The sequence below is a fragment of the Muntiacus reevesi genome, chromosome X, assembly GCF_963930625.1.
Source record: "Muntiacus reevesi chromosome X, mMunRee1.1, whole genome shotgun sequence".
In the NCBI taxonomy this organism is placed as follows: domain Eukaryota; kingdom Metazoa; phylum Chordata; class Mammalia; order Artiodactyla; family Cervidae; genus Muntiacus; species Muntiacus reevesi.
In genome coordinates this window covers 10171656-11325088 of record NC_089271.1, presented here as the reverse complement: position 1 = coordinate 11325088, position 1153433 = coordinate 10171656, and the positions used below count along the sequence as shown (strand labels likewise).

Here is a 1153433-nt window from a genome sequence, read left to right as displayed (position 1 = left end):
GCTTTTGAACACGTTTGGGAGTAAAGGTATGCAAATACTGTAGATATGAATGTAAAGTTGTAAAATCTTTCCGGGTGACAGGTGGGTAATATGGATCAAAATATTCAATGTGTGGAACGTTTACTCCAGCATTTTCAGTCTTGAGATTTGCCCTGAGGAAGGAATTGGACACCCAAGCACTGCTTTGAGTATAAAATAGAACAATTGGAAACTATCTACAGGCCCTACACCAGAATTTTGATTGGAACAACTGATGGCTCCTCCATACAGGAAAATCATATGCAAATACTTTAAATGATGGATTGTACATCTCCCAGACGGTCAGAAATTCTAAAAGTCTGAAAACAAGAGTTGCTGGGCATGGGAAACAGCGAAATGTTGATGTAGAGCTGTTGACTGTGCACTGATACACGGTCTTTGGAGAAAATAAACACTGGCATTACATAAGTAAAAAGTTAGATATACACTTTGATTAGCAATTCTCAGAGGGAATCTAAAATGACTCCCATGAACTATACAGTGCATGGAATTCTCCAGCCCAGAATACTGGAGAGTGGGTATCAGTTCTCTTCTCCAGGGGATCTTCCCGATCCCTAGGAGTCGAACCTAGGTCTCCTGCATGGAAGGTGGATTCTTTACCAGCTGAGCTACCAGGGAAGCCTGAGACCTTCTATGGATTTTTACAAATATTACATCCTGGAGTGGGAGGGGGGAGAACAGAATGAACACACCTACCGCATAAGTTTACGACCTACCTACATAAGTTTATGAACAAAGAAAATGAACCTATATGAATAATGTGGCTATGAAAGTTGACTATCACTATATCCAGTAGTAATAACTGTGGATTAGGAAAAAAAATTGGGACTCACATGGTACACAATTCACCTGCAATGCAGGAGACCCGGGTTCGATCTCCAGGTCGGGAAGAGTCTCTGGAGAAGGGAATGGAAACTCACTCCAGTATTCTAGCCTGGACAATTCCACGGACAGAGGAGCCTGGCAGGTTACAGTCCGTAGGGTGGCTAACAGCCCCACAGGAATGAGTGACTGAGACTACAGAAAACAAAGCAGAGCCCGGAAAACAATTACAGCTGCAACAGAAACGTGGGATCACCCAAAAGGAGCTCTCCTTTTCCCAGGTGGCGCTCTCTCTGCAAGCCGCTCAGTCGGGTCCGACCAGAGGCTGCCTGGCTCCTCTGTCCATGGGATTCCCCAGGCAAGAATCCTGCAGTGGGTAGCCATTCCCTTCTCCGGGAGGTTCTTCCCCAGGAGCGAACCTCCGGCTCCCACATTGTAAGCAGACCCTTCACTGTCTAAGCCACCACGGTGACTGTAATCACTAATGTTTTAGAAAGCTGTCTACCAATATAGGAGGGGCCGGTTCCATCCCTGGGTCATAAACATTGTCCAGTTCCCTTGCTCAAGTCATCTCTGAATAGTTCTCCCGGGGCTTGTTCAAATGCATGTCCACCGAGACTTTGGGTGCTCTATAATGAGTCGATGTCGTCACTTTCTCCTCCTCTCTTCAATCTTTCCCAGAATCAAAACCCCCAAAAAATCTCGTTCAGGATCATGAAAATCTTACTGACAAAAAATCAAGAACACGATTTGACGTGATAAATACACATCAAACTCTTAACTGTTGCAGGTGTAGAAAAATTGCCCAAAGCCCTCCACTTTTCAAATTCTATTCTTCCTCACAGCAATATTGGCCTTGTTCATCTCACAAGGCCTCCAAAAATTATTGGAAGCTTCCCTTATCCCTACTTGGGCCTACCTAATTGAATCCTCAGTGAGACAAAGCCTGAGTTTGAGTCGAAGCAAGGACAAGAGTAAGCATACTGCACAGAGCCTGTGAACATACTGATGAGGTGACGCTCACTCCTAACACAGTGAGGCTGAGGAGCATCAAGAGTAAGTCCGGGTCAAGAGTTTGCAGCAGATCTTTTCACCTAAGAGCATAAAGGCTCATTCTTAGAAATAAATCGTTTTGGAAAAAATTATGATAAATTGAAGTCATAAATAGAAACTACATTGCATGCATTGCATTCTGTTTATGCAAATGAACGCTGAACCCCGCCACTGAGATTCGTGCCTTTCCTGCCCCAGTTCCTGCGAAGCCCGCTTTCAGGCCCTTGTCCCCAGGCCCCTGACTCCATGTCTTCTCCTTGACGTTCTCAGTCTGATTTGCATCGAATAAGGGATATTGTTGACAGCTTAAGGAAATGATGTGCGAGCGTTCCATTTGACACAGAGAAGTTTCACTATAATGTCAAATGAAATAGAGTTCCGTGTGTGCTCAGTCCTGCCCAGGCAATTTGTGATCCCATGGACCGTAGCCCTCCAGGCTCCTCTGTCCATGGATCTCCGGGCAAGAATACTGCAGTGGGTAGCCATTCCCTTCTCCGGGAGAAGCTTCCCCAGGATTGAATCTGGGTCTCTCACTTTGTAAGCGGACTGTTTACTGTCTAAGCCATCAAGGCGACTCTAGTCACTAAAAAAAAAAAAAAAAATAGTGCCAAAATAGGAGGGCCCGCTTCCATCCCTGGCTCGAGAAAATTGTCCAGTTCACTTGCTCAGTTCTGTCCGACTGGCTTTCCTATCCGTCACTAACTCCTGGGGCATGCTCAAACTCATGCCCACCGAGTCGGTGGTGCTATCTAATCGTCGTCCCCAATGTCATCCCTTTCTCTTCCCATCTTCGATCTTTCCGGGCACCAGAAAAATCTCCTGGAAAGCGTATTCACGATTATGAGAACCATACTGGCCAAAGACCAAGCAAGTTTACAGGCCAATCAACCTGATCTGCCCCCTGAGAAATCTGTAGGCGGGTCAAGAAGCAACAGTTAGAACCGGACATTGAAACCCAGACCGGTTCCAAATCGGGAAAGGAGTACGTCAAGGCTGCATATTGTCACCCTGCTTATTTAACTTGAATGCAGAGTGCATCATGTGAAATGCCATACTGGATGAAGCACAAGCTGGAATCCACACTGCCGGGAGAAACATCAATAGCCTCAGAAATGCAGATGACACGACCTTTATGGCAGAAAGCGGAGAACGGAAGAACCTCTTCATAAAAGTGAAAGAGGAGAGTGAAAAAGTTGGTTTAAAACTCAACATTCAGAAAAGGAAGGTCATGGCATCAGGTCCCATCACTTCATGGCAAATAGAAGGGGAAACGATGGAAACAGTGACAGAATTTACTGTCTTGGGCTCTAAAATCCCTGAGGATGGTGACTTCAGCCATGAAATTAAAAGACACTTGCTTCCTTGGAAGAAAAGCTATGACCAATCAAGACAGCAAATTAAAAAGCAGAGATATTACTTTGCCGAGAAAGGTCCGTCCAATCAAACCTATGGTTTCTCCAGGACTCATGTATGGATGTGAGAGTTGCGCTGTAAAGAAAGCTGAGGGCCGAGGAATTGAAGCTGTTGGACTGTGATCTTGGAGAGGACGCTTGAGAGCCCCCTTGGATGGCAAGGAGATCCAACCAGTCCATCCTACATGAAATCAGCCCTTAATATTCCTTGGAAAAACTGATGCTGACACTGAAATTCCCATACCTTGGTCACCTGATGCAAAGAACTGACTTACTGGAAAAGACCCTGGTGCTAGGAAGGACTAAAGATTGGAGAATAAAGGTAGAAAAATGAGATGTCTAGACAGCACCATGGATTCGAAGATAATGAGAATGAGTAAGTTTGGAGAATGGGTGATGAAGAAACACAAAGTTTGGAAAGTGGGTGATAAGGAAACCCGAGGTGCTGCAGTCTGTGGGGGTTACAGAATAGTAGTCAACTGAGTAGAACAGTGCTGAATACAGTAAACAGAAGCTCAGAAAGCTTCTATCAGCCCCAGACAAACAACACTGCCTCAACAGTTTCATTCCACAAGATCTGCTTTTGCAAACAATGATATTGGCCTTGTGCAGCTCACAAAGCCTCCAAAAATTTGACGTGTTACAGCTCGTGACTTAGCACAAACTTACCTAACCAGCGCAAGACAAAAGACCCACCTTGGGAATGAGCACTCCTAACACACTGAGGGTGACTCGCGTCAAGGATAAGTCCAGTTCAAGAATTTGAGGCAGATCCTATCACTTAGTGCGTAAAGGTTCATCCATCAAAATACTATTAAAAGAAATCTACAATGAATTCAAATAGCAAATTGAATCTATATTGCGTGCAGTGCATGCTGGTTATGCAAATATTCGCTGAGTCCCCGCCCCCGAGATTCACGCCTTTCCCCGCCCCACCGCCTGGGAAGCCAGCTTCCATTCCCTTGTTCCCAGGCCCCTGACTCCATGTTGTCTCGTCCGCCACACTCTGGGTCTGATTTCTTTTGAATAAGGATTTTGTTGACAGCTTAAGTTAATGATACATGGGCGCTGCCTTTGACACAGAGAAGGTTCACTATAATGTCGAATGAATTCGAGTGCCGAACCTCCTCAGTCGTGCCCAGACTATTTGCAACCCCATGGCCTGTAGCCCTCCAGGCTGCTCTGGTCATGGAATTCTCCAAGCAAGAATACTGCAGGGGGTAGGCATTCCCTTCTCCAGGAGAAGCTTCCCCAGGACTGAATCTGGGTCTCCTGTTTGTAAGCAGACTGTTTACTGTCTAAGCCAGCAGGGTGATTCTAATCACGATTTAAAAAAAAAAAAAAAAGTGACCGCCAAAATAGGAGAACTGAATCATTGGGAAAGTCCCCAATGCTGGGAAAGATGGAAGGCTTGAGGAGAAGGGGACAACAGAGAATGAGATGGTTGGATGGCATCACTGCCTTGATATACATGAGTTTGAGCAAGTTCCAGGAGTTGGAGATGAACAGGGACCCTGGCGTGCTGCAGCCCATGGGATCCCAAAGAGTCTGACAGGACTCAGGGACTGGACTGAACTGAAGATGGCATGGCTCATACTTTCACTGAGTTAGACAAGGCTGTGGGCCATGTGATCAGTTTGACAAGTTTACTGTGACACTGGTTTTCATTCTGTCTGCCCTCTGACAGATAAGGATAAGAGGCTTATGGAAGCTGCCTGCTGGGAGAGACTGACTGTGGGGAAACTGGGTCTTGTTCTGATGGGTGGGACCATGCTGAGCAAATGCTTAATCCAGTTTTCTGTTGATGGGGAGGGCTATCTTCCCTCCCTGTTGTTTGACCCGAGACCAAACTAACGTGGAGGTAATGAAGATAATGGCCACCTCCTTCCAAAGGTCCCAGGCAGGCACTGCTACACTCAGTGCCCCCGACCCTGCAGCAGTACACTGCCGACCCACGCCTCTGCCAGGGACTCCTGGACACTCACGGGCAAATCTGGGTCAGTCCCTTGTGGGGGGGGGGGGGTGTCCCTGCTCCTTTATCCCGGGCCCTGGGGCACACCAGGTTTTGTTTGTGCCCTCCAAGAGTCTGTTTCCCCAGGCCTGTGTAAGTTCTGTAATCAAATCCCACTGGCCTCACAGTCAGATTCCTTGGGGGTTCTCAGGTCCTTGCCAGATCCCCAGGTTGGTAAATCTCTTGTGTGTGCTAGAACTTTCAAAGCAGTGGGAGAATTTCTTTGGTATGATTGTTCTGCAGTTTGTGGGTCATCTGCTCGGGGGCTCTATGGTTGGGGTTAATGGTGACCTCCTCCAAGAGGGCTTATGCCACAGGGTGTGCATGAGGAGGGCTCCTGCACCCAGAGCCCCTGCCCCTGAGGCAGACCACGCTGGCCCACCGTCCCTCCACAGGAGATGCTCAAACACAGTTCTGGCTCAGTCTCTGTGGGGTCTCTGAGCCCTGGTGTGCACAAGGTCTTCTTCCGGCCCTCCAAGCATCACTGGTAGGTATGGGCTTTGATTCTAAACGAAATTTCGACCCTCCTACCATCTTGCTGGGGCTTCTCCTTTGCCCCTGGACGTCGGGTGTCTATTGTGGTGGGACCCAACATTCTCCTGTTGATGGTTGTTCAGCCCCGAGCTGTAATTTTGGACTTCTCCCAGGAGAAGATGAGGGCACGACCTTCTCCTCCTCCATCTTGTATGGGAATCTTTGGTCAGATTCTCATAACACTTGAATGGGGATTTCCAAGAGATATTTTGGTGCTGGGAAAGATTGAAAGCAGGTGGAGAAAGGGACCACATGGCACAAAGCAATTAGCTGGCCTCACCTGCTGAATGGACATGAGTTTGAGCAAACACGGGTATTGGTGAGAGATAGGAAGGCTGATTGGATAAGCACAGCAAATGAACTGCACAATTTTCACGACCCAGTGATGGAAGCGGGCCCTCCTATATTGGCATTCACCTTTTCTTTTTATAAATAGTGATTAGAGTCACGCTGATGGCTCAGACAGTACAGAGTCCGTTCACAAAGAGGGAGACCCAGGTTCGATCCTGGGGAAGCTTCTCCTGGAGAAGGGGATGTCTACTCACTGCAAAATTCTTCCCTGGAGAATTCCATGGACAGAGGAGCCTGGAGGGCTACAGTCTGCGGGATTCACAAATAACCTGGGCACGACAGAGGAGGTTCGGCACTCTATTTCATTCGACATTATAGTGAACCTTCTCTGTGTCAAAGGCAGCGCCCATATATGATTATCTTAAGCTGTCAACAAAATCCTTATTGAAAAGAAATCAGACTCGAGTGTCAAGGGGGAGAAAACATGGAGTCAGGGTCCTGGGAACAAGGGAATGGAAGCTGGCTTCCCGGGAGCTGGGGCGGGGAAAGGGGAGACTCTCGTGGGTGGGGACTCAGTGAAAATTTGCATAACCAGCATGCACTGCGTGCAGTACAGTTGCAATTTCAATTTACCGTAGATTTCTTTTAAATGTAGTATTTTGAAGAATGAGCCTTCATTCCCTTAAGAGAAAAGACCTGCTGCAAACTCTTGACCCGAACTTACCCTTGACGCTCCTCACCCTAAGTGTGATAGAAGTGTTCATGCTCTAGCCGCGGTTTTTGCCTTTTGCTTAACATTCACATGGTTAGGTCCGAGGAGAAACATACACTGTGTTACCCTCAATTTTTGGAGGTCTTGTGAGCTAAACAAGACCAACATCATTGTATGCAAAAGCAGACTTTCTGAAATGAGTGTTTGGAGGCAGGCTGTTTCTTTGGGGCTCTTCTGTTTAAGAGCTTTCTGTGTGGTTACTGGGTGAAATCCTGAGGCTAGGCTTTCTTCTGCTCAGTTGACTTTCCCAGACGTTTCCAACTGTCTTGTAACCCCGTAGAGTGTAGCGCCTCAGGTTTCCCTGTCTATCACCCATTATAGGAACTTAATACTCATGCCCTTTGAATAAATGGTGCTGTCTAACCATCTCATTTTCTGTCGTCTCCTTTCATGTCCCACTTTTAGTCCTTCTCAGCCTCAGGGTCGTTTCCAGTAAGTCAGTACTTTGCATCAGGTGGCCAAAGTATGGGAGTTTCAATATCTGCATCAGTTCTTCCAAGGAATATTCAGAACTGATTTTGGGCAGTAAGGGTCTCATAATTGTGAATGGGCTTTCCAGGAGATTTTGCTGGTGCCAGGAAAGTCCAAAGTCGGGAGGAGAAAGGGATGACTTTGGGGAAAACCATTAGATAGCATCACGACTCGGTGAACGTGAGTTTGCGCATGCCCCGGGAGTTAGTGACAGATAGGAAAGCCAGTCGGATAGACTGAGCAAATGAACTGGACAATTTTCACGACCCACGGGTGGAAACTGGCCTTCCTATTTTGGCAGTAAGGTTTTTCTTGTTGTTTTTGTTTTTCAACAGTGATTAGAGTCACCCTGATGGCTTAGACAGTAAAGAGTTCGTTCACAAGCGGGAGACCCAGGTTCGATCCTGGGGAAGCTTCTCCTGGAGAAGGGAATGGCTACCCACTGCAGTAGTCTTGCCTGGAGGTCCATGGACCGGAGCCTGGAAGGCTATACTCCATGGGGTCGCAGATAGTCTGGGCATGACTGAGGCGGTTCGGCACTCTATTTCATGGGACATTATAGTGAACCTTCTCTGTGTCAAAGGCAGCGCCCATATATCATTATCTTAAGCTGTCAACAAAATCCTTATTGAGAAGAAATCAGACTCAGAGTGTCGAGGAGGAGAAACCATAGAGTCAGGGGCCTGGGAACGAGGGACTGGGAAGCTGGCTTCCCGGGAGCTGGGGCAGGGAAAGGCGTGAATCTTGGGGGCGGGGACTCAGCGAGTATTTGCATAACCACCATGCACTGCGTGTGATATAGTTTCAATTGACTATTTCAATTGTCCTAGATTTCTTTTAAACGTAGTATTTCGATGAGTGAGCCTTCACCCACTTAAGAGAAAAGACCTGCTGCAAACTCTTGACCTGAACTCACACCTGACGCCCCTCAGCCTCACTGCGTTATGGGTGCGTGTGCCCTCATCCATATGAGCGCAGGCACACTGCACTATTCTTATGCTTATTCTTGCTCGTGCTCAAGCTGAGTCTTTTGTCTTGTACTTAAGATTCGGTTAGTTTGGCCTGAGGAGGAATGTAAGCCCAGGTACACAATTTTTGGAGGCCTTGTGCGATAAACAAGCCTAACATCCTTCTATGCAAAAACAGACCTTGTGAAGTGAAAGTTTGGAGGCAGGGTTTTTTGTTTTTGTTTTTGTTTTTACCCCCTGGGGTTGTTATACTTGCGAGCTATCTGTGTGTTTATCGTGTGAAATTCTGAACTTAGGCTTTGGTCTGCTCAGTTGTCTCTCTCAGTCGTGTCCAACTGTTTTGTAACCCCGTGGACTGCGGCACTTCAGGTTTCCTTGTGTATCACCCATTCTCGGAGCTTGCTCAATACTCATGCCCTTTGAATCAATGGTGCTATCTAACCATCTCATTTTCTGTCATCTCCTTTCTCCTCCCACCTTTAGTCCTTCCCAGCATCAGGGTCTTTTCCAGTAAGTCATTTCTTTGCGCCAGGTGGCCAAAGCATTGGAATTTCTGTGTCAGCACCAGTTTTTCCAAGAAATAATCAGGTCTGATTTCCTTTAGGATGGACTGGTTGGATCTGCTTGCAGTCCAAGGGACTCTCAAGCGTCCTCTCCAAGATCACAGTCCAACAGGTTCAATGCTTCGGCCTTCAGGTTTCTTTACGGTGCAACTCTCAGATCCATACATGAGTACTGGAGAAGCCATAGCTTTGACTGGGCGGATCTTTCTCGGCAAAGTAACATCTCTGCTTTTTAATGCGCTGTCTTGGCTGGTCATAGCTTTTCTTCCAAGGAGCAAGCGTCTTTTAATTTCATGGCTGAAGTCACCATCCACAGCGATTTCAAAGCTCATGAAAATAAAGTCTGTCACTGTTTCCATTGTTTCCCCATCTATTTGCCATGAAGTGATGGGACTAGATGCCATGATCTTTGTTTCCTGAATCTTGAGTTTTAAGCCAACTTTTTCACTCTTCTCTTTCACTTTCATCAAGGGGCTCTTTAGTTCTTTTTTGCTTTCTGCCATGAGGGTGGTGTCATCTGCATTTCTGAGGTTTTTGATGTTTCTCCCAGCAATGTTGATTCCAGCTTGTGCCTCATGCCACATGGGGTTTCGCATGCTGTACTCTGCATATAAGTTAAATAAGCAGGGTGACCATATGCAGCCTTGATGTACTCCTTTCCCAATTTTGAACCAGTTTTTCAATGTCAAGTTGTAACTGTTGCTTCTTGATCTGCATAGAGATGTCTCACGGGGCAGGTCAGATTGATCGGTCAGTAAGATTGCTTGGTCTTTGCTCAGTAAGGTTCTCATAACTGTTAATGGATTTTCCAGGAGATTTTTTCTGGTGCTGGGAAAGATTGAAGATGGGCGGAGAAAGGGACAACATTGCAGAAAATGATTAGATAGCATCACCGAGGTGAACATGCATTTGAGCAAGCCCTGGGAGTTAGTGACGGATAGGAAAGCCAGTCAGACAGAACCGAGCAAATGTCCTGGACAATTTTCATGACCCAGGGATGGAACTGAGCCCTCCTATTTTGGCACACAGCTTTTCTTTTTTTTTTTTAAACAGTGGTTAGAGTCACCCTGATGGCTTAGACAGGAAAGAGTCCGCTTACAAAGTGGAAGACCCAGATTGAATCCTGGGGAAAAATCTCCTGGCGAAGGGAATGGCTACCCACTGCAGTTATTGCATGGAGAATTCCATGGACAGAGAGGTTCCTGTCGGGCTACAGTCCATGAGATCGCAAAGAGTCTGACAGGACTGAAAGAATAACACTATTGAGATGCTAACAACAACCAAGAGCCTGAGGCAGAAAGTTATCAGGAGTAGTAAGCTCAATGATGCTCCCAGCAATCTGTCTGGTTAAGAGATCAACTTGCAGGATTCTGTTGGCCTTACAGCCAGGATCAGGGAACTGGAATGCTCAGAATTCATAGCTGGACACAGGGCTATTTAGAGGTTTGGCCTGTAGTATTACTCCTTAGGGAACAGGCTTCAGATGGCTAGGTTCTCATACCCTGTAAATGCAAGGTTGAGGAGACTCGCACATTGTAAGCAATGCACATGTCTTAAGTATTATTAATTTCACCACTGTTAGCCCATTACTCGGAGAAGGCAATGGCAACCGACTCCAATACTCTTTCCTGGAGAATCCCATGGACGGAGGAGCCTGGTAGGCCACAGTCCATGGGGTCGCTGAGAGTCAGACATGACTGAGCGACTTCACTTGCACTTTTCACTTTCATGCGTTGGAGAAGGAAATGGCAACCCACTCCAGTATTCTTGCCCGGAGAACCCGAGGGACAGAGGAGCCTGTTGGGCTGCCGTCTATGGGGTCGCACAGAGTCGGACACGACTGACGTGACATAGCATCAGCAGCAGCCCATTACTGACACCCATCATACTGGCTAACACGTTACTAATTTCACCAATGAAAATCCATTTCTAACCTTCATTTCACTACTTAGCAAAGTCTCTGCTGTCGATTGAGCTGTGGCTAACAGAAACATTTGCAGTAGCTAGACCCTGTGATACAGACTCCCGGATTTATATAGCCAACGACCTCTGGTGTGTGACATCCTGAGTGTGCTCATTGCTAGCTCTTAATTTTACACAACACACACACACACACAAGCTGCCACTACTACACTGTCTTTGCTGGCAGTGAAATAACAGACCTCGTCATACCCTATAATATGATCAAAGGTACTGACAAATCTCAAGAAGCACTGTATCTCATCAGAAGAGTGGAAACCTAGCAAAGGGGGAGTCGGTGAGGACAGGTTGGCAACGCCCATTCAAGCCCATTCACTGGGAAAGAGAGAATCTCGGTCAAAAAATGAGAAGCTCAAAAACAAAGGCTCCATTTCCAAGGCCATCCCTCGAGTGAGGAGAGAAGCCCCAACATTGAAATCTAGTGCCTCTTAACAGGGAGAACTCTCTTGATTTCTTGCTCACCAAGCAACCTTCCCATTAGCATGTGTCTCCGTGTGCGACTCTGACTCCAGAGAGAGACAGAATGGAGACGTGTGTAGTCGACTGAGGAAAGAAACGCAAACCTAACTGTGGCATCTCAGTCCCCAACCAGGGACAAAACCCCAGCCCTGTCAGTGAAAGTACAGAATCCTAACCATTAGGCGTCCAGAGAATTCCCCAAATTATGTCTCATTTGGCAAGCTCACAGAGGTCTCGAGCCCGGGATGCAGTCTCTTAGTTCTCAGAGACTGCTCCAAAAAGGTAAGGGGGCAGGGGAGTTACCTGGTGGGCCAGTGGTTGGGACTCTGTGCTTCCACTGCAGGGGGCACAGGTTCAATCCCTGGTTGGACAACTAAGGGATCTAAGGGAACTAAGATCCTGTAAGCCACCCAGTGGGGCAAAAAAGAGGTCAGGGAGGAGCCAGAATATACAGGAAGTTTTTTGCTGAGAAAAAAATACGTAGTCAACCATCAGAACATCAAAAGATTACTGCTAATCACAAAAACACACATCTCAAGTTAATGATTTTAGTATGGGAAGATGCAAGAGTCTGGGCCCGTTGAAATCATTCCTTTGATATACACTTTAACTATCTAGGGGCAGTATCCTATTTTTCTCCATCCTGAATCCACTCAGGGCCCACCCTCGGGGCGACAGCGGTGGCTGGTAGCTTCATGGTCTCAACATCCCTTGTTTACTGAAATGGCAGGCAACATTCTCTGTCCACAGTGTACGTTTCTGGTTTTGGATCTTTACTACGAAATCCAGTGTAGCTTAATGAATTTTTACAAGAGAAACACCCTTGTAGCCGCCATGCAGGTCAAGAACTCGAGCTCGCCAGCCCCTCCCAATGCCCGTCTCAGGCCCAGTCCCAGGGGACACGCCGCTCTTGCACAGAAATCCCTTCCTTTGGTTTCTTTATCATTTTATTACACAGGGTCTCTCCCTAGTTGTCGTCATTTGGTCTAGCACATTTTAAAACACTTGTGTCTTTTGAGTCCTTGAATCCAGATTCCCTTCTGTCCCATTCTTATAATTTGTTTGTTGAAAATTTCCAGCCGTTCGACCCACACCATTTTTCAGGGTCTGGGCTTTGCTGTGCCCTCTTCTTGGGTGATGCAACCCTGGCCTTGTTTCCTTTATTCCCTTCTGCTGTCACCTGGATCCAGAGAGCTGAGTGGGCTCAAGTTCAATATCTTTGGCTAGTCTTTACGGTATGGTGTGACCTTCCCTCGGGAGGCATATCCTGTCTCATTGTCCCTTAAGTTATTTTTATTAGAAAAATGAACGTTGTCTGTTTTCAGGTGCAAAATACTGACCTAGGACATCCCCAGGCCCCTGAGGAGGCCAGCTGTGCTTAGCAACTTCCCCAGAGGAAACCCAGAAGACATGGCGGAGGGAGGCTTCTTATAGCACAAATTGTTTCCATATCTCAGCTATTGTAAGTAGTGTTGCTATGAGCTAGCATGCATCTTTTAGAATTATGCTTTTGTCCAGGAGTGGGATTGCTGGATCACATAGCAACTCTACTTTTAGTTTTTTGAGGAATCGTTTGAAATTTCATGCGTGGGTTCCCGAGGCCTTTTGTGCCCAGCCTCAGAGGTCTGATGCCTTAGGAGCACAGGCACACATGCTTGTTGGGGCCTGGAGCTTTCTCTGAAGACAAGCCCTAGACTCTGCCCATTTCCCTGCTGTGTCCTTGCCACCAACAGGCTGAAGTGGGATTTCTGCTTTAAACCATGACCTTGGATCCCAATCTTGGCAGGACGTTTAAGAATATAAGGTGACTGAGGAATCTGAGCACTTTGGGGGATCCCCATTATTGACCAGAGTGTGTGGGGGTAATTCTTTGGAGAAAAGTTAATAAGCTCACACCGAGGCTTCTCCAGTGGCTTAGTGGTAAAGAATTTGCTCGGAACACAGGAGAGGCAGGAGACCCGGATTTGATCTCTGGGTCGGGAAGCTCCCCTGGAGGAGGGCAGGGAAACCCACTCCAGTGTTCGTGCCTGGGAAGTTCCATGGGCAGAGGAGCCTGGTGGGCTACAGTCCGTGGGTGTCAGAGTCGGACACAGCCGAGCGAGCACGCAGGAGTTGACGGCGCTGCACAAATCCACTGATGTGCTCAGGGCAACAGGACTTTCTGGTGCTTTTTCTTCTTCCTGTAGCATCCTCAGCTGACACTGACTTTCTAGTTGCGGGTGCCTCCAGTTGTCACCCGTTGCCCACTCCCCTTTCCACAGGCCCAAATTAAGAGGGACCAAGTTCCCAGGGGGACAATGAATAATCCTGCTAAATCAGATATTTCTCACAGCACACTTCAGAGTGTGCACTCTACCAAGCGCAGAGGCAAGGCTCTCTGAGAACCACGTTACATGTTCACGATGATTCTCTGAGGTTCTCGGGCGGCATCTAAGTGGTGGTGTGCCCACCCTGAAGGCTGTGAAGGCTGGAGGGATGATGATGTGTTTATGCACATAAACCTACATAACAAAAATCATTTAAACGGTAAAGGGAGCATGGAAACACACTAAGTCTTTAAAGCCTACTTTAGGTGCATGGAGTCAATATTACACAAGAACAAACAATATCCATCTATTTTGCGATTACAGCAGTTGATGGCAAGTAAGTCAAACCCTCAGCTGGCCTTGCCAGTCTCAGGAGGCTGTGCGCTACTACCGTGTGCGTGTCCCAGTGGCAGAACCTCCTATGAGCAGAAGTGCTAACTTACACAGAGTGACAAGACTCAATGTGTCATATCCGAAAATTTAAAAAGCTTTTCGTTTCGGAGATAAAGCAGGTGTTTGTACTCATTGTGCTTTCAGGTGCCCGTTATAACCAAGATGGTTTTGTACAATCAAAATAATGTTACAGTGCTAGAAGCTTCAATAGCACATCTGCTAAAACTTGAATGATACAGAGATTATCATGGCCCCTGCGCAAGGATGACACACAAATTCATCGAAGAGTTCCATACTTTTTAAAAGTTTGAGCATTAAAATATAATATTATGAATAGGACTCACAGAATATTTTTAAAGTTTATTGAAAGAAAACTTAAGATTACATCCAACTTGCAATTTTTTATTTGCCTTCTTGACTGCTTTAAGTATTAAAAAATAGGACTCTGCATGTGCTTCTATAGTGTGCATTATTTGGTAGGTTGTTCTTTCTGGTAGATTTCCCCACCATTTTAAAGTAAAAATATGATCTTTCAACTCTGAAATTATGTGCATTGAATTTTAACAAATTATTTTTGAGTTTCACAAAATATGTGGTAGACACTTTGATCTAGTTAATGCAATCAACTAGTTTCATTAGGAGAAGACAGACTATTTTAATGAATGATTAGTTCATGAAAGTATCCAACTATGTTGATAAGAAGAAAATAAAATCACAAAATGCATGTTACTGTGCCCCGAAAGATGCTTGGAAGACTAGTAAGTCATGGCAGATGACCTATCTATTCATGAAGCTTTAATTTCATGCAGTTATGCATTCCTCACAAATCACTTTGGTTATGTGATCTTCACACTGAGGGAGTTGTTTAGATCAAGCCGTTTATGATTTCAGTGGTTAAACTACAATATTTTATAGCATTTGCTCAGTGCATGCTGATTTCTTTAAGGTTTCAACGTTACCGTTTTTCCTGAAGACTAAAAAGTCTCTTCTGGTATAGGGGACCCGTCAGCTCCTGTTGTTAGAACTGAAACTGCCCTGAGATAGTCTTGAGTTTTAAGAACACATTTTACCTTCACTGTAGACGTCTCAAATTCCGTAACATATCGTTCATTATAAAAGATCACCATAACCAAGTCACCATCTTTGTTTTTGGTGGGGGTGGCTTCACTCAGCTTGTAGGATTTTAGTTCCCCCAGCAGGGATTGAACCCGCGCTCTCGGCAATGAAAGCACGGAAGCCTAACCACCAGGGAATTCCCTCCACACTGTCCTTTACGCTAAATCTGCTGTAGGACTTTCCCCTCCTCCAGTCGTGATGATATACACTGACCCATCATGTTCTTTCCTGAAAACCATGATCAGCAATGACTATATTTTTGCAGGCTAAAGCTAAAACTCAGCAAGACTAACCAGAACCTCTAAGAATTAAGCCTGTTCTCAATGAGGCTTTGCGGGGTGGGGTGGGGGGAGGGGTGGCTAATATAGTGCACCCGTGTGTGCTCCGTCGTGTCCCACTCCTTGCGACCCCATATAGGCATTGGATCAATTCATAATAAGGGAGGGTTTTGGTGACTCCGGCTCAAGTGTCCACCTTATAATCACAATAATAGTCATGAAGACCATAATATTCTCTGCCATTACTGCACTCCAGCAATGCAAAAATCCAGATACAGCAAGATGACCACATCCCTGGACAGTTTTCACTCTGTCATGGCGACTTCCCGCAGAGTATAAATGTGCTGTGAGGACTGAGCTAAATCCTATGCCTCTGCCAAATGAGTGTGGCACGTCAATACTATGTTAACGCCGCTGTGCGATTCCTTACTCAGATTAACAGAAGACATGCTTATGAAATTAAAGCATGGAAACAGACACTACTCAGAATCTAGACAACACACAAATGTAACTGCACAACAGGAACACGGGATGGGTTACGGTCCAAATATTGCCATGCTGTTACAAACGGGCTAACCCAGTGAGCTGCTTAGCCTAAAGCAGTGACTCTGCACTCCAGAACCACTTACGACCTTTAAAAGTGCTGACGCCCAATCCCTACACACAGAGAGAAAAGTTTAATTGGCCCAGGGTGGAGTCCTGGGCATAGGATTTTTAGAAACTCCCCGACTCCTTTGGTGGACCGCCACCATTGTGAAGCCCTGGGCCCTGAACAAAGAGGCCCCAGGGAAAGTCAGACTGCTCTGGGCAAGATCTTCCAGTAGGGGGCGCGCAGCTGATTCCATGTTTCTTAACTTCCATCCGTGTCCCAAGGGTTAACCGATTCTCGGAGAGGCCGTTCTAACATAGATGCTACTCCAATTATTTTCAAAGTGGTGTGTGTGTTTTTTTTAAATTTTCTAAAAGTAACGGGAATCCCCTGACGGTCCAGTCGTTCGGACTCCACTGCAGGGGCAGAGGCTCAATCCCTGAACCAGGAACTGCCATCTCGCAAACCCTATAGTGTGGCCAAATAATAATAATTATAATGACAATACGATCTACAGTATCTTCAGATTTCAGGTTGAATACGGCAGATTAAATATATCCATATATCTCTACTCTGTCCACAAAACGCCATGAAATGACAGTAAAGGAATAAAAAGAAGAGATATGTTCTTACTGACAAAACAGGAGAACAGGTAACATCAGCTAAGTGGGGACAAGGACATTTTAATGCTTCAGAACCCTGGAAAGCTCAGGACTTCTAAGCTATCTCTGACGGTTGAGGACAAATTGATGTCAGAGGGGGCATCTAGCCTGTCTGATACAGTTTACAACGAAACGAAGAAATAGCAGTATAAGCATATTATGAGTTATAGAAGCAAACAGATGAAACCGCTAAGGATTTCAAATGGTTGTTTCGGGGAAGTGGGAACTGGGATGGGAAAAAGCAATTCTGGGTTTTGCTCTTCTGAGAGCCCTGTGTCATTTGGCCTTTAAAATTAAATTCTGAAGGCAATTATCCTTCAATTAAAAAATAAATTTTTAAAAAGCAAAAATATTAAGCATATACAAAATTTAGTGTTTTTTTTTCAAAGCTGCTTTTGAACACATGTGGGAGTAAAGGTATGCAAATACTGTAGATATGAATGTAAAGTTGTAAAATCTTTCCGGGTGACAGGTGGGTAATATGGATCAAAATATTCAATGTGTGGAACGTTTACTCCAGCATTTTCAGTCTTGATATTTGCCCTGAGGAAGGAATTGGACACCCAAGCACTGCTTTGAGTATAAAATAGAACAATTGGAAACTATCTACAGGCCCTACACCAGAATTTTGATTGGAACAACTGATGGCTCCTCCATACAGGAAAATCATATGCAAATACTTTAAATGATGGATTGTACATCTCCCAGACGGTCAGAAATTCTAAAAGTCTGAAAACAAGAGTTGCTGGGCATGGGAAACAGCGAAATCTTGATGTAGAGCTGTTGACTGTGCACTGGTACACTGTCTTTGGAGAAAATAAACACTGGCATTACATAAATAAAAAGTTAGATATACACTTTGATTAGCAATTCTCAGAGGGAATCTAAAATGACTCCCATGAACTATACAGTGCATGGAATTCTCCAGCCCAGATTACTGGAGAGTGGGTATCAGTTCTCTTCTCCAGGGGATCTTCCCGATCCCTAGGAGACGAACCTAGGTCTCCTGCATGGAAGGTGGATTCTTTACCAGCTGAGCTACCAGGGAAGCCTGAGACCTTCTATGGATTTTTACAAATATTACATCCTGGAGTGGGAGGGGGGAGAACAGAATGAACACACCTACTGCATAAGTTTACGACCTACCTACATAAGTTTATGAACAAAGAAAACGAACCTATATGAATAATGTGGCTATGAAAGTTGACTATCACTAAATCCAGTAGTAATAACTGTGGATTAGGAAAAAATTGGGACTCACATGGTACACAATTCACCTGCAATGCAGGAGACCCGGGTTCGATCTCCGGGTCGGGAAGAGTCTCTGGAGAAGGGAATGGAAACTCACTCCAGTATTCTAGCCTGGACAATTCCAGGGACGGAGGAGCCTGGCAGGTTACAGTCCGTAGGGTGGCTAACAGCCCCACAGGACTGAGTGACTGAGACTATAGAAAACAAAGCAGAGCCCGGAAAACAATTACAGCTACAACAGAAACGTGGGATCACCCAAAAGGAGCTCTCCTTTTCCCAGGTGGCGCTCTCTCTGCAAGCCGCTCAGTCGGGTCCGACCAGAGGCTGCCTGGCTCCTCTGTCCATGGGATTCCCCAGGCAAGAATCCTGCAGTGGGTAGCCATTCCCTTCTCCGGGAGGTTCTTCCCCAGGAGCGAACCTCCGGCTCCCACATTGTAAGCAGACCCTTCACTGTCTAAGCCACCACGGTGACTGTAATCACTAATGTTTTAGAAAGCTGTCTACCAATATAGGAGGGGCCGGTTCCATCCCTGGGTCATAAACATTGTCCAGTTCCCTTGCTCAAGTCATCTCTGAATAGTTCTCCCGGGGCTTGTTCAAATGCATGTCCACCGAGACTTTGGGTGCTCTATAATGAGTCGATGTCGTCACTTTCTCCTCCTCTCTTCAATCTTTCCCAGAATCAAAACCCCCAAAAAATCTCGTTCAGGATCATGAAAATCTTACTGACAAAAAATCAAGAACACGATTTGACGTGATAAATACACATCAAACTCTTAACTGTTGCAGGTGTAGAAAAATTGCCCAAAGCCCTCCACTTTTCAAATTCTATTCTTCCTCACAGCAATATTGGCCTTGTTCATCTCACAAGGCCTCCAAAAATTATTGGAAGCTTCCCTTATCCCTACTTGGGCCTACCTAATTGAATCCTCAGTGAGACAAAGCCTGAGTTTGAGTCGAAGCAAGGACAAGAGTAAGCATACTGCACAGAGCCTGTGAACATACTGATGAGGTGACGCTCACTCCTAACACAGTGAGGCTGAGGAGCATCAAGAGTAAGTCCGGGTCAAGAGTTTGCAGCAGATCTTTTCACCTAAGAGCATAAAGGCTCATTCTTAGAAATAAATCGTTTTGGAAAAAATTATGATAAATTGAAGTCATAAATAGAAACTACATTGCATGCATTGCATTCTGTTTATGCAAATGAACGCTGAACCCCGCCACTGAGATTCGTGCCTTTCCTGCCCCAGTTCCTGCGAAGCCCGCTTTCAGGCCCTTGTCCCCAGGCCCCTGACTCCATGTCTTCTCCTTGACGTTCTCAGTCTGATTTGCATCGAATAAGGGATATTGTTGACAGCTTAAGGAAATGATGTGCGAGCGTTCCATTTGACACAGAGAAGTTTCACTATAATGTCAAATGAAATAGAGTTCCGTGTGTGCTCAGTCCTGCCCAGGCAATTTGTGATCCCATGGACTGTAGCCCTCCAGGCTCCTCTGTCCATGGATCTCCGGGCAAGAATACTGCAGTGGGTAGCCATTCCCTTCTCCGGGAGAAGCTACCCCAGGATTGAATCTGGGTCTCTCGCTTTGTAAGCGGACTGATTACTGTCAAAGCCATCAGGGTGACTCTAGTCACTATTAAAAAAGAAAAAAAAAGTGCCAAAATAGGAGGGCCCGCTTCCATCCCTGGCTCGGGAAAATTGTCCAGTTCACTTGCTCAGTTCTGTCCGACTGGCTTTCCTATCCATCACTAACTCCTGGGGCATGCTCAAACTCATGTCCACCGAGTCGGTGGTGCTATCTAATCGTTGTCCCCAATGTCGTCCCTTTCTCTTCCCATCTTCGATCTTTCCGGGCACCAGAAAAATCTCCTGGAAAGCGTATTCACGATTATGAGAACCATACTGGCCAAAGACCAGGCAAGTTTACAGGCCGATCAACCTGATCTGCCCCCTGAGAAATCTGTAGGCAGGTCAAGAAGCAACAGTTAGAACCGGACATTGAAACCCAGACCGGTTCCAAATCGGGAAAGGAGTACGTCAAGGCTGCATATTGTCACCCTGCTTATTTAACTTGAATGCAGAGTGCATCATGTGAAATGCCATACTGGATGAAGCACAAGCTGGAATCCACACTGCCGGGAGAAACATCAATGACCTCAGAAATGCAGATGACACCACCTTTATGGCAGAAAGCGGAGAACGGAAGAACCTCTTCATAAAAGTGAAAGAGGAGAGTGAAAAAGTTGGTTTAAAACTCAACATTCATAAAAGGAAGATCATGGCATCAGGTCCCATCACTTCATGGCAAATAGATGGGGAAACGATGGAAACAGTGACAGAGTTTACTGTCTTGGGCTCTAAAATCCCTGAGGATGGTGACTTCAGCCATGAAATTGAAAGACGCTTGCTCCTTGGAAGAAAAGCTATGACCAACCAAGACAGCACATTAAAAAGCAGAGATATTACTTTGCCGAGAAAGGTCCATCCAATCAAAGCTATGATTTCTCCAGGACTCATGTATGGATGTGAGAGTTGCGCTGTAAAGAAAGCTGAGGGCCGAGGAATTGAAGCTGTTGGACTGTGATCTTGGAGAGGACGCTTGAGAGCCCCTTGGATGGCAAGGAGATCCAACCAGTCCATCCTAAAGGAAACCAGTCCTGAATACCCCTTGGAAAAACTGATGCTGACACTGAAATTCCCATACCTTGGCCACCTGATGCAAAGAACTGACTTACTGGGAAAGACCCTGGTGCTAGGAAGGACTAAAGATTGGAGAACAAAGATAGGAAATGAGATGTCTAGACAGCACCATGGATTCAAAGATAAAGACTACGAGTTAAGTTTGGAAAATGGGTGATAAGGAAACCCGAAGTGCCGCAGTCCGAGGGGGTTACAGAATAGTCAAACACAACTGAGAGAGTCAACTGAGTAGAGCCATGCTTAAGGCAGTAAACAGATGCTCAGAAAACTTCTAAGTATAAGAAACCCAGACAAACAACGCTGCCTCAACAGTTTCATCCCACAAGATCTGCTTTTGCATACAATGATATTGGCCTTGTGTAGCTCACAGAGCCTCCAAAAATTTGGATGTGTTACAGCTCGTGGCTTGCCTCAAACTTACCTTACCAACGCAACACGAAAGACCCATCTTGGGAATGAGCACTGCTAACACACTGAGGACGACTCGCGTCAAGGATAAGTCCGGGTCAAGAGTTTGCAGCAGATCTTTTCACTTAAGTGCGTGAAGGTTCATCCATCAAAATACTATTAAAAGAAATCTACAATGAATTCAAATAGCAAATTGAATCTATATTGCGTGCAGTGCATGCTGGTTATGCAAATATTCGCTGAGTCCCCGCCCCCGAGATTCACGCCTTTCCCCGCCCACCGCCTGGGAAGCCAGCTTCCATTCCCTTGTTCCCAGGCCCCTGACTCCATGTTTTCTCCTCCGCCACACTCTGGGTCTGATTTTTTTTGAATAAGGATTTTGTTGACAGCTTAAGAGAATGATACATGGGCGCTGCCTTTGACACAGAGAAGGTTCACTATAATGTCAAATGAATTCGAGTGCCGAACCTCCTCAGTCGTGCCCAGACTATGTGCAACCCCATGGCCTGTAGCCCTCCAGGCTGCTCTGGTCATGGAATTCTCCAAGCAAGAATACTGCAGTGAGTAGCCATTCCCTTCTCCAGGAGAAGCTTCCCCAGGATTGAATCTGGGTCTCCTGCTTTGTAAGCAGACTGTTTACTGGCTAAGCCAGCAGGGTGATTCTAATCACGATTTAAAAAAAAAAAAAGTGACCGCCAAAATAGGAGAACTGAATCATTGGGAAAGTCCCCGATGCTGGGAAAGATGGAAGGCTTGAGGAGAAGGGGACAACAGAGAATGAGATGGTTGGATGGCATCACTGCCTTGATATACATGAGTTTGAGCAAGTTCCAGGAGTTGGAGATGAACAGGGACCCTGGCGTGCTGCAGCCCATGGGGTCGCAAAGAGTCTGACAGGACTCAGGGACTGGACTGAACTGAAGATGGCACGGCTCATACTTTCACTGGGTTAGACAGGGCTGTGGGCCATGTGATCAGTTTGACCAAGTTTTTTATTTTTTTTACCTCAAAACATTGTTTATTATGTGAATTTTTTTACAATACAAACAAAAAAATACATAAATGCAATATACGAATACAGCTAAATGCAGAATGGTGACTTTTTTTTCTTTTCAAGAGGCCATGATTCCCATTTCTAGTAAAATTAAAGAGACTGCACATAGGTAGAAATAGGTTGGTTCTTTGCTTCACAATTTTGCCTAGAAATGATTTATAAATGCATTTTCCCCCCTGCTACTTACCATAAAGTGCAAAAAGGGAATTAAAGGAAAGTTTCCTTGTTGGTTCCTATCATATGAAAGATGCTATATTCTATTTTTCAGCAGGGCCAATATATGAAAAATACCTAAATTAAACGTTATTACAAAAATGAAGCAGTAATGAGATTCTGGCTAAAGAGGGTACTAAATGAGAATAATATATATTTAAAGAATTCAAAACAAACAAACAAAAAAAAGGTTGTTATAAAAAAGCTCTAGGTGAATTGTAAGCATATAGGTTTTTTTTTCCATGTGTATTTTTAAACAATGGAAGTGTCAAAAAATAGGATCAACTGTGTTAGACTAAATTACATTATTGTATACGCTGCATTGAATGGAACCTCTGTATTATAATTATCATAAAGAAGCATAGTTTGCATCACATTATGGCAATTTATCCTCAATGAAACCTTTCAGAGTCCTTTTATTTTGGAATATCCTGTAAACAATCAAACCACCAGAACATGATTGTACAACAGTAAAATGTTTTCTTGCATTAAATTGAAGACATCTGTTTAATAAAAAAAAGAAAAGAAAATGTAGGAAAGGTACTTAGAGCTGTTAGTTTCTAAGTACACAACAACCCTAGACAATTCAAAGCATCTTAATCTCCATCAAGAACAAAAAAATAATAATAATAATTTCTGTCATGCTGTTAAATCCATCATTAAGGATAAAACCGGTGCCAATTGGTCTAACGGATCCAACAAACACTGATGTCCAAGCTGGCATATTGGCAACTAATACGTAACTGGTGGTCAATAGAGGGTTTAAAAGATCTTCCCTTTCTTCTTGTTCTTTTCCAAGGTTCTTGAAGAGTTCTGTTGTTCTAAATACATTGTTGGGCACCCCAGTTTGCTTTCTCATCTTCAAATTGACGACGTTTTTCCTCTAATTCTTTGTGCTGTGCTTCCAAATTCTTTTTCATTTGCTCATGGTGCCGTTGGAGCTCAGCTTCAGAGTCCTTCAGGTTTTGAACTTTTCCTTTGACCTTCATCTCAAACACCTGTTCCATCTCCATCTCCTTCGTTTTAGCTACATGTTCCCTTCTTTCTTCTTCCATTTGTGCAAGAGGGCTCTTAGTAAGTTGCCCTTTATTCTTGTTATTATCAACTCCATTATAAGTCACAGCTGCCAGTTTTCTGCTCTGATAGTTCTCATGGTGTACATTATTAGTGACATCTTTCAAGTCCTGCATATGTGTTCTTATCAACATATTTCTTAGAATTGTAAAATCACAATGTTCACCGTTTTCAACTTCTGCAACACCCCAAGGATACTGCCTTCCTCTGACCCTTTTGCCATTAACTTCAATGATAGTATTACTACCTACCACAGCAAGAGGTAAACGGTCCTTTATCTTTTTAACAAGCTTATTTTCTTCTTCATCATCTGTCTCTGGGAATTCATATATTTTAATTTTATGTTCTTGGATTTCTTTCATTATCTGTTTCTTAAACTGCTGGCATTCCTCTGGTATGAGTGTCTCTGCTTTGGCAATAAGTGGAATGATATTCACTTTTTCATGCAAATGCTTCATAAACTCAATATCCAATGGTTTAAGTCCATGTCCTGAAGGCGCAATGAAGTATAAACAACACTGCACCCTGTTACCAGGCATCTGACGTCTGTTCACTCTAGATTCTGTGTTTAGGTAGTCCTCGAGCTTACTATCAATGTAGTCGATAACAGACTGCCAGCAATTACTATTATCCACTGCATCTCCAAATCCTGGGGTATCGACTATTGTGAGCAGCAACTGAACACCACCTTCTTTGATTAAAACTTTGGATTGTTCCACCTGTACAGTCTTTTTTATTCTATGGGAAGGACCTGGATACTCTGGAGAATACAAATCTGTGAGGAATAATGAGCTGATTAATGTTGACTTTCCCAGTCCAGACTCACCCACAACCATAAGTGTGAATTCAAAACCTCTCTTCACTGATTTTCTGTATACTTGATTTGGGAGATTGGCAAATCCCACATAGCCTTCAAGGTTCTTCTGTTGAGCTACCATGGTGCTGCTGTTGATGCTTCTCTCCTCAGCAGCAGCGGATCTCGCACTCCAGTTTGACAAGTTTTCTGTGACACTGGTTTTCATTCTGTCTGCCCTCTGATAGATAAGGATGAGAGGCTTATGGAAGCTGCCTGCTGGGAGAGACTGACTGTGGGGAAACTGGGTCCTGTTCTGATGAGTGGAACCATGCCACTCATGGTAAGTAAGTTTAAGTGCTTAATCCAATTTTCTGTTGATGGGTGGGGCTGTTTCCCTCCCTGTTGTTTGACTGGAGACCAAACTAAGGTGGAGGTAATGAAGATACTGGCCACCTCCTTCCAAAGGTCCCAGGCAGGCACTGCTACACTCAGTGCCCCCGACCCTGCAGCAGTACACTGCCGACCCACGCCTCTGCCAGGGACTCCTGGACACTCACGGGCAAATCTGGGTCAGTCCCTTGGGGGGGGGGGTGTCCCTGCTCCTTTATCCCGGGCCCTGGGGCACACCGGGTTTTGTTTGTGCCTTCCAAGAGCCTGTTTCCCCAGTCCTGTGTAAGTTCTGTAATCAAATCCCACTGGCCTCACAGTCAGATTCCTTGGGGGTTCTCAGGTCCTTGCCAGATCCCCAGGTTGGTAAATCTCTTGTGTGTGCTAGAACTTTCAAAGCAGTGGGAGAATTCCTTTGGTATGATTGTTCTGCAGTTTGTGGGTCGTCTGCTCGGGGGCTCTATGGTTGGGGTTAATGGTGACCTCCTCCAAGAGGGCTTATGCCACAGGGTGTGCATGAGGAGGGCTCCTGCACCCAGAGCCCCTGCCCCTGAGGCAGACCACGCTGGCCCACCGTCCCTCCACAGGAGAGACTCAAACACAGTTCTGGCTCAGTCTCTGTGGGGTCTCTGAGCCCTGGTGTGCACAAGGTCTTCTTCCGGCCCTCCAAGCATCACTGGTAGGTATGGGCTTTGATTCTAAACGAAATTTCGACCCTCCTACCATCTTGCTGGGGCTTCTCCTTTGCCCCTGGATGTGGGGTGTCTTTGTGGTGGGACCCAACATTCTCCTGTTGATGGTTGTTCAGCCCCGAGCTGTAATTTTGGACTTCTCCCAGGAGAAGATGAGGGCACGACCTACTATTCCTCCATCTTGTATGGGAATCTTTGGTCAGATTCTCATAACACTGAATGGGGATTTCCAAGAGATATTTTGGTTATGGGAAAGATTGAAAGCAGGTGGAGAAAGGGACCACATGGCACAAAGCAATTAGCTGGCCTCACCAACTGAATGGACATGAGTTTGAGCAAGCACGGGTATTGGTCAGAGATAGGAAGGCTGATTGGATAAGCACAGCAAATGAACTGCACAATTTTCACGACCCAGTGATGGAAGCGGGCCCTCCTATATTGGCATTCACCTTTTATTTCTTTTTTTTTTTATTTTTATTTTTTAATTTTATTTTATTAGTTGGAGGCTAATAACTTCAAAACATTTCAGTGGGTTTTGTCATACATTGACATGAATCAGCCATAGAGTTACACGTATTCCCCATCCCAATCCCCCCTGAATCAGTTCTAATGAGATGGATGAAACTGGAGCCCATTATACAGAGTGAAGTAAGCCAGAAAGATAAAGAACATTACAGCATACTAACACATATATATGGAATTTAGAAAGATGGTAACGATAACCCTATATGCAAAACAGAAAAAGAGACACAGAAGTACAGAACAGACTTTTGAACTCTGTGGGAGAAGGTGAGGGTGGGATGTTTTGAAAGAACAGCATGTATATTATCTATGGTGAAACTGACCGCCAGCCCAGGTGGGATGCATGAGTCAAGTACTCGGGCCTGCTGGGCTGGGAAGACCCAGGGGGGTCGGGTGGAGAGGGGGGTGGGATGGGGGATCGGGATAGGGAATGCGTGTGGCTCTATGGCTGATTCATGTCGGTGTGTGACAAAACCCACTGAAAAATTAAAAAAATAAAATTAAAAAAAAACAAAAAAAAACATAGCCTCGATAACATAATTCTTAACAAAAGAAATATTAATATTATATTAGAGCATTTATACATGTATTACAAATATTACTTTATTCTGCCTGTTATTCCTTTCCTACTAGCTTACATACCACTTGTTTATGAAAACCAAAGTTAACACTCAGTCCTGCTATTTACTAGCCAAATGATCATTGATGATCTATGAGATTCAGTTTTACTCATTCTAAAGTGGTGATAGCAATTTTAATTGCATACATAACAAAATAATTACAAAGATAATATTGATAAATTATAATTATACATGTGATTTATAGCATTACTAGTTTTATTATTTTGTTCTGTACCATACTTTACAATATTTTTCTTTTATTTTTTTAAATTTTTTATTTTTTTTATTAGTTGGAGGCTAATTACTTCACAACATTTCGGTGGGTTTTGTCATGCATTGATGTGGATCGGCCGTGGAGTTGCATGTGTTCCCCGTCCCGATCCCTCCTCCCGCCTCCCTCTCCACCCGATTCCTCTGGGTACTTTACAATATTTTTCATGTAGTAGGCATTCAATCAATGTTTACTGATGAGCAAATTTAAGATAAAGTATCACATAAGATCAACTTTTATTGAAAATTTATTTTCTTTCCTCCTCTAGAACAAATACTTCAATTGAACTACAGAATGTTTTGATGAGATGAACAAGAAGCTTGCACTTTGGGACCAATCTCATTTTTCAGTTCTGTCAATAATGATTGTATTCTTAGATAAATCTTTTCTCATTTCTGGGCTTTAAATTCCTCTTCTGATTTTCCAGTGACTCAGGGACAGACTTTAAAAAAAAATTGAAATATAGTTAATTTACAATATTGTGTTAGTTTCAGTTGTACTGTATTACACTCAATGACAGACATTTTATAGTTCATATCAATACTACAAATAAATTTATCCTAAACTCATTTTCTATTTACAAGGCACTGTTTTGTATCCTGTTGAAAGAATTTTCTCATAAATTTGTGATATAATAATTGGTAATTTGATATTATATGTATGCTATAAACAATAAAATAATTGTTTAAGACTTTAAAAAAATAAATAAATAAATAAAAATGGTATTGTGCTGAATATTTAAACGTAATCATCTGGCTCAGTAATTTACACACACACACACACACACACACACACACACACATGCACATCCATACTTAGATGTCTAGCTTCTACCCCTGGCCCTGTCCATCCCTTTCCCTCTGCCCCATGATTATAATTTTCCTATACTAAGTATTTAAGTGTGAATACAAGCAAATTTAACTAAATGTTCTCTTCTGTTTCCCCTTTCTTAATTAAATGTAAGTGTGGCAGAGACAGTGTTCTGTGGTCACCAAGTTCCCCCCTTTTCTCGCTCTCTGATGAACACAGGAAGACTACACTTCCCAACCTCCTTTGCTGCTAGGTTAAGGCCCTATGACTAAGTCTGGCCAATAGGAGGTGGGCAGAGGTTGATTACACCATCTCTGCACCCCCTACCCCCACCCCCACGACTCTTGAGCAGTGTTTGCACTCTCTTTGGCTATGACCTCAAAGGCTACAGATTTAAGATGGTGGCATATAGATCTCTGAGTCACCTGACTCACGCTGAGTTGTGCCATGAGCAAGAAATAAATATGGATTATGTTAAGCTGCTGAGACGCCATACAGTCAGTCCCCTACACATGAACCTTCAAGTTGTGAACTTTCACAGATGCTAACGTGTATCTCGTTCCAGCAAGGAATGAGAACCTGGGCCATCAACATTAGGTGTGAGTGACATTGCAGCTTGCCCTCCATCTCCTATTGCTGATGACCCTTCAACTCAACCATCTTCCACCTTCTTTCCCTCCTCTAGTTAGTAACTTCTTGCTGTTTTACTCGATGCAAGCTATTTTACTGTACTACTGTGCTTTTCAAGGTACTGTAATGTATGACTAAAATGCTTAATTTTTTGTTTTTGTTTTTTTTTATTATTTGTGTGAAAAGTATTATAAGCCCATTATAGTCGGCATATAGTAACTATGTGTTAGCTGGGTACCTAGGCTACTTTATTGGACTTATGAACACACTCTCAGAATGGAACTTGTTCATATGTAGGGGACTTACTGTAGTTTGTTACTACACATAATGTGCCCACAAGAAGAAAGGAACTGAACAATACTAATCTGAACCTTCACTTTATTCTACTTAAAACAACATATCCTGAAGACCTTTCCATTTTCTTAATAGGTACACAATATTCCATTTTATGGCTCAATGGGTAAAGATTCTGCCTGCAATGCAGGAGACACAGGTTCCATCCCTGCGTGGGGAAGACCCACTGGAGCAGGAAATGGCAACTCATTCCAGTATTCTTTCCTGGGAAATTCCATGGACAGAGGAGCCTGGCGAGCTATAGTCCATGGGATCACAAAGAATCAGGCATAACTGAGCCCCTAAGCTAAGCAGGATTATTCCATTTTGTAGAGGCATCATAGGTTATTTAAGTAGTTCCTTTAAAATGGACATGGCTTATTTCTACTCTCTTGCCATTATGCACATACATCTTTATGATAATACGGTAACTGGAGAATGTCTTAAGCGGTTGATGTGGAAAATAGAAAAAAGATTTGAGAAGGGAAACACAATAGGGTTGCAGCAACACTGAAGACCCAGCTGACTGGAGACATCATAAATAAGTTGTAGTGCAAATCTGAGACATTCTCTGCTTTTTCTCTAAAGCTGCTCAGGTGAAGAACCTCAGGTGAAGCTGGGGAAAGGCAGATAGGTGGACCCAGTGAGGGTGGGGTTATGGGAGGCTGAGTTGAGAGCTGGTCAACAGGCAGGAGAAATGAAGACCTTGGTAGTAGAGTGGTTGACATGTTGCTCCAAGTTACCTGAGCTGAATAGGGAAGGAGGTGAACAAACAAAGAGGGGGTTGGTAGGGAGAAAGTGTAGGGGCCAATGGGCTAGAGTCATGAACCGAGAAGTATTGGGAGTGAATGAGAGAAAGTTGGAAGAAAGGAGTCCTTAATTCAAGTGCCAGATATTTGAGTTTGAGATGTCAGAGTTGATAGATGCTCTCCCGGACAAAAGTCAGCTCTAAGAAGTGATCATATGGCCAGCATGGAATAGAAGAGAAAGTCATCCTGGTGAAGAGAACAAGAAAATTAGAGGCAGGATTTTCTATGTGACATTCACTTGAATGTTAGACTTCTGGGAATCTGATAGGATTTGGCATGAAGAATAAGATTATGAGCCAGAAACAAAAATATTTAAAAGGCTTCAGGGATTTCTTAACTTGAATTCATGAATCCCTCAATGACCTAGGAATAGGCTTTAGGAAGTCATAAACACCAACCCTGAATTTACATATAAAATAGCACGTGGATATGTGTTCTCACATTTTCTTAGGAAAGGGCCCGTGACTTTTGTTAGTTTCTCAAAGGGTTCATGATCTTCTAGGCCCACCTCTCAACCTTAATAACCATAGCCCTCAAACAGTGCTAACAGAACTTCCTGCTGTGATGACAAAAGGTCTATGCCTTGCTGTTAATATGTTAATATGGTAGCTGCTAGCCACATGTGGCTACTGAACATTGGGATGTGGCTAATGTGACTGAGAACCTGCACTTTAAAGTTACATTCAATTAGCCACTGAACTGTTCAACTGTATATAAACAGCATATAGAAAAGTACTATGTTTTTTGGCTGTGCCTTGGCATTAAGAATCTTAGGTCCCCGACCAGGGATCGAACCCATGTCCCCTGCATTGGGAGTGTAGAGTCTTAGCCACTGGACACCAAGGAATTCTCAAGAACCACCTGTTTTGTGTGTTTCAGCAGCAAAGGCCAATTTTGTTTACCAGTGACATCTCTGTTTTGATATCTTGTCTTTGATGTACTTTTTTCAATTGTATAGGACTTAGCTTCTGTGTTTTATGGACTCTCACATTGCTGGTTATTTTTCCCTACAATGTGTTATTTGTCCATTTGATGATATCTACCTATATAAAATACATTTCCCCCACTGTCTTGCTTCCTCTATCAGTTCCTTAGAAGTATATAGGGCTTCAAGTTACTTTGTAACCTCCTGAAGCCTAGAGTGTTCAAAGGTCATCACGAATTAGTAGCTAGCAAATCTATCTGAATGGTCGCAATTCTCTGAATGGTTTCGGTATTCTCTCCACATAGCAGCACATTTACTCTGTGTTGCCCTTTTCACTGACATATCGGAAATCATCAAGAGGGACTGAGATATAAAACCACAAGCCCTGCTCTTCAAAAGTCCTCAGCGCCTCATTTCCCTAAGTTCCTTCAAATGCCTCAGCCTGACCCACAGGATCCCTCACAGAGAGGCAGTTTTTGTTATTCCTTCTTGTAACTGAACATCAGGCTACAGCATGCTGGGATCAATGTGAAAGGCATCGATGCCTGTTTTCAACACCCAACCGTTATCGGAGGTTGAAAGGGTGGCTTTATGACAGAAGTAGAAGTCAAGATTACAAGAGTTCAGATCTAACTCAGTTTTCTTTTGAAGAGGCATTATAGCGAACTTACTCAGCTCACAAGCTTCAAATTCAGACAGACTTGGGATTAAGATCTGATTCCATAAGAGCTGTTGTTATTGGGATGGTCCTTAACCTCTTTATGTTTTAGTTTCCTCACCTGTGAAACAGTAAGACAACAGAATCCACTTCCTGGCTTTGGGGGAGGCACTTAACACAGGGTGGGACTTCCCAGGTGGTGCTAGTGGTAAAGAACCCACCTGCCGTTGCAGGAAATGTAAGAGACATGGGTTCAATCCCTGGCTTGGGAAGATCCCCTGGAGAAGGAAATGGCTACCCACTCCAGTATTCTTGCCTGAAGAATTGCATGGACAGAGGAGCCTGACAGGCTACAGTCCATGGAGTCACAGAGTCGGACATGACTGAAGTGACTGAGCACACACATGTACTTAACACAGGGGCTGGAAGAATTTTTTTGTAAAGAACCAGATAGTAAATATTTTAGGCATCTTGGGTCCTACAGCTATTGTCCTAAGAGTTGACAACTATTCAACTCTTGGAGCACAGCACAAAAGCCATAGACAATACGTGAGTGAATGGGGTTGGTTGTGTTTCAATAAAACTTTATTTATGAAAACTAGCAATATGCCAAACTCAGTCCTTGGACTATAGGTTGCCAGCCTCTGATGTAGCAGTTTGCTTGACTCACTGCCAACATCTAATAAAGGGGTTCCTCTGCCAGACACTGTTGTTTGTGTTTGTTGTTCCAGTTAATCCTCTGTGCAGTAGCTAGTAGCCCCATCTTACAGAGAAGAAAACTGAGGCTCGGGGAAGATAAGCAATTTGCTAAGTTTCCAAGGTTGTGTAATCAAAGTCAAGTCAAACTCTGGTCTTCTGACTTTAAGTTGATTTTTTCTACCAACACATTGTGTTATCGTTAAATATCTCCATTACTAGCAGTTTTAGAGGCAAAAACCTCAGATTTGCTGGAGCAAAAATTCTTGTTTGTACATGGATCTGCATGTAGAAAGTAAAGTTTGGATTATGCAAAACAAGGATCACCAAAACCCCTAATGAGATTTGAGCTCTGGATTCTCGGTATTTTGAATAGTTTTATCCATGCCACCAAATGTAACATATCACAAAATATTTCCACTAAGAAGAGTGTGAAAAAATATTATATACAAAAGCAGTGATGAACAGGAATGGCAGACTTCCCTATTCACTACTTCTTGGGTAGGTGGCTTATCACCTGGAGGAGTCCAAAGCGACATAAAATTCCAAGCTGACAATGCATGTTGTCATGGTTGTTCAGTTGCTCAATTATGTCCGCCTCTTTGAGACCCAGTGGACTGTAGCTCACCACACTCCTCCGTCCATTGGATTTCCCAGCCAAGAATACTGGAGTGGGTTGCCATTTCCTCCTCCAGGGGATCTTCCTGAGCCAGGGATCAAAACTATGTCTCTTGCGGCTCCTGCATTGGCAGGCATTTTCTTACAGATTCAAATGAGACAAGGGCCTGGCCATGGGAAAATTCAGGGAGATGATATTTGCCTAAAATGTTAGTAAATGTCAAACAGCTGATAAGGTGAATATCAGTTAATGACCATTGGAATAAATGATGCCATTAAAGCAAAAAAAGATCAGGAAAAACCCACCATCATCTCAAGAGTGATTATCCCTGGAATGTGGAATTACAGATTATATAAATGTTTTTCAATTTTTCTGTATTTCCCAATTTTTTGACAGTGAGCATGGGTTGGCTTTATGATCAGACGAAACCAGAAGTGTCACAAAAAATAATCACACAGAGTTTGCAAAAGCAAGGGAAATCATTTTATCCTAATGTTAGGATACAAAGCTACAGAGAGAAAAATATTTTCTCTGAAAACGAATAGAATCTTCACAATGAAAAAACAGACTAGAAGAATATTAATAGAAGCATTAATAGAGTTATCAGTAGATGTATCATGAAAATGCAGATATTTTCCTTGTCTTTTTATTCTTTTGTAGGTTCCAGATCTTCTATAAGGAATATGTTATATTTAAAATGTTATGCATGCTCAGTCGCTCAGTTGTATCTGACTCTTTGTGACCCCTTGGATTGTAGCCTGCCAGGCTCCACTGTCCATGGGAATTCTCCAGGCAAGAATACTGGAGTGAGGTGCCATGCCCGCCTCCAGGTTGAATCCGGGATTCAGCCCATGTCTGTTGGTCTCCTGCATTGGCAGGCAGATTCTTTATAGAAAAATGTAATTTTGAAATGAAGTCAATGCTATTTACCACAGAAAAATACAAACAAATAATTAATTACATGGTTGGTTTCAACTGGTTTACTTGTGCTCTATTCACTAAGCAACTTTTGTTTCAGCATGAAGCAGATCCCTCCTCTGTGCAGGCAAGGACTGTCTCAACAGCCCCTACCATGGTGTTGGAGATGGGCAGTGCTGTGCACATGTGTATATGTGGATGTGGGTGTGTCCAGGCATGCCTGCACACATGTGTGTGGCACTGGGGAAAGGAGACTTGCTCTTTGTTATGGAGTCAGTACTCCTATTTTCCAGGCCTCGGCTACAGTGTCCCGCTGCTCACCCCTGGGCCTGGCAGCACTTTCCACATCCCCACCTGCCCTCCCTCATGGCGTTCCCACTCTGGTAATGAACACCCGTCATTCTTTCTCTGAACCGAGCCCAAACCTCCCACCTGCCCTGCATCGTAGTTGTGCTGTAGTCTCGGTCTCAAATCCTCCCTCAGCTGGCTTGCACAGTACCCGGGTTCACTCCTCTCCCTGGGGTTCTGGCTCAATCTGGCAAGGTGCCTCACCCCAGGATCTTGCCCAGTCCCCAGCTTGCTAGCTGGAGCCATCTTCACTATTGCCTGACTTTATGGAAACGGCCTGATTTTACAGTAAAAGTCTCTACTGCCCCAGATTCCCAGTCACTCTGTTCCCACGGCTGGCAGGACAAAATGTCTTTTGCAGGGTCATTTGTGCTGACTGTCAGCTTGAATTGTGACTGTGGCTTGTCTCCCCCAAGTCTGGCTGAATCTTTGATGTTAACTGGCCTGTTCCCCAGTGTTGATCTATTCTAGGGGCTGGGTTCTGGGCCAAGGTTCCTTCCTCACAGCCGCCCTATTGCTATGCCAAAGCTGTATCAGGTCTAGACAGTCCAAACTGGGTTGGCCATACAAGGGCAGACACGAAGGGGAAGAGCAAAAGCACAAAGCCAAGTGATGGTGGCAAAACCAACGGCTCCAAGAGCCACAACAGAAGTGATCTTAGGGCAGGTCTTCTCCCCGCTTGGCACCATAACATTGGGAGCTGGGGCTGTCTGGTGCATTGTAGGAGGTTTAGCAGCGTGCCTGGCCTATACCCATTAGATGCCAGGAGCAGCCCCCATCCCATTGTGACATTGTAACAAACAAAAATGATGTTTCCAGATGATGTCAAATATCCCTGGAAGGCAAAACCATGCCCAGTGATAGAGAGCAATTGATCTATATAGTTAAACATCCCCCAAATGGTTCTTCCCTTTGGCCTTTGTGGACATGGTTGCTTTTAATCGAGGCTTTTTAGCCTCAGCTGCTGCTGCTGCTAAGTCGCTTCAGCACTATTGATATTTTGGAGCAACCCTGTTTATATGAATGCTGTTTGATTGGACTTGACAAAGTCCTAGTACAACCTGCCACACTTGTGGAACAACCTTCAAAACAATGGCATTTGGAATAGTCATCCTGGGAACTCCCTGGTGTTCTTGTGTTTAGGACTCTGCACTTCCACTGATAAGGGCGTGGGTTCAATCCCTGGTCGGGGAACTAAGATCCCACATGCCAGGCATTGCAGTCAAACAGGGAAAAAAAAAAAAAGCAATAGTCATACCAATGCCAGTGACCAGCTGTTCTGCTTCTGCTTACAAAGAACCAGCTAAATTTTCACTGACGAGGTCAGGAGGTACCCAAGTTGCCTACTTGATCTGATACCCAAGTCACTAAAACTGGTGACAAGCTCCATGCCAACTTTGTACAAAGTTGTTCAAGGACATAACTGAGGAAAGCAGATAATTTAGAAATATCTTGACCTTTAGAACCTCCCATGAGAAGAGATCAGCTGAACTTCAGGGCAGGAACTTTGTGATCACTATTTTTGGCTGCCCAGAGGTTATTTTTAGCACAGGTCATAACTCTAACCATGCCCTGGGTAGGTGTATTTTTCTTTACATATTTTAAATGCATGGATTTTCAATTTCATCTGAGTCATTTCCATCAGAGGTATGGTCAAGTATCCAAATTAGCCAAACAAAAGGCAATGCACAGAGGAAATCAGTAGTTCTCAATTCTGCTGTTCAGGAGAATCACTAGGGAAGCTTTTGAACAATTTCAAAGCCTAAGACTCCAGCCCCCAGAGCAATTAAGTCAGGGTCTCTGATTTAAGACTTTCCAGCAGGGTCAGGAACCTGCTGAGTAAGTGAATGTAATTTGAAAAAGACCAGAGTGGAAGCTCAAAGAGAGAAAATGGGCAATGACAAAAGCACGTGACCACATGCTGTTTCTATCATGCCCGCCCTGACTACAGTTCTGTTATTCTTATTTTTTCTTTTTATTTTGTTAAACAGTTATGTTTTCCAATCCGAGCATCCCTTCTTACTTTGCTGACTTTTGAGCCTCCGTATAAGTTAAATATACAAATTCCATTATAGAGAGAAAAGGGTTAAAAAAAATGACAAAAGCTGAAATCTGGGTCGTTACAGAAAAGTGTTGTAATGGGAACAGCTGGTGTGCAGTTGTTATCAGCTACCACTTGAGAAACGCTTCAGCAACACTTAATTTTATTGCTCACTATAGGCACCAGCTTTCTTTTTGGAGTCTCTCCATTGCCATCACCAGGCAAAACTTCTGAGAAACGGCTTGATATGGCTTGGGTGCAATGTTACTTAAGATTTGGCATCCTTAGTGTCCTTAATGGGTTTTCTACACTGTCAGGAGTTTCGTGTAGGTCATCCATTTAATAAATTAAAAATAAACCAACTCATTGTAATTTGCAAAGTATACATAATATTTGATAATTGTAGATTCATATTAGTGAATCAGTATGTGGAGGGAAGATATTATCTGTAATCTACTATCATATTATATAGACATATATACAGACATTATTTGCAATCTAATATCACCAAGGAGGCAGAGACTGGCTAGTTCTTCACCAAACCACTTCCCTTCTCCTCCTGGGCACACAACTAGACTACATTTCCCAGCCTCCCTTGCAGTTGGGTGGGGCCATATAACTGATGGCTGCCAGCAGAAAGTGAGGGGAAGTGTGGACTCTATCACTGTGCTATCTGCTCTTTGAAGTTCTCTGCCTCACCCAATGAGCTTCTGGCGCTATAGATATCACTGAGAAATAAATGAGGGATTTCCTTAAACTAATACTCAATTTATTATGATATCATGATCTTTTTAAGGGGTACCAGCTATACTGTATTGAAAGTGCCAATATTTGGTTTGAAGTAGGTGTTATCTGCCTATCATCAGATCTTTGTCCTCTTTCCCCCAAATCTGAGGTCTGAGCAGAGGGTCTCCAAGTCAAATGTTGATGCAAAAAGATTAACTCCAATTTCAGGTTTTCCTTATGGTTTATCAAGAGGTGGGTATTGAAACTTGAGGCATAAAATCTTTGGATCTGAACAACTGGAAGCTTGGAATTGCCTTTTCTTGAGATAGGGGAAGACTGCAGAAGAAGCAAGTTCTGTTTCACATATGAATACAAACAAGATGCCCTCCAGGAACTGCTTTTGGATCCACAGGGAAGGGAGGGTCTCATACTCATTGGTATGCAAATCTGAAAATGTTAAAGCATTTTTAGGTCAGAATATTAAATAGGTGATACTGTGTTCTTCTTAGAGTAACCCATCTGGAGGCAGACAATATACATCTGTCCTTTACTGGTGATGTAAGTTTATCTGCATAGCATTCCTTTGTGTGGATGCCCATAGTTTATTCAACATGTCTCCTATTCTTGGACAAATGCTGAATAACCTTGTGCACATGTATTTTCATATTGCTAGAAGTGTATTTCAGGGTAAATTCTGACAAGCGGCATTGGTGCATCAAAGGGTAAGCACGTACGCAGTTTTGTTAGATGTTGCCAAATCCCCCTCCATAGAGACCATACAATTTTGCATTCCCTCCAGCAACTGGAGCGCCCACAAGTGACTAACAGATTGTGGTGTCAGCGTTTTGAATTGTTGCCACTCTGATGGGTAGGGGTGGTGTTTCAGGGAGTTTTCATTGTATTTCTTTTATTATGAGTGAAGCTGAGCATCTTGTCCTAAGTTTTAAGAGTCATTTTTACATCGCTTTCTGTAAGTTGGCTGTCCATGTCTTCTGCACATTTCCCTCCCCCATAGGATTATTGGTCTTTCTAAGCTCAATTATAAAAGTTCTTTGCATATTTTATATTTTAGCTCCTTATCTGAAATATGCTGCAAATACTTTTTCTCAGCTTGCCATTTGTCCTTTGACTTTACCTACATTGTTTTCTGCTGTGCAAAAAAATTTTTATTTTTATGTCAAATTTATCCATCTTTTATTGCATCATTATTTTGAGGTGTAGTTAGAAAGCCTTTCACTATACCCTATGTCCGAGGCACTAGATGAGATGTTAACAAGAAAATAAAACTGAACAAAATCCAGTCCTTATACTGAAGAATATATCAGCTTTTTTGTCCTTGATTCAAAGAGAATTTTTATATTCATAATTTGAATATTAATAGATTGCATGTACTCTTGACCAAAACTCCAGAGATTATTTTTTTCTGAAGCATAAGCCAACACATCTTGTCAGCTGAATGGGAGGAAATATAGGATGGTAGTCACTATGATGGGCCCCGGAATTAAAGTGCTCTTGGTTTCATTCTTCAACTTACTAGCTGTGCAAATGTGGACAAATCACTAAACCTCTCTGAATCTCAACTCCAGAATCTAAAATTAACACCTGTCTCATAGAGTTATTGTGGCAATTAAAGGAAATTATGTATGAAAAATGAAAAATGCTTAGCACTGTGCCTGATACATAAGAAAAGCTCAATTAAAGAAAGCTCCAAAAAAACAAAAAAAAGAAGAAAAAAAAAAAAAAAAAAAAAAAAGAAAGCTCCATTCCCCTTCAGTGATCCAACAATGGAATATTAATAGAATGCTACAGTGGATATCTATTATTTTGTCTACTCAGCTTCACTTCCTTCCTACTGTACATCTTGTCCCACTTTCTTTGCTATTCCTCAATCTTAAGGAGAACAAGGTTTGAACAAGAAAAGGAGTAAAGGTTCAGAGAAGGAGGTTAATAATAAACCTAGCAGAGGTCCCCACAGGGTCCTGTTCGCTTTTACCAGCAGACAACAGCCACTCCATTTGTACTTCAAAATGCATTTCTCTCCTCAATGGCCAAAGCAGATGTTGCAACGAATGATTTTAGTGCTTATCTAGATAGGAGAAAATGTAAGGATTTGGGCTCACAAAATCTAAAAGTATCCATCTGAAGGCCTGTTCTACCAGTTTTTTCCCAGAGCACAGATGCCTCATTCCTAATCTCCACTCTGAACTCCTTTCAGTGGGTACTGAAGCTTAGCAGCACCAGTGGCTCAAGATTTAATCCTCACAGAGGTAGATAGCAAGTGCCGATTTTTAGTTGGCAGGGCCTTTTTATGGTCATAAATTTGACCATGGTTTGGGGGGCATTTCATGACCATTTCGTTCCATAATGCTAGGAATGTTCATTCCCAGGTTGGCAAAGATTGCACTTAAAGGCCACTCAATGTGCTATTACTGGACAAGTCCTTATTAACATTAGCCAAAAGTCTCTGGACCACCTATCTTGCTAGTTTCCTTTGGTCCAGGAAAATATTCCCTCTGTTGCTTCTTCCCATATCTAGAATTACACTCTTAAAATCATTGATCTCAAATGGAACTGCATATCACCATTTTATCAGAGGCTCAGTCACATATTTGTTAATGCAAGAAACAACAATTTTGCAAAACAGGTCATTAGTTGTTGCAAATATCTCCTAGTTTCAACCAGACTCAGGAGGGGAAATTTTAATTTCTTCTTTCCTGCAGCCATTCACAGGTGGGCTGGGTCAGGATCTTCCCTGTGAGCTGAACAAAGGTATTTTAATCTAACATTCAAGAATGGGGGCAAGATTCCCTGAGATGGGTCATTATGTATACTTTAAGCTATAGGCAACATCCCTTTAGTGATCAATTTGTAGCAAATGCAACAGAATACACAAGTTAAAGTAAAAGAAACAGATCTAATATGGAATCAGATTTGTTATTCCTTATTATAATACCCCACTGTCAATGTCCATCCAGTCTTGTGGGAAAAGGGTGACAGTTTTACTGGACAGGGGTGGTGAGGGGTGACTGTGGAAAGGAATTGATTAGTTGTGGGCAGGGAATATTCCTTAGAATCTTTTGTAAATAGCACCATTCTCCTTCCTTCTTTATCTACAGTTATTTTAACCTGATGAACCCCTTAGCCCTGGTGTTATGTCATTTGTAACTGGACTTAGGCTTTTGGCTCCAGTTTCTATGCTACTGTGTTGCTCAGTTGCTTAGTTGTGTCTGATTCTTTGCGACCAGCTCCTATACATATCTATTAATTTCAACTTTCTGACTGTGTCATAACTATATTTAAGGGGAAAGGTTTCCTTACATCTGCGAAAACACGGATTAAAAGCTAGTGATATTTCAGGCAAAACCAAAAAATTTTTACTCAGTCCTATCCATTAATCCTTTTTACTAACAGTTTTATGAAATCTGAGTTTCCATTAGACTTTTAAAATATCTTACTTAGTTTATCAGTATGATTTAAAAGTCATCAGACACCTGTTCTCAAAATGTCCTTTCTATGACTCTTCTTGAAGATGTGGCATTTCTGCAAAGCCTCAGCTTAGCTGTCTATGAATGATAAAGATCTTAGAAAGGCAAAGTTAAAAATCTGATCACAATGCTTCCTGACAAAGAAGCTTATCCCCACTGTTGTGATATTTGACATTTTAAGATAACAACAAAGATTATAACATTATAGTAGGACATATCCAAATTTCAGAAACTTCACATAATTTCTAGAATGCCTATATTAATATCATTTATGCATGATGTATAATCTGAAGAGCCTTATCACTCATTTGACAATGCTTTCCATGTAGTTTAACATACCAGCCAATCCTAATCTTACCTATAGATATATAGCATCCTCTCTTGCCAGTTACACTGTTTCTGGAGAGAGGAGCTGAGGACTGAGATGGCTGCCCAGCCTGAGACCTTCTCTGCAGCCCCATGGGCTGCTGGCAATGAACAGGACTGCCCAGGGGACTTGAGGGCCTTGATACCTCGCTCTTTTCCAATCAGCATCTCAGTCATGTGTGATCTCCCTGTAATGCTGGGCTCTGCTCTGGCGCCCCGCAGGCCCCAGTGTTCACCGTTTCTTGGAAACCTGTTGGCAGGCGAGGAGATGTGGTCAGACACGCCAGGCGCCGGCAGCCTGAGGCTCCTGCGCCTTGGCCAATGTCTAGGAGAAGCCGGGCGCTGGGCACGAAGCTCCAGGAGCATTTGAGGGCAGGTTTGAGCTGCTTGCTGTCCCTGTCTGAGGCCAGGTGGCTGGTCACCGCCACTGCCATGCTGAGGTCCTGGGCCACGGTCTTCGGCTCTTGGGCCAGCTGCAGTGTCAAGGCCAAGCCTTCCCTCTGTGAACCTTCCAGAAGTGGGATGAGCACCACAGGGACACAGTCCACAACCACCACCTTCAGAGTTCCTGAAGAAATGCTCGCCTGCTGAATCACAGCACCTGGAAGGTCCTACAGCACCTTCGGCATTTGGAAGCTATCAAATGCAGGCACCACCTGGATCCTCCGGAGAGCTCCTGCCTGCTCTTCCTGACCCGGGGTTCCGGCCGGAAGTAGCTAGAGGAGGCGGGAGGCTGTGGGGCTGCCATTGGAATCGATGTATAGGATATTCTGTTGCAGGCCATGGAACACGTTTGCAGCCACCCAAAGACATACCTGGGTTTTACTGCTAGTCGGGCCTCCTGTGACTCCAGTCACTTCTCCGTCATGGAGATAAGCATCAAGCAGTTTGTCCAGGCTTCCAATGCCAATGGACAGGATGGCAGTGGAGGCCTTCAGTTCCTTGTACAGATCAGCACAGTGAAGGGGAAAGCGGAGAACTGAGCCAGCAGCACCCACCTCAGGGTGACGGAGACCTATAAGACAAGCCACATTTCTGGGCTACCTCCTCCAGGTCTGCAGAAACCAGGTTGACCACTGTCTTGATCCCACCACTCTGCAGGAGCTGGACCATGTCCTGGATGAGGCCCAGGCACAGTCTGGCATGGAGCACACCCATGTTCCCTGGGGTCCAGGGCTACTCCACTAAGGCACATCTGCCAGGCCCTCTCTAGGTACTTCCCCACTCCTACCCCCACCCCTTGGTCCCTTTCTGGACCTGGTGTGGGAGGCAGGAGGCAGTGTGGCATGCCTGGTGTGGACCCCATGGCGGCTCCTTAGTCAACTTCTTTATTTTGTTGTTGTTGCACCATGTTCCTTGTGGGATTTTAGTTCCCGGACCAGGGATGGAACCTGGGCCCTGGCAGTGAAGGTGCCTAACACTCAACTGCCAGGGAATTCCAAAATTTTAATAAGAAAATCCATTAGCTTGATTAAGTTTAATCTAATCTCAGCCCAACCACGCATAAAACTCCTTTTTTTTAACTCAAAACATTTATCCCACTTTCCCACTGTAGTAAAATGTTTCCTTTATTATTTTTAGTAGTTTTAATTACATATTTAAATTTGAATCCTCAAATCTTAAAAATCTTAATTTCTAGTGAAAATCAGGAGGCAAGTAATTGTTACCAAAATCTGGAGCAACTATTTTAGATAATTTTCAGAGCATAAGTATTCCTATAGAGTTTACCTAGAAGTTCTTATCTCAGTTGCATTTAATTCACTCAAAAATTTCATCATACCAAGTTATTTTTCTTGCTGACAGATATTCGCAGCAGATACAATAAGACTTTATATAAATTCTATTAAACCTAGGTGTAGTAAAAGTATTATACTTATCTTGATGATTCTAAAGACATGCCTATATTAATTAGATCAACAAACAAACTAACCTTAATGTTAGGTATTAACTTAATATAATATTTCCCTGTTCATGAGAACTTGAAATTCATTTTGTCTGACTTCTTTTATATTTAATTTGTAAGCACCTACTATTAAGTCAATTAAATAGAGCTCTTTATAAATTTAATTTTGACAATACTTTCCAGAGGTAGAGCTATCTCATATGTATATACATATGCAAGCATGTAGACAAGCCATAATAGAGCTCTCATAGCTTGTCTTTAAGAAACTCAGTTATGAATTGGATATTACAGTATAAACTTGTGCTGTGTTAAGTCACTGTAGTTGTGTCTGACTCTTTGTGACCCTATGGACTGTGGCCCGCCAGGCTCCTCTGTCCATGGGATTTTCCAGGCAAGCATACTGGAATGGGTTGCCATTTCCTCCTGCAGGGGATTTTACCAACTCAGGGATTTAACCAAGGTCTCTTAGTTCTCCTGCATTGGCAGGTGGAAGCCCCACCAATATAAACTTACTAGCTTACAAAGAACAGTAGGGATACATTAAAGTTGCTTGCTCAGATGACTAAGGTTTATTATTTATTCTTGATGAACCCTTAGGAAGCTTATGAATTAAAGTTTGGCAGAGGGAGCATTCCCAGTAGTTATGAGGTTTTTGTTGTTGTTGTTGTTGTTTTAAATGTTATTCCTGCATCCTTTTTTCCCCTTTAGTTCCAAGTAACACTGATTAGATAAAACTGATTGATAAGCTCCAGAGAGCCCAGGTAGATCATTTGCATCTCAAAACCACAAGAGGAGAAATGCAAATTCATCCTCTAACTGCTTATACAAAACCCAGCCATCTTGGGCTATTTTCAGGGAACTTTTTTTCCAGTTACCAAATATCCGCTTCTGTTTAAACAAACAAATAGCAGTAATCATCTGCTCACATTTGCATGTCCCACTTTCATCAAAACCAGGAAGAGAGGAAGGGATCTGGACTCAAGTATGAGATACTCATTCATGTACATAGACACTCCCCTAAGATTAAAGTAATTGCAAAAGGTCCTATAATATGGGCTTCTCTGATAGCTCAGTTGGTAAAGAATCCGCCTGCAATGCAGCAGACCCTGGTTTGATTCCTGGTTTGGGAAGATCCACTGGAGAAGGGATAGGCTACCCACTCCAGTATTCTTGGGCTTTCCTTGTGGCTCAGTTGGTAAAGAATCTGCCTGCAATGCATGAGACCTGAGTTCAATCCCTGGCTTGGGAAGATCCCCTGGAGAAGGGAAAGGCTACCCACTCCAGTATTTTGACCTGGAGAATTCCACAAACTGTAGAGTCCATGGGGTCGCAAAGAGTCAGACAAGACTGAGGAACTTTCACTTTCACTATGATATAATAGCTGAGCCATTAGCTCTTAAGATCTTAGGGAATCCTGAGGCATTTTCTTTCATTAATGAGAGCACCTCTTAGTTTTGCCAAAATACCTCAAGGGACTATAAGATGGAGCAGAGCTCTGATCATCCATTCTTAGTTATTCATGGCTGGTGTTATCAAATATCAAGTAAACAATTCAAATCAGTCTCTCAGGGTCACAGTTCCCTAGTCTCAAAAAGGAAGATTCCCAAGCAATGCCCCATCAGTCCAAAAGGGGAGAACCCCAACCAATGCCCCACAAAGATGAAGCTGAATGAATATGTCTGTGTACACATTATACCTGTGATGTGATGTGTATCTGTGTATACATTATACCTCTTAAAAGTATTATCAAAATTGAATCTATAAAGAGTGCAATTTAAAAGTAAGGGCTTACAAATTAAAAATAAAAAAAACTGACCAAAATGACTTTCAGGTTCACATGAAGTAGGAAATATTTAATATTAAAGTTGTTATCTAGTATTAAAGTTTGTTGATCTAACTAATTAGACATATGTTTAGTCATCAACATTAAGCTTAATACTTTATTGTACTTAGGTCTAATAAAAGTCAAATAAGGCCTTATTGTATCTGTTGCAAGGAAAAACATTTGATATGATGAAACTTTAAAGTAAATGGAAATGAGATAAGTGCTTTTTGGGTTGGGACTTTCCTGGTGGTCCAGCGGTTGATATTTGGCCTTCTAATGCAGGGGGTGCAGGTTCAATCCCTGGTCAGTAAACTAAGATTCCCCATGCCTTTGGTCAAAAATATCAAAACATAAGACAGTAGAAATATGTAACAAATGCAATGAAGACTTAAAAAAAAGTTGTCCAAAACCAAAGGAAAAAAAAAAAGAGCTTTTGTGTAAACTCTTTAAAATTAACTATGTTTTAGAAATGTCTACCCAAAATGATCTCTCTAGGTAATTCAGTAACTCGAACTTCTAGAGTTGTACTACTTTAAGTTTTAGAAATTTGCTGAATATCTAGATCATTAAAAAAAAAAAAAAAAGATACTGAGATAGCAATTAATAAACAGAAACTAAAGGTAATTTAATTGGGCTGAAAGAAGCACAGGCTGGAATCAAGATTGCTGGGAGAAATATCAATAACCTCAGATATGCAGATAACACCACCCTTATGGCAGAAAGTGAAGAGGAACTAAAAAGCCTCTTGATGAAAGTGAAAGAGGAGAGTGAAAAAGTTGGCTTAAAGCTCAACATTCAGAAAACTAAGATCATGGCATCTGGTCCCATCACCTCATGGGAAATAGATGGGGAGACAGTGGAAACAGTGTCAGACTTTATTTTGGGGGGCTCCAAAATCACTGCAGATGGTGATTGCAGCCATGAAATTAAAAGATGCTTACTCCTTGGAAGGAAAGTTATTACCAACCTAGACAGCATATTAAAAAGCAGAGACATTACTTTGCCAACAAAGGTCCGTCTGGTCAAGGCTATGGTTTTTCCAGTGGTCATATATGCATGTGAGAGTTGGACTGTGAAGAAAGCTGAGCACTGAAAAATTGATGCTTTTGAATTGTGGTGTTAGAGAAGACTCTTCAGAGTCCCTTGGACTGCAAGGAGATCCAACCAGTCCATCCTAAAGGAGATAAGTCCTGGGTGTTCATTGGAAGGATTGATGCTGAAGCTGAAACTCCAGTATTTTGGTCACCTCATGCAGAGTTGACTCATTGGAAAAGACCCTGATGCTGGGAGGGATTGGGGGCAGGAGGAGAAGGGGATGACAGAAGATGCGATGCCTGGATGGCATCACCGACTCGATGGACATGGGTTTGAGTAAACTCCGGGAGGTTGTGATGGACAGGGAGGCCTGGCATGCTGCGATTCATGGGGTCGCAAAGAGTCGGACATGACTGAGCAATTGAACTGAAGTGAACTGAAAGGTATTTAGGACTATTAATGAATATGTCTAGAGGTGCCACTGAGACGTTCTCTATAAGAAAACAAATGTTTTTAGAAATTATCACTGATGTTTATGTTCACCAGTCTACAAAATGCTAATGTAAAAGACAGTTCCTAATTGCTTACTTCTTAGCTTTCACTAGAAATTAATGTTTTTAAGAGTTGAGTATTCTAATTTAAACATGCAATTAAAGCTAAAAGGAGCAAATGGAAACATCTTAGTATACAGTAGGAAAGTAGAATGTGTGTTTTCAGTAAAGAAGGTATGAGGAATGAAATTACATTTTACTGAGAAAAAAAGGTATTCGTGGTCATTATTTATTAAATTTAAAGTTAATTAAGTAAATTCATTGTTATGTGAGTGAGTACAAGACTGGAATTTGAATGAAATTTCTTTTTTCTTAGAATATCAGAAACTTAATTTTTTAATTATTTATCTATTTCTTTTTGGCTGCGCTGGGTCCTTGTTGCTGCATGCAGACTTGCTCTAGTTGTGATGAGTGGGGACTACTCTCTAGTTGTAGTTTGTGGGCTCCTCATTGAGGTGATTTTTTTTGTTGTAGAGCACGGGCTCTAGGGTAGGTGGGCTTCAGTAATTGCAATGCATGGGTTCAGGAGTTGTGGTGTGCGGGCCCAGCTGCATGTGAGATCTCCCGGGATCAGGAATGCAACCTGTGTCCCCTGAATTGGCAGGCAAATTTTTAGCCACTGGCCCATTGGCAAAGTCCCTGAACGAAGTGTCTTAGAATGCTTCTTTTTGATAACAGATTATGTGTTTGTGTCCTTAAGTAAACTGTATTTTTTACAAAAAAATCTTTTTCTGATTTTAGTTAAATGACTATATATTGTTTCACAGTGACCTATGATCCTGCTGTGATTTGAAACCTTTTTGATATTTTTAACCAACCTACCAAATATTAAAATATAACTAAAACTCTTTTAGCCTCCAGCTGACTCTGGGATGCTTCAAAGGAGCATCTCTGAGACATCTCAGAGCGGAATGTTAAACGAAGTTTATATGGTATGTTACATTACTTCAAAAATATTGTCAAGTGATTGGAGATGAATCTTAGATTATAGTGTATGGATAATATCATTAATACAGATATTCCAAAATTTATATGGATTCCTAAAATCTGATATGCCCTGATATAATGTTATCACTTATAATTCTAGTTAGTATCTTAAAATATTATATTACAGAAATACCCAAGTTTCTTGCTAATTGCATTGTACTCAGATTTTCAACCATGCTATTTTCAGTTTTGTCTTTTATAGAAAATAACCATTTTTTGCACTGATGTTTTTTCAAGAAGACTCATAAAATGGGCTTCTTAAAAAAAAAAAACAACTATAAGTTTTTTAATCCAGATCAACAGGAATTACATGAGACCAAATTAACTGATGAATATGATTTATGTTATGACTTTTGGGGAAATTATAGTAGCTTTAATTTTTGTTTTCCAGAAAAACTTTCCTCTTATACTATGACCTATGACAAGTTGATAAAATATACCTTTGTAAACAAAGATGAAACATTTATCTTTTTGTCAATCTGATCTGTCCAGAATTTGGCTTCTCCAGTTGGTCTCCTGTGGACTTGATGGTTTATTATAACTGGATTATAACTGGTTATACTAATCATTGTTTTAATTTGTTCTTTGTTTCCAAATTGTTTGATTTGTATCTGCCTGCTACACTATGACTCTGTCAATATTATCAGCTACATTATTTTATAAGATTATTTGTCTCTTACAGTACCCAGTGTATAACCAGGCCTCCAAAAATATTGATGATGACTAAACATCTTGATCATCGAAAAAGCAAGAGAGTTCCAGAAAAACATCTATTTCTCCTTTATTGACTATGCCAATCAACCGTGTGGATCACAATAAACTGTGGAAAATTCTGAAAGAGATGGGAATACCAGACCACCTGACCTGCCTGCCTCTTGAGAAACCTATATGCAGATCAGGAAGCAACAGTTAGAACTGAACATGGAACAACACACTGGTTCCAAATAGGAAAAGGAGTACGTCAAGGCTGTATATTGTCACTCTGCTTATTTAACTTATGTGCAGAGTACATCATGAGAAACGCTGGACTGGAAGAAGCACAAGCTGGAATCAAGATTGCCAGGAGAAATATCAATAACCTCAGATATGCAGATGACACCACCCTTATGGCAGAAAATGAAGAGGAACTAAAAAGCCTCTTGATGAAAGTGAAAGAGGAGAGTGAAAAAGTTGGCTTAAAGCTCAACATTCAGAAAACTAAGATCATGGCATCTGGTCCCATCACTTCATGGGAAATAGATGGGGAAAGAGTGGAAAGAGTGTCAGGCTTTATTTTTGGGGGCTCCAAAATCACTGCAGATGGTGATTGCAGCCATGAAATTAAAAGACGCTTATGCCTTGGAAGGAAAGTTATAACCAACCTAGACAGCATATTAAAAGCAGAGACATTACTTTGCCAACAAAAGTCCATCTAGTCAAGGCTATGTTTGTTCCAGTAGTCACGTATGAGAGTTGAACTATAAAGAAAGCTGAGCATAGCAGGAGGAGAAGGGGATGACAGAGGATGAGATGGCTGGATGGCATCACCGACTCGATGGACATAAGTTTGAGTAAACTCTAGGAGTTTGTGATGGACAGCGAGGCCTGGTGTGCTGCGATTCATGGGGTTGCAAAGAGTCGGACTGAGCGACTGAACTGAACTGAAACATCTTGAGGAAATAAATCACATGTATGACTTTTATAGAATAATTGTAGTAGTATGATTTGAGGTATAGGAAGAAGCAACAAGGGAAAACATTTCCTGGATCATAATAGACTAGTAAGACATAGGATCCAGAGAATCTTAATTATCAACAGGGCCTAATTCAGAAATTAGCAACTGGAGTGGCCTATCAATAAGAATTTTCACCTGATTTGGAATGAGCCTCCCAGTGCTGTGGGACCAAAATTGGTCATGAAATGTCTCCCAAATATTGGTTGAATTTGGGACCAAGAGGAGGAACAGAAATGGAATACTACCTGCCATATCAGTAAACAAAGGATGCCACAGTCATCAGGGAATGTAGCCACCAGCCACCCTCAGCTGGCAAGCCCTGAGGGAACTCAGCAAGGAAAAGAGCACCTGCTATCTAGCAGCCATTAGATTGTAGTCACTCCTCATGGTGAGCCCCAAGGGAACTCAGGCTATGAAAACACAGTATGGTGGCTCCATAGACGTGAGGTGCATATCAAAGAGAGGATTTCAGCAAAGCCAGGCTCTTACATATTCCCATATAGAGAAAAGAACTACATTCCTTAACACGAGATATCTAGTTTTCCTTTATTAACAATAATCTTTTGTTCCTAACTATCTGCTATTTATTGCAAAACTCATATAAATCCTGGCTCCACCCCTGCCCCCCACCTTTGGGGAGCAGTTCTCTCAAGGCTACATGAGATTCTGCCTCCTGGGCCTAAAGTCCTAAAAATTTCCACTGAATAAAACATAAACTGTCAACCTTTATGTTGTGAACATATTTTTAGTCAACAATCTTAATACCCCATCCACCCTGGCCTCATAGTTCACCTCAACTAAGAAAAGGGCCATTAGAAAATTTCCTTGGGACTTTCCAAATAGGGCTTAAGAGAAGAGAAGGCAATCTCTCTCCCTTGGACGGTGGGACTAGGGAAGTGTGAACCCAAGACTGGCCAGCAACCATGGCTTCTGTCTCATGGAAAAAGTCAATCTAAAGAAAAAAGAGAATGAAATCAACATCAACAAAAGATGGAGAAAATTTTTATGAAATTCGGATCCTTGGTTCCTGTCCTTTCTTAGATCTAGCCATGCCTCAGACCTTAACACTGATTAACAAGAGTCAATAATTCTCCTTTTGCCAAGTTGGATTCTATTTCTTGGGTTCAAAATATACATATGTTTCAATCAGAAATATTTAGAAAAATCTAAGGTAGACACTCCAACTATGACACTTTGAAAGGTGGATTAATTCAGCTAAAAAAGAGGCTAAGTAGTAAGGTAACTTATCAAGGAAAGGTGTGACATTTATGGAAGATGGTGATGAAAGACTGATCTCCACCCACTCCTCACTTTTCTCTCCCTTTGTCCCTCCCATTAGAAGACCATTTGTGGAACTGCATTTCTCCAAGAAGTAAAGGAAACCTGTATAGTGATATACAGTTTCTTGCAGCTGTCAACTAAAAAATATTCACAACCTAAAGGTGGAGAGTTACATTTTATTCAGTGAGAATTTTTAGGACTTCAAGCTTGGGAGGCAGCATCTCAAGTTACCCTGAGAGAACTACTCCAAAGAGATGAAGGAGGGAGTCAGGATATACAGGAATTTTGCCACAAAGGGCAGATAGTCTGAATGTTAAGAGGTTATTGCTAATTAAAGAAAACCAGATAGCTCAAGGAATTTAGTGCTTGTCTGTGTATAGGAAGTGCAGGAGTCTGGGCTCACTGAAATCCTTCCTTTGATATGCATCTCAGCTATCTGGGGCCAGCATCCTGTGTTTTCATATCCTGCATTCCCTCAGGGCTCACAATAGGGAGTGGCTGCAGTCTGAAGGATGCTGGATGGCAGGTATTCTTTTCTTCCTGAGTTCCCTCAGTGCTCCGCAGCTCACCAGGGAGGTGGCGGCTACAAACACTGAGAACTGTGACATCCTTTGTTTATTCATGTGGCAGGAAATATTCCATTTCCCAAAGCCTTCTAAAATATAGGAGGAAAAAAGCAACTTTGAACGTAAAAACTAGAAAGAGAGCAAATACTGAAGCATTAACATCAATGTTGTTTATGGCCATTCATGTGCAGACATTTCCATCTGTAAAACATTGTAACCATGATTAAGCTCCCCTTGTAAACTGCATATAGATTAATTCAAAGGTCAGTCTGGGTCAATAATTTTATATATCAGTTAATATTCATAGGAAATACATTGAGTTATATAACTAATTTTTCATCTAAGTTGGGTGATTTTATTTAGTATTTTAAATTCTTGTCTTCATACAATGTTTGTGAGGCAAGCCATTGGCATCCCTGTTGGCTCAGATGGTAAAGAATCCAGCTGCAATGCAGGAGACACAGAAGACCTGGGTTCAATCCCTGGGTTGGGAAGATCCCCTGGAGAAGGAAATGGCAACCTACTCCAGTATTCTTGCCTAGAGAATCTCATGGACAGAGTCTGGTAGGCCACAGTCCAAGGGGTCACAAAAGAGTTAGACATGACCGAATGAGTAACTTTTCAAGCTACTGAGTTTCATCTCCCTATGTGAAAACTGTGTGTGTGTTTTCTTCCCCCTTCCTAGAGAGACAAACAGAGGGATCTAACAACAAGTCGAAATTGGTTTACTGGGAAAGGATGGGAAAATACAGATGCTGGCCAGTGTGTTGCCACCCAAGAAGAGCCCTGCTCCAAGAAGTACCTTTATTTCCAAGCAAACTGTCCTTCATCTACACAGCCCACAGGCCTCCTCCCAAGGCATGATCTCCTCTCAGTGCCTGGCAACATGGGATTTTCATGGCTGCCTGTGCTATCCCTCGTCTGTCTCACCCAACACAGGACACAGCCTGGTTAAAGCAGCTGAAACCCCAAGATGGCTTCCTTTTTTAATACGCAGACTGTTTCTTCAATCTGTTTCACAGGGGAAAAAAAAATCACAGGTGACAGCAGAGGGCACTCTTTCCTATGTTATGCCACTCACCACCTCTGAGAAGGAATTGTGAACTTGTGTTTGTTTTTCTCGGTTCCTGAGGTTGACAATGGGCACACATTCCAGTCTGAGCTAACACACCCATTACTGTTTTGTTGGCTCCTTCCCTTTCTCTACTGCCCCTTTTGTTCTCAGCTGGATGATCTCATATTTGGAAAAACACAGAGCAGAAAGTCATGGTGGCTGGCAGCAGCCTTGCTGGAGGAATACCTGAACAGAGGAAGATATGTTTTCTGTAGAGTTTCCTGTGCTCAGAAGGAGCGAGAAGTCCTACTTCTCTACAGAGGCCAAACTGTGTGGTTGAGATCTGTGTTGGGTGTGCCCCCCATCACCCTAAGGGAACGCAGACGGAAGCTGTAAAATCCGGAACATTCCTGCCCTTAGCCTCCACTCCCCATCTGTTCCTGCTGTCTCTATGCCACAATAAATGTCACACAGCACATGTTGGGGTCAGCATGAGGGACACTTGAGAAGAAGCAACTTGAGAATTGTGGGTGCATGTAACTCACAAACTCTCCCCCAATAGAAAAGCTGTCCCTGCAGCAGCTGGGAAATGCAGAGAGCATTATGGCCAGAAGGAAAATGGGAGAAATCACTACAGAAAATGGAAGATTTGACATATTTTCTTAGGAGGCCTTCACAGGACAAAGACATGGGTAGGAAAATATTTGTTCCTTGGGTCAGGCAGTTTTCTATATTTATTCTAGATAAAATGCCCACTTCCTTTATTGGATTCTTTTTATTTTTGTGCTATTGTCATTTGATCTGGACTTCTCAGTCTGCCCTCTTCCCCCTACAAAGAGGACTATAGGATTCCCAAATAAGGCAACAGGTTCCTGCCTGTCACTGCATGTGATCATGGCTGGGCTATGTGTCAGGGAACCAGGGAAACAGCAAAACCACAACCTTTTTTGGAAGGTCTCCTGCCTTTCTGCATGCAGAAATGTGAGGACTGCTTCGGTGACTCATCCCCTCAAAGTTGAGAGGAGGGTGAATTTTACCTTACATGTCTTTCAACTTACAGGTTTAGCGGCGAAAGTTGCCAATCAGAGCAGGGTGTGTATTTACCACCATTCATTTAGCGTGCTTCCTGTAATCTGGGGAGACAACACATGAGAAATGTCCCCCGTCAGCATTCTCTCCCACTGGACTGCCTGGTACTCTCTTTCTTATCATGACATCATCTGCTAACCAAAGATGATGTGCCTGGGCAGTGGAAACGTCCTGAGAGTCATCATCTATGTGATCTCCTATTACAAATTGTTTTCCTAAAAATGCTAGTAGTCCTTTCTAAAAACACTAGGGCTTCCTAAAACTCTTGCCCTAAACTTGTTCAGATGCTGATGGCAGTGGAAGGAATTGTGGGCCAGTGCAGTTGACCTGGGCTTCCCTTGTGGCTCAGCTGGTAAAGAAGCCGCCTGCAAGGCGGGAGGCCTGGTTTTGATCCCTGGGTTGGGAAGATCCCCTGGAGAAGGGAAAGGCTTCCCATTCCAGTATTCTGGCCTGGAGAATTCCATGAACTGTATAGTCCATGGGGTTGCAAAGAGTCGGACACAACTGAGCGACTTCCACTCACAATTGACCTAGGGTGCACGCATGTACTATAGACCTTATAAGGTACAAGCAGACTGATGCAACATATAAAGGAAAATCCTGTAACATGTTTGGTGGTTTTTGGAGACAACAGTTAAGATGAATTCTAGGCATGCCCCAAATTTCTTCAACTCTTTCTAAAACCTTATTTTAAACTTTGCTCCAAGGACCAGTTACTCATAGGGCAATACTCCTTTTCGCCTTCTTTCTCTCCAGCAATTTTTTCTTCTGATTATAATTGGTTTAAAGAGAAGATCAGATTTATATTTCTTTGGTTCCATTCAGTGTCCAGCAGCTACAGATTATGAGTGCCCAATTAACAAGTGTTGAAAGAACACAATTAAACTGATAAGAACAGATACTACACTTGATCTTAGCCAAAAGGCCGAGAAGCGATGAAAGAACATAATTAGAAGAACTACTCCTCACTCTTTGCTCTGGGCAAAGGGAAAAATGAATCTCTATATTTTTTCCTTTGCTTTACAGAAACTAGAAGGGGGCGGGAGCCTTGCCTAAGAATTTGTTCCAGTCCCAGGTAAAGAGAAGTATGTGATTCAAGTCCTGAGCCAAGCCTTTGTATAGCCAAAGGTAAAAGTGAAGGATAAATGGCATTGCTGTGATCACAGGCTTTGTTTCCTAGGTACTGAGATGTTCCTGGGCTTCCCAGGTGGTGCAAGTGGTAAAGAACCCACCTGCCAATGCAGGAGACATAAGAGACGTGGGTTCAATCCCTGGGTCAGGAAGATCCCCTGAAGGAGGGCATGGCAACCCACTCCGATCTTCTTGCCTGAAGAATCCAATGGACAGAGGAGCCTGATGGGTTACAGTCCATAGAGCTAGACACAACTGAGCAACTTAGCAAGCAAGTGGTAAGTGACATATATATAAATGCTTCACCTCCTGTATTTTCCTCAGCCCTGTGACCGGGACCCTGCACATTCCCCCACCTTCTCAGCCCAAGCCTAAGGCTGTGGCCAGAAGAAGTAGGAGCTGTCTGTGTTCTGTGCTCCCACCTTGCAACCCTCTGGTGTTCCGTTGAAACAACAGTGCACATAGTCATGGGCTTCCCAGGCTAGCCAAGAGTGGCTGTTTCCTAAAGTTTCCCAGACACTGAGAAACGAATTCTTTTCTTTTAGCTTAAGCATCTGAGCTTGGCACTAGGATGACTAGACACTGGAGAGGTAGGCTCAGAGCCTATCACCCATGAATCACTGTTCCAATGAAACAGTGCTTTTAGAATTCTTAAAATATTAACACAGTGTTTTGGAACACAATCTCTTTGTGAGCTGGCTGTGGCCTTGGTTCGGCCTGTGCTCTGGGGTATGTGTGTCCAGAATGTCCTCTTTATTATTACAGTAGCCCTTTGGTTGTCTGTATTTGCATAAATGGGGCACAGTGAAGAATATGGTGCTTTCGAATTTGAAGCATCGGTTCCAAGATTTTCTGGCAGAGGAGAGCACCTGTTCCCTGTCACTGATTCAGGGGAGCGATCTTGTCATCCCAACCTGCCTAATGCTCTTGGCGTATTCTGGACAGAAGGCCAAGCTTCTCATTAATCTGGGTCACGCTCTTGCTGGGCAGCGGTGATGTACTGTGGATGTGTGTATTCTTGCCCAGGCAAAGGGACAGGTGTGACTGAACTGTTGGGTTGATTTATTTGGCTCTTTCTTAGTGTTGCCAAGAGGGTAGAGCCTATAGAGAACTGACATAACTTCAAGTGGCAGACTGAAGGTGAACAAAGTACAAACAGCACACAAATTACATGACGGATGCTGTAAAGTCAAATGAATAGGGCAATTATATAAGAAATGGGGCCAAAGTAAACTCATGAATTATTAGCCTGCTTCTCACTTGCAGTGTCCTGGAAGTTCAAATATGTCAACAAAGGAAAGCACAAACCACGCTGCAATCGGATTCAGTCGCAGAGGTACAGACCAAATGAGGGAGTCCAACTGCCCAGGAAATCTGTTTCCCTCCCTGCTCCTGTTCATTTCAATAAAATTCTTAGTCACTCTTGTGAGATAATTTTAAAAATAGGAGATCTGCAAGGCACTGGCAGGCTACTTGTTGACAAGCTAAAACTGTTAGACACTGATTGTTCCAATGAGGGGGAGAAAACCAACAGAAGTTTCCAGCCTGCGTGGCAAGAGCAACCTTTTGGGTATATATTCCTCTTCCTATCATCATTTTCTTGCTCACCAATTCCAAGATTTAATGGGTAAGATTCATTTTTAGGCCACGAAGGAGTCTTCTGGTGTGTTCCGAAAGTTCTGGAACAGGGGTTGACAAACTTTTTCAGTAAATATTTGAGGTTTTATGGGCATGCGGTCTTCCTCCCAACTACTTAGCTGTATATAACATAGACACAGACAATACATAAACAAATTGGCATGTCTAGGTTCCATCAAACTTTACTTACATAAACAAGTAGTGGGCTGGATTTAGTCTGCTTAAAATTTGCCCACTCCTTCTATACATCTGGAACTGAATGATGGTTTCATAATTGCAGTCAGTCCTTCCTATCTGCAGGGTTCACATCCATGAATCCAATCTACTGCATAATGAAAATACTTTTTAAAAATTCCAGAAAGTTCCAAAAAGCAAAGCTTGAATTTGCTGAGTGATGGCAACCATTTACCTGACATTTGCCTTGTATTTATAACCATTTACATTGTATTACGTATAAGTATTCTAGAGATGATTTAAAGTGTATGGGACTGTACAGAAGTTATGTGCAAATATTTTATTTAAAGGACTGGAACTTGAGCAACTATAGGTTTTTGTATTGGCATGGGGTCCTGGAACCAGCCCCTCATGGATACCATGGGGCAATTGCCTATACTTATGAAAAATTCCACCAAGCCATGGTACACTTAAGATTTTGTGCATTTATGTAAATGCTATGACTCCATTTTTTTTTTAAAGAAATGAGATAAAACTTTTCTTTTTTAATAGGCACAGTGTCATAGATCATCTGGTGAATTCTTCTTAGACTGGTATCTGGGAATTCCCTGGTGATCCAGTGGTTAGGACTCCATAGAGCACTGATGAAGGCCCAGGCTCAATCCCTGGTATGGGGATTAAAATTCCATGAGAGCTGCAGTGTGGTCAAGCACCTCCCCCCCCCCCAAAAAAAAACCAACAACTGGTACCTGCCACAGATAGGACATTGATTCAGCAACTTGTAACAGGAAGCCACACTGCAGCGGCTGTTGTTCTCCAGTTGCTCAGTTGTGTTGGACTCTTTGCGACCCCACAGACTGCAGCACGCCAGGCTTCCCTATCCTTCACTATCTCCTAGAGTTTGCTCAAACTCATATCCATTGAGTCGGTGATGCCATCCAACCATCTCATCCTCTGTCGCCCCCTTCTCCTCCTGCCTTCAATCTTTCCCAGCATCAGGGTCTTTTCCAATGAGTCAGTTCTTCACATCAGGTGGTCAAAGGATTATTGGAGCTTCACCATCAGTCCTTCCAATGAATATTAAGGGTTGATTTCCTTTAGGATTGACTGGTTTGATCTCCTTACCGTACAAGGAACTCTCAAGAGTCTTCAACACCACGGGTCAAAAGCATTAATTCTTCAGTGTTCAGCCTTCTTTATGGTCCAACTCACATCTGTGCATGACTACTGGAAATGTAGTAGCCAACAGATGGACCTCTGTTGGCAAAGTGATGTCTCTGCTTTTTAATATGCTGTCTAGGTTTGTCTAACAGTGGTTGAGAAGCTTGACTTCTCTCTCTCCCAGCAGCTCTGCACCTTAGGCATCCAGCCTCCTTCTCCCAGCCCTGTGACTTTAGTTTGTCACCTGTGCCTACATGGAAAAGGGAAAGGGTGGGGTGCGGCCTTTCTCTTTTAAGGTACACCATTTCTTCTCTCATCCCACTAGCCGGAATTTAGCCACTTGGCCATATCTAGCTCTGAAGAAATCTGAATTTTTAGTCTTTGTTCTGGGTAGCCATGAAACAAACAAAGACTGGGCATTTTGTTATTCTAGAAGAAGGACAGAACAGGGAAGTCAACCAGCAATCTGACCTTCGTCTGCCAGGAAATATGGTGCCTATCTCCCCCATGGCTTTCACAAGGCAGCTATCTGGGTGTCCATCGCATGTGCCAATGACAAACTAGGGCTTATATGAAAATGGCCACTTTGCAGGTTCTAAGTCAGAGGCACTAGAGAAGATAAACAGTGTTATGCTTATATTTATCCCACCACTTGTAATTATATTTTCATGTAATTACAATATCATTAAACTTTGACATCCTTCATAATGAAACAGAGCCTGTTCTCTTGGGGGGGGGGGGCAAGATTTTTAAACAGGTTGGATAACTATCAGTATGTGGGTGGTCACCCACTATAATGAATCTTGAAGTCACGTTAGTGATGATAGCATCTTACTCCAATCCGCAGCCTAGCACTGGCTTCTTCATGATCCCGAGGAACTCACTGCTCTGCAGAGAGACGGTCAGGAACCTGAGAGGTGCAGGTGGTGAGGCGTTTGAACAGAACACATCTCCTCTGCAGCCTGGAGGCTGGGCTTGGTGGGAGCCTGTAGGGGAGGGCAGGATCCCTGGGCTGCTGGGCAGGGACCTGGGCTCCAGGCCTCATGTGTTGATAACTACAGCGAGTCTCAGGTCCTCATCTATTATATGCTGAGTATTCCCACATTCTTACAGTTAAGAGCTGAAGTTATTTTTGGATCTCTCCCCATGAAGTCTTGCAAGCCATTCTAACTCCACTTGTCAAAACAGAATTTACTATGCACCTTCCAAGTCAGCTCTGGTCTAGTGCCCATTCCATCTCATTATTCTGAAATGCATGCAGTTAGTGTTTGAAATGTCTCTGGGTCTGGCTTTAGCTGTTGCCTCTGGCTGGAAATTCTTTTCTTCCTTATTTTCGAGGTCAACAGGTCTTTCTTCCAAACAGGGATCCCCTCCACTATGAAGTCTTCCCTGATACCCTTTCTTCCTCTCAATCGGCTAAGGGCCCCTTCTCTCTACTACCGCGCTCTCTTGGACACACTGTGTTGGCCTCATGGTTCCACTCTGTCTCCTCCTCTTGGAGAGTAACTTGAATGATCTCTTTCTGAATTTCTACTGTACCTCCAGTGCCGGGCACCGTGCCTGCCACGTGGAAGGTGATGAGGCACGTTGGTGGCTCTTGACATGAGGAGACATGGTGACTTTCCAGTGAAGCTTCCAATCATAAAATGCTAGGACTCACATTGCCCAGTGTTGGGTATTGTGTGTGAAATATTATTCTGTCAACTAAAAAAACAATGCACAACCTAAAGGTGGAGAGTTATGCTTCATCTGGCAAACAAAACTGAGGACTCAAGCCCAGAAGACAGTGTCTCAGCCAGCTCTGAGGGACTGCTCTGAAGAGGTAAGGGAGGAGTCAGGATACATAGGAGTTTTGCAACAAAGACCAGGTAGTCGGAACATCAAAAGACTACTGTTCATTACTGTTAATTCAGGATAATGAATTTACCACTTTTCTATGTCTGAGAAGATGCAAGAGTCTGGGCTCACTGAAATCATTCCTTGGATGTGCACCTCAGGCCCAGTATCCTGTTTTTCTCCATTCTGCATCTGCTCTCGGTGGACACCTGGGGGTGGCTACGCGGCTGAGGGCTTGATGGCTGCAATTTCCTTTGTTTACTGATATATTTCAGGTGACATATTTCAGCCACGGTTGTAAGCGCAGTGTTGAGAGAAGTTGGGATCGTTATGTCTCCGACCTCTTGTTTGTGGAAAAGCTGAGGTCTCCCTGGCCTCCCTGATTCACAGAGGAGCAGGCTCCAGCAGGTAATTAGGACAACAGGGTTACAGATCCTGTGTCCGATGCACATTGCCAAGCTGTCTTACAGATACTGTAACAGACACCAGAGAGAGAAAGCTGACTGCATGATGAGCAGACTGCAGCCACACCATAAACTCTTCCATCCGGAGCAGCACTGAGTCCATGGCAGTTTCCAAGAACTGGCCTTAAAAGAGAATGGGATTAACATGACTGCTTATAACAATTACATCTTTGTGGGCATCAAGATCACCGTAGTTTGTTCTGCCCATCTCTGTAAACGGGCAAGTACGACTGTCCGCAAAGGGATGCTATAGACCCACGTCAACAGCTTCCACTCTGTGAAGACAGCGCCCTGTCAGCACGAAGTTACAGATCTTCATCCACGATCACACAGAAATGGAGTGATGTTCTGACAAGTGGGGATTTATAAGCAGCTTTCGGCAGGAAAAAGCTCTTTGCAGGAAAGCACTCTCTGCAGGAGGCCCCTTTGTCTTGTCACTAATGTTAAACCCAGGCACCTCCACGCTCTAGCACATCCTTCAAATCTCTTGATCACACAACACCTGGCCTAACTAGTTGGTTCTTTTCTCTAGATCAAAGAAGCAGAAATGAAGGATAAGTCATTAACAAATGACCAGATCTCTTCCTTGGCTTCCCTTCCTTCAGTCACCTGGGGGAACAACCTGCATAAACAAGAGAGCCTCTAGGGAAAAATCACAAGAAGTCAATGAGCCTGCATGCAGTGGGGGGAGGTGATGATTCTGACCCCCCATCTCAATCATTAACTGGGATGACGTCTCTTTTTCCTTTTAAAAACTTTCATGGCTAAGCAGAATCTTCGGGGGTGGTTTTGGGGGGACACTGAGTCTACCATCTCTGCAGATTGCCAGCATTCTGCTTAAAAGCAACTTTCCTTCCTACCAACATTTGTCTCTCTGTCTGTAGTATCGATTTCCGAGTAGCGAGTGGCTGGACCTGATTCAGTAACAATCTGCTCTTTGACTTGTGTGACAGACTGAAATGAAGTGAGAGGGACGGTTTCTGCTAGTGGGCTTTGGGCAAAGTACTTGACCTCTTTGAGCCGTGGCATCTTTACATGCAAAATTTAAGTAATTATATCCATGACAGAGTCTGTCATGACACTGTTTAAAAGAATGGAGAGGGAGCATAGTATAGTGGTTAAAGCAAACACTTGGGAGTCAGATGGAGTTCAAATCCCAGCCTTGATACTTGAAAGCTGTGTGACTTAGGGTAAGTTGCTAAACCTCTCTGTGTATCACATCCCTTCTCTGTGAAGTGACCATAGTAATAGCATTATCCTTACAGGCGTGTTGAGATGTTGAGGTGAGTTCTTGTATGTCAACCACTGTCCTACACTGCCGGCACAGAATATGTGCTATATGAGAGTTGCTCTTATTATTTGTTCTCACAATACTTAATGCAGAGCTTGTTCATAGCTGGAATTTAGTAAATGTTGGGGTTTTTTTTTTTCTCCTGCCCAGGTGCCCTAAGAAACTGACAGTGCCCCCTTTCCCTTCTTCTAGCACTCTTACCCTTCCTCCCAATCCTATCACAGTCTGTTTGTTATACCCAGTAAAAATCCCAAAGGAAAGACTTCTTTTGGAAAAATAAGGTGAGTTAGAAATGACCTCTGATTTCTGGGTTCTACACTGTCACATCACTTCATGGCAAATAGATGGGGAAACAGTGGCTGACTTTATCTTTCTGGGCTCCAAAATCACTGCAGATGGTGACTGCAGCCATGAAATTAAAAGATGCTTACTCCTTGGAAGGAAAGTTATGACCAACCTAGACAGCATATTAAAGAGCAGAGACATCACTTTGTCAGCAAAGGTCCGTCTAGTCAAGGCTATGGTTTTTCCAGTGGTCATGTATGGATGTGAGAGTTGGACTGTGAAGAAAGCTGAGTGCCAAAGAATTGATGCTTTTAAACTGTAGTGTTGGAGAAGACTCTTGAGAGTCCCTCGGACTGCAAGGAGATCCAACCAGTCCATCCTAAAGGAGATCAGTCCTGGGTGTTCATTGGAAGGACTGATGCTGAAGCTGAAACTCCAATACTTTGGCCACCTGATGCAAAGAGCTGACTCATTGGAAAAGACCCTGATGCTGGGAAAGATTGAGGGCAGGAGGAGAAGGGGACGACAGAGGATGAGATGGTTGGATGGCATCACTGACTCAATGGACATGGATTTGAGTGAACTCTGGGAGTTGGTGACAGACAGGGAGGCCTGGTGTGCTGCGGTTCATGGAGTCGCAAAGAGTCAGACACAACTGAGCAACTGAACTGAACTGAACACTGTCACAAATCTGCCCCAGACGTGTTACCTGCTAATGCCCACTGCCCTCTTCTCCTGGAAAGCATCCCCTTTCATGTCTCTTCTTCAATCCAGGAAGCTGAATTAGGCTATTTTCTGCTCACAGATGGGCCTAGGAATGAGTCAATTCAAAGGCTGGCCAGAACCCTAGAATAGGACTGCTGGGAACAGATGCACTGAGCCACTGAAATTTCACCTTTCAGGATTTGGAACCAGTCATATGGAAAGAACCTGTCCTCACCCTGATACCCAAACCAAACCAAGACAACCACCAAAAAAGAAAATTATAGGCCAATATCTTTGATGAAAATAGATGAAAAATTCTTGACAAAATATTAGCAAATGAAATCCAGCAATATATAAAAAGATCGTACACCATGACCGAGTATGATTCATCCCAAGTTCACAAGAATGGTTCAATACACAAATCAATGCAATATATCACATAAAGAAAAGAGATTAAAAAAAGAAAAAAACAAGAATCTGCTAGTTTGAAGTGTAGAAAGACAGCTGAGGCAATCTGTGGAGACTAGCTGTGTTGTGTTAGTGGTGGAGGACTTGAATGAAGACCCCAGGGCTGCGACAGCAATCTGCAGGCTCTGAGACACAGAAGTATTGGCACCTGTGACCCTCTATCTTCCTTACCTATGCCAGGTATGTTCCAATATACAACCTCTCTTATTTTAGTAGACTGAAGGCGCAAAAAACTTCTTGGAGCCAAAAGACTCGATATAAAAGAATTTGAGGAGTCATGTAAAAGACTCTATGTAAAAGTTTCTTGCAGCCAAAAGACTCCATGTAAAATAAATTTGAGGGTTTCAAAGCAAACCTGCTGAGATATGACCTGAGGGGATTTAGTGCTGGGGGAAAGAGATGAAGGCTCTGCGCAGTACTCTGATTCCTTCTAAGCAACCTTTAAGATACCAACTTGTAAAGTCAGGTTTTTCCAAAAGAGATAATCAGCAATCTCCCGGGCCATAACATTGAGACGGTGACTGTGAAGGAACAATCCTGTAGTTGGTTCAGGCCGTATCTGTGCCCAGATCCTGCTAATGAATGACAGGAATATTGAAGACAGTATCTTTCCTTTATTCAGCGTTGTGGGGACTAATGACCTTTCCTGGGTGATGGAGTCCCTTTGATTTATGGTCCTGATTCATGGAAGAGTAGTAAGGAGACTCCCCCTCCATTAAAATGGAAGAGCCTTATGGTTTCTTGGGCTTCCCTGGTGGCTCAGCTGGTAAAGAATCCTCCTGCAATGCAGGAGACTTGGGTTTGATCCCTGGGTTGGGAAGATCCCCTGGAGAAGGGAAAGGCTACCCACTCCAGTATTCTGGCCTGGAGAATTCCATGGACTGTATAGTCCATGGGGTCATAAAGAGTCGGACACGACTGAGTGACTTTCACTTTATGGTTTCTTGGAAGCGTTAGGGTCTAGTTGGGTTTGGGATCTCAGCTCTATTACTCATGGCTGGGCATGTTACTTATTTGTGTAAACCTTGGTATCCTCATCTGTCAACTGGTGATAGAAAGATCTTCCATTCAAGATTCTTATGAAAATTAAATGAGAATTATTTTAAAGTAAAGTGCTTAGTAAATCACGGGTAGTGTAATAAGGTTGTCTAAGGTCCAGGAGGCCATATAAGGGAGAAGACAGTTTCATAGTGGAATAATTAAACAGTCCTGGGTTGGACTAGTACAGATCTTGTCATTATAAGCATAAAAGTGTTAACATAAGATGTGTTTACAAGGTTAACCTGACATTGCTCCTTTGGAATAAACAGATGTTATGATTATACAGTTGGTGAAGAAATAAAAGCACAGAACTAATCATCGCAGATCTGGCACTAGAATTTTAAGAACTGGGTGTGTTTCCCTGTCTCTGTTCTACTGCATCCCTGCTAATGTGACAGTGACATTTCACCCATTTTTGTTTCATAGCACTAGCCCTTGTGTCTTCAGAGTTGACTGAGCATCTCTGAACCTTTGGGTTGGTTAGGCACCAGAGCTGAATCTACCTAAGATGGCCCACAACCTCTTGAAGGTCCGACCCTGACTTTCAGAATCATCCTATCAATGGCAGATGGCATCATGGACAGATGGGCAGAGGACACATGCACATCCATTTAGGCTTTGACCCTCCTCATGTGTCCAGCCAAGAAGAAACTGAGAAGCCTGCCTGGGTGATCTGAACAGTTGTCTGTAACAAATTGGATGGAGATGGGGTTTCTGACAACTGGGAATAAATCCAGCAGCTGACTCAGATGGAAAGGCTGCCAAGTGTGTAATGGTCAGTCATCATTCTAGTCTTCCTGTACAGTCTTAAAAAGATGAATTGCTCCAGGCTGTCTGGCTGTCCTGTGAGGTGTCCACTTGGGTGATGTCCCAGTGTCCCATTCTGTTCTGCACCCTCAGATTCCCTCACTGACTCTGCAACAAATGTAAGCTCTTTCTCTGGGCCCAATTGCATCAGAAGGAAGAAGAAGAGAAGGAGGAAGAAAAGCCTGCACCTTGGCGTATTTCGTATTCTTTTTCAAAGAACAGGAGAATATGGGTGTATTTTTGGCTTTAGATCTGTCTTATCAATTACCAATGAAACTTTACATAAGTAAATTCTTTGATTCTTTTCCAAGCTCACTCAAGGGACCCTGGTGGGATTCAGTTGCTCATAGGTTGCTGGACTGAGGGCCTCAGTTCCTCGCTGGCTATTGGCTGGAGTCCTCCTTTAGTTCTTGGCCATGTCATCCTCTCTACAGAGCAGCTGACAATATGGCGACCAGCTTCCAACAGTGAGCCAGTGAAAGAGGAAGAGTGGGAAGTAAAACGGAAGCCACAGTCTCATTTGCAACCTAATCTTGAAAGTGCCATCTCCTCACTTCTGCTGTCTCCTCTCCATTAGAAGATACGTAGTCAGAAGTCCTTAGGTCCAGCTCACCATTAAGGAGAGGGGATTACACAAGGGAGGCCATCCTGCAGGCTGTGGGCCGCTGATGGGAGTGATTGTTTTTTTAATACTTAATTTTTTTTAGACCGGTTTTACTTTCATGGCAAAATTAAAAGGAAGGTAGAGGGATTTTCCATATGCTCCCTGCTCCATATTGGTTTAAAAAAACCTTTTTTTTTTTAAAATTGCTTTCTTTCTTTCTTTCCTTCATCACAAATTGTTTTCAATGAGGACTCTGTAGCCCATGTAACCCTGTCCCTGACTTCCTTTAGGGCCTCTAACAAGTCTGACATCTAAATTTAGGAAGGCCAATTGTTCACTGCATTAAACTGTTCAGTTATTGCCAAGTTGGTTTTGAACCATCTAATCTTAAGGTTAAGCCCTTATACTATCTGACTCAAATATTTACTAAAATAATTTAATATTAAGGCATCTGCCTTTATACTACATGACTCAAATATTCACCAAAATAACTTAGTATTACAGCCCAGGAGATAACAAATTTCCCAAGTGTTGAAGAGAGCAAAAATACCCCCAAATTACTAAATTCAGAAAAGTTAAGGACAGTAAGGGGTGATCATTGTGCTATTATTTAAAGAAACAATCTGAGAAAGCTTAAATAGAGGGTGAAAACTCTATCTTTTAATCCCCAAAGTTGTGATTCTCCTGTTAAATTGCTATATCATATAGAATTTCAGGTCAATTTCAGCCTGAAGTTCAAGTGGCAGCTTCCCAATCTGATCCATTTAAAGTTGATGTTCTCTACTTGAAGTGGAGGACCTTAGTCCAAGGTTACGTGTCATCTGGGTAATATTGGTACCTGACTCCTGCATGTCAAGGTTTATTTTGATCAAAGTTCTTTCAGCCCTTCCCCCAACCAATACTCAGCTTTGTGCTATGTGCGAATTTTGTAAACAAGTATGACACGGTGATCCTGGTTAGGAGTGGATTTTATTTAAAGCTTTGGGAGAAACTTGAAGAACAGATTCTGGAAAAATAGATGGCCAAACATTAGGGATTGGAATTTTGGTTCCTAAAAGGTAGACCTATGGACTTACACTTGAGACAATTTGTCCCTTTGCTTTTAAAAAAATATTACCATGGGCCTTCTAAGCAAGTGGTATCTACTGTTATCGGGGAAGGCTAGAACATGATCCAGAAACTAGATTTTCCCGGGAATCCCAGGACTCCTGTTTGATTGTGTACACTGCATGCATTTTGGTTATATAAACTGTGCATCTTTCAGCTGGGCTAGTTCTCTGACGACGTCACAGTTTCTGGGGAATAAGCTGTGAGTTTTCTCAGTAAATTTAACTGTAAGTTAGTGTTTGTTTGGGAGGAGTCTTGCGTGTTCTCCGTCTAATAGCTGTTTATAGGAGACCCAAGGTTGAGAACTTGAGAACCAAGGGAAGAGCCTGCAGGCATGAGTTCCAGCTCAGCTTGGACCACTGCCTTGCACACCTGCTCTAGTGGAGGACACAAAAGCACCCCACACACTCCCCACTTGATACCACTATCCTGTCACAATCATTCCTGGCCCACCTGACTGAACTGCTGTCTTAAATGCCCCTCAACTTGGGATATGTATAATTAGACTATTTTCTTCTGACAATATTGAGGGCCCACGTTTCTAGGGAGTGGATGGTCTCAGTGTATTTCATCATGGATAGAGTTTAATTTTAGAACAGAAAAAAGGATTGGGGAAGGAGACCTTGAACTTGGGTGATGGAAAATACTCCCACCGACTGTCTCAGTCCCTATCTGGGTAAGCAATTCTCTATATTCCTCTTTGTCACTTGCTCCCCGAGGCAGAGACCGTGTCTGCTTTGCTTATCACTATATCTCCATACTATAAGCAATTTATTGCTATAAGCAATAAATACATACTTGCTGAATGAATGAATGAAAGAATGAGTAAAAGCTAAAGCTGTTGACCAGAGTATGGCTAAAGATACCATCCTAAAGTAATTATATTTTAAGTTATAAGATTTCTTCCTCATTCTCATTATTCTCATTCTCAAGGTTTTAAAGGAAAAACAAAAACAAATGGATCCACTTGTTCCCCAGCTTTTAAGGAACAACCATTTGGGGGTCCTATTTATAGTGTGTTCTCTGTAGCTGGGTGGAAATGAGTCGGTTTTACTTCTCAGTACATGGGGATAAGCTTTGAAAAGAGGATATCACAATTCAGTAAAACAAAAAAAGAAAGCAAGTTTAGTCTTCAAATAATCTTCTATCCTTCATCATAACAAAGAGTTTATATTTAATGTTGGCTCCCGAAACAAAAGTTTGTGCAGGGGTCAACTGTCCCCCACCCAAGTTGGTTTCCTTCCAGAAGCAGGCAGACTGTCAGACCCCTGGAGGGGAGATGGACCCCTGCAGGAGGGGCTTTGAGGACAGCTATTCTTCCGCAAAGTACACCATGTCTGTTTCTGGTTTCGCTTTTCAGTTTCCTGGACTCATTCTTTTGAGCAGAGGGAGCAAAGCCTAGTTAAATAGTACAGCTCAATCAAACCCCAGTGCTGAATCCCCATTTCAAATGGTTTCAATGCACTGAACTCTCCCAGCTCTCAGAACTTTCCCTTGGTTCCCTGTGGAGGGTGGGTCTTTGAGTCCTGGGAGACTTCTCACATTCTGCTGTTCAACAGCTGTTTCCAGAGGCCTGTTATCCTCACACCCACACAAGACTGGAAATAGCAGCGTGTCCCTCCCCGAACAGTCTGTGCTTTCAAAGGCACTGTTTGCTCAGTCCTGCCTTTCCGTTTCTTTCATTTTCCTTTTTGGTAAACAAGGAATCAGGCTATTCTGCTTACGTGGTTATAAGTTATTTTCAAAATGCTTTGACCAGGGTAAGGAATGGAATATATAAATGCAATGGATGTAAATTAGGGAAACAACCAACTTGCGATGCTTGCTTTTATAGAAAGTGTTGGCTGTTTGGGCATAAAGGATACTGTTGTGTTGATCGAGCCTGTATTGGAGACACTTAGCTTATTTCTGAAGATTTATGGAAAAATATCTTCCTACAATGGCATGGTCTGCCCCTAACATTTGCTTTTCAAGGCTTTTTCTGTTGCAAATCCTTTCTGATTTTTAATTTTTTTTTAAATGAGATAAATTCACAGAACATGAAATCAACCATTTTAAAGGGAACAATTTGGTATAAAGGGCACAATTTAGTATAAAGGGAACAGTTTATTACAATAGTATGTTTGCAATGTCGGGCAACCACCATCTCTATCTAGTTCCAAAATGTTTTCACCACCCACAAAGAAACTCCTGGCCATTAAGCTCTAATTCCCTATTCCTTTCTCTCCTCCCAGCCCTAAGCAACCACCATTCTGCTTTTGTCTTCTTCTTTTTTTGCTTTTGTCTTCTTTGTATTTACTTATTCTGGATATTGCATAGAAATAGAATCATATATTATATAGTCTTTTGTGTCTGTCTTCACTCAGTGAAATGGTTCACTCATGATGTGGTACATATCAGTATTTTATTCCTTTTTATGACTAAGTAATATTTATCATATGTATACACAACATTTTATTTCTCCATTCATCTGTTGATGGACATCTGGGTTGTTTGTACCTTTTGGATATTGTGACTAACCCCACTGTAAGCACTGGTGTACAAGTATCTGTTTAAGTCCCCATTTCCATTTTCCTGAATATTTACCTAGGAGTAGAATTGCTGGGTCTTATGGTAATTCTTTGCATCACTTTTTCAGGAGCTGCCAACTTGTTTTCCATAGTGGCTGTACCATTTTACACTCCTGCCAGTAACGCACTTTGGTTCCAATTTCTTCATATCCTCACCACCACCTGTTCTCTGCCACTCTTTTGATTACAGTCATCCTTGTATGTTTGAAGGGGTATCTCATTGTGGTTTTGATTTGCATTTCCCTAATGACTAATGATGTTGAATATCTTTTTAGGTATTTGTTGGCTATTCAAGTCCTTTGTCCATTTAAAAACTGAGCTGTCTTTTTTGTTGTATCTTAAGAGTTCTTTATATATTCTGGACATTAGCCCCCTTATCAGACGTGTGATCTGCAAATATTTTATCCCTCTGTAGGTTGTCTTTTCATTTTTTGAAAATTGAAATATAGTTGACTTATAATGTTGTACTGGTTTCAGGTGTACAACAAAGGGATTCAGTTATTATGTCTCTTTCCTTTTATAGATGCTTTTCCCTTAAAATACAAAATATTGAGTATAATTCCCTGTACTAAACAGTAGGTCCTTGTTGGTCACCTATTTCATCCATAGTATATGTAACTATTTCATCCATACTATATGTATGTGTTAATCCCAAACTCCTAATTTATCACTGTTTTTTTCAATTTCTTGATTATGTTCTTTGATGCAAAAAAGTTTTTAATTTTCATGAAGTCTAATTTCACTGGTCTTTTCTTACACAAAGGCATTAGAGATATAGAGGAAAAGGGCTATTTATTTCTGGGTCTAGCTGACTAACTGTTGTATTTGACCCTCAGAATACTGTTGGAATAAGCTTGTCCTGTCTGTAAAACTGCACCTATGGGTTTTGTTTGAAGATGAATTTTTTAAAACCATCATGTTTTACCTGTCTTATGTTAGAAAACTCTATTTTAAATCTAGAGTTTCTTGACTGGAATATGTCATTTACCACTGGGGCTTAGAATACAACGACGCCTCCCAGTGCTGTCTTCAGCTCAGACCTCCCTTATGGACTGCAACTGCCCACATGACATGTCTCCATGGGTATCTAACAGGCAAGTTTAGAACATTCCAGATCAAACCCTTGTTTTCTCCCCCACCCTTTCCATGCTCAGCCCCCTCAGTTTTCTACATGTTGGCAAATGGCGGCTTCATTCTTCCAGCGGCTCATGCTACAAATATTGGATTTATCCTTCATTCTCTTGCTCTCACAGCCTCTGTCAAATGATTAGCAAATTTTGCTCACTCAAAGCATCGATCAGTCTTGAATTGGACACCTCACCTCCAGGCATAACAACCAGCTAAGCCACGCCTTACTAGCCTAGATTCTCCACAGTCTCCTCACTGGTCTCCGTGTTCCCTCCTCAGTGTGGCCTCCACATAGAGCCCTTCAAAAAGAACTCTTGTCAGCTTGCTTCGTTCCTGTGCTCCGGGTCTTCTCTTCCATCTTGGCCTGTTCTAGCCCCCCAGACCTCAGGTTGTTTCCTGAGCCCTCCACTGGCTCTGTACTGCTCCGTTCTGCCTGGAGCACTGTCCATCCACATGGCCTGAGGGTTCACCCCTCGCTGCCTTTGAGGCTCCGCTCAAAGTTTCCTGGATCTGAGAGTCTGCTTGACACCCCTATATGAGAGAGTAACTCTTCCTTCCCCACAAGTCTGCCTGCTCCCCTGCCTGCCCATCACTACCTACCTTCGGTGGGACTCTGATTTCTTTGGCCTCGCCTCACTTCACAAACAGCTCTTTCTACATAGCACGTAATAGATGTTTATTGTTTGTCATTATGTGTTTCCTCTAACACACACACACACATGCACAGATTGAGCTCCAACTGAACAGCTGAATGGAGAAAAATTTTGCACTCCATGTACTTGTGTGACTTGTCGGCATCAATATGAAAACTAAAGGGACTGAAGGTACAGCTGTTTCTGCTTCACAGGGGCCTTGAAGGTGCTTCCTCTGAGTTACCGAGTTTATTAATTTTTAGGCAGGAGTGTCTCCATTCACGGGATGGAGTCCATTGTGCTCCTAATCCGCTCAGTGGGGATCCCCAAGTATGCACTCATACAATATGCCGCACCACACAGAAGATTCCATTGTGGATTTCCATGTAGAGTCCCAGAGGATTAAAGCAAAGCCTTCGAGCTTATGGGAAGCGACACAGCCTTGTGATCTGTCAGGCCCCCGAGTCATCTTGGACATTAACAATCACAATTCACAAGACTCCAGGAGCTGCGATGTTATCAAATGTTAGAGAGCAGTCCAACAAGACAGCAAGTCCTTTTGCTTCCTCTTTCTGTAACACAGAGCAAACTCAGATGAGTACTTTCAGGTCTTGCAGCTTTTCTCTGACCTTTTTCCATTGGGGAGAAAGAGTCTGGCAGTAGTGTTTGGAGTCATCAACATGTTCCAGGTAGAATGCTCAAAGGAGACTAGCTGGAAGAGCTGCGGAGAACTGGGTACACTATACCCATTTCACAGACTGAGAAACTAAGACCTGCAGCCCAAGTAGCTGACTTTCCTAAACCTAGTTTTCCAAAGGTAAATGATTGCTTTTTCTAAAATGTTAGCTATGCATAGTGGTTTTCAAGCATGGTCTCTGAACCAGCGGCAGCAGGAGCACCTGGAAAATGTGCTTACTGAATCTCAGACTTACTGAATCCGAAACTGTGGGGCTGAGATATAGCAACCTGTGTTTAAGCAGTGCTCCAGAGGATTCTGGTGCATGCTCAAGGTGGAAAAGTGCTAGTTTAGCGGCTGCTATTGGCGTCTTGCTTCTTACCTTGGGATCCTTTTCACTAAATGCTGCAGCTAAGGGCTCACATCTGACATCTTCTCCTAAGGGTGCTCCTGGGCAACTGCTGCTGCCTCCACTGGAGAGGCACACCACACACAGAGACACACACACAGGGTGGCCAACGACTGACTGCTCTAGGTTACCAAAGCCCCCCTGCCCTAAGACGGGACAGACTCCGCTATGTTGTTTATGTCCCAGAACTCCGCATGGGATTCAGCAGAGAGAGGGGAATTCAGTTCCGTCCAGTCACTCAGTCCCATCTGACTCTTTGTGACCCCATGGACTGCAGCACGCCAGGCTTCCCTGTCCATCACCAACTCTTGGATCTTGTTCAAACTAATGTCCATCAAGTCAGTGATGCCATCCAACCATCTCATCCTCTGTTGTCCCCTTCTCCTCCTGCCTTCAATCTTTCCCAGCACCAGGTTCTTTTCCAATGAGTCAGTTCTTCGCATCAGGTGACCAAAGAATTGGAGTTTCAGCTTCAGCATCAGTCCTTCCAACGAATATTTGGGACTGATTTCCTTTAGGATGGACTAGTTGGATCTCCTTGCAGTCCAAGGGACTCTCAAGAGTCTTCTCCAACACCACAGTTCAATAGCATCAATTCTTCAGCACTCAGCTTTCTTTATAGTCCAAATCTTACATCCATACACGATGACTGGAAAAACCATAGCTTTGACTACATGAAACTTTCTCAGCAAATCATGTCTCTGCTTTTTAATATTCTGTCTAGGGTGGTCATAGCTTTCCTTCCAAGGAGCAAGCATCTTTTAATTTCACAGGTGCAGTCACCACCTGCAGTGATTTTGGAACTCCCCAAAATAAAGTCTCTTACGGTTTCCTTTGTTTCCCCATCTATTTGCCATGAAATGATGGGACCAAATGCCATGATCTTAGTTTTCTGAATGTTGAGTTTTAAGCCATTTTTTTCACTCTCCTCTTTCACTTTCATCAACAGGCTCTTTGGTTCTTCTTCACTTTCTGCCATAAGGGTGGTCTTAACTGCATATCTGAGCTTATTGATACTTCTCACAGCAATCTTGATTCCAGCTTGTGCTTAATTCAACTCGGCATTTCGCATGATGTACTCTGCATATAAGTTAAATAAGCAGGGTGACAATATACAGCCTTGATGAGCTCCTTTCCCTATTTGGAACCAGTCTGTTGTTCCATATCGAGTTCTAACTGTTGCTTCTTTACCTAATACAGATTTCTCAGGAGACAGGTCAGGTGGTCTGGTATTCCCATCTCTTGAAGAATTTTCCACAGTTTGTTGTGATCCACACAGTCTGAGGCTTTGGTATAGTCAATAAAGCAGAAATAGATGCTTTTCTGGAACTCTCTTGCTTTTTTGATGATCCAGTGGATGTTGGCAATTTGATCTCTGGTTCTTCTGGCTTTTCTAAATCCAGCTTGAACATCTGGAAGTTCATGGTTCATGTACTGCTGAAGCCTGGCTTGGAGAATTTTGAGCACTACTTTGCTAGTGTGTGAGATGAGTGCAATTGTGTGGTAGCTTGAGCATTCTTTGGCATTGCCTTTCTTTGGGATTGGAATGAAAACTGATCTTTTCCAGTCCTGTGGCTGAGTTTTCCAAATTTACTGGCGTATTGAGTGCAACACTTTCACAGCATCATCTTTTAGGATTTGAAATAGCTCAACTGGAATTCCATCACCTCCACTAGCTTTGCTTGTAGTCATGCTTCCTAAGGTCCACTTGACTTCACTTTCCAGGATATCTGGCTCTAGGTGAGTGATCACACCATTGTGGTTATTTGGGTCATGAAGATCTTTTTTATATAGCTCTTCTGTGTATTGTTGCCACCTCTTCTTAATATCTTCTGCTTCTGTTAGGTCCATACCAGTTCTGTCCTTTATTGTGCCCATCTTTACATGAAATGTTCCCTTGCTATCTCTTATTTTCTTGAAGTGATCTCTAGTCTTTCCCATTCTATTGTTTTCCTCTATTTCTTCACATTGATCACTGAGGAAGTCTTTCTTATCTCTCCTTGCTGTTCTTTGGAACTCTGCATCTCTGCAGGAGATGGCAAGAGTGAACGATATTTTAGGAATCTGAGCTAAAATGGACTGGAATGGGTGAATTTAACTCAGATGATCATTATATCTACTACTGTGGGAAGAAATCCCTTAGAAAAAAAGGAGTAGCCATCATAGTCAACAAGAGAGTCCAAAATGCAGTACTTGGATGCAATCTCAAAAATGACAGAATAATCTCTGTTCGTTGCCAAGGCAAACCATTCAATATCACAATAATCCAAGTCTATGACTCAACCAGTAATTCTGAAGAAGCTGAAGTTGAATGGTTCTATGAAGACCTACAAGACCTTCTAGAACTAACACCCAAAAAAGATGTCCTTTTAATTATAGGGGACTAGAATGCAAAAGTAGGAAGTTAAGAGATACCTGGAGTAACAGGAAAATTTGGCCTTGGAGTAGGGCATAATGAAGCAGGGCAAAGGCTAACAGAGTTTTGCCAAGAGAACGCACTGGTCATAGCAAACACCCTCTTCCAACAACACAAGAGAAGACTCTACACATGGACATCACCAGATGGTCAATACCGAAATCAGATTGATTATATTCTTTGCAGCCAAAGATGGAGAAGCTCTATACAGCCAGCAAACACAAGACCAGGAGCTGACTGTGGCTCAAATCATGAAATCCTTATTGCCAAATTCAGACTGAGATTGAAGAAAGTAGGGAAAACCACTAGACCATTCAAGTATGACCTAAATCAAATCCCTTACGATTATACAGCAGAAGTGAGAAATAGATTCAAGGGACTAGATCTGATAGAGTGCCTGAAGAACTATGGATGGAGGTTCATGACATTGTACAGGAGGCAGTGATTAAGACCATCCCCAAGAAAAAGAAAGGCAAAAAGGCAAAATAGCTGTCTGCGGAGGCCTTACAAATAGCTGAGAAAGGAAGAAAAGCTAAAGGCGAAGGAGAAAAGGAAAGACATACCCATTTGAACGCAGAGTTCCAAAGAATAGCAAAGAGAGAGGGGAGGCTACTTCTTAAATTACATCTTGCTTTCTTCCCAGTTCTGTTTTTCTCACCCCCTTACAGATTTCTCCTGCGAGCAGCCCCCGATAAATCCCATGCCCAAGGACCCCCATCCAAGGCTCTGCTTCTGGGGAACATGACCCAAGAGAGCAAGTTCATCTCAAAGATAGTCCTCTTATGGATGAACATGTGGACCTGGGTGAATAAGAATATTTCAACAAGTTACTCTACTGAGATTTGGGCAACTCATGTACATTGCTTTGAGACTTGTATCCACAGTTGTCACATTTCACCTTTAATGTTGAAGCTTTCCTTGACTATATGGCAATTCAATCTCATTTGGGTTGATTCCAGGTGAGACAAACTGGCTGATGGATGATCTTCTTTTAACGAGTCAGAGTTGCTGGTAGAAGTGTACTATGCAGTCTGGTTTTCTTGAGATTGGAAATAGACGGTGAATTCAATGTAGTCATTAGGGAAATTCACTGCATCTGTTTTGGGTCATTTCGTCTCAGGAGGCACATATGGAATGTTTGAAGATCTGGTTCCAAGGGTCAGTTCTGCTGTGGGAAAGGGCCTCGAGAAGTCCAAGTCTGAGCTCCAAAGGTGCCTATTAAGCTCCTCTCCCAGCGTTAACATCATGGAGGAAGGAAGCCCCAGGGAGCTCTCCATCATGGACTGGAACCAAGATTCAGTGAAGAGTCTTTTCCTGGGATGATCTCTCATCTCCCTGGAATTCCGGGTTCCCACAAAACCTCACACAGATGGTGCAAGTTTGATTCTGGGCTTCTGGAACTTGAGCCACATCCCAAGTGAAATTTACCTCAAGGTTGGCCAGGAGTCACTTTTTCTAATGTTTCCTTTTCCTTGCCCTTCTTGATCAGTTCTGGAGTCAAGAATCGGTGTGGAACAGTCTTATGTTTCCAAAATGATGGCAACGAATTGTCACCATCACCAGCTCATAGGGTCGGGAAAAGCCTCATGTAAATTTTTCAGCTTTTAAGATGAACAAAACTATATTTAAAAGAATCTATCCTCCTAGGAATATGCTGTAAAAGCTAGTTCTCGCTGTTAGGACATTCTTTTTAACAAACCTGAATGTCTCACCTTGCAAATTAAGTTAATTTCATTTTAGTTAGTCTTGGCAGATCTGTCTAGTGAGATTTCCTGCTTCAAAGCGCTAGGAGGAAGAGCCAAAACTCTGTTGAGAGAAATGGGAATTTATTTGAATGTTTAGCCTGCTCTTCATTTCTAGAGACTCTTCGTTTGATTCTTGGTGGGCCACTGGAGAGCTGAACACTTCAATCATACTGTGGAACAGTTGCTTTTGCCGGAAAATAAAGGGATGTTCACCCTTTCTAGCTTCACAAGGAGGGATCTTATAATAAACACCTCTAACTTACCAGAAATCTCATTTATTACAGAGATGATGTACCCCATGTGAAGACCTGCATGGGAATGTTCTTTGAGTTCTATGTACTAGGAGAATCTTGGCTTCCTCAGAATTACTGACAGGCTTTATTTCTTAGACAACATGAATCACACATTGGACTATATTTTCCTTTTATGAGTGGGCCATCAGAAAGCTTAGAGCCAAATTTTTGGCTCATCTTTGGAAAGGAGCTTGCATAATTTTTTTTTCCTATTTCTCCCATGGTTTTGTCTATCTGCATTTTTACAGGCCCTGAGTTTCAAGTTTTATCTCTACTTCGTCTTAGGAAGTCTAAGGAGCCATCTGGCATCGTTTAGATATCAAGACAGAGGTAAAATATAGCATAAGCATTATAATCATCCCTAATCCTGAAAACCTCTATCAAACTACCCCTCACTCATTTTTAATAAAAGTACTAAATATACAACTCGACAGCAAAAACACTATTAAAAATGGGCAGAAGATCTGAATAGAGGTGACCTTTGAACAACATGGGTTTGAACTACATGGGTCCACTTATCTGTGGGATTTTTTTTCAATAAATAGATTGGACATTTTTTTGGATTTTCAAATTGTCAAGATTTGTGATAATTTGAAAAGACTCACAGATGAATTGTGTAGACTAGAAATATGGAAAAAATTCAGCAAAAGTTAGGTATGTCATGAATCCTAAGATATATGTAAATACTAGTCTATCCTCCTACAGGCATAACGTGAGAGATATTTAATATAAAATTAATAATGTATTATTTTTCTTACTGTTTTATAACTTTGCTTTCAAAGGCTTAACTACTATATAGTATGTGTCTCTCTTGTCATTGGAGAAATTTTATCAGCCTATTATCACATTGTTTTTTAAAAAGTAACAATGTTGCCAATGTTGTGTTATGAATATGATTATTATACTGTATCCCATAAAAATTTTATGATTCACTTATTAATATATAAGTTAGGCTACCAGTAAGCAAATATATCTATTAATAAGGCAACCATAATGCAAGCATACTGCTGTTTCTTTGTTATCAATGCATGAATTATTATACCTGTAAATACATATAAATTTCTTTTTCCTATTACCTTTTCATTTTTGGTGTCTTGTGTTAGTAATATATATAATATCAACAGTCTTTTGTATCATATAAGATAATAATGATGTAGGTACTGACAGACAAGTCATCTTGTAAACAGATGACAAACTTATTGTATTGATAAACACAGTACAGTACTGAAAATGTATTTTATCTTCCTTATGATTTTCTTAGTAACATTCTCTTTAGCTTACTTCATTCTAAGAATATAGTACATAATATACAAAGTAGGTGATTGACTGTTTATGGTATCAGTAAGACTTCCAGTAAACAGTAGGCTATTAGTGGTTAAGTTTGAGAAATCAAAAGTATGCCTGTGCAGTCAGTGCCCTTAATTCCCATGTTGTCCACGGGTCAATAGCAGACATTTTTCCAAAGAAGGCATACAGATGACATGTACATGAAAAGATGCTCAACATTACTAATCATCAAGGAAATGCAAATTCAAACCATAATTAGATATCACTTCACACCTATCTGAATGGCTATTATCAAACAGACAAATGTTGGTGAGAACGTGGAGAAAAGAGAACATTTGTGCACTGTTGATGGAAATGTAAATTGGTGCAGCCACTGTGGAAAATGGTGTGGATATGGAGGTTCCTAAAAAAGTAAAAACAGAACTACCATACGATCCAGTAATCCCAGTTCTGGGTATCTATCCAAAGGAAAAAACAACAGTAACTCGAAATCATGTATGCACTCCCATGTTCATTACAGTGTTACTTACAGTAACCAAGATATGGAAACAAACTAAGTGTCCATTATCGGATGAATGGATAAGAAAATGTGGTGTGTACACACACACACACACACACACAGAGGGTGGAATATTACTCAGTCATAAAAAAGAATGAAATCTTGCCATTTTTTACTTGTAAGGACCTTGAGGGCATTATACTAAGTGAAAGAAGTCAGAGAAGACAAATCCAGTGGGGAAAGAAGTCTGGGGGAAGAATGAGAAGGGGAAGGGAGTTATCAGAATTTGCAGTGACCATGGACAGTTTCCTCTTTATTTTTTGCTTCTTTGGTTGTTTTGGGGGACACCACCCAGGAAACAGTTTTGAAGAAAAGCACAAGCAAGAATAATACTTAATAAAAATACTGAGCATGTACTATTTCCCCTACAAAATCTAACCATGACCAATGATAGAAAACTTGACTTTTGGAAAAACTCAAGACCAAAAATACACAAGGATAGTGTTAGGGCATAAGTGAACTTTAGGCCACTGGGATCGAATTGTGAGTTGTAAATGGCTGAAAGAGTTCATCAAAGCAAGTCCTTGTTTATAATTTTCAATTCAGCATTTTCCCCCTACTAGTTATTGAAAATTCTGTGGAAGCTAAATGTAAAAACTGGAAACCTCTCTTCCACGGCTATTTCCCCTTACATTGCTTTAATCAATCCTCTTTTGCCCCATGGATCATTCTTCCCAGTAACCTTGAGAAACCCCAGAGCCCAGGTTCTCCCTGACTCATGCACATGCCCAGTCCTTTCCAGGGAGGAAGCCTGAGTGTCTGCTCTGTCCTCACGCTTTTATCTCCTCTAAGCAGAGACCTCCAAGCTGGCAATAGGGAAAGTGGAAAACCAACTCAAGTCAAAACCAGAACCTTACCAAATGCTCAGGAATGGTGGAAGCATGTATGTCTGGAACTGGGAGATGGAACTAAGTATGTCACATAATACAATGAACAAAATAACAACTGTCCTACGTGTATCTACTGCCACAAATAATACTGAATAACAAAACACTCCAAAATTCAGACTTAAAAACCAACCATTTATTATGGCTCATGAGGCTATAGGATGACTATTTTTTGGTGCAGCATAAAGTAGGTGGACTTGTGAAAAATATCTCAACAAGATGTAGCAGACCCCCAGCAGAGGGTAGAAGGCTTTTATTCCAGAAATGGTAAATCAGTGGGATTAGACTCTGGGTATTATGCTGGAAACACAGTCTGCACTCAGATGGGAAACACCAAAGGCCTTGCCTCTTACTGGGATCTCAGACTGTCAATCAGACTTATAGGTGCCAGACAGGACATGGAAAGTCCTCTCTCTGAAAACCTCTTATAGTATGGCTCCTGTCTGGGGTCTAAGTATGCCACATAATACAATGAACAAACAAACAACTGTCCTACGTGTATCTATTGCCACAAATAATACTTCATGACAAAACATCCCAAAACTCAAACTTAAAAACCAACCATTTATTATGGCTCATGAGGCTATAGGATGACTACTTTTTGCTGCGTTTCAGCACACATTTATGGTCAAATGTAGGTCAAGCTGGCACCTCTGCTGATCTTGGCTGGGCTTTCTATATCTAGGGATTGGCTGGCTGTTACTCAATCATTCGTTAGCCTGGGCATGCTCACATGATAGATGTAAGGTTCTGAGAGACAGAACAGAAGCTCCAAGATCTCGAGGCCAAGGCTAGGAACTGCCACACAGTCAGTCTGCCACATTCTATTGGCCAAAGCAAGTCACTGCAATAAATCTAGCACACTAGCTTTCTGTATCTTTCTACATTTCTGGATGTGCTTTTTCACATTTTAACCTTAAAAGGAAGAATGCCATAAAATTAAGCAGGGGCAGATATTCTACCTACGATGCCCATGGATATCTATTGGATTTTTCTACCAGTACCAAAGCTAGAAATGAATAGTTATATTGAAATAAAAAAGCCAGCCTCTGAATTTTCCCCTATGATGAGTTACATGACTAATGTCTCCATCTGTACTTAACACACATAAGCATATGGCTGAGGGAGATATGAGAGGCAGACGGGGGCTTCAGACAGGAAATGCATCTTGTATGTAAACTGCAGCTGGTGAGAGAAGACACTCAGTATTAGAGCAGGGAATGGAGTCATTCATCCAGTGACATCAGCAGGATGACAGCTGCAGCTTCGCTGTCTGATGCAACCTCATAGGCTAGGCCAGAGCCAACACCGAGATAAAGCCTTTGAGAGAGTAGACAGTTTCCTAAGAACATGCCCTTCAACACCAAGGAAAGGAAAGGCACTAAAGGTGCTTTTCAATTTTCCGTGACTTAACAACTGCAGTCTAGAAAGTTCCAACCTTACGGGGCAGCGGGGGGCGGGGGGAATCATCTCCTGAAAAACAAACCCACAAAAGAAGGTTATTTTGAGAAATTTAGCAAGTGGGTAGACTCTCTCTAGAACCAGGACATCTGTGCCAAACTTTTCTTTTGACAGCTAAGTTACTGGCCAGATTTTCCAGGGGCTTCTAGTTTAAGATTTTGGGATATGGCACCCAAGATCATAAAAAAAAAAAAAAAAAAAAAAAAAAAAAAAAATTAAAGACAATCCTGCTCATTCTACATAAGCAGAATGAGCTGGTCTGGCCCTTGGAGGCAAAGAACTGGACGGGTCCTGGAGCATCTCCTCATGTCTCCACACTCAATCTCCTCACCTGGGAAATGGAGGAATGTATTCATTATGCATTGTTGTGAGACAGAATGCTGTCAGAATTTAGTGACTTAAAAAAATGAACATTTATTATCTGACATTTTCTGTGGATTAGGAATTGGGGGGCAGCTGAGCTGAGCGGTTCGGGCTTAGGGTTTCTCATTAGTGTTCAGTCAAGACATCAGCCAAGGCTTCAGTCATCCAAAGGCTAGCCTGGGGCTGGAGGATATGCTTCCAAGATGGCACCTCCACATAGCTGTTGCCAGGAGAACTCATGACATGGTGACTAGGCTCCTCCTAGAGCAGAGATGAGGGAGAAAGGAAAGGTAGAGGAAGGGGGCAAAGCCATAGCATCTTTTATAACCTAACATCTGAGGTGACATTTCAGTGATTCTTCCTGTACTGTGCTGAAGGGGACTAACTAGTGTTAATCCCAGAAGGTAGGGACCACTGGAGGCTGCCATCACAGGGCATGAGACTAGATGAACTTGAAGGTTCCCCCTCGTTGAGTGGTTCTATTGTCTTTTGCAGAGAGGACACAGCCACACACACCACTAGTCACAGTCACACACACCACTAGTACCAAAAGGTAACAATACAAAAACAGGTTTCACTGGGAGACACTTCAGAAAGATAAGAAGCAGACTGCACACAGTCCATCCACCTCAAGCTCTTGTGACCTTACAGAGGGCAGCACCTTCTGAATTGCACACGCCGGAGAAGGGGCCCCAGGGTGTGGAAATCCAGTGTGCTATATATCAATATTCACAGGGAAAGAGAACTTCCTGAAGCCAGTGACTGAGATTCCTCAGAATTCTCCTTCGAAATGGTAAAGAAGTAGGCAATATATAGGTCTACACATTTCTTAGGCACAATGCCATGATCTAAACACTTAGAGAATTCAAAGTTTTTAAAATCAGTGATTTATTAGCAAAACTTGACTTCAATTATCTGAGAACTAATTATAGTCTTTTTTCCCTTTGAGGGTGAATATTCATACGTTTCACTATAGAAATGTTAATGTGTTTGATTATAGGGTACAACCCCCAACCCTGCTGAAGGGACTTAATAATAGACAGGATATACACTGTACTACCTTTCTAAAAGAAAAAAAGAAAATTCAGGTCTCCATGGGCAAAGCGTGCCTGTGCAGTTAACCCCAACAAGGCAGGTTCTGCAAAATGCCACAGTCATCTGACCCCATAGCAGAAAACTGACCCTATTACCCCCCGGTTGGATTTTTCATGTCACTGAAATTTAATTCCTGAGATACTAGAGATGTTAATCAGAATTGTAATAAAATACAGGCCCCAAATTATCAGGGCTAGATGTTTTGAAAAGCATATTTACATGTTTAAAACTGAGGTACAGAAATGATGAGTTACATATGACAGAATGGTTTCGAGTCTGACCTGCCTTTTATTATCGGTATGGCCTGAGATAAATTATGTTACCTTTTTGAGATGGAGTTCCTCATCTGTAAAATGAGAATGATGGCGTTTAACCTGGAGGGTTGTTGTGGGAGCTGATGAAATGATGTGGCTTGGAGCTCAGTGTTAGATAAATGACAGTTCTTCCACTGCCCTCTGCCACCCTCTCTCTTCCAAGTTCTACAAATTGGACCTTGGCTCCAAACAAATGCTGGTGTATTTGGCCCCTCATTACTTGGGTAAGTTGATAAAATCATTCTTTCTTGCTTCAAGTGTATTATGTGACCACACAAACCTAGACACAATGTAAGTGATCATACAGAAAGTACGATTCCCAGATCAACAAATTCCCAGTGGATCTAGATAATTGCCTTTCCCTTAGCAACAGACCTAAAATTTTTCTGAATTTTGCTGCATTTCTTGACCCACAAAGTAGCTCATATCAAAGAAATCATGATGAAAGGAAGACTGAGTATGTTTTAAATCAGCTCTGCTATTTCGTATTGGATTTAGAAAACAAGGCAACTGTAGTCCGAACCCTGCTCCCTTAGATGACCAGAAGTGTTTTTTGGTTGTTAGCCCCAAGTTAGAGATTAGGATTTCAAAGAGCTACCCAGGAAGCAAAGTTGAAATTTGTGAGTTGTAATTATTTTTGTATATACCTCATCTGGTTAAACTAATTCCCTCTTTTCTTGGTGGTGGCCTATGTAGTAATAAGCACCGTACTGAGCTTCAACCTACCACTGAATAAAATCTCTTTTTCCTTTTTGGCGTTTTCTGATGGTGCAAAAAAAAAAAAAAAAAAGGAGGGGGGCGGTCATCATGGGTAAGAAGTGGCTGAAACAGCTTTACAATTGAAAGACGACATTTTTTTCAACTTGTAGGTGGTCTGTCTCCAGAATGTGACTAATTTCCATCATGTATATGAAAACCAAACCCCTCACTTTCTTTCCACCTTTTTCATTTCATTTTCCGTATTCAATTCTCAGGCGTTGCAAAGGACTGATTACATACACAGTGGGATGGTTTACTAAGGAGAGCAGTTTCCTTGACCTAAAAGGCAGAGGATTCTGGGAGCAGCCACAGAAGGGCAGTGCACCCCTGCTCAGAGTTACAACCAAAGAGTTACTGAGTGTGTGGCTCCTGTGAACTTTCTAATCCCTTCAGTTTTGTGATTAGAAAAGGGATGATCACTGAATGCACAGAAAGCTAGCTCTGTGCTGAGTAATGCAGTGGAGGGTGAGCCTGTGGACTCAGGACCCAGAGACTAGGCATTTTTCGGTCTCTTTCCTTACATACTTCTCACTAAACCTAACCCACACCATGCTAAGTATATAAGGTGCTAGGTTTAATCTTGTCGTAATTACAGTATGAGATAGTATAGGTGAAACATGTGTGATGTAGGATCGGAGGGCCTGGGTTTGAATTTTGTCCCTGTGTTCCCATCACAAGCCCTTCTCACTATGTGACCTTGGGCAGGTTTCTTAACCATTTTGTGTATCTGTTTATTTGTAAAATGGGTGAACACAATATTTTATTGAACTGAAGACATTCTGTCAATACACATAGGGGGAAAAAGCACCAGGATATGCAGCAAATGTATGGGCTGGGCTGGAAGGTGCTAGTAGGTCTTATTACCTTTGAAAGCCTTGCAGGGCTCCCATTCAGATTCAGGGAAAGAGTCAAAGTCCTTCTGTGTCCTGGTGAAGCTCCCTTCCTCTCCCCAACCTTACCTCCTACCACGCTGACTCTCTCCCCCAACCCCAGCCACAGTGATTCTAGGACAGATTTTGAGACACTTCAAAGATGGCCTCCATGCCCCCTCTTCCCTCTACCTGGAGCCCTCTTCCCCAGATGTCCTTGTGCCTGACTCCCTCACCTCCCTCAGGCTGCTCAGGGGCCACAGTCTCAACAAAGCCTTCTAGAACCATCCTCTTACAATCACAAACTTCTCCACCTCAGACTTTTCCTGTCACCCCTCTCCACGGCACTATCCATTGTCTCTCCTGCTATGACCCTATAAAACTACTTACTCTGTCCGTGACCACAATATCATTGCAGGATGGGAAGGGAAATTTGTCAGCTTTGTTCACTGCTGGTAGCCTAGAACAGCTCCTGACACGTGGTAGGTGCTCCAAAGTTGGTTTTGTTTAAGTGAATAAGTACTAACATTTTTAAAATGGGCCCCTGAGACACTTAAAGAGAAGTCCACATCTGCACTGTCCAATATGGTAGCTGTCTTAGCTCAGGCTACTGTAACAAAACACCACAGACTGAGAGTTTTAAATAACAAACATGCATGTCTTACAGTTCTGGAGGCTGGACGTTCAAGATCAAAGTGCTGGCAGATTTGGTGTCTGGTGAGGGCCCACTTCTTGGTTCACAGACGGCCGTCTTCTTGTATCCTTACATGACAGAGAACAGAAAGCAGTGAGCTCTTTTGTGACTCTTATAAGGACACTAATCCCATTCATGAAGCTCTGCCCTCATAACCCTCATTCATCCTAATGACCTCCCAAATGCCCTACCTCTTAGGAATACCATGGGAAAGGATTTCAACATATGAATTCATGGGGCCCACAAACATCCAGTCCAGAACAGAGGCTCCATTAGCTCCACATGGCGACTGAGCACTTGAATAGGTCCAAACTGTGATGTGATGTAAGTACCAAATACACACTGGATTTTGAAAATTTAGTATAAAAATAGAATGCCAAATATCTCAGGAATCTTTTTAATACTGATTACTTTCTAAACCAATAATATTTCAGATATTCTGGGTGAAATAAGATGTATTAAAATTACATAATTTTCACTTGTTCAATTAAGATATTAGAAGCTTCTAAATGTAGCTCACATTATGTTTCTCCTAGATAGTGCTGGTGTACGTGCTTATCTTCAACATCCACACAAGGAGTCATACACAGAACTCAGAGATCTGCCATTAGTGAGTTTGGCTGGCATAAGGAAACGAGAAAGAAAAATCAAGGGACCACTTGATACTGGGTCCTCCTTCCAATAGGTTGGCAAAATATTGGAGAGGATGGAAAGGATGAACTGACTGGTGGCAAGACTTGATTTGGCAAATATAAGGATGTATCTGCAGTTAGCTACACATCTGTAATACATCTGGCTACATTTTTATGCATGCTGCATATACTAACCTATTATCAAAAATATTTTGTAATGAGCCAGTTAATCAAAGAACCCTCACTTGATATTTTTAATTTGAAATTGGATATAAAGAAATATGGATGGATCCTTATCTGCTCAGCATTTCTCATGATTCTGTCTACCTGTATTCCTTTCAGGGCTTCCCAGGTGGCGTTAGTGGTAAAGAACCCGCCTGTCAATGCAGGAGATGTAAGAGACCAGAGTTCGATCCCTGGGTTGGGAAGAGCCCCTGGAGCAGGAAATGGCAACCCACTCCAGTATTCTTGTCTAGAGAATCCCATGGACAGAGGAGCCTGGTAGGCTACAGTCAGTCCATAGGGTTGCACAGAATTGAATATGACTGAAGTGACTTAGCACACATGTATTCCTTTCATTGGGGCAGAGAAGTAGAAGCATTTATTGAAGAGGTATAGGTTTTATTTTTCATTCATTAAACAATTATTTGTTCCAGGCATAGTTTCTGCCATGGGGGATACGGCCATGCATAAAACAGACAAAAACTCTTGTCCACATGGAATTTTCATTCGAGTGGGGCAGACTGATCATAATAAACAATAATAAAACAGATAATAAAAAATTAAGTGGACTGAGTGAGTTATAAGTGATGTGGAGAGACCATTTTCGAGAAAGGAGCATAGGGAGTACTGGGGCAGTGGCCAGCTGGTTGGTGAAATCCTCTTTGACGAAGTCATGTTGGAGCTGAAAGTTGAGCCTTGACCATCTACAGAGGGAAGGCCTTGCAGGTGGAGGGGATGGCATGTGCAAAGGCCCTGGGGAGGGGGGAGCTGAAGATGAAACATTGGTGTTGAGTGAAACAGGGAGCCACTGGGGGCTTTTGAGCAGAGGTGTAACATGGTCTTTCTTCCTTCTTGAGAAAATCACTCCACTTGCTCTATGAAGAGGAGGGTGCAGGGGGATCCCCTGGCAGAAGCAGGAAGAGGGATGAGAAGAATCTGGATTAATCGGAAAGGACTGTACATGGGAGTGGGGAGGTGCAGCAAGAGTGGTGGGAAATGGTCAGATTTTGGATGTTTTTGTTTCCCCTGTGATTTCGTTAGAAGTTGAGTGGAGGAAGCAAAGAGCTGGGAGAAAGGTATTGTGTGCATGATATTATCTTGGGGTAAGATTTGAATGTTTTGGTCACAGAAAATTGCAACAACAATCTAGTGCAATCTAATGGTGGGATTTGGAATTCAAGCTCATTTGCCTGACTCAAAGCTCTGTAGTTTTTTTTCTTTAACGACACACCTGTTTCAATGACAAAGACTTAAATTAAACGTGGGCTAAAGAACATTTAGATTTCATGCAGAGTGACAAATCATGGTATTTGATAAAGGTCACAGGAAGGATTTTCACATTTACTAGGGTGGAATAAATATGCATCGTGTCTGGCAAAATGTTAGGCTCACATTAAGTACTTAATAAATATCTACTGGTGACAAAAATGCTAATTAATGATTTAATATAGTTTGAAACAAATTGAATAAAAAAACATGCTATTTACGTAACAAGATTTTTGAAATACTCATAAACGATCTCAAACTTGATTCTCCTCCAACTTGTTCCCTTTACTCTCTACCATATAGAATGGTGAAAGCTGACCTTTCCTCATTTTGCCTATTTGTTCTTTTCTGGAAGTAGTTTCCTAAGAACTTGAAAGTTTTCTAAGATATTATTCTCTGGAAGGAAGGTGGTGACTGTGCCTCAGATTCTGCCTAGTCTCAGCCAGGAGCCCCCCTTCCCGCACTGCACCTCTGTTGTGAGGGTCTGGGGACAACTCCATCCAGCTGCAGAGCCCCAACCCCATCATCTGTGGTCCTGAATGTCCCCAGCTTAGGAACAAGCTGGCCACATCCTTAAGGTGACCTCTGCCCAAATGAATGAATGGAACTGGGAGTAAACGTATTCTAATATCGGCTCTAAAAATGATTTAAAGACTTCTAACAAGAAAGAAAAAACAAATCTAGGTCATGAGTGGGTAGATTCCTCATATGAAACCTTCTAAGAAATCAAGGTACTTTAATTCTCAGAACTGTTATTTTCTAAAACCATCATTCCTCCTTAAAGTTTTCCTAAAGGAAGCAACTCTGTAGATTAGGGTTTTTTGACCATGGCCCTCTCACCATTTTGGGGAGGATAATTCACTGTGGTGGAGGCTGTCCTAGTTACTGTGGGATGTCATAACCTCTCCCTTTGCTCCATTGCAACCACCAGAAATGTCCCCAGACATTCCTAAGTGGCCCCTGGGGACCACCCCTGTTGAGAACCTTTGCTATAGTTATAGGGATACTTAAAAATATATTGGAGGTATATTGAGATATATAGAGATACTTAGAGATATATCGACATAAACACAGAAGATGGACTGAAAGCTGTTTCCACAAGAAGGTAAGGGTTGAGTTCAGCAAGCAGAAGGTTTGCATTTTCTAATTTCCAAACCGCTGTTTTGCATCTTTTTTGTAAGCCTCTAGTACCTCTGTAATTTACAAAGACTTTGAGAAATCCTATATCAGTTCTAATTCTTTCCCCTAAGCTGCCTTCCAAGTGAAAATAACCTGTCTAAACACCCAAGACAGTCGATAAGAACCTCGTTTGAGATGTGGAACTGTTTCTTTAAAACGCATGAGATGTGTCTTGGTAATGCTCCAGGCTGCTGAAATACCACATTTGCAAAAGTACACTCATGGTAGAACCTAACCAGCTTTCCCCTCCATTTACGCTCACCCACGAAGGCATCCTGTGGAACCAGACAGCAAAAGCCACAGGCACCAATGGGGCAGAGCGGGACACTGGTTGAGTGCTACCAGGAGGCCTGGGACCATGTCCCTCTGGTATATGTACGTCTGAAAAGCCCAGAGTGAAACCCACTGCTGAATGATGATCCAAGTAGCAAACTCAGCAGTGATGATGGCCACTTGTCCCTCCCCTCTCAGGACACACTATACTGGATTCATTCCTCTACTAATGCAAACCATAAGTTTCTCATATTCTTGTAAAATTCTCCATGTCTTCCTTGTTCACTGTCAACACAATTATTCACAACTCACAAGGTACACTTTGAAAATTACCAAGATCTATTATAGCTCTGTGTGTATCAGTGTATTCTTTTTTTTATTTACACGTATAAAATAAGTTTTCCAACTATATTTTTATAAAGTAAAACAGATACAGTTTCACCACTTTTCCTTTTACTATTGAAAGGGACAAAGGAACAACATTGGGCAGCCATGACTGGAACATGTCATAAAATGCTTGAGAAAAATTTTAGGAAGAGCCAGCTGGCAGACTTTTGTTCATGATGGCAAGATTATAAGTTCGCAGCTTGAGGGCTCCTTAGTTCTAAACATTTCACATGAAGTTAAAAATATAAACAATATTAGAAAACATAAAGCCATACTCTAGATAAGCTAAACATCTCTGCCAGGCAGAAATGGAATGGAAATAGACATTGGTGATCCAGGTGGAGCGGAGACCAAGAAAAGGAAGAGAGGATAGGAGTTTGGGGGTGGAGGGAGTAGAATGCCCACAAGGGCTGAGGGGCAGAACCTGGTTTGGTGCTGGCTTTCCCAGCAAAGCCAGGGAGACTGACACCCGCCCCTGGCAACTCCAGCCCTAGTGAGTGAATGCATGGAGTTGACACCTGTGTCTATCTACCAACTTCCTAGAAAGACAAGATGGTCTACCAAGTTCATTTCCTCCCATCGGCTCCATAGCCCTCTTTCGTATCACCCTACTTCTGTCATGTTTCAATAGTCCCTTAAACTGTTCCCCTGCCTTTCAAGCTTCCTTATGAGACGAATTCAAGGAATTCTTTCAAAATATTACTCTATCACACCATCATGTGGCTCCAAAACCGTGTTATTAGCTCTCCACTGGTAATGTTAATGTCCATGCTCTTTATTATTGTCTTGCCATGCAAAGCCTTCCATGTACTGGTCCATACCTGAGAATTCTAAAAATGGAGGTTAGCACGGGACACTCTGCTCTTGACTCTTAAGAAAGCAATCAGTCGCATTCCTCAGTGGAGAGAGGCTGAAGAGGGCCTCTGCAGCTGTACTTCCCAGCTCCTGTTCCCCTTGATGGTCTTCTAGGGACCATATCATTGTCACTCCCAGTCCAAGGGGTCTGAGTAGGGTTGACACCATGCCAAGCAATCAGGGACAATCCCAGGGTATTCCATTCTTGATAGTGAATGACTTGGGGAGAGGCACAGATCGAAGTCAAAGCTGATCCTTGCATTGGAATTTCAACTATTGGGAAAGAGAAGCTCTCTTGAGCTGAGGTTGCTGAGCTGTGAAGCCAGAAGCCTGGGAAATCTTGGTGGCCACCAAGAATGAAGGGGCCACATTGGAAAGTCCAGATGAGACAGAGTGGGAGAGGAAGCTTGTCGACAACGTGGGTGAACAACTTCATAGAGCAGCAGGGTAAAAGGATGGGGGCGATTAAGTAAATAGGAAACACAAGGAGTTCACCAAGACTGCTTCTCTCTGGACTCATCTGCTCTTGATCCCTATTTATGTGCACTTTTGCTTTCCATGTTTGGGATGTGTTTGATTTCTCATTGCCGCAGAGTGGCAGGCCTCTCAGGGTTTTCTCCTTCTATATTCACCTACTTCACCAAGAGGTTTTGTATCTAAAGCATCTAACATGTCAAGTCATCATTCATTAAAGCTTTCCAGAGAAGAAAAGAATTTGCCTCTTGCAGCTAGCTCTGACTTTTAATCCAGTACCTGTAAGAAGAAATATGGGAATTTGCAACTGAGGCTTTTTCCTGACTCAAAGCCTGAAGCCGTCTCCCAACCTTTCTCTTCAGCTGCCACTCTGTGACAAGAATGTATGAATGAGGCCTGGCCTTCATGAGACCCATGATGTACACATCCACATTTCTCTTTTTAGACACTCAGCACTTGTAAGAAAGCCCAGTTTGTATAAAACAGATAACACAGGGAACAGAATTCTGGACACAGAAAGGGAAGGAGATGGTGGGACAAATTGAGAGAATAGCATTGAAACATACACATTACCATATGTAAAATTAGATAGCCAGTGGGAATTTGCTGTATGGTGCAGGGAGCTCAAATCCTGTGCTCATTGACAACCTAGAGGGGTGGGAAGGGGTGGCAGGTGGGAGGGAGGTCCAAGACGGAGGGGACATATGTATACCTATGACTGACCTATGTTGTTGTATGGCAGAAACCAACACAATGTTGTAAAGCAATTATCCTCCAATTAAAAACAAATACATTGAAAAAGTAGATAACCAATGAGAACAGAAAGCACAGGAAACTCTACTCAGTGGTCTGTGGTGACCTAAATGGGCAGGAAATCCAAGGAAGAGGGGATATATGTATATATGGAGGCGATAGACTTTGTTGTACAGCAGAAAATAACACAACATTGTAAAGCAATTATATTGCAATTAATAAAAAAAAAAAAGAAAGAAAGAAAGGCAGTCCAATTTTACGAAGGCTAAAGATAATACTTAAACTCAGTGCTTCTCAAAAAATGGTCCCTAGCCCAACAGCATCAGCCTTACCAGGGAACTTGCTGTGCTGTGTGCTTAGTCGCTCAGTTGAGTCTGACGCTTTGCGACCGCATGGACCATAGCCCACCAGGCTCCTCTGTCCATGGGATTCCCCAGGCAAGAATACTGGAGTGGGTTGCCATGCCCTTCTCCAGGGGATCTTCCCGTCCCAGGGATGGAATCCACATCTCTTGCATTGGTGGGCAGATGGAATGCAAATTCTCAGGTTCCACCACAGACCTACTGAATCTGTTCTCACAAACTCTTCATTTGTTGGTGATACCCTAGCATCTGAGACCCTGCTCTAACTAGTGGCTTCCTTTAACTTCTAGCTGTTTGGATTTGCCCAACTATTCCTTCAAGAGGTCATACCATTTGCTAACATTTTCATTAAAAAATGATATATTCAGAAGTTGATCTTGGTGTTGAATTAACTCAAAGAGCAAAGTGGACTAAACTTTCCATTCTGTAGTGAGTTCAATAAGATCCAGGGTCTTTGTAAACTCTGAGTACTATGCTCAGTTCACTTCAGTTGCTTGGTCATGTCCGACTCTTTGCAACCCCATGGACTACAGCACGCCAGGCTTCCCTGTCCATCAACAACTCCTGGAGCTTGCTCAAACTCATGTCCATCGAGTCAGTGATGCCATCCAACCATCTCATCATCTGTCATCCCCTTCTCCTCCTGCCTTTAATCTTTCCCAGCATTAGGGTCTTTTCAAATGAGCCAGTTCTTCACATCAGGTGGCCGAAGTATTGAAGCTTCAGTTCAGCATCAGTCCTTCCAATGAATATTCAGGACTGATTTCCTTTAGGACTGACTGGTTGGATCTCCTTGCATTCCAAGGGACTCTCAAGAGTCTTCTTCAACACCATAGTTCAAAAGCATCAGTTCTTTGGCATTCAGCTTTCTTTATGGTCCAACTCTCACATCCATACATGAAAAAAACCATAGCTTTGTCTAAATGGACCTTTGTTGGCAAAGTAATGTCTCTACTTTTTAATATGCTGTCTAGGTTGGTCATAGCTGGTTCTCAAACTTGACTGTGTATCAAAATCACTTTCTTCAAATGGATTGCTTGGCTCTACTTCCAGAGTTTCTCCAACAGTCTGTCTTAGGTCAGGCTTAAAAATTTGCATTTCTAACAAATTCTGTGTGATGGTGATGTTGCATGGCAGGGACCGCAGTTTGAGAACCACTGGGCTAAACAAACATAAAGTATTATCATCATGGGTTTCTTTAAAGAGAGGGAGGGTGATACTGTAGCTGCGTGAATTGTAAAGTGTCCTCACAATCCCCTTCCCTGACTCCCCTTCCCTCTTCCTCTCCTGGATGCCAACACTTCCTGTAACCCATCTCTCTACAGCAGGTGAAAATATTACAGCAGATAATGTAATTTCCTTAACCTTTTACACCTAGAGCAGGGGTTGTCAAACTTTTTATGTAAAAGCCCAGAAAGCAAATGTTTTATGACTTAATGCCAAAGGGTCTCTGTTGCAAGGACTCAACTTTGCCCCTGGCATTAGGTAAACAAATGGGCGACGGTGTGTTCCAATAAAACTTTATTTACAAAAACAGGGGAGGGCAGGATTTGGTCCCAGGGACATAACTGGTTGGCCCCTAATCTAAAACAATGGTTCTAAAATATGGCCTGAGACCACCAGCAGCATCAAATGGTTACATATTAGAGACACAAATCCTCAGACTTACTCTCAAACCAACTAAATCAGGAAATCTGAGGGTAGAATTCAAGAGTCTGTTTTATTGAGACTTTCAGAGGGTTTGGATGCTGACTCAACTTTGGACGTGCTAGTCTAGAAGAGTGTTCCTTAGCCACACATCAGAACCACCTGGGCCCACCCCAGACCACTGACATCAGACCCTGGGGGCAGGACTCAAGTTTTTAATCTTCCCAGTGATTCTGACATGCACCCATTCTATGACACAGAGCCCTAAAAGGACTGTTGCATCCTCCTTTCTTCTCCAAGTATATTGAGATGGGGCTCCAGTGATCACGTCTGTGCCTGGGTCATCGTCTCGTCCCCACTGTGGGGAACTGACTTCAAAACTGTTCACCCCACTGATTTCACAGGGCAATTTTTTCAACCACTTCATATGGGCTCTGAAAGGTCAAAGCTCAAATTCATCTCCGGGCCCACCTGTGGTCATTTGTTGTTCTTGGCCTAAGGTGAAAAAACACCTGCTCTCAAAAAACACAATCTCAAGGTCAGAGCTGGGGAATAGGGTGCATATGCTTTTCTGAGCATAAATAGATCAATGATACAACTTCTCCTTCTTCCCCTTTACCCCCACCTCCCAATTTTTACAGTGAGAAATAGGAGGTGGTTTAAAGACAGCTTTTACTTTTAAAAGGCTGATTACATGTGAAGCCACCATGCTTTCTTAGGGCCCATCACCCACAGGACACCTCTGGCTTGGGCAACACCATGACAGATGGAGTTCACAGAGCAACCAGGATGGAATTTCAGCATTGGGAGCTGACTTCACAGTTGAGAGTGGTTTGGCATCTCTCAAGAGGTTCATCTGAGTAACATTTTGCAACGACTGTTGACATCTATCTGTCCATTAAACCATTTCCACTCCAAGTGTGGTCCTTTGCCCTGCATAACAGGCATTACGTGAGAACCTGTCAGAAATGTGGAACCTTGGGCCCCACTCCAGACCCACTGAATCAGAATCTGAACTTCAACTTCCAGGGGGAAGTATGCACACTTGAAGTTTGAGAAGCACTGTTTCAAACTAATCTTTGCTGAAACACAATAGGTGAGGGATTCTATAAAGTAAAGATAAAACATAACTGAGAATGTAGTTTGAGAGTTACCAGATAGAGGAGAGAGATGTTATGTCGAGTTATATATATCCTCAGACTGAGAGGGGTTTCCCAGGTGGCACAGTAGTAAAGAATCCACCTGCCAATGCAGGAGATGCAAGAGATGCACGTTTGATCCCTGGGTCAGGACAGGGAAGCCTGGCAGGCTACAGTCCATGGGGTCACAAAGAGTCAGACACAACTGAGCATGCACACACTAGGTCCTAGGTCAGAGTGGGTAATAATCATCAGATTTCATGATATCTCTAGGCCCTAGGGGTTACTCTGACTAAATATTTTAAAATATTGGAATCATGATCATGACTCTGATTTTAAATTCTAAGGGAGACAGAAAATGAGGCATAAACAGAAGGTGAAATTTCATAGTCAGACTGCAGAAAGGGTGATTACCACTATGGATGTGAGTGACTTTACATCACAGGTCAGTGATTTTACATGACAGTACACTGAAGAGGCTAACTATACTCAATGATAGAAGAGGGATTGTGGATCCTACTTTTTCTTCTTGAAGAGGGGGAAAATAAATTGGCTGGACCATATCCATTAAGTGCCATTGTTCCCCTGTGAACAGGTTGCTGTTGTATTGCTCGGTCGTATCTCTTTGCAACCCCTTGGACTGTAGCCCACCAGGCTCCTCTGTCCAGGGGATTCTCCAGGCAAGAACACTAGAGTGGGTTGCCATTCCCTTCTCCAGGGGATCTTCCTGACCCAGGGATCAAACTGGTGTCTCCTGTATTTGCAGGCAGCTTCTTTACCATCTGACTCACCAGGGAAGTAAATCAAGGAACTGATTATATGCTACTTATAGATGCAGGATACAAAAAAGCAGTAGGAAAGACTGTTTCCTTTTATGCATCAAGATACCATCTGTTCACGGAGCTTCGTGGGTAGTGCAGTGGTAAAGAATCCACCTGCCACAGAAGGAGACTCAGGTTCGATCCCTGGGTGGGGAAGATCCCCTGGAGAAGGAAATGGCAACCCACTCCAGTATTCTTGTCTCAGAAATCCCATGGACAGAGGAGCCTGGTGGGCTTCAGTCCATGGGGCTGCAAAGAGTCAGACATGACTTAACGGCTAACGCTTAAGAAGCTAATAGCCAGCAATAGCTTAAAGTTTTATTTCTCATACTTTTCCACCTGTGGCAAACAGATTCAAGGGTGCTCTCATGATCCCCATTTCCTGGTGTTCGTGCCCTTATATAAGACCCTCCCCTTGAGTGTAGGTAGGACGTGGGGCTTGCTTCTAAGCAATAAAATATGGCAGGGGTGATGGGACGTCTGAATACATGGCTGTGATTGTTAAAGAAGATTTTATTGTGTCTTGCTAGGAGACTCTCTTTTCTGCAGGCTTTGAAGAAGTAAGCTGCAATCTTGTATGATGTCACACAGTGAAGAGCAGAGGGCAGCCTCCAGCCAATAGCCCACAAAAAACTCAGGCCCTCAGTTCAGCAACCCACAAGGAATTAAGTGATGCCAACACCTGTGTGAGCTTGGAAACAATCTGTCTCCAGTTCAACCTTCAGATGAGAATTACCTTCTCCTCTCATCCTCAGAGAGCACTCCTTTACTGTCTGAATCTCCACCACTCCCACTTTCCAAGTAATCCCTTCCCCAGGCTACAGGATTTGGCTTAATCTTATGATTCACTGTCACTTCCCACCTGGGTAGCTGTAGATATATGCTAATCTACAATAGTCTCCTCAAGTCTGACTTTCTCAGTTTGAATACCAACCCAGGAGGCTGCAGGACCTTAGTGGAACAGTCTGGAATGGATGGACTTTGGCACTCTGATATCCTTTGCTAGGATGAGGCAAAAACAGGTCTCGAACAAAACACATCTCCCATGGATGAACCCGGTTTATTGTAGATAATATACTTCAGATAACAAAAACATTTTCCTAAAGGCAATATAATCTGCAAGGACATTCCTTGCCCCAATGGTGCCAGTCTTTTACTTTACTCATTTCAACAGCCAAGCTGTTGCGTGCTCCCCACATGCAAGCTCTAAGGGCAAACTCTACACAGTAAGACAGTGCCATAAATAAAATGGTCTCTGACACCAAATGTTGACCTCTAGCAGCACAAAGATTCAGTAGAAGCTATGAAATGAGAATATCTTTTAACACAAGCAAACTTTTTCAGCCAGGATTTCCTCCCCACACGTCTTTCTAATGGTTGCATTACAAGCTCAGTCGTCAGTGGTCCAGAGTGAGTCACTAGGGAAAATAGATGGTTTTCACACTGCAGCCATGCTACATACATAGAATGCTCATGTGTGATCTTGTTACAATGATCTCCCAATCAAGAAAAGACATTTTCTTAGCAAAGATGTTAACAACTCACTTCTTTTAATTCTCTTTCTCTTCTGTGATTAACAGGCAATCAGCACAGAGACCCCATTTTGCTAAAGCCTGTATTTTTATAGCCTGCCCAGGCCAATGTGACTCCCACAGGGGGCAGTCAGTGGGTTTTAATCCATTTTCCGACCAAGCATTTCAAACACATGAGAACTAAACAGAATACTTTTAGAGCAAGCAAGATAGTAATTTTTTAGACTCCCCCCTCACACAGGGAGGAAAGCAAATTTGTTGTAGTTACATGGAAAAATACATAAAATGAATTTCCATTCTCTAGTCATTCTTCCTTCTGAAGTGAGTTGTGCTGTTCAGTAGTCACATGCATGTTGCAGTTCTATTTCCTTTATTGGTACATTTGAAATGTCTCATTTCTGTAAGTCCTAAGCATGATGCTAAGACCCAGTGGTGTCTTGCCCCTGTTTTCTCACAGTCCTGCTCTCTGGGTTCAAATCACGCTGACCACTCATGTGGTCAAGCTCTTTTGCCTGCTGTAGGGCCTAAGTACACAGTCTTCCTTTGGCCTGGAATCTTCTCCCCTTTCTGCCCTCCGAGTGCCTAGTTACCCTTCATAGCTCAGTTGATACTTCACTTGCTCAAGCAAGCCTAGCCCCACCCTGGGCCTAGGTCAGCTTTCTTGGTTATATGCTTTCATACAAGAATTTCTGCTTCTTTCTTGTTTGGTTTGTGATTGTTCACTCATTTCGGTATTTATTTGATGGATGCTTGAATCCCTGATGTAATTTCAAGTTCTACAAACACGGGAAGCAGACTTATGTTTTCTGTTCTCCTCATCAGCATATAGGAGGCGCTGCATACTTGTTACATCAGCTGATGAATGACCGATGCTGACTTAGGGTATGGGTCTGTGCACTGGCCCAGGAACTATGTACAAAGAAACTAAACAAGAATGTAGGAGATATAGCGGGGACAGAAGGAATGGGAAGGTGTTAAAGACAGTTCTTAGGGAGAAAGGGGTAAAGGTAGAGTTACAGCAAGAAAGGGACTAAAATGAATCAGAGGAAGAACAAGGAAACCTCTTGAGTTGAAGGTCACCCAAACGGAAGACCTGAAAAGGCAGAACCCGTGATTTTTGGAGCTGTTATATAAGATTGCTGTCAGATGGGACTGATCTAATGCAAGGCCTTAGGGAGCTGCCAGCAAGGCAGTTTCAGCTTGAGTTATGTGGCCCCATACACGATTAGCTAGAGGGGTCACCGGTCCTTCAGGGGCCAGAGTTTCTGGTCCTTGGGCATGAGGCAGAGTAAAAGGAAGACAAACCAAACCAAGCTGACTTTGTAAGGCATTCAGTGAACACTGATTGAACGTCATCTATGAGACGCTCATGAGATTTTGTAGTGACACTCCATGAGATTTTGGAGTGACAAAGATAAATAAATAAGTTATCTCTGTCTTGAGAAATGTTTACCCTCGTTCAGGAAAAGAAAAAATATATGGAATATGAATGTATATGTATGGACACACATTAAAACTTATATAGATATACTCACACACAAATACATATATAGCATCAATATTTGCAACACAGGTTATCGTCAGAGTTAAATATGTTTAAAGTGCTTTCAAAGCACCAAAAAAGGAAAGGGCTGGTCCTTCAGGGCAGTGAGGTGGAAATACTACAGTTCTTACATATTTGGTGACACTGGTTATGAAATGAGACTATTTGCATGAACCACCCAAGTGCCAACACCAGGAAGTCCCCTAAACTTTCAGCTTACCTTCTAAAATGGTACTGAAAATTCACAGCTAATTTTGGAAGCCCAGTGTCCCTCCTTTTAATACTCCTGGCTCTATTGAATCCATGGCCTGTCTCTGCCATTCTCCCCCATGCACAGTCACTCTTTCCTGCACTGGGGTGGTCCTGCTCTCTTTTCCGTTCAAGCAGTGCTCCCAAGTCAAGGGTCTGCTTCTGATAGACCGTATTGAATGCTGTGGGAAATGGCCGTGAATGTGTGCCTGTGTCTGTATTGATTACATCAGAGACCAGAGTAACAAGCAACTTAAAATGAGATGTTTGATCACCTTCTGCTTAAAACTCCTTCCTTCTTCTTGCCACTAAGGAGCCACCATTGGTCATCACTTGTATTTCACTTCCAGCCACAATACTGTCATTCTTTTTTTTTTTTAATACTGTCATTCTTATATTTCTGACTCCTGTCCCCTACTCATGACCTTCTTAGGGACCAGGAACAGTTTTATTCTAATTAAAAGCAATCACTGGGTCATATGGTAGCAGCAGTCCCACTCCTGGGCATGTATTCAGAGAAGAGCATAATTTGAAAAGATGCATGCACCGCATTGCTCATTGCAGCACTATTTACAATAGCCCAGACATGGAAGCAACCTAAATATCCATCAGCGGAGAAATACATAAGGATGCGGTACACATACACAATGCAGCTATTACTCAGCCACAAAAAAGAGCAAAATCATGCCATTTGCAGCGACATGGATGGACCTAGAGATTGTGATACTAAGTGAAGTCAGACAGAGAAGGACAAATTATCATATGATATTGCTCAGATGTGCAATCTAAAAAAAAATGATAAAAATGAACCTATTTACAAACCAGAGTTGCAGATGTAGAAAACAAACTTACAGTCACCAAGAGGGAAAGGAGTAGATAAACTGGGAGATTGGGGTTGACATACACATACTACTATATAAAAAATAGATTATTAATAAGAACCTACTGTATAGCACTCAAACATTCAAAAAACTCAACATTCAAAAAACAAAGATTATAGCATCTGGTCCCATAACTTCATGGCAAATAGATGGGGAAACAATGGAAACAGTGACAGACTATTTTCTTGGCTCCAAAATCACTGCAGATGGTGACTGCAGCCATGAAATTAAAAGAGGCTTGCTCCTTGGAAGAAAAACTGCGACCAACCTAGACAGAATATTAGAAAGCAGAGATATTACTTTGCTGACAAAGATCCATCTAGTCAAAGTTATGGTTTCTCCAGTAGTCATGTATGGATGTGAGAGTTGGACCATAAAAAAGTTGAACAATGAAGAATTAATGCTTTTGAACTGTGTTGGAGAAGACCTCTCTTGAGAGTCCCTTGGACTGCAAGGAGATCCAACCAGTCCACCCTAAAGGAAATCAATCCTGAATGTTCATTGGAAGGACTGATGCTGAAGCTGAAACTCCAATACTTTGGCCACCTTATGCGAAGAACTGACTCACTGGAAAAGACCCTGGTGCTTGGCGTGCTGCAGACCATGGGGTTGTAAAGAGTCGGACATGACTGAGCAACTGAACTGAACTGTATAGCATAAGTAACTCTACTCAACATTCTGTAATGACCTATATGGGAAAAGAACCTAAAAAAGAGTGGATATATGTACATATATAACTGATTCACTTTGATGTACAGCACAAACGAAAAACTAATACAACACTGTAAATCAACTATACTCCAATAAAACTAAAAAATAATAAAAGTTATTTCTTGGGGCGGGGGGGAAAGCAATTGCTTACCTAGTGCTTCCTAAATGATGACACTATTTCAAGTGCTTTATATATTTAGATATCAAGGCCCTTGTCAGAAACCTTCAGAGCTACATATGCTCAAATTGCAGGATTTAGGGTATTTTTAGTAGCTACTATGTTCCCTGTGCTGAAAAGTGAAAGTGAAAGTCGATCAGTCGTGTCCCACTCTTTGTAACCCCATGGACTGTAGCCTGCCAGGCTCCTCTGTTCATGGAATTCTCCAGGCAAGAATACTGGAGTGGGTAGCCATTCCATTCTCCAGGGGATTTTCCGGATTCAGGGATCAAACCAGGGTCTTCTGCATTTGTAGTCAGATTCTTTGCCATCTGAGCCATCAGGGAAGCCCAGTGCCTGCACTCTGTTGTACCCAAATATTCACCAGCAGGGTTGGGGGCAACATCACAGAACCAAATGAATTCAGGGGGGAGGCATAAATTAGGAATTTGGGACTAAAGTATACACACTATTATATATAAAACAGATAACCAACAAGGACCTATTGTATAGCACATGGAACTGTATTCAGTATCTTGAAATAATCTACAATGGAAGAAAATGTTAAAAAAAAAAAAAAAGCACACACATATATATATATATATATATATGTATAACCAAATCATTTTGCTATACAGCAGAAACGAACACAACATTGTAAATCAACTCTACTCCAATGAAAATTAAGAAAAAAGAATCCAATGAATTCCCATTTTTGCAGTTACATGCACAAATATTCACACTAAGTGGGAGACGTGAAAACGACAGCCTCCCCCATCAGTTCATGCCAGGTGTTGTCACCAAAGGATTTACAAGAAAGCTTCTGGCTCACAGAACCTTTTGATTTCAGAAGGGTGTATGGGGGAGGTGAACCTGAGACCTTGATTCTGGATTGTGGCTGGATTAGAGTTGCCTGTTGAGAACAAAAGCCACTGAATATAGAAGGTCTTAAGAATCCAAAAGCCACATGATGGGACTAACTCTGAGGGAACTCCTGCCCACTGTGACAGTTTCTGACTCCTAAAGAAAACCCTAAATCTGTATTTTTATGGAAAGCTTCCTAATTTTTCAATGTCATATTTCTTTTTTAAAAAATAAAGGCATTGTAATAAAATACAACACTTAGCCACACTTTTATTGACTGATTCCATACTCTTGTTGAGGCCTCTGGTTCCTGGTTCATTTTATCAGCACCAACTGATTTCCAGGCTCTCTAATAGGTGACCCTGAGAATTCTTCAAGGCTCAGAGTTAGAACCATCTGGGAAGCATTTTGCTCAGTTTATTGGTGTATGGGGAGGGAAGGGATGAGTTTAAAGGCAATGACACTCCAAAGGCACTTATTTAGAATTGCTTGTCTTAGAGCAGCTCTTTTCAAGTGACTACCAATAACAAACTTCAATTAGCAAGCACAATCTGAAATTCATACGTGATTATCTAATCTGGCTCTCTTGTCGGGAAATAATGAAGAAATTGAGAAAAAACTGGGCTTGATTTGATATGAGACAACCACAGATGATTGAAGTGGTTTCACTTTAGGTATGTATAGATTTTTATGTCCAGTATCTCCTTTCTTTTTTGGTTTCAAAGACTTCAGCCCCCACCAGTGAATTCAGTGCTTGATTGTTTTTCTATTGAAGAAAATGGAGCATTTTGTGTCAGCTCTCTTTGGACGAAGGCACTGTAGTGGTGGTATTTGATTTTTTGAATTTATTTTATTTTGAATTTATTGCAACCTGTGTAGTAAAACTGGTGTATGTATTTATGATAGCGACTAAAGGGTAACAGAATATGCTGCCCAAAATATGAGTGTCAGGGTTCAAGACAAACCACCCCAAAATACGCTGCTTTGGAATATTGGTTATGTTGAGCTGAAGACACTTGAAAAATAGCAAAAAAAAGACTTTCTCTGAATTCTGCTTATCCGTCTAAAGTCAAATCCTCAAAAAGGAACTTTAGAATCATAAATCCTCATCCAGGGAGCTTCATCAACCAAGGAAGATTGCCTCTTATTACAGGAGAAGACACTAGAAATCAACACCACAGCCAGATAAACTTTGTCACAAACCATCATGTCTCCCATCTCTGCTAAGGGCCTAATCATCTTCCTAAATATCATTTATTCTCCCCTAAGAGGCCAAACTCTTCCCTCCCCTTTTCCTATTAAGATGGTATTTAAGCCTGAATTTGAAGGATTTTAGACAGTTATTCATTTTCCCCTGTCTCCCATGTACATATGAGGTATACATGTTAAAATAAATAAACTTGCTCATTTTTCTCTTGTTAATCTGTTTCATTACAGAGGTCTGAGCTAGGAACTCAGAAAATTATTTTTCCTTCCTACAAGACACATACACAAAGGCAGAAAATGATAAACAAAAAGAAGAATCAGTTCAGTTCAGTCGCTTAGTCATGTCCCACTCTGCGACTTCATGGACTGCAGCATGCCAGGCCTCCCTGTCCATCACCAACTCCCGGAGCTTGCTCAAACCCATGTCCGTTGAGTCAGTGATGCTATCCAACCATCTCATCCTCTGTCATTCCCTCTCCTCCTGCCTTCAATCTTTCCCAGCATCAGGGCCTTTTCTAATGAGTCAGTTCTTCATGTCAGGCAAGTGTATGCTCCTCAGTTCTGTCTCGTCACAACAAAGATTAAAGCCCTCTGCGTGTCACAGCTCTCGGGTCTTGGACAGACTGTGTTATAGTTCTCAGGTCTCGAACAGACCATGTTATAGCTCTTAGACAGATCAGTGTTACAACTTCATGTTACAGCTCTATTTTATTTAGAAAATAGAAGGAAAATCCATCCTCTAGGCGTGAGGGTATGCCGACCCAAAGATGCGAAGAGAAGAGAGTTGGGGAGAGTGCCAGCATGGGGGAGGGGGAGGGAGAGGGAGGGGGGGAGAGAAGGAGGGAGAGAGAGAGAGAGAGAGAGAGACAGAGACAGAGAGAGAGAGAGACCTCCAGCCCTTTGGCTCCTCTTTTTATATGTTTTTTTTCCTTCCCCTGAGCCTGTCCTATGTAAATTAGGCTAGCCAGGAGTGTTGTTTGTTCTACCTGAGGCCCTCACTCCGGTCCTCAGACCTTCCTTTGTTCTATATTTGCGGGCTTTCCCCTTCCTTTTCTTTTAGCCACTGCCATTCTGGACTCCTGTTTTCTATTCTAACTACCTAATATTCACATCAGGTGGCCAAAGTATTGGAGTTTCAGCTTCAGCATCAGTCCTTCCAATGAAAATTCAGGGCTGATTTCCTTTAGGAATGACTGGTTTGACCTCCTTGCAGTCCAAGAGACTTGAACAGAAGGGGAGAAAAAGAGAGAGACTAAGACAGAGGTAGAGAAAGAGAGAGAGAAAAAAACAAACAACAGGAAAACAGAAGCAAGCAACCGTGTTAGAGCTGGGAGGGTGGTTTCCATCTTTTCGGAAGGAAGGCTGGCTCAGGTTTAAATGATCTGGGCCTTGCCTTACCTGACCAAAGCAGCAGCAGCATTGTTTTCTTACCATGTACAAACTGAGGGTGGGCTTCCCTCATAGCTCAGTTGATAAAGAATCTGCCTGCAATGCAGGAGACCCCAGTTTGATTCCTGGGTTGGGAAGATCCGCTGGAGAAGGGATAGGCTACTCACTCCAGTATTCTAGCTTGGAGAACTCCATAGACTATACAGTCAATGGGGTTGCTAAGAGTCGGACATGACTGAGAGGCTTTCTCTTTCACAAACTAAGGGCAGCCTGACTTTTTCCACTTTAAAAGAATCTTATCTCTATAGAAATCAGTTATTGAACTAAGAGAATCTGTGTTGTCTATTCAGGTACTCTAAAATATGTTTTCTAATCCTCAACTTCTTTCATTCTTGGAGGCACACCTAGACAGGCTATAAAATGATTCAAACCTGGCTCCCCAGAAAAAAAACAGCAAAATAAACAACCTGATCTATAGCATTTGCTAATGCTAATAAACGCTCATACCATGGCCAATTTCAAGCTAGTGCCACCATGTGAATGCTGAGCTGTGAAAAGATGTCCCTGATTGCCTTTTAGGACAGGGCAGAATCTGGCTCCATCACAGATGTAGTCAAAAGAACACTAAGCAGGATTAAGAAGACATGGGATGGCTTCTCATCCATAAAATGTGAACAAAACCACCACTCAGACTGTTCATGGGGTATACAGTCATGTTCAAATGGAAATAACAAAAGCAAAACTGTAAAGATCTTTGAAAATATGAAAAATTGATACAAGTATTAGATAATACTTGTGATTATACAAGTGATAAGATAATACTTGTGATGGTATCACCATTACCATCTCAGTGAACCAAATCTTGCTCAATTCTCAAAAGTTTTTTTTTTTTTAAAAAGTAGATTGCATTTGATACTGTTTTTTAAATTGCGTTTTGTAGCTCCTAGTCATAAAATTTTCACACTATACAGAAAGAGCCAGCAGCCCATTTGGCCATAAGTTCAGAACAATGAACTCATCAGTGTTATTTGTATATGCACTGTAGCTTGGCCTGGAACCCCTGGTCACAAGAAAGCTTGAGAGTGTTCCCAGCAGCTTTTCTGCCTTAAACAGCTCCAGGGCAATGCCTACAAGGCAATGCAATTCCCCTTGGAACCTCTTCTGAGGCCTTGTGAGATTTGCATAATTTTAACTAATTAATCTCTAGCTTGATTTTGTAAACAATAGCAAAAGGAACAGTAAACAAAGGGAATCTTTCTTAATAGAGACAGTCTGTCTATAATTATCTTTTCAGAAGGGCACCATCCAACAGAAATGCAATGTAAGCAATGTATATGATAAAAAAAATTACACATTAAGAGAAGTAAAAAGAAACAGGTAAATTAATGTTAATGACATTAATTTAATCCACTATATCTAGAATATTATCATTTCAACATGTAATCAATATCAAGCATATTAATGAGATTTTATATCCTTGTTTTTTTCCTGTAGTTAAGTCTTCAAGTCAAGATGGTTCACACTTGATATTTTCCCCAGCACACCTCAGTTTGGACTTGCACATTCTCAGTGATCAGTAGCTACCTACGGCCAACGACTACCATGCTGGACAGTGTGGGTACTTTAATATTAGGAAGCAGAGAATCTCCTGATTGCAAGAAAATCTAGTGTTTATAGAAACTCTTTTATTCTGACTTCATTGGGTTTTGTTAAGGGAATTTATTACTGAGAGAAGAGCAAACTCCCTCTCTCAAATCTCTGTTTCTCTAACTTTTCGTTCTCTATTATCCACTGGTTCAGTTGTCAGAGCAACCTAGATTGAATGTGTTTACTGCTTGTAAAATGACCAAACATTCTGGTCTGCACACGACTGCGAAGTTCTCCAGTGTGGGGAACTGTCAGGGACAGTCTGACACAGGGAGAGACCTAGGCAAACCACGGTGAACTGATCGCCCTAAATTTGGAGGAAAAGGTTAAATGCAGAGGGAAGTGCCTATTTGCACTTACAAGTCTTAGAAAATTTTTTTATTGAGGTATGGTTGATGTACAATATTATACAAGCTTTAGGTATACTACATAGCGGTTCACAGTTTTTAAAGGGTATCAGTCGCTCAGTCGTGTCCGACTCTTTGCGACCCCATGGACTGCAGCACACCAGGCTTCCCTGTCCATCACCAACTCCTGGAGCTTGCTCAAACTCATCGAGTCGGAGATGCCATCCAACCATCTCATCCTCTGTTGTCCCCTTCTCCTCCTGCATTCGTATTATTATAAAATATTGACTATATTCCCTGTGCTTGTAGCTTGTTTATTTTATATATAGTAGTTTGTACCTCTTAATCCCCTACCTCTGTCTTGCTCCTCCCTTCTCTCCCCAGGTAACCACTAGTTTGTTCTCTATATCTTGGATTCTGTTTTGTTTTTTTTTAACTATATTCACTATTTTATTTTTTGATTCCCCATACAAATGATATCATACAGTATCTGTCTTTCTCTGACTTATTTCACTTAGCATAATATGCTTCAAGTCCATACATACTGTTGCAAATGGCAAAATCTCATTCTTTTCTGGCTGAGTAGTACTCCACTTTACTTATATACCAACAGCTGTAAATCATGAGGCTGCAGTCTTTTAGCATCTCTGAAAGCCACTTTGGATCTTCTTGTTCCGTCAACCTGGGATTCTGGGAATTGACCCTGGAGCCTGGGCAGCAGGCTTTGCTATACTGCAGCAGTTCCCACCCTTTTTGACACCAGAGACAGGTTTTGCAGAAGACAAATTTTCCACAGGGTGGGAGTGGGCAAGTGGTTTCGGGGGGAGATTCAGGACGATTCAAGCGCATTGTATTTATTGTGTACTTTATTTCTATTATTATTACATCAGCACCACCTCAGATCATCAGGCCTTAGATACCAGAGATTGGCAACCCCACCTATACTGTACTCTTGAATGTTTCACAAGTCTCTCTGGGCTCCTGGCTACTATTCTAACTCCCTGAAACAAGTGACACTGTTCCCATGCATATGACCTTCTAGGTTCCTTCCAACCACCGTTTGTAGCTCTGTGTTTGTAGCTCCCCATAACAGTCAAGGAAACTAAGAATACTATCTGTTGTATCATGCTGGTTGCTGATTTTTCTGACTACATGTCTTGAGCTGACTCTTATCTCCTTGTAATGTCAATGTGTTAGAGAGATGTAAATAAAAATCACATTGAGGTATTACCTCATACTAGTCAGAACAGCTATCATCAAAAAGTCTACAAATAATAAATGCTGGAAAGGGTGTAAAGAAAAGGGAACCCTCCAACACTGTTGGTGAGAATGTAAATTAGAGCAGCCACTATGGAGAACAGTGTGAAGGTTCCTTAAAGAAGTAAAATTAGAGTTACCATATGATTGAGCAATCCCACTCCTGGGTATATACCCAGTAAAGATAAAAACTCTAATTTGAAAAGATACACGCAACCCAATGTTTATAGCAGCACAATTTACAACAGCCAGGACATGGAAAGGACAACCCAAGTGTCCATCAACGGACAACTGATTTAAGAAGATGTGGTGTGGATATATATATATGTGTGTGTATATAGTCACACAAACACACACACACACAGAGAATGGAATATTACTCAACCATAAAAATGAATGAAATATTGCCATTTACAGCAACATGGATGGACCTAAAGATTATCATACTAAGTAAGTAAGACAGAAAGACAAATATTGTTTGATTATCACTTACATGTGGAATCTAAAAAATGATACAAATGAACTTATTTATAAAACACAGACTCACAAAGAAAACAAACTTATGGCTACCAAAAGGGAAAAGTAGAGGTGAGGGATAAATTAAGAGTATGGGATTAACAGATACATACCACTACACATAAAATAGATAAGCAACAAGATTTACTGTATTACAAAGGAAACTATATACCTATAATGGGAAATAATCTGAAAAAAAAAGTAAGTGAATCACTTTGCTGTACACCTGAAACGAATACATTATAAATCAACTATATTTTAATTAAGAAAGTGACTTTGACCATGTGCTTCAATCTTTATAGTGCCGTGTAATATTAATTATACACACTTTTTTATTTTTTAGTTTACAGCCAGTGTCTTCATTCCTTAATTGGGTTTTTACTTTGTAAAATCATTCAAGACACACTGAGTATCTTAATCGCAGGATAACTTGAACTCTCCAAGTCTCCATTTCCTACTTGGCCTCAGTTTCCATACTGGTGAATGAAGCTAATAAATATGACCTATTTCACAGGATTCCTATGAGGAGGAAAAGTAGGTTTTAGTGTCTAGAACAATGTCATTTGCTTTTTTTTTTTTTGGTCATTTGCTTTAAACAGGCTTCACAGACAGAGAATATGTGCTCAGTTGTGTTTATTATTATGAGATTTTTATGTCTTTCTTGAGATCGGGACACACATTTGATATCTCAGTATCCCTCCTTCCCTGACAATGATTAATACACCGCCCTAAGAGTAAACACTCACAGAACACCTGCTGACTAGCTGAGTCCAGCAATCACAATTCTCCTGCTTCTGCTCTGGATTTAGAAGACAGTTTCTGAGGCCTGCAATATATGGTCAATATGGTACCTCCCTGTTCTGAATGGGACAGACTACTTCCGGTCCTGTCTGATGTTCCGCTCTGAAATATGACGTCATCAGCTGGGGCCATCTCCAGCTGCAACCCTAAGCGTTACCTCAGATTGTCCCACAAGGCTGTCTTTGCAAATGTTACAAACTGGCACTTGCCAAGAGCATTTGCCAGTGACTGAAAGATAACAAGGGCATTTGCCATCTATCTCTGTGGAGATTGAACCCTGTGCTGCAGTAGCTGCCCATTTTCAACAACCCCAGAGGGGAATTCAGGGTGGAGAGTGAGGCACTGTGTGCTCCAGGGAAACTGGTGGAACAGGTCTTCAGGTAGATATTTTCAGAAAATGACTTCATGATCCCAATCCTTGCAACACTTCATATCTAGAAAATCACTAAATCTCTTCATGGTGACATCAGCTCCTTGTGACTAATAGAAAACCTTTATGTAAGGTAAGTGCTTGATTGCTTGAACTCCCCCTTCACCAAAATCTTATATATTGACCTTCCCCCGCTGCCTCTCTGAAACAGTCTCTCAGAGCTATCTGAGCTGCTGTCTCCTGGGCTGCAGTCTTCATTTTGCATCCCCCCGCCAAAAAAAAAAAAAAAAAAAAACCCTTAACTTGCAACTCGCAAGTTGTGCATCTTTTTAGTTGACACAAAGCGGATAAATTCTGGCTTTTCCAAATTTAAGTATATCATGAAAAGGCGGCTCTCATGTGGGATTTAAGTGACGTGCATCATGATTGATTGCCTTCTTAACTAGTCTTGGTCCAGTTTTTTGTTTTCAGTGGAACCTGCCTTCCAAGATGGAGACTTCCGAGACGGAGACAGAGAACACCCAACTCACTTTCCTAGCTTCCCCTGTGCCTAGATCATGTGACCTAGTCCTATCCAATAGGATCAAAAGGGATATTTTCCTGAAGATTCTGGGACAAATTTCCTCCTTCCCTTTCTGATGATACTTTCTATATGGAATTGAGGCAACCTTCCTGAGACCCTGATAGAGAACCAAGAGAATCACGAAGAAGATGAAATTGGGTAGAAAATAAAGAATGAGTATGTGAGTCACTGCTCCTTTGATATCATTTAAATTCTGAATAAACCAAGTTTGGAGCCCCCTGCCTCCAGATCTCTTATTTTGTGAGATTTATTAGTTACTCCCTGCTGTTTAAGTCATTTTCAGTTGGGTAGTTAATTTCTGTCCCTGAAAATATCCTAGCTGACTAGAATGAGTTCTTTGATGGCCCTAGGAAGAATTAGTCCTTAATTAAGCATAATCCTATGTTCTCTTTTCAAGACCACTGCTGCCAAAAGCCAACAGTAATCTGTTACTTCTAGAATTTCTCTGCCACTTCCCCAAAGTCAATGTAGTTTGATGGTTGTGAACACAAACCCAGGAGTCAATACTCTGCAGGTGTGACCTTTGGCAAGTTTCTTAAGCTCTCTGTGTCTTTTTTTCTTTATCCATGAACAGCAGATAATGATAATAATGCACCTGTCTTATAGTGCTATGTGTTAAATGACGTTGTGTGTTGTGTCACACAAAAAAACACTTAAAATAGTATCTGGCACATAGTAAGCACTGTAGTTGAGAACCATTTCACTTATTTACCTTTCATTTTATATAGCCTTGAGCTCTCTGAGATATAGGTAGGTAGGCAGGTAGGTATTTCTTCTCCTCCTTGCACTGTTCTTTCATGTATCAATGGTTATTACTGCTCGTGAAGACAAACTCCATCTTCTAGAAGAGCATGTTTCTAGATGCCAGAGGATGTATGTCATCAATTACTAGCTGTGCCATGAATACTTCACTTATTTTCTCTACACTTTGGTTTCTTCATTTGGAAAAGAAGGCTACTGACTTTGTTTTCATTCCCCCATAAAGAAACCTCAAAAAAGTTGTGTATGTGCGAGGTGATTCAAGAAAATTCCATTAAGGAAGTGGGGGAGTGAGCACTGAAGAGAAAGCAAGGCAGGGGAGCCAACAAGGAGTGTTCAATCAAGCCACTTCCCACAAGGAACTGTCAGCATAGAGCATCACGTGCCTCAGAGGGGGCCCCCATGGGATGAGCTGGGTGGGCTATTTAAACACCATCTCTTCAGGCCCTGGTTGAGGGCTGCTGAGTGGCCATTGGTACGTTCCTCCTCAGGGAATTCTAGCCTGCTGCTATGGGCAGGCAGGTCAGGCCCAGACTTCAGAGAATACTGGCAAAAGTATAAAAGTCAGACAGCATATACCACGATGCAAAAGCATGAGACAGGGCCTCTCGAGGCTGGCATGTTGATTGATTCAGCTCAGTAATTATGTTTTTTGGGGGGTTAGGAGGTAGAGGAAGCTATTCTATATGAGGAACTTTGCTAGCTGAATAACTGGACACAAAGACAAGAAAGAAATGGCCCAAACTTAAAAGGTGTCACAATTCAGTAGCAGAAATGGATTGCTCTACAATCTCTATGTACTAATGGCTGATGAACATGTGGAAAGTTCTTCAACATATAATAACAACTATATAGCTAATATATATTATAATATAACTATATTAATACCATTAATATACAATATAATCAGAGATATCATTATATATTATACATATATACAATAACTATATAACTAATATATATTCTATAATGTATAATTGTATTATTAAGTAACATATTAATATATAATATAATCAGAAATATAATTATATCTATATTATATATTTATAATAACTAACTATTATGTAGTCTATAAGATATAACTACATTCATAATTAATAAACCCTTAATATATAATATAATCAGAAATACAATTATATCTATATTATGCATATATTCATATCTATGTCTATCATATAATAATATATAACTTATAATTGGTTGTTAGGAAAATATAAATTAAAACCACAAGGAGATACAGCTACACACGAAAATGGGTAAAAATTTGGCAAGATCCAGTATCGGTAAGATTGTAGATCAAATGGAACTCATACAGCACTGGGGGAAATGAAAAGCTTGGCAGTTTCTAAAATTACCCCCTGATCAACTTTATCCCTCCTAGGTATCACCCAAAAGACATGAAAACATGGTACACTACAATGGAGAACACTATGGAGGTTCCTTGAAAAACTGAACATAGATTTACCATATGATCCAGCAATCCCACTCCTGGACATATACACAGAAAACTATAACTCAAAAAGATACATACACCCCAATGTTCATAGCAGCTTTATTTCCAATAGCCAAGACATAGAAACAACTAAAGTGTCCACTGACAGATGACTGGCTTAAGAAGATGGGGTATACACACACACACACACACACACACGTACATATACACAGTGGAATATTACTCAGCCATAAAAAGAATGACATAATGCCATTTATAGCAACATGGGTGGACCTAGAGATTTTCATATGAAGTGAACCAAACCAGACAGAGAAAGACAAATATCATATGACATCGCTTATATGTGGAATCCAAAAAAAAGATACAAATGAACTTATTTACAAAACAGAGATCTACAGACATAGAAAACAAACTTATGGTTACCAAAGGGAAAGGGGAGGGTGTAAGTTAGGAGGATGCGATTAACATATACACACTTCTATATATAAAACAGGTAAATAACAAGGACCTACTATATAGCACAGGGAACTCTACTCAATATTTTGTAATAACCTATAAGGGAAAAGAGCCTGAAAAAGAGTAGACATAGATATATATGTACAACTGAATCCTGGTCCTGGACACTTGAAACTAACACAACATTGTATATCAACTATACTTCAATAAAAATAATAAAAGTTTTTAAAAAAGAAATGAAAACAAATATCCACAAGAAGATTCATGAATGAATGCCACAAAGGCCCAGTCCCAGCGTCCCTCCCTCCCCCTGCTCCTGGCTCTTTGGGGGCTCCTTTTTCATGCCACTACCATCCATACTCTTACTTGTTTGGCTGTCTGTTTCCCAGCTGGACTATGAGTTTCCATAAAGCACAAACTGTGATCTTTGTTAAGATACTACAACTCCCAGGTATTCCCTTTTAAAGGTCCCCAGAGCTTACTTAGCTCATTGCCTGATGCATAGTGAGCACATAAAAAATGCTGAATTAATGAATCGCCCTAATTCCAAACCAGTCATTCAGAAAGAGAGCCAGCGCCATGTGTTTCTATTCTAATGCCACTGCCTGTAGTGCTTCCTGAAGCTAGGCCGTAAAGGCAAGAGCATTTGAACTGAACTGTGTGTATTAGTTGCTGAGCCGTTTCAGATTCTTTGCGACCCCATGAACTGTAGCTCACCAGGATCCTCTGTCCATGGAATTCTCCAGGCAAGAATACTAGAGTGGATTGCCATTCCCTTCTCCAGAGGATCTTCCCGACCCAGGGATCAAACCTGAATCTCCTGCACTGCAGCCAGATTCTTTACCGTCTGAGCCACCAGGGAAGCCCTTGAACTGAACTATGGAAGTCTAAATACACATTTGCAAGAGATAGAAATCAGAACTTGACAGTGACTGATGGTGTCTGATTCAATAGAGAGTAGCTAAAATGGAAGCAAGTTGTGGTATGTTATGCCCTGTTACACGTGGTATGTCAAACAAAGCAGAATCAGTAGTTCTTACGGGCAGCTGTTCTTAGCAGGCTGTAAAAAATACGATGGAAACCTCTGAATGCCTGGATGTTAACCCCAAGTAAGTTAATTAGTGATCACACAATATTCTTATTCTCCAGGACTCTCTATATGCTGGCCTGAAGAGTGGATGGGAGAGATGGCAAAAGATAGAGAAACAAATAGAAAAAGCTGTAAAACACAACGAGAATGCCTTTCTCTGAAGGTCTCTGGGCCATCATTTCCTAATTATTTTGTTCCATCCTCCACAGTGAATACAGAATGTCTGAAATAATGCTGGGGTTCAGTTGGCGCAGCTCAGTACAGCTTGAATTGAGAATAACTCTTTGTTCTTAAAAGACTCTGTCTTGTACCAAGAACAAGGAAACATTTTGGAAGTAACAGTTCTGTATCACATCCCAGGAATAGATGACAATCCTAAAAGAACATTTCCATTTCTAATTTCAAGGGTACTTCGATGATAGAAAGGATGTAGCAGCTAACCTTGGAGCATATAAAACCCAAGTATAATGTCTATGATAGCCATATTTTAACATTCATTTAAGAATACCAAAGAGTCTACCAAGGTCAACTTTTCTTTTACCACAATAAATAGCATTGGATTGCCACATTATGCTTTAAATCAATGGACATGAATTTGAGCAAATTCCAGGAGACAGTGGAGGACAGAGGAGCATGCTACAGTCCATGGAGTTGCAAAGAGTCAGACATGATTTAGCAACTAAACAACAACTACATGTGAAATAAAATTAAATCCAGAATAATTTTCTACTAGTTATTGCTTTGATATATAATTTTTACATTTTATACTAAATGTGGGGGGAAATTCCTAATGCCAATTTTTAAAAGAAATATCATGCAATCTTGTGGAAATATTCACTAATATTGATTTGCTAGAGCTGTGGATTGGCATCCAAAATATTTCACTGTTCTGCAATTTTAAACAGAAACACAGACCTTTCCCCTTTGGGTGTTTCCCAGTGATAGCTATGAATTAATTAGTTTGAGTCATTTTAATAAACACAAATGTTCTTCTCTAATTTGTGAGCCAAAGAAACGTTCCTTTTTTTTTGTTGCTTCTGTTACAAGGTCCAATAGACCATATTATACTTCATGTAGTTTTAGAAATTGGCGGCTGTGAATCTATTCCCAACTTCAGGTTCCAGAATACGTGACAGAGCTCCCTTCTGTTCTTCAGAGATGCTTGGAAGACTGGCTGAGCCACTGAAAGCTCAGAAGCAGCCCCCACTGTGGCATCTCTTACCATCTTCCCTCGAGACCAATAGAATCCATAGAAGGGTGAGTGAGTGATTAGATTATCAGCTCTTCTGAACCAGTGAACATTCTGCTTCATTTTCAGAGTCCTCCTCTGTGTTGTGTAAAAACAATCACATTCATATAACTTTTCATAAAAGTACAGATTACATAAGCAAAATTTGCTAAGAGAGTTGATCTTAAGTGTATACTGCGCATGCAGCAAAGTAAATATGTGAGGTGAAGGATGTCCTAATTAATGGATGGAGATCATCATTTGACAGTGTATACACAGACGATGGGCTTCCCAGGTGGCACTAGTGGTAAAGAACTTGCCTGCCAATACAGGAGACATAAGAGACATGGGTTCCATCCTCAGGTTGGGAGGATCCCCTGGAGGAAGAAATGGCAACTCATTCCAGTATTCTTGCCTGGAGAATCCCATGGACAAAGGAACCTGGTGGTCCATGAGGTTGCACAGAGTCAGACACGACTGAAGTGACTTAGTGCACGCATGCATGCATGCATGTGTCCACACACACACACACACACACAGATATTATCACTTTTTACACCTTTAGGAAAAAAATAACATTGTGCAACCTAAATGTATATAATTTTTATTTGTCAATCATACTTCAGTAGAGCTGGAAAAAATGACAGAATTATAGTTCCAAGCATAACTGGCTTAAACAGGTTTGGGAACAAATAAAGCTGACTTGAAGTAAGTCCATTGGTGAGGGACAGTGCTCAAGGGGTACAGTGATCTATGAGATGTAAGGATATAAGAGGGAGCAGAGGTGGGTTCGCCTCTGGAGCTGGTTGGCTAAGTGTCCTCCCAGGAACTCCTGTTGCATCAAAGCAGGCTGGCTTTGGGGCAGATCATGGAGATTTTTGCACTGGCTTTTCATCCATGGTCATCGATCACTGACTAAAATAGAGAGCCAAGGCCGTTTATGAAGAGTTACAGCAAGAAAAAATGAAACCACCCTTGCCTCTGGAAGCTTACATTCTAAGCAAATCTGAAATGCTACCTGATAACTAATTCACCTTTCAGAGGAAGAACAAACCAGAAGCATGTATCAAGAAGCAAGAGGTCATTTCTAAATGCCCTTTGTTGCTGGCCAGTCCCTGATTGCTAGCAAATTTCTAGGATTATTGAGGTTTTCTTTGTAGGGTCTTCTGTGATACTCAGAAAGGTAAAGGAGACCAAAAATGTCCCAGTTTCTCCTTGAAGGAGCAAGTCTTTGTGTACTGAGACCCAAGGACCTTATGAACAACAAATGACTGTGTACATATATATATATATATATATATATATTGCTATTGTGTGTGCATACTTCTTTTAACCTTGCCTCCTTTGGTTAGAATATTGCTTTTGGATCACAGCATCTTTTCATTTTCTAATTCATAGTATACACAGCTTCAGATTTATGTCCCTACGAAGTGGGTATTCAATTCTAATTTACTTCTGCTATGTAATCTTACGACAAACTGGGCAAGATGGTCATTTCAGGTAGCGCTTGGTTTACTGGCTTTTATTTCCACATGCCTATCTACACAGTCCATTTATTCTAGCATGAGTTAAGCTTCCAGCCATTGTGTGATGGTGTTCAAGCACAGCAGAAAGTTCTTCAACTGGGGAACTTTGTCCACAGTGACTCCTGACCCCTGGCACCTGGCAAAACAGGCCCAGAGACCATGCCCTGCCCTTTCTTTCCATCTGTTAAATCCTCCCAACAATGATTGCACTGTCTCTCCTGTAATTCTGTGTGCTTCTACCATTCTGCTTTAAGAATACAAGGGCTGTCTTTTAAGAGGCTTGATAAGAAAAAAAACCCAGGAAATTGGGCAGTTGAAGATGATTCCTCATCATGTTCTAAAACTAAGGCATTATGGAGGCTCTCCTGGAAGTCTGGCCTTCTTTAGACGCATGGCGATCGCTGTTGTGGTGAGTCAGGGGGTTTATGCGGGCAGACAAACCAGGAGAATGGACTGGCGGGGCGGCCATCCTGTGGAAAACAGCAGCGGCACTCCAGGGGGCTCCCTTTAGAGCCTGTCTCAGCGGAACTAATCTTCCCAGTCACCTCCCCCACATTCTTGTCACCATCCATTTACAGTGAACCCTGCTTGCTGGCAGCTGGCAGCTCTCCGGGAGCGGGTGGGGGTGGGGCTGGGTTGAACCCCTTCTCCCTGGAGCTCCTTCTGTCTCCTCCATCAGACTTTCAAAACACACAAGCGTTTTTTCTTTCCCGTTCTTTTGTTATACAAAGGAGGCGTATTTCGGCCCAGTCAAGGAGGAATCTTTTATGGATGATAGAGTTTTATTTCTGCTCTCCAGCAAGTGGAATGGGGGAGGAATAAAAGGAGAAAACGGAACCCCAGCAGGTGGTTTTGTGCTCAGGGGCTGAGCTGAAACACTGGTACTTGGAGGGGGTGCTTGCATGAAAGTTACAAAGCAGGGCCATGCCTGGATTCCCCCCTGACAGGGAAGGCAATCTAACCAACATCATCTGTTTACCTGTGGGTCCAGGGAATAACAGAAGGAGGGCTCCACACCCTGGCCTTTGGAACATGGGCCTGTTTGGGGCCACAGTCGTTGGTGTGGAGGGGGACACCCCTCCCCATCACAGGGCTCATGACCACTCAAAGCAGAGCTGAGTCTCAACTTCAGTTCAGTTACTCAGTCATGTCCGTCTCTTTGTGACCCCATGGACTGCAGCATGCCAGGCTTCCCTGTCCATCACCAACTCCCAGAGCTTGCTCAAACTCATATCCATAGAGTCGGTGATGCCATCCAACCATCTCATCCTCTGTCGTCCCCTTCTCCTCCTGCCTTCAATCTTTCCCAGCATCAGGATCTTTTCCAGTGAGTCAGTTCTTCGCATCACATGGCCAAAGTATTGGAGTTTCAGCTTCAACATCAGTCGATCCAATGAATGTTCAGGACTGATTTCCTTTAGGATGGACTGGTTGGATCTCCTTGCAGTCTCAAGATTTGCTCAGGCAGAGGCAAGAGTGGCCTGGGGAATCCCTTCAAGATGGCCCTTCCTATGATGGGGGAATATAGGAGTAACAAACTTTGTCTCTTGGTGTCTGGTATTTTCTATCTGATTACAACAGAAGAAAAGTGCCATCTGGGCAAATGAGGTGTATTCCCAGTTTGGGCATGGTCCAGGGGATGAAGAATTCACACATGGGTTGAAACAGCATTGCCCAGAGAAGTGTTCATTCAGACGCTTGAACCCACGTCGCCTGCGTTGACTGATTCTAATACAATCTCTGTCCCAGTTTGCTGAGCACCATCTTCCAACAAGTCAGTGTGGCTGTCATGAATGAAATTCAGTGGGAGCAGACATCTGATTGATGTTAAGGGCTTTCATGCCCCATTGAAAGTTCCATTCTCTAAAAGAAAAGCCACCTGCTTTTGAAGAGCAGCTCTATGGCTAAGGGTCCACCTCTTTGCATAGTACACTATTATTTACTTTTAATTTTTGACTTACCAGATTCCTCTTGGACTCTCGACTTGCTATCCAAATACATCACAGAAACATGGGAACTCTGAGGTAGTCAGGAATAAAAAAATGAGTGGAAGTGAAAATAGTCTCAGTCATATCTGATTCTTTACAGCCCATGAATTGTAGCTCCCAGGCTCCTCTTGTCCATGGAATTCTCCAGGCAAGAATACTGGAACGAGTAGTCATTCCCTTCTCCAGGGCATGTTCCCGACCCAGGAATTGTACCTGGTTCTCCTGCATTGCAGGCAGATTCTTTACCGTCTGAGCCACCAGGGAAGCTCAAAAAATGTTTAGTAGAAGAAAAAAGAGCAAACTTAAGAGAGAGAAATTATGCATTATTTTCTTAGAAAAATTTTTATGCCAGGCACAAGTAGAATTCACCAATAGCAATTTGACCTAATACTCATTTTTTGAAACACTGTTATCATCTTGGAGATCTCCTTTACTTTCCATGAGAGATACATGAAACAAAAGCCAAACATCCTAATGAAACGTGGTTCCAAACACAGGGACCATGAAAACACCAAGATCACTCAAAAGAATGTCTACAGCACAAGGGATCATGTGCACTTTTTAGGCAGCTGCACCTTGTGCTTGATTGTGTCACTTGAAAGACACCATCATCTGACATCTCGGGAGTATGAAGACGGCACTGGGCAATTCAATGATTTTTGACAGACGTGCTTGAGGCAACTTATCTGGTTGAGGAGGAGTCTCTCTCGCTGAATTATTCAACTGCTCCTTTTCCTGCGCACAGAATCCCTCCCATGAACCAGTCTACCCCAGAGATGCTGTGAATAATGGCAAGTAAAGAGGAAGCATCAAACAGAGGTCATTTTTGAGAAGGAATATTCTAGGAACCTGTGTGCTGGGTTTTGGGGTTAATCAACTCTGTTAACTCTCTTCTCTGCTCTCTGGGGGAGGAGAAGCTAATGCTCATGACAACACTACTGGAAACGACCCTCACACACAGGAATTTGATAAATGCTAGCTTGTCACCTAGTCTCATGTATATTTGGGAGAACAGAAAATGGAGACAACAAGCAAAATGTACAAGGTCAGCAATCCCGCCTGGGGAGGGGACGCGATCTTTCATTCAGCTGGTCTGCTGTTCAAATCAGACTTGTTCATTTCACGCAAACAGAGCCATGTGAGAGCCTCATCATCCATGTGGAGCAGAGGTCTGGCATGAGGGTGGGAGGCTGGGCTGACAGTGCCCAGGGTTGTGGGCTCAGATCCTTCTCAGTTCCCAAGGTGAGGCTCTGCTCTGGTTTGCAGCAGCAGCCACCAGAGGCAGCATGTTGATGCTGTTCATGGATCTGTTTGATAACAGCTTCTCTGATAGCCAAGCAGTCCCTCCCTGCCTGCCTGTTCTTTGACTCTAAGAGCAGTCAACACCGATCTCTTAGCCCTCAAAGAAAATGGGGTCAACTCAGTTGAGTGTGTGTGTGTGCTCAGTTGTGTCCGACTCTTTGCAACCCCATGAACTATAGCCCGCCAGGCTCCTATGTCCCTGGAATTTCCAAGAACACTGGAGTGGGTTGCCATTTCCTTCTCCAGGGGATCTTTCCAACCCAGGGACTGAACCTGCATCTCCTGCGTTGGCAGGTGGATTCTTTACCACCGCACCACCTGGGAAGCCCCAACTCAGTTCAATCCTCCATCTATTCACCCCAGCCATCCCCTCTGATTCTTTTTCCAGAGGGCCTCCTTTCCCTGAGGCCATCAACTACTTGTCTCTCAGACTCAGTTCTCACTAAACCACTAAGGCAGGGTTATTATTCAACCTCCAAGCTACTGACATAGTCATTTGTTGTTGTGAGGAACATTCTAGAGCACTGTAGGATGCTTCACAGTAAACATGGACTCTACTCACTGGCGGTGCCACTCTCCTCACCCCACTGAGTTATGACAACCAACAATGTCTTCAGGCATTGTTAAATGTCTCCCTGCGGTGAAGCTGCCAGATTTAGCAAATAAAAATACAGGCTGCACAGTTTACTGAGAATTTTGGATAAACAACTCATAACTTGTTAGTATATGTATGTCCCACCCAATATTAGCCATTTACTTGAAATTCAAATTTAAGTGGGCATCTTTATTTTACCTAGTGACCATTCTTGGTGGGGAGGGGAGGGAGATGGGCAAATCTGCCTGGCTTGAGAATCACTAGGTTTAGGTATTTCTACTTTGAAAGAACAGAGGAACTGATCTCTAATTGCAAAATTGCCACTTTAGCAAGCAGAGGGTGAAAAAATGGCCCATAAGCACATGAAAAGATGCTCAGCATCCCTGGTCATCAAGGAAATGCAAATCAAAACCACAGGGAGATACCACTTCATACCCACTCAGATGGCTAGAATCAGATAGACAATACCAAGTGTTGGCAAGGAGGTAGAGCTGTTTGAGAGTTGTCTCCAAATAAATTCGTCTCTTAGCCTTGAGATAGATCCTCCTGTGGGTGATGAAATGGTGAGTTTACCTTACTGATATGGAGGGGAAAATTCCATGAGAACAAAACACACAGTACTATTTTCATAAAATCTCCACAAATATGGCAGATCCTCACTGTTCTCTTTGCATTGGGGTTTCCTTGCTCCCATCCATCATGCACGCTGCTAAAACAGTGGTTTTTCTAAACCAAAACTCTATTTGATCCTACTTGGTGAAAATACTGATGGTTGCCCGTTGACAACAGGACAGTCCAAATGTCTTCCCACCGCATTCAAGTCCTTCCACATCTAATTCTAACTCTCTGTATGTTAGTATGTTGGTAAATAACTATGAATGTTAATAACAGCTTTATTGGGATGTAATTCACAAACTAAACTATTCACCCACTTAATATGTATATTCAAACTATTTCAGTAAACTTACAGGGTTGGGCAACCATCACCGCAATCAGTTTTAGAACATTTTCATCACCTCCAAAGGAAACCCCTTATCTATCAGCAGTCACACCTCTTTTACCCTCAACCCTTTCTGCTCTATCCCCTGTGACCTTTTGTGTCTGGCTTCTTTTACTCAGCATAAAGTTTTCAAGGTTCGTACATGTTGTAGCACATATCGGGACTTCATCCCTTTTTATTGCTGAATATTCCACTATATGCATAGACTGGATTCATCAGTTGATGAACCATTTTGGCCATTAGTCTGATTAAAAAATACAGAGAACATGGGACTTCCCTGGTGGTCCAGCGGCTAAGACTCTGTGCTTCCAATGCAGGAAGCCCAGGTTCAATCCCTGGACAGGGAACTAGATCCCACGTGACTCAACTAGGAGTTCACTTGCTGCAACTAAGATCCAGAGTAACCAAAATAATAAATAAATATTTAAAAAAATACAGAGAACAATGTAACCAACACCCATATATGAACATTTGTTCCTGCCGTGGATTTTTGTAAAGATTAGGTGATAGCTCTTGGATATAAAGTACCTAGCACAGAGCCTGGCTCCAAATAAAAGCTGAGTCAGTGGGAGTCAAGAAGTGTTATCTCCTGGAGATTAACATATCCATACTACCATATATAAAATAGAGCACAGGGAACTCGACTCAATATTCTGTAATAACCTATAAGGGAAAAGAATTTGAAAAAGAACATATATATATAAATACATATATATAAATTGAATCACTTTGCTGTATACCTGAATCTAACACAACATTGTAAGTCAACTATACCTCAATTAAATAAATAAATAAAATAAAAACAAAAAACAACTGTCACCCCCCACCAGATGGGAACACCCCGTGGCTGTCATGGATAGACTCAATCTTCCATGAGAGACAATCCCAAACTAATGAGATCTAATCATATATTTTCTTCATATGTTTTTAAGTTAAGGTGGATTGAATTAGATTTTAACAGCTTTTGAGAGTTTTCCTGTACCCATACTCAGCCCAGGGGCTCGCCTGGGAAGTGTAAGGGCCTGTTGGGAGGCATAGTGATAAACAGTCTAATATTTGCACTGTTCAATCTCAGAGCTGTGTCTGCTACACGTCTGAAATATTTTCCCCCTTTGCTTACCCCCATCTCAAACATATGTCCTTAAAGTATTTCTCACGGTTCTTACCAGTGTTATACTAACCAGTTACTGCTTGCAGGAATAATTATCATGTCTCAAAGAGCATTAGCTGAAATGGAAATACACATGATCGAAACTCCTACTTTAAAGCCAGTGTATAAAAAACACTAACTCTAAGGCTAGAGTGAATTTATGCCATTTAAAAAGATTTAATTCACTTTCTGTTCATAAAATAATAGCCTTCAGGAAGGCCTGTTAAAAGCAATGACAATATACAAATAAGAAAAATCGTTGAAATCAAGACTTTGTTTCCGTGTGGCTTTTTCAACATAATACAATGAACTACTGAGGAAATTCCTGCTGGAAGCTTCCATATACATCTCTGTCTAGACTGTTTGTGGGAAACCAAGGCCCGTGGGTCCATTTTAAATCACAAAAGTGTTTTAGTGATTCTGGCTTGAATGGCTGCTATAGTTGAATATAGAGGGATACAAAGACATAGGAAAAAGGGTAATTCGGGAGTTTGGGACTAGCAGAGGCAAACTATTAGATATAAGATGGATAAACAACAAGGTCCTACTGTCCAGCACAGGGAAGTATATTCAGTGACCTATAATAAATCACCATAAAAAACATTTATCAGAAAAAAAAGAAAAAGACATCAACTGTGAGTTCACATGGTTCTAAAATTATTTATTTGTTCCATATGAACTAATTATTTCATTAAAAGAAATCTTTCAAACTTAGTATTATTGAGTTCCTATAGCGTTCAAGGCCCTTAGTGCTCCTGGGTAAGTAGATAAGTCTGTGAATTGAATTCATTTTTCTTCAAGTTGGTTGTGTGGTGTTGGGTAGCTATAGTACTCAGAAAACAGCAGGTAAAGAAGAGTGTGGGACATCTCCATCTATATACATTCTAATAAACCAGCCGTTCAAAAACTAAGTGTGACAGTTTATAAATGAAAGTTGGCTTTTTGTTTGGATATTCCCTAAACAGAAATTCTTATATAAAGAGCAGCAATATCTGCAGTCATCTTATCAGTGCTAAACAACTGAAGTTTAATTATACTTAGCAACTGGTCATGCTTACTACTGACAGGAGAAAGGCATTAACTCATCTTGTTCTGCCTCGAGGCAGGTAAAGGTATGAATCATCCAGAACAGATGTCCTTTATCGCCTACAAGATCTCAGGGAAGAAAATTTAGCTTGCTTAGGTGAACCAGAGGTTTCAAACAGGAATTTAGGTCAACTTTCCCCCCATCATTCACTTTCACCTAACTCCCCAAATGACCCCGATTTATCAGGTTATCCGGCTAATGAAGAAAGAGAAAACAAGAACATGAAGAGTCAAAGTGCAAGCTTTCTTTGGTTAAAAGTGAAATTCCAAACTTATACAATGTTCCATGTCAAATGTATTCAAAGATAAAAGCAAAAAAATTCCATTTTATTTAGGCTAGTTCGTATTAGGCTCTCCATTGCCAGTTTTGGGTATTGTGTTTTGCTTTAATAAAATGATAACAGTAATGTGACTGATGACTTATATAATACTCAATAGAACAATAAACATATGATTTAATAATATTAAAATATATTACTATTTAAATTTTAGTGCTTTCCAGAATACACAGAACCTCTCCATATTTTTATTCATTTAATCTTTGGCAACCTTCTAAGGTGTACCTGACAACCCAAACTGCACAGATAAAAAAAACCTAAGTCTCAAGAAAGTCAAATGACTTAGTAAAAGTTACTTGGCTGGAAAATACCAGTACTTTAACCCAGGAATCAGCAAACTACCCCTTTCGGGTCAAACCCAGGCAGTCACTTGTTTATACTGCTCTCGAGTTAAAATGGTTTTAACATGATTAAATGGTTAAATAAAAAAGAATAACATTCTATGACACATGAAAATTATATGAAAATCAATTTTTAGTGTCCACAATAAAGTTTATTTGGAACACAGCATGGCCATTTGTTTATATGTTATCTATATCTGCCTTCATGCTACACTGGCAGAGTTGAGCAGTCCTGACAGAGACCATGTGTTTCTGGAAGCCTAAAATATTTATTGTCTGGGCCATAACAGAAAAAGTAGACCAACCCGGCTATAATCCAACCTTAAACTTTAGCCTTGGATGCCGTCCCCTGGCCCCAACAATTTTCCTTTCTTTTTTTTTTAAATTTTATTGAAGTATAGTTGATTCACAATGCTGTGTTTAATTTCTGCTATACAGCAAAGTGATTCAGTTATGTATATATATTCTTTTATATATATATGTATATTATATGTATGCATATGTATATAATATACATATATTATATATATGTATGTATATATATTATATATATTCTTTTTCATATTCCTTTCCCTTACAGTTCATCCCAGGATATTGAATATGGCTCCCTGTACTATACAGTAGGACCTTGTTGTTTACCCATCCTATATATAATAGTTGCGTCTGCTGATCCCAAACTCCCAATCCTTCCCTCCCCTACTGGATGCCTTTCACTGGATGGGAATATGGTGTAGAGGAGCAACATTTGCCACCCCAAAGTGTCTCTTTGGCATATGGATTATTTCTAGCTGAAAACAATCAAGGCCCCAAAGACTCAGGAAGACCCATGGCCTTCCCCCAAGCTGCCTGAAGAATGTAGACAGAGGACCTGTTCCAGGGAGCCATCATCATAGATAACTATGGCATGAACCAGGTGTGTGGACAGCGGGGAACCTAGCAAAGTCTGTTTATTAAAATTCTTCTCTGGGTGCCACTGTCTCTGTGTGGCCCAGTAAATATTTTTCAAACACTGCTTTTCCATCTCCATGTGCATGGCCTTCCTTCTCTTTGGTATCCCAAACTCCTACCCCCAACATCCTCTGTCTTTAGCTGAAGATGGTATTTAAGGTGAGGGTTTTGTTCATTTGGGTGAATTACTCAGTTTTCTTCATATACGTGTCATTAAGCTGTTTTTCTGCATATATGTTATTAAAACTTTTGTTGGATTTTTCTCCCATTACTCTGACTTATGTCAATTTAAAATTCTTAGACCAGCCAGAAGAATCTAGAATGGCAGAGGAAAATTCCTTCCTCCTCAACAGGGGAAAATAATAAAAAGATCATTCATTGAAACTTGGCATTCACCTTGTCACTTTGTCACACATGCAATAAAACTCATGAGATAGTTTTGCTAATATGGCCAAGAGCTTTTGCAAACAGGAGAGCATGGGCTAAACAATTGTCATCACTCTGTGTTCCCAAATATTATGGAAACATTTAAATTATTTAGAGCCTTAAAAAAGAGATCAATATAAAATCATATTTCAGGAAGTATTATGAAATTTTTAATATGCAAATTTGTCTATTACAACTGTTGAGACTTCAGGAGTGCTATTTTGTGAGGATAATTAAGTATGCACATTTCAGTAATTAAGTTTTGGAACTTTGCCCCAAACTTAACCCTCACTCTTCCTCTTGTAGTATAAATTCAACTGGCTGCTTCTGAGCTCCCCACAGGTCTTTTGCTTTGTTTTCAGAAATACTTTATTTGCCCCATTTGCCATAGCAATGACGTACATTGCATATTCAGGAAATGTGACATGAAAATGATTTTGAAAAACAAAGTAAATACTTGGTTTTCATGACAACTTGAAGGAACTTCATTCCTCCCAACCCCCCACTTCATTCATGCTGCCCCAGCTTAGTTGTCCTCCCTTTCAAGAGCACCTCAAAGAAAAACTTCCTCTTTATTAGCATCATTCATCATTGGGATTGCCCTCTGGAGATACCTTGCAATTCTCCATAATATAGGATATCTGAACTGCTAAAGGGATAATTTTACTGCTGTAACTTTACTGAGATATAAACAGTGTCCTTTGAAAAGCACAAGTTTTTAATTTTAATGAAGTCCAATTTATCCATTTTCTTCTCATATACTTAAAGCTTTTTGAGCCCTAAAAGATCTTTACTCATCTCCAGGTTACAAAGATATCCTGTATTTATTTTAGAAGCTCTATAGGGAAAGGACTCAAATCGATAATATCAGAAATAAAAAAGAAGAAGTTACAACTGACTCCACAGAAATACAAAGGATCATAAGAGACTATTATAAGCAAATATATGCCAATAAAATGGACAACTTGGAAGAAATGGACAAATCCTTAGAAAACTACAACCTTCCAAGATTGAACCAGGAAGAAATAGAAAATATGAACAGACCGATGACAAGTACTGAAAATGAAACTGTGGTGTAAAACTTTCAACAAAGTCCAGGACCAGATGACTTCACAGGCAAATTCTACCAAACATTTAGAGAAGAACTAACATCTAGCCTTCTTAAACTCTTCCAAAAAATTGCAGAGAGAGGAACACTCCCAAACTCATTCTATGAGACCACCATCACTCTGATATCAAAACCAGATAGATATTACAAAAAAAGAAGCTTGATAATTTCAACATTTACATTTAAGTCTATGATTCTTCCTGAATTAATTTTTTGCATAAGATTTGAGTCCAAATTCTTATTTTTTTAGATATGTAACTCTAGTAGTTCTAGTGCCAGTGATAAAGAGGTCTAAGTATTTTTATTCCTATTATTTAAAAAAGCAAGACTTAAAAAAAAAAAAGCAAGACTTGAAAAGTCAAGCATTTTGCCCCAGCCACATGACTGTCTGGGTGACTCCAAACTCCATGCTCTTTTTATCTCACCACAGTACCTTCATACCAATTGTGAATGTGACAGAACATCATCAATTCCTCTCATATTACCCCCTTCCTCCTAAGCAAACAAGAATAACATACCTTTCCATTGTCTCACTGATTCTTTTTTCTCTCACATGTGGCATTCCCAGCTACCATACCAAGTCTATTAATATGGCCACGATGATCTTTCAAAATTTATAGCAAATTAAATACAGGACAGTGAAAGAAAGAAAGAAAAAAACAAAAACCCTGAAGACACAGTGTCCAAAAAATAAACATCTTTATGTGAGAGATGATGTTGACAGACATTATGCGTGTCTGTGCGTACTCAGTCGCTCAGTTGTGTTCAACTCTTTGTAACCCCGTGGACTGTAGCCCGCCAAGCTCCTCTCAGTCCATGGGGTTTTCCAGGCAAGAATACTGCGATGGGTTGCCATTTTCTACTCCAGGAGATCTTCCCAACCCAGGGATCAAACCCACATCTCTTGCGTCTCCTGCATTGAAAGGTGGATTCTTTACCACTGCGCCACTTGGGAAGCCCCATGTTAATTAGACATTAAAAATTTTCCACAGAGATCCTGTTAACTCAAATAGCTGCCTAGGATAAAACACCCAAGGCCTGAGAGGATAAATGATAGAGGGTGAAATTTTAAGGATTTTCAGTTCCCAAGGTTATCTCTGCAGATGTCTGTGCTAACCCTAGTTTAAGAAGCCTTACATTAAACCTGTCATGTAAGCAGATCACTTGGCACCAATGTAATCGTCCAGAGAAGGGCAAGTGTGGACCTTGAAATTGTATGGCAGCCTAGGGTTATAAGGCAGTTGGCCAGATAACCCAGAATTTGCCTGTGTAAGACCAACTTAGAAAACAACAACATTTAATGATTCCCATAGAGGATTTAGGGACCCTTGAACATATGTGCTTGGACTTCATCTGAGTGAAGCCTATTTAAGAAGGAGCAGAGGACGAACAGAAATCCAAACAACAGAAAAGAAAGGTGGGAAGGACTGGGAAGTGGTGGTGAATTGGGGTTCTGGTCTATTCAATCTTTCAAAATGAAATCTTTAAAACCTAAGAAAGATGAGGCAAGGGAGGGAAGCCTTCTCTATCCTTAAACGAGCAAAGTCCTGGTTTGGTTCCAGCAGTGTCTTGTGAGTCTCTCTTGTCCATATGGGTTCACAAAGACCAGGGAGGCTAAGGACCATGCCCTTTGCCAGTTCAATGGCATCGTCCTGGCCAGGACTGCTTGGCCTGAATTGCTTCCTGCAGGCAGCTCCTGTAGGCTGCCTTACACCTGGATAAATATGGTTAATTTGTAAGGCACTGTGAAAGCGAAAGTTGCTCAGTCTTGTCTGTTTGCGACCCCATGGACTATACAGTCCATGGAATTCTCCAGCCAGATACTGGAGTGGGTAGCCTTTCCCTTCTCCAGGGGATCTTCCCAACCCAGGGATCGAACTCAGGGCTACCGCATTACAGGAGGATTCTTTCCCAGCTGAGCCACAAGGGAAGCCCAAGAATACTGGAGTGGGTAGCCTATCCCTTCTCCAGCAGATCTTCCTGACCCAGGAATTGAAGCGGGGTCTCCTGTTTTGCGGGCGGATTCTTTACCAACTGAGCCATCAGGGAAGGCCAATGATATTATATGTATTACGTACAATATTAACCTTGTTTGGGGGTCATTGTCTATAAATTCTTAAGGCCTTAGTTCTAAAGACTATTCATTATTTTTGTGACCAAGTCGTTCATTTGATTATGCATACTAATGAGTCTTCAGTAAACTTTCTCTATTTAGATGTGCTGCAAAATGGACTTCTCATTTTTCATACAGTGATAGCCACCTGAGTCAAGAATCCTAGGGCTCCAGTGATAATGCTCCAAGGATGGAGACATAAATATTCAGGTCTCATTGCGGGAAGACAAAAGTCAATTCATTGTTTAAAAGTGTTCCATTTTTCCCTTGGTTTCCGAGAAGGTTTGAGGCTCCTACTAATATGCTGACCTTCTCAATCAATACATTTGGCTTGAGGCATTTGTGTAGTCAATTCTCCATGCCTACTCTTCAGCATCCTCTCTATATAAAATGGCTGGCTGTATTTGGTTAGAACCTTCCTTTCCTCATCAATATATCAACGTTATACAACAGCCTGCAAGGCATGGTTAGATGAAACAATTATGTTAACCCTAGTGGCTTGAGATTTCACTAATAATTCCCAAATCCTGTAACATTCAAAATGTCTATTTTTATAGAGCTACTACAGGAAAATAACTTTTTAGGAAAACTTGGTCTGGGCTATAAATGTATTCTTATACAAGCAAAATCTGTCATTATAGTCAAGATTGATTGACTTATCTATGTATCAGGTAAAGGTTTATAAATTAATGACTAGCATGGATTTTCCCATCATGTCCATCTCTTTATTTCAGTGTTTGAAATCTTGACTGCCTTTGACTGTGTGGATCATAACAAACTGTGGAAAATTCTTAAAGAGATGGGAATACCAGACCACCTTACCTGCCTCCTGAGAAATCTATATGCAGGTCAAGAAGCAACAGTTAGAACTGTATATGGAACAACAGACTGGTTCCAAATTGGGAAAGGAGTATGTCAAGGCTGTATATTGTCACCCTGCTTATTTAACTTACATGCAGAGTACATCATGGGAAATATTGGGCTGGATGAAGTACAAGCTGGAATCAAGATTGCTGGGAGAAATATCAATACCTCAGATAGGTAGATGACACCACCCTTATGGCAGAAAGTGAAGAAGAACTAAAGAGCCTCTTGATGAAAGTGAAAGAGGAGAGTGAAAAAGCTGGCTTAAAGCTCAACATTCAAAAAACTAAGATCATGGCATTTAGTCCCATCACTCCATTGCAAATAAATGGAGAAACAATGGAAACAGTGACAGACTTCATTTTCTTGGGCTCTAAAATCACTGCAGATGGTGACTGCAGTCATGAAATTAAAAGACTCTTGTTCCTTGGAAGAAAAGCTATGACAAACCTAGACAGCATATTAAAAAGCAGAGACATTGCTTTGCCAACACAGGTCTGTCTAGTCAAAGGTATGGTTTTTCCAGAAGTCATATATGGATGTGAGAGTTGGACTATAAAGAAAGCTGAGGGCTGAAGAATTGATGCTTTTGAACTGTGGTGCTGGAGAAGACTTTTGAGAGTCCCTTGAACTGCAAGGAGATCAAACCAGTCAATCCTAAAGGAAATCAGTCCTGAATATTCATTGGAAGGGCTGAAGCTGAAGCTGAAGCTCCAATACTTTGGCCACCTACCTGATGCTAAGAAATGACTCATTGGAAAAGACCCTGATGCTGGGAAAGATTGAAGGCAGGAGGAGAAGGGGACGACAGAGGATGAGATGGTTGGATGGCATCACCGACTCAATGGACATGAGTTTGAGTAAACTCTGGGAGTTTACTCAGACTCAGGGAAGCCTGGCACGCTGCAGTCCATGGGGTTGCAAAGAGCTGGACATGACTGAGTGACTGAGCTGAATAATATAGTTTATCATGTGGGAAACAGACATTATACTCCTAAGTTCTGAACCTTGAATTTCTCAATGCACCATAAACTAAAACTGTGATTCACGCTGACTTTAATGGGAAATGGGCATTTTTGTTCTGTAAAAATGTGCATGGATTTGGAAACAGACAATGGGTATAGGTCTTAGCCCTACACTTATTGCCTAGAAAGTCTTGAATGAACTACTTAAATTCAGAAACAATTCACTTAACCCCTTAAACTGAAAGAAATTTTAATTGAAGTATAATCAATTTACAATACTATGTTAGTTTCAAGTGTACAGAGTGATTCAGTTATACATCTATACATCTTTATATATTCTTTTTCAGATTCTTTTCCCTTATTTACATTATTATAAGGTATTGAGTAGAGTTCCCTGTACTATATAGTAGGTCTTTGTTGATTACCTATTTTATATATAGTAGCATGTATATGTTAATCCCCAAATTCTATTTTACCTCCCCTCCCCCACTGTCCCTTTTGGTAACTGTAAGTTCATTTTGTATGTCTGTGAATCTATTTGTTTTATAAATAAGTTCATTTGTATCTTTTTTTAGATTCCACATATTAAGTGATACAATATTTATCTTTCTCTGATTCACTATACTCAATATGATAAGCCCCAGGTCCATCCATGTTGCTGCAAATTTCATTATTTTTATGGCTGAGTAATATTGCATTTATAATATTCATATATGTGTGTGTGTGTGTGTGTGTATACATATATAAGACTTCCAGAGCTGGAACTATGAAGTATTCAAGACATCTGACTTGTTCTTTGCAGTCTAGACTGTCACCAAGGCAGGTCTTTTAAAGACAGTATTTAAACAGGGGATTAATCAAGATTTGACACTCAGTTTCTTAAATACTTCTGGGGGAGCATAGAAGTTACTGACCTTATAAAAGTTCTGTGGTAGAAAATTGTTTCATATTTCAGCTCTTGGTTTGGAGGTTTAAAAAGGTTCAGTGTTTCTTTGGTTGAACATTGAAATAATTTCTTCTTATCTGCTTGTGAATCTTCTTAGAGTTTTGGTCAGGTGGCTGCTGTGCCTGGTCTGTGTCAAACAGAAGACTACAGGAAGTCAGTATGATCTCCTCACCCAGCGACTAACATACGACTCAGCTTTCCAGTAAAAGTGGAACCAGCCTGGCCCCCAAAACCTGACCCTGAAACATTTTCAGCAACTGTGAGAGCCCAATATTGCCACATGAATCTGTACAAGCATTCTTTGGGAAATTTATGCTAATTCTTTCTAGAATAAATATTAAATCATCCATGCCTATAATGGGCTCCCCTGATAGCTCCGTTGGTAAAAAAAAAAAAAAAAAAAAAATCCATCTGCAATGCAGGAGAACCCAGTTCGATTCCTGGGTCGGGAAGATCCATTGGAGAAGGGATAGGCTACCCACACTAGTATTCCTGGGCTTCCCTTGTGGCTCAGCTTAGTAAAGAATCTGCCCGCAATGCATGAGACCTCGGTTCGATCCCTGGCTTGGGAAGATCCCCTGGAGAAGGGAAAGGCCCCCCACTCCAGTATTTTGGCCTGGAGAATTCCATGCACTATATAAGTCCGTGGGGTAGCAAAGAGTCAGACACGACTGAGTGACTTTCACTTTTGCCTATAATATCTGGAGTTTTGAATTCTACATTTAGAATGGGGTTGCAGTATCAAGTTGTAAGTTTGAGACCCTGATATGATGGCAGTTTGCTTCTTTCTGTGGCCTTGTTTAATCCTTTATTACTTTTTCTACATCACAGGGTGTTCATTTACACACTCGGTTAATAAAAAGTTTCTTGAACAGTGAACCTGAGTCACAAGGCACAAACTAACGGTCACCACTTCCCATCACAAGAGGAGATTCTTGACCCTTCTAAATTATCTCCAACATGAATGCAGGAGGCTAATAAGAACAGTCTTGATGATCTTAAGTGATGCACTCTCTGCTTTTCTCTTTTTATTAGATTGTTTTACTCTGTCAAGTCCTTACAAGCCACATTTGTATCTGTGTCATTAACCCTTTAATTTGATTCAACTTCACATGACCAGGAACATTCACTCAGTGTTTCAATTTACAGTTTTGCAAGACTGCTTTTTCCTACACACCCATGTGTGCTTAGTCACTCAGTCGTGTCCGACTCTTTGCGACACCAGGGACTATAGCCCGCCAGGCTCTTCTGTCCATGGAGATTCTCCAGGCCAGAAAACTGGAGTGGGTTGCCATGCCCTCCTCCAGGAGGTCTTTGCAATCCAGGGATTGAACCCAGGTCTCCTGCAGCGCAGGCGGATTCTTTACTGTCTAGCCACCAGGCAAGCCTATAACCATAACTAATCATTCTTTCCTATCAATCTGTACTAATAATACATCGTAGCTCATGGGATGTAGTAAGGATTACACAAGTTTCTACCTGTTTATTCTTTGTCTCCAAAGTCTACATAAAAAGAAAGGTTTTTATTTTCTGATGTACCCTTTAAAATTATTTTCCTCTTTCTCTGAAGCTTTAACTCTGTGTCCATTACCATCTTTGTTTCATACAATAGCCGTTCTCACAGATACTTGAAATTTTTTCAGAAGATAAAATCAGAGTTTCCTGGAAGTTATAAAGGTGAAAGATTGTATAAGCAGGCATTTCTGGTCATGAATAAGTTATTGCTTCCTTGAAAATTCCAACTATCTTTGTGTATACATTTAGAATTGCAGTTATCGAGTTGGACAGAGATACCAGAGTCACTGGTGAAGGTAGCCAAAGGTTGCATTTAGTCTTGCCAAGATTTCTGTCACTGGCTCTTAAATTTGAGCACTTCTCTCATTGGGGAGAGAAGCTACTTTAGTTTCTTAAATAATCATTTTCATCAAACAAACATATCATACCATGAATTTCACTATTTTAATAAGCACCAGGGAAACCCAATAGGCTCATTAGTATGCACCATTTTTCCTCTTCTTTTTCCACAAGTTTAGAGAAAAGAAACCATTCACCATTTTACTTTTATCAATCAAAATAATTGGACTGAAAATCAAATGAAACTTTTTGAGCCAATCAGTTATAATAATTGCTGTATGATTCATGTTGAGTGGGCTGTTGAAAAATAAGCTCTCTGGTTGATGGGCGGTATATTATGCTGGCTATTTCTAAAGGCTGCTGCTCTGAAAACAAATCTATTGCTGAAAGAAGTACACTGAAATGGGGAACAAATTGTGCATTAGAAGGCACTAGACTTATGAATGTCAGTCTGTAATGGAAAACGTATAATTCAGAAACATTCTTATTGGGAAGATAGACAAAACTTGAAGTCATAGGAAGGAAGGGCAGAGATGGAAAGAATCATTTACAAAGGGCTTCTGAATGTGATGTTCAACAACACTGAGGCTTTTCAAAAATCAATTTTACTGCTGGAGACGATGTGGAGGAAAGGGAAGACTCCTACACTGTTGGGTGGATTTAAATTGGTGCAGTCACTATGGAAAACAGTATAGAGGTTCCTCAAAAAACTAAAAATAGAGCTACCATATGATCTAGCAATCCCACTTCTAGGCATATATCTAGAGAAAAACATGGTTCAAAAAGATACATGCACCCCTATGTTCACTGCAGCACTATTTAAAATAGCCAAGACATGGAAACAACCTGAACGTCCATCAACAGAGGAATGGATAAAGAAGATGTGGTTCATCTATACAATGGAATATTACTCAGCCATAAAAAATAATGAAATAATGCCATTTGCAGCAAATGGATGGACCTAGAGATTATCATACTAAGTGAAGGAAGCCAGACAAAGACAAATATCATTTGATATCACTTAGATGTGGAATCTAAAATATGACACAAATTACATATCTAGGAAAGAGAAAAAGACTCACAGACAAAGAGAACAGACTTGGAGTTACCAAGGGGGAATGGGAGTAGGAAGAGGGAATAATTGGGAGTTTGGGATTAGCAGATGTAAACTATTATACATAAGGATGGATAAACAAGAAGGTCCTACTGTATAGCATAGGGAACTATATTCAATATCCTATAATAAACCATAATGGAAAAGAAAAAAAATTAAAAGTATATCCACTAATTCTTTGGAACTTCTCCTCTTCAAAACAGGGAGACTAATTCCACTCCCTTTGAGTGTAGGTTAAACTTAATGACTCACTTCTCAATCACAGAATATGGCAAAAGTGACCTTGTGTGACTTCTGAGACTAGATTCTATCAGCACGGTGGTTTCCTCCTTCCTTTCTTTCTCATGGCTTAGCTGCCAAGTTATTAGGATGCTCAAGCAATCCTATGGAGAATCTGGTGGTGAGAAATTAAGGCCTCCTGCCAATCACTGCTGAGTACACCATTTTGGAAGGGGATCTACTAGCCCCAGTTGAGCCTTCAGATGATGCAACCCCATGAGAGACCCTGAGACAGAACCACCTGGCTTCCTGACCCCTAAAAACTGTGAGCTAAGATACGTTTATTATTTTGAGCCAGAACATTTCTGGGTAATTTGTTACAAGGAGGTACCTAACTAAGGTAGGGCCTCAGTGGGTCATGATGTGGGTCCAGTTCAGGATCTGGGAGTTTTCTCCTCTCATCCTCCTATCTAACAGCAATATAAGGCCTCATATAGGAAAAGGCACTGAAGAGACCTCCCTGAACTCCTGCTATTGGCGGATGTAACATTTGACTCTTTACTCCCCTGCTGAGTCAAAAGGGTTTTTGCTGAAATGGTTTTCCATATGGGGGAGGAGCACCACTTGGCCTGTGTGTATTCTAGTGACAGAAACTCCTTTAGGAAGTTCATAAACCCAGAATCCCCAACTCAATAAAGGATTGCATTTAATCCTGCAACGATCCTATGATGTAGGTACTAGTTGCCTGACCTCAACGTCATGGGAACTGAAATGTTATGTTTTAGGGATGTACACAAATTTGGGGAAATAGTAAAAGTCTTGTGGGTTTTTCTCATAAATATCTGATGACTTCTGCATTGTAGAAGAGACAAAGCCAGCCATTAAGAGAGGGACAGATAGAAAGCACTGAGCACAGGGAGAAAGGTGCTCTCCTGGCTCTGGAAAGAGACCCTCTTAAGGATTGCTTCCTGAAAGGCTGTTTGAAGGCCTAACCAACTCGACATGGTCCTCAACCCCCAATTCCCTTGATACCTTGGAAACCCTGCCAGCTCGTGCCTGAACAATGGGCCTCCACAGGGCTACTTTCCTTTGAACTTCTGCCTCCTTTGAAGGAAGCAGCTGAAGGTTTTGCAGGGCATAAGGGGCTGATCCCTATATTCTCAAAGACACTGTGAGCTAGGAAATAGAATGGTTCTGTTTGGAGCCTTATGTTGTGTCAGGAATTTGTCAACCACCATCTGGGGAAATTACATGACAGGGTTGAACCTGATATGGGATGTAAGAGACACCCCAGACATGCTGTTCTACAGCAAAGGACATCCACTGCTCTGGCCAGGCTTCGAAAAGGAAAGCATCAGTGATCTGAAGCCAAAGAGATCCTTGTCTCTCCCTTAGTCTTGGTTCTACTACTAACAAGCTGTGTCCCTTCACTCTAAATGTTGCTCTCTTTATCTGCAAATGCAGATAAAATGTTTTCTCAGATCTTTTCTGGCTCCGACACTTATGACTTCATGATTCCTCCAGACAGTTGTAAAAGCTTCCAATCTTTGAAGTGAATGGATCTACAATGTTTTCTTTGGGTATTTTCACAAGTATTCTCCTTGGTAAACTACAGCTTTTCTCGATTAGCGTTGGGTTTGTGAAGACAAACTATTCAGCTGTGAAAGATGGAATATACTTGGTTTTCCTTTGGTCTTCCTGGAAACATCCAGAAAAAATGATGGAAGGCTGTTTATGAATAATTCCCGTTTGGTTAATGTTGTATAACATCTTAGAGTCATTTTATTTTATCTTATTTTATCTATTTGTGTAATGGAAATGTTTCTTTTTTATGGAAGTATAGTTAATTTACAATGTTTGACAGTCATTTAAAAAATATAAAGAAGTCTTTATTTGAGGAAAACCTGATCATTAGGAGACTTGGCTATGTGCTCATGTGCATCAAGTAGTTAAGATTTTCCATTTGTTGGAGAGGAGGAGGATTTTTTACATCTGTAAAACAACTCAGGAAATGTACATCAAATACTATTATCGAGACACTTCCAAGAGGAGCTAAAGCAGAGGATATGGAAGAAGGCCCCACGGGGTCCTGCTCAGTTACAATTCCCCCCTTTTCTCTGATACTCCTCAATCTTGAGAAAATAAGTTTTGAACAAGAAAAGGCATAAAGGTTCAAGTAAGGAAGTTACTCATAAACTTCACAGAGGCACCCACATTAATGGTTGGTAGTGTCGGAGTCTGACACAGATACTCCATTTTTACTTCCAAATACATTTCTCTTTTCAATAAGCAAAGGTGATGTCACCACTAGTGATTTTAAAGCTTTTCTAGATATGAGAAGATGCAAGAATTTGGGCTCATAAATCCTTCTGAAGATTATGTAACTATCTGAGGACCTGTTCTGCCAGCTTTTCCCAGAGCACAGAAGGCTTCATTCCTGACCTCCACCTTGAACTCCTTTCATGGGGTGTTGAAGGTCAGCAGCTGCAGTGGAGAGGCAGGGCTCCTGCTGTTGCTGTTTAGTCACTCAGCTGTGTCTCTTTGCGACCCCATAGACTGTAGCCCACCAGGCTCCTCTGTCCACAGGATTCTCCAGGCAAGAATACTAGAGTGAGTTGCCATTTCCTTCTCCAGGGGATCTTCCTGACCCAGGGATCAAATCTGCATCTCCTGTATTTGCAGGCAAATTCTTTACTGCTGAACTACCAGGGAAACCCAAAGACTAAAGAGAGTATGATTCAAAATTTCAAGAGATAAGTTTAAAAAGTCTGAGTTTTCCTCATAGTCAGAACATTCTCTGACCTAAATTATAGCAATGTTTTGAGTCCATCTCCTAAAACAAAGGAAATAAAAGTAAAAATAAACACATGGGACCTAATTAAACTAAAAAGTTTTGGCATAGCAAAGGCAACCATAGACCAAATGAAAAGACCATCTACTGAATGGGAGAAAATATTTGCAAGCGATTTATAAACAGCTCATACAACTTAACATTAAAAAACAAACAACTCGATTTTTTAAAAATGGGCAGAAGATCTGAATAGACATTTTTCCAAAATGGAAATGCAGATGGCCAACAGGCACATGAAAAGATGCTCAACATGGCTAATCACCAGGCAAACACAAATCAAAATCACAATGAGATTATCACCTTATACCTGTTAGAATGGCCATCAAAAAAAAAGAACTGGGGTCTCCTGCATTGCAGGCAGATTCTTTACCAACTGAGCTAAGAGAACACAAGTAACTAACGTTGGCAAGGATGTGGAGAAAAGGGAACCCTCATGCATCGTTAGTGGGAATGTAAATTGATGCAGCCACTAGGGCATTTCTCAAATAATTTCTCTTTGAAAACAGACTAAGCACTAACAGAGTATTGGAAAAGGGAATATTTTGTGACTCAGTTATTAATTTAATAAGGAGTCAATACAGGCTATAGGGGATATTTCACTTTTTAATTTCCTCTCTGGTGTATTTCCTCAAAGTGACCAAAGTAAATGACCATTTACAGTGAGCAAATATTGCTTTTCCCAAGAAATTCCTAATGTATGTGTTCATTTTAGTTTAACATAGTTGTACTAAAACTTACAGAAACAATGACCTAGGCTTCTGTGGTGTTTTCCTTCTAGAGAAGGAGATGGCAATCTACTCCAGTATCCTTGCCTGGGAAATCTCATGGACAGAGAAACCTGGTGGGCTATAGTCCATGGGGTCACAAAGAGTTGGATACAACTTAGCAACTAAACCACCACCACCAGAGAAAATGTACAATGCATGCATTAACATGGATGGGCCTAGAGATTATCATACCAAGTGAAGTAAGCCAGACAGAGAAAGACAAATACTATATGATATCCCTTATATGTGGACTCTTAAAAAAAAGAAAGAGACAAACAAATTTATTTGGGACTTCCCTTGTGGCTGAGAAGGTAAAGAGTTTATCTGCAATGCAAGGGACCCAGGTTTGATCCCTGAGTCAGGAAGATCCCCTGGAAAAGGGAATGGCTACCCAGTCCAGCATTCTTGCCTGGAAAATTACATGGACTGGTGGGCTACAATCCACGAGGTCACAAAGAGTTGGATACAACTCTTCTATTTATTTACAAAACAGAAAGAGACTCATAGACACAGAAAACAAAGCAAGCAGAGAACAAAGACCGAGTTCATCAAGCTTCCTCTTAAGAACCCAATTTCTCTCCCTCTCCGGTGGTGGTGAATTAGTTGCTAAATTGTGTCCGACTCTTTGTGACCCCATGGACCATAGCCCACCAGGCTTCTCTGTCCATGGGATTTCCTAGGCAAGAATACTGGAGTAGGTTACCATTTCCTGCTCCAGGGGATCTTCCTGACCCAGAGATCAAACCCGTGTCTCCTGCAATGCAGGCAGATTCTTTTACCATTGAGCCACCAGGGAAGCCCCTTCTCCCTCTCTACTCCCTTCTAATGTGAGAATGAAAAAGAATAAAAACCTGGTAGAAAGGGCCTGCACGTCTTCCTCCTACTCTTTCCAAAGAGGACACAAGACAGGGCTGAGCAGTGTTTCCATTCCTTCTGGAATTCCAAGGTGATGTTGGCCTGAACTTGCATGGAACATTGCGCTGCTCACTTGGGTGTAACCTGACACATGATGTCATTGTCAGCCGTCTGGATTCATCAGCTCCAGCTGCCAGACTCTCTGCTCTGTGTGGGGGTTCAAGCCTCCCCATCTGTTCCTGGGCCCCCCCACCCACTTTTCTCTGCTTGAGCCTCCAGCCATGCCAGATGGCTCTTTTTTGGTATCAGGGATCATTTTTCTCTGATCAATGTCTCAGCCCCAATCCGAGCCGAATATTTCAAACCACCTCCATCACTTTCATTGCTTTAGGCATTTTGAGAGATTGATTTCCATGACACATGAATACGTATGTGCATGTACATAGTGACTACAATGCACTTGCGTATAGAACTTCATTCTTTTTAACTTTCACACACCACACAACCCAGGCTCAGAAACAGTATTTCTTCAATACTCTTGAACTTGGGTTGGATTCTCTTAAAGTGGCTGTGGATAAGAAACAGGGTTTCTGACAAGTTGAGGATCATCTCCAAAACCCTTCTCTATTACACTGGAGTACTTAGAAACTACAAAAAGTCAAGTTTACCAGCCCCTAGGGTCTATTCTATATCCTGCTGATCTGGTCAAGCAACTTCATTTTTGGCTCTGGGAAATCTTGCCTGTAATTACAATACTCAAGTTCCAACAATGTGAGGATTTTCAGGAGTGGTTGAGAAAGACCGGCAGCTCACAGACTCTGCCTGGCAGCTGGAGCCCTGAGCCAAGGACTGTTCTCACCAGCAAACCATGGGTTAGGCTTCTGAATAATATCTTTCACCATACCTGCGATCACAGTCATCTTCATGGGTGAAAGGGCATAACTGATACAAATGTGTCACTTCCTTGAGGGAATATTTTAAAGCAACAGGAGTGTTCATTTACTATTTTAGGTCTGATCGTTAGCACAGTTTTTGCAATGATGATGAAAGCGGTTCTCTTTAAGACAATATCTAAAATAGTCTACTTGGCTTCCCTTGGCAATCTTTATGCTTCATATAGGTGAAAAAATATTACTTCTATCGCAGGGTTCTCAGCCAGGGGTGATCTTGCACCTTCCCCACCCACCCCGGGGGAGGTGCTACCAGTATCTAGTGAGTGGAGTCAGGAATGCTGGTCAGCATCCTATAGTGCCCAATCAGCCCGACCTGCACCAACAGCAAAGAACTGCCTGGCCCAAATGTCAACAGTGTTCAGACTGAGAAGCCCAGCTCTATCGGATTATGAATTATTTACACTATCTGATGAAGCCCTGCTCTTTACAAAGGAGCACCTAAAACTGTAGACTGAAGAGCCTGACAGGCTATAGTCCATGGGGATGCCAAGACTTGGACGCAACTGAGCGACTAAGCATGCAAGAGTATAGCATTTCAGGTGTGAGGCCATCCTTCTTACAAAATGTTCTGAGCCAGGTGAAGGTTCACCCTAGAAACCCAAAGCTGTACCTGTATCTTGGCTAACTTCTAGGCACCAACAAGATTTCTATTTAATTTTGGTAGGTCTCTGGAGCTTGAGGCCTTCCTCTTCCTCTTCAGAGCTTTTTCCAAGACTAAGGATTTTATTGGGCTTCCCAGGTGGCATTAGTGGTAAAGAATCTGCCTGCCAATGCAGGATATGCAGGAGACATGGGTTTGACCCCTGGGTTGGGAAGATCCCCTGGAGGAGGGCATGGCAACCCACTCCAGTATTCTTGCTTGGAGAATCCCATGGACAGAGGAGCCTGGTGGGCTACAGTCCATGGGGTTGCAGTCGGACACGACTGAGCACTTACTTAAAGATTTTATTAGCCTATGGCCCCTTGGTACAGTTTAATCATACTCCTTAAGAAACAAACAGAATTGTGTATAACAACAACAGAAACCTCGATTAAACAGTCAGGAGACCAGAGGGGGTGCTCTCATGCCCTTCAACGACAGTCAACTCCCAACAGGAAGAAGACCCTTCTTTCCTGGCAAGGGCTCAGCCAATGGAAAGCATGGACTCTGTTTACTATAGCTCTATCACCTCTACAAAAGTGTTCTTCTTTCCCTGACATGTGGAGGCTTACCTATGGCTTGCCAAGGTTGCAGACCCTGAACTGCAATTCTCTGCTGATAGCTAATAAACCCATCTTTCCTGAAGAAGTATCTGGCAGACTGATTATTTCAGGTCAGCAATGTGCAGAAAACAAATGGAAGATCTTATAAGACTGATTTCTTTGGTGTAAAAAAGTAATAGTGGTACCAGCTGGGTTTGGGAGGAACTCGTGACCCTGTGAAGGTTTTCACAGGTCAACTTGCCTTCTTTTTGTTCTACGTCATGAAACTTCTACAAAGCCAGTCTCACCCACGAAGTTCCATTTTCGTTCATCTGCAGAGCCAATTTTCAAGGGAGTGTTGTTTTTTTTTTTTATTGTCATAAGCTCTCATTCTCATTTAAAAAAAGTGATCAGTATATATTCTCTTAAAAATGAAAAGAACAATAACCTCAAAACTCACCTTTTGGGATCAGCGTTTCCAGATTACAGCATTATACAAGGATGACAGTTCAGTTTTAGTCTCTCCCAAATATCATGCTGCTCCTACTAGTGAAATATACAGGGCCAGGCCCTCTTTGGTGGACATGTGAAACTTTTCAAGCAAGTGTTCAAGAAAAGAACCACGTGATCTTTGTCTCTGGAAAGTTTCTAGTATAGCTTCTAGTTCTCAGAAAGAAAGACTGTTAAGGATGCTGTATTTTTAAGTGGGATGATGGTGTTTAGGTATGTTTTTAAAATTATTTTTAGAGTTAAATTCTTAACTATTTATGGATTAAAACAATATAATGTCTGGAAAGTGCTTCAAAATAGTTCAGGGGAAAAGGTATGGATGAAATGAAGTTGGCCATGAGGTGATAACTGTTTTAAACTGATGATGAATACATGAAGGTGTATGTATTCTAATCGAAATGCTCCAGTGAAGTGGGAGAAATTGATGACCAAGAGAGAGAAAATGGCCTAACAAAAAAGTACGTAAGACATGATGGACTGCAGTGAGGTATTACCCCACACTGGTCAGAATGGCCATCATCAAAAAAAGTCTACAACAATAAATGCTGGAGAGGATGTGGAGGAAAGGGAATCCCCATACACTGTTGGTGGGAAAGTAAATTGGGATAGCCACTATGGAGAAGAGTATGGATGTTCCTTTAAAAAACTAAAAATAGAGCTACTCTATGATCCAGCAATCCAACTACCAGGCACATACCCTGAGAAAACCATAATTCAAAAAGACATGCACCCCAATGTTCATAGAAGCACTATTTATAATAGCCAGGACAGGGAAGCAATCTAAATGTCCACTGACAGATGAATGGATAAAGATGATGTGGTATGTGTAACACACACATATATGATGGAAATTACTCAGCCATAAAAAAGAATGAAATAATGCCATTTGTAGCAATATGGATGGATCCAGAGATGATCATACTAAGTGAAGTCAGAAATAGAAAAGCAAATACATGATTACTTATATGTGAAATCTAAAAAAAGATACAAATGAACTTACTTACAAAACAGAAACAGATTCACAGACTTAGAAAATAAGCTTAAGGTGAAAAGATGTGGGAGGGATAAATTAGGAGGTTAGGATTAATAATACCCACTACTACATATCAAGAAATGGCAACCCACACCAGTATTCTTGCCTGGAGAATCCCATAGACAGAGGAGCCTGGTGGGCTACAGTCCATGGGGTCACAAAGAGTCGGACATGACTGAAGTGACTGAGCATGCACATATAAAGTAGATAATCAACAAGGACCTACTATATAGTACAGGGATCTCTACTCAATTCTCTTTGATAACTTGTATGCAAAAAGAATCTGAAAAAGGAAACATGTATGTATAGATGAATCACTTTGGTGTACACCTGAAACTAACACAACATTGTAAATCAACTCTACTCCAATATAAAATGAAAATTTTTGAAAAGACATGATGGGACAGAAGGTAGACTTCAGAGACTAGAATCTCTCAAGTAATTACTATAAATTCAGTCTGATCCTTGAGCGTATTGAAAACATCTCCCTCCACTCTGGCCATTTTGCCAGATGTGGAGACATTTAGAAGAGGAGGAAGTTGTTTCTAAGCCATATTAATTTATACTTTGGCTTGATTTTATCTTGATGCACTTAACATATTGGGAGCCACACTGGACATACTTTCTTCCTTTAAATGTCAAGGGTTTATTGAAATTGTGAATCAATTTTCTTTTTCTAAAATCTTGGCCTTGTGAGGCTGATATCTGGGCCAGTATGGTCAAAGATTTTACAACAGCATTTTGGTTGATGTCATATTCTTACTCTCCCTCAAAATAATGAGTGGCATGGGAACTGTAATGTTTCTTCCTCCATGAGGTAATGAGCGGGTGAAGCTTTCAAGCTCCTATCACTTTTTCCGAAAGATATCATTCATTCTGACTCCTAATTAATCAACATTATTATGTAGCAACCAAATAAATAGTCTCCTAAAGAAAGCATCCTCTCCTTGGCTGTTCCAGCAAACTCTGCTGACTCATTTGGTGTTGGATGTGAGTAAGTTTGTAGGCACATAATGCCTAAGAAACCACACTTTCTCTGAGCCATTCCCCTGCCTCCTTGTCCCTACCAAATAGGGGAAGCTAACAAGAAGCTTTGTTCTGGGTTTTCAGTATCCTTGCAAGAGAGGGGGTTTAGCATGTCTTTGGCGACCATTTCTAAAGAATATATTCTATAAGCTAAAGACTCCTTTGCTACATTTGCTTGTTTTTCAACTGAAATTCCTTTAAACGTGTATCATATAATCTTTTATGCTCAGGTTCTGGGCTCGCAAGAACTGTATTGTGGCCACCTTGGTTGCCCCTTCATCACTGGGTGTTTCTTTTAATTAATTTATTTTAATTGGAGGTTAATTACTTTACAATATTGTGGTGGTTTTAGCCATACTTCCACATGAATCAGCCATGGGTGCACACGTGTCCCCACATCCTGAACCTCCCTCCCATCTCCCCACCCCATCCCTCTGGGTTGTTCCGGAGCACCGGCTTTGAGTGCCCTGCTTCATGCATCGAACTTGCACTGGTCATCTATTTTACATATGGTAATATACATGTTTCAATGCTATTCTCTCAAATCATCCTACCCTTGCCTCCTCCCACATAGTCTGAAAGTCTGTTCTTGACATCTGTGTCTCTTCTGCTGTCTTACATATAGGGTTGTCATTACCATCTCTCTAAATTCCATATATATGCATTAATATACTGTATTGGTATTTCTCTTTCTGACTTATTTCACTCTGTACACTAGGCTCCAGTTTCATCCACCTCATTAGAACTGATTCAAATGTGTTCGTTTTTATAGCTGAGTAATATTCCATTGTGTATATGTACCACTGTACCACAACTTCCTTATCCATTTGTCTGTCGAAGGATATCTAGGTTGCTTCCATGTCCTAGCTATTGTAAACAGTGCTGCAGTGAACACTGGGGTGCACGTGTCTCTTTCAGTTCTGGTTTCCTGAGTGTGTGTGCCCAGCAGTGGGATTGCTGGGTCGTATGGCAGCTCTATTTCCAGCTTTTTAAGGAATCTCCACACTGTTCTCCATAGTGGCTGTACTAGTTTGCAGTCCCACCAACAGTGTAAGAGGGTTCCCTTTTCTTCACATCCTCTCCCAGTGGGTGTTTCTTTAAAAGAATTTATCTAGATGACAGATGAAGAAACTGAGGCCCAGAGAATCACCTCAAGGTGTGATATGGAGGCTACCCAGTTGGGTAAAAGCAAGGTTAAGAGTTAGGAGGGTGAAAGAGGAGAGTGAAAAAGCTGGCTTAAAACTCAATATTAAAAAAACTAAGATCATTGGATCTGGTCCCAAAACTTCATAGCAAATAGAAAGTCTCAGCATCCAACAACAATAGATACAACAGTGATAGCAACCATACTAATCACACTAAGATATTCCACAACTATACATTTACCCCAAGAATCCAAATAATATCAGTAAGATGGAACTCAGTTTGCAGGAGAACCCCTCTGATGAAATTTTGCTAATGTGAAACTGGAAAGCAAATGAATCCAACTGAATTCAATGGAAGTGATACCTTCTTTCCATTTTTTATTCTAGATAAGGTGGTTTTAACTGATTTGAGGCCATGTATTAGAATCTGGCTTCATTTGTGCTTATATTTTCATACTCGATGACTTAATGTACTCAGATCTGCCCCAGGTTGGTGGGGGCCTGCATGTGTGTACAAGTGGTTGCTTATTGAAATCATGCTTAGTAGAGTAGATCAAAGTCAGTCTTTAGCTTATGGCCAGTGGCATTTCCCTGTTTCCTTGGCGGGAAATTCCAGCCTTCAGAAGACATGCCTTTCAAGAGTTCAGTGGTGTGCATGAGACAAGTGCTCGGGCCTGGTGCACTGGGAAAACCCAGAGGAATCGGGTGGAGAGGGAGGTGGGAGGGGGGATCAGGATGGGGAATACATGTAACTCTATGGCTGATTCATATCAATGTATGACAAAACCCACTGAAATGTTGTGAAGTAATTAGCCTCCAACTAATAAAAATAATAATAATAAAAAGAAAGTAATATATATAAAAAAAAGAGTTCAGTGGTGGAGAATTGCTTATAGTTCCTGGGGACAGAGTTAGGAAAGCAATCAACTCCACTCATTTGGCAGAGGACACAAGGAATAAGCAGAAAGGGCTCAGAGGAGAGGGGAGCCTGAGATCCAGTTTGAAATCTATTTTTATCTGAGTGAATCACTTCAATTCTCTGCACCTCAGTTTCTTCATCTGTAAAATGAGGGTTTGGAATGCTAAGCCTTTTTTTTTTTTTTTAAACAATTTTAAAGGTTATACTCCATTTATAGTTATTACAAAATATTGGCTCTGTTACCCATGTCATACAGTACATCCCTGAGCCTAACTCACCCCAATAGTTTGTACCTCCCACCCTATATTACTGTCTCCCCCACGTAATGGTAACCAATAGTTTGTTCTCTATATCTGTGAGCCTGCTTCTTTTTTGGTATTAGAATGTTTACTCTTTATTACTCTAGCTTTTTTCATTCTGATAGTCTATTTACTAACGACTAGGTACTAGGTACAGTTCCTACAGGAAATGCAAAATTTTCTAAAACCTAACACCAATCTTCAGAATGCTTCAAATCTCATTGGGAAAAAAAATTTCAACTATTAACAAAAAATGTCATGTGGTGGTGACAGGCAGATTACAAATGCTCAGACTTGGAGGGAACTTCATTTTGGTTGCTGTTTGGTAGAAAATGTGTGCAGAGAAACATTAATGAGGTGGTTGGATGACATCACCGACTCAATGGACATGGGTTTGGATGGATTCCGGGAGTTGGTGATGGACAGGGAAGCCTGGCATGTTGCAGTTCATGGGGTTGCAAAGAGTCGGACACGACTGAGCCATTGAACTGAACTGAACTGTCTCAAGTGTTGGTTCTAAATGAAACTGATTTATTCCCAGTACTGGGGTTGGAAGACAAACACAAGAGTAAGGAATTCTACAATCTAAAACCTCCCCAAAGGGATACTACTATATATGGCTAGCAATGCAATGCAATATGGTCCAAAGCCCAAGGGGGCTTATAAACTGTGAGGGATACTGGTTAACTTGAGCTACATAAATGAGAGAAAGCTTCCCAAAGAGGTAACAATTGAGACAGGTATGGACTTTTGGAAGGAAGCCATGTCAATCAAAATCAACATGGTAACAGTTGCATGTTTCCCATACACAGTTGTGTGAAGTTCTAAATCTATATCTATAGTTTAAAAAACTAAATCTATAGTTTAAAAAAATGATTCTGATGTTCAGCCAGATTTAAGAGCCGATGCATTATTAGTCATATTTCCATGGAAGCACTGTGTTCAAATTAGGAACTTTTAGTTCAAAAGAGAGCTGTAGAACTTGAATAGAGTCCAGAGAAGAGAAAGCAAAACCACTAAAAGTTCAGTGGTGGAATTCAAGAAAAAATGGTAAATGAAATAGAGAAGGCTGAGGGGGAAATAAGATTTCAAATATGCAAATCGCTATCCTATGAGTAGTAGCTGACTCTTGTTCTCTGGGTACATCCAGAATGAGAAAAATGAAGTGAGCAAAAATGGGAGCAGTTAGGACTTAAAACAGATGTGCAGGCAAAGTCCCGACAAGACTGGTAAGTAGATATTCTTAAGGTATAATTTGCATTGATCTGACAGGACATAGACAAGGCAAAATATTATTGCTTCATATATATTCAGATTACTCAGGGCTAACTTCCTATCTATATCTACCAAGGAACTACAAACAATGATTGTTGTTGTTTAGTCGCTCAGTCGTGTCTGACTCTTTGCAACCCCAAGGACTGCAGCACGCCAGGCTTCTCTGCCCTTCACCATCTCCCGGAACTTGCTCAAACTCAAAAACAAGGATACATTTGCAAAATGTCGATTCACATATGCCTGGTGATTGTAGACATTTCTCATGTGCTTAGAGGATGGACATGATCTCTCTCATAAGAAAAGATCATTTTTGTTCCTATAAATGCTGGAGAACAGAACAAATTGCAGTGAGTTTTTAAAAGTTCTTAGGTTCTCCAGCAGCTGGCCATGATGGAGGTCTACTGTCATTGGTTCATTAAGTGGAGACAGCTTGGAATCAGATCACAGAATGGTGGATCTGGAAGGGAGCTAGTCTAGTGCTTCTCCAAGTGTGGTTGAGAAACAATCAGTGTGGGGATGTCCTGAGTTTTCTTCTGAAAAAAAGAAAGGGGACTTCTCTGGTGGTCTAGTGGTTAAGACTTCACCTCCCAAGCAGGGGGTGTGGGTTCAATCCCTGGTCAGGAAGCTGAGATCCCACATGCCTCAATATTGTAACAAATTCAATAAAGACTTTAAAAATGATTCACATTAAAACAAAAAAAAAAAACTGAAAAAATAATAAAAAGAAGGAATTTTGTGGTCTTATAAATTTATATAATCCTGAGTTAAAAAGTTAAACAGATTCACTTATTGCAAGGATTCCCAGAGGCTTCATTCTTCCAGAAGGGCATAGGGACAAGCAGATGCATTCTTGTATCTCATCAGATCATTTTTCTATGAAATACACTCTGAGACAAAGGGAATGATCTGGAGCAGCTCCTTCATTTATCTTTAAACAATAGCATCTCAAATTTAGAGAGGTAAAGAGAGATACCTAACATCATACACAGACAATAAAACTTTGAAGCATAGAAACAAGTCTTCCAACTCTATGGAGAGTGCCCTTTTCAGGTCCCCACTCTGTGAAAGCTATACCCCCATTTTAGGCAAACAGTCACCACATCCAACGTACATCTGGGCCAACCCAGTGTGTACAGTTGGGACAACCCAGTGTGTACAGTTGGAATACACCCAGTGGAGCAATACTGAGGACCCCAAAGTCAAAGGGATCAGCTGCTAAGCTCGAAATGCCATGAGGACATGATGTGATAGTGACCAATGAAAAAGTTGTGGTTGGAACTAATCTTGCACAGGAGAGAAAAATCTGCCACTCCAAAATGCATCTCTTTGACATGAGGAATCATTTAAGCTGATTGTTTTTAAGAAACAGACAACTCAGGAAGTTTTCTTTTACCCACCCCCCTCCCCGCTTTGGCTCAGATGGTAAAGAATCTGCCTGCAGTGCAGGAGACCTGAGTTTAATTCCTGGGTTGGGAAGATCCCCTGGAGAAGGAAACAGCAACCCACTCCAGTATTGTTTTGCCTGGAGAATTCCATGGACAGAGAAGTCTGGCATGCTGCAGTCCATGGGGCTGCAAACAGTCAGACACAACTCAGCAACTAACACTTTTAGATATTTAAAGAATTTACATAAAGGACCAGAATATGGGGTGAGGTGTAGTGGGGGCAACTGGGCAGGCCAGGAGACCAGAGTCCACTCAGTATCCCATTGTCTCTGCAGGACCCAGCAAACATTTGTTTACCAAATGAGTGCTTTTCCATCTCCATGTCAATTGCTTTCCTCCCTACTGAAGTCCCAAAGGACTACCCCCAACCTTCTCTTTTGTTTTCAACTAAAGATGGTATTTAAGGTGAGGGTTTTGGCCATTTTGCTGAATGACTTAGTTTTCCTTGGTCTCTCCCATGTTTACATGTCATTAAACTTTTGTTTGATTTTCTCCTGTTAATCTGCCTCATGTCAATTTAATTCTAGATCAGCTGGAAGAACTAGAAGGGTAGAACATTTCTTCCTCCATGACATTTATAACCATTATTTTTGTGAAACTGAAAGTGTTTCTTGCTCAGTTGTGCCTGACTATTTGCAACCCCATGGATTGTAGCCCGCTGGGCTCCTCTTTCCATGGAATTCTCCAGGCAAGAATACTGGAGTGGGTTGCCATTTACTTCTCCAGGGGTTCCTCCCCACCCAGGGATCGAACCTGTGTCTCCTGCATTACAGGCAGAATTTTTTTTTTTTTTTTTTTTTTTTTTACCACCTGAGCCACCAGGGACTCATATCAGTGTATTAACATGACCTGTATTATACTGCAACACAAAGTTCTGTGCAAAGGTCTCAAATTTTTATAGAGACTTTCTGAAAGTGACAGTTGCTCAGTCATATCTGGCTCTTTGAGACCCCATTCTACATGAATGCTGTTCTAGGATTTGGACATGTGGTTTACATGTATATACATATCTACCTTAAGCATGGGCTAGAGGGTAGCAGAAGAGAATGCTTTGCAGATGGGTGTTAGGAGTGAAGTAAATTGCTTGATGATGCCACCAATTAGGTGGTCTCTAGATATATACATATATATCTATGCCACTTACTCCCAGGAATAGAAAGCATTAATCCATGTATCTGAGTAGCAGTCACAGATCACTAATTAAGCATAAATTCCCTATTATAATCTGCATTTTGGGCCACTTTGTACAAAATGGAGTGAATTTACTTTTGAACAAAACATCCAGAGTAGTAAATAGAAGTGAAACCAAATAATTGCTATCTTTTAAAAATAAATATTTAAGAGCTTTTTAGAGTCTTTGTTTTGGATGGAGCTTTTCAAAGCCTGCTATATTGGTGCCTGTTGGTAGAAGCTGACTCCTGCTGTCCGCTTCTTGGGTGCAGATGCAGCATATTCTTTGGGTGTATTTTAGTCGTTTTTTATGCTGAGATGAATAGGCTATTTGAAGTGAAGGGAGGACTGGTAGTTCCTGTTGGAATAAAAGGATCATAAATCCGTTCATGCCAAACTGTGAACACAGTTAGACAATGCACTGAAGGCAATTTTTATTTGGTAATTACTGTCTTTGTTCAGAAGCTTTGCCAAAGCTGATTGAAAAGCTCCCAGAACAAAACAGTGAAAGGATAAAGCTCCCTCATTAGCCTAAACTGCATTTGAATTATTCCTGTCTTTTGTGACACTCCAGTTTTTCTTTTTAAACAAAGGGTTAATAGGCTCTTTAGCTTGTATATTCAAAATCAAGGGGGATGGAAGAGGATAGTTATCTCCTATCTTCCTAATCTTGACTAAAGGGTTGGAATGAGACCAACAGATTTTCCCTTTGAGAGCTTTGCCTTTATGGCTGCCTCCTCAAAGAGCAAGAGTCAGCAAGTGAGTCAAATGGCTAGAGACTCTCCTGAGATAGGAGGAATGAATGAGCACGCTGAAACATCCTCCCACTAAAAGTGAGTACACAGAATGCCCATATCAGCAAATACTCCCCTTGGAAGCACTGTGAATCTCTATTACCATAGTATCAACATACAGGTATTTGGCTCTTTAAGGCATTCCCTTAGTGCTTCAGGATGTCAAAGATGAGAGAGGGAGGGAGGGAGAGGGAAACTAGGAATGACTAGTATGATCACACTCAAGACTTACACTCAAGTTTGTAGGTAAAATAAAGTCTTCTCTATCTTGTTGAAAGATCCATTATTCAATTCAAAGAACATTTATGGACAGAGGGAGGAGACAAGATGGCAGAATAGAAGGACTTGAGCTCACCTGTTCTCATGAAAACACCAAAATCACAACTAACTGCTGAACAACCATTGACAAAAAAGACTGGAACCTACCAAAAAAGATACTGTATATCCAGAGACAAAGAAGTCACAATGAGATGGTAGGAGGGGCACTTTCCAGATATAATCAAATCTCATAACTGCCTGGTGACCAACCCATGAACTGGAAAAATAACTATATCACAGAGGTTCTCCCACAGGAGTCAGAGTTCTGAGCCCCATGTCAGGCTCCCCAGTCTGGGGATCTGGCATCAAGAGGAGGAGCCCCCAGAGCACTTGGTTTTGAAGGCCAGCAGGACTTGAGTGCAGAAGCTGTGCAGGCCGGGAGAAACAGACTCCACTCTTGGAGGCCATGCACAAGTTTTCATGTGTACTAGGACCCAGGGCAAAGCAGTGACACCATAGGAGACTAAGCCAGAACTACCTGCGGGTCTTGCAAGGTCTCCAGGAGAGGTGTGGGTTGGCTGTGGCTGGCTGTGGAGGCAAGGACACTGGTGGTAGAGGCTCCAAGGAAAACACATTGGCATAAGCTCTCCCAGAGGTTGCCATTTTGGCATTGAGAACTGGCCCCACCCAACAGCCTGCAGGCTCCAGTGCTGGGACGCTTCAGGCCAAGCAATTAACAGGGTGGGAACAGCCTCACCCATCAGCAGACAGTCTGCCTACAATCATACTGAGCTCACAGTCACCTTGAAAACACACTCCTTAACATGGCCCTGCCCAACAGAGGAACAAGACCCAGACATAGACTGGCTGAATGGATACAAAACAAAACCCATATAAATGCTGTCTACAAGAGACCCATTTCAGATCTAGGGACACACACAGACACATACAGATCTAGGGACACATACAGATCTAGGGGATGAAAAAAGGTATGAAGGGGAAACATGGAGAGTAGTGATAAATTAGGAGTTTGGGATTAACATATACAACTGCTATGTATAAAATAGATAATCAACAAGGACCTACTGTACAGCACAGGGAACTCTACTCAATATTCTGTAGTAATATATATGGGAAAATAATCTGAAAAAGAATGGATGTATGTACATGCACAACTGATTCACTTTGCTATACACCTGAAACTAACTCAACATCATAAATCAACTATACTCCAATGTAAATAAAAGTTAAAAAATGGAAACAAAACAAAACAAAAAAAAAACCCCAACAACAACAAAGAACACTTAGGAAATACATTGTATGTTCCCAAAGTTACTTTCTGATGGTCTAACGTTGTTAATAATCTAATCGGCCTACATGGTGTTTATTATGTGGTTCTGGTTGGCCAGGAAATATTGGAAGATGAAGATACTATGTGAAAAGACAGTCATTTCAACCACTAGTAATTGATACTTACTTCATGGTAGTCATTGGAGGTAAAACATGAGTAAGTCACAGCCTCTCCAATGAGGAGATTGATAATTAAACATTATCAGTGTGCTTGTGTCAAAACATTTATTATTCAAATACAGATTGTTCAGGGAACCAAAAGTCGACATAATACTTTAAAAATACAATAAGGAAAATCTGTCCCCAACCAAGCATCCCTCTTTGATACTAAGGCATATCGCTGCTATTGGGTCAGTGTCTTTGGTAATGTCAACCAAAACAATGCGGAGGTCTGCCAACAAGAGTTTATTTGGGGTCTTAAGAAGTGCAGTTTGGGAGAAACAGATTTGGATAAAGTCAAAAGAGGGTTCTGGGTAAGAGCAAGAATCAGGAGCTTATAAAGGTGAAAGTCACAAAGATGTATTCTAACACAAGAAAAGAAATATTTGCCCTTAAGGGTAGGCTGCAACAAGCTGTTTTAGGGTAAGTATCCAACAAGTATCTTGAGTTTCTGGAACACTGTCCAGATGTTGTGGATGACCCTGTTAAGACAATGAATGGTCAAAAGGTCAGATTCCATCAGGGCTGAAATGTACATAAATCATACTTCCTCAGTGGCCTCCTGGCTCCATTTTAGAGAGCTCTCTTAGCAACACTGACTCCCATTTTTATTTGCCTTTCACACTAGTCAGTATTTGAAGATTAAGATCTTAAATCAAAAGCAATTAAATTTGGCTCATGTTAACTGGTGCCTACTTTATGCCAGTCATTGGTGGTACAAGTCACATCCTTTCCATTAAAGAGTTCCTAACCTAGCGAAGGAGCCTAGTGTGTCATTACATGTGGGTATTGTAAAATATGACAAAATAATACAAGCAGTTTTTAACTGAAATCACATAGCTTGTTAATAGGAAGGAGTTTGCAAAGTTGATGATGCAGGAGAATGGCTCAAATTGTTGGCTAAGCCAAAATAAGAATGCTGGAGTTAACACTGGAATAAGAAAATGAACAAGGATGCTATGGAATACTGTCCAGGATGAGAGTTATTCAGAATGGCTGTCTTGTGTCCATTTCTCACTCCAAAGCAGCAATTTCACCCTGCTCTCCAAGTGAAGGTTAACAGAACACAGCACCCCAAAATATACCTCTTTGGCATAAAGATTATTTTGAGCTATTTTGGAGAAAAACCAGACACAATAAAACTCTAAAAAGAGGAGAATTTAATCTTTTGTAAGGGAAATTTACATTTACAAAGGAAATCTTCATTTGTGAGGGTGTCTCCCTTTCTGTGGCTTCCTTGGTGGCTCAGTGGTAAAGAATGGGTCTGCCAATGCAGAAGATGTGGGTTTGAGCCTTGGCTAAAAAAGATCCCTTGCAGAAGGAAATGGCAACCTGCTCCAGTATTTTTGCCTGGAGAATCCCATGGACAGAGGAGCCTGGCGGGCTACAGTCCATGGAGTTGCAAAGAGTCAGACACGACTGAGCATGCATGCACGCACACACCCCCTCTCAGTATCAGGAAGAGAAACAGTTACCAATGGAGAGAGTAGCCTTATACTGTTTACCATGCTTTTCCTGGTCACCTCCCACAACTGGTTCCCCAGCCCTTCAACATCTTTCTTTTGTCTTTAGCTGAAGACAGTTATTTCAGGTGGTGGCTTGGACTATGTTTACTCAGTTTTCCTAGGTCTCTCCCATGTATATAGGAGGTATGCATGTTATGAGACTTTGTTTTTCTCTTATTAACCTGTCTTTTATGATGGGGAGGGGGTCTCAGCCAAGAACCTAGAAGGGTAGAGGGAAAATTATTTGTCCTCCCTTACAATGTCAGAATATGGGGTCTGGAAAAAAAAAAAGATTTGAATATCAAGAGTTTTAGAGAGGTCTTTGGGGGAAATTGATGAAATATTTTTGTAAAGTCCTTCTTTGTGACTGTGCCTAAAAGTCAACTGTGAAGAGAGGGCCAAACAAAGCCATCATACAATTATGGTCAAAGAAAAATCAACACTTGTCACTGTTGTTGATTTTAAGAATATATGGCAATTACATTGAATTTTTAACATAAAATTGTTTTGCACAATGCATAAAATTATTTTATTTTTTTAAACAAATTTTTTTTCAGAAAGAAATTCTAAAAAAAAAAAAGAAATTCTAGTTTTATCTTTTTTTCAATACTTACTATGACATTTTAGTACTTACTATGACATTTGATTCCTATTTTAGATTTGTTTTAAATGATGTTTTTGAGATATAAACTATCTGTGGATAATTAAGGCTTCCAATATTTATGAAACAATGTGATAAACATGTATAAAGAGATAAGCACAGACAAAAATAGAAGAAGAGTTGGAACTGAAGGATTCTACTTTTGAAATAAACCCTTAGGCATGCATGTTCCCTGTGGATACTTTACTGCAATACTCTTTTGAGTTAGATGCTGTCAGGGTTCAACCTGTAGGAAAGTGACAATGATGATAATACTGGAGATTTGCCTCCTGACTCTGACATGTGATTTGACCCTTTGTTCTAAAAGACTGACAGTCCCACCATTCACATTATCCTAGATCACCTCCATATTTGCCAGATCATTCAGGGTCTTGAGGAATGCAGGTTCCTAAGCCACTTCTCTCTCATTGCGAGAACTGACAAACCAGGGAAAGAGTGGAGTGTTTGCTGGTAATTTTAGAAAGCCTTCTCCAGGGACAAGCATTTGTATTCATTCCAATTCCTTTCCTCTACGTTTTAAAAGTCTTGATTCTGAATGATGGAAATCTAAGAGCTAAAAGAGGCTGACTTTGGCAGTAACACTGGATTGGACAATCATTTAAAGTGCTGGTGTTTCATTCCTCACAGTGAAGTGGAGATGGATGGATAAAACAGTCTTGGACTCCAGTGACTAGAAGCAGAGCAGATGCTCCTTTATACGTGTCATATCAGAGTTACTTGGAGCTCAGAGTTGGGAAAACTGACCTGGTAATGTTACATTGCTCTTCTGCAAGCTTTTACCTCTGCCATCTTACTTCTTTTTTTCCTTTTCTGTTGGTGACTCTCTAGATGTTCTATCCCAACTGCTATTAGGCTGTGGAAAATGGATGGAACTAAGCCCACGTGCCACAACTACTGAGCTCATGTGCCACAATTACGGAGCCCAGGTGCCTAGAGCCCGTGCGCCACAACAAGAGAAGCCACCACAATGAGAAGCCTGCACACGGCAACGAGAGAGTAGCCCCCACTCGCTGCAACTAGAGAAAGCCTGTGCACAGCAACGAAGACCCAGTGAAGCCGAAAATAAATTAATTACCTTAAAAAATAAAAGACACATTCATCCTACAACCCTAATATTTCTGGCTTCCATTGAGACCAATCAGTACAGAGTCACATTGCAAAAAAACCAAACCGACATTTTAAAAAGTATGGAAACCACATGTAACTTCACAGAAGTCTCTTAGACTAAGGGCAGGATGATTGAGAGCACACAGCCAAATTTCTACAGCTCACCGGAGACATCCACCTCTGCAGTGTCACTCGGCACCGGGTGACAGCTCCAGCCCCAACCCCCTAGAAACTCTTGAAACTCTTACCTGAAGGTCCCTGGCTTGTCTCCACCTCACAGCCTTTTCCTTTCAGGATTATGTCTTCCCCAAAACAGCTCCCGCTTCTCCAACATCAGACCACCTAGCCTTTCCTTCTTCCCGGTGCCCATCTTGCTGCTCCAGGCCCAGGAAACAGGAACAGCTGTGAAGACGATCTTACCTTCGTGGTATCTTAATACTTATGGACTCTGAACCGTTTGTCTCTGTTAGAATCCCTTAAGGGAATTCGGCCATTACCTTGAGCAAACATCCCTTGAAAGTGGCTTTTCACATGACAATGAACGTCTTCCTGAAGTTTCTCTTCAAAGCAGCTCCTCAAGGACCAAGTAGTAAAGATGTTTGGCATTGCAGGCTTTAAGGCCTCCATTGTGCCTACTCAACTCTGCCATCACCGCTGGAAAGCAGCCACAGGCAACATATTCATTAAGGGTGGCTCTATTCCAAAGAAACTTTATTTGCAAACACAGGGTAGTAAGCCCTGCTTCTCAACTTCTCTATGGGGCTTCTCAACTGGAGTCGTGGATCACTATCACCTTGGGAACTTTGGAAACTCCTGGCTCTCAGGCCACGCCCAGACCAATTAAATTAGGATCTTGAGGGTCGGGGGGTGGGACCTCAGCGTCAGTATTTTAAAATTCCTCAGGTGAGTCCAATGTGCAGCCAAAGTTGAAAATACCTGCTGTAAAACTGCTCGGCAGTCCTGCCACAACAGGAGTCCCCGAGCTCCGGGATCTAATATCTGATGATCTGAGGTGGAGTCAATGTAATACTCATAGAAATACAGTGCACCATAAGTTTAATGTGCTTGAATCATCCTGAAACCATGCCCCCCAACCCCAGCCCGTGGAAAAGTTGTCTTGCATGAAAGCAGTCCCTGATACCAAAAAGGCTGGGGACCCCTGTCATAACCAAACCTGAAGCATTGAGATTCCCCTGGTCCTGAGTGGGCTGCACACATGCATAGATATTAATCCTCCCCATTTCACAATGGTCATGGGGGTCTCCTGTGAACAGCTCTGCTGCTTGATCCTATGTTAGAGTTACTAAAATTCCTTGAACAGGAATAAGGGGAGCATTTTTTTTTTTTGATAAGGCTAAATTTAACTATTCACTCTCTTTTAAACTGAGAAATATCAATGCATTCCACTGACACTTCTTGCTTCTACAGGCTACATTTAAAGCTGTGATTTTAACAGGAATGTCTCTCGAGTGAGATGAAAAAGAATGTGGTTATTTCCTGCAAGTAAATCAGAAATTCACTCCTGGGCCCACAGCTGTGCTTCTTTTCAAATCTTCCAGGGCACGTCTGAGTTGGCCCCAGTGGAGGACTGCGTTAGACTCATACTTCCCCGTTTTCATTAGAACCAGGTTCAAGCAGATTAAAATGTTTAAGTCATTCTGATGTCCACTTGCTCATAACCATTTTACTTGAAGTACAATGCTTTCTAGAGACCCAACACTTCATGGAGAGTACTCCATGGTACCTGAGGTACTGTTTCCCTGCTATCACCAAAGAAAAGCCTTGCAAGTAGCCATTACCCATGAGACAAGTCACTGCTCTCCCCGTCCTTGGCTGAAATGAGCTCTCAATGTCTTAGAATCACTGACCTAACAAGAAGGTACTTCCCTCAGATTTCGGAGCTAGCAAAAGCACGTTGTCCAGTATAGAGCTAGGATCATGAGGATCCAGGGGAGAATAAACACCTGCGCATGTCCCTCTCCCCCTCCTCTTGGTTCATGGAGCATGTGTTGGCTTGGAGACTTTTTGCTGAATCTCTGCAAAGCCCACTCATGGTCTCACATGCAATTAGCTCATGGCACATGCCCTCCCAGGTCTCAGTGGGTTGACTCCAAAAAGGTTATATGAGTTTATTAATGCAGGCTCAAGGACGGCTAAGGATCCTTGCAGAAAAGAGGGCAAGTTAAATGTATTTTGACATCTCAAAAGGTTTTCTGGAAAATTTCTCATGACGGCAATGACTCAAGGTGGTCCTCTCCAAATTTTCAGTTCTTTCCATGGCAGCTCCAGAAGGAACTTAAGAACAGTGACCTATTTGGTGGTGGCTTGGCAGGGCCTCAGAGATATGTTGGCAAATGAATTGATATTATCTTGGCAAAATATTATAGGTGCACATAAAAAAAGGGGGGAGGGAATCTGATGGAGATTGGGGAGGGAAATAAAGCCACCCGACTTGTGAATGTTCCACTCACACTCTTGTCCTTGGCACTGCTATTGAGTCCTTTGAATTCCCAACTTGAGTGGCTTGTGTAGGCCTAGAATTGGACTGGGCATTTTTCAATGACTAACTCTGACCTGAGTGAGGAATTGAACTGTAATAGGAGTAGGAGAAAAGTATACTGCAGAGGGTAATAGGTGCTATTAGCATCTTTGCACAGAATTTTTTAGTAGACCCACTTTCTGTTCTTTGTTTAGTCAAGGTTCTTTTGTGGTTTGTGGGAGGGCAGAAATTTCTAGACACCTGGCCATATCCAGAGAGAAGCAGCCCCAGTCTATTATGGTCTTCACAGAATCCACATAAGACAGCTTTTTTTCTGGCCCTGACCAAGTTCTTCGCTCAGCGGCAGGGGATGCTGAAACCAGACCCAGAGGGTTAGCTGTATTGCCAGAGGTTGGCCTAATTCACAGGAACTTAATAGCTGCCTAGAGAATCCACCCACAACATGAATGATGTCATTTAATAAGCACCAGCATTACTGGATAAATAACTAAACTAAGTGGCAGGATCCCATCAAAATCAGAAACAGAACAAGGATCTCTCCACCATTATATTAGTTAATACAATTCTAGTACAGATATAGGAACATTATTATTGACAAAGAGAAAACAAAAAGCATTATTTGGGGATGATGTAATTGTCTATCAAGAAATCCCAAGATAATTAAAAACTGGTTATCTTTATTGATATTTAGTAAAATAGCTGGTTAAAGATAAGTGTACTAAAGTAGCAGGCTTTCCTGCCCTCCCCAAAGTAGCTAACAGAAAAATATACGAGGTTTTGCTCCATTTCAAAACATACAGATATAACGTTAATGTTAAAAATGAATATATGAAAAATAAATGAAAAATTGAGTACATGAGGAATGTAACAAAATTTACCGAGAGTTCAAATAAAACATATATATAAAATCATAAAAATAAATGACTATATATCCCACATAACAGGGTGAGAAGAATAACAATTACAGAAGTATGTTTTTTCCAAGAAAGCATTTTGCTTTAGCACAACTCCAAGAGTAGTTACTTGAGCTGCACTGCTAGATATAAAAGCACAATGTAAATTTTAAAAAATTATGTCAGTGGATTCTGGTTCAACAGTACCTTTAGAGGAAGATGCATTATTTTATTGTTCTACTCTTTGTGTGTATGTACACATAGCCACACATATTAAAAAAAAATAGGGACAGAAACATCATGACACTAGCATGAAAATGGATATATCCATCTATGGAAACAAAGCAATTATAAAGAAAGAATCCTAGTATACAAGATAAGATAATATATAATAAAAGAAGCATTATAACCCAGTGGTCAAGAGATAATTCATCAGAGTTAAAAATAATTGACTTGAGGAAAAGGGTTATATCTAGGTTTCATATTCTACAAAGAACAAAATGCAAATGTTTTTAAGAATTGCAAAAAACAGTGGGAAATGTTAATGATTGACTGAATTGGGGAAGGACCTTTTAAGCATAAGTCAGAGAGAAAAGTTAAAAGGAATAAGACTATTACAGAATAAGGAAATAGGATTGTTTCCTAAGAAAATAAATTAAATTATTATATTTGACCATTAAAGATATAATTCGTTTTTGTCAAAAAGATTATAGATTTATAGTAAGATATATATCTATAATTTCAAAGTAGGGTTTCTCCCAGCACTGAATGAATATTTTAACTTTTAGAATTCAATCAATGTTTCATATCATGTTTTAAGATTAGAGCATAAAAACTATATTCTTTGCAATTAATAAAATAATTCAACAAAAGTAACTGTGATAAAAGTTTCTAACAAACCAGGAATAGAAGAGAATTTCCTTTATCTGACAAGTTATATATGTTATCAACCTTTTTAGTAGATATCATGCTGCATCAGAAAGTGTGGAATCATTCCCATTTACAACAGGATTGAAAGAATAAACTCATTGGTCAATTCTGCATTGGAGATTCCAGATAAGCAAAGAAATAAGAGGTCTAAGAATATTTTAAAAGGTGATAAAACAATCCTTATTAGTAAACAATATGATTATCTCCATAGAAAATTCAAGAGATTTGAAAACAAACTTTTAGACTGATAACAAAGTTTGGCAATGTGCTGGATACAAAACCAACATATTAACATTTTTTGCATTCTTACACATAGTAATAACCAATTAGAAAATGTTTTCAAATAACATTCTCATTTTTCATAGCTACAAGAAGTATGTTTCATAGCTACAATACCTAAGAATAAATTTATACAAGATGTGCAAAACATTTTATGGAGAAAATACAAAAAAACAGCACCAAAGAATATGAAAGATGATAATATATGTAGAGATATAACAGGTTCATGGAAGACAAGACAAAATCAGGAGGATGACCTTGTCCCCATATTAATCTATAAATGTCATGGAATTAAGATTAAAAGTCCAACTGAGTTTCCTAGGAAAGATGACAAGCTGACCCTAACACTTGTATAGGAGAGAAAAGAGCCCACAATAGCCAGGACTCTCCAGAGAAACAGAAGCAATGGAATACAAAAAGAGATGTATTATGTGGAATTGGGTACTGGCTCATGCAATTATGGAAGCTGAGAAGTCATACACGATCTGCTGTCTGCAAGCTTGAGGCTGAGAAGAGCTGGTGGTTTAATTCTAGTCCCAAGAACCAGGTCCTAACTAAAACACACAGGCAGATAGGGAACAAATCCTCACTTCATTTGCTTTTTTGTTCTATTTAGGCCCTCAAGGGACAAGACGATGCCCACCCCCACTGGGGGTGGTAATCTATTGAGTTCACCAATATACCCTCACAGACACACCCTGGAACAATGTTTAATCTGGTCACCCATGGCCCAGTCAAGTTGACACATAAAATTAACCATCACAATAGCTAAGACACAGCCAGAGGGCTTGCTCTCCCAGATACTTAGACTTATAAATTATTTGCTTATTAATTACTTACTAATAGTAATGTAGACAGCAATGCTATTTGAGTTGGACAAAATAGGTGCCAGGCACTTATAGAGACTTGATGCTGCACAGGGAGGACCTTACAAATCAGGGTAGAATGCATGAACTAGTGAAGAAATGAATCTGGGAAAATTAGTTATCCTTCTGGAAAGAAAATTAAGTCACTATCTTATGCTTTGCAAAGACAAATTCCAGACTATCCAAATGTACAAAAGAAACCACAAAAACATCTGGAAGAGAATAAAGGAAGACCTCTTTATGACCCTGAATAAATCATGTAGATTTCATAGATAAGCACAAGAAAAAAAAAAAACCTTAATTAAGGAAAAAGTAGACAAATATAACTATGATAAAATGATAAACTTAAATACAACCAAAAAATACCTTTAACAAAATTTAAAAGATAAGTCATAGCCAGGAAGAAGATACTGAGGGCATATAATCAGCAAATGTTGTTGTTCAGTTGCTCAGTCGTGTCCCACTCTTTGCAACCCCATGTCCTTCACTGTCCTTCACTGTCTTTCAGAGTTTGCTCAAATTCATGTCCCTAGCAAATGTTAGTATCTAAAATATGTAAAAGTACTTTTATAATTTGTCAAGAAAAAGACAAATATCCCCCAGTGGGCAAAATATACCAAGGAACACATTCAAAAAGGAGGAAATATGAGTGTCAAATAAATGAAAAGATGCTCTATTTCTTTCGACATGTAGAAAATGCTATCTCATAGCCAAGAGATTGGCAAAATGAAGAAAAGGGAGGTTTTACACACTGTGGGTATAAATGTTACTTGATAAATCAGGATTGAGAAGAATTTTCTCACTCTACCTTTTGTGGGTCTATAACCTAGAAAAGGTCGAGGAAGCATGCACCAGATTTTCCTTTGCAGCATTGTTTATGATAGTGAAAACTGGAAATAACTCACATGTTCATTAGCAGAACAGGCGAGTCAATTGTATTTTATTCAGTAACAGAATATTATCGAGCAGATAAAAAAGAGGGAACTAAATCAACACGGGTAAGACTCATCAAAACGATGAAAGAACAGACAAGCTGTTGAAAGGTGCCCCATATGATGCCATTTTCAAAACTATGATCTTATTATGAATATATGCATATATGGTAATAGGATAAAATATGCAAAAGGTTGATACCAGATGGGGTAACAGTTATAGGAAGAAAGGGAATACATCAAAAGGTGGATATAGAGAACATCAAAATCTGATGGATCTGAGTGTTGAGGGTGTGGCTGGGTGTCAGTTATATATTCTCTAGATTAATATATGTTTGAAGCATTTTATAACAAAAATGGGGAAATTGTTGCCTGTACTTTAAAAATTTCTTCCTGCTTGTAGAAGGTTTATGGTAGGAATCTTATTTCCCCTAAAACATCATTTGCCATCACCTTTGCTCCCAAACAACAGTGATTACTTGACTTCTTCTACAACTTGGACAAATAATAGTTTCTCAATCTTATATACAGTAAAAATAAAAACATCTTTAGAAAACTTTACTAGTCTTATTTACTATGATAAAAATTCTAAGCTAAAAACTGTGTCTTTGCTGTGCAAACATAATTTTAGATATGCATGCTTTCCCCTTTCTAGGCCTCAGCTCTACAAATGGTAGCTTCTAAGTCTGTCTTGCATAGAAATTCCAGGGCTACCACTTCATGCACCCTCCAAACACCATGACAACTAAATGATTAGGAAGTTCTGGAGTTGCCCCTCTCCATTAATGGCCAGAAATATAACTGGAGAATTATGAGCTCAAGAGTGTATGGAACAAAGCTAATTCCTTCTATTCCGTGTATGCTGTGAACAAAAAACATCTTGGCCACAGTTAATGCGTAGCTTCCATCTGGCATTTTTCATATTATGTAAAATTGTTATGTCAGCAACAGATGGTAGAGCTAAGTGTTAGGAGATCTTACTTATGCCCAACTATCAGGTTTGCAAATCTGAACATTAAACAGTTTGCAGGTCTGTGGAAATGCATGAGGTGCTAGATTTTCTCCTGTTGTGCTCGCAGACTTGAAAATATTAGTTTTTTGCCTCTTTCTCCTTTCCTCCTTCTTAACAGTCCTTGATTTTGTTTTGATATCCCCATCTGAGTTCCTGAGCTGACTCCTCCACCATTAGTTCAGCAAGCCTTTGGCACATGTTTTTGGTAACTTGAAGATGGACTTATAAGCTTGTACAAGTGAAGTGTTTGTATCTCTATTTCTCATCTGATGCAACCAAAGAATAGATGTGATTTCTTCCAGAAGTCACTTAGTGACCATGAGAAAACCTCAGCTTTAGGATGAAACTAGTGTGAGGACGGTGGAAGGAGACTCAGAGAAAGCGTGAGTCTTTAACCTTATCAAACTATTGATTACCTACGAACTGCCCAACCTCTGGGCACGGTGTTTGTCAAATGAAATATTTTCTTGTTCAAGCTTGTGAGTCAGGATTTCTTTTCCTTAGATCCCAAAGCACCCTGCTAAAAGATAGAGAAACCTTAATATTCATTCATTTAGAAGTCCCTTGCTATAAAATTCCTGAAATACAGTTGATCCTTGAACAAAGCAGGGGTTAAAGGCACCAACCCTCTGTGCAGTTGAAAATCCACATAACTTACAGTCTACCCTCCATATGAACAATTCCTCTGTATTTGCCATTCTATGTCCACAGAGTCTACCAACCACACACAGATGGTGCAGGACTGTAGTATTTACTACTGAAAAAACTCTGTGTGTAAGTGGACCTGCGGGGTTCAAATCCATGCTGTTCAAGGGTCAACTGTACAAAAAAAAGGAACCATAGACCTGGATCAAGAGCATTTTTGGAAATTATAATGGCCAGGATGGGATAGGTTATGCTGCAGTAATAAACGCCCCCAAATCTCAGTCGCTCACAACAGCAAAGGATTATTTCTAGCTAGTGGGAACAGTTGGGTTGGCCAACACCTCCATTGCATATTGTCCTCACTCCAAGCTCTAGTCTGATGTAACTACTTCTATCTGAATCGTGGCTGGTCATCATGGCAGAGGCAAAAGTGCATAGCAAACCACCTGCCAGCTCTAGAACCTCTGCATGGAAGTCAAGTGAGGCAGATTCACTCTAATTGCATTGGCCAAAGCAACTTAATATGACCGAGCGTGATGTTAATAGGCTGGGGAAGGATGATCCTTCCCTATAGAGTGCTAGTAACAATGAACACAGAAAACTTGCCATATTTCCAATGAACTTCCATTCTAATTCTGTGTCCCTATACCCAATAACACACAAACTTAAGAATGAACAGTTCAGGGACTTCCCTGATGGTTCAGTTGTTGAGACTCCACACTTCCACTGCATGGGGCACAGATTCCATCCCTGGTTGGGGAACTAGGGTTCCGCGTGTACGATGGCATGGCCAAAAAAACAAAATAGAAGAAAAAAAAAACCTAAAATAAAATGAGCAGTTCACAGGGCTATGATGCCATTCATACTTGGATGTAACTGATGATTGATGAGGACAATGTTTCTCAAAATGCATCCTAGTTGTGTGAGACATTGGTAAAGAACGGCTTGTATGGTCTTATGATTTGGGAAAACACCATATACTAGATTCTCCCTTGTAACTTGGAAACAGATGGTAATATGTGCAAATCTCTGAGAAGTCTTACAAAATGCTGGACTTTAATCTCAAACTTTCCAAATCTATTTCATCATGGAGCTTTTAGTTATTTTCCATAACTTAGTTTGTTTTGCATAATAGCTATTGGCATCTCACAGCACTATGCTCCCTGGCTACACTTTGGGCTAGACTGTTGTAGTGAAACTGGGCTTGGGGTCAAGTCCAGGGTTTTAGCTCCACCTCTTTCACCAAATAGCCATGTGAACTTGGCACGTCATTTAATTTCTACATTTGTTAAATGGAAATATGTTAGCCTGTGAGCCTCTAGTGTGATCATTAATGTGAATACTCCTTGAATGATAGAGTGTTTTACATATGCCAGGAACCAGCCTTGGACAAACATTTCAAGATCTGTCTTTATCGGAGTCCTAAATCTCTCTGCACTGCCTGTGAGTCGCTTCTCTGAGCCTGCGTCAGAATGGGGATAAACCATCTAATGGGCTTGATATGAGCCACAGTTCATCTGCTCATTTTTATAGCTGGGCTGTAAGCATCGAGCCCTCCTCTCCCTGATGGTTCCCAGATACAAACCATATATAAGATGGTATCTGAGAACATGCCTTGTAAACTGTGAAGTGTCATACAAATTTCACAATTTATAAACTGTGGTGTTTTTCCCTTATTATGTATTAGTTCTTTTCAAGTTTTGTTATAACCATAAGTTGTCCTTCAAATGCTATATTTATCTCTGAATTCAATAAGGAATTCTCTTTGGACAATTGGAGAATACGCACATTGGAGAATACATGCACATTTCCAGTCATTCATTCTTGCAGCAAGCACATACTGAGAGTATATGTATATATACACACACACATACATATGTGCACACACATACACAGATATACCTGGTTTTATGTCCTCTTAAAACTTTAAGTTGATTACAAATATCCATGAGGTACAACAAAATAAAAGATCAATAATTTGATAATTTGATTAAATGAGAGAAAAACGTAATTAGGGGTGGAAGAAATAAAATGAGTACAGAAGCAATTCGGCTCCCCCCACCACCCATATATCCCATAAGGCGCTGTCCTGCTCTTTTGGCCACTGAAAACAAGCTTACCTTGGAGTTTTCAAGGCCAATAGAAAGACTAACACACAGTTCATTGCAGATTTCCTTCGAGGAAAGCTGGGAATGCAAATGATGATTTGCTAAATTCCAAGTTTTAAATGCTGACAGCTAATTTAAATTTGTTTAAAAACTGTGCACTAAACAAAATATTTGTGAAAACTGAATCTAGCACATGGGTCTCAAGTTTATAATCTCAAATGTCTGCGCTGGGGGAGGATAGCTTTCACAGAGAAGAGGCTGGGGCCCACTCTATCAAATGGATGCAACACAGAATCTGGGGGAGGGGGAGTGCTATGTACTGAACTGTGTCCCCCTCAAATCCATACACTGAAGTCCCAATCTCAAATGTGATTGTATTTGGAGATGGGGCTTTAAGAGGTAATTTAGGGCTTCCCTGATGGCTCAGATGGTAAAGAATCTGCCTGTAATGCAGGAGACTCGGGTTTGATCCCTAGGTTGGGAAGATCCCTGAAGAGAATGGCAACTCACTCCAGTATTCTTGCCTGGAGAATTCCATGGGCAGAGGAGCCTACAGTCCATAGGGTCTCAAAAGAGTCGGACATGACTGAGCACCTTAACACTTTCACTTAGGTCAAAGGAGGTCATAAGGGTGGAGTCTTTTTTTTTTTTTTTTTGAGTCTTAATCCAATAGGATTGGTGGCCTTATAAGAGGAAGGCCATCTCTCTCCCTGTATACACACCAAAGAAAAACCCTGGGAGGACACTGTCTACAAGCTGGAAGAAAGCTCTCACCAGAACCTGGCCCTGCTGGCCCTCTGGTCTAGGACTGCCGGCTTCCAGCACTGAGGAAATCAAGTTCTCCCTTTTGAGCCAGGCAGCCTACAGTATCTCATTATGGAAGCCAGGGTAAACCCTGGAACTTAGTCCACCTTCCTAGCCCCTGTGAGGGATGAACTCCTGAGCCCAAGGAAACCCTACCAACAGTGCATTCACCTTTGTAGGATTTTAGAGACATGTTTTAGCAGGAAATGAAAAGGAGAGAAAAAGACTTGGGAAGAGCCTTCTATTTCAAGGCTGGGATCCCAGAGGAAGTGATGGAAAAATTACTTTCACATGAGTTCCACTAAAAATATATTAATAATTAGTATATGATGATAAATGAAAATTAGTTCATGCAAAATACAGACACCATTCAGAAGGCTTCCAATACACCTTTGCGTTACATGACTGGACTTTTCAGACCAAAATGAACGAACCCCAACCTACATTTTCAAGGTCTTCTGTTTCCTCTCTTCTCCCTTCACTTTTGGTTACAGTCACCTGGCTCTTCAAACATACCTGCCAATACTACCAGATATGTTCCTGGAAGTTAGCTTGTTGTCTTATTTAAAGCATGATTCTAAATCTTGGTTTGAGGATACCAAGTCCAGCTATGACCATTACTCCATGATTTTGGGCAAGTTATTTAATATCATTGTGCCTTAATTTCCTTTACTCCAACATAGGGATGACACTAATAGTACTTACCTCCTAGGGAGTCTGTGAGGAGAAAATGAATTAATATTTGTAAAACGTCTGCAACATTGCCTGAGAAGGTAAGTTTTGTGCGTTTATTAAATAAAATGCCTCTGTGTGTTTGTATGTGCTTTTCCTGCTGCTCAGATGCTTATCCTCCACTTTTTCAGCCCCCACCCCATGCCTATGACTTTTTAAACAGCTTTATGAAGGTGTGACTGATATGCAATAAACCACACATATTTAAAGTTTTGACATATGCAAACTTTCCAAAGGGAAAGGTGGGGCAGGGAATAAATTGAGAGTTTGGGATTGACATATACACACTATTATATTTCAAATATTAATAGATAACCAACAAGGACTTACTGTATAGCACAGGGAATTCTACTCAATATTCTATAATAACCTACATGGCAAAACAAATTTGAAAAAGAATAGTATAACTGAACCACTTCGCTGTACACCTGAAAGCAACACAACATTGTAAATCAGCTATAATATAAAAGAAAAACTTTTTTTAAAAGTTTTGACATATGTATACATTCATGACCTCATCACTACAGTCAAGATAATAAACATATCCCCCACCTCCAAAAGGTTTCTCACGCCCCTTGTAACTCCCTTCTTTCTCCCTGTCTCCTCTTTCCCCACACCTGCTGGTCTGCTTCCTGTCACTATAGAATGGTTTGAATCATCTAGAGTCTTATAACAATGCAATCATAACATAGAGTCTTTGGTGTCTGGCTTCTTTCACTCACTATAATGTTTCTGAAGTTCATCCATATTGTAGCCCCATAGCAGTAGTAGTTCTTTTTTATTGCTGAGTCGTTTTGCATTGTGTGGATAGACTATGATTTCTTTATTGATTACCTGTTGACAGATATTGGGGCTTTGTCTCTTTGTAACAGTTGTTTTCCTAGTGCCTTAAACACTGCCTGGAACTACTGAATACTCGATAAATAATTTTAAATGAATAAATGGAAACATGTCTTTCTGGTGTCCTTCAACTTGTCTTTAAAGCTCAAGTTAGTGCTGCCACGAATACTATGTAGCCATTACAAACTATGTTTTCAAAGAATATTTGATCATATATAAGGATGCAGATAGATGTCGGGCCATAAAAGGCAAAACCCCAGAGTGTATAAAGGCATAGTATGCATGGAGAACTAAAACTAAAAATATCAATAGATGTCCTCTCTGACTTTCATTTCAGTATTTGCTGTATTTTCCAAAAGTTTGACAATGGCAAGAGATAAACAACTTTTTTTTTCAAAAATGGAATTAAGAATTTTTATTATTTTTAAGAATAATCTGCCTACACGTTACTTCCTCCATAAAGTCTTTACCGTCTCCCTCCAGCAGCATCAATTTCTGCTTCTGTAAAGGCAAAATGACATGTATCAGTCAGCTCTTGCCAAAGTAATACTGCCCAACAAATCACCCCAAATCTCGATGACTTACAAATACAAGCCTTTATTGCTCACTTTGGGGTCTGCAGGTTCGCTAGGTAGGGGGTATGGTGCTTTACTTCAGGCAGAGTTTACCTGGGTTGCTCTCATTCTTAGCCTCAGATCTTCTCCGGATATGGCCTTCTTCTAGAAGACATGAGTGCAAATACATGATGCCTCTCAAAGCTGAGGCTCTGAACTGTCCTTCAGACTCACGTTCCATGGCCCAAGCAAGACACACCAGGTTCATGTCAATATGGCAGAGAATGATTCCTTCCATGGAGACCGGTGGAAGTGGGAGACTAAATACTTGCTGAACGACAATTTAATCTACCACACGACAGAAGACAAAACCCTGGTTTGGGAGAGGGCGGGTTTTCAAACTTGGCTTTGGAAGCTGGCTCCACCATTTAAGAGCTTCCTAGGTGGCTCAGACAGTAAAGAATCTGCCTGCAATGCAGGAGACCCGGGTTTGATCCCTAGGTTGGGAAGATCCCTGAAGAGAATGGCAACCCACTCCAGTATTCTTGCCTGGGAAATCCCATGGACAAAGGAGCCTGGTGGGCTACAGTCCATGGGGTCACAAAGAGTCAGACACGACTGAGTGGTTAACACTTTCACACTTGACCACTTAAGGGCCACGTGTTTTGGGGAATTTTATTTAAGCCCCACTTCCCCTTTTGTTGACTGGAGATTATAAAATGCTTGGAGGAGGGGTTGTGAGCTCTGAACAAGATGGCTGTGTGATGACCAGGGAAGTGTGCCAGATGGAGCTCCTTCCAGAGAACTTGCTGTGGGGAGCCCAAGTGTTTCACAGACTCGGCTCTGGATCCTCCAGGGGGTTTGCACTGAGGCCACGCTGCCCCCAGGCTGCAAGTGGTCAACAATGAAGCACAGCAGAGAGGCAGAGAGACCCTTGCAGGCCCACTGCTGGGGAATGAGAGACTCCTCTAGTGGGAGATGAAGACTTCCCATCGATCTGGCCCAAGCCTTCTTAGACCGCACTGCTGAGGGCTCCCTTCCTTTCATCCACTCCCCTGTGTCAGACCTGCACTGAGCCAGAAGCCTCCCCTTGCCCTTTCCTTCTTCCTTGGCTCTGCCCTGCATAGGTGTTTCCCCGGGTCTCTAGAACATTTAATTCCTCATGTCCCCTTAGCATCTGCTTCCTGGAGGACCTGGACTGACACAGACTATCAGGTGCCTGGGAAAGGCTCTAAGAAAAAGTGTGAACTCAATATGTTTTGTTTTTAAATGATGATTTCTTCTCTTTACTTTTAAGATTTTTGACACATATTGCATCTATAGCTTTTGCTACACTTCAAAGGTAGTTATTTATTGTGGCAAAACATGTAGAACATAAAATCTACAATTCGACCATGTTTAAGTATAAAACTCAGGGGCATTAATTACACTCACAAACTTGTACAGCCATCACCACTATCTGTCTCCAAAATGTTTTTATCACCCCAAACAGAGACTCAGCAAGATCACCTCTCTTCCTTCTCCCCTAGTCCCTGAGAATTTCTGTTCTACTTGCTGTCTCAGAGAGCTATACTGTTACCTACCACCCTGCTTAAATGAACTCAAAGACTGGAATTTTGTTCCAGTCCTTTTTGTATTTTAGGGAGTGTACAAAGTTTTGACAGTAATGGAACAAGAACTAGAAACAGGGATGGTTCCCAGATCTTTTTTAACTTGGATATAATTTTGGAGGACATTATCATCTCTATATTTTTGCTTCACAGTAAAATTTGTAAATAAGAAAGGAGTGCTTCTATGCTCCTGCACTTGAAGTTAAAGATGTCTCTTATCTTTCCCTATTGTGTCTGCTTTCTCACCTGGACTGCATGTTCTACAAACTTCAGCGCATGACTGTTTAAGCAGAAGGCCAGAAGTAGGTCAACAGATGATTGAGACCAAGGAGCAAAAGAAGAATAAAAAGCCACCCCTTGTTCAATGTTAGTTAGCCTGGAAAAGTTAACATGATATGCTATAGATGTTTTATCAGAGGGGTCTTTCTTTGATCTGCATTTGACTTTCTACTCAAATCACATGAACTAGCTGATAGATTTGAAAAGAAATGTGCATATGTCTTCCTAATTAAAAGAAGCTTGGATCACTTCAAAATAAAAGCATAGCCATTACCTTCTGAGAAAATCCACAGCGTACGGTTAGGAACACGTTCCAGTTTTGACACTGCACAGACCGGGCTGCCAGGCCTGATGAAGGTATCCTAGAGCAAGCAGTGGGAAGATCATCAGGTTGGGCCTGCTGGAGTTGAGGAGGGGGAGGTTGGTGGTGGTTTAATCTTTAAGTCGTATCCAACTCTGTGACCCCATGGATTGTAGCCCACCAGACTCCTTTGTCCATGGATTCTCCAGGCAAGAATACAGGAGTGGGTGCCATTCCCTTCTCCAGGGGATCTTCCCGACCCAAGGATGAAACCCATGTCTCTTGCATTGGCAGGTGGATTCTTTATGCTGAGCCATCTGGGAAGCCCTGGGGGAGGTTGAGGTCAACCATATCAATGGCATATCACTCATGTACCTGTAATGGGAGACTGGAACTACCGCTCAAACAAGGGAGGGATTTAGAGCAGAGTTCTTCAACCTTAGCACTGCTAATTTTGGGGGCTGGGTCATCATTTGTGTTGGGAGCTGCCACGTGCATTGTAGGACATTCAAAGCAGCATCCCTCATCTCTACATACTAGATGCCAGCATCACTTCACCTGACCTGGGAGTCATGACCACCCCAAATGTCTCCAGACATTGTCAAATGTCCCCCGGGAAGCAACATCACACACCTGGTTGAGAATCATTGATTCTGATGAAAATGTCCATGAACGAATTTCACCATTGCATTATGCCTGTGCTTCTGCATTTTGAATCTGGAGATACTGTTTTTTCAGGTGCTTCTTCTAAAGCTTTTGTCTGAATTTCTGCATCAGAAAGAGGAAATGGAAAGAACACTCTCAAGGACCTCCTATTCTCTCACATCTTTCTTTTCAATCACACCTGCCAGTGGTATTTTTTTCCTCTTCCTATTGAGAAATAACTATTGTCTTAATGAACTGACTTAAGCTTGTGATTTAATCTATTTACCTACTGCACTAACTCAATAGGTGTATACTTTTCCATAACAATGTAAAAAATAAAGTTAAAAAATAAATTATAAAAAATAAATATCTTTCTGACAGATGCTTAAACTAGCTGGACTTCATTTAATAAAACATTCCAAGGGGTTTCATTTGATAAAGCACCCCAAGACTTCACTCTCTAAGCATCACAAAAGTTCTAAAAGTTTATTCAACCCTCTTTCAAGAAAAAGGCTGTCAGGCTGTAGCCCCCTGGCCTTCTGTTTCCTAGAGGACTTCCAGTAGCTTGAGGGGAAAGTGGGAACTCACTCCAGACTGGTCTAAGACTATTAGGGAGCTAGAAGCTTAATTAGCGTTTATAAGACATTTGAGACGAAAATCACTATTAGCTCAAACCACTGCTATGAAAAGTGTTATTTTCAAAACCTCACTGACACATTAACATCTGTCTTAACTAGTTCTGAGGGAAAGAGAAAGGACTAGAAGTACCAAAGGGTGATAGAAGAAATGATGAAAGTCCTAATAGGACTCCAGGTGCCAGGGAAGGTGATGCTTGAGATAATGACAGGTTTTGTAGCTGGCATGCTATACACAGTCCTGCTAACCAGAGCAGCCTCAAGCAACCAATTATTTACGTGAGTGAACAATGAAATGCTTCTGTTTGTTTTAGGCCTTGGATGTTGCCTAACCCTTTAATGAAGAAGTGATCTAGAGCCTAATTTCCTTTAGGAATAACCACATTTTGCACGAAGTATATCTGCACTGACTGTTCCTAGAGAGTAAAATCTTTCATAAATGTAAGCCTAAGGCTGTTGGTACAAATGTCATTATGGAGAAATTGAACAAATCAAGAAATGGACATAAGAAAATGTGATTGTGAATATTATTTGTCATTAAAGAGTTACAATTCTTTTAATAAAATATATAGATAACACAAAAAATATATTTCATTTCCACAGACATTAGCATTGATAGAGATGCCATCATCTCTTGACTGGGTATCTGCAAAATCCTATAGTGAGTAGTGTTACAAATACTACCATCTCATCCCAGAATATCTAAAAAAAAATGTGAGGATAAGTAATATTATTGTAGACATGTGATTTCTTACCTGGGTGTCTGCAAAATACCAGGGTAACTAACATGGTTGAGGACACATCACTCCTTACCTGGACAAGTAAAATATCCCAAGGCCTCTAGCAAGGTAAAGGACAGATCATCTTACCTGGATACAAGCAAAATTCAAAGGACAGCACCATAAATACAGATACAGCCGTTTTCTGCCTGTATACCTGCAAACTCTTTGGGTTACAAATGTAATCAGACAAAAACCCTCTCTTGCCTGAATATTTATAAAGGCTCAGGATCAAGATCACAGTAGGGATATGTCATATCTTACCTGGATATCTATAAACTCCCAAGGTCCTTAGGCCAACCTAGTGACCATGTTTATTTGCAAGTGTCCTTTAAGTTGTGTTGACCAACCATCACACTGATCAAGGAAATTTCAGATATCCTGTCACACTATGAAGGTGTCTCTAACTAATGTGTTTTCTTGAAATTTTCAGGCAAGAGTAGATGGTGTTCCTAATCAAGATAATGACCTTGGGAGTTTACAAATATCCAGGTAAGATATCTCACATCCCTACTGGTGTCTGTCTGGATATCTGCACAATCTCAAGAGCTCTAACTTTGGTACAAACATCATCACCTTATAGTTAGAGGCAAGTAAAATTCTGCCTCCAATACTGTACAGAGCTTCTCAACAGTCTCTTAATTGGAATCTACAACAACTGAAGAGACACCAGTGTTTAAGGATAATTCTACAATCTGGATGCTGGAAAATCCTATGAGCACTACAAACTTAAAGGGAACCATTAAGTCTACCTGGATATTTTATTTTCAAAAAAAAAAAAAAAGCAGGGTCAAGACTTTGGATAGACATAATATCTCCTCTTCAGTAAACATCTGCAAAAATATCAATCAAGAGATGATGGCCCAACTAATAATAAGATTCAATTTTGCATTTTGCTGGTGGTCCAGTTAAGAGATGATGTGAGGCCTTCTTTTGGTATTATACATACTCTTTATTTGGTATTATAAAGACAAATGATAAATAATGAATTAGGAATACATGTATTATCTGAACACTTGGCAAAATTCCATTAAATTTATGGGGCCAATCGAATCTACCTGAAAACTTGCAAAAGTCCAAGATCAACATCTTAGTTAGACACAATCCTGTGTTTGACAAGAAAACTGCAAAAAACCATGGTAAGCAAAAAGTTTCTCAACAATTACATGATAAAATAGAAATCTTTTTAAAAATATAAAACAGGAGGGTGACATGGTTGCTAGAACTGGTGAAATACTATCAATTCTTACCTGAAAACCTAGTCCCCAAATGCCATGACAAAACAGTAACAAATATCACTTACCTAAGCGTTTGAAGACTGGGTGGTCTCTGATGTGATGAAGGTGCCTGTGATCACTTACCTGGATACCAGATATGCCTTTGAGAACAACCATTATCAGGTTCACCATGATCTCTTGACACAAAGGTGAAAAAAAAATATGATGCATGTAAAAAGGACACAATTTGTTCTACCAAGACACCTGAAGACACTGCTTTCATCATTATATATATATATAAGAACATCAGCTCTCATTGAATACTGGCAGGAATCCAAGTCAGGAATATTCCCAGGTAAGCAGACATTTCTTAAGGGCACATGTGCAAAATTTCCACAGTCGCTATCATGGCTAGCTAGGTTCATTGTGCTAATTATCTCTGATTATGTGAAATTACTCAATATTCTGAGAAAGACAAAATTGAAAAAATAATAATAAATGAAAACTCCTGGTTTCTAGAACTGGTAAGGGATCCACTGTTTCCTATCTGAAAGGCTGCAAGGAAATCATGGTAACAAGTGTGAGGAACACCACCATCACCTACCTAGCTACCTGGAGACCGGACGGCCTATGCAATGGTTCAGGCCCACACCATCACTTAGCTGCACACCAACCATGTCTCCCCATCAACAACCAATGTTAGGTTCACTGAGATTTCTAGAAGAAAACATGACAGAAATATTATGAAGCATATGTTAAAGGGCACAACTTTTTTTTTCTACCAGGACACCAGCAAGTAACCTTGGTCACTTCCTCATGAGGACACATCAACTTTACCTGGGTACCTGCAGGAATCCAAGGTTAACACCAAGGTTGGAAGACTATCATTTCTTGACTGGACACCTGTACAAATCTGATGGGTAGTACTGTGGTGGGGAAAACCACCATAAGTACCTGTATACCTGTAACCCTTGAGCACCCCTATGTTAAACATAAATTTCACCTGAAACATAAAAAGTGAAAACTCACAGTCTCTAGATTTGGTAATGACTCTATCATTTCATACCTGAACATCTGTATCTAAGTCATACTGACAAATATTCTTGACACATGCCATCACTTACCTCCATACAGGAAGACTGGATGGTCTGTGATGTGGTTTAGGCCATGCCGTCACTTACCTCAACACCAGCTGTGTCCCCCTATCAACTGTCACTGGCTGGCTCGCTGCCTGATCTCTTGGCAAACCCTGAAAAACACACTGTGAGAAACATGCTTGGTATAATGCTGCATGTAACCTGTGCACCTGCAAGCCCCTCTGTCACCTATGTTATTTTGAGATCCATCAATATGACTTGGATACTTGGAGAACTCTGAGGATAAACCCGAGTAACACACACACCTTCATCCCCTGAAGGGTTACTTGCAAATATCCTGTGGTTAATAAAGCCATTAGAACAATATAACAAACTGCCTGGATGCTTGCAATCTGTCTACCAGCTCAAGTGAGAAACACACATTATATCTGTATAAGATTACAATAAAAAACTATCGCTTGCTGGTATTACCAGGGAGAAATTAATTTAGCTTACACTTGTGCCAAACAAGGTAAATATCAGATGGTTACATAGATATCTGAAAATAAGCAGCCCTCTAACGGGCTTCCCTGGTGGCCTGCAACGAGGGAGACCTGGATCCTATCCCTGGGTTGGGAAGATCCCCTGGAGAAGGGAACGGCTACCCACTCCAGTATCCCAGCCTAGAGAGTTTCATGGATTGTATAGTCCATGGGGTCGCAGAGAGTCAGATACAACCGAGTGATTTTCACTGATGTGTTTATATCACATCATCTCATACCTGTGTGCTACTTAAGACCTGAACTGCACACCTGCAAAAATAATTAAGGAAGCAGAAGTGTTAGGGACACCATCAACACTAGCTTTTATGCACGAAGGTCACATGATTTAGGTTGTGGCTTCAGCGCAAGTCACCACTCACCTCCATATCTGCGATGTGCCTTGATAACTACTGTGAATAAGTTCACTGTGATGCTTTCACATGAAGCTGAAAACAACTGCGTAAAATGTGTCTGGTATGCATCTTACTCCACTGGGCCACCCGAAAATTCCTTGTTCAATTCTACCATTTCAAGACACATTGCTGTTCCATGGATAACTGTGGAAATCTGAGATTAATAAAAAGAGATTCTTTCCTCTCTTGCAGGGATGCCTGGAGAAACCTCAAAGTGAATGTTAACCATTGATGGACAATATGACAAATCATCCACTGATCCATCTATCACTATGCGTACATAAAACACATAACTTGTGAACAAGAACATAGTCAAACATCCAACTTACTGGTATTGATGGGGTCAGTTTGAATTCTGAATGGCAAACATGCCAAAGCCATACTTAACACAGAGACTTGAAAGTATCATCATTCATACATGTGAAAATAAGAAGCTCTGAAATGAGGGAAAGTCATATAACCTCATACCTGCACATTAGGAGAGGACTTAATGGATCACTTGCAAAACAACAGGGTAACACTCTGTTAGGGAAATCATACCCATGTACTCAGATATCTGAAGACTAGATGGCCCGGCTTCTACAAAAGGCCCACAATGTCACTCACTTGGATAAAAGCCATGTTCTTTTCATGGTCATAAAGTGCACCATGATCTCTACACAGGAACCTGGAAAAAACATTGTGACAAATGTGTCTATGGACACGATTAATTGTCTGGACACTGCAGATAACCTCATACACTGCCTTCACCAAAGAACCCATCCTCCGCTCTCCCTGGGGGCATGCAGCTCTCCAAGGTCTATGCTATTGCTAGAATTGTTATAAATACCATCCTCTCTTCCCTGCTCCCCTGCAGAAACACATTCCCAATTGTGCCACACACTCAGTCATTACTGCCTGCACACCCAGGAGTTGCTCATCACTCACAGGGTTAAAAATAAACTCTCAAAAATATAAAACAGTAGACAATCATAATTGTTAAGATTAATAAAAACACTATCATTTCTTACCTGAAGACCTGAAATTAAACACATGGTACAACAAGTTAAGCCAGTCAATACCACTTACCTAGAGATGTGAATGCAGGATGCTGTGATGTGGGGAAGGTGCACATCGTCACTTACCTGGACATCAGAAAGGACTCCTTTAACAGCCATTAAGTTCATCTTGATCTCCTGATGGGAATCTGAAAAACACATTCTACAATTCAAAAGGACAGAACTTGTAGCAGGACACCTTCAAATGACCTCAGACATTTCCTTCATTTTGAGAAAATCAACTCTACCTGAATACCTGCAGTATAGCAAGGTTGTCGGCATTCGCAGATATGACAGCATTTCATTCTGGGACATCTGCAAGGTTTCATGGTTACTATCATGGTTAAGAGCATCATGAGAATCATCTGAAAATGACAAACACACCTCACTCACAGCATCAACGAAAATTCTCTCTAAAATATAAGAATGGAAAACTCATGGTTTCTAGAATTGATAAGAACAATCCTTTCCTACCTGAATACCTAGGGCTTTCCAGGTGGCACAGTGGTAGAGAATCTGCCTGCCAATGCAGAAGACCTAAGAGATGCAGGCTTGAAGGAGGAGGAAATGGCAACCCACTCCAGCATTATTGCTGGGAGAATCCCATGGACAGAGGAGACTGGAGGGCTACAGTCCATGGGGTCACAAAGAGTTGGACACAACTGAGCGTCTTAGCACTACTACTACCACCTGAATACCTGTAAAGAAAAAATGGTAACATCAACTGTCAGAGAAACTATCAGAACTTGCCCAGTTTTATGAAGTTCAAATGACCTGTGCTGTGGTTTAGGCCTATATCCTGACTTACCTGCACACAAGCCATGGTCACCACTAATTAGCACTATGGTCTCTTGACATGAACCTAGAATGATAATATGAAATGTTTGTTAAAGGACATAACTTTTTCTACCATGACAGTTGCAAATAACTTTGGTCACTTCATCATTAGGAGACACAGCAACCTACCTGGATACTTGTAGCAAGCCAAGGTGAACACCAGTATAAGATAAAATATCCCTCTTTGACTGGAGACCTGTAAAAATCCTATGACTAGTACTGAGATGGGGAACACCATGATAAATAACTGTACTCACATAAAACCTCAGCATTCACAGAGGTAAAAATGAACATTTCCAGAAATATAACAAATGAATACTTAGGCTATCTAGAAGTGGTAAAGACTATCACTTCCTAACTCAATATCTTAAAAAATCAGAGTTACAGGAAGTATGAGGACACATCATCACTTGGCTGGATATATGAAGGTCAGATGGGATTTGCTATGGTATAGGCTCACGTCTGTACTTACCTCCATACCAGCAATGATCCCCAATGACTACCATTAATAAGCTCATCATGATGTCTTCACATGAATTTGAGAAACATTGTGAACAATGTTTGTGCATGTGTGCACACTCGGTTGCTCATTTGTGTCTGACTCTTTTGAGACCACATAGACCATAGCTTGCCTGCCAGACTCCTGTATCCATGGAATTTTCCAGGCAAGTATTACTGGAATGGGTTGCCATTTTCTACTCCAGAGATTTTCCTGACCCAGAGATTGAATTCACACATCCTGAATCTCCTGCATTGGCAGATGGATTATTTACCATTGCGCCACCTGGGAAAGTTTGCGGAATATAAATCATTCGACCTCTAAAGATGTAAATTTCCTTAGTCACTTGATCATATTTGTACCCATTGACACTACAGGGCTAATTGCAGAAGTTGAAGGTCAATTCCAAGGAAGAGACACCATTTTCACTTGAAGGGACACCTGAAAAAATTTCCATGGTCAATAATATGATGATGGCAATGTGATAGAATATCTGCATCACCTGCATATCTGTTAATCAGTACAAGTATTAAGTATATATTATCTCTAAACAGGAATAGAAAAAACATCTCATTGGTAATAATCTATATAGGGTCAAATAATTTAACTACACACATGCCAAAAACAAGGTAAACATAAGATACAGAGATTACAGAGATATCTGAAAAGGAAAATGGCTTTAATAGGGTAATGTCATATAATATCATACCTGTATATGAGTAAAGACCTCATGAAGATACCTAAAAATGCACATGGTAACACAAGTATCTGGGACACCAACCTCACTTATCTTCATATTGAAGTTCAGATGGTCTTGGTGTGGTAGGACCCACTTTATCACTTAAATGGCTGAGAACAAGGTTCCATTAGCAACCATTGCAAGGTTCACACTGTTCTCGTCACAGGAACATGACAAAATACATCTAACAAATGTATTTAAAGATGCAATCTATTCCATCAGGACAGCTACACTGAAAATTGTCTTCCATCTGGGCTGTGGAAATAACAACATGTAAAGGTATTTGAATTAATTCAAGTCAATATTATTCTCAGGAGAAACGTTGACATTTTAACTGGATACATGAAAAATCATATGGTTAGTACTCCAGTGGGAATTACACGAAAATTAAAAGATATGATCACGCAATACTCAAAGGGTTAAATATTAGTTATACCTAAAACATAAAAAATGTAAACTCATAAGTAACAAAATTAGTAGGAAAACTTAGAATTTCTTATCTGAAGATCTAAAACAAAATTGTGCTAAAAAGAACTGTTCAGAACACTATTATCACTTACCAACATGCACGGAGAAGAGGTGGTCTGTGATGAGGAAAAGGCAAACATTCCAGCCTAGGTAGACATGAGCAATGTCCCAAGTAAATTACCAGTGAAAGCTCACCATCAGGACATGACATGAACCTGAAAACACATTAAAAGAATGAATGCAATAAACATAATATTCTAGGTGTGGACACCTTACTATTCCCTTGGTCAGTTTTACCATTTGGATGCTTGTACAAGTCCAGGGCTCAATCTAACAAAGAGATGCCGTCTCACCTGGCTTTTTTATCAGTATGGAACACACCGACTCAACCTGCATCTTGTCAGAAATAAGAGATCCATTCTGACGTCAAATAAAATCACCAGGACTTCACTGGACACCTGGGAAAAACGTATGGGTACTCCTGGGGTCAGGGACACCATGATCAGGTACCTAGAGAGGTGTAATCCCTCAACTGTCACAGGATGAGACAGAAGCTTTTTCTAAGATAAAGAGTGGAAAGCATGTGTTGGAGGATTTGGTAAATCCCTGTCATTTCTTACCTGAGTGCCTGCATGAAAAAAGTCTTGGCAACATTAGTGTGACAACCCATCCTAACTTATTTAGAATGATGAAGGCCTGAGGACCCGTGCTGTGGGTGAGGCCACAACCACCGCTTACCTGGATACCAGCCAGGTCATGTGTGAACCACCTTCGACAAGTTCACATAGAGAGCTTGACATGAATCTGAAAAACACATTGGGCAAAACACGTTCAGTATACATCACAGTCGACCTGTGCGACTGCCAAGTAACTTGATGAAGTACATCAATGATGGATGCATCAACCTTACCTGGGTAACTGCAGGAACGTGAGGTCAAGGCCTAGTCAAAGAACCTTCCTCTTTTGAGCATTTACCTGCAAAACTCCCCTGGTCAATGTCATAGGTATGGGAAATCCAACGAATTGCATCCATACCATCACGAGAGTGGGGAAAAAGAAGCATTTCTGAACAATAATATATTCATAATCACCTTCTCGTGCTGATGAACACTGTGAGGGACCAATGAATTTCTGAAATGCTCCATGCCAAATCAAGGTCCATTTAAGAGTCTTCAAAAGATCATAAATTTCCTATCAATCTGAAAATAAGAAGGTCTCTAATGAATTCATGTCACATAATCTCACACCGCTACACTACGCGAAGAACTGAATGGGAAACCTGCAACAAAGAATGTTCACATGCTGGATTAGAGACACCATCCCCATTCACCTAGACATCAGAAAATGGAATGATATGGCCGGGCAAGGACCCACTTCATCCCACTCCTGGTTGCTAGCGAGGTGCCAAGGACAGCTATCATTTGGTTCATTGTGATGACATGATGGCTAGAACATGAGAAATGCATTCCACTGTGTCTTAAAGGGCACAGTGGCTTACCTGTGAAATAAGCTTACCCTTGCCAATAACATCAGTCACTTCCACCAAGAGGGCAAGCAGAAACACGACCTGGACTTGGACGAATTGAAGGTCCACACCATTGTTAGGCACAGAGTCATCTCTTGGAGGCATACTGGGAGAAATCTCCTGGTGAATATTTCAACAGCAGAATCAATTACCTGGACGTGCATTACCCTCTGTCACTCCTAAGCTGAAACACACTTTATACCGAAACACTAAGGGGGAAAAAAAGGAGGGGGGAAGACATACTTAGCATTGGTGGTGGACAATGTCATGTCTTGACTGAAAACCTGCTCCCCCCAAAAATAAAAAACCTAAAATTGAATAGGTAGGAATGCCATCCACACTTGCCTACATTGCTGAAGATCAGTTTGTTTGCAGGCAGCTAAAGGCTCACATCATGACTGACCTGGACACCAGCAAGGTCCCCAGAGAATGACCATTGGAAGGTTCCTCCCTTGAAAGGAACCTGCAAAACACATGAAGAGATCCGTGTAAAGGGTCACGATTTGTGTGACCAGGACACCTGAAAACCACCCTGGTCATTTCCATCCTTAGGCAATCAATGTTACTTGAGTGCTTGTAGGACTCCGAGGTCAAGACCTCTGTGTGGTTAATTACACTTCTTTACAGGGTACCTGCAGAATGTCCATGGTCACTACAGTGCTTGGCATATCATAAGAAACACCTGACCCATGTTATCCCTCGCAACTCTCAGAGTTAAACATTTTTCTCTAAGGAAAATGGAAGCCTAAAGGTTTTAAGGATGAGTAAAGTATACCTCGTTAGCTGAGGACCAGCAAAGAAGTCATGGTCACAGTGGGAGGGTCACAATGCTCGCTCAGCTATGCATGTGCAGTTCAGGGAACCTGTGCTGAGCATTAGCCCACATCATCCACGTACCTGATGTGCCTTTTCAACCAGGACACTTGGGTCATGTCATCATTAGGGAATACATCCGCTCTACCTGGAGATTTTCCAAGGTCATGGCCCAGGTTGGAAAGCCATAGTTGGCTCGCTGGACACCTGTTCAAAGCCTATGGGCAGCACCGTGATGGCAAAATCATGATCAATATCTGCATATGTGCAAAGGTTCAATGCTTAAGAGTATCCAACTTCTTCCAAAAGAGAAACAGGGCAAAGTGTTGCATTTTTACGTAATAAAAGACACGCTTGGGCTTCCCTGATACCTCAGTTGGTAAAGAATCCGCCTGCAATGCAGGAGACCCCAGTTCGATTCCTGGGTGGGGAAGATCCTCTGGAAAAGGGACAGGCTACCCACACTAGTATTCCTGGGCTTCCCTTGTGGCTCAGCTGGTAAAGAAACTGCCTGCAACACATGAGACCTGAGTTCGATCCCTGGCTTGGGAAGATCCCTTGGAGAAGGGAAAGGCTCCCCACTCCAGTATTCTGGCCTGGAGAATTCCATGGACTGGATCCTCCATGGAGTCACAAGAGTCGGACATGACTGAGTCACTTTCACTTTCAAAGACACTCTTCTTTCTTACTCTGATCCCTGAAAGAAAAAGTCAGGGTAACGAGAAGGGTTAGGACACACCATCACCTACACAGACATCTGGACATCAAATAGCCTGCATTGGGCTTAGGCCCACTGCGTCCCTTACCTGCACACCAACCAGGTTCCACCTGCAAATCTTTCCTTCCTTCACTGCTATGTTGAATACATACCGAATGCTAAAGAGAAACAAAGCAAAATGTCATTTCTACCAGTGTCATTAGGGAAACGTGAAATTCCCCATTGATGACATGCCAGAAACAGTCAACACAAGAGACTGGAATCATGATATACAGAGATATCTCACAATCAAAACATCTTTCATCAGTTTATATCACACGAACTCATACTGGGAGAACAAGGATGGGAACATGAGGCCTGCAAAAAAAGAGAGAGAGAAAAAAAGAAGACATAATCAGAGATTGTAGGGACAGCATCCTTATTTATCTCGATAGGAAAGTTCAGAGGGTCTGCAGTTGGGTGAGATCCACTTTAACACTTACCTGGTTAAGCGGTCCCTTCTGGGTGAATCAGCTCACCCTGTTCTTCTATCCGGATCCTGAAGAAACACATGCAACCGATGTGTTTAGCATGAATCTTGTTCTACCAGGACGCCTGTCACTGACCTTTTTCACCTCCTTTACATCACAGCCACTCTACCCGCATCTTTGCAGTCATTCATGGTCACCACTGTGGTCAGGAGAGACCAGGTGTACTTCTCTGGATATGTGCAAAAATGCTAGAGTTACTACATGGCAGAGACTTCAGGACAACTACCTGAACAGAGTCCTCATTACCTACAGGATGAAACAGTTGGTTTCACTAAACTGGAAACAGGGTAAACCTAGGGTTAATACAGTTAGTAAGGACTCTTAGCATTTCTTACCTGAATATCTGAAACCATATCAGGCTATAACAGGAAGCATTAGGAATGCCATTATCCCTTGGGGCCTGACATGGAGAACAGATCGTCTCTGTTGTGCCTCAGGCCCACATCCTCACTTACCTAGGCACCAACAGTGTCCCATGAGAATCATTACGCAGACCTCAGCATCTTGTCCTGACATGGTGTTGAAAGCACACTGAGATAACTTGTTGTCATAGCCAGATTATTCTAGGTATGGACACCTGCAGATTCCCTTGGTCAATTGTACTATTTGGAGAATCCTAACCACTATCTGGATGCTTGCCCAAGTTCAGGACTCAACCCTACTAAGAGATACCTTCTCAGCTGGTCTCTTCATCAGTATGGAACACTACGACTCTACCTGTATGTTGTCAGCAATCAGAGATCCATACTGACATCAGATAAAATCACCTGGACTTTACTAGACACCTGGAGAAAATGTATGGGTACTACTGGGGTTGGGGATGATCAGTATCTAGATATGTGTAAAATCCCTGAACTCTCACAGGGTCAGACAGAAGCTTTTTCTTTTTTCTTTTTTAAATTAATTTATTATTTTAATTGGAGGCTAATTACTTTACAATATTGTAGTGGTTTTTCCATACATTGACATGAATCAGCCAGGGGTGTACATGTGTTCCCCGTCCTGAACCCCTCCCACCTCCCTCTCCATCCCATCCCTCAGGGCCATCCCAGTGCACCAGCCCTGAGCGCCCTGTCTCATGCATCGAACCTGGACTGGCTCTCTGTTTCACATATGATAATATACACGTTTCAATGCTATTCTCTCAAATCATTCCACCCTTGCCTTCTCCCACAGAGTCCAAAAGTCTGTTCTTTACATCTGTGTCAGCTTTTTCTAAGGTAAAGAGTGAAAACCATGTGTTGGAGTACTTAGTAAAACCCTATCATTTCTTACCCGAGTACCTGCATGAAAAAAGTCTTGGCAACGTGAGTATGAGAACCCATCCTAACTTACCTAGATTGATGAAGGCCCGAGGAACCATGCCGTGGGTGAGGCCCTAACCACCGCTTACCTGGATACCAGCCAGGTCACATAGGAACTACCTTCGACACGTTCACCTAGAGAGCTTGATGTTAATCTGAAAAACATATCGGGTCATACGTGTTCAGTACACATCATCCACATACCTGCACCCCAACAGTTTCTTTACTGTCTTGATGCTTGCAAAACTGCACCATTAAACCCTAGTAAGTGATACTCTGTTACCTTGAAGAGATATCTCAAAATTTCACTGTCATATTTGTGGTCATGAACAACAAGATAAATTACCTGGATATCCTGCTGTCAGCAGGAGTGTATAAAACAGTATATCAGAACAAGAGTAGAGTACATTATTCTTACTAGTGTTTCTAGGGACAGGTTGATACTTTGACTGTATACAAGCTCAAAATACAGTTAATACAATTTGCTAGATTTTAAATTATATAGTCTTCATAATCCCATTAATTATGTAATTATGTGAAAACACGAATGTCTAATAAATTATTGTGACATGTCCTACCTTTATTAGCAAACAGTGTATCAGGATTCTGTGTAGGAAAACATATGGGAAGACTGTGCTTGTGGTATTATACATCATCCTCACTTGCCAAGATGTCTGAAGACCAGCTGGTCTGTATTGTGATATAGTGATATTGTGATGTTGTTTCTGAGGTTTGGTAAAAACTCTGTCATTTCTTATCTGAATACCTGCATGCAAAAAGTTAGGTACTCTTAACTGGCTCTCAACTGCACAGTGAAATTGAAGGGAAATTGACACTTGGTTTAACTCCCACTTCTAAAGGCCCCTACACTAGACTGGTGTATAGAGAGGCCTGTTGTCCTCAAACTCACCTTTAAACGATGCTCAAACAGAGGAAACTGCACTACACTAGGATGAGAAGATGACGACATCAGACATAGACAGCTTGCCCGAGATGCTGATCTGATTTGTACAATTATAATGTTTTCCTGATTCCTTGGACCTACCTATGCCTATCAATCAAATGTTTTTTCTATCATGGACACAATTCTGTGTTAGTATAAAACTCACTCCAATTTTGGGGTTGTGGCCAATTACCTGTGTCTAGTACTTCTGGGTTACCTGGGTGGATTTCTGTCCTCCAGGGCTCTGATTGGATACGCCCTAGGAAATTTATTTTAGATGAGAGTTTAGTTGTGTTCTGTCTATTCATGATATTACTAAATGGAATCCTCTCTCCTGGCAAGTTAATAATACCTACTCTGATGTTGGCCATAGATTTAAGTTTTCTCTTAGGGTCATTCAAACTCAAATTTCTCTTCAGTTCAGTTCAGTTCAGTCACTCAGTCGTGTCCGACTCTTTGCGACCCCATGAATCGCAACATGCCAGGCCTCCCTGTCCATCACCAACTCATGAGTTTACTCAAACCCATGTCCATTGAGTCGGTGATGCCATCCAGCCATCTCATCCTCTGTCGTCCCCTTCTCCTCCTGCCCCCATCCCTCTCAGCATCAGGGTCTTTTCCAATGAGTCAACTCGTCACATGAGGTGGCCAAAGTATTCCCTTAGGGTCATTCAAAATCAGAGTGACGAGCTAAATCTCAATCAAAATATTAACCTCTCATCTATTAAAAGGAAAACTCCCACAATTATGGGATGGATCTATGTGGTTAACACCAGGCTACGGTCATTTAAGTTTAAAAGCTCCTCTATGTTGGGAACAATTAAATCATACTAAAAATGATCAACCTGGTAATATTATGAGACAAGGCTAGGTGCTTTATGAACTATGTCTATTATTACCCTGAGAGAATGATTGGTATGGAACTCAGTGGATCTGTGACACTAATTTATGGCCTTGGCATCTATAAGGATGGATACAAAGGTATAGCCTGGGATTCCCATGAATTTAAGGCCATACATGTTAACAAATTAGAGGTAACCCCAACCAATCTACTATTAGTATGATCCCAATGGGTCAAAAGATCTGTATTCTACTGGTATGACCACTTAGCAGCTATTTTTGTGTGCCTTCAATGGGATTGGAGGATGTAATTGGCCATATCGAAGTCTTAACAACTTTCATAAACTTTAAATGACAGTAATCGGGCTATTAGCCTATTGAATTCTGATCTCTATGATGAGAAAGGCAGTGCCGCACAACTGCAAGTCCTCTGACACCTTACAGTGTCTCAGGGAGATGTCTGTGCTTTAATTCAAACTGAATGCTATATTTTCATACCTGATAAATCCTTTAATGTAACACATTTGATGAACCATATGAAAAATCAGATTTCTGCTTTAAGTGACCCATTCCCTAGTCTTGACAATCTTTTACTGGTTTGGTGTGGGAGACTCATGGCTAAAATATTTACTTTTAATTTCACTAATGCTATTAACTATACTATTTGTATTTTGTCTGTTTCACAAGATTATTGTTTCTTATATTACCAAGTGTATGACTGAGCCTCCAGTAAAAATAATGATGACTAGACTTGAAGCAGTTGTCAAATGAATAGCTTGATATGTGATCAATGATCGTAGTGGTGTAACTCTAGATATGGGAAGACACAAAGAAAGGGAATACTTTCCTGGACCATAACTAGAAGACAGGTGTCCAGAGATCTTTGACTATTAAGACCTAGTCCAATAATAGCACATTGAGTGGCCTATCAGCAAAACCTTCAGAACTGGGAAAGAGCCCTCCCAGCAACGCAAGACAAAATGGTCATGAAATGCCCCCCAAAGTGTGGTCGGATTAATGACCACAAGGTGGCCGTGTCAACTACAAACTGGCACTGACCAAGAGCAATGCCAATGACGGAACAACAAAGGCATTTCCCATCTGCTTCTATGGAGATTGAACTCTGTGCTGCTATAGCTATTGACCTTCAACAACCCCTGAGTGAGTTCAGGGTGGAGTGAGGCACTCTGTGCTCCAGGGAATCTGGTGGGACAGGTCTTTAGAAAGTTGGATGTTTTTAGGAACAGATTTTATGATCTCAATCCTTGCATCTCCTCATATCTAGAGAAGCACTAAATTCCTTCATGGTGACATCAGATCCTCATGACTAACAAAACATCTATTGTAAAATGAGTGCTTAATGGTATTGAACTCCCCCTTCTCCAAAGCCTTTTATATTGACCTTCCCCCACTGCTGCTTTGGAGCAGTTTCTGAGTTGTTTGGAGCAGTTTTCTGAGATGCTGCCTCCCAGGCTGCAGCCCTCATTTTGCCCCCAAATAAAACTTAACTCACAACTCTCAAGTTGTACATCTTTTTTTAGTTGACAATATATATCTACATAACACACAACTAGTGAAGCCTCAGTTCTTCAAGATTTCAGTTCTGAGTCAGGTACAGCAAAGTAAAACCCATCTGTTTACAAAAAAGGCTGGATTAAAATTGGGGTTTTCACAGATAAAACAAGTCAGGCTTACTTGGTTAGATGGATAAATATTATATTTGCAGAAAAAGCAATTTCTAATTACCTAGGACAAGTCAATTTCTAAATTACTTTACCCTCTTTAAAATTTGCACCTCAAAAAGACAGAGATAAGGTTCCAAGGAAGACCAGAGAGGATATTTGCATCTCAAAGATACAGGCAAGTTCTTCCTAGGATAATTTTGTTTCCCCATGTTTAGTATTTAGGAGCTTCACAAGATGAACAGGGAAGGTTTTGGGGGTGGTGAAAAGATTTTTGGAACCACCCTTCTGGTCCTGTAAAGACTACATTTGTAAACCAAGGACAGTTTTGTTTTCCCCTCCTCTTCCAAAAGAATTGGGTGGCCTCCCTAACAAGGACTGACACATCTATCCATCCATGTTGGAAAGCTTCACCTCTCCTCCTCTCTCGAAGAGAAGAGAGAAGGCCTCTCTGGAAGGCCCAGGAGCAACACCCAGGCTCCCACAAGAAAGAGGCATATGTAACAGGAAAGATAGGGAAGACTGAGAAATCCACCCTGTGATCCACTGGGCTGGTCCTCAGAAAGGAATCAAAAGGAGAGACCCTCACCTGTTTGGCAGCAGCTACTGGGGCCCAGTGAGCAGTGGGGCCCTTGGAACACACCAGTGGGTAGTCCTGGCCAGAGTTCCTCAGTTGCTTCCACAGCTACCGGCCTGTTCGCAGAAGGTGCGAGGAGAAAGAAAAGAGGAGAAAACCATAGAGGAAGCAGTTCCAGATGTCTGCACATCACCAAAGTAACCAGAATGAACCAAAACCTAACCATCCAGAAAGTCACATTAACATGACTTCCCAGTCCCATTAGACTGGCAACCTTTCTCCAAAGTGCCTTATAAACAGTTTCCTTTCATGGGGAGAACACTCCAAATTGGAGCCATAGCCCCCAAGATGGGAGCCGAAGCTCCCCAGATTGTACAAGGTCAAAAAAGGCCACTGTGGGACCCTGATGTCAAGCTCTTCTGGGGAAAAGGTTATTTAAGCATTTAATTTACAAAGGAGAGTAGTATCTATTAGAGAAACAGTCAACTTGTTCTCCACTGCCAAAATTACCTGGGGCTCCAGTAGAGGAAATTAGAAATTAGACTCCAGGGAGTCTCCTGGGCACGTTTATTATCAGCGCTTTGTAACTGCCTGATTGTTTAGTTGTGAGCCATTTCAGGGTCTATTGTTCTTCTGATCTTAGCATGTCTAATGTGCACCGGAAAGATCTTTCCTTCAGGATAGATGAAGTATTTCCCACTTTTATAAGCTGTGTAGCACCAAACACAAAGACAGACAAATTCCAACAAAAAAGGCACAGATTCCAGCATCGATGCATCCAGACAAACCAATTCCCAGATAGGGTAAATAAATTTACCGTATAAAACAAATGAACTAACTCCAACTAGGCTACCCACCCCCATAAGAACTAGCTCCCAAATGAACCGGTTCCAACTGGACCAGTTCCCAAATGAGGTAAATTTACCCTACAAATGAGCTAATTTCAACTAGGGTGGGCTTGCCCCAGGAGGACTAGTTCCCAATGAACCAATTCAGGGTGGAGTCCGATAACACCTCCCCTCTGCAAATGGGTACCACATCAAGTTGGCTAATCCTGTAAAGCAAAAGCCCAGATTGAGGGGAAAAAATGTTTCTGGTGTGCATACCAAAGCGACTTACCCTTCAAAATTGAGCCTGTCGGCTCTTAACACAAAAGGACACACAAAACATGCAAGCTGGCTGAACCAGCTATCAAACTGGGTAGATTTACCCTACAAATGAAATTCAGTCCATCGACTCTAGAAGCTTGTCAATTCCTTGTCTCAACTGCCAAGCACTAGGGGCAGTCGATGCCACTTCAGGCAATCTTGAAGGAAAGAACCTCAGGACAACAAACGATCCCAGCAGCTGCTAGGATCTTGCCCCAGTATTCCCTGTTCAGGGCCAGCTAGCCACAAGCAGCAAGGCTCCTGGCTGGTTAAATCAAATTGTTATCGAGTTCAAGCTCACTCTGCTCACTGCACAATAAGCCAATGAATACGCGAGATGAGGTGTTGAGGAAAGGAAGAGACTTTAACTGGAGAGCCGTCAGACAGAGAAGATGGCAGGCTCAGTTTAGTTCAGTCGCTCAGCTGCGTCAAGCTCTTTGCGACCCCATGGACTGCAGCATGCCAGGCTTCCCTGTCCATCACCAACTCCCGGAGCTTACCCAAACTCATGTCCATTAAGTTGGTGATGCCGTCCAACCATCTCATCCTCTGTCAAAATAACCATTTTATCAGGTCTGGATGCCAGGTTATTTTATAGATCAGAGAAGATGAGGGGAGGTAAGGAAGCAAAGTAAAAAGGCCATTAATCTTGCAAACATATGCTAGAATGGCAAGCTTCAGGCAGGGGATGTGTTAATTTCTTCCTTCCTGCCATCCATAGGTGGACATGGTTCTGAACAAAGGCACTTTAACAGTCAGGCAGAGGGGCAGGATTCTCTGACGCAAACTATTCTACATGATTATGATGACAAAAGCAACAAAAAGCAAGTCAAAGAAACAGTTCCAACCTGGGAGTCAGAATTGGCTTCTTCCCTGCAACAGTGTTAGGGACACTATCAACACTTCCCTACATTTCTGAAGGTCAGATGGCCTGTGTTGTGGTTTAGGCCGACATCATCACTTACCCGAAAAACAGCAGTATCCCCATTAATGAGCATTGTTACCACAACGAACCTGAAAAACATATTACAAAATATGCATCAAAGGAACAGTATATTCTACCAAGATACCTGCAAATAACCCTGTTTATGTCTATCACTATGGGACACATCAACTTTACCTGTTTGTTAGCAACATTCCAAGGTCAACATCATTTTGGGGTAAGACCATCATATCCTAAGTACATACCTGCAAAAATCCCATGGTTACTACTGTGGAGAGGAACACCATAATTATCTGTATATCTGCAACTTCTGGATACTTGGAGGGCAAAACAAAATTTCTCTCAAGTAAAAATGTGAAGACTCATGGATTCTAGAATTGGTATGGACTCTTATCATTTCTTACCTAAATAGCTATTTTAAAAAAATGTTAAGTGTTAGGGACGCTACCGTCACTTATTTAGATATCTGAAAATCAGATGGTCTGTGCTGATTTAGACCCACATCATCATTTACCTGGACACTGACAAAATCCATGTCAACAGCCATGGTTAAATTCATCATACTCTTTTGACTGAAACCTGACAAATACATTGTTACAAATGTTCCCACATATGTATCATTTTTCTTCTGGGTGCCTATAAATAAAGCTGATGGCTTTCTTTAATGTAGGATCTAGCAACTCTACTTGGATACTTGTTGTATTCCACAGTTTACATCTTTGTTAGTAACAATATTTTCTTTTGACTGGATACTTGCAAAAATTCTAGTGAAAAATAAGGGCTAATTCTTTCTGTCTCTTTTTTTTTTAGGGTTAATTCTTTGTAGTATTTATGAGAACACTAACATTTCTTACTTGAATATCTGCAAAAACAAAACAAAACATGGTAACACAAATGTCAGAGATAACATCATCATTTACCTAGATTTCTGAAGGTCAGAAGGGCTATAGTGTTGTCAGACTCATATAATTACTTACTGGATCAAGCAAAGTCTTATTAACAACCATTTTTAGGGTCACTGTGCTTCCCTGACTGGAACCAAAAAAAAAAAAAACAAAAAACCACTGTGACAGATATATTTAACAACATAACTTTTCCTACTAGGACACTGACAAAGAACTTTTGTCACTTCCATCTTTATGGGTCCATCCATGCTACCTGAACACTGGCAGAACTTCCAGATTAACACTGTGGTTACAGGCACCATAATTTCTTGACCTTGTGCCGATAAAAATGTCATGGTCAACACTGTGAGAGTGTTAAGCTCACTTATCTGGATACTTGCAAATCTCTCATTCATTCCTAAGGTTAAACACACATTATCTCTAAATTAGAAAACTAGCTAAACTAGATCTCACAGTTATTTGTATTTGTAGGCCCAATATCATTTTTTATCTGAATATTTGCAAAAAAAAAAAAAAAAATGATACCAACATGTGTTGGGGACAACATCATCGCTTACCTAGAATTCTGAAAATCATACAGTCTATACAATGTTTAAGGCCCACATCATCACTTGCCTGGATTCCATGATCTTCACCTTTATCTCCTGATTTGGAGCCTACAAAAACACATGGTGGCAACTGTGATTAGGGATATATCTTCCACATGGACTTCAAAAATTCCTACGATCACTACTACCATTATGGGACTCATGAACTCTACCTGGATCCTTTAATTCTGAGGTCAACATTGTAGTTGGAGACACCTGCATCTCTTGACTGGGACCTGTAAAAACACATGGTGGCAACTCTGCTTAGAAATACCTGTTCTTCCATCTGGACCCTGCTAATTCTATCAGTCCATTGCATTATGGCGACCACCAACTCCACCTAGATACCTGGAGAAGTCTAAGGCCAACACTGTAGTTTCAGACACCATCTTCTACTCAAAGAATACCTGCAAAAATCCCATGGTCGCTACTATAGTTAGGACTCTGAGATATCTTATCTGGATCCTGCAAATATCTTTGTCACTACTAAGTTTTAAGACAAAATCATCCCTGAACTAGGAAACAGTAAATTCTGATGCTTGCTACTTTTGTTAGGGACATTAATTTCTTACTGGAATACCTACAAAAACATGGTTATGTTAAGAGTTTGGAACAACATCATTACTTTTCTAGATATCTGAAAATCTTATGCTTTCTAATGTGTTTAAAGTCCACATCATCTTTTACTTGGGTATTAGCAAAGTCCCATATTTATTCCTATTATTAAGTTTACCATGATCTACTGACTGGAAACTGAAAAACCCCAAGGTCTGTACTGTGGTGAGTGATGCCATGATAAGTTACTGGACAGTTACAAAATACTTGGAAGTCCGCTTGGTTAAAACCCACACCTTTTCAATGAAAGATTTATCTGCCTAGCAAGGCAAATTTCTTTAACCATTTGTTTCCTCTTCTCACCTTTCTAAAAACTGTCTTCCTCCCTTTGGAAGCCCCAGAGCCCTGTCTCTTCCCTTAGCTCAGGATGGTATATCAGTCTCAATTACTTGGCTGCCTTTTTGAGTCGCATATCTCTGTGGGACTCCAATACACATATATGTGCATGTTACCAAAAAATGCAAGTTTGTGTGGCCAACGCACAGTGAGGCCAAACAATACTAAAACATTGGAGTTTAGAACAGAGATAGGTTTATTACAGGGCCATGCAAGGAGATGGGGGATCATGCCCTAAAAACCCCAAAGTTACTGAAAGCTTTCAGCAAAGCCCTTTTATAGGAAAAGTGAGGGAGGGGCATGGTTAGTTATTACAAACTTCATGCAGTCAAATCCTTTGTCCTTGAAGTCAGGTCATGGTCAGATAACAATGTTCCTGTAAATCTCTACCAAACAAATGATATTCTCTGTCCTGATAAGAAACAGCAAGGTTCCAAGGTATAACTTTCACCCTCTGAGGTCCAGGTCCTGGCTAAGAGAAGGCAGATCTCAGTTGGGAGCTCCCCCAAGGCCAGGTCCCCAGACCCTGCCCAGCCATCATGGCTGAGGAAGCCAGGCGCTCAGGACCCAAGTTGCCCTCAGGCTTCTCAGGCCAAAATGGGGTATGTGAGGGTGAAACCATGTCCCACAGACAGCAACCCAGGCAGACTGCCACTGCTATTAGGTTGCAGAGACCAGGACTGGGGATATGTTCGTCGCTGCCTCAAAGGCCTGGGTCGAGGTTAGTGGGTGGCTTTGGTGAGGGCTCTGGAGCCCTGCAGGACACAACCCCAGTCTGTTCTCTGGGCCCCCAGCTCACCCGTTGGCCCAAGGCTGGGTGGCTGAAGGGCCTCGGGGAGAAAGCCAGGATCCAAGTCTTACCTCAGTCTCCACCTCAGGACCACCACTCCACTGTTGTCTGAATCCCCCCACTAACTGCCGTTTCTTGACCGTTGGTTCCTTGTGGACAGGGCTCACTAAGCACTGACCAATTACTGAGCAGAACCACTGACGGTCACTCACTGACAGTTGACTGTCAGTGGGCGGGACCCACTGAAGTGCCAACCAATGGCTGAGCAGGACCCGTTGCCTGGTAACGGGGTAATAATTATCCACGACAATGGCTGCCGGCTAGGGGCTATGCTTGCCCGGCTCTATTATATGCATACAAAAAAAAAAAAAAAATCATTTCTTTTTCTTCTGTTAATCTGCCTTTTATCACAGGTTTCAGCCAAGAATGTGAAACGGTAGAGGGAAAATTTGCTTTCTTCCTCTATAATATGTTCATAGTCCCATATTCACTATAGGTTTACCATCAGTTCTTGACTCAGTTCAGTTCAGTTCAGTTGCTCAGTCGTGTCCGACTCTTTGCGACCCCATGAATTGCAGCACACCAGGCCTCCCTGTCCATCACCAACTCCTAGAGTCCACCCAAACTCATGTCCATTGAGTCAGTGATGCCATCCAACCATCTCATCCTCTGTCATCCCCTTCTCCTCCTGCCCTCAATCTTTCCCAGCATCAGGGTTTTTTCAAATGAGCCAGCTCTTTGCATCAGGTGGCCAAAGTATTGGAGTTTCAGCTTCAACATCAGCCTTCCAGTGAACACCCAGGACTGATCTCCTTTAGGATCGACTGGTTGGATCTCTTTGTAGTCCAAGGGACTCTCAAGAGTCTTCAACACCACAGTTCAAAAGCATCAATTCAGCACTCAACTTTATAGTCCAACTCTAACATCCATACATGACTACTGGAAAAACCATAGCCTTGACGAGATGGACCTTTGTTGGCAAAGTAATGTCTCTGCTTTTTAATATGCTGTCTAGGTTGGTCATAGCTTTTCTTCCAAGGAGCAAACTTCTTTTTATTTCATGGCTGCAGTCACCATCTGCAGTGATTTTGGAGCCCAGAAAAATACAGTAAGCCACTGTTTCTACTGTTTCCCCATCTGTTTGCCATGAAGTGATGGGACCAGATGCCGTGATCTTAGTTTTCTGAATGTTGAGTTTTAAGCCAACTTTTTCACTCTCCTCTTTCACTTTCATCAAGAGGCTCTTTAGTTCTTCTTCACTTTCTGCCACAAGGGTGGTGTCATCTGCATATCTGAGGTTATTGATATTTCTCCCGGGAATCTTGATTCCAGCTTGTGCTTCTTCCAGCCCAGCGTTTCTCATGATGTACTCTGCATATAAGTTAAATAAGCAGGGTGACAATATACAGCCTTGACGTACTCCTTTTCCTATTTGGAACCAGTCTGTTGTTCCATGTCCAGTTCTACCTGTGGCTTCCTGACCTGCATACAAATTTCTCAAGAGGCAGATCGGGTGGTCTGGTATTCCCATCTCTTGAAGAATTTTCCAGTTTGTTGTGATCCACATAGTCAAAAGCTTTGGCATAGTCAATAAAACAGAAATGGATGTTTTTCTGGAACTCTCCTCCTTTTTTGATTATCCAGCGGATGTTCTTGACTAAATACTTGCAAAATACCTTGGTTACCACACTGGTTTGTGATACATTATCTTTACCTGGATAAATACAGAAGACTGTAGTCTTTACTCGGTTTATAAAAACAAATCTTACAGAAAGACCTAAAAATTATCCAGATAAATGCCACTGTTAGGGACATATCATCTCTAACCTGGGTAACTATAAAATATCGTGATACTACCATCCATTGTTAGTTATACGCCTTACCTGGACACCTTCAACCCATGGTCACCACATTTTTAGGGACACTAACATCTCTAACCTGGATACTTACAAAATGCCTTGTTCACTATTGGGATTAGTATTACTATCATCTCTTGACTGCATACCAGCAAAATCCCATCATCAATTTCATGGTTAAGGACACCACTATCTCTTCAATAAACCCCTGAAAAACCCCATGGCTGCTTTTGTGGTTAGGTTCACCAATATACCTGGACTACCACAAAATACTATTTACTAATAAGTGGTAAGAGACACCATCAGATCCTACCTGCCTACCTGAGAAATTCCGATTTCAGTACTGTAGTTCAGGGCACTCTTCTCTTTTAGCTGGATATCTACAGAATACTACGGTCACTCCAATGATTAAACTGATCATCATTTTGTACCTGTATAACTTCAATATTCTATGTCTACTACCTACGTAGGAACACCCTCATTTCTTACCTGGATATTTACAAAATTCCATGGCACTACCATTGTTAAGGACACCATCATTTCTTCCCAGGATTCCTTCAAAATAATATGGTCACTACAATGGTTAGAACCACCGTCATCTCTTACTTGAACATCTGTCAGGTCCTATCATAGAATCTCTTGATTAGACATTTGAGGCTCTTCAGTTCTGACTCTGTCTGTCTCACCAGCCTCAGCCCCTCTCATCCCCTCTTATCAATATGTGAACATTTAAAGCAGCTGAATTTCCCTGAATATTCCTTTCTTTCCTGGTTACAGGCTGTAGAATGCTCAAGCCAGCGCTTACCACCTAATAGGAGCTGATTATTCTAATTTCTTGGCAACTCAGTGTTCAGTGGCCTTGAAATTGGCCATGATGTGTATTTACACCACAGAACTTGGCAAATGTTGCACATCAGGGCTTTTCTTTTGTGGTTAGATTCACCAATATACCTGGACTATCACAAAATACTATTCACTAATAAGTGGCAAGAGACACCATTAGCTTCTACCTGCCTACCTGAGAAATCCCAGTGTCAGTATTATAGTTAAGGATGTACTGATGAATATAGTAATAAATGAACAGAGGCAGGCATTACTGAATATGACAACTCAAACTTGCTTTCTCATAAATCTAATGTGACTTTTGTGGATGAAGGAATGTGTCAGTTAGTGCTACATATGCCTTAAATTATTTTTCCAAACTTTTATACTTAATGAAAAAAATGGATAAGCACTTACATTACAAATTACTTAATATAGTATTAATGCTGATCAAGGACTTACATAATCTCAATATATCCCAAATTGACAAATTTGCCAAAAAGAAAAACAAAAAATTCAATAGCTAAATACTATTAGACCTACCCCAAAAATTATATATATACACATATATCTCATCCCATTTACCAGGGCAAATCTTTTATTTTCCTTACCACAGAAATTTCTTATTGTGCTTTCAGTGATAATCTAAATTTCTATCAGTAATCATATTTAAATTTCATAAAGTTCTTAGTCAACATTCCTTTGAAAATCAAGTAAAATGTCAAGAGAGAGAAGAAGCATGTCACATTTCCTCTTTTTAGGTCTTCAATATGGGAGTCAATTTTATGCCGACTCTTGAGAAGAAAATAAAAAAAGCTCCACAGGATGGCTACAGTTTTGATGGCTGTTTCCTTCAGACTGCCCAGAGGCTAACAGGAGCAGAAGGCAATTAGTAAAGGCCATACTTTTCATGTTGGATTTGCTTTTAACTTCAAACTTCTTTATTTCTCCTAGCACCCTCACTTTTCTGCAACCCTTCACAATAATAGAAAACTGAGAAGTTAAATGGACCACGGACCTGAAGACAGTGTAAAACTGACAGACCACCAGGCAATTTTCCTTTTATAAAGAAAACTTTCTATTTCTTAATGATTATGCTTAGCTACTAGCCATTTCTACACATCAAGATCAGCCATCAACTATGAGAATACTGGTGACAAATTAATGCACCAACTGGGGTATGACCAGTCCCTGAGAACACCGCTCTGTTTCCTAAACCTCTGTCTCACCTACCTCACTCTTTCCTTTTTCTAAGTGAAAAAGATGATCATCTTTGATAGTATTGCAATGATCTTGTTACCTGCACTGGTTGAATTCACATGGAATTATTTTCCTGCCTTGCAGGGAATTAAATGTGCTTTAAAATTATAAAGCACATTTCCTTTCAGGAGGCCTGGTGTGCTGCAGTCCATGCGGTCACAAAGAGTCAGACACGACTGAGCGACTGAACTGAACTGAACATGGATTTGTATATCATTTAATAGACATTTATAAAATTCTGGGTTTTATAAATGTCTATTAAATGATATACAAATTCATGTACAATGATGCTAACATTTTTCACTGGGTCCAGAACATCTAATTGTTTGGTGTCTACTTTAAAAAAGAAAGTGAAAGTTGCTCAGTCACGTCGGACTACAGTCCATGGAATTCTGCAGGCCAGAATACTGGAGTGGGTAGCTGTTCTCTTCCCCAGGGCATCTTCCCAACCCGGGGATAGAACCCAGGTCTCCTGCATTGCAGGCGGATTCTCTACCTGCTGAGTTACCAGGGACGTCGCTTTAAAAAAAAAAAGGGAGAGGATAATGAAGTAATCAGAATTCATATTTTCTTTTTTTTTTTTTGGTGCACTTCGCAGCTTACGGGACCCGACCAGAGATCAAACCTGGTCCTTCAGCACTGAGAGAGTCCTAACCACTGGACCACCAGGTAGCTCCCTAGAGTTTCACTTTTAAGATAAATATTATGCTTCAAACTGGCAACCTATTTTGTTTTTGTGTATGTCTGTGTGGTTTCTCTTGATTTTTTAAAATGTACTCTGGTGTTGTGATTTATGAGATTTTTATAGATGTATATAGATTTGATCATGGTTTCTGGCTCACAGCTTCCCAAAACTCTTGGAATTTCCTACAGATAAGAGCAGTGGGAGCATCTTTTGTTATAATAGTTGGTTGCTTGTCCTCAATTCCTGGCATTCCTTCAGAGCCATAAAGGTGAAGTGGTTGCCTTGTTATTCAGAACAAGCCCTATTCATCACAACCGGTTTCGTGTTAATGAGGTGACTTTTGGAAAGCTCCTAAGGAGGGGGACTGGTTGCCAGGGGAACCAACCTTGATTAGAGGGTTGAACTTTCAGTCCCACCCCCTGATTTTCTGGGAGAGGAGAGGAGATGGAGAGTGAATCAATCATCAATGGCCAACAAGTTAATCAGTTATATTTGTTTTAATATATTGAAGCCTCTATAGAACCGAAAAGGGTGGGATCTGGGGGGCTTCTCGGTGGGTGAACCATAGAGGTGCTGGGAGAGTAGGGCACTTGGAGAGGGCTTTGGAGTTCTGTGCCCATTCTCCATACCTTGCCCCCTGCCTCTCATCCAATTTGGTTGTTCCTGAATTATGTTCTTTTATAATCAGTCATTGAGCAATTAAATAAAATGTTTTTCTGAGTTTTGTGAGCCACTCCAGCAAATTAATCAAACACAAGGAGGGGGTTGTGGGAACCTCTGATTTATAGCCAGTCGGTTCAGAAGTACAGAGAATAATCCAGGCTTGCAATTAGCATCTAAAGTGGTGGGGTGGCGGTTTTATAAGACTGAACCCCTAATGCATGGGATCCGATGATCTCTTCTGGTAGGTAGTGTCAGAAGTGAATTAAATTTGCAGGACACCCAGCTGGTATGGGGACACCCCCACCCACATGTTGTAATTGTTCTTAGAACCTTAAGAACCAAAATAGTAATTTTCATATCAACCCCAGGAGTTCCAAGCTTATATAAAATAAAGTTATTATTAGGATTTATACTAATATATATGATATAAATCATAAGTATAATAACTCTGTAGTATTGTGATTATATTCAGATATAATAGTCAAGATGAGATAAATAAAATGCAGAATTAATTTTGGAGGTCATCCCAGGCATGGCCTGAGAAGGTGCAGGGCTGGAAAGACAAGGATCCTTGCTGAGTCAGGAAGTACCATAGCTGGAAGCCCAAATGCCAAACTTTGCCCTCTGCTCTGCCTAAAGCAGGACATAGCTGTCTCATTTTGTCCAATTGATGCTCCTAAACACAGAGAGGCAAGCTCTTCAGTTGCTCTTCCACTGAATCGCTAGTAAGATTGGACTGTAAAGCATTTTCTCTCCTAGAGTCAAAATAGAAAGGGAGAACCCCACAGGAATCTGACCCCAGGAGTTTTAAACATAAAAACCCAGTTGGTAGCACTGGGTTTATAAAGCACTCCTTTCCTTCCAAGGAGAAGCTGAATCTGATCAAGCTTCTAAACTGAACTATCAGTTTAGGGGAACTAACAGATCCATGTACAATGATGTTAATATTTTTCTTGGGCTTCCCTTGTGGCTCAGCTGGTAAAGAATCTGCCTGCAATGTGGGAGACCTGGGGTCTGATCCCTGAGTTGGGAAGATCTCCTGGAGAAGGGAAAGGCTACCCATTCCAGTATTCTGGCCTGGAGAATTCCGTGGACTATACAGTCCATGGCGTCGCAAAAAGTTGGACACGCCTGAGCGACTTTCATTTTCACTTTCAGCATTGTTAGTGTCAAACACCAAAACTAAATTTAGTAATGAATTTGATGCCCTTTATTCAAGGGAAAACAATCTATGGAGTGAGGGTACAGTGCCTCACAAGCAGTAGACTGCTGAGGTGTGCCTGAGTGCAGTCTGACTCAGGTTTAGAATCGTGATGTGTGCTGTGCTATTGGGGTGGCCTCTATTTTGTGAGTCCCAATATACTCACTAAGCTTACCATTGGATGTAATAGACAGTCAAAGAAATGTTTATCTTCTGTTTCAGTGATAGAATTTCATTTGTTGTTGAAGTTTGGTGTTTGGTGCTATTCAAAAGAATAAAAGTACTCTTCTGGTTTGGTTTTGTTTTATACAGAACTTTCACACATCAAAGAGAAAGGTTAAACATGAAATAATCATTTGATGAAGAGTTATACAACCAGTAAAAACATTCTTTAGAGACTGGCACAACATCAACTACACTAAAAAAAAAATAATACTTTAGAAAATGTTGGCTGACCTACAAAAATGCCCATGAAATAATATTGTATGAAGAGGAAAAGATATGATATACATATTATAAAATCAATCATATTTAAAAGGTATTATACATGCAAAAAATAAGGTACAAAGTAATATACTAAACAGTTAACTCTGAGAGTGGAATAACGGGTGATTTTTGTAGCTTGTAAAATTCTACCAGGCATATATTTGAGTTATTAACAGGAAGGAGGAAGACTCCTCAAGGAATCACTCTGTTCTCTTCTTGACTACTTTATTAGATGAGAACAAGATTGTCTGTTAAGACTGTTATGAGGATTAAGTAGGACATCATGTCTAAACAACATCTGCAGCTCAGGAGCTCAAAGATTCTGGTTCTCATCCCTTCACCAAGGCAATTTCCACATTTTTTTTTTTCTGTATCTCTAATTTGCAGTTACATTGTGTTATTATTAATTTTAATTTCTATAAATTGCATGCTTAAGCAGACTATAACTTTTGCAAGAGTATTTAATTCTTAGGTCTTAGGACTAAGGACTTAGGTCTTAGGACTTAGATCTTAGGTCTTAGGAGTCTTAGGACTCCAGCACTTAGCAGACCTCCAGTAAGAAAATGATACTATAAATCATTGACCTGCAGGTTTGCAGGGGAGGATTTTAAGACTTACTTCCTGGACCTTATGAAAAACTAATTCAAAGAGAAGCAGTATTCTTATAAAAATCAATAAAGAGATAAGAAGAATGAGATCATCAGGATTCTGGTTTAGCTGAGGAGACAGGCTATGGTGGTTAATTTCTCAGATTACAGCAGGGTTTCTGCATCTCAGCACTATTAATACCTTGGACCAGAGAATATGTGGATAATTCTTTGTTGTGGGAAAGTGTCTTGTGCATTGTAGGATGTTGAACAGAATCCTCAACCCACAAGACACCAGTAGCACCAACTTTCCTCAGTTTTGACAGCTAGAAATGCCTCCAGATATTACCAAATGTGCCTTTGGGATGAAATTGTCCCCAGTTGAGAACCACTGGGTTATAGGAAGAAGGAAAATCAAAAGTGTAATGTTCTTTTATTTCCTCTAAATCTTGTGACCAACAAAACTGCTAATGGAAGTCTATAGACAGGTCATAACAAACCAGACTTAATTTAGAAAGACGCAGTTGTGTATTTAACCACCTGAACAAAATGCTGTAATTCTTTTCTTTTAGTCCACTGCCTGTCTGTCCTAATAAGAGTGCCTTAGCAAGCAGTAGGTCTCTTGGGCTGAAACCTACCAATATGTTTCAGATTCAAGGAAAATCAAGCTGGAAACCTATAGGCAGGAGTGAAGGTCTGCTTATAAGTCAAAAAAAGTATATTCTGGAGCAAATTTGACTTAAGAATTAACAACTGCAATGTACAGAACTTGCTAGAAACCCATTCTGCCACTAAAGAGGCCACTGGGATTTGATACAGTGGAAGTGAAGTCTGGCTCAAACCACAAAACCACATGTCACGAAAAGATCCAGCTTTTGAAAAGTACATTTAATTGGACCAACTAACCAGCAAAATACTGTTTGTAGAATGCAATTTTAGCCTAAAGTTGGTTGCCCCATTTTAGGTAGGGTCCTGCACTTTTGTGGGCTTTACCTCCAGGAGTGCAACCAGGAGTGAATATCACATTGAAATCATGTACAAGCCTCTGTGTCCTTGTCTTTTGAAGTAAAATGCTGACTTGTGTTAATGATTTGGATATATAAAGATGTAGAAACAAAGAATAGCTATTGGGCTGGGGAGCTGCCAACAATGTAGATAGTAATTCTGCCATGTAACAGAATTATTGACCTCCCAGTTCCCTGAAAGATTAAGGCCTGATACACAATCCTAAGTTGTTTTTACAGGAAACTGACCCTCCTTCATGGAGAAGGCAATGGCAACCCACTCCAGTACTCTTGCCTGGAAAATCCCATGGGCAGATGAGCCAGGTAGGCTGCAGCCCATGGGGCTGCAAAGAGTCAGACATGACTGGGCAACTGAACAACAAGTCCCCTTTAGCTTTTCTGCTTCATAGAATATGAGAGGGGTAAAGGGGGTAAAAGAGAATCGATGCTTTTGAACTGTGGTGTTGGTAAAGACTCTTGAGAGTCCCTTGGACTGCAAGGAGATCCAACCAGTCCATCCTAAAGGAAATCAGTCCTGAATATTCACTGGAAGGACTGATGCTGAAGCTGAAACTCCAATACTTTGGCCACCTGATGTGAAGAACTGAGTCATTTGAAAAGACCCTGATGTTGGGAAGGATTGAAGGCAGGAGGAGAAGGGGATGACAGAGGATGAGATGGTTGGATGGCATCACTGACTCAATGGACATGAATTTGAGTAAACTGCAGGTGTTGATGATGGACAGGGAGGCCTGGCGTGCTGGAGTCCATGGAGACACAGAAGAGTAGGACACGACTGAGAGACTGAACTAAACTGAACTGAAAAGGGGAAAAGAAGTGCTTCTGCAGGTCACAGCTCAATGATGTAGGCCCGCTCAAAAGAAACCTGAGATTTAATTATAAGATAATAGAGTGCTTCCCCACCTTATTATCTTAGCACCACAATGGCAGGACTCCAGGATAATAATAGTGATTTCAACTGAGAGACCTGTAAGATACAGACTCTACTTAAGAAGGTGTTCTGAGGGACACCTAAAGATAATACAGAAACAGAAAAATAAAAAAGAAACTGAAGAAAGTCAATGGCATATACGGTCCTAATGAGCATTAAATATAGCCCAGCTCTATCCAGATTTACATAAAGATTCACAATGAAAGGCTGATTACCTTAGTTCCTATTATCAGATACACGATGACCACTTTTAACAACAAATTGTGAAGTATATTAAAGGACAAGAGAAAAGATACATTCTGAAGACATAAAGCAACCATCAGTACCAGACTCAGATATGACACAGATTTTGAAATTATCATATAAGAAATTTTAAAATAATCATGATTAGTATATTAAGGGCTCTGTAGTATAATAAAGAATTTATCTAGTCTTCCTCCCTGGTCTCTGGCAAAGAGCTTCAAAAACCCTTGGAATTTCCTGAGTAATAGGAATATCTGTTACTTTAATGAGGCATCTGTGGTACGCCCTTTGTTAGCTTCAGGATGGGAAGTGGTCACCAGAAAAGACCAACCATTTGATTATAAGGCTGGAACTCTAGACCAGTCTGACCTCCAGAGACAGGAAGGGAGCTGGAGATTGCACTCAATCATGTAACCATCATTTATTCAATCATACCCATGTAATAGTACTCTACATAAAACTCTGAACATTGAAGCTCCACAAGGTTTACTGGTTGATGAACACACGAATGTACTGGGAGAGTGAAATATCCTGACTACACAGGAAAAGCATGGAAGCTCTTCATCCAGGGCCCTTCTGGACCTTGTCTTTTGTGTGTCTTGTATAATAAAACATACTTCTAAGTATAGCAGTTTCAGTGATTTCAGTGAGTTACTCTAAAATGTTACTAAAACTGAAGGTTGTTAAGTCACTAAGTCATGTCCAACTCTTTGTGACCCCATGGACTGCAGTATGCCAGGCTTCCCTGTTCTTCACTATCTCCTGGAGCTTGCTCAAACTCAAATCCATTGAGTCAGTGATGCCATCCAACCACCTCATCCTCTGTCATCCCCTTCTCTTCCTACCTTCAATCTTTCTAGGAATCAGGGTCTTTTCCAATGAGTTGGTTCTTTGCATCAGGTGACCAAAGTATGGGAGTTTCAACTTCAGCATCAGTCCTTCCAATGAATATTCAGGGTTGATTTCTTTTAGAATGGACTGGTTGGATCTCCTTGCAGTCCAAGGGACTCTCAAGAGTCTTCTCCAACATCACAGTTCACAAGCATCAGTTCCTCAGTGCTCAGGTTTCTTTATAGTCCAACTCTCACATCTATACATGACTACTGGGAAAACCATAGCTTTGACTAGACAGACCTTTGTCGGCAAAGTAATGTCTCTGCTTTTTGATATGCTGTCTAGGTTGGTAAAAGCTTTTCTTCTAAGGAGCAAGCTTCTTTTGATTTCATGGCTGCAGTCACCATCTGCAGTGATTTTGGAGCCCCCCAAAAATAAAGTCTCTGTTTCCATTGTTTCCCCATCTATTTGCCTTGAAGTGATAGGACCAGATGCCATGATCTTCGTTTTTTGAATGTTGAGTTTTAAACCAGCTTTTTCACTTTCCTCTTTCACCCGCATCAAGGTGAAATCATCATTAAAACTGAAGGGGTTGTGGGAAATGAATATTTGTGAAAATGCTATGCAGGCTGTAAATGTAAGACATCTTAAGGACACATCTATAGAAAGGGTTGCAGCAGATATTCCGGGGGCTCTGCCCTTACCCTCCTAGGACTACTTATATGCCACAGGCATCCAGTTACAGGTATTTACATCTGAGAGCTTCTGCTTGACCCCATAAGGGAGGGAAATATCTCATCTCTGGGAGCAGCCCTCAGTCAGTAAGAGATGAGAGTCAGGCAAAATAATGCCTCTGTCTAGCTTGTCAGTAGGGAGATCTCTGAGCTGTTTCTCGAAGCTTCCCAGCAGGAGTTAGCCTTCATTGCCCTCAACTGTTACCTGCTCCATGATGTGTCATTTATTAGCTTCCTCCTCTCCCCTGTCACTTCTCCCATGCATGCCTCCAGGTGTCACCTCCCAAATAGGATCTCTGTCTCAGAGTTAGTTTCTAGGGTAACCCAAGCTAAAGTAGTTGCCAAAGAAAAGACTTTTGTGGAAGCCTTTTTAATACATTGCCATAGTGAATATAGTCAAGACTGCAATTGATGGTGATAGAAGTTGTGAATATGAAACGAAAAGATGTATGTTAACAGTACCACGAAAAGATAAAGCACTCCACAAATGCAAGGTGAGAACATTAGTATTTTAGTCGTCATTAGAGTCTGAACCAGGAAAGCTCACTATAAAACACTGCCAGCTCACAGCTACCTATGATGGTGGAAGCAAGCAGCAGTATGAATAATACAAAACAGTAGATGACTGAAAAATTAATTATGCATAGCTTCAAAGAACATTATGTGAAATTTAAGCAATAGTTTTCATATTTTACTATGATTTTTTTCCAAAAATAATGTTTGTAGAGTAACATAATAACCATAAAATGCACTAGTAGAATGGAAAAAATTATAACATTTTGCAGCATTCATTTTAGATCTCTTTCTAAAAATAAGCAAAACATGACAGATACAGTTGGATTTTCTTTTATAGTCCTAGCTGTCCCAATTGTCTCTTTCTTTTCCCAGTGACACCCATACTCATTAAATTGGTGTGTACTCTTCATGTTTGTGGCATAGGGGAGCAGAGTTTGCCACCCTGAAATATGTCTCTGGCATACTCATTGTCGTAAGCTGCTCATTTGCTGAGAAACAGCAGACACTGGAAGGGCACAGAAAGCCCAGTTAAGAGCTGTTATTTGGTAGAAACATCTTCATTTGTAAAGGAAATCTCCATTTGTAAGGGTGTCCCCTTCTCTGTAACTGCAGGGGGTAGATGACCAAATCTTTAGAAACTCTGATCAAAGGAGAAGGCATGGGAGCGGGGATTAGGATGGGGAATACATGTAACTCCATGGCTGCTTCATGTCAATGTATGACAAAACCCACTGAAATGTTGTGAAGTAATTAGCCTCCAACTAATAAAAATAAATGGAAAAAAAAAAAAAGGAGAAGGCAACAACTTAATCACAATCACCCCTGTTTACTACGCTTTTCCTGGTAACATCACACAACTGACTCTCCACCCTCAACATTTTCCTTTGTCTTTAGCTGAGGCTGGTATTTAGGGTGAGGGCTCTGGCCATTTTGGCAAGTTACTCAGTTTTCCTGGGTCTCTTCCATGCATGTGTGTGTGTGTGTGTGTGTGCATGTGTAGTTGTGTCTGACTTTTGTGACCCCATGGACTACAGCCTGCCAGGTTCCTCTGCCCACGGGATTTCCCAGGTAAGAATATTGGAGTGCGTTATCATTTCCTTAGGCATCTTCCTGACCTCCCATGTATATGTGCTATTAAATAATAATTCAGTTCAGTTCATTTCAGTCACTCAGTCGTGTCCGACACTTTGCGACCCCATGGACTGAGGCACGCCAGGCCTCCCTGTCCATTACCAACTCCCAGAGTTTACCCAAACTCATGTCCATTGAGTCGGTGATGCCATCCAACCATCTCATCCTCTGTCATCCCCTTCTCTTGCTGTCAATCTTTCCCAGCATCAGGGTCTTTTCCAATAAGTCAGTTCTTCACATCAGGTGGACAAAGTATTGGAGTTTCAGCTTCAGCATCAGTCCTTCCAGTGAATATTCAGGACTGATTTCCTTTAGGATGGACTGGATGGATTTCCTTGCAGTCCAAGGGATTCTCAAGAGTCTTCTCCAACATCACAGTTCACAAGCATCAATTCTTCGGGACTCAGCTTTCTTTACGGTCCAACTCTCACATCCATACATGGCAACTGAAAAAACCATAGCCTTGACGAGATGGACATTTGTTGGTAAAGTAATGTCTCTGCTTTTTAATATGCTGTCTAGGTTGGTCATAGCTTTTCTTCCAGGGAGCAAGCTTCTTTTAATTTCATGGCTGCAGTCACCATCTGCAGTGATTTTGGAGCCCAGAAAAATAAAGTCTGCCACTGTTTCCACTGTTTCCCCATCTGTTTGCCATGAAGTGATGGGACTGGATGCCATGATCTTAGTTTTCTGAATGTTGAGCTTTAAGCCAACTTTTTCACTCTCCTCTTTCACTTCCAAGAGGCTCTTTAGTTCTTCTTCACTTTCTGCCATAAGGGTGGTGTCATCTGCATATCTGAGGTTATTGATATTTCTCCCGGGAATCTTGATTCCAGCTTGTGCTTCTTCCAGCCTAGCATTTCTCATGATGTACTCTGCATATAACTTAAATAAGCAGGGTGACAATATACAGCCTTGACATACTCCTTTTCCTATTTGGAACCAGTCTGTTGTTCCATGTCCAGTTCTAACTGTTGCTTCCTGACCTGCATACAGGTTTCTCAAGAGGCAGATCAGGTGTTCATGCTACACTATTACTGAGACCCAAGCATGTTGATAGCTATTAGTTGACTACATTGACTTATCTTTGGAACCATCCTCCCTTTACTCTGAAGGAAGCATTGTGGGATACTTTTGAATAAAATAGACCAGTGGTTCTCAGTTAGGGATGATTTTGCCACTCCATTTCCTCCCCTGTGAAATTTGGCAATGTCTGGAAATACTTTAGGTTGTCATGAGTGGAGGTAGGGGTGTTACATAGCAGGGATGTTGCTAAACATCCTGCAATACACAAGAGAGTCCCCAAAGCAAAGAATTACCTGGTCTAAAATGACAACAGTGCTGAGGCTGACAAACCCTGACATAGATGAAAGCCAAGTATTCTACATTCTTGAAGGATTTATGGATATGGGAGAAAAATCCAAATTTTGACCTTTCAAGCTGACACAGCACATGTCCTGCCTGTTGGATCATCAGAACTGTGTCTCTATTGCATTAAAGTATTTTCTTCTTGAGTGTGGATTTTAGACTGCTTTATGGCTAAAAATTATTGCTTATTTTGGGGAGTTGTGTGCATAGGCATATGTATTATGTATGGTGTATACTATGCTGGGCAGTGAGGGCCACACACTTGATCTCTATCACTCATGCTGATAGAAAAATATAACAAGGAACTGAATTATATTTGATTTAATGAAAACTAACTGTAAACAGATAGGGTAGAGTGTCCCTGGAGAAAGAGAAGCAAGCATGGCTTCCTTGACAGAAGAGAAGCCATTTTTGACCTAAGCCATTTTGAACCAAACAGGTCTCAGTAATTAATGATCTTCGGGAAAAAAGAATGCAGGAACAAAGGACTGTTGTTAAGCAAGAGAAGTAACAACAGCAAAGATAATAAATCAGCTGTAAAGACTCCCAGTTCTGTTTCAATGGTAAAGATTAGACTGAAGCACTTTCTTGAGCTCTTCTGCAGAATTCAAATTCCCCTCAAGTGCTCAACCACTAGATCACCTAAAGAATCACCTAAGGTGATGTTGACCTCTTCGGACCCTCATGACTTCAATAGACTGAAACTTGCACTCTTTGCTCCAGTTCTATGCTGAATTATCCTCTGCTCAAATCTCTTCATGAATATACATGTACCCTTACTTAAAGGAAAACAACAGAATGGGAAAGACTAGAGATCTCTTCCCTGGTGGTTCAGATGGTAAAGAATCCGACTGCAGTGCAGGAGACCTGGGTTCAATCTCTGGGTTGGGAAGACCCCCTAGAGGAGGGAATGGCAATCCACTCCAGTATTCTTGCCTGGAGAATCCCCATGGACAAAGGAGCCTGACAGTCCGAGGGGGTCGCAAAGTGTCAGACATGACTGAGTGACTAAACAAAACACAGAGAGATTTATTTAACTGGAAATATCAAGGGAATATTTCATGCAGTGGTGGGCACGATAAAGGATAGGAACAGTAAGGACCTAACAGAAGGAGAAGTGATTTAGAAGAGGTGGTAAGAATACAGAGAACAATACTAAAAAGGTTTTAATGATCCAGATAACCACAATGCTGTGGTTGCTCACCCAGAGTCAGACATTATCTTAGAGTGTGCAGTCAAGAGGGTCTTAGGAAGCATTACTATGAACAAAACTAGTGGAGGTGATGGGGCTGAGGTATTTAAAGTCCTAAATGATGATGCTGTCATAGTGCTGCACTTAATATGCCAGCAAATTTGGAAAATTCAGCAATGATCACAGGACTGGAAAAGTCAGTTTTCATTCCAAACCCAAAGACGGGCAATGCCAAAGAATGTCCAAACTACCACACAATTGCCTTCTGAGATGGCCCACACTCTGTGGAGTGTGTTTCTCTCTAAATAAATTCACTTCTTACCCATCACTTTGTCTCTCACTGAATTCTCAGCTTCATTTTAAGTCCTCAGATCAGGTGTGTGATCTCAGTTAAAAGACTGTGAGTTTAAGTCCCAGTCTGGGTTTTGGCTGGGTTTGAATTACAGTACGGGGACTCAAATACTAATCTGAGTTACAGAGTCTCAATCAAAGCTTACAAAAGTGTCTTGATATTCATAACAAACTTCTTTCAACCACACCTAAGTTTATATTAATGAGATCAGTTTTGGAAAGCACCTATAGAAGGGAGCTGGCTGTCAGGGGAACCAACCATGTGATTGGATGGCTGGAACTTTTAGTCCCATCCCTCCTGACTTCTAGGAATGGGCAGAGGGGCTGGAGGCCGAATGATTGCTAATGGCCAATGATGTCATCAATCATGACTGTAATGAAGCCTCCATAAAAACCCAGAAGGACAGGATTCAGAGAGCTTTTGGGTTGGTGAACATGGGGCAACTCAGGGAGAATGCCCCACTTGGAGAAAGCATGGAAGCTCCATGCCCTTTGCCCTTCCCTTCCCTCTGACTATTTCTGATTTAAATCTTTTTACAGTAAACCAGTGATCTAATGGGGCTTCCCTCATAGCTCAGTTGCAGTTGCACCTGCAGTGCAGGAGACCCCGGTTAGATCCCTGGGTTGGGAAGACCCCCTGGAGAAGGGAAAGGCTACCCACTCCAGTATTCTGGCCTGGAGAATTCCATGGACTGTATAGTCCACGGGGTCACAAAGAGTCGGACATGACTGAGCGACTTTCACTTTCACTCTTTCAGTGATCTAATAAGTAAGATGTTTCTCTGAGGTCTGTGAGCCACTAAAGAAAATTAATTGAATTCAAGGAGGCGGTTCTATGAAACCTCTGATTTATAGCCAGTCCATCAGAAGTAAAGGTGATACCCTGAACTTGATGTCTGAAATGGAGTGGGGGCAGTCTTACAGAACTCCCCCCTTAACCTGGGGGATCTGATGCTGCCTCTCAGTCAAGAGTTTCAGAAGTGAGTTGAATTGCAGGACACCTAGGTGGTGTCAGAAAATTGCTTGGTTGTGTAGGGGAATCCTCTCACTCTGCTTCCTACTACCAAAGGCACCTCAGAATGAGAATCACAGTCATTAGTTATCATTAGTTATTAGATTAGAATCACAGTCATTAGGTAATCAGAAGTGGAATCAGTGCAAGATGTTAGAGATGAGAAAAAAAGTGAAATAAATATGCAAAGTGAGACAAAATTGTTTTCTTCCACAGTCGAAGAGAAGTCATTTGATGCCCTACCCCTCTACTAGACAGGATATAACTTGACGTCTATCAACAAGTATTTTGCATTCATCAGTTGTCAATTTACAGGGTTGTAAGATAGTTCTCTTAGAACTGGATAACCCAGGGAGGGGTCCTATACTCTAGAAAATTCAGTTTCCCACTGAAGCACAATAATTCCCCCCAATGTGGTAATTTTAAGACTATATAAACCAAGCTTTGGAAAGTATACTGCCTACTATTAATATTGCAATTATCTTGTTTAGCTATGTAAGTCCAGATGCCCAGGTCAATCCTTAGAGTACTATAGGATTTCCACCACCACACTTCCATCCTCCTACCACCAATACCTGCCTGCAAAAGGGTACTGGTATTTCCCTTGTCAGTCATTCTGAGAAGGGGACAATTCCAGGGCAGGAAAATAAAGCCAGACTAGGGCTTGAGAAAGTCTGGAGAATTTCTTCATTCTCTAAATTGGGATGGGGTAGGCAATGGGACTTGAATTCCAATGTGGGTCAGACAGAGCAGTCTGGGTTTGAGATACTAATAAGGGTGACTTGATATTGTTGTCACAGACTGATAAAGCCTGAGACTTGGGTTAACTGTTGTTAGAACATTTTATAAAACCATGAAAGATTGGAAATAAAAATGATAAAGATGATGGGATAAAAACATGCCATTCTTGATATATAAAATTTGAGTGCTGATTTGGTTTGGAAAAGGTAAACATAGCATCAATATTTAATAGCAATGAGACTGACTCTACTGTGACAAAAATTCAACAGCATGGTGATTCAGTTTCCCAGAGGGCTTAATCACCTACAAATCTGAATTTGGAGGCTAAGACACCTTACTCAGAATTCATTACATAAGCCAATTATAGGAAGTGCATGATATATGCTTTTAGTTGTGTCCAACACATTTGAATACAGGCACATTTTTTCACGTCTGGCTCTGTAATCTTAAATCTGAGATCATAAGAATTCTCCTTCTTGACTTATTTAGTAAGAATTAGTAATATCCTAAGCCTAAATTTTATGCTGCCCAGCCTAAATGTCAAGAACTGGTAGACATATCATTAGCCTTTTAATGAAATTTGCACCAGAGGGGCAGTGTGCCTAGTGGAAAGGTCCAGAAGCTGGTCTCCAATTTCAGCCCTGCCACTTCCTACCTGTGAAATCTTGAGCAACTTGAAGCTTATTGGGTTTTCATTTTCATTTGTAAAATGAGGGCTCTGACCAGATGATTCCTAAGGGTTCATCTAACTCAAAAACCCTATGAATCTATAAAGAAATTGCTGCCCTCTTTTGCATATGGCAGCACAGCACATATGTAACAACATGGGAGGGGGAGAGCCAAGAAGAAGAATGGTGCCTCTTACATTTTCCTTTCTAAGTAACTGACTAAACATCAAGGCCTTTTTACTGAATGGCTTTTGAGATGTCATCAAATTTTGCTATTAGCTCTCTTTATACCCATAGCTCCTTCACATACAAAAAGTAGAACAGTTAAATATACTAAAATTTAAAAAAACCAATTTGCATCTATTAAGATTATTTAAAAATCAAGAGAAAAGTTCCACCTCATAAGCTGGCCAAGATGTAGGAGAATAGTAACACATATACATTCCTGATGTTGTTATTGGTAAAGAACATTTTAATACACATATCAAGTATCATAAACCTGTTCTGATGCAGTAAAACCCCATTCTGAATTCATATTATAGAATTACTATATTTCTCCAATTCTAAGACTATCAATTTTAAGATGCAACATCTTTAATAATAACTTCTTAAGAGAAAAAGCTACCTGGGAAGAACTAGTACTGCTGCTTCCCTGGTAACTCAGTGGTAAAACATCTGCTTGTAATTTAGGAGACCCAGGAGATGCAGGTTTGATCCCTGGGTTGAGAAGATCCCCTGGAAGAGGAAATGACAACCCACTCCAGTAGTCTTGCCTGGAAAATTCCACGGACAGAGAAGCCAGGTGGGCTATAGTCCATGGGGTTGCACAGAGTCAGATACAACTGAGAGACTGAGTACCTATACCAAAATATACCCTGATATATAATAAAGGAAGAAAATGTGTATCCTAGAATTGAGAAAATATGAAAATTCAAAAGGAGAAAAATTCATATGTATGAAGATATTTATAGCAGTTATTCATAATTAAAGAAACAGGATTTTCATCCAATAATAAGGAAATGACTAAATAAGTATATTGATTATGCATAAGTACAATGTAATGTAGCATGGTTATCAAAAATTTATGATCAAAGTATAAAATCAAGGAAAAGTGTTTCTAAAATAATGTTACATAATGTATAAAATTTATAAATGTATAATATATATGTATAGTTTGATGAACTTAGAAGCAATTCAGTTTTCTACTCTCCTTGGCAGAGTGGGTAATTTAGATATTTAGCTGGGCAGCCAGGAAGCCATGCTGTGATTTTTGCTAATGACATACAATGTGTTTACACAATCACTTCCGTTTTGTTTCATGAGTAAAGAGTATAATTATGTAGGCACTGAGGACCAGAGCTAACAAAGCAATCACTCATGTGTACTCAAGAATCTTGTCCAGATTTGCAGGAACTAAACATTTTCCAGGGAAGAGAGAGGCTGGTAAGAATGCAGCAGCCTGGTCACTGGTAACAAACCTCAACATCTCTGAGATGCTGGTATTTCTCTTTCCTTGCCTGGTACCGTTCAGTTCACTTCAGTCGCTCAGTCGTGTCCGACTCTTTGCGACCCCATGAACCGCAGCACGCTAGGCCTCCCTGTCCATCACCAACTCCCGGAGTCCACCCAAACCCATGTCCATTGTGTTGGTGATGCCATCCAACCATCTCATCCTCTGTCATCCCCTTCTCCGCCTGCCCTCAACCTTTCCCAGCATCAGGGTCTTTTCAAACGAGTCAGCTCTTCGCATCAGGTGGCCAAAGTACTGGAGTTTCAGTTTCAGCATCAGTCCTGCCAATGGATATTCAGGACTGATTTCCTTTAGGATGGACTGGTTGGATCTCCTTGCAGTCCAAGGGACTCTCAAGAGTCTTCTCTTAAGAGTCTTGCTCCATAAGTCCACCCAAACTGGCTTTGGAATCAACTACTGCATGAAAATGTTTCTCGCCAGAATATTAATGACACCTGATTGTACATTTAAAAAAAACTATTTTAAAACATTTTATTTTGAAATTATTTCAAATGTATAGAATGTATAGAAGAAAAGCTATGACCAACCTAGACAGCATATTAAAAAGCAGAGACATTACTTTGCCAACAAAGGTTCGTCTAGTCAAGACTATGGTTTTTCCAGTAGTCATGTATGGATGTGAGAGCTCGACTGTAAAGAAAGCTGAGTGCCGAAGAATGCTTTTGAACTGTGGTGTTGGAGAAGACTCTGGAGAGTCCCTTGGACTGCAAGGAGATCCAACCAGTCCATCCTAAATTAGGAATTCCGTCCTGAATATTCATTGGAAGGACTGATGCTGAAGCTGAAACTCCAATACTTTGGCCACCTGATGTGAAGAACTGACTCATTGGAGAAGACCCTGATGCTGGGAGGGATTGTGGACAGGAGGAGAAGGGGAGGACAGAGGATGACATGGCTGGATGGCATCACCGACTCAATGGACATGAATTTGAGTAAACTCCAGGAGTTGGTGATGGACAGGGAGGCCTGGTGTGCTGTGATTCATGGGGTTGCAAAGAGTTGGACATGACTGAGAGCCTGAACTTAACTGAACTGAACTGAGCGACTGAACTGAACTGAGGCTTTTTCCATCATGTGGCTCTGCCATTTTCAACATATGACCTCCAAGGTCATGAGATGATGGGAAAGAATATAGAGATGGTGCTTGGAGAGTTTTAATGGGCCAGGCCTGGAATTTACCCACATTACTTCTGTCTGCATTTCACTGGCCAGGATGCAATCACGTGGCCATACCTAACCACAAGGGCAGCTTGGAAATGTAGGTGCCCAAGAGAAAGAGGACAGGGGTTTTTTTCAACAACTAGCTAGTCTAGGCCAAGAAGGTCTGGTCTTTTGTGTGTCATTTATCAATTCCTGAAGGCCTAGTCAGTGAAAAATTATGCTCATCATTATGAACCCACACTACAAAAGACTTAATTGTCAGAAGAAAAACCTTACTGAATTAATGCATGGCACTTACTAAAGCATGAAGCCAGGGATGAAAACAGAATGATATTTTAAAGTTCATCCTGAGCTGGATAAAAATTAAATAAAAACACACTTGTTTATTGCGACTTGCAGTTAACTCAGATTTTGCTGTCATTGTTAACATGGACAGCTGTCACTTTAATTCATGCCTGCAAAACCTGCAGGGTTGATGTGTACCTTGGATACTAAGAAATGCTGTGGCATAAATAAATGTTGCCACTTAACGCTTGACAAAGGCACCCTGCCCAAAGAGAGTTACTCAGGTGCAGGCAAAAATGTGATTGTGACTGAATGACTCAGCTGGAGGTGGGGGCGGGGTAATGGGGCAATCAGAAGCCCAAGGAGAGAAGGGCCTGTGTGGGAGTGTAGCTGTGTGATTAAACCTAAGAAGTACCAGGCTAGTCCTCGAACAGTCTGAAGGCTTTCCGGGTAAATGCAGAGCCAGGTTTTGAGGGGAAAAAAGAAGGGTCTAGGAAAGCAGACCTTACACAACAGTAGCCAAAAGGAGTGAGAAAAGGTGGAATGGAACTGGGTCTTTTTTAAGCCTATGTCATGGGGAGTTTATCCATTGAATTTCTAAAGCTGCAACCACCTCTCTGTTTATGATGAATGAGGTCAGGAAATCTCATGGGCTGTACATTAATGACAGGAAGCATTTGGAAAGTCATCTTATTTCTTCTTCTAGTGTCATTTCCAAATAACTTTGTGTGAGGTGAGTTAATAAGGTAGCTTTTCCAGGAAGAGGAAGCCATAATGTCAGCCGCCATTAGTGAGGAAACAGCATGGATCAGGGACTCTACTGGGTTATAAACCCTTGTCCCCAATGCACATGATGACTGATTCTGAAGGGAATGTGCAAATTTTATTTATTTTTATATGTATATTTTGATTGTGATAAATGGGTAAGATACATCGAACCACATTTTAAAAATAGCTATTTTGGAAGAAAAGTCCCCTTCCTTCTCTGAAAGTGATCCAAGGTGCTTTGAAAAGATGTGGATTAAGCAGTTTTTGCTATTCCCTGGAGTTATATTCTAAAGCATTCATCAGTGATAGACATATTTTGAAGAAAGTTCCTACTCTTTAAAAACCGTGTCTTGTACAGAAATGAAGGACAGCAGAGTGAGTTTGTTTCAGTATTAAAGTTTTTCTGGTTTCAAATGTCCCAATTATATGGGCACAAGTTGCATGAGATCCCAGAGGTTTGTAGAATATATGGAGTGTAGGCTTAAATACAATAGGTGGGGAAAGTGGTAGAAAATGTCTGTTCTTTGAAAAAACTGTTTAAATGCCTACCCTGGAGTCATGAACTTCTCAAGGGAACCCTAAAACGTTTTTTAATCCTTGGCCCAAGGGGGGACCATTTTAAAGGATGTGAAGATCTTCTTGTGCCTTTCTTGGCTGGCTAGGGTAGCCATTCAGATCCAAAAGTTCTATGGACCTGACTTTGATGATTACCCCAAAGTATGCTGAAAAAAGTCACTCAGTTGTCTTCGATTCTTTGTGACCCCATGGACTGTAGTCTGCCAGGCTCCTCTGTCCTTGAAATTCTCCAGGTAAGAATATTGCAGTGGGTAGCCATTTCCTTCTCCAGGGGATCTTCCCAACCCAGGGATCCAACCCAGGTCTCCTGCATTATAGGCAGATTCTTTACTATCTGAGCCACCATGGAACCCCAATTACCCCAAGACCTGATAATAAATGATCCATGTAGCTCTTGCATCAAATGTGGAGGCAGAAGAATGGAGAGAACAATTAGAGATGTTTTTGCCTCTGAGGAGGAGTCATGTACTGCCACTGTCACTTTCATAGAGGCAGAAGGCTAAAGAATGTATTTAAAGATGGTTGTGCCTCTAAACTAGAGTCATTTATTGTCACGGTCACTCTCAAGCTGAATAGTGAAGAAAATCACACCCACAGCATTTGCTGCTGCTGCTGCTGCTAAGTCGCTTCAGTCTTGTCCGACTCTGTGCGACCCCATAGACGGCAGCCCACCAGCCTCCCCCATCCCTGGGATTCTCCAGGCAAGAACACTGGAGTGGGTTGTCATTTCCTTCTCCAATGCATGAAAGTGAAAAGTGAAAGTGAAGTCGCTCAGTCTGTCTGACTCTTAACCCCATGGATTGCAGCCTACCAGGCTCCTCAGTCCATGGGATTTTCCAGGCAAGAGTACTGAGCGGGGTGCCATTGCCTTCTCCGACAGCATTTGCTAAGTAAGGGCAAAGAAAATTATCATGCAATTCATCTATCTCCTCTCTCAGCTGCCATGTGAGGCCCTTTTCCAATCCAGCAAATAGATTTTTTAGACATTATTGCAGCAGTACAATGAATTTAATCAATCAGAATAAGATTTTTTCTGTCCTTCCAATATCTTTAAAAATAATGAATGTATTACTCTTCTAATTTTTCTCCCTAAGCCTTAGAGTTTTAAAATTGAAATCAATATAAGAAAAAGAATCACATTTATATGGGAGTGATGGTGGGGGGTGGGAAGATTAGAACATAAGAGGAAATTTGCAGGTGCCTAGAGATGAGTCCTGGCTGACCCTCCGAAGTGCCCTTCAGTGACAGGTCATGAGTGTGGATTTTTCCATATACCAAATGTTAGTCTGCATTTGACTGTTTTACAAAGGCAACTCCTGTCTGCTAGAGACCAGTCTCTCCCATGTGACTATAAACCCATACTCAATTCCAGTACAAGCTGGTTCTAAATCTTAGGCTTGTTATTAGTATTTGCCAGAGTTTTCAAATATTTGGAAACACGACATTCATGAAGAGCTCACCCTGGTTTCTTTTTCCTTCCTCCAATCCCAAGGTAAACTCTTATTCCAGAACATGAATTTCTTTCAAAATGTTCAGATCCTGGAATAAACCAATTTGTGCTATGCGCCTTTGTGTTTATTCGAAGGAGGTCAAACTGGAGGAGTAAAATGAACTGCAATTGGAGATGGGATTATCCACATGAAATCTCCAATCTCAAAAAGATTCCAGAAAGAATAGAGAAACTCACTGATGCTCTCCTGAGCATGATGGATAGTCTATTCTAAACTAGCTGCTGTTCTAACACTTCAGAATTTTCACCAGGCACCTGGGAACCTTCATGTGATGGATGGATGACATAAAAGCCAAGCTGGTACAGTCTCTCAGCATTCTGCCCTCTCTTTAGCATGGAGGCCATAAATGAAATACCCCCTCCACATGCACACCTGAGTGATATGAGGTTTGGTGAACAAGTTATCCTTAGCAGATTCTAGTCCTTCGACCTGCCTGCTTCTATGGATTTTTAGCTCTGAACCTCCTGCAAATATATCATTTTCACTTGTTTCCAGAAATAAGACCTTTTACACTTGCTTTTCCAGGCTTAACTATCAAATTGATTGATTAGTTTTGCTAATAAACAATGAAAACAGGAAGCCGGTACTGGGTTCTAAGAAAGATCACAGGGTCTGCAGACCTGGACCCCCAGGTCCTGCTGGGGGCTCTGCAGTCCCAGGTGTGATGGGATGATGGCTCTTATATATTTCTATCACACTGCTTAACACACACACACACACAAGATGACTTGGAATACAAACACACATAAAACTGGGTTCACCCAACAGCCATAGAAAATGAAACTTGTGAAAAGGCAGAAAGCCTGATAAGGAAGCCACAAAGATTAGTATAGTTACTGTCAATAAATGGAAAACTTAATGTAGGCAAAAATGTAAGCAAGACAGTTACATATAAACACCCTTCTGAGTGTATACAGGTGGTTTCTCTTACTGCTAAAATCTAAATCTTTTATTCAGGAGACCTTGAACTATGCCATTACACAAGGGTTTAAACCATTTTATCAAGATTTAGAAATCAAGAATGTTATGGTCAAATGGCTTAAGTAAGCCCAAATACAGGTCAATGGTTGGAGACTGCTAACTTGGGATTTAATCCCAAATCTGTGTGGAGAATTCATGGGATCCAAGGGCTTGGAAGGAAGAGAACTACATCCTTACTTTCATCAACTTCTGAAATTTTTCAGCACTTTCTCCCACTTTGCATGAAGCTGGCACAGCGTTAGCTATAACTGTCATTGATAGAAATCACAGATGTTTATTATCAAGATAGAGTTGTTGCAGATGTCTCAAAATTTCATCCCATCTCCTTGCTACTTTGAAATTGCAGTTGCAGTAAACCTCAGGCAGGTCTTGTTTGTACTTCTTTAGTTAAGAAGCATGTATGAAGCATGCTATACTGAAATATTTGATAACTGAATTTTAGTATAAGTGTTTTTTTTTTAAGTCCCTGCGTTTTCTTTATGCATTGAAGTAGTTACTCTGAAAAGTATCCTGTGGGCTTCATCAGACCACCAGTGGTCTCTGAAGCATAGTAAAAGATCAGACTCCTGCCTCAAGGAGATAAGAGACAAACCTAACATGATCCAGAGTTTTCTGATGATCTAACTTGATATAAGTATAGGGCTTAGAAAACCTAAAAGAAAGATAACATAGCATGTTACTTAAATTACACACCTCTTTCTGCTAAAAAATCCTTTAATTCTGAATATCTGCTAAGGTTATGAACAGTAAACAGTGAGTGAAATTCAAGGCCCTATGCCCCACCTTTTAAATTGTATCCTGGAGAATTCCATGGACTGAGGAGCCTGGCGGGCTACAGTCGATGGGGTCACAAAGAGTAGGACATGACTGAGCAACTAACACTTTTGCTTTTTTTTTTTTTTTTTAAAAATGTATTTGGCTGCACCAACTCTTGGTTACAGCATGTGGGATCTAGTCCCCTGACCAGGGATCGAACCCAGGCCCTCTGCATTGGGAGCATGGAGCCTTAGCCATTGGACCACCAGGAAAGTCCCCAGTTTCACTTTAATTGTTGAGTAACTAAAGGGCAAACATTTCACTTTGTCTGTCTGAGCATGGCTTTTGCCATCTTTATCTAAAATTGTTTTCCTCTGAATTAAGATCTCAAAGGGCACCCAATCAGCTGAATTATGAGATGTAAGGAAAAGTGTACAAGCTATGTATGTGGAGGTAGGATGAGCTTTTCTAGAATGAATAGACCTGTGCACATAGCACCCTGATGGAGAGATGGAACATCACCAGGCCCAGGGGCTCTCTGGCCACCCCTTCCTGTCCTCATACCACCCCATTCCGTCGAGGATAACCACAAGCCTGGCTTCTGATAGCACTGTTTAGTTTTGCCTGGTTTTCCCTACTTTATAGACATGCATTAGTGTCTGGCTTCTTTCGCTCAACACGGTGTTTGTGAGATTCAGGTTCCCGGAAAATTTTAAACTCAAAAGTTCAGTTCTTGTTTATCCCTCTAGAGCATTAGTGTTCAGGACGGGGAGAAGAACAAAAATATTTCTTTTAGAAAAGTTGACCTTCAGGGGACTTAAAAACCCTGCCCTCGGAATTTAGATCACACTATTTTTAATGTGGTCTGCATTTTCTTTTTCTTAGAAATCGAGCTTGATTTTATTTCCTGTCAAGAGTTAGGGTTGAATTCAACAGAGCTGTGGATGCCTTGCAGAAAAATATTGGAACTCTTGAAAGCAATGATACTTAGAAGTTAGTTTATTGTCATTCAGAACCACCAGAACATCATATCTGCACATTTGAGGAAAACCAGGTTGTGTTAAATATATTACTTGTTTAAAATTCTTTCTCTCATTGCTGCTTTTCTGTGCCACTCACTTTACAATGTTAGATGAGCAGATTCAACACGGTGTCGTGGGAAGAACGCTGAACAGGGGCTCAGAGACAAACATTTCATTCTAAACACAGACCTAGACAGCTGCCTCACACCAGTTCTCTGCGCCTCAGATGCCCTGTCTCTGAGGCTTGCTTTGAAAACCAGAATGAGATGATGTATAAGGAAAGCTTCATGAACCGTGGTTTTCTGTCATTGCTAGCTGTCTCCACATCATGGTTCGCTCACCTTCCACATTTGCTTTGCATATTTACAGGAGGTTTTATTCCTCTGCCTCCTGCTGTTTCTCCATGCCCTTCTTTCTGCCCGATTGCCATTTCCTTTCCTGCCTTTCCTGCAAGGTGCTATGTCGCTTTAGTCATGTCCAACTCTTTGCAACCCCGCGGTTTGTAACCCTCCAGGCTCCTCTGTCCATGGGATTCCCCAGGCAAGAATACTAGAGTGGGTAGCCATTTCTTTCTCTAGGGGGTCTTCCCGATCCAGGGATTGAACCCACGTCTCTTATGTCTCCTGCATTGGCAGGCAGGTTCTTTACAATTAGCACCACCTGGGAAGCCCAAGCTCAGCTCAAAGTCCAACATTTTCATGACATTTCTGCCATACGTGTGCCCACTCTTTTCTCTCTCTTTGGACTCCTCCTGTCCTTATGTTTCATGTTATAGTTTTTTGTTTGATGTTCCCTGTTTGGTTTTTTTCCCCCTCAAGAAGGTTAGAAATTCCATGAAAAAAATAAATGTCCTTTTGAGGGGGTCTGGGGGAGGGGTCGACCATCTTAAAAAGGACATGGTAGGCATTTCATGCATAATGTTGATTTACTTGAGAGTTTTTTTTTTAAATAAGGGACAAAAATCAGTGGTGTGCTGATAAAAGTCTTGATTTGTAGCGTTTGCTGATTCCCTTGGTGTAAATACTTTCATCATGGCTCATTTCAAGTTATCACATGATGTCAATTAACTCACAAAATTCCTGAAATTTTTTAACAATTAGTTCTTATGAACCAGTGTGAATTGGCTCTAATACCCCACTATGGGGCTTTCCTGGTGGCTCAGATGGTGAAGAATCTGCCTCAATGCAGGAGACCCGGGTTCGATCCCTGGGTTGGGAAGACACCCTGGAGAAGGGCATGGCCTTCTACTCCAGTATTCTTGCCTAGAGAATACCATGGACAGAGGAGCCTGGCAGGCTACAGTTCATGGGGTCACAAAGAGTTGGACATGCCTGAGTTACTAAGCACAGCACAAGACAATAAATTGAGACTTTTTAACCTAGCCTCAAGCCAGATCTTTGAAGGCTTACTATCTCTAGATCATAAGGAAAGAGAAGGGTAAAATGCCCTCAAACCATCTGTAAAAAGGCCATACTAAGAAATAACTGAACTATGCAAGTTCTAGCTGAGCCCTGATCCTTTGTTTTCTAACCAAGGCAGAACTAGGAACTGACCTACATACCAATCATTTATTTTCTTTATTTTTCCTAAAGTAGAAATGAACTCACTGTACAAAAGTGACTGGTTTCCACAGGAGGGGAAAAAATCAAGGGAATGATACAAATGGTTTGCATTCAGAGGATCTCTATAACCAATGAAAAGCAAATCTCTGGGATTGTAGAGCTCAAAATCAGTAAAGCATGTGGGTACTTTCAGCGGAAATCACAGGGGTTTGAGATGTTGAAGTCCTAACTCACAGTATTTCAGACTATAGCCTTATTTAGAAATAGGATCACTGCAGATGTAACTAGCTAAGATGAGGTCATGCTCAAAAATCTTCAACAAAATACTAGCAAACCCAATTCAACAGCACATTAAAAGGATTATATGCCATGACTAAGTGGGATTTATTCCTGGAATGTAGGAGTGGTGCAATATATGAAAATTAATAAGTGTTAGTATAACACATTAATAGAAAGAAGGACCAAAGGGGGGGAAAAAAACCCCACATGATCATCTCAAATAATGCAGAAAAACCATTTGGCAAGATCCAACACCCTTGCATGGGAAAAACAACATGCCGGGAAAAGAAAGAAACTGCCTCCACATGGTAAAGGCCATACATGATAATCCTACTGCTAACATCATACTCATTGAGGAAAGGCTGAAAGCTTTTCCTCTAAGATCACAAACAAGATTAGAATACCTGCTATTAAGACTTTTGTTTAAAATAGCATTGGAAGTCCTAGCCATAGTAATCAGGTAAGAAAAATAAATACAAGGCATCCAAATTGAAAAGGAAGAATTAAAATTCTCTCTGTTTGCAGATGACATGATCTTATATGAGAAAACGCTAAAGATTCCACACCAAAAAATATCAGAATAGATGATTTAGCAAAGTTGCAGGACATAAAATCAACACACTAAAGTTAGTTGTGTCTCTATACACTGACAATGAAAAATATGAAAAGGAAATTGAGGGAAAAAGTTCATGTAAAATAGCATCAAAAATATTAAAATGCCAAGAAGGTGGAAAGTCTTGTATACTGAAAACTATAAAACACTGCTGAAAGAAATTAAAAACACAAATAATTGATGGGAATGTTAACTGGTTCAGCCACTATGGAAAACAGATGGAGGTTGCTCAAAAAAACTGAAAATAGAGTTGCCATATGATCCAGCAATTCCCTCCTGGGAATATACCCAGACAAAGCTACAATTTGAAAGGATACATGCACCCCTATGTTAATAGCAGCATTGTTTACAACAGCCAAGACATGCAAATATCCTAAATGCTCATCAACAGATGAATGGATAAAGAAGATATGGTGTGTATATATAGATAGATAGATAGATAGATAGATAGGTATAGATACACACACTATGGAATATTACTCAGCCATAAAAAAGAATGAAATAATGCCATTTGCGGCAACATGGATGAACCTAGAGATTATCATACTAAGAGAAGTAAGTCAGAAAGAGAAAGACACCTAGATATCACTTCTAGGTGGAATCTAAAGATTATGACAAAAATGAACATATAGAAACAAGCTTACAGACATAGAGAACAGACCTGTGGTTCTCAAGAGAGGAGAAAAGGATTTGGAGTTTGGGACTAGAAGATGCAAGTTATTATATACAGAATGGATAAACAACAGAGTCCTCCTATATAGCACAGGGAACTATATTCAGTATCTTGTGATAAACCATAATGGAAAAGAATATAAAAAAGAATATATGTAATACATATGTATAACTGAATCACTTTGCTGTACAGCACAAATTAATCCTCAATAAAGTGTTTAAAAGTTTAAGTCAAAATAGATTAAAGACCTAAACTTAAGACTCAAAACTATGAATTTCCCAGAAGGCATGGCATCAAGACTTTGGATTTGACAATGATTTCTTGGACATGACACTAAAAATACATGACACTAAAAATACAGCAAACAAAAGCAATAATAGACAAATGGAAGTATATCCAACTTAGAAATCTGTGCATTAAAGGACACAATCAACAGAGTAAAAAGGTAACTTATAAAGGTAACATAAAGTGGGAGAGAATATTTGCAAATCATATATCTGATAAATAATAAATATCTAATACATAAAAAGAACTCCTACAACTCAACAGCAACAAAAAACCCAAGTAGCATGATTTAAAAATGGTCAAAGGACTTGATTAGACATTTCTCCAAAGAATACATATAAATAGCCAACACACATATGAAAAGATGTTCCACATCACTAACCATTAGAGAAATGCAAATCAAAAACACAATTAGATACCACCTCATATCCATTATGATGGCTAATGTAAACAAACAAACAAAACAGAAAATAAGCTTTGGTGAGGTTGCGGAGTAATTGGAACTCTTGTGCACTGTTGATGGGAATGTAAAATGCTACAACCATTATGGAAAAGAATATGACAATTTCCCAAAAAATTAAATATAGAACTACCGTATGACCCAGTAATCCCACTTCTGAGTATATATCCAAGAGAATAGAAAGCAGGGTCTCAAAAATTCTTTGTTCCAAGGGAAGCAAACTGCTGTATTTTGAGTAGGCCCATGGGAGACCTGAGGCTTCTGGCCAAAAGCCCACTAGGACTTGAGGCATGCCAGTAACTACTTGAATGAGTCTGCAAACCAGTCTTCCAGTGCCAGTCAAATCTCCGGATGACTGCAGGCATGGTCAACAGCTTGATTACAATCTCATACAAGTTTGTGAATCACCACCCACCTTGGATGCACTTGAATTCCTGATCCACTGAAATGGTGAAATAAGAAATGCTTGCTGGTTTAAACTAAGATTTCGGGTAGTCTGTTATGTAGCAATAGAAAACCAGCAGATAACTCTAGCACTACCATTCTGAATGGAATGAGGACCTTCAAACATAATGACAGAGAGTCATCCCTGATTTTCAACTGTGGCTACAGATTTACATTTATGGGAGAAAGAAAGAGTTCATTTTTAAAGTACTTTTTAAAGGTACATGAGCATGTGTTTTATTATGGTGAAAACAACATAGTCAAATATCAAAACTAGAACACATAGAAGATTATATGGGATCATATAAAAATGTGACCACTGAGGGGGGGGGGGGCGGGAATGTGACCACTGGTACACAAGGGATCAACACATTATAAAGTATTTTGAATAACTGAAAAATGTTGACCTCATATGCCCTCATGATATTTTCATTTCATATTCGAGATATTCAGATTATATGCTACATTCCTCACTGGCATCACATGCTCCAGGTCACAGAACATTGCCTCCCCTCATGATCTGGGAACATTCTATTTTATTGCAATTACAATTTTCAGGGATGACAGGCGCTGAATAATTACGGGAAAATTGCCTTAGTACTCTTCCATAAAATTTACATGTTACCAAACCTGGCTTTTGTTGAGGCTGTAATCCTATGCTTGAAGATGTGTAGACCCATGTTACAGCTAAAAATACAATCTAAATGTATTTTATAAGATTTCCTTTTAATATTTTAGCTGCTTTACAGCATCAGGCAGAGGGAAATTAGAATTCTGTGAATTATCTGGTCAGTCAATTAATTTTTTTTTTTTTTTGGTCTGTTTTACTTGCCCCGTTGTCATCCTCCCTAAAATGAAAGGTTGGAATAGATACTAGATAATTTTTAAGGTCCACTTTACCTTTAAGAATGCAAATGTATCTAAGAAGTGACTTGTGAGCTTAAAATGAGGAATCTTAGGGCTTGTCTGGAAATCCCTTGACCCTTTGGGGACAGGTCAACTCTCTCCTAGCAGTCAGAATGGAAAACAGACTGACCCTGAATAAGATACAGCTTATCTTGATAAGGGCTTTCCTCGTGGCTCAGCTGGTGAAGAATCCGCCTGTAATGTGGAAGACCTGGACTTGATCCCTGGGTTGGGAAGATCTCCTGAAGAAGGGAAAGGCTACTCACTCCAGTATTCTGGCCTGGAGAATTCCATGGACTGTATAGTCCATGGGGTTGCAAAGAGTTGGACTTATCCTGATTAGGATGGAATTAATGACAGGAATGTCCTGGACTCTAGGCTCTTTGTTGGGGTTCCACAGCAGGGAGGCTCGTTTTTCTGAGTAATTATCAAAGGGAATCATTGGGCAGAACCCTTATTGTGTGGCCAAGGCATGACTTAGTGACTAAACAACAACAAACCATGCAGGAGTCACAAAGCAATGATAGAAATACTTGTGTGTGTGTGTTTGTGGGCTTTCGGGGTCCATTTTATATAAGCACACAGACTCCAGTGAGGGGACAATAAACTGGACAAGTTGGAAGTGACGTTTCCAGGGTCCCTTCTGTCGATAGGTAGCATGCTTGAGGAATCAGAACAGACAAGTGTCTGTCAAGATGCAATTGAGAAAGGAGGACACCCTGGAGGAAACACCAGTCAACAGAGAAAATTTAATATAGGAACTCGGTTGCAAAGGACAGAGAAGACAAGGAGGAAAGACTGGGTTAATATAGAGGTATCACTGCAAGTGGAAGCAATGCCCCTCCTAAGCCTGCAGGAGCAAATGGAAGAAAGTGACATTATCAGAACCGAAAATCTATGCGCAGAGCTGGGGCTCAGACCTCCGGGGAGGCAGCTGCCAGGTGGTGGGAACTGATATCTTTAAAGAGCTGGAGAGTAATACTGGGAATTGCAAACAATTCTTACTGGAAGCAATGCTGCCATGGCAAGGAAGCATGGCCAGGACGACACTGACAGGGCAGCAAGCAAAGGGGAAGAGTTTCTGTCCTGTCTGCAAGGCTTCTGCCTCCATCGAGCACCCCTTCCTGGCAAAGCCAAATAGGGAGACAGATGACAGAGGGGTGAGGATGTTTGCAGAGGTCCAGCCCCAGCATCAGAGAGCACAGTCAAAAAGGGAGGGCTTGAGCTCAGAGACTATGCTGTAATAACTAGACAGTACAAAAAAGAAAGAGGGGGCTGCAGTCCTGAGTGAACCTAGGAGCCAAGAGCGGTAGGACTGGCGCTGCTAACAGGGAACAGCAGGAAGCCATGGAACAGACTCTCATGGGAGCAACATGTAAGTCAGGGTGGGACCCCTGGGGGCGGCAGAAGGCACGGGGGGCCTGGGGTAGTAGAGCCGTTTGGCGTAGGCCTCAAAGTTGGGTTTGGATGGGGCTCAATTTCAGCCGTTGTTCAGTGAAAAATTTTGTGAGGGAGCAAGGTAAGGCCTCATCCATTTATATAGACCACTAAGAAAAAGAAGTTCCTACACTTAGCTTTAGCTCAGAAAATAACTTAGAAAAATTTAACTTGCATACATCCGTGGTGGAATTTAGATATTAAAATGCTGTGAAAAATGATCAAGAGTGTCCTGACTTGTCACTAAGTGAAATAGCAAGTTGATGTCCACTTATATCCTGAATTTGAGTGAATGGGGTTGGGTGAGGAGGAACCAACAGAACCTCTGACACAAATATCACACGTGTATTTGTATTTGTGTGGTAGTACATATTCACATCCATTGGAAGACAGCTGGTAACGCAATAATTTAATACTTAATTTCCAATGTTCCTAGTTGCAGCCGCTGCTGCCAAGTTGCTTCAGTCGTGTCCGATTCTGTGCGACCCCATAGACGGCAGCCCACCAGGCTCCCCCGTCCCTGGGATTCTCCAGGCAAGAACACTGGAGTGGGTTGCCATTGCCTTCTCCAATGCATGACGGTGAAAAGTGAAAGTGAAGTCGCTCAGTTGTGTCCGACTCTTCGCGACCCCATGGACTGCAGTCTACCAGGCTCCTCTGTCCATGGAATTTTCCAGGCAAGAGTACTGAAGTGGGGTGCCATTGCCTTCTCCAAACGTTCCTAGTCAGAGGGCCTTAAAGTCAAGCCCCCCACCCCTTACAGTAAAGGGGAGTTTGTTTCCACTCAGGCAAAGACACTCATTACTGGGCTTCCTGTAGAACCAAGACATCAAACCACTACCTAAATGGGTCTTCCCTCCCTCTCCTTGATTTTCTACCACAGAGGGGGAAGGAAGATCCATTAAGAGAAATGTGTGATTAATTTCCAGCCTCACCGAGTCTGCTGAAATAGATTCTAAACAGAATGACCTGAAGCCACAGCTTCAGAGGAAGCAAGCACTTACAAGGCCAAGCTGACCTGAAGCTCAGAAAGGAAGATGCTTTTATGACCCAAAGACGATGAGTCATAAATATACAACCATAGTTCCAAACACAGGATTAGAACTGGAACAAACGTATAACAATGAAAAGATATTGCAAAAGGTTCTAAATTATATCCTTATATCCTCAATTTTGTTTTATTCAATGGCATCCTTTGTCAAGCTATCATATCTGCTTTTAATATTTATGTTTTAACATGGGCTCTTGTTTTGATAAAGTACTATACAACCAGAAAAAATCATGTGGTCATAACAAAGCTCCCCTGGTGGCGGTACACCTAGTTTTAGGGCACATTCCTAATAGAAAATAGCCTTTTGAGCTTTGAACTTGCAGTTTCAAGATTGAAATAACTGATAGTAAGGCACATAACAAAAGCATGTTGAGAAACTTGTTCCCTCTTCTATTCCTGGCCATTTCCAAAGCAGTCCCTACTAGTAATTTTTCTGTTCATAGTTGGGATCATAGCTAGTTTCATGTCTTGTGTACTCTTTAGACAAACCCAGGAAGTAATTTTGAACTCTGTCACTTTTGAGTAATAAGGTTGGGCTGTGTTTCATCATAATATTGAGGAATGATCACATTCAGAGGATGTATAAACTTGCACTACAAAACAACGGACACCTGTGAGTAAGTGGTTTCCTCAGCTTTGGCCGGTTGCATTGGGATGGTTAATGGTTAATGGAAAGGTGGATTTAGGCTCCATTGAACTTAATCCAAGAAAGACTATAAAATATTCTCTCACAATTGTCCTTGAAGGTTTTCCAGCTGGGGTCCTTGCCTGTCATTTACATGTTAAAGCTCCTGAAAGTATTTCCATTTCAAGCTTTTCACCTTTCAATTTGATCTTAGATGGATGGCTCAAGTGGTAAAGAATTCGCCTGCAATGCAAGAGACACAGAAGATGTGGGTTCGATTCCTGAATTGTTCAGATCCTCTGAAGAAGGAAATGGCAACCCACTCCAGTATTATTGCCTGGAGAATCCCAGGGACTGAGGAACCTGGCGGGCTACAGTCCGTGGGGTTGCAAAGAGTCGGACACGACAGCACGCACGCCTTCCCTTCCCTTGAAAGAAACCTGGCTAAGTGTTCTAGATGCAGGCTGACCAAGCAGCCAGTTTTCCCTGGGCTCTGGCCTTCGGTGCTAAAAGCAGGCAAGTGCCAGACAAATGCCAGGAGCACCAGGACTAGTTGGTCACCCTGCAGACAGATGGCTGTCACCAGTAGGCCTTCACTAAAAGCTTCCTCTGCAGGTTTCTTACTGCCCAGATTCAATCTCTCCACATAACAACATGTAACCATAGCTTCTAGCAGGTTCAGGGCTTGCTATCATTACGTAAAAACAAGCATTTTGTTTTTATGCAAGTATACATTTTGATTGTTTAAGGCAGGGGTCAGCAAATCCTGCCCTTCACTGTTTTTCACATTTTTAAATTATTAAAAAAGAAAATGATGCAACAAAGATTTTTCTGGAGCCTGCTCCTCAAAACCTAGAATATTCACTGTCAGCTCCTTTACAGAAAAATTTGCTGAAATCTAGTTTAAGATGTAGTTAGTTATAGAAATATCTTATAGCCAAAACACTAGGCCTATTTTTGATATAATAAAATGATTACAAACTGTCCAAAATGCCTTTATAAATTCTGTATTATTCTGCCATGTGCTGTGCTGTACTGTCGCTTCAGTCGTATCCGACTCTGTGCGATGCTATGGACTGTAGCCTCCCAGGCTCCTCTGTCCATGGGCTTCTCCAGGCAAGAATACTGGAGTGGGTAGCCATGCCCTCCTCCAGGGGATCTTCCTGACCCAGGGATTGAATCTGCGTCTCTTACATCTTCTGCATTGGCAGGCTGGTTCTTTACCACTAGCGCCACCCAGGAAGTGCATAGAGGGCTTTATAAATTAATGAAAAATATAAAATGTTAAATTATTTACTTTTTTCTTAAATTCATAATTATCACTCACAGTTGCTTTTTTCTCTAAAGTGAATGAAACACTAGAAATCACTAGAAGACACAAGAAAACACTAGAAATCACACCCCTTCATTGTGTAGGTGAGGAAACCAAGACTAGAGAGGATGCTGTCCTCCAGAGCTCACCCACAGCTGTTTGGGGCAAGAGCCAGAACTCAGACCACCCCGTGGACACCAGAATTCCTCGCGATATACCACGTTGCTGTTTTAGTTGCCCAGAGAGATCTCATTCATGACCCAGGATGGCAGTTTTAAAATGAATCATTGCTAAATCATTGCATTCTCCTGGACGATTCCCACGCGCCATCCCCATTAGACTAAGACAGGCAAAAGTCCCTACTATCTCCATGGGGCAATATTTTCCCAGTTTACCCACTGATTTGGTTGCTATGACAGTCTCTGCTTTGGACCTGGGTTCGAGGCCAGCCTTCCTGCCAGGGCAGCATGTTAGAATCATCTGATATGCGTCCGTGTTTGTGTGTATGTGAGTGTTGTCTGTTTTATTTTTGTTTTAATACCATCCTCAGATAACTCTGATTCAACCAGTCTGAGCAGAGTCTGAGAAATAAGTATGCCTTTAAGGCTCAAATCATTTCTGACGTGAACCACTGTGGTAGAACATATGATACTATGTTTGACAGAAAGTAAAACTATTTTCACAAATGGTGAAATATCTTCACCAGAGCATAACTCTCATTGTGGAAGTATGTCAGGCATGCTTGATTCCTAAAGAAGAGAGTAATTTTAATTAAAAACTTTTAAGGAAAAAAACTGCCTATTTTGCAGACTATATAATGTAAGATAATTGAAGATGGATGAAGGCAATTCAATTTGGACTCCATTGTATACCAATTGTATACCAATGGATACAATAACCAGTGATCAGTATTCTTCACAGTATTGATCTGGAGTGGTTTGGTTGACATGTAGCTACTTGGAAAGAACTGGCATTTAAGGAAAATAATCTTTTTTTTTTTTTACATCAGTATCTATTTATATATGCTTAAGTACAAGTATCTATAGGATTACAAACATTCTGATTTGCAAATACTGAACTGAAAATTTTGATCCAGGAAAACAAGATAATAAATAACACAAACGTACTACAATATGTGATTTTAAATGTAAATTTGATTTTCTATATATGTATGTTTGAACAATGCATATTATACTCCCAATATGTCATTTTCTAAAAGGTTATAAATATCTCCAAGTGAGGAGGAAGAACTCTTCAAATTTTATGCCATTTGGAATATATTTAAGACTCAGCTGAGCGTGAAGTAAAAGACATGTTGTTGGCTGTAAGAAAGTCAAATTACTGTGTGCAGGAAAATTTGTGCTGCTCTGTGCTCAATATACAATTCTCCAAAATTTTACACCCACTGCTTAAATCAAATCTTTCAATGATGCAGCCAAAGATGAGAAATTATAATTTGGGCCTTGCTTCTTTGTCAAAAATCGTTCAACAGTCTCAATTAGGCAGCACAGTGCTTGAGGTGCTAGCCTACTGTGTTCCCCCCGTTGGCTGGCAAAGTAGTATAGCCCCTCTTTCCCTCTTCTCCATAAAAAGCTTCCCTGGTAGTTCAGATGGTTAAGAATCCACCTGCAATGCAGGAGATCCAGGTTCGATCCCTGGGTTTGAGAAGATCCCTTGGAGGAGGGCATGTCAACCCACTCCAGTATTCTTGCCTGGAGAATCCCCATGGACAGAGCAGCCTGGCAGGCTACAGTCCATGGGGTCGCAAAGAGTTGGACACAACTGAGCAACTGAGCGTGCACAATTGAAATAGCAAGCTGGTGATATAAATTTCTCAAGGTATTCATCAATAGCAATAGCAATATTCATCAATAGCAATCTACCTTGATAAGAATGTGTAAATTGTATTTACAAAGAAGGCTAATGACCAGAGTTTCTCAGCCTTGGCACTACTGACATTTTGAGCCACATAATTTTTTGTTGCGTGAGGCTGTGCCATGCCTTGCAGGCTGTTGAGCAGCATCTCTGGCCCGAGTCGCTCCATGCCAGCACACATACACCCTTGGATGTGACAACCACATACGTCTCCAGACACTGCCCACTGTCCACTGGGGAGAATCACTGCTGGTTGAAAATCACTGCTATAGAATATAGGACACTGGGCTTGACGTTCAGTGAAGGGAGAGCATTTAGGACAGTGAGAGTGTGAAGTTCCTTTTCCACAGAGCGTCTTTCCTCCCTTTCAGTATAAAGTAATAAGGCAGCTGACTCCTGAGAAGATGCTTTGTGCTCCATAATAGTATTAGGAACTGGCGACTGACTCTCCTATTTATCATCAACTTATGTCCCCAGTAAGGCTTTCAAGTCTAGAAAAAAAGAATATCCAATCCTTCCCAGTCCTGATTGAAGTTAAAGCTGCAGCTATGTCTTCATTTCAGCTAGAGAGAGAGGTTTTGACTGGGACATGGCTCTTCTGCGTATCCTGGTCCAGGACCTGTGCTGTGTGTGTGTGTGTGTGTGTTGGGCGGGGGGGGGGGGGGGGGGGGGTGAGCTTGAGGCCAGATCACGTTGAGGGGGCAGGGGGACAAGAGGCCAGTCACCCAAGAAAGTATGTCAACATCTGTCCATCACTACAGGCCTGGCCTGATTATTATTTTTTATGCTTCTGTTACCACCAAAGAGGCAATGCCACTGAGCAGTGTCCTCTATCCCTGCTGCCTTTCCCACCACTGCGCCACCTCTGATATGCTAGTGGAAAAGCCCAAGGTTTTGTGGGCTGAAAAGGCTTGCAGGCCCACTCAGTAGTCACCAGCCCCACCTTCTATACAGCGGCTCAGCCTGCACCAAGACAGGCTCCTCTTTCCAGGGTCCTTTCTCATACCTTTTCTGTGAGTGTGGTAGTGGTGGTGGCTTAGTCACTCAGTCGTATCTGACTCTTGTAACCCCATGGACTATAGCCCACCAGGCTCCTCTGTCCTTTGGATTCTCCAGGCAAGAATACTGGAGTGGTTAGCCATTTCCTACTCTAGGGGATCCTCCCAATCCAGGGATCAAACTCACAGTTCCTGCATGGCAAGTGGATTTTTCACTGGTGAGCCACCTGGAATGTGCCTCCACTTAAAAATGGCAGCTAACTACCTGGTTGCTAGAAAAATGGACAGATTATAAAACAAAAGTAACAGGCACCTTGAAAACTGCCAAGTAGCACATGATCGTGCAGTCCATTCCAGGAAGAAGCCATAAACCAATGGTCTGGATCTGAAAATGACCCAATGGCATCAGTTTGTATGGAAACTTGGATGAAAGAAATCCATGCAAGTTCTGACTCCATAATGCCTGGCTTTTTCATGGAAATTCACCCAACGTGACAGCCAAGGTTTAAAAATACCTTATGTAGGTGTTCAGAATCATAAGGTCACAGGATTATGAAATGTGAACTGGCAGAAGCATTTTCTTGTTCCTTTCTCTTTTGGCACTCTTACTTGCTTATACTAAGACTTCAATATTTATTCACTGGCTCAAAATCAACAGGTTTAAAAGGAATCTTGCAAGTCTTTATCTATAACTCTTTATTCTCTAGAATCATTTAATGATTATTATGCCTTTGCTCAGGCCCTGTAACACCAAAGTTTTCTTTTTTTCATCCAAATAGATTCATACGTAGACACATTTCCTCACTTTTCATTCCAAATTCTAAAAGTTCCCGCTGCTTACCATTGCAAAGAAATGCTGCTGTTTTCCATTAAAACCTGGACTTCCCGCTGCCCAAGGTCTATTTATTTAACAAAGTTTTATTTGTGGTGCTAGTTGTTCTAATAGGCCACGAAGATGCAAAGAAGAATAAGATATAGTTTCTAATCTCAGGAAAAACATGGTCTCGTTGAGGAGACAGTAAGTAATACAATGTGGTAAGTGCATTAGGAAATAGTGTGCCTGGTGCTGAGGGATCACAAAAGGGGGATAAAACCAGTCAGGGGGAATCAAGGAAGGCTTCCGAGAGGAGGCGGATGAGCTGAGATGGTCCAGCTCTGGGCTGCACACTGTGTTATGTGCCAAGGGAAAGAAAAGGAAAGTGTAAGATTCAACTCTATGTTTGGCAATGTTGACAAACTACCCTTTAGAGAGTCAAGAATATGCCAAAGAAGCAGCACTATGTAGCGATAATGCTAAGCAGGTTCTTTGCTGTTTTTTCCTCTGTTTAAATGTTCTTTCTCTCAAGATATTTATGTTTAACAGACACAAGAAATGAAATTCATGTAAGAGAACAATAAATTTCCTCTTTATATTCTTTCTCACTCTTTGTGACTATCAACCCATCAGATATAACCTTTAAATGCATTTATCTTTTATCCCAATAAAGAGCCTTCTAGGCACCAGATATACACATTCTGCTCTGCAAATAAAAGGCAAATGATCTTACCCCCAAGGAGATGCCATCGATTTCATGGACATGTGGGTTGTTGGAATTCTGTGGAGTGAAATGTATCTATCCAGGCTACTCCATTCATTCGCTAGCTGATGAACTGTCTCACTTGAAATGGGACTGTGTGAGCCTCTGGTGATGCAAAGAGGAATGAGACCACCCTCAGCCTTAAGGAGCTCGGAGTTAGGCACAGGAGAAACCCATGGAAATAGCCACTTATGATAGGTGGCAAGTATGTGACAGACAGGTAATCACTGTTGAGGGGCAACAGCGGATGGAGCAGTTATTTGGGCTCCAGAGGGCTGGACTGGTGAGCGGGGTTGGAGGGATGTTTGTACAGAACCCAAGGATCAACTACGAGTTCTGTAGCTGAAGAAGATAGAGAAAGGGCATTTATGGCAAAGAAAACAACAGGGGCAAAGGTCCAGAGGGAGACAAGTGTGGTGGTCTCTCCTATGACGTGGTGAGCTGTACAGAGGAGGTTGAAGGGGAGAAGAGGTTCCGAAGAGACAGTTGTTCTTGAATAGCAAAGCCCCTCAGGCTAACCGGGTGGAAATTGATCTTAGAGGCAGTGGGGCGAGAACAGTGGTTTTTAAGCATGAGAATGGCTCTATAAATTCTCTGGTTAAATAGTGCTATCCAAAACAGCTTTCTGCCGTGATTAACATGTCTCTGTCTGTAACCCAGCAGGACCCCACGGGGCATTCCTGAGACAGACCCCTCCCCCGTATCCTCTGCTTCAGCTTCTCTCTGGAGTACTTAGATTACTGTATCTGATGCACATTTTCCGAGCTGTTTTTCAGGCTAGAACCTGCGTGCATTCTAAGTCGCTTCAGTTACGTCTGACTCTTTGCAACCCTATGGACTGTAGATAGCCAGGCTCCTCTGTCCATGGAATTTTTTAGGCAAGAATACCTGAGTGGGTTGCCATTTCCTTCTCCAGGGGCTCTTCCTGAACCAGGGATCAAACTGGTATCTCCTTCAATGCAGGCGGATTCTTTACCACTGAGCCACTACGGAAGTCCCCTGGAGCCTAAGGTCTGATAATGTTAACCCCTGTGACACCACCCTGTTACCTCACCATCAACTGATCAGAGAACTGCTCACAGGCTGATCATACACCGTGGGACATCCATCCCTCACCTGGCCTCTAAAAATGCCTTGTTGAAAGCCATCTGGGACTTTGGGTCTTGTGAGCACTGTCTGGGACTCCTTGCAATAACTGCTATATTTTCCTGGAGTTGAGAACTACTAGCATAAAGAGAGGGTGCTGTATTCAACACCCTAACCTGCTCCCTCCCCAAGAGCTGACTCCTACGAGCATCCATTTTGTGTCGGTAGGGGAGTCTTCTGCCAAAACTCTGCCCCCTCTTCGCCCTGCACCCTACCTTCTGGCTTAGTCTGTTTCTTACTGTGGGGTTCCTAAAATCTGTCGGTCAAATATAGGATTGGACTTTGCCTATCAAGTGACTGGGTGGGGGGCGGTCACAGAGGGCCCCTCTGGTTAGCCACATTATAAAGTGTTTCCTACCCACCAGGGGAAACCCAAGTTAAAGATGGTTGACAGGAAAGCTAATTGAGGGAGATAATCAGCAACTATTAGTTCTTTGGTGGCTGTATTCATATTACTGGGGATTACTCAGTAGCAGGAAAGGCCAGTCTTCTCTCAAGTCTGTTTAGCCTAATGAAGCAGAAAAGAACAACAGTTGTTTCTGCATTGTTTTAAGGTGGAAAGAAAACATACATTCTGCAGTTGCCCTTGTTCATTTGTTGAAATGTCATTGGAAAAGATATTTCCACAGAAGAAAAAACATTTCATAGGTTTGCTGAGGGATCAAAACACATTGCTTACAGCGTCCTTTAGTTGTCAAGAGTCACCAAAGAGAATCTTCTTACCTGGGTTTCACTTAAAGCTAACAGCCTGGGGGTAAAAATCAGGGGCCTTTGTTGTCTGCAAATTCTCTGGGCAGCTGCGTAAAGGCTGGCGGTGCAAGGCTTTCACAGGCTGTTCCCTGGGACATTGAGAAACACAAGCCCCCAGCGTGAATGGCTTTGGTTTTTAGTTGTTTTATTCTTTACTACAGGTCTGACTTGCTCAAGGTTAGTAAACTCGAAGCAGTCAGTTACGCTGACTTACTTGGTGGCGGCACGCAGGTTTTTCAGCCCAGACTGTCTTTGCTTCATCTGTTTGTTCACATACAGGCAGTAGCTGGTCCTCCCTTGGGGCAGCTGAATGAAGCAAAGGCGTCCATTAATGCGAAGGGGCCAACTGTCAGCTCCAGAACTTTCCAGTTGAGTTGGAGGCAGCGTCCCTGACGTTTTCATCCTAAACACATATTGACATTTGGGACTAAACTCTCTTTGACGTTGTTGGTCGGCTATCCTGTGCACTGCAAGAAGTTTAGCCGCATCCCTGGTCTCTACCTGACTTCCCGGGTGGTGCAGTGGTAAAAAATCGGCCTGCCAATGTAGGAGACCTAAGAGATACATGGTCGATCCCTGGGCCAGGAAGATTCCCCTAGAGAAGGAAATGGCAACCTACTCCAGTATTCTTGCCTGGAGAATTCCAGGGACAGAGGAACCTGGCGGGCTGCAGTCTATGGGGTCGCCAAGAGCTGGTCACAACAGAGCACATGTGCACACGCACACGGATCCCTCCCTGCTAGCTGCCAGTACCGCCCCATACTGGTAACAACCAAAAATGTCTCCAAAAATTGCCAATTTGGGGGGAGGGGGATGAAATCATTCTAGTTCAGCGTCTCTGTTGCCAACCTCCCAGCTTTTAGCCAATAATTCCAATAGGGCAACTACTGGAGACTTGAAGCACATGCACCAGGGAGGGCCACGGTGGGTGAGGGATCTGACTGCTGCTCTGAGACGGTCCTTGGCCTCTGTGTGGGAAGTGGTCAGAAGAGATAAGAAGAGATTCCACAGTGGCTAAATCCACAGCACTTGTCCAGGCAAGAGTGACTCGTAGTAGTGGGACTAAGAGGGAAGGATGAATTGGAGCAACACGGGGAGACAGAGGCACCAAGGCCAGTGGATGGACTGGAAAGGGTGTGTGGGGGAAAGATTGGCACCCACGTGGCTCCTGAGTTGTTAGCCTTAGGGCCCTGTACTGAGACACAGGACTTTGGAGGAGAAATTAGTGGAACAGAGGGAGAGATGGTGGGTTAGAGATGTCGAGCTTGTGGGTTTTGAGATCCCTCCCAACAGACAACCCAGCAGAGATGGGGAGGAGCCACGGAGACTCAGAGGCTCAAAGCTGGGGGCCAGGAGTTGGGTTTGGTAGGAACAGACAGTATTTGAGGCTCTGCAGCAGCAAGTGTAGGAAGGAAAGAACAGTGAAGGGACTCAGCCATACATACGGGCATCCACCCACATTTTAATTGAAGCCCTGGGCAACTGGCATGCTCATTAGACTTTGAGAAGCTATGTACTATGCTAGTTGGAAAATGGTCCCAGAAAATTACAACATGGAGCAACGTTAAAGATGTGGAGGACTCTGGTATGCGTGAAAACACAGGGCTGGATTTTCATCACCATCATTACATCCCCCTTTGTATAACGCTTGAGTAACTGAAGCATCTTCACATGCATCAGTTTAATTATAAATTACCAGGAAGGTTCCACCGTATCACATGACACTTATGTCGGAACACTTCATAGCGAGAGGGGTCTGGGCTTTCCCAACCCTGCTGCTTAGCCGAAGGTTGTGGGTCCCTCTCCAGGGTCCACACAGTCAATGCCAGAATTCAATAGGCAACAGTAGTTCGCCACACACTTGCTACTCTTCCCATCTCTGTAAGCTTTCTCCAAGCAACACCGCTTAAGCAGCACTCCTGCACATTGATGAGCTATGTACCCACCAGGACTGCCACAAAAACAGTAACTCCTGATCACTCAACAGCCACCACGTGAAATAGGGGCTGTTCTCCTTTCTGAGATGATAAAACTGAGATTACATCATTAATTACCCCTTTGACGGCAAACAGAGGATTCAACACAGAGAGCCAAGTCACAGAGAAAAAATGGTAAAATTCCCTCTGTGCAGAGGGGCAAAGTTAGGCTGGTACTTTGGTGGCTGACTGGGAAAACGAACTGGGTGGTTTGCTCAGCCCAGGCAGGAAGTGGCAAACCTGGAACCCCACCCGAGCTGTGGCCCCTGTAGAGAGGTCCTGCCATCCGCCCCCCAGATGAGACAGTCCCACCCTGAGTGGGGCGGTGCAGTCCTAGCAGAGCTCTTAATCCCGTTGCTGGGCCACATGCCAGACCCATCCTCAGAGTCCCTGGAGGGGAGCCCTAGGATAGGAAGCACTGCTCTGTGCTCTGTGTGTGCACGGTCGGTCCTGTCTGCCCCTGCGACCCCATGAACTATAGCCTGCCACACTCCTCTGTCCGTGGGATTTCCCAGGCAAGAATACTGGAGTGGGTTGCCATTTCCTTCTCCAGGGGATCTTCCCATCCCAGAGATCGAACCCGAGTCTCCTGCAGTGGCAGGCGGATTCTTTACCACTAAGCCACCAGGGAAGTCCTAAGCATAGCAGGAGGAGAAGGGGATGAGGATGAGATGGCTGGATGGCATCACTGACTTGATGGACATGAGTTTGGGTAAACTCTGGGAGTTGGTGATGGATAGGGAGACCTGGCGTGCTATGATTCATGGGGTCGCAAAGAGTCAGACACGACTGAGCGACTGAACTGAACTGAACTGAACTGAAGTATAGCAGAGGATGGTTTGTCTTCTACCCAGCCTTATCTCCCAACCTCAGGCCAGACATCCGCCCTCAAATAAATTAACCAGTCAGGCCAGAACAGAGCGACCATATGACCATTTAAAGTTTACATCATGATCTTGCAATTTCACATGAAACATAGACCAGCTTTTGGCTGAACAGGCTGAATCCCACCCCCACGCCCACCCCCTTTGCAAGAGGTAAGACAGAAGCATGACTTCCTCCTTCGAGAGGGATCTCTGACCGGCACTCCCTGTTCCCAGGCAGCTTTCAAAATCCCACATGTGTGCTTCTAATTAAAATGTGTCTGTCTATGAGAACGCTGGAGGGAGCAGACAATCTGGTTTTGCCTTCACTTTTAGTTAGTATGTGCTGGAAATAAACTTCCATGTTTTATCTGAGCAGCTGAGGCAGAATCCACAGAAAGGAGGCTCTGGAGAAGAGCGGTCATGAGCAAAGTCCATACTCGGTCTGCATGAACCAGATGGTGGTGGTGGCCATGGCGGCTCAGTCGCTCAGTCGTGTCCAACTCTTGTGACCCCATGGGCTGTAGCCCACCAGGCTCTGCTGTCCATGGGATTTCCTAGGCAAGAATAGTGGAGTGGGTTGCCATTTCCTTCTCCAGGGGATCTTCCCGGCCCAGGGATCGAACCTGGGTCTCCTGCGTTCATTCTTTACCGACTGAGCTACGAGGGAAGTCGCATGCACCAGGACAGAGGGTTAAATGGTGAAGTACAGAACTTCAGTGCCAGGCAGGAAACAAGAGCTGCCCTCACCTCCCGGGTCCCTGCGCCCACCTCCTGAGACCCAGCCCACGTGGCCCAGCACACCCTCTGCAGGATGCCTGGCTCCAAGGCCTCCATGTTTGGATTGCTCCCACCTTGTGCTGGGTGGTTGTTCAATCTTCTGAATATTCACCCTGGGTCAAGTTTATGCTTAAGGATCAAACGACCTGGGTTTCATCTCGCTCCACCATTTACACACCTTTTCACGAGGTTTTAGGCTCCTCACCTGCAAAACATGAAGTTTAAAGAAACTGTCAAGTGTTTTGCACCACGAGTGATAAATAGTTGCTGTTGTTGTTTAGTCCCTAAGCTGTGTCTGATTCTTCTGCAACCCCATGGACTGTAGCCCGGCAGGCTCCTCTGTCCATGGGATTTTCCAGGCAAGAATACTGGAGTGGGTTGCCATTTCTTCCTCCAAGAGATCTTCCTGACCCAGGGGTTGAACTCGACCCAGGGATCAAACCCACGTCTGCTTCATTGCAGGCGGATTCTTTACCCACTGAGCCACCAGGGAAGCCTTGCAAAAAATGGTACTCCTGTTTTTAAGGTTTTTTGCTCAACTATGAATAAGGGACTCTCCCATCCTTGACTCCCCTTCTTCCATCAGCTAAGGCTCTTTCTTGTCCCATTGGGCTTATGGAATTGTCCAGAAAATCCAGCTATGGTTTCATCACATAGAGGGCTAAGAGGCTGAGGCTTCTTCTTCTGGGGGTGTTGTGTGGGTTGTTCACCTTTTTGTCACACATCACATTTTGGAAATATATTTTTAACATGTTTCACATTTCCACTGAAACCACAATCCTCATTTAATTCCGTGAATCCTTGGTTCTCCCTAAGCTCTGAATCTTTTTTCTTTCCAGTGCTCCTTTCCCACTGTGCAATGGAGATGTTGCATAATATTCATACCACTACTTTTTGGTTTTCTGCTTGCTTTTGCATATCCCTGTTGGGCAGGTTATAAATACTTTGGGTCTTTTTGTTTTGTGGCTAGAAATGAGAAACTTCCTGTTTCCAGGAAGTAGGTCCTCTTTCATTTCTCAGCAGCCTTAAATTCTGTGTATCATGGTCAGTTGCTGTTCCCCTACCTCAGGCCCCTTCTTACCCATTAGGAACTGGAATTGAAGTTTAACTGCTTTTTCTTCATAGCCGTAAGCTGCTATGTTTGATGACACGATATTATACCACTGATTTGAGTGCATACTGACCTTAGTGTATGTGTTAGTCATCTGGGGCTGTGTAAAAAATTACCCTAAAATGTAACAACTTAGAAAAAACATTTAGATCTCACAATTTCTTTGGTTCTCTCACAGGCTGCAGTCAAGGTGTTGGCTAAAAGCTACAGTCAACTCAAGGCTCAAGTGGAGGAGGATCCACTTCTAGGTTCACTCAAGTGGCTCTGGTTTCAGCTCCTGGTCCGCTGTTGGACAAGGGTCTCAGCTTCCCGTTGGCTGTTGGCCAGAGGCCTCCCTTTGTTCTTTGTCTTGTAGGTCCCTACATAGGCTACCTCACAACATGGCATACAACCTCATCTGAGAGAGCAAGCAAGAAAAGCCAGAGAGAAGTAAAGTTGAAGTAACAACCTTCAAAACTTAACCTTGGAAATAATATCCCATCACTTATGCCACTAGACAAGTCACTAGGTCCAGCCCTCACTCAAGGGGAGGGGACTACATAGGGTGTGACCACCAGCAAGTAGGAATTGTGGGGCCATTTTGGAAGTTGTCAACCACAGTGTGTGATACAATGTGGCATGAAATTAAGACATTCACCTGGATTTAAGCAGCAAACTGTTTGGAGATCACTGCTCTTTGCCAGATCCCTATCTGGGATCACCACACACTCTATAGCATAACCTTCTGAACTTCCCTGCATACAATTAAGTGTAGCCTGGTCCAAACTTCTGTTTTTTGCTGACCTGGAAGTCTAGCTTCTAAGACTTTGCTTCTCCTAGTCTAGTCCTTCCTATTGCTCAATAACCTCTTGTTCTGACCCATGAGATAGATCCAGCTATATGTTGTTAGGCCAGAGCAACCAATAAAATCACAGAAAAACAGATTCATTATGTGGATAATGGTTGGTTTTATGTAGATAAAAATGACAGCCACGGGAGACTTTTAGTTAATTTTTCAATTTTCCAGAATTTTTTGGTTGGGTTTTGTTTGTTTGTTTTTTGAGCTATAGTGTAGGGGATTAGAGTATACCATCCCCAAATTGTCACCTTGGCTTAAGACTTATTTGTTCTTTTTTTTAACCCCCACTCATTTAGACTTATTTGGGCTGAAAAGTGAGAAAGAGCAGATATCAAAAAAAAATTTTCTGCCTTCCCCACCATTTGCGTAAAAGTGGGACATAAAGCTCCACTTGTAAAAGTGTCTCCCTCTCTCATACCAGGAAGAGAATGGCAATTCTTATATTCTTAATCATTGCAGACAACTCTAGACTCTTGTGAGCCCAGAGACATCACTGAGAGGACTCTACATCACAAATTTTACTAAATAACTGTTATCTTCTATTAGTTTTCCCCCTCAATATTTACTTTCCCATTGTTTGCCACCCATAAAAGCCTATACCCCTCTGCTTTTTGTCTTGTCATTTTTTGACATATTTATTGTTCTTTGTTAAGATGCTACATAAGCCCCGAGTCCTAGCCCCCCCATTGAGTCACTCATCACTGAGTTTCTCCCACATTTATACACTCTGATGTGTTATTTTTTCTCTTGTTAGTCTGTCTTTTGTCAGTTTTATTTCCAAGGCCCCAACTGTAAAATCTAGAAAGGTAGAAGTTTTTTTTTTTTTCTTTCCATGCAATAGACACAACTGAAAAGTTGGTTCTGGTATGTTTAGGAAGGCTTCTTGAGACCCCATTTTGAAGTCCACCATTTCAGTCAAAAAAGAAAAGAGGAGGATTATCAACAGGCAAGAAGGAAGACTAGGAGAAATGATGACTACATGCAGTGTCTTAGCTGGGATCCTAGAACAGAAAAAAGACAGTAGTGGAAAAATTGGTGAAACCCAAATAAAGTCTGGGGTTTGATTAATTACAATGCATCAGTGTCAGTGTCTTCATTTTGCCAAATATGCCACAATCATGAAGATGTTAACCACAGGAAAACTGGGTGAGTTGTTAAAAAATAACTAGGGGAAAATCGGGGAATTTTTTATGCTCTGAAAAAAACCTTCCAAAAAAGTGTCAGGACAGTTTTTGTTTTGTTTTGAGGAGGATGTGATTCCAAGATCACTTCTCCTTCCTCCCCTGTTCAGATACCATCTGTTAGGTCAAGACTGTCAGGCAAGCATTTTCTAGGAGAACCACATATTTCCTAACTCAGAGTGGTTTGAAACAGATATTTCCAGGCAACCATTTTGGGACATGATACATTTCCAAGCTGAGAAACTCCACACACACCCTCATGTGTATTTGTTAATATCTTCCAAATATGTCACTCTCTATTGTAGTAATAGTGTTTCATCACAAACCTATGAAGTGCTGGCTTCGGTGGCTTCACAGAAGGACGCACTGTTATCAGAAGTGGTTGGCCAAACCCCTAGGTGAATGAAGATGTGAATTTCACTTTGTGGCATTTTCAGCGTGAGTCCACATAGTCAAATACCCCCATTTCCAGACATGATTTTTTTTCATTTATTCTGGATGCCTACTGCTAGGAAGTTTCCCACTGCAGGGGCAGGTACAGATACACTTGGCAAATTCCTTATACAGCAACTATAATGAGCCCCTTCCACTTATGACTGCCAGATCAATGAATGACATGTTCAGATGCTGTCTCCTCACTGTGACATGTTCCTGCAGCTAGGCGCTGGCCAAAGTTTATTTTTTCAGGGAGTAGACCTTCCAGCAAGTAAATAATTACTGAGCGTTTCCCCCAAGGTGTTTTGCAAGGTAACGTGCAAATATAGTTAAAGGTGTTTTGAACATGTGCTCTCTCTGAAGGATAAAAAGAACATTTAAGAATTCGCTGCTTTTTTATATATTAATAGCATGTGTTTGCTCACTTCAGGAGAGACTGTGGCAAGGCTTTTGAAGGATCTGACTTTCATTCAGGATCATGGCTGTTTTAACATCTGTTGGACCAGCGTTAAAGAAAATGAAGCTGATCCATATAGCTAGTGTCTCCCTTGCAAGAAGAAAGGTTAATACAAATCAATAAATAAACCTTGGTTCAGGATGAAGTTACTAATGATAAAATTGTTAGAAAAATCTGAAATGGTAAAGAAAAATGTAACAAATATGCTTAATTTCCTTTCTTTATAGATCCTGTTGTTCTTATGCTGTAAATAGCCTTCTAATTCTTTACCTGTTCATCTCTGCCAGGCAGACCACATGTATATGCCATGGTCCTGGACGTGGAGGGACTAACTTCTATTTTATAGCTCCAGGACCTTATGGGGTACAGTCTTTGTGGGCTCACCAGGTTGCAAGGCTGAGGTCCTTGATTTCCCTACAGAGTTTTAGAGTCCTCTACTTGGGGCTGTTTTACTGTTTGGTGTCAAAAGCCACAGAGATCAAGAGAACAGGAACTGTCTCCAAGAGAATGCCCACAATACGTAGTTATTGGCATTTTCAATGATGTAATATCAATGATACTATCATCCTGGGTTTCTCGATCTTAGCGCTACTAACACATGAACACACTAGATGCCAGTGGCACCACCCAAATCATGCCAACTGAAGTGCCTCCAGGTATTGCCACATGTCTCCTGGGGGGTCACAACAACCCAGCCCCACTTCTCCCTACCCCCTACCTTGGAGAACCACTGCTGTAATCAGCCAGACAGAAATCTCTGATCCAGAGAGCTAGTCAGTTAGTCAGTTCAGTCGCTCAGTCGTGTCCAACTCTGCGACCCCATGAATCGCAGCATGCCAGGCCTCCCTCTCCATCACCAACTCCCGGAGTTCACTCAAACTCATGCCCATCGAGTCGGTGATGCCATCCAACCATCTCATCCACTGTCGTCCCCTTCTCCTCCTGCCTCCAATTCCTCCCAGGATCAGGTCTTTTCCAATGAGTCAACTCTTCGCATGAGGTGGCCAAAGTATTGGAGTTTCAGCTTTAACATCAGTCCTTCCAATCAACACCCAGGACTGATCTTCTTTAGGATGGACTGGTTGGATCTCCTTGCAGTCCAAGGGACTCTCGAGAGTCTTCTCCAACACCACAGTTTTGCACTGGGAGGACCCTGAGGAGTCGGGTGGGGAGGGAGGTGGGAGGGGGGATCGGGATGGGGAATACGTGTAACTATATGGCTGATTCATGTCAATGTATGACAAAACCCACTGAAATGTTGTAAAGTGATTGGCCTCCAACTAATAAAATAATATTTAAAAAAATAAAAAATAAAAAAATAAAGGTATGTATTATTAAAAAAAAAAAAATAAAAGCATCAATTTCTCGGCGCTCAGCTTTCTTCACAGTCCAGCTCTCACATCCATACATGACCACTGGAAAAACCATAGCCTTGACCAGACGGACCTTTGTTGGCAAAGTAATGAGAGGGTAACAGGCAGGAAGGCCAGGGGTCTCCAAATGGAGGGAAGAGGCTATAAGTGCCAGACATTTTTATCTCTCAAGCGGCAGGAAAGAACAAACCAGCGATCTGTTTTTCCTTCTCTATACAAATTTAAAAGGAGGTTTCTCTTAACATTCTGTGTTGCCATGACACCTGGTCTCACCTAAAGCTAACTACTCTCAAACCTTGAGTTAACCAATACATTTCTTTTTCGTATGGAAATGTTGTCTTAAGCTATGTTAATGAACCCCAGACTCTATCTTCAAGTTGGTTCCGCCAAACGGCCTAACTTACTTACTCAGATATTGTTCCCCTAATCTATGTAAACAGAACTATTTGTTGGTATTCTGCCCTTCTACAAGATTCAAGTCAATAGTTTTATGGCCTGGGATGAATTATCTGGTGCCATTCTAGATTTTATGCCATTCCTTTCTTTTCATTAACAGACTGTGAGTGACTATATAACATACAGCTAAAGACTAGGAGGGGGGTACTCTTTTGCCCCCTTCTGATGCCTATGTCAGAAGCTTTCTCTATCTCCTTTATACTTTAATAAAACTTTATTACACAAAAGCTCTGAGCGATCCAGCCTCGTCTCTGGCCCCGGATTGAATTCGTCTCCTCCGGAGGCCAATAATCCCGCGTCTTATCGTTCAGCAACAACCTTTCAGTAATGTCTCTGCTTTTTAATATGCTATCCAGAGAGCTAGGGAATAGGCAAAAAAGATAAAATACAAAGAATGGCATTTCAGGTTTAAAGGTGTAAAAAAGCCACATATTACTGTCCTGTTAACACCAACAAGACACTACAAATGCAGGCTCTAGGGCAGACGCACAGGATCTCTGCAGAGCGATAGCCATATTCTTTGCCAAACACCTAGGTGGCCTTGGGGACCCCTCGAGAAGGCTGCCAGGATTCAGCCTGTAGATGCAAAACCCATTCCTGAGAACAGGGTAAAGAAACACATGCCTCTCTAACTAACCCAGCGCAGGAGAGGAAGGTACTAAGAAGGCAGAGTTGGAAAGCCACTGGTTTCTTGAGAGTCATTTTTTTAAATTGAGGTAAAATTCACATAGCATACAGTCACCATTTTAACCACTTTAAAGTGTACGGTTCATGGCTTTTGGTACATTTACAACGTTGTGTAGCCATCACCTCGAATTTCAGAGCATTTTCATCACCACAAAAGAAATCTGCACCCATTAGGCAGCTGCCCCTTTCCCTCATCCCCAGACCCAGACAATCACTCACCTACTCTCTGCCTGTCTGTGAACTGACTTATACTAGAATTTCATGTAAATTCATGTAAATACCATTACAGAATATGCAGCCTTTTGTATCTAGCTTTTTCATTTGATATAATCTCTCCAAGGTTCATTCATGTCATAGCATGTATCAGGACCCCAATCCTTTTTACTTACCAAGTAATATTCCATTGTGTGGATTTACCACATTTTCTTTATCCATAGCTCAGTTACATTTGCTCAGGACATTTGCATTGTTTCTCCCTTTTGGTTACTGCAATAGTGCTACTATGAACATGTATGTACACATTTTTGTTTGAATACCTGTTCTCAATTCTTTTAGGCGTATACCTAGGAATGAAATTGCTAGGTTAGATGGTAATTTTATGAGGAGTAAACAATCTTTAATCTGGAAATCTAAAGAGGTTGATTTTTTTTTCTACGATTATTTAAAAAAAAATCCATCAGGGACCATACTCTGATACTATAATTAGGGCTTCCCTGGTGGCTCAGGGATAAAGAATCTGCCTGCAATGCAGAAGCCTCAGGAGACCTGGGTTTGATCCCTGGGTCGGGAAGATCCCCTGGAGAAGGAAATGGCAACCCACTGCAATATTCTTGCCTGGAGAATTCCATGGACAGAGGAGCCTGGTGGGCTCCGTCCACAGGGTCGCAAAGAGTCGGATACAACTGAAGCGACCTAGCAGTAGGGGCCAGACATGAAAACAACATCAATGTGGCTTTGAAACACCCTGGAATAAGCCTTTTCAACACTGGGTTTCAAATGGTCTTTGGCAGTTTCTGGATAGGCTTCAAGAGAATTGAAAACCTCTGGAAACAGGGTATCAATTCTCTGTGTGTGCAAATGTGAACTTTGCTAGGGAGAAGATTAGTAGTTTTCAGTAGAATCTCATAGGGGTCTGTGACTTCCCCAAACCTGGAAACTTCTGCATTAGAAATATCACTCAGTTGCTTTAAGAAAAAATAGTGTTAAAAAAAAAAGAAAAAATGGTGTGGCTAAACATATTACAAATTTATTTGTCAATTATACCTTCATAAAGTTGAAACAAAAAAAGACTAGTTTGGAAGTCTTCATTTTAATGCTTGGGAGTGATATGATTCTTGGCAAATAACCACATTTCTGAGCTTTCCTGTGTATAAAGTGGAAGAAGTGATAAGACCTATCACGCTGTGTGATCATGAAGTCAGGTCACCTCTGTGGACCTAAGATGGATGGAAGAGAGTTTGGGACACGGTGCTGCTCTAGATGTGCAGACTGCCCCGGGGGGTGGGTGGGTGGAGATCATCAACCTGTGCTCAGAATGTCTCCAAGTTCTCTCCTTTAGTGACTGTGTCTTGATGCCTTGTCTTCTGTAGAGAAGGCCAAGCCCCACAGCAAACTCTTTGGCTGCTAAAAATAGACATATAAAAGCAAACTGCACTTAATATTCTAAGGAATCTCTAAATAATCTCTTTTTTGGTCAAGCTGCATGACTTGTGGGATCTTAATTCCCTGACTACGGATCAAACCTAGGCCCTCGGTAGTGAAAGGGCAGAGTTCTAGCCACTGGACAACCAGGGAATTTCCTCTCTTGAAATAGTTCATTTTTAGGAGAGAACTGATATAATTAAGTTAATAAATTCACATCCCTCTCCTAACAATTTGAGTCTCTTTTCCACTCCTGGCCTTGGGTGCTGATCAGTTTTGGTTTTTTCCTATTTTCTTTCTTTTTTTTTTCCAGTTTATGTTCCTAGATAGTTGAAGTTAAATAAGAATGGTTATCCCAGGGCACCATCATCCATCCAGCTGGACAAGCCAGAAAATCATGGTGCTACCTATGAGGCCCCTTTCTCTCCTACCCACACCTGCCCTTCCACTGAATCTATATCACTGCCTTCCCATGATGGCGCCCTAGCACAATTCTCCCATTCTCTTTCTTTCTCTCCTAAATTACAAAATTGGCCTTCTAAATGACCCCTTGCATTTCATGTCCCTAATCCTTCAACAGCATCCATTGATTCTCAATGCTGCCCAGGTGATCTTTTTACACTGCCAACTTGATGAAGCCACCTTTCTAGAAAGGCTTCAATGACACCACTTTGTTCTCTGCATAAAAGCCAAAATGGTAGCAGAGAATACTCTATATTCCACTTTGTATACTTTCCATTCTGGCATTATCTCCCATCATCTTCACATCTCTTTAGAGTTATTCCCCATTTCTCAAGCATGCCAAGTTCCTTCCCACCTCAGGATCTTTGCACATGCTGGTCTCTCTGCCCGGAACACTCCCCACCGCTCTCTCCTTCACCTGCTCACACCAAATATTGACCTTTGAGGTTTTAAGTCAAACATCACATTCTCAGAAACACAATATCTTAACCTCCTACTCACAGGTTAAGTGAACTTTTCCTACTATGATTCTCATTGTACTTGTTACAATTATACATTTACAGTTTATCTGATTATTGAATCACAGTTTGTCTCACTCAGCAGAATATAAATTCTAAGAGGGCAAGAACACTTGCTTATTGCCAGCATATTATAGTGTATATACACATGTAATTTCTGAATGAAAGAAAGCAAAATTCATCTATAACGCTAAATATGTAAAATTCTGACACTCAATTTACCTAAAGAAGAAAAAATGCTATTGAGAGACTTACATCAGTGGATCTCAAAGAGTGGTCCCCAGAAACCCAGCAGTCCCCAACACTTTCAAGGGTTCCATGAAGTCAAAACTATTCTCATAATATTTCAAAGATGGTATTTGTCTTTTTCACTGTGTTGATATTTGCACTAGTGTTACACGGCGATGGGAAGTCAACTTGCAGGCACCTGATCATGAATCAAGGTGATGGCGCCAAACTGGACTAGTGGTGATTGTGTTCTTCACCACTGTGCACTTGAAGGAAAAACAAATGCTCGTAAGAATTATTACTTTTAATACATTTCAACTCTTGCATACACATCTTAAATTCTGTGTGACAAAATGAGAAGCATGTCTATAACACTTCTGCATACCAGTATTCATATATTGTCTCAAGGAAACGCACTCAGTGACTGAGGTGTCGGGGTTTGAGTTGCCAGTTAAGCTAGCTGCTTTTTTCATGTAATACCATTTTAACTTGAGAGGTGACTGACAATCAATGATTTTGCAGACTTGGGAATGAGGCAGACATTTCTTACAAGTGAACAAAATGAGTTTATCACTTTAAGGGAAACAGCTGACAGTTTTTGTTGCCAGTAATAAAATTTGAGTTTTCAAGTGACAATTAAAATTTTAGAAACCCTGGATCTGCTCCCATGGGCTTAACAGCTTCGCAAAACTTATAGGCATCTCTGATGAGATCAGTGGTACTATTAATGGGTGTGTTTTATTAAATTATATAAGGAAGATCTGCCTAATTCAACAAACCAGTATTTCCCTGACCAATATATGATGCTAGAAAATCATGCATGGTTATTCCTTCAAAATGTCAGATAAACTAATGAATTTTAATGTAACTGAGTATGAAAAGTTAATTATTATGGTTTTTTTTTTATTAGTTGGAGGCTAATTACCTCACAACATTTCAATGGGTTTTGTCATACATTGACATGAATCAGCCATAGAGTTACACGTATTCCCCATCCCGATCCCCCCTCCCACCTCCCTCACCATCCAACTCCTCAGGATGGCTGCTATCCAAAAGTCTACAAACAATTACTATGGTTTTAAATCTCATAATGCATCTTTTATTTAAGAAACTACCACATTTGGTATGGTTTTACAATGGAATACTACTCAGCCATAAAAAGAATGAAATAATGCCATTTGCAACAACATGGATTGACCTAGAGATTGTCAGACTAAGTAAACCAGAGAAAGACAAATATATAATATCGCTTATATATGGACTAAAAAATGATACAAATGAACTTATGTACAAAACAGAAATAGACCCATTGACATAACAAGCTTATGGTTACCAATGGGGAAGTGGGGAGGGACAAACTGATCTTTAATACAATATTGTAAATCAAATATGCTTCAATTTAAAAAAATTACCACATTTCTCAACTTGGCATGGTACTGAAGAATATCCACAACTATCTAAAAAAGCTATTAATATACTCCTCCCATTTCCAGCTACATATCTGTGTGAAACTGAATTTTTTTTCATATTTTTCAACCAAAACACTTTCACAGGGTATTAAATACAAAAGCAAATATGAGAATCTAGCTGCCTCTATTAAGGCAGACATTAAAGAGACTACAAAGATGTATTATAATGCCTTTCTTCTTAACAAGTTTTTTATTTTAGAAAATAGTTATTTTCATAAAAATATGTTAACACATAACGTGTTTGTTATAGTTATTTTAAGTGACAGTTATCATGTACCAATGCCTGTTTCATAGTATGCATAATAGAAAGGTGAGGGAAGATGTCAAAGGATAAATGTCAATAGAAGGACAACTCATTTATTTGAACTATTTAGTTACTAATAATTTAAGTAATAATCATAAAATACATTTTTTATCTTGAAAAAAAAGTAACCTGGGCTTGCCTGGTGGTCCAGTGGTTAAGAATCCATCTGCCAATGCAGGGGACATGAGTTCAATCCCTGCTGGGAAGATTCTACATGCCTCATGGCAACTAAGCCCATGTGCCACAAGTACTGAATCCCATAAGCCTAGAGCCCGTACTTCAAAACAAGAGAAGCCACTGCAATGAGAAGCCTGTGCACCACAGATAGAAAAAACCCATGGCATGCAGTAACAAAGACCCAGCACAACCAAACGTAAATATAAATCTTAAAAAAAAAGAATCTGACAAGACTGGTCCATGGATGGACTGCTCTTTGTTACATTAGCCTCTATATTTTCTATGCTTGAAATATCTCTTGATAAAATAAAAGAAGCAAACCTATGTTCATAAATTGGGGAAATTAAGTGATATTCAGGGGACAACAGAGGATGAGATGGTTGGATGGCATCAGCGACTCAATGGACATGAGTTTGAGTAAGCTCTGGAGTTGGTGATGGGCAGGGAAGCCTGGCATACTGCAGTCCATGGGGTCGCAAAGAGTCGGACACGAATGAGTGACTGAACTAAACTGAACAAAGTGGGAACTAAAGGGTAGAGTCTTCCAAACAATATAATTTTAATAAAATGTATTCTTTACCCATGTGCTTTTACAATTTTTCCCAAACCTATGATAGAATAGGTTTTATCTGGAAGCCAGGCCTCCCCTCCCAGCTGTCAGTTTCGGGACCCCTGTCTCCAGGGGTTTACTCAGGGGAGGACAGCAGAGACCCCTAGATGTTAGGCTCCCACTGCCCTGTGTGGGGGTCCTCCAGGGCGTTTATGACAGAGCTCTACCCGAGCCTTCAGTGCCCCGCGCCACCCCCCAAACACACACACACCATACACACACACTCACAGCCCTAGTGATTGTTTTTATAGAAGGATTGACTGCTAACGGAAGCCTGCTTAATTCAGGGGCAAAGATTTGGTTTCCTGGCAGTGCCGGCCATGGCACCACAACCTACACTCTCCACTTTCAGCCATTTCAGCTTCTGAGACCTTCCACTGGCTCCCATCTACAGAAGTGGTCAAAGATGTTTGCATTTTGTAGTTGGTGAAGATGACAATAGAACTGATAAAAATGCCACTCTAACACTTCCAACTCTTAACCCTATTACTGTCCCAAATATTTTCCTGGGGCATTTGTTCTATTATACATACAGGCCTTTATGTTTGGTAAAGTTCTTGTATAACAAAACAGACAGATCTTCAATGTAGCATTTCATGAGTCTTGACAAATGCATACCGCACCACCTAATCCTGTGAAACTGGTCATTACTTTCACTCTAGAAAGATCCCCCTTACCCCTTTCTTCCCAGCCCCAATCTCTGCCCTCTTCTCCTTCGAGGCAATCAGTTTGCTTTCCCCATCTTACTGAGTTTTGAAGTGTATCTGGGAATTGGTGAGCGAGGAAGCACAGTTCTGAGAGTTCTTATTCACTTGATAAGTTGAGTTGTGGATTTATCCTAAGGGGCTCTGCCCAGTCTCCATCTGGAGGCCAAATTCTCACAAATGAGCTTTTGATTAAGGTCTAACTGAAATCCATTTCCCCCCAAGTTACTTCTGTTTCCATGGACACAACCCTGGCACTATATCCAGGAGATGTCAGTGCTTAAGGGCCAAGGAGGAAAATATATAGCTAAGTAAGAAAATCAAGACTCAAAGTTTAAAATCTAGCTCTGTTTTGAAACTCATCATTTTTTAAAGGTTTATTTATGTTTAATTGAAGGATAATTGCTCTACCATATTGTCTTGGTTTCCACCATACACCAACATGATTCAGTCATAGGTGTGCATATGTCCCCTCCCCCTGAAACTTCCTCCTGAAACTCATCATTTTTATGTCCATGTTTTATAACAAGAGGCTGCAGACAGGAGATTTAAATTTTAAGCTAGTCCCCTGGACTAGCTATGACCTTGGATAAATTACTTCCCATCCCTGAACTTCTTCCAGCTATAAAGTGAATATTGCTGTATTGATTCCCACTCTAATGGGTAGCATAAATCTCGCAGCCACAGAATTTGGGACAATGGCTTGTTTATGTGCATAGTCCAGCCCCCCTCAGCTTCAAGGAAAGAAAAAGTGATCCTGGTGTATGATGTCTAATGAAATGAAAGTAAGCTCCTTCAATCCCAGTAAAGAAGTATTGAAGAGCAGGTTCGATAACAGAATTACCCTTAAACACAAGGGTCCCTTCAGGAGGGATGGCAGAATTCTCACAATTTTATTCATTGTCAGATAAATCTGCTTATTTTATATTTCCTGCCAGACTATCGTTCAGATGTCATTAGTCATACATATGCAAAAAAAGCCATGCTGTCTTCCTAACTCTGCTGAAGTCGCTTCTGTATTGTTCTGTTCGTTAGAATGTTCAGGAAGGATCCATTTTTATTTGGTTCTCACAATAAAATAGCTGCAAATGGTAATGATTCCCAAACAGTACTTTGTTCCCAGGGAATCACACGTCAGAACACTGAGGGGGCTGGCTTCTGTGGTGGGAGCTCAGCTGGACCGTTTGTTCTGACAGAAACCAGCTCTGCCTGGGAGGGAGCCATTCTCCTTGGCAGCCCGGGGAAACCAGAGCCTCCTTTTTCTCCCTGTTGGAATCTGTGTCCCCTGCGTAGCCTTTGCTTCCAGCCCCTCTCTTTCCTACTCTGCTCCAGCCCACGAGGAATCAAGTAGAACTTCAATGTGAATATCTCCCCCCTCCCCCACCCTCCCCCCCCCCCCACCAAAAAGCAATCACAAAGTCAATAAGCAAGAAGGTATAGAAAACATTATCTGTTTCTGAGTGAACTCCAGGTTAGGAGACACTCACAAAAGTGCATCTTTTCTGCACTTCGTGACTCCCAGTATTGCGCACACCTGCAGGGATTCATGGCGCGTGTCCAGCCTGAGGTGGGGACTCAGACCCTCCGTGTGAGGCTGGAAGTGGAGAGTGGGAATGCTGGAGAGAGATTTAGGGGTTCCAGCTTCCAGTGCCTGAACCCTGTTCTCTGAGCTTCAGTATCCTCGGCTGGAACTGGGAAAGGAGGACCCACGTGCTTCTAGAAGTCATCTGAGACTTCTTACCTGAGGGTCTTGTGCAAAGGCAGATTCCGATACACCAGGCCCTGCATCGCTCACAAGCTCGCGGGGGTGCTGAGGCCGCTGGTGTCACTCGGTGTAACGTGGAAAGAAACTTGGGCTCAGAGAAGTCAGGAGAAGGCCCAGCGTCACACAGCTGGCGAGCATCAGGGCAGAAAGCTGAACCCAGGAGTATCTGGTTCCCTAGGAAATGAGGGATGTGAATTAAAGTGGGACTTCTCAGAGCGTGTTCCTCAATCCATTTTGCAGCGGCATCACCTGGGAACCTGCCGAAAATGCAAATGCTTGGGCCCCAACTCAGATCTACTCAATCAAATCTCCTTGGATGTGAGGGGGAGGGAGAAGGCCAGGCAGTGGGGGCGGGCTGCAATCTACAGTCTAATAGGTCACCCCACCCCACGTTGGGTGATTCTGTTGCACTTTCCCCTTTGAGAACCACTGAATTAGATCACTGCGCCTCAGACTCTACCATGCACATGAATCCCTGGTTCAGTTCAGTCACTCAGTTGTGTCCGACTCTTTGCAACCCCATGAACTGCAGCATGCCAGGCCCCCCTGTCCATCAGCAACTCCCAGAGCTTACTCAAACTCATGTCCATTGAGTGGGTGATGCTATCCAACCATCTCATCCTCTGTCATCCCCTTCTCCCACCTTCAATCTTTCCCAGCATCAGGGTCTTTTCCAATGAGTCAGTTCTTCGCATCAGGTGGCCAAAGTATTGGAATTTCAGCTTCAGCATCAGTCCTTGCAATGAATATTCAGGACCGATTTCCTTTAGGATGGACGGCTTTGATCTCCTTGGAATCCCTGGAGATCCTGTTAAAATGCAGCTTGTGATTCTGCGAGTCCAGAGAATGGCATGAAATCGTGCATTTGCCGCACGCTCCCAGGTTCTGCTGGTGCTGCCGGGCCCAGGGCCACACTTTGAGCAACAAGGAAGTGGCTGGTCTTTCCCTCCAGTGGGGAGAATGTTGCCTGTGGGTTTTACATTTCACAGGCAGACAGAGGAGGAGGGCATGGCAACCCACTCCAGTATTCTTGCCTGGAGAATCCCCATGCACAGACGAGCCTGGTGGGCTACAGTCCACTGGGGTGCCAAGACACGACTGAGTGACTAAACACAGCATAACAGAGAGGGTATGGGAAAAGAAGCAGAGCACAGTCCTGAACTAACTGCAGAACTGGCTCCAACCAGAAAGCTTGGGACTCAACCTAAAGCTTCAAACACCAAGAGCAGACTTATGGACACAGCAGGGGCGGGGTGGGGGAGGGAGGAAGGAGAGGGTAGGACAAAGGGAGAAAGTAACATGGAAATATATACTCTGTGTGTGTGTTATTGCTCAGTCATGTCTGACTCTTTGCAACCCCATGGACTGTAGACTGCCAGGTTCCTCTGTCCATGGAATTCTCCAGGCAAGAATATTGGAGTGGGTTGTCATCCTCTTTTCCAGGGGATCTTCCTGAACCAGGGATGAAACCCAGGTCTCCTGCATTGCAGGCAGATTCTTTACCATCTGAGCCACTAGGGAAGGCTAAAATGGAGATATTTGTCTGCAGAGACCCTGGGATTCACAGCCTTGCTCCATATTTTCTCTGCGTGGGTGGGGGATGGGGGACCTGCCAGTCCATCTTCTCTATGAAATAGTGCATCCAACCAGCCAATTGACTCTTGTGGAAGAATACCTGGTCCCAGAGAACATGCAGTTCCTTTGCGTTCCAAGTTCAGGTTCAGTAGAGAGGAGTAGCTGAGTGATAAACACGCTCTGCTGACAAACACGCTCGGCTTGCTGTGACCTGCTTTGACTTGTTCTCCTCACCGCCCCATGAACTTGACCTCAGCAGGATCGGTGTGACACTTTCCCCCAAGAAAGGCCTTTCTCCATCACAGGGATGAGGAGGGGCCTTGTTCCATCCTTCTCAGCTGAGCCTCTAATCCTCCCCCAGCTAACACTGGGCTTTCCTTCTGAATTCTCCGTATCTCTCAATGCTGTTTCCTTTATAATGCAAAGCCTCCAACCTAGCAAAGCCAGAGCCATCAAATAATAAAAACCTGCTTTTACTACGCCCTCCCTCTTGGGGACATTTATCACTTCTCACCTTGAATTTTCTCTTTGCTCTATGGCTGGCTGCCCACTGGCTTGATGATTCTGGGAGGCCACAAGGAAGGAGAGAAATTGTTTCATAGTCATGTAGATATCCTATGTAGACATGCGGCTAATCAGGTGTGCTGAGCTGCTGGGAAGGGCGTCAGCAGGTAAAAACTTATAGCAGCTGGGCAGGGACTGCCCTGTTCTGAGACCTGGGCCGTGCTGATGGTTCCAAGTTCTTTAGAATCCACTGTGAGGCCAGGATGCACTCACAGGTCAGTCACTCAACTGTGTCCGACTCTTTGCAACCCTATGGACTGTAGCCCACCAGGTTTCTCTGTCCATGGGATTTTCCAGGCAAGAATACGGCAGCAGGTTGCCACTTCCTATGCCAGGAAGTGGCATCTTCCTGACCCAGGGACCAAACCCATTTATCCTGCATTGATAGATGGATTCTTAACCACAGTAAAACTCCTGGGAAGCCCGAGGCTAGGGTGTACTTCTCTTTATTTTTGCATCCATACCTAGCGCAGTATCTGGGATGGGAAGGAGTCAAACATTTGTATTGAACACATTTTTTAAAGGATTATTTTTTGACGGGGACCATTTTTAAAATTTTCATTGAATTTGTTACAATATTGCTTCTGTTTTATGTTTTGGTTTTTTGGCAGTGAGGCATGTGGGATCTTAGTCCCCAGACCAGAGATCAAACGCACACTCCTTGCGTTGGAAGGTGAAGTCTTAACCACTGGACTGCCAGGGAAGTCCCTGAATACATTTTTTAAAGTTTGAAAAATGTTCTCTAAGCTCTTACTAGTATTGGAGGCAGTCTTCGTTTCCTTATTTTCCCTTAGCCATCAAAACATGTCGATGTTTCCTTTCTAAGATGCTGTCAAATGGAAAGCATTCAAAGTTTGTATGTTATTTCAAGCAATATTACTACAACCATACCATTAACCTGGATTAATTCTTATCACCTGCTCTGCATCTAAAACAGCCCTGTCAGGTGGAACTTTGGGCTGTGATGCAAATGTTCTAATAGGCACAGTGCAGCGTGAACCTCAGTCTGCTGTGATCTGGCATCACGGCTGGGTGCTCTGGTACCAAGGGCACAGTCCCTGGTTTAATAGACTGAGTAGGAAAGCGGAACATGTTTAATCTGGAGCTTGATTGACGTGACTCTTCAAGAGGAAAGTCAGACACTAGTTGTCTCTGAATAGGGCAATTTTCTCTGACTACACTGAAGATCCATCCCGGAAATTCACTATGTTGGCAGTTTCCTCTATGGTGGACCAACTGGGAATTGCTGCGGTCTAGTTCAGCGATCCGTAGTCACAGTTTGAGATATTTCTTCAACAAGGCCACTGAATAGCTGGGGTTTGCCTATGGTATTTGAACTGAAGCAAAATAAATCAGATGACATTCACTACTCCATACTGTCTTATTTACTAGCTCAAGGATATTTTAATTCATTTAAGATTTATTTTCATTTCTATGTCCAAAGTTTATAAATTTGATCCTACAACAGTTTAGCTATTAAAAGAAAATCTTTCAATCCTCTCAAGCTGTATTCTTTTTATTTTATTATATTTATTGAGATATAGTTGATTTACAATGTATTAGCTTCAGGTATATAGCACAGTGATTTAGTTTTTTATATGTATATATTCATTTTAGATTTTCTATTATAGGTTATTATATGATATTGAATATAGTTCCCTGTGGTATACAGTAGGTCTTTGTTATTGATGTTTTTTATATATAGTAGTGTGTGTGTATCTGTTGATCGCAAACTCCTAATTCAACCCTTCCTCTTCTCAAGCTGTATTCTAACAAGATTGTTCCATTCATTGGAATGGTCTTTGCGTGAAAAAAGAATAATAATAAAGCAAGGATGTTGCAACCAGAAAATTCTCTCCAACATTGAAAAAGCATATTTAAAACTCCAAACCTCTGAGTTCTCTACAGATTCTTAATAATACATTCTAGTCATGGCAATGAATATTATCATAATATTAATAATGGAAAATAACTATTAGGTTTGTAACTAAGAAATGTTTGCAAAAATTCACACCAGGTCAGCAAGGTACTCACCGACAGGGTGTTTTCTGTGTCCTACTTCCATCTGTTATATTTCCAGTTATATAATCTTTCCCTGGAGAAAAAGGAATAATGTCATGAAGCAAATTTGTCAGGTATATGGATGTGGGTCTTTCTCTTGATATGAACACTTCATGCAAAATTCTTTCCAGGAGGCATCCTTGGGAGTTCATGAATTAGGTTACTGAAAGTTTTCTTTTAAATCAATTTCAATGCTCCATATTTAACTATTAGCTACAGGCTAATCCCCATGATCTGAACTGCCATCAACTCTGATAAAAAGAACAGTGTAGCTCATCAAAGTGCAAAACACTAGTTAGTAGCTGCTCTAAGAGAGGGGAGTGGCAACCAGTCTTGGATCTGGAAGCCCCCAATATTACCATATGAATTAAACAGACAGCAGCATGTGAATTTCAACATTTACCTATTCCTTGTGGAACAGAAGGGAAAATGTCACCCCTCATTTGAAACCTCCCCACATTCTTGCGGTTTGCAATCTGAAGACTGATTCTGCTTATATCAGACAGTGACTGATGCATGTGAGCTCCACAGAGGACAACTGCACGCAATTCCTCTCCCTTCTTCTTTGAAAGAGTCTGATTGCTGGCAATGTATTGACTCCATTTGATGGTGAATTGATATTTCAGTCACAGAAGCTGGTTCTCAATCTCAAAGTAGGAGAATATGTCTTTATGATTTTTTCAGCTCAAATCAGTGTTTCATGTTGGACTGCTACATGAAATCATGAAAAAAATGAACGTGGAAAAAATATGAAAAATGTATGCTTCTAGTACATTTCACTGCCAGATTTTAGTGTAATATACAGTGATGGTCGTCATAACAACAGGAAAATCCAGGAGCTGCAATTATGCAGTGAGGGACAGCTGCTCTGGTCAGAAATAACTGGCTTGTTCCTAGTTGTCTAGTTACTTCACCTTGTACATCAATTATCTAGATTCAGGCTCTTAAAATTGCCGCTCATCTACTTCAACTTTAGGTTCTCAGCTTTTTCTCTTGATTATTCCTAGAATATTTGAGCAGAGGAAGAGAAAGAGGTTGTGTGCCAGGCCCCTTGATTTCAGTGGCTTAAGAAATCAACATAATTGATGAGACAAAGCTGAAGAAAACCATATACTTAAGGAAAGGGGGAACCCATGAAATTTTGAATTAAATAATATGATGACAGAAATTGATTTAAATGATAAGAAGATTGCTTTGAAATAAAATATCACACACATGGTCCAGTGTAAAAAATATTACCTTGTCTTTCAACAAAATGGCTGATGGCATTTAGTATGCTGGCACATCACAGTGGGAACTTAACTTATGTATTACTCTAAATGATTAGCAATAAAAATATTCACAACCAGCTCACAATAGGCACTGAGTCAAATCTAAACCATAGCACCATCATTTTCCTAGGAGGCTTTCAAGCCAACAAGTTAAAAAAATTTTTTTTCATTGTAGTTGATTTACAATGTTGTGTTAGTTTCTGGTGTATAGCAAAGTTATTCAGTTATATTTTTTCTTTTTAAGATTATTTTCCACTATGAGCTTATCATAAGATATTGAATATAGTTTCCTGTGCTATATAGTAGGTCCATGTCCCTGGTGGCTCAGATAGTGAAGAATCCTCCTGCAATCCTGGAGACCGGAGTTCTATCCCTGGGTTGGAAAGACCTCCTGGAGTGGAATGGCAACCCACTCTAGTGTTCCTGCCCGGAGAATCCCATGGACAGAGGAACCTGGCAGGCTATAGTACATGGGGCTGCAAAGAGTTGGACACATCTGAGTGACTAACACTTTAACTGCTGTTTTTCTATTTTATATATAGTAGTGTGTATCTGTTAATCCCAAACTCCTAACTTATGCCCCCCTCTCCCATTTGGTAACCGTAAGTTTTTCTTTGTGTGGTACACGTATATATACATACAATGGAAAACCACTTAGCCATAAAAAATAATGAAACAACACCATTTGCAGCAACATGGCTGAAACTAGGGATTGTCATACTAAGTGAAGTACATCATACAGAGAAAGACAAATAACATGTGATATCACTTATATGTGGAATCTAAAAGAAGATACAAATGAGCTTATCTAGAAAACAAAAATAGACTCATAGACTTAAACCAACAGTTTGGAGAAAGACAGTGGAGTGCTTTTTCCAGTTTCTAACTTTTCAAACCTATTAGTGAAAATGCTATCTTCCACACACATGGACTGATTACACATTTTAGGCATTATATGGTGGTTCTAACTTTAAGTTCGAAAAAGAAAAGGCTGGTGGTGAAAATCCACTTCTCTAATAATAACAGCAAGCATTTATGAGGGACAACTCTGTGCAGACTCTGGGTCTGTTTTCCTCACCATTATGTACTTACCATGTAGTTCAGACCCTGTCTTATGGTAGGCACCATGTGGTCAAGATAAACAACCTTTCAAGAGAGTTTTCCAGCAGTAGACTTCTGTGATAACCTGTTGCTATTTATCTATTACTGCTAACAAATTTTTCCAAAACTTGTTGGTTCAAAGCAATAAGCGTTTATCATCTCACAGTTTCTGTGGGTTAGGAAATAGAAAGCGGCTTAGCTGGGTGATTCTGGCTCAGAGTCTCTTGTGAGGTGGTAGTTAGGACATTAGCAGGGCTACACTCATCTGAAAGCTTGACTGGGGCTGGTGGATGTGCTTCCAAGATGGTACACGCACACGGCTGTTGGCAGGAGTCCTCTGTGCCTTGCCATGTGCATCTCTGCATAGGGTTTGACTTCTGGCTTCTGGCTTCCTTGAGAATGAAGTGATTAAAGAAAGAGCAAGGAGGAGACTGCAATACCATTTTATGACCTAGTCTTGGAAGTCACACACCATCACTTTAGCCATTATATTTTCTAGAAGTGTGTCACCAGGTACAGCCTACACTCAAGGGGAGAAGAATTAGCCTCCAGCTTTTTAAAGGAAGCAATACCAAAGAACTTGTGGATGTATTTTCAAGCAAGAATGTAAGCAGACTTTGGATTTCAGAAAATAGATATGCTCTGGAAATCCAAGATCATAGAAAAATACAATTCAATTTAATTTACCAAAAGGAGCTAAAAACATGCCCATATTCGACCTGACTACACTGTGATGAGTAATGTCAAGAAAGTTTGCATCATTCCAACACTTTGAGTCCTGGTAATATTACAATATGTTTGAATAATATTGAGATGCCTATTCAAATGATATTGTGTCTCTAAAATATAATTAAAGAACTGCAGCATTTTTCTAAAAAGGTCAGGTTCACAATCAGTACCATTATTCACAGGGACTCAAGAAAAAGATAATTAAAACAGAAAAATAATGTAAGGATAACTGGCTAATACCTATAAATATCTCCCTTGCACTTATCAGGTCTTCAGACAAATTGTGTTATTTTACCTTCAGTTGTCATCTTCTTGCATTCTTAAGCTTACAGACCCTGCTGTGTATCTTTCTAATCATGAAAAGTGCCCCATTTAACTTTTGAAATAATCCAAAGCCAGATGTAAGAGGAAAGAAACTGGATATTTGAAAAGATCAAGCTAATTATATTGTATCCTAAGAAGAAGATGAAAAACAAGCACAGAGATTAAAAATGACCCCACAACACAAGACAAAAAACTAGTGATGGAATCAGTTACTCCTATTCTGGGCCCAAACTCTAGATCTCTTTTTGTTTTTAGCAATGTTTTTTAAACTTACTGTTATTAGAGAAAAATACATGTTATTATAGAAAACTGGGAAGTATAGAAAAATAGAAGAAAACAGTCACCTCCCAGAATCAGCTGCCTTAATGATTGGTATATTTCCTTTACATCTTTGATTCATATAGATTTTTTATACTATTGGGATCACATCTACATATTTTTACATATGTTGCTTTTTTTCACCGACTAGGAAAGCAAAAACATTTTCCCAGATTATTGCAGCTCTTCATAGCTGTTTTTGATGACTGCATAATGGTCCAAAGTATGGCTATTCATAGGCTTAACTTCTCTTATTTGTTAACTCTTCCCTCTCGCCCTCTGCCCTGTGACCTAGTATTGCAATAGTGGAGGCGAAGTCTGCATCCCTGCCCCTTGACTTTGAGCTTAGCCAGTGAAGGAAATGGCAACCCTCTCCAGTATTCTTGCCTGGAGAATTCCATGGATAGAGGAGCCTGGCGGACTATAGTCCATAGGGTCGCAAAGAGTCGGACAGGACTTAGTGACTAAACAACAACAATCAGTGGAAAGATTGCAAGCTTGATTGGAGTTTTACAGCTTTAAGGGGACGTAACTGACTGGGCTTGACCTCTTAGGCTCCTGTGATTCACCATGAGAAAAATGTGTCTCAAGTAGCTGCTGGTCCAAGAAGAATGAAGAAACATATGGAGCAGACCAAAAAAACAACCTGCAGCCTGGAGCCAAGCCCTCCTAACCCCAGGGGAATCCAATCAAGCTAGAACTGATCCATAGATCTGTGCATGAAAAAACAGATGTTTACTGTTACAGATTCCTGAGAATTGGACGGAGGGGGCAGCAATCAGTCACAACAAACATGCTTAATCTGGAGTCCGTGAATATCAACAGTAAGCGATGGGTTGTACTTTGCTTAAGCAGTGCCCATGAATAATAATTTTTGCCACCAAGCTTTTCATAAGAATTGTGCTATCATTAGAATCTAGTAGCTAGTCTTCATAAACTAGTATGTATAAGAGACATGAATCAAATTGGAAAAGTTAATTTTGCATGGTTCATAATGGTAATAAAGCAAATCATTTATATCTCTCACTATATATATATATATATATATATACACACACATATACACACACACACACAAGAAAGGATATTTTTATTCAATTATACAAAAATGCAAAATCAAAAGCAGGTGACTTGGGAAGAAAGTAAACTTGCCTTAGGCAGACCTTTTGCCTAGAGCCTACCTAGCTTCTTACTCCTAGATTTAGGATTTTTCATGATGACTGGTTGAAAAAGGGTTAATCAAGGGGCTGGAGCCAGGCCTGACTGATGTTATAGTGCAGAATAAAAGACTCAAGGCAAAAAGAGGTTGAAAAGGGAAAGGAAAGAGGCTCCTAGCAAGCCTCTAAGATCAGTCATTAACACTAGGATTTTATCCTTTGACTATTGAAAAAGTTGAGTTTAATCAGGTTTAGTTAACCTAATATCCAAAGCATTTTTCATGTTTCCATCACGTTCTGAATCTTTTAGAGTATTTCAAAGTGGATCTAATGTGAAACCCCATTGTTTGTGCAGCCGTAACTAAAAACACTCTGACTCCAATAGAATTGAAATTATTTTTAGAAAGCTTAAATTTCCCCTGGTGCAAGAGATAATGATGATCATAATATTTGGAAAAGGAAGTGTTTGGTTGGGTTATGTGTAAAACAAAGACACACAGATGCACGCATTCACGCACACGTGCAAACACACACACACACACACACACACACATATGGACCAGAAAGAATTCATCAAGAACCGGGAGGACACAGGTTTAATTTTTCCCAGTATGAATCGACACAAAGAATCGTTATTCTTGTGATGGATCGACTAATGTCAGTAGACTCTTTATTAAGATTTTTTGGGCCACTGATCAAAGATACAGAAATGATTAATAAATTTAGATTCATTTTCTAAAGCTTTCTAGATGAGATTTAAAAAGAAAAGCTAATCTTATTCAAACTGGCAAGCAATGTTATTCAGAAGAATAAAGCCTTTTCAAACAATTTTCTGGTGGCTTCTTTTATACTTGAACTCTTATTTTCATAACAAGTGGAAACTTTTATTATTGTGGTATTGTACAAGTAATTTTATTTCCTTTATGGTCTCCTGTATTCCTGGCGAAGTATTAGCTTTATCGAAGTCTCCAGATAAAATTCTTTGTCAGCTTAAAAGTCAAACTCTTGCTTCATTCGGGAAAAATAACTCTTTGCTAAAAAATTGTTTCTGTTTATAATCAGTTCAGTCGCTCAGTCGTGTCCAATTCTTTGTGATCTACCTATAAGAATAGGTAGCTTTAAACTATGGTTGTATCATAGCTGTTTCAATTGGAAATATTGGAACAATGAATGAAAGAGATAAGGCATGGATGAGTGTGAACTAAAAAATATGCAGATGCAAAAACATAGGTGGATTCAGTCATGAGCTAGAGAAAGTGCTAGTACTGTGCATTGTCTGTTTACCTACTCTTCTTGCCTCCTGAGGCAAGGAAGTTTAGGGTTCCACGGCATATATGGCCCCTTTCAAGGCAATATGTTCACACGGTCGTATGTTTTTATAAAATTTGCAAAAGTAATATATCTTCCCCACAAGACTGTGTTTTTCCACTATGATTTTCCTTTCTTATATGGGGTGGACTTAGAGATGGCCATGGCATTTTTGAAATCTGATGAAGGTTGAGTTGAATTAGACAGAGTTTGGCTTTAGTGGGCTATATGTGTATTTCATATTTAAGTTATTACAAGCCATCCTGATGTAGAAATGGCTTTTAAGGATACTTCTACCATCTCCTGGGAGGACTCCCTGAAAATCATGACATTGAGGGCCAGAGGCAAAAAATATTAATGCGTGCTGTCACATGTAGAAGCACCAGAAGTAAGGAGTAGTGGAGGAGAAAGAAGGCTTGAAGTACAGAAAGCCAGAGGGTAGTCTGTGGAATTCTAACCCTAACCTTCCTTATAAGTAGAGGATTTAGTTCTCAGTAACTCTAAGCAAAATGGAAGTTCTTTCCCACCATGAATAGATTGACAACCCAGTAGACACAATTATAAACTCATTATAAAGTGAAAATATATAAGATATATTTTGTATGATATATTTTCAAATATGTGAAACATTTTAACATGCTATATATGTATTTCATTATATATAAATATATGTTTCACATATGTCATTTTACTGTATAATTAAGGAAACAGATAAGAAATAAATGTGATATATATGAACTCAGTAGAAATACACATATGATATATATTTGAAATCAATAGAAATTATACTGATCGGGAGAAATAAATTATAATTGAAAGATTCTTTTATATCATAACAAAATCAATAATACATGAAAAGGAAGAAATATATTTTGAATAGAAGTGATGAGCAGACTCTTGGATCAAATGTTTGCTAATCCAGTTAAGGAAAAGAAGTCAATCATATAAGCATATTTGAAGAAAATTAAATTTCATGCCAATTTGACAAGAAATATTAATATTGACAATGATTAACACAAAAATCTGAAAGTAGCAGTAAATAAGGACATCAGTGACAAATGAGTGTCATCAGTTCAAAGAATGTTTCAGACTAGTCACTATATAAAGAAACTTGAAATGCCCTAAAATCTGAGAGCTTCCACATGAAAGAAATGTGATAGGTTTTCTAGACTTGACAACAGATCCTAAAAATTTACACGACAGTTTTGGCAGTAAATGTCATGTCAACTTGAAAATGAAATAGGAAGCTGAAAATCAATTTCTAACCTGTCAATATTTTTTTTTAAATGTAATCAATCATGCTAGACAGAGGAAAGGCTTTCAATCCCTACTTCAGAAAAGAATTACAAACTCATAGTCATTTGAAAAGATGATCAAAGAAATTATCCCTAAAATATGTAAGAACACAGGGAGTTATGTTATTTTTCTACATTATGTGATGCTTTCGGTATTTGCTAACTTGTTAATGTTTGTAATCTTTTTTCTCATTGTAAATACATACTTGAATTTTTGTACCTAATTTTGAACTCCTCCTTTTTTCTTAAAGACTCTCAAAATCATCTAAGTTTTAGGCACACAAAATCTGAATTCAATCCTACCTGACTAACAGGCATAAGTACATATCTCTGTGTGTGCATGAACACACACACACACACACACACACACTGGCATCGTTACTGCTATGCCTCTACATTCTTGGCGCCAGGTTTTGCTGCCCACTGCAGACATTAGACCTCTGGATATCATGTGACCCCAAGGGAGTGGTTCACTGAGCCCTCCAAACAGGACTAGAGAAAACCCAAGAAGCTCCTGTCACTAGAGAGACCACTGTGAACAAAGCTGGATTTGGCCCGAAGCATCTCCAGGGAAGACTCGTTGTTTTCATTCATGGGCACTTCAGGAGTTCTGAGCTCTTTCTGCAGTGTCTGGGGGAGTTAAGTTGGCTCGGATTGCAAGGGCACCCTGGAGGATGTAGGATCCCCAGTGGATCATCTAACAAACCCCACTCCTGGCATCTTCTGGGCCTCAGAGGACAGCCCGAGTGCCGCAGCTCCTCTGAGGAACTGCAGGCTCCCAGCTCTGAAACTGCCTCACACCGGAGAATGAGTAGCCGCTCAGTCCCCAGGGAACATCAGTGGTGAGGAACCTTCCATGGGTTCTCAGGGGATCCGGTCAGTGGTTGCTTTGCAGCAAGCTGGCCCAAATCCCAGGTAATCCAAGGGCCGGCCTCTGAGGGCGTCTTGTACATGAACTGCAACTCCAGGGAGTGAGAGAGCTCTGCCAGCACTCGCTATTTGGTGATGCTTCACGCCACGCACAGGGGCTGGGGGTCACCCTAGGAAGGGGAGACGGTGAGCAATGCAGTAAGCGCCCAGGTAGGGGCATGGGGACTGAGCGAAGTTGAAGGCACTTGGGTGGTTGTCACCCATGCTGTGAAGGGACTCGTGATTCAGACCTGAGCACTCTCTCCCCATCTACACAGGCTGGCCCACTTTTAACTCCAAGTCAACCTTGACACCAGTCTCAACTCCTTTACTGGTTTCCCCATGAAATCCAATCAGGCATGGAGAAGGCACAGTTTTGCTGAAAACTGGGGGTAACAAGTAGCCATCCAACGTACAACACACTGAATTCTTTGAAAACATGCTGTAGGTCCATGTTTTCCTTCAAATGTCTTCTGCCAACCCCACCTTTTCCTGCCTCCAGTCCCAAGCAACCTCTGTGCCCTTGCTCCGCCTTCTCCCTTCTCTAATATGAAATCTGATCACCAGCTTAACACTCCGGTCTGAGGACTTCTTTCCCTCCAGTGGACCTAATCAAGTCATTTCAATGTCCCAGTTAAGATGGGCTCTCTTGACAGAGGAATTCTGCTAAAACAATAAGTGTTTCTCCATGTGGCCATAAGATAAAATAAGAAAGAGTACTGTGGTTCGACTACAGACGTAATAATTTATGGTGTCCTGTCTGGCCAACATGCATAATTAGGACTCTCTGAACAGGATTTTGACTTTCATAAATCAATTTCAAACTTCAATTTAGTATTTTCTCCATACAGGCCCATTAAAGGAAATTTGGCAAATGCATAAAAATTGCAAGAAAAGAAAATGAATCAGCACCATTCCATCCCTTGTATGACTCATTGTTCACATTCCTGTAAATTTTCTCCCAAATTCTATATTCACTGAACTGAGGTTCTGGTTTCTTTGTTTTTCAAACGTAGTTTTAACCACATTGTGTATATATGTCTACATACTGCTTTGTAAATGTTGATCCTAAATATTTGCCACGTTATCACTCAGACCTCACACATATCATTTAAATGTCTACATGACAGATCCTCAAATATACAGTTCCGGTTGACTGACTTTATTGATTTGTCTATAGCTGCTCTAAGAAATCACCACAAACTTAGCAGCTTACAATGGTGGTGGTTTAGTCGCTCAGTTGTGTCCCACTCTTGTGACCCCATGGACTATAGTCTACCAGTCTCCTCTGCCCATGGGATTCTCCAGGCAAGAATACTGGAGTGGGTTGCCATTTTGTTCTCCAGGGGATCTTCCCAACCCAGGGATTGAACCCAGGTCTCCTGCATTGCAGGCGGATCCTTTACCAACCGAGCTACGAGGAAAGTGGTAGCAGCTTACAATAACACAGGTTTATTATCTGATAATTCTGGAGGTCAGAAGTCCAGCCTGGGTTTCCACGCAGCTAAATCCAGGTGTGGGCAGGGCTGTGTTCCCTTCTGAAGGCTCTGTGAAGTCGCTCAGTTGTGTCTGACTCTGTGACCCCATGGACTGTAGCCTACCAGACTCCTCCGTCCATGGGATTTTCCAGGCAAGATACTGGAGTGGGTTGCCATTTCCTCCTCCAGGAGATCTTCCTGACCCAGGGATTGAACCCAGGTCTCCTGCATTATAGGCAGATGCTTTACCGTCTGAGTCACCAGGGAAGAGCTGTCTGAAGGCTCTAGGGGACAATGTTTCCTGGCTTTTTCTAGCTTCTAGAGGCCTCCTGTTCCACAGTTTGTGACCCTTCCTCCATTTTCAAAGTAAGCAATACTGCAGCTGTCACTTTCTTCCTCTTCTCCTTTTAAGGACCCCTGTGATTACTGTGAACCCACTCAGCATCTCCCTGATATGCAATCTTAATTCCATCTGCAACCTCAATCCCAGTTTGCCAAGTGGGCAACATACTCACAAGCTCCAGGAATCAGACATCTTCGGGCAGTGGTTATACTCCCTACCAAACTTATCCATTTCTCATTCTAAAGGCTGTTTCCCATTTTTCGCTATGATACATGCCATTGTAATCTGAGTTATCATTTGATCTACTTTTCCTTTGTTAGGTCAATTCATCTTTCCCAGCGACAGAAGGGAGAAACTGTAGACAGTAGGAGACGCTGGGAGTAGGTATACGCGATGCTGCTGGCATTGAAGTAGTCTGATACAGCAAAAATAATACTGGGATTCTCGTTCAGAGCCCATCAGCATTTACTAGCTGAGCAATTTTAGGCAAGTCACATATGCATCTGAAAAGTTTCCTTGTCTACAAAATGAGAAAATAGCACTTATCCAGGCATTGCCACAAGGTGAAATGAGATGATGTAAACTGCAGAGCCACTGTGTTTTTGGTGGTCACAGTGGTGATGAGCATGATTATGATAATACTCAAGGTAATAATTAAAAGTAGATCCAGTAACATGGCTTTATTATTTTTAACATTTGTGGTAATAAGACTCCTGACCCCTCAAATTGTTGATCTTGTCTTGATGGAGAGGGGAAAAAAGAAAAAAATAATTTGGGTAAGAATTGAGATGAGAAAGAACACTGTGTTGCGAAATTTTAGTTATTAGTTCAAGCTTCCCTGGTGGCTCAGATGGTAAAGAATCTGCCTGCAATGCAGGAGACCCAGGTTTGATCTCTAGGGTCAGGAAGATGCCCTGGAGAAAGGAATGGCAATCCACTCCAGTATTCTTGCCTGAAGAATCCCATGGACAGAGAAGTCTAGTGGGCTACAGTCCACAGGGTTGCAAAAGAGTCAGACATGACTGAGCGACTGACACTTTTCATTTATGTATTGCTTTCCCCCTTTTCCCCTGCAGTGGTCCTAACATCCATGCAGCTCTGCCATTGCACTGGGGCAGGCTTTCACTCTGCGGCCCTGGTATCTGCTACTTCATCTTCCAAGAATGCTCTTCCCCTGGCATCCACCTGGCTCCTACCTCCTTCAGTTCTTTGCTCAAACACGTCTGCAAACATCACGCGTGTGGACCAACCTCGATAAAACTGCACTAACACTACGACCCCTGCCATTCTCTTCCCTCTTCCCTTCTTTCATTTTTCCCCCTATATCACTAGTAGAATGTAAGTTTCAGGGGGGCAGGATTTATATCTACTTCATTGCCTGTGTTGCACCCAGTCCCTAGAATGGTGTCTAGTATGTATTATGGACTCAATCATTTTGTTAAATGACTAAACAGCATTTGATCCATTGCACTGTGAAAAAGAATTCACCAAAGGACTCCTTTTAGTAGGAGTTTTCCCCATTAAAGCATACTCTTCACACTATGATTTGGATAACAACAGGTCTGGGGGGGAGGGGAGAGGGAAGGGAAACAAGAGAACACAAGCAAGCATACACACTTAGGGAGTCTATGTTGAAGAAGCAAATGTCTAAGAGGACTGTTTCCTTGACTGATTTCAAAAAGTAAAGTATAAACAGAGAGCCATTTTGTGTAGTTTACAGTCACTGGGTTTGGAGCAAGAGCCAAGGAAGAAGGCATAAATGACGACTTTTGCATAAAGATAAACCAGAGTGGATGCATCACTCAGGCCTCAAAGGCTGTCCTGTGGCCTCTTGTGTGGAGCTGTTGTCGTCATGAAGCAACACCCTGGTTTAACGTTGAAAAGCAGAAGTGAAAAGAAGTGGCATTCGGTCTGCGGGCTGAGCGGAAATCAACAGAGAGGGAGACCGGCGTAAACGTCAGCACGCTTTTCTCACACCCCCAGCAGGAGGAGCCTGCGCCTGGGAGAAATCAGGACGCTGCCGAGCACGTTCATCGTGTTACTCTTGATGAACTTTTCGTGAGCTGATCTTAATTGTCCTTTGCCCACAGCAGTTTGAGCAAGCTCCAGGAGATGGTAAAAGACAGGGAAGCCTGGCGGGCTACAGCCCACCGGGTCGCAAAAAGTCGGACACAACTGAGAGACCAACCCACGTCACCAGCAAATGGACTCGCCGCCACCCCGCCCCGCTCAGACGGGCTGTTATTTTACACGCGTGCATTTGTAACTCTTGTCTCCTTATTCCCCTGCTCACAAAAACACAGCAGCTGCTAGCCCCAGCTTCCTGGCTGTTCTCTCAGCCCCCACCCCACCCCTTCCTTCCTGTCCCCCTCCTGCAGGCCCGTGTTATTTGTCTTAAAGCAGGTTTTCAAAACATCAGAGGACAAAGCTCTGAGGGCCATAACTCTTATACACTCCTTAAAGACCTTTTTTTGGAGGATCTCGGATCCTGTGTCCCAAACAATGAAACTGTGCCAAAAATTTATTTCGAAAGTAAAGCCAAAATGTATCCCTGTGAGACTAGTGGCAGATAAACAGCTTTCAGTTTAATCCTAACAAGAATGGGCAAATGGACACTGATACTTGGTTTAATATTTCACTAACGTCATCCCTTTCCCATGCAGTGATACTCTTCTGTGACTCATTTATTTGTGTGTGTGTGTGTGTGTGTGTGTGTATTTATTCTCCTGGAACGTGAGATTTTTAGATCTTTTAGAAAAATCCATGTGAATGTTCAAGGGAAAGAAATCATGTCACGCTGGTTCTGGTGAAATCACACATGCACTGGATGATTTTTACCCGCAAAGGTGATCTCCTTCAACCGAATTGGTAAGACAACTGCCAGGAAACTGTGGAGGGAATGTATTCATTCGAATCTCACATACCAACTCGGTAATGACCAAGCTTCAGTACTGAGCTTTAGAGCAGACACAGAGGGTTAACTTGAGTTCAGTGCTAGCTCATGACATCCAATTTGGGCCTAGGTTAATTATTGATGGGAAGAAGTTGCCCAGCTCCAGGAGAGTTCTGGAACTAAGTGTCAATCTGTGTGCTGGGCAGTTTAATTTGGAGGGGAGGATATGGGGCTGGGAATTAGGATCACAACTGTTCAGTTTAAAATTCTAGGGACTTCTGTGGTGGTCCAGTGGCTAAGACTGCATGCTCTCAATGCACAGGACCCAGGTTCGATCCCTGGTCAGGGAACTAGATCCCACATGCCACAACTAAGAATTCTCATGGCACAACTAATGACCCTGCATTAAAAAAAAAGAAAGAAAAAAGATCCTTTGTGCTGCAAATAAGACCTAGTGCAGCCAAATGAATAAATATATTTTAAAAAATCAAGATTCTAGCTGTGAGACTCCTTCAGCAGATCCAAACCAAGGTTGCTTTTGGGACAATCCATGAGATGATAGCTAATTCAGTTTGGGGACAGAATTAAAAAGACAACTCCAGATAGTCAGAAAATGGGTTTGATTCCCCTCTGAATGTTCAAATTAGCTTGAAGGGAAGATGAGCAAAAGTGAATGATTCCAAGAAACACCAAGAATTCACCAGCAAAAGGGACTTTGGGAAATGAGGGGCATAAATTACTGATGAATTACTGGAACTACTAGAAAGTTTATGTTGACAACCAAGGAAATAACATTTCTTAATTCAGGGCCTATATCTCTCCCCAGGTTCCTGGCATGTGGCAAAGCTGTGATGGCTGAAAAGAGGTGGTTTTGGTAGTGAAGGATTCACAGGAAGTAAAAATTAAAGGAAGAGCCGAGTTAGGCATCTTTCCAGTCAATATAGGCTTCCCTGGTGGCTCAGATGGTAAAGAATCTGCTTGCAATACAGGAAACCCAGGTTCGATCCCTGGGTAGGGAAGATCCCCTGGAGAAGAGAATGGCAACCCACTTCAGTATTCTTGCCTGGAAAATCCCACGGACAGAGGAGCCTGGCAGGCTGCAGTCCATGGGGTCGCAAAGAGGAGGACACGACTGAGCGACTTCCATACCACACCACACACACCAGTCAATATAGGCCAGAGAGAGACCCAGGGATCCTGAAAATTATGAAGAAGAAGTTATAATAAATAAGGACCATAAAGTAGATGAAGAATTACCCTTCTCTTCTCAAGTTAGCCTGACTCCTGTTGGCCTATCATTAAGAAGCAGCAAGTCTTAGTTGTTAGCGTTTTCAAGAGATGAACATTTTTTCCATTGAACTCTTTGATGTTATCCAAAAGTCCCTAGGAAAGAAAAATGCTATACACTCTTGGGCTTCATATGAAAGATTTCAGAAAGGGCAGTAAAAGTAGTTTCCTATCTCAAAACTTCCAATAACATTCTAGTTTTATCTCAGACCTACAGGACTATAACTTTTATGTACAGAAAAAGATATAGGAGTCTCCCAATGATTGGCAATTTTTAAGAGACTATTCACTTGGCTTCTTTTATTGTCAGAAAACTTAGTTTGAATTTACTCTGAGGCTCAGCATAGGATTGTGCTAAAAAGGAAACAGGAGAAAAAAGCTCTACGGATGTCCCCTGATCTGCCAAGGGACAAGCCCACCCGTGGCAGAAATTGTTGACACAAAGAACAGGGAACTCTGCTCAGTACTCTGTAATAACCTAGATGGGAAAAGAACTTGAAAAAGACTAGAAACATGTATATAGATAACTGAATCACTTTGCTGTACACCTGAAACTAAGACAACATTGTTAATCAACTATGCTAACCAATAATAAATAATAATAATAATAAAAACAATCCTTGTTGCTCCATAAGGTTGTGACCCAGTTTTCAGGCCTCAGACACCTTGTTGACACAAATATCACTTGCAGCATTAGCAAGGGTGCTGTTGACTGGGTTTCTTCCCATTGAACCTTTTGGCCCCCAAACCAGGGGCTCCCTCCAACAGTTAAATCTCCTTCAGTTTCATGGCTGGCTTAAAGGACCCCGTTACAGTGGAAGGTTTGGGTTCTGTTCACATCCCCCTATGGCTGGGCTGTTGTTTGGGAAAGTTGGAAGTGGCAGAGTTGGGGACCTCGTCTCATAATGGACCTGAAATTGTGGCCCCAAACCTACATGGGACCTCAGTGCAAATAATTTTACAAACTAAAGAGAACTCTAGCGAATTCTGACCCCTGTCTTGCAGCATCTGCCCTAGGTAAGCAAGAGCTTCTGTCTTGTCTCTTCCTGCAGGTATCTATCTGTCTGGCCTTTCATTTTGGGTTAGTTCTTTGACCTGTGACCTCACTGTCTTATGAATTCAAGGAAACTTGGACCTTGCAGTTTGGTTTTTTGATATTCTAAAGGTGGGAGCCATACTCTTCCTAGCCTTGTACATCTCCAAGAAGCAAAAGGAGGTCCCTTTCTCGGAACCTACCCAAATATAAGGAGGCGTCCCTGGGTCTCTGGACTGCCAAGTGATGGGGGACCCCAGCTGTGGTTTTGCCTCTGTATACGCAGGTCTCACCTGGGACCAGGCACATAGTAGACGCTCACTGAAAATGCCTGCCCCTCTCTGCTGCATGTTCATTTTAAGTGATCCTCTTCTCCCTTGCCTTCCAGGGACAGGCAACAGCAGCACCCCCCAGGAGCTTGTTAGATATGCAAATTTTCTGGCCCTACTCCATCAATTGAACCTGAAGCTCTGCGGGTGGGATCTAGCAATGTCTTAAGAAGCCCAACCCCCTCCCCCCCAAGTGATATACTTGAGAAACACAGCCTTAGAGAAACAGGAGCGAAGCAGTTGTCTCTTTCTGGCTCTTTCAGGACCATTGCTAAGCTCTTGCGGAACAAAAAAGCAGCTGAGCAAGTGAGGAGTCTGCCCCAAGGGAGGTTTGCTTCTGCTGTCCTGCTTTCTCACCCCAAGACATACCGAAGGCTCTCTGTACTCATCTGCTGTGTACTTGCCCACTGGCTTTCCCAAACCTTGAGTCAGTAACCTCAATTTTCCCTTCTCCCACTTTAAGCAGAAAATTAGTGCCAAGTCAACGGCAAAAAAAAAAAAAAGGTGGACTTAAAAAATCTAACCTAGTGGTTTTCAACTTTGGCTGCACACTGGAATCACCTGGGGAGCTCTCAAAAAAAAAAAAAAAAGAAAGAAAGAAAGAAAAAACTCAGATCAATTAAATCAGAGTCTCCAGGGGTGTGCTCTTCGTTGCTGTTATTTTATTTTTTTTTAAGTTCCCAGTGTAATCCCATGTGGCAAAAATCTAGCAGAGAATCAAGGCTATGGCCTTGGCTTGGTAGTATTTTCTGTATTAAATAACCATGCCCCAAATGTTGGTATTTTGGGAGTAAGACATTTCTCCTCTCTGAGCTTCCTCTACCCCAAACCGCCTGTGCTCTCCCCACATGTGGCTGTGAAGTCAACAAGAATGGGAGTGTTAGTGCTGGGCGCACAGTCAGGGAGCTGCCTGCTATTTGGGGTCCAGCCCTGGGGGTCCCAGGCAACACCCCTTAGCAGAGAGGGTCCTCCAACAGTTTGACTTTGGGTTTCAAGAGCGAAGAAAATATATGTGCTCTGAAACTGCTCGTTCCCCTGTACTTGGTGTGTCACAGAGGTGAAGGTTCTGACAAGTAAGGCGTTTAACTGGACAATGCGTTTTCACTTTGAATAAATGTCCAGCATTCTGCCTTGGCAGGCCAGCCAGCCTTAAGGCAGATGAACTAGGTCATTGTTTCTGCTATAGTTTCCCGTGCTAATGCAGCTCTGCCAGCAAAGAACAGACTTGCAAACCCTTGCAGAAAACCCTTGCATTAGCAAGCTCTCCAGCTCCCGCTCCCTGGCAGTACTCAGCAGGTGCGTCCAAAGAGATGCCCACGACCAGGGTCAAGGCTGAGGCAGCGCAGGGGGCTGAGACCCTCAGCAATCCACCCCTCCTTCCTGTAACAGCCTCTGCGCCGCGCCCTACCCTGCCCCAGCATCACCACCAAAACTCCCCTCTCCTGCCCTCTCCTCTCTCCTCCCTCTCCGTGGTTGGCAGGACTGTGGCCTTATCTACCCCGGGCCCCTGTGGCCCTGTCATCTCCTCCCACCATCATTTGGTCCTCTGAGCTGGATCACCAGGACCACAGCCAGATCCATCAACTGGTCCCATCACACCTCTGCAGTCTTAGCTTCCATGGCCTCATGGAGCTCTATCATCTGTCCCGAAAGGCATTTTCCACCTCCACCTCTTTTGGACTTTGGCTCCCTTGGACTTGGTCTCTTTCACTCAGAGCTTCCACCTGATGCTTCCTCTGATAACCATTGGCAGAAGTGTACTCTCATTGGTTCCAATAGAGCTGTATACCTATATCTGTTCTAGCACTCTTCTCATTTACCATGATTGTTTTATAATCCCTTCTCCCTCAATAGACTATATGTTCTTGGTAATCTATTTCTTACTTTTAAAAACATATAGATACAGAGTTTCAAAATACCTGGCAACAGTAAGTGCCTAGTTAATACTTCCTGACTCTACCAAACAGGGATAGAATGCAAGGAACAAATGCACACCAAATATAAAATTTGAAATGTCTAGTGGCCACATTTTTCAAAAAAGTAAAAGGAAAGTGGTGAAGTTAAGGGGTGTTTTTTTTTGTCATCATTTTATTGTTCTATTTTTTAAAAATTGAAGTATAGTTGATTTACGATGTTTCAGGCATACAGCACTGATTCAGGCATACATATACCTATCTATTCTTTTTCAGGCTCTTTTCCATTATAGGTTATTACAAGATACTGAATATAGTTCCCTATGCTAGGTCCTTGTTAGTGATCTATTTTATACAGTTGTGTTTGTCACTCAGTCATGTCTGACTCTTTGTGACCCCATGGACCACCATTGCCCACCAGGCTCCTCTGTCCATGGGATTCTCCAGGCAAGAATACTGGAGTGGGTAACCATTCCTTTCTCCAGGGGAATCTTCCCAACCCAGGAATCGAACCTGGATCTCCTGCATTGCAGGCAGATTCTTTACCATCTGGGTCATTAGGGAAGCCCATTTTATATAGAGGTTATCGTTAATAATACATTTTATGTAACCCAATACCTGCAAAATATTATCCCTTCAACATTTAATCAATGTAAAAAGTGTTGAGGTATGTGATGTTCGTTTATTTATTTTGTATGAGGCCTTTGGAATGTGGGAAGAATTTCACACTTCCCGCACATCTTATGCAGACTGGCGGCCTTTCAAATGCTCAGTAAAGCTCATGGCTACCACAGTGGACAGCACCGCCGAGAAGCTGAAGTAGTGCCCTGGAAGTTGAAGGTCAGCCTTTCTTCTAGGCCTCTGGGCAGAGTGAGAGGAGTCCAGGATTCTCCTGAAAAGCTCAAAGGACTGTGAGAAGGGAGGGCCCATCAGAAGATAAAACAGCCACCAACTGACAAGGAGCTTGGGGGCCCCCAGGGCACAGAAGCCTGGCCTGAGGGAGGGGACAGGTGTGGGCCAGGCGAGGGGCACCTCAGGACCGGAAGGGGCACCTCAGGACCGGAAGGGGCACCTCAGGACCGGAAGGGGCAGAGCGGCGGTTCCGCCGGTTCAAGACAAACACAATAAAGCAAGCTCTTTCAAAGAACAGACCCACTTGATGGTGACTTGCTCCCACTCACTTTCACTACGTGTGTTATGGGGTCAGAACGGACAGGTATGACAGATACAGGAACACACCCTTTATGAGTGGCCATTAATCGCAGCCTCACAGCTGGGCGAAAGGAGAAGGCAGGAAAAGTTTCTCCTCTTCAGTAAATACACCATTTACAAATCCAGTGAGAAGCAGCAAGTGAAGTTCTTTCTGAGGTAGAACAAGTAACTTTGAGTGTCAGAAGCAGTACGAGAGCCAGAGGAGGTAAGGCCGACCCTGGAACTTTTAAGCAGAGCAAACATGCTCAGTTCTTTGAAGATGTAATGTTCCAGAAAATGCAAGGGAATGGCCTGAGCTAAAACCTCCAAAAGGGAGCAGCAGTTTTTCAGAGAGATTTTCTCAATCTATTGCAAAATAACCAGCATTAAAGCCATTTAAGGAAAATACTGTACATTTCGTTTCTTTATATTCCTCTCTGGGTTTCTTTGCTGACAGATAGCACTGGTATGTGGGAGAAAAAGCCAGGGCAAGACTGTTTTCGAGGCAGTTACTGGCTCAGAAAGCAGTGAGTATCTGGGGGTGGGGGTGGGGAACACACCTCTGATCTAAGGACTGACCGTAGGGGTGGGGAGACCCCTGCTCAGGAAACCTTTATAAGGTGAAAGAGAGAAGGAGGTAATCATTTAGCCCTGCAGAGCTGTAATAGTAAAACCCTGACCAGCTCGATTCTTCAGCTCTGCTTTCCAGATTTATTTTGGTACAGATAAATTCTTAGACTGAGGCAAAACAAACTATGTACAAACTGACCACTTGGGTTGTTTTTATTATTTAAGAAAATTCATCCAACAATTATAATGGTGTTTTTCTAGGCCCTGGATAATCCTTTTGCATTTCTGCTAATAACTGCAAAATAGCTTCATGGAAGAGTTATCAAAATATGGAATGACTCTGGGTATTTTTAGCAAAGGAGACTTTTTAAAATAAGATTTTCATTTAATTTATGTTCTCACTCAGTCATCTTAATGTTTCAAACCAAAACAAAATGAAAAATCCTCCATAATGTTTGAGATCTTAATGATTTAGATCAACACTATCAGTCTATACCTTCTCAGTAGTTTAGATAGATAGATAGATAGATAGACAGATTCAACACTTCAGAGCTGGTTAAATATGAAATAACACATAAAATAGTGGACCACAGCGTAAACAGCAGCCTGAATGCCGATACTATACTGATGAGACAAACATGTCTTACAGTATCTTCAAAAAAGCAAATGCCTTTTCAAATTAGAAAAAGCCACTTAAATATATGCTAGATGACTGAAAACACATGGTTAATGATAAGAAATTTTGTTAAATACGAAGCCAGAAAACAAGCAGACCAACTGACCTAGTAAAAATAATGACAACTTTTTAAACAAAAACATGAAAATATCTTTCCCCTTTTCTGAGTGGGGAAAACAAAAAGGCTCCTTTGTATAAAACACCCAGTGTCAGAACTATACCCAGGGCCCCAGCTGTTCAAATATTTTACTGCCAACAAATTTCACAGGCAAGTATGTTCCCCTTCATGGAGGTTTAGGTTTCTCCTGGGTTGGATATTACAACTTGCTCAGTCTAGACTTTTCCAGACTGTTACAAAATAACTTCTAGTCTAACATATGTCTTTGAGGCTGACACTGAGCCTTGACTCAGTCTGCTTTATTCTTCATCAATTTGGAAAAACCAGTTACCTGTCCTATTTTGCTCTCTGGGAAATGGTGGGCCAGCCCCATGGACACCTTCCCCCCATATTCCAGGGCAGCTCTCATGGGGTACAAGTCACTGTTGTAACCCCTAGGCCTCCCACCAGTGGTGTGCCAGACAGGTTAGAGGCCACAAATGTAATTTGCATTTTCACATTCCTCTTCTAAGGAACGTTGTGGAAAAGCTTTTCCATGGCTGTGGTTCCTGAAGTGAAGTTAATAGTATGTTGGAAAACACACACAGACAAAAACCCAGCTCTGGATGGAGGAATCTATGAAAGGATTAGAAGAGCTGTTCTAATCTGATGAACCTAGATTCTCACATTCACCACATGTACCATGACTGGCCTTGTATGCTGACTTTTCTGAACTCTTCTCAAAATATAATTTCTAAACAGTTAAAAACATGACTCATGTCAAAGATTTTAGCCAATAATATTCATGATGGAATCAATGAGACTATAAAGGTATTTCAAGAATTGGAGGAACTATGTACTTACAGGCATTAAAGAAGACAGTTCGAATGAGATTACTAGTTTATATACGAAACTGTTCAAAGTCCTTCAAGGCAATAAAACTTTTTCATAAAAATCTTGGGGTTATCTTTCCCACCCATCAGGGAGGATTAGCATCTCGACCAGGCAACATATATATGTTAACAGATAACTTCACAGAATCTGGGATCCTATTTAATAAAGAGTAAATAGCAAGTCACACAAAGGTAACTTCCCACACCATGTACGTAGTCCTGGGGTGAGCCTGTTAAGCAGAGTTAATGACATTGAAGGGAGAGTCTGAGCCCTCCTGGCCTTATTTCCAAAATTTAGATCATTTTTCTTAACACTTTACTTATTATTACTTTCCTGCTCTATTTTGATTCATAGTCAAGATGATAGGAAAAATATGCTGGCAAGTAGACTTTATCATGTGCAACTCTTCAATACACATCAGACATGTGAAGAATGCAGATGGATGCATTTTGGGGGTGAGGGTAGGTTGTGTTGGGGAAGGAGACGCAGGCAAAACTGAACAATCAAGGTAAGTGGCTTTATAAAAACTCTAACTGTAATTACAGGCTTAATGTGCCCCATCAGAAACTGATACACTGGTTTGAAAGCAGCCTGTTAACTGCGTTTTGACTTTAAACAACACACTTTGCTAACAGAGAACGCACATGCACTTTTTTTCATAGAAAAGAGCCTCTTAGTTTGTTGTGTTGTGTTCAGTTGCTCAGTGGTGTCCGACTCTTTGCAACCCCATAGACTGTGGCCCACCAGGCTCCTCTGTCCATGGAATTTTCCAGGCAAGAATACTGGAGTGGGTTGCCATTTCCTACTCCAGGGGATCTTTCCAATCCAGGGATCGAACCCATGTCTACGGCATCTCCTGCATTGCAGGTGGATTCTTTACCACTGAATCACCTGGGAAGCACCCACTCCACCATCCCATGTTCATTCTACAATGCTATGAATGTGAATTGTCAGTGGGCCGGAGATCAATTGACAGGAAACAGAACAACAGATACCGAGGTGGAAAGCTGCGGTTTGGAGCCAGGCCTATGGTTGGTGCGGGGAGTGGGGGAGCTGCTGGGAACAAAGGAAGGGGAGTGAGTCAGAGGTCGTGACGTCCCAGAAAAAGAAGTGATCTTGAACTGTTAGAACTGAAGCTGAAGAAGGTCTCTGGAAGTCGAGGAGCCCCTGCAGCGAAGACCGGAGGCTTGAGGGACAGCCAGTTCAGGAAGAGGGGAGCTGCCCTAGAGTTCCAGGGCTGGATACTGAGCTGGGTTTCAAAAACTAGCAGGAAAAGTGCCTCAAAAACAGGGATATCATCCGGGGCCAGGGTGATGGGAGCATTCCATCCTTGCCTAAAGCATTAGTCGCTCAGTTGAGTCGGACTCTTTGTGACCCCATGGACTGTAGCCCGCCAGGCTCCCCTGTTTATGGGATTTTCCAGGCAAGAATACAGAAGTGGGTTGCCATTCCCTTCTCCAGGGGATCTTCCCAACCCAGGGATGGAGCCCAGGTCTCCTGGATTGCAGGCAGATTCTTTACCATCTGAGCCACCAGGGAAGCCCTAGCCGAGGAGTACTATTTCACTGAAATGATTTTGAATCACTGGTGTATGGTGATAATAAAAAGCAGACTGATGCTTGGTTTTATTATTATGTGGACGTCAGTGAAGATCACCCAAAAGAGAACAGACAGAGGCTCTTTATTCAGAGCAAGGGAGTCAGCCACTGTCTCCTACAGAGATTCAAAGACAGGGACAGCAGGGGGAGGCTTTCTTGTGAAAAATAAGATTCCACGTGTTCCCTAATGGCAGTGTATTGACATGGGGAAACTGGAGGACAATAATTAGAAGTGGCGCATTTAATGTGATTGGTTCAGGGAGCATTCTTGGCTTACTCTGGTTGATCTTGGTTCGCAAGTCAGAGCCAAAAACAGGGAAGCTGGCAGTCAGTGACCAAGTCCTGATGATCTGGGTCGATGGCTGTAGATGTTATGGTTTGGCTTGCTGAACTGGATGCTACAGAAACTGTAGATCAAAGTTCTTTTGTTATATATGGTCTGGCCACTGTCCATCTGTATATTCAGTCTCTCAATTGTTTCCAAATACTGTACTTGCATTCCTTTATTGCCTGAACCCTGGCAGATAATGGTGTTAGTAAGCCATGGCTATAAAGATATCTGGTTACAGTTGTACTAATGTTGAACTGAACAGGGAAAGATGTTAAAAAAAAAAAAGGAAAGAGAAATTAGATTTACCTGGTAGCCATGGGCAGGACACGCTAACAAAGAAGAGACTCAGCTACGGAATGATTCTGACTTGGGTTTTGGTGATGCACAGACTGAGCCAAGATATTCCTGGCTTGACCACAGTCTCTTGCACTTTTACTTGTAACTGCCAGTAATTCTCAAACCTGTCTGCACATGATGATTAAAATCACAATCAATCAAATCAGAATCTTGAACATGGGCTCCAGGTATCAGAAATTAAAAAAACAAAAACAAACCAGATGATTACAATGTGCAGGAAGGTTTGAGAATGAGTGCCCTAGTAGCCATTGCTACTCAAAGTTCGGACCCCCACCCACCAGTAACATCTGTTTTGCCTGGGAGCTTATTAGAATTGCAGATCCCCAGGCTGCACCCTCCATCTACTGAGTCAGAATCTGCATTGTAACTAAGCTCCAGGTAAACAGCACGCAGATGAAGAGTTCGGGAACCACTGTTAAACCCTTGGTTCAGCATGACCTCTCTCTGAGGAGAAGCACTAGGACTATACCCCATTTTGCAGCCCAAGGAAAACATGCCTTCTCCCCTGCCCCACCTCTTTATCTCACTGCAAACACTGCTAGAGGTGGAAACACAGGCCTTATTTTGGAGAAACTGGGAAATCTGTCACCAGCGCTAGAGTGTCTAAAATTAAAAAGCATAGTGTGCTAGTGGACAGTGCAGTTTCTTATCAAAATGCCCAGAAACTTAAGGGAAAAAGGAGCCAAAGGCAGAAGCTTCCAAAATACTAATTTTGTCTTTTCCCAGAAAACTCTTTTAGCTTGAAGAGTCAAAGAATACTCTGTTACATTTGTTCAAATAAGCCAAGGTTCACAAAAAGACCTCTGACTTCTTCATGTTTTAAAAGTATGTTTATGAGAGAGAAAGGATTTAGAATGAGATTCAGTAAGAATAATGAAATATTTTGTCTTCCTGTGTGTGGAAGAGCTAGCACCCAGATATTCTTATTTCAGATGTGAGGATATGAGATTAAAGTTTATTGACAAAGATCTTAAACTAAATCAGAGAAAGCATGGTTATTTCTCTAGAACTCTACAAAAAGACAGAGTCTAGCACTATAAACTCTATGTTTAATAAAGGAGTTAAATTGTGAGGGTATGCAGCAAGGAAATAATACCAAATGCTAAGCCAAATCCTCAGGGAGAAATGAAGAGAACCAAAAATGGTAAATAAGAAGGATTATGCAACAAACTACAGGGACTTCCCTGGTGGTCCAATGGCTAAGACTCCACATTCTCAAAGCAGGGGGGCCGGATTTGATCAGGGAACTAGATCCCACATGCTGCAACTAAGATTCCATGTGCTACAGCTAAGACCCAGCACAACCAAATAAATATTATAAATAAATAAGAATAATACTAAAATATATAAATAAATAACAAGCCAATACCACGATTTCTTTCAAAAAAAACTATAAATATATACTTGCTTTCATTTTATCTCTCAGCGTCTTTAAAAGATAAGATTATATAAACCAATAATTATAACAATGTGTTGTTTGGTTTCTAACACATATGGACATACTATGTATAGCAGTAATAGCACAAAATAGGGGTAGGGAATGGAACTATAGAAGGAAAAAGTCTTTTATATCTTACTGGAATTAAGTTAGTATATCTAAAGTGGATTCTGATAAATTAAGAGGCATTTTGTAAGTTCTAGAGCCATTAATGACTTAATGTAAGCCTTAAGAAGAAAACTAAGATAAAAAAAATTTTAAATATCATTAAGAAATGAAAATAATACATTAGAAAATATCCACTTACTATAATAAAATGTAGTAAAGAGGGAAAATAGGAACAAAAGATACCAGAGGCATATGGGAAACAAACAAAACAAAATGGTAGATGTAAATTCAACCATATCAATACTAACTGTAAATATAAAAGGATTAGACAATACAATCTAAAAGCTGTCTGTCAGATAAACAAAACAAGATCCAACTGTGTGCTGTCCATAGGAGACACACTTTAGATTCAAAATTGAAAGGTATGCTAATGTTTAAGGATGGTAGTGGGTGTTGGCGGTAGGTGACTACATTTAATCTACTATATATTAGGCACTGAAGTACAGTGACTTTTGACCTTAACTGTAGCTCTTTTGGGGCTTCCCTGGTGGCTCAGGGGCTTGTAATGCAGGAGCCACAGGAGACGTGGGTTCAATCCCTGGGTCAGGAAGATCCCCTGGAGGAGGACATGGCAACCCACTCCAATATTCTTGCCTGGAGAATCTCATGGACAGAAGAGCCTGGTGGGCTACAGTCCATGGGGTTGCAAAGAGTCGGACACGACTGAAATGACTTAGCATGCCACATGCACAGCTCTTTTGTTATGAAAGACCCTAGCCTTCTAAGATGAGGACAATTTCAGTTCCTCCAATGAACAGCCTGGAAGATTCAAATACCCTCCTCTCCTAATCAACTCAAAGATGAGAGAAAAAAGGTGAGGCTAGAAACTATCAAATTATAATTTTCAATAAGGTAAAAACATAGCTAACATCCCTATAATGAATAAGCAAGTTTTAAAGATTTATTTAACTCACAAATGAGGGGGCCAGCAGTATGGTGTAGGTATTCCAAAGAAGAATACCAAAACTTAAGCATTTATAGTCTCCGAAAGAAAGAATGCTGAAATAAGATCTCCAAGTTAGAGACAAAATGATAAATATCTGATGGTGCAGTAAGACCATAGTACTTTTCTACTAGTTAGAAATCATTTCTATCCTTAGTTGACAAAAATCTTTTTCAGTTTATCAATTTTTGTACAAGTTAGCATTCAATTTTATAAAAGCTTGGGTATAATCAAGCAAAACATAAGTCAAAGTTGCCTACATTATCTGCCCTATAGGTAGGCTTATAAAAACCGTCCTAGAATGGCATTGAAAGGGTGCACTGTAAATCTTTCTGGGTTCCACATTTGGGAATTTTTTTTGTTGTTGTTAACAAAAGTAGATTCAATTGTGGAATACCTTTTAATATAACAGCAACCATCATCTGGCTAATATTTACTGCTAACTCCTTTCCAGGTTCTCCATGGATCACATTACATATCTTCACATCATTTCCTCCTCACTGCAAAGCTAAGGGATGGCTGGCTAGTGATTACTTCCAGTTTAGGATGAGAAAATTAAGTAAAATAAGTAGTTTTTAAGTAAACAAGTAAAATAAGTAGTTTCTCCAGATAAAATAAGTAGTTTCTTCAAGGTCATGTATCCAGTAAAAGGTGTGGACACAATTTGAGCTTGTGGGTTCTCACTCTAAAAGGCTACACATCTCACAAAAAGGGTTTATTTATTTATTTTATTATTTATTTTTGGCCGCACAGGCTCTTCGTTGCTGTGTGCAGGCCTTCTCTAGTTGTCGAGAGTGGGAGCTACTTTCCAGATGCAGTGCATGGGCTTCTCATTGCAGGGGCTTCTCTTCTAGCGGAGCACAGGCTCTAGGGCGTGCGTGGGCATCAGTAGTTGTGGCTCCCAGGCGCTACGGCACCGGTTCAGCAGTTGTGGCACACGGGCTTAGTTGCCCATAGCATGTGGAAGATTCGAACCCTTGTCCCCTGAATTGGCAGGAGGATTCTTATCCACTGTGCCACCAGGGAAGTCCCACAAAGAGGGGTTCTAAAATGTCTTTGTATCCACAATAGTGCCTTTAACAGTATATATGTTCAATATGCGTTTCTGGTGAATTCCCTGAAAATTCAACCCATACAAGAAACGATGAAGTAATAATTCTGGAAGCTCCTTTCTTTGGTGCTTCTGTACAATTTCTCCCTCTCTGAAGGAAATTCTTCTCTCTACTCAGATTTCTCTTCTCCTCCCACAGTTAAAGGTACAGAAAGTCACATGGTGATTGCATCACTCCAAGATACCAAGCAAGTTAGGACCAAGTATGGACATAAATCTTCATTCTTTATCACAGAGTACTGGCAGTGGAAATGTACTGGCCCATGTCAGGGGTTAGTTTTAAAATTCCACCATCTATTTCACCGAGACATCTAAAGACTTCACAGACCATAATCATTCCTTAGATCAACTGAGGAAGTGAGTGGGCATGACCTAACATTATTATTTTTCTGCAGATGGAAGAATAGATAGGCTACGCAAACCTGAGGTCATGGAGCAGCTCTTTGGAAGAATGTAGAAAAGAGAGCCAACATTTTCAACTGAAACCTAAAAAGTTTTATCTATCAGACAATCCCTCTCAAAGCTGTTTTCTTCCATTCTGATGTCTCCTTTCTTAAGGAAAGAGGATGCCAAAAAGATGACTGATTAAAAATGGAGGAGAGAAAATACTGCAGAAAAAGGATGTCTCAGACATATGAGGCAGTGACAATTTTCTTGTTTTAATCAACAGTGAATGCTTTTTCTATTTCCATGCTAGTGATCCCATTCAGCAAGATGTTATCGCCAAATACCTGGTAGGTGTCATATACTCTTAACACTGCCCTGTGGGAATTCAGAGCCCATATATGATCATGTGCTAGAGAAGACTTGAAGTTAGTAATCAAAATGGTTCTGTCTGGATGTCCTTTTCCATAAATGATTCACTTAGAGATCTCTTTCTGGTTAGGCAGTTTGAATGTGTGCAGGTGTTCCGCACGAACTGGCATGCCATTGTTGTCAAATTCAATCTTATCTTCAGTAGCACCCTTGTAATGAACCAATCTGATCATTCTATTTCGTGGCGCACAACACAACACCTGGCTTGTGCCCCAGTAGACAGCTCAGATAAATGACAAAGGCAGGGCATTGGCGAGCACGGCGATGACCCCACTTGTCCTTTATCTAGACAATCAGAGTTGGTCTGTATTTGGAAGAAGCCTTGATGCACAGGCATGAGCCAGAGGAAGGGAGGCTAAAGGATGCAGAGGATAAACAGATGAGAGATGCAACAGTATTGGCAGCTTCTCAATCAGGCAGAGCAGATGGCTTTGTGGGTCAGGCAATCTGTCACAAGCACTCAGCTTTGCTGATGCCTGGTGGAAGCAGCCATAGGTCAGACACAAGCAAATGGGTGTGACTGTGCCTCAATAAATCTTTATTTACAAAAAGAGGTGGCTGGCTGGATTTTGTCTGCAGACTGGAATTGGCCCCCTGCCTGAATTAGAGAACAGGTGCTCCCCACCCCATTTCCTTACCCTATGCTGCAACTTCAGAACCGCAAGATGATGATCTGAACTGGGAGTGTCTTAACCTTCTCATCCCGGATAGCTCAGTTGGTAAAGAATCTGCCTGCAATGCAGGAGACCCCGGTTCTATTTCTGAGTCAAGAAGATCTCCTGGAGAAGGGATAGGCTACCCACTCCAGTTTCTTGGGCTTCCCTTGTGGCTCTGCTGGTAAAGAATCCACCTGCAATGTGGGAGACCCCGGTTCGATCTCTGGTTTGGGAAGATCCCCTGGAGAAGGGAAAGGCTACCCACTCCAGTATTCTGGCCTGGAGAATTCCACGGAGTGTATAGTCTGTGGGGTTGCAAAGAGTTGGACACGACTGAGCAACTTTCACTTTAACCTTCTCAACACATCTCAGAAAGTGGGCGCCTTCAAGATCTTTTTTTACAGTTAGGCAGATGGGTACAATCGGAACCCGTCCATGCAGCCTTGCCCAGATTATAAAATTTAAAAAAATGAAAGACATCGCCGGCCCCCTGGAAGCTCAGCCTCTTGTCTGGGAGGCACAGCCCTGCTGCTGTGTGTAGCTGAAGCTCATTTCATTCTGATGCTGAGGGGTGCCCCCCCTGTGCTGGTGTCACCGCGGCTCAGTCAGATGGCCCCACAGTTCTCTGGGGCTGGGGAACATGGCTCTGCTGGGCAGGGTCTGCATTGGAGAATGAGGGCCTCCTTAAACTTTGTGTCCTAGATCTGTAACTTGCCTCACCTTTGTCCTAACCCTGGCTAGAAGCTCCAAGGGGCACGTGGTACCTTGGCCATTTTACTTGGCTCTGGCCCATGTACACACAAGAATGGTAACAATCCCCAAAATGACAATTGTAGCTTATATGACACACCATTGCCACTTTTTTTCAGGGACTTCACATAGTTTGCCTTAAAATCATTTACCAATTTGCTAATAATCAGGCACTTGGCTCCCGGATTTATTACTCCTTACAACAAGTTCTGCAAAACAGGCATGACTCCCATCTTACAGCTAAGGAAAGTGAGTGGCATCAAAGCCACACACCTCACTCAGGTTCATACCACTGGTCAGAGGTCGTGTCAAAGTTCCAAAGTAGACTGGCCCAAGTCATACACCTCAACTGGCTATTTTTCTCACCACACCGGATATTTCTTTTTTTTTTTTTTTTCACACCGGATATTTCTATAGGAAGACAGAAACTGACAGCTACAGGTGTGGTGTAACTTGAGGCCATCCAAACAGAGGTTTACTCTATTAGATCAGCAGTGACCTGAAATAATCCACGTTATGCAAACACATTAGTGCCAGCTTTTAAGGGAAGTGCAGACCTTGGAGTGTTTGCAGAAGATGGAGCTCATAAAAAGGCCTCGTGAATGACTAACTGCAGTTGAGAGAGATCTTATAGGTGGGGCAGGGTGGATCTCCACCCACAGAGAGCTGCAAAACCTTTCACTAGAAAATTCTGTTTTAAGGCCCAGTGAGGCAGTTTAATCTTTGTCCATTTTCTAGGAAAATGATGATTTTATATATTTTCTTTTTTGTAGATAAAAAAGTGATTTTATTGCTAAACATGGCCATTGTGAAAATCTGTTCGGAGCCTCAGGAGTTGCTTCAAGTTTTTGACTGCAAGGAAAAAAAAAAAAAAAAAAAGACATTCAATGGAACCGTTATCCTTTGCTTTTTGGAGTGGGCCATATGAAAGTGGAGGTCAAAACTGCCAAATGCTGGTAATTTCAGATGGTTCAACCCAATATCTAGGTAAAAGGAGGTCTGGCAAACTTTTCCTGAAGGGCCACATAGTAAATACTTTAGGCCTTGCCAGCTGGAAATAAGGCCTCTGCCTGCTACTCACCTCTGCCATTGTACCATGAAACCAGCCATAGAAAATATGTAAATGAATGGATGTGGCTATATTCTAATTAAGCTTTCCTTATAGAAATGAATGGTAGGCTAGATGTGGCATGCAGGCCACAGTTTACCAGCCCCTGATCTAGAGTTTGTTCTTCGAAGTTTTGGTTTTGTTGTTGTTCACTGCTTTTGTTTTTGACAATATTTTAATGTTATAATAATGAAGATTAAAAAAAAAAATCCTAGATGGTGCAGATCTTCTCTGAAGGGCAGAAAAATGGGTTGGCTGTGCTGCAGACATATGACGAGGCCAGCTGTTTTCACTCTACATTGCTAGTTGAAAGAGCCATCCGGTCTCATAACAAGTTCCAAGCTTCAGTGTGGTATTTCAAAAATAGAACTTGTTGCTGAAACATCTCTGTCCTTAAGCATTGGGAGGGGATGCTAAAGCAACATCATGTGCCAAATACATTACATGTCCAATACTGTCATTAGGTAATACACGAGAATCTCTGATTTCTGTATCTAAATATTTAATCATGTGCGTGCAAATAAGAACATGGTGAATGGATGCTGAAAGAATAAATAGATGATGAATAATATGGCTTCACCTGAGTGTGCAGCAGCCCGTGGTCCCCAACCTTTTTGGCACCAGGGACCAGTTTTGTGGAAGATAATTTTTTCACACTTGGTGGTAGGGGTGTGGGGGTGAGGGATGGTTTCAAGATGATTCCAGGGCACTCCATTTATGGTGCACTTTATTTCTATGATTATTACATCAGTTCCACCTCAGATCATCAGGCATGAGACCCCGGAGGTTGGGGACCCCTGTGCTGGAGGCTATCAGCATGTGTATGCTGACTCACAATGGCATTGTGATCACTCTCACAGGGTTGAATTCCAGGTCTAGGTTCCCTATTGAACCTTGGGCAACTTGTTTAGACCATCCCACTGCTCCTCCGTCATCTATAAAACCGAAAGGCTGAATGAGATCAGAGGGCTCTAAACTCTGATATCTCTGGGGCCAGGCCGATAAGGAGATAATAAGCACAGGGTACAACATCAGATGTTAAGTTGATTCTACTAGAATCTGCTTTCTTCTGTGGGTTTTAAACCAAAAGACTAAGTTTTTTATAGCAGTTTTAGGTTCATGGCAAAGTCAAGGGGAAGCTATGAAGATTTCCCACATACTCCCTGCTCCCACATGTGCACAGCCTCTCCCAGCATCGATATTCCCCCACCAGAGAGGTATAAAGGTCCACAGTTGGTAAACCTACACTGATGCATCATTATCACCTAAAGTCCACAGTTCCCGCGACAACATTCCAGTTCACTCTTGGTGTTGTACATTCTAGGGTTTGGACAAATGTATCATGACATGTATCCATCACTATAGTATCTTACAGGGTATAACAGTGTCACTGTCCTGAAAATCCTCTGTGTTCCACTTATTCATCCTTTCCACTCCCTTAACCCCTGGCAACCACTGATCTGTTTACTCTCTCCATAGTTTTGCCTTAATGAGAATATTGTGCAGTTGGAATCATACAGCACACAGCCTTTTCACATTGGCTTGTTTCACTTAGCAACATGCATTTAAGGTTTCTCCATGTCCTTTTTTTTTTTCCTTTCATGGTTTGGGAACTCATTTCTTTTTAGAGCTGAAAAATACTCCATTGTCTGAATGTACCACACTTTGCTTATCCATTCACCTACTTAAGGACATCTTGGTTGATCCCAACTTTTGGCAATGATGAATAAAAGTGCAATAAACATCTGTGTGCAGGATTTTGGGTAGACATAAGTTTTCAGTTCCTTTGGGAAAATTCCAAAGGGTGTGATTTTGGGGTGGTATGCTAAAGGCATGCTTAATTTTGCAAGAAGCTGTCAACCTGTCTTCCAAAGTGGCTGTACCATTTTGCACTCTCACTAGCAGTGAGTCCTGTTGCTCCATGTCCTTGCAAGTGTTCTAGATTTGGGCCATACTAATAGATGTCAAGAGGTCTCTCACTGTTATTTCAATTTGCATTCCCCTGATGACATGAAGATGACATAAATCATCTTTTCACTTATGCCACCTTTCAGAAAAAAGTAGAAAACAAACAAAACCACTTGTGAATTTCATCTTGGCTCATGAGTTGATCCCCTGGATTAAAGTAGGGTTTATCCACTTCAGCACTACTGACATTGTGTGCCAGATAATTTTTGGCTTGGAGGGCTGTCTTGTGCTTTACGTTTAGTAGCATCCTTGGCTGCTACCCATTAGATGCCAGCTGTGCCCACCTCCACTCTCCAAGTAGTGGCAAGAGAAAATGTCACCAGGTATCTACAAGTACCAGAAATACTGCAAATTGTCCCCATGGGGGCAAAATCGCCCCTGAGTGAAAACCACAGAGGTTGTGAGGTTACTACAGAAACGTGGGTTTGAGGCATGAGCTATTTCAGTGCTATTCAAATTGTGGTCCATGGACTCACAGCATCAGCATTACTTGGTAGTGTCTTTGAAATGCAAGTTCATGAGCCCCCCTTCATACCTGTTGACTCAGAGTCTGTTGGGATAGGGCGGTGGAATCTGTTTTAGGAGGCCATCAGGGTGACTGAGGCTCACTGAAGTCTCAGTAGCACTGGGGTAGATTCTTAGGGGAGCAAGTCAAGCTCTTGCCCTGCTGAACGAAGGTAAGATAAATGGCGGTGATTAGGATTTTGACTGACAGAGAGCAAAATGCTGGAGGAAGAAAAATAGAAGTGCATTTCATTTTTCATCAGTGAGAAAGAAAAGAAGAGAAAGACTAGATTTTTAAGGCATTTGATGAATGGTCTTTAAGGATTTAAATAACATGGATTTCCCGAGATGAACATTGTTCAGTGCCAATCTGGACAGCCATACCTCGTTTTATTATGCTTTGCAGATATTGAGCATTTTACAAATTGAATATTTGTAGCTAAAGGCTCAGATGATGATTTGCGTTTTTTAGCAATAAAGTTTTGGTTCTGGCGGAGAAGGGTTTTTTTGTTTTTTTGTTTTTTAATCTTTTGGCTATACCGAGCAGCATGTGGGATCATATTCCCTGATCAGGGATTGAACCCACACTCTCTGCACTGGAAGCCTGAAGTCTTAACCACTGCCCTACCAGGGAGGTCTCACAATAAAGTATTTTTAAATTAAGCTATGTACATTGATTTTTTAGACATAATGCCATTGTACTATACTTTAATACAGTATAGTGTAAACATAAGTTTTGTATGTACTGGGAAACCAAAAAAGTACATGTGACTTGCTTTATTGCAATATTTGCTTTACTGTGGTGCTCTGGAACCAAACCCACAATATCTCAGAGGTCTACCTGTGTATAGTATCCAGGCTCTCTTAAAACATTTGGACCACCATGTCTATAATGAATAGATGCCAATCACAGGGGCTGCCTGGTCCAGTAGAATTCCCCCCGTGATTGTGACTCTGCCCCCTCCTCTGCCTCTCACTCACTTTCTCTTCACCTCCTACCTACCTCTCTTCCCCTAACCAAGAGTGAGCATGTGACTCAAGCCTGACCAATCAGATTCCTCCTTTCAAACAAGCTCTAGAAAGTTGGTTCCAGAGAAAGACTGCCACAAGCAGAGAGAAGCAGAGGTAGAAACAGGGAAAGCTGATGATACTGGAACTGGTTCCAGTTACTGCTACGTCCTTCCTGTGGTTTGCATGTGAGGGTAAGTAAATGCCTCCTCTTTTTACCTTAGGTTATCTGACTCAGCTTTCTGTCACTTGCAACCACAAAGTCCTGACTGATACACAACTCAGCAACTGTAATCTGGCAAACAGGATTGCCTAGCACCTGCTGAAGATTATGTCCTGGATTTAGGATTGCAAAATACATTGTAAAATAATCCTAATCCATTAACTTTTCTTTTGATTGACAGATTCCCGTGAATATTTATCACAGGGACATAAAGCTAAAAGAGATTTTACATATTATTGTTTTGACTTGATTATGAAAAAGGTTTTCCCTCTATTTCTGTCTCTACATTGCTTTAGAAAAAAATAATTTCTATAATGTTTAGATCTTTTTTGCTTAAAGAACTAGACTTCATGAAATAACCTAGAGTGAGGGGTGCTGGGGTGTGTGTGTGTTAGTGTATGTGTAATAACTCTTCATTGAAGGAAATTGGAGCAATCCAGGAAGGAAAAGGAAGAAAATTAAACTGATCTACAATCCTACTAATCAAAGATAAGCATGATTAACATTTTCTGTTTCTTCAATTTCTTTTCTTCCATATAGAAAGTTTAAAGTCCTATGTATTGCCCCTCCAGAAATCATCAAACACACCCAGATGTACCTATTAGGTATGCTGAGTTATGCTCATCTCTTTACAAAATTAACCTAATGGTATCTTTCCTGTGACCTCTTGATATTTATAGTCTAAACCAGGGGCCAGCAAGCATTTTTTTGTGAAAAGCCAGGTAGTAAATATTTTAGGCATGGGGAGTCATATAATCCTGTTGCAACTACACAACTCTGACCATTGTAGGAGGAAAGCAGCCATGGAGAGTATGTAAATAAGTGAGTGTGGCTTTATTTCAATGAAACTTTATTTACAAAAACAGGCATGAAGGCTGAGTTCCCCATCCCTATTCTAAACAAAACCAACAAGTGAGCATTTTAATGCCAACCAATAAAAGCAGTCTCCTATCTTAACCTACCATCATTTCACTTGGTAAGGACTGAAAAGGACAACAGTATTGTCCTGTAGGGACTTCCCTCGTGGCTCAGATGGTAAAGCATCTGCCTACAATGCAGGAGACCCGGGTTCCATCCCTGGGTTGGGAAGATCCCCTGGAGAAGGAAATAGCAATCCACTCCAGTACTCTTGCCTAGAAAATCCCATGGATGGAGGATCCTGGTAGGCTACAGTTCATGGGGTCACAAAGAGTCGGACATGACTGAGTGACTTCACATTATCCTGTAGAGACATCATGAGAGAAAAATGAACAATTGTTACTGGGAATAAAGTCTACACTGTCAAATGTTCTCATATCCACAGGGACAAATATATATCCTGGGAAATGCTTCCAGGACAATAAGCCAAAAAGGATGGTCTCAATGCTCAGATTCATAGTTAGTACTAGAACTTATCTTGAACATCTGCTAGCAAAGCCAGTGGAAGCTGTGCTAGTTCTTATCTATGAGACAAAGCCTTGCTTCTCTAACATGTATTTCTTTCTGTGAAAGCTAAAGAAGTAGAACACTGCTGGGCCGTGATGTGGCTGACATTCCCTGACGCCCCACTGATCACACCAAGTGGTCCCCAGTTTCTCCTGGTTCTAAGGGACGTGAAGGTGAACGGGAACCTTGCTCTGGATCAGTTCTGGAACTCTCAGACATTGGAATTTCCCTCTGAAATGGGTCAGGAGAAGAAGGGTAGGCGCTCGGGCCACTTCTCGGCCCCTCGCTGGAGGATTGCTGATTTCCCAGCAAGCACTGGGGCAGAGCCAGCTGCACTCTTTCAAAGGGAAGAGCTGATTCCCACAGGAGCTGGCTTGTTGGGGAGTCTTGCTTTTCCCGGACAGGGCTGACTCATGGGCTGTAGTGTAGCCAAGACACCCTAAGAGCTAGCTCAGAAAGAGAAGGCTGTGATAATTACTCCCCAAGGGCAGCAGAAACTTGCTCCTGAGGATTCACTCTCAGGAGCCAGAGGGCACACTCTGGGAGTGAGAGCTGGAGGAAGGTTGAAAGCTGAGGCTTTTGGAAGGGACCCACAGGAGAAGGTCTCGAATAAGAGCCTGACATGGGGAAATGACAACCAAGCTTGGAACGTCCACGTGGGAGGTGGCGGGAAACCAAGCCAGGACTGGAGCTTGGGAGATCACGATTTGGGGTTTGAGAAAGAGCAGGAAAAATCCAAACTGTCTTTGAGTTTGGCCCTTGAAGCCTAACCCACCAGAGGTCAAGCAAATCCCCTAAAGTGGAGGCAGAAGCCTGGTTCTCCAAACCTTGATTCACATAAGAATCAGTTGAAGAGATCAAAATGCAGATGACTGTACCTTCCTTTCAGGAATTCATACTCAGTGAATGTTAAAGAAGGGCTTTGGGATTTACATTTTAATCAACATTCCAGGAGATTGAGATGCACTGGTCCTTGAACCATGCTTTGAGGAAGACTGGACATAAAAAGGTAAAATTATATCTTCTCTTATATCATACCTATAACCATCTCAGTGGTAGCTAGGCCACCAACCTGGACCTTTTCACTTCCGTAGTCTTTTTAATCTTAAAAAGCCCGTTTGCACCTACTGTTGTTGTTCAGTCGCTCATTCATGCCCGACTCTCTGCTATCCCATGGACTACATCACACCAGGCTCCCCTGTCCTTTATTATGTCCCGGAGTTTGCTCAAACTCATGTCCATTGAGTCGGTGATGCTATCCAACCATCTCATCCTCCGTTGCCCCCATCTCCTCCTTCCCTCAGTCTTTCCTAGCATTTGGGTCTTTGCCAATGAGTCAGTTCTTCGAATCAGGTGGCCAAAGTATTGGAACTTCAGTCCTTGTAATGAATATTCAGGGTTGATTTCCTTTAGGATTGACGGGTTTGATCTCCTTGCTGTCCAAGGGACTCTCAAGAATCTTTGCACCTATGACTTGCTATAATTTTCCTCTAACAATGTTTTGAGGTGGGAATTTTTATAGAAACTTTACAGGCAAAGACGCTGAGGCTCACAGCACTTCACGTATATTAGTAAGTGTCCAAACTCACTGCTCAGGGCACAGTGTCAGTGCCACGTTACATCAGATTCTTGAGCGAAAAATGAAAAATTATGGAATCTAGAAATCCTGCCCAAATCTCCTGGGTCTTCGGGGACTAGATGACTCGGCCCTAGAGACTCCTCTCTGTCTTATGCATAGAACTCATGTGATATGATGATAGCCCTGGCAGAGATGAGCTCTTTAAATGTGAGGAGAGAGTAAATGGGTAAGAAGCACTAGTAAAAAGACCAGTGCTTGCACAGCTGCTGGCCCAGCTCACAGAGTCTAGGGGCAGAAACACCAGAGTTGGCGAGATTTACACCAGCAAAGAAGATCCAGGAAGGACCTGTAGTCAGTCAGGGGAAGCGGATGAGATGTGGGTTTCTTGCCACTCCCCATTACCTCGGCCTGGATCCTTCAGGTGCAAGTAGGAGGTTTTAGGGTCAGCAGAGGAAGCAAGAACCACATTGTCTGGGTAGACTTAGGGTAGAATCCACCAGCTCTAATGGGTGTCTGGTCTGCCCTCAGAATTAAGGCAGGGAGTGATCTCAGTCTTGTAAAGAGCCCTTTTCTCGTGTTTACCGCCTCGGGATAGGGCAGTGTGGACAGTGCTCGGTCGTCTGACCCTTTGTGACCCCATGGATCTGCCAGGCTCCTCTGTCCATGGGATTTCCCAGGCAAGAATACTGGAGTGGGTTGCCGTTTCCTTCTCCAGGGGATCTTCCTGACCCAGGGATCGAACCTGCATGTCTTGTGTCTCCTGCATTGATTAGCAGGTGGGTCCTTTACTGCTGCGCCACCTGAGTTTCCCAGGGACAGGGCAGAGGTCCTGGCAAATATGATTTTCACAGATGCACATCTTAGAGATACTTCATGTAATACCAGCAGCATCAGTATCACTGGGGAGCTTGTTAGAAACGCAGAGTCTCCAGCCCCACCCCAGCTCAACTGGATCAGAATCTGCATTTACCAAGACCTCCCAGATTATCTATATGCACATAAAACTTGAGACTCTGAAGCAGACACTCAAGTGTATTCAAAATAATACACTGAGTAAGAACCTGTTAGGATTATATCCGTCTCCAACATCAGGGAGGGCTTCCCTGGTGGCTCAGTGGTAAAGAATCCACCTGCCAATGCAGGAGACACATGTTCGATCCCTGGGTCGGGAAGATCCCCTGGAGAAGGAAATGGCAACCCACTTCAGTATTCTTGCCTAGGAAATCCCATGAACAGAGGATCCTGGTGGGCTACAGTCCATGGCGCTGCAAAAGAATTGGACTTAGCAACTAAACAATAACAACAGACCAACATCAGGAGCAGGAGATTAATTTCCATCATTTTTTTTTCTTACTGTTTTCTGCTTATTTCAGGCTATTTGCTTTACTAGAAAGTAAAGATGTACAAGAGGCTTAGAAAAAAAAAACTAAAAGCTATTTAATTCTGATAAATAGTCTGTATTAATTTATTAATCATTAATTTATCTCCCTATTCTCTTCCAAAACAATTTAAAACAACTTAAAAAATACAAGTAGTTGTAACAGATTTTATTTCCCAAAAAACAGCCACAGAAATACTTCTCATCCTTTCCATAATTTTCTCATACTCCTACTTAAAGAAGGATTTGATATTCACACCACCATATATAAAATAAACAAGAAGGACCTACTGGATACAACAGGGAACTATATTTAATATACTGTAATAACATAGAAAAGAATATGAAAAAGAATATATGTGTGTATACATATATATACACATACATATATATGGACATAAGCTTGAGCAAACTCTGGGAGATAGTGAAGGACAGAGAAGCCTGGCGTGCTGCAGTCCATGGGGTGGCAAAGAGTGGGACATGACTTAGCAACTGAACAACAACAATATATATATAACTGAATGACCTCTGTTGTACACTTGACACTAACACATTGTAAATTAACTATAAATCAATTTAAAAATAAAAATTAATTAAAAAGAAAGAATCGATTTCCTTTCTTTGGGAAAGACTGTGAGACAACCCTTAGGAAAGAATGTAGCAGAAATGACCTCCAATAGTAGGTCATAAAGGGCAATATAACATCTCTGCCCAGCTTATCCTTATCTTGGGAGGCTCACCCTTGGCACCTAGCCACCATGTTGGCCATATGGAGAGATAACAAGGAGGCGTTCCGCCCACCGTCCCAGCTGTTTTTTTCTTCCGGTCTAACAGCCGGCATCAACTTCCACACATCTGACTGAGCAAACCTTTGAATGATTTCAGCCCATTGCCTTTGAGGAGCCCCAGCTGATGCCAAGTGTAACAGAAACCAGCTAGTCTGTCAAGCCATCCCCAAAGTGTCTGTGAGCAAAATAAATGTGGATGCTGTCTTAAGCCACTAAATGTGGAGATGGTTTGATCTATGGCAGTAGATAACTGAAACACTACTGTAATCTTATTCCACAGTTATGAGAGTTAGGTAAAAGGAAAATCAGATTAGAAAAATAATAAGGCAAGGAATAAGAAGAGTGTGGAGAGAACCAAAGCTTTATTAGGCTCTGAAATATGAGGGTTTTGTTGCTATTATTTTTGCCTAAGCTTTCTGGTCAGAAGGAACATACTTTAAGGCAGTGCTTCTGAATCTCGACTGTGCTCACAAATCACCTGAGAATCTTGTTAAAATGCAGAGTCTGTACACCCGAAACTGACTCAATACTGTAAATCAGCTATACCTCAAGTTTTTAAAAATGCAGATTCTAATTCAACAGGTCTGGGGTGGAGCCCAAGATTCTCTATTTCTAACAAATATCCAGGTGTTGTCAAAACTTCTGTTGCCAGAACCACACTTTGAAAATTTAAGTAGGTCTGTCTGACATCTTTTGACAACTTTTCTGCAACACACAAAAATGAGCTTCATGAACTGTTTCTTAGAAGGACCCTTCATCGTATAATTAACACATAAGGCAGAAGGAAATTGGCTAAGTGATCCAAGCAGGGTACAAGCAATGAAGATCAAGTACAAAGCTTGCTAGGCTTAGCTCGGTGCAAGGGTAGGTTTTAGAATACCTGAGGATGGACTTCATTTCTTTTAAGCAATCTTCCAACAAAACTGTTTCTTGTAAGTATGCTCTTTTTTGGCTGCACCGTGTAGTATTCAGGATCTTAGTTCCCCAACCAGGGATGGAACCCATTCCCCCTGCATTGGGAGCACAGAGTCTTAACCACTGGGCTGCCAGGGAAGTTCCTGGTAAATGTACCTTTGATAAGATTATCAGAGCAGACTGTTCAGGGTTAATATCCCTGATAAGAACACAGAGCCAGACATTTTCTGTGGCCAATTAAAGGATGATTCATAGGCTTCAACAATCAAAAAGAGGGTATAGTTTGGTTCATCTTAAGATATGGAAAATGCCAACTCAAGACAAGTGTTTGAATGAATGTCCACACATTCATCATGATGTCACACAGCCATCACGTGAGGAAGGCAAATTAAGAACATGTCAGTGGAAAAGATCAATATCTCCCTCAGCAAACCACTCTGGACTACTCTAGTGAAAGTTGCTCAGTTTTTGCGACCCCATGGACTGTAGTCCACGGAGTTCTCCAGGCCAGAATACTGGAGTGGGTAGCCTTTCCCTTCTCCAGGGCATCTTCCCAAGCCAGGAATCGAACCCAGGTCTCCCGCAATGCAGGCGGCTTCTTTACCAGCTGAGCCACAAGGGAAGCCCAAGAACACTGGAGTGGGTAGCCTATCCCTTCACCAGCAGATCTTCCCGACCCAGGAATTGAACCGGGGTCTCCTGCACTGCAGACGGATTCTTTACCAACTAAACTATCAGGGAAGCCCTGATGACCATTCTAAACTACTGACAAATGAATGGCCAAGACCTCAAATGTGGGCCACTCTATGCTCAGAGGAACCCCACAAAGTAAGTGCTATCTGCTCTGTTAGGGGATATTTTATACTGAGCTTGACCTTCAAGGTTATAAATATAGAGGCTTTGCCTGACCAGTCAGTGTAACTTAGCCCTTCACCTCTCTCACAGAGGCAAAGGATGAGAAATGATCAAAAGAAGCTACAAATGACTGAAACCTTTGCTTCACACATTTCACTAAAAGTGTTTGGGTTACAACAACTGTCAATTATAGACAGAAATGCCTAGAGCCTGCCTGTTTCTCATGGAGAATACTGAACTGAGAAATCCAGGCTTGTAGTCCATGGGGGAAATTGGCAATGAATAAAAAAAGGATTGTCTAATGCATATACTTGGATCCATAATTTGCAGACAAAAGAGAATTTAAGTTTGCAGAATCAGAATGGACTATGGTCTGGGCTCAACCAAATGACAAATACCTAGAATGGAGCCTGTATATAGCACTCCTTGATGGAATTTATTTAAAAGTAATTGTGAATCCACACCTAGCTTATAGATAATTCAAAAATTGACAAGGATGGGGTAAAGTGGCTGAAGAAAGAGGAAACTGTCAGAAGGAAGCCGACCATGATCAACTTTTTTGGTACAAACAGAATTAGCTTCTTAGCATTAAAAAGATTTCTATTTTAAACTCAGTGCTTCAGAAAACCATGACAAATTTTTAGCTAATGAAATAATGGTTTTATTATCAAAATGAGAGAGTACTCATGCTTAGATAGCTAAAGAAAAATATAATTTATTAGTTTAAGGATCAAAGCCATATCTAAAGGAATGAGCAGCTTCACCAAACAATAAGATATATGTTTCTGGAAGAATTCAAGCTGATGGACATTTGCTGGAGAGAACATTCTCGCAATGGGTAGGAACAGGAGCTACCTGATAGGTAAGAGACAGCTGGAATCCAAGTTTCTAGGATTCCCTGACATCTACAACCTGCTTTTTGACATCTGTTTATACCCCGTGGGGTGAATTTTTATACTGAAGTAAATATATTAGATGAAGTTCTCTGAAGTTAAGAAGCTTTGAGCAGTAAAGCCCCCAAAGGTCATTTTGTCCATTTTCTCTCATTTTACAGTTGAGGAGACCAGGTCCAGTTTTATTCATGATGGCCCAGTCATATATTGTAGGTAGTGGTGGCAAAACTGAGATTAAGAGCTTAAATTTCAGTATTTCCAGTCCATGTGTGTGTGTGTGGTTTCAGGCAATAAACATATCTAATTAACATTATAGTTTCCACATCATAGTCACTCCTTGCAAATCTAAACTTTTTTGGTAAGCTTTTGTTGCATGTGGTTCTACTGAAACTCTATGAAGTCACAATTAACTTTAATTAGGAAAAATGTCAAAGATACACAAAAGTAGGGAATTAAACTTTCATGTACCCTATATCCAGATTCAGCAATTATCAAATTTTGCCACACTTGATTTATATGTCCCTTTTCATCTTTGCTGAAGTATTTTAAACAAATTCTAAATGCTATATCTTATTACCTCTAAATATTTCCATATTCATCTCTAAAAAAATAGACGTTTTCTTATATAGAACCACATTCATGCTAAACCAAATAAATACCCAAGACCTAGTCTACAATCAAATTTTCCCCAATTGTCTTAGAAATCTCAACTTCCCCTGCTCACACACACACACACACACACAGAAACAACAAAGAAAAGAAGGTAATTATTAACTTTAGAAATAAGCATTACAGAAAGGAAATGAAATCATATCTATTAATAATATTTACATAGCCATAAAAGTATAAATATTAAACAATGATGGATAAAAATGTTCATGTAATTACGTTAGGAGGATGAGCGAGGAAGAAAGGATTTCCTTGTTAGGAAATGAAGAGATGATACCTAAAACTGAGTATTTAAGAAATAGCAAAATAATCAAAACGTTGTTTTGTTATTCTTGTTTTGTTTGCAATGTAGAATTAAATACCAGAAGAAACAGCTGAAAGATTTGAAAATGACTGCTTCTGGGAAGACAGACTGTGTAGGATGAGTGACGACAGAGGAATGATTTTTTATTTTTTTTAATGAAGTAGAGTTGATTTATAATGCTGGGTTAGTTTCAGCGGTACAGCAAAGTGATTCAGTGATAGATGGATAGATAGAGATTCTTTTTCTCATTCTACTGCATTACAGGTTTTTAAAAGATATTGAATATAGTCCCTGTGCTGTATAGTAAATCCTTGTCGCTTATCTGTTTCATTATATATAATAGTTTGTATCTCTGAATCCCAAACTCCTAATTTATCCCCTTTGCTCCCTTTCCCCTTGGTGGTGGTGGTGGTGGTGTAGTTGCTAAGTTGTGTCAAACTCTTGCGACCCCATGAACTGTAGCCCGCCAGACTCCTCTGTCCATGGGATTTTCCAGGCAAGAATACTGGAGTGGGTTGCCATTTCCTTCTCCAGTCCTTTCCCTTTGTATATAGACTCATTGGTAATTTTTAGAGTACACATGTGAATGATATCATTTAATATTTTTCTCTGTCTGGCTTACTCTATGTACTTTGATATTCTCAAGGTCCATTCACGTTCCTGCAAATGGCAATATTTCACTCTTTTCTGTGGCTAATATTCCATTGCATGTATGTATGTACGTGTGGATATATATGTATTCACACACACACACACATCTTCTCAAGCTAGGTGATGGGTGCATGGGTTCATTTTCTGTCTTGGCTATTGTAAACAGTGTTGCTATGAACATTGGGGTGCATGGATCTCTTCAAGGTAGAGTTTTCATCTTTTGTGGATTTACGTCCAGGAGTGGGACTGCTGGATCATATGGCAACTCTATTTTTACTTTTTTTCAGGAACCTCTGTACTGTTTTATATAGTGGCTACACCAACAGTGTAGGAGGGTTCTCTTTTCTCCGCATCCTAGGAGTGACGTTTTTAATTAACTATTCATGTGTAGCTTTGTGCATATATGACTTTGATAAAACTGAAAGTAGCATATCTGTATCTGCTACTGATTCGTCCCCTTAGATGTCTGCTAGAAGACAACTCTTCTCTCAATATATCCCAACACTTAACATCAGCCATCAGTCTGAACTGGTTGTACTGTGGGTCTGCAGCACATCAGCCATCCTAGGCCCTGCCTCCATCATCCGGGTGCATCTTGGGGACCACCTCTGCAGCCCTGCTGTGTAGGGTCAGGGTTTCTAAGTTCCCAAACTTCCTCTTTCTTGGTTTAGTACCTCATTTTGGTGGAACTTCTCCCCTAGTAACTTTCAAAGAAAAAAAAAAAAAAAAAGAGGAGATGAAAATTTCAAAACCTTTCAGGTCTAAATATATCATTCATACCCTCACACTTGACTGCCTGATTGTAGGGTAAAACATAGCCACAGATTTCCATGCAGGATTTTAGAAATGTCTCCCTGAGTCTTTCAGGTTGCTACTGAGAGACTGGGTGTCTTATTTATCCTCTGTGCTATTATATGATCTACTGTATAATTTTTGTGTGTGGAAATATTGCGAATCTTCACTTTAAGCCTGTACTAAAATTTCCTATTGATATGAATTGGTTTGGGTTGATTTCCTTTCACTATGCTGCTCACTTAGGGGAATCTTTTCAATCTGGAGGCCTGTGTTCTTCAGTTACAGAAGTTTTGTAATATTTTCTTGAAGATTTCTTCCCTTATATTTTCTTTGCCCTTTGTTTCTGGGATGGCTGCTATTTAGATGCTTATCTCCTGGCCTGCTCATCTGAGTTTTAAAAAATCTGTTCTCTCTTCCATTCCATCTCTTTGTTTTTCTTCTACTTCCTGAAAGATTTTCTTAATTTTATTTTGCAGAACTCTATTATTAAAAATTTTTTTATTATGCTTTTAACTTCTAAGGATTCAGTGAATGTTTCTTTTTTGTAGTGTGCTATTCTTGCTTCACAGTTTGAATATCTTCTCTTCTACCTTTGAAAATATTAATCATAGCTTCCTTATTATTTTTATTTTCTGCTCCCTGTACTGTCCCTGTTTCTTCCAAGTTCCTTGTTTGTTTTGGTCTCTATCTTTTCTGTTGCTAGCTTCCCTCAGACATCTCATGACCTTTGCCTGCCTGCTCATATTTAAGAGTGTGGCAGATTGGAAAATCCATGGATAAATATTTTTTGTTCTTAGCAGATTTGAATATAGGAGGTTCTGTTTGAGGCACTCAACTGTGGGATCCCTTCCTGCCTGTCAGTTTCTTTAGGTATTTTTCTTGGGCTGATCAGTGATTCCTGAGAAGAAATCTTTGATTTTTGCCTGGGGTATATAAGACTGCCCACAGAGTTCTGAGCTCCAAGCAGGGAAGAGAACTGGGCATGTCACTGCTAACTGCAGAGTTGCTCACTTATATAACATTATATAACCTCAACCAGTTTTTCTTTAAAATATATATATAACATATATTTATGTATATTATATATATTTTAAAAGTTATATTATTATATATGTGATATATAAATATAATATATATACTATAATCTATATACAATATATCTAATATATATGATATATTAAACATATTATGTCATTACATTATATTATTATATAAACATATAATATATACAATATGTATTACATATTATATATAATAAAATATATAACATATAACATATATTGTATATAATAAAATATATAACAACATATTGTATATAATAAAATATATAACATATAACATATATTGTATATAATAAAATATATAATATATAACATATATTATATACACTTATTTTTTAAGGAAGAAGAGGTAAAGAGATAAATTATATATATTATATACACTAAATATATAATATAATATATATTACATATTATATACTATAAGCATTGATATAATATTATATATATTAATGCTTAAATCCTTTCCTTAGCTCTGTTGGAAATCTCAAGCTCAAAGCTCCCTGCTTCTTAGCCACAGTCTCGTGCCCTGATGGGGAGGGATTCTGGACCTAACTCTTTCCCTGTGAGTCCTGCTGTCTGAAGCCCACTGCGTCTTCACTGGGGAGGTGGCTGGTAGCTCCAGTCCTGAGCCTGGCTGGGGCTGCACACGGCAATCATGCTCAAGGGCTTCTACCACCGCTAGCTTAGGTTTCAGCTTTTAGGTGTTTTAGGTCAGTTTCTACTCATATAACCATTGTCCACCTTCTAAAATGTAATAATCTTTTTTTACATGTTTTCACCTTTAAAAAAAAGCCTTAATTTCCATTTTGGTAGGATTTTGTGAGTAGAGGTAACTGTGAGGGTTCAGTTTCCTGTGTTTAACCAGAAAGCCAGTATATCTACTGAGTTTGTATTTTAAAAGCTATATTTTTATTTCCCAATTTTTACTGTGTGTGTTGGGGGTAGGGGGCAGGGTAGTGCATTTGTATCTGTTAACTGCAGTTGTCTCCATATCTGATACTAGTTGTTTACTCTTTGGTAGGAAAATGACATGGTTTATTTACATTCTACTTCATACACTTTCTACTGTTTCAATATTTTGTTTTGGATTTTTTAATATACATGTACGATTTTTATAAACTGAAAAAAATTTATTTTGAAAATAAAATAGTTTATCAGTGACGTTTATTTCCTATGATTGTTCAGCAAAACAAAGCAGAATAGAAAAGAATACAGGTAAGAGAAATAAAATGAAATCTTTAAAATGTCAACATTGAAACTGAGAGCGTCATGAAACAGAAAGACAGTGGTATCTTTTGTTAGTATTTTGTTCACTTTACTAGATGAGATTCTGTATATGAATTCATTAACAATTCATTGACATTTGATTAAGTGCCTGGCACCAAGTTATTCAATACATCCTAACATTACAAAGCCATCAGAAACCCAGTCCAGTAGAGGAGAGAGACAAACAGATCAATGATTGCATTAGAGATTTATAAGTGCCACAGTACAGACACGAACAAAGCTTTGCTCACTCAGAGACACAAAATATTAGTTCTTCCAGGGCAGGAGTGGGTGGGGAATAGGTTCAGAAAGTCTTTAGAAAATGACATTTGAAGTGAATCTTTTTACCAAGTTCCCCTTGCCTTCTAGTGCTTTCTGCTAATATGCTAGAAATAACCCAATAAGTTCTTGTTTGTTTTCCTTATTTCTGGGTTTCTTTTTTTCTTATATTTTTAAATTTAGAAAAATGGGAATATGTGAGTTTTTAAAGCATACTTCCAAACAGAGAAATGAGAGCTAGTTTAGGGAAAGATTTACTTCTCTACTTTGACTTGAAAATCCATTGTTCATTGACCAGGAATTCAAATTTTATCAATAGGAAAGAGGAGGGACATTTGAGATTAAACAAAATACTTTCATTTTACATACTAGGCAACTAGGGTAACAAACAGAAAGATTGCATGTACACTGTTAATGGCTTTGGAGAAGAAAGCCAATTTGATTTGCTAGTTTAGGCATAACAATACTGAAAATGTATATTAATTCTTCTAAGGTTTAGCATCTCTAAAGTTTACTATTAATAGTAAATTAAGTGTTCCGAGGAGGAAACACATTTGCACAATACAAAACCAAGAATGTATGATTGTTATGCAGGGGAAAAGCTCCCTGGCATTCCTGTCTGTCATATTCCATATCCTCCCACCCCCAGGTATGATGCTCTCTCGTATGCATCTTTTTTTCAGATTTTCCAGCAATCAAACATGAATGTTGATTCTTATTGCCCAGTTTTTATACAAGAGTTGCTTCTGACAAACATTCAGGTTTGGCCCAACAATATTGATAGTATCTAGAGTTTAAATTAACAGCAGTCTTTTAATTAAACTTTAAAGACTGAACACCGACATTTCTCTATGATCCTTCCACAAACCCATTAAAATGACAGCAAAAGATAGAAACAGTAAAACTTCACAAAGATGCAGAGAATGGGAACAGTGAAACCAGGTAGCATGTGACACCCTGATAGGTTTTATTATTTGTTTATAGTTATTTGTTTCCTGTCTGCACTTGCCCTGCTCTCTACAGATGGAAATACTTCTCCACCCCATGTTTTCTGGACGTGGCCATCTGACTTGCTTTGGTCAATGTACTGTAAGCAAATAATACATAAGACATGTCTCAGCAGAGCTTTCGTGCATTTCTGTGGTTCAGTTCTCTTCGTGGTGCTTCTGTCCTTCTCCAGGAGGATTAAATTCCCCAGACGGTGTTTGCTCTTAAGCTTGAGTCCTGGATTTCAAAAACACATGGAACCAAGCCCAGCAGAGCCTAGCAGAGAAACAGCCCTCATATAACTTAGACCAAAACAAACAAACAAGAAAACAAAAAAAGTAAGCCACTGAAATTTGGAGGGTGTCTGTGTTTATAATGCAGATTTTGGGAAAGTTGAATAACAAACCATGGAGTGGTACCAGGAGAAAGTGAATGTCTCACAGATCTACAGATATAATGATCTGAACATAATTATCTATAAATGGGCCTCTCTGGTGGCTCAGACAGTATAAGAATCTGTCTGCAGTGCAGGAGACCAGGGTTCAATCCCTGGGCCAGGAACATCCCCTGAAGAAGGGAATGGCAACCCACTCCTGTATTCTTGCCTGGAGAATCCCATGGACAGAAGAGCTTGGCGGTCTACAGTCCATGAAGTCGCAAAGAGTCAGACACGACTGAGCGGCTAAGCACACTCACATCTATTGTTTCAGTCTCTGAAACCAAACAATATTAAACACAAATGTCACAAATTCTACACACACACAAAAATTACAGTTCATGTTTCTCAGATTCCTACAATCCCACCTGAAGCCCTAAAATGAATTTTCCAGAACATGCAGGATAACATATATTTTTCCCTCGTCTAAGTAGCCTTCTTCGATCTGGGTCTAAAAATGAACTAGATTCAAATGCCACTAAAACTTTCATTTTCCTGATTTCACATTTTTTAGACTCAAAGCTTATTATTTTCTGCCTTTTTTTAGTAGCTGGAATATACATCATCTATTTTAGCCTAAAGAGTACTGGATAGTGTAAAAAGAATAACAAAGTACTATAGAGGAGTTTTTGTTGAGCAGTTGGTAGATGAAAGATAAAACAGCAAAGAGAGAGATCGTATTAGCTAAATGATTACCATATCAAAACAGCTCCTTTCTTAGGGCTCTGAGATAAGGTTTGGATTTGGGCCAGCCGCTCTTTACGATTCAAATTAGGTTTGTTAAGAGGTTTCAGATTCTTCCATCAGGGCCCTGAAGTTAAGCTGGAGGTGCTGACTGTAGGTCCTCATTTCAAAGAGGTTTTCACTTCAGTCAATTGCACCTGTATTGATGAAAACCAAATGGCGCAGAGCATCCTGGATAGCTTTGACTGAATCTAAAGGAAAACGAAACAGTGGGCTGGTTGTTGGGTTATCTCCAGCGAGTCAAAGTCGCCAAAAGACTCAGAGAAGGGTTTTAGTCCAGGGGGTTCAATCTAGATGCGGGCTGGCTTTCAGTTGGAAGGGATTTCTTGAGAACTTCATGTGGCTGAGATATGACAGTATTGCTGGGAAAGGGAGTTGGAAATTTCCAGGGGTTTGTGTTTTTCATTGTCAATCAACCCTTTTAACACATTGCATTTATCATTACATTGCTGTTGCTTCCTGATTATAAGAAAACACAGGAATTTGTAAAATACAGAGAAGAGAAAGTTAGAAAATTAAAATTGCCTGCCACCCAGGGATCTACTACAATCAATCAATTTGGCCTATTTCCCTCCTTCCTTTCTCCCTCCCTTCCCTTCTTCCTTCCTTCTCATCCATCCATGCATCCATCATCTACGTAGCCCTTTTTATCCAGCTATTTATCTATCCCTTTATATAAATATAATAGTTTTACATCTCTGTAGTTTGTTACATAAATTTTGCATTGTCACTGATTTTCAGATGTTCTGACTCTTACCCTCTCATGTGCAACCTTTAATCTGTGGGATCTTCTGGCTTTGCTAGGCAGGGTGGCCCATGGGAACTTATGGCCTTTTATTCTCTGTTAAAAATTCCTTGCAATCAAGAAGCTGGTGTTTTTCTTAATGTAACTAAAACAAAAACAGAAGATCACCCAGAACTTGAGGAGTTTGCAGTAAAGATTTTTTTAAAAAAATTTCTGCCTGCAGAATTTCATCACACAGCCTTGTCTTTACTTTCTCTCTCATATCCCTCCAGACATGGGCCCTTGGTGGTTCCTTGGTCTCTAGACCAGGAGTCCCCGACCTCTGGGATCTAATGCCTGATGATCTGAGGTTGAGCTGATGTACTAATAATAAAAATAAAGTGCACAATCAATGCAATGTGCTTGAATCATCCTGAAACCACCCCCTCCACCCCCAGGGTGTGGAAAAATTATCTTCCATTGAAACCGGTCCCTAGTGCTAAAAAGGTTGGAGACCGCTGCCTTAGAGATAGTTTCTTAGGGCATGATTGGAAATGTCTCGGCCAAGATCCCCACAGAAGCATCATGAAGGGTAATTTTTGATTGGTAACAAAAAATAATGGTGATTAACATCTTGAGCAGGAAGAGAAGGGGGCGACAGAGGATGAGATGGTTGGACGGCATCACTGACTCAATGGATATGAGTTTGAGCAAACTCTGGGAGACGGTGAAGGACAGGGAGGCTTGGTATGCTGAAGTCCATGGGGTCACAAAGAGTCAGACATGACTGAGCAACTGAACAATAACGACATCTGGATAGGTGTTATAATTTTTTTTTTCAAAGTTATTTTTACGTTCAGGAACTCAGCACTTAGGCCCTGTGAAGCAAGGTGTCTTTGAGTTCTATTCTAAGCTGAGTCTCAACTTCTTTTTACCAGCACTTCAATTCTTTGAGCCTCAGTTTCCCCTATCTACATAAGGGAAGGAGAGAGGGTCAATACCTAGGGGACCAAATGCTCGCTGAGATCACTCCCAGATCAGCAGTTCCGTTGTTCTCTGAAGATCCTAATGGCCCCCTACTTGATAGACATGGAGGCATTCTTCTCATGAACCGCCAGTCAACAGTGGACTTGCCGTGGACACACACACAGCAGGAACCTCAGTAGATACTAATTTGGGGCTGGGTGAGTTGGGTGGAGGGAGATTCCGGGGTCTGATTTCCCCAAGTGAAGCTGTACAGTCTGCTCATGCTGGGCCTCTGTGTCTCTCCTCATCCCCTGCGTGACATAAGCTAGGTGAGTAAGGCTGCGTGTGTATATAGACAAATGTGAAGGATAATTTATTACATGCATACTCCATGGCACCAGGCAGGACTTCCTGAATAACCCCAGAAACAAAGAGAAGATGGAGCAAGGGGGAGAGAGGGCAGACACTCCACTGAATGGGCCCTTGAAGGCCTCCTAGAAGAGCTGTGGTGTTTGCTTCCCAAAGGCCGGGGGCTGCGAAGACAATGTGTTTCCTGCTTTCAAGGGCGAAGTTAGTCCTCGTGGCTCCGGGCCTGGGCACTCAGCCACAGCTGTTACCCTGCCACGTCCTCAGGGGTGGGACGGGAAGGCGGTGCCTGGGAATGGCTTCCTGTTCCACGCCAAACAACTTCACCCGCAACCCTCATGAAGGTGGGCTCCTCCAAACACCCTCACTGTCGACACGGCCAGCCTGCTGTGATGCGCTAAGCAAAGACAGGGCACTCCAATGCCCTTGTGCCTCTTGCCTAGCACTGCCTTGGGACGGCTTCCTGGCTTCCACGGGACTTACCAAAACAGAATGCTGAAAGGCCACATCCAAGGCCACTTGGCAAGCCGATGGCCTGCAGACTTTAGCACACACCCAGGCCTGGTGGGAGAGACCGGGCCAGGATTTCCACCCTCACCCGCTAATTCTTACACGACTCCCTGCTGCCCCTTTGCAAGTGCCTGAAATGTCCAGAGATGAGAGTCATTCCTTGTACATAGAGTCTGCCAATTAAGATTCAAGTCTTAGGGCAGGAATAGCACTTTGGGCTTTCATCAGACATTTACTTTAGTGGAATATTCTTCCTCATATCCCTTTCTGAGAAAATTAGGCAGAAGCCAGCTAGCGGTAAAGAATCTGCCTGCCAATGCAGGAGACACAGGAGATGCAAGTTTGATCCCTGCCTTGGGAAGATTCCCTGGAGGAGGAAATGGCAGCGCAGTTCAGTATTCTTGCCTAGAGAATCCCACGGACAGAGGAGCCTGGTGGGCTACAGCCCATGGGGTTGCAAAGAGTCAGACATGACTGAGCAACTGAACACATACACATACAGCCCTTCCTGGAATGAGACCTTTCCAGGCTGTGAGAGAAAGAAGGAAAAGAGGAAAAGACAGGGCGGAGTAGGGGGCGGAGGGTGGGGATTGATCCTGCTTTCAGCAGACTAGCTAACCCCAGGTTGCAACTTTATTCCTTCATCTTCCTCTTGGGAGTGTGTTTGAAATACCAAGCACTAAATATTCTGGGAGTTGACGTGTTTAATTAAGTGGAGGTTTACTCAAGCTTATTTACCTGCTCTCTTCGCTGATTTCTTCTGCCTCCCTCTGTTTCCTAAACAGAAGCAGCTCCAGGGACTTGCCAGCTGCCTTTTTCCCCTACCCTCTTTCTCCATTTGGGAAAACCTCACTTTTTCAGCTTTAAGTATCACAGTCAGGAGGCTGCCCTTCCCCAGTGACTCTCTAATCCAAGGGTCGGCAAAATTTTACTGTGAGGAGCCAGAGAGTCAGTACTTCAGGCCTTTTGGGACATCTATCTCTAGCGAAATGCCATCTTCACAGCATGGAAGTGGCCAGAGACAACTTGTAAGTGAATAGGGATGGCTGTGTTCCAATAAAACTTTATTTACGAACCCTGAAATTTGAATTTCGTGTAATTTTCTTTCACTTGTCACAAAATCTTCTTCTTCTTTTTTAGATGTTTCCCCCCAGCCACTTAAATATGTAAAAACTATTCACAGACCTTACAAAAGGCAAACTGTGACCCGCTGGGATCTGGACTGGGCCCAAGTTGGGAGTGGGTTAACCACCCTGCAAATTCTATTCCTCCTGCTGTCCAAAAACACCCTCAGCCTTGACACTTATAATATGAAAATCGCCCATCCATCCCACAAAATAACTGCTTCTCCTAACTTCCTTATTGCTCTGAGGATACAAGAGTTTTCCCAGGAACCCAGGCTGGAACGCTGAGGGTCTGTGTAGTTCCCATTTGTCATCCCATATGCAAATCTAGCATCCCAACTCCACCGCTGACCCATCCTCAATGCTTCCAGCATCTGTGGATCTCTCCTGTGCAAGATGCCCTGTGTATCCAGACTAATTCTCCTATAGCAACACTTTCATCATAGAACTCCTGCACGTGTTGAACCAGCCTGCAGGATCCTCCGCTTTTCTATGTGCAGTTTCCCCTCTGATGGAGTTTTCTAATTTCATCCCTTGCTATTTCCCTATGCAGATCCTCTGTGCAAACCAAAATGACCAGCCTTCAACAGGCGACAACAACATGCCGAGCATGGGTCTGTACCTCTATGCCTTTCCTCTTGATCACCTCCTCTCTTCCCCCAGCCCTGAGCTCCTTTCCTAAACCCATGGACCTATCAAAAGACTCACGGCCAATCACGATAAGATATCACGTCACACACACTAAAGTGGTTAGCATAGAAAGGCTGACAATGACTAGTGTTGGCAAGAAGGTGGGGAAATTGGAAACCTCATATAGTGCTGGTGGGGATATAAAATGGTGTGGTCACTTTGGAAAATAATCTGGCAGTTCCTCAAGAGGTTAAGCAACTCCACATCTAAGAGAAAAGAAAATATAGGTCCACATATTACAGTAGAAACTAACACAACATTGTAAATTCACTATATTCCAATACATATTAAAAAAAAAATAGGTCCACACATAAAACTTGCCCACGAAAGTTCACAGCAGCATTGTTCACAGTAGCTAAAAAGTAGAAACAAGCGAAATGATCATTAATTCATGAATGGATAAACATGCAAGGTCACATATTGTATGATTCCATTCATATGAAATGTTCAGAACAGGCAAGTCTATAGAGCTAGAAAGTAGATTACTGGTTACCTAGGACTGGGGTGGGATTGAAGGAATAGGAGAAATGAGGGGTAACTGCCAATGGGTATAGGATTCTTTCAGGATTGATGAAGATGTTCTAAAACTGATGATGCTGACACACAAATTTCATGTATGAGGACCTGAAAACCCACTGAACTGTACACTTTTAAAAGGCCGAACTCTATGGTCTATGAATTACACCTCAATAAAGCTGTTTTATGTTTTAAAGAAAGGCTCATGTCAAATCAGATCACTGTAAGTTATCAAAGAAAAAATTATCTTCATTTTGTAGCTAAATTATCATCTGTTGCACTCCTCTGACTTATATACTACCTTATAATTTTCTTTATGCTTATACTTTAATTTCCCAACTCCTTGTACTTTCTCATACTTTAGCATATCAATGCCTGTGTTTGTTATGTAATTCAGAAGACAATTCCCACTGGTTAAAATGACGTAAATCGAACCAGAACTGGAGATGATAGCTTACACAGTGTGGGTGTGACAAGCACAACTTGCAAGGGCCATATTGATATGAAAGATGAAGTGGGGAAAAAACAATCTTCAGTTTCACTCATGAATTGATGTGCTTTGCTTTTAGTACTTGGACATTGTTAATTGGGAACAGGTTGCCTTGGATCCATAGCAGAGTGCCTAAAAATTAGGATATCTGGTTATGCTTATGCTGCAGTTTCCCCATTCATAAAAAGCCAAAGTAGACAGAACCATATACATATATATATTAAGTTATTAATGGTGGCACTAGTGGTAAAGAATCCACCTACCAATGCAGGAGATGCCAGAGACATGGGTTCGATCCCTGGGTTGGGAGGATTCCCTGGAAGAGGGCATGGCAACCCACTCCAATATTCTTGCCTGGGAAATCACATGAACAGAGGAGGCTGGAGGGCTACATCCGTGGGGTCACAGAGAGTCGAACATGACTCAGCATACACACACCTATCAACCTACTGTGTGCACAGTGTTGGGCCCAAAGACTATTTAAGCAAATTCAGCAAGTCATTAATGACCATAGCTGTCAGATTTCTATATACTAAGCACAAGATATGGTAAGTTCTGTTCGCTAATTTTTTTCCAAAGTTTATATTTGGGATATGGTTATTGGAAATATATCAATTAGTAAAATATTAAAGTGTGCATTATAGGTCTATAATCAATATATATTGACTAAGTCAGCAAGAAATTAAGGATATGGGAAAAAATAGAATACTGTTTGGGTTTAGCATTCTCTGGAGAGTATACACAATCCAGTACATAAATTATGTCCAAGTAAATGCTCTCAACACAAGAGTTAAAGTACATTAATGGCATTCTTGGGTCCCAAAAGAACTTTCTACTCTAGGATACTATCCAGAGTAAAGATGTAGCAAAACTAGTAAATTATTATAAGTTTTCATGTCAGGGAAGTATCCTTTCAGGAAAGATCAGAAATCATTTGTCTCTCAAGTATTTTAATTTGAATAAGCTAACTCTCAGCAAGTGAAAATGCAAAGTCAAAGCTGTAGGCATAGCAGAACCCTTGGAAGACCAACTTCCCACCAATTGTTTCACAATCTCATTTTCAAGATTCCTCAGTTCCTTGAGGACCACCCAGGGCCTGGGCAAGTTTGCCAAAAGCTAGAGTTCCCACCCAGAGGTGTGGGGCCATGGTTATAGTTAGTAGAAAACTGCATTCACTCGTGTGGAATGTCCTTTCTGTGCATCTGCTCTGGGAACCCGTTAATGGTGGTGACTACGGATTCAGAATTGAAATCCTCGCTGATCACACTGGCTTTACCTTAAAGACTGTATGAGTTACCTATTGCCACTGTAACGAATTACCATCAACTCAGTGGCCTAAAACAGCACACATTTGTTATCTTCCAATTCTGGAGGCCCAAAGTCTGAATTCACTTTCGCTGGGCTAAAATCAAGGTGTCAGCAAGAATGGTTCCCTCTACAGGCTTTAGAGAAGACTCCATCTCACTGCCTTCTATAGTTTCTAGAGGCCACTGCCATTCCTTGGCTCATGGCCTCTTCTTGGTTCTTCAATGCATCATGTCTTCCAGTCTCTCTCTGCCTCTCTTGTATAAGAAGCTCTGTGATTACACTGGGTCCACAAGGGTAATCCACAATAATCTCACAACATCAAGATCCTTAATTTAAGCAATCTGCAGAAGCCCTTTTGTCATGTGAAGTGACATAATCATGGGACTCTGGGATTAAGACATGGATGTCTTTGGGGGCCATTATTCTACCACAGAAATGCAACAAAGAGGCGGCCTCCTTGAGGCCTCCATCATCACCATCATCACTGCCTCTAAACACCTACAACAGTCCGGACGTGGGCAGTCAGCACTCTCCACCCATCACTTTGTGTTGTTCTTAACACTGGAGTGGAATGCCGGCTCAGCCATTTCACACATGCCAACACTGAAGCTCTGGGAGGCTTAATGACTTGTCAAGAGTCCCAGAGCCCTGAGTCCTGGCACCTCTTACTGCAAAGGCTGTGATTGAAAACCCTGTCAGGGAATTCTGGTTGGCCTCTCACGGTCACTACAACCACTTTCTCCTGGGGTTATGGGAAAACACCCTGTCCTCATCATCCCACCTTCTCCTGTTCAGTCTCATGCAGCCCCCAGGTCTCGCTGCCAGCCCAGTGCCCAGCAAAGACCTGGATGGGTAAGAGTGATACTGCATCCAGCCCACCTGTCAGCCTCACTGTGGAGTGGACTCAGGCCTGTGACATTTATTGAGTGCCCTCTATGCACTAGGCATGATATCAGGCCCTGGCAGTTCAATATATGGCAAATCATTATGTACAGGCATAACACATTTTACTGTACTTTGTATTTTTTAAATTGCTTACTCACACTTCACAGACATATTTTATTTTTTAATTGAAGGTATGCAAGGGACAAACTTGCATCAGGCAAGTTTATTTGTGCCATTTTTCCAACAGCATTTGCTCACTGTGTTTGTGTTACATTTGGGAATTTTCACAGTATTTCAAATGTTTTCATTATGATTATGTTTGTTACGGTGATCTGTGATTGATGATCTCTCATGTTTCTGTTGCAAAATGGTTACGACTCTTTGATGGCTGAGATTGATAGCCAGTATTTTTTAATTAAGACATATACATTCTATTTAGACATAATACAATTGTACATTTAATAGACTACAGTATAGTAGAAATATAATTTTTATACGGAAAAATTTGTGTGACTTGATTTATTGTGATACTGACTTTAGTGTGGTAATCTGGAACCAAACCCACAATATCTGAGACGTATGTGTGTATATTGTTGATGCCACACATTTACAATTGTAATAGTACAACTTGTCCTATTACTTATGCTTTAAAACAAGTAGTTATCTCTGACTCTAATTACCAGGGTATTTAAAATGCATAAGAACATGAGATACAGATACTTAAGATTTAGTCACTATCTTTTCTCTACCAAGTCAATAGTCTTTGACTTTTACTTGGTTTGCTAATTTTAGGAAATTATAAGTAAAGATTCTTCCTTATTTCCAAGGGAGATTGGGGCACAGAATAGCTATTTGTTCCAGAAAGAGAAAGAAAATAACCCAGGGGGAACCCAGTCTAAGGCAGCCACTTGTAGAGACAGTGAGCCAGCCCTGAGAAGCCTCCAGATTGGATAAAACCATGTCTGCAAAGGCTGGCTTGTCCCAGGACTATGACAGACCACTTGAATTTGCCTGCCTGGTTTATGCCTAGAAAGTCTCAGAGTACTCCAGAAAAACTCAGCTCATCACTGTTTTGAGACTGGGCACACAAATTGCTGGGGCCAGAGAATGTTTTTTAAAGATGGAAGAGGCTTGAGCATATATATCTTTGGGTTCTGGGGGTAGAAGCAGGAGAATGGAAGCAACTAAAGATAGGAAAAAAAACAAAAACAAAAACAAGAGTCATCAACTGGAAACAACCCATCCACCAGAGAAATGGATAAACAAGAAGCGGTGCATCCATACAACAAAATACAACTCAGTGAGCAAAAGGCACGACCCAGTGCTACACGCAACAAGGTAGAGGAATCTCAATATCATTAACTTGAGTGAAAAAAGACAGACTAAAGAGTATAGGCTTCCTGATTCCATTTACTGAAATTCTAGAAAATGCAAACTAATTTAGAGGGACAGAAAATAGATTAGTGGATTCCTAAGGTTAGAAGCAGAGACAGGAATGAACAGCAGAAGTTTTGGAGGTGATGGAGATGTTCCGCATCTTGTTTGTGACAGTGGTTTCATGATGCCAAAACTCAACAACTTGTACATTTTAAATGGAAGTCACTCATTGTATATAAGTTATACCTCAATAAAGCTGATTCACAAAGAGATAGGGAGGCTCCTTTGGGTACTGTGGACTGGAAGGAGAACATGTATTTCATGGAGAGGGAAGGGAAAGAGGCCAAGGCAGAGAGAGTCTCAGATCCATCCATAGGTGGAGAGAGAAGAGAGTGGTTAGCCACCATTCGTATGTCTCAAAACAGTGTATCCTAAAGGAAATCAATCCTGAATACTCATTGGAAGGACTGCTGCTGAAGCTGAAGTTCCAATACTTTAGCCACTTGATGTGAAGAGCTGACTCATTGGAAAAGACCCTGATGCTGGGAAAGACTGAAGACAGGAGGAGAAGGGGTCGACAGAGGATGAGATGGTTGGATGGCATCACTGACTCAATGGACATGAGTTTGAGCAAACTCTGGGAGATAGTGAAGGACAGGGAGGCCTGGCATGCTGCAGTCCATAGGGTTGCAAATAGTCGGACACGACTGAGCAACCGAACAGCAACAATATGTCTGAAAGCTTTTGCAAAAGCTCCCTGCATTCCTATTCCCAGCAAAGAGTCTCCTTTGAATATGCACATTCATGTCAATCACCATGAGATCAATTCAAACCTGAAGAGAGAGACTCCTATGGCCACATCTTAACCCACCATGTGTTCTCTCCAGGTGGGAGATTTGCGAGGTCTAATCTTCACAGACCTCCAAATTCAGCCCACTTTCAGTTTGGTATTCCTGTCATATGGAGCCACTCGGAGCCTCAGCAGGAACTGGCTAATGTGTTCCTAGTGGCATTTTCTTTGATTTCTTCCTGTGCAACATAAATCACTGGCAGTTCCAGAAGCCAGAGAAGGTGGGTGTAAAGGCTTAGTCAGAAAGCTTGGGGCTGCGAGGGGAGCCTGAAAGATAGGGATCTGTGAGTGCCTCCCTAGTTAGCAACTCTTTCAGTGAACCACTTACTGGAGTCTATCTGACAGCGTTTCGCAGTAATGAAGACACAGCCATAGCAACCAGACGACAAAGAGAACCACAGCCTTCTGGAAAAGGGCTGCAAGTCTCTGAAGAGATATTACCACTGTGGAGCTTCCATTTCTTTCTGCATTTGTTTCCTTTCGGTAGCTACTAGAGATAGACATGTTTTTTTTCCACACTGTCAAACTAGGCGAGTTTTGATTTACCACAGCTGGGGGCATGGGCCTAGGACTGGAATGCTGCAGTGAGCAGAAATATTCAATTACAACTATTTTTTCTCAGTCATTAAAAAATACCACCCTCAGAACATGCTTTCTTGGTGCCCAGCTAATATCTAGTGTTTTTATATTCACAATAATCTTTTTACCCTTCTGCAAAAATAGGAAGTTGAGATTAAGTAGAGAAACCAAAACGCCCTTCCCTTGACGCTGCGCTAAACTGAAAGTCCCTCATGAGCACAAGTTTCTCGAGTAACTGGGAAGCCAGGCAGTGTTCCCACTCTTGGGTTACAGGAGATGAGTTTTGGTCATGCTACTTCTCCACTTTTACAAAAGAATAATGATGTGAGACTCCCTGCAAAAGAAGATTAACAAATGTGACTGTGTGTGGGAGGGTAACCATGGCATGAAGGCACCATTTTGGACTCACCCCTCTGGTGAAATGCAGCCTGCTGTCTCTCACCACCCACCAAAACACATGCCTGCCCTCCATGTGAAAGTGAACTGGCTCCCAAGTGAACTGAAAATAGATACTCAAAAAACACGTATACAGAAACGCTCATTCAGCACTAGTCACAACAGCTAAAAGGTAGAAACTGCCTGAATGTCCATCAGTGGATGAATGGATAAACAAAATGTGGTCTAGCCACACCATGGCGTGTTACTCGGCTGTAATGGGGAAAGAGGTACTGACACGTGCTACAATATGCATGACCCTCAGGACTTAAAGCTAAATGAAAGGAGCCAGACCCAAAAGGTCACATGTTGTATGATTCTATTTATAGGAAATGTCTAGATGAGGCAAATCCACAGAGACAGAAAACAGATTGATGGCTGCCCAAGGCTGGAGGTAAAGAGAAACTGGGAGTGCCTGCTGAATGGGTCTGGGGTTTTTGTGAGGTTGATGCAAAAGTTCTGGAACTAGATAGAAGTGGTGGTTTAACAACAGTGGGAATTTACTAAATGCCACTGAATTGTACACTTTCAAGTGGTCTGTTTTATGGGAATTTTACCTCAAATTTAAAAAATTCTAAGTCAAAATAGTGTCGTAAGATCACACAAAAGCTTTAATACAAATAATGCATTCAACAATAAAATATCAAAGAATCAGTTACTATTTTTTAAAAAGCAGCCTGTACTAGACTTACTGTGTTGATCAATGCAGAATGTATATAAATGCTGAATCCCTTTGTTTTATACCTGAAACTAGTATATATGGTATGCCAATTATAGTTCAACAAAAAGTATATATGTACAAAATAAGACATTAAAAAAAAAAAAGCAGCCTGGCAAAGCAGATGTATTCAATTCAGTTAATATTAAGTGAGCCTTCTATACCTCAACTAGAGGAGGAAAGACATGGAAATAAAGCTCGCCAGGCTGTGACGGGGATGTGAACAGGGCAGGGTGGGTGGCGTTGGGGGGAGTAGGGACTAGGGGTAGTTGGGAGATCTGCTTTGCCCAAAGGGCCACCAGCATGGTGGAAGACAAATGCTGACAGCACCCCTTGGTCCAGGAGGCCACACCCTGCCTCAGCTAGAATCTAATGGAAAAATGAATTAGTAAGGCAAGAAGCTCAAAGGAGCAATAAAGGGTATATAGTAAATTGGATCATAGAAAAAACAAGAGAATTCCAGAAAAACATGTACTTCTGCTTCATTGACTAGGCTAAAGTCTTTGACTGTGTGGATCACAACAAACTGTGGAAAATTCTTCAAGAGATAGGAATACCAGACCACCTGACCTGCCTCCTGAGAAATCTGCATGCAGGTCAAGAAGCAACAGTTAGAACTGACATGGAACAACAGACTGGTTCCAAATTGGGAAAGGAGTACATCAAGGCTGTATATTGTCACCCTGCTTATTTAACTTATATGCAGAGTACATCATGTGAAATTCTGGGATGGATGAAGCACAAGCTGGAATCAAGATTGCTGGGAGAAATATCAATAACCTCAGCTAGGCAGATGACACCACCCTTATGGCAGAAAGTGAAGAGGAACCTTCTTCACACAAGAAGAGCCTCTTGATGAAAGTGAAAGAAGAGAGTAAAAAGGTTGTCTTAAACTCAACATCCAAAAAACAAAGATCATGGCATCCAGTCCCATCACTTCTTGGCAAATAGATGGGGAAACAATGGAAACAATGACAGAGTTTACTTTCTTGGGCTCCAAAATCACTGCAGATGGTGACTGCAGTCATGAAATTAAAAGATGCTTGCTCCCTGGAAGAAAAGCTATGACAAACTAAGACAGCATATTAAAAAGCAGAGACATTACTTTGCTGACAAACATCTGTCTAGTCAAAGCTATGGTTTTTCCAGTAATCACGTATGGATGTGAGAGCTGGACCATAAAGAAAGCTGAGGGTCCAAGAATTGATGCTTTTGAACTGTGGTGTTGGAGAAGACTTTTGAGAGTCCCTTGGACTGCAAGGAGGTCCAACCAGTCCATCCTAAAGGAGATCAGTCCTGAATATTCATTGGAAGGACTGATGCTGAAGTTGAAACTCCAATACTTTGGCCACTTGATGCAAAGAACTGACTCATTTGAAAAGACCCTTATGCTGGGAAAGATTGAAGGCAGGAGGAGAAGGGGATGACAGAGGAGATTGTTGGATGGCATCGCCAATGCTATGGACATGAGTTTGAGTAAGCTCCAGGAGTTGGTGATGGCAGGGAAGCCTGGTGTGCAGGAGTTCATGGGGTCACAAACAGTTGGACACAAGTGAGCAACTGAACTGACTGAACTGAAATGCTTACAGTGTTTACAGGTAGCAAAGCTCTTCCAGCCCGAACTACTCCCAGGCTGAAGGAGGATCTAGAGTAAGCTTGAGTACTAACAGAGGGTCAGGGCTGCTGCTCCTTGACTGGCTCACCACGTGACTCTGAACTTGGTCAAGCCGTCTAACTTTCTGGGTCTCAGTTTTCTTTGCTAAGTGCTTCCCAGACTGAACTGACATCACCCATGTCTATGGAACACTCAAAACACAGAAACGCACTTAGGGTTGGAGAAAAGGCCCCTGAGAGATTAAGCAGAGTTTCTCAGACTCGAATTCCTAGGGTTTGTTAGTACTCAGATTGCTGGTCTCCATTTCCAGTTTCTGATCCAGCGAGTCTTGGGTGGAGACCTGAAAATGTTCATCTCTAACAAGATCCTCATGAGGCTGATACTTCACCACACTTAAGGAGCCAAAGATAAACTAAACTAGTTGTTACCAACACTGGCTGATCTTCAGAATCACCCGGAAAGTATTTTAATAAAAAGCTACCAGAGCTTCACTCGTATGTAGTGAGCCTGGGACCCTGCTGAGTCTAGATCCTTCTGTCGAGCTCTCCATCCTGTGCTGCTTCTGAGAGGTGGGCCTGAGGCTGGGCTCTTACGGTGGGTGGGATGACCCAGAACGAGCCGAAAAAAGCTCCAGGTCAGGAATCATGGGACCATGACCCCACTCATCTTAGATAAAGTGCACTGACCAATCATTGCATGTATTCAGTACCTGAAGACGTGAGGGAGGGAGATACAATAGGACAAGAAAAATGGCTTTTGCACAGACATACTTGGGAAAGGCCTCTGGAGACTTCACAAAATGTTCCAGACACTGTCGGTGGCAATATTTATTCCTACATTCTTTCCCCTTTTCCCAGAACTAAGTCTAAATAATAATAACAGCTTTCAAATAAAAATACCATAGTATAAATTCTAAGGAATGAAATCCAATTTACTGGCATCTTAAAGTGTCCTGAGATGCCGTTTCACGGAGTACCTGGGAAGATGACTGTTCACTGAATATTTAGCTGGTAGAAGGGAGGGAAAGAGAAGTTCCATTTTCCTGGTTATTGCTTCCAAACCCAGACATCTCACAGCACAGATGCCGACCTGCGTGACTGAGCTTGCTTAGAGCAACTCCTGACGATTATTCAGATATTTGACCTGGACTTGCCAGTTCAGCCTTAAATCGTCTGCTAGCACAAAAACAACAGGCAAGACGGTCCTATTGCTTGAGAATAAAACAGGATGTATTTGCTGGTGGGCAGGCACATAGAACATGGGTGTCAAGTGGTAAGCCTCTATGATGGGTCATTTACAAATTCTCCCAAGAGTTAACTTGGACCAACTGACAACCCCCCTTCTTGCCCCCAACCTTGCAATAGGAGTAAACCACCTGGCTTGTCTTCTATACAAATGTGAGTGGTGCAATCATACAGCTCTTGGGCTGGCTATTAGGGGAATTCTCCCTAGCAACTGCATGTTTCATAAAAGTGCTTTTCAAGAAAAGTGCACATTCTTTGATGCCACGCTGTTCTACACTTTAGCTCCTCACAGCACTTGGCACAAGGCTGAACACAGCTCATTCACAATGTACTTTTCTTTTCCACTCAAAAGAGTACACAGCAGAGTCTTTGGATGGTTGAATTGGTTTAGTCACTAATGAGAAAGTGCTGCCTTGAATATACATCTTTAATGGTTCTACAGCAACCATATTATAGACCATGATGTCATCCCTGGATTTTTCTTGTGACTCTGAAGCTCTCTTCTTAATCCATTTTATTCTACAGCCATTGAATATAGCCTTTCTATGCCTCATGGCCTAGAAGTCTCATAAAAGTGCTTTTCAAGAAAAGTGCACATGAAATTAAAAGATGTTTGCTTCTTAGAAGAAAAGCTATGACAGCTATGATAAACCTAGACAGCATTTTAAAAAGCAGAGACATTACTTTGCCGACAAAGGTCCATATAGTCAAAGCTATGGTTTTTCCAGTAGTCATGTATGGATGTGAGAGCTGGACCATAAACAAGACTGAGTGTCAAAGAATTGATGCTTTTGAACTGTGGTGTTGGAGAAGACTCTTTAGAGTCTCTTGGACTGCGAGGAGATCCAACCAGTTCACCCTAAAGGAGATCAGTCCTGAATATTCATTGGAAGGACTGATGGCCGAAGCTGAAGCTCCAATACTTTGGCCACCTGATGCAAAGAACTGACTCATTGGAAAGACCCTGATGCTGGGAAAGACTGGAGACAGGAGGAGAAGGGGACAACAGAGGACAAGATTGTTGGATGGCATCACCAACCCAATGGGCATGAGTTTGAGCAAACGCCAGGAGATGGTGAAGTACAGGGAAACCTGGCATGCTGCGGTCCACAGGGCTGGACACAACTGAGTAACTGAACAATGACAACATGCCTCATGGACTGAGTCAACTGGGGGCAGTGGAATGAGGGCTGACCAGGAGTCAGATCTGGGTTTGAGTCTTGGTTCAGTGTTGGGTAGCTGGATGACCCCAGACCTACCAGTTAAGCTCTTTTGGTCTCTGTTTCTTTGTCTGAGAAATAACAGAACAATACCCAATTTAGCCATGACTCACCCCTTCAACGTGACCATTAGCAACATGAAAGCAAAGACAGAGCCACTGGTCCCTTTGGGCAAACTCCATGTTACCTGCTGAGCATCTCAATGAGCTAAGGAAATACTTGCAGAACTGGTGTTTGGAGGAAGAAAGAGATGAAGGAAGAAATGACTCTAGGATTCAGGAGAAGTGAGAAACTCAATTATTTATTCCCATTTTCTTCTAGTCTGTGTTTTCATGGTCGAAGAGACAGAGGATTGCAGCAATGTTTGTAAGTGGCAGCGGGGCAGGTGATGTTTGTGCAAGCCCATGGAACTCAAGAGAGGCTCAGAGATTTTGGAAATCCATCAACCTGTCAGCCCCACCACCTCACTGTCCATCTTGGAATGCCGACAGGGACGCTTGCTGGTGAATGATGTTGCTAGGTATTAACAAATCATCCAAAGAATGATGTGATGTGCTAACATGTCAGATATGATTGCTGTGTTTGTTGTCAGCCTCTGTGAGGGAATTATGGGAAGATTTCTCTTAAATGGCACTGTCTAGACCATTTTCCTGCCTTTTCCTCTGTTGATAGGTCCCACGTGAAGGTTACTATGGGAAACACTCCCTACTGATCCATGAGTCATGTCTGCAGCCTGGAAGGTTCCAATAGCAACGCTATTATCCTCAGGCACAGGTCCTCTGGGATTTTATCTGAGCTGTAGAAAGACAGCCTGGTGGCAGGAAGAATATCTTATAAACAAAACTAAAAGAACCTGGTGTTTATTCACTTACATTGCTAGAAAAAAATAAATCAACAAGGCTATGAGTTAGTTGGATGAGCAAAACTGACTACATTTTAAGCTCTGAAATGCTCAGGAACAATTGTGTGATGTCCATAGAGAGTTCATTTTTGAATCATTTTTTCGGACTAGTCTGCATAAAAGGCAGGTTATCGTCAGGATGCAGGTAACATGAGAAGTACCAAGGTCTTTGGGAAGGGCACCATTTCGTGTCAGAATGAATGTTAAGCAGGAGACTGTTCACTCATGTACAGGAATCACAGAGCACGCTGGTGATCAGATGTTTTCAACCAACTCTGGATTGAGAAATTGCTATGGAACACAACAATAGCAAGGAGTGGGAGAAAAATCAAGTAAGTGTCCTAGTGGATTTTTCAGAAGCAGAACTTGGGACTGGGATCTAGGTGATGGGAATTTTGGAGGTAGTGCTCTCAGGAGAAAAGGGGCAATTCTCTGGACGAGGGGAGAGCTTGGAGCATCCAGGAGCTGGGGGAAGATACACCAGCCCAGCAAAGTAAGCCACATCAGTACTGACTCTTCTTGCTTACCCAAAGCCACATCCCAGTCATTGGCACTTGTTCAGTTGCTCAGTGGTGTCTGACTCTTTGTGACCCCATTGGCTGTAGCATGTTAGGCTTCCCTGTCCTTTGCTGTCTCCCAGAGTTTGCTCAAACTTATGTTCATTGAGTCAGTGATGCCATGCAACCATCTCATCCTCTGTCGTCCCCTTCTCCTCCTGCCTTCAGTCTTTCCCAGCATCAGGGTCTTTTCCAGTGAGTCAGCTGTTCACATCAGGTGGCCAAAGTACTGGAGCTTCAGCTTCAGCATCAGTCCTCACAGTCAAGACACAAACCTGTCTCTCAGCCTTGCCAGTAACTCATCAAATCCACTCTTTATAATGGCAGCACTTACCATTGCACCATCCTTTATAAAGCACTTTCAGAGCTATGATCTCATATCATGACCTCCATAATCCTGAGACATAGACAAAGGCCAACATCGGTGTGCCTGTGACGTGGAGCCTGAGAGAGTGATCCAGCCCAAGGTCACACACCTGGGAGTAACAGAGCTGAGACTAAACCTTATTCCCAGGGTACCACCTCTTTTATGGGTCGGAAGAGGTATTGAATAGTAAGTTACCATTTAGCTTTGTATGTCTACTGATCACAAGGTCAATGTCATCAATTTGGTTTTGTCCTATGTCCCTCATATGAGGACCTCCATTTGAGCCTAAGGAATATTTTTGCTCAAGGAATATTTAAGTTCTTTGTTGTGTATTGCTGGCCCTGGTATGGGATTTCTGGTTTCTTTCTAACTTTTGATACCAACTCTTCGTAACAAGAGAGAAATAGTCTATTTTTATTAAAATGACTCAAATGTCTCTGGAAACATTTACAAGGCTTGGAATGTTTTAATAATTTCCTGATCTGGATGTAGCAAGGCATTTGAATGAAATAGCTAATGTGAAATTCCTCCTCATTGTGGAGTTTAAATTTTGCTTTATATTATTCTTATGTTTCAATTTAATCACAGCTGAGCCACAGATGATCACATGAGCTGAGTTTGTGATCCTTTCCTTCACCATTCAGATTTATAGGGAGTTTTCTCTCCTTTTCATCTCACCTTCTTCCTCCATCCTCTCCAGCCTCACAACTTTTCTCATTATCTAATGGTATCTTGCCCTGGTGTCTGGATATCCAGTTCAGTTCAGTTCAGTCGCTCAGTTGTGTCCGACTCTTTGCGACCCCATGAATCGCAGCACGCCAGGCCTCCCTGTCCATCACCAACTCCCGGAGTTTACTCGAATCCATGTCCATCCAGAGCCTGTTCCAAATCCACCCATGGAATGTTCCTACCTTTCATGAGGTCACCTACACAAGGGCACCATGAGGTGTGGGACAGAAGACAATGGTTCAAGATCACAGTCCACCTCGCACTGACATTATGATCATATAGCAGGAAAGAACATGGGTGCTTACAACTGCATATATCCTTTGACCAAGCAATTGTACTTTTTATAGCTATGCTACAGAAACAATTAGAGATAATCCCAAAAGTTGTTTACCACTGCAATTTTTACAAGAAAAAACAATTGTTCAGGGACTCCTCAGCCTCCAATAAAAAGAAGAATGGCAATAAAAAAAAATATAGCCAGATGATAAAAGAAGACTCATCTCAAAGTGTGTATCAGAATCGCCCAGAAGGCTTGTAAAACCAAACACAAATTGCTGTGCGTCATTCCCCAAGTTTCTGATTAGGTAAACCTAGGATGGAGTCTGGGATTTTGCATCTCTACCATGTTTCAGGGTGATGCTGATGCTCCAGGGACCACGTGTTGGGAACCACCACTTGCCATATAAGAACATGTCATGGTATATGGTCTCTATCTATTAGTCCGAAAAGGCAATTTATGTGGCAAAAACTACTTTAAATCTATTTTGGTAAATAAATACCAATATTTTAAAAGCTGAATGGTGGTTAACTCTAAGTTATACCTGAGTGGTAGGATGGGTTAGGCAGGGAGCAGTATTTCCCTGCCTCCCTCAATTTTGGCATTGACTCATAACTCATTGGAGAAGGAAATGGCAACCCACTCCAGTATTCTTGCCTGGAGAATCCCATGGGCAGAGGAGCCTGGCAGGTTACAGTCCATGAGGTAGCAAAGATGAGTACACAGCACAAAACTCATAGATCTGGGCTGAAATCCCTTTCCAATCTCACCCGTTGTATATGATACCAAGCGAATTAGCTAACCCTCAACAGCCACAGCTTCCTCACCTAGAAACAGATATAACAACACTACTTACTTCGGGGAGATATTTTGACTATTAATGGAAATAATATAGCACTCATGTACACATTCATTTAACAAATATCTGTGCAATTCTTACTGTGTCCTGGGCACTGGAGCTGGGGAAAGAAAGTGAAATGATAAAGAAGACTCAGTGTCTTAACTTCACACAACATAGAGTTTATCAAAGGCACAAAACATTCACCCACCTGCTCCCACTCCCCCATCCTTTCTCTGTGTGGACATATTGGGGTGGCCAAAGAGTTCATCTGGGTTTTTCTGTAATACCTTATGGAAAAAAGATATTATGGAATATATCCATAATATTTCCATAAGGTATTACAGAAAAACCTAGCAAACTTTTTGGCCACCCCAATACTTCAGTGAAAGCACATCTTAAAATAATCCCCATTTCCCCAATTTCCGATTTATGAGGGCTCAATGTCTTCTCCATTTCCGTTTGCTGCATGAACTGTGGCCCTATCTCAACCTGGGGGAAGTGTTCCTGCTGCTTTACAGAGGGCCTGGGAGAGTTAAAATGCCCAGAGCCCTGCAGGCAAAGGGAGTGTGGATCGTTATCAAGCTCTCCACCTGAGAGAAAAGTGCCCTCCAAGAGACACGTGCCCAAGAACCTGTATATAACTGCTCCTCATTCCATCAATGAAGGAAGGTACAGGAGGCAGCCTTCACGCTATGTTGTTGTTCAGTTGCCCCATCATGTCCAACGTTTTACAACCCCATGGACTGCAGCACACCAGGCCTCCCTGTCCCTCACCATCTCCAAAGTTTGCCCAAGTTCATGTCCATTGCATCGGTGATGCCATCTAGCCATCTCGTCCTCTGACACTCTCTTCTCCTTCTGCCCTCAATCCTTCCCAGGATCAGGGACTTTTCCAATGAGTCAGCTGTTCACATTAGGTGACCAAAATACCGGAGTTTCAGCTTCAGCATCAGACCTTTCCAATGAGTATTCAGGGTTGATTTCCCTTAAGATTGACTGGTTTGATCTCCTTGCTGTCCAAGGCACTCTCAGGAATCTTTTCCAGCACCACAGTTGAAAGCTATCAATTCTTCAGCGCTCTGCCTTCTCTACGGTCCAGCTCTCAGAACTGTACGTGACCATTGGGAAGATCACAGCCTTGACTATACGGACCTTTGTTGGCAGAGTAATGTCTCTGTTTTTCAACACACTGTCTAGGTTTGTCATCACTTTCCTGCCAAGAAGCAACTGTCTTTTGATTTCATGGCTGCAGTCAGCATCTGCCATGATTTTAGAGTCCAAGAAGAGGAAATCTGTCACTACTTCCACCTTTTCCCCCTCTATTTGCCATGAAGGAATGGGGCCAGATGCCATGATCTTAGTTTTTTTTCAATACTTAGCTTTAAGCCGGCTCTTTCACTCTCCTCCTTCACCCTCATCAAGAGGCTCTTTAGTTCTTCTTCAATTTCTGCCATTAGGGTGGTATCATCCGTATATCTGAGATTGTTGGTGTTTCTCCCACTTTTCTTAATTCCAGCTTGTAACTCATCCAGCCCAGCATTTCTCATGATGTGCTCAGCATACAGGTTAAACAAACAGGGTGAAAGCAGATGGCCCTATCTTACTCCTTTCTCAATCTTGAACCAATCAGTTGTTCCATACAGGGTTCTGACTGTTGCTTCTTGACCCACATACAGGTTTCTCAGAAGGCAGGTAATGTGGTCTTACATTCCCATCTCTTTAAGAGCTTTCCACAGTTTATTATGATCCACAGAGTCAAAGGCTTTGGTGTAGTTGATGAAACAGAGGTAGATGTTTTTCTGGAATTCCCTAGCTTGCTCTGTGATCCAGAAAATGTTGGCAATTTAATTTCTGGTTCCTCTGCCTTTTCTAAACCCAGCTTGGACGTCTGGAAGTTCTTGGTTCACGTAATGCTGAAGCCTAGCATGCAAGATTTTGAGCATGACCTCACTAGCATGGGAAATGAGTGCCACTGTCTGATGGTTTGAACATTCTTTAGTACTCCCCTTCTTGGGAAGTAGGATGAGGATTGACCTTCTCCAGTCCTGTGGCCACTGTTGGGTCTTCCAGATTTGCTGACATAATGAATGTATTACCTTGATGACATCATCTTTTAGAGTTTTGAATAGTTCTTCTGGGATTCTGTCACATTCACTAACTTTATTAACAGCAGTTCTTCCTAAGGCCCACTTGACTTCACTCTCCAGAATATCTGGCAGTGGGTGGCTGACCACACCATTGCAACAATTCGGTTCATTTAGATCTTTTTTATATGATTCTTCTGTGTATTCTTTCCATCTCTTCTTGATCTCTTCTGTGTCTACTAGGTCTCTGCCATTTCTGTCCTTTATTGTCCCCATCCTTGAGCAAAATGTTTCCTTAATGTCTCCAATTGTCCTGAAGAGATCTCGTCTTTCTGTTGCTTTCTTCTAATTTTATACACTGTTCACTGAAGGAGGCCTTCTTGTGTCTCCGTGCTGTTCTTTGGAAATCTGCACTTAGTTGGATATACCTGCCCCTTTCTGCCTTGCTTTTCACTTCTCTTCTTTCTTTAGCTATTTGTCAGGCTGCCTCAGACCCAAGGCAAAACAAGGGCTTGAGACCCTGGGGCCATGTTATCTAAAACCACACAGCCCAGGGGTGCGCAGACCATGGGGTCAGGATTCATCCCAGAGATATTCTCCTAATAGAGTGTCTTGGAGCTGTGGTTCTGAAGAGACTGGCCCGTCCCATGTCCAGTGGGAGATGCCCCCAGGAGACGGTTTATGGCCGCAGAGCCTGGCTTTCTCGGCCTCCTCCTTGGCCAGGCCTCCGGCTTTCTCTCTTGATAATTATGTTTACTCAACCTGCACCGCACCTGGTGGTGCAGCGGGCAGTGGGTGTGTTTTACTGCCCTCACTCTCACCTCTGGGCCTCTAACTAGAAAAACAAAACTAGGGGGAGAAGGGAGAGGAAGCTGGATCAAATCTGGAAAATCAACCCATAAAACTGCAAGAGAAAAAGAAAAATGAAGTAATGACTCTATTTTAGAAGGAGAGCCTTTTTTTTTCCCCTAGCTATCTTAGGCTTTGTGTTTCCTGGCATTTCTTAAACTTCCAGAAGAAAGTTGTAAAAATGCTCACCAAAGGTCACCATGCAGGAAAGGAAACACAACTCATAAGACAGGGGTCAATAAAAATCAAGGTGGATGTAAATTCTATGCATGCTTATGCGCCTACGCTCTGTCGTGTCCAACTCTTTGCGACCCCATGGACTGTTAGCCCGCCAGGCTCCTCTGCCCAGGGGATCCTCCAGGCAAGAATACTGGAGTGGGTTGCCATTTCCTCCTCCAGGGGATCTTCCTGATCCAGGGATTGAACCCAAGTCTCCTGTGTCTCCTGCATCTCCTGCATTGGCAGGCAGATTCTCTACCACTGAGTCAACTGGGAAACCTGTAAATTCTACAGCATTTCCATTAAAGGGACTATTAATACCTAAGTGGAAACTACAGCATGAAAGTCACCTCCATCATACAACTTTATGAAAGACAGAATCTACTCTGCAAGTCCTCTAGAAGACAATTAACATACACTTTTGGTTCATCTTTCAACAATTCTGCCCAGTAGGTACGTTAAGTCTTCTCATACACACTGACCTGACGAGAAAGCCAAGACAGGGCGGATACAGCTATGTGGACATGGTAGACACACAACTGGAATCAGATTCTTGCACCTCCAAAGCTTATGTCAAGAACTGCAATTCTGTGTCTGCCTGCTCAGTCAGCACTGCATGCTGAACCTTTGCTAAGGTCACAGGACTTCAAACACTGTGAAATGAATGGGGTCAACTCAAGTTGGGAGCCCGGGGAAGGCAGTGAGTCTGTCTGTGGTTTCCTCTGCCTGAGCTGCCCTGCGGCCTTTTGGTTTTGTTCACTGCCACATTCCAAAGGAATTTCTGACTGCAGGCGTGGGTCAGCAAAATGTCAACTGAGGAGCTGGGGCCAACTGTGGGCAGTCACACCCCTCAAAACCTCAGATTACAACAGAACATTAGCACACAGTCCCCTGCAGATTGCCGGTCTGCAATCTAGCAAGCTGCTGGGTGAAGAGGAGGCCACCTCTGCCTTGCGTGCATGGCCAAAGCTTGCTGCTAGAAAGACAAACCCTTGGAGATCTCTTTATTGAAATATCGGTGTTTTCCTTTGATTGCTGAAGCTTTTCATGACATAGGGCTTTGGGAGAATTATGAGGGGATTTCAGAGACCAAGAGCTATGAATTCCCCTTCCGCTGGACTGTAGACACCATACCTTATGTGTGGCCCCATGAATAATTCTACAATGCTTAGCAATAAGCAAAAGGAAGACATGTCTCTCAAAGTTATACTGAACCACTGTGTGCTAAGCCAAGCGTATTTCATTTTCTACAGAAATGCATCTTTGCTTGACTTATTATTTACCACTGATTAGGACTGAACTGTACCAAGTTGGATATTAACACATGGACTGATAAGTTACAAATGATTTTTGTCCAGTAGAGTTGTGAATGATTTCACTTTGGTGAAAAAGATAACTTCAAAAGTTACAGCTTTATTGATGTGTACGACATAAAGCCATTCTGTATTTAACTTGGCAATCATATTTTAACATTGTTTTTTCCACTGACATATATCCAGCCTCTCCTGTATACCATTTCCTCATTAATGAATTAAAATACGGCTTTGATGCTCATCATATATTTATATTAAGATCCTATTTCTAACTTTTCAGTGTTTCCTTTGGCAATTCTTAGGGAGAGAAGCAACTGTAGTTTAAGGAATTTAGCAATGTGAAGATTATGAAGTGCAAGGAAGAAAATCCCTCTGGGAGTATATATGCTATTTAACTTGATCCTTGCCTATAGCTGTCCATAAACACTGTCTAGAAGCTATTCCTCACAGTGTGTTGATATTGGACTCCAGAACAAAATCAAAATAAACAAAACAATGCATAATGAGAAAGCCCTATGCAAACAAGTAGATGAACAGAGAAATCATTTTTGAAATGAAATGGAACCTGGTGGTGATGGCCACCCAGAGAGCACCCTTCTTGCTTCTAAATTCTGTCTTTCTACAGGTACTTGCTTTCTCCCCAAGCCTCGAGCCTCTTTTCAAGGTCCCATGCATTGGATGGAATTTCCTGTGCAAAGAAAAACAAACTGCCTCAAGTATATTTTACCTTAATTTCCATAGCAATCATTGCAAAGATTCAGTGCCTTCTCGAATGAATACCAACCTCAGACAACCTTTCCTTGTCCCATTTGAGGCCTTCAGTCTACCAGCAGGGACTCGGCAACATCCAGGTTCTAGAAACAGTTGCTTGCAATCTAGTAATAGAAGATTACAAGTGTATTTCTTTCTTTTAACCATCTTGGTAGTGGAGCTGACAGAGTCTGGGGAGAGGATTTGTTGAGAAATAAACAAATATGTCCTACTATTTATGGTGTGTGTGTACGCAAAAGAGGGCTCTTGTTTGAGGCTACCCTTCAGTTTTGGCATTTCTCCTGAAACTTACACAGAGACTAGACTGTGTGTTTTGTTGATAAATTTGTTATAAAAATAGTAACCATCTAGACTGCATCATTACATGAGTTCCTACAGTCTCTGACCACACGTTTCCATGGCTAAGGCAGTTTCATGTGGGGAGGTTGGGAGTATCAGAACAATTGGATTAACCGGAATGGTGATATTCCTCCCAGAATAACGCCTAACCCCTGAGATTTCCAGGAAAATTTCCGCCAAATGGGTCATGGGAAAGAGCTCTGGGATAATCCATGTCAGAGTTCTGCTATGTAGACTGTATGAAACTTACAAATGCCTGTAAATAGTGAGGCCATGTGCCAATAATATCATTTATGTCTGCAATCCATTGACTGTCTCTGTCATATTCTAGATTCTCAAATATTTTGCCTCTCCCTCAAAGAAAAATACTATGAACTATACACATAACCATATTTCTTTAAGTCATTGGTGTTGCTTAAATACAGGACCTTCCTTTCTCTCTCACTTCAAGTAATAGTCTGTGTATTATGTTATAGTCTCACATGCCAAGTGGTAGGAAGTCACATATATGGCAGAGAATCTGAATTGTGTCTGTTCTAAGGCAACGGGTTCATCTGTCTTTTCCCTAATGTTCTCAGATCACTGGCCCACCAGTGTAGTAACTTATTTTAAAAAGATTCTATAAAACGTTTTTGCTATATAAATTTAAAAAATAAACAACAACAACAACAACAAGAAATTACTACACTGTTGGTGGGAATGTAAACTGGTACAATGACTATGGAGAATAGTATGGAGGTTCCTTAAAAAACTAAAAATAGAACTACCATCCATCCACGTATGTGTGTACTCAGTCACCTCCAACTCTTTGCGACCCAATGGATTGTAGCCTGTCAGGCTCCTCTGCCCATAGGATTTTACAGGAGACAATATTGGAATGGGTTGCCATTTCCTTTTCCAGGGGATCTTGCTGACCCAGGGATTGAACTCATGTCTCTTCCATCTATTGCATTAGCAGGCAGATTCTTTACCACTAACGCCACCTGAGAAGCCTAGAACAATCATATGATCTACGAGAGGCAATTCCACTCCTGGGCATATATCCAGACCAAACATAATTTGAAAAGATACATGTACCCTAATGTTGATTGCAGCACTAATTACAATAGCCAAGACGTGGAAGCAACCTAAATGTCCGTCGACAGAGGAATGGACAAAGATCTGGTAAATATATGTAGTGGAATGTTACTTGGCCATAAAAAAGAATGAAATAATGCCATTTACAACGACATGGATGAACCTAGAGATTATCATACTAAGTGAGGTAAGTCAGAGAGAGAAAGATAAATATGATATCACTTATATGTGGACTCTAAAAAGATGATATAAGGACTTATTTACAAAACAGTAACAGACTCACAGACATAGAAAACAAACTTATGGCTACCAAAGGGTAAAGGTGGGTTGGGGGGGGAATAAATTAGGAGTTTGGGATTGACATATATACACTATTATATATAAAATATATAATCAACAGGGACCTACTATATAGCACAGGGGACCCTACTCAGTATTCTGTAATAACCCATATGGGAAAAGAATCTGAAAAAGAATGAAAACATGTATATGTATAACTGAATGACTTTGTTGTACACCTGAAACTAACACAACATTGTAAATCAACTAAACACCAACATAAAAAATTAAATTAAACATTTTAAATTAATTAATTAATTTAACTAAAAGAAGAAATTAAAGATAAATAAACATTGAAATAAATTTTAATTAAAAAATTTTAAAAAGACACTAAATTAATCTGACATTATTCCTTCCAAAGGGTCATCACTGGATGCCAATGACAACTGGCTTTTCCATTAAGAGCTCAGAAATCAAACCTTCAATAATTGTGTTAGACTCTCACCCACTGGTCAAAGGTATTCAGAATCCAAAGTTTGACCTTCAGTTTTCTGGTGCTTATTCCATTCTTTCTGAGTCCTCAATGGTGAGTTAGAGGGCTCAGGCTAAATTTTCTCAGTTCCGTAAGATATCCCTTGCCCCAATAAAGAGATTTGAAAATCTTTACAAATACTATCATTCATAAATTTTGAGAATTCTTGGAAAATCAAACCACTTTCAAGTATACCATATGATTCTCATGAAAACTTTATAAATCTCTTGTCTGCCTCATAAAGTAATATTCCTGCATACTCCTGTTGAATACTTCCTTCTCTTGTCTAGAGACAGGAGACTTTCCTTTTTTCTAAGGCTTTCTTTTTTTTTTTTTTTTTTTTTCTGCTGGCACCACATGGCATGCAGGATCTGATTCTCACCAGGGATCTAATTTGTGTCCCCTGCAATGGGAGAACAGATTCTAAACCTCTGGACCACCAGGGAAGTCCTTTTAAGGCTTTTTAAAATTGAAATAACCATGTTAGTTCTTTTGTTTGCCTTTCTGATCTAGGACATAATAATTGCGCTCCCTGTTGTCTTCTTTTTAGACAATATTCTCTTAAAAAATTAACGGGCAGTATGAGATGGCTGTGTGCCTTGTTACATATTCCCCAAGGCATAGTATACTGAAAAATGAAAATCTGGTTGTGAAATGGCTTTTGACCATATTTTTCTTAAAATGGGACAATCAATTACATAATCATCTCTGGCACAACTTCTGACTCCTTTTGCAATATCATTCTTTATATGACTCAATCATGAAAAATAATGGTCAACATCATTTTTCCACAGCCACCCACCTCCCATGTGGAATGAAATCACCAAGGGCTGTTAGACCAAAACGCTCCAGACTTTTTGGAGAGCTTACCATTCACCAAAATCTCCTAACAGCCTCCCCCCTCTTTTTATTCTAGCACTTTAAGATGAAAGGGCAAAAACAAAACAAAATACACCATGGTATAATGGAAGCCTTCTCTGTTCTAATCGAATTTGTACTTCAATAAATTCTTCAAATTTCCTTTAAATTTTCTGAAGAAATGTAGCGTAACACTTCTTTCATGCTGGACCAAAAGTCTTTGTAAGTTTTTTCCCCAATCAAAAGGCTTACATGCCTGTCTGTCCATTTGGTTTCTTAGACTCCATATTTCCTAAGATACTTGCTTCTGGTTAGTAATGTCTTGGCCCTATAAAGACCCACGGAAGGATTCTCTCATTGTGAAACTTCCACACAGCATAGTTTTTGCGTTCCGTTTTCTGAAATGACCAGAGACACTGGTTGCATTCAGAGTTGTGTGCTAACCCTTCTTGTTTTCTCCTTAAGTTGGCTCATCCCAATGGTGTACCCTCCATGAAGGGAGGGTCTACTTCTCCTGCTTCTGCCCATGCATGCGTGTGTGCTGTCGCTGAGTCGTGTCTGACTCTTTTGTGACCCCGTGGACTGTGTACCCACCAGGCTCCTCTGTCCATGGGATTTCTCAGGTGAGAATACTGGAGTGGGTTGCCATTTAGACCAGCTGGCTTGCCAGTTCGACCCAGGGATCAAATCTGCATCTCTTGCATCTCCTGCCTTGGCAAGAGGAGTCTTAACCACTGCGCCACTTGGGACGCCCATAATACCTAGCCCAGTGCCTAGTATATAGTAGTCCTCAATCTCCGTTTGTTGAGACAATGAATTAGTCCCTTCCCTGAAGGTCACGTGTGTGGGGGGGATGGGGGTGGGATGAATTGGGAGATTCAGATTGACACATATGCACTACTATGCATAAAATAGACAATAATGAGAACCTACTCTATAGCATAAGGAACTCTACTCAATGCTCTGCGGTGACCTAAATGGGAAAGAAATCTAAAAAAGAGTATGTACATATGACTGGATATGACTGATTTGTTTATGAAAAAGTATATACATATGATGCATGTATGTATGCATGTAACTGATTCACTTTGCTGTGCAACAGAAACACAGCATTATAAATCAACTATACTCCAACTAAAAAAAAATCATGTATAGTGTATGAGCCACTAATTTGTTTAAAGGATCTCTTCTCCAGGCCAGGGTCTAGAAACACGGATCTGCAGATTTTTGACTGTCCTAAATACCACTGGATATGCAGTGAAGGCCACAGACATTCTGCGCAGGAAGGGTTTAAATGCCCACGTTCAAAGGGTCAGCTGAGGATTCAGAGACTGACTGATTCCCTAAGTTCCACCCATGAGCTCTACCTTAAGAGCCTCTGGTCTCAACTGTTCATGAATTTGGGGTGAGACAAGGCCAGAGATGGAGGGCCCAGAAAGGGGACTTCCCAAGTGGTGGGGATCTGAGGAGCTGAAACAGAGACTTGGAGGTCACTGATGGCCAGTGAAGGCCACAGACAGATGGTAAAGAGTTGGGATCAAGGAGAAAGTTGAAGAAACTTTATTGACGAAGAAAATGTGAGAAGATTAGCCTTACTCAGCACAGAGATACTCATTCAAACAAACACTGTAAGCAAGATTCTTGGGGTGCCCTGGAGTTGAGATCTGGTGTTTACAAAAAGGAAACAGAGATCTGAAACTGCCTAGGACTTGGGGTCCAACACCCAAGTGGCTTCTCCTTCCAGAGTCCAGGCTGAGGGAGTCACCAGCACTGGACTGTCCATGGAGAGTGAGAAGGGGAAACAGTTAGCAGGGTAAAGGAAAATCTAACTCAATTTGTCAGTTTCATTGAGCATCTACATTGTCTTGACTAGGCTAGGAGCTAGGGATAAAGCAGGGACACTTTCCTTGTGGAGCTCCAATGGCTGCCTGTCCTGCATACATATCAGAAGTCAGGAGAAGAGTGACCCATGCTTCACACTGAGCCACGCTACAAGGATTGACATTAGCAGTCCTGTGCACCCCACAGTTCCCACACAGAAAAGCAATGGTAAGCAATTAGGAGCAACTGTGCTCCCCAGGGGACATCGGGCCATGTCTGAAGACAACGAGGGTTGTCACACCTGGAGAAGCAGGAGATACTTCTGGCATCTAGTGTGTGCGAATGTAAATTGGTACAACCACTGTGGAGAATAGGATGGAGGTTCTTTAAAAACTAAAACTAGCACTAGCATGTGTACGTGAAAGTGTTAGTCACTCAGTCATGACCAACTCTTTGCAACTCCATGGATTGTAGCCTACCAGGCTCCTCTGTCCATGGGATTCTCCAGGTAAGAATACTGGAGTGGGTGGCCATTCCCTTCTCCAGGGGATCTTCCCATCCCAGGGATCAAACTTGGGTCCCCTGCATTGCAGGCAGATTCTTTACCATCTGAGCCAACAAGAAAGCCCTGCAGAACTGCCATATGATCCAGCAATCCCACACCTGGATATACACCCAGAGAAAACCATCATTTGAAAAGATACATGCACTCAATGTTCGTTGCAGCGTTATTAACAATAACCATGACGTGGTGCGAGGCAGTGTCCACCATGAACGGTTCAGCCCAAGAAATCAACAGCGCTGAGGATGACGAGACCTGTACGCAAGTAAAGGGCTCTGTACACATTTGTGCACTGTTTCCTGCTTTGCCTGACACACTCAGGGAATGAGGGTTACTACCATGAGAAAAGCAAACAGGGAAAATGCATGTTTCCCCAGACACAGTCTTCAGAGGAGGAATTTCACCGGCTAACCAGTGCTGTGAGGGTGGAAAGTTGTGCAAGGTGCAATGAAACAGTGCTGGGAGCTCTGTGTTTGGGGTAAATTTCATCAGAAGGTGGACGCAGGGAATATGTGCACATTTAAAATCAGCCTGAGTCAAACCTCATCAGACCAGAAGGGTAACTCTCGTGCAACCGACACCACAGAACTCATCCTGAGCTCAGGAGAAATGGCTTTTGCATTGTGTGTGTCCCTGCCTCCCCCCAGCAGTGCAGCCAATTGGGAGATATTGGGATGCTCTTCCTTCTGCATGATCGCCACATGGGCAGGAATTTGAAGGGCCTGGAGTTCTGAACGACTGTAGCCCATAAGGTCAAATTGCATGTCTATATTTGAAGATAGCTGCGCTTCAATTTCATTCAGCTTTCTTCAAAGCACTGAGTCACTGAAAGTGAGAAAGACGTTGCCAACTGAATGTACCTCCTTTGTTTCTATTTTATGAACTGGCAGTGAAACAGACAGTGAAGAGGTTGGCCCTTAAAACACTGCCGATTTGCTCACTTACAGGTCCTGCCCATGTTTTCTTTCCTCTGGGACACTCTCTGCTTTTACTGTCAGACCACCCAGGGAGGTCCTTGATTCAGCAGGGTGTTGTGGCAGGATCTGAATTCTTGGGAGCATGGTCCCATAGCCGGGGAAGCTACAGGTGTCGGAGGCCAGAAAGCTGGTGCGGAGTGCTTTAGTGGGGTCCCAGCTGCAGCCTTCACCCTCCCTCACTCTCTTCGTCTTTTGACAAAGTCTTTATGTCCCACTGTTCCTGTCAAAGGTGCAACAGGACACAAGCCAATTATCTGAAGAGGAGCTAACCAGTGCTCCTCCCCATCATCGCATCCAATACTTTAGCCACGTGATGCGAAGAGCCGACTCATTAGAAAAGACTCTGATGCAGGGAATGGTTGAGGGCAGGAGAAGCGGATGACAGGATGAGATGGTTGAATGGCCTCACCGACTCAATGGACATGAGTTTGAGCAAACTCCGGAAAATGGTGAAGGACAGGGAAGCCTGGCGTGCTGCAGTCCATGGGGTCGCAAAGAGTTGGACACGACTGAGCAACTGAAAAACCACCACCACTAGATGCACTGGCTGCCAGGTCTACGGGCATCCTCCCATGTTCTGCAAGCCGGCGCCCTTCCATCCCATCACCCCACCTCCTGAAGGAGTGCAGGCCACTGAAAGTGGTTCTGAGTCACTGTGATTTTAATGGATACAACATCTGGCCCTAAAGTGATTATAATTCTGATGTTTTTTTACTGACCCTCTCCCCAGATAATCTCTTTTGGGAGAAATAAATTAATTTTATGAGGTCACAAAAAGATGGTCTGGTTAAGAAACTTACTCTGTATCTACAATCTGTCAGATGAACTATTATGTGATGGTTTACAGAAACCTCAAAAGAAGAATCTCAGACCAAAGAGCCCATGTATCTCATTTGAAGTTAGTGCTACAAAGGGAAGGACCACACAAAGGAGGTGTTTAGAGAAAATGAATTTGGTAACTTCAGAGAAATTCCTACAGCAAGGTCGTGGAGGTTAATGAGCCCATGCATGGTGAGAGTAGAAGGGAAGCTGATAGGTGACTGTGCAAAAGAAAGGTAAGCTTAGAATATCTAATAGAGGATGAGAATAATCATGCAATCTCAAAAGCACACGTGTACCTAAGATGCAAGTTATAAAGATAAATGCTACACTGAAATCAGTTTCCGAGCTATGAATGGAATTCCTCCATGAAAAAACATCCCCACTACATTCTTGTAGCTACATGTACGAACCAAAGGTTTAAAGAGCCTCACTACTAGCCCTCATTATCATTATTACTGGAGTAAAAGTACATAGTTTAGGAGGTTTCCATAAAAGGAATCATTCAGAATATACTCCTTTGCAGAAAATGACAGCTCAGGTTTCCAAACTCTTATTATGACTATGGTAAGCCTTTGGAGATAAAAGAAATAAATACAAGATGAGGGGCCACTAAAGGAATTCAAACAAATAGGGAAATTCAGCTACTTGAAGTTGACACAGGAAGTGGATGGTTTCACATTCACAAACTAAACAGCCCTAGAAAATGAGCATGTATTACATACTGAAAGTTCAGGGGGAAAAACATTTGCAGACCACTTACAGGACTTTCCAAAACATAGCTTTGATTTCCTCTAAAACTACCATCATAAACGCAGGAAATCTGGAAGCCTATTTTACATAAAAGTTTTATCATTACAATATATGAGAATGTTGCCTTTGGCTGGGCTCACAGAACTCTCACAAAGAGCTCGGCAGACTAGGTATGACCCATGAGCCAAAGCCTGCCCACCACCAGTGTTTGTTCAGTCTGAGAGGAGAGAAAGCTTCTTACATTTTTAAATGGTGAAAAGAAAAGTCAAAAGGATAATAACATTTGGTGACACATGAAAATCAATTGCAATCAGCACTTCAAGACCCATGAATGAAGTCTCTTTGAAGCTCTTTGCGACCGCATGGACTGTAGCACTCCAGACTCCTCTGTCCATGGGATTTTCCAGGCAAGAACACTGGAGTGGGTTGCCATTTCTTCCCCCAGGGGATCTTCCCAACCCAGGGGTCAAACCCAAGTCTCCTGCGTTGCAGGCAAATTCTTTACCATCTGAGCCACCAAGGAAACCCCGTTTGGAACACAGCCTTCCCCAGTGGCTTACATTTTGTCCCTGGCTCTTTTTGAGCTACAAGGCAGAGTTGAGTCCTTCCGACAGAGACCCTTATGGTCTGCAAAGCAGAAAAGATTTACTACCTGGCCCTTTACCGAAAACATTTTCTGATCGCTCCTCTAATATGTTAAAGACCAGCTTAATCTGAAAGTAAAAGTACCAAAAAACAAAAAAATCCCACCAATATGGAGGAAAAAGGAGAGAGAAAAATGTCTTGTTCATGAGTTGATTTTCATATGCTTGCACTTGACTCTGTCCTGCATATCTGTACCTGCTCTCATGATACCCTGGCCATCTCTGATTAAAAGGGTGCTCTCCCTGCAAACCTTGTCAATCTTTCTGCTATGTGATCTGAGTAAAGCTTAGGTGTGGTCTGAAATTTGATGCAAAAGTTGGAATTAGTTCTTATTGCAGCTAGTTGAGGTTACCTAGGTAACACAACAAACCAAAAATAGCTGAAGTATCTGTGTAAATGAAAAACAAATATATGCAGAGAGGGAGCAATCAGTTTTCAGAAGAAAGAGAAATGTTCTTTTGGATGGAGTGCCCCATTGGGAATGAGATGCCTGGTGTTAAATGAAGGAAGGGAGTGGAGGGACTTTTGTGGGTCCCAGTGGGACTTCTGAACAGCTAACAGAGTACAGAATTTTATTACTGATTGTGAGCTGTGGCAAAGTTTAGAGTTCCCTGTTTGTACTGATACCATGAAGGTCAATGGGTATTTTGGTAACAAATTTCCATGCAGAGAGAATGGTAACTTTGGGGATTATTCTCATGGCAGGTTTTGTGATTCTTTCATGCACTTTTTTTTTCTTTCCTTGAATTCAAATGAAAATGAGCATCAAGGCATCAGAAATGCCAGAGGAGGATGCAAGTGGTTATAGACCTTCGCTCCTCCAGGTGGGTTCCATGGACCAGCAGCGTCAGAATCTTTTGGTAGCTCTGTGGAAATGCAGAATCTCAACCCTTCCCATCCCAGATCTGCATGTGAAAGGGATTCCCAGATCATCTGAATATACAGGAATTTTTGAGATGCACTAATCATAGACACCAGGGGAACAGAGATACAGTTCCAGGTTCAAATGGTGCTAATTCACTGGTTCAGTTCAGTTCAGTTGCTCAGTCGTGTCTGACTCTTTGAGACACCATGGACTGCAGCACGCCAGGCTTCCCTATCCATCACCAACTCCCGGAGCTTGCTCAAACTCATGTCCCTCGAGTTGGTGATGCCATTCAATCATCTCATCCTCTGTCATCCCCTTCTCCTCCCACCTTCAATCTTTCCCAGCATCAGGGTCTTTTCCAATGAGTCAGTTCTTTGCATCAGGCAGCCAAAATATTGGAGTTGTAGCTTCAGCATCAGTCCTTTCAATGAATATTCAGGACTGATTTCCTTTAGGATGGACTGGCTGGATCTCCTTGCTGTCCAAGGGACTCTCAAGAGTCTTCACCAACAACACCGTTCACTGGTGGCCTTGGACAAATTCCTCACTGTCTTGTGGCCTCAGTCACCTTCTCTCTCTAGTGGGCCTAAAATCACCTTCCCCCAATTTTTGAAGAATATTCTCACTCCCGTGAAATCATGAACTTGAACCTGCTTGTAAGAGTATGAAGTACTCTAAGGTGACAAGATCTTGTTAATGGCCAACATCTCCAGACTTCAACCGTGTGTTCTGCTCTGCACTGTGCTGACTTCTGAAGATGGAGCTTTCAGTTCAAAAACTGCCTGATGAGAGGAGTTTTGTCAATTTCACCTTATAGATACAGAAGCTGAGCCATGGCGAAATTCAATGCTTCACCCAGGGTTGTACATTTCTTCCATCCCAGAAGTGGAGTTTGAGCCCCTAGGCTATGTCTTACCCCTGAACTACACCGCCTCTAAAATACAATACTGACCAGTGGGAATATGAAATTATAACCACAGAGGTCAGTTTAAAAAACCACTGCACAGTGAGAACAAAGGCATAACATGTTTTACACTCTTTCTGCTTTTGAATCTATGCAAAAGGAAGAAAACTTTAAATAGAGAAGTACCCTGAAGATTAATGACACAAGGTCCCTGAGCACCCAAACCAACCTGAATGAGTTATCAAAAATGGTGGCCAGCTGGGGTCCGTGACATTGCTTCTAGTAGGGAAGTGTGAACCCGATGACCAGGGTTCATGTAAAGTACCAGGAGATGCCCTGGGTGATCCACTGAGATACACTGTGTCTTAGTCTTACAAAAGTTAGTTGTCACAGTTGAAGGAAGATAAAGTCTTTAGCATAGAAACTTACAGAGCTGACCCTAACCTTACAATTTAGCTTGAAAATGTTTCAGCTATAAAGATATTTTATGTATTTTTCAGGATCTACTCTGTTCCCTCTGGCAGCAGAAACTTTAAACTTCCAGATGGTTCTAAACAAACGTAATTTGGAAACCTCGCAAAAATCCCCCTACTTCTTGGCTTTGGACTAATATCTTGCTTGTTTTGCACTGAGGACTATTCTAAGAGTTTTTCAAATATTAACTCAAGTATTAACCCTTTCAACAACCTATTTTGGTAAGTGGTACTATTAATTCTGTAATTGTACTGGGTAGCTCAGACGGTAAAGCATCTACCTACAATGCAGGAGACCTGGGTTCGATCCCTGGGTTGGGAAGATCCCCTGGAGAAGGAAATGGCAACCCACTCCAGTATTCTTGCCTGGAAAATCCCATGGACTGAGGATCCTGGTAGGCTACAGTCCATGGGGTCGCAAAGAGTCAGACATGACTGAGCAACTTCACTATTAATTCTAGATTATGATTTAGATCAACTGGGTTATTATTTAGCTGAGGAAGCACAGGTAGGTTAAGTGATGCTACTAAGATCACATGGATAGTATCTGGTAGAACTGAATTTCAAACCGAAGCAGTGGGTCCTCACTCCCTACTCTTATTATTACCCTAGAGATCCTGTGAGTAAAGTTACCTCTCAGGGATTTCTTTTTTTCACTTTGACTTCCAGTTCAGTTCAGTTCAGTCGCTCAGTCGTGTCCGATTCTTTGCGATACCATAAATCGCAGCACACCAGGCCTCCCTGTCCATCACCAACTCCCGGAGTTTACTCAAACTTCGACTTTAGTATGGTTGAAAGTGAAATCAAAGTGTTAGTCTCTCAGTCGTGTCCGACTCTTTGTGACTTCATGGACTGTAGCCCACCAGGCTCCTCTGTCCATGGGATTCTCTAGGCAAGAATACTGGAGTGGGTTGCCATGCCCTCCTCCAGGGCATCTTCCCAATCCAAGGATGGAACCCATGTCTCCTGCATTGCAGGCAGATTTTACTATCTGAGCCACCAGGGAAACCCTTAATATGATTACAAAATATATTTTTAAGGGAGGACCTAAAGGCTGCATTGGTGAAATATTGGTGTTTTCATCTTTAAGAAAAAATAAAGGGCAGTTGTGACTGAGTGACTTAGCAGACACGCATGCACATGATAGCTTTGGAGAGTCCATGTGATTAAGGACCACGTGGACAAAACCATCGCACCCACATTTTTAGTCTTATTCTGTGACAGGGTTTCTCAGCGTCAGGGGAAGGAGGGCCATCTCACCACCCGCTCTCCCCGCCCAAGGATGGTTTCGATCACCACCACTTGGGGAGGTTGGGAACTGGGGTTGCTACCAGCATCTACTGAGTTAGAGGTGCCACTAAACATCCTATAGCGCGTGGGACAGTACCCACTACAAAGGATGAACTGGCCCCACGTGTCACTAGCACTGAAGTTGACAAACCCTGTTCTATAGGAATAAGGGTAGATGGCATTTACTGAGCACTAGTTAGGACCATGCACGAAAACCACAGACCAGAGGAGAAGGTGCTAGATGTTAGAAGAGACAGTGGAGTAGACAAACAGTTGTAAAACCAGGAGGAATGTGCTAGATTGAAAATGGTGCAAGGCACTTAAAGGTATGACGGGTGGGAGAAGTGCCAACAGCCTTCACAGCAACTCCAGGGCTGAGTCAGAGAGACCAAGGCGGGCAGGTTGACCTTGGATCAGAATGTGCAGCGCAGAGATTTGCAGAGACACGGGTGGCCCTAGAGATGGTCAGACTGAAGTGAAGTAAGACACACAGAGACAAATACCATCTATCACTTGTACATGGAATCTGAAAAGCAGATACAAATGAACTTGTTTTCACAACAGAAACAGATTCACAGATACAGAAAACAAATTTATGCTTACCAAAGGGAAAAGGGTGCTAGCGGGAGGATAAATCAGGAGTTTGAGATGAACATATACATACCACTATGTATAAAATAGATAATCAGTGAGGACTTGCTGTATAGCACAGGGAACTATATTCAATATCTTGTGATAACATATAGTAGAATATAATATGAAAAGAATATATAAGTGTGTGTATATATGTTTGTGTGTGATTATATATATATATATATATACATATACATACACACACACATATAATAGCTTTGTTATACCTGAAAAAGGTTCATCTAGTCAAAGCTATGGTTTTTCTAGGAGTCATGTATGGATGTGGGAGTTGGACTATAAAGAAAGCTGAGAACCGAAGAATTGATGCTTTTGAACTGTGGTGTTGGAGAAGACTCTTGAGAGTCCCTTGGACAGCAAGGAGATCCAGCCAGTCCATCCTAAAGGAAATCAGTCCTGAATATTCATTGGAAGAACTGATGCTGAAGCTGAAACTCCAATACTTTGGCCACCCAATGTGAAGAACTGACTCCTTAGAAAAGATTCTGATGCTGAGAAAGATTGAAGGTGGGAGGAGAAGCGGATGATGGAGGATGAGATGGTTGGATGGCATCACTGGCTCAATGGACACGAGTTTGAGTAAGCTCCGGGAGTTGGTGATGGACAGGGAAGCCTGGCGTGCTGCAGTCCATGGAGTCACAAAGAGTCAGACACGACTGAGCAACTGAACTGAGCTGACACCTGAAAAAATCAACTATACTTCAATTTAAGAAAAAAAAGCACCTTCAGGGCAGAAATAGAGCAGCATGGGGCTTGAGTTTTGTTTTTTGGTTTTATGTTTGCTAAGGCCTAGACATCTGTTTTTAGCTCTGGCATGCCCCATTGCCTGCTTTCTGTCTTGACCTCTAAGGCGTTCCCCTTTTCTATCCTTAAGGAGATCAATGGCAACTTTTGGAAAACCTGATTGCAAGCTGAGCTGGACTGGGAACTCATCAGTGCAGAAAAGCTCTCTGCCGGGGAGAAAGTGTGGCAGAGAGTGATCACCACTAAATGAGCCATTAGACACGTTCAGTCCTAGATTAGGAGGCAGAGGACTCTGATTGCAAAACAGTGGCAGAGATGTAAAAGCTCTGATTTATCTGGGACCATTAAAAGCTTTAAGGGAGCAAAATAGAGCACCAAGGTAAGGAGCTAAAGGGTAGTAACAGAACAAGCTTCTCCGGTCTTCCAGTCAGCTTTTAGGAGAGCCAGTGCATGAAAAGCTTATGAAATCCTCTGATGCTAACTGTTCTCCATTATCCAATTTGTGTTTCACCCTCCAAAGAGAAGAGGTTAAGCCCAAGGGGTGTAGAGGCTAAACCAAACGTGGAAGATGGACGGGCACGTGGCTGACCCACCTGGTTGCTGCTATGGTTGGTGACCTGATGTGGTCCTTGTGAAGACAGTGACCTCTTTCACAGAAGTTTACATTTTGGGGGAGGCAGTCTGGGGGTTCCAAGTTTCCTCTGCATCCTCACTCTTGGCAGACACAGAGGAGAGGAAATTTGCCACTTGGGGCTCTCTCAAACCAAGGTGCAACTTTTGGCATCTGCCTTCCTAAAGTTTAAAGTCAGAGCTAGCGCTGTGCAGGGGTGTGTGTCTTTTGAGGAAAGTGGGAGTTTGCTCTGATGAAAGTGAATCTGTCACTTCAGTGAAAACTGGGCTTCCTTCGGGTTTAGTTGCTCTTGCGTGGGTGGGGATGGAGGGGTTGGGTAGAGGCTGGAAGGGAGAGCAGCAGGATCCACCCTTCGCTTGCCCCCACTGCTGGGACTTTTAATCAGTGTCACTCGTTTTTTATGTGCACAAAGCAGTGGGCGCAAATAGATTGCTGATAAACCAGCTTTTCACTGAAGCAGCATTTCTCTGTGGATAACACTTTCTTCCTGGTAGGCAAGGAACATGTCAAAACCATGTGCTTAAAAAGCCTTTATGCCTTTTCCTGGGGTTAGTTCTAGATCTCATCGGAAAATAGTGGGTTGATGAGACCCATGAGGCCGCTGCAAATAACGTATCCTGCAAACGGTTTCACAAAATTATGGGGATTGGTTCAGAGGGTTACATGACGTCAACTCCAATTTGTATCCTGTCTACTTTTCATTTCGGGAAAGTTTGTTTCCAAGTATGAGTGAATGGCTTTTAAATGAGACCCTCAAATTTCCAGGGATCTTTTAAAGTTCTTGGATTTGCAGGAAGTATGGCAACACAAAGACCAATCCAATAAACCTGTTGGGAATTCTCTAAAAATCTGCCAAAGAACTGCTCTTCCCACTGGAAGAGAAGGTCACAACTACAGAGCAATTTGAACTCCCCACACAGCACAGTCTTCTAGGCCCAGGCTGGCCTTTAATATCTAAACAAAAGAGCCCGGGGCTCCATCACACATCCCATAGCAAGGCCAGCACATCACCCCTCTCCTCCTGGGTCATCTCCTCTCTTTGCTCCCAACTCCAGCCCCAGGTCCTGTGGCTGGCTTTCTCATCCTACATCCTTTTTAGGCTTCTTGACACCTTTGCAGTGGCTGTCTACCGTCCCCCTCATTCTAGCTCCTCATTTTCTCTGGGTCAAAGGGTTCCCAAATTCTTGACTTGAGAACCATGAGGGGAAGGAGAGAGATGACTGAAGTTGTTCTTACACAAGCCAGCCACCGCCTTTTTTTCCATCCCCTCCACATCACACCAATTCCTCCATGAGAGAGGGATCTGTCCAGGCGTTGCCTTTAGCCTCTTGAGGTTCTGGGCCAAAACTGAAGTTACTTGTCTTCTTTAAGACTTTCTCTATTTCTTGATCCTGATGACATTCTTAGAGAAGGGAAAAGCCACCAAAAAGTATCCTCCTCCTTTCAGATGAAACCCCAAGGATCAACAACTAGGAGAAATTCAACATGTGCGCAGTAATTGGTCAAACCCAATAGAATAGGAGTTTCCAAAGGGTCAGATTTAAATCTGATCCCTTTCAGTTTGTGTCCGCAGCACCTTGAACATGGCTGACTTATAGCTGTGCTCAAAAAAAATATATTGAGTGACCAATTGAATGAATGAAATAGTGGCCAATGGATAGATTTAAAATTCATGCGTTTGCTGATAAGGAATGGAGCTACGAGAGTGTGCCAGTAGGTGAGACAGGCGGTGTAGACTTTCTGAAAATATAGCAGGCCTGACCCTTGCCCCTGATGAGCTCTAGTTGAACAGGGAAGATAAGACACATATATAGTTGCTTTAGTCCAAGAGAGATCTTGGAGGTTGTAGGACAGAAGGCTAGACAAGAAATAATGGCAAATTGCATTGGAGCTGATGGGAGGAACTCTTAGGCCAGGTCAGAAATCTATGGAGTAAATGGAATCCCTCTCCCTGGATAGGGATTTTGTTTTGGTTATATAGGTAATAATAATAACCCCTTGAAGGCCATATTTTGGTAAATCATAGCATTTGTTCAAATGGCTCTGTCTCTGACTCACAGGTTCTATGGATCCTCAACCTGGAGTTGGATATTGAGTGGAGTATGGATATTGACATTTTAACTCTTGTCTTCCACATTGGAGCCTCAAAAATAAGCTGCACTGTTGTCCACCAAATACCTTTCACCAAAGTAAAAGACAAAACAAGTTCACAAGAAAGTAAAATATTTGCAGCAAGTCTAACCTTCCATCGCAAGAGGTAGCTTTTGTGAAATCATAACCATCTCTCTTTTCTTGAAGAAAGGAAATCATGGTGGTTCATGACCACATGGATGCCCCCCCACTTTTATTGACCTACCAAACTAAATTTAACCAGCAAAGCACAATCATTTGCAGAAGGCAGACTCTGACTGGCACCCCTGGACCACGGGGGTGAGTCTGACCCTCTGGGCTTCCCTAGGACCCTGGGAATTGGGTAGAATGGGGGAGCTTGAAGCACACAGCTTCCTTCCTGGGAGGTTCTGCTCCAAGCTTCAGATGCAGCTCAGCCTCCATCTATTGAGGAAGGTGACAGGGGAGGGCTGGGGATGCATTCTCAAGAAGTTTCCAGCAAGTACAGCGGCAGAACTCTTAGGAGTGGAGTTTGACGTCCGGACGCCCAACAAGTCCTTGTGAGCACGCCTGACTGAGAGGTGATGGGGTTCCTCCCACCCAGATACCGCCTGGGATGTGTGGCTGGAAACCGGCTCCAGGGGGCGCTAGACAAACCAGTTCTCCCATATCAATCACATGGAGAGCTTTCTAAATAGAACTTAATTCCTTTTTATGTGATTCGAGTAGAAGTATTTTACCGATATTTAAAGAAAACACAGATGTGCATAACGAAAAAATAAAAATCAGCTACACATTAAACTCCCATTGTAGTCTCCACTAATTTTTAGTGTCTTTTCCTCCAGTTTACACCCCAGAAGGACTTGCTTTTTTATTCCATAATGTGGACCGTTTTGTACATACTGCTTCTTCTCCGTTCCTGCCCTCATTTAGTGCTACCTGATCGCTGTTTGTGGAGTCTGATAACATGTGAAGAAAGAAGTAAATGGTAAACCACGGAGATGAGCTGGTGTTGGTGGATGGAGTTCAGGGGTGACCACTGCTGGCAGGGTGCAAAAACCAATAAATTTCTGTTTCAAAAACCAATAAGAAGTTTCAGCCACAAACACTCACCACCCGGGTCTCAGCCTCTCCTCCGCCAGCTTCCAGATCTGGGTTGCATTGGTAGATGTCAGCTCACTGCCAGGTCCTTCTCCCCTGAATGTCAAGTACAATTCAAAGTTAGACCTTCCCAGCAGCCTAAGAGATATGCTTGGAAGAATGGGTCAAGATGCACTTGGCATATTTATAATTTCTCTGACTTCCCACAAGAAACATGTGCAGACATTTTTGGAAGTGGTGGGGATGTGAGGAAATGTATTGTCAAAGAGCTTGAGCTCACTCTTCTGACTTGGTTCCCATCTTAAAATTCAGAATTAATGGAAAATACAGGCTATCAACCAAAGCCATTCAAGCAAAGCCATGCATAAGCAAATCCTTCTTAGGTTGGATAATGGAAAAGGATTCATCAAAATGTATTAAATATAAATCCTTAACTCCCTAAGAGCTTCAAATGGCTGCTAAAGACCATCTTCCCCTTCCCTTTTTTGCCAGTTGGATATTTATTAAGCACTGGTAAAGAACCTGCCTGCTAATGCGGGAGACAGAAGAGACACAGGTTTAATCCCTGGGTTTGGAAGATTCTCCCAGAGGAGGGCATAGCAACCCACTGCAGTATTCTTGCCTGGAGAATCCCATGGACAGAGGAGCCTGGAGGGCTGCAGTCCATGGGGTCACACTGAATTAGACACGCCTGAAGTGACTTAGCACACACACCTCATCAAGGGTATATCTGGAGACACTGGCGCCTACAAAATGCAGCCATCTCAAGAGAGATGAGGACATACATCATGATTTATTATGGGAAAGTATTTCACTGAAAGATTACTTGGTTGGGAAACAGTGGGGACAGAATAAAGCTGGAGAACATTGGAAGTGAGCCATCAGGACATTTTGGTAAATAATGGAGCTAACAACAGTTGAGTGCCTACAATTTTCCAGGCATTGTTGTCAGTTTTAACTCATTTAATCCCCATAGCTTTGCAAGATAGATCTTATTAGTATACCCAGTTTAAAGATGGTGAAACTGAGGCACAAGAAGGTTAAGAAACTTCACCAGAGTCACAAGTAGGAAAAGCCAGAATTAGGACACAAGACCAAGTAAACTGGTTCTATAATCTCTGCTCTGAACCACGATGCTATAGTTACTGGGCTACGAAAGATCTTGAAAGGGCCTCTGTCTGCTTACTTAATCCAATGGTAAGTCAAGAAACATTTATTAAGCACTTACTGTATGCTAAGCTTTGTACAGGACCCTGTGAACACAACAGTCAATATAATGAGATACATGCCCTCCAGGAGGGAGAAAGAGAAGTAGAAAAGCTATTCTAGTGTCACTTTACCTTCCAACAGAATCAAATTCAAGCAATTTCAGGCAGATCCAAATCGATACCATTTGAAAAACCTGAGGAGTGGGTTACTCATGCAAAGATACAGGATGGGCCTTTTGTGCTGCAGTCTTAGATGGCATCACCGACTCAATGGACATGAGGTTTAGTTAACTCTGGGAGATAGTGAAGGACAGGGAAGCCTGGCATGCTGCAGTCCACGGGTCGCAGAGTCAGACATGACTTAGCAATTGAATAGCAAAAGATTGTGTGAAAACAGCCCAAACTTGTGCCGTGGAGGTTAAGAGAATGGAGGATAAACGTATTATAGGATCTCCCTCTCACAAAACTCAACAAAATTATGAACTATAGGTGAGCCTGCCCCTGTTATTTCTACCTTAAGCTTTAAAAAAAAAAAAACCCTCAGGCAATGAACTGTAAAGGCAAATCAGGGCTATAGACAGATGTTATAGGAAATATATAAGAAAACTCATTATAAGAACTGCAAATATATATATATATATATTTTACTATCACCAAATACTCCCTTCCACTCATCTTTCCCTATAAAAGTGAGTCTTTCTGCTTTTGGTATCCAGCTTGGAGTCTCCTGAAACAGGGTTCACCCCAAATGACTGCCTGATGCCTAACTACCATTTATGAGTTCTCCTTGAAACACACCACGGAACTCCATAATTACATCACAGCTCATCTGGTTTGTTGGAAGGCCTCTGGACAGAACCACTTAGCCAACCGTTCTCCTGGAAGATCTTCCTCCTAGGAAACCTCCCTTACCCACTTGGAGTAAAAACAGAGGCGGCCAGCTCTTCACCCTTAGTCTTGTGCAGACTGTTTTAACTAAGGAAAGCTTGGGGAAAGGGTGCTCTTGGCAAGATTTCTTTTGACACATCGTAATTGAGCAATTGCAAAAGGTTGTCGAGAGCCAGCAGATGGGGCAGATAAGGGAGGCCCTATCAGCTTTTTGGCCAGTTGGGATTCCTGAATTTGAAACCTGTTTACCCTTAGGAAAAAAACCAGGCTCTCCTCTCTCTGCTTCTACTGGAAAGGGCAGGGCAGGTTTAGGCTTATCAGACACACATTAATTTTTCTTTGAGCCCATGAAGGCTGATCACTTCTGCAGCCAAAACATAATGGAAAGGCTTAGCAGCCTATTGCCAAACTATTCTGTTTTCTATAAAGCTCATCTCTTGAGGCTGGATTCTGCTCTCAACTTTACCAGGCCCTTCCAAGACCGTGGGGCATTGCTCAGTTCTTCTTGAAGGCATAAAAATAGAAACCTCCCCACCTTTTCCTGGAGAGCAGAGGGAATCTCTGGTGGCTTAAATGGTAAAGAATCTGCCTGCTATACAGGAGATCCAGGCTTGATTCCTGGGTGGGGAAGATCTGCTGGAGGAGGAAGTAGCAACCCACTCCAGTATTCTTGCCTGGAGCATCCCATGGACAGAGGAGCCTGGTGGGCTATAGTCCGTGAGGTTGCAGAGAGTCCAACACGACTGAGTGACTAACACAACAGAGGGAATGTGTTCTCTGTTTGTCCTTTTTTGGGCTCAGGTTCCTGCAAAGGTTTTTTTGAGTTTGTTTCTCAGGCCAACAGTTGACGCAGCAAATTCATTTGTGGAAACTGTCTGGCTTTCGTCTGTTGTCTGTGTTTTTAAATATCATTGAGCTATTTTATCACCATTCTACTTAGTACCCACCCACGTTTGGAATGCCTCCACCTGGAGTGACAGTCATATCTCTTTTATTCCCATTTTAGAATTTGCCTAAGATGTTAGAATTTGTTGTTTAGGGTGTAGGATTTATATAAGATGAAGTGAAGTGAAGTCGCTCAGTCGTGTCCGACTCTTTGCGAGACCATGGACTGTAACCCACCAGGCTCCTCTGTCCATGGAATTCTCCAGGCAAGAATACTGGAGTGGGGTTGCCATTTCCTTCTCCAGGGGAACTTCCCGACCCAGGGATCAAACCCAGGTCTCCCGCATTGTAGGCAGATGCTTTACCGTCTGAGCTACCAGGGAAGCGGAAACTATCAATTCTTTTTTTTTTTTAATGACATTATTTTCTTGGCGTGCTGCAGTCCATGGGGTTGCAGAGTCAGACACGACTTAGCGACTAAACAACAACTATTTTCTTTCTAATTTCAGAAGCAATATGTGTTCATGGCAGACAACTAGAAAGACATAAGTGTCATGTAAAAAATAATAATCACCCACAATCTCCACCCCCCCAGAGATAATCACCATTAGTATTCTGATACATTTCTTTCCAGCGTCTACATTTTTTTTTTTTAGTTGAAATATAACTGACCTACAACACTATGTTCCAGGTGCATAACATAAGGTTTCAGTTTTTATATACATTCCAAAAAATCACCATAAGTCAAGTTACCATCAGTCACCATACAAAATATTAGTGAGTGAGTGATAGTTGCTCAGTCGTGTCTGACTCTGCGACCCCATGAACTAAAGCCTGCTGGGCTCCTCTGTCCATGGAATTCTCCAGGCAAGAATACTGGAGTGGGTTGCCATTTCTATTACAATGTATTGGCTATATTCCCCATGCTGTAAGCTTAATCCCGTGACTCATTCAATTTGTAACTGGAAGTTTGTAGCTCTTAATCTCCCTCATCTATTTCTCCCCTCCTCCCATCCCCTGCTTCTCTGGCAACCACCTGAGAGATTTGCAGTTCTTTATAGGGCCACCTAAATAATCTATGGGGTCCAGTACCAAAGTGAAAATTTAGGGTTCCTTGTTCAAAAATTATCAAGATTGTCAAGGCAGAGACAGAGCCCATGAATAAACCAAGTGTGGGGTCCTTCTGCATGCAAGGCCCTGCATGACAAAACACGTCCCATGCCCAAGAAACCCACCTCGATTCTGAACTATTCACAGGCAATTTGATGGTTATACAGGATTTATGTGTTCCCTCATCCATTTCCCTGCTTGCTGACTTGGGACAAATCTCTGGCCCTTCAGAAACTCCTACATTAAGCTGTGGACTGGGAAAATAAAGGATATAAAATGAAATACATTCATTTGGCTAAAGGCATTTGGTGAGGGACAGGTAGAGATAAATAGTGAGATATTCCTCTGTTGCTTGATTATTTCATTTGTCCTTATTGTGAAATAGTGGGACAGAATGGGAGAATCGTAAAACCGCTCAAATGAAATCAGAGTCTCAAGAAGTTAAACACAGAATTACCATATGACCCAGCAATTCCACACCGAAGTATATGACCCAGAAAAACTGAAAACAGGGGTTCAAACGGATACTTAAACAGCAGTGCTCACAGCAGCACTGTTCATAATAGTGAAAAGGTAAAGACAACTCCAATGTCCATCAGTGGTTGAAAGGAGAAAGAATTTGTGGTTTATGCATATGGAATATGGAATATGCATATGGAATATGCATGTGGTTTATGCAGTGGAATATTATTTCACCATGAAAAGGAATGAAGAACTGATATATGGTACAACTTGGATGAACCTCAAAAAGGCAGTCATAAAAGGCCATGTATTGTATGATTCTATTTACATGAAATGTCCAGAACAGGCGAATCCACAGAGACAGTAAACAGACTGCTGGTTGCGAGGGGCTGGGAGTATGGAGGAGTGGAATGTAAATGCGCGTGTCTATGAGGTTACCCTTGGGGGTGATGAAACGTTCTGGAACTAGACAGGTATGATGGTTGCACAACACTGTGGATGTAGTAAATGCCACTGAATTGCTCACTTTTTAATTTTATGTGAATTTTACCGCAATTTCTCATTCTAACATAAGAAGCCAGGTAAACAATCCCTCTCAGTGAAGATGCAGAGGTGGAAAAAGGCCCAGAGCTTCAAAGCTATTGTCCCCAGATAGCCCATCATGAAATCTACAGTCATGACCATTAGAATCACTTCAGAAACATTCTGCTTCACCACAAGTACATTACTGGGGACTGTGACATATCCGTACCCTGATGTTCAGAGACCATTTCACTGTTGGCAACGTCTTAGGCCATCTTGATGGACTCTTCTGGGATAGAAGAAGAGGGCCGAGGGAGTAAAGTTGGAGAGCTGAAAGTTGGCGGCCTTAGCTTCCTGGTCTCTGCTTGCTTACCCTGGGAGCCTCACCCCAATTCTCTAGTGTGCTTGCCAGCCAAATGAGGGAGCTGGCATGCTTGCTCCCCAACATTCTTTAGGACTGTGTTCATCACATGGGAGCACAGAAGGGCCTCGTGGAGGCCCAAGAGTGATGGAAGAAACTAGAATGGAGGATCCACGCCAGGAATAAAAAGAGAGCAGGAAGCCTTAAGAGATTCTGCCTGGGGTCCCTAAGAAAATAGGGGATCAGAAAAGACAAGAGGATCAGGTACTGAAGGCAAACTTAGCTCATTTCATGATTCGGTTAATGGAGGAGAGACTTATTATCCCAGTTCTAGAAAACACTATTTCTGATAAGATATATAAAGCATGAGGTAAGAAGATGAAATAATAAGATCTAATATATGAGCCATCCATCACCACCTAGGAACATATTTATGGGTATTCCAGAAATTCAAAGATGAAAACGGGACCAGGTCAGTGGGACAGGCAGGGGTAGAGAAGGTCCTGACCACTCAGAGTGTGGTGTGGACCAAGAGCACCAGCATCACTTGGAAGCTGGAGAGAAATGCAGAATCTCAAGCCCCACCTCAGGCCCCCTGAATCAGACTCTGCATTTTGACAAGATCTCTGGGTAATAGAAATGCATGTTACAGTTTGAGAAGCATCATCTAGATCATATTGCTAAGGACATTAGCTCACTACATCCTTCTTTTCTCTTTTACATGCAGCCCTCTGTGCATCCCCTTTCAGCATCTTTCCCAGCGGAGAAGGACATGATATTTTAGTGACCAGAGAGAGCCTGAAATGAGAGTTATTGGGGAGTCGGGGGCCACAGTAATGAGTCACTGTAGATGGGGATCAGTTGCTCCAACTTTGAACCACTGATCTCTCTTGGGCCATGTTAGTGGCTCACAGCAAACCTTCAGGATCTAATAAAACTTCTATAACAGGGGTCAGTAAACTTTTTCTGTAACAGTTCAGTTAGTCAATGTTTTTGGCTTTGTGGGGACACCGTCTCTTTCACAACTACTCAACTCTGCCTTCTAGCTTGAAAGCAGTCTTAGACAACATGTAAGTGATTGTGCCTGATGGGTTACAATATAAAGTTTGTGGACACAGATTGGAATTTGATATAATTTTCATATGCCATGAAATATTCAGTTCACTTCAGTCGCTCAGTTGTGTCTGACTCTTTGTTACCCAGAATATTCACCTTCTGATTTCTTAAAATCATTCCAAAAAGTACAAACCCTTCTCTTCTCACAGGCCATAAAAACACAGACAGTGGGCAGGGATTGGGCCCCGGGTCAGAGCATAGTGACCCCTGTCCCACAAGGAAGATAGTCAGCCTGGGGAGAAATTACAGGGAGAAGCAGAGTATATTCCTACTCAAAGTCTGGAGTGGAAGATGAGGGGGAGAGAAGCATGGACATGTAGAATTTAACTGCTTGTTTTAGGTTTTGGACTGTGCTAGGGGAACACTGCCAATCCCCATTTTTCATGAGCTCTGATACAAAAACATCCAAAGAGAACTTATCACCAAACAGCACTGTGGAATGCTTTGGAAAGTTCACACAGAGGCATAAAGGGTTTCTGTAAACAAGCAAGAAGATGGTAGAAGTGAGCAAAACATAATACCCTGAATTCTTTCTCTTCCAAGGATGTGATATAACTTGAACTAAACTGAATTAGACTTCATATTTCATTGGCTATTACAATTCTGTGCCCAAAGAGGTGAACCACAAATCAGTAATATCCTGGGTGCCAACCCACTCGCTGCAAGAACGTCTAAGTCCTGTTGACATGAAATAGAAGCCATAACCACTGTGATGCTATTTTTCCTTAATTAATTTCTAGACTTGTACTTCAGTACAACCTGATGATGACTTCACAAGCTTCTACATAAGTTTCCATGAATTTAAACTCTTAGTGTTTATAAGGCTTCAGAAAGCTCTTCATTTTCCACTGTAATTTTTAGAAACAGGACTGAAGTAGCTTGTTATTATGGCTATGTGTGGTATAATCCATAGACCTAAGAAAAGATACCATCTCTGATATCCTCCACCAAGAAAAGGAGTCCAAGAACAAAAATAAAATTTTGAATTTGTATGGAAACACAAAATTCCCCAAATAACTAAAGCAATGCTGGGTAAGAGAAACGGAGCTGGAAGAATCAGGCTCGCTGATTTCAGACTATACTACATAGTTATAGAAATCAAAACAGTATGGTACTGGCACAAAAACAGATCAATAAAATAGGATGGAAAGCCCAGAAATAAACCCACAAACCTATGGATAACCTATGACAAAAGAGGCGAGAGTATATATAGAAAACAGTTTTTTTTTCAATAAGTGTTGCTGGAAAAACTGGACAACTACATGTAAAAGAATGAAATTAGGACACTTTCTAACACCATACACAAAAATAAACTCAAAATGGATTAAAGACCTAAATGTAAGACCAGACAGTATAAAACTCTTAGAGAAAAACATAGGCAGAACACTCTTTGACATAAATCACAGCAATAACTTTTTTAAATCCACCTCTTAATGAAAATAGAAACAAAAATAAGTAAATGGGACCTAATTAAACTTAAAATCTTTTGCATGGCAAAAGAAACCATAAACAAAATGAAAAGACAACCCACCAAATGGGAGAACATATTTGCAAGCAAAGCTACTGACAAGGGATTAATCTCTAAAATGTACAGACAGCTCATATAGCTCTGTCAAAAAACCAAACAATCCAATCAAAAAAATGGGCAGAAGACCTAAAAGAAGACATAGAGATGGCCAAAAAGCAAATGGAAAGATGCTCGACATCATTAATTATCAGAGAAATGTAAATTCAAAGTACAACTAGGTATTACCTCACGTCAGTCAGAATGGCCATCATCATCTAAAAGTCCACAGACAGCAAATGCTGGAGAGAGCATGGAGAAAAGGGAATCCTCCTACAATGTTGGTGGGAATGTAAATTGGTACAACCACCATGGAGAATATTATAGAGGTTCTTTAAAAAACTAAAACTAGAACTACCACATGATTCAGTAATCCTACTCCTGGGCATATACCCGGAGAAAACCATAATTTGAAAATATACATGCACCCTTATGTTCATTGCAGCACTATTAACAATAACGAAGACATGGAAGCAACCTAAATGTCCATCGACAGAGGAATGGATAAAGAAGATGTGGTACATATATACAAGGGAATGTTACTCAGCCATTAAAAGGAAATGCCATTTGTAGCAACATGGATAGACCTAGAGATTATCATACTAAATGAAGTAAGTCAGATAGAGAAAGACAAATATCATAATATCACTCATATGTGGAATCTAATTTTTTAAAAAAGATATAAATAAACTTTGGGCATCCCAGGTGGTACCAGTGGTAAAGAACCTGCCTCCCAATGCAGGAGATGAAAGAGATGTGGTTTTGATCCCTGAGTCAAGAAGATCCCCTGAAAGAGGGCATGGCAACCCACCGCAATAATCTTGCCTGGAAAATCCCATGGACTGAGGAGCCTGGTGGGCTACAGTCATAGATAGGATCACAAAGAATCAGACACAACTGAAGCAATTTAGAATGCACACACACATAAACAAACTTATTTACAAAACAGAAACAGACTCATAGATTTTGAAAACAAGTTTCAGTTCCGTTCCCAAGAGGGAAATGGGTGGGGGGGGTGGTTAGATGGGGAGTGAGGAGTTTGGGGTTAACATATACACACTACTATTTCTGAAGTAGATAACCAACAAAGACCTACTGTATATACCTGAAACTAATGCAAGATTGTAAATCAACTACAGTTCAATTTTTTTTTTTATTTGTTGAATGCATCATATCCCCTCTCCTTATTTATCACTCACTGAGACATAGCTCTTTCCCTTGGGGTCCAATATTTTAATGGGAAAACAAATTTTCCTTTCCCACCAAAAACCCAAGGAAAGTTTGGAAAGGCACTCATGGGCAGATCAGTAACATTTTTCAAGAAGCCAGTTACAAGCTGGCTTTCCAAATCAAGTCATTTTTCCTTGCCTCAAAAAAAAAAAAAAAAAAAAAAAAGCCTGTTACAAACACTCCAGGTCTACAAGATGTTATCTTTCAGAGACTCTTCATTTTTCTAAGATGTGATAGTCTATATGGGAAAAGAATCTACAGAAGAATGGATGTATGTATATGTGTAACTGATTCACTTTGCTGTAGCCCTGAAACTACCCCAACACTGTAAACCAACTATATTCCAATAAAGACAATTTCAAAAAAGAGAATAGTAATTAACTTAAGAAGAATCCAGACTCCTTCTCTGCAGCCCTGTGGATTCTCTTCACCAGGTTTTAGTGTATTTGAAGGTCCCTAGAATGGTGCTTGGAGAAGGCAACCCACTCCAGTGTTCTTGCCTGGAGAATCCCAGGGACGGGGGAGCCTGGTGGGCTGCCATCTACGGGGTCGCACAGAGTTGGACACGACTGAAGCGACTTAGCAGCAGCAGCAGCAGAATGGTGCTTGTGTGAGGGAGGCTGGGGGAGGAGGGCACCTTAATCTTCTATTGTAATTATTTTCGTGTGCTGCCCCTGCATTTGTTTGTTTGTTTGTTTGTCTTGCTAATGTCACAGTCAGGAGCCTTAAAGAGAAGTTTCTTCCCAATGGCGCTGCCATTTGCAAAAAAGAACCTGGCTTTTCCAGAAGCTTCATAAGCTTCGCAATCTGAAGGAACTAGGAACGGATGCACAAAAACCTGGGCATCTTTGGGATCCTGGCTGGTGCCACCCCAAGCTTGTCCTTTCCCATTGCCTGGGACCTGAGTTGATGCTCAAGGATGTATGCACATTCTCAGCTGTCTTTATGCACAGCTGTGTTTCCCTGTTGCCTGAGATCTTCTCTTGCCCTCCCTGGGGCCACAAAAGCCAAACTCTTCTCGTCTGAGAGTGTGAACCTCAGAACCTCTGAAATTCAGTCAGTTCCAGTAACTTCTTCACAGGTTCAACCAAGACGCCAAAAGGATTCTGCATTCAACAAGCAGTTAAGCTTTGGCACTCCCCCTCATGACCTCTGCCAGGTATGCTTCCATACGCTTTTTCTATTAAATGCAATTAAACCAAATCTGTATTTGATATTCATATGCTCCTGAACAGTGATAAAAGAGTGTAATTCTTCACTTGTGTTTGGTAGCTATTAATTTCTAGAAGCAACAGAATAAAGTCCAGGTAAAGAGTCAAAAGCTTACATTATTATTTACATGACAATGCACTCCTTTTGTGCTATTAGTGGATAAGGATTTTGCTGGCCTCATTTTCTGAGCATGCATAATAAATTCAAAGAAGAAAATCGTGTGCTAATTTTAACTCTAAAATTTTAACTTTAATGATGTCTATCTGGTTTTATCAGCTATAACTGCAATCTATTTCTGCCCTAGCAATTCAAGAAGAGAGTGCTATTTAAAATACAACTTGGATTATGTAACTGCTGGGTTTTGTAGCCTTTAAAGACTTCCCATTGTCCTTTGAACATAATCCCAAAGTACCCATAATTACCAATGTTGACTGCCAGACCCCTCAACCTCAGCTCTTGGATATCCCCTCAGCCTTTTGGCTCAGAATCACCCAGGCCTCCTCTCTCATCCCTGGACCACACATGGCCGTTTATGCCTGAGGGGCTGTGTTTCCGTTCCCTCCATTCACTTCATCACTCCTCTTTTCCCAGTTTTATTGAGATATCACTGACATCCAACATTGTGTTAGTTTAAAAAGTTCAACGGGTGGATTTGATACATGTATATATTGTCAAATGATTACCACAATAGGGTCAGCCAACAGTTCCATCACCTCACATAATTACATTCTTTTTTTGGTAGAGAAATTTAAGATCTACTCTCTTAGCAAATTTGTAGTGTACACTACAGTATTGATAACTTACTCACCATGCATTACATCAGACCCCCAGTCCTTGTTCATCTGATAACTGGAAGTTTGTATGCTTTGACCAACAGCTCCATATCCCTGCCCTCTCCTGTCGGGCACCATTTCACTCTCTGTTTCTATGAGTTCAGTTTTTGAGGTTCCACATATAAGTGAGATCACACAATATTTGTCTTTCTCTGACTTATTTCACTTAGCACAGTGCCCTCCGTTAAGATATAATTCACAAACCATACAATCCATCCTTCCGAAGTGTACATTTCAGTGCTCGTTAGTATACCCACAGTCATGTGCAACCGTAACAGCCATCAATTCTATTGAATAGAGCATCTTTATCACCCCAACAGGAAATTTCACACCAATTAGTAACCACTCCTCACTCCTCCTTGCTTCCCAGATAGCACTAACGGTAAAGAACCTGCCTGCCAATGAAGGAGACATAGGAGACACAAGTTCGATCCCTGGGTCTGGAAGATCCCCTGCAGAAGGAAATGGCAAAGCACTCCGGTATTCTTGCCTGGAGAACCCCATAGATAGAGGAGCCTGGCGGGCTCCAGTCCTTGGGGTTGCACAGAGTCGGACATGACTGAAGTGACTGAGCACGCACACACGCATGCACACACCTCATTCTTCCATATCCCCAGGCCCTGGCAATCCCCAATCTACGATCTCTCTTCATGGGTTTGGGCTTCCCTGATGGCTCAACTGGTAGAGTCCACCTGCAATGCGGGAGACCTGGGTTGGATCCCTGGGTTGGGAAGATCCCCTGGAGAAGGGAATGGCCACCCACTCCAGTATTTTTGCCTGGAGAATTCCATGGACTGTATAGTCCATGGGGTCACAAAGAGTTGATCTATCTTTATGGGTCTACCTATTCCAGACACTCATATAAATGGAATCATAATACATGGCCTTGGTGAAGGCTTTCCTTCACTCAGCATCATATTTTAAAGGTTCACCCATGCCCAGCCATGGATGCTGCATGTGTCAGTACTTCATTGCTTTTTAAGACTCGAAAATCTTCCATTATACAAGTAGACCACATTTTGTTTATTTATCCACTGATGGCTATCTGGGCTGTTTCCATGTTTTGGTTATTGTCAATAATGCGACTATGAAGATTTGTTTACAAGGCTTTTTGTGGCATGGTTCCTCTCTCTAGGAGAGGACTTTCTGGTCATATGCTGACTCTCTTTAACTCTTGAAAGACATGCCAAAGTGCTCTCCAGAAAGGCTGTACCAACAGCAGTGTGTGAGGGTTCCAGTGTTTCCACATCTTCAACGTTGCTTATCATCTCTCTTTCCGAGTCCAGCCACCCTCATGAGTGTGAAGTTTTGTGTAATATCCCCTTTTCCTGGGGATATTAGTCATCTGAAGAGCTTCTTTGGAGAAAGGTCTATTGGGATTCTCGTCACTCTTCATAGTGAATGTATTTATCTACCTATTCACTTGTTTATTAGTGACCTCCCCCACTTCACCTCCCTCTGTTCTGTAACTTAATATGCAGACATAAGTAAAGAAAACCCTGTGTCCACAGTGAGTTAGTAATGCCTGTGACCCTGTCTCGCTCAGGGCACCTCCCTTCTCCCAGCCCTACCCACCTCCAACCTCCACCATCTGCTGATCTGCTGTGAGTCATCCTTTGCTCGAATTCCACATTCTGACACACCCAGTCCCAAATGAATACTCACTTCCTCCTCTTAAAGCTGATATTCTAATTGCTAAAGACTTCACTCTCTCGCTCTCTCCTCTCTCTCCAATAGGTTAAAGTTCAGCCTGCAGAATATTAATTCTGTATTTTGATCCCCATGGCTGCTCTCTCATACTTGGCAGTTGCTATTTTCTCTTAGGTAGATCCAAGGACACAAGTAGAGTCCATCTCTCCTGCAGTCCTGCAAATGTGCCTCTGCATGGGCCTGAACATCCCCCCCTCCATTGAGTATTGGCAGATTTTATAGACTTTTCTCATTTTTACCATGAGAGTGAACACCTTCTAATCTGATCTTACCCAACAGAATCTCCCCCTAGTACTTTGTTACTGAACAGTCATCCATCAGTGCTCCCCATTTTGCTGCCAACTCTCACCACCTGTCTCGTGAGGAAACAGAGGCTTAAATTGATCTGTGCTGTTTAAAATAGTGAAATATTCAATAGCCTGTGATAAATCATACTGGGAAAGAATATGAAAAAGAACATTTATATGTGTTATAGCTGAATCACTATGCTGTACAGCAGAAATTAACACAACATTGTAAATCAACTATACTTCAAGATGATTTTTTTAAAAATGAATGAAAAGCATTATAAATAACCTAAACAACCAAAGGGAATAAGGTGAGAAGCAATATGGCTGGGTGTTAGGAACCTGGACTCAAAAGCCAGACCATCTGGAGTTGAGCCCTGGAAACCAAGTTAACTAACCTCTTTTTAACTCAGTTTCCCAGTTTGTAAAACAGGAGTAGTCATAATATCAACTTCACAGAGATGGTATAGTGCTTAGAACAGAGCCGGACACATAGGAAGCACTCTATGTAGTCAGTTGTTCATATTTACAAGCCTACTGTGGAATACAGTTTGGCCATTTAAACAGATGATGAAGATGCGTATTTACTGGAGTGCAAGCAACTTGGCAATATAGCACTATCTCAAAGAAGTAGATGTCAGGACAGCAGTCATTTGAAATATACATATATCATGAACACGTGGATCCATGGGAGGATACGTACCACGGGTGGCAGCAGTTTTCACTGAGTAGTAGAAATTTAATTGATTTTATTGATTGGTTGGTCTTTTCTTTATTTTCTCAATTTCAACATGAATTATATATAACTTGAATAATGTTTTATTTTTTTTTTTTTATTTATTTTTTGAATAATGTTTTAGAATGAAGAAAATAATTCCCTGCTTACCTCATTGAATCCTTCAGCTTCCTGGTTTCGGGTCCCCTTTGTATGGGAATTACATAAACAATTCTATTGTTAGGATTGTTTTGTTTGTTAGCTTTTCAGGAGGGATGGATTATACTTGGAGAGAGCGGATAACCACTTTGGTTTTAGTCTTCTTATAAATTTATGTTTCCGTAAGGATCTCCACTCATGAAAGCTTAAGAAGGCACAGTTCAGCTCAAGCAAGCAGTAGAATCCACACTCCCTGCCTCCAGGTTGCAGGCTTCTTTGTACTCCACCATCTTTAATTAACCATCATTGATCACTGGTACCTGCTAGAGTGTGAGGTGCCCTAATTATCCTAGAAGATTTGTTAACTAGCTGTATATAAAGAACCAACCCACCACAGCATTAAAACAACAGGCCTTGAGAATGATTTCAGCTAAGAGGTACCAACACGTTTCAACAGTAACATTTGATTAATTAAGACAGAAAGGTCAGTCCCAATTGGTTTCTGTCTGCAGCTAAAACTTAAATCATGCTGGTTGTAATTATGCAACGTCAGAATAGTTTGTTCAGTTCAGGAAAAACCTCAGACCGACTGATTGTTTCGTATTATACAGTCCACACAGCTGGCTGACTGGATTCTGTGAAGTTGCTGTTTTGTTGCTACTGTCTGTGTGTTCTTTTCTGTAAAGAACGGTAATGATTCAAACCCCAACATCCTCTGTGGATTTGTTTGAAAATGCACAGAATAAGTTCTGCCTTTGTCCAAAAGAAATGTTTATTGTAAAACCAAAGACATTCCACAAGTCTCTGGTGAAAAAGTTCAGGATGATTTCCGGTAAGTCTAGAGGATCTGAAAAAACATGGACTGGAATCTGCTACACCATCTCTGGCGGCCCAGGACTTGATGTAAGGAGAAAATTTTATTATTCAGGATCAAGGTGAAGAATTTATTGACATTTACTCATGTGTAATCATTTACTTGTTTATCAGCTACCTTTTCCCTTTATTTAAGTATCACATTTGAAAAGCACTTTTAAAAGATGTCTGCCCAAATTAAAGTGTGCCTAAAATAGCAGAGAAAGATGGATGAAGCAGTTGGCAACTGTTCAGTTAAAATGTCCGAAAATTCCTGCCTTCTTGGTGTTTCTTCTCTGTTTTTGTCGAGCTGCGTGGTAACATCTCTCTCCTCTGACATTCCACGCCATTTTGTGTAGCCTGGACATAGACTTTGAACCTTGACCAAAGTAGAAACCACACAAGGTCAGTAGCCTGAGAGTTTCAAGGTTTCTTCAAAGATCATCCCAAAGCCACCTCTATCGCAAAAATCTGACTACTTGTTGACTATTGCAACAAGCTGCAACTCACCTCACATTTATTGAATAAACATTTCCAGGAGCTGAACTTGGATATCTGCATGTTCACCAAACTTTCCAGATTATTCTATGCACACTGTAGTTAGAGACTGGAATCTCCACTGTTGAGGCCAATATTCTTCTTTCAGGAGACTGACGTTACCACAAAGCCAGAGTATTATGAATTGGACCAAAGCTGGTGGCACCTCCTAGCTCCTTGCCCTGCAGTCCAAGATGGTGGAAGGGTTGAGAGTAGGTCAAGAAACAATCCCAACCTCTGAAGACGACAGTGTACCAAAGGACCCTGTAAGAAAATGAAAAGTCAAAGCAAGACTAGGAGAAAATATTCACAAATCATCTATCTGACAAAGGACTCACATCTAGAAACATCTGGAAAACTCCCACATTCCAGTAATAAAAACAAACAACTCAGTTCTCATAGGACCAGAACATTTGATCACACACTTCACTAAAGAAGAGATGCAGATAGTAAATGAGCACAGGAAGAGATGTTCAACATCATTAGTCATCAGGGAAATATGAACTAAACCCACAAGGAGATGCCACTACAAACCCATAAGAATGTCTGTGATTTTTTTCTAAAAACTGACAATAGTGCCAAGGATGTGAAGCAATTGGAAATCTTACATATCACCAGTGGGAATTTAAATGGTACTCTGCCACTTTAGAAAACTGGCAGTTTCCTGTAAGCTGAACATACACTTAGCATGCAACTCAGCATTCCCATTTCTAGGAATAATTCATGCAGTGGACCAAATATTTGTGTCCTCTCAAAATTCATGTGTTGAAATCTTAACCCCCAGTGGGATAGCATTTGGAAGTAGGACTTTGGGAGGTGACTAGGTCATGAGGATGGAGTCATTGTGAATAGAATTTGTGCTCTTATAAACGGGCCTGCCCACTCCACCCTTAAGAAAAAAAAACCTTCAGGTGATTTATTTCTGTTCAGAAACATCTATCTACACAGCAGGAGAGCAAAGGAAAAATAAATGTATAACAACAACAAAAGAATAAGAAAAATTTAAAAAAAGAAAGAAGATATTGAATCACCCCATTATTTTAATTTTCTCGTGCAAAATATACAACCTGGGTGATTGATATTTCTTATATCAATCAGTCTAACTGGTGCCACAAAGACATGGCCAAATTTTTCCCATAAATGGGAAGAAAGGGGCAAAGGACAGTATGAGGACTTAGGGAAACCAAGTAAATTATGAGACATAGATGAAATAGATTGGATCCCAGAAGTGGCATCTCAGATTCTGCAAGGAAGAACCAAGGAATGTATAATTACACCAAGCTGCCATTTGGGGAAGTATAAGATCCACCTTGGGCTTCCCAGGTGGCTCAGTGGTAAAGAACCTGCCTGCCAACATAGGAGACATAAGAGTTGTGGGTTCAATCCCTGAGTCGGGAAGATCCCCTGGCAAAGGAAATGGCAATTCACTCCAGTATTCTTGCCTGGAGAATCCCATGGATAGGGGAGCCTGGCAGGCTACAGTCCATGGGGTCGCAAGAAGTCGGACATGACTGAATGACTTTACACACAAGAGAAGATGCAACTCAGGGGTAAAGAGAGAAGTTTTAAAGAGCAGAAAGGGTGGGATGAAGTTAATCTGAAAACAAACATGGTGAATCATTAGAAAAATTTGATGAAGCATCTACTTGGGTGAAAGGAATTTGACTCAAAATGAGTAATGGCCGTCGTAAAGTATACCTCATGGAAAAACAAGTTTGGACATTTCTGGTCTTTCTGTTGGCATCCCAACCTTCATTCTATAGTGCTATGATGACACTATAGGGCCTTTTAAAAGTTTCCCCTTCTCTAATCACTTTTCCAGAACTGTCTCAGGTTTCTAGAAGTCAGCGGCACTCAAGTAGGGAGCGGCTAGTGCTCAGGAGTTCACTTCTGAAGGGAGCTGGCAGCTGGGAAGGCCGGGCATCTCTTTGTGCCCAGGCATCAGGAGAACTGTGGATGTGGCAGGAGAATGTGTCAGAGAAAGAAGACATCTTTGAGTACTTGGAACGGCGGGGGAAGGGGGAGGAGGTCCAACAGGGAGGGGATATATGTATACATACAGCAGATTCTGGGAGGAGGGCATGGCAACCCACTCCAGTATTCTTGCCTGGAGAATCCCATGGACAGAGGAGCCTGGAGGACTCCATGGGGTCACAAAGAGTCAGCCACAACTGAAGTAACTCAGCACGCATACATGCATAGCTAATTCACTTTATTATACAGAAGAAACTAATACAACATTGTAAAGCTACTATACTCCAATTTTAAAAAATGCTCCAAACAGACACCAGAGAAGTATCTGATTGCTGTTGGTCTACAGATGCCACATACTCCTCGCTGCCTGCAGCTGCCATTTCAATCAGGGCTTCACTACAGAGCACATTTTCCTCTTACAATATTTTCTTTCATAGGAATCCTGTCTGTGTGAGCACTGTGTTCAGTCCCAATGCCAGGAAAGCCCAGCTGCTGGTGTGATACAGGTTGGTGTGAGTGAGCAGCAAAAGACCTGAGGATGTTTTAAGTGGATGGGCATTTGTTCTATCAGTATTTCCATGTCTCCCGACCCTCCAACTTTCTCTACCACTGATACAGTTAGCCAAGCATGAGACATCCTATTTCTTTAAGAAATTACTATAATGGATGGAATTGGGAAAATAAGTACAAATAGACTGTTGCTACTTCTCTAAAAATCTATTTTCTTGTATCTAAATCAAGACTAGTGGTACTAATTTCTATAAAGTTAAACAGATACCTTCCCTATGGCCTTTCCCATAACCAAGAGAGACAGAAGCACAGGGCTATAGAATACAATGCTCAGGGCAGTTTTATTTCCAATCAGTCCAAACTGGAAAGGATTCAAATGCTCATCAAACAAAAGAATGGATAAACAAATTATGGCACATCCTTACAATGGAATAATACACAGCGATTTTTGGAAAAAACTACTGATACATGCAACCACACAGATAAATTGCAAAAACATTATGTGGCGAGAAAGAAGCCAGATGCCAAAGTTATGTTCTGTATGAGTTCATTTCCATGAAGTTCATGAACCAGCAAACCTCGTTAATGGGATTCATGGAGTGTTAGGAGTGTGGGGTAGGGGAACAAGGGAACTATCTGGGGTAACTGGAAAGATTCTGTATCTTGATACAGGCAGTGGTTACCAGGAGGTATTGATATACACAGGCAAACACTCATCAGGCTGTACACATAAGATACATGGATTTTACTGTATGTAAATTTTACCCCAGTTGAAAAACAAAGGATACTGATGGTGTCCATGGCCAAGTGCTGAAGGCCTGACAGAATGTATAGGGATTCCTGTTTGTAAGCATCAGACTTGGCTTTGAGTTGCTTGACTGCCAGGCAATAAAAAGTAACATTTCAGTAACATTCCTCATAGACAGGCTGGAGGAAGCACACATTCTCCATGGGTTGAGCACCCACCCTGTGTTTGATGCCTTGGGAGGCTTCACAATCAATCAAACTGGGTTCCCACTTTCTAGGCGCTTGTAATCTAGTATAGGGCCTACTGCATGTATAATGATAGAAAATCGAGGTAGAAAGTGACAGGTGGCTCCAGAGAGGTTGGAACCAAGCACGGAAATTAGCAGTGATTTGCTCAGCATTCACTGGAAATTGTTGGTGGAGAGGGGTGGAAGGAAGGTAGGTGCCACATTTTCATAGGCAACAGTAACTCAAAGGGAGGGTAATACAAAGAAAATGGCCATTCTCCCCCTCAAATCCTACCCCAGAAGGGCTCTGGCTTTGTGTGTGCTGGAAGAGTTTGTCCCTCAGCCTCAATTGATCCACCTGGGGGCTCAGGGTATTTTAGTTTCCTAGGTCTGCTATAACAAATTATCATAAACTTGGTGGCCTAAAACAACATAAATTTATTCACATGGTTCAGGAGGCCAGAAGTTTCTAGTCAGTATCACTAGGCCAAAATCAAGACTCCCCTTGGAGTCTCTATGGGAGAATCTGTTCTTTGCTTCTTCAGCTTTGTTCTTTGTTCTTCAGCTTCTGCTGACTGCCTGCATTCCTTGGCTCATGGCCCCATCGCTCCACTTTCTACCTCTTTTATCACACTACCTTCTCCACTGTGCGTGCGTATCATGTGTCGTGCCTCCCCCCCCCCCACCTTCTTATAAGGGCACTCACAATGGCATACGTGGCCCACTCAGATAACGCGGGATCATCTCCCCATGTCAAGACCCTTAGCTTAACCACAACCACAAAGACCATTCTTATCCTTCATATCGGCTAACAGTTACAGGTTCCAGGGATTAGGACCTGATCTTTCTGGGGCATGATGTAGCCTACTACCTAGGGTCAGCCCCTACCTTGGTCTGGATGACTGTAACCAGAGGTGCACACTGACCTCTCTCTGTCAGGAAGAAAGATGCAATGAGCTAAAATCTGTAGGGATGGCTCTGCCTTCTCTCTCCTCTGCCTTCTGCCTAGTTGTATGGGCTGCTGGCTTTCTGGTTGTAGAAGGTCTCTTTGAAGAAGCCCCAGACAGGGGGGCTCCCTCAGAGCTGTGGGTGGAATGCACCGAACCAAGACCCTCACGCAGCGTTTCTCACCACAGCGCTAGTGACACCTGGCGCCACATCACTCTTTGTGGTGGAGGCTGGGGGCTGCCCTACGCACTGAAGCCTGTTGAGCAGCATCCCGTGTCTCTACCCGCTAGGTGACAGTAGCACCTTCCCCACCGCTGTGACAACCCAAAATGTCACCAAACATTGCCAAATGTCCCCTGGGGGGCCAAGTTGCCCCGGCTGAGCACCGCTGCTCTGCAGGGAGGACGTGGGTGCCCGTCTGTGGTCACAGGGGAGGCTGAGCTACCTGGACGCCTTCTCAGTTTTGAGAACGCAGACGGACCACGTTGCTGGGTCTCTGCTATAGCCCCTGTATCTCTAGAATCACTGAAGAGGACCTTCTAGAGGGAGTTTCCTGAGACTGTGGCCCTGAGTGAGAGGCTCGGCTGCTGGGTGGCAGGTTCCTGTCTGACCAGACAAGTCTGGATGCAATCTCCTAGGGGGTCACTGAGAACTTCACCACCCTCAGGCCTGAGGCAGGCCGAACAACCTTGCCACTTTCTTTCCACAGGATCCTGAGAGTCAGAGAAGGTCAATGACTTAGAGATGGGGGTCCCTGGTGCCATTCTGTGGTTTCCCTGGTGGCTCAGATGGTAAAGAATCCATCTGCGATGCAGGAGACATGGGTTCAATCCCTGGGTTGGGAAGATCTCCTGGAGAAGTGAATGGCAACCCACTCCAGTATTCTTACCTGCAGAATTTCATGGACAGAGGAGCCTGGCGGGCCTCGGTCCATGGGGTCACAAAGAGTTGGACACGACTGAGCAATTCACACACACACACAAGGCCTCTCTGTTCCTGCCTGTGAACACAGGAAAACATGTCAATGAAGTAGAGTGATGGAGCATTAAGAGGCGTGGGCAGCTGACGGCTGGAGTGGCCACTAACCTCCACTGCTTATTAACTCGCCCAGACTCCTTGGGAAAGTTCGTGTAAAATGTGGAGAAGCACAGGATCTTCTCTGTGGGACTGCGGTGAGAATGAAATGAACAGTGCATATAAACTGGCTGATAAATATTAATATTCACTGGAAAAAGGCAGAATGTAGTTTTATTGTATTTGTGTTGTTATCGCTCCATAAGATTTGATCATGCTTTTTAAATCAACCCTTAAGCAGAAACTTTAAAGGATGCATTTATTTCCCAGAGGCTCTGAGGAACGAGTCTCCTACCCATCATAGATAAAATGCAATAAAGTCTGTGACATGCCTTCCACATCCTCATCATCTCCTCATCATCTCTGGTTATTTAAACAAACCTATTTCTGTTTTCTATGTATTTTCAGGTAAATGCTATAAAGCCAGAAACTGCGATGGAAACTTTAAAAATAAATAAATTAAAGTAAAAATTAAATTTTCTACACTGGCTCCTTTCTTCACTTTGAAGCTGCCCTGGACATTGGCGGGCAGGCCCAGAGGCATCAAGATAAAACGTCTTTCATAACGGCGAGAGACACACACATACTTCTCAAAGCCTTGCTTTTCAAGTGCATGTATTATAAATCTAGTTGAATGAAGCAAGATTACAGCCAAATAAGGGCAGAAGAGGCTGCGAAACCTCAAATGTGATTGGCTCTTCTCAGTGCCCCAGAAAGAACATTGTGGTTTCAACGTCAGCCCCAGGAAGTCTTGAAATCAACCAAATGGTGTTTCGAACTTGCTTCTCATTATTTCAACTGGGGCCCCACCGCTATTGGCCACCAGAGGAGCTGAATCCCGGATCAAGGCTGACATTTTCAACCCTTGTTTGACAAAACATAATTAGCAGAAAAGCCCCACCCCAGTGTCGGCGACATTTGAGTCTCTCTTTCAATCCCAGTGTTGAGTTGAATTTCAGTTTTCTTTCTTGCCACGCTGCCAATTTGTACTGCTGTAAGCCGACCAGCTTAAACACTCTGCAAAGCCAGCTACAGTTCAGCTGGTTTTCAAAGCCCCATTTACAAAGGCCAGTGCTTGTAAAAGGCTGTGGACCGGGTAGCTTCAGCTGGCCCCTCTCAGTGATGGCCTGAGATGATAAAATGCCTTGCAGTTTAAATTTCCGCCAAGTGTTTTAAAACATTGGCATTTGTTCCAGGCCTTGTGTAATTCTTTGTTATCGGCAACACAAGCACTCTCTTTGCTCTTGTGATCAGATCACGAGTCTCTTGCACAATCACCCCCAGGAACTCTGAAAGGATGCAGGCTGTTAACCCCAGACTGGTTCTGTGAGCAACCCAAGACCTCCTTAGACAGCTGTGCCATGGGCTGGGACTCCCTATCAACCATTTGCACACAATGTTGGATCTCCTCCTCTAAACTTCTGATAAGCACCAATTCAACACCAAGGATCCCTTGGGAAGGCGATGGGTATTATTATCCCCAGGGGAAAAACACTGACGCAGTCAGTTGTGGCCAGAAGCAAGAGGATGAGGACCATCCTTGAGCTGCCCACTACACGGGGTGCACCAACTGAATAACCTCAAAGGTCAGCTTGTTCATTCGCTTCCCTTTATGCCAGAGCTCATCAGGAACGCATATGCCCTCCCCTTACTGAAACCTCAAACCCTCACTGGCTACCCTGTCATGAACCCTGACTTGAGTAAAGAAGTATGGCTTTGGAGGACCTAAGGGAACTTTTGGATGAGGTATATATCTTTCTCATGTTCAAGTTGAGGGTATTTTGTGCCAGTCTGTTTGGTAAAGTCAGTCATTCTGCCAAAATGGTCCTGAAAGGGTCACTTCCTTCTAGAACAACCTTAGGAAGCACCCTCAGTTGCATTTCTGATCAGTTTTCCTCTTGGATCTTGAAATTCCTGATTGAAAGGCACAAGCCAGCTCCTTCTCTTGAGACTGCATGGGCACTATTAGTCCTCAGTATCAAGGATCAATAAAAATAAAGAAAACTTTAAGTGACTGTAAACTGGTATAGCCATTTTGGAGGGTGGTCTGACAATCTGCATCAACAGCCTCAAGAGTATTTACACACCTTTTGTAATTTTTATTTCCAGGGTCCTATGCTTGGCCAATATTCAGAGAAACAGGCTAAAGTCTATGAAAAGAGATGTTCATTACAGTGTTGTTTATCCTTGAGAAAAATTGTAGGCCTTTGGAGCATCCCTCAATAGTAATTTTTAAATACATATGGCATACTCTTACAGTGTACATAACCATTAATAACCACGTTGTAGGAGATGGGGGGTAACATAGCTAAATGACCACGACATGAAAAAAGGAAACAAAATTGCATATCCAGAATAACCTAGGTTTGTAAAAGAGGGACAAGTGTTTATGAAAATACACAGACGTAGAGAAAAAACACTAGAAGGAAATACATCAAAATATCAACAGCAACTTTGGCCTGGCTGAGGATGCAGTTCATAAGGGCTTTCTGCCTTTGTTGTCATCATTGTGCTCTTCTGTATGTTTCAAATTCCCTATAGATCTTAAGTATTGTTTAAAAATCCATTAGAAAAAGAATATCCTTGGTTAATGAATAATGTGCAAATGAGAGAAGAGCAAGGGACTAGTAGTCAGTGGACATGACGGAGGCCTTGAGGCCACGTGTGAGCTCTCCAATCTGCTGCTTATTACAGGGTCATGGTGATTCCACAGAACCTGGGCTGGAGGGGAGGGGAGGGGAGGGGGCAGGCCCTCCTTTCACACTCAGAATGGAGACGGAAAGCACGCCCAGACCTGTGGAGAAGGAGGCTGGCCACTCTTGCACGTGAACTGAGGGACAGCGGGCCACGAGCATCCTCCTAGCTGACTGAGAGAGCGCAGGAGTTCCGAGCTGACCAGCAGAGACAAACAAGGCCCGGGCGGCTGTTTCCTTGAGTTCACACAGGGGAAGAGGAAGTCTTCATCAACCGCAGAGCACGCTGAAGCAGAGCCGGAGGGGCCCCAGAAGCCCCGGCTGGGGACCTGTGGCTGCGGCCACGGTGCTCTCTGAAGCCTTTAGGAGACTGCTCACCGTGTGCTCAGAACTTTGCCAACGCCGGTCACTGGTCACCAGAGGCTTGCCTTTAACAGCCCTGAATACATGTCATCTGTCGTTTCTAAGAAGAGACGCCTCCCCCATGCCTTAGGGATACACAGCTGACTCGGGAGGACTGATGTGAATGTTACATGAGGCCACGTTCTCCTCCTTGCTCTCTCACTGGTCTTTGGTGGGTACCAGACTCAGCAGAAGAGGCTGCAAGGCTTCTGGCCTCACAAACCACCTTGCCTTTGCCTGTGCCATTGGCTCCATCTTGGAGAACCATCTTACCATCAGTCAATCATGTTCCCCTGCCTCACGCCAATGCTGCATTGAGGTCCCACTGCCAAACCGTACCGCTTTTAGCCCTGGAGATGTCCCAGCTCCTCCCTGAGGTCTTGATGGAATGGGTAAGCCAGATCTACAATCTCCTTTATATTGTCTGTGTGCTGATGGAGAGACTTACTGATGGAATGTATTCATAAATATCTTAGAATACGAAATAGGCGTCCCTGGTGGTTCAGATGGTAAAGAATCTGCCTGCAAAGCAGGAGACCCAGGTTCGATTCCTGGGTTGGGAAGATCCCCCGGAGAAGTGAATGGCAACCCACTCCAGTTTTCTTGCCTGGGAAATCCCAGGGACAGGGGAGCCTGGCGGGCAACAGTCCATGGGGTCGCAAAGAGTTGGACACAACTTGTACCCTGAATACAAAGTACAAGTTCTCCTGTCTCCTAGCTTGGAAGCAGCACATGGGCAACGTAACTTGTACTGTACTGTGCAATCCTTCTCAGGAGCCACATGAAACAGGAAGCTTCTGGGAGGTTCCTGCAAGCATGTGATAGCTAGCTGTGGTTTCAGGGCAACAGTCAGGTAGCTCTTGCATCCGGAAACGTTCGCACGAGACACACTTGCTGGCTTCTGTCTAACTCTAGTGTTAGTTACACTGTCCTTTTTTCACTTTGAAAAGAAGCAATTTGATTTCTTACACTGTATGTATTTTTTCTGACTGCAACCATGAAAAGGACCATGAACTAGATCCAGCAGAGGAGAGGCCTGGTTCTGGGGCCTCTTCTCAGCTGCTCTTAAAGGATTCCTCGGATTGAGTAATTTTCCCTTTTGAACCACGATCCCTCAAACTTCTAAAGAGATCACTTAGAGAAGGCAGAGCCTCGCTCCACTAGGGCAACTGAGTGAGCCCTCCTGGGGAATGAAGCTGAAAGAGAACACCTTTTAGCTGTCTTCTCTTAGGAATCTGATCTCGGTGCCAGTCGTTGTTATTTATCACTACCAAACATGCATTAATGGCGAATCAGAGAGGCCCAAAGATGCTCAGACTCCTAGAAACCTCTCGTTCAGCTCCTAGTGGCACTGGGTCAACTTTGCCCCTTCTGAGGCAGAGCAAATCCACAGGCTTTGCAAACAGGTTACCCTCCCATTATGAAGAAAAAAACCAAACCAAAAAAACCCCGCTTACACCACTGATTTCAAATCCAACCACACTGCAAGACTGCAAGATGATGAATTTTGCACAAGGGTACTGAAGATCGAGGGGGAGCCTTTGTAAATATTTATGTATTTCCTCATTGACTTTTTTTTTCTCCTAAACTTTAGACAGAGTTAGCAAAGGAAACAGCTGGTTCACAAGATCTCAAATGGAGGGTGATTTCACTCCTTCTCCGTCTGACTTTTCCATTCCTCTCTCAAAGTCACACACCTTGATAAACAACCCAAGGGACATTTCTAAATAGATAATGCTCAGTTCTTAATAACTGCCCTAAATAGCCAATGCTTTCTGCCTCTTAAAAGTCACTAATGGTTTTCTACACTCACATTTTGGTCCTCCTATTAAGCTTCTTTCTCGCTTACCTGTTGCTGAGATGAAAATAAACGAATGAATACGTCAAACAGGATTTGGATTTGGGATTCAACGCCCTTTTGTCCTCATGCCTCATACAAATTCAAGCCCCCCAAAAGAAGGCAAGACAAAGTCATGAGTAAAACAGAGACTGTAAAACTATTCCTGATATAATTGAAAGCAGATGCAGGAGTAACCTAGATAGCCAAGTGTTCTGGGTGGGAGGGTGTGGGCCAGGAGTGAAACTGACAGAGAAACAAACAAACCCTGCCTTCTCCGGGGGTCCAGCAGGCCCAGAGTCCATTGCCTGGCTCCCTGCAGGCTGACTTCTGGGAGAGACTTCCTGCCAAGGAAAAAACCTCTAATGGTTTCTGAGCTTTTGTCCTGTGAATTCTTCTCCCATTTTCAGCTTTCAAGGGCCCGTCGTAGAGAAGGCCCTCAACCCTGAAACACTACTCTGTTTTGCATAAAGGTTTGATTGGAAAATTCTAAATTCATCAACTTTAACATTCAGACTGATACTAAGATCTGAGCAGAGTCTGCAAGGCCAACTTCAACCTAGGAGTAACCTGTTGTTATTCACTCGCAAGGTCACACAGATAAATGATGGCCCCAATTGTCTTAAAAGCCCCAATCTCACAATTATCACTCTATGCACAAAACTCTCCATGCTATGGGCAGGACTTTCTGTATTCACATTCTCAATGGCTTCATATTTCAATAACAGTCATCAAGTTTCCTCACTAGGAAGAACAACCCAAGCTCAGTTCCCTCTTCTGGCCAGCAAATTAGAAGAACCAAGAGCTCAGGCTGACTGAAGCAGGCATTGCCCAGCTGGACTTGCATTTGTATATGTCACTTATTGCTTACTTATTTGCTTGCTTGCAAGGTTGATTCAGTCATGTCGACTCTGTGACTCTATGGACTATAGCCCACTGGGCTCCTGTATCCATGGGATTCTCCAGGCAAGAATACTGGAGTGGGTTGCCATGCCCTCCTCCAGGGGATCTTCCCAACTCAGGGATCAAACCCACATGTCTTACATCTGTTGCATTGATAGGTGGGTTCTTTACCCCAAGTGCCAGCTGGGAAGCCCATGTCATTTATTGCCTTGCATCTAAGGCCAGTTTTAGCACAGATTTCAGTCTTTCTCCTTCAATTGGGGAGGAATGATCAAATAAGCTAGATTTCTTTTTAAAAAGTCTTTTCAATGTTTCACCCTCCCTTGCCATTTCAACAAGTTTAGCCAAGAGATGCTAATGTGGTTATAAATGTTTATTATTCCAGTGGTTTCAATAATTTTATTGGGAACAGAATAGCCTCTAGAGAATGACAGACATTGCAGCAAGATATAGTTAGGGAGATTGCTTACAAAGTGTTTTTTTTTTTTAAAGGTCAGACTACATGTATTCAATAATTTTCTGTGGGGTTGAAAAGAGGAACAAAGAAATATTACTAACTAGGTTACTTGGGTTTTGTTTTTCTCAGACTGTTGTTCTGGTTGATTCTACAAATTGGGGGATATTTCAAATGGGTTTATATTTAGGAAGTGGGTTGCGATGGGGGTTTCTTAACCTTGGAACTAGTGACATTTTGGGTCACATCATTCTTTGTTAAGGGGCTGCCCTGTGTTTTGACAAAATGTTTAGAGCATCCCTGACCTCTATCTATTTGATGACAATAGCAGTGCCCACCCCGCATATTGTAAGAACCAAAAATGTTTCCAGATATCACCACATACGCCCCTGCTGGTTTGCCCCTTGTTGAGAACCACTGAATTGGGCAATTTTTGGACTCTCCCAGGCAGCTTTCACTTGTACATCATAAGAGCTCTAAGAGGAATTGGCTTATCTAGATATTTTTTGCTCAGTTCATGCTCCAAGGACATATGAAAAAGTCTCAGTGATGATGCCAGCCTCACAACATCACTATTCCTCCATCTATCTCCCCTTGTGACAACAGAAATGCCCATTATTATTTGAGGAGGCTTCAGTTAATCAAGGAAAACATCCACATCAAAGTGCTTTACGTTAAATTAACAACAGTCCTTTTTCTTTCAGCAGCAGGCAAATTGCTGCTCTTGGTTACAAGATACGGGTATGTGTGTGGTTTTTAGCTCCTGCGTCTTTGCTGGTCTCTGAACTGGCCATTTCTGCCTCAGAAATGCAGCGTTTCCTATGTGACTGTGGTCAGAATGCTTTGCAGTGCAGGAGTCGCTAATATCGGGTCATGCTACTTTTGCATTCCTCTGAGATTACAACATTCACAAAAAATTCCACCTCCCCTCCGCTTCTTGAACTTTTTCTTTTCCCCCTCAAATGGAATCCATATGGGATGGTGTGTCCAAGTCAATGCCAGGACGATGGAATGCAGATTGGTGAGGCACGCCCCTAAGTCCAACGAGAGAGTGGTAATTGATGGGGAGAAATCGTTCCATGTCCAAAGCTGAAACCTTGGGTTCAAGAGCTCTGGTATCAGAATTTCCCACTTAGTCTCACCTACCAGACAAACTGGTACTCTGATCCTCACTTTTGTTATGCTTGAGATAGATGCACATAAAAATATGAAGGTGGGGGGGAGAATGCCTTGTTTGCATTTGCATCAGACAGGGGCATCGCCAGCCACCATCCAGATCCGAATGAACAGAGACATCCCAGCTACAAAATGTCATCGCTGTAAGCTCATGATGCGATTTTCTAATCATAGATCTCCTTGTGTAAGGTCTGTGTGCAAGAGTCTGGGGCCCAGGTTTCCGAAAGCAACTTCCTGGTTGGGGACAAAAATATTTCAGGCAGAGGTCTATTTCTAAATTCTCGTCCTTTCTTTTCTCTCTGTTCCTTTTTTATTTTTCCCTTTCTCACACTTTCACTCCCCTTTTGACAAAGCCAGTTCTCTCACTTGAAACGCTAATATGCGTGTGTTCTTCGGACCTCCTCCAGTCACCCAGGCGTCGCACAGATGTGCTAAATAAATGCAAGCACAGAAAAAAGGTATTTTTACAAAAGAAAAAGGTTTTTATTGGTTGGGCCTGGTTTTTCCATATGATAACAGAAAAACCTGAATGAAATTTTTGGTAAATCCAATATATTCTCCCCTGCCCCTCTTGCCACCCCATATAAGCTGTCGACCCTGAGAAAGACGAAAATGCTATTTGGTAAAAATAATAATAGTAAGGTAACTTCAACCAGTAGGAAATGTCTTCTAGTTCTACCACCTTCTATAATTAATAACTTTCAATCCAAAGGACCTCCTTCAGGTTCAAAATTCAAGTGGCTTGTGACAACAGAAAGAAGAGAAGAGAGGGAGAGAGGAGTTTCTGAAAGTTTCCACTTTTCTGCCTCCACGAGTATAAATATTGACAGAGAACAAAAAGGCATAAAGGCACTTTATGATTAGATTTGATACTTCATTTTCTGTGGATGTTTCCTTCAGAATGCACCTAATTGAATCTGTTTGAACATGTAATTGTTTGTTATTTGATTCTGTGGGACCTTTTTAAAAAATCAGCACAAATTGAGCCCAGAATGCAAAAACAGGCTAAACTCCTTAGTGGAGCTACAATCTGATGGTGGGGTGGCGGGGGGAGCAGAGGCAGGGGAAGAAAGAGAACAAAGCATAATCAGAATCAATCAGTGAAAGTCCACAGTTCACTGGAAGGTAATAAGTAAAGTAGAGCAGAATAAAAGGAAGCGCCCTTGGGGCTGGTGTAACTGGAAACAGAGTGGTCAGAACAGGCCTCCTGGAGAGGTAACATATCTGAGCAAAGAAATGACGGGGGTGAGGGAGGGAGCACCGTGGGGGCTGGGGAGAGGTGCCCTCCAGGCGGAGGGAGCAGCTGGGGCAAAGAGTGGGAGACAGCTGGCATGGAGCCACAGCATGCATGGAGGCCAGTGTGCCCAGTAAGAGAATAAGGGCAGCAGGAAAGGATGAGGCCAGGGGGCAGCAGATCCTGTGGGACCTGGCAGGCCACTCGAAAGACTCAGCTTCTGCGCTTAAGGAAATAGGGAGCCAGTGCAGGTTTTAAATAACAATTTGTTTTTCCTTACTGAGGTGAAAGTCACAAAAGTGAAAGTGACCAATTCAATGGCACTTCAGATACTCAAAATGTTCTTGCCTAACCCTACCTCTATCTAGTTCCAGAATGCTTTCATTATCTCAAATGGAAACCCACCCTCCCCATAAGCAGTCATTCTGCACTTCATCCTCCTTGTCAGTCCCTGGGAACCACCAATCTGCATTATATCTCTAAGGATTTACCTCTTCTGGATATTTCATATAAATAGAACCAAATGACTGGCTTCTTTCACCTGGCATGACATTTTGGAGGTTCATGTATGTTGTAGTATATGTCAGTACTTCATCCTTTTTTATGGCTGCGTAATATTTCATTGTATGGGGAGACCACAATTTGTTTATTTCCTCATCAGCCAACAGACAGTTGGGCCTTTTGGCTATTGTGAGTATACAGCTATAAACATTGTAGGTTGTTAAGTAACAAAGGGATATGATCGCACTTGCATTTTATACAATACACGCAGTGCTATTTGATGAGTGATCTGGTAGCCCAAATTTGTAAATCCAATTTTAAATGGCAAAAGTAAACAAATGAGATTCATTAGACCCATCCCTCTGCCATGTGCTACCACCTGCCTGGCTTCTTCAAATGTCATGTAATCCCTCCAGAACTATAATTTTTTGAACAATTTTCCCTACCATTGGCAATTAAAGGCCAGTTGACTGTTAAATCCCAGAATCCTCTCAGTATTCAAAGAGTTCAGGTTTTCCAAAACTGACAGGGATTTTTAAGGAGAAGCAATGATGATGAAAAATGGAACTTTTTCTCCAACCAAAAGGGGAAACCACTTTTGCTTAAAAATAAAAATGAACCAAATGCATCGTGGTGTCTGGAAATGGATCTTGAAACAGAACAACAACAAAAAAAGACAGCCGGGGTGTCCCTGAGCTCTTGAGGGCAAGGCAGCGCCTGACTCAGATGGAGAGTTTTCAACACTTGCATTCCCTTTTCCTCCTCCACCAAATAGTTTGAGTGCCTCCGACCTTCCAGACACTGCTAGGTGGCAGAGACCAAATAACAATGACACATTTTTCCTGTTGGTCACCAAGCAGCTGTGAAAACACCAGGGGGCCAACATGCCAGGCCTTGGGGCTCCAGGAAGCAGAGCCCCGGGCATCAAGCCTCTTCCCCAGTTTAGAAGGAGCTTCTGGCTCCCTAGTTCTCCATCCTGTTTTGAGTCACAGATACCGTTCTGATGAGGAAAATGAGTCGTGTTCCGGTGATAGCATCTCCTCGCTGTCTAGGGTGGCTGGAAGGCCCGGGGGCAGGGGCAGGTGGCTGGCTGATCTCTGAAATCAAAGCCTAAATGGGAAGCTCTTCTCTTTTCCCACAGGGAGTGCCACCCCTCCCCGCCCCAGATTCCTCCCGTGAAAGCTGCGAAGAAGCCGAGGCTGGAACGGAATGACTCCCGGCATTTACCGCGCCAGCAGCGCCCCTCCATCAACTCCGGAGAAGCAGTGTGTGTGTGTGTGTGCTTCCTGGGGGCAAGAGGGATAGTGAGGGGCAGATAGTGAGAGCGCCAGCCCGCCAACCCCTTTAGCCAGGTGCGGCCTCGGTGAAAGCATCCAGTCTTGAAGAGAAAAGAGTGTCCCTCGACGCGATTTCCACACACTCTGAGGGGCAAAGTGACTCTCAGAGGAACAGGAAAATTAGCTGAGAGCTTGTTCTAAGAGCCCCTTCCTAATTTCCCTAATTTGGAAGGGGGAAGGGGCTGCTTAAGAAAGATTTCTTTCCTAAAGATGGGTTGAAAGTTTGCAAAATACTGCTGTCTGGTGGTGGTTTAGTCACTAAGTTGTGTCTGACCCTTGTGACCCCATGGACTGTACCCACCCCCACTGTCACCCCCCCACGCTCCTCTGTCCATGGGATTCTCCAGGCAAGAATACTGGAGTGGGTTGCCATTTCCTTCTCCAGGGAATCTTTCCGACCCAGGGATTGAACCTGGGTCTCCTGGATTGCAGGCAGGTTCTTTACCATCTAAGCCACCTGTCTATACCATCCTATAATCTGGGGACCCCCATACCACCCCCAGGCCACTTGTTGGGGATAACGTGATGCTGAGAAGACCACATGCTTTGATTCCACTGACAGAGTCTGGCTTTCTCATGCCTCCTGGCCTTGGCCCCGGCTGTGTCCTGCACCTAGAACAATGTCACCAACCCACACTCCATCCTGGTTTCCAGCAACCCAGCCACCGTTGGCTGGTGAATCTCAACTTTTACATCAATTTCATAGGGGAATCTCCTCTGCTCACTGTACCTACAAACGAACACACAAAACCTACTGATTAGTTTAGGTGCCCATTCGGAGGCCCCTGCACTTGCCTTTCTCAGAAATTTGATCCCACTGTACTCTAGTATGATAGCTTCACCAGTGACAGAGTACCTGGCAAGAAGTGGGCAAGTATTCAATAAATGTGTTCTGAATAAATGGATGAATGAAGCTATAAACAATAAATATCCTAGTGGCCACAATATACATCCCCTTACAAAACACTGAGCTAGAGAGATGATAGACAGAGCTAGATAGGTCTCTGATCAGAGTTCATAACCCCCCTCTCAGAACAAGTATTTCAAGCTTTTATTTTAATAGCAGCCTCACACTATAAATGACTTGCCCAAGTCATCAGTGATAATGTCAAGTTCTAGTTCATGGAAATATTGTTCTGTATATTATCCTATGTATATTTACAATTTTCAGATTCATTTTACTTGAAATAAATGTTATACTGCTAACCTTGGAATTAATCACATTAATACTATAGAGAATATATACTGAATATCAAAATACAGGAATGCAAAGTTACAAGAAGTCTGGCACGCTCATCTGGGCCAACTCCATTATTGAGAAAGTGAAAGCCAAAGAGGTTAAGTGACTTCCCCAAAGTCACAGAGCTGCTAGATAAGAGGTGGGGATGGAATCTAGATTTTTCAGATGCTAAATTTAGTACTTTTTCTACCATACAGCAAAGATGACTGATTATGGACAAATCCTTTGAACAGAGCATGTCTATACTTGGGGCCTGCTTGTATTTATAAAACCACACATACCCAGACATCCTAGAATGATTCCTGTTGCAGAAATCCTCTGCCAGTTTCAGAGCATGGTGTCCAGTGTGGTTGACAGAGTTAAGAGTTAGCTCCGAGGTCAGATTACCTGGGTTCAAATTCCAGCTGTGTGACCTCTGACGAATCACTTAGCCTCTGTACTTATTTATCACCTGTAAAACATGAGTATATAGTGGCTTCCCAGGTGACTCAGTGGTAAAGAATCCACCTGCCGTGCAGGAGACGTGGGTTTGATCCCTGGGTCAGAAAGATCCCCTGGAGGAAGGCATGGCAACCCACTCCAGTATTCTTGTCTGGGAAATCCCAAGGATGGAGGAGCCTGGCAGGCTACAGTCCATAGGGTTGCAAAGAGTCGGACAACTGAGCACGCACGTCCGCATGCAAAATGGGCATAATAGTTCTCATCTCAGAGGGTTGCTATGAAGATTAAACTGTTAACTACATGTAAAGGGATTCGGAGAGAGCCTGACTCATACTAAATGCTAGTAAATGTCAGCGTAAACCATCTTGGCTCAGAAAACGGCTCACTGCACACATAGGAGGTCACTGCTAGTTCACCTGAGTTGGGGAGAGTACTTATGGGCAATGGTCACCAGAAGGCCTGGTGGGCGCTGATATTATCTTTCTTGATCTGGTAACTGGTTCCCTGGTCATGTACAGTGTGTAAAAGTCTCTCAAGATGATCCCATGTGATCACCAAGAAATGTCAAAGGACTGATTTGACTCTGCCTGCAAGTTGACAAGATGGCCTGCCATAGCCCTGTGGGTGTTGCCAGGAGACATGAGCTTCCTGAGTCAGAGACCAAGGACCGGATTGCTCACAGCATAGCAGGCAGCACGAGCTTCGGTCCAAGCAGTTCCCCTTCCAGGTGAAGTGGAGGGCCAGCTGGATGCAGTGCATGTGGTGGGTTTGTGTCATAGTTGAAGACCCCACATTGTAGGACCCAAGTCTTTTAAAATAGGTGGTAAGTCTGTCTGATCTTTGCCCTGGAGGGAAATGTTGTTTTTATTATATTGGACTGATCTTTGCTCTTGAGGGCAATCCTATCTCTGTCTTCCCAGGCTATTTGCTCTACAAACATCCTTGAGAAGAGACTTCAGAATAAATGAAGTCTCTGCCACTGGTTCCAAGACTAGCAGAAAAGTGAGAGCCCCATGGAGAATGGTCCCTCACCAACAATATGGATACTATTCTAATGTCCTGGAAGAGTAAATGGAAACCCACTCCAGTATTCTTGCCTGGAAAATTCCATGAACAGAGGGGCCTAACGGGCTACAGTCCATGCAGCCTCAAAGAGTTGGACATGCCTGAGGGACTAGGCACTTTCTGACTAGGCACTCGGCACTACTGCGACAAAAAGGTTTTTTCAAGTGCTACCTGGAGAAAAAGAGGTTGTTTTAAGGTCAAATACATTTGGGAAAATCCAGAGTGAATGGTTCTCTTTACCATTGGACTTAACAGAATATTTCATATGCTAATGTGTATCTTCAAAAGTGAAGACAACAAATTTGCAGTCATTTCTCATCATTCACTGCTTCTCAAAGCCTTCCTACACATACATACGAAGCAGCTGGAGGTCTGGTTAAATGCAGATTCTGATTCCACATTTAGAGCTGGGGTGGGGCCCAAGACTATCTCTGGCAGGCTGCCAGGAGCTGTGGGTGCTTCAACTTACCAAGCACCACACCTTGAGTCATGAGGGGCTAAGAAACTGTCTTTTGCAGGAACTTCTCACAAGATTGGATTCCATCAAACATGCTGTGAAAGTAGGCTCAACTCTAGCTACTGTGTCCAGTCTAACACAGGTGGAGAGAACCCACAGAAAATTCTCGAAAGCAACTTCTCGGTGATGTATAATTCTGGTCACTTGAAGCTGAATAAATGTAAGATTTAAAAATACTAAAATTCCTGGGAAGGCCTAAAATGAAAGAGGTATTTCCTCCAGTGTAGGTAAAAATCATGAATGAGAGCCAAGTAGTAATGAAATGCTAATTTTGCCATAAATGATAACCTCCAACGCTAACACCAATTGACTGTGATTTTGCAAAACAGATGAGTTCCAAGCTATTGAAGACCTGAACTGACAGAGGCTAAACTGCTGGTGGAAGATTTCCTGAGCTTCAAATGCAATGGGGAACTTGAGCTGCCCTAGTCCTAACTAACTGGGCATTCCCCATGGATGGGTGCCATGGACAGAAAGCTGTTTCCAGGCGGCTTCTGCACAGCCCTGGGCAACAGGGCATCAGTAGTGGAGCAGAGATGACTCAGCTATACCTCCTCTCATGCTTACCTTCCTTAAGAATCCAGTTTCAACCTTGGCTACACATTAGAATCAATGGAGAGGGTTTGGAAATACTCTTGATTGACTGGGCTCTTGCAGACCAGTAGCCTAGGAATCCCTGGGGACGGGGCCCATGCATCAGTAGTTGTAAAAATCTCCCCACTGATTCTGATGGGAACTGTTACCCTTCCCCTCAGTGAAGGAAGTGAAAGCCATTTCTGTAGACAGAGCATAAATCAACCAAGCACACCCAGTTTCCCCCCTCCCGCACCTCTGATTCCGCTACTAAGAACCACCAGGTTTTGAGAAGACAGACTAATAAGAACAAGGTTCATTTCCTCTAGAAATCACCACGTCTCATCTCTCTAGAGCTCATGTTTGGCACCAGGGTTTGGTCTCATTTTTAGAGCATCTGAGCACAGAAAACTCCCTACGTTGGACTTTGAAGGATATTTGACTGGGGTGAAATTAATGCTAGCTCATATTTATACCTTGCGGATGACATTATCTCCATCATTATGAATAATAGAGGAATTCTGCAGGATCATACTGTTCAGTGAGGATGTCTAGGTTTGGGTCACAGCTTCCTGTATTTACTAGCTGTGTGACCAAGCTGGGCTAATACCTTCACCCCAAGCATCCTAGTTTGTTCACACATAAATGGGGGACTTTGCAAAAGTTCATAGAGGTATAAGAAACATGAATAGAAGGAAATTCATGAAGAGGACTGTTCACAGTGTCCAGGGCCTAGGAAGCCCTCCATAAATACCAGTTATTTTATAAGTTGATTCAATCTCATTCAAATTCATGAACCATAGACTGGTGCTAGTCTGTGGACTATTTATTATCCTCCTCAATTAGATATGTAAATTGAGAGTAAATGTTGAGAAACTTTTATACTTATTTGGCAGAGAAATTATACATCTATTAAATCTAATAATGAACCTCTTAGGTTTGCATTTTATGTGTCTTTATTGAATGTTTCTAACTCCTTTTTGTTTCACTTTATAAAAGTATTGCTCTAAGGACTGGGTATTTTGTGTGTCTTTTGATTTACTTTTTCCAGTCATTCATTTTTACTTCATTTTATGAAAGTATCTTTCCATAAATAGACTGGAGATTAAAACACTGGTTCTTCACAGAGAGTTTGAGCATAAGTGGTTTAAAAATAAATTGATAAATACTGTGTCATAGAAATTAATGGAAAACTCACTGCGTTTGTTTTCTATACTGTATAACAAACTATCACAACTTTAGTGACTCAAAATAACATGCATTTATTAGCTCCTTGGGTCAGGAGCCTGGCCTTAGAATGACTAGGCTCTTGGCTCAGAGTCTCCCAAGGCTGCAACAAAGGTGACAGCTGGCCTTCAGTCAGAGTTTGGTTTCTTGAAGCTATAGGACTGGAATCCCCTGTTTTCCTACTAGTTGTCAGCCAGGGGCTGTTCTCAGCTCCTAGAGGCTGTCCAGAGTTCATTGCCACATGACCCTCTCCCAAAACGGCAGCTGACTTCTTCAAGATTGGCAGGGGAGAGACTCTTACTTCAGTCCCTTCATACAAGGTCTGATGTAATATAATCAAGAGAGTGCCACCCCCATATAGCCAGAAAAGATGAAAACCCTAATTTGAAAAGATACATGCACCCTTATGTTCAGAGCAGCATTATTTACAACAGCCAAGACATGGGGACAACCTAAATGCCCATCGACAGAGGCAATGGATAAAGAAGATGCGGTCTGTATATACAGTGGAATATTACTCAGCCATAACAAAGAATGAAATACTGCCATTTGCTGCAACATAGATGGATCTAGAGATAATCATACTCAGTGAAGAAAGTCAGACAGAGAAAGACAAATGTCACATGATGTCACTAATAGGTGGAATCTAAAAATAGTACATGATGCTGCCCTCCTGTATCAAACCATGGGGTCTGGCTCCTCTCCCTTCCATCTGGGGGGACCGTGAGGCTTAGCAAATCAAGTCTTAAAAGGCGATACAGCCTCTGTCAAGTCCTCTTGAGACACTCACCATGAGAAAGCAGGAACCAGTCTGTGAGGCAGCCCAGCCTCCACATGGAAGGTTCAAATGTAGAAGTTCTGGCTACAGCCACAGCTGATGCACCCGTGGATGCTAGCCTGCAACAGAGGAGTGTGAGTTGGCCAACAACCGTGGCCCTTGGCCTTCAAGCCATCCCAGGAGATACCACATGGAGCAGAAACAAGCTGTCCCCACTGAACCCTGTCCAAATTGCAAGTTCAAAATGAATGTTGTCACTGTTGTGAGCCAGTAAGTTTGGGGTGATTTGCTGTGCATCAATAAAGAACTGGAACAGAAAATAAATAAAAATAGTACAAATAAACTTATTTTAAAAATGAATAGAACCACAGACATAGAGAACAAATTTATGGTTACCAAAGGGGAAGGGGTGGGGCGAGGGATAAAATACGAGGTTGGGATTAACAGATACATGAAAAGTCAAAGTGTTAGCCACTTAGTGGTGTCCAACACCATGGATTGTACATACTGCTATATGTAAAATAGATGAACAGTAAAGGTTTACTATACAGCATGGGAAGTATACTCAATATCTTATAACAATGGAAAATAATTGGAAATATTTCCAATGGAAAATATTTGAAAATTGGAATATAATTTTCACTTACATAATTGAAATGGAAAAAAGAATTGAAAAAAGAATATAGATATGTACATATATATATATATATATATATATATATAACTGAATCACTTTGCTGTACACTTGAAACTAACACAGCATTGCAAATCAATTATAGTTCAATTTTTAAAAAGAGAGTGCCATCCCATCAGTTTTGCCATATTCTACTGGGTGGAAGCAGGTCACAGGTTTCCCTGACACTTAAGGTGAGAGGATTAAGCTCATGAGGGGTTGCCTTAGGGTATGTCCACTACAGCCATCTACAGATCACTGTATTTTAATTGGTTGAGTCTTTCAATAGTGAACCACCAATCACTGTATGTGTGTGTGTGTGTGTGTGTGTGTTTGTGTGTGTGTGTGTGTGTGTGTAATATATTTGGCAGCAAGAAGCATACATCCATTTGCAAGGAATATACTAAAAGAATCGGAGAGAAGTTGGATAATTTGATGCTCATGTAACATCAAGCATAAGGAAGCCAATCTACAAATTAGTCCTGTCAAACTGCCATGGCACGATTTTCAAATACTACCTAAAAAAGAAATATTACTTTTGAGTTCCACTTTTTATAATGCTGACACCTCCAAAAAAAACCTGGTGTGCTTTTTTCTGCAATTGTTTTCTGATGAATATGGAGTTCAACATAACTGCCCTTGAAATGAGGGACTTAAGAATGTGAAAGCTATTGACCATGTTAATAGTGATTCCCAATAAAGATGTACTTATCCTCCAAAACTCCCTGAAATATAATCCTGTAGCTGAGGAAATTGCTTAATAAACCTCTTAGTCTCGGCTAATATTTATAGACTATGGGTTAGTTGAGGGGGACTTTTTTAAAAAGCCCGGTTCCCTACCTGAATCTACTTGAGAACTCCCCCAAGGGCCTGGCCTGCTATTTATTCACAGCAGGATGGATTTGCTCATGGAATCATCTTCTTTCAGGAGAAGCCCCAGATTGGCAGAACAACATGCAGAGAGCCTGTTTGTACTCATAGGAAAATACCATCGCTTCTCGGCCTTTTGGCTAAGACCAAGTGTAGTATATAGGAAAGATACCTCACAATTTCAAGAACTTTGGGGATGTGCTCATGTATATTAAACACACAGTGAGTGGAGGAGAAACATGACCCTTTAAAGGGGAACAAGCCATCAATAATGGAGCACAGCTAAAAACATTGGATGGACTGTCATGCAACATAAGTCATTGCATCAATAACACTGCCTTCTGAATTTTAAAGATTTTTAATGGAGGGCCAGGAGTGGAGGGGCTGAAGTGGAAACTGGTAGAGATTACTTTAGGGGGAGTCCATTTGAGCCCAAATAACATTGATTGGAAGAATGCTAACTCAGCCTTCAGCAGAGAGAAGATTAATCTATTTATAGAATAGCTGTACACTGCCAATGCTTGGTTCCCACACATTACCCCCAAATACCCCCCTTCCTGCTTCTCCCAGATGATATTCCTTTTTGCTCTTCTTCTAAAACCTTTCTGCTCTTCTTCCAAAACCACTGACCTTATTCAAAAGCCATTTGGTTGAAGGAAACCAAAGTCTCTCAAAGTGGTTTAAGAGTAAATGAAGAATTTATTAGAAACAAATGTTCAAGTATTTCCTGGAACACAGAGGGATGCACACAAGAGTTAGAACTAGAATAGCAGCAGACCCCGGGGAGACTCCCTGCGTCCTTTTCCTTTCCTCTCTCTGTTCCTGTTCCTTCCTTCTTTGTCCCTATAGCTAATTTTCTCTTTCTGCTTGTACAGTGCCCAAATGTGGCCACCCAGTCCCAAACACTGACCAGAATCACTTGGTCCCCATTCTACCTTCCTGGGTGGGGTGGGGTGGGGGTCTGATTGGCCCAGATGATAATACCTCCCCCTCCCTACAGTCGAACAGTGTGTAATTCTTCAGCACTGTCACAGCACTTTGATAAAATGATAAACTTCATGTTCTACAATGTGAAGTGAAAAGTGCTTAAAAAAAAAAAACCCTTTGTATTTATTGCATGTGTGTGACTCTTCTAGAACCGCTTTGAAGAAAGATACTAAGAAAATATTCTAAGATACAATGGGGTGTTTCAGTTATAGCTTGTTGCCTAATAACAAACTGCAAAATTTAGTGTCATAAAATGATTTTACTTATTATTTCTCATGATTCTGTGGGTAGACTGGTCTTAGCTGGGTGGTTTTCTGCTCTATGAGACATTGGCTGAGGTCACAAATTCAACTGCACTGAACTGCTGGCTGGGCTAGGCTGGAAGGTCCGAGAAGGCTTTCCTCACCTGTCAGACACCTTGGCTCTCCTCCGGGTGGCCTCTCCATATCATTAGCTTGGGCTTCCTCACAGCATGGAGTCTCTACATAGTTCAACTTTTCACGGCAGCTGGTTTCCAGAGGGAAAGTGACAGTTGCTAGGCCTCTTGAACTCTGGGCACAGCAGCACCTCTGTAGACTTCTGGTGGTCAAAGCAATTCAGGACATCAGCCCAGGTTCCAGGGGGAGAGACCCCAACTATTGATAGACGGAAGAGTGCATGCATCCATGAAGAGAAGGAACTCAGGGCAGATAACTCGGGAGCCCACCAGAGAGGGGTCAGCATCTGAGTGTTTGGAATTATAAGGGAGGGGATATTATTTCTTCTTCTTTCTGTTTTTCTGTACTTTTAAATTCTCTAACAAGCACTATGTTAATAATAATAGCATCAGTAGCAGTTTTTCAATGAGCTTAAGTTCGTAATAATAATTTCTTAAGTGGTGCCACAGTGAATATCTGGAATTAATAGATCAAGGGGAAGATGTTTTCATGCATTTGAAAACATGACACTTGCTGGGAAATAATGTCTACAGGAAATTCTTGGCTTTGCCTCTCTCCAGAGTAATAAAATCTAGCCACAATGGCAGCTGAAGCACAAGAGGAAAAATAATATTTCTTGCTGTCAACTAAAAATAAATGCCTGCCTTAACTACTGATTCCTAGTCATGCAGCTTCTCTTGTGTTTGTCCGAGGAGTACGGCCTTCATCCTTGAGAATAAATAGACTGACCCTGCCAGAGGCCATGAGCATCTTTTATATAAGACCTTCTCTGATACAACCAATCTGACAGCCACTCCGGGGCCAGGAGGCTCCAAATGTGATGTCTGCTGGCTGCTGCTCGGAAGAAGCACTTCCATCTTCTCTAAAATGCCTGCGTACTCATTCTTGCCATCAGTCTGCCTCAGTACTGCCATACGTTCTGGAACGCAACATCAGATGAGTTCCTTTCACCCAAGTGACTTCTATACACAGGTGACATTGGTCCCTCTCTCACCTTTCCAGCTTTGTTTTCCATCTATCCCCTTTCCACGGGCCCTCCGACCACATCTATCACCTCGCTCTCTCTCCAGGAGATGCCCAGCCCAGACTCTGACTGTTTCAAATGATAGCACTTGCCTCCGGTCCTGGTCCGGTCCCCTGCCTCCAGGAACTTTCCGTTGATCTTCAGGTCAAGTTTTTCTCCTCTATTCCCATGTTCCCCAGAACTCTGCTCTGCAGATCTGCCCTCAGTGCTGGAAATGGGAAGAGGAGGAAATTCTAGATTCCTGCTCTTGGAGAGTAAGTGCTTGGTCCAGGGTAGAGAGATGTGATGTCATGTTGGGGGCGGGGTGGCCATCACGGAGCTCTATTTGGGGAGCTATGAGCCCAGAGAGGGGAGCACTTAGTCCAGCCCAGGCGCCCGGGAAGCGGCCTGAAGGAAAAGAACACTGCAACGGGGGCGCAGTAAGCCCTCAGGCACAGAGGCAGGAAAGCCCCTGGATTGGTTTTATGAGACCGGATTCCCCCACCACAGGCGGCTCCAGGTTAGAGGAGGACATGTCACTGGTCGCCTCTGCAGTGGGAAGGCCCCCTGGACCACAGAGGCTCATCTATGTGACATTCATCCCAGCCCTGGGCTCACACAGAAAGGGGGTGACCTACACTCCCAACTCTACCGAGGGGGAGCCCCAGGAATTGCGAACAGCCAAGATACCGTGCCTTTTTCTCTCTCCTTCTCTTTCAAGTGGACAGTGGAGTTTCCCAGAGGCGAGCGTCCACAGACTGAACGCGGAGTGGATGATGAGCGAATCCAGGTGTCTGCTGAGATGTCATTTATAAAACAGATATAATGTACAACCTGGCCACTCTTCTCGTCACACACTTCTGTGTTTAGGAACAGAGAGCTGGTTTTTTCCCCAAATAAAAACAGATCACATTAATAGGCAAAGAGCTTATTGTTATATTGACATACATTAATATTTTAAATTTTCTTGGGTTGAATTTCTACTGCGGTCAATTTGGAGAGATTTGGCCTACATAAACGAAGCCTCTTTAAAGTCCTTGATAAATTCTAAGAGTACGAAGTAGGGCTGAGACCAAAACTTGGGGACTTGTAGGTATGGTCCACCCTGGAGCCAGATTCTTTGGTTCCAATCTTCGTTCTTCTAATGACCAAGCTATGTGACCTTGGATTCGATTCTGAACTTCTCTGTGCTCATTTCCTCCATCTATACAGTTGAAATAACAGTAATAATGTCACTGCAAGGATTAAAGCCTTAATCAGGGAAAGCGCTTCCGAAAGGTACCTGGTGCCTGATTAGTGTTCAGAAAGCATTAGAAAACATTAGGGCTTCTCGGGTGGCACTAGTGGTAAAGAACCCACCTGCCAATGCAGGAGACATAAGAGACACGGGTTCGATCCCTGAGTTGGGAAGATCCCGTGGAGGAGGGCATGGCAACCCACTCTAGCATTCTTGCCTGGAGAATTTCATGGACAGAGGAGACTGCCAGGCTCCAATTCATGGGGTCACAAAGAGTCGGACACAACGGAAGTGATTTAGCAAAAAAACACTAACCTACACTCAGAGAAGCACTCTTGGGCTCTGACTCCTGTGCTAGCCTCTAGTGACATAGAGATGACAAATTCAGAATCAGCATCCTCAAGGGACCCACAGCAGGCAGGAGGAGCCAGTGAAACAGATCATGTGTGTGTGGACTCGGCCAGGACCTTCATGAAAAGAATTTAAACATCTTGCTCCAACAAGATGCTGCTGAGACAAACCCATCACTGAGTCTGGAACGTTCTGAACTGACATATTTTCCAAGAATGTTTACAAAGCTGAGATTTCATAAAAGAAGGGCTGCCTGGGAGGCTGGTTACTGGAGACACTCCTTCCCTGACTTGCCTTAGCAACTTGTTTAATAAACAGCAAACATCTGGTGTGTTCTCAACACTCTGCTCAGAACAGAGGGACATCAAGATGGTTCATAGACACCTCTTGCCTTGCAGGGACTTCCAGAACTGAGAGGAACACAACCTGACCGTTACGATGCACCACGAAAAGTACATGAAAAGAGGCAGTGGAGACACCTGACCTCTCTGCCCTTGGTCCTTCACCTATTGGATGAATATAGCACTGCATAACCTAAGATTCTTCCTGATCTAAAACCCCAGTCCTGCATTCACCTGTTATCCATCCTCTCAGAAACCAGGTTTCGAGTTTGAGGGTTATGTGTCATCATCATTAACCTTGGGGGAGCTGCGTTATGTGAGCAATAATATTCCCAGCTTATCAATGGAGCCAATGGGACCTGGGCAGGTTCGTATGTTGCCATGGTGACTCCATAAGTTTCTTCCTTTGTCTATTTCCCCCCTTGTATTTTTATGTGACAAAAATCACAGAGAGGCACTATTCCATCTAACACAATGTTATTGCCTTCCTTATTTAGTTCATTTCCTCAGATAACCACAAACACTAAGTTTTTTTCTCTTAACATAACTTAAAATATAAGGGTTAGACAATCAGGCATAAGACTATTCGATTTTAGAATTTGGATTTTACATCCTGTATCTTACAATGGTACTATTGGAAATGTCTCAACTTAGCTAATATTCACAGTAGGATGCCAGAACTTGATTTTATTTCTGCCCTGGATGCAGAAAAATGCCCAAGCTATCACTTATACTTGTATAGAGAACACTGATTCTAATCACTTGAGTATTGAATTTCCAGCTTAAACGTCTATACACTTGCAGGAAGCATTTTACTAATGTAATGCTTTGGTATACAGCCAAAGCTAAAAGAAATTTAGGACAATCAAATGGAAGAGAGACTCAGTACAGGATTTTAGGCTTCCATTTTTTTTTTAATGAAACAAAATCTATAAATTTGGAGAGACCTGATGGAACCTAGTCTCAGCCACTAGATCATTACTGACTCAATTCTATGACCTATGCAAGACCTTTGACCCTTTTTTAATTCCTATCTCTCCATCACTAAGTAGTCAACGTTGCACTTGATCACCAATGGCCTACTTTTAAGTACTAGAAGATTCTTAAGATAAAGTCTTCAAGTTGGGAATACTCAGTTTTTGCAAGTATCATTGAATTCCCACCTAATATATATAAGAACTGTGGAATGATGAGCCCCACTTAACCAAATTTCTTGAATTCTAACGTCTGTCAATTTCACCTCTTGCCAAAATGCCTGTGTCTGCTTATTCCCCTTGTTCCCGCAAATTGCTTTTAATCAGCAGTCTGCCATGTGCAGGGGCCTGAACAGTCTGACAATCCATCCTCTTGGAATTATGCATAAAACAAGAGCAACGAGGCCTGAGTCACAGTCAAGACCCAGTCAGCTTGGAGGATACACAGGCTATTTTACTGTAATGAGTGGAATCTTGGGGTTGGAGAGCCCAAGGTAGATATCTACCCAAGCCACAGGTAGATAAACAAAGTGCCCAGTCTCACCACATCTATATCAGTAAATCATTGGTGTCATTCTGTCCATCTTTTCTGACTCAAGAGCATGGTTTCATGCAGTCAGACTCACAAGGCTGTCTCTATCAGCTCAGGCTAGCAGACCTTTTCAACTTTTCCTTGGATGACTCGTCTTGTTTACAAGATATAAACTCTGAACTTTAGCTAACAACTGCTTTCTCCCCGCCTCACCACAAAGCTCATGTCAAGAGCCTACCTTCCTTCCCAGGAAAGCAAACTTGACACCAATGCAGGATACATACTTGGGAAGGGAGCTTCCTGGCTGGATAAGAAGACTGAAAATAAGGATGCTGAGGAATTTGCTAGCAGGGAGGTAGACAGACACACAGTTCCCGTGCATCAATATGTGTCAGAATCCCTTGGGGCGTTTGGTAAAAATACAGTTTCCTGAACCCCACTCAGAAATTCAGATTCGGAAGATCTGGGGTACAGTCAGGAAATGGCAACTTAAATTCACACTCCAGGGGGTTTCTGATGGGAGAGGGCTGAGGACGCCTGGGGGAATGGAGGTTAACGTGGTAAAACTGTTTACAGAGTACACAGAGCAAGCAAACAAAACCAGACAATGCATGGGTCAGGCCCTGGAAGGGGACGAGAAGCCCTTGTTCTGACCTGGAGAGGTATTTGTACAAAAGCCAGGATAATTTCCTTGCTGAAAAGAAAAACGTCAAAGGCAGAATGAAAAGCACATAAGTATGGCGTATTCGAACGTCTTGTAATCTCATGTAACAAGAAAATTCTGGCAACAAAGACAGCTACTAGATTCACTCCCAGATTTGAAATGACACCAAAAAGGGTCTGCATGCCATCTGGAAGACGGCGTTTAAAACACACACACACACACACACACACACACACACACACACACACAAGTATCTCAAAGGGACAGTTTTTGTGAGTCTTTAATACATGAACAGCACAAAAAGATAAACCTGAATGGAGAATTTGGTCCCTTTGTTTAGCACAGTTACTTTGAGTCAGCAGGTTCTTAGCTCAAAAATCATTCTGAAACAGTGTATGTTCCTTTGGGGACCCCTTATTCATCTCCCAGCCTCCCTGACCTCCATCTTATAAATCTCAGTCCCTCTAGACCCACCCGGCTTCCATCTCAGGAGCAGAGCCCCCATCACAGATGTCCCCTTATTCCTCCTACCTTCACCTCAGCCAAGTTCCCATCCCTTGAGAACCACTCAATCGGAGAGCTGTCAGGCAAACAGAATTTAATAAACATCCCTCCACACCACACGCTAACCCTCTCCAAAATGGGAAAAGCAAGAAATTTGTTAACCCAAAGAAATGGCCCTTAATGATCACTACATTTGAATGAAGGAGGCCTTTTCTCCCAGACTCTCAGACAGTCGGCCTAGATGACATTTGCACTGTCTGGCCAGAAAAGGCTAGTTCAAGCTAAAAGTCACCATCACTTATTGCTATTCTGCACCAGACATAATCCTAAACCCTTTAGTGGACTAACTCATGTAATCCTCACAACAATTCTAAGAGATGAGCACTGTTATTGTCCTGGATTTACAGATGAGGAGGAGGAGGAGGTATAGAAGGGTTCAGTGACCTGCCTTGCTAAGGTTAGCATGCCTCCAAAAGGGTAGAATTGCATCTCTTAGCCCCACCTTCTACTGTCATCAAAATTGGAAGTAGCCCTGGACTCTACTAAATCAGCGGTGGTTGCATTTTTTTTCTGTGTCAGTGAGAATTACGGATTCCCAGTTTCTCTAGACATCACTGATTATTTCCCTGAAATATAAAAAGAGTGTATGTGTGTGTGTGTGTATGCTCAGTCGTGTCTGACTCTTTGTGACCCCATGGACTGGAGCCTGCCAGGCTTCTCTGTCCATGGCATTCTCCAGGAAGAATACTGGAGTGGGAAACATAAAAAGAATCCCTTTGATATTCTACCACTCATCTGCCCAACCTCATTTCTACCACCCGCCACCACACCGTCATCCCCAAAAGAATCCTGGATTGCTCCTGTTCTGTCTGGGTCACCCCAGTTCTTAGCCTCAAAATAAAGGTTCTGGAAACTGCTCTGCCCAGTCTCAAGCCAAGCTCCAGTTATGTTTCTCAGGCTAAAAAGAAAATCTCGGGCCTAATGGTAAGTATGCATTATTAACTGGATCCCTCTTGGTATTCTCCTATCTTCACCCAGGCTCAGCCTTCCCTTCTTTCTCAACGGGCATGGCCACGCCCAGGAGGCTTTACTGAGGGAAACCCATTTCTAAGCATCAGGCCTGAAGGCAGCAGGATGGAGACACAGCGACAGTGATGAACATGGCCTATTTGAGGAGCCTGCTGGCCACCAGGAGGACAGAAGGCTTCCTCGAGTCATGGATTTCCAGTCTTCAATTTGGCTAAAGCTGGTCCAGATGACCAAGGAATGAACAATCATGGTAGACGGATGCCAGCAAGGCTGGTTAAGGAGCTCAGCTCAACTGTTCAAGGCTTAGTCTGAGCTTAGAGGGGTGAGCCTAGATGGGGTGAGAGGTGGGAGGGAGGCTCAGGAGGGAGGGGACATATGCATACCTATGGCTGATCCATGTTTATATATGGCAGAAACCAACACAATAGTGTACTTATCCTTCAATTAAAAATAAATCCTTCTAACAATTAACTCATGGGGCCTCAATGAACTCATCTACCCCCAAGCTACTCCAACAATATCAATCACGATTCTCATTTTCAGATAAAGTCAATAATAAAGGAGTATACTCTGTAATGGTGCTCGGAGTCCCCTTCTCTGTCAGCCCCCACTTCTGTGGACACAATTTTTAAAATTCAAGGAAGCGTACACTTGTAGAAGTCAGAAATCATCTGGTCCAACATTTACCCTTTCAGAAGAGACCCAGGGAGCTTCTCTACTTTCCAAAAAAACATACAGCTGGTTGCATGTAAGTTCTTACAGAATTCACTAAAATATTTACATTCCATTCAGCTTTTCTCACAAAACAAATAAGCATAGAAGACAAGTGAAAATATGAGATATTGGAAATAATTTGCTACTTGCACATTTCCGGAGTACTAAACATGAAAAATAATACAGATTTTTTTTTTTAATTTTCCCCACTCAAAATGCAGGGTCTTATATTTCCACTCAGGACAATGGGCCCCAGGTATGGGGTATGCATAAGGGTATGTATAAGGGCCCCAGGTTGGGCAAGAGGGACCCCTCTGGCTGGATGAATGATTTGAGCTGGTGAGCAGTGGTTTGATGGGCAGGAAAAGGTGGGATCAAGAAGGGTCATAAAATCTAGAGACAAAAGCCTAGTCTTCATTGCAATAACTAAAATGGAGCTCTTGAATGTTGCTAAGGAAGAAGTGGGAATGGTGGTTAGTGTTTAGATAGGGAGAGGATTTAAAAAAAAAAAGGTATGTCACACAAAGTAAACACAAAGAGGTGTTATTCCTACTACATAGGGGCTAGTTAATTAAGTGTCGCCCTCCATGGAACCTACATCCAGAAAACCACAAGCACTAGGTGATGACGAAGCATTATCATTATTGCTGGGAATCATTAAGAGTAATAACATATGACAAGGGATGGAGAATAAACATTATAAGGACCTGACCTGCTGCTTTTAAGGAGGCACCAGTAAAGAGAATCATAAATCCTTACAATTCTATTCCAGAAACAGAAGTAGAAAACTCACAGTGGTAACTAGTCCCCATTTCTTCTTTTTCTGGCTATGGATCATTGAAATCTCTATTTATCAACAGTTCTCCTTTGTGTGGCTCTTAGTAGATTTCTCAAGGGGAAAGGCAAAGGGTGTCAGATAACTCCCTCTCCCAAGTCTTCTGGGACTGGCACTTGAGCACATGACCTAGGCTCAGCCAATCGGAAAGTCCCAGTTAGGACTTCGCATCTTCAGGGAGGCAGGCATTAGATTATTCTTGAGGCTAGCAGTGAAGTCAGGAGCCTAAAGGCACGGGGAGGTCTAGAGTTATACTAGGTGTCAGCAGTAAGGCCCTAATGAGAATACAGCTTGCCCTTGGTCTTGGCCATCAGGCTCACTGTTAGTGGTTGTTATTTTCTGTACCTGATCTGTCATTTTCTGGTGATTATAATGAACGACCCATGTCCTTCTAATCAATTCCTTTTTTCTTGAGTTATCCAGCAAGGAGAACAAACCGGTCAATCCTAAAGGAAATCAACCCTGACTATTCATTGGAAGGATGGATGCTGAAGCTGAAGCTCCAGTACTTTGGCCACCTGATGCGAAGAACTGACTCATTGGAAAAGACCCTGATGCTGGGAAAGATTGAAGGCAAAAGGAGAAGAGGGTGGCAGAGAATGAGATGGTTAGATGCCATCACCGATTCAATGGACACTGAGTTTGAGCAAACTCTGAGAGTGAAAGAGAGGGAAGCCTGGCATGCTGCAGTCCATGGGGTCACAAAGAGTCAGACACAACTTAATTAATAATTCAGGGCAAAGACTTGCCTGAGTATTTGTAATACTAGTCACAAGACATTATTCTAACATGCCAAATAAGCACATTCACAATAGGTTTCCAAATAGCAATCTTTAGCATTTATCTTTTCTCTACATTCCTGAAATCATCAAGCCCCATCTTCACAATCAAAGTTCAGTGTGTCTGCGAAAGAGCTTCCCATAATTAAAAAAGGGGATAAAGTCAGGTAGAATCACAGCACTCAGCTTGCTGCCAAGTGCTAGAAATACACAATGTCACACACTGTAAAAGGGCAGAGGCTCTATTCTAAACTATTCCAGTGACGCCTCTGCTCACAGAGGTGCCTTCTCTTCCTAAATATTAGCGTTGGCTTTCATGCCAACATGAAACATGCAACAGATCACTAGATTTTAAAATATACCCCAGTTAATCCAGTTTTTTTTTTTTAATCTCTAGGAATTTGCACAACGAAACAATGACATCAAAATACCATGTTGATATCAGCAAAGGACAAAATAGCTAGAATCAACATAAATAGCCACCGGGAGGAAACTAATGAAAAAATGCTACCTCCATATGATGAAATACGGTGCAACCATGAAATAAAGCAAATATACCTATAATTATAACATGAGAACACTCAAGGCTCATCATTGGATTAAATAAAAGTGTGATTAAATAAATGTGCAGTGTGATCCTATTTATTTGAAAACAAAGAAATGTCAGTTGGTATGTTTCCATTCACAAGGCAGCCAAAGAGAAAACCAGCTGACTTCAATCCACTGATGTCATTTACATAAGTAGAGTTAAAAAAAAAAAAAAAAAAAACAATCTGAACACTCATCTAAGGTGGTGTTAATATCCCTTTAAGGAATGGGACTAAGAAAGGGTACAACTGTCATTTCTTCATTCTAAATCCATATTACTTTTAGAAATAAATTTTAAAAAGTTCCCAAATGCCATGACTGTACTAAATAGAAAACACTTTTTTGAGGCTGTGGACTCTTCAGGAAATTCTTCCAAATGAGTAGTTATTACTCATAACTAGCGTGATGAATGGATTATGCTGACTTAGAGCAATGTTGATTTGAAGTACATTGTAATTCTGATTTTATGCGACTAAGCTAAAAACTCCTGGCTTTTATGATGTTTTAAAATTGTCCCATACCAAAGGGGGAAGGTGGGAGGAGGGGTTAGGAATTTGGAATTAATAGAGAGACACTATTATATATAAAATAGATAACTAACAAGGGTCTGTCTACTATATAGCACAGTGAACTCTACTCAATAGTCTGTAATAATCTATATGTGAAATGAATCTGAAAAGGGTGGATATATGTATATGTATAACTGAATCACTTTGCTGGACACCTGAAACCAACACAACATTATAAGTCAACTATTAGTGACTTAGTGACTTAGTGAAGTCGCTCAGTTGTGTCCAACTCTTTGCAACCCCATGGACTGTAGCCTACCAGCCTCCTCTGTCCATGGAATTTTCCAAGCAAGAGTACTGGAGTGGGTTGCCATTTCCTTCTCCAGGGGATCTTCCCAACCCAGGGATCCAACCTGGGTCTCCCACATTGCAGGCAGATGCTTTACCATCTGAGCCACCAGGGAAGCCCCCCCGCCCCCAAAAATCAACTATACTCTAATATAAAATTTTTTTTAAGTATCCCAGTAATTGCTATGGTAAATGCTAATGTGTCTCTCTGTGTCCCAGTTCCTTTTGTGTTCATGACCTCATATAGATTCAAAGTTCAAGTGTGTTGATGAATCCTGACTCACTTGAAATTGGAACAGAAAACACTGGTGATTCAGAGTTCAATAGCAAACACCGATTAAGTCTAAATGACTAATAATTAAGTATTTTAAATCATAAAGAGGACAGCAAATGTCTATGAATAAAGCACTGTAAAAAAAAAAAAAAAAAAAAAAAAACCAAACATTTCTGGGATGGCCTTAGGTAAATACAGAAAAATCTTCTTAACTAGAATGTTAGTGGAGGCCAACTGCAGTTGATGGGTACTTAGCAAAGAATGAGGAGTATGATCACATAACTGTGGAAATCACTCCATTTTAGCACAATGACTTCAGATAACACGACCCCTTCATTGCAATATGGGGGCTGCATGCCTTTACCTTAAATCAAGATGTCTACAGCGCTCCGTCCTCCTCCTGAGGCCACCTGTGTGACATCACAGATCCTGGATCTTGTTTCTGAAGTGCATGGATCTTGATCATAAACCTAGACAGGGGTGACTAGGCCCAAGAGGACGTTCCTCTCATAGGAAACTCAAGAATGAGAAATTAGAAAATGCCATGTCACCTGGGAAAAGTCATCATGGTTTGAGGCAGTCGTGCTTCAAATACTCCATGGCTATTTGTCCATGTCTATGGATATTTGTTCATGCCTCCTGCATTTAAATTCAGACCATGTGGTCACCATATCCAAAATGGTTCCCAAGGGAAACCTTCAAGGCACTGGATCCAGGCCCAAAGTCCCTACTTCTCAAAGAGACTCCAGAAACTCTGACCCTCCTCAAGAGTCTGATTTTCAATAGTGGTGGCCAGAGGGCAAACCATTCAAGTCCATCATGGTCCCATGGATCTGAACCGAAGCTCAGGACATTGGGATACTTTCAAAGTTTCCTTAGCAGTCTGATTTCACATAAAGTCATCCTGGGAGCCCCCTCCTGTCAGTGAGATTTCCAATCCTTCCACGGCTGCCCTACCTACGTTCTGTTCCAAGAGATGTTATCAAAATGTACCATGTCCCTCTGAGTTGGTACAGCAGTCTCACCCGGGGGTAGAGGGGGACTGTCCCTCTTGGACATTACTTGGAAGAATTTTCAACCATGACAAAGCTGAAGTGGTGGGTGAAAATGCTAGGTAGTCTGGGAGCATGGCTTTGGCCTTGGCACCTCCATTACAGGGCCCATATGAGTCCAGTGCCATAATTTAAAAATAGCGTGGGGAATGTGTGAGGATGAGCAGGGAGAGGATGGTGGGAGAAGGAGATTACAGCTCCAGGAAGAGGCACATTTTCCTGTTCAAATGGGATGAATAGGAGGAATTGTGAGGCCAAGATACATAAATATTGATCGAAAAAATCAGTACAAATAGCTTTCCTTTTTCAAAACTATTGTTCCACCACCTTTGTGTATAGCCAATTGCAAGCTCAAAGAAACCCCTAGAGTCACAAATCGGTTCTAATTGCTCTATAATTGGTTGCTTGGATCAACAAAGAGGAAATTGGGAGATTTAATTTTCTGCAGGAAACCTAATAGCATAAGAGAAAAAGAGAGGAGGTGGGGAGCAGAGAGAGGAACACAATGGCGTGGATGCATTGACCCCTCAGCATCAAACAATCATGCAAACAAAGGCCCTTGGAGCTGGTCTGGCTCTGGCAAACAGCCATTGCAGTCTTTGAAACCCTCAGTGACATTGTTGAAATCATCTTCAAAAACAGGAAACTGTGTGATTTTGATTTTCTGGCAACCTCCCCCTTTCTTGTGAACTGGGAACCTGATGTGAGCTACCAGCTCTGATTCACACTAAAGGAGGGAGGTAAAAACAAAAGTATTTCCTGTTCACTTAAATCGCCACGTTTTCAGAAACAGCACTAAAGCTAAATCACTTCTGTTCATTATTGTGCCCAAGAAAAATTCCTGAAATGAGGCCCGGACAGAGGCCAGACATGCCTTTGGCTTGAGTTTCCATCTGTTGCTAGAATGGGGAGGAAAACCCACCCTGATGAGAATGGAAATTCAGTGGGTGATGAGAGCTGTAGTAGGCAGTCAGTCATTCCAGGAGGCATTTCTGCTTTGTCAGAACAAGACAGAAAATGGGTATAGAAATAGAATGGAATGTCTGTTTCTTACATCGAGGAAGCTGATCTAGAAAGGGGGTTGACAAGCGCTCTGTAAAGGGCCTCATGGTAAACATTTTCAGTTTTGCTGGCCAGACAGCTTCTGTCACAAGTATTCCACTCTGTCCTATATCACAAAAGCAGCCACAGACAATACATAAACAAATGGGCAGAGTCAGTTCAGTTCAGTTCAGTCACTCAGTCGTGTCCAACTCTTTGCGACCCCATGGACTGCAGCACGCCAGGCCTCCCTATCCATCACCAACTCCTGGAGTTTACTCAAACTCATGTCCATTGAGTCAGTGATGCTATCCAACCATCTCATCCTCTTTTGTCCCCTTCTCCTCCTGCCTTCAATCTTTCCCAGCATCAGGGTCTTTTCAAATGAGTCGGTTCTTCGCATCAGGTGGCCAAAGTATTGGACCTTCAGCTTCAACATCAGTCCTTCCAATGAACACTCAGGACTGATTTCCTTTAGGATGGACTAGTTGGATCTCCTTGGGCAGAGCTGTGTTCCAATAAAACTTTATTTACAAACATAGGTTCTTTCTGTTAAAGCATACTTCTGAGAGACAGAAGTTAAAACACCAGTATGCTCTCTTTCTCCCAGGCACTAACTTCTTTTCCTAAACTGTCCTCACCCTGGGGGGAGGAACTCTCTGTCTCTGTCTCCATATCTTCAATCCACTGCAGCCTGACTACTCCCTACACAGCCCTTCAGAAACTACCAGGCAACGAACTCTGGTGACCTCTGGATGGTCAAATCTGGGAGTGGCCACCCAAGCTTCAACCCTCCCTGAGGTCTTTGAATTGACTGACCTCTCTACAACTCTTAGAACTATGTCCTCTCTAGAACTCTGGACCCAGCTCTCTGGCTTGTCCACCCACCTCCAGCTGCTGCATCGTGGTCTGTAGTGCTGCTTCCTTCTCCTTCATCTCTGCCAGGGTCAGCCTTAGCCATTTTCTGACTCATTCTCCCTGATACATCTATTAATCATGTCCGCCCTCATGGTATTGCCTTGAGATCTCTTAGGTAACTGCACCTTCATCTACTCCCGCCCCCAAGCTGAGAGTCACGAAGTCATCCTTGACCCCTCACCTTTGACCTGCAAGCTGGTGTATGCCCACTTCATATATTGCCTCTCCCCTCCCCAACTCCCTGAGTCAGTCCCGGTCATTGCATGGATATAAATGTCCTCAGCTGTGAAACGCCCTCCACTGAAGGACCCAGACAGTCATTCAGACAATCAAATGAAACTCTCTGAAAAACTGAAATCAGAAGCTAGTGAGAAAAACAACTATTTCCTTGAAATGAGGAGAGTATTGGAAAGTAGGGAGGTGACATCCCAGACCACTAAACAGCTTTCAAGGACTGTAGGCACTTGTCCCTTCAGGAGCCCCTTCCTCACCAAAAAACATATATATTTTAAATTATATTTTATGGCTATGTTGGTATAAAGGCAACTACAATCCAGGCGTGGTTTTTTTTCCCTTCTAATTTTTAGAAGAAAATGAAGTAATTTGTGGGCTCTCAGCTCTGTGCCTAATGGAAAAAATCACTCCTAAAAATGTTTGTCAGATGTTGATAAAAGCACAAAAGTTATTTTTAAAAATAAAACCTAATCTTGTTAGATATTTCCTGTTTTAAACTGTTTATTCTTCTTTTAAAGAAAAATGTAATGAATGTCTGCCAACAGGAAAAGAAATGTTAATATGAGTATCAAGATTATATTCATTCATATCATATAATATTTGGTGAAACTCAGATACTCATATAAGGATAAGAAAATCATTTTTATATGTTAAAGTAATTTATTGATAGAAGTAAATCGGCATTCCGATGATGCTGTAAGTTATTTCTTTTTTCCCAGCTTTATAACTGACAAACTAAAATTGTATATATTAAGGAACACAATATGATGTTTTGATATACATATGCTGAAGCTGAAACTCCAATACTTTGGCCACCTCATGTGAAGAGCTGACTCATTTGAAAAGACCCTGATGCTGGGAAAAATTGAAGGCAGGAGGAGAAGGGGACAACAGAGGATGAGATGGTTGGATGGCATCACCGACTCAATGGGCATGAGTTTGAGTAAACTCCGGGAGTTGGTGATGGATAGGGAGGCCTGGCGTGCTGCAGTCCACAGGGTCACAAAGAGTCGGACACAACTGAACCACTGAACTGAACTGAATACATTATGAGATGATTACCACATCAAGCTAATTAATATTTCCATCACCTCATTTAGTTACCATTGTGTGGTTTTGTTTCTGTCTTTGTTATTTGTGTTGAAGACAATTGAGATCAGCTCAGCAAATTTTAAGTATACAATACAGTATTATTAACTATGGTCACCATGCTGTACATTACACCCTCAGCACTTATTCATCCTACATAACTGAAACTGTACCCTTTGACCAACATCTCCTTTCTCCTAACTCTCAGCCCCTGGCAGCCACCATTCTCTTCTCTGCTTCTGTAAGTTCACCCTTTTTAGATCCCATTTATAAGTGAGATCACACAGTATTTATCTTTCTGTGTCTGGCTTATCTCACTTAACATTAGGTCCTCAAGTTTCATCTATGTTGTCACAAATGGCATGATTTCCTTCTTTCTTAAGGCTGAATGACATTCATGTATTACATATATATGTCACATTTTCTTTATCCATTCATTCATCAATGGATATTTAGATTATTTCCATTTCTCAGCTATTTCTCAGTGAATAGTGTTTCAATAAACATGGGGGTGCAGATATTTCTCCCAAAGCCTGATGTCATTTCCTCTGGCAATACAGCCAGAAGTGGGATTGCTGGATTATATATAAGGTCTATGTTTAATTTCTTGAGGAATCGCTATACAGTTTTCATAAGGGCTTCACCAATTGACATTCCCACCAAGGGTGCTAAAGGTCCTCCAAGAAAATAAATATTGATATGCTTTATTCATGCTTTAATAATTAAAATGAAAGCCAACTATCACCTCTTTCAGCAACCACTAGAGAAGACATCGATGTCAAACAAAAGCTCTTTACCTTTTTCATTCTATACATCACTTGAATCTTTGCGTCTTATTCTGATTCACTCAGTTACTTCATTGTTTCATCCAGTGTATGCTTATTAAGCATAAACCTCACACCAGGAATTATGTTCAGTCTAGCAATACAGTTGCAAGCACTGTACCTTCTGTTTTAACTGTGACATTTAACATTGATTAATTGACCTCTCATTATTCAGAAGTTGCCATTAGCACAGTGCCTTCAATTGTCCATAATAAAAAAGAGGTGGTTCTGGTCATGCAAAAGTGTTTTAGATTTTGCCTTAAAAGGCATTTTTGGGAATTCCTGTGGGGTGGGGTGGGAGAGGTGGGAGTCCCAGGAAGAGGGATCAATGTGCCTGGCTAACGATTAGGTTTCTCTGACACCTCAATTCCACTTCGTGACAGCAAGGAAGATGAAGGTTTTAGGCCTGAGTTTCTCAAACAAAGGGGTTTTTGAACCATGGGAGATCCTTTGTTCTCTACAAAGACAACTCAGATCTACTGGGGATCTGAGGCAACTTGTTGCTTTCAAAACTTGGGGCACACACCCTTCATTAAACATGTGATGTGTCGAAGAAGCTGAGATTTTGTGTTTAGAATCTCTGTCTCCCAGGGGAAGCAGCTGGCCCAGCAAGGAAGGGTTGAGCAGAAAGCGCACGCATTGAACATCGGCTCCCTCACTTGGTGGAGACAATCCCACCTGTAACATCAACAGTGACTCAGATGCACTTCGGAACCCACAGCTGTGTGTCTGTCTCGTCTGGGGCAGGGGCACAGCGTGCACGGAGGAGTAACAGAGAAGAAGTTGGTTTGAAGAAGATGCCCCAGCCGGACGCAGGTTACTAGAGACAAGGGTGTCTCCATTTCAGCCCTACTGACATCCGGACGGGGGAGCTGTTCTATGCACTGTAGGGTCTTCAGTGGCGTCCCTGGCCTCTACGCACTCTGTGCGACTCTTTGCAACCCTATAGTCTGCCGGGCTCCTCTGTCCATGGGGTTCTCCAGGCAAGAACGCTGGAGTGGGTTGCCACGCCCTCCTCCAGGGAAACTTCCCAACCCAGGGATTGAACCCAGGTCTCCCATTTTGCAGGCAGATTCTTTACCATCTGAGTCACCAGGGAAGCCCAGCCTCTACGCACTAGGCGCCCCCCAATCCAGATGTGACACCCCCAGAAGCCTCCAGACACTGCCAACTGTCCCCTTCAGGGCAAAATCAGCTGCAGTTGGGAACCAGTGCCCCGGGGACCTGCTAGCCTGTCCTAAAAATCAAATGACAGAAAGCAAGTGAAGGCGAAAGTATCTGGCAGCCCCTGAAGCTCCAGCCCATGGTGCTTGGGTGTGGGGACCCTCTGCTCTGAGCAGACGTGTCCTGCTCAGGACGGGGCACATTAGCTCTATCGTTGGAAGGGAAGGCCAGGGCCTGTGTACACAGCGCTCATCCACCCACAGACAAAGGCAGCGTTTGCTGATGGCCCGAGATGGGCCAGCCCTGCGGTGAGTGCTGGAGAAAAAAGCTGACCGAGATTGTTCTTGTCCTCCAGGCAATTCTAATCTACTGGCTAGAAAGATCCAGAAAAGCCTGTTAAGAAGGACTCTGATGGAGTTTGCACAGAGAAGCACAGAGAAGAGGAGCAGCGGTGGCGGAAGGGTGTGAGGGAGAGGAAGCTTTCTGATGAATGCAGGCCTTTGTTCTTAAACAGCCAGAGCCTAAAACGGGCTGCTACATTCCAATATAAACCTGCCAAGGGGGAAAGGGGGGAGGGATAAATTAGGAGTTTGCGATTAACAGATGCACACTACTGTATATAAAATTGACAAAGACCTACTGTATAGCCCAAGAAACTATATTCAGTATCTTTTAATAACCTATAACGGAAAAAAATCAAAAAAAGAATACACACACACACGTTATATATACTGACTCAGTTATATGTATAACTGAATCAATTTGCTCTACTCCTGAAACTAACACTACACAGTAAAATCAACTGTACTTCAATAAAAAGTTGCTTGTTTCAGGGGAAAAAAAGGAGAGAGAGACTTGGTTTTAAAAAAAGGAGAAGGGGAGGAGGTGGGAGGGGGGTTCGGGATGGGGAACACATGTAAACCCATGGGTGATTCATATCAATGTATGGCAAAAACCACTACGATATTGTAAAGTAAGTAGCCTCCAATTAAAATAAATAAATTTTTAAAAAAGGAGGGGGACATATGTATATCTATGACTGATACATGTTGATGTATGACAGAAACCAACACAATATTGTAAAGCAATTATCCTTCAATTAAAAATAAATAAATTTATTAAAAAACACACACACACAACTTTTGCCAAGAGTCTGGAAAAAATTTCTGAAATTTAAATGAACATGAAACACTTGAGCATCTAGAGGATTACTGCGAGGGAACCCTCATCTCCTGCACTATAAGCCCCATTTGATAAATCTGCAATATTTGATTGGCCATCAGAGCTGAAATCACCAAGTCAGGCAACAGAACATGGATGCTCCCAGTCTTGAGCCCAATAGGCACATCTTAGAATTCTAGATGTTCTCAAAATGAAAGGTAGATTTTTTCATAACATTTCTTATTAAAAATTTCAAACATAATACCAGGAGAAAAGGATTTTATAGAGAATACTCTCATGTTCCCACCACCAAGATTCCACCATCAACTTTTGCTATACTTACTTATCCACCTATTCACCTTCTCCTCTATCTATCTACTAATTCAAGTTGTACATTTCTTTGAGCTCATTCTCAATGAGCATGACAAAAGAGCAGGCATTTTAAAAAGCCATTTCTAATTTGTTAGCCAGCATTATTACTATTTGTTGGCCAATTCACACAACTGTGTGGAGAATGGTGTTGAGGGTGGGAGGGGTCAGGCCTTGAGTTGTTAGAAACCAGGTCACTAAATTACTATACTTACTCCAATAACTTTTGAGAAATAGCCTTTAAGTTTGCTTAGACACTTCCTGTGGTCTTTGCAGATAACCTCTAGTGGAAAAAAACTGAAGTGACCATGTTCATCCTAAACACTGTGGTAAGTGCACAAAACCTATGTGAAAAATGCATTTTCAAGTGTTTAGCTTCCTCAAGCCACTGTTGCCTCAAATACACTTCCTGCCTTTACAAAGGCTTAAAGATTTGCATATTGAGTTGGTTCTTTCTGAGAGATGTCTCACAAATACTCTAGCTTGGAAAAGAGATTAATTGCCCCATTTCTTCTGGGGTTTCTAGCTTGGACCCTTGGAGTTCTTAAAAAAATCATTTTTGGTTTGTTTCTAGGTGGCTGTGCCAAATAAGTGGCTCTGTAATCCTTATTTGTCTCCACCTGACTTCTCATCCTGCTTTGTGATGGAGACTTGTTCCTTGATTTTATATTCTTTTAAAGAAAAAAAAAATGAGCTGGCATTGAATTCTTAGCTGAATATTGCTTGTTGGTGTGTATGTGTGTGTTTTTCCGATTACACCACAGGCCTGGAATACCATTTTCAGCCCAACTCCTTGATGAGGCCTTTGTAAACTTTATTTCTCCAGATGGGCTATAAAATAGGATGGTTGCACAAAGCATTCAGCAAGATGTGTCTTCTTTCTTAACTGTTACACATCTTAAGCTTGAAACAGAGGGAAACCTGAGGCCATTATGGCTTAAAATTGCCCGAGATGTCTGACTGGCTAATTGGGGAGTCAAGTGGGATGTGGGGAAATGGGGTGAGCTGGTGGTGTTTAGTGGCAGGAGGCTGGGATTCCCTTTGGGTTACTGAGAACTCCCGGATATAAAGGCAGGCTGGCTTGACAAGAAGATGGCGTCCAACCCAGCAAGGGAAATGGTCCTGTCGAAAGAAATCCTGACATATAGGTGTGAAGGCTGAGTTTCAGGCTGGTATAGAACTTTCCAGGGTGTCACTGTGCCTCTGCCTAGGGCGGGGACTGTTCCTGGGGATGGGGGTTGTCTGGGATGAGCAAGGGAGTCCAAGTGGTGATGAAGGAGGCACAGGCGTGGTCTTGGAGACCCACGCGGAGATGGGGAAAGAGCTCTAGACATGATCATTCCTCATCCCTGAGGCTAAAGACACTCACGTCTCTGAGCCCATCATTTTAGGCAGAACAGATACTTCACCCAGTGGAGTATGAAAGGCCTGAATAGATTCAAATCTATCCTGAGCATTGCTGGTCTAGAAGGTGGAGATGGATTTTGAGAGTTTCTTAGCAGAGGAAATGGGTTTACGGCTGCAGCGAAGGGGCCCCAGGCTGGGTGCTTTTCCTGCCTGGTGTCAGATGGTGGGGGAGGGAGTCACCCTTGGCCGCCAGAGCTGGGTGGGTGGGTGTGCTCTCCAGGCCCCAGCGATGGTGCAGGCAAAGGGTCAGCACTGGTGGGGAAGGACTCCACAGTGGAGGAGCAGGTGTCCAGGAGACAGGCGGGGAGAAGGGTGCGCTTTGGGTGCCCCTCTTGTGGTTTCCTGTTCTTCGTTTCGTCCTGAAGCAATTCCGTTTATATGATGGTGAACTCATCACCAGGCTGAAGCAAACCCGAGTTGCAGACAGAGCACAGAGCACGTCTCCTAGAACAGTCTGTCTGCTCCAAGCGCCTGCAAGCCATTGGTTGGGCAAGTCTACAGGTTTGTATTAGATTCGGCTTTGTCACAGATTGACTAGAGAATCATGTCAAGCCCGGAGTGAGTGAATGAAGTAGCAAAGGACCAAATCAAATGCCCCGAGTCTATGACAGGTCGTCCGCCCTGATACTTAAGCCCTCCTGAGCTTTGTGAATCATTTCTAAAAGCAGAGAATGAACATATCCTGAAAGAGACCTTAAAGCAAACCAGTCCTCAAACCACCTGATTGTTTTCACTCCACTCATTGTCACACTGAACACCCTTCATAATCTTTGGACCCCTATTTTCATGAACTTGAACTTCCAGAGATTGTTGCCTAAGACATCCCTGGTACATATCTTGATCCTGTGTTTAAAAAGCCGCTAGGGCTTCCCTCGTGGTCTGGTGGTTAAGAACCTGTCTTGCAATGCAGAGGATACCAGTTCAACTGCTGGTCCAGGAAGATCCCACATGCCACAAAGCAACAAAGCCCATGTGCCAAAACTGCTGGGCTCGAGGGCCTGCAAGCTGCAACTACTGTGCTCACATGCCCAGAGCCCCTGCTCTGCAACAAGAGAAGCCACTGCAATGAGACGCCCGTGCACTGCAACTAGAGAGCAGCCCCCACTCTCTGCAACTAGAGGAAGCCCGCATAAAGCAGTGAAGATCCAGTGCAGCCAAAAATAAAAATAAATAAAGTTTAAAAAAATAAAAAGCCATCTAACATGCAAAAATGCCCGCAGAGCAAAGTGGAGATGAGAAAGGTAATGTAGCAGGAAAGAGAAGACAAATGAACAACGCTTAAAAGAGCCTGGAAACTACTGAATAGGGGTCAACAAATACACAGCAATTTCCAAAAAGGGAAATGTAGAAGTTGCTGAACCCATTCGCTCAGCTATCGCAGTACTGGCTGGCAGTGGAACTTGCTGCAGAGGGCTGGGGATTAAAAAGATTCAGTCCCCAGAAAGCCAAGACTGATAGTTGATAAAAATCAAAATTGTAGGAAGGATCACAATTAACTGATCCTGACCAACAAGCCTATGATCTCGAAGGAAAAATTTGCAACCTTGAATTGAATATCATATTAACCACCAGAACCAAATCCATCAAGAAGTTTCATAAGGAACAGAAAAACATATAATGTTGACCTTCTTAAGAAATGTTATCAAAGAACATTTTCTGTTACCACCACTCAAAGTTACAAAACTTTATTGTTTCTATCTGTTCTTTTCTTGTTCCTAAACTCCTCTTACACACACTATTTGTATCGCATGTTTATGTGTTTACACTGGATGTTAAGAAAGACACTACCAGTCATTCTACCAGCTTGTTGTTAGAGAAATGGTTCATAGTAACAAATCCTTGAGGTTTGAAAGGCAGCTATGGTTAGTTTAAGAGTTCTGGGTCCCACCTGATTTCAGCTTGCATCTCTTTTCCAAGTTACTGTGGTGTCCATTTCTTTTGGGAATGAAGGAAGATGCTTTCCCCTCTAGTGATTGCTGGGGCTGGCTGATTTTGCTCTGCACTTCCCTGAAGGACCTGTCTTTTCTTTGGCTCACCTTCTGTTGCCCTTCCTTATTTGTAGATCACTGAGGCAGGCAGGTTTCTTTTGAATGTCATTGACACTTTGTAACTAGCCAGGAAGCTAACAAGAATACCAAATGTCCCTTTCCCATCAGGGAGCCAGCACTGTTTTGTTTTTCTATCCTGAACCCCAAGTGGGGAGTGGCCTGGATATAATACCCCTCTAGGTGAAGACTGATTAATTTCACGGGCAAGTGAAATTTGCACAGTGCTCTCAGAAGCTCTTGACCTGTCCGGCTCAGGACTCAGCAAGCTTTTCTTCCCAATCGCCACCGTCAATGTCTTAGTCCTATATAGCCACATCAGTCCTCAGCTTCCTCCTCAAACACAAACTACAAAAGGACTGTGGATTCACTGGAGTGATAGCAATGCTACTGTGAGGCAAAACGCAAGGACACCCAGGCTCTGAGTCAGACTTGGGTTTAAGGGGAAGCCTGGATAATATATGTTAGGGAAGCTGGTAAGGAATCCACCTGCAACGCAGGAGACCCCAGTTCGATCCCTGGGTCGGGAAGATCCCCTGGAGAAGGGAATGGCTACCTACTTCAGTATTCTTGCCTGAAGAATCCCCATGGACAGAGGAGTCTGGCAAGCTACAGTTCGTGGGGTCACAAAACGTTGGAGATGACTGAGTGACTAACACTTTTCTTTCATTTGGATAACATTTACTTTTGTTTTTAAAAGTTGGTTGGTGAGGTGTAACTTACACATGGTAAAATTCACCAAGGCCTGGTATGTAGAATTGCACTTTTCTATAAACCTTGGAGGAAACTGCATCACATTCAGAGTCAAGAAGCATGGACCCTGTTGCCATCCCTCCCCCATCAATGTCACCTAATAACTCTCACCTCTGCACGGCTTCTCTTGTAAAATCTAAGAGTTAAACTAGGTGATGGTAAGACTCCCTCTAGATTTTAAGTTCATACTTTTATGTTCTAAAAGACCCCGAAACAAAACCAAACCCTAAAACTTCTCTTCCTCAAAGATCTTTAGGAACCACAGGAGAAGTGGACTTCCTTGGTGGTCCAGTGGTTAAAACTCTGTGCTCCCAAGGCAAGGGGCCCAGGTTTGATCGCTGGTTGGGGAAGATCCTGCATGCTGCATGGCATAGTCAAAAAAAAAAAGAAGAAGAAGAATTGCATGAGTCAAGTTTGCTGTTGAAAGAACGAAGCTTCTGGAGCTCAAAGTTTCATTTTTACAGTTGCTGCTAAGGGTGCCAGAGCAAAGAGCTCCCACCGCCTGCTAAGGGGCAGTCGGGCTCCCCCACCTCAGTCACCCCGGGCTGCAGAGGTTGTGGGAACCAGAAGTCAAGTTTCTCAGAAAGTTCAGGCTGCCTTGGACGTTGCCAGATGGCACTTGGAGTAGAAGCGCCCAGGGCAGACATACAAGGTTCTCTTCTTCTGGTTACAGCGTCTCTCTTTACATTCCTCCCTTAAACCTTCCTAAGCTTAAAGGTGAAAACTCTTCTACAGCTGGGGAGAGTCCAGCACTCTTCGGTTATGGCCTGGGGGCTCTGTTCAGCCAGCTTTCAGCAAGACATCTTGGCTTGGCTGAACTTTGTTGCTCTGCCCTGTCTCTCCTCCCCCAAACCAAATACCTGAGTGCTGGGAATTAGTGGAGCGCACGCCTTCCTGGATCCAGGTTTACATCCGGGACTGAAATGGGACTTTCACTCACACAGGGTGACCAGCATTGTGTTTTGTTTTGTTTTGTTTTCATTTATTTTTATTAGTTGGAGGCTAATTACTTTACAATATTGTAGTGGGTTTTGTCATACATTGCGGTTTTGAAGAGTGCTCCCCCGCCTGTAAAACTCTCTGGCTTATAAAAAGGAACCCATTTGAGTCAGTTCTAATGAGGTGGATGGACCTAGAGCCTGTTTTACAGAGTGAAGTTAAGTCAGAAAGAGAAAACAAATATCATATTTTAACTCATACATATGGAATCTAGGAAGATGGTACTATGAATATATTTGCAGGGCAGCAATGGAGACTCAGACAGAGAGAACAGACTTGTGGACACCATGCGGGAAGGAGAGGATGGGAGGAACAGAGAGAGAATCATGGAAACATATACATTACCATATGTAAAATAGACAGTCAGTGGGAATTTACTGTTTGACGCAGGAGCTCAAACCGGGCTCTATAACAACCGAGAGGGGTGGGAGGGAGATTCAAGAGGGAGGGGACACATGTACACAAATGGCTAATTCATGCTGATGTATGATAGAAATCAAACCAATATTGTAAAGTGATCATCAATCAACTAAAAATAAAAATAACTATATAAAAAAAGAAACAAACAAGAAACTCTCTGGCTTGATTCCCAGTTGAGGGAGGAGACGGACCACAGCGCCCAGTCTCTCCTTTCTCCTCCTGCTGCTGCTGCCAAGTCGCTTCAGTTGTATCCGACCCTGTGCGACCCCATAGACGGCAGCCCACCAGGCTCCCCCGTCCCTGGGATTCTCCAGGCAAGAACACTGGAGTGGGTTGCCATTTCCTTCTCCAATGCATGACAGTGAACAGTGCAAGTGAAGTCGCTCAGTAATGTCCGACTCTTTGCGACCCCACAGACTGCAGCCTACCAGGCTCCTCCATCCATGGGATTCTCCAGGCAAGAGTACTGGAGTGGGGTGCCATTGCCTTCTCCCCTTTCTCCTCCAGGTGGACACAAAAGCTTCGTACGTGGGGGTAGGTCCCAAGAAGAGATCAGACTCCTGACTCCTGGCCATTACTGGCAGCCTTGGTTTTGACTTGTTTTGTTTTGAAGTCCTATTGGCGAGTTGATTTCCATGGAATCTTGTGGGACTGACGGAGGAAGCCACACCTAAGGCTCCACAGTCCAGTTTATAGAAGCCAGTGGCAATGTGCACCGAATCATTGTCTGATGACCCTTTACCTTGTTCTGTTATTTCTAAATTGCATGTGTTAATTCCTAACATACTATAACATTTTTAATTGTGCTTTTAAAAAAGAAGGAGAATAATCAAAATGACCAGGAAAATCAATCACTCCTCAGTAAAGCTGAAAAATGCAGAATATCCATCTCCTCTCATTAGAATATACAGGTATAAGAGCTGGGACTCATATCATTCCTTTACTATTGCATCACCAGTGCCTAGGACAGTGCCTGGGACCTAGTGTTGAACTGTTTAAACAAGGAGGCCTTAGATGGATAGGGCTTTAATGCCCTGGTGGCCTATGGAAGCAAACCAAAATCAAAGCCTGTGAAGGCCTCAAGGTTACCAAATTGAAACCAAAGGGCAACCAATCCCAAACAGCCAACTATGCTAGAAGCTATAACCAATCATTTCCTTATTTTGCTTCTGCCTTTTCTCTATAAAACTCTCCCCCCAAGCTCTTGTCAGTGGAGGGCTCCTAACCACTTTCAGTTTGATGCTGCCCATTCAAATAGAATTTCCCCTCAGTTAAGTGCAGATTATCTCTGTTTATCTTTTAACACTAGTAAAGGCTGAGCTGATCTTTGCAGAATGATTGAATAAGTGAATTAAATAATGACCTCTCACAGAATCTTCTTGTAGACTTGTTTTTTTTAAACCAAATCCTTAAATAAATCAGTATAAGTATTTACTGCATCTATGACATGAGTCAAACAAACAAACAAAAAAGTAGAATAAAGAGAGTAGGAATGTGTCAACTGATTTATCTATTCAGGGAAGTAATAACTACTCTTAAAAAAAACTATAAAAGAAATACTGACACTTGAAACATGGTTCTCAAAATAATTATGCTGAGTAAAAGAAGCTGGGTTTAAAACAGTATCTACTGCATGATTTAATTTATATAAAATTAATCTACAAAATACAGTTGATAATTATAATAAATGGGTCAGTGACTGCCTGAATACAGAGAGTGGAGGGGGAAGGATTGCAAACAGGTGTCAGGAAATGTTTAGGAATGATGGCAGTGTTCAGTGTCTTGATTGTGGAGATGGTTTTACAGGTGTGTTTACAAATCAAAGGGCTTCCCAGGTAGCTCAGTTGGTAATCCGTCTGCAATGCAGGAGATCCCAGTTTGATTCCTGGGTTGGGAAGATCCCCTGGAAAAGGGATAGGCTACCCATTCCAGTATTCATGGGCTTTCCTGGTGGCTCAGAGGGTAAAGAACTTGCCTGCAATGCGGGAGACCTGGGCTCAATCCCTGGGTTGGGAAGATCCCCTGGAGAAGGGCATGGCAACCCACTCTAGTATTCAGCTTCCCAGGTGGTGCTAGTGGTAAAGAACCTGCCTGCCAGTGCAGGAGATATAAGAGATGCAGGTTTAATCCCGGAGTCAGGAAGATCCCCTGGAGAAGGAAATGGCAACCCACTCCAGTAATCTTACCTGGAGAATCCCATGAACAGAGGAGCCTGGCGGGCTACAGTCCACAGGGTCTCACAGAGTCAGACACAACTGAAGTGACTTAGCGCACACACATATAAATCAAAACTCATCATATGGCACATTTTAAATGCATGCAGTTTGCTGCTGTTGTTCAGTCACTAAGTAGTGTCTGACTCTTTGCAACCTCATGGATTGCAGCACATCAGGCCTCCCTGTCCCTCACTATCTCCTGGAGTTTGCCCAAGTTCATGTCCATTGTACATATACATGTTCATGTAGTAAACATGCAGTTTATTGTATGTCAATTGCTCAATAAAGTTGAAAAATGCAAAATGAGTAGATTCTAATATACCAATCAAGAACTACCATCTGAGTAGTTCATTAATTAATTCAAGAGAATTAATCCAACACGCACTCAATGAAGTGATGTTAACGAAGTACATTTATGCTTGTCATGATACATCGTAGGTTTCTATTTCAGAAGCAAAGTCACCACAACTATGATCCACAGACCTTTTGCTTTATCCATAGACCTGCTTCTCCATCTCCCCCTCCACCCTTGCATTTCAACACTCATTCAACAAGTGTTTGTTGTACTGTTTTGTTGGTGAATTCTCTATCAATCTCCTCTGATCTCTTTTGAACTCGGGTCCTGTCTTCCAAGTTGCTAGGTACCCACCTTCCACTCCCATCCTCCTCTCCAGAAGCTTATCTTAAAATCTAAGGGTCTTAAAATCTAGGGTTTTTCTCTTCTGACCTTCAAATCATTGATAAAGCGATGAGAAACACCAGGACTGTGAAAGAAGATGAGGAAGAATTTCCCAGTTGTTTACTAAGAAAGCAATCTCTGTCACTGAAATTCTGGAGCTTTGCCCCAAGTCTCACCGGAAGAAGCTCTATCTAAAAAAAATGTCTGTTCCCAGCTGGCTCTCGCCTTAGCCAATAAACTTGTGTCAGCTCAGGGAGAGGGAGATGGCGTAAGTGGGAATAACTACTTAAAGTGAAAAGAAACATGAGATGTTGATATTTTCTTGACACAAACCCTGATCACTTTCTTTAGTGCTAGGCTTCCCCACTTTTCCAGATGGTGCAGTCAAGCATGTCTGGGCCATTCTCATATGCACTGTGGTTTACTAGTCCATATTCCCGCCAAGGTCATCTCACGACCTGGAGTACCACTGAGATGGTTTCCTTCTCAGATACTCTTGGGCCACATTTTCATTTCCCCCACATCCTCACTTTTTAAAAAATTCTATGTGAAATCATCTTTCCCCAGTGAGGCTAGTTAAGGGCTGACTGCTCAGAAGACAACAAATGACTCTAGAGTCCTGGGTCCCAGGTTTGAGTCCTGGCCTTGTAACCTTGGAGACTTCAGAATTGCTGATGACTCTCAGAGCCTCTGTTTCTTTATCTATAAAAGGAGGTGATAATACTAACCTGCATTTTTTAATTCTTTTTTACAATACAAGAATTTTATTGCTACTGACCCATGTTTTCTAAAACAGTAAGAATGAATTGTGCCCAATGCTGAGTAAAGGCTGACTAATAGGTTCATTTCACTCTCATTGGTAGGGTGAGTTCAGCTCTTTGCCTTTGGGAAAATCCTTAGCTCTTCGCTGCATCTGCAGTTTGTTTATTCTTGTTTGTTTTCTTGGGGTTCCCCCAGTTACTAAGCCTCAGGGGTCTTAGCTTACAGAGAATTGTAAATCTCAGATGCTAATGAATTTTTCGGCTCCTGATCTAATTAGCCAAAGACCTCTGAAGCCTGCCAGGCACTTCATTAATTATGTTATATCTAAGACTGTGGGGAAGTTGGGTAGTTTCCTTGGAAATACCCAAGTTCAGAGATTTAGGTCAGGGGTTTTCTGCAAATTTCTTATAGGGAATCAAATATGTGTCCAAATGATTAGTCTTGTGTTCAAGTCTGCTTTTGCCTTGCTCTCATCACTAGTAAGGAGTGCTTTATGTCTGTGGTCCAGATTAAATTGCTTTGTGGATAAAATGATTTCCTATATGTATTCTTATATAAAAATCAATCAGTCTCTCTCTCTCTTTTTTTAAAAAATAAAGTGCCCCACATTCACGAACTGTAGAATCTGGCAAGGGTGACTCATGATCTGCTGCACCCTCCCACTGTTGAAAAAGAAGATTCTTGACAAGGCCCAAGCGAGAGGCTGGAGTCAACTCCCTTTCCTGCCAATCCACTGCTCTCTCCGAACTGGCCAGTCAGTATCTTTTTTTTCTGGCTCCCAGATCTACTCCCAGCACCCATGGTTTCATGTCAGTCAGGTTTGCTTTTTACACACACTAAAAAATGTTTGCAGTCCAGTTCAACCTTCGTAAATGACCATTCACGTCCACCTTCTGAAAATCTTCTTCTGCAGTGGAAGAAGGATACTCAACCACTTAATATTTGCAAACGCCCACCAGTAGACAAGACAGCAGAGCCCGGAGAGAGCGGAAGGGACGGGAAACTCATTAGCTGCCTATTGAATTCAAAAGAAAAGAGGCACTTCCCCCAGATGTGTAAGACGAGGAAAGGGATTCTTTTCATGTGTCAGCACCCAGGCGCCTGCTCATTGTAAGACTGAAAACACACATGGGGTATCCTCCTATTCTCCTTTGGAGGAGCGGAAAAGAGAACAGGTGGGATGTGGGAGAGGAAAAAGGAAGGGACCCCTACAGGGCACTGGAAGGGACCCGCGACATCCCTTGAAGATAAGGCCGAGTGTTGAGAATGGGGAGTGTAGAACCGGGAAATCTATTAGCTTGGTAAACAATTGGCTCATCCCCCCAATGGGAGGAGATCTCATATTTGCTTTGGTCTAGTTGCCCAGCACTGTTCAGCGAGCGAATCATAGAGACCTAAGGGCCGATGGCAATCACTTCCTGTCCCCCACAATCTGCACACCCTCTCTCCATACGGCCCATCCTTTATCAGTGATGGGGTGAAGAAGCTGCTGGACAGAAGTCCTCCAGACTCGTCTTCCCTCTAGTTTCCCGCAATTCCAATGTCTCAGATAGGTTGTGGCATGGAGCCAGGGAACACAGCATGGATGACCCCACAAAGCAACCCGGAAGGATAAGAGAGAGGGGTTGTTTCGAAAGAACAGCATGTATATTATCTATGGTGAAACAGATCACCAGCCCAGGTGGGATGCATGAGTCAAGTGCTCAGGCCTGGTGGGCTGGGAAGGCCCAGAGGAATCGGGTGGAGAGGGAGGTGGGAGGGGGGATCAGGATGGGGAATACATGTAACTCTATGGCTGATTCATACCAATGTATGACAAAACCCACTGAAAAAAAAAATAATTAAATTAAAAAAAAAAAAAGAGAGAGAGGGGTTGTTGGGGAAAGAGGAAAACCCATCTTGGAAGGCTGAGCTCTGTTTGCAAACAAGGCAACTGGCTAAAAAGGGAAAGATGCGTTCGATTCAAAGCCTGTTACTTCCAGTGTTTACTGCTGCCCTATTTACTATAGCCAAGACATGGAGACAACCTAAATGTCCATCAACAAATGAATGCATAAAGAGGTGGTGCATATATACAGTGGAATATTACTCGGCCATAAAAAAGAATGAACTCATGCCATTTGCATCAACATGGATGGACCTAGAGATTATCATACTGAGTGAAGTAAGTCAGACAGAGATAGACAAATATCATATGAAATCACTTATATGTGAAATCTAAAAAAAAAAAAGGACACAAATGAACTTAGTTACAAAACAGAAATAGACCCACAGACAGAAAACAAACTTTTGGTTACCAAAGGGAAAACATGGTGTGTGGGGAGGATAAACTAGGAGTTTGAGATTAACATATACACACTGCTATATATAAAACAAATAAACAACAAGGGCCTACTGTATAGCACAGGGAACTATATTCAATATTTTATAGTAACCTATAAGGGAAAAGAATCTGAAAAAGAACAGCTATAGATTGATACATAGATATTTGAATCACTGGGCTGTACACTTGAAACTAACACAACATTGTAAATCAACTATACTTCAGTAAAACAAAACAAAAAGACTGTTACTGTGTTTATCTGACACCAAATCCCTGATCTGACTGACTTCCCTTCCCTTCTATAGAGCAGTTTTTGACTGAAATGATTCATTGTGATTTCATTGTGGAAACAGCTTCATAGCAGAATTTGTGTCGGAAGTCAAGTTGTGGAAATGTGATCCTCAAATCATTATGGAATTATGAGATAAAAAGAAAGAGAGTTAAAAAAAAAAAGAAAGAGAGTTGCCACAGTTTATAGGAAATCTAAAGCAAAAGTGGAAAGAATCGATGCTGAAAATAGGAGCCTTAACTGGTATCCAAGTCTCAGTTTAGTTTATCCCGATCTTACTCAGGTTGAAATGCAGGTTGACCTCACAACTTGAGAATCTCTGGGAACCAGTCACGTTCCAAGGAATTTTCCATTTCAGGTAAACAAGCTGTTGTTTGGGGTGGGCCGGGGAGGTTGGGGGGGTGGTGATTTCCTTTCAAGTTACTCTTATCTTTTATCAAGGCCAAAGGCAGAGCAGTGGTGACTCTAAAGAAAAGCAAACATAGGAGCATGATATCAGAAGAGGCTCCCAGCCAGCAGCCACAGTCAATATCTTGTGGTTCTCAGTCCCCACCCTCCCATGTTAATCCATCATCTCCACTGGATCCCAGATTAAGTCTCCCGAACTAGAAGTCCAGTCCAAGGCCTCTTTCCCAAACTTATCAGAAGGAGAAGGAACTTCCCTGGTGTTCCAGTGGTTAAGAATCCGCCTTGCAAGGCAGGGGACATGGCTTCAATCCCTGGTCCGGGAACTAAGATCCCTCCTGCAGCAACTACTGAAGCCCACATGCTCTGGAGCCTGTGTGCGGCAGCTACGGAGCCGGTGGGCTACAATGAGAGAGTCCTTGCACCACAAGAAAAGATCCACATGACACAATGCAGATCCCATGTGCTGCGACCAAGATTCAACATAGCCAAAGAAAGAAAGAAAGAAGGATGTTCTTGAAAATGACCCGAATCGGTATACTGTAACATTCTTCTTACGAAACATCAGATTACCCTACTCCCTGCTGTTGGCCAGCCCCATCACCTAAGAATCAGATGGCACCAGGACAAGGCCTGTGGGCTTCTTCCCCATCCTTTGCACCCCATGCCCACCAGCCATCCACTTACATCTTCTCTCTTCCCTGCAGTGCAGTGAGAGGCTCTCACCCTCCTCCCACTTCCAAGGCCTCTGTACTTGCTGCCTGTCAGCCTGGGACACTTTGGCCCCCAGTTTTTCTCGTGGCTGACTCACTCCAGTCATCTTGTCTGAGCCCAAGCTCTCCTTCCCGAAGCCAGACTTTCCCAGACCACTCGAGACAAATCCACTGCTCCCCCACCTTCTTCCTTCTCTATCTGTTTACCTTATTTGTTATCTTCTTTCATTGACCTGAAGCTGATTTTATTCTCCTAAGAGCAGAGATCTTGCTTGGCTTTTTCAAGCTATATTTATTGAATGAATAAACAGCCACACAGAGGCCAGCCATCTCCCGCTGCCTCCCTACACAGGAGGACTTCAACTTAGAGGTTTTCTGTTTCTAGAAATTTCCATCCCCCTCAACCACCACCTCTGTTCCACGCCCCCCCCCCCATACACACACACACATACCTTTCTCACACCATCTCATCCTACCCCACCATCCCACTCTCAAGGAGACCTGGATATACCTAGATTCACACTTAACATGAGGAACTGCAGTATCTCCCCCCAATTCCTTAAGCTTCCTTTGACTGTCTGATGCATATGTGACTCTCTGGTGTATGCTAGACCCACGTGCTCAATAAACACTTGCTGGCTCCATAAATAAACTAATGAAGGAATCAAAAGGGCTTATTAGCACAGCTGATGGTCTATTTTTATATCGGGTTTTTACTGGAAATCAGCAAACGTTTTCCGGGAAGGCCTAGATGGTGAATATTTGAGGGTTTGCGGGCCATATGATCTCTGCTGCAGCTCCTGCACTCTGCCCTTGCAGCAGGAAGGAATGAGCTGGGCTGTGTGCCAGGAACACTTCATTTACAGAAATAGGCGGTGCGTTGGATTTGGCACCTACCTGGCAAAGATCCTTAAAAGGTATTGCTTTGTTTAGCCCTAAAATACTTCGAGGTAGATATTAGAATTCTTTTCTTCTTGAACAAGAAGAAATTGGGACTCACAGAGGCCGAGTAACTTGCTGCAAGAGGGAGAGCCGACCTATCCACTCCAGGGCGTACACCAAAAGACCCAAGGAATGATCTAGAAAGAAGGAGGTGCTCATCATCTGAAAAAGACTGAGGTATTGAAGATGATCAGCAAAGTGTTTTCTTAAGAACCTTTAGGATCAACAAGCAAAAATGTTTAAAATGAAAGGTCAAGTGCTGCAGCTGCTGCTTTTTTTTTTTTTTTTTTTTTTTTTTTTTGCTATTTGGCGATGCAGAACATTCAGATGATTTGAAGGAGAAAAAAAAGTTTCTGACATGATGTAGATTTGGGGAGAGTCTTGGGCTCTTGCCTGGCACAAAATGCTGAGCTGTCCTGAGTTGTCTGCCTGGATGCCTGGAGGGGGCGGGAGTTCAGAGAAAGGCAGGGGCCAGCATGTATTGTGAGCACATCCTACATACTTGGTCTCACCTGATTCTCCACAACCCCTCCCTTTGAATCAGCGATGACCCTTCTTCAACAAGAAAAGGGAATCAGTGCAGACCTCTGTGTAGGCCATGGTGACCTGCCTGCAAAAGCATATTAATTTGGATCTGCCAGAGAAAGTGACTCAGTTTGACCTTAAGGAGATTTCCCTTATGATGCTTTCCTGCCTCTGTTTCAGTACTCTGTAAAAATTATAAAACATAAAAAGTCTCTTAATTTTAAAGCATAAAGGAGCTAAGCTAAATTTGGATTTATACATTCAACTGGGTATAATTTGAGAATCTTCTCCCTTGGAACATGGAAAGAAACATTGTCTGTCTAAGCCAGGGCATGCGATGATAACAATTCCATAGGATCTACTTTGGCATTGGTTTCTGTTGACAAGAGGGAAGGAGGAAGTGAGGGAAAGAGAAAGAACTTGGCTCTGCTGGCCTCAGGCAAGTTGCTTAACCTTTCTGTGCCTCACTTTCCTCTTTGTAAAATAGATACAGTGATACTTAGACTTCAAAAGGCTTTCATGAGGACTAAGTGAAAAAAAAAATTAAAAGACATTAAAAGCCATGAAATTAAAAGATGCTTACTCATTGGAAGGAAAGTTATGACCAACCTAGACAGCATATTAGAAATCAGAGACATTACTTTGCCAACAAAGTCCTGTCTAGTCAAGGCTATGGTTTTTCCAGTGGTCATGAGTGGATGTGAGTGTTGGACTGTGAAGAAAGCTGAGCGCCGAAAAATTGATGCTTTTGAACTCTCGTGTTGGAGAAAACTCCTGAGAGTCCCTTGGACTGCAAGGACATCCAACCAGTCCATCCTAAAGGAGATCAGTCCTGGGTGTTCATTGGAAGGACTGATGCTGAAGCAGAAACTCCAATACTTTAGCCACCTAATGCAAAGAGTTGACTCACTGGAAAAGACCCTGATGCTGGGAGGGATTGGGGGCAGGAGGAGAAGGGGACGACAAAGGATGAGATGGCTGGATGGCATCACCAACTCAATGGACATGAGTTTGAGTAAACTCCGGGAGTTGTTGATGGACAGGGAAGCCTGGCGTGCTGCGATTCATCGGGTTGCAGAGTCGGACACGACTGAGCTACTGAACTGAACTGAACTGAACTGAAAATAGTGAAAGTGAAAGTGAAGTGGCTCAGTCACCTCCGACTCTTTGCGACCGCATGGACTGTAGCCTACCAGGCTCTTCTGTCCATGGAATTTTCCAGGCAAGAGTACTGGAGTGGGTTGCCATTTCCTTCTCCAGGGGATCTTCCTGACCCAGGGATCTAACAGAACCTGTAATCCAAAATGTCTGTTCTTATGAGAGGAAGTTCTCTTGGTCACTACAATCAGATTCCAATCCCTCTTTTTAAAAATAAGGAAACTGGGACCAGAACATATTAGTGACACATACCTTTCAGATACAAAGCTGCTCTGTCTTTACATAGACCAAAGCCTTTAGGATGCTTTTTAAAAAAGTTTTCAACTATGTATTGAAACATTTTTACCATTAATTCAGTAACATAAAAATATGCTTTGTATGCAGACATTTTTACACACAGCTTCGCTACACATCTTTCCAGTAAAATGATACAGATTTGAGTGAAAGGACCAGCTGGTATTTTAGTTTCTTGTAGAGCAATCCAGCTTGTTCTTAGACCAAGTCAGGTGGATTAAAAATGATCCCTTGGAAAAATCTTATCCAACTGATTATTGCTGGGTGATGATAAGTTTGTACGGTCTTTTTGAAGTTTTCTCCCCTCCTGAATATCTATTAAATAAAAACTGATTAAGCTTTTTGAACGAGTGATTTCACTCCTGGAAATACATCTCACAGAATCTCTTGTATAAGTGCACATAATCCAGTAGAAGGATGTTTACTGTAGCATTATCAACTTTCCATAACATTAAAATATCCTTCAGACACTGTGTTTTAAAATGATGCTTACTCTTCCATTTTGCTATACCATCATTTATCCGATTAATGTCCTTTGTTTGGCTATTCAGGTTATTTCAAACTTTCTCTTACTACAGCTGGAGACATGAATATTATTTGTGGAATCCACACAGAACAGCCTCTGTGAAGGGAAAAAAGATGGTGAGGAGATGAATCTCTTATACTAGACACACCACGTCACATAGAGAATGAAAGAGTGAAGTCACTAAGTTGTGTCCGACTCTTTGCAACCCCATGGACTGTAGCACGCCAGGCTCCTCCGTCCATGGGATTCTCCAGGCAAGAATACTGGAGTGGATTGCCATTTCCTTCTCCAGGGGATCTTCCCGAGCCAGGGATCAAACCTGGGTCTTCTGCATTGCAGGCTGACTCTTTACCACCTGAGGCACCAGGGAATCAGAGAATGAAAGAGGCGGCACAATTAGTGAGGTAATTAAAAGCCAGCATCCATGGCATGGTTCCTCTCCTAACAGAGAGAGTAGCCTGGGGGCATGGAATGTCTTTCTTCCTTAAGAAAGGAATCACCCCAGATTTGGCTGGGAGTCCCTCCAGCTGCCAATCTGAGAGAGGCTGACCCCATGGTGATTTACAGAGAGAAAAATGTGCCCCTGGCTCTGATTTTTAAACTACTCAGCATGCGTGCTTAGTCCCTCAGTCCGACTCTTTGCGACCCCATGGACTGTAGCCCGCCAGGCTCCTCTGTGCATGGGATTCTCCAGGGAAGAATACTGGAGTGGACTGCCATTTCCTCCTCCAGGGGATCTTCCCAACCCACAGATGGAACGTGCGTCTCTTATATCTCCTGCATTACAGGCAGATTTTTTACCAGCTGAGCCATCAGGGAAGCCCTAAACTACCCAGGGATAAGCCCATATGGAGAATTTCCTGTGCAGGAAACCTCCTATGTTCCTTGTCCAGGGTACAGAAGAAGGAAACGGAGTAGGGATGTGGGCAAAAGCAGGGAGATCTCCGCGTGGTCACTGTCCCACAACATCCCGACTGAAAGATTTTAAAGAGGCCAGTGGAGGTGAGGATGACAAACCAAGTGAAGTCTCTCTTTCCACCTTGGGAACAAGTGCATGTTCCTCAGAACTGAAACCGTGAGTCAACCTTGGTAACAAGGCTGGGAACTGAACCATGTGTAGCAAAATGAATGTAAAATTGATTTCAGAACAGAGCCATCCACTGTGATCACTGACGCTATAGTGGGAGTTATTTTTAGGGGGAAACCAGAAATAGAAGGATCATTGTGACCTGCACCGTATCAGCTGCACCCTCACTGTGCCGTTAAGAGCTATCCACAGCTCCACTTGGGGAAATGGATACAGGTTATTGGAAGACCAAAGTGTGCAGAAAAAGTCAAAACAATTACTGACAATATAGACTAGGTAGTTAAGTCAACTTTATTGAGTCAGTTCAGCAATTCATTCATTGAAGATAGTTTGTACTAGGATCTCCGTACCAGTTTAGAGGTAAAATAGAGGCAAAGAAAGATCTTTTAAACTCTGTCGCTCTTGATCTCTTGATCTTGTCATAAAAATAACAACATTGTCAGCAGAAATTACACGGTACCCCAGTTTTTAGCAGAACGGAATTACAGGGGGTGGCTTTAAGACAGTTTCTCCTTTTCTGTTTTGTTTGGTTGTCATGGAAGTGGGTGTCTTTGGGGCAATTCTGAAGGTGTCTGCTCCAAGGAGCTATGTCTAACTTCTTTGCCCAATGTTCTTCAGGCAGCAGGAGCAAGGAGAGGTGGCTTTACTGAATGTGAATTAAGCAAAAGCACAGGTCTTAAAATGAGATTCCATTGGAAAGAGATTTGACTGGAGATGGACTGGAGGCTTCCCTTGTGACTCAGATGGCAAAGAATCCGCCTGCAATGCTGGAGACCTGGATTCGATCCCTGGGTTGGGAAGATCCCCTGGAGAAGGGAACGGCTACCCACTCCAGTATTCGGACCTGGAGAATTCCATGGACAGAGGAGCCTGGTGGGCTACAGTCCATGAGACTGAGCAACTTTCACTTCACTTGCACTTGGAGCACAGGGTAAGGCATCAGGTGGCATATTTTCATTCTGTTCAAATGAGTCTTAGAATTTTCAAGCCTAAGTCAGTCAAGCCCTATCATTTTGGAAAGCATGCCATGAATGACTTTTGGACCCATCCGGGGATCTTCCCAACCGAGGGATCAAACCCAGGTCTCCCACATTGCAGGCAGATTCTTTACCATCTGAGCCATCAGGGAAGCCCAAGAATACTGGAGTGGGTAGCCTATCCCTTCTCCAGGGGATCTTGCCAACTCAGGAATCGAACCAGGGCCTCCTGCATTGCAGGCAGATTCTTTAACAACTGAACTATCAGGGAAGCCCAGGAAGGCTACAGGGAGATGAAAATATGGTCTGACACGGCTCAGAGACAAGAGAATTCAGAAAACTGAAGCGTACTTTCTGAGCAAGCCATGCTTCCTGCACTTGACTCAGAGACAGTGACTTCATCTTTCCGGATCTGAGATTCCTCATGAAAATGGAAGACAAAAGGCCCTGCCTGAAGGATGGCTGCCCAATCGGGGGGACTTATCTCTTCCTGCTCCCCCTCTGCACCTCCTGCAGGCCCAGCTCCCAACAGTCTCCAGATGGCTTTGCTCTGGTCCATGTAACTCAAAGCTCTCCTCAGCGTTGTCAATGGAAAACCTGGGGGAGCTGCTGAGTGTGTGGTTCAGTCCTCACACACTTCCCTGGCTGATTAGACCACTCTGAGAATGGGTCACAGGGGAGAAAACTGTCCTCCCGATTATTTGCCATAGGAGACAGGTTGGTTAAATACAAAACGATCATCTGGGTATATTATATATTTTCTAATACATGACCATGCCCTTGGTCAGACTCTATACAATACATGCCAAAGTGAAATACAGTGGAAATCAGAACAACAACAACAAATCATGCAGTAACAATGGGCTATGATTTGGGGCCCCAAACGGAAGGAGAAACATGGGCAGATCCTTGACAGCAAATGGCATTTATTCTTTGTTAGTGTTTTAACATGTCATTGTAAGGATTCACCTCACCATTTCTTTTGATTTCTTTTCCCATGAAAGACACTAGTGTTACTAACACAATAATAATTATAATAACGAAAGGCATTCAGTGCTGTGTGCCAGGCATTGTCCTAGATGTTTTGCATACATGACCTCATTAACTTTCTTTCAACAACACTTTTTTTTTTTTTGGCCGCACAGTGTGACTTGAGGGATCTTAGTTCCCCGACCAGGGATTGAACCTGCGCCCCCCGCATTGGAAGCATGGAGTCTTAACCTCTGCACCACCAGGGAAGTCTGTCAACAATGCTTTGAGCCTGCCCTTATCGTTCTCATTCTAGAGATGAGGAAACCGAGCCTTGGAAAAATAAACTCACTTAACACCACACAGCCAGAAAGCAGGACTGCTGCCACTGGAATCCAAATGTGACACCACATCCAGTCTTCTTTCCCGGGACCACACCACGCCAGAGAAAGGAGACTCGTGGGGTGTTGGGGCTGATAGGTGTGTGCTACTGAGTTCAACCTTCTCTCTCTAACGGGATGGGAGGTAATCATATTTCTGATTCTATCACGAGCACACCCCTCGTTGAGGTTCCTTCTTTATGTCTTTAGTTGTAGAAGATCTTTTTCATCAATGTTTTTTTCATCAATGGTTATTCAGCAGTTAGGTATGATGTTGGTGTGTGTGTGTGAGAGGAGGTGAGCTCAAGGTCCTTCTGTTCCGTCATCTTGCTCTGGGATCGGGAAATAATGTTTCCAAACTGAGATGCAAAGTGGGACCTGACTTCATTGGTGAAAGTCTATTAATGGCGGGGCTGGGGAGGCATTCCAAAAAATGCCTGGCTGTGTCTTTCCCACTTGGAATTGCTGAGCACTGCAGAACAATGGCTCTGGGGTATCTGGGATCTGTCAAAGACCACTCAATATGAATAATAAGAGCGATATCTAATTCTACCATGAGCTTGTGGCAGAGAGAAAGTCCCAGAGGTTTACATTTCGGGCTGTGAAAGGCAAGTATAATGTGCCATTAATTGAGACAATAGAGGGAACTTTGCCTCAACACAGGGACCTCTTCATCCAGAAGCAATGCAAACCCGGTAAGATGCTGTGCCAGCTATGCCTGCTGGGGCCCTGCACCCCATCGTACCAGGTGAGGATCCTGCCTTCCTTATGCTTCCAAGGCGAGATGCCCAACGGTGAACACTGCAAGCTGTCCTACAGTCCCTGCAAAAGGAACTTGGAAGCCACATGCCCTGAAGTCGACAAAGGAGGCGACATGGTATAATTTGCTGGCCTCCGAGGCCTGCCCCCAAATCCGCAACCCTCGAAACCTGAGGTTAAAGAGGAACAAAGCAGCTCTGTTCTCTTTTTGCCTTTATTTACTTCCTCATCCACTGTGTCCCGGCATGGAAAAAAAAAACAAAAACGAGCCTATGGTTTCCCCAGTGTGGCCAGTGGACAGAACACAAAGGACAGGGCTTCGTGATGGAGCCCAAGTTTAGGGGAAAGAGTCCAGAATGCCACCTGCTGTGATGAAAGCAGCCAGAAGTCACAGTAGTCAGGGGTCACCTCTGAGACGGCTGCACTTTGCGGTCAAGGGGAGAGTCTGCCTCTTAGAGACGTTGGCAAGGGAAGAGAATAAGCCACCTTATCACTGAATCGATGCAAATGTCAAGGGATGCTTCTAGTAAAGATTCTCAACAGTTTCAAGGACCTGAGATTTGAGAGCTATCCTTGGCAATACAAGGCTTATATCTGATGCCTGCCCTAGAGCACTTAGATTCCAATGGAGAAATAAGAAAGCAAATCCTGAAGTTTACGGAGGAAAGAATATACTAATAGCAGGGCAGAGTTTGACTGCTTGGACAGTGGTCCCCCAATATTTTCTATGGCCCAGTGATTAAGGGGGTTGAAAATCTGGAATTTTGTCCATAGTCCATATCTTCCAAGTTCCAAATTTAAAAACTGTCAAACCATGCAACTTTTCTGGTCCAGATTTGTAAATGTGTAACATAAGCAAGATAACTGAAGACCCTTCAAATAATTGTGTTTGCAAAAAGGCCCTGTGACTTTTAGTTGTGTCAGCTCAAAGGAAGGAGATGTTGAAGAGAAACAGAGGAACTCTCAGTAGAATTGATAGAGTCACGGATGTGAGGGGGAAAAAAATGTCTGCGTTCAGGGAAGGAGTGGGCAAGTCCTGGAGACCCAGGTGGCTGATGTAGAAGCTTCCTGAAAGATGATGGTGGGGCAGCAGACTGGAAAAGATGCAGAGCCCTGAACACAGGATATAAATGGGACCACGTGTTACGGTGATGTACAGCATCTCCCAAATTTCCAATGCTTCACTTCCCTGGGGTGACTTACTGTTTCTGTATCTTTCATTCCACCATCGTCAATATATATCTACTCCGTCTAATCAAAATAGCCACCACTGATCAAACTATTTCTAGCATCAGGCACCATTCTGTGGGCCCTATATATTGCCTTCCTTAATCCTCACAACAGCCACGTGGCATACACTGTACTACTCCTTCCATTCAAGATGAGAATACCAAGGCACAGCTTGAAAGTGGTCCAACCCAATATTGAACCCACACTGTGTGATGATAGAGCCCCACCCTTATCCTCTAACTTGAAAGATCCTTTTGCTGAAAAAAAAAAAGAAATCTAGATTTTTGAGTATTCATCCAATGTGATATCCAGGAGGTCTATGTAGTTTGTCAGTTCATTTTACACATGCAAGCCTGACCACAGTAGCCCTGATCCTCAGAAGGTGCAATACAGGCAGGTGATATTGCCTCCCATTAAGCTGGAAATGTTGTTTGCCGATTCCTTGGCTGACCTGCCAGGCAAATCTGCTGCAGGAACGAACAGTTTTCATGGCCTTTGTGACAAACTTCTATGATAAGAAAGACATAAATCGACCGCCTTCTTTCACAGACCACACTGGCTTGTGTAGCTCCCAGCTGTGCAGTGACAACAAATAACACACTATGGGGCTGCCCTAAGTGGGTGCTTATCCCTTTCAGCCTTTTTAATCCCCGGACAAGCAAAGAGCATTCACAGGAACAAAGGAGATGCTGTTATTCAATCTTGTTATATGAAAAGATATTTCTGCAATTAAAAAAAAAATTGATCATGTCTGCAAGAGCCAGTGCAAGTGTTCCCTCCATCTCCCTACCTCTGTGTCACTGCACCTTAGAGCTCACCACTTGTGTAACATGGGGGAACCAAGACTGCTGCTTCCCCATTGTCCCACAAGGCACCGCAGCCCCTCAGCTGTTACGAAACACCGCTGAGCTTCACAACAGGAAGTACAATCCATGGCCAGTACATAAAGTCCTTCCTTCCCTTTTAGCAGCCCCAGAACTTCCTTATCCTCAGTTGCAAATCCTTTTACAGATGTCAACTTAGGACTTTAGGTTTCCCTTTCCCTCTGAGCTTCTCTAGGGGTCAAACAGTATGAATCGGGCTTCTGTAATTCACCCCTCCTTTTAGGTAGTGTATATGTGTGTGCGTGTGTGTTCAGTCATATCCATCTCTTCACAACCTCATGGATTGTAGCCCACCAGGCTCCTCTGTCCATGGGATTTCCCAGGCAAGAATACTGGAATGGGTTGCCGTTTCCTTCTTCAGGTTAAGAAGCAAGCAAAGAGACAAGCAATACTATCTGCCTTGTTCCCACGGAAAGCGTGACATCATAGGGGAAAAGCTCACTTGACCGTCCCCATCTTTCTTCTGTAAATATTTTGAGTAGGGCTTTATCAACATCACTTTGCCCTTGAGTTGGAATTTCCCTTTTAATTTAGCCCCGGCATGCCCAGTTCAAAATCCAACCAGGGAGCCTGAAGCAGGCAAGAGTATTTTGTATATAAATCTTTGCAAACATAATAGAAAGTGTAAAAAGAGCTCTGTAAATAGCTGTTCAAGCTCAGCAACTACAATTCATGCCAGACAAATGGGGAAAAAATACTAATGTGTCTGTGATTATACATGAGAAGAAGGAAAGAGGTTCCTGAAAAAGCGTGCAGCTAATAAAGATTTCGTTCCTAGATCCAAGAATGCACTTGCTCCAGAATTTCTATGGATAGGTGCATTCGTTTTCTCTCACTGCTATAACCGTTGACTACAAACTTAGTGGCTTAAAATAAGACAATTTTTTTTCTCTCACACAGCTCTATAGATCAAAAGCCTGGCATGGATCTCGGCAGGCTAAGATCAAGGTGTTGGCTGTGTTGTGTTACATTCTGGAGGCTTTCTGGGAGAATCCACTTCCTTGCTTCTCCCAATGTCTAAAGCTGCCTGCATTCCTTGGCTCACGGTCCCTTCCTCTGTTTTCAAAGCTGACCCTGTCCAGCCAAGTCCTCTTCATGCTGCCATCTCTCTGGTCCTCTCTTCCATAGTCACATCTTCCTTTTTCACTTGTAAGGACTCTTGTGATGACATTGGGCTCACCCAAGTACTCCAGGATCGTCACCCCATTTTAAGCTCATATGATTAGCAACCTTAATTCCACCTGCAGCCTAAATTCCCCTTTGCCTTGTCACATACGCTTTCACAGGTTCCAGGGTTTAGGATATGAACATCTTTGCAGAACCATTATTTTCTCTACCACAACAGGCAATATATATATATATATATATTTTTTTTTTCCTCAGTAACATAACATTTGTTCTTTTTCTACTGTGACAAGACTCTCATATTTCTAGGAATTTAAAAGCAGGAAAATGTTAAGATTCATTAAGTCATATAAATAATAGCCACTCCAGTACTCATTATGCACGTGTGCATGCTAAATCGCTTCAGTTGTGTCAGACTCTTTGCGACTCTACGGACTGTAGCCCAGCTCCTCTGTTATATCGGGTTTTATATTGGGTTGGCCCAAAAGTTCATTCAGGCTGTTCCATAACACCTTATGGGCAAATCTGAATGAACATTTTGGCCAACCCAATACTTATGCTACATTCATGTGTTTTCTGAGTTCTTACCAGAACCCTGTAAAATAGACATTGTGGTTGATAATATTCTCCTGTTCAGTTGAAAAAAATCTGAGGTTCAGAAAGATTCCAGTTCCCTCAGCTATTGAGGTCACCCTGGCTTCCAATCAGCCATGAAAGGCACTTTTTTGCCCTGCCTTCTCAACCTCCAGGCCCTCACCCGGGGAGGTCTCCCCGACTCCCCCAGCCTCTCCCTCTTCTCCCATCCTGAAGCTAAGCCCACCTGCCTGGTGAGTCCTGGAGCTAAACAGCTGGAATCCTGACAGCCCTCCCAGTCCTGGCTGGTCCTCGGCATCAGCCCCACCCCTGCTCCCAAAACTGAAGTCTGGGGTTGCTGGTGGCCTGGGCACGTTGAGAATTTTGTGGAAGATGTGACTGCTAGAGCGTCGGTGTTACATCTTGGCCATCTTTGCATCAAGAAAGCAAATTCTCCTGAGAGAACAGAAGCTTTGAATATGGAAAGCAGAACTTGGGGACACTTTGGCTGAACCCCACCTGAAATCCCATAGGTTTTCAACACTGCGATTTCTTCTGACATCAGTGGATGCCCTGCCTTTGGAGAACACTGCTTTCAACTCTGTGTTGGGTCTCTCTCCTGCAAGAGATCCTCTCTGGGGACCAAACTGAGGCTGTGTGTCAGCCAGCTGGCCTCATTTCCCTGCAGCACTTTGGTTTCAGTGGAGGAAATGGGTCCACGCCCCGCGAGTCAAGTCCCTACATGGATGAGAGTCAGCAAGGGTAGAGTGAGGGAAGAGCGGAAATGATCACCGCCAACAAAACGAATAACCAACCACTGAAAATGACTGCTTTTCTGTTTGGGCGCTGACATAGTACAGGTTTTTGGTGTTTTCCTGTGCTTTTAGCTGGGGATGAAGGCACTCTTTTTGAGAGTTGTTTGCTGTAAAATCAAACAGTTCAACCAGCTACCATGTGATAAAGAAGAATAAGATTGCTGGAGTCTCTTCCTAATGAGCCCTGCTTGAAAATCACACACACACAAATTCTCCTAGTATTAGGCTTTTTGGAGACCAGGACATTGCCCAATTCTAAGAGTCTATATATCCCACTATTAGCTCAACACCCCTGCAGTATTCTCTCCTTCTGAGTAAGATCAAATTGGGCAGAGCCCTGTGTATCACCTTTCCAGATCTCCCTCCCAGCCCACTCACTAGCTAGGAATGACTTCTGATTTTTCCTGGGCTCATAGCAAACGTGTCCTCAGTGATACCTCTTTCTGCAACCTAGAGTTTCTATCTGCAAACCACACAAGCTGTGTGCATCCCATGGTATGGTGGCACTAGTGGTAAAGAACCTGCCTGCTAATGCAGGAGATGTAAGAGACATGAGTTCGATCCCTGGGTTGGGAAGATTCCATGGAGGAGGAAATGGCAACCCACTCCAGTATTCTTGCCTGGAGAATCCCATGGACAGAGAAGCCTGGTGGGCTACGGTCTATGAGGTCGCAAAGAGTCAAACATGACTGAAGCGACTTGGCACGCACACATGCTCAACAACTAGACAGCGACTGCTTGAGGTCATTTCAACCCTGTCTCTCAGAGTCAGTCCAGCCAGGGGCCTGCATAAAACAGGTGCTCAGGGAGGCTGGTGAAAAGATCAGCTAGACGTGTACAAGTGGAGGTTTGCTAGGAAAAAAGCTACCAAATGCCATCTTGTGCCTGGGACTGGCTCTTGGGAGAGAAAAAGCATATTAATGGAAAAGCTGATGAAACCCAAATAATATCTGGAGTTGAGTTAATAGGACTGCCCCAATGTCAGTTTTTTTGTTTTACAGACTGTGAAAATGTCAGATGTTAACACTGGGGGAGGCTGGAGGAGGGGTATATGGGACTCTTTACGATCTTTGCAACTTTTCGGCAAAGGTAATCCCAGAACAAAAAGTTTGCTCAAACGAAAAAAAACAAGTTTGCAATTTGGTTTTGAAGACATGGAGACGTTTTAAGATCAGTGGTACAATAAGAAAAGTGGGTTTGACCTTTTCTCAGCCCCTCCCTGCTTCACTCCACCCCTTCCTGGGTCCTGGCTCACTGGCTAGAGGTATAGAATGGGCGGTGGGTGTCCACTTGCATCCCTGCATCTGGAAGTAGGCACAATTCAAAGTACAAAAGATTTAGCCATTCCAAGCGACTGTTCGAAGGGCTGTTTGAATCAAAAGGGGTGTTTTCCTTTGATTTACCAGAATTTCCCTCTGGAAAGTGTTGGCGTTCACCCAGCCGAGATCACAGTCTCACGTGGAAAACTCCGGGTCGCCCCTCAGTCTCAGCCTTAAGACCTTGCAATGAACTGAGATCTGGTGATGGAGGGAAGGGCGTTTGCCTTCACCATTCCTTTCCCCAAGGCTGGGAGGATGTTACAGGCTGGACCTGATATTGACCAGGAAACTAGCCTTTGCTTCCCTGGGTGGCTTATCCAGGTCGTAGAAGACAGTCCAATAACTGATAAGAGAAATGCGCCTCTACTTGCCACTTGTATGGAGTTACAACTCCAAACAAAAACGACCAATGAAAACTCCCAGAGTGAAGTCCAAACTGCTGGGCCTCTGCTGGGTGGCTCAGAGGGCTCCGTTTGTCCTTACTGAGAGTGTCGGGGGGAGTCCAACTAGCCTGAGAGGGAACAACCATCATATCTGGTTGGTGACAAGTCTTAACTACCAGAAGGAAGAAGGCAGTCTGCAAGATTCTGGTAAATGCAGAGAAATCCAATGTCAGCTCTCTACCACCCGCTCACCATCCCATCCTCACAACTCCCACCACGTCCTACTGAATACAGACAAATGGTCCCAAGTCTCTCAGACTGAGATGAAGCCCCTCGTAGCAATGAAACCCTAGGCGCACCACAACTGCTTTTGCCTCCACAAGAAAAACAGGAACCGTTTAGCCTGTGTCCGCTTAGAGATGTAAGTTTACTTTTTTCTTATTATCACTGTGAACATTCTCCTCTGAGAGGAAACTGAGCTTGCAGAAAGACGTGGGGGGCTTAGTCCTCCCCGGCTCAGCCAGATCACAGGGTGGGGGCCTGGCTTTTCCCTCCTGGACAGATCTCTGGGGCCCCAGGATGTGCATTCACATGTGAGGGTTCAGCCCAGGCGGTGGACCCCAAGACTTGCAATAGCCGGTAGCGACTTGGTCCAGATGTCAACAGTCACAGAAGGCGGGTTTTGCAAGAACCCTGCTCTCTGCAGATGGGCTCTGCCGTCTACCCCAAACCAGGGCCCTATGAATACTCCCCACTGCCTTCAGGATGGCTCAAGCGAAGGATTGAACAGTGGGCGGTGGCAGCCCCTTGCAGAGGAAAAATCTCAGCATGGGACCAACTCTTGGCTATTTTTATTCCCCAGTCAAGGATGCACGCTTTCATTTGCCGACACAGACTGAGTCACCCTTGCAGCCAAGATTAGCACGCAGGAGTCTCAGCTTGCAATCTGGTGGGGAGACGCTTCCAACGTTATTTATGCAACGGTCCTCCTTGCTCACTTCTCCCCTCCCCGAGTTTCCGACACATGTACCCCTTCTTTTCGTGGCACAAACCGTGTGGCCTCCATCGGCTCTTCGATCAAGCGACTTGACCACGTGGCCCTGGCAGCCGGCGGAGATAACTCCGGGTCTGAGACATCTGTTTCTTGCCCAGATAATTACGTGCTTAACATTGTAATTCGGGCTTGGCACTGGTGTTTCATAACGTTTTCTTTTTTTAAGCTGGATTCTTCCAAGGGAGGGGAGGAGGGTAATGGGGAAGGAAAGAAAGGGAATGGCAGCTTTGACTCTGAGGTTCTTCTGCAGCTGTGCTGAGGTAAACTGGAGCAGGGACGCCCGGACCTCGCTACTCAAAGTGTGGTCCACGGACTAGCAACATTAGCATCACCAGGCTGCTTGTTACAAATGCAGAGTTTCGATCCCCAGCTAGACATCTTGAATCAGAATCTGCATTTTCACAAGATTCCCAGCTGACTCTCATGCACAAGACAGGTAAGAATAGTGGAGTGGACTGCTGTGCCCTCATCCAGAGGATCTTCCCAACTCAGGGATCAAACCCAGGTCTCCCATATTGCAGACAGGTTCTTTACCATCTGAGCCACCAGGGAAGCCCATATATATGAAGCTGAATCACTTTGCTATACACCTGAAACTAGTACACCATTGTAAATCAACTATACTTCAATTTAAAAGAAATTTGTTGAATTCATCATATCCCCTCTCCTTTTTTATCACTCACTGAGAAATAGCTCTTCTGCTTGGGGTCCAGTATTTCAAAAGGAAAACTAATTTTCCCTTCTGACCAAAAATTCATGGAAAGCTTGGAAAGGCACTTATTGGCAGATTAGTAACATCCTTCAAAAAGTCCTTATACAAATGCTCCAGGCCTATAAGATGTTGTCTTTCACAGACTCTTCATTTTTCTAAGATGTAAAAATATCAGAGGACTAGCTTGAGATGAATGGTGACAACTATGGAAATTCAAGAATGGCCCAAAATGGAAAAATTTCCCTGTAGTAGTGTCATATGTTTTTCCTCATTAGTTGTTCCTATTTAAACCCTTAGCATTTCTCTCCATCTTCTCTTCACACTCCCAAGCACATTTCAGATGTTCCTCACTCTCTGATTCTTTGTTGTATCTAAGGGTTGGTGAGACAAAATCCTGTGGAAACTCATACAGATAATCATTTGCCTGGAACACATTTGTCAACCGGGACTCAAATGAATTTAAAAGCTGTAAGCATAGGATTTGCTGGCAGTGTGCTTAGACCCAATAATGACATGGATCTCTGCCTTGGTCAGAGGCTGTAGGAAGCAATGGTGATGCGCCATTGTCCAGCATTCTTGGTCCTAGCATGGTCACACAGCCCAACTCAAGTGTTATTCATCCCACAGAGCTACTTGGAAGATGCTATTGCCTGTAACATCGGTTCAGACAGTTTCTCCTCTTAGCACTGTTTTTTGGTTTGTTTTGTTTTTTGTTTTGAAATCTTGAGACCCAGAAAGCATCCTGATACATGGAGGTGTGGCAGCATTGGAAGTAGGTAGGCTGTAAATGTCCATCAACAGGTAAATGGATAAAGAAGATGTGGTACATATATACAATGGAATACTACTCAGCCATAAAAAAGAACAAAATAATGCCATTGGCAGCAACAAGGATGGACCTAGAGATTATCATACTAGGTGAAGTAAGTCAGACAAAGAAAGACAAATATCATCTGATATAGCTTACATGTGGAATCTAAAATAAAAAGATACAAATGAACTTATTTACAAAACAGAAAGAGACCCACAGATATAGAGAACAAATTTATAGTTACCAAAGGGGAAAGGGAGGGAGGGATAAATTAGGAGTTTGGGATTAACAGATACACACCAATATATATAAAGTGGACTTCCCTGGTGGCTCATAAGGTAAAGAATCCACCTGCAATGTGGGAGACCTAGGTTCAATCCCTGGGTTGGGAAGATCACCTGGAGAAGGGAACAGTAACTCACTCCAGTATTCTAGCCAGGAGAATTCCATTGGACAAAGGAGCCTGGCAGGCTATAGTCCATGGGGTCACAAAGAGTCAGACACAACTGAGCAACTTTCACTTCGCTTCACTTCATATATAAAGTAGATAACAAATAAGGACCTACTGTATAGCACAGGGAACTATACTCAATATTTTATAATAACCAATAGTGGAAAAGAGTTTGAAAAAGAATATATATATATATATATATATATATATATATATATGCATAACTGAATCACTTTGCTGTACACTTGAAACTAACACAACATTGTAAATCAACTACACTTCAACTTTAAAAAAAAGATGCAAAAAAGAAAGGGAATATGACGAAGTAAAAAAAAAAAAAATAGGAGGTAGGTCTGCCAAAAGCCTAAGTGGATATACACACCACCACGTTCTATTTCTCTTTGTTTAACAATGCCTCTACTTATTCTTAGTTTTTCTTTTCTGGCTTTGAGCAGTGGTGAGTTTTGTTCCAAAAGAGAACCACCATAGAAAGGAGTTGTACATTGCTCATCCAACCTTAGGGCTCTGTTTTTGCAGGATTCTTCTGCCCACTCACTGTTTCATATGCGAAAGCATTTAAATTCAAAACTCACTAAGTCAGAACTGAAACTATGTGGGTTTCAGGTCTCCTTTTCCATTTGCCCTTCTTCACAAACCAGGGAGCCCTATACAGAGACATGCGTGCATGCCAGGAACCAGGAGCAAGGAGGCTCTGAGATGCCGTGCTGGAAACTCTGATGATGCGGCTTGCTTAGTCACTATAGACCTTTAGAGGTGGAGAAGACCCGAAAGAGGCCTGGAGAGAACCGGATCCAATTCCATCATACTACAAATGAGAAAATCAAAGCCAGAGAGAGTAACCCTCCCAAAGTCACTGGGCTATTTAGAAGCCAAGGGCAGAACCATACATCTTGGCAGCAGTTGGGTGCCCAAATCTAGATCATGGTTTGGTCCACTATTTGACAGCAAGGTCAGAGAATCATGCAATTTAAAACAAAAACAAAAAACTTGGAGACAGTGGCAAGTCTCTGTACATTATTTAATATGAAAAAGCATCTCCACTTATTTTTAAAGAAGGCAACATAAGCCAGGATCTAGACCCCATGAAGAGTTCTTAGTAGTCCTTAAACAGAGAGATCTGCATAATTCCCAAGCAATTCTATGCAACCACAGTTAAGGTGACGTGTGTTCAATATCCAACACCCTAGAGAAGAAGTACTAATGAGGTTTTGGAACTGAGTTAATCAGGACATTTTTTCAGTAGAGGTAAGGTTTGGAGGTCATTGCCACTTAGATAAAGTCCCTAAAAACCAGCCCGTGAGGAAGGAATCCGTGAATCTAGTGGGTCATGATTTTCCAAACAAGTTCATACCAACCACAAGCTAAGAGCCAAATGACAGTCACAAAGGAATCTGAAGGGGAGCTTCTGTGCTGAGAATGAATGGAACCTTTTCAACAATTTTTAGGATAACTTGTTGACAAGATGACCGTAAAAATTATGATGAAAAGACATAAGAAACAGATGATTTTCAAGCAAGACTAAAATACAGGTGGAGAAAGTGGTTACTGAGGGCTTTTTTTTCACATGACTATTCCAGCAGTCCATGGGTCAGGTCTAGATCCTTTATCCATCCAGCCACGTGGCCCTGATGGTCCTTTCAGGAGGGAATAGGTCTCTGCAATCTCTATGCTCATCAGGAAACTGAAAGACTCTGCAGCAGTAAGAAAAGAAAGCAAAATGCGCTGCAAAGGACAAAGTCTGCAAAGATGGAAAGTGTTAATTCACAAACGTGTGGTCAGATTCTTACTAGATGGAGGTTGGAGGCCCTTCACTTTGTACTTAACACATAAAATGAGTGGCTGCAACCAGAAATCTGTTTGAAAGATCTGCACAGTGGTTCTGCCCAGGCAGAAGATGATCAAGAGGATGGACCAAGCAATGCATGAACAGCTGGTGCTTAATTCTCGTCGCCGGAAATGAGACAGTGAGAAGCAGTTAGAAAACAAGGCCTGGAGTCACCCAAATGGCTGAGCGAAAACAAGCAGAGACTCAACACTCCGTCCCAACAAATGAGTGCAATGCCCTAACTAGAAGATGCATCTTTTCAAATAAATTTCAAAACTCACAGTATCTTGGGGGCAGGCCCCAAAAAACTGAGGGTGCCAAAAAGGGGTCCCTTTTATAAAAAGTTCAGAATTGCCAACAGAGCAATAGAAATGAAACCTGTCAATATAAAGAAAAATATAAATGGACAAGGAAAAACCAAGGGATTTTCAGAGAGGAGAAAGATGATGAAAATCCTGGAAAAGGAGAATTTTAATTCTTCAGCTAGTGTCTTTGTGGTCACAAAGGTAAAAGTTTCTTTTGGTTTTATCAGGACAGTTTGGTTAGCAGAATGTGTGAATTAGGCTAAGGTTTGCAGGAAGAATCATCAAAATCTCTGAAAAGGGTTTTTGTTTCCAACCCAGAGGGAAAAAATCTGAACCTTTTTTTTTTCTTTTGCTGTACTAAATGATTTATTCATATACTGCATATACACACAGAATGACAAAGAGAGAAACGGCTTTGCAACTTTGGGGCCTTAATCTTCCGGTTCTAAAAGGAGCAAAACACTGTCATATTCCTTCCAGAGACAGAGAAGTACAGTTTGATGAAATGAATCGTCACATTTTTAGGAGGTTCTTTGAAACATTTAGCTTTAAGAGGCCATAGAAATGCAAATAATTAACAGGAAGTCAGGGAAGACCAAGTCAGCCACCAAGGTGGCTGAAGGCAGATTTCTCACAAAATCTCCAGACACAAGGAAAAAAGGCAAAAGTGGACTTTAGAGATGCTTGGTCTTGTAAACTTCACTTCAATGTAATCCTGGCAGTACAAACTGTACCACTGACCCAGGAACTGGTGATTCAAATCTAACATTATCCTAAACAGAAGAATTCGAAGGATGGGTTAGAAAAATGGATAAGGAGGCAGAAGAGTCATGCATTCAACAAACACAAACCCTGCTATCTCTGGTTGTCTGGGATACAAAGGTACATAAAATGCACTGTCCTTCTCCCTCAGAGCTCACATTCGGCTTATATCTTAAAATCTTTAAGGTTCATTAATAAAGGAAAAAAGAAAAAGAAAACCTTCAAAATCAGGGAAAGGAAATCCAAAAGTATTTTCTATTTTCTCATGCTATGCCAGATTTTTGCCCCAGCTTTATTAAGACATAAAAGTTATTTTTTAAAAAAAGTCACTCTAGTTTATGTTGTCTTAAAAAATGTCACATGCTAGTGTGAGGGCAAGAGAGAATTCTAAAAATATGTTTGTGTATTTAACCTCATATTCTATTAAAGAGCTAGAACAAATGGATATAAATCAGTGATATTTGAGCTGAAGGCTTGAAGTCCATTATCAGCCTGTCTGGAAATGATTTCCTTACTCTCTGGGGTTCTTAATTTTTATTTGCATGTGTTTCTGCCAGTGGCTGAAAGGTCGGCAAGAGGAAACACTGTTGCGGGTCCCCAATCCGGCTCCTTCTTGAGAAAGAGCTGAGCTGGCTCCTGGGGACTGGCTCATGCTTCTAGCAAATTGTGGGCCTGTCAAAGCAGTCATCGCAGCTGCAACAGCACTGCTGTTTCAAATGCCAGATTCAATGTTTCTGTTTTTTGTTTTTGTTTTTAATTCCTTAGTCAAAGAACAGACAGCAAACACACACACTTTCTGCCTGCTATTTTCAAGACTTTCTTAGCAAGGCCTTAGAAGAATGCATGGGCAGGTGTTCCTGCTCTGTCTGGAAAAACAAAACACAGCAGTGTAGAAGAGTACAAAAGGTTTCACTTCCTTTCTAACCTTTACTGAGCGGAAAAGAACAACTTGAAGATGGTGTCTCTGGGGAGGAGAGAGTCACTTCCTGGCCGCCTTTGTCAAGAGAGACCCCGCCGGGTGACCCATCTTTAGACAGTACAGAGAAGCCCGGTTTATTATGCCTTTCACAGACACAGCCAATTAAGTAATGTGGAGTGCTGATTTAACATCCTCTCCTGAACATTTCAGGGTTTCTGAGAGCCAAAAAGATGGTGCCGCCTCGGATAAAATGCACCTCTCTGTTAGGCGTTCAAATGTGCTCCAAGAAGTCCACCCATGGGCCAGCTGCTTAAATGGTTCCCACAGTCCAGAAACATAAGACGAAAACTGCATCAACACCACGTGGATTATTCCTCTTAACAATAATGCTGCAAGTGGTACAAATAATATATAAATGTGTAGATACAAATAATAGTATTATATACATAATATTATACATATCGGGAGAGAAAGAGGGAGATAGTTGGTCATACTTTAAGAAAAATGTCTGGAAGGAAAAGAAGGAACACATAAAACAAAAGTCATGGAGTTTGAGACGCGAATAGCACAAGGCATTCGCTCTCAGATTCTCTTAGTATCATGGGTAATACCCTCTGACCATATGAACCCTTCGTCGCATCTACTGCTTCTCTGTTTTGAAAAAGGCAAAGGCTTCCAGGTTTTAAAGAGAGGAATCTCAGGTGTAACGCCAAGCCTCAGATAACAATTACCCTGTTTTGTCACTGATTAAACAGAAAGTGAGATGAGTTGAATGGGGAAAAATACAGTTGGCGATCAGTGAATGAGAAACGCACATGGGAGGAAATGCGTGGGAGAAACTGAACACTCGGTTCAGAGGTGAAAACTGCATCTGACTGGTTGCTGGCAATTCTACCTTCCTGATGGCAGCTGGGCTGCTTGTTTTTCCCTCCAAGAGACGTGGAAGAGAGCGGCAGAAAGCTGGCTTATTCCGTTTAGAAGCCCTTGGTTTGGCCGCTGGTAAACTGGAAATCAAGCTAAACACATGTTGCTGAATGACCAGCCAATTCAGCCTCACTCTTGTTCTCTTCTAGGATTAGGTAACCTGTGGAATGGTTTGGACCAGCTTTTCCAGAAGATGAGTGAGGCGTATGGATGTCACCACAACTTTGAACAACGCTTGTCATGAGATTTATAGTCCCTGGAATAGGACCGCAAATTTCTTATGGCCAAAGTCCCTCTGTGTTTCATTTGTGTGCCTTTCAGTATCTTACACTTACAATACACTTACACTTTCTAAGTGTGTGTTGAATGAATGAAATCTGCACATGGCCCATCGGCCCCAGCTCTTCCAAATACATGCGTTATCAATGAGCAAATAAACCAAAAGGATAAACAATGAGTCCATGTAAAACCCAGACAATCTATGTGTATACAGACTTCTACTACGTCAAACATTTGGATCCTTGGAAACTTCTGGATGATTGCCTGCATCTTTCTACATTCCTCCAATGATTTAATGATAAAAATAGATTATATACTGAGATAGATTCTGAAGTAAGGCAAGAAATAATCTACCAAGCCCATTAAGTCGTTCTGTTCTGTGGTGTAAAATAATTCCTATTTTATGAAAAATTGAGCAAGATCTGGATCCGCCACTTAGGATGGTTTGCTAGTACTTGACAATGAAACTCAGAATGTTGCTGAATCTTGATGTCAGTTCCCTCCCTCCTCTCTTTTCTATACAACTTTACAGCAGCGCTTTCTTTGGTTCACTCTGATGGAAACTCTGAGGAGCCCAAAGCACCAGCCATGTCAAGAATCCCAAGATGGCATTTACTGGACCTATGGCACAGGCCCTCCTCCAGGAATTTTTTTTCCCAGTCTCCCCAGACACAGCCCATAGCCACACCAGCCACTCTGAAGAGGTCTCCTCAGCCAGCAGGCCCTCTCCCTGTCACCAGGGTTATAGCCATTCTGGAGAACAAGAAGCCAATACAAGGAGAAGACAAAGCGCAGACTGTGTGATTTCTGTCCACCCACTGCGGTAAGCACGCGTCAACGTGGGAATGTGGGTGTTGCGCGGATCAGGAAGTCAGGAATCCAGGGAATCTATGTGACTTTACTTTCAAGTGTGAAAGTGTTAGTTGTTCAGTCATGTCCAACTCTTTCAGACCCCATGGACTGTAGCCCACCGGGCACCTCTGTCCATGCGATTCTTCAGGCAAGAGTACTGGAGTGAGTTTCCATTTCCTTCTCCAAGGACACGAGCAAATTTAGAGTGTTTTTGTGCGGAGTCTTCATGTTTGGGGGGTTTTGTTTTTATCTGTTCCTTTCCTCTCCTTCAGAGAAGAAGGCCTTAAAAGAACCCTTCAGCATAAGACTGCGAGGTAGGTAAGAATTACTGACTTCCCTGGGGGCCCAGTGGTAAAGAATCCACCTGTCAATGCAGGAGACCCAGGTTTGACCCCTGGGTTGGGAAAATCCCCTGGAGAAGAGAATGGCTATTCAGTATTCTTGCCTGGAGAATTCTATTGAAAGAGGAGCCTGGCGGGCTACAATCCATGGCGTTCAAAGAGTCGGACGTGACTGAGCAACTAACACAGGAACTACAGGTGCTAGGTAGAATATTTGTATTTCTCCATTTGCTATACATACTTTATCAAGATCTTTGGCAAGTGTTCTTACACTCTGACTTTCTCTATTGGCTTCATATTAATAGACTTTACCTTAGATGAAGGAAGAAGGCTGGGGCTACGTGGGCGGATTAAGTGTCTGTCGGTTCAAATAGCTCTGTGAGTAACAATAAAGAGAAAAAAAATAATTTGGTGAAGCAAGTGATTTGACTTTGAAAAGAAGATAATCCTATCAATCCACAGACAATTACTATGTACAATTACAATGTACTTTTGTCCAGATTTAAATTCAATCTATATTTATTTGGTGCAGACACTTTCACAGACTTATCTCACTTTGTGTTCACGCACCATTTACTGAGCTAACTTGTTCTCAGTAAGTCATTTCTATTATAAAACCAGGACTAACTTGCTTTCCTAATTCCTTCCTCTCGTCTGGCTTTTTGAAGATCCTGGGATGCACATCCTGGTGATATCTAACATAATTTTTTTTCTGTTGGATGAATAAAACACTTGTATGTATGAAAATGAATATCAAATGAAAATATCTGACACCTATTCACCACTTGCTATTTGCCAGGCACTGTGCCAGACCCTTTATAAGTGTAATCTTATTTAATTCTGGCAACAGCCCCAAAGTGGTAGGTGCAAGAACACTAAAATTATGCTAGAATGATCTCCAATTTACAGCTGAGAGCACTGAGGCATAGAGAAGTTTAATTACTTGTACATTCACACAGCTAGCTAGTGGAAGAGTAAAGACTCAAAGTTGGCTCTCTGTGACCCTGAGAGTCATGCTTTCCTCGCCCAGTGTGACATTCTAAGGTTATATCTACCATCTTGGGTCCTGGTGTTGTGCCATGATTAGATTTATGTTATATATGACAAAGGTGATGGATGTTGCTCCCTTGATGGTATAACATCAGGTGGCAAGGCAGAAGGGACTTTGCAAATGTAATTAAGATCCCAAATCAGTGAACTCTAAATCATCTACAGGGTGATTATCCTGGGTGGGCCTGACTTAATCAGTCAGGCATCCTTTAAAAGAGGGCTTAGGCCTTCTCTGAGTCAGAGACTCTTTCTTCATGATCTTGAAGAAGCCAGCCACCATGTGTTTTATAGCTTCAAGGAAAATAATTCTGACCCCAAACCAACTTGAACTTGGAAGGAGACGCAAGCTTGCAGATGAGACCATAAGCCCCAGCTGACACCTTGATCACACCTTTGTGAGATTCTGAGCAAAGACCTAGCTAACCATTCCCAGACTCCTCATGGACAAAACTGTGAGATGATAAATGTGTTGCTGTAAGCAACTAAATTTGTGGTGATTTGTTATGCAACAGTAGAAAATTAAGCCAATAAGTATGTGAACTATTTGATAACACAAATAAAACTATCAATTAAAAGTTCTGGAAAAAAAAAGTTTGGGACTTCCCTGGCAGTTCAGTGGTTAGGACTCTGTACTTCCATTGCAGGGGGCATGGGTTCCATTCCTGGTTAGGGAACTAAGATCCTATGCACCTTACAGTGAAGCAAAAAAAAAAATTTATATCTTCTAATAACCTATAAGGGAAAAGGATCTTAAAAAGAATATATATATAAATATACATATATACACATATGTATAACTGAATCACTTCACTGTACACTTGAAACACAACAGTATAAATCAGCTATATTTCAATTAAAATTTTAAAGTTTGAACACAGAAGTATGTAAAAAATGTATTACACATTTATAAATTATATACAGAAGATTGTGTGCTCAGTTGCTAAGTCGTGCCTGACTCTTTGCGACTCCATGGACTGTAGCCCTGTAGGCTCCTCTGTCCGTGGGATTCTCAAGGCAAGAATACTAGAGTGGGTTGCCATGCCTTCCTCCAGGGGATCTTCCTCACCCAGGGATAGAACCCCCATCTCCTATGTCTCCTGCATTGGCAAGTGGGTTCTTTACCACTAGCACCACCTGGGAAACCCCATACAGGAGGTTGCTGTCTGCTGTGTTTAGTCCCTCAGTTGTGTCCAACTCTTTGAGACCCTATGGACTGTAGCCCCTGCCAGGCTCCTCTGTCCATGGGGATTCTTCAGGCAAGAATACTGGAGTAGGTTGCCATGCCCTCCTCCAGGGAATCTTCCCAACCGAGGGACTGAACCCAGGTCTCCTGCATTGCAGGAGGATTCTTTACCATCTGAGCCACTAGGAAAGCCCCCAGTACAGGAGATTATCCCCAAGTAAAACATGAGATACCCACATATACACACACAAACCAGAAATTACAAAATATAACCACTGTTCTTCGCCAGGTCCGTTCTCCACCACGGCCAAGGTTAATACAAGTACTGAAATTCTAATCTTCATTATACCCTCACAAATGGATGAAAATCTGTCCAAAATAAAAGGAAGAGGCAGGGTTTTTGAAAACCTGACTAAGCACTTTTACGGAGGCCATTTACGGAAGACACAGACTCAGCCTTTACATGTTCACCACCAAGTATGTGTGCTTTGCTACGCTAAACTTTCAAAGGTCACCCTGACCACTGCCTACACTGACCGAGGTCAGAGGTGAGTGACCCTCATCCAGCAGTCAGTCAGCAAGGGTTTGCGATGACCCAGCGCTGCACAGCTCTGCAACCAGGAAGGGAAGCAGGCTGGTCCAGAAAAGGCACATTTTGACAATAGAAACATGTATGCAGGTCGGGAAGCAACAGTTAGAACTGGACATGGAACAACAGACTGGTTCCAAATAGGAAAAGGAGTACGTCAAGGCTGTATATTGTCGCCCTGCTTATTCAACTTATATGCAGAGTACATCATGAGAAACGCTGGGCTGGAGGAAGCATAAGCTGGAATCAAGATTGCCGGGAGAAATATCAATAACCTCAGATATGCAGATGACACCACCCTTATGGCAGAAAATGAAAAAGAACTAAGGAGCTTCTTGATGAAAGTGAAAGAGGAGAGTGAAAAAGTTGGCTTAAAGCTCAACATTCAGAAAACTAAGATCATGGCATCCGGTTCCATCACTTCATGGCAGATAGATGAGGAAACAGTGGAAACAGTGGCTGACTTTATTTTTCTGGGCTCCAAAATCACTGCAGATGGTGATTGCAGCCGTGAAATTAAAAGACACTTACTCCTTGGAAGGAAAGTTATGATCAACCTAGACAGCGTATTAAAAAGCAGAGACATTACTTTACCAACACAGGTCCGTCTAGTCAAGGCTATGGTTTTGCAGTAGTCATGTGTGAATGTGAGAGTTGGACTATAAAGAAAGATGAGCAACAAAGAATTGATGCTTTTGAACTGTGGTGTTGGAGAAGACTCTTGAGAGTCCCATGGACTGTAAGGAGATCCAACCAGTCCATCCTAAAGGAGATCAGTCCTGGGTGTTCATTGGAAGGACTGTTGTTGAAGCTGAAACTCCAATAATACTTTGACCACCTGATGCAAAGAACTGACTCATTGGAAAAGACCCTGACGCTGGGAAAGATTGAGGGCAGGAGGAGAAGGGGACAACAGAGGATGAGATGGTTGGATGGCATCATTGACTCGATGGACATGGGTTTGGGTGGACTCCGGGAGTTGGTGATGGACAGGGAGGCCTGGCGTGCTGCAGTCCATGGGGTCGCAAAAAGTCGGACATGACTGAGCGACTGAACTGAACTGACAGTAGATAAAATATGCCCTCAATCCTTGGGCTCTATTCTCCAGACTTCCCCACAATGCGAAATTTAGATTTTTATTTTTTACTTTTATCTCTAGATTTTAATTTCCCCCACTTATGCAAGATGCTGCACTAGAAATGACATACATGAGAAGCTTGGTTTATATCCCAGGCCATTTCATTGCAGTCATTTTTCTATGTCTACCCTCTTCATGCTGGGGTTCAGTTCTCCTTCCCAAAATAGCTTTATTTGGAACAGGAAGCAGCAAACTTTTTCTCAAATGGGCCACATAGTAAATATTTTCTGTTTTGCAGGCTATAAAGTCTCTGACAGAGCTACCCACTTCTACCACTGAACATAAAAGCCAGAGGCAAGCCACACGTGAACGAGGGTACCATTCAGACTTTATGGACACTGAAATGTGACGGTCATATAATTTTTATATGCCAAGAAATACTATTCTTTTGATTTGTTTTTCAGGCATTTACAAATATAAACACCAGCCTTAGCATTCAGGCTATAGAAAAACAGGTAGCTGGCCAAACCTGGCCCTCCAGTCAGAGCTTGATGACTCTGATATGAAGAGAGACATTATCAGCGTTAATGAATTAGTCATTATAAAAGGTTCTTCTCTTTTTTGGAATGAAGGTTTTTACAGATGAAAAAGAAGGAGTAAGTATATAGATATGTATTAAATTAGCAAAGATGTGTTTAGAGTGGTCAGGTTTATAAATCATGCCAGATCTTTATAGAGGAGGCTGATTTTATTTTTGCTAAGGGAACTTGTTGTGCATTTCATTCTGCACAAGAAACTCAATCAACCCAGATGTAGTTTGTGGTTCTTACAACTAAAGACCCAGGCAGTAGGTTAAAATTACCATGCAGTCCTTTACACTAGTTGACATACACACATCACTATGTATTTTAAATGGACCAGGTGATGGCAGAATCCCTAAATGGGATTGGTGGCAACCAGCCAAGATAACTAAACCGGAAGTGACTCAGCAAACCCAGATCTTGGCCATCTTCAGATAATCATGGACAAACTCCAAATGTCCAATTTCCCTATGTCCTCATTCATCGCACTGAAATATACAATTTTAGTCTCAGATACAGCTAACTGTAATATCATGCTGGTATTATATTATAAAACAAACAAGTATACGTTACAGGTGTAAAAGACTGGACTAGAGTTTGCAAATTCTTATAAAAAGCATCTCTTTAGCCAATGGGAAACATGGCAAAAGGCAATTCCACTTTAAAATTCAAGTTTTTTGGCACCAAAATTCTATACACACACACACACACACACACACATATAATTTTGTCTTTTTACAAACCTCAAAAGAAGAAGGAATGAAAGAAAGGAGGAAGAAAGGGAGGAAAAGTATGAATCATTTTTCTAGAGCTAGACAGAAAACTCTCATGATTTTGTCTTGTCCTGTTGGGTTATCAGAGTTTTGCTGGACTAACCCAGTGGTCATGTATGGTTGTGAAAGCTGGACCATAAAGACTGAGCACCAAAGAATTGACACTTTCAAATTGTGGTGCTGGAGAAGACTCTTGAGAGTCCCTTAGACTGCAACAAGATCAAATCAGTCAATCCTATAGGAAATCAACCCTAAATATTCATTGGAAGGATCAATGCTGAAGCTAAAGCTCCATTACTTTGGCCACCTGATCTGAAGAGCCAATTCATTGAAAAAGACCTTGATGCTGGGAAAGACTGAGGGCAGGAAAAGGGAGCGACAGAGGGTGAGGTGGTTGGATGGCATCTCCAACTCAATGGACATGAGTTTGAGCAAGCTCCAGGAGATAGTGAAAGACAGGGAAGCCTGGTGTGCTGCAGTCCGTGGGGGTGCAAAGAGTCAGACACAACTGAGCAACTGAACAACAACCCCAATTTTATGCCATTGTATCCTCTACAGTGTAATATCTTGACGGATAATGAAAAATTAGGAGGATCCACTTGGGCGGTCTGGCAAAACTCAGTTTAAAGTAAATATAAGCTCTCTGGAGATATCTACCATGAGGAATGTTCTTTTAAAAGCTCATTGTTTGTTTTAATCCAATGGAAAAAAAAGATAAAAACTGAAGAATAAGATCTATAAAGAGAAAGCACAAATATTAAGACTGGCAAGGGGAAATAGGCAGTCAGGGGATGGACTGAAAGTCAAGTTCAACTTTCAGATTGTCCTGGCAAAACTGTGATTATAGTGAAGGATTAAGGCTCACCTGAGCACAATATCTTAGTTAAACTCAGTAACTCCTAATGAAAAATCTATTAGTATATTTAAACTGAACAAACTTTTTGGCCAACCCAATATATGTCCTTATAGTGTTTTCAAACATAGCTTTCTGTTTGTATGACTATATATATATATGAAAAATAAAGAAAAATACAAAGAAGAATATGCAATTAATAAGCAAATCCATGACCTGTAACTAATGCCTTCTGTTGTTAAGGAGGGTTTGTATTCTTTATGGAAAAGGGGGTATTTTGTGATTACAACAAAAATTTCAAACTTTTTCAGCTATAACAGTCAAGTAAGGTTAATAACCCAATATCTAACTATAGAACTAAGGAAACTTTAATCGAGAAAAGTTGTGACATGACCAAGACCACCTAGATTCTCATATGTTCAACCAGGATAAGAAATTAGTGTCCTCCAACTCATCGTCTAGTTCTTAAAATATTCCAGGTCATAATCCTAGGCGAGAACCAAAATTTGTCCTTAGCCCTGGAAGAACTGTGATTTACAAAATACCAGCTTCTGTGCAAAATGAGACCTTGATGCTGAAAAGAATTAGTGTGCCTTCAGTTTTGTAGCTCTCTAATTAAAGAGGAGCTTTAGACTTACTCCCCAAAGGTTTTAATATTGTTACTTTAATTTATAGCTGTTCTTTAATTTTAATAGTCAAATGAAAGTTTTAATTATAATCAAGCAGTTCTTCATATGGAAAGATAGTACTGCTGGCTCATCTTCAACAGACCACATGTTTTCAGTTATTTTCCAGGGTGGGGGAGAAGGGACCACAGTGAGTATTAAACCACCCCGATTCAAACAGTGTACATTTGCCCAAGATCTCTCTAGACAAAACTAGGACTGAGAATACAGCTAAAGAATCACACAGAACTATGCAGCCATGTCAGATCTGGAGCCTTGATTTTACTTGCTTTATACACCAAGCAGATTGCCATGAACTGTTACAGAAGACTTCACTATGTTAACAGATGCTCTGTGTACTAAGGAGATATGAGGAGTATTAAATTATTAAAAACAAATCTAGGTTGAATACTTGGTACTCAGTTTAAAGATGTTATCTTCTGTCATTTACTTTCTTTCAATAAACTTTATAGTGTTTGTCACAGCTAAAGGCTGTGTTACTGTTAACTAAACAGAAGATTTTATTGCAGTTTTACCCATATTTCCATTCCTCTTTCTGCTCCAGAATTCAATCCAGGATCCCACACTGCATTTAGTAATCATCCTAGTTTCCTCAGAACTGACATTTTTTGCATCTTCCCATATTTTTTCATGACCTTGGCAATTTTCAGTAGTCAGACAGGAATTTTATACAATGTCCCTTGATCTGGGAGTGCATGATGTTTGTCTCATTAGACTGGGGTTATGCATTTTTGGAAAGTGACAAAGTTCCCTTCTCATGACAACACATCGGAAGGTACCTAATATCCATATAACATCGCTGACGATGTTACCCTTCATCACTTGGTTAAGGTGCTATCTGGCAGTTTTCTCCACCATAATATTGCTGTTTTTCCCTCCCCTGTCATACTCTAGTTTTGGAAGGAGTCACTAAATCTAGCCCAGTGTGGCTGGGAGGTGCGGAGGGGTTAATCTCTCCCTTTTGGACAGAGAGTATCTTCACACATCATTTGGAATTATTCTGTGAGGAAGATGTGTCTTTTCTCCGCTATGATGTTATCTTTTCACACCCAAAGCATGGTGACCAGGCAAATTTTCATTTAGAGAAAACGTCTTTTGAAACTCAATAGTCCATTTGAATGCAAGTCAATTGTTGCCAGACACTGGATGCTATATTCTTTTAGGAAAATTTCACCTCGCCACCTGGGTAAAATCAGACATTTCACTGTCTAATTAACAGTGGACTTGAGGTAGGATAACAATGAAAGAGTAGGGCAAAAAGGGGTGACAAGAAAGGAGAAGGAAGGGTCAGGCCAGCTGAAGTGCCCCCTACTGATGTAACGAGTTAGTTTCCACCATCAAGCAAGAGACTTGCCCATTCAGCAAGAGGAAATTCCTCCTAGGTCACTAGCTCTTCAAGTCAGTGAATCTAGAGACAGGTTTTTGCCTGGTTATTAGCCCTCTAATCAATAGCCATTGTGCTTTATGCATTTGATGCCAACCTACGCATCTCTGACTTGTAATAAAAAGGGCTTTATCTGGGCAGCAATCTAACACTAGGGATAGAGTCTAACTGAAATGATTAAGTCGTTTAAATGATTACAATCAATTACATGTACTACCATGGATGTACAATTTTAGTTTTGCTCACCAGGCCCTTTCATTGACTGGGAAAACGTTTTCTGATCTACAACAGGTCAACATCTTGGTTCTATTGTCTAGATTCCTTTTTTTTTTCTGCCTTTCTCATTTTGTTGTTTATTTAGGTTCTATAGCAAGTCTGACTTGTTGTTGTTGAAATGCTCCATCGTGTCCGACTCCTTGTGACCCCATGAACAACAGTACGCCAGGCCTCCCTGTCCATCACCAACTCCTGGAGTCCATCCAAACTCATGTCCATTGAGTCGGTGATGCCATCCAACCATCTCATCCTCTGTCATCCCCTTCTCCTCCTGCCCTCAATCTTTCCCATAGTCAGGGCAAAATAAGTAGAGAGAGAAACAAATAAGGAGACAGGGCAAGGGAGAGGATGCAGAGGTAAGCTGCTGCCAACAGATGATGTTCACAATTGAAAATGGTGTTTCAATTAATGAACATGAGTTCTGGATCTTGATGCCAAAGTACAGGAAGTGCAGATCACATCATGAGCTGCACCATTCAGTAAACATCAGCAAAATCCAGACTGTGAGAAACTTTACAAGTCCAACACCCCAGCTGGTGCTGGTGGTGGTGGTTTAGTCACTAGTCGTGCCCGACTCTTGCGACCCCATGGACTGTAGCCTACAAGGCTCCTTTGTCCGTGGGATTCTCCAGGCAAGAACACTGGAGTGGGTTGCCATTTCCTTCTCCAAATACCCCAGGTACTTCAACAGAAAAGCTGTAAGGAAAAGGAAGGGTTGGTGGAAGATGTAGATGAAAAGGCACAAATTTTCAAAAATGACTAAATTTGTATTAAGTTGGAGTATAGCACCTCAGGGTGCACATACAAATGATAAAACCATAAGAAAATGAAAGCAGATTAAGAGTAAAAAATGCAGAGGAGGGGTTCAGATGGAGGTGTCAAGATTGGAAGCGAACCCAGGTGGGGCTCCTGGGGTGAGTGACCAAGTTCTATTTCTTGACCTGAGTTTCCATTATCAGAGCTGGATATCTGCCTCATAACAACACATTAAACTATAGGTTTGTGTGTTTTTTTGTAGTTTTTTTTTTTACTTTCTGCAATTTTACAGCCAAAGTTTAAAATGTCTCTACTTAGTTGCCAATAATTAGAACCTGGGGGACTGCACATTTAAAGTTCTCTATTTCTGCCTTCTCTTGAAAAATCGGAATTGGCAACACTTGGTCCATGTTTCCTTATGGGGCTGAAAGGGCTACCTCCTTTCTCTCAACAGAGCTTGACCTCTCTGGTTATTTATGTGACCTGCTGGGCACCTGTAAACACGTGAATTTCCAACCCCAGAGGTGGGGAAAACTAGCTATACCTTGCATCTTTTACTGGCAAAATTCCTATGTGTTGTGTGTAAATTCAATAGAAAGCAGTTCAACTCACATTTCTCAAGCAAGTACTCCACAGAGCTCAACGTGAGGATCTCTTCTGTTCCTCCCCAGCCCAGGAGCCTCCAATCTCGAAAGGGAAACTGTGATTTAAGTCATCACTGTATTACAGTGGGGTGTAGATTCTAAAGTCTTCATAGAAAGTACCAGTAGGATGCAGCGGGCATTGGGGAAAGGCAGAATCAATCCGAGCTAAGGTCTAAGGAGACTCCTTGGAGGATGTGAAAGGAACTGGGCCATGGAAAATGACTGGGATGAGGATGGGGCAAATAGGGAAGAGAGAACTTGACAGAAAAAATTTGAACCCAGGGACACAGCTAGAGGCTTGTAGACCAGTGTTTGCATTAAATTCCCAGTGCTGGTGAATGATGGACATGAGTGGCAAGTCACAAGATACAAGTGTCTTTTCAAGTGTCTTGAATGACAATGATGCCATTGACCAAGTTGGGAGGACAAGTTTTGTAGACAGTTTTGTAGATGACTTTAAACAATGGAGCCTGAGAGAGAGCCAGATGGAGTTCAAAGGAGTCGTAGAGTCATCAGGTTAAAGAGACTTACTAGCGGAAGCCATGGGGAAAGGAAGAGCCTATGCTCTTGACTATAAGGTCAAGGTTAGCTCTGTGCACAAACCAATATCTAAGAGACAGGTGAGGCAGAGTCAGAGAAAAAGATGAGTAAAGAGAAGCAGGAGAATTCAGGACCAGGGGAGACGCTGGAATCACCACCCAAAAAGTGATAGGTGGATGAGAGATGAAATTTTCCAGGATGACGGAGGACAGATCTTGTCTACTTTGCCATTTGGATAAAAAAAGGGAAACACTATTTGGACATTAATGAGACGTAGCTTTATTTTCTTTCCTAACTAAGCAGTGTCATTTATTGTCATGCTGTGGGCGTGCATGCTCAGTTGCTCAGTCATGTTTGACTCTGGGACCCCATGGACCATAGCCCGCCAGGTTCCTCTGTCCATGGGATTTCCCAGGCAAGAATACTGGACTGGGTTGCTATTTTATCCTCCAGGGGATCTTCCTGACCCAAGGATTGAACCTGCAACTCCTGCACTGGCAGGTGAATTCTTTCATTGAGTCACCAAGGAAGCCCAAGTCATTAATGTTTATTTTCCCACATGGTATTCTGCACTTGCCTTGTGCCCATTTCCAATTACTGCACCAGCACCATTGTTTTCTCCTATGACCACCTGGGCCCCTCATCTCTGTCATTACAGTAAATCTACAACCAATCCCAAGCCTTTGCTTTTCCTTCCATTCCATTCCCCTTGGTCCTTGCTGATTCGCAGCTCCTAGAAGCTTTTCCTTATGACTTCTTATATCATGGAATAACTTTCTGATGGATGCAAAAAAACTGCAATTATCCTCTCTCCTCCCACAAGCCCATTTGTTCAGTAAAATATTTGTCACTGCCCACAGAGCTGATCACCAGTTTACCACTTCAACCATTGAGGTGTAACTGGATCTATGGGTCATGATTCCTGGTGGGTTAGATGGTGCCTCGCCCCCTCCCCAACAGTTCTACCCATGTCAAATCCCTGGAACTCATGAATGTTGACTTATTTGGAAAAGGAGCTTTTACAGATTTAAGGATTTTGAAATGAGACCATCCTAGATTGCCCGGGTGGGCCTTAACCCCAATGACAAGTGTCCTTAGAAGAGGAGAAGACACAGAGAGAGTCATACATGATTGAAGACCAGCTTTTAGTGTGTGAACCCTAGAATAAGGCACTGCAAACCACACAGAGTCCACCAAAAATAAATAAATATAATTTTCATCATTTCAAATGTATTAACCTTCTGTCATGGCACCCCACTCCAGTGCTCTTGCCTGGAAAATCTCATGGATGGAGGAGCCTGGTAGGCTATAGTCCATGGGGTCGCGAAGAGTCGGACACGACTGAGTGACTTCACTTTCACTTTTCACTTTCACACTTTGGAGAAGGAAATGGCAGCCCACTCCAGTATTCTTGCCTGGAGAATCCCAGGGACGGGAGCCTGGTGGGCTGCCGTCTATGGGGTCACACAGAGTTGGACACGACTGACGTGACTTAGCAGCAGCAGCAGCAGCAGTCCATACCAGTATAAAAATTGGAAGCAAATCAACATGAAATGAGTTTCCAGTATGGAGATGTGACTGCCTGTGTTGTTGAAATATAGACTAAGAAACACCAATAAAATTCTGATGTGTTACCTTCTCATGTTTGGTTAATGTCAATTAATTAATTGTTCATGACAATTGGCTTTGTTGATGGCATGGGCAGTCCGTTCTTTGCCCTATCCTCCATATAGCTTCATTTTAAACAGGAAGAATCTAGAATATGTCTCACGTGGGCAGCAGCATCAGTCCATACCAGTATAAAAATTGGAAGCAAATCAACATGAAATGAGTTTCCAGTATGGAGATGTGACTGCCCATGTTGTTGAAATATAGACGAAGAAACACCAATAAAATTCTTACTTCTGAAAAGCCCCAGTTGCCGAAGGGGAGATTATAAAACTCCTTAGTGAAGCAGACAGGCCCTTAACCATCTGCTTGTCATGGATCTCCCAACCCAAAGTATTATATGACAAACATGGAGCTCGGTGAAATTGTTGATAAATGAACCAATCTATGGTTCACGCTCTACGTGGCTTTTCATGTACACAGGTCTGCCTCTCCCACCAGGCCCAGCTCGGATTCAGATTCCTATCCCAAGCAGCTAGGAAAGAGCTGGAAGTGCTCAATATATGTTTGCAGAACAACTTTTTTTTTTTCTACCCTCCATGCAAGCCATGACTTTAGGTTGCAATAACTGGATGACATCGATATGTGTATAATATTAGGTATATATAGTTTATATGAGTGGGTTTCCCTGGTGGCTCAGATGGTAAAGCGCCTGTCTGCAATGCTGGAGACCCAGGTTCGATCCCTGGGTCGGGAAAATCCCCTGGAGAAAGAAATGACAACCGCTCCAGTACTCTTGCCTGGAAATCCCATGGATAGAGGAGCCTCGTAGGCTATAGTCCATGGGGTCGCAAAGAGTCAGACGCGACTGAGCAACTTTACTTTTTATAGTGTATATATTTAACCTTGTGAAATATTTTTGTTTTTAGATTAGGAAAACTCTATGACAAAGTCTCTGCATAGCCAAAGGTATCAGTCACTTACAAAATTCAGTGTGGTAATGAAGAAAAGCATAATTTCCTGTGGTTTGACAATAATGGGACAAGAATAGCTTCAACTGCTTTGAATAGATTATGAACATAACTTGTCCCTCTCTATTGAGGCTCAAAGTTCTGAGGTCCTACTAAATGGAAGAGACCCAGCTGTCAGTCAGCCAGGGACTAGGCTTAAAGATCCTCATGTGGTCACCATTTTGCTACACCGTCTGAGGGATTTCAAAATTTGAATGACCGTTGTTTTTGCCCCTGTCAGTCTTGGTCAAATTGGAGAAAGAAGGTTGACAGAGGAAGGGTAAAAATTTAGCAATAAGAACTGTTTCTCTGGACATACGTAGAAAACAAACTTATGGTTTCCAAAGGACAGCTGAGGGGAAGGGAAGGGATAAATTAGGAGCTTGGCATTAACAGATATATATAGTAGTATATATAAAATAGATAACCAATAAGAACTTACTGTATAGCAGAGGGAATTATACTCAATATCTTGTAATAACTTATGGGGAAAAGAATCTGGAAAAAAAAGATATATATGTGTCTGTGTGTGTTTGCTATACATCTGAAAGTAACACAGCATTGTAAATCAACTATATTTCAATAAAATAAAGTTAAAAAAAAAAGAGAGAGAGAGAAGTCTTCCTCTGGAACTTCAGCATCTGAATAATAAAATCGTAGAACTGATATTAAAATAACATCCAGCCAGTCAATTCCTAAATCTTGGGCATTTCTCATAAAAGATTGTCAGATGAGAGGCAAGAAGAGTTACTATGCCTAATCTTTCTATGCTGAAAAATATTTGATTGTGATACAAAGAATCAGGTGGTTTCCATCAAATATCACTCACCCTTGAGCTTTCGGAGGGATTTCAACTGAGTCATTATACAGACATTTGGGACAAAGTCCACACCAAAGCAGAGAATAGATCTTCATACTCACTTAAAAATACAAAGCCCTTGGGTTCGACATTCACCCTAAAAATGGAAAAGAATAACTTAGCGTTTTCTACTCAGGTTGAGATGAAAAGGGTATCTTGAACTAAGGGCAGACACATATCTCCCCACTAAGGGCAGAGGCTACATTTTATTTATGACAATCTCTGTGACAAGTAAAATACCTGGCATGTACTGGGCAAGCAATAAACATCGGTGGAGTGAATGAATGATCCAGCGCTCTGGCTTAATAATCTGGAGTTGGTTACAAGCACCGATTGAAAACCAGCTCACAACAGATGGTGGCAAATTAGCATTCAAAGCTTTTTAAATATATTTGTAAAAGAAGTATTACATTTCACGAATGGAGATTCCACATTACCTGTGAATTGACTTTCATTATATTTAGGTGTGTATTAGCAATAAGTATTGAGAAGAATGTCACTGTATAGTCTCCTTGATTAATAAGGAGACAATAATATATGTAGCGTCCTTGGTGGCTCAGACAGTAAGGAATCTGCCTGCAATGCAGGGGACTGGGGTACAATCCCTGGGTCAGGAATATCTCCTGGAGAAGGAAATGGCAACCCACTCCAGTATTCTTTGCCTGGAGAATTCCATGGACAGAGGAGCCTGGCGGGCCCTAATCCATGGGTTTGCAGAGTTGAACACAACTTAGTGACTAACAACTTTATACACACACACACACACACACACACACGGGGCTTCCCTGGCAGGCCCTAGTCCATGGGTTCACAGAGCTGGACACAACTGAGCAACTAACAACTTAACTTCATACACACACACACACACACACACACACACACACACACACACACACACAGCTTCCCTTGTGGCCCAGAGGTAAAGAATCCTATAAGACAAGAGACATGGAGACATGGGTCCGATCCCTGGGTCAGGAATATTCCCTGGAGTAGGAAATGGCAACCCATTCTAGTATTCTTGCCTGGAAAATTCCATGGACAGAGGAGCCTGGTGAGCTGCAGTCCATGGGGCTGCAAAGAGTTGTACATGACTTAGCTACTAAACCACCACTACCATATACATATACATACATATTGGAGTAGGAAATGGCAACCGACTCCAGTATTCTTGCCTGGAGAATCCCGTGGCCAGAGGAGCCTGGTGGATTATGGCCCATGAGATCACAGAGTTGGACATGATTGAGTGACTAAGCAAATATATATATATATATATGTTCAGTAGCTCAGTTGTGTTCAACTCTCTGCAACCCCATGGATTATAGCCCTTTAGGTTCCCCCATCCATGGAATTTTCCAGGCAAGACTATATATAAATATATATATATATATTTTTAAATTATATATATATTATTGTATATAAAATTGTATATATACTAAAATTTATATGTTAAAATTGTGTTTTGAGCATGATATTCACATACTCAAAAGTATGTTCAAAAACATGTTAAATGAGATCTCCATCAGTTAATAGAGGAAAAGGGTTTGCTGAAGCCCTAGTATTTGTCCACCACTACACAAGGAATGCTATTGGATGTAGAAGAAAAAATACACAAATGTGAACACAGACTACACGGACCCTGCTCACAAAAGAGCTGGGCTGGTACCAGCATGAGTGTGTGACTAGAGGGATTAAAAAAAAAAATACATGTATCCAAGATCAAAATAAGCCAGGTAAATAGAGGTCCCAGACACATAGCTTCTTCTTAGCTTACTTCATGGAACATCTGTATCTTCAATTTGTAATTCAATCCCTTCTCCTTACATGCAAATAAAATATAGTTGAACTTCACACTGGTGTATTTCATTCTCTTAGATTGGTGTGTAAGCCACTCTTTAAAAAGTGAGACATTGGGGTGAGGAACTGGGGAGGGTAATTTTCTTATTCTCTTGTCAGGCCAGTGAATGCTACCAGTGTAAATAAGCGTGAAGGGCTTTTCAAGCTGTGAAAACAATGTTTTTAATTTACATGATTGAACTAAAAAGAGCTCAAGATTTTTATTTTTATTTTTTGGCCATAATGTTGTTTGCAAAATGCACTGCTTTTTCAAGTAAGCACAAAATTGGCCCCATACATTTTTAGAAAGGATAGAAAATTCTTTTATTTTGGTGTCTTGAGGAGTTAAGACACTTCTTTAGGGAAATAAAGAAATCTTCCTGGTACATTTCAAGGAGATGGTATCTAATTCACAAGGCGGTGAGGAGGATGCAATGATTATCAGGAGTGGAAGAGGCCCTGGGGGTGAGGGGAGTTCCACGTTTGGTAAATTTGCACACATCCCCCCAGCTCCCCCATATACACAATCCTCCAAGATCAGCCCCAAGACTATGCTGTTTTCCTGAAAGAATGACGTAGCCTGAAAACTGTATTCATGGGAAGACTGAAAAGTGTGGCTGTGATGGTTGAGGAATTTGTAAGATTAAGAAATGAATAAGACTCTGTCCCAAGCCTCTGTCTGTGAGCCTCTTTTACTTCCTCTATTTTTGCTTTATTCTTCCTGCTCAATTCAAAGTTTGCAGAAGTCCCAGCCCAGACTGGACGATGCAACCTTCAACTTTTACCTAAGCTCCCTTGGCTTGTATTATTTCTGGATGTTTGTGGGGGGAGAGGGTCTAAGACTCTCACCATCATTCTAACGGTGACCCTCAGGTCCCCCTTTGTGAAAAGCACGGTCTACTCCAAGCGCAATTGTGAGGGTATAAATCCTCAAACTGATTCATAAATACCCCAACCCTCTGCAAAGATCCTCTTGGGAAGAGAATTCTGTTTCCCATCAAAAAACAAAACAAAAGCAGCCTCTCTCCCCTGCCCCCACCTCCATGTACAGCAGCAAAGTGTACAATGTGATAGATACATGCAGCAGCTTTTGGGTTTCGCCATCCCACACACCAAGCAACCAAAATTCAATCCTTACCAGATTTCGCACTTTTTTTTTTTTTTTTTTTTTTTCTGGCTACGTTTGAGCTTTGTAGTCCTGGGAGAGAAAGGTCTTCTCTCCCATCACTTGATTTCATGACTCACCCGTTTCCCCTTAAATGCTCATTTTTATTTTAAAACTGAGGAAGACTGGAGTTGTGTGCATTTCTTACCATCTGATTTCATCTTGGCATTGTTTGAAGAATGCACTCAGTAAACACCTGGGCTTGGTTTTCTCTTTGTGCCTTGGACATTTTCATTTTGCCCACACCCTTCCTTACAGGCAGGAAGAGAACACGTAGGGCTGCGGCGGCGGACTCCATCTTGAGAAGGCTCCCGGACTTTGGGGCTCACTGCTCGGTTCCTGATCAATCCAGCAGGGCCAAGCCCTCCAGGTTTTGCAGCCGCCGGTTTTGCACCTATCCCTTCCCTTGTGAAGCAGATCAAGGCTTCTTGGTGATGATCTGGTTGTCTATAAACCACAGGTAAATGGTTTCCTGTGCCTTTCTCTAAGTGTTGAGCAAAAGGAAACGCAATCAACCGATTTAATCATCATCAACAAAGTGCCCTCCAGCCTCTCTCCTTAAAAATGGGTATTTTCCTAAGTCCGTTTTTTTTTTTTTTTGGTGGGGGGATTGTTTATGTCTTGGACATTTGCATTGTGAATCTCAGCTTTGCTGAACTATTAAATCAACTATCATTAAATGCTTTTTTCACTTAAAACTAGTAATTTTTTAAAAAAAATATTTGCGCACTTCTTTATATAAAGGAGGAATCCATTAAAGACATCCCTTCTCCTTTAAAACCCTGCTATCTCATTTCCCTTTCTGCACCTTAAATGTCCCTCCCTTGAACAAGGGCTTGGGGGTTTTTACCCATCGATTAATATAGGTATTCAATTGAGAAGTTCATCAAGGACTCAAAAAAGGTAAAGCTCTAAAGGGTTAGCCTTTAAATCCTATCAGACTTATACAGCGAAATTTCATCCTTGCTCAGCTACTGTCCTTTAAATTTGCCGATTTTTCTTTCATTATCTAGATTGAGAATTTTAAGTCATATTAATCCTAAATGCACCTATTTTAGAAAAAATTTTAAATATTGAATTGGAATCAGCCGTTAGACAAAGAAGGAAGCACAGTCTTCAATCCTTTATAAAGCAGTTGTTAAATAAAATGTCGTTTTCCCATATATGGCAAGACTGGTAACAGGCTAAATACTCCAAGTTTGACACCTGAAGTAGTGTGCTATGAATTATATACCACCTTCAATTTCTTGATGAGAGGTTCAGTGTAGGCTTATCAAACCCTTTGAAAGTAAAGGGCTGCAGATACTTTATCAGTTTTCACTCAACTCCAGATACCAGGAATTCAATCAGCCTAAGAAAACGAACCATTTCCCAATTACCCAGTGTAGACGAGGTATTTCGAATACCTGGTACCTTGATGAAACCCATTTTGGTCTTTTACCCTAATTGCCAGTATTTGTCATCTATCACCCCCCAGGTCACCCACTTTGGACCCTTTTACCGAGATTTCATCTGAGTAAGCCGCTCCTTTCAGAGACCAAAGCGTCACACCAGCCAGGTTTTACAACTTTTTATTTGCATATTAAAAAAATTGTGCATTCCAATAATTAAAATAATTTGAACAACAACAAAAAAAAAATGGCACTCTGATTAAACTGCATTTTACAGCCCGCAGAACACCTTGGACCAGCTTTTAACTCTAGATTTCACCGTCGTCCCACCCAGCTTCCTCCTTCACCAACATGCAAGTTCTTTTCCTTCCCTGCCAGCCACACAGGCAGATGGGAGAGGCAGGCGTGGCCTACGTTGTCAGTAGTTCTCCATTCTTTGATGTGAAAAGGGGCAGCACAGTCATTTAAACTCGATCCAACCTCTCTGCATCTTACAAACTTAAACAGCTAAAAGAAGTAAAATAAGAAGGCAATGCTTGTGGAATGTACAGTGCATACTGGCGGCGCACGCTTCATTACGACTCGCCAGCTTGCTTCTCCTGTTCAATCGCTGTGACCGGAAAGAAAAAAGATGGAGCGGGTGAAGATGCGAATTCAGTATAGCCTAACACACAATTACAGTCCTTTTGAAAACATCTCTCCTTATCATACAAATTCTATCAAGTACCAATAGGCATTCCATCATGAAACGCTTATACAAAACAGAACATTTTTACAGATAAAAGGATACCTGTATTTGCATATTAGTATGGAATATTAAACATTGCATTAAATTATTAAACCCCATTGTTTGGTGGCTGCAGTTTTAATTTAACCTTTGGCAAGCCACCAGAATCAAAAAGCTGTTGGCTCCTCCCGCACTCCCTGCCCCCACCCCAATTCTTCTCCCAGCCCCTCCCATCCTCTCCTACCCACCCGGCCACTCCCGCTCAGCCTTTTCGAAAGAAGGGGGGTGGCTTACTTTCTTTCGAAGGCAGTGGGTTTTTCTCTTGCGTTTCCGTTTTCTTCAATTTCGACTTGTCGAACTTCTCAATCTCCGCCATATCGGGCTTGTCAGACATTGTCGCAGAGGGCGCTGGAGGTAGAAAGCCAAGAGGTTGAGGGTGAGCCACCCAGCCCTCGTCTGTCTCCTGCCTGAAAACGCTCTTTTAACTCCTTCCCCTTTCATTCAGGGCTAAACATCTTCCTCTTTCTACAAAAAAAAAAAAAAGAGCGCTTCCCCGCTGCCTTTAGGATTTCAAAACCCAAGGGGCCAAATTGGGAAGACCGCCCACGTTAGGAGGCGGAATCTTTCGCAAGCGTGAAATTAATCACTGCCGATTAATCGCGGCGTTTCAACATAAATGTGAAGCCATTTCAAGTTTAAGGGGAAGAAAATCGAATAAGATCGCTGAAAATGAAGCCAAGCCTGCACAAAATGTGTCTTTTTTTTTCTATACTTGGCCTCTTCCTCAAAGATGCGAGCCGTGCGGCTTTTTTCTTCTCACAAAAGGCGGCAGCTGCGGCCGGGCGCCAGCGACCACCGCCCTACCCGCGTCCTCCCTTCTCGCCAACAATGTCGCCAGCCGCACACAAAGCTAGATCGATTAGGATCTGCCTTTAGGAGCAACTCGGCAGCTCGGCACACGTCCCCCTGCAAGAAGGACGTTTTCGAGTAATATAGCCCCGCACCCTTCAACCTAACAGATACAGCCCACGAAGCCACCGGAGGCGAGAGAAAAAGTCTGAAGCTCCGAGCTTGGGTGGGTGTGAGTTGGAACAAAGGATCTTTCTATTCCCGATTCATCACCGCCTAAAAGGCTATGCAGAATGCCTTTGAGAGTAGGAAATAAATAAACTGTTCCCTTCTAAACGGCAATAGCAAAAAGCCAGTTTTATATCTTTAAAAGTCACCCAATTCCCGACCCCGTTACCCATCTGAACGGTCTGGCATTCCCCATGCTCCCGAGGAGCAGCCTTTTCCCAGGCCCACCCCTCGTGCTGGGTTTCGGGGTGCGGGCGGCGAGCGCGGGGCGGGAAGGGGAGCGGAGAGCAAGAGGTAGGGGTCCCCGGGGCTCACCGGAACGAGCTGCGAACGAGTGAAGTCTGGTCTGCGCTGTAGCCGTCGCCGAGTGCCGAGCGAGGCGCAGCGGGCGCAGCTATATGCGCGCTCCTATGCAAATGAGGTGACGTCACCCGCCCGCCCGCTTAACTCCTTCGCGCCGGGTTTGGTCTCCGGAACGGCGTCCGGGGCCCGCCTGGCGTTTGGGGGGGGGAGGGGGTGCCGCGTCCACCCGTGCACCAAGGCACGACGAGGGCGGCAAAATAAAGCGCGTAAAGCGCCCCCTCCCCGCCGCACTTGCTTCGTAACGCATCCCCCTCCCCTTTATGTCGGTTCTAGCTGCGTGGATTTTTGCAGCGGCCGCGCAAACCGGCCCTTGGGGATCCGAGCGTGATAACTAAGGGCCTGGGTGGTACCTAGCGGGACAGGCATTCCTTTACTGTGAAGCCGCCTTTGTCCGCAGCAGACATCCCCCAGCCGGGGCGCAGTGTCCCTCGCCTCGCGGCCTCGCCCACTTGCAGCGCTGCGATTCCTGTGACTCAGCTTTCAGACCAGTGGAAGCCCTACGCCCCACCCTGGCCCTCTTTGTCTCCTCGCTAGCATTCTCCTAGACTTGACTGGGAAGTAAAGCACCCTTAAGTGATTTTTTTTTTTAAAGAAAATTTTCTCACTGAAACCCTTTTTTTTTTTTCCCCCAATGCTGTAATTGTGGTGGGCACCCAAACCAAATGACTGGAATATGTGCTAGTTGGTGGTGAACTTTTCGGGGGTTTATTGAGTCCGTCGCCTCCCTCTTAGAAAAATGAAAAATGAAGTCTCAAGTTCAAGCTCTGCTATTGACTTGCTGCCGGACCAGGAGGAAGTTCCTTTACTTGCCTGTTCCTTATTTCCCTAAATTATAAAAGTGATTGCTATAAGGAGGCCCGGGTACAAGGCCAAAGGCTGCGATCCCATTATGTCTAATACCTGGAGATTAAATTGAAAAGGCTAACTCTGTATTTTGAAGGGAGTCTTTTGAGCCGGATTCCATTTTGAAGTGCGTATCTGAGTTACATCCGGAAACAGGGGAGCTCGAGGTAGAGGGAACAGTTTTCAAAATGGCACCTGACTCGGTGAACACGAGAGACCCCCGCCCCTTGCGGCTGAAACCAGTTACAGATACCATGGGGGTGGGGCTGCCCAAGGCCCTCCTTCTCCCTCAGAAAATGTTTCTAGAAACCTCTTGCTGGCGGAGGCTTTTGTCTCACTGGGGATTAGAATCGATTGTTACATAGACCCTTAACAGCCACTGCAGGAGCACCTTCGACTTCCCCTTTTCTTCGTCCACTAGACTTCCTTCTTCGTGGTGGGGGGCAGTGACCGTCTGGTTCCCCGGCTCCTGCTCTGCTCGGCGGGCAGCCATTCTCTTCCCGAATCGGGGGCACTGAGCCCTCAGGCAGGCACAGGATGTCGCCTCTCGGGTTCCACGTCCCTCTGACCTGCCCCTCCCTAGTTGACTGGTCGGTGAGTCCACTTCATCGTGGAAACTCAGGGTGGATTGGGGCCTCTTTTCAGCGGCAGCCGCTTCGTGCCAACACCATTTCTCTGGGGTTTGGAGAGTCCAGTTCCCCTCACCTAGCCACTGTCAAAAATCATTTTCCTCCTCAGTCTCCCGATCACAAGGGGACGGACGCCACTGAGGCTCCCCGCTTCTCCCTGAGGCCTTTTCCTCAGAGAGGGTTAGGCCTTGCAGAGGCAAGGCAGTAGTAGAAGTCTGCAGAAGCCTGGAGCATTTTTCCAGTTAGGTAATGGCAGCTTTCCTGCTGCCTGTCTGTCTAGATACCGATAGAAAGGAAGGGAAAGTGGGGGAGGCGGCTGTCTGAAAGGAAGAGAGACCAAGTGTTAGCCCTGATGGACTGACTTGCCTGGGGTGCTAGAAAGAATGGAAGGGGCAGCGGGAGGCACATTGGAAGCAAATGCGAACTCAAGGAATATTCCTCAGAGTTGTGTGACCCTGGCCTGCATTTTTCTGTGTTTTCTCGTCTGCGAAATGGGCTTGTTCAGTCCTTAACCTCTCAGGGTTGCTGGGAGGCCAAAATGCTTCAGTGTGTGGCACTGTTGTTATTGTTTGGCTTTGTATTATTATTATTTAGGATGGAAGGTGAGAAAAAAATGCTTAGAGTGTTTGGAATTGACTGCACATTTTACATTAGTTCTTTGTCTTATAAAGGACAAGTTGACTGAGATTGTCATGAGATCTTTTGCTAATTTTTCAGCCAATAGAAAAATAATCCCAGGCAGGCATTGGAATAGGGGCTTTACGTTTGTTTTCACCTTTCCTGCCCAGGGCCTTTCCATGAGGCGAGATTTACAGGTGGGGAAACTGAGGCTGTGAAAACTCAGCCAGTAGCCACTCTGTGGTACTTATGCTGAGAAAATTCTTCAGCCCCAGGCCCCGAGTCTGCACCTGAGACCCAGCAGGAAGCGGTGAGGGAAGCGGTCTTGTTTCCCCGCAATGCCTGGTTATGTAGTCGCTGCTCAGTTCGACCTGGGACTAACTGGGTTCAGTGCAGAAGGCGCTTGCGCCTGACTCGACCCCACTCTGCCCCTGTGACTCAGGCCACCGTGCTTTCTTCGCTTCAGTCCTTTCAGCATTGATGTTTTAGACGTCAGGGGGTCGTTCCTGCCTCCTAGAAGCTGCCTCCGTAACTGGGCCACCACTGGAGGTGGGAGGTCTCAAGCCCAAGAAGAGACTAGCGGTTTGGAGGGACAAAAGAACAGCAAGTAGAGTTCACTCAATGCTCTCCAGCAAAAGCTGAGGAGGCAGCCCACCGGCCCCGGCCCTGCCTCCCTCATCTCGGGGGCCACAGACCCCGTGCAGACTGTGCGAGAGAGAGCCTGCCCTGGAAGGTGGCCAGCTCCAAGCCCGGGCCCCGTGGAACCAGGAAGCAGTGTCAGGGCACGCTGTGTTTCATGTTGCTTTCCTGGGCGGGCTGCACACAGATTTGGAGCTATTTCCAAAGCTGGAGAAACAGGCCTTGAAGTTTGTTGAGTTCAGGAAGATTCATCTTATTTTTAAGTGATTTTGCACACAGCACTGACCAGAGAAGAGGAAAAGGAATGGGGATGAAGCGAGGCTCCCAAGCTTTGCTTTCTGAGGCCCAGGTCCCTTGGTCCGTGCTTCGGGGCTTCCTGCCATCTGCCCCTACCTGCCTCAATCCACCTTCCCCTGTGGCCCCACAAGCTGCATCTGTTCATCCAAATCCCCTTAAAGATACAGCCCAAGCCCCGACCCCTACCCCACCGTGATGACAGGGAGGTGATATTTAGTGGTCTCACTATGTATGTTGGATCCTTGGTTAAAAGTCCTTTGTGTATAACATCTGATTTAATTCTCACCCTGCGCAGGGGCTACTAATATGCCCATTTTACTGCTGAAACAGCCGAGGCTCAGGGAATTTAAGTAACTTGCTGGAGATTATCTCCCAAAGTCTGTCTACCGTGTCTACATCCCCCACCACGGACGCCTGTCTCTACCGGAGTCCCCAGCATGGGCAGCTCCACATTGCACTCAAGTGCCAGGGAACCAAAGGCACCCCCAGCGAGGGGCTGGAAAGGAGGGGATGCTACCTGGAGAGCAGAGGACGGGGGCTGCTCACTTCCCTGTCCGCTTTGTTGATCTGATGGAATCTTAGAGCCGAGGGGAACTTTCCAGGGGATCTCATTCCGCCCGGTTCCCTTCTGTGGCTTGAATTCGCCTCTACAACATCCCCTCCAAGTGGTTACTTGGCCTCCTCACAGCAAGGGCAACAATAAGAAGGCAGAGAACTTTCCAGTACGTGCAGGGGACAAGGATTTTCGCCCAGGACTGCATTTAATGGGAAAAACTGACAGGAAATAAAGTGGAGAGGCAGGCAGGGGCCAGAGGGTATAATAACAACAACAACCAGAACCAGCACAACAAAACCAACGGCAGCAGTGGTCATGCCCGCAATAATAGCCAAGAGTCTTTGGAGGGCTCGCCATAAACAGGGGAGCTTCTCATGTATCTCCCCAAGTCCTTGTACACACCTCTGACAGAGGCACCCTAAGGTTCCCCATTTTGCCGACGAGAGAGTCTTGGAGAAATCAGATAACTTACCCCAAACCACACAGCAAAAGCCTAAGGCAGCGTATGAACTCAGACTAGCTGGCTCAGAAACTGCCTCATTGAAACAACACTTTTCTAAAAAGCTACCCTAAGGCCTTTCGTCGTCGTTCTGTAGGCCACCTCAGGGTCAAGTTCTGTTCCATCGCAAGAAACCATCCAGGGTTTCCAGCACTAAAACGTTTAGGCATACATATCATAGTCATAGATCATATCAATTAAAAATTTGCCTGCTCCAATTTTCAAATGATTTTGTTACAGTAACCCAATCTGCTTTTTGCCTCCTCCGACATAGCCTGACACAGTCGCGGTAATGAGGATTCTTTATCATGAACACTGGCAGTTTCACACAGCTTTTCACTACTTTAATATTTTTCCCCACAGTCATTCATATTATGGTGGTTAAAAAAAATTAGTATGTCAAATAACATATTGAAAGGGGAGGCATTACGTACAGCCCATGGCCTTCTGTGTTATAAATGAAACTTTTTATTCCACTGTGAAGCCAAATTATCATTAGCAAGTAGGAAGTGTTCATGTATTTTAATGTGCTTCTTTGAAGGACGTCAAAGCTTTTTTATAGAATATAGTTCCTACATCATCAGCAGAAGGTGGCTAATGGCTTTACAGTGAGAAAAATGAAGCTCAGATGGGCAATAGACAGGTGGCTCAAATTTGGGGGACACCTCACATGGGCCCTAATCAGGCTTCTTGGATGACTGACCATTTCTCCTCCCCAGGCTGGATTTTTAGGGCCTGTGATGTGTGCTGTTGCACAAGGCCCCACACTCACAGAGGCACTGTGCTTCGCTTAACGCTCTGCCACTGCCATCTTGAAAGTCTTAATAATTTTGAACCAAGGGCCCCGTGTTTTCATTCTGCACTGAGTCCCCAAGTTATGAAGCCAGTCCTGCCCCTCTCGTTCTCATTCCCTCTGTGCTCCCAATGCCCCTGGCTTTTTCTGGGGTCCACTGACTCCTGTCTCTTCCTCTGCCTGGAATGCCCTCTTTCATCTTGACCACTCAGCTGTCCAGTTGTGGAAAGGTTTGAGTGTATACATGAGATGGTTCAGCCTCTCCATCCTCTGCTAAGCTTCAAAGTTGCTCTTGGAGCTGGTGGCCTGGGGTAGTCACCACCTTTTTTCAAGGAGCTATGCCTGGTGCATATGCCAGCTCTTGTCCCTTCTTTTCTGCCACATTATTTTTCCTGTTGGAGGGATGCCTGCAGTGATCAGCCTACTTGCACCTCAGAACTGACTGGCACATACCAAGGCCAATGAAGGAGCAAGCCTTTCCCAGCATCTCCACCCACTTCCCCAAGTCTCCCTGGAGCCTTCCCAGGGAAAGAACCTCGTAGGCATCATTTCCATCCAAGCAAGAGGAGGGGGAGGATGTCATCTTTTCACCCAAAGGCAACGCATGGAGCAAATGAAAGCACCAGGAAAGAGAGAGCTGAGTTCCAGCTTTATGCTGGAATTATTATGGAATGAACTGAGAGGGTCAAGATGATATGGACAATTGGGATTCCTAGACATCACAATGACCAAATCTCACTTTAGCAAATAGATTTAACTAAATATTTAAAAGTTAATCATATTCTTCACGGAGGTAAACAGTTAATGTTCATACGACCCAGCAATTCCACTTCTAGGTATGTGCCCCAAAGAACTGAAAGCATGTACTCAAATACTTATACGCTGGTTCACAGCAACACTATTCCAGTTGCCAAGTGGGAACGGTCCAAATGTCCCTCAGTGGATGAATGGATAAATGAAATGTGGTTTAGCCATATGATGGAATATTATTTAGTCATAAAAAGGAATGAAGCACTGATGCATGCTGCCACATGGAAGGCCCCTGAAAACCTGCTAAGCAGCCAGATATGGAAGACCATGTATGGTATGATTCCATTCCTGTGGACCATCCAGAAGAGACAACTCCATGGAGAGAGAAAGGAGATCGGAGGTTGCCAAGGAGTTGGGGAGGGAGAAAAAGGGAGTGGCGACTTAACAGGTCCAAGGTTCCCTTTTAGGGTGATGAAAGTGTTTGGGAACTAATTAGAGGCAGTGATTGCACCAGGTTGTGAAAGTGCTAAATGCCACTGAATTGTTCACTTTTAAATGATTCATGTTATGTTATGTGAATTGTAACTCAATTTTTAAAATGAAAAAAAAAAAATAAAGGTGAATCTAGTCCCATTTCCTCACTCCCCAGGGTCTGGTTCTGAGGAAATGGGAGGGGAGTCAGGGTGGAGTAAGCTTCAGGGGTTCTTAACTCTTTCTGTGCCAGGGCGAACTGAGGAAACCTCTAGACTCTCAGAATTATATAAATGCAGAAAACAAAAAACCTGAGGCCACAAATGAAAGCAGTTACATTTCCATACAGTTACCGCAAGAGTTGTAAACATTGTGAGATAGTGATATACACGCTTCTTTCTGCATTAAATAACACAATTTAGGAGGAGGTCACACACCCAGCATAATTCAAACTGGAGATGAGTGTGTAGATAATCTGCGGAATGTGAACACGTATAAAAATACCTGTAATTTCTGTTGTTGCCTCAATCACAGGAACTGCTGATAACAGGGGTTCCTTGCTGTTACGGACGGAATGTGTGAACGGAGGCGGGTGTCTATAAGCCAGGAAGCAGGCTTTCACCAGACACTGAATTTGCCAGCACCTTGATTGTGGACTCCCCAGCCTCCCAAACTGTGAGAAATAAATGTCTTTTGTTGGACTTCCCAGGTGGTCCAGTGGCTAAGACTCCACACTTGCAGTACAGGGGGCCTGAGTTCAATCCTTGGTCAGGGAACTAGATCCCACGTACCACAGCTAAGACTCGCCACAGTCAAATATACAAACATTAAAAAAATAATAAATGTCTGTTGTTGAAGCTAACTTAAGAGATGTGCCTCCACGTAGCCTTGAAGGAAATGCTAACACTCGGTTAGAGGTTGATGCAAATAAATATGTGATTTTTGTCTAAGTTCATGGATTCTCTCCAGAGATCACTTGAATGTCTGTGGACCCCGGTCTATCTAAAAGAGATGTCTCATATGGGAGAATGGCATTGAAACATGTAAATTATGATATGTGAAATGAATCGCTAGTCCAAATTCGATGCATGAGACAGGGTACTCAGGGCTGGTGCACTGGGATGACCCAGAGGGATGGGATGGGGAGGGAGGTGGGAGGGGGGTTCAGGATGGGGAACACGTGTACACCCATGGCTGATTCATGTCAATGTATGGCAAAACCAATACAATATTGTAAAGTAAAATAATAAATAAATTAAAAAAAAAAATAAAAGAGATGTCTCTTGAACTAGAGAAAGTCCCCAGCATGGTTTCTGAAACAGAAAGGAAGAGACAGCTACCAATACATCTGGGCTTCCCTGGTGGCTCAGACGGTAAAGAATCCGCCTACAATGCAGGAGACCCGGCTTCCATTCCTGAGTCCAGAAGATCCCCTGGAGAAGGGCATGGCTACCCACTCCGGTGTTCTTGCCTGGAAAATCCCATGGACTGAGGATCCTGGCGGGCTACAGTCCATGGGGTCACAAAGAGTCAGACACGACTGAAGAGACAGCACGCATGCACACACACATATCGGATAAACCACTGAAGAACTCTGCTGTGGAAATTTAATCTACTCCTTCCCCCTGCATGCTGTTTGCATGGCCTAAATTCCACAGTCGAGAACAGATTACCTAAAAAGGTTTAGGCACTGGCTCAGAGGAACCAGCATATTGGACAACAGTTGGGAAAAAAATTAAAGTAACACGATGGGCTAACAGCTTACAGGTGTCACCTTACATTCTGGGCTACGGTAATTCTTATGTAATACAACTCACATTTATCTGATGTTTCTACACTTTATCAATTTGTTTTCTCATTCTGGTGTCATTTTATCCTTCAAGCACCTTATGCAGATAAAGGAATGAGGTGCTGGAATCAATCTTTCACAGAGGATGAAACTCAGAACAGAGAGGTTTCGTGACCTGCCTAAGGGTATTCAGCTAGTTAGCTGAGCCAAGACCACAAACTAACTCCTGACTTGAAACTGTAGGCCCCAGTCCTCTAGGCATGGTTTTAGGTGTCTAGAGCTCAGATGATGCATACGTCAGGAGAAAGATTTGAGATCTAGGATGACAAGGAGCAGAATTCAGTCACTTGTGAAACACAGTCATCTATGGGCAGTATTATTAATATAACTTAACTGTAGGATGGGGCTTCCCTTGTGGCTCAGCTGGTAAAGAATCCACCTGCAATGTGGGAGACCTGGGTTTGATTCCTGGGTTGGAAAGATCCCCTGGAGAAGGGAAAGGCTACTCACTCCAGTATTCTGGCCTGGAGAATTCCACGGATTGTATAGTCCATGGGGAATTCCTCATTCATGAAAGCGGCTCACCCAACATACTTCTACACACGCTCTCCCCCCACTCTTATTTTACTACTTATGGTCCTTGGCACAAAGAGTAAGTGTACATTTGGACTTCAGTCTCTTTTTCTGTCTACATCCACACAGGGACATAATTTTAGTTTGGGCCAGGAGGAGGTATTTTAATGTCTGAGTTTTCTATTTTGTACTCTATGGCTGTTTGCAGAAATGCCTTACTTTTTTAGCTAAAATACTTGATCTGGTTTTGCATATGAAAGAATGTAGCTGGCCTTGGTCCCTGGTTCCTGGGAGGGAGCCTCGAAACTTTTGGCATTTCCCAAGTGTTTGGGGTGTCCTTATTATTCCTGATGGGCCCCTTTGGACCGGTCCCACTTGTTTATGATAACCAGCTGACTTACAGAAAAGTTGCAAAAACACAATGAAGAAAAAATGAAGAATTTCTGTTTACTCATAATCCAGATTCATCAATTGGTAATATTTTGCTTTATCATTCTCTGACTCTCTCTTTATCTGTCATCTATCTCCTAAACCCTTTGCAAATATGACACTTTTTACCCCCAAATAATTGGTGTGCATTTACTAAGAGCAAGGACCTTCTCCAGCATAGCCACTGGACAGTTATCAGTACTAGGAAATTTCACATTGCTCCAACGCTGTTATCTTAGCTACAGACCTAATTCACATTTTGCCAATTAGCCTGAGATGGTCCTTATAACATTTTTTTTTTCCTGATCCAGGTTTCAATCCAGGAGCATGTATCACATTTAGTTGTGATGTCCCACTAGCGTATTTTAATTTAGAACTTCCTCAGTCTCTCTTGGTGTTCCATGACACGAATATTTTTGAAGACGACAAGCCAGTTGTTTTGTGGAATTTCCCTTGAATTAGGTTTGCCTGATGTTTCCTCGTGATTAGATTGGGACTTTGCCTTTTTGGCAGGAATACTACACAAGGGATGCTGTGACCTTCTCAGGGTCTCCCATCAGGAGGCACGTGGTACTGGTTTGTTCCATTGTTGGGGATGTTAATGTTGATCACTCGACTAGTGTTCTCTGCCAGATTCCTCCATGGAGAAGCCATTATGCGATGAGACTATGAGACGTGCTTTTGATTGTATCTCTGTTCCTTACGTGGTGTGGCTCTTTTAGCAGTCCTCGAAAAGAACTCTTAGCCCAGTAATACCACAGACTGGGTGGATTGCAAACAACAGAAATTTACTTCCTACAGTTCTGCAGGCTAGATGTTGAGATCAGAGTGCCAGCATCGTTGGGTGAAGGCCCTCTTCAGGGCCACAGAGTTCTCATTGTAGCCTCAAGTGGCAAAAGGGCTAGGGAGCTGTGTCTGTGGGGGTGGTCCTCTGTTATAAGAAGGCCCCACCTCTTGATACCATCACATTGAGGGATAGGGTTTCAACACAAGAATTTTGGAGAAGACACGTTCAGACCATACCAGTCACTCATGGTGTGATTAACTGTAACCTTCAAGCAGGTGAATTACTCTCCCTACCACACACAAACCCAGTTGAGATTCTATATGACATTGAAGGATCTGGAGAAACCATGTCAGCACCATCCCTGCTTACAGGTAACTTGGCTGTTACTTGAGCAGTACCGCAGTATTCAGAGTGTACGCCATTTCCAAAGGAGAAAATTTAAAAAGATAAAACATGGCAAATATATTTTCATGAAGTAGACTCATGAGGGTCTTTTCTTACTAGATGCTAGGGAATGGGGTAATGGGGGCTGCTTGTTGAACCTCATAGGATATAATTTGATCTCAAAGGGCAGACCAGAAAGTTGAAGGATTCCCTTCCATCAGTACCTTACACTGTGTTTAGAGTCTCAGAGGGTCTTCGACTAGACTGGCATTGCATAGGTATTTGAGAATCATTTGTTAGTTGAGGGGAGTCTGCTGTCCAGCTGCCCTGCTGGGGGGACATGGACTGAGCCTTTGGGGGAACTCGTGGCTGAGAGTAACAATACAAGGCTCATCCCCAGAGGACTGTCCCATGTGTTCCAGCATTCCCCTAATGGCCTGGCTGGCTAGGCAGAGTAAACACCCAAAACATCCACCTTACAGTGGAAGAAACTGAGACTCAAAGATGTAACATGCCCAAGGATGCTTGATGAAGGAAACCAACCATTTAATGCGACAGTTTCGGTTTTTCTTTTTCAGCGCCTGATTTGCATTTTCCTCCCTCAAACAGGGGCAGCAAATAAAGAGAAGGTGAGGCCTTGGACACTGCAAAAGTTGTTTTGACTAGGTACAGTTGCTATCAGTTTTGTATTTTGGGGCGTGTTTTGTTGTCTGTTTTGCTTTGATGGGAACACACTAACATTTGTAGTTCTAAATACTCTCTGTTGGATCCTCTTAATAACCCCAAGAACTTGGTCTTAGGATGCTCATTTCACAGATGGAAAAACCGAGGCTGCAGAGTTTGGCAAATGGCTCATCTGGTTCCAGAGTCTGGTCTTGAAACTCCTTTCACTGAGCCAGAATTGATGTGAGGAGACCCCTGCCCCCTAGGAAGCTTTCAGATGCAAATCAAATAAGGAAGCCTCATGTGTCCCTTTCAGACTGGCAAAGTGAAAAGGTGGTCACCAACCTGAGGTTGGTCAGAATGCAAGGGAAGGAGAGTGGGAAGCAGTTCTCCTAGGCCCTGGTGGGAAGTATAAATTCAACTTTTCAAAGGTACCAATGGCTTTCCCAGCATTTCTAATGTGATCTAGCGATTCCACTGTTAGAATTGTTTTCAATGGCTGTATTTGGACACACGCAGAAAGAGATATCTACATCCATATACATATATATTAATAACATTTTCCCCATAGCTCTGTTACTAAGAGGAAAACCTACAATCAACCTGTCTATTAATTAGGAGAGCACTTAAATACAGAATAGAATACCCAAACAATGGAAAATGATGCTGCTGTTAGAAAAAGATTGGGGGAGGCTTATTCACAATGCCCTGGAAGAATGTCCAAAATATACTTACGTGGATAAAAGAGAACCTCAGAAATAGTGTACGATCTCCTCTGTGCAATAAATTGTATTGAGACAATTGTCAAAAGGGAGTTTTAAGAACTATGAACTGGGGAAGGAAAATAGACAATCCTCTATTATTTACATCTTTCCCAGAAGCATGTACTATACCTTTCTATTTTAAAATATTTTAAATATCATTTTATGTTTTCCTTTCATCTTTTATAGATTTAAAAAATATTCTTTATGGGGATGGTGGGGGACGCTATGTATTAGTGTGTGTGGGGGCAGGGGGTATATGGGAAATCTCCATGCCTTTCACCCAGTTTTGCTGTGAACCTAAAACTGCTCTCAAAAATAAAGCCTACTGAAAAATATAAAGAGCTATATATTTGTATCCTTTCCTGTCCCCCAAACTTCAGAAAACCAACACAAATGGGAGCCGAGTATGCATTTGAAAAAAAAAAATCAAATGTGACCTTGAACTTGGGGTTTCTTTAGTAAGAAAACACCTTTGAAAGGAAGTGAAACAGGCTGTCAGGATGGTGTAGGGGCACTTCCTGCTTAGCTACACTTGAAGGAACTTGAGTTCTTAAAGGGGCAGGAGGACAGTTTTCTCTAGACCATGGCTCTTAAAATCCAAAATCAAACTGGCTGTAGACAGGTCCCCAGCGGACCTCCATTCTAGAAGGCAACTCAAGCACAGTGGAGTTAGCCAGCCCTGCGCAGGCGCAGTTCAGAGTCATCCTTCTGGAGAGCAGTTCTGTATTGGCGGTTTCCTTGTAAGGTGTGAGCACCACATTTCGGTTCGGTGGACTGAACTGTATTTTCAGGACATTCCGCCCCTGGACTCATGTAATGGCGTATGTGCGTGTCTGTTAGCCACGTGTTGGATTTCTCTAAGTGGAGGCCGCGGGGGCCAGGCTGGCCCATGATAAAAGCTTACGTGGGTACAGAGCCTTCGTGTTTAGCTGCTGCTGTTAGTTTTACATCTGCTCACTCATTCCTGTCCTCCGGATGGCCCAGCAAGGGCAGCCGGCATCCCACTTAGAAGGGAAGGAATGGGACAGATGCTCAGCGACTCGCCCAAGGTCTCTGGGTGCGTAGCGAGCCCACAAGCAGATCCCAAGCCTAGCAGGTTGGCCTCCAGCCCAGAGCCCCCGCAGGGGAGGAGCGGTGGTTTCCTGGGGTTTCATCATCCGGCCGGCCGTTTATGTGCAAGTAACTTTCCACTGACTTCTCCTGTGCCTGCCTCGAGGGTTAAGTGCCAATGAAGCGTGGCCGTGGGAGTTCTAACCAGGGCGGGGCCCACGTGGGTAGTGGATGAGGGGATAGCCTGGGAAAACAGGCGAGGCCGGTGCAGGTGGCATCGAACCTTCCCTCTCTGCCTCTCACCCATGCCCACGATCCCCAGTGACTCCCACTTGGCGACCTTATGGGCTTCAGGGCCTGGGAGTTGAAAAAGGGTGGCACAGAGGAGGAGGTAGGGGGTGGGAGACAGAACGGAGCATCTTCACAGCTCATTCCTTTTGACATCTTCCACCTCCGTGGAAGCCCAGCAGAGAAGCTGCACGCACCCGCCCTACAATCACCGTGATCACTGCCAATACTGACATGATTCTGACGCCCTGGTGAAGACCGCGTCCTGTGTAGCCTTGAAGGAAACCCATCTTCTCCTTTTCCCCACTGTTTCTCACCACACCCCAGCATGGATGCTTGATTTAACGTGTTAAAAAATAAAGGTGTTCCAAGACTGGACTTTCAGAAAAATAACAGCTAGCTTTTGGAGTCTAGGTTATCTCATGCGGTCGAGACATTTATATTTAAAGGTGATTCATCGTGTATTTGAAAGTCCAGTTTAAGGGGGCATCGGAGAGTTGATCTGGCAATCGTACCCTGAGAGGGGACACTTAGACCTGTCCACCCAGATCCACCCAAACACAGGCAGGCAGACCGACACACACAAAGAGCCCTCAGTAAGTCTCAGGCCTCTCAGCTCTCCCCTAGGGCCTCCTGCCAGCCCTGCCCCACCGGGTCCTCTGAAAGAGGAGGGAGGGGGAGGGGAAGGGGGGGGAGGGGGAGAGAACTTTGGCATCAGGGGCTGCAGCCCAGAGGCTGCAGACAGCCCAGCAGATGGGAGCCACCAACAGGCCTGCGAGGCTTGGAGCTGGTCCACCAATCACGCCCGCGATCAGACCCAGAGCTCCTGTGTGTCAAGACAAACGAGCCAAAAGACTTCCCTGCGCTGCCTAAGGCCCGGCGGGATCTGTGCATTGAGCCGAGGCTCCTCCTCCCGCAGAGGCCGCCCCGGCCCGGGCTTCTGGTGGCCGCACAAAGGCAGGATTGAGAACCGGCAGCCAGGGAGCGCCGGCTCCTGGGGACACAGAAAGTTTCTGTCCTCTCGCCCCTCGGCGTCTTCCAGCTCCCGTGGGGAGAGGCCTCCAGGCAGCGTACTCACACGACAGCGGGGCGCCTGCCCTTGCGGACTTCTCTTTCTAATCGACTCGATGGACAGTGAATTTACATCAGATAACCCACATTCGTTTTAAGTTACCGTCCGTGGATGTGGACCACCGTGCGCACCAGTGTCTCCATCATCCCACTTGCTCGAGATACAAAATATTTCCATGGCCCTAGAAAGTTCCTTGCCTCTCGGCCATTTGAGAGACTTGGCTTTAAATGGCGCCCTCCTGGGTGAAGCTTTCTTTGACTTCCTGAAGCAGAAGGCAGTTTCCCCACACCCCCTGCCTCGGGAAAATCTTCTGTTGTGACGATTGCTCCCCTTGTTGCCATCTGTCTGCTTGCTCCCTGTCAGGCCTGTTTCCTTGGGGCAGGCCTAGGTTTTATCTCTGTTTGTATCTCTGGGACGCAGACACCTATCAGCCCAGAGGAAATAAAGCTTGCTGAATGCTTCTGGGGCAGAGTCGAACCCTGCAAGTAGGAAGATGAATCCAGAGAGTTCCTCTTCCAAGGCAGGTAAAAATCGGGTCACCTTCCTCTCTCCCCTATGGCCTGGCTCAACGCAGATTTCTGATCTTTTATCAGTCTCTGTTCATCAGCAGCCTGTATCAGTAATCAAAAGAAGTTGCGAGCATCAAGCCCTAAGGCCCTGCAGCCGCCCCAAGCTGTGCAACTGAGGGGATTCAGGCTGGAGACAAGCAGGATACTGGTCCTGAGGTGCACGTCAAAGGAATGATTTCAGTGAGCCCAGACTTGTCTTCCCCTACATAGGAAAGCACCAAATTCATTAACTGGAGATGTCTGGTTTTCATTACCAGTAATCTTTTGACATGCTGACTCCTTGGCATTTTTGCATAAACTCCTATATTTCCTGGCTCCTCCCTTACCTCTTGAGAGCACTTCTGCAGAGTGATGTGAGAGGCTGTGATCTGGGCCTAAGTCCTCAGTTTGTCCGCCGAATAAAACATAATTCTCAATTTTTAGGTTGTGCTTTCCCTATTTTTTTTCCAGTCGACAACCCCATGTAGGAGGACCAGCCCATGAGGCCTTCTTTCCAGGACAAGCAAAAGACTTAATCCACCCTCGTGATCATAGTGTCAGCTGATGGTAACTTCATTCCCGCTGACAACAGAGAAGTAATAATAAAGATGATATAACTTATATAGATGCTTCTGATCTTCAGTGTCGTTCAGGATCATTGTAGAAAATCTGGAGAATATGATAACTGACATTTATGGCCTGCTTATCAAGCATGCCAGGGACCAATTCAAGCAATGCTCATTTCATCTTTAGAACAAGGTAATGTGGTAGACATGAGGTAAGAACTAGCATTGTTAACCCCCCCCCCCCACATACATCCTTTATAGAAAGGAACCGCCTAACTTGTTCAAATCCCATGGCTAAGAAGTGGGAGCTGGGATCTGAATCCAGGCATTTGGGCTTGAGGTGGGCCACTACCCAGGCCCCTCCGAAATATAAGAGAAGACTCTGGGAGAGATTCGGAAGAACACTCCTTTTTTTTTTCCTTTTCTTTTTCTGATTTTAATTGCATAGTTTCTTTCCTCTGAAACTGACAATTATTGTCATATGATATAATTACATGCAAGGAACACAATCAAAGAACTGATAATACCTCTGGAAAGTGGAATATTCAGGGGGAAAAATCCAAATTGAGAAATAAGTGAATGTATAGCCAGTGACAGCTGTTCTTTTTAGGAAGTGAAATCAATTTTTGTCTTCTCAAAGAATTTCTTCTTCCTGAAGAAATGTATCCTGTTTGCTGCGGGCTCAAAGGCTAAGTGTATGTAGGTGATGACACCCCAAGACAGGCCTGAGGTCCCCAAAATGAGAGGCCAGGTCATCAGGCCTCAGCAGCTTTTCCTTTTCCCCCCATATGCAGATGGTAACCCAAACTCATCATTTTGACTTGCTGGGGCTTGGGAAGATCCCCTGGAGGAGTGCATGGCAAACCATTCCAGTATTCTTCCCGGGAAATCCCATGGACAGAGGAGCTGGGCGGGCTACAATCTATAGGGTCACAAAGAGTCAGACACGACTGAAACGACTTTTCACGTGTGCGCACACGCACGTACACACACACACACACACGTACACACACACACAGAAGTTGTCCATTTCTCCCCACTTCCCTGCCTCTGCTGCCCCTCATCACTGTGCTCCTAGGGTGTCATCAGAACAGCTTCCTCTAGGCCATGCTCATGCCCAGGCCTGCCCTGTTCCACACAGCCCCTCAGGAGAGTTCTCTGACCTGTGTCTACATCACCTCCTGTGTCTAAACCTTCCAGCATGTTTCCAACGTATGCTATTTAGCAGCATGCTTCTGCTGCCTGCAAGTCCCCAGAGCTGCAGTCACAAGGGTTCCTCATCCCTCATGCATATGCCTCCCCACTGCCTCCACTTACAAACCACTGCATACACCCTTCCTGCTGCTAGGAATGCACGAGTTTGGGGGGGGGAGGGAGGCTCAAGAGGGAGGGGACATAGGATTCTGACCGATTCCCCTTGATGTGCGGCTGAGCGCACCACAGCATTGAAAAGCAATTAGCCTGCAATTAAAAAAAAAATGCATTCTCACTTCCAACCTCACAACGACCTGAGGAGATGGCCATCATAGCACAGATGTGAAAAGAGAAGGCTCTGGAATCAGACTCCCCAGGGTCACACAGGAAAGGGGCTGGGGTCTCAGAAGAGCGCTCTGCTTGCTTGAAATGTTCTGCTGACCCCATCTTGAAATTCTTAGCCAATCTGAAGAAGGGCCCTGGGCTCACAAGTTATGCAACTGTCCTGCCTCTGGCACTGACAAGCCATGTAACTATAAAATAAAAATGACGGTGAGGGCATAGAACGGGGGGGGGGGGGGGGGGCGACATGGGGAGTGAGCAGTAAACGAGACACTTCTTTTATCTCCGTCTCACACAGGAGGAAACAAAGCCTCAGTGAGTTAAACAGCGGCCCGTGGATGTCACGTGACAGCAAGTGACGCAATTCACTTTCACTTCTCTGTGAATGTGAACTTTCCTACGTAGCCCCGACTTTTTCTCAGCACGTGATCACGGCTGCTCTCAGTGCATTAACTGCGTGGCAGTAGCCAAGACCTGCTCAGACCTCTTTTACTCCTTTTTCTAAAGCCTTGAAAGTAAGCCAAGCGCAGAGCTGGCATTTCTCACATTTGACAAATGAGGACAGAGTAAATAAGTGACTAGCCTAAAGGCTCAAATCCAATTATCAGCTTTGCTGAGACAAAGATGGCGACATCAGAGTCCCGGGCTCCTAGAGCTCATTCATCACGCTGTCTGGAACCAGAACCTTCCTTCCTCTCTGCAGATTGTCCAACAGGACACACACTGGTCTGGGGGGAAAGGCTACTTTTGGGGCTGACGGATAGGTAGTCTCAATCTTTTTCCTGCAGTTCCCAGGCTGCACTGAAGGAAGTGGGGGGTGGGGGTGAGGTAGCTCCAGACACTACCAAGAGATGCTTTTAACTGTCCTGCAGCTGTGACAGCCCAGCCCCATGATTCTTGGGGATGATGAGGTGCAGTAATATTGCTAATATCGGAGTCTACCATTCATTCACACATTCATTCGTTCTGAATCAAGTTACCATGCTCTGGTCTTGGGGAAAGTACCACGCTGGCAAAAAGTGATGCAAAAGTGAGGAGCAAACTATCTTGCTGTTAGGGATTAGGGAGAAGACGGACAGGGAGGCCAAGAATTATAACCATATAGTAAACCAGAGGGTCCCAAGCTCCGGGTCACGGATCAGTACCACCTGTCAGATGAGCGGCGGCATTGGATTAGAAGCAAAGTGCATGATAAATCTAATGCGCCTGAATCATCCCGACATCATCCTGGCCCCTCTCCGGTCAGCAAACTGTCTTCCAGGAAACCGGTCCTTGCAAAAAGGTTGCGGACCTACATAAATGCTAAAAGCCAAGTATTACGGGGAACTCAGGGGTAAAAGCAAAGGCCTAGAAAGGGCGAGGGGTGGGGGGAGCCTCTTCCAGAAGGTGGAAGCCAGTCCACTGTATTCCCTTCCGACGGCTGCTGTAACAAATGACACGACTTTGGCATCTTAAACACCACAAATGTATTCTTACGACTCTGGACATCAGAAAGTGCCTCATAGGTCTCACGGGACCACAATCAAGGCGCTGGAGGGCTATGTTTCTGTCTGGAGACGCTAGAGAAGAATCTGCTTTCTTACCTTTTGCAGCTTCTACAAGCCGTCCGCACTCTGGCTTGCAGCTCCTTCCTCCATCTTCAAAAACAGCAAGGTAGGGACTTCTCTGGTGGCCCAGTGGTTAGGAATCCACTGGCCAATGCAGACGCCACCGGTTCCATCCCTGGTCTGGGAAGATCCCACACGCTGCGGGGGCACCTAACCCACAGCTAAGTCCCGGCGCCCACGTGCCGCAACTCCTGAGGCCCGGAGCCTAGAGCCCGTGCTCCGCAACAAGAGAAGCCAATGAAACTAAAAGCCTCTACACCTGCAACAGAGAACAGCATTTCCGAGCCCCACCCCCCACGCCCCCCAATCGCTGCAAGTAGAGAAAAGCCTGCGCAGCAATGAAGACCAAGAACAACCAAAAATAAATACGTTAATTAAAAAGAAAAAAAAAAAGGAAAAAAAAACGCCAGCAACGCAGCCTCTCTCTGGCCCTTCCCCTCTAGCTACATTCCCTCTGGTTCTACCTCCTTCTTCCACTTGTAAGGACGCTTGTGATTACATTGACTTCACCTGGATAATTCAGGAGTCCCTATTTTCAGGCCAACTGACTAGCAATCTTCATTCCAGCAGCAAGGTCAATTTCCTTCTGGCACAGGACCTTCACAGTCACAGGTTCCAGGCAGGGGGATGCAAACAGCTTTGCGGGCCATTATTCTGCCTGCTGCACCCATTTCATAGATTACTTACAGTGTGGCCCTGAGCAGTTTGTTCTAGACTCTCTGAGCCTATAAACAACATCTGCAAAACGTAGAAATAACACCCACCCTGCGCATCTCACAATTTTGCTCTGAGAATTTAATGAGAGAGTGTATGTGAAAGTGCCAGAAAAAATACTAAAGCCCTATGTCGCTATATAGGGTGGCTCAGTAGTAAAGAATTCACTTGTCAATGCAGGAGACACAGGAGACCCGGGTTTGATCCCTGGGTCGGGAAGATCCCCTGGAGGAGGAAATGGGGACCCACTCCAGTATTCTTGCCTGGGAAACCCCCTGGACAGAGGAGCCTGGCGGGCTACCGTCCATGGGGGCGCAAAGAGTGACTGAGGACATGGCAGCATATGTTTGTGTGGTCAGGGATGGGGCGGTGGGATGACAAGGACATAAGCTCCTGTGAGTATCTGTGACAGTCTAGGAAGCCACCACAAGATGGTTTCTCCTAGGTGGTACACATCTCTTCCCAATTCCACATTCAGTGACGTCCCACTGGTATCTGGAAATCAGCCATGGTGGGAGCATTTACATCATGGAAATAGGCAAACACTACCAATCAGGGTGCTTCCCATGTCCCTCCCAGCCCCCACCCATGTTTAAATATTCCTAGCACATCACAGCTTCATCCCATTTCCTTAAGAGAAACCATCTGACATGGTTATCATTACCTTGGAGGAGGGGTCCCCAACCTTTCTGGCCCCAGGGACCAGTTTTGCGCAAGACAACTTTTCCACAGACAGGGGTAGAGGGATGGTTTGGGGCTGATTCAAGTGCGTAACATTTATTACACACTGTATTTCTATTATTATTACATCAGCTCTTCCTCAGATCATCAGGCATTAGATCCCGGAAGTTCGAGGCCCCTGCTTTAGAATACAGAAGAGCAAGGTGAAGCCTGAAGCCAGTGATAAACCTGCGTAAGATCACTCCTGGTGAGAGGGAGGTGAGGCCAGCTTGTCACATACTCCAAGGATCCAGTCCCTCCAGCACAGCCTGTGACCATGTAACAGCACCCCAATTCTGCCTACCCTTGAGAGGGCAGTTAGTCTAACTATCCAAGAGAGTCATAGGACCTTACCGCATGCTTACAAATGTAACCATCAACATAAGGTGCTAGACGACCATTTTTTTGGCTGTGAAAGTGATGTGTCCCGGGGCTCACCCAGATCACAGCCTCCAGTGGCAGCCCCTGTGTACTAACCTTTAAACAGACTTGACCTAAATTGTGCCTGGAGCCCTCAGCTCCAGAGTTTTGGCAACAAATGGAAACGGTGACATCACCTTCCAATGCAAAGTTTCAAAGAGATGTGGCACCAACAAGCTGCCAGGTCACTCAAAAGTCCAAGTGCCACATGGCTTCCTCTTAGACAACCTGAAGTATTTGAAGGTCAGCCAATATGAATACAATACCTTCATTCACAGATGGATAAAGTAAATAGCAGGCTGGTATTTGGGGGGAGCAGTTAATGGAGGCAATTGGAGAGAGAGAAAAAACAACTGACTTTGCTTTATGTCCCATTTAAACAGGTTCCCACGTCTCTGACCCTGCGCTAAATGTTCCTCCCTAAGGTTGGGCTTCTATTTCAAACGAGCTCAAGGCATGAGGAATCTAGTTAGTGGATTTCATTAACACAGGAGCAAAGGCTCACATCTAACAATGGTTCTGTCTTGGCAGAATACCAGGATCACCTGGGGATCTTTGAAAGCCCTGGCTAGCCATATTACATCCAGAGCAGTTCATCAGAAGCTTTGGGCTGGGACCCTAGAGCCATAGTGCCCACAGAAACCCCCAGCTGATGCCGACATGCAGCCCAGGAGAGACTCCCTGCTGCTGAGTTTATTTTTCTCACTCCCACCTTCCATTCAATTTCTGGGGTTTCCTGTTGTTCATAAAGTGTCTGTTTGAGAAAAACTTAGTATCCAGTTACAGCTGGAGGCCCTGGCTGGGCAGGAGGTGAAAGGCCTCAGCACTTTCTAGATGTTTCAGGGAAAAAAGCGGCCCCACACCTAGAAAACCAGTTCTCCCAGCCTCGTCTGACATCACCAGGAACCAATGAAAAAGTTGCACTTGAGTCCACTGGTTCCTGTCTAAACTGATTAAAGCGAGAAATGACTGGACAGACCATGTAGGGTTTTACCCCCCTGACGCCCCCAACTGCTCTTTTTAGGAGAGCCTGTTCTCTGATGTGCACTGATCCAGCCGTCTATCAGCTTGCTTTGTCTCGACACATTTGTTCTGAGGCTGTGGGCGGAGGAGGATCCGATTCCCCAGGCAGGTGAGAAGCCAGGTCTCAGAGTAAACAATAAGAATTCCACGCCCCAAGAGCCTTGTGAAAGAGAAGATTTTTGGTGGATCGTGGCTGCCACCTGTCGGCAGTAATTGGTAATTGACTCCTGTGGAAGCATCACACCTCTTGGTGGAGGTCAATCCTAGCTGCAGCCTCACCCAGTTGCTTGGTATTCACCAGCAGTGTTGCAGGCAAAAAGAACTTTTCCTTAAACATATCAGATACGGTAATGCAGATAGGGAGACACGCGGGTGAGCTTTGGACATGAGCTTTGGATCATGTTCACTTGCAACTTAAATAAGTCTTCTTTTTGTAATCATTCATGTTCTATGATCAGAAAATCATGATCATGTGTTATGTGTTCAAATGAGGGCTAACTTGATGATTTTGACCACTGGAAGCTGGGAAGGTATGAAGAACCCATCCTGAGGAATTGGAGGAGCAGGGAGACCAGAAGAAACCAAACTGTCACAGTTTGGGTGGTCCAGTCGGTAGGTGTTTGCTCAAACGAGCATCATTAGGAACACATTCATTTAAGATACTGCCAACAGGAAACAAACCATGGAAATCTCTGGAAAGGCTAATGTGTGCATTATTTAAGTAATAAACATTTATCAGATCACTTTCTGGAATTTCATTCTGCCTGTCTTAAATGACTGCTCTAAGACACCCTGTGCTTAGCACTTGGGGGAATACAGGTGTGAGGCAGGGCTTCTCAGCCTTGGCACTGCCAGGATTCTGGACAATTCTTTGTTGGGGGAGGGGTGTCCTCTGCGTCGTAGGACGTTTAGCAGCAACCCTGATCTCTACTCACTACATGCCACTGGCACCCTCTCCCACAGTTTATGTGCTACACCTATCAAGGAAAAAACATACTAAATTCCTAGAGTCCAAGTCTCTACCCATTGGCTACAGATTATAAAAAGCTGCCCACTTTTGTCCTTAAACTGGGGAGAAAAAAAAGAGAGAAGGTTTGTTCCATGTTTATACCACAGCCTGAACTAAAGAGCCTCTTAATGAAAGTGAAAGAGGACAGTGAAAAAGTTGGCTTAAAGCTCAACATTCGGAAAACTAAGATCATGGCATCTGGTCCCATCACATCATGGCAAATAGATGGGGAAACAGTGAAAACAGTGACTGACTTTATTTTTCTGGGCTCCAAAATCACTGCGGATGGTGATTGCAGTCATGAAATAAAAAGACGCTTACTCCTTGGAAGGAAAGTTATGACCAACCTAGACAGCGTATTAAAAAGCAGAGACATTACTTTGCCAACAAAGGTCCATCTAGTCAAGGCTATGGTTTTTCCAGTGGTCATGTATGGATGTGAGAGTTGGACTGTGAAGAAAGCTGAGCGCCAAAAATTGATGCTTCTGAACTATGCTGTTGGAGAAGACTCTTGAGAGTCCCTTGGACTGCAAGGGGATCCAACCAGTCCATCCTAAAGGAAATCAGTCCTGGGTGTTCATTGGAAGGACTGATGCTGAAGCTGAAACTCCAATACTTTGACCACCTGATGTGAAGAGCTGACGCATTGGGAAAGACCCTGATGCTGGGAAAGATTCAGGGCAGGAGGAGAAGGGGAAGACAGAGGGTGAGATGGTTGGATGGCATCACCAACACAATGGACGTGGGTTTGGGTGGACTCTGGGAGTTGGTGATGGACAGGGAGGCCTGGCGTGCTGCGGTTCATGAGGTCACAAAGAGTCGGATATGACTGAGCAACTGAACTGAATACTCACACCTGTATCCTCCTGAGTGCCAAGCATCTTAGAGCAGTTGTTTAATAATGTAGAGTGGAATTCTGGAAAATTCTGGCAAGTGAACTGATAAATGTTCTCCCTTTGCCACTTTCTTCATCTGCGCTGCACTTGCTCTGAACCACAGCCCCGCCTTCAGAGGAGGCGGCAAGTGATTTCTGTCCGGGCACGGAGCCTCATGGACTCAGCATCACAGCATCCAAGATGGTTGGCGCTATCTAGGACCCAAAGGACAATTGGCATGCTTGCCACTGGGAGTGAGGAAGGGGGAAATGGAGGGTTAAGGAGCTCCCCCCATAGGTGCTGCGGTGTCACATATGACAGTGGGCCCTCCTGCTCATATCTATCTGAACTTTCATTCATGCATCCATTCATTCACTCACTCACTTGAGAAGTATTTCCTGAGAATCTCTGTGTGTCAGGCATGGTAATAAATGTTGGGGACACAATGATGGACCGAAAGGAACCCCTCTCATCTCTAGAGGCCACAGTCTAATGGAAGACCCATGCGTTAAAAGCACTCTATCCATATCCACAACAAAACTTGTGATCAATGCTAAGATGATAGTGTAGGTGAGATTTGGAGGTTAGGGAACAGCCTAAGTGAACCTCTCCCTGTAGGATGAGCAGGAGTTAGGAAACTGAAGCCTGGAGGAGGAACCTCAAGGCAGTAGCATGTGTGGAGGTACCGAGGCAAGAGGGTTAGGTGTGTTCTCAGCATGAACCAAAGGCTAGTGACAGGGATGCATAGAGAGAAGGCTGGAGGGGCAGGCCAATGGGAGGTTACAGAGAGTCTTGTGTGTCTTGTTTAGGATTAAGATTTTAAATTTAATTCAGTAGTTGCACCTTTTACACGAATCACTGGCTGTTGGAACTGAACTGGAGGGATTGGAGTAGATACCAGCAAACCAATAAGAGATGCTCGTAGCTTGGATAAGGCATGGTGATGATGGAGACAAAAGATGGAGGATGGATAGGAGAGAAATTTAAGAGGTCAAGACTGCTAGATGGGGACTTCCCTGGTGGTCCAGTGGTTAAGACTCTGCTCCCAACACAGGGGCCCTGGGTTCGATCCCTGGTAAGGGGACTATGTCCCACATGCCATACCTAAGACCTGGGACAGCCAAGGGGGAAAAAAAACTGCTAGACGAATGGTTGGGCACGGGAGCAATGGAGTAGTCGACAGTGAGCCTCAGGTGTCTGGCTTGGGGAACTGCCTCTGAGCTTCTCCTAAAAATCCAGACATCGCTCTTGATCAGCTCTGAGTTTCTGGTATCATCATTACTGAGATAGAGAGTTATACTTAAAATAGGCCAGGGATAATGTCAAAGGAGAGGAAGACTGGGAAGACAGAGGGGTCTTCTTTTCTCTCCTAGAAATGCAACTCACTAGAAATGAAAAGGCTCAAAAAAAATAAAGAGCTTCCCCATGGCAATATTCTGCTATCACACCTCTCATCTCTTTGCACACTGAAGGGACATTTATAAAGACCATTTTCTCTTTTGAGTCATTGGCAGAGGATGTCCCGTGATGGCCCCTTCTGGTTCAAAACCCAGTTATCCCTCACCTTGTTCCTCCAAGACTACACCGTGATTGCTGAGTGAGACGTGGATTGACCAATTCTCCCATTCAAGGGCAGAAAGAGAACACAACTGCGCGACCTTCTTTTGTACTCACGGGAAATAATGGATACCATTATGGCTTTAAGTTCAAGGATAATGAGGGTGGAAACCTGGCCGTATCACTATTATAGCTTTATTAATAGCTGAGAGGGGAATTGCCTTTATTCTTCCAATACTCATAAATGACTTTCCCTTTCACAAGGGCATTTTCAACTTTCACAGAGTTCTGAGTCACTTCTAAAGAAGCAAAGCCACAGCTGTTGTTAGGGGTTGAACTGTGGCCTTCCCAAATTTTATGTTGAAGTCGTCACTCCCAGTACCTCAGGGTAGGACCTCATGTGGAAGGACTTCCCCGGTGGCCCAGGGGTTAAGACTCCACGTTCCCAATGCAGGGGGCCGGGGTTTGATCCTTGGTCAGGGAACTCGATCCCACATGCCGCAACTAAGATTCAATGCAGTCAAATAAAATAAATAATAAACATAAATATTAAAAAGAACATTACTTCTTTCCAAAAAAATGAAGAATATGACCTCATTTGGAAATAGAGCTGCTGCAGATGTTATTGGTTAAAACACAGCCATGTTGGAGGAGGGGTGGACCCTGACTCTAATAGGACTAACGTCCTTATAAGAGCAGAGAGACAGGGAGGGTAGGTAGCCATGTAACCATGGAGGCAGAGACCAGAGTGATGCATCGACAGGCCAAGGAACTCCGAGGATTGCCAGCAACATTAGGAGCTAGAAAAGGCAAAGAAGGACCCTCAGCTACAAGTTTCAGAGGAACCACGGCCCCATAGACACCCAGATTTCAGACTTCTAGCCCTCAGAACTATGAGACAATAAATTTTGATTGCTTTAAGCCACCCAGTTTGTGGTACTTTGTTTGGGTGACGCTAGGAAATGAATACAGTTGTAATATTAGAAAATCACATAGAGATCCTGTAGTTCATTCCAGAAAGGAGGAATCATGCTCAGAAAGATGGAGCGGGAACTTCCCTGGGGGTCCAATGGTTAAGACTCCGGGTGCTCCCAATGCAGGGGGTCTGGGTTCGACCAGGGGGTCAGGGAACCAGATCCCACATGTCACAACTAAGACCAGTACAGCCAAAGAAATTTTCTTAAAAAGGGGGAAAAAAAAAAAAACATAGAGTGATTTGCTATGATCAGACCTGGGCATTCTAATTCCTGTGGTTCAGAGTTCTTTTTTTTTTCTTTTTTTTCCATTTATTTTTATTAGTTGGAGGCTAATTACTTTACAATATTGTAGTGGTTTTTGCCATACATTGACATGAATCAGCCATGGGTGTACATGTGTTCCCCATCCTGAACCCCCCTCCCACCTCCCTCCCCATCCCTTCCCTCTGGGTCTTCCCAGTGCACCAGCCCCGAGCACTTGTCTCATGCATCCAACCTGGGCTGGTGATCTATTTCACCCTTGATAATATACATGTTTCTCACAAGCAAGGAAATCGAAACTGTAATCAGAAATCTTCCAGCAAACAAAAGCCCAGGACCAGATGGCTTCACAGCTGAATTCTACCAAAAATTTAGAGAAGAGCTAACACCTATCTTACTCAAACTCTCCCAGAAAATTGCAGAAGAAGGTAAACTTCCAAACTCATTCTATGAGGCCACCATCACCCTAATTCCAAAACCAGACAAAGATGCCACACAAAAAGAAAACTACAGGCCAATATCACTGATGAACATAGATGCAAAAATCCTTAACAAAATCTAGCAAACAGAATCCAACAACATATTAAAAAAATCATACATCATGACCAAGTGGGCTTTATCCCAGGAATGCAAGGAATCTTTAATATCTGCAAATCAATCAATGTAATACACCACATTAACAAATTGAAAGATAAAAACCATATGATTATCTCAATAGATGCAGAGTTCTTTACAGAGGCCAACCACCAGAGATCAGTGACAAACAGGGATTTGGCACATCTTTACCAGCTTCCCCAAAAAAGAGGAAGACCGAACTGAGCTGATAGAGACAACTTCAGGAGTAGAAAAGAAATGCCAGGAGCTTCAGACATGGTGAGGTCATACTGGAAAAGCCACCGAAAAAAATGTCAAAGAAGAGAAATAAGGCTGTCAGGAGATCCACAGAGTTGTGCGGCCATCACTATCATGAATTTGAGAATGTGGCCTCACTCCAACAAGACATCCTGTGACAATATGCAGTCACTGCCCATCTTCTCTCGGCTCCCCCAGCCCCTGGGGAAGCACTTACCCAATTTCTGTCTCTATGGATTTGCCTATTCTGGACATTTCCTATAAATGGCATCAGACAACATGTGGTTTCTTGTGACTGGCGTCTTTCACTGAGCATCTGGTTTCCAACGCACATCCATGTTGTCCTGTGTGACAGTACTCCATTCCTTTCTAAGGATGAATAATACTCCAGTGTATGGCGATAGCCATTTTATGTATCCATTCAACAGCTGATAGATTTGGGGCATTTCGGAACCCACCTTAGGACTCAATACATATTAGTTGTTCAAAAAGCATCTGTCTATTAAGTAGAAATTGTGAATTGAAGAAGATAGTTGAGATAAAGGGATTTTATTTTCTTATGCTCTAATGATTTCCATTTTCAGGTCAATTTCATAAGGTACCTCTTCAAGATTCATACTACAATGGACAGAAGATCCTATGGACAGATGCAGAGGAACAAAGGGCTAGCAGAGGTGGTAGGGAATGACATCACTGTTTCACTTAGGAGAACTACATAAACGGTACGGATACATAGGCGTTCTAATTTTACATCTTCTGGATAGGAAGTAAGTGAAGTGAAATTGCTCAGTTGTGTCCAACTCTTTGCGACTCCATGGACTGTAGCCTACCAGGTTCCTCCGTCCATAGGATTTTCCAGAAAGAGTACTGGAGTGGGTTGCCATTTCCTTCTCCAGGGGATCTTCCCGACCCAGGGATTGAACCCAGGTCTCCTGCACTGCAGGCAGACGCTTTACCATCTGAGCTACCAGGGAAGTCCAATCCTCAGGAAATAGGAAGTAAAAATAGAATTAATTTCTGTGTTAACAATTGTACACACTTCATGAAAACTTTTCCACCTTTGATTTCTATTAAAGGTTTTTATTTCGCCTAAGGATTCTCCAAAAACCTGGTGTTGGTGGTAATATTGTCTTTTAATGCCCCTAGGTTTTACTTATTTTTAAAATTGAACTATAGTTGATTTACAATGTCATGTTAATTTCTGTACACAGCAAAGTGACAGTTATATACATATATACACTCTTCTTCATATTCTTTTCCATTATGGTTTATGCCAGGACACTGAATTTAGTTCCCTGTGCTCTACGGAAGGACTTTGTTGTCCAACTATTATAGATGTAATCGTTTGCATCTGCTAACCTGAAACTCCCAGTCCATCTCCCCCCACCCTCCTTGGCAACCACAAGTCTGTTCTCGATGTCGATGAGTCTGGTTCTGCTCCACAGATGGATCCCTCTGGGTCATATTTCAGATTCCACGTATAAGTGATATCTCTTTCTGACCTACTTCACTTAGTACAATAATCTCTAGGTCCATCCATGTTGTTGCAAGTGGCATTATTTCATTCTTTCTTTCTGACTGAGTCCACTGTGTTTATGTATTGCCTCTTCTTTATCCATTCATCTGTCAATGGACATTCAGGTAATTTATATTATAAATTTACTTCCCTGTGTATTTATTATATGCTCATGATGTGAAATGAAGCATTTTAATGATTAACTTCATGATTTACAGCAATGGTGATTGACAGATAACTCCAAATGCTTCTAATTTAGCTGCACACTTTAAAAATGGCTAAGAAGCAAAGAAACAAAAAAACTTAACTACCATCCATCTTAGCCTTTAGATGGTATCTAAACCTTAATGAAATATTATAGCCAGTATTTATAAAAAGTAATTATAAAAGAAGGACTAATGCAACCATAACATAATATAACCACATAGCCATGGATATATGATAAATCTAAACAGCAACTTCACATCAGAACTATTACAGTCGCAAAAGTTTCGCTCCTGGTATTCACCATTTATGACCAAGATGGCAGGCTGAGCGAGCTTACCATGACTGCCCACCTTGGCCATAGACTACTTTCCCAGGACTGAGGTGATCACTCCTGTGGAGCCGGCAGGGCCTCTGATTCACTTCTAACAAGCAGAACAAGCCAGAGCGAGGGGTTATCCCTTCCCCGATTGGATTACAAAGACGGCGACTCGCATTGTGTCAGCAACCTGTCTCTCTTGCTGGCTTTGCTGAAGCTAGCTGTCACAGGGAAGGGTCCGTCCATGTGGCCGGGAACTGAGGGTAGCCTTGGGCCAGCAGCCCAGGGAGAACTCCGTCCTGGAAACCGCCACACAAATGTGGGCTCCGAAGTGGATGCTAACCGTAGCAGATGCCTGTGGCCCTGGATGACAGAGAGATTACCGCCTTTGAGGGGCCCTGAGCCAGAAGTCAAGCCCAGACTCCTCAGCCACAGAGACGCTGACACAACGAAGTGTATGATCCTAAGCCAGTGAGTTTGGAGTGCTCTGTTAGACAGCAAGTGACAGCTAAGAGCAAACGGAGCACTGCTGTGCATTTTGACTACGCCTGTGACCCCTGGCTTAACATCAGTTAGTACTGCTTAATGGAATTGACATACAAGTTGTTATACCGTGAATCGTTGGCTGTTAGGACGACATTTTTCAGACTCTGCCAAAACAAGCCTTCTGCCTTGGGGTTGTCAGGCCACTGGAGGATGGAACTCTTGCAGATCCTCTGCCGCAGCCTCAAATACTGCGAATGCTGCAACACTGGCTCCAGCAGAATAAAGACAATCACGTCCATATTCTCCTCCATTAGCCTCTGCAAGGCCAAGTAGAATGCCGTTTTAAAATTCCAGTTTTTGGCATATTTTTTGGTTAGAACAAATATTGTTTTCTTGCTTTGGTTGATGCTCTGCATGAGGTTGTCGATGATGGCTAGACCCGGGTCCCAATCCCTTTCCTCTAAACACAGGAGCACGTTCTTATCCTCACTCTCTTCCAGGTGGAAGCGCAGTTCATTGATCACCCAGTCTGTGACAGAAGCATCTTTGGTATCATAAGAAATGTAAGCATCGTAGAAAGTCTGGGATGTGGACAGAGATCTGTAGCCTTTGACCTTAGCTAAGCACACATGATAGATAAACCAAGCATCCCAGTAAAACCAGTGGTGGGCCAGGGCAGCCAGCATCACTGAGATGGTGACAGAAAAGGTTAAGAAACAGAATATGGCTGCAATGGTATCTGAAACACAAGTGGTGAGGTCTAGACTCACAATGCTCTTGCCTTCTTGATCCCCAGGACTGGCACAAATGACATCTGTCAGCCTGGGAATCCTGACATTCAGATTTGCGTCCATCCATTCTCGAAAATCTCCTAAGTCACAGGTACAGTCAAAAGGGTTACCCCCTAGCTCCAAAACGGTTAACTTGGTGGCAGTCTTCGTTTCAAATGTGGATCTGTTGAGCATCTTGAGCTGGTTGGAGCTCAAATCAAGGTGTACCAGGCTGCTGGCTCCAGAAAGAAAATCAGACGGCAGGTGGGAAATCCTGTTTCGACTCAGTAGCAGTGTCTCAAGAGAAGATGCAAATGTAGATAAGCTATTGGTTAAAAAGAACAGCTGGTTTCCACTTAAGTCAAGCAACCTGAGGTGAGGGAAGTATTCCAGTAATGACCAGTTAAAGAAATTTAACATGTTATCATTTATATATAGGTCAGTGAGAGTCCTGGGCAAGTTAAGGAAGGCCTGACTGGAGATATGCCGAAGGTTATTACGGGCTAAATCAAGCCGGGTCAGATTGGTGAGATTCTGAAAAATTTGCCAGTACCTGACATCTTGAGCATTCCACAGAAGGTCAAGGCGATTTCCACTGAAGACTAATTCTCCCAGGGATGCACTTTTCAGTTGTGTTTCTGTTAAAGTAAAAATGTCATTGTTGCTCAAGTTTAAAACTCTCAGGTTAGATAAATGTTCAATAAATCCTAGACGGTGCGTTACCCCTGCTATTCGGAAATAATGTGCATTGTAGCTGAGATCGAGAACTTCTAACAACGGCAATTCACTGAAAGCAGCATCATCATCAAAGTCTAGTCTGTTGTTTGTCAAATCCAAATACTTGATACTAGACAAACCTGAAAATTCCGTGCCATTTAACACCTGGCCATTCCCATTTGAAGACAGATTTAGACAGGAAATGTTTCCAAAATCTTTAAACTGGTCTACCCCAATAAAGAAAATACTGTTCAAGCTTAAATCTAAGGCATTGCCAAGACGTGAACATTCTGTCTTTATTAAAGGATTGGTGTTATGATAAAAATTCGAATGTGGGTCAAACTGAATATCGGCTGAGCGTCGCTTCAGGATATGACTTTGGAAAGAGGTCCCATTTGCATCACGTTGCTCGGTATCACTGACCAAGGGCGATATTCTGTTTTCTGACAAGTAAATGATTTTCAGGTTGGGGAACCACTGGAAAATGCTAAATTCAATCTGCTTAATAAAGTTAACACCCAAGTTGATAGTCGTTAAATTTGAGAGGAGCCGCAGGGGCTGGAAATGGTCGCTTCTAAGTTCCTGGAACACATAACCTCTTAAATGCAACATCTGGAGAGATATAAGCTTTGAGAAATTTTTGGAAATGTTAATGTACCGAGGATATTTTTTCAGTTCGTAGTTGTATGACAAATCAAGTATTTCTAAGGAGGGCAATTTTGTCAAAAATTCCCCCGAGGCTATTTCGTCCATTAAATAGTTGAATTCAAGATCCAGCACCTTCAGATTGTGCATGTTGTCAAACCAGCTGGCAGGAACCTTCCGGAGCGAAGTGCTAGAGAGGTTTAGGTAGCGAAGCTGGGTCAGGGTTTGAAAAGCAAGAGGGTGTATCTGAATTGAAGCACCCCCTTGGCAAGGAACGCAGGGAAATGGAGCGTTAAAACATCTCGGGCAGTTTCCGCTTAAATCTAGTACTCTTAAATTGCTCAGTTCCTTGAAGTCTTCTTCACTGACGTTTCCGATATGGGTATTGCTAAGGTAGAGTTCTGTTAGCGAGCTTGGCAGGCTGGGTGGCACGCTGTGAAGGGGATTAAAAGATAACGACAGCACCTTCAACTTGGTAAGGTTTTGGAATGCTCCGTTTTCTATGCTAAATTTTTTATCACAAGCAAAATAACAGTTCCAGCCCAAATAGAGACTTTCCAGGTTCCCCAGTCCAGAAGTGTTCTTTTTCGTTAACGTAATTATGTTGTTTTGAATTAGACTAAGTTCTTTCAAAGATTCTGGCAAACCAGCCGGTATTTCTTGCAACTGGTTGTCTTCCAGCAGTAACTCCCTTAGGTGTTTGAGGTTGAGAAATGCCCCGTCTGTAATAGTCATGGCTTTCTTTACAGCAGGATTTCCACTTTGGGACTTGGCATTATGGTTCAGGTTGATTTTAGTCAGATTTTGCAGCCCCTGAAATGATTCATTTGTTATGCATATGATGAAATTATCAGACAGATCTACTTCTGTCACATCTTTGTCCACTGTTTGGGGTACTTCCTGTAATCGACGACTGTTACACTCTGCAATAAAAGAGCCATTTTTGTTTTTCACATCACAAGGATAGCTTCGAGGATAACTGGCTTCAGTGAAGAACTCACAGGAGTCAGAGATTAGCAGCAAAAGGCAGGTCAGAAGCAAAAAGTGAAGGGTCATGTTTTCCTAAGGAAAATCAAAGTGGAGTCACAATGTTAGACTGGCAATATTTTCTAGGCATTTCAGGATGAACATCACAGTGCTCTGATCATACTTTGAATGAGTTTTGAAGTAGGAGTTCTCTGAACAGTTAAAGAAATTGCAGTAAGTTAAGTTCAGAATGATTTTTAGTTTTTCACCCTGTTCAGCTTCTTAACGTCCCAAGAAGCAAAAGATGAAGCTATCTGAGATGTGATGACAAGAAAACCTGAAAAGTTTTGGCAGAAGCACACATCAAGATGCCCCACCATCACAGTGGGCCTGATGCTGGATCCTGGCTGTGGTTCATGCCAGACCTATAGCACAGCAAGCTATATGTCTGTTGCTTCAGTCTATTAATATAACTCGAGGAAACTCTGGCCAGCCCCAAGGAGAGTCCAGATCCAGCTTCTCCTAGGCCATCCTTCAAGATTTCCAAGCCAGAGTCTCTCTATCTTATCTACACAACCATATATTTTATTGATATTTCCCACAATCTGTCTATACCTCTATGATGGTATATATCAAATTATCTCATGTCCCAGCATGACAGGAAAGTGGATACTTTCTGTTTATAATACTAGCAAAGTGTCACATGTTATGCTAAACATGAACATTTTCTCACCCATGTTTATACTCCCAATAATACAATGCAATAGGTTCCATTATTATCCATAGGTTGTGAGTGAGACTCAAACTCAGAGACCTAACTAACTTTCAGAAGGATAATGCACTGCAGAGGTGAGACGAGTCCATCAGATTCCAACATGGTGCTTTTTTAACCACTAACCATCATGCTACACAATCTCATTTTGAAATCTTTATGTTAGAATACCTCTTCAAATGTAGACAACACTCAAAAAGTTTTTTGTAGGGAGGCTTCCACTTATATATCCCTTATCATACAAACACTGGTATTAATAGCCATTCTTTTGCTTTTGTAAACTTTTGTGGACAAGACATGACGTTTAATGTTCTTTTACGTACTCTGTACTGTTTAGTCGAGTGTCTCACTTTCTGTGACTCTTCCTTAACGGAGGGCTGAAAATATTATTTTGGTAATTATACAAAGCAATAAAGATTAATGTGATTGGTATGGTCAAGGGTTATAGTTTAAAAAAAAAAAACTCTCAAAATCGTATTTCACTGGGTGTGGAGACCAATCTTTACTAAACTGTATTTTTCACTAAAATCCAACTCATCTCCTTAGCGCGAGTTACACCAAGTACGTGCTATCTTTTTAAATTTTCCTAAAATTTAGGGTTAGTGAACTAACAGTCACTACTATACCCTTCCTACAATATAAAACACTTTTATATGGATGTTGACAATTCTGAGGATCAATAATTATTGCCCATTCATAAGAGCCAAGGAAAAGCCAGCTCCTTATGAGATCAAAGTTAAAGTGGAACAGAACTTGCAGGCATTTTCAGTTACCTGTAGTTATTTCCAAATACAGCACCATCAAGGTGCCACTGTTTAATGTTTAGCTTTTACTGAAAGAAAGCCTGGCTTTACATGGGGTAGGCAGAATTTTAAGGTGATCCCTATACCTTTGCCCCCTGGTATTACTCCTGTAATTACATTATATGACAAAAAGATTATCTAGATGGGCCTAATATAATCATATGTGCATGCCAAAGCAGCTTCAGTCATGTCCAACTCTATGCGACCCCGTGGACTGTAGCCTGCCAGGCTCCTCTGTCCAAGGGATTCGGCAGGCAAGTATACTGGGGTGGATTGCCATTTCCTTCTCCAGGAGATCTTCCTGGCCCAGGGATCAAACCCATGTCTCTTTATGTCTCCTGCATTGGCAGGTGGGTTTGTTACCACTAGCACCACTACGCCTTTAAAAGCAGAACGTTTTCCCTGGCTAGTGGCTGAGGGAAGCATCAGAGGGATGGGAAGCCAGTGCAGAAATGGACACATCACTGCAGACTTGAAGCTGGAGGAAGTGGGTCTCTAGCAAAGAATGCAGGCATCCTGTGAAAGCTGAGAGTGGCTCCCTGTTGACAGCAAGGAAATGGGGGCCCTGATCTGACAACCCAAAGAACTGAAATTGAGGGACAGCCCAAATGAACTTGGAAATGACTCCTAAGCCAGAATTTAGCGATAAGAGTCCAGCTGGCCAAAACCTTGACTTGAGTCTCATGAGACCTAGAGCAGAGAATCCACTTAAGCCCACCCAGTCTCTAATGCCCAGAAATTTAAGCTAATAAATGAGCATTGTTTGAAGAGTTTAAACATGGGGGTCATTTGTTATGCGGCAATGGAAAACTAATACATCTAAAAAACATGTGTGAAAAGATGCTTCATGGCTTCAAAATATGCGGCTTTTACAGAGTCCACCCCAGGTCTCCAAGTTCAACGTCTCCGTTGGGAGAAACACATATGCCAAGAGGGTAATGAACCTTAGGGAAGCAAGGAACTTGGGTAGGTGACCCAGACAGCACTGTGTTTGCTTGCCACCTAAGCAGATCTCAGCCTATATGATTTTCAAGTGCGAACATCGCCGCTAGATTTGGAAGTCATTTCCTGACTCTTCCTTGTCCTTTTCTAGCTAGTAGCCTGGGGCGGGGGGCAGTGCTAGTATTAAAGAGCCCGCCTCCCAATGCAGGAGACATAAGAGACACGGGTGTGATCCCTGGGTCAGGAAGATCTCCTGAAGCAAGGAATGGCAACCCACTCCAGTATTCTTCCCTGCAGAATCCCATGGACAGAGGAGCCTGGCGGGCTGCAGTCCATGGGGTCGCACAGAGTTGGACACGACTGAGACAATTTAGGAGGCATGCACGCACAGATTATTAGTTAACTCACAGACATAAATGAAACACAACCACGTTACAAGAACTCAGGGGTGACACAAAGAAGTGAGACTAGAAGAGCCTTAAAACAGGAGGATTCCACCTCTTCACGGAGGCTGGGAAAGGTTTCTCTGAGGAAGTGAAACTTGAGCTGGGATTTTCAGGTTGATTTGGCATGAAGAAGACAGAAAGATGCCAAAAGAATGTCTCAGCAAAGGCCCTGCGAGCATTCCTTTGAGTTTCCCACGCGGTGCCGCCACAGGAGCCCTGGACAGCAAACAAGAGGGGTGTGGTGTGGGCCGGAGACAAAGCCCAGCAGGTTTCAAATCCTCAAAGCCCACTGACACCTGTGGGGAACTGCTTGCAACAGCAGGACTCAGAATAAGAAGTAGGACCAAGAGGACTGGAAGGGCACGTGAGAGCCGACGTGGGCAGAGAGCCTCAGCACCTCCATGTCACTACCATCAGCAGACATTTCTCAGGCCTCATCTGAATGAGCATGTGAGTGTAAGGGCCTGAAAGACAGTCACGGATGTAAGCATCCATGAGTGTGGATTTTGATCTTGATCTGAGGAGCAATGCAAGCCTCTGAAGGCTCTAAGCAGGGTGGTGCCATGCTTATTACTCTACAGTAATCTCTGGCAAGAGAGCACAGACCTGCAGGAGAGTATGTTTTTCATTGATTCTACTGTGTTGGTGAGGCTGTGGGGAATCAAGTATTCCTATATTTTACTTGGAGGGGTCTAAATTAGGGCCACCTCTAAGGTGGAGAGAAATTTGTAATATCTATTAAAATTAGAGAGACATACTTAGAACTTAACAATTGCAATTCTAGAAGTAGACCACAAGAGAGACCTTCATATACACAAATGCCTATCTACAAGGATGTTCCATGCCGGGCTGTCAGCAATAGCAAAAGATTAGAAATAATCTAGATGCCTATGAGTCATGCTCTGGTTAAATAAAGCAGGATGTCATAGTCATACAATGGAATACTATACAGCCATTAAAAGTAAAAGGTAGCTCTACATTCATTTATTCATTCAAAAATATTTACTAAGCATATACTTTATCGGGGGGGAATATAGCAATGAGCAAAACTGATGAAAATATCTGCCCATTTGGAGCAGTATGTTAGATGGTGGAAAGTACTAGGGAGAAAATGAAGGGAAAGGGGATGGTCATGTAGACTGTCCCTCAGTTGGATGTGTCTGATGTCTTTGTCAGGATGAGACTGGGGTAACGGGTTTGGGGGAGGGCAATCACCGAGGTCAAAGGCCACTCGAGTCACAGCTCAGCAATGGCACATGCATGACTTTCACTGTTGGTGTGGAGCTTGATCACCTGGCTGAGGTAGTGTCTGTCAGCTTCCCGTTATAGGTTAATAAATGATACAAAAAAAATTTTTACAGATCTCCTGGGGAACAGGTGGCAAGGCAAGCTGGTTGCAGACTCTCCCCTTCATGCAGTACACGAGTACTGGTAGTAGGTGAGACATTTCTGTGCGGGTACTTGGGTGGCCTGGGGTGGGGGTGTCCCCAGGACAGGACGGTGCGGTGCAGCCTCTGTAGCCTCAAGTTCACGCCTCAACATCTGATTCCAAACTCAATTATCACACAACCCTGAGCAATTGAGGAGAAAAGCCTCTAGGTGGCGCTGCAGACCACAAGAAGAGCCCTCTGACACTTGGGGATGAATGCTGAAGCTTCACTACTTTGGCCACCTGATGCAAAGAGCCGACTCACTGGACAAGACCCTGATGCTGGGAAAGATTGAAGGCAAGAGAAGAAGGGGACGACAGAAGAAGAGATGCTTGGATGGCGACTCAATGGACATAAGTTTGAGCAAACTCCAGGAGATGGTGAAGGACAGGGAAGCCTGGTGTGCTGCAGTCCATGGGGTCACAAAGACTTGGACACAGCTGAGTGATAAACATTACCACCATGGCCTTCCAGAGCATCTGAGGCAACGTAGGGGCTAGGCCATGGAAATGAGCAGAATATTGCAGAGAGGATTTCTAAGTGAAGAGCTTGAGGTTCCTAACTCCAGCCTCCCAAAAGAGAGCCCTGAGGTAAAAACAGGATTTGACAAATTCCAAATAACTTCAATTTGAAGAGAAGTACATGGATGGGAAGAGTGGGAGGTGGGAAGTAGGCAACTAGAAAAGATCTTAAAGAGAAAACCTGATAGTTCAAGCCTCTCCACCTACCTCAGGGCCTCAGAGAGGCAAAACGGACTGTAAATGCTCATCATCCATAGAGCGAACCCTAGCTCACAACATCCACTGGCCCCTGAGGTGAGAGGGCAGAGCCTAAAGCCCTGGGCAGCAAAAGCCCCACCTCCATAGCCAAGTTCTTCATCTTAGTCACACCCATGCCTCTGGCTTCCAAAAGTCTTGGCTCCAAAAGGACCTCAAAGGGAACCAGATCCCAGAGAACTAAAAAGGGTATGCAAGAGAATTTACTCCCTTAGTGAATAAATGAATAATAAATAATGAAAAAACCATTTGGCCTGGCAGAAGAAAAATGATAACTCTGCAAATAAAATAGAGAAATGGCAACTACGTGGAAGAAAAAAAAAAAGAGAGAAATAGCAACTCTGAAAATAGAAGGGAAAGGGTCAATTATGCAAATAGGATAGAAAGTTAAACTATGCAAATAAAGCTGGGAGAGAGAGAGGGACAGAGAGAGACAGAGAGAGACACTTCTGTTGTTTGAGGCTAACAGCTGAGGGTACCCATTAAAGTGACAGCAAAGGGCTAGGATTCTACAAGGTGAGAAAGGGCATTAAGAGGAAAGCACAGCAGACACGGACTGTGTATGAACTTGAGGAAGACAGAAAGCAGATGGATGAGTGGTAGGTGGCACAGCAGAGTGGAGAAGGGCTAAAGCTGACCAGAGCAAGGTCAATTCATAGCAGGAAAGTGAAAGTGAAGCCGCTCAGTCGTGTCCGACTCTTTGCGACCTCATGGACTGCAGCCTCCCAGGCTCCTCCATCCATGGGATTTTCTAGACAAGAGTACTGGAGTGGAGTACCATTTCCTTCTCCAGGGGATCTTCCCGACTCAGGGGTTGAACCCGGGTCTCCCGCATTGCAGGTGGATGCTTTACCAGTTGGTGAAGAATTCATAGCAGACAAGCCCCCGGAAGACTCGGGAGCTGCAGACAGTAGTCACAGTGGAGTAACCAGTGGAGTGCCGGGTGGGGCTGCACAAGAGATGAGCTGGAAGTCTGCATGAGAAGTTAGACCCCTCCTGAGTCCCTCCGTGATACTTACTACCTTGAAAAGTTGAATCCAGAGCCTTGGGTTCAGGAATTCAGGCGCCAAGTGAAGGCAGGGCTGAACTGTCACAAAGCAAATAGGAAGGTTAGAGCACCGTGTGTCTCTGGAGCGCAGATCCCCGTTCTCTTCCCTCCTCTGGCCCTGGGGCCCCTGACATCCACCTGGTTCATAAATGCTCCACTCCACCCCCCAAGCAGGAGACTGGGGCACCTCATTGGGAAAATGGAAAGGCACAGTAACAGGGCCACAGTAGCAAAAATTAAGAGGACACCCAAAAAGGTAGTCATCAAGGTGAAAATAGTTTACCAAAAACTGAAAGTTCCTGATGGACCATGTATCAGTATGAAATGATGATAGAATGGGACTCTGCACTTGCCTCCCCCCCATCCTGGCTCTGGTTCCAAGAAAACTCACTTTACCAAAATAGGCCCCCAGCCTGCGGGCCAGAGTTCCTCACTATGACTTTTAAAAATAGAACGCTAAAATATTATGCGTCCTGACTGCCAAGCTGTTGGGGACCCTACCTGCCTGCAATTCTGCACCAAAGCTAGGGCCTCACTCCCCTCACCCGAGCCCTGACCCTGAGCCACCAAAGAGACCTGTGATCACAGTGGGGCACCCAGCCCAAAAGTTTGCTCCCATCCTAGGCTGGGACCCATCATTTGGAAGGCCTGTCCTTGCAACTGAAACATCTCATCAGCTGTTTGGGGCTCCATGCTTGAGTACGAAGTAACAGTCAGCACCAGTCAGCTGGCATTTACCCAGCATCAAAGAGAGATGCACACAGGCAAAATAAATAAATAAAAGGAAAATCACAGACATAGGAATTGGGAGAATCAGGTCTTCTGGTCACCAGGACAGTAGCTGATGGTTTACATTCTGAACTCAGGTCCTGTCTTGTACGGGTGCTCAATAATCTCTCTGCAGTTCTGAAGTCCCTCAAAATCTGAGCACCAGAAGATTTGGGTTTTTTTCCCTAACTTATTTGACACCAAAAACTGATCTGAACTGAGCTAAGGCTACTAAAATTTTTACTTATCTACTTATGGGAGCTCTCTGGTTTCAGAGCAGAAATTACCCACGTGCTTGATCGTCAGGGCTGCTGTGGACCCATCTAAAGGGTTTTATAATAAATCCTCTATGTACTATGATGGCATCACCAACTCAATGCACATGAGTTTGAGCAAGCTCCGGGAGACAGTGAAGGACAGGGAAGCCTGGCGTGCTGCAGCTCATGGGGTTGCAAAGAGTCAGACACAGCTTAGCAACTGAACAACAAAACTATCTTCTCTTGCTACAGTGCAAATTCTGAACTTTGACACAGTTATAGCCTACAGGTTTCAGGCAATGGATTATAATTCAATAATTAAATCTCCTTCACTGGAAACCTATTAGCAATTCCTGAACTGTGCTTGGCACATGTCAGATCAGAAAAGAGAACGTGGTTGTCGACAGCACCGAGTTACAACTTCATGGGCCTGAGATGCTTTGGCCTTTACCAACCTCTTCCTCCATAAAAAAAAAAAATTAGTAAAAAATTATATGTTATGACCACATTGGCATAAAGACAAATATAACCCAGACTGGAATATATTCACTCTTCTGCAGATTTTAAAAACAACTAAAGTCTTTGCTTAAAGTGTCATGGCCCCAAGGTCTTGTGTCTTTTCTAACCAAACAGAGACTGGCCCTGGTTGTCAATGGTGGTATCCTGGGGCTCAGACCAGGTCCCAGGAAAGTAGTCAAGATAAATAGGAGATACTAGCTGAAAAGTAAGGTAAGTATTAGGTTGGGAGAGGCTGAAGGGAAGGCCTAGGGTTGAGTGGAAGTGGCAGAATAGAGGATCAGAAAAGGACAGTGTTGCAGGTTGAATTGTGTCACCACAAAATGATATGTTGACATTTTAGCTTCTCCATGTGAATGTGACTATGTCTGGAAATAGAGTCTCTGTAGTTGGAATCAAGCTAAGGTGAGGTCATACTTAGACTTCTTCAGTTGCTAAGCTGTATCTGATCCTTTTGCGACCTTATAAACTGTAGCCCGCCAGGCTCCTCCGCCCATGGGATTTCCCAGGCAAGCATACTGGAGTGGGTTGCCATTTCCTTCTACAGGGGATCTTCCCCACCCAGGGAAGCCCCATACTAAACTCGAATGAGCCCTCATCCAATGACTGCTATTCTGATAAGAAGAGGGAAATTTGGATACAGACGAGGGAAGAGAGCCATGTGGAGATGGAGACAGAGACCGGAGTGATGTGTCTACAAGCCAAGAAACATCAAGGATTGCCAGCCACCACCAGAAGCTGGGGAGAAAGGCACAGCCCAAATTTTCCCTCACAGCCTCCAAGAAGGAAGCAACCTTATTGATAACACCTGGGTTTCAGACTTTTCATCTCCGCAATTGGTAGAGGATACATTTCTGTTGTTTTGAGTCACTCAGTTGGTGGTAGCCCCAGGAAACAGAGAGGAAGAGCAGAGAGCAGAGGAGTAAGAGCTGACCAGTGGACCCCATGGCTGAGCCAAGTTCGAGCTGCTAGATACAGCTCTTTGGCCACGGCAGTGAGCTCTCTGCATAGCACACCCTGCCGGCGATGGTCCCGTCTACACGGTCTCCATCTCTCTCTGCGTGTTGCTTTGGAATACCCAATGGGAAAAAAATCAAGAACCCATTTCTTTAAAGAAAGCATGTGAATCACACACAACAAAAGAAATTTGCTTCACATCCCACCCCATGCTGAATAAAGCATTGCTTGCTATTGAAGCAGTCATTTCACAACTGTTTTCCTGGTTTCCACGGCAAATCAGTTCTCTGGTTGGGTCCATGGTGTACGATAATCCAGTCCTCTTTTTCCCTCATAGCTCAGTCGGTAAAGAATCTGCCTGCAGTGCAGGAGACCCAGGTTCAATTCCTGGGTGGGGAAGATTCCCCTGGAGAAGGAAATGGCAACCCACTCCAGTGTTTTTGCCTGGAGAATCCCATGGATGGAGAAGCCTGGGGGGCTACAGTCCATGTGGTCACAAGAGTCAGACACGACTTAGTGACTAAACCACCACCACTACCCCATCCTAGGCTGCAAGCATGTATGTCATGAAAATGCCCCCTCCCACCTCTCTCTTCTGGTGAGCTCCTGGTGGCTCAGATGGTGAAGAGTCTGGCTGCAATGCAGGAGACCCAAGTTCGATCTCTGGGTCGGGAAGATCCCCTGGAGAAGGAAATGGCAACCTACTCCAGTGTTCTTGCCTGGAGAATCCTATGGACAGAGGAACCTGGCAGCCTAGTCCATAGGGTCACAAAGAGTAGGACATGACTGAGCGACTTCACCTCTCTCTCTGAAAGCCTCCTTTGCTAAGATGTGATCTGCCTCACGGCATCTCCCCAGCTGCCCTGCTTTCTCAGAATGGATCCTGCTGATGCCCCCTGACACAAAATTGTCAAAGGAGCCTATGGATTGTAAAAGATGGTGCATCTGCCCAACTGAATCACTGAGCTGTTTGGCCATGATGCAGGATTCCACTGGAACTAAATGCTTGCCAAACTGGAAACATTTTCTAACTCTGCATGGGTTCTAATGTCTTTATAGTTGACTCTGTTGACCACTGATATATTATGAAAGTAAATAGATAAAGAAGTGGCAGAGAGAATTTGTCACCTGAGAGGAAATTTACAGTAAATACTAGCTACTTGACTTGATCCATTCCACATTTGATGGATTCACTAACACCTTTGGAAGACCAAAGAAACCACCACCACATTAAATGCATGTATCAACGAAGAGGTGGACCCTGATTTCATACACATAAAAATATGAAAAATTATGCTATTTGAAATCCAGCAAATATGGTAGCACACATTTGCTGAGTGCTTTATCACGAAGCAAACAATGGGAGCACAAATCATGTATTTTCTTGCCTGATCTTCATAAAAATCAGTGAGGTGGGTGCTGTCATAAGCCCTCATTTTACAGATATGGAGCCTGAGATTCAGAGGCTCATTTACCCAAGGTCAATCAGATGGTAGGTGGCAGGGCAGAAACTGAGTCTAGAGGTACCCACGTAGGTAACAAGTTGGTACCAAGCGATGATCTGGTTTCAGTTATCAGCAGAAACAGCACAGCCATACATGGAACCTTCTGGACTTAAATAGCTGGGGGTATTACCCACCTTGCCTTTCCACTGATACCACAGAACACTTACAGGTGCTCTGTAATTCCATAGAACAACTGGAAATCCACCGATTCTAGACATATTAGCCAACGAGTGGATATTAACAATCATCTGAAAAGTCAACCCAGTCTGTACTAGGTAACATTGACCCAGAACTATGGGTTATGCATTTACATGTACTGTCTCTATAGCCCTGAAGAGTTATAAATTGGGAGTGATAATTTAAAAAACAACAAATCCCTCAGCACTGTTCAATAGGTCAGCTGAACTCAAATGATATTTCACTGGAGTGAAATCCCCCTCGATAGACCCCTGAGGTGACGCTGAGACGCACTTACAAATAATATCCAGCTGAGTTTCCAAGCTGACCCTGGGTCGTGACACCCTCCCATGTCAGACAGACCCTGATCCTCTGTCTGGGTTTCCACAGGACTGACTTCTCTCTCATCAACACCTGTGCACTTTTTAGGATTATTACATGAAAGAACGAGAAGCAGACAGAAGAGTGAGCAACATCAAGTGTCCCTGCCCCAATCCACAGCCTCAGCTTTGTGGATAAGGTATACGTGGAACTTTTATTTTGCTTTCTGGAATCAAGCTGAGAGGCTAATGAATAAGCTTCAGGTCTTCCTGGAGGCTTTGTCAGTCCCACTCCCAAAAGTCTGTGCTCCTTGCGGAAGAGACCAAATGGGATGTTCAGATGCTTCCCTAAGGCGGTGGTCCTTGACTCTGGCTGCACGCAAAGACACCTGGGAAGTTGAAAAGCTACCAATGCCCAGGCCCACTCCAGAGATGCTGATTCTATTAGTCTACGGTTCAGCCTGGACAGGGGGAGTTTTTAAAGTTCACTCTGTGGTTCTGACACATAGTCGAGCTAAGAACCTCTACTCTTGAGACCGGGAGTCAGCGAGGTCCTTGCCTTCCACGTACCACCAATGACAGGGACGCAGGGCATTTTTCCAAGTTGAGTTTGATTTTATTCTAGTATCATTTTCTTATAATGCAATTATATTGGCTATCACAACAGTTTACAAATATCAAGTCGAAATGGGATAAGTTTAAGTGCAATTCCCTATATATCATTGGCCCTGCTGGCCTAATTCCTTCTGAGCCCTTGCAGTCATTCTGCAAAGCATCAGAGAATTTCAGGGCAGACTTAATTTACTTTCAAGATCTATAATGGGCAGTCACTGGATATAAAAAAAAATGAACTTCTAGAACTTACATATGTTAAATAGTGGTAAAAAATACCTCCAAGAACTTTGATAGGCACTAAATGATCATGGAAAAAATATACTAAAGTAAACATTGGATGAGATTCTCTGGAAATCAGTTTTTGTAATGGTGCTTAAATCGCATTCAATTTTTGAGCAAATACACGATTTTTAAAAAATAGTTAAGTTTTTCATCCTGACAGTTCTTGACAGTAACAAAAACTTACCATGTTCTAGGTCTAAACACTACAGAAGATAATTATAGCAACAGTAACATCTTCACTTAAACACTCTGAACAAGAAAACGTAGAAATACTAAATGTACCTGAAGCTCCTGGTAGGAGATGAAGTTCGGGTTTTGCCTAGGCACCAGCAAGCGACCTGAGTGAACAAAGAGAGCTTGTCCATTTCCGTAGAAATAGCAAAGAACAAACACCTCCCCTCCAGTCTTTTGGCTCTAGATGAGAATACTATTTCTGACAGGACCGGATCAATTCCTAACTTGGGATTTGCTTCTTTTCCTCTTGAAAATGCTAAGACCATTGCGTTGGATTTCTGACATTTCCTGCACCCCGGACCACTCTACCTACACTTAGAGCTGCTCCAAGACTTCGCCTTTTTATGCTCATCTGCCCGTTCACCAGTTCTTTGGTCACAGTATCTGCCACCAAACCCTGTTTCATAGCCAGAAATCCTCTATTTTGTTGGCAAACTTTGTTAAAAGAATAGAAGGGGCTTACCGCGCCTCTGGTGCTGTCCTAACTGCTCATTCTAGAACCTGCAGTGCTGCCGAGGGGCACCCTCTGTGCTGTCTGGTGTATGCACACGAAGAAACTAACCAACTTCCTAAAACTGGCCTCTTTACCAGCAGCAGAACCTCGCCTACGGTTTGCAGAAGCTTATATGGGAAGAAGGGAACTCGTGATTTCTTAACTGTTGCCAAATCATTTATTGACTAGGCTGTACAATTTCAAAACTGAAGTGGAGGGGGTGGAAAAAAGGCATTTATAAAATGATCTAAATATAACCCAAGCCAGATCGACCTGGCACGTTTTTGTGAGTTTGGGTTCCTTTGTTTGTCCGGGTGGGTGGGTGGGTGGGCGGTGGCTGCAAGGATCCCCAGCAAAATGTTAAGAGCAGTGAGCTCTGGTGAGTAGGATGAGGGGGAAAGGAGGGAGAGATGGGTAAATTTCTCCTTAAATAAATTTTTGGGTGTTTTTCCCAACTTTACCACAAATGTATATTTGATTTACTGTTGCACAAACTCGTTTTGCTCATGGAATTCATGGATGTAGTTAAATAACATTTGCATGGCTTCATCTTTGTTCTGCCCATCTCTGGGACAGCCCTTGGTGAGGTGGGTGTGGGTGCCCCCCCATCTTCCTCCTGAGTGTCCCTGCACCCCAGCCAGTCCCCGGCATGTAGCATAAACTCAGTACACCTTTGGTGAATGACTGAAGGGATGAGCAGGAGCATGAGGCAGGAAAATTTTACATCGTGATCTGCTGATAAGTGGATTGCTTCTTAAGCTCAGAGAGAAGGCTCTAGAAGGTTTACCAAGAGCAGGAGTCAGCAAACGCCAGCATGTGGGCCAAACCTGGGCAGGGAGTAGAGAACGATTTTCACGGATGAACATTTGCCATTGATCGGTTGAGAAAGAACACTATCTGTAAACTCACACAAGGCAAAAGAATTCCAGAGAATTCCATTATTAATAGACTTATTAAAAAACCTGCATTTGATTAATATTTATAAAATTCTTATCTCTTTTCTTAAAGAACCTACATAATGCCTTCAATTGGCCTATTGTCCTACAAAGTCTAACATATTTACTTTACAGAAAATATCTGCTGACCCCTGGCCGAAAGAATAGTCTCGAAAGGGATATAATGTGGTTCCCATTTCCCTGACTCTCCTTGAACTGGAGGAAGCCACTTGGGGGGCAGAGTGGGTAGGGGTTACATTTTCACACACACACACACACACACACACACACACACACACACACACACACACACACACACACACACACACACACACACACACACACACACACACACACACACACACACACACACACACACACACACACACACACACACACACACACACACACACACACACTTTACCGCTATTATTTTCCTCAGGCCCATGGTCTGCCTTTCGTGCATGACCTTCAGATGACAACCTCATTACAAAGGCATGCCTTTCAGAACATGCAGGCTTGGCGGCAACTTCTGAACTGCCCTGCACCGGCCTTTCAGGTGATTCATGGCCTGACACATGGCGTAAGAAAGATACCATAGATATTCCTATGATATCAGAGAACATGGCCTGTGGCTTCACGGACTCACCAAAAACCTGGGTTATAATCAACATGAAGGCCTCATCTGGTCACACCCAGTCCTCTTGCATGTGTGTGTGAGTGTGTGTGCCCAGTCACGTCCAGTTCTTTGCAATCCCATGGACTGTAAGCCCACCAAGTTCCTCTACCCATGGGATTTCTCAGGCAAGAATACTGAAGTGGGTTGTCATTTCCTCCTCCGGGGGATCTGCCTGATTCAGGGATCGAACCCGTGTTTCCTGCATTGGCAGGCGGGTTCTTCACCACTGAGCCACCAGGGAAGCCCCACCCAGTCTCTTGGTTTCCGTTAAAACATTTGCTTAGAAATAAAGTTTAAGAAAGTAAGTCAGCGTGACTGCCAGTAGCAGAGCAGTGGAGCGTGCTCAGCCTTTTGAGAAAAGCCAGACACATGTGGCCTGGCCCCAGGCTCCAGAAATCACCCACCAGGCAGCTGGGATCACACAAAGCGAGGCGCACACTCGTGTTATACTTGCCAAGAGTCCAGTGCCTGTGCCAGGCAGCTCAGAAAAATGAGCTACTTATTCAAATCAAATGAGCCATCACAGGTTTTTCCACACAGCCAGTAACCAAAAAAGATGAAAATGGAATCAACACCAGGTCAAAACAGTCACCATGAGCCAGAAGTTGATCCCACGTGCAAAGTGACCTTGAGGACCCAGCCCTCTGCCCGAGCCCAGAAACCGGCTTTCAGGGACCAGGTCTGCTCTCCCCGCCCTGGGAGAGCCCAGAGCTTCGGGCAGCTCTTCCCTTGTTCTTCCCCTCACCAGGCATGCAGACTCAGATCTTTATTTGGCAATGGAGGCGATCAAGGGCTCCCCACCAGGCAAACCCACCAGGCAGCCTGCATATTCCAGATGCACAAACCCATCTCCAGGGCACATGATCCTCTCTGAGCCTCAGTGTTCTCATCTCTCAAATGGGGAGAGGAATAACAGTATCCTTCTTGAACGGGGGCTGTGAGGATTAAATCCTGCTTACAGAACCCTCAGAACAGCCCCTAGCACAGAGTAAGCACTCCACAAGAGGAGTGGATTATTACTTCTCTCACTGTCGTGGACTTCACTTGCCTCTGAGCTGCTGCCTGAAGTAGGCCCGGAGGACCACTCCAGGTCTGGCCATGACCCTTCTCTCTGGCGTCCACGAGCATCAGCATGCTCACAGGGCCATGGACGGCTTCTCCCCATCAAGGATGCAGCCAAGTCCCTCATGTGGACCTACCCCACGGAGCCCTGGACCCAAGGCCTAGGACACCACCAGGTACTGGGAATGAGTTGTTTGTCCGAGAAAAAAAAAAAATCAACATGAAAAAAATTATATATATATATGCTTAAGTGGAAGGCATTTTCTAAAAGAAACTGTTCTCAAGCAAAGGATTCAGATGAAGAAATACACAAGAGGATTCCTCTACAATGATCAGATGTGACGTGAGCCCGTCCTGGTTTTAAACTGCAGTGCAGAACTCCCGAGGGGACAGCAAGCTGCCCTTCCTGACCAGAGGCGACACAGGTGGCAGAGGCCACAGGAAGCAAGTATTGTCAGTCTCCTGGACCTCCTCCTCTGACTTCCCAAATCCTGAGCCCCATACCCCACTCTTCCCGAGCCCTCTCAGTCTCAGCATTCACCCTGACTTATACTGCGCCCCCTGTGCACATGCCCACCACAGAAGTTCTTCTCCAGCCGGGCTACCATTTCTCATTTTAAACTAAAGCTTAAAACTAGTCTAGATAACTCCTCAGTGCCAATTAGAAAATGACAGCATAAGAAGCCACCTGCCAATGTAGGGGTTATGGGTTCGATCCCTGGTCCAGGAAGATTCCACATGTCGTGGAGCAACTAAGCCCATGTGCCACAGTTACCAAAGTTTGCTGAGAGCATGCTTCTTGTGGGCTGATGTAGCCCACATCAGGGTGCAGAGCTGGATACGAGGAGGGAGGGCTGGATTCCAGGCTTGCTTGGCCATATGGACAACTACCCTTGAGCAGTGGACAACCTAGGCAAGTATACATGGCAGCCCAGCTAAACGCAACTCATTGCATCATGCTGAATGGGACCATCTCCCTTCAACAGCACATCTGACTGACCAAGAATGGGAACAAGGGAAGGTCTCTGCTGTTCTCGGCAAATTCCCTTCTTGAGTCAGGCACAGGTTGCATGCAGCCCAATTACCTGACAATCTCAGTCTTTCCATCAGTTGAAACCTCTTCCTGTCTTTCCTAAAGTCAGTGTCCCCCATATAATTGGCCAAGACATCAGAAAAACCCATAGCATCCTACAGTTGGAAGGGCCCCTCATTTCATGGATGAGGAAACTGAAGCCAAAGGTCAACAGTGCAACAGCGCTGGAGAGAACTCTCGTGGCTCCACTTCTGCTCCTGTGTTCTTTCAACTTCTCCCTTTGTTAACCTCCTAAGAAAGGATATGCTTCATAGCCACAGCTGACTTAGGCAGGGCTTACTGTGGGCCCGGAATTTTTCCTTGATTAATTTCTTTACCTTGCCCAGAAACCCCGTGATGGAGGGACTGTGACAATTTCCAATTTTCCTATGAAGAAACTGAAGCACAAAGAGGTTAAGAAAAGTCGTCTTCTGGACTTCCCTGGTGGTCCAGTGCATAAGAATCCACCTACCAATGTAAAGGGTTACGGGTTCGATCCCTGCTCCAGGAAGATTCCACATGTCACGGAGTGACTAAGCCCATGCGTCACAGTTATTGAAGCCGGTGTTCTAGAGCACGTACTCCCCAACAAGAGAAGCCACTGCAATAGGAAGCCCCTGCTTGTCACAACTAGAGAAAACCCACACAAAGTGATGAAGACCCCCACAGTGAGGAAAAAAAGTCGTGTTCCTGTGGCTCCAGAATTGTGCTCTCACCCACTATCTAATATTCTAACCATGCATAGGATCCCAGAGACTTATAAAAGCCACCTAATTCGGCAAAGAGAAGATTGTTGGTGACACTGAACAAAGTAGCTTCCAATGTGGTAGAATCAAATGCTGGGTTCTAAAGGGCTAAACAAGCAGTGAGGGATGACAACAAACATGATCACCTTCCAGCACCAACCCCAGCATGCCAGAGGAACTTTCCAGAAGGATTCCACCGATGATCCTCATGATGGCGGAGTTGGAACCCCTGAGCTGAGAAGCACATTTCTCTGCAATCTTGATCCAGCCTTTCTCAATGTTTTCTCTCTGTAGCCTTGGATCCCAGTCCTCCTCCTCAGTTGACATGACTGCCCCTCACTGCTTGAGAAGGCCCCACACCCTGCCCTTCTTCCTGCTTCATGGCGAGGTCAGCGCTGGCCCCCACCTCCCCCGGCTCTGTGAATCACGGGAGTTGCGTTCTGGGGTGGGCGCCTCCTAGCCAGAGGCGTTGGGGACACAGCTGTCAGCAGCCTGCTCAGCTCAGCCAGCACCCACGTGACCAGGCCCGCCCGGCAGATGTGTGCCCTGTCTTCAGTTCCCAGGCCCCTCCCTGCCTCTGGTGGCATTTAATCTCCTCCGTCCCAGGCACCCACCTGAGGCTCCAGCCATGTACATTTCACACTGTTAAATTCACATTGTTAAAATCTCCACTTTTAGAGGCGGAAGCATGCTTGCAAAGCTCCAGTAATTCGCCCCAATGAACCGAAAGCGCTGTAGAACTTGTCACATTCTGTCTTGCACTGTATTTTGGTAGGTCCATTTTACCTCCTCTATGAGACAGTAAACCTTCTGAACCCAAGGGCTGGGTTTTTGGGTTTTTGGGTTTTGGCTGTGCTGTGTGGTTTGTGGGATCTTGGTTCCCCAACCGGTGAGTGAACCCATGCCCTCAGCAGTGAAAGCGTGAAGTCCTAACCACTGGACCACCAGGGAAGTTCCAGGTTTTGTTTCTTAATGGTTATGCTGTATACACTGTATGGACATAACATTTTATTTAATGAATCTCCCATTGATTGACTCTTGGGTGTGCTAATCATTTTTCTTCCCTGAGCTGTAAGTATTGATGACTTACAATACTGTGTTAGCTTCAGGTGGTTTATTTAAAATAGCCAAGACAAGAAGCTAACCCAAGTGTCCATCAACAGATGACTGGCTTAAGAAGATGTGGTGTGTATATACACACACACACACACACATATCTGTTCCATTGTATGCATATGTGTATGTGTATATGCACGCAATGGAATATTACTCTGCCGTAAAAAAGAGTGGAGTATTGTCCTGATTTTTTAACATTACAAACAGTGCCACAATAAACACCTTTGGAGGGAAGGTCATTTTAGAAGAACTATGTTCAAGTGAGGAGAAGTACCAGCAGGATGGACGAGAGGGATGATAAAGCACATCTGATACAGCAAGTGGGCCAAAGGGTGGACCAGCAGCAGAGGTGGGTGGAGCTGTAACTTAGGAAGGGCCACCTGAGGGGTGCCACCTAAGGAGGGGGCCACCACTCCTTGCAAACAGGATGGGCTTTTTGGGGAAAGGATCTCGGTTTTGTGAGCTGGTGTAGAGGACAGTCACGTAAAACATATTTCGATGTTGAGGGTAGGAGATTTGAAGAAGTGCATGTCGGGGGCCTCCAATTTCTCCATGATGGATAATAGGAGGTGAGGTTGGTTACTGGGAGCGAGCGCAGCTGGTAGAGGGGCACGTGTCAGTACTAGAGGCTGAGAACATGTGAGAAGACATGGGGACAGCCACTTAATTCACGCAGATGAGGGCACACTGAACCCATGAGAACATGCTCTTAGGTTTGAGGCCCTGGGCTGGGTGTGGAGAGGAAGACTCCAGGTCACCAATGGATTTCTCACAATCCTCAGAACTTCTTCCTCCCTCTCTTCACCCCAACTTGTCTTCTTTCCTCTTGCCTTCTAATTTTCTTTTTCCAATCTTCACCTCTCTCAACGTGGTGCTTCTAGGGTTGTAGAAAACCATTTTGGTTTCTTCCTTTCTGGGTCTGCACTTCACACTCCTCCCCCCGCCCCAACCCCCGCCCGCACCCAGCCCCACAAAGGACTTCAGTACTCCTCCAGGGTCAGAAATTACTTCTGGAAGATCCAGCCCATGGCAAAGGAGCTAATAACCATCCTGCCGCCAGGTGTCGCTCCCCACCCAGTATTTTGGACTTCAGACTAGGCAGAAGGGTCCTTTTTGTGTGATGTGTATGGGATAAAATGAGTATAAAATTTTATACTGCTGCAAAGGTTAATAAAATCTACACAGGTATAAAAGGCTTATTCCTCATGTGGGGGCCATTTCAGTTAAGGCAACTCGAGTTTCCAAATAAAAACAATGTTTATGCACAGTTTGCCTTATGGGTCTCAAAGGTTTAAGAAAAACAAACACCATGAAGCAGTAAGCTTTTGCCCCTCCATCTGGGAGCAGACAGAGACTTTTCACTAAACAATGAGCTAGAGAAGGGTCAATTTCATAAATGAAGAAATTGTATGTGGACTTCCCTGCTGGTCCACTGGCTAAGACTCCGCACTCCCAATGCAGGAGGCTGGGTTTGATACCCTGGTCAAAGGAACTAGATTCTACATGCTGCAGCCAAGAGTTCACAAGCTGCAGCTAAAAGATCCTGCATGCTACAACGCAGAACTAAGATCCAGTACAGCCAAATGAATACACTAAAAGGAAAGAAAGAAAGAAACTGAATGAAATAAAGCTCAGACACTCCAGGAGATAGTGAAGGATGGGGAAGCCTGGCGTGCTGCAGTCCATGGGATCGTAAAGAATCGGACACAACTGAACGACTGAACAATACTCAATCCACTTACTGAGTTAGATTTTGAGAAAACAAAACAAAACCAGATTACAAAAGAACGACAGCCAGGTAGAAAATGTTCCAGCAGTACAGTGGATAGCTAATGTACCGGTGTGAATGTCAGTCTACCAACTGGGATGTACAGAAAGACAGCTTCATTTTCTATGATTTAATTTTGTTTCTGTCACTGAGCTTTCATCCTACCTGAGGTCTCTCGAAGGTCAGCTCAGACCTTCAGGGGACCGGAGGATCCTTGCCTTCCAGGAATTGTACACAGTTCCTGGGTCTAATGTAGTAACACCCGGGGGTGGGGGATGCATGAGAGGATGCATAATCCATCTCTTAAGCATTTTCCACAGAGTTGGCAGGTCCTCTCTTTTCTCGGAATCAACAGGACTTCTCAGCCCTCCAATTCCCTTCCCTCTTGGCTTCTCTCCCCCGCCCCCCAAAAAAATATTGAGGGACTTCCCTGGTGGTCCAGGGTTTAAGATTCCAGGCTCCCAAGGCAGGCGGCACGGGCTCAAACTCGATACCACCAGCTGAGACTAAAGATCCCAAACACCATAACTAAGACCCAGTGCTGCCCAATAAATAAATAACAAAATCCAAATAACGTACTCACCCCACACAAGTCCCCCAAGGCAGTGGGCAGAGAGCTTAAGGCCAACTTGAATCAGAATGGAGGAAAAGGGAAGAAGACAGATGTTGTTCTCAAAGATGACTCTGCCTCCCAGTGCCATCTTAGCATCCAGGGCAGGGTTTTGCAAAGGTTTCTCTCTACAGCACGTGCATAGGATCAGCTGTTTCTTATTTAAAATGCAAATGTCAGGACTCAAAAAACTCAGGAGCTCCGGGGCCGATGAAGTTTGAGAACCACTCAAAAGACCAGGGGTTCTCCACATGTGATTCTCAGCCTAGCAGCTTTGGAGCCCCCAGCCCAGCTTGTTAGAGATGCAAGTTCTCAGGCTCCAACTCGAGACCCACTGAATCAGAAACTGCAGTGGGACTCAGCCACCTGAAGTTTAACAGGCCCCCTCAGGTGACTCTGTGCAGGCTCAGGTCTCAGAACTAACAGCAATAGAGCAAAGATTCTAAAGCAATGGTTCGCACCGTTGCCTGCAAATTGGAGTCACCTGCAAGCTTTTAACTCTAAATGCTTAGGCGCTATCCCAGACCAATTAAATCAGCATCTTCACGGGTGGAGATTTTTAAAGAACCTCACGTAATTTCGGGGCTTCCCTTGTGGCTCAGCTGGTAAAGAATCTGCCTGAAATGTGGGAGACCTGGGTTCGATCCCTGGGTTGGGAAGATCCCCTAGAGAAGGAAACGGCTACTGACTCCAGTATTCTGGCCTAGAAAATTCCATGAACTGTATAGTCCATGGGGTCGCAAACAGTCGGACATGACTGAGCGGCTTTCAAGTAATTTCAAGGGCAGCCAAGGTTAAGAACCACTTGTAGGAAGTGGGGAAACTGAGGCATCACCAGGCCTGTCTCACAATAAATAAACCCTCCCTGCTGGGATAGCCTGGTATTGTCCCCAGCCTGAGCCTCTCTGCAGTTGTAATCCTTACTATGGATGGGATGGGGCCCCCTTACCTCTGTGTGTTTGCATGGATTAAAGACTGAAATGGAGGACCTAAGACCATAAAACTCGAGGAAACAGGAAACACCTCCTTAACACTGCTCTTGGCAAGGTGTTTTTAGATATGACACCAGAAGCACAAACCACAGAAGCAAGAATCAGCAAGTGGGACTACATCAAATTAAAAAGCTTCTGCACAGCAAAGAAACACATCAACAAAATGAAAAGGCCATCTATAAAGTAGGAGAAAGTGCAAACCATATATCTGATTAGGGGTTCGTATTCAAAATACATAACGAACTCATATAACTCAATGGCAAAAAGCAAGCAATCGATTTTAAAATGAACAGAGGATCTGAACAGACATTTTCCCAAAGAAAACACACAAATTGCTAACAGGCACATGAAAAGGTGCTGGGCATCACTAGTCATCAGGGAAATACACACCAAAACCACAATGAGATATCCCCTCACACCAGTTAGAATGGCTATCATCAAAAAAACCAAAACAAGAAATAACAAATGCTAGCAAGGATGCAGAGAAAAAGGAATCCTTGTGCACTGTTAATGGGAATGTAAATTGGGGCGGCCACTATGGAAAACACTATGGAGGTACCTCCAAAAATTATACCATGTGATCCAGTAATTCCGCTTTGGGGTATTTATCTGAGTAAAATGAAAACGCTAATTTGAAAAGGTGTCTGTACCCCTGTGTTCAGTGCAGCCTTATTTTAGCCAAGACACAGAAACAGGCTATCCCAGCAGGGAGGGTAAGTGTCCACTGATGGATGGATGGAGAAAGAAATGTGAAATATATATATATATAAAATTCAGCCATAAAAATAAAGGAAATTCTACCATTTGGAACAACATGGATGTTGTTCCATGTTGAAGGACATTATGTGAAGGACATAATGTGAAGGACATTATGCTAAGTGAAATAAGTCAAAGAGAGAAAAACAAATTCTGTCTGAAGTCTTTATAAGTAGAATCTAAAATAGTCAACGTATGGCAAAACCAATACAATGTTGTAAAGTAAAATTAATTAATTAATTAGAACAAAGAATCAGTCGGTTATCTATTTTATATATAGCAGTGCTGTACATTTGAAACTAGCACAACGCTGTAAATCAACTCTATTTCAGTGACAAAAATATTTCAAGTGTAAGGAGAAGAGGAAACTCCCTCCAGAGTATCATTCTGAATCAATAAAAATCGGTCTGTTCCTTTTCAACAAAGAAATTAGGTAGTTCACTTTTGGGGGGAAGGTCTTTTTTAAATTTATTTTTTAATTGAAGGATAACTGCTTTATAGAATTTTGCTGTTTTCTGTCAAACACCAACAAGAATAAGCCACTTTTTCACCATGAAAATCAGCAAATACCCATCGGCCCTTCAGCTTATAGAGCTGCAATGTCCAACAAAAATGAGTCACATATATAATTTAAATTTTCTAGCCGCCACAATTAAAATGTAAAAAGAAGCAGGTAAAATTCATTAAAATAACATATATAATCCAATTTGGGCATCCCTGGTGGCACAGCAATAAAGAATTCACCTGCAATGCAGGAGATGTGGGTTTGATCCCCAGATTGGGAAGATCCTCTGGAGAAGGAAATGGCAACCCACTCCAGTATTCTTGCCTGGAAAATTCCATGGACAGAGGGGTAGTGGGCTACAGTCCACTAGGTCACAAAGACTTGGACACGACTTAGTGACTAACACAACCACAGCCTAACCCAGTATCTCAAAAATATTATGTAAAAATGTGTATGTACAGTTACTAGAGATATTTTATATTTTAAAAAAAGAAAGAGAAAGAGAGAGAGAGAGAGTCTGCCCACCAATGCAGGGGACGTGGATTTGATCCCTGGTCTAGGAACTAAGATCCCACATGCTGCAGGGCAACTAAACCCATGTGCCATAACTACTGAAGCTCATATGCCTAGGAGCCTGTGCTCCATAGCACGAGAAACCACTGTGAAGAGAAGCTCACACCGCAACTAGAGAAAGTCTGTGTGCAGCAACAAAGAGCCAGCACAGCCACAAAATAAGTAAATAAGTTATAAAAAGAAAATAGTCAATTAATTTTTGACTATTAAAATTTTTGACTAAAAAACAATTTTTTTAATTTTAATTTTAATATAAAAATTAAATAGTCAAACTCATAGACTCAGGGAGTAGAATGGTGGGGCTAGAATAAGGTGGCTGGGGCAAATGGGGACATGTTGGTCAAAGGGTACAAATTTCCAGTTATAAGATGAATAAGCTGAGGATCAAACGCACGGCAAGATTATTACATTAATAGTACTGTATTTTACACTGGAAATTTGCTAAGAGAGTAGATGTTAAATGTTCTTACCACACCTGCCCCCACAAAATGGTAATTATGTCAGGTGGTGGATATGTGGTAATCATTTCACTATATATGCATATATTAAACCATCACATTGTAGACCTTCAATATATACAATTTTTATTTGCCAATTATGTCTCAGTAAAATCAGGGAGAAAAAGAAAAAGGAAGAAAAAAAAAAGAAAACCACCAGCCTAGAGTAACATATGTCAACTGCACATCCACTGATAGGAATGCAGTTAGTAAAAACATTAAGATTCTGTTTACACCAAACTACACTAAATGTTCTTTGTTTAAGAAAGTCAATTAGGTGCACAACACGTATTCATTTGTTAGTGGGTACTAATTGTCTGCATAAAGTAACAACTGTACTTGAGACTTAAAATCATGAAATTTTGAAGCCACCAACTATCTTGAAAATAGTACAACCAGAGCTCTAATTTATGAGTTTGGAGATTGCACATGTTCCTGTTTAAACATGTGCCATGTTCAACCATATGTGGTTCCTTAAATCTATGTATAGACAGTAAGTATATTTACAGCAGTCACGTGTAGCAAACGGGTTGTAGATAAAATTGCACAATGTCTTTTTCTTCTCTTTGACTATCAGACTGGAGACCTGCCTGTGAGTCAACTTTAATGTGCAGGAATCACCCGGGGACCTGATTCAGGAGGCCTGGGTTGGGACCCGAGACTCTGTATTTCTAGCAAATCCCAGAGGGTCACTTCCATCTCTCTCTCAATTAAATGGGCACTCCGCGGTCTTCGTCTTCCGCCTCATGTCAGCATCGTGTGACACTTTCCTCATCACCCTCAATTCCTTGATTTCTTGGACACTGCTCTCCTGATTTTTCTTCTCTGTCTCCTCTTTTTCACTGTCCTTTTCAGGCTCATCTTCTGCCAGCTGTGAACAATTAGAAGTCTTCAAAGCTCAATTCCCATCATCGTTCCCTTTATTCCAAACATTGCGCTTAGGTCAGTGGTTCTCCACTGAGGTGTATTTTGTCCCCCAAAGGACACTTGGCAGGGATGGATGGTTTTCACAGCTTGAGGGGAGGGGAGGTGCTCGTGGTATCTAGTGGGTAGAGGCTGGGGATGCTGCTAAACAGCCTACAATGCACCGGACAGCTCTCCCCTCAGAAGCATCCCCCCACACACTTCATCCCAGCAAAGGACTTTTTGTCAGTAATGGTGAGGTTAATAAGCTCTACCCCAGGGCAGTGCTTCTCACACTGTAATGAGCCTGGCAACCGCCTGGATCTGTTGTTGAAATTCAGATTTCTGATTTAGCAGGTACAAAGCAGGTTTTTCTAAGAAACTTCCATGAGGTGCTAATGTGGCTGGTCCAGGGACCACAGTTTGAATAGAAAGGCCCTAAACTATATCATTTCTGTGCAAGGCGTCCATCACTGTCATCACCACAGGAGACCTGAACGACGTATCTCGAGTTCACAGCTCTCTTTCTTGAGCGCCATAGATGATGGTCAACTACTGACTCAGCATCTCCAATGTGGGTATGGGAAACCTCTCCAAATCAATATTCCTAAGCCACACTTGTGATCTCCTACCTCCAAATACTGTCCTCTTCCAATGCTGTCTTGTTCAGTTAACTCATTTTCACATCTCAACTCTGGTGGTCTTCCGTAGGCTGCCTGCTCCCTCAGTTTCCCAATCTGACTCAGTTCTCTGACCTGTAATGTGAGAATTATACAATCTTCTAGAACATTCTTTCTTTTCTCCAAAACACTTGAATCTCCCCCAATATGATTATATGAGTAATGAGTTTCTGAATAAGCTCTGAGGAAATGAAATATTTCTATTTTTGCTCATCAGCGTCTCCTGGGGCCCTAGAATGATGCCTGGTCCATAATAATATTTATTGACTACCTGAATAAAATGAATAAATGGATGAGTGAGTGAGTGAATATAATTGACAGCTTATAAATACATCAATGTAATGCAGAATACAAATTCTAAATAACTTATTCTGCACTATCTCATAAATGCTTAAAAGGAAATTATGGCACCCAATCAATTAATACACGACTGAGCGACTGAACTGAACTGAATCAATAATAAGGAGTCTTAGAAATGATATCTTTTTCTTTTTTTTAGAAATGATATCTTTAGTGCCCTTGAAGGTAAGGACTCTGTCTCCTGAAAGGATGAGAAACCTTTAAGTTTTGGTGTTAGACTCTAAAAGGAAGAGTCATCTTCATTTCATGAGTCCAAGCATGGCCTGATGTTGTAGAGGCTAATTTATTAATATAGTACATTTAATTGAGATTTAATCATTTCTTATTGATTCAGAATGATACTCTGGAGGGAGTTTCCTCTTCTACTTACACTAAAAATTTTTTTATTGAAATATAGTTGATTTACAATGTTGTGCTAGTTTCAGGTGTTCAGTTCAGTTCAGTCGCTCAGTCATGTCTGACTTTTTATGACCCCATGGACTGCAGCACGCCAGGCTTCCCTGTCCATCACCAACTCCCAGAGCCTGCTCAAACTCATGTCCATCGAGTGGGTGATGCCATCCAACCATCTCATCCTCTGTCGTCCCCTTCTCCTCCCACCTTCAATCTTTTCCAGCACAGGGTTTTTTTCCCCCAATGAGTCAGTTCTTTGCATCAGGTGGCCAAAGTATTGGAGTTTCAGCTTCGGCTCAGTCCTTCCAATGAACATTCAGGATTGATTTCCTTTAGGATGGACTGGTTTGATCTCCTTGCTGTCCAAGAGACTCTCAAGAGTCTTCTCCAACACCACAGTTCAAAAGCATCAATTCTTCGGCGCTCAGTTTTCTTTATAGTCCAACTCTCACATCCACACATGACTACTGCAAAACCATAGCTTTGATTAGACAGACCTTTGTTGACAAAGTAATGTCTCTGCTTTTTAATATGCTGTCTAGGTTGGTCATAACTTTTCTTCCATGGAGCAAGTATCTTTTACCTTCATGGCTGCAATCACCATCTGCAGTGATTTTGGAGCCCAAGAAAATAAAGTCTGTCACTGTTTCCATTGTTTCCCCATCTATTTGCCACGAAGTGATGGGACCAGATACCATGATCTTCGTTTTTTGAATGCTGAGTTTTCAGCCAGCTTTTTCACTTTCCTCTTTCACTTTCACCAAGAGCCTCTTTAGTTCCTCTTCACTTTCTGCCATAAGGGTGGTGTCATCTGCATATCTGAGGTTATTGATATTTCTCTTGGCAATCTTGATTCCAGCTTGTGCTTTATTCTGCCCAGCATTTTGCATGATGTACTCTGCAGATAAGCTAAATAAGCAGGGTGACAATATACAGCCTTGACATACTCTTTTCCCGATTTGTAACCAGTCTGTTGTTCCATGTCTGGTTCTAGCTGTTGCTTCTTGATCTGCATACAGATTTCTCAGGAGGCAGGTAAGGTGGTCTTGTATTCCCATCTCTTTAAGAATTATCCACAGTTTGTTGTGATCCACACAGTCAAAGGCTTTGGCGTAATCAATAAAGCAGAAGTACATGTTTTTCTGGAATTCTCTTGCTTCTTCCATGATCCAACAGATGCTGGCAATTTAATCTCTGGTTCTCTACCTTTTCTAAATCCAGCTTGAACATCTGGAAGTTCACGATTCATGTACTGTTGAAGTCTGGCTTAGAGAATTTTGACCATTACTTTGCTAGCGTGTGAAATGAGTACAGTTGTGTGGTAGTTTGAACATTCTTTGGCATTGCCCTTCTTAGGGGTTGAAATGAAAACTGACCTTTTCCAGTCCTGTGGCCACTGCTGAGTTGTCCAAATTTGCTGGCAAATTGAGTGCAGCACTTTCACAGCATCATCTTTTAGGATTTGAAATAGCTCCACTGGAACTCCATCACGTCCACTAACTTTGTTCATAGTGATGCTTCGTAAAGCCCACTAGACTTCACATTCCAGGATGTCTGGCTCTAGGTGAGTGATCACACCATCATGGTTATCTGGTCATGAAGATCATTTTGTATAGTTCTTCTGTATATTCTTACCACCTCTTGTTAATATTTTCTGCTTCTGTTAGGTCCATACCATTTCTCTCCTTTATTGTGCCCATCTTTGCATGAAATGTTCCCTTGGTATCTTTCATTTTCTTGAAGAGATCTCTAGTCTTTTTCATTCTCTTTCTTTGCATTGATCGCTGAGGAAGGCTTTCTTATCTCTCCTTGCTATTCTTGGGAGCTCTACAGTTTCAGGTGTATAGCACTACTATATATAAAATAGATAACCAACAAGATCTTCTCCTTAGACAGTGACATCAAATCCTGAGGTGGGGCGTGTGGTCTGCTATGGGCCGACTGATGATAGTTGGAAAATGGTAACTGCTCCTGTCCATCCCAGTCCCCTGGCTCTTGTTCTATCAGGACAGCCTGCCAATGGAAGGGCACACCCCCCACCCCTGCTTCTACCACCCTGAGGTAAGCCCTATATAACAGGCCACCTTCGCTCTGGATTGAAGGTTCTTCTTTTCTGCCTGTAGCTGGGTGGGCCAACTCCACGGAGTCGGGGGGTTGGAGAGGTGTCAGATGACAAGTCTATGCCATGGGCATCAAATTTAGCAAATGCTGGGTCTTAACCCCACCTAACGCTAGAATGTATAGCTCAGCAGGAGAGAAGTGTAAGGAAGTCGGCTCCCCCAGACCCCAACAATTCTGCAAACTTCACATTCTAAATGGAATCCTAAATGTCCAAGGAAGCCTCACCAAGGCAGGACTTGATGCACGTTTGGTATCCAGCACCTGTTAGGGAGAGATCAACCCTGCCCATCACATTCTCGGAAGAGAGCACTTTATAGTTTTGTCTGTAAGCCTTGATACGGTCTCTCTCCATAGGGCTTTTCAAAAGAAATTTTTGGAAAAGAGGCGATATCAGGAAAATTGCAAACTCGCGTGTGACAATGGGAAAAACCCATTATATCCAGAGTCAGTGAAAATATCAGGAGATGGTGGGGGAGGGGTAAGAATGGGAAGAACTGCATCCTGATTCTTGCCAGTAAAGAAGCACACAGGCTCCTATGCAGATGGACACGGAGCTCCTCCAAACTTGTGGATTTTCTTCATCTTCTTGTAGGATCACAGGAAAAAGCAGAACTGGTGACATGTGGGAAATTGGATCAACGAAAAGGGACTTTCCTCTGACAAGTTTTGAGCAGGAAGTGGTCAGCGTTCTCATGGTATGAAGATTATGGAAAATGAAAACTTGTATTTACAAAGCAGGCCTAAAGAAATGAACTCTGGGTATCTGAGACATTTCTGGAAAGTCTGATGGACTTCAATTCAAAGAAAGCAAGAGATCAAACAGTGAGTGAGAATATGTAGTGCCTGGAAGCACTAACAAATGAAATATCACCCTTCAAATAAAAAAAATTAATTATATGAATATAATACATGAAATACATAAACTTTACACAGCAGAAAAGGCCAGAAGAAGAAAATTTCCAGATACTGTACAGTAAGAGCAAAAGACTAAAAATATTAGTGAATATGAGGAATGAATTAGTGAATGTGAGGAATGTTCTATATATATAATAGCAAGTGAGCATGTCATCATCTTTGACTTGTTTAATACTGCCTGTGGGAAGTGGTCATGAAACCCCCAAGCATCATGCCCACCCAGAGACAGTTTTCATCAACTCACAGTTAAGTAGGATGGAAAAGACCACTAATCCTCAAACTATTAAATTACAGCAGACTTTAAAGATGCCATTCATGGGCTGAGGGGGATGAGGAGGTGGCAGAGAAGAATAGGTAGATTAGTCAGAAATAGGAGACAGAGAGAGAGAGTGCTTAGTGAGTGAGACTGGAGTCAAGAGAGTGACTAAAGGGTGTCACTACTACACAAACCGCAGTTCAACATGGAGCCATGTTATATGAAAAGAGGAAATGTGTCATAGGGAAAAGAAAGCCGCTCACCCGGTTAACTCAGGTTTTTCATTTACACCTGCACGTGCAAATGGCAATGGATGGCCTGCCCCATCTTGAGACAACAAGCCAAAGCAATGGAAATAAGTGTTTGAAACAAAGATTTAATAGTCTATGGTCCTCAATATTTTTATATAGCCCTTTCATCAATAAAAAACATTGAACACACAGCCTTACATATTTCTGTATTAACACGCTGGGCATATGATAAAATAGCCACAGACACACTTTCTAAAAGATGATTATATCCATTATATTCTCTGTCCACACCCCACGTTGAGACCTAGCCAAGGGTCCCAGTAGCAGACCAGCAATACACATGACGTTCCACTAGGTGGCGCTCTGCACCGCATATTTACAACCACAGTCAGCAGGGAACTCAGTCAGACCCTAGGAAAACGACAGGCAAGACATCCTTGAAACCGTGAACACGAGCAGCAACTCTACTGGTCAGGGTCCACAGGACTTCGAATCACTTCGCCACCTGTCTCTGTCACTACTCAAATCTGTTCGGTGTGCCTGCCCAAACTGTCTTCACATTTTAGCCCTGAACAGAACTGCCAATCCTATATGGTCAGACTCTGTCCCTCCTGAAAACAAGCGCCAAGAGGGAAGCAATTTGAGTTGAAGGGCAGTGGGTTAAGAGCGCCGAGGTTTGGACGCAGGAGAAAGAGAAATCGAGCATACCTGGGGGCTCGGGCTTTCCTTGCTGAAAGGATCCCCGTGTTGACCGCCCCTGGGGTCCCAAAGGAAGGTGCGGTGCTTCCTGCGCGGGCTCCGCAAAGCAGCTGCTTCGGAAGCGCTTAGGGAGTTTCCAAAATGTCCTGGGTAGGAGATCAGGCTCTCTGGCGTGAAGGACTGGAACCACATGATATCTAAGCTCCTTGGGTGACTCTGAGCCCCTGTAAAATTGGGAGAACCAACTGGTCTGAGTGGACAGAGCTGGGTCAGTTTGGGGTGGGGCCATTTGCAGCCTCACAGACCTTGGCAGTTGATTTAACACATCTGATCGCACCTTCATCTCTGAGTTAATCCATCCTCTTTAAGATGGAGCCCCTAATACCACCTTCAGGGAGCTGCTGTGAAGGTTTAATGGAATAAATGAAGCACTGAACTTGGCGTTTGCTGCTTTATAAATGTGACTCCTTCCCCTCCACTTCCCTCTCCAGACCCCACTAGATAACACTGTCCAGATACCAGTGACTTCATCTTATGCCCTTCTTCCCAAGATCCTTCTCGCTCTCTCCTCGCCTGTCATTCCCTTGGAGGCCTGCCCTCAAGAGGAAGAGCAAATTGATGATGATTTTAGTTCATTCTTCCCATTCAGCTTTCATTGAAGGGCAACTAAATGGTGGGAAATGAGGACCCAGGGGAAAGAGATGAGCACTATAAATGATTGTTATTTAATGCATTTCTTGTTGTTTAGTTGCTAAGTCATGTCTGACTCTTCTGCAACCCCAGAGACTGTAGCCCACCAGGCTCCTCTGTCCATAGGATTTCCCAGGCAAGTATACTCCAGTGGGTTGCCATTTTCTCCTCCAGGGGATCTTCCGGGATCAGAGATTGAACCCATGTCTCCTGCTTGGGAGGTGGACTCTTTAGGAGACTGAACCACTGAGCCACCTGGGAAGTCCACTTAATGCATACCACCTGATTACAAGGTCCTGCTTGGTGGCCCACCATTTGGGCCTGGCCCAGGAGTGTTACCCACTGTTTCCAGTTGACTTCAGGACAGCAGGCTGGTTCTAACTGCCGAAAGAGCCCACCCCCCTCACTCCCTGCCAGTTTTCTTAGCAGCACAGTCACCCTGGACAAAGGGTCTCAGACATGGGTTCATGGAGATGTTCCTACCAAGTTCTATGGCTCATGCAATTCGCTACTGCAAAAGCCTCTGGGATGTCTGACCCGCTGCATCTCCTTGGCCGGTGACCAGTGAAGCAGTCATGTGTATCATACAAGACAAAGATGGTGTCCTAGTTGTCTGTCTGGCCTTTGCTTCAGGGCTACCACCAGCCAGGATACTGAGAACCGCCTTCCTGTGTTAGAAGCATCTGCCCATCTCACCGTGACCACTGGTGGGCTCTAGGGATGTCTGAAAATTGCCACAAGGCCACAGGGACTTCCTCTTACCCTCCAGAAACAGTCAAACTAACAGACTGTTTCTGGAGGGTGCTTGTGAGACACTGGGACTCAAACCTCCTCAGCCAATTTGTCTGGGCTCTTCTAAAACAGTTAATATAAATCACCAAGAGGGAGGTGGGATGTTTATACAAAGAAATACAACCACTGAAATGTCATGGCAAACATGCTAGAAACTACAAATACTTACAACCCAAGAACCGGGTAATCTTGAAGGCAGAGCACCAGATCTTGTCCAATTTCTTAGCCCACAGGCTTGAAAATTGAGATAAGTTGAAAGAATATGAATTTGAATGTGACAGAGTCTGGCCCGTGTCAGCCAGGGTAAGTTTCACCGTGTCAATTCAGAAGCTCAGGCTCACTGAAGCAGGTGGGGATTGACTCTGCGTGTGTAGGAAAGAGTCCAGTGTTACACCAGGCCTACACACCAAACCAGCGCTTCCCAACAGAAGAGGCCACCTGCAACGACGGCTCCTTCTCCTCGTTCTTGTGCAGGACACGAGACTTGCCATGGGCCCTAAAGCCGAAAAGGAAACTGAGAGGGAGGGGGAGACAAAAGAAGAGACAGAAAACCCTCAAACGGGGCAAGTGCCTTGCTGTCATTTCACTGTCGCCAGCGTGGATGGGCCCCGTGTCACCAGGCCCTCCACCACACAAGCTCCTCACAGGTTTGGGGCTTTTTCACTCTGTGATCCTCCCTCTTCACCATGTTGGTCGGTTGGTGCGTCTCACGTTTGCCTTCATTTAACTCAGTGACATGGGTTCATTTTCAGGCCTCGGGCTCTCCAGAGAACATCTCCTTTGGAGTCGCCCTCAATCACGTTCTTTGGTCGTTTCCTCCCACACTGATATTCATACTTCTGGAGATACAAGGAATTCCCAGTGCGTCTCAGGCTCAAGGGTTCAGCCTTCCAGCAGAGGGCACTCGTGTCCCACTACCAATTGCCCCCGAGGCCTGGCACCCCACCGCCCAGCTGGCCAATCTGCCCCTACCTAGGGTTCTCTGCCTGCTGGAGTGTGTGCAGAAGAGGTGGAGGACAAGTCAAAGCTTGTCCCCACTCCCCACTGCAAAACGGGGCCATAAATACCTTATAGGAGATGCAAGCTGGAGCCCCTTGGTGAGGACTACGAGAGGTCAACAAAAAGCATGTTTTATTGGGGGGGGGGTAGGGACAGCCTCCTGAAAAAGAGGCGTGCGCATCCTTGCTGTCCCCGCCAGTTTCCTTGGGAACAAGACAACAAGACGCGCAGACTGTTACATCACTGCAGCCCGTCTCACGTACTCTGTACTCCCTGACTACATGTAAGAGATCAGCTGGACCTAAGACTGTTTGGACAGAGCTGAAGTAGACGTGAGGATGGGCCAAGAGACCTTGAGACCCTAACGCAGCCGCGGGGTTGCAGTCAGCCAGCCTTTCTCTGCTCTACAGGCTGCAGATGGTGTGTGCTTTGCCTTTTTCGCAGCCATAACACTTACCTGCCCAAAGCCTCTCTTGGCTTAGATCCTACAAATGCCCAAGTCGTGCTAAGGTACAGTCTCTATCCGAGGAGGAAGGACAGGTTCAGAGCTGGAAGAGGCTGGGAACCCCTTCATGGTAGCATGGGATTCATGGGCAATCCAGAGTCTCTTCCACACTCAGAGCTTGGCAGGGGACCTAGCACTCATGTTCTCCTGGTGGCCTGAGTTGGTGGCTTTCGATCTGAGTCATCTATGAACGGCTCTAATGGTACAGGACTCCACAGAGGACCCTCAGGAGATTAAAAGAGTGACTTGTCAAGATACAAAGGGATTAAAATGAAAACCATCTGTTAATGTGCTTTGGGTCATTTTCTACAACAAACCACTGTGCACAACCTCATGTTGAAATACACTGTGGTTTCTGAGTTGTGTTGTTTTCAGTTTCCCTTCCTCTTGATTCATTTCAGAAGATGCTTAAGTCGTCTTTAAGTGCTTCATGGTTTATAAATCACCAAAATAACTTAAACCTTGTATAGTTATGTGTTTTAATAGAAGAAATTTATGATGCCAACAGCCAATTTTTATGATGTTATCTTTGTTTTCACGTAGGCACCTGTGAAGTACAATCGAGCTTACCGAGGCTGTCAGATCGTTGACTCTGGTGATTCCAGAGATTAATTTGGGAGTTTGTGACCTTTATTGATTACATGTCCTTTGCAAATAACACATTTAAGCCATCCTCAGAGTAAAACCTTTGGCTTTTCCATATATGAAGAAAACACAGTTATCTCCCAGATAATAGTCTCGGATTTGAAGCGATCTTCCAAAGGGCACAGACACCTCTGTAGATAATGTCTTTCGTGAAATAAAAACAAACAGGCCACATTTCAGACTTTGAACTCATGCAAATTTATACACACTTAGAAAGTATGTGTGTCTTCAGAACATCTTGGTCCTTTCTGGTGGTTTTTTTTTTTTTTTTTTTTTTTTGAGTACTGAAGCCAAAGCTCAAGACTGAAGCTTTCTCAGTGTTAATGGTGATAAACCTCTATTCCTCCCCCAGCCTCCAAATTTAAAGGAATCCATGTGGCTGTCATCCCTGCTTGCTAACTCTAAATAAATATATGCTCTTGGGGTTCTCCTTTAGAGTTTACCATCAAAGCTGTCTGACATTGATGGATCAAGTTTTCAGATAATTACAAGTATACAGTATTAGTTAATAAAGCAGTCTGAAAGATCATTGGATGAGGCAACTTTTCTTTGGAAACAGTACTTTGCCATGCAGATAAAAATATGTCTTAGCTCAGCTGCTGTAACAAAACATCACAAACTGCGTGGCTTAAAGAACAAACATTTATTTCTCACAAGTCTGAAGCGTGGAAGCCAGTCTGAAGGAGATCAGAGTGTCAACATGATCTGGTTTTGCTGAGGGTCCTCTTGTGTGTTACAGACTGCCAGCCTCTCTCTCCACCCTCACACGGTGGGAACACAGCAAGTGAGTCCCCTGACTGCTTCTTCTATGGCAGTAATCCCATCACGAGGGCTCCAATCTCATGACCTAACCACTTCTTAAAACCCCACCTCCCAACACCATCACACTGGAGGATTAGGATTTCAACATACGAACCTGGGGGGAGATAAACATTTAGTCCAGAGCCATATTTAAGCAGGTGAATTATCGTCAAAAGTAAAGAGCATGACTTTGCATACAGAGCGCTTTATTCTTCTCCCATTTGTAAGTAGACTATGTCCATCGATGACAAAGATGCTTCTGTTTCCCCAAAGGACCCAATAACAGGTCCAGGAGAGAAAGAGCAAGGAGCATTGAGCCACAACCACCTGCCGGGTGCCACACTTGGTCTGCACAGAACAGGGCACTAGATGGTTGAGTCAACTGGCTGAGGAATGAACTGTGTCTTTATTTTTACCACTAATTAACTGGTACATTTTAATGCCATATAAGCAGACTCTGGGCCTTTTTTTAACCCTATTTCTATACATACCAGTGCCTCTTAAGGGGAGAAGTGCAGTTCTTGGTGACTGTGTGTATATGTAATAATCACAATTACAGGAGAATCAAAGTCCCCCATCCTCTACCTGCCACCCTTCTCCCAACAGTATTTTATGCAAGGGCAGAAGACAGAGACTCAAGTGCAAATGGAGACAGAGAGAGCTGAGAAAGATGACTTGACGCTTATATAAATCCCATTTTTCTGCTTTCTGTGTCATGTATTGGTGACTCCTCTCCAATATGGGCAATCCCAGGGCTTGGAGAATCTTAAAACGCTTTTCTGGCAAGACATGGATGAGCCGATGGAGGCAGCCGCGCTTCTCCTTGGTAGCAGTCACATTCGGCAAAGAAGGGCTAGGCTGTCTCTTTGAATACCTGACTGTAGGTCACGTGATTGTCTGTGGCCAGGGCATTTTTCAGACACTGCCAGAAGTACGGGTGAGCCTGTGGGTTTGTTGGCCACTCAAGGACAGAACTGCCACAGAGCCTCTTCCGGAGTTGGAGAAACTTGGACTTCTGAAGGGGCTTCTCAAGGAATATCAAGATGATTACATCCACTTTTTCATCCATGAGCCTCTGATGGGATAAGTAAAATGCTATCTTAAAATTCTCAGTCTTTGCGTACTTGTCTGTCATCACAAACACCGTCTTTTTGCTAAGCTGTATGCTCTGGGAAAGATTTTCCAGAACAGGCTGCCCTGGTAACCAGTCCCTTTCCTCGAGACATAAATTAAAACACTTCTCTCTCGGGTCTTCCAGTTTGGCCACCAGCTCGTCCAAAACCCACTCTGTCACTGCTGGGTCTTTAGTGTCATATACAATGAAAGCATCATAGCAAGAATTGGGTGATATAAGACGTCGATACCCTTTTATTTTGGCTTTACAGAAATGATAACTATACCACACATCCCAGAAATAGAGATGGTTTGCTGTTGTGATCATCATCAGAAAGAGAACTGCTGATATAGAAAGTGAGAACAGGATGAAGTTAGTCAGATCTAACTCACAGGTATATAGATCCAGAGAGACTACACTCTGGCCCTTGTGTGCTCCTGGTCCCATGCAAATCACATCCGTGGCCAAGTAAGGAATAGTCACCTCGGTATGGTTAACCCACCAGACAAACCACACAGCATCACAGTTGCACAGAAATCGATTGTGATGCAAAAACAAAATGTCCAGATTGTTGAGGACGTTTTCTGGAAAACTCGTCTTTTGGATAATCTGAATTTTATTTGAGCTGAGGTCCAGATGTCGCAACTGGAAAGCACCTTGGAGAAAATACTTTGTCAGGCGCCTGATTTGATTATTCTTAAGTATGAGTTTCTTGAGGCTGCGGGAACAGTTGGATAATCTCTCAGGGACAGTCTTCAGCTGGTTGAAGCTGAGGTCCAAAGTTTCTAGATTCTTTAGACTCTGCAGTCTTCCCCAACTGAAAGACTTGAGCCCATTTTTGGCTAAGGAGAGAGTCTTTAGATTGGGAGGCATACTATCAAAAACTCCCACAGGTAAGAAACTCAGGGAATTTTCAGAGATGTCTAGCTCTTCTAAGTTTAGCAGATTCTTAAAGAATTTTAAGTATCTGTTATCACCATCTCTCCATAAAATATCCAAATGGTTGCCTCTGAACTCCAGGATTTGAAGAGATTCACTCTCCATGGTCCTGCTGGTGGAGGTAGCAATGTCATTATAGTTCATCATCAGTTTCTTCAGAACCTTGAGGTTCTTGGTAAAATTTAGCATGTGAGTAATTCCTTCTGACTGAAAATAATGGCTGTTACTACTTATATCTAGGACTTCCAGGTTGCGCAGTTCCTCAAATGCTGTTGAGTAGAGTAAATCAAGCCGATTGTTAGAGAAGTCCAAATATTTCAACTCCACTAAAGGCTGAAATTCACTCCCATTAAGTGTCTGGCTAATGCTATTTCCTGATAAGTTTAAGCATTTGAGGAAAGAAAGATGCTGGAAATCAGAAGACTTGATAAAAAATATATTATTTCTACTAAGGTCCAAGGTCTGCCCATACATATAACAATCTTCATTAAGAGGTAAGAAAGAAGGCGGCTCTTTGCTCTTGGACCGGCAACTCCTTGCATACTCATCATATCTGAAATAATGCAATGCTTCAAGGACCTGGGGCCCATGGCCTTCTACAGAAGTTCTCATGTTAGAGCAGAAACCACCTTCAGTTGAATCTCCCGAAGGTGATATTTTATTCACTGAAAGATCTATGAATTTCAATGTTTTAAATTGTTTAAATATGCTGAGGTCAGCAATTTTTATAAAGTTAGTGCCAAGATCAAGAACTTCAAGATTGGAAAGATTACGTAATGGGGAGAGGTTTAAACTCTTCAGCTCTTTAAAGACATAGCCTTTGATTCGCAAAACTTTCAAGTTTTTCAGTGAAGAAAATGCATCTGATAGATTTATAACTGCATGGTAGACCTGAAGATCGTAATTGAAAGACAGATCCAAGTTGACAAGATTATGAAGAAGATTTAAAAATTTGGCATCCCCAATTTCTTTGGCCAAGAAGTTTTGGGAAAGATCTAGTTCTTTAAGTTTGTTAATGTTTTTAAACCACCTTTGGGGCACATGCTGAAGAGAGTTACTGTGTAGACGTAAAACTTGCAATTCTGTCAATGCATCAAAAGCATTTAGATCAATCTGTAGGGGAGAATTATTTTCACAGGGTGTGCAAGGAAATGGAACATTATAGCAACGAGGGCAATTTCCACTCAGGTCAAGAACTTGTAGTTGACTGAGGTTATTAAAATCATCTTCTTGGATTTTTGTAATGATGTTATTGTAAAGATAGAGTTCTGTCAAACTAGAGGGCAAAACGGTGGGGACAGCTGATATATTGTTATCTTTTAGGGAGAGCAATTTTAAATTTCTCATATTTAGGAAAGCATCTTTTTCGATGGTAAATGAAACATTACAAGGGTTACGATAGTAACAGTTTTGGCCCAGGTAGAGTATTTCTAGGTTGGCCAGTTCTGTTAGATTCTCCTTCATGATCAAAAAGATGTTGTTGGCCTCCAGGCTCAGCAGCTGTAAGCTGGGAGGAAGATCCTGAGGTATTTCTAGAAGCTGGTTTCCATCCAAGTAAAGAGATTTTAAATACGTGAGTTTGCTAAAGCTGTTGGGTTTAATCTGTAGCCTTTTGGTACACAAGTTGTCTTTTGGTCCCAGTCGAACAGGTACGCAGTTGCATCTGAAATCGATCTCCACCAGATGGTCCAGCCGGTGGAAGGAGGCTGGAGAGATGCCTGCTATGTGGTTAATGGTGAGGGTGAGGTTGGTGGCATTGGCGGGAATACCTCCAGGAATTTCTGTCAAATGCTTGTCTGTGCAGTCCACAATCACATGGGCATTTGGGGCATCCAGAGTGACATCACAGGGCAGAGTTTTAGGAAACCATCTATCCCCAAGGAGTCCAGAAATTAGGATCATGTTAAAAAGGATAGGAAACTGTCTCTTCAATGTCCACATTGGAAACACCTGAAAGTATAAGAAAGAAGAAATCACCCGTTTAAAATACACCAAGAATCAGAATTTAAAAGTCCCATTTGTTGCCTCTCTTTTGCTGCATTTGAAAAATAAACAGTTCCGGTTTATTGTTCTCAACTGTCTAAAGAGCATCCCTGCCCCCACCCCATGACTGTAGTTGTCAATTACTGAGGTTTATAAAAACTTACATATTTCGCTTTTAGCATCTTAGCTTTTCAGTTATATTGCTTTTCAGATGGGGGAAGCAGCATTTTCCTATTCCCTGTTGCTTAGAATGTTACAATGGAAGAGCCATCAATATGCTGCCAAAGTCTGAAATGCAGCTACATCTGGTGAGAAAACCTTTAGTGCCATTAACGTTTGCTTGTTAAGCCCACTCTGGTACACGTTACAAGAGTCCTTTACCACATCTGAGCCTCTTAATATGCTAAGTAGAGAAACAGAAGTGATCCACTATGCCCATTTTACAGATTGAGACACAGCTCAGAGATATTAACAGATCTGTTTATAATCACCCAACTCCTGACATTTTGGCACTGCTATCTATAAGCCCACTTTCTTCTCGGACTATTTGTGGAAATCATCTCCAAGATGACTTAGGGATAAACATTTTCCCTACACATTGGGTTTACATTACACAGATTTGGGAAGGGGGTAATACAGTAGGGTACCACCTGGGTGATCCCCAATTGATCAAACAGGATACTCATGGGGATGAAAGGGGAGGGCTTTAATAATCTATGCCAAGACTACAGGCACAGACTCTCTCAGACCAACTGGGACATGTGGGAACCTACTCTTACTGGTAATTCTTGGGCATCTATGTTTAGTATGAGAAACACTTGGACCCCGGGCAAAAAAGACCTTAAGAGGGAATATGGGACACATGGAAGAGTTTTACTAACCACCCTATTAGCTCGAGCTTGCCCAGCATAGAGGGTGGTTTAACCATAGACTCGCTCTCAAGTTTCAGAATTTCTATCAATATTTTTCTCCAGAACACTGGTTTTCATTTCACCTGTGTTCATCCATGGGATGATCTAGCCTGGGTCTCTACAACAGTTTTCCAGCTCAACTAATGCTTTCATCCCCCCAACTGACTGAATCAACTAGTCATGCTCATATCCAATAAATCCACTGCCTACTTCCCTTAATTCCTTTCAAAGGGGATAAATAAGCAAAATTTTCCCTCAGCATTTCCTCTACTACAAGATGGTTAAAGAAGGAGTTCAAAGAGCTTCTTCACACATCTTTACATGCCTAAAGCTTGTTAATTTATTATCATTTTATTAAGTCTTTTTCTCCCATTTCTAAATGTTTTCTTGCACCCGTCCACTTTTCTCCTTGTCTACTCCCACCCTCTACTCCACTTCGCCATGAGGTTTCACCTGGACTATCATCACACTGGACTCAAGCCTGGTCTCCTTGACTCCCAACCTCCTCTACAATTCATCCATCAAGAGCATTAGAGCAGTCTTTATAAACATGAATCATATCAACTACAATGATCACTCATTACGTTTTGAATGGAGTCTTTGCCATTGTTTATATCATGCATGTTCTGACTCTAGCCTACCACACTGACTGTGAACCACTTTTCCCCTTCTTTGACCACATGGCAGATATCCGGCCTGTTTTCTGTTTTGCATTTGAGCCAGTCTTGGCACTTGCTGTTCCCACTTCCTGAAATGATCTTTCTCCTCTTACTACAGCCAGGTCATTCTCATCCCCTGGGTGTCTGCTTAAATGACACATCCCCAGAGAGCCCGTCTCTGTGCAACTTTTCTAAATACCCTCCCATGTAATAACAGTGATAAAGACAGGAGCAGTAATTAACTTAGAATTTAGCATTTGCAGGGCAAAGTTTTCAGGGCTTTACATATATTAACTCACTCATCTCATCTTCATATTAACCACATGAGGGCAGCATTACAGGTCTTTGATCCCTTATCCACAACCTTTGCAACTAGATGTGTTTCGGAACTCAGAATTTTTCAGATTTTACAAGGTAATGTGAGGCATGTACCTCATATTATGTAACACTAGAACTGGAATCTGGGGCAGCATCTCATAATCAAACACATAAAAATTTCTGATGCAAAGCACAGGACTATCCACTCTAAGTGGGATTTAAAAAAGAAGAACAAAAACAACAAACACTAGATCATCTGGTTCCGGTCTAAGATTCACCTCCAAATGAGTTCAGATTAAGTTGTGTTTGCCATCAACTGAGTTAGGGCAAAGCTTTCAGTTTAGGGATCCTGGAATTGTAGACCTCTATTATTATCCCCACTTTACATATGAGTCAACTGCGGCTCAGAGAGGTATATGTACTCTGTATTAGACTACTGGGCTTTCTTTCTTTCATAGTCTTGAGCACAATCAGAAATAATCCTGTGGATCATTTATGCATTTCTGGTTTATGTGCTTATTTGTTTTACATCTATTTTGCACGAAAATGTTAGCTTCAAGAGAGCAGGGTTTTGTGTGCCCTCATGTAAAACAATCTCTCGCACTTAATGCTGATTATGTTTGCAAAATACATGAATGAAAGAATAAATGCATACATGAATGAATAGTGAAAGAGAGCAAGATAGTTAAAAGAAATTCTCCTTGGAGCAGGTTAGGTGTATAACATAATGATTTAATATATGTATTTGCAAAATGATCACCACAGTAAGTTTAGTTACCACACATTAGTTTCATTTTTTTTTCCTTCTGATGAGAACTGTTAAGATCTACTGTCTTAGCAACTTTCAAATACGCAAGTACAGTATTATAAACTCTAGTCATCATACTTACATGGCATTCCCAGAATGCCAACTGCAGTTTTACTCTTAGAGGAAATTGCTTGACAATATTCCTAATGACGATATGTGGTGATGACTCCTAACTGTTCTAGGCAATCTTATGACAGAAATGCCCTAGGGCTGAAGTTAGCCTGGGGGGGATGGGAAGCTAACTTTATTCTTACTAAATTCATTTATTTTATTTGGAGGATAATTACTTTACAATATTGTGATGGTTTTTGTCATACATCAACATGAATCTGCCACAGGTATATATGTGTCCCCCTCAAACTTGAATCCCCCTCCGACCCCACCCTATCCCTCTGGGTTGTCCCAGAGAACCAGCTTTGGGTGCCCTGGAAAGCTAAGTTCAGTTTTAGTTCTGCAAGCAGGGATGGAAGGAAATATAGCGTCGCTAAGTGAGGTTTTCACTGCCTGCAGCCTGAACACTAAAGATGATTAAGACTTCCTTAATTTGGGGCCTTCTGGGGTTGAAAAAGCCAACTGCCTTACCCCAAACAACAGCAGATGTCATGGATACAGCTTTAAGAGGAAGTAAGTGTATGCTCACACACATTATTCTAGCACTTTCCATTAAACATTTTCTAGCAGACAGTTAAAGCCAGTCCAGGGCCCCCAAAATCTGATTAGGAGTGCTGCCTTCCCCTTGACTCAGACAGCCTCTGGGAGGTTGATTAAATTGAGAGACAAGAACACTGAGAGAATACAGAATCTTCAGACTTAAGTGGTCTAAAGCTGCTCTGGCCAATGCGATGGCCACTGGTCACATGTAGCTGTTTCAATTTAAATTGAAGTGCAAATTAAAAAATTAAATTAAAAATCAAATTAAAAAAATCAAAATAAAATGAAGTGCAATTTTCAAATTCAGTCTCTCAGTCACACTAACCATATTTCAAGTGCTCAAAGTCACATCAGGTTCGTGGTTACTGTATTCAAGCACACAGATACGGAACATTTTCAATCACTGTACAAAGTTCTAGTAGACAGAGTGGGTCTAGACTAGGGTTTGGCAAACTTCTTCTCTAAAGGGCCAGACAGTCAACATTTTAGATTCAGTTCAGTTCAGTTCAGCTGCTCAGTCATTTCTGACTCTTTGTGACCCCATGAACAGCAGCAAGCGAGGCCTCCCTGTCCATCACCAACTCCCAGAGCCCACCCAAACCCATGTCCATTGAGTCAGTGATGCCATCCAACCATCTCATCCTCTGTCGTCCCCTTCTCCTCCTGCCCTCAATCTTTCCCAGCATAATTGAGGCTATTATGTGGGTACTTAAATAACGACTTAGAACATAATGAATCAAGGTGGTAAAAAATCATTCTCAGCTCACAAAAACAGGTAACAGGACAGATTTGGTCCATGGATTGTAGTTTTCAGGGCCCTGGTCTGGGCAAAACCTTCCACTTGCACATGGAATTACCTCGAAACAAATTCAGTTCAAGTCTGCCAAATATGAGAAGAAATCATATTACCTGTAAACTTCTAAGTTGCTTCATGGGCCACTAATTTCAACCAACATCATTTAGCCAATTATTTCATCCTCATCCCAAGAAATAGGCTCACTGACAATGAGGACACTGAGACGTACATTCTATAGAACTTGCCTGCCGGGAGATCTAGGTAACTTAGATGCATCGCTGGCCCTCAGCAATTCTCCTGGCTTACCCTCCCAGAAGTCTAGGTATCAATTCACCCATCTCTCCCTCTAGGGGGTAAAACACTCTAGGGGCCATGGCCTTATCTGTCTTTACCATTTCTGATGATGCCTGCCACCTAGTGAGCACAAGACAAATATCGGCCGAGTAAACCAAGGCTTTGCACATTCTTAAAATCCCGTGGAAGGCTCTCATTCAATGATCATAAACAGTAAAGTCTTTCCAAAGACCAGATTTTTGATAAGGTGGCGAGGAGGGACCAGGAGGGCTGGGGGTCTTCTCAAAGAATGGCTGAAATTGGGAAAGAGCCACAGAAGAAAAGGAGATGGTATCCAAGGGAGGCCCTGGGGAGCAGACCTGCAGAAGGACTCCTCCGCAATCTGTTTTGTCAGAAGTTCTGCCCCTGGAACCTGAAACCCGAGTGGTAGCATAGAACTCATTTGTCTCTCCTGGGAACAAGCACAGCCAGGATGAGACTGTCCCTGACTTGTACTCAATCGCTGAGTCCCAGCCCAGGCAACCTGGATGCCAGACAAGCCTTCTCTTGGCTCTCTGCGCCAGCTGCCTGGAACTCACAGATGGGCTCTGATCAAGCAGAAGAGGAAGAAAACTGAGTCAATGAACAAAGCCTTTTAAATTTGTTAATGGGAAATAATACCTTTCAGGCTTCCAAACAGAAAAGGTATGTTTGAGAAGATGATTGCAAAATGTGAAATAGTCCTCTACTCCAATTCAAATTTCCCAAAGTATGGAAACTTCCCCTTTCAAACCATGGGGAACCACATGGCTTCAGAATGAAGCTAGGACCTTCGCTTCAACTAAAGGCTATTTTTAAATGTAAGTGTTCATTCAGCATGATTCGAGGTCTGTTTTTTCATTTCATACAAATAGCCCACGTTATTTTTTTTTCATTTTTTTTGCAATAATCGCCAAAGACATACATCTTTCAGGAATTTGATTTGTAAAATAGCATAATTCACCATAATAGGTCTGGCTTTAGTCATGAATCATAGCTGATTACACATGCAAATATACTGGGTAAATTTGGATGCTCAATTAGCAAGCTAATTATGGTAAAAATGGGACTGTTTGATTCTGTACTCACAGGTGTTCTGTTCTCTCAGTAAATCACCTCTTTTAAAATGGAAAATGTAAAATTCACATTGACTAGTCATCAGACAATCATTTGTGTTTTTTATAATTGTCAATTATCAGGTATTTATTATGTTCTTAGATGCCAAAGAAGATACTTTGTTTATATTACATCACTGAGCCCTGACAATGAAGTTGAAAAGACATAAATATTCCCATTTCACTGATGAGAAAACAGAGATCAGAGAGGCAGTTTCAAACCAAGATTCAAAGTCCATTTGACCAATCATCTTCCAATTATTTCACATTGTTCCAACAAATGCACTTGGTATGATATATACATGCATCTTGGTTAATTTCCTTTTCAGTTAAAGGATTCTTGGCCATCTAATGTTTTGATATTGTGCTAGTTGGAGTTTTCATAATAAAAATGCCCAAATATTATGAAAAGGTATTTATGATTTGAGTGGGACCAACTCGAGGGAAAAAAGGCTTTTCAGATCATATAGTTCTTAGGTGTGCATTCATATCCAGTAATGCTATGCTAGCATAGTTCATGGATTTATAAATTTAAAGGCAGACTGAGCTTTAGCTTCCTAATAAAGAAATATATGCCAAGGCCCCCAGGTGCAAACATGCTGGAATCACCACAAAAATGGCAACAAAGGTGGAATAGAGAGTGAAAGGAGATAAAGTCAAAGAGGGAGAGGCTGTAGTCCTACATTGAGGGTTCCTACAGGGCCTTGTCAGCCATCCCAACAAGGAGAGAAAGGTTGATCCATTGCAAATTTTTGAGCCAAAGAGTGCTGTAGTCTGACTTCCATGTTACAAAGATCATGCTGGTTATTGCCTTGAAAGAGACAACAAGGGGTGAGGTTGGAAGCGTGGAGACCAGTCAAGAGGCTATGACAGTAATTCAAGCAAAAGCCCCAGCTGGCTGGGGTGGAGGTGGTGAGAACGAGCCAGATACTTGGATAGATATGGAAGGTAAAGCCAAATCAAATAGGACTTTCAAGTTCTCGGAAGAATGTGAGAAGAGGGGTTGGAGGCAGCCAGCATTTCTGAGAAGCTTCCTGCAAAGGGGAACAAAGATGCTGGCGGTAGTTCCCGGAGCCAAGAGGGTCAAGAGGATTTATTTGAGGATGGGAGGAATAACGGCACATTGTAATGCTGGTGAGGGAAAAAAAAAAAACTTTTTTCAAAAAACCCCATCATTAATAATAGTACCAATGACAATGCAGGAGAGATGTGAGAATGCTGGTGCATGGAGCCCAGGGAGGGAAGTGGGGAGGTGACCCAGTGCACTGGTGGGGAGATTTGGCTTTTGCAAGGAGCCTAACAATTCCATCCTTAGTATAAGAGTCTGCAAACTGTTCAGCTATCTCCCACCTCCTTGGAAGCTGGGCAGGCTTTTGGGACTGTCTGGAGGACAGCAGTGAAGCAGGACTCCACAACTTCCCAGGCAGGGACAGAGAAGGTGGGAGACTTTCACGGCACCCGGGGCTCCATCTTTACCTGTCTCTCTCTCCACCTGGAGTCCTGAGCCACCAGCCTTGGAAGAAGCCCGGGGACAGCACAGCTGCCATGTTGGAGAGACCAGCCAGAGACAGGGGCAGCCTGCAGCTGCTGATCTTGCCCATCTGGGCACCAGACCTGTGTGGGCAGAGCCCAGCCCCTGACATCAACTGCAAGGCGAGGGGGAACACACCCAGCACCAGAGCCGCCTTGCTGAGCCCAGTCAACCCATGGGCCTGCCACACCTAACACTCGAGGACAGTGGCTGTTTCAAGCCGGTGGGTTTGGGGGTGATCTGCTCCACCGTGGTGGGTAACCAGACCAGAAGTCAAGCAGGACGGGCAGGTGCAGAAGCTCTAGGTGGGCACACAAGTGAGGAGGAGCAGGTGGGTAATCTCTTCCAATCGCTGTGATGCTCTCAGGGAGACAGGAAGCCAGGGCATCAGTGAAACAGTGAGCAGTCGGCAGGAGGGACTGGGGGGGGGGCGAGGGAGAGGGCAAGGTGAGTCCTCTAGGCAGAGGAAGTCAGGTGTGATTACCTGGTGGCAGGGAAAAACCCTTCACCTTTCAGTATTTCACCTGCATTTCCCTCACAGTCTTTATTATGTAATTTTGCATAGCCTCTGATCTGGTTGGATGAAAGGCCTACAGAAAAATTCTTCACAGAAGGAAATTTACCTCAAGGTGAGAACGTGTGAGGCCAGGGAACACTCACTGTTATACTCAGCTAAGAGATCTGCTCCCTCCTTCACTAATCCACCCAACAGACTGTCTGAAAGGCCAGCATACTGGGCACCCCCTGCGGGCTGCGACATGCCAGCCTTCAGGGGACCACAGGTCAGTGCCCTCAGATGCTCCTCCCATTTATTTTCAAGAGAACAGAGCAGGAAAAAAAAAAGACCACATTGCTTGAGTTGAAAAGGAAGTGTTGGAATATGCATTTCCAGTGGAGGGAGTCACTGAAGCCAAGCTACTAAAGCAAAGCAGACCATGGCGCAGTGGGGATCCCCCATATGGATGGGCTGGGTTGAAGCAGAGGTGATGGCGCGCTGGAGAATCATGAGACAGGGACCAGGAAGAGACAAGGAGTGGGGCACAATTGTGGGAAACCCTTGAATTCGGATTCAGTAACCTTTTGTCACGTTGCTGTGACACTGAATTGTTGATAACTAGATAAGCGTTGTATATATCACCCTAGGGGCTAACCGAGGTCTGTGAATAATGGAACTTAACAGATGTGATATAGTTTTATAGGCCAGACTCCACTGGGAATTCCCCTACAAGACTTACGATGACCAAATATCCCCTTTTTGCAAATTTTGAAATATTTCTAATTATATGCTAACCTCTGAAAAGTGTAATTACCATGGACATCAAAGTTTCATTATATAACAACCAGAAGATTAAGTACAAGGACATAACCCATTTACTTAAAAAATAAAGACACTTTTTATCATTTCCCTTCTCCCATTTTAGCCCAATAGACCTAGCTTTCAAAATAAGAGTCAAATGATATAAAGGAACCTTATATAAATTAGAAATTCAACAGCTACTTTGCATCATAACAGGCACCAAAGACCAGAAGATATTACATCTTTTTTGACCTCATACCCTACCCTCTTCTTTCCACAAAGAAAAACCTGTCAACTTGGCACACTTTTTCAGTAAAGAGCCAGTCAGTAAATATTTTGTTTTGCCGGCCATACGGTCTGTATCACAGCTACTCAAATTTGCCACTGCAGTGCAAAAGCAGTTATAGACAATATATAAACAAATATGCAAATACTAAAGCTAATTGTGGGCACAAAAATTTGAATTTAATATAACTCTTAAGGGTCACAAAACAGTATACTTCCTTTGACTTCTTAAATCATTTAAAGAGATTAAAAAAAAAAAACTCTAGCTTGTGGGCTATACAAAAACAGGTGGCAGGCTGGCTATGACCCACACCCATTATTTGCCATTGCAACCTAAACTTTGAGGGACTTCTGAGATATAAGAATGATCTATTCTGGGGGTGCAAAGACACTGGTTGGTTGGATGATCTGTAATGAGTGCTTTTACTTTTAGTATAATTTTCCTTATTTTTAAATAATCAGTTTTGATTAGTTTAGTTAATGGACTGCTTATTATCTCTTTGTTTGGCCATGAAGGAGTATGCTATAATTAAGAGCAGAATAATGTTTTTATTTGTAAAGTCGCTTAACGACTGTTACATCTTGGCATATTGCCTGTAACACTCATCTCCCCCTTCCTGTATCTATTTCAAATAGTGGGAAGCACTTCAATACTACCAGGTGCTTCGTCTAGTAAAGATTTGATTTTAAGTTCTTATTCTGTCACCTAAACTCTCTCTGACATTAGTGAATCACTTTCCCTCATGAGCCTCTGATTTCTCAACTATAAAGTGGTTTGAATACAGGGCTCCTTCATGAAACTATTGAGAAAACTATTGAGAAACGATTGAGAAAAACTATTTATTCATGCAAACTGTCATTCCAAATGAACCAACATTTAGCAAGCATCTAGTATGTGCATTTAAAACATCAGGAATAAACAATACTTCACTACTAGATTGCTTTTTCCATTTACCATTTTATCACGAGTACTTTGTCATTCAGTATTCTTTTAAAAAATATGAGACTTCCCAGGCAGTCCAGTGGTTAAGACTCCGTGCTCTCAATGCAGGGTCACAAGTTCAATTCCTGGTTGGGGCACTAAGATCCCATATGTCAACCAGTGCAGCCAAAAAGACAAAAATAAATAAATAAATAAATAAATAAACAGATGATCCAATGGTTACATAACATGCTACTTAATGAGTGGACCACAATTAATGAACCCCTTCCCAACACTGGACATGAGATGTTCTCTTTGCTATGCTGCACAGACTACCTTCATAAATTGCTTGTGACATCCCTGATTTCTTTAAGCAGAGTTTCTAGAAGTGGAGTTTCTATATCAAAGGATCTGAACTATAACTATTAATAAGACTGAATAATTTCCCTATGCTTTTTGACCTCTGGTTTTTAAAAAAACTGTTTTTATGTTTTTTCTTATAAAAGATATCCTAATTTTTTTCTTAAGGACTACATTATCATACGTGAGGTCCACATTGACTGACCATGTCCTGAGTAGGAGTGTGTGCTGGGCTCGGTCTAGGTAGAACAGAGGGGTCTCTAGCATGGCTTCCAGGGTTGAGCTGCCCAGCCAAAACCAGAAGCTCTTAGGCTCTTGAAGCCTCGGCTCCCTCATCTATGACTCACAAGGCTGCTTAGAGGGTGAATCGAAACAGAGACGTCCAGCCCTAAGCACGACGCTCACTGTAGTAAGCAGTCAATAAATGTGAGCGCTCTGTACTACCATCAATCCTATCACGCCATCCCTCAGGGGCACAGGCAGATGTGGGCCTGGGTTTGCCTAAAAACAGACATCTGAGTTTCTAGGAAATGAAACTCTATGCTGTTGCTTCTCTGTCACAGAGCATCCTGTGGTTAACTCTTCATCAGACCTTAGACATGAAATGAGCCCAGGAGCCCACCTTCCAATCTAGAAGTCAGAGTGGGTTCCTGGGGCAAGTACTCCATTGTGTCTAGTTAGGGTGACAAAATAATTTTAGCAAGATGTCACTGGTGTCTTTTTCTGATGAATTTTGCGGCATGCCTAATAACTCACACCACATGCAAAGGATCTGAACACACATTCTGTTATTTGAGCCTCCACAGTGGCCCAGCAAGGCAACTAGAGAGCCATAGTAATGGTCATTTTATAGTATAAAAAAAAAGAGCTGAGTTTCAGGGGGCTTAAGTGATAAACCTAAGGATCCCCCACTAGTAACTGGGAGAGCGAACACGGACAGAGTCTCTCCTTGACTAAACTTTAGTCAAGCTCCTCTGACTCAGCCTTGACATTTGGGCTTTTGTGGCCACGTGGCCAGTTTTAGCAAGGATCCTGTTAGGTTGGTTTAGGAAGAGCCCCTCACCACAGTTTCATTATCCTTGCTATCTGATCAAATACCCCATCTCTACCACCCCCCAGGGGACAGTCCATCTGCCTGGCCGGCTTTCAGCAAGAACCCTGTAAGGTGGGTCGAGTCAGAACTACCCCACGCCCTGCCACCCCCGATGTTTCCTCTTAGTAATTTTCCACCCGCTGATCCCCACTCTGCTCCTGGACTATAAATCCCCACATGCCTCCACACTATTTGGAACTGATCCCAGTCCTATACTGCAGTCTCATTTCCCCGATTGCAACAGTTCCTGAACAAAATCTGTTTTTACAGCTTTATCTACTATCCGGTTCTGGTTTTCTTGGACTGCATGGGAGCCCAGGCTCCCTGTATTCCTAGTCCTTTGCATCCTGCCCCCTCTCTCCCCTGCATACTCGTTTAGACACCACCAAATGCTAGAAAAACACAAAGGAACCTCAGTAATTTGTATGGTCATAAAGCCCAAAACGAGGGCTTCCCTAGTGGCTCAGTTGGTAAAGAATCTGCCTACAGTGCAGGAGACCCAGGTTCAATCCCTGGGTTGGGAAGATCCCCTGGAGAAGGAAATGGCAACCCACTCTAGTACTCTTGCCTGAAGAATTCCACGGACGGAGGAGCCTGGCAGGCTACAGTCCATGGGACCACAAAAGAGTTGGACACGACTGTATGACTAACTTTCAAAGCCAAAAACGTAGGGTGAAAAAAAGTTAAGACCCATAGAAGCTATTTCCCTAATTCAAACATTTATTCCTCCTCAGGGCAGGACGCATTAATTCTTATAGGAAGGAGAACACAGCAAGTCTTGATTAATCTTAATTAACCGAAATTACACAATACCCCCATGATTAATCTTGGTTATGAAAGATCATGAAAGTTTTCCTCAGTAAATAACTGAAGTACAGACAACTTAAACATCTCTCTTGCTAGCCGGTTTCAGTTCTTCCCACAAAAAATGACAGATAACACTTTTTAGGGATCTCTTAGCTGTCCTTACCATTTTTAGTCTTCTTCCAAAATGAAACAGAGAAGTCTGGTTGAAGAGAGCAGAACATGAGAGGTGTCAAGATCAGCCTGAGATGGACCCAGTAGCATCAACTAAGATAAAGAGAAAACACCAAACTTTACCGTGCAAAGACAGCAAAGGATTGAAGCTTCAAAACACGCTGGAAAGGCTGCTTTAACATATGCTGTTGAAAACACCTATTAATAGTATTTACTTCCTCAAAATTATATAGACGAGAGACACACTCCAGAAAACCATTTCCAGCATTATTGTAAAAGTCTGACTTTATCTTCAAAGAAGTGACATTTGAGACTACCAAAACTCTTCTTTAAATTCTAAAAAAAAATTTTTTTGCATATGATTTGGGTCCCCTCCCCTCTCTCCCCTTCTCTCTGAGAATGGCTCACAGATCTAGGTACTTAAATGATCTGAGTTTTTCCCAATGTTTAAAATACCTTTCTTTGCTGCATGGAGTGAGTCCAGGTCTGGAGTCTTCTGAGGTGAAGAGATGGGCTGTAGCAAACCTACCTAAGTCACGGAGACTCCAGGCTGCCAGTCGTGAACTTTCCAAGTGCAAAGACTGGTTAGGGGGAGGAGCGTGACTATTTAAGCCATCTCAGACATGAAGTTTGCAGAAGCAGCAGGTTCCTTCTATTTCTACCACCACAACCAGGGCAACCTCATGTCTAAATTCAAGCAACTTGGCTGACTGATTTTTTTCTAGAAGTTTCTCAACTGGCACACTCCTGCCATTTCTGGTGAGATACATCTTTGTGGCATTGTAAGACGCTGACAGCAACCCTGACCTGAACCCACGAGATGCCAGCCACACTGCCCCTCGACAATCACAGATGTCTCTAGACATTGTGACATAGCCCCTGCCTCTGACTGAGAACCATCATTCTACAGTTATCTTTGAGACATGTCTACATTTCCCTTGTTCTCTCTGGCTCAGCTGAAAGGGACTCTGGTTTCTAAGCAGGGGTAGACTTGGTCCTCTCACTTGGGTGAAACAAGGGCAGCTACACTCGCAGTCCAGGGTCAGGTACAACCTGTTTCTCAAAGTGGGGTTTCTGGGAGACTCCCTTCTGAAGTGATTACTGGACCTTTTAGGGGGTAGAATCAAAATATCGGTGGTTATGTTTAAAGGTCTTTAGTCCACCTAGTCAATCCAGAGAGAATTTGAAAATTGCCAAGTGTGCCACAGGAAAAGCCATTGATAACCATTAGTGTTACCTACTGGATTGAAAAGCAAGCAGTGCCCTAGATCAGCTGAAAAACTACTAGATACAATAAGTGATCTTTACTGGGAGTTTATTTTGAACCGGACTGTTCTAACTGCCTAATATGTATTATTTCATTGACTACTAAAAAGAAAGAACTAAATATCTTCTTAGCGTTTAAAAAATTTTTTTTTTTTTTTTTTTACAAATAATGGAATTAATGCAGAAAAGATACTGGACTCTTCTCAGGTCACATATCATGTAAATGATATTCACACCAGCAAAAATTAAATGCCTTCTTATCAAACCACTTTGCCATGCAAATAATACATAAAAATCAATAGCTTTCTCACATATTTTGTTGTTTGGTTGCTAAGACGTGTCTGACTCTTTGTGACTCCATGGACTGTAGCCCGCCAGGCTCCTCTGTCCATGGGATTTCCCAGGCAAGAATACTGGAGTGGGTTGCCAGTTCCTTCTCCAAATAAACATTTCCTTCTCACATATAAACAGTAACTAATACAGATGCCTAATAAGAGAATTTCCATGTAAAAGAGCATCAAAACATATGAAATATCTGGGAAGAAAACTGACATGAAACGCTTAGGAATGAAGAAGGTGGTAGATGGGCAGGGGACCTCGAAGGCTGCTTCCTATCCATTTGCCCCTCCGAATCCAGTCTCCATGCCTTCCTACCGAGCTGTGTGCCTGGGAAGGCTGAGTTGTATGAACTTCATCACTAGCTGGCACACTTCTGGCTGAGTTCGGCCAATGTGGAGAGAGGTCAGAGTATCCCTGGGCTCCCTTCCTCTCTGAGGTTGTGGGTTGGCTGCAACCCTCCAACGAGGCTCTCATCAGGTGATGTTCCAGGGCCACTCTTTGTGAATTCCACTGTTTCCTCACCTCGCCATTTTAGGCCTGGGGTTGTAAAGACTCAACCCTTGAAATGCTGAACCCTTGTTTTTGATTTCCCTATATTCTGTGCACGCGATCAAGAATAGTGACTTTTCCCAATTCATCAATTTCTGAGTGTGCCACGTTTTTTTCTTGTCAGGACCCTGGAAGACACAGAGAAGATGTAAAAAGATCAAGAGAAATAGATCGTTATTAGGGCGAGAGGTCACAGCGAGGCATTTTTGGTTTATCACAAAGATTAGGGTTATGCTATCCATAAATGTCATCTCCTCTGGATAGTAAAGGGTACATGACCAGATAGCTCTTATAAAAATGAGCCACTGGATCTGACTGAGTTAAGCTCCCCAGTGAGAACAGCCAGAATGAAAAAGTAACAAGGGGAGGATGTTTTTTCCTGATCTCTAAATGCTTCATAATACTGCACTGCCTACAATGGCATAGTGCCAGTACATCAGTGAAAGCGACGAGACAGCAAAGTTTAGTAAAAGCATATATGGGGGGGGACCACACTTGTGGTCCAGACGTAAAGAATCCACCTTCCAATGCCGGGGACATGGGTTCAATCCCTGATCGGGGAACTAAGATCCCATACGCCACAGGACATCTAAGCCCATGCACCAGAACAAAATATCCCGCATGCTGGAGCTAAGACCCCATGAAGCCAAATAGATAAATAAAAAAAAATTTTGAAAGCACATCTGGGGCATTAAAGTCACATCAATGGCAAAAGGAAATATTAAGATAACATTGGGCAACTGGCTTAAAGTTTGGAAAAAAATTAAGTGGCAGTCTTACCTTGTATCTTATGTCAAAATTAATTTCATATGGCTCAAAAATTTAAATGTTAAGACCCTAATGCTGGGAAAGATTGAGGGCAGGAGGAGAAGGGGATGACAGAGGACGAGACGGTTGGATGGCATCACCGACTTAATGGACACAAGTTTGAGCAAACTCTGGGAGTTGGTGATGGACAGGAAAGCCTGACGTGTTGTAGTCCATGGGTTTGCAAAGGTCGGACATGACTAAGTGACTAAACAAGACACTGAATATTAAAAATACCAGAAGAAACCACAGATAAATGTTTATATAATCTTGACATGGTAAAGCCATTCTAAGCATGACAATAAGAACAAACAAAAACTCAACAGCAACAGCACCAGAGTCTGAAAGAAAACATTAAAAAATTTAGCTACAAAACATATATCTGCTTATTCATCTATAAAGTGAGGGATGAGGCCATGTGATCAGTAAGGGCATATGTTCAGGTTTTATACTCTAAGATCTTGAGAGATGATGATACAATTCTGTGTTCTTGTATTGTTATTCATCTTTGATCCTATCTGCTAGGTCCCTAATGATATTGCAGATCCCTCGAGTCAAGAATGCGTTGTCCCCAGCATCTCGTCCATAGTTGGTACTTACAAATCATTTTCATGATGATAAAATGAAAGTGATCATGAAAACCCACATAATTCGATCACTTAAGTCAATTTTTAGAGGAGTCGGGGTGGCCCCCATGAGCTACCCGCATCTGGGTGACATTGTGGGCCCAGGCTCCCACAGGTTAGTTAGCTCAAGAGAAACGACTGGATGACGAGGATGTGCTGTGCATGCTAAGTCACTCCAGTCGTGTCTGATTCTTTGTGGATGAAGAGGATAGAGTGCTTCTATTTATCTTGCAAGAACAGGCCTCTAGTTGGCTGGGACACCTCTTACTTGGTTTTCTAAGTCTCAACACATTTGTTTTTTCCTTTTGGATGCTCAGTTGTGTCTGACTCTTCGTGACCCCATGCCCACTAGGCTCCTCTGTTCGCAGGATTTCCCAGGCAAGAATACTGGAGTGGGCTGCCATTTCCTCCTCCAAGGGATTTTCCCTACCCAGGGACTGAACCCACATCTCTTGCATCTCCTACATTGGCAGGTGGATTCTTTACCACTGCATCACCTGGGAAGCCCCTTTCATATCTGAAGGGAAAAAATCCACTTTTTCCTTTCAGATGGAAATAAAAGAAGATGGAACTGCCCTTGGTGGGTAATTAAGGTTTAGGGTAAAGTGAAAGTGAAAGTTGTTCAGTTGTGTCCGACTCTTTGTGACCCATGGACTATACAGTCCATGGAATTCTCCAGGCCAGAACACTGGAGTGGGTAGCCTATCCCTTCTCCAGGGTATCTTCCCAACCCAGGGATCGATCCCAGGTCTCCCACATTGCAGGTAGATTCTTTACCAGCTGAGCCACAAAAGGTTGGTAAATGTAGCAAACTGGAACATGTGGTATTAAAAGAGCATTTATTGTTTGTCTGAAGTTCAACTTTAATTGGGTATCCTGTATCATACCTGGGAGTCTAAGCTTTGTGTCATACTTTCATCTAGAGAATTAAACATTGAAGATTAAGTTTCTGAAATGAAAAGGCAGGCCAGACTTCTGCGGCATCCAGAGTGCTCAGTGAACAGGTATACAGCTGGGGACAGAAACCCAAGGTTTGAGCCCCAACACTGCCCTTTGATGGACGAAGACATCAAAGGGGTTGGGTGGAAACTTAACAACATACTTTCTTTCCTAAAGCTGATGAGAACCTAAATAAATGCCTTAAATCAATTGCACTAGTCCACCTAAGGCTGTGTTCCCAGCATGGAGAAGTAGAACGTCTTAACATTTCTTTATTTGGGAGAGGATGGGAGTGATAGACCCCAGCACTTCCCCAGTTTCTGTTGCCTGTTTCCACTCTTGCATACTTAAAGTCAGGGCTCGCTTGAGGAAAAGAAGAAAGAACTTTAACGACAAGCATCAGAGTATTTTTATAACAAGGCTGAAATTTTAACCCTTTCAGTTAGATACAGCCATGAATGTCTTTCAAACAAAAACCTTTATTAGGAATTTGCAGACACCATGAATGTGCTCTTTATAAAGGACACGTAGAAACAGAACACAGCCTCCATAGTTCCTTCGTATATAGTGTATTTTTAGCACTGTAAAGTCCCAGTGTCATAATTAAACTTGTCTTTTGTTTCATTCCCCCCTCCTTTAAACTGAATGTGAAGCAGTTCTCTGCTTAGTCCTGTAAGTTTCATTTTACCTTGAAATGAAAGTGTTCTGAAAAAGTCCTTGACAGGATATGCAAATTCATACAACAAAAACCGTCTTTCATGTTGAGGACTGGTCCCACGTAAATATTAGTTTACCAGATGAGTCCAAAGGGTCAGCTGCTTTGAAAGAAGGCCCTGATGCAAATACTGGAGGGCATGACTTAGTTAGAAAGAGAAAGGCTATTTATGGAGGTAGTGGTCGCTAAGCAGTTCTGCCTGCTGCCTTGGAAAATCAGAAGCAGTTTTGCTAGGTGGGCATCACAGATAACCCCACTCACCATCTGGTTTGCATAGACTCATACGTGGATTCGGAGAAGGAAATGGCAACCCACTCCAGTGTTCTTGCCTGGAGAATCCCAGGAACGGGGGAGCCTGGTGGGCTGCCGTCTATGGGGTCGCACAGAGTCGAACACGACTGAAGAGACTTAGCAGGAGCAGCATAAGTGGATTCATTAGTAGTGAGGTATAGTGGCAAGAACACTTGCTTGGGATTCGAGAGACATAGCTTTGTAGTAAATTTGTGACCTCACACCTGTACATTTCTTCATGTTTGAGTCAGAAGTACCATCACTTGAAAAGTCTAAGAATAAAACACCTGAGAGACAGCTCTTTTTAAAATCTGGTTTGCCCACAAGGAAGCTGATACTCCAAGAAATCATATATCTAATATGCAAAACCAGTTGTAATTCATGTTTTCTTGACTCCACTGCCCATGTTCTTTCTGAGTCATCTAAACAGTGAGGACCTCAGCAATCTAACCAGATAAGAACAAAAAGTATGATTTTTGAGTTTATTTTCCATATGTGATGTAACTATTCATATTAGAAGTGGTCATCTTTCAATGATCTATTGCTGTGTAGCACACCACTCCAAAATGTATCAGCTTAAAACAGAGACAATTATATTTGTTTACCCTTCTGTCATTTGGCTGGGCTCTGCTGGGCTGTTCTTCTGTTTGTCTCAGTTGAGGTCTCTCACCTGGATGCAAGTCAGATGGCTTTGTTCACAAGTTTGGTGCCCCAGTGGGGGCAGTTGGGAGGCTGTGACCTTCTGCATTTTTACTTTCCATGTGGCTAGCTTGGACTTCTTCTCTTGGTGATTAGGTCCTGTTGCTATTGTTCAGTTGCTAAGTCGTGTCCGACTTTTTGTGATCCCATGGACTGCAGCATGCCAGGCTTCCCTCCACCATCTTCAGAGTTTGCTCAAGTTCATATCTATTGAGTCAGTGATGCTATCTAACCATCTCATCCTCTGCCATCCTCTTCTCCTTTTGTCTTCAAACTTTCTTAGCATCAGGGTCTTTTCCAATGAGTCAGCTCTTCCCATCAAATGGCTAAAGTATTAAGTCCTAATAATAAGCATTTCAATATAGATAAGCCCCAATATGCAAGTACTACTAAGCCTTGTTTGCATCATTCTTTCTAATATTTTATTTACAGTAAGTCCCCTAGATACAAACCTTCAAGTTGCAAACTTTCAAAAATGCAAAACATGGAGCTTACTAATGAAGACCTGATGCAACTGGATGCCTAGAGAAAGGACGAAGATAGACTAGAGGAAGGAGTAACTGAAGAACCAAGGAGATTCACAACTAGGGGATTTTCTTTACTTGAAGAGGCACGTTAGTTTTTGAGGCACAGGATCCAAATGTAGAACAGTACACAAAGGCTGTAGCAGCTGTTCAGAATGCAGTCCAGTGCTACCGTGTCGTCTATGACTAGAAAAAAGGAGTTACTTCCCTCATAGCTCTGTCGGTAAAGAATCTGCCTGCAATGTAGGATACCCTGGTTCGATTCCCAGGTCAGGAAGATCCCCTGGAGAAGGAAATGGCTGCCCACTCCAGTATTCTTGCCTGGAGAATCCCACGGACAGAGGAGCCTGGCAGTCTATAGTCCACGGGGTCTCAAGGGTCAGACATGACTTAGCGACTAAACACCACCACCACCACCCAGAAATCACTGGATCAGTTTTTTCGAGAGGGTAGATGGAATTGAATCCAGCAAAAAGTCAGAACCTGTGCCATCAACATCAGGCGTAGTGACACTGCAGCTCTACCATCTCCCACCTCCTCTCCCTCCCCCAGCCAGTAATTCTTCTTGCCTGTTCACTTGATGCCAGCTCCTGTATGCCAGCTGTTGTACTGTACTACTGTACTTTTCAAAGAACTATACTGTAAGATTAAAAATGTTTTATTTTTTGTGTTTCTGTGTTTTGTGTTTCTGTTATGTATTATTTGTGTGAAAACTATTATAACCTTATAACAGTACAGTACTATATAGCTGATTGTGTTAGTTGGGTATTAAGCTAACTTTGTAGGACTTAGGAACAAATTTGACTTATTACTACAAATGCATGAAATACATTATAATTTAAAACAGGAACTGGTTTGATGGAGCAATTCTATTCATAGGAATTCTAACTAAGGATAAAATATTTTTAAATTCTCCAAAATGTATGAGCTAGCTTGTACTGATTTGTGGCATTAATGGTGGTGCTTTGTTCTTTTATATACTTTCCTCTGCTCTTTATATTTTCTAAATGTATAAATGCTGTGTATTCACATGTTAGGAAGAGTCAGCCAAACTTGAGAGCTTCTTTGTGGCCATGACATTAAACCAGAGGTTCTTGCTCTCAGCTACACAATGGAAACGGATCAGTACAAAGTGACTGATGTCTGGCACCCAAAGATTTGGATTTCACTACTCCTGGGTGAGGCTTAGGTTATCCGGAGTTTTCCAAGCTGCCCAAATCATTGCCAATGGACAGACAAGGTTGAGACCAACAGGCATAGTAATTCTCTTGATTGACCTCTGTTTAAAATATGATTGGTTGACTTGCATTCTCCTTTCTATTGAAAAAAATGTTGACTCATCTCCAGGATCGATTTAACATTTCAAGTCAGTTGGCTACTAGTATGTATGCTCTTCTGTGTCCACCAGTTGATTTGATTTCCAAGATTCAGTTGTATTGGTTTCTAAATCTTTTTATGCCAGTTACATGTTTTTAAATAAATATGAGTATAAGCAGAGACAGAGTTAAATGTTTTTGACCAGCAGCCAAAGCAAGCTGCTTAGAAAAGAAAACCACAATGGTTCATTTTTTCTTCTCTTCTTAAAAACTTATTTTCATGATGGTTCATTTTCTGTGTCAGCTTGGCTAGGCTTCAGTGATCCATTGTTTGGTCAAACATTAGTACAGATCTTGCTGTGAAGGTACTTTGTAGGTGCGATTAAGCTTTACAATCAGTTGAGTTGAAGCAAGAGATTGTCACAGATAATCTAAATGGGCTTCAGAGCAAAAATCGAGCTTTCCCAGAGGAGAAGGAATTTTGCAGTAAGACTGTCACACAGAAATCCTGCCTCAGTTTCCAGCCTGCCACCTGCCCGGAAGATTTCAGATTTGCAAGCCCCCACATCTGAGCCAACACCTGACAGCAAATTCATATCCGTATCTATTTATCTTACTGGTTCAGTCTCCAAAGAATCCTGACTAAAAGCTGTCAAGTGAGATGTGGATGAGATAAATGAAAAGGGGAAAGTATCTGGAAAGATCCTGTACTCAGACTGTTGTGCACATGTATTTAAGTTCTCACTCCAGTTAAAATTTTAAAAAATAAAGGTAAATAATAGTTAGTGTATTCCAGACACAGTTTGTGGAAGACAGGTAATCATGGACCTGTACTCAAGGGGTTATGGCTGTACCTGAAGACAACTGGTGAATATAACTGTCAGGCACTGTGAAAGGTTGGAGGTAGTACTGTACTTGCCAGCTAACAAGTTCATCTGCCACAGGTTCCTGGATGCTGAGGGAATATAAGAGACTCGAGGTCAGGGACGAGGACTTTAACCCTCATAGCACAGCATACAGATTCCCTTTGTCCCACCAACGCCACAGAGTGGCCCGGGGTGGATGCTATACACGAAGTGGGTTTGCAACACAGCTGAGGGACCCCAAGTATAGAGAACATTAACATTTGTGATGGGCTGCAAGCAAACCTAGCTGAACTTTGCCCAGAAGGAAATGCTGTCTTCATTAGACTGGACAGCAAACAAACCTGCCATCTGCCACAGAAAGGGATGCTAGGTCTGTCTTCTAAAACTAGCCACTATCATCTGCTTGCTATACAAACATCCTTGATAAGATGATCCAGAACCAATGCTGTCAGTGCCTCTGCTCATGAGATGTAAAAAACTGCAAGAGACCTCTGGAGAACTGTATCCCCAAATAAGACAATTTATATAATTCAAGTTAAAACACAACACTTAAGTCATATATAGATCCTTTTTTAATAAGAGTCCTTGGGTATGGAGAAAAGGGAACCCTCCTACACTATTGGTGGGAATGTAAATTGCAGCCACTATGGAGAACAGTCGGGAGGTTCCTTTAAAAGCAAGAGTTGCCATATGATCCTGTAATCCCACTCCTGGGCATATATCCAGACAAAACTATAATTTGAAAAGATGTATGCACCCCAGTGTTCACTGCAGCAGCATTTAAAATCACAAAGACATGGAAGCAACCTAAAAGCCCATCAACAGATGAATGGATAAAGAAGATGTGGTACCTATATACAATGGAACACTATTCGGCAATAAAAAAGAATGAAATAGTGCTATTTACAGCAACATGGATGGACCTAGGTTATCATACTCAGTGAAGTCAGTCAGGCAGGCAAAGAAAAATATCACATGATATCACTTATATGTGAAATCTAAAAAAATGATGCAAATGAACTTATAAAACAGAAAGAGACTCACAGACATAGACAACAAACCTATGGTTACCAAAGGGGAATGGTGGGGGAGGGATAAATTAAGAGTTTGGGGCTAACAGATACACCCTACTTCATATAAAACAGATAAACAACAATAACAGATACACACTACTTTATATAAAATAGATAAACAACAATAACAGATACACCCTACTTCATATAAAACAGATAAACAACAATAACAGATACACACTACTTTATATAAAATAGATAAACAACAATAACAGATACACACTACTTCATATAAAACAGATAAACAACAATAACAGATACACACTACTTCATATAAAATAGATAAACAACAATAACAGATACACACTACTTTATATAAAATAGATAAACAACAATAACAGATACACCCTACTTCATATAAAACAGATAAACAACAATAACAGATACACACTACTTTATATAAAATAGATAAACAACAATAACAGATACACACTACTTCATATAAAACAGATAAACAACAATAACAGATACACACTACTTTATATAAAATAGATAAACAACAATAACAGATACACACTACTTCATATAAAACAGATAAACAACAATAACAGATACACACTACTTCATATAAAACAGATAAACAACAATAACAGATACACACTACTTTATATAAAATAGATAAACAACAATAACAGATACACACTACTTTATATAAAATAGATAAACAACAATAACAGATACACCCTACTTTATATAAAATAGATAAACAACAATAACAGATACACCCTACTTCATATAAAACAGATAAACAACAATAACAGATACACACTACTTCATATAAAACAGATAAACAACAATAACAGATACACACTACTTTATATAAAACAGATAAACAACAATAACAGATACACACTACTTTATATAAAATAGATAAACAACAATAACAGATACACACTACTTCATATAAAACAGATAAACAACAATAACAGATACACACTACTTCATATAAAACAGATAAACAATAATAACAGATACACACTACTTCATATAAAACAGATAAACAACAATAACAGATACACACTACTTCATATAAAACAGATAAACAACAATAACAGATACACACTACTTTATATAAAATAGATAAACAACAATAACAGATACACACTACTTCATATAAAACAGATAAACAACAATAACAGATACACACTACTTTATATAAAATAGATAAACAACAATAACAGATACACACTACTTCATATAAAACAGATAAACAACAATAACAGATACACACTACTTTATATAAAATAGATAAACAACAATAACAGATACACACTACTTCATATAAAACAGATAAACAACAATAACAGATACACACTACTTCATATAAAACAGATAAACAACAATAACAGATACACACTACTTCATATAAAACAGATAAACAACAATAACAGATACACACTACTTCATATAAAACAGATAAACAACAATAACAGATACACACTACTTCATATAAAACAGATAAACAACAATAACAGATACACACTACTTTATATAAAATAGATAAACAACAATAACAGATACACACTACTTCATATAAAACAGATAAACAACAATAACAGATACACACTACTTCATATAAAACAGATAAACAACAATAACAGATACACACTACTTCATATAAAACAGATAAACAACAATAACAGATACACACTACTTTATATAAAATAGATAAACAACAATAACAGATACACACTACTTTATATAAAATAGATAAACAACAATAACAGATACACCCTACTTTATATAAAATAGATAAACAACAATAACAGATACACACTACTTCATATAAAACAGATAAACAACAATAACAGATACACACTACTTTATATAAAATAGATAAACAACAATAACAGATACACACTACTTCATATAAAACAGATAAACAACAATAACAGATACACACTACTTTATATAAAATAGATAAACAACAATAACAGATACACACTACTTCATATAAAACAGATAAACAACAATAACAGATACACACTACTTTATATAAAATAGATAAACAACAATAACAGATACACACTACTTCATATAAAACAGATAAACAACAATAACAGATACACACTACTTCATATAAAACAGATAAACAACAATAACAGATACACACTACTTCATATAAAACAGATAAACAACAATAACAGATACACACTACTTCATATAAAACAGATAAACAACAATAACAGATACACACTACTTTATATAAAACAGATAAACAACAATAACAGATACACCCTACTTCATATAAAACAGATAAACAACAATAACAGATACACACTACTTCATATAAAACAGATAAACAACAATAACAGATACACACTACTTCATATAAAACAGATAAACAACAATAACAGATACACACTACTTCATATAAAATAGATAAACAACAATAACAGATACACACTACTTTATATAAAATAGATAAACAACAATAACAGATACACCCTACTTTATATAAAATAGATAAACAACAATAACAGATACACCCTACTTCATATAAAACAGATAAACAACAATAACAGATACACACTACTTCATATAAAACAGATAAACAACAATAACAGATACACACTACTTCATATAAAACAGATAAACAATAATAACAGATACACACTACTTCATATAAAACAGATAAACAACAATAACAGATACACACTACTTCATATAAAACAGATAAACAACAATAACAGATACACACTACTTCATATAAAATAGATAAACAACAATAACAGATACACACTACTTCATATAAAACAGATAAACAACAATAACAGATACACACTACTTTATATAAAATATATAAACAACAATAACAGATACACACTACTTCATATAAAACAGATAAACAACAATAACAGATACACACTACTTTATATAAAATAGATAAACAACAATAACAGATACACACTACTTCATATAAAACAGATAAACAACAATAACAGATACACACTACTTCATATAAAACAGATAAACAACAATAACAGATACACACTACTTCATATAAAACAGATAAACAACAATAACAGATACACACTACTTCATATAAAACAGATAAACAACAATAACAGATACACACTACTTTATATAAAATAGATAAACAACAATAACAGATACACACTACTTCATATAAAACAGATAAACAACAATAACAGATACACACTACTTTATATAAAATAGATAAACAACAATAACAGATACACACTACTTCATATAAAACAGATAAACAACAATAACAGATACACACTACTTCATATAAAACAGATAAACAATAATAACAGATACACACTACTTCATATAAAACAGATAAACAACAATAACAGATACACACTACTTCATATAAAACAGATAAACAATAATAACAGATACACACTACTTCATATAAAACAGATAAACAACAAAGCCCTACTGTTGCGCACAGGAACTATATTCAATACCATTACAATAACCTATAATACAAAAGAATCTGAAAATATATATATACATACACACACATGTATAAAACTGAACCACTTTGCCCTATACCAGAAACTAACACAACACTGCAAAACAACTACATTTCAATAAAAAGTAAAGAATCCTTGATTTAATTGACTTTTGGTTGTTGTTGTTTAACTGACCAACAGTATTGAAAAAAACAGTGTTAAATAAAACTGCTTCTATTATTTTTCTCTTGGTTTCAGCTTCCTTTCTAAAGACACTCTTGTAAAAGAGATTCCCATATTAATAAAACCATTGGAAACTCCTTAGATATTAAGAAGTGTGTGTTGAACCCATTATTACAAATGATTAAGTACTGCTAATTTTTAACATTTTTTGGCAATAACTGTATTTTTGCAAATGGAATCTTATACTTTGTGTTTCTAGAGAATAAGCATTGCATTTTTCCATCCATAAAACCAAAGCATTAACAACAACTCAAATATTCCAAGCTACTAAGTGCCTGACAATTATAGCTTGGGGGTAAGTGAAAACAGGTATCAAAAACTTCTAATCTAGGTACATGTGAATCTTCAGATAAATTGAAAGCTGCTGTTCTCTCCAAATGTCCATAAGTAGGCATAAATCTCCAGAGTAGGCATAACTTTTCAGCTGAATATATGAATTACAATTAAGTATAATTAAATTGATTGTAACTTACTAGAGTCAGAACCATCTTCTTTAAGAAGGAAAGGATCTTCTATACAAAGGATCTTGAACCATCAGGGATGGTTCAAACTTGGCTGCAGAGTGGAATCGAGTCACTGAAGGTCTTTAATAATCCTAATATCTGGATGTTCCATGGGCCAATTAAGTCAGAATCTCCAGGGGCAAGGCCCAGGCATCAGTTTCTTTTTTTTCTTTTTACTGAGGTGTAACTGACATACTCCTGGGAAGGAAAGTTATGACCAACCTAGACAGCATATTAAAAAGCAGAGACATTACTTTGCCAACAAAGGTCCATTTGGTCAAGGCTATGGTTTTTCCGGTGGTCATGTATGGATGTGACAGTTGGACTGTGAAGAAAGCTGAGCGCTGAAAAATTGATGCTTTTGAACTGTGGTGTTGGAGAAGACTCTTGAGAGTCCCTTGGACTGCAAGGAGATCCAACCAGTCAATCCTAAAGGAAATCAGTCCTGGGTGTCCATTGGAAGGACTGATGTTGAAGCTAAAACTCCAATACTCTGGCCACCTCATGCGAAGAGTTGACTCACTGGAAAAGTCCGTGATGCTGGGAGGGATTGGGGGCAGGAGGAGAAGGGGACGACAGAGGATGAGATGGCTGGATGGCATCACCGACTCGATTGGCATGAGTTTGAGTAAACTCCGGGAGTAGGTGATGGACAGGGAGGCATGGCGTGCTGCGATTCATGGGGTTGCAAAGAGTCGGACACGACTGAGTGACTGAACTGAACTGAACTGAACTGACATACAGAATTATCAGTTTTGGCTATACAATCTGATGATTCAATACTTGTATATGTTGTCAAATGATCACCACTGTAAGTGTAGTCAACATCCATCACCACACAGAGCTACACATTTTTTAAAATTAATTTCATTTTAAACAATATTTTAAAAAGCTCCTTGGGGGCCCCATATGCAACCAAGTTCCAACTACTAAACTAGAGGACTTAGCCTTGGGGTATAGCTCTCAAATTTTACTGTATGGAACCCCATGCCTGCCACACCTGTTTCTGATCCAATAGGTCTGGGGAGGGACCCAAGAATCTGCATTTCTCCTAAGCTCCCTGGCAATACAGATGCCACTAGTCCAGGGCCACACTTTGAGACCCACTCCCTACAGAATTAAGGTTATGTTAAAAACATCCGTGCCCCAGGGTGGTTATTTCAAATCTCCCCACATTAGCATGACTTTGAGAAAGGACCAGGCAAATGCCATGTGTGCACCGAAGACCTTTTTTTTTTTGGAAGAAGGAAAGTGAACAACCAAATCTGCAGAAGCAAGCATCCCAGGCTGATGCAAGTTACCACACCCTATTTTATGCTTTTCTTTTTCTAGTGCCCTGAGGCTTAATGATAAACTCCTTCAAGGACCATCAAAGACCAAATAGTAGGCAGTGGCCCAATACTTGGAAATCTCCACCCCTTCCCCAAAACAGCTGGAATAGTCCTCCCACTCATTACCCAGCCCACATATTTCCATCGACTGACACACACTTGCTTTCTGAGATGGCCCACACTGTCTGTGGAGTGTGTTTCTTAAAAATAAATCAGTGCACTTCTTACCTGTCACTTTGTGATGGGAATGTTGGAGGAAACACCTGGGCGAGAAGAAAGGCCTCCAGTGGAAGAGCACGAGGCCCATTGACCAACTACAGCAGTTCTTCTAAGGAACAGGGTGGCCTTAACTGAGCCAGTCACCTTATCCTCGGGCCTTAGTTTCTTCATCTGCAAAATGAGTCTAGAATGTTTCATCTAACTCCGAAATCTTACCAATTCCATGGCATTTGACAAGAGAGGTGATGGGCTCTAGGATGTGACCACGGAAGACTCTGGCCACCTGTCACATTGAAAGTTCAGTCACTGAAGGCTCAGGACCCCCATCACCTGGGCAGTGCAGAGGGATCTCTGCTCTCTGGACAGTCACTGAAGCCAGACTAAAACCCAGCCACCTCTTTAAAGCTTACCTTAATCAGTTTCTTGACTCAAGAAACAGAAACAGCAAACAGACCTTGTGATCCATTCTAAAGCTGAAACCATTCTGAGAGGAAGTGGAGGGAGCAAGAAAGTACTTCGTGATTTATTAAAATCTCACCATAATTCATGGCCGACGTAGGGATCACTGTTTCAAGCCCTGCATCAAAAGGATAAAGAAATTATTTTGGTGTAAATTTCATGTCGTAGCAAGTACTGGTGTTCATATATTTAGTGCCTTATGGGGACTTCCCTGGTGGTCCAGTGGTTAAGACTTAACTTTGCATGTAGGAGGTGCGGATTCAATCTCTGGCTGGGGAGCTAGGATCCATATGCCTTGTGGCCAAAAAACCAAAACCGAAGCAATATTATAACAAATTCAATAAAGACATTTCAAAAGTATAACTTATGACTATCATTGTCTTATCCACTTTGTTTTAAAATGTTTTTCTACTTGAGACTGAACCAGTGGAAGGATGGAGCTCCTCTGGAATTCTGACCTTAATGTCAGGACAGAAGATTAACAAAGAAGGTCCTGGTTAAAATAAACCTATGGTTCTCAGTAAGGGGCAATTTTGCCCCCAGGGAATACATGGCAATATCTGGTGACATTTTTAGGGTTGTCAAAAATGTGTGTCTTGGCCCCAAAGGAAGGAGGCAGGCTACCACCGGCTTCTGGACAGTAGAAGCGCAGGGATGCTGCTGAACATCCCATGATGGGAAAGACAGCACTGCAACAAAGAATTATTTAGTCCAAAATGCCAATAGCACTGAGGTTGAGAAACCCTGAAATAAATGTATCTGGATATACATAACTAATAAGGACCTACTGTACAGCACAGGGAATTCTACTCAATACTCTGCAATGGATTATATAAGAAAGAGTGGGTATATGTGTGTGTGTACATATATATATGCATGTGCAGTTGCTCAGTCGTGTCCAACTCTGGCTCCTCTCATGGGATTTCCCAGGCAAGAATACTGGAGTGGGTTGCTATTTCCTGCTCCAGGGGATCTTCCCGGCCCAAGGATCGAACTCATCTTTCCTACATTGGCAGGCGGATTCTTCACCACTGAGCCACCAGAGAAGCCCATATGTGTGTGTGTATACATATATGTGTGTACAGTGTATATATATATGTATGTATATATGTACAGCTGATTCACTTTGCTGGACGACTGAAACTAACACACTGTAAATCAACCAAACTCCAATAAAAATAATTTTAAATTAATAAATATGTGCAATTAACCCGCCCCCTCAAAAACGAAAAGAAATAGATTTTCTGGAGGCAAAAGGAAATGGCCAGAGGGATGAAGAGGGGCAGGAGCAGAGGGACTCTGTCCCTGAGGGGAGATGTCTGACCCCAGAGAAAGGCTGTGCTCCTTCGTACATCTGGCTTCCCTCCCCCACCCCATCTTGAAATGCTTCCATCAGGGACATTGACTGAAGGTAAAATTGGTTCTGAGGAAAATACGTACTAAACATAAGAAGCTAATAAACACAGAGAAAAAATGATCAGCAGCAGCAGCACACCAGAAATGGCTATGAAAACAACAGAATATCCTAAAGCAGGTTTTTAACCTGGTAGAGATGTAGTCACACACCTTTGAAACAAGCTTGCCTTTGTTCTATTTACATGTGATGCTGGGTATGAGCGTCTTGGTAGGCTCAACATAAACAATTCTGGTTGCAGATTTTTTTTTATAATACTGAAAGAAGAAAAATACACCAACAATATTAAAAGCAAACACCAAAACACCCCACAGCACTGCCCTTGCTCCAAATGAAGGATCATGTCTACCAGGGTGGGGTGATCATCCTTCCGTGTTGCCCACATCACACGCTTGTGTAGGAAATAATCCATGACGCGTTCCATTTATGTGGAACCTTCATCAGAAGCCAATCCTAACACAGTGATCTTCTAGCAATTGAGCCACAAAGAATGAATGGTGAGTGAGTGTGAGACCCCCTTCTTCACTTTGCTGGTGGCAGAAACCATCAAGGCAGGCCAGAAGACTCCAGATACAAATCTTCCATTTGACATCTGTCTGAAACGAAATGTTCAGAAGAGTCAAAATACAGAGAAGTATAACGTATTTCTCAGATGGATTATAGTTTCTATAACTTGCACAAATATAACATCTCCAGTGACAAAGGTTGAGACTCCACTTATGGCTACACCAACGCAAATCAGTAAGGGATTACTGACTGCAAAAACCAGCCTTCTTGTGCTAACTGGCTGTCCTCCAGGTGCTCTTTTATTCACAGGACATTGTCTATGAGTTGTGTCTTCATGGACAAGCTGCTCTTTGTATGCTATGAAAACCATCAGTGGGGAAACGAGTGCACAGTTACCGCGGAGTGGGATCTGCCCCTTTCAGTACTTTAGGAGGCTGCTCCAAAGACCTGGTCCTAAAAACAGGATATTCTGAGACTTCAAGAAATCTGGGACCCTTCCTTGGTTCCTTGAATGAGTTTCAGTGGCAGTTTCTGAGTTCTTTTTCGTTTAGTGTGGACCATTTTTTTTTTTTTTACAGTGTTTACTGAATTTGTTACAATATTGCTTTTGTTGATGTTCTTTTGGCAGCAAGGCATGTGGGATCTTAACTTCCCAACCAGGGATCAGACCCACACCTCCTGCATTGGAAGGTGAAGTCTCAACCACTGGATCACCAGGGAAGTTCCCATTGAGTTCATTCTACAGCAAATGTACGTGAAAATGGGCCCCCAAAGGATCACTCTGATGATCTGACAAGGTGACACAAATGCAGTGTAAGGCCTCACAATTTTTTGTAATTCATGATCAGTCTTGGCGTTGAGGCAGAAAGATACTACATTGAATACTCCCTTCAAAGCAGAGGAGGGTGATGTCCGTCAGCGAACATTTGGGATTCTCTGCCTTCTGCCTGGACTGTTCCCCGGGGTCTCTAAAGGTCACTTACAGCTTCAAAGGAAGCTCTGCCAAAGGACTGGCAGTCAAGTCAGACCTTGAATATTTTTCCTAAAAGAGTACCCTCTTTTACTTCTGACTAAAGCCTTCAGCTTCTACATGTAACTGACAATGACTTTTTTAAAAAACTGTGATACCATAGGTCGCTGGCACATTGTTAGGTTTGTCACATAGCCTCCTTTTTGTTGCAACTGGCACAAAACCAGTTCAGAGCCACGAGCATGGGATCCTTTAGCCAAGGTGATGCTGGGAAACCAGAACCATCCACGTTAGAAGAAAGAGAATCCGAGTGACCAAGCAACCTGGCATGCCTAGGACTGCAGGATTTCCTGGGATGTAGGACTCCCAGAGCTGACACTGAGCAAGTCCCCTGCAAGTCCAAACATTCTATTCACCTGATGGGGAAAGAACCATCTTTGCCACATTAGAACCACAGCCTTCAATTAGTAGAAACAGTCCAGCTAAATCTAGCATGGAAGTCATATCCTATTAAAACTGCTGGAACTTGACCAACCATCCACCTCCTCATTTTCACAAAGATACCAGACTCAGAGTGGTTGTTGACCTTTTCCCCAGGTCACACAGCTTGCTGGTAGTGTATCAGGGACCAGATCCTGGAACGTGACACTCCCAGTTTAGGGCACTTTCCACTGCATCACATTTTTTGCTTTGCTCTTATCGCTCTTGTAGAATGAGTTCATCTGAATTTTCTTACAGGACTTGACTGTGAAAGCAGTGAAAATTGCTGTTTATATTGGGCAACACTTTTTTTTTCATGTTGGGATAGTGAATGGCATCAGGAGGCTGTCACTGGCCTCAACTGGCTATTCCCATTACTACATGGCATCCACTCCTGTTATTTTATAGCCCAGTGAAAAATCTTCAACACGCAACCACTAGTCATCACGAGATGCCACGCTTGGCGGAGGTCACATGCCAGGACAATGTACCCCTGGGTGGTTGGCTGGTTTGTGACTAGCTCACAGGCACACAGATTAGCATCTACAAAGTGAATGAAAATCTTGCTTCTTCATACCTTATATTCTTTCAGGAGGAAGACATAAGATGCCTGTTCTAAAAAATTGAGGTTAATGTAGAAAACAATCAGTTCTAAGCACTTTACAGGAATCATCTTATTTAATCCTCATCACCTCCTGAGTTACTATCATCCTGTTTCACATACAAGGGAACTGAGGCATAGAGGGGTAATTAGCCAGCCTCCAAAGGTCCTGTTGTTGTTTTAACTCTAGTAAGTGGTGGTGTTTCTGAGCCTCACGCTCTTTAAGAGAAAACAAGAGCTCAGGAGAGCAAACCAATCCAGAACGTGGACTCTGGAACGTAAGGGCAAAGATGGAAGGCTGTTCCTGGGGTGCAGGAGATAAACCAACACAGTGAAGATCTGCAGTGAAAAGGAGCAACTCTGTCCACTTCTGCGTGCAGCGCAAAGGATAACGTAGTATGTTTCGGCCCAACCTCCATCTTCATTGGCTATCCTCACTTAACCATACACCAAACACCTTATGCTGTCCTGCATCAGTCCACACTGGAGTACAGTCACTGGTTCTGGAAAATCCCACCATGAAGTATCATCAGTAACAGTCCCTTCACAAAGTTCCTTCTCAGTTTCCCAGCCTCACTTGATCCTCTGAACCCCTTAGTATCACATCTTCCCCTTTGACTTTTAGCCCATCCACCCAGGAGCTCGGCCAGTGGGTTGGATAGGACCTATCACATGAAATCAAACACTTTGGAAGAAGTGTGACAGCATTAATGAGGTGAAACTGGCAAGTTGGTGATTTTGATATTTCCATCTCTCAATTTTCTTCCTCCCTTCTAGTACATTCTATCCTGTTCTGTCTTAAACTGTGATCTTCTGCAGCAGGTTTAGTTTTAGGTCTTTATATTTCACTGGGAATATATTTCACTGGCACCATTTAAGACAAAATGGTGCCACTCTCAGCATTATCCACACATTAAAGCTGAGCTTTCCTGGGAGAACCATAACCAGAAATTTACTTTGTCCCTATAAGAGTAACTTAAAGCATCACAGAACAGGTAGTTGTTTTATGGGAGCACAAAACTCTTCCTGGTGCTTCTGAAATCAAAGCATGTGAAAAACTTTTAAGGGGCCTACATTTAGGTTTGATCAGTTCCAACTATGAACACAACTACTCTGATGTGAAAACACAGTGCAGTCTTCAATTTTATAGGAAACATCTGGAATTCCTAAGTGGCCCAGATACTATGCTTTGGGGCAAAGAAACTGCTCACCAGTTCTTCAGAAACACCTTCAAAATGGAGAAGAGCTGACGTCAATGAACTTCTGCTTTTCTGATAATTTTATATGCTGGACTCTAGCCATGTTGTAGCAAACACTTCAAGGTACCCCATAAAAAAAGTCACTCCATCAAAACATATTACTCCATAATGATTATACAAGGTATGAAAGAAAGAAGGAGCATTAATTTATTGAAATCTTTTAGTACAGTGTTGAAAGATCTTCGAATCCTATATTCTAAAGCAATACAAGCACTGCAAATGATGTTAGTTCCTGAATCTAGCTGATATCATCTCTATCACAGGAAAGTTATCATACAAATCTCTTGAAGTTGATGGATGTAATTTAAGTTGAAAATGGAGCAACTTTGGTATATTCATATTTCTCTGGATCCCCTTTTTGGCTAGATGTACACCAAGTCGATTGCTATTCAGTAGAGTTGGACAGAACCAGCAGTATGTTTGGTGGTTTCATTGAAATGTTTCCGCACGAGCAGCAAGGGATGCACAAGGGATGCACAAGCTCAAATTAAGCAGCTCTCAAGGCCGTCTTCATCATCTTTCTTTGAACTGGACCATCAAATGCCACTGCGTAGGGCTAAGTCTAGTCTAGTTAGTTGACAGATGAACCAGAAGTACTTTAAAATACAAAAGTGAAGCAAAATAACCATGGAAACAATCAGCTCTTAATTCAGAGAATGACAATATCACTTTTTTATATCTTTATCTGAATATCATTTTTGAAAATGAACTTTAAAATTACATGTCAGCCCTATAACACACTTAGATCTATGTGTTGGACTAAATCTTCGAGGAAATCACTGCTTTAAATCAACTGGTTTTAGTCACTGTTAACATGTCTATGCTGGGATGCCAAGATGTCTAGCTGCGTGCATTCATAATTATATTTTCACTCCACGGAAACTTAAGAAATACAGATTATCACTCATTTGTCAAAAAGAATAATTACATACATCTAAATAGACTCTTTATATATCTCAAATTAACTCTGTCTAGATAGAGTCCATCACATTGCATAGCTGACTTTAGCAGGTTACACCATCATGTTTTTCTCAAAAGCCATTTTAAGGTACAGCAAAATGCTAGTTTCTGCAAGGATTAAAACAAACCTTTAAAACTTTGACTTAACCTCTGCTGTGATGAAGTTTGAAATCTTAAAGATTGCTATTCAGGTTTGTTAATAATTGAAAGAGATCTCATTTTTCCACCCAATGAATTTAGATCCGAGACTTTCCTCCGAGTTCTGAGATTCAGCAGGAGGAGACTTTTCTTTCTTTTTCCCGGGCTTTGTCTACGTAGGCACGTTTGCTTTTTTGTGGGTGGAAGCACTCAGCTGGTTGTCCACCAACGTGCCCTTAGTACAATTCGGAGTTGCTGCTTGCTGCCTGCCACTGAGGAGGGAGCACCTCACTCAGGAGCCAGCAAAGGTCACCTGTGAATAAAGCTCTCTTCCCTCCATCACTCCTTGGGCCACCACTGAACATTCACTGCATGGAGCAACTAATGCTTACCTGTCTGTCCTTTATTTGGTAGGCCCTTCTCACCTATGTAACAGCTTTAGCTATAATAATCTATTGCCTAGAAGGTCTGCTACTTGTGATTACAGAAGACAAAGACCACAAGGTCACCACTAAGGAAACAATGTTTAAACATGTATTTGGAGGCACCCACAAAAAATTTACCCTTTTATCATGTTAAAATGCAAAATAGAGATGGGACTAGTAAAGTTAAGAGGACTTGGGGAAGAAGTCTTTGTTGCGGTGGAGATCCACAACATGAAACTCTTGGGGGAAAAGGGCAGAGTAAAAGCTAGAGCTAAAAACAGGACGTTAAAAAGACAAGATGGCAGGACATGAGGTGCATCTGGGGTGGACAGAGTTTGAATGTGACCATGAACCTGGAGATCATCTCAAAAGAGTTTCTCAATCAGATCTATTGCTGGACAAACTTTTGGAATTTTAGAACAGTGTATTTCATGAAAGTGACAGTCATGCTTTTCAGAAGTGGCAATAAAAAAATACACTGCTTCTGAGGTGTCTATTGTTTACCAAAAATAAACGTGCCAGTGGCCATCTTCAGCTATTGATGCATTTCATCCTAATTAAGCATAATGACCAAAATGGTTTCCTGGAAACCTGATCACTAAAGACAAATATTCAAATTTCAGGGTGTTATTAATTCTCTAAGGTTCACTCAAAAGTGAAAGACTAATTCTCTACAGGGTTTCACCCAAATGTCCATAGACATTATCATTTTATATTTACAAAAAGGCTTTAATCTGAAGTGACCTTTGGTAGCCCCGAAATTCTTAAAATATGAACTTCCACAATGAAATTATAAACTTGAAAGTTGTGGCCTCAAAGTACTGACAGAACAAAGCGGGGGGGGAAAAGGTCACTTATCAGAACAAGTCAAGATAACAAAAACATTTCTCCTTTAAGACTGTTCACTTAAAAGATCAAATAACCACTGCCCTCCCCACTAAAGTGAAAATAAATGGTCACGATCTTTAAGAGGGGGAAACAGTGGCCTTGGAGTATACACAGACCTGATGCTTTCGCATTAACATAACTGCTCAGTCCCAAAGCTAAAAAAAATCAGACAAATGCACGCAAGTTAGAAGTCAGACCAGGCTTGCTCCACACCTCACATCTTTACAGTGGGACGTGGCTGAACAGGTAAGACACAGATTCACCGTTGTGGGTCCTTCGGATCGCCTCAGCCAAGATCATCGAAATGTCAATAACCTAAACACCAATGAAAAGACAGAAAAGCGGAGAGGAAAGTGGGACATCTCAGTGACGTTTAATTAGAAACTTAGAAGCCAGAAAGCCTAGAAAAGCTTTCTCCAGCACATAAGATGTGCTACTAGTAACCCCCACCCCACACGCACTTCTTTTGAGAGGACAGTTTGTGCCTGTCTTCACAGTACAATCCTGGGTGGGATCCTGGAAGTGAGATTTTTCAGTGTAGATACTTCAAAGGCTGTTCAGGGCTGCTGTTAAGCAGAGACATCCTTTTCTTTGGGCGCTTATTGTTTTTAAATTATTTTTACTCAATCATTTCATGGAAGATTTTTCTCTCTTGGATTCTGAAAACATAGATACTATAGCATCTAACAATACAGCTGTAATCACCAAACTCCAAGGTAGGCATTAGAACTGCCATAGACAATGGAGAAGGCAATGGCACCCCACTCCAGTACTCTTGCCTGGAAAATCCCATGGACGGAGGAGCCTGGTAGGCTGCAGTCCATGGGGTCGCTAAGAGTCGGACACGACTGAGAGACTTCACTTTCACTTTTCACTTTCATGCATTGGAGAAGGAAATGGCAACCCACTCCAGTGTTCTTGCCTGGAGAATCCCAGGGACGGGGGAGCCTGGTGGGCTGCTGTCTATGGGGTCGCACAGAGTCAGACACGACTGAAGTGACTTAGCAGCAGCAGCAGACAATGCATAAATGCATAGGCATGGCTGTGTTACAATAAAACTTTATTTACAAAAGCAGATGGTGGGCTGGATTGGGACTGTGGGCCTTAATTTACTGACTCTCAACTACTGAGAATCAGACATGAAAATCTAAGGCAAAGCTATTTTGACCATTTTCAAACAAATCTCCTGGGGCCAAATGAACTGTGTTGCTCTCTGATAGACGAGAAATCACAAGGCGGATCACTCTGATCCATCTTCATGCTCTAATGATGGGAACGGAGGCTTCCAGCAATGAAAGGACTTGCCAAGGTTCACCAAGCTACAGAGGCCAAACAAGAATTCAAACCCTTCAACTTATTTCAGGCCAACTGGTGCACAGCGATCATTGCCATCTCTCTGGGGGCCCCCAAGTCAGAAGGGATAAAAGGAGTAAAGCTTGGAGACCCTTGGTACAGCCTTATCATTTCAAACAGAAACCCTGCACCCATTAAACACTAACCCCCTAACGCCGTTCCTGGCAACTGCTACTCAACTTCCCCTTTCTATGCATCTGACTACTCTAGGGCCCTCAGGTTAAGTGGAATCTAGTTTAAATATCACACAGCATTTGTCCTTTTGTGACTGGCTTCTTTCATTTAGCATACCATTTTCAAGATTCATCCACGTTACTACATGTGTCAAAATTTCCTTCCTTTTTAAGACCGAGGAATATTTCAATGTGTGAAGAGACCACACTTTGGTTATTCATTCAACTGGCGGTGGACACTTGGTCATTTCCACCTTTTGACTAACTATTGTGACTAGGGCCTGCTATGAATGTCTGTGTACAAGGTTTTGTTGAACACCCGTTTTCAGATTCAGGGGACTAACCCTAGAGGCAGACTTGGTGGATCATATGGTAATTCTGTTTAGCTTTAGCACTGTCTATTTCTTAATGGTCTTTACTGTGGCTTTATTCACTTACTATGTATAACTTTGACCTCTGCAGACCCCAGCTTTTCCCAGATATCTAACATGTATCAGACTTTCCCATTACAGAAGCTACAATATCTGCCAACATCTGCCTTAGCAAGGGGTCACACATGCAAGATGCAATGCTATTTTTCGGGAGGTGAGCTCTGCCAGCCGTGTAGCCAGTACCTGAATCTTGGAGCAGTGTTTCATCTTGTCCTCTTGGGGAATAGTGTTTGTCACAACAACAGCCTCAAAGGCAGCATTATTTATTCTGGAAATAGCTGGCCCAGAGAAGATCCCATGGGTAAGGATAGCATACACTTTGGTGGCTCCAGCTGAGAGTAGTCTATAAAATAAAAGACAAAAAAGTTAAGTGCACACAAATATTCTTCAAACATTCTCCCCTTTGTGTGAATTTAGAAGCAATAGTGTGTTCCATACAGGAAAACATGAAACCGATTTCACTCACATTTATTAGTCAAAAACATGATCTTTTAAGCTATGTGCTGACCAAACACTTTGTACTTCCTTACATCAGGGATTATCACCCTTGGCTTTGGGCCCGGACAATTCTTTGTTGTGCAGCACACGTCCCTGGCCTCTACCCAGTAGCAACACCCCTCCCCTCAGTTGTTACAACCAAAAACATCTCTCGACATTGTCAAATGTCTCCCAGCAAACAAAACTGCCCAGGTTTAAAAGAGCAAGGCCAAAACGGCACATGCCGACATGCAATCAATACAAGAAGGTGAGCCATTAGACACTCTCTGCTTTGCTCTGTCTTTGAAACCCGCGGGGCACTGCACCCTCCCAGCACACCTCAGTCCACGCATTCCGCAGCTATGCACAGGTGGGCAGTGGCTCCTATGCAGGATGGCCCAGCTCTAAGTCCCTGGAAGCCCACAGCTGAGAAAGCTGGAGAGAAAGCAAGCACAAGGAAGGGAGGGCCTGAAGAGGCCCAAAGACTGGCTTTTCCCTTCTGTGCTCAGTTTTAGAAGCATCTTCCCTGAACTTTTGAAAAAATACACTGAAAGTAAAACCTTGAAAAGGAACACCAGGCCATAAAGGACCACGGTTTTTTCCCTACAAAGACAAAAACAAATGGGCCTAGAAATTGACTTTGGTCTAAAAATCCACTACTAAGCAATCAGTAATAATTAGGAGGATTGATCCTGGTTTTTAGCAGCTGACGTTTCTCCTTTCTTAATGAGATGTCGTAACGCTTTCCTGAAGGGTCCGAAAGCACCCTCATACTTGTCCGCAGCATGGCAGATGGTGCCACAGGTGTCGGCCATGTCATCCACGAGGATGGCCACGCGGTCCTTCACGTCGCCCACCAGAACCATCCGGTCCACTTCATTCGCCTTCTTCCTCTCCTTGTGAATCAATGCAAATTCCACATTCAACCTGTCCGCGATTGACGTGACCCTGCTCAAAGACATATACAAACACAGACTTAGTGAACACAGACGTCTGGTTATTGCGGGGGCGGGGTGGGGGAGCAAGGTGGGGAAGGCTGGGAAGAAGGGAGAGTTAGGAAGTTTGGGGTGGACATGTAAACACCAGTATATTTAAAATGGATAACCAACAAGGATCTACTGTATAGCATAGGGAACTCTGCTCAATATTATGCAACAAACTGAACGGGAAGAGAATTTGAGAAAGAATAGAAACATGTAGATAAATAACTGAATCACTTTCCTGTATGCCTGAAACTAACATAACACTGTTAACCAACTATACTCCAATATAAAATTAAAAGTTAAAAAGATATATAGGGAAAATTACAGCTGAAGTCTGAAAACATATTCCCAAAATGACATTAGAAAACTCTCGGTTTACAGAATAAGAAAAAAAGAAAGACATAGATGGATATGTCAAATATTGTCAAAACAAAACAAAAAAAAAAAAACTGTGTTCTTCACAGCTGTATTTTAGGACTACTGTAACCAGCCCCACTCAACTTAATGCAGGAATCAGGCCTTGCCTGAAAAGCCGGGCCTGGTGTGGGGCATGTGTTAAGCAACCTACAGGGAGGAACGTGCCAGGACATGGCCTTGCGCCTGGGGGCAGTTGGGGAAGAAAGCCAGGGCGCCTTGACCACGGTCTAAAACGCCTGACACTCAGCAGGCTGGTGTTTATGGGCATCTTTTAAAGTCAGAGGCCCAAATGAAAGTAAATTATTCAGAAACTACTCACTGCTCAGTTTGGGGAGCAGCCATGAGGGACAAAGTCCCGTTTAGCGAAGCCACATAACCTGCAGGCTTATGACAAAGGGCTTGACTGCACTTGAGGCCTCTGAGATTGTAATCACAGTCCAGGCCTCTGCCCATCTACAGCAATTGCTCAAAGCCATCAGCCCTGAAAGGCCTGAACTGGCTAAAGGAGAAGCTGGCAGGCTGGGCTTGCTGGTGAGCCTGGGGCATTCTACATTTTTCCTGTGAAGAATAGACTTCAATGATGAAACTTAGCATAAAATAATTCCACTGACATAAGGGAACATGAAATATCCTCTTTCACTTCTTAAAATGACAGTCTCTTCTTATGCAATGTAGTTGAAAAAAATTTTTTTGAATGACCAAAACACAGACTCATACACAACCCAATTTAGTATGCAGTGACTAGACGATACAGCCTCTGGATGCTTAAGTCCTGGTACCATTCACTGTGTCCTCCTCAGGTGGTGACCAAGGGGAGCCTGGCCAAATCACTGAGAAGAACCCACTTTCTGGGGCCAAGAGGGGAGCAGCAAGGGGACTGTGTACCACGGGTTACCCCTGCTTGTCTCTGAGAACATTCGACAACTGGTATCATTTTTAACTGTGGTAGAAAAAGTTATATATATTACATAGAGGTATGTATACCTAATAGAATTTGAATGCTGACAAAAATTCTGCCCCATAATCGCCTTAAAACATATACTCCTCTCTGTATGCCAATTTCATAAAAGATACGCCCTTTAAACTCCAATTAAGGAAAGCTAGTAAGACAGATTTTGCCAGGAAAAGCCTTCTTGAACATCTTACGTATGAGCATATATATTAAAGTTTTGTTTCTACATAAGGATCAGGAAGCCCTCGGTACGGCAGGGCCCAGGTCCACAGCCTCACACGGGGATGCACTGCCATGTGGGGTGAACTTGGCATCACCTGTGTTCACATGTCTGCCAGGTGATCAGCTCTCCTGAGCCTGCGAATAAACACACCAGCAGGGGGCGCAGCGGGCCTGAGTGGGAAGGAAGCTGAGCTATGCAGTTTGGTGGGTGGGGTGGGGGTGGGGGTGGGGGGGGTAGAGGAAGCCATGGAACATGAGTGGGGCGCCCCAGGCACTTCAGGTACCCAATGGTAACGTCAGAAGCAGAAAATCAGGCAAACTATTCCTGCAAAAAGCTCCCAGGGTTGCGACAATATCCCTACTTCTCCACAGGTTCCAACGCTTCTCTTCTAGGTGTAGAACTGTGACTGACTGCCTATTTCTAACAGACGACTGTTGAGATGGTATCAAACAGAAGTCTCGGGCGGAAAAAGCTAGAACAACAAAAATACACAGTTTGATTTCTATTTCTTCAGGATACACCATTACAGTCTTTCCAAAAGAAAAAGGAAAAAAAAAGTCAAATCTGAAATAGTTGCACCAACTTCCCAAACCAGTTTTATGTGAATATTGACCATCTCAACAGTGGCGTGCTTCCTTCTTAAGGTGTACTTTTTCTCAGCTTCAAAGACTACCCACGAGTGACCTCTTGTGGTGATATTAAGTTTTACCTGCAACAAATTAAGCCTTTTTCTACAGCAACAAGTCCCAATTTCTCAGACACCTATTCGTGTGTGTGTGTGTGTGTGTGTGCGTGAAAAACAACTTATCACATCAAGCAAAGAAGTCACGGATAATGTCAACTGCATGTATCATGTGTTACTTGTGAGGCTATTTTGTTGGTTGGGGAACAGCTTACTCCAGGATATGAGAGATGTGTAGCAAAAATTTAAGGGAAAAGAAACAGAGGTGACAAAAATTCTGAAATGCACGCCCTTAAAAAGTTGGCTTTTCCCAGCAGAGAGGGAGCAGCAGGGTAGTCTGAGTGGAACTGATCTGAAGGGGCTCTGAACAAAAACAACATCTTGCTGCTGGCTGTTTCATCTAACTGGCTGATTCTGTTACTTTTATTTATTTTTTTTATCAGGGGTTAGCAAGTAGATGAGGGAACTTGGCATATAATAAAAGATGGTATTTCAAGTCAAAGGGAGAAGAATTGATTACTTAACAGTTTGGGGACAATCTAGATAGCTAGGGACAAGGGAACTTGGATTCTTCATTTACTATTTATTCCAAAACAAATTTCAGATGGAAGAAAAATCAAAATATTAGAAAGGAAAAAAGCAACCCTTAAAATCTGTCAAATCAGAGGAGAGGAAAAATGTTAAGGGTGAATCCTGCATAAACCCAGAAGCCATAATGTGAAAAAGAGATAAATATGACTACATAAGAATGTTTTAAGAGTCTTGCAGAGAAGAAAAACACAAGAAGTGAAAAACTTGGGGAATTATTTGCTACACAGAGAAGCAAAGATGTCACTTCCTGCCTGCATAGAACTTCTAACAAACCAGAGGAAGAGGCCTCCAGCTGATAGAACAAGCAAAAGGTACCAACAAAAAATAAACATGCTGGAAAAAGCACTCGACCTTATGCACAGCAACTGGAATTAACAGGAAGACATGCCCTGGACCACTCAGCTGATCTGTAAAGTAAAAGAGGTCTGATCAAGTGCTGAGTGAATGAACCTATGTGCCAAGTCACTGGCACACATAGTCAGGAATGTCAACCGGTCTCTTCCTTTTTAACTGAAGTATACTTGATTTACAATGGTGTGTCAGTTTCTGGTGTACAGCCAAGTGATTCAGTTATACATACGTGTATATATATACTTTTCCAGGTTCTTTTCTATCATGGTTCATTATAAGATATTGCATATACTTCCCTGTGCTATACAGTAGGCTGTCGATTGTCTATTTTATACATAGCAGCTTTATCTGCTTTTTATCTTCTTTGAAAGACCCAATTTTGACCCTGTCCATCAAAATCGAAATAGCTCATGCTCTTGGACTTGGTGACAGTAGTTCTAGGAACACTCATACTTCCACTACCTGCATGTGTATAGGCAACGTGAAAGAGAGTGTCGTGCTGCAGAAAGGGGCCTGAGAACACCACCAGCAGCGCCAAGGGCACGTGAAGTCAGTAAAGTCGCTCAGTCATGTCCGACTCTGTGACCCCATGGACTGTAGCCTACCAGGCTCCCCTGTCCATGGGATTTTCCAGGCGAGAGTACTGGAGTGGGTTGCCAAAGCTGAGCTCCTCACAGCTGTGGAACTCTTGCTCTGGTGGAACACGCTTTTAAAAAACAAAGAAGTATGTGCAGCATATTATCATCTGTGTGAAATCAAAAGGGAGATACATGTTTCAACAGCATTTCCAAATGCTACTGGAAAGACTTTGGAATGATTTTGGAAAGAATAGAGGCCTCTCAAGAAGGAAGTGGGAGACATCACCTCATCCAAAAAAAAAAAAAAAGAGGAGGGGGCTGGGATGGGAAAAGACAGAGGACCGAGTCCAGAGTCTCGGCACGCAGGACAGCACTCTATCGAATCGGCATTCCACCACCTTCACCCTGATCCTCAACTGTCTCTACTGACGGCTCAGGACCCTTACTGAGGCCATTCAGTGTGCCTACGCTCTGTTGCTTTTAGTGCCAAGCCAGTTTCTGGCCAGCATCCTCCTTTTCCAGCCTAGCAACTGCTCTGTGACACCACGAGGCGGGCTGCCCGCCGCCCAGTCATCTGCAAGCACGGGCTCTCAGTGGGTTGCACCATCTCGCTTTCCTAATTGGATCATCAGGTCTTCATCGCACGAGGTGGTCTTCGGCGGGGAGTACTTCCTCAACAGCTGGGCTTGTGGAACTCTCCCTCTGCCATTCTGCGGCCTGGGGTCCATTTTCCCAGCCCTGGGACCCCCACACCAGGGTGCAAGTGCATATCCCACCACACATCCGGCCGTGGCAGAGACCCTGGGCTGGCGCTCTCGCAGGTGGCGCCTGTCTCCCTGCCCTCTGCCTTCTCTCCGGAGGCTCCCCTGTGGGTATCAGCCTCTGCTGAGCCACCCATCTCTTCCTGGATCTGACCCATCACCCAGGTCACCCTGAGCGCAGCTCTCAGCCTTTTTTATTTCTTGGCCACAAGTATCTCCCCTTCCCTGGTAGCTCAGTTGGTAAAGAATCTACCTGCAATGCAGGAGACCCCAGTTCAATTCCTGGGTTGGGAAGATCTGCTGGAGAAGGGATAGGCTACCCACTCCAGTATTCTTGGGCTTCCCCTGTGGCTCAGCTGGTAAAGAATCCTCCTGCAATGCGGGAGACCTGGGTTCAATCCCTGGGTTAAGAAGATTCCCTGGAGAAGGGAAAGGCTACCCACTCCAGTGTTCTAGACTGAAGAATTCCATGGACTGTACAGTCCATGGGGTTGCAAAGAGTCAGACACAACAGAGCAACTTTCACTCACTCACTCACCTCCCTTTCTCTCGGGCTGCTCTGCAGACAGGGATTTTAAAACTGTTCTATTTTGGCTTCCACTGCTAAGTGTTTGTAGTAAGAAGGCCGAGCTTGGTCAGTTGTGTTGTGAAGTGAAAGCCTTATTTTCCAATTAGGTTCATGGCTTCTATCATCAGAAATAAAAGTTTTAGAAAAAAACTCAGAACATTCTTTGCTGAAAATAAATGTCTATGTGTATTTTTTTTTCTTTCGTGAGTGATGAAACGTTAAAGATGACAGCTCTCTGCTCTGGAGGTGAAGCCTGCGTCTACTTACTTGCAAAATAAACTGGTAAGTCATTGAAGACATGCTTCCTTACCTAACACACACAACAAGGAAAAAGCAGCTAGCGAACCCAGAAACATGTCTTATGCCACCTGAGCCTGTGCAATACCTTTTGGCGCCCCCGGCGTCAGGTGAAACAATGATACAATTTTTCCAGTCGGTGATGTTCTCCCGAATCCACTGCAGGACCGCAGGCTCTGCGTACAAGTTATCCACGGGGATGTCAAAGAAGCCCTGAGAGGGGAAGTGGGTGTCATGTTATAACAGGGCTTTTTAAAAAAGATCTCCTCTGCCATGAAATAAAATTAGAATTTTTTATTCAAAAGAAGCCTTTTCAACAGATTCCCCTTTTACTTCTTTAAAATTTTTTTTTCAATTTAAGTATACATTGTATTTCTTTTTTAAAAAATGCTTTTGTAACTGAAGTATAGTTGATTGACAATGTTGTGTTAGTTTCAGGTATATAGCAAAGTGATTCAGACATATATATATATATATGTTCTTTTTAAGATTCTCTTCTGTTACATGTTACTATAAGACGCTGAATATAGTTCCCTGTGCTACACAGTGGGTTCTTGTATATCTATTTTATATTTTATCCCTCCCCCCACATTTTCCCTTTGGTAACTGTAAGTTACTTTTCTATGTCTGTACAGACTCCTTTTTCTTAATTCGAATGGAATTAAATCAAAAGACAGATATGTTCCAGAAGCAGATTTCGGTTCAGCTGGTATCTTTGGGGACATAGTCTATTACCTTATGATCACCTCTATTCTAAGAATAGGAGACTGGCTTTGTAGATCAGTGGGGGAGAGATTTGCCATTTCTTAAGCATCTTATTGTAAGCCAAATAATTCACAGTTAACTGTACTGCAGGGCAGGCATACTATAATTTGGCCTGTTTTATAGATGAAGGAACTAAGTTATGGAAGAGTATTTTAAAAATTTAACAACTATCCCATTCTAATTATTGGCAGAAGTTGAGGTAGAATTACAGAGTTTACTACCAAGAAGCCATTCCTGCTCCTCCAAAAGTGAGTGGAGGCAAGGTGGTGGTAGAGACAGGTGATATCAATGTTAAATTATCTAAGTTTGTTTGGTAAAAAAGATGAAACTCCCAGAGAGTCGCCATATACAAACTTAAAAACACAAGTAGTTTTACCTCCTTTGAAAACTAACCTAACAGAGAGCTAGAATTTAACCACTTGCATTAAGCCCTCACTATAACCAAGAACAACAAAGAAAATGCTGGAACCTGGATCTGAGAGGCATGCAGGTCCATGGTGATGATGTGATCCGCTCCAGCGACCGAGAGCATATTGGCCACAAGCTTTGCTGAAATCGGAGCACGACTCTAAAATACAAAGACACAACTTTTATAATAAGGGAGAGATGGTGACATCCAGATTTCTCCCACTGAGATCTACAGGAGAAAGATGAATCACAGATGCTTTATTACATATGAAGAGAAGTAACATTAACAACTTCATTCCTCAATAATTTGAACTTAGTAATTTAAATTATTTAATTAATAAAGAAAGTCATAGGTTATAACAACAAAAGAGACTCCTCCCAGTTTTATTCACCAAATACTAATTATTTACTTTTGGGAAGCAGTGTGCCTGACACTGGGTACAGAAAACAAATGTCAAAGAAGCAAATAATTAAAGATAAACACATGTCATATCACAATTTATATAATTCCAATTGTGACAACTAGGTAGAATAAAAGGTACCGAGAAAGAAAGTGAAAGGGAGACAGAGAGAGACACAGACAACAGCATGAAGGACAAGAAGTAAAGGACATTAGTTGTCAGAGGCCCCTCTGACGAAAGTGTTTCTTAAGGCGAGGCCAGCAGAGGCGGGAGACCAGTGGTGCAGAAAGAGCCCATGTGCCGTCATGGAGGCCGAGCGGTCACTCAGATCCAGGGATGGACAGAGCCTAGTGTGGCTAGCTGGTGGTCCAGGATGCAGAGCAAGGGGGTCCCTGAGGGAGGCAGGGCTACATCCTGCAGAGCCCCAAAGGCCAGTCCTTAAAGCTGAGTTTCTGCACTATAGCTAGGAGCAAAGGCTGTTAGGAATTCAACAAAAAACCAGAAGGAAGAAAGAACAGCTTAAGGTGATGGATCAGCTGATATTTAGAGAAACAGACCGCAGTGTGACACTGTGTCTTCTTGAAGGTACCTAAGTTCTTCATAGCTTTAGCTTCCACACTGTAAGTGATGCACATGAACTCTGCCCACATCAAAACAATCCAAGGGACTATACAGGCATGATTAGGCCTAGGGAAAGAGTTCAGCACTTTGCTATAAACCAAGCATTCCTACATATTACAAAAAAGAAAATGTAAGCTGAAAAGAAGATTTCATTCAAACTTACAATGTTATGTTATATAAGTTTCAATTATATCTCAAAGCTGAAAACAAAGATTTCATTCAAAATAGTAATAAATGATCTCTGTTAAATACACAGACATGCACACAGTATATTCCTGTAAACACACACACATGAATTAAATCACAGTGTGAACCGATTATTTTTATTTTCTCTTGTATCATTCTTTTCTAAAAAAGAAATCTATTATTTTTTATGATAATTCACACCCCCCCCACACACACTTTTTTTTTTCACACACAAAGAATGAGAGGAAACGTCCCAAATGTTAACAGTAAATGTTTCCAGAAAGTGAGATGATGGGGAAATAGTTTTCTAGCTTTTTGTGAATCATTCAACCTGCTCAACTAACTCAGGTTTTTTCATCATGTAACTCCCCTGCTCTGTTCCACGCTGCCCTTGAGATAAAGAGCCCTCCCGCCAGTGTGGCTCTAGCTACTTAGAAATGGTCTGCCCTGCACCCTCAGCCTCAAGGAGGACTCCTCCCCAGAGTGGGCTCTGGGCCCCCTCTCTCCCTCTTCTGGAGAATACTGTAAGCCTTGCTATCTACACCCGCACTCCCACCTTACCCTTAATCTGCCCCCATCTCTGCAGACCCTGTATGTCTGATCCTCCAGATCTCTGGTTCCAATCTCCAAACTTTAAGGCACTTGGAGAATTCCAGAGAGGAATGATCTGTCCGTTATAAAGGGACACAGCATTTGGCCCCCACCACGTGGGACCACCGTAAGCCACCTGCTTAAAGATGGACATCAGAAGATAGTTTACGTAGAATGCATAGTTCACAACTAGACTGTGTGTCCCTCAAGCGCAAAGGATTCATTTTGGAGATTCCTGCATCACCTGCAACCCCAGCTCTGTACCTTGCATATGACAGTTCTTCAATAAATATTTAATAACAGGATCTGTAGAACACTGAGTTTCCAAGGCTTAGTCATTCACCTCACTGACTGGGAGAGTTATTTAGTCTAACAAAATTCCAGGGTAATTAAAAGAACAAATCCACCGCTGGGAATGCGATTCACTATGCTGATCAACTCCCTCTAACTTGATAAACTGCAAAAAGATTCCTCTGTCTCTCCACGGCGTCAAGCCATTCTTACTTCTGAGAGCTGGGGCACACGAGCAATTTCTAAACCCATACTTTCTGCTCTCCTTCAAACTGTTTGAGAAGTTAATTTTGGGGCCATCTTTCATGATTTGCCTTAACACCCAACTGCATCTTGCAAGAAAAATGATTCACAAGTTTTAACTGACTTTATGGCCAAGAAAGAGAAAAAAATTAGTATGGCATTTCAACAAAGGTAGTCAAGGTACAGCAACTGCAAATAAAATGGTTGACTCCCCTAATGAGAAATGGTAAAGGTCAAATATTTTGTGAGCCAGACCAGTCTGGACAAAGACTCTCCAGAGAGTCCAGATTTCATTCAGCATATTATCTGCCGCCCTGAAAAAAAGTGTAAACTTCACAAGCTTTAAAAACGGACAAGATTATAGAAATTTGTGTCAGCACAATTGTCCTCAATTTTCCCAGTTAAGAAATCAACAGAAACAATGTGATCATTGAAAGCAGATCGTAACTTTGCAAATTTTGAAAAACAGCCCTCTGTGATTCCTTTTTTGCTCTCAGTTTTTCTCCAACACTACAGCATGCCATTTCTGAATTCTGTGTTCCTTCTGCTGCTGCTGGTGCCAACTCTCAACTGCTTTCATGGCCTTGCTTCTGTGTTGCTGAGAGTGATCACCTTGGCTCTTCTACCAGTGCTTAAGTTCAGAAAGTTGTGGGATTGTCTGATTGAGGTAAAAAAGAAAAGTACCCACCGTACTGTTTCCAAGAAATGTACTGCCAGCAAAGTGACTAAGTAACAGTGAAAGAAAGGAAAGAAACTGGGGCTCAAAATGGCCTCCACAAGAAAACCTATCTAAATGTCCAACAATAGAAGCTGGATCAAGAGGTAGTCGGACAAAGCAGATTCAGGGGATAGTTAGGTCCACTGGGGGCCCTGGAGGGCTCTTTGCCAGCACGATGGCAAGTGGAGGCCAGAGGCCAGGAGCGACCTCACATCCCCTGTGGGAGCAGGAGATCAGCCACACAGACCCTGCGGGTGTCTCTACAACAGAGACTTCATGAGGATCAAATGGAAGAAACAGTTTGAAAATACAATCTTGGAACAAGAGGTAACTTCCAATCAGATACTTGCAAACAAAAAATGCAGGAGTCTCAGTATTTGTATTAGTTAAAAAGAAAGCTAGGGTAAAAAAAAAAAATACAAAAAACCAAAAAACCAGCTAGGGTTCCAAATTGTTAACCCAGTGGGAGATGGCCAAGTAATAATAAAAGGAGTAATTTACTGAAAAAGCAGTAATGTATCAAATATCTTAGTGCCAAGTGCAAAGGCTACTAGAAATAAAAGGAAAATCTGATGACAAATGACAGAATACAGAATTTACTAAACCTCCTGTTATGTAGAAGAGAGATGGTAGCAGAACATTAGCTTCTCTAGGACATAGACAAGAATGAAGATGCTGAATAATCCCATGGAAACGCACAAATGGGAGGAAGAGCTAGAACAACAGATTACACTGATGGAAGAAAAGATATCAATTTAAATTTAGCAGCTAAAAATGCACATAAAACTTGCAAATCAACTCTGGAATAAAAGCAGCTTGACAAAGGATACGTGGGAAGTCATAATGCCTCACAGGAGCAGACGGGACCTACACATCAGCTAAAGCCAAGTCACAAAGTGAAGGACACACACACACACCTCCCCACATGCTACACACACTCCAATATTTCATGGCAATGGCAATTACCTGCTATTCAATGTCCATAAAGAAATGTTGCACTGGGAAGACCCAGAGGGATAGGATGGAGAGGGAGGTGGGAGGTGGGAGGTGGGATTGGGATGGGGAACACATGTAAATCCAGGGCTGATTCATGTCAATGTGTGACAAAAACCACTACAATATTGTAAAGTAATTAGCCTCCAACTAATAAAAATAAATGGAAAAAAAGGAAATGTTTTATAGACATACAGCCATGCCCATTCATTTACGTCCTGTCTCTGTCATACAACTAGGGCTTGGCAGTTACGACAGAGACCATGCAGAACTTCACAGGGTCAGACCATGCTGACCCTTTCTAACATACATGCTGAGTCACATTTCAAGTGCAGAATGGAGTTCTGGAGATCAAATTTTTAGTGGGCAATTCACTGACTAAGCTGTGTTCAGCCGAGTCTGGAAACCACACCTGAAGGAGTTGACATTAAAATTTACGGGGACCTTGCTACAGGAATCCATATTTATAAACAGACTTCTTTCACATGAGGGAAATCTTATGTACTGTTGAGAAATTTGCGTTGTTTCAGAAAAGCAATACTGGAAACAAATGGAGGTATACTGGAGAAAGTTTCTCTCATGAAACAAATGGAGGTATACTGGAGAAAGTTTCTCTCGTAACTAGTTATCCCATCACAGGACAACAGTGTGGCCGGTGAACTAAAAGGATTCACTTGGAACTGACCATCTATTCAGAAAACCCAAGGAGGGCAACAGCTTAAGTGTTGCTCCCATAGAGGGTTGAATGCTAACCCCAAAATTCCCATTCACCCAGAACCTCAGACTGTGACCCCATTTGGAAATCAAGTCTTTGTGGATGTTAAGACGGTGATCAAGATGAGATCATTCTGGATTAAGGGGCTCCCTAAATCCAATGACTAACCTTTTATAAAAGAGGAAAGCACACACACAGACGAGTAGAGATGGCAATGATGCTACCAGATGCCAAGGAATGCCATGAGCCCGCAGAAACAGAAGAGGCAAAGAAGGGTCCCCCTGGAGTCTTCAGAGGGAGTGCAGTCTGCTGGCACCTTGACCTCTGACATCTGGCCTCTAGGACAATGAGGGTGTACATTTCCATCATTCTAAGCCTTCCAGTTTACAGTCATTTGTCCCGGCAGCCCTAGCAGAGTAATATGACCCCTTTGCAAGTTCCCCTCCACCTTCCCTGATTTTTCTTGAGGGAGAGACCATATCTTCTTTGGTTTCTTCTACAACCTCACAGGGCCTCCTACAATGCCAGTGTTGCAAAAAGGATAATTCAACAATGCTAACTTCATTCCTGTTAGAGGGTTAAAAAGGGTTACTGGGATAAATGTAACTTAGTATCCTGAGAGAACTGTAGACACACACAGCTGCAAGAAATAACGCTGAGATGGCGTGTCCTTATCCTAGTATTTCATGGTAATATTTTGCAGCCCTAAGGGAAGAAATCACAACCTGGATTCTGACATGGATACAATCCAGGGGTCTGCCTGGGACTTCCACCAGCATTTTACACTCACCAGAGAGTGTGTGTGTGTTTATGTATTTAGGTCTACTCCCCACCACAAAGACACATACCAGTTTCATCACAAGGACTATAGTAAGTGTATTTTCAGACCCGCAAAAATACTCTTTACCTGTTTCTATATTCACAAACATGATGGCTGATTCATAGATAAACCTTGGATAAAGGCAAGAAAGCATGTTTACTCCATCACAACAGTAGAAAGCCAACATTTCCCAGGGAGTTGGAGGTATGAAGTGAGAAAATAAATGCAGCCATCAAGCCAGAGCAGGTTCCTCCAGCAGCAGCCCCGCACCCATACCTTATCCTTCTTGTCTTGCCGGGCGTAGGGGAAGCACGGGATCACAGCAGTCACCCTGGAGGATGATGCGATCTTGCAGGCGTTGATCATGATGAGTAGTTCCATCAGGTTGTCGTTGATCTCGCCACAGCCACTCTGGATGATGTACACATCTTCCCCTCTCACACTTTCGCCAATCTCCACGCTAGGGAAAGGAAGGTGCCGCTGTTAATAGCTAAGCCTTCCTGTGCCTACCTCTAAGGGCTGCGACTAGCGAGTACTCAGCAGGCGGTGGTCCTTGCGGGTAGGACATCTTCCACTGAGAGGAGACAGAGGAAAATCAGCGAAGGGGAAGAGGCACACGGGCAAGGTCCGGGCAGATTAGGCACAAGCTTCCAACACTTCTCACCCGAGTGCAGTCACAGAGGACATGTGAATTCCCCCAGCGACCAGCTGTGACAACACATACATAAGGGAAGCACTGTTGCCCCGGGAAGCTCATCGGAGACTCCACTGCCTTGGGTTTTCTTGGGGGCCAGGGACTCAGTGTTAAGCACGTGGTTTTCACTGGGACCCTTTCCACATGGGCAATGGGGGAAACCTTGCGTAAACTAAGTTCCCAGAAGCCAGCCAAAGGTCGTCCTATAACAGGACCTTTTTCATATACGAGTGACTCTAATATGCTCTTTAGAAACTGTCTCTGGCCTGTTACATTACATTAACTCTTTTTGGCTCAATACTGTATTCTAGTTTTTTACTGTTACACGTATACATTGCTTTAAAAATTCCAACCATTCTGTAAGGCCTGCAGCAAATAAAATAAGCCCAAAGGCAGCCAATTTCATCTCTTGATGTGGTTTTGACATATTTATCTTCAAAGTCCCTCAACTAATGCTTGGATTGCTTCATCTGGATTTTTCATTTTAGGCATCATGGGTTGACTTCTCACTCTGGACCATGAGGACTGACCTGTCTCCTCCCCATCCCATCCCCTGCATCAAGCACAGCCCTCCCATCTCATGTCGCCATCCTCCCAACACAGATCAGTATCTGCCAACCAAATCTGAGAGCTACATTTTAACTGTGTCGGTGCCATTCAGAGCTAAGCCATACAGTAAACTGAAAACCAAGTTCACGTTGCCTTTCTGTACACAAATTGGGGGGTGGTGGGTTGTTCACCTTGGAGGAAATGATCCTACCTCTTCATCTACTAAGTTTTCCAATACAAATGGCAGCCTCGATACTGGGCTAAGAAACTAAATCCCACAATGTCAGTGTCAAAGGCCTCGAGTGTGATCTCTATTCCATGGCCTGCTCGAGGCTCGCCCCCAAGCTGGCTGACCCGGGTTCTCTTCCTGCCTGTGACAGTTGTCTCCTGGGAATTCCCTTCCCCCGTCTCCTGCCCTCGATTTCCCACTTTCTGTACCCTTTCTTGGTGCACTTGCTAGTTTTGCTGATGGACATCCTCTGGTAGCATCTTGAAAAAAGCAAACAGGAGCTTAACTCTTTGAAAACTGCCTGCCAGGAAGTTTCAAGTGTAGGATTTTGGGGGTTCAACAAGAGAATGAGTCAATACAACACTGGCATACATACACAATTAGCTGTGCCCTTTCTCTTATGATCAGAAGCCAATAATACCCAACAGTATTGTTTTATTGAAAGAGCTGATTATTTCTAAAGAAAATGGAAATATAAATGGTATTTGGAATACCATATAGTAGTCTATCTGAACCAACAGAAGCTTCTCTCTAACTTCAAGTAGAATAATTATAAGATAAAAATGCCATTTTTCAATTTGACGTGATCTGGAAACAGTTTTGATCACAGTGGGCCAGCCTCCTACATACTCTGGGCTCTGCCATGGATGGAAAAAGTACAATGCCAGCCTCAGGATGAGCATGTGACAGAGGTCGATGTACTCCTCTCGAGCTCAAGTACTAAGGAGCTAAATGTAATTTCTTTGTGAACATCGCATCAAATGTGAGGTGAAGTTGATCAAGAAATTCCAGTATTATAGCTCAGAGGTGGACAATCTACAGCCCGTGACCTGAGAAGAGTGTGGTGGGCAGAATGATGGCCTCCCAAAGACATTAATGTCCTAATCCCCAGAATCTTCAAATATGTTCATTTACAGGGCAAAGGAGAAGCAAAGTGGCAGATGGAATTAAGCCTACTAGTCAGGTCACCTGAAGACAAGAGAGATTAGCCTGGACCACTCCAGTTGGCCCAATGTGATCACAAGGGCCCTTAAAGATGGCAGAGGAAGAGAGGTCAGAGAAAGAGATCTGAGGGCTGAAGCAGGGTCAGAGATGTGCTATGTGGCTGGTCCTGAAGATGGAAGAATGGGCCAAGAGCCAAGGAAAGCAGGCGGCCTCTAAGAGCTGTGAAAGCAACGGATGGATCCTGCCCTAGAGCCTCCACAAGGAACACTGACCCACGATGGATTTCTAACCCAGAGAACTGTAAGATGCAACAGCAACAGAGCCGCTAGGGGCCCATGAAGCCTAAAATGTTATCTGGCCACTTACAGAAAAAGTGTGCCAACAGCTCCTGATGTTATGATTGTTTAGCCCCAAATTTCAGGGGGATAAACTTCTTTGCCCTATTTTTTCTAAGGAACATCCTCAATCCCCATGGGGAAGACAGAACCTACGTATGATCACCATGGCAACTTTTTCCCAAAGCTATTCCTGATTCCGCTCATATAGATGGTCACGACTGATCTTTATTCTAGGTCTTTCAAAAACTGTGGGCAGAAGGCAGCATCCACTGCTCTCCACTGATCCTGAAATAAGGCTGATGAGTTTATCTGAGCCAACAACAAATGGGTGTGGTGATTAAAAGACAGCCACAGACTAACACTTTTTCCACCAAGAAGGGCAATCTACAGCCCCTCCCCCTGGATCTGGGAGGACTCTGCACTTGACAACACAATGTGACAGAAATGACGATTCCCTGACTTTGGGGTCCAGGCCTTCACAGACTGGGAGCTCTGACTTCCTGTGTTTTGAAGTCCTTGTGCTTGGACGCCAGTTTCCACGCTCTAATAAGGAAGCTCCAGCAGGCCTGTGGGGAGAGGTATAGAGGTTCCCAGCCAAGCTCCCAGGCCAAAGCTACTGCCAACTTACCAGCCATGCAAGCCAGCCAGCTCAGAAGTGGATTCTCCAGCCCCAGATGCCAACACATGGGGCAGAAAGAAGCCTTCCTTGCTGAGCCCTGCTCAAGTCAGTGTGAGAGTCAAGGAAATAACGATCATACACAACAAATAACCAGGACTTTGGGTCTTACAATCCAGGTAGCCACTCTGGGCAGGTTAACTGACCAGCAGAAAGGGTTACAGATGCCATCCTCCATGCTGTTCTAGGACGTCATCACAGCCTTTCAATGGTCAACTGGAAAGCTGGAACTGACATCTCCCTGTGGAGCTTAAATGATTTAGAGATGAGAAGATAAAATCATGAGGCTCTGTGTCCAATTAGACAGTGTTTTTCAAATGGGTAATAGGAGGAGTTGAGGACTAGCAGACGCCAAACCAGATTTATGGTCCTGGCTCAGGGAGAGATTTAGGAAGGGGCCCCTGGACCTAAACTGAAGCTTTTTTCTCTTCCTTTTGCCCTCTGCTTTTCATCTTTAGGACCACACAGTAAAAACCAGATTACCAGCACAGTATCTGGTACAGGGAGGCCTATTTGTAAAAACTCAACCTCTGGGCCCAGACAGTTCATGGGAAAGAGGGAAGTTAGGAAGTTAACCTCTGATAGTCTAGATATTAAAAACATAAAATATAAGTAAATTCCTAGACTTCATGGTGAGTGGTTTCTGACACCAATTTCTAATTACCTGGTAATTATAAAATACTCAAAAACAATAATTTCTTCTTGACCTATATGACACCACCTCTGGAACACAAATTGTTATCCCTTTCTTCTGAAAGCTACTGTAATTTGAACAGGACTGCTAAATATTGTCGTATTCAAACCTAAATATACTATCCTTCGCCAGAGCCCTGGCCATCCTAGGAGATTTCTGTATGGAACTCTGTAAAGTGGAATTCTTTAGCTGAAAGACTTGCACATTAATACTACCTGCTACTCATTCACAAATGTGTCTTCACTTATATTATCAGCCTAAAAAGCTGACTCAATAGCAAACACCACCATCTCTCTATGTCATAACAACCACTCCTCTGTAGCTAAGCAATCTTTGCCTATGCCAAGCTCATCAAGATTTTTCTCCCATGTTTTCTCCTAGAAATTTCCAGTTCTAGGTTTTACATTTAGGTTTAGGATTTCAAGTTCATCTCTGAAATGGTAGGACGTATGGATGGAGTTTTTGGGGTTTTGGTTTTTTTTTTTTTTTTTGGTGAGTTGCAGCTCACCAACACTTGTTCCAGCCCTGCTTGTTGGAAATGTTGGCTGAACTGGGTCTTTGCCAAAGATATCAAAATGATCAGTAACTTAAAAAAAAAAAAGATCAGTAACTGAGTACAGTGGTAGACATTTAAGGGGGGAGGGGGAAGGAACGGGACCAACTTGAAATGAGTTAATAGCTGCGTGGACGCAGGTAAGTGGAAAGAAAGGAGCCCCTGGCCCGGCTTCCGAGGGGGCCACCAGCCTGACCTCACTGAAAGGAGGTCACCGCTTCTTGCGGACCTGAGACATGAGGGGCAGCAGTTACACTCAAGCCATGGCCTTGCTGCTGGACACAGCAGTGTCCCAGGACGATGAAGAAGCTGGAGAAGGAAAAAAAAAAAAAAAAAGTCCATCATCTCTGAGGCAGAAAAGTTAGCACACGGGATCCCAGCACGTGAGCCCTGAAGTTCTCAGGCTCTTTAAACCCTGTGCAGGACCACACCTGCTGGATAACTCAGGAGCCGGCACCCGAGCAACTCAGGACTGTCACCTGGGGAGCTTTCAACACGCGGACCCTCCCAGCCTTCGGAAGAAACCTCCGGGAGCGCAGCGCAGCTGCATTTTCCACAGCCCCGGGCGAACCCAGCGCGCCGCCCGGACTGGGGACGTGGGCGGGACGTTTCCTAGCGCGCCCTGGGTTTGGGAGCCTCGCGGCCGGCAGGAACGCGGACCCCGGGGCGAGCACGTCCCGGGCCATGTCCCTGCCCGCGTGCCCAGCACTCGATTCGGCTCCAGCCGGCTGCACCCACCTAGCCCCGCGGGCCGCCCGGGGGGTCGCTCTTCCGGGCTGGGGCCGCTCTCCTCGGTTTCTCACGGACGCCGCGGCGGTGGCGCGGAGGCCGCGTTGTGGCCGGCCCGCCCCGGAAGGGGGAGCGGGCGGCCGCAGAAGGGGTCCCAGGCAGACGCCGGCCCCAGCCGGGCGGCGCAGCCGCGCGCCAAGCGCCCTCCCCGGCCCGGCCCCCACCTGGTCTCCTGGTTGCTGAACTTCTTGGTGATCACCTTGCCCAGCTCCAGGCCCAGCCGGTCGGCCACGCGCTGGGACAGGTCCTGGTGCGAGCTGCCGCTGAAGAGCACGATGTTGGGCATGGTCGGGCGCGGAGTTCCGAGCGGCGCTAGGCGGCTGAAGCGGCGGTCACTTGGCAACCTGCGGCGAGAGCGGGAAAGCGCGACTGGCGGACAGCTGGGAGGAGCGGAGCTAAAGAGGAGCTGGAGGGGGCGGGGCTGAGGGGCGGAGCCTGGGGAGGAGGAGGTGGAGGCGGTGGTGCTCAAGGGGCGGAGCTGCGGGGTGGGAGGAGTAGGAAAGCGCAGCCGCGGGCTTCGGGGGAGGAGCTGGAGGGGGGCGGAGGAGCGGCAAGGCGCAGCCGCGGTCCCGGAGGCGGAGCTGAGGGAGGAGGAGCCGCGCGGTGAGAAGCGTGGGTTAAGCGCCGCCGTGAGTTCCGGAGGCGGAGCTGGAGGGGAGGGCCTGAGGGAGGAGGAGCTGCAGGAGGAGGTGGAGTGGGAAAGTGCAGCGGCAGGACCCGGAGGAGGAGCTGGAGGCGGAGGAACTGGAGGGGCGGGGCCGGGGAGGAGGGGCGCGGGGCGCTGAGAGGATGGAGGCTGGACGGGTAGCTGGAGGAGCGAGGGAGAGCGGGGCGGGGGGAGAGCAGGAAGAAGAGCCCCGAGGGTGTTGCGAGGCGGGGGCTGCTGCCCACCGAGTGCGGTAGGATGAGGAACCTTGGGTGGCCTGGCTCCGTGGGAGAGCTCCAGGCTCTGATCTTGATCTTTCCGTCCAGCTTTGCGGGGAGAGTCGGTGAACCTGTTGAACTGTGCACAGACGGAGGGTGCGGGGAGGAGGAGGGAGATGCCTCCCAGCAGGAGCGCCTCCCAACCTGACATACCCCCAAACCCGTTGCAGATCGCTAGGGCAGTTTACAAGGGTCTGCACACTGGCCTGCAGGCCAGATCCACATCCTGCCTGTTTGTACCAGAGAGCGAAGCATCACTTTACACTTGACCATTTCTGCATGTACATGATAACAGCTACCATGCCATTGAACCCCGATTAAGAGAAGTATTTTCCTTCCTCTTATTAATGGGTGTCTACTGCAAAAAAAAAAAAAAAAATAGTGTATTATTAAGTTTGGATTTCATCAATAAAAACATTGTGAAGTTTTTTCCTCTCTTGTTATTTAAGTACCTCCATAATAGTCTCTTCATTTTGCCTCTTGGCCCACAAAGACTGAATTATTTACCATCCAGTCCTTCGTTAAAGAGCAGAATTGCCTGGGGTCCTTGCAAAAGACACAGTATCAGCGATCATCTGAACCCTGACAGCAGCTAAGGGGCGAAGTTGCTTTCGATGTTGGATGGAGCCAAGGCCCCTCCAGATTCGCCATCTTTAGGTCGACCCGTGGCCCTAGTATCAGCTTCACAGCCTCCTACCTGTTGCTTTCTCAAAAGCTTGACCCCAGGAACAAGAGGGCCCAGGTGACTCCCAGCCACAGCCCTCCACATCCCTGGAGGCCCTGCCTTCCCTTCCCTCCCTGCAGACAGAGCAGAAAGGTTTTCTCAAGAAGCAAATACAAAACTAACACAACATTGTAAAGCAATTATACTCTAATAAAAAATTAATTTTAAAAAATAATAAAATATTTTTTAAAGGACATGGCAGTAGTTCACTATTTAAGAATGTTTGTGGCACAGGGAATTATATTCAATATTCTGTAATAAACCATAATGGAAAAGAATGTGAAAAAGAATATATATATAACTGAGTCACTTTTCTATATGAGACTACTACAACATTGTAAATCAACTAAATTGCAATTTTAAAAAGATAAATAAGCAAAAGTTTTAAAAACAAAACAACAACAAGCAAAGTAGCAAATACAGTCCCAAAGCCAACCTCTGGGCACAAACCAGATGTAGGGGAAAGAAGTGTGTTACACGGGGGTAGAGGGCCTATGTGTTCATGATGCTGGTCACAGTTTAACGGTCTCGATGTACACAAATTAAACAGGGTGGATAAATGGCTAGGTTTTACCTTATTTTGCCAAGAATTGACTCTCCATGAATAAGAGAAGGTCACTTGCAGGCGGATGGTAGCCTGCTCTAATTCAACTTCATATTCTTGGGCTATGGGTGATTGTTGGGATTATTCATACCATTGGAAATTTTCATCTGGGTCCATATAGTCTGCGAATTAGACTATCTAGCACATCAAGTGTTTCTTTTAAACTCCTGCATCTGCCTGCTCACCAAAATATTGGCCAAAGCACTAATTTTGGCAGCACCTCTGCCCCTTTTTCATTCCGCCTGGAGATGTGTATGTGCTCTATTGTTTTAGGAGGAAAAACCCTACTTGCCATGACTTTTTATCTATGTATTTTATGGATAATCACCATAGCAATGAGATTCATACTCATACTCAACCATATGTTTAAAGTTTTCACTGAATGACTTTGCCAATGTAATTATTTTAAGCTCACCTAATAAAATTTACTACCAACAGTATTACTGTAATTTTTATGTCCTTAACATTTCTCTCACAGACAAAAATATATACACATTCTTCTCAGAGAGTGGCCTCTTGTTAGCATGGTGGGGCTGCAGTTCTTTGATAACAAAACATGTGGACTCTATAAAACGGGAGAAGTTAAAGCCCCAGTCCTCAAAGTCTGTTCATAGTTGGGCATCTGGAAGCTATGATTGAAGTGTCACAAGCCACAACTTCAATACTACCAGGGAGAAGCAATATCTGCATTGGGGGAACTAATAAAGATGGTTGTGGGCACAACACTTTGATGAGTTACTCTGCTTAAATGCTGAGCATAAACAAGGGGAAATGTACCACTGGGATGGATCTGAGCCACCTAAAACTACTAGGAGTAGCAGACTGTCCAAAAAGCTGATTTTTATTTAAATGTGAATACTTTCTCTCCCAAGCCACTTCATCCCTGATCCATAACACCCAGTTTGTGGGAAAACCTTGGTCTAGAGCAGCTCTCTCAGCACTACTGACATCTAGACTGGGTAATTCTTTGTTGTGGGCCCTTTCCTGTTCCTTGTAGGATGTTTAGCAGCACCCTGGCCTCTACCAGTAGCAACTTCCCACCAGCTGTGACAACCAAAAGTGTCTCCAGACATTGTTAAATGTCCCAGGAAGAGTAAAATCACCCCAGGTTGAGAACCACTTGTCTGAATGAACCACCATCCCTTTCTTCCTCCACATGAACCTCTCCTTGGAGCTGCTTGGGCTTCCTCACACACAGCATGACTGCAGGATTCCAAGATGGGTCACAAAAGAGTTCTCAATGAGTGAGAGCTTATCAAGCCTCTGCTTTTATCCTGTTTGCTCAGGTCCCACTGGCCAAAGCAAGTCACATGACCAAGCCCAGCGTCCAAGTGGTATGGGACAATATAAAGGCATGAGTACTAGGTCCACCAGATGTCTACTCCAGTCCACTGACTTCTTGGACAGAATGTGGGTTGAGGAAGCCTCCAGGAGAACGTGACACACATTCAAAGACTCAAGATTCAGAGGATGAAAAGAACATCTGCTATGTTTACATATGACCACAGACAATAAACATATTGTAGAATATTATTTTAGGAGAAAATATTAATGGAGAAAATTAAAATGATAAGGTATTTCCATTGCTGACTTCTATTTTCACTGACTCATGGGTAGAGCTGAAATGGGAAAACAGTGATTTGAGTTTGTGAACTGTTTCTTACCTTATATTTCCTGCCAATCTTTTAGCCAATTTCTGTCTATATAGTGAGAGCTCTAAGTATTTGCTGAATGCATTTATTTTCCACTATCCTAAGGCTGAGAAATGGAAGAAATGGCTCAAATCATATGGCTAGTAAAAGGCAGCAAGGGGATTAGAATGCAGGCCTTCTAGCTCAGTCCTTTGTTCTCTGGAACAGTGCTGTCCAAAAGAAATGTAATGTAAACCATGTATGTAATTTACATGTTTAGTAGCCATATGTAAAAAGAGTAAAAAGAAACCACTGAAGTTGTCTTAATACACTATTTAATCAAATATATTCACCAAATATTATTACTACTACTTATAATCAATATTTAAATTATTGAGATATTTTTCCATATTTATACCAAGTCTTTGAAATATGATGTACACTTCACCTATAGCACATCTCAATTTAGACTCACTATAGTTCAAGTAATTAATATCCACAGATGACTAGTAGTTGCCATATTAGAGAGAGGATCTCTAGAACACTGGTCCTTAAGATTAAGAGCAATGCCAAGACACACTGATTCATCCATTCTATCCTGTGTATTTATTAGGAGTCCGACAAATAATTTACAGCTAATTATAAAATGCTAATGCTTATAAATAACTTAAAGTATAAGTTAAAATGAATGTAAGTTTATTTTTCGAGTAGTGGCATTTTTCACTCATAATCAAGTATTTCTTCCAATTTTTATTTTGATATCTTTTCCTTTTAGTTTCTATTATTTAAAGAAAAATATTTTCTAAATAATGAACACCCATAGACTGATCACCTAGACTGAGCAGCTGTCACACTTTTGCTATATTTGCTTCATCTGTTTTTTTTTCTCAAGTGTTCTACATTACAGTCATTGCATACTGACCTCAAAATTAGTCTGCATCTATAAAAAGATATAGATATCACACAATAAACAAAGATTAACTCAAAATGGATCAAAGACCTAAATATGAGAGCCAAAACTATAAAATTCTCAGAAGAAAACATAGGTATAAATCTTCAGCCCTTGGATTAGGCAATGATTTCTTTATTATGACACTCAAACACAAGCAACAACAACAAAACCAGAGAAGCTAGACATCAAAATTAAACATTTTTGTGCTTCAAAAGACACCATCAAGAAACTGAAAACACAATCCAAAGCATGGGAGAAAATGTTTTCAATCCATGTGTCTGATGAAAGACTTCTATCTAGAACATATAAATATGACCACAACTCAATAAGAAGACAAATATTTCAAAAGCGGGCAAAGGAACCTGCAGCTTTATTCCTAAGTGCCAAAATTTGAAAGAAACCAAGATGTCCTTCAGTAAGTGAATAGATACATAAATTGTGGTACATTCAAACTATATACCAGTATGTATTCAGTGATACGAAGAAATAAGCTATGGAGTCATGGAAAGATACAAAGGAACCTCAAAGGCCTATGGCTAAATAAAAGAAACAAACAGAAAAGACTACATAGCATATGATTACAACTGCATGATATTTTGGAAACGGCAAAACTACAGAGACAGTAAAATGAGTCGTGGTTGCCAGGGGCTGAGGGAAGGGAGGAATTAATAGGTAGAGCACAGATGATTTTTAGGCAAACTATTCTGTATGATACTATAATGGTAGATACATGTCTATAGATTTGTCCAAACCTATAGACTACACAACACCAAGAGTGAACCCTCATGTGAACTACTGACTTAGGCTGAGGATGACATGTCAACCTTGCCTCATCAGTTGTAACAAATGCAGCACTCAGGCACAGAATGTCCATAGTTGAAGAGGCATGGGGTATGTTCAGAACTCCTTGTACTTTCCACTCTATTTTACTGTGAACCCAAAACTGCTCTTAAAAAAAAAAAAAAAGTCCTTTAAAAGAATGAGAAAAATAGGCCAAGGGTTTGAACAGATATTTTTCCAAAGAAAATGAACAAAAGGCTAATAAACACATGAAAAGATGATCAACAGCATTAGACATCAGGGAAAGGCAAAAGAAAACCACAGTGATACCACTTCACACCCATTACATTGGCTGTAGTCAAGAAGACAGTGACAAATGTTGGTGAGAATGTGGAGAAACTTGAACCCTTGTATACTGCTTGAAGGAAGGTAAAACAGTACAGCTGCTTTAGGAATAGTTTCACAGTTCCTCAGTTAAACACAAAATTACCACATGACCCAGCAATTCCACTCCCAAGTATATAGCTGAAAGAATCAAAAACAGGTACTCAGAGAAACAAAGTACATGAATGGTTATAAAAGCACTATTCACAATAGCTAAAAGGTGAAAACAATCCAAACGTCCATCAACTGATGAGTGGGATAAACAAAACATGATCTTTCCATACAATGGGATATTGATCCAGCCATAAAAAGGAATGAAGTTCTGATCCATGTGATGACATGGATGAACCTCGAAAATAGTATGCCAAGTGAAAGAAGCCAGTCACAAAGGACCACATATTGCATGACTCCATGCCTAGAAGAGACAAATCTATAGACAAGTACATTAAAGGTTACATAGAGCTGGGGGATGGGAGGATGGAGGGACTAGGAGGTGATGGCTAAGGCTTGTGGGGTTTCTTTGGGAGTCATGAAAATGTTCTAAAATTGATCATGGAGATGGATGTATAACTCTATGAATATACTAAAAGCCATTGAATTTTATACTTTACAAGGATGAATAGTGTGTGAATGATATCTCAAGAGATATTTTTAAAAGGCCATTTCTTTATGACTCCATTACTATGATCACATCTAACATATTAACATGTCAAGTTGCCCTCCTATGAGGGATATTGAGGATGACCCTGGCTTAAGGTGGTGATAGTCTGATTCCTTCATTATAAGGCTCTTTTCTACTCTTGCAAATGCTGATTTTCTAATTCTGTCATCCCTTCCTGTCTACAAATATTCACTGGAATTCTCCAGTAAAAAAGAGCATACTTTATCTTCTGAAGCTACATAGTTACCCTCAAATACAGTTTGTACTAGAAAATCAAGACTAGAGTTTCATTTTCTTCCTTTTAAGGACCAGTTTTAAGAATATGGAGTTCAGTAAGAATGTTATCTCCCACTGAAAGGAACCAAGGTCCTTGCGGATCTGGTATGGCCAAGGTCCTGAGCAGGGACAGACAACACAAGCAGAGTTTCATTTTCTTCCTTTTAATGACCAGTTTTAAGAATATGGAGTTCTGTAAGAATGTTATCTCCCACTGAAAGGAACCAGGGTCCTTGGAGATTTGGCATGGCCTGAGCAGGGACAGACAACACAAGCAGGAAACCCTGTGCCAGCTCTTTCCAAGGCCAAGGAGCTAGGACTATGTCTGCAGGATCAGGGAGCTGGCTTAAAGTGGTTACTTCTCACTTAAAGCGGTTACAAAGGTGGGACAGTGCAAACAACAAAAAGTCATGGAAGGATAATGGGCTGAAATACACAAAGTATCTAAAACTCAACAAGTCCAGACTAATAGGCAATAAAATCAAAACCAGAACAAAAGAGGAATACAAGTCAATCTCACTTGGACCCAAGGAAGATGAATATTAAACTAACTCCTTTCCGTGAAAATTGGTCATTAGAGAGTTTGCTTTCTTGAGAGGAGAGGTGAAGATAGAATTAGCTGATTTCTTGGGTAATTACATATAATCTGATGCTGCCCAGGGGAATCTCCTTTTCATGTAGGTCAGATCAGTCACTTCTGGAAATTAGATCAAAGATAAAGACTTCAGTGCCCTCAGTGATCCTAAGAGAGCTGGATATGGCATACATAATTCAGGTAGAGGAGTCCAGCAAGTTAAGCAGCACAGGAATTGCCAACCAGGGCATAGATGGGAGCGTGAGGAAGTTTTTTTGTTTTTTGTTTTTTTTCGTGAGGAAGTTTTATAATGGCAGCACCAGAGATTCTTCAAGTGGATAGAGGGTTTTCAGGGTGGTGAGACGGTGGGGGAGCTTTCTGACGAGAGGAGCAACACAAAGTCAAACTGAATTGAGCTTCATTTTACTGTGAGCCAGACAGATAGAGAAGGGAAGGGTCTAAATTAAGTAAGGACCAAAAAAGCAAGTTGCTGCAAAACCCTTTCTAGAATAAGGTAGTCATTGAGATAAGGAATAATATCGCACGTGCATACAACTAATCCTTTGGCCACCTGATACTTTGGGCCAGCTGACCCATTGGAAAAGACCCTGATGCTGGGAAAGATTGAAGGCGGGAGGAGAAGGGGATGTCAGAGGATGAGATGGTTGAAAGGCATCACTGACTCAATGGACATGAGTTTGAGTAAGCTCCAGGAGTTGGTGATGGACAGAGAGGCCTAGCGTGCTGCAGTCCATGGGGTTGCAAAGAGTTGGACACGACTGAGTGAACTGAACTAAACTGATACAGCACTTGCTACATGGCAGGCCTTCACCTCAACCCTAAGGAGGTTGGTCTTATGACTCTCATCTCCGTTTCACAGGCAAAGAAGCTGGGAAACAGAGAGGTTAGGTAACTTGCCCACGGTCCCACAGTTATGTAGTGGAGTCAGGCAGCTTTTACTACTGTACCCACTGCCTCTCACATCACTCCATCATGTCAGTAGGAGAAACTGAAGATGGCTTTCCATTTTAGATCAATGTGATGTACAAAAAAGGTATTTCTTCCTTATGATAATATTTCCTGCTTCTAAAGAAATCACAGTAATACAATTTTGATAAAGATGATCCTGCCCACCCAACATTTCTTGGGATGTTGTTGGAATGCCTCGGCCTGCCTTTGATCTTTCTACAAGCTCTCTTTACCATCGTCCAGGTCCGTGACCTGGAAAATCCTGATGATTTACATGTTCACATCTCCAGCTCAGACCTCTCTCCTGAGGGCTAGGCGTGAACATCCAACTCTATAATGGGTGGGCAAACCAAGGCCAAATGCTGTTCATAGCCTGTTTTGTTAATAAGTTTTACATGTTCACACACGGGTGAAAATGGTCATTGACATGCTGTATATAGCTGCTTTGTGCCACGAGAACAGATTTGAAGAGTTGTGGCAGAGATCACATGACTTTAAGGCCTCACTATTCACTGTATTTACAGAAAAAGCTGGGCTTGTTTGATAAGAAGTCTTCTTCCCACCCCCCACGCCCAGCTTTGCTGAGGTATATTTGGTATATACCTTGTGTAAGCTTGACATATACACTGGGTTGTCTGTTACACTTGTATATTACAAAATGATGACCATTATAGTGTCAGCTAACACCTTCAGCACATAATTACCATTTCATTCTTGTGGTGAGAACAACTAAAATCCACTCTCCTAGTAAGTTTCAAGTATATAATACAGTAGTATTGGGTTGGCCAAAAAGTTCATCTGGGTTTTTCCATATGATCTTACAGAAGAAACACCTGAATGAACTTTTTTGGCCACACAATATTAGATATAATCACTATGCTGCACATGAGATGTCCAGACCGGGTTAGTCTTATGCTGAAAGTATGTTCCTATGGCTAATATTTCCTTCTCTCCTCCACCCCCTACTCCCCCAGTCCTTGATTCTGATCTTATCATCACTTTTCATGTGCTGAGGTTGTTGGTTCTGTTTGTAAAGTCTCAATCTCAAGTCTGATCTCTTCTGTCCATCGCTATAGCCACCAGTCAGCCCCAGCCTTGGCCTCCGTGATATTCGTACTAAGATCCTTGCCTCTCCAGTCCCTCTCCACACAATAATAAGAATGATATTTTAAAAAAATCAAAGCCAATTATATCACGTCGCTTTCCTGCTTACAATCTGTCAATGGCTTACCATTGTGTTTGGAATTTGGCCCTGTTTAACCCTCCAACTTCATGTGCCCTCACTGACCTTCAGCTTCTCTGGTCTCCTGCCTACACCACAAACAGCCCTCTGGCCACAGGACCTTTTCACATGTGTCTTCCTTTCTTTAGGAAGCTTGTTCAACTGACTCCTCCATCACAGGTTTGGCTACTTTGCTCTCTCGGGCTCAGTTTATAAATGTCACTTCTTTCATCTCCCCGCAAATCACGATTCTCTTTGCTCTCCTCAATTCCACTCTACTTTTCCTTTACCCCCTCACTCCCTGTGCTGACCGCCTTCATAGCATTTATCTCACTACAGGATTGTCATCATGCTGCCAGCAGTTGCATGTTGCCTATTGGCTAGACCATAAGTAACACAATCCGGGATTGAGTCAGTCTTGGTCACAGATTTATTCTCAGAGTCTAGCACAGGGGTTGGCCAGATGGTAAATATTCTCAACTTTATGGACCATAGGGTCTTTGTTACAACTACTTAAGCCAGCAACTGTAGCACAAAAGCAGTCATACATGTAAATAAATGTACATGGCTGCCTTTCAATAGAACTTTATTTATAGATACTGAAATTTAACTTTTGTTATGTTACAAAATATTATTTTTCCCTCCATATTTGAAAGTGTAAAAACCATCCTTAGCTCGGAGGCTGGACAGAAACAGGGGACAGGTTAGATTTGGCCTGTAGGCCATAAGGAGTTTGCCAATCTTTCATCTAGCACACTGCTTGGCAGATTCACATAATTTTTTTTTCTTCCTTTTGGGGGGGATAAAGAAGACAGACTGGGAAGAACTTAGAAATATTCTCCTACCAATACTCCTTAAATTAGCATGTGGATAGAGCAAACACATGGGGAAATGAAAACATAATTATTTTGCAACTGACATGATCAGCACAGACAGCAACCAAAAATCCCCTCATCGTTTGGCATCCTCCTAAAGATTCACTTCTCTTTATGCTGTGCAGACACAGTCACTCTCATAAACATTCCAGGGATAAAACGGGAATTATTATAGTATCGAATGACCCCTAGAAAATTCTTAGAGTGATAAGGAATAACTCAACAAAGCATGTTTTTCTGATCATCCTGTAATAAGGGACACTCGTGCACAAACACGCCCTTCATCTTTCCAGTTCCAGCAGTGACTTTTTGTCTCTCTGGATCCTTTTCTCCTCTTTCCCCAGAATACTGAGTTGCTTTTCTTTGGAGGAATTGATAGTGAACCCCAAAATCACACCCAATTTAGTGGTGCTTCTGCTGTTAGTTGGGGTCATTTTATTCTTGGCTTAGTTCTGTGGACCACCATCCTCTCTTCCTGCCATCAGTCATGCCATTAGGGGTGTGATACAATACAATGTCTCCTTATGCTACCATATTACAGATCTCCTGTTTCTCAGCCTCAGAGGAGTCACTTAAACAGATACAACTGTTTATGCCACCTAATTATCTTAGCAAAGGCGGCAGGGAAATGTTGAAATCAACGTTTTCTTGGTGTTTAAAGAAAAAGTGTTTTGTTTTGAAAACTGTTTATTTTCTTTAAAAGATAAAATGAATACTTTTGGAAGCCTTTTTCTCCACAATGAAATTCTAAAGTACGTCAATGAGTTCAGCATGTACTTTCCAAAGGTTTATCATATGAAGAATCTGATTTATGAGCATAGTTTTATAACAAAAAAGATGTTTCTTTCCCTGAATGCCAACTGTATTACAACAACTATCTGCCCATCAGTCCTCAAAAGCATGAAGTGATTGTCTTAATCTTTTAAAAGAGGAATAATGTGACCTTATTCAGGCTTGAAAAAGCTTCAGCTCAAGTGTCTTTGGGGACAGAGCCATACTTTGTCAATTATTAACTCATTGGCACTCCTTCAAGGTTACACTATCACAGCAAGAGAAAGCTGCCACAAGCCATGGTCACAAATTTTAGTTCAAATGCGTTCTTCTGGAATATTTAGGCCCTTAAATTGCAGGTGCTTTAATTTAATACAATAAAATACATTTAATAAACACCCATCATATGTGAAATACAAAGCATCAAGTATAAATTGTATCAGTTTAATTTAGAAAAAGTAAAGCGGCCAAAGTTAGAGGTGGGCAAGGATTTGAACTCTCTGTTATCTGTATATAAGTTTGATTTGTTTTTAAAACATTGAAACACAGAAGACAATTGCTCATTCATAAATAATGGGTAGGGTAAGCTGTCCTTTGGAAACTCGTGGGATGCAAAAATATCTGACGATAGGTCACTGGTGAGATGAACGTATTTTACAACTGCAATGGGAATAAAATTAATATAAAAATCATACATATATAAAATTATAAATGTGTTCCCTTTTAGTCTTTAAATAAACTAAGTTGTATCATCCAAGAGTGCTTACCAAGTAATCTAAGGGGTACCATCTTGCTCCTTAATTTTCTAATACTTTCCAAATTGTTCCTGATTTTTAGAAATTGTCCACATGATCTTTTGTTTGATGCAACTATGACCAGCTAAAGGATGCCCCTGTCTGAGCTATAATTTGACACAAGGAACCACATCTAACTCATCCAATGATGTCCCCCTTAAATGGGTATCACTAGGGCCCCAGGGGTAGCTCCTGGATTTGTTGCAGCCCAGGGGCCACCAGGCCGGGTGCTCCACATCTCAGCTGGCTCAGCTTGCGGATACCAGAACTTGTGACATGGTATGGACTGTGAGAACCATGGCTCTTCAGACATGGGCCACCAACACTCCCTGCTCCAGCCAGCCAGGCAGCCTACACTGGCATTATCCCCACCTGCCTTCAAAGCTGCCAGAGAGCCATACTGTCTGGGGATTTCTTATCTAATCAGCAGAGGATATATGTTAATAGCAACCATATTATTCTCAGTGCTTAATCCACTTTCAACTTCTGATGAAGCAATAGCAAATTAATAAAAACATTTTCCAGCCACTTTTTCTAGCTGGGATGTGAACATATTTAATATCTCCCTTAGCTGACCAAGTTGCACAGCCACCCTGATGATTGGTTTTCAGGACATTCAATGACATGGCCAAATCTGGCACTAAGTTTATATTAGAATACATGTTATTAACGATTCTTAGTAGTCATAGCAGCTACTATCTTGCTATTTACCATTTAGTAGAAAAGTACAGCCATTTCAGGTTGAGACATGAAATGACTGATATTGAACCATTTATGACCTGCAAAAACAGCTATGGCCTGTGATTCTACCTGATAGTCCTAACAACTTAAACACCAGTACTGTGCAGTACACTCCCTCATAAATATGCTTTTCTCTTGGCCAGTGTTTCTCAATCAGAGATACTTTCCCCTCAGGGGACACGTGACACTGTCTTGGCGGCTAATACTGGCACCTAGTGAGCAGAGACCAGTCTCAGACACAGCTAAACATCTTACATCACAGGACAGCCCCCCACAAAGAAGTATCCCGTCCAAAGTACTGAGAAATCTGGCTCGAGGTAGATTTACAGACTACACAGTCATGCACGTGTGTGTAGCTATGTCCTACAGCTACAGTTTTTTCCTTTTCTCCTGGCCCTTTAGTCGTGCTTAATCTTTTGTAGTACACACCCTGTATTTCATTAACTTGGTGAAGGAAAAGCCACTGAAAATCAGAAGTTAGGAAATTGGCAGGCCACAGATGAATACAAAAGCCTTCCTGTGATTATGAAAGGGTATTTTAAGAGCAATGAGTGATGCCATGATCTGCGGTGTCAACACGGAATCCTGCTCCATACCAGTGCACTCTCATTTTCTTTCAGAGTTGTCACCTACAACCTTCCCTAACAGACCTTCTGGCCTACCAACATTGGTTTACCCAATCGTCTAAAGATATTGGGTTGGCCATAAAGTTTGTTTGGGTTTTTCTGTAAGGTTTCGTGGAAAACCTGGATGAACTTTTTAGCCAACCCAATGTATTGTTCTTTTTTTGGAATTTTCACTTTCAGCCACCCCCCAACCCGAACTCAGTTGTACATTAGCCCTTGTTTCTTGTTAGCCTTGTTAGTATTTGTGCCACATACTACAATAATGCTTATGGACATTTGGCTTGTTCAATGTGCGTCTTATAGCTGAGTGCATGTATTTCACACCTGTTCTTTTATATACAGTTCACGGGTTTGGACTGTGTGGGTTCACTTCTAAGCAGATTTTTTTCAACAGTAAATACCACAGTAAGGGGTGGATTGAATCACAGATGAAGAGGCACCTCAGATCAGGAGGGTCAACTAGAAGTTATATGTGGATTTGCAACTGTGAGGAGGGTCTGGCCACTACTCCCTGTATGTTGTTCAAAGGTCAACTGTAGTTCATTGTAAAATAAACCCTGTGTCGTGGAATCATTTTATATATACAGAGAAGTTATTGAGCTTGCATAAAAGTTCCCAGAAAGCCTTCACTGAGTCTCTGCTCACATTCAGATCTTAAAAACTGGGGCCCACTTGTCAAAACTAACATTGTTTCAACACTACTACTAAACTCCAGACCTGGTGTGATTTCATTCCTATACCATTATGTTTTTGGTTTTTTCCTTCAGTTCCAGGATTGGATCCAGGACATCACAGTGCATTTAGTGTAGCTTCTTTTCTTTTTTCTTTTTTTTTAATTGATATATAGTTTCTTTACAATGTTTTCTTAGCTTCCAGAAGGAAGCTTGATAACAGTTCGTGACAGGCAATTTTATCCTTCATCATTCAAAATAAGAGGCACAATACAAACTGTTCTTTATAAAAAAGTGTGGGGGCTGTGGAAAGGAAAACTTCTAGGGAAAACCTTGTTTCTCTCTGTAGAAGTCTCCCCAGTATTTTTTCTGAATTTTTCTATCTTTGTAATGTAATTTTAGTCAAATACTGGTTTATTAAGACAGTTCAAAGTCTGATTTGCATGCAGTAATCTTTAATTCAAGACAATAAGATGCTATTCCTTTGGAGTTTTTTCCCCCAGTTTTAAAAATCGACAGTATATGATCTTAACAGACATCACTGAAAGAAACAATAAGTGAAACATGTGTTAGCTTCAGGTGCCCACCTTTTTCGGATTCTTTTCCCCTTACAGGCTATTACAAAATATTGAGTATACTTCCCTGTGCTATGCAGTTCATTAGCTTTTTTTTCTTTAATATTTCTTATAGAGAAGAGTTTTTGACAGAATAGCAATTGTCTCAATTTTCTATTTCAAGGTGAAATGCAACCTGAAAGAACACTTCATAGTCTGGGCCAGAGTGAGGAAATCAGTGCCTGACAGTCCTGTTTTCTGTGCTCATCATAATGATGTCACTGCATTGCCGCCTTTCACTTGAATGACTTGCTGACTTTTAAAATAGAGACGATTTCATCTAAAAGCCAGATCTTTGAGTTCACTTGAAAAGTCAGAAGATCTGGCAGTACTGGTCCTGCTTCTGTGCTGAGCCACACTTGTTTGTTCCGGAGTCGAGGCTGGCCCCTTTTGAGGGGCAGCAATCTCCTCTCTGCCATGTGCCCGCAGGCTTTATTTTATCCCCAGGGAGGCCAAATGTCAGTTGTCACTTTCCGTCCCTTTGTGCCTCTGTTTGCCATTCCCTCGTCACACATTTCCTTTGCTGTCTGGGCTCTTGCAGGCAGCTGATTTAGTTTGTCTACCACCAAGCCTTAGGACCCACTTAAATTAGACAGCAAATAGCTGCCTGGCTCCAATTATCTGGGGCCTGCAACTCAGGACATGCCTGTAATCTGGAGCAATTTAATTATCCTCCTAGACAGTGAAAGTGTACCCACTGTTGCAGGGAAAAAAAAACAGAGCATATCTCACAAGTCTGTATCAATGTTGCCTTAAGATGGAGTCTGTTTTTAAGCAGGGAATTCTGCACTGGCCTCAGCAGAACCTGGCAGTCAGGCCTGAGACGGGGGGAATGGAGACCTGGGCTGCGCTCCTCACGGCCAAAGACCTGCATCCTGCCTTGTAAATGCTTGTAGAGAGTTAAGCAACATCTCAATTTTCAAGTGAATGATGCAGCCCTAAGAAACAGGTACTAGTAGCACTGTTGAATTGTAGATTTTTGTTTCAGATACAGTTGGTCAGCAATTCTCCTTTTCATTTGAATTGTATGCATGTGGAACTGGAGATTTGCCATTTTAGTTTAATTCCCCAAATAATCCTTATTTTAGAAATACATTTATATTTTCAATTTCTTTCAGAGAAAGGCTTTTTTTTTTATTGTATCATCATTGTTTTGGTAATAATTTTCCATTTTTATTGTGCATATTTTGTATACTTTAGAAAATCTAAAATGTGGAAAGTATATTGGTCTCATGGAGAAGCCAATCAAAGGGAAGGAACTATAGCTTCCTATTTTTCTGAAATAGTGTGCCTTCCAGTGAACTTATTTTTCTAACAGTAAAAGAAATTTACAAATATTTCACTTCTTGGTTCTTTCAGTGGTATATATTAAGATCATATTCTGTTGATGTTTAAAACTGGGAAAAAAAACTCCAAAGGAATAGCATCTTATTGTCTTGAATCAATGTATGACAAAACCACTACAATACTGTAAAGTAATTAGCACCCAATTAAAATAAATAAATTTATATTAAAAAATTTTTAAATTAAACTAAAAAAAAAGATTACTGCATGCAAATCAGACTCTGAACTGTCTTAATAAACTAGTATTTGACTAAAATTACATTACAAAGATAGAAATATTCAGAAAAAATACTGGGGAGACTTCTACAGAGAGAAACAAGGCTTTTCCTAGTTTTTAATTCCACAGCCCCCACACTTCTTTATAAAGAAGAACAGTTTGAATTGTGCATCTTACTTTGAATGATGAAGGATAAAATTGCCCATCACAAACTGTTATCAAGCTTTCTTCTGGAAACAAAATTATAAAACTATCCTTATCATATTTGGCTTTAATGTATATTAAGTCCATATTATGCATTCTCCAAGCACTGTGCTAAGTGTTTGCATTCATTATCTCCAATAACCCTCACAAGAGCAGAAGAATTGTGAATTACAGGCTTCCACGATGGCTCAGCGGGTAAAGAGTCCACCTGCCAATGCAGAAGCCGTGGGTATGATCCCAGGGTGGGGAAGATCCCCTGGAGGAGGGCATGAAAACCCACTCTAGTATTCTTGCTTGGGAAATCCTATGGACAGAGGAGCCTGGTGGGCTACAGTCCATGGGGTCACAAAGAGTCGGACACGACTGAGTCACTGAACACAGAGCATCCCTATTTTACAGGCACGTAAACTGCAGTGTGGGGAGAGTAGGTCACGTGATGGACAGCTGGCATTAGAACGCATGTGTGTGCACTCACCTGTCCCTGCCCACTGCGATGGCTTTATGTCCCACGTCTCCTACGCATTAAGAAAAAACACAGGTACTTTCTTGGGGGTCCAGTGGTTAAGACTCTGCGCTCCCAATGCAGGGGCCCTGGGCTCCATCCCCTGTCGGGGAACTAGATCCCACATGCCTCAGCTAAGACCCAGTGCAGCCAAATAAAGGAGGAAGCACAAGCTGGAATCAAGATTGCCGGGAGAAATAGCAATAATCTCAGATATGCAGATATCACCACCCTTATGGCAGAAAGTGAAGAAGAACTAAAGAGCCTCTTGATGAAAGTGAAAGAGGACAGTGAAAAAGTTGGCTTAAAGCTCAAGATTCAAAAAACTAAGATCATGGCAACTGGTCCCATCACTTCATGGCAAATAGATGGGGAAACAGTGGGAACAGTGGCTGACTTTATTTTTTTTGGGCTCCAAAATCACTGCAGATGGTGACTGCTGACATGAAATTAAAAGACTTACTCCTTGGAAGGAAAGTTATGACCAGCCTAGACAGCATATTAAAAAGCAGAGACATTACTTTGTCAACAAAGGTCAGTCTAGTCAAGGCTATGGTTTTTCCAGAAGTCATGTATGGATGTGAGAGTTGGACTATAAAGAAAGCTGAGCACCAAAGAATTGATACTTTTGAACTGTGGTGTTGGAGAAGACTCTTGAGAGTCCCTTGGACTGCAAGGAGATCCAACCAGTCCATCCTAAAGGAGATCAGTTCTGAGTGTTCATTGGAAGGACTGATGCTGAAGTTGAAACTCCAATATTTTGGCCACCTGATATGAAGAGCTAACTCCTTTGAAAAGAACCTGATGCTGGGAAAGATTGAGGGGAGGAGGAGAAGGGAATGACAGAGGATGAGATGGTTGGATGGCATCACCGACTCAATGGACATGGATTTAGATATGCTGCAGGAGTTGGTGATGGACAGGGAGGCCTGTCGTGCTGCGGTTCATGGGGTCACAAAGAGTCAGACATGCCTGAGTGACTGAACTAAAAAAATAAAAAGGAACACAAAAGCAATTTTTGTCCCTAACCCTAGCCATCCCTGCCGTTACCATAAGCAGGAAGGTGAGTTCAGGGGTCCCCTGGCCTCTGGTTTCCCTGGCGCCTGCCTCCAGACTAGATCTCAAAGGCTCAGCACTGGAAATAAAGTAAATGGATATTTTTGATTCATGTGCTTGTTTATTCTATTCCACTTCCTAAAGGGATCTGGGGCAGCACAGAATGATAAAAACCAAACATACTAATATAAGTTTTAAAAGACCAAGTGGATTTGAAAGAATTAACTTAGAAAGCCAATTTCAAAGAGAACATTCAAAACCCAAAAGAGCTCTGAGCTTCCGGGTGGGCAAAGGAGGCCAGGAAGGCAAAGTCGTGTACATGACTCTCCTGAGAAACAGTGCAGGGGTGAAGGGACATCTCCAGACTCAGGATTTGGAAAGAAGGCATCTGACACTTACTGAAGATCTGGTTGTAGGAAGTAATGAAAGGACCACTGGCCTGAAGCTGGACAAACTCAGCAGCTCTATTCTTAACCCATCAATTTTATGAGCTGTTATACATGAGGACAGATAATCCAAGGCAGCAAAAAAGTTTCACTCCCTTCCTCCCCAGGAATTGCTGGGTGATCCCCAGTTGAAGGAGGCTTATGCTCACAAGTAAACACACTTCAAAGGCCATTTGAAACACAAAACTGATAATATATTTGAGAAGAGATCAAACATGTGTTTGAATATAAAGAGAAACAGTCTTTGCACAGGAAAAGAAAGGAGAGGATGACGCTGAAGGTTGAGAAAGGGTCAGTGTGAATGCTCAGGGGAATAAACAAGATCTTTCCATTAGCTGAGTTGTTCATGTCAAGAGTACAGGCATGATGTTCTTTTGAATATAGATGAGCTGAAACAAGTCTTTAAAAAAATGTTCTCAGAGAAAGTATTTCTAAAAAGAAGGGAAAAAAAAAAAGATGTTCTTCATATGCCTGGAGAAGTGACCTAGAACCAGCATGAAGCTATCACAGGAGAAGCAGCACTGACTTTGAAGTGACAATGATTAGGTTTGGCTGTGGGGTCTTCCAAGTCTAAGCTGGTGAATTACAAGCTCTCAGGTCAGAAGCACAGGTCAGGGCAGGCGTTTCTATTTCTTCTGCAAGATCTAGAATCACAGCAGCCCCACCCTGTTACACAAACTAGCGGGTGTTGTGGCTCACTGTCCACATGGAGTTGTGCAGTGTACAACCTATGCAACTATACATGGCAACCCAGAGAGAGGGGAACCCAAAGGGGCCTTGGGTTCTTTTTTTTTTTTTACTGTCTGCTGGATGAATAAGTATACACGTGAAGAGTCCATGACTTGGACAATATTTCAATGAGCTTAGCCTTAAATCAAAAGTGATCCTGAAAAGGTGAATGAAGAGTTGGGTTTTTAAATTGAGTAACTAAAAATATAGGAAAGGGTTTGTTACCTTAAGAGAGGCTATGGCAATTCTTGGCATAAAGAGAGGAAGCCTTTCACAGAGTACAAAATCATCTCATATAATTAGAAGAATCCAGATTTTCCTTCATTCAATTTGCTTAAAACGAAGGCCATTGAAAAGCGTAGCTCCAACCCTGTGAGTGGAGCCCTCTGACCTTTTCACTCAGACAACCAAAATCCCACTCAGACCGTCCTGCTCTCAGTCATCACAGTGCCGCCTCTGAGAGTAGCTTGTGTCCAGAAAACAAGAGGCGCCGATACAGAAACGCAGAGCGGCCAAGGAGATGGCTGTGCTTGCTGCACGCGGATTAGATGGGAAAACCTCTGCCGCATGCTCTTGCCACCACTAAGTGCCATACTCACGTAAGACAGCGTTACATGGGGACGTCCCGGGTGGTCCAGCGGCTAAGACTCCATGTTCCCAATACCGGGAGCCTGGGTTCAATCCCTGGTCAGGGAATGAGATCCCTCATGCTTCAGCTAAGAGCTCACATGTTGCAACCGAAAGATCCTTCATGCTACAACAAAGAACGAAGATCACATGTGCTGCAACTAAAACCCGGCACAGCCAAACAAATAAAAATAAGTATTTAAAAAGATACCACTGCATGGGAGTACAGGCTAACGACCCACAGGCTAGTAGACCCCCATGGGTGTCTGCGCATGAAGACCCCAGGGAAACTTCAAAAATTCTGATGTCTGGGTCCCTCCCAGACATGGAGATTTCCTTGGTCTGGGATGCAGTCTAGCTTTGGCATTTTTTAAAGCTCCTCAGGTGATGTTAATGTGCAGACAGGAACAGGCTTGCTCTGCAAACTTACCTTCCATCCACGCCAGAAGTCCCTCATCTGGCTTAACAAATGTCAGAACTACTGCCACAGTTCATTTCTCCCCCGTTCTCCAGGCAAATCTATCATTGGTTTCTTTTGTATGGATGACGATGACAATAATGATGAAGCTGCATAGAATAACTCGGGACACTTGCCCACTTAAGGATTTCTTAGGAGAGATCACTTGACAAAAGAGCATAGCCATCAATTTCGTCTAATGTCTGTTTCCTTTCCTTTCCCTGCGTGTGTCATGTACCAGCTTGAAACTTTTAGTGGAACTACATTTCATCTTTGCATCAACTGTTTTTGACCATCTGCTCTGCATAAGGCACTTAAATTTCACATTTTGGGAATCAGATCACAAGTCTTGAACAAAGAACAGCATGTTCAACAGAGAAGATATGCTATTACTTTGGCCACTAGATGGCAGGAATCCTAAGCCCAGAGTTCAGTAAATCAGCGCATTCTGCCTACAAAAACAAATCAACGGCCCCAACGTGAGGATGGGGCAGTCTTAGGTGGTGTTTCAAAGAAAATGCCATTTATCTTTGATGCCTCTAGACTTCTCTTTCCCCCATATGTTTGGGTACAACTGGACCCCACCTGGCTGTGTGCCTCCTGGTTCTGCTCTGCCTCTTGGTTCTGCTCCTCCTCCTGGGAGCTCTACCTCTCTCCTTTCAGGGTGAGTCATTACATTTTAGATCTACTTGTTAGAGTGATTTAGCTTATAACAAAGGATGTGGATGACTGCTGCTGCTGCTGCTAAGTCACTTCAGTTGTGTCCGACTCTTTGTGACCCCATGGACTGTAGCCTACCAGGCTCCTCCATCCATGGGATTTTCCAGGCAAGGGTACTGGAGTGGGCTGCCATTTCCTTCTCCATGTGGATGACTATATCTCAATTAAAAACAAAATCACAAGAGTTGGGAACAAAAACAAGTGGATGGGGCTTCCCTGGTGACTCGGTGGTAAAGAATCCGCCTGCCAATGAAGGAGACACAGGTTTGATCCCTGGTCTGGGAAGATCCCACAAGCCGTGGGGCAACTAAGCCCGTGCACCATAACTATTGAGCCTGTGCTCTAGAGCCCAGGAGCCACAACTACTGAGCCCGTGTGCTGTAGAATTTGTGCCCCGCAACAAAAGAGTAGCCCGCACAGCAACAAAAACCCAGCAACAGCCAAAAATAAATACACAAAATTTTATTTTAAAAAACCAAGTGGATGATTCCTATTGGAACTCTCAAGCTTAGGCACCATAAACCTCATTCTGGGAAAATGATAGATCTCTCATCAGCATATACACTCTTGGGCATTTGAAGTGTTACTGACAACAAGCTAGAGTAATATTGTACAATGGAAAGCAAAGAAAATCACATTCAGAGCAATGATGATTGTGTGCTCAGATCAGTGTTCTTCTGAAAAGTTTAGAAGACTCAGCTCTATGCAAGCTGTACGGTTCACAGCTTTCACTGTAGAATGCTAAATTAGAATTCTTGGTGACCCCTAGTCACACACTGATTTTAATTCATGAATACCTTACTTCAGTAACTTTTAAAGACTTACCTAGATGGAAAACCACTTGAATACAGCCATAGATGAGAAGGAGATAGCAGTTTGGCGGTGGGTATGGATTTGAGAGGGGAATCAATGACCTGGAGATTTCTCTTAGGTTTACTCACTACCCTAGAATTCAGATGAGCTATGTCATTTCTCAGAACCTAAGTTTTCTCACTTAAAAACCAACATAGTCGCAAATACTCTCACCATTTGTCTTTTTTTTTCAATTGAGTTTAACTTTTTATCAGTTAAACAGTGATGGTTTAGAACACGGGCTAGCAAAGTTTTGTTCTGCAAAGCGTGAGATAGGACATGTGTAAGGTTTTCTGGGCCACGTGGATTATCCCAGTTATTTAACTCTGCCACTCTGTGGTAGGAAAGCAGCCAGATGTAGTCACAAAGGTACTTATAAGTGAAGGAGGCAACCAGGATTAGGCAGAGGCAGAAGAGATGTGACAATGCAAGCAGAGGTTGAGATGAGGTAGGGCTGTGGATCAAGGAAAGCAGGCAACATAAATCATTAGGTGGTACATCTTAAACTAATACAATGTTAAATGTCAATTATATCTCAATAAAAATGAAAAAACAACAACAACAACAACCCTGTTCTTTGCTTAGTGGGGTTTGGAATGGAACAGTGCTTCATTTAACTGGCTATGTTTAATTGGAAACCCTGGTCATTAAATTGATATTTGTGTGTTTCAGTAGAGACCAAAAGAAATCAATAATATGAAAATTTGATTTTTTGAAACTTAGTATCCCTTTGAAAATAACTCAACTTAGGTATTGTATTCCATTTTAAGCATTCTGGTAAATATATTAAAAACTTTAAAGTGAGTAACAAGTCTCTGTATTTGAATGTATTTCTTTCTTTTCTGTTTTTTGTTTTCTTTTGGCAGAGTTAATACTTTATTTTTGGCACGATGCATGGCTTGCAGGATCTTAGTTCCCCACCAGGGACCGAACCTGGGCCCCAGCTGTGAAAGCCCAGAGTCCTAGCCACTAGAGTGCCAGGGAATTTCCAGGGTTAACATTTTACACCAAGTCTTTCTGATGCAGAAGCCCAGAGCCATCAAACTGCCCGATACTCAGAGGTGCCATTTGCACAACCTCCTCCAACCTCTTTTCTTCCTTCTAGTTTTATTGAGATACACGTGTTATGATTATACTGAGAAATAATTAGCATACAGTGCTGTTTAAGTTTAAGGTGTGCAGCATGACTTGACTTACATACATCATGAAGTGATTATCACAGTAAGTTTAGTGAATATCTATCTTCTCATATACATACAAAATTAAGGAAAAAAATTTCCTTGTGATCAGAACTCTTAGAATTTACTCAACATTCAGATATATAATCAGCAGGGTTAATTATATTTATCATGCTATACATTATAATCCCTATAACCTATTATTTCTCTTATCACTGAAAGTTTGTACCTTTCAACTGCTTTCATCCAATCCCCCCTCCCCCAACCCGTCTGTGGTAATCAAAAATCTGACCTCTTTTTCTATGAGTGCATTTGTCTTCAAAGTACAGTTGACCTACTGTGTTATTTCCTGGTGCACAACATAGTGATTTGATATTTCCATACATTTCAAAGTGATCATCATAATAAGCATACTTATGATATGTCACCATACAAAGATAAGATGTAGTTATTGACTATATTCCCCACAATTTACATTTCATACTCCTGACTCACTTATTTTGCAACTGAAAGTTAGTGTTTCTTAAATCTGCCTCACCTATTTCTTTCCTTCATCCACTTCCCCTTTCTGTCAGGCAACCACTTGTTCATTCTCTGTATCTATAACTCTGTTTCTGTTTTATTTGTTCATTTGTTTTGTTTTTAAGATTTCACATATAAGTGAAAACAAAGTATTTGTCTTTTTCCATCTGATTTATTTCACTTAGCATAATCTCTAGGGCCATCCATGATGTCACAAATGGCAAGATTCTTTTTATGACTGCTACTACTGCTAAGTCGCTTCAGTCGTGTCCGACTCTGTGTGACCCCATAGACGGCAGCCCACCAGGCTCCCCCGTCCCTGGGATTCCCCAGGGAAGAACACTGGAGTGGGTTGCCATTTCCTTCTCCAATGTGTGAAAGTGAAAAGTGAAAGTGAAGTCGCTCAGTCGTGTCTGACTCTTAGCGACCCTATGGACTGCAGCTTACCAGGCTCCTCCATCCATGGGATTTTCCAGGCAAGAGTACTGGAGTGAAAAAAAAAAAAGAGTACTGGAGTGGGGTGCCATTGCCTTCTCCATTTTTATGCCTAATACTCCATTATACATACTTCTAATACATTATACATACATACTAATACTCCATATACACATACATATATGTATAATACTCCATTATACATATACATAGATATAAGTGGATAAACAGGTCATAATTCCTTTATCCATTCAACTATTGATAGGCATTGAGGGCTGGATGAAGCACAAGCTGGAATCAAGGTTGCCAGGACAAATATCAACAACCTCAGGTGTGCAGATGATACCACTCTAATGGCAGAAAGCAAAGAGGAACTAAAGACCCTCATTTTAAAAAATCAATTAATTTTAATTGGAGGCTAATTACTTTAATATTGTAGGGGATTTTGCCATACATTGACACGAATCAGCCATGGGTGTACGTGTGTTCCCCATCCTGAATCCCCCTCCCACCTCCCTCCCCATCCCATCCCTCAGGGTCATCCCAGTGCACCAGCCCTGAGTGCCCCGTCTCATGCCAAAGAGCCTCTTGATGAGGGTAAAAGAGGAGAGTGAAAAAGCTGGCTTAAAACTTAACATGCAAAAAACTAAGATCAAGGCAACCAGTTCCATCACTTCATGGCAAATAGAAGGGGAAAAAAGTGGAAACACTGGCAGATTTTATTTTCTTGGGCTCCAAAATCACTGCAGACGGTAACTGCAGTCATGAAATTAAAATACATTTGCTCTGGAAAGGAAAGCTATGACAAACCTAGACAGTGTATTAAAAAGCAGACATCACTTTGCCGGCAAAGGTCTGTCTAGTCAAAGTATGGTTTTTCCAGTAGTCATGTATGGATGTGAGAGTTGGATCATGAAGAAGGATGAAGGATGAGTGCTGAAGAACTGATGCTTGAGAGTCCCTTGGACAGAGAGAAGATCAAACCAGTCAATCCTAAAGGAAATCAATGCTGAATATTCAGCACTGGAAGGAATGATGCTGAAGCTGAAGCACCAATACTTTGGCCACCTGATGCAATGAGCTGACTTGTTGGAAAAGACCCTGATGCTGGGAAAGATTGAGGGCAGGAGGAGGCAGAGGACGAGATGGCATCACCAATTCAATGGACATGAGTTTGAGCAAACTCCAGGAGATAGTGAAGGACAGGGAAGCCTGGCATGCTGCAGCCCATGGGGTGACAGAGTCAGACACAACTGAGCAACTCAATAACAAGGCACTGAGTTTGCTTCTATATCTTGGCTATTATAAAAAATGCTGCAATAAGGGTACATATACCTTTTCTATTCCATGTTTTCATTTTCTTTGGACAAATAACCAGGAGTGGAATTTCTGGATCATATTGTGGTTCTAGTTTTAATCTTTGCAGGAATCTTCATACATACATAGAGGCTGCACCAATTTACATTCTCACCAGTGTATGAGGGTTTCCTTTTCGCCACATCCTGGTCAACACTAACTTTACTGTTGTTGTTTTTTTTAATAAATAGCAATTCTAACAGGCGGGCAGTGATATCTCATTGTGGTTGAATGCATTTCTTTAAAGTCTACATAGCAAATGATGGATTCGTGATAATTATCTGGAGAACATGTGGCCAGAAAGCATTTTGATGTTTTAGCCTCCATTTAAATAACCAGTTCATTTGGCCCACGTGAGTGCATTTTGCACTTATACTCACAAGTCCATCAAGATGATGTGCTTCATAAAGCTAGAATATCCATAGAGACGACACGAAGGTTCTTAAGTGGAGTACGCTATGAGAAAGCAACAGATGTTTCAAATGATCTTCAACCCAAATAGCATCTCTTCCGCACTATTTGGCAGCCACTGTAGGGCCTTATATATCTTTTAAAAAGATTCCAAGTTTTTGGCTGAGAAAAATTACTGCTCCTCCTCAAATGGGCCCCCCTTTTCCCACACTTTTCAGAAAGTGAGTTGATAATCCATGTAGCTGGAAATAAAGTCGGACTCTTCATCTTTCTCAGATGAACATGGATTCCATAAACCCCTCTTTCTCTCAAGTCTCACAGCCAAATCTTGTATCAAACAGAAAACCCTATTTTGAAACACCTCCCTGGACAGGTGACTACTGGTTCTTAAAGTGGGGGCCCTGAACCAGCAGTATTAGTATCACCTGGAAACTTGTCAAAGAAGTAAATTCTTGGGCCCTGCCCAGACCTAGAGATCAGACCTAGGCTTCTGAAAGTCCTGGGGCTGGGATCATGTTGCATACTCCAGTTGGAAAAGTCCTGTCTTGGAGGACTTTGGGGTAAACTGACAGCTATTTAAGCCCCTGGCACAGTGTTTGACATACTGAAGATACTTAATAAAATTTTCAGAGCAGAAAACTAAGAAAGAATCACTTAAGACATACAACATTGGAGGAGACAGCCTAACGGGGCATAGTACAGCCTTCATTATTTCTAAAGGATCAAAAGAATATATATGTATGTATAATTAAATCACTTTGCTGAATGCCTGAAAATAACACATTGTAAACCAACTCTCCTTCAATTAAAAACACACACAGAGACTTATCGTAGCCTTACTGGCTCCACCATCAGAAAGCCGAGAGGACTCCCTTTGTGCCCCTCCCATGGGGTCCTTTATTCTCGAGTGACCCCATTGTGATCATGTGCGGGGCCTCCGAGTCTTGGGAAACAGGCTGGGTAAAGATTTGCGATAAGAAGGTGCATGAAGGGCTGCAGGCAGCCCTGAGGCCGGGGTCAGCGCACAGAAGCCAGGCTGGCAGTGACCTTTGATCACTCGGGCTTGCCATAAACATGAGGAAAAAGCAATACGCGGGGGCCGTTATCAGCTTGCGCCCGACAGCAGGTCAGCTTGAGTAGGACTCCAGAGTGGTTGGTGAGAGGGGGTGCCAGCTGGAGCTGTGGGAACAGCAAACATGGACTTCTGGAAGGCCGAGACCAGCTTGTCTCTGATCGGCTGGACGGCTTGGGGGACTGCAGAGTTCAGTGAAGCTTGTCCCTCCCCTGGGGGTGCCCCGGTTTCCTTTTGTGGCCAGAACACTCATGGGTCCTCGATATTATGTAGCCACACTGCAGGAATTACTGGGATCTTTCCAGCAATCGTATCCTCGTCCTGTTGGGACAAGCAAGCAGTCATTTGAAATAAAAATGACTGACAGGTAATGGTTGTAAAAGGTGCCTGGAGGAGTGTGGAGAAAAGGGTAACTTTCCTGCACTGTTGGTGGAAATGGAAATTAGTGGAGCAACTATGGAGAAGAGTATACAGGGTCCTTAAAAAACTAAAAATAAAGCTACCCTATCATCCTGCAACCCCACTCCTGGGCATATATCTGGGCAAACCTTCCAAAAGATACTTGCCCCCCAATGTTCATTGCAGCACTATTCACAATAGCTAAGACAAGAAAACAACCTAAATGTAAATGGACAGAAGAACAGATAAACAGTATGTAGTGAATATATACACGATAGAATGTTACTCGGCCATAAAAAAGAATCGAATAATGCCAGCAACATGGATGGATTTACAAATTATCATACTGAGTGAACTAAGTCAGACAAAGAAAAATGTCATATGATATCACTTATATGTGGAATCTATATATGTCACAAATGAACATATCTATGCAATAGTCTGATAGAACAGACTTGTGGTTGCCAAGGTTGACGGTGGTGGCGGAGGGAAGGATTGGGAGTTTGGAATTAGCAGATGTAAACTATTATATATTGAAGGAATAAACAGCAAGGTCCTACTGTATAAGACAGGGAACTATATTCAACATCCTGTGATAAACCATAATAGAAAAGAATATATACACATAACTGAATCACTTTGCTGAGCAATAGAAAATGACAACATTGTAAATCAATTATACTTCAATTAAAAAAAAGCATGCACTTTGCTGCAAATGGGTTCATTTTACTTCACCTTAAAACACTAATGGCTAAAATTATCAGGGCTTATTACAGGTCAGACACTCTCCTAAAGACATCAATGAACTCATGTATTTCTTATGAGAACTCTGTGATAGCAGCTGTTTTATCCCCATCTTACAGATAAGAAAACTGAGGCAAACAAACATTAGGTGAACTCACCCAAAGTCAAGGCTGAGATGCGCTAAGAGCTAGGAAAAAGGGAAATATGGATTTTTAATTCTATTAACTGGAAAAGCGTTTCTGACTCAAAAGTAAGTTCTAAAATCTACAAAACAAACACCTAAGTACCAAAAGATTTCTTTTATTAATGAAAGCTTTTACAGTAATAAAAGACTCAGTTTATTTATAAAAGCAAGGCCCTACAGGAAAACTTTCCTTAATAAAGCTTATGATAAAGAGCAGCAGTAAAAATACTTACCTGCAAAAATAATTCCATGTATCATTAAATCTCAAAAATTTTTTCAAAAAAAGATCATTTATAGCTCAGCAGCCTAACCAGGGATTTGTCCCTAGAGAGTCGTATTAAGTATTGAATTATGTGTCTGTGTTCCCAGCGCTACCTGGTGGGGTATTCTATTCTAATCGTACTTCAAAGCAGCTAAAATTAGAGAATTAGCATAAAGCCAGGGCCTAAAGGGCTATTTGGAACCCAGGTTTATTACTTTTATTCACTCAATAGTAAACATTTAATGAGTATCTGCTCTTTGCCAGGGATATCTCTGGTTACTTGAGAATAAATATAGATAAAACTCATCTCTGCCCTCAAGGAACAGTTTTACTGCAATAAAGACACACCACTGCAGTGCATGAGAGTATAAGACAAAGGTCTCGGGAGATGGGAGGTCAGACTTCCCTGGGGGAGATCCAGGAAGGTCAGAGAGCAGGCAGAGAGATTGGAGTTGAGGAGGTTCAGAAATGCCCCAAGGGGTTGTAAATGACAGCTTCAAGACCCAGAATTGGAAGCCAGGTCTTTCTCCACCTGATCCAATGCTCTTTCCTCTTTACCAACAAGGGGACGAATCTCAAGTGTAATGGACGACCAACTCGCACGTGGCAGGCACTCCAGTTTGATCCTCCCACATCACCTGTCGGGATGTTTGGATTCTGCCAGTCACGAGAATTGGTCATTGAGCACAATGGCTGCAAGGTGAGTCTTAGAGCAATGGTTCCCCAAGTGTGAACCCTGGACAAGTGGCATCAGCCCCACTTGGGAACTTGGTAAAATCCAAGCCCCCTAACCCCACCCTAGACCTGCTCACAGAACACTGAATGAGCTGGGCCTGAACAAGTCCTACAGGTGATACCGATGGAGCTGAAGTTTGAGAACTGCCATTTTAGAGACGTTTAGCAACACTTGCTTTCATGTTTGTCTGCTTGCTGACCAGTTGTCCAAATGTTGGAGCTACATTTCATGCCTTCGGTTAGCAGGGGGGACTAGGGTCTTGCTGTTTGTGTGGCTGGTGGATGAAAAGCATCCTGTTACATAGGAGCTTGTTAGAATTGCAGGATCTCAGGCTGCCCCAGAGCTCCTAAATCAGAACCTCTATTTAACAAATGCCCAGGTGATTCATATGCACGTTGAAGTTGGGGAGGTACTGGGCTAGATAACACCCATTTCCAAAGTTCAGGTTGTATAGTTCTGTGAATTTAAATGTGGTCACAAATCAGATTGTATTGAAAGTTTTTTTTTTTTTTAAATACAACTTTCCCCCTGCTCCCTGGAACTGTTTCATCACTGTGGTAATACATTTTTAAAAACCCTTGGTATTTTAGTTCATTTAAAAATTTTATTTGACACTGGCATATGTATGACTGAGTTCCTTCACTGCTCACCTGAAACTATCATGATATTGTTCATTGGCTATACCCCAATACAAAATAAAAAAGTTCAGAAGAAAAAAGAATTATTTTATTTATTTTTGCTTTTTTGGCCTTGTCACAGGTCATGCAGGATCTTAGCTCCCTGATCAGGGATTGAACCTGTGCTTCCTGCAGTGGAAGTTCAGTGTCCTAACCACGGCACCAACAGGGAATTCCCTCAGCTCAGTTTTAAAACAAGACATTTATTTGGTGCTTGCTGTGTGCTACATATAGTTCTGAGTACTAGGAAGACAAATGTGAGTAAGATTCAGGTACTTCCTTAAGCAGAACAGATTAAAAAACAAAACCAAAGACCTAATGCTGTGTGAGTAAGGCAGTAATAGAAGTATTGAGACATGGGGAGCTCAGAAGAGGAAGCGTTGCTCTTGACTGGGATTGGAGGTACAATCATGGAGGGCTGCCTAGGGAGGTGACCTCTGAAGTTTGATTGGAATAAATAATAGGACTTCATTAGTTGGACAAAGCAGAGGAAAACTTTAAGACAGAGAGCTAATTTGCTTGGAAAAGGTCACTTAATACAGTGATTAGAATTATTTATCAAAACCCAACTGTTATTATACTTTTAATCTGTACTTATTCCTGTCTCAGGCACTTAAGAGCACTGCTCTGTCTTCTGCTCTATACTCTCAAAGACAGATAAAAATGTTTTCCTGGATTTAGTTATTCTTTCCATTATGCTTTTTCATTTAAGATACGTTCAAGTGTGATTTAGTGATATTTTTACAAGATTAAATGTTATAATTATGTCTTATTCCAGATCCATTTGCCTTTAACAGTATGAATATTGTATAATAGAAAAATAATTCTAAAATATAGAGTAATCCTTCACTTATAACAACATGAATGGGTGACATATACAGGCTGAGTTTCAAAAATAATTTTTTTTTCCTTTTCAAATTGCAATTTACTCCCAGGAATGTAATTCTTATTTAATAAACCTGAAAATAAAATAGTACTTTCACCCCATCACACACTAGAGAATGCAGTTTACATACATTGTTCAATTTACCCTGACCCCATCAGCTGTGTGGTAATAAAAGGGATCAACTTAATGAAATTTAACCATGGCTTGGCTGCTCTTGTGCCCACCTAACAATGTAAGCTTTTTCTCCCCTGTTAATGTCTCATCCAGTTTTTCCTGGGAGTTCTTAATAGTATCTCACATAAGTTCACCAACAGGTCTGATCAGAATGGGTGATATCTGCCCTTGTTCTTGTGATCTGCTCGCTGGAAGCTGGCAGACAGCACCTCAGGCTCACCCCAGGCCACGTCACCACAATGGAATCTGGCCACACGTGTTCCCTCCAGGGAGTCCCAAGTGATCCAGAAGCAGAATGCAAATAACTTAGATGGGATACACATCACCATCCCCAATCTATCCACCCTGTGCTATTCTAAGCCTCAGAATATGCTGCTTGTTCCACAGGATGTGATCAGAGATCTGATGCTGAGGAAAATCATCTACACCCATGGAAAAAAAAAAGTGGATTCCTACTTTACCTTCATATTAAAAAAAGTTTTGACAGGTTTCAGATGGATTAAAAACTAAATGTGGGGGGGAGAGAGAAATCAGGAGTTTGGGATTAATAGATTCACACTACTACATATAAAATAGATAAACGACAAGGATCTACTGTATAGCACAGGGAAGTATATTCAATATCTTGCAATGATCTACAATGGAAAAGGATTTGAAAAAGTATATATGTGTGTGTATATGTATATATATCACTGAATCACTTTGATGTACCCTGAAACTTACACAACATTGTAAATCAACTATATTTCAATTAAATAAATAAATAAAACTAATAAATAAATAAAAGTACATGTCAGTAAATGTTAAAAAAAAAAACCCTAAATATGAATGGTGAAACTACAAAGCAAGTAGAAGAGAATGTGAGAGGATACATTTCTCACGAACAATCGAGGAAGGACTTTTAAACAAAACCTTCAAGGCCAACATCATAAGATTAAAGACAGATGGGCTTGATTATTTCCATACTAAGCTTTTCAGTTTTTAAAGGAAATTCTGGACAAAGATTACAGACGATGGATTAGGAGAAAATATTGGCAATGTTCCAAACCAACGAGGGCTTTATATCTAAATGCATAAGAAATATCTGCAAGTCAACATTAAAAAAACTTGATTGAAAATTGGGAAAGAAACATAAAAGGAATTAAAGGAAAAAGAACCCATATGGTCAACAAATCTATGAAAAGAGGCTCAAACTCCTTAGGTATCAGAGAATGCAAATTCAAACAATAAAGATAAATCCAAGAACCAGGCAAAGTCAGAAAGCTGGACAATGCACATTGTTGGTGGGGTACATGAATCAACCTCTTGTGGGTATGTAGACAGGTGCCACCATCTTGGTCACATTAAGGATACACATACCTTATGAGCCAGTATTTTTGTGTTTCTATGTGGGTGTGTGTTGCTGTTGCTGTTAACATAGGAGGACAAATGATGTTTTGATGTTCTATGTAACAATGATGTTTTACATAGGAGGACGGATGATGTCTCAGCTTTGCAGGAGAAAGTTGAAGATCATTAGGTGTCCATCACTGAAGAACTGGATAAATAAAGGTGGTAGATGTACACTGTGGAATATTTTATAGCAATAAGAAACCATGATCTGATCAAAGAGTACACATAGCAACATGGGACAGATCTTTCAATAATAATAATATGAAAATAAAGATCAAGATGATAATTGGAAAATAAAACATAGGCAGAACACTCGAAGGCATAAATCAAAGCAAGATCCTCTATGACCCACCTCCTAGAGTAATGGAAATAAAAACAAAAGTAAACAAGTGGGACCTAATTAAACACTTTTGCACAGCAAAAGAAACTATAAACAAGGTAAAAAGACAACCCTCAGAATGGGAGAAAATAATAGCAAACAAAACAACTGACACACGATTATCTTCTAAAATATATAAGCAGCTCATACAACTCAATACCAGAAAATCAAACTACCCAATCAAAAAGTGGGAAAAAGACCTAACAGACATTTTTCTCCAAAGAAGACATACAGATGGCTAACAAACACATGAAAGGATGATCAACATCCTCATTATTAGAGAAATGCAAATCAAAATTACAATGAGATACCTTACACCAGTCAGAATGGCCATCATCAAAAAGTCTACAAACAATAAATGCTGGAGAGGGTGTGGAGAAAGGGAAACCCTCCCGCACTGTTGGTGGGGATGTAAATTGATACAGACACTATGGAGGACGGTATGGAGATTCCTTTAAAAAACTAGGAATAAAACCACTATATGGCCCAGTAATCTCACTTCTACACATATACCCTGAGGTATATTGAAAAATTGAAAAAGACACATGTACACCAATGTTCATTGCAGGACTATTTACAGTAGGTAGAACATGGAAGCAACCTAGATGTCCACTGACAGATGAATGGATAAATAAGCTGTGGTACATATACACAATGGAATATTACTCGGCCATAAAAAGGAACACATTTGAGTCAGTTCTAATGAGGTGGATGAACCTACAGCCTATTATACAGAGTGAAGTAAATCAAAAAGAGAAAGAGAAATATCATATACTAACATATATATGGAATCTAGAAAGATGGTACTGATGAATTTATTTGCAAGGCAGCAATGGAGAACCAGACATAGAGAACAGACTTATGGACACAGAGAGAGTGGAGGAGAGGGGGGGATGTATGGAGACAGTACCATGGAAACTTACATTACCATGCGTAAAATAGAGAGCCAATGGGAATTCGCTGTATGACGGGGGCTCTGTATCAACCTAGAGGGGTGGGATGGGGAGGGAGGTGGGAGTGAGGTTCAAGAGGAAGGGGACATATGTGCACCTATGGCTGATTCATGTTGATGTTTGACAGAAAACAACAAAATGCTGGAAAGCAATTACCCCTCAATTAAAAAATTATTAAATTAAAAAAAATCTTCAAAGAAAAAAGATGATAATTAGAAAGAGATCTATTGTACAATACCATTTGATTAAGTCATGATATATGCAAACAAAACAACACTCCCTTTTTCTTTGAACTTACCAGAAGACGTGTTATTCAGATGATGGGCTTCCTGAACTGATTTGATTTCTTCCATTCCCTTCCTTTCCCCTCTCCTTCTCCCTCCCATACCTTGGTCTGTTTGATTTATCCAAATTGTGTGTGTAACTGTCAGTAAACACCCACTACGAATGTTTTTCTACACTCAAGTCATGCCATCATGAAGAGGAACAGAATAATGTAGAGAAGAGTTTAACATGAGCCTAGATACTCAAGAGTACTTCTGGGTTCTTTGGTTTGGGTTAGTGTTGGGGAATACATAATTTATTGCAGAGAGAGCAATCAATCTCTTTCTCTCTTTCATCTCTATCTCTATCTTTACCTTTATCTCAATCTCTCATCTCTCTCTCTCCCTAAGAAACCAGCCAGCCTAATTTGGTAGCCTGCTTAGAAGGAAACCTCAGAGAAAGCAGATTCAGACCATCTTAGCCTGCTCCTCTGATTGCTTTTCCTGCTCTTGCAATTGTCATGGATCGTTGGGCCTGTCTAGGAGGGAATCAATATCTAGTGAAGTTGAAGAAAACCTATTTCTCAAATTCCACACTTCAGCATACCTCCTGAGAAAAATCATAACACGTATGCACAAAGAGACAGGTACAAGCATGTTCATTGCAGCAGTGTTTTTAATAGCAAAAAAACGACAACCTAAATATCCATTAACAGCATAATCTAAATTCTAATATGCAATAGACGACTATAAAGCCATAAAAGGTCAATGAATGAAAGCTCTCTCTTTTAAAAGGCATAGATCTTTCGAAACTGGTGTTGAATAACAAAATCAAAGTGTGGAAAGGATATGTACAGTATGATACCATTTACATAAAGTTTAAAAACATGCCAAACAATATCACACATTTTTAAGGACATGTAATCATGTGGTAAATATATGAAGAACTGCATGGGACGGGTACAAAAGCAAACTCAGGCTTGATGATACCTGAGGAGGGAGACACAGGGCACTGGAGAAAGTTACTCAGAGTATTCCAACTGTCTTTGATACTCATTTCTTTACAATCAAGATCCAAAGCCATATGGTAATTTGCTAGGATCTGACAAATCTGGGTGGCAGGTACACAGGAACTGACTGAAGAATATTCTAGATAATAATGTATGCTTCAGGTGTGTCGTACAAAAATCACAATGTTAAATCAATGTGTTAAAGTAGAGAGAGAAACAAAGTAACCCACACATGTAGTTGTGCACACCTAGAATATGGCCAGGTCACGTATTATTCATCTATGACCTCCACACAGTCCATTGAGCACACTGTAACCAAGTCAGAGAAGTGTGAAACCAGCACTCTAGTTCATTAAAAAGAATTTCATGAAAACAACGTAGCTGATGTCTCTGAAAAAAATATCAGTTCTGTTCACTAACCACTAGATAATGACTACAGTGAAAACTGAGAGGAAAAAAAATTAATAGAACGAAAACAATCTAGAATTGAAGAAAGGCATGAAATCTCAGAAGGAAAAGATGCACTAAATTCCAAGCAAATTGAACAAAAGACAATTCCAGATCTAGAGACAACCTTGTGAAATGCACATTGCGACTCAACAGAAGAAACAGATTTGTGTGGAGATCCGCTGAAGGAATGAGAAGAACATTCAGCAAACTGACGTAAAAAGATGATGGAACAATGACATCCATCCAAGGAATGTCATTTTGAACCTGGAATCCCATATGCCAAATGATCAATTGAGCAAAAGGGCAAAGTGAAGGTATTTTCAGACACACAAGATGCAAAAAGGTTACATTCCATGAAATCTTTACGAGAAAATTCCCCTAGTAATACTGGATACAGGAAACTGTGGGGTCCATTCTAAGAAAGTTGGGAAGGGAAAGTCCTAGGATGATATTTATTCAGATAAAAATAGGTTTATACTAGAAAAGGAAGTCAGACGGCTCTGGCAAAGAGGAATGCCTTCAGGAAGAGCTTATTCCATGGAATAGACAACACAATGGAGGTATCGGATCTGTTAAGGCTTTGATGGAAGCACGAGGGAGAGATTAAAGAAGGCTGCAGGCTTTGTCACTCCTCCAACTGAGAGCTATAGCCTAATTCTCCTCTTTTTTGACAATGGTGAGGCCTCAGGTGACCAATAAAAATTTACTGAGTGACTTTCCAGACTAGGTCATAAGATTTGAAGTTTCTGCCTAGTTCTCTTGGGACCTGGTTCTCAGGTGACCAGTAAAAAGTTACTGAGTGACTTTCCAGACTAGGTCATAAGATTTGAAGTTTCTGCCTAGTTCTCTTGGGACCTGGTTCTCAGGTGACCAGTAAAAAGTTACTGAGTGACTTTCCAGACTAGGTCATAAGATTTGAAGTTTCTGCCTGGTTCTCTTGGGACCCTCCTTCTTGACATGCTCCATCTTGGAAGCCAGCCACCATGGAAGAGGTGCTGCAATCTTGAAATTGCTATGTTGTGAGAAGCCCAAACTTCATTGAGCGGTCCCATGAAGACTCTGTTTGACAGCCTCCAATGAACTCTTGGCTAGTTGCTAGCCAGGTAAGAAGTCATTGTGAAGCCTTGTCAAGCCTCAGGTGACTCTGGCCTCAGTAACCACTTAAATGCAGCTGCATGAGACATTGCAAGTGAGAATCAGCCATCTGAGTCCAACCCCAGACCCAGGAGGGATGCTAATAGTTCTTTAAGCTCCTACATTTTGAGGTGGTTTTTAATGCAGTGCTAGATATTCAGAATAGTACATTTTAATTTCATGAGAAAGAAAAAAGGGAAACCTATAAAAACTTCAGGGAAACTTTTTAAAAAAACCTAGAAACTAAATACAAAGGAAGCTATGGTATGATTTTGAAAAATCAAAGCTATTTAAGGAAAGAGTCTGTTTTATTTTGATGCTTTGAACATTCTTTCAAGTGACTTGGGAGCCATGATATTGAAGATGGATAAAATGAATCCTCTTAGCACAATTATCATCACAATATAAATGCTGATTATTGGCTTGTAAACTGTACAGCCAACCTAAGTCTGATGAATGACTTCATTTTCATGAGAGAAATGAAAATGCTACCCATCTTGACTAGGAGGAAACAGTAGGACAAACTTGCCCTTATAAGGAGGAGGAATCAGATTTGTTAAACTGACTCTATGAAGCAATGACACTGAACTTCTATTAGGCAAATGTAGGGCAGAAAACTAGCTTGCTTTGGCATATATATGACTATTCTGGCAGCTATAGAACTTCTCCAGGTTGAATGCAATTCAAATTGTGTTCTGTCTACTTTCTCTAGTCTTATGACTAGTCTTCCCTTAATGTCTCCTGATGTTGAAAATCCAATCTGGTGAGAGCTCTCTTAAATATGTATGCGTGCTGTTGTCATGTCTTTTGGAACTATTAATCATAGCCACTTGTGTGTATTTCAATGTTTAAACACATTTTAAGTAATGTAAGCTTCAGTCACAAGACAAGGTTTAGTGCAGAACAAACAGTGATTTTCAGACTTGAGCACTCATTAGAATTACATGGTGACTTATTCAATCCTATTGGTGGACTGCACCCCTGCCACGGCCCCCCACCCCCCAGAACCTGAGTCAGTGGGTCTAGGTAGAACACAGGAATCCACATCTCTATGTTACCAGCGGATGGTGCTGCTGGTTCAAGAGCCACACTTTGAGAATCACCAATTTAAGACATAATGAATTTACAGTAAACACTTTCTTCTTTCCTTCCACATATAGGGATCTCTGTTTCACCTTCTAGAAGAGCTCTGGATAATATCATGGTTTTCGCAAAAGCAGTTGACTATGCTGGTTTTCCAGGCTGTAGTGGTTTACAAAACATTGGTCCCTAAACATTGTGACCAATGTTGCTTTTAATAACAGTGTAAATGATATCAATGCAATGCTACTCATGGCCTAAAATAGGAGGAATGAGTGAAGAAGTGGTGAGGGGGAAAGAAAGATATGCTGGGGAAATAATTTGCTCCATTTCACATCAATGAGGAATCAACAGAGACCGTCTAAAGATGACTGAACAAGAAGCAGAGATTTAACTATAATATTTAAAGTTAGATAATGAAGACTAGAACACAGTAACACCCCTATTAGACATTGGATAGGGGAGGAGCAGGAAAGGTGAGGGGTAACATAAATAAGTGAATTCCTCATTGTTCAAGAGGTGATTGGCAGCAATTGTGCAAAGTCGGTAAGTCAACAAATTGTACTATTTAGAATTAAGGAGAAAACCACTAGATAAACTAAAAAAAGAAACTGGTGAAATGGGTTGTCTCTCAGAACTGGGACTTAGTGGGGAGTTTGGGATGGGAGATGGTTGCTTTTTATTCTATAAGTTCTTTGGTGGAATTTAAGTTTTTAAAAAATGCGTGCTGTATTTATTTGATTAAAAACAATCGAGCTAGCTATTTGGCCCAAACCTGGTGAAGAAAACTGCAATTCCTGAGTTCAAATCTTGATTCTGACTAGCATCCATGATTTGGGGCCAGTTATATTTGGATTCTCTAGCCTCAATGTTCTTTCTTAAAAAAGATGAAGATTATTAAGTATAAAATAAGCTACAAGAGGATATTGCACAACATGAGGGATATAGCAAATAATGAAAAATAAACAAGGCATGATAATAATTTCTCAGAGGTTGTTTGAGGAAATAGATGCAATAATTATGCAGGAAAATCATTGGGCATAGTACCTGGCACTTTTGCCTGAATAAATGTTAGGTATTGTTATTAATGTCATTCTAATCATACCAGCAACAGATTAGAAATCAAATTTGCAGTAGTGAAGAACAGAGGCAGACAGGAGGCAGAAAAGACAAGCATGTATTTCTGGGTGATGCGACACTACATTTATTTACATCACAGGCATGTGCACGGGTGTGTGTCTGTCTGCCTGTTTGCCTTGTCTTAGCTTTCTCAGGAATCCAGAGAGTATGAGCAGAATACTTCAGTATAGCCTGATTCAACAATATAGTTTTACATAGCTTTGCAAAACAAAGGAGAGAATCCATAAAGAAATGAGCCCTGTTCCATATTCATCTCTGCTGAAGCCCATGTGAAGGAAAAGGCATCCTTTCAGGGTACTCTGGCCAGCAGTGCCAAGTGGGCATGGAGGGCAATTGAACTGCACTGTGTGAGCTCCACTTTCAGATGAATAACTTAGGAGCAGGTGACCTGGAGCCCATTCATCCCCCTTCCCATAAATACATGAGAAAGGCATGCTTATGCTGGCTAAAGTTTAGCATCTTTAATAACTCATCTGCCAGTTTAATTGTTTGATGGAACCTGACCTCAAAATCATACTTGACTCTAAAATGAGTGCAAAGAAAAAAGTCATACTGCTGCAGAAAGTTTACCTATGGACTCACCACTAATGAAATCCTGACCTGCACAGGTCAGTGCATCATAAGTACTGGCGTTTCCAGCCCCAGAGGAGCTTGGCATATTAACATGGAAATAAATCTAGAGAATGGGCCAGGGCCAAGACAGAGTGGCCAAAGGCTGTCCACGTGGCCTCTGATGACTTACGTCAGAGCTGTGGGTTCTGAAAGACTTTGAAGTTTGTATTTCAAGTGTCTACACTGTATCTTCTGTTCAGAGGAATGTGTGACCTGTTGAGTTTTTTTGAAGGCTGAAGCAAAAGCCTTAGATGGCAGGGCTGACAGCCCCCAAGGTGATCCCCATGATTCCTACCCCTGCTGTTCACGCCCTGTTCAGCCCTCTCCCCTTGAGTGTGGGCAAGACCTGGAACATGCTTCTAACCAACAGACTATGGCAATGGTGAAGAAATTTTGGAGATGTACTTACGGTCCCAAATCAGTTTAATTTTGAGTTGATTAAATGAGTTTATTCTGGGAGGACCTGACTTAAACCTCTTTGCAGAGTTGATAAAATAAGCAACCACGTTGGAGATGGCCCTGTGACAAGGAGTTGTGGGCAGCCTCTATGACCTTGGGGCAGCCTCTGGTCTCCAGCCAGCAAAACAGCAGGAATAATGGCCAGTCCTAAAACTGCAAGAAAATGAATTATTCTAGCAATCTGAATGAGCTTGGAAACAGAGTTATCACCAACCAAACCTTCAGATGAGAACGCAGCCCAACCTAAACCTTGTTGACAACATTTTGAGACCCTGAGCAGAGGACCACTTAGGCTGTGCCCAGATGCCTGATCTCCAGAAACTGTGAGATACTAAATGTGTGTTATTGCAAGCCACTAAGTTTGTGTTAATGTGTTACTCAGCAATAGAAAAGTAGTACAGAAAGGTGGGGGCAGGGAGTGTCAGGGGAGGTAAGGACGGGAAAGAAGATGAAAGCAATAATGAAGACAATAATTGATAAGTGAAGATTCAAGTTAAATTGGCTTTCATCAAACTCTGAGCTTACACTTTCCGTTAGTCCTTTCTACTCTGTATATATTTTAAACCTCAGAATGGATTGGGTCACATCTGAGTGGACTTGGGATTGGGCTTGGAACCCAACCAAGAAGGAAGTTGGGCCCAAGAACTAGTGGAAAGATGGAGAAAAGCAGTGGAAAGTTCCAGCTCTGGACTGAGGGTTGGCGTGGGATCAGACTGTGTTTGCAGGAAAGACATATTTTAGGGAACAAACTGCATATGCTGCCTGTTAGGTCAGTATTTGACACAATTCCCATATACCATCATATGTGGTAATTGTCACAAAATAATCCATAGTCAAAATTCACAGCGGATTTTCAGATCTTGGGGAAAATGTAGTTATCCATGTAAATCATATATGATCATCTAAGGCACCCAAAGGCTAAGAACAAGTGAGTGTTGCTTGAGTCTGTGTATGTGTTGGCATTGTTCAGGGGCACTCTAATGAGGGATACTCTTTAGCTGCTACTGTTTCCATTACATATACCCTTTACATGTCTTTAGCACAGCATATGTGAATGGGGGTCATGTGTACTAAATGATCAGAGTTAGCTCCATCCTGCCAAATCTAGAAAAATCTTCCTTAGCAGCCTATCAATTTCCCTCTTAGACTTTACTGCAATCTGTCAAAATTATGCTTATTTTTCTACATTTTTTGGTCTGTTTGTCTGCTAGAGCTTCATTTTCCAATATGGTAGCCACTAGCCATGGGTGGGTGTTTAAATTTAAATTAATTAAATTGTATGAAGTTAAAAATTCAGTTGCTATGTTGGAAGTCCTCAGTAGCCATGTATGGCTCTTTGCTACCATATTGTACTTTAAAGATTAAGAAAATTTCCACTATTGCAGAAAATTCTATTGGACAGTACTGAATGCTACCTGTTCAGTCATTTTTATCACAGGCTTCAGACCCTTTAAACACCTAAGTACAGAAAGTCTTCATTCTGGATGGCTCTGATATATGTGAATCTCCATTAACACAGTTTAACTAAACACCAGTCCCCCAACAACATGATTTAGACTTTGGTTACCATGGTATGTTAACTGTGAATAACTCCATAAAGTACAAATTTTGCTACTAACTCTTTAATCAAGAAACCACTATATAAATAAAAGATGGGGACTTCCTTAGTGGTCCACTGGTTAAGAATCCCCCTTACAATGCAGGGGACATGGGTTCAATCCTTGGTTGGATAACTAAGACACCACATGCTGTGGAGCAAATAAGTCCTTGTCCCACAACTACTGAGCCCACATGCCACAACTAGAGTGTCCATGCGCTGCAACTAAAGATCCCGAATGACGCAACTAAGACCTGATGCAGCCAAATAAACAAATATAAACAAATAATAAAAGATGTGCATGATGATCAATGACTAATCATATCATCTCCTTCATAGTCTGCCACTGATCAGTCAATGTGCATTCGGTTCATGCACAGACAGCAAAGCATGAAGTCGTGTTTCCTCCCTTTCTTCTGAGTGATAAAACAGAACCATATAGCATTTTAAAAAAATGGATGATTACAACAGGGAACTGGCCAATAAAGGCAAAAGTGCAACAAAGAAATAAAAAGTGGTTACTCTGGAAGTAGAATTATAATCGAATGTAAACAGTAACAGAAACAGCAGGTGACTGTGGGAATGTCATCATTGTCCTCATTTGGGATTACAGATATGCAGGTCGGCTGGAGGGATGCAGGGAAGGCGAACTTAGTGACAGAAAAAAGGGAAGTGGTTGTGATGAAAAGGACGAAGCAGTCCCCAAGGAAGTGACACTGGGGAAAACACAGTTACATTAAGGAACTCTTAGAGATATTTCACAACAAAGAGAGCACTGATGATAAAATGTTGGAAGTTGATCCATACTGAGAAAGAAGTATGGAAACATGCTGAAGCATACGAAGATGCTAATTCCATACTGTAAGTTGTCGTTGTTGTTTAGTCGCTAAGCCATGTTCGACTCTTTTGCAACCCCGTGGACTGTAGCCCCCAGGCTCCTCTGTCCATGGGATTTCCCAGGCAAGAACACTGGAGTGGGTTGCCATTTCCCTTTCCAAGGGATCTTCCCGACCCAGGGATAGAATCCGATCTCCTGCCTTGGCAGGCACACTCTTTACCACTAAGCCACCTGGGAAGCCCATAGTGTAAGTTACATGATGCAAAAAGGCACGTACTGTTCAAACTACTCTTTATAAGGTTTTACAAAAAGACTCATTTTAATTCTCAGAGTTTCTAATGTTTTAAATGACTGTGTATTGGATAAATAGGCATTTTATTATATTGTCATATCCCTATACATTAATAATTGATAAGACAATGATATTTTGAGTAAAAGTCTTTATGGATCACAGAAGAATTGTAATTTTTTCACAGTATTAAGATCACTTTACACATTTTGGGTCTGCACGGTCTTCTCCAGTCCTGTGCTACCATACAAAGTGAAGACGGCCTACACTGACTTACTCTGAGTCCCTTCTTTCTTGAGAAGTAACAAAGGATTACCCATTCTAGAATGGGTAGACCATGTCAAGAGACCATGTCAAGCATATTGTACCCTGTCTCCAGAACCTAGCAGTGTGTGCCCAGACTAGGAGATTGTTAATAGCTATTTGAACAAATGAATGGACTCACCCTGGGAGCTGGGAGACAGAAAGGAGTTATGGGTCATGTAGTCAAATAGCAAGATGTGCAAAGGGTATTAATTCAACAGAGCTATTACTTGGTTGGAGGTTACCAAGAAGACTCAGCTTCCCCAATCCCACCTATATTAACAGTCAAAGCTAATTCTTCCTAAAGTTGTGAATGACGAGACTGCAAAGGACGTCCTAGTCAAGAATTTTGGTTTAGACTGCAGAGTGAAAAACGAAGGGAATTCCCTGCTGGTCCATTGGTTAGGACGCCATGCTTTCACTGCCGAGGGCCCGGGTTCCATCTCTGGTTGGGGAGATAAGATCCCAGAAGCCATGCAGTGTGGCACATTAGTTTTAAAGCAACAGAAAACTGAGATGCGATTATAAATATGGAGGAAAGATTAGGGCAAGTTCAGCAGAAGGCAGTGGGTTAATTTCAAGTTGAATGGTGAAATAAGTTTTCCCAATACTTGGGATAATTAGTTATCTACTTCTTTCTGCTATGCAGGATTTAATTCCATTATTTTCTACAGTGAAAACAGTTGATAAAGACATGGATTGTTCGTCCATGGATTTCCTATGTATAGGCTTTGAAATTTATTTTTTAAATTAAAAAAAATTCTAATACAATTTCTGAAGGTTACTTTCCAAGCTTTGAAATGAAAAAGTGAGAAGGGTAGGCTAGGGAGTAGGTGGAATAAAAAGTACCCAACTTTGTGATGTTCAAGTTGGTATGAATAAAATTCAGTTCAAAAGGTAAGATTCCAACCCTTTGATCTTTCAAAGCTGAGAAGCTATTTCTGCAATCTGACTTGAAAGTTTTATCATAGTTTTTGGACTGCCAGAGGGTAAACTTGCACTGAAATCCAACAAACTAAACTGAAAACTATGCTCACAGACAGACACACACACTCAAACACCTCTTTTGCACCTCTATACTCTCAAACACCCCGCCCCCCCCAAAATCAACTCCTTTCACAGCACAAAATCAGGTTAGAGAAACAATGTAATAATATCCATACATTTTGACTCCTGTGAATATTCTCAATTGTTTAGAACAGAGAAGGAATCACCTGAACATAGCTAATTTGCCTTGTTTTTCAATTTCAAAAATAGTTAACACAATTACAAATGGTGATAATCAGTCCAAGAGAACAAACATTGCCAAATTAAGAGTAAACCAGGGGGAATAAATTACAGTGCCATCCTGAGGAGCTCAGAAATAACATTCAGAGAATAAGTGACACTTAGAACTATATAAAAGAAGAATAGAAATGCAAATTGTCTTTCCTAAGATGGAGCATGATGAAAGAGGAAATTCACAGCAAAAGGAATCAATCTATTGTAATGTTGTTGTGGCTGGTCATTTCACAATATAGTCAGTTTTTCTTCTCTGAAACATAATTTCTTTTGTGATTAGACTAACTTCACCTGGGCCGAGGGGGTCTGTTTTAATTTTAATGTCTAATGGAATTGCATGAGTTGTTGGATTTTACTGGCAGCCTAATGCTGTGAGGGTGAGTCATCTGAGTCCTCCGTCTTTCCATGTCAATCACATTCCTCCAGCCAATCCACTTACATAAGATATGGTGAAACTGAGACTCAGAAAAGGGGCAAATGTGTTCAGATTGAGTCAAAAGTTATAAACACCTACGATAATAATAACATTAGCATAGATATTGAAAAAATTGAAAGCAGATGTCCTAAATTGTTGACAATGATTGTCTTTGGGGGTTTCTTCATTATTTCTGTAACATTTATTTGATGATATTAGGGAATTATTAATTTTAAAAAGTGTAAAAATGGCATTATGATTATGTTTAAAAACTCTTATCTATAGTAAGTGCTTACCGAAATATTCATGGATTAAATGCTATGATGTCTGGGATTGGCTTCTACATACGCTGTGGAAGGAGGTGCCTAGAAATAGAGAAAATAAGATTGGACATGAATTGGTGTGTGATGAGTACATATGGATTCATTATATGATTGTGTCTACCTCTGTATATGTTTGAAAGCTTTATAATAAAAGATTGATTAAAATGATAGGTGATACACCTTGAAAACTAGGCTGCAGACTAAGTGTAAAGGACCTTAGGGACAAGAAATTTTCGTTCTCTGGCTCAGTCATCTCCACACTGCAGTTAGTGCGACTCTGTCTGTGACAATATCCCATATATGCACCAGGCATATGCTTATTAATTGATTTATTGAAAATGATGTACATATACCACTGTGCTCTTAGCCTGTTATAAAACATACACAAACATAAAAAAGGCTAGATTAAAAAAAAAAGGCTAGATAAAAATAAACACACGGATCATTCTGATACATTCTTCCTACACTCTAGTGGATCTTGACCCTACCTAGGAGCAGCACGTTTAGCAACAGGGGGGCTTTTGAGGTTTTCTAAGTAGTAAAGAGTTTGTTTATATGAAACAAAAATTTATTGGTATACCCAAAGGTTCTGGGAGATTGATTAGAAAGACTCAGAGCTATTTCACTGAGGCCTCCCAAAGAAATGAAATGGACTGGGACGGTGTTCTAACTGGAGATGTCACTTTCTTGTATAGTTCTTTTATACATATGCAATACACTAATGTATTCTGCACAGTCAGGATACAATATGCATATAAAACAAACAGCCCCCACGTGTTATCTTGGGCAATATATTTAATGCAATGCTTATGATGATGATGATGATATATAACACTGAGTACTTACTCTCTGCCAGGTATTGCAGTAAGAACTTCATATACATAATTTTACTTAAAACTCATGACAATCCTATGGAAATAGATCTTATTATTGACTTCCATTTTACTAGAAGGAACTTGAGACTGAGAAAAATTGACTATCTTTCCCAAGATAAAAGGAATAGAAAATGGCAGAGCCCAAATTTAAATCAAGAGGTGTCTGACCCCAAACTCCATGTCCTTAACTATGAAACCATATTGCCTCCATATGGAATTAATGATAGCGTCCAAACCATGAGATCATTGTGATGATTAAATGAGATAATATATATGTTTCACACATTGTCTGACATAGAACACAATCCTATTAATATTTTAGTACACAGAATATTTACCAAAATTTTCCACAGTAAACACCATTAATTCTATCAAACACCAATATTTATAATTGTAATCAAATAATGTTTTATTAAACATTGTAATAACACATGTCTAAACTCCTTTTGTTTGCTACCACCTATAAATATGTGTGGCTTTTTTATTGAGTCTCTATGGAATGACTGATGAGAGGGATAGCAACTGGGGACTGTGTTATGCCTACAAAAATGGAAATATTTGCACTGGGCACACTCCTGTCATATTTTAAGAAGCCACCTACATAAATAAGAGTGTGTGTAGCTTGAACACTAAAAGAGCCATGAAGTACATATGTACATTATCAACTTTATTTTACAATTGCAGAATTTGCATCCTTTTGCTTTGACCCAAAGATACATTTTTAGAGAGACGATGGTTCTGAAAACTTCTTTGCATTCCATCAGGTTCACTTAAAGCGGTCAAGTTTACCACTCTTTTTTTTTTTTTTCCCCCAGCTTACATATTTCTATCAGCCAATCCAGACTAGAAATACTTCATTATTTATTTAAGTATGGCTTCCATACTAGAGTAACTATCTTTCCCTGATTTTTCTGTAACATTCCAGATTCAAAACTTTGTCCCAGTGTTAGGCTGGCATTGCAAATTTGGTTGGAAGCATGGGCTCCTGCAGAGGGGATGCATGAAGCTCTTTGCTGAGAGCTGTGATCTGCGATGTGATTCATAGCCTGGTGTGTGGTCTGCTTCACATTACCGGACCTGCATTTACTTGTGAGGATCATTTTCTGTTCCTTTTTGTAATTTGCAAATACTTCTCTAAATGCTCTGTCACTCTGAAGGGAATCCTATGTTTCATGGCTGAAATGGTGGGCAGAGAGGTTATGTCTTTGGTTTGTACATTTTGACACTGAGTCAAAGCAGAGCTTTCTTTTCATCAAACAATTTAATTTTGGTATTCTGAATTACTTTCACTTTCTGTAATTAGTCTATAAGTAGGTATTATCCAGAAACCTGCCCATCGTTCCCTCTGTTCTTCTATTTGGGAAGTACATTCATTCTAGAAACATCATGAAGAGCATTTGTGTTGACACAAAAGAATCCATTCCCACCCCATTTCTAGCCCAAATGGCATAAGCCAAAATGAAATATGTAGGATTCTTGGAAAAAAGCATCAGATAACCAAACACTATGAGCAAAAATTAATTTATTATATATATTCTCTAATAATTCATAATAGCTTTTTGAATTTTAAATGTCTTTTTGCTATTTCCAATGCTTAAAAATCATAGCTTTAAAACATATAGGTACTGTTCTATATACATTGTGATTTTTCTTTCCTTTTCTTTTCTTTTTTACTTCTAAATATGAATGATATGGTCTCCAAGTATCAGCTTGGAAGGAAAGGGGATAGGATTCATTGTTTTGCTCCAACACAGTAGAAATTAAAATTTCACATCACATACCTGGAGTTTTGACTATATGAAAAATAGCCAAATGTCACCACTTTCTTGTATATTTCTTTTACATGTATATATATGTATAATATAAACAGAATACATCTGGATTAGTACATTTCAACTTTTCATCAATGTGACTTTTATCTCCTATTTCATAGAAAATAACAAAATATACAGAGAGAAGAAAGGAGACGTCTGTTCATCGTACACATAAAGTAAATAAAAGTTCATGTATGGCTTTGCAAAGGTAGATTATGACGTGACTTTCATACTTTATTTATTTAAAAGCATCTTGAGAGAACGTGTTAGTGTGCTTACGAGAGCGGCCATGGTGGTTGAATGTCGCATCGAGAGTCCAACATTGGGATCACCAGTGGTCTTTCCAGTGGCTGCCTCGGCAGCTTTCAGGAGACAGATGTAGTTTATGACCACTTCATCGATCTTCGCTACTATTTCCTGCCGCTGTGTTTCGGAGTTCACGACTTTAACTAATCGCATGCAGGCTTCTGTTAGGCAACAGAGCACTTGAAAGCTGGAAGTCATAGCTAGGAGCATCTCTTCTGGACTTTTCTCAGCCATTGCCATTTTCCGACAGGCACTTCCCAACTGTCTGGACTCAATGGATAACAGCTGCTTGTACTGAGAAAGTGTTAGGTCATATGATTCAGGGCGTGACTCCTCTTTCTTCCCCTTGGTTGCCCTGACAAGGCAGAGCAGCTCATTGGCATCATTTTGGGCTGCGAGGAACCCATCGGGCATTGTATATGTGCTCTCCTTAAGGGCATTTATCCTTGCAATCCGGGCATCAAAAGCTAGGTTGCTGAAGTCCACATCATCTGGGCCACTCAAGTCTTCGGCCCAGACCTTCAGCACTGAACCTCTGGACAGCTCTCCTCCTTGCTTCTGAATTCCAACAGCCAGGGGTGGGCTGGTTGGGTCTGGCATGGCTTGAGTCACCTGTGGTCGAAAGAGGCAAGAGACTTGGTGGGTGGCCTCTCCCTCCTCTTCATCCTCATCACCGTCTTCATCCTGCCCTCGGTTCAGGAAGCAGTAGCTGAAAGGTCCCCGGCATCTCCAATGGCTGCCTTCCAGCTTCCGCAAGGGCAATGTCCTATACAGCTTTGAGTCTTTGTGAGCCACCGGGGACCTCTTGTGAACTTTCCCCTCAGAGCTAAAGTGCATCGAGCTTTGGGAAAAACTTTTGGTGAGCTTCTTCCCCAGGGGGAGTTCTGCTCGCCTTTCTGAACTGGTCTCCTGTGCTTCTGTGATACCTGGACACTTTAAGCTGACCGCACCCTGGCTTCTCTCCCGGAAGGTCTCCAAACTGACAGATCCTGAGAGGATACTGCTGCTCCGTCTCAGAGCCCTGTGGCTGGGGGATGTCCTGAGGCTCCCCCTTCTCAGATCCAGTGGCCACCAGCTCACAGCCTCTCCATAGGCCTGGTTTGCTTGGGAGAAATCATTGGGGTCTTGATTTGGAATTGGCACCTTTGATTCCGAGTGAATGTTTGATGGTAGCAGGGTGGGATCAGCTTCAGGATATTGAGACCAAGCTGAAGGCATGCCTCCTCGTCTCTCCTTCCCAGGCTCTGTCAAAGCTACACTAGGGGTAGCAGAAAAACAGAGAATCATTAAGCACCTCATGGGTGGTCATTTTTACTAAATCTCTATGTGATGTCTGTGATCTCCCAAGGATATATTCGAGAGAACACACGTCTTACAGAGATTATTCAAGCATATTTATGACTTTGAAGTTCCATTTTAAGGAGTTAGATTAATCCTGGCATTGGCTATCTTTTTAAAAAAAAGTGGCCTAATTTAATTAATGCAAATTAAATATACTAATCTTTTAAAGAGGACCCCATGAGGTTTTCCTGGTACAGGGTTTGAAGCTGAGACACTGGGAAAGTGCCAGAAAAGTTGTCATGTGAAGAGCACAATCTCCACTTCAAAGAATTTTTGTGAGAAGCAAGGGGTAAATTAGGTGCAAGCTCTTTGTAAACTGCAAAGTATCCTTTAACGAGTTTAGAGGAAAAGATGCTAGCTGGGAGACGAGTTAAGCAACATTCAGAGATGAGTTTCCCAAGGCAGGTGAAACTAGTGGTGAACTTTGACAAAGGAGATAATGAGGGCACGAACGGAAATTAACTGACATCACTGACTCAATGGACATGAATATGAGCAAACTCCGGGAGACAGTGGAGGACAGAGGCGCCTGGCGTGCTGCAGTCCATTGGGTCGCAGAGTTGGACACAAATGAGCAACTGAACAAGAACAAGGTCTCACTGACATCTACTGACCTACTGGAAAAGACACTATTTGAGGGTATAATTTGAAACTGGAAAGTGCGAAAGAGCGTCTGTGTTTGCCCCATGATGGCCAGCCAAGTGGATCTTGGAGACCAATAAGTGCCCACCTGGTGGCCGAATAGTGAGGAGGAGCACAGAAGATAGCAGTGCTCATGTTTCTACCTGTGCTTACTATTTTATTATTTGGGGGAAAATAAAACAGCTCATCATGTACCCCCAGACCTTCCTGACACTGCAGTAGGCCTGACACCTCAGAATACTCATCTTGGGGAGTTTTACAGAGTAGGGAGGAATCTGGAAATATTGCTGAAAGGCAAATGCTCTCCCCCAATCCCTCCCAACTCCCAGACCCCCTGCTCTATTATCCTTCCCTGCATCTTAAAAATGAAATGGCAAAATGAGAAATTCGATATCTTGAGAAGGAAATCAACCTTTTGTGATTCTTGTAACTTAAAAGTCACACTGGGCCTGGCTAAAAGTCTACATTTAGAAATCAGGGGGAAAAAAATTGCTCCATTAAATTCTAAAAGCAAGACAGAGCAGAAGTCTAAAGGGCAAATGCCATTTCTGCTACTGCCCAGATCTAGAAACGTCAGTATGTATTAAACACTGGGGGACTGATGAGTGACACTTAACCTGGCCGCAGTTTGGCAGCTTTTTAAAGAAAACCCTAACTTTTACTTTTCTTCCAGATTTTTAGTTTTAGGCTTGTTGTCAATTTGTTTTACGAGCTCCTGGTGGGTACCGCAAAGCACTAAATCCATCATTGCTGTACCTGTGGTTTCCTTAATCTTGGGGAGTCGGTGACATCCGTCTCTCAGAGTGCCAAACAGGGGTTCGGCATTAATGGCTGTGTGCAGGGCAGGCACCGTCATCCGCGGACACATCCCTTCTGTCTGTGGGTGTAATTCCTTAAAGGTGGCCCCATGGTTGGGCAGCCCGGGGGCTCTCTCCTCGGAGGGAAGGTAAGTCACGCCTTTCCCGGAGGCCTCGGCCATCAGGTGCTTCCCCAGCGAGGGGCAGAGGGGGGACTCCACCGGAGTGGCGCATGTGCTGCTGCTGCTGCCCGTGCCGCAGCCTGCGTCCACCGAGGAGCCTTGCGAGCTCTGGAGAGAAAAATGGCCCTCGCTTTGCAGCGACGACATCCGCTTGGCCAAGTGGTAGTCACACAGGCGGCCCACGCCCTCCTCTGCTTCGGGGAGCTTGGCGGGACGGTCACAGCCGGACGGGTCTGCATCCTCCGGGTTACCTAGGTCTTTGGCGGAAGACACACAGGTGACGTCCGTTAAGAAGTGGTCCCGCGGGCCCAGTCCTGAAACCTCGATGGCTTCTCCCTCGGGAGCCCCGTCATCCTTCCCTTCGGCGTCCCTGCTCCCCACACCCGAAGCTCTGGGAAAGGTGATGCCCGGTGCTGCTTCCAATCCAGTTTTTTCAGCCACAACCCCCTCAGTGGCCACGTACCATCTTTGGCTGTCCTTGCGGAAGGCAGTTCTCTCCAGGTTAAAAGTGCTGAGGTGTTGACTGTCCCTTGAAGACACAGTAGCAAATTTACCGCCTTTGGCGTCCTCCTCCGCCTCGGCTGTTTTGATCCCCTGCTGTTTTTTCCCCGGCACGCTCCCGTTAAGGGGTGCTTTCCCCTCCCCATCGGCCGGCTGGCTTTTCCTTTTGCTGGTGCAGGAATACGCCATCGGTCCAAGGTGCAGTTTGCCAAAATAGTCAGTGACTGACTTGGTCTCCATGGTTTCGGGCTCCATCTCCATGTGGTCCGAGTGAAGCATCTGCTTGGAAGGCACAACTTTGGGCGGCAGGTCACTCACCGGACGGGCGGCCAGACTGTGGGAGGCCTTTGGGGGCAAGCCCCCAGCAGGGCTTTTGGAGGCGGGGAACTCTGTCTGCTCTTCCGCCAGGGGGTGGTAGCCTTCATGAGTGGCCAAGAACATGCGGGAGAGGTTTTCTGACTGCTTCTGGGCCGTGGCCAGTTCAGAACTCTCCGTCATTTCAGAAGAGTTAGTCTCATTGCCCGAGTCAGAGGAGGACTCGGGACTATAAGCCCGCAAGATGGCTACACCTGCGGGCCGCAAAAAACAAGAACCGGTTAATGGATGCATCACAGGCACTAGGAGACACGTAAGAACATGGGTTTCATTAGTATCAAAAACAATACCAAGCTTTTCCCTTTTCAGTAAGGACTCTGAGTTTATTGCACAGTTGTTCCGGAAATAGGGGGGAGAAAACGTGCCATATGTTTAAAAAAAAAAAAAAAATGGAAACCACATACACGAAAAACCCATGATGGTAGTTTCAGCACATTTGGGAAACGGGACATGCGTGAAATGAGGAAACACACGACAGGATTCCAAGGGCGGATGGCTTTGAAGGGATGGAAGGATATGGCTATCAGTGAATAAACGTAACAATCGTGAAAGAACCTGAATTGTCACTGGTCTGCGGATCCTCTGACACGGACAGAGCTTCCAGAGTGTCCAGCGTGGAAACGCCGGTGTTATCCAGGCCCTTGTCACACTTGCTCTCGGTGCTGGTAGGCACGGCGTCGATGAGGGACACGGGGATCTCGTCGTTCTGCAGGGTGACGCCGGGCCCCTTGTCCTCGAGGAAGGAAGCGGCCTGGCTCTGAGAGTCCTCCTCGTCGGAACTATCTCTGAAGCCAGGGGGCGGCGCGGCGATGGCCATGTTCAAGGAACGCAACAGGAAGTCATCCTCATTGTCGTCCCCTTCGGGAGGGGGCAGGGACGTGAGGTCGATGATGTCATCGCTTGAGCCGGATAGGTTGAGGATGGCCGGCTGGTTCATCTCTCCCACCACGAGGTCCTCCTCACAGCTCACCTCATCCTCGTCCTCCGCGTCATCCGTGTTCTCGGCGTAACAGATGTCGTGCAGCAGGGGCTCCTCTATGCCCTCGGCGGCCTCGAAGTTCTTCACGTCGCCTATGTTTGCGTACACAGAATTGGCCACGAACTGGATGCTCTCTGCATCTGGAGTGAGACCCAGGCTCTTCATGTCGTTGGCACCGCTTATGTAGAGATTGCTCTGCTTCTCCAGCAGTTCTGGACTCTCGTCCAATAGCCTTTCGTAGCCGAGGGTGGGGGCAGTGACCCCCTCATCCAAGGCGAGATCTCCAAAAATAAAGGACACTTTGGCTCCTCTCGGAGACTCCTGTGCTTTCTTGAGAGTTTCTGGGCCTGAGAGGGTCAGCAGGGACCGCTGAGTTAGACTTCTGTAGTCTGCCTCACACGGAGCCTCGCCCGGCTGGGTCAGCGGCTGGGGCAGCTCATCCGAGTTATAGCTGTTGTCCACATACAAGTGCCGGTGGTGGTCTTTTGGACACAGGGTGCCATCCGCAATCTCAACTGCCTTCTGCTTTGCATCTATGTATGTTATCTGCGCTTCCTGCTCCTCTTCGCCAATGAAGGTGGTCATTTGGGGTATACAGTTCCACTCGGGACCAAGCATGTTGTGCTTTCCTTTATTTTCAGTTCCTAAAGAAAAAGAGTCATGCAAAGACACATTACTGTGCAGGCTGATTTCTGGGACACTTTGTCTCTGTTTCTTAACTTAATGGTTTGTAGCATCACTTTTGTGAATATGGTTATTGTTCAGCTTTCCAAATAGGGGAGTAGTTGATTTAGGCTTCAGGTGTAAGGATTTCTTGGTTAGGAGAATTGAGACTGCAGAAAATAGAACTGCTACTTGATAAAATAGAATACCATCTGAGAGTAGGGCACTACAGCTTCATTCCATCTGATCTCTGGTTCTAGTATTTAAAAGACCTTATTTATGTCTATAAATGTGAATATACAACATACCTTTAAAAAATCCTTAAAGGTGATATAGTCCAGTGGGCTGTTATACTGGGAAAGATTGCCCTTTTCTTTGGAATGCAAAATCTAACATTTCCCACTTTGCATAAGGAGATGTTAGACTTTTTCCACATTGAGTTAAGAGAAGGTCAAGGATCCTCATACTTCTACCACGTATTTCAGGAAATAGTGTAATGACAATATAATAATAAATATATATGTATATAATGTATACTAACACAAACTGTAATGCTACATATCGCAATGGTAGTACTAAAACTTCTCTTTAGCCTTTTCCTGTCTTAGTGGGTTTGCATATTTTTACGTATAAGTGCCAGCGCACATGAGCACACATGCACACACAGGCAGGATGTAGAAGGTGGAGCACTGACAAGTCGTGTACTCCTCTCTGCTATTTCTAAGCATAGTTAATACTTTGATGAATTTCCATCTTTATTTGTATCATGAAAACTCCTGAAGATTTGTTTAATGTTCCTCCAGAATTAAAATGGCAAAATCTTAATTTAAACAGCACTGTGTTATTTGATCTTTAAGGGTCTTCCAAAAGAGAATTCTGCTGTGGAAATTTTGCTCTGATATTTACCAAGACAGGGCAGTGAATCACTGTGTCAATATTGCTTTGTCAATTCCAGAGGTGACATTTTGAGGAAATGTTAGGGCCACATATTCTCCCATTTGTTTCCTCAAATTGCCCTCTGGCCCAAGTTTGATTAATGCCAATATCAGATATGCAAGAGATATAGGAAAAATAAAAACGAAAACAGTTTTACTGAAGAAGTTTTGACTCTCTCCCAAATATATAATGGACTCAATGTTGAAGAATGTTCCAAGTCATTTTACTCAATATATATATTTTCCGTGAATACCAAGTAAAGATAAAATTTAAAGACACTCAGTTACACAACAGGCGTACTTACATGTGACCTAATAATAAATACACCTTTGGGGGTTCAGCATTGTTTTATTGACAATGACATGAATTATGACTGGCTCTGTGTGTGAGAGAGTGTGTGTGTGACTAGTGCAGGTTGTTGGGGGGAGGGAGAGTGGTTGAGCAAGGATGTAAGAGAGCTCTGGGGTTAAACCCAAGGGTTGGCGGATTTTTTTCTGTAAAGGGAGGGCCAGAGAGTAAATATTTTAGATTTTGTGGGGTCAACAGCTCAGTTCAGCAACTACTCAACTCAACTGTTGTAACATAAAAGGAGTCATAGCTGACAAATAAGCAAACAAATGCAGTGACTTGAATGGTGACCCTGCAAAGGTTATGAATGTGACCTTATTTGAAAAGAGTCTTTGCAGATATAAGTAAGGATCTTGAGATGAGATCACCTGGAATTATCTGTGTGGGACCCTAACTCCAACAGAAAGTGTCCTTATAAGAGAAAAGCAGAGCCACACTTGGGCCATACACAGAAGAGGGGGAGGCTGAGTGAAGGTGGAGGCAGACACTGAAGTCATGCAGCTATAAGGAATGCAGATGGCCACCTGGAGCCGGAAGAGGCAAAACAAGATTCTCCCCTAGAATCTCTTGAGGGGGCCTGGCCCTGCCGGTGCTTGGATTTTGAACCTCTAGCCCACCAAACTGTGAGAGAACAAGTTTCTGTTAAGTCCTCAAGCTTGTGATAATTTGTTACGGCTACCCTAGATATTTAATAAAATGTACATGCCTGAGTTTTAATAACATTTCATTCACAAGAACATGACCTGATCCACAGGCCATGGTTTGCTGACCCCTGGTTTAGACCAACCAGAAAACCAAATAGGTCAGTAGGCTAAAAGCAATTTAGCAAGACTTTCCTAAGGCCCAGAGATGCTTAACTACATAGGTTCAGGGATTTTTAAAGTATTTGAAGGGTTAATTTTCAAGACCGTGAAGAAGAAAGAGGGGTTGACTGTTTCTAGCTAGAGGTCTTGATGAAGTTCTCTTATCAGTATGAGACAAAACGAAAACACGCGCTCTCTCGGCTTTCTTCTAGAAGGGTGTACTGATTTGGCTTCTGGAATGATCTGGGAGACACAGAAGGACGTCTCCTACAGATGAGCTGGTTTTAACAGACTTCAGACTCTACAGTTTTTGAGTCTCAGGAGCCTTTGGGGGAATTTCTGAAGAGAAGGGAGGCTTTTCAGCCATTAGAGGAGGCTGAGCTCCGAGCTGCAACTCTGCTTGGGTCAACCAGTTAGCTGTTTGTTGGAGTGTGCAATCTCTCTCGCTCATCCTTTCTTATTAAACACGCACATGCACACGTGCAGGCTTGTGTGTGCTGTTTGGAACATGTGCCCTCACCCTCAGGCTCACTGTCGAAACAAAAGAAATGACCAAAAGATTGAAGCTCCATTATTTCCCCATGGTGATATGATACTTTTTGGAACTAAGTTTTTGCCTCATGAAACTTTATTTAACAACACATTGTGAGTCGCTATACATTGGACAGAACTGAGGCCCCTGTTACTGTAATCATTTGTAGAATGGTAGCTTTGGCTTTCCTCTTGCACCCATACAATCTTAACCGTCCATGGGGAGAAGGTTTGATTTTAACAATACACTTTAGGATTTTAAGATTTTCCAATGCAAAAGGAATATGTTAAATTGCGGAACTGCTCTTCATAATTTCAAAAGTCACAGTTCAATTGCTCTAAATCTCCTCGCTCAAAGAAAACATGTGGTCATACAGACATTCACCACTGAACCCAGCACACACATCCACCTCCTCTTTGATTCAATGTATTTTTAATCAAACAGACACTTCAAGGTGGGTTGGGATGAAATCTAGCTGCAAGTCCCAGTTGCCTTCCAGCATGCCTTGTTCAACTCTCTGGTTTTCCTTTATTCTTTGACTGTTATTGTTACCACTCAACAAGCTGTCACAATAAACTGTGTACCAGCCTATCTGTATGCATGCCAAGCTGCATATTACTATATTTTCAGGGAATAATAATTTTTATTTCCTGATAAGTTTAAAAGTAGATTTTCCTTCCCTTCTTTTCTCTTCCATTTTCTTTCAAAAGCTGACAATGGAATTTGTTCTCCAGAATTTCCTTTTCTTTTAAAATAAACTCTATTTATGGAGCCTCTGATTATACATTTTTCACAGGTCAGTATCTCTGACTTGAATGGTAGGCTCTGTCCATCAGCCATATTTACCGACTGTCCACTATAGATGGAGGAAAAAGTTCAAACACTGAAGAAAAATCTGCAAACTATTTTATATAGAATGGAAAAACAATAAGATCCCACTGTACAGCACAGGGAACTATATTCAATATTATGGGATAAACCATAATGGAAAAGAATGTATACACACACACACACACATATGTATAACTGAATAACTTTGATGTACAGGGGAAATTAACACACACTGTAAATCGACTATACTCCAATAAAATAAATTTCAAAAAACAGTTCTAGAATAAATGAAAACCATCTACCCTCAAAGAAATTCTCAGTTTAACAGCTACCACCCTCGATATCTGCACTTTTGGGGCTTTCTTTGTGTCAAAGGGCTGAGATGAAGTATTTGATCTTTGCCATTTCAATGCTTCTGCGAAAAAGCTAATATGATGTCCAGGGTCCCTTCTAGAGCCCCAAGTCCAAGGGTTGGACAATTTCCATGTCTTCCCAAGATAGAGTTCCCAGAACCCTGAACATGAGTCTGACGTGGGAGGAGGCACTTGGCGTCTGGATGTAGGGCACCTTAATGAGGGATCAGCTGCTTATAAAGTTGGAGGCTCACAACTACTGGGCAGTCCATCCTAAATTCTCTGCACCCTGACTGAGTTCTGAGAGAATGAGGCAGTTAAAAATCAGACATAAAGGCTGAGACCTACACCCTTCACAATAATTAAATCACTGCTTTGGAGGTAGGTACCCAATATTTGCCAAGTGACATGTGAAAAAGAAAGTGAAAGTCGCTCAGTTGTGTTTGACTCTTTGCGACCCCATGGACTGTATAGTCCATGGAATTCTCCAGGTCAGAATACTGGAGTGGGTAGTCATTCCCTACTCCAGGGGATCTTCCCAACCCAGGGATTGAACCCAGGCCTCCCACATTGCAGGCAGATTCTTTATCAGCTGAGCCACAAGGGAAGCCGCATGTAAAATGTGACTAAAAATCAACATTTTCATTAAAAAAAAATATTAGAACATATCAGAAGTATTTGGAGACTTTTGTGTTAAATTTGGACATTAGATGTTTTTATGGGTATACTTTTTAATTTTTCAAGAAATATCCTTATTTTATTATTTTTTGAAATATTAATCACTTTAAAGTAAACAGGTTCGGTCAACATATCTTAGATCATTCTTTTTAATAATTCAAACCACCACAACAGCATTGTACCAGATTGGTTTGTCATGCTAGATTTGTTTCTGCAGTGCTAATTTACCCCTAGTTTATACCAGCAATACATTGTCCAGTCTCAAAATATGGAATCTTTTTTACTTCTTCCTCTTCCTATATTAGCCTGTATGTCTATAATAATCAAATCTGCTCATCTCTCCTCAAAAGGAAACATCCTTATTACTGTTGTCAGTTGGCATGGGGAAGGGAGGTCGGTGCCTCGTGAGTTTTGGAAGAGAATACCTGTGTCCTGGGTCCCTGCGTTTTTCTTGTTGGCCATGTTAAATATTGACCTCCTGGAATCCACAAGCAGACGGTAGTATCCAGCCGTTAAGCAGGCCAGGTTCATGGCGTCCGAAGACTCCATCAGGAGAGTGATGGGCTACACAGAAGAGAACGCTTTGGTTAAAACCATCCCCCTTTAATAACCTCCCTCAAGTGACAACAGTGACATTTGTGCTTATGAAATGTGAACAAACGAACTTTTGGAGTGACTGTTTCACCGGAGAAACACAAATGAGGGAAAGGTCAGGTATAACGGAAAGCCTGACTGAAAAATGTTCAGGTGACACCATTTTGAAAGCCTAGACATTTGGAGTCTTTTCCAAGTCATATTGGGTTAAAACAAATAGCACTGGTTTTGTTTCAAATCGTTAATCTTTTAAAAAGTCACAGATAAGGAATCAGTTACCAGATATGAATTCACCATCTGAAAAAAAATCACAGGAAGCCTAAGTTTGGGTTCATGGTGAAAATTTGTGTTGAATTAAAGTAAAAATCAAGTGGAAATTACTGTCAAGACTGAATGAAAAATGTTGAAGAGATCCAGGACAAGGATACTTCTAAAAGAAATTGCAAATTCACAGGAGGGGAAAACAGACATGGGAGTTGAGAAAAGGCCTTGCCCCAACTTTCTAGAAACATAATTGGGATGAGGATCTTGGGCATACAGGGAAGCAATTATCCTCATTGAGAAAGGAAGGGTGGATATGCTGGTGTGTTCTTGCTGAAAGAGAGAGGAAGTGAGAGGAAAATAAGGGAGCAAGAAAAAAGCAGACACCTGGAGAGGCACAGAAACAGCGAGATGACAGGTCCCTCGCTTTCACTGCCGGGGGAGGGCAGTGGCCAGGACGACGGCCATGGGTGATGAAACCCAACTCCGCCCCAGGTCCCTGATCAACTCGACTTGCTGCTTTTTGCTTCTATTTCAGTGGCAGTCTCCCTCTAAGCAGCCCCGCAATTCTTTTATATAAACAGGAAACCATCCACAGGATCTTGTCACCTCCTTCTGTTTGAGACAGATTATCCCCGTTATCACATCTGTGATGACTGCACCCGATACACCTGTTCTTCTGCCCCTTTCACATGACAGGCTGTATTGCTCTTAGCATCTTTGGTCATGGACCAGAATAGGTGTGCCAAGTCTACTCTTGGACATTCATTGCCATGAAGTCAAGTGCAGTGCCCTGGATTCAGCCCATGAAACACCATGGGCCACGGCCGGCGTGCCTGAGCTCCACGCTTTCCCTTGATGCGTCCCTTCCATTGTGTAGAAGCCCATTTCCACGTTCTCCTCTACTCTTAATCTGCCCCTTCCACAAAACTGTGGGGGGGTGTGAAGCTGGGAGCGGGTCCTTCCCCCGTTCTCAGAGCACGACTTCTCCTGTGTTCTGAGGTTCAACCTGTTTCCTCTGCAGACTCACTGGACCTTTTCTCTACAGAAACATCACATACATTAATGCTGCCAAAATCCAATGACTCATCTATGACTGGGACAAGACGGCGGGGACGGGGGACCTGGATTGCTTGCTGTCAGTTTCTGTTTGGGGAGGAAATGTCTGCCCTCTAAGGACAATCTCAGATGGCTGTTTCCAGTCAAATGGCCATGATATTCAAGGGGCCAGATGTTCGGCCACCACTAATTGCTACAGCGTGAAAAGACAGATTGACTGAAATACTCAGTCTTTCCAAAAGAATAAGCACATATGGATGCTACATCAAAAAGGGAATGGGGAATCTAAACAAAGTTGGGAAGACTCTCCCTGACTCTCTACATAAAAATCACGTATTCTAGAAAGTAAGTAGGGAAACATTTCCCCCACTCCCCATCACTCTGGAGTCAGACGGGACCTTAGACACAAACTCATTTGCTTTCTCATATAGAGCTGAAGAGATGGAGCTCAGAGAAAGAGAGGGACTTGTCCCCTAATCACAGAGCCATCTAGTGAGGACTGGAGCCCTCATGCCTGAGTTGAGTGGATTTTTTCTTTACCCATTTCACCACTGATGCCTTCCTCAGCGATCAACGCAAAGAAATAGAGGAAAACAACAGAATGGGAAAGACTAGAGATCTCTTCAAGAAAATTAGAGCTACCAAGGGAACATTTCATGCAAAGATGGGCTCGATAAAGGACAGAAATGGTACGGACCTAACAGAAGCAGAAGACATTACTTTGCCAACAAAGGTCCGTCTAGTCAAGGCTATGGTTTTTCCAGTGGTCATGTATGGATGTGAGAGTGGACTGTGAAGAAAGCTGAGTATCAAAATTGATTCTTTTGAACTGTGGTGTTGGAGAAGACTCTTGAGAGTCCCTTGGACTTCAAGAAGATCCAACCAGTCCATCCTAAAAGAGAGCAGTCCTGGGTGTTCACTGGAAGGACTGATGTTGAAGTTGAAACTCTAATACTTTGGCCACCTCATGCGAAGAGCTGACTCATTGGAAAAGACCCTGATGCTGGGAGGGATTGGGGGCAGGAGGAGAAGGGGATGACAGAGGATGAGATGGCTGGATGGCATCACCAACTCGATGGACATTACTTTGGATAAACTCTGGGAGTTGGTGGTGGACAGGGAGGCCTGGAGTGCTGCGATTCATGGGGTCGCAAAGAGTCGGACACGACTGAGCGACTGAACTGGACTGGGCTGCACAGGTTGAAATTTTGCTTGCTTTGTAAATATCAGAAGCACTATCAGGAAGCAAGGTCATATGTCAATATCTGAAAGACTTACCTTCACATCCAGCACGTGGAGCTCCACCCTCACCAAGCTCTCCTCTTCAGTAAACATCTCGATCCTGTTGACATGGCTGAAGTCAGCTAAAAGAGCCACCAGGTTGGTTTTGGTGTTTATGACGTGGCTTATGCCATAGCGGGGTCCCACCAAGAGGGTCACTTCCGAGCGCTTTTCCGCCTGCTGAGAAAGACACGTCCACAAAATTTAAAAAATACTAGACCTCTGGCAATTCCCTGGTAGTCCAGTGGTTAAGACCCCCATGCCCATGGTCCAGGTTCCATCCCTGGTTGGGGAACTAAGATTCTGCAGTTTTCATGATGTGGCCAAAACAAATAAATAAATTAAATAACAATGAAAAAGCTCTGAAGCACCAGGCATAGTTGAACCTGAGAGACATTTTTCTAAGATTACATTTTCTTTAGAAAGTATTCCCGGGTTATATTGTACTAAATCATCCAATTAGAAGAACCAGATATATGATTACAGCAAGGCTCTGATAAATTATGAATAATGTAGGAAGTAAATGTTATCATAGCATGCATATTCATTATTATGAGAGGCTATCAGAAATGAGGATTTTTTTTCTCTTTTTCAAATCATTCTGGCCCAATGATTTAAAAGGAGGCCATTGTGAGAGTGCACCAATTCTCTCGGCTTTTCATATTTCCTTTTCTGGGGCATTCTGCAGTGGTGTTATCTAGTTTAACATTTCTTCTGATATTTTCAGACTAGGGTGCAGTCGATTAGAAATGAGGGCTGGAAAAGATTCATAGCTGATTTGCTTTTGTCATCAAAGGCAGCTCATTCAAGACAGCCCAGGCAGTGACATTTTGAAGGCCTCTGTGACCTCCACAAAAAAGCAAGAAAAAGAAATTACCACTAATGTTGCCTTGAACACACGGCCCCCATACAGTCGGAGGTCACTGAGGAACTTGAGATAATGGACCTTGGCTTGCAGCGCGGAGAGCTGAGGAGAGAAAAGAAATCTCAGGTGTTCACTCCATCAGGTCTGATTTTGTTTCTGCTGGAGACTAGCCGAAAACAAAGGCAAACGAGAAGGATGCTTCCACTGCCAACAGATGGGGTGTGACAAGGGCTCTTCATGAGGAATGAAAGTAAGCTGATTAAGGGCTGTAACAGGACATCTAGCTTAAAATTTTTTTATTTTATTGGTGGGGGGGGGTGGGGGGGTGGAGTATAGATATGCTGGGTCAGGCATTCAACAAGTCAGAACAAGATAATAAAATTCTCCACTGAAATGGGGTGTGCAGTTTGTGGGAGCTCTTTTGAATACATACCTTCAATCCATAGAAAGCCTTTTAAACAGGCTCTACCATCCCATCTTGTTTCTTCCAGTCTTTGTAAGTTTTTAGGGAAAATGAGCTTTCTGAGCATCAATCATTGTGGAAATATTTGAAATTCCTATCTAAGTCTCTAGCAATGTAATTCCAAGAATCTAGTGAGTTTCATAGATGATTGACAAATGAAATTTTATCCAGTAAAACTGATCCTTAAGAAGACTTAAAAATGTAGATTCCCATATCCTAAAAAAATACTTGATTGAAAAAAGTCCACATTTCAATGTAAAATATGATATAAAACTACTATATAAATATAAAATAGATAAACAACATGGTCCTACTGTGGATAATAGGGAACTATATTTAATATCTTTATAATAATCCATAATGGAAAAGAATCTGAAAACAAATATATAATATATATACACACACATATACATATAAGTGAATCACTTTGCTGCATACTTGAAACATTTTAAATTAACTATATTTCAATAAATCTTTTTTAAATTTTAAAAAAATGAAAGAAAGAAAAAAGTCCACATTTCATAACAAACGTTCCAGAAGAGTTTGTTAGGGGTGAAATTTTCCAACAAGATGCAGAATATCAAGTGGCAAGGGTTGTAAAACTCTGTTTTCAACTGCAGATAACTTGCCAACTCATTTGTTAACTGTACCTCAACGCGCTATCCTTCATATAATTGTAATTTAGGACCAATCATCCAGCCTACTTCTTTCAAAATTCCAAAGCACTTTGCAAATTGAGGCGAAAGCAAACCACTCACTCTTAACTAGAAAGTTTATATAAGAAGGACAGTGATAGACCGATCTTAGAGCCGTTATCCAAATTATTACAAAACCAGTGGACCAGGCTTGGGGGGATACAAATCACACCAAGTCAATTAAAATAAAAGTAGCTTTGGGCAAATCAGAACTGACATTTAGAACATCTTGACCCATGACATCCTGCTGTATTTCCATAGGCTGAATGCTTACAGAAACTGAGAAGTAAGTCAAAGGTGACTGGTAGTGTATCGTACTTGATTACATGTTTAAAAATAGTCATTAGGGTGATGAGGGAGCAGAAATAAGTATTGGTAGCCAATAAAAAGGACTTAAAACCAGATACTAAGATCAAGGAATTACCCACATAAATAATTTGTACTAGAGTCACGCTTATATCTATGGCCAAGATCATTGAGAAAGTGTTCTTGGGTTGGCAGGCTGCCTTCAGTTTTACAGTTTACATAAGGCTCCTTCTCTCTCTAGTTTCTAAAACCTTTGGCTTTTTATTATCAATAAACATAACTCTCTATTCTGACCAACAGTATATTTTTAAATGTCCTTTCTGTTTCTTCTACTAGATTAAAAGAAAGAAAAAAAGATTTTAACGCTAATGATGGTGAGTGACAGAACTGAACTTATCTTCTTTCTAAAAGTACAATTCAGTTCAGTGGTTGTCAATTGGGGTGATTTGGGCAAAATCTGGAGACATTTTTGTTTGTCATGATTGAGGGGATGGGTGCTGACATCTCATGGGTAGAGACAAGAGATGATGCTAAATATCATACAATGCGCAGGACAGCCCTTCTCCCCAGTCAAAAATGATCTGATCCCAAATGTCAAGAGAGCCAAGGGAGAGAAACTTCGGTTTAATTAACGTGGCATCAAGTCTGCAGGGACCCTTACTGACTGCTGTGCACTTAAGCTGGTCTGAGTGGTAAGCAAAACTACGAGGAAAATATGAAATTATTAGGCAATTCTGTCCTCTAATCCCAATGTCTTAGAGGCTTTGCAAGGTTCTCCTGCATGCACATGTGAACGTGCACATACTCTATACAATAAGGAGTCTATAGTGTGCAAGGAATAAAGAGGTCTCCATAAGGATACTTATTTTTCACTGGTCTTAGAAACATGTGAATAGTTAAAGTAACAGAAGGTTATATAGTGTTACAGCTTCTGAAAATCTGGTGCTAAGTATTTTATTCATGGGCTAATTTTAAACATTTTAAAAAATGCATGCAAGCCTCTCTCTTTAAAATCCATTTTCTATTAAGATGCAAATGTGATACCTTTTTACCGGGTGGTACCAAGTTTTGATTTGCTTTGACAAGGTGTGAAAGTGCTTTCTTTATGTTCTTCTCTTTCATGCTTTGCAGCACAGCAGAGGGAAGAAAAGTCTCTAATCCCCATTCTTTTCTGCAATAAAGAGCAGATCTTTAATTTCACGTTCTCGTGATGATTAGTTATCTAAGACAAAATGGCGCTCTGATGTTTGTTGGAACAAACGAATTCTTAGTAAGGCAGAGAATGGAGACAAGTCCCCAATTAGGGAAGCAACCTTTAATTTACACCCAGGAAACATACTGTTTGATCACTAATCCATATGTTGGCATTTTAAAAGAAATATATTCCTCACTGTCCAGAGAGGAGCATTTGGGATCAATGGAAATTTAAGAGACACTTTATCCATCCCACCTGAGTCTCTTAAAACTCATTCACATGTCTGAGTTTGCACTTCCATCAACTTTTCTCCATCCCTTTGTTTATTCTCATTGTCACCTCCCCCCGTCTGCCCACGGTCGTCTTCATTCTCTTAGAAGGATGAGTATACCTCCTTCCTGGTCCCAAACCATTCTTTCCTCCCCATCTCCCTCACCAATGGTGATTTCTTTAGAAACACACAGTTCTCTTTTCTCCCACCCAGATAATGTCTAACTCCTTCCATCAATAGTTCTTGCTGAGGTGGGGAGCGGGTTGCTGGTATGGAGTCAGGGTAGGGTTCAGGACCCTTAAGTGTGTTTGGTACTGAAGGGGAGATATAACCATCTCTCACACGTGTGGCTATACTAGGAAAAAACAAACGATGGGACTGGGTTAGTATATTCTTGCCAAAAATCTATTTCTCCAACAATGAGTAGAACCCTATCCTAAGACGGTTTCACGTTTTGAATTCTAGGAAATTTATCCTGATTGGTCATGTGCCCAACAAGTATCTTCTAAATTCTATGAAGACTTTTGAGAAGGTTCTGGTTATATCTCCTGCTCCAGATTCTCTCTACAGAAGAGTAGGAAGTCAGCCTCCCTCCACTTGGCCATTCATGCACTTTTCCCTAGTTAAGATGGTGTTTCTCATGATCACCACTTGCTTCCTCTTCCTCCTCCTCAACTTGTACTTATTTTCGCCCATCATTTGGCACTTCTTATGGGCTACCTTGTAATTCTACTTATATCATTATTTTACATAATTATTTTTCATTCTATGTCTTGTCTTTATAATCAGATCACAAATTCTTCAAAGGTTAAGATAATAATTTAAACTTAATACTGTTTTCTGTTCTCCTAGTAGAAATATCATATAAAATGCTCAGTGAACATTTGTTGTGTGAACAAGTTAATTAATGAGAACATTAATTAATCATCACAGGCTCTGCAAGATTCTTAGGCAAGCTAGATATCTCTGGAAGTTGTTCACTGTACCATGTCCAACCTGGTAAATTGTGGGTACAGAGAGTAGGAACAGAGATGCATTTTGGTTGTCTGAAAATCATCTCAAGTTGTGCAGGCCACCTTTTCAAATGGGATCCAATTTCATCTGTCCCCCAAAACCTCAGAAAGGGGATTGGGTGAGGGTGTGAAGGGATCCACGTGGGTGTGAGACCTCTTTGTGAGCTGAATCTCTCTTGGGTTCCAGAGAAACCAAGAGAGAAAGAAACAAACTGTCTGCAAAAATAAGTGGACTGAGATTGGAAGACCTATGGTCCTCAAGCTGCACACAAGGATCTGTCCTTAGGCAGCGACAGGACAAGTGAGGATGGCAAGATCAGGGCATTGGGAGTCCACAAGCTGGAAGCTCTCATCTTCCCCCAAAAGGCTCTCAAGCCTGCTGAGAAGAAGCCATTTTGCTATGTGGGAGGGTCATCCTGCCACTGTGGGACCTGGGGAGCCAGCCCATGGGAAACCTTTTTGGGATGGAGGGTTTCAATCAGCCATATGCCACCAGGAGGTGGAGCAGACACTAAGGCTTTCAGTGTTACATGAAGATGAGGCTTCAGCCCCACCATAAACTTTGAAACACGACTATTGACTATTTCTTTTTCTTAGCATTAGAGCTGCCAGGATTAAGAAATTGGTGGCTGCTTTAGGCAACTGGATCACCTGCCAATGGGAAGTATCAGAGGGTTCGCTTTTAAAGGATGACTAATATAATCTTGTCAACTGAGGGCAACATAAACTGCTTTTTTCTAAGGTGGGATCTTTTCCAGCTAAAGAGGTAGTATGCTATTGTAAATGCCATATTCAGCAAGGGAAGGCATTTGTGTTCCAAACTTTTGATTCATGAAGCAAAGTTTGTATGGCATCCTTTCCCATGGTGTCACAGTTCTTTATTACCAACTTACCTGATTATGACTCAAAAAAATTACTTTTTATACGGCATTTTGATAATCTGAAGGTAATCTCTGGTTATGCACACCATCTTTGAAACACAGGTCAGGTCTTCAAATGATCATACAAACGACAGTGCAATGCAGAGTCCCACCGCCTTGGTTCAAATCCTACCCTCCCTAGTTAATAGCCAGTGTGATTTGGATAAGTTACTTAACTATTCTCAGCTTGCTTATCTGTAAAATGGAGTGACAGTTCTACTGATTTCAAAGGGAGGTTGTGGGAATCAAACAGCTTAATGTCTGAAAAGTGCTGAGACCAGAGCTTGGCTTAGAGCCAAGTTCATTTAGGGATTTTAAAATGTACGCTTCATTTGCAATGTGACTTTCAATTTAACCATAATTCTCTGAAGGTGGATTACAGAAGAAATGGTCTCTTCCACCGAAAATGAACAGAACATCCATATATTTTCCCTCTGGTTAACAGATGCTCTGCCACAAACAAGATCAATTTTGGAAATAGACATACACATCAAAAATACCCTTGGGCATTAAGGAGACAGCATCTTTGTCTCCAAAAGGGTTCGGAGAGTCAGCACTTACTCGATGTACTTGAGGGAGATTTTCTGCGTTTGCTTGGTGGTCACGGTTGCGATGTACATTTGCAGCGCTGCCAGCCTCAGGGCTATGTCATATTTTAGCTCCGGCCCAAACCTCTCCTGAACGACATCGTTACAACTCTGAAAAGACACCAGCAGAGGGCGCAGCTTGTCAAAGGATGCATCGTGTCGCCTTAGAGTGACACGCATTTCTTCTGTGTCCCACCCTCTCTTCCACGTGAAAGGGAAGTGACAGTGTCAGTCGCTCAGTCGTGTCCGACTCTTTGCGACCCCATGGACTGTAGTCCACCAGGCTCCTCTGTCCATGGAATTCTCCAGACAACAATGCTGGAGTGGGTTGCCATTCCTTCTCCAGGGGATCTTTCCGACCCAGGGATTGAACCTGGGTCTCCTGCATTGCAGGCAGATTCTTCACCATCTGAGCCACGAGGGAAGCCCAAGGCAAGGGGCTAAATGTGGAAACATTTCCACTGCTGCTTGGAATCGAGTCAGTATTTAAGTCTACACACACAGACCACACAAACATTGAACATTCATCACGAGCGAGCTGCTAAGTAAATATTTAGCTTTTTGTAAAAATAATGAGGAGTTTAGGAATGGAATTCCCAAACACAGGTGTCATGACTGAAAACGTGAAACCCTGGTAGCATGATGTGGCTTCTGGAGTTAGGCTATCGGGATTGGAATCCTCGGTTCCAATCCTCTTTCTCCACTTTCACCGTGTGACCTTGGGCAAGCCCCTTAGTTGTTCTGTACCTCGGTTTCCTCTTCTGTGAGTTGGGGATAATACTCCCCATTCACTGAATTGAGACAAGGATTAAATGAGCTAACAAGGTAAAGCCCTTAGAACTCCATCTGCTATATTGGAAGCTCTCACACATGTTAAGAGCTGTCATCAACAACATCACCCTCTTCCTAGCATCCAGAGGCTCCAGGGAGGCAGAATTAGAAGGCGATGGAGAGCAGCAGCTCAGAACCTACACCTGCTTGGGAGTCCTGGCTTCACTAATGGCTACCTCTGTGTATAACCTTCAAGCAGTTAACTTTCCTCTTGCAGCCTCAGTTTACTCATCTGTACAATGGGAATTCATACTAACACCGTGGCCGGAGTAGGGAGGGGGTGAGGATGAGGTGAGATGCACGCTTTGTCAACGTGCCTTGGTGCACTCAGTGGAGGGTGGCTCTGGAAATTGCCAGTCCGTTCCAATGGGCACCGCCCTCACTGTGACTTTGAGGGCGTCTCTTGGCTTTACTTTGTTCATGTGTAACCTACCTCACAGGGTTTGGGGTGAGCAACAGATTGAAGAGGTGCTGAGAGGGTGCTGTAACATGCCAAGTCCTCCAGGACCACAGGGTTTGAGGGTGCCATTCTCAGATCCTCATGGATCAAACACTGAGCCGAATGGTGATGAGAAACATGGTCCCACGTAAGCATATTATGCATGTGTTTACTTATCTTTGTTATGGGAAACTAAACTCTTGGGCTAGAAAATACAGGTAGCCTCTTTCTCCCTTCTTTTATTCTTTGCCTTGTCTCCCAAAAGCTTTCAAACAGAAAACTGTATCAGGACTTGCTTGGCTCCTTTCTGAGATAAGTACACTTATGACCACTTCATGCATTGATTTGACTGAACAGGAACATGTACCCTCGCAAAGGTCCATCTAGTCAAAGCTATGGTTTTCCCAGTAGTCATGTATGGATGTGAGAGTTGGACCATAAAGAAAGTTGAGCGCCAAAGAATTGAACTGTGGTGTTGGAGAAGACTCTTGAGAGTCCCTTGGACTGCAAGGAGATCCAACTTGTCATTCCTAAAGGAAATCAGTCCTGAATATTCATCAGAAGGACTGATGCTGAGGCTGAAACTCCAATACTTTGGCCACCTGATGTGAAGAACCGACTCATTGGAAAAGACTCTGATGCTGGGAAAGATTGAGGGCAGGAGGAGAAGGGGATGACAGAGGATGAGATGGTTGGATGGCATCACTGACTCGATGGACATGAGCTTGAGCAAACTCTGGGAGTTGGTGATGGACAGGGAGGCCTGGCATGCTGCAGTCCATGGGGTCGCAAAGAGTCAGACACGACTGAGGGACTGAACTGAACTGATGGTTTCTGCACACAGTATCTGCCCTTTGGATACCTCCCCATGCCGCTGTGGTGCTACGGAGGTATGCCCTGCCCACCTGCTCTGGTTGTCTGCCTCTCAACCCACCCTCACCCCCAAGAGTGAAGCCACATTCCCTCCCCTCCATTCTTCATATGCTTTTCCTTCTCCACTTCTCCTTAAAAATCTACGTCTATCTGGACTGGACTGGACTCTGATTGGAAATGGGTGTGATTAGAGGCAGGAGACAGGGTGGCTCTGAAGGAAGACAGCCTCTGGGAGCAATTCCAAGCTGCCATTTTGTTTTTGTGGCGTTAGATTTATCAGTTACTTCCAAGAGCTCAGGGCTGTCCACAATGGGGCACCATGCGTTTGAGGGTCCAGCTAGGGTCATTTTGAGAGATAGGGTGCCAGGCCATAAAAGGCATTCAAAGAACCAGTTTTTCTGATAAATTACTTTATTTTATGACTGCTAAAAGGACTTGCATGACAGATATGAAACAGTATTTTAGCATAGAATTTAGAGACAAAAGCTCCAAGTGGGATCCTAGGCTGTGTCAACTACTAATCAAATGACTTTGGACCTGGTATCCCATCTCTCTTGAGTCTCAGTTTTCTTATCTGAAAAAAAAAAAAAGAAACCTTAAGCTAACGACTGCTAACTCTCAAGGTTGCTAGTATACCTGTGAGGATGTTTTATAATACGGACTGTGCTTTACAAAGGTGAGTCATCACTATCACTTCTCAGAATTGCGACTGAGGTTGTTGTTTCCCACTCCTGTTATACCCTGTATTTAACCGGGCTCCTGGGTGAATTTTTTTGTCTAGGCGATTAGTCACTAATTACATTATATAATTAGTTCAAACTGATCCCAGAGAATTACTGTGACATATGACTTATACATATTTTTGGTACAAATTATGCATTTATTACTCTCAAGTACATTATTTAAAATAGTTACACATGCAAATGGCAGTTGCTGATTTGCTTAACAGAGATCTCACCAGACTCCACTCTAGACCTACAAAAATTCATTTATAATGAACATATGAGATACTAAAAAAAAAAAAAAAAAGATACTGCTAAGGTGTTTGAACACATTTTGTGGCCTGATTATCCTGTTTACCAATTGGTGTACCATCTTTTTAAAAACTAGACGGTGGACAGTAAAATGTCAGCAGAGCTTATTATAATTATGAATTCAAAGAGTCTGGATTATTAGGGCTTAGTGTTATTAGATATGCTAAAATCTGTAAAACACTTCATGGTCCACTAATGGTTAAGACATTTCTACATATTATCACTATTGAAACCTCTGTGGTCATTGTCATGGCTCACCTCATCAATGGCCACTGCCCTCACTAAGAGCTCACTAAGTTGAATTGATTTTTGGCTTTGTAATGTGATAGACACTGTTTCTGTTTCCTCTTTTGTTCTCTAGGCTAATTTTATTGCATCTTTTTAGTACCTTAAAATCAACACTTGGGACATAGAACCATTCGCAGGTCCAAGGACTCACGCTGGACACATACGTAATGTTAGACAAACTGCATGTTCTATGATATAAGGCATTTTGAAACAGGGATCTGAGTCCAAGATATTTTCATTTCCTATTCTCAGTGAAGGATAAATGAGATGATGATAGATTAATTTTGGTCTCTATCACCCACCATAACATGTTCCCCGCCCCCACCCCGCCACCCATCACTGGTTACTCCTTGAAGGAGTAGCTAATCCACCAGCCAAACAACACTCAAGGTAAGAAAGCAGAAATATCTTCAGTCTTCAGCTAGTCCCAGGGCAAGAGTCCCAGCAGGTTTTCCAGTTCTCAGGACAGTTCCACAGGTATAAAGGATGTCTTTGGAATAAGAAAGATCTCCATGAACTTCATTAGACTTGAGCAAACAGACTTAAATAGAACCATGCTTAGCAGTACTCCCGGGGTACTTAAAAGGCCTCCCCTCCCCAAGACAAACACAACTGTGTTCTTCTTTTAGAAATGCAATAAATTTGTGATGTTTAAAACAGAAGCCGAGTAAATGGTTTTAAAGCATCCTCTTGCTAATGGGATGAGTATATAATTATAGAGAATGACAACTGAATGCACATCACCTTCTACAGCCATGCGCTGACAGGCACCTGTAACTACGTATTTGCAACTAACAAGCTTAAAACATAGTATATGCGATATGCGTTGCAGTGGCAGAGCCCTGGGTCGGTTCTCAGCAGGAATATGGGGAAGACGCAGTAACAGGTCAGCTGAGAATCAGGCTGTCCCGTGCAGTCAGGTCTGGGTTACCTGGCCTTTGGGGAAGAGGGGATATTGTTGAGGGGTTGAACCAAAGTTAAACATTTAAGGAAGCCGAACGCGTGGCGGCTCATTGTTCTGGGTAGAAAATGGAGTGAAGTGCACCACACATCTCTCTATATGGAGTAGGATTACCTTTTCCTGATGATTGCGGGTTATCTACATGAACAGTAAACATCCTACCAAACTCTTAATACCACAGTCTCCTCCAAAGAGATGGGAAACATTTAACAGGCCTTTGCCTGAGTGCCCTCGTCAGTTGAAATGTTCCAGTATGTTCTGCTTTTCTCCTCCCACTTAATTTCTGCTCTCCAGGGCTTATTGGCCACTTAATTTATGTCACTATTCCTAACCTCTGACATTTATCTTTTCTACATCTCTCTGCCAACTTCTATTTTCTTTTCACACCCAACTTTTTAAAGATCACAAAAGCTTTGAAATGTACAAGAAAATACTGAGAATACTAAAACAAATACCAGTTTATCAACTACCCAGAGTAAATGAATATTTCTTTTCTTTTTCCTACATGCTTTGCTTTTTCTTTTCTTTTTTATTTTTTTTTCTTTTTATTTCTTAGGGCTCCAACAACCTTTGACTTAACATATATACTCTAGCCAAAGACAGCAGCATTTTTTTTGGCCTGCTTTTTCTGTGGAGGAAGGTTACATTAAGGTTTACAACCTCTTTGAGTAATTCTAATGTAGATGCTTAAGTATTAGGTAAGTGGGTTCTTACTGTTTAATGTGATTATACTGGAAATTTAAGAGTAATGGGAAGCGGTTATAGAGAAATATAGGAATACTGCCTAAATATCAAGTGGATCAATTCCCTTTGGGACAAACTAGCAAAGATTCTCATTTCTGGAAGCCTTACTTTTTAAAAATTATATCCCAGAATCAGACAGAGACTGCAAAACATAATATCTTCTTAAAGTTTTACTGCCTTGAAATTAGTAATTCTACTACAATGAATATCATGATGTTTCAGAACAATCTAAGCACCAAATAAATGAATGAACAAAATATGTAAATAAAGGAGAAGGGAATTCTTACAGGAGAATGCCAATGAATAACTGAAGAAGAGATAATGGAATTAGGCAAATCATTTTCAACCATTACAACAATAATAATATTATTATTTGGGCAAGCATCATCAATGAATACTAAAATAAACAGGTGAAATGATAAAAAGGGAGTTGCAAAGTGACTTTCTGCAAATTACTTATTAACTAGAAAAGGGAAAGTAGTAATTTCTGGAAAACATCACTTAATGTTTATGTTGACAAGAGTCAATCTGTAAAAATTCCTAGAAAAAAAAAAGAGTGTGAACCGTACCACAAAGGAGACAGAATGATACAATGTGCTTCCTGATACAATGCGCTACAGAGGGCATGGGGTCACTTGTGTTGCTTTTCTGCCCCTAGTGCGGAGCCCCATCTAATCATGAGAAAACATCAGAGAAACCAAAATGGAGGGATTTCTACAAAATAACTGATCTGCACTCTGCAAAACTGTCAAGGTTGTGAAAACTAAAGAAAGGCTGAGGTGAGGCATGCTCCAGATTGAAGGAGACTAAAGTGACATGCCAACTAAATACAAAATGAGATCCTGGAGAGGATCCTATTCTAGAAAAAAATTGATATAGAGGACAGCTTTAGGACAATGCGCAAACTTTGGATATAAACTGTAGATCACATAATGGAAATGTATCAGTGTTACGTTTGCTTATTTGGTTAACTGTGTAATGATTATATTGGAAAATGTCCTTGTTACTATAAAATATACTGACATATTTTGAGGTAAATGAGTATGGTTTTAGTAACTAATATTCATATGGTTTAGAAAAAATATTGTGTGTGGTGGGGGTCGAGGAGAATATATGCACACACTGAAGACAGAGTAAATGTGGTATCATGGGAATAAACTGGTGAATCTAGGTGACAGATATGAAAGAGTTCATCTACTACTCTTGCCACTTTTTCACAAGGATGAAATCAAAATCAAGTGAAAATTTTAAAAGCACCATGGAACTTTACTCAATATTTTATAATAACCTATAAGGCAAGAGAATCTGAAAAAGTATATATATATATATACATATATATATATATATATATATATACACACACACACACACACACACACACACATGTATATAAACTGAATCACTGTGCTGTATATCTGAAACATGATATTGTAAATCAACTAAGCACCATGGAATCCTTTTATAATATATTAAGCTTGGAGGGGTGAGGGACAAAGAGAAAGAAGATCCCAAATGAAAGAATTCAGGGAGGAAAACCCCACAGTTTATTCATCCAACAATGTTAGTATGAAACATGCCCCAGTTACCACATACCTGAACGTACAGATACTCAAAAGCAACTGGATCTCGCCTTAAAAGGTCAATTGGATCCTTTGGGACAAAGCTGATTCGGAAAAGACATCTCATCTTATGGGAGCTGGGCCTCTGGGTCACCTAGAAGAACAGACCAATGACAAGAATCCTTCAGTGCTGGCAGAAAGGTCTGTGGGTCAGAAGCAAAGGCAGCTTTCTCTGGACACTGAAGAAGGAAGTGGCTGAGGTTATTTTAGTATCTATCATCCATACTCATTCCCGGAAAACTGAACACTCCTATAACTTAGGTCACATTCCCCCAAAGCAGTCCCTGAAATGAGGGACTTCAAAAAGGAACTGTTCCCAGGAGAGGCCAGTGAGGGAGGAGGGCAAGGACGTCAGACAGCAGAGGAACCAGCTCAGGTCAGCCCAGCAGAGGTGGCTGTGGCGTGTCCCAGGGGAGATTCTGGTGGGACACTTACCCCATGGATCCCCCGGGTGCACAGAGAAGTCACTGGTTTGGCCTCTCCCAGGGGGATGTGAATTTCCAGCTCTGGACAGGATGGGTGCCAGCTCTCTGAGGGCAGTCCTCTGAAGATGCTGGCTGTTGTAAGTGACAGTCACACACTCAAGGGAGGCTGGGGGCAGGGCGCAAAAGGAGCCCCGGGGGGAAAGCACAGAGACTGTCCACTACTGATTTTTACTCCTTACCACTGCTATGGGTTTCTCCCTTGACTCTAGGACGACAGTAGGAATGCAAACGTCACAGTGACAACCTGCATGACATCCAACTGAGACGCTGGGGGACAATCGTTCTGGCCCATTCACAGAACCTGGAGTTCACAAGTTTCCCAAACTACCCCAATTTCTACTATGATGATTTGTTCAGATTGTTCAAACGGGCTGAAGATATACCATAGGTCCTTCAGGGTTAAGGACCATGGATCCTGTTGAGTTCCTTTCCTTTCCCCCAGCACACTGTGTGACAACTCCTAGGTCTTAATTTCTTAATTCTTTCTGTAACAAAAGGGAACCAGTCAATGGACAGTAGGTGGTTCATATACAGCTGAATGGATGAAAGACATGGGACTTCAAGAAAACAGGTAAAAAATAAAATAAAAACAAAAAAATATTTAAAAACAGAAGGTAAATTGAACTTCCCTTAAAGAGATCAGTAGAGTGAAACTAAAAGCATGCAGCAGGAACGCACACAGTTGTTCGACTTATAGTTTTGTGCACCTGGGTGTACGTTCTGACGCACTTGCATGCACTTTCATGTACTTGTAACTACTTTTCTGCAGCAGAAAATTCTGGCAAAAAAAAAATAAATGTTTGTGAATTGCTATTTAAAAGTTCAATTCCCTTAGAAGAACTAAGGTGGGGCACACTGTGCAGAGCGGACAAAAAGTAAATAAATAAATAAAAGTTCAAAATAGGGAGCTCCCTGGCTTTTACTGCCGTGGCGTGAGTTCAGTCCTTGTTAGGGAATTGAGATCCTGCAAGCTGTGCGGTGAAGGCAAAAAAAAAAAAAAGAAAGAAAGAAAAACATGTTCAAAAGAAAAATAATATTAATAACAGCTTCATTGAGTCCCTGACTTCCATGTGTACACACACACACACACTCTCAGAATTTACATCGCTGACTCTGCTATATAGAAGAATTTCAAAGGGAAAACACATCCCACATGTAAAGATACACTGGGCATCCTGAGAACCAGTAACACTGAAAGAGCTTTCCAGCTGTGGGCAGGATTACAAAACCGAGCGAACTCAGGAGCCCACAAGCTCCAGGCTGGTCATCACTGGCTGATCAGAAAGCAAACCAGGGAGGAGGATATGTGGGACCCTAAGAGAGCTGGGTGCTGGCAGGACTGCTGTTGCATATAACAGTGACGTTATAGGGTGTTTTGCCTGAAGATCAGCTCTGATGTTAGAAAGTCAGGGGTCATTGTATCTCTGGGCTCCTTTAATTAGTGGCAGAGACTGGGGTTCGAGCCCTGGGTTGCGAAGATCCCCTAGAGAAGGAAATGGCAACCCACTCCAGTATTCTTGCCTGGAGCATCCACTGGACTGAGGAGCCTGGCGAACTACTGTCCCTGGGGTCGCAAAGAGTCGGACACGACTAAGTGACTAACAGTCTCACTTTTCACAATCTGTCCTGAATTTTCCATAAGCCACATTGAGTCTATTTTTAGCAGTAGTAGGTTACACTCATTTTGGGAAATGAATGGGATGCAAAAGGATGCTTTAGACTCATTAAAAATGGCAGTCCATAAGAGGTACAGTCTCTAAAACAAGCAAAAAACCCAAATTCTTGGAAATTTTAGGTAGTATGTAAATAACAATATTATTTTCTAGATAGAGGTTTAGTGTCAAACTGCTAAAAATTCAGGTAGAGTTGCTTAGCAGTTCCTTGGGGGTTTTCATCACAGGTAAATGTTTTAAAACAATTTTTGTTATTGGACATATTTCTTATACTTACTCCCCCTTTCTATCATGCCTATAAATATTTTACAGTTCAATAGGAATATAGCCAATTTATTTCAGGATATTTACACTATCAATTTTTTCAGCACTTTGTTATTAGTTCTGATCAAAGAAAAAACAAAGCCTCCTTTAGAAAGATAAGGGACGAATCCTTGTTAGAGGGTTTTTGTTTCCTTCTAATGTTTTAAGAGGAATTTAAAAATTGGAAATCAACCTGGAATGAGAAGTTATGATTACCTAGCATCAGAAGAGATTTTTGAAAGAATCTCTAGGTGGTAGATGGAAGTTCTGGGGGAAGGCAGAAATAGAAATATCAAAAAGTTGTGGGAGGTTTCCATTAAACTCATAGTAACTAGCTGTCCGTCCACATCCCCTGGCATTTACTGCTCCAAGGTGAAGGCTGGTACTGCAAACACCTGTGACCATCTGCCAGTCCAGGGCAAACCAGCACAGCCAGGGCGTAGAAGTCCTTGGGAGAAGCCTACCCCCAATTATGGATAGGATGTTAGCAGACAAAATCCCAGTCCCCTTTCCGCATGAGTGGGATACCTCTGAGGAGTGCTCTCTACTGGTTCCCAGTGTCCCCAGTGGGACTGAGCTCCAGCTGTCCACAGTGGATACTGGCTTGAAGACACTCTTTAGTGGCACCCCCTTATCCCATTTACCCTCCTATTCCTCTCCCAGTATTTCCCAGTGTCACTTCCCAAATAAACCACTGGAGTCCAAATCCTTGTCTAAAGGTTGGCTTATGGGGGAACTCAGCCAAACACTGGCCTTTCACATGTGGGATTCTGTATATCAGGGGTCGTTCCCCTATATGGCAAATATATCAAAGGTCATTACCCAATAACGACAAATATATCAGGGATCATTCCCTTATAATGATGAATATATCAGGGGTCGTTCCCCTATAATGACAGATGCCATTCCCCTATAATGAATAAAGAAGTCATCTGGTTCCAAGCGTGTTGTGGTATAACAACAAACAATGATAAACAATTAGATGAGATTGAAAATATCAACAGGTAGATAAAAATACAAGGTCAAGTTTACAGAGAGGAATATAAATGAACACAAATACTGACTTTGTAAGAAAGTCACCACATTAAATTTTACTAAATCGAGAGAGTTGAGGATCTCCAGGTCCTGATGTGTGGCTTTTAATTGTGCGACAACCAAAACGCAACCAAGCGTGATGACACTTTTTGCTACGCCATCCATGTGGGGGTGACTTGACTGCCTGCCTCTCCTGGTGTCTGCTCACACCCCTGTCCAAAATGTCCCCTCTTCATTGAACTCTCCTACATCAGAGAAATTTGGTGAAATCCCTTGTACATCCAACAAAGACCACACCTGTGTGGAATCACAGGGAAAGTCACAGCACTGTGCTTAATTCAGCGGCCAAGCAGCCTGCCTGGCTCCCCAGCTAACAGATGGGGTGGCACCTTGGTGACCAAGAGCTGGGACACATTGAAAAGTGAAGTCACTCGTCGTGTCCAACTCTTTGCGACCCCATGGACCGTAGCCCACCAGGCTCCTCCATCCATGGAATTTTCCAGGCAAGAATACTGGAGTGGGTTGCCATTTCCTTCTCCAGGGGATCTTCCTGATCCAGGGATCGAACCTGGGTCTTCTGCATTGCAGCCAGACATTTTACCATCTGAGCCACCAGGGAAGCCCCCTGAGGCACCAGGGACACATTGGTGGGTCACAGATTTATAGTGGGCAGGACTAGGTCAAGGATTTCAGGTTTCCAGAAAAACTCTGAGGTAGGCACTCTGAACTTAAAAGAAGGAGATATGATTTGGGCTTCATTTAAATAATCTCAGAAAGCATTTCTTTTAATAGTTTCTAGAGCTCAACTAGTGGAACAGGTGAATAAGTCATTACCATCATGTAACATGTAATTCTGCACAGCCACCGCCCCCAGTGAATCACTGCTGAGCCTTTGACAATTCTGCTTGTGAGACCAACTGACAGTCTATGAAAAACTGACGGAAAGGGAAACATCACCTTGAGGTGTAAAATCCATTATGAATGCCAGTGCCTCCTTTAGTGGGGCTGCCCAGGGCTGTGGGGAAGGCACTAAAAAGATTCAAGGACAAGGGAGCTCGGGGCTGGGTGGCCTCTGCTCGGCCAGGCAGCATGGACTACGGGCAGCATTCACACACCTGAGTTAGGGTCTCCTGTTCATGAAGCAAGAGCAGCTTCGTTCCGGCCCCTTCCGTCCTCTGCTCCAGCATGAGGGAGAAATGTTCGATGCCTTTGATGGAGAGCTTCTCTTGAAGGGTTAAGATGACATCCTTACAGAGGAAACATTGAAGACATGTGATCAAAATCAAGGTAGCCTTCATAGATTCCACATATAAATGACCTCATATGCAAAACATAAATAGACCCAGAGACATAGAAAACAAACTTGTGGTGATCAAAGGAGAGACGGGGGAGGGATAAATTAAGAGATTGCAATTAACATATGCACCCTACTATATATAAAATAGATAACCAGCAAGGACCTAGTGTGTAGCACAGGGAACTCTGTTTAATATTTTCTACTTATCTATAAGGGAAAAGAATCTGAAAAACAATATACATAGATATATATCTATATATATCTATATCTGTATCTATATCTATAGATATATACATATCTATATCTCCCTACATAAGTGAATCACAGTACTGTACTCCTGAAACTAACACAAGATTATACATCAATTCTACTTCAATTAAAAACCAATCCAGGTACCCTCTGGAGTTAGTAGTCAAGATAGCCAAGGAGTTCACCATGACTGAAAAGTGTTGTGCACATAGGCTAAATTTTCCGTTTTGTACCTTTGATTGATTCTTAAGCTTGATGCTCCAAAGACCCCCCAAAAGATACAGATATGGGGCCTTCTTTCTCTGCTTGCCCTTTTCCTGGCCTCCCCCACCACCCCAATTCTTTATGGACTTCAGACATGGAGAGGCAGTCAGGTGCATGGCTGGAAGAGGATCTTACCTATCACCTAAGGTCTTAGAGAGCCTGGCCACAGATTGCACGGTGAAGTTGGCTCAGACAGCCTCATTCTAAATGGGGAGGCAACTGAACCACCCCTGAAAGCGGTCTACCCCAGGGCTTTCCAGCCCACCACCTGTTTTTATAAAATAAGCTTTGCCGGAACCCAGTCTCACTCATCTCTTTATGTCTGGGCTGCTTTCGTGATCTGCCTGGGCAGAACTGAAACTGGTGGCAATGGAGACTGCGTGGCCTGGGAAGCCCCAAATATCTGCTACCTATCTGGCTCTTTACAGAAAAAAAAAAAAGCTTGCCAACCCCTCTGTAAGTGCATGTGGTAGTGGTACAGAAACTGGTTCTGCAAACAGTTGGGTTTCTACCCTGGCTCTCATCTGTATCAGCTGGCAGCTTAGGGCAGGTTACTTCACTTTGAGCTACCTTAGTGTCCCTGTCTGTCAACCAAGGATCATAAAGATACCTGCTTTGGAACAGATACCAGGACGACACGAGTTCATACATAGACAGCACTGATTACAGCAATGATGGGCACACAGTCAGGGTACCATGTTGATAAAAGAAATTTTCACATAATGAGGTCCTGGGAAGTCATGCCAAGTTCTGCATGAGTTAACCTGAATTTTGCTAACTTGAACAGTCTGTCTGTGGCCTATTAAACACTGTGCACCTGCTTTAATTATTAAAGAAAAGGGCCCATCGACCAGAAGTCATGAATGCCCAGGTTAAAAATAAAGATGAAATGGATTCTTTCCTGGGATGCCAGTGCTGGTCTTTCTTTGATGATAAGACTCCCTACCTGGGTGCCAAGGCCAGATTGACTCATTGTGTATGTGCTGGTCTGGGTTTGTTTTGAAATCCTGAAACAATGTATTGCTGACCTGTTTAATGTTCTTTTTCTCTGACAAGATATAAAACTGTGCTGAAAACCATGCTTTCTCTAAAGCATTCTGGGAAGCTGGCTTCAGGTCTATAGTCCTCAGTTTGGCTCAAATAAAACGGTTTTCTATTCTGATTATTGATGATTATTTTCATCGACAGTAACAGTATACATATATCAGCTTCTATTTTAAATCTCTGAGGAGGGTAGAATGAATAAGCTGTGTCAGCAATCCTTTATAGGATTAAACACTTATGGTCAGAAAGGTGTTCTATACACAAGCACAAGTATACTGTAATGCAAACAAATGCTGTCAACCATTACATTTTCATGTACTCGAAAACTAGTAAGTGATCTCTCTTCAAAGATAATTAATACTCAGGTGCTGAAAATCCCATAGAGCAGTGGTTTTCCACCCAGAGAAATTTTGCCCCAAGGCAACATTTGGCAATTTCTTGAGATACTTTTGGTAGTCACACTTGGGTTGGGGATGCTATTAGCATGAAAGGAATTATCTAGTCCAAAGTATCACCAATGTCAAGAGAGAGAAACCCTGCCACAGAGAAAAAAAAATTTTTTTTAATTGATCTTTCTTGAGGTTTTGATTTTTTTCTGTGGATCGTTTTAAATTTCTTCTGGCCCCTTTAAAACAAAGATTCCCATAACTACTTACCAGGGGAAGAAAATCACTCAACAGAAATTCCATGACTATACTGAATTTCATAAAGGGATTCTCAGCCTCTGTGTGGCAACACACCCTTTATAAAACATTTTCCTGAATCACCAGGAAGGACATGTGATAGCAATAACATTACCCTATTGTGAATCTGTAAGCAAAAATTTTGGCAATTTTTCTTAAACAGTGTCATACCCCTTTCATACCTATGCTATTTCTGTTTTATGCCTACCAGTCTGCATCTATTGTGGTAACAAGGCTATTAGGCACAAGCTAAGATAACTTAAATTTGATGTGAATTCTTTGCATTGCTCCCCATCTTCTCACTGTCATCTGCCATTCCCAGGGAAATCAAACCTCATCTGGGGTGGGTTCCTATAATATAGAGGCCAGAAGGAATTAACAACAGGGCTCTCTCTCTCTCTTTATTTAGGGCTCTCTTTTAAATTTAGATTTATTTCAGTTAAGTTATATTCAAGTCTTATATTCAAGTTATATTCAAGTCTTCACCCATATCTTCAGATGGGTAAGGGGTCCAATGGCAAGGAGCTTTTCTGACCAGTTGGTATCACAGAACAAGACACAATATCAGAGGGAGTGCCTCTTTGAAGTTAGGTCAGGGGTCTTCAAACTAGAGCCTGGCCATTTCATTTCAAATGTGGCCATGGACATTTATTTACACACTATTATCTGTGTAGTAAAGGACTAGTCTTGCCTAAAGAAAGGTTTGCTTCTTTGCCCCTGGCTCTTGGCTCTTTAAGGTCTTGGCAGGTCCTGCTTGATAGGGGTGTTTTTGTTCACTGGGGCGTCTTGGGCTATAATGGACAGTCTATGCTACCAATGGGATTTATGGTGGGGGCCTTGAGTCATGTGCCCAGCTTATGTCTGGAGGGGCAGGGCACTAAGGTCAGCCACACAGGTGGGCAGCTGTTTAAGTGGTCAATCCCCAATAAAAATTCTGACCATCAAGGCTTGGGCGAGCTTTCCCGGTTGGCAGAATTCCGTGTGCGTTGTCATAGGTCAGTGCTGGGAGATATAAGCATTGCTGGCACAACTCCATTGGGGAAGTATGGCTGCGAGCTCTCTGCTGCCCTGGGCACCTTCTCCCCTTGTTGATTCTTTTTTTTTTTTTTTTCCCCTTGTTGATTCTTATGTGTAGGCTTCTGCTGTAATAAACTGTAACTGGGAGTAAACCAATGGCTGTGTTCTGTAAGTCCTTTGAGTCCTTCTGAACCTACCTGTCTCTGGCTGATTTCATGGTACAACAACTGAGTCAAGTAGTTGCAGCAGAGAGCAGCTGGCCCACAAAGCTTAAAATATTCACTCTGCAGTCCTTTCCAGGAAAAGTTTGCTGACCTCTAAGTTACTTGATCAATAATTGGAGACACATCTCCCCATAAATTGATTTTGAGTAGGGAAAAAAGGAAAAGGACTTTTTCAGTCATCACCACTTAAAATTAGCAGTCTTATACAAAGGAAGTTAATATTTCATCTGCAATGATTTAAAGGTGATTTAAATGCTCCATCATCAATCTAATATTGTCTGCTCTATTACCTGCTAAATCACTACCTATTTAAAGCAATTCAGAACAAGCTGCTTGTGGTAGCATAGCAATAAGAACGCGTGGCAAGTTGGCCTTGACAGAAATGATTCCACTCATAAGGTCTATGCTGATTAATTAAAAAAAATAACGAGAATTAGAGGCTGACTATTGATAGACATTTTTAATACAAAGTCTATATTCTCTTGATACATTATTATACAGCTCACTACTAGGTGCCTTTTATTTTTACCTCAATAAAATCTTTTTTATTGTGTCATTTGAAGAAAGCCTAATTTAGGCTGATGGAACATTAGGGAGGAATCAATTTCTGAACACACTTTTGCCCAATAAAATAGTGAATATGTACTTTTTCCCCCCAGGAAGGAAACATGGGGGAAAAGAATCCATATGCTTTGTAATAATCCCCATTAGGGAGAACTCACCTGTGGCTCTGAAATAAGAGGATTGCTCTGTGACTCCTCCTTTTCACTCCTGCCCTAAAAGCATGACTCACTTCTGCCTTTTTATGTATCATTTCCATGAAATTGGTTACAGCAATTCAAAGTAAATGTTATCTTTACATTATTCTATCCCTTATTTTTGCTGGACACTAAAGTAGCAGGCATTTAATTAAGAGCTAACATCTTAATCTTTTCTGTGGCTGACATGGCTGAGAAATCATGCTGGCTTTGGGCAGGGTGCCAAGGTTTCTTGGTGACAGTCACACTATTTTAATTAATTTTCAGTTGCATTAAAATGACTAGTCCTAGTGTTTCATGACTGATAGCATATTATATTGGTTTGCAACACAGAGCAGAACCTTCTTTGTTTAAATTTTTTGTTTGGGTCTGTATTTACGTATTCACACACTATAGTATTTGGAAACAACCAAGACAATCTCAGATATAAGCAGATAATTCTAAATGAAGCTATATCCACACAAAACTCACAGTGGGACTTTCACGTGATACCTGACAGTCTCCAGGTACAGGGTTCAGTGGGTCCTCTTACCTTTATGGAGGTGCTGGAGTCAAAGCGAAATGATTTGGTTTGCCCATTTTCCAGATAGACTTTCAGGACATTTGGCATAAAAAGAAGTGAATTATCCTTAACAGTTTCCTATTTAACAAACAAACAAAAAAAGAGTCACATGTCAGTCAAATTAGGATTCTGCCCCTTGTAGAAGCAGCAATTTATTGTAATCACAACATTAAAAAAAACAAATCAAACTTTCTAAGGCCAACCAAACTATCCCTCTGGTGATATCTGAGTTCAGTTGTTTATAGCAAAATTCTTCTCCTCTAGCTACAGATAACTCATTTGATTCAACTGAAAGACCTTTTCCCATCAGAAGATCAATCAGATGAGGCTTTATTTTAAATTAATTTAAATCAAGGCCTCCCATTGGAAAGCACAATAACAGAAATAATTGCTTTGTAATTAAAGCACAATGTTTGGGACCACAAGGCCAGACTTTAGCAGAACAACATGTCTTGAGCAGAATCAGGACCAGAAATGATGATATTTCACATGATGCCTGTTGGCAGGAGTCATGATGGCAAATCATAAACATTAATAAGCTTTGAGTTTAAAGTAACTTTATGAAATGATTTTTAACCCATTTAGACATGTTCCTTGGACTTCCCTGGTGGGTCAGCTGGTAAAGAATCTGCCTGCAATGCTGGAGACGTGGGTTTGATCCCTAGAAGATCCCCTGGAGAAGGAAAAGGCTACTCACTCCAGTATTCTGGCCTGGAGAATACCATGGACTATATAGTCCATGGGGTCACAAAAAGTCGGACATGAATGAGTGACATGTTCCTTAAACTTCAAGGGATATATGATGTAAGGCATACTTCCGGCGAGGCAGAAAAGGAAAGACGACCTCAACAGAAGTAGGTTACCTTTATTCAGACAAGGAGGGGCGACAGTTGGCCTAACGACCAGGCTGAGCGCCAAGAGGGATCAGGGAGGCCTCATACTTATAGGAAGGTTTGTGGAAGCGATAAGGGAAACGTTAATCAGGCGGGATATTTTGAGTACTCTTTTGTTGAGATGACATTTGTAGTTGGGCAGGGGGCGATAAGTCTTCTGGGCGAGTGTAGGGGGTGGAAGGTTTCCGGACAGGGGGTGATAAGTCCCAGATAGATGCAACCAGCCTGGAGCATCAGGGTGGAACTAAAGTTATACTTTGTTTTCTCCGAAGTTAGATGATTCAGCAAGGGGCCTTTGAGACTGTTGTTCTCTTTTCTAGGCCCAAAAGACTCCTTCATATGAGGAACAGGTTAGTGTGTTAAAAGAATAAAACATTGTAACAAACAGATAACTTAAAAATAAGTCAAAAGAGACACTTGAAACACAACCAAAAGTAAACAAAAGAAATGTATTTCTTTGAATTCTCTTTAACTGGAAGTAGGGAGGGATGAAATGAGGAATAAGAAGCCAAGGTGGGTGAGTTCCACAAACACGTGGTTGGTCAAGAAGTCTTAGGAGTGGAGGGAAAGCCAGCAATCATGAAAGTGTAAGCCCCTTGTATTACAGATGAGGAATGGAGACCAGATGGCTACAGATTTGCTAACGTCCATCAGTTGGTCCATGGGAATTCAGTTTCCAGGTATGCCTTTCACTTCCTGACTCCCCTCTCCTCCTCTCCACTCCTGTTGCCTTATTCACTAAGTGAGTGAGGCTCCATGTCTAAAAGGAAGGCCACACAATGACTCAGAAGAGCAAGAGGAGACTGGAAAGGAAGCCAGTCACAAAGGCCTGTGGTTAGTCCATGGCGGATGAAGGAGATGATCGACCCCCAGAGCTGTCATATCCTATGTCCAAGTGGAACAGATGCAGGGCAGCAAGTTTTGGCAAGACGACACTTGCACCATGAGTGACTTGCCAAGGATCTGAAGGCTTGTATCTTCAAATTCACATCCTGAACCACCCTCACGGAAGAATCTGTGGCCCATAGCAAGTATATCATGGATGCCATTTTATCCCTGTGAGGTTACTTAAACAACAAAACCTCAACACCAAATGCTGGCACTTCAAAGGTTCAAAAAAAAAAAAGAGTGCCCTGGAGGGTAGCTTTCTAAAAACTAAAAACACTAGGCTCTATTTTGGGGGAAAAAACTGAAAATAATCATCCTATTGATAGTTGCATTATTCATTTTGAAGATCAATTATGTGCCTGAGTAGTCATGATTTCTATCAAGACTTACTGATGAAGGTCTGAGCAGTATTTCCTCAGTCCTGGTTGAATACAGAAGACTTTTCCATCATTTTAACTTCTTTCCATTTTGATTATTTGAAAGAAGAGAGACATTTTATTTTGGCTAAGAATTAGAAGAAACCCTTCTCAGACTATAAAAAGGGCTGTCACATGGAAGAATGCTTAGTTGGCAGAATGGGGAGAAGTACGTGCAAGTTTCAAAGGGGCATAGTCTACTCAACAGGTGACAAGGTCAGAGATCTCAAATCAAATGAATTCTGTTGCAGAGTAGTGAGGTCCCTAACCCTAGAAACATTCAAGGAAATAATGGATTACTATGTATTCTGGGTTTGCAAGAGGGAACACAGCCGGGGCTTCCCTGGTGGTCCAATGGTTAAGAATCCACCCTACACAATTAAAAAAAAAAACAAAGGAATCTGCCTTGCAACACAGAGGACACGGGTTCAGTCTTGGTTCAGGAAGATTCTGGATGCCGAGGAGCAATTAAGCCCGGGGGCCACAACTACTGAGTCCACTGTCTGCGACTCCTGAAGTCCTCTGGCCTATAGCTCACGCTCCGCAACTCAAGAAGCCACCACAATGAGGAGCCCTCACACCTCAACTAGAGAAAGCCCATGTAGCTGCAGCGAAGACCCAGCATAGCCAAAACACAAAATAAAGAATACAATAAAATAAATAGATCTTTTTAAAAAAAAACAAAGAAGGAGGAGGAACACAGCAGGCACAACCTGGCGATCTCTCAAGCCCTTTACAATCTTGAGATTGGATACCCGGTGAAAGCCATCAACCGATTGTGAGCTGATCATTCCAGTGGGGCAACTGGCTCTCTGTGAGTCACCAGTAGGTGACTTTCAACTCACCGACACTTGGCCATTGATGATGACCTCCTCGGAGAACCGTACTTTGACTGGATTGGACTTTAATCTTGCCTTTTTTGCAGCGCTAATAAATGCTGATTTGGGAGACTAGAAAAAAGAAAGAAAATAGTTGATCTGATTATTGGTAACATAAGACCAACCTGGTAAGAGTTGTTTTCTATCTTTATCTTCCTAGATATTTAACATTTTTGCTCAAAAGGGTTTGGTACATGCCCAATTCAAGGACTAAATATGAATGATGGATGCAATCAAAACCCTGTCATGCTCATCAAGTAATAAGTTTGATTTAGCTACCAGACCAGAACTATAAACAGCATGTTCCATGTTCTTCCAGAGCATGTTTCCAAGGATCCTTTAAAATGACAGTCGTGGAAGTACATAAATCCTGCCTTCAATACAGAGCTTTGAGTACAATGTATTGAAGAAGGAATTCATAGGGCCTTGACTCCATCTGAGGCCTGTCCGTGCTGGTCGTGCAAGGCCACCTCTCCAGTGGACTCTGAGCTCTGTGCTTAGCGCCTATGGGAATGACAATGGAAGGATAAGACCCCCTCTGGGCAGGGGAACCTTGAAGATCACATCCAGGTTACTCATTGCCTAAGAGGAAACATACCGTAATCATCCCTGCCTCCGGACAGGTCATAAATTTTTTCTGCATCTATCGGGATGTAATCACAGGCTTATTGATTGTTAACTGGTTGGAACGTGACCACAGGCTTATTGATTATTAACTGTTTGAACACATAACACGTGAATGATGGGGTTATTGTAGTTGTATTTACCCTTCCTTTGTTTATATAAGTTTCAAAGAATTTGGGGTGGTGGGTTTGAACACGTACACATGGGGTATAAAGATTTTCACAAAAGCTGGTCGGGGTCCTTGGCTAAGAGGAGACTCTGCCTTGGGCCCGCAGGTGTAATAAACTGCACTCCACTATCTGCATTGTCCTTCTGAGTGAGTTTGTTTCCTGGAAAGCGTGTCTGTAACATTATCAGTAGAAGGTGAGGGGGTGCCCAAATCTCATGTTCAGTTTATAACAAGTTGATCATTAATAATCTATTTTAACACGGTGGAGAAGAGCCACTGACAGTTCTAAAATAACTGATAATCTCATTGTTATTCATACTAAGGGCATATGGGAATGTGAACAGGAAAGGGTACATACACACACACACACACACACACACACACACGAAAGCTGCCACGCTTTATGAGCCCAAAACTTGAGCTTCAGCCTCTTGTTGGTAACCTGTGATCCTATAATCTTACTGGGCAAGGTAGCGAAGAGGCCTTGATTTAAGATTGAAAGTCACCTAAATCACTTTGTTTACAACAGTAATTATTAATACAATATTGTAAGTCGATTATACTTCAACGAAATAAATAAGAAATAATATAAAAAAATAGAAAGTCAACTTCATGTTCTGCCTCACCTTATAGGCCCTTTGTCTTTCGTTGGAAAGAGGGGCTGAGAGATTCAGTTGTTCTCCCTCAGAAATGCAAAGGACAATAAGAAAACCTGCTCAGAGGATGTGATCTTGGGAAATGGACTTCATCTGAAAGTGCCTCTTTGCACAGTTTTTGTGAAGCCCAAGGGGAAGGGAATTGACATGGTAGGTGTCTACCATGTTGCAAGCACCATCTGTTTATTCTGCATTCTCTATTGAACCTAATATAGAGGTAAATAGTTAGCCTGAATCATACAACTGCAATTTTAAAATCATACAATTGCAAATACTGGATATACCACGTGGTTCAATCTAATGTTCTTCACACTATACAGTTCTAAGAGATTGAGGATGTTGTGTAAAGAATTCTAGTAATTAACTATAGAATCAATGGAGGCTCAACCTCCTGTGTACTGCAATCATCTTAAAGCACAAAAGCCAGTTAGCGTATCCCATATTTTGAATTTCAAGTAAAAAAAAAAAAAAGATTTCCATCTTTTTCAAATACAAGTATACTTGAGACCAATTTAAAAACAATATGTTGGAATGGATAAGTTAGGTGTGGTCTATCCATACAGTGGGCTTCCCTGGGGCTAAGAATTCGACTGCCAATGCAGCAGACACGAGTTCAATTTGTGGGTTGGGAAGATCCCCGAAGGAGGAAATGGCAACCCACTGAATAATCTTGCCTGGGAAATCCCATGGACGGAGGAGCCTGGCAGGCGACAGTCCATGGGGTTGCAAAGAGTCGGACACAACTTAGCAATGAAACAACATCCATACAATGGAATATTATTCAGCTACAAAAAGAATGAAATTCTGATACATGCTACAACGTGGATGAACCTTGAAAACATCATGGTAAGTGAAAGAAACCAGACACAAAATGCCACATATTTTATGATTTGATTCCACTTACATGAAATGTCCAGAATAGGAAAATCCATAGAGACAGAAAGCAGATTAGTGGTTGCCAGAGGCTGAGAGGGTGGGGAGAATGACTTGTGACTGTTTAACGGCTATGGGGTTCCCTTCTGGGGTGATGAAAATGCCCTGGAATTCTAGAGTGGCAATGGGTGTGCAAGATTGTGAATGTACTCGATGCCACAGAATTGTACACTCAAAAATGGAAGATTTTATGTTATGTGGTTTTTTTGTGATAATAAAACAAAATCATTGTTGGAAAAACTCATTATAAAACGTGTATGTGTATTTCTGGGTGGAGTCTGCCTTAATGCTGAGAAAATTCTGTTATTTCAAAAGTTCCCCTGTGTCTTAAGGGTGGTATGGACAGATGGTCTGGCCTCCAGAATTTCAATTCCTCCATTTATGCAAGATGTTAAAGGAGATGGCTACCCTTTAAAAACAAAATGAAGTGAAACACTCCTGCCGCCCTACAAAAGAATCTCTGAATGGCTGCTCCTGAAAAGAATAGCTTTGAGCATGCTCAATGTGACTTAAAAGTCCTACTGCAAAGCTGAAGTCCTGGTACAGAGGTGTTCTCTTCGGTACCATAATTACAGGCCAGGCTTAGGCATAATGAACGAACAAATCATACAGTAGTGAGTTCATTTGCTTTTGATATGCCATTTTTTAGCTAAAGGGAAAACATTATTTTCCCGTAATGATTTTAAGCAGGGGATATTTACACTGGCACAATGTGTTTAGCTCGAGTGAAGCGGCTGTAATAAAGCTACCCAGAACAGACATTGCTAATTAGATGAGATATTTGAATGCAGGAACACCCCACTTTCTCAGCATTGTTTGGAAATGATGTATTTCACATGTGCTCCATGTGCCAGATGCTGAGGTTTATTCCATTATGTATCTGAATTTCTAAATGTAATATTTTACCTCATTTTTCTAAAATGTTCTACATAATTCCTTGCCTCAATAAAAAATATATTTAACAGAATGTAGTTTTCCACGCATCTCATTTGCTGCATAATCTTAGAACGCAGTGATGGTCCCATGCAGGTACATAAGGTTATTGCCCTTAAAAGTGGCCCCATAGAGCAGAATAGGTCAAGATGGGGAAGGTTGTTTCTTCTGTCCATAGCTAATGCATGCCTACCTCCTGGAGATCCATTCCTGAATTTATTGGGCTGGCCAAAAAGTTTGATTTGGTTTTCCATAACAGCTTATGAAAAATATTGAATGAACTTTTCGGCCAACCAAAAGTTCCCCATGCCCTCATGACAATCCTGGAAATTTAGGAAAATCAGAAAAGAAACTAGATAGACAAGGTAAATGCTATATTGTACATATTTTGAAGTCAATAGACTTGGGATAAAAGTCCAAGAATCTACACAAGTTGCATTTTTTTGTTGTTGTTCTGGATTTGTGACTATTTCATATAATAGATACGCATTCTAAAAATTACTTTTTGACAATAAAAACATAAGCTTTTCAAGTCTGAAGGTTATTGAATTTGAATCAATAAAGTAATGATTTCTTCCACTGACTAGAGTTACTTCTGGTACATGAGGTATGTAAACTAGTCACGACTTCAGTTTTGACTGAGGTGTCTCTCTGTGACTAAAAAATATACAATGTGCGCCACCCAAAAACCTGATGAATTAATTCCTGGCAACATGCTAACCAGGAGGTGCTGATCCCAAGCACTTCATATCCTGTGGTGGAAATGACAAATAATTACTATTTAGAATAATCAGATTTTCCTGCTGTTAATTAATTTGATGATTAAAAGGCCTCTAATCAACCCTTGCACCTCTTTTCAAATTCTCTGTTGCAAAGATGGCCAAGATAGACGGCTGACATTCTTTCGATGTTCTTAGATGTTCTAAGTTACTAGGACTTAGCTTGAAACAAAATTACATAAGACAACTTTTCTGAAGCTGAAGTGTAAGGTCTTGAACTTGCATTCCTGTAGCTCTAAAGTACTACTTGTATAGCGAGGATTTACTAGCCTACAGTTATCACTGGGTGACTTAGTTTGGAGTTCTCCTAAGCAGACCCTAGGACCAGAATTCATAAGAAGGTAGCTGATTTGGGAGATGCTCCTAGGAAGCATGCGCAGGTGAGCAGGGGAAGGGGGACAGTGAGGGTGAGGAAGCCAGCCAAGCATTCATTGTTTAGTCAGGCACCACTGTCAGCAACTGGAGTTGAACCATGCTGGGAAGGTCTGAGAAACAAGGCAGGCTACATGCCTCGAAGTTGACTGAAGAGAGAGGGATCTGGGGTACTTATCTACCAGCTCCTGTCAATCAGTGATGAGAGGTGGCGGCTCTTCTGGGAGTGAGAATTCCTAGTGGAATGCTCATAGAGCACTTCTGGCCTGCTCCAGGAACATGGCCCTGTGGTGAAAGAGACCACAGGCAAAGAATCTCTGGTGCTTTCAGTTGGAAATTGGGCCAGCATGCTCACATGCCAAGGGAATATGTTCTGGGTCCTGATAGCATCTACTACAGAGGAGCTTCCATGAGGAGGTGTGTAGCCTCACTCAGGCATATGGAACACAGTGGAAGGTAGACAGGAAGTGAGAGGCAGACAAGCAGATCTCTCAGCTCTTTGGCCTAGAGAGAAGGTGAAACATGGTAGCATAGGGATGCCAGAAATGAGAGTAACTTAGCCCAAATCCAAATGATCTGGGGTTATGTGAGGGGAGATTATAGAGACTGTTTAAATACTTGCTGTCTCAGGTAATGTTGGATTGGGATGCGCTGAAAGTTCTAGACTTGGGAACTATGGAAAGGAAAGAAGGGAGCAGCAGCCAAGAAAGATTTGGAATTAAAAATGGTAACAGTATAAGGGAATAAGATGGTATGTCAGAAGAAAACAAATAAAATCCACAAGTAACCCAAATATTCCTCTTCTAAAATTCGATCCTGAGGAAATGTTACTAAGTACAGATAAAGATTTATACACAAAGATGTTCTTAGCAGATTTATTTATAATAGAAACATATGAGAGACAGTGGGCTTAATGATGGATGCTGGTTAAGGAAATCTTGGTTCAATGTAGTGTTTTACAGCCTATATATAATGCTTAAATAGAAACCTTGATGACACAGGAAAATGCTTGATATACTAAGCAAATGAAGCAGAATAAAAATGTATTTACAATATGATATCCACTACTGATAGACTGGAAGTAAATAAGCCATAATTTTACTTTAGTTGTCTTTGAGGAAAAGTATTGCCAGCACATATTTTTCTGCTTCTGTATTTCCTTCTGCTCTTCCTTCTGGTTGGTCAATTTTTCTCTAAGAAATAAGGTAAAAATGGTGGCAATCGAGGCCTCCATAATACTTAAAATAAGAAGGCAAAATCCATTAAAAATAATTTCTCATCAAAGAATTTTGGGAATCCTAAGACACAGGGAAGCCTGGCATGCTGTGATTCATGGGGTCGCAGAGTCGGACACGACTGAGTGACTGAACTAAACTGAACTGAACTGAAGACTTATCTCCCAGACTCCATTGACCTGAGCCTCATTGGAGGTTGATTGCTATGGCTGGGTCACGTTGGGGTGCCCTGGGAACATGTGGAATGTGCCAAAAGGTGTAAACACTGGCTCTCTGTCTTGACTGGATCTTATTATGCAGAAGAAATACAACATAAAAAACGCTGACCGATAAGTTGCAAAGAAATTGAAATGCTAATTTCTCTTGTTTGTAATAAAAGTAGAATTAATTGACTTTCTTTTGGTCTAGTCGGTCCTTCGTTTCTGTCAATTTTGGTTGCCAAGAAAATGTTTAGCAAATACATAAAATCTATTTATTTTTTTTCCCAAAAGCCATTTGCTTGCAGGAAAATCCAAACACAAAAATAAAAGTAAAAATCTGCAGTCTCTTTTCTCATTTGCACCCCTCTCTTCATTTGATGTATCTATTTAAGCAACTTTAAGGTTTCAATTCTTTCAGTTCAGAGGAGGAAAAAACCATTTTGGACTAGATCAAAAAGAGAAGGCTTTAGGTGACACATTGGTTCTCAAATAGGGGTGATTTTGGTCCCCAGGGAATATATGACAGTGTCTGGAGGCAGTTTTGACTGTGACCACTCGGGACAGCATGCTATTGGCATCCAGTGGGTAGAGGCCAGGGCTGCTGCTAGACACACCTCCCAACAGAGAATTCTCCAGCCCAACAGCGCTGATGTTGAGAAACTCTGAGGTAGCATGCAGAATCTGTACTGAGACTTGAAAGGTAAGAAGAATTTCGTGAGGCTGAGGAGGTGGCAGGTGGAGTATGTGAGGAGCATTTCAGGAGGAAAGAGGGTTGGTCAGAGGAAAGTCAAAGTTGAGCATGCATCTACAATAACTGGCCAGGAGCGAGTGACTCTGAAAGGTGCAACCGCTGGCCCCAAGAACAAGCAACACTCCTGAATGTTAAGATGGCACAACAGCAGGGGCCAACTGAACTCCCAGAAAATTCCAGATTATCTGTTAAAAGTAAGTTCCATGATTCACGAAGAGTAATGAGTATTGATATGAATAACAAGTCATGCAGACTGAAAAGGCAAAAACAGCAAGCAAAGCCATAAGACAAAACCCTTAACTTATATGCAAAACTCCTCTAGACTTACTGTGCTGGGTAAAGTGCGATCCCATATTGGAAAAATAACCTGGTTTGGAGTAAAATAGTTCTGATCTTGCATTGCCAATGGGTTATAAAGTAGGGAGAGAGAATTCAGGAAAGACAATGTTACCTTAAACTTCTACCAGGAATTTCTGGTTGGTCAATCACTTACATATGACAGACATTTACATGGGCTTTACCAAAATGCATCTGCTCACTGCAGAGAAATGAAGAAGAGTGGATAGATTTGAAGTAGGTATGCGTGACCACTGGTTTAAATGAAATAATCTGAAGACAGATGAGCTGTACTTTCTAAGGAAGGACTCACCAGGTCAAGAGGTAGTGGACGTGAAAGGCCCTTGGATGGGATGCCATCTGACCCTCAGCTCACACAGATGAGGAAACTGGGATTGGAACAGCTGTGGGAGTCACCTATTCACTGTTGGGAGCTAGATCTCAAATTCTGGTGCTTTTACATCCTACTGTCTCCATAGATTTCAAATCCAAGTGTGTGTGTGTATGTGTGTGTCTAGTTGTGTCAAACAGTTGGCACTAAAAGTAACACTCAATATTAAACTGTTTTTAATATATGTAGCAGTGTTCCCCCATGGCATAACTTGGTTTCTTGTGATCTTATTACAAACTTGAGTACATATTTTTTCCTGCCTAAAATGCCTAGCCTATAGTGCTTATGAAGAAAATTTTATGACAGGGGAGATGAGGAGTTTGGTTAGAAGATGGGGACTGGCAAATACCAGAGCCTTTGAACTGATGTAGAAATCTTTATGGGGAAGAAAAAAAGAAGTATAAGCAGGTTGTAATTTCTGCTATTCCACCTGCAGGCCACACAAGGTCCTGATAGTAAACGTTTGGGGAAAAATCTGAAGGAATTGAATTTGGTATTTTTTAGTTCACTGCCCATGTGTGAAATTCACAAGCAATGGCAAATCTATAGAAATAAGTAAATAGTTAATTAGTGGCTGCTCAGGACTAAGGGTAGGAAAAAGGATTCACTGTAAATGGGAATAAGGAATCCTGTTGGGGTGATATACGTGTTCTCAGACTGGATAGTGGTGACAGTTGCATACCTCAATAAACTTTATAAAGATCATGGAGTTATATACTTACAATGGATGAAGTTTATGATATGCAAATTACACCATGATACAGTTGCTTTTAAAAAAATCATGGCAACTGAAGGCAGTACAATTTGAATCATCCCCCACCCTTCTGACAACCTACTGAAATGTCCAACATCTGCACCAAATTATTATTATTCTTTGTTATTAATTATATATATATTTAAAAGTTTATTTATTTTTCATTGAAAGATAATTGCTTTACGAGATTGTGTTGGTTTCTGCAATGCATCAGTTTGAATCAGCCATAGGTATACATATGTCCCTTCCCTCTTGAGCCTCCCTCCCACCGTTCACCTCATCTCACCCCTCTAGGTTGTCACAGAGCCCTGGTTTGAGCACCCTGAGTTATATAGCAAATTCCCACTGGCTTATCTATTTTACACAGGTAGTGTGTATGTTCCATGCTACTCTCCACATTCGTCCCACCCTCTGCTTCCCCCCACCCTGTGTCCACAAGTCTGTTCTGTCTGTCTCCACTGCTGCCCTGCAAATAGGTTCATCAGTACCATCTTTCTAGATGCCATATATATGTGTTAAAATATAATATTTGTTTTTCTCTTTCTGACTTACTTCACTCTGTATAATAGGCTCTAGATTCATCCACTTCATTAGAACTGACTCAAATGCATTCCTTTATATGGCTGAGTAATATTCCATTGTATATATGTACCACTGCTTCTTTATCCACTCACCTGTCGATGGACATCTAGGTTGCTTTCGTGTCCTAGCTATTGTAAATAGTTGTTTTGAATGATATCTTTATTATTACACTTTTTAAAAATTTCATACTTGTCCTAACCATTTACTAAGACCCATCAGGTATAAGTCCAAGATATTTTCAAATCCATCCACCTCTTCCCATCATTACTCTACTTCAGATCACAACTATTTCTCACTGGAATTACTCCCACAACCTTGATCTTATGCTTCCCGGGATCATATATCAGCAATCAGCATATTCCAGTTATTTCTCAACCTTAAAGTCCCACCAAATTATTTAGATGGGGATAAGGAAAATAATCATGCTTTAACTTTTTACAATTAGATATTCCCTTTAAACTTGTGATTCTTAACCTGGAAACTTAAAAGAATCACAAGGAAATTCTTGAGTTTCATGTCATTTCCAGATGTCAGAGGCACATAGGACTGAAAAGCTGATTTCCAAGATATTTGGGTAATGCATCACTTCTTTTCTCTCCAATGAAGGGTTTCTATCATAGAGTACAAAATACATATAATCAAGATTTTGGAACTGGTACTATGAACTATGAACGCATGCTATTTCTCTCTGCTGTTATTCACTGGAGTGTAGTGGGAGGAGGAGACTGGAAATCTGAGAACACACACAGGCACTTTTACTCACAGGACACTTACAGGGTAAGGCTGAATAACAGTGAGGAGTATCGACTCTTTGCAGCTTCTGTAAGAGAGAGGAAAAAAAGTATTTATGACATGCACAGAGCCTGGGCTCTACCGGTGACGGTGCTCTTTTGAAACAGAATGTGTGATGTTGGCGAATGTTCCTTGGACTCCCAGGGCGGAGATTCAAAAGGCTCAGAAGTGAGCTTTCAGACCACAGAGAAAACCAGAATCAAATGTTTACCCAGTGGAAAGCCTCCTGTTCGATTTATATTGGGTGATATAATCTGCAACACTGAACAGCAGGGCCCTAAAATAAAACTCGCTGAAGGAAGGTCGGATTTTAAAAGCATCGACTGAGTCTCTCAAAATTGATTCTCCCCTTCCGACTTTCTTTTAGCTGCTTAAAATGTCTATGCAACTTTCTGGAAGGGGATAGATTTTTAAAAATGCTATCAATTCACTGAACATCATTATCTTCTTAGTGTCAGCATCAGGAAAAAAAAATGTCACTGTAGGTTTCTTACGTAAAAACAGGATCCCAGCAAATGTGACTTCCCATGCCGTGTGGCTTTCTAAGGCCAAGGTAACAATGCCTAGGATCTTGAGCCGATAAACATTTCAGAAGGGCACTCGTTGGGAAATATTGTTCACCACAGGGAACACTGTGTAGCCAAGAGCAGAACAATGTAATACAATGTCATGGTTTATTTAATTTCCCCCAAGTAACCCAAACCTTTCAAATAACTTGACCCCTTGAGGAAAAATCTTATTATAGGTTACAGTAGTTTTTCTTCCTTCCTTTGTTCCTTTTTTATACTGAGTAGGAGAAAGGTCAGTTGCCATTTTGTTGAGGAGGGGCTGACTTTTTCTATGGTTTAGGTGGCAATTAATTACCTGCTTTTGTGACGTCCTGCCCAAATGATTCAAGAGACGGGGATCTATTGCAGTGCTGTTCCTTTGGAGAAGTCACAAGTTGCATTTCTAGCGTTAAGTACTCTTCAAACCCTCACTATAAACCCGTTGCCTGGGGAGGACCATGTGATTTGCCACAGGAGCGGTGGCAGCTGGGGCCTGATGGAGGGAGTGGGGGTGGGGAAGAAGAAAAATCAACGGGGAGGAGAAAGGACTAGAACTCAAGAACTGGATGAAGAATCAGAACACTTAGGATGATGTTGATGGTGGGGAGAGGCCTGTCTGATCCCATCAATTCCCAGTTGCCAAGGGTTGACAGAAAGCCCCACTAACTGGAGTGGCAAGACCTTGTTCCCATTAGATGGAATAATAGAGCAACAGTATAATCAAATGAGAAGTTGGTGAACAAGACAAATGACAGCACATGGCTGGGGCCATGGAGCCTCGTGGAGCAGTTCTGGGGAGCGGTCTGGCACACCGAGGCCAACTTCAGCCTCACAGCACTAGGACTGAGCAATTCCGCTCTGGTTTAGGTCCCAAAGAAATTCTCCCACTAGCCTTTGAGGGAAAGTGGGTGAGGACGCTCTCAGTCAGGGCATGCATGGACCTGAAACACTGGTGGCAAGGTGGGTATCCATCTGTAGGAGGGTGGGCATGTGAATGAGTGGACCGGGTGTCATGGAACGATGTAGCAGGAAGAATTAGAGTGTGGTAGCCGTGGTGTGCGCCTGTTGGTCTTGCCTGGCCTGTTCTACCCAAGGCTGTCCCCAGAGCCCTCAGCAGTAGGAAATGGGCTCAGACCGTATCCTGGGGGCACAGCTGATTGGACTCAAGTGTTGGAATGAGGCCATTGGATGTCCTCTCTCCAGAATCAGAACTAATAGATACAGACAACGAGCTGGAAGCTGAGTCACAATCATGACTGAATCAGAGGAAAGGTTATAGATACCAGGGTCCCCTGAGCAGGTCTAGTTCCCACCATTCCTGAGGGCCGGAATGTTGTTCATCATTTCACATGAATAAAATAACTGAAGTCAAATATCTCAGTATGATATCTGTCATCAGTTCTGGCAATGGGCTTTTATTTTTCGTTTCACTCATTTGTAAGTACTTAATTATCACCTGCCAGACAAGATGGAGAAGGCAATCGCACCCCACTCCAGTACTCTTGCCTGGAAAATCCCAAGGGCAGAGGAGCCTGGTGGACTGCAGTCCATGGGTTCGTGAAGAGTTGGACACGACTGAGCGACTTCACTTTCACTTTTCACTTTCATGCATTGGAGACGGAAATGGCAGCCCACTCCAGTGTTCTTGCCTGGAGAATCCCAGGGACGGCGGAGCCTGGTGGGCTGCCGTCTATGGGGTCGCACAGAGTTGGACACGACTGAAGCGACTTAGCAGCGGTAGCAGCAGCAAGACAAGAATTAACTCGATAGTGCTTTGGGTCCTTTAGGATTCTAATCCTAGAAGGAAAAAAAGATGGAAGCCACGTGTGTTCATATATTAGAGAATGCCACAATGATTGAGGCAGGTTCAGCTGAGGCCTGATGCCAGTCACCCCTATGTGCCAAAACAGGGTGTTACATACTTTCAAAGGAGAGATTAAAACCAGAGTTTGGGACCCTTTTTCATCTTGGGGTACTAATCATGACTTAACTGAAAAGGGTAATAGGAAAAGGCCAGTGGAAGCAGCACATGGCCAAAGAGCAGAAGTTACATTTGAAAAATTACTACCCTTCCACAGAGACAGGCTCCAAGTGTGCAATTCCTGTGATGATATCTGGAAGACACGGTAGATATGGTGCCCTGGGTCATTTAATAAAGGCATTACTCAACTGAGCTTCCTTCAGGGCAAGAGGACCTTACTGGAAAGATGGAGTGTTGGCCACAGCCAGTCACTGGGCACTATCTGATTCAAGGGAACTGCAGTTGGAACAACCCAACAGAAATCATCTAGAAATCTGCACAGGTACCCATAAGTCAACCGTCATGATCTTCCATGAATAGAGGAAGCCAATACTGGATTACCTTAGTGTCAAAACAGTGAGAATTTCCTGTTTTCTACATCACTGTCCTGGCCTCATTTCAATGTGGAAGGGGCCAAAGCTGGAGAAGAATCTTGGGGAATGCCCCTTAACACAGTGCAGGCTTCCCAGGTTGGAAATAGGGGCAAGGGAGAAATTTTGTGGCATTGGCAGTTTTGACTATCATGTGACAAATGAACATTTTGATGACAGAATAAGAGTTGTTGTGATTATAAGTGTTCAAATGACTGGAGAAATTTTCTGAACCTGCTTAATATATTTGTGGACCCGCCTGAGATTTGAATGAAGACCTGGCCCTAGAGAGCTGTTCTGAACAGGCAAAGAGGGGAATAAACAGTTGCTTTACGATTTTATCCTGAGACCTAACTGCTACATTTACCCCCAACTTTATTTTATTTAAAACTGACTTGAATAGATCAGATTATTTGAATCCAAACAGTCCTTAACTAAGAAAGTGAGTGCTTAAAATCAGAAGGTGAAACAATAAAATGGTAAGTGCAAGAATAAGGGATCTGATGTGCTAGGGTGGGGGAGAATGAATGGGCCCATGAGGCTGTGGAAAAGATGCTCATTTTCCCTAGAGCAATGCTCACTGGCACTGTATTTGTAATTTGTTCATTTCCAGAAAAGGAAGAAAATATTCACAGCTCCAGTACAGTCTGTTAGGAGCAGACAAACCCCTGGGGAAGGACTCATTATTCATGTTAGATGCTAACAAAATAAGCATAGACTGCATTAGCTTCCTATTGCTGCTGTAATAAATTAGTGGCTTAAAACAGCACAAATTGGTTATCTTACAAGTCTGGAGGTCAAAAGTCTGAAATGGGCCTCACTAGGCTATAATCAAGGTGTTAATAGGGCTGCATTCATTCTGGAACCTTTTCCAGATTCTGGAGGCTTCCTATATTCTTTGGTTCGTGGCCCCTTCCTCCATTTTCAAAAACATCAATGTAGCATCTTCCAATTTCTTCTTGAGTCTCCTGCCTTATTTGTTCACCTATAAGGGCCTTTGTGATTACATTGGGTCCACCTGGATAATCCAGGAAAAACTGCTCCATCCTTAACTGAATCACTTCTGCAGAGCCAGAGGATCTGGGCATCGTGTTATGGATCAGTATTCTGTCCTATCACAGAAGCCAGCTTCATTTCGTGCTGCATAACAACTTACCGTAAACTTAGCAGCTGAAAACAACATACATTTATTATCTTACAGTTTCTATGAGTCAGACATATGAATATGAATTAACTTGGTCATCTTATCCACGTTCTCTGATGAGACTGCCATCAAGTGCTGCCCAGGGCTAAGGTCTCATCTGAAAGCTCCATTGGGAAAGATCCAATTCCAGGTAGACTTTTTATGGTTTTTGGCAGGATTAAATAGTTTCTTTTGGGATTGTTGGACCAAGGGCCTCAGTTCCTGCTGGCAGTTGGCTAGAAGTCACCCTTAGGTCCTTGTTACGTGGGCTTCCTCAACATGGCAACTTGCTTCATCAAATCAGCAACGGAAAAGGAGACAGAATCCTTTGGCAAGACGGAAGGTATAATTTTATGTAACATAATCACAGATGTGACATTCCATCACCTTTGCCATATTTTTTTGAAAAGAAGCAAATCACAGGTCCTACCCATATTAAAAGAGAGGGAAATACACAAAATTATGAACACTGAGAGGCAGGGATCATCCATGGGGTCATCTAAGATTCTGTCTGCAACACCAACAAAGAAAGATTCACAACCAATTAATCTGTAAGTATCTCAAAGGTAGTGTCCATGTATGACTTCACCTTACACAGAATATTTTCCTGTCAAGAATGTCAGAAAGAAGCACTGCTCAGTATACATTATTAATTTGAAAATGAAAACCATTTTCCAAAATATGTCTATTATATTTACAGCCTCTAAATTCCGTGTCTAGAGTAATTCTCTGTTACTCATCTGAAACATAACCTATATTGATTTTAATTTTACCACTTAATGAGTAAATGATGCTGTCTCAATTGAAATAAAATATTTCAATATGTTATTTACCACTAGAACTAGGGATGTGTTTTTAGTCTGTTTTCTCTCACCTATAATTATTTAATTATAATCTGCCAGACAAGAACTCCATAATGTTTTGAATTCCTTAGAATTCCTAACCCTAAGATCCTAGGAGAAAATAAAGAAGATCAAAGCCATTTAAAAATAGCCACAACAGACAAATTAGAATTTGGAATGAAAAATGGCTCATTCAAGTAATCAGATAACTTCTTTTTATGAAGGCTTAAAACAGCTAGGGACTTGAAACAAATCCAGTTAGGAGCACATTTAGAGAAGTACAATTTCATACTGAATGCCAAGTGAATTTTCTACTCTTAAAGATTAATCTCAAATTTGAGTGCCAATATTTTTTTTAAATGATTGAATTTGTGAAAAACATCACTTTAATCCCTATATCACAGTACTGACCTGCACAAGAAAATATAGTCTACTCTACCCTAAACCACTCCTATAAAATTTATGCTTTATTCCTCTCTTTTCATTCTTTTAACAAAAGTCTTTTCTTAGATTTTTTTGATGGAATATCCCTTGAAACATGTTTGGAACACCCAATGTCAGTGGTTGCAGGTCATTCTTTGGCATCACAGCCCATTTTAAAATTTCATTGGATATAAAGCAGCTATCCTCCAATTAAAAATTTTTTAAAAATTTCATTGGATGGGATTCTGTTGCAGCAAGCAAAGAATCTCAGATTCTAATCAGGTTTTCGGTATTAAAATCCCTTTCAACAATGAAGCTAAAGTTTTTGTTTTATTTCTCTTAGAGCAGAATAGCTTGACACCTGTCTTTGACTTTCCCACTTGATATTTACATGATCTTGATATTGCAGTATATAATCACATTGGCATGCACTATTGTATATTTCCCTCATAGACAGAATAAACAGATTTCCTTAACTAATTCAGAGATCAACACGAATTTACGTGTGAAGAGCAATGAGATTTCCTCAGAGATTGGGAAAACAGAATAAAACAAAGCAAAAGCAAAACAAACTAAAATATAAAGAATATATTCCATGTCAAAATTTAGGAGGTGTCTTGCTTGTTTTTTTTTTTTTTTTTTTACAAAAAAACAACAAGTGAACAAGTGAACAATATGATTTTCAACTTCTCCAGTAGAAGTCAGGAATCAATTCACGAAGGCTGAAACGTTAGGCTTTTAAAAGGCAAAATAAAGACGTAATTTAGGGAGATATATGAAAGATTATGTGAACTGTAAAATCACGTCTTAACATAATTCAAAAGACAGATAGGCAGTATTTTTATTTGGAAAGAAAGGTGGTAAGGCACAGTGAAACGGTGTTTGAACTCTCACTTCTAAGTACAGATAAGTCTTTCTTCTTGTTGAACTTCAGAGTTCTTCAAAGAAGATAGAAAAATATCCTTTTCAGCTAGCTAGTGCATCTCAGCCCTTAAACTCTCTGTTGGGTGGATAGTCACTCTTTATGGAAAGAACAGGTAAACAGTATTTTTTCAATGATGCTTTTCTCAGAAGAACATTGCAATCCTAGGTGTTGGCTGAAAAGTTTGTTCAGGTCAATCTGTACCATCTTATGGAAAAATCTGAACAAACTTTATGGCTAACCCAGTATTTTCTCCTCTTATCTGAACCTGGAGATATGAAAAAAACAGAGATTTCTGATGACTAGTCATAATATAAAGTCAGTTGCTGGCAAAGCAGGAGGAAATAACATTGTCCCTCCTTTTTAGAAAAGTCACCACATGACTACTTGAAATGGATGTTTAATGCTTCATCCAGTTGACCTTTCTACCATTCTCAACAGAGACTGCAATTATCCACTGTATCAGTTCCTAACAGGTACCGAAGCCATTAGCTGGAGAGGGTGGAAACAGCTAACAATCAAGCATGCAAACAGGGTCAACACATTAAGTGTGATCTGTCATGGACTTCATGAAACATCAACACTCTCCTAACTGTTGCTGCACATTGGCTTTACTTCAATAACTGCAAAGAGGAGGAACCGGATTATTTGTCATTTTATTACTAAGGTTCAAGGGATGTGGAGAAAGGAATCAGGCATAATGAAGCCACCACAGTTATCAGGACAGCAAAGACAGAGGGGATGATCATAGAATTCACTTGTCCAGGAGCACCGGCTTGCCTTCTACCAATTCTGCAATCTCTCTCACTACCATTTTCTCCTTGAAAAAGGGGTGGTATTGCTGACACAACCATACGCTGCCTGCAAGAGATGAACCTCAGCTTTAAGGATGCATACAGGCTCAAAGTAAAGGAACGGAAAATGATATTCCATGTAAACAGAAACCAAAGCAGAGCAAGGTAATATACTCATATCAGACAAAATAGGCTGTAAGGCAAAAGAGGTAGCCAAAAAGATCACTCTAATGATAAACAGGATCAATTCATTAAGAAGACATAATAATCATAAACATATTGGGTTGGCCAAAAACTTCTCTCGGGTTTTTCCATAAGATGTAATGGAAAAATCCAAGTGAACTTTTTGGCCAACCCAATATATACACCCAATATCAGAGTACCGAACTATACTAAGCAAATACTAACAGATCTGAGGGGCTTCACTGGTGGCTCAGTGATAAAGACTCTGGCTGCCAATGCAGGAGACTCGGGTGCAATCGCTGGGTTGGAAAGAGCCCCTGGAGAAGGAAATGGCAACCCACTCCAGTACTCTTGTCTGAGAAATCCCACGGACAGAGGAGTCGGGTGGGCTTACAGTACATACGGTCGTAAAAGAGGTGGACATGACTTAGTGACTAAACAACAGATCTGAAGTGAGAACAAGTTTGGTAGCCAAAGCAACAGTGAAGAGAATTTAAGGAAAGATTCTTATTAAGTACTATGTTAAAGGGTTCGCCCTGAACAACTGTATAATCATACTGTTTATCTTTTCCCATCTGTACGGAGGCTCCAAAGACGGTCCTCAATGAACCACACTTTTGGGGACTCACATAACTTTGTGTAGTCTTCTCCCACTGAATCTGGACTAGTTCTGTGACTTACTTTTGACAAATAGAGTATTATGGAAGTCACACTGCATGACTTCCAGGCCTTGAGTAGAAGAATCCCAGAAGCCCTGCAGTGTCCACATGGGTATCTTGGAACATTCACTCTGTGAGAAGCCAGCTGTCAGGGTTCTGCAACCCTGCGATCACCATGCGGTTCGCCTGTGGAGAAGCAGCGCGGGGACAGGGAAACTGGCCTGATCAGAGTGGTGTCGGCCGTCTAAGTGCACGTGACAACACAGGTGTGAAAGAGCCACCTTGGATATCCACTCCAAACAAGTCTTTATCCTGCTCCTGCTCCAGCTGTCACTGAACTGAAGCCACATGAGTGACAGCAGTGAGAACCATGGGAATGAGCCCTGTGAACCCACAGCATCATGAGATAAGAAACTATTTTCTCAAGTCATTTCATTTGTTGGGTGGTGATAGAAAACTGAAGCATCATCTGTCCATAAAGAGTCTGCAAACTTTTTTTTTTTAAACAGCCAAAGGAGTCAAAGGGATTTGAAATTGAACATGGCTCTCTTATCAAGGAAGGTTAACTGTCCAATCTAATGACTCCACAGGATATCCAGAATGGATACTTAAAAAAAAAATCTGTCATACAAACATATGTGGCAATGTGGAAAAGGTTGCTCTAATTGTTGGACGTGGGGCTAGCGCAATTGTAACATTAACTATAGGCTTTTGGAGATTGGGGTAGTGGGAAAAAGAACTATAAACTCAGGGGAGAGGAAAAGATCCAATCAGAGTCTTGGACTAAAAATGCTTCACTACAAAAAAGAATTTTGAAGGCACAATTGGTGTTACCTTGTGGGGTATGTATTTGAACTTGCTAGAGAAAGGATTAAAGCACATTATAATTTTAGGTTTAGAATTAATAGCTTACATACAATCAATGACTTGAATATAAACCTAGGGAGAGACCAGAATTCTTTGAACAGTCCAATTCACATCTGACAGACTGCATTTAAGGCTTAAGCTGTGCTTTTCTTTCAAAGAATATTAGGCTATTGGGTTAAAATCCATATAAATGATGCAGTGATTATAAAAATTAACATTCTAATGAAATTGTCTCATTTCAAGTCCTTTTCTTAAATTGCATTTTTTAAACCTTTGCAGTAAAATTTCAGGTTAGGCACTCTGACTTTGTAAACTGCTACTACTAACAGAGTTTTATTTGCATAATAATATTTGGTTTTGGTTTGACCTAAATTTTTTGTTCAATTAATTCATTTCTTTTTTTTTTCTGAATGAATATTATCTTTGACCTTTGAAGAATCTTAAACTAATGGATGAAACTGGTACTTGCACTTAAGATTGAAAAAGGGCAGCAGGATCTCTTGTGACAAAAATTACTTTACACATCTACATGATACTAAATGGTTCTCGCCTCATTCATTCCTTCAGTAAGTACTGAGTATCTAGCAGAGGAGCGGCATTTGGGATATGGCAGGAGGGCATTTGGCAGTGTCGAGAGACATTTATGGTTACCACGATGAAGGTGGCTGCTATTGGCGTCTAGTGGACAGACACCAGGGATGCTGTTAACATCCGACACTGCCACCTACAACAAAGAAATTTCTGCCCAAAATGTCTGTAGTGCTGAGACTGAGAAATCCAAGGCTACGTCAGATATACCTCCATCCTCGTCCCCAGGATAACTACTATCCTGGCACTGGACACAACAGAATAGTTTGACCCCCAGTGGGAACTTAATATAATCACAGAGCATAAACGATTTCCCTTTCTTCTTTCACATTGAGTTGTGTTTAAGATACATTCAAGTCGTTCTGTGCCACTGTTTGAATGTATCACAATTTCCTTATCCATTTTACCATTGAGGGATATTTGAGTGATTTTCAATTGGAGGTCACAAAGAATAGTGTTGCTACTCACAGTCTTGTGTATGTTTTTTGGTGAATATATGTAGGCATTATTGTTTGGTATATTTCTAGGAGTGGAACTGCCAGGTCGTAGGGTATGCATGAGTTCAGGCCAAGACCTGGTTTTATGGGGCTACATCATGCTTTCCAGAGCTCATGATATTCGTATATCTTAAATTCTATTCTGATAGTTTTCCTTTACCTTATTTCTTCTACTCTTCTAAGTGTGTGATCAAGCGCTTTCTATTCTGCTGGCTCCTAGAACAAGCTGCAGTCCATCAATATATACATCAATATACATCTTACATCTGTAAGAGCAGGGAACTTGGACTAAATCGGTAGTTTCCAAATTGTGCTCCATGCAACCCTTCTCAGACAGGGACACGTGTCAGTGGAAAGAGCCCTGTATACCCCTGTGTTTCTTCAACCGGAAATCCTCCACTGATTTATGCATTGAGACTGTGGGTTAGAGTTCCATTGAAAAAAGGGTCTTATTGCTAAAAGCAGTAGGAAAACCAATGGATAAAATGACTGCTATTGCTTCATCGAATTCCAATAAACCTTCTTAGCCTGCAAATCTAAATCCCATTTTGAGTTTCCACGAAGGTGTCTAGCATCCTCTGCTAATTTAAAATTCTTTTCCTCAATGAAAAGCAAAAAGAAAAAAGGTTTATTGGATTTTGTTGCTTTTCTATTCTTTATATTTTAACAATGACAATAATATTACTCGCAATTTTACACTGCAATTGTAGAGCAATTCAGTAATAATGACGACACCCTAGGAGCTAGGTAATATTATTATCTTCATTTTACTGATAAGAAAATGAGGCGCAGAAAGATTATAGCACTTTTAATGAAGTCCCTGACCCTAGAGTTTGGGCTTGGCCAAGGCCTGGCTTTGGCCAACAGAAGAGGTACAGACTGACCAGAATGTAGATCCCAGGTCAGAGCCTCCACTTCCAAAGGCCTTGCATGTTCCTGCTTGCTTGTTCATGCTTTCCACAACCATCAGCACACCACACTCTGGTCCAAAGAGGATGACAGACTTGTGATGCAGACTTGCACTAAGCCTGCCTCTGCCAGGCAGGCCCAGCCAAGATCAACGGAGCCACTTCAACCAGTTTTCAGATGCGTGAGAAAGAAATGCTTATTTCTAGCCACGAAAGGACAAATACTGGATGATTCCACTTAGATGAAATATCTGGGATAGGCAGATTCATGCACAAAAAAAGTACACTGAGCTGATCAGGGACTGAAAAGGGAGGAATGGTGAGTTCTCACTCGGTGGGTCCAGAGTTTCTATTTGGGGTGATGAGAGTTTTGGAAATAAGGTTACAAAACACTGTCAGAGTAATGAATGCCTCTGAATCGTACACTTAAAAGTGGTGAACATGGCAAATTCTATGTTATATGTATTTTAACAAGATAAAAGAGACATGTTCGTTGTTATTAGCCCCTGAGATCTTGTGGTTATTTGTTATGAAGCAATTGATGACTGATTGATACATCCTCTATCTAATTGTATGACGGGTGTCATGTGGAAAAGAATGAGAGTTTAATGGGACAAAGAATATGAGTAAGACAAGAAGAAAGACTCACTGTCTGGTCTGCCAAATGAAATCTCTCCACGTTAAAAATAACTCAGGGTGTGGGCCATGGAAGGAACAGATTGCTGGGCCAATTAACAGAGACCATTTATCAGTGGCTTATGCCATCTCAGGGTCATCGCCATGGAGGCACTGCTGTCAAGGGTCATGTGACATGGCCAGAGGAATTCAGTTAGCTGGAAACACTTTAAAAACATTAAACAGTTTGAAGCCCATACACATTTGTAGCCTAAAAGAGACTAGCAAGAGACAGGTAGTGTCATATGCTGAGTTGAAGCTGTTAGAAAGCCTAGTTCACATCCTGAGTCAATTCCTGAAGAAAAACTCATATTCTTATGCAATTCAAGTCAATTAGCCTTGACAGCTGCTTTCCATTTCCCTCTTAGTTCTCAAGACATTTACGTTTGATTCTGCTCTATCAGCGCTGACTTCATCTTCTGCTCAACAGTCCTGTAGTGCTCGCTCGATACAGGAATTTAATATATTTTTTAAGCAAAAAAATTAAACAGAGGTCCGAGGATTGTCATGGAATACGTGGCACAATCACCAAATGGGAGGTGGCAGTGAAAACCTTTTTTATACATACGCTGAGGGGCACTAGAGTGTTCAAAACTGAGGCAGTCGCCAAAAGTCTCAGCAGCAAATGATGTGACTGCAAATGGAAATAATAATAATAATCATAACGGTAATAATCATAATAATAGGCTTGTTCAGAGGATTGTTGTGAGCACAAATTATAGATGGGGGAACTGCTTTTCGTATCTTGGAAGAAAGGTGCTATATAAATTCCAGTTCTTTTTCTTTTTGTTATTTTTCCTTAAATACTGCCAAAAAAAAAAAAAAAGATCCAAGTGGGTGGATGAGAGCAGGATTGAGGGAGGAAGGGGAGAGAAAATAATTTAAAGAAGCAAGTGATGGAAGTCTACTTGGCCATTGCCTTGACTTTAATAACCTTCATCCACCTAGCCACACAGCTGTGTAGGTGGGGGGTGATTGTGAGATTCTATTCCCCCTTCTTGCTCCTAGCCAGGAAATAACTAGATTTTATGTTCATTTTTTGAAGAGCATCCACTCCATCTTGTTGATGTGGCTGTTGCCTTCACTTTCATCACTGTCCTCTGTGTTTTTAGCACTGAGAATATTCCTCCCAGGAAACTGTACATGCTAGGTCCCAAGGGCGGACACAGACGCTGGGGCTCCAGGGCAGAGAGTCAGTGGGCAAAGGCCAGGATGTGCACCTGTTGTTTGGAACTCAGCATTTCAGAAGGCAAGGCTGAAAGGCAGCTTGTTGGACTCCATGGGGATGGCCAACTTTGCCAAGTGGAGATGGTAATGAGAAGCTTATGGCTTTCATGACAAACAGGACATGAATTGTTTTTCAAATTAATTCATTCAATAATAACCTATAAGTGGTGTGCTACAGTCCCCTACTATTATGGTGTTACTGTCAATTTCTCCTTTCATGGTTGTTAGCATTTAATAACCTATAATGGAAAAGAGCCTGAAAAAAACATATGTATATACAAATATATACAAATATATGTATATACAAATATATACACACATATGTGTATGTATTTATATATGTAATTGAGTCACTTTGCTGTACATCTGAAACTAACACAACATTGTAAATTAACTATCGCTATTCACTTGCATGCTTAGTTATGTCCGACTCTTTGCGACACCACGGACTGTAGCCTGACAGGTTCCTCCGTCCATGGGATTCTCCAAGCAAGAATAATGGAGTGGGTTGCCATTTCCTTCTCCGGGGGATCTTCCTGACCCAGGGATCGAACACGTGTCTCCTGCATTGGCAGGAGGGTTCTTTATCACTGTGCCACTTCAGATTTAAAAATGGTTTTAAAAAAAATTTTAAAAATGAATTCATTCAATAACCACATTTGGGGAAAATGACTTTTCTTTCTTCAAGCAGTGGAATGCCTCCTGTCTCCTTTTTCTTTGATCTACTTGGAAGCAATCTTGAACCATCTTACTGAGTCACACCATGTTCCTTCTCAAAATATGACAATTTCCAAAAGCATCTCAGATTCAAAGAAGATTCATAAACTTTTTCTCCCAGTAGTGGATACCCCTGGTAGCTCTCCACTTACATTTCAGCTTTAAAGACCACTGGACTTGATTAAACAAATGTTTGACACTCCCATCCTATGCACTGACGACTGTTCTAGGCTATGTGGATACACTAGTGAACAGAGAAAACAATCACTGCCTGTCTGGGACTGTCATTCTCTGGAACTACCCAGAACTTGGGAATTTGAAAAGAGGATGCCTTAGCTGGCTGGCAGTGGCCTGGGTGAGGCCTTCCACCTCTGGTCACCTGTTTTCTCATTCAGAAGATGCAGAAACAGGACCAAACCTCAAACGATGAGTTTCTCCTAGAGACCCAAAGCTATTTAGCCATCTAATGGATGAGTTCCTTATATTAATCAGTTGTTCTGTTCAATATCATTCACCTAAAACTTCCTGTGACCTCATCTTCAACAAGTGATACCCTGGGTTCTTCCTTCAGCACACTTCCTAGGGATCACTCTATTGAAGTCTTCCCAGATTACCTAATCTAATTCCAGGCCTATTGGTGTCCATGGCAACCTGTCAACATCCATGGACAGCCCCGCAGGGACAGGTGGGAGGAAAGACTCTGCTTTTCCCTAAAGAAAAGAGAGAACAAATTAGAAAAGAAGAGAAATAACTTGTTTGACTCCGTGAAGCCACATGGCTTTTATCAGAAAGTTTCAATATGCATCGGAATGGGGATGGTCAGGATCTCTGTGGAGACAACAGTGATCATTTATTTCACACCTACTATATGCTTTGTTGTTGTTGTTAAGTCGCTGAGTGGTATCTGATTCTTTGCGATCCCATGGACTGCAGCATGCCAGGATTCCCTGTCCTCTACTATCTCCCAGAGTTTGCTCAAACTCATGTTCACTGAGTTGGTGATGCCATCCAACCATCTCATCCTCGGTTGTCCCCTTCTCTTCCTAACCTCAACCTTTCCCAGCATCAGGGTCTTTTCCAATGAGTTGGTTCGTCACATCAGATGGCCAAAGTATTGAAGCTTTAGCTTTAGCACCAGTCCTTCCAATGAATATTCATGGTTGATTTCCTCTAGGATTGACTGATTTGATCTCCTTTCAGTCCAAGGGACTCTCAAGAGTCTTCTCCAGCACCACAGTTTGAAAGCACCAATTCGTCGGCGCTCAGTCTTCTTTATGGTCCAGCTCTCACATCTGTACATGACTCCTGGGAAAATCATAGCTTTTACTATATAGAACTTTGTTGGCAAAATGATGTCTCTGCCTTTTAATACGTTGTCTAGGTTTGTCACAGCTTTCCTTTCAAGGAGCAAGCGTCTTTTAATTTCATGGCTGCAGTCATTGTCCAGAGTGATTTTGGAGCCCAAGAAAATCAAATTTGTCACTGTTTCCACTTTTTTCCTTCAGTTTGCCATGAATACTGGGACTGGATGCCATGATCTTCAGTTTTTGAATGCTGAGTTTTAAGCCAGCTTTTTAACTCTCCTGTTTCATCCTCATCAAGAGGCTTTTTACTGTATGCTAGAGACTGTGTGCTGGGAGGGATTAGGGGCAGGAGGAGAAGGGGACGACAGAGGATGAGATGACTGGATGGCATCACTGACTCGACAGACATAAGTTTGAGTGGACTCCGGGAGTTGGTGATGGACAGGGAGGCCTGGCGTGCTGTGATTCATGGGGTCGAAAAGAGTCAGACACAACTGAGCGACTGAACTGAAGAGACCGTATAAAGCATCTTGTACCCAGTATTTCTCATGTACTCCTTCAAGTATGTTAGGGTTTGGGTGCTATTATTCTCTGGAAATTAAAATACTTTGATCCCAGGAGCCAGAAATAAAAGAAAAATAAATACTCATTTATGAAAGTACATATACTGTTGCTGCAGGAGGAGGGTCCTCGCCAGCGTGACCCTGTAGCTGGATAAAGTAGGATAAATGATGAGAGATACCTTGACCCACATGTCTTCATAAACGCTGCTGCCTGCTATTGCTGTTAAGCTATTATTGTTTTTATTATTAATTCCAGCTTCCAGAGCCCTGAGGGACAGCATTTCAGAAGATACAGAGGAGAGTCTAGCCCAGTGATGGAGTTGGCTCATGTCACTGCAGTGGATAGAACTGCTCCCCGCCCATGCATGCTGCACATTCTTGGGGCTTCTGTCTGAGCTCATCATCGCTGAGGCTCCGAGAATAACTCCTGCAGGAGAAGACAGGATGCTCTAAACTGCTGTTAGCCACGAGTCTGGATAGCCCTGGAGTGTGGTGTTTTGCAAAGCAAGTTTCTAAAGCAAGATCTTGACACCTGTCCAGGTCTGCAGCCTCCCAGGATAGAATTCAGTCTCCCGGGTCTCAGGCCTTGTCAAGTCATGTAACACTGTCTGTTGCCTGGGTGCGTGTCCTGATCAGCATTGCTCCACGAGGGAGATGGTAAGGCAAGATCGGAAACCATCTGAGTTCAAGTCATCAGAGCTATGTCAGCTTCCATTCATTATTTATCACTGACGGCACCAGTCCTCTGATGGACTGCTTGACCCTCATCTTCTCTAATCTTTAAAATCACTCTGCAAGGTAGATTTCATTATTTCCATTTTACACGTGAGAAAACAGGCTCTCTTTAAAGAGGTTAAGTATCTTGTCCAAGGCCACACAGCTCATTTGAGGTCGAGTCAGGAATCCAACCCAGACTACCTGTGTCAAGGTTCCTTCCCTCTGTCCTTGGTAAAGTCATTATCAGTAATCAGAGTGGCCACATGCCCAAGTTTTGCCTTTCTCTGTTGGCTCATCTGAGCTTCCCAGGAAGGACACATGCTGTGTTCATCGTGACAGGGGGCTAAGCCTGTTTCCATATTGTGTCTTTTAATCTCCATAATGCCAGTGACAGGTAAGTTGCACTTCCTCTATTTGGTAACTGACTGAACTGTGGAGCAGAAAGGCTAAGCAATTGGATCACTTCACCCAGCAGGGCAGGGTTGGGCAGCTGTAAAGCAGAGAAACGCCAAATAGGGAAAAAGCAACTCTAACTTTTGGGAGATGGGAGGGCAGTTGACAGAGAGCCTCAGGGAAGGCAGCTTTGGAGCTGGGTTTCCATGGATGGGTAGGAGCCTGATAAGGAAAGGGGTTCACAGGTGCGCCAAAGGACCCAACACTTCTGCAGGTAGGAACGCTTTGGGTTTGTTTAGGGGAGAGTATTTTTAAGCGTAAATAGCACAGAAGGTTGGGGTGGTGGTTCTTGAGGAAGAGAGAAGGTAGAAAGGATGGCTGGGAGAGCTGAGTGCAAGACCCTGTTGATGCAAGGCATCCTGGAGAGAACCACTCCAGAGTATCACAGTCATTATAGAGGGAGAGGGTAGCATCAAATGCTAGCAGCCGGCAGAAAGCATTCTGTGCACAGGAAACCAAGTGGAGTTACAGGTGAAAATTTAAATGTATGAGTACAATTTGTGTTTAGTGGGTGTCTTATAGCAAAGAAAGCTCTAAAATGCCTGTTGCTACTACATGAATTTGCGAAACCCATTCATTTTTTTCAGAAGGAGGCCAGACACAGAATTAAGGTTTGGAAAACCAAGCAGCCAAATTGGGATCTCACTCATTCATAAATTCATTCACTTTTCTTTTCATTCAAACATGTAGGTACCTGGGACCATGCTACACTATAGGGAAATGAAGAACATAACAGGCTCCTTGTCCTCAAGAAGCCCACAATCTAGACTGAAGAATTAGCATCACTGCAATGAAGGTGTCATGTAAAAGCATACATGGGAATGTGGTGGTATGAAGGGGGAAGTGTCAACACATTTCAGGATTTATGTGAATAAAGTTATACTCGAGGAAGCATTTGCAAAGTAGATGCTTCAACTGGTCTTAAGGGATGGAGGAGGAGTTTACCAGGTGGGTAGGGAAAAGAAGGAATGTTGGAGCTGTGGAAAAAAGTCCAAAGGAAATAATGTAGGAGACAAAATGGTCCACTTGGGGGCTGTGGAAAGGTTGGTATAAGGCCACGGCAGAGAACAGACAGGGAAAGAGGCTGACCAGGAGTGTGGGCCCCATCACAGAAGGTCTTCAATCCAGGTAAGCCGTGTGCACTTGACCTCATATGGCTGTGACCCTGAGGTGGGTGCTAATTTAAACTGGGACTGGTAAAATCAACTTTATTTTGAAAAGTTGCCTGAGCCAACAGTGCAGGCAAATATTAAGGTTGTTGGGAAGAAGATGACTCAGTGATGAAGCCATGGTCATACCTCAGAGAACATGGAATGATGGCTTAACTGGAATATGTAAAGACGGTGATGAAGAAGAAGGGAGATACAAACATGATTTGGAGGAAACCTGTGTCCAGAGGCCTTACCATCTAGATGGTGTCTACAAATGAAAAGGTAAAAGGCACAGATGGAATTAATGAAATGGAAACTACAAATGAGGTTGTTCTGGTGCCAGAAGTAGCTGGAGCTCTTGGGTATTATTAGCAGTTAGTGATCATAGCCACTACCTTCCAATTCACGTGGATCAGAACTGGAACTATGAAGAGCTCTAATGTGATTGAACTTGTCCTTGAATATCAATAATCAGGCAAATGGTACTATGGAGAACAGTACAAAGATTTCTTAAAGAACTGAAAACAGAGTTGCCATATGATCCTACAATCCCACTCCTGGGCACACATCCATAGAAACCTCTAATTTAAAAAGATACATGGAGCCAGTGTTCATAGCAGCAGTATTCACAATAGCCAAGATATGGAAACAATCTAAATGTCCAGTGACAGAGAAATGGAGAAGGATGTGGTACGTGCTTACTATGGAATACTACTCAGCCATAAAAAGAATGAAATAATGCTGTTTGCAGCAGCATGGATGGACCTAGAGATTCCCAGACTAAGCGCAATAAGTCAGAGAAAGACAAATATCATGGGATATCACTTACATGTGGAATCTTAAAAACAATGATACAAATCAACTTCATTACAAAACAAAAATAGATTCATAGACATAGAAAACAAACTTATGGTCACCAAAGGTGAAAGCAGGGCAATAATTAGGAGTTTGGGATTAGCAGATACACACTACAATATATAAAACAGACAAACAACAAAGACCTTATGTATAGTGCAGGGACTATTAGATACTTTCAGTATCTTGTAATAACCTATAAGGGAAAATAATCTGAAAAACATATTCTTGCCTGGAGAATCCCCATGGACAGAGGAGCCTGGCAGGCTATATACAGTTCATGGGGTCGCAAAGAATTGGACACGACTGAGCGACTAAGCACACACATGTGTGTATAACTGAATCACTTTGTTTTACACCTGAAACTAACCCAGCATTGTAAATCAACTATATTTCAAATTTTTTAAAAAAGTCAACCAAGGAAAGATTAAAAAAAAAGAAGGCGATGGTAAGGGCTCTGAACTCTTGTTTCAGTTGATAACTTTTACATGCATGTTAGGGAAACGGGAAATTGTAAAACAGAGAAATGTTATTTCTAACCTGGGTAAGGAATTGAGATGATGCCACTAAAGAAGCTATAATTCAAAGATGAGGGCTTCTCGTGGTGTTTCAGTGGTAAAGAATCTGGCTGCCAATGCCGGGTTTGATTCCTGGGTTGGGAAGATCCCTGGAGAAGGAAATGGCCACCAACTCCAGTATTCTTGCCTGGGAAATCCCAAAGACAGAGGAGCCTGGTGGGCTACAGTCCATGGGGTCGCAAATAAGTCAGACACGACTGAGTGCCTAAAATAATTCAATGATGGCACGTCCAGTGACAGCCTGTAAACAACTACAGGACAAAATACACCCTCTTACCAAGAGGAAAAGTCAGGTTAAGGAAGAATAGGTACACAGCTCAAGCTACCTGAAAACAACACCCCAAATCTTACGAAATCTAGCAATATTCTAATCCTCTGAGAGTTAACAGATTGTCGGTGGATGACGATCATATTTTCACTGATGGAAAGAGGTTCTGGGATTTCTATTAAATTTTTGAAGTGTGCCTTCCATGTTTGAATTTAGCCTCAACCTATGAAAACGATTTACTGTAATCAATGGCTATAATTTCTCCATGACAAGGAGGAGAGAAATCCGGTTTTCCTGTCTATTGGGAAATATTGCTATGAACATGAACTTGGACCGTACTAACCTTGCAACTGAATTCTGAGACCTTTCTGCTTTGTATTAATAGGTTTATCGGCTGTACTTGGACTGACTATATGAAGAAAGGATGTATTTCACTCACAAAATCTCTCCAATTGCTACATGAAGAATCATAAAAAGATAACTTTTCAAAAGCAGGTATCCATTGGGGTTAAGAACAAGAAAAAACAAGCAAATAGAAGCAGTGGAATAGCTTCCTTGCTATAGAACCTAAGGTCATTTCCCTCTACTACATGTCCCAAAATAGTAACAGATCACAGAGTTTTGGCAGTATCATTGTTGTTTCTTCTTTTTACTTTCAAGTCTATGTAGAACAGAGAGGGCATAGACTGGTGATCTCCATTTTTAATCATCCTATATTTTCTATTCTTACCACCATATGGAAGCTTAATCTCATCCCAGAACCAGAGTTAAATAAAAAGAATGCAAATGAAAAACATATGCAACAATCTTTTAAAAATCTGAACAATTATTTTTGTGTTTCACACTAATTATGCTTTTCTTGAGTTTCATTAATCTGCAAGGGGGATCAATATTCAACTAGGCAAAACAGAAAAATGTCCCATAAAGTGGGGAGAAGATAAAAGGCAGAAACTGAATTAAAGAGTTAGAGCTTTCAAAATTACTTGATGTGTAATACAAAACTACTATGTATAGGAAAACAGTATGAAACACAATATAACAAGGCCTGAATGGACTGTAATATGTTAGAAACACTGGTCAGTGATAGGCAGGAAATATAAAGTAGGTAGGAAACTAACGCTATGTGAAAATTATTTTAATAATATTATAAAGTCTAATTTTTCATATTTGATGAACAGTAGTAACATTAAAAAAAAAAACACGAGACACAATTATACAAACACACATTAGGAGTTCTTTTAAAAAATGCATTTTCTTTGCCCAAATGAGACCTTAATGGCTTCTTTGAAACTCAGATAATGTATCATATAAATATGTCTTTAAACATATGCCCTGTAGAACTGTTAGGAAAAGCCTGAAAAACAGAACAGCTGAAGGAGTCAATTTGCATAGTTAATAATTCACTCTACATGCTTTGCTCTTATTCACATGCAGTTTTTCCACATAGATGGACTGCTGTTCAATTAAAGAAAGGGAAATAAAAATCCATCAAGTAGATCCCAGAAAATGATTAAACAGGAAAGGTGCCATGAGCTTCAGTTTGGAATGTGCCTATCTGGTCCTCCTTCACCTTCCGAGTTGTGCCAGATTCTAATCTGGGCTGGGTCTGCGGCTTGAGGAGACGTGGGTGGGAGTGGCTGGGGCTTAAGATTCCACTCCGCTAGAGTGGAGTAGCAAGGCCACCAAGAGAGGCCTCTTGTTGCCCTCTCAGCTACCTAGATGAGAAGATGAGTCAGTTGTGGGAGGTCTTATTCAAGCTTGGCGCCCTCAGAGCTACTGCCATCCAGTCTATGGCTAAGCACAGTACTAGAATCTCCTGATGGTGAATCATGACCTGAGAAATGTTGGGGAGTGGGTCCTGCGGGGATACTGGAGACAAAATAAATATTATGGTGACAGCAAGAGCCCCACGACTATTTTGAATCCTACACTGTACATCCTCAATAATGCTCTCTGCATAGTGTATGTAGTTAAACATTTAATGCACGCCTGAAAGATTTTAATCAGTGCCTGAGATAGTTTTTTTTTAGTAAGATAAAGCTCAAAATTAACTCACTTTGTGTATAATATAAATGATATATGACCTTTGTCTAATATAAAGAACAAGGCTGCACAATTATAGGCATATCTTTCTAAATCAGATAACTCTGACCATTTCCCTGTGTCCCAATTACACAATTGCCCCAAATATTGGTGTGAAAGATTTATTGTTGGTGGTTTTGTGTGAAAGGCACTACTTCAATTGAGAGTTAAACCCATGTGACGATTCCTATGGTAGGCCATATTGCTTACGGTAACAGCATGATGACACGGTCTCCAGTGCAGAGTCCATAACTTACTAACAGAGAATTCTGAGCAACATAAATTTATTTACTGACTGAAACTATTTTTGTCAACTCCAGCTGGCTCATCTCATTGACTGGCACCATCATCTACCTGAAGTTCAAGCTTGAAATTTTTGGAACTTACCATCCATTCCTCACTATCCATCAATCTCCTCATCAAATACACCACTAAGTCCTACTAATTATTCCTCTTTGACATACTTTGCTCTACTCCCAGGATGATCTGTGCCAGTCAGATGTTACTTCTCATCTGGACTCTTCCAAGAGCTTCTAATGGCTTCTCTGTTTCCACTCTTGTCTCCTTATTCCATTCTCCATGAAGCAAAGAGCCAGGGTGATAGTTTACAATGCAAGTTGGATGATTTTACTCTACTGTTTAAAGCCTCTCAAAGGTTCCCTCTTTTTCCTACAGTAGAATCCAGACTTCTATTCAAGGAATATATCAAGGGTTCGCATATCTTTTTTGGAAAGGGTCTGACAGCCTTTGTGGGACATATCATCTCTTGTTACTATGCTCCATCGCAGTCGTTGTACAGAAGTAGCCATAGACAATATATAGACACACAATTGTGGCTTTGTTCCAATAAAACCTGATTTACAAAAACAGGCAAGGGGCCAGATACACTTACTTACTTACAGATAAGTAAGTCAGAAAGAGAAAGACAAATACCATACGATATCACTTATATGGGGAATTTTAAAAATGATACAAATGAACTTATTTACAAAACAGACTCACAGACATAGAAATAAAAAGGGGAAAGGAGGGGAAGCAATAAATTAGGAGTTTGGGATTAACACATACACACTACTATAAACAAAACAGATAATCAACAAGGTCCTACTATAGAGCACAGGGAACTTTACTCAGTATTCTGCAATAACCTATAAAGGAAAAGAATCTGAAAAAGAGTACATATGGATAACTGAATCACTTTGTTGTACACCAGAAACTAACACAACATGGTAAATCAACTATATTTCGATAAAAAAAATTAAAAACAAAGAAAACAAAAAAATAGGCAACACGGTAGATTTGGCCCATGGGCCACAATTTGCCAGATCCTGCTTCAGAAGATCATCCATCACCCGGTTCCTGTCTCCCTCTCTCATCTTTTCACACCACTTTCCCCGTTGCAGGCCAAGGACGGCCACAATGCTCTTGTTTCTCTTCTCCAAGCCCTCTGAGCTCTTTCTTCGTCTGATTGACTTTTCCCATCCTCTCAGTCACAGCAAAAAATGTCACATTCTCGTCATTCTCCCCTACAGGGCCCTGCTCTTTTCCTTCATGTCACGTAACATAATTTGCTGTCGCGTAACATGATTTGCCATTATCTATGTGTTTTCTTGCTTCACCTCTTATTCTCCATATTCCTCACTAGACCATGTGCTTAAGGAGGTAATGGACCACGTTGCCACTCCATAACAAGCACCTACTGCCCTGCCTAGCACACAGCGGGTGCCTAAGAAACATTTCCTGAGTAAATATATTTCATCTCTTTGAGTCTTAATTTCCTCACCTCTAAAATGGTAGCAACAGTCCTTGCCCTAGCAGATTGCTGTGTTGATTGAATATGTGAAGCACCCAGGTAAGTGCCGAGGCCGACATCTCCCTTGCATTTGGTTCTCTCCTGTGTACACCTTTTTAGGGACCGGATGATTTCCACCCACTTTTTTTTCCAAACAACATTCTGGTGGTTGGTGGTCTATCAACCCAGTCAGAACATTCAAGCTATGTTAGCTGCATATTCATAATCTGAGTTAAAGATGAAAAAAGCATAGTTTTCTTTTCATAGAAGAAAACTTTATAGTTCTTCAATCAATTCACTCTCAAGTCTTTTTTTTTTTCTTTTTCTAGAGATAATTGTCAGTGAACTGGAATGTTAGGTTAGAAACAAATGCTGGATTAGGTACAGGTGGTCTCTGATATTGAATTTGATGGGTTTCTAGAGAGCACAACAGAACTTGGACTTCTTATGCACCTTTGTCTGCTTAAGATGTCCTTGGACAGTCTAGGACGTGTTGATGGAAGCAGCAGGGATAAATCAAACGCAAGAAGGACATTGAAAGCACCGAGGTGATCAGTATACAGAGCACACACATTGATCCCAAAGGCTTTCATTTCTCTCATTCAGCACTTGGACTTGAGTCTTTGTTGAAGAAATATCCTTACGCCACTGAGCCCACCATTGCCAGAGAGCATGGAGGGAGCGCAGTGAGCTAAAACTGCCTGGAAATTTACATGCCCAGGCGGCAGTCCCAACCAGCGAAGGCCCTGTGATGGAGGAGGAATACAAACATTCCTTCTTTTGGCCTCTGATGGGAAAACTATTAGGTGTGACCTAGGAGATATCCAGAATTCCCTGCGGAATAAACCAAACTTATCCACCTGGGGCTTGCCATCTTTGTTTGGCTTCCTTTACTTCGACATTTCCTAATTTATTTTTCCTGGGAACTCTTTCCATTAGGTCATTTGCACATGAATCCTCATCTCAGGGTAAGCTTCTGTGAACCCAACCCAAGACACTGAACAAGTGCTCAATGAAGAAAAACTGGTATTCATTTTATAATTGTCATTTCGAGCCCATGTCTTAATGGTCAAATTTTAGATAAACTTCTTGTGGAAGGTATACACAGACAAGTCCAGCTTACTTGAAAAGTTTAACTAAATGCCATTCAACAATTTCTGGACAATAATGAGTGGGAAAAGAAAACTCAAAGTATTTGGAGCTTGAAAGTAAATAAGAAACAGACCAGATTAAAACTAAAATCTCCTATGTCAGGGTCATGCTGGGAACATTTTCTCTCTATCAAAACATATTGAAATAACCATCATTAATAAGGATCATTCTTTTAAAAGAATGACTGGAAATGTTCTTTTAAACCAAAGAAATGCCAATCTGCATTAGTCTTACATAAAGATTTCTCTGAGAAAAGAGGTAATTACAGCCTGACAGGTGCCTAAAATAGCCTTGATTCTGTGTTTCTTTTTCAATACAGAGGTGGGCAGATACCACCCTGGTGCCTCTCTGAATTACAGCTTATAAAACTTAGAAGAAAAAAAAATGAGATCTATTGAATTGTAATGTTGAGACTACACAAGCCTTGTAATACCTTCTCCTGCTGCCTCATCTGCTCACTGTCCTTTAAGCAAATGGAGTGTAAGTTTTCTTCGCCAATGGTCATGATTCGAATCCCCTCTTGTGTTGAAAACAGTGCTACACGGTTTCTGTGTGGCCAGGTTCCCTTGGCATCCATGTTCGACTCTGGGCTCTGCTAATTACTGGCTCTGGGAAAATACTCCATTCCTTGGGCCTCTAGAGCCTCACGAAGAGCATAAAGAAAACTTTTTCTTTTAATGTAGCATTCTGTGAATGTGAAAGGTACCTTCTATTCACATACTAATCATGGAAGGTTCATATAGCATGCATACTGGCAGAGGCAATACCTTCTGTGGATCAAATATTTCCCATTTATTTACAGATACTTTTGCAGGAAGTCATTTTTTTTTTAATCTAGGCTTTGATTCCACAAGTGTTACATTCTCAACCTTTGAATCTCATAGAGCAAATCACACATGTACCATAAAAAGTGGTTTGGTATTCACTTCTGAAAAAAATATAAGCCACTTAGTTGTCAACTGAGCATCTACGTTGTATTTTTCCACAATACAAGATTATTTCCTCTTTATTAAAAAAAAAACACAGGATTACACTTTAGCCTGGGAGAATCACTATCTGTTTATATTTGTGTGCTAGGTCTGCTCAACAGTTGCTCGCAATTAGAAGTATTATATGACCATAAGAAATACTGAATGTTTGTAAAAACTTCTCTACAACTAAAACTTTTTGATAAGATTTGTAGCCACTGGAGGCTGATGTCAAGTGGGTAAAATAAATATTGAACATCCTTGAGTTCTCCCATAAATAAGAGAGAACGTAATGAGGATGGCAAAGTCCAAAACCTAGGGACATCCCCAGCAAAACAAGGTGAGGAGATATCTTTACGAGCACCAACTAGGAGCTGGTGGAGATAAACCACCATGGCACCCGTTTGGGAGCCTAGTGGAGGGAAGAAAGGAGCTCTGATAAAGATCCCCCAGAATGCCTACAGATCCTCACAGGCAGTGGGAGATGAGTACCCAGGGGGAACAAGATACAGGCAGCCCTTATCGACAGAGCTGACCGGCATCAAGGCAGAGCAGTCAGGCACAAGCTCATAATTCCCTGTATAACTGCCACTCCGACGCTGTAAGAGGGCCAGGCAGCATCCACATTGGCTCCATTCTGACAAAGTGGATGTAGCACATGGATTCACAACAAATGTGGGAGAAATTAGAAAGTTTATGAAGAACAGAGGTAGGTAGCTTCTGGCCTTAGAGGCATTAACATGAATTGTGAGTATAAGGTGGCTTTCCTAGTGACTCGGTGGTAAACAACCCGCCTACCATTGCAGGAGACCTAGGTTTGATCCCTGGGTCGACAAGATGCCATGGAGGAGGAAATGGCAACGCACTCCAATATTCTTGCCTGGGAAATCCCAAGGACAGAGGGGCCTGGTAGTTCGAAGGCCATGGGGTCCCAAAGAGTTGGACATGACTTGGCGACTAAACAACAACAATAAATGAGTATAAAGGTATTACTTCAAGTCGAATGTCCAGGGAGCAAGCAAAATGGCAAAGAAGAGGGTACTTAGCTAATTTCAAATAATGTTCATAATAAAACAGGAGACAGTAGCCAGAAAATTTTAAAGGCAAATTAAGTGTGGGGGTGGGGGTAGACAAGGCTATTACACAAAGGCATTAGTCTAACGACTAATTTTTTTTATTTGTGTGAGTGTGTATGTAAAAACATGATGATAAGATGTAGTGATTGGTAGGGTATAGAGTTAAGTGAAAAAGCAAAGTGAATAAAAGTGTCTTGTTTACTATCATTTCTAAGAATGGAGATAGATTACACTCTATGCTCATATTAATGCAAGAATGAACCATAAAATGAAAGTTTTAAAAAAGTGTTAAATAAGTCAAAGGAAACAGCAAGGTGGGACAGATAGAATTTACACCTACTTCTTTGAATATACATTTTGTATATTTGACTTGGGAATCATGAAAATATACATAATTATAAAACAAAGTTAAAGAAAATCCCTAAAAATTGATTGCAAAATTTAATAAAGTACCTGTGAAACCAGTGGGTGGCACGGTTATAGTTATACATAATTTTAAAACAAAATCAAACAAAAGAGCCATCCCTAACAATTGTAAGTAAAATGAAATAATTGTATTTGTGAATCCAGTTAGAGGCAGAATGACACAGAGAGGAACAATCTCAAGTAATTTTAAAACAGTATTTTGAACATCCTTGTGGGGTATGCCATAAAGACAAATAGAACTGCAATAAAAATATCTTACAATGTGTTCAGTCATCAGGTTATTTGCACTAGTGCTGTTATTCTGAGGCTGGTGTGTGTGTAGAGCGGGATAAAGTGGAGAAATTATGATGAAACTTGGGACTCAAAGTTTGAGAAAAAGGAGACAAAGATTTAAGACAAATGAGGTTACATAAGAGCTTTCGGTCCTGAATTTGAATCAGACATAGCACATTGGTATGAGCTCATGATGTATTTTATCTTGAAAAAGTTCGCAAATGTCTTCATTCTGTCCTTATCAACGAGCACACTAGCGCTCAGGTTACTAAAGACAATTTCCAACTAGGAGTCCTGGCTCCTTGGAGAAATGACAGATTTCAGATGTGGAGCAGCAAACAGACAAGCGGGATCTTGAGTATCTTCCCTTATCAGAGTCAAGGCACTAACAGAGACTATTAGGGTCCTGTTGAGAGAATTCAATAGCTCTCTGTGAGAGGCTCTAACTTACCAAAGAGGAGACAAACTGAGCTTCAAAAAGAAGAAAAATATCAATGGATTTAAATAGTCAAATATAATTAAATCCATGCATTCAGAAAGACACATAAAGACAAACATGGTTTTTGGGAATGCTGACGAAACAACTATTTTTAAAACTGGTTTTGAAAAGTGGTAAATAAAGGGATGGAAGCAAGCGACTGTTCTTCCTTTCATATGAATTATTCCTCAGGGTAACCAAATACTTTATAGAGCTATTCAGCTTATAACTGAAGAAGAAATGATGGAATTAGAGTATTAGCTTTTTGTAATCATTCATGAATTGATAGCTCTTGGCAAAGATTATGAACGGTTGCTTACATCACAGAAGGATATTGTCAGATACCATGGACGTATAGAGGATGAAAATACACAGCATTCTCCATAAGAGAGCAGATGAGACTCCTACAGGAAATAGGAGGGCAGAACATGTGACATGACACTCGGGGACACAGTCAGCAAAATTCAGGCTCTGGGAATCTCTACAGGATAAAGAAGTCATTTTTTTAAATATACATAAATCATATTTAAAGACAAAGAAAAAGAGATGGGAGGAAAAACTACAGATTAAGAGTCTTAAAAAACATACCAGCAAATCACAGTGTATCGACGTTATATGGATCTTGACTCAAATACACTGTAATAAAGGTGGGGAGAATGGATACATGTATATGTATGGCCAAGCCCCTTCACTGCTTACCTGAAACTATCACAACATTCCTAATCAGCTGTACTGCGATACTAAATGTTTTTGGTGTCAAAAAATAAAAGTAAAAATACATAAATAAATAAATAGTTGAGTAAAAAAAAAACAGACAAATATACTGCAATAAGAAATTACTTTATGAAACCAAGGAAGATATTTGAGTACTGACTGAAAATCTGATTCAGAAAATACTGTTAATTTGTAAGGTGTGATAATGCTATTGTGAATTTTATTTTTTATAAAGAATGTTATTCCTTAGAGATACATATTGAATTATTACAGATGAAATGATGCAATGTCTGGGATTTGTTTCAATGTCATCAAGGGTAGGGAAGTGTCTCGGGTATGGATGATGGGCCATGGGTTGATGGCAACTGAGCCTGGGTGATGGGAGAACACTGATTGACTATGCTATTCTCTACACTTAGGATTTTGTTCAAACTTTTTCATGAAAGAATAATAGAGTAATAAATGAGCCCCAAACAACCTGCAGCCATGAGTGACTACTTGTAGTGGCAGTTTTTCCTTTGCAGAACCAACCTCCCCACTCTTAGATAGTGATAATCCAGGTGGGGTTGATCCCATTTGCATCACATGACCTGAAACTGGTCCCCCTCCCCCTACCACCCAGCCAGAGCATAGTCCACTCCCTGGGTGATAATGACTTGTTTAGGAGTGGTGTGCCAACATACCTGGCAAATGAAAGTCCTGTCTGGGAAGCGTGGGTGGATTTAGTAGGCAGTGATGATCTTTTATCCACTTGGCTTTTTAGGACAGTGGAATGCAAGTCTAGCTGAGCTATTTAAAATTCGAAAAGATGATGCTAATTCTAAGAGATGATTTAACAAGTGCTGCAATCAATATGCCAGCAAAGTTGGAAAACTCAGCAGTGGCCATAGGATTGGAAAAAGTCAGTTTTCATTCTAATCCCAAAGACCCTGATGCTGGGAAACATTGAAGGCAGGAAGACAAGGGGATGACAGAGGACGAGATGGTTGGATGGCATCACCGACTCGATGGACATAAGTTGAGCAGGCTCTGGGAGTTCGTGATGGACAGGGAAGCCTGGTGTGCTACAGTCCATGGGGTCACAAAGAGTTGGAAACGACTCAGCGACTGAACTGAACTAACTGAAAGAATGTTCAAACTACTGCACAATTGCACTCATTGCATATGCTAGCCAGGTAATACTCAAAGTCCTTCAAGCTACACTTCAACAATACATCCACTGAGAACTTCCAGATTCACAAGCTGGATTTAGAAAAGGCAGAGGAACCAGAGACCCCAAATTGCCAACATCTGTTGGATCATAGAAAAAGCAAGGGAATTCCTGAAAAACATCTGCTTCTGCTTCATTGACTATGCTAAAGCCTTTGACTGTGTGGATCACAACAAATTATGGAAAATTCTTAAAGAGACAGGAATACAAGACCACTGTACCTGTCTCCTGAGAAACCTGTATGCAGGTCAAGAAGCAACAGTTAGAACTGGACATGGAACGACAGACTGGTTGCAAATCGGGAAAGGAGTACGTTTAGGCTGTATAGTGTCACCCTGCAGAGCACATCATGAGAAACGTTGGGCTGGATGGGTTACAAGCTGGAATCAAGATTGCCAGGAGAAATATCAACAACCTCAGATATACAGATGACACCACTCAATGGGGAGAAAGCAAAGAGGACCTAAAGAACCTCTTGATGAGGATGAAAGAGGAGAGTGAAAAAGCTGACTTAAAAATCAACATTAAAAAAAAAGGAGATTATGGCATCCAATCACATCACTTCATGGCAAATTGATGGGGAAAAAGTGGAAACAGGGACAGATTTGATTTTCTTGGGCTCCAAAATCACTGTGGATGGTGACTGCAGCCATGAAATTAAAAGAAACCCTTTGGAAGAAAAGCTATGACAAACCTAGACAGCGTAAAAGCAGAGATCACTTTGTCAACAAAGGTCCGTACAGTCAGAGCTATGGTTTTCCCAGTAGTCATGTATTGACGTGAGAATTGGAATATAAAGAAAGCTGCGTGTTGAAGAATTGATGCTTTTGAACTGTGGTGCTGGAGAAGACTCTGGAGAGTCCCTTGGACTGCAAGGAGATCCAACCAGTCAATAAAGAAAATCAGTGAATATTCATTGGAAGGACTGATGCTGAAGCTGAAACTCACAACACTTCGGCCACCTGATGTGAAGAGCTGACACGTTAGAAAAGACCCTGATGCTGGGAAAGACTGAGGGCAAGAGGAGAAGGGAACGACAGAAGATGAGATGGTTGGATGGCATCATCGACTCTATGGACATGAGTTTGAGCAAACTCTGGGAGATAGTAAAAGACAGTTCATCAGGTGGTGTGTTGTCGGACACGACTGAGTGACTGAACAATGCAAGTCTAGAGCTGAGGTAAGCAGTCTTAGGGCTACTGGGATAGAGCTCTCCTAAGAAAGAAGCCAAGACAGGAAGAGCTAAGAGCTAAGAGATGGAGGGCAAAGGATTCCCTGTGCCATATCCTTTTGAGTTCCACCAGCCAGCAGATTCCTTTTTTGTTTAAGTCAGATTGAATCCCATTTCAGCTTGGCCTGAAAGGCTCTTATTAATCACAGTTATGCTACTTTGAACATATATACTGTATATTTGAGAGCTCAAAGAGAGGGACTTCACAGGGAAAGAAAGCAAATTACAGGGGAAGGCTACTTTTAAGGGCCTCCCACATATTTTATTACTTTGTCAAATAATGGAAACTGGTACCTCATAGTGTTTAAGAAACATAATACACACAGGAAATTAAAGGGTGAGAAATGTGTGCTGCATTTTTTAAAAAAATCTTCACACTTTTGGAAGCATTCTCCAAACGTGGTAATTTTTATTATAAATCCCGAAAGAGGTTTCTTTTGTTATTGTGTTTAGCTATTCAGTTTTAAAATTACCAAGCTCTAAGTTACTCGAATACCCTGAAGTGCTCTATCAGAAAGAACATTCCGAATGTTATTTCCTGAATTCAGAGTGAGCTGATGCTGTTGATCAGGTTCAATGAAGAACAGCCTGTTCCACCTCTAATATCCTTGATTTAACATTAAATATAAATGAAAACACCCTAGGGTAGGGTGCTCGGAGCCTGTGATGAAAACTCAGTTCTTACAAGCTTCTTGTAAAAATCCAAGAATGCCAGCCCACAAAGCAATCCCATTTTATTAGACACAGAGATGTAGACTATTTTGTGCATAAAAATATAAATGGAACAGCAGCAAGAAGCTAAAAGGGAAAGAAGGATGTTTAACAATGATAAGTTCTCACATGGGGAAAAAATAACAAATCTTTTGTTTTCAAGGTCTTTTATTATTTGACCTAGAATCGGTAACAAATCTCACCTTGGCTGTTTAGGCTGGAAAGTCTCAGAATACAAAAAACCACAGATGTTGAAATAAACGTGAAATCCTATTTGGAATCATAACATATTACAATTGCTTCTGTCTAAATGGCAAGATCTACACTTTGGGGTCCTTTTCTGTCTAACCATGTATATCACATGGAGATAATGTCTATGTTTTATCTTCTCGGTTGTTTTCAAATGGCTTATTGACTACTTTTTAATGTCTACTACATGGTGGTATAGAAATTTGGCACTCTTAATAAAGACTGATTTAAAACATACAGAATACTAATACTAATAAGCAAAGGTGTTGAAATTAAGGCCAGTTTCAGAGACATGAGCTCATATGTATGTATGTGGAATTGAAAAGTATTTCAGAGTGGAAAAATGGGACTAAAGAAAGTCCCCATTTTCCTTGCTTCTATATATCATCCAACATTTAAAAAAAGACTAGGTAGTTTACACGTGGTAAGAACATGCCATTTCTTTGTATTACTAAATAATGCACCTTTACTCTGAACTCCTGACGAGTTGGCTGGTGGGTAACACATTCTCAGTTATGTCTTGGAAGAGTCCCCCCCTTGGCTGGGTCATGCAAGGGTCCTGGGGATGATAATCAGCTCTCAACATTCAGGAAAGATGCTCTGGGGGCTGAATCCACACATCCCCCACAGACTGACCTGCTCAATATCTCAGGGTCCCTTAGGCATTGAATGGCAGCAGGGAGTCCGAGAAGATGGACACCAAAGGGACACTGGGCTGACTTCCTGGCTTCACCAGGTATTGCTCAATGGACCTTGACCAAATCACAGAACTTTCCAGTTGAGTTCAGTGCCTTGCATTTAGTTAGCACTTGCCAAATCTTGTTTGCTGACCTATGTGTGTGTGTGCTCCGTTGTTCAGTTGTGTCTGACTCTGCGACCCCATGAATTGTAGCCCACCAGGCTCCTCTGTCCAAGGAATTGTCCAGCAAGAATGCTGGAGTGGTTGCCACTTTCTCCTCCAGGGGATCTTCCTGATCCAGGGATTGAACCTGTGTCTCCTGCATGTACTGCATTGGCAGGTTGATTCTTTACCACCGAGCCACCCGAGAAGCCCTTAACTATAAATGAGTCCAATCACAGAAATGTGCCAGAATGTGTGTATGTGGCCCAGAAAAAGGCTTAATAAATGGTGGCTGCTTTCCTTTTGGTTTTTTAAAAAGATATTTCCGAACAAGTGCCTCTTTCAACAGCTTCTGTTTCCATGGGAAAAAAAAGGTAGCAAAGAGTGTCAGGGGAGTACAAAACCTCTCTGTATCTTACTTGTTCAAAGAATCCTTTTCTGCCTCAGATTTATGTCAGGACATTTTTATAGATCCTATTTATAACTAAAATCCACTATCTTACCATTCTGTTTATGAACTTGGGGGTCTCTGCTACCACACCAGCTGGGTTCCCAGCAGGGAGAGGGTGGATGTTGATAATTGCTACCTCCCTGCTGCCTCCTCCCTGCTCTGTTGCTTGGGAACAGGGACAAGACTTGCCTCATTACCTCCTTCCTCTCTTCTCAACCATCTCCTGGATATGGTGCCATCTTGGAACATTCCACCCACTGGAACCAATCATCTGCAGGAATTTGAAATTTGCACCTTCTTGATGAAAAGGTATGAGGCATTGTCTATTGACTACGGGAAGCTTACGCTGGAAGCACTTCATAATAATCATCTCCAGTGGTTCCTCAATGGGGTGGGGGCATTCCCAGTGATGGGGGGAGCACCACCAGGATTTAGTGAATGAGGTCAGTTGTTAAATGTCCTTCCATTCAAAGACAGAGCTGTGCAATGAAACATGATCTCGGATGGAATGCCTATGGCTCTCTATCCCCACGTTTTGAGGGGTGAGGTCTCTCAAGCCTACAGGCTAAATCGGTTGACATTCTTGTTTGTGTAAATAAGGTTCTATTGGAACGCAGCCATATCTCTTTGTTTACATATTAATTATGGCTGTTTATGTGCTAGATGGCAGAGTTGAGTTGTGGCAGAGACCATGGCCTGCAAAGCCTAAAATATCTATTGTCTGGTCCTTCACAGAAAAAGTTTGCTGATGCCTGGTTTAGGTCATTTGTAACCTACTCTCAACCTCAGGAGGGCACACACCAAATACCCCTGCATCTTTGCACACTCCATCCTCCCATTTGACAAACACTCTTGTTCCAGCCGGAATACACTGCATACCTCATCCCACCACTGCCCGCCTGTGTGGTCCCCCAAGTCAAATTCAACGCCAAGCACTTCTAGGTTCTAGCACCTGCAGCATGAGCCCTAGCTGCCTTTGAAAACTCAGAGGTTTAGGGCTTTTAAATTGCTCTCCCAAGAGATGTTAAACCTGAAAGATGAGACTTCTACCCAGCATCCTCTCTGGTTTAGGTTGACTTCTGGGTTTGTGCTCCAATCCCTCAGAAGCAGCAATGACGGCATCTGACATACAGGGAACAGTGGGCAACAAGTGACAAAGTACTCCCCTGCGCATCACCTCTTTCGACCTTGAAACAGAGCCTTCCAAGTGAAAATTCTAAGTGATGATGCTGATGGTAACCTGAACAAAGGCAAAAGGAACTCAAATTTATGAGGAGTGGGGTTTCTGATCTTACCCCACTAAGACTTTTCAGTTCAGTTCAGTTGCACCGTCGTGTCCGACTCTGAGACCCCATGGACTACAGCACACCAGGCTTCCCTGTCCATCACCAACTCCCGGAGTTTACCCAAACTCATGTCTGTTGAGTCGGTGATGCCATCCAACCATCTCATCCTATGTCATCCCCTTCTCTTCCTACATTCAATCTTTCCCAGCATCAGAGTCTTTTCTAGTTGGTCAGTTCTTCGAATCAGGTGGCCAAAGTATTGGAGTTTCAGCTTCCACATCAGTCCTTCCAATGAACATTCAGGACTGATTTCCTTCAGGATTGACTTGTTTGATTTCGCAGTCCAAGGGACTCTCAAGAGTCTTCTCCAACACCACAGTTCAAAAGCATCAATTCTTTGGCGCTCAGCTTTCTTTATAGTCCAACTCACATCCATACATGACTACTGGAAAAACCATAGCTTTGACTAGACAGATCTTTGTTGACAAAATAATGTCTCTGCTTTTTAATATGCTGTCTAGGTTTGTCATAGTTTTTCTTCCAAGGAGCAAGCGTCTTTTAATTTCATGGCTGCTTTTAATTTCACCATCTGCAGTGAATTTGGAGCCTAAGAAAATAAAGTCTCTCATTGTTTACATTGTTTCCCCATCTATTTGCCATGAAGTGATGGGGCCAGATGCCATGATCTTAGTTTTTTGAAAGGTAAGTTTTAAGCCAGCTTTTTCACTCTCCTCTCACTTTCATCAAGAGGCTCTTTAGTTCCTCTTCTCTTTCTGCCATAAGGGTGGTGTCATCTGTATATTGGAGGTTACTGATATTTCTCCTGGCAATTTTCACTCCAGCTTGTGCTTTATCCAGCCTGGCATTTCACATGACATACTCTGCATAGAAGTTAAATAAGCAGGGTGACAATATACTGCCTTGATGTACTCCTTTCCCAATTTGCAACCAGTCCATTCTTCCATGTCCCGTTCTAACTGTTCCTCTTGACCTGCAAACAGGTTTCTCAGCAGACAGGTAAGGTGGTGTGATATTCCCATCTCTTTAAGAATTTTCCAGTTTGTTTTGATCCATACAATCAAAAGCTTTAGCATAGTCAATGAAGCAGAAATAGATGTTTTTCTGGGACTCTCTTGCTTTTTCAATGATCCAACAGATGTTGGCAATTTGATCTCTGGTTCCTCTGCCTTCTCTAAATCTGGCTTTCAATGAATAGCAGGACAATATTTTGAAATATTCACTGATGTTCACCTCCAAGCCCATTTCTTTCTCTGCATGGTCTGCTCTTTTGTTTTTTCTATGGTCAGCCAGACAACATGCCATCATGAGTGCAGGACAAGACAACATACCTAGATAAATATCTAGATTCCAGGAGCTGAGGGCTAGGAAGGATATTCTATAAATGAGAGTGAACCTCCTTCCTCTCCAGAATGGGAACCTGGGAGAGATGGAGAGTGTTTTGGGGAAAGCAGAAGAGCACCAACTTGTGGGTGCCTGGGAAAGGACTGGGGTGCTTCCCCTCTTCTGAGAAGCTGGTTCTCTGGGAAGAATCACTTCGGAACCACCACATAGCCTTGTGAAATTAAAGAGTACACTGACCTATGTCTAACAAGAATCTGGAAGGTGACAAGATCACAGAAGGAATTAACCTTGGAATTATTCGGTGTCCCATTATGGCTCAGGAGGGGCAAGGGTACAGAGACATGGCTTTGGAAGGGTTGAAAGTGGTGAACAAGGGATAACAGTAGCTCCCTGCCTATCTGAGTGATCAAAAGTGGACCAGATGGGCACAAAGATGTCTCAGTGAATTCTAGTGAGATCGATGATGAGGCCAAAAACAGGACACACACTTCACCTTTCCAACGCCTCCTCCCATTGCACCAAGCCCTGTAAATGTAGACTCCGCACCACAGCAAATGAGATGAACTGACCATGCCCTAGGATAAGGATTTGGAATAAAATTTAGATTATTACACATAACAGATAAATAACAATGCACATCTGAGGGTATGGCCTGAGATTCCTGCCAACCACAACTTCCACTGCGTTGCGTGTAAAAACAGAATCTGGCCTTGAACACCTGAGACCCTCTACTAAAATATCTAGGGAATTAGGTTTATAGCTTGATCCTGAGCATGTTCTGACCACAGGCTCACCAAGATAACTTTTTTTTTCTTTTCAGCTACTTATACAAAGGGCATGGAAGAATTTATAAATTGTTAGTTCTAAAGGATTAATAGAACATGGCATAAGGCCAATAATTATCTTTTTCCATTTTTGTTCTTAATGCAAGTAAAGTACTTGTTCTTACAAGGTAAAACATTCAGTAGTCTCAAACATAGGAGATCACTGAAAACATGCCTGAGCTTACATTTTTCTCTGCTTCTTCTATCTCCAGCATTGATTTTCCATGCATGAGTTGCTATTATAACCTTTATGAACTATGGACTCAAATCTCCTTTTCTACTTTATCCATATTAGAATGTTTCCCCACACTTTCCATCTTCTAGCATCCCAAACTTCTTTCTCCCCAGGCACTATAATTTGCAATTGTCAGAAAACGTGTACACTGCAAATGTGTATTAGGTGAGACCACCATCTGTAACCTCAGCATACCGAGGGGCTGTTCCTTTGTGTTTTCACTGAAAGTGCTTGCTGGTTTTACTCCAGAAAGGCTTTATTATGTCATACACCATCATGCATATTTTATGTGCGAGATGCTCAGTAGATGTTCGTTGCTTTGTTACTTTACTACGAAGCACCAAGAGGCATCTAAGCCCAGCTGAAATTAGGAAGGTGACCTTCTGAATATATTCTTCTATAGAAACAATGCTCTTGGAACGTGATCTGATGAGGAGGGACTGACTAAAAGACAGAAATTGTTGGATGGATCCCTTCTAAATGCTTCATTTCACTCTTACTAAGCTTACCAGGCTCCCACTGACCACAGCGAGCAAGTACTCCTGAGCTCCTCCTACAAAAATCAAGACAAGCATTGGGCCAACCTGTGATAGGAGACAGGCTATTTTGTCGAACCTGAAATTGGAATGGAGGTGTCGATGGGGTGGAGGTACTAAGATCCAGATTCTAGAGCCCCTTTCCGGCTCTGTTGTTTGCTGGGTCCACTAAGAACCTAAGACACCAGATAGCTGGCTTGGTCCCTTTGAACTACGAGGGCCCAGTCATTTGTACTAGCTTTCTACTACTCCCACTGCATGTCCCCTTCCTGGCCCCGAGCAACTGTCCAGGTTAAGCAAGTGCTTCAGCCTCTCTAAGCCTCAGTTTCCACTCTGTAATTGGGTACGATAAACACTACGGGCCCGCACGGCTGTCGTGAAGGCTACACAGAAGGGGCGGGTTAAGAGCATTCACTTAGGAGCCAGGCTTGGTTTCCCTGCACTGCTTACTAGCCATGGGATCTTGAGCATATTTGTTAACTTCCCTGTATCTCAATTTCCCCATCTGTGCATCCTGTGCATGCTAAGTGGCTTCAGCTGTGTCTGACTTTGCGACCCCATGGACTTGGAGGGCATCAGGTTTCTCTGTCCATGGGATTCTCCAGGCAAGAATACTGGAGGGGGTTGCTATGCCCTTCTCCAGGGGATCGTTCTGACTCAGTGATTCTTTACCAGCTGAGCGACCAGGGAAGCCCAATAATACTGGAGTGGGTAGCCTATCCCTTCTCCAGCAGATTTTCCCAACCTGGAATCGATCTGGGGTCTCCTGCACTGCAGGCTGATTCTTTACCAGCTGAGCTACCAGGGAAGCCCTGATGAAGGAGGGCGGAAGCAAATGTTGAGATTGTGATTCAGGACGTTTATCTAGGCAATGGATATTTCCATGTCTGCCGGTTGAAAAGTGAGTGTCTCTCAGGAGGGTCTGGGGTTCCCAGAGACAAGCGAAAGATCCATTTTACAACTCCCTCTTTGTATATAAACATGTCCATCCAGGCAGGACCAACAGTCCCCCTCTCCCACCGTCACTACATTCCTGCGAATTCTTGTTCACCCCCATGGAACATTTCCACCCAACATCCCAACACGATCCTCCCACTAAATAGAGTGCAATTACTTAGTAGTAGGAATCCTGTATTTATACACTACCAGCATTCTACATGACATTTGCTATCCCCTTAATGCTCAATAATTGTGAGCCCTGTAAATTAATTAAAGAAATTTAAAAAATGAATCTAATTGGATTGGCTAGTCTTGGGGGAATGGAGCATGATTCCTAAGGTCTATGAGCAATTATATGTCACAGCTTTTTAAAAATAAAATTTTGGAGACTGTTTTAAGTTAATTTGTCTAATTGTGAAAAGTCAAGGGAAATTACCCTTGGATACTTCTAAAGAGGAAAGATATGGCAATTTGCAAAGGGCATGAATTCCTCAAAGATTTCAGTCTTCCACCACTAGAAAGTGTGAGTTAGAGTTAACAATTTAGAAAACTATGAAATGAACGGAACTCATCTAATTTCAGTTGCTGCAATTATAGTTCTTTTTGAGGATACATGAAAAAACCAAAATGTGGTTACTATAGCAGTAAATTGGTCTCCCAAAAACTCTTTCATTTTCTCAAGAAAAAAAAATTCTACAATAGAGCAGCCAAATGATAAGAAAAATAATCCACAAAGAAACACAAATATATCTAGAAACAAAAAATGATCCATGAGCGAAAGTGGCAATGGGAAAAAAAAAAAGACCAAAATAAGACCAAACTATGTGGGCAAGTAAGTGGATGCCAATTTTTAAAGAGAGAATTTTACAGTGTTATTAAAAAGATGAGGGTTTTCCCAAATTTCCTCAATGGGTAAGAAAATGAGATATTTTATCAAACAGAAAGGGAATTCATCTTGTGTAAGATACAGACATTAAAACACATATCAGCTGTGAAGCCCAATAAAAAAGAGACTCTTACAGGAGCTGAATTTTCAATGGAGTATACATATGGCAGATAGAAGACTAAACTTGTAGAAAGACACATGAAAATTTTCTAATGGATGAACTTTTTCATTAGTGAGAAATGCAGAAAATTCTGGTTTAATGAGTTTGAAGGTATCTGCTACAATAACTACAAAACCAGCTGCATTTCACCTCTGTCAACTGCACTGTCAGTGTATTAGATTTGTTTGATTAAAATAAAGTACCCTGTTACTTTTATAAAAGTACATTTACTGCTCTGAGATGAAAAGGGAGCAAGTTTTAGGATGATGTGCGCACCCTCTCAGTACATCCAGGCCTATGTGTTTGATTTGTTTTTAATGTCTTTTATTGATTTGTGGCTGTGCTGGGTCTTTGTTGCTGTGTGGGCTTTTCCAAGTTTCGGCGAGCTGGGGCTACTCTCCAGTTACGGTGCTCAGGCTTCTCATTGACGTGGTTTCTGCTGTTGTGGAGGCTTGGTTGCTCTGTGGCACGTGGTATCTTCCCAGACCAGGAATCCAACCCATGTCTCCAGCATTGGCAGGTGGATTCTTTACCACTGAGCCATCAGGGAAGCCCCGGGCCTATGTGTTTTTATCACTAACAAAACCCTTTCCAACCTGACAATTCCCACATGTGGCCAATGTGGGGGCTCGTCTGTCTTGAGGGGTCCCAAATGAACAGACGTGATGGAAGCTCCCTGAAGGCTTGGCTTTGGCCCACCTGTCCCTGTAGATCGGGTGCCTAGCTCAGTGGCCTGCATCTAAAGTAGGTGCTGTAAAAGCGTATGATAAATTGGTGGAAAAAACGTATGTTTTCCTGAGGGATGGATTCATTTATCTCACATTGAGACTCACAGAATAGCTGTAGGAGGGCTTGAAGAAAACCATCTAAATCATTGTTTGCGAAGAATGCTCTTCAGAGCCCACTCGCTTTCAACACATCGTTAGTGGGCACCTCCTGAGGGCCTGGCCTTGGCCCTCGCTGTGGGGACACTGCAGAGGACAACACAGACAAGGTTGCTTTTCTCACGGAACTCGGGATCCAGGTCACCTGATTTGACAACATCAAGCATCATTGCTGAATCAAACTGTGTCCCTGTCATCAATCACTGAGACAGCGGCCAAAGGATGCTCAGACTACATTCTAAAGTCAATTGCAAGCAAACGGGATTCGCCAGAACTTTCTAAAAGGCGGCAATTGACTTTAGAATGTAGAGGTGATGCCGCTTCTTTCCTTCTCCTTCCAGAAAGAGTGGGGGAGGACCAAGGAGCTGTGAGAAGTACCATGAGACTGTGAGAGCTCACGTCCCCCTGTCAGGGATGAAGTCCAGTGGGCGTCTTGAAACATAGCCAGTCTGCCTGGTGCCGTACCCAAGAGGTCTTGCAGGAAAGCTAGCGCCAAGTCGCTGCCCTCCTCTCCTGCCACCAAAGAACCCACAGGTGAGTCTCACGGAAGAGCCAGTATGGGCACTTCAGGAACACAATGGGGCTGACAGCCAATGCTAATCAGAGGAGAAGCCACAGTTCACCCTGAAAGGGCTTGAACTGTGACCTCAGCTCACCCTCGGCCACCTTAGGGATGTGGAAGGGGGCCGGACTGAGATAATGGCAAGAGAGTTTTACATACCTGCTTAAAAAGCATGACTGCTTTCCACATCAACCCATTTCAAACACCACACCCTATCATCAAGAATGTGGGAATCTTGCGGTAATCATAACCCCATCCTGAGTAAAATCCAATACATATATCATTTGGGTTTTAATCTAAATTTGGCTTAACCAAACAAAAGGTGATTGGTTACCTTAAAGTTTCCTAAAGAAGGGGTCAAACCTTTTCTGACAAGATCGGATAGTCAATATCTCCTTCCCTGTGGGCCCCAGGTCACTGCTGAAGGTACAGGGATCAGGCCTTCTTAGATCCTGATCTATCTAAATGAATGGGTGTGGCTGGTTTCCAAGAAAACGTTATTTATGGGTTTGGAAATTTGAATTTCAAATTATTTTTCTGTGGCACAAAATATTCTTTTATTTTTTGCCCAACTCTTTTAAAATGGTAAAAACCATTCTTAGCTGCTGGGCTGTCCAAAACAGGTGGCGGTTGGATTTGGATCGCAAGCTGTCGTCTGCTCTCCGCTCTTTTAATTGGTTCATCTATTCAACAACTCTTCACTGAGCTCCATTATATAAAAAGTGCGATACAGATTTTTTGTTTACAGAGATGCCATTTTCTTTCACGATGCTTTAAACCAGAAGGGAAAAATCTTTTTCTGAAAAAAAAAACAAAAATCTTTCTAAATGCCCCAAAAGGATGGCTAGGACATGATCACACGCTTAGATGACTTTTTCTCCATCTCTGTCTTGCAGCAGGCGATTCAGTCACAGCAAACACAAACAGAGATATTTTATTTCTTCTGTCATCCTCTGAGCACAGAAATCAATAGGACTGATCACAGGCGCGTGTGCTTAGGGGACAACACGAGGACCGTGCAACCTGTCATCAGCCCCACCACTCCAGGACATCAGCCCACAGAGGGCTCAGAGCCTGCCGGCCCAAGATGTGTCCCCACTGACACCCACATGCATCTCAAGAGAGACTGGTTTCTAAGCGGTCACATTCCAGCTTCCCCCCAAGGGCTCTACATGGCGGCAGCACTCCTGACCCCTGTGTTCCTGGTCCCCAGGAAGAATGGCTCCTGCCCCAGGGTGACCGACACACACCTCAGTGCTTGCTCCCCGGGAGGAAATCAAGGGGATTTGGACACCCCACGAGCACAGGCACTTTGCCAGCCAGTTGGGAAAGCTCCACTCTGAGGCCGGCACTAAAGTAGGGTGACCAGACCAACCACCTCTGAAGAAGCACCATCTCGGGATGTGGGCCCTTTGCTGCTAAAACTGGGATGGTTGGTTACCCTAAAAATAAGTCTCTATTTCTATTTCTCTGTCTTCTCACCAGTGTCCCAATTCCTCCCAGAAGGTGTGACTAGACAGTACTTCGGGGTAAAGCAGAAGCTGTACTAAGCTTGGGAAAGAAAGTTTCTCCAGAAAACCCTAGAAATACATTTTTGCCTTTCTCAGGGTACAAATGTACCTTTCTGTTACGAGAGAGCATAAGTGTTAGAAGATTCCTATCTCAGTTTATTTAAAGTGTCCTGAGAGCCTTCTGCTTCCATCTCGCCTCAGAAGATCAGTTTATAAAAGATGTCACACAAGCTAGTCAGTACCCCACGATGCTGGGCAGTATGAGGGGGTCCATGCATCTAACAGACACAGCTTCATTTGGAAAACTTCGCAAGACCCCTTTGCCCTAGATTCACCGTGGAAGTAGAACTCTCGTGGGCTTCAAAGAGGACTGTTGACCATGTTTTAACATCATATAAAATACATCTTCTGACACCCCTTTAAGAATATCACATAACATGATTTACATATATCCTGAAACTAAACCAATAAACCAAGCACATTTTAAAAACTGTTCTACTTTTGACCTCATGATCCTGTTACCTTGGTTGATGATTTAAAAATTCAGTAATGAATCACTCAGTCAAGTATGAAAAATCAGTGAACTGCATGTTTCTGTATCCATGCGATTACGTTTAGAAAAGTATTCACCACTTAAATTGAACTCAGCAATGGCATGTTGATCTCCTTGATTATGGAATATCAATGTGTTAGTTATTTTGAAAGGAAACAAAAATGCAACCCTTGGTTAGAGCAGTGGTAATAGGACTGTTTCATTCAGCGTCTGCAGCCCGAATGTTAACAGAACAGACATGTAGGTGTCTGTTTACAGAGCCTGGTGATTTACTTTAGAGGTCAGTGTCAACAGAACTTTCAAGGTGATTGGGTCAGCTTATGTTTCTGCTCTGAAATGGCCCATGGGAAGCCCATCCTCTGCAGAGTGAGGTCTCAGCGTTGCGCAGCCTCCCGATGGAGCCCGGCTGAGCAAGTCACTTACCTGACTAAGTCGATGACTCGCTCCCTTGGTGCGGCGCTGACTGCCTCATCGTTGATCATTACGATCTGATCTCCCGGGATCAGCTTGCCTTCAGACGGGCCACCTGGAGACAAAGGAGAGTGAAGAGCAGGTGAGAAGCCCATTGGTCATCCGTCCATGTGTAGCCTCTGCTCCTAGTCATGACTTCTTGTGAGCAATGGGTGTTATCAGCAAAAACAAACCCCACCCTCCCATGGGTCTTCTCTTCAATATCCTTGCCAACATTGGACAGAACTGGGGAGGTGGGTGGGAGCTTTGGGGAAGCACCTGAGGTCCAGGGTGCACCCGGGCTGATGAAATCAGAAGCTCTGGAGATGGGATTCAGGAATCATCATGGCTCTTAAACTTGCCAGGCAAGGTGGAGACTGGTAATGCTGCCCACACTTTAACAGGCATACGGATCACGTGGGAATGTGTTGCCCGGCAGACTGACCCTGTAGGTGAGGAAGACAGCAGGGGGACAGACGGCCTGTCCTAAAGGTCCTGGTGGCTGCTGAGGCTGCCGGCAGCTGCCCACACTCTGAGTGTCAGGGGCCTTAGAAGAAGCTATTCCTCCGACGGTAGCCGCTCAGCAGGGCTGATGCCTGGCAGCTGAAGTTTCGACCACCTGAGCACACCTGGATTTGAACACAGCTACATTTGCTTCCTCTGTACACCAGGGAGACGGCACACTGTGGGGGCCTGGAAGACAGCTGAACACGAGGGTGCCAGGAAGGACCTACAGGATTCGACTTTGGGTTATGGGTTTTGTGGAAGAGGGCTCAAAGAAGCAGGGCTTTGCTCTCAGCAACTGGGGGGAATTCTATTATGAGCATTTAATACGTATTGCCTGACAGGTGGGAGGAAGGAAGCTGGCTTTGGTAAGAAGTCGTGGTCCACCGTGACGGCTGGGAGATGAGGGCATTGGGTTGTTTCTATGGTTTGGACTGTGTCGGGATGTTTGTGGTGGGGCTCACGTGTGATTGCAGAGGATTTGTCATCCATCACAACCTCTTTCAATTGTTTTTCCAAGGAGCAAGTAGAGAACAAATATTTGTTGAGCATTTATTGTGTACCAGGCAACAGGCTAAGTGCTTTAACTAGTAACCTCACTGAATGCTATAATCCCTTCCATATAAGGACATGACTGAGGCTTACACAAGGGAAAAGAGTTGCCTGGAAGGGCTGGACTGAGTCTCAGCTTAGGTCTGTGAATGCTTCCATGTTCAAGGTGGCCAGGATCTCTTTTGAACTTCCTCCTCTAACTCAAAAACTGGTCACTGATAGCTCTCTTGACACATAAACTTAAAGACATAGCTGCATGAGGCACACATTTGTACTAAATAAAACCTGAAAGCTAATACTTGGATAATATGAATTGCCTTCACACGTCTAATGGAATTATCCCCTAAATACTGATTTGGTGCTATATGGTACTGGAATTTTAATTTTTTTCCAGAGGTCTATCTGGATAATAGGTGTAACTGAAAGGTTATTTTTCAAATGTTGTCAACTCATGTAGTGATTGAAATGGACACAATGCTCAGAACATGGAACTCAAAGTAAATCAGCTGTTGTCTACCCACCAGACATTTGGCATACATGTCTCTCAATCTGGGGGAGACATTTGTCTCCTTTCTGTGGAGTGAGATAGAGGGGAGAACCTTTATGTGGCCCCATATCAGTGATAGAAAACACTCATTTCCAGATGTGGGAACTGAGATTCAGTGTTTGCACACATAAGGAATTCTGAAAGTCACTTGAGGGACTTTTGATGATGACTGGATTACATATGAGCAAATCACTCAAATTCAAAGAAATGGTTAGAAGTCAAATGCTGGTCAAATACAGAAAAATGTCCAAAGTAACTGTTTGTAGAATGGATGCTAACTTATCTGACGAGAAAAACATGTGCAGATGAACAAGACTTAGTCTTACATTTGACCTATGTTTTTTGATCACATGGAAATACGCTTTCTTAAGCAAGAATTATAGGAGGAAGCAATATACAGTGCCTTCCGGAACATGAAGTCGGGGAATGCTTCAGAGGACTCTCATGCCCGTTACTCTGAAGGCTGGCTGGTCTGCTATAGAATAATCTGATCTTACCATTGGAATCACTTGACTTCAATAGAGTTATTTTATGACAGATACAATTTATATGACTGCATTTTAATTCTTAAAAATGATTGGAAACAGTGCTCTTTGACTTCAGTTTTTGCTTTTTCTACCCTTCTCAAAATTGTGTTAAAGTAGGTAAGAGTGTAGAAAAGTTGAGGCAAGGAAGGGAAGAGGCTAAAGGAACAGTAAGTCAATACAAGAAAATTAAAAACCAAACCCAAATCTCCAGTTAGCACTGAGGACATATACATTGGAGAATTCCACAGAGATGTTAAAGTGTCCCACTATTACAAAACTGCATACCCAATAGGACCCCATTGAGGAAAAAAAATGTGTGTGCACACACATATACATACATATAGCACTCTATATATGTTTATATATGAATGATACATAATACACGCAAATGTATAAACAGAAAGGTCTTACTATATGTATGCTCTCCATGTATGTTAATAATGGTTAATACTCAGTAGTTGGAACTCAGGTAATTTTTTAAAAACCTTTATCCTCTTACTATCTACATTTTTTTTTAAGAAGAACATATGAATTATTTCATTATTATAAAATACAAAAAATCTCTTTTAGAGAATAAAACTATCAAGTGCATTGAGTTCAACAACTATAATCTATAGCTAATAAAATAGAAAGCTCAGCAGACAAAGTATGAAGCTGTGTGATGAAGCAGTGGTAGTAGTGAACAGTGAACAGGAAACTTACTCTTCTCTGCACAAGTCTAGAGGTTGACTGTATCTGCAGTCTTTGCCCTGGGCCATATTGTGTCAAAATGAGGAAAAATGAAATCCACTTCAATGATTTATAATAGCCCACTAGTTGGCTTTCATTCCCCCTAACTGATAGACTCGACTGGCCGAATATTTTAGAGTTTAACATTAACATTAACAGATATTAACCTGGCATCCTTCCAATGCATTTCTTTCCCTCCCTATGATCCTCCTTATCCAAAGGATGTAGAGAAGATACATCACACTAAAATGGAGGGGAGTTAACACGAAAGCTAAAAACAATCTAATAAGAGCAGAGGCAGGATTCAAGTCCATCAAACCCAGGCAGTCTGATGCCAGAGTCTGCACTCTTGACTGCACATTTGACTGCACATTTTCCTTTTGAACTCTTACTGATTTGCAAAATACTGGAGAAAAACAGCATAGAAGATACTTTCCTTTTGTCTGAAAATAAATCCAGTAGAAGTTCATTAAAATAAGTACATAAATAAACATAATTAATGAATAATAGAAAGAGCATGGTTTCTGGCAAAGGCAAAGGCAGCCCACGTCAGGCAATGATATCACAGTCCATTATATTCAACTGCATTGATAGTGGGACATCTTTACACTGAGAATGACTGAGACCAAGTACATTCATTATCTGATCCTATGATAGAATTTAAGAGATTTGCCACACACTGTATCAGTTAGCATTTACAGTAAAACAAGACATCCCCAAACTCAGCAAGGTTTCCTTTCATGCTTATGGGTCTTTAAAATGACTGTAGATTGGCTGATCAAGGGCAAAGTTAGCCGGGCAGTTGTGCTGAACACTGAAGGTCAGTCTGTAACTTAGCTCTCAACTGCAGGCTGGTTGCCTCGCAGGTTCATTTAGGAGCTCAGGCTGAAGGGGTAGCAGCCACTTCAGGGAAACTTTTTATGTCTATGGCAGAAACCCAAGAAACGAGCTCAACTAAGCAAGCACATTTCAAGTCTTTGCTTATGTCATCTTTATGTCATCATCTAATATGACACTGGTCAAAGTCAATCATCTGGTTCAACCCAACAGCTATGGGGTAGCGAAGTATCTTCTGCCTCTAGTGGGAAGAGAGGGGAGTACATTTTTGTAAAAGAATCCAACCACCCTCAAAGACCTAAATCCTAGAGAAACTTAACTACAACTTTCTGGTAAGGAGTTTGTCCGGAGCTGACTGAAAACAGCACAATGCTTGCCTCTTAATACATGCATTCGTACATTAAGAAGTGGGTCATTTCCATGGTAACAAATGATGGATCGGTGTTTAGCTAAGTCTGGCAATATGATGGATTTGGAAGTTTAAAACCTCGTTTGCAGAGCCATTTTTGTACCTCTGCTGGTCTGGCTTTACCCAGGTGTGGGGAAAACTTAACTAGACTTCACAGACTGAGACGGAACAGTATGAAACTTATGAAATGGAACACTGGTCATGCTGGCATGGGGTGGCAAAAGGTCCCGGAGACGAAGCAGCGGGGTTGGGTGCTTACCTGGTGTTACTGAGCGGACGACCACAGGCTTCTCACTCCCTGCCACGAAACCAAACCCCAGCACAGGGTCCCTCCTCATCTCCACCCTCCGCGGGGCTGGAGGGATGATTGGGCAGCTCTCCAGCCGAGGGTCATCAAATGGGATTGCTTGTGTCATGTGACTGTGGGCAAAGCACACACAAGAGAGACGAGGCATCAGTGTATGAGTTTTAGGTCACAGCACCTTCTCTAGTTGCAAACCCTTCTATTCTCTGTTGGGGAGACAGCAGGGAAGATGTGGGGAGATGCACTGTCATGCTTCTTCCTTGAGCACCTCAGGCCCACATCTGCTTCAGGCCTTTGTACTGGCTACTCCTCACCCTGAAATCATTGTGTTGCAGATAAGTGTGTGGCCCACTCTCATCTCTCTCAAGTCTGTGCTTAAATGTGGATCTTAAAGAGGACTAACCTGATTACACATGCACACTTAAAATCACAGTCCTGCCTCCCCCTTTCCCTCTTCTATTTTTTTTTCCTGTTGTTGTTCCAAAGCACTAATCACTTGCTAACATGCTATGGAACGTACTTAATCATTCTGTTCTCCATACCAGAATGTAAGCTTCATGAAGCCAAGGAATTTTGTTTCATTCTCTGATTTATCCCAGGTGCCTAGAATACTGCCTGACACATAGTGGACTCTAAATAAATAACTGAATTACCGAGTAGAGAAAAAGACAACTCTTTATCAAATTATAACTGATCTGCTGAGAAAGAATCTCAGACTATGCTGGACCTTTAGTGGGTAACACGTATGGCTTCTGATTCCAGCGAAATGGAAGTGATGGGGATCATTTGGGTGGCAATGGGTTATGCTGGTGTCAAATACAGTCTCCTTTTCAAAGTTGAGGAATTAACTCTTGGTGTTTCTGTTCCAGAAAAAAACATTCAAATGATTTAAATGTTTTTGTTAACACCTAAACATTGGAAGGTTTATCGATAATTGAAACTTGAAATCTGAATAGCCTTCAAAAATTTTCAAAATGCTTCCATAAACAGCTCATTTGATCCACAAAACAACTTTAAGCATGAAAGAGCAGAGCAGGTATTATTATCTGCATTGTGCAGAGAGGAAACTGAGAATGGTGGCTTATTGTCACTCAGGGCCCATGTCCCAGAGTCAGGTTGAAAATCAGCTCCTGGAAGCCTTCACTCATGCACATCATCTAAGGCAGACTTCATTGGAGAGGAGTTATTAGTTTGAACACCAGAAATCTCCTTAAATATGTAAGCCAAGATTATTTCAGTGACACAGACTTAATTCAATTTCTCTCTCTCTAATCTTCTTCAATAAGTAAAAGATCATTTTAAAATACCGTGAAAAGATGCTACTCTACACACCATCTGGACAATGTATTGTTTAAATGTAATCAAGAAGGAAAGTGAAGGAGGAACCCTGTGGGCCTTCAGTGTAATTCATAAGAGTTGAGAAAAATCAATGAAAACCCTCTTTTTGGCATATATCACTGGCCAGGAAAATAGAAGTTTAAAATCCCTTTGAAACAGAAAGGAAGGAAATGTCTTTTCGATCCAGCAGTTGGTGATCTGGAACACCAGCAAAAAGAGAAGTGTTAGTCGCAAATGAACCCGTTGTGGGTCATGTGCTGACACTCATCTGTTACCTCCTTTCATCTTCACAAGCCCCACTGATAGAAGGGATTGGACCCCACCACCTCCTCTTTGTAAATGCCCAAAGAGGAAGAAGAACTGGGCCAGGATCACACTCTTCTCAGGTGTAAAGCCAGGTGCCATTCACACCAGGTCTTCTGATTCTGAGCGTCATGTGCTCGACCAGCTACATCATTGGCGAGCACAGGGCAGAAGGAGAACGCGGGGCCCTCCTTCCACCAGGACTGAGATCTTCAGGACAGCAAGAAGGTGAAACCCGGTCCAGAGTCCTGTGTGACTGCAGCATCACATCCCCATGAGTCCGGCCTTGGTAGGGTGCTATCTCCAAAGTCTCACTGGAGCAGTGGCCTCCACAGCAGTACGTGAGGTGGATGGTCCCTTCCCTCCCTGGTGCCGGCCCCGCACTCCACTGAGGCAGGGGCTACTTCCCCGCACCCCCGGCTCATGGCCACGCCTAGCCACGAGGCTGACCCGCTCTGGGGGCGCCCGCTGCCTCCGACAGTAATCCTGGCTGATGGGCTCATCTACCGCCCTCTACCTGGTCACCTCCACGGAGGGCTGGAGGTGGACATTGTTGGAGCATCTGGGTATTTCTTCAGACCTGGTCCCTTGCTGGACTTGTACTTTTGTACTCAGGATGTAGTGGCAGCAAGGCAGCCACCAGCTACGTAGCAGCCTCCCTCAGCCATTGGCTGGAGCCCCAGTGGGCCCCTGACCCAAGCAAGAGTCCATGGGTGAGCAACAGGTCAACCAGTGACTGCTAGTGGCCCCTCTCAGCTATTGGTTGGTTCCACAGTAAGCCCCTCCCCCAGCTGAGGGAACAATCGTAATTGTCAATCAGGGAACTTTAGTGGCCCTGCTCAGCTATTGGTCGGTTCCACAGTAAGTCCTACCCCCAAGTGAGGGAACAGTAGTGACTGTCAAGCAGGGAGCTTTAGTGGCCCCCCTCGTCCATTGGTCGGTGCCACAGTGGGCCCCACTCCTCCTTCTGACATAAAAGGAGCCTGAATTATGACTGAGGGAAGGTGGTTTTTTGAGGTGCTCATCTGTCAGCTTCTCAGTCTGCCAGCTTTCAGAAGAAAGTTATTCCTTGCTCCAACAACTCATCTCCCAGACCGGAAACAGGCGTGGCTGTTTGTGCCTGTGGGTGAGTGGGGTTACCTGGGGGTCATGAACACTGTGCTGTTCTCTTGTGTCCTCTGTAAGAGGGCTCCATCTCAGAGTGTAACAAGAGAGAACAAACCTGACGCCATGTTGGATCTATATCTTTAGCTTTAACCCTTGTGCTGTGTTGTCTCTGCTTAGTCAAGCTGCCTCTGCATCTTTGTAAAAGAACATCGCCTTGTTGAAGGTTTATAGGAACATTGGAACCAGACCTATGTAAGAAGAAAGAATACTGACACGAAGAAGCTTGTAACAACCAGCCACACCCCTATTCCCTTTAGTATAAAAGAATTCTAACTCAGTTAATATGGAACTTCTCGACACTAGTTCACCATCTTCTTGGTTTGCTAGCTTTCTCAATGAAGCTGCTATTCCTTGTCCCCAAAACTTGTCCCTTGATTTAGTGGCCTGTTGTGTGGCGATCAGTTCGAGCTTGGGTTCAGTAACATGAGCGTGCTGTACTCTAGTTACATTTGGAAATACATCTCTCCTCTTATCCCCAGACGGAAGAAAGGAAAAATGGAGAGGAAATCCACATTCTTTGGCTCTGAGCTCCGAGTTTGCAACAGAATCCACAGAAGACATATTCTAAATGATGAAGAGGTCGCAGAGGTGATGTAGCTTGTTAATAATCATAGGAGTTGTGTTACAGAGAATCAAATTCTGGCTGGCACAACTCAGTTGCAAGTGTAGAGTGGGACTAGGGAAGGTGAGTCCCCATGTTGCTGCCGGTACTGTGAGAAGCTTCCAGCAGTGGTGCCCAAACTTTACTGCATATTAGAATCATCTGGAGAGCATTAAAAATCCTGAATGCTCAGGTTTCACCCCAGACTAACTATATCTAAGGGTGAAAGCCAGGATTACTTTTCATAAAAGATTTCTCAGGGGATTCCAAAGTGTAGCAATGTTTAGGGATCATTCACCTGTGCAGGGAAGGGTATGTTCTAGTACCTTCTAGATAACAGGAAAAGGGGCCACAACTAATGTCCCTAACAACCTCCTGGAGCATCCACTGCAAATGTAAGTTAAAATATTTACAGCATCTCTAGAAAGATCATCTTCTTTCCACTTACATGATTAAGTAAGTCTCCATTTTTTAATTTATCATTCACTTAATAAGTACTACAATATTATTTTATTAATATCTGACATTTATTAAACACTAATTTCATGCTAAGCCTCTTTCAAGATGCTTTCCATATGTTAGCTCATTTAATTCTCCAAAACAACATAAAATGCATTCATTTATTCATTTTGTTAACAAATGTTTATTGTACGCCCACTGGCTTCTCAGTTCTGGGGACACAACAGGAATGAAAGCAGAATGAAAAATACGATGTTCACTCTAGTGTACAGAGACAGGGAATAAACTAATGGGTAAGACACATGGCTTATCAGGTCATTATAAGCACTAAGGAGAAAAATAATGCAGGGAGGAAGGCTGCAGAGCTGGTGGGTGAGGATATTGCCAAGTTACACTAGGGGTCAGAAAATGATTGGAGGAGGTACATTTCAGTAGTGCAAAGGTCCTAAGGAGAAGTGAGAGCAGCCAGTGGTAGGGGGAGGTGGAAGCAGTGAGAGGAGTGGTAAAGAACTGATGAGCAGTTGAGATGACACAGGTTCTGAATGGAGGTGATGTGACAAATACCATACTGAGAACAGACAGGAGGGTGCCCTGGTGAGCAGGGAGGGCATTTCAGGTCCCACTGCATCAGTCCTGACAAATTATCACGGTGCCCTGGAACAGGGTGGGGGCAGATATGGCGAGAAATCCTTGGACTTTTAACATATTTGGAAGCCACTTTGACAGAGGAGGGTTGGGCTCCTACTTTGGCTCGTTCTTCCTGCACATAGGAGGGTGCCAGTGAGGAGGGACCTATGAGCATGCTATCTAGTGCAGGTTCCGAGTCTTGATGTACCCAAATTGCAGCAGACATTTACTCTTTAAGGAACTACAGGAAACACACAAATGCTCAGCTATAGGGCCAGTAGGGGAACTGGTATGCTAGTCTGGAATGAGACTCTGGAACCAGACTCTCTGAGTTCAAACCCTGGCCCCACCACTATCTAGCAGTGTCATGTGGACAAGTAACTTCATCATCCTGTACCTCAGTTTCCTTATCAAGGATAATAAAGGATAAGAAAGGTGATAATACAGGAAACAACCTCATCAGATCGCTGAGAAAATTAAATGAATGAACAGATATCAAGCACTTTGCAAACTCTCTCACATGTGGGAAGCACTCCAAAAGCACCCACTGTTATTTTCATCTCTTGAGCGCAATGAACAGAAAGGCATAGATTTCAGACATTATGAACTCATTCAATCTTAAAATATGAAAACAAACTCAGTGTTTCAATTGCCTATAGCCCAATGCTCAGTGAGATGCCTCACAAATCCTAAGTAAACTCTGAAGCCTTCAGTTTGAAGAGTCGTATCAAATGCAATGTCAGTAAACACAAAGAAACATTAACATGCATGAAGTAAAACAGTATCAGAAAACAGTTGAAGAAAATCTACGCTCCTCTAGCAACTGAATCAAGATTAGCAAGTTTTCCTCCTCTGTGTTTCAAAGACTGTTAAATGACCTTGGAGTGAGCCCAGATCATAAAGAAAGTGAGACGCACTAACTCCATTTTAAGGAGTGAGACTCGAGAGCAGGCCCTTTCATCCCAGATACTACCATCCTCTGTGTCAACAGAGAATCTGCCCTCAGTCCCTAACACTTCCCCACCCCAATAAAGTTTGAAACTTACAAGCAGGTGTGTATTTTGTGATTGCTGCCAGTTCTAGTATTTTCCCTTTTGTTTATTATTATTTTTAATTCTATTTGTTTTGCTTGCACTTAGTGGATAACCTTCCACTGTTATTATCATTTTCTGGATAAATAGGTTATATTTTCAGAATACATTATCTATAAATAATCAACCCCCTGTCTCTTTTCCAGTAAGAATGGATTCACACTAAAATGTTCCCCCATGAAACATCATTTTGCCCTTTGTGTTACACAAGTATTTTTTGGCTCTCTCCCTGTAATATTTTTTATAAAGATGCTTGAGTTCTTTTATAATGAGCTGAAAAAGCAACATCTTTTTACCTGCTGAACATGCTTCAGTGAATTCTGATGCTGAGCCTTGAGGAATACAATTGATGAGCTATACAAACTTTCAGCCCCTGCCCCAATCTTCTCCAAAAAACACACGCAAATAAGCTAGACATCTCTGACCTAAAAATCCATAGTGTATTAATTGAGATGGAAAATGTGTCCACTGAGATTAAATGAACAATCTTCCTGTTTTTGACAGATTCATTTCAAAAGGAATGATAGGAATTCTGCTGCCTAACTTCTCACAACAAAAGGAAAGGGCTTTCTTTGAACTCAAGAAGCTTTTCTTCCTCAGCAGAAATAAAAGACTGATACATCCAAAGTATCACAAAGAACTACTTTGACTAGTAAAATGTGCCCTGTAAGAAAACCTATTAATATAGTAATTACAGTTTTCCATTCACTTATTAGAGCCAGTGAGGTCCTTTATTGGAATACGTTCTGAGCAGAAATATCTTGGAAGAAGCAAAATTAGAAGCCATTACCTTTGGTGGGGAGTTAAAGAATATAGAAAGATGGCGGCAGGTGGGATCCCTAGGAAGTTAAGATTGGAATGAAAAGGAGTATAAATAAACACAGGTGCCTGAGTTCTGATTGAGAAGGTCACTGTTCGTGTTACCTTTCAGAGATGGGCAACTGTGATTCCATGAGAGCATTAAGCATCAACATAAAATATTCCCATCTAGGTAGCCCTGGTATGGGTTGGAGACAGCGGCATTCTTTATTTGCCCACTGGATGTGACTTGCCACTGGAAACCACATTGCTTTTCAGTGCCTGCCCACTGGACACATGACACACTTCTCCACCCCTTGACTCTGTTAACATCTCATTGCCCAAAGCGTGTCACATGGTTGAGCCCAGATATGAGAAACGAAACACACCTGTGTAGGTGGACATGAGCTCTTGCTTTTCTCTTGTCACCATGAGAAGACATTCTCAATGTCGCTGTCTGCCCTTCAGCTTGGGCTCTGGAATGGACACATGTGCAACAGACCAGAACCGGAACCTCAGTGAGGAGCCAAGTGAAACACAGCTGCCCCTCAGCCTAGATCAGCCAGCTGAATGAAGGGTAACAAATGATGATTGCTTTATGACACTGACTTTGGGGACGTTTGTTATGCACCAAAAGTTCGCTCATACTATCTGTAGTTCGTGTTTTCAGTAGTATTTAAAAACTCTGAAATACCACATCCAAAAAGGATTCTCTCTACCAACCCTATTCTCCGTAACACTGATGGCTAAATATATCACATTTTACAAACATCACAGACACTTCCACAGGAAACTTCTCCCCTCAATATCCCAGTTGACATGCAGCCACAGGCATTTCATGCCCTGTTCTTCATGATTTTCTCATATCTCTGACTGGAGTTGAGTAGTGGTGGCTCCCAAGCCAACATTCCAGAAGCCCTGTTGTGACCTGTGAGGTAGCCTAATAAGAAAGGCTCTGAGCAAAAGTCCTGAGCCAGACCAACTAGAGTGCCCTAGAATATGAATGTAAGTAGGAAGGAAAAAGAAAGCAGAAGTGTGAATTATTGAAGTTGATAGGTTACAACTCAGAAGGGATCATGAGGTAGATTAAACCCCAGGATATGTCTCCAGTAAGTCAAAATTAGGATGATGTGTGCAAAATAACACCCTGAAATGAATTTTTGCTTTCTTCTCATTGAGTTTTTTTCTCTTCCTTAACTAGTAAGATAGAAAGCCTTCATTCAGTTCCTTGCCTTAGGGAAGATGCATTTACCAGGGTCCAGAGCAAAAGCTGACACCAGAAACCCTCTCTCTTGACTTGTTTCCTTAACGTCTGAGCAACTTGACTTAGGAGTCAAGGGTAGAGGACCCCTGTGAGGTGGCAGAAAGTTCAGGAGAGATAGCTTGGTGGTAAGTCTAGCAAAGCACCAAGATCCATAGGCTGAGCCTAAAAAAATGTCAGAGTCAGTGAACTTCAGGGGACTATGAAGGCTCGGATTACAGTATCTTAGGATTGAAGACCACAGAAAGGCCTGCTTCAATTTCTGCTCTGCAGAGATTTGAGTATTCTCAAAAGGGATTTTTGAATATTCCACATGATTATATTTGAATTGCCAATCAGCAGAAATCTAATATGACAACACACATGAGTTTAAGGATAAGATTTACGCTGGCTATGTTAGTAAACAGCATCTTTGAGGGAAAGGTGAAAGGAGAATTGAAAGAGAAGTGATGCCATTGGAGAGAAATCATACTGTGGGGTGATGTCAAGCTAGGAAATTCAGCAAGTATCTCTAATGAGGGTCTTAAAACTTCTCTGAATCTGGAACTACCTCCTAGGGCTGCTTCTCACGAGACTAGGAGGCTCTACCACGTTGCATTTCCATTCTCATACATCCATGGGATTCCATATCTTTTAGGATATATGTATTTTTATTCTCGACTACCCCCACTTCCTTTTTTATAAAACAAATCCAGACAAGCCTCTGTCCTCTGGAATGAAAAGAGCCCAATCAAATCCCACTCCTGGAGGTGAGTAAAATTTAATATAAACATAGATAACCAGACATGATGTGTTTCCAGGTCACATAACACAGTGAGTCTCAGGCTTTTTGCCTTCATGAATATTTATGCAGATTATGAGTTCAGGGGAACTTAACTTTCACTAATCAATTCCACAGGCCACTGTCAGTCAATTCCCACAACATGTCACGAGCATTTAAAGATTTAGAACTGTTTAGTCAAGCTTGGAAACTCACATAGTACTTGAAAAGTCAAGAGAACCCAGAATCCTTACTTAAACTTGTTAGAAAATTTTAGGAGGGTTTGAAAGAAATGGGGCTTTTGTTTAAAGGGTAGATAAAAGATGAAAAAATTCAATTCTTTTCAAATTAATTTATAGATTTTATGCCATCAAATAAAGATAACTCAACAGTTCTTTCAAAGAATTCAACAAAGAGAATTTTAAAATTTTATATGATAATAGAAAAGAACACTCTGAACAAGAAAAATACTCTGGCTGCTGAACCCTACAGGATACTGAGACACTGGGACAAATAAAGAAAAGTATAAAACGATGGAATAGCAGCTTTGACTACAACAAAACAAAGGTTCCAGGGTAAATTTAGAGATAAATGCCTGCTTGAGAGAATTCAGTGCAAGCTTTGGCACCAAAGAAAGTGAAGTACTTTAGCATGTCAACAATATGGTTGCTTTCAAAACAAAACCATTAAGTGCAGTAGAGTGACTATGAAAATGTTTTTGTCCTACTCAGGGGTAGCTACCTTGTAACAGTGAACTAAAAGAGTTGTCTCTTCAGAGTTAAGGGGGTATTATAATAATGAATGAGAAAGTAGCTTATTTTTTAAAAGAAACTTGGATTGTGGTAAGAATATAGGGAAACAGATGTTTGCAAATGATTCTAGCATTATGTGCTTGTTTTATTGAAAATTATGCAAATATGTATCTATCAAAACAGCAGCCTTTGAAAACCTGAATATGAATTTTTCTAACCTGTTTAAAAAACCTCCAAATGAAGCATTTCAGTGGACTCATTTCTGAAAATATGATAAATGGCAACATCTTCCATTTTGTTTGTGAGAACAGCTGAAGGACATCAAGGAATACAGAAGCTTCCCAGCTGAATTTCAACAAAATCCCTTGCATGGATGGACATGAAAAACAGTATTTCCTAATCTAATAAGCAAGCTGGTGAAACACTTTGTTCATTTGTCTCTTCGTATGTTTCTATAGTTCCCTCTTTTCTCCACTGACACTGATTGAAACCAAGTAAAGAAATAGGCTGAACTTGAAGCCAAACCTTCAATATTTATCCAATGAAGCTGTAAATCAAAATGCTCAAACATCCTGAATGACTTTATTGTCATTTAAAATATTAAATACTTGTTAATGAAGCAGTAGGAGCAAAAATGTTTACAAGTCATTAAAATGTGTATTTCATCTTCATCTCATTTAAACATCTATTCTTTATAACCACATATATATTATATATACATAACATGAACACATGAATATATATTAAGGGGGTATGTGCTCAAAACGTTTTTACTAATAGGCATACAAAAGCTACAAATGTGGACATTTTTATTCTGTATGATCTAGGGGTTTCCTGATGTATGGTGTGGCTCTAAAAGGTGTTCTGTATACTCGATGATTTGAGAGAATAGCATTGAAACATGTATATTACTATATATGAGATAGATCACCAGTCTAGGTTCAAAGCATGAGACAGGGCACTCAGGGCTGGTGCACTGGGACGACCCTGAGGGATGGGATGGGGAGGGAGGTGGGAGGGGGTTCAGGATGGGGAACACATGTACACCCATGGCTGATTCATGATTAAATGTACGGCAAAAACCACTACAATATTGTAAAGTAATTAGCCTCCAATTAAAATAAATAAATAAATTTTAAAAGAAAGGTAAAAGGTGTTCTATATACTCAAATAGAATGGACAGAATCACTGATATCCCAAAGCTGCTTACAGCTCTCGAAAAGTCTGGTTCTCACATTCAGAAATATTCAGCAGCATTTTTAGAAACCGAAAAATGAAGTTGGAGTGCTGCTGATGGGAAATGGTGCCTTTCCACCCAGTTATCTGATCCTGCTCCAGGCACCAACATGAGACAGAGTGGCCCTGGGTTTGAGTGACTAAGGCATGTGCTCTTGCTTTGGGCTCCACTAGATTGAACCCTTTAGGGTTTGGAAATCTAACCATCCCAAATCGAAGATGTCATGGATATCTGTTCCTTACAGAGCATGAAGTATTGCATGGCTGGGCAGACTTTTTCTTCTTGATAGATAACCTTTTTTTAAAATATCTATAGGAAAATGTATTTTTGAACAAAAGACTTGATAACAATGAGCTAAGCTTTTCTCAAACATGTTAAAATCATTACTTTAGGTCTGAGAGTTTGTCTCCATCAAACTGGATTCTACCCATATTTTAGTGCAGTATGTGGGGGGTGGTTAAGTCACAGGAGGCCCCCTTCCCATCCCAAGGGGCAGTTGTATATCCCTGTGATCTATGCATATTTGAAAATTTATAAGTTTGTACTTAGAAGTGAAAACAATTCCATGGTTCTTTTAAATTCAAACTATAAGAATGAGTGTAACAGAAACCCTGATCTAAGACAGTATTTTAAAACATGAGTTGATTTTAATAAAAGATATTTTTAGAGAGACGATTAGGCACACTTTATAAATTTCATGATTTTCTAATCTTTATACAAAGGATTTCAAAAAGCGATTAGGTGGTAAGGGTTTACTTTGATGACTAAGAACTTATGATGGAAGTTAAAAGGCACTGGTAAGGAAATCACAGAATCAAAGGTTTAAGCCAACGGTCCTGTGTTAATTAAAAACTTATGATCTCTTAATCTTTTCTTCATTAAAATAATCATTCCTACCCCCTACTTAGAGTATTTAATTTTCTTAAGACATAAAACTACATGACTGCTCAGGGTTACACATCTATTCTGTTCTGGGTTGGGTTTGTTTGCTTGTGTTCCCCTTGTTCTAAGCCCCATTACAAGGGAAAAGACCCACAGCCCCACATCCCCTAGATCCACGCCTGGCTCCTTTTCTATGAGCTCTATGTGTTGGGATCCTTGCTCCTGTGGGAGGCAGTAGGTGGGTTGCTGCTCTCTGGCTTCCACTGGTTTCAACCAATGGAGATGCCTGCAGGGGAAAGCGAGGTGAAGAGGACAAAGAGATCAGGGCATTTCACCCTCCTGCCCCCTCCTCGATTTGGTCCAGGTCTGAAGTGACTTCAGCCACTCTGAATACTGTTCCTGTCACATCAGGCCTCTTGCAGGGCTCCAAGGTCACACCATGTTCCATGGCAGGCCTCTTGAGCCTAGTGATGATAACAGGTTCCAGCTGCTGCTACTCCCTGGGTGCCTCCATGACACTTGTTGGTTTCCTTATCTGAGCCCACATCCATCGATTTCCTGCCAGAGCCATGCATCAAGCCTCTCTCTTCCATGAAGCAACCTTGTAAGTCCCAGGAAACAAACTCTGTCTCTGGGATGGCACTAATAAGGAGTCTCCATGTGCTGGCTTCCAGTGATCAATGTAATTCTAGCTTTTTTTTTTTATTTTTAGCTGTGAGATAATAAACATCTCTGATTTGAGAGAAGCACTGAGATCAATTGTAGGAGATCCCCTGGTGGCTCAGATGGTAAAGAGTCTGCCTTCAATGCAGGAGACCCGGGTTTGATCCCTGGGTCGGGAAGATTCACCTGGAGAAGGAAATGGCAATCCATTCCAGTATTCTTGCCTGGAAAATCCCATGGATGGAGGAGCCTGGCAGGCTATAGTCCATGGGGTCGCAAAGAGTTGGACACGATGGAGCGACTTCACTTTCTTTCACTTTATTTGAGATCAATTATTCAATTGGTATTTAATTATAAGATAGCAATCATACATGTATTTACATGTATTTGCTTCTCAAAAACAAACAAAAACAAAAAACCTTCTAAAATTACCTATGAAATAACATTCTTTCTGAATGAAACATATTCTCTGCATATAAACCTTTAAAAACAATGAAGACACTGAACTGACTTGCTGACCACTGTGGAATCCATTTCAATTTGCCTAATTTGACTGAGATGCAAGCTCTTTTTATCTTGAAGGATGCTCTCTTTCTTTCTCTGTCAAAGTGTTCTGAGTAAACTTTTATCGTTATTCAACATTACATAGAGTCAAAATTTCAAGACAGAGAATATCACTGAATTTGAGAGCTGGATGATCCTGACTAATGCTTTTATGTTTTAGAAGACTTGATATGCTCATTTGAAGATTTCATCTATCATTTTCCTTCAAGTTGGCAGAAGGACTTTTCAATTTCAGTTAAAGTCAGTCTCTTTTGTTATTTATGGTGGACCAAATGTATCAACCATTTATTCAACAACTATTTAACAGAACCTTTTTATCTGACTGTGCCCAGGATATGGCTATGTTTCAGACCAACAAGCTTATATGACAGTGCAGGCACCAGCAAACTATAGTCCATGGGTTCCAAACGTGATCTCTGCCTGATTTAGTAAATAAAGTTTTATTGGAACACAGTCACACCCATTTATTTATGCATTGTAGCTGTTTGCATGTTATCATAGCAGACTTTAGTAGTTGTGACAGAGACTGGCCCACAAAATCTAAAATAACTACTATTGGGTCCTTTACAGAACAAAATTGCTAACACCTCTACCAATGAAAGGACTGAGACAATAAAAATCAAATAAATATGAACTATATCATGTACTGTCAGAGGTTGGTAGTTTTTATGAAGAAAAATACAGTAGGATAGAGAATGAAAGAGGGAGTGGATTGTTTCAACAAGATGGGAGTGGAGGCCTCTCTAAGGAGGCTATTTCTGAGATTTGAATGAAGTGGGGAACTAACCTGGGAAGGTACTAATGAGAAAAATATCCTAGGCAAAATAAATAGATGCATAATGAGACCTTGAGAGAAGAGTCTCAGGGCCATTGTTTTAATCAAGCACTCATGCCTTTATTTAAGAAAGCTTTCATAAGCATCAGTTTACTATGAAGTTCTCCTTGGTTCTTGCTTTCAAAGAAATTCACAGCTATTAAAGAAATCCCAAACCTGTAAGAGGAGCCAGATAGATATTTATTTTTCCTCCCAGTTAGGTTGCCCTCCGAGATTCAAAAACTTCCCCCAGACCCACCAGTAAGAGGGTTTCCTGGTGTTTGGAAACTTCCTCTATTAAGACTCCCTTCCTGGGACGGATCTCCATCCCTAACTCTATTGTCTCTCTTTTTATCTTTTATATTTTGTCCTACCTCCTTTCGAAGACAATGGGCTGCTTTTCTGGGTGTCTGATGTCCTCTGCTAGCGATCAGAAGTTGTTTTGTGGAGTTTGCTCAGCGTTCAAATGTTCTTTCGATGAATTTGTAGGGGAGAAAGTGGTCTCCCCGTCCTATTCTCCGCCATCTTAGTTCCCTCCCTCGAGCCAGATAGATAGATAAAGACTTGATTATAACAGATTACTGACTTCCCTGGTGGCTCAATGGTCTCCAGTGCAGGAGACCTAGGTTCATTCAATGGGGGGGTTGGTGTGTGTGTGAAGATCTCCTGGAAGAGGGCACAGCAACCCACTCCAGTATTCTTGCCTGGAGAATTCCATGGACAGAAAAGCCTGGCAGGCTACAGTCCATAGGGTCGTAAAGAGTTGAACATGACTGAAGTGCTTAGCATGCATGCATGCATAAGAGATTGCTAGAGGCAAATGTGATGGAAGGGTTCATTCCATACTGTGGGGGGCAGTTCATGAGGGTGGTCAGGGTACCTCAAGGGCAGTGAATGGGGACCAGGAAAGACTTCACACAGAAGATGCCCATGAAGTGAGTCTATAGATATGAAGTGGTGACTACCGACAGGACGGAAATTATATTTCCATCCAAGGGAAGAGTAAGCAAAGCCATAGAGGCATAAAATAAACTGGTGTGGGGACAGCTGTAAGTGTTGCTCGTTGGATAATGGGGGAGAGTGTTTAGAAAACAGCACAGTATCTAGGAGATAGGAGGTTACAGAGGAAAACTACAAGCCGTGTTAGAATGCTGCCCAGTATCAGCCAGACTCCTTTATGTAAGCAAGAGCATGTCCTTCCTGGAAAGGTCAGAGGCTCTAAAATCTATCACACGATTAGGATCTGGTATGCAATGAGTTGAGGGAATAAAAATCCTGAAATTCTCTCCATATTCTAGGAGACGAAAGTAGGAAATCTTAGAAAATAAGATAAACATAGTTCTTAAATATTAACTTGAACACACATATTATTAATTTTATTAATGAATCAGAGTATTCATTTTGAAGGCTGTAGTTCAAAGGACCACAAAATTTAAAAATGACTCAGACTGAAACATTTCTCCAGTCATGTTTTCAGCTTTAGCAAATGAGATGCAATACATCAAGGATCTATTAGGGCTTGTATAAATTAACGTCCAAAATAGGTCCCACTAATTCAAGATCAAATTTATCCTTCAAGGACTCAGTTCTATTTGTCAATACCAACACAGAAAACCATTTCAACAATTAGTCTTTTATCAACATCCAGTTCATCTACTCAGAGAGATTTTTGTCATCATTAAAGACGATGAATTTAGCGCCTGCAAAATGTTTATTGACTGTGTCTTGTGAATCTAATTGTAGGATCTAAAAGGGTAAAATGTTTGTCAGTTTCCTTAAAGCTGCAAAATCCCCACAGCTAGACTGGTAATCAATTACATTAATTGAGTTCAATTCAATGTGTTTAAGAGATGACTTTTATGTTAATGACACTCTAATGTGTCAGAGGCAATAACAGTCAAGTCACATCCTTGAGGTGATTGAAATGCTGAGTAGAGCTGGTGGCTCTCAAACTCGCCTCACACCAACTCTAGGTATGCATTACCCCCAAGACCACTCAATCTTAGATTGAGATTTACTGATGATTAAAAATTTAAAAGATAGGTAATCTAGGCAGGTAGTCACATAATGAACACTCAGAATGATATGCATTGTTTGGCAATAATCAATATGAACCGTGTGAGATCTGGGTGAGTGTAAGTTAATGGGAATTGAATTTGAGAGAAGGCTATTGTAGTTTAGTCGCTAAGTCATGTCCGACTCTTGTGAACCCATGGACTGTAGCCTGCTAGGCTCTATTGTCCATGGGATTCTCCAGACAAGAATACTGGAGTGGGTTTCCAATTCATAGAGAAGTCTATAGAATACTTCAAATACCACTAGGGGAACTTCTGGAGATTTCATTTGCACAACCACATTAGAAAAAAAGTTAGCTGCAAGCCCAAGCTCTTTTATTCTCAGTCCTGACTTCAGAGCTACTGGGTAGGACCCAGGAGCACGGATCTTGAGATCATGTCAATGGCCTTTCCATGACAGTTGGTGAGTGGTCCTGTGGTTTCAGGACTACATTCCAGCTAGACTAGAGGTGCTAGTGAGCAAGCTCAACATCACCAGGAGGAAACCAGAGGATTTCATTGCTCAGAACCCATTCAAGCAAGGAAGGCCTTCCATTTCAGTAGGTGGAAGAGAAAAATCACTGTGAGTAAAATGATCAATATCTTCCAAGGTAATGATTTTCCCACCACCTGACTCCATTTCAAAACAAAAATATTAAACCAATTAAAGAATGTGAAACAGTGTTATGATCAGGCTTGAGCTAATTCACTTCAGTTGTGTCTGACTCTTATGGGTCCCCATGGACTGTAGCCTGCCAAGCTCCTCTGTCCATGGGGTTCTCCAGGCAAGAATACTGAAGTGAGTTAGTTGCCATGTCCTCCTCCAGGGGATCTTTCCAACCCAGGGATCGAACCTGCACCTCCTGTGGCTCCTGCACTGAAGGCATATTCTTTACCACCTGAGCCATCTTTCCATGATACCTACTTCGATGCTTAAAAATATTTCATTTTTTCAGACCCAACTTAGATGATAACCTAAATCATCCTTTAAATCTTTCCATTAGTTAGTCTAGTATTATTGAGGAATCTGCATTTTTTAAAGGCATTCAAGGTGATTCTGGTACAGGGTTCAGGGTTACATTTTGAAAAGTCCTGGTTCAGTGGGAGCCATCCAGGGAGGGAGCTCAAGAGATGAAACAGACAGTCAACCTCATATATCTTGCACTTTGCAGCCCCCTCTTGCTGGAGGGACTGTCAAATATCTTAATTCCCAGTTACTTTCTTGAGAATCTGAGTTCTCAGATGGAGAAGCATTTATGGGAGGAAATAGCAATTCTTGATGACAAACAATTTGATGACTTGAATAAACATTTGCCATTATATAAGTATGAATGCAGACCTCTGTTGAGGGTTGGAAAGCATATAGATTAAAGGCACTTGTTTTAAAACTCATATGTTCTATTGTTGAGAACTGATGTACCATCATTTGTGGACAAAGGAAACAGCTCTTCATTGCTTCATTTTAATTTCCGGTGTTGCTCGCACACAGACCGGTGGTACTGGGACTTGGGAACATTCCTACCCGAACATCTGCAGTACAAGCCAAGTTTATTTTATAGACCTTTACTATGGCAATTTGCATTTCCCTTTGTCTCAGTAAGAGAATTTTAGGGAAAATTTTACTTCATTTTATATTGTTAGATTCACTGGAATCAGCTCAAAATAGCTCAAGCTTTCGGAGGCCATGCATGCTTAATGGCATATTGAAATTTTTAAAGAGCTCAATTATTTTCCAGAATAATTAACATGTGTCAGCAGTATCCATTTTAGTAGATGCAGATTTCTTATGATCATAATTGATGTTTAACAAAATATGGAACATAGGCATTTTCAATGACATATATTTAGCAATTTTATGCATGCCTAATTAACTTGTCACAATAGTATTCATTTAATTCAATTTAACTGAAAGCTACTTTCAACCTTTATTAGTGTGACACTTATTTTCTGGGCCACACAAGCCACAGGGGAAAGAAATCAAAGACCCAAGATAAAACTCTGGGAGATTGTGCCCTAATCCCTCCCTACTTTTAAAAAAGGACTTTAAAACTTTATGATCATCTCTCTTCCTCACAAGTGGTTTCCATTCTCTTCAATAATTTATTTTTGCCTAAGTTTTAAGTCATATTTTTAAAATCAGACACTGTGCTAGGCTCTAAAGAAAAGAACCAGCACCATCAGAGTAGCAGGTGCTGCTAGCATGCACTGAGCTTGCCAAACACTGTTCTCAATTATATTGATACACACGTATTACTACACTTATTTTCACAACAAACTTTGGAGTATTCTTATTAATCATAGTTGAGGACACTGAGGAACAGAGTGGTAACACTCAAGATATAAAAGTACTAGAAGAAAATTAAAGACCATATTTAGAATCTTGGAGTAGGAAGGGCATTTCTAAATAAAATGTGAAATCTAGAAGCTCCAAGGAAAAGACAAACAGGTTCAACTACATAGTAATTTAAAGAGGTGAAAAAATAAACAAATTTGTAAGACAACATACTGGAAGAAAACATTTGCAAGATATAGAAAAAAATATACAATATACATAAGAGATAAAGAGCTTGCACAGTTAAGAAAAAAAAAGGTAACCCAATTAAAAAAAAATGGTGAAGTACATAATTAGTGTGTGTGTGTGCTTCTTTAGTCACATCTGGCTCTTTGGGACCCTATGGACTGTAGTCCCCCAGTCTCTTCTATCCATGGGATTCTCTAGGCAAGGATGCTGGAGTGGGTTACCATTCCCTTCTTCAGGGAATCTTCCCAACCCAGGGATCAAACACAGGTCTCCAGCACTGGCAGGCGGATTCTTTACCACTTAGCCACCTGGGAAGCATATGATCAGGCACATGACTAGAAATAATGATTTACCACTTATTTTCCCTTAAACTGTAAGGTGGTATACAACTGTTTCTGAAGGGTCATCATAAGTTTTGAAAATTTCAATGCTTATGATATGTGTCTTAGCAATCTCACTTCTAAGCCTGTATCTTACATAATAACTGGTTAGAGCTATGTACCCAAGGATATGCACTGTAGCATTGTATTAGGGAGAAAAAGAAGAAAGAAATATGGGAGTAAAGGAGTTGTCTTGGAAACTAAATATATAATTTCATAGTTAATTCAATGGAATGCTTGAAGAATGAATTTTTTTAACAAATCACAGAAAGTTGTGGGAGAAGGTGAGGGTGGGATGTTTAGAGAGAACACCATCAAAACATGTATATTATCAAGGATGAAACAGATCACCAGCCCAGGTTGGATGCATGAGACAAGTGCTCAGGGCTGGTGCACTGGGAAGACCCAGAGGGATGGGATGGAGAGGGAGGTGGGAGGGGGGTTCAGGATGGGGAACACATGTAAATCCATGGCTGATTCATGTCAATGTATGGCAAAAACCACTACAATATTGTAAAGTAATTAGCCTCCAACTAATAAAAATAAATGGAAAAAAAAAGATACATGGGAAGGGAGATGTCATAACTTGGCTTAGTGACACAGCCCAGGTTATTAACAGCTTTAATAATATTGTATAATTTTTTTATTTATTTAAAAGAAATCACAGAAAGTTGAACAAAAAGACAAAGTGTTGGCAACAGAAAAGAAAAACAATTGCAGATGATTAATTCAGAAGATCCAATATAGAATTGATAAGAATTCCTAAGGTAGGTGTTAATTCTTCTCAAAATGTTTAAAAAAAGAAATCTAAAATAGAAAAAAAAAAGGTGGGGGAGAAAAGGAATTATCAAATAAATGAATCTCAATAGTTTCTAAGCTAAATGACCTGAGATTTTAGCCTGAGAGCCCTTAGCCTGACAATAAAATCACCTTCACACCTGGATGCATCACAATGAAACTTTAATATAGCAAGGATAAAGAAATTATCTTTAGAGCCATAAAGAGAAAAGATACATTGAGGATAAAGGAATGAGAACCAGATCATTATCTGACCGCAGGACTAGGGGCTGGAAGACAATGTAATTTGACTTAAATCTTTGGGACAATCATTTTCAACCTAGATTTCAATGTCAAGTGAGAACACAAAATAAAGATATTTCCAGACATGCAAAGATTTAGGCCGTTTACTTCCCACACATCTTTTAAAGCAAGTTATCTGAGGATGTGCTCCAACAAAATCAGGAGAGAGAAAGACATGGGATCAAGAAAACCATGGCTCCTACCTGGGATAAGATAAGTGAAAGTCGCTCAGTCGTGTCTGACTCTTTGCAACCCCATGGACTATACACAGTCCATGGAATTCTCCAGGCCAGAATACTGGAGTGGATAGACTTCCCCTTCTCCAGGGGATCTTCCCAAGCCAGGGATCGAACCCAGGCCTCCCACATTGTAGGCGGATTCTTTACCAACTGAGCTATCAGGGAAGCCCTTGGGATAAGAAAGGAGAAGTCATAGACAGTTTTGCAGTGGCCTAGGAAGACATCATGGAGAAGGGAATGGCAACGCACTCCAGTATTCTTCCCTGGAGAATACAATGGACAGAGGAATCTGTTGGGCTATAGTCCATGGGAATCATAAAGAGTTGAACATGACTGAGTGACTAACACAACACAACAAGGAAGTCATCAATCTAGATTAGAGCCGGAGGAGAAATTGAGGAGGTAGTTGCCTGAGAAGAGGTGGTTTGAGAGATCTGGTTCTATTATTCAGAAGGACAAAGTATTTAAGGCAGGATAAGCAAAAGGGGAAATGAAAAACAGAGACTGCTGGGAAAAAAAAAAGTCAAATAGTGGTAATATAACATCAATAACTAGGTATACAGTGAATAATATATATTTTTTTAATAATCAAAATTAAAACTCTTCATTGAGTTTTAAAGTTTAGTTTCACCCTATAGATAAAGGCCAAAAGACTCAATGACCATTACAGGATAATTATACATGTTTCCATACTTCATATTATTAAAGAAAAAATATGGAAAATGAAAAAGAGGGTTAGGAGCAGTAAGCAAGAAGGGTGCATGAGTTATATATTTTCAATATACTAAGTGAAAATTACTAGTATCAGAACATGCTGTTTTCAGTATAAGGAAAAAGAAATAAAAGTCTAATCAGTCAATTAAAATCATAAAGATAAGTGACAGTTATAGACGTATACTGGAAGAGGTGTGGGAGGAGGTGGTGGATGGTGCAACCAATCCAGCTCTTATCTGGCAGAGTATGTAACAGTCAGTTCAGTTCATGGCTCAGTCATGTCTGGCTCTTTGCGATCCCATGGACTGCAGCACAGCAGGCTTCCCTGTCTATCACCAACTCCTGGAGCTTGCTTAATCTCATGTCCTTCGAGTTGGTGATGCCATCCAACCATCTCATCCTCTGTTGTCCCCTTTTCCTCCTGTCTTCAATCTTCCCCAGCATCAGGGTCTTTAATAATTTGGCTCTTTGCATCAGGTGGCCAAAGTATTGGCGTTTCAGCCTCAGCATCAGTCCTTCCAATGAATATTCAGGACTGATTTCCTTTAGGACTGATGGCTTTGATCTTCTTCAACACTATAATACAAAAGCATCAATTCTTCAGCACTCAGCTTTCTTCATGGTCCAACTCACATCCATACATGACTACTGGAAAAACCATAGCTTTAACTAGACGGGCCTTTGTTGGCAAAGTAACGTCTCTGTTTTAAAATATGCTGTCTAGGTTTGTCATGGCTTTTCTTTCAAGGAGCAAGCGTCTTTTAATTTCATGGCTGCAGTCACCATCTGCTGTTATTTTGGAGCCCAAGAAAATAAAGTCTCTCACTGTTTCCATTGTTTCCCCATCTATTTGTCAGGAAGTGATGGGATCGGGTGCCATGATCTTCATTTTGTGTATATTGAGTTTTAAGCCAGCTTTTTCACTCTCCTCTTTCACTTCATCAAGAGGCTCTTTAATTCCTCTTTGCTTTCTGCCATAAGGGTGGTGTCATCTGCATACCTGAGATTATTGATATTTCTCCCGGCAATCTTGATTCCAGCTTGTGCTTCAAGTAACAGTAGACAAGGTCTAAAATTGGTAATACTAGAAATAACAGTGTAAGCATATTATTCAGATCAGGAGTTGGAAGATTTTTTTCTGTAAAGGTCTACAGAGTAACTATTTTAGACTTTGCGGGTCATATGGTTTCCATCACGACTATTCAACTCTGCCACTGGACACTCATAAAGAATGCACATGACTCCTGCAATAAAACTGTTTATAAAAAAAGGCAGAGGGTCATTAAGAGGCTAAGGCAGGAGGGTAAAGAAAGTCTCCATAAAACCCAGAGAAGAGATTTTTAGAACTCCTCTCTGAATCCTGTCTGGAGTCACAACTGAACCGGAAGATTTTAAGTCTTAGCACTTACTAGTATGTGTATAGTTAATACCAAAGTCATTAAATTTAAACTTGACCTTCAAAAAAAAAAAAAAAAAAGGTAGAGGGTCAGATTTGGCCTAAAGGTCATAGTTTGCTGAGCCTAGATCTATATGGGAAATTACCACATTTACAAAAGCAAAAGACAATAATTTTCAAAATTATCATTAGGGACACTTTACAGATTAACACTTAAATTTCCTTCTTCATTTAACATTTGGAAGGAATCCTTTCTCTTGACGTTCAAAGTTAGGTGAAGAGCACAAATGGTCTACTAAGATTAAACAATGTTAACTTAAAAAAAAACTGTTTATTTTGTATTGGGGCAGATATGATTAACAAACAATGTTGTGATAGTTTTCCGTGAACATCAGAGGAAATCAGCCATACATATGCAAGACAATGGTAACTTTCTCCCAGTATTTAGGACAAGAACAGTCAACAGATGAAATGAATTTAAAATCAAAGCTTTAATCCAGTATCTCTCCAGGTAAATCACTGATAAATGCATCCATTTGGCGATTTTAGAATTGAATACAACTGGATTCTGAACTCCTTGAAGACTGTGTAATATTTGTTTACTTTTAGTTTCTGCCACAGTAAGTACTACAGAGTTGGTGTGCAAAGAATATTTGGAAAATATAAACCTAATATACCTGTTCAGTTATATTATGTTTCATTTACCAATACTTCATGGGGTTTCACAAAGAACTTCACTGGTATCATGCCCCATTTGAAATTTCAGAAATGTGGTTTCAGGTTTAAACTTGGTACAGTCAACTTGACTTTAACTAGTTAGATGAAGAAGAGAAGCTGTACATCCAGGTTATGAATTAGGGCTAGAAAATTTTGCAAATAGGTGCTGGTGGTAAAGAACCCACCTGCCAATGCAAGAGACATAAGACACATGGGTTCCATCCCTCAGTCAGGAAGATCCCTTGGAGTAGGAAATAGCAACCCACTCCAGTGGGCTACAGTCTATGGGTTCTCAAAAGTCACACAGGACTGAAGTGACTTTGCACTTTTGCAAGGCTCCTTTCAGGCTTTAGAATTGCATGACGAGTAATGGGTTTTTTCTACAGATATTTGAACAGCTTTTAAAGATATGTGTAGGAAAAAACCAAAATGCAATTGTTGATAACTGGCACTTTAAAAAAATATTATTTTTGGCTGTGCTGGGTCTTCGTTGCTATGCACGCTTTTCTCTAGTTGCGGCAAGCCGGGGCTACTCTCTAGTCGTGGTGCGTGGGCTTCTCATTTCACTGGCTTCGCTTGTAGCAGAGCATGGACTCTAGGCATGTAGGTTTCATTACCTGTGGCACATGGACGTAGTTGCTCCATGACTTGTGGGATCTTCCTGGATTAGGGATTGGACTGCTGTCCCTTGCATTGTCAGGCAGACTGAACCACCAGGGAAGTCTGATAATTGGCACTTTTAAAAGTTTGTGAGCATGTCTATGACCATGGAAGAGGCAACCATGTTAAAGTTTCCCATTATTTTTCAGGACATTGCCTTCCTTCCAGAAATTTAAAAGGAAAAAAAAAAAAAAAGGATTCTTATGGGAATTTAAACCGTCAGAAATGAATTGCTTGTTTGTATTCCCCCCACAAACATCAGATCAAAGTTAAAGCAAAGAAATAAACTTGTGTGGTTTCAGTTTAAATAAAGTCTCCTCTCCACACTAGAGCATAACCACAATTCATCATTTAATTATACATCGTCTCATATGATAATTATGCAAAGCAGACTTTCATTACGTCTCAAATTGAGCCCTGAAAACTGTGGATTTGGTGGAAATAACTGGAAATCAATCTACCTTTTTTTTCTGAAAAGTGTTGCCTTTGAAATGTTATGGCTATTAGTATTCTTTTATGAGCATTATAAAATCATGCACAATTAAGAAGCAAATTAAGCGTGAAAAGGCCACAACTCACTTTTGATAGCCATGTCTCAGAAAGGGTTTCATGGGTAAAAGTGTACAAAAATGGAGCTTGGGTAGGGAAAGGGTTTGAGCACCTGTTTTCAGATCATATCGAATTTCGGGGTTTCTAGATAATAATAATTGCTGATACTTTTTTATCTTACCTATGCTGCATGAAAAGATATTTCCTGTGTGACTATGACTGCAAAACAGAATGTAAGCCTTTCTGTATTCAATTTCAGAAATATTGAAATCTGAGATTGTTCACATATTTGTGCTCTGAGTTCTCTCCCCACAGCATTTTCCTTGCATTCAGAGAATTTGTGAAGGAGAGGCTGAATGGGTGGTGGCCTGATCTCTGGAAAGAGATCTGATCTCTGAAAAGCACTGCCTGCTTTCATGAATATTATCATTAGACAATAAAAGGTTCAAATGAAAGACCCAGCTGGTGTCAGAGAACTGTTCTGTGTGCAGGGTTGGGAGGGTGATGAGGGACCCCCATATAGTGGAACCGGGTGCAGAATCGTATATTATGGATGTCCTAAGTGTCACTAAGGGTATATTTTAGGTTATGTGTATTTTACGACAATAAAAAAAATGCATAGAAATATTTCCTTTTGAGGGACTAATTTTCTCCCTGAATCTCACTCATTCCCTTCTAGGCTCCTATGGGGGGCACTGGTAAGGGAGGAAAGGTAGTATTAAAAAGGATTGAAAGCTCCCCTTGCAAAACAACAAGCATTCAATTTCCTGAACCACTATGCACATGATCTTACTTGAGAAGGGAGTGGGAGAGGAAGGAGAGAGTAGGGTATCTCTGAAGGAAGAATCTGAAAGAAAAGCAGTTACAACGAGCATGACCTGGTAATGGAAGGTTTTGCAATAACATTCAGGCAGGTTTCTGGTCTGATAAATCATGTTTGTCATTCTGAGCCACAGACTCCTTGCTGTGGAATTAGCTTTTTGTCCTTGTAGTTCTTTGTTATCATTGAGCCAACAAGTGACAGCTAAAGTCTATGCCTATAAAGTCTGGTTAATAGTTTCAATAGCTCAATTAAAAAAGACTGGCTACTGATCTGGATCAAACTTAGAGGCAACACTCAGCACTGAAGAATGTTCAACTCTGCAGTAAATACTAAGAGTATGCTAAGAGACCAAGATACAAATGTCAGATCCTAAAGAAGTCACTTTATTTGAGAAGCCATAGGAAAAGATCTCCTAGGCATTGGATCCATACTTTCTGGGTTTAATGACATTAAAGACTAAGTTTTAAGTGAGGTTGAGGCTGAAAATTAACTGCCTGGAGCCAGCTGGTTGGCAGAGGTTCTAAGTGACTGGGCTTAGTTTCCAAGTGGATTTTTAGCTTTTGGAATATTTGGCCAAAGCCAGTTCTCCAGTATTTCATGAAATCTTGGCTCTGGCAAACTGGAAGAGGAGGGCAGTCACAGCCTGCAGTGTGAGGGGACTTGATGGCTTTTGTCTACAAAATCCATGAAATGTTAAAAATAAAATCTCAAAAGCATCGTTACATAATGATGAAGACATAGAGCTAAATATCAGCTACCAGGCTGAATAGAGCATGCCCAGTCCAGTCCCCGACTCATGATCACTGCACCTGGGCTCTGTTGGGAGACCACAAGGATTTGGAAACAAGGCCAGAAAGAGGTTGCCCCTTAAACTGGAACTACTCGAAACAACACAGAAGAGATCCACTGAAGTAACTCTCCTTAGTAGATGGGTTTGAAATATATCCCTGATGAGACTACACTCTGCAGACTAATCCAATGACAAAAACTAAGATGGTTCTCAAGGGCTATCAAGGACTCAATTGCATTGTAACACATAAAATTGGAATGGTGGTCGGAATGGTGTTGAAATAAAGCAGGATGAAAAAAAAAAACAGATTTGGAGACTTCATTCAGCATTGTCAAAGAGACAGAAAAATTTTATCTGTGATACAGTTCTTGTTTGGTGAGTAAGTCGTGTCCGACTCTTTGTGACCTCATGAACTGCAGCATACCAGGCTTCTTTGTCCTTCACTATCTCCCAGAGTTTGCTCGAACTCATGTTCATTGAATCAGTGATGCCATCCAACGATCGCATCCTCTGTTGTCCCCTTCTCCTTCTGCCCTCAATCTTTCCCAGCATCAGGGTCTTTTCTTTTTTTTTTCAGGGTCTTTTCCAATGAGTCAGGTCTTCGCATCAGGTGGCCAAAGTATTGGAGTTTCAGCTTCAACATCAGTCCTTCCAATGAGTATTAAGGGTTGATTTCCTTTAGGATTGACTGGTTTGATCTCCTTGCTGTCCAAGGGACTCTCAAGAGTTTTCTCCAGCAACACAATGTGAAAGCATCAATTCTTCAACACTTAGCCTTCTTTATGGTTCAACTCTCACATCCATACATGTCTACTGGAAAAAACAAAGTTTTGACTATATAGACCTTTGTCGGTAAAGTGATATCTCTGCTTTTGAATATGCTGTCTAGGTTTGTCAAAGCTTTCCTTCCAAGGGGCAAGTGTTTTTTAATTTCATGGATGCAGTCAGTCACTATCTGCAGTGATTTTGGAGCCCAAGAAAATAAAATCTGTCATTGATTCCACTTTTTCCCCTTCTATTTGCCATGAAGTGATGGGACTGATGCCATGATCTCCGTGTTTTGAATGTTGAGTTTTAAGCCAGCTTTTTCACTTTCCTCTTTCACCCTCATCAAGAGGCTTTTTAGTTCGTCTTTGCTTTCTGCCATTAGAGTGGCATCATCTGCATATCTGAGGCTGTTGATATCTCTCCAGGTAATCTTGATTCCAGCTTGTGATTCATCAAGCCCAGAATTTTGCATGATGTACTCTGCATACAAGTTAAATAAGTAGGGTGACAATATACAGCCTTGACAGACTCTTTCCCCAATTTGGAACCAGTCTGTTGTTCCATGTCTGGTTCTAACTGTTGATTCTTGACCTGCACACACTACTACAGAGTTAGATATATTTTCTTTCACTAAAGTAAAGTTTTACATGTTAGAGTGAGGGAGTCTTCATTGGGTACTTCTATACATAAGATAAAATATTTCCATGATTGTACAATTTATTTTTATTTTACTCATGTCTATACTCTTTAAGCAGTTTTTCCCCCCTGTCTTTTACTTCAGTTTTCCTGGTACCTAGATGGAAGATGGGAATATTCATTTCTTGAAAAGTTACGCTTTTTGGTGTGAATTAATAAATAATATCTGATTTGGAATCCTAAATTTTTTGTGCAACAAGGTGACATATGTATACAAAAAAACATAGCCATATACATGTATATCATGAATTCTCTGTGGGAGTGATATCACTTCCAAGAGGGTGAAAACTGGTTCTTAAGGGAGGGGCACAAAAATCTTACTCTTTTTATATACAAAGCATCAATATACATGTATATATAAACTTAGAAACAGTATAAGTATTCATGATATTAAAATTTCATTGAGAGGCAATTAGGGAAAAATGTATAAAAATACATCTTTCAGTGAGGGAGATAATAAAAAAAATCAAGAAACAGTGATATAAATGCACATACTATCTATATGTATGTATGTACTTCTGAATTTCTGAATAAATACTAGTTATAAACATATCTACAATTATATAATTGACTGACAGATATATAGAGCTTTTATATCTCTATCTCTAACTATTTTTATATCAGTTTGGATTTTGTGTGAGTCCGTCAGTTCAATATGATGATTATCTCACAAAGCTATGCCGCAAATTAGACTTTTAATTACCCACTTCGCATAGCGGATAAAACCCAACAAAACAGTCACTAAGGTACATCCTGGACAGATCTCAATGCAAGATCATCTCAGCAGCAACACCAAAGAGTGGACAGTCCTCACTCTCATCCAACTGGCTCTCCTATGTGGTACTGAGTTTAATGACTCCCTCTTCCTCGCCCATCCTAACACATCCACCTCGGGGAAATTGGATGGTTTCAGGCTCTTCACACTCTCTCACCTCTTTGGCCACACAGCTCTCTTGTGGAAAGCCTCTGCCACCAACTTCATCTTAAATGAAATCCTACAGATGACCAACATCAAACTCCAACAGAGGCTCTTCCCCAAAGCCTTCCTAAGCCTCACTCTAAAAAGAAAGCCTGCACTTTGCAAGCCTCCTTCACTTTGCTTCTAGTCCCACTGTACATGTATTTTGCTCACATGCAGTTGTCTCAGTAAAGGTGGTCATTTCTACTGAACTGTGAGTAAGTGAGTGACTTAGTGGAAGTCACTCAGTCGTGTCCAACTCTTTGTGACCCCTTGGACCTAAGCCTGCCACGCTCTTATGTCCAGGGAATTCTCTAGGCAAGCATGCTGGATGGGTTGCCATTCCCTTCTCCAGGACGTATTCCTGACCCAGGGATTGAACCCAGGTCTCCTGCACTGCAGGCAGATTCTTTGCTGTCTGAGTCACTAGGGAAGCCTCTAGCCTACTGAAGTGTAGGCCTTTCTAAAAAACAAGAGTTTTTTTGGTGATTTATTTTAGAGATCCAGAGCACCGAACACAATGTCTGGAATGAATAAACTGCTGTGGATTAAAACTAAAGGGTCATCTGCCCCCAGTAACTAATAAACACCTACTGAGAACCCACTATGTATGACACTTTTGCTTCTGTGGGAACAGAAGGATGATGACTAAGATGGGATTCATTTCTTCAAGGGGTTTAGAGTTCAGTAGTGTTTTAAGACAAGTCCATGGATTGACAATTTTTCAAGAATTAGAGGCTTAATGTGACAGCTATCAGGGAATTCAGGCCATCCTTGGGCCCTCAGAGATCTCCGGCCAGTCCAGGTGACAGACACAGCTCATTAAACTGGTCTCAGAGGGAATGCCCACTCCTACACATTCTCATTCTGTAGACAGAAAGCGACTACACAGCAGCAAATTCTTCAAATTAAATGATCTTTTCCTTTTCAGTTTCCAAAGAAAATGCTGAAGCTGATTTCTAAAGTTTTAGACCCAACACTTGTAGCACTCGGTTGAAGAGAGCCGAAGTATTGGAAAGAGCTCCATCACAGGGCCCCATGGACACCATGGAGAAGGCACCCTCCATTCATTTCATCCTGCCCTGACCTACAACCTGCCTCCTATAGACTTGACAATGGATTTGTTTTGCTTGCTTGATTTCCCACAGAAGAGAGCCTGAGGGTGCTGTTGCCTGAGAAGGGACTGACAGGTTTCTAGTTTGACAAATTTAGTCTGCAGGCCTTAAGGACTGGAGGATGTACTGTGGTATAAACCCAGACTCCCCTAGACAGACTGCCTCCTGTATCCTTGCAGACACTGACACACCTCAACTATCTGTATTAATGAGGCTCTGTTTAGAGCAAGAATCTCTTTTTTCTTTTCTTCCCCAGCTTAAGCATGATTAATTAAATGTCTAGATTGAATCTCTTTGTTATTTTGGTTGCATTAAGAAAAAGAATCCATCCAAGATGAAGTCAAAGCCCTTATTTTCACTCTGAACATGGCTATCAGTGAGAAAGGAAAATTTCTATTTTTAGAAGGAAAGAGCATTGGTGACTAGAAATGAGGGGTTTAGGGTCTCCTGCCATACATTAAATGAGATTTGAGAACATATCCAGGGCCACTCTTCCCTAGAAACAGACATGAAATTGTGCCTATAAAGCATGGATAGGTACTGTTCAGCTTTCTACTGCTCCCATGACAAATTGCCATGAATTTCAAGGCTTAAAACCACACAAACTTGTTATTTTACAGTTCTGGAGGCCAGAAGTCTGAAATGAGTCTCATGGGCTAAAGTCAAAGGGCCAGCAGGGCTGGTTCCTTCCTGGAGCCCAGAAGACAATCTGTTTCCTTGTCTTTTCCAGCTTCTAGAAACTGCCTACATTCCTTGGCTTCTGGTCCTTCCATCTTCAAAGCCAGATATGGCTGGTCAAGTCATCTTCCCACTGCATCACTCTGACACTAACCTTTCTGCCATCCCCTTGCACATTTAAAGAGTCTTGTGATGACACTGGACCTACCTGGGTTGAACCAGGCTATTCTCCCCTTCTGCAGCTGAGCTCATTAGCACCCTCAATCCTGTCTGCAACCTAAATTTCCTAGTGTCATTTTACATGACATATTTAATCTTTGGGGAATTAAGACAGGGACATCTTTGGATGGCTAACCAAATGTATCTTCCTGGGGGAAAGGAGTTATTCGCTGTCAACAGATTCCCAAAGAGGAAGTTAAGAACCACTAGATCCGTGCTACAACATGTCCTGAAACTCTAACACAGCTTGATTCTGTTCATATTATTGACAAGCTCCAAAGTAAAGGATTTAAGGCCATCTACCTAGATCTCAACTTAATCCAGACTGAGTAATAAACAGGGGCACAAGAGACATGAGGAATGGTTCTGAAAAAACACGTCTTTACAGATAAAAATTAATTAATTCCTTTTCTGTTTTGGCCCATCAAGACAAAGTGTCTTAGATGGTTTTTACAAATGACACAACAAATGAGAAGAACAAGAGGATAACTGACTTGCTAGATTCCGGAGAGGACTGAGAGCCAATTCTGATGATCCAGAACACTTTCACCATCCAAATAACAATGCACAGTAATTATGTTCCCGAGGAAGGACATCACTGGAGAGACTGCCTTAATATGTCATTTCCAGTGGAGAATGGTGGATCTAGTTAGCAGGAGAGTCAGACAGCCAAGCTCTTGTGAAATCAGAGTTGCTTTACAACTCTTATGACTTATTAGAGAATGAATACTGATACAAAAGCTGTCAGGAAGGGAGACTTGTCTTGGTAGATTTTCCTGTTTAATGAGTACCGTCAGGAGATACAAGAGTGTCAGAAGAGAAGCCTAATTTTTAATGTGGAATTTTATTGGGTTGAAGATGTTAATGAATGCCAGTTATGAGACTTCTAGCTGCCTTTCAACCTGTATTTGAAATGCTACTCTGTGCAATAGGTTACTTTGAGTTTAGTCAGATCTTTCCAAGTCCCTGTGCACTCAACAGAATATTCTCATCTCTACCACTCCAATTGGTCTAATGCCAAGCCACCTTGAATGTGCCTAATCTTGTCTTCCATAGTACTTCTTAAACTGTTGGTCTTAGTACCCCTTTATATGTTTCAAAATTATTCGGGAACTCAAGCAGGTTTTGTTGCGTTGGATAAATTAATTGCTATCAAGCACATTGGAAATAAAAACTGAGACATTAAAAATACTTGTTAATTCAGTACAATAATAATAAAAAACCCATTATATTGCAACATAAGTAACATATTATAAAATATAACTATGTTTTCCCAAACAAGAAAAATATGAGGAGAGTGATATTGCTTTCTATCTTCACACATCTCTTTAATGCCTGATTTACAGAAGATGGTGGGTTTCTCATATCAGCTTCTGCATTCAATCACTTGTGAGATCACACATCCAGAAAATGCCTCTGTATCCTTGTGACAAATGAGACTGAAAAGGGCTTCTAATGTTGTGGTATTATTACAGGAATAGTTTTGATATCACATACTCCATGACCGGACTTGCAGCACTCCCTAGGGCTCCCACTGTGAGGACTGAGGCTCAGATACATTTTTCATCAGGGAATTAGTACTATATGGTCCCTTGATAAATGAGAAACTTACGGGATGCAGGGAACGCACTGGTCACAGCAAACACCCTCTCCCAACTACACAAGAGAAGACTCTACACACACATGGACATCACCAGATGGTCAGTACCAAAATCAGATTGATTATGTTCTTTGCAGTCGAAGACGGAGAAAAACAAGTCTAGGACCTGACTGTGGCTCAGATCATGAACTGCTTATTGCCAAATTCAGACTTAAATTGAAGAAAGTGGGGAAAACCACTAAACCATTCAAGTATGACCTAAAGCAAATCCCTTATGATTATACAGTGGAAGTGACAAATAGATTCAAGGGATTAGACCTGATCGATAGAGTGCCTGAAGAACTATGGATGGAGGTTCCTGACGTTGTACAGGAGACAGTGATCAAGATCATCCCCACGAAGAAGGAATGCAAAAAGGCAAATGACTGTCTGAGGATACCTTACAAATGGCTGAGAAAAGATGAGAAGCAAAAGGTAAAGAAGAAAAGCAAAGATATACCCATTTGAATGCAGAGTCAGTGATGCTATTTCACCATCTCATCCTCTGTTATCCCCTTCTCCTCCTGCCTTCAATCTTTTCCAGCATCAGGGTCATTTCCAATGTCAGTTCTTTGCATCAGGTGGCCAAAGTATTGGAGTTTCAGCTTCAGCATCAGTCCTACCAATGAATATTCAGGACTGATTTCCTTCAGGATTGACCGGTTTCATCTCCTGGCAGTCCAAGGGACTCTCAAGAGTTTTCTCCAACACCATAGTTCAAAAGCATGCATTCGTCAGCACTTCGGTTCACATACTATTGAAGCCTGGCCTGGCGAATTTCTAGCATTGGTTTGCTAGCGTGTGAGATGAGTGCAATTGTGTGGTAGTTTGAACATTCTTTGCCATTGCCTTTCTTTGGGATTGGAATGAAAACTGACCTTTTCCAGTCCTGTGGCCACTGCTGAATTTTCCAAATTTGCTGGCATATTGAGTGCAGCACTTTCACAGCATCGTCTTTTAGGATTTGAAATAGAACAGCTGGAATTCCATCACCTCCACTAGCTTTGTTCATAGTGATGCTTCCTGAGACCCACTTAACTTTGTATTCCAGAATGTCTGGCTCTAGGTGAGTGATCACACCATTGTGGTTATCTGGGTCATGAAGATCTTTTTTGCATAGTTCTTCTGTGTATTCTTTCCATCTCTTCTGAATATCTTCTGCTTATGTTAGGTCCATACCATTTCTATCCTTTATTTTGTCCATCTTTGCATGAAATATTCCCTTGGTATCTCTAATTTTCTTGAAGAGACCTCTAGTCTTTCCCATACTATTATTTTCTTCTATTTCTTTGCATTGATCACTGAGGAAGGCTTTCTTATCTCTCCTTGCTGAAAAGCCCTGTTCTAAAGAATGACTGAAATGTTCATATCTTAGTACATGGGCATATCTTTTTCTAAAGGCAGCAACTATTCTCATTGGGACTCTAATCATTTCTCCTTCAATCATATCTTTTAAGGAGTTTATAAAACCCTAACATGATTATCTTAATATGTTTATAATAAGATTTGAAAATGGTTGAGGGAATTATATGTTCAGATTAACATATGTTACTAACAAAGAAATCAAAGATATCTGGGAGGCCATTTTGGAGAAGGCAATGGCAACCCACTCCGGTGTTCTTGCCTGGTAAATCCCAGGGACGGAGGAGCCTGGTAGGCTGCCGTCTATGGGGTCACACAGAGTCGGACACGACTGAAGCGACTTAGCAGTAGCAGCAGCACCATGGGTTAATTCATGCTTTAAAAAAGTAAGAGTATTCCACATGGAGTTTTCTGTTGTTGTTGCAAGAATCACCAGAGGTTTTAAGCCTAAAACACAGTGTAAACCTCCAGGAAAGGTATGCAATGCATGGCATTTGGAGACCAGGAACTATGTTTTTTTAGGGAGACCATTGGACAGGGGTACCTGAGGAACAAACCTGGAGAAATCGTATCTTTTTAAGACAAAGCAAATCATTTCAGAATTTCATGTATGTCAAGTGAAAATCCAATCAATCATATTGATTTTTTTATTGCTCTTTTCTTCAATTTAAAAAAGTGTCAATTTTTAAAATAGAAATACAAGTAAAATCACATTTATTTTATACCAATATTCACTGTCTACCACACAAAATAACTGCGTTTAAGCAAAGTTTCGGTGACCTCATGATGAACATAGCTTTAAAGCTTCAAAATTTTCCATGAAGTGAACAATAGTAACTAAGCAATCCCTTTTCAAAGTCCTTCAAATCTAGGAAAATGTATCAAATCAGGTAACTATAGACACAATCATTCAGATGGCGATGAGTCAGGAACAGAAGCTTCCGATAGAAAGGTAAGAAAGAGAAGGCCACGGGCCTCTAATGGAGCACTTCAGAAAAGCCAGAACATGGCCTGATTACGGGCAATTACAAAGTGGAATTAAAATTTATCATCTATAATTATGGCACAGAATTGCTGTTCTGAGCTATAATCCCCAATCACTAAGACACAGTTCATCACGACAGAAAGCCTGAAATGGCTCTTAGGAGGAAGGAGAAACAGGCAGAAAAGGAGAGAAGAAAGCCTTCCCTTGTTTAGTTCCCATTAAGTCAAAGTCAGGCTCAATGTCATATAAATGCACATGTAAAAAAATTATAAGCACTCCATACTTGGTGTGCAAAATGCCCAGAAATTTAGGGGAAAAAAAAACTGTTGCCATAGCAACACCTATCGGTGACTAGCATAAATATGTTTTCTATGCAATTTAATAAAGATTTTCATGTTGTGATCATTTGTGTAGTTTTCATTTAATTATTTCACAGGGCATTGCCTGGCTGAAGAGTGAATTATTCACTGTGGGAGAAGAGAGCTCAACAGTTCAATAAATTAAGGTCAGACTTAATGACTGGATAGAGAATTTTTGACCTCAAAGTTGAGGCTTGGATGTAGATTACTTGGAGACACGAAAAACACAAATGGCAATTATTTTATTTACTGAAAGCACACTACTTCTGTGTTTTGTACTACGGTTCTGGGGAGAAAAAGTTGTTAGTAGGAACCTGTTTAGTATGTAGAGCTCAGAGAGAGGATTTGTGAGTTTTCAAAGAAATTACCACGGGGATGTGCCCTAGGGGCTGATGAGAAGGGCAGGGAGGCTTATGGGGGAGGCCCTGGGTTAAAATCCTAGGGCAAGTGGCTTCACCGCCAGGCAACTCTTGGGAAATTTACATGTAAATGCATTACACTGACAAATCTCTTGCTCTTGCTACATTTCATTTCCTTCCATTTTCCAGGGCCCATTGTATTTATATTACCTCTTACTGGATGATAATTGCATTCAATAACTAGCCTACATCCTGTATAAGACACTGGGTCAGGCTATAGAAGACAATTTTCAGAACCTGCCTTCTAGGTAGGCCTTCTAGTAGCTTCTCTGTTGATGGCTCTATATTCCTGTCTGTTTCCTAGGCCTCCCAGTTCATACATTCACCACACCCTCCAACTGCTCAATGCCGGGCTTCTGGAATGACCAATATGATAAAAGAAACTGAGTTTCAGGGTTAGTGGGTTAAAGCTTCACTTCACCATTTTATTACATCTTTAATTTTGGAAATGTTTTAGGTTTGTAGAAAAGTTACAAAGATAGCAGAGAGAGTTTCTGTTTACCCCTCATCCAGTTTAAACTCAACAACGGTACGTAAGCATGGACTGTAGTTCAAACAGTATTTGGATTTCATCAGTTTTCCCATTAACATCCTCTTTCTGGTCAGAATGCATTCATTTGGCATGTCTCTTTAGTCTCCTCTCATCTGTGAAAGTTTTTCAGTCTGCCTGTATTTTTCATGACCTTGACAGTTATGAGGAGTACTGGTTGGGTATTTGATAGAATGTCTAAAATTGGGTTGCTCTGACATTTTCCTCATGAGGAGACTAGGTCATGGATTTGGGGAAAGAATATCACTGAGGTGATGTGTCTCTTATTACAATAACCTTGATCACCTGACCAAGGTGGTGCTTGCCAACTTTCTCTGCTGGAAAATTATTATTATTATTTTACTCCCTCACATAATCTATTCTTTGAGCTGACAAGGAAGAGGGGGTGCCACTAAGGTCTACATCTTAGAGAGAAAAAGTATTTACATCAATCATTTGGAATTCTTCTGTAAGGAAGATTTGTCTCGTCTCCCACTAATTTATTTGTTAAATGATTCATTTATACTATGGACTCATATTTACTTGAGATTTACTTTGGGTTGCATATGACTGTATAAACAACATGGTTTTAACTGTATAGCACAGGATGGGAAACTGTTAGGTAGGTAGAATAAGAAAAAGGAGTCCAAAATGGCGGTGGCTAAAAGACCTGGAAGGGAAAAGACCACGAAAATAGAACAAAGGAAGGTCCAAGGACTGGAGTGAGAACCTCAGTAAAACAAACAGCACTCCTGGCAGGCCCAATTTACATAGGACAGGCGCAAGGAGAGAAAAACACATAAAAAGAGGAGCCAAAGCTAGCTCTGTCTCTCCTGTGCGCCTGGGCACTCTTCTCTTCGCGTCTTTGGGTCGACATGCCCTCACGCCTCGAAGATGGATTTTCCTGCTATTATCTAAGTAAAATAGAGCCGTAACACTGAGCTGTAACACTGATTTATTTACGAGCTATAACATGGTCCATTCGGGACCTGGGAGCTAAAACACAGTCTGTCCAAGACCTGAGAGCTGTGACACGCCAAGGGGGGCTTTAATGTCCATCACTCCAAATCTTTGTTGTGACGAGACAAAAACCAAGGAGCATATACTCGCTTGACAAAACTATACTGAACGTCCTGATATAATATCCAATAATGGGAAAGAATATGAAAAATAATATATATATATGTATAACTGAGTTACTTTGCTGTATAGCGAAAATTAACAAAACATTGTAAATCAACTTTATGTCAGTAAAATTAAAACAAACAAACAACTCAAAATAAAACTGATACTATATAATTATTTTACTGCTCAAATTTTCCAGGCTTGGCCAATGGGTGCTCTTTTTGGTTGGCTGCTATGTCCCTCTAACTTTTCTTTTTTGTTTTCTTTTAGTATTTCCTCACTTTCGAGCATTACAAGATGCCATAGTCTGTTCTTTCCCTGTTCTAATCCCCAAATCAGTCATTTCTCCAAGGAGCCCTGTGTCCTTTTAATGGAAAAAGCATAGTTCTTTCCTTTTAAGAGGAGGCTTTTTATAGGGGTCATGTGCCTTAACCTGAAAGTTGATCTTACTTATTGATTCCAAGTAAAATGACTTATTGAATATAAAACTCACTATATCCTGTAAATACCTATTTAGTGAAACTGAGTACTAAATTGTGAAAGTACAGGTTCGGGGACAAGCCTGTTGGAAAAAAATGTTATTGTTTAGTCTCTAAGTTGTACCCCACTCTTTGCAACCCCATGGACTGTAGCCCACCAGGCTCCTCTGTCCATGAGATTTCCCAGGCAGGAATACTGGAGTGGGTTGCCATTTCCTTCTCCAGGGGATCTTCCCAGTCCAGGGATCAAACCCATGTCTCCTGCATTGGCAGATGGATTTGAAGGAGGAAACAGACAGAACAGGCTCCATCTTGAAAGTAGGACTTCATCTTGGACTGGACTGTGGACTTTGAGCTATATGTCCTGTACCTATGGGAACGACATACCAACTGGAAAACAGGCCCCCTGGATGGAAGACCCTCCTACTGTCTGAATCCAGAAGGGAAAGGGAAAAATATTAATGGCACAAAAATTGACTGATGATAAAAAAGGAAATTCTACAGGATTTGGATGGGGATGACCTGAGCCCTCCCCCATACTGGATAACAACGCGCCTGCCTCCCAGTGCTCAACCAGGCCCAGAGGCCGCCTTAATGCCTGATCCAGTGCCAGGTGAAGTTCCTGCAGCAGCCACTGCTCTTCCACCAGCTCTCCTGGAGTTCATAGAGCCGCTGATTTGGCAGGCTCCAATCCCAGCAATGGAGACCTCTGGTCAACGCCCCCAGAATTCCACCTCAGCTGGACCTCCTAGATTGTATCCACCTCTCCCGGTGAGTACTAATGGGAAGGGGGAAGAAAACATAGCAATTAGATACAGGCTGCACTCAGCCAAGGAACAGGGGGAAAGAACCCCACTACAGATGCTCCTCAGAGAGCTACAACAGCCTCCGATTCAGGACGCATGGGGCACTACCATCAGCCCCCTGTGGCCTATTATTACCAGCCATTTTCCTCTACGGATGTATTAAACTGGCAGAGACACGCTCCACTGTACTTGGGGGAGCCACAAGCCATGATTAGGCTAATGGAGACTATTTTTTGAACCCACCGCCCTACACAGGATGACATAATCCAACTGCTAGTCTCCCTTTTCACACTGAGGAAAGACACAGGGTCCTAACTGAGGCCAGAAAATGGTTCAGATAAATGGCACCCAAGGGTACTGCAAACCCGCGGCAGTGGGCAGAACCAGCCACCCCATGAGAGGCCCGATTGGGACTGTGACCCAGAGGAAGGGAGGGGCCACCTGGAGAGATATCCGGTGACTATTTTACAATGTCTCAAGAGGGGGGCCCGAAAAGCTATGAGTATCGCAAAACCCTCCGAAGTGATTCAAAGGGAAAGCAAACCACCCTCTGAGTTCTGCGAAAGACTGGGCGAGGCCTATAGACTTTATACGCCAATAGACCCAGCCAGAGGCTACTGGGTCTCAGATGGTGATAAATGCAGCCTTTGTGTCTCTAGCCTACCCTGAAAATGTCAGATGGGGGGACACCAAGTGACTCATGAATTTTTATACATCCCTGAATGCCCAGTACCTTTGTTAGGAAGAGACTTGCTGTCTAAATTGGGGGCACAAGTGACCTTTCCCCCCACGAAAGACCCACTGTTCGAGTGAGCTCAACCACCTATTTACTCTTCCTCTCAGTAACCCCTCAAGATGGGTGGAGGTTGCACAATCTCCCGGCAAGGAAACTGGACGGGCTAAACAGTCAAGAGAGAGAGTTAACTAAACAATTCTCTGAGTTCTGGGTCGAAGACAGCCCCCCCAGGCTTGCTAAACAAGTCCCACTGGTAACAGAACTCAAACCCGGTACAATCACATCAGCAGCCGCCTTGGGACGGCCAGACCTTGCTAAGCTGTTTACTCTTTACGTGACTGAAAAGGACAGACAAGGTGGCTATGGGAGTGTTGTCCCGGATTATGGGGACATGGGACAGACCAGTGACTTGTCTCTAATCAGCTGGACAATGTGGCCACTAGGTGACTGGGATGCTTACAGGCAGTTGCTATAGTTGCCTTACTGGTCCAGGAGGCAAGCAAGCTGACTTTGGGCCAAGATTTGTTCGTCAAAGTCCCGCATGAGGTCAACACTCTCCTGAGAGGGGACCCCCATAAATGGTTGTCAACATCCCGGATTACTCAATACCAGGGACTGTTATGTGAAAACCCCCATGTTACTACTGAGCCTTGTCAGGCCCTGAATCTGGCCACTCTTTTTCTTGTGGGAGAAGGTGGGCCCTCACATGTTTGCAAGGAAATATGCCAGCAGACCTGACTTGAGAGACCAGCCAACCCCAGACCCAGATTTGGTCCTGTACACCAGTGGCACCAGCCTGGTGAAACAAGGACAATGACTGTTGGGATATGCAGTAGTCATGGAAGAAACCATCGTTGGGGCTAGCTCCCTGTCATCACACTGGTCCGCTCGACAGGCCGAACTATATGCTCTACTCCAAGCCCTCCAGCTGTCAAAATGTAAGAAGACAAACATTTACACAGACTCCAGGTATGCTTTTGCCACACTACAGGGCTCTGTATAAGGAGAGAGGCCTTTGACAGTTAGTGAAAATGATATTAAAAATAAGGAGGAAATTAATACCCTATTAAATGCTGCCTGGGAACCAGAAAGGGTTGCAGTCATACACTGCTGAGGACGTCAAAAAGAAGATACCCCCTGGGCTCAGAGAACAGACTGGCAGATAAGACCGCTAAACAGCCGAGGGCTTGGGAGTGACAAGTGAAGCCCCTATTAAAGCGCTCGTATTAGCGGAGCTGCCTGAGCTAACGCTAGACTCTCCAAAATACACTGAAGCCCAAAACCAACTAGCCAAAGTGGAAAGGGCCATCAAGACTGAAAAGGGATGCTGGGAATTGCCAAGTGGCAAATTATTGGTACCGGAGGAGGAGCTGTCACCCACTCTGGTAAGCCAAACACACCAAGCGACCCATCTATGCCATGATAAACTGGAAGAGCTAATTTGAAAATATTTCTTGGTTCCCCACCTCTCTTCCCTATGCAGGACAGAATCACAGAACTGCACTGCCGGCTCACCGGTCAATGCTGCCTCTCAGCACAGATAGAAATCTCCGGGGATCCAGCCCTTTGAACACCTGGAAGTGGACTTCACTCAAATGAAACCTCACCGACACTACCGTTACCTGCTGGTCAAGGTATGTACGTTCTCGGGATGGGTAGAACTTTTTCCTACCCAGACTGAAAGAGCATCAAAAGTAGCCTGGTGCCTGCTTAGAGAGATAGTTCCCAGATTTGGATTTCCTACCAGCATTGGATCGGACAATGACCCGGCTTTCATAGCTGATTTAGTATAACAAGTAAGCAAAACTTTAAACATCAAGTGGAAATTACATACAGCATATAGGCCCCAGAGTTCTGGGATGGTGGAAGGAACCAACCGGACATGTAAAGAGACATTCTCCAAGCGGATCTTAGAGACTGACTGCTTCTGGGTGGACTTGCTTCCGACGGCTCTGCTCAGACTCAGGATGACCCCACAGTCCCACGGCTCTTCTCCGTACAAAATTGTGTATGGGAGGCCCCCTCCCATAATAAAACAGGTGTCAACAAATTTGCCTCAGGGAAGGGGAGATGAGATTTCACAGCAGATGGAACAACTGGGTAAGGTAATAAATCAAGTAACTAACTGTGTACAAGAAAGGGTGTCATTCCCCCTTGGGGAACAAATTCACGAATTTGTGCCCGAGGATCAGGTGTGGTCAAGGACTGGACACACAACTCCTTGGCCCCACAGTGGAAGGGTCCTATACTGTTGGTCCAACCAGCCCTACTGCAGTTAAAGCTGCAGGTGTCACCCCCTGGATCAACCACATGAGGGTGGAGAAGAGCGCATACCATGCAGACCTGGAGGACGCCGAGGGGACTACACAAAGGACCCCACTGATCCCCGGGAAACCAAGATCATCTTAAAGAAGAAAAAGAGATGAAGCTCTACAATCAACTGCTGCTACAAGGACTTGCTGGTATCATCTTGAGACTAACCTTAGTTTCAGAACAAAGAGGGACCTGTGCTATAATTAAAATTGAATGCTGTGTATATATTCCTGATTTATCTGGCTATATGTCAGTCACCCTAGATGACATGAAAGTTCAGGTAAAAGTTATGTCTGATGATAATCTTCCTTTATGGACTTCAGTCCAAAAAGGGTGAAGGGTGATTGGTGGAAAACTATATTTACCATTGTTATAGTTGCCTTGATAGTTCAACTTTGTGGACCCTTTATTTTATAATGTATTATGAACTTTGTAACCCAAAGGTTGATGTCATTCTCCCAAATTGGAGGTTGGAGAGTCAGGGTGCAATATATCCCTATGAATGATGCTCATACTATGAGTTAAGAGCATCAAGAGAGGGGAATGAAGGAGGAAACAGACAGAACAGGCTCCATCTTGAAAGCAGGACTCCATCTTGGGCCGGACTGTGGACTCTGAGCTATATGTCCCATATCTATGGAAACGACCTACCAGCTGGAAAACCAGGCCCCCTGGATGGAAGAGCCCCAGGACTTGTACCTAGACTCTCTGTTGCCTAAAAGAATACCCTAATTATCCGTGTAACCGAATAGAATCATACATTCTATTATGCTTATTGGGGTATGACCACAGGCCTATTGATAATTGTCCACTGTTAACTACCTAGGCTTAAGGCATATGAATCACGGGTTAACTTTGTTGTATCTTTCTTTTCCTTTGTTCAGACTAATTTCTGGGAATTGGGGAGGTAGGTTTTGGCACGTACACTTAGGGTATATAAGGTTTCCAGAAAAACTGGTCAGGGTCCTTGGCTAAGAGGAGACTCTGCCTTGGGCCTGCCGGTGTAATAAACTGCACTCCACTATCTGCATTGTCCTTCGGAGTGAGTTTGTTTCCCGGAATGCATGGCTACAACAGATTCTTTACTACTAAGCCACCAGGGAAGCCCATAGCCTGAATACTTAGAACTAAGTAGTGTTTACACACAGAAACATACAGCAGAAGAATTCCTTTTTCTCAGATGGAATGAACTCTACCAATCTATATTTCATCATTTGTCATTATTTTACCATAAAATAGAAACCTGAGCCATTTAGATTTCAAAAATCTATCATTCAACTAATCTCCATTTACAAAAGTTTGAAGCAGCACACTTATTCAAATTTGGAAAGTAAATCCCATGAGATGTGAAGTGTGATGCTCAGACAACACAGTATTAATATCACCAAACAAACATCCTGAAGATATGCCCTCACTAAAACTCAGTTCTTCTCTACATGCAACATTACTTATAAATGTAGTTTGCAGCAGTGTTTCACAACCCACTTGTCAGGATACAATGGGGTCAGAATTACTTGGCAAGTATTTCAGAGCAAAGAGCATTTAGGGGAAAGTGAAGTTCCCTGGGATTCCTCCTTGACAGTTGTGTGTCAACAAGTAATGCCCCATGAATATTTTCATGTTTCTGCATGGCCTGCACTGGCATCTGGGTTAAAGGAGGCCAGAATTGCAACATTCAAGACTGAGGCCTTGGTAGTGATAGAGAGTTCTGTCTCTCTGGAGCCATTTGTTTACATGGCAGTGTGCCAAGGTAGAGACCTTCCCCTCTCCTCCCCAGACAGGATTTGTTCCCATTTTATAACAGTTTGATCCTCTTTCTCCAGAAGGTATGATTGATGTGTCAGAAGTTCCCATATAAGTTCTGTGTTATAATTCTGGAGTTCTTCTCTTGTGATGCGAAGCCTGGATACACAGGTAGACATATGTGGCTTGCACTGGTTTGCTCTGGAAAGAAGTGGGACTTTGGGAAAAGTTTCTCTGTAACCCGTCTGTCTCTAATCCAGAGGTCTGGTGTGTGTGTGTGTGTTTGTACACTCACATATATGTAACTTTGACAGGCTGATTTGTTAGACTGAGGCTAACATTTCAGACCTTTCACAGTTTCAGGCCTAACACAGCACCAATACTCCTAGGAAACCAGGGCTGGGTCTCCATAGGCACCCACTGGTGTGGTGATACCTGTGACTTTTGTCTATTTTTTCCCCTGATATGTCTGTGCCCATAACATGAATGTTGCTACAATATTTTGGATATCACCCTGATGAGAAACGCCAAACATACTAAGCTCCAAGGTTTTACAGGGGAAATGTCTTTCCTTTATGCTTTGCTTTGGGTCTCAGCAGGCAAGGGCAGTTCACAGGGTGTGTGTTTATGTGAATTTTCAACTCAATTTCCTGTGTTTCATTTTGTTTCCTCTTTCAACTAGCACCATCTGAAGAAGAATGAAGGATTTAAGCATAACACTTTGTACATCTTTTGCACATATTTCCTCCCAAGGAGCTAAAATGACTTCACACTGAGTTCCTCAGAGATCAGGAAAGAAGTCTCAAAAACTGACTTTTCACTGGGGCAGAGCCGGGAGGAGTGGCCTCAGGAAACTGGGAAGCGGGGTTGGCCGCCCGTCTGTGCTCCGGCCCCGCACAGACCTGAGCACTAAAGCCCAGACGTCTGGGGAGGCCCAGCGGCCACACCAGCGCTGAGGAAGCCAGGAGGCAATATATTAAAATAGAAAGAAAGAAAGAACTCTCTGAGGCAGTTACACTGCGAATATTTTCGTAAGTGTTCAGATGAAGAACATGGGGCCAGAGATATGTCTGCCTATGGCCAGTATGAGAAACCATCAACATGGGTCAATGTCCTGGATATCACAGTGAAGAAATATTTAAATATTTCATTTGAGTTAGTAAGAAGACAGAACTTAACATTTTCAAGTTACAGAAAGATTTAGTTTCCCGACCTCTCTGGGGAGTAACCAGCCCACTCTTCCTCCATACACAGGTTCATCTAAGCAGGACATAGGTTTTTAAGCCTAAATCACATACGTTAAGCTAATGGAAAATGACATGGAGATCTGTGAACAACTTTGCTTCACTTACTAAGACAGACTGGCCTGGATATAGGTAGCATTTGATCAACGAATGGAGGACTGGAATCTGTAGACGTGGGTTGGCTGATATCTACCACAGAGGGAAAAACAAATCTCCCCAGTTTCTACATACCTACTAGGACTGGAGAAGTCTACTTATCCTCTAGCTTGATGGCTACTTAACATCTAATTGTCACAGAGTCAATGAGAGCTTTTAGTGAAAAAGACATTCACAGACCTATGCTATTCTGTCTTGTTTTTTCTTTGCAAATATAATGTGCCATTTAGTAAGTCCTCCTAGTTTCCCCTTAGGTTTGATTTGTAATGTGGATCTTCCCAATATTCATCTTTCAAACGCCACTTCCTCAGGTTCATAAAATCTGCTGCGAGAAAAAGCTGTGAGAGCCATAAAAGCGCCCCTCTGTTGAGATTTTGAGGTTCACCATTCTTAACCTCAAACCAACCTGGGGCCTACAGTATTATAGGAAAGTGCATAAACCTGCAAAATAATATGCACAATTCTATGCATGCATAGTCTAGGGACAGGTTCAGTACTGTTATCAGATTCTCCCAAAGGGTATTAGACACAAATTAATCATTTGTGGTCTAAGGCAATTTTTTCCCACCTTAATTTCATTATCATCCCTAAGAAGCCCTTTAGACCTGTTTTCCTAAAACACTTCCCCATACTCCATGAAATTTCAACATCAAAGATCTACCATGTATCTGTTTATGTACAATAATTATTAGTGCTTTATACATAAAAAGAAAAAAGCAAAATTTGTCCCCTAAGAAGCAATTTTTGTCCCACTCAGAGGTGACAAGAGCCTCCACTGAGAATGCATTGTCTGCAAGGGTCACAACTAAATTGCTCACAACTCCAGCTCTAATCCTACCCAAGTGTGTCAGGGACATTGTCCTAGCCTCAAATCCACTCCCACAACCATAAACTTCACTGGGCCAGCAGTTGTATGAAGGTGATATTAGAGTCACTGACCCACTGTTCCTCGAGCTATCTCAAGGTATTTCCATCTCAGCAGCTTATTCAGAGCATTGTCAGCTTTAGTGTGGTGTTTTCTCCTTAGAACTCTCCTTTACTTCCATGACACGGTTCATGCACGTATATACTAGGAGCAAGGCATAATTTTAAAGACTTCAATCTTTTAGGTAGATGGTAGGTTTGCCTTGACCACGCCATGATGAGAAAACTCGATTTTGAGCAATGGTGATAACAATAATGTTTATTTAGTAAGTATCTATTGATTTTGCCAGGGAAATTTTCCCTTGTCAGTTCTCTTTTGAGGAACAGCTAACCTCATCCCCTCATCCCATTTGAGGTGACCCCAATAACCTGGCTTTGGTAGAAGCAAGACTTACTTGAAAGTGAAAATCGCTCAATCGTGTCCAACTCTTTGCAACCCGATAGACTATACAGTCCATGGAATTCTCCAGGCCAGAATCCTGGAGTAGGTGGCCTTTCCCTTCTCCAGGGGATCTTCCCAACCCAGGGATCAAACCCAGGTCTCCCGCATTGCAGGCGGATTCTTTACCAACTGAGCTTATGAGGGAAGCCCATGACTTAACTTAGGTCTGGCCAATGATCCTATTCCATCAGGACTGACTACCCAATTTGTGGGATGCAATGGAAAATGAAAATGCAGGACCCATGGTTCAAAAATTAAGAATTTCAACACAATGGCGGCAGAGAATCAAAAGAAGCACTGGAGCATTCTATGCGCACAGTTCCAGTGAGGCTGCGCAGATCACACACCCATGAAGCAAGCCCTCCATCTCATACTTCCAGCCACAATGAATGGTCCAGGCACAGACACAAAAGCAAGAGATGATTCTTAGGCCTGTGCTTTGTGTGGGAGGGACAGCTAGAAACGAGAAGCACTCTTTCTGCCAGTCCTAAAGCATGTAAGAAGTAAGCCTGACTGATGGTGGCCAAGAGAATCTGTCTAAAGATGAAGCCAGCCCAGAGGAAAACACACTGGCAAGAAAGAGCAGAAATAAGTGAATTTTGCTAACATTGTTGGAGACTTTGGATCCATCTCTACCCCTGAATATTAGGCAAAAAATCCTTCTTTGTTCTCAAACCAGTTTGAATTGGAGTTTCTGTCACTTGCAACCAGAAGTCTTAACTAACAAAATTACGTTTCATGGTTGTTACCAGGACAGTCTCTGGAATAGGTAAATATTAACTATTATAATCAGAAAGATCTTTTCTTCAAACTCCTCTAACACCTTGCTAACCTTCTGCTCTTCGTATGCTTCACAGGTTGCTTTACAATGTTAATTTATGTTTATGATAAATAGATTTTAAGGTTTTTGAGAACAAAAGTTATTTTAAAGATTTTTTTCATAGGATCTAGAATAGGATATGATTGCATTAAAAATATCGTGTGAACTGATTGATCATTTGGCACTTTGACGGAAAATTAAATACAGATAAGTGTGTTTACAATATATAATATGACTTAACAGACGCAGAAAATTCTCTAAGGTAAAATACAAGATTTTTGAAGCTTGTAATTTATTATGACTTGTAGCTAAAGAAACTTTTTTAGGAATATACATCCAAGAGGGATGTCGGATTCAATGGTAAAGATGTTTTAACCTATTGACATATTTTTGATTTATCATTTCAACTGTGAATGATATATTAAATTTTTCAGTCTTCAGTTGATTGAAAAAGTAGAAGTATTTGAGGAGACATTTAGATATTTGTACTTACTGATTTTCTCAAGGCCCGGGAAAAGTAAAAATTGGTAAATAATATTAAGAATTTCCCTCTGACTGAGAAATTAGTGTTAAAGATGTCAAAAAAGATGAGGGAAGATGCAAACACCAGGGAGAACTCCTCCTCTCAGGTGCTGAGAAGTGACAAAAAATATATACACACCAATTATTGTTCAGATATGTGACATGCCAGGTTTATAAAGAGAAAACAGTAATCAACTGAGACTCACTGGACATAATCCGCACTTGCAGCTAATGAAACTATTTACCGTCAAACTTGTATTTATTATTTTATTGACTGATTGGCAGCACTGCATGGCATTTGGGATCTTAGTTCCCCGAACAGGGATGCAACCTGTGCCCCTTGCAGTGGAAGCATGGATTTTTAACTACTGGACTGCCAAGGAAGTCCCTCCAAATTTTCATTTTATTTTCTCATTTTGCTAGTAGCAAATTTCCAAATGGTATACCATTGCTCTTTTGCATTTTTAAAGAAATAATGAACTTCATTTTTTTTCCCCCTTAGAGTCATCATGAAGTCAAATTGTTTTAAAGCCTTGTCAATACACCTCCTCTAAAGTCCCTCAGGTGACTATAAGTTTTTCTTTTCTTTTTTGGAGGGGTCCCTTCTAAATTTTCAGTTGCCGACTTCCTTTTTGTCTATCTAGGCTGTTCATTTTTGCATATCCCTGGGTTCACAACTCTGTGGTTTCTGGCAATTCTAAGAGAAACGAACTTCAGATAAGAAAACAGACATATATATTTGAATATAGGTTTTAACAATGGAAAAATACTATGAAATCATAGACTTTTCTATTCAAAGGGGAATATAAAAGTTCTTGTGTATATTATCTGATATTTTACTGTGAGAGTTAAATCAATATTTTCTTCATTTTGAAAAAAGAAAACTCAAGAAAATTTAAATAAAAAATATGTATATCACCTTTATCACTATTTTCCTTCATTTAATTATATATTTAGAATTGTTTTCAATTTCTATGACTATGGGGTCTTTTAGTAATATTGAATTTTATTTTTTAATTTAATAAATTTTGTCCAAAGGGGAGAAAAAGTGTCAGGAACTATTACTAAATAATTTCTGCCATTTCTTAAACTCAATAAATTTGAATAAACTTTGTAATCACAAAGAATTTGCAAAAGAATACTCTTACTTTCTTTCTCAAGTCAGTCTTGGCTTTTCTGGACTGAAACCAGGGAGGACATACTGAAAACAGACTACATATTCTTCTTAAGAGAATAAAATCTAACTTGAAGACAGCAACTTTCTCTTCCCTAAATTTACAATTTAAAAGAATTATTCAACAGAGCTAGTCACAAGACCCCCACACCATACAAGTTTCTATAACTAAATGCTTGTTTGAGGAAGGTACATTCTTCCTTAAATAAAAGTTTCATGCAGACTTCAACACAGTATGCCCTAAAGATAAATTTACTTTGCCAATTTGTCAGGTCTCCCAATTCTTGTTAACTTCTCTCGATTAACTAATCCTCTTCAATAATTCTTTCCCTTCCTCCAATAGTTCCCTTTTGCTTTTGTTTTCTTAGACTCAGTAAGGATTTACTAGCAGGTATGGGCTTAATCCATACCTGCTAGTAAATCCAAATGGTTGGATCTGCAAGGAGATCCAACCAGTCCATCCTAAAGGAGATCAGTCCTGGGTGTTCATTGGAAGGACTGATGCTAAAGCTGAAACTCCAGTACTTTGGCCACCTCATGCAAAGAGTTGACTCATTGGAAAAGACCCTGATGCTGGGAGGGATTGGGGGCAGGAGGAGAAGGGGTCGACAGAGGATGAGATGGCTGGATGGCATCACCGACTCGATGGACATAAGTTTGAGTAAACTCCGGGAGCTGGTGATGGACAGGGAGGCCTGGCGTGCTGCGATTCATGGGGTCGCAAAGAGTCGGACACGACTGAGCGACTGAACTGAACTGAACTGAACTGATGGGCTTAATCTCTCTACAATGCAGGAGACCTGGTTTAGATTCCTGGGTCAGCAAAAACCCCTGTGGAAGTGAATGTGAACCCACTCCAGTATTCTTGCCTAGAGAATCCCATGGACAGAGAAACCTGGGGGGCTACAGTCCACGGGTCACAAAGAGTTGGACACGAATGAGCAACTAACACTTTCACTTCTAACTAAAACAACAAAATGTTTATTAATGAGCCAATTAACCAATAAAAGATTTCTCAGCCAAATGAGGCAGGATAGTGGATGTGAAGCTCAAATAACCTTTCGGTGCTTAAGAATTACCTTGGATAATGGATAGGCCACTTTTGGCAGCTTCAAAATTGAAAATTCTGACATTTAACTGATACCTCCTGTTCAAATCTGGAGGGGAGTATAAAATTCAAGCATAATACCTGTAAAATAGTACCATGCCCTGACCTTGGCCTTTTCATTCTTGGAGGTTATTTTAATATTTTCCTTTTATGAATGAGCCCATTTAATCACTATGGCTGCTATTTACTGAAAGACACTGCAGTTGCTCAAACATTTCCGTGCTTTTTCTCTGCTGTCTCCTTCTTTTAAGCAAAATGACTTTTGAAAAAAGTTGATATCTATTGTGCTATGACAGACATTATTTAGCAAATACAGTTTATGTTTTAAAGACAGAGCATTTCCTGAGAATACATCTTAAACGAAAAGCATACAGTATTTGGTTTTCACTGTAACCTTACAGTCGCAGAGGCAGATAACATTCATTGCTAGTGTCTTGTTTACAAAACGACAACTTCAGTCATCTAGATGTCTCTAAGTTGCTTTCTTTTCTTGCTCTTTTTTAAAAATCAGTGACTCGTTGGGCATGACTCTATCGGCTTTCAATTCCAGATAGTATACCTTCAACTTTTTTTCAAGGGGAAAGCATATGACAATTTTGCATGAGCAATCAACCCTGTGAATATCAAGTGAAAGGCATACAGGTTCATGGTACCCATAAAAGGATGTACAATGGTAGCCGTTATGATCACAGATAAGTTTAGTTGGTGATTTTGGGGAAAAATGTGCAAAGCTTGACATACTGTTCATATCTAATGGCACAGGATGTAGTGACAAGAGACTGGCATTTGGACTCCTCCAGACATAGATAAAATTTTGTTTCTACCATATACTAATCGTATGACTTCAGCTGACTTCATCTCTTAGTCTTGTTGCCACATTCCTCTAAAAAAAAGGGGTGCAGGCAAATGATGCCTAACCCAGAAGATGCTATTAAAATTAAATGAGTTCATGCTATCTTACAGAATTGGATCTACAGAAGGCTTACTAAACTATTTACTACAATAACTATTACTAGACTTCCAAGTCTAGCCTACTTCTGAACAAGTAAAATCCCTGGTTCATGAGATAGAAAGCATTCAATTAATGAAACAAGGAGGCCATTAGTCCAAAGTGGTTCTAATGTCTTCGAGGCCAACTTAGGCAAACCAAAATCCAATCCTGTAAAGGCTTGAGCCATTTCGGGAAGTTTCATTCAGTTTTCCTGAGTATTCCCCATGTACACAGGAGTTCTATGTGTCAGTAAACTTCCATTTGCTTTTATCTTGTAAATCTCTTTTATTACAGGGGTCTCAGCCAAGAACCTAAAAGTGTACAGGGAAAATGATTTTTCCTTCCCTATGAGAGGAATGCTTCTGAATATATCTGCTTTGTCGTAAGCCATGCACAATATATTATTCCAATATATTTCAATTGGACTTTTGAAAATGGAGTGATAGATTTTAATGAATATATATTCAACCTGAAAAAATATATATTATAATGAAGTCTCTGGACATTCATAATACTATAAAACACGGTTTAACCCTAAAAGTAAAAGCAGTTCTTTTGTCTGTTTCTTATTTGCCCATTTCTGTTCCTCTCTAACCTTAAAAGAACCCAATCACTAGGCAATTTAACCTAACTCTTGACTTACACTCTCCAGAATATACACCATGCCTTGCCTAACCTGTGGATTGTTTCACCAGATTAAAAGAAGAATGAAGAATTAAGTTAAGAATAACTAGCTCTCTACTCTCAACAGACCCTTTAGCAATCCTGCAAGCAGATCACAGGAGCAAGATAACAACTGAAGAGTCCGCCAGTCTGCACGAAATGGAGAAGGATACAGAACCCAACCTTCTGCCTCTATGATCACTGAGATTCTTCCCTTCTTTATCTATTTAAATACTCTCCTGGCTGAGGAGAATGTTCAGAGTAGGTCTTGGGATATGAGTCTACCTTTTTGCCAGATAGCCAACTTTTCTGATTAAAGCAACTTTCCCTTCTATTGACACTTGCCTCTTGATTTATTGGCTTTTGAGCTATGAGCAGCTGAACATGAGTTCGGTGACAGAGGGAGAAAAGAGGAGATTTTAGTTGAGTGGACAGATAAACATAGTAGAAAAGATACATAGTAGAAAAGGACAGATAAACATAGTAGAAAAGATGCAACTTGCCCTCTGTGATTCACCAGTTATGTGGAAGTAGAAGGTGGAGGTGAAGGCTCATTGACAGAATGAGAATATTATTTTTTTTGCCCCAAATCAAGAGTGATAAGATACAACATTTAAAAGAAAGAGGAAAAGCAACAATAAGAACAGAGAGGAAGATGGTGAATATTTTGAATAGGGCTCTTGCCCTGTGAGAAAACAGCCCACAGAGACGAAGCAGAGCATTCTCGTCAAGGAGTGGGGTGGGTTGTGACCCACGGTCACCCAGACTGGGGGTCTCCTGACTTTCTTGATCACCAAACCCAAGAACACAAGAAGAAATACATTTTATTTACTGACCTAGTATACATGTATACATATATAGTTACTAATAGTGAAACAAAATTTTTCCAAAGCAATATATATACTAGGTGCAATGTAGCCTTTTGATTCCTATTATAATCTAGGTCATAGTTTTAAAGGCTGATTGTGACTTAATGAATTGACTTCACGAGTCACTAATAGATCATGGCTGCATGTATGTGTGTTAATATGCCTCAGTAGTGTCCAACTTTTTGTGACTCTATGGGCTATAGTCTGCCAGGCTCCTCTGTCCATGGGATTCCTCAGGCAAGAATACTGGAGTGGGTTGCATGCCCTCCTCCAGGGGATCTTTCTGACCCAAGGATCAAACCTGCCTTTCCTGTGACTCCTGCACTGCAGGTGGATTCTTTACCACTGAGTCACAGGGGAAGCCCCAGATCATGGCTACTTTTTGAAAAAAGTGATGTCCCAGACAGCCTTTGGAAATCTTCCAAGGATATGCTCTTTAGCCGTGATGCTGGATAATGTTTGAATATGACAAAAGTCTGTATAAAACACTATATTACACATAGTTTTTTCTCTATCATATTTTTGATATAAAATTGTGACCTATTGAGGAAGAGGCTAAACAAGGTGGAGAGAACAGGGAGAAAAATCTTTTCTTCTCTGTATACATCTGACTTTATAGATATCACTTTGGAACCAGGTAAAATTTTAAATATAGAAGAAGATAAAATTTAAAAAGGAATCTTTATAAATAAAAGCAAAGTGAAACAAAGGAATCTAATTGTGACTTTAGTTCATGACATATGTGCAAAGGAAGAAAACATTTCAAGTAAATTTAAAGAACAGAAATTTGACTAAACATCTCTAGTGTTCTCCTAGGAGAGAACAAAATGCAATATATATACACATATATTCACAGAAATAAATATGTGTATGAGATATATGTGAACTGCATGAACTGCATATATGAGGGAATATGTTAATATTAAAACATATGAACTACATTCATATATACTTAAAATCTCAAAGACAGAATATAAACATCTAGACACAGATATATATATATATATGTGTGCATATATATATCTGTATGTGTATCAGGAAGGAAATTTATGTGCATCAAAAATGACTAATGTTCTATGAGATGAGGAATATTATTAAGTCAATCTTCCATACTCAAGGTCCCAAAGGAAAAAAAAAAAGGTGCTGCTTATATACAGAGAACAATTTTTTTTTACTACATCATTTGCCTTAGAAAATGAATCCTCTTTAATAAATGAGTTGGAAAACTGCTTTCAAAGTTGAAGTTGCCAGTGCAGTACTATGGTTTTTAAACATGACACGCTATTCTGAAATATTCAATAGTACACCTCAGTGCATCAAAAATAAATCATTCCCCTCTTTTCTGGGGAAAGATATCAGATATAATGCTCTTCTTCATTTTTTAATATTCATGAGCTTTTTATTCTTCAAAGAAGATGTAACATATTTGAGGTCATTAAACATCAGTTCAGTGCAAGAATTTTTTAAAATACCTTGACTTGGTTATTTCCCAGATGCAACACAGAACTGTACTCTAGAATATAAAAAGAACATATTGTCTATCAAATTGATAGGTTTTAACTATGGTTTAAAAAACTTATGAATCTGAAGCCTCTGCTACATGCCTGCCACTGTCCAATACGCAGTTATAATTTGTTACTTCCTTGTTAGAAAAGCATTTTTCCAAGGTCTGAAGTGCTTTAATTAAGAAAGACATAAATTCCATATCTTTTGATTCTAAGTAAAATTGCCCCATCACATATGTAAATATTTAAGCTAGAAAAACCAACATATTATAGATCCTCAGGTTAAAGCTATAAATTTCACTAATTAACGTTATGTATAAGATACATTAGTATCCTCAATGGTATCCCACATCTATAATAAGTGTTTTATAGTAAGTAATGTATCAAGGAGATATTAATGAGTACTTCTAAAATAAAGGCAAGAGGTTCTGTGGTTCAAAGAATTTGGAAAACGATGGCCTGAAGAGCATGAAAATGCTTTCTTTACTCAGAACATATCATGCTAATAAGCATTTTGATTCTCCAAAAAAAACAAGGCTCCTTTCACAGACTTTTTTCTTGGATCAATGTTCAGTAAAACATTTAGGATAATGCTGGTCTATTGGTGCCTGGATACTGCCAACAACAGGTAATTAGATTTGGCAGCATGGTGCCCATTAAATTTTTTTGTAGCTCTGATTCAGATCTTCCATTTTCTGATGGATGCAAAAGCTGGTGAATTTAGAGGAAAAAAACAAATCCATTTAGGAAGATACACTCTGGGATTTTGTATTAGAGATCTTACACAAAATATAAACTTATTTTAAAAATTAACCAAGAAAGTTACATTAATGTCAGAAATAGAAGAAAAATGAAAAGCATCTACAATTTGAGACATTTAATTTTATGGGAAATTAGGAACAGTTAATATTGATATAAGAAGTAGAGAATTTTTGACTATGCATATTGTAGGAATCAGATTTGCGAAGTATATCACATTGTTTTCCTCTTAGAAAGGTGGAACTTGGCTGGGTTATTAGTACTACTGAGTTGACCCAGGGGAGGAAAGCTCTGTTATCCCCTGAACCCAACTGATGGAATCCTTAATTATACTGGCTTTTCTAATAATCTGGGAAATCTTGTCTATATGGACATCTTCAGAAGCTTATTTTGCTGGTTACAGTTCTATTCTTTCAATGCAGAACAGAAGATCACCGAGGACACAGGGGAGAACAGGAAGTTTTCCAAAACAGCATGAGTTTTGAAAAAAAAGAAAAAATCAAAATCAACCTGCGACTTTGAAGGGACCAAAGTTGCCCTCAGAAACATCGACTCTTCGGGGAATTGTCCACGGTCCTGAGTTGCCTCCATGAAAAACTAATGGTGAAGAGTCAAGCTCCCTAGCTGTCAAGATCTTATTTGCTGCTGCTGCTGCTGCTTCTTCTTCTTTAAAAACAAAACAAAACAACAACAAAAAAAACAGCCTCCCCTAACCTTCCCTGGTGGCTCAGATGGTAAAGAGTCTGCCTGCAATTCAGGAGACCTGGATTCGATCCCTGGGTTGAGAAGATTCCCCTGGAGAAGGAAATGGCAACCTACTTCAGTATTCTTGTCTGGAAAAAATCCCATGGACAGAGGAGCATGGTAAGCTACATACAGTCCATGGGGTCACAAAGAGTCGGACATGACTTTCACTTTCTTCCTTCACTTTCTTTCTTCTTTCTTTCCCCTGACCTGTGCCTGACCTGACCTGATTAAAACAACCATCTTCTGCAAGGACCAAACACACAAGACCTAAGCTTGTCTACCATGGCTTCAATTGTTGATTTCCATGCTATAGACTCGTAGTCCAGTTCCTTACTGGTTTCCAGTATGTTACTTCTCATTCAAGCAGTACACAGAGAGGTGTAGAAACAATTTTTAGGTACTCAACAATGATTTACACCTAGAAAATGCCCATTAAAATAGATATAGTGTAATCAGAACCTCTAATTTTAGAATATATTCATTAAAAGTCTATTTATTTTTGTTTAGAATTCCTTCTACTCTCTGAAAAATTATCCTATCCTGTGCCAACATACATAGATTTTAAAGTTGGCTTTGTTATTGCAAAACCCACACATGATCATTGCAGAAAGGTAGAAAATATGGATTAAAAAAACCTACTCATTTTCCTACAGTTTGTTTTATATTTTTTAGAGTATTTTCCCAGTGTTTTCTGTTTAAAAATATATTGCATAAATTAGTGGAATCATACTTTCTTCTATCATATATATTTTGACATAAATTATTTTCTCAAAAAATATAAAACTCTTAAAAGGATAGTTTCAATGGTTGAAAACCAGCTTCTCACAGGTCTATCACACTAAAGGTTACTATAAAGTTGGATAATAAGGTTGCTTTCAGTTTTCCCTATTGTTAAAAATATTCAAATAATTAGTTTTATACGTAAATCATTTTTACATTCATGATTATATAGAGAGGCTGCTGCTGCTAAGTCGCTTCAGTCGTGTCGGACTCTCTGCAACCCCATAGACGGCAGCCCACCAGGCTCCTCTGTCCCTGGGATTCTCCAGGCAAGAGTGCTGGAGTGGGTTGCCATTTCCTTCTCCAATGCATGCATGCTAAGTTGCTTCAGTCGTGTCCGACTCTGTGAGACCCTATGGACAGCAGCCCAACAAGTTCCTCTGTCCACGGGATTCTCTAGGCAAGAATACTGGAGTAGGTTGCCAATTTCTTCTCCATATAGAGAGGCTATATCCCATGAAATAGTACTACGAGGCCAAAGGAAATGAATTATTTATTTCTTCTAGTTGTAATATTTTGTATATTTTAGTCATATAGTATCAGAACAATACTTTTAGGCCACACAGTTTTCAAAACCCTTGATAACTGGCTTACAAATAATAACTATATGTAAGTGACCTCATTCAGTTTGATATGCAATATACAAAATTTTATATTGCAAATATAAAAAATCTGGGGGGTGGCACGTCAGATGAGAGTGGCAATACACAAAGCTCAGGTATTTCGTGTTATTTCATTCAGATAGTAATATTTTTGGTTGAGGCAAGTTACATCTGATGTGAAATCTTAGTGTGTTACATTTCCGAAAGGATCCTGGGCAGAGGTGAATGCGGGCAGGCAACATGGCCTCAGGCTGGAAGGCAGCAATCACTGTTGATGCTCCACCCAGGGTCCCTGGGCATTCACCCTACACACCTACAACTTTCTGCCTGAGGGCTTTTATTTAGGAAACTGGAGCACCTCGGCCAGAGAGCTTTACAAAAAGGTGTCAAAGTGCTCCCCTGGGGTCATTCTTTAATCAATGACAAAAGCCCTGCCTGCCTGCCCTTGGTTGGATGGATAACTGTGAGGTTTGATCTGAGCCCAAGGGAGTCATGTACTTGATAGGGCACCTTTAGCTACTTCCTTTCCCTCTTTGTGTGTGTGTTTGTGTGTGTGTGTGTAACAGGGTAGATCTTTTTGATAACTTATCAGTTGAGTAAAGAGTTGAAGAAGACAACAGAATAAGCCTCATTTATATATTGAATTATTCTCCCACCCATCAGCATTTGGGTGATGCCCAGGTTTGTGCTATGGGAACACTATTCTAAATACTTTCCTGCAGTCTCCTAGTACACCTATATTCCCCTCATGCTTACATACCTCTTCTGCTAGATGACAAGTTCCTTGATTATGGAAAAATGATCCCTACAGGCTGGGGAGGGAGATTCTCGTTAGGAATGGGTCCCAAGACTCCTTTGCTGTTGATACCTTCCGCCCCTCCAGGCTTCTGGAGTTTGAGTCACTCCAGTCCCCTAGGAGGATGCTGTTGGCCTACCTGGAGCCCTCATTCCGGACCTGCCACTAGTGAACACTATTGAACCACTGGCATTCTGGCTTCCACGTGTACACAAGCCAAGTCTTCAGGACAAAGCCTTTGACGGAGTCCTGACCTCGCTGGCCAGTGGGGGCTTATGAGCAGGTGCTATCACAGAGGTCCTGAAATGACACACTGGGCTGTCTGGCATCCTCTGAATGGGAGAAGCTAGACTTTGCAGCAGGAAACTTGGGAGTCCTAGCACCAGCCCCAGCAGGGAGAGGAAGAAGAATTTGATCTTCCAAATGCCAACATGTACTGAGGATTTACAATAAGACAGACATTGGCTCTGACAGCTTTTTGCTCACTAAAGCAGATATCAACAAACTTCCAGAAAAGGGCCAGATTATAAGTATTTTAAGCTTTGTGGACCAAAGGGTCACAACCACTCAGGATAACTCTGTTATCCTCACCCAAAGAAGCTACAGACAATACACACACAAAAAGGTGTGGCCCTGCTCCGATTCACTTTTATTCATAGATGCTAGAATTTAAATTTCTTATCAAAATGTGATATTCTTCTTCACTCCCTCCCAACCCTTTAAAAATGGTAAAACAGATCTTATCTTGCATGTCTTACAGTGAAAGGTGGTGGGATGTAGTTTGTGGGCCCCTGTACTGCAGTGATTTGGAGCATGGCTTCTGGAACCAGACAACCTGGGTTTGACTGAGTTCTGCCATTGGAAAGCAGTATGACATTAGGCAACACACTTAACGTCATTGGGGAAAGACCACTATTGTGGAGGATTGTTGAGAGGGTGACTTAATCAGTGAAGTGCAAATAATACACATATAATGAATATTATATAGACTATGAATCATTTATAATCATTGTCTTGGCATATTTACATGTAAATCCCCCAAGATTACACAGGTCAGGTACCAGTGTTTTAGTGGAGAACATGGTCAGTGGAAGGTCAAGCTTCAGCTGGTCCCAGCTCCACAGTATTTTCTAGGTAGACCCAACTGCTACTTCTGTCCCTGGGGTTGTTCAGTTGCTAAGTCCTGTCTGACTCTTTGTGACCCCATGGACTACAGCAGGCCAGGCTTCCCTGTCCTTCACCATCTCCCGGCGCTTGCTCAAACTCATGACCACTGAGTGGGTGATGCCATCCCACCATCTCATCCTCTGTCATCCCCTTCTCCTGCCTTCAATCCTTCCCAGCATCAGGGTCTTTTCAAATAACTTGGCTCTTCACATCAGGTGGACAAAGGATTGGAGCTTCAGCTTCAGCATCAGTCCTTCCAATGAATATTCAGGGTTTATTTCCTTTCGAATTGACTGGTTGGATCTCCTTACTGTCCAATAGACTCTCAAGAGTCTTCTCCAGCAACACAATGCAAAAGCATCAATTTTCCAGTGCTCAGCCTTCTTCATAGTCCAACTCCCACATCCATACGTGACTACTGGAAAAGTCATAGTGTTGACTATATGGATCTTAGTCAACCAAGTGATGTCTCTGCTTTTTAATAAGCTGTCTAGGTTTGTCATAGCTTTCTTTCCAAGGAGGAACTGTCTTTTAATTTTGTGGCTGCAGTCAATGTTCACAGTGATTTTTTTTTAATATATATATATATATTTTTATTTTTTCAGTGGGTTTTGTCATACATTGATATGAATCAGCCATAGAGTTACACGTATTCCCCATCCCAATCCCCCCTCCCACCTCCCTCTCCACCCGACTCCTCTGGGTCTTCCCAGCCCACCAGGCCTGAGCACTTGACTCATGCATCCCACCTGGGCTGGTGATCTGTTTCACCATAGCAATAAAGTCAAATCTGACACTGTTTCCATTATTTATCCATCTATTTGCCATGAAGTTATGGGACTGGATGCCATGATCTTAGTTTTTTTGAATGTTGAATTTTAAGCCAACTTCTTCACTCTCCCCTTTCTTCCTCATCAAAAGGCTCTTTAGTTACTCTTTGCTTTCTGGCATTAGAGTGGTATCATCTGCATATCTGAGGTTGTTGATATTTCTCCTGACAATCTTGATTCCAGGTTGGGATTCATCAGCCCTGCATTTTGCACAGTATACTCTACATTGAAGTCAAATAAGCAGGGTGACAATATACAGCCTTGACATATTCCGTTCCCAATTTTGAACCAGTCTTCTTCCATGTTCTGTTCTAACTCTTGCTTCTTGACCTGCATACAGGTTTCTCAGGAGACAGCTAAGCTGGTCTGGTATTCCTATTGCTTAAAGAATTTTCTACAATTTGTTGTGATCCACACAGTCAAAGGATTTAGTGAAACCAATGAAGCAGAAGTAGATGTTTTTGTGGATTCTCTTGCTTTCTCCATGATCCAACCAATACTGACAATTTGATCTCTGGTTCCTCTGCCTTTTCTAAACCCAGCTTGAACACCTGCAAGATCTTGATTCACATACTGCTGAAGCCTAGCTTGAAGGATTTTGAGCACTACCTTGCTAGCATATGAAATGACTGTAATTGTACGGTAGTTTGAACATTCTTCGGCATTGGAATGAAAATTGACCTGTTAGAGTCTTGTGTCCACTGCTGAGTTTTCCAAATTTGCTGGCATATTGAGTATATCACTTTCACAGCATCATCTTTTAGGATCTGAAACAGCTCAGCTGGATTTCTGTCACCTTTACTAGATTGTCTGTAGTAATGCTTCCTAAGGCCCACTTGACTTCACATTCCAAGATGTCTGGCTCTAGGTGAGTGACCACACCAACATGGTTATCTGGCTCATTAAGACCTTTGTTGTATAGTTCTTCTGTGTATTCTTGCCACCTCTTCTTAATCTCTTTTGGTACTGTTAGGTCCTTGCCATTTCTGTCTTTTATTGTGCCCATTTTTACATGAAATGTTCCCTCGGTATCTCCAGTTTTCTTGAAGAGATCTCTAGTCTTTCCCATTCTACTGTTTTCCTCTATTTCTTTGCCTGGTTCACTTAAGAAACCTTTCTTATGTCTCCTTGCTATTCTCAGGAATCTGCATTCAATTGGGTATATCTTTCCCTTTCACCTTTGCCTTTCACTTCTCTTCTTTTCTCAGCTATTTGTAAGGCTTACTCAGACAACCATTTTGCCTTCTTTCATTTCTTTTTCTTTGGGATGGCTTTGGTCACTGCCTCCTGTACAATATTACAAACCTGTGTCTATAGTTCTTTAGGGACTGTGTTTACTAGATCTAATCTCTTGAATCTATTTGTCAGGTCTACTGTATAATAACAAGGGATTTGATTTAGGTCATACATGAATGGCCTAGTGGTTTTTCCTACTTACTTCAATTTAATCATGAATTTTGCAATAAGGAGCTGATGATCTGAGCCACAGTCAGTTCCAGGTCTGGTAGCTGAAATTAATGGATCATAATATACTGCTGCATGGGAGAAACATGAGGGAAAATACCTATATTCCCAACTACAGCTAAATTATATGGTAACTGAGTACATTTGTGCACTAGCCTGGAATTTTGCCACCACTTTTAATACCATTTCCATGGCAAAGAACATTCCAGGTTCAGTTTCTGGCTTATAAACCAATAACTGGGAAACACTCTAGTCATAAGAACAGACTATAATAGAGCTGCCTTGTGGGCTATTAAGAAAACAGGAATAAAGACAGTTGGGAAGAAATAAAATTCTCACAATTTGGGATACAATATATTTCATGAAGTGATAAGTACTATTCAGCTAAACTTCACTAGGAAATGATAAGTGAAAGTCTGGACAACTCTTTCATTGACATACTGAAACTGTAGCTCAAGAAGATGGCTTTAAATGCCCCCCTGATTCCAGCTGTGCCTAGCAGTAGTTTTCAGCAGAACCGCTAACTGTTGCACAATAAATATAAGACAAATGGCTAAGTGATAATTAGGGAAGTATTCATTCCTGTTTCTAAGATGTGCCCAGGGCTGGGGCTCAGGTTTAGTTTTTCAAGTTTTCCTTAACATGTGGAGCCAAGACAGAAAAAAATCACTTACATAAAGGTTTGGCCCAGGCACTGAAGTGCAAAAAGATGACTCCAAGCTCCCTTGCCTTCCACCCTGCTGATCTCCTTGCAGTTTACCATTAAACATCATTATCATGCTCTTTCCAAACTAAGCCACACTATGGGAGGCTGCATCAAAGACTGCACATTAAAATAGCTCAAAGAATCCATCCCCCACCACCCCTCCCTCCTCCCCAGCAGGGCAACACATGCCACACAGTTCCCAAAGGAGTTAGGCCCATTTGAATTAATTTTGGACATCCCTGGGGTTTATCCTTTTTGAATGTTGTTCACTGTGACTGCCCTAGGGCACCCACTAGCCAGGAAGCCTTTGATGTATCTTATACTTTGGTCCTGATGCCAGTTAGACAGAAACAAGAAATGCCCTTATTCTGCACCTGTTCCAGGGGGAATGGCTGAGTTTGAAGGAGCTAAGGAGAACATCTGCAGAATCAACAAAATTCTGTGATTTGGTGTCTTAATATAAGGAGCTGAATAAGTTATGGTGACAGGAAAGACAGGTAGAGAATTCAACTGGATCAGATTTAAATATCCAACAACAAAACATGATAGGCTTTGAGACTATGGAAGAAGCAATATTTCACCAAGTTCCAAAATGTTAAAATTACATAGAAAGGGTATTTACACTTACATAGAAGCAAAACTACGTTAAATCCAGTCGTGTGATGAATGGAGGGGGGGCAATTTGCAGCGTTATTGAAGAAAGGATTAGTTATTGTACATAATTTGACTCCAGGGAGTTCGGCTCCAGGACCACATCCTAGGTACCAACAGTGGTAGCTTGGCATATAGCACTAGGTTCCTGAGAACGACTTGGCTGAAACTACTGGTTGTTTGAAACCTCCAATAGACTAAGAACATAACCCCCAGATTTCAAGGGATAAAATAAATGACAGTGAGTTCATCTGGGGTGTCTACTTCAAGTTTCAACACACAGTTGGAATCTTTGCTCTAAAGTCATCTCAGTAACTGACACTTGCTTGAGCATCTTTCAACCCTGAGAAGCTTTAGAATTGAGCACAGAAATAACTGAGAGATTCAAACGCACCATATTACTATTTCCTGGTTAAGGCATTTGAACAAATATGGTACTGTCCTATCTTGTAAGAGTTAAGAGAATCTGGCTTGTTAAGTTGATAGCTGTGATTCCCAGATAAAGCATACAAGTGAATGATCAATTTAGTCCTTTTATTTATAATTTATATGCATATTCAAAATTTAAAAACCCCTCTGTTTTACCATATTCATTTATAAGTTTGGTTTATTAGCTTTGTAAGATTTATTTTGAACCCCGGAAGGTTTTCTTAATAAATTCAGACAATGCACATACTTTTAAGAGAAATTAGCATACACACACATATATACATATATACATAATACACATATATTATACACATACAAATTAAAGTCTTTACCTTTGTGAAGATATTTAAATACTAAAGTGCATACACTGGAACACTATTGTTTGAAGGCTGCTAAAAACAGTGCTCAAATACTCTATATTCTACTTAGAAAATCAACTTAAAAGCCAGAGGGAAATTAGTTTGAAGTGTAAACTGTAAAGCATTGCATGATAATTACTTAAACCAAACAATCCCATGAAGAGGCTCTTCTGGGGGAAAAAAAGGTGCTCAGAGAGGTACAAAGACTTTATATCAATAACTGAAAGGGGATAGCAATCTTACTAGGTGTCTCAGCCTGGACCAGGCAAGGAACTAAATTTTCACACTGTGTGTCCCTTATCCTCATAAGTATAGCCGTGTCTCTGAGTCAGGATTCAACAAACTTTCTCTGTGAAAGGCCAGACAGTCAGTATTTTGGGCATTGTGGGCTGTATGGCCATGTTGTAACCAAAATCCAGCCACTACACTGCAAAGGCAGACATGGAGAATAGTAAACAAATGGGCATGACTACGTTGCAAGAAAACTTTTATTGACAAAAACAGGCTGCCAGTTGGTTGGGTCCTTAGGTCATAGTTTGCTGACTTCTGCGGCAAGTGAAGGACAATTTTACCTATCTTATACATGAGAAAACTGATTTCAAGTCTGAATGTATGTGCTCCCTAAATTTCATATGCTGAAATCCTAACCCCCAAGGTGATGGTATTAGGAGAAAGCGTCTTTGGGAAGTGATTAGGTCAGGAGGGTGGAGTCCTCATGATTGTGATCTGTGCCCTTGTACTGATAAATGAGAACCTGGAGAGCTGACCCTCTTCTTCTGCTCTGTGAGGACACTTAATATTGAACTTTCCAGTTTCTGGAACTGTGAGATTAAACATTTCTATTGTTCAAGGCACTAAATCTCAGATACATTTCACAGAAGCCCCATGTACTAAGATAAAGAAAAGGTAAATGATTTGGTCAAAGTCCTATAGGCAGTAAAGGTGGAACAGTCACGCGAACCTTGCCTGATTCCATAGTGTCATGTTGCCCTGTAGGGGTCAAGACTTCAATTTCCTGGTCTAGAAACCAAATGATCTGAATTCCAATGACCTTTACTGCCTCTTCCTCATACTGGAATTTAAAGAAAAATTTTTTGTGCCATGGAACCCTTTTGACAGTCTAGCAAGTCTATGGAATCCCTCTAAGAACAGAGTTTTTAAGAAGAAAATACACAGAATTACAAAGGAAATTATTATACTAAAATATGGTTATCAAATGATATACTTTAAAAAAGGCTATCGCAGGCTTCTCAGTTTCAACACTATTGAAGTTTGGAAGTGAAAAATTCTTTCTTGGGGGAGGGGTAGTCCTGTGCATTGAAGGACATTTAGTAGATGTCAGTAGCGGGTCCCCTGCTAGTTGTGTTCAATGAAAATGGCTCCCTATATTGTCAAATGTGACCTGTGTCTCTTGCAATCACTGCCCTATTAATTGATGTGCTTCTTCATTAGCAGGTTCAATGAGGAGATATAGTGGAGGGTCTAAAAAGCACCCAAACTTTGAAGCAATGGTGAGCATCATGACATGTTGATAATAACAAAAACTCTAATGTGACATCAGATATATTTGTGGTTTTTATTGGTGACCAAGTAACAAGCACTGAAATACTACTCTAGTCTGTTGTTTATATTCCTGACTGAAGAAAATGCTCACTGACAGTCAGAGGTCAATGAAAGTAAAAACATAATTCCACCCCTTACCCACCCCCCACTCTGTGCCCCAGTGTAGGTTTATGGAGTCTGTGAATCCTGTTCACAGCGTTCTTGGAAATCCATGAACCTCGTGTTGGGAACCTGTCTTCTGGTTAAGATATATAATGAAAATATGACATTAGTAAGTCAGCCTGTACATAATAAATTTTAACAGATGATGAAGATCATTTAATTGAATGCACTATGTTACAGCAGTTACCCCTGGTAGGGTAAGCAGTTTCCTCAAGGTCAGGCAGTTGCTTCACAGAAGGCTCAGGATTTGGGCTGCCTAATTTCAGCTAAGCCATCATCCCCCAGCGACCCACACTGACTGCTTTTCTCAGTTGTGTTTCTTACACACATTGCTGACCTCCTAAACACTACCAGTTCTCACATCCCAAATTCCTCCTCAACAACTGGATTTGATCCCTACCTTTGAACCTTAATTGATTGTGGATATTTGAAGAGTTTAAGGAACAGTAGACTAAAGATTGATTCTGAGGACTGTAAATAGAGCACTAAGCCGGGTAAAGGGAAGCAGAAGGGAGTAGGGAGAAGGGCAGCTTTGACAGCTTCATTAGGGATCTGGAGGAGGGGAAAGACAGCAGGCTTGGATATACTCACATATTATTATTGAGTCGGAGGAGCTGGAAGCATGAGAGAGGGGAAAGATAATAAAAAATCACTCAGGGATGCCACGAACAAGGGCAGGAGGTAAATGAAATTCTGGATTGACAGGCGGTTGACAACATGACTGTGTCAACAATAGTGGTATCAGCCAAGTCACCCACACTGAATGATCCCCGCACAGCCTTGCCATTCAAAGTGTGGGCCACACAGGTCAGCAGCAGCAGAAGTGCCTAGAACCTCAGAAACAGAGCCTCTCAGGCCCCATTCCAGGCCTTGGTCAGAACCCACATTTTAACAGACCTCCAGGTGGTCCACTTTCAAGTCTGAGAAGCACTGCTTCAGAAAATCTGAAGTCCAAGAAAACTGACAGTTCCCAAGAAGCATGGCTGCACCATTGATAGAAAGTTAAAGGTAAGGTTACTGTAGGATCTGAAAGGAAATTCAACTTGGATGTGAGTTTCTGAGACCAATTTTTTTTTTAGTATTCCCATATCCCTTACTACAGTTGAAAGGATGCTAACTGGCTTCAGTTAGCCAGACTGGTAGTTGCTTTGCATAATGTTTTATGATAAAACACTGAGAAATCTAATAGGATTCCAAAATGTTGGTATGACTGGCACAAAGTTTTGTTCTCTAATGAAACTACTCTTTCTTAAAATTTATTAAAGCAGATGGAATAACAAATTAGGGATAGAAAACCATCAAAGCCGTGGATTATCATAAAAAAGAGGTAGATGAACCTAGAGTGAAGTAAATCAGAAAGACAAATATTGTATATTTCTCCATATATATGGAATATAGAAAGATAGTACTAATGATACTACTTTCAGGGTAGCAAAGGAGACACAGACATGTGGGCAACAGTGGGGGAAGGAGAGGGTAGGATTTGACAGAGTACCATTGAAATATATACATTACCATGTGTAAAATAGATAGCCAGTGGGAGTTCCATGTATGACAGAGGGAAACCAAAGCCAGTGCTCTGTGACAATCTAGAGGGGTGGGATGGAGAGGAAGGTGGGAGCGAAGTTCAACAGGGAGGGGACATATGTACCCCTGATACCGATTCATGTTGCTGTAGAGCAAAAATCATCACAGTAAAGTAATTATCCTCTAACAACCACAAAACAAGAAACCCTAGTGAATTTTCTACTTCCACTTCTTCTATTGTCACTTTAACCATGTGAGGGTCTTACTACTTCCTTCTACCCATTCTCTCCTCTGTCTCCCAAACTGATTTCTATCACACATTTCCTTGGATGTTTAACAACACTCATATTATAGCCAACCACTCTTCCACTCAGACACCTATTCACCCACCCACCCATCACAATCGTTCCATCCATCCATCCACTCACATGTCAATTCATCAAGTGCTGACCATCAAGTACCAGGCACCAATAAAATGTTGAGATTCTAAAGTTAAATAAGATGTTGTCCCTCTTTCTAAGAACCTTTTATTTTCTTGAGATAGAAATTACAGAAAAATACTTGGTTCTTCTATATCCCTCTCTGATTCCTCAGATCTTACCTTGATCTGATAATCCTGTCAATTCTAGCCTGAAAACATCTTCTGATTTTGAACTTCCCAGCTTCATTGCCATCTTTTCCCTATATCTTATTTTGCATTATTTATCAACTCTCCTTGAAATATTATCTTAGCCTTTATCTACTATTTCTGGCAAACTCTCTACCTGATTCCACAGTTCCTTTCTAAGGCATCTGTGAGTGCATGTGTGCTCAGTCACTTCAGTCGTGTCCGACTCTTTGTGACCCCATGGACTGTAGCTTGCCAGGCTCCTCTGTCCAAGGAATTCTCCAGGCAAGAATGCTAGAGGGGGTTGCCATGCCCTACTCCAGGGGATCTTTCCAACCCAGGGATCGAACCTGCATCTCCTGCATTGGCAGGTGGATTCTTCACCGCTGAGCCACTGGGGAAGTGCTCTAAGGCATACATTTCACTACATTATTGTACTAATTAGAGATCTTCAGTGGCTATCACTTCCCGAATGTAAAGTCCAAGATCGGTGGTATAGCATTCAACTTCCTTTTCATAATATGACTTCAATTTATCTTTCTAAACTCATTTGCTGCCATGAAAATTCCCCATTTATGATTATATTTCCAACATTCTAGCCATACTGTAGTTCCATGGCTCTGGAATATATCACACAACATCATGTTTTTATGCCTTTCATTACACTGTGTGTTACACTTGGAAAGCCACTCCTACTTATCTTATTTCTTAAAAGTCAACTCAAATGTTACCTTTCATGGGCATTAAGTTGGAGAAAAAGAGGAGTGTCAGAGAAAGTTCCAGAGCAGAAGTGACATTGTGCTTACTTTTAACGATGAGAGACATCCTTCTTTTCTGTATTTTCACTGGGTTTTGAATCTGACTCGGCTATAACCTTTTCCATGTGAGTTACAGGTTGATGTACTCCTGTTCCCAAGCTGACTGTGAGCACCTCAAACACAAGAGCCACTTATTATCAGCTCACAGCAGTGACATGATGACTGATAAACGTTTGCTGAATAAAATAATTATGCACCCAGCTTCTAAGATAGCTGTCAGTGATCCCTGACCCCTGGTATCAGTTGCCTTGTGTCATCTCCTTCCTTTGGACAACTTGCTTCTAACTATTAGAATATGGCAATGTTGAGGAGGTATCACCCTTGTGATGAGGTTGTAAAAAGTATGATTTCCATCTTAAGAGCAGATTGTCTCTATGGACTTCTTGGAGTGCATGTTTTGATGAAGTGAGCAGTCTTGGGAGGCCCACATGACAAAAAAGCTGAATCCTACCAATAACCACCACTGTGTGAGCTTGAGAGTGCATCCTTCCCCAATCTAACTTTCAAATGAGTCCTCGAGCCAAGCCAACCCTTTGGGGGTTGAGGCAGAAGACCTACACCTTGTGTGTGTGCTCAGTTGTTCCAGTCCTGTCTGACTCTATGTGACCCCATGAACTGTAGTCTGCCAGGCTCCTCAGTCCTTGGGATTCTCCAGGCGTGAATACTGGAATGGGATGCCATGCCCTTCTCCAGGAGATCTCCTGCGGCAGGATCAAACCCATATCTCCTGCATTGGCAGGCAGATTCTTTACCACTGAGCCACCGAGGAAGCCATACCTACACCTTAGTCATGTTTAAACTGTTGACCCACATAACTGTAAAATAAGAAAATGTGTGTTATTTTAAGCCACTAAGTTTTGGGGTAACTTGTTATGGCAGCAAAAGATAACTAATATAAAGAGAGAACTAAGCTAGGTGGCTTGATAAGTAAAAATCACTCAAGAATACTTATGGATGATCCTGCATGCTGAGTTAAAAATGAGTATGAAAAAGCCTTTTTTAAGGTGAGATTTCCTTAAGGACTCCTAACACTGGATGTTTATACACAGTGCACCCATGCTGGAAAGAATAATCCCTTGGAACAAAGGTCAAGATACTTCAAAGAGGAATCTCACACTTAGCAACACTCCCTATCTTTCTTTCCAGCTTGTCAAGTGTTTATAACCTGAGGAGCCCAGTGCAGGCTGGGTCAGGTCACGGAGGCTTTGTAATCATATCAGAAGTGAAGGAAACCACCAGAAGACTTCCTGCTGTGAAGGAGTGGAGACATCTAGCTAGGGCAGCCGCTTCCTCCTGGAGGCTCTGTCCTCTCTCTGATCTCCTCCTGCACCACTCTTAAGATATAATTGCTCTGCTGATTTAGGTTCAACTAGATTATGTGGCTGGCACACACTAGATGTTTAGTAAACATTGGTTGAATAAATGAATAAATAGATAAACACATTTAAGCTCCTTAAAACCAGGGCCATATTTTGTAATTTTTTCTATTTTTCAAAAGTACCAAACGCATGGTAATTGCCCAATAAATTCCTGTTGTCTGACAGGTTGGTTGGTAACAACAAAAAGATTTTTTTTTTAATCTGTAATTTTTTCCTTTTCTTTTTAAAAAAAATTTTAATTTAACACCAAAAACATTTTGTATTGGGATATAGCCAATTAACAACGTTATGATAGTTTCACAGGAACAGTGAAGAGACTCAGCCATATGTATGCATGGATTCATTCTCCCCCAAACCATCCTCCCCATAAAATGGTTTTTAAATGCCACAAGTTTTAACATGAGAAAACATTTCACTTTCCCTACTAAGACAAAGAGATTTTTTATGCTTTAAAATGTCTTTGGAATGAAAATTTAAGACATCTCGTTTAATACCTTAGGAAAAGTCCCAACTATGGCATTTCAGCTGTGACTAGTAGAACAAATAAATATTGCAAAACACTGTGGTGATACATTAGAGACAGTTTGGAACTAATCTTCGCATAGGTATTGCAAGTATATTTACCTAATGAAGATTAGGCTTTTATCTACATTTGATTGTCATATAGAAGATAACTAAAATGGGAGAAGGATATTTCCCTGGAGTGGAGTAGTTCTCAGAAGTGTAAAGGAAAATCAACCAACCAATTACAACCAAAACCACCCAGATTCCAAGGGAATGGGGTTTTGCTTGGGCTTCACAAAGGAGGAAGACAAAAACCAAACTGTAATTCAGATCTCTCTGATGTTGGGTAAGGGACAATTAATATTGCAAGCCCTAAGCCCAAAGGATTAACAAAAAGCACTTACAGTAATAGAAGTAGTGCCAATAGAGTAAACAGAAATGTTAATTAACAAAGGAAGAAATGCAGCTAAATGCAAGGTGACATAAGAGGAAACACCTCTAGTGAGCTCTCTAGGCAAGGGCTCAGCCAGAGAGAGGCTACTAGCGTGTCATTTTACAGCAAGTGAAAAATCACTAACAGCTTTAATAAAGCACCATGAAATATCTGGGACTGCTGTAGTTACTCAACAGTATTTATCCCTCATGAGATATACAGATTATGAGTTTACAATTTACAAGACAAAATGATCAACTAACGCTAGTCTTTTCTTCAGGGATTGCTTGACTATGTCTTCCCAGCTTTCCAAAATTTGGTCTTGATTACCTGATAACCCATGAAGCTGACTGAATGTAGCAGATAAAGACAGACTGTAGATCAGAAAAACCATTCTTCCAAATTTTCTTTTTTTTACTTCTCATTCTAAGAGTGAATCAGGAGTAGCACTAACAACCTAATGTGTCGTAAAAGATGAAGGATTTAAAAAGTGCCATCTATGGGTAATTCCTCTTAATATGTACACTGATGTACAAGGCAACAATATTATTTTAAAGCATAAGAAATCTTTTTGGCTCAGTAGAAACTTAAACTGTTCTCTCGTAAGTTAAAACCTTTCTATTGTCACCGATAGATGATCTCTTTTGAAAACACAAGGAGCTTCATTGGTTACACTTTCCACAACGTTGTAAAAGGCATTTCTAAGGCTCATAGGAGCCCCAGAAGGCTGCTGCTCACACAAGAGAACGACAGAGAGAGTGTGTTATGGGTGTAGACACGGAAGGCCCACCCAAGAAAAAGAATCCAGAGGGAGGCTTTTGAGGACTGAAAGTGACATTAGGATTTCTCTTAAGTCCTGTAGAGATGGACTTCTCTGAGTCAGCAGTTTCTGCATACCTCAGTTCAACAGCCCACAACACTTGCCCTAAGAGGCTCCTTGTGAACCAAGAAGCAAACTTGGGGTTGTTTGAAGAATCATATTATAAGCGCCTGTCACTCACTCTGGCTGCTCTAGATTTCAGGAGCAAACATTAAGACCAAAGGTGCTTAAAATTAAAATTCAGGGCACATGACTGCTAATGTCAGACCTAGTTCTTGCTGTGCACCCAGCTCTCGCTGTTGGGGAGACTGATACAGACAAACTACACTTTGATGAATCGGTCACGCCGCAGGACCTGACCCAGCAGGGGAGCCTGCAGAGGGCTAGAAGCTTGTGGCAACTTCTAATCAAGGTTGCTTTTGCGATGAGGCACTATGAAGGCCCTGGAACTTTCAATTACCTCCCCAATAGCACTCTGAGACTGAAAAAAAAAATGTATTTCAAAATGTTTCAGGAAATAAAAAGGGATGCTTTATTCAGAATATAGAAAGAACACTGACAATTTAATAATAGGAAGATAAATGACCCCATTTAAAAATAGACAAAATATTTGAATAGTATTTCTCCAGACAAGTTACATAAATGATCAAAAAGCATATGGAAAGACCCTCAGTATCTTTAATTATTAGGGAAGCTCAATTAAAGACAGATAATCACAAGAATTGATGAGGATGTGGAGAAATTGCTGGTGGGATTGTAAAATGGAAAACAGTTGGCCATTTCTTTAAAACTTAAACACAGAGTTACCAGACGATCCAGGAAATCCACTCCATGGTATCTACCCAGAAGAAATACAATCATATGTTCACACAAAGTGATTTTTACAGGAATGTTCAAACAGTGGAAATAACCCAAATGTTGACCATCTGATGAACAGATGAATAAAATGTGATATATACATACAATGAAATGGAATTCAACCATAAAAAGGAGGAAACCACTGATACATACAATAATATGAATGAAACGAAAACATTAAGACAAGTAAAAGAAGTCTGCCACAAGAGATCATATATAATATGATTTCATTTATATGGCATATGCGGAAAAGCCAATCCCAGAGACAGAAAGCAGATTAGTAGATACCAGGCATTGGGGTGGAGGGTGAGAAAAGGAAGTGATTGCAAATGAGCACATAATTAAGTTGGCAGTGATAAGAATATTCTAAAAAAGATACTGATGACAGTTACACAACTGAATTTACTAAAAGGTACTGAACTGTACACTCAACACAAATGACTTTCATAATAAGTTACACCTCAAAAAAATGAAAATAAAAACACCTATTATAGTTGTATTTGTATATCTCCATACTCAGTATACTCCCTGATCTTCTATATTTCCTACCTGATTCATTGGCTGTCCAGGAGCATGCTGTCCAATTTCCACGCATTTGTGCATGTTTCCATTTTTCTACTGATTTCATACCAGTGTGACTGGAAAAGACACGATTGCAATGTAGTTGGAAGATACGATTGCAATCTTCCCAAATTTGTCAAGATCTGTTCGAAAGGCCAACATATGACCCATCCTAGAGAATGCTTCATGTGTGACCGAGAAGAATATGCTCTCTGATGCTGCTGGATGGAACACTCTATGTCTGTTAGGTCCAGACAAGGTCCGGAAAGTGAAAGTGAAAGTCGCTCAGTCATGTCAGATTCTTTGTGACCCCATGAACTGTAGCCTACCAGGCTCCTCTGTCCATGGAATTCTCCAGGCCAGAATACTGGAGTGGGTAGCCTTTCCCTTCTCCAGGGGATCTTCCAACCCAGGGATCGAAGGAAGGTCTCCTGCATTGCAGGAGGATTCTTTACCAGCTGAGCCACCAGGGACCAGCTGAGCTACCAGGAGAGCCCCATAAGGTCCAGGGTGTTAGTTAAATCTGTTGTTTTCCCAGTGATCCAGCCTGGATGATCCACTCACTGATGGAAGTGGAGCACTGTAGCTTCCTACTATCATTGCATTGCTGTCCATTTCCCTCTCCGCTATATTCATTTTATGTAAACTTGACAAGTCTAGCTTCCCTGGTAGCTCAGTCATAAAGAGTCAGACATGACCAAATGACTTTCACTTTCACTCTTCAATTGACAAGTCTATAGAATGGCCAGATAGTTGGGAAAACATTAGAAGATATGAGCGTTTGAACTGGCAGACCCAGAAAAAATAATCAACCTTACCAAGAAATGTGGGCAGCCTTCAACCCACTGAAGGTCTGAATGGAGCAAACAGGAGGACAAGGGGTGAATTTGCTGTTTCTGCTTCAGAGAGAATATTCTTCTACTGCCCTTGGACAGCCTCCATAATTCTGAGGCAATTTCTTGTAACAAGACTCTTCTTACGTATATCTCTATATACCTTATTGGGTCTGTGTCTCTGTAGATCCTTCACTAATACATCTAATACACTGCTACCTCAGGAACTTTGTACATTTCAAAGTGACAAATATCAGAGATGGAAAATACACATCTGTTTCTAGGCACCAGTCCCACTGGTGATATTTAACTTGAAGTCTGTTTGGAGAACTTGCTTTCTAACAAGTTGTCTTCCTCCTTCTCTTCTTAATAATTATAATAATAAATAAAATAATTAACACTTAAGTACTTCCTATTCTTAGCACTTTACATGAATAAGTCATTTAACCTTCATCCAATTCAATGGAGAAAGTGCTACTCTTGGGCCCATTCTACAGATGAATAAAAGAAGGCACAAAAGGTTAGGCACCCTGCCCTCCATCATACAACTGGGGACCGACACAAGAGACTCAACTCCAGGCAGCCAAGCTTCAGAGCTCACACGATTAATCACCTGGCTTTCCTGTACCTTAGATTTTATTCACAGGTAATAAAAACCCTCCATTACAACATTATCTGGAGGTTACTTTCTATAAATGCACCCATGTGGAACACAACAATCAAGTGATAGAAAGGATATGGGTCATCTCAGCCATGAGTGTTTCAGCATCTCACGGAGGTATCACACCACCTGAGCACTAAAACTTAGGTTCGTTTGTTTCATCAGGGGACAGGAGGCACTTGCATAGAGTCAATTAACTTTTATCTCAGTAGACTACGATAAACTCCCCTAATAAACTGGCTTCCTTGTCATGAACAGATTATAAACTATAATTAAAAGGAAATGAGGAATCAAGATATTTGGGGGGAAGGGTCTGCTATTATTGGGCTTCCCTGGTGGCTCAGTGCTAAAGAATCTGCCTGAAATGCAGGAGCCAAGGAACAGTGGGTTCGATCCCTGGGTGGGGAAGATCCCCTGGAAAAGGGCATGGCAACCTGTTCTAGTAGTCTTGCCTGGAGAATCCCATGGACAGAGGAGCCTGGTGGGCTACAGTCCATGGGGATGCAAAGAGTAGGACATGACTGAAGCGACTTAGCATGCATGCATGCAAGCTGCTATTATTAGAAGGCAGATTTAAAGCCCAAAGCTATGTGAGAAGTTTGCCAAGTGATGGTCCTCAAACACAGAAAATAAAAGAAAGGAAACAACAAAGACCATAGAGAAAACAAACAGCAAAGGCAACACGGACGCACTCAGAATGAGGACCAAAGGGAACCCTCCCTTCTGAACCCTAGTGCGCCCCGTAACAGGGACTCAACAGAGCATACAAGGAGGGAAGTGCACGTTTGTAAATCTTGCCATTAAACCAACAGTTACAATAAAAGTCTAGAGTTTATCATTTTAGCCTGCCAGTATTAGAATATTTTACTTTTGTGAAGAGTTAGGCAAATGAAACCTACATTTGATATATGTATAGGTGTCAGTGCAGGTGAATTCCTCCTGGTAACCTCGTAGCCTTGTCTTTTAAATGGCCCTTGGACTCTATTTGGAAATTGCACCTGGGGAACAATTATTCAAATACATTGCCACCCATCTATTGAGTCGGTGATATTGTTCAATCATCTCATCCTCTGTTACCCCCTTCTCCTCCTGCCCTCAATCTTTCCCAGCATTGGGGTCTTTTCAAAGGAGATGGCTTTTTACATCAGGTGGACAAAGTATTGGCACTTCAGCATCAGTCCTTCCAATGAATATTTAGGGTTGATTTCCTTTAGGATTGACTGGTTTGATCTCCTTGTTGTCCAAGAGATTCTCAAGAGTATTTTCCAGCACCACAGTTCAAAAGCATCAATTCTTCAGCACTCAGCCTCCTTTAAGGTCCAAGTCTCACATCTGTACATGACTATTGGGAAAAATACAGCTTTGACTACATGGATCTTTGTCAGCAAAAGGATATCTCTGCTTTTTATTAAACTGTTTAGATTTGTCACAGCTTTTCTTCCAAAGAGCTTCTTTTAATTTCATGGCTGCAGTCACCATCCACAGTGATTTTGGAGCCCAAGAAAAGAAAGTTTGTCACTATTTCCACTTTTTCTCTTTCTATTTGCCACAAAGTGATGGGACATGATGCCATGATCTTAGGTTTTGAATGTTGTTTTAAGCCAGCTTTTTCACTCTCATCTTTCACCCTCATCAAGAGGCTCTTTAGTTCCTCTTCACTATCTGCCATTAGCGAGGTATCATCTGCATATCTGAGGTTGCTGATATTTCTCCTGGCAATCTTTATTTTTTAATTTTAATTTTATTTAATTTTAATTGAAGGATGATTGCTTTACATAATTTTGTTTTTTCTGTCAAACATCAAGAAGAATCAGCTATACGTATACCCATGTCACCTCCCTCCCGGACCTCCCTCCTCAACCTACCCCTCTGGGTTGTTAGGGAGTCCTGGTTTGAGTTCCTTGGGTCAAACAGCAAATTCCCATTGGCTATCTATTTTACATATGGTATTGTAAGTTTCCATGTTACTGTGTCCATAACATCTCGCCCAGCAATCTTGATTCCAGCTTGTGACCCATTCAACTCGGCATTCTCATTTCTCTGCCTATACGTTAAATAAGCAAGGTGACAATACATAGCCTTGACGTACTCCTTTCCCAATTTTGAACCAGTCCATTGTTCCATGTCTGGGTCTAACTGTTGCTTCTTGACTTGCATACAGGTTTCCCAGGAGACAGGTAAGGGGGTCTGGTATTCCATCTCTTTAAGAATTTTCCGAAGTTTCTTGTGGTCCACACAACAAAAGAGGGTACCATTTTTAATTTGCACAAGAAATGCATAGGTTAAATGAGGCTCTGATTTTTTTTTTTTTTAGAAGTAGGCAGATCACAAGCCAACAATGAACACATTTTAAAAGTTATTATATGCGCTAAATGTATTTGGACTATAATTCCAAGGCTGCCAAAATACATTTGAACAAATCATGCCACAGTTGCCTGTTTTAGTTATAAAAGAGATCATTGCCTTCCTCCAGTGCCATGCTTTTCCAATGCATTCTACTCCCAAGCCTGTCTTCTTTTCATCTTCCTCCAGAGAGGTGGTCAAACCCTCTGCCTACAGGAATTTAAAAGCTTCCTTGACTTTATCCTTTCTTTGCTCCTTTATTATTCAGTTCTATTTCCCAAGCCTTTCTCTCCAGGGTCACCCTCTGACCCTGAAGATCTTCAAACTCACATTCCTAATACTTACTTCAGTCATTTACATAATAGCACTCTGACCAATGACTGAAAAATAAAGCCTTTAAGAAATATATCATTCTAAAGACAGTTCTAGTCTACTAAATATTTAAGCTAGGGAAAAAGAGGCAGAAATAAAGGTGAATAAAAATAGGAAAATAATTGCTTAGCAACATGACAGGGTTTTAACCCAACTCCACAAATTGTACTGCAGATGTGAAGTCATCTTTAATTTCGACTAATGGTGAAGGGAAAGAGTAAGTATCTTGAATATTTCACAGTATATTGTCCTGTATTTCCCAAGTATTCTATGGCAACCAAGTTACTATGACTACTAGGTCCCACAGGAAAAGAAAAAAGACTGCATGGCCTTCCAAATGCCTTTTTACAAGACAAGTTGAAGATTCTGAGGTTTTACCAAATGTCCTTTATCTGTCCCAGAATGGCATCCAGGATTGCTGTTGTTGGTTAATTGCACAGTCCTGTCCTACTCTTTGCGACCCCTCAGAAAGTAACCCACCAGGCTCCTTTGTCCTTGGAATTCTCCAGGCAAGAATACTGGAGTGGATACCCATTTCCTTCTCTAGGGGATCTTCCTGACCTAGGGATTGAACCCAAGTCTCCTGCATTACAGGCAGATTCTTTACCGCTGAGCCCCTGGGGAAGTCCACCGGCTAGGATACCACATCATATTTTGTTGCCATGTCTCCTTAGACCATGACAGTTTTACCACTATATTCTAGATACATAAATCAAAAAGATAGACACTTTATTGTGTAAGATAAACTGGTTAAGAATTTCTGCTTCTTGTAACTCACAAGGTTCCCAGTGGACACAGTTTTCTAATATAGATTGTTTTATAATGAGAAAAATGAGTACCCATAGTATCCAAATGTTGGCCCAGCATGTACTAAGAGCTAGCATTCTAGTACAGGAGGTTTTACTCTTTTATTTTTGTGCTTATGATAATATAACACTTGCTGCTGGAATATATTGCAATCAACTACCCCAAAAAGGTTTTTTCATTATATCTTGAATATTGGAGCTCATATAAACAGTGGTAAAGAATCTGCCTGCAAATGCAGGAGACGAAAGACAGACGTGTTGAATCCATGGGTCAGGAAGATCCCCTGGAGAAGAAATGGTAATCTACTCCACTGTTTTTGCCTGGAAAATTGCATGGACAGAGGAGCCTTGCGGGCTAAAGTCAAAAGGGTTGCAAAGAGTTGAACACCGGCTGAGCGCAGACACACACATAAATAGCCACACTAAGATATACTTCACTGATGAGGCCTTGATAAACTTTTAAGGTCTTCTGAGGAAATAATAAGACCAACGTTTGGTATGACATTTCTATATCAATAAATTAAAGAGAGAATTTTCATTCACTGATTTGTATATCGGCATCTTTCCTAACAATGTACTGAGCAAAATCTTTCAGAGAAAAGTCTATTCATCCAACCAATAATGCATTCACCCACCTCCTCAAATAAAAAACAAACAAAAAGGACTTGCCAGTGGTTAAGACTCTGAGCCTCCTCTGCAGGAGGCATGAGTTTGGTCCCTTGTTGGGGAACTAAGATTCCACATGCCCCACGGCCAAAAACAACTACCCAACTAATCAGACAAACAAAAAAAAAATCTACTCATACAAACACACATGCAAGTACTTATTTAACAAACACTTACTGACCAACCGCTATTGCAAAGACAATACTCCAGACAGTGCAAACCAAGCGCTGTTGATCTCTTTTGCCTGCTGCAGTGGGACAATCATGCGTTTCCAGAAATTTTTGGATTCAAACCAAATGGTATCAAAGTATTTATGTTCATGAATTCTTGTTTTTTCTTTTTTTGTGGGTTCTAAGTAGAAATATAGGCTTGAAAATACGACAAAGTGAACTTTGAATGTTGAGATAAAAAAGAACCAGTTGAGGAGCCATGAGAAGGAATATTTTTTGAGTTTGGAACAAAAGAAGGGGGATGGTGTCATGGAAGCCAAGGGAACAGCCTAGAACAGAATAAAAATAAACTGGGGACCTTTATATGGGAGCTTTATAAAATTTGAAAAAGATAATGAGTAGAATTTCTTCAAAACATTATGGACAATTAACGTTTTGAAATTACAATGGAGCTGTTTCTCCGTAGACCATTAGTATGAGCAAGTTGCTATGTAATTTTCACCTCCCTAATAATTATTTGTGCTTGCATTCAGCATTCCACTGTGACTGGGCTTCAAGTTGCTGTCAGTTCTTGTCCCTCAAACCCCCTACAGCGAAGGTGTTGGTTGAAAATGTGTGTGTGTGGGGAATCATGAAATGTTGAAAATAAAAATTCTACTTCTTTAGTGGATTTTAACAATATTATTCCTAGAATACCTTTTAGACATGGGGAACAGAGAAGCCTGACAGGCTATAGTCCTTGGGTCACAAACAGGTGGGCACAAATGAAGCAACATAGCACGCATGCAATGAATCTCAGAAGACAGTAGACAGAAGGAGAAGAGGGCATCAGAGGATGAGATGGTTGGATGGCATCACCGATGCAATGGACATGAACTTGGGCAAACACCAGGAGATGATGAGGGACGGGGGAAGGCCTGGTGTGCCGCAGTTCATGGGGTTACAAAGAGTTGGACACAACTGGGCGACTGAAAAACAACAACAACAACAACAACAATGACTGTCAGAGCTGTACAAGAACTCTTACTGACAAGAGATACATCATGGAGCTTTCTGGCAACAAGTAGGAAAAAATGGGGCTCTGGAGTCCTTTTTTAACTCCTTACATGGCTCACAATGCAGCCTCAAAAGTCACTTTACCAATGTCTGGCATGGTTCCTTTCATATGAGATTGCAGCCAAGCACATGATGTTCTAGAGCAAGGTTTGGCCAACTATTAAAGCCCAGGAGCCCAATCCAGCCCGCCACCAATTTTTGTAAATAAAGTTTGATTGGAACACAAGCATGTCCAATCATTTACACATTTCCTATAGCTTCTTTTACACTACAGTGGCAGAGTTGCATTGTGTTCATTTGAAAGAGAAACCACATGGTCTCCAAAGCCTAAAATATTTACTATTTGACATTTTACAGAAAAAGCATGCCTATTCTGGAGAAGTAAGAGATGTGGGTTCAATCCCTGGGTCAGGAAGATTCCCCTGGAGTAGGAAATGGCAATCCACTCCAGTATTCTTGCCTGGGAAAGCCATGGACAGAGGAGGTAGTGGGCTACAGTCCACAGGGTCACAAAGAGACGGACACAACTGAAGTGACATAGCACACAGCACACAGTTTGCTGACTTGACCAAGAGAGTTAATAGCTGACAGGAGAAGAGTGGGGAAGTATATACCTTAGGGTGACAAAAGCCATCCTGGGAATGGCATGGAGACGGCTTCCTGAGGCAGTCAATAGCTAGCTCCAGGCAAGTTTCCCTCTTTCCTAGGCTGTTACTGAGAAAAGGAGGAGAAATGAATTTTAAAACACCTCAAGAGAGGTTTGGAGATGAAAACTGAAGGCTAATTAGTTCTGAACAGATGTAGCTTTTTGAGTAACATGAATGATCAAGGAATCCTTGTTTATCCTCTCATTCTTGTGTGATCACCCTGTACTGGTCAGGCATCCCCTTAAACTCAACGTGATGACACATAAGGCATGGGAAAAATAGGGGCACCAGAATTCACTTTCCTGTTGGTTCCCCTTGCTTGCTTGCAAGTGCACTCCATTGTGTTCAACTCTTTGTGACTCCATGGATTGTAGCCCAATAAGCTCTTCTATCTATGGAATTTTACAGGCAAGAATACTGGAGTGGGTTGCCATTTCCTACTTCAGGAGACCTTCCCAATCCAAAGATCGAACCCATGTCTCTTGTGTTTCCTGCACTGGCAGGCAGATTCTTTACCACTGAGCCGACTGTTGGTTCTCCTTATCAATCAGCAAGCCAAAGGAAAGGAGATTTGGTGCCGTGTGCTCATATCAACAAGTAAAACAAAAAACCACTGAATTCATTTTGTTCATTTACTTCTCTGTTCAGAATGAAACATGTGTACACGTGAAACAGCAATTCCTCATATGAGTTACCTGCTCTTCTATTTGCACCTAAAACTCACACTGCATAATATATAAATGATTGGGAACACTCATGCTAATGATTGAAAAATTTTGTTTTTTGCTGCTTCCAATGGCATTTAATAGAAAATCAAAGACTTGGACATGTTGACAGAGAGACATAGGAGAAAGGGAAATCCTTTACATTTATGAGCACTTTCATCCTGCTGTTTGAATAAGGGACACGTTTTCATTTTGAAATGGGCACAAAATGAAGTAGTCGGCCCTGCATCTTTAGCTGTGTCCTGTAATATTGGATGGGCTTCCCTTGTGGCTCAGCTGGTTAAGAATCCACTTGCAATGTGAGAGACCTGGGTTCGATCCAAGGTTGGGAAGATGCCCTGGAGAAGGGAAAGGCTATCCACTCCAGTATCCTCGCCTGGAGAATTCCATGGAAAGCATAGTCCACGGGGTTGCAAAGAGTCAGGCACGACTGATCAATTTTCAGTTCACTTTAATATTGGACAAATCTGAGGGTCTCTCCCAGCCTTCTTCGGTGTACTGCTGTCATCAAATCTGTGCTCCAGCAGTGGGTGAGTGGCACGCCCTGGGACACAGAGATGGGACACCACTGCTCTAGACTCAGCTTGACCTGAGTGTCCACTAAAAAGCATTGCCATCTCTCAGCCTTGCAACTGAAGATACCTCCCTAGAAGGTGGCTATTCATAAGAGGGTTTTACTCGGGTTTTGAGAGGAAAGGGAGGTCAGGGCCTGGTGGGGAACAGTTGTCTCCTGCCCCCTGGTGGGCCCCAGGAAGGCACTTCTGTCACCAGCCTTCTGCTCCTCCTCAGGTAGCAGTGCAGACAGTGATGAAAAGACACCTGCCACTACAGGTGATTCTTGTTCTCTTAAGTTTAGCCAATTTCCTTGGCCAAATAGCCACATCCCCTACTTGCCATGTAGGACAGGCCAGAGTTTGCTGCCTGGGCCCCAGCCCTAGGTGATGAGATCAAAATTGCTCTCTGCAAGGGCTGGCTCAGCCCAGAAAGTAGGGATACAAAGGCCACTCAGAGGAAGCAAGGGGTGGTAGGCGGCCCCAAGCTACTATTTCAATTACAGGCTGTGATGGAAACCTGGCCATCCAGGTGCTTGTCCTTTGCACAGGCTGCCTGTCCCTGGGATTCCAAACGGGCTCTGTGACCCACCTCATGTACATCCCCAGGGGCTACATAACAGCGCAGGAGAAGAGGGAGCCCACCCTGTCCAGCAGCCAGCCGGCTGTCGACAGCTCTTCCCAAATGCGCTTGTCCCAACTCAGCCGGAATCAAGTAGCCCAAGGGACTTCGAATAATTACATTCCCTTCAGATACCTTGGCCTGCTGGACAAATAAGCAAGTGCATTCAGGACGTGTCCTAGATGATGGCCAGATTAAGTCCACCAGCAAAGTTTCAAAAACTAAGCGTGTAGGGAAAATGAAATAACCTCCAATAAAGGAGAAGTCTGCTGAGCACAGTGTGCTGTGCATATGCTAAGGTAGATCTGGAAGGATGGTGTCATTTCAGAGCCTTCCTGTTAAAAGCCCTTCCATCAGCTCTGCAAACTTACCTTCCAGCTGGGAGCAGTGATTATTAACTCAGTGGAGAGGTGCTTTGTCAGATTTGAAAGAAAACAAATCTGCTCCAATGAAGGGAATAAACAGCCCCGAATGTTCAGCCTGGGAAGCTTTCGCGTTGACATGACATAATTACCTTTCATTTCGTGTAATGATACTATCACGTTCACTTTGTTCCTGCACTTCCAAGATTATAATATACCTCCCTCCTCTTGAGTGGATGCTTGGAATCCTAAGGAACTCATTTACCTAAATGGCATTTGCTCTTGCAATGAGGCAATTATTTACATTTTATGCAGAACTCATTGTGTGTACTTGGAAGCGAAACATTTTATTTAAGAATTCTTCACCAAAAACACAAAAATGAGGCAAACTGCCTCTTCTCTAATATAATGTTAGCTCTTAATTTAAAACCACACAAAATAACAGAGCAACCCACCTCAAATAGATCTCTCCTATTTCTTTTATAGGCACAACTGTTAATTTCTACAAAGACATTCCGCCTTTTATTGCCAGAAACAGAGTAACAATTTGAGCAATCTCTCAGATTCATTTGTCCTCTGTTGAGTGTGTTTTTAAAATGTAAGCTTAATAAAGTAAGAAATTGAAATCTGCTTCAAATATGAAATTGATCAAGGGGTTGAGGGGTGCAACCAAAATATCCACATAGAACTTTATAACTTAACTCTTCTTGACTTATTTTTATTCTTTAAATTTTAGAGAAGGAAAAGTTGAAGGGCATTCATCACACAATAAAAGATTATTGGATTCCTCCACAGAATAACACTAAGACTCTCTTATGAAATCTTGGTGTAAAAATGTAAAAAAAAATAAAACAAAGACTAGCCCTAGGACTACCAAATGTATTGGAAAATAATCAATTGCTTCATCTCTCTTGGGAACATTTGAAGTAGATTAGATAAAGACTAGAGTGTACTCAGAGGCTCCTACTTTAGGATGACCAAAGGTTTCGATGCTGGGAAAAGACTTAAGGCAGGAGGAGATGGTGGATGAGACAGAGGAGATGGTTCGATGGTATCACTAACTCAACGGAGCTTGTTTGAGCAAGCTCTGGGAGATGGTGAAGGACAGGGAAGCGGAGGGTGCTGCAGTCCATGGGATCGCAAAGAGTCAGACACGACTGAGAAACTAAACAACAAGGCTGTCTCATTTGTAATTTTCAAGATGCCAGAATTCTGTTTTGTTGACTTAACTGTCATGGTTAATTAAAAAAACAGGGATGGGGCACACAAAGTGCTTGTATTTCTTCAGATTATTCTTTTCTGGATAGGGGAGCCAGAAACACATTTCTCATTGACCACTAAATTGACTGGCAGATAGCAGTGTTGGGCCAAAGCCATACTGGGAAACAAAGTGGAAGTTTCCACATCTCATTACTAATATCCCTATTCAGGTTTCAGAATTGAATTCCTCTGCATTAAGAAGATAGTGACTCGGTTTAATTACCCCCCATGAGAATTGCTGGTTCAATAATAGAACAGTGTGTCTTGTCCAATATGCACACAGGGTTACATTTGCAAACTTAGGGGGGAAAGTGGCCAGAAAACCAGTAGGTCAAAAAAGAAGAAGAAGAAAAAAAAAAAGCCTCTTGATTTTAGAACTTGAAAAATGAGGGCATGTGGTTTGGAAATGACCCTCCAGGCTGGTCTCCTACTGCCCAGCCCCCCAGCCCTTTCCCCAGACTCCAGTGTGGCTCATCTAAATTATTTGGTGGCAAATGTTTTAATATTTATTTTGCTCATGCTTAAATTTTTTCTTCAGCCTCCAAAAACCAATTTACAAAGCATTTATTTTTGCATTAACTCTACCCACCTCTACAGTTAAATAAGCATATATTGCCTCATTTAATTCAAAAATGGAAAATAAGGAACTCACATTGCTCCCTCATCTTTGACTATGAAACATATTATGTGTCTCTAAAGGGCTTAAAAGAGACACTGCCTGGTTGAGAAAAATGGTTGGCCTCTCTGTTAGTGTGAGACCAATGGCAACAGTCTGTGTCTTGACCCCTGGCTCCTAAAGACAGATGGTTTTCCTCTTGGGCCTTGCCCTGTATCTAAAGCATATTCTATTGTTTCATATATAACTTTCACCACATTTTGAGAGCTTGGAAGGAAAGAATACACCTTGCCTATTTTAGTATCTTCATCACTTGCATGTGTGTGTACCAAGCTGCTTCAGTGGTATCCGACTCTTTGCAACCCCATGGACCGTAGGCCTCTAGGCTTCCCAGATTCTCCAGGGAAGAATGCTAAAGTGGGTTGCCATGCCCTCCTGCAGGGGATTTTCTCAACCCAGGGAATGATTCCGAGTTTCTTATGCCTTCTGTGTTGGCAGGCGGCTTCTTGACCACTAGTGCCACATGGGAAGCCCCATCTTCACCACTTAGTGGTGCTCAATATATGTTGGGGGGGACACATGTTAGGTGTAACCAAGGAGTGCTTGTACACAAGAGCAGACAATCAGGCTGCCCAGGCAATTTCTAAGGATCCTGAGTAGGGAGGGTATGGCAGAGTACATTGGTGGGGCTGGGGAATCCTAGGGCTATTGGCCAAAGTCTAGTATGGATGAAAAGCTAAAAGTATGAAGGTCTTGGAATCTTGACGATGTGGTGCAAACACTGTTCTGATTAGCCATAGGAGGTGGAGATCCCAATCCCCATCAACCTCAGCTCCTTCTGCAAGGGGATTCCTTGCAAAATGGGCTTTAACTATCTCGCAGGACAGTTGTCAAGATGAAATGCAATCTTACATCTTCCAAGAATATTCTAAACTTTGGTAGTGTGATATATACAGTTACCTTCTATTATCCAAGTCAGAACACTGAGAACAAAAGGAGGTGCCATCAGAAATTATGCCAGAAGAATACCCAGAAACCAGGAACCTCCTGGGCAAACCTGGCTGCACAGTCACTGGTCTGTGTCTATCCATCTCGATCTATAGTCCATATCCACTGACATCTATATCTACAACTCTCTCTATATATCTATAGCCAATTATATCTGTATCAATGTCTACATGATTATCTATACTCCTTAACTATATCCATATCTATTTCTCTATTTATATCTATAGCAATATGTATATCCAACTTCATTCATAATTTATGGATGTTATTATTATAAGAAACATCTCAGAGTACTTCACTTTCCCTAGTTTCTCCCAATTTCTCTGCCCGCCCATTATTCCCTCTCTTAGCCATTTCCCACCAGGATGCATCCTTTCAAGACTCTTCTCTTGGTAGTTTCTCTCTTCCAATCTGCTTCTCTAACTTCCCCTGTTCTACTGTCTATCTTAATTGTTAATAATAAGAAATGGAGAAAAATTTTTTTTTGCATGTCATGTTTCTTATACAATGGTCTTCGTACCTCAAAAAAATTATTTCTCTAAGAATATCAACAAAACTTGTCCTTTTTAATCTTCTTGTAGTGTTGGTGGGAATGTAAATTAGTGCAGCCACTATGTAGAACAGTATGGAGGTTCCTAAAAAAACTAAACATAGAGCTAACATATGACCCAGCAACCCCACTACTGGGCATATACCTAGAGAAAACAATAATTCAAAGAGGCACATGTACCCTCAATGTTCACAGCAGTGTTATTTTTCATAGTCAGGACATGGAAGGAACCTAAATGTCCACCAAGAGATGAATGGAAAAAGACATGGTGCATATATATACAATGGGATATTACTCAGCCATAAGAAGGAATGAAATTTGGCCATTTGTAGAGACATGGACTGCCACACAGAATGCAGTAAGTCAGAAAGAGAAATACAAATATCATATATTAACGCATATATAAGGAATCTAGAAGAATGGTATAGATAATCTTATTTGCAAAGCAGAAATAGAGACACAGATGTAGAGAACAAACATATGAACACCAAAGGGGAAAAATGTCTTTAACCCTATGGAATAGTAACTCGTTATAGAAAACGCTACCCAGCCCTACTGTAAATAACTGAGGATAGAAGAGGAAAGATGAAATTTGAACACATCTTGAACTACTCTGAGCCATATTCTGAAATATTCATAACAATAAAATTATCTCAATTATCTCAATAGAATTAATGATAGTATTAACTCTGAGACTCTAATTTTGAATACTTGAACCCTGGCTCCTCCCATAGCTCTGTCCATCACTTAGAAGTAGTTGTATCTCCATCAAAAACAATTGCCTGTCTCTAGGATTCCAAATGAATATGTGAGTTATCATTTAGATCTTAAGACAACATAAAAAAAAGACATTTCTCTTTTAAAGAGAAAATGTAACAGAGTTGAAAAGTAACTGCAAAGCTGCTAATTACTAATAATAGATTAGTTTTCAAATTGATCTTCTAACTTCTAAAACTAATGAGTACTTTGCACTTCATACTGCAAACCAGCCTCCTGGAAACTGTGGTCATTAGATTATCTCTTTGTAAAGAACATCACTCACTAGGTAAGAGAAAAACTCAGAATGATTCTGATTATTTATAAAACTCAAACTATAAAACTCATTAGTGCAAAGAAACAACAAAGACTTTCAAAAGAAATACCATTTTTGACATCTTCAAACAGTATCTTTGAGAAGACTGTGTAAATTTACTCTTCAAGGAAGAAGCTCTGTGGATTTAGACAAGTGGTACCGGTGACTTTGGTTTTAAAACTTGTCATTCAGTAATCAGTGCAGGCTTCTCTAAAAAAGTTGCTGATCTGCTCCTTCATGTTTCAACAGCTGGCATTAGGCCAGTGTAAATGTTAAATTGACACCTGGGCTGGCGCTTAAAAATGTCAATGACATTGATGGAAATGCATATCTGTAGATCTAGTTGGGGTTCCTAGAAGCTCTGACCAATAAGGCATCATTTGGGTTTGCATCTATCGATCAACTGGCCTCTAATGAACAGGAGTCTCAATCCAACCATAGACAAAGAAAAATCTATTTTAATTAGGGAAGAATGAGCTGTACCATCACAAAATTCATAACCCATGTGTTTTTAAAATTACAGTTCTTTGGCAGAAATTTTTATTGTTTTGAGTCAACGCATTTAGGCCACCTCAACTGTGCCAATTACATAAATTCACATCCATGTTATGAAATAGATGGCATAATATAATATCAAAAAATATCATCTTTCTACCATTATGAGGGATGCAGGCAAACTGTTGAAATTAGCGAACAACAATCTAGAGTATTAAAAATTCCTGGCCTATCTTCATATCTTCAAGATTCCTGAGAGATTCCTTCACCATCCTATTTAGGAAGGACCCAAGAGAAGACCTCTCCCCTGACAACACACACAGGAGATTTTCCAAAGCTACTGCCAGGAGTCCTAACCTAAATGTGCTGGACTATCCACAAGAGCAAATACTCAATAGCAATCGTGGCACATGTTTCTGTTTTTATAAAACTGATCCCCTATCTCACATGGATCCTATATTTGGTAATCAGTCCATTGTCAGCTGGACTGCAACAAACAGTGAAGTCTGTGGTGTTGAAACATTTTTTCCCCCTTGGCCTACAACCTCTGTTCACTTCTATTAGGCTAGGGCCAACTGTGCTTTGTGATTTCAAATCTTTTTCACTAATTTCTCATATTTAAGAATATTTCACTTAGATTGGAGAAGAAAACAGACTGGCCTCTTGCTGTTATAAGAGGTGCAATATAAGCACTTTTTTCACAAAACTGCAAAAAACCAGAGCACTATACCCTCTGTGAAAAACAGTTTGGTTATTCTTGAAAAAAATTGAACATCTAAGTACCACATAATCCAGCAATTCCACTCCCAGGTATATACCCAAAAGAATTAGAAGCAGAGACTCAAACAGATACTTGTGCACTAACGCTCTTGTGTGCATGCTACGTCTCTTCAGTAGTGACCGACTCTTGGCAGCCCTGTGGACTGTAGCCCACCAGGCTCCTCTGTCCATGGGATTCTCCAGGCAAGAATACTGGAGTGGGTTGCCATGCCCTCCTCCAGGTACTAATGTTCACAGTAGTATTATTCACAAGAGCCAAATGATGGAAACAGCTCAAATCATGGCAGACAAATAAATGGTTAAAAAAATGGGATCTGTTCATACAATTAAATATTGGGTGGGCCAAACACTTCATTTGGGTTTTTCAGTAAGATCCTACACAGAAGCCCGAACTGCTAGCCAACCCAATATTAGTTGGTCTTAAAAGGAATGAGGTTTTAGATATTCTACAACATGAATGTACCTTGAGAACATTATGCACAATAAAATAAGCCAGATAAAAAAGTACAAATATTGTATGATTTCACTTATATAAGATACCAGGTACCAGGGGGAGGGGGAATAGGGAATTACTATTTAATATGGACAGAAGTTTCTGTTGGGGAAGATGAAAAAGATCTGGAAAATGAAAGTGGTGATAGTTGAAAAATAGTGTGACTATAGTTCATGTCCTTGAATTGTACACCTAGAGGTATTTAAAATGCTAAATAAAATTTACCATTACATTATATGTAACATAACCATTATATATAAAACATAAATTAAATAATTGGTATGTAATATATATTTTAGCACAATTAAAAAAAAAAAGAACCACAAAATATCCAAAACCATAACCAATGTTAGTGGGAGAAAGTTACAGTATAACCTGTAATGCATGTAATCCTCTCTGATGATTTTTCTAGTAAGAGAAGAACCAGTAACATTCCTGTCTTAACCATTTTAAGAAGGCTTTCCAAATGACACCCCTCCATATCAAACTTTATTCACTTGTCTCAGACAATGAATACAACTGGCCTGAGATTCAATAACATACATTTTTGCTCTGGCCCAGGAGGACCTGCTGCCCTGGGTATTGTCAGCCTAAAACGGCATGAGCCCAAGAACAAAGCAACCTCATGTCACCAGATATGGAAGGCCTAGGCGATCATTTGATTGAGTCAAGGCCTCCAAATGCCCAGGAGTCCTCAATTTAAGAATGTTAATTCTATGGAGTCAAGGGTCAAAACAGAAAAGTTCCAAAAGACAAAGTTGGCACTGTTCATGAGCATTGTGTTCAACTTACTTGATGAAGCAGTCTCGGCCATCCCGGTTTGCCGTCATCTCCCATCCATAGGGTGGTACCTGGTTCAAGCCCCAGGTTCCCGAGGGAGGTGGCCAGCCTGAAGACTTCGTCCTGTGGCTGGAAGGGAAAAAAAAATCATTACACCAGGCTCCTGGAAATTTCTTCTCTGACAAATTCCACAAGGGGCACGGGACTTGCTCCTCTCAGCTGTGGGTTGTATACTCAGCTGACTACATGAACGATTGGGACGTTTTTAGGTCATGTACTGGCCTCACAATCTGTCTTTATAGTATCTTGTTAGCTTCTCAAAGCAGCCTTACGTATACACATCTTGTTTTACAAGATGAGGAAACGATGAATAGCTCACAAAGATTAAGCAACTCTCCTGAAGACATACAAGCCAATTTTGAACGTTCACACTTACTATGACACTAGGCACTCCTGGGACCACATATGGACTGGCAAAGAAACAGTTATCACAACACAATATAAACGCACACACGAAAATAAATTCCTATTTTTATACATCTGAAACAAATAACTCCAAGCCTCAGTTTTCTGAACTCTGACTAAACTACAAAATTTCCACTTATAGCTACACTCCAGTCAAGGTGAGTCAGAAAACCTTAGACAAACTCTCCATTTATGTTACAGTGAAAATACACACATTAGCTTTTACATTTTCTAGTTCACACCTTAAATGTGACTCAACAGCAAAATGAAAGCGTAGGTTAAAGAAAATTTTCTAGAAGCCTGTCTTTCCAAGAGCAAGAGGAACATGGACGTGACTCCATATCACAAGCAGCTGTGATGAACAGCATTGCTCGGTGACAATTGCTAACCAGAGGCCTAGGGTCCAGTTTCCAAAGCATCACTGAATTCTGCCTGGGACCAGCAGGAATTCCATTGTTCTCTCAGGAACATGGGAGACTCCTTTAGAGCCCAACCATGGGAAGGACTTACATGATGTCATTTTAGGATGTCATCCAACATCCTTCACCATTTGTCCTGGCTCTAGGCGATATTTCTCACTCTAGATAGCTTACTAGATCTTCTAGGTGGCTGCCAATTATAGATGGGAACAAAGTGTGTATGTGTGTTAGAGGTTGGGTAAGAACACCTCCAGAGTCTCACAGTTAGTGTCTCAGTAGTGAACCCGGAGCCCTTCATAATTAGAAAGAATCGCCCCCTCCCCTCGTACAATGCACAACTTGCACAATCATCTATGGCAAGCCTCTCACAGTAAATATCCAAATCAGAGGCGTCAACCTGCCTGTAAGGAGGGGACAATTTTCACAGGATGCAGGGTAACTCAGTTCCACCCTATTCCCACCCCGTCCACACATTTGACCCTGACCAAATGCTCCTACCCAAGGGAAACCAGCCCACTTCCGGAAAGGTTTCTGAAGAGGAACTAGCTTGCAGAATTTTAACCACCTCGATTGCCTTTCTTTAACTTCCTTTTCAGTTTTCCCACATCTTCCATAAAGTGTGGGGAGCAAAAGAGTTCACAAATTGAACACAGAGCCCACCATAGGGTTAATTCCCACCTGGGGACTATTACAAGAACAGACATACCAAGTTTCTGTCCTTCTCTGCACAAGCCAGCAGGGGCAATATCCTCTGGTGGTTTTTGAAGCCTGAACTGCTTGCCAGCAGTGAGAACTCATGGAGCTCCCCTCCCCTCCACTCCCAACCCCCCAGCCCCACTCAACGAGGTGCTAAAATAAGTCCACCAATTTCTCCAGAGCACTAGAGGTCTTATTTGGAACAAGCCCTTCAAGGTATGAACAGAGTATATTCTGTTGTTAAAACCTCTTGCAAAAGTACAATAGGAGACGACGCATGGAATATTCTTTTAAGTGAAAGGAGAGAATGCAACAATTTATTCTGGATTACTAAACCATAGCTTGTATCAGAATCTTCATCTTTCCCAGAGGGAGAAAACTTATTAAAAAACAAAAACTGGTTTTTTTTCTCTCATTCTCTTTTTTTCCTGCAAACTCTAAATCACTAACAAAAATACACTGGCTTCCTAATATAATTTACATGTAAAGTACAGGATTATAGTAAAAAGCTATAAGGAGACTGAATTTTACTATAAACAACATTCTGTCAAATAAGATATATTCAGTTCAGTTCAGTTCAGACTCTCGGTCGTGTCCGACTCTTTGCGACCCCATGGACTGCAGCACGCCAGTCCTCCCTGTCCATCACCAACTCCCACAGTCTACCCAAACCCATGTTCATCAGGTCAGTGATGCCATCCAACCATCTCATCCTCTGTCATCCCCTTCTCCTCCTGCCCTCAATCTTTCCCAGCATCAGGGTCTTTTCAAATGAGTCAGCTCTTCGCATTAGGTGGTCAAAGTATTGGAGTTTCAGCTTCAACATCAATCCTTCCAAAGAACACTCAGGACTGATCTCCTTTAGGATGGACTGGTTGGATCTCCTTGCAGTCCAAGGGACTCTCAAGAGTCTTCTCCAACATCACAGTTCAAAAGCATCAATTCTTTGGTGCTCAGCTTTCTTCATAGTCCAATTCTCATATCCATACATGACCACTGGAAAAACCATAGCCTTGACTAGACGGACCTTTGTTAGCAAAGTAATGTCGCTGCTTTTTAATATGCTGTCTAGGTTGGTCATAACTTTCCTTCCAAGGAGTGTCTTTTAATTTCATGGCTGCAGTCACTATCTGCGGTGATTTTGGAGCCCAGAAAAATAGTCAGCCACTGTCTCTTACAATACCTCTTCTCTGAATGAGGCCTTACTTTTCTGATGCAAAGACCTAATAGCTTCAAAGGTTCTCTTGACTCCCTCTATGGAGGCTAATTGTCCTGTAAGAAGGAACCATGTGGTTCTGCTCAGCTGCTGGCATGGAGGCAGGCCCCATCCAGCTTATTTGCAAGGACTCCTCCAGCCAGATTTAGTGACTGAAAAACACAGTGCACCCAGTTAAATGTGAATTTCACACAAACATCAATTTTTTAGCATCGATGGATCTCGTATAATATTTGAAGCATATTTACACTAAAAAGTTACATTCATCATTTATCTGAAATTCAGATTTAACTGGGTATCCCATATTTTATCTGCAAACCCTACTCTAGCCCTTCAAATCAATGAACACCCAGATTCTCTTAGAATATCAAAGAGGCTAAAATATCATGGTCAAGAATCTTTCTGATTGAACTTGACCTTAGCAGCAGGACTGAATACTGAGTAGGCTCTAAAAATTATGATTCAGCAGGTCTGAATTGCGAACAGGAATCCATGAGTGAGTGTTGAAACTAGTTCCGATGGTTCTTATCTTCAGGTAGAGTTGCTAGTGCTAAGTGCTAAGTTGCTTCAGTCATGTCCCACTGTTTCTGACCTTATAGACCATAGCCCGCCAGGCTCCTCTGTCCAAGGCATTCGCCAGGCAAGAATACTGAAGTGGGATGCCATTTCCTCTTCCAGGAGATCTTCCCAACCCAGGAACTGAACCTACGTCTCTGGTGTCTCCTGCATTGGCAGGCGGGTTCTTTACCACTAGCACCAAACAAAATAAGCTGAAGCGCCAATAATTTGGCCACCTGATTCGAACAGCTGATTCAGTGAAAAAGACCCTGATGCCGGGTAAGATTGAAGGCCCAAGGAGAAGAGGGTAACAGAGGATGAGATGGTTGGATAGGATCACTGACGCAATGGACATGAACTTGGGCAAACTCTGCGAGGTCGTGAGGTAGAAGGAGGCCTGGTGTGCTGCAGTCCATGGGGTTGTAAAGAGTCAGACACGACTTAGTGACTAAAAAACAACAAAGCAGAAATACCCACTTAAATAGAATTTCAAATAGAAATTGAATAGTTTTTAGTATAAGTACATCCCATGCAACATTTGGGACATAGTTAATTAAAAGATAATTACTTCATATTTATTGAAAATTCAAATTGAACTGAGATTCGATGTTTTACCTGGCAAGAATGAAGTTTGGGAAATACTTGCTTGACTAGTTGCTACTATTCAAAGTTTGGGCTGAAGTCCATCAGCATGAATTTCTCCCGGGTCTTTGTGTGAATCGCAAAATCTGCATTTTATCAGTAGCCCTAGGTGATTCATATGCCCACTCAAGTTTGGTAAGTGCCGCTTATATCAGGCAAGTTTGGGAAGGCTTGCTACACACGGAACAACATGAGGGAAACTGTAAACGTCACATGCCTGGACCAATGCCAAGATATTGGAGAAATCTTGATATTGGAAAAATCGGTATTTCATATGCCAAGATGGCCGCTATGACCCAAGGTAATTCTACCATTTTTTATTTAGCTCAGTAGACACAGAAGAGGGAGGGTGTGGCGGTCAAGAGAATGTAAACAGGAGCAGCAGGTTCACTGGTCTGAGGACCAGCAATAGCAGCAGCATCACCCATGAATTTCTTTGAAATGCAATTCCTTGGGCAGGATCCAAGATCTACTAAACCCCAAATTCTGGGGCTGGGTCTGACTCAGCAATTTCTGTTGAACCAGCCTCCATGCAATGTTGGTGCCCACTTCAGTTTAAGAACCACTGAGTTACAATCACACTTTCTTCAATCCAGGCTCTGACATTTGCCATAATTTCAAGTTATTCAACCTCTCTAAAACCCTAATCCCAGTCCCTCCTATATAAAATGGCAGTAATAGGACCATATCGTGGGGTCACAAATGCATTCTGGAAGGCTTTCAGTATGCTGCCTGGCACATATTATAGGACGTGCTATAAATCTTTGCTAAATAAATTTCTACCTAACCCTCAGAACAGCAGAAGAGTGAAAGGCTCTGCCATCTACTTTTTTCCAGCCTGGCAAGAACAGGGTAGGAAGGACCTGACACTAACCAGTTATACCGTCCTCTGAGGTCAGAAGTGGATGAGTTCAAGAGAACTAGAAAAAAATATCAGAAAGGATTTTTTGTTTAAACCAGGAATCATGTGCGTGTATGTGGATTCATGGTGCTGAGGGTCAATTTCCACTTGGCTCAGGCTAGGCCTTGAGATTCCTTACAACTCTGATGTTCTGTGACTTCAACCTAAGAGCAGGGCTGTGTGAACCACTTTCAAACACTTAGCTCAGCCGTAAAAATAGCGACCTACATTGTCAGGGCTATTTAAATCACCCCAGAAACTTCCAGCAACTGACTGAACTGGTTTGCAACTTTATGTTATATTTGCGACAGATTGAAACTGTCCAGGACAAAAAAGACCTTCATATTTCATAAGAAGTCAGAGCAGCTATGATGAGTATAGACAAAGCTGTAGAACTATTTATGATGAGACCATGGTTGGAAGCAACCCATGGTCACCTCCTGGGTGCATGCCACTAAACCCTGGACCAAATCTTGATGGCAAATCTCCTCTGGGAGTAGGCAGTTTCTTAGCAAGCACCTGCAGAAACACACCTCAGCATCAGAAAAAGGCACACAATAGGGGAGAGGTGATGGGTGTCTTGTTCCCAAATTCCAAATCAGATATATTCAAATTCTGCCACCTACTAGCTTTGTGACTCTGGACTCTTAATTCTTTGCATCTTAATTTCTTCACCTGTAAAATAGAATTGGTCTCCCACAATGTTCCCCTTAACCAAGGGAGGGGGGAGTTCCCTCGGGTATCTAGTGGGTAGAGGCCGAGGACACTGCTCAAAATCCTACGAGGCACAGGATCAGGATGGCCCCATCACAAAGAATGATCCAGCCCAAATGACAGGAGTGCCCATACTTGCCAAGCATAAACAAAGTGATGAATGTACAGTTCTTAGCATGGTATTTGACATAGGCGAGTGTTCAACATAATTTAGTGGGGGGAAAAAAGCCTTCTCAGTGTTTCCACGAAAAGCTGAATTATGATAAGCAGAATGGATCTTTACATCAGAGAGAATCTAGCTTTACATCAGAATTCACATGGCCACTTAATAGCTTTATGGCCTTGGGTGAATTACTTGGCCTTTCAGGTCTTCCAAGTGAAACGGAAGTAATGATATCCAGTTCACAGTGATGCTATCCTGATAGATGAGATACAAAAAGCCCTGCAGAGCTGGCCTCATTTAGAACAGTCTCATCAAAGGGTAAGTAGTGTTCTAGGAGGTAGTCATGATAGTAATGGAAATAACTTTTGTATTTGACAGGAGTTTAAATAGCACTTGTATATACATAATTACTTTAGATACTCACAAGCCTGTCTCAGCATGCATCGACAGAATGCCTGCCAAAGCATTAGTGTTTCCATTTTAAAGAGGAAGAAACTGAGGTACAGAGAGAAGGTAAGACTTGCCCAATGTTTGATGGAGGCACAGGTTTTCTTCACTGGACTGAAACAGGCCTGGCAATCTTGTTGGGAGACCGTGTGTTGTGTTTTATGTAGAATGTACTAGGGATGGAAATAGAGGAGGGCAGAGGCCACCCAAACCCAACTAATACAGTGAGTGTCCAGGAGTCAACCCCGAGGCTTCCCGATCAAATTCTCTCTTACGCAAACTATGCCATAATTAAGTGTAACTTCAACTCAGCTGGGCAGCCCTCGTAGCTCACATGGTAACGAATCTGCCTGCAATACGGGAGACCTGAGTTCGATCCCTGGGTCAGGAAGATCCCCTGAAGAAGGGAATGGCTACCCACTCCAGTATTCTTGCCTGGAGAATCCCACGGACAGAGGAGCCTGGTGGGCTATAGTCCATGGGGTCACAAAGAGTCAGACATGACTAAGCGACTAACACTCAACTCATGTGTTTCCTCATATACCTGGCAATACTTAGAGTCAGTGGCTAGGATGAAGCTGTATCCTTTGAACCTGATGTGGAGAAATGAATTTCAATGCTCATTTCAGACATGAGATAACCTAAGCTACAGCTATTCAGTTATTCATCCCTGACACAGAATGACTCTATACAAATCCAATAAAACAAAACGTGACCCAGAATTTGATTTGGGTCCTCATCTCTTTGGACTCAGGAAGATAATTTTCAGAATAACCCAAGTTATAGAGTGCTAAATATGGTATTATAAGACTTAAAGCTCTTCGTCATTTATTTTGGTGGCAGGGTATCCAAAAAAAACGACAGAATTCCTAATTTCACAAAGCATGCAAGCAGATGACCTTCAAGGCTGACGAGTAATGTGGGTTAAGGTAAAGGAAGCAGAGAGGGAGTGAGAAGAATGAACAAAAGATGATTCTACATGAATTTACAAAGTCCCCAAATTCACAAATTCCACATGGGAATCCCAGTTCAATGTGAACTGCATTTATAAAGGGCTTCCCAGGTGGTGATAGTGGTAAAGAACCTGCCTGCCATGAGACAGAGGTTTGATCCCTGGGTAGGGAAGCTCCCCTGGAGGAGGACATGGCAACCCATTACAGTATCCTTGCTGGAGAATCCCATGGACCAAGGAGTCTTGTGGGTTACAGGCCATAGGGTTGCAAAGAGTCGGACACGACTGAAGCAACTTAGCATACACACATACTCATAAAGGAACACAAGGTACGTGATGCTCCTGGCCCAGAATCTTATGCATTAAAACCACAGCTCCCAGTAACTTTCCTACTGGTCCAGTGGTTAAGACGCCATGCTTCCAATGCAGCGTGCATGGTTCAAAGCAGGGTTCAATCCCTGGTCAGGGAACCAAAATCCCACATGCCATGCAATGCGGCCAAAACAAACAAAAAACACCATAGTTCCCTGTCTGCAGGCAGCTAGAGTGAAAGTTGGGGAAGGGGAGAGGTAAGTAACACATAAAACAAATGCTGAGGACCTAGTATGTACCACGAGTTGTTGTTTCAGGTGCTTGGAATACATAGTGAACAAAATAGATAGTGAAAGCCAGACTCATTAATACAGAAAATAAACAGCCCCAATCACCTGACAGAGATCTGTTTTTCCACCCTAGTAATCTACTAAGACTATGTCTAAGACTATGCTGCAAATTTTAAACTAACTAACCTACATTCCCTGAATACATGTTTCCCAGGTTCACATTTCCACGTCTTAGTTCATGCTAAACATTCTTCTTCCCTCACTCAATTTCTCTAACCTCTCCCTATCTGTCCCAAATAGATGCCTTCTTCAAATGTCTAGGGAATGAACAACTGCAGAAAGCAGGCCCCGAATCCCTTGCCCTGAAATCATGACCTCGCATCTCTTGACTCATGGGAAGCCACTGTTTGCACAACCGAGGTACCATCTACCTTGTCTAATTACCAATAATGATGTGAATACATGTCTTCCTAAATCATCAGCTCTTCAGAGTTTATATGATTTTGATTTCTACCTGTTGCATTTAGTTGGCGCTCAATAAACACTTATTTCTTAATACAGTCATTGCAACTTCACCTCTTCTCATTAGCCTTACCACCTTGAATTGGAATTTTCTCAGGATAGTCTGCCAAATCCCTTGGCCAGTTGTGATTTCCTTAAGACATGGGTGTGTCTCCTTCATGTTTAGGTCCCTGGAATCTACACTGAACTTAGTAATGGTAGATATGCAACCTATATTGTTTGTAAACAGACTTGTCTTGCTACATTTGGTTTACTGTGTGTATTAGTCACTCACTCGTGTCCAACTCTGCTGCTCCATAAACTGTAGCCCACCAGGCTCCTCTGTCCATGGAATTCTCCAGGTAAGAATACTGGAGTGGGTTGCCTGTAGACTTGGTTTACTAAGGGCTACAAATTGTGGTATGGAAATAGTCATTTTATCATTGCTTTGGAGGGGAAACATAAATGCATGGAAGCAATAATATAACTTATTGGTGTAACCTTCTGTGCTTGAATGGCTGTGGGTGTGAGATTTATGTCTCTGCAGAGAAAATGTATAGACATGGGACCTTATAGGATATGCCTCTGAATTCAGCATTGGCTGATAAGCCCACACTCTACGTGATGGGAACCAAAATCACACTTTTTTAAAATAAGTTTTTAGAAATTAAATTATTAATTTTTGCCTGTTAGGTCTTAGTTGTGGCACATGGGCTTAGTGGTTGCCCTGTGGCATGTGGAAACTGGTCAATGACCAGGGATTGAACCTGCATCCCCCGCATTGGAAGGCAGATTCTTCATCACTGGATCACCAGGGAAGTCCCATCACAATCACTTTTTGCATCAGCACTGAGTGCAGAATTGCACATTGAAACTGATTTATAGCACCATTAGTGTGAACAAACGAATGAATGAATAAATGAATGAACACCACTCAAACTCTGGGGCATCCTCCGAAAGGAGTCATGTGACAGTGACTAGGCAGGTCCAGAATTTCTACAGATGCTGTAGCCACGTAGGCAGCACCAGGCTCTGTAGGAACTTGCTGCCTTGGCATTCCTCAGAGCCTCCTGCTTTGTGTAGACAAAACTGCAACTCAGACTCTCCAGATCAAAATCAAAGGGCTTAAATCTAGCCTCGTTACTGCTAAGTCTTAAAACCTCGATCAGTGTCCTTGAAAGAAGGTTGTTTTCATTTTTCTAGGTCAAGTTTCGCTTAGTTGGAAATGACTCTTCACTGAGGACAAGTTCCGAAGCGCTACCAAAATGTTTCTTCCACCACTTGCTCATTTTGCGAACGTGGAGTCTGACAGTCATCCTTGTACACTTCACCTAGAGCAGTGGTCCTCAGGAGGGGCGATGGTGTCCCCCAGTGGGCATTTGCCATTGATGGAGACATCTTTTGGTCCTTGCAGTGGGTGGTGGTGGTGTCCTACTGGCATCTACTGGGTGGGGGCCAAGGATGTCACTACACATCCCACAGTGCACAGGATGGTCAGACAACAAGGAAAACAATGATCCGGCCTCAAGTAGCAACGGTGGGGAGGAGGAGGAACAATGACCTAGGTTCATCAACCTTCTTTAACTTATTGTGCAACACTGGGTTTCGCCCCTCCCCTTCTGCTACTTTCTTTACGCCCGCTGTCTCTGTTTTAATTTGTAAAATGTTTTCTTGAACCAATAGAGAGAGGGACATTTCAGCCCCAAATCCTTGCAGCATCTCTCTTAAGAAAAAGGATATTCTGCTTTAAAACGGCAATACCGTATCACAGTCAAATTTAACTTTGTTATGTGTTGTGCCGCTCTAAGTTGCTTCAGTCATTGCCTGAATCTTTGTGACCCCATGGACTGCAGCCAACCTTGCTCCTCCGTCCACAGGATTCTCAAGGTAAGAATACTGGAATGGATTGCCATTCCCTTCTCTAGGGGATCTTCCGGACCCAGAGATCGAATCTGCATGTCTAATGTCTTCTGCATTGGCAGGCGGGTTCTTTACCACTAGTGCCCCCTTGGAAGCCTTAATATTGATATAATACTATCTAAAATATAGTCCATATTCAAATTTCCCCAATTATCCTAATAAGGTTCTTTCATAGGTTTTTGGGGATTTGATTCGGAATCCAATGAAGCCTTACACTAAGCATTCAGTTATTCTGTCCCTTTATTGAATAATGTTTTAAGAGTGCAAAGTTATCCTAACTTCAACACTTGAGAAAAGAGGATGTACACTTTTCCTTCAACATCCATCAATAACGGCCACTGTTGAGAAATCACACCAGAACTTGTTTAAGCACTACTCCAGGAGTTCACACAGTGCCTGGAAATGGTAATATTGCACCTGATACTGTCTGTGAGTTGAGCTGACATGTGTTTAGTTAGAGTCTTTTGGGCAAGGACCACAAATATAGGCAGCTGGAACAGTGCCCCCAAAGACTCCTGGATTTTTCAAAGGGCAGAGTTGAAGATGGAACATAAATTAATAACCCAACAATTGTCCTAGAATTGAAGGTGAGGAAATGGGTCAGTCAGGGATGAGAGGCCTCACTCTCTGGTTATTAGGGCGGGTTGGGCAAGGAGGACCTGCACGGGCATGTAGCAGGCGCCAAAACAGGGGTTTGGAATCAAAAGTCCCTCACGGATGTCTCGATATGCCAGGGGACTGGGCACCGCCAGACGAAGTTGTTCACACTTGCTGGAGAACGAGAGATACTCATCTGTCCCTTTGTCCTTCCTCTTCCAAGAAAAGATCTGAGCGGGCAAAGGAATCTCTTGAAAAAACAGGACAGCTGGGTTTAGCTGATGGCCCGACTGAGTGGACAAACAGTTCATTGTACAGCTAAACCTGAGAGACCCGTGAGGTCAATCAGCAAACATCCACTGATGTTTGGATCGATGCCTTGCTGCAAGGTTTTGGGGTTGGCTTTGCATCTGATGTCACAACCCTAGAGCACAGATCTTACTCTCTGGGCTAGAACACAGTCTGACCACTCTGTCTCTCTTTCAAGCACCAAGTGCCCTCATGATGCTACATTCATTTATTCAATTAATCATGCAAAAGCTGTTTTTGAGGGCTTTTCTGCACAGCTAGAACAAGCAGATAGGGGAGGTTATCATTGATGAGGAAGGCGGGCATCACGGTGCATCCTACCTAGGCATGGTCGAGGCCTTGGGCCCTGAGTCTATTCATGCTCCTGAGATATGAGTTCCATGTTAGGAAATTCAGGCATCAGGAGACAGAGAAGTCTACCTTACTCTTCTCCATTTAGACCTCAGGGGCAACTATTTGCTCCACACTGACAATTAAATACATTTCCTGTTTCATCTCGGACCCACTCTTTCACTCTGAGCTAGAATATGGAAACTGAGCACGCTCTCCAGACCCAGCAAATGTGTCATGTCTAAGAACTGAATGATCATCACAGGAGGAATGAAAGCCATTGGCTGCCCCTTACCAAATGGCCTAATCTAATTTTCAAATGTGTTGTGGAAACACTTTTGCAAACACTCATCATTTTGAGAGGCAGCATTCATGTTCATATCTGACTTATTCATAGATGATTCATGACCTAATAAAGCTACTCAGTAAGCTCAACCAAGTTCAACTGGCTTCCCAGGGAGCTTTTTCATGAAACGTATACAAAAAAAATTCAGACATCTTCTGAGTTACCTCTTCATTCTGAACATTATATTTGTGCTATTTGTCGAGGAATGCAGAAATATTCAGATCATTTAAAAATTTTTATGGATGAACATACAAACTATGTGCTTAATACGTGTAACTCTATGGCTGATTCATATCAATGTATGACAAAACCCACTGAAAAATAAAAAATTAAAAATAAAAAAATAAAACAAAAAAAAAAAAACAAAGTATGTGCTTATCTGGACTGTAGTTTTCTTAATATTCTTAGTTTTCTTTAATACATTTTAGAATCCTATATTAAAAGTATATCTCAGAACTATCTCTTGATCAAGTTTTTTTTTTTTTCCTTTCTGGGTAAGATAATTAAATAATACTTAAAAAGTATCTTCAATTAGGTACCAGCAGGAACAAAAAGAAAGAGATTATAAAATTGAAGGAAGAGAAGAAGAAAATGCTATGATGATATATATACCCTTTGGGAACTAAAAGTAAAAAAGGGTTTAAAAGAACACTGGCCTAGAAGGCAGGCAAACAAGTTCTAAGTCTACAATTTACAGCAGGGATTCACAAACAATGGGCTTCCCAGGTGGCATGGCGGTAAAGAATCTGCCTGCAGTACAGGAGACACAGGTTCAATCCCTGGGTTGAAACATCCCCTGGAGAAGGGAATGGCAACTCACTCCAGTATTCTTGCCTGGGAAATCCCATGGACAGAGGAGCCTGGTGGACTACAGTCCATGGGGTCGCAGAGAGTCAGAAACATTTCCTGTAAAGAGGTGACAACAAATATTTTCAGCTTCGAGGGTCATGTGGTCTCTGTTGCATTTATTCAACTCTAGTAGCCACAATGTGCAAACTAACAGGCACACCCTGTGTTCCAAGAAAATGTTCCTTATCCACCCAAATTTGTATTTGGCCCATCGCCCATAGTTAGGTGACCTCTGATTACAGTGGCACCTTGGAAAATCATTTCTATTTCAGTTCCTCGAAATTCTGATCCACAGAATGAAGGTGCTGGATTAGATGATTTATGAGGTCCTGTCAAGTTCCAAAATGTTCACCTCCATCAACTAAACATGTCTCTTTCTTCAAATGCCATTATCTTTAACAGGATGGGAATATACCCAGACACACAAATTCCACAAAACTGTTTTTGCAAGAGGGTAACAGTTCACCACTCAAGGGAAGTGAACAAGATTCCTATTTTCCACAGCATTTGACCCAAAGGTAGAACATTACAATTCAATCCATCACCTACCTGAATATTTATGGGGAGTTTTAAACCTCTGAACCATTGATCTTGTCTTCTAAATAGGGCCACTATATAGATGAGTGGTGTTTCAAATAACATGCCGACAGTCTAAAGCTGTAATGAAAAACTTGCTAGACTGGCAGCTTTCCAAAATGCAAATCAAGATTTTGGGGGGCTTGCAGGAAGAGTATGACGTGCTGATTTTTTTAGGATTTTCAAATGTGATGCTGCAAGATGGTTTAAATATGAAGAGGTATGATACCTAATAATATCCACCACTATTGTAGCCTTATACACATTTTTAAACCATCAAAGGCCATTCATTTTCCAAGCTAAAACGTGTCTCTTTTCAATTGAAAATATGCTTGTTTTAGGTTTGCTATTTCAGTGTCTGCTGGAGATTCCTTTATTTACTGCACCTGCTGTAAATGTGTTTAGACTGCACCTGCTGATACCCTTAACACGGGAAGCCAGAGGGTTAGAGCACACTTCAGCACACCATGACTACTGAAAAAGCCATAGCTTTGAATATATACAGACCTTTGTTGGCAAAGTGATACCTCTGCTTTTTAATATACTGTCTAGGTTTGTCATAGCTTTCCTTCCAAGGGGCAAGCATCAATTTTTACCTAAAATTAGGAAGATTTCTGGTGGCTTTTCACTTAACACCAATTCATACAGAGATGCATGGCTTTGTTATTGAATTTCCATGACCATCACCTTTCCCTGTCACAGGTCTGAATGCACTATGCAGTTTCATGGCTTCTCTTCATTTTGCTTAACAGTGAATACAGAACCCACAAAAGTGTTCATGATACTAACTGCAGAAAAGGGCAATTCATGATGGCCCGAGATTTCTCATTATCTACACATTATCAAGGTTATCCAAAACAGGTAAGGCTATGGAGAACACAAGATGCAAAAGCACATGAACAGATACACTTGAGAAAAGGTAGCTGTCACTCAGAGCATGCCTACTACTTTTCTTTATTTTTGGGGACTGGGGGGTGCCTAAAACAACTGTGAAGATCCTAAAGGAAAAAAAGTGATTCAAAATATTGCCCATAGTAACACTCTGAGGCTTGCTTGGTTTTGGTGCATCTTCCCCAGCTTCAATTTGGAGTTCATTCATATTTTTCATTCTCTCTGCTCCAAAGGCAGACATGTTATCACCGAACACAGAGAAAGACCCAGAAAATCCTTGTCCTATCTCAAGTAATGGCCACATGTAAGCTCTGCTACACAGTTATGTCCAAACACCATCACTTTATAAAGTGAGACAAAAACCACCATGTACCTCCCAAGATGTGTCATTCAGAAGAAATGAGCTGAAAATACTAGGAAGATGATAAGCATTTAATGTCCTTATATCATGCAGTGATTATTTCCACATGGAGGACAATTGTTTACAAAGTGTACAGACTGGCAGGTGGGAAAGATCTATATGTTTTTTATTAGACAAGTTTTATTTTTGAATATTTATTTAGGCTGTGCTGGGTCTTCATTGCAGCACAGGTTTTTCTTTAGTTGCATAGACTGGGGCTCCGCTCTAGTTGCGCTGTGCAGGCCCATTGCAGGGACTTCTCTTGGTGCAGAGGGCTTCCAGGCTTCAGTAGTTGCAGCGTGTGGGCTCCACAATTGTGCCTCCTGGGGTTTAGAGCACAGGTTCAACAGTTGTGGTGCACTGGCTGAGTTGCTCATGGCAAGTGGGATCTTTCTGAATTGGGTATTGAACACATGTCTTCTGCGTTGGCAGTCGAATTCTTTACAAAACCCATTGACAGGAAACTTACCCATAAAACAATTTGAAAGCAACCAAGAACAAAGTTGATTGAAAACAGGTATCCCTAGAGAAATCGTATCCATCTTCTTAGAACCCTTCAAAATGGAGGCCAGCCTCGAACACCCAGCGGAGCTGTCTCTGCTCTCTGTTCCCCACACCAGCGGTTCATAAAAGCACAGTTCATGGGCTTGGCCCACTGCCTGCTTTGTATTAATAAATGAAATTTTAGTGGAATATGGCCATGCCCATTGATTTATGTATTGTCTTTGGCTGCTTTGATACAAATATGGCAGAGCGGAGCAATGTGACAGAGACCATGTGGCCTGCAAAGTCTAAAATATTTACTATCTGGATCTTTGGAGAAAAAACGTGCCAATATCTGCTCTAGAGTAATGAGCACCTTCTGGACATCACTTCTCGAGCTCCTATGTTGCAAGAGAATAGGTGGTGGTGAGAGAGAGACACGTGAAGAGAGTACGATCAGCAGGGCCACCCAGGAGTACGAGTGCAGGTGGTGTCATTCACTTTATGTCATAAGTGACCCTATATCCTACACAGATACAGTTCTGTAACACGTTCCAACCTCCTTATATCCCAGGAACCCATGGACCACCAATGTAAGGATTTGCCTAAACTTGGAGCTCAATGAATAGAGCTGAGTGAAACTCTACTCTGGAGTTTTTCTAGGGCACGATTGAGGCTGTGGTATTTAGGACAGTGAAATTACTGAGAGCAATAAGCAAACATCTGATTATACCTGTAATGAAATTAGCGGAAACCAAATGGTCCTATTGGCAGCAAAACAAAAAAATGGCTCTTACAGCCATTTTGTTTGACTGGGATTTTACAAGAGTCTCCATAATGAATTGCAGCCATAAAATACATAATATGAGCACTACGAATCCTTGGTGAATCTTTACTTCCAAGTCATAGCAGAGACAAAGAGCTCAGTCCGTGCCCTTTCCAATGCAAACAACCCAGAAACACAGCCATTGGCACGCTGCTTTATGGGCTGTGTATTTCTCCTTCTGCTCCAGCAGCCCCATTCATCTGGTATTTTACAGTCTTAGCTGGGCTCCAAGGACCCAGCAGGAAAAAGAGGCAGTTAATTGCCTTTTGTAAGCAATTAACTTTTTTCTTTCTTTTAAAATTTCCACCTTTATGTTCATCAATTTTTAAGGACGGAGTAAAAATATACACCTTCTGTCATTGCCTCTGGAAAGGAGACAAAGTCAAATGTTTTGTAAACTATCATATTCATCCCTTATATGTTCTCATGCTCAGCATTAGTTATCATTCTACCAGTGCCATGATTCAATACTTTTGCAACTGTGACTCCATACTACTCTTACCGGTTGCTAGATCATAACAGAAAAGTTTCCAAGACGCTGGGGAGTATTTGGCCCTTTCAAATAAATGCATTTAATTTTTTATGGGTATAGAAAGTTATTTCATTGGCTTCCCTCACCCCACTAAACTTCTTTTTTAAATTTAATTTTTCCCATATGCAGATTCCATACCATAAGTTCACATATAAATTTGGATAATTTATAAAAAAAAAACTTAAAGACAGTTTGGATGAAAAAGACTAAAAAGTGTGATGCTTAAATTTAATATAGTTGACTTAGACTTGGGCCATAAAAATATACAACAAAAATGGTGTATTTCAGTGAATGCTCTTTCTTAAAAACTTAAAATTCACACAATTCCAATAAAGCACGGAAAATAGACCTTTGTTTCATGAAAGATTAGAATATAAATATTCCAATAAAATCTCTGGCATCCTACGTACAAATTCCATTCCAGCAAGAAGCCCTACTTTGTATACAGAAGATAATGAGGTGTGCAGGAAACATACAGGATGAATTGGTGTATCTAACCTTGTGATGGTTCTAATGATGAACTTTGCTGTGTCTGTTCCTCTGTGTTGAATGACTAAAAGTTAAAACTCCAATTCAATGGAACCTATACCCCATGTGGGGTACAAGGTATTGGCTTTAGCCATCCTTTAAAATGCTGGTTAAATTCTCGCTTCCTTTTGGAAGCTTTTGCACTCTAGTCCAGTCCACAGTGGGGCTTCTGAAATTCCTGTAGTTCTTACCATCTCCCATCTCCACTTGAGTTGTCCACAGGCAACTCACATTCAGCACATCTAAAACCAAACTCATGTTCATTCTCTCCAACCCACGCCTATGGCTAACTTCTGAATCCCCATACAAGGCAACCCCTCTACTCCAAGAGAAGTTACAGTGAATTTTCCTGAAAGGTATGTGCCTTCTCTTATCTTTGAGTGTTTAAGCTTTCTGGCCCCTCAAGCCTGGAAGCCTTCTCTAACTGTCCATTCATTTTCCCAGCAGAGGTATGATCCTTCTGGCTTAATAGTTCATCCTCCAAGAAACATTCTATCAGCCTGCTCTGGACATTATGGTAGCTACTCACCGTATATAGCTACTGAACACTGGAAAAGTGGTGAGTTTGAAACGAGGTGTGCTGTAACTGTAAAATAGACACCATATTTTAAAGACTTAATAGGAAAAATATGTAAAATGTTTTGTTAATAAACTGAAAATGTTGATTATATATTGAAAAGATACTTTTTAAGATATATTTTATCTTTGGATATTTTGGATATACTTATCTTGGATGTACTTATTAAGCAAAAGATACTATTAAATTTCACTGTTTCTTTTTATTTTTAAAATATGCCTACCAGACAAACGAAAATAACAAACACATTTAGCTCACATTATAATTCCGTTGGACTGCTCTAGAGCACTGGGACAGGACTAAGTGCTCCTCCCAGATGCCGTTAGATCCTCCATTCTTTTTGTTAATCTGCTAGGTGACTTGTCTATGTTTTGGGCTCTGTTGCCTGAAGCAGGAAACATGTGGTCTTGTTCAGTATTATTCCCATAACTGATGCCCAGTAGGAACTCATATGTTTGCTGAATGAAGACGAGAACTACACTAAGAGTCTAGTGAGCAGAGCTGTAGCCCATGGGCCATGGTTAATGTGGGAGTTACCCCAGGTCATCTGTGCTAGCCCTTCTAGATTCATTGACTGCAAATATCTCATGTGGACATTTAAAAGAGTTTCTTCTTCCTCAACAGATTTTTGGGTCATTTGAAAAAAAAATGTCTTAACTTCCACAGGACTCAGTAAATACTATTACCTTAAAACTAAAGTCTACAAGCAATAAATGCTGGAGAGGGTGTGGAGAAAAGGGAACCCTCTCACACTGCTGGTGGGAATGCAAACTAGTACAGCCACTATGGAAAACAGTGTGGAGATTTCTTAAAAAACTGGAAATAGAACTGCCATATGACCCAGCAATACCACTTCTGGGCATACACACCGAGGAAACCAGATCTGAAAGAGACACGTGCACCCCAATGTTCATCGCAGCACTGTTTATAATAGCCAGGACATGGAAGCAGCCTAGATGCCCATCAGCAGATGAATGGATAAGGAAGCTGTGGTACATATACACCATGGAATATTACTCAGCTGTTAAAAAGAATTCATTTGAATCAGTTCTGATGAGATGGATGAAACTGGAGCCCATTATACAGAGTGAAGTAAGCTAGAAAGATAAAGAACATTACAGTATACTAACACATATATATGGAATTTAGAAAGATGGTAATGATGGCCCTATATGCAGGGCAGAAGAAGAGATGCAGAAGTACAGAACAGACTTTTGAACTCTGTGGGAGAAGGTGAGGGTGGGATGTTTCGAAAGAACAGCATGTATATTATCTATGGTGAAACAGATCACCAGCCCAGGTGGGATGCATGAGACGAGTGCTCGGGCCTGGTGCACTGGGAGGACCCAGAGGAGTCGGGTGGAGAGGGAGGCGGGAGGGGGAATCGGGATGGGGAATACGTGTAACTCTATGGCTGATTCATATCAATGTATGACAAAACTCACTGAAAAATAAAAAAAAATAAAAAATAAAAAAAAGAAAGAAAACCCTAACAACAACAACAACAAAAAACTCATTATCAATTCAACCAATAGGAAGTTAAAAATATTGCCTAAGAGTTTTATAGGTTGGGCCTGATGTGGGAGAGTAAGCATTCCATTTAGTTGGGCTGTGCTTAAATCAGGTACAGATGTGGAACCTCTTTCCCTGGAGGGGAGAGGCTAAGGGCAGGGCCTGGGGGCACAGGGAGGAGGGGAAGGGTCAGCAGAACTGATTACAGTTGGGCTGCCACGCTCCCTAAAGCAGCTGGGGAAACTCCTCACAGGCCACACCACTGAGAAGCTGCCACAGGAGTCAACATTCAGGAAGGGCTGTATCCAGGGACACACCCTCTTTTCTTTCTCCTCCTCCAGAAAGTAAGGAGTAAGCAAGCAAGACTGTCTCAAAAGTGCAGGGTATTGCTCTCTGAGTTGACCATCTAACTCTGAAGTGTCTGTGATCTCAAGATGCTTCTGGAAGAAAACCAGAGCCTTAATTTCTGCCCAGAGCAAGCAAGTCCATTGCTTGTAGCTGATCAACTGCTCATTTTGTTTAATGAACTGCTCCATTTATTTAATGAAAATAACCACATCAAAACATATATTTTCTCATAGGCTTTTTAAAAACAATTAACTGGAAACCCACCTGTCCAATCAGCTTTTTAAAAAATTTAACTGGAAACCTAGTTGTCTAGCTTGTCATTGCTTTCAGGTTCAAAGTCTATGTAATTAGTTATTATTAATATATGTTAATAATTTCACTGCTGAGAAACGTTTCCAATGTAGACTCCTGAAGTCATTAAGATCATTGGCTTTACTCACAGAAAGGATGCCAGCCATCAATCATGACACACAAGACACCCTGACACAGGCCACTCTCATTTTAGTGAAAAGAAGGAGTGAGCAGAAAGTAGCTTTGTCTAGAGTACATGGGCATGAGTTGAAAAGGAAGAGGCACGGCATACAAGAGAAATAATAAATTAGTAGGCTGCAAACTCCATAATGACTATTTATATGCCATCATATCACATGCATATTACTCTTCCATTGATATCCAATACCTTATGGCTAAAAACTCTTTTCTGGGAAATACAGTCAAAAATGCAAAGGGATATTGGAAATTTTGCTTTCCCTTTTTCATTTCTCTTTTCTTTTTTCTCTTTGTAAAATGTAGCTTGCCTAAAGCTTCTATTCTGGAACCTTTGTGATCATCCCTGGAGAAATCGCCATTTTACCTCTCGGAGATTTTTGTTGTGTTTTTCTTCTTACTCACTGCCTGGCTTCCTCTGAGTCTGGGATTTTGGCCATGTGTCCTTGAAGCCAATCTCTGTTTATATAATTGTTCTCATATCTTTCTTGCAATTACTTTTCTTTTTTTGTTCTTTTTTTCTTTTTTTTTTTTGTAAATCTCACCCTTTGCTCCATTTCTTTTTCATCTCTTGCCCAAAGAAATTTCTCTTTCTGGCAGGCTCCTTTTATTCTAACCCAAGGAGATAAAGCCACTCTGCAGACACTGTCCCATCGATCTGCCCTAAACCCTGCAAGGAGAGACTCACATCCTAGGAGAAACACCAGAGGGTAAAACAGCTGCATGCTGACCCGTAAAGACAACGCAAAGAAACCTACAGATTCAGTGCAAGCCCAATCAAAATTACAATGGCATATTTCATAGAACTATAATTCACTTTAGAAAAATAGTTCTAAAATTTGTACAGAACCACAGAAGATCCTGAACGGCCAAAGAAAATTCTTCAGAAAGAAAACAAGAGCTAGTGGTATCACACTTCCTAATTTCAAACTACTACAATGCTATGGTACTCAAAGCAGTATGGCAGTGGTAAAATATAAGACAAACACACCAATGGAACAGAATTGAGAGCATAGACATAAACCTACACACATACTGACAATCAATTTACAAGGGAGCCAATGGAGAAAGGACAGTTTCTTCAATACACAGTGCTGGCAAAACTAGACACCCACATGCAAAAGAATGAATCTAGACCACTACCTTGAAAGTGAAAGTGGAGTCGTTCAGTCGTGTCCGACTCGTTGTGACCCTGTGGGCTGTAGCCTACCAGGCTCCTTCATTCATGGGATTCTCCAGGCAAGAGTACTGGAGTGGGTTGCCATTTCCTTCTCCAGGGTATCTTCCTGACCCAGGGATCGAACCCAGGTCTCCAGCACTGGAGGCAGACGCTTTAACCTCTGAGCCACCAGGGAAGCCCAGGCCACTACCTTACACCATACATAATTGAAACAATAAACCCTAGAGGAAAACATAACCTCCTTAGTAATGCTTTTGTGAATCTTTTTCCAAAAGTAAGGGAAACAAAGGTAGAAATAAACAAAAGGGATTACATCCAACTAAAATGAAAAGGTGGTCTACTAAATGGGAGAAGATACATACAAATCATGTGTCTGATAAAGGCTAATATCTAAAATATAGAAAGAATTCATACAACTCAACAACAAAATATGAACGTAGGAGCTGAACAGACAGTTTTCCAAAGACATACAGATGGCCAATAGGAATATGAAAAGATGCTCAACATCACTAATAATTGGGGAAATGCAATTTAAAGCCACAGTGAAATATTACCTCACACTTGTCAGAATGGTTATTATCAAAAATGTTAGCAAGAATGTAGAAAAAATGGAACTGTTGTGCAATGTTGGTAGGAATGTAAGTTGGTACAGCCATTACAAGACAAAAGAATGGCAACCCCATAAAAAGTTCAGAATATATATACCATAATGAATTGCCTACTTCACTTATGAGTATGTATACAAAGACCACAAAAACACTAATTTGAAGATATACCCACTCATATGTTCAATACAGAGTTAATTACAACAGCCAAGATATGGAAATGACCTAAGTGTCCACTGATGGATGAATAGTTAAAGCAGAGGTAGTTTATGTAATACAGTGAAATACTACTCAGCTATAAAAAAAATGAAATTTTTGCCGTCTGTGACAACTGTTTGGTTGGATCTTGAAGGTGGTATGCTGAATGAAAAAATACAAACAGAGAAAGTCAAATACCACATGATCCCACTCATACAGAATCTAAAAAACTCAAAAACATGTGAGCAAACAAAACAAAAAACCCTTATAGATACTGAGAACAGATTAGTAGTTACCAGGGAATGGGGTAGGGGTGGGGTTAAAAGGGTGAAGGCGGTCAAACATGTGGTGATAGATTGTAACTAGAACTTTACTGGTGATCACTTTGCAATGTATAGAGATGCCAAAATATAACGCTGTACACATGAAACTTACACAATGTGATACACTATTTTTACCTACTTGTTTTTAAAAAAGGAAATAGGAACAAGCTATCACTCACTTAGACCACAGTAGTTTCAGATTCTTATATTTTAGGTTTCCCATTCTTTCCTTCTGAACCTCACCCTTAATTTTTACCCTTAACAAAAGGGTTTAAAAAAAAAAGGTGACTCATCTTTTGAGATGTCTTTCTTTTATACACATAGTTTAAAATCTGTTGCTGTCTCATGTAGGAGAGGCACAAAGAGAAAGAAACACAAATTTAGTTTGTTTTGTTTTTAACTTACTCTCTGTTTCATATTCTTCCCTTACATGGTTCCACAAAGCTTTACTTTTCCCCCTCCTATATCAATAATGATTTTACTTATATTTCTTCAATGGCATCTGATAACCTGGTAAATGAAGGAACTTCTGGCTAGTTTTCTCTTCCTCAGCCCATTGTGACAGATGGGCAACTGATGCTGAAAAATTTAACTGCATCATGACAAGCTATTTGCATGTCCAAATTAGATCCATAGCTAGGTCTTTAGACTTCACATTCTACACTTTGAAGGTTTTTTTAAAAGCACTTTATAAGAGTTTCAAATTTAATAATTTAAACAACCCTATAAGGTTCTTCCTATATACATTTCACAAATGAACAAACTGCTACCTTACTTGCCCAAAGTAATCTAGCTACTAAGTGGATGGAACCAGCATTTTAAGGCGGGTTTGTCTAATACATATCATGGGTCTATACTTTTCTTCACACCTGTTTCTTTATTGACAGGCTAAAGAAAAGGATTGCCACCTCCTTGAGCTCCCCAGCCATTCACCCATGTTTTCTAGGGTTGCCCCCCACAAGCCCTTGACCTTGGAAGGCTCCCTCCATGGGAACTAAGAGCTTGACCTACTGGAGACCTTCGTCCTGTGAGTAGGAAATGCCTGCTGAGGGACATGCCATTCACATTATTTTTTTTGAAACTTGAAATGCATGTTCACAAGAGGCATGATGATACCGCCAGCACATTCTCTCTGGGCCAGGTGTTGCCAAGGGCACAGGGAAAGCCAAGAGCCTGGGGACATTTTCCGGTGCCACCTGTCCCTACCTTGCCACAGGCTGTTGACTGCTTCAATTTTTCAGGGGGTTCCCTAGGGCAGGAACTCTTTTAGCATTCTACTGGGAATGCAAATGTGTAGTTCTTTACACTTCTGCTTGGAGATAGAAAAAACAAAGAAAACGTGACAAGTCCACCAAGACCCTTTGTGGCCCTTTTAATCTGTAAATGCGGCCCCTTCTGCACACACATTAGTTCATATAAAGAAGATGAACCACTGGGCCGCTATAAATAAGAGATGGGCAATAATTATTAACAATGCAGTAAACAGGGAAGTGTATAAATATGAAAAGTTTTAATATAATCTTAGAGAAAGAGAAAAAAAATTTCCTTCCCTACTGATCTAATTATCTCATCATCTATCTTCCCCTGGAATCATCTACAAGGGCAGTATTTCCTGAAAGATGTAATAGCTCAATAATTAGATACAGGCAGGTTCTCTGCAAGAAAGAACTACATAAAATTAAGTCCTTTAAAACCCACATTCCGGGCCAGCATCCCAAGCCTGGGTATTTATGACATTACCAAAGGGAGCCCAGGCCCAGTATTTGAGTGAACTTTGAAACCAAATGGACAAAACCAGTCTTAACACACAACTATTAGTATTTCCTACTTTGCAAATGAGGACTCTGATGTATGACCAAAAGTAGACTCAAATCTGAGAAACATGTCATATTTTCAAGATCTACGTGCTGAAGCAGCATCACCATTTTTTCCGAATCACCCATTGCTGATGAGTGGAAACATGTTAAAGTGGCAAGTGTAATGAGGTATTTTCATATTCAAAATGTGCTTCTGACACCTTATATACTTTACAGTTCAAGCTCCTTATTTTATCCATTAACAAGGGCTGAAATACAGGACTGTTCTTCTGCTGGGCATGCTTTAGGTGTGACTGGAATGATGGTGTCAGTCCACTTCTCTTAACATATGTTGCAAATTCTATGTACTAGAAGTTGGGTTGGATGATACTGGGGCAACATTCTAGGGTTGGGGTAACAACCTCCTTAATAATTTTGTTTTAACCTGGAAATACTTTACAAACTCTTCTTACTCTTATCACCATGAAAACAGTATCAAAAATTTTTGTGGATAAATAATCAAATAATCATAATATTGAAGAGGAATATCCACACCCCTTGGACTATTATACCTTCAGGGAGCACTGCAACACTGACTCAATCATTGTTAATGATGAGCTGTGCTTCTCAATAACCCCACTGTGTCTAACACATGGTCCCTAATCACAAGGAGCTTTCGGGATTCAGAATTTACCTCTGTATTCAGTGAGGCAGGTAAAAATAACCTAGTTGAAAGGACTGATGCCTGCCCAGCAGGTATTTTTTACACCTCCAGCACTGCATGGCTTACAAATCATTTATATCTAAACCTGAATCGGTTTCAGCTTTATCAAGGAAGACCCCCAGGAGAAGCCTGTGCATGACCTTGCTCTGTAACCTGAGTTCTCAGACACCATGGTGACCTCAGAACAGATATTTTACTTGCAACAACTCTTACGAGCACTTCCAAGAGATCACAACTAGGATTGGGCAAAAACCTTGAGTAATGATCTTAAGAATTTTGAGTTGGACAAACTTAGCTTTCACACTGGTTTCCATGTTCTCTTTTGCACTTTTCAGTTTGGTTGAAAAGTGGAAGAGAATGAATGTTTACATAAACATTTTCAAAACTTGTATAGTGAATAATCAAGAGCAGCCCTTCTTAACTAGGGATGACTTTGTATGTCCCTACCCCCATCCCCACCCGGGGGACATTTGGTCATTTCTGGAGACATCTTTGGTGGTCCCAAGTGGGGGGCTGCCACTAGCACGTGTCAGGAAAGAGGCCAGAGATGCGGCTAAACATCCTGCAGTGCACAGGACAGCCGCCAAGACAGAATGATTTCACCCAGGCCTACTGCGCCGAAATCTAGAAGCGCCGCTCTGCAGAGACGGTACAGGAAAGCAGAAGGAGCGGACTTGAGTCTGTTGGGTCTGGGCTCTTCCTTTGGCATATAGTTGAGCTTCAGTTCCTTGTTGCAAAATGAAAAGTCCTTTCTCCTTTGGCTGTGGATGAATTAGATGAGATGAAGAAGGCCAAGTTCAGAGATTGGTGTCCTCCCCTCACTCTCAGGTAAACCACCTTGATAGTCAGGGGAGCCACAGAAATGAGTCCTCAACTATGTGCATTGCCATCTCCGACCTCCCACGGTTCTGAAGAGAGCAAACAAGGGATGAGCAGAATTCTGAATAAAAGTCCAACAATGAGCACCACAAACTCGCCGACCTCGAATCTCCTCACTCCCTGGCCTAAACACTGGCCAAACAAATCTGCCACTCACATTTACTTCAGACTTGGCTTCTATTCTCAGCTGTGCTTTAGGAACTGCCAGATCAAATCTGCCCTTCTCAGAGATCACGATTTTTATTTGTCATTAAATGAAGGCAGAGCTTTAGCTTCGCCGATACACTGGTTTTCATCATGGCTCCATTGTGATTGGCTCTTTGCTGGATTTCACAATAATGATACCTTTGTAGACAGTGAAACAATACTGATATTTGTAATATTGTTATCCTGGATCACAGATTTCCCTTTAAAAAGTGTTTCATCTGATGCTAACCATCAGACCACGGAGGGTAAATCAGAATTTCCATTTCAGAGATGTTGAACTGACTGGTCCCACATTAAATGACTGGTAGTTTTTGCCTCGAAAGGAAGCAGCACCCCCAAGATTCCATGTCAACTGTCTAAGAGAATGAACTCCCAATAATAGTTGAGACATTTGTGGATATTTTTACCTAGTAGATGACTTCATAATCCCTTGCTTAGGATATTCAATTATAAGCCAACAATGGACAATATATTGGAAATAACTTCAAAGATTTTTTTCCTCTCCTCATTAGCTTATTTTAAGGTTGCCTTTGAAATACTCATCACCTTGCTTCTTCTTGAATACTTGCCAGTGCTTAGCTTCAAGAAAGTAATTATACAAGCCAGTCTACCTCAACCTGGAAAATCATGACCTCTGGAAATAAGATTTTTTCCTGGAGGGATAGTTTGCCAAGAACTTTTTTTTAAGCATAAAAGAAAATGAACGATTTAAGAAATGAAAAATAAATCTAGATTAATTACAAATATCCAAACTATTTAGGTGTACTTATTTCCTAGAGATCGCCAAAATTTTAGGTCTAAAGAACTGTACTCAATGTCCAGGTCACTTTAAGTTAATGACATGAGTCGATTTAATTTTAAAGTAGGAAAGAACCATGCTTGTTAAAAATCCCTTTCAAAATAAGCATTCTCTTTCTCCGCTCAATTTTGGTTGCAGTATACCATCAGGGTCTATCAAATATTAAAGGACTTAGATTTGATCATGTTACCATTCTATGTGTCCTATACAAGCAGTGTGAAACCAGCAGATTCAAGCACATTTATGACATATCTTTCCTTAGAAGATCAATGAGGGCTTTTAGGACATTTCATCCTCTATGAATGTCTCTCCATAAATTTCTATACACCTATCATGGAAGGAAAAGAGCAGGTGTCTGCCCAGTCCAAGGTATCAAGGTGACTCACACCTGGGATTCTATGGTAAGAGAGTGATGACGGGACTTCACCTGGGCCTCATTTAGGGCATATCTGTCACCTGCAGACCACAAGTCCAGCACATGCCAGAGCAGATAAGCAGTTTCTAAAAGTTAAACAACTTCACTGAAATGAACAGTTTCCTTTCTGCAAGAATTTCTATCACCTGGACTCAACACAGAGCCTGAGTACAGACACACAATGAGCTCTGAGCATCAGGCGACTTAATTCTCCCTTCATCACAGTCATAATGATGGGAGCATCATCTTGCAGGTGACAGCTCCCTACCAGCCTCTTTGTTAACATCTCCATTTTTATGCAATCTTGCTGTTAGCTTTTGCTGCCTCTGTATGATATCTCTTTTGTGTCCTATTCAAAAATACTTCCTTTTTAAAAGCATAATTTGTTCTACGCTTTGATACCATCTCAAGTAGATACAGCTGGAGCCAAACCACTTCCCGACCAAAAAAAAAATTTACACACATTTGGTGACAATAAAGTGAAGTAAATGCTCCTTCAAATCACTCAATCCACTGAGATGAAATTCATACACATCTTCAAAGGCAAACATGATGTGTGGGGGTAACTCCAGTAAATGGGATTTCTGACTCATCAAAATTCACTCATTCTTACAAATTCACTGATTCACATCTCCACTCATTTTGTTTTGATCCATTCAATTTCATTTTTGATTGGTATTATACAAATAGATCTTTTCTTAAAGAAATGGGAAGAGTACATCAGTGTTTTTTATTACCTTATGACAAAAGGACATAGAAATCACATCCTGAAACCATGATGATAAAAAGGGACACACATGTCCTAATTTTGATCTTGTTTTTTTTTTTTCCTTTGATTTAGGTAGCTCTGATTTAGCATTAATTCAAACTGTTCACTCAGTATAAAATCAAATCCCTCCATTAGACATTACACATAGAAAGGATCTTATGTACAATAGAATGCATGTTTTCCTCCCCCTTTGTTTGCATTAAATTGAAACCGATTCACTTAAAGTTGCATGAAAATCTGTGAAGTATCACCTTAATTAAAACAGAGTAATGCTAGGGACTTCTCTGGTGGTCCACTGGCTAATACTCCAGCTCCCAATGCAGGGGGCCCAGGTTCAATCCCTGGTTGGGGAACTAGACCCTACAACTAAGATCTGGTACAGCAAAATAAATAAATTAAATAAATAAAAATAATTAAAAAAAAAAACCATAGTAGCACTATACTATGAAGCCCAACATACACTCTCCATTTCTTAAAAGTAAACAGATGATTTTTCTTGATGGCTCATAAACTAGAATTTTATCTTAATCTATTTTGATAAGTCAGACCAGGCCCATGTGGGCTGTGGACCAGCTACTCCTTGTGGAAAAATGAAGCCCTACTATTTGGACAATCTCCCAGCACTGAGGCTGATCCAATAGGGAAAAGCAATTAAAACGTCAATCCGAGTGATCTTCTGCTACTAAAATGTGAAGGAACAATTGTCAGGAAATAAACGCTTATTTTAGGATACACCATATAAAGTAATACTTTATCAAAAGACTGTGAGTTTCATTCGTTGAGTCCTTCAGTCGGAGACGAAATGCAGTCTTCTGTCATAAAAGGACACCATGTTGGAAATCATATTTAAAAGCTGGATTGCATGGCAGAGGTTGGCCAGCATGTTTTAGAGGTAAAACTCATGTAGACACTTCAATTGGCCAAGGTCTGTGTACACTGCTTTTCTTTCTTTCCATCCAGAAGACATTGATGGTAGGCCTTGAAGCCTGCACAGTGACATTTCCAACTGCTTTAGGGCTCGGTCATAAGTATTTCTGAGCGAACAAGAAATGAAGCACGCTTCCCTGTAGCAGGCACACATAAAAGTTTCCATAGCAACACACACACACATAAAGGCACAAGCATAATTCTCCCCATTTTGGGAAACAAAGAGGAAAAGAGAGGAGATGGAACTAACTAGAACGCTCTAGAAATGACTTGGTTCAAATATATCCACACTTCTAAAAAACATTTTGATGCTCCTTAAATGAATCCTATCTTCGCTCAAATGCCAACCAAGGCATCGCTTGCTCAACCTCAGCCATTCTTTCCTTTAGGAAGTAGGTTGGGTTAGCCCTCATGGCCCAGCGCCCTAAGCATGGCCCTAAGGCACTGGCAACAATCTGTGTGCTCTGCATCCTCCACTCACAGGGGTTCTTGCTCTTTCCTTCCTTTCTTCCTCTGTGATGTAAAGACTGCAGGAATTTCAAAATGCAAGTCTCTTGTGCAGTTCTAAAGAAACCATATGTGTGTGTTTTCAGAGATCACAGAAGAAGGGAGGAAGGACAGATCATGGAAAGACAACTTTTGGGAGAGATGGATATCAAAAAGAAAACTCCGAACATCTCAGTTAAGCCTGCTGAGTAAAGACCAGGGCTGCTTGGAGGCAGACAAAAGAGGTACAATCACATGCTGTGAAAGTATGATCCTTACCATTCTCTTCGTTTTTCATTACAGGCGCTTCTAAGGGAAACAACAGCAACACTGGGAAATGTATTAACACAGGTTTTTATCCTGGCATTACATCTCGTTTCCCTGTTTAGTCTCACAGGCATTTCTGAGAACACAAACCAAAAAGTCTTATATTCAGGGGAAAAAAAAGGTTATAGTTCCACTCCTAATAATAATTCTCCACTTCAATGGATGAGATTGGTGTTGATAAATTCACAAATATTCAGCCTGGAAGTAGGCTTGTACCATTCTGGCTTCTTCTACCTGGGACCACTATCTCTTTCAGGGAGAAAAAAATTAAAAAGGTCCACGGAAAATCTAATTTCAAAATGTTTTATAGATTCCTGAAACCTTTTAGGAAGAAAATTCAACTGTCCAGTGGCATCTCTGCATAGAAGGAACGAGGGCAGGGAAGTCATGGGTCAGGCCAGGCACAGAACTCCAGGTTTCCATTTAACAGCAAAAAAGATCAATACTCTGTATGCCTTTTGTATTTTCAGATACACATAGCAAGAATGATTGATTGTCAGAAGTTGGTCTCTACATTAAATACTCCTTTCATTCTTTTGGCTTGTTCTCAACAGTTACAGATCCCACCATAATCAAGTGTTCTAGGCACTGCATTTATTACTCAACCTATCCCTTCATTTAATCTTTCATTTAAGCTCACAACTCTCTAAGCAAATGCTTATCAGAAGTAAGGTTTTCAAATATCAGAAGCCTAGCATCAAAGAGGATTCAAGCGAACTAAGAAAATCTAACTGAAATCCAGGAGAATGTTTGTTCTCAGGCACAAAGGACACTGAAAAGCCAGCTGTTGGAACATCCACTCTAGCATTTCAGAAGACTTCTTGATTGACTATTTTATAATCAAATCCAACCTCCTGTCTGTTATGTGTCAACAAGACATTCAGCCATCAGTACAGCTGAGCTGGGAGCCATGGGGCTATCAGAACGCTAACCCACCAAGCAAAATACAGTCAGAGACCATCTCATTACATCATTCTCTTAAAACATCACTTCCAAGAGGACAAATGCTTCCAAGTTTGGGATTACATAATTTCTCCCAAATAAATCATATTTTGTTACTCCTCTGTTCATACATTACAATTCGTAGGTGGATGAGAGCTAAACAATATTAGAAAGGCAAAGGGGAAATTAAGAGTATGTGACAGTGTCCTTTTAACCCTAGATTCCTTGGGTTCTCTCTGCTGTTTTCCAGAGGCAATCACTTCAAAGAAACGCTGTCCACATAGACTCAAAATACTAACTACTGGGGAATAGATCGTATATTTAGTGACATAACTGATTATGACCTACAGTGAAGAACTGGGTGAACAGGTCTTGGGCCAGAGACTCTCATCTAGGATGATGTTAAAGGAGGGAGCTCCATTTTACATCTTCACTTTTCATTATCAGCCCATTGCTTTGCTGTTTCAAAGTGACCACCTCTATTTTTAATTCCGGGGCAGTACTATGGCCCTAATCCACCTGTCATTCTTACACAATTCAACTCCAAAATGTCTTGTAATTAGACTATGGAAGAAGTTACAGTTTTGTACATAATTACTGATCAGGAGCATCGAAAGTAACATCAAATGGCAAACGGTTATTTCAGGAGACATTCACCTCCATGGAGCTTGCACGGACATTATTTAGCGGACGTTGGCGGGAGGATGCCCTTAGGAACTCTTCCCTTAGTCAGCTGTGCCTACTAGGTGTTCTTACTGGGTGAAATTGTCTGTTGGTTGCTGAGGCACAGGTGTACACATCTACACACACATGCACCCATAACATTCTTTTTTCAAATGATGGTTAGCATGTTTTAATAATCAAGTATTTTAAAACTAAGGTATGTACATTGGTTTTTAGACATCATTCCACTGCACACTTAACAGACTACAGTATAGTATAACCATAATTTTTATATGCATTGGGATTTGACATTGAAACATCTGGGATAAACAGAACTTTCTGCAAGATGGGACAGAGACAACAGCAAAGCTTTACTGTTGATCAAAGAAAAACGGAGACCGGGGGTGGGGGACTGGGAGGAGAGGGGGTAGGGGTAAGAAGAAGCTAATGCTTGTGGGATACCAGCACAGTAGCAGCTGCGTTTCACGCCCCTTGTTGGCCAATCTGTGCGAGTTATGCAGTTACAGGGGACAGAGCTAGGGCTGCCAGTGGTCTCACCACCAGCGTCCTGGTTGAATGGTCTCCCAATGTTCTGTCTCAGATGTTTCTCTTAAAGGTGCTCAGATGCGGTCCAGGTGCTACTGGAGCAAATTCTTGACCTCCAAGAAGGGTCAGGAAATAAATAACTGCAGCTTCCATCTCTCATGCCAAATCTGGGGTAAATTCTACACTAGGCAGGAGCATGCTCTGCTCAGTCCTAAGCTTTTATCTATTTTAGGCAATACAGTCTCTGTCACGACTATTTAACTCTGCCTTTATAACATAAAAGCAGCCACAGCTAATATGTAGACAAATGGGTGGGACTGCGAGCCTGTAAAGCTTTATTTACGTAAACAGGCTAGGTTTGTCTTGCACACTATAATTTGTTGCCCTCTGTTCCACGTAAATTTTTATAAATTCACCAGTGGGTTTGAGTCTCAGAAGCTCACAATGCTAACCCATGCTCTATTTTCTTTAAAGTGGAAAGTGAAAGTCGCTCAGTCGTGTCCAACTCTTTGTGACCCCATGGACTGTAGCCCGCCAGGCTCCGCTGTCCATGGGATTCTCCAGGCAAGAATACTGGAGTGGGTTGCCATTCCCTTCTCCAGGGGATCTTCCCAATCCAGGGATCAATCCCGGGTCTGATCAATCTGCAGTCAGATTCTTTACTGATTTGTTTAGTTTTCTTATTTTTCTCTCTTCTTCACTTCCTCAGTCCTGCTCCTGGAAACACCTCCCAAATAAATGACCTGCCCTCACCTCCTTATCTCAGGTAGCAGGCCCAGGCCTTGCTCAACGTCTGTTGACAGAAGTCATGAATGAAGTCTTTTGTACAGAGGCTGTGGTGCCCGAACAGGAAAGGATGCTTACCAGAAGATGCAATAAAGATAAAGCAGCAAGTTCAGGACTTCTGTTTACTCTAGAATCAGAATAAATTCTGTCATCTTTATATCCTGCATCTCATCAATATCATTTAAGCAAAAAAAAAAAAAAAAAAAAGGTATGGCAAAGAAACATGTTTGGCTCATGAAGGGCAAAAGACCAGGAGGTAGAGTGGTGACCAGTAAAATAGCGTTGGTGAAACAGCCCTCAAGCTTACTTCAGAACCTCTGCTCATCAAAGAGTCCTTCTAGAAAACTCTATGAAGAGCTGGTCAAAACACACTCTCAGGATTTAGTGAACGATAACAACAGGAGGCATCCCTACTGAAAATAAGGAAGCCAGGACAAGGAGAAAGTCAGGAAGCCTCATAAGCTTCTCTAATATTTTTTTTTTTTTTGTCAGTTCATAAAATTCTAAAAGAAAACTCCTTTCTGTGGATGGGGGGAGGCTACTGGTTATTGATGGAGGGTGCTTTGGGATTTGGCGCTATCTATACTCTCATAGCTTACAATAATAGCAATAGAAAAAATATTCTACTCTTCCTTTGGTAATTGTTAGATATGGTCTCAATTTCAATTTGACTTTTTAATAGATGAATACTTCAAAAGATTCACTCGCCAAAACCCAGATGTAACAGTGCACTAAGCTAACTCCACTTGAAGAGAGTGCCTTTGTCAATTGAGGTTTATTGAATGATAGGAATATGGAAAGTGGGCAAATATTTGACCATGTTCCTGAATGGCATTAAGGGATCTGTAACTGTAGAAAGTTGGTCATGATGAGTTTAATCCTACGATCAAATATAAGGATCTTAACCTCAGTGGAGTGCATAAGTTTGCAAAGGTTCAGTATTTCAGTTTCAAAATGAAACAATAAAAAAAAATGATATCCATTCACTATTCTTCTTCTCTATGAAAATAAGGATCTATTTCAAATTTTATGACTGATAGGGCTACATCCTGGAGTAGCAATATTCAGATGATACCACCCTAATGGCAGAAAGCAAAGAGGAACTGAAGAGTCTTTTGATGAGGGTGAAAGAGGAGAGTGAAAAACTGGCTTAAAACTCAACATTCAGAAAACAAAGATCACAGCATCCAGATCCATCACTTCATGGTAAATAGATGGGGAAAATGTGGATACAGTGACAGATTTTCTTTTCTTGATCTCCAAAAATCACCACAGAAAGTGACTGCAGCATGAAATTTTACCATGTATTACTTGCAGTAACGACCCTGTAGTTAGTGACTTCACTTTTACTATTCACTTTCATGCATTGGAGAAGGAAATGGCAACCCATGCCAGTGTTCTTGCCTGGAGAATCCCAGAGATGGGGGAGCCTCATGGGCTGCCGTCTATGGGGTCGCACAGAGTCAGACACGACTGAAGCAACTTAGCAGCAGCAGGAGCAGAAAGAGCTAATTAATAAGATGAGATATATAATGTTACAGAGTTTATGAATACTTTTCATTTCCTAAAACTTCTTCTATAGCCTTGCATCAACCCTGTGAGATTAGTAGGTTAATGATACTTCACTGAAAAGGTAAGGGAATTGTGACTTCTTGAAGTCTGCTCAAATAAGAAGCAGCAGAGCTGATAGAACAACCTGGCACCTGAACTCCAAATCTATGCTTTCTTTCATCCCACTAAACCTTATTGTCTCTGAAAAGGAGGTCTCACATTGTACTGGATGGATTGACATAGAGTGAGGGATAACAATCTTTCCCCCATAATCTACAACAAAGCTCAACATCCAAGTTCTATTAGAATCCCTCACTGACGCATCGAGAAAATGACTCCTCATGTGACCCTGCATCTCTTTTTAGTGTAAACCTATGTTGGTAGGACCAGTCTTGATCATCAAGAGGTCATTTTCCTTTGCAAAATCTCCCTCCAGCCATTCCTTGACATTTAATTCACTGTAGTCCATGATCATGCTATTATTCATACTTGCACTGTGGTATCTTACAATATTCTGGAGTTCTTTCAGGAATCTCATGGTTTACAACACACACAAGAATTTTAGAAGAGACTATAGAGCAAGAAAGGTTTTCTTCAGCTTAGAAAATAGGAATTTGTCTAGCAGATGTTCCTGTCTAAAAATATGGTATTCCAAACATCCAAGGTCCTATTGGCTTCTGGGGAAAAAAAAAATCAAAGCTTACAGATATATCACTGAAACTGTACAGACAAGAGAGGCTTGTTGATGGATTCATGTCTGTAAGCACAACTTATCTAGAATGTTAGTATTCACACAGAAATGTACAGATCTAAAACAGAACTTTTAGCTAAGCCAATATTAATGTATATTTTGAACTTTCTAAGATATAATGAATTATCTTTCTCCTGCATTTTTGAAAAAGCACTTTCCAGAACACGTACAAATCAGGTCACAACCAAAGAATTCCTATGCAAAATTTATTTCAGCTGTATTTTCAAAGTAGAATATGCATGGATAAAACTACTCCACAACAATGCTGAGGAATAAAATTTGAACAGCAATTTAATGGTTTTGTATGTTGATATGTCAGCCTGAGGAACTGTGTAATATTGAAGTAAAAGAGAAGTTCACTGTTGGACAATAAAACCATAATCCATGTGGATCAGTGAAGTGCTTGTTCTACCTCAGAAAACACAATTCTGCTGAATTTGAAGATACTGCTATTCCTAGGTTTTAAAAGTAAAAGTGAAAAAATAGGCAGAAGACCTAGAGACATTTTTCTAAAGAAGACATACAGATGGCCAACAGACACATGAAGAAATGCTCAACATCGCTCATTATTAGGGAAATGTAAATCAAAACTATGGGATATCACCTCACACCAGTCAGAATGGCCATCATCAAAATGTCTACAAGCAATCAATGCTACAGAGGGTGTTGAGAAAAGGGAGCTGTCCTATATGATCGGTGAGAATGTAAACTGGAACAGCCATTATGGACAACAGTATGGGGATTCCTTAAGAAACTAAAAACAGAGCTACCATATGGTCCTACAATTCCTACTCCTGGGCATATGTCCAGAGAAAACCATGGTTTAAGAGGAAAAATGCACCCCAGTTTTCACTGCAGCTCTATGTACAACAGCCAAGAGATGGGAGCAACCTGTCCATCGACAGGACAGATGAATGGATAAACAAGATGTGGGGTGTGTATATATACTGGAATATTACTCAGCCATTAATAAGAATGAAATAACGCCATGTGCAGTAACATGAATGGACCTGGAGGTGATTATACTAAGTGAAGTAAGGCAGACAAACAAAAAACATATGACATAGCTTATACACAGAATCTTTAAAATTGATACAAATAACTTATTTACAAAACAGAAACAGATTCAGAGAAAACAAACTTATGGTTACCGATGGGGAAAGGTGGCAGGGAGGGATACATTGTGAGCTTGGGATTAATGTATACACATCACTGTATTAAAAATATATAACCAACAAGGACCAACTGTATAGCACAGAGAACTCTACTCAATATTCAGTAATAACTGAAATGGGAAAAGAATTTGAAAACAAATAGATATGTGAATATGTATAACTGAATCACTTCCCTGTACACTTGAAACGAACACAACATTGTAAATCAACAGTGGACCAATATAAAATAAAAATTTTTTAAAGTAATGTAGAACAGATTTGAAAAAACAAACAAAAATAAAATAGATCTTGGGTTCTCATCACACACACAGGTAATTGTGAGGGACTGGATATGTTAATTAGCTTGATTATGAAATGATTCCACAATCTATACATATATCAAATCAACTGCACATATTAAAAATATACAATTTTATTAGTCAATTCTACCTGAATAAAGCTGGAAAAAACTGTTTTAAAAGAAGAATTAAAAAAAAATTCTGAGTCCATATTACTCCAACCTGTAAATCAAAGAAAACTTTCTCAGAATTACTAGGGAAGACCTTGCTGCTTTAAGAAGACATCAAAAAGGGCATTTTCCCCATAAAAATATCTGAAGTAAATTATTAACTTCAAAAGTAAAGAAAAACAACTAACGTAAAACCAAACCAAACCAAAATAGCAACCTTGCCATTCTCTCATGAACACACAGGTTTCTGTTCCTACTTTGTTTTACAAGTATATCTCCTTTTCAAGAAATAGAACACCTTACTATTTGGAAATGTGCCAAGGCCTAATTCTCTCCATTATTTGCTTAATTTCCTCTACAAACTGTAGAGAGTTTTGAAAAAGAATGGGAAATAAACACAAGCTCTTACAATGGGCAAGAAAACTCAACATCACCGTTGACCTGTTCCTGTATGATTTGACTGGAAACAACAATGACAAATACCTGTTTGGGTTTTATTGAAAAATGAGAGAGACATTACACAATAACATTTTTTGAACATTCTACTCCACTTTCTGTAGTCAAAATCAAAAGTGGTCATAATTATGCCCATGCTGGGATGGGAGCCTGGCCTTGCCACTCGGCACTCCAGGACTGAGGCCATCAAGCATTCATCATGTCTGACCAGATAGTCTGGGCAACTCAGAAGGCAGTTTTGAGGTGGTAAATCACTGAACTACAGGAAGCCCTCACAGCAGTGCATTTTTAGAAGTTGCAATTTTAGCCTCATCAAGTGGTAATTTACAAGTGATTTAATGGTGCTGAATCATGGGCCTGCTTCAACATTTATGAGTGGACATAAAAAGTTATGACAATTTCACAGCAGAAAATGAATATTAATATCAAAAATAGGCTTGGCTTTTAACTGATATTCCATTTCTGAGATGGTAGGGTACTTTTTTTCCATGCTTGCTTAAAAGGTAGTCCTGAGGGAGAAAGAGAAGAATGGCAGGCATAGTTCAGGGCACTGACAAGGAGGACTAGTGCCTTGTTGGGAACTGGGAAATTTCCAGTTAGATATCTAGTGAGAAGTTGCTGAATAACACAGGGAGCTCAGCCTGATGCTCTGTGACAAGCTAGAGGGATGGGATGGAGGATGGGGTGGGAGGACGGCTCAAGAGGGAGGGGATATGTACACTTATGTCTGATTCACACTGTTGTAAGGCAGAAACCAATGCAGCATTGTAAAGCAATTAGCCACCAATTAAAAATAAATTTTAAAAATACAGCTGTTTCTGCTGATCACAGCAAAGTTTCTTAATTACTTGCCATTGCTGTCTTTATCTAATTGTTTCAAAAAAAAACTATCAAGATAATACTGATGCTTTGTCATGCATTGCATTATAATTTGTGGGATAAGTTTTATTTAATATCTGCAACACATTCATGTACAGACATCAAACTTCATCTGTACATCACATTAAAGTTATACAAAACATTATTTTTGAGAAACTTACAATTGCCATTCACTGAGGAACAGCAATTTGAAAGGGAGGCTTAAAGTCAGAAATAAGCTATTCATATTTGTTCTGTAAATCCATGGCTGACTCATATCAATGTATGGCAAAAACCACTACAATATTGAAAAGTAGTTAGCCTCCAACTAATATAAATAAATGAACAAAAAAACAAACAAAACAAACAAACAAAAAAGATAAAGCCCTTCTCTGTTTTACGGTTATCTTTTCAGATAGGGCAACACTTGTTGCTGTTAGTTTTGTAATTTGGGTGCTGGCTTTGCTTGACCTAATTATCTCTGTTGGGCTTCCCTGGTGGCTCAGATAGTAAAGAATCTGCCTGCAATGCAGGAGAACCAGGTTCAATCCCTTGGTCGGGAAGATCACCTGGAGAAGGGAATGGCTACCCACAACAGAATTCCATGGACAGAAGAGCCTAGTCCGTGGGCTACAGTCCATGGGGTCGCAAGGAGTTGGACATCACTGAACGACTTTGACTTCACTTAAATTATCTCTGTACGCTAGGCAAGAGGACTCAGCAGAGAAGCGAACACTCTACTGAGAGAATTACATGACATCAGTGCAGTAGAGCTCACAAAATGTCTTGTAACATAATGGTTGGAGGATGGTAGAGGTTAGTGAGAAAAGACAATAAAGATGTCTTGACAAAATTTCAAGGAAGGCATGGGAAATGGATTCAGACAAAAAAAAAAAAAGATAAACTAGTGAGGCCACACACAGAGAAAAAATTGCTGCTCAATTGTGGCAAGAGTTGTTATAAAGATAAGAATGAAAAAGAGGAAAATACATATGCCCACACATCACCGAGGGCATGTATAGTGGGAGCTACAAGGAATACAGGATCTGAAAAAAGGGTTTTACATGTAATCTAAGAACTGCCTGTGAGAACAGTCTGAAACTTTGGAGACAAACACAAATACATTACATATGTAAATGCACGTTTTCTGTGTTTTTGTCCTGTGAGCATGTTTTTATTGATGTGGTGCATACCTGCTCAGAATATCATTTGCCTCAAATTAGGAGTTGACCAGGAGACCCAAAGACATTTTCTAGAGTAATTGGTATGTGTGTTTAGCTAGACATATGAATACATACATACATATCTATATATATCTGTCGTTGCTGAGTTGCTAAGTCACATCTGAACTCTTTGTGACCCCATGGACCCCCGCCAGGCTCCTCCGTCCATGGGATTCTCCAGGCAAGAGTACTGGAAAGGGTTGCCATTTCCTTCTCCAGGGGATCTTCCTCACCCAGGGATCTAATTCACATCTCCTGAGTCTCCTTGCATAAGCAGGGGGATTCTTTAGTGCTGAGTCCTCTGGGAAGCCCCATTTTTATTGATATATACATGGAAATAAGTTATCCGGCAAAATGTATGTTACTTTTCTTGAAGGCCACACTCTGAAAATCCTAGTTGCCTCCTTTCACAAGGTGGAAAAAGTATCTAATGAAAAGATAAAATGAGAGAACCAATGAAAGACCCAAGTAGGTTCTTCTGCTGTTGCTGCTAAGTCGTTTGAGTCGTGTCCGACTCTGCGTGACCCCATGGACTGTAGCCCACCAGGCTCCTCCGTCCCTGGGATTTCCCAGGCAAGAATACTGGAGTGGGTTGCCATTGCCTTCTTCAGTAGGTTCTTCAACCATTTACAAACACAGTCTGAAGAAGTTGAAAGTGCCATTATTTATTTTTTGAATGGTGGAGTTTCCACTGTTATCAACACTATGAAGAAAAGGTGGCAAAATTCCTAGTCTCCCTGGATCAGTGGAGACTAAGGATTCTGATACTCAGTTCCAATGCAGGGGTAGAGCTCCTCTCCAACAAGCAAGCCTCTGGACATCAGCTGGGTGTCCTCCAATTCAACTCAATTCTAACACTAACTACTCAAAAAAAGCATCAGATTCTGCAGTTTAACAACGTCAGCCCTCTCAGCATTATATATACCAGACACGAAGCCAGGTTGACACCCGCATTTCAGACGGACTAGCTGGAGACTGAAGTTTTGAATGACCCTCTCTTTAGGTTTCATGAAGCTGCTAGTGGCTTATAGAGCTGAGAGAAATGTTTTACTCACCAAATGACAGGTTTATTATAAAAGGATGTAAAGCAGGGACAGACAGGTGGAAGAGGTGTGGAGGGCAAATTGGCCTGGAGCTTCCTTGCTGCCCCAGCACTTGGCTCTCCAAGCAGCAACATGTGTGTGTCAACCTGGGAGCCCTCCCAACCTTGTCTGTTGGGTTTTTCCTGAGACAAGACAAGATTTTTTCCTGATTTTTCCTGAGATTTTCCTGAGACAAGACAATACACAGACAAGATTGATTACCTGATTGTCATTGGCCATTGGCTGCTGAATTGACCTACAGCCTCTCTCCTCGCCCTGGAGGAGTGGCTGAGTCCGTTAATCACAGGTCAGTTCCCCTGGCATCCTGCCCCCAGCCCTGGAAGTCTCAGGGACATGAACCTCGTTAACATAACAAGAGACGCCTTTCTCTCATCCTCAAGAATTTTAGGAGCTACCCTCCGGAAACTGGGACAAAGACCAAATCTGTCTTTTCTTATTATCTATCATAATATCATAGTAGGTTTTACTGAAAAGAGTAAATTCCAGAAAAGACTTGAAGGAGGAGAAGGAAACAGGCCCAGTGGAACAGCCAGGACATAGATCCTAAGGCAGATGCCTGGCTGGCAAGTTCAAGGTGAGTGTGTCTGAAATGAACTGAACAGTAGGTGAGATAACAGGCCAGTTCCTGCAAGGTCCTGTCAATTATTCGATGGAAGGACATTGCTGAGTGAGGTGGGGAGCCACTAGCAGAATGTGCTCTTTAGATTTTCCATCTCTCCTTGACATGGATAAATTTCACAGCAAACTGAACCAAAAGTAGAGAAACCTAAAGTCCAAAAGGGAGACAGTTTATTGATTTGGTGTTGATTAATCGGGGAAAAGAAAAACTGCTTCAAACATCCTGTCGCAACTTTGTGGAGTGTCCCTTATTTGGGGGACAGTACAGCAGATTCTCCTAGAGGCTCCCCTTTTCTCTTCCACCTCAGTAAATCCCTCTTTCATGCAGTGACAGTGTGGAGGCATCATTTCCCTGAGTAGAACTTGGTGAGGCCACATGATTCAGTTTGAATTAATGAGACTGCAATGAAATAATTCAATGGGACTTTACAAAAATTGCTTAAAGCTGGAAGGTGCAACCCTCTGGCATGTCTTTACTCTTTTCCTAATCTCTGGAATGCAGAGGTCAATGTTGTGTGTTCACAGGCCATCTTGGAACAACAGGTGAGCTCCAGATTGAAAACTCTTAACTAAAAGGACAGAAGGAAAGGTAGAAGGACCTGAGGCGTCCTTTGGTGTGGTGTGGTGTCCATCCAAGCCTTTTCTCTCAGACTTCTTCTACAGGAGAGAGTATCTTCTATGTTTTGAAAATACTATTTTAAAGTTATTACTATTTGCTTCTGATCATCATTTTCTATTACATATAACGGAACCTAAGGCTAACAGAGTTAGGGTGTTTTTGTCATAGCTCTTTTCCTCCTTTAGCTTTTTAAAAATATTGTTAAAAAACATCACTCTTTGGCTTTAGAATAATACATCCCTCGCCCCCCAGATAAGCATTGTGTCAACTACAAATTGGCACCTGACATCTAAGAATCCACCTGCAATGCAGGAGAAACAGAAGACTCGGGTTTGATCCACTGGTCAGGAAGATTCCCGGGAGGAGGAAATGAGAACCCACTTCAGTATTTTTTCTTGGGAAAACCCAAGGACAGAGGAGCCTGGCAGACTACAGTCTATGGGGTTGCAAAGAGTTGGACACGACTGAAGGACTGAGCATGCACACATATATATCTCTACTAGGATTATATCATGAGCCGTAGCTTGACATAAAGTACATAAAGCTCACTAAATGTTCACTTAAGATTTTGTCACTGTACCCAAATTCAAGTCATTTGTGTCCCTTTAATTTCATTTGTCAAAATAGATCAAATAAAGTCTCCTGATATTTTCACAGGGTGAGCAACAGATATGGAAATCCTCTAAAATAAATGAAAAGCCTTTCAAATAGGAGTTACATGATTTGTGTCAGTATTATATTTCGTTGCATTATTTTAAGACAAATATTAATGTTAATGTTCACTCTCTAGGTCTAGCCATTCTGATACTTTGGTTTCAACTAAGAAATGACAATCTTGTCTATCATTTTTTTTTTTTTTTTGGTCTATCATTTTAAAGTAACTTACTGCTAAGTCACTTCAGTTGTGTCCGACTCTGTGCGACCCCAGAGACGGCAGCCCACCAGACTCCCCCGTCCCTGGGATTCTCCAGGCAAGAACACTGAAATGGGTTGCCATTTCCTTCTCCAATGCATGAAGGTGAAAAGTGAAAGTGAAGTCGCTCAGTTGTGTCCGACTCTTCACGACCCCATGGACTGCAGCCTACCAGGCTCCTCCATCCATGGGATTTTCCAGGCAAGATACTGGAGTGGGGTGCCATTGCCTTCTCCGTTTGAAGGCACTTACAGCTTCCAAAATATTTTCAACTGTGTTAGTGTCTGAACTACTTACAACGATATTCAAATGTACAGCAGCAAAATGGTTACTGTCATTTAAAGTGGAAGGATAGTGAGGAATCAAAAAGTTGGAGCAACTTGTCCACCTCCCCGGCTGGGAAGTGAGGACAGAAGTTTCAGACTTGATTCTTCTGGTGGTAAAATCCTGTATTAGTTTAATCCCATAGTTTTTCTTTCCAAACAGTTTCTCAGAAAGCAGATGGATGGCCCACAGTCAGGTCGGCTAAAAGAGGTTCCCTGAAAATCCCTTAACTCACAATTTCAAATAGCATGGTCCACCCAGGAATTTCTACATCTCTGAATAGCTCAGCCAGGCATGAGATAGAGAGCTAATTCCCTTAGTGTGTTAGTGTCTCTTAAGTCTTGTAGTCAGACTGCCTCGCCATCAGAGAGACAGTTTTCTGATCGGGGTGGGATGTCCAAGCACGAAAGAGGCAGACTCTGAAGGGCTGGCCATGGAGGGCTCGGTGGGGTTCACAGTGGCCCAGCGGCACTACTCAATGGGAAAAGGTACTTGTGAAATCACATTTGGCCTTCCACAGTCATTTTATCAGGATATGCTTAATATGCAATGCATCACAAAACTTCAAATCAAATGTGTAAATGTTAAATGCACAAAGTAGAAGCACCTTCATTTCACTACATCCAACCTATGATTCCCTTTATTTCCATAAAGACAGCAATGATTCCTATTAGGTTTTCTTGCACGAAAAATAGGCAAACCCATTTGCCTGGATAATTTAATATTTCCCTGGCATATGCCAGGAATATAGATTTCTTTCCAGCCAAAGATTTCTTAACTCAATCAATGGCAGAAATAATAAAATTCACAAAGACCTAAACTGTACTTCTTGGTTGAATTTGCCTAGTCCAGATCACACAAGATAGCAATGTTTGTTTGTTTTTTTTTTAATGGAGCTAATTTTATTTAAGTGTTCCTCAGCCAAGAATCAGGTAGTATTTTTTTTTCTTCTTTTCATACAGATCTTGTCGCCTTCTCATTTGCCAACAACATGAAATCAAAGGATAAATTTCTATTTTTCTCAGCTCTAAATGTACTTACCCTTAAAACAGAGAAGAAGTGACAGTGTTAGTTGCTCAGTTGTGTCTGACTCTTGCGACCCCATGGACTGTAGCCCACCAGACTCCTCCATCCATGGGATTTTCCAGGTAAGAACAGTGGAGTGGGTTGCCATTTCCTCCTCCAGGGGATCTTCCCGACCTAGGGATTGAACCCCGGTCTCCCGCAATGCAGGCACTTTCTTTCATTTTCTTTCCAGCCAAAGATTTCTTAATCAATGTCAGAAATAGCAAAATTCACAGGGACCTAAACTGTACTTCTTGGTTGAATTTGCCTAGTCCATATCACACATGATAGCAATGTTTATTTTTGTTTTAAATGTAGCTAAGTTAATTTGTGTTCCTTAGCCAAGAATCAGGTAGTATTTTCTGTCGTGTTTGCATACAGATCTTGTCATCAACTCATTTGCCAACAACATGAATTCTAAAGGATAAATGTCTATCCTTCTCAGCTCTAAACGTACTTACCCTTAAAAGAGAGAACAAGTTTCTTAGCAATGCACAGATCATTTCATTAATCGGGAGTAGTTACTCTGAATTAATAAATTGTAGAAGAAGTGGATTTTATTTGGGAACAAGACACTTCCCCATTGATGAACTGAGTACACATATAGTGCGTTACTCTCTGGACATGCACCGTCAGTGGATTCTAAAGAGATTCAAGCAATATTTGCTGCATGCACTTAATTACCTTACTATAAATACCACCTTTATAAAACAAGGGCAGTTATCACCCATGACACCTAAATACAAATGCTGTTTCCCAGAAAAGGTGAAAGTAGAATTCTTGTGGAAAGGACACTTTGTATTGTGAAAGCAGACATTTGATGGCTATATTACACTTAGTGTGATGAAATCAAATAGAAAAGAAACAGTGAAAATTAACAGGAATCAGCCAATGGATGATGCTTATTATTGTATACTGTTTTAATAATAACTGCAAATATCCTTTGTTCCTCAAACAACACTTGACCAGGAAACTGTGCAAATTACAATTCACGTACTTAACCTACATGTTGGTTAATAGAACAGGGTCTTGGACCCATGATGGAATTAGGATATAAATGATTAGGTAATTGCTCAAGACCCAGAGAAACGGGAAAAGTGTAAGAATCATTACTCTACCACCCTAGAAAACATCATGAAACCCCAAAACATTGTTTTCATCTGAACTTGGTTTCCTCCTTGACTCAGGAAAGTTGCAGGAGGAGAGATATGCTACAACATGAAACAGATTCACAGACACAGAGAATAGACTATGGGAGTTTAGGATTAGCAGATGTAAATGATTATATATAGCATGGATAAGCAACAAGGCCCTACTGTAGAGCATAGGGAACTATATTCAATATCCTGTGATAAACCATACTGGAAAAGAATATGAAAAAGAATATATAAGTATTATATGTATGGCTGAATCACTTTGCTATACAAAAGAAATTAACACAACACTGTAAATCAACTACGTGGTGATGGTTTAGTTACTAAGTCGTGTCCGACTCTTGTGACCTCATGGACTGTAGCCAGCCATGTTACTCTGTCCATGGGGTTCTCCAGACAAAAATACTGGAGTGGGTTGTCATTCTATACTTCAATAAAATAAATTAAAAAATTATAAAACTAAACAGAACTGGAGGGGGGTAATTTAGTAATTTTAAACCACAGGAGCCTAGCTAGAGTCCTCCAAAATGTTCACGGTAGAAAATGTTTTGCAACTTTTCTGTATTTTCAAAATTTCAAGTTGCTACTGACTAGTGAAATGCAAAATCACTACGGTGGGAGTTGACTAGCATTCAAAAAATAAATAGAATAAAACAGCAAATAGACTTTATTACACATACAAATCGAAAATATGGTTTTGTTCAATTTTGGTTGTTTTATAAAGATTTACATACATTTATGTGTGTCCTGAAATGTATTGTAAAAATGTATCTCTCACTATGGGTCTTGATCAAAAAGGATCAAAGCTACTAGTCTAGATAACCGTCTCCTTTCTTATGATTTATCTTTCTCACACTCTCATCTTTGAGCTCACAGACCCACGACACATTAACAAGAGTCTAATCCATTGAAGAAGGCTTGTGATGAAGCATTTATATTATTTTCAAATGAGATGACATCAAAAACAACACATGAGATTGAAAATCCTTTAGGCAAACTATATATATATATATATACTGCTAGAAAAGAAACCAGGAAATGCATTGCCAGTCATCAAAACTCAGATTACATACCATCGATATCTGCAGTTGTTTTCAAGACCAGAGAAAATGTATGTAAAAGATGCTAGAACATGTCTAAGACATCACAAGCATTCAACCTATGATGTACTTGTTATTCCCAAACCTGCTGTGTTCAGTCGCTCAGTTGTGTCTGACTCTTTGTGACCCCATGGACTGTAGCCCGCCAGGCTCCTCTGCCCATGGGGATTCTCCAGACAATACTGGAGTAGGTTGTCATGCCCTCCTCCTGGGGATCTTCCCAAACCAGGGATCCAACCCAGGTCTCCCGCATTGCAGGCAGATTCTTTACCGTCCAGGCCAAAAGGGAAGCCCTCCCAAACCTAGATTTATGTATCTTTCCTCCGTTTTTCCAATTGGAACTTTTTTTGCCTGCCTGGAAGTTTCCCATTATATTCATTCTTATGTTTTTTTTTTCTTCTTTCTTTTTTCCTGTGCCTTATGGCATCTTAGTTCCCCAATGCTGATAATGCCCATACAGGGATTAATCTTGAGGAACCATAGCTCTACATGGAATTTTATGATAACAAATGCATTGGCCACTATAATACAAATCAGCCAGCCACAGATCATCCACAAGGAAAGCTCTGGAACCAGCTGCCCCAGGTTCAAAGAAACTCCTGAAGGATAAAAAATAAGGACCCAATTGCCCTAATTTGAATCAAACTCTAATCAGAATGAGTGCTCCTAAAATAAATGAAATATTCACTGGAGAGAGAAGAGAAGGGGGAAAAGCCCTTTACTTGACTCCCCAAACTCCACTGTCTCGTAGGAAAACAATACCAAACAAGCACTGTCTTGTTTGCATTTTTGGAATGAGGAGCAAAGGTCAGTATCATCTCATTCTCGTAAGACACGAATAAAAATAAATGGAAAAAAATAATAAAAAATAAAAATAAAAAAAGAAAATATCCTCACAGTTGCTATTTATAATCCTCTCTGCATAGACTTCTCCACTCCCTTTATTCCCACCTGTCAACATGAACACAGGCTCACCAAAATTAATAAAGGACATAATTCTGCTTTTGCTTGGGAAATACATTTCTGTTTAGAAACTTCTCATTTCCCTTGTCCTTAGAAAACCTCAGCTTTAGGAAAGAGATCAGCTTGTTCCTCCCAGCTCTCCACTTTCCAAATAATCCCCATGTCTACACATAGGTTAATGAAAATCCTGTGTCACTGAAATTAGAAGATGGACAGAATAATCTAGAGGGAGTTAGCATGCACTCTGAGCCATGCCCTTGACCTATGAGTACACAAAACCACCAGACAGAGAGGAAATAAGAACCTGAAAAATCAGAGGTTGCTGAGCTGAATTAGAAGTGCCAAAAGGAGCATTTGGCCAATTTCCAGAAAACGGAGAAAGAATGCAAATAATACAGAAGTTGAAGTTCTTCAAGGAAAATTCATTCATCACACGACTGGGACACACTTATCTTGAAGACCAAAACATGAACATGAATGGGTTTAGTCAGTCGCTCTGGGTTTGCTATCTTCCTCGAAAAGCAGAAACATCTGCATTCCATGCCTACTTTGGAGGCACAAGAGAGATTGCAAGAAACGGCCAAATGAGCTACCCCAGAGAAGAATCAAAACCCAGTTAACCAAGCTTTCATTGGCTTCCACATCTACTAAGCTCACTCACAAATGTAGCTTATTTTATACTTCAGATATAACCTTCTTATATTAAACTCAAAAAGCCTAGAAATAATAAAATCAGACAGTTTATGATCTTTTGCAGTTGGTGGACATTTTCACAAGGAAGCCTTGTCTGACTTCAGGCTGAATCCTATCTGAAAATCTCAACTCATCACCTTCCCATCGAACCCTGCCTTCTCATTTCCTTATGGCATTATCATTCTCTGTTAGGTGGATAAAACTTGCAGTTGACTTTGACTATCTTCAGCAACTTACACAACGAATCACCATAACATATCTTCTGTTGCTTTATGGGGTCTTTCACACCCCATTCTTTCCAGGCCCACCACTACAGTTAATAACAATAATAAAAAGTGTAACTGTTAGTGTGGAAGCTCATTACACGATGCTGGGAACCATGCCAACCAACCGCATTCTTAGAGCCAAAGGCACGAAGGAGCTTTATGTTTCCAAACTATTTTGATGAGAAATGTTACAAGTTGGTAAAATAATCATCTTCTTAGATAGAAATTCTTAGAGGGAAGGTCTTACCAACGAAAGGCATGTCATCATCACTGTGACAGCCTTAGTACCCGGGAGCTGAGAGCTAGTTGTCCACTGAGTGGAGAGACCGTGTTCCATAGTTAACTCCTACAGAGGTCATTCTTTTCTAGACACTCAGTCCTCAAAATTAAATCTCCAGATGCCTTTCCACAGGCTCTTTCCTCCTACCCTAGCTTTTCACTGTGCTTCTTTTCGTTTCTGAATCATGCACAAGGCAGAGACAACACGCCCTACCCCATGAGCCTATTCTTTTGCATCCTCAGAGTCTCCCATTCAAGGGAAGGGGAGTAGACCCCATACTGGAGGTACTATCAGAAGGAAAGATAGGGGCAAAATGCCACCAAACAAGATCAATGATGATTTCAATAGATTTGTTCTTCTCCACTTGCATTTTGTGTACTTAGCTATTTTTCATTTTCATATTCAGAGTTTTATAGGCCAAGCAGAGCATATAGGCCTCTGGGGAGGCTTTTCCTAAATTACAGGGTTAATGTGCAATTTGGGCATCAGTTTAAGGCGACTGAATTTCTCTGGACGATTTTTCAGATAATGCCATGTAGCACTTCATGGACTTTCAAATTATGCCCTGTAGTTGCCCCACCATGTGCCCTTCAAAGGCTTTATGTTTAGAGTTGCCTCCAGCTGGGCTTTTGGCAGCACAGTAAGGAGGAGGCTGTTCCGAAGGGGCTGCTATCTCTGGATTCAAGGGAAAAGTCCGTTTTTTCTTCTTAAATAGATACATGCAAATAAAACTGAGAGGAGACACTATCCAATGTCCAAAAGGAGCAGCTGGTTCTAGGTCTAGCACAGAAGTATTAGAACTGTTAAGAGAATTATGACACGACTGTTGGGGGGAATAGGGTCCCCAATCTCTTTGGTTTCTATTATAGACTGAATGTCTGAACCCCCCCCAACCCCATCCCAATTCATAGGTTGAGATCCTAACCCCTAAAGCAACAGTATTAGGGGTGGGGGAATTCAGAGGGGTTTATGTCATGAAAGGGATAAGGGACGCAGGGAGCGCTCTCACTCTCCTCCATGTGAGGACACAGAGAGAAGAGGGCTGCCTTTGAACCAGGAAGGGGGATCTCACCAGGCATGAAATCTGCCTTCCGGCCTCCTGAAATGTGAGAAATAGATTCCTATGGATTAGAAGTCTCTGAGTCTATGGTATTCTGCCATGACAGCCCGGATGGAACAAGGTTCTCAAGTGAGAGTCTTGCCTCCCGATGCCCTTCAGTCCGCTGTTACGGAGCAGTCACAGCTCTCTGGAGTTTGGACAGCTCTGGAGTGGACGCCGCTGGCACGCTTCCCTTACACCCACTCCCATGGGTTCCTTGGCTCCTCCCTGCTACCCCTCACCCCACCCGTATCCTTGCCTTTTCAATGATCTCAGCAACAGACTTTCTGTGATAGCCTTGCTCCCTCAGATCTGCTTCGCTGAGTACTGTAGAGGCAGCGATGCCCCTTAACCAGTAACTGAGCCTGCCAAAACTCGGGTTCCCCACCACTGCTCGAGAACCATCTGAACTGTCCTTACACTGCAGAGCTGCGGGCTGGAGTCCCCTGAAGGACAGGGCCTGCAATTGCCCACCTGCTTCTCTTTCTCTTCTTCTCCTGTTTCTGCTCTCCAGATTCTCAGAACCAACCCTGGGTAAAAATATTATCAGAATACAAATCCTCAAGTTAGGGTTACTTTAGCATGTATTACGTCTCTGTATGGTTTCACGTAAACTCTAGGGCAGCCAGTTAAATTTGAATTTCTGATTTGAGGGGGAATGCAAATTAGTAGTTGGGGATTAACATATAAACACTCTTGTAAATAAAATAGATAACCAACAAGGACCTACTAATCAGCACGGGAAACTATACTCAATATTTTGTAATAATTTATAAGGGAAAAGAATCTGAAAAATAATACATATATATAAGGTATAACTGGATCACTATGCTGTAAACCTGAAATCAAAACACTATAAATCAACTATATTTTTTTAAAAAAGAGAAAAAAATTGATTTTCAGATATATCTCATGTAATATTTGGTACATATATACTAAATGGGCTTCCCTTAGTGGGTCAGATGGTAAACAATCTGCCTGCAATGCAAGAGACCTGGGTTCGATCCCGGGCTCATGAAGAATAATTATGTGAAATAAAAGTATAACTGGGCAACTGTGTCTTGATTTTCTAAATGTGGAAACCTATCTACTGTACCCCCAGAGCAATCAATTGAGATCATCGTCTCTTTTTACAGACAAAAAAACTAAAGTTTGGTCAAGTCTAGTGACTTTTCAGAGGTCATACAGGAGTTGGCAGTCTTCTGATTCACATGTGGGAACTTGTTACTTTTTTTTTTTTTTTCCAATTCACAGTGGAGATGCCTCATATGCTGACATGCAACATTCTCCCAACCCTCTTAGACAATAAGGAACCCATTTCCTTTGCCTTTGAATAGGGTGGGATTATCATTACAAGGGATATAATAGAGAAGGAAATGAAATCAGCGCTGGACTTCATTTCTTCAGAACATAAAAACAAAACAGTTCTACTAACACCATGACACTCGCTGAGATTATACATGTCTGTTTCTGTTTCCTTAGAATAATTTCCACAGAGTGGAGATTGGGAAGTGAAGAAAGGCTCTGAGTTCCATCACACAAGGGTCCAAGTGCCATGACTTCCCAACTCGAGGGCCTGGAGCCTTAAATTTCAAGAACTGAGAGTTTACTCTATTTGCAAGCTGCCATGTTAGTCTGATACAGAGCCTGTTTGCTTGGCAGAGACATGAGACTCCTGGATCAGAGAAAAAAGAACTTAATACTCACAGCAACCAGAGCATCAGCATTTGGGTCAGTTTCACAGCTTCAATCCCCAATGACACAAAAAGGGTCAGGTGACATTCATACACACCGGGTTACAAAACAAGGATCCTGAATTCATGGAAGCCAAATCTTTCATAGTGGATAGTAAAGCCTGCCTGCACTTTGTCCTGAAGGGAGAAATTATCCTTATTATACTGGACAATAAGCAAACTGTTGGCGACACTAGAAATGTCATCCAAGTTTGCTCAGTATAAAAACAAAATTTTTTTTTTTTTTTTAAATATTATTTTATTAGTTGGAGGCCAATCACTTTACAACATTTCAGTGGGTTTTGTTATACATTGACATGAATCAGCCATATAGTTACACGTATTCCCCATCCCGATCCCCCCTCCCACCTCCCTCCCCACCCGACTCCTCAGGGTCCTCCCAGTGCACCAGGCAAGAGCACCTGATTCATGCATCCCACCTTTTAAAGATAGTTCAGAAACTAGTAGTGAGTGCCAACTCCCGGACCTTGGGCAAACTCATGTCCATCGAGTCAGTGATGCCATCCAACCATCTCATCCTCTATCATCCCCTTCTCCTCCTGCCTTCAATCTTTCCCAGGATCAGGGTCTTTTCTAATGACTCAGTTCTTTGCATCAGATGGCCAAAGGATTGGAGTTTCAGCTTCAGCATCAGTCCTTCCAATGAATATTCAAGACTAGTTTCCTTTAGGATGGACTGGTTGGATCTCCTTGCAGTCCAAGGGACTCTCAAGGGCCTTCTTCAACACTACAGTTCAAAAGCATCAATTCTTCAGCACACAGTTTTCTTTACAACCCAACTCTCACATCCACACATGACTACTGGAAAACCATAGCTTTAACTAGATGGACCTTTGTCAACAAAGTAATGTCTCTGCTTTTTAATATGCTGTCTAGGTTGGTCATAGCTTTTCTTCCAAGGAGCAAGCATCTTTTAATTTCATGGCTGCAGTCACCATCTGTAGTGATTTTGCAGCCTAAGAAAATAAAGTCTGTCATTGTTTCCATTGTTTCCCCATCTATTTGCCATGAAGTGATGCGACAGGATGCCATGGTCTTAGTTTTTTGAATGTTGAGCTTTAAGTCAGTTTTTTCACTCTCCTCTTTCACTTTCATCAAGAGGCTCTTTAGTTACTCTTCACTTTCAGCCACAAAGGTGGTGTCATTTGCCTATCTGAGGTTATTGATATTTTGCCAGGCAATCTTGATTCTTGTGCTTCATCCAGCCCAGCGATTCTCATGATGTACTCTGCGTATAAGTTAAATAAGAAGGGTGACAATATATAGCCTTGACGTACCCCTTTCCCGATTTGGAACCCGTCTGTTACTCCATGTCCAGTTCTAACTGTTCCTTCTTGACCTGCATAAAGATTTCTCAGGAGGCAGGTAAGGTGATCTGGTATCCCCATCTCTTGAAAAATTTTTCAGTTTATTGTGATCAACACAATCAAAGGCTTTGGTGTAATCAATAAAGCAGAAGTAGATATTTTTCTGGAAGTCTTTATTTTTCTATGATTCAGTGGATGTTGGCAATTTGATCTCTGGTTCCTCTGCTTTTTCTAAATCCACCTTGAACACCTGGAAGCTCTCGGTTTATGCACTGTTGAAGCCTCGTTTGGAGAATTTTGAGCATTACTTTGCTGGTGTGTGAGACAAGTGGAATTGTGCAGTAGTTAGAACATTCTTTGGCATTGCCCATCTTTGGTACTAGAATGAAAACTGACCTTTTACAGTCCTGTGGCCACTGCTGAGTTTTCCAGATTTGCTGGCATATTGACTGCAGCACCGTCACACCATAATCTTTTAGGACTTGAAATAGCTCAATTGTAATTCCATCTCCTCCACTAGTTTTGTTCCTAGTGATGCTTCCTAAAGCCCACTTGAGTTGACATTCCAGGATGTCTGGCTCCAGGTGAGTGATCACACCATCGTGGTTATCTGGGTCATGGGGATCTCTTTTGTATAATTCTTCAGTGTATTCTTGCCACCTCTTCTTAATAACTTCTGCTTCTGTAAGTAGTCAGTGCACTTGTTCACAAGAAAATGTGCAAAGGTGAGAAACTCAGGGAAAATTGTCTCCCACGACTCAGTCATAGTTTCCTCATCTATAGACACAGTTTCTAGCTCGCAGAGTTCCTCTTCACCTTCTGTTAAGAAAAATTCTTTCTGCTATTTCTGTTTCTCAACTCCTCCATGATGGTTGTATAATTCCATGTAACTAGAAACAGCTGGGGAAGTAGAAAGTTCCTTGAGGGTAGCCTCAGTATCCAAGATTTTGTCACCCACTCATTAGCAAATATGTATTGAGCACGTACCACTTAAGGTTCCACATGAAATCGTGAATTAAGCCCAGACTGTCAGGCTTAAGCCAACTTCTCTTACTTGAGAAACATCCTAAATCTCCTGAGGATTTTTCTCTCTGAAATAACTAAAGCTGTACTTTCTCTACATTGTTATTATTACTGACGAAATACTAAATGAGAATCAGTTTTAAAATTATAAAGTGATGTATACATTTACTTTTCTCCCAATACTCTTTTCAGCAAGAGCCTGGCATATAACCCTCTGAATATAGTATTACCCAAACTTTATTAACTGACCAACATACTTTTATAATGACCAAGGAAGTGGAATAATTTTATAACCAGTACCAAACTACATAAAGAGTGAGAGCGAAAATAAGGTCATTTCATTGATCCTCTGCTCTTCAATCTCTAATTTCACAAAGTCTTTGAGTGCTGTGTCGGCTTCAGTGGACTTTTCACAACTTTACTGAAACAGTAGGAATAGTTGGAAACAACTATACAACTATACAGGAATAATTGAAAACAATAGTAAATTAGTCCTGTATATTCATTGGAAGGACTGATGGTGAAGCTTAAACTCCAAAACTTTGGCCACCTGATGCAAAGAACTGACTCATTGAAAAATACCCTTATGCTGGGAAAGACTGAAGGCAGGAGGAGAAGCGGACCACAGAGGATGAGATGGTTGGATAACATCACTGACTCAATGGACATGAATTTGAGTAAACTGTGGGAGTTGGTGAAGGACAGGGATGCCTAGTGTGCTGCAGTCCATGGAGTTGCAAAGAGTCAGACATGACTGAGCGACTGAACTGAGGAACACTTGAATCCATAACATCAATGAAAATCTTCTGTGAATTGCTCTGCTGAATACTCTCAGCAGTTAAAAATCTGTTGAATATAATCCAAAGAGCCTTTAATTTTTGTAGGGGCTAAAAGTCACAAAATAATAAATCCCCAAAGACCAGATACGGCATTGATTTTTCAATTTCTCTCCATTGTAGTCTAGGTTTAGTAGAAGATGGTTGAAACTATCCACATGTTGTTTTTCAACAATAAATTTTTGATCTTTGATCCTGAACAGAAAACTCACCAAACAAAATTCTCTTCTATTTTCAAATTATAGGTAAGGTGAAGGTATAATATGACTAATTTCTCAGTGAATGCTTGAAAAAAACTAATTCATAAACTCTTAGGGAAGATTCACTTGAGTCTTCATAGCAAAACTTCAAAAAATCAAGGGGAATATGAGGATGATGAAAGGAAAAGAGGCAAAGATATACCTTATATTAAACCTAGATGGAGAGAGCCCAATATCAGATTTTTCATCACAGCAATAAATTCCTACAAGACAAGGGCTGAAACTGTAAAACTGGAAAAGCTTTGAGGGGGAAAAATCTAGAAACACAAACACCACTCAAGAGTAAGAACTAACCGAAGATATTCACAGACACATTAGAACCCAGAAAGCTTGCCACTGATAGACCACAGCTGCGGGGAGTGGTGGGACTAAGGGCAGGGGCAGAGTTAGGGCTGATGCCAGGAGAACTGAGATGACAAAAGAAGCAAAGAAATAGGAGAGACATACAAGCAGAAGAATGAATAAAAGAAAATAAATTGATAAATCTAAATAAAGCAATATAAAGAAAAAGTGTGTGTGTGATTGTGTGTCTGAGTGAGAAATGAAAATTTTAGAATCCATGGTATACAACTTTGGGAATTTGGTGTCTTTTCCAGGCTGGAAACATGTAAAGAATCTAAAATGTCTTGTTTGAGAGAGCAAAGAGTGATTAGCTTTTAACAGAACAGTATTTAAGTGTGTGCTTTTCAACAAGAAAAAAATAGGCAAAAAATACTAAAACCAGAGTTCAGAGCTTCCAAAGAGTAAATAAAATGAAATTCTTCAGTACAGCAGAAATCATAAAATAAAAAAACATTAAAAGAAAGAGAAAGAATATATGAGAAATAATTCCAAATATTTCAATAGCCCTAATTAAATATGAATCAGTTAAATTCACCTACTAAAATACAGATATTCAGATTTGTTTCTAGAAATCATCTATGTATTACATCAAAATAATTCTCTCTTAAAGATCTGATCTCTGAGCTTCTAAAATGAATCCAAAAATGCAATATAAACAGAAATAAAAAAGACTTCAAGCCCTAAATATTTAAAAACTAAAATATGTCTAAATAATTCATGACTAATGCAGAAAGAAAAACAGCGTACAACATTTAGAACTGAATTGTAATGAAAAGACCAGTCCATATCAAAATGAGTGGGATGAGCTAAAGCAGTACAAGAAAGACTTATTTTTGTTTTAAAAAAGAGAAAGGAACTAAACATAAATTAAATGGCCAACCTACAAAACTGGAAAATGTCAAATGAAGCAAGAGGAAGAAAATGAAAGTTAAAAAGAGAAGTTAAAATGGTAAACAACCAACCAAACAAATCGCAACAGAGCTGTTCAGTAAAGCTAATGTTGGTTCCATAAAAGTTCAATGAAATAAATGAACCTCTAGAAATAAGGGTGGAAAAAAAAAGAGGGAAAGCAAAAATAATAATATAAAACTAAAGGCATAACTAAATATGCTGTAGTGATTTCAGGAATCATAAAACCATACACAATGTTAAGCCAATAACTGGAAAATCTGGGAAATAAAATTCCTACAAAGAAATGAGTAACTGGAAGCTTCAACAGACCAATGAATATAAAAACAATTGAACCAGTGTCCAAGTTCCCACACAACACTCCACCAGGCCTCATGATTCTGAGACTTTAAGCTTCTAGTTAAATGATTTCTCTATCACACTTAACTGTTTTATACTGTTTCAAAAAATGTCTTGCCTGCCAACACAACTGAAAAGGCTAGCATAACTATGAAACCAAAATGAAAGAAACGTAACATAAGAAAAAAACACTGAACTTATTTCTGAATTCAGATGTAAAAATAATCCTAATCAAGGTAGAAAGAGTCTTTATTATAATTTACACCTAATCATGATTAATACGTGAACTTCAATAATATGTGAACCTCAGCAATACGTGAACCATGAACTTCCGGATGTTCCAGCTGGTTTTAGAAAAGGCAGAGGAACCAGTGATCAAATTGCCAACATCCGCTGGATCATCGAAAAAGCAAGAGTTCCAGAAAAACATCTATTTCTGTTTTATTGACTATGCCAAAGTCATTGACTCTGTGGGTCACAATAAACTGTGGAAAATTCTTCAAGAGGTAGGAATACCAGACCACCTGACCTGCCTCTTGAGAAACCGGTATGCAGGTCAGGAAGCAACAGTTAGAACTGGACATAGAACAACAGACTGGTTCCAAATAGGAAAAGGAGTACGTCAAGGCTGTATATTGTCACCCTGCTTATTTAACTTAAATGCAGAGTCCATCATGAGAAACGCTGGGCTGGATAAACACAAGATGGAATCAAGATTGCTGGGAGAATTATCAATAACCTCAGATATGCAGAAGACAGCATCCTTATTGCAGACAGTGAAGAACTAAAGAGCCTCTTGATGAAAGTAAAAGAAGAGAGTGAAAGAATTGACTTAAAGCTCAACATTCAGAAAACTAAGATCATGGCATTCGGTCCCATCAGGTCAGTTCAGGTCAGCCGCTCAGACGTGTCCGACTCTTTGTGACCCCATGAACTGCAGCACGCTAGGCCTTCCTGACCATCACCAAATCCTGGACCTTACTCAAACTCATGTCCGTCGAGTCAGTGATACCATCCAACCATCTCTTCCTCATTCGTCCCCTGCTCCTCCTGCCATCAATCTTTCCCAGCATCAGGCTCTTTTCAAATGAGTCAGCTCTTCGCATCAGGTGGCCAAAGTATTGGAGTTTCACCTTCAACACCAGTCCTACCAATGAACACCCAGGACTGAGCTCCTCTAGGATGGACTGGTTGGATCTCTTTGCAGTCCAAAGGGCTCTCAAGATAACTGTTCAAAAGCATCATTTCTTCTGCGCTCAGCTTTCTTTATAGCCCAATTCTCACATCCATACATGACAACTGGAACCATAGTAGTTAAAACCATACCCTTGACTAATGGATCTTTGTAGGCAAAGTAATGTCTCTGCTTTTTAGTATGCTGTCTAGGTTGGTCATAACTCTCCTTCCAAGGAGTAAGTGTCTTTTAATTTCATGACTGCAATCACCATCTGCAGTCTTTTTCGAGCCCCAAAAAATAAAGTCAGCCACTGTTTCCCCATCTATTTGCCATGAAGTGATGGGACCAGATGCCATGATCCTAGTTTTCTGAATGTTGAGCTTTAAGCCAACTTTTTCACTCTCCTCTTTCACTTTCATCAAGAGGCTCTTTAGTTCTTCTTCACTTTCTGCCATAAAAGTGGTGTCATCTGCATATCTGAGGTTATTGATAATTCTCCCGGCAATCTTGATTCCAGCTTGTGCTTCTTCCAGCCCAGCGTTTCTCATGATGTACTCTGCATATAAATTAAATGAGCAGAGTGACAATATACAGCCTTGACATACTCCTTTTCCTATTTGGAACCAGTCTGTTGTTCTATGTCCAGTTCTAACTATTGCTTCCTGACCTGCATACAGGTTTCTCAAGAGGCAGGTCAGGTAGTCTGGTATTCCCATGTCTTTCAGAATTTTCCACAGTTTATTGTGATCCACACCGTCAAAGGCGTTGGCATAGTCAATAAAGCAGAAATAGATGTTTTTCTGGAACTCTCTTGCTTTTTTGATGATCCAGCGGATGTTGGCGATTTGATCACTGGTTCCTCTGCCTTTTCTAAAACCAGCTTGAACATCTGGAAGTTCACGGTTCACGTATTGCTGAAGCTTGGCTTGGAGAATTTTGAGCATTACTTTAATACCATGTGAGATGAGTGCAACTGTGCAGTAGTTTGAGCATTCTTTGGCAACGTGTTTCTTTGGGATTGCAATGAAAACAGTCTTGTCACTTCATAGAAAAGAGATGGGGAAACTGGAAATAGCGGCTGACTTTATTTTGGGGAGCTCCAAAATCACTAAGATGGTGACTGCAGCCATGAAATTAAAAGACGCTTACTCCTTGGAAGGAAAGTTATGATCAACCTAGACAGCATATTAAAAAGCAGAGACATTACTTTGCCAACAAAGATCTGTCTAGTCAAGGGTATGGTTTTGACTACTATGGTTCCAGTAGTCATGTATGGATGTGAGAGTTGGGCTATAAAGAAAGCTGGGCGCAGAAGAATTGATGCTTTTGAACTGTGGTGTTAGAGAAGACTCTTGTTGGAGTCCATCCTAAAGGAAATCAGTCCTGAATATTATTGGAAGGACTGATGCTGAAGTTGAAACTACAGTACTTTGGCCACCTGATACGAAGAGCTGACTCATTTGAAAAGACCTTGATGCTGGGAAATAATGAAGGCAGGAGGAGAAGGGGACAACAGAGGATGAGATCGTTGGATGGCATCACCAACTCAATGGACATGAGTCTGGGTAAACTCCAGGATTTGGTGATGAATAGGGAGGCCTGGCGTGCTGCGGTCCATGAGGTTGCAAAGAGTCAGACATCACTGAGCGATTGAACTGAAGTGAATCATGATTAAACTGATACAAAACTAGGAAAGAAGTAAAACTCCTATGGCAATAAAGGATACTTGCTAAAAATGTACAGAAAATAACCTACCTAGCTGTTACATTTAAGATATCTTCCACAGAAAATTCAGAAATATCTAAAAATAACTGCAGTCAGCATATGTTCAACATATATGCGTTACTGTCCTAGAGATTTAAGCTAACAAAGTGATTTTTTAAATTGGTAAGAAGGCTTTAGGACTATAAAAGAAGGGACAATATTTTCATTATTCGAAGACAATGAATTAGTTAAAATATTCAGTATGTATTAGAATTTATATGAGAACTGAACACTTGGCTAATGACAAGTTTAACATGCAAGATCTCAAATGCCACATTCCAACCAGTTAGAATTTGTAAACAGTAAAAAAGATTCCCTTATCAATAGAAATAAAAAACTAGTAAATATCTTGGAATGAATCTAATGAAAAAATGCACATTAAGAAAGCATTCATGGGGAACCATATATGAAGATATATACAATATCAACAGACATAAAATAACACTATGTTAGCAGAACACTGTGTTCTAGGATGATCGCCTCTCTGAAATAGACAATTCTTCTCAGTTAATTTTACTCAAATCCCAACCACAACATAAGAAAGACTTGCTGGCAATTGGCTAAAACAAATTAATAGTATCCTGGGCTAGTAAATATGCAACAGCAGCAATGGTGGTTTTTCAAAAGTGACCCTTGTATATAAAATTTCCTGTCAGTACCACAATTAAAGCATGAATGCCTGGATCTTCTGGATTTCCCCGCATCCATGCTGTCCCTCTTCCAATGTGGAGAATGCCCTGGGCTTTGGGGGTTTATCCAGCACCAGAAGCGGCCCTGAGTGATCTCGATCTCTTAAGTCCTGCAGGCAGAGTCTTTACCAACTGAGCCATCAGGGAAGCCCTCAAGTCCTGCAGGTGGTTTCGTAAGTCAGGTCTCAGTCCAATCAGGTTATTGCATTGCCAGGCCAAATTCGAGGCTGATTCAGGATAAGTTATACGACCTAGTTCAGGCCTGGGAGACTGAGGAGGAAATCTCTTGGGTGCTTCTAGAGAGTTAAAGTCATGGATGCTTTCTCTTCCTTTGATATTTTTCAGGAGGGACTTCTAGACAAAAGTGAGCTGCCATCTTGCTGTCAGAGTGAGATGAGGCCGATGCTGAGAGGAGAGAGGAGCAGAGGCCATCACAGGAAATCAGAGTTGCAACCACAGGGTTAACAACACAAGAAGTACTTTTATAATAATTTCTGAAATATGTAATGACAAAACTATCTTCTTGGATACAATCACAGTTAAGTATTTATCACAGGGTATTCCTAAATGGCAATTTCTCATGGAAGCTTTAAAACATAATAGAATTTCTAATAAATTAAAGCACATGCATTGAAGGAACATACCCGATCACAGAAGAAATGATACCAGTGTAGAGAAAGGCCTAGAGAGCTGAGGTCTAACACGACCAAAAGAGCTTCATTATAAGTCAAGCCCTTCAATTACCCACCTACATTATTTCTCTCCTCTACATCTGAAGTTTCTCTGCTCCTGAAGACACTCCGCATTTTGTCACCTCCAAGCTTTTAATAAATTTATAGTATTCTTTTCACTGGGCAGACCTCCATCCCCTCTTCTTTCCACCTATCATGTTATCCTCATCTTGAAAACCCCATGGAGATTTTTCCTGGTTTCCAATACTTCCCTGCTCTCTCCTGGCTAGCCATCTCTTGCTCTTCCAGGCTGACATCACAAAGTTGGCAGTTGAAGACGTATTGCCAGGTGGTTTCTTCTGCTGTCGCTGAGACCTGTACTTGCTGCTTAACTTTCCAAATATTTGTCTTCTTTCCAAATAGATTTTAAGGCATTTGGGGACAGGAAGAAAGTCGCATCTTTATGTTCCCTCGCACTCTAACATAGTAAGCTATCAGAAAATATTGTTCAATCAGTTCGATTTCTGGGATCATGGTTTTTGAACCATTTGCATACTGACCAGAATTTTCTTGCCATTCAGTATCTTTAGCCCCAATTCCACTCTTGGGTATCCTTAACATGTCTTCAAATTGTAAAATCTGCTCACTCCCCGTGGGTCAGGTAACTCAGAAGATACAACTGTGAATTTTGGCCAACCCCTGGACAGCGTTATCTCCCTAGTGGCAAGAGACTGATTCAATCTCCATGTTTTCAGACCCTAGGAAATCATCTGTACCCCCAGCACTGTCCATAGAGGAGAGGAGATGTCAATTCCCTAGGCTGTTCTTTATAGCTTAATCCTGTTCCTCTCCTTTCCATGACAGCAGAAACAAATTACTTTTGCTCTTCACTGTTCTGTTCTGCCCATGGCTTCGTTTATGAAACTAGGCACTGACCTAATAAACCCCTTGCTCCCTCCTAAAAGCTACCATAGCTGCTCAACATTGGTGTGAATACTAACAATGATCAGAGCTCCAGAGCTAACCTATGAAACTTTAAAAGATTATTTCAGATACCAATGTATATTCACAACTCAGCTATTTACTTTACAATCTCCCTTTCTGGAAAACTGTTTTCACCACCCTCTCTGGCAACTTTCCACATCACATAGCAGAAAAATGCAGTTCATTTTCTATTATATAAAACTGCAGCTACCAATAGTTAGGAATTAACTTAGACCAGAGCTTAAAAAGACTCAAAGCGTCATTGAAGAAATCCTATCTGATCACAACATATTCATCAACAACCAAGTCATTCGAGGTGTGATTGAATGATTGAAAAGACTATTGTAAAGATTCAGTCACAAAATCTCTCTATTAGACATTAAATGTGCTTTATTGAGTATACAGATATTTGGATATCTGGTTATATTTTTATCAAAGGTTCACAAACATTCTACTATAAGGAGTAAAAATAATGAATGTGAGGTCTCATATTTCAAAAAGAAAAAAATCTTTTAGACAGAAAATATTCATTAGAATATTATTAAAAATTGTCTACCTTTATTTACACTAAATAGAATTTCTTTCCACCATGTACAGTCGTTCTTAGATACAATGAAACCTAAGAGCCACTGAGCATGGTGAAAATGGTATCTGTACTCCAAAGTCTGGGCAAGCCTTTTGAGATAACCACCAGATCCCACAGACAACGGAGAGAAATGGAAAATTCTCAACTGATTCTCAATTGTTTTATTTATCTGTTTGGTTTAGTTTATTCTGTTTTTGTTGTTATTGTTCAGGTACTAAGTTACGTCTAACTCTTTGTGACCCCATGGACTGCAGCACGCCAGGCTTCCCTGCCCCGCACTCTTTCCCGAAGTTTGCCTAAATTCATGTCCACTGAGTCGGTGATGACTATTCTGCTTTAGGTAAATATTAACGCAACCATAGGGCAGGTTAGTTTCATGAGATGTGTGTTAAACATTGGGCATTGCACCTTACTTCGCATACAGAAGGTGACAGATAAATGTTTTGTGGGTTTGAAACCAAATCTTGCTTGAACAGACTCACATTCATATCGTTATTGAAAAAGCAGTGAGAACACTTCTTCATCTCATGCCATCAGATGTCAGGCTCATTTCCTTTGACAAAGTCCCATAAACCATTATCTACTCTTATGGGATGCACTGTATTTGGCCTATAATCTATGTCCTTTACCCTCCCAGTCTCTTTGGAGCAGAGAACATACTTATATATGCATTTCTAAGAGACAACTCATTGAAAAAGACCCTGATGCTGGGAAAAGTCTGAAAGGAAAACAAGAGAGCAGCAGAAGATGAGAAGGTTAGATAGCATCACCAAATCAATGGACATGAATTTGAGGAAACTCCAGGAGACAACTGGAAAACAGAGGAGCCTCGTAGGCTACAGTCCATGGGGTAGCAAAGAGTTGGGCATGACATAGTGACTGAACAAAAACAACAGAAAGTCCCCCAAACTGCTTGGCATATAATAGGATTTCATTAAATAGTTGCATACATGAATGAATACATTAATTGAAGATAAGTTCCAAAAAGATAAGAGCCCTTATAAGATGCAAATTGATTTGTAGCTCAAGGATAAGACTGAATTTGGCTATGCAATTTGGATATAAATACTCCTCTGAACCCTGATTGTTATGGAAATATTTTTCTGGAAACAGTGGCAGCAGTCAAATGCTTCAAAGAATGGTTTTCATGTTAAAAAACACTTCATTTGTTCCTAAAGAAGAAGAGATGCTGGAAAACAGCACTTAACAAATTTACAGATGAAAAATAAAGACTGAGGGTAAATAATATAAAAAATATATTGGTCATAATATAAAACCGTGAAACAAGAAATGGCAATTCATTTATTAGACAGAGGGTACGGCAACAACTTCCTGCCCATCTTCTCATACACAATATCAATTTCCAGCAGTTGGTAAAGCTAACCTTGTCATGAGAAGAAGAGGCAAAACCAGGAATTAAGATAAGCATTGTCATCGTCTTTTAGAGGGCTATCATCCACGTAAAAAAGTCATCCATCCATTCACTGAACATATATTAATTGAACACTTACTGTGAGCACATTCCCATCTACAATATAAGGGCTTCCAGGGAGCTCAGTTGGAAAAGAACATACCTGTCGATGCATTAGTTACCAGATACGCTGGATAGCCCCTGAAGGAGAAAATGGCAATCCACTATAGTATTCTTGACTGGAGAATCCCACGGATGGAGGAACTTAGCAGGCTATGGTCCATGGGGTGGCAGAGTCAGACACAACTGAGCCGACCGAGGGAGCATGAAAGCAAGATCTGCAATATTAGGACTAGTAATAATCCCATTTTCAGAGAGATCAGAGACAAAGGAGTTATATAACTTGCCTGAGGTTACACAGGTAGTAACAGCCAGGATTCTAAGTCAGAAAACACTGAACTCTATAGCTAGAACTCAAAGGAATACAGATGGGATTGAAGGCGTGATTCCAAAATTCAGGTGTACACTTGAAGAGCAGAATCAGAGGGATGATTTCCAGAGGAGGTGCAATTAACAGACAGACATGAGTGTTCTTCCTGAACAAGGAGGGGGGATCGGGATGGGGAACACATGTAAATCCATGGCTGATTCATGTCAACGTATGACAAAAACCACTACAATATTGTAAAGTAATTAGCCTCCAACTAATAAAAATAAATGAAAAAGAAAAAAAAGAAAAAAAGAAATCAACCTGTGATTGGGGAAGGGCTATCACTCCTTTTATTTTCCTCTCCTTGTGGTATTTTTGTTTCTTTGTTTTTGTTTTGCTTGATGTGGGCCAGGGTCAGCTTACTTTTCTCCAGTGCTTCTTCCCAAAGCTGATGAAAGTAAGGGAAAGGAGGGTGGCCCACAGAGGTTCTTCTTAGAGTAAGAAGCTCTGATGACAAAGAACAAAAAAAGGCCTAACAAAAAACGAGGATGTCCAGAATGGCTCAAATTAGGTCATGGATTTTAGGGATCAGTCTTCTCTTTGTGTAATCTCTTTTTTCCCCTTTGCTATGGCTAATCAATGGCCAATTGCCAATACTTGTCTCTAAGGTAAAGCGCTGGTCCCAACCATCTCTCACACCTGCTAAGCCAAGGATTGAAAATTCTGGAACCACTGGTGGGGTGGCAGGCCATCTTATCCACAGCATTCAGGATCAATGTGACTGAAAGGGAGTTATTTTGTTTCTATAATAGATTCCCCCCCAATGCCACATGAGAATACTCTGACAGAAAACCTAACTCCATATTCCTTCCACATATATTAAATGCAGACCAATCCGACTAGCCTGGGGACCATATTCTTTCTCAAAGGATGCTTATTGCCAAAATGCATTTTCAAATAAATGTACTCAAAGGACAACGTCATAAGGAATTTACAATTTCAAACATAACTTGCCATAATTTTTAACAATTTACCATATACAAAAATCACTTACTGTTAACAAAATTTTTAAAAAGTACAAAATATGTCAAATCTTCAAAAAAAAATCCCATTTCATTGCCAAGGATTATATACACAATTCTTATAACTCCAATGGGAATTACATGGCTAGGACCCTCACACATCAAAACAAAATAGAGTCTAATGGAACTTGAGAGTAGGGAGAGAGTAAAATAACCCCACAAGGTAGGCAAGAATGTATCCAGGAACATTAGACCAGGCTTTCTCACCTTTATCACTCTTTGTTTTGGGGAGCTGTGCTATACACAGGACAAAGTGTTTAGTAACATTCCTGATCTTGACCCACAGGATATCAGAACTCCCAGCACACCCACCCTGCATCCAGACAACCAAAACGTCTTCACACACTGTGAAGTGTCTCCTTGGGGTCAACTGACCCTGGTTGAGAATCATTGCTGGAGAAATAAAGAATACATCAACTGTTATCAGGAAATACTTAAACACCAATTTTAATTTTACAGAACAAATTTACTCTTTATCTATGAAGTTACGATGACAGATGTATTCAGTAGAGAACAGAAAACAGGGTTTAGCTGGCCCAGAGTTCTATAAAAACCTAAGAAAGAGTGCCTATTTACATGTAATTTTCACTTGTTTTTCTTTTTTTCCCCCACAGAAGGTGACAAGAAGGAACAGGAAATATGACTTTGGTTGACTGGCAACTTCTCATACCTTTCAAAATCGCTCTGACAAGTTGATAGAAGAACATCGTGGAATACAAAGCAAAAAAATTAAACAGGAGGAAGGTGGCATTTCTTTGAGGAATGTGATCTGTCTCAACAAATAAAAGCATAAAGAAACCCGACTAACCATAAATATGAGCTCAGTAGATTCGTCTATCTAGCAAAGAAGGCAAGGCTCTGCTTGATTTTTCTTTATTCTGTCTTCCTGAATCATGGCAGAATAAGTGCCTAATTAGCTACAAAGGGAGAATCTCATTAAAGAGGTTTAGGAATTCTTTTTTTTTAAAGAAAAACTTCACATATTCAGCCTATAAAAACATCCTCTGGCATCTTACTTGGCTCAGGCTGCTGTAACAAAATACCATAGACTAAGGGACTTGAAAAAAATACCATAGACTATGGACTTGAACAAGAGACAATTATTTCTCACAGATCTGGAGGCTGGAAGTCCAGAAGGAAGCTTCTTTCTGCTTTTAGAAGTCCATCTTCTCACTGTGTCCTCACACAGAGGGTTGGAGGGTGAGGCGAGGGAAAAGCACAATGATGCCAATGACCTCCAAAGACCCATCATGTTGGGGGATAGGGTTCAAATATTCAGTCCATAACATTTGGGGAAAAAGATAAAAGCTGAGTTACTGATCGACTTGTTTTCAGACTGAGGCTTGTCTTGGGGAAAGTCAAAGCACCGTAGAAGAAGCACTGCACTCACCGAAGGCCAGGGGAATCTTAAACTACAATCTTTATTTGTAATTCATGCAGCACTTGCAATCAGGGATGTTCAAAAAACTTTTAGGCAGTTAAAAAAATGTTGCGAGATTCCTGTTTTCAAAATGTAACTAATAGCATTTAATTATTGCCCAGATGGAGAGGCTATATAATCAGTGTATAGGATACACAATCAGTTCTTGTATACCCAGTGAACGTGAACTTCAGAAGAGGCCTTGAACCTTACCACTCAGAGTGTAGTCTGTTAACACACCACACCAACATCATGGGGGAGCAGGTGAGAAATACTGACGCTCAGGCCCTGACCCACACTTATTTAATCAGAATCTGCATTTTGTTACAAGATTCCCCGAACAATAATTATGCTCATTAAAAGCTTGAGAAGCAATGCTCTTTTGAGTCCAATTTCATCATTTAAGACTACCTTGTAAAGATTCTTTTTGGTAACCATAGGAAACATTTTTTTTTGGAAAATATTCTTTTTAGAGCTTCCTGGAAAATATGAAAAAGTATCTTTTAAAATGAACTCCTGATATCACATGAATAGCAGATTATACATACAAAAAGAGACAATAGGAAACAAGATACATAGAATTGTTACAGCAATGACCAAGTTAAGCCTTCATTGTAGATATTCTTCAAAGCAAGATATTTCTGGTTAGATATTTCACATGGAATATGAGAACTTTACTGAAAAGGTATGACAAGAGCCATACCTCAGGCTCAAAGGAAAACAGTTCTCCTACCACTTACTTTACCCAAGGTGGCATTGCCCATCATTTCTTTATGGTGACACTTTTCAGATCTTCCACACAAATGTTCAAAATGCTATCCTAGCATTATCAAGTAAGTACCATCTAATAAGTAATTAAAACTCTGAGTTGGCTTGCTTTCTTCCTTTCCCTTCCCTTTTTTCCCTCCCTCCCTCATTTGCTTTCTTCTAACTTTAAGACAACTGACAAGGCTATGTGGTCAGGGAGTTTGTGATTTGAGACTACTGGGGCAGGAGCCGAAAGCAGCTCTTTTGCCCCTTTCTTGTTTGCCCATTTTGTTCCCCTTGAATTTTGAAAAAAATCTAATTATAGGAAAGAGGTCAGTATGCAATTTAACGTTAACTCCTGACTTATGCTCTCTGGAATGTACATCATGCCATGCATAACCTGTTGATTCTGTTCCTAGATTAAAAGAAGTATAAATGAAGAATTAAGAAGTTAAATAATGACAAGCTGTCTGCCCCCAACAGCCCCCTCAGCAATTCTACAAGCAGATAACACACAAAAGATAACGTCTGAAGAGAGTCAGCCAATCTGCAGACAGTGAAGAAGGATGAAGAACCCAACCTCCTGACTCCACGATTCAATGAGATTCCACAACACCCCCCACTGCACCTTTTTCCCTTTAAAAACAATCCTGTTTGAGCAGAATCTTTGGAGTTGGTCTCAGGACATGAGTCCACCTTCTCCCCAGATAGCTGGATTTTCTAAATAAAGCACCTTTACCTTTTACTGACACTTGCCTCTCAAATTACTGACTTGAGCGGTGAGCAGCGGAACCCGAGTTCACTAACAAAGCTTTGTCAGGCCTTCTTAGCTATCTTCAGAACCAATGCTGAGATTTCTCTCATTTGAAAACAATGAGTCAAAGTTCAGTGTGCGTGTGTGCACGGGCAACAAGTCAGTTGCTCAGTTGAGTCTGACTCTATGAGACCCCCGCGGACTGCAACTTGCCAGGTTCCTAGGTCCATGGGATTCCCAGGCCAGAATACTGGAGTGGGTTGCTACTTCCTTCTCCAGGGGATCCTCCCAACCGAGGGATCTAATGGGAGTCTCGTGTCTCCTGCATTGGCGGGCAGATACTTTATCACTGAGCCACCTGAGAAGCCCCACAAGCACAAACTTAAAGAACATGAATAATTAGTACGCAGTTAACTCTACAAATGAAAAACAATGTTATGTAATTAAAAGGCAATTGTAAAAATCTTTTTTGAAGTATAGCAAGAATAAAGCCAGTTAAACTGAATTGCAGAGAAAGATATTTCAGTTATATTGATGGGGTTCTTTCTCCTCTGAAGCAATTTTTTTCCCCGACTTAGGCCACAACAATATAGTATCAGGAAATATATGAAAAAGGTGGAAGATTAGAAGCGTAGAGTCCAGAATTCCTGTGGTGGTAGCCAGAAATGTAATTAAGGAAAACACTCATTTAAACTTCCCTTCCCTTCAAAACCTAATCTTACATTATTTAGAAAACCTTGGGGAGGAACAATAATTTGGGGTCAACTTTGGAACAATGTTAGATGACTTCTAACTGGACCCTGTGACCTTATTTAGAATGAAATTATGTGCCAAGAGATTTTAGGAGTTGGAATTTTTAAAAAGGTGTTATATTTTCTCAAAGCCCAAAAATAAACCTTTCACATAAGAACGCCAGGAACACTAGCTTATTGCCTCTAAACTTTGCTTTTGCAATCTACTGAGTTCCCCCAGGCAGGATATGAAACACTCAGTTCTCAAGAAAATTCTTTTCCCTCAAAACCTCAGTTCACTTTGAACAAACACAATATACATAGTCTATCACCATTCCCTCTCCCTCCTGTAAACATCAGCTCTAACAAAAAAGATGCATCTTTCCCATTTCTGGACCTATTCTGTCTTTTTAAAGGTGCAAGCATGAAGAAGCAAAATAAAAATTAAAAACCTGTCAAACAGTTGGTCAAATTTCTGGGCTGTTAACCACTTTCATCCTCTGGAGAAGGAAATGGCAACCCACTCCAGTATTCTTACCTGAGAATCCCATGGACAGAGGAGCCTGGCAGGCCCCAGTCCATGGGCTTTCAAGAGTCGGACACAACTTAGTGACTAAACCACCACCAACAACAACCACTTTCATCAAGAACCAGTCAAATCACATAGCAAGAGCGCAACTTACAGAGTGAGACTGGCATAATTCTTTCACACTTTTATGAAAATGTATTTCCTCATTTGTTTTGCAGTAAGCTATATATTTCACTTCTTACAAAAATGCAAGATTTCTTTCTAGCTCATTTTGAAATCCTGGAGAATCTTTCCTAATCATTTTGAATCTTCTTATAGTTCATGAAACCATTATTCTCCAGGGGCACTCTGGGGCCAGGCACTGAGTCACACACTTTATTTGCATTATCTCATTTCCTTCTTCAAACAGTTCTGGAAATGAGGTCATATTTTCAGATTTGGGGGACTGGGGGAAGAGAAGGTAATTGGAAGAAAAGGCTCCATACTCAGATTTTATACCCAAATGTCCAAGTCTGAAGTCTATCCCTGGCATGTTACACAGTGACTTTCTAGAAAACTGCTGATAAATATTCATTGAACGGAACTGACTTGTAGATGACGGTCTCCATTGGTCAGATGATGACCCATGCATTTTTTAAATGCACAGTGATATGACAGCTGCCACAAAACAATCTAACCAAACTGTTTCAAATGGAGTTAAAGATACCTAAGCACTACTATAGCCATCTTACTACTTGAGTCATAGCATGGAAAAATACCGATTGAACCTTTTGGTCAACCCAATATTTGCCTTGCAAAATCAGATCCTGAGGCAGGAGGAGGAAGGGATCAGAAATTTAAAAACCATAGGGAACACTTGATAAGAAATAATCAAGCCATTATTTCTAAATTAAGAAAACCAAGTAATGTAATCTCCTCCAATAAATACACAGGTAACATCAAGAAATTTATCTGTGATATTAGAGAAATTATCTGGCATTCTGGAAAACTGAAATTCATGCTGAGAGGTTTTCAGAATGAATAACAGAAGAAATGCAATATCTTTGGCCTTTCTAGAGAAAAGTCAAAGAAGTGGTGGCTATTTTCAGCTGTTTGGAAGCCAGAAATAATGATATTATTGGAGGATGCAGCGGGAGACTAACATGATTATGTCTGGCTGAACAACAGAGTTCTCAGCATATCTCAGCCTTGTCACATGCAAACAAATACTGTTTACAGAGAGAAACTGATGGATATCTGAGTTTTCAGCTGGACCTGGAATAGTCCACAGTCATCAAATCGTTGCTCCGTCAATTCTTCAGCACTCAGTTTTCTTTATAGTCCAACTCTCACATGCATATATGACTACTGGAAAAACCATAGCTTTGACTAGACGGACCTTTGTTGGCAAAGTAATGTCTCTGCTTTTTAATTTGCTGTGTAGGTTGGTCATAGCTGTTCTTCTAAGGAGCAAGCATCTTTCATAGCAGCAGTCACCATCTACAGTGATTTTAGAGCCCAAGAAAATAAAGTCTCTCACTGTTTCCATTCTTTCTCCATCTATTTGCCATGGAGTGATGGGACCAGACACTCATGGGCATGTCTGGGTCAGTCTCTTATAGGGTCTCTGCTCCTTTCTCCTGGGTCCTAATGTGCATGCACAAGATTTTGTTTGTGCCCTCCAAGAGTTTGTTTCCCCAGTCCTGTGTAAGTTCTGATGGTTCTATGATGGGGATAATGGCGACTTCCTCCAAGTGGGCTTATGCCATACACAGGTCTGCTGCACCTGTGACAGGCCATATCTCCATAGGAGACACTCAAGACAGAAATCTGGTTCAGTATCTGTGGGCTGGGCATGCATTTTGTGCCGTTCCCAGGTCTGAGCAGCTCAGGCGACTAGGTGCTTGGTGAGCGCACTGTCGCAGGTGGGCCGTGCATCTTAACCACCTGCCCGGTCCCGGCCGCTCAGTGTCCCAGGTGCACCAGGAGAGCACCAACTCAGGTGTGCCATATGTCTTCTCTGGAGAGCTGATCTCAGGCTGCGACCCTCCTGGTGGATGTCAACCAACCAGGAATCCAGGAAGACGTGGTTAGCAGCTGGGAGCCTGATCACAATTTGGTGGAATATACCATCTCTGGGGCTGAGACTGTAGCAGGCCCTTGCCTTCCAGCTCTGGCTGCAGCAAGCCTGCCTCTCTGCCTCTGGATGGTGAGGGGCCAGTATGAAGCCAGCTAGCTCTCCTTTGGTATTAGATAAATCCTTTGTTCTGTGAGCAGGCCAGGCTGCACATTAGGTTGTTAGGTTACAGCCTTTCGCGGGAAAGTTCTCTTTCCCATGAGTGTTCAAGAGTCTTTGGAGGAGGCATGGGATAGTGGTGGCCTGCTTCAGGGTCCAAGGCACTGAGTGGGAACTGCATGGGACCTTTTCAAAGAGGTCTCCATTAACTTCATTACCTCCACCACAGTTTGATGTCAGGTCAAGCAACAGGGAGGGAACACAGTCCCACCCACCAACAGAAAATTGGATTTAAGTTTTACTGAGCAGGGCTCCGCCCATCAGAACAAGACCCAGTTTCCCCTTCAGTTACTCTCTCCCATCAGGAAGCTTCCATTGCCCTCTTATCCTTATCCATTATAGGGCAGACAGAATAAAAACCATAATCACAGAAAACAAAGCAAACTGATCACATGGACCATAGCCTTGTCTAGTTCAATGAAACTATGAGCCACACCAAGTAGGGCCACCTAAGACCAACGGGTCATGGTGGAGAATTCTGACAAAATGTGGTCCACTGGTAGAAGGGAACAGCAAAAACTATTCAGTATTCTTGCCTTAAGAACCTCATGAACACTATGAAAAGGCAAAAAGATAGGACACTGAAAGATGAACTCCCTAGGTCGGTAGGTGACCAATATGCTACTGGAGATCAGTAGAGAAATAACTCCAGAAAGAATGACGAGACGGAGCCGAAGCAAAATCAACACCTAGTTGTGGATGTGATGGGTGATGGAAGTAAAGTCCAATGCTGTAAAGAGCAATACTACATAAGAACCTGGAATGTTAGGTCCATGAATCAAGGCAAATTGCAAGGGGTCAAACAGGAGAAGGCAAGAATGAACATTGACAGTTTAGAAATCAGTGAACTGAAATGGACTGGAATGGGTAAATTTAACTCAGATGGCCATTATATCTAATACTGTGGGCAAGAATCCCTTAGAAGAAATGGAGCATCCATCATAGTCAACAAAGGACCCCGAAATGCAGTACTTGGAAGCAATCTCAAAAACAACAGAATGATCTCTATTTGATTCCAAGGCAAATCATTCAATATCACAGTAATCCAAGTCTATGCCCTGACCTGTAATGCTGAAGAAGCTGTAGTTGAACGGTTCTGTGAAGACCTACAAGACCTGACCTTCTACAACTAACACCCAAAAAAGATGTCCTCTTCATTATAGGGAACTGGAATGCAAAAGGAAGAAGTCAAGAGCTACCTGGAGTAAAAGGCAAATTTGCCCTTGAAGTGCAAAACGAAGCAGGTCAAAGGCTAACAGAGTTTTGCCAAGAGAACGCACTGGTTACAGCAAACACCCTCTTCCAAAAAGACAAGAGAAGACTCTACACATGGACATCACCAGATGGTCAATGCCAAAATCATATTGATTATATTCTTTGCAGTCAAAGATGGAGAAGCTCTATAGAGTCAGCAAAAACAAGACCAGTAGCTGACTGTGACTCAGATCATGAAATACTTATTGCCAAATTCAGATTTAACCTGGAGAAAGTAGGGAAAACCACTGGACCATTCAGGTATGATCTAAATGAAATCCCTACACTGGAAATGACAAATAGATTCAAGGGATTAGATCTGATAAACAGAGTGCCTGAAGAACCAAGGACGAAGGTTTGGGACGTTGTATAGGAGGCAGAGATCAAGACCATTCCCAAGAAAAAGAAATGCAAAAAGGCAAATTTGTTGTCTGAGGAGGCCTTACAAATAGCTCAAAAAGAAGAGAAGTGAAAGGTAAAGGAGAAAAGGAAAGATATACCCACTAGAATACAGAGTTCCAAAGAACAGCAAGGAGAGATAAGAAAGCCTTCCTTAGTGACCAATGCTAAAAAATAGAGGAAAATAATACAATGGGAAAGACTAGAGGTCTCTTCAAGAAAACTAGAGATACCAAGGGAATATTTCATGCAAAGATGGACACAATAAAGGACAGAAACGGTATGGACCTAACAGAAGCAGAAGATATTAAGAAGAGGTAGAAAGAATACACAGAAGAACTATGCAAAAAGATCTTCACGACACAGATAATCATAATGGTGTGATCACTCACCTAGAGTCAGACATCCTGGAATGCAAAGTCAAGTGGGCCTTAAGAAGCATCACTACAAACAAGGCTAGTGGAGGTGATGGAATTCCAGCTGAGCTATTTCAAATCCTAAAAGACGATGCTGTGAAAGTGCTGCACTCAATATGCCAGCAAATATGGAAAATTCAGCAGTGGCCACAGGACTGGAAAAGGTCAGTTTTCATTCAAATCCCAAAGAAAGGCAATGCCAAAGGATACTCAAAATACTGCACAAATGCATTCATCTCACATGCTAGCAAAGTAATGCTCAAAAATTTCCAAGCCAGGCTTCAGCATTATATGAACTAAGAACTTCCACGTGTTCAAGCTAAATTTAGAAAAGACAGAGGAACCAGAGAACAAATTGCCAACATCTAGTGACTCATAGAAAAAGCAAGACAATTCCAGAAAAACATCTACTTCTGCTTTATTGACTACGCCAAAGCCTTTGACTGTGTGGATCACAACAAACTGTGGAAAATTCTTCAAGAGATGGAAATACCAGACCACCTGACCTGCCTCCTGAGAAATCTGTATGCAGGTCAAGAAGTAACAGTTAGAACCAGACTTGGAACAACAGACTCGTCCAAATTGGGAAAGGTGTATGTCAAAACTGTATGTTGTCACCGTGCTTATTTAACTTCTGTACAAGTACATCATGCAAAATAGCAGGCTGGATGAAGCACAAGCTGGAATCGATTGCCCGGAGAAATATCAATAACCTCAAATATGCAGATTATGCCCCCCTTATGGCAGAAAGTGAAGAAGAATGAAGAGCTTCTTGATGAAAGTGTAAGTAGAGTGTGAAAAAGCTGACTTAAAACTCAACAGTCACAAAACTAAGATCATGGCATCCAGTTCCATCAGTTCAGTTGCTCAGTTGTGTCCAACTCTTTGCAACCCCATGAACATTCTTTGGCATTGCCCTTCTTTGGGATTTGAATGAAAACTGACCTTTTCCAGTCCTGTGGCCACTGCTGAATTTTCCACATTTGCTGGCATATTGAGTGCAGCACTTTCACAGCATCGTCTTTTAGGATTTGAAATAGCTCAGCTGGAATTCCATCACCTCCACTAGCCTTGTTTGTAGTGATGCTTCTTAAGGCCCACTTGACTTTGCATTCCAGGACGTCTGGCTCTAGGTGAGTGATCACACCATTGTGGTCATCTGGGTCATGAAGGTGATTTTTATATAGTTCTTCTGTGTATACTTGCCACCTCTTCTTAATATCTTCTGCTTCTGTTAGGTCCATACCGTTTCTGTCCTTTATTGTGTCCATCTTTGCTGAAATGTTACTGTGGTATCTCTAATTTTCTTGAAGAGACCTCTGTCTTTACCATTCTATCATTTTCCTCTATTTCTTTGCATTGATCACTGAGAAGACTTTCTTATCGCTCCTTGCTATTCTTTGGAACTCTGCATTCAGATGGGTATATCTTTCTTTTCTCCTTTGCCTTTTGCTTCTCATCTTTTCTTAGCTATTTGTAAGGCCTCCTCAGACAACCATGTGCCCTTTTGCATTTCTTCTTCTTGGGGATCATTTTATCACTGCCTCCTGTACAATGTTAAGAACCTCCATTCCTAACAGAGTTATTCAGGCACTCTATCTAGCAGATCAAATCCCTTGAATCTATTTGTCACTTCCACTGCATAATCGTAAGGGATTTGATTTAGCATTTAATTATACTGCTATATAGGTATATATGTGTGCTTCTTAGGTAATACATAAAATCGAAATATCTAGCACAGTTTTGAAGTCCTACTACTGTTACATATGTCCAGGATACTGTTGACCACTGGCAATAGTTTAGAGGCCAGTGGGAAGGCAGACCTTGAAAGAAATCAGTTGAATAGCTTGAAGAAATAATAACTATTAGAGTACAGACTCATACTCTGGTATACTGGGGAGGGTCTCTTAGCATAGAAATGGCATCTATGAGGAGACATTATCAGTGCTGAGGCTTCAAGACATAAAGATGTTATTCTTACCTAAAAATTAAGAAAACAATTCAATTTAGTAGGCACAGTCTCTTCATTAGTAAGGCAAGAGATTATGCAGAAATAGCAAAAATTTTTCTGAAAAACCATTTCTCTGGAGTTCATAAAACAAAGGACTTAATGTATGATGTTAATGTATAATGTTAATGAATGATAGCTCCCTCCTTTGTAGCGTGGCTAAAGGAAAAGTCCAAAATAACTGGAACACAGAGGAAATATATCTCATTTTAAACAAGACAGATAACTTTTTCTTCTTTCCCAACAAGGGAGGCAAACTAATTTTTGTTTTATGTCCCATCTCCAAAGAAACAAAAAGGATAAATAAAAGAGAGCTATAAGACACCAAGTAAAATACCCTCTGAGAATATAGACTCATTTTTTGAAAATCAAACCTCATAATTGAGTCCAATTTTTTAAAAAGAGGCAGAAAGAGAAAGAAAAGGAGAAAGAGAGGAGGGAAGGGAAGTATAGAGGAGGGAAGGGAAGTGATGGAAAAGAGAGAGGGAAGAAGACATTTAGAACAGAAGCTCAGTAAATGTTATCAAATCCTAATAGCCTGCTCTTGACATTTCAGCATTTTAAAGAAGATGGACTAGTTCTTCCCCTTTAAAATTCTACATGCTGCCCAAAGATGTATAAGCTTCTTTATATTTTTAGGAAGACCTGTAGGTAAACAGGTCTGAAAGGTCAGCCTCTTAGGGCAATTGTGAATAATGCTAAAGTAACGTGACTGTGAAATGATCAGAATCATGGTAGAGTGTTACAAATAATATCCTTCAAAGTGAAAGACCAAACAATTTTCAGGAGATAATAACCAACATTCCTCTAAATCCTGACCATTGTAAATAATAGGTTTTGCCATGTGAGCAATAAACCAGGAAGACTTTTGATACATCCACATACACACAAGGTGGTAGAATCAAAGACAATATAGGAAAAAGTTAAGTTCAATGCTGAATAATATTTATACTCATAATATGTAAATGGCAGCTGGGTGCTACTCATAAAATTTTAGTAATGGTAGGAGCCTTAGTAATCAACCTTATCTCCCTTACAGTTGTAGTCAAAACAAAACAAACAAACAAAAAAACATGAAAAGAAAATCATACAGTCACATTTCACCCACTTCATAATTTTTCCCCTTAATAGCCCAGATAGTATGATTTTATTTAGTTCCTAAAGAGAAAATCTTGAACTCCTTCTGAGGGCACCATGCATATCTCTTTTTTTGCTTAAATTCCAGTGTTTATACTGTCTGCTGAAACCAAAATCATCTTGTTGAATATCACCTGAAAATACCATAAAAAATCTTATTCAGGTTACATAATAAATGAGCTGGGAGGAGGGTCAAAGGGGTGTTAGAGGAATTCTGGTACAAAATCCTTTAATCAGATTTTCTCCAAATCCATTAATTTAGTCAGATTGTTTTGTTCACACTAAGAACTAAAGAAATGAGAATTTTCATTTGGGAGGAGTGAATGGATGGAGAAGGTGAAGGTTGTAGGGCTCAGAACTATCTCTATGAAACCAAAATATATTACCCAGCAGTATTATTTATCCAGAGCAACTTTGGCCATATCGAAATGCTTGGTAGGTCTGTACTTGTAATGAAGATTCCCTTAATCTCAGGGTTCATTTCTTTCCACAATAATTACAGTAGAAGACACTCCACCTGAGCATCAGTCTGCTGTTTAATTAGAACACAAGTAAACCCATGGTCAGATGTGTCATTACCTAGAATAGCTTCCATGGAAAACTGGGGATGACCAAGGTTTGTCCCAGGCCCTCACCTCCTTCGCTACCTTTGTAGTGCTCACCACCTAAATAAAGTGAGTAGCAGCATACTGACATGGAGAGAGTTTCCTTCAGGATGTCATATAAGAGACCACAAGAAGGAGGATGCAATCCCACTCTTCCAGAAAAGACAAAATCAACCACTTAGCATGGAGGTTTTCAATACAACCTGGTACCCATGTCTGGAAACAGAACTCTGAAGTCAGATAGACCTGTATTTGAAGAACTCAAGCCTCTCAAGTCTTGTCACCAACTTGGGAAAACGAGTTCTCTCAGTGGTTTAGGGAAAGATGTAGTGGCATGTAAAGCAACACCACAGAGATTAGCATAGAGCGACTTCTCAACACATGTCAGATCTTCTCTGTGAACTAGACATTCCCCTTCAATATTTTTGGACTCCTGCTTCCCTAAAGACCTACCCTATGATGAAGATTTAAAGTTCTCTACATATTGATGGGTCTTTAACACCTGACATAAACAGAACCTTTGGTTCCAAAATTTTGCAGTTCTTTTTTAATCAGGAAAATATAAATGTATATCCCATGGATTTCCAGGCTGATATAAAGTATTTTCAGTATAATATCATTATTTAATTGAGAGGGGTCAAGTAAGGAAACAAATCAATTGGGGCTAAGAAGCAATATTTTCACTTCATAAAAGGCTTTTTAAATAATTTAAATAAATCTTCGTCACAAATAAAATTGAATATCATGCGGAATCAGTGATATACCTTTTGACCTGTAATCTGTCAAAAGTAGACAAACGGAAAATTGAAACCAGTCACCTAAAAGTTATATTGATATGAACCTGTGAATAGATCACAGTGTGTTGGGTTGGCAGAAATAGTGAGGACCTCTCTGATTTACCATTAAGGTGGAAGGTAAAAGTAACACATATTAAATTATGACTAAGTATTTTTGAAACAAGTCTTTGTGGCAATAACTTCTTAATTCCTTCTAACTTAGCCAAGATATATGCATATAAAACTATTGAAACCATATTAAATTATGACTGTTTTTGAAACAAGTCTTTGTGGCAATAACTTCTTAATTCCTTTTCACTTAGCCAAAATATACACATATAAAACTACTGAAACCCTTATTTATGGTCACACAGACCAATTTTGGATTAACAGAGAAAGTCACCATCTTACAAACAGTAAATCCATAGTCTTACAGGCTTTAATTAAAAGACATTCATCATCCAAACATTAAATGAACTTGAAGGAAATAGAAGACAAAAATATCACCTTTTAGATTGCTGATGATTCTGGAATGCTGTGATTGGGAGAGCTTAACATCCCCAAAAATAGCACCAGATTTTAAAAAACAACCCTCCAAGTGGTTTAATTAGTGGACAAACCAAGTCTTCAAAAATAAGTTTGTACATATAAAAGCCAGCATGCAATGTTCCAGGGACCAAGTCATAGCTGTAACAGTCTGTATAACACACCACCCCCATATTTAACCAGACGTTCTTCTTTTGGAAAAGTAACTAAATCTACAGATCACTAGTTACCCTTTTCCCTACCATACTGGAGTCTCCACTTGATATGAAAAATCTCTACACTCCTTCACTTAGCTCATATGGTGTTTATGGGGTATAGCTAGAATGTGAGCTCTGAATCCAGACTTGGTGCACATGTTGGAACGCCACCTCTTCCCTGCTTCCTTTACCTTTTTTACAATTTCTGTGTCTATTAAATAAATATAATAATAGTTTTAATTCACAGGGTTGATATTAGTATTTGTCTTAGTTTGCATTTACCCAGGAGCAGACTGTAAGAGAAAGATTCTAATGCAGGGGCAGGGAAAATATACAGGGAGAATAAAGCAGCCAATAAAGAATGTATTATACAGCCAGCTACCACAGCGCAGTGGAGTTTAATCCTGTCAGGAAATTTTGGAAATGGTTTAAACTCACATCTCAGAAACAACCCATATGAGGGACAAAGGAGCTGGGCTATTTATACACCAACACTTGTCAGTTAAAGTGCTCCCAGACAAAAGTACAACAGCCAAAACAATTCCAGAAAAGTTCCTCAGCCACAAAGATGCAGATACTGCTGCTTGAAGTCTGCTATTGCACAATGACGTGGGCGAAGCTGAATGAATTAATGTACCTGAAGTGTCTAGACCAGAGCACAGCTCGTGGAAAGAGTTCCATAAGTGTTACTTACTGATACTATCAGTATTATTACTATTACTATGCCCAGAGGCATCACATAATGCCACTCATATTTATGTCAATGGCCTACTACCAGGACATTTGTTGATGCTCCCAGTAGAGTAGCTACTCCATAACATTTGATGATCATCAATATGTTGAAGCAGACTCAACCAAAATGGCTCAAAATGAGAAATCAGGGAATATTAGCATTTGCAAACTATCATCCTATGGGATGAAGTCCAAAGCAACGACAACCTCAAACAGAAATTCCTTTTCCACAAACCACTGAGTCTTTCTTTACCCTCATAAAATCCACCGTCTCTGCCTTGGCTGCCAATATTAGGCATGACCCTGAGTCCTTACAACGGGCTACAGCAGTTTCCTCCATCTGAATGCTATAGAAATGCCTGACCCAGAACTGATGTCCGCCAGAACATGGGTTAAAACGTTACCAAAGGAGATAAGCAGACTCTAAAAACTTCCTCTTTTCAAACTGCTGCATCTATAAAATTCCTCCTGGACTCAAACGGGGAGCCTCAGACACCAAATCAGCTAGAAGCAGCAATCGCTTATCAAGGCCACAGACACTGGATGACATGGAATCCATGTATGGAGCAGTTACTGTGTTGAAGCTAATTCAGACAGTGGCAGCGTGGTGGGTGATGGGTTGGGAGAAGTAACTATGATGTGGAAGACAGATCTGCCTCAAAGAACAAGGAGACCTGTTAGGGAGAAGTGGTTCAGCCATATTAAATACCATTCACTATGGACCTGTGCTTATGTTTGATGACATATAATGACAAGAATAAAGTGTCAAGATGTGTCACAAAGCATGGCACATGGAATTATCATATGATAGAAATTAAGCTGAAGGGGGATGTGAATCATGCTGCATGGGAACTGAACCTTTCAAAAGGATGTGGTGAAGAGGCCCCTAGTTCATTACTCAGCATTTATTCTTTTCTTCTTCCCCATATCAACAGCCCAATTTGCTCCCAGGAGATAAACGTGCCCAAGTAAACAACTGTAGCTCCCATCCAGTGTCCCTTCAAGTTACATGGTGTCTGATGAGTTGAAAATTCTCTGCCTTTTTGACTGCCTCCCTTTCTGATGGAGCACAAATATCATCTTGTCCTCTATAGGAGCCTTGACAGTGGAAGTCAAGTGCTAAGGAAGCAATAGCAAACAGGCAAAGGAGCTTAGGCCTCTGATACAGTCTATGGAGCCACCATATTGAATCTTGAATATCTATCTCTGGAATGATACAAGATGAATATTTTCTACACTATGACATCTTTAAAATTGGGATGAGACTTACAGTTGATAGTGTTTTAAATTGTTCTCTACTAAGTAATTACTGTTTGCCTTGACGATGTGTGGACAATATAGTCATTGCTATTTCTATGGGCTTCACTTCAACAGAAGTATGTTCTGTATTGATACAACTCATGTTAAGCTTAAATCCCATTTAAGATGTCTTGCAAAAGATTATACTATGATTCAATGTTGAAATGGAAAGTTACTGGTATACAGAAAGGCATGGAAACAGAGCAGCAAGCTATGAATTTGATACTAGGAAAGCAAATATTAATGATTGAAGAACTGAAAAGATTTTCACATTTTTTTAGTAAGGCGACAAATGCTTTCAGCAGGAAAATATCCACACAAGTATACAAAGCTCTGTTGTAGTGTGCTACAAAGATATATACCTAGAAAACTGCTGCCTCTCTCAGGCCAAGCAAGGAGAACTCAATCATCAAAATATGCAGAGTGGTTATTAGGAATGTGGAAGAAAAATCCCAGAGACAAAAATGGGGATTATTAAGAAATGCCACATCACCAACACTATTGATGTTACAAGACAATATTGAATGAACAATCGTGGACATCAGTGACTACGAGTCAAAAAGGCATTCAGAAGGGACTCTGAATATAAGGTTCAGGACTGCCCTAAACAATTTATTCTGCTTATGTTATTTTTCTTTCTGCACGTTCAAGAGTGATACATGAACAAAATTCTAAGCATAGAAGAGACCAGCAGACAGGAAAATTCTGAGACCATTTCTGTAAGTCGGTAGTAAGATGAAAGGGGCCTGAAGGAAGGAAAGGCAACGACAAAAACTCTTACATTTAAAGTGGTATTTGCTAGAGGTAACGGCCTCAGAGAAAACATACACTAAACAGCCTTTAGCAAGAGTTGGGGATTAAGGAAAGAAAATTTTCTTCACCAGGGTTAAAAGTAACAGCATTTTAGGAGATTGTGGGCAGAATCAGTTTTGAGGGATCTGAAACTGACATTTTAACTGCTGTTCACCGCTAGCAGCTTTTGCTTTGATTACACTTTTATAACTTCATCATAAAAGGGGCAAAAGCAGAACTTAAAAGTTCCTGATGCAAGGTGGTTACATCTTGAAAACCAATAACGGGGCTTATTTATTGAAGCTGAACACCAACGAGCATGTGCGTGTTCGGTTGCTAAGCCGTGTCCAACTCTTTGCGACCCCATGAACTGTAACCCACCAGGCCCCTCTGTGCATGAGATTTCCCAGGCAAGAATACTGCAATAGGTTGCCATTTCCTCCTCCAGAGGATCTTCCTAATCCAGGGATCATTTATACTAACGACTCCTGTATTGGAAGGCAGATTCTTTACCACTGAGCCACCTAGGAAGCCCACACCAAGGAGCAATACATGGCAATTATGAAAAAAAACTAGAAGTAGAGAGAGTAACATGGATGGATCTTAAAATCCCAAGGCTCAGGAGAAACGCACACATGATACATAATACTGGAAAAAATTTCTTCGCATTGAAACAAATATATATATATATAAATATATATATATTTATATAAATATTTATATATATATATATAAAACATTTATATAAATATTTATATATATATATATATATATAAAACAATGATACTCATTAGAGAAAACACATGCATGCAAAAACATCCACACTAAACTCAGAATAATTCCCTGGATGTGTAAATAGGAGGGGTCCAGGGATGAGAAAAAACGAACAAGCTATTATTCAATTCAGCCAGTGATGATAATGTGTCACAAACTGAAAAATAATGAACTACATCTGATGCCTCTTCTCATGAAAAAAGTCTCTGCATAAATTGGAAGTTTAAATAAGCTTCAATAAATAGGCTCTGTTATTCTAAAATTCAAGAGAGAAAAGGGCTACTATTCATATATTATGCATATATTATTATATACTTAAAAAAACAGATAAAAGGATGAACTTAATAAGCACTTTTAAGAATTAATAAAAATATACCACTATTCAAAGGTGATACTAATCAACACCTTTCCTCTCCAAAATCTAAATAAAATATAACATTGAGTGATTTTTGGTAATTGCCCTTTTAATTTTATCAAACAATGCTTTCAGTAAAATCGGAAAACATCAAAATTTAATTGAATTTATTTTTAAATATTAAAATATTCTTCTGTGTTTCTTTAATGTGTTTACCCAAGCTTCATTTCTTCTGCTAGTTTATTTTTTGCATGTTAAATTCTGGAGTAACCTTGTAGAGGTAAAATTCTAGATATGTGACCTGCATTTCCTATTTCTCTGTGTCAGTCTGTTGTACTAGTAATTTCAACATGAGAACCCAGCTACAAGCTTTGCTGTCTTCAGTAAATGGAAAGATTCATATACTCCTCAGTTGTACTTCTAAAGAAAGCATGTGGAGCACACAAAGAGAAATAGTTTAGGAAATGAAGAAAGCACATCCCTGTTGGTTGGGGGAAAAAGGAAAACTGCATCAACAGAACAAGTATCCTCCTACCTACACCTACCAGGGTTTCTCAGCCTTACCCCTATAGAGTAGGGGTAGGTCAGACAATACTCTGCTCCGGGTGCCATCCTACATGTTGTTGGATGTTACATCCAACCCACTGGATGCCAAGAGCAACCAACCCCCCACAATGTGAAGTGGGCACAATCACTCCGTTGAGAAGCACTATTCTACAGGAATAAGGGCAACGTCCTGAAACCCACTGCAGAGCAGGCACTGTGACTTAGCAGTGTTCAGGGAAGGCTTAGGCATCATCGACTGTGTGCCTTGTACCATGGGGAGTACTGTCTTATGCTACCTCACTACGAAGGTGTTTAATAACAACAAAAATAGCACCAACTAGATATCAAAAACTTACTGCTGCCTCTTGTCCTTTCTTCTAGTAAAGGCCTACTCATTTTTTCCATGGAGATAAACTCTCCTCCGTCAATTATGAATAGGGGGAGGCTTGCCCATCAAGCTGTCTCACTCACTCCTAGGCAGTGGAGTGAGTGGATAATCTCTCTCTGATTGAAGCAAAAGAAAGATAGGAAAGGGGCAGAGGCCATTCATCCTTGTGAAGAATCCTTGAGAAGCCATCCTGTTGTTCCTTCTCAGATTTAGTAAGATGCCCTTATTTTTTTATCCTTTCTGATACTTGTCTTCTTTGAATCCTTAGAGTGCCTTCATTTATTTTCTACTTTGGCTAAATTAACTGGTTTGAGGTTTGGGGATTTGCCATCCAAAGATTCCAATTGGTCAACGATCACTTATTGTACTGAACTATGGGGCTATACTGCTGGGTCAGATGGTAGAGAACCTGCCTGCCAGTGCAGGAGACCTGGGTTCAATTTCTGGGTGGGGAAGAATCTTCTGGAGGAGGAAATGGCAACGCACTCCAGTATTCTTGCCTGGGAAATCCCATGGACAGAGGAGCCTGGGGGCCTACAGTCCATGGGGTCACAAAGAGTCGGACAGGACTTAGCGACTAAACAACAACAAAACAACGACTGAGCGCTGTGTTCTCACTGGGGCACATGTTGCCTCAGTCACAGTCAGCTAGTAATCCAGGGCCCAGCATGTCGTAAGTCCTCTTCCTGTTACAGGAAGCAGACGTGAGGTTGTGGAGTGCGCCTTCTCCATTCAGGCGGCCGGGGAATCATCCGGAGAGCTTCCTCAAACAGCAAGTGCTTACATTTCACACGCACAGATTTTGACTCAATGGGCCATGACAATGGTTTTCAACAAAGTGCTATTGAAAATGTACTATGTACAAGGCAGTGTCCTTGGTTACTTAATTTGAAATCACGGGTAGAAAAAACAGGAGGAATTATATTTTTAGTTAAAAGAAAACTGAAAATTAGATGTGGTATCATGACCATAGAATTTGGTGGTAATCTCATAAGGCCTGCCCAGACTTTGGAGTATAAACACCCTTTTTTCCTTACTCAGTGCTTCTTAGATTTTAGTGTATTTAACAGTGACTATACATGGTTGTTATAGCCAAAATCATCTATAATAAACTGTATGGTTGATACTTTTGATAATATGCTAGTTTTGCAAAAAACATATACTTCATGGCCCTTTATAATAAAAGGGCCAAAAATATATACTTTGCAAATCCAAACCCATATACTTTGTGGCCCTTTATAGAAAAAGTCTGCTGACATGAGAATTTTTTGTTTAATCCTCATAATAGCCCCATGAGCAAAAATAACTAATGCATACTAAGGAGTTCTGTATAAAATTTTAAGTACATTGTTTCACTTATTGCCTTCAACAATTATCCTACTAGGGAGGTACTATTGGAACACTTATTCTAGAGATAGAGAAACTGAGGCAAGGTAAAGTAACTTTCTCATATCTACATGGCTCGTAGTTGTTGAAGTTAGTATTGTAATTCATGTCTGTTGACTCTGGAGCTGCAGCTCTGTGTTAAACTGCATGGTTGTCACTTTCAAGCTATGGCAGTGTAAAAAAAATTTATAGAAAGAAAACTCAAATAAATTGAAGATGGAACACTTATTCCATCTTTCCTCTCCTGGAGAATGGAGCTCTCCAGCTGTCGGATCTAGAAAGAAACAAGATGAAAGACATCCCAAAGAGGCCTTTCTCTCAGTGTTTATCTATGATTATTTCTCAGCTCTTTGCTGAGCTGAAGAAGAGCCAGGCGTGCGGAGGCAACCTGGGGTCCATCAGGGAGCTGTGTGGGGTCATCTACCTGGTGGAGGAGGCCTGCCCCGGCATCTCAGACACCACGGTGGCCCAGATGGTGCAGCGGCTGCAGAGATATTCTCTAAGTGGTGGAGGAACTTCATCCCATTGAAATCCCTTTGGCATTTGGGGTTTTGTTTTTCCTTTTCTTCTCCACGCCGTGATAGCAAAGCCCAATAGGAAGAAGAAAGACTCCCTCTTCCTTCCAAGCAATAGCTCAGCTAATGAGAGACTATCACAACTTAGCCGATGGAAAGCCACGGCCTGTTTGTTTACTCTAGCCTCCTAACTTCCTTTCCTATAACAGAGTCCTCCTCTCCATTTTTGCAGGGGACTCACACAGGGACCGCCATGGTTGAAGAATTGTGATTCTTTGCTGATCCTGAATAAACTCATTTTTGCTGTCTACTGGTTTTAGGTCAACAGTAGGTAGAATACTGGCCCCCCAAAAGATGTCAATGCCTTAATCTCCGAGCTTGTAAATACGTTACTGTATCTGGCAAAAGGAACTGGAAGATGTAAATAAGTATTTTGAGATGGGAAAAGGATCCTAGATTATCCTGGTGGATCCAATGAAATTGCAAGTTCCTGATAAGTGAAAGAGGAAGCAGGAGGGGCAGAGGAGAAGATGTGATGATGGAAGCAGAAGTCTGAGTGATTTGGGGCCACAAGGCAAGGAATGTGGATCTGGGAAAGGTTAGGAAATGGATTCTCCCCTGAGGCTGCAGAAGGAACCAGCCCTGTTAACAGTTTGATTTTAGTTCAGTGAAATCTACTTTGGATTTCTAACCTTCAGCATGGTAAAATGATAAATTTTAGTAGTTTTGTCAGGGGAAGCACACTGATTGAAACCGCCCACCCTGGCCAGGCACCATAGTAACCATTTGCATGAGTTTTATGACAGGAGATCCTGATAAGGAATACGGAACTAATAAGCCACCACCAGCCGGAAGAGTTCAGGAAAGCTCAAAAGGAGACACTACCTGTCCGTCCACTTCCCAGAATCCCTCTTGCTAGCATCCACCTTGGCTGAGCGATGTGTGCGCCACCAGGAAAGACTCTGAATTAGAATGATTGGCCAAAGACCACCCGGAAACTAATCCCATCACCATAAAACCAAGACTGCAAGCCATGCGGCAGAGCAGTTCTCCTGGGTTCCCTTACCTCCTGCTCTCCACCCGGGTGCCCTTCCCAATAAAATCTCTTGCTTTGTCAGCACGTGTCTCCTCAGACAATTCTTTTCCGAGTGTTAGACAAGAGCCTGCTCTTGGGGCCCTGTAGGGGGCCTCCCCCTTCCTACAACAGTTTCAAGTCAATAAGTGTGTGGGAATTTGTTATAGCAACCTTAGGAAACTCATATAAGGGCCATATTTTCCTTACGTGGGCCACACTTTAGTAGACACACAAAGGCAGCAACACAGGGTGTTATTATCATTCAAGCCAATGGTTGAAGCTTCAGGGAACAAAATAATGCAGTTAGGTGGGGTTTCAGTTGAGAAATAGCTTCTGGGCGAAGGAACTACCAGGAAACTCAAGAAGAAGAACTCAGACTGATGGTCTGTATTGACTGCACTGGGTTCAGCAGATCTTCCCTGAAAGCAGATATTAACCCACGCAGCTGTGTAGGGGAGAGAGACCTAGAGAGCTCTATTACCGCAACGGCAAGAGGGGATTCTTTTTTTTTTTTTAATTAAGAACAGGCCTTCCTGTAATTTGAGTTGTTTTTTCCCTCTAGTATCTCAAAGCCAATTTTTAGATTTCCATGTTAATGCCACCACCCTCTACTCTGTTAAAAGATATCACTGGGACTTCAGAGATTATTAAAAATTTGACCTATGGGGATGATTATATAAGTACTCCTTGAAATACGAGTCATAAATTTTCCTGAAATTCGGGGTGTGTCTGAATATATTAGCATCATCTAGGGTTTCTCAGTCTGGATGCTATTGACATTAAGGACCAAAGATAATTCTTTGCTGTGGGGGCTGCCCTGTGTTATTGTACAATGTTGAAGAGTCTCTGTGGCCCTTATCCACTAGCTGCCAATATTGCCTCCTCCCTCAACTATGACAAAAGATCTCTGGACATTGCCAAATGTTCCCTGAGGAGCAAAACTGCCCCTGGTTGAGAAACAGTAGCATAGTCAAAGACAAACCACATTTTCATACTTCCACCATGCTATGATGAATTTCTACTCTCCTCATCATTACACAGAATGTCACCCCACTCCACCTTTCAAAAATAAATAAAGAACCAGTGACATTAGGGAGATGATATTGAAAGCAGGGATTCTGGTCTAGTATATAAAACTGTCCCATTGTCTCTATAGTTTGCCTCAGATTTTTATCTCAGTTCTTTTTTTTTCCCTCAGATTTTTATATGCAGGTCCTAAACAACAACAACAACAACAAAAATTTGAAATAACAATTTAATTTAATTATTCATTTTGCCTTTAGTCACTCATACGTTAATTCTAGAAGAGTAAGATAATTGACAATGTGCAAATAAACAACAGCTCCTGGGCACAGGTTTTAAGTCTTCATTACACTCCTGATTTCACATTAATGAGGGAGACAGGACTTTGCAGCAATTTGACTAGAGATTAATAGTGGCTTTATGCCAATCAAAACCTGTTCAAAATTCAAGGATGGCTCCAATGACACTCTCTAGGGAAACTTTTCTCTGACTTCTTCCATCCTTCTATGGGCTCCCCTTGTTCTCTTAGAACATTTATTTCACTCTTTTATTAGATTCAGCTATTCACATGCTCATCTACTTCACCTTGGACTACACTCAGACCTTTGATTGTAACTTCCAATAACAAATTATAGGTGATAAAAGAAATATTTAAAACTACGACAAAGCAAGTCAAATCCAGAAGGTTGAGACATTTCACAGGACCTGACACCTTCACAAGTCATTGGCATTAATGAAAAGACAGCTAACTAGTCTAGAATAAAAGAGATACTAGAAATGTGGGCCATTTTGACTCCTTGTTTGGACAGTTATGTTGGGGACGATTGCGATAGTTTGAATGTAGAGTGAGTATTACATGCTTTGAAGGCATTGTTAATCTGCATAGGTATGAGCATGCTGTTTTATATATGTAATACAATTTCAAGTGAAGGTATTTATGCTATATAATCATGATTTCTGTGATTTGTTTTAAGATACTTTCTCCAAATACAGTGCAGATGTGGCAAAACTGTCATGATCGCTAAATCCATGTGACAGGGTGATGGGATGGGCATATAGGTGTCCTTATACTATCCTCCGCACCCTTGCATATGTTGCCAAATATTCAAAATGAATGATCTAAATAAGTTCACGCTCGGCCACACCAACGACACAAACAGTGTTGAGGTCTGAGGCTGGTGAATGCTTCCTGGGTCACTAACATCAAACTCACAAGAGAAATATAGACCCAAACGGGGCCAGCGGAAGGGAAGAACACAGTTCAAGACAGGAATCAGGAGCAAGTTTGAACCTCCCAGAAGGTCAAGGGGAGAGCAGAAAGGGTCCATTCAGCATGACAGCTGTGCCATTTCCATACTGCTGCTAATTCTGTGTTACTCAGGGATTCAGTGCGTATTCACTGAGCACTCAGGTCCTGTTTGAGCTGCTAAGGGAGACAGGGACCAACAAGACCTGTATGGCTCTCAGGGAAATTCCATCCTTAGGATCGTGAGCGGAGAGAGCAGGTGAGGTGACAAGCGAGCAAACCAAAAATGAGAATGGCTAAGGTGCTCAAAGACACTGGGAAACCAAAAACGGGAGAGGCGGGACAGAGTCGATCGAACAGGAAGAGGGACCGACTTCAGACTGAGTGGCCAGGACACTGCGGCATTTTCCAGGAGCCCTGAGTAACGAGGCCTGAAGGAAAAGGCATTGGGAGAAGAAGGGAGAGAGCGCAATAAGTCTGAGGTAGGAAGAAATTTGCAAAATAAAGAGGCTCTTGTGCCAGAAGTGGAGTGGGGTGGGGAGAGTGGTTGCAAAGGCGGCATGGAAGGTAGGCAGGGGCCAGGTCAGGTCAGCCATGCAGGCCGAGCAGACGACTTGAGGGTTGATTCTCAGGCGTGGGAAGACATTGGTGTAGTACCAGCAGGGGCAGGCCCATGATCTGACTTGTGTTTTTGAAAGACCTTTCTGGCTGGTCCATAAAGAATGGAGTGAAAGTGGGAAGAGCTGCAGCATGAAGAGCCATGAAGCAGCAGCTAAAGTCAGCCAAGAGAATGATGATGGTGGGCCCTGGTTACCAGTGGTACTGATTAAATCAAAGGAGCCTATTCCAGAATCTTGTTCATGGAAAGGATGTAGGGGGAGAGGCGAGGGGGAGAGAGAAAGCAAGGAAGCCTCTGAGAGGCTTGGCCTGAGGGTCTGCCCTCGTACAATTTAATAAGATGAGGAAATCCTCTGGATCTTACAAGCAGGGTGTTTTGTTTCTGAAACATGTGAAGCTTATTTCTGCCTTAGGCTCTTCGGACTTCGATCCCCTCTTTGTGGAACATTTCTTCCCTCAATTATTAGTCAGATCTCATTGGAGAGGCATTTTCACAGAGATTTCTGTCCTGACCACTCTATCGACGTTCTTAGGATGGAGCAGGAGGAAAGTTGGAGAAACACTGACTTTGTTAGAGAGAGTCAGAATTAGTGAAGGGTGGCACTAGGCCCTTTTGGCCAAAGACAGGTGTCTCACTGGCAAACTGCTGGCTGCCCTGCCCACCTCCCCCTCCTCTTCTTCCTCCTTTTGGCCGCCTGAGAAGTCTGACCTTCGATTTCCCCAGCACAGGCCAGGGAGCCAGGGGCAGGGCCCCCAGCCGGCAGTGAACCAGGGAGGCTGCAGCGCCTCCCTGCGAGGGTCTGCCTATCTGAAGCCCAATTTGCCCTTCCAGTAAAAATGGGCATCTGTGGCCACCTCCCCCCTTGCTCGAAGGTAACTCGTGGACAACAGCTCTGATTCACATTTATCTCCCACAGCACCTCATCTAATACTCTGTAAATAAATTAACAAGCATCACTTGGCACTACTTCACAAATACACTGTTTGTGGAATAGAAGAATCTAAACATTGCAGCCATCAGACCTCAGATTTATAACGGTATCACAGAAGTCATTATGGTATCTAAAGAATATCTGTATGGTAATAGATCTAGAGGCCAATTGACTGCTGTGTAAAACCAATATTCTTTAATCATCCTCTGTCCCAATTTAACTAACATATCCAACTTATGTTAGATATTTACTCCTCTTTTCATGTTTCTACATTTATCTCTGGCACATTTGGTCCTTCCAAAGACAGGGAGACTGCTGGGGGATAAGAATAACAAGGAAAATCTGGAACATGGTGAGGAGCAGAAACGGGGAGCAACAGAAGCCAAAAACTCTTAGAAGCAACTGTCTTCAGACTGTCCTCACTCAACCTGCCAGAAGCCACAGATATAAGCAGCGTCCGCATAAACAATTTTATTTGCATATATGGAGAACTATATTCTACATTGAGGGACAAAGAGACAGAGAGACAGACAGATTGAGATTTAACTTGCTTTAGAAGACTCATCAAGATAGAAGGACATCCTATACAACTGACAAAGTAAGTTGTCCAACTTTTACAGGGAAAAAATAAATGAAAATGGAACTTGAACAATAAATTTCCATCCAATGACAGGCTTTCTTCAGCTAAGGTCTGGCTTAAACTAAGGGATGTGCAATTTAATTATATTCTTCTAACAAAAATAGAAGAATTAACCCTTTCTCTGAGACTTGTTAAAATTGGAATTATGAGAATTTTAGTTTCTGAGTTTTGCATACGTGTTTCTTTTAATTTTGGATCATAACTGTAGTTCCAAGTGTTCTCTTCAAATCAGTATCATTACAAAATCTTTCATGACTTTTTAAACTATTAAAGCAGAAACAGTAACACAATGAACTCTGATGAAACAAAATGAAACTCTTCTGTGATCTTGATACTTGGCCCAAACTCGTTTAATAACCAAACTGGAAACCAAATTTAAAGGGCATAAAAGTCATATAAGTTAAAGTGGCAGTTTGGCATCTATCCTGGGTTGAAAGGGTACTAACAATTTCAAGCATAATGGTAGAAAATTCAAGAAAGGAATCCTATCAAAGTCACATTTATAATTGTGAGATGACAGTTAATGTCCTTTTCCTTTAAACCGAATGAACCTGATTCACGTATGTCATGATGCCTGCTATATTCAAACATGCGCTGACATCCAAGGAGGGACTGATTAGAATTAATACTCCTCCAATAATTTTAGGCTTTGCACTCTGCCAGTTGGCGTCATCTCTCTGCTTTAGGCAGATTTCCCAAAAGGATACAGTGGTTGCCCACTTTCTAATCAAAAAACCATCCTGGTAAATTAAATATGACAAATATGAAGAAGCAGATGGTTCAACTTACTTTTGAAAAATGTCATTGAAGGTCAATGTTACTAATTATCACACATGGGCTCATGTCACCTCAATACTGGGGGCAGTACCATGCAGCCGTCTCAGAAAAAGTTTATTAACCACGGAGTGTGAGTCACTCCATGTGACTGAGTCACCTTCCTCTTCTGAGGAATCCGAAGCGAATGTAAATATTTACAGTGAGTTCCCTGCAAGTCTGTTTTGCCAGAGCATACCTTTCAGAGAAGCGCTTGAGAAAGTGATGTGGGCCAGCATTATGAAATGTAAAGAATACACCAGAGAACATGCAGTCAAAGCAGAATGAATGCTGCAGCATAAAAATTTTGCAGAAAGTGTCAATGTCCATACTGTTTTCACATTTTGTGGCCTTGAGAAACTAGAAAGATGCCTTTACATATGTGATATCTACAACTGTATCTGTATCTCTATTTCTACATCCCAACCACATCCATACCTTCAGTTACATATAAATCCACATCTATATAAAACCTACTCAGTCCTGGGACCCAGTCAAAGTACTAAGTATGAACCAGTGAACCAAGTAGGCAGTATGGCAGTTTCTTCAGAAAAATAATACAAAAAGAAGCACCATACAACCCAGCGATTTCATTCCTGATACATGCAACCCAATGTTCATAGAAGCATTATTTACAATAGCCAAGATATGAAACTGACCTAAGTGTCCATCAATAGATGAATGTATAGACACACACACACACACACACACACACACACACACACACACACACAGTGCAATACTATTCAGTCATAAAAAAGGAATGATGTTTTATCATTTGCAACAATATAAATGAACTTGGACAGTACTATGCTAAGTGAAATAAGTGAGGGAAGGACAAATACTATATGATGTCACTTATACGTGGAATCTAAAAAAAAGGAGAGAAACTAGTCAATATAACAAAAAGGCAACAGACACAGATCTACAGAAAAAACTAGTGGGGAGAGAAGAGGAACAAGATGTAGAGAACAGGATTAAGAGGTACAAACTACTATGTATAAAATAAGCTAAAAAGATATACTTTACAATGCAGAGAAAATAGCCATTATTTCACAATAAGTATAAATGGAGTATAACCTTTAAAAATTGTGAATCACTGTATTATACACTTGTAACTTATATAACATTGTACAGTAATTATATGTCAATATATATAAATATATAAAACATATTTTTATAAAATGTATAAAAAGGACTCCAGAGCCTTAAATAAAGTCCCAAGGGAAATAATGTCAAAGATTAGACAGATGAAAATTGATATATTCCAGATATTGTGAATGAAACACTTATTAATGACATCCACTTGATCATTTAAAATTTATCAAATGCATTCTTTATTAAATGAGTAATTGGACACAAGTTTGTCCACTAATTTTTTGAAAACCTAGCTAGTTTATAATTAAAACGTATCATATCACTACTTCTGCAGGAAAAGAACCACACATGTAAGGGGCCAAGTTAACAGCTTTTATATCCACAAAGGAAGTTCTATTCATTCTCCAGCCAGCCCTCTGGGAAGGTATGGGTGGAGACCTACATGTCTTATACCCCACAACTTCCCTGTTTTCCAGAAAAGCCTCCTAGGACTAATTAATCTACTGGTGCACTTGTCAATAGAGCTTAACTCACTATATGATGCCTTAAACTAGCAGTTGGAGGCTTTAATTGTTATTGGTCACTGCCCAACACTGACACCAACAGATGGCTGTTAGTTAAAAATGTCAACACAGCCAAACAAGTAGGGAATTTCATGCTTCAGAAGTGGCTAGCTGGGTGTAGACTTCTTTTGAATCCCAGAAACGCCAACCTACAATATGCTGGAAGCGCACGACCTGCTCCAACATTTCAGTCATCTTTACCTCAGCAATTGTGAAAAATATAAAATCTGTGTGCAACATCACCCACCTGAATCTTTATAAAGCACTATTCTGCCCTGTGTATCTGCCACAGATCAGCAGTTTGAGTGAGAACACAAATAAATCCAAACACAGGGGTGAAAACATCAAATGCACTGCAACTCGTCCAGGCTCTTCCATGTAATACTTGATAATAAAACAAAGGACTTTTTAACTGCATTGGCAGAGGAAGGAAGAAGAGGAGGAAGACAGGGAGGGAGGAAGGAAGAGAAAGCAGAGCCTGAGAGACAGAGGATTACTGCTGACACCCAGTGTCTGTCCACAGTATAATTCTTCAGCTCTGAGCAGGAGAACAAGAAAGCTACAGCACTTCCTCAGAAAGGTTCACAATCAACAATACCTCTTAAAAACATTTATTAGGAACTAGATTTTTAATCTGCTTTTGAAATGCAATACTTAACAGAGAAGGGAAAAGATTATGCAAGAGGAAAAAGGGTCACAGGGTGGAGGGTAAAAACAAACTGTATTTGTCAGTTTGGTCTTGAAAAGGAACTACCATTCTGTCTCGCCACCTTAAAGACTCATTTAAAAAGCCCTCATCTCTCAGGTTAAACCTGGAGATTTATCGTACTTTCTCACCCTGAAATTCTAGGATTCCACTGTGTGATTATAAGTTCCAACAGCCATCAGTCAGTGATGGCAAAATGGGTAAGTCACGACATTTCCAAACCAAGAGTATGGCCTAGTCTTAGCATCACACACATACAGTGAATTCACTTACAGGTTCACAGAATGGCTACAAGTTCCCCATCTGGCACAAATAGTCAAGTGTGTATGATTTTGTTTAAAAGCTCTGATCTTTAAAAATGTGTCTGGTAGATCTGTAGGGAAATATTTTATTGCCTTGCATTCCCTCAGGGGTGAAAATGTTCTCTTGACAAATGGATTCCCTGAGAAAAAAGTATGTGCAAATTTCCAATCTTCTCAGAGACAGACGTTAGTCAAAGGGCAATGTCAACTTCTGTAATTTTCCCAAAAAGCTAGTTGCAGTTTCTTCTAAAAACAACAACAAGCAAACACTTTTGCTTTAAAAAGAAAAACAGATCAATAGTTTGGTTATTTTTAAATGGGCCTCTTCAGTTCGATATCTACTTATTGTTTTCCAGACCAGAAGGCAAGATAGGCCAACCCTATCTTAATTGAGATTAATCATGTTTTTTGAAAAATTACTTCTTTGGTCAAGAAAATGGAAACTCTCATGGACAAAAAGATGCTGCTAAGTGGTCTGAGAATGTTTTCCAGTTTTTACCTTTCTATCTCTTGAAGCAACAGAAAGAAATAAAAAGAGAGAATTGATGTTTGAAAAATACAGATTCATAGGGTTGCCAGAAAAAACACAGGACACCCAGTTAAATTTGAACTTCAGATAAACATGCTACCCATTCTTGATTTTTATTTGCGAAATCTAGCAGGGCTACTAGTGATCCTTTATTTCTCCTCAAAAACTAGGGAAACCAAGGCACAGACTGATTGACAGAGAAGATAGCTTCAAATTGAATTTGTAGTCTCTGCCTTCAGATCACTAGTGCATCCTGTTCACCTCTTAGTCATGAAGCTTGTTAACTTAAAAAATGAAGTTAAGTGTATATACCAAGTTGGAATCAAAAATATTTTAAATCTTTACCTGTGATTACATTGAATGGTTTTACCTCCAGGATATGGGAAGTAGAAAATAACACAGACACTTAGACATGAGTTCAAAATTCATAGAAAGAGGAAGGAAAGGAGTGTGTCCAAGATGGCAACCAGTAGTCACATGTGGTTCTTTGAGTTTTGATTAATTAAAGCAAAACAAAACAAAAGCTTGAGTTGCTCAGTTGCACAGCTCTATTGATTTTGAGCACTCAATATCCACATGTGGCAGTCAGCACCGAGCTCCACCCTCAGAGAAAGCTTCATCAGACAGGGCTGGCCTGGAGTCTCCTAAGACCCTGCCTGGCACACAGCTATGCCATTCTGGGTCAGTGCCCTACAAAGCAGTGCTCAGGATGCACCAAGCTTCAAGGCAATCCTCGTCTCAGCCAGAAGTTTGGTTACTGTGGTTCTCTACTAGGCTACCCACTCCAGTATTCTTGGGCTTCCCTTGTGGCTCAGCTGGTAAAGAATCCGCTGGCAATGCGGGAGACCTGGGTTTGATCCCTGGGTTGGGAAGATCCCCTGGAGAATGGAAAGGTGACCCACTCCAGAATTCTGGCCTGGAAAATTCCATGGACTATGTAATCCACAGGTTGCAAAGAGTCTGACACAACTGAGTGACTCTCACTTCACTTCACTACCTGTGGTCCTGCTCTACCCCGATGCTCCTTATCCCTGAGGATAAAGATAAATTCATCTAGGATGCTCAAGCTACAGATTTCAAGCACCTCGCAGGGTGATGCCAAAGAGTACAGGGCCCTGGTGCAGAGGATTACTGCTTCCCAGGAAGCTCTCCACCAGCTAGCAAGTCTCTTTCCCTATTTGTTCCTCACTTTCCTCATTTCTGAAAATGAGGACCAGACAGTAGATGAGTTCTAAAGACTCTTCTGGCTTTAAAATGCTGTGATTCTGAGTAAGCAGCGCAGCAAGACTACAGTGCCAGGGAGCATGGGTAAATTTAGGTGCTAACTGGAAAGATCCTTTCCTGACTTGCTTCCAGTCATCACAGAACCTAGACGAGTTCTGCAAGGATGGTTCATCATATTGTGGACTTGTGTTTCATAGATATCTACAGTAGCCATAACTACTGTACAGGACGTCACTCCTGGAGAAGCTCTTTCTCTCTCTCGACAATGTCAGGAGTCTGACTGTGTTATTCTTGTATCCCCATCCCCATTTCAATGATGTGAATAAAGAGGTGGTTTGATTAGAAGCAAGATACCATTCTCTTTTGAGAATTCTCCGTACTGAAGGGAGTGGAAACTTTTCTCTTAAGAAGCATTCTGTGACAAGTTTATGACGCTAAGTACCAGAGGGTCTCACTTGAATATAGGGGTTTGGACTGAGCATTTGTTTAGGCCTTCTGTTCCAAAGGACTGACTGATTCTATGAGGTACTGATACTTCTTTCCCATGCTGATCTGGAAAACTTTGATCCACAGTAAAGTCTTTGAGACATAATAAGGAATGAATTTAATAGATGATTTCCACCAACACTCTCTTGATTACATTTTAAAGCACATCTTGAGCCATGGCACTGAAATTTTAAATGAGTGAGAAGGCAGCAAAGAAGAGAGAATTTTTAAAAGATATAGAAGACTTTGTTCTTGGTCCCTCAAAACTTAATGTAACTTGAGTGATTCAAACTGCAGATGCAGAAAAAGATGATAAACACCACAAGCAATACAGCTCAGCATTGGGTTCATCACTCCCAAGCAATATAGCTGTGAGCAAAGTATTGTAGTTTCAGGGGTGCCAATTTCCAAGCTCCTCTGAAATGAGGAGGTTCCAAGGGTGACTCCTAAGGATTCAGTCCCATCAACCATTTTGCAATTCTAGGGTGACGGACAAAAGGCTTTTAAAGTTAACATATTTGTTGCAATATCTAGGTATGTCAGACATTCTAGAGAGCATAAATGATGCAGATTAAACCCTGAACAACAGAAACGATCATCTCACAAACAAAATTTGTTATAAACTGGACCTTTGGAGAAACCTACACAAAGGTAAAAAGGGATCATGACCAAGAAAAGAGAAAAACTTCATCTCTTGAATATTTATAAATTACTTAATTCATATTTCATGGAATTGTCCTTTCTTTTCTCTTTTTTCTTTTTAAAGATCACACTCTCCCCTTCATGCCATTGGTAAGTTCTGTCCTCAGAGTGAAAAAATAAAACAGCAATGGCCCTGGGTTTTGGTACCCTACTGTTGATTCCCTACATAACTTTATTACTCTACTGCAAAGCTGAAGTTTAATATTGTAGCCTGGTACTTAAGTTAACTGCACTAGAAAACTCCAGAAAGACTGGAAACTACAGCCATCAAAGCTAGTCAACTATGACTCCATTTTCAATCTGACTTCTGTAGTAACAATTCCATTAACTCCTCTGATGGAGCGAGATGAATCTGAGGTTCAGTCTTGGCACAGTCATGCTCAGTAGCTACAGGACACCGAATGATGAACTCTCCTTGGTGGAAATCAATTTCATTGTTGAAAATACTACTTCTGGGGGGTGTGAGCAGAGATTTCTAGACTCTAGAGCAGGAGTCCCCAACCTCCAGACTGCGGACCAATACCCCTGTAAGATCAGCAGCAGCATAAGATTAGAAATAAAGTGCACAATGAATGTAATTTATTTTAATCCCAAAATCATCCCTCCCATCCAGGTCTGTAGAAAAGCCATCTTCCACGAAACTGGTCCCTGGTGCCAAAAAGGTTGGGGACCAATTCTCTAGAGGTAACAGAAAGCTAGGAAGGAGAGAATAGTCACACGGGTAACTGAGGTGACCAATAGGTGGTTACAGCACTGATGGACACAAACACTGGCTGTCAGACATATTCGACAAATCTATTGGGTGCATGAGGAAGAAGGGAAGAGGAGAAAAAGGAGGGAAAGTACTTAATGAGCTTAGAGACTTTTATATCACATAGTACTGTTCACCTAGCCCACAGAGTCATGAATTATAAGAAAAAAACAGAAGTTTCTGAAACGAGACAAGTACATCAATTAGAGTCACATTATGAATATAATTTGTGTTAAATCTCAAACAAGAGGGATTTTCAACAAGATGTTACTCCATGATTAATTCATTTTAATTATGTTTTTCTTATTTACCTGATTTAAACTTGTCTCTTCAATCATGACACCTTATTAAAAAGCTATCTTCATAGACATAACTTTCCTTCCACAAGCTTCCTGCCTCTGAGTGAGACTCATTTCACTTTCTAATCAATAAGCTTCATGCTCCTTTGTGCATCTTTTAGCTGACTGTTTTCACATTATTTAATCTGTCTTAGAATTTCCTAGAGGCTTAGATTTAAGGACATAAAATAGAAATGAACAGCCTTTAATCACCATGTTTGCCTGAAATGGTATTAACCTATGTTTAATGTACCTGAGCCCCCAGGGGTGTTCATGGTATTTGAAACAGGAAAAAAATATTTATCAAGATTTCATTTGCAAATTTTGTTACTAAAATGCTTGCTGATATCATTAGACATTCCTCTCACATTGAGACAAAGGAAAGATGGTTTCCCTGTTGTTTGTGAGTCTTAACCTGTAATTAAAAGAATAGCACACCCCATGAACGTATAGTTAAAACTAAATACAGTAAGGAGAAATAGCCTTCAATAAAACTAAAAAGCTTTCTTTTATGTCTTGCTTGTCAATAAGTGCATGTTTTGATTCATTCCTATTGTAAATACTCAATGTTAAGGAAATGTTTTTCTTCTGAAATTGGTAATTAGTACAAAACCCAAATTGTCCATGATGACCTTTAGGGAAAGCCTCCCCCATAAGAACAGCCATAGCTCTTCATTATAACTTCCTTTTCTGACGACCATTTTTCACCATGTCCATTTACTACTCTTGATGAAATGCCTTTGGCCTTTGAGCTGAATCTCTTTCTTTGATTCCCCACTGCAGGCCCCTTTGTAGATTCTTGACATATTAGGTAAACATACAAAAATGGCAGAGGCATTTTCACACGAAGATGATGAGTTGGTTACAGGTAAAACATGGCCATCACCAACTCAATGGACATGAGTTTGATAGTGAAGGACAGGGAAGCCTGGTATGCTGTAGTTCATGGGGTCGCAAAGAGTCAGCTACGACTTTGCAACTGAACACACCGCCAACAGGTAAAACAAACAAAGAAGCGGGTAATTCATTCAGGTTCATTTTATTTCCTCAAATCAAACTGAACAGGTGAAGGGGATACCTAGTGATCAAGCCTCAGTCAGCCCCGAGAGGGTTAGGTAGACCCCAGAATAATTTGAGAAGCCCATTTATCAAACATAAGGCAGAGCCCCAAGAATTAGAAAAAGCCACCCACCCCCAGCTCAATTTATCCACACAGGCTCATTCTTGGCTGCTCATCACTTTCCCTCCTTTTGGTCAGAGTGAACCATGTAGTCTGTATTTGGGTGCCAACTCTCCCAAGCTTTACTGCCTCACGTACTTCTCACAGGAATGGGCTGTTGCTTTGTACTTCATTTGAGAGGGTTATTCAATTTGATGGCAATTTCAGCTGTGTGGATCCTCTTCCAGATGTTATAAGATCTAAGGCTGAAAACCTGGCTTCAGTGTGGAGGAATCTGTTTCCAATCATGAGGTGAATACCAGTGTTCTTCACGTGGTTTTCTAAGGAACGTGTGACGCCAGTGGACCTGCAAGGCAAGACGTTTAACAAAGAGCAGCAAGAGGGGAGTGTCCTCAAAGCTCATCGGAAGCAAAGGGTCCTACATGCGTGTTTACCTGTTCACTTTCTCAGTCTCTGAGAGGATAGTCAATGGACTGGTCTGAAAGGCCTTGGTTTACACATTCGGAGAAAACTAGGGGGAAAAACCAGACACCATTTTAAACTCCTTGTACAGCTCTTCCAAACAACAGTCCGTCCTTCTCTTTGGACTACTTTTCTCGTAGGTAAATGTTTGTATTTTTAATCAATTTTTTGGCTCAATGCCAATCAAGATTACTCTTAGAAGTTCTTTGGTTCTCATTCTTTTTCATTGTTGTTAATATAGGTTCATATATTTTCCTTAAGATTTACCAAAGGCACTGTGGGAAACATATTTTTGACATATGTATTTTTAAAATTCATTCTACTTCTCTGTAAGACGCAGCATGTAAAGGGCAAAATAGTGTTGATATTCCTTTCCAGTAGGGCATACTTTTATTCAAAATTCAAGTCAATTTAAATACTGACCTCAGGATAATTAGACAAGTAATTGAAGGACTGACTGAGGTCCTTGGTATTACAAAATAAGATCTGTATTATTAAAATCAGGCAGCAGGTCAGAAAGTGAACTGGCCTCTCTACTCCAAGTTGTCTAAGGTTGCACCTTATAGACTAATAGAAGACATAAAATGTCTCAGTATGTTCTTTAACCTAACTAGTCTTATTGTCTACTCTGATCACATTGAAATTTTGCATAGAATACCATTACATTTGATTTCATTGATAACCAATAACCTGTTAGCTGACTTGCCAAGGCAACATCCTTGGACTTTGAGCCACATCTTTCTGCTCTTGGATGGTTCAGTACCTATTTATGCAAGAATGGCCACAGGAAGGACTCTGAAACCATGTGATCGATTTCAGAAAATTCAGATCGGTCTCTGAAAATTTGCAATCAGAAAATTTATCATGAGAAACAGGATATACCCATTCAAACTCCTGGAATAGCTTTATCGAAAAAACTTGGGGGGGGGGCGGGGAACATAGGCCATCAAAAAGTCTACCTAATATTTCCCCTGAAACCTATGCAGTCCGGCCACCTATCAGCTAAATAGCCTGGAAGAAGCAGTAGAACATTTTCCAAAGTATATTCAGAGGAATATTGGTGGATAATAGAAGTGATCTCCTAATAAATAAATTTTCAGGGAGCCGTGGATTATAGTTCCCTCTTGGAGAGTTGTACTATACAGGAAAAACTCTGCCATGTCCTTTGGCAAATCTGCTTATTTTTGTTTCCCGTTGCATTTTCTAAATTGATCCGACCAAGTAACCCCATTTTCCTATAACATCCTTTGAAACTAATATTCCAATCTGAGCAACATTCCTCTAGTGAAGATGAGCACAGACTGGACAGTTCCAGCACCCGTCTCTGTGCGGCTCAGTAAAGCTCCTGATCTCTGAACACCACGCCCCCACCAGCTCGTTTCTCTCCAGAATCTCCAGGGCTGTAGCAGAAGGTTACCGAGATATTCTCTAGCCCTCTCAGCCCATTATTTATACTTTATATTAATGATGGTGGTGCCCTGAATATTAGTGTTGGGTCAAATTCTACAATACTGTAAAGATATTATTTCTCTGTGTGACAGTCAATATTACATTGGGGTGGAGCCTCAAGGAATCATCATGAGCAATCTTCTGTGCCATTTTACGTCCAGCAGATAAAATGGGGACAGCTGAGCTGGAGGAAAATATACAGTCGGAAATCACTCTACTCCTGGTTCTGCCATTTACTCGGGAGACTTTAGACGAATCCCTTTAATTTACCTCCCTTTAATTCCATGTCTTCCCCTGGAATTTAAGAGGGTCGAAGAGGAATTTAAGAGGGTTCCCTTTGGGGCTAATATTCCATGATGTGGGGTCCAGTGGCCTTCTTAAGGTTGTTATATCTCTGCTTTTACAGCCTGACATTGACCCTATTGATTATTTCATGTCTGGGCCTTGATTAGAAATGCGGTTTCTAATTATAATGTTGTTCCAAAGAGGACACTGGAGCACCATTTTTGGCATCATTAATATTTCTTCATTCATCAATCTGGTGGCCATTTATTAAAAGGCAATATATGCCAGGCATTGTGCTGACCCTGGAGGACACAAGCCTGAGAAAGACAAACCACCACCACCCAGAACACAGAGCTTAATGGAAAATAGAGACAAATAATAAAATCTGTTCTATAACAATGTGATAAGGGTTTTGTTTCACATCAGGGTTTCTTCACCTCAGCACTACTGACATTTGGGACCTTTTTGTGACTCTGTCGGGGGTTGCCCTGAACACTGTAGGAGGTTTACCCACGTCCCTAGCTTTTATCCACTTTATTCCACCCCAACCACACCAATGTGACAACAAAAATACCTCCAGATGCTTCTAAGTATATCCTGGGGAAGAGGTGGCAAAATCATCCTAGTTTGAGAAGCACTGATTTCAACATATTCTTTTATTGTCTGAGAATTTTCTATGTGCTATGTCCTTGATGAGTCTGACAATAAAATTTTAAGCCTAGCAATTTGCCCCATTTTTTGGTATAAGTTCAATTTTCTTAATATTAAGTATGTCCACAAGTTCAAGGTGCTATCCTATTCGCTGAGAGTTTTTAAATATTAGCATTAGTATGACACAATTCATCACTCTCAAAGGTTTAAAATCTTGTTCTGAAGCACAGAATACAAGCAATACAAGTCAGGTGAGAAAATTCCAGAAGGGGTTATAAACAAATGAGTTAGGAGCAGGTCATTCATCTAATTAGTATTTCCTATGATGGGAATGGCACTGTGAAAGGCTCTGAAGAGAAGGCAGTGAGCAAGAAAGATCTTTATGACCCGGATGAAGCCTTTGATTTAGTGTTTCATGCAAGTGGAAGCCTAAAGCATCTCACGTGGTGGACAGTGCCTCTGATGCAGGGAAGGGAGTGCTAGGGAGCGCCGTAACTTTAAAACCAGATGAGGACGAATCATGCCTCACATCCCCCAGGGATCAATCCCAAGGACGGACTGACACAGGACTAGGGACCAGAGCATTTAAGCAACACTAACACAAATTGTGGCTTTTGTTAGGTGAACAATGATTTGGGGGTGGGGAGGCTAGCCTCTACTGGGTGGGTTCAGCTGTGCATAGTCCACACTGGGTCCTTGAGACTAAAGCCTTCAACAGTTCCCTCCAAGCCTCCCCCACTCACGAATCCTCCCAGCTTCACCAGTCCCTTCTGGGCTGGTCCTTCAGATCTCTGTCCTCTATTTGTGAGTCAGCCCCTCTTTCTTATGCTCCTGGTTAGGTGTGAGTTACTTGACTCAGTGCCTGTGATTACAGGAAAAGAGTCAAAGTGTTAGTCGCTCAGTCGTGTTTGACTCTTTGCAACACCATGAATTGTAGCTCTTCAGGCTCCTCTGTCCATGGGATTCCCCAGGCAAGAATACCAGAGTTGGTTGCCATTCCCTTCTCTTCTCCAGGGGATCTTCCTGATCCAGGGATCGAACCTGGGTCTCCCGTGTTGCAGGCAGATTCTTTACCGTCTGCGCCACCAGGGCATCTCACAGGAAATGAGAGCCCTTCTCTATTCCCCCAAGTGCCTCTTGTAGAATTTCTTGCATCCTTTAAAGCCAACCAATCAAGAATCTATATGTTCTGCTGTCAGGAATTTTCTTGCATCACAGCAGCTTTGCCAAGGGGGTGCCAGCCTTCTTGCTTCTGTCCTAGCCACATCTGTTTGGATCATCTTGCCCTTCTTTAGTTCTTTGGTCTCTGGTCCTTCTCTGAAAGCTTTCAGGAGCTCTGTTTGCAGGCTGCCTCCCTTTCAGCTTGGTTCCCTCACTCATTCAAATTCAGACCCAGTATGTAAGAGCACCACTGGGTGCCAGGCCAAGGGCAAAGACCTTCTTAAGGATGATTTCATCTAGTCCCCTGGTATAGTTACTCCATTTTGAGACATTCCTCCCAAAAACCATCTGCCCAGAGGCAACCTCTGGATTTCTGTATCAAAAGTACATTTTCAATCTGAAAATTTTCTTCTTTTGTGACTTGGATACAATTTTTTCCAAAACAAGCATGTATCTGAGTAGAGGATGAGATGGTTGGATGGCATCACCGACTCAAGGGACATGAACTTGAGCAAACTCTGGTAGATAGTGAAGGACAGGGAAGCCTGGCACGCTGCAGTCCATGGGGTCACAAGGAGTTGGACGTGACTGTGTGACTTAACAACAACCAGTTGAGTAGGGCAGAGTCTCATCAGTGTGTGACAATATTCTTCTAAATTCCTTAATAATTTTTATTCAACTTTGAGCAAGCTTAGCCTGTCTAAGAGCTAGAACCTCAAAGGAAATATATTTCCTGGCTGACACTTTCATGGTTCCTATATCAAGGGAGAGAAGGCATTCCAACTCTCTCTCAGTTGGCTTCTGGAGAGGGTCAAAGCTTTTCAAGTCTAAACATGGGAGAAGTCATATGTCCTGCAGCTTTCCACATTGGTGGTGGAGACCTCTAGTGACATTGGCTAATTCTGAGACCCCAGTTTTGCGGCCCATAGGCACATCCTTCATTGCTTTCACTCCAATTGATAATTGCAGACGATGGACAGGTCACGGAATCCCATAACCACATGCTGTTGGGATGGGGTCCGTGAAGCTCACTTAGAACAGGCACCTCTTGGGCTGAGGACCCCACGGGACACACTGCGAGCCAGGTGGTAAAGTAGTGGGGACTTTAGAGGCAGGAGTCCCCAGACTCATCCATGGAGCTCATCTTGGCTCCTTTCTTAGTTATGCATCAGTGTTTTTCGGAATCATCTTAGATAGATTGCTTTACCTTTGTCGCCCTGTCATCTCAACTGCAAATTGGAGATAGCATGAGCTCTCTATTTCCCTGTGGTGTTCTGATAATTAGATAATGTCCCCCAAACACTCCGAGCTCTTCACAAAAGGCTGCTCTGTAAACACAAGATATCACAGTTGCTTTGACAGTTCAGTCTAGGAAATAAATCAAGCACAGACATCCCTAGCTCCCAGTACCATGGACTCTGCTTGTCGGCTTTAACGAGACAGGCCAGGTTGGACCCTCAAAGAAATGACTGCGGCACCATTCGGCGCCCGTGGGATTTTGGACACCTTTCTTCAACAGACCAGATGCTTGGTATAGTTCTAGCAAAAAACTCCACACAACGAAAACTCAACTGCTCATCCAAATTAGTGGAAACATTCTGGAATATAGGCCCTGCTTATTTCCCCTACTTTCTATTGTTACAGAGCTGCACACATGCTAACTAAAGGTATTAAGATAATAAAATTTTAATTTCAATGGAAAACAAAGTTTGAATCCCTATATGTGACATTTTTCCAGTTTGCCGTTTTATAATTACTGTAATCATCAATCAAATCTGTCTTTCTGAAAATTCAGAACTTTCCTTCTGCAACATATCTGCTATTTACTTGGATATTTTACTAGAAAATATTCCATAGAATTATATGGAATACTTAAGACTTTTAAGAAACTCACCAGAAAAGTATTTCTTGGAAAAACCTAATTGGTACCTTAAAGAAGTTTAACAGGTAAACCAAAAAAATGGTAAACGTACATTTATCAGTTAAAAATGACGAGTCTGCCAACAATCAAAATTGCTTTCCTTATCAAGGCAAAAAGAGGAGTTGCTCCCTGTGCCGGCATGGACTCTTATTAGAAGCTACTACGTTTGATACCAATTGTCCCCAAAGGTTTTGCATCCCTTCCTCTAAATCTTTGCCCTTGTTCCCATTCTCTCATGCTCAGATCAGATGCACAGTTTTTGGCACGGGAACAACGAGCTACATGCCATGCCATGATGAGTCCCCAGTAATCACCAGCTTGTTGTTGAAGCACAGTGCCACTGCGTGATGCCTGCTAGGGCATGGCTCTTCTTTATGAGAACCCACATTTCTGTGCCAAGTATGCTTTAGTCTATTCTAAGTCTTAGCAACTCTGCTGCTGACAAACTGCATTGCTCCCAATCTATCTTTTTGAACAAATCTTCTGCAAGATATGTACACATGTGCGTAAATGTATATACGGATGCATACACATACATATGTGTATATAGCAATTAATAATACTGGTATATATATAATGACTACATAATAGGCATATTATATATATGACAAATTGTCACATGTATTTATTTGACTACTAACTAAAAGAAATATTCAGTTGTATAGGGTGATAAAAGAAAACAGCCCCAGAGATCTAAAGAGCAGTAGATTTAAAATAAAATTGCGAGTTATATGAACAGTCTGTTAGAAACAACGGACTCACATTGTCCACGTGCCCACTAACTGCATCTCAGCTCCCTGAGGACAAATACAATACCTAATTTAATTAAAAATCTATCCTTCTATTTTTAATGCTGCTTGTAAAAGAGCTCGACACCCGGACAGGAGATTTAGGAGACAAGAGTTAAGTTTCCAGTCGCAAAATTCATCAATAACTTGCAGAGAACACACACTGCCAAGAGACACTGCTTGCTTCAGAGAGTTTTTATCAGAAAGCCAATACATGGAACAATGATTTACAAAAGATGGCCTTAAATTTCATTAGGCAGATGACAGGTTCTAACTGAGAACTTCACCCTCTCATGAAGATTCTCCCCAAAGGGATGACAGTAAGAACATAAGCTTTTAGAAAGGAACCTAAGGGGAATGTTTCATTTCTCAGGTTTTCTGTAGCACTGAAAACCCTTTCTTGTTAGATTTTGGGAAAACAAACAGAACCAGTACTTCAAAACACCAAATGAATGTTCAAGATGAGATTTCACCGGAAAGAAAATAGAGACAGTAAAGGGTGTGTGTACACCATCAGTTTCTGGGATCAGAACTTTTCTTTCCATGAGGAGTGCCTGAGAACACTCTGCTTCGGGGCCAGAAGTCCCGGACAGCTCTGAGTACTTGGGGATGAGGAAACTCATCCTCGTGAATAAAAGTAACTTCTCTCAGCAGCAAGGAGAAATCTCTCCCCTTCTTCTCCTGACCCACTGGCCAAGAAAACCCGAGGAATCTATCATTTAAAAGAAAGTGAAACATAACCCCGTTTCCCCAGGCAATCTCCCCTTGGCCCACACGTGCCTCCTCCACACAGCACACATTGCACGCTTTACCTTTAAATTCCCAGATTCTGTCAGCGGTCCTTCCTACTCTATCCAGCAGGAATGCAAGATGATGCGTGCTCTTCACCCCCAAGTGGCATTTGACTCCACTGCATGCAATCACTCAATGCAGTATGGATGAACGGGCCAAGTTCAGGTTCACTGCCCTACGAGGCTTTATTCCTCACAGCACATGACCAGGGAGCAAGCGCGCGCCGCTGCTGGGGTTGCTCCGCTCCCGTGGAAACTAATGGAAAAAGCATGTTGCCAAAAGCTCTCTACAGCCTCGCTCTCCTCACCCTTGCTGTGACAACGTTAAAGCTGCCGCCTTGAGAAAGAACAAAAGCGAAAGGGACAAACTGCCTCCCCAGAGGAGCTTTCTCTTCCAGCAAAACGTGATCCATGCCACGCTCAGGGACAGGTGAAGCCACGGAAGAAGCCTTGAACTTTACGGCCTGGAAAAGCCTGGGCAAAGCTGGCTGGGTCCCTGAGCGGTGCAGGCATCGGGCGTCCTGAACCGAGCCTGTTTGTAACTTGCCTGGGGTGTGCAGGGGGCTAGCAAATAAACCTCCAATAAACAATAGAGAACACGGTCGACAGCTTAACCTTGCTCCTGCCTCCAGAGATGCCAGACTGTTGTGTTTGCTCAGGACTCTCCTTTTACCAACATTCAATTTGAATGAGCCAGTGCAAAACGCGCTGCTCATCCGCTCCGAGAACAGGATGCGTTTATGTGAAACACGAGGAGAATGCCTAATGGCCAGGCATCCTCTGCATTCCCAGGAGCTTGTATTACAGGCTAGCTTACATTTCACTGCCTGCCTGAACCTCTGCCAGCACCCGCTGCACTTATGCGAGCATCGCGACTTCAAGCCAACTTCCCATACACACACACACACACACACAGGCACACACGCACACCTGAAACACTGTGATGCCTCCTGCTAAGAGAAGCACCTTTTGCAAGCTCCCATCTGCACCGGGTGACACACCGGGTGACGGTGATGAGGAGCGAGCTGACTCTGCCAGGCTTCTTTTTTCTCTTTCAATCAGCAACTTTCAAGCCTGGGAAAGAAGAGTGCCAGATGCATTGTGGTGCGTCTGCTGTAGGCTGAGAAGTAACTGCTCTGTGGGTCTTCATTAGAAATGAATTCACGAAAATGGGGCCGCTTTAGCTTTAATTCATCTTGGATGTATAACATTAAATACAAGCTTAAAAACAACCCACTGTTCAAAAAACGTGCGATGTTATGGACACAGGAAGGGTGCCTCGAAGGCCACTGCTAAGGTCCCATCTGATTACAATGACCTGTGACCAGCTGTGAGGGAAAGCAGGTCTCCGAGTACATTTCATTGTACATTTTCTCCTCACGTGGAGCTCTGAGTTGATTGAGTTTCAAAGAAAATATTGCTACAGTGCTTATTTTTCTTCCTTAAAATTGCCCCAACTGTCTAGTGTGGTCTGGTAATTAGAGTTGCATGGCCAAGTTTCAGGCAGAATCTTGGTGTGGCCTGTCAGCGAGTGACTTTCCTTAAGCTTCTTCCACTGCCTCTTCTGACTGTGGGTCAAATGCACTTGGATGGAGCAGAGAGAGTGGATGAGACTTCCGTTCAGGGAGTAGATGAATGACTGAGGCTATCCGTATGGCTAGCAAGCACCCCATTGGAAGGAAGTACCTGGGAACCTAGTCAAAAGTATTTCTTTGGGAAAAGCAGCATGTTGTCATGGAGGTCTGAGGAATTCCGCTCAAAACTATATCCAGGGCTTATGCAGAGCTCTAAGAAGTCACATTAACCACACTCACAAAAGAATGAGGTAAAAAACAAATCACAATTTCTAAATTATACTTCATCATCCATAAATAATGTATGGCAAAGGAAATGTCTTTCTTTTACGAGACCAGAGTTTTCTCATCCCATGCCTGAGCTTGATACAACTCTCCTCCACCTTTTCTCCTGGATTTAGGTACTGAGAGAGAGCATGCCATACTACTACTGATGTTTCGAATTCTGAGTGCACAGAATGACATTTTAAAAAAACAGAAAGAAAAAATAAATCTAGTAAACATCACTCAGAGCACTGCTAGGTAATATAATTCCTATGAGCTCCTCCTTGAAACTGTAGCCAATGTGTCCCACATGGACTAAGGAATTGAGTGTAAGAGTGAGTGTGTGTGGGAATAAATATCAAATTATGTAAATCTCATCCTAGAAATCAATGGAAAATTGAGGGATTTTACAAATGGTTGATCAATCAACAAGTTAAAATGAACTCGAGCAGATTCTTAGACTTAACAACAGAGCCCAGTACATCAATTCAATCTCTAATCCTACTACAGTCCTTTGAAGCCATTAGTGCGAGACTGGTAGGCACGAGTGGTGATGGGAAGGAGAAACAGATGCGTGTGTTGGCATTGGTGATTACGAAAGAAATTCTTTTTAGGCAAACGTTCCGCCCAGCTCTCAAATAAGCTATTTACGACTATTACTACTCACAGATAGCCTGGACAATTGGAAGATGTCTTCCAGCATTTGAGGGAATATGGAAATGACTGGTATAAAATGGTGACTGTAAGTATCAGTTCAAAAATTCCTATTAGAAGATGCTCAAGATGGATGGATTCATTTATCCATTCATTTCTTCAAACAAGCATGTCCAGAATACCTCCCATGGGCCATGCTCCATGCTGCCTGTTGGGGGAATGAATAATAATGCATACCTCCTGACCACAGGGGCTCATGGTACTCAGATGCTTTTCCTCATTTCCCCAAGAAACTGACAATGCAGGATTCTACAGGAGGGATTTCAGACTCCTAAGGAATGGCCCTGGGGTTCTAAACACCTGACCCCGCTCTTCCCACACACCCTGGGAGACAGAAGGAAAGAAAGCACCAAGGAGGGTTGGCCCCTGAAGTGCCAGCAGGAACTACAAATGATTGGCTTTCTCCCATGACCTTTACCTTCTGGTGTCAGCCCGGGGTTTTGTTAGATTACAAAAGAGGCCTTGCAGATGTAACTAAAGCCATTCATCAGCTGATGTAGAAATGAGATTATCCTGGAATATTCAAGCGGCCCCTCTGTTCTCACATGAGCCCCTAAAGGCAGGAAAGGTAGGCAGTAGGATAAGCCGCAGCCCCTGAAGCCTGAGAAGGACTAGGTGTGTCACTGCTGGCCTGAAGATGAAGAGAACACATGGAAGGGAAATGGGGACCTCGGTTCTACAACTGCCAGGAACCGAATTCTGCCAACAAGCAAGGAGCTGGGAGGAGTGCCCAGCCTCTAGGAGTTGACAGCCGCAGCCCCAGCACCCTGATTTTAGCCTCATAAGACCCTAAGAAAGGATCCAGACATGGGCTTGTTGGACATCTGACTTATAAAAACTGTAAGACAGACAATGGGCGCTGTTTAACTCACTAACGTAGTGGTAATTTGTTACAAAGCAAGGGATAACTAATAAACCAGGGATGCCCATGGCCAACATTAGTGATCATCCATAAACTCACCATCCGGTTTTATAGACAGTTTCCATTCATTTGGCTCATCCACGGGGAGGGTGACGCTTACCAGGGCCACAGATGTCACTGGATAGACATACTAAGCCTAGAAAGACACTAGGTCCAGGACTCGGACACCCAGAGGATAAGAATGACAGAGCAGCAGCGAGGGGAGGCATATTACAATTAAGTGGCAGACACTGTGTTAGGTCCTGGGGTTCAGATGCAAGGAAGCCAAAGTCCTTGTTTTCCGGGGGGTTACAATAGAAGGGAGGAGACATGGCAACTAACTAGAAGGCAAAGAACAACTAAGTGAGATTCCAGGAACAGAGAGTAAAGCCACTCTTTCCACCTGGAGGTGGCGGTGGGTGCTCCTTTGGAGCTACCAGGAGTGTGACTACCCAAAGTGCCGGCTGTGCGGGCACCCTCCTCCCCCAAGAAAAACCGTTACCAACTATCAAAAACAGCAGTATTTTATATAAAAACGGGCTCCAGTTCTGCACTTGCATACCCTATCTGGCTACCCTCACCCTGGTCTCGTCCCTCTTGGATCCCGTCTTCATTTAAAATATTCATATTGTGTTCATCTTGGATGTTTTGCAGTTTATTTGTTTTTTTTTCCCTAAGATATTGTGTTAAGATACTGTTTAGCTCCATTGTGGAATTTTGGGGCAGTCTCTTATAGTTTGCTCCCCAGGAGACGCCTCATTTGCCTTACCCTGGGGTGAACCAGGGAGTGAGGGGCCAGGCAGGGAGGGAGTTAGTCCAAGCTCAACTTGGATAATTCTGGCAGGGATCGTCAGGAAAGCTGTTTGCATTTGAATTTAGGCTTTTTCATTTGGGGATTAGAGGACATTCTCTCTAGCTTCATCCTAAGCTTAAAATTCAGAGCCTAAGATTGTATAGATAATGTTGCATCTTTCGGCAGCTGGACTCCAAATGCTAACAACGCTTCCTTGCCTGCATACAGATGTATCAATGCTCAGCTTTAACTCTGTTCAAAAGTGTTCATCTACTTTACTGTTAAATTAGAGTAATTTCACTCCAAAAATCTCCAGAGCTCCCACTCTGGACACTGAGCTCATCAATAAAGAAAGATGAACAGAATTTAAGGCTTTGGTGAAATTCAAGGAGAGCTAAGTCAGAGTTGGGGTTTTTTCTGTATTCTTCGTCTAATGAGGTCAAACTCCGTCTGCAACTCCACGCAGGTGGTGACGCAGCTTGAGGGGACCGTCGGCTGACCTGTGTAATGCAGGTTACCAGTGATCACAGACCCTCTGTTCCTCCTTTGAAAGACCATCACCTTTGTGGGTTTCGATTTCTGTTCTAATAAAAGGAACGCTGGTATCCAAAATGGTGCTCAAAGAGAACGCTGAGCTTCCCAGTGGCTGACTTCGTATTTAATTGGATCATTTTTAGAATGAGGAGGATTCTTTCCCCACAAGTTCTAAAAATAGCAGGAGACCACACAGTTTTGGCTTTGGATTATTGACAGAACAATTTGTCCCATTGGCTTTTTGGCTTTGTTTAGTTGGGAGATAATATTATTCTATTGTCAGATTGATGCTGGTTCTTCTAGCTGTGAGTGGGCTTAACACAAAAGGCGTTCTCCGGGCCAATTTAAATCAGCAGGTAGAAATTGTTACACATCTGAATCAAAATAGAGGAGAAAAGTATATGGCACTTGCTTTGATAAACTCCCACCATTTATTATCTGGGACTGAGGTTTTGAAAAGCAAACACTTTGTAGAGTTTAAGCAATCAGCATCTGATTATTATTTAATGACTGAATTCTCTTAAAGGCTCCATAATAATTAAAATGCAAGAAGGCAACAAAATGTCATCTGAGAGTTTGAATTTTTAAACACCCAGGTTAAAGCATGGGAAATGTAATAGTCTCTCTGCAAAATGAATAATTTCCTTTCCACTAAGTAATCAGTTAGAATTCTAATAGTTCAACATAACATACAGAGCAAAGTGGGTACATGAACCAGCCCCGAGAAAACGTGGTCACACATATGGTGGTTTCGTACCTGACTTTACAAATCTAGGGCTAAGCTACGCGGGGTTTTTGCACTTTGTATCGAACAAAGACCAAAAATAACAAAACTGTCCTGTAACTATAGAATTGTCTGATAAGGCAGGAGGAAGACAGAACTCAGCAAGGCTGTTCCACAAAGTTTTAAAGGACATCTCAGCTACAGTATGGCACAACGAGGCCATGGGTCCACTGGCTCCTGGCCTCTCCCAGGGATCAGTCACAGAAAGATACTATCGGGCCCTGTGGTACTGCAGAACTGAAGTCTTTATTTCATCACATATGAACATTTCCATCACTCAGAGTTCAATCTCCTTCTGTGATGAGGTGTCTCGAATCCCCAGTGAAGGGAAGGCCAGCTCTGTTAGCATATGACAAAAAGAGAAAAAGACCATCTTCCTAAAAGTCTTTTAGATTTTTCTTAAACATTTCTGGGCCAAGTTACTAAAGCTAGAGCAAAAAGCAATGGCCAGGCCTAGACAGACTGCTGTGTGTGAGTGTGTGCTCGGTCATGTCCGACTCTCTGTGACCCCATGGACTGTAGCCTGCCAGACGCCTCTGCCCATGGGATTTGGCAGGCAAGAATATTGGAGTGGGTTGCCATTTCCTCCTCCAGGGGATCTTCCTGACCCAGGGATCGAACCTGCATCTCCCGTGACTCCTGCATTGCAGGCAGATTCTTTATCACTTGAGCCACCAGGAGAACCCAAAACACAGGGTCCTTGCAGCTTAAGCAAGAATCGAACTCAGCCACTGTGCAGTGCAAGGAGATGCTGATGGCAGGGGGGTGATAGGCAGGATACAATAGGAGCAAGACCGCTCCCACAGGGGCTAGGAGGGACTGATGACACCAGGCTTCAGAGGACCTGTGACCTGGGTGGTGACGCTCACATCCCAGGAGGCATACCGGAATCATGTGGGAAGCATGTAAACAAAATCCTGTCTGGTCCTATACCCCAGGGATTCTGACAGAATGGGTCTAGGCTGGGACCTGAAAGTTCCTCATTTGATGGTCACATTTAATGAGGTCAAGAGTCACCCAAGTAAGGCAGGCAGGTTTCTGGCAGTTTCCAGAAGTTATCACATGTCAAACCCAGGGAGGCTACATGTGACTGAAGTTGACCAGACTATAGAGACTGGAAATTAGAATCAAGTCAGGAAATTCTGATGGAGCTCAGGCCTGACCTAGGTCAGCACCCAGAGCGAGAGATCTCCACAGAGGAGAAGTGATTTCTGGAAGTCCTTCACCATTTCTTCTGTGCCACCATTCAATCAATACATTTGTTCTTATTTTACAGCTTGTGATAGAACACAAAATGCCCAGCTAAAAGTGAATTTCTAATAAATAATAAGCAATTTTTAGTAAAGGAATATCTCAAATATCACAAGGGTCAGTAATTTTTAGGATAAATGTATTCCAAATATTGCATCAGTATATGGGAAATATTGCTTGAGCCATACTTGTCCTAAAGCTATGTGTTGTTTACCTGAAATACAATCTCTCTGTGCATCCTATATTTATATTCACTACATCAGGCCACTCCACTCATTTTTAGTCTTCACTGTTATCACGCGCATACTTATTGATCTCCTGTGCAGCCACCCAGCTGAGCATTTAATCTTGTGGCCTTGCGCTCTCCTGTTTCATGATGAGTAACTGTGTTGGGGGCGGACCTAGGTGTGCACAATCGACTCAGCCACTTTCAGAGGGCCTTGCCACAAATGATTTAGCCTTTCTTAGCCTCTGACCCCCTCTAGGTAATGGGGGCTTCTTGTGAGATGTAAGGAGAATTAAGAACAGTAAGCCCCCTATGTAAGAAAGAGTTCCATTCCAAGACTGTGTTCTTAAATTCAATTTGTTCCTAAATCCCACACAATTAATCTAGATACTCAACTAACACTATCAGCTTTAAACATAGTACTGTACTGTATTAGGTTTATAATACATTCACATTTTTGAAAGTTCACCACTTGAAGGTTTGTATGTAGGGACTTACTCTATGAGTCTACAAGGTACAATGTCCAGTGCTTGGCATATAATAAAAGACTCCTTAAATGGCTGCAGTTACTGTCCTGACTTCCCAACTAGTTGATTTCAAGGAGATCTCTGACACACTCATATTAAATTAAAGCAAAAAGAAACTCTTGGTATGGGAATTTCAGTTTCACCTCTTTAGGCTACGAGTAAATTAGTTTGCTTTGAAAACAATATTTAATTAGGGACGTTTCTCCCTTATTTCCCATGCTTTTTCTTTCATTCCCTTCTTGTCATTCCACCTGCCTCTTTCCCACCATTAATTCTCAGATGTGATCATGAACAAGCGATCTGGCTGTGACATGCTGGGAGCAAGAGATATTGATCAGGCGATGCTTATGTGGGTAACTAATTCCTTAGTGTATATATATATTTTAAAATCTACATGTTATTTGGATGGCTTATACAAAGAAGCACAGATACTAAAAAAACAAAACAAAACACTAAAACAGGCTTAGAAAGTACAAAATTCAAGTAGCGAAGGGGGTGGAATAGTTTTACAAGAGAATCGAGGCTAAAGACAATAATAGCATCTAGTGTAAAACCTAACTACGTGCTTCCCAGAAGGCCAGGCAAAAAGGGAAACTATTCCTGGCTTTCCTGTCTAAGAGAGGAAACATGCTGTCAGGAGGGAGAAATTTCCCCAGCAGTAAGATTAATAAATCACCTAGCTCCCCAGACAACATAGTAGGCTGGGTCTATTTTTGGATTTTACTAAAGATACAGAAGCATCCTGGGTTCCAAATATTCTGAAGGAAAAAGTCCCTGAGCACAAAGCAATCAAGAAACAAATATTAAAAATATAAACATGTTTAAGGAAGAAGATTTTGGTTCTAGCAATTTTAGAAATGACCAGGTGTCTGGCTGAGGGCAACCTGAAGAATTACAATGACACCCCATGTAAGTTTTCTTTATTCGTACATCACCCTTTGTCTTTAGAACACTTAAAACATTTTGCAAGTGTCTTCCAGATTCCTTGCCTTTTCGCAAGACTAGATGTTCACAGCACATGGGATGGGTCCTGGGGAGAGGCGCTGCCTGGGGGCTGCACGCAGCTGTCACAGCCCGGCCGCCTGTGTACCTCATCCTACTGCCCGGGTGCGCGCGCCACATGGCCGAGACCAAGGGCAGAGGGTCGCAGCTTCTCAGACAGGACTGGCTGGGGCCTCCTGGGAGAGAGGACTAGAAAAACTTCCAACCCATGCAGCTTTTGCTTTTCGTTACTTTTCTTTATCTGCTTTCTCATTTCGAAACCTTTGAATGAAGCAACCAATTTGAAGCAAATTCCCTGTGGACATTCTCTTGGTGAATTATGTTCATTATTGAACAGCATAGATTTTCTTTTTTTCAAAACAGGAACATTACAGGACTGAAAGAGTGCTTGCTCAATATTAGAAAATGCTTTCAACATGCCAAAAGTTGAGGTTGGTCAGGAAGAGAGTCGTTCATCTTACAGGGGCGGCAAAAATTATCCATATACACACATCTATGCCATATACAAAACATATATCATTCATATTTACATGTAATAGAGGAGGAAAATCAATATTCTGAATTGATTGTTTTCTTTACTAACTGTGGCTAAGCCCAACTCTTCAGCATAAGAAGGTCTGTGGGAATCTGGCCTTGCCCTCCTCTACTCATGGACTGTTGTACTACATCAACTTTAACTCACCACACATTTTATACTTCACAGACCTTCTTTATAACAAAGGTTTCCACTGACTTTATTATTTCTCTCTAACTACTGAACTCCTATGGATCTTGAAGACCCAGATTAAACAGCACCTCCTCCATGAAGCCTTCCCAGAATGCTCCAGGCATGGTGATTAGCCCAACATGGTATTTGATACAAACCCATGACACTTCCCACACTGGACAACAATGAGTTTTAATATGTTTCCCATTCTGTACTACATGACTCCCATTCTGATTTATGCCTTTATGTCTTCAGTGCTGAGACAATCATCTAGCCAAAGATGTATTGAATTGGACTCAAAATCAATTCAGCCAAAAAGAGGGCCTGAGTTAACTAAAAGATACACTCATGCTCTAAAATACTGTTTGTTAAGCCTGATTTGGAGACAGGATCAGTGTGATTCCAAATACTTGCATGGTTTCATAAATTTTTATAGAATTCTCCAAATGAAAATAAGTTTTGAGTTTAGTTTGTAAATGTCCTTATATTGACCACAGTGCCCCTTGAAAAAGGACAGTGTCTCCAAATGAGAGAAGGCAAACTCAATAAAATTCCACAAAGCTCTATTTTGGGGAGCTACTTTCTAAAGAAAGAGAAAGAGTGGGAGAGAGAGAAAGAAGGAGGGGCAGAAAGCATTTAAATTAGGTTCGAATTTATCATATGCTTTTTGTAAATTTGGTGTGAACTTACAGCTTTTATTACATATACTGGTGTTTTTACATAACAGGTCATGATGATTAAAATCTGTTGACCTACACAAACAATAGCAAAGAGCAGAGGCTGTAACGCATGTTCCCGATCTACAACCCAGCTGTGTAGCCCTTCCCTTCCCAGCCCTTCCCTTCCCAGTGGAGCACCAGCCTTCACTCTATTGGAAGGACTATGGCGTGAATAATTCATATTAGCTGGTTTTGCTAACTTCGGTGGTACCTCCGAAAAGTCAGTTCTTAAACAGCCTCATCTCCAGCTACAAAAAAATGGCAAAGGCCAAAGCATTGGGCTGCAAGGTCCTGTGGTTTTCAACACCTCACTCCTGTCCCTGAGGCTCAGTGCCATGGCCAGGCGTTGGGCTCCAAGGACCAGCTCTCCCTTGCTCTCCTCAGGGCTCAGCAGGAGGGCCTCCCTGGGCCAGGACGCACAGCTCATGCCCCCTTCAGCTCCCAGCCCTCCCCAAAGACCAGTCTGGGTCCAGGACCCTGGGATGTGCACCACAAACCCTGGAGTTTTCTGTCAAAGCTACTAGCACGTACCACTGAGCTGAGTACCCCTGAGGTCCTATGCCCACCTCCTACGAGGCGGTACGGCCATCAGAACGAGGACTGTGTCACTCTGAGCTGGCACAGGGTCGGGGCCATGGGGACCCTGAGTAGGCGTTCACATCCAGTGTCTGCATGGTTGCAGATAAAGGAATACATGCATGAAGATCGCCAGTACCATGATTAGTTTGTGCCTTTTATCTCTCTCTTCCAGACATCTGCCACAAAATCCCACCTTGATCCTGGAACCCTGAGCACTCTGCACCGCCGGCAGGGCTGGGTATCACTAAGGTCATCCTGTCCAGTCCTCTGACACCCCTGCTCCATCTCACCAGATGCCCACGGCCTGCAGGACCCATCTCCAGTTCCAGATTATGATGTCTGGGCTGCATCATCACCCAACTAAGTCTGCACCTAAGATTCCCATGGCTCCCAGTCCCCATCCTATGTCCACTAATGCTGAACTTCAGCTCCACCCCTTATAAGGCTGTCCATACTCTTTGGCTTGGATGAAATGCCCTCACCCCTTCCTGGTCCAGCAAACCCCTCTGCCTCCTACAGACTCAGCTCCAAAGGTACTTGCACTAAAGTTACCCTGAATCCTGGGACCTCAGTTTTATCTTCCTGCCTTCAGTTTCTCCAACTCTCTATCCCACTCCCTATCATAAGGGAAAATGCCTGGGAAGACTATCAGTTATTTAGTTGTTCGTTGCAAATCTGAGCTTTTGAGGGCAGTACAGTCCTTATATCTGTCTACTCCAGTATCGGGCACAGAATCTGACACGTGAAGCTACTGAATGAATGAATGAGGGAGGAAAATACGTGGCAGAAAATGAGAAAATGAAACAGAGAACAATTTAACAGGAGCTAAGAGGGGGTGAGAGAGAGGAATAAGGTGGAAAGCTTAAGATGAGACACAAACAGAGGCCGCTCTCCTCTCTGGAAGGATCCCATGGGATCAAGGCAGGTCAGTTCTGAGGAATGGAGAAGGAAGACATGTACAAGCCATGGAATTGTGAGAGGATCAAGCGAGGTCTGTCCCAAAGGGACAGGCCCAGCTGGAGGACAGCAGGAAGGCCCCAGAACCAGGGAAACAGAACAGCAGCATGGAGGAGGAGGAGGAGGAGGAGCAGCAGCAAGGCAGAAGCTAAGGGTGGTCAAGGCAAGATCATTGCTTCATAACTTCCTATTCCTACAGGTCTGCACAGAAGCCACAACCAAGGAAGACACGGTTAGAGCCCTGTCTTGTTTGTAAAGCCATTTCCCAAAACATCTCAGAAACGCTTCCAGCAGGAGCCACTGTTACGCAGGTTCAGAGTTGTGAGACCACAGCCAAGGGACGCCTCTTCCCCAAGGTCCCATAGAATGCTCTGCGGGCATTGGATTTCAAGTGCAGTCTTCTGCCACACAAATGACCCTTCATGTTGGGAATAAGATTTAAATTTGCCAGTATCTTTGGGTTTCTGCTTGCTCTCTACCCTTTTGAGCTTGGACTGTTCTCACAAAGCCAGTTTACAAAGATACAGAATCACAGTAAGGCCCACGTCACAGCACAGAACTTGCTAGATGCAGCAGCCTCTAGTCTAGGACATGCAGACAGGAGAGCAGGAGCAGAAAGCCAGCCCCATATACAGCTTCCAAGTCCAGAAGGTGGCCGGGGAGCGGGGCCGGGGGAGGGAGGCGGGAATCAGCCAGTCAACACGCTTTTCACCATTTCAGGTCATCTCCTGCCAAGGAAAGCTATGTGAACCTCACTAAGCCAGTCTCTGCAGCTTTGTGACAGGGACTCCAAGCATTCAAACTGGCTTCTAGCTTTTGGGAAAGCTCTTCTATTAACAGCACTAGTGCGGGTGTGTGTGTTTGTAAAAACCATCTTTCCAACTTCTGTCAACTTGGTGCTTTAACATCTGCCCTCCATGCCATATGCCAGATAATCCTAGTTTGGACAACCCAAGAATATGCCCCAGGCACCTTGCCTTGGCCTCGTGCCTCCCTCATCACCTGTATCCCATCTACAGAGGAGTTCTCCTCCAGGAAGCACGCTTTTCAAATACAAACCTACCCACACAGGCCCTCACCCCTAACCGCCTCCTTTAATGGACTCTAATACTCCAGGCTACTATTCTCCTATCCTAATCACCCCAGGGCCAGCCCCTCTGCCCCAGAGTCTACTGAAATTACCCAAACGAGTGAATCCTAAACCCACATGCCATGCATGAGGCATGTTCGTCACCTCTTCCTGCCTCCAAAATCCACAGTAAAGGCTCCTGCCACAATTACCCGGCTCCTGCTTCCTAACTGACCCTAGTCCCTTCCCACATGGCCCCTGCTGGCACAGCGAGCCGCTCTTCTTAGGAATTGTGAATAATAAACTATGCTTTCAATGGCAATCATCTCTTGTCTGTTGGTCTTACCATATCTAGAATTTTCTATAAGTATACTATATTTTAGAACTGTGTGTATGTGTGTGTGTTTTGGCATGGGTGTGGGTAGAGGCATGGGTGTGGGTGGAGAATCTGATTCTCCAGTTGTCTTCAGAGAAAATGGAAGGTTCATTTTTCTCCCGATATGGAAACATGTACCTTTTCAATATCTCATAGATTATACACATAAATAAGGGATGCTTTGCCAGGTTGCAAGTAAACTCACTGCACAGATGTTTGAATGGGAGTCTGTTGTCTTCATCCCGAAGTGCTCTGTCACCTAGCCTGCTCTCCTGCTTCTAACCACGTGGAGCTAATGCCCTGGGCATCACTTGCCTCTCCATTTGCAAGCTGCCACTTTCTAGGCTGTCAGGCTGACAACTTGTCACCACACCCTGTAAAGAGGCTGTCAAATTCTTCTTTAAAATACACACACACGCCACAACAATGGAATGGACCCCCTCACAGTGACTGAGACTTCCAGTGTCTGAACTGTTCCCTGTGCCAGATGACAGCAGTGGCAGAAACCCACAGCTGCATTTGGTTGGCACTCCAGCTGTTGGCATGCCACCTCCAAGCTGAGCCCAGTGGTTGACCTTTGAGGACTTACACAGTCTGAGATGTGGTCTGCTGATTTCTTGGCCCTGGGAGTTCTACATTTCTAGGGACTCAGAAGAAATGGAAACATTTACTTATTACTAAATGCCACACTGCCTATGGAACTGTTTCATTTCAATGAGGCAATTACTTTGAAAGAATAAAACATTCTGCTTGTAGGGATGTAATTTAGACTTGCAAGTTGCTATAGGGTAGTATGAAAAATGTTTGTGAATGATGGCCTTTCCCTCCTAATGATTTCAGACCCGAAGAAGGTTGAAATTGGCTACATGAACTGGAAGAAAAGCAATGGACAGATTTCTACTAAATATTAATTTAATCGAGCCTCCTTTGCTATCTATACCAGACAAAACTGTCACCAGTAACAAAATATGTCCAAGTTCTAACATCTTATACCTGTAAAGCTGACCTTTTTTGGAAAAAGAATCTTTGTGTGCCTGAGTGCTAAGTCGCTTCAGTCGTGTCCGACTCTTTGCGACCCCATGGACTATAGCTCAACAGGCCCCTCTCTCCATGGGATTCTCCAGGCAAGAATACGGAGTGGGTTGCCATGCCATCCTCCAGGGGATCTTCCCTACTTAATTAAGGCTTGTGAGATCATTCCAGATAACTGTCTGGACCCTAAATTCAACAACAAGTGTTCTTATAAAAAGAGAGAAGACAGGAAATAACACACAGGAGCAGGCCATGTGAGGCCAGAGGGAGAGACTGGAGTCAAGCTGCTATGAGCAAACAAATACTTGGAGGCACTAGAAGTTGGAAGAGATTAGCAGAGATTCTCCCCTAGAGCCTTCTGAGGGAGTATGACTCCGACAACATTTTGATTTTGGATTCCTCACTTCCAGAAGGGTGGGAGAAGGAAGACCTTTGCATTGTTTTCAGCCAACAGTTTGTTACAGCAACCCTAGGACACTAATATCTTGTCATATGTTCAGTCAAAGTCGAAAAGGCACAAATAATGTCAAACTGCATCCTTGTCTCACAACATTTGAAAATCGGTATGTTTAACTATCGCATCTAGCCCTCTCCCTTGCAAGCAGAAAAGGCTAAATGATAAAATCTTCCATGCCACCAAACAGAAAGATAGGCTCCGTGTCCCAGCAAACCCTGTGAGTTCATCTCCCTTCTCTCCTGCATTAGGGCAAGCCTGCTCCTCTGATTTCTAAATTATCAGAGAGGAGTGGCATCAATATCAGTCTGGAAGCTTCCCCGAGTTAGCAAACTCATTATTCCCCCTGACAATGTTCTTTTATTGTTTATGTGTCCTACAGAGAAGATCTCCTTCATATTGCAACTGAACTTTCATTGCTCTGTCTGGTTGTAAAAGTCATCCCTTAATCGATACATAAATATTCTTCAAAGGTACCTTAAATGATTAACTCAGGAAAATGCAACATCAGGATTGCACATCCTGACATCATTCAGGAAAGAGTTGATTTGCGTTATTTTGTAAGACAAGGCTATTAAATTCAACTATTCCATTGTACTGGCTATTAATATTTTCAAGAAACTTCACCTTTCCACTCTGAGCTGACAAAGCAAGAATAATTTTGAGTGACTTCTGTGATCATTCTCCAAACCTCAAAGCGTCACTGAGGCCTGTAGAATTCAAAATACATACAGGTCTCTTCTTACATGACTTGAGATTTTAGAACAAGAGCCACAAAACACAAAAAAGCCATACACATCCCTTTTTTCTCTAAGTGGATAGAAAAAGAAATGATCATATGAAGCAGAACTGTTTAACTGTTAGGAAAAAAAAGAAAAAACAAACAACATTGCCTGTGTGTGTTAGTTGCTCAGTCCTGCCCAACTCTTTGCAACCCCATGGAATACAGCTCACCAGGCTCCTCTGTCCATGGGATACTCCAGGCAAGAATACTGGAGTGGGCTGCCATTCCCTTCTCCAGGGGATCTTCCCAACCCGGGGATCAAACCCGGGTCTTCTGCATTGCAGGCAGATTCTTTACCGACTGAGCCACCTGGGAAGCCCCAACATTGCCTGAGCACAAACTAATTCTTAAATACACTTATTTCTTGAATTAGTTTTCCAAACACATGGTCACTGTCTCATGGAGTAACATGTAGCATGAATTAAGCATTTGGAAAGCAACCAGTTTTTAGTAGTAAAGAAACTGCGGGGATTAGCCAGAGCAGGAGGAGAATATAGTACTTGTGGGAGGATGAAAAGGAATTTCATCAGTTGGCTGGCATGACTACTACCACCCCACACCCCACCTTTATTCAGATGTAATTGACAAATATGACTACTCTTCATGACGCAGAATACCGGTGAGCAATAATGACTCACACTTCTTCAGAATTAGAAATTGTGTAAATAACAAAGGACTCATTCTTTACCTTCATTTTTCCCCCTACATATTTAGTTTTGATATACAAAATGAAGCTTAAAGCATCAGGCTTCCCAATGTATGTACATGGACAATAACCCCCATTAAACCATCCCTGTATGTCCCAATGGACTGTATATTATTTTTCAGCTCAGATCTCTGAGTAGGGCAATCTTCTGCAAAATTTTGCAGTTATTGGAATTTGGTGTCAATGGCCTTTAACCTTATTCCCAATAAGATTCAGAAGAAAATCATCACATGAATCTCTTCACTCTGGAGGCATAACTGGCTGATACAATTTAATTGGGTACCTATCTAAAATATCCAAATCTTTTAAAGATCAAGAGGTAGCTGCTAGTCTTTAAACATTCAACCTGATATGCCTGACAGAAAAATAAAAATAGTTTCAAATATCAAAGTATTATTATTGAAATGTAGAAAAGTAGCATTAGGATCAAACTTAAATCTCAGAAGGGGCTGGCTCTACAGGCTTGATGGAAAATCTGTGGTGGTCATCACCAGGTGAAGTGTAGACTTTTATGTCATGTCACTCATTCTGGGCTCTACAGATGGACTATTGCCAACTGCATGAGCAACAGAAGGACAAGAAGAAAACTGCACCCTCGCCTAATGCACAGCCCTCCAACACAGGTTCTTCGTAAGCAAACAAACAAAAGGCTGGAAAGATGAGAGGAATGAACTCTACAGGACTTCTTATTTCCTATCAGATAAACCTAAAAATAAAACTGACATTCTGAAATGGCTGACACAAAATACTAAATATCTGTATTATGTCTGTACCCCCTGACACACAATACGCTTCATATTCATAAGAAAAAAATTGTTAAGAGGGGAATATGCCCTGGGTTTCCTTCATCTTATTCATCTCTATTTTTGTAGCTTCTATAATAAATTCAAGGTCAAAAATCAACTCTGGACTATTAATAGATCTATCAGCAATCACATTTCCAGCATCATGGAAACATGCGTCACATTCTCTCCATCTAGCATTGATGATAGCTTCCAGCATCCTGTACCCTTGTTTAAAAAAATTTTTAAAGGCAATTATTCCCTTCAGGGCAAGCTTTGTGGCACATTTTACAATGCTGCTGAAATGAGAGAGGTAATATCTATCTGGAAATCCAGTTAAAAGTCATTATTAGGAGGGACACATCTGATGAAGCAAAAAATCAAATTATAAAAAACAGACCAAGCAAGAGATACCTACATTCTGAACATTTTCAGTAGATTCTCCCCAACCTGTTCTCATAGACATTCAACACTGAATTTCTGAAACTATCCCTTTTCTGCTTTGAGAGCTGTAATTGAATTCTCTTTCTCTCTGTTTCACAACTTTTTTTCCTTAAATATAAACTAGGGTAAGTAAAGACTTTTCTCAGAGGGTCCCAATGACTGAACTCCAAAATTAATTATCGAAGTGTATGCTTTCATTCTATACTCCCAATTCTGTAAGACAGTGACATGTGGACACCTGGGTAGTTGCCACTTTTTGGCTATTGTGAATATTGCTGCTATGAACATAGGTATGCAAATATCTGCTCTAGTCACTATCTTTAATTTTTTGGGAGTATATCCTCAGAAGTTAAACTGCTGGATCATATGACAAATTCTATGTTTAATTTTATGAGGAGTTGTCATACCATATGGTAATCAGAGTGTTTGAGATTTTCTTGCTGACTTACAAGAGTTCTTTATATATACTGGATTTAATTCTCTTATTTTAAAAAAATTTTTTTAATTAATTTCTATTGGAGTGTAGTTGACCTACAATGCTGGGTTAGTTCCTGCTGTACATACATCCCCTCTTTTTTCAGTAAATCTATTTTTAAGTTAAGAAAATTGAATTAATTTTTCCTTTAAAATTAAAATATTTTAGTTTTTCCTTTGAAATGAAAGAAAATGAATAGTCATGAAAATAGTAAGTAATGTACCTTCTATTTGTAGAGTAAATAAGAGACTATTCAGATCTGACAGCTTTTAAACAAGGCAGCTATTGCTGGCTTCACTCTGCTTTAGGGTGAACAGAGGACTTGCTCGATGTCACAGAGCAGACGCACAGTTCAGACTGAAATTTAACTACTCTCATGCCAACTATATTTCCTCTGTGCAACTATTTCATAGGGGCTTTCACTTTGCCACCTAATACACTGAATACACAGAACTAATGTGCAAGTCACAAATTGCTTCTTAATAGAGAAAAACTAAGGTCCTATTCTAAAACATAACTGGAGAAGAAGAGTCAAAGAATTTACCTACCACAATTTTTTTCCCTGCCACATTTATCTTGAAAATATGTCTTTAATTTGGGAGGAAGAAAATACACTTTTATTTCACTTGCTCCAGGTTCCTAGTATAATAAAACTTGCCTTTTATGACATATTTATTAAAACTTTGCACCCACTTTGAAATCTGTAAAATAGCCTTTAAACATATCGAAGTGCTTGCAGGTGTATTTGCAGAGGTGTCTCACTAGTATTGGAACACATATGCACCTTAGTGCAAAAACCATATCTGCAATGTACTAAGCAGATACTGAATATCAGGAAGGAAAATTTATTGTTACCTCTCCTTCAGAAGAAAAGTATCATGCTACTCATACTATAAGTTTTTCAAATGACTTTTATTTCATATACATCAAATCCAGGTGTATTATATCAAGGAAAAGCCAAGCTTTGAAGCTCATCACACACAGAGATTGCACAAACTGAAGTGAGATTTAGGTAATATTCTCTCCAACCATCTTTAATCTCACGACATTTTAATCTCTGTTCCTTCAGTAGGGAGAGAGAAAAGGCAGTGACACATGACTCTGTTACTGGACATCAGTTCTGGTCAGAATTCTTTCGGATGATTTCATATGATCTTAGCAGAAAGATTTATATTAATGATCATAAAGCTACTTGAAAACAAGATCACAGTGCACTAAATTTTCTAAAGGCACCAGAAGCAGTATCAGATTTGGGTCTAAAAACCCAGGAAGGTTTTTCATTAGGTAGCAAAGGAATACTGTTCTGGCCTACACCCAAAGCTCAAGATTAACTTTATAACTGTACAATGATAAAAGATGCTTAAATAAAGTACGAAAGACAGTTGAAATCCAGAAAATGACTTCAGCTTGGTTCAGGCTTTCATGTGGCTATTTTTCCCATCCTTGTCAAGATTTGAAGGTTGCCCCTGAGGTCAGCTGAGTTGGAGGCAAAGTTTGGAACTGACACAGCATCAAGCTGCAAGCCAATCTCCCACTTCTTGGGGCAGACATGCCTGTCCCCTCTGAAGCCTGCAGGCAGGTGTTCCAGCCCAGCTGTTCTTACATTTCATCCTCCATGTGAAAATGGCTGATGTCTACGTGGGAATAGACTGTCTTGGGGGGACACATCAGAAAGCATGGGTTGGATAAGATGGACTTTGGTTAGAAACAATTCTTTCCCAACAAAGAATACACTGGTTAGGCAAGTGAAAACAATATAGGGATACTTCTGAATTTGTGTCAAGTTATGTTTTAAGTGGGTTTGAGATACAAAGTTAATTAAACATTTTAACAGTTACTGGAAAAAGCAAAATGTGCTGGCAATGTCACTTGGTAGAAACATGACCTTGGCAAGTTACTTGAACCCCTCTGAGGGTCAATTCCCTCCTCTGAAAGGTGAGGGTAATAATAGCATCTTTGTCTTAGAAGACATGAATGTTCAATGAAATCCTGTTGACATCGACTGGCAGCACAAAATGAGTGCTCCATGAATACTGGCCGCTATCCTCATTAACCAAAAGCCACTTCACAACTAATTGTAGCATTCCATTGCTGAGTTCTATTTGAACTCCCAATCCTTGCTCGAAGGCAAAAAAAAAAAAAAAATCAAACAAGATGTGAGATATTCAAAGAGCAAGAATAGCAAATTACGGATCTGCTATTACAAAATTAAGTATAGGGCCTCATAAAGGGCCTGTGTGAGTGAAGAGCTCTAAAACTTAAGGGTCATTAGCTTCACGGCAAATTTGTCTCTACACAACTGTCTTGATGAGCAGCCCAAATATTTTGAGCTTCAGCCCGTGAGTGCAGTGCAACTGGTTTCCAGACTTCCACAAGGCAGAAGTCACTCTGCTGGGAAGGCTGTCTAGTGGACGGAGAAAAGCGGGAAGCCAAAGCAGCGAAGTGATGAGCTAAGATGGAGTAATCCCACGCAGAGAGAGATAAGTGCTTGTGGGATGAAAACAGCATCTAGAATCAGCTAGAGCCACTGTCTCTAAAAGCCACTCTGTGGACTGGTGCTCGTCCACAGTCAATGGCAGGCAAAAGCCTGGAGGCAGCTGCATCTGAGACACATCTCTTTCTGGGCCCAGTGGGTCAAGGTCAGTGCAGCGTCTCCGCTTAGCCCACACACAGGACCAGGCCTGGTGGACATCCCTTTCTCGGGTCCTAACTACGCAGGCGCCCCACACTTTCAGCTCAGGCATATGAGCTCTGCTTAGTCTGACCAGAATAGTCTAAATTTAGAGGACAACTATTTGGATATTCATTCCATGTTCAATTATGAATGTAATAACAACGGAAACACCAGAGCACAGTCAAAACCCAGACGTTACGTCACTACTTGGGCTTATGCTGAACTAGCTAAGTTACATTGGGGGTTTTAGTTAGGATACAAAATAGGTACAAATAAAGGTAGTCACACAGTAAAAGGAAAATTTTAGGTTGTCATTTTTCATCATTCATATTTTCAAAATGTGTGTTTAAAATTTTGCAAGTCAACAAAAATTGCCAATATTCTCTTTGAGAAAGAATTACATCTTCTTCTGCACTCTCTTAATTCTGCTGTTAAAAAACACCTTCTTGGAAATGCAAACCAAATCTCACAATGGAGTACCCCAATGAACCCACCAGAATGACTGCAATGAAAAAGATACACACGACAACCGTTGTGGGGAGACAGACAAGCAACCCTCATACACTGCTGGTGGGAGGAGAAATTGGTACAGCTGAGTGTACAAAAAATTCCTTTATTAGACTCCTAGATAGGTACTCACATAAACATACAGATAAAGTCACCAAGTGGCAGGAAGTAGAATGTTGACTTTGACACAGTTTGTAAAAGCTCAGAGCTGGAAATTACTCAAATGTCTATCAGCAACTGAATGGCTAAGTAATCTGTGGTGTATTCATTCAGTGGAATTCTATAAAGCTGAGAATAAATGAACACAGCCCTGCATAAAGTCACTCACATAACGTTGAGTGAAAGAAACTTGATATAAAAGACCACATGCTGTATGACTCCATTAATAAAACGTTTAAAAACAGGCAACACTAATCTGTGTTGTTTGAAGTCAGGATAGATGTTAACATAATCTTTGGGCTGGGGAGTAGTGCCAAGGAGGCATGAGGGGCTGGGGTGCTCTCTTTCTTGTTCTGGGCCCTGCTGCAGGTGCCTACTTACTTCATGAAAATTCCTTGAGTTTGCTTACGACGTGTGCAGTTTTCTGTTTGTAAAACTTTCGAATGGTCTGTCTTTCTTGAAACTAAAGAGACTGTCACTATAGTAGTCCCTCATGGATGAGATTGTGAGATTCCTACGGCTGGGAACTGCTTGTCTAGAGGCCACCAAGAGACCCAGGCATAAAGAACAAAACTGCATGTTCCTGCATTTTTAGTGGAGACTCATGACACTATAGCAATGAAAGAAGGCACCAGAGAAGGGGTTAGAAATATCAATAAGTCTACAAATTTCTGGAGTCTCCACACATACTGCTCTCTGGAAAAAAACTGTAGCAAAATAACACATTATAGGCAAACATGTTTATCCCAAATGTTCTTTTTCATTTCTTGCCATCTTCTACTCTGGGCACATTTTGCTCTGTGATGATGTAGCCTCTTTTGGAGAGTTTAAGCAAGAGTTTTAAGAATGATCACTCTGTAAGGACTTTCCATGAACTTTTTCTACTTAGATTTTCCTTGCTCATCTCCAGTTTTCATTTCCTGTCTCTTGATCTGTTTTTAACATATTAGAAAGTTAATCTGAAATGTCAGACCTGTTCCAACATACAGTTCTTATCAAGGTAGTTTTAATAAAAAACAGCTTGAAAATTTAATTAAACATGAGATAGTTTATCTCAGCCCACTATTGTAGTTCCAAAACAACTTTCCTTTTCCATAAAAATACAATCACAATGACCAAGACAGATGAGGGGCTCAATAAACAAGTCTCACATATGAATCTGCTGGTTCTGCTTCTGAAATCTGGCAAAGAGCAGAAGCCAGAAGTTTTGCGCTGAAAAACAATACAACCATTAAGGCGAACCTGAAATGTGAAGACTGGAAAAAAATATTCTCTACTGGTTTTTCAAAAAATAAACCAGGTCCAGGATGTGAAAATCTAAAATGAAAAATCAAAACCCAGAGGGAATAAGGAACAACAGGAAAAGAGTCTCCCTCATGTGCATCAACAGTAGCTTGCTATGTGCTCTGTCTTCCTTGTGTTTTGCTCCTAACAATTTGAATGTATTAGACTCAATTTTTGAGATGTCCTGTGGTCACCTGTGTAAGTGTATTAAATGCCCCAACATCTGTTTCATGCATGACTAACTTCAGACAGGGTCTATTAATGATGGACCTAAAGAGAAATAAATGGTTCCCCCTAGTTCCCTTCATGCTCCACTTGAAAATTTTGATTGGTTACATTGTGTTTTAAGTTCCTTTACTGGTTATCTTTGTACTTTCAAGCAATACTTGTAATTTAAGCCTTGGTTGCTTAATGTATTCATTTTAGACAGTAGCTTTTTTTACTGCTGGCAAGGAAACAAGAGGAAAGCCACATCCCTGAACTCCCACACCCTCTCCAGCTATGAATTTTTGTTACTTGTGTTTGATAAATTATGTTATTAATGACTCATTAGGAAGACGTGAAACATTTGCATCCTCTTCTATAATCCTAATTCCCACAATTGTTTTGACTTTTATATTGAAAAGGACATACTCCTTATTTCAGCATCTCTATTAATTCCTGGTTAAAGAAATCTCAAAATCAAGTCTTTAGTTTCCAGAAGAGCTCACAGATGTCACACTTATTTGCACAGTCAAAGATGTTTCTCTTTTGCCTTTATTCCTGAGATTTCGGGCTCCCACTGTCCACTTCCCTGGCACTACAGATAAAAAGCAGGCCTGAGCTCAGCTGTGGAAATTTCTAGAGGCAGCCTTACAGATCATACGATTCCCATGCCTTCCAAGTGACTTGTTTTTGATTGCCTTGAGAATTACAAGATTCTTTTCCTCCTTCCCATTTCTGGTATAAAGTGCAGGTCTGCTTGTGGCTTGTAGAGAAGCCTGATATGTCACAAGGTTTGCGGTGATTTTGTGGGTTTTGATTATTTATTTTCTGTTGAGATGACTTGATGCCGAACTGAGTGCACACACTGCCTCACCTCCCCTTGGCCTTCTGCACACATGGCATGTGTGACTTCTCCTTCAAGGACACCTCCCCCTTTGCACTCTAGCAAGGACAGGAGATGCCCCTGCCCGGGTCCTGCTCTTTCACAAACCCTCGCGGGCCCTCCCCCATTCACGGAGAGCTCCCTTCCTTCAGATGTTTGTCTTTTCTCAAGGGCCCCTTCACTTTAAGCTAAATTTCAGTGATTGTCACAATTCTCTGTCTTGGTGGGTGGTTTCAGATTTGTTTGACAAACTTTCATAGCTTACTTCCTCGGTTTTAACAAAAAGAGAGTTTTCTTCTTAGTTTTGTATTCTCTTTTTTGTTTTTTCCATTAGGTGATGGGAGGAGAATGGGGTTACAACACCCTAACTCGGACATCTTTTAGCAAATTTCTCCATTATTCCATTTAGAAAATTGTTGGGTTCAGTAAAGCAGGATGTAGCCTTAGCCAATGGGCCACTTGTTCTTTAGTTTATGATCAAACCTTGTTTTCTAAATGCTTTCTGAGTGGTCTTCTGGACAGCAAACACTCATTCAAGGTCTGCTTTTCTCTGGGAGAAAGTCCTCCTGCCTGTAGGCACCTATTGGAGATGGGAGGCCCACTGCCAGTGTCTTGGTTCTGCCTAATCACTCTCTTTTCAGGGATGCTCCAGAATTCCTGGGGGCCTCTGATTCACAGATTCTTCCTAGCCTGAGAAACAGAATCACCCAAGAAACTCATTCTTGGCTTCCCTCTCACACATGGAAATGAGAAAGAAAATGGATGTCTCATATTTTCCTTCACTTATAGCCTAAGAGATCTCACAGATCAGTCTTAGTGGATACATAGTCCTGATCATCTAAATAAGTCCCGATCATCAATCAGCTCATTGAAAGGAACACTTGCCAATGTAAAGCCTACAGTTTCATTTTCAAGTTTGGTTCATTGTTAAAATAAGTTGCTGCCCATGCAATGGAAGGCCATGCATGTAAACATTTTAAATGACCATAAAGGAAAAATTTACATTACCAGCTCTAATGAATTTAATTTAGTAAAATCTGTCCTTAATACTTTGAGTGTTTTCTCCAAATGATTGTTCATAAATTAGATTATCCAGCAGCCAAGAGTCAAATGTACATAGGCTTACTTACAAAATTCTGTTTCAAACAAAAATTGACAATATTAATTTAAGTTACTGCTTGGAAAAATTGCAGTAACTATGAAATATATGCATGTATAGTACAACAAAACATTTAAATAAATGGAAAAATCCAAAAATAACACTAGTCATATTTCATTACCATAAACTGTAAAATAACTGTTTCTACTTTCATCAATAATTTAAATAATAACAATTTAAATGAATACATACTACCTTGGTTTACAAACTAAAATATTCAAACTTTTCAAACTTCTATAGAATAATTAGGAATTAAGAATTTAACTTCCTATTGCCTACTATATATTTATACTTCTTCCCCAAAATAATCACCTGCAATTTTCATACAAATTTCATAAGTTTTGTTTAATTCAAGATTTTAAAAGATGATAAATACTGTCAGAATTTTTTATAACAAACAATAGAGAAGATTAAATACATCAAATACGAAAGGCATATTTTCAAGAACAGGAACATCAGATTTATCCAGCCTGCCTTCCTTTGCCAAATCCAAAAAAAGCAGTTTTCTGTCAATCAGATATGATTAAACAGACTATGCCTCACTAGGCTGAATCATCATATTATCATAACTATCCCCAACCAATTACATTAAAAAAATTTACAACCACTTTGTGACCCTGAAAAATATTATTTACATTAACTATTTGTCTCAGAATATTGAATAATAGATTTCATATAATTTCATATCCTATTTATAAATGCCAATTCTACTGGTATGAATTAATGACAGGTCTTTTAAAATTTCAGATTACCCTTTTTTAAAGGGAATATTTTTATTGTAGTATTTAGGAAAATAATGAAAGCAACCATCAGAAATAATAAAAATTGTGATTTTAAAACATCTCTTAACAAATGCAAGAAAAGTATCAAAGAATCAGCACCCTCCCTCAACAAATAAAGAAGTAAATAAAAAACGGAGATGAAAAATAAAAATCCACACCCATTCTTGCCAAAACTAGGAGGCAGACTGAAAAATACTTGCAAGAAGTGTACTAGAAAGAATTGCTGTAGATTTAATAATCTACACAACAATTCTCTGAAGGAAGTATTGTCTTGCCAGCTTTACAGATAAGGCAATCTAAGCAAAGGAATTGTATAACTTTGCCATGGTTTCAGTAGAAATGAGGGACAGACAGTGAATTCAAACCCACACTCTCTGAGCCCTTCAGGCTCAAGCCTTGTCAAGATGCAGCAACCCCCAAACAGACAATTTCAGACTGGGCTCTGCCTTTTTGGTTCTTTACTTACAGAATTCCAGTGTAACCAATTTTTTTTTCTAGCAAAATTTTATCTTCCGAAGAAACACGTTCCACTTACTTCACAGTGAACCATGATGATATTTAATTAATGATAACTTTCAATTAATCATCAATTTGTCATCCTCACAACATATCATGTCTTTGCTTACTGGTTTGCTTTACCATAACTGGCTGCACAATTTTAAGTAGTTCAAGTCAACTGCACTAATCTTTATTAAGTATTCACATTTACAATATACATTAAAAATTTTTTGTTCATATTTATTAAAATATGAACAAATATGAATAAATTCAGAAAATGTATTTTAAAGGCAAAATTATATTCTGAGTTTAAACGAAACACTAAAGATGCCTCCTTTTCTGTTTCTAAAGATTTCTTGTACATAAAGTAGCTTAGCTAATGCTTTTTATGAATTCAAAGCAAAAAAAATTCTCAGGCTCTTTTTCAATTTTCTAAGCCTTAAGCACATCATACACTGTTATATGTTAAAGAGCTAGAGACATTAATAATTTTTATAAGATGTGAGCAGATTTAGTGTTCAATATAGTACAGAATTAACATGATGGAACTTAACTGGCTACATTAGTGACAAATTAGATTTTGCTACCATCCCTCATAGCCTCAAATCATGTATCCATATCATAAAATGCAGGCTTATCTATGGAAATGGGCAGGGAGTAATAAAAATCAGCAACACGAGGAATTACAAAGGAAATTTGGCGGGGAAACACTAAGAGACGTGACACAAACAGCAAAGATGACAAATGCTCTTGGACTATGTATGCATATGATTTACTGACTGTGGCTCCACACTACTTCAACAATTAGTGTGATGAAATTAATATCTCCATGACAGGAACAAAGTATGACAAATCCTCCTCCCGCATTTACTAAAGATGATGAACAAGAAGGGAGATGTATTGGTTTTGACAAAGACTGCACATGGGGGATGCAAGGGAGGAGAAGAAGAGGTAAGTGTAATAGTCAAAGATTTAAAAAGTGGGGAAGGGTGTGCTGGCTTGCAGGGGCAACAGAGAGAAGGCAAGAGAGATAAGCAGAAGAAGGCAGAAATAAAGGAGAAATCTGAGCAGTTACGGACAGGAGTGGGATGTGGACAGGAGTGGGATGTGGGAAAGAGAAGGATTTAATGGGGAAAGATTTGCAGGGTGAGTGATGCCCCCCCTCAATCTACACACAGCCATGTCCTCCAGACCTTCAGCAAAGGACCCCCATCCTTTCACAAAGCATCTTGAGGTTGCTTTTGTACTTCCTCTCAATGGCACAGCCTGCTGAGATGAGCCTTAAGGCAAGAGCAGACAGCTTAGGTAGACACGGGACATGTGGACTAAGGGCCTTTGGAGCCAAAAACAAAAAGCCACACAGGGAAGACAACTGAAAGGTCATTGCTGAAATTTTGGACAACTGCTCCTCCAGTCAGCTTTCACTGCACACTATGATTTTTGAATTGCAAATTAAAGGAATGAATACATTTATGAAATACCAAATAACAAGATCGTAACTTCACTGGCAGCATATGATACCCCACAGAAAAGAGAAAACGAACTGGGAACATCAAGAGTGACTGGAGAAGGGGCTTTTAGGTTTCACTTATGGATTTAGTAACCAGGGGGTGACTGTTGAGGTCATGCTGCTGAATGATTTTATCGGGACATAGCAAATGTGGAGAGCAATAAGGAAGTGTCATTAGCACTCACAGCCACAAGCCCATGATGAATCGGGCGCAGGTAAAAACGCTGATGTGAGGGAAGAGAGCGACAGCTTCACTGATCAAAAAAGATATTAACCTCAGAATAAGGGATCTAGAAGCCCGGAATATGCTCCCAGTGATCTCTTTATCAATCCCCTCCACTCCTCAGGGGCAGGCAGGGGGGTTTCCCGTAAGACCTTCTCTCTTGCCCTCTAGTCTCCCGACTTAGCAATTTCAAGGCTCGCCTCCCTGGTGGTGACGCCTGAGTCTGTTTACAGCCTTGACCTGTTTCCTGAGCTCCAGACCCAGATTTCCAACTGACCTGCCGGGCAAGGCCAGATGGACAGCCGACTGATACCTCGACATCAGCAAGGCCAAAATAGAACTAACTCCCCCGGCTCTGCGGAGTCTTCCCCCTTTGTGAATGAGGAGTCACAGCACAGAGGCTCCTCCCAAGGTCACACAGCAGCTTAGAAAGTACAAAGGCAGGAGCTGAACTCAGAGCTCTGACCTCCACCTGGCAACACTATCTCATTAATCTCTCCCACCTCCCGGGCGTCTCGACGCCGCCATCCCGCCCCCCACTCCCATGACACTGACCTCCCACGGCAGCATGGCGGTAATCTTGGCTGCCTCTCCTTCCGGTCACTCATCTTTCTTCTTCCTCTCCTATCCAGAGATCCTTACTCATGGATCCTGAGCTCGGATTACATCATTCCGCTTCCAATTAGTATCTACAGCTATACAGTTGGTAAAATCCTGGCCTCTGCCACCACACTTTCTCAATCCGAATCCCAGCTCTACCTCTTACAAGCTGAGCAATGATGGGTGATTGATCTCTGTTTTCCTTAGTGTCCCAGACTGTGAAATGGGAATGGTTCTAATGACACAATATCTCCTTGTGAGGAACAAACAACTTAACGCGGGTGAAGCAGACAGACGGTTAGTTCTGAGTAAAGGTTCGCTAAGTCAACTGCGTTTGTTTGCTCACTTGGGCCTTCGCAGCCTCTACAAGCTGACCCTCACCAACTTTCAGCCACATCATTTCATACACAAGCCTGATAGAAATCAGGCTGAATCTTCAACGCTCCACAAACATCTTCATTGTACCTTTCTGTCTTGGTTGTTTTTCCAAAGATGTCCTCAGTTTGGAGCAACTTCCAGGGTTTAGAGAGCAAGTGTGAACTTGTCCATCACAATCAAACCCCTGTGTCCTCTCTTCCATCACCTGCTCTTCCAGTAGTTGTGTGATCAGAGTAAGTCATTTAACCTTCCCAAGCCTCAATGTCTTCTTCAAATATAAAATGGGGACTAAAATAGTGTCTTCTTTATAAGGGGATTGAACATCAAATGAGACATATTATACAGGTACAGGACAGTATCTGACACAGAGGAACACTCAGTAAGTTCTAGCAGTTGTCTACAGAAAGCTGTCTATTTGCTTTCATATGTCTCACACTTTTAGACTGTGGAACCTGGGAAGGCTATTTTATTCCTTTTACAGTGTCACGTACTACATCTAGTTACACATAGGCACTATTAAGACCCAGATCTTTGTTGAATGAGTGAATATCAGTCAATCGTCCTATGTTAATTGCTGGAACATAACAAATGTGTGGGTCAGGTTAATAAATCTGAATCCTATTTTGTTCTGTTGACTACTAATTCTAAAAGATATAGGAGATTTGGCAAAATCCAGAGGGAGAAGTCAATATTTTGTTAATAAAATATTTTCCCTCCAATTAATTTTTTTTTAAATTTTCCCTAAAGGACTACAAAAGAAAGCAATTCTATACAGCTTCTAGTTGTGGTTAATTATGCTGCTTTTGGACTTCTTGAATTTTAATTCCTAGAGCCTTTAGAACATGAAAAAGGACATTTTTTAAAACATTACTTTGATCAAGGATTATTCACTCACTGTGTTAGGAGATATGAAATAATATAAGACTATGGGGAAGAGCTGTAAGAATAGTCTACCAGCGAAAGTCAAATGCAGCAGAGTACTAAAAGCTCAAGGTTTAGAGGTTGACAAAGCTTAAATCTTGAATCTGTCACCTGCCAACAGGGTGACCTCATGCCACTGAACTGCCCTATGCCTCAGTTTCTTTAACTGTAAGTAAAGGTACTAGTGCCTGTCTTGTAAAACAGCAGGAGTACCTGAAAAGTAATAGACACTCAGTAAGTGCTGACACAATGACAGTGACACAATCATCATAATTTGGGAAAACAAAACTGGCCTTTTGAGTTGGTAATCAAGATACAAAAGTCCCCACGAATTAGACAGTAATCACAGTTTGGGTTCTAGTAGAATCACTAATTCAGCCTAAAGGAAGAAGACCAATGGTTCGGCATAGGGCACTGTTGCAACACGCTTCTCTTCTATGTATCATTACTTTCTGATCAATCATTTAGATTCATTTCCTAAAACAATGCAATTCTGAGGAATTATTTCATGCCTTGAAGATAACGGGGAATGCTTTGGGAGGCAAGTGTTTATGAAGGATAGTCCTAGCCAGAGAATTGAAGGATGAAAGAATCTGAAATACCATGCACTCCAAGCCCAGTTGTCTCACAAATAAACTGACTTGAAAACCAAAATCAAAAATCAAGCCAAAAACACCTACCAAATTAAACTAAGCTGAGGGCTAGAGTCATGAAGTCTGCAATTCTCCTGAGGTAAGAGTTCAGTTAAGAGATGCCAGCCCTCAAGCCAGTGTGCTGACAACAGCAAGTGCTGGTCAGCTTAGCTAACATGATTTAAATGCCATTACCTTTTCGGACACTAACAGGAAGGAAAAGGATTGAAGCAACCTCATTGAATCAAACCATTTAGGGAGAACACAGGTTACACAGATGCATATAACCATATAAAGAACAATTTTCACTAACTGCCTTTTTTTGAATAGTCAATCTTCTTCAAGGTTCATTCTACAAAGGCAAAAGGGACCTCAGAGTATTTTCTGACTGGCCAGTTGATATGACTGTTGCCCAGCATTTATGCTGTCATTAGGCTCAAAGGCAGACTTGGTTAAAAGACCTGGGAAAAAAGAAGCCCCTGACAGCTTCCGTAGCTTCTATAATTGAGATAGTTCACAACAGTGTAGTTCATTACCTCGAATCCATATCCCAAATGAATATCATACACTGGACACTTAAAAATATTACACAGCATACTGTTAGAATATGTGTACATTCCTTATAAATTCTAACCATATTTTTCTAGTCAGGTGCATACAATTTCTCTCTAGCTCCTCAATTAGCAATTCTAAATAGCTCCATATCCTTGGACAATGGCATTAATGATAATTTTTTATCTTACTTTCGCAAAGAAACAGATATGAGCTAATAAATAAACATAACCGAAAAGTCTCTTAATGAATACTTGCCTACAAAAATATCATCTTCAATTTTGACATTAATCATAAACCAAGGAATGTGCGCTGTAAGAATTTAATAATAACTCTTGGCTGTTTGTCTTTGAATTGCTCTAATTGCTCCTTAACGGGTCAAAGTGTCTTCGAATTTCCCCACTTGAGTCTGTTCTATACAACCTGACCTCTGGAACTCTGTTTTCTGTTTCCTGCCTGCCCTCCCAATACACAGAAGGATGCAGCATTTCTCAGAGTTTGGTTCACTGGAGCCCCCCGCCCCCCACCCCCCCCCAGGCCAGCTGTGCTCCAGTCACCCCACTGTTCCTCACCGTCAAAAATCTGAGCCATCTTGAGTCCCCTTTTTCCTGTCTTTGCAGCTGAAGAAAAAGGCCTGATTTTGAAGCTGGACATTTTTCCTAGGCCACCTGTGTGACCTTTCAGGCTCAGCATGGGATTAGTTTGTTCAGCTAAATCCAAAACATGCTTAGTTTTTAAAAGTCTGTAGAGATGTTATGAGGCAAGATCCTTTTGACCTTTCTCCCCAGATCAGCTTTCCCGTGTGAGATGTTCCCTGCACAGCATCTGTGGCGCCCACGGATGTGGCTCCATCCATGAACTGGCCGTGTGCCAGGCGCCACCCAAGGCTCCTATTTAAAAGAAGATGTGTCTGTCTTGCTCTATTCATAAAATACCTCCTCATCTCAGGAAGAGTGACGCAAAGAGAAATAACCCTCCTAACACACACCTACCAGGGCGAGCTTTGGCAATGCCATTGCTAAGTGGACTGTCAGGTCTCCACAAAGAGTTATGCCAGTTGCTGGATACAAAGAACTTACAAAGCTCTAATAATTGTCCAGGTGACAATGGACAGATAAACAGACTGTATACATCATGACGAGTGGCTTCTAAACTGTAAACTTTGCCATGGCAACCTAAGAGGGAGCTAAAGTAAGATACAAAGAAAGCAAGCCTTATTATATCAATCTTCAGACTTGGATGGAGTCTCTTAACTGAGATTTAAATAGGCCATTCTTCTTGGGCTCCACCATGCTTTTCTCCTTCATGACAAAAAAATGAAGAAATCCATTTCCTCTAACTTAACCACTCATAGGGAAACATTATAGATCAAGATCAAAGACTTTGCATCAAGAAACTCAACCCGACAGAGTCACCAGGAACAAACATTAAAGTGAATCCAAATTCCTTTGAAAAGATGCACTGAATGCCTTTGTGCAAATTAGAGTTACAAGTGAGGTGACTGAAAAAAATATTGCCAAAGATAAATGTGTTGGAAGCTAATCTATCTAAGAGGATAGCCAAGGTCTTCCTTAAGGGTGAGTCTCTCCTTACTTTGGGAAATATCTTCACAGAACTTGAGATTATGCAAAGCTCAAGACTGAAGGCAGAAGGAGAAGAGGGCAGCAGAGGATGAGGTGGTTAGATAAAATTACCAACTCAACGAATAAGAATCTGAGCAGACTCGGGAAGATAGTGAAGGACAGGGAAGCCTGGCATGCTGCATGCGGTTCATGGAGTTGGAGACTCGGACACGACTTAGTGACTGAACAGCAAGATCAAGGCTTATCCTCTGAAGAAGTTAAGAGAAAAAGAGGCTAAATCTGCTTTGTGTGAGCAGATTGCAAATATTGACACAATCATTACCTTCCTGATAGAAACTGAACTTTGAGTGTCCTGGAATTTGGAGAAGAGAGTTGATGGTAAAAATGTCTCAGTGGGAAGAGAGATGACTCCAGAAAATGAGAGGCTGTTAGACTCCAATGTCCTAGGGGAAAGAGGCCCAGGATAGACTCTAGCAATGGGCAAGAGGTGATGTATTATTTAAAAAAAGAATATTACTGGCCATCAGCAGATAAATGGATAAAGAATATGTGGTATATAGCTACAATAGTATATTATTCAGCCATAAAAAAGAATCATATTTTGCCATTTGCACCAACATGGATGGACTTTGAGGCGAAGTAAGTCAGAGAAAGACAAATATTATGTGATATCATTTCTGTGCAAAATCTAAAAAATACAACTAGTAAATATAACAATAAATAAGCAGTCTCACTGATATAGAGAAGAAACTATTGGCTACCAGTGTGAGGAGAGGCAGGGAGGGGCATTATAGGGGTGGAGAAGTGAGAGGTACAAACCACTGGATATAAGACAGGCTACAAGGATGTATTCATTGTACAGCATGGAGAATATAGTCAATATTTGCAATAACTGTAAATGGAGTGTGTGACCTGTAGCAAATATATAAAGATAAAACAGAAATTTTTAAAAAAGAAATTATCAGTGAAAATCAAAAAACTATCCTTTATAAAAAGTTCAGAAGTTAAGGAGGTTGCACAAACTAACATAGATCTGTGAATTCAAACAAATGAAGTGCCTACCGCACAAAAATGCCCATCAACAACTCCTTGAGCTAAAGTTACAAGTGAAGCAGGCACGGAAAGCGCGTGTGACTTTCAAGATAGTGTTTAACCTCAACTGTATCATCCTTAAAATGGGACAGTAATCTTTAAAGGGTTATTTAGAGGAGTAAGTGAGGTAATAATATGTCAAGGGCTCAAAACAATAGCCAGCATCTACATAAACATTCATTTTAACAAGTAAGTACTAGTCACTGGAGGAGCGGGGCTAGAGCCATCGCTGTTTCTTTCCTCGGGCTCCCTGGGGACAGGTGCTGTATCCTCAGCCTTACGGCACAGCTCGCACGTACAGGTGCGCAATAAATGCTTGAGAACAGAACTGAAAGAATCAGAGCTGTCAGGTAATAACCTCAAGGCCCAAAACACCTCTTCTAGCATCCTACCTATATAAAAACTGGCTTGTCTATCAATGTACAGAGCTCTGCAAATACCATACCTATTGAAAGAGAGCAGGAGAAACAGGCTTAATCACTGAGACAATACAGAAACTTGCTTCATTTCCCAAGAGTGTATGTCATTACAAAAATGTGTGCATGTCACACATTTAGACATTATGAGGGGACAGGGCATTCAAGTCTTGCCTTTGCACTTGATCTCCAGACCCACCGCTTTGTCAGCCCGGGGAACACTGCCCATCCCAGCCACTGAGGTAGATGCTTGAGGGGGAGATGACTTCCAGCACCACAGAGATATAGTAGTCTGGCCAGACCAGAGGAGAAGAGACGGGAGAGGAGAGGAGGGCTGAGGAGAGAACAGGTTGCGAGAGAAGAAGCAAGAAGGGGAGGCTGGAGGCGATGCCACTTGCGTATAGATCAAATACCTAGGTTGACACTAGTTAATTCGTACTTCTAAACCAATTTAATGCAGAAGTTGTTCTCTCCCTGAAATAAGAAAATAAGATAAAAGGTAGAGGATAAAGTTTACTGTCAAACTTACTTTCCAGTGGAAGGTAGACACTGATGATCCTTCAGAAACATTTAACAATTTAAAGGGCCAGAAAGGTAAGGTTCCTTTCCAAGATCTCCTGAAAAAAGCATGTTATTACACAGGCCAGAAAAGGGATCTTTCAAAGGAAAAAAATAATGAAGAACCACAGATTTTGGTTTCACCTTAACACACATTGGAAAAGACAATTCATCACCTAAGGATCCAGGAAAAGTCCTTCATGGACTATAATTAACCTGAAAGAATTTGAAGATAACTACAGCAATAAAAAATTACACAACTGAATGTTTCTTCCATTAAGGTACATACATGCCTTCTATGTAAATTATGTGGACTGTCCAAAAGACTCCCCAGTTTTAATTAAATTTCACCCCCAACCATATTTCAATCAGATGACTTGTTAAAGCATAGAAAGAAAGGGCCATTATTGTAATCTTTGGTCAAAAAAGTTATGTTTACATATTTACTCTGCTTGACATCACAGACCACATGTGGTTGTAAAAGGTAAATCCAAATTCTGCATAACTTATAAGGTATAACGTACCCATTTGTAGCTGAGGTTTTAATCCCGACAAGTGAAAACACAGCCTAGGTTATAAGGCATCCTTAAAGGAGTAAGGGTTCATTGCACTGACAGTGTTCTGTCTCAGTTCAGTCGCTCAGTCGCGTCCAACTCTTTGTGACCCCATGGACTGCAGCACACCAGGCTTCCCTGTCCATCACCAACTTCCTGAGCTTCCTCAAACTCATGTCAATTGAGTTGGTGATGCCATCCAACCATCTCATCCTCTGTTGTCCCCTTCTCCTGCCTTCAATCTTTCTTAGCATCAGGGTCTTTTCCAGTGAGTCAGTTCTTTGCATCAGGTGGTCAAAGTATTCTGTCTAAAGCTACCTTTGCCGAGTATCATAATTCCTTTTTCATAAATACAGATCAATTTTACATACCTTTTATCTTGGTCACACCTCTGTAACTATGAGCCCAAAAAGGAAACACGGCCGAGTGGCTGCCTTCTTACAAAAACACTCTAAATCTAACAAATTCTCAATGTGGTGTAGGTAATGAATCACATGTGCTTGCAAAATTTCAAGCACATAATTGTCTGTCCATAATAATTTTTGAAAATTGGCCCATTTCTAGAGTTTGTGCATATGGCCCATAAAATGTGTCACTTTTTCTATGATTCATAGACTTTATTCCAATTTTAAAGCAAACAGATGTTTATCTTTAAATGGGGTAGAAAATATAATGCTTTAAAAACTTTGGGTACATTTATTATGGTTAAAAATGGTAAACATCTGTAGTTAGGAAAAATATACTAGACTGCCTTAGTCCTGTGGGAAACCACAAATTAAGGGCTGACAAGTTCCAGGTATTTAAAATGTCTGGCTATGTTGCATTCCATATAAAATAGGGAGCTTAATCAGGATGATATTTACTCTGTCCATATGTTGCTTTCAGACTGCAAGGGCATCTTGCTTCTTGATACGGCATTTTAAGAGCAAGCTCTTCAAGAAGGAAGAAAAAAACAATATAGTGAGCTTATTAGTGAACTTTATTTTTACTTCAAAAATATTAAATTATGTCCCTAAGCAATTTTAAAATTCTATTTTCAAAGAAAGCCGGGGCGGGGGGGAGAGTGACTTTCAGAATTCTCAGTTAACTCCCAAACCCAAGATCCTAAGTTTAAATATAAGTTACAATCCAACTTTGGGTAAAATAAATAATTTACAATTTATCTGTTTCCTAATGGAAAATGAATTCTAATATAAATATTAAAGTGACCTTCAGAACACCATACATTCAATCATATTCCAGCAAATATTCACATTTCATGTATGGATTGTGTGCCCAAGGAGTACTTGTGATCAACTCACTTATTTCCTTAGATTTAATGGGGCTAATGTTTCTATAAATTGACTGCTTTGAAAACCAGGAAAATAAAATTTCAGCATGAAGCATTTAAAAATTTTCCCCAAATAAAAGCTTTATATAAAATGCCAACCATTAAGGTCTTTATACATACATATATATACATATATATTCATATATATATATATTATGAAGCAGTGTGACCTTGGACACAGCACCTCAGCTACCTGGCCTCAGTTTCTTCATATGAAATTAGAGAAGCCATAGGTTGGCCCCATCAATACATAAAGATGGCTTCAGAGGTGAAATTAAGTGTTAGCTAAGAAGGTCACTATGGCAAATCAGACTTTGTACTCACCCATTTACTTTATTTGGACATACTCATGGGTGTTTAAAAGGTGACATCACAAGGAAAGTTCTCCAGCACTCCACTGACGGCTGGTGAAAACCTACTGATCACCAATGCTTCATGGGTCATAATGGAGCCCCAGAGCAAGTTGGCCCTGAAAAGATTATTCTCTGTGATGCTTGGGCTTTCAATACTAAGAGTTTTTCAACCCTCTTCTCAGCACCATTTTCTAAACCTCAAGGCCTCTTCAGTTTGCCTGCTCTCTCAACCATCTAGCTCACTAGATTACCCTCCTAATTATGCACTATTCTCTCAGAATGGGGAATTCGTGTAACTCTATGGCTGATTCATGTCAATGTATGACAAAACCCACTGAAAAATAAAAAATTAAAAAAAAAATTTTTTTCTATAGCTTTACCATCCATTAGCTGCTAACCTGCATGAACTATGCAATAGCAAGAGTGGTCTCTTACTTGGGTTTGGGGACATCAATTCAATTGAAGGTATTCATGCCAAACTCATAGGGTGGGAACAACCTATGACTTCTCCAATTTCATAAGAAACCGAGGCCCAGGTAGCTGAGGTGCTGTGTCCAAGGTCACACCGCTTGAATTCAGTTCTTGATTCCTGGTTGAAGTGCATTTAATTAATAACAGTGGATGTGTTCTTGAGTGTTTAATAACTTCCAGGCACTTGTAGTGACTATTCTGCGTGAATCATACCATGAAGTCCTCATAGCAGCCCTGTGAGATATGTTTATAATTAACTCTATTTTATAAATACAGAACCTGAGGCTGTGTAGATGGGATCGGTTTACAGTTCACTGGGAAAAGCTCTATTTTTATCCCCAAGGATGCTGAATATCTGGTTTTTGACTCTTGGCTAAGATAAGGGTAGTGGGATTTGTGATAGGTATTTTTATGTTTAGAATTCCCCTCTCAGAGCAGTTTCTTTACTGATGATTTGCAGCTGCCCTAACTGCTTTGATAACCTTCATAGGGTAAGGACTGAGTCTGGCCCGGTGTCTCCAGGGAAAGGGCCCTGGAGAGCTGGCTTGTGGGAATGACTCTCAGACTCCAGTGCTGGCCCACACATGCTTTCTCTTGCAACGCCATAAAATTTGCCTTTAAACACAAGCCTCATGTGAGTATTTCCTGGGTAGTTCGAGAATATTTTCAGATAGCCAAACCTGGGAAAGCAGTACAGAGGCTTATGGAGACAAGATGCTCTCCTGGAGATCACCAAGTTTCTACATGGCTGTGACAAGCTGGAAGGTGGCTGAGAACTCATGGCCACCACTTCCAACTGTGAATGCTACAGCCTTGCAAGAGGAAAACTAACAGAGCAAAGGTGTCCTATCTGGAAAGGTCTGCGCCACACATGAACTTATCTGTAGAAGAGAAACTGAGAGAACAGACTTGTGATTACCAAGGTGGAAGGAATGATGTGGAAGGGATGCAGCAGGAGTTTAGTATTAGCAGATGCAAACTAGCATGTAGTGAATGCAATGGATAAACAACAAGGTCCTACCGTACAGCATGTCTTGTGATAAACCATAATAGGAAAGAATGTATGTATATGTATAACTGAATCACTTTGCTGTACAGTAGAAATGAATACAACACTGCAAATCAACTATACTTCAGTTAAAAAAAAGGAAGATCTGTGCCAGAAAAAGGGCACAAATATTGCACTCATATACCCAAAGGGGATAACTTTATCCAATGCTAGTTAGCTTTTTGCTGTGTGACAAATCGTCCTCAAATAGAATGGCTTAAAACAGCAACTTATGTACTATATCTCTTTACTTAGCTCCCAACTCTGCAGGTTGGCAATTGGACTGGGCCCAGCTAGGCAGTTCTTCTCGTATCAGCTGACTTCACTCAAGGGTCTGCAGTCAATATTGGGTTGGCTAGGACTGGTGATGTAAGATGGCTTGAGCTGGGATGGCTCTCATCTATCATCTGGGGCCTCTCATTTTCCAGCAGTGCAGCCCTGGCTTGTTCTCAAGAGAGTGGGGCAGTATTCTAAGACAAAGAGAAAAGAAGTGTCCAGGGCCTCTTAAGCATAGCAGGGCCAGGCAGGTGCATCATTACCTTGCCTGAATTCCACTGGTCAAAGCAAGGCACAAGCTTACCCCAGATTGAAGGGGAGGAGAAATAGGCATCAACCTATTGATGGGAGGAACTGAAAAGTCACAGTTCAATCAACATGGGCAAAGGCAAAGATGGAGAAATGGGACTGATTTTGCCATCAATCTATGATACTCACATAGGCGAGGAATGTATAGTAGGAACATTGGTCTACATGTAATCTTTCTCTCTACAGAAAATGATGAACTATCCAAATGAAACTGTAAATCAGATCCTCTACCGTACTTTCGTCTCAGGAGGTAGATTACAGAGTTGACTCTGGCTGACCCAGACTTGCTCCCTCTGGCAACCTGTATTACAGCCAATTGAATCAACTGCAAATTCGAATACCACATACAGCACGCAGGAAATAAGCAAATGGAAAACAGAGTTCACGATTTGAAAACTTAATATTTTAATCACAGCATAATATAAAGTGATTTTTTATAGGAGTAAGTGAATTTGGTTTGATCAAACTGGGAAGATTTCAGAAGGCTATGATTACTCAGAAAACTCAGCAAAGGCCAGCTCTCTTCCTCACAAAGGACAGTCAGATTACCAGAGGAATCAGCTACAGAAATTAAGCTATCTGGTGAGGACTTTTAAAAATACCATGGAACATGGAACGAAAACTAAGCGATTGCTACATTTTAATCTGAAAGAAGGCTCCTAAACTAGGAAAGTCATTTGTTTCCCAGTCCACAGTATACTACTTTAGGGGACACTATGAAAGACATTTCAGTTCAAAATGCCGGGTGGACAATATATATTTGTCTTTTCTCCCACTTTAGATTAGTTAAAGTGAGTAAAAGAAGAGAACCAGACTAAGAACTGGTTCTAACAGAGAGAACAGTAAAAAGGATGGATCGGCAGCTAAGAGAGGGCAAGTTTGGGGAGGATGAAGGGTTGAGGGAGAGGCAGGACCTGGAGAAGCAGGAGAGGGGTGCTGGGACTTTTACTGTGCTTCCTAAACATCTCATCTCATGACTCACATGGAAAATAACATTATTTTCCCTTACAGGATAAAGAGAGAATGCACAAGGCTGGAGGCCGATGTCCCGGGCTTTAGTTGCCCTGAAATCACCAAGCAGGCATTGATTTCTCAGCCTCCCCGTGACTCAGCGGTTCTCAGCCCAGGGCAGTTTTGCCCCTCAAAACACAGTTAGCAATGTCTGGAGACGTCTGTGACCATCACATCTATGGCGGGCAGGAAGTGGGGATTATTAGCACTGAAAGAGAAGCCAAGGATGTTGCTCAACACCTTATAATCTGCAGGGCAGACAGACACCACGACAAAGAACGATCTGTCCCTAAATGTTAATAGTGCTGAGGCTGACAAGCCTTGTAATGGTCTATCTGTAGCCCGTCACAGATCTCAGCACAGAGCCCACGAAGCTTACTTAGATACAGTCAGAGGGATATATAATGGAGGGGGAAATTGATGTGGCTGAAAAAATGGCAAAGTTTGTGACTCAGAAATGCCAGGTACAGAACTCGGTGGCACAAGCCCTGGACAGAACGTTGAAGGAATAGTTAAACATCTCTTCATAAAATAATTCAGCCCACCCACACCCTCATGCAAAAGTGCCCACAGCCATTATTTTCCAGAACAAGAAACGGGGAGATTTTTCCCTAAAGGAACACAATAAATCATCTGAGAAGATCTAGGGCAGAAGGTGGGGGGTTACTGGTGCCCCAGATAAAGATCTCCATATTTGAGCATTTAGACGTCCACAATGAAACAGCCCCTGCGCCTACTCCTGCCCCTACCCCCTCAGCCTAGAAGTAAGCCCCACTTCAGAGCCTCCTAGGAGCTATTTGGTACATCTCTTTGAAGAGTAGTGTAGGCCAGTTTTCTTCAACTAGACACAGCTTAGGAATCTCCTGGGCACCTTGTTAAAATGCAGATTCAGAAGGTCTGAGATTTTGCATCTCTAAGGAGCTCCAGGGAATGCACCTGTTCCTATTGTGGGGGTCCTTCTTTGAACAGTAAGGATTTGAAGAGGTTGGCAAACAACTGCTAGGCCAAATTCAGCCCAAAGCCAGTTGTGTAACATGTTCTATTGGACAAAGCCACACGTGATGTTCCCAAGGTATCTGTGGCTGCTTCGGCGACATAAGCGGAGTTTAGCAGTTGGGACAGAGGCCACTGGGCCTACAGAGGAGTCACTGGAAGCGCTGTTTTGCCAAGCTTTCAACAATAGGACCACTGCCCATGAATCCAATTAAATGCCCAAATAACTCTACTAATGTGCCTGGATCACAATTCCTGTAAAAGGCCAAGTAGCCAATGTTCTTGGCTTTGTGCGCTCAACATGGTTGCTGTTAGCATTCCCGTCCAACGGAAAACAGCCTCGAAGTGAGATTGAGTTAGTCAGTGTAGACAGGTTTCAACAGATCCAAGAATTCACACTACATGACTTCTGTATTCATTCAACATTTTTAAAAAAGGTATTACACATGAGTCCAATATAAAAAATAGTATATAAAACTGGTATATACTTTACAACAAATAATATTTCTCTAGCATAGAAAAACAGGCTGGGATTAATTTAAAATACTTTCCTCTTCTGGCATATTTTAATTTGTGTTTTGCGTATGGGAAACATCACAGAAATAAAACCCAACCCAATGGAGATTACATTAAAGTGCTTATAGCTTTGACAAAGCATCAAACAAAACCGTTTCCTGTCCTCACAGAATTTTGAGTCTGTGGAACTTTCCTTGTCAAGCAAATATTGTAAGATCATAAAACATTAGTTTGTGCGTGGTAAGAAGTCTATTATGAAAAAGTTCACATCCATTATCTTAATTAGAAAATTTAATAGCAGTTGCTTTCTAGATATATTGACTAAGGAGAAGGTAATTAATCTGCATGCATCAACATACCTTTTTATGAACACAGACTCAGGTCAGTAAAAAGAGAAGTAAAATAATCTGGGAATTTACTATTTGAGAACATAAAGCACCCAGTGTATTACTGATGAGCCAAAATAACAAGAAAATTGGGAAAATTTCACTGTGACATGTTTATTTTCAAACTGCTTTTAGTTAAGTGGCAATTGCTGTTTCGAAATGCATTACAATAGCAATTTTTCTTCATAATGCACTAAAATTATGCTAAAAATCCTAACTGTTATCCTTGAGAACAACTAATAAACACAAGCCAAATGTGACATTTTTTTCAAGCTCAAGAAATGCTTTTTTCATGTGGTCAGGCCCACATATAAGGGCAGAAGCTATGGTTTGAACAAAGAATTAGGTGAAGAACAAATTATCACATGCTAATTTACTGGTCCTGGGCAGCCTTCACTGACTTGATTAATTTTAGACATCGTCTGACAATTAATATAGGGCATATTTTGAAGTGTGCATTAGGAAAGAATATGTTATGACTAAATTCAGTTCCTTGGGAAAAGCTTACACAACTCGAATTACACATTGCTGCTGCTCAGACACTCAGCTGTGTCGGCCTCTGTGCGACCTCCTAGACTGCAGTCCGCCAGGCTCCTCTGTCCGTGGGATTCTCCAGGTAAGAATACTGGAGTGGGTTTCCAGGGCCCTCCTCCAGGGATCTCTCCTGCCCAGGAATCAAACCCGCCTCTCTTGTCTCTTGCTTTGGCAGGAGGAATCTTTACCACTAGCACCACCTAGGAAAACTACACATTATCAGGCTGCAGAGATAAAATTAGTGAAAGCAAGGCTCCTGCACAGCCTGAAAACTGTAAAATAGATCTTTGCCGTCTCTTCCTGTTTACCTGGGAGAAATGAAGGTAGGGTTTTGCCTGAGAGAACTTGGAGAGGGAAGGCAACACAGGGCTTTACTTCGAAGGCAAGACATACAGATTCTTCCTTCTCTTTGTTGGCTGAACCCACCTGCGGCAATTCATGCAACCATCAGTTATTTCCATCTCTCACACCATGAGATGAGGGAAGCTATACCAGGACTCACTCCTCTTCCTTAAACAACTCATCTCCCACAGATTCAAACTTTCTCTTAAAGGAAATGAACCCAGATGTAGATAGATGGGCTTTACATAAATCCACGCCAACACTGTGGGACTCCAGTTGCCCTTGTGACTAGAAGGGCCTTGGCCTGGCTTCCATATAATTGCAGAGGTCCAGTCCCCAAACTGTAGACTCCTAAAACAGGTGAGATCTCTCCATGAGCATATGATTACTATTCCCCCAAAGTAACCCCTCTGAAGAGGCTTGGGCCTGGTTCTTACTACAACAGACCATGTCTTTGGACCATCCTCCTATCCATGAGCCACTAAAGGCTGAGTGTTTACTCCTGTTGCTTTTCCAACCTAGATATGGTACCGTGGACAGCCCCAAGCCTTACCAGCTCCAGGCTCCCTCTATCCATTGGGCACCCTTCCCATCCTGTTACATTTGGTTCTCAGTGCTGGAGTCTGTCGGCTGGGGTCACAGCCGACATGATAGAGGCATTCTGGGTGACAACTATATTTGCTTCCAGAGCCAAGGTTACATCTACCTCTTCTGAGTCACCCCATTCAGAATGGTGGCATTCACTTCTTGCTTTTCAAACTCCAGGCTGCCCTAAACTTGCCACCATTAACTAGCACTCTGGTAGTAAAATATTGACTGTGACCCACAGTTCAAAATAAACATTGCCTAGGAACGCATTTCAGATATGCATATCTAAAACATTTATTCCATATTTCATCAAATCTTAGATGTCATTGATTCTGAGACCCACCTTGATTTGAGATGTCAAAACACAAAAGATGCGCAACAGTAACAAAGTATGAAAACTAAAATTTTGTGCAACAATATTCACACCACTACATATAAGGCACTCTGATATTTTCCTGTCCTAATTCTGCTTGTGACAAGCTATACAGACTGATTTACCGGCTGCATGATCTAAAGTTGTAACTAGAAAACAGATAAGGTCCCTTACATGCTTACAGACAGGCACAGGCTTCCCATCACACTTCTGATGAACTCCCAACTCAAACCACTGCCTACAGAGCCTGCCTCTGGCATCTCTCAACCTTGCCCCACCACCTTTGTGCCTGCCCATGAGGCTCCTTGGAGGAGGAAATGGCAACCCACTCCAGTAAACTTGCTGGGAAAATCCCATGGACAGAGGAGCCTGGTGGGCTACAGTCCATGGGGTTGCAAAGAGTCGGTCACAACTTAGCGACTAAACAACATGAGGTTCCTGCCAGGCTGTTCTTAAAGTCCCCTGACCACATCAAGCACCTTTGCCCACCTCTTGTTGTCCTCTCTTGAAATGCCCTTCTTGATTTATCCCTATGCCTGGCTCGCTTCCTGCATCATCTCTGAGGTCAGCTCCAAGTCCCCTGACACCCTCCTGTCACTTTATATCCCGGCACTTCATTTCAATGTCAGGGGATAATTCATGGGTTTCTGCATGTCATGGGCACTAAGAGCTTTATCCCCAGATGCTGGAATAGTAATCACCCTTGGACACATCATGAGGAGCACCTCTCTTGGAAGGGATACGGATGAGCAGGTGTGCCAGCAGTTCTGAGTTGGGATTTTCCCAAGATGGGTGTTTGCAAGCTGTGATGCAATCCCACTGTGCGCCCAGGATCAATTCAAGGCCCCTGCACATCACCCACTGCAACTTAGGGGCAAAGGAGCCAAGGGAAACATGCGCCATCCGGAAAGACTGCCTGACGCATTCGGGCTCACTGCGTACAGATGAGATTTACGCCGGTGTAGAGGGCCAGCCTGGCGGCCCCACTGCGGCTGAAGGGCTCCTTCCGACTGTTGACAGCATTAACCACCGCTGGACTTGTCCCGTCCTCTGCTTATCACCAGGCTTCCACAACTAGATCATAAGCCTCAGGAAGACAGGGATCAGGTGACAACACAGTCATTATTAATATAAATGTACACTTCTATCCACGAGGCTTATAATTCACAAATTGTACAGTTGACTTCTTTGCCCAGATAGGCCCTGTTATGGAAACTCTTAGCCACCTTATAAGTGGTCTAAAAGGTCTCATTTTACAAACATGTGTTCTCCAGAACATAGGTCGCTTGACATATTTACTAGCTCAAAGTCTTGCTTGAGGTAATAAATGCTGATAGTTGAGATGCTTATAGTTAAAGCATCAAAACAATAAACTCCATTAACTAGAGTTGGTGAATAAATGTGGCTTAGCCATGGTTTGGGAATATTTTTGATAATTAAAATTGTTTATTTTCCTGCCTTAAAAAGTATATAGAAAGAAGGGAATCTTGTTTGATAACTGAGTGTCTCACATACCCTCAGGGTCTTTGTCATGAATATTAAACATGATTACATTGTATAGAAAGAGGTTCTCTGTTGGTACTTAGTCTGGAAATTAAAATTTTTAATAAACTCCTAATAAGGGGGTTTTTCTTTCCAGGTACTATTAAATTAGGTACACTTCTATTTCCTTGTCTTCTAGCTAATCAGGGTTTCAAAGGATGGCTTTTAAAAGCCTTCTAAATGAAATACACAGCAGCATCACATGGTAAATCACAGCATTTAGAAAGCGTACTGCTGGTTACCACCTTACAGTGTAAAACATAGGAATTAATTCCACCAAACTGCTGAGTAGAAGACACTACCTATCTGGGGTCCCGGTTTAATTTTCAAAAGTGGAACGTCTGTTTCTCAATGGATCTATTTACATTTATGCCATTTCAAGCAAAATATATTAATAAGTCTGAAGGCGTTTTCCTCAAGGCAGAAACACTGATTTGATCCTGGGTTTTACTACAAGTACCTGCTGGGAGTGCTTTGCATTCTGGGAGGATGGAGATGCAGGCGCGTTATCACTGCCTTGAGTTGTGGGAAAGCAGCAGATGATGGGAAAGTTCAGCCTGGGGAGCCGGGAAACTTGAGATACAATTCTCAATTGCTCCTACCTTGCTGCATGGCCTTGAAGAAGTCCCCTATCCTCTTTTTGCCTCATTTCCCTCATTTGGAAAATGCGAACAGTACCTGGCTGTGTGAATTAACTAATCAATCATTTTAAATGGCTAAGATAAAAGTGCTTTAGACTCGCAAGCCATTTTATAGGATGTAACTGCTATCTTCCAAACACTCCATATGTGCGACTCTATTAAGCTAAAAAAAAAAAACACTAGCGGTTTCACAGCAAATTATACTAAATGCTTTATAAATTCCAGAGGCAAATGCTGATAAAGGTTCTATAAACAGTGTTTACAATGACAGCCATGCACAGAACTGTAAAATAACATTATGTGGCAAGCATTCAGAAATAGGATTATTACTGAAATAATCCTTAGTTCCTAAACCACAGAGGAAAAGAAATCCACCATGGCGAAACTTCTAGAACTTCAGATCATCTTCCATTGACATCTGAATGGAAGATAACTACCAGAAGAGTGGCCGATAGATTTTCTTTGTTCATTGATATAAATAGGCACCAGTGGGCGAGGAATGCACTGAAAACAGAAACAATAGAAGCCCTTAGGTTTTACATTTCACCCAAGTCTCTCCAAATGATCAATTCTCCAATCAACGCATTTTTACGGCACTGATCTCATTTCTTCTTGCCACAGCCCTGAGGAAATTTCAGGTTTGACTTTTCGCTGCCTGTCTAAATGTGGGGACAGCTTGCCTCAAGCATTATTTAGCCAGACCCAGAAGGGCTGCTGAAAAGCTACTCGGGGGCAGCTCAGCCTGCAGACGGAAACTCACTTCCCACCAGGAGTGTCCAGCACCAGAAGGCAGTGGTTCTCAAACTTGGCCGCACAAAAGATTAGTGGTGGTCCAGGCCCTAAACCATACTAATCACAGCAGAATCCCTAGGGGTGGGTCCAGGCATCAGTATTTTTTTAAAAACTCTCAACACCATCACAAATGCACAGCCACATCTGAGAATGGGTGCTGTAAAGTACTCCCAAATGAATAATGAATGAAGACAGGGCAGAATACCTCTTTTCCATTGTTGCCTTGTTGCGTACATCAAGGGTCCACAAACTTTGTAAAAGGCCAAAGAGTAAATACTTTTGGCTTTGCAGGGCCTTCGGTTGTAACCAGCGAATTCTGCATTTGCCACACAAAAGCAGCCTTAGATAAAATGTAAACGGTTCCAGGGCCAGATTGGGCACTTGGGCCCTACTCTGCTGACCCCTGATCTAGACTGTGCTCAATTATCTGTCTCTTAGTGCTAGTATGTTAAATACATCATAAAACACACAAATGAAAATTTTCAATGGACAGAATAAATGTATGGTTAACTGTGTGTTTGATTATTAATAGTACAGAATGCACTCCTGCGGAACCATTCCTGTTAATATTTTTTACAGAGAGCAATTTGTTTTAATATGCTTAATTAATTTTGAAAATCTTGGTGTCACACACTATGATACAGCAATCTGAAGGTCTGGCTTGAAGTTCATTGCTAAACTGGGATCAGTGGCTCTCAGACTGAAAGAAAAACTTCACAGGGATCAGAGGACCCAAATGTTGACTGGCTGAGTTTTCCAACTCATACATCTCAGCTTGCAGCCTGCACCCACCAACTAGGCAATCATTTTTGCTGAACCTCTGACAGAAAATGTCCATCTTCCATGGCAACAATCAGTTGTCCCAGAACCTAATGGGAACATGTCAATTTTCACATTTTTAATACATGAGTTCAGAGACCACTGAAACCTTAAATCTGGAAGCTTTAAAGTAGGTTAGAGAACTCTGTTTCCAAGAATTTTAAGCATTCAGCTATGAGTAATGATAGGTAAAGTTATCATTTTCAGCAACAATATATTCACTTAAGAATATATAACAATGGAAATAGAGACAAACATCCATTTGCAAAATGGTCTAGAAGCTTAAAACATGTTTCTCTTGAAAAGCAGTTAACTACTTCTTCAGTGTTTGAATTTTTATTTTGAAATAATAAAGTATGTTTATGTCTCAAAGTCTATTAGATGGCATACAATTAACACCCTCTTGTCACATTTGAAAATAATTTTTGTAAGATATAAAGAACATTTTTAATCTTGACAACACCTTTAGGAAGTGTTTTGCCATGAGATAAGGAGCAAGCCTTCATATACATCAAGATTTTCAGGGCCATGTCTCACCTCGTCACCAAGGACGGTAAAGTGTTTACTATTTGAAGGTATGTTTAATTAAACTAGGCATAGTACTGCCATCTTGCAGGATGTAACCAACAGCATGCTGCAAAACAGTGAGCGCCCAAAAAAAGAGAGAGAAAAAGGAGCAGGAGAGCAGCTGACAACTCCTCCATGTTATAAAACTTTCACACTTCCCTGTAAATACATGGTCACACATGATATGCGGTCACATGCTATACACCAAAATAAGCATTCAGTCTGTACACTGTATGGTACAAAGTTTCATTTTGGAGGGATAGAAAGCAACTCTCAAGCTTCGCACCTGGATTCACATGTTGCACCCGTTGGTACTTCGGAGCCCTGCGCCAGAAGGCAGAGTGAAAGGGCTTCGTAAGGATGGTCAGCCCACAGAAAGTGCGCCAGCACCCTGTTCTCTGCCAGAGCGCAGCGCACATCAACCAGAAAGCTTCTCGGCCTCGAGGACTCTAAGGCACCCACTACATCAGTCAGTCAGGAAAGTCAGTTCTCCTTTGGCCTCCATTCTAACAAGGCAGCTTATGCTTTGCGGATGTCAACACCTGGTAACTAACCAGAGTCATCGCATTCTCATCCCAAATAACTCAGACTTTTCCGGAAAAGATGGGCCAAAGAGATCCAGAAAATCCATGACTTAATTTTTAAGTCATGTGTGATTTCACCTAAACATTCTTGACACTTTCCCCTAGGTTGTTATTAGAACAAAACAGCATAAAGGAAATATGTTTCATATCAGTAACAAGACAATGTATAAGTCTTTGCCATTTACTTTCAATGCAATTTATGCAGTCATCAAAGGCCTTAAAATTCAAATGGGTTCTATATTCAGATCTTAAAATGGCAATAGGAAGTTCATTAAATCAGAACTAAAAATTCTTCATTGAATATAAATTTTAATGATTTTAGTAACATTAAAAAATGCTAAACCATGCATGCCATTTACAATGATGATCCCCGTAACTATAAATGATTTCTACTTCCAAATCAGACTGCGATCACTGCATTCTAGCAGTTATATTCCTGACTTTAAACCGACCTTTGTAATGTAAAAAAGAATGCCATAGAACCCTTGAGGATTTTTATGGTACTCATTGTAATGCTGAAAGCAAGCATACCACACAGTGGATTTACCTGGATACCCTTGTGAAGGGGTGCATTTCAGAAGAGGATCTAAAATAATGAGAAGAAAAGGAAAATGTGAAAAACATCAACAAAACTCATTACGCTTGATAAAAAAAAACAAATACTGTAATCAAGTTGTCGATTGAGTTTAATAAAATCTATTATGCTTATATCAACTGAAAACACACAATGATTGAGACTATTTTTACTTTTCTTTCTCTCCAGAATTTAGATCATCCAATTACCACCTAAGATGTTACTCTTTAAGAAATGTGAAGATGAACACAAATTATAGCAGTGTAGATGGGCTGCAGACATGTAACATTTAGGATGTACTGTAGTCACTCAGATTCACCAAGCCTGGCCTTGATATTTGGTTATTGGGGGGAGTGGACATGATAGGGTCTATTCCTTCCTAGAAAACTCTTTCACTACTGTATCAGGTAAGAAAGTTTATACAGGAGTCAAATTTCATATATTTGAATGTATATAAAAAGGCCACTGCCTACTAACTGTGTTACCTCAGGTGAGATAATTAAATTCTTTCTGCCAAGTTTTCTCCTTTGTAAATAGAAATGATAATGGTGCCTATCTCTTGAAATCATTGAAAGAATTAAATTTTAAAAAGTCACCCACTTTACTAAACCTGATCTGTCATTTAAGGTCTGGGTTTTCTTTCAATACCACTTTGTCCTCTGTCAGCCCCTTTAGGTAAGGAGAGCGGTATTTCATCCTCAATTTAAATTGATGATTTAAACCAGATAATTGTAGTGGGAGCTGTCCTGCGCAATATAGGATATTTAAAAGCATCCTTGGTCTCTGCTCACTATGTGCCACCCCCTTCCGATTCTGTGACAACAAAAACTATACGCAGACACTGCCAAATATCCCCTAAGGAGCAAAAGCACCACCCCGCTGAGAACCACTCTGCAGGTAGAAACGTTCCTTGGCCAAATCTTGTCTAAGTATCAAGCTCATATGACAACATTTTGTTTATTGCTGCCCATTTCTCATCCTCATCTGTCCGTCAGAAATTTCACCTTAGGCCTGACTCAGTCTTGTAATGTGTCTTGCCTTACTTTACCCTTCAGAATCTGTGTATTTTTAATCCAGGCCCTGCCCATCTTATCCTCTAATAATCACCAACTGGTCTTCCCAGGCTGCTTACTGCCCCTTGGTCTCTCCTATGGTCCTTTCCACAAATCCACCAACATGAGATGACAGTGGTGGGGTTCAGAATACACTACCCAAAATAGGGCACCTTGGTATACTGGATATTTTAAGTTGAAAGAATTTGAGAAACAGCAGGTGCAAGAAAGACCCTCTGGCTCCTCCTCCTCCTCCCTCATAAAACTCTTAAGGGAGACACGCCCTGTCCATACCAGAGGAAAGAAACACCCTTATGTCTGAAGACCAAGGATGGCTGAAAGGAATCTGAATGAAGAGGGGTGGATAAGTTTTCACTAGTTGACTACCCTCAGCTTTCTTTTCTTTTGTTCTCTTATTTCTCCACAACTTTCCACTTCTCAGCAAACCTAGCAAAGTAGACCCCCTTAACCATCAGGGATATGATCCAAGACCCATAGTAGATGCTTGAAACCTCAGGGAATACAGATCCTTATATATACTATGGTCTTCCCTAGACATGTATACTGATTATAAAGTTTAATTTATAAATTTGGCACAGAAAGAAACTAACAATAACTACTAATAAAATAGAAAAAAATATACTGTAATAAAAGTAACTTGAATATGCTTTCTCTCTCAAAATATCTCACTACACAAGTTGAATGCCTTATTCATAGTAATCAAGCACTTAGGCGCTGCAGGAAAACTTTTGCAATTTGAAGTGCAACAGGAAAACTAGCACAGATTTCTTTTTCCTTCTTCATAATGTAACAGTCAGAAGATGTGTTCTTATCAAAGGTCTGAGCTGAGTTTCCAATTCTTATGCTTACTTATTGAGTTGAGAACTTTCTTTCACCTTTTCACTTAAAGAAAGCAGTTCGCAGCTTCTCCCTGGCATTTCAGAAGCATCATTATCATTCCTCTGGCACTTTGGGGCCAGGGTTAAATAAAACCAGGATCGTTTGAACACAGCAGTGCAACAGGGCGATAGCATATAACCTCAGCCACTAAGTAGCTACAGTGTGGGACTCGCTGGACAAGTGGACGATTCACACCCGAGGGAATAGAGCTGATGTCGCAAGATTTCATTACAGGAGAATTCATTCCGCTCCTCAGAATGGCACACATTCTAAAACTTAACAATTGTTTATTTCTGGAATTTTCCATTTAGTATTTTCGGGTCTCAGCTGACTACAAATAGGTAAAACCATGGAAAGTGAAACCGCTGATAAGGGGGGGACAACTATAAAAATGTCTATGTTTAACTCTTTGAGTCTTCTTTTCCTTAGGAAGACAATCGTCATTAAGTAAAACACACTAAATAAATGTGTGTGCTTTTCTCTTGTTAATCTGTCTTTTGTCAGGTCCATTTTCAGGGTCCCTTTTAGAGAACCTGGGAGCAAAGAAGGAGAAAGAATTTTTCCTCTCCTACAGTATGAGCCTGTCACTGGAATGCTATCATTTAATTCATATTTGCAGACATGCTGGCGCAAGTAAGTCAATGGATAATTCTTACTACATTCTTTTCAAAACAACAAAATGGAAGATAAACCCCAAAAACCCAAAAGACCCCATTTGCTTGCAATATTAAAATGAAATGGGTTTTGCCAGATTTCTCTTTGTAAGCAAGTGAAATTCATTTTTAACAGTCTTTAGCCAAATTTCCTGGCAAGTAAACTCAAAACTTAATCACACAAAAACATTAAATAGTGTATTAGTCACTCGACATAAGATAAATTTATAACTGTTAAACTGAGAAAGCCATAAACAGAAAAACTACTGAATATCTAAAGTATTTTAAGTTGTAACACCGTTTAATAAATATGACAGGCAAAATGTTAGCTAGAGAAATGGCTGATCCATGATATTTACTCAAATGCCTGCATATTAAGGATTAAGCCTTTCTTCTTCTTTTAAGAATGCACTAATTGTGGTGCATTTGTGTTTCTGTACGCAACCCAGCAGCTGTGGTTCCAAACATGAGCCTTTGAGAAATACATTTAAATGAATATTTATAAACTTTTCTGTAACAATTATATTTAGCAACAGTAGCAGATGCCACTGCTCTCTCAGTGTTAGCTGTGTCACTAATTAGAGTCCCTCTCTAACCATGCTGTCCTGTTCCCCGTCACTTGTCTCTTAACTGGACCACCACCACATTCAGGATACAGACAGACACACAGGCCAAGTTTTTTCAAAAGTCTTAAAACACACATAAACCATAAGCACTTAGGACTAACATCCTCAGATCTTCCCAAAGCAACCGTAGGCTCACTTAAAATTGACATTTTAATGTTATGAGCATCCAATGGGATAGTACCTCGAATACCACTGGGTGATTTCTATGTATTCTTCACGGCCTGTTTGCTCAGTATACAGTCCACAGATCACCAGGCCACCTCACAGAATCCTCAGTCTCACTCCCAAAACCGATTTGGAAGCTCTAGGAGGAAGAGTCTGGAAGTGCATATTTTTAGCAAGATCTATCTCTAGGTGACCTTTAGAAGCCCTAAAGTTTGAAAACCACAGCTTAAGATAATTTAGGCCCACCTTCTCCAGGAAGCCTGCTTGATAACTCCAAGCTGGTTTTAATGCCTATCTTTTGTATGTCCAAGCACCCCAGAGTTCTTCTATCACTGCCTTATTACCTCTCGTGGAACTGATTCAGGTATTTATTCTCTCTTCACTCTAAACTTCTTAAACAGAGTATCTGAGATTTACAGACAGTTCATTTACTGTGAAGGGGTCACTTAGCTGGTAAAAAAAAAAAAAAAAGAGAGCATAGCCACATTCCAAGAAAACTATTTATAAAACCAGCAGTGGACTAGATTTGACCTGCAAGTCGTAGTTTGTCAACCCTTGCTGTAACCTCCTCAGTGGAGGCTACCTATCTCCTATTCTAGCCTATCTCATGGCTCCATTTCTTAAATTATAAATTCTGTTATCTTACTACCCAACCTCAGACTTCTATTTACTGTTTCTGAAATTGTTCTTTCCAAGGTCATCAATGACCACCAAACTGCCTGATTGTATCACCTATTCCAGTCTTCATTTTCTCAAATTTGAAACCTGCATCTCCTTCCCTTGATGTCCAGCTCTACTGCCCTTCTGATTTTTAAATGTTACTTCTCAGTCTCCTCTTGGCTCCTCTTTCTCTATCTCACCCCAAAATGTAAGGACTTTCTAGATTTAGCCATTCCCTCTTCTTTAGGGAAGAAGGGAAAGACTAAACCTGAATGACCTCATCCATCATTCACCCATCATTCCCCTGGAGAGTCTTCTCTGAAATTCCCTGCCAAAGCTCTGGGCATCCTCTTTTTGTCTTCCTCTAACACCATGGGTGCATATTAAATTATTACTGTTGGTTTCTTGATCTGCTATTCCACTGTGTAGTAAAAGCAGAGATGGTATCAGTTTGCAGAGAAAGCCCACCATAAGAAAATATTCAGTGTCTTAAAAGAGGTAAAGCATAATTGCAGGGTATCTGTGATTAGGATGATAAAAATCAAGAATTTCACAATGCTGTTTTCCAAACAGGGGAAAGGAAGGCCACCTAGTTTCTAGTAATGAAAAGTTTATTTATATAAATCCTCTGTATGAAAAAAACTGAAAAAGTGCAAACAAAAGCATCATCTTAAATCTACAAGGAACCAGAAACTGTAAAAAGCAATGGAGCAGATTTGGAAAAGAAACAAGTAGAAATTTTATAAATAGTGATAGAAAAACTCAATGAACAGGTTTAAAAGACCAGACAGAGTTGACAAAAGAATTAGTGAACTGGAAGATAGATTTGAAGAAATTATCCAGAATGTAGCACAGAGAAACAACATGTTGGCAAACACAAAAGAAAGAGGGGAAAAAAAGAAAAAGGGTAAAATACAGAGGATCCAGTTAGAGGACCTAACCTTTGTTTGCTACAGAGTACTGAGCAGAAACAATATGCAAAGAATTATCAGAGAATATGTTACTCTGATAAAACGTAATAGTCCACAATTTTAAGACATCCCCCAAAATTAACAAAGAGGATAAAATAAATCAAATGCATATCCACAAATGGATATATTCTAAAAAGGAAACAACAAAAGAGACTGTCTTCAAAAGAATTATATTTAGACTTAGAGTTGACTTCTCAACAACTAGGGAAGTTCCAAGACAGTAGAATAATACCTCTAGTGAATTGAGAGAAAATAATGCCAACCTAAAATAATAAAACCAACAAAAAAACTTTTTAAGCATAAAAACAATATAAATACACTTTCAGAAAATTAAAATAGATTAGTATCAACAGAACCACACTAAATGAAACTCTATAGTACGTACTTCAACCAGGTAAAAACAGAGAAAATATGCCAGAGGAAATTTCTAAGATGCAGGGAAGAAAGAAAAGCATATAAAGAGCAAATATTTGGGTTTAAGTAAACAAACACTAACTGCATCGAGTAAAATTCATCTTGTGGGATAAATTAAAATGCAAAACAACAACAACCATGTATACATTTATAACTGAGGGAGCAAGCAAATGGAGTTTCCATATTTTTTTTGTTTTGTGGGAAGAGAATTAAAGAATTAGTTAACTTTAGACTTTGATAGCTAACAAGTCATGTTTTATTTTCTACAGTAATCACTAAAAGGATAGAAACCTGCCAAACCAACTGGTCCTGAGTGTCGCATCCATACCCAGCCATCATGACAGTGGATATACAGGAAGATAGGAAGGGAAAAAAAATCATTATGGGCCCTTCCTTGGTAGGCTCAGATCCTTCCCCATCCAAAAAAAAAAAAAAAATATATATATATATGTAAGGCAAGAAAAAATGTACAAGGAACATGGAATCATTGAGACAAATACAAAGCACTGAATAAGATGGTAGATTTAAATCTATGCATATAAATATCTTTTCAATGTAAATATTTTAATATAAATACTTAATATATAAATGAAAGCAATACTCAAAATAAGATTAAATATTTTTAAATTTCAACCTTATGCTGCTTGTAAGAAACATAAAATTTAAGATAATAGAAAAAAGTTATAAAATTTAAGATAATAGAAAAAAGTTAAAGGATAAATAAAGCATAGGGAAATCAACAGAGGAACATCTACCCATCAGCAGAAATAGAGTGGAAAATCTCAACTATTGATCTCCTTTCCTGCTGGGCAGATAAAGATTTCTGGTAATATTATGGTATACTACTAGTGAAGTTGAAAATAGTTATCCGTTACGACCAAGTTCTTAAATTACGTCAGCCTAGCTGCATTAGCTTGGAGACAATATTGCTTCTGTAAGGAGTCTCTCCTTTGCTCCACATGAATGCTATTTTATGCTGAATATGCTTCAAGAAAAACTATTGATTTCATTTAATGACAATGATATTTATTCACTGAAGGCAAAGGAGGAAACTGGGCTGGTGATGGTTTCTGGATTTTAACATTCTTCCTTCATTTTACTGAGGGGATTGCCTAGGACTAAGACCAGTAAGACTTGTGCTGACATTGTTTAGCTCATTAGGCTGAGAAGGCATTGCTCTGAACACAAATGAGCAGAATCCAATCTGTGGAGACCAGTTAGGCTTGCTTCTACACAAGCACAGATGTCCTTTTTGATCCAATCAGCAACTCTTACACCAAGGGGATCAGCAAGACTGTCAACAGAGCAGAGAAAATCTGGAACACCAGACACAATACAAGGATGTCCTGCCTGAAGGCTGCTCCAAGGCATCATATAAGGACAGCATGTTTTGTGCATTGGAATAATACTATAAGTGATTTGCTTCTAAAATAAATATGCTCAGATATCAGACTTTTGTATCTGCATGCCCCATTCCTTAATTCATTCAATAAATATTGATTGTGCACATATGACTAGGAGCTAGGTATACAATAGTTAGCTAGAAGGTGGTCATCACAGTGTACACAAGCTTAGCAAGTGATCAAATCAGCCTAATTTTATATATGAATTTCTCACCTCAAAAACTAATTTGGTGGTGGTGATTTAGCTAAGTTGTGTCCAACTCTTGCCACCCCATGGACTGTAGCCCGCCAGGCTCCTCTGTCCATGGGATTTCTCAGGCAAGAATACTGGAGTAGGTTGCCATTTCCTTCTCCAGATCTTCCCAACCCAGGAATCGAACCTGGGTCTCCTGCATTGCAGGAAGGTTCTTTACCAACTGAGCTATGAGGGAAGCCCTTAAAAAATAATAATAATAGTTTAATTACTACTAAGTAGTGACAAAGTTTCAAAAGTTTTAAAGTAAATTTGGTGCCACTCTTCTAAGTAAACAGTCCTCAAGAACTTCCAGGCCTTATTTCTTGATCATTTTCCATCAATGGTTTAAACTTTAATTGCTAAGCAGGGAGAGCGACTTTCTAGGTGTCTCTTAGAGATAACTTCATATAAATGAAGTTTTCAGAATCCATTGGCAGCACGTAGAGGCAAAACAACACAGAAGCTCTAACAAACTTGGCTCTGAACATGAAAGGTCCCCTAGAGGAGAAGTTGGTGAACTACGACACATAGGGGAAATCGCACAGCCACCTGGATTTTGTAAATAAAAGTTTGATTTGAACACAGCCGTGCTCATTGGTTTGTATATTGTATAAAGCAGCTGCCATGCTATGATGGCGGAGTTGATCAGTTCCAACAGTGATCCCATTTCCTGCAAAAGAAAACATGTTTACTATGTGATCCTTTGCAGCAAAAGCTTACTGTACCGGGAATCCAGAAAGGGACTTTCTCAGCCATATAGAAAATGGTTCCAGCCTCCATGCACAGACAACTGCTGAACAGCCAGAGAGAAAGACCCTTTCAGCAGCTGGTGCATGCCAAGATGGCTCCCTGGAATTAACTACACAGTTTTGTGATAAAGACTTTTATTAAAAGAAAGCATCTATCATCATATAATTAAACCATCTGAATACTCATCCTTATCAAATGCCAAAATGGCTGCTGGGCCGCCTTCATTGCTTTGGTGAACCAGGACCAGGGTACCGCTCAGAAAAGTGCACATTATTCCCAATCCTTTCCTAGAGAGCATGCTGCCTTCCTGTGAAAGCCTGCTTGGTCATCCACCCCCTACAGTGTCTGTCATGATACTCTCTGCTGGTTCATCAGGAAGCCCGAAGCTACTGCCAGGACAGTCACTCTGTCAAGAACTCACACTGCAATTCAAATGCACACACCCCAAACACAGCTAATGGGCCACGCGTGGAGACCAAACCTATTTCTCCAAGACCCAGCTGGACACAGAGAAATGAAAAAACAGAAACAGACAGCACATATGCATGACCTCTTTCTGTGGTCATAGTAATGAGATCCAAGTATCCTATGAACATTAGCTACCAAGCATCAACATTTGTAGGTCATAATGACCCCAAAAATACAAAGCTTCCTACAACTGCACGCTGCAGATTCTTTGGGATACAGAGTTAAGCTCTGCAATGATCTTGGTGAAACAGTATTTATTTAACTTTCTCAGAGTGAAGAGTGGATCTGTTGGATGGAATCCAAGGTGGATGTTAATGAGATACAGAGGATCTTGGAATGCGAAGTACCACTAGGGAGTCCTTGTATTTCTATAAATGTGAACAAAGGAAGCAGAGGCATGCCAGAATAAGCTAGGACCTCAGTGCCCAGGTAAATTCTGCCAAGGCCCCTTATGCCACTGAAAATCAAATGGTCATCCTAACTATTTACATGTGACCCAACACACTATGACCAATCCCCACTTTAGTTACTATAGCAACATGCACAGAGCCTTACATTTACCTGCTCTGGAAAACTTCAGAGACCTCGCTAACTCCTCTCCTTTCTCTGAGTCCTCATCCAATCATTTTCCAAGTCCTGGGCTCCATCAACCCCTTAAGTGCTGTCATGTTTAGCTCTCTCTAATTCAGGCCTCTAGTTCAGCCCTCTTCCCTCCCACTAAACTTTTTTGTTTGTTTCTTTTTTTTTTTTAACTCTTAGTTTACTGGGTTTAGTTTCTTGGTGTTTTGTTTTGGTACAGCATACATGCAGCAAAGTGCACAGATCTAAGTCGGAAGTTCGATGAATTTTCACATATGTTTACACTCATGTATGCAGATTACTTCCGGTACCTTAAGGGACCCCCTGCCTTGTCCCCTTCTCATCCATGTTCCTCACAAACACAGACACCATTCTGATGACTAACACTGAAGGCTAGCTTTGCCTGTTTTTTTGAACTTCACATGAATGGAATGACTCCTATTGGACTTCTGCTCAGCACTGGCCTGTGAGATTCATCCAACTGTTGCACACACCATTGTTGCATGCAGTGACAATGCATTCTTTTTCATTGTGGTACATACATTCACCCCGTGGACTACTATATGACAATGTATTTACCTATTTTACTGTAATGGACATTTAAATTGCTCACAATTTGAGACTATTATGGATAAAGCCTACAGTGGCCTATTCTTGGTCGCTGATGTCCAATCTCTGCCCCATCACAGCTTCTTGCACAAGCCCACAAATGAACATTGAGACGACATCAACGTGCCCCTTCTATGACTCCACAGCACATGTATGGGTGCCAATGGCATCTCACTGGCTTTCTAGACAATATTAGACTCCTTGTTCTACCATTTCTCCCCTATGTTTACGTTCATTCAGTCAAATTCCTTCTGTCCCCACAGTTCAAGCATGCCCACACACACCTTCCCTCTCGAGGGCCTTTGTTTCTGCAATGGCTTGGGCACTGGATGCCCAGTCCCTACGACATTCATTTATATCTGTGAAAACACCCACAACCTTTTAGGCTCATACAAAAACTCCAACTCCCCCACTAAGTCTTGAAAAAACATCCTATTTCCCATTGTGGAAGTCCATATCATTTGAAGATTCTTCAACTATTCCCAGTAGCACAATCGTGCTGATTACAGTGACCTCTTCAAAAGAATTACCAGGAGAACCGGACAGAATGCAGGCCCGGTTGCTTTCCTCAATCAGACTGCTGAAGCTACTTGTGCCATGGTCCTAAGGACATCCCTTTTTGGGTTTCTGGAATTTGGTTCAGCAAGTAAACACTCACCGAAATTAATCTTTTTAATCGCTCAAGAAGTGGGAGAGTTTGGCAAAATAAGAAGTAAATTAGTTAGATGATGTTCAGTTTGAGGTTAATTTTAATAAAACGGGGCTTTAAAAGATATTAATTTTTGTGGACACAATAAGGAATTAACAGGAAAGGTTGCTAGTTATAGCCAGCCTGTGTTGTCACAACAAATATTCACTCCTTGCCGCCTGCCTAAATCCTGATCACTGTGAGGCCCAGTGCTGAGAGCTGTGTGGAGTCTAGGGACCAGAGACTATAAACTTTACTCTCAAGGATCTCACAGTCCATTGGAAAAAATAAATGAGAATAAAACAATCTGTGGAAAAAGTGATTTGAGAAAATCTTGGAGTGAAAAGAAAGCACATGAGGAAAGCTTTTTGAGACAAACAAGAAATGAGATCAGTATTTCTGGTTGTGCAGAATATTTCAGTAAAAAGAGTTGTTTTCCATTTAGAACCCACATGTAATAGCTCACTTCTATTGGGTCAGGCTTTGAGGAATTTTTTTAAAGCATACATTAAGTTTGTAAAACTTGTGACCTAAATCACTTGTCTGACTATAAAGTGGAGATTCAGCAGAGACAGCCATCAGGGTCTTAAGCTTGCATCTTGTCACCCTTGGAGTCTATTAAAGTTGCCCCTAAGATACAGTCTTCTGGAGAAGAAAATGGCAATCCACTTGCCTGAAAGCCCCACGGACAGAGGAGCCTGGTAGGCTACAGTCCATGGGGTCGCAAGAGTTGGACACGACTTAGCAACTAAACCACCACCAAGATACAGTCTTCCTGCTCTGAATAGTAACCCTGTGCAGAAATGTGCATATCTTAATCTGAAAAGAACTACGGAGAGATTTCACCCATAAAATCACTTAAGTACTTCGCTGCTTCGGTCACTCAGCACATTTATGAAGATCCCACAAGGGACTTTAGGCTGTCATCACCACTGCCTTCTGGGGAGAATCTTCAGATTCCCTCTAATTCTTCCTTGGTCAGTGTGTCTCTGGGGTCACTTCCCTGTAACCTGAGAAGGTACTTCACTTTTCTGTCAGTGATGGAGGAAACTGGAGTGTCATTCAAATATTCTTCCCAGAGGCCTTGCTAATGTGCAGCCTCCCCAACTGCCTGTAGGCACAGGCTAATTGGTAGAAAACTGGGTGGCAGGATCCCGGGGACAGTGTGAATCCTCACCTATTCTGTCCTCCTCCACCTGCCTGACCTCTCAATAAATAGAGCTGCATCTGAGTAAGTTAACTATGCATATGATGCTACTTTCATGCGAAAAACCAGAGGAAAATCCTTATAAAATCTCTTTTCCTATGAGGAGTTGTACTCAAGTCAGGGTGCACAAAGAGTTTTTCCCATCAGTCATGATTCCTCATTTCTAGTTTCTAATCATCCTTACCCACAATTTTGCAGTGGTCTATAACTAATTGGTAAAATGGCAGAGTAAGAGCTGAATTACACTGTTCATATCTTGCTGATAGTCACCCAATTAATAAGATTCTCTCTACAGCATATTGTTCTACAGTGGATGGTACCAGGTCTTCATCATGCATAATTCATTTCATATGACATGCATCAAGTCAAAATTCAAGCTCATGCAACAGGCATCTATATTTTATATGTGGTTTGTAAAGTACAATTTTTCCCAGGGTAGCTTCTGCCTCAAATGAGTGAATGAATGATGAGCAGGGTTGCCTTAAAATGGCTTCACTGGGCAGAGGCAGACAATGGGGATGCTCTGTCTCCACAGTAATGAACACTGACAGGAAATTCACACCTCCATGGCCCCATCACTGACTTATACAGAGTTCTTGGTAGCAAAAAGAAACTACAGGCTATATTATTGCAGGCTTACTATAAAACAATGGTTCTTATCCACTAGGGGGTTCTGCTCCCCAAGAGACACAAAGCAATGTCTAGAGGTATTTTTCCTTGTCACAACTTGAGGTGGGGGGTGGGTACTGGAAATCTAGTGGGCAGAAATCAGGGATGCTGTTAAACACCCTACAACGTACTGGAGAGATAACAAAGGCCCCACAATAAAGTTATCAGAAAAAAAAGCAGGGGAGGAATCAGGCACAAATGAAACCTCCATCAACATATGTGAAAGTCACTACATGAAAGTTACCAAAGCAATTATTTCTGTCCAAAACATTTCATGTTATTAAAGAAATATATATAAATATATTATTTTATAAATATACAATTCTCCAAACCAGGCAAGTTCATTCAACCTAAAATGCAGAAAAAAACTCAAAATGTATGGAAGCAAAAAAATTCTGACATCAAAAAAATCACAAGCTAAAAAAACAAACAACAACAAAAAAACAGTCATCAGGCCTCAAATGTCAACAGTGCAAACGTAGAGAGACCTGTTTTAACCTAATGTTATCATTTTAACTGTGCAAGGCTTTTAGGTATGTGCTAAATCGCCTCAGTCATGTCCCACTCTTTGCAACCTTATGGACCACAGCCTACCAGGCTCCTCTATCCATGGGATTCTCTAGGCAAGAATACTGGAGTGGGTTGCCATGCCCTCCTCCAGGGGACCTTCCCAAACCAGGGATCGAAGCCATGTCTCTTAGGCAGGCGGGTTCTTTACCACTAGTACCACCTAGGAAGCAAGGCTTTGAAAACGTAAAATTCCTTCTTCATTTTCCATGATTAGAATCAGCAACTAAAGACCTAAGACATAATAGATGATATTTGGCACTGACACCTAGGTAAACTGCATCGTTAATTTTATTGTTCACACACAGAGAGGAAGTCACATGTCATGTTCTGAGAAAACCTAGTTGTCAAGGTAGACCACACGCCCCAAGCAGTAGCTTCTAAGCAGCCGCCAAGGCTAAACTTGATCTTTGGTACCTTGACAGTTCTCAAGTTGGACATGTCAGCCTCATGGTTGAAGAGAATGCAGTTTGCTTTAACCTTTTACACGGCTTGTGCAAGTGGGGTTTTACATAGACTTGAGTCTTTCCTCTTCTAAACTCTGTTTTCCTTCCTGGTGAACACAGCATTTCGGTTGTTGAAAGCTCTAATTTTATGAAGGTTCCCCCCAGAGTGCCACCTCCAGCTTATCTTCACAATTTACAAATTCCTCTCTGTTTCTGTTTTTAAATTCCTGTTCTTCTTATTTGGGTTATTTCCAATAATCCAACTAATAAAGAGGGAGAAGGTACCAGTTAAAGACCTAAATAAGGTTTCTCTAAAGACTAATTTAATACACCTAAAGATAATGGTTAAAATGAGAGTTCAATCATGTTTATATATATATTCACAGTTATCAAATATACTCTCAACTTAAAACCTATCATTTTACTATTTACTCATATCGTCTTCTTAATTAAGATGGTTAATGAGACAGAATAAAGCCAACCTATGCTTTTCATTTCCAATTAAATCTCAATGTCATCATTACTATAAGATTAATTTTGGCTTCCTTCAACTACTTTATCTGTCCAGCCAAATATCAAACTTTCATTTTACTTTTTTATTTATTGCTTGTGGGAAGAGATTTTCTTGAATTTTTAAAACAATTGTAAACTCAAGATCTTATCCTCTTTAAAGATTCTTCTTGAATGAACATTTTCCTTTTAGCATTGAGTAACAAGATTGAAAGTCGTTAGAAAAAAGAATCTGCATGTTGGCAGTATCTTCCTTCCTCTTGGGACCAATTAGTTGATTTCAATATATGCCATTGAGGGGGACAGGTACTCTCCTCTCCTCTGTCCCCACCGGGGCTGTAGAGGCCCTCCCCTTCCCTAACATGCCCCCATTTATTACATTACTGTTTACAACCGTCACCAGAATGCACATACACTGCCTACCTCATGGTGTGTTCCATGGACCATACTGTACTTGCTTGAACCTTGCACTTGATAAGTGTCTAATGGCTGTATCAACTTATACTTTTTGATGGAAAATTTGAGTTTTTATAGCTTTGGATATATTGCATAGTTCCAAAGGCCCCACTGAAAATTGACTGCAAATTTTACAAAATTTCTTGAGAATTGGGACCTTCCTGAACCCCGTTTTTTAACTAAGATTTTATACTGACTAAGCTTTTGAAATAACTCTCCTTCAATGCGGGAGACCTGGGTTCAATCCCTTGGTTGGGAAGATCCCCTGGAAAGGGAACGGCTATTCACTCCAGTATTCTGGCCTGTAGAATTCCATGGACTATGTAGATCAGACATGACTGGGCGACTTTCACTTTCACTGACCCCTGTTCTTTAACTAAGATTTTATAAATAACAGCAACATTCACTAAGCTAGAGTCATCGTGATAAGCTCAAAATAAGGTTAGTGACATCTTGATACAGGACTCTCAGCTTCCTCTGAGTGAGCTAAGGACTTGCCAACTTCACTTAGCATTTCTGGACCTCTAATAGGGTGCTAACAAAAGAAGGCGAGGGTGGGATGATCTGAGAGAATAGCATTGAAACATGTATATTATCAAGTGTGAAACAGATCGCCAGCCCAGGTTGGATGCATGAGACAAGTGCTCAGGGCTGGTGCAGTGAGAAGACCCAAAGGGATGGGATGGAGAGGGAGGTGGGAGGGGGGATCAGGATGGGGAACACATGTAAATCCATGGCTGATTCATGTCATTGTATGGCAAAAACCACTACAATATTGTAAAGTAATTAGCCTCCAACTAATAAAAATAAATGAAAAAAAGGGGGGGGGATTGTGTGATTATCAAATGATATTGGATGCTATGTGCTTACATATTGCCTGACAAATAGTGGGCAGTCAATAAATGTCAATAGTAACAAATTACCTACTGTCTAAAAACTACCTCATAAATCATCTGGTTTGAGAAAAAAATGAAACAAATACTGGTGAGGAGTAGAATTCATAAGCAAAACAGTAGAGTAAAAATTTCCAATCTACACCTAAAATCAAAGCTAAAGATGTGGATATATGTAACCAAACCAGCCCAGAGCAGACGGACTCCCACACAGCAGCCTCCTGTTACTTAACCACAGGCTATGTGCCAGAACCCGAACGAACAGGCAACCTTCTCTTCTAAAGTAGTGATCTTGAGACTGAGATATGGTTAGTCATGGACTGTTTCCTTTTTCCTTCTTTCCAGCTGCTTCAATGTAGGTCTACCCTGTAAAAGCAGGGAGCTTCTCCATAATACAGGAAGTACTTTGCAACATGTGTGGCGGGGCAGGGAGAGTCCAGAGACCCAACTGCAGATGATAAATGTAGATAGGCTTCTCCTTATTTAAATAGTCATTACAAAATCTGACTTATTTATCATATCCTTAAGTATTTACTATTTTACTTACTCCAAGGCCAAAAGGCTCATATTGAGCTTCTATTATTAAGTATCTCATGTGCTATCTTGTACTTACTAGGGATCTTTCACAAGTTAGGAGAATTTGATCTTAAGTATATATTCATTGAGCATCTACTGTATAGTCAGCAGCATCTTATCCAGAGAGACAAATATCCTTGACCAGGATAATGCATGCAACTAGCAAACAGCTACGTACAAGACTATTGTTTTATTTGGAAGAAAGTCATTGCACGCACCAAATTGCATTTGGAGTCCATTGGTGAGTCTCTGGAGAAGCTGATGTGCAAGTTGAGTCTGGCATGAGAGACCACCAGGGGAGAAGGAGAAGAAACCAAAGAAATCAAAGAAGAGCCTGTGTGGACTCGAAGAACAGAACGTGTGTATGTGGTTTGGTGATGGCCGTAGTCCAGACGGTGTGGAAGACTTGCAGAGAACTAGAGGGGAGGTTTGGATCAGATGCTAAGGGCTTTTACAGACTCTGCTAAGGAGTTTGTCCTTCATTTGATAGCCAATGACAGGCTAGTTAAAGTTTGCAAGGAATGAGAGAAACACTCAGATATTCTTGTAGGACCAGCACAGTGCATAGTGTGGGAGAGACTGGTGCCAAGATGTTAGTTGTAACAAGTCACGGAGGAAGCGGTGGTGCATTGGTGATGACAGTGGAAGCTGGTGTGGAGAAGTGGGGACAGATGCAAGAGACCTTTAGGAGGCAGAATCTACAGGGGCTCCTGGTCACTGATGACTAGCCTGGGAAAACTGAGTGAAAGGTAAAGCTGCTACTCTGCTCACGGAATTTAGAAGAATTCAGAGGACTGATGATGAACCTCCAATATTTTGCCACCTGATGTGAAGAGCCAACTCATTGAAAAAGACCCTGAGGCTGGAAAAGATTCAGGGGAGGAGGAGAAGAGGGCGACAGAGGATGAGATGGTTGGATGTCATCACCGACTCAATGGACATGAGTTGGAGCAAACTCCAGGAGATGGTGAAGGACAGGGAAGCCTGGTGTACTGCAGTCCATGGGGCTGCAAAGTGTCAGACATGACTGAGCGACTGAACAACAACAAAGTTTCCACATGGTAATATTCATTGGCACCCCAGGGCCTGTGACAGACAATCCCTAGCTCTTTGGCCTCTAAGATCTGCACAGGATAGATGCAGCTACACTATTGCCCCCTCCCCATCCTCCTCTGAGCCATTCTACCAGCTAGTCCTGGCAAGGGGGCCATGTCCTACCTCTGTTCTTTGTGTATGTGCTTACACTATTTCCTTCACTTAAATACTATGAGCTTACATTTTTTAACATTTAGATATCTTTGCTATTGTTCTAGGTCTACCTCAATTGAAACCTTTCCTTTCTTTTGCTTTTGTTGTAGTTTTATAAGTGACTTGTCAAATCCATTTATTTGTGATTCTTGCCTTAGTCTGTGTTCCCACAGTATACTATTCGCATTTCTGCATGCATCTATTGCCAACGTGATTTACTTTTGTGTCTTACACAGTTGAAACTTCCTGGAGGGCACAGACAATATTTTATTCATTTTGCATTTCTCATCACCCATGAATATTGATTTTTGAATAAAACTGAAATGACTAATCCTGGGAATTTTCTAGCAGTCCAGTGGTTAGTCAGATGCACCTCATGTCATGCATCCCCTGCAGGAGGCATGGGTTCGATCCCTGGTGGGGAAACAGATCAGGCAAGCTGTGTGGCACGAAAAAAAAACACAAAAAAATCTTCAAATGATTACTTTTAATAATAACCTAGAGTACTAACTTTGAGAGTATTGGGGTAGGGAAGTGTCTTGAGCTACATTAATTACCTTATCATTTCGAGCCAGAGAAAAGCAACTCTCCAGATCTATCATCAGGAGGAAGGCCTGATCTGTCAGGGCAAAAGGGTGTGGCCAGTAGACCCATTGGGAGTGGCAGGGAAGCAGCTCTAGTGGGAAAGCATAGGAAGGTATTGGTTAGGGCATAGGACCAGTGACAGGCAAGAATGGAAGGACATGGCCCTACAAGAGGAATGGAGCCCAAAAAGCCAATTTCTTTTCTCTTCCACAGTATCTTATCTCTCCCACCATGCTTTCTTTTCCTCTAATGCTCCATTTTCTCCCACAATCCTCATATCTTTCCCACAATTCCCTGCTGCATCCCAAGATCTTCCACTCTATCCCACAACCCTCCATTATCTCCCACTATTTATTCCTTCTCTGCTACAATCCTGAGTTATTTCTTACAATTCTCCATCTCTCTCATAATTCCCCATATCTCCCCCAAATTGCCCTTCTCTGTAATTTACCATTTCTCCTACTTTCCTGTTGTTTCCAATTCTCTCTTCTCTCCCAGAATTACTTATCTCCCTAATTACTAACTCACCCACCAGTCTCCTTTTGCTCCTGCAACTACTCCTTTCACAAAATTATTCATTCTCTCTGCAAATTTCCTATTTTATCCCACAATTCTCTCTTCCACATCTTTCCATCCTCCTAAAATCCTCCATTTCCCCCCACGATCCTCCATGGTTTCCCATAATCCCATCTCCTATAATTTCCTATATTGTCCAACAATCTGCTTGTTTCCCACAATTCCTTGCACTGTCCCACAAATCCTTGAGTCTCCCACCATCTTCTACTCTTCCACAATTCCCTGTTTTCCACAATCCCCCATTCTCTTCCACAATTCCTTGCTTTCCCACAATCCTCCATTCTCTCCCACAATTCCTGGTCTCTCCCATAAGCCTCTATTCTGCCACAATTCTTACTTCTTCCCCAAATCCCCCTTCTCTCCCACATTTTCACTCTTTCCTACAATCCCACTTTCTCTCCCACAATTCCATTCTAACTCCTTTCCATGATTCTGCCTTTTTCCCACAATCCTCCTTCTCTCTCACCAGTCCTAGTCTTTCCCACAATCCTTTATGTTCCCAGTTCCTTGTCTTTCCTACAAGCCTCTATTCTCCAACAATCCATAATTCCATTCTTTCCCACAACCCCACTTTTCTGCCACAATTCCACTTTCCCACAATCCTCCATTCTCTCCCGTAATTCCTAGTCTCTTCCACAATCCTCTATGCTCCCACAATTCCATTCTTTCTTAAAAGTCTCTATTCTCCCACAATTCCTTATTTTTCCCACAGTCCTCCTTTTCTCCCACAGTTCCTAGTCTTTCCTACAGTCCTCTATGCTCCCAATTCCTTGTCTTTCCCACAAGCCTCTATTTTCTCACAATCCTTCATTCTCTTGCACAATTCCATTCTTTCCCACAATGCTCCATTCTCTCCCATAATTCCTAGTCTTTCCCACAATCCTCTATGCTCCCACAATCCCATTCTTTCCCACAAGCCTCTATTCCACAATTCCTTCATTTTCCCACAATCCCTCCTTCTCTCCCATAATTTCATTCTAAGCTCTCTTCTCACCCACAATTCCTAGTCTTTCCTACAAGCCTCTATGCTCGAAATTCCTTGTCTTTCCCACAATCCTCCATTCTCTCCTACATTCCATATTTTCTTACAATCCTCCATTCTTTCTCACCATCTTTCCCTCAATCCTCCATTCTCTTCCAGAATTCTTAGTCTCTCCCACAATCCTCTATGCTCCCACAATTCCATTCTTTCACACAAGCCTCTATTCTGCCATGATTCCTCCTTTTCCCCTCAATCCATCTTCTCTCCCACAAATTCCATTCTAACCCCACTTCTCTTCCACAATTCCTTCTCTTTCCCACAACCTTCATTCTCTCCCACAATTCCATTCTTTCCAACAATCTTCCATTCTCTTTCCCAACTCCTAGCCTCTCCCACAATCCTGTATGCACCGTCAATTCCATTCTTTCCCACAAGCCTCTATTCTCTCACGACTCCTCCTTTTTCCTACAATCTGTCCTTCTCTCCCACAATTTCATTCTAATCTCTCCCACTCCACAATTCTTTTTCCCACAGTCCCCCTTCTCTCCTCCAATCCTACTTTCCCATAATCACCCCTCTCTCCCACAATTCCTTGTATTTCCCACCATCTCATTCTTTCCCACAATCCTCCATTTTCTCCCACAATTCCTAGTCTCTCTCTCAATCCTCTACTCTCCCACAATTGCTTGTTTTCCCACAATTCTCTTTCACCCACAATTCTCAGTGTTCATCAAAATGCATACCATCAGCAGTCACCAATTCACACACCATGGTCCACCTGGGGGTTGCACTTATCTGAGCATTTTCCCAGAGTGCAACCCTCAAGGCTTACTACTGGACAATTCATTGACTCTCTTATGTCTTGAATGTCCACTTACTGACTACGTCAGGGACTGTCCATTTATGCACTGGGAAATAAGTGATAGAGACCAGTGCCACTTTAGTCCCACCCACCCAACCTAAGATACACTTGTACTAGAATGGGAAACTAGTATATGATTAAACACAGTGTTTAATAGAGATGACATTTTTTCACATCAAAAATTTCTTCATAAAAGAATAATGTGTTATTTTCCTTTCACTGCCCTTAGGTTAGTGGCAACCTCTTAATCTCAAGCTAGTACTCTTCCCTCCCATGTAGTTTTCTTGAGACAAATTTAGGGAAGTAATAAAGATATAAACACCAGTAATGTCCAACCTTTGCTCTAAAGCAATAGTTTTTAACCAGGGATGATCATGACCTCAAGAGGACATGTGGCAATCTCTGGAAATGCTTTTTGTTGGTGATACCGGGAAGAAGACATATTACTGGCATCTAAGGGTTACAGGTCAGGGACACTGTTCAACATCCTACAATACACAGGGCAGTCCCCACAATAATTATTCATCCCTTAATTTTATGTAAAATTTCATTAGGGCCTGCTCTAAAGGAAAGTGTTTTCAAAAGCTACAGCTGACTCAATCTATGTCTATGAAATGTCTCCCATGCACCAGGTACAACATCAGGCATTGAACACAACCAGCCCAACCTACTAAATGACAAAATTACTGTTGATGCAGATGCCAAAGCAAAGTTCCCCACAATCCTAAAAAACTTTAAAATGAGAAAATTAGACAAGGGACATGTAAACACTCCTTATAGTGATTAAAAAAAGACTCCTAGACTGAAGAAAGTTAGAAAGATCACCACTTACAGAGAAAGATGATGGTTATCAGAAGAAAAGTGAGTAATCCAAATCAGAGATGAAAATAAGATGATGAACAAGGAAAATACCAAATCAAGGAGGGTACAGAGAAAAAAATAACATTCACATTATTTAAGTAATAAATATTTACAATATACCCGGTAAGTACCTTACACAGGTGATGTCATGGGATTCTCATGAAAATTTTATGTTACTATTTTAAGAAACAGTTCTTTCTGGAAAGCAGACCTAAGTAGAGTTCATGCATGTACTGGCTAGAAGAGACAGGGTCCCTTCAAACAAAATACCCCTTTCCTGAGGGCATATCCAGAACTATAGAAACCTGAGGGAATTACACATTCAACTGACATCACTCACAACCTCTAGTCTGATTTCAGTCTTAACAAAGCAGCCTTTTGAAAATTTGGATTTTCCTGTAGTTTCTCTGCAAGGGAAGAGTAAGACAAGCTGACATAAACCTTCAGTTGATTCAAGAATTTTCATTACACTTTTATAAACTGGAAGCTAATGATAAATTAACTTATCACACAGCTCACTTACAAGAAAAGAAGGTACTGATACGAAAGTGAGTAATCCAGTCTGGTTGAGAAATGTATTTCTTTCTCAAGGTAGAGTCTATATATTGCCATTTCAAAGTATTTTACATATATGATCTCTGTGTGTTTACATAAATAAAGTATGTAAATTGACAGTTCAACTCTATGAACTTTCTCAATAGGATTCCATCCTTGAGAGGCCAATTTATGCTCAGTAGAAGAACACGATTGTATTCTCAGACTAAGTATTTGAAGAATAGTTCCTTGACCAGGCCTATCAGCTGGCCATCTGAATTCACTTATTCATCAAATAAGTGTACATCAAATGACTGTACTGAGAAGTGAGGATACAGGGATAACGAAGGTGACAGGGTTCCTGCTCTAATATAGAGGCACCCTCTCCAGCTGAGGAGGTACCAACCTTACCACTGACCTTTTGCAAAATAAATCAGACATTTCTACAAATGTCATACACCATCTAGTAAAATCCTTGTGACATATGCACATCACTTGTGGGGTAACACCTTGGTCATATATATTTTATTTAACTGCTACATGCCAAGCACAAGAACCATGTGTGTGTGTGTGTGTGTGTGTGTTTACAGCTGTTGGACATGTTTTTTCTAAAGTGTTTAATTACTTTTTTATTGAAGTATAGATGATTTAAAATGCTGTCTTAATTTTAGGTGTACAGCAAAGTGATTCAGTTATACATATGTGCTACATTCAGTTATAGGTATATATAGATATTTTACCTATATGTACCTATAGTTATAGGTATACATAGGTATATATAGATATTTTATTTCATATTCTTTTCACTTATAGGTTATTACAGGATATTGAGTGTGGTTCCCTGTGCTATACAGTAGGTCCTTGTTTATTTATTTTATATATAATGTGTAGGGATTGGTTCAAGATGGTGGAGTAGAAGATGCTCATCTTCTCCTGCGAAACCACCAAAATCGCAACTAGCTGTTGAATGACCATCAACAGGAGGACACTGGAACCCATCAAATAAAGATACCTCAGGTTCAGGTACAAAGGAGAAGTTGCAACGAGATGGTAGGAGAGGCGCTATCACAATAAAATCAAATCCCATACCTGCCAGGTGGGCGACCCACAAACTGAAGAAAAATAACACCAAAGAAGTTCTCCCACTGTTGAAGGTTCTAGCCCACACATGAGGCTCCCCAGACTGGGGATCTGGGAATGGGGTTGAGAATCCTCTGGGAATCTGACTTTGAAGGCCAGTGGGATTTGATCACAGGACTTGGGGAAACAGAGACTCCACTCTTGGGGGGCACAAGCAAACCTTGTGTGCACCAGGACCCAGGGCAAAGGAACGGTGACCCCACAGGAGACTGCGCCAGACTTACTATGTTTGGGTTTCCTGCAAAGGCATGCATTGGCAGGGGCACTGACAGCAGCAGTCTTGGGAGATACGGCTTGCATAAGTTCTCTTAGAGGTCACCATTAGCCTGTAGATTCCAGGTCTGGGTTGCCTCAGGCCAAACAAGTAACAGGCAGAGAGTGCAGCCCCACCCCATCATCAGACAATTGGATTAAAGTTTTACTGAGCATGGCTCTGTCCACCAGAGCAAGACCAGTTTTTCCCACAGCTGGTCCCTCCCATCAGGAAGCTTGCAGAAGCCTCTTATCCTCATCCACCAGAGGGCAGATAGAAGAAATAAGAACTATAATCCTGCAGTATTCATAACCACAATCACAGAAAGCTAATCAAATAATCCTGCAGTATTCATAACCACAATCACAGAAAGCTAATCTAAATGAAAAGAAATAGGATTATGACTCAGATGAATGAATAAGGTAAATTCTCAGGAAAACAACTAAATGAATTGGAGATAGGCACCCTTCCAGAAAAAGAATTCAGAATAATGATAGTGAAGATGATCCAGGATCTCAGAAAAATGGAAAAGATGCAAGAAATGTTTGCCAATAACTAAAGAACAAAGAGAGATGAATAATACATTAGAAAGAATCAATAGCAGAATAACTGAGGCAGAAGAAAAGACATACATAGTGTGCATATTTTCATCCCTATCTCCTCATTTATCTCTCTTTCCACCTTCCTTTGGTAACCATAAGTTTGTTTTTGAAGTCTGTAGGCCTATTTCTGTTTTATAAATAAATTCATTTGTATGGTATTTTAAATTCCACATATAAGTGATATCATATATTTGTCTTTCTGTCTGACTTACTTCACTTAGTATGATAATCTCTAGGTCCATCCATGTTGCTGTAAATGGCATTATTTTGTTCTTTTTATGACTGAGTAATATTCCATTGCATATATGTACCACATCTTCTTTATCCATTCATCTGTCCATGAACATTTAGGTTACTTCCATCTCTTGGATACTGATATTCATATAATGTTTCAAATACTTTCTGTAATGAACAAACTTACTTAGATCTCATGGTTCATTGTCTAACTCCTGTTGAGCTTCATATCCATGTGATGCTTTGGTGTACAACTTTTGCTGCCATGAAATGCTATTATCTTTTCAAAACAGCATCTTATTTCATCACCTTATTCTAAGGAACATCAGAGTTCTAGGGACCTTTCAGGGTCACCTGGCAAACCAGTGGCTTTCTTCAACTCCACCACACCTATTTGCAACAGAAGGGTTTAGTAACACCTTCTTAAAATAACAGATTCTAGAACATGAAGAGAAGAAACAGAAGAAAGGGGTTTACAAAACACTGATACAGGGTGTAAACTTCTAGAGTTCAGAGGACTATGCTCTGTTTCAGTACCTAATCGCTACCTTAGACTAGTGAGTCCCCAATAACTACTCCCAGACTGCTGGGTCTACTCATTTTCCAAGCATACTGCATTGCTCTAGGGGCCTCTCTACTATTCTTAGTCAAAGATGACCTCTAATGAAAATGAAATTTATTGATAAGTATATAAAATTTTTCATCAAGATATAAAGAAAAAACCTAGGTTTGCAAAATGATTCCCACATTAAGTAATACAATAGCTTGCAACTGAAGGACCAAAGTAGAAATTAATACTAAAACATTACATAAGATATTTTAAAACATTGCCACTTGAATACTAAAACCAAAAAATACTTAAAAATCACAACAGTTGACTTGCACTAAATTCAAGCAAAATGATCAAATTTTAATTCCCAAGTCTGTGGCATTGGCTCATGCAATACAAGGCAGTCAATCCTAATTTATTAGTATTTCTTGTTTTATAACAGTAGCCACTCACTACAACAAGGAAAATTTAAGGAAAGGCAATGAACAAATTAAAGGTGGAACGAATCCAGTGTTTCTGTATTAAAATGGACAGTGACAGCACAAGTGAATTAAGGTATAATAGTTTCTTGCTATTTCAAAGAATGGTACAATTTACATATTTATTCTCTGCTGTTGGATTTCAAATTGTTGCCCTTCTTCTAGGCAAAAATTTACAGTGCATACCAATTGCAATCAGGCAAATGGACTCATCTGAAATGCTAAATTTCTTTGCCAGATCTGATCTACTTCTGCTACAGAATTCTTAGTATCCTTTTCTCCAATCCTGCATTCCACATTGCTATATTCTTATTATTGTAAGCTGCTAGCATTAGCCTTCTAGCTGCAAACTTGTGGAAGCACATACTTGAATCAGCCAAAAATAGAGTCAAAATTTTCATAACAACAGACCACAGTCACTAAGTATGTGCAACCTGCTAGGTGATGGAGAGAACAGTCACAGTTACTATCAAACTTTCATTTAAAAAATCTATATTTCATGCTTCATGTAAGAATATTAGTATGTGTACTTGTGTGTATGCTCCCATATACCAAAATGCTTTATATGTGGATTGGATTTCTTGAAGAGATTCAAATTTTGGCTCAGTGTTTTCAATTAGAGACAAGAGACTACACAACCTGGGAAGCGGGGTTTGAATACAATAATGCACATGGAAAAGCTGTCGTTTAAACTGGCAAATACAGTGTTTGAGAAACACTGAATCAGTTATGAGAAGACCTTGGTTCAAATATCATGCGTGCATGCTCAGTTGTTTTCCAACTCTTTTGCAACCCCATAGACTACAGCCCTCCAGGTTCCTCAGTCCAGGGGCTTCTGCAGGCAAGAATATTACAGTAGGTTGCCATTTCCTTCTCCATGGGATCTTCCTGACTCAGGGTCAAACCCACATCTCCTGCATTGGCAGGTGCATTCTTTATCACTGTGCCACCTGGGAAGTCCTTGAAGTATCATACATACCTCAACTTTTTTGAGGGCAATCATTGGCATACCAGCTAATGGCTGCACACTTGTTTCCTCAATTTCAAACTGAGGATGAAAGGAATTACCTTATATTGTCCTAAAGGTAAGTCAAATAATAACCACACAAGTACTTTAGAGTGGAAAGAAATATACAAATACAAAACATTTCTTCTACCACCATTTTATGGGTCAGACCTTGAATTCACTGTGAAAATATTGCTAAAACAATAATAAAATTAACAACACTGCCCAATGTCACCAACAATAATAATGATAATAGATAAGATAATACTTATTTGCTATTTACTTTATTTGTTATGGCCTAGGGAAACAGTCTAAGCATTTTGCACATATTAAGACTCAAAACAACACTTCTGGGTTGGTACTACCCAATTTACAAATAAACAAACTGAGTAGGTTAAAGGATACATAAGTGGCTCAAAGTTGTACAAAGCTGGCAAGTTATTCATTGGGAAAGGAATAATATGGTGAAGGAAACAAATTTACTACAGTGTAAAAAAGTACCATAATGTAACTCTGCTAAGAATGAGATACTTGATTTTGTGTTTTCCCACCAGAAATACAGGAGTGATCATGAGAGTCTGTTTTCAGAAAAAGCCAAAAGCAGAAAAGTAAGAAATAGCATGGCCTGGTTAAGAAACCTATGCAACTTTCAGCATTAGTAGGCTGCAAAGCAGGAAAAATAGTAGAAGCAAGTGGGCAAGAGTGTGTCAAGGGTAGAGCAGAAGGCTACAGGGACCTGTTGGAACCTACTGTTCCAAAAAGTAGTAAGTGAAGAGTAGCTCCAGCATCTAGGAGTTGGTGGATACCCACAACTGGGCCTTGGCATTCTCCTGTTGACCATGGACAACGTCACAGAACATCAGCATCAGACAAAGCCACTCTGTGACCACAGTGGTTCAAGACAAACATAAGACGCTCTATAAAAACGTCTGAGCTCAGATGAAACCAGGGCACTGTCCAAACCAAAACAATGGCCAAACATCATCAGTCTAGCTTGGCTAATATACATGACTGCTGCTCCTTTACTAAATAATTTTAGCTTTACTTTATTCTTCCTCCTTGTAGATAAGATTCAGAGATCCAATGTGTTAATCCTCTCTATACTCACAGAACTGCCTCAACTTCTGAAGCATCCCAACCACAGCAAAGTCCTGCATCTTGAACACTCCCCAAATCACCTAACACTAGCTCAAATCCTCTAAGTCCTTCTAATGCTCTTTCACCGAGATACCCATCGTTCCCCATGAATTACACTCTCCCTCACTGCAATAGGCTGTAAACCAACTTGTTCAATTCTAGATGTGTTCCTGGCAGTCACTGTCAGGAAAGCAGCATGCTTTTTGCCATGCACAGATCTATGAATTTTTATTCCCAAGATAACAAGGAGCAAAAGAAGGTTTTAAGGCAGAATTGAAAATAACAAATGTTGTTGTTTGGGGAAGTTCCTCTCATAATAATGTGGCAATGAACTGCACTGGGAAGACGCTGCTGGTGTTAACACTAAGTAGGAAGCAACAACCCCTCATAGAGTAGATGGAGATGAGACCAAGGTAGTGATTTCCACAGGAGGAAGGGAGACACAAGTCCAAGGGAGAAGTAAAAAGTGACTCACGGCTGAGGCAGGGAGGGTGGAACTTGGCAATGAGAATGACTGTGATTTTCTACTGAGCAAACTGAGCGAACTTTGCTACCACAGAGAGAAGCAGAAGTGTTTAGGGAGAAAAGATCAATAATAAAAGTTGGCAATTGTAAAGTTGAAATTGCTATAGGATACCCTATATCTGGAGTAAAGATCTGGAGGCTGGGGGGAGAAGCCAGTACCAAAGATTCAAGAGTAATTAGCATATAAATGACATTTGAAGCCAGGAGGATTTAAGATCCTCCTGGGATAGAATGTACTGTGAGGCCCTAAAGGGAGCCAAGAACAATTCTTGGGGAATCATAATGTTTGATGGGAATGAACAGTCAGCAAAGAATGATAAGAAGAATCAAAGAAATATAAGGAAAATTAAAATAAAGCAAAGAACTAGAAATCAAAGAGAGAAAGATTTGAAAAGTAAAGGCGATATCAAGAAATGTTACAAAGTAGTTCAAGGAAGATGAAGATCAAAAACTGGCCTTTGGATTTCACAATTAAAACCTCCTAATGGAACTACTCACAAAGGAATGAAGGGTAGCAGGAGGATAGGGAGTATAAAGGAATTTTTATTTGTTTTTTAACCCAAAGGGGCAATTTGAGATGCTAAATGACCCTGGTGATATAGCCAGGAGCTAGAAAGTTTGAATAGGAGAGAAAAGAAGTTATAATTAAAGTCACAAGGTAGAAAAAGGAATACAGGGCTTTCTAAGGGATGGCATCCTTAGAATGAAGCTCCCTCTCCTCCTAAAAGAATGGAATAATGCCATTTGCAGCAACATGGATGGAACTAGAGATCATCAAACTAAGTGAAGTAAGTCAGGCAGAGAAAGACAAATATCATATGATATCAGTTATATGTGGAATCTAAAATATGATACCAGGGACTTTCCTGCTGGTCCAGTGGTTAAGAATCCACCTTCCAATGCAGAGGATGTGGGTTCAATCCCTGGTCAGGGAACTAAGATCCCACATGCCATGGGGCAACTAAGCCCCCGCACTACAACAAAAAAGATCCCACATGCTGCAACCAAGACCCCAGTGCAGCCAAATGTAAATAAGTACGCAAATATTTTAGAAAATAATAAAAACAAATATGACACCAATGAACTTATCTACTAAACAGAAATAGACACACATATAGAGAAGTGAGAAAGGGGAAAGGGAAGTGAGGTATAAATTAGGAGTTTGGGATTAACAGATACACACTACTATATATAAAACAGATACACAATAAGGACCTACTGTATAGCACAGGGAACCATAATCAATATCTTCTAATAACCTATAATGGAAAAGATTTCATATATATATATATATGATGGAATCACTTTGCTGTACACCTAAAACTAACACGACTTTGTAAATCAACTATATTTCAATTAAAAAATAAAATAATTTTAAAAGATTCAATTCCAGTGACATATAGGAGAGGAAATGCAAGGCAAATGAGAAAAAGGTCACAAACCAATGAGAAAATACCAAGACTAACACATTTTAAAACCTTTCTGGTAAGGCTGTAATTTGAAAAACAGACTGAAGAGGAAGAAAGAAGTGACATTACGAGTAGGTAAACAAATCCAAGGAATAGAAACTCCATGGGTGTGAGGAGTTGAGGAAGAGAAGAAAGATCCAGAAAAAAAAGAAGAAAAACAATGAAGTGTAAACCACTGACTCTCTCCCTCGCAATTCAGTTGTTCAGAAAAGTATGGAAATAAATGGACAACAATATTAAAAATATTCATCATTTTTTTCCACTCGTGCTAACACTGTGCTTTATCAGCTTCCTTTCCCAACACACCTGCAAGGCAGGACCTATTATTAGCTCTACTTCATACACAGCCAGAGACACACTGTTCTCCTGACATCAAAGTCAGAAACCAGGCGCCATGGTGAACATCCATGTGCCTGTGCCTCACCCCAGATTCACAGCCAAATTCGAATGTCAGAAGAAAAATACTTACTAAACAATAAATTATCAATGTGCTCTTTTTAAAAGAAGGAACAAACAGTGCTTACTAGTAAATCCTGTTAGGATTTACTTTTCCAAGCCAAATGATAAAAGTATAACATACTCTACCTCGAATCACAGCTCATTCATCACCAAGTGAAGGCTGGCCTGGCATGAACTGAAGCTGCTAGTCTTGGCAGAGAAAAACCCTAAAGGCAAGAAAATTCAGCCCCAAATTGAAATGATAGGACGAATTTAGAAAGTAAGAAGTATAATTTTCCAGGGCAGTAGTGGTTTTTCATGTCTTCCTTTGGTACCACTGGGAACAGAAATTGCACATCTCTACCTTACCACCGCCATCTAAGAGATAGGTGCACCCAAGTCCCCTCATGATGCTCAAGAACTAGCAGCACGAAGGGTGTGGATAGAGATCATATTCAGGAACATAGGAAGCATCCGGGCACAGGAGAAGTAAGGGGAAGGGCAGTCAGGTAACCCACCTAGCATCCAGAGGGAATGTTTTGTATCAAACAAAAATACCCAACTAGGGGGCTCCTACTTCAGAGGGAGCCAATGAACAGAAGGAGGGGCAGTTCATTAGTTCATACTGAGGCCCGTATTATATTCCCCCAAACTTTCAAAAAAACAACACTAACATACTGTTCAGAGACTTTCAAAATGGGTAATCTGTAACCGTATAAACGTGAAATGCTGAATAAGAACATCTTGAATAGATGTAGGTACTCAAGTACTTAACAGAAACTTTATTAGAGTCATGCAAGTGTTTCCCACATTAATTCTCTATAGGTTTTCTTAATTTTCTCTGAAAAGCTGCTATTATAGCTCCTGGAACCATGGGGGTAACTCAAAATGCAGTGTGGGGAAAGTTACTTATCAACTGTTTGAAATAGAGTTCTCAAAAGTTCTTAAATTTATGTTACGGAAATAGCAACAGTAAGAGTCCCTAATATTATAGTCCACAAATAACTACATGTGATCTTATGGGCCTGCCTAGAGTGTTATTCTTCCCTTCTTTGTGCCAGCCTGGGAAATGAAGGCGAGAGCAAATACCAGCAGAGGGAAAAATGGAAATCACTCACATAGTTAGGGAGCAATTCAATATCTCTTATACGTTGATTAGTCACTGAGGCAACTCAAATTCTGAAAAAGCAACTGAAACGAAATGTTTACTAGAGAAAATGATAGTTCTACTAAAACTTCATTAATTAAGAGCTCACCAATTTAGCATGTGTCATCGGCTGACCTTGTCGGAGCTGGAATTTATCTCTGCACCAGGAAGAGCGTGCTCATCAGTTTAATGGCACAAATGAGATTTTTGAAGACATGCTTAATTTGCCCACAAGAACAAACTGATCTCAAGAACTTGAAAAACACTCACTTAAAAATAATGACAGGATTGATTGCAAAATCATTCCTATCTTTTCATTAAAGTAGTCGCGCCCATTTGGTTCGCCACTTGGCCTTCTCCCTCACACTGGATTCTGAGAGCTTCTCACAGCAACAGACAGAACTTTGCAAGGGCACCTCTGTCACAGGCACACTCAAGATTTGAGTCCAAGGGGTCTTCTCTGTGGGGGGTTTGTGACTTAGGATTTTGATCCTGGGAAACCACAAAGCCAAAACTTGCAAACAATTTGTGCATACAGCATAGACCAGCACTGGTCAGTGGAACTTTCTACAGCAGTGGAAATGTTCTAGATCTGCAGTGTCCAATAGGGAGCTCCTGATCACATGTGGCTATTGAAATGTGGCCAGCAATGCTGAGGAACTGAGTTTTTAATTGTAATCAATTTGAATTAGCTTAATTTCAATTTTAATAGCCACCTGTGACTAATGGCTTCATACTGAATAACACCATTAGAGACACTCACCTATGTGGAGATTTCTGGACCCACAAACCTTGAAGCCTCATGCCTTTTCTGGCTCCCAGGAAATAAGTCAACTTTTGCTATGAATTAACACTCTTGATTAAACAGCAGGCCATGCCAAAATCACTGCAGATGGTGACTGCAGCCATGAAATTAAAAGACGCGTACTCCTTGAAAGGAAAGTTATAACCAAACTAGACAGCATATTAAAAACAGAGACATTACTTTACCAACAAAGGTCTGTCTAGTCAAAGCTATGGTTTCTCCAGTAGTCATGTATGGATGTGAGAGTTGGACCATAAAGAAAGCTGAGCACTAAGGAATTGATGCTTTTGAAGATCCAACCAGTCCATCCTAAAGGTAATCAGTCCTGAATATTCATTGGAAGGACTGATGCTGAAGCTGAAACTCCAATACTTTGGCCACCTGATGGGAAGAACTGACTCATTGGAAAAGACCCTGATGCTGGCAAAGATTGAAAGCAGGAGGAGAAGAGGGTGACAGAGGATGAGATGGTTGGATGGCATCACTGCCTCTATGAACATGAATTTGAGTAAACTCTGGGAATTGGTGATGGACAGGGAGGCCTGGCATGCTGCAATTCGTGGGGTCGCAGAGTGGGACACACATTGAGCGACTGAACTGAACTGATGCATGTTTACCAGGAGGGGGAGCCCTGGCTGCCCAGAAATGGCACAGGGAGGGGTTCCTTCAGGAACTAAACCCCAAACTCCTCCTTTCCTGACTGCTCCGCTCAAGAAATAACCCAGGTCTCCACCTCCGAGCCATTTCCAGTTCAACATTTATACTAGAGATGTGTTTCCTTGAACAGCTTTGCTTTTTCCTCTAAAATTTAGTTTTATTATCTTTTTTTTTTTTTGAAGAGAAGTTTTACTAAATATGAAGCACTAGCAGCAAAAGAGAAGACTAGAAGCCTGACCAATTCGGGCTATTTTTACTGCAAGGCTCTGTGCTCCTGTGTCTGAGATTCGAGGGTAGATGGATGTGTGTGCCCTGTTCATCCCCATTTGATAAACTGGAGCACATAGAGGTCCTGGTCACCTATTAGGAACAGATGGAGCAGGATTTTGAGTCCAGGCAGTCTGGTTCTGGTTCGAGTCTGTGGTCTTGGCCATCCCACTCTTCTGCAGACTCCCTGGCCTACACAGAGAAGCATGCCTCATCTGCACCAGGAAGCTCTCAGGGCAAAGGGACATAGAAGGGTTGATTCCCAGGGATGTTGAGCTACAGAGCCGTGAAGTCTGTGGGTATGTTGGACCAGGCTTGGGGTGAGCTGGGACCTCATATGCAAGAGAAAAGGGTTATGCAAAGGAGCACCATTTGTCAGGAGAGGTGCAAGGCAAGAGGTTGCCTGTTTCAGCCCTGAGGGAACTTGCCTCAACTGACTTAAAAGGAACTGTCAGGAATGGCTCACATGAGCCCATCCAAGGTGGTCTTTAAGAAACAGAGACAAAGGTCAGTCTCTTTGAAAGCCTAAAAACCACTGTAATCCCTGGAAGAAGCCAGCCTTCTAGGCTTGAGAGAGAACAGTGGGAAGGTGGTAAATGTTGCCCTGCCACGAGCCAGGGTGGGAAAGATGGCACTAGGGTGGAGGTGGCAAAAGTGACGGTAGGGGAGAAGGTTGGGTCCACCAAAAAGAATGCTGGACCCATCCCTGGGCACTTCTGGGAAGAGAAGGAATTAGCAGAGCAAAAAGACCTGGGACACTGAGTGTTATCCTGGGGGCAACCAGAGCCTAAGGCCGCCGCGTGAGCCACGGCACCAGACACACCTGACTTCTGAGCAATGCTGGCAAGGGCAGACGTCTCAGGCTGGCTTCCTCAGAAGCAGACCTCAAAGCAAAGGCTTGGGTGAGAACAGTTTATCTGGGAAATAATTCCAGAAAGCTCAGACGGAGAGAGTGGGAAAGGAAGCAAAGAAGTGTTCATAAAGAAGTGACTACTGTGGGCAGCTGGAGCTCAGTCCTGCTGGGGACCCCTGGGATGGTCCGCCTGAGGAGGGAAGGAGCTAGGGTATTTACCCTCCAACTCCTGCCTGTCATGTCGACTCCCCAGCACTTTTCCTGCCCCATGGATGATCAGAACACAGAAAGCAACCACTCAGTGAGCTCTTTGCAGATCCAGGCACACTGATCGTCCAGGGGGTTTGTGCGGGGCCTTGAAAGAGATGGTTAGATGGCATTATTGACTCAATGGACGTGAGTCTGAGCAAACTCTGGGAGATAGTGAAGGACAGGAAAGCCTGGCGTGCTGCAGTCCATGGGGTCACAAAGAGTCAGACATGACTGAGTGGCTGAACTACAACTGAAAGCCCTTGCTGCACCAAGTCCTCTGGGTGATAGGAAAATCAAGGCCTCCTAAAGCCCCCCTCACAGCCTCCACTTCATCTTCAACCAGAGATGAGTATCTTTCCTTCCTCCTCATCTCCCCTTTAGTACTTAAGCGGCAGCCTAGATCCCTTGATGAGCTTTTTTGAGATTTTAGAACTAGATTTGGAAATTATGCCCATGACTTGGTCTCCCTGCCTGCACATGGACATAGCTTTTCGTATTGAATGGGCATAATACGCAAGTGATGGCTGGAATCTGTTCTGCCCCTGTATCAAAACAAATGGGTAAGCCAGCTGGGGAAAGAATATATTCAGAGAACAGGTGGCTGAAAGCATCTGTGCCCAGAAGTAGCAAATGAAATGGGTAAAATGCAAATAGGAGCTGGAAAAAAAAAATCATTCCCTAGTGTTTCCTATCAAAAAACAGGCTTGGTACTTCTTTGGGCTTTTTCATTAATGTCAAACCCTGAATTTTAGGTGGGAAAAATTTTATTAAGGAAAAGCACTCAGCACCTTCCTGGAAGATTAGACTCTGTTGAGATCATTAAGTCAAGGAAAAGAGTGGCCTAGGAGTTGAGATCTATGCAGTAACCTCACCCAGATTTCTAATTAGAGAACAAAAAAGTGAGATTTCACACTTCACACGGGGGTCTGACTTCAGGGACATTCATTGTTATTTCCTGCAATTTCTAATACTAGTTAGATCAGACACACATGCACGTGTGCCAAGTCGCTTCAGTCGTGTCCGACTCTTTGCTGCAACACTGTGGACTATAGCCCATTAGCCTCCAATGTCCATGGAATTCTCCAGACAAGAATATTGGAATGGGTCGCCATGCAGTCCTCCAGGGGATCTTCCCGACCCTGGGATGGAACCAGAGTCTCTTATGTCTCCTGCATTGGCAGGCGGGTTCTTTACCACTAGCACCACCTGGGAAGCCCAGATTACACATAAGTGAGACCAATTAAAATATGAAATATCATACTAGAAATTCAGAAACTGTTCTCTTTTAAACCTTAGTGTAAAGCTTGATATCTTTGTTCAACAGCCCCAGGTAGCTATTGAACTCATATAACAAACGTGGTTAAGAACAAATATAAATGTGTCACAATTGTACAATTACAAAGACTTCCTTTAAACAAATGCAAAATGTCTTAATGATTTTTTAATTGATTGCATGTTGAGATGATCATGCTTTCAATCTACCGGGTAAGTAAAATATGTTACTAAAATTAACTGCACCATAAAACATGGCTAAACATGGTTAAAAGATGGTTATTAGAAAATTTTTGATTTCTTATTTCTATTGGACAGTGTTACTTTCTACAAAAGGTCTTAAAATAGATTTTTTATTATCAAAGAAACATCTCATATTTTAGCTAACCATCAAACAGTTTTCTCTTGCCCCTTTCCTGCCCTGTTATGTAGGAAAGCACAAGGTTTTTGTGCTCCAAGTCAGAGGAATGGAGATGGATCCTTGCTCATAATGTCTTGGTTGCAAAAAGGGAAAATTGTGCATCTGTGGAGACCCAAGTTGGCTACCGAATTCGCACTGAAGTCTTGAAACATTGCTGCCCCTTCTGGGCCCAAGTTGTAAAGTGGAAGACTGAGCTAAATTGATCTCCAAATCACCCTAATCGTATCAATTGCATGTGTGCATGCTCAGTCGCTTCAGTCATGTCCAACTCTTTGCGACCCTATGGACTGTGGCTCACCAGGCTCCTCTGTCCATGTGATTCTCCAGGCGAGAATACTGGAGTGGGTTGCCATTTCCTTCTCCAGGGGATCCTCCCGATCCAGGGATCGAACCCATACCTCCTGCATTACAGGCGGATTCTTTACTGCTGAGCCATCAGGGAAGCCCAATCCCATCAATTAATTAATCTTCCTCCAAAGTCATTTTCACTCCCAACTCAAAATTCTTCATGACTGCTGGCTGGACACACGGGGCCTCCTTTCCCCATTTTCTGTGTTACTGTCACAGGAAGCTGGCCTCATGCCTTCCTGTCTTCCGTGCTTCACAGCAAGTCCTCTGCGTGAAATCCCAAATCGTTGCATCCCCACACCTTCAAATGTCATCCATCAATCAAAGTCATCCTGAAATGTTACCTTTCCTGTAAGAGCTGTATTTCCTCAGCTGGCAGTAATCTTAGCTCTTCTGGGTTTAACACCATGTCTCGCTGCCTTCTAAAACAGGAAATGCCTCCTATGTTGGGCAGTGGTTATTGATGTGTGTGTCATCTCCGGAACCCACTCCAGAAAAGTAGGGTCCATCTTAGTGCACCGAGGAGAACTAGCACAGTGGCCCGTACTGAGGACAGGAGCACCCCATTGTGGCTTCCTTATTCCATCACTTCTCCAGAAACACATTCTGCCCAAAGCATTCAATGGATCACTTGGTAGCGGTCATGAGCTATAAACTCAATCGTTTGTTTCTTTGCTTTGTCATTCTATTCACGCTATTTCTTTCTTTTTTAAGAGAAGTTAAGAATGAGCATGCATTTATTCAAAGTAAAGTGGCTGGTTTTTGTTTCAAAGCAGACTGAGAGGCTAATGCGGCTTCAGCTTAAGGGCCCTAATTACAAGGTTCCTTCTGGGGCACTGGGTGAGGTTCTGGCCATTCATTTTCATCATGTTGCAGTATTTTTCCCAGAGAGGAAGTCTCAAGGCGCAACAGCTTCTGGCTTCACGAAATATGGATCTGTGCCTGATTTTAGTTCTCTTTTAATTTTTAAGTGGACGAGAAGACACCTAAGCCTTTTTCTTTTGGTCACTCAAAAAAAATTCCAGAGGCCATTTGTCGTCGTTCAGTCACTCAGTTGTGTCTGACTCTTTGCGACCCCATGGACTGCAGCACACCAGCCTTCCCTATCCATCACCATCTTCCGGAGTTTGCTCAAACATATGTCCATTGAGTGGGTGACGCCATCTAGCCAAACCCATGAGAATGTACTGATTCCACATTCTGTGCTTTTTGTAGGTCTCTCTGGCTCTGTACATGTAAGACTCATAATAGTTTTGGAGCAAATGAATAAATAAATGAACACATGAGTGAAATCTTGTGATGTCACACAACTCCATAACAGGGAAACAAACTCTTTTGTAAAAATGACAAAGCAGCATGGAAATATTCTCACCTTTGTGGAGGAAAACAAAGTGACAGTGACAACCCAGTAAAGAAACATTCCAGTCAAGGAGGCAAGTTAAATCACAAGCATTTTTGATGCCCAGAAATGCAAATGCAGTACACAGAGGAAGTCTTCCCAAAGTAACTTCCTGTCCATGGAGCATAAAAGAGGCTTCTATAAGAACTCTCTTGTTTTAGGAAATGTATGATGTACACAGACTTTCATGATCTCAGCAAGATATAGACACACAAAGAGCAAATCATAAAAATACCTTTAATAACCAGTAATATATACTCTAGTGTGCATCTATTAAACGACTACCCCCATGCATGACACTGGCACCACAAGCAATCAGAAGCTTCCATAAACTAAGAAGGTGTGATCATCTTAGCATATCATATGATTAAACACTGTATTTACATAAAATATTATTTCTGTCATTTTCATTTTTTTTAATTCAGGGAACAATTGGTATTTGGAAAATAAATGTACATCAACTTATGCTTGCAGAATTTCTAGTGTCTCTGAATGTGTCTGATTTGAAAGCCAAATTACCATAAGTGCTAAAAATAATGTCACACTGTACTTTGGCAGAAAATATAAAATACAAGCCAGTTGAGTAAAATGGACAGCAATCTTCTTTTTAACAATTTTAGACATTTACTTTTTAATACTTTTAAAGTGTGTTTCTAAAAGAACAAGACCACAAATGGTAGAGGGCAGGAACTGAATTTCCTTAAAAGACTAAATGGGTATGTCAGTAGCAGTGGCAACTAAAATGACAGTCATTTTCCTTTTATTAAGCTGTGGTTTCACATAAGAATTGTATTTTCTTTTGAAAATATCTTAGATATGATATTTATTCTCCACCTTGATGAATTTCTCCACAAGTTAGCTAATCATTACTAATGTTACAGATTTCAAATAGGTCAAGGTTCAACCTTTGAACTTTGAGATCAGATGATCTAAAGAGAAGAAAATGCAAATTAGTACATACAGGATGGATAAACAACAGGGACCTACTGTATAGCACACGGAATTATATTCAATATCCTGTAATAAAACATAATGGGAAAGAATATGAAAAAGGATATGTATGTCTGTATAACTTTGCCATACAGTAGAAATCACACAACATTTTAAATCAACTATACTTCAGTATAGTTGAATTCATTTCAGTAACTGAATTCCCTGGTAGTCCAGTGGTTAACGACTTGGCACTTTCACTGTGGTAGCCCAGGTTCCATTCCTAGTTGAGATAACAAGATCCCACAAGCTGTGCAATGCAGACAAAAAATAAAAAATAAAACTATACTTAAATAAGATTATTTTTAAAAGAGAGAAGATTAATTAATAAAAAGTCCTACAGGCTTCTTTCCCTTCTATGAGTCATCCTAACCCAACCACCATGGTCATTTACTTCATCAGGAGCTGCTCAGACATCAAGAGCCTGTATTCTTTCACCGTTTTAATCATTCTACTCATTCCCTTATCATTTATTTGATGCCACATTCTGCTGTCACTGCCTTCACGATGCCCACAGAAATGCCAATACCAAGACTTAGCTTTATCCTCAACACTTCTCCCAGAAATATATAACTACCTACCCAGAAGGCCCAGTGGCTCCAAGTTCAAAGTCATGATTGACAGAGAATATTCCCAAATGCCCAACCAGTGAATAATAATGATGACATTTATTGAGTGCTTACTATAAGCCAGGCACCAAAGCGCTTTACATGTATGTTGTCATTTAATCCTTAGAAAACTCTACTACAATTTTCCCTACTTGACAGATGTGTAAACGGAGACAGAGAAAGAATAGGAAACTTATTTGAAATTCACAGGTCACTGGCAGGACAAGGATTTGAATCTGGGCAGTCTGGTCCCCCGGAATCCCTGTTGTCAACCACCAGAGCACTGCCCCTGGTTATAAGAAAATGTCTGTATCAGTGTGGTCCCTGTACTCAAGGTGTCAGTCAGGGGGATGGGAGGAGCATGGTAGAAATGCAGAATGCTCTACTGAAAGCATGAGACTCTGCATTTTAAAGTGATCCCCAAGGGAGTCTGATTCCCACAAAGTATAATAAGCACTAGTCTAAGGAACTCATTAATGACAAAAGATGCAGTACAGACTTTTGATCACCCTGCAAAATCTCCCACTTTCCTTTCATCTTAAAATGACAAGCCAAAGTCCCAAATATAAGTTGCAAAAGTAAAGAAAATCTGGGGTACTCAGCACAACTTTAGTTTAACTCACCTGGCACAGGTAATGTTGGCTTAAAAAATATTCACAACCTAAAAGTTGAGAGTTACGTTTTATCCAGTGGGAATTTTTAGGACTCCAAGCCCAGAAGGCAGCCTCTCAAGTAACCCACAGAGAACTGCTCCAAGAAGGCAAGGGGAGTAGCCACCTTATAAGAAGTTTTGCAGCAAAGGGCAGGCAGTCTGAGTCAACAGATTATTGTGAATTAAAGAAAACCAGGTATCTCAAGGAATTTAGCACTTTTCTATGTCTGGGCTCATTGAAATCCTTCCTTTGATAGGCACCTCAGCCAGCTGGGGCCAGTATTCTGTTTTCACATCCTGAGTTTCCTCAGGGCTCACCTGCTCTGGAAGGAGGGCTGCAATAGCTGATGACAATGACATCCTTTTTTACTGATATGGCAGGAAATACTCCATTTCTCAGTAAGCTGCTAAGAGAAGAGCTCCATAGCAGCTCTTCACACCAGTGTGAGAATGGGAACCTGTGTGATGGTGGCTGCTGGTGTGTATCTTTCTCCTGGCAGAAAAGGTGAGGCACCGGAAACTTCACTAGGCCAAAATGAGAAACAGGCAAAGCTCATCTATTGTCACCCTTGGCAGGAGTGGGGACTGAAAAAGGTACTCTTGGTGGGGTGATGATGATGGCAGTGGCAACTCTGGATGTTGCTCATATTTCAGTTCCTGAGCTAGTTGCTGATTACATAAGTGTGTTCAGTTGCTGAAAATTTACTAGCTGTAGACTTGGGATTTTTGCAAGCATACTGTATGTTGATAAAAGTTTACATAAAATATGTTAATTTTTTCTATAAAATAGTCTCACTAAATAACAGATAGGCAAAATAATAGTCTTTATAGCAGAGTGGTAGGAATTACACAGTTTAAATGGGAATATTCCTACATTTTCAACAAAAAAGCAAGGTATATTCTCTTTTTAGAAAAACTATATATACTTATTTACTATTGGAAGTAGGAAGGCGATTCTAGTTGTTTTGATTTTTTATCATTTTATTTTATACTCACAAAAAATTGCAAAAATAATCCAGAGAGTTCCCATGTACCCTTCACCCTGCTTCTCCAAATGCTAATTCTATCTTCTATAAATATATTGTCAAAACCAGGAGACTGACTCAACTCACCAATAAGAATATTCTGCCTTATCATATGATCCAGCAATCCCACTTCTGGGAATATATTTAGAGAAAACCATAAATCAAAAAGAGACATGAACCCCAATGTTCATAGCAGCACTATTCACAATAGTCAGGACATGGAAATAACCTAAATGCCCATCAGTAGATGAGTGGATAAGGAAAACATGGTACAAATCTACAATGGAATATTACTTAGCCATAGAAAAGAATGAAATAAAGCCATTTGCAGGAACATGGGTGGATCTAGAGTTTATCACACTAAGTAAATTGTAGAAACACAAATATCATGATATCACTTACACATGGAATTTTAAAAAATGATACAAATGAACTTATTTACAAAACAGAAACAGACTCAGGAAAGAACATTGAAAACAAACTTATAGTTACCAAAGGCAAAAGATGGTGGGGGGAGGGATAAATTAGCAGTTTGGGATTAACATACACACACTACCATATATAAAACAGATAATCAACAAGGACCTACAAGTTCCCTGTGCTATTGTATGGCACAGGGAACTCTACTCAATATTCTGTAATAACCTATGTAAGAAAGAATCTGAAAAAGAATATATATATATATGTATAATTGAATCATTTTGCTGTGCAGTTGAAACTAACACAACATTGTAAATAAACTATACTCCAATATAAAATAAAAAATAAATTAAAAAATATTCTGCCTTGGCTGCCAATGTCATGCCTTGTGGCCCTCTTCATAGATTTACAAAGGAAACAATGACGCATAAGTGAATACAATAAAATATATGCTGCTTAATTTTTGACCATCAGATATTCTTTCAATACACATTATATAAATATATATGTGGAGATATACACATATACATATAAAGTCTTATGTAGATACATACCTATATATATGTATGTGTATACATCTGAAATTGAACAGTAAACAGTCATTAGGTGAACCTACAAATTAACTTTTCCTGTTCATGACATTATCACATGACTTGATAATAATCATTTAGTCCTACCAGTTACCTAACCCCAATATTGGGGTTTCTCTGCATCTTCAACCCTCTTTCAATTCCTTAAGTGAAATTAATGCACTGATTTCAGATTGCAGGAGGTATGCATCAACCAGATGGTTGTGCAGTTTTAAGAGAATAGAAAATTATTTGACACATAGCTCAATTAAGCAGTTCATCCAAGACAAACCAAAGAAGGTATTTTTAAATGCATATTTTGGAAGATGATAATGGCATTTGGCATGCTAACTAAGATACTTCATCAAAATGACATTATAAAGAAAAGCTCGGGATAAAAACATCAAACTGATGAAACTAAAGTAAAAAAGAAAGTCTACTGGACCATTGCCAGTAAATGATATTAGGTATAGTGAGCACGTGGTTATTTTTGCATCTAGGAATTCTTTCTGAAGGGTCCAGGAATGAGTTATTTCACCAGAGAGAACTTTCTACCAGCCCATTAGGACTTTGGGAATTAAATGTTACCAAACCTAAATAAATACATAAGTTTTAGAGCCACCTTCTCATTAGTCTCTGAATTTTCTACTCATTCCATCTACCTGACCCAAACTCTAGGCTACATGTGGTTCAAATACCGACTGAAAGTACATCCCCCTTGCCCAAATGGTACAATTAGGTAGACAATTGGAGTCTCCACATTCTATCTTGAATTCAGAGTTCCTCAGCTTCAGGAGTATCTGTCAGTAGTCTTTGCTAGGGGGTGGGGCTGGTGGCTGTGCTGTGCATTCTAAAAGGTTGAGCAGCTTCTAGGGCCTCTACCCATCAGGTACAAAGAGCACACCCTCCTCAGCTGTGACAACCAAAAATGTCTCCAGACATTGTGTACGGCCACAGAGGAGGAGGGGCAAAACCACCACGGCTCTGATGGCTTCACTTAGATGGACTTGCAGACAAAAACTCAGTCCTTTTAACAACAAACTAAAAATAATGTGAAGGGCCTAGAAATAGTATGTATCAATGATGTGAGTGGATCCCAAAGATGTCATGAGTTTTTCATTCCAGCTTCAAAAAATTTTCCCAATCTTTCCAGTCAATAAACATATAGAAGAAAGCTAGAGCTAGAAGGTTTAAAAGAGCTTTGAAGAAGACTATTTTTATCTCATTAATGAAGGAACTCAGGTCCTCTGAAGAGGTAAGCATTTCTCCATGATTTCCCAACAAGCCAAGCTGTCTAGTTTCTAGTCCAGTTACCTTGGGTAGCCCACTTGGCTTCTCTCAAACTCTTATTCATATAATTCAAAAGGTTACATTTTTTGACCAGCTGTAAATCACCTGGTTATGTGACATAAAGCTACAATCCCACTCTCCCACACTGGTAAGCAATAGCAGGAAAAAAAAAAAAAAAAAAGATGGAAGTGGCAATATAACCAAAAAGAACAGTCAAATTTCACCCTCTGGAATGTTATGGCCAAGTTGCCACTGGAGGGCAAGAACTGCAGATATATCTTACAGAAAAGGGAGGAATCATTAAGACTACTCTCAGTGAGATGGTAAAACTCAAAGTGACATTGACTTCAAAACTCCCTCAGTGTGATAGTTACAGCCCCCAAATCAGAAACATAACTTCCTGCAGAAGGCTGTGTACCCTAAGGAACTAATGATGTGTTAGCCTTGTCAGTGAAATGGAAAACTTCTGTATGACAGAGTCACAAGAAAGGCAATTATAGGCACTGTGAGAGACTGTAAAATACAACAGGAAGATGATACTTGCAAAATTATTCCCAACCACCAGCTCACTTGACCTTCAAAATCATCTTAAGATGCTGAGACCCTCATTTTTATAGGTGAAAGAACGAGGGCTGGGCCCCTAACCTGCAGAGTAGAGCCTGGAACCCAGATTCCCTGTGGAGAAGTCCACTGCCTCTGCTGTGCACCTCAGCTGCCCCTAGAGGCAGAGGAGAAGGCTCCTGCTTTGGGTATTGGTATTCTCTGTACTTCTGAACTGTTCCTGTCCACAACTATGCCAGAGCCTGTGACCATTCATGGGTGTTCCCATTCTCCCCTGCTTCCTGGGCAAAAAGGAAGGCTAGGTTTTCCAGTGTGCCTTATATTGACCTGTGTGAGGCGGAAGCATTGTGAGAAGTGAATGTGCTATCTCCAAGCCTGACCAATTGAAAATCTCCAACTTGAGGTCCTCGCTCATTTTTCCAGTCTCTACAGATCTAGAGAAAGGCAGACCTGCCAGATGGAAGGAGTCTGGATTCCAGAATGACCGTGTGGAGCTGGGCCATCCTGATCCAAACTGCATGGACCAGGGATATGAGTAAGAAATAAGCTTTTATTGTATCAAACCACTGAGATTTGGGGTATAATTAACTACTACAGCTGAAATTAAAAGATGCTTACTCCTTGGAAGGAAAGTTATGACCAACCTAGACAGCATGTTAAAAAGCAAAGAAAGCAAAGATGGACCTTTGCCAACAAAGGTCCATCTGGTCAAGGCTATGGTTTTTCCAGTAGTCATGTATGAATGTGAGAGTTGGACCATAAAGAAAGCTGAGCACTGAAGAATTGATACTTTTGAACTGTGGTGTTGGAGAAGACTCTTGAGAGTCCCTTGGACTTCGAGGAGATCCAACCAGTTCATCCTAAAGGATATCAGTCCTGAATATTCACTGGAAGGACTGATGTTGAAGCTGAAACTCCAATACTTTGGCTACCTCATGCTAAGAGCTGACTCATTTGAAAAGACCCTGATGCTGGGAAGGATTGCGGGCAGGAGGAAAAGGGGACGGCAGAGGATGAGATGGTTGGATGGCGTCACCGACTCAATGGACATGGGTTTGGGTGGACTCCGGGAGTTGGTGATGGACAGGGAGGCCTGGCGTGCTGCGGTTCATGGAGTCACAAAGAGTTGGACGCGACTGAACTGAACTGAACTGAACTGAACTGAACTGAACTGAACTGCTGCTTCTGACAAAAACAACTAGGACAGCAACACACTTCAGGGGTAACATCCCACAGATTGTCAGGCAATTTCTGGGGGCTACACATATAGAAAAGAGTTACAGATGTTCCCCACAGAGTCCCAAGGCCAGTTTCCACCTGAGGAGTATATATTGTCATAGAACCCTTTCCACCTCTGTTCAAGGATTTCACTCTGCAAAGACTTTCCTGCTAACCTCCTCTTCAGCAGGACTTCTAGTGAGAGCTGGCTTTGACAGGGGAATGCCAGTTTCTTCTCCCATGACTCTGGGAGACCCTAATAATATCCAAGCGAACCCCTCCTCTCAAACATTTTCTGTACAGAAACCGTGTAAACCAACACAAAAAATAACAGCTTATCATCACTCTGCCAAGAGCCAGCAACCCAAAAGTGAACCAGTAATTTGTTACTGAATTTATCAGGACTTACACTAATAAACATACTTCAAGATTTCACTTCCAAGCATCCCATCTGTCTTAGGAAAAAAGGAGCTATTTAGAGCACTACACATTTTTTTTGTATTATAAAGGGAGGAAAATGGGCTGTCATAATAACCAAGCTTGGTAAAATTACCAGTGCTTGGTATTCTAGAAGAAATTGGGGGAAATTACAAGGTGCTTTTGAAGTCACGCTTAAACTATTTTTTTCCATCTAAATGGACAGATCTACAGTGTGCACAAAAAGGGCAAGTGGTTGATTATATAGACATCTAATTTAGTCTCCCAAATCTGGTCTAGGCCATTCTGAACATACAATCATAGGAGATGTATCTCCCACATTATTTCCTGAAGAAAGGACAAAATCATGAAAAGATGCATAGACCATACATATCTTATTTCAAAGTTTTTAAATACACCCACAGTAGACTTTTAAGGAATGAGAATCCATATAAGCACAGAAAACTCTGATTGTACTTACTGGGCTTCTTATTCCTTCTTAGAAGTTGATTGATTTACCATAAAAACTTTACTGTTGAACTAATGAGCAAATCACAGTGTCAGAATCTGTTCTATACCAGAGGTTCTTAAATGTGACTGCACATTAAAATCATCTCGAAAGGTTTACAAAACCCTGATGCCCAGATCACACTGACCAATAACATCACAATCTTTGGGAGTGGGAACCAGGTACTTTTAAAGCTTCCCAGGTGATCACAAAGTGCAGACAAGGTTGAGAACTTTGTCCTTGATAACTTCTATGAGCTAAAACCAAAACATAGGTGACCCTTGTTTTTCTTTTAATCCAAAACCAACAAAGGAACTTCTTCTATGGCAGTATGTCAGCATGGTAATGTACAGCAGCATGAGATTGAAAGTGTTATTCGCTCAGTCATGTCTGACTCTTTGCGACCCCATAGACTGTAGCTCACCAGGCTACTCTGTCCAGGCAAGAATACTGGAGTGAGTGGCCATTCCCTTCTCCAGGGGATTTTCTCGACCCAGGGATCGAACCCAGGTCTCCTGCACTAAAGGCAGATTCTTTACTATCTGAGCCACCAGGGAAGCCAACAGAGGCCTTCATTTTCCTCTACTGAAAACTGGCTTACTTTGAATCTCAGAGCTTTGCACTGGGCCTTCTTATGAAATGAGGGGAGTAGAACGGCTTCTTTTACCAGTAGATTTCACAAGAGATACTAGGCTTAAAACTTTCCTTTGTCGACAAAGGTCTGTCTAATCAAAGTTATGGTTTTTCCAGTAGTCATATGTGGATATGAGAGTTGGACCATAAAGAAAACTGAGTGCTGAAGAACTGATGCTTTTGAACTGTGGTACTGGAGAAGCCTCTTGAGAGTCCTTTGGACTGCAAGGAGATACAACCAGTCCATCCTAAAGGAAATCATTCCTGAATATTCATTGGAAGGACTGATGCTGAAGCTGAAGCTCCAATACTTTGGCCACCTGATGCGAAGAACTGAGTCATTGGAAAAGTCCCTGATGCTGGGAAAGATTGAAGGCAGGAGGAGAAGGGAACAACAGAGGATGAGATGTTTGGATGGCATCACCGACTTGATAGACATGAGTTTGAACAAGCTCCGAGAGATGGTGACGGACAGGGAAGCCTGGCGTGCTGCAGTCCATGGGGTCACAAAGAGTCAGACGCTACTGAGTGACTGAACTGAACTGAACTAGGCTTAATGGACTTGCCAGGTGATGCTAGTGGTAAAGAACCCACCTACCAATGCAGGATATGTAAGAGACATGGGTTGGACCTTGGGTTGGGAAGATCCCCTGGAGGAGGGCATGGCAACTCCAGTATTTTTGCCTGGAGAATCCCCATGGAAAGAGGAGCCTGGCGGGCTATAGTCCATAGGGTCACAGAGAGTCAGACATGACTGAAACGACTTAACACACACCAGGCTTAATACACCCAAACTTCACGTTTCTCTATCTGAACTTCCCCCATTCAGAATAATTTAAAATAATTGTGTCTCCTGAAAATTAGTAAAAGAATGCTTTTAAACCAACCAAATAGTAGCTTTAGACATTCTTCAAGAACATCCTATGGCATCATCAAATGTTCCTTGATTTTTAAAATTTGTTATGTTAAACAAACTCATTAAAGTTTTGTGGGAAAACAAACAAACAGTTGTCTACACTTACCTGTCACTTAATTCTACTCAACACCTGTTGTGGAGAGATGAGTTTATTAATTATCACATTATATTTTGGGGACATATTAATATAGGGCAGAACCATAATAAAGTGTTTGTGGAAAGCAGCTGCAGTGTGAAAACAGGCCCCCCTCATCAAGAACTGAGGGCGTGGAGGGTGTCTGAAGCCCCCATGACAACACCCAACCCACTCCTCTCCTCTGAACCTCGGGTTTCTAAATCCAACTGCTTATGCAACAGTTACAGGTACCTCACACTTTCCTGATCTTCTCATTAAAAAGCTGTTCTCCTCTGTCTCAGCAGATGGCCATTTTCTCCTTTCAGTTACTCAGCACAAATCCTTCGAAGTCCCCCGGACTTCTTTCCTCATTCCACGTCATCTGAGCCTAGGCCACGGAGGGAGCTCCCCAAGTTGACTCCCTGATGCCAGCCTGGCTCCTTTCTCTAGTCTCAAAACAGAAGTCAGCATGGGCCTGCATCAAGCCATGTCACCCTGATTTTAACCCTCCACTGTCTCTGCATTTCATTCAAAGTCAAAATTAGTCTTTTAAAGCCCTACACAGGTGACAGCCCACCTCACCTTGACTTCATTGTCTGTCACCTCCTCCCACACACACTCCACTCTAGGCACACCTGTCTGTTTGCTAATTGTTTTGCATGCGAGGCACGCTATTGCCACTCGTAAGGTCACCAACCATCCTTTTTTTTTTTTTTTTCCAGGGACTGAGGGATTTCTGAAGATGTAGAACCTTCAGTGCATGTGGGACAAACCAAGATGAGTTGGTCACCCTACCTTTCCCACTGCCAGATGTCTTCCTTGGTGAAACCTTCACATTGGGTCTTAGCTCACTGTGTGTGTGTTCATTAGCTAAGTTGTGTCTGACTCTTTGCAATCCCATGGACTGTAGCCCACCAGGTTCCTCTATGGGATTTCCCAGGCAAGATTACTGGAGTGGGTTGCCATTTCCTACTCCAGGGGATCTTCCCAATCCGGGGATGGAACCCACGCCTCCTGCGTCTCCTGCATTGGTATGTGAATTCTCAACCACTGAGCCACCTGGGAAGCCACTACCTATAGCTAAAACTGACTCTTTTCCCCTCCCACCTATCCTTATCCCATCTCAATTCCTCTTTCTCAGAGCCTTTATCATCATTTAACATGCTCTATAGTTATTTACATGGTTTCATTTCCTACTCCCTCCACTAATAGGTAAGCCTAGGAGGGCTATTTTTTTCACCACTGTATTCCCCAGAATCTAGAAGAGTGCCTAGCACACAGGAGATGATCAGTAAATATTTGCTGAATGAAATAATTACTTATACTGTATAATAAACATTCTATATATATATATATATATATATATATATGATTCAAGGTGACAAAATTGTTTCAAGATGAAAATAGCAGATCAACATTATTTCTTGGTGAATTTAAGAACTATAATCAATGAGCAATTAGAAAAATCCATGGCACAAATAAAATTTAGTGACTGTGGGAGAAAATAAGCTTGCAATCTGAACCAAAGTCTACCTAGGGAAGATGGACTGAAAGTGGGCAGTTAGTGTGACATAAGATGCCTTTTGGTATTGTTCTTGCATTCATATGCATTAAAATCCATTATACTTGTGAAAGCACATTGAGTTTTTTTTCCCAAGCATTATATAAATTAATTATTATAATGTATCCACCACCAACATCCTAATGACATAAACAACTCATCCAAGAGGGAGTGAAGATACTTAATACCTTTTATTGTCATTAAAGACTGGTAGCATAGCAGGTGCAATGCACATCAGAAACCACAATCACCTCGTTTCACCCACAACCAGCTTCATAAACAAATTTGTATTATTGCAAGGATATGCTGGGGGAGTTTTCATTTTCCTTCCAAATAAATATCTCATTTTAAGAGGCAAATGTTTGCTTCATGAAGATAAATGGTAAAATTCCCAACAGTTTTCTTTCCCTCCCCACTCTTATGAATACTGGCTTTGATTTCATTTTCTGGATATATTTTGCCATCCAGAGTTTGAGGCTTATGAAATTCAGGGCATATGCTGCTCATCAACCAGTACACCAAATTCCAGTGTGAAAATTCAACCCCTTCCCTCCACATTGGCATATGAGTCATTGCTAACCAAGCCTCATGTTCAGGTGGAAAGGGGGAGGGACACTTAGGGGCAGACCATAACCTGATTCACTATTTATATATAACAAAAGAAAGATTGTCAACACACCCCCAATTCTACTTGAAGTGAAGGCTCAATTGAACTCTGCCCCTACCCATCCCAACCCTGTCCGAGGCCATCCAAAGGGACAAGCCCTGCTGGGAGGTGGAGAGGGAGTCTTGCGTTGCACTAACCATTCAATCAGCAAACGCTCTGAAGATGACCCTTGTTCCAAATCCCTTCAACACCTTCCATGGATGGACAATTACATGCAGTCTGCGGGTACAAGTGGGCAACCCCTTCAGCAGTTCAAATTTTAAAGGAAGTTTATAACCTGAATTTCCAGGTTGATAAATTAGTCTCATGATCTGAAATCCACTCAAGAGAGAGAAACTCAACCTTGTGGAAATAACAAAGTAAGATTCCTAGACCTTCAAAGCTGAGACCTAGACTTGGCACTGTAGCAACTGAACAAAGTTTTAGAGAGTTAAGCCGTGAGGTTTCTTGGGCACTTGTCACACTGATCTCTACAAGATCCACATGCCACAGTTTCTGCCCCAAAGAAGACCACAGGAACTCACAGAACAGCAGCCTATGACCCACAGCTTTGTCCTCTTCAGTTCTTGGAGCAGTTTCACAGGGAGAGGACTGCTGACTGCCCTTTTACACTTACAGAAACAGGCTCAGCCTTATTACTTCAAACCTTAACGTGCCATATATACTGGATACTGGATATACATGAATACTGGAATCAGTAGCCGTTCCCTTCCCCAGGGGATCTTCCCAACCCAGGGATTAAACCCAGGTCTCCTGCATTGCAGGTGGATTCTTCACCCTCTGAGCCACCAAGGAAGCCCAAGAATACTGGAGTGGGTAGCCTATCCCTCCTCCAGGGGATCTTCCTGACCCAGGAATCGAACCAGGGTCTCCTGCATTGCAGGCAGATTCTTTACCAGCTGAGCTACCAGGGGAGCCCTCAAGAGCCATAGCAGCAATTTGAAGGCCGATGGTTTTTATGTGACTTCAATACAACCACTCCCATCAGTTTGTTGAGGATTAAACAAACTCAAGGGCATCCCAGGTGGCGCTAGTAGTAAAGAACCTGCCTGCCAATGCAGGGGACATAAGAGACGCAGGTTTGATCCCTGTGTCGGGAAGACTCCCTGGAGAAGGGCATGACAACCCACTTCAGTATTCTTGCCTAGAGAATGAACAGGGGAGCCAGGCAGGGAGTCCGTAGGGTCACAAAGAATCGGACATCACTTAAACGACTTAGCATGCATGCAAACTCAAGGTTAAGTGACGCCTCTAAGGCCACACAGATGGTAAGAGGAAGCTCATGCTCTAGATGAGGGACTGGCAAACTTCATCCGAAAAGAGCCAGACAGAAAATGGTTTAGGCTTGTGGACCTCTCGGTCTGCGGCAGATACTCAACTGTGCCATTGCAGCCCAAGAGCAGCCGTGGACGTGACACAGATGCATGGGCATGGCTGTCTCCCAATGAAACTTTATTTTCAAAAACAGGCAGAGGCTGGATTTGGCCTGTGAGTTGGAGTATGCTGGCTCTTGCTCTAAACCCACTGAACTAAAGCACTTCTAGAAACAATTTAGAAGTGCAAATAAGGTCATTCATGTAAGCAATTGATTGATTATTTTTGTGAGTCTTTTTGCCACATTTCATTAGGTAAACTAGAACAAAAAATAAGTTATACTGTGATAATTTAAAGCAATACCATGTAAATCCATGGCTGATTCATGTCAATGTATGACAAAAACCACTACAATATTGTAAAGTAACTAGCCTCCAACTAATAAAAATAAATGGAAAAAAAAATAAAGCAATACCAACTCAGTACTTCACATTTGTTATTAATTTCATGATGGGGAAATTTTTAATGTAGGTATATTGGTCTCATGCTTTTGAATATGTAAAAAGCCTCAATTTTACCACAAAAGGAAAAAACAAACAAACAAACAAACAACTGGAAATGGGGATGGTCTGGGTGCAGAGATGATCAAGAAATGGCAGAATGTTGATAATTGAAGCTGGATGACATGAGGTGCTATTTTACTACTTGGTTTACCTTTCGTCTGCTAGAAATTTTCATAACAGTTAAAAACATGAAAGCCTTAGTTATGGTTGAGTACAATGTGCATGGCACTTTGAATTCCTTCAGGGGGCTAACTCTGTTTTCTTCCTGACCTCTTGCTGGGCTAAGTTATTTGTAGTTTTTATCACCAAAATTATGTCTGCCAGCCCTCCAGCTTCCAATGGCCTCTTCCCTAAAGGTCAAGTCCTGGTGGTGTGCATGTGGGCAGGAAAGATGCACTGATGGCATTTTAAGAGGATAAATGCAAATCACCAGCTTTTGAAGTCGGAGGTTCTAGGAAGCATCAAAACATTGCTGCTTTTTTTTCCCCTCAAATCAATAAACCCCAGAGAATCAGAGAGAATTTAGAGTTTCATATATTTTGCATTCTATTCATGTCAGCTTTAATGATTCTGAAATGCAGTTGTCACAGATTTTTACGAAGTAAGGCATCTTTTTTTCTCCTTCGGGAGATGACAAGCAATCATCTGTGGTCATGTCCAGGGCTCAAGATCTCTGTCCGGGTGAGCATGTTCCCTGCAAGAAGCTTGGCTCTGCTCAGCAAATGTTAATTCAGGAATTACTATGCTCCAGAAACTACTATGCTGGGTACCAAGACATGCTATTCTGTCCTCAGGGCAGCTACTCTTGGGAGGGGACCAGAAATAGGAATATTTGCATACCATTTTAAGAGCAAAGAAAGAGAAAAACCACAGTGTGAGGAGAACCCAGAGGAGGACCATTTGAGTCAACCTAAAGGCATCTTGGGCTTCCCTGGTGGCTCAGTGGTAAAGAATCTACCTGCAATGCAGGAGACATGGGTTTGATCCCTAGGTCAGGAAGATCCCTGGAGAAGGAAATGGCAATTCACTAAGAGATACTTGAGTCACCTGGAAGGATAAGAGGAGGTAGCTATACAGAGAAAAGAGAAAAGGGCATCTAGGGAGAGGCACCAGCTTCAGCAAAGGCATGGAGGAGTGGAACAGCATGGCATACTGGGAGAATGACAACAGTTTGTTATTACTAGAGGGTAAAGTACAGTGCAGAGGGTAGAGTGAGAAAGAGAAAGAGATGTTTCACTCACAGTCTCATATGCCAGGCTAAGGAGCTTGGAATGGTACATTAATTGAGAGTCATGGATGGGTGAACAGGAAACAGCTGTGTACAGTTAGCATTTCAGAGAACATTCTGGTGCCAGAATGGTGCTGAGGATAATGGATCTGAAGGTAAGGTTAATAAGTGAGATCATCAAGAACTGGTGAAATAAAATCCAGTGAAAAATAATGACCCAGAACCCGGCAATGGATGGTGAGAAGCTGAGGAAGTGAGTTCAAAGTTATAAGCGGGAGGTAACATTGGTAAAGAGCCAGAATTGATGGTTATCACTAGCCTTCTGTTTTGGGTGACTGAGTAGGTCACTTACTGTGACAATATAAAAGGAAAATAAATCTTAGGATGAAACTGGAGAAGTATTTTCACAAGAGCTTGCATTTTAGGTATCTGGGACATACACAGCTGGACTTGTCATTCTGAAGCTCAGGTAAGAGAAATTGAGGCTGATTTTGGAGTTATCAACATACAGGTGTGGGTAAAACCACAAAAGGATGAAGTCACCAAATGAATGCATGTTGATCAAGAAGGACAAAAGGCCAAGGTCACAACCACGGACACTGAAGTCCAAGATGCTAATATAAGAAGAACCTATGGAGTAACAAAGAAGACAACACTCAAAGTCAAGGAAACTGAGTGGAAAACACTTGCCTTGGCCTCAAGCATCATTAGATGGAAAATGAGTCAAGAATCAAAAGTATGATCCTTTTCTGTTGTTTTATTTTTGTTGGGGTTTTTTTATTATTATTTTTGGTGTTAGAAGACGGAGAAATGAGTAAATCACATCTAGAATTTATAGGATTGTGGGAAAGAAAAAAAAGAAGAAAAAGAAAAGAAATTACAAGTGCAATAAAGCCTAAGACAACATTTTCATTTTCAATTAAGAAATTGTCCTTAACTAAGGCATATGTGCTTTAAGAATTTGCAAGGAAAAGTCATAAAACCAAATATTGGTGAAACAAAATGACTTGTAAGCTTCAAACATTTATAGCATAAAGAAAATGAAAATGTTGGCAAGAGACACTATATCAGTAAAACCAAGTAAGAAACATCAACTCTGAAGTATCACCTCACTAATATGACAATCAAAATTTAAATAAGCTGGATATTATTTCTAATGCTTGGCAGTAAATATCTGCTGGAAAATATGTTTACAAGTCACTATACCTTAGTCATTAATAAATGAGAACACTGAGGTGATAATTTGATTTCATGAATGCTAGCGACAAACATTTAGAGGATTAGGAAGAACTGTGGAATAATGTCCAAAGCCAAGGTACACTGGTGTGCCATAAATGGGTTATAAGTATGCAGAGATATTTAACTAGAGATTCTTAACCAGATATTTCACCAAAGGAAGTAGCCTAGGCAGTTAGTGCCTCTGGGTCTGTATCTTCTGTTACCAATAACCTCACTCATTTACTGATTTCTGCCTTTGTCATGACACGAAAAGGCTAGGAAGCAGTGACACACCCATAAATGAGGTGCTACCATCATGAATAGGACATTATGAACAGGATACCCTCATAGGGTCTTCTCTTGACTGTTTCCTGGTCATAGGTCATTGACATGGTCCCAGATACAAGGTTAATCAAGAATGCCATGCCATGAGGTTGCAAGACTTACAAACTCATTCATTACCTTGATGGATAAGCATATGGTCACCTGGCCAAACACTCCCTTTAAGTACACTGCAGAATAACTCTTCATTTCAAATACATAGTATTTTGGAATTTAAGTTTTGAAACAAACTTAGATTAATAAAAATAAGAGATTAAATAATGATGTATTCATTGAATATTTGAAATACAGTGGTTGACAAATCATGGCCTGTCATTTGACAGCATTTCTTCCTCAAGATTCTGACCATGAAATTCCCCATGAAATTGCCCCTCATACCAACCTGCACACAGGGTTCTCCTGGAAAAAAGGCACATAAAAGCTCAATCTTTCCCCTTTTTCAACTTAGGCAGAAAACTCTGACAATTCTCCTTTATCCTTCTACCTTGTGCTGGGAGTAGAGTCACCCATCCCAGTCTCTCCTCATTTTGTGATCTGTGCACTGATAATCCAAAATCGTACCCCTGGTGTCAGTCTCTTTTTTAAACTCAAGACTCAGTGTTGAATGAACAAAAGTTACCTAAAATCGAAATTGTTGCTACTTCTGCCACATTTTACTTGAAGGAGAAAATTAAGTGCTTTTCTGCTTTATTCCCAGGAAGGAAAATGCTGAATTCTCAATACCTATGGCAGCTATGGGCTGTAGAAGGGTAGGACCTAGATTTCAGAGTAGGGGGAAGATATTAATGAGGTTTGGGAAAGATAAGAATAAGTACTGATAACAAAGGGAAAGTGGGGGAGAGATAAATTAGAAGGTAGGGATTAACACATACACACTAATATATATATATATATATATAAACAGATAATCCACAAGGACCTACTGTACAGCACAGGGAACTCTACTCAATATTCTGTGATAACCTATAAGGAAAAATAATATGAATACCATATATATATATATATATAAAACTGAATCACTTCGCTGTACAACTGAAACTAGCACAACACTGTAAATCAACTATACTTCAATTAAAAAAAAAGAACTAAGCTACTGAGAACCATGAAGACAAAGTGTTCTGCACAAAGTGAAGTGAACAGGCTATTCCAGCAGAGTCTTGAGGAAGGATCCAGAAAACGGTGAAAGAAAGGGTCTTGAAGAAGAAAAAAGATGGGTGAACAATCTAGTGGCAAAGCAGAAAAACAAGGTGACTGTTAACCCTCCCATTTCCCAGAACTTCAATATTGCTAAATCAATGCCTTGTATATAGAACTGTTGTTGATGCAATCAACAAAATGGGGCTCTGTTCCACACTTGGAACAATGAAAGTGAAAGTGAAAGTCGCTCAGACGTGTCCGACTCTTTGCGACCCCATGGAGTATACAGTCCATGGAAGTCTCCAGGCCAGAATACTGGAGTGGGTTGCCTTTCCCTTCTCCAGGGGATCTTCCCAACCCAGGGATTGAACCCAGGTCTCCCGCAATACAGGCGGATTCTTCATCAGCTGAGCCACAAGAGAAGTGGACAATGAAGAGAAGTGGACAATGAAGAAGAGGAGAAAGACAGCACGTGAGGACAAGGAGGCCATCAATCTACTGCACAAATTCAGTGGAAGCAGAAATTCAGACTGAGATGAGCACAAAACAATTTGCAGCAGGCTTTCCCTACTACCAGCCCTGCTTTCAAGAATCCCAGACTCTGGGAAGGCTCTGTGTCTCCCACTGTGTGTTGATTAGGGTTCAACATAATTTCATTTGAATCCCAAAGCAAGGTGCCTCAGCTGCCTTCCAGTTTATGCCAATACATTCAATCGCCCATCTGACATCTATCTTCACCTGAATGTCTCACAAATATCCTGGAATCAGTCCCAGAACTAGACAAATAGTCTTGTCCCCAAGTCAATCCATTTCCTCTTTTGCTAAAAGACACCAAACATCTACCCTGGTGCTCATCCTGGCCTCCCCGCTAGCCTTTCCCTCCTCACACACAGCCTGTTAGTCATCAAGTCCTGATGATGATGATGGTGATAAAAATTCTACCATTTTGCCTCTCTATTTTGAATACTCCTCTTCCTCCAGTGCCAAAATCACTGCAGTAGCCTACAAACCAGCTATTTATACGCCACCCTCGCCTTTGTCCAATCTAAGTACTGAGCCATCATATTTTCTATTTAAAAAATTCCTCCCTAAAAAAAAAAAAAAATTCCTTCCTGGTGACTCTCCCTTTCTGGAGAAAGGGAAAAACAAAAACAACACTTATTTACATGCTCTCCTGGTAATACTCCCTTGTTCCTGGAGTACACTCTTTAGTTCTCAACTCTAAGTAGAAAATCTCTTGTGTTTTGTTTACTGGAAAATGTCTTTGATTTCACTCCCTCCCTGAGGAGTGGTTTTGCTGGATATCTAATTATTGGTGCCGCATCCCTCCCTCACTCACTCCCTTCCCTCATCTATTCCTTCCTTCTCTCTCCCTCCCAGCACAGCCAACATATTTTTACATTACGCACACACATTTTCCAATTACTTTATCTAAAAATATGCTTGGAATAATCCTGTCCATTTGAAAAAATATAATCTTCAAATTGATGTGAGAAGTAGCATGAATAATTAATACCCACTGCTTTTAGTAGAGGGTAATGACATTATGTGTGGTGTATCTGACTTCAAGACACAGACAGCTTCTTAACTAGACTCACAGAAATCACAAGGGTATAAAATTCATGACACTTTAAAACTATTTTATTAAGAACATTGATAATGTTTCAATTATAAGGACCACAAATGGTTCTGAAAATTAAAATGAAATATTCATAGAAGTCAGTGAGAGTCAGATCTTACCTGAAGCTTTCTATAACATCTTTGATAAAGGCCCACACCTCCAGTAATGGACCAGTGTTTATAGCTGAGCTAGCTATAAGAAAGTGCATCCTAGGGTTAATTTACCAAAGCTCTTCTCAAATTTTGGTTCTGCCTTCCAGAAGCCTGAACAAGAATCCAACACCTTCATCCTGATCACATTCCCCCCAGGACATTCCAATATTCCTGCATGTCTTGACTGTGTATGTACTTTGCTTCAAACAGAGAAGCAAAACAATAGAGACACCCTGACTTACAGGACACTGTTTTGTGATTTTCCCATCACAACTGTTCTCAGCTGAAATCTCTCAGACCTGGAAGTCCCACTCCCTCCCGGAAACTCAAATATAATTTGAAGTCGTTTATATAATATTCAAAGTCCTACTTCTAAATAGATTTCCTATACTGAACCTTCCCACCTAAACTAGTGAAATGCAGTTATACATTAAAGACAGGAGTTATATATGCCCTCCACACATCAATCTGACCAGGTGAGATTTCTGGGCTTTGATATATTGCACACACCTGAGGCTTTTCCTCCTGGTACATATGGTTTTCCATATGTCTGATCTGAATTTCTGTGGAAGTAATTAACACATACATGAATGCAATCATATGTAGATTTATGCACATGACCTTCAGATTTTCCATGTGACATTTTCAAATTCACATATTCAAGAGCTTCTGAGAACATCATCATCTAAAATCTCTTTCATTTCCTCTAGATATGGTAGAGGAATCAATGTTAGAGATTGGAATCATTCAAAATTAGGAAAGACTCTCATGTAATGAAATATTATTATTGTTTGTGGCACTCAAAGAACGGTTAGAGGACATCCTTTTACTGGGTTATCTTACACGTCTTTCCTTAATAAAAGACTATTTCTGATTTTTTTTTTAATCTCCCAGGTTCATTTTTATACTTGGAATTCAATGTGCTCATTGGTCCACATGAGCAAACATATTCCCAAAATGTCAGACCACTCGATGCCCAGAGACTGTGTGTACTGTGGATAAAGCGGCGCCCTGCTGATCTAGAGCCCAAGTCCTAGGCACAGACCTCACAAACTCTGCAATTTTTCTGAGCCCATCCCCTTCCCTACAAAATGGAGACCCTGGTCTGTCTCACAAAGCTTCTTTGAGTTGTGCTCCAGAGAATTATCTAAACATACGGACTTCACTGAATCTTAGCAGGATTTTCTATAAAGCTAATATTTATTGAGGGTTTATTATGTGCCGTGAACAGATGTTTTGCAGCATCCTTTTTTTTAAGCTTCACAAAACTTCACGAGTTTGGTTCTACTTTTCTTCCGCTAAGGAAAGTGAAGCTCAGAGAGGTGGGCCACTTTGCTTCACAGAGGCATCAAGGTTTCCCAGAGTCTGGAACTGCATTAGTCTGGGTGCAGGCTGTCCAGGAGCAGATGGTGAGCCAAGGGCATGTGTGCCCAGACCATGAAGGCAGTTCTCCGCAGGAACACTTGCTGAGAGGGGGGCAGCACTGGGAAGGAGAGGAAGCCGAAAGGGACAGACTCCCAGGAAATGTCCAGTACAGGGTAGCTTAGGCCGGATTCCTGGATTCTGAAGTGCAAAGCAAACCTCAGGGTTGCCCTGACCTAAGCCAAAGGATTTGGGCTTTGACTCCAGCCCCAGCCAGCCACTGCTCAAGAGCTGTGTGTGTGTGTGGAAGGGGTGGGCATAGGGCTGTCACTTTCAGGTCCTTCCAGCTTTTTCTGCAATCAAGCAAAGTATGTTCAAATTGGGTTCCAGTAATCAAGGGGAGCCACCAAGAAAGGGTGAACACAGGGCACAAAAACAGAGCAAAGGATGTGACAGGATCCAGGCCAGACCCTGATGTTGTCTGCCCTACCCATGAACCATGGAGCATGTGCCTGACTGACCTGTGGGGGACGCCTGCTCTGTGGCCAGCTGGGTCTCTGAAGTCTTCGAGGGAACTGGCTAAGACTGTGTCTCGTTTCTGAACATGAGGCCATTTTACCAAGTCTTAAATTCCATTTGTGACATTTGGCAGTGTTATTCCTTTTCTGGCAGATCGGTGCTCACAGTGAGGCTAGGCTGAAAGAGGGGAAGAAGACAACTCCAGCTGGGGGCTTTGGTGTCCTGGTCAGAAGCGATGGGAGGGAAGGCCCTGGACCTGGCAGGACTGTCCAGGAGCAAAGGCTTCTCTGACTGGCGACATCTAACCTGAGGCATCAGCTAGACACAGCATGCACTTTCTGCTTCTCCATCTGCAATTCCACAATCCCCATGCAAGAGGCCCGGCTCCCATCCAACCTCAGCTCCGCTACTTGTGTGGTTGTTCTTTTTTTTTCCCAAGATTAAGACAAAGCACTTTGACCATTGGATAAATTGTCAGTTGTCAGCATTTGACTGAGGATTAAAAGAGAAGAAGCTTCTATTTTTTTAGTATTGATCTCTCTTTTTAATGGCAGCTCTATGCTAAATTTAAAATTTCGACAAAATGAAATTAAATTAATTTAAACGAGTTTTCATTTTCACTGTAGTGAAATCTTTATTTTCATACCCTAGACTTAGCAGCAGCAGCAGGGGTAGTCAATTGGACTGAAGTACAGAAATTGTCCACTTGAGAGATTTTTATATTATGTTTTGTTCTATGAAATTTATTCTATAATATGTACCAATCTCTTCAAAGGTATATATCCCTTTCATTAGCAGTGATTTTTGCTAAAGAAACATCTAACCAAACCTCAAAATGATTTTATAGTGAAATATTCACATATGGTATTCTGAAAAAAAAAAAAAGTACCTTAAGACTTCATAAGATGCTATTACTATCAGAAGTTCAGATATGTTTGTGATCTGCTGTGAAAATAATCATTAACAAATAAAAATGTTAAGAAAAACAATCCTTCATTTAGGAATGGCAGAAGACATGGTCAAATGCTCAGTTATAATGTGCTTCACGGACAAGCAGTTTCCAGTTGGTATCACAGTGTGCTCCTGGAAATGAAGTCACCAAGTAAACCTCTCTGGCAGAATAACATCACATGGGACCTTCAGCACAGCAAAAAAAAAAAAAAAAACAAACTTGCCTTTTGTGTCTACTGTACTAAAAAATTTGCACAAAAATGATATAAGCATATAAAATAATTAAAATCAACATAAAATAAACTTAAATATGATACTCCATTCAAAAAAAATATTTTCTAAACTAAGTCCTACAAAATGAGCACTTTGATACACAAGGGGCTCTAGTGTCGATCCCCATTACACACATAACTGCACTATGCAACTCGACGAGCTTGGTGTTTTTTGTCCTAAATCTAACTATGCACTGTAACCAGCGTTAAATAACTCATTATCACCTTTCTTGTCTTCTGATAATTTAGAAAAGTTTCTGAGGGAATGCCTTGGACGGCTTAAGTCTCTGTAAAAGCTGCCCCAATGGCCCTCTTTTTCTCCCAATACACTTGGGAGTATGAAGTAGATACTTTCCAATGCACCCCACTTTCACTAAACAGGACAGTCATTCAATGTGGGTGGGAGATGATGATGGGCACACTTCTTTTTTTTTTTTTTTTAATTTTTATTTTTCAGTGGGTTTTGTCATACATTGATATGAATCAGCCATAGAGTTACACGAATTCCCCATCCCGGTCTCCCATCCCACCTCCCTCTCCACCCGATTCCTCTGGGTCTTCCCAGCCCACCAGGCCCGAGCACTTGACTCATGCCTCCCACCTGGGCTGGTGGTCTGTTTCACCACAGATAATATACATGCTGTTCTTTCGAAACATCCCACCCTCACCTGCTCCCACAGAGTTCAAAAGTCTGTTCTGTACTTCTGCGTCTCTTCTTCTGCCCTGCATATAGGGCCATCGTTACCATCTTTCTAAATTCCGTATATATCTGTTAGTATACTGTAATGTTCTTTATCTTTCTGGCTCACCTCACTCTGTATAATGGGCTCCAGTTTCATCCATCTCATTAGAACTGATTCAAATGAATTCTTTTTAATGGCTGAGTAATATTCCATGGTGTATATGTACCACAGCTTCCTTATCCATTCATCTGCTGATGGGCATCTAGGTTGCTTCCATGTCCTGGCTATTATAAACAGTGCTGCGATGAACATTGGGGTGCACGTGTCTCTTTCAGATCTGGATTCCTCAGTGTGTATGCCCAGAAGTGGGATTGCTGGGTCATATGGCAGTTCTATTTCCAGTTTTTTAAGAAATCTCCACACTGTTTTCCATAATGGCTGTACTAGTTTGCATTCCCACCAACAGTGTAAGAGGGTTCCCTTTTCTCCACACCCTCTCCAGCATTTATTGCTTGTAGACTTTTGGATAGCAGCCATCCTGACTGGCGTGTAATGGTACCTCATTGTGGTTTTGATTTGCATTTCTCTGATAATGAGTGATGTGGAGCATCTTTTCATGTGTTTGTTAGCCATCTGTATGTCTTCTTTGGAGAAATGTCTGTTTAGTTCTTTGGCCCATTTTTTGATTGGGTCATTTATTTTTCTGGAATTGAGCTTCAGGAGTTGCTTGTATATTTTTGAGATTAATCCTTTGTCTGTTTCTTCATTTGCTATTATTTTCTCCCAATCTGAGGGCTGTCTTTTCACCTTACTTATAGTTTCCTTTGTTGTGCAAAAGCTTTTAAGTTTCATTAGGTCCCATTTGTTTAGTTTTGCTTTTATTTCCAATATTCTGGGAGGTGGGTCATAGAAGATCTTGCTGTGATTTATGTCAGAGAGTGTTTTGCCACTTCTTACCCTGGACAACTAGATTAAAGAGCAAGTCAGCCGCTCTCCCTCCGCCCTCCATGCCACTGCTCCCAGGTACCAACATCCCTCAGTGGACCCCGGAAACACAAGCTCATATTTCTTGGGTGATCCTTCCTTTTCCTTCACTGCCAGTCAGACCTGCCTACACTTCCCCAGTCAATCTTTGCTGCCTTACAGCATATGACTGGTGAAGTTAATACCACATTTTCTCTATGGAACCTAGTCAGACCTGCTACTTTCACAAAAACCAAAGTCCAGGCATCATGCTTCCCTCTACCTTCTATTTTACTAACAAAATTTAATACCACAAAGGACATACTGTATGCCCCCAAAACACCTTTAATGTTTTTGTGCCTATAATATTGAAGATTTTGAACAGAAGAATATATTCAAATACTTATAGCATCTGATGCAACATGAAACAGTCATCAAGATCAAATACATAATGACTCTAAAAAATACAATCCTTTATGCATAAAAATACTGTGGCTTCCACGATTCCAATGTGTTTGTTTTCTTAATAAGTGTATATAACTAGGGGAGAAAAAAAAGACCAGAAGGGCAGACACCAGAATGTCACGAGTGGTTAAGACTGAGCAGTGGAATTGTGCGTCATTTTTTTTTTTTTGTCATTTTACATTGTTTCCAAATTTGCTACAGTACAATTATAAAAACAGTGCACTTTAAAAAACTTTCATAGCTGTTAAATATAAAATATTTGCACATGACCCTTAACAATTCTTCCCAGTGCTTAGAAGTTTACTAACATGTTACAGAAACTCATAACCTTTCCCTGGGAAACCAAGAAATCAATCACAAGGTACTCAACCGAACTGCAAGGATGATCCACAAGGATTATCAAAATACTTCTTGTGAAAATGACTAAGGCAAGGGCATATCATCTCCTGTAAGAGGAGTAGGAAGAAGAGTCTTGTTCTTGCTTTTGTGTGCAATAAGTGAGGCTTGAAACTGGAAAAAAGAGATGCCTGTATAGAAAATTACTGAATATCATCAGGTGAAATTATACTTTGTTACCCCCACTCCAATTTCAATAAAGCTCAAACTAACATGTCAGTCTCTTAGAATTTCACCTCTTGAATACTCTTTTTGTGATTTACAAAGAACAACAACATGGTATAAAAGAAGATGGCTTTCTATGCTAGGTGGGACGTAGAGAAGGAAGAGTATTAGTGGTCCTTGAGACAACTGGGGAACACCTAGAGAGACTCTCGTGACATTTCAAAATGCCTTGAACACAAGTTACAATCCAAGAGATGTAAGCTGCATTCCTATTTTTTATACCAAGCTGCCTCCCTTGTTCATATTACATAATCTCCCTGAGTCTCAATTTCCTCTTCCACAACCTCACCATGCTGCTGCTGCTGCTGCTAAGTCGCTTCAGTCGTGTCCGACTCTGTGCGACCCCATAGACGGCAGCCCACCAGGCTCCCCCGTCCCTGGGATTCTCCAGGCAAGAACACTGGAGTGGGTTGCCATTTCCTTCTCCAATGTGTGAAAGTGAAGTTGCTCAGTTGTGTCTGACTCTTAGCGACCCCATGGACTGCAGCCTACCAGGCTCCTCCATCCATGGGATTTTCTAGGCAAGAACACTGGAGTGGGTTGCCATTGCCTTCTCCAAAGCGTGAAAGTGAAGTTGCTCATTTGTGTCTGACTCTTAGCGACCCCATGGACTGCAGCCTACCAGGCTCCTCCATCCATGGGATTTTCTAGGCAAGAGTACTGGAGTGGGGTGCCATTGCCTTCTCCAACTTTACCTTATGACTATCTAAAAAAAAAAGACTATGTGACAAACAGTAAAGTTATACATGTTTTTTTTAAGACACTTAGTTTAACAAACTCCTCTTTTAAAGTGCTGATACGTCTGGTTTCAGCTCATGAGACATTCATGGATTAGTGTGAACCACTTTAAACTGGTGACAAATCACACCCTTCCTCTGAGGGTCATGCCTTAGGGGAGAATGAGCAATGATTTGGGGAGCATGGGTACTCCGAGGAGGGCACTTGGGGATGGGTTAGCATGGAGCACCCAGAGACTGTGTGTGTCATAGGTGGGGAGTAGGTAGAAGCCAGGAGTCCTGCTTAACACCCTACAATGCACAGGAGAGCCTGCGCCACAAAGAGCTATCCTATTCCAAATGTCAACAGTGCTGATGCTGAGAATCTCTGCACCTGAGATAAGAGTGGGGGAAAGAAAGCGTGAGGCAAGAAAATTTAAGACAAATTTCACCAACTCCTAAGTTTCCAGTTGGCACCAACGACTGCTCCATTAGACCAAAAAAATCTTCTTCTAGGCATATTGCCCACACTTCTCGTTTTAAATCATAGACTTAGGTTGATACAAATCTGGTTTCTGAATTTTTCATCCCTTTCTTTTTAAATCATCAGAATCCCATCTGTTGGCAGATGTAATGATACTCTATGGCCATCAACATTAATGGGAAGTGAGACCTTAATTTTAAGGTGTCCAGGAAAGATTATACTAAAATGTGCTAAAAAAAATGCTAAACTGGTTCAGGAATCTCATGCAATATGTATCTCTTTTTGTCTGCACTATTTCTCATCAGTAGAAAAAAAGAACAGAAATTACCATAAGAATTATGCAAAGAAAAAATATGGTTTTTTTTCTGTGGCTCTAAGTGGTTTAACAGCATTATCAGAGAATGTGAAAACTATATTCTTAAAAATAACCTCACAATTAATCTTACTCCATTTTCAAGGAATGAACACCAAAACGCCTCAGGAAATTAACAGGATCATCCTGGAATTCACAGTAGCTCCAAAGCAGGTCACTGTACACCCTGGACCATCACTGAAGAAATGATGCTAAGAGTCCTACAAGTATTTCTCTACCACTTTTGCATTCTGTCTGCTAAGAGCACAGAAATGCAATCTTTACATATCAGAAGATGGTGAGAGATTAAAATTCTTCATTCCAGTCAAGTGACTACATGGTCAGCGTTTAGAAATAGGAGGACAGATCACTTTATTTTGATGCAACATGAACCAAGACTTCAACTTTTAACAGAGCAGCAATCAGACCGTGAAGCCTTCTTTTTAGTACCCACTTGAGGTCCAAGGTTTAGTAATTGCAAGGAAATGAATCACAAGAAGCAGTGGTGAGCTCTCCAAACATCTGTTTGCAAAGCCCAAGGTGGGATGAACACACTGGCATCGGTGGCTGCATCAGAAGAGGCGGGAACCTTCTACAGGGAGGGCAACTCTGTGCCAGCCCACCCATGGTGACTGTACTTGGACATCCTCCTCTGTGGGACCAAGCCAAGGACCCGGGAGAAGGAAAGATGAGTACATGACAGAGGTAAGAAGACTGGAAAAAGAGACTGGGTAACATCACGTATCCTTACTGTTCTGGGTGAGTACACACAGCACATATCTGGGGGTTGACAGAGCGCTTGCTGGCACTTCTCAGTCCTTGGGATAAGAAGTTTACGAGCTGAATGAGTCTCAGGGCAGGCCATAGACACAGTTCTTTTGTAAAGGAAGAATTCTAGCCACTGTTTGCCTGCTTTCCTTATCATCTTGAAGCAGGGGTGCTTTAAAAAAGGAAGTCAGGGGGGCTAGATTAAAGGGTGGTTCAGGCAGTCAACTGTCTCCCTCTGCACACAAGTGCCTTTATATAAGTGCATACTCACCCTCAACATTCACCGGCCAGGCAGGAACATGGATGGAGGCCCAATTATTAAAAGTCTAAATATGTATAGGCTCCAAATTCAGCCGATAATCTGTTAAATCAATAAGCATTTTATCCTCTTAATTTGACAAATGTACTTTCTTAACATGCAAGGCAGTTTCAAGTTTAAAAATTTGAAACTCCTCAGAGTCCCATCCACAATGTGGCATGGAGGAGACAGCGCCCAAGGGTGCCACAGACACACACACAAACACACACACTCATGCTGTAGGCCTACGCAAGAGCTCATGTACCTCAACACTGTCAGCCTTCCCTTCAAAAACAACCCCACTTGGCCATCTTTGGTGGGTCTACCTTCCAGAGCCTGGAAGCAGGCAATGGACTGTTGGTGTGAGGGATTCCAGGCCCCCAGGTAACCAGCGCACAGTCTAGAACAGGAGTTGAGAACTTTCTCCTAAAAAAGTCAATTTTTTGACGCAAACATTTGAGGCTTTACAGGTCATATTATCTCTTCCAGAGCTACTCAACTCTGCCATTACTACACGGAAAGAGTCACAGACAATATATAAATAGAACTGCATGACTGTGTTCCAAACCAAACCTTTATTTGCAAACATAGGCAATGGACCAGAGACCACTGTTAACTGGAATCTAGTCTAGAAGGCAGCAGGGTATAGACTCAAGAGGATACATCCCCTCGGTCCTTGACATTCTCTGAACCATGGGAAGAAGCGTGCCTGGAAGAGAACCAAAGTGGGCCTTCTAAAATAGTCCAAAATGGGAGCCACCAGCCATACCCAGCAACTGAGCACTTGAAATGTGGTGGCTGGTCCACATCGAGATGCGCTCTGTGTGCAAAACAGGATTTCAGAGACTCAGTACCAAAAAAAGCAAACCATTTCTATTATTGATTTTCTACTGCTTAGATACTGAAATGATATTTGGGACAGGGTGGGTAAAAAAAACAAATGTTATTAAAATCAGGCTTCCTTGGTGGCTCAGAAGTGAAGAATCTACCTGCCAATGTGGGAGACACAGGTTCGATCCCTGGTCCGGGAAGATCCCACAATCCTTGGAGCAACTAAGTCCACGTGCAACAACTACTGAGCCTGTGATCTAGAGCCAGGGAGCTGCAGTGACTCAGCTCACATGCCACAACTACTGAAGCTGGCACGTCCTAGAGCCTGTGCTCTGCTCCAGAAGAAGCCACCACAATAAGAAACTCAGGCACCACAACTAGAGAAAAAGCCCACACAGTAATGAAGAACCAGCACAGTCAGAAATAAATAAATAAATAAATATTTTTTAAATGTTATTAAAGTCAATTCTACCTGGTTTTTGAATCTTTAAATATTGCTACAAGAAAATTTCAATTTACATATGTGCTTACATGCGTGACTAACACTTGTGGACGGCAATCGAGTTTTACCAGACAGGGCTGTTCTGTGTGGGGCCCTCACTTCCCTGCTGGTCTAAAGACTGCACTGCAGACTGGTCTAAAGACTGCACTGCACAGTCTACCTGTAGGCACAGGTAGACTGGATTCCAGGCCCACTCTGATTCCTCCTGGTCTGACCACAAAATGCGTAACCATGCATGGGCTAGGACTAAACACCCTTCCAAGAAATCAGGAGGCCACCAGTTGGCTGAGCTGCCCTCAATGAACTCCTTCTGTAATAGGGAAGAACAAATCTGACTCTAATTAGATCTTTTTCTTTGACTTTAACCCTTATATTCTGGTGCTTTTGCTTTGAGTTAAGAATGTTGCCTGTAGCCAGAAATACACAGGGCTCTGACTTTTAAGGGTGTAATAGTTTTCTATTCACATAGCGATACAAAGTTATAGAACAGAGAATAAATAACATTTGCCTCCACAGAGATTTACAGGAACATTGAGACTCCACCGAGATGGACAGCTTCAAGAACAAAGGATTCCGACACCAAGAAGTTTGCCTCAACCAACCATGCCCCTCCCTCACCTTGCCTTTAAAAATGCTTTAGTGAAATCTTTCAGGGAGTTTGGGGTTTGGGGGGCCTAAGGCCCCCATCCTCCTTTCATGACCATGCAATAAACATTTCTCTGCTCCAAACTCTGACATTTCAATATTGTCTGGCCTCACTGTGCATCAGGCACACAAACTTGCATTTCGTAACACTTTCTTAACTGGCAAAAAGAAAATTTCTTTCACTACCTGAAGAGAAGAGAGACCTCAAGTGGAAAGAAAGGAAACCCTTCTTGCCTCCACTAAATAGCAAATTGTCTGAAGAGGCATCTATTTGTTTCTTGGGACTCTGATGGAAGGCAGAACTACTCCTCTCCCAGCCATGAAATTAATAAAGGGTCACTTACAGAGCTGGAGGGTGGCCTCTAACTGACAGCCAGCCCAACCAATCACATGCAGTTTCTGGGCACACTTCTTTTCTTGGAAGAATGAACGCAGAGTGCCCCTCAAAAACGGGGAGGGGTTGGCGACAGAACTGGTTCAGCTGTTTCTGCCTGCTGCTCACTCTGCCTTAGGAATGTGGACCCAGGATGGCTGCACAGCTACTGGAATCAATGCTTATCTTGCTTCACTTTCCCACGCAGTCTTAGAGAAAAGCTTCCATCAAAATAACCTCAATGTGCTTCCTCCATTTGAGGAATCTTTGGATACTATAGAGTGACAGGAAAATCTTCCATTTTGTGAATAGAAACAGCCTTAAAGTGATGTCCCTGATTCTTCCTTCCAAATATCTGCTGTAACAACTTGTAATACATTTATACTGCAAATTCACTAACTAAACTGAAAATCTGATATAATGAATTTGCACACATATGCACACAAACCTATTAATGCCTTCATCAAATGTCAACTACTTTGGTAATTTTTGTTGTATATGCTTTGTATATGCTTTGTAATGCAGAAATCTATTGTGGATTGTTACAGAGTATTTTAGTGATATTTGGCGAAAATTGTTTACAGTTTTTGGATGAGTTGGAAATGCATTATTTTTCCTTTAGAAAATAAAATGATATTAATAGACTCCTTTTATCTAAACTCACCACCCAGCACACTTCTCAGAACTCAGAACAAGTAGGTTTGGAAAGGATGCAATGAATTAAAGCACAGGTTTCATAAACAGAGATAACTAATAAGATCATTTACTTTATGAAAAGTGTACAGTTATTTGAATAATGGTAGGTTGGCTATGTAGGCAAGTACATTAAATCTTCTTAATTACAAGCTGAAAAACAGTAATTTCGTACTCAGTCATAGAAAAGAATGCCATTTGCAGTAACACGGATGGACCTAGAGATTATCATATTAAGTGAAGTCAGAAAGACAAGTATTGTATCACTTATGTGTGGAATCCAAATACGACACAAATGAACAGAAACAGACTCACAGACATAAGAACAGACTTGTGGTTGCCAAATGGTGGAGAGGAATGCAGTGGGAGTTTAGGGTTAGCAGATGCAAACTAGCATAAATAAACAACAAGGTTCCCTGCAGAGCATAGGGAACTATATTCTATATCCTGGGATAAATCATAATGGAAAAGAACAGGAAAAAAAAGTGTACATATGTGCAATTGGGTCACTTTGTTGTACGGCAGAAATTAACACAACACTGTAAATCAACTATATTTGAATTAAAAAAAAATAGTAATTCCTTTAAAATGTAGATGTGTTCACACTCATCTTCAGTGATCATTCCTGTGCAGGTAACAGCCTTAATATAGATGATGCACCTACTGAAAGGTTACAGGAAATGAAGTCTGTGAGAGGTCACCGAATGCCAGGAAAATCCATTTCTGGTCATTTCTTCTTTCTGTCTGCTGGGTCCACCTCCAGATGTCTTACACTCACCACTTAGCAAAGCCAGAAAGGGGTCAGGTTCTCTATGATGGCACTAGAGAAAGAGCTCCACGCAAAAGTGATAAGTGCGTTTTCACTTCGAAATCTCAAATACGGGGGTCTGGCAGCATCACCTTGATGTGTAAGTTACAAACCTTGCTTGTAAATGACAAGCAAGGTACATTTGCTCCTTCTGTGTGGGACAGAGGCTACCCTGGCACCTCCATGGTGATGCTTTTAGGGTCCACAGAGGAATAAGGATGACAGAACTGTGGTGGGCAGTGGGAGGCCTGGACTCACATGGGGACCTTTAAAAAAAATACCCAGCCTGTGGTCTCCTCTGTGATTCCAATGTAACTGGTCTGGGGTGCTGCCTGGGCACTAGAGTTATTTTAAAGCTCCCCAGGTGATTCTGACGTGCAGCACTGCAGGGCTACTAGTCAAGAAAGAAGAGGCAATGAATCATGAACATCATGACAACCTCCTGATGCATGGCCAGGCTCCCGACAGGACAGAAGTTTGCCCAAAGGGAAGCAACAAGGAATTCAGTCACTGGATCGGATACCTGGGGGCTTCACTTTGGGCATACCTGGAGTATTGGCAAGGTTCTAGGGTCACTCAGTCTAGAAACATCATCTAACTCCGGGTTTCTCAATCTTGGCCCTAGACTTTGCAGTTTTAGGTCAGATCATTCTTTGTGTTGGGAGCTGTCCCGTGCACTGGAGGAAGTTTAGGAGCATCCCTGACCTCTACCCACCAGACACAAGGAAAATACTCTACTGCTAGTCATATACCCAAAAATCCTCTGGGAACAAAATTACCCCCAGCTGAGAACCAATGGCTGTGATAGACGCTGCATACTGTAGAGGACCATTTGAGTTTCATCCACCAGACACCTCAGAATCCATCACTCAAGAGAACGAGTCTGAAAAGGGAGGCCCTGTTCGAAGCTGTCAGGACTTGTTTATTAATATATATTTATGAAAGTATGGAGTGCTCTACTGAACTTGGCCCCGTTGGAGAGATTTGGGAAGAGGTGTTTGTAGGAGGCTGAAAGATCTGCAGCAGCATGTGTGGATGGATGGAAGCCCAGGCTGGGATGGCCTAAAATATAAATTACACAAAGGAACTGAAGGTTAAAGAAATCTGACACACCCAGAGGCCTGTCTCTAGGCAGCATTGAGTTGCTAGTCCAAATTCACCTCTACCTTCCACTATCGGTGCAATTCTGCTTAAGGTTCCCCAAGAACTCTCATGGACCCAAGGCTAATGGCACAAAAGTGACCCACTTGGACAAGATCTGAGTCAGTCTTATTCCAATTCAAGTCCAAAGCAGACACATCTCCTGAATGTAATAAAAGTCAAACACCAATTCTTTATACGGCCTTTGGTGTGCTGATAAATGTCTGAAATTTCTCTGCTGTTCAGTCGCTAAGTCACGCCCAACTCGCTATGACCCCATGGACTGCAGCACACCAGGCTTCCCTGTCTGTGGGATTTCCCAGGCAAGAATACTGGAGTGGGTTGCCATTTCTTTCTCCAGGGGATCTTCCTGATCAAGGGACTGAACCCATGTCTCCTGCATCTCCTGCATTGGCAGGCAAATTCTTTACCACTGAGCCACCAGGGAAAAGAAATTTCTTTAGTTGCCAGTTTTTTAAAAGTTATTTGTGATGTCAGATAATTCTCAGGAATTAACTAAAAAAAAAAAATCAAGACTCCTATTGGATTTTTTTATGAAAGTCCTCCTTGTAGAAATCTTAAAATCTCTGATTGCTCTTTTTATGTTATTTGAATCTTTCTTCTGTCTTTAAAAGAAAATCTAGCTTCTAACAATCTTTGGATTTATAGAAACTTCTACTCTCACATGAAATTTATACTCCAATGAAACACTACTCTTTGGGAAGGTGCCTATTTGACAATAACTCACAAACATCTGCAGGTGCGATCAGAACAAAAAGAAAGACGACAGGATCTAGAAAAATAAAACACTGCTTTGATCGCTATTTCAAACACCTATTGCATGACTAGTTCAATAAATACACAAATGAGCCTGTCAAACCCAACTCAATTATTGGACACCCCTGCTGTTTTCAGCTCATTGCTCATCTTGATCTAAAAAAAAAAACACATTAAAAACAAAAAAACAAACAACCTGTCTTTCATTTTGTGACTATGCACATTGAGAAAATAAGGTGTGATAAGCTGAAATAATGATTGTGTGGGGAGAGGGAATAAAAGAGCTCAGGCATTTATAGATCTTGAAATAATGTGAACACAAGAGTTGAGGCCACAGCTCAAGGGTGAGTCTACAGAAATACATATCTCGTAAAAAATGGCAGGCATTGACTGTTGTCCACCCGTAACTGCTCTCTTCTGCAGCGCTTCACCTGACTGCATTGACCACGTTCCCTTGCAGGTATTAGGGACACATGTTTGCATTCTAGCCAACTGTGTAGGCAAAGCCACGTATCAGCCTTGCCCTGAAATCTCTCCCCAAATCCCCCAGGCTCCCCCTCTTTTCTGACCATGGGGTACCATTAACACCCTAAAATGTCCAAGCCCCTAGACCAGGGTTTTGGCAAGCATTTCCCCGTAAAGGGCAGATGGAAAATATTTAGACTCTGTAGGGTACGTGGGCTCTGTCACAACCCTCAAGCCTGCCCTTGCAGCAGCAGCAAGACAGCCAGAGACCAGAACTAAACAAACGGGCGTGGCTGTGTGCCAGTTTAATTCTGGATGATGGTAACAGAAATTTAGATTGCATATCATTTTCATGTGTCACAAAACACTATTCTTCCTGTTATTTTTAAGCCATTTAAGCATTGGAAAAATGTAAAAACCATGCTTAGTCCCTTAGATTGAAAAATCAAGGTTCCTGTATGACTGTGTGGAGCAGAAACTCTTCTCCTCCGCCCCGCTCGACTCCACACACTGCACAATGACATGAATAAGAAATTGTACTGTGTTAAGTCTGAGTTTGTTACAGCAGTTGGAATACTTTAACACACAAGTATCTGCATAATCTTTACCACCATGAAAAGAACAGATAGCAGACAAACTGTTTCAGGCATGTAGTTGAAGACATATTTACAATTTTTAATCAAGGAGTTTTTTTTTGTTCTCCCCTGCCTCCTCCCCTCATAGTTTTTAACATTTGTCAAGGATAATCTGATAGGATAATTCCCAAGGGTTTTTGAGACAAATTCTGCCAGTGACCAGTTTCTACATGATGGATACCTAAGAATAGAAATGGGTTAGTCTTAAAGAAAGAGGTACAGTTTCCTTCTGGGCAAATGGTGTCAATACCGACTTAATGTGATGAATTGATAGCACATAATAATTCATATACAGTGATAAATGCAAAAAAGTTATCTTATTATCTGCAGATGGAACCACAGAGACCATTTCACGTAATTCAGAAAACACTGTTCCTAAAGCATTACTATTCCACCATCTAAAGAATTCTCCAGACAGACACTGTGATTAAGCCCCTAATATTCCTAACTTCATAGATTTTAAAACTGCATCTAAAGAACAGCAAAGGTATATAGAAAGGGTTAGTTAATAAAATATTTGTAGTCAGATTATTAGACTCTATTATCTAAGAGCATATACATAAGTTTTTTCAAGAATTCTGTTCTGAAATTTTAATGAAATTTCTCTTATACTGAATATTTAAATAGGCAAACTTTTTATATTTGAGATGTAAAGAGGTATGAAACTAAGTTTAGGATGATGAAGTACAAAATGTACCGTAACTGAATAATGATTACACTTTTAAATTATATATTTATAGGCAATGGTGACACGATCATTTTTATTAATAGAAAAAAATTATCAACAGCTTACAGCAGGCTATAGATCACTTTTGTAAAGGCCTAATCTTGGATTGTCAAGAATGGCAAGATTTCCCCTCCCCATTTTTTCTTTTTTGTTTGTTTGTTTGTTTGGTAAAGGGCCAGATAGTATAGCAAATATTTTTGGCTTTGTGGACCAGTCTATCTCTGTGGCAACTATTCACCTCTGCCATTGCAGTGGCAAAGTAGCCATAGGTAATGTGTAAAATGAGTACCTCTGGTTCTGTGCCAATAAAACTTTATTTACAAAAGCAGGCCCCTGCTTGGCTCTATTCTGTCAATTTTTGTTGTACTGCTTCCCAGTAGCAACTGAAGAATATATCAAGAAAAAGTTTCTCACCTCTTAAACCACTGGTATTTAGGAATTAATATAATAGGAATGTAATATGTAATGGGCTCCCCAGATGGCTCAGTGGTAAAGAATCTGCCTGCCAATGCAGGAGATGGGAGTTGAATCTCTGGGTCGGGAAGATCCCCTGGAGGAGGGCATGGCAATATACTCCAGTATTCTTGCCTGGGAAATCCCACGGATAGAGGAACCTGGTGGGCTACAGTCCCTAGGGTCGCAAAGAGTTGAACATGACTGAGCACACACATGCATCATATACAATAATAATATTATATATTATTTAGGACTATAATACATAGTCCTAATATAATAATTAGGAAAGATATAATTTAGTTTCCTGACCAGTTTCCAGAATTTTGTATCAAGCTCTTATTCTTCTCCAAAAAATGGACTTTCAAAAAGATTTTAAAAAACAAAATATGGGAATGTTTTTTCCTTCTTGATTTTAATTTTAAGACTAAAGGATGTCTTGACTCAACTAACAATACAGAAATACAAAGAAGTTGGAAACATATTAAGTGGTATGGAATTAAAAGCAGACAAACCCAGACAGAGTAGAAATTCTACAGGATAAATGACCCAGTTTCTTCAAAAAACACATTATAAAAGAGAGAGAGAAAGAGACCATAATAAGGGGGAACCGACAGACACAGTCACTTGCAATGTGTAGACCTTATTTGGATTCTACTTCAGACAAGCAAATTACAAAAAAAAAAAAAAAATACTGAGACAACTGAAAATTTGAACACTAAATGCATATTGTTATTAAACAATTACTGTTAATATTCAGATACAATTAAAAAATCAGGAAAATTGTTGAGAATGAATTAGATCTGGATAAATAATAACTTTGGGGGCAAACATAAAGGAGAAATGGGTGGTAGAAAACATTGTAATGAAAACCTTTCCAGAAATCCCCAGGGTTAATATCTAAATATAGCCTCTCTTTCTAAATTTATGGTCAAGTAAGAATGTCATATAATAAAAAGATAAATAAAATGTGTTGGCACCAAGAATTGAAAAAGAATTTAATTGGCAATATTTTAATAAACCTTCCTCCCCATGAAGATGGAAGAAGATATTTGTTCAAATGCTAAGAGCACTACTGAAACAGTCCAAGTCTGTTTGCCAACATGAAATATGGTATGAAATGATCCTTTTCTGGCAGACGTTTCATTCATGATCAGGATGAATGGAGCATGTCTGAACTTGCAAAATCATCTATTTTCTGATACAGTTGCAAAACAAATATAAAAAATGAACATTTGCTAAAAAACTTAGACCTATACACTGGAAAATGATACAAATATACATTTCTTAGCTGTAAAGACAATTTTTCAAAAGTAATTTTTATGATCAAATACACTGTTATTATCAGAACGAAGACTATGCATAAACAATGCCCTCCTATATGCTAATTTTAGGATATAAATTTAAACCCTTGTTCTTTTTTGTGTGTAGACCAAGGTTTCTCAGCCTTGGCAGTACTGACATGTGGGGCTGTCCTGTGCGTGGTAGGATGTTCAGCAGCATCCGCAGCCTGTACCTTTCTAGATACCAGTGGCAACACCCTCATCAGTTGAAGTGAAGTGAGGTGAAAGTCACTCAGTTGTGTCCGGCCCTTTGCGACCCCACGGACTGTATAGTCCATGGAATTCTCCAGGCCAGAATACTGGAGTGAGTAGCCTTTCCCTTCTCCAGGGGATCTTCCCAACCCAGGGATCCAACCCAGGTCTCCCATACTGCAGGCGGATTCTTTACCAGCTTAGCCACCAGGTTGACAACCCCAAATGTCTCCAAAATTGGTCAAGTGTCCCCTGGGGGCAAAATCAGCCCCAGTTGGGCATGATGAGTATAGATCAATTCACATTTTAATATCCAAGAGAAATTAATATCCATAAACACTGAAATATGCTTGGACCTGCAGGCTTACAGAAACCAATGCTATCTATGTCATGAATATGCCAATACATACCTAAGTTTGTTGTCAAGCATTCTTTCTGACCAGATTCTTGGACATACTTAATTTGAGGAATATTTCAGGCTCTAGCAGTACCAGTCAGTAGAAATCAAAAGTCCTTCAAGTATGTGGATTTTTCTTTGCCAAATATTCCAATCATTTACAGAGAAACATGTGACATCAGGACAAGAACAGAGCACCTCATATGCATTTCAGAAAAAAATCACTTTGTCTGGTTTTCTAACACCCAATCCCACTGCCCAAGAAGATAACTGGAAATTCTCCATTTTCCTTTCTTTTTTTCTTCTTTAAAAATACTTGACCAGGATTCATCATTTAAATTTAAAGCACTTATTTCTACTTTTTCCAATGAAACAATTTTTTACATTGGAAATTTTTCATTAAAAATGTTTCATAGAAAAATACAGAAGACGTATCTGTGAAGGTTCTTTTTTTTTTCTTTCTTTTTTTGGTCTAACTTCCAAATGTAGAAGTTACTTTTACATTATCTCTTCTTTCATTTCTATTATTTGCCTACTCATGATAACATTTTTGTATCATGATTATAAAAGCACACACATATTTGGATTAAGAATACACGCTTGTGTATCATATCTCTTTAAACTTTAACCATATTTTTAAAGTATCTTTACTGAATATTTAAATAGAATAATTTTTGAAAAATAAGTACACATTTACTGAGTGATTTTCTGATGCCACATTCTTTTCCTTGTTTGTCTCTTTCTGATAAAAGCTACGCTCTTTCTATGACTCTACATTTCACAATTTCAAATATATGTGTTGAAAAATAGGCTTCAGGTAAAAAAAAGCACTGGAATGCTATGAACCTTCCCCTTAGCACTGCTTTTACAGTGTCCCATAGGTTTTGGGTTGTTGTGTTTTCATTTTCATTCATTTCTATGCATATTTTGATTTCTTTTTTGATTTCTTCTATGATTTGTTGGTTATTCAGAAGTGTGTTATTTAGCCTCCATATGTTTGAATTTTTAATAATTTTTTTCCTGTAATTGAGATTAATCTTACTGCACTGTGGTCAGAAAAGATGACTGGAATGATTTCAATAAAAAGTATAATATTGAATAGTAGATATAAAATAACATACTGAAATCTAAGTACTGCTCTTTAATTTACACTTTCGTAATTACTGATGGTTAATCTTCTAAAGCAGGTTAAACATCCTAATTACATTATTAGTTATACATGTCAAAAACTTAATTTATTCATTTTTCTAATATTGAGAAAGCATGAATTTTGAGATCTAAAAAACTTTTAGTTACATGACAGTCAATAAAAAATCAAGTGTGAAAAAAGAAAAAATCAAGTGTGCTGCAAGATGAAATAAAATTACCCCAAATCGTCTACATCTCTGGCCCCTTTATTGCTTTGATCATACACAGAACATGGAAAGCGTCTCTTCCCCCATGAAAGGCACAGGAAAAGAGAACTACTGTTAATTATAATTAAATTTAAGTCTGTAAAAGGAAAGAACATTTTAGTCTTTCTCTTCTTGCTTTCCCCAGTTTGTTCTCAAGGTCAGCACGCACCGTGCTCAAAGCCATCACCACCCGTTGCTTCCCCTGCGCAGAAGTGACGTGTGGTGCCTGCATCCTTGGGCTCTTTCAGTGCTTACCACAGTCGAAGTCACCGCATTTCAGCCTCTGATGCTGTTCCCTCTTTCCAGCCCCTACGCAGGCCAGCACAGTACTTGCAGATGGGATGACAACACAAGGGCATTAAAGGAACCCACAAAAAACCCACCCTGTGTATTCATAAGGCAAGAGTCAGCACATACTATATAACACTGAATAAACAAGTCATAAACACACAAATATCAAAATACCACAAGGGCAAGTTCAAAAAGATGGACTCCCCAGAGTTTCATTAAAACTGTATTTAACTGTTTTGATTGTTTTTAATTGTTTTTAATTGTTTTTAATTATTTTTAATTTTAATTGTTAGAGATTGTTTTTCTTTTTTTTTTTTTAGAGACTGTTTTTCTACCAGTCTCTTTCTCTTCCCCAGCACTGTCCAAAGCCTTCACAAGTCATTAGCATGTTTTCTTTTTTCCCAACTTCACAATTCATAACACTGCTGCCCCATCACTTTGGCTGTTTTCTAACATCCAATCCCACTGCTCCTAAAGTGCTAAATATACATATATATAATTGCATTTTAAATGGAAGTTAATTCATTTTAATTTTGCTTTTGATATGTCTTAACATCCCTGGAGATGGCTGGCAAATGTTCCAGGAGGCTGCAAAGCAAAGATGTCAGAAAGTGCAGTAGGAGGAAATCCAAGAGTATTGCTCAGTACAGTGGCCTCTCGGTGGACGTTCTGCCCCTCTGTTCATGTCAGAGCAAACACTCAAGGACCTGCTGCATAACTTGTCTTCAATACTGCCTCAGTTCTTGCCTTCAGGATTGATTCTGCCTCATTTTGTAATTAACCTGTACTTTGGAGGTTCTAATGAAAGATTTATATTGTAAAATGTCAACAGAGAAATCTCTCCTTAGCACAGCACTCACAAACTGTCACTCTTACCACACACACACACACACACACACACACACACACACACACACACACACACACACACTCATATTCAGCTCTAGTGTTAAACGGCAGCCAGCCCTCTGCCTACCTTGACCAGCCGGTCTACCAGCCCATCCTCACTCACACTATTCTTTTGCTGAACCCCGTGGGGCCATTCACAAACTGACAGAAGGGAAGCAAATCATATGCAGCAGCTGGCTAAGAAATCAATTTCCCAGTGGATTATGGAGAATGAAAAGGCAGAAGACATCCCCCTGGAAGAGGCCACTTCATTCAACAAATATTTGGACAGTCACTACGTGCATAGACTGTTGGAAGCCTTTGGAAATAAAAAACAAAGCACAAGTCCTGCCTTCGGGAAGTTTCCCTGCCATGGCCCATGGTTGTCTGCCTCCATTTCCAAATCTACCTTTGATTCCCTTTCTGCCCTATCCAGCTCCAGTTGATGGCCTCCCATGGGGGCTTCAGTGAGAGCACCCCACTTACAGCTGCTAACTTCACTAACTGCACCTGAACTTCCCCATTGACAGCTTCACTGTTCACTCTGACTCATTGCCCTGAGCTTTGAACCTCTGAGTACTGAACCACTGTAGGTTTAATTAAAAGTTTTTGAAAAAATGAAAGAAAATAATCTTATGGTTGGGCATGATTAGGACTAGGGTTATAAAAATGAAGATCAAATCAGAGTTCCAGGAAGTTCTTGAGTCATGCTTAGCTCCCCAAATATGCAGGGTTGTCAGATAGAATACAGGACATTCAGTTAAATCTGAATTTCAGATAAACAATGAAATTTAGTAAATATTTCCCAAATACTTCATGGCACATACTCCCATTAAAAAATCATTTTTTACTTGAAATTTAAATTTAACTGGGCATTTTTTATTCTTATTTGTTATATCTGGCAACTCCACATATATACCATTTTGAGATTCCTTTGGGGTAAGGTATCTCACTTTTGAATTAAAATAGTCAGTTCTCAATTATTTTAGTCCTTTCGCAATTATTTTAAATAGTCCTCACCCAGCATTAATGGCCACAGAAAACTGGATCTGTGAATAGAGAACAAGAGTGCAGAGTGGGAGAAGTTGAGAGTTTGAGGCATTTGTATTATTAGTATTGGGTAAGGCTACACAGAACTTAGCATTGCAAAACATATTTGGAAAGTAAAAATGGGCCACAAGAAGAAGAGACCAGTAAACAATGGGGGGTTCTGATGGGGTTCCTGGCGGTAACTGTGGTCCTGTTGAATATTACCTCTGCATTCATGTAGACTCCTGTAGCATGAGTTATTGCATTACTTCTTTCTGAAGGAAACCTCTACTTAACCTCATACCGCCTGTGCACTTATCCTTCCTACTATACCATTAGCTCCCTAAAGGCAAGGAATCTCTTATCTATTCCTGCATCCCAGAGACTTCCCTGGTGGTCCAGTGGCTAAGCCTCTGTGCTGCCAACAAAGGGGGCCTGGGTTCGATCCCTGGTCAGAGAACTAGATCCCAACAGGCCGTAACTAAAGATCCCACATTCTGCAACTAAGATCAGGCACAACCAAATAGATAATATTAAAAATAATAATATTCTTGTGACCCAGAGTTCCTGATTCTCATCTCATTCAGCTCAATCCCGATTACATGGTGGGAAAACATTTGGTTGACTGAGTTGGTATGCCCACATTTAACTGAAAGGCTGTGTAACTCAGCAGAATCTAGTGCACACATCACCCCAACAGTGTTCCCTCTCTGCCCCAATCCACCTGACACTGGTGTTCGCCAATCTAACCTCTCTAGGCAAGACCAGTATGTTCCACTGGCTACGAAAGAATGCGGGAGGAGAAGCAGCAGAAAGAAGACAAAACATGGAGGATCTTTTATTCCCATGTGACCTTTTCCAATGAGTTCCCCTCCTTCACCTTTGTCTCTTCTTCTTTGACTTAGGCCAGGATCCTATAGGCAACCATGCATCTGTTTGTTGAGTTAGTTCTCAACTGATTCAATATAATATAATAGCTCAATATAATACTAGCTCCCCCTTCACTCTCAGAAGTGCCCTGGTTTGAATGCTCATCACACTCACAGAATATTCAAGAACCCATTTTAAATACGGAGGTGGCATGGAAATACCCAACAGAGCAGACAAATGTTTGTCCTCAGAACGGCCATGCTAAAAGCATTCACCCCATCATCATCAGTGCCTCTCTTCTGCTCTGCTCAAGAAATAGAAACCAGAATAACAGACTCATACAGTAGAAAATATTCAGGCTTTCCATCTCATTAGTTGGTTCCCTATTATGCTGAAAAGATGGGCTGCACATAAAGAATCACCTAAGCTCCAGGAGGTCTCAAAAATGCAGCAAATGATAGTAGTCTCTCCTAGTGAGGAGAACCTTACCTTGCTAATCTGAGTAGAGCCAAGAAACCTTTGTTTTAAAAATTTTACCCAAGCTAGTTTTCTGTGCCATCGAGTTAGCTATCTGGCAACTACTAACCTGATCTAATCAACTGAACTACCATTGTTAATGGACCAGATATTTTTTTTAAGTTAATTCATATATTTCTCAGCTTTTTATTAATTGAATAGAAATAAATGTATTACCAAAGAAATAACCCTGTGTAGCAAATTCTACAATACATTGCTACAATATATATTTGTAATTTAAGACCAAAAAGAAACAATAATTCAAATCAAAAAAGTCAATTAAAAAAAAACATTTCTTTATTATTATGTTAAATAAATACCATATGCATAGTGTGTAAAGTTTGCACTATATAATCATTTTTTAAAAATTTAATTTTCATCAAAATGAATATTTTGGTGACATTATCAATAGAGATTAGATTTTTACCTCTATTCTATTTTTGGTTCATTTATGACTACATTTTTTAAAAAGCCTGAATATATTCATACCCACGCCCCTAAACATAAAGAACTTAAAAGGGACTATATATTTAGAAGAAGTTGAGTCACATGGGGGCCTTGTGTGTAAACCTGAGCCCAGCAGGCTGTTCACCAATGCTTTGGTGGAGCACAGGGAAAAAGGATCTACCAAGTTAAGAGGAAAACCACCACTGGAGGAATAGCCACGCCATGTGTTAACTGCTTTACAAGCACTGCATCATTTAATTCTTTACAGTGAGGAGGCTGACACTACATTAATCAAGTTGCTCTAAGTTTGACATCCAAAGGAAACACTCAGATTCAAGCTGACATCAGAGCCTGAAAATACCCACTATATTCTCTATGTACAAAATATTTGAATTAGAAATATTTTCTAACAGTGCTTTGTAGTTAGGCCTAACAGAGGAAAGGTGAAAGGGTCAAGAAAATTTGTTCATTCAGCAGTTCTATGTGGACCAGAAATCATTAGAAATTACAGTTAAATGGTGGGATGCAAATAGGAAAGAAAATTAATTGCTTCATGTCTTGAGTTCATCCATTCACTACGTAGGACTGTCCCTGAGGCAGACCAACCCCTTTGAAAACATATGAAAACATGACCTCTTACCAGCTAATCTCACCATACTTGTGAGTCCTCATTATTAAGACTTTAGGGTCCCCCAGATCTTGATTCGCAAAGGTTCAGCTTGCTCTGTGCAATACCATGGGTGGGTGGGACGATAGCTAGATGGGATTTCCAAGACATGGTGATTTGGTTCAAAAACAAAATGGGAGATTCTGTGATGACATTGACCTGCCTCCTGCTTATGTGCCCAAAGATAGTCTGATTAACCTTGGTCTCAGTTTGCCTGTGTTCAGCGCCTTATACACTAAGGCCATGAGGGCTGGCACAGTCATTTCAAAAATCAGGAGGATAACGGCAGTGCCAAAAGTTTACTCAGAGCCAAATCTGTTGGAAAGGATTCCTTCCCTGTGGCCCACTTCTCAAGTGATAACAATGTGGCTACGAGAGGAAAACAGCTGGTCCAATTCATCTGCAGACATAATTTAATCCTGCAGAACTGCAGAGGTTCGAGAGGCAGAAAAAGGACTTGGATGATAAATTTTCAGTGGAAGGCAAAAGACACATTTAAGGGGAGTCAAGAGAATCGAATTCGGCAGAAAGGTCTAGAAAAATGAGGACTGAAGAATGGTATTGAATTTTGCGGAATGGTGTCTTTTAACCGTCAAGAGAGTTGTTACAGTAAAATAGCAGGATACAGGGTAAATGCTAAGAATTAAGGATGGAGTGAAAGAGGAGAGAAATGCAAGCAGCTGGCAGCTAGAGAAACAAGCTCTAGGATTTCTGCTAAAGAACTGAAAGAAAACACTAGTAGCTCAAGGGAGGAGCAGAACAGAACTAAGACCTTCTCAGGATGATGAGATCAATGTTGGGTTGAAGCCTGGGAGAAAGGTCAACAGAGAGGGAGAGGGGAAAGATGAAGCTGAGGAACAGGGCAATGGAAAGGGAGATTAAACCATTCAGTTAAAAATGAAGACTTGTCTGGTGATCCAGTGGTTAAGATGCTGTGCTTCCACTGCAGGGGGCACGGGTTCAAGTCCTGATGGGGGAACCAAGATCCTGTATGCCAGGCAGCATAGCCAAAGGAAAAAAAAGTCAGGCGGTGGGGGGACAAAAGAAATGTGGAGGGAAAGGGGATCAGGGAAGATCCACAAGGAGCTCAACCAAGGAGTTCCATGAGAAGGATTTTAAATGTGAAGGGAAGGAACGAAGGGAAAGAAATGAACACATCAAGGGCATATATTATATTCCAGGAACTATACTGAATCCTTCATAGTTGGCATTTCATTCAATACTCCTCACATGCTGTGCCGTAAGTATGTAATTCTTTGGAAAAGAGGAACCTGAGACCCACAGATACCAAGTAAAATTATTTGGTGGGCCCAGGGTTAAAACACAAACCTCGTTCTCTCCCTAACTTGAATGCATGATAAACCAGAAGGAAAAGAGATGTTACTGTGGGAAAACGGCTTGTCCACACGACAACTTTAGCCATTGTGAAATTAATCACAATATCCAATGTGATTGTTTATGTGATAATTCCTGCCAGGATAACTCCTCCAATTCCACCAACTTGGTCTTATCTTACTTCTTGTTTTTTAAGAGATAACTATAAAAGGAGCAGATGCCATGTTTTTAAAATTTGATACATGATTTGTGCAAAGAAGAGATAAAAAACTAATTTATCTTCCATTTAACATAATGAAAAACACTCAATAAAACTTCCAGTTGGTTCAGTCTTCTAAAGATGAAAACCAAGACTATTCTCCAGTTCTTAGCTGCATTCTTGATATTTCACCTGGCAACAAAGACAAAATAATAAAAACCACACAGGGGCCCAAGAAAAGGCATTCTTGTCCAATGGTCATCAACCTTGTGTTTCATACCATCAAGAAATTCACAAATGGCTATCTGTAAGCCAGTTTTAATATTCCAAAAAATCTGCTGAAAAATGGGAACCTGCTGTCAATGAGGCTGCCTTTCACCATAATTGTATCAGCTCAATGTGGTAAATGTAGTGCTTATTAACACCTTGGATTATTAATGTCAGTGTTGGAAATTGTAATCATGTCTGGTGGGCTAGATCTTCCGACTAGATTAATACAATGCAGAGCCAGAGTTGAAAGATTTCCAGCTTGTAACTGACCTTAGATACAAGTAGCAAGTGAAACAACAGGTATCACTGATACCTAATAAACTCCTAAAGAATCCGAACATTTTCTTTACCTTTTATTAGTATTTCAATTGTGATGGTGATGACATAACATTACCATAAAACATTCTCTGCACTGAGAGACCTTCATGAGACCTTCATGAAGTTAAACAAATACAGGATTCTGTGATCAGGTGAGCTTAGCAAAGGTTGGTTTAAACAAATTTCAAGAGCATCCTAAAGAGCAGGGCAACGGAGTCTTTTACTATCTTATTGTGAACTATACATCCCCAAGAGGAGGAAATACAGATATTCAGCATTTTCAAAATGTATTTGACCAAGGTTTTCTCTTTTGCATGGTATCTGAAGGGGCAGCCTGGGGTTCCTCCAAATATACTTTGGGAGCACTAAAATGGACAATTGATAACTATATGTCACTGACAAAACCTGGATCAGAAACAGAAAATGAGTAGGCATGGGTAAACCAATTTGATTGTATCTCACCACTTCATTATTACCATTTATATTTTCTTAACAAATTTCCAGTTCTACACAAACATCCCTACACACTAGTCTTCCAGGCTCCTCTGTCCGTGGGATTCTCCAGGCAAGAATTCTGGAGTGAGTTGACATTTTCTACTGCAGGGGATCTTCCCAACCCAGGGATTGAATCCGTGTCTCTTACTTATCACTAGCGCCACCTGGGAAGCCCACACTATAGAAAGAGGACTCTAAATCAGGAGACGCAGAAGCCATTCTCAATTTAACACGTGTTCTGTTGGGTCTGGCTCTCCCCAACTATTGGGAAGCCCACAGTTCCTTATAGAGCTGCCTCCAGTTACGTCTAGTCCTGAATAATTTCCATTAGCCTCCGTGCAGTACCCACCGTGGATCCCTCAAAAGAGACCTGCACATTTGTAGAGAGGTCCCTCCTCGCTGTCCCCAGGGGGCATAAAGAAGCTGCTTTCCATGTAATGTGCATTGCTCTCACTCACTTAACTGCACTGTCCCTCACTGTTCACACCCGTAAAGGGGAACTTGTTTGTGAAATACTGTAACTTGCTAACCCTAACTCTAATTCCTTCCAGGGTGAAGTGAGGTTCTTCCGGGTCCGAATGCCTTCGGGTCACACTACTCAGAGACCTCCACGAAAGTGCCGCTGTCTCTGAACAAAAGAAGCAGAGCTGCAATCAGAAAGCTCCATCTCATGCAAACCACTATATACAGAATGGATGAACAGCAAGGGCCTCCTGTAGGGCATAGGGACCTGCACTCAATATCCTGTGATAAACCACAATGGCAAACAGTGCGGAAGAGGAAGGACTGCTGCTGCTACTGCAGCCTACCAGGCTCCTCCGTCCATGGGATTTCCCAGGCAAGGGTACTGGAGTGGGATGCCATTGCCTTCTCCAAAGAAAGGACATATGTGTATAAACTGAGCCCCTTTGCTGCATAGCAGAAATTAGCACAGTATTATAAATCAACTCATCATCGGAAAAGACCCTGATGCTGAGAAAGACTGAGGGCAGGAGGAGAAGAGGGTGGCAGAGGATGAGATGGTTGGATGGCATCATTGAGTCAATGGACATGAAATCTGAGCAAACTCTGGGAGATACAGAAGGACAGGGAAGCCTGGTGTGCTGCAGTCCATGGGGTCACAAAGAGTCGGACATGGATGAGACAAGTGCTCGGGCCTGGTGCATTGGGAAGACCCAGAAGGATTGGGTAGAGAGGGAGGTGGGAGGGAGGATCGGGATGGGGAATACATGCAAATCCATGGCTGATTCATGTCAATGTATGACAAAAATCACTACAATATTGTTAAGTAATTAGCCTGCAACTAATAAAAAGAAATTTAAAAAAAAGAGTCGGACAAGACTTAACGACTAAACAACAACATAAATCAACTATACGTCAATAAAACAAATTTTGAAAAAACAAAGCTCCATCTCAGGTGTATATCTCTTTGTTATTGTTCCATTTTCAGTTAAGTAACAGAAATCGAAAAAGAGAAGGACAGAAAACACTTTCCCTGGATGCCTGAATGACAATAAGTTTTTAGAGCACTCAGAGCCCTTAGAGAAAGGCCCTACTGATTAAGTATTAGCTTTACTCTGCATATGAAGCGCCGTCAGGATGGCCATCTCTCTTTCCTTAGTGGTGGTTAAACAACTTTGCACCAATTTATGATGAACAGTGAAACAATTTTGTTCTCATCTTATTTGCTGTAATCACTCCTTCTATTTCCTCTTCCCTCAGGTACATTAGTGCTCACTTATACACACAACCTTGCTGTTAATAAAAAAGATTTATGTCCAAGTAAGATTTTATTCCTTCCTTCAGCTGTTTACTTAAGGAGGCTTTATTTCATAAAGTATTTATAGTATCCCTACTCGTCACACAAGCAGATTTATCTTTTTTAACTCATCTTTTCATACTTTAAATCTTAGACTGTCCTGGGGATTTTATTTAGTGCAGGAATTCTGATTTAGCATATTGTTTGCTTCATATATAGGATCTTGAAGAAAGGAGAAGTATTAGACTATTAGCGTTAGACGCCTAACAACTGGCACAGCTACTTTTTAAGAGGCAGAGAAAGAATGATTTATTCAAAGACTATCTTTGGTACTACAGGCCTGTAGAAATTGGACATTTCCTAACTGGTACGAATGTGGAAAACAAAGAGGTAATACATATTCAAATCCATAAAGAAAAGTTATGTCCTTTACCCCAGTAAATCCCAGCAATATTATTCATAGATTTTACTCTAGGAAAATAATTCAAAGTCAGGAAAACAAAACCTATCTGAAGGGAGGAGCAGACTGAAAATCCAGATTTAAAAGCACAAAATCAGAGCCACACTAAATGTGTCATAAAAGGCATGTGCAGTCCCCTGCCTACCAAGAAAGACTTCTAGATAAAGATCAGAAAGAAAAACAAGAAAGGAAACACCACTGCTGTCAGGATGGTAGGAGAATAGGATATAATTCTGGTCTTAAATCTCTATCACTACAAAATGTATTATAGAAAAGGAAATATCTTACCTGAAATTCTTCCTCTTCTTTTTACCTTTCTAAATGATACTGATTTAAAACATCCAAGTTGAGTTCCACTTTTACCAAATACCTTTGCTCTTGACTTCTTTGAAACCATATCATTTCCACCCCCTCCCAAATCAGTAGATCTCAAGCAGAAGTAATTTTGCCCCCCACCTCTGCTCTGGCAACATCTGGCAATGTCCATGGACAATTTCGGCTATTATGACAAAGAGGGTGCTACTAGACAGAGTCTGGGGATGCTGCTAAATATCCTTCAATAAATAGGTCAGCCACCACTCCCTACTACCAAAAATGATCCAAAATGTCAAAAGTGTCAAGGTTGATAAACCCTCCATTAAATCATATAATTTTGTAATGTTTTAAAATATTTTACAAATAAAAATGAGCAAAAGATTTGAAAAGATACTTAAGCAAAGATGTAGGAAAGACAAATAAGCATATGAAAGGATGCTTAGCATCATCAGTCATCAAGGAAATGCAAACTAAACCACAATGAAATACCACTTCATATCCACTAGAATGACATCGATCAAAAAGACAGATAATGACAAGTATTGTCAAGGATATGGAGAAACTGTAACTCTCCTATGCAGTAGCAGAAAATGTGAAACGGTCCACTCATTTTTGGTCAAACAGTTTGCCAGTTTCTTAAAACATTAAACACACACTTCCTATATAACTCAGCAATTCTACTTCTAGTCATTTACCCAAGAGGAAAAAAAAATGTCCACACAAAGACTTCTATGCATACATATACAGCAACTTCATAATAGCTAATCACCAGAAACAATCTAAATGTCCAAGATCTGATGAATGAATAAACAAAAGATGGTACATCCCTACAAGGGAATATTACTAAATAATGAAAAGGGAACAAGCCACTTATACGTGAAACAGCATACCTGAATAGCAAGTGCTTAACAAACAGGCTTAAGTGTTTAGCAATAAAGACAACTTCATCAAATGTCTAAGAGCTAGAGTAAGAAAATTAAGTGGATAAATTACTCCTGTGATCTAAAGGACACATCTGGTGCCCACCGGGATATTTGTCAGGAGCCCAGAACGCACAAGGATTAAAGCTCATTCCCCTGAAACTGATATGGTATTCAGGGCACATTTAAAAAATGAAATCTTCTTTGCATCTTGCTCTGAATTACCAGTCATCCACAATTCCATAAATAGTATTCAAGTAATCATTAATACATAGTTATTTAGGAATGAATTTAATTTCTAAAATTTAAACAAAAGGTAAAGGAGAAAAATTAAGCTAGAAAGTATGCAAATTTTTAGTCTGCCACAGCCATAGAAAAGCATAAAAAGTATACTTATTTAAACTAGTAGATTATGTTCTGGGTTATAATATTAACTGTGATAGAAAAAATATTCAATGTTAACCACTCTGATTCACTTTCTGGAAACAAAGGCAGACTACATTTCCCAGTACTCCCTGCAGTGAGGGTGGTGCCCATATGTCAGTATCCCAGGCAACAGAAGAAATATAAGTTACTTCTAAACCTGATCAAGATCCTGCATGTTTGCTCTACTTACTGGGGATAGGGATGGATAAAGACTGGGAAAGGATGCAACATTTTTTCAGATGCCCTGTTTCTTGATCTGGGTGCTGGTTTCAAGAGTGTGACCAGGTGTAAAAATGCACGAGTTGCACCCTCGTAATTATGCACATCTCCCTTTGTTATACTTCAGTAATAAGCTTATTGAACATGATTTGACAATACATTCCTCTTCTTCGTCTATGGTCACTTTCACTCCTACTTCTCTGAACACATGCTCCGACAGCAGACTTGTGAGATGGAAGCAGTCCCTACACAACGCCATGAATGGGGTTGGCTTGTTATTGCAGACCAGCCTAATATGTTGTCATCTGCTGCACGATTTTTTGCCTCAATAGAGGGTATGGTACCAAAGAATTCCTAATAGTGCTTGTACTAGTATTTAAGATCCAACTACAAAAATTTTAAGACAGTATTTTTTAGACTTTGGTCCGTGAACCATTATATCAGGAGCACTTGGGATGTTTGATTAAAGCAGATATTCCACACCAGAATTTCCAGGAAAGATAAATGGGAACCTGAATTTTTTTAATGAGTTCCCTAGGTGATTCTTTTGCATATAAGAATTTGAGAACTATTATTATAGCATGATAACAAAAGTCACAATAGCTGTTAAAGACTAAACTCTTATTTTAATACCCATAGGTGAGGGTATTAATACAAAGAATTACCCTTTGTCTCCAGTGGATTAAGATATAGGAGTCTGCTTCTCCTCATTAAAGAATCAAAGTAAAAAGCTCTCAACTGAGCACAGGAAAGCTAGATTCTAATTGTAGTTCTACTGTAATTCAATGTATGACCCAGGCAGAGTCATTCAAGTTACTGTAGCTTCAGTTTCCTCATTTGCAAAACTTGAAGAGTTGGCCTAGAATCTATGATTTCAAAAGAAAAACATAAAACTAGTTTAGTAAAAACTAAAAACTCATAATAAAGCAAATGTTATGTGTAAGGCAGTACATAGAAAACAAAGGCATTTAAAAATAAATTAAAAAAAAAGAAAGAATGGAAAGAGAAAACTACATTGACCCAACCAGACCTCCAACTACCGCAGTCCATGCAGGTGCCTCAGAGAACGCACAGAACCATCCACCCTGGAGCAGAGTTTAAAAAACTCCGATCTAGTTCATCTCTTAGATACTTTATACATTCTTGAAATGTTGACAGTCATGATTATCATCCTCAAACGCCTTTAATTAAAGTCAATTCTACCATTTTGTTATTTTTAGAGCTGACTTATTTCCTCTGCTCCCATTTGGGGAAGAGTGTGGGTTATGCTAGAACTACAGAAAAGAAATTCAACCAAAATCTATTAACCCTGATTATGAACTCTCTGAACTAGCACAACTAAATCCTCAGACAATTTTGCTTTCTTTGACTAGAAAGATCCTTACCCTTCTTGTAATACTGTTCACACTAATTTTGCGTGGCAGTTCAGAAGTGCAGCCCATCACCCAGGGCCTGTGGGCAGTCCTATAACCAGTCTGCAGGTCTCTGCAGTAACTGATACTCTGCTGTTACAGTCAGTTCAGTACTGCAACCATTTTTGAAAGTCACTGTAAATCTTTTCACAAAGTTCTTTTAACCAAATATCACTGCATGTAATAGGATATTAACCTTAATTGCTTTTTCTAAAAAGAGTTCATCTCATAGATTCCTAAGTTCTTGTCTTGACCTCTTATTATTTTCCATTCCTTTGAGATATTTTAAAAAATCAAGGATATTCATGAACATGTATGACTAAAATCCTCTGTCAGAGTGTTTATCTCTCAGGTTCAATCAGATAAGAACCAAAATGAAGAGATATCTTAGTTTCTCCTGACACTTTTATGTTGACTAAACACACAATTCAGTGTAAAGGTAAATATATTCCTACTGAAACTTCTCATGTGATTCAAATGTATTACATGATACAGTACATAGAAAGAAAATCAAGAAATTAGTTTAAGTGAAATATATGCTTTTTTCTGTAAAAATCCAGAGAGCAAATGTTACTCTTTGCAGACTAACTACTTAGTTCATTCACTGTGCTGTGAAAGCAGCCAGATAACTCGTAAATGAATGGGCATGACTGAGTTCCACTGTAACTTTTTTACAAAAACAGATGGAGGGCCAGATTTGGCCAGTAGGCCCTAGTCTGCTGACTCCTAACTTAGATGTGAATTTTTATGTGAGAGGGAAAAGACATAACCAAAATATTATTTCCTGTGATGAGCTAATGATTACGCAGTTTGCCAATTAAGAGTATCAAGCCTATTATCTCAAGAACCTATGGGGTCGGACACTGCGTGCATGCGTGCGTGCATGTGTGCATGCGAGCTAAGTCACTTCAGTCGCGCCCAACTCTTTGCGACCCCACGGACTGTAGCCACCAGGCTCCTCTGTCCATGGGATACTCCAGGCAAGAATACTGCAGTGGATTGCTATGCCTTCCTCCGGGGATCTTCTGGACCCAGGGATCAAATTCGAGTCTCTCGAGTCTCCTGCATCAGCAGGTAGTTCTTTACCACTAGCGCCACCTGGGAAGTCCATCAGGTAGGACATTAGAAATGTTATTTTCTCTTTTTATACTTTTCCTTAAAGAAATGAACTCATTTAAATACCAAAGGAGAGTTTCTTCTCTTGTAACCATGATTATTGACTGGCATGTGTTGAAGACCAACCCAAGTATTCATGATCTACTTTTCTTACTTTCCTTTTACACTTCCCTTTCTTTTGGTAAATCTCAAAACAGCCCCGCCTAAGTTTACATTCTAAAGACAACGAAAAATTACACGTGGCAAAGAAGTTAGTCCAACAGTAAAGAAATCAGGGGCAGAACCAGGGATGAAATAAAGATATCAACTTCATCAAACACAATTTTTAAAATAATGTCCATTGACGTTTTTAGTTGTATGTAACACTGTTATACATTCAGCTTCAAGGCAAGTCCTCAGAATCCCCCAGATATATATGTTCCACATGTCAGAGACTGTCACTTGTATCCCATTTACAAAGAATTTCTGCAGACCCCAGAAAGGGGTAATGAAGATTTTCAACCTAGGGCAGAGAAGAGGCCTTGCTTAGGCACAAGGAGCAAGGCAGCACTTCCAGGTTGTAAGGTTTGATTTCGACTCAGAAAAACAAACGCATGCATTTATTATAACACATATAAAAGAAGCAAAGCTAGAGGCTTGGAGTAACTCTCAGGACTTAGATTAAGAATTTGATGCTATTTGGGTTCTGGGACCTTATTTCAAAGTGGAGATGTCCCCACACCAATAAGCAATTCTGAAACCAGCTGGGTGTCCTCCAACTCAGTTCTGGCACCATCTACTCAGAAACAGCATCAGATTCCAAAGGTTAAGGGCTCAGTTCCACAAGATTGCCCCTCTCAATCCCCACCCCGATCCCTCTTCAAATGCTAGCTGAAACCCCAGGCTGTTATCTGTGCTTCTTACCGATCGGCTATAAATTCTCATCACCCTCTCCTAGGGTTCAATCCATTTGCTAGAGCAGCTCAGAGAAATGAGAAACATTTTACTTACTAAATCACCGGTTTATTATAAAAGGGTCTAATTCAGGAACAGGCAGACGGATAAGATGCAGGAGGCAAGGCCTGGGGAAAGAGTGTGGGGTTTCCATGCTCTCTCCAGGCCCTCCAATCTCTCAGCACCTCCATGTGTTCACCAACCCGGAAGATCTCTGAACCCCAATCTTTCATGTTTTCTTAGAGGGCTCATCACATAAGTATGACTGATAAGTCATTGGCCACTGGTGATTGATTCACCCTCCAGCCCCACTCTCCTCCCCGGAAATCAGGAGGTGGGACTGAAAGTTCAACCCTCTAATCAAAGTTGGTTCCCCTGGCAAACAGTCCCCCTCCTTAGGAGCTTTCCAAAAGTCATCTCATTAACACAAACCCGGTTGTGATGAAAAGGACCTGTTTTGAATAACAAGGCAACCACTTCACCTTTACGGCTCTGAAGGGATTTCAGGAACTGAGAACAAAAGACCAAATATTACAACAAAAAATACTCCCATTGCTCTTATCTTCAGGAAATGCCAAGGCTTTGAGAAGCTATGAGTCTAGAATTCTGTATAAAAACCAAATATATAAGAAATATATATTTCATCATCTGAGTGACGAAATATATATTTCTCATAAACCACAATTATTTCAGATGTTTTCTAACAGAGGATGGTTAACAGTAAAATGAATGTGACTTCCGGATACAAAGATGAGCAGAGGGAACCTCTCTGAGCCCAGTATCCTTTAATAAAGGTCATATCCAGGATGCTTTACATCCCAAATTTTAAAAATACAACTGTAACTGGCTTAAATGATAAGGTGTTAGTTGCTCAGTTGTGTCTGGCTCTTTGCAACTCCATGGACTGTAGCCCATCAGGCTTCTCTATCCATGGGAATCTCCAGGCAAGAATACTGGAATAGGTAGTCATTTCCCTCTCCAGAGGACCTTCCCGACCCAGGCATCGAACCCGGGTCTCCCACGTTGGCGAGCGGATTCTTTACCATCTGGACCACCAAGGAAGCACCCCCTTGGAACACACAGAAGTCTGGATGCCTGAAGCTGCCAGGCTGACCTGACGAGACCCTACTGTTCCAGCTCCTCAGCTCATTAAATCTTCTGTGTCCTTTTGCCAGCCATCCTGGAAAAGAAATGCTGCGCCCCACTGGCATTCCTGACCCACAGAATCTATGAACATGATAAACGGTTGTATGACACCACTAAGATCTGAAGTCACTGGTTACACAGCCACAGTCACCAAAACAACTGGATATAAAAGCTATTCAAGCCAAGGGTCAGTAAACTTTCTTTAAAGGGCTAGACAGTAAGTGTTTGAGACTCTGTAGACCACGTGGTCCTGGTTACATCTTCTGAAGTCTGCTCACATGCCATGAAAGCAGCCAGGCAAAATGTAAATGAACAGGTGTGAGTGTATTCCAATAAAAGTTTATTTACAAAATCAGGTGGTGGGTGGGGATGGTGGGGGAGGACAGATCTGGCCCATGGAATGAAGTCTGCTGAGCCCTAGTCTAGCCAACTTCTTGGTAAAGACTGATGGTGGGAAAGATTGAGGGTGGGAGGAGAGGCGGGGCGACACAGGATGAGATGGTTGGCTGGCATCATGAACTCAATGGACATGAGTTTGAGCAAGCTCCGGGAGATAGTGAAGGACAGAAAAGCCTGGTGTGCTACAGTCTATGGGGTCACAAACAGCTGGACACGACTGAGCAACTGAACAGCAACAACATTCTAGGCAAAGGAAGAAACCTAATGTTAGGCCCAAAGGCAGTAATATGGCTGCTTATTCTAGAGATAACATAACCTTCTGTATAGGCAAAAGACGGTACTCAGAGAGCAGGAGGGCTTGATACTTAGGCCTATGGGCCATGGATGCTAATGACTTCTTGACAAGCCACTTAACGACTTGGTGCCTCAGTTTCACCATCTCATCTCTTAAGTGGGGGAGACTAATACTATCTACATCTTAGGTCACTATGATGGTTAGTTGACATGTGAGGGCCTTGGATGCCTGGCACAGAAGAAGTACTATTTAAACGCCTGCTGCTATTTTTATGGTGGTTAACTAGGGGAGAAATCATAGAAAGTAAGAAGGAGACAAATGTAGGAAATAAGGCAGAAGAAGAGACTCTGCAACAAGCTGGACAAGGGATAGGAAGGAGCCGAGGTGTGTCTGGGGAGACCCTTTACTCTGGTGCCTAGAAAGACGCTAATATAGCCACGTAGGATGGGAAGATAGTGGGATCCCAAAGAGGGAGATGGGTGGGGGCTGCCTCTTAGGTTTCATTTAACAACTGTCTTGAAAGTCTGTTCCTGATTAAAAATGCAATTCATAATATTCTTGCATCATAAAGTAAAGGAAATATAACTATGTTAAGAAAAATCTCATGCAGTCTCACTACTCAGAAATAACCAACTCTAGGACTTCCCTAGTGGTCTAGTGGTTAGGACTCTGCACTTGCACTGCAGGGGGCATGGGTTTGATCCCTGGTCTGGGAACTAAGATTCTGCATGCCCACACGGTGCAGCCAAAAATAAAGAAAAAAAGAGATAACCAACTCTGTTTTTCTGAACCATACAAAATTGCCATTTTTTCAGGTCAAAGAAAGGCTGACTCAGCCGTTTTATACTGTTTGATTTCCCTTCTGATAATTTATACATTCACACAAATACACACAAATATATCAAGAGGGAAAATAATATTTTACTTGTAAATGTTAATTTATGTCTAATTACAAATTAAATAATATTTTAAATATTTTATTATATTTTACAATTATCATACATAAAAGAATGATATAAATAAGTTTAACAAAACTGTGTCACAGATTTGTATATTTATCTTTTTTTTTACTTAAATATGATCTCTTGAGCATTTACTCATGAAATTAAGGTTGCTTTTATAGGAAAGACTTTTTTTTTTTCATTTATTTTTATTAGTTGGAGGCTAATTACTTTACAATATTGTAGTGGGTTTTCCCATACATTGACATGGATCAGCCATGGATTTACATGTGTTCCCCATCCGGATCCCCCCTCCCGCCTCCCTCCCCACCCCATCCCTCTGGGTCTTCCAAGTGCACCAGCCCTGAGCATTTGTCTCATGAATCCAACCTGGGCTGGTGATTCGTTTCACCCTTGATAATATACATGTTTTGATGCTGTTCTCTCAGATCATCCCACCCTCGTCTTCTCCCACAGAGTCCAAAAGTCTGTTCTGTACATCTGTGTCTCTTTTTCTATTTTGCATATAAGGTTATCGTTATCATCTTTCTAAATTCCATATATATGTGTTAGTATGCTGTATTGGTCTTTATCTTTCTGGCTTACTTCACTCTGTATAATGGGCTCCAGTTTCATCCATCTCATTAGAACTGATTCAGATGAATTCTTTTTAACGGCTGAGTAATACTCCATTGTGTATATGTACCACAGCTTCCTTATCCATTCGTCTGCTGATGGGCATCTAGGTTGCTTCCATGTCCTAGCTATTATAAACAGTACTGCGATGAGCATTGGGGTGCACGTGTCTCTTTCAGATCTGGTTTCCTCAGTGTGTATACCCAGGAGTGGGACTGATGGGTCATATGGCAGTTCTATTTCCAGTTTTTTAAGAAATCTCCACACTGTTCTCCATAGCGGCTGTACTAGTTTGCATTCCCACCAACAGTGTAAGAGGGTTCCCTTTTCTCCACACCCTCTCCAGCATTTGTTGCTTGTAGACTTCTGGATAGCAGCCATCCTGACTGGTGTGTAATGGTACCTTGTTGTGGTTTTGATTTGCATTTCTCTGATAATGAGTGATGTTGAGCATCTTTTCATGTGTTTGTTAGCCATCTGTATGTCTTCTTTAGAGAAATGTCTGTTTAGTTCTTTGGCCCATTTTTTGATTGGGTTATTTATTTTTCTGGAATTGAGCTGCAGGAGTTGCTTGTATGTTTTTGAGATTAATCCTTTGTCTGTTGCTTCATTTACTATTATTTTCTCCCATTCTGAGGGCTGTCTTTTCACCTTGCTTAGAGTTTCCTTTGTTGTGCAGAAGTTTTTAAGGTCCCATTTGTTTATTTTTGCTTTTATTTCCAATATTCTGGGAGGTGGGTCATAGAGGATCCTGCTGTGATTTATGTCAGAGAGTCTTTTGCCTATGTTCTCCTCTAGAAGGTGTTCTAGTTTCATTCTTTTACAAGTGGTTGACCAGTTTTCCCAGCACCACTTGTTAAAGAGGTTGTCTTTTTTCCATTGTATATCCTTGCCTCCTTTGTCGAAGATAAGGTGTCCATAGGTTTGTGGATTTATCGCTGGACTTTCTATTCTGTTCCATTGATTTATATTTTCTGTCTTTGTGCCAGTACCATATTGTCTTGATGACTGTGGCTGATACTGTGGCTGATGGCTAATAGAGCCTGAAGTCAGGCAGGTTGATTCCTCCAGTTCCATTCTTCTAAGAAAGACTTTTAAAGGATGCTTACCATTCCACCAACTCATTACTGTCCGAGATGTGCATTGCCGTAAAGTAAAGATGCAGAGATCATTTCATGATAAACATCAAGAATTTAGGAGGAACAACTACTCTGACATGATGCTCAACTTAAAAGGTGACAGAAGAATTCTGTGACATTGCGCTACAGAGCCTTGTTTTTCCAAAATGACTCTTTGCCCTGAGGTCTCTTTTGACTTTTTACTTGGATTTCTTACAAACAAATAATAAATTTTGTTTTGTGGCTTTAGCCATGATTTATTGGTAAGTAGTTAAGCTGATCTACAATAGGGGATAAATCGTAACAAATAAAAAATATATGTATAAATCAAGATGCTATGACTAAGTTCCAACTTTTCCCTAGTCTGGAACTCAGAATCTTGTAAAGCCAAGTGACACAAGATTTTAAAAGAAAAATTTTATATTTACTCAGTGGTAATTTTATGTTTACTCATTATCTTATTGCATTCAACTTGCACTTTTTAAGATTTTTTCTGTGTCGACAATTTTTAAAGTCTCTGTTGAATTTGTTACAACATTTGCTATTGCTTCTGTTTTATGTTTTAGTTTTTTGGCCATGAGGCATACAGGATCTTAGCTCCCTGATCAGGGATTGAACTCTCACCCCCTGCATTGGAAGGCAAAGTCTTAACCACTGGGCCACAAGGGAAGTCCTCAGCTTGCACTTCTTAGGCAAGTTTATCTGACATTTTTAAAGGTCAATAATCAGGAGTAAGCTACTTCAAAAACAGTAGTCACCAAGAAATATATACAGAGAAAACCTTTAACCATTCATATTGTTACAGGGCTTTTATCTTTAACTACTTCTAACTTGATGATCTGGTCCCATCACTTCATGCAAATAGATGGGGAAACAATGGAAACAGTGACAGACTATTTTGGGGGGGCTCCAAAATCACTGCAGATGGTGACTGCACCCACAAAATTAAAAGACACTTGCTTCTTGGAAGAAAAGCTATGACCAGCCTAGACAGCATATTAAAAAGCAGACACATTACTTTACCAACAAAGGTCCATCTAGTCAAAGCTATGGTTTTTCCAGTAGTCATGTATGGATGTGAGAGTTGGACTATAAAGAAAGCTGAGTACCAAAGAATTGATGCTTTTGAACTGTGGTGTTGAAGAAGACTCTTGAGAGTCCCTTGGACTGCAAGGAGATCCAACCAGTCAATCCTAAAGGAAATCAGTCCTGAATATTCATTGGAAAGACTGATGCTGAAGCTGAAACTCCAATACTTTGGCCACCTGATGCGAAGAACCGACTCAGTGGAAAAGACCCTGACACTGGGAAAGATTCAAGGCAGGAGAAGGGGACGACAGAGGATGAGATGTTTGGATGGCATCACCAATGCAATGGACATGAGTTTGAGTAGGCTCCGGGAGTTGGTGATGGACAGGGAAGCCTGGCATGCTGCAGTCCATGGGGTCAGTCAGGGTCAGACACGACTGAGCAAATGAACTGAACTGAACTTGCTGACAAAAAACTTAACAAATCATTAAGTTCATATAACATAACAACGTAAGAAAATTGAAATGTGTCATAATAGTCCATTAAATTTTAACATTCCAAAATAAAATAGCTACAGATGGGCAATAAATATTTTTAACTTCAATTTTGACTGAACTGAAAAAAGATGTGGCCCAAGGTAAGACAAATAAATGTACCAAGAGAAATGTACTCTTCAGTATGTACCTGAGCAATACAGATGCTAATAAATGAAACAAATAACTGAGGACCGACACTTGAGCCATTTCCATTTTCCTAAACAAGACGAGAGGCCACCTTAGAGTGGGGTAAGTCATAAATTTTTATCCTTTCTCAACTGACAGAGAAAGTAAAACACCCTAAGATTGCAGGTATAAAGCACTACGTGAAAGCTTCTCTAAATATGTAGAGTTCACATTCTCAACATTGAGATGCAAGCCTTTTTACAAGGTATTAAGTAGGTCAATATTCATTCAACAAGAAATTTAACTGAAAAATATCTTTCAGACAAAAATGATTAAAGGCCCATCTAGCATTTGGAACTTATAGCGAAATTCAAGCCACTCAACTATAGCACTCTCAGGAGGTCAGTGCCTCTTTCAGGAAAATATGTCCCAGCTTCTTTTTTTTTTTTTTTCCAGGCTTCTTAATGACAAAATATTTTCCATAAATTCTAGATGCTTTCTACCCGTCCTTCAACCTTTATGCATGAAGGAATCAATTTAATCTAGCAAAATTCATTTATATTTTATTTTTAAGGCCAGCAATGAGAAGAGTCTCCAAAAGGTACGGATTTATTCTTGTTTTCAAAAGCATTAGGGACAAGAGAATTAACTTTTATTGTCTTTGCTATGTGCCAGGTACTTCATCGTAAAGGGGGCCATATCACGACAGAATGGAGACTTGGGGGTGGATTCTATTCTGAAGATGAGACTGCCCAACACAAGCCAGAGCTCTAGAACCTGAGAAGTCAGAGCAAGCTATCAAAACTGGGGCTCAGAAAGACAGGAACCAGGAAGCAACACAGTTATGACCACATCTGTACCAGGGTTGCCCAGAAGGAGGTAGTGAAGGAGGCCTGATTCAGACTCTTAGGCCCAATGTTTTTAGGACCTCAGGTCACACTTTACAATAGAAGGAATCAAGAAACCAGTCAAACAACTAAACACACAAAACAAGGCACCAAAAAAATGTCACTGGGCTTTCTAACAAACTATGGAGAGAATTTAAAAATCCGGAATAGCATTAGAATTTCTTTAGACTTGGCTGAGGAGGTGTAAGATTTTATCCTGAAAATGAAGAGAGGATGAAAAAACCTAGCAATCACTAAAGTATTAGCTTAATGACAACCATAAGGTGGTTATGAATTTTTGACTCACCTACCTGAGCTCCCTTTAGATAGGAAATCTGTCCGCTTTGAAAGTGGATTCATCAAGAAACTGATTTGGCTTCAGGTTACAATGACTTGAACAAGAAAGAAATGTATTTTTCTCTCATTTAAAGGTCTAGGCTATATGTCAACCAGGCTCCATGAAGCTGGAGTGTCCTGGTGTCCCAAGTGCCATGCAGCTCAGCCTCTTTCCACCCTGATGCTCTGCCATCTCCGTGGTGCATGCCTTGACCACACCATGATGGTGCCCTACGATGTCTGCATTCCATTCCAAGGGAAAGAGGACAAAAATCAGCCTAATGTCCACCTAGTTATGGGGAAATGTGCCCGCTAAATAAAATGCAGATTGGTTTCATTTTTTGGCCACGCTGCAAGCAGCATGTGGGATCTTAGTTCCTGGATCAGGGATGGAACCAGCGCTCCCGGCAGTGGCGGCACCGGAAGCACAGAGCTAACCACTGGACCACCAGGGAAGTCCAAGTGCTCGGTCGCCCAGTCGTGTCCGGCTCTTGTGACCCCCTGGGCTGCAGCCCGCCAGGCTCCTCTGTCCATGGGGTTCTCCAGGCCAGATTACTGGAGTGGGTTGTCGTGCCCTCCTCCCGGGGACCATCCCAACTCAGGAATCGAACCTGTATCTCTGGCATTTCCTACATTGTAGGCAGGTTCTTTCCCCACTGAGCCACCTGGGAAGGCCCGGGGAAGTCCAAAGGATTTTGAAATTGTGGAACAAAGATCAACAAACTACAGGTACCAGACCATAGTCAGTGCACTGGCTGTCCATGGTCAAAGCGTTAAGAACAGCTTTACCATTTTTTAAAAGTTGTTTAAAAAATAAACAAAAGAGAAATATGAAACAGAGACCGTTTGTGGCTCTCAAAGCTTAAAATACTAACTATCCAGTCTTTTACAGAAAAAGTTTGGCAATGTGTTATAGAGGAAGAAAGAATGGATGCAGGGGGAGAACTGGAAGTTTCTGCCTCAGCAGTAAATGTCAACAATGAGAATATTCAGAATTAAGTAAACAACTGATATCACATCACCTCATAGAGTTAGTATTTTTCAGTAAATTTTATGAACAAACTGTGCTTATTATCAATATATGTGATTTAAGAAACTCTAAAATATGAGCCTTGCCACTGCAAGCTGAAAGGAATAAGAAAATTGTGTTTTTAAACAGAACTAGAATATTTCACATGCTTGTTCACTTTATAAATTTAATTTACTATATTTACAAGAGACTGTTTATATTCTTTGCAGTCAAAGTTGGAGAAGCTCTATACAGTCAGCAAAAACAAGACCGGGAGCTGACTGTGCCTCAGATCATGAACTCCTCATTGTCAAATTCAGACTTAAATTGAAGAAAGTAGGGAAAACCACTAGACAATTCAGGTATAACCTAAATCAAATTCCTTATGATTATAGAGTGGAAGTGACAAATAGATTCAACGGATTAGACCTGATAGACAGTGTCTGAAGAACTATGGACGGAGGTTTGTGACACTGTATGAGAGGCAGTGATCAAGACCATCCTCAAGAAAAAGAAAGCATAAAAGTAAATGGTTGTCTGAGGAGGCCTTACAAATATCTGAGAAAAGAAGAGAAGCTAAAGGCAAAGGAGAAAAGGAAAGATATACCCATTTGAATGCAGAGTTCCAAAGAATAGCAAGGAGAGATAAAAAAGCCTTCCTCAGCGATCAATGCAAAGAAATAGAGGAAAACAACAGAATGGGAAAGGCTAGAGATCTCTTCAAGAAAATCAGATACCAAGGGAACATTTCATGCAAAGATGGGCACAATAAAGGAGAGAAATGGTATGGACCTAACAGAAGCAGAAGATATTGAGAAGAGGTGGCAAGAATACACAGAAGAACTATACAAAAAAGATCTTCATGACCCAGATAACCACGATGGTGTGATCACTCATCTAGAGCTAGACATCCTGGAATGAGAGAAATCAAGTAGGCCTTAGGAAGCATCATTATGGACAAAGCTAGTGGAGGTGATGGAATTCCAGTTGAGCTATTTCAAATCCTAAAAGATGATGCTGTGAAAGTGCTGCACTCAATATGCCAGCAAATTTGGAAAATCCAGCAGTGGCCACAGGACTGGAAAAGGTCAGTTTTCATTTTTCCAATCCCAAGGAATGTTCAAACTATCGCAGAATTGTACTCATCTTGCACACTATCAAAGTAATGCTCAAAATTCTCCAAGCCAGGCTTCAACAGTATGTGAATTATAAACTTCCAGATGTTCAAGCTGGATTTAAAAAAGGCAGAGGAACCAGAGATGAAATTGACAACATCCGCTGGATCATCAAAAAAGCAAGAGAGTTCCAGAAAAACATCTATTTCTGCCTTATTGACTACATCAAATCATTTGACTGTGTGGATCACAACAAACTGTGGAAAATTCTTCAAGAGATGGGAATACCAGACCACCTTACATGCCTCCTGAGAACTCTGTATGCAGGTCAAGAAGCAACAGTTAGAACTGGACATGGAACTATATACTGGTTCCAAATCAGGAAAGGAGTACGTCAAGGCTGTATACTGTCACCTTGCTTATTGAACTTATATGCAGAGTACATCATGTGAAATGCCGGGCTGGATGAAGCACACGCTGGAATCAAGAGCACTGGGAGAAATATCAGTAACCTCAGATATGCAGATGACACCACCCTTATGGCAGAAAGCAAATAAGAACTAAAAAGCCTCTTGATAAAAGTGAAAGAGTAGAGTGAAAACTTTGACTTAAAACTCAACATGCAGAAAACTAAGATCATGGCATCCAGTCCCATCACTTCATGGCAAATAGACGGGGAAACAATGGAAACAGTGACAGACTTTATTTTCTTGAACTCTGAAGTCACTGCAGATGGTGACTGCAGCCACAAAATTAAAAGACACTTGCTTCTTGGAAGAAAAGCTATGACCAACCTAGACAGCATATTAAAAAGCAGACACATTACTTTGCCAATAAAGGTCCGTCTAGTCAAAGCTATGGTTTTCCCAGTAGTCATGTATGAATGTGAGAGTTGGACTATAAAGAAAGCTGAGCACCGAAGAATGGATGCTTTTGAACTGTGCTGTTGGAGAAGACTCTTGAGAGTCCCTTGGACAGCAAGGAGATCCAACCAGTCAATCCTAAAGGAAATCAGTCCTGAATATTCATTGGAAGGACTGATGCTGACGCTGAAACTCCAATACTCTGGCCACCTGATGGAACAACTGACTCATTGGAAAAGACACTGATGCTGGGAAAGGTTGAAGGTGGGAGAAGAAGGGGACAACAGAGGATGAGAAGGTTGGATGGCATCACCAACTCAATGGCCATGAGTTTGAGTAAGCTCTGGGAGCTGGTGATGGACAGGGAAGCCTGGCGTGCTGCAGTCCATGGGGTCGCAAAGAGTCGGACATTACTGAGCAACTGAACTGACAAGAGTACTGTATTTATTTTTGGCAATGCCACACAACTTGGAGGATCCTAGTTCTGTGACCAGGGATCAAACCCCGGCTTATGGCAGCAAAAGTGCCAAGTCCTAACCACCAATGGACCGCCAAGGAATTCTCTATAAGTACTTTTAAATCCTTTCAAAAGCTTTTGATTATTTGCATATCCAGTCGCTGGAAACACTTCAAAGGAAAATATATTAAATGCATAATTGCAGTGGGGCATATTTAAGAGAATTTAATACACTACCTTAGAAAATGAGTCTGATCATTGGAATAAGTAGCCTTTGTTTGATCTGAGTTAATGAAATACTACTCAAAGAAAACGTGAAGGTGATTGTCCTTATTTTACTAGTTGTAAAAATAGAATAATAAGATTGATTCACTGAACTTCAAAACGCAAGAAAAACAAGGATTTCTGCAAGGGTAACTCTAATAAACTGAATATGAAGTTAAAAGCAAAGTTACTATAAATAATCTTTTCCATATGCAGAGGCTTCCCTCGAACATCAAAGAGCTCAGGGGCTGGTAAACATATCTATAAGCCAAGTGGAGCAAAAGGGAGGGGAGGATTTGGCAGCTAAAGCAGGAGGGCAAGAGATATCCTCCCAGTGGAGAGAAGATGCAGGCTGCCTTGCTCAATCTTCCAGTCCACCATTTCTGCCAGAGCTCCTCATGGAGTTGCTTATCAAAGAAAACTCGGGTATAGCCAGAGGCTCAAGCAACCAGCACTCCTCGGCTTGGTGGATTCAATCTCATTAATGAGAACTACAAAAATGCCAGTCAGCCCAAGCCTGTCAGGTTACATGGAGTCGATCTCTCTCCTAGGTCCTTGAGGAGATTGTAAAATAAATGCCAGAGCCATGAAACAATCACCCACTGAAATCAAACACTGTTTTATTTTAACAAAAGTACCTTTCAGAGAAAGATTCTATTTCATTTTGTCACTGTGAAATTATATCCGTGGAATTTTTTTTAAATGCCTAGTTTTGACATTTGGAAATCCTCATATTTCTGAAAGTCTAACATTTTGGTGTTTGATATTTTAGAATACAACTTACCATTGAATGGTGTCTCTTTAAATTTGGCGAATGTTCAGGCTGTCACTTTCTCTCATACATCTAAATTCAAACTACAGGTTGTCTGGTTTTATTTCCCCCTTTTTGGAGCCTGTATGTGTTGGTGTGTGTGTGTGCGAGGGGAGGGTTCCAGCACTGACACACGGTGACCACCTGCTGGGTTTCCAGAACATCAGACTGTGCTCACTCGGAGCATGGCCAAACTCTTTATAAATGTGTGCTAAGCTACATTCCCTTGTCTTTTAGGAAAAATGAGGACATCCTTGCCTACCCTTTCTGCCTGGCTGGCCCCTCCAAAAAGTCTTCTTCTGCAGGTCTACAACTCACACTCCCAATCAGATTCTTGATACATATTTAAATGGGGGGGGGGTTATTTCAGGCTCCAGCGGTACCAGTCAGTGGAAACCAAAGTCCCTCAAATATGTGGATTTCTCTTTGCCAAATATTCCAATCATTTACAGAGAAACCCAGGAGAGCATGAAGGCAGTTCCCCAGGGTATCCTCTGCTGCCCTCAGATCACTGTTCACACTGCATGTCATTGGTGACTTCTCCAGACTGATTCCTTGGGGACTCAAGTGAAAAGTGAAAGTCATTCAGTCATGTCCAACTTTTCGCAACCCCATGGACTGTACCCCACCAGCCTTCTCTGTCCATGGAATTCTCCAGGCAAGAATACCGGAGCAGGTAGTTGTTCCCTTTTCCAGAGGATCTTCCCAACCCAGGGACTGAACCCAGGTTTCCCGCACTGCAGGCGGATTCTTAACCTTTCTGAGCCCCAGGGAGGCCCTAACTTTCTCACTATGCTATATCCCCATGCCCAGCAGAGCACATGGCACCAAGAAGGGCTTCTGGAAACTCTGACAGGAAGAGAGGAAATTTACTGGAAACATTCAGAGGAGGAAGAAAGGAAAGGAAAGGAGAGAGGAAGGGAGGCAGCATTGAGGAACCAGTTGGGGTGGGAAGTGACAGGAGAGGGTTGGGATAGGCTGGGGTGGGAGAAGGTGAGGGCACACCACTGTCGGTCCCAGACGTGGTCCAGGAGAGTGGAAGCCAGAACCACTCCACCACAGGGGCAACATGCCGCCTCTTCACAGAAGTTATTCATAGAACTCACGCAGCTTCTAACCGGTTCACACTGGTTTGTGCTAGCCCATGCCAACTGGTGCTCATTCAAGCTAGCTTTTGCTGGTTCAAGCTAGTTTCACTGATCTGCACTCTCTCCCACTCTGACTTAACTAATTTTTCCCCTTTGTATTTGCTTCTATCACTTACTTTAGTTTTTGTCATATGGCTTTGTGCATGCATTTAAGAAATGTTTTCAATCTTGTCTTGAATAAGGTGGAGCTGTAATATACTGATCTGCTCAAAGTCACAGGGGAATAATTATTCACAAAGGTATGACCACAGAAGGAAAACCAAGCACCTGTCACTTCAGTTTAGTTCAGTTGCTCAGTTCTGTCTGACTCTTTGTGACCCCATGAACTGCAGCACACTAGGCCTCCTTATCCATCACCAAGTCCCAGAGTTTACTCAAACTCATTTCCATTGAGTTGGTGATGTCATCCAACCTTCTCATCCTCTGTTGTCCCCTTCTCCTCCCGCCTTCAATCTTCCCCAGCATCAGGGTCTTTTCCAATGAGTCAGTTCTTCGCATCAGGTGGCCAAAGTATTGGAGTTTCAGCTTCAGCATCAGTCCTTCCAATGAATATTCATGACTGATTTCCTTTAGGATGGACTGGTTGGATCTCCTTGCAGCTGGTAAAGAATCCGCCTGCAGTGTGGGAGACCTGGGTTCGACCCCTGAGTTGGGAAGATCCCCTGGAGAAGGGAAAGGCTACCCACTCCAGTATTCTGGCCTGGAGAATCCCATGGACTGTATGTCACTTAAGTGGAACCTTGGAAAACAAGGTAGTGGCTTTCATTTCTCACAATAGCAACATCTGATACTGAAAAGATTCGTCTCCTCTCTTACAAGTGAAATGATTCTAAGAAATGACCATATGATTATCCCGCTACACTGACTTCTCTTGTTAATTATTAAAAGTTAGGAATTAAACATGAGGAAATGGAAGAGATTCACCTTTGTCAATAACTGAAAAGCACTATCATGGGGGTGCTGAAAAGCACTATCCTTTCTGGAATCAAGGACACTATTGATAATCATCTGAAAGTCAGGAGCCTTCTTCCCAGAAAACAAGCAGTGTGTAGAGGTAGATTCGTTTTTGCAAACACGAAGGGACTCACAGACCGACCCACTCCCACCCATCAGGTCCAACCACTACACTGAAGCCCATCACACTACAGCAGGGGTTTTTAAATGATAATCTGTAGACTGGGGTTATGTGAGAAAGTGTCCAGTATTTCTCAGTGGAAAAAGAAAAATGAAATCTATGCAGTGTATATATATAAATAGATGAGGCTGTAAAACGTCTACAGTCCTTGCTCACAGAGGATTTCAATTTCTCTTATTTTAGTTTCCTAAATTAATTTTTACTTCTGTAAAATTATTTCTTTTAAAAAGTGGAGATAGCACATGGTATTACTTTTCGTTTGCTATTTCAAATATCCAATACAGAACTGGCAAAAAATTAACCTCAAGAACTACAGTTTTTAAACATATTATTGTTCTGTAAAATAAGAAAAAGGCATGTGGAAATCTGCTCTTAGTTTTCTAAAACTCCAGATTAAAACCCCTATATGACATCATAGATATTTAACGAAATGTTTTATGATTGGAAATAATTTATATGTTCTTTCAAGATGTACTGTACTGATTCACAAGAGGCTAAAAAAATACTTTAGCAGCTAAAACAATTTAAAAAGGCAAAAGCCCATTCGAGTTTAATTGTGTTGGATTCCGTGATCCTTAATGTCACAAATAGTCTTTACATTCAATAATTAAAATCAAATTAAATATCTTCTTGAAAGCCACCTTACTTCAGTTAGCTGATTCTAAACAGGAAAACCATCCTATCAGAATGATTCATAAATTGTTGTAGTTTCTTCCAACTATTTCATAATTTGCCAAGTATTTCTTAAATAGAACTGTTCCATAATATTACTCTTTACATTTTAAATACAGGTAGTAAATGCAGCAGATAATTGTATCTAATTGAGTAGAGTGGCTTAATTGAAATAACTGGTTCAACTGTTTTTAAAAATTGCTTAAACACATTATTACTTTAATTTACTCTAAACTTTTATTATAGTATAGTAAGGTATTATCTGCCTATTTTTTATGATTTAAAGGAGGATATCTGAATTTATGAATTTAAAGATATTTACCTTTTAAATATAATTAATAATCAGTTATGCATAACCAATTCTATTTGGTATAAAAGCATTGAAAAGGATATCGAAATGAATAGACTACCAAAGACATAATTTTGATTTTTCTGTTCTAGGATTTCTATTTGGTTATTTTTGTAGAGTTTCCTTCGCTCTCCTGAAATTCTTCATCATTTTACACATTATACCCATCTTTTACTACAAAATTTTAAATACATGATAGTTAAGTACTTTAAAGTCTTTATCTGCTAATTCCAACACCTGGATGACAGGTGGATCTGCAGCTATCAATTACTTTCTTTCTTGATTATGGGTTACATTTTCCTGCCTCTTACAGGTCTGATAATTTGTACTTATATAATAGTGACATCATCATCATCAGTATTGTTATTATTATTGGCTGCCCTGTGTGGCTTGCTTCCTGACCAAGGGCTGAACCCAGGTCACAGCAGTGAAAGCCTGGAATCCTAACCACTAGGCCACCAGGGAACCCCCTATACTGACATTATGGATGATATGTTCTGTACAATCTGGATTCTGTTATCATCCCCTGAAGAGTTCTGACGTCTGTTGTATTAATAGCAGGCAATTATGTTACTAGAGGATGACTTTAATTCTGTGGATGCTTGGTTTTTAGGTCTTCTCAGGATGGGTCTATTTTGGTTTTGTCCTTATTTCAAGGGCATAGTCCTTATTCTTGGGACATAGTTCCTACTCCTAAAGCCTGGCTACTCTGGGTTCCAATGAAAAGCACAAAGCATTTACCAAACTCTATCACGTCGCAAAATTTGCACTCCAATCTCTGCTTTCCCACCACAGGCAACTGGTAAAATCTCTGCTCAGGTCTTTAACTTCCCAACCACTGCTTTCTGTCATGTTCCTTGGAGTCACACGTGCACGTGTAGCATGAAGAAGTCAACTGGGGATGTGTACATAGATTTGGGGGGGGTGTCCATCTCCAAGATTCCTTCTTAATTTCTAGGCAACCCTTGAACTCTAACCTCTGAGTTGTCCACTCAATTAGAATGCCACTTTCTGTGTGAGCTCTCCCGCTGTGCACCATGCGAACTGGGAAGCAGGCTTGGTGGAAAAGCTAGTCAAGGGTGGATCTCCCTGATGTCCTCTTGTTTGAAGGGTCCCACCTCCTGCGTTTTCTGATTGCTTTTGTTGTCCTCCAAATAGCTTCCCAAAACTTGTTTTCACAGTTTATAATTTGTTTATCAGCAAAATGGCTAGCCAGCGATGGTTAGTGTAACACCAGCTACATAGTTAGTCCTAGAACAAGAACCTCGGAGACTGACTTCTGATTGGCTGATTGTTGTTTTTCAATGAAAGAAATCTTCATTTTTTCTAATTCACAGTCTTGGTTAAAATACTGAGGAATTTCTATCAAGAGCAAAGAGCTTTGGGTTGGGACTTAGTAAGTTTTAAAGTAGAATATTAATGAAGAATAGTGAGGCATATTTTAATGCCAAAACCAGAAAGTTGGAATGTTTTCTGCCTGCATACGGCATTATAAGCTTTGGCAGTTCTACAAGGTGTCTCTCCTTGTCATGTAGATCTAGCATCAAAAGAATGGAAATTCTGGGACACTGCTATTTTTCTAATAAGAAATAATGTGAGAATAAAGGAGGATGTAGAAAGGTTTATAAACAAAAAGTGCAACCTAATTGAGAACGGATCACTCCAACGGCATATTTATGGCGAAGGGAATAGTCTCCTTCTTTGATGGCACGTAAGACACCACTACACAACCACACAAACTCATTATGATAATTATAACAATGTTTTTAGCAGCCAAAAGTTTGAGTTGTGAGCAACAGAGACAGAATGTAGATAACAAGCTCAAAAGGGACTAATGAAAGGAAATGTAGTTGTTCATGAAGGCTGTTCATGGAGCTCGTGAGCACTAGGGCTGGAGGCAATGCCCACAGAGGCAATATTACAAGTCATATCACAGATCAGCACACAAAAAATACCACTCCTGTGGCCACTGAGGACAGACATGGGAATTTGCAGGGTAGGAACCACCAAGGTGAACTTGAACTGCCTCTGCTAGAAATAGAACAACCAAGACCTCTCACGACCAGCTACGGTGGCTACTGCCAACGTGCCCCATCAGCAGAAAGGACTCTGTGTATTCCTTCCTTCTCCAAACCACAAGTGACTGATTCAAGGAAAGGTGTTGGTGTGTCTGATGGGACACAGGCCCCACTGCCAGAGGCAAGAAAGGCTGGAAAGGTGGTTCTGTGGCATCTTTAGGTTCTGAGGTGCCAGTGGTTTAGCCTCATGACTTGGGAGAGTTCCCACATGCAGGAAGGCCATTTTGATTCCAGGAGGTGACTCTCTCCCAAAGGAAAGAATAAAAGTTCTCTACAATATCCTTGAATCAGCAAAGAAAGAATCCAGAAGCAACATTTAAGTACCTACTCAGTCCTAGGCTCTCTTGCTTAGCCCTTTTAAAGCACATTATCTCAATTTAATTTAATTTAACTGCCACAATAATCTTTAAGACAGGCATGATTTCTTTCCATTTGCAAGGGTTGATTCTGGGGCTCAGAAAGATCACACAGTGATAAAGACCAGATTTGTCAGAGGGTTTCAGTTCAGTTCAGTCACTCAGTCATGTCTGACTCTTTGCGACCCCCTGAATCGCAGCACTCCAGGCCTCCCTGTCCATCACAAACTCCCGGAGTTTACTCAAACTCATGCCCATCGAGTTGGTGATGCCATCCAGCCATCTCATCCTCTATCATCCCCTTCTCCTCCTGCCCCCAATCCCTCCAAGCATCAGGGTCTTTTCCAATGAGTCAACTATTCGCATGAGGTGGCCAAAGTATTGGAGTTTCAGCTTCAGCATCAGTCCTTCCAATGAACACCCAGGACTGATCTCCTTTAGGATGGACTGGTTGGATCTCCTTGCAGTCCAAGGGACTCTCAAGAGTCTTCTCCAACACCACAGTTCAAAAGCATCAATTTTTCAGTGCTCAGCTTTCCTCACAGTCCAACTCTCACATCCACACATGACCACTGGAAAAACTATAGCCTTGACCAGATGGACCTTTGTTGGCAAAGTAATGTCTCTACTTTTTAATATGTTATCTAGGTTGGTCATAACTTTCCTTCCAGGGAGTAAGCGTCTTTTAATTTCATGGCTGCAGTCACCATCTGCAGTGATTTTGGAGCCCAGAAAAATAAAGTCTGACACTGCTTCCACTGTTTCCCCATCTATTTCCCATGAAGTGATGGGATCAGATGCCATGATCTCAGTTTTCTGAATGTTGAGCTTTAAGCCAACTTTTTCACTCTCCTCTTTCACTTTCATCAGGAAGCTTTTTAGTTCCTCTTCACTTTCTGCCATAAGGGTGGTTTCATCTGCATATCTGAGGTTATTGATATTTCTCCCAGCAATCTTGATTCCAGCTTGTGCTTCTTCCAGCCCAGCGTTTATCATGATGTACGCTGCACAGAAGTTAAATAAGCAGGGTGACAATATATAGCCTTGACATACTCCTCTTCCTATTTGGAACCAGTCTGTTGTTCCATGTCCAGTTCTAACTGTTGCTTCCTGACCTGCATACAGGTTTCTCAAGAGACAGGTCAGGTGGTCTGGTATTCCCATCTCTCTCAGAATTTTCCACAGTTTATTGTGATCCACACAGTCAAAGGCGTTGGCATAGTCAATAAAGCAGAAGTAGATGTTTTTCTGGAACTCTCTTGCTTTTTTGATGATCCAGCGGATGTTGGCGATTTGATCTCTGGTTCCTCTGCCTTTTCTCAATCCAGCTTGAACATCTGGAAGTTCTCGGTTCATGTATCGCTGAAGCCTGGCTTGGAGAATTTTGAGCATTACTTTACTAGCCACAGGGCTTACCTTGGTTCAAAGTTATATGTTCTTGAAGAACGCAAAAAACATACTTATTAGAAAGTTATGTACCGAATGTTTCCCACTGTATCTTACACACTGCTGTCCTGTTTGAGCCCTTTCTCAAACTTCCTTATATGTACGAGTCTCAATTCCCTGCTGGCCTCTAAAGCCCCGTGCAGGTCAGAGACAGCTTCGTCTTCTCTGCATCTATAATTAGCCCACACGGTGCCTGAGCACACAAAGGAAGCTCAAGCCTTATTTGCTGAATAAATTGCACAAATCTTGAAAATTCATTTCTGCGATGAACGGTGGAATGCTGAGGTAGACAGAACTGCCCTGTGAAGTTGCATAATTTAGCAGCTGCCCTGTCGGAAGTTATGAAGGAAACAATACAGTGCACCATTTTAATACAGAAGAGAGGATGGCTTTAAGGAAATAAACACCCCAAATATGAGTCATCTTGAGCTTTTGGCACTCTAAGTCAGCTGTGCAGTAACAGCCTGAAAGCACAGAGAAAGAATGCAACTATTTTTCTTAGTTCATACAGTCTATCATCTTTTCAAGCTACTCATTTCTTCTGAATTCCAATCCCCTTGCCAAAAGTCCTACGTTAGCAATTTTTTTTCAGATAAAAATAAAAATCCTCTTAACTCAAAGGGAATTTGTACAATATAAATTTCTTATATAGAAAAAATCTTAAGTCATATTTCAAAATTTATTACTATAATTTCTACACAATGATGATTTCTTAAGAGGTAAGAGATTTAAGGTAAATAGAGAAAAGTCTTTAATAACTGGGTAGTTAACAGCTGGAACAGGTTGTGAAATGTTCCTCTCTGGAAGTCTTTGAAAATTGGATAGATCCTGCCCTGGAGAAGGAAATGGCACTCCACTCCAGAATTCTTGCCTGGCAAATCCCATGAAGAGAGGAGCCCGGCAAGCTACAGTCTATAGGGTCACAGAGAGCTGGACATGACTGAGTGTGTGCACATGCGTGTGCCCATGCACACACACACACACACATCCTCTTCTATCTTAGATGAGCGAGACTACCTGGGTGCATTGGAAACAGGCTTCATGGGCTTGCAGAGTTTCTTCCAGCCTAGGTTACCATCACCACCATCATCCAAAGCTTTCTTTAGAATCTAATTAGGCCTGATTTTGTGTCCACATTGGTCAAAGAGTACTATAGGGACTTTGTTTCTATCCTCTCAGAGTTTAGTCTTTAGTAACCCAGAGAAGTGACTCCTCAACATTAAGCAAATAAACAAAGAAATACAATTAGCTCAATTCACAAATGGGGAAATTTACAACCTGTACAAATTCAGGGCAAATAACCTGGGCAGGAGGAATGCAGTTTATGTAGATAAGCAGGGTGGGATCTGGGGAGAAGAACAGATATCTGTGGCATCAGCTCTTCTCTAGCTGATGTAGGAAAGATAAGAATGTTTAAAATGTCAAGGCACAGACCATTTGGCAAAGGACAAGGGTGAAGGGGAGAGCGCTAAAGGGAAGAGAACAAGGTTCGTCACATGTGATGAGAGCCTGAGACCCTTCAAAGGACAGAGGCAAACTACAGACCGGTTGCTTCCAGACTAGGAGGGAGAGGCTTTGAAAGAGACAGAATCTCAGAATGGAACAAAATCAAAGAGCCCTTGAAAGGGAGGGCATGCACTGTCAGCACCCTGGTCCTGAACTGGGCAGCCAGGGGGCCCTTTCGGCAAGAAAACTCAGAGGACAGTGAAACAGGTAAGGCAGCAGACAGGCAGACGACACTGGTGGCAGCAGCATTAAAGATCACCTGAGGTTAGAAAAGGGGCAAAATAATAAAGCTCTACCTCACCTTTTCCCTGCAACCACACATAGTGAAGAGGAGGGTTTTTCCGCGGTGGCATTCCTGACACTGGGCTGGGTCACCCTTCACTGTGGGCACTGCCCTGTGCCATGCAGGGTGAGCAGTAGCATCCTTGGCCTCAGCCCACTTGACGCCAGTACCATCCTCCCACTCCAGACATCACAGTGTCCCCTGGGGAGGTGGTGGTGGTGGGGATAAAGTTGCCCTGTTGAAAATCACTGGTAATAGACAATTGAAAAGACTTTGGGAGAAGGCGCGGGTGGGATGATTTGAGAGAATAGCATTGAAACATGTATATTACCATATGTGAACTAGATGGCCAGTCCAGGTTGGATGCATGAGACAGGGTGCTCAGGGCTGGTGCACTGGGATGATCCAGAGGGATGGGATGGGGAGGGAGGCGGGAGGGGAGATTGGGATGGGGAACACATGTAAATCCATGGCTGATTCATGTCAATGTATGGCAAAAACCACTACAATGTTGTAAAGTAATTAGCCTCCAATTAAAATAAATTAATTTTAAAAAAAGACTTTAACCATTTAACCAGAATGAACTCTCATTTATTGATTTGTATAAAAACGAAAGATGATAAACCAAATGTCATTTCATGCACAAAGAAAAAGCCAAACTGGATTAAAATCCTCGAAGGATTTTAGATTTCCATTTAAAATTTATTTGTTTATCTGAGGACCCCTCAGGAAACAGTTTTGATTCCCTGTTCCAACTAAATGTCAAATAAATGGATTCACTTCTCTTAATTAAATCTTTGCTCTTGTGAGAGTAAAAACAGTCCAGGGAGAAAAGACATTTAAAGGTATCACTGGTCCTTAGCACCTTGGTATAAATGTATAGACTATCAGAAACTTTCAGGGAAGCAAGTGCTTTTGTTCTTGTTTTGAGGGAAAGAGTTAAGATGAGTAAGGAGGACATCATCTCCTGTTTGTAGTTCTGTCCCTGCCCTTCAACACTCTCCTGAGGTCACTGGGACTGAAAGCCTAGAGACTGTTTCCCAGCATCCCTCAGCAGCAAGGCTACCAGTTACATCCTGCTTCTGAAAGTCATTACAGACACCTGGTAAGAGAGGAGACAGAAGACATTATTCACTGGTGGCAGTGAGAGTCAGATATGTGGACATCAACAGATGATATACAGAGTTTTGCTGGGAGTTTCCAAGCAGCTTCTTAAGAATGATTCCATAAAGTGCTGAAGGCTGCTAAGATATCAGGTAGTGTTTCCTACCTTCCCTGCACCTCCTGAGTTTTTGATTCTACAAAAGTTTCCCTGACCTTCACTACTTAATTTCTCCAACAGTGTGCAAGCAGATCATTCTCTATATTCAATCCCTTCCTGCTCAATATACCCAGAGTGGTTTCTGCTTGACTTACTCAATCTTGACTATTACATGGATAAGGCCACAAGATAAAAGCACTGAATACCAGGCCATGAGAGACCCCAAGGAAGAAAGGGGAATACCACCATGAAGTAGGGGACTCTAGGCTAGTTTCCTAGGGCTGCCATAGCAAAGGACCAGCGTTTCGGTGGCTTAAAACAACAGAAATCTGTCCTCTCGAATCTAGAAGACACAAGTCTGAAATCAAGGTGTCAGAAGGGCCATGAACCCTCTGAAGGCTCTAGGGAAAAATCCTAGATTAATAATCCTTCCTTGCCTCTTCCTTTCTTCTGGTAGATGCCAGCAATCCTTGGCATTCCGTGGTTTGCCGCTGCCTTACTTTCCCCTCTGTCTCCATTATTACACGGTGCTCTTCCCTCTGTGTATCTGTGTATCTGCGTCTTTACATGTCTTTCTTACACCACACATTGGATTAGGTCCCCACTAATCCAATAGGACCTTACCTCAGCTTTATTATACCTGTAAAGACCCTATTTCTAAATAAAGTCACAGGTTGTTGTTTTTGTTGTTTAGTGCTCTGTCATGTCCGACTCTTTGTGACCCCATGGACTGTAGCCCACCAGGCTCCTCTGTCCCTGGGATTTATCAGGCAAGAACACTGGAGTGGGTTGTCATTCCCTTCTCCAGGGGATCTTCCTGACCCAGGGACTGAACCGACATCTCCTGCTTGGCAGTCAGATTCTTTACTGTTGAGCCACCTGGGAAGCCCAAGGTCACAGGTACCAGGACATAAAACTTAGGGGCACATTATTCCACTCAGTACAGGCACTGAAGGGCAAATCTGCCTCTTGTTTCTTCTCTCCCAATGCCAGTCTTGCCCTAAGGGCTGTTGCCCTGAGCATCATGGGAAATATGTCCAGCATCACAGGAGAAATAATGTTCTTAGAACTAAACCTCGCATCAAATGTGAACACTGCCCCCCCCACCCCAATGTTTCTTACAGGTGAGTTATTCCTTCTGAGGGCAGGATGCTTACACAGTCACACACATGGCTCCAGAATGGTGATAGATAGCTTGATATAAATAAACATTGTTCAGTTCATTCATTCAACAAAAATATTTTGGCACCAACATGCCCATAACTCTGAGCTAAACCAAAGAAAAGTAAGAGACTGTTAATTTATTGCTGCCATCTTAATCATTTTCATACAACAGTGATGAATATAACCTTCTAGGGCTATCCAACATGTACTGTGGGCACTGTCAGTAAGACACACACTGGATCATATATGTGGGCCAATTTCTCTGCAGATCTCTCATCAGTCAGGGTGAGGATTAGAAGAAAAATCTGGCACCCAAAAGGAGCTGCAGTTTGGCAGGCTGCAAGGAGATGAGGATTACAGCCAGAAGCACAATGGCATGAGAGGCGAAAAAAAGAAAAAGCACCCGGAGTAGAAAAAGACAACAAATCTTTAGGCAATAATCAATACCTAGGCAAGTGTTACAGAATAATATAAGACATCAGTGTGTTCACCATCTCTTTATGACTGTAAAACTGGGGAAAGAAACAGCTCTGTTTAATTTTCAAATCACTTTTATTAATAAATACATTAACCTGAGAGGGTTACATGAACTTGGAAACATCTATTCATTAATAATCATCATCTTCCCTTCTGACACACCATGCAGAGCCTCCGGCCTCTTCCCTCCTTTCACAGGAAGCTGTTTGTTACTAAACAGGGTTTTTTTCCTGATTCAACTTATAAAAGCACAGAAAACAGCAGCGAGTGCGGGCCACTTTTTTTAGTGTTAAAGCCAAAAGCACCTCTGATGTGCCAATGCACCTTGGCTTCATCACATCTCCTGTAAATGGGGCTATTTCAGACCTGAACACAAAGCAATCGATGATAGGACCAACCAGAAATAGGTTAGCCAGGGGACTGTCAGCCACCCCACATTCTCTGGCCCCCCTCCCCCCCTACTATCTTAATCACAGTACTCTACAGCCAGCAGACTCGGAGCAGAGTCCTTGCTTTTGTTGTTGCTCTTGAAGGATTCATTAAAAAAACATGAGAGGATGTTTTGTAATTGTTTCTCAATATAGAAGTGGGTATTTCTCTGATTATAAAAAATATTACGTGCTCGTTTAGAAGTACTGTGAAAATACAGAAAAACAGGAAAAAGTACAAAAATAATAACACAAAATCATATCATCCATAGATAATTAACTGTTTTTCAGTTCCCATCCCAGACTTTAATATATGCATACATATAGGGAAAATGTGTTTTAAGGGAAAATTACACAGTGCTTAGCTTCTGAACCGTCGAACATACCTTTCTGAGTTCTATGATTTTGATTTTATGGTGGCTCTGAACCTTTCCTTTGAACTGTTTGGCAACCCCATCAGTTGTAGATAACTGACAGTAATGCAAAATAATACTTGTCAAATAAATTTGCAAATAAATTCTGTAAGGTGAAGGTGCAATTGAGCACAGTTCCTGTTGAAGAAGCCACTTTTACTGCAGATTAATTTCAATATTCCGTTCTACCATCTTACCAGTTCCCACATTGATAATGACTTAAATAAGATCTTTAATATGTGTTCCTTTTATATCTGTCTGAGACTTGTGATTTTACTTTGTTTTGAAAATCTCACTTTAACACACATTATTTATTATTTTGCAATAATGTGATCCCACTGTAACTACTTCTTTGTAGGTTACTTTATTCTTTCAGTAATCCATCATAGCCCTTCTCCAAGATGATTAATATAGATTTGTAATGAATGCATATTATTCTAGCTGCAGGCATGTTCCACACTGATGGCTATTTAGGTCATTTCTAACATTCTGCTATGGTGAACAATACCACAATGAACATCCTTGAAAAAAATTACACACCTGTCTGATGAATTCTTCGGGCAGCTTTCTAGAAGGAGAATTGCTGGGTCAAAGTGCCTGCACATCTAAATACAGAAACCTATTGCTGGCAGGCTGTACACATGAGAGGAGCCACTGAACACTATGAGCACAAGAGAGGAACCATTTCTCACAGGGCAGCAAACTTATCAACCTAGGAGGCCAGCACAGTAACACAGATGAGTTACTCAGGCCTCCTGTCAGAGCGCGGATCTCTGACGGGAACTGAACAGTGTTCACTGCTCAGGGCCTGCTCCCAAACTCTAAGCAACCAAGGCATTCAAAGAAAACACACATATACCCATCCTTTTCCTAAAAATGTAAATTGTCTACTTTATCGAATAAAGAAATGTTAGTGAGAAATTTGGCCTAGCGTTAGCTAGCTTAAATAAAAAGCTCACTCTGTGAGATGCCTTGCTTCTCATAACTGACAGAAAAAGTTGCCCAACAAGCTGTATTTCTTGACAATCAAATAAGGACTCCTGGGGAGGGGAGAGGAGGCGCAGTCATTAAGTTAAAAAAAAAAATCCCCAAATCTGTATCTGTATTAATATCTTCAATCAATACAAACTGTGGACTTAAAAAATACAACCTAAAAGTTGAGGGTTGTGTTTTATTTGGCAGGAATTTTTAGGACTACACGTCTGGGAGGCAATATCTCAAGTAACCCTGAGAAAACTACTCTGAGGAGGTGAGGTGGGGAGCTGGGTTATCTAGAAGTTTTGGGCAGGTAGTCTGAATGTCAAAAGATTACTGTGAATTAAAGGAAAAGCAGGTGTCTCAGGTTAAGAAATTTAGTGCTTTTCTCTGGGAAGATGCAAAAGTCTGGGCTCACTGAAATCATTCCTTTGATATCACCTCAGCTATGTGGGGCCAGTATCCTGTGTTTTCACATCCTGAGTTCCCTCAGGGGTCACCAGCTCACCATCAGTGGTGGCTGCAATCGCTGATGATTATGACATCCTTTGTTTATAATATGGTAGGAAATACTCCACTTCTCAAAAGTATCTAGAAATAATCTAAAAAAATCACTGAGATGTAAGAACCAAATTTTTAACATGCTGTACCTTATATTTATAAAGTTCAAGAGAGTTCAAGTTATCACTCTGGCAACCTTATCCCTGTCCTTTCTGATTATTTTTCTGGTGAAATACTTCCATGCATATATTTCAAAACAATCATTTTAAGAAAAACAATAATTTTTTTTCCCTTTAATTGAGTCACTGTAATTTTCATCTTCAAGAGTCCTTTTAATTTTATGACCAGAGAGACACAAAGCGTGGAGAAGTCTGCAGAGTCTAATAGGGATGACATTTGAATGTCTTAAGAGTCAAAGAAATGCAAAACCAATCAAACTGTGAAGGAAGCTAGATATCTCAGTGGGAGAGGAAGTCATCTGTGAGCAGATGGAAGAACTAAGTAAAATGCCCCTTGAACTCAAATGTAGTTTCCACAGCAGCAATTTAAATACTATCTGGGAGCTTGTGAGAAATGCAGAATCGCAGGCCCACCCAAACCTATTGAATGAAATCCTCTGTTTAAAATAAAAACTGGATACTTAATAGATTATAATTTAACCGTGGGTACATAATTTACAGATTACATTACATTACATTACAGATTACATTCTCATCTTCTGAACAGAATTCTGGCAGCCTGGTCACAATAATCTTAAGATGGCCTCATTGATGCATTCATTCATGTTTCCAGAATGTTTCCAGAATGTTTCTAGAGATATTCTTTGGGTTTCCCTTCAGGCCAACCTGTTCACAGAAAAACATGAACAGACAGGGTAGGGCTTCTGCCCTCAAGGAGCTGATGGTCTGACACATCTATCTGAACAAACACATGTTTACTGATGATCACATGACAGGCACTACAAGAGCACTAGAAGTATACATCCCTGCTGGAAAGGGTTGATCTCTCAGATCTACCTGTTATCTTAACAAAGACATCTTACAGCCCTGGCCCTTAGCTGCCTTCTGGGAAGCCAGCTTCTGAGAAGTTCCCTACATTAGCAGGTTGTTTTCCCACCTGGACCACAAAACACCTGCGTCTGGGGAACCCTGAACTTCAGTAACTGGGCTGGTCCTTGCTATGATGTGATCAAACGCCAATAAAAGCCCTGGGCCCTGAGTCTCAGACAGGTTTCATTAGGCAGACAAGCTGTGGGTGTAGGCGAGTTGCTATGTTTCTGTGCTGCAAGAGAGAGTGCTTGGACTATGTGGGAGAAGGCGAGGGTGGGACGATATGAGAGAATAGCATAGAAACATGTACATCACCATATGTAAAAGAGATGACCAGTGCAAATTCAATGCATGGAGCAGGGCCCCCAAAACTGGTGCTCTGGGACAACCCAGAGGGATGGGGTGGGGAGGGAGGTGGGAGAGGGGTTCAGGAGGGTGGGACACATGTACACCCAGGGCTGATTCATGTCGATGTATGGGAAAAAACTACCACAATACTGCAAAGTAATTAGCCTCCAATTAAAATAAATTAATTAAAAAAAAAAAAAAAAGAGGGAGTGCTTTGTGTTTGGGAACGATAGGGGAAGCCTATGCATGGATTCTTCCAGACTAGGTTTGTGCCTTTTCATCTCACTGGTCCCAATGTGGAAACTTGCTCTGTAGCTGTGATAAATAAATAAGTGAAATTGTTGCAGGAAGGGGAACCCCTTCCAGGGCCCGAAACTGGGCTCTTGTCTAACACTTGGAAATGAATTGTCCGAGGAGACACATGCTGACAAAGCAAGAGATTTTATTGGGAAAGGGCACCCGGGTGGAGAGCAGTAGGTAAGGGAACCCAGGAGAACTGCTCTGCCATGTGGCTCGCAGTCTTGGGTTTTATGGTGATGGGATTAGTTTCCGGGTGGTCTTTGGCCAATCATTCTAATTCAGAGTCTTTGCTGGTGGCGCACTCCTCGCTCAGCCAAGATGGATGCTAGCGAGAGGGATGCTGGGAAGTGGACAGACACGCGGTGTCTCCTTTTGAGCTTTCCCGAACTCTTCCGGTTGGTGGTGGCTTATTAGTTCCGTATTCCTTATCAGGATCTTCTGTCATAAAACAACTCATGCAAATGGTTGCTATGGTGCCTGGCCAGGGTGGGCGGTTTCAATCAGTGTGCTTCCCCTGACAAAATCATAAACAGGGCTGTACGATGAGTCCCTATGAGTCCTTCTAGAAAACTGCCAAACAAGTGGGTGACTTTTTTGGACCCCCCAAACAATCCCATTTTCAGCAGTTTACCATTTGGATTGGTAATTTACACGTTAGTGTCCTTCCAAACACCTGGTCAGTGAATTTGAGTCTGGGGGGCAAAATAAAATTTTTAAATAGATGAAAGAAATTACTTTGCCAAGTTCTTTTTAACTTTGTCTCACCTACCTGCCATCAGTGTTTTTAAAAACCAGAAAATCTATACCATATTTAACATACACATATGTAATATACACATATATGTTGCCATGTCTTCAATTTCAGAAATGTCAGTTGAACATCAAATGACATAAAAAGAAAGGATAGAATGAAGCCAAGGGCAACATGGCTTCTATTAACCTATCAGCCATAATCTTTTATTCCAGTTATTTGACAAATTAACTGATCTTGAATAAAAGGGGCAAGCTGGCATCGGGAACTTCATTCCGTGTTGGCATTGTTTTCAATAGTTATATGCAGGGCTTGCTATCAGCACTACCCCAGTGTTGTGCTAGGAATAGAAAAGTGTGAAAAGAAACAGCATTCCTTCCGAAAAAGATCCATCCGGTTTTATCAGCATGCCTTTCTTCCTGCTAGTTCTTCTGCCATAGAGAATCTAAAATCTTGGGTCTTTGAGACGGAATTAGAAAATGTCACAATCATTTTCATAACATTTTCTTAAATACTAACCTAAATCATACAAGAGATAGCCAATTTCATAGAATGGTACTTCAATAAACATTAACAGTCCCCAAATTTCTGTCTCTACCCCCAACACCTATAACCTATACACCTGATAATGAAAAAGCACTCCCTGATTTTGTAAGTCCCTCAGTGATCAACCTATAGAATCTTATATTTCATCTCTCTTATCTGCTTCTTATAACCGGAACAAAACAGTGATAGGTATATGGGGATATAAGTTAATTTTCACCTATATCCTTTTTTTTTTTTTCCCACCTATATCCTAAAGACAATCAGGTCATATTTTAAAAGCTCTTAATCAGGAATCCACACTTCAGAGGCAGGCAAGGCAAACACTTCAAATGTATTACCTAAATCTGCACCAGTGGGTTTGTTAATTAGCATAAGACGTGTCAGAAATCATTTTTCATTGAAGAAAATTTTCATTTTTCATTGTAGTTTTGTAGCTAGCAAAACTACATAGGTACTACTGCCCTTGTATGAGGAAAGAATAAGAATTGGGCCAAACCAGCAGCTAAACATCCGAGAGTAAATCCTCTGAATTCTGCCATACCATCTGGCCTTGAGGCCAAGCCCTCACCCTCACCCACTGCCCACTTGACAGAAAACGCTGTGCCTGCTCCAGCTAGACACCTGATACCATCCCTGTTTCCAAGAGAACTCTTCAGGCCAGTCCTGTCTAGAGACTCCACTGACCTTCCAAGAATAGTAACTAGGTTCTGTTTTCTTTTTCATTTTCTTTCTTTCCTTTTGTCAGTTCACTAATTAACATCCATATAAACTCCAATCTGAAGCTTGCTTTCATGTTTACATAAGAACATACCACCCACTAGCCAGGTCATGGAAAAAAAGAGATATAGATCTCCCTTACCTCTCTTTCTCAGACTTTTACCAAGAAACCATTTTTAAGCTATCCAGTTGGCATAACAGAAAAGGCAATGGCAACCCACTCCAGTACTCTTGCCTGGAAAATCCCATGGTAGGCTGCAGTCCTTGGGATCGCGAAGAGTCGGACACGACTGAGCGACTTCACTTTCACTTTTCACCTTCATGCATTGGAGAAGGAAAAGGCAACCCACTCCAGTGTTCTTGCCTGGAGAATCCCAGGGACTGCGGAGCCTGGTGGGCTGCCGTCTATGGGGTCGCACAGAGTCGGACATGACTGCAGCGACTTAGCAGCAGCAGCAATTGGCATAAATTCCCTCACAATTACTTTCACCCTATTTCACAATGACCTGGCTATATTCTCCAAAAGGCATATATGTTTGTTACATAACCAACGTACAGCACCTAGATGTTTTTGGTATTAAAGGAATGTTTGATAATATTTTGATGGAAAAATAAGAAAAAGTGAAAGTGTTAGTCACTCAGTCGTGTCTGACTGTGATCCCAAGGACTGTAGCCTGCCAGGCTTCTACATCCATGGAATTCTCTAGGCGAGAATACTGGAATGGGTTGCCATTCTCCAGGGGAACTTTCCAACCTAGGGATTGAACCCATGTCTCCCACATTGCAGACAGATTCTTTACCATCTGCAGCACCAGGGAAGCTAAGAAGGCCATCAAGCCATATTCTGTGTTGCATATAAACCAGGCAAGTAGCACAAAAAACAAAAAACCACCTAATAATTCTGAGATGGATAAATCTATATACAGACATGAGCACTGATTTGGAACCAGGCAGCAAAAGTTACCATATTTCATATTTGACATTGCTCTCCACCTCCAGCCTGCTCTTATTCTTATTTCATACCTTTTATGCCAATGCCTTAAAAGGAAGTTGCCCACTGTAGTTGTTGCTTTTTTTAAAAAAAATCTGTAACACTCACTATATTTTTTCCAAGACAAAATGCTCTGAGCTATGTAGCCGTGGTTTTGTTTTTGTTTTTTTAAGTCAGATAAAAACACGTGCTACTTTCTGGAGTCTATAATAGTTTCCACTAAGTTCTTCCTCTGTTGTTTAGGTGGGCCTTCTTCTAGGACAGAGGTTCCTAAAGTATGGTTCCTAGATCAGCAGCAGCAACACGTGTAAACTTATTAAAAATGCAAATTCTCAGACCCACCCCCAGACCTAATGAATAAGAGGCTCTGGGGGTGGGTCCCCCAGTAATCTGAAAATAAAAAGGCTTCCAGGTGATTTCTAATAAACACTGAGGCTCAGAAATCACATTTGGCACACACTGAGTTAAACTTGGAAACACTGACTACAGATGTACCCAAGCTGTCATCTTTAGAGAGAGGGGAAGCAGATGGCAAGGAGGTTCATCCTTCTGTCATGCTTGACTGGCAAGTTGAAAAGTGGTTTTGCAAAGTTCACAAAATCTTTTTTACCACCACATGAGACCTCCCTGCAGTATCAGTGCGGCTGCCATCTTTGCACATGCTCTCCGGTTATTGGCCTGCTTTCTACAGCTTGCTATGGGCAAAGTTTCCAGACACCTGTTGGTGACTACAGAGTACCAGCTCTTCTTTATGAAAGTGAAAGTGTTAGTCACTCAGTCTGTTCAACTCTTTGCGACCACATGGACTGTAGCCCACCAGGCTCCTCTGTCCATGGCATTCTCCTCTTCTCTATAATAAGAGGGAGAAAACAAAAGCAAGCTAATGAAGTCATCACGGATGTCCATGTCACATGGAATCCAGTGGCATCAAGGCTGGTCACAGTAGTGCCACTACAGGGCTCTGAGCCCCAGTTTGAGGAATGTGCCCAGAAATTCTGATTGTGTTTCAAAATGTGATAAAGTTGATTCAACCAAGAGAGAAGAGACAGCTCATTCAAACCAAACCCAAAGCAGAACACTGCCTTGAGGAGAAGGCTTTCCAGAAAAAAAATGGATTCATAAGCATGTTTTGGTTTAATTAATTTTTAACAGACTTTATTTTGTGAGCAGTTCTCAGTTAACAGAAGAATTGAACAGAAGGTACAGAGAATTCCCATATAAATGGATGTTGCTTTTGGGGGGGTCTATTGAAACAAAGAAGAATTTTCTTTTTTAGTCTGTTGACATGATGTATTGCATTAATTTTGAAATGTTGACGAAGCCTTGCTTATCTAGGATAAATTCCACCGGTTGTGGTATATAATTATTCTTATACATTGTTGGGTTCAATTTGCTTATATTTTATTGAGTACTTCTGCATCTATGTTCATGAGAGATAACTAGTCTGTAGTTTTCTTGACTTGTAATGTCTTTGGTTTTGGTATTAAGGGAATGCTGGCCGCATAGAAGGAGTTATAAAGTATTCCTTTGGCTTCTAGCTTCTGCAAGAGATTGTAAAGAATTGGTATAATTCCTTCCTTAAATGTTCAGAATTCTTCCTGAAGATTTCACCAGTGAACTTATCTGGGCCTGCTGCTTCCTGTTTTGGAAGGTTATTAATTACTCATTTAATGTCTTTAATAGTTATAGGCCTAATTCAGGTGGTCTTTTTTCTTCTTGTGTGAGATTTGGCAGAGTGTACCCTTCAAGAAATTGGCCCATTTCATCGAGGTTATCAAATTTTTGAGCAGAGAGTTTTTCATAATATTTCTAATGTGCATAAGATCTGTAGTGATGTGCCTTCTTTCATTTCTAATATTAATAATTTGTATCTTCTCTCTTTTTTCTTAGCTTGGCTAGAGGCTTATTAATTTTATTGATGTTTTCAAAGAAACAGCTTTTAGTTTGTTGTGAAAACAAAAATAAATTTAATTCAGTTCTACTCGAAAGAAGCTCATATTTCTTTAGAGAAGCCTAACTTGGAAACGACTAAAATATAATGCAATATGGTTGATAATGTAAAACATTTACAAAGGGCTACTGAAAAATATATGGGAGTGGGGAGTGACACTGGAATCTAGTTGAGAAGAATCTGCATGAATGGGATGGATGAGCAAGTGTAATCAGGAAGGAAGGACCTATGTACATGTCTCGTTTACTCTCAGGTGGTCAGCATCTTCTAAAACAGTCCCTTCAAAAATCGTATTCACTTACATTATTGCCACCTTTTCCACTCTTAGAGGAGAGGAAATTATGCTGCTATATTTGGGTAAGATAAATTTAGCTTCTCTAGATGTCCCCCAAATACTCTTCAGTATAGCTCACTATACCCTCTGCTATAAGTGGACTTTGAGGAGATACAAAGGTAAGGTTACAGGGAATATATGAAGATGTGTTGACACATTAATGAATATACTCTTGTGCCAAAAACTGAAGAAAAATACTGTGCGATGGTGCAATTGGAGAGACGAAACCACATCAAAATGTCAGTCATAATACAGCTTTCTTTCCTCCCCAGAACTCACTCTATGAATGAAAACATTATTATTTCTTTTCTTACATTATCTTCTTATCACCATGCCACAGGCCAAAGACACATTTGAGCCTCGGCTTTATTTACCACTTTGTTGTTAGGAAGTCACTTACCTATCTGAATAACCAAGTTATCAAAATATACTCATTCTGTCACCATCAAAAATTATTCAAGTCTTTTTTTGAGGATACTATTGTATTATTACATGACATATAATAAGTAAAACAAAAAGTAACAGCATCAACAAACACTTTGGGAGATCCCATTAAAAAATTAAATAATTATGGAGACATTTTTTTTTAACCAAGAGATTCCAGTCACTCTCAAGTACTATGAAAGTAAGACAGGAAGGAGGAAGGAGCACCTATCACCACTTTCTTATTTGATAAGTCGGTGGTGCCTCATGATACACAAGCATTCTAGGTTATTAGCAGGATGGAATCTGACTTATAAGTTTTATGGTCAGGGTGTTATATATGGCTGGTGAGATTTTTAAAAGGTACTTTACATGAAGCAAAGAACTGAAATACCTTGGGGTGGAGGCAATTGAAGGAATTGTATGCAAACAATAAAAGACATGGAAAGTGCAGATTGGTTGCCTTTAAAATTATTTATGATGTGAGGCCTATAATTGTATCTATGGATTTCCTTTTATAATCACTTTCTTATGTGTAGTAACGGGCAGCCAAAAACATCATCTCCAAGGCTGCAGATCATCTGTCATTCTTTTTAATCAGAACGGACTTGACAGTCATGATTTCTTATTAGAGGGAATTTTATGGCCCTGGGTAATGGAATTCAAAAACTACCAAAATGTAATGATTTCTGGTGAATAGGCAATAAAGTTATAGTGATATTTGATGAATGGAGCTCCTGGGAATAAATCGAGTTCCTTAAACTATCACTGCCATTAGCACTCCATTTTTTCCCCTTGTTTCTTATGTGAGGCCAGAAGTGCTTACATTTGCAATGACATTTTAAAAATGACTCTGAACAGTTTGCCCCTTGGAGTTGTCTTCCAATCTAGGAATTGTGAGAATGAGTATACCAAGGAAAAAAGAACGGAGGGAGTGGGGAAGATGTACGGTTGTGAGCATACAAAACTATTGGGAGGGTGGGCCCTGGCTTACGGTCTATTGGTGGGAGAAGAGACCTTGACCTCACCTCGTTCCAGTCATTTCAACAAGATTAACTCATGGGTGTTGCTAACTATGTACCAAGGCCAAACGCCAGCACCAGAATTCTGGTTAGGTGGCTGTGGGCTGGGGGCTGGACCCCTGAACTTTATAAAATCTCCACACATGAGTTCTTTGTTCAGCCACGGTGGTTCATAACCGCTTCCACGGTGACTCCGCAGGCACACCCTTTATCTAAGACACAAACAAATTTTTTTAAGCAGGAATTGAAGAGTTGAGTGTTGTTTTACCCTTTGGGCCATGAAATGATCTTATTATAACGCAGATCTTAGTTTTGGCCTGAGCACTTAAATGTGCAATGTTGGTGCACAGTCTGGCTCATGGAAGGAAAGTGCAATGGCAGAAGTTTTACTATAAACTTTTTTTCCATTTATTTTTATTCGTTGGAAGCTAATTACTTTACAATACTGTAGTGGTTTTTGCCATACATTGACATGAACCAGCCATGGGTTTACATGTGTTAACAGCTCTGGGTGATGCCTTTTATTGTGATCTGTTTCAATCCTGAGCATGTAATGGGGCTATTTACCCATTTCAGTATGTGAATGGACACTACTAGAGACATAGGCTTGAACTTTGAAATCAAGCTCCATGCTCCACGCTTCATCCCATCTATGTCCAAGAATTCACAGGAAGCTCAGTGCAGCCTCTCTAAGCCTCTGTGCTTAGTCGTTCAGTCGTGTCCAAACCTTTGCGACCCCGTGGACTGCAGCCCGCCAGGCTTCTCTGTCCGTGGGGATTCTCCAGGCAAGAATACTGGAGTGGGTTGCTATGCCCGCCTCCAGGGAATCTTCCTAACCCAGGGATCAAACCCAAGTCTCCCGCATTGCCGGCGGATTCTTTACTGACTGAGCCACCGGGGAAGCCCAAAACTGCTGGCGTGGGGTGCCTATCCCTTCTCCAGGGGACCTTCCTGACCCACGAACAGAACTGGGGTTTCCTGCATCGCAGGCGGATTCTTTATCTAGGGAGGCAAGTATTTCTTGAAAGGCTTCCCTCGAATGTGCACATTTGGTGTTCAGGATTTTTATTCCTATTCCCTAAAGCTGTAGTATGTTTTAAATCAGGATAATTCTCTTTGCAAAGATGGGAAAGTTAGCTTGGGACTTGAAAAATCCAACTGTTTTGCCAACTACTTTGCTAGTGAATACAAACAAAAATATGTATTCTCTCTTTTTTTCCCCTTTCAACCATGTTCTTTATCTACCCAGGTGGCATGCTCCCTTTTCAATATGCAAGCCTAGTAAAGAATAATTAAAAATTATTGGAAAATTGTGCCCTTCTGATTTTCAGGGAATTTAAAGAGAACGTTTCCTTGATTTGTCCCAGGAGACCTGCCATTTCAGAGAAAACACTGCAAAACTTAATGAACTAAACATAGGCACCTCAGCCCAACTTTAATTTCTAACTTAGTTCGGGAAAGTCAATTTAGTAAGCTCTAAGAGTATTTTCAATACTTCTATTTATATTCTGAAGAACACTAGACGGGTATGCAAGTCTTAAAAAGCAATGAACTATGAATGCCTATCAGGGGGAAGACCTGTTAAACTTACCTCCGTGGAAGATAGCAGGAGGGGATCAGGCCCTTATACTCTACAATATAATTAAGAATCTTCAAGACCAAACAGAGTTGAGCACAAAGGTGTAAACTAGGAAAGTTCAAGTATTGGGGGGGGACATTCTTCAATAGAAGTATTAGATCAGATTTCCATCTCTAGGTCAGAAAATTAAAGATCAGAAAATTAAAGTCTTATGTTTTTCCAAAAGCCTTAGGACTTCTACTGAGGACTTTTCTTTCAGATGGGGGAAAGACAAAAAAGACCATATTCTTGGACTTTCCATCAGTGTAAATTTATTCCTTGTGGATTTGGGGAGGATGAGCCCTGCAGGCTAAGGACAGATTTTGGGTGGAAGTCAACCAATGTAAATATATATACCAATATATGTTTGGCCAAGCATGTCAGTAATTTATAATGTGTTTGTAAGGCTTTCCCTTTTCATTTTCTACTTTAACATCCTAGTTGAATGATACACAAAAATGTACCCTGTGAATCTCAGCAGGTTTGGGAGACCTGGGGAAACAAGCACGTCTATTATTTTCCTGATGTGGGCTTAGACAAAGACAGCAGCAATGACATTCCTACAGATGAGAAAAAAGAAGCTCAGAGAGGGAAACTGGCCCAAGGAAACACAACTCATGAGTGGTAGGATCAGGCATCTAACCCCATGTTTAACTTCTGCCTCTTTACAGCCAACTTCAGAAAAGGGTTCTCTTTGAGCTGCATGGAACCATGATAGCCACACCAAAATGAATTGTCCCCTGCCTCCCCTGATAAACTGATTGTAATAAAATGGTTAGTTAATTCAGATCCCCCAAAAGTGTCAAATTTGACAGGAAAAATAAGGTCAGATCTCACTAGCTTAGAATGAATATCTTGGCTGAACTGATCTGTGTGGATGGTCAATCCATTATAACTACAACCAACTCTCCATGGGCCTGGCACTCCCCAGTTCTTTTCTCCTCTCCAGGCATTAGACACAAGATTTCACCTAAAAAAAAGTCAAGTTTTGAGCAGAGCTTATTACACAATATGCTGGTTCAGCAGAAGGACTGACCAAGACAGAAAGTGATGACATACATACATACATATGTTTACTCATATGTTTACTCTACTAAGTAACCAGACAAAGTTTTGGATGAAAATAGGACTTGAGAAATAAAATAAAGTTCCAGGGTAAAATATTCACTGAATTAAAATAATTTTCAGGTGGAGTAATAAGTGTTCAATCTTAGGATCTTGACAGTTTTTAAGTAGCTTATGCTAAGAAAACAAGCATTACACTGAATATACATGAAACAAGACAAATCTTGCTTATATACCTGAGAAACAGAATTTTAAAATTTAGAAAAACCTTTAGAGTGAAAGGAATCTGTTTACTTATGGACAAGATCTTTGGATTAAGGTATTTTTTTACTTTGAGTCATTTTTTCATTATTGCTCACATAAACAGAGTAGATATTTATTACTGGACTTCCCTGCATCCATTCTTCTTTGGTCAGTTTCCTCCACCTTGTTTTTCATTTTGGAACTATCACTTTCTCTCTTGGTCCTTATAGTTTGAGTAGAGCTGAAATTATCTGGTAGAGTAGAAATTATCTGCTACCATTTCCTGGTATCACCAAGGAGAGGAACGCTCTTTTCCAGCTATAAAATACAAGTCTTAAGCTGCCAGTGAGGAAAGACTGCCTGATATGAAGCTAATTCAAAAAAAAAAGCAAGTTGATAGGCAGAGGCAGACCATAACTTGAAGAATGGACTGGCTTCATGGGCATGCAACTCAAGGAGTCCACAGAGCTGTACACTTGGAAGGGCCCCATCCTTGGTTTAAGGTGATGTTATCATCATTTGAAATGTTTTTAGAATCTTCAGTTGTCATTTTACAATATTTCCTTTATCATATATCTATGTGTTACTCAAATCATCAGTTAATGCTTATTTTTTGATGCCTTCAAAATAAGTTGCAAATATCAATGGGCCTTACCCATAAATACTTAATAGTTCATACAGTTAACCAAAAGTTCAAATTTGTTTGTGGACTTTTTAAAAGGTAAAATCAAGAAAAATCCCAAATCTTAAGGGTATAATTTAATCAGTTTTTAAAATTAATTTTTATTGGAGTATAGTTGCTTTACAATGTTGTACTAGTTTCTGCTATACAACAACCTAAATGTATGTCCATCAACAGAGGAGTGGGTAAACAAGACATGGTGCATACACACAACTCAACATCACTCAGCCATAAAAAGGAATGAAATTGTGTCACTTGCAGACACGTGGATGGACCTAGAGACTGTCATACAGAGTGAAGTAAATCGGGAAGAGAAGAACAAATATCATATAAAATCGCTTATATGTGTAATCTAGAAAAATCATACATTTGAATTTATTTGCAAAGCAGAAATAGAGACACAGATGTAACGAACAAATGTATGGCTATCAAGGGGGGACGGGAGGGTAGGATGAACTGGGACACTGGATTAGACATATTTCCTACTGTATGTAAAATAGATAACTAATGAGAACCTACTCTACAGCACAGAGAACTCGACTTAGTGCTTTGGGGTGACCTAAATGGGAAAGAAATCCAAAAAAGAGGGGCTATATGTATACGCATAGCTGATTCATTTTTAAATTCTTAATAATTTTTGAACCTGGAGCCCTGTATTCATTTTGCACTAGGCCCCACAAATTATGTAGCCAGTCTTACCTAAAAATCTTGGCAAGACCTCTAGATCCTGCCATGTCTGAAGTCAGACTCATCCTGGGACCTTTCAGTTGTATAAGCCTATAACATATGCTCTTTTTTATATGAACGAGTTTGGGTTGAGATTTCTCTAAATGCAATATAGTTCTAATTTGATAATACAACAACAATTAAATGATAATCTTTCCAAACTTCTGCTCAATTCTAGAACAATTTTTCAAACAGCTCATAGATAATTATCCATCCTTTTTCTAAAACTCTTCAGTTGTGGAAAACTAACTACTTTGTAAGGTTGCCCATTTTGAAACAACTATAATATTCTTAAAGTTCTCCTTTTATTAACTTGTACTTATCAATTCTATTTCTAATCTTTAGAATTATTCAGATAAATTGTACCTCCTGTCACATGGCAGGATGTCAAATATTTAAAGACAGCTACAGTCACATCCCTTAATAATTCACCATTAAGTTAGACCCAATCTCTTCCATTCTCCTTTTATGCAGTTTCCAAATCCTTGAACAGCTCATGTAATATCCAGATTGTTACCATCCATTGAATGCAAACTCCTACTGTGAACTACAATAGATTTCTTCCTTCCCTGACTTTGGACAGAACACGTGTATTAACACAGGCTAAAAAGACATCACCTAAGGCAATGGGCTCCAGCCAAGCCACCAACCTACTAAAGATCCCTTAGGACAGGGTCAGGCCAAGTCTCATCATTTTGCACTTGAACAACTGATCAAGTGCAGGAGTCAGTAAACAACAATGACAAAAACCCAACCCACTGCTGCTTTATGGTAAATTAAACTGTACTGGAAGAGAGCCAAGCTCCATTTTTTACATCCTGTCTATGGCTGCTTTCATGTTACAACGGCAGAGTTGAAATTGGCTGGCCTGCAAAGTCAAAAATATTTATTATCTGGCTTTATAGAGAACAAGTATGTCAAGCTCTGATTTAAATCAACAATATAAGCATTTACATTTATCCTTGTTAGATTTTATTCCATTAGTTTGGTCCCTTCATTCTAGTTTGGTAAGATTTTCTTTAACTTCATCAATATGTAACCTACATCTAAATTTTTTAAAGTCACAGACAAATGGTTTCCAACAAAATTGTACTGTATTCCCTATCCCCAGTCTCTTTCTAAATTTTAATTGATGCATAATGAATTGAAATGGGTATTTTATTTAAAATTTTTGAAAAGTATTTATTTTTAATTGGAGGATAATTGCTTTACAATGCTGTATTGGTTTCTGCCATACATCAACATGAATCAGTCATAGGTATACACATGTCCCTTCCTTCTTGAGTCTCCCTCCCACCTCCCACCCCATCCCACCCATCTAGGTTGTGACAGAGCTCCCTGAATCATAGAGCACATTCCCACTGGCTATCTATTTCACATATTGTAATGTATACCTTTCAAAGCTACTCTCTCAGTTTGCAGTGGGCATTTTAGGTAACAAAGGAAATTACCCTTCACCCTTAATTCTAATCCAAAACATGGAGATCTAACACTGGCATTACCAGTTTCATTCTTAATTGGACAAGAAATATTGGAGTGGTGCTCTCCACCACTGCTCCATGTTAATAGAAATGTTCTACACATCTGCATTGTCCAGGATGGTAACCACTGCCCATGTGCAGCTATTGAAGACTGGATATATGACTAGTTCAATTAAGAATCTTCATTTTTACTGTTACGTAACTCACTGAATTGAAAATGAAATATAAATATGTACATGTGGCTAGTGGCTACTATGTTGGAAATGACAGCCTTAGAGAGTTAAGAACACTAAGCGATAGTAAAGTTCCATGCTCTCTAAAGCAACGCTTTCTTGTTCAAGGCTCTTGCAGGGCTCACAAGAGAATTCCCTTGTTTCTCCAGTAATCAATACCAACAGATGACTGGCAGGCTGAAGCCCATCTTGTCCATGATAATTAACGGCAAATGAGGACTTTCAACTCAGCTCATGTTTGAAAGAATTCTGGGAAAGAAACAAATACATCATAAAAAGGGGCTAAGTCAGCAAGAAAGCAAGGAAACTAGAACACCACAGAAGCTACTTAGGAATTCATTAAGTTTTCATTTTACTACAAATTCTTTATTGAACATAATAAATTCTTGGGTGGGCACTGAACTTTGTAGTTAGGACTAGGAATGAAAGCCAATTTGTTGGCCTAATTTACAAGAAATCACTTCAGGAAGTGAGGTTGGATTCCTCATTCCTTGGTGAGTTCTCCCACCTAATGTTTTGGGGTATCTCTTTCATGCATAAGAATCGCCATTACAGCATGTGGAACGCATGGAAAACTGACCCAGGATCAGTGGATGTGCAGCCACGATTTACAATCATGTCAATAAATATTGATAGCTTGCAAATTTCTATCTTCCATCCAAATTACTCTCTTGAGATTCAGATGCATCTATGCAACTGTGGTAGATTACAAAATATGGCCATGATTTTCCCTGTCTTGTGTGCAAAGACCCTTTGCAAGGTGCCTTTGTTGCTCTTCCCTTTAAGAAGGTGAAACTGAAAGTGTTAGTTGCTCAGTCATGTCCGACTCTTTGCCACCCTATGGACTGTGGCCCACCAGGCTTCTCTGTCCATGGAATTTTCCAGGCAAGAATACTGTAGTGGGGTGCCATTCCCTTCTCTAGGGGATCTTCCTGACCCAGGGATTGAACCCAGGTCTCCAGAATTGCAGGCAGATTCCTTACAGTCTGAGCCACCAGGGAAGCCCCTTCCCTTTAAGGGGATGAGTCAGTTTCCCAATCTCTCAAACATGGGCTGGTCTTGGAAACTGCTTGACCAAAAGACTGGCTGAAATGACATTGTGTGTCTTCCAAAGCCAAACCTACAAAGGCTTTGCTTCTCCCTCCGCAGACCTGGAAAGCTGCCCCGAAACTATGAAAAGAAGCCAACTTAGAGTCCTGCAGGATCAGAGACCATGTGGAGAAGAACTGAGGTGCCCCAGTCAACAGCTGAGAGCCTGAGGCACATGAGGCTCTCTCAGACATTCTAGTCTCACTGCTGTCCTGGATGGGTGCAGCCATATGAGTGAGCTCAAGAAAACCAGCAGATGAACTATTCAGAAAACCCACTGAATTGTGAGAAATAATAAAGCGTTATTTTAAGCCAGTAAGCTTTAGGATGGTTTGTCACACAACAGTAGATAACAGAAGTTCCAGCTCTCTCCAGGACATCTCCAGGTGCACATCTCAGAAGCACGTCAAATTTACAAGTCCATTAGTCAATGCATGCCTAGCCCCTTCCAGGTTCCACAAGTCTTCCTTGATCTCCCACCCTCAGCCTGGTGAGAGGCCCCGGTAAATGCTTCTCTAGCTAGGACAAGTTATTACTAACTCCTGTACCTTCTCCTAGCTCTCAGGGCATGCACGTGTATTCAGCTGCTCATGTCCAACTCTATTCGATCCCATGGACTGTAGCCCACCAGGCTTCTTGGTCCATGGGACTCTCCAGTCAAGAATACTGGAGTGGGTTGCCATTTCCTCCTCCAGGAGATCTTCCTGACCCAGGGATCAAACCTGTGTCTCTTGTGTCTCCTGCATCTCCTGCATTGGCAGGTGGATTCTTTACCGCTGTGCCACCTGGGAATCCCTAGCTCTCAGGGCATGCACTATGCTTGTTTCAGATCCTGTATTCCCAGGTCCTTGACTAGTATTTGGCACATACTAGATGCTTAATAACTATTTGTTAAATTGCAAATGAATGAATCATGCATTTAAAGACTTCAGCTATCTAGAAATACAGAGATGCAAAAATAACTAGTGGCCTGGGTGAGGTTGAGGAGTGGGAGTCGGTAAGGCAAGACAAACCCAAGCACATGCTGTGAATTTGCCCAAAGCCTAGGGTATCTCATATTATACACATTTATAACAAACCTAGTGATCATATCATGTAGATTATAGCAGCCATGAACTGAATGCTTGGCAAGAAGACCTAAAATCAATTGATTTAAAAAAAATCACTCACAGTAGGCAAACTGAAAGGTAACATAAATGACAAATCAGAAAGAGAGAGAAGATAAATGAAATTAACTACAAAGAACAGACAGGAGAGGCAGGAAAAACATAGGACTCAGAGCTATTTGGTGTCTTGCCTCACTCAAAGTCCTCACCTAAGTCACCCTAAATGTCTCAACCACCAGAAGAAGGTAAGAGCAAGGAGGGTAGGGATTTTGGTCTCCTTTGTTCAGTGCTATACACCCAGCTCCTAGCCCATTATCAGCGTTCAGTAAACATTTATGAATTGAATGAATAACCTTCAATTATCAAAGACAACACAAAACAGCTCAATGTCTAAAGTGAGAATGATCTAAGTCATTGGGAAAAGGTTAAAATATATTCATTATGCCAAGTTTAAGAACACAGGGCAGGAGGTAACATATTGGAAAAAATTCTACTAAAATTGCTTTTCAAAGTTTGGATATATAAGCAGTACCGTTCATTTATCTGAAAAACAAGGACAGCCAGATAAGTGGAGTTAGAACGTGTCCATTTTTCCTTGCATAGCGAAAACTAGAATGATCTCTCACACTTTTTTGTATTCTCTACTCTGCCAAGCAAACCAGGTAGAAACAATAAAACTGTAATGAGCATTTTAAACCTTTTATTATGGAAATGTTCAAACATACATAAAAATAGAAATAAGTTCATGCATCTCCACATGACTATCACCCTGCTTCAATATCAGCCACTCTTGATCAACCTTGTTTCATGAAAATCACATCTTACCTCCTCCACACTATACAAATATTTCAGGATGAATAATTGGCTTAAGATACCAGTTAACTGCTATCACCTATAATCCAGTAGGTGAAATTTCCAGATGTATTTGTATTTAATGGATACTAATTAATGGCATCTTTTCATTAGTGATGATTTCATCTAAGTCTATGAAGAATAACCCACTCATAATGGCTTTTTAAATTTTTTATTCATCCATAGAAAACCAAATGTCATACTAAAATAAATGATTCATTTTTATTTTAATCAAATTTTTATTTGTTGCTCCCATTAAGTCATTTTTCTTCTCAAGCATCTGAGAAATTGTATTTTTCAAACATGACTATGGCAAATCACATAAAAGAAAATCATCTTATGGTTTACCCTTTCCCCTGGTTCAGTTCAGTCACTCAGTCGTGTCCGACTCTTTGCAACCCCATGGACTAAAGCACGCCAGGCCTCTCTGTCCAACACCAACTCCCGGAGTCTACTCAAACTCACGTCCATTGAGTCGGTGATGCCATCTAACCCTTGTAGTAAATGTTTTTAAATGCCACAATTCTATTTTCTGTGCCTTTTACAGATTGTATATCCCAATTGTACTCCATTCTAATGTTCAGAATACAAAACACTGCTGTTTTGTAAGTAAGTTTAGATAACAAATAATTCTAAATGTTTAGAATATTTGAATCCAGTTTTTGTTTTTGTTTTTGTTTTCTGATTTGTCTTCACAATCCCCAGGCCTTCTGCCTCATTTTTTTTTCTTTTTCATACTCTATTATTATTATTTTTTTTTTTACTTTACAATATTGTACTGGTTTTGCCACACCTTGACACAAATCCGCCATGGGTGTACATGTGTTTGCCATCCTGAAGCCCCCTCCCACCTCCCTCTGAACCCAGTTTTAAAGCAAACATAACACCAATCATTGTCTTGAAATATACTTGTGTACTGAGGAAAATTTATCATCTTAAACATATTTTATGATCTAAAATTTTGATTTAAATTATTGAATGTAAACTAAATTTGACTTTCATTATACAGATTTTAACATCACATCTAGTCCTATACTTACACATTTTTTGAGAATAAACTTCGAGGAAATGCATAAAATTCTTAAACAACTTTTTTTCTTGGTTTGAAAATTAGTGACTTCCCTACAGAACTTGCTTTGTCACAGTATGTTATTGTTTAGCCACTCAGTCGTATCTGATTCTTTGTGACCCCATGGACTGCAGCATGCCAGGCTTCCCTGTCCTTCACCATCTCCTGGAGCTTGCTCAAACTCATGTCCATTGAGTTGGTGATGCCATCCAACCATCTCACCCTCTGTTATCCCCTTTTGCTTCTGCCTTCAATCTTTCCCAGCATCAGGGTCTTTTCTAATAAGTCAGCTCTTCGCAGGTGACCAAAGTATTAGAACTTCAGCATCAGTCCTTCCAATGAATATTCAGGACTGATTTCCTTTAGGATTGGCTGGCTTAATCTCCTTGCAGTCCAAGGGACTCTCAAGAGTCTTCTCCAACATCACAGTTCAAAAGTATCAATTCTTCAGTGCCCAGATGTCTTTATGGTCTCACATCCATACATGACTACTGGAAAAACCATAGCTTTGACTAGACAGACCTTTGTTGGCAAAGTAATGTCTCTGCTTTTTTTTTTTTTTTCATTTATTTTTATTAGTTGGAGGCTAATTACTTCACAACATTGCAGTGGGTTTTGTCATACATTGACATTAATCAGCCATGGAGTTACATGTATTCCCCATCCCTATCCTCCCTCCCACCTCCTTCTCCACCCGATTCCTCTGGGTCTTCCCAGTGCACCAGGCCCGAGCACTTGTCTCATGCATCCCACCTGGGCTGGTGATCTGTTTCACTTTATTTATTTATTTTTTAATATTATTTTATTAGTTGGAGGCCAATCACTTCACAACATTTCAGTGGGTTTTGTCATACATTGACATGAATCAGCCATATAGTTACACGTATTCCCCATCCCGATCCCCCCTCCCACCTCCCTCTCCACCCGACTCCTCAGGGTCCTCCCAGCGCACCAGGCCCGAGCACTTGACTCATGCATCCCACCTGGGCTGGTGGTCTCTGTTTCACTTTAGATAATATACATGCTGTTCTCTCGAAACATCCCACCCTCGCCTTCTCCCACAGAGTCCAACAAGTACTGGTTTTTCCAGTGGTTATGTATGGATGTGAGAGTTGGACCATAAAAAAAGCTGAGCACCAAAGAATAGATGCTTTTGAACTGTGGTGTTGGAGAAGACTCTTGAGAGTCCCTTGGACTGCAAGGAGATTCATCCTAAAGGAAACCAGTCCTGAATATTCATTGGAAGGACTGATGCTGAAGCTCCAATACTTTGGCCACCTGATGCAAAGTACTGACTCATTAGGAGAGACTCTGATGCTGGAAAAGATTGAAGGCAGGAGGAGAAGGGGACAACAGAGGATGAGATAGTTGTATGGCATCACCGACTCAGTGGACATGAATTTGAGCAAGCTCCGGGAGTTGGTGATGGACTGACATGACTACTGGAAAAACCATAGCTTTGACTAGACGGACCTTTGTTGGCAAAGTGATGTCTCTGCTTTTTAATATGCTGTCTAGGTTGGTTATAGCTTTTCTTCCAAGAAACAAGCATCTTTTAATTTCATGGCTGCAGTCACCATCTGCAGTGATATCATAGTATAGAAGAGATTAAATCAAAGGAATGGGAAGTATTTTGCCCATGGCTGGGTGAGAGGAATTACATTCACTAAAAATGTACTTCACAAGTACTCTACTGCAGTGGCTCTCAAACTTTACTCTACATGGAAATCATCTGGCATGTTTCTAAAAAATTCTGATGCCCAGGTCACAACTTGGACCAAATGATCTGGATCTCTAGAGATGGGACCAATACATGCTGAAGCTGGCTTAACTCCCAGCAGCTCCAAAGGGCCAATAGTGCACATGTCTTCCCAGCTTTGTGTTCAGTGACAGTTGGTGTTGTGCGTGTGTGCTCAGTCACTCAGTTGTGTCTGACTCTTTGCAATCCCATGGGCTGTAGCCCGCCAGGCTCCTCTGTCCATGGAATTTCCCAGGCAAGAATACTGGAGTGGGCTGCCATTTCCTTCTCCCAGGGGATCTTCCCAACCCAGGGATCAAACCTGGATCTCCCGCATTGCAGGCAGATTCTTTACTACTGAACCACCAGGGAAGTCCTTAATATGAATAATAGTCACTAAGACATGTCTGACTCCTTTGCGACCCCATGGTTCTCTCTGTCCGTGGGATTTCTCAAGTAAGAGTACTGGAGTGGGTTGCCATTTCCTTCTCCAGGGGATCTTCCTGACTCAGGGATCAAACTCATGTCTCTTACATTGGCAGGTGGATTCTTCACCACTGTGCCACCTGGGAAGCCCATGACACTTATGTTAGTAGCTAGGAATTGGCAATGGTGGGAGTATTTACACCATGGAAAGGGGCAGACACTATAAATCAGAGCTCTTTATCTTCCAGGGAGTCAACTGTTAACCATTTACCAGCCTATCACTGGAGTAGGGACATGGCGGGGGGTGGGGGGCGGTGCACAAGTATCAGTATTTTTTAAAGTTCCCCAGATGGTTTCAATGTGCAGCCAAGTTTGAGAAGCAGTTGCCTCTAGACATGGTGATCCTAAACTTGAAAGGTCATCAGAATCACTTGGAGGACTTGTTAAAACACGGGCTTCATTTCTGATCCAGTGGATCTGGGGTAGAGCTCCAGAAGCTGTATTTCTAACAGGTGAGGCTAAGGAAACCTGTCCAGGGACCACATTTTGAGAACCACCGGTCCAGGGCATTTAGTGAATGTGAACCAACTAACAAGTGCAACTATTAGCCCCAGAAATTGAGAGAAGGCAAAATCAATCCAGATAGATCACCTCTCACAATAAAAGCTGGGAAATAAGACCTAAATACTAAATACTACTCATCTCTATTTATCCACATCTTTCATGTTCTGCCCATTCCTTATCACTTGCCCTCCATTCTCTGAGTACATTCATTCATTCATTCATTCCTATCACCATCTTTTACTGAGTCTATATTATATGTCTGGTAGGACAGGAGGTTAGAAATAAAAGATCAAGGAGACAAGATCTAGTCTAGAAGTTTACCTCCTGATTGGAAAGAGAAGCATCTAGATATTCAATCAGAGTAAGGCCTAGTAACTATACCAAGGTTGGAGGACCACTGACTCAAGAGAATCATGACCAGATGTGACATGCCAGAGTAGCACCAAGAGTCCCTGTGGGAAGGAGGAGCTGGATTTGAGAGGAGGCCAGGGCCACTCTGCAATGAGTGACTTGAAATTATGTTTTAAAGAACTGAGAGATTGCTTACATCTTCTCCTGGCCATTTGGGCATCCAATACCCTGAGAAGAGTCAAAAAAGCTTTGGTTGTTGAAAATAAACTGCAAGCAAACTGCAGTCCACCAACATATAGGGCCTACCACCCAGTTTTGTACCACATGGGAGGTAAGAATAGTGTCCAAATGGTGGAAAAAACACAATAATAATATTTTGTGACACATGAAAGTCATATGAAATTCAAATTTCTGTATCCATGAAGCAGTTCTATTGGTACACAGCCAAACTCATTCATTTATGAATTGTCGGTGGCTGTTTTCATGTGACAGTGAGAGAGTTGAGTAGTTGTGACAGAGACTATGTGGTCAGCAAAGTTGGCCTTTACAGAAATGCTTGCTGAACCCCCTTCTAAAGGCTGAGCCTGTGAAGGTCTAGAGCTAGAGAAGTCTCTAAAGGATGAGGAAGAAGGGAGTGACCAAGGCCAAGAAGAGTTAGAGGCCCCCAACTGGTGGCTTCCACACTGAAAGGAGCCCCAGAGACCCAGAGATCTGGTCTCAGCCCCAGAAGTAGCACATATCTTCTGGGACCATCTAGTGAGAGGCCACCACGATCTGTGGCCTTGTGAGCTTCAGGGAAGGTGCAGAGGCCAAGCTGACCAGGAGCAAGAGAGGCTGTCAGCAAGGGCAGCCACTTTCAAATGTCAACCTAGGATTCGAGCATGGCAGCTGCAGTCATGACAAAATGAAGGCCAGAGGCCCCACTTTAACAGTCCTGGCCTCCTTAACCCCTGGAATTCTAAATGAGCCGAAAGGTAGGAGCAGGGACTCCTTCCCCGCCCCACACACTCCACCTGTCAGGCAGGTGGTGGCTAAGTCGGTTGAATGTGCTTTAGGAAAAGAAACAAACGTGGCATTTCCTGATGCACCTTGGTTCCCAATATTCTGTTCATATTTCAGATGCCCTTCTCTTCGCTTGGCTCTCCTTGAATTTGAATATCAAAGCCATTTTTCTTTCTGGTTCCACTGACATACGGCCAGAGGGGAAAGCTGGTGATCCCTGGAGCAAGATGTCTAAGCACACCTGTGGCCTCCGTCTCAGCACAGCATCCACTGTGGTTGGTTGCAAAGAGGCTATGCTGTGCTCCAAATATATCTGCTGGAGAACAGCCCAGATTTAATTTACTACTACACTCTGGGTGCAGGATCTGTTAATATCTTCCAATTACTTGCCTCATACAACATAGCTATTTTAAGCAGAAGTCACTTAAGGCTTCCTCATCATAGAAAACCTTCCCTTTTCCAGAAACTTGTGGTCAGAGAAAAAGTCACAGAGACCTTGAGCTTGGATTCAGCCCACAGTTAGGATTTTATATCTTTGGAGGCAGGAACTGCAGCAGTTTGAAGTTCTTCTGGGGAGAAAGGGAATATATGCTTTGGACAGAGGATGACTTTATTTGGCAAAAGCTGCTTGAATGGACTGTTCAGTTATGCAAATGTCAAGCGGAGACTATAATTAGTAAAGGAAAGGTTTGCAATGCTACAACTGCAACAGTGGCCAATAAGAAAGTAGCTGTAGGTGGAGCCACACCCCTGTAGATAATGTCTGCCTTAAAGAAATGTTTCTTATCAATGATGGATTTGGCTGTCCCTTGCTCACAGCTTCTAGATTCAACTTCTAGATGCCATTTGTAGCCCCGGCTCACGGCCCTTTCAAACCCAGCCCCTGTGGGTCCTTCTCACCTTCCAAATCTCTGACTCTCCTCTTTTCAGCTCTTCCCCCAAGTCTCTGCTAACTGTTGATATGACTATCTTTGTCTCCCCAAGTTCATAAACCCAAGGAGCCTCTGGGTTACCTTCAGTCATCGTGACCAGGTGCTGTGAGCTCCATGCTCATCAGCTTCATGGAGAACAGTTCAACCAGGTTTTGGCTCCTGAGTCTATGACAGCTTTTGCTTGGTTTTGCTGGGCTCTGAAAACTGAATCTGGAACCACTGCAAGCTTGCAAACCTGCCTTTTATCTCTGGTATCTTGCCAAGTTGTAAGGTAGCCCTTTAACTTGAACAGGTTCGAAGAACACACACCAGGCTCTCTTCTAAAGCACAAATGATTTCTCTGCTATGTTTTTGCTGTGGGAAATGGCCTTGGCTCTTTCAAAGGCCTCAGGGAGCCCACCAAAGCAAAGTAGAGAGAAATCAAAAGCTTGATTTCTCATTTTGAAAGCTGCTTATATAACCATATCTGGCATAAAGAAAAAAATAAAACTTAGAGCCCAAACTGGGATGTACCGTCAGTAGAAAAGCCCTGAGGTCAGCCTGTGGTCCTTATGTAGCACATTTCAAGGCTGGCTGCTCTTGTCCCACACCCCCACCCCACTACTTGCTCCCATGCTGGTTTGAATCCTTCATTTCTCAGTTTATGGGGTCATTTGACAAGGAAAGGGATTCCCTTTCCTTGTAAAGAACCTGCCTGCAATGCAGGAGACCTGGGTTCAATCCTGGGGTCGGCAAGATCCCCTGGAGAAGGAAATGGCAACCCACTCCAGTGTTCTTGCCTGGGAAATCCCATGGACAGAGGAGCCTGGTGGGCTACAGTCCATGGGGTTGCACACGACTCAGCGACTGAATAACAACATCCACAAGGAGAGTTATAGAAATTAGCAGCCCTTCCTCCATTGTACTTGGGCTTACATAGTATTTTCACCCCAATTGCCAGGGAAATACAAAAGGGACTATTGAAGTGAAGTCGCTCAGTCGTGTCCGACTCTGCAACCCCGTGGACTGCAGCCTACTAGGCTCCTCCGTCCATGGGATCTTCCAGGCAAGAGTACTGGAGTGGGTTGTCAGTTCCTTCTCCAGGGGATCTTCCTGACCCAGAGATTGAACCTGGGTCTCCTGCATTGCAGCCAGATGCTTTACCTTCTGAGCCACCAGGGAAGCCCACAAAAGGAACACCTAGACCCCAAATGCTGGGTGTCCTGAGATTCAGAAGACCCTCAGATGCTTTCTAACCACAATTTGCTGTGAGAAACTTCTCTGCAGTGTAACCCCAGCAGCTAGAAATCTGAGACCCAGTGGAAACACCTGCTCATTAGACCCAACTCTTTTGAATCACACGCGAGAATGGAAAACCACACAAAGAATGACCTCAGCCTGTTAACCCACCAAGGAGTTTCCAGACACTCACAAGACACTGAAGTTACACACAGGAGACAGGAGAGGGATTAGTTAAATTGTGAAGTTCCCAGTCAGATCCTGTGGCTGCCCAGACGGGAACTGGGTTTAAACTCCAGGGCCGATTTACCCGGGCCCAGGAAGCAGAGCGCCAGTCAGCACTGGGCACGGCTGCTATCAATCCAAATAATTGTGGCCCCTGGAAGAGTGCAGAGGCTTAAAATCCAGACACTCATGAAGACCGTTTCCATGCAGTTTCACTTTGAGCCTTGGTAAGAAGTCTATTTAGCTTGATCAAGTAAAGCAGAACATTTCAAGTTGCAAAAGGCCTGCAGAAACACGTGACTGCATCCTCCGTCACTTCCCTCAGCTAACCAGAAACTGAGCCACTCTCCACCTGGTGGGAAACAAACAAGCTAACATGTTTGTATGAATTCTCAGAAGCACAGGCCTTTCACATTTTCAAGTCTCCTGGTTCATCTTATAATATATGGCATTTTGGAATCTCTGCTTTCCCAGAGAAAGTATAATTGGTTGATTATTCTCAGGGTCATGATTGGACAATTGCAATTCCTCGCCATTTCAGCCAAAGTCTATGTAAATTCCATTTGAGGAAGTAGAGTGGAGACATCACAGAGGCTGAAAAAGATTTCTGTTGAAAATTTCCAGGACTATCAAGAAAGGATCTGCATCAAAGCACAAAGCAGCTTGGAAGAAAATCCTAGAGGCAATAATGAAGTACTCATTCAAGAAATGCTGCATCACCAGTGCTTTCCATGGCACTGAGGAAGATATTTTGTAGAAAATCATGGACATCAATTACTGCATTGAAAAATGATCCATATGGGTCAAGCTCTATGTTTTATATGTACAAAAGTTTGAGGAATACCTTAACTAAGTTGTTTGCAGATATTTCACTTTTTTGTATGCACCAGAGTATTATATGGTTAAAATGTATGCTGAAGTCTAAAAGTTAGCTCAAGAAATATAAAAATATTATAAAGCAATATATACAAGGGCTTGCCAAACTCTTTCTGTAAAGGGCCAGACAGTAAATATTTTCAGCTCTGTGGACCATTCAGTCCACTACTTCAACTATCCAACTTGAACACTGTAGCAGAAAATCAGCCACAGACAACATGTAAATGAATGGGTGTGGCTGTGTAACAATAAAACTTTATTTAAAAAACAGGCACTGGACCAGATTTGACTTAAGGCCAATTTGCCAACCTATGATCAAAGTGATAAAACATGATGTCTTCATTTCCTAGTGGACACATATAGAAATGTCTGGCAATTGATGAAGTCAGATTTCATGAAATTTGATATATATGCCAGTGATACCAACTGTTGCCCAATTGGGGAAAATCCCAACATCTTTGTTTCCCACCACCTCTTTCCTTTCAGTTCAGGGGGATCATACATACAAAGCGCTTCCCCTTTCTTCTAGATTTCACTAGTCACCACTTATTTAAGTAATATTCTCATATATCCACGTTCCTAGCCTCCTTATTACTTTCTCTTCTAACATTCTTGTCTACTGGCATTAGAAAGCTACCTCCATGTGATCAAAATGCAAGCCTCATCATGAATAATAAGTTTAATAGTTGTATTAGGGATGTGCTTTGTCAAAGAAGATGAAAGAAACACTTTGAAGTGAAAGAAGGTAATAAAGAATCAATGTCTTTACCTTCTAAAATTCTCAATACGGTGCAAAATAACTTTCAGAAAGTGACATCTCCTTACTCTCTAATAAAAGCTACTCCCCCTGCTTCAACAGGAGCATTTAAAAAGCTCCCTGAGTTTTATTCTTGTGCTGTTTTGTCTTTGATGGCATCACAACAAGGTTGTGCACTGTTCATGTGAGTTGCATGCATATGGTATTCTGATCACACTGCAGGTTAGAATTCTTTTTCAATCTAGCTTTGAATTTCTATCACCAGGAGAGGCTATTTGCCATAACAAAGCAACCCCAAGCCCAAAGTATCAGTGGTTTAATTCAGCCGAAGTCAGTTTTCCCTGTCCCAGTCCAGGAGATTATAAAGGGCTGGGCGAGGTGTGTGTGTGTGTTGGCGTGTTCTGCTCTGCACAGGTTCAGGGTCCCAGGCATCTTCCAACTGTGAGTTCTGCCTCCCCTAAGCCTTTAGACCAGGAGTGCTCCCCAGTGTCAGTGCTGACTTTCTAGGCCAGCTCACTCTTTGTTGCAGGGTGCTGTCCTGTGCATTGAAGGGTATTTAGGAGCATCCCTGGCCTCTACCCACTAGATACCAGTAACACCCCCTACTCCATTGTGACAATAAAAATGATGTCTCCAGATGCTGCCAAATGCCCCCCCCAGGGCTACAACAGTCCTCTTTCTCCACATTGAGAACCAGAAACTTACTCTAAAAGATTATTATCACTCATCAGAGATTATGTGTTCTATTTATTTCTGGGAGACTAAATTTATATTTAAAAGTTTTTAAATATGAAATCAAGTTATCTTTGTTCATGTAGTACACATGGAATGTGATTCCAATAGCTGTTGGACACAGGGTTCTTCAGCTGGAAAGTCCATTATATCATCTTCCCATAAAAAGCAAGTGCCCTGTTCATCTGCCTTGAATTATTTCACAAGCATTTCAGAACCATTTCACTGGCCACAGGATCAAATGCCATCCATGAGTCACAAAAGAAGTCTTTAAAAGCCTGAGTAAAGTGGGTTCCTTTGGAAGTTTTTCCAGACCCCAGGAGGCACCCCTTGATATTCATTCCCTCTCCCTTTAAAAATCCACTCTTCTACCAGTTTCGCTCCAAAGGAAGGCAACAGGCTATGCACAAAACCACTTCCACAACTGAAACAAACTCCCGCGAGATTGTGAAAATGACTCTTAAAGCCAAACGCTGGGACCCCTAATAATTACTTACATTATCCTAATTCCCTTGAAACAGTACTACCTCTCATTCTTGCTGATGCAAAGCTGCTAAAAAGTAATCAAAGACAGGTCTGTGTCTTTTGGATGTACCCATCAACGTTTAGTGGTTACTCAGGAAAGAGCAGTATAATTACAACTGATAGTGTTTTCCCTACAACTGGCACATGCTAGAGCCCTTGAAGTCATTTTTTGGAAAGTGCTGTCTTAGAGGAAAAAGGAATAGTGCACTGGCAAGTATAAACATGGCCTGGCACTGCGTAAAACCCTCATGGCTACAATTTGCCTAGGTCAGGAGACTTAGAGTGAAGACCGCTAGCAAAATCAAACATTGAAACCACAAGGTCTCAAGCACCACTTTTTTCCTCCAAAAAAACAACAATACTGGAAGCAATAAACCCAATTGCGAAAAAATTATGACAATCAAGAAAGATCAAATAATAGGCACAAAAGTGAAAACAGTAACTATATAAAGTCTTATCACTGCCAACAAAGGTCCATATAGTCAAAGCTATGATTTTTCCAAGAGTCATGTACAGATGTGAGAGGTGGACCATAAAGAAAGCTGGGCACCAAAGAATTTATGCTTTTTCAATTGTGGTGCTGGAGAAGACTCTTGAGAGTTCCCTGGACAGCAAGGAGATCAAACCAGTCAATCCTAAAGGAAATCAACCCTCAATATTCATTGGAAGGACTGATGCTGAAGCTCTAATACTTTGGCCACCTGATGCGAAGAGCCAGCCCATTTGAAAAGACCATAATGCTGGGAAAGATTGAGGGCAGGAGGAGAAGGGGGCAACAGAGGATGAGATGATTGAATAAAATCACTGACTCAATGGACACAAGTTTGAGCAAACTCAGGGAGATAGTAAAGGACAGGGAAGCCTGGCATGCTGCAGTTCCTAGGGTCAGAAAGAGTCAGACATGATAGAGCAACTGAACAGCAAGAGTGGGAAAACATGGGGAGAAACACTACTCCAGAGAAGAGAAGGCATAATTGGAATAGTTTATCTTGCTCAAAGTCCTGGGAAAATCTCACCAACGAATATCATTAGATCCTAGATATCTCTGTTGCATGCCACTTACATACTGGGGAGGCCAAAATCCCTAATTGGAACCTAATGGCTCCATTTATCATTTGAAAACCACCTTCTAACAACCATCTATTTCATTTTTACCAGAGCACCAAAATATGCCCTTTCTCCCCTCCTTTCTCCTCCTTTCATGATGTGTGACCTGAGGAGCAGGCATCAAAAGATGTTACCAGTGAGAAATTCAAAATAAGATGAAGAAACATTTTTACTTAACAGGATGAATCTGGACATTTCAGTACTGGAAAAATTCACAAAGGTGAAGACTATAGCTGGATAAGATCTACGGCTCATTGTAACATTGGAAGTTAGAGGGGAAAAGAAATCTATCAAATGTCACCATTTTGCAACATAAGCAGACTGTGTGCTCGGTCAAGAAGGAATCTCCCTGACCTGAAAATGCCATGCTCGCCACAGGGAAGGGGACATACCACCCGCTAGGGATGGAAGTGGAGGAGTCTTACCAGGTTTGCCTGGGACTAAATCCCAGATGCTGCTGTCAGGGTGTCTGCGGTGGGCAGTGAATTCCAAAGCATATGTCATCACCACTGTGACTCACTGTTACACAGACTAATTTTCCCTGGCACCCGTGGTCCTCAGTTTCAAGGGCACTAATTGTAAATGTCATTGAAAACGATAAACAGGAAGCAAGTCACCAAAAATAATGCATCTCCTTAAAGAACAGTCTGGATTCGATTTACTATTGCACTGTGAGTGGGGAATCTGGTCTTCCAGCTTATTCGCCTCACATAACCACATCTGTTCCAAGGAGAAGGTGCTGCAGTAATTACAAAGCCTCTGTTCCTACAACACTCTTTATCTTGTTCTTAGAAACCACCAGCACCTTTCATTGGGGTTTGCTATGGTGTTATCCAAAATGGACCGCACAACTCCACCTAATTAATTTTGAGTTCTACATTGTTCCCAAGTGGATAAACATTGTTAAATATGAGAAACCTGTTCCCAATTTAGAGTTCATTATACATGCCACTAAGAATTCTTAATCAGACCCTCCAACAAAGATTCCAAGAAGAAAATAACTAGTTTTACCTGCAATTTCGGATTACCTCCACAATGCAGATTTTTTTATGTTCTCTAACATCTCATGACAGCTACTGTTCTTTGGAGTAGATTGCATGCATTCATTTCAGAAACAAAATGTACAAAGGCAGTATAGGTTCAAAGGAAAGAAGGGAATATGTAATGGGATGGTTATCTAGACAGAAGGTTACTTGCGATTTTTGGAAAGACTAATTGCTCTATATCCTTTGGTGGTGACGATAAAAATCATACTGCATTAAAGAGAGGGAAGAAACCACTTTCATTAATACCCACATCGTTGGAAGTGACATTGTTACCTCTGGAAATATATAAAATACGATGAAGAATATAAATATTCTCTTTGCTATAACATAGCATTATTATTTAAAAAGGCAGCTCCATGTGATCAGAGGAGGCAAACGACGACGGCACATCAGAGTGGCATTAATTTCTACAGTACACGAAGGAGTTACAAGTGGGGACTCTGAAGTGATGGTCAGATCCTGAGTCAGCTTCCTCCTTAGCTAAGTTAGTTACTGATCCTCTCTGATCCTCAGTGGCCCCCTCTGTAAAGCAGGACTAACAATACAAGCTATCTCACTAAGTTGTTGTGAAAATTAAATACCAGAGTTACTGCTGAGAAAATGCTTATCAAAGTGCCCAAGACACAGTGAGTCCTCAATACATTTTAGGTAGTTGTGGGAAAAGAAGCAACAGTAGTCATGATAGCAGCAGTGGCAGTATTAGTATTAATAGTAGTAGTAGCAGCTGGAGTAATATAAGAGAGTACTTAGGAATAACATTGGGCTTCCCAGATGGTGCCATGGTAAAGAACTTGCCTGCTAACGCTGGAGACGACAGAGACTTGGTTCGATCCCTGGGTTGGGAAGATTCCCTGGCGAAGGGAATGGCAACCCACTTCAGGATTCTTGCCTGGGAAATCCCAGGGACAAAGGAGCCTGGCAGGCTACAGTCCATGGGGTTGCAAAGAGTTGGACATGACTGAGCACCTAAAACATAGAGGAATAATACTATCCATAAGTTTTGGAAGTGGAAAAATCATTACTAATGTAAATATTAAGATGTGGTATTTGTAAAACTGCAGAACTAAGTAATATTACTATTACTGGTAATTTCCCTGGTGGCTCAAACGGTAAAGAATCTGCCTGCAATGCGGGAGACCTGGGTTCGACGACTAGGTTGGGAAGATCCTCTGGAGAAGGGAATGGCTATGCACTTCAGTATTCTTGCCTCGGAAATTTCAAGAACAGAGGAGCCTGGCAGGCCACAGTCCATGGGGTCACAGAGTCGAATGCGACTGAATGACTAACACTTTCCCTTTTTTCACTTTAATATTAACATTTCTAACAATAGCATTGGTGGTTGGCAACACAAAGAGCACTGCTATTACCAGTACTCATAATTACACTAATAATCTAGGCCCCGAAAATCACTGCACAGGCAATAAAAATAATGCAATATAAAATTGGTCTATTTTGTACCAGAAATTATCATCTACTTTGGATGTGGGGGTATTCCAAAGACCATGATATTCTTCCACCTTCCTTTCAAAGAAGGTAATTGTATCCCAGAGCAGTATGAAAAAAAAAAGAGTCTCATCTTCATGTAGATAAAAGGGAATGAAAGCCACAGAGGAATCATTAAAGTAGGGGTTATTTATGACTTATGTTGATTACCAATGAGGAGGAAAGGTTGCTCTGAAAAGAATACAGATCTGAAACAGACAACAGAAATAAGCTTATTACTCTAGCCATAAGAGTTTCCAAATTACAGCCAATTCTTGATTATCTAGAAGCAAGTGACCTGGTTTGAGAATGGTGGTGGTCAAAAACATATAGCCACATATAAGAAAATCTATACCAACTGGGAAGTGGCGCTACTGGTAAAGAACCTGCCTGCCAATGCAGGAGACATAAGAGACTCAGGTTCAGTCCCTGGGTGGGGAAGATGATCCCCTGGAGGAGGAAATGGCAACCCACTCCAGTATTCTTGCCTGGAGAATCCCATGGATAGAGGAGCCTGGAGGACTACGGTCCATATGGTTGCAGAGTTGGACACAACTGAAGCGACTTAGTACACACGCATATGAATTAGAACTTTATTACCAAGACTAGAGGCCACTTGGTGTCTACCTATAGCTATCTGCACTATCCTGGTACAGCCAGTTCTTCAAGCTCACACTCCTACTCGCTTTGTAAATGTGAATTTGTTTCAGCGGGACTGATACATTAGGGAACTATTTAAGGACAATGCAAATTTCCTGTTTCCTGATGCACCATTTCATTGAGGAGAAGGACCATGAATTAAGAAAATTGCATGCAGCTGAACAGAGCCACATAGGCTCACACACAAAATGTGCTCAGACACACCCCCCTCAAGGTGTACAGCTCCCTCAGTTCACAGGTCCTCACCTGCTGGAACAACCTCCATCCTGATTTCAGATCGCCTTTCTCCACACGCACAGGCCAACTTCAGGGCCCTTTGAGGGAAAGTGACATATGTATTGTAGTGTTTATGTATTCCCTAACCACTTAGCATGTGCTGGCATTTTAATGAGGTTCTTTTTTTTATACTGTGTCCTGACAACGTGTTTTTTTAATATTTTAAGCGCCATGCTCTTCACCCGTTTTCTCCACAAGCCTGGCGGGTTTTTATTACATGATCTTGCAATCGCACTATAATTTCAAGAACACATATGTCACACTATAACACTATAGCAGACTTGACTACATCATTCACATCTTCCTCAACCTGAGAGAGAGACCTTACTGCCAAATAACAGAATATAGAGCATGGAGACACGCTGCGGTGGCCCAGGGCAACGGGCCGGAGAGCTGAAGCAGTCCTGAGATCAAGATTCTTCTCACCCCTGGGATGAGGATAAAGTACTAAGAAGACACGGAGCTCTCACTCAAGAATGAAGGGTAAGAACAGGGACAACGCTCTTGGAATTTCAGAATGGACTCTGCAGCGGAGACTGGCCAGCTGGCCACCAGACCAGTTTTTTCTCTTTACAACACCTATGAAACTACAATTCCCAGTGTCTCTTGTGGTTAGATCAGCCTCACAACGTGTTCTCACCTACGGATGTGAGCAGAGGGGATACATGTGCCTTCTTGTTCACTCTGTCTTCCTTTCAAAATCAGCCTGCTTTATGCACACAAACATGATGTCTTGGAAGATACATACTGAAGATCATACTGAAGATGACAGATGCAAAAACAGAAGGAACTTAGGTCCCTACATCACCACTTGCACAATAGGGAAGAACAAATCTAACTCCATATTAAATCCGTTTCCTTTACTGTAACCTTTATATTCTGTTGCTTTTGCTTTTTAAGAGTGTTGCCTATAGGACTTCCCTATAGGTGGTCCAGTGATTAAGAATCTGCCTGCCAATGCAGGGGACACAGTTTCGATCCCTGGTCTGGGAAAATTCCACATATGGTGGGGCAATTAAGCCCATGCGCCACAATAAGAGAAGCCCCCGCACAGCAACTAGAGAAAGCCTGCTCACAGCAACGAAGATGCAGCACAGGCAAAAATAATTTTTTTTAAAAGGGCAAAAAAAGAGAATTATCTCTATAGCCTGAATATATAGCCCATTCTCAAGACTCTGACCTTTAAAAGTGTAACTTTTCCATTCATATAGAGATAAAAAGTTACAGAACAAAGAATAACATTTGGCTCATTGGAAATTTACAGGAACATTGTGATCTGAGCTATGAGGACAGATGCAAGAACAAAGGATTCCGACACCAAGAAGTTTGCCTCAACCAACCATGCTCCTCCTTCTTCTTGCCTTTAAAATGCTTTCATGAAACCCTTCAGGGAGTTCGGGGTTTTGAGGGAATGAGCCACCCATCTTCTTGCATGACCCTGCAATAAACCTTTTCTGCTCCAAACTTACGTTTCGTTTTGCTAGGCCTCACTGTGAGTTGCACACATGAATTTGCATTCAGTAACACTTGGAAGAAAGCATGACATAAAGGATTCTGGTATTAGAGATATCACACAATTTGGAGTTATTTTGTTACAGAAGCTTTACCTAAACTTATTAAATCCAGACTGACTGGCCAACATGTCCTGCTGTTGCTGCTGCTAAGTTGCTTCAGTTGTGTCCGACTCTGTGCAACCCCATAGACGGCAGCCCACCAGGCTCCTCTGTCCACAGGATTCTTTAGGCATGAACACTGCAGTGCGTTGCCATTTCCTTCTCCCCACATGTCCTGGTCTAGCTTAAATGTTAAAAGGTTAATGCAGGAGCACTTTTCGGAGTGTTTAAGAAGTGTATGCCTTGGATGGACAACAAAGTCCTACTGTATAGTACAGGGAGCTATAGTCAATGTTCTGCGATAAACCATAATGAAAAAAATATAAAAAAAGAATGTGTATATATACATATGTGTGTGTGTGTGTATAACTGAGTCACTTTGTTGTACAGCAGAAATTAACACTGTAAATCAACTATACTTGAATTTTAAAAAAAAATTTAAAAAAGTCATGCCTTTTCTATGCAACAGCTTCTCTACTGTGTAGGGGTTATATAATGTTGAACAAGGCCCTCTCTCCTTTCAAGGAATCTACAGTCTAGAAAGAGGAGAGAGAAATATGAGTGACCATAAAAGATATTACACAGGCAGCAATTCTACTCTAAGGAATATGCACAAGAGAAATCTGTTCATCAGATCATCCTAAGAAGGCATAAGAACAATCAGGACAGCTCTGTTCCATATAAAAAGGGAAAATTCCCCAAATGGTCATTAAATCAGAATGGATAAATAAATTGGAGGTCTTCATGTAAGGAATACTCTACAGCAAGGAGAATAAGAGGACTACCACTGCATATGAGCATAAGTGGGTCTCACAAATGTTACTGAAGTGAAAGAAGCCAGACATATTCACATAGGACAATTTATACTAAGTTCAAAGACTTGGTTCAGCCAAATGAATTGGCAGTGACAGAGCTCAGGACAGTGCCCAACTTCAGGAAAAGGACCTAAGGAGGGCCACTGGACTTCGAGTTGGACCCTAATTCTTGAAGTGGGTGGTGGTTACATAGGTGCATTCACTTGATGAAAACTCAATGGGTCTACACACTTACGATGCAATTGTTCATGACTATCATGCTTCAATAAACAGCTAACAAAATCACAAACGTTACCGATGTCAGGACAGCAGTTTGAAGAGGGTACCTCAGAGACTCAAAGATTCAATGTGTCCACAGAGGCAACTCACTCATTTAGGCAAGTGAGAGACAAAGATTTTTCGGTGGGATGTTTACCATTATTGGGGCTTCCTTTGTGGCCCAGCTAGTAAAGAATCTGCCTGCAATGTGGGAAACCTGGGTTCGATCCCTGAGTTGGGAAGATCCCCTGGAGAACAGAATGGCTACCCAGTCCAGTATTCCGGCCTGGAGTATTCCATGGACTGTATAGTCCATGGGGTTGCAAAGAGTCAGACACAACTGAATGACTTTCACTTTCACTTACTATTATTGAGAACTTCTACCTGCTTCCTTATCTTGCAACCCAGTCCAATAACTTCCAATTCAAACAGCAAATTTTTTTATTTACTGCCTAAGTACACCCTCAAGCCTTAGGAGTCCTCAGGAGTCATATTTTTGCAGATACTAAAAACTGTACAAGCAGAATTACGGGGCAAATGGATTTCTCTGCTAACGAGAACATGAATTTCTTTCAGTAAATCTCTCCTTGCCTACCCTTCCTTCTTTCCTCCCTCCTCCTCCTCATTTTTGCCCTCTCCCTCTCTATCTACACACATGAGCACATGCACATACATACGTACATACATATACAAGAGAACCTACAGGATTCTAATGCAGTCACACCTCTTGACTCACTGAGGCAAGCAACAGCTGTAGAGTTCAACAGGCTTAGGCCACTCCAGATGCAAAAGAAGACTTTTTGCCCATCAGGTCCTGTCATGGAATCAATACATGGCTCGATTTCCAGGGTTCACCATTTCTGTTCTGGTTCATGTGCATTAGTTACAGCCCTTTCAGGATAGAAACCATCTTAGACTAGATCAAGAAAAAACAAAACTGAGGCCTGTATAAGTAAACCCACCAAGGTATACTAGCTCCTGGCATGGCTGGATTCAGAGCTCAGATGCCATGCGAATCCTTTTTCCCAGCCTCTCACTAGATGCTGACTCAAGCTTTCACCCAGAGGTCCCCTGGGACTGACACATATGGCTACAGGACGTTTTGGAATTACATTTTGAAAGACTGTCTTCATCGAAGAACAAAGTACTTCCCTGCCAGCTCAGCTCAAAAAGCTCTGGGTGAGAGTTCTCATTGGCTTGGGCTGGGTCACCAGGGCTGACAGTCAGCAGCCACTCATGGATATTATAGCTGGCATGGGGAAAGAGAAGCTCCCAAAGGAAGAGAAGGGATGTTCCAAGAAGAGGGAGGAGCTCCAGAAGTGGAAAAATCACACATCTACAACCCCAGTATTTTTCAAACATGGACTGCTACTTATATAGGGCAGGGGGTCATGAAAATAAGACCTGGGTTGCAATCAGCAGAAATTAAAAATGAAAAAGGATAAACAGAACAGAATCAGACTGTACCCAACTCAATATTATTTTGTGAAACTTTTGTTTTAATTATGGCTATGTGTGTGTGGTATATGTGTGTACTGGGTAACAATGGAAAAATTTCTTACTGTGGGTTTTGGTTTTAAAAGATCAGAGTAGTACAATACTCTAGGCAATCATCAAACATCAGATCTGTTTAACATCTATGCACATACACCTACCCACATCTGGGAATACTTAGTGGATATTTCATGCCTATCCCCATATCTTCATTTAATGTGATTATAGCTACAGATAATACAAAAAAAGTTTAGCTGAGACATTTTTATTATGAACCATTACACCTTATCCAATCAATGAGAAGATGTTTAGGAATAAGAAATACATGATTGCAAAACTCTTTTCAGTGACACCCAAACAAAAGAGCCTAATAAATTAATTGATTTTAGCATAAATACCAAGGAAAATTACTTTCAATTTACTTAATTGTTTATAATTATCTTTATAACCTTACTTTCAATCATATGATTAATACATTCTTGTTGGAAATAATGTGTTCGTTACAGAACAGCATGAGAAAAGATCTTTTTACTAAAATCCTGTCATATAAGAAACACAGGGAAGCACACTCCCCACTCACAGAAAACTCTAACCCTATGAGCTGTTCCTCATGAGGGCAACCACTGTCATCAGCCGATGAGTCAGTCGGTAATTACTAGGTATCCATGTAACCATCCCTTTCTGGAGATCAATTTAGCAAATCCTCCCTATTCTCCAGAGCTGGCCTAACCAACAGTTATTTCCTCTCCTCCTTTCCTCCAAGTGTCTCAGTTTTGCAGAGGCATCAGATGGCTCTGTGCAGGGCTGGGGGTGGGACGGGGGTAGTGGGAGCTGAGGTCCTCTCCCACACTAGAAACTAACTTTGAATTCATAGAAGCCAGTGCTATTTTGAGTGAGACAGCTCTTCATTATACAGAACTGTTTTGTGCATGTTAGGATGTATCACTGGTTCCTTCCTGCTGTATGCCCATAGGAACCCTGAATCCAGCACTACAAACAGGTGGCACACTCAGGGTCATTGCCCATCAGTGGCCTGCCAGTTGAAAACCACTGCTTAGAGAAGCAGGGGTCAGCACATTTTTTCTATAAAGGGCCACTTGGTAAATATCTGAAGCTTTGTGGGCCACGTGGTTTCTGTTGCAACTACTCAACTCAGTCACTACAGTACAAAAGCAACCATAAATTTTTTGAATGGGCATGGGTGTTCTAATAAAACTTTATTTACAAAACACGTTATAGGCTGTATTTGGTCCACCAGTCATGGTTTGCCCATGTCCACGTCTAAACCAGCCAAGCTGATTCCCCAAACCAAGCAGATTTAAGAAAGACATGAGAGATCATGATAATTCTGGATAATGCAAGATCAAGGGACTCTGCTATGAGGTTTCAGGGAAAATTTTCCACACTCTCAAATAAGGGAGGCATTGCAGAAACATATTTTGCCCCCCCCCCCCATCTTTAGCCTTTTTTGTGTAAAGATATCATAGCTGGAACTACTGTAGTCACTTTGCAACCATAAGAAGTGCAGTCTACATGCTGACATGGCACACGAGAAAAAACAACAAAACCCAGAGCCCAGGAATCCAGTTAACCAACACTAAAATGGCCCTACCTCTGAATTCTTACGTGAGAAAATAAATTCTCCTCCTCTTTAAGCTATGTTAGTTGTGTTTTCTATTACACGCTGATGACAGTATCTTAACAAATACCCGTTGATCACAAAGCAGTGAGAGTCATCTATTAATTTCTACTGGCATATGAGTATAGTGTCTACACTGACACTTGTTAGCTACCTCCAAAATTCAAGTGTATCTGCAAACAATAGCTTTGTTACTGATCTCCAAGTACAGTTCTGAATAAAAGAGAAAATACCAGAGAAGAACTATATGTTGATTGCTTCCTCAACATCTTTCCCCTTCTCTCTCTGTGATACTGAAACCCTGATTCTGAGCATTAGGATCTTTGGGAGGGTCAGCCAGAAATGAACATCTCATTGCCCTTTCCTAGTGCCTATGTGATCCATTCTAGTCAAGGAGACTCTAAAGGGAGAAAGTCAGCTTCTGCAAAAGATGTTCCTCCGTGATTTAAAAAAAGAAAAATGAGCCCCACAAGGAAAACAACTCACAGTGCTCCAGCACTTGCTGCTTCCTGTCTCTGAGCCCAGTCATGTGATGATACGATGCCTGGAGCTGTAGCAACCACTTTAAACCATGAGGTAATAAGCATGACACTGGTGAAGCAGAAAGAAGGAAAGAGGTTGAGGAAAGCCCAACCCAGGAATCATCTCCCTCTAGAAATATATTGTTTAAGCCAAAGTTATTCAAGTATTCTTTTCCTTACAGCTAAAATATCCTGACCAATAAACAGATAATAAGAAAGAATGACATTTCTAACTGTAAAACACAGAACCTATTCAGGTTACATATGAACTACTAAGGACTTTCCCTGTGGTTCAGCAGTAAAGAATCCACCTGCAATGCAAGAGACATGGGTTCAGTCCCTGAGTCAGGAAGATCCCCTGGAAAAGGGAATGGCTACCTACTCCAGTATTCTTGCCTGAAGAATCCCAAGGACTGAGGAGGCTGGTGGGCTACAGTCCATAGCATTGCAATGAATTGGACACAACTGAGGAGACTGAGCACATACATGAACTACCAAGTATAGGTGCCCCTAAATAAACTACCCATGGCGTAGTGGAGTTTTGATGTCCACTTCCAAAAGAGTAGACACAGTAGGATAACCTTATAGGGCTAGGGCTGGCCTGGGGGAGTGGTCCACATTCTCTTCTGCTTCTTCTATCCTCTAAAGCAATTCTACTTTTCCAGTGTGCTTTTTATACTTCCCTTCAAAGCATCCACTCATCATAGCAAAGCACTCAGTGGACGAAGGGGGAAGAGTTTATCACTCTTTTGCTTTGAATCCTTTACTACATAGCATGTGGGGGGTATTACATCTTCTTTGTGGGAAAGAAAGCAAGCACGGCAGGAGGATATAAACATTTACAACACAATTCCTATTCAAGATGTTTAAAATCTATTTGGGAAGAGAAAAGACTTTTCACAGTGGGAACATTTATACAGAGAATCATCTGTAAGTGCAAAGTGATATTATCTAAATTCCCCTTTATGCAGAATTTCCCCCAAAGCCCAGAAAGATAAAAATATTTATAAACCTAAATCTGTATCCACACAGAATTCCCTGATGGTCCAGTGGTTAGGACTCCTCACTTTCACTGCTGAGGGAGTGGGTTCGATCCCTGGTTGGGGAACTAAGATCCCACACTGTGGCAAAAAAAAAAAAAAAAAAAAAAATTCTGTATCTACACATTCATTTGTGATTTTCTTCCCATGAAGAACTACTTTGAATGATATTTGATGACATAGCACAAGGATCAGCAAACACGTGTTTTCAGCTTTGTAAGTCATCTGGTCTCTGCAGCAACCACTCAAGTCTCACACTCTATGGAGAAATCGACCACAGGCGACACATAATGGGTGTGGCTGTGTGCCAATACAACTTCATTTATGGACACAAACTTGAATTTCATATAATTTTCACATGTCATTAAACATTGTTCTTCTTTTGATATGGGGAAACCATTTAAAAATGTAAAAACCATTCTCAGTTTTACACAAATATAGGCCCACAACAGGTAGGATCTGGCCCACAGGCTGTCATTTGCCAACCCCTGATCCCTGACCTAGGACACACGAAAAAATATGAAATGGCTTCTAGGTCAGCATTAAAACTGAGTTATGCCCGTGTACAGTTTTACGTACGTTTCTTCTTGCATTCAGATGATCTTTTTAAAATGTTAACACATATGCCTGTAATAGCCAGACTCTTGGATTAAACACACCACTATATTCCAGAGAAATGTAAGTTTATGGAGTTATACATGACCGCACCATTACCAGAATGAGATAAACGAAAGGATTAACCAGTAGAGACGAACCAGGCACTTTATTGCTCCTACGTGCGTTTCATCAACTTAGTTAAATAGCACTCTATTCTTCAGCCTGTCAACATGATCTCAACCGGAAAGCCAAATTATGAACTAATGGCATCATAATCAAGTTATGGTCCTAATGGAAACATCCATCAATATTTCCCCAGAACATGGTTCTCCAAAAAACACCAAGTTGGCCTCTTTGGTGAATAGAAGATTGTCAGAGGATATAATTTTTAAGACTGCTGTCGAAATGTGGTGGTGTGTGTGCTCAGTCATGTCCTGCTCTCTGTGACCCCATGGATTGTAACCCTCCAGGCTCCTCTGTCCATGGGATTCTCCAGGCAAGAATACTGGAGTGGGTTGCCATTTCCTTCTCCAGGGGATCTTCCTGACCCAGGGATCGAACCTGTGTGCCCATGCCTCCTGTATTAGCAGGCAGATTCCTTACCACTGAGCCACCTGGGAAGTCAAAATTAATTGAGTTTAAAAAACTTATACATACTCTTTGTTGGGTGGTGGGGAACAAAAGAAAACATAGTTTTTCATTTTATTTATTATTTTTTTTTAGTTTTTCATTTTATATTCCTATCAGAGAAAGAGTTATTTAGATATAAAAACTGATGGAACTTTGGTTCAGAGTACTCAATTCTATACAAAAAGTAGGAGATGATTTTTATAATCATATGATTTTTCCAGTTTCATCTCAATTTGCTAAAAAAACAAATTACTATTAGGGAACTACCTGGTAGTCAGTGGTTAGGACTCCATGCTTTCATTGCCAAGGGCCCAGGTTCAATCCCTGGTCAGGGAACTAAGATCCTGCAAGCCTTGCAGTGCAGCCAAAAAACATTTATATATATATAATAAAAATTATTACTAAAATTTTATAGATCTGAAATTTATATTACATCTCTATGGCATATATCCTTAATGTAGTAGACCATCTCTTGTGCTTCATTCATCCTAAATAGAGAAAACTAATTATAGGTTAAAACTATCTGAGTTAGCAATTTAAACTTTCATCCAGAACAGATTTCTCAACATTTTGTCACATTTTGGGAGATCATATTTACCTAAATTTTTTTTTTTCTAAGTAAACTTCCTTTTCCCCCTAGATTCCCCCAATCTAATAACACTTTTATTAGTTTCTTTTTTTTTTTTTTTTTTTTTTTTAATATTATTTTATTAGTTGGAGGCCAATCACTTTACAACATTTCAGTAACACTTTTATTAGTTTCTTATGTATCCTTTCAGTATTTTTAAACATAAATAAAATTGTACTGTTGTATAATTTTCTATGTTCACTTAATAAGTACATCGGGAGATGGTTCTATACTACTGCATAGAGTGTTTCCTTTTTCTTTACTTTTTATAGCTGCACTGTTTCATGCTATCTTAATTTATGTTCTTATAGGTGCATTTCTTAGAATTTGGTTATTCTATACATGTGTGTGTTAGTTGCTCAGTCATGTCTGACTCCTTGCGACCCCATGGACTGTAGCCCTCCAGGCTCCTCTGTCCATGGAGTTCTCCAGGCAAGAACACTGGAGTGGGTTGCCATTCCCTTCTCCAGGGGATCTTCCTAACCCAGGGAATGAACCTGGGTCTCCTGCATTACAGACATATTCTTCACCATCTGAGTCACTATCAGTAAAATGATAGAAGTTTAGAAACAAATAAATTTAGAGGGGATATTGCATGATTTCCCCATTTTACAAACATGAAGAAACAAAGATCTGCTTGCTAAAAATCCACCTGAACTTTCTACCACCATTATGCAAGTCTTCCATCCCCAATGCCTCAAGTCTTGTCACTAGGTTAACGTCTGTGACAAATGCTCCTTGTCAACTTTAATACCTTTGAGAAACCAGAATGTCCACAATTTTAGCATAAAATTTAAATACCATTTTAATGGCATCTCAAACTACCTTCTGACTTTTATGAGTTTTGAAATACTCAGTATGCTATCATTAATGTCGTAAAAAATATGCTCATGAAATCCAAAGATTTCACCGTAAAGATATTCATCACATTATTATTCAAAGCAAAATACTGGAAAGAATTTAAATGTTAATTAAATAGGAAGTCATTTAGTAAATTGTGGTATATATAGCTGTTTATTTCATATGTGTAAAAAATTCATGATACAAGAATACATTTTTTAATTTAAAGATAGAATTGTGTATATAGGATATTACAATAACTATGTAAAATAGATGGAAAGGTTAAAGAAAATAGAAAGATAACAGTGATTATATCTTGCAGGTGGATTTTCAAATATTTATATATATTTTCCCTTATAGAGTCTATATTCTCAAAATTTTTTTACAATAAAGTTATCTTACTTTTACAACCAGGAAAATCATGTTAAAATTCTGTTGATATTATGGACTCTTGGGTTTATATGGGTATCCTCACTTTTTTGAAATTCAAATTTATTTGTTAATAGTTGCTACAATCCTAGGTTCAAAAAACCAAAAGAAAATAAAAATATAAAGTGTGGACGGGGACATGGAGATCCACCCATGTCTCCTATCTACCCAGTCTGTCTCACACATAATCCCCTATACCCACACTTTACAGAGTTAAATGCTGTTGTTAGCTTTTTGTGTATTATTCTGGTCATTTTTACACAAACACAACAAATACATGTATTAAATCCTCCTTACTTTTTAATACAAGTTTTTCTCTTACTATTACACTTAACAATAAATATATTCAGAGATCTTTTTATATCACTACATATAAAGAAGTTCCTTGTTCTTTTCCCCCTGGCCACACTGCATTTCATGTTAACTTTTAAGCCAAGTTCTCATAGACCTATTTCTTAAAATTTGCTCATTCAGTGCGATATTTTAAAAGTGCAATATAAAAACTAACCCTCGGTCAAATATATGCACTTTAACGAGACAACATCTTTCCTTTAGTACAGTGACAATTTCAATTTCTAGTACTTTATTTCCTTTCCCCGATATACTGTTTGCAAGATACCCTGATCATGGGTTTGTTTGTTCTTTACTGGAGTATAGTTGAGTTACAATGTCCTGTTAGTTTCAGGTCACAGCACAGTGATTCGGTTTTATACACATATATTCTTTCTCAGACCCCTCTCCCTTACAGGTTAGTACACGATGCTGAACAGAGTCCTCTGTGCCCCATAGCAGGTCCTTGTCATGGGTTCTTCACTATCACATTTAAGTACCTAAAGCTGCTGCTGCTGCTAAGCCGCTTCAGTTGTGTCCAACTCTGTGTGACCCTAGAGACAGCAGCCCACCAGGCTCCCCTGTCCTTGGGATTCTCCAGGCAAGAATACTGGAGTGGGTCGCCATTTCCTTATCCAATGCATGAAAGTGAAGTCGCTCCTGGACTCTTAGCGACCCCATGGACTGCAGCCCACCAGGCTCCTCCGTCCATGGGATTTTCCAGGCAAGAGTACTGGAGTGGGGTGCCACTGCCTTCTCCAAAGTAACTAAAGCTCTCAATATCAAATCATTAAATATGATAAAAAAACATTGTGTACAATTCTCTACTGGCAGTAGAGAAACACTGTGTATAATTGGAGAAGACTAGGATATTCAGGACTAGAAGAAAGAGAGAGAAAACAAAGTGAGACTGTGAGGATCTGGGTCCAGATGTAGATCTGGGTCTCAACCTGTAGGGTTAGGCAGTGGGGTTCACTGCCAAGGGTCCAACAGGCACAATAAATGAGCGCTGGCATCAGATCCTAAAAGTTAGAAGCAATCTGATCTGCTGAATGAAGTACAGAAGCAGGTATATCTATGAAAATTGATACTTGACCTCATGTGGAATGCAGCACGCTTTCACTCTGATTCATCCATAATTCACCAAATATTTACTCACTATCTACTCTGAACCAAGAAGTTTAATAAAAGCTTTCTTTAAAAAAAAAAAAAAAAACAAAACCCTCTTTAGGAGGCTTGCCCTCAAAGAGCTCATAAAAGAGACACACTGCCAAACTGGACTCAATTGTAATATCATATGTAACAGTCAACTACTGACATGGTAACACTGCGTAACAAACCTCCCCAAAACTCAATGTCATCCAACAATAAGTGCCTGTTTTCATGCTCATAGGTTAACAGGATGATGCTGTGCATGAATCTAGCTTCTGGAACTAGCAGACCAACCCAGACAGTTCTTCATACAGTAATGTTATAAGCGAAAAAGAAATGAACACGGCTTCTTAAGGCCGTCTACCAAAATTGATGCTCTGACCCCCGCCTGTGTTCCTCAGGACAAAGCAAGTCACAAGTCCAACAGCAGTGGGTCAGGGAAGGACACTCTACGCAGAGGAACTGCAATTTCACACAGAAAAGGCTTGAATTCAGTGAAGGTTTAAGAATTGGGAACAAAAGTACAATCTACCACATAGTGAATGAATAAATGTTATGATAAAAGTAGGGCACGTGATGCCCAGCAAGACTGCATACACAGCTGGACTAAATTTCCCAGCCACTCTCGCATTTAGATATGGCCAGGGTTGAGGTTAATGGAGTGTGGGTAGAAGGACGTACTTCAATGCCAGGCATTGCCCTTCAAAACCTCCCATCCAGTCTTCCCCCTTTTCTCTCCCATCATGTGTCGCTGAACCTTGGTGGGCAGGGTAACCTTGAATCGCATACTGAAGAGGAGAGAGCCTCCAGCTTCTGGGCGCTCTGAGTGTGTAGAGCAGAGCTCCTTCAGTCCAGCAGGAAGGCCTTTTAGGGGCTCCAAGTAAGAATAAACCACTTATTCTCAAACTGAGGGGTTAATCTGCTAAAACAATCATATTATCTTAACTAACAAAAGATGCTAGCCAAGTCATTTAACCCAGGATGGGGAGTTGGAAAGGCTATACGGAATAAGCATAGATTAGAAACTGAAAGATAAAAAACCAAATGGTCCTTTTCTAGCTGAAAGCGGGGGCAAGGTAAAGATTGTTCCAGACAAAATGAAGAGTATATTTAAAGGCTCAAGGGTGTGACACAATTTAGGACTCCTAAAAAAGTTCAACGTAGTTAGAGGTAGGGAGGATATGTGTGTGTGTGTTGGTGAGTGTGTCCACCTGTGTGTTTGGGGGTTGACTAGGAAGTTAATTAATTAAGGCTAGGGAAAAATAAAAGTTTCCAAAAATCAGATATCCAAAGGAAACAAAGTAAACAGGGGCCCGCCCCCACAGGGCAGAGATAAAGAATGTGGATTCTCCCCCAGGGACATTAAGGAGCAAGGAGATAGATGGATAGAGGTGATCACATTTGCACTTTAGAAAGCTTCTAAATTCACCTCCAAGTGGTACAATAAGTGTTAATAGCTGAAGACCCCAGAGGACGCTGCCAGGGCTGGCTGGTGCGGGCTGTCCTCCCAGTCACAGCTTCCTTTCCCTCTCCTAGCAAAGCAGGCAGACAAGGCTCTAGCCCCAGAGCAGAATGTGAGTCCTGGGCACAGAGCTCAAGAGCAGTGAAGTGCTCCTGTCAACGGCGCAGAGTAAATATTGCAGGGCTTATAAGCCACGTGATCTCTGCCGTAACTATTCAACTTTGCCACAAGTAGCCACGGACAACACATAAGCAAATGAGCGTAGCTGTGTTCCAATAAAACTTTATTTACAAAAACTGGCAGGAGATAAGTAAATGAAAATATAAGTAAACATATCAGGTGGGCTAGACAGTGCTAATCTGTGCCCTGGGCCACAATGCAGGCAGGCACTTGAAGGGTTTGTGACAAAACTAATCCCAGACTTCACTCGCTGTGTCCCTGAGACTCCCCCCGCCCCTGCCCTGGCATCAAGACTGGTGACCTGGACTGTGATTTTTATAAGAGGCAAGCACTCTCGACTCCAGTTAGACGGCCATTGCAAAATCACCATGGTTAGGATGTAGAAGAGTCTAGAATTGGCCAGATGGCTTCATGCTCTCCACCATAGCAATCTTCCACCAGTTAAATAATCATGCCAGTTAAATATATAAAGACACTCCTTCCTACATTCGATGGGCGAACTTTAACATTAATTTGGTGAATTTTGGACTATTATGTTCTTTAAAGATCATCTTTGTGAGATAACTATCATGTTCTCATTTTCAGTTAAGCAAATCTCACGCAATCTTTGAAACATAAGGAAACAACCAAAATAAACATTAAACCTCTAAAGCAAACCGGAATTGTAGGGAAACTGCTTTTCCTTTTCGAACTTGAGGCACATTTCTTTCATAAAAATAATAGTATTTTTCTATCATTCAAAAAGACCTTCCTAAAAGAAAAACTTACTGACACCTATAAAAACTCATTTTAGCATAATACTAATTTTGCTCATTGAGCTTATAGAGTAAAACACAGCGTTCTTAGAAGTCCAAGTTGATGACTTTTAAACCATTAATCATAGAAAACCATTTCAAATGTCAAAACAAAAATAAAAGCTTATTCTCTGAGACCAGTCCAAGAGACTTAACTTGCACATTGCTTTCCATTCTTGAGTTACTGATCCTGATCACTGTTCAGCTCAACAAATTACAACAATTCGTTTGTTAAGAAGTATGAGAGTGGGTTTGTACATGACTTTATTCACTTATTATCTAGTATAGAGTATTCATCATATGCCAAATGCTGTAACCCTACTTGAAAATACATTTCTAAAAGAAAAGGGCAGGATGAAACTTTCTTATCTCTTTGTCAGGAAAAAATGGGAATAGTAACTTGGTTATCTAAAACTAAGGCTTAGAGTTCTTCAAGATACTTTCCACCGCTGAAGTACATAATGACTTAATTGCTCAGAAGCAAGGCTACATACTTTTGATATGTCTTTGCCATGAAGAACTAAAGGCATATAAGTGACATCATATGATATTCATCTTTCTCCTTCTGACTTACTTCACTTAGTATAATAATCTCTAGGTCCATCCATGTAGGTGCAAATGCCATTATTTCAGGAGGTGGTGGGCAGGGATGGAATGGGAGATTGGGGTTAGCAGATGCCAACTATCAATATTTTATATAGAATGCATAAACAACAAGGTCCTACTGTAAAGCACAGGGAACTATATTCAATATTCTATAATAAACCATAACAGAATAGAAAAATTTTAAAAACAAAAAAGAACTAAAGGCAGTCTAGATTTTCATTATGATGCTCTCAATCAAATCACAAGAAAGTTGAGGTGAACTCAAGTGCAAATTAATGCAGAGAACTGCAGTTTCTCTGCCTACAACTAAAGCCACTTATCGAGTTTTCTTTCCATGTGGAAAAAGATTAATGAAGGTCATCAGCCATTAGGACCAGGTGGCTCAAGTATACTGTAAGGAAATACCAGGCCTTCTCCTGTGGACTTATCAGTTCACCACACACGTCAGTTGAGGCTATACAAGGACTGTTGGCCCATTCTTTTTCCATCCATGTTAAACTAGAAATTGAAAGCTTTATGGAAGGGAAGTATCACTCTAACACATATCTCTTCAGTCCAAAGAAAGTGGACCAACATAGTGACCAAAGAATAAGCATGCAAAATTGTCTCCAGTGCAACAAATACCACTAAGGCAGTTATGTGCACTTTTGATGCTCAGTGTCCCTACAGTTAAGTAAATAAGATCAGAAGCTTCAATAAAGACAAGATCAACATTAACTGTGAATGTGAAAACAAAACAAAACAAAACTGTGAATGTGTACTGGTGAATGCATGTATTTAATATACTAAATTGAACATGTGTTGACAAAGCCTCTCTCCTTAACCAAACTCTAGCCAGGCTCCTCTAAGCCCTCCCTTGACGAGGTTTCAACCTTGGCCCAGAAAGAACTAAACAAACACTTCCTCCATTTCTAAAAACTCTAAAAACTCAAGGGTACACCCCTAGGATGATTTCAGCTCCATTTAAAGTGCTTGTCTGAGAAAATGTAAGGCTGCAAATGAATTGATTGCTGGTTCCAGCCCAGATCTGAAGATGGGGCCCAGTCTCTCAGCTACTGTAGGAGGGCAGGAGTCTTAACTTTGATAAGAGCCAGTGGACAAAGCCAGATGGGTTTCACATGGACCAACCCTCTTCTTGCTTTTTGTAATATTTCGCTTTCCTGCCTGGACTGAGCCCCAGCTCCCTCCCTCGCTCTTCCCACATTCTCCCTTTAAAATGCCCAGTCACCTGGATACAACTGTAAGCTGCAGTTCTGTTCACACCAGTCTCTCTCCCCTCCTGCAGTAGTATAGTACTGATTAAAACCTGTCCATGCGATTTTAACCAGTGTCTGGCTCTACCGATCTTTGACAGTGTGTATTTGGTTTTGCTTGTGCCCGCACACGTGCTGAAAATGTAAAGAAGAGAACATAGGAAAAGGCACTGTTTTAAAATAAATAAAAAAGATGGGAAAAAAAAAAGAAAAGAAAAGGCACTGTTTTGCCCAGGAGTCAGTAAACTGTTTCTGGAAAGAGGCAGACAGTAACTATTTCAGGCTTTGCTGGCCGTAAGGGCCTTGGAGCATCTAGTTAAGCTTGCTGGTGTAGAGCAAATGTAGACAAGGACAATCAGCAGATGCAGGAGCAGAGCTGTGTTCCAATAAAACTTTATTTATGGACACTAACATCTTTAATCCCATATTCTTCTTCTTTTGACTTGTTAAACCATTTAAAAATTTAAAAGATATTTAAAAACAGTTCTCCAGTTCAGTTCAGTCGCTCAGTCATGTCCGACTCTTTGCGACCCCATGAATTGCAGCACACCAGGCTTCCCTGTCCATCACCAACTCCCGGAGTTTACCCAAACTCATGTCCATTGAGCCGGTGATGCCATCCAACCATCTCATCCTCTGTCATCCCCTTTTCCTCCTGCCTTCAATGTTTCCCAGCATCAGGGTCTTTTCCAATGAGTCAGTTCTTTGCATCAGGTGGCCAAAGGATTGGAGTTTCAGCTTCCATCAGTCCTTCCAGTGAATATTCAGAACTGATTTCCTTTAGGATGGACTGATTGGATCTCCTTGCAGTCCAAAGGACTCTCAAGAGTCTTCTCCAACACCACAGCTCAAAAGCATCAATTCTTTGGCGCTCAGCTTTCTTTATGGTCCAACTCTCACATCCATACATGACTACTGGAAACACCATAGCTTTGACCAGACAGACATTTGTTAGCAAAGTAATGTCTCTGCTTTTTAATATACTGTTTAGGTTTGTCATAGTTTTTCTTCCAAGGAGCAAGCGTCTTTTAATGTCACGGCTGCAGTCACCATCTGCAGTGATTTTGGAGCCCAAGAAAATAAAGTCTGTCACTGTTCTTAGCTTACAGGTTGTATGAAAACAGTCAGCAAACCAGATTTGGCCCATAGGTCAGTCTGCTACCCCACGGTTAAACGTGTTAATCTCCTTTCCTCGCTTTGATTAGCTTTCAAAGTTCAAGATCATTGAATGATAAGAGTGGTAGATTTAAGGACTGTATATCTCAACAAACGAAAAAAATGCTGCCAATGTTTCTCAACCAGCCAAGTATGAAATTCGTGGTTTTAAGTTCATTCCTTAAAGATAAATTTTCTAGTTCACTAATAATGGATATTCTCTCATAGTTAAACATCCATGCAAACTCCAAATGGAACGCTGCTGCTGCTAAGTCACTTCAGTCATGTCCAACTCTGTGTGACCGCATAGACGGCAGCTCACCAGGCTCCCCCGTCCCTGGGATTCTCCAGGAAAGAATACTGGAGTGGGTTGCCATTTCCTTCTCCAATGCATGAAAGTAAAAAATGAAAGTGAAGTCTCTCAGTCGTGTCCGACTCTTAGTGACCCCATGGACTGCAGCCTACCAGGCTCCTCCATCCATGGGATTTTCCAGGCAAGAGTACTGGAGTGGGGTGCCATTGCCTTCTCTGCCAATTGGAATAATAAAGTAATAAAGTTGAACTCTCAGTGTGTATGCAATTATTAGAGAAATGCAAATCAAAACAACAATGAGATATCACCCCACACCTGTCAGAATGGCCATCATCAAAAAGTCTGCATACAACAAATGTTGGCAACGATGAGGAGAAAAGGGAACCTTTCACTGTTGGTGGGAATGTAAATTGGGGCAGCCACTATGGAAATCTATGGCGATTACTTAAAAATGTAAAAAAAAAGAACTACCATATGATCCAGGAATTCTACTGTTGGATATATATCTGGAAAAAACCTGATAACACTAATTCAAAAAGATACCAGCATCCCAAAGTTGATAGCAGCACTGTTTTCAGTAGTTAACATACGGAAGTAACCCAGGTGTCGATCGCCATATGCATAGATAGATAAAGAAGATGTGGTATAATGGAATATTATTCAGCCATAAAAAGAATGAAATCTTGTCATTTGCAGCAAAGTTCATGGACCTAGAGAATGTTATGCTAAATCAGACATAGAAAGACAAATACTATATGATATTCTTTATATGTGGAATCTAAAAAAAAAAAAAAAAAACAAATGAATGTACAAAGCAAAACAGAAAGAGCCACAAAAACAGAAAAAAACTAGTGGTTAATAGTGGGGACAGTGGAGGGAGGAGGGGAAAGATAGGGTTATGGGACTAAGAGATACAAACTATTTAATACTATGTATAAAATAGATAAGCAACAAAGACATATTGTACAGCCCAGGGAATTAGCTTCTAATAACTTTAAACGGAGTACAAGCTGTAAAAATACTGAATCACTGTGCTGTATACCTGTAACTAATATAACATTGGAAGTCCACTGTACTTCAGTATGAGAGAGAGAGAAAATAAACAGCTGGAAGGTTCATAAGCTGAAAGTGAGAATGTCCAGGTCTTGTTTTTAAATAAGTTTCACTTCATCTGACAATCTATATCAAATTTTGATAGCAAGAAGGTAAATTCACTTGCCCCAAAGAGAGAGGGAGAGAGAGAGATGCCTGAAATATACATAGCCTGAACTAGACATCTTTTCCCAGAACAGCTAACGACTAGACTTTCACAGCTGCAAACTAGCAAGCTCTGGGAAACTAGAGTTAAATATTCCTAAAACAGGAATCTAGTTCTGTTATGAAACTGTTCATCATTTCACCTCATGACAGCCACGGAAATCAGCAGAACTCAGAAAGGACTCAGACGATGAGCAAGTAGCATTTTTAATAAAATTCAAATCCAGAGTCTTTGGGAGTTTTTCGTTGCTAGCCTCCAGAGTCACTATTATCAGCAACATTAATGCAATTACTTGGGTAAAAAGGGAGATGGGAAAAATCTGACCTTTGCATTGCTTCTTTAGCTGCCCTTTTTCCCTAGGAAATATTTAATCCTGAACAAGGGAAAGGTAAAGAATAGAAGTTTAGTAGTCTCTAAAACAGTTTTACATAAAATGTGAGGAAATGATACATATATATAAATATATTATTCTTACTCAAATGTATACTTGGAACAAAATTAGCACACATTATTTGTCACTGCTATATACCACAAAATTACTTGTGAAGCTATAAGAAAATGTAAAGTAAAGCAGCCCTCAAATTTACCTAACACTGCAAGAAAGAATATTCACATTAATAATTGGGACCAAATAATTATCTCAAAGTGTTCCATTTTGCTTAAAGAAAAGAAATCTTCATTTTTTCAATTCATGAACGCGTGGCTCAGTCTAATAACAGCCCTATGAGTTTTGGGTTTCAAATTACTTCCCTCAGGCAAAGGGGGCATAATCATATGTTTTTCTACTGAACTACATTCTTCTATAAACATTTCAAAAAGTGCATCTGCTTTACACATGAAACAGCCAATACAAAGAACAGTAACAATAAAAAATATATGCCTATTTTTATACTATTACTGGTTTATAAGGCAATCATCTGTAATGCTCTCATCTACAAAGATGGAAAATGATATATAACTGTTACCAAGGAAACATTGAAGTAAAATTGCATGTAAACTATCAAGCAGTTTAATAATCAGAAAATTAGAAGAACAAGGAAAAAACATCTCCAGATAGAACCATGACACATTGTGCCACCCACGACGGATACAATCAAGGGTCACTACTCAAAAAGATGATGTAAAGGGTCCCAACTTGCCAGCTATTCCAATCCTTGGCAGGTTTTTGTTTTATTCTTTTTTAATGACGACCATAGGATGTAACTGGATTCTTAAGGGGCAATTTGTATTCTGACTTTTCACATGATTAAAAGAGTACAGGTTTTGGGAACAAGTGGTTAAATGTAGGTAGCTTGAAAAGTCAAAACACGTTGTTTATTAATTCAAGTGTGGATTAATATTCTCTTGGAATTCTCTGTAATTGCTACTTTCTTTACTCACTGGTGGGACAGTTAGCAAATATCAGACAGCAAATACTTCCTGAATGAACATTTAGAAACTCAAGTTCAACTCACTTAGGAACCAAAGGAAAGGCTAAGGCCTGGGGTAGCTGTGTGTGTTCATCTCTAAACCAGGAGAATTTTAAGCACTCCAGTAACCACACTGATCAAAGCTAAATCCTTTAGGAAGATTATCCATTCCAAAATCAGGAAAATCCTGCAGTGTAAGCACTTTTATACTTCACCTTTGAGAAAAGAACTTGATTTCTGTAACGGTGTTTAAAACACACACACAAGACTTTATTCCTTCAAGGGCAGAAACAAGCAGCTGCAAACATGTGTTTCCGCATGCTGATGACCCTCTAAAGGTATGTCTATTTCAGCTTGGGGACCATCGTTGAGCTCACACTGAGAAACAAGAAGAATTCTTATGGATGGGAGATTTCTTAATCGGCACATAAGCTCAGAACATGTGCAGCTTCTCTCTTTAGAATAAACACTCTATTTGGATCATGTTAAGGATAGAAAGTGAAATTCACACTCATTTACTAAATTTTAACCTCTCTTTAAAATAAGATACTAATCCCCCACAGCCTGGCTTGGGTTTTGCAAAAGCTCAGATTTGTGAATATCATGAAGGCATCCTAGAATTGAGTAAAAGAGTATAAAACATCTTTTCACTGATACACAGCACTGTTTTCCCCCAAGCTCTGAAGTTTAATGACAAAATCTAGGCTCTAGATGTTTCATTAATCTTAACGTTTTTAGCATTTGAGGCAAATGACGGCTATCTTGGTTACTTTGAACTATACTATCCGTTGAACCTCCCTTTCTCTTGGGCATCTCTCTGTCCGTCACAGATGGCACCAGGCAACTGCTAAACCCTTGCTCACAACCCTTTCCTGTCCATGGTTCATGATTTGACAGCTGTTTATAATCTAGCCACAGGCAGAAGCATGCAGGAAGTTAATAGAATAGAAGTGTGAAGCCATGGCCTTTGATGATATCAGTACGAAATCAAACAATCTGCCACAGTACAATCATCCACCACTCAACTTACTAGTCTTTTGTTAGGCAGGGCAATGCCTCTTAGGGGGTGGACATACTTACCCATCAGCTGTATATCCCGTCTACCCAGACTAAGTTACACTGGAGCCTCTCCCCAGGAAATCTGCTTGGCACATTAAGACCCACCCAACATGAATAGAGAAGGAAGGTGGAGATGGGCAAGAACAAATAAAGACTGGTGGATGTTGGAGAGAGGTACATCTGAAAGGTAAGATCCAAACTGAATGTTTGTGAAATGACCCAAACATACTTCAGCAAAGCTAAGTCAACATACATTTCTGTCAAAACAAAGTCAACATACATTTCTGACTACTTGACATTACTCACTCTTGCCTGATGCAATCGACACTTCCCACCTTGACACTAATTATTCTCTCAGGAGTGCAAGGGAGTATAAAGCAGGTCCAAAGGACCTCTGCTGTCTCCCTCCTAAGGTCGAGGTAGTAACTGCTATCAAGAGCTCAGGCCAGTACTTCCAGAGATCTGGGCAGCAGAGATGGGGTACAGCCTTCTAAGTCTCCTCACACTGGGCTCTTCCCAGTGAATGCCACTTCCTGGGCTTGCTGAAGTCTCCAGAAGGAAGCGTAAGCAGGGCAGGAGACCTAGGAGGAATGCTCTGACTGGATAAAACCTAGGTAGCCAAAGAGTGGGAACGTTCCTCCTCTATCAGAAAGCCTGAGAAATCTGCCTGAATTGATGATTTTTCTTCCGTTTCAACAACATGGCCACTTGGAAGCAAAATTCTAAATCTCTCCAGGCTTAGAACTACACAGTTGCGCAAAGAAAAGCTAAAGGGCTTTCTCTTCTGTCTCCATGACTTCAGCATCTAGGTCACTGCTGGGAACACCTGACAGGTTACCTGGGCCACCTGCAAGCTGACTTTTCAGGGGTGTGGAGGTCCAGTTTTGGGGTGGGGGGCTGGGGGTCACTTCTGGTCACTGCTGCTTAGAAAGCAGGAACCCAAGCTCTAAGCACTTCTGGTTTTCCCTAGCAGGCGCGATTACAACCATCTTCTCTTAGCCCTGAATTATACATGTGACCCCAGGCACCACTGGGGCTTTTCTTAGGGAAAACAAACTGTCGTGAAGATTGCTCTGTGCGTGAGGGCGTGTGTATCTGTGTGTGTGTGTGTGTGTGGTCTACAGCCGTGGCTCCACAAGCCCCACCAGCCAGTGAGAAAGAAGTTGAACGCGGCAGCCCCTGGCCACCTCGCTTCCGTCCTAGCTTAAGCCCAGCTGCTCTCTCGGCTTTTGCTTCTCCCCGAGGCTCCCGAAAAATAAAGCACCAAGTTGCCCACGGCGGGGGCCCTGGGTGCACGTGAACCGGCGCGGCCCCTACCTCGAGAGCTTTGCAATCTTCACAAAGCTGAAGACATCCATGCAGGCAGCCGGGGACCCCGAGCGCAGTGGCTCCGTCGCCCCTTGTCACGCCAGCAGCAGCGGCAGCCTCGGCAGCCCCATGGCCGGCCGGGACCTCAGCGCGCGCCGGGGCTCGGGTGGCGGCGACGACGGGTGGCGGCGACGACCCGGGAGAGCCCGCACCTGGAAGCGGCGGCTGCTACCCCCCTCCGGCCGCAGGCTGCGTGTGCATCCCCGGGCAGGACCATTGATGGGCGCCGGTGTCGGGAAAACTCAATGGAGAGGGGGCCGGACCGGGTGCGAGGGGCGGGGGTGGGGAAGGCGGCCCGCGGACCGCCGGGCGCCCCCGGGGAGGACGCTGCTCCTGCTCCCCGACCCGCCGGCCCCGGCAGCCCCGCGTGCCGAGGAGCGCAGACTGAGCCGGGAGGCGGCGGGCGAGCCCGGCACACGCGCGCGCACCCCTCCCGGCACTGCAGCTGCCTGCCTGCCTCCTTCCCCGAGCCCAGTCCCTTTTCCTCTCCCCACCCCCAACCCGCGGGTGGTGGTGGTGGGGGGGGCCCTCCTGTCACCGCTGCCTCTGCCTCCGGATCCGAAAGATCTGATCTAACAGTCTCGGACACACCGGGGGGCCGTGAACGCTGCCCCCTCCCTCCCCAAACCTAGCGAGAGCCGGGCCACCGCAGATCGCCCAGAGCCTCGGCGGGTTCCATAAACAAAACTAGCGGTCGGAAAGCAGCAGGGCTGGTCGAGGCTGGGTCGTTATTCTAGGGGAAGGGGAGGGAGATGCCCGGCGAGGCGGGCTGATTTGGAGAGCGCAGAGTTCCCACCGCTTCCCCAAACCGCTGGAGCGAGACGTGACAGCTGGGTTGGCTGGGAAGGTGTGTCTTTGGACAGCAGCACCGGGAGGGAGTCGGAGAAATAAGAAAATAAGAAGGAGAGGCATCGGCGGGGGGGCGGGGGTCATACACAGAGCTGCTTCTTTCTAGAGGGGCAGAGAGATGAGGGTCCCAGGAGCCACCGGCGCGGAGACTAATAGGGATGGGTTTCGAAATCTAAAGGAAGAGAAGGGAGGAGAACGGGGGTCTGGCAGGCGGAGCAGCCGCTTTCTCAAATTGAGCGGTGGGTGAAGAAGGAAAAAACCGTACTCCAAACATGAAAACCAAAACACAGAAACATAAACACATACCTTAGGCAGAGTAAACTCCAAGTTGCAGCCATTTAGAACTCCTAGCCTTCTCTTTTACATAATTATCTGGGATAATCCACCCCTCTTCATTAACTCAGTTTTATCTCCCCCGAGGCTCAGGCTTCCTCGGGCCCCCTTCTTCTTGTTCTTTATCTTCGAGACTCAAGGCCTCTTCTCCAAAATCCTTTACAAATTTCTCCCCAGACTCTGTGAAGGTCAGATGGCCGCACAAAGTGTGTTCTCCCACCCAGAAGCGTTCACCTGATGACAGGGCCACCGCGAGGAAAAGATGCCACCCCCGAAATGTTGGAGGATCTGGCCAGCTCACTTCTGGCTCTCCAACAGGATTAGAGAAAAGGAAATAGGTTTAAAGTTCCCAGACTTCTGCTCCTATCCTGGTCTGTCGCTGCATTTAAAGTCTTCAGTATTCAAGCCTAGTGCTTCCACTTTTTTTTTTTTAAAGGCATTTCTTTCAAAAATTAAACATAAAATCAGTAGCAATCTGAAAGCTCTGAATGACTTGAGACTCAGGCACAAAATTACATTATTTTTACAAATAAATAGAATCCATTTTCCTTTAGCTTCTTGTAGATAGACTGGTTTAATTTCATGAATGGGTTATTACTCATGATCAGAAGAGGCAAGAAGGACCTTGGCTTTTGTACCCCCTATTGTTTGTGTAAAAATAATTATAGTCTGGGTTTGTACTGTGCTTTATGATTTTGAAAGCGCTTTTGCATTTGAGTCTCATAGCAACCCTGTCATATAAGTAGGCAACATGTTTAAAAAAGAGAAATCTTTTTTTTTATGCCACAATCTATTCTCAATAAATTGTCAGTACTAGACAGATGAGTTTTAAACGTTGGGCTTCCCTTGTGGCTCAGCTGGTAAAGAATCTGCCTGCAATGTGGGAGACCTGGGTTCAAACCCTGGGTTGGGAAGATCCCCTGGAGAAGGGAAAGGTTCCCCACTGCAGTATTCTGGCCTGGAGAATTCCATGGAATGTACAGCCCATGGGGTGGTGGACAGGACTGAACAACTTTCACACTTTCATTTT

General features: G+C 41.6%; 5 protein-coding genes, 4 non-coding genes and 3 pseudogenes across 14 annotated transcripts; 3 read left to right on the top strand and 9 right to left on the bottom strand.

Annotated features, from left to right (window-relative positions):
- The first annotated feature begins 14266 nt into the window (after nucleotides 1-14266).
- Nucleotides 14267-14374, top strand: LOC136154902 (U6 spliceosomal RNA). Its single transcript, XR_010660604.1, has one exon. It is a non-coding gene; the product is annotated as a U6 spliceosomal RNA (small nuclear RNA).
- Nucleotides 14375-22486: 8112 nt separating this feature from the next.
- LOC136153332 (septin-7 pseudogene) lies at nucleotides 22487-24401 on the bottom strand (annotated as a pseudogene).
- A 15845-nt stretch (nucleotides 24402-40246) lies between these two features.
- LOC136154808 (DNA repair protein RAD51 homolog 4 pseudogene) lies at nucleotides 40247-41231 on the bottom strand (annotated as a pseudogene).
- Nucleotides 41232-52854: 11623 nt separating this feature from the next.
- Nucleotides 52855-53015, bottom strand: LOC136154994 (U2 spliceosomal RNA; annotated as a pseudogene).
- Nucleotides 53016-461420: 408405 nt separating this feature from the next.
- Nucleotides 461421-463485, bottom strand: TMSB4X (thymosin beta 4 X-linked). The gene is made up of 3 exons (XM_065916341.1): nucleotides 463376-463485; nucleotides 462278-462391; nucleotides 461421-461866 (listed from the first exon to the last, which is right to left on the bottom strand). The coding sequence occupies exons 2-3, from the start codon at nucleotides 462375-462377 to the stop codon at nucleotides 461832-461834; spliced, it is 135 nt and encodes a 44-aa protein (XP_065772413.1). The 5' UTR covers nucleotides 462378-462391; nucleotides 463376-463485; the 3' UTR covers nucleotides 461421-461831.
- Nucleotides 463486-489445: 25960 nt separating this feature from the next.
- On the bottom strand, nucleotides 489446-507982 carry TLR8 (toll like receptor 8). Of its 3 annotated transcripts, none has more exons than XM_065915202.1 (4): nucleotides 507917-507982; nucleotides 507502-507557; nucleotides 501794-501861; nucleotides 489446-495701 (listed from the first exon to the last, which is right to left on the bottom strand). In XM_065915202.1, the coding sequence occupies exon 4, from the start codon at nucleotides 495693-495695 to the stop codon at nucleotides 492594-492596; it is 3102 nt and encodes a 1033-aa protein (XP_065771274.1). In that variant the 5' UTR covers nucleotides 495696-495701; nucleotides 501794-501861; nucleotides 507502-507557; nucleotides 507917-507982; the 3' UTR covers nucleotides 489446-492593. The 3 variants fall into 3 exon arrangements, with proteins under 3 accessions (XP_065771274.1, XP_065771275.1, XP_065771276.1); XM_065915203.1 differs by having other exon boundaries at nucleotides 501797-501861; XM_065915204.1 differs by lacking the exons at nucleotides 501794-501861; nucleotides 507917-507982 and having other exon boundaries at nucleotides 507502-507537.
- A 22153-nt stretch (nucleotides 507983-530135) lies between these two features.
- TLR7 (toll like receptor 7) lies at nucleotides 530136-546894 on the bottom strand. Of its 4 annotated transcripts, none has more exons than XM_065915247.1 (3): nucleotides 546869-546894; nucleotides 546332-546432; nucleotides 530136-534270 (listed from the first exon to the last, which is right to left on the bottom strand). In XM_065915247.1, the coding sequence occupies exons 2-3, from the start codon at nucleotides 546332-546334 to the stop codon at nucleotides 531121-531123; spliced, it is 3153 nt and encodes a 1050-aa protein (XP_065771319.1). In that variant the 5' UTR covers nucleotides 546335-546432; nucleotides 546869-546894; the 3' UTR covers nucleotides 530136-531120. The 4 variants fall into 4 exon arrangements, with proteins under 4 accessions (XP_065771319.1, XP_065771318.1, XP_065771320.1 ...); XM_065915246.1 differs by having other exon boundaries at nucleotides 546796-546888; XM_065915248.1 differs by having other exon boundaries at nucleotides 546332-546367; nucleotides 546869-546879.
- TRNAC-ACA (transfer RNA cysteine (anticodon ACA)) lies at nucleotides 545814-545885 on the top strand. Its single transcript has one exon. It is a non-coding gene; the product is annotated as a tRNA-Cys (tRNA).
- A 20996-nt stretch (nucleotides 546895-567890) lies between the features above and the next one.
- PRPS2 (phosphoribosyl pyrophosphate synthetase 2) lies at nucleotides 567891-591613 on the bottom strand. The gene is made up of 7 exons (XM_065916203.1): nucleotides 591392-591613; nucleotides 586037-586220; nucleotides 580243-580341; nucleotides 579097-579221; nucleotides 573380-573553; nucleotides 572312-572471; nucleotides 567891-570486 (listed from the first exon to the last, which is right to left on the bottom strand). The coding sequence occupies exons 1-7, from the start codon at nucleotides 591511-591513 to the stop codon at nucleotides 570394-570396; spliced, it is 957 nt and encodes a 318-aa protein (XP_065772275.1). The 5' UTR covers nucleotides 591514-591613; the 3' UTR covers nucleotides 567891-570393.
- Nucleotides 591614-638563: 46950 nt separating this feature from the next.
- Nucleotides 638564-1152447, bottom strand: FRMPD4 (FERM and PDZ domain containing 4). The gene is made up of 17 exons (XM_065915564.1): nucleotides 1152377-1152447; nucleotides 823113-823229; nucleotides 735079-735239; nucleotides 730688-730790; nucleotides 687542-687587; nucleotides 678020-678124; nucleotides 674948-675055; nucleotides 669995-670126; nucleotides 665358-665477; nucleotides 658569-658705; nucleotides 655653-655779; nucleotides 653157-653246; nucleotides 652277-652459; nucleotides 649510-649648; nucleotides 643517-644584; nucleotides 641863-643155; nucleotides 638564-640376 (listed from the first exon to the last, which is right to left on the bottom strand). The coding sequence occupies exons 1-17, from the start codon at nucleotides 1152406-1152408 to the stop codon at nucleotides 639052-639054; spliced, it is 5286 nt and encodes a 1761-aa protein (XP_065771636.1). The 5' UTR covers nucleotides 1152409-1152447; the 3' UTR covers nucleotides 638564-639051.
- LOC136154978 (small nucleolar RNA SNORA26) lies at nucleotides 756684-756806 on the top strand. The gene has a single exon (XR_010660672.1). It is a non-coding gene; the product is annotated as a small nucleolar RNA SNORA26 (small nucleolar RNA).
- TRNAC-GCA (transfer RNA cysteine (anticodon GCA)) lies at nucleotides 945486-945557 on the bottom strand. The gene has a single exon. It is a non-coding gene; the product is annotated as a tRNA-Cys (tRNA).
- Nucleotides 1152448-1153433: the final 986 nt, after the last annotated feature.

Excerpts from the sequence above, each read along its gene's own strand:
- TMSB4X (XM_065916341.1), bottom strand. The coding sequence starts at position 462,377 with ATGTCTGACAAGCCCGATATGGCGGAGATTGAGAAGTTCGACAAGTCG. Across the intron at positions 461,867-462,277 it reads CCCACTGCCTTCGAAAGAAA|CGATTGAACAGGAGAAGCAA; the intron begins GTAAGCCACCCC and ends TTCCGGTCACAG.
- TLR8 (XM_065915202.1), bottom strand. The coding sequence starts at position 495,695 with ATGACCCTTCACTTTTTGCTTCTGACCTGCCTTTTGCTGCTAATCTCT.
- PRPS2 (XM_065916203.1), bottom strand. The coding sequence starts at position 591,513 with ATGCCCAACATCGTGCTCTTCAGCGGCAGCTCGCACCAGGACCTGTCC. Across the intron at positions 586,221-591,391 it reads TTCAGCAACCAGGAGACCAG|CGTGGAGATTGGCGAAAGTG; the intron begins GTGGGGGCCGGG and ends TCCTTTCCCTAG. Across the intron at positions 579,222-580,242 it reads TGCATGCCTCTCAGATCCAG|GGCTTCTTTGACATCCCCGT; the intron begins GTTCCAGCATTT and ends TTCCCCTCTCAG.
- FRMPD4 (XM_065915564.1), bottom strand. The coding sequence starts at position 1,152,408 with ATGGCTGCAACTTGGAGTTTACTCTGCCTAAG. Across the intron at positions 678,125-687,541 it reads CTGTTATTCAGCCTTACCCT|TCTCCCAAATCAGCATTTAT; the intron begins GTAAGTGTCCTG and ends TCTTTTTTCTAG. Across the intron at positions 643,156-643,516 it reads GCAGACCAGTGACAATTCAG|GTGTAGCCATCTTGCGGGCT; the intron begins GTTCTTTCACGA and ends TGCGGCCCGCAG.